Genomic DNA, 844,671 nt, shown 5'->3' with positions numbered 1-844,671 from the left:
TAACAACAGAAACCAAAGCTTCACTTAGCACAGTAACTTATATGTTTACAGTAAATCTGTAGTGACATAAGATGGCAGGGGCACAAGCTTCCAGTTTCACCAGCACCAATGCTGCAAGATGGAGCTCTATATGTCTGTGGGTTAGATAAACATTTTCACTATTTCCTGAGGGATAAATGTTGATGTTCACTAATAACTTTGAATTATGCTCCATGGAGTTCTTTTATACAGTGTTTTAGGTAGGGAAACAGGCTTGCAAAGAACATGATTTGGGCAAGTGTTGGCAGGAATTTTGACACTTAGTACATACAAATTTGTGTTATAGCTGTTACTGCTAATTATTTTTCAGTCTTTATGTTAGAGAGTAGTAGGTAATAATTTATCTAGTTAAAACGTAGAAATTTCATGGGAAATATACTCTATCACTACTCTTCTCAGTCTTGCAAAATGAATTGGTCAAAAGTACTTCCATTCCTGGTCATTTTCCATGGCTCTTGTCTAATAAAACTGAATGTAATATTGTGGTGTGATCCAGATGACACTATGTCTTTGCATTATATGCTCTTGCTTATGAGCCTGCAGATACCAGAATGTAAATATATACTTAACTGTGAAAGGATTTTACCCAGTCCTTGTTTGTATTGGTTGTCTAGTACAGACTGGATCACCCAGTATTTAGATATTTGATTTAGTGTGATAGAATTCTACACTGAAGTTCAGAAGGAGGTGCATAAAGGATAAATATGTAAATAAGATGACAGAAAAAAGTTATAATGAATTGAACAAGGCAAATAATGTGTGACCTATGGAAAAAGAACTGTTGAGTGTTAAACCTTTTAACAGAATGTTATGGTGACAGATTTTTATTATATTGTTTTCTTTCAATAATTATTTTCACAAAGAATGGTCATGTCCAACAGGATATAAAAGTTCTGTGAAATTTTCCTGACTCCTTAATCCCCTGACCTCTCTCTGACATGTACATTCCTTTTGTAATACTTCTCGTATTATACTGTGTAAGCTCAGGAATTATCCATTACTATGTTGGTTTATCTCACAGAATGTTACTGAACATTAAAGAAGTAACTGCTTGCAATATACCAAACATGCAAACAAAAGCTGTATACAGTACTGGGGATGACTTTGAATGTTATGTTCAATACATGTGGCATTATTCATTTAAAGAATTATTTCACATGTTTTGCTATATATTTTGGATAGGGATGATTAAAAATTGAATTAGAATAGGAAAATATTTTAATTATTTGCCCCACTTTTAAGATCAAGAACATTAATATATCGGCAGCTGTAAATTCTTTGAAACTTAAAAGACTAAAGCATGTACCATTTTTAGAAATTTTAGAATTAGCTTAACTTCTCACAGTATTCCATAAAAACAATAATGATCATGATAATTCAGTTTCGTTGTACTTAATATAGTGACGACAACATAATGTGACAATTTTACATAATTATATTTCACTACTGTCTTAAAATTGTAAATGAAGTACCTTGTTGGGGCATTTTCATATGCTTTCTTACAGCCACTTGGATTGCGATTGCAAGCTCACCAGTGTGGTAATTCATTTTCTGTTATAAGGCAGTAATAAAGTTGGTGTAATTTTCTAGTAGTAGCCATCGTAGTAGTGACGATTGATGATGATGATGATGATGATAATTAACACCTCCATCGTATTTAACCGGATTATAGTAGTGTGCCACATCAACTAATGAGGACCAGACTATTGGTTGGACAAAGATGAGTGTAATATGCCTAGTCTTGTAGTACCCTTCCATGAAAATTAAAAAGTTAATTATTGTGAAATGAACAGGAAGGAGAGGTGGTTGATAAATTCATTTCTAACTCTACTTTGACTGGCTTGAGTTTTATGGGCACAAATTGAGACATAACCTAAGATTATTTTGAAAATTTTATATAAGATTCATTTACAGGGATATATGCTTTTTTTTTTTTTTTTCCAAAGGTGAGTTAAATTCTGACTTATGATCTTATTACCACTATATTTGTTATATAGTGAATTACCTTTGTTTCTTTATATGTTATACTACTTTAAGGGTATGTGTCACTTGTCACTTAATTTTACTCACTATTAGGAGACAATAGTCATTGCATGTCTATGTGAAATATGTCAGCTTAGAATTTTGGCTGGTAAGGTTCTGTCTTCTACATTGTGCGAGTTATACCAAAGAATTTTTGTTCTTAATTATGTGTGTGCTGCGGGTCAGTGTTTCTCCCGACAAGATCATCACATAGCCATTTTTGCAGGTGCAATGACAAAACACTGTATTGTGAGAATATTTGTACTTAGTACTGCCACTCTTTCAGAAATTATAAAAATTACAAGTCTTTTGCCATAATGCATGTTATATATCAGGAAAGGAATTGTATTTAAAATAGTAACACTTGTTGGAAAATCACGCTTCTGATATTTGAAAATAGCCGGGCTGAGTGGCTCAGACGGTTGAGGCGCTGGCCTTCTGACCCCAACTTGGCAGGTTCGATCCTGGCTCAGTCCGGTGGTATTTGAAGGTGCTCAAATATGTCAGCCTCGTGTCGGTAGATTTACTGGCACGTGAAAGAACTCCTGCGGGACTAAATTCTGGCACCTCGACATCTCCGAAAACCGTAAAAGTAGTTAGTGGGACATAAATCAAATAACATTATTGATATTTGGAAATGAATGAGAACTAAAACAAAATAAATTTCATTAGTAACAGAGAAATGAGTGTGTCTCGGAAACAATCACATTGCCAAGTCCAGAGGTTTAGGAATTTCCTACCAAGAAGCAACAGATGAATATCAACGATATAGAAAGTAATAAAATGCAATAACTAATAACAGCAGTTACAATTACCTAACAACTTAAATGTATAATAACAAAATTCTGGTGCCTTAGCATTCCTGAAAATCAATTATGTAGTTAGTGGAATGTAAAACCAATAACATTACTATTATTAAATTTATAATGGGCATTATCTTCTTTAATTTGTTTTTTATGGAATTTTAGTTACGAAAAAGCTATTTAATCGTATGTTGTCACTCTTATCTGATTTGGTTGGATAAGAGAGTCACTGTAGAAAGTTGCTTAACTTCCAACCTCTATCTAATATCCATTTGTTTATAAAGTTATTTATTTTTAAATACTGTTTGAGTTCCAGGTCCTGTTTTATATTACACATAATACTTCATATCATTATCCCTGGGCTCATGATTTTGGGACTGGCAGTGACACATTAGTATTGTGCTTTATTCAGGTATGGTTTGAGCGAGGTAGAAGTAGCCTATCCTATGTATGTGAATTGTGACACATCAAACATTTAGTTGGGAGCGTAATCTGTTGCTTTGTTTACCATATTCGATAATTTCATGTCTGCTTAAAGAGGGATGGTCCATTTCTGGCAACTGACAGAAAGACTGGTAAAATGGTCTAGTTGTTTTACTTAGCACATGATAGGGTGGCACAGAGACCTGCATCATACCAGTCTATGGACTGATGCTCAAACAACACCACATCAGTTGCATGAAATATATTAATTATTTTAATAATATAAGGCTTTCCACATAGTAATAGAAGAGAAAACATGAAGATGGAAAAATTTTAGTGACATGTTCACTGTCCTCCAGATTTCCAAATTTGAAACAGATTATTAAGCTATATACAATCTTTTACTAAGCTGCAGTTTCGTTGAGTCTCTATCTGTTGATTAGGAGGTATTACCAGTGTTCTAGTATTATAGTCCTAACATAGATTTGATAATCTACTAATTCAGGACTACAGGTTAAGCACATGTATTGATACCAGTCATTGAGAAAATCTTCTTTCTCTTGTTTGACTTATGCGTACTTCTTAAACAAAATATTTCGTACTGATTGTTGAAGGTAAAGTGAAATCCAGCTGAAAAAGTGCATGCTATCGCATATATTTTAGATACATTGGTAGTACTTGTACTTTTATTCTCATAACAAATATTTTACAATCGTAACTGAAATGAAATTGTTCAGGAAGGTTATTAATAATTAGCAGAAAATCGGTATTGTATGTCACCATCTCTATGCCATGTGAGGTCTAATATGCAAGTAAACTAGCTTGCTGTTTTATGGAAAATGTTCATATATCCATATTTTCCTGAATTCCCTTTAAATTTCAGTTCAAAGGTGGTATGCTACAAAACACTTCCTCGTATTGTACTCAACATTTTCTAAGATGCTTGTGTGATTCCTAAAAAACAACAAAACTGTAAATGTTGAAGAAAGTTATGGAAGTGGTGGGGAAATTTCAGTCTCCAAATCCTGGAATATATTTTTTACCTCACTGTTTTGCAGATTGGCCTTATAAAATGTGCTTACTCCACATCCTGAAGGGAGATGTCATATCTCATATATTACTAAGAAGTCTGCTTGTAAGATATATGGGTAACTACAATAGATTCTTAATTAGTTTTACTCTCACTGATGGAGCTGATGAGCAAGATTGTTCGCTACCTTGCCTTAGGCCATTGAAGCCGAGGATACTCCTCCAGCCTAATTCAGTGTGTCTTAAGCTGCATTTTTATAAGATAGACCTAGAAGTGGAGAAAAATTGTCGTAATTCTTGTATGAACGTTAGTCCTTTTATATTTTTTTTCTCTTGTATTTGAATTTGTTTTTCTCATTCTGTTTATTTGTGATTCTTGTCCTGTGTGTTGAAACATTCTTCACAAACCATGCTAAGCATAGGGGTTAGGCTAAATGTAACCATCACTTCATTTGACTTAATATATTGCAATGGTGGTTAATTTTAGAACATCAATCCTTTTGAGACTAAATAACACACACACAAAGGTGAGCAGAGTCATTATAATACTCCAACCAAGTTACACTCACAGTATTGTATGGGTATTGGTTCTCTGAATGGGACTGTAGACTAGTAGAGTCAAGTTCAGGAGTCTTTGGCAAAACCAGGACTTCAAACCTATAATACAGCAGCCAAGATTTCACTACCTCAATGGAGTACCTCTCGATCATTCTATAATACGTAGCCATTTTCATAATGATAAATATGATTTATTGGTACATTACTATTAACTACCTTTCCCCCCTCCCCTATAACACATTTCTCATCTCTTCCTGCCACTTTCACCCTTTAGGTAGTGGGAAGTGAAATTTGTATGTTAAAAATTCAAAAGAGAAATCTTACAACCAGTTCATGTATAATACAAGTGTGTGTTCATAGTCTTGGCATAATGTTTGTTACCATTTTTGTTAGTTCCAAAAACAAGATTTCTCTTAAAAACTTTGTGTCCCAGTTTACATGGTTGTATAGTTTGGTACAGGAGTGATGAAAAGTTTAAAAATATACTTGGTTTTATATCTTGGTTAAGTTATATAAGCTAGCATTGTTGTACAATTGCTAGTACAGTAAACTGGAAATCGAACATCTCCACAAAGATACGAAGATGATGTTGATATCTTATTTTGTTCCCTGAACTTTTTTTCCTTCTGTCTTAACTCTCCTTAAATTATGGATTTGCTTTGCACAGTGTTATTACATTGTGAAATAGGTACCTTCTTTCTGCCACATTATGACATAAGCAAGACACACTAGAGGCTCGCTGCCTGATTGTATTCCGTCCAGAACTGTGATATTAGATTCCAGTGATGGCATTTATTTCAAATGACAAGAGTTTGATAATTGTAATAATCATTCACACGAACTTAAAACTTATTATAAATGTATATGTTAGAATTCAATAGTTATGGCAGCATGATTGTATTGAGTACATTTCTTGTTATTTCTATTATTTTGTATGTTTTTTAACATTTAATACCATTTTATATTTAATTTTATTGGAGGTATTTTCACTTTCTTCTACAAAATACATTCATAATGCAATTGTACCTGTACATGAATATGAGAGATTGTTTTTGCAATTGGCTTGCTCTGTGTAATAATTTTTATGATGTTGAAATTAATTTCTGTTTCATTATTTTTAACATTAAAAAAATAATCAGTTTAGCTGCTGACATACAGGTTGTAATTATTTTAATGAGAAATGTATTCACATTCCACACAATTTTGGTGTGTTTTCTTTGAATTTACAGTGGTTGTTAATGAAAAATTGTTTGAATGTACATTTTGTAAAATTATCTTGTTTTAATAAAGATAATCAAATTGTAAAGGAGCATTTTAATCTGCATAACCTGTAATGTTTCATTGCATTGCACAGAACGTGGTGGTGTTCAAGGATGAAAATTTTGATAATACGATTTATTTGAAATAAAAGATGGATGTTCCTGTTTTTCAGAATTAATATAGTTTTGTAGTACTCATCTAAAAAATTCACTTTTGCTCGCGTTGATTACGTCCCTGCCCTTTGTAAACACCGCCCGTCGCTACTACCGACTGAATGATTTAGTGAGGTCTTCGGACCGGTGCGCGGGATCTGCTTCGCGCAGTTTCCGATGTGTCTGGAAAGATGACCAAACTTGATTATTTAGAGGAAGTAAAAGTCGTAACAAGGTTTCCGTAGGTGAACCTGCGGAAGGATCATTACCGAAATTGTTTTATCAAAAAACATTTCGACAAGGAGGAGTCGGATGGCCCTGCGCGGTCCTCTCCTCCGGCGAGGCTCCCTCGAGGAGTGAGACTCCTGCCGAGCCCGCTGTTGCGAGCCCAGGCGAGTCCTGTACGTACTCTGTAAGCGGCGGCCCCGCCCGTCGCCGACAGCGGGAGTGTCGCAGTCCGCGTCTCCTACGATGCAGACGTTCGGCATTGGGTACCTACCTCCCTCACTCAGTGGAGCGGGGATAACACGAGAGGACCCGTCGCGGCTTTGGCCCGGCGGGCAGGTTTTAAATGAACGCAACGCCCATGCTCGAAACACTTCTTAGCTCTGTGACGAGAAACCCATGAAAATGATTGCTTCTCCTCCACTCCAGAGTAACATATGATGGTGTACTATGCTATGAATGTCTCATAACTCTTATACAAAGATACAACAGTGTCTTTACTCAATTATATTGGGAAATAAAATTACTGTGCATCTTGTAATGATATTTTTTGAAAAGCTTTTGTGCCAAGGATATTATTGCTGTTATCTGTGAGAAATATTTAAAATTCTAATTCATATCAGCTTTGTATTGGTAGTATTAAAAGATTTTATTTCAGATAAGTCACATTGCCAATATTCATATGCTTGTACCTAAATACAGGGTGTAACAGTGAGGTAGATCAAACTCTCAGGACACATTCCTCACACACAGAAGAAGAAAATATGTTATATGAACATGGATGCAAAAATGCTTTATTTGCATGTTAAAACTCATTATCTACAACTCGACACAGTATAGTAATCATGGGAAACAAGCAGAAACAGAATGTACAGTAAAACCTGCTCAAAGCAGAACTTGAATAAAGCAGAAACTTGTCCACTACAGAGTTTTTTCTCAGTCCCAGCAAATGTTATGGTGGTATAATGTTCTTACTTTTGTATAATGCAGAGTCTCCTCATTGCAGAAATGAAAACACATAATGAAAGATTTCTTTAAAATCTACTTGTACAATGCTGTATATATTAGGAACTGATGTAGTTCTATGTACAGTATTTTGTGCATTTCTGGTGCTGATATGGTCGATGTTATTGTTTGGACAAAATGATGCACGCACGTGTTAGGACATCCGTGTTCTTCAATGCACCTGCTGTTCTATTTCTTCATTGGAACACATCTGGAATTTCTGTGAGAGAAAGGCCAATAATCCAACTTCTAAAATAATCAGGTACAGTATCTGAACTGGGAAGTTGACCGAGACTAATGAGATTTTTCAGAAGGGATTTTCAGAATAAATCATTAACGAAGATAAGGAAGCAGGTGTAGTGCCAGACAGTTGGCTACTGTATTCGTAAAAGTGAAGACAAACGTAAGATCATGGCTAAATCTTACATGACATTATTGGTAAACAAAGAAAGTTAAAATAATTGAAGGCAAGGAAAAGGACACAGTCTCAGTATGGCAAATAATGTTCTGGTTCAAATGTGGAAAAAACACACATTTACGAATCGCTTAGAAATTAAGAAATAATGGATGAGTGGATTCAAGGGAATGGCCAAATGAAAAGGGAGGCAAAGATCACTGACAAGGAGGAAATCGAGGTAGTGTGGGAGTTGTTCACCTCTGCCCGGTCAAAAAAACCTGCTCATATCCGGTCCAATGCTTCTAAGTGAAACTCTTGCTGTAGCCAGATATCTTGGAAATGGGATGGCTTGACAGTCTCAAGAAGGGGCACAATATTGTCTGGAATAATGTTTGCGGGGAATCTAAGGATGTGAATGAAAGTGTAGTGGATGATTGCAAATTAAAACTTCTAGGTTCAAGTACAGAATACGAACATAAACATCTTCAGTGCAGACGAAACAGCATTGTTCTTTCTAATATTACCAACAAAGCTGCTCACCGTTAAGGGGTAAAAGTGTGTTGGAGATAAAATATCTAAGGAGAGACTTAGTGTTTCTGTATGGGAATATGGAAGGAGAATTGGTAAAGCCTCTCGTGATAGGGAAAGCAGCAAAAGCGAGATGTTTCAAGAATCTGAAAATCGATAACCTTCCGGTGGTGTGGCAAAAACAGTGCGTCGGTGACTGCTACTTTAATGGACGAGTGGTTGAATAGATTAAATGTAAAAATGAAAAAGGAAAACCAAAAGGGAATTAATGATACCTACCACCCAAACATAACATTGTCAAACATGAAACTGTTCCGGTTTCCACCTAATACAGCAAGTGTTTTACAGCCAATGAATGCGGGTGTCATTTTCACATTCAAATCATATTATAGGTGCTTTTTAATGCAATCATTGATCGCAGAAATGGAAACAGCTGACAGCTGTTACACCATGGTAACATGTGTTAGTTGTGGTAGCAGTGAACTGGATTGAACTAGCTGTAAAATAAATTCTAGCAGTGAGAAAAGTCAAGAAAGAGGAGGAGATAAGCAAGAAGATGAAGATCGAAACAAGATTCGAACCCACAAACAGGCCCCACAATGCATTTGTGACATAAATCAATTTACCATTACATCTAATTCTTCAAAGCTTCTCGAACGAATGTACTCAGCTCAGGACTGCATTCAGAAAGATATGATTAGATAAAAGAGGAAACAACTTTTTTTTATATGTGGAAGAAAGCTTAGTGTTGTGAAGTACTGTATAGTGTGTTGTTTAAGGAGCATATATACAGTGTTGTGAAATAGTGTCATATATAGTGTTGTGATAGTGTCAAAATGATACACTGTGCATCATGCTGTATGTAATAATACATACATACATACATACATACATACATACATTATCATTATAGACTGTTATGCCTTTCAGCATTCAGTCTGCAAGCCTCTGAGAATTTACTAAACGTCGCCACAATCCTCGATTTGCAACTAGTGTTGTGGCCTCATTTAGTTCTATACCTCTTATCTTTAAATCATTAGAAACCGAGTCTAACCATCGTCGTCTTGGTCTCCCTCTACTTCTCTTACCCTCCATAACAGATTCCATTATTCTCCTAGGTAACCTATCCTCCTCCATTCGCCTCACATGACCCCACCACCGAAGCCGGTTTATGCGTACAGCTTCATCCATCGAGTTCAATCCTAAATTAGCCTTTATCTCCTCATTCCGAGCACCCTCCTTCCATTGTTCCCACCTGTTTGTACCAACAATCATTCTTGCTACCTTTATGTCTGTTACTTCTAACTTATGAATAAGATATCCTGTGTCCACCCAGCTTTCGCTCCCGTAAAGCAAAGTTGGTCTGAAAACAGACCGATGTAAAGATAGTTTCGTCCGGGAGCTGGCTTCCTTCTTACAGAATACTGCTGATTGCAACTGCGAGCTCACTGCATTAGCTTTACTACACCTTGATTCAATCTCACTTACTATATTACCATCCTGGGAATACACACAAGCTAAATACTTCAAATTATCGACCTGTTCTAGTTTTGTATCACCAATCTGACATTCAATTCTGTTGAATTTCTTACCTACTGACATCAATTTAGTCTTCGAGAGGCTAATTTTCATACCATACTCATTGCACCTATTTTCAAGTTCAAAGATATTAGACTGCAGGCTTTCGGCACAGTCTGCCATTAAGACCAAGTCGTCAGCATAGGCCAGACTGCTCACTACATTTCCACCTAACTGAATCCCTCCCTGCCATATTATACCTTTCAGCAGATGATCCATGTAAACTACGACCAGCAAAAGTGAAAGATTACAGCCTTGTCTAACTCCTGTAAGTACCCTGAACCAAGAACTCATTCTACCATCAATTCTCACTGAAGCCCAATTGTCAACATAAATGCCTTTGATTGATTTTAATAATCTACCTTTAATTCCATAGTCCCCCAGTACAGCGAACATCTTTTCCCTCGGTACCCTGGCATATGCTTTCTCTAGATCTACGAAACATAAACACAACTGCCTATTCCTCTCGTAGCATTTTTCAATTACCTGGCGCATACTGAAAATCTGATCCTGACAGCCTTTCTGTGGTCTGAAACCACACTGGTTTTCATCCAACTTCCTCTCAACGACTGATCGCACCTTCCCTTCCAAGATGCCAGTGAATACTTTGCCTGGTATACTAATCAATGAGATACCTCGATAGTTGTTGCAATCCTTCCTGTTCCCTTGCTTATAGACAGGTGCAATTACTGCTTTTGTTCAATCTGAAGGTACCTTTCCAACACTCCACGCTAATTTTACTACTCTATGAAGCCATTTCATCCCTGCCTTCCCACTATACTTCACCATTTCAGGTCTAATTTCATCTATTCCTGTTGCCTTATGACAATGGAGTTTATTTACCATCCTTTCCACTTCCTCAAGCATAATTTCACCAACATCATTTTCCTCCTCCCCATGAGCTTGGCTGTTTGCAACACCACCATGATGATTTCCTTTTACATTGAGAAGATGTTCAAAATATTCCCTCCACCTCTCCAGTGATTCCCTGGGATCTATTATGAGTTCACCTGAATTACTCAAAACACTGTTCATTTCCTTTTTCCCTCCCTTCCTAAGATTCTTTATTACTGTCCAGAAACGTTTCCCTGCTGCTTGACCTAGCCTTTCCAGGTTATTACCAAAATCTTCCCATGACTTCTTTTTGGATTCAACAACTATTTGTTTCGCTCTGTTTCTTTCATCTACGTACCAATCCCTGTCTGCCTCGGCCCTTGTTTGGAGCCATTTCTGATAAGCCTTCTTTTTACGTTTACAAGCTGCTCTCACTTCATCATTCCACCAAGATGTTCGCCTTTTCCCATCTTTACACACGGTTGTTCCTAGGCATTCCCTTGCTATTTCTACTGCAGCATCCCTGTATGCCACCCATTCACTTTCTATATCCTGAACCTGCTTACTGTCTACTGTTCGAAACTTCTCACTGATCATATCCATGTACTTCTGTCTAATTTCCTCGTCCTGGAGATTTTCTACCCTTATTCGTTTGCAGACAGATTTCACTTTCTCTACCCTAGGTCTAGAGATACTTAGTTCACTACAGATCAGATAGTGGTCTGTATCATCGAAAAATCCGCGAAAAACTCGTACATTCCTAACAGATTTCCTGAATTCAAAGTCTGTTAAGATATAGTCTATTATGGATCTGGTACCCCTAGCCTCCCATGTGTAGCGGTGAATAGCCTTATGCTTGAAGAATGTATTCGTAACAGCTAAACCCATACTAGCACAGAAGTCCAGCAAACGCTTCCCATTCACATTAGCTTCCATATCTTCCCCACATTTACCAATCACCCTTTCGTATCCTTCAGTTCTATTCCCAACTCTCGCATTGAAATCGCCCATTAGCACTATTCTATCCTTGCTGTTGACCCTGACCACGATGTCACTCAATGCTTCATAAAACTTGTCAACTTCATCCTCATCTGAACCCTCACATGGTGAATACACGGACACAATTCTTGTCCTAATTCCTCCCACTGACAAATCTACCCACATCATTCGCTCATTTACGTGCCTAACAGAAACTATATTGCGTGCAATGGTATTCCTGATGAAGAGCTCTACCCCAGACTCTGCCCTTCCCTTTCTAACACCTGTCAAGTACACTTTATAATCTCCTATCTCTTCCTCATTATCTCCCCTTACCCGAATATCACTTACTCCTAGCACATCCAGATGCATCCTCTTTGCTGACTCAGCCAGTTCTACCTTCTTTCTTCCTTAAGCCAAATTAATATTGATAGCTCCCCATCGAATTCCATTTCGTTCGCCAAGTTGTTTCCAAGGAGTCCCTCGCCTGTCAAATGGGAGTGGGACTCCGTTACTCCCATAGGTCCGAGGCTTGCTTAAAGTGTTCTGAGCTCGGTAACTTCATGAAGCAGGATGCTGCCCTACTTGCACATAGTCCAAGTGAGGATCTCTCCTCTAACGGGTTATGGACCACCGGTGAATTGTATAGTCCTAGCCGCCTGAGCACAAGGAGGGCCACGACTCAGAATATGTTCGAGATGCCCATTCTCATTCCATAGCAACTGGTATCCCGACTCTCAGGACCACTTACTAGGCCACTCAGCCGTTGCCCGTGGTTCACGAACTAGGACGTGACTACAGTAACCCACAAACATGAATACAGTAATAATAATTAACAAATCAGTGTACTACGTTACTGCACTGCCAGAAACAAACCATGCAACATCCTGAAGGACTGTATTCAGCAGCACCAGGGTATATGATGTGCATACTAAGGGGTTGTGTTAGTGATTCATTTGTCATGGACCGGGCGAGTTGGCTGTGCGGTTAGAGGCGTGCGGCTGTGAGCTTGCATCCGGGAGATAGTGGGTTTGAATCCCACTGTCGGCTGCCCTGAAGATGGTTTTCCGTGGTTTCCCATTTTTACACCAGGCACACCAGGCAAATGCTGGGGCTGTACCTTAATTAAAGCCACAGCCGCTTCCTTCCAACTCCTAGGCCTTTCCTATCCCATCATTGCCATAAAACTTACCTGTGTTGGTGCGACATAAAGCCACTAACATTTGTCACGGACACTGGCGGTCAGATGGCGCTCAGGAGGGCTGTTTGTGCGCATTCTGTTTTGACTATGCAGGCGGTAACTGTGCTGAGATTCGAGGTGAACAGTGTTTGTGACATTCATTCTAGGGTACAACCACGCTCCGCCTAAAAGTACGAGCTTCTGTTGAACAACTGCAGCCATTTGAACAGGGTCGCATTTTGGGTCTGCGGGAAGCTGGATGGACGTGTTGACGGATTTCTGCACATGTTAAGCGCGATGTATCGGTGGTGCGTCGCTGCTTTCAGCAGTGGTCTGTGGACCAGGCTTTGGACGTTCATGTACAAAGGAATATCAAGGTCGATCCATTATGTGAGCAGCAGTGGCAGACCAAACATCACCCAGGAATGAAATCCGTTTCACGTGTGTCTCTAGCCAGGCTACCACTGACACCATGACACCGCAAAGCATGGCTACTCTGGTGTCTTGAAAGATCAACTGGAGAGGGGAATAGCACTCTGTCGCTTTCAGTGACGAGAGTATGTTCTGCCTGTATGGAAGTGTTGGATGTACACATGTATGGTGTAGAACTTCTGAGCTGCCTATTCCAGAGTGCATTCATCCACGACACCCAGGTCCCACCCCAGGCTTCATGGTCTGGGGGGCCATCAGTTTTAACTCATGGTCACAGTTGGTGTTTCTGCAGGGTAACATAACCAGTGCCCGCTACATTGCACAGATTCTTGTACCCGTGCTACTGCCATTTCTTCGACAGGAAGGTGGTGTGCTTTTTCAGCCGGACAATGCACGTCCACATACAGCTGCTGTGGTGCAACGTGCTCTACATGGTGTACAACAACTGCTCTGGCCAGCAAGATCACTGGATCTCTCACCAATTGAACACATATGGGACATGATAAAGCAGGAATTTTGCATTCTCCAGAACCTACAAGAACCATTACTGAATTGCAACAAAAGGTGTAAGATGCTTGGGTAATCTTATCGCAGGATGACATTCGGCACCTTTATGATCTTTTGCATGCGCGAATACATCCCTGCATTGGCACTGTGTATTGATGTAACTGTTTCGGCACCCTTTACTGTGATGCGTGTTTCATTTGGTTTGAATTTGTAATCATATACTCTTGCAATGATGAGCTGCCTGTCACATCGCTTAAAATGGCCTTGTTTTGAGGATGTTGCATGCTTTTTTTTTTTTTCTGGTGGTATATCAATTTGGATAGTCGAACATCACACGTAGGCAGATGTAGATAAGCTTTAAAAATATTTTAAAATACTGCATTCTGTATCAAGTTTTGTGTAGCGGCGGTGATAATTTTGTGTTTTAAGAAAAAAAAAAACCACTAAGTTTTGTGTAGTACAGAAACTTGTCTAATTTGGAAAAAGATGTTAGTCCCTTGCGATTCCGCTTTGAGCAAATTTTCTTGCATGAAATGTGCAAAATGCCCTCCATTAGCTTTGATACATACATCTACCTGCTGTCACATTGAATCAAATTTCTTTGGTATCTGATTTTGTTCTTTGAACCTGTTTTCATTCTGTTGTGACTCCCATTTCATTATGGGTTGGTTTTGCATGGAGTATTTATTAAATTGTGAAACAGATGCCTCCTTCTGCCACATTATGATATGTTTAAGCAAGACAGACTAGAGTAGGGATGCAGGATTCAATGCGACAGCATGTTGATGCATGCATCAGTGCCAATGGAGGGCATTTTGAACATTTCATGTAAGAAAAAAAGTTTCATGTGATGTGCTGATAGTTCTGTTCCTGTGTGTTTCCCATGATTTATGTACTATGTAGAGTTGTACAAGATGAGTTCTAACATGGGATGAAAAGCATTTCTGGACCCTTGTCCATATAACATATTTTCTTCTTCTACGTGTGAGGAATCTGTCCTGAAAGTTTGGCCTTACCTCATTGTTACACCCTGTATATCATGGCTGCAATGAAGTACAGTCAACTCTGGATACAGTGAACTCAGTTATGATGAAGATTTGGCTATAGTGAACCTAAACGTCTGGTCCCAATTTGCATACATTATAATACATGATACAAATTTTGCTTATCGTGAACATGAAAATTAAAAATTAAAATAAAGAATGTTATAAAGTACAGCGCATTCTAAAATTATCTCTCTTGTTTCTTCATAAACTTGGTCTACAGAAGAAAACTTCATCGTCGTCCTTGTGCTAGAATTACAAACATGGAATTCCAGGTGGTGTGGTGTAGACCCACCCCACTAATCTCCAAACTAAAAACAACTTCTCATTGGGAAAATGCAAACTTTCTCTGTCTTCCGCGTCATACATTCTGCCCTTGTTGGTGTATTGACCATACTGGACACATCTGGGTCACAGGTAGGGAAGAAGGAGAGCCATTTAATGAACGCTCCTCTCTTTATCCTCCTCCTTTGTCATCTAAGCAGATGAGGGCCAACAAATGTCAGGTAAAATCGAAGGCATCAAGAGTATAAAGATTTTCCAAGATTTTTTTAGAAACAGTGAATAATGTGGAATCTAATGTAGAGAAGGCACTGACCCCAGAAGTGGAATATTATAATTTAATTAAAACTGTACAGTATGCAGGTGCAAATGAGACTTCTTCAGGGCTCAATAATTGTGAGTACAGTGCATGAAGATGTTATTTTTCTTATTGAACAATGTAAAGTATGTTATTAACAGAATGCTGGCCCCGTGGTGTAGGGGTAGCGTGTCTGCCTCTTACCCAGAGGCCCCGGGTTCGATTCCCGGCCAGGTCAGGGATTTTTACCTGGACCTGAGGGCTGGTTCGAGGTCCACTCAGCCTACGTGATTAGAATTGAGGAGCTATCTGACAGTGAGATAGCGGCCCAGGTCTCGAAAGCCAAGAATAACGCCCGAGAGGAATCGTCGTGCTGACCACACGACACCTCATCTGCAGGCCTTCGGGTTGAGCAGCGGTCGCTTGGTAGGCCAAGGCCCTTCAAAGGGCTGTAGTGCCATGGGGTTGGTATTAACAGAATTATTTTTGACAGTAATAGACTTCTTGTTTCTAATGTATTTTTAAGATAATCAATTTTTGTGTCACTTGCTTACTTAAGTCTGCCTGGATGATGATTTTCAGTTACAGTGAACTTTGTTGAGAAGGAAGCCATACTTTCCATTATCAACTGAGTTAAATGTAACTTAGAAAACTTTTCAGTCTGTCGAACAAGAAATTCAATATAAATATTATACTATAACATACATGTAAAATAAAGACACTATTGAACAAGGAATAAAAATACACACTATTAACCAAAGATTGACATGTTTCGTTCTTAAAAGAACACAATCAGATTCTATCAAGTCAGACTCAAAATTTGGAATATCTATGTTTACTTTTATCCAAACACCTAACACATTGAAATCAGAACTTATCTTAATGGAGTCCTACCTTGTTCTCACTCTTGCATACAATGCAAGGTGTTCGAAAAAATGTTGTTCTTTTATTGGCTCAAATCCAAACTGGCTGCCAGTCCGTTGATCCTCATTATATCATACCCCCCCCCCCCCCGGTCAGGTTTTTATTTTTACAATTGACTTTACATCGCACCAACATAGGTAGGTCTTATGGCAACGATGGGAGAGGAAAGGATTAGGAGTTGAAGGGAAGCAGCCATGGCCTTAATTAAGGCACAGCCCCGGCTTTTGCCTGGTGCGAAAATGGGAAACCACGGAAAACCATCTTCAGGGCTGCCGATAGTGGGGTTTGAACCCACTATCTCCAGAACGCAAGCTCACAGCTGCACGGCCAACTTGCTCGGTAGGTCAATGGTACACTGCACTTTCCCTTCATGTTCCTTACGCCAAGTGTTCTCTTTCTTTATAAATAATAATAACAATATATTATTATTCTGTATATTAAAACACTAGGCTGAATTTTGTTACGGCGAGTTTGAGAGAAAGGCTGAACCGATTAACATAATAAAGCATTCTGATGAATGTTCTTGGCCTGTAGATTTGCAGAATGCCTTTTAAAAGCATAAAAAATTCTTGCTGTATATTTTTAAATTATTCAAGGAAAATGTAGCATTCTGATTGGCCAAATCCCTCACCGGTACTTTAAAGCCACCTGGACTGTGGGAGCGCATGCATGTCCTGAATTAGTCTCACATGCTTCTCAGGGATGTTCTCGCAACGCTGTCCAGACAATCTTTGTGGGAATGCGGTCACAGGCTTTCTCCAGGTCCCGTAAACACCATGTTGAGTTACTTATGTAGTACCTAGTGCTTCTCCACCAAGGTCCATAGAGTCTGAATTACATCAGTTGTTGATGTTCCAGATGTGAAACCGCACTGGTTCTGATGTATGCTGATGCTATTCCTGATTCTATTTACAATGACACTCCCAAGTTTTGAGGATGTATAAAGTGAGTTTGACACCTCTCTAGTTCCTGCATTCACTGACATCTCCCTTCTGCCTGAAAATGGACGAGTAAGGTAAGGGTTATTCTGCCCGAAGGCAGGTCCGAACCCCCGCAGAGGTGTTCCTGAGCCGGAGTTTACGTGCGGTAGGGTGGCCAGTTCTTTTCCGCTCCTCCATTCCCTTACCCCCCACCAACAGCGCGTGGCAACCCATCCAACTCCTGACCACGCCCAATGTTGCTTAACTTCGGAGATCTCACGGGATCCCGTGTTTCAACACGACTACGGCCGTTGGCTATGGACATGAGGTAGTTTAAAAAAGTACTATTCTGTCATGAGCAGTTCAGAAAGTGTCTTATCACGTTGGGTGCCACATGCCGCCATATGGCGTCACGGTGGTCTTCAAATTTGAGATGGCGTGACGCCATATGGCGGCACACCGTTCTTGAAATCAGAGTTGGTGTGACGCCATATGGCGGCACAGTAGAATTTCAGGCGATGTGCCGTAGATAATTAGCTGCGACATCTATGCGTGTAAAATTGGTACTACGTGAAGAGCAAACTTCAGGGTCTATTCCAGCTATGTATGTTTCTTGTGTGCCACCATGTGGCGCCACAGTATTCTTCCGAAGTCACTGACTGGCCCGTGGTCATTGTCACAGGTGAAAACGCGCCAGCCATTGTTTATTCCTTGTTTACGTACGTATTATAACTCAGTTTGTATAGTTGTGCAAAAATATAAAAAATGGAAGATATTGGTAATAATCTTAGTAGAAATGATAAGCGACTTGCAAAGAAGAGAATTAGTGAAGTGGATATTTGTGAATTACTGATGGACTCTGATGGAGAGGAAGATGTAAGTGTTGATGGCAGTGAATATAACGGTAGTGATGATGAGTACAGTGACAGTGACAACAGGACGGATGTATGGAGTGATGCGGAAGATGATGGCGATACTGATAGTGATATAGGTGGGGTCAGTGCCGGTGCAAATGGTGCAGACAATCATGTGAACAATTATGTCTGGGGTCCTTGTGTAGGGGCACAGAAAGATATTCCGTTTACAAGCCAGGAGCATCTAAATCTTCAAATTGATACTTCTGCAGCCACACCATATGAGTTTTACCAACTTTCCTAACAGATGAAGTTCTTGATATGATGGTACTACAAACTAATATCATTGCAAATCAAACACTAGCGTCTATGCGTATTAAGCGGTCTAGTCGTTTGAAGGAGTGGGTAGATACTACAAAGGAGGAAATGAAAGTTTTTATAGGTTTGAGATTGTGGATGGGTCTTGTAAGAATGCCTTCATTATCAAATTACTGGAGCCAGTTCTCTGTATATGGAAATAGTGTAGCCAGTAAGGCAATGCCAAGAAATCGTTTTTAGTTACTACTTCGATTCTGGCACTTTGGTCCCAACGATGCTTCAGCTGGAAAGTTGCACAAGATTCAGCCACTGTTAGATATAATGCATATGAACTTCAAGAATGTCAAAACTCCAGGTGAAAACCTTGTAGTTGATGAATCAATGATTCCGTGGAGGGGTCGTTTATCATTCCGGCAATTTATGCCTGGTAAGGCACACAGGTACGGTGTTAAACAATTTAAGCTGTGCGACGACACGGGCTACACCTACAAAACAAAAGTGTATGCTGGTGAAGGTACCTTGAATGCTCAGAATACACTGAGTATGGCTACTCAAGTTGTAATGCAACTTATGGACCTGTATCTGGACAGTGGTCACTTTCTCTGCACCGACAATTATTACTCCTACTGGATCGTAAGACACATTTTATTGGCACACTTAGGAAAAATCGAAAAGGTTTACCAAAGGATGTTGTAAATGCAAAGCTTAAAAAGGGAGAACTCATTGCAATGGAAATGGATTGACAGTGATGAAGTGGAGAGATCAAAGGGACGTGCTGATTTTGTCAACCAAATGTTCTAATGATGTAATTGCTACGGGCAAAAGGAACAGGAAACACGAAGATTGGTTAAACTGAAAATGGTAATAACGTACAATAAAATGAAAGGAGGAATAGATATTGCAGATACACTTTCTTCGTATCACACTGCAATGAGGAAAACCATCCGATGGTACTACAAAGTTGCAGATGACATTCTTTTTGGTACTGCAGTTGTAAATGCACTGCTTCTGTACAATAAGACGCGGGTTACTGGACATCGGAAAATGACTCTTGCGGAGTTTCGAAGGAACGTGGTCAACACTACTTTGTCTAACTAACGACCCTGTTAGACGCACTCCTAAGAGAGAGAACCACTACCTTGGGGAAGCCAACAAGACGGAAGGACAGAAAAGTACCAGGTAAGTGTTATCAAGTTCAACATTATTGCTCTTCCGAAGGATGTCAATACTAATTATAAAATTATTTTTTATTTCTTCCTTTCAATATTGCAGTAAAGCTCGAGGTCGGTGTTGAAGCTGCTATCAGCAACTATGCAAGGTCATGGGCAGAAAGGCTGCTGCTTCTGCTGCAAGAAGGGTGTCAACTGTCTGCACAACCTGTTCTGACACACCTTTCCTTTGTCTGAAGTGCTTTGAATTATTTCACAACAAAGAGTGACTGAAGGTTAATTGTTGTTTAAAGACTAATGCTTATTTTGCAATGCGAGTGTCACTGCCTGCCAATCGTGCCGAGACTCATATTTTCATTGTTTCAAGTTATCAGAAAACTGTTCACAACAATATGTAATGTAATATAAGTAATTATTTTGCATTTTACTAGGTTTTCATAAATATAGCGTTAATTTGAATTAGCAAATAAATCTCCCGTATTTGAAATTCGTATTGCACATTCCATGTCAAAAAAATTCTGTGACACCATATGGCGTCACGCTATATTTTATCTTTCGTAAAAATTGATGTGACACCATATGGCGTCACACATGACCTTGGTATGGTGAGATAAAATTTACTTAGTACATCATATAAATACATCCCAGTATTATATAAACAGCCTGCAACGCGTATAATTGCTTTGGCACCAGCAGAATACTATTCAAAAACATGCCTGGCACCAGTGGAATAGTGTGCTACAATCGGCTCGGCACTCAACGTGTTAAACATTGTAGTCAGCCAGATAATGCCTTCTACATCCAGAGCCTTCCATAGCTCAGCTGGAATACAATCAGGCCTCACTGCTTTGCCATTCTTCACCTTAGACATGGCTGCTCGGAATTCAGCTGGGGCTAGGGTAATCTGGGGTACAAGTCCTTAAACTGCAAGCTGTGGAGTTGCTATATCCTATGGAAATTCTCTATTGAGCAACTCATTGAAGTACTCCTTCCAGTGGTTGTTGATGGCCTTGTTCTGTATGAGCAACTTCCCCTTATTCTCTTCCATATATTTGGCGACTGTGTCCCTAGAGTGCTTGTCACACTGGCTGGCAACTATGTAGATTTGTTTCATAACTTCTGATGTCTCCAGGTCTTGGATGAAGTCTTGGTCTACTTCTCCCTTAGCTTCTGCGACTACTGCCTTTGCAAGTTTCTTGGAGGCCTTGTACCCCAGACATGGCCCATCCAGACCCTTCCTAGACTTCCACCATTCCTTGAAAGCAGTTTTCTTCGCCATGGGTGCCTCTTTGACTTTATCTTTCCACCGTCACATCTTGGCTATCTTGTCTCCCTTTTGAGACCCTCAGATACCACCTTGCTTTCTCAGTTCAGTAACTCTGGAAACATTGCCATGTCTGGTCTGGGTCACTGTTATTTTCCTCCAGATCCTGGAGGCCCTGTTATCATCAGAGAATGGCTGTGCTCTTTGATGTCTCTTTTAGCTTAACTCCTCAGTGACATGAAACATTTGAGTGCCGCATTACCCAGCAGCCGGACAGAGGTGATTAAGTGTGAGCTCTAAGAAAATGCAGTGATCTCTTTAAAAATTCACTGTTGCAACAGTTTAGCTCAGATTATTTCCAAGCATTTACAGTAGGGACTCAAAGTAATAGAGTATACATTCATTGAGTTTATATATGTATATATACACACACCTTATAGTCTACTAATGGAGAAGAAACCTTCCACCTTTTATATAGAATAAAATTGACGTCGTTGTATTTGCACAGGTTGTTTCACAATGCAATAAAAACTGAGGTAATCATTGCCTTGGAAACTTTGAGCAGACGAACTGGAAACAATAGTTCAAAGATTCATTTAGCACAAATCCCAGGTTAATGGGATTAGTTCATGAGAAAGAGGGCATGTACTTTGGTGTGTTTCATCGTCTGTTACTTGGTTGAGCAAACCATACGCTCTCATTCCTCATGTTATGCGCCCACTATCACTTCGCTCAGTTCAGTCTAGTGTAGTGATGTTATGGTCTGGATTTATTCAAAATGATTTACTTTGCTTTCATTCAAACTACATACTTCCATGCCAGACAGTATCATATCTCAAAGTGACAGCGAGCCAAGTAATTACGAGTTTTAAGAGGTTTCAAGCCTTTGAAAGAATTATATGAATCCTCACCAGATCATGTCAACATGCATATCAGTGGAAATATAGTGATTTATAGTATCAATAAGGAAACTTAGTGTAGTGATACATACATCCGCCAGAATACAGCAGAAATTTAAGTCTATATGCTCTGAAACGAAAGCGATCAGACTGTTCCAAACTCTATAGAAAGAAAATAAAGAAGAAGAATGGCAAGAGATCTTCAGCTTCAAAAATATAGGCCTACCACTTCCATCATGACAACTTTAAAACTTTATAAGCTAGAACAAAATGCCCCTTGACGCCGACCTCCATGTGTTGTATAGACCTCCTTTTCTTCACATGCTGCCGACCTCCATGTACGAATATCATCATCATCATTAGGGCTCGGATGTTTAAGACCTAAAAATAGCCCAAATAAGCAAGCAAATATGACCTCAAAAGTGACAAAATATGACGTAAAAATTACAAAATATGACTCGAAAGTAGTTGGCAAGAGTGTTTTGAAGATTCTGTTTTACACTCTCGCCAACTATTCCATGTGATTGTTGTACTGGATTTCAATACTTGCATGAATTTCTAAGCTAGCAATTTCTAAACAAGTAATTGCACTCGATATAATTCCAAAGTTCGACTATATACCATATATATGCCAGACTTTCTAACAAAATGTTGGAAAACAATTCCTGTCCAATCTTGATTAGAAGAGGCAGAGTATTCCACTTGTATTAACTGCAGATGTGATACTGAGAAGCAGTTTTGTGAACACTAGTTCGCATTTGTTAAGTTGAAGATAATTTTGCACAGCTACAGCTGTCGTCAAGCCGCCAAAATATGACCGAAATATGATGCTTCTATGAAAATAGCTCAAAATATGGCCTTATGACAAAAATAGCCAAAATATGCATTTATATGACAAATAAAAATCACTTAATTGTGACGATAATCATCTGATTTGCACCAACATCCAATCAGGCAAGAAAATAGAAGCAAAGAAAAAATATGACTTTTCCTAAACATCCGAGCCCTGATCATCATCATTATCATCATCGGTTCAAGAGAACAGACATTTAAGGTCATTTGCCCTCAGCCAGGATCAAATCAACTATCTTGGCAATAGGAAGACAATTGCTCCTCTGAAGTCTTTACAGTTTATACTGGAGTGACCTCTGGGATAGCCACACTCTGTGGGTACATTTTTTCTTAATGTATCTTTGATCGGGAATAATGTGATATTACACACAGTGCTACAAGGAAATTAACAAATTAAAACAATTGGTACATTTTATTTCCAAAAATATGGCACAGAAACTGTATATACTAAGAAGTACCCTAATGAGGTAACTGTCATCTATGATATTTTCTAACATTTCAGTATATTTTATGAAGTATGTGAGTTCTGAGTATTGGAAAACAAGTTCTGCCGGTAACAATTGTTTCTTCAACTTACAAGGTCTATTCATCACAACAATATACAAGTCCGAGAGCGGTTTTTATTTGTTTTCTTGTCACTTCTAACTTTCACGCCTGCTGATTTAGACCTGCGACTCAGGGCTGAGACACAAAAATTGTTTCCCGAAGCATTGGCACTACGTAGAGTAGAAGAGCTATCATTGTTTTCCATGTCAGTTAATACTAATGCTTCAATCTCACTTGCTAATGAGTCTTGTCTTTGAAGTCTGTGGATGATTATGCGGTAAGTTCCTATTACAGCACTCCTGGCTCCACGGTCCAGGTGTTCTGCGAGTATATCTTCAGTGATGCCCAGTTCCGACAGCTTCTCCAGAGCCTGTTTCTCTAGACTGGATATCGCACATCTAGCTAGTCCATTCTCCACCGAATCCAATGATGCTTGATTGTCTGACGATAGGTTGGAAATTTCAGAATTTGTCTCTTTCAATTGTGTAGGAAAGAGACTGTATTTTTCTGAAGGTCCCGGAGATGAAGGGAAGGGAATCCCTCTGAGCCATTCTGAGTCTCGGACTTCGCTGGGAGTCAGTCTCTCACGTGGAGCTTGTTTAAGGATTCCCTCTGAAACAGGAAGAAAATATGAGAGACTAATAAACATAGTTGTTCAGTGTACTGTTATTGTCAACTGCCAAATGTTATTGAATAAAAGATAATGGATTTCCTATACATGAACAGTCCTTCTGGTCCTTTTGATTTATAGAGTGAATGCTTTTCCAAATTTAAATCTCTAAATTGTCTTAAATATGACATCCCCTGCTTCCCTGCACACAAGGAGAAACAACAGAGAAATTATCATATACTGGAAATGCAAAGACAATCCTGAACTAGTGCACTAGGTGTATGGTGTGCTTTTTCTTAGTGTACGGCTTTTGGTGCCGGGAGTGTCCAAAGGCATGTTTGGCTCCCCAGTTCCATAGCTGCTTTTCCTTGTACTGTACACCCCATGAGGGGGAGCTACACATACCGCGCTGTGTGAGGGTGTTGTCTGTGAGTGTGGGTGTATGTGTAATTGTACATGCTAGGAATGGGAAGGAGGTGGCTGTGGCCTTGAGAAATGTACCATCCTGGCATTTGACTGGAGTTGAAATTGGTAAGCACAGGAAACAATTTTGAGGATGACTGATGGGGATTCAGACCCACCTTCTCCCGAGTACAGGTGTAGCAGCCATAACTGGCCATGTTGCAATGCAATGAGCTAATCTGTTTGATTATAGTGTGCTGTAACTGTCACATTCACCCTTGGCACAATATTCTTCAGCTAAACAATCAAAACAGGAGACCTAAAGGCACAAATTGGGAAGGAGGAGATATATCAAGGAATAATAGGGATCCATAGTTTACACAACAATACTAATGATAATGAACAGAGATTGCTTGACCTTGCTATCAGCATAAACATGAAAGTGATGTCAACTTGTTTACCCTCATAAAGAGGTACACAAGCAAGCATGTATATCACCGGATGGAAAGACCTGTAATCAAATAGACCATGTTGTGATGGAGAAAAGATGGGCATCCAATATCATGGATGTCAGATCATTCAGAGGAACAAGTTGTGGCTCCGACCACTTTCTAGTTAAGGCAATCTTAAGGTGCCGCATTATGAAAGCAAGGAAGGAAGGAGTGAGTAGGATAGAAAAGTACAATACTAGTGAATAGAAGAATAAGGAAGTATCAGAAAGATACGGGGAAAGAATGGCAGAAGTTCAGGTAGAGAAATATAATAAGGACCAAACAGCAATGGTCGAAACCAAATGGATTGCTCTGAAGGAAAGCGTTAAGGCCATGGCAAAGGACACACTAGACATTGTACCCAAAAGGAACACAAAGGAATGGTTTGATGAGGAATGCCAAAAAGCCATAGAAGAAAGAGATAAGGCATATAAAGCATACCTAGAGAGACTCATAAGGGTGAAGAAACAAGAGGTTGAAAACCAGAATTAAGAGGTAAGGGATGTATGTCAAAGAAAGAAGAGAAGAAAATTAAATGAGAAAATGGCTAGAATAGTGGAGGAATTTAAAGAAGGTAATAGCTACATGGCTTACAGAGAAGTTAAGGAAGTGAAAGAAGGATTCAAGGCAAGAACAAACATGTGTAAGGACAGAGATGGACAGCTTTTGGGAGATAAAGAAGGGATCCAAGATAGATGGAGGGAATATTTCCAACACCTCCTGAACCCAGTAGAAATGGAAGGGAAAACACCAACTACCTATAGGAATAACAATGAGACAAATGAATTGGAAGTCACAACACCATCTATGCAAGAAGTGATAGAAGCCATACAGCAACTGAAAAACAATAAAGCACCAGGTATCGATGGAATCCCTGCAGAGTTGTGGAAATACGGATGAACCACACTACAAGAAGCTATATATGATCTAATTGTGAGTGTGTGGAATACAGAATAAATGCCTGAAGATTGGTGCAAAGGCATCATATGCCCAATATACAAGAAAAGGGATAAGTTGGTATGTAGCAATTATAGAGGGATCACATTGCTGTGTACAGTATATAAGCTGTTCACCTCAATCCTGAAAAAGAGACTAGAACCCCTGGTGGAAGAAATTCTAGGAGAATACCAGGCAAGGTTCCAGAAGGGAAGATCCACTATTGATCAGATATTTACAGTACTGTGAAACAAGTGTTGGGAACGGGGCATAGATGTGGTACAGATGTTTATCGACTTTCAACAAGCATACGATTCTATTGACTGATAAATTAATGGAGATATTAAGAGAGTTCAAGATACCAGAAAAGCTGGTGCAACTGGTGGAATTAACTATGAGAAATACGATGGTGGGAGTGAAAATTCAGACTGAAGTAGGCAGCTTCTTTGAAGTGAATCAGGTATTGAAGCAAGAAGATGACTTAGCACCAATTCTATTTAATCTGGCACTAGAAGATCAGTGATTAGAAAGTTAAGGGTGGACACCAGTGGAACACTTCTATACAAAACAGCCTAACTACTGTAGTTGGATATGCTGATGACATTAATTTGATGGGAAGAACAACAAGGACAGTTAAAGAAGCATTTGAGGACTTGAGTAGAGAAGGCAAAGACATTGGACTTAAGATCAATGAACAAAAGACAAAGTTAATGGTGCAGGCTCGGAGAAGGAAGTATACAAATGACCAACTTGTCCCTGACGGATCCAAAGTGGAGGTGGTGGATGAGTTTAAATATCTTGGTGTACATCTAACCAGCAAGAATAACAAAATGGTAGAAATACAGACAAGAATTCAAGCTCCCAATAGAGCATACTTCGCAGTACTGCCTCTTTTCAGAAGTAGAGATATAAACCAGAGCCTAAAAGTTATGCTATACAAAACCCTCATTTGCAGTATAGTGATGTATGGAAGTGATACGTGGGTCCTCCCAAAGAAAGCCATGGAGAAGATAGATTCCTTCGAAAGGAAAATCCTGAGGAGAATTTATGGACCCATATACATACAAGGGGAATGGAGAATTAGATATAACAATGAACTATATTCCCTGTATGGTGAGACACCCCTGTCGTATGCCATTCGAGTTAAGAGACTTAAATGGGCAGGTCATCTAATTAGGATGGAAGAACACCGAATCCCAAAGAAGGTATTCTTAGGAGACGTTGGAGGAGGAAGGCCTGTGGGAAGGCCATGTAACAGATGGGAAGATGGTGTACATCAGGATGCAGCACACATCCTCAAGATCCGGAATTGGAGAGTTGCTTCGTGAGATCGGCAAGTTTGGCGGAGAGCAACTGGGGAGGCCATGACCCGGAAACGGGCCGTCGCGCCATAGGTGGTGGTAAACAGTCAAAACAGATATATACCTAGCCTTGTTGGAGGAATTTTATTCCGTCTGTCAGAAGAGGAGTGCGATTACTTTTTCCTCTAGCAGGATGGAATGACCTGTCACACCTGAGAAGTCACTTGCTTCTTTATTAACATAATCAGTGTGGTTTTGTTTTATATTGGTCCCTATTGACTACAACCTCTACTGCAATAAATTCACTGTTATATTTGAAATCAGCCTTGTCATTCCTCGAAGTTACTTATTTATTATCACATAATATATCATAAGAAGATGGCGGCAGTGAAGAAGTGCATATCAGAGAGCTCTGTAAACCACCTAGCAAATCAGCAAGTTTAACGGACATTGAGAAGACAACGCGCGCCGCCAACAACAGTGATACCAACCCCGGCGATGTTTTCCTAGACCAGGGATGGCGAACCTATGCCACGCGTGCCACTAGGTGACACGCGAACACGATTTAAGTGGCACACAACATGAACATACCAATGTTTCTATATACGTCTTGTACTACGGACAATACATACCTTACGAGTATATTGTTTCACGTGCAAGAAATAAATATCGAAAATCTAAATACTTGTTATATTCGGACGTGCAATATGATATGACCGAAAGTCAAGTGAGATAAGTGTCATTTTCTGGTGGTTTTGTATATGGACCTTTCAAACGTTTTCGGTGCCGAAAAGAACAGAAACTTAATGGCGGTAGTGACCGGAGTTTCAAGAACAGTGAACAGGGTAATTCGGACTGATAGAAAGATGTATTGCCTGTGTTCGAAAACCATTTTATCCCCCACTTTTAAGGAAAAGCGCCATTTCGAGACTATAATTTTAAATGTTTGTTCCATGCCAAATGAAGAAAGAAGAGAGTTCCTTTCACAAAATATTGAACATTACACAAAACGAACTAGTTCTTTTGTATCATATTTCCACCCTAGGAATAATATCAGTGCGGTTGTTTCCAACTGTCTCACTGCATAGTACAGCATGCATGGGAAACCGCTTTCTGACGGTGAGTTCCTAAAAGAAACTTTATATTGACGACCGACACATCATTTGAAAATTTCCCTAACAAACAACAAAAAATTACCTGAACTGCTGTCAAGGATAGAATAATAAGAATGAGTGAAGAAGATTCTGAGCAATTGAAAGCCGATTTCGATAACTCCCATATGTATGCAGTATGTTTTGTTGAAAGCACGGATGTGATTTTACAAGCGAGGATAGCTGTTTTTTCCGATTTCCTTGTGGAGATTTGATGAGGGAAAATAAGTTAAATTGTTGAGCATACGAACTACGACAACATGGAAAGACAATGAAGCTAATGGAGGAAGTGAAGTCCATTGGCAATATTAGTATTTTTTTTGTCTAACACTTCGTTTAAAATTTGTTTTACGTAGCACGACACAGATAGATCTTATGGCGACGATGGGATAAGAAAGGCCTAGGAATGGGAAGGAATCGGCCGTGGCCTTAATTAAGGTACAGCCTGGTGTGAAAATGGGAAACAACGGAAAACCATCATCAGGGCTGCCGACAGTGGGAATCGAACCCACTATCTCCCGGATGCAAGCGGACAGCTGGGCGCCCCTAACCGCGCAGCCAACTCGCCCGGTAATCATATTTAATGGCGAAGTGTGTTACAATGGGAGCTAATTAATTTTTTTACAAATAATATTAGGTATTCTCAAAAATTACATATTTAAACATTTATATTTTGCATTATTTGCAAAATACGACCACGGAATATGCAATAATCAAATGTATTTACAAGATATATATATATATACTAGCAAGATACCCGTGCTTCGCTACGGTATTATACTGAAATTTATAATTGAATGCTTATTGTTTTAGATATATAATCCACCGAAATTCGCGATCTGACTCGTTTTCGGCGAGAATCCACCAAAATTCCCGATCTGACTCGTTTTCTATTAGATTTTGGCATGTTTCCTCCCATTTTTCAATCTTCCTTTCCAGCAATCGATTTCATACTTCCTGGGCTAGGCTCAGGTATTCCTCCCGGTCAGTTGGGTCCCTAAATCTTTGCCATATTTTCCTATAATCATTTTTAATATGGATAAAATCCTTCAGGAGAACCGGCGTGGTGTCATATTGGTGCCTTGGCGGCACTAAACCCGCGGCCGGACTGCATTTTTAGTCATTACCAGTCCAGGAGCTGTTTCCAGCGCAGTCCGCACAACAGACGACGGTCCGGAACATTATTATTATTATTATTATTATTATTATTATTATTATTATTATTATTATGTGTTGCTGTAATGGCTGATGACAGGGAAAACCGGAGTATCCGGAGAAAAACCTGTCCTGCCTCCGTTTTGTCCAGCACGAATGACACATGTAGTGACCGGGATTTGAACCACGGAACCCAGCTGTGAGAGGCCGGCATGCTGCCGCCTGAGCAACGGAGGATCCTTATAAGTACATTAAGAACAGTAAAATCAATAGGTTTCACCTCCTTCTACACCCCACCACCGTTAAGTTTATTTACCGCCACCCACTCCCCTCCCAAAAAAAATTAAAAGAAGGCTTGTTTCTTTATGTTTAAAGGAGATTCCAAACACCAATGTTCACGTCTATTACCTTCAGTTTTGAGATATAAGTATCCCCATAAAAAGAATTTATTTTTTCACTTCATTTCACACTACTCCCCCCCCCCCACCACCACTAAGTTAATATTCCCGCAAAAAATACGTGTTTCTTTAATAGTAAAGGATCTTCTAAATACCAATTATCACGACTCTAACTTCTTCAGTTTTTGATTTATGTGTCCTCATGAAAGGAATTCAACTCCTTTACACTCCCGCCCTCCAAGATGGTTTCCTCCCAAAAACGCGTTTTTCTTTGTTTTTAAAGGAGATCCAAATACGAATTTTCAAGTCTGTAACAGCTTTAGTTTTTATTAGATGTATGTATTCTCATACAATTAAGTCAATTAAATTTTCAATTATTTCACACACACACACACACACACACACACACACACACACACACACACACACACACACACACACACACACACACACACACACACACACACACACACACACACACACACACACACACACACACACACACACACACACACACACACACACACACACACACACACACACACACACACACACACACACACACACACACACACACACACCCCCCCTCATTGGATTTTCCGAGAATACGTGTTTCTTTACTTTTAAAGCAGATTGCAAATATCAAATTTCACGTCTGTAATTCCTTCATTTTTGAGATATCAGTAGCGTAATTAAAAGAATTCAACACCATTTTCAGTCACATTTACCCCCCCCCCTTCACCCAAGTGGCATTTCCGAAAACTAAAAATACACGTTTCTTGATTTTTAATAGAGATAAAAATACCATTTTTCTCTTCTGTAACATGCTAAGTTATTTTAGATATACTGTAAAAATTCTCATTTTAAAATTTCTCCCCTTTTGAGTTCCCCTTAAGTGGAGTTTCCAAAAACAAATCACCTATGTTTCTTTACATTTACAGGAGATTCCAAACACCCACTTTTTACGTCTGTAACATTTTACGTTTCCAAGATATTCTGTAGATATAGTCTTTCAAAAAATTCACCCCAATTTGTCACTCCTGTTTAACCGCCATTAATTGGATTTTCCAAAAACTAAAAAAATACGTGTTTCTTTATTTATAAAGGAGATCGCATATACAAATTTTCAGTTCTGTAATATCGTTCGTTTCTGAGATATATGTATCCTCATTAAAGTCATTCAACCCATTTTTCACCCTTTTACACCCCACCTATTGCGATTTACAGCAAACAAAAAAATACGTGTTCCTTTATTTTTAGAGGAGATTCTAACTACCAATTTTTACATCTGTAAATTTTAAAGTTCTAAGATGTAGACACACTCATTTTAAAAAATTCACCCCCCCCCCTTTTCATCCTCCAATATTTGGAATTTTCCAAAACGAAAAAATACGTGTTTCTTTACTTTTAAAGTAGATCCCAAATACCAATTTTCAGGTCTGTAATATCTTCAGGTTCTGAAATATAAGTAGCCTCATTTAAGACATTCAACCCATTATTCACTCTTTTACACCCTTCCTATTGGGATTTTCCGAAAACAAAAGAATACGTGTTTCTTTATTTTTGAAAGAGATTCTAAATACCAATTTTTACATCTATAAACTTTAAAAGTTTTGAGATATAGATACACTCATTTAAAAAATCACCCCCCTTTTCATCCCCCCCCCCATTAATTGGATTTTCCAAAAACAAAAAATACGTGTTTCCTTATTTTAAAGGAGATCCCAAACACCAATTTTCAGATCTGTAATATATTCAGGTTCTGAAATATAAGTAGACTCATGAAAGGCGTAGGACAAATTTTTCAGACTTTTCCACCCTTCCTATTAGGATTTTCCAAAAACAAAATATACATGTTTCTTTATTTTTAAAGGAGATTCTAAATACTAATTTTCACATCTATAACCTTTAAAAGTTTTGAGATATAGATACTCATTTTAAAATATTACCCCCTTTTCACCCCCTCTTAATTGGATTTTCCAGAAACAAAAACATACATGTTTCTCTATTTTTAAAGGAGATCCCAAACACCAATTTTCAGGTCTGTAATATCTTCAGTTTCTGAGATATAAGTAGCCTCATTAAAGGCATTTAACCCTTTTTTCACCCCTTTTCACTCCTCCTATTGCGATTTTCTGAAAACGAAAAAATACTTGTTTCTTTATTTTTAATGAAGATTCTAAATGCCAATTTTTACATCTGCAAACTTTAAAAGTTTGGAGATATAGATTCACTCATTTTAAAAATTCACCCCCTTTTCACCCTCCCATTTATTGGATTTTCCAAAAACAAAAAAATACGTGTTTCTTTATTTCTAAAAGAGATCAAAAGTACCAATTTTCAGGTCTTTAATATATTCAGTTTCTGAGATATAAGTACTGGTATCCTGATTAAAGGCATTCAACCCATTTTTCCCCATTTTCACCCTTTTCACCCCTCCTACTGGAATTTTCTGAAAACAAAAAAAATACGTTTTTCCTTATTTTTAAAGAAGATTCTAAATACCAATTTTTACATCTGTAAACCTTTAAAGTTTTGAGATATAGATACACTCATTTTAAAATTTCACCCCCCTTTTCACCCCCTTAGAGAAGGAATATCCAAAAATCCTCTCTTAGCGAGCACCTACATCTTAATATGAATATATCCCCAAAATTTCATTTCTTTATGTCCAGTAGTTTTGGCTCGGCGATGATGAATCAGTCAGTCAGTCAGGACAAGTTATTTTATATATATATAGATATATATAAAATATGCAGCCGGTCCCTGTTTTGAATGGTGTGAAAATAGGGTCAGTTGGTTCATGCATTTCAGTGGACTTGGCAGACTGATATGCAAGAGCAACTTCTGGCGTGGTGAGGAAAGCAACGGGAAACTACCTCACTCATTTCCCTAGTAAACCTCTTCAGTGACGCCTAGGTTGTCTATGATAGCTTTTTGGTGGAGCTGTGGAGGATCAAACCAGCCTTCGAGCTGAATACCCAACATACACATATAAAATAAATAAATCAGTAAATAAAGAAATGAATAAATACCATTATGAAACATAATTGGGAATTTGGAAAGGAAGTCGCGGTTGGAGGGGGGGGGGGTGTAATAGGTTGTAGCCATTTCTTTAAGGAAAATAACATGTGGCACAGTAAACAGTTGATAATAAGAAACCAGTCTTAAAATGGCACACTAGTTGGAAAAGGTTCGCCATCCCTGCCCTAGACGCACTCACCCTTGAGTGCCAGTCTTTCAGAGCTGCTGTCACCGAGGAGCTCAAGGAAGTGAAGTCTGAACTTACCAAAATGCATAACCAGATCTCCAAACAGGAAGAGCAGTACAGCAGGAAAAACTGCCTATTACTCCACGGGGTGGCAGAATCTCTGAACGAGGACGTCTATGATAAGGTGTTCGGTGTTGTGAAATCCCACCTAGGGATAGACTTGACATTGGACAATTTAGATCGCTGTCACAGGATTGGGAAACCAAGGAGAACTACAGCTGAGGTAGTGACAGGAGGGAAAACGCCCATCATAATAAAGTTCACGCAATATCACGAACGTGACCGTATCTGGTGTGCAAAGAAATCGCTGAAGGGATTGGGTATGCTGATAACAGAATCGCTCACAGCAACGAGAAAGGACATACTAAACGCCGCGCGTGACCACTTCGGTCAGAAATCTGTATGGACTAAGGATGGACGTATCATTATTCTAAGCGCTGATGGGAAGAAAATTCAAGTGACCACATGAGCTGACCTTAACAATGTTATTCAAGCAGCTAGGGGGTGAAACAGTGTGAAGTAACGACAATGTGGATTAGTTTAAGTTTGTATTATAGTGTTTTATTATCGAGTGTGAATGTGATTGAGTGCATGAAAAGCCGGCGCGATATCAGAGGAAATATGCAGGTAAGAAGCATGTATTCTTCTTGGTATTCTGCTTTGTGTGATGAGTACTGTTATAACCACTGCCAGCTGTGGACCTTACTGTCCCCCTATCCCTAACCTCTCCTATCCGAGAACGGAGATACCCCGCTGCCAGAGCTCATTAGTAAAAGTATTTCAGGCCAACGCACATTCATTGAACTGCATTCATTTAAATTCTCAATCCCTACCTGCTCACAATGAGGAGCTAACAGCTCTCCTTGAAAACAGCAATGTACACGTAGCTTGTATCAGTGAGAGCTGGTTACGCGCAACTATCCCTAGTAGTATGGTACACATAACGGGCTATAATATTTACAGGCATGACCGAATAGATAAAAGAGGTGGAGGAGTAGCCTTTTACTGTAGAGATGATATTAAATGTAAAATCGTATGCACATCTGCCCAGTGTGCTGACCCGAGACCTGAGTTCATTTTTCCCGAGATCACTGTGACAACAGTTAAAACCCTAATAGGAGTTGTTTATCGGCCACCACGGGTAGATCACCTCTCAGACATTGAAGACATCCTGCAGAGACTATCACCTGCTTATGAACATATTTTAATATTTGGAGACTTCAATACTAATTTACTGGAACAGGCTGGAGATACAAAGCAACTCTTAAGTATTTTCCAGACGTGTGACATGACAATACTTCCACTAAAACCGACAAATCATACCTCATCTTCACATACACTAATTGACTTAATGGTTACTAACAACCCACAGAAAATAGTATCACATGGACAAATTCCTACCCCTAGCATATCGACACATGACTTAATATACTTGTCTTAATCACTCAAAGTACCGAAGTATAAGTTCAGATACATCACATTCAGGGACATTAAACATATAAACTTAGATCATCTGAGAGTTGATGCCTTGAATAGTCCTTGGGATGACGTAAAAAATATAAACGGTATCGATAAGAAAGTTTAAACTTTTAAGTTCACTTATACTTGGTCTCCTTGATAAACATGCACCTAAGCGTATGGCCAAAGTCTCCCGACCTCCTTCTCCATGGCTGACCGATGACATTAAACAAATGATGTCTCACCGTGACGTGTTACACCGGCTCTACAGACGCACACACTCTTCCAGTGCACTTGAACAGTATCGGACACTTCGGAATAGAATTAAAGTAATAATTCAAAATAAGAAATTTTCTTTTTACAATCATCTGGCTGGAAATTTAAATGTGTCAAACACTTGGAAACAACTTCGTTCCATTGGAATTGGGAAAGCTTTGCCCCAGCCATGTAATCCAGACATCTCTCTGGAGAGATTGAATGCTCATTTTTCTGAAATAAAAATTAAACCGGAAATACACACAATATCACAGACTATAAAATCTCTTCTGAACCAGCCACCACCAAATAGGCCATTCTTTGAATTTCGCGAAGTCACAGAGATTGATGTGAAACGCGAGGTATTATCAATCACATCATCTGCTGTAGGACCTGATGAAATACCCGTACTCATAATACAACACATCATTGACATTATTCTTCCCGCCATTACTCATATATACAACACGTGCCTCACAAGTGGCCTCTTTCCAAAAATGTGGAAAAATGCCATTATAAATCCTGTTCCCAAAACTTCCTCACCTGTACTTATAACAGATTATCGACCTGTTTGCATACTTTCATCTCTCTCCAAGCCTCTTGAACGCATAGTACACATGCAATTAACCAACTATTTAAATAAATACAAACTACTTGACCCTTTACAATCGGGTTTCAAAAAGGGACACAGTACGGCCACTGCCCTGCTGAAAGTTACAGACGACATGAGACGTGCTATGGACGAAAGGCAGGTGACGTTACTTACGCTTCTTGATTTTAGCAGCGCTTTTGACACAGTAAATATAGACGTACTGGTTGCTAAATTGAAATCGCTTCACCTTGGACAGACAGTTCTAGAATTCTTTCTCTCATATCTTACAGAACGAAAACAACACGTAATTCTTCAGAATAGGTCATCCGAATGGGTAATGACATATTCATGAGTACCACAAGGTTCTGTACTTGGACCACTTCTCTTTGTTATCTATATTAACGATATATCGACACGGCTAAGACACTGTAAATACCACTTGTATGCTGACGATCTACAGCTCTATTATCATTCCAAAATTTCAGACATCAATCAAGCAATAGGTTATATGAACTCTGACTTAAATAATATCTGTGCATACGCTCATGAAAACTGTATTTTAATTAATCCATCAAAATCTAAAGCTATTATTGTTGGGCAGACGAAACAAATCAGTGCGGCAAAAAACAAAAAACATTCCTCCACTAACTTTATCTGGTAAAATTATTCCGTACGAAAACTTGGTAAGAAATCTTGGTGTAATTATAAACGAGAATCTTAACTGGGGAGAGCTCATTACAAATATCTGTAGAAAAGTGTATGCGTCCCTTCACCCACTAAAATATCACCAAAATGTGCTGCCACTAAACATGAGAATTAGGCATATAAATACTCTTATCTTCCCTATATTTTCCTGCTGTGACGTAGTACTAATTGATGCCACGAGAGAACAACTAAACCGATTACAACGTGCTATGAACTCATGTATTAGATTTATCTTTTCCTTATGCTATGATGTTCATGTTACCCCTTATTATTGACAACTTTCCCTTCTAAAATTTGAACAATATAGAAACCTCCACATGGCAGTATTAATCTTTCAAGTATTAAAAGAGAATATCCCATACTACTTATCTTCACAACTCAATTTCCTATCCTCTTTCCACCAGCATAACACACGCTCCGGCAGTACACTTGCTATCCCTCTCAGCAGGTCAGCAGCATTTAGCCGTTCCTTTGTTGCAAATGGAGCTAGAATATGGAATTCTCTCCCCCACAACATCAGAGCTATAAAATCCTTAAATTCCTTCAAGTTGTCTTGCCGTGAGCATCTCCTCGATGTGTGCCGCCAGGCTGAATGAATCTGGTAGAGTGAATGTGTGTATGAATGTACATTTACTGTGCTTATGGTGTTTTGTGTCATTCAACTTTTAATTTGTAAGATAGTTTTAAGACATGACTAAGAATATTTATAGAGTTTATGTTATTTTGTTTCATAGTTTGTAATGGTAGTTTTAAGATAAGATTATGAATATTGCTCTCAGATGTACAATGTTAATGAAGTGTGGTTAAGTGTAAGAGAGGACCATGAGTCCTAACTTCGCCACTACAAATAAAGGCAATAATAATAATAATAATAATAATAATAATAATAATAATAATAATAATAATAATAATAATAATAATAATAATAATAATACACCGTACACTGTACATGTTTTGAGGACCTTAGTGTCTTCTTCCTCAGCGGTTTACTCGAACTACCAAACATCTCTTGGACCTATTTACTTTTAATTATTATTAAACATCAATCACATTCTTAACTAGTCCTCTTATATTTATTTCTAAACATCTCTTAATCGATTTATAATGTGTGTCATAAATAAACTCAAAATTACACTCTTCTATGTACAATATTATTAAAATGTCAGCTTTGTCATTTACCTAGAAATAATTCATTTATTAGAATCAGTCTCTCTTAAAAAATTACTGAAATCTTCCAACCCAGAGTTTACATCTGATAAATATTTCGGCTGCTTCTGTATATAATTGTCTGTCCTCGAACATTCCCTAAAGTGGTAGCTTCTCACTCCACAATATATATAAAATAAGAGTTTTGTCTGAACATTGCTTAGCATTTGAAAATAATGGTAATTCTGTATCGGTCATGTCCATAGTAACAAGGAAATGCACTTTTTACATTCCCGTTTCTGTCTGTCTGTCTGTCTGTCTGTCTGTCTGTCTGTCTGTCTGTCTGTCTGTCTGTATGTATGTATGTATGTATGTATGTATGTATGTATGTATGTATGTACACGCATCACGAGAAAACGACTGAAGAGAATTAATGAAAATCGGTATGTAGAGCAGGGGGATGGGCCACTACAATCTGGGCTATAAATCATTTTACTCATGCTGAGTGAAATGGTAGTTCAGGGGAAGGCCTAAAATTTAATTCTGCGCGTAGAGGCGCGCGGCTGTGAGCTTGCATCCGGGAGATAGTAGGTTCGAATCCCACTATCGGCAGCCCTGAAAATGGTTTTCCGTGGTTTCCCATTTTCACAACAGGCAAATGCTGGGGCTGTACCTTAATTAAGGCCACGGCCGCTTCCTTCCAACTCCTTGTCCTTTCCTATCCCATCGTCGCCATAAGACCTATCTGTGTCGGTGCGACGTAAAGCCCCTAGCAAAAAAAAAAAAAAATTAATTCTCAAATATTTAAATCATTAGTGGCCCTATCGATAAATACTACATAACTAAAGTTATATAGAACTAAATTTCCAATCATTTATGTCATGCATTGTTACCGTACCGGCTTTGTTAACACAGATATGCATGAATTTGTATTTTTGTTGTCAAGTCCATATCAACGCCGAGCCACGAGAAAATGGGTTAAGAGAATTTAATGAAAGTTGGTATATAGAGTCGGGGAATAAGAAACTGCAGTCTAAGTTATAAACAATTTTATTCACCCTGTATGAAATTGTAGTTTAGGGGAAGGCGCCTAAAATTTAATTATTAAATACCTATGTTATTGGTCCTATCGAAAAGTACTAGATATCAAAATTTATAGAGAATACAATTTCCGAACATTTATGTTTTATTCAATTTTACCGTACTGACTATGATAAGGGTGGTATTTCAGAGTCGGAAGAAAACTAAATGTATGTGAAGGCCTACAATATTGAAAGCGCATAACATTGATCAACAATAACATTACATTGACCATTGTTTGTGGTGATGTTCTTTGTCTCTTATGCTGCCGCTCAACTCCGATAGATGGGATTACTGATGAGTACCGAGTATATCAGCCTGACTGAATATTGGTGGGAAATAGCTGGGGAGTTAGGAAACTTTCTTCGTTAGCATGTCATTCCTCTGTTCATACATTTTCTGATACCGTACTGCTGGTACGTAACTCACTGGTTCATAATAGTATTCCAGCTATTTGATCCCTACTCTGATGTGCTGTTTTGAATGAGCAGTGTGCAATCTTAAGGCAGAGGCTCACTTAGTAGTAGTAGTAGTAGTAGTAGTAGTATGACCTGGTCTAGAATTACAATTTAGGCATATTCCAAATTATACCACCACAGTTCACCAAATAACTCAAAATTCAACCCTGAAAAGAGCTGTTTCTTAAAAAGAGCTTCTTCCTCTTCACTTTTATTAAATTCTACATTCATTTTATTCAAAATTAGCATTAAAGAAGGGGTTTCTCCTCTGTCTTGGAGGAAAATTGCCTCCAAGTCAGATAGATTTTTCCGCCGCCAGTGTAGTGAATTGAGATTTTCTGACTCATCGGGTACTCCTAGAAAACAGATTAGTAAAAAGGCATAGTTTTTGGCCTGGGACTCTCCACTATTCAACACCCCCCCCCCAAAAAATGACTAAGAGTGTTCACGTATCATGACTTTCTGCGGCCTGGTCATTCCAGGTCTGGAACTTTGGACTGTTAGATCAGCAGTGTAGTACTGTTCGTTAAAAGTGAGAAAATGTGTGGTGTTTCATTTGATCAAATATTTCACGTGAAATCATTGCTTTTACTCGCGCCATTCCTACTGATGTCATTGTAATGACCTATGTTCATTTCAGTTGGGAAAACCACTAAGACAGGTGGAGAGTGAGAGTCTGCCATTATAATGAAAATTCCCCAACTTGATTGTGACTGATGGTAGGCAAGAGGGCCTGCCGTTACAATGAAATTTCCTTAACCAGTCTTCAAATAACAAAAGACGTTTGGCGACTTCCCTGTCGCATTTCTAGGGTAACGTTAAGAGCTATGCTATTCATTATAATCTTACTCACTACGTGTACACTAGCTAACCTAGAATTCTATATACAGTGTAGAATTCCGTAGCGAAGCACGGGTACATCAGCTAGTAAACTATAAGAAAGAAAAGCCTGTCTTAAAATCAAACCCTAATAGAATATTCCAGTTCAAACCGAGAAAATTTCCAATTGACTTACTGAATATTCTGTTGTACATACACTGACTGACAGAGCAAATGCAACACCAAGGAGGAGTGGTTCGAAAGGGATGAAAGTTGGGAAAAAAACAGAGTCGGCATGGAAGAATAATTGATGTTTATTTCAAACCGATATGCAGGTTACACAATGCGCACGGCATCGACTCAGTAGGATGTAGGACCACCGCGAGCGGCGATGCACGCAGAAACACGTCGAGGTACAGAGTCAATAAGAGTACGGATGGTGTCCTGAGGGATGGTTCTCCATTCTCTGTCAACCATTTGCCACAGTTGGTCGTCCGTACGAGGCTGGGGCAGAGTTTGCAAACGGCGTCCAATGAGATCCCACACGTGTTTGATTGGTGAGAGATCCGGAGAGTACGCTGGCCACGGAAGCATCTGTACACCTCGTAGAGCCTGTTGGGAGATGCGAGCAGTGTGTGGGCGGGCATTATCCTGCTGAAACAGAGCATTGGGCAGCCCCTGAAGGTACGGGAGTGCCACCGGCCGCAGCACATGCTGCACATAGCGGTGGGCATTTAACGTGCCTTGAATATGCACTAGAGGTGACGTGGAATCATACGCAATAGCGCCCCAAACCATGATGCCGCGTTGTCTAGCGGTAGGGCGCTCCACAGTTACTGCCGGATTTGACCTTTCTCCACGCCGACGCCACACTCGTCTGCGGTGACTATCACTGACAGAACAGAAGCGTGACTCATCGGAGAACACGACGTTGCGCCATTCCCTCATCCAAGTCGCTCTAGCCCGGCACCATGCCAGGCATGCACGTCTATGCTGTGGAGTCAATGGTAGTCTTCTGAGCGGACGCCGGGAGTGCAGGCCTCCTTCAACCAATCGATGGGAAATTGTTCTGGTCGATATTGGAACAGCCAGGGTGTCTTGCATATGCTGAAGAATGGCGGTTGACGTGGCGTGCGGGGCTGCCACCGCTTGGCGGCGGATGCGCCGATCCTCGCGTGCTGACGTCACTCGGGCTGCGCCTGGACCCCTCGCACGTGCCACATGTCCCTGCGCCAACCATCTTCGCCACAGACGCTGCACCGTGGACACATCCCTATGGGTATCGGCGGCGATTTGACGAAGCGACCAACCTGCCCTTCTCAGCCCGATCACCATACCCCTCGTAAAGTCGTCTGTCTGCTAGAAATGCCTCCGTTGACGGCGGCCTGGCATTCTTAGCTATACACGTGTCCTGTGGCACACGACAACACGTTCTACAATGACTGTCGGCTGAGAAATCACGGTACGAAGTGGGCCATTCGCCAACGCCGTGTCCCATTTATCGTTCGCTACGTGCGCAGCACAGCGGCGCATTTCACATCATGAGCATACCTCAGTGACGTCAGTCTACCCTGCAATTGGCATCAAGTTCTGACCCCTCCTTCTTGGTGTTGCATTTGCTCTGTCAGTCAGTGTACATAAACGTAGTTAGCCTTGACTTTTTTTATCATTAGGGGCAACATACTAGCCAGTTGAACATCGATCCCAGGATCTGTAGATTACTGCACTATTTGCGTATTAAAAAATGATTCTTTTGACTCCCAAACCGGAAAACTAAACAAGAATATTAACATCATTACCCTCTATTGGCCTCCCACAAGGCCAACCCCTCGTCCACGTTGTGGGAGGTGGGCAACGGCATGAAGTAGGGGATTGCCTGTAGGGGTGATGTACAGTGGGGACTGTGTGTGCCCCATGACCGCTACGGTAGCTGTGAAGGCCCTACAGGAACCCTGAAAAGTGACGGCTAACGGGGCTCTGGTGAAGACCTCAACGGCAGCAACGGCGGAGATGGGGTCCTTTGGTACGGCGAAGCTGGCGGAGGAGGCAACCCTTCTTCTTGGGGATAAATAAAGAAGAAACCACTGCCTTGTGGTAAAGAGGGATCTTTAAAGGCTAAGGGAGATAACCCCTACAGAAAAATCCTGCAGTCTAGCACAGACAGGAGGCAGCCCCTCCACTGGACTTAGGGTGCTGTGGGCTAATAACTCGCACACCTGAATTAAACTTATTACAGAAACCAGACGAAATTTATACCGGCCGGATTTTATGGAGACGACTTTTGCAATGAAATACAGAACACGAATCGGATTCTGGAATGTTAAAACTATGTATGAAACTGGCAGACTGAGAGAAGTAATGGCAGAAATGAAAAGGTATAAACTGGAGATACTTGGGTTGAGTGAAACAAGATGGACGGGCTACGGAGAGGTGAGGAAAAGAAGAAAATGATCAGCATTCAAGTGGAGTGGGTGTCTTACTCACAAAGAAAGCAAAAAATAGCATAATGGAATGGACCCCTGTATCACACAGGATAATTACTGTATGAATAAGAACCAAAGCTAGACCTGTGACCATAGTACAGTGCTATGCGCCAACAGAGGTAGCAGAAGAGGAAGAGAAGGAGGAGTTTTATGATAGTCTGACATCAACACTGGCAGGGATAAAGAAGAAGGACAGTGTGGTGTTGATGGGAGATCTAAATGCAAAAATCGGTAATGAAAATGAAGGAAGAGAAATCATCATGGGTAGACACGGTATAGGAGAAGAAAACAATAATAGCCAGAGATTCATAGATCTATGCAGTAATTTTGGATCAGTTATAGGTGAATCATTGTTTCCACATAAGAACTGCCACAAGATCTCATGGATGACACCTGATCTCTGCACAGAAAACCAAATTGACACTTGGGAATCAATCCAAAAGCGAAGAGAGTGCAAGGCACTTGTCATCTCCAGTAGAACAAGAAGCCAGAAAGCAGTAGCAATGGAAAAATACAGGGAGGCCAACAAGGAGGTTAAGAAGAAAGTGAGGAGAGATAAAGAAGTGTTTACAGACCAACTGGCAACACAAGCAGAAGAAGCAGCAAGAGTCGGCAACAGCAAAGAAGTATATGCCATTATGAGAAAGCTTTCAAGGAGGAACTTTTCAGGGCAGAAACCAGTCAGAGATGCAAACGGAGTAGCCTTGACATATGAGACACAACAATTGGAAAGATGGAGACATCACTTCATGGAAGTACTCAATAATCTTGGTGAGGAATCGAGAACTGAAGAAGTTGAAACCATTTTGGAGGATCCAGACATCTCGGTAGAACCACCAACTCGACAAGAGATTGCACAAGCAGTGAATCAAATGAAGAGTGGCAAAGCACCCAGTGTAGATAACATTATCCCAGAAGCCCTAAAGGTAGATCCAGATTTAACAGCGGAAATCATGGAGCCACTTCTAACACTAATATGGAACGAAGAACACCTCCCTGAGGAGTGGAAGAAGGGGTCCTCATCAAGATACCGAAGAAGGGTGACCTCTCAGATTGCAATAACTGGAGGGGAATAACGTTGCTCTCATATGGGAGAAAAGTGATGTCAAGAGTCATACTGAACAGAATAAGCATAGCCATTGACAGGAGACTACGTCAAGAACAGGCAGGTTTCAGAGAAGGTCGGTCTACTGTGGATCAGATTAACACATTAAGGCTAATCATTGAACAATTTGCTGAGTATCAGACATCTCTGTATATACTTTTCATTGATTTTGAAAAGGCCTTTGACTCTATCAACCGGAGGGAAATGTGGAAGGCTATGGAAAAGTTCGGAATTCCACAAAAGATAGTCCGTCTTACACAGGCAATGTATGATGGATATACTTGTCAAGTAGAACATAAAGGGAAGCTGTCTGAACCTTTTGCTGTAAAATCTGGAGTAAGACAAGGATGTCTACTGTTGCCAATCTTGTTTATCATGACACTGGATTGTATGCTGAGAGAGGCAACGAATAGAAAGCGTGGCATACATTGGGGATTAAATAACCGATTGGAAGAACTGGATTATGCGGATGATCTCTGTCTTCTTGCAGAATGTTTTTGGGACATGGAAATCAAACTGAATGACTTAAAAATAGAAGCTAAAGAAGTAGGCTTAAAGATTAATAACAAAAAGACTAAAGAAATGCGCATAAACCATCGTAACAATTGCAACTTGACTCTAGATGGAATGGATTAGAAAGGGTAGAGGAATTTTGCTACTTAGGAATCATGGTAAGCCAGGATGGAGGTGCTTTTAGAGACGTGGTGAGTCGTATAAATAAAGCCAAAGGAGCTTTTACACAGTTACGACCTATATGGAGATCCCCTCACATTCGTATAAAAACGAAGCTAAGGATATTCAAGTCAAATGTTAAATCTGTGTTACTGTATGGAAGTGAGACCTGGAAAGTGACGAAAGACATTACCACAAGGTTACAGACTTTTATAAATCAGTGTTTGAGGTACATTATGAGAATATGGTGGCCAAAAACTATCTCAAACAAAGTCCCATACAGGAACAGATAATGAGAAGAAAATGGAGATGGATTGGGCACACCCTGAGAAGACCACAAGAGAGTATCACAAGGCAGGCATTGAGTTGGAATCCACAAGGCAGTCGCAGGCAAGGCAGACTGAGGATTACCTGGAAGAGAACCACAGATAAGGAGATTGCTGGAGTTAACAAGACATGGAGGGAAGTGAAAGCATTGGCGGCAGATAGAACAAGCTGGAGAAATTTCATCGAGGCCCTATGTTCCACATCAAATCAAATCAAATCAAATCAAATCAAATCAAATCAAATCAAATCAAATCAAATCAAATCAAATCAAATCAAATCAAATCAAATCAAATCAAATCAAATCAAATCAAATCAAATCAAATCAAATCAAATCAAATCAAATCAAATCAAATCAAATCAAATCAAATCAAATCAAATCAAATCAAATCAAATCAAATCAAATCAAATCAAATCAAATCAAATCAAATCAAATCAAATCAAATCAAATCAAATCAAATCAAATCAAATCAAATCAAATCAAATCAAATCAAATCAAATCAAATCAAATCAAATCAAATCAAATCAAATCAAATCAAATCAAATCAAATCAAATCAAATCAAATCAAATCAAATCAAATCAAATCAAATCAAATCAAATCAAATCAAATCAAATCAAATCAAATCAAATCAAATCAAATCAAATCAAATCAAATCAAATCAAATCAAATCAAATCAAATCAAATCAAATCAAATCAAATCAAATCAAATCAAATCAAATCAAATCAAATCAAATCAAATCAAATCAAATCAAATCAAATCAAATCAAATCAAATCAAATCAAATCAAATCAAATCAAATCAAATCAAATCAAATCAAATCAAATCAAATCAAATCAAATCAAATCAAATCAAATCAAATCAAATCAAATCAAATCAAATCAAATCAAATCAAATCAAATCAAATCAAATCAAATCAAATCAAATCAAATCAAATCAAATCAAATCAAATCAAATCAAATCAAATCAAATCAAATCAAATCAAATCAAATCAAATCAAATCAAATCAAATCAAATCAAATCAAATCAAATCAAATCAAATCAAATCAAATCAAATCAAATCAAATCAAATCAAATCAAATCAAATCAAATCAAATCAAATCAAATCAAATCAAATCAAATCAAATCAAATCAAATCAAATCAAATCAAATCAAATCAAATCAAATCAAATCAAATCAAATCAAATCAAATCAAATCAAATCAAATCAAATCAAATCAAATCAAATCAAATCAAATCAAATCAAATCAAATCAAATCAAATCAAATCAAATCAAATCAAATCAAATCAAATCAAATCAAATCAAATCAAATCAAATCAAATCAAATCAAATCAAATCAAATCAAATCAAATCAAATCAAATCAAATCAAATCAAATCAAATCAAATCAAATCAAATCAAATCAAATCAAATCAAATCAAATCAAATCAAATCAAATCAAATCAAATCAAATCAAATCAAATCAAATCAAATCAAATCAAATCAAATCAAATCAAATCAAATCAAATCAAATCAAATCAAATCAAATCAAATCAAATCAAATCAAATCAAATCAAATCAAATCAAATCAAATCAAATCAAATCAAATCAAATCAAAATCTCTTTATTTGCAAATGAGGTGTCTACCTCGGTGGCAAATGGTACACTAAAATACATCATTGTCAAGCACTAAATTTTAAATTAACAAGAGAAGAAAAAAAAAAAATTTTTCTAGAATACTATAATATACAATTTATGCTAACAATTTTTTTCTATTAAACAAACAGATCATCCTTAATAAATTTATATTGTTTACAAAATTCTACTTATAATGTCTCCTATACTTACAAGCATAGTCAACTCATACACAGTATGTGGAATTACTTACTTCAAATAATACTATGCAACTGGTATAAGATTAAAATTTACATTGCATTTATTTACTTTTTTTTTTTTTTAAACCCATTTTGGAACTTAAGTAGCATAACGACCTGCTGCGTCTTAACCAGAGTCCCCTTTTGCCACCACTTTTCAGAGTTCCTGAAGGGCCTTCACAGCTACCGTAGCGGTCCCAGGGCCCTCAAAGTCCCCACTGTACTTCACCCCTACAGGCAGTCCCCTACTTTGGCTGTCCAAACTCCATGGGCCAGGGGATGGAATTAATTTTTTTTTTAACACACTATCTACCATTTCACTTATTTTCCCTGTTGCTGTTTATTCTCTTCTTGAATACCTGTACAGATTTTGGAAAAGGATCAAACTCTACCCCTGGTAAACTGTTCCACTCCTTCACGCCCTTCCCAATGAATGAAAATTTACCCCAGTCGCTTCTAAAATTCCTTCTAATTTTATACTTGTGGTCAGTTCTGCCAATATAATTATTTTCCAACTGAAGCCTCTCATGGATTTCTCCCCATGCTTCTTCTCCTGTATAGGCTCTATATAATCCTACTAGCAAGATACCCGTGCTTCGCTACGGTATTATACTGAAATTTATAATTGAATGCTTATTGTTTTAGATATATAATCCACCGAAATTCGCGATCTGACTCGTTTTCGGCGAGAATCCACCAAAATTCCCGATCTGACTCGTTTTCTATTAGATTTTGGCATGTTTCCTCCCATTTTTCAATCTTCCTTTCCAGCAATCGATTTCGTACTTCCCGGGCTAGGCTCAGGTATTCCTCCCGGTCAGTTGGGTCCCTAAATCTTTGCCATATTTTCCTATAATCATTTTTAATATGGATAAAATCCTTCAGGAGAACCGGCGTGGTGTCATATTGGTGCCTTGGCGGCACTAAACCCGCAGCCGGACTGCATTTTTAGTCATTACCAGTCCAGGAGCCGTTTCCAGCGCAGTCCGCACAACAGACGACGGTCCGGAACATTATTATTATTATTATTATTATTATTATTATTATTATTATTATTATTATTATTATTATTATGTGTTGCTGTAATGGCTGATGACAGGGAAAACCGGAGTATCCGGAGAAAAACCTGTCCTGCCTCCGTTTTGTCCAGCACGAATGACACATGTAGTGACCGGGATTTGAACCACGGAACCCAGCTGTGAGAGGCCGGCATGCTGCCGCCTGAGCAACGGAGGATCCTTATAAGTACATTAAGAACAGTAAAATCAATAGGTTTCACCTCCTTCTACACCCCACCACCGTTAAGTTTATTTACCGCCACCCACTCCCCTCCCAAAAAAAATTAAAAGAAGGCTTGTTTCTTTATGTTTAAAGGAGATTCCAAACACCAATGTTCACGTCTATTACCTTCAGTTTTGAGATATAAGTATCCCCATAAAAAGAATTTATTTTTTCACTTCATTTCACACTACTCCCCCCCCCCACCACCACTAAGTTAATATTCCCGCAAAAAATACGTGTTTCTTTAATAGTAAAGGATCTTCTAAATACCAATTATCACGACTCTAACTTCTTCAGTTTTTGATTTATGTGTCCTCATGAAAGGAATTCAACTCCTTTACACTCCCGCCCTCCAAGATGGTTTCCTCCCAAAAACGCGTTTTTCTTTGTTTTTAAAGGAGATCCAAATACGAATTTTCACGTCTGTAACAGCTTTAGTTTTTATTAGATGTATGTATTCTCATACAATTAAGTCAATTAAATTTTCAATTATTTCACACACACACACACACACACACACACACACACACACACACACACACACACACACACACACACACACACACACACACACACACACACACACCCACCCTCATTGGATTTTCCGAGAATACGTGTTTCTTTACTTTTAAAGCAGATTGCAAATATCAAATTTCACGTCTGTAATTCCTTCATTTTTGAGATATCAGTAGCGTAATTAAAAGAATTCAACACCATTTTCAGTCACATTTACCCCCCCCCCCCTTCACCCAAGTGGCATTTCCGAAAACTAAAAATACACGTTTCTTGATTTTTAATAGAGATAAAAATACCATTTTTCTCTTCTGTAACATGCTAAGTTATTTTAGATATACTGTAAAAATTCTCATTTTAAAATTTCTCCCCTTTTGAGTTCCCCTTAAGTGGAGTTTCCAAAAACAAATCACCTATGTTTCTTTACATTTACAGGAGATTCCAAACACCCACTTTTTACGTCTGTAACATTTTACGTTTCCAAGATATTCTGTAGATATAGTCTTTCAAAAAATTCACCCCAATTTGTCACTCCTGTTTAACCGCCATTAATTGGATTTTCCAAAAACTAAAAAAATACGTGTTTCTTTATTTATAAAGGAGATCGCATATACAAATTTTCAGTTCTGTAATATCGTTCGTTTCTGAGATATATGTATCCTCATTAAAGTCATTCAACCCATTTTTCACCCTTTTACACCCCACCTATTGCGATTTACAGCAAACAAAAAAATACGTGTTCCTTTATTTTTAGAGGAGATTCTAACTACCAATTTTTACATCTGTAAATTTTAAAGTTCTAAGATGTAGACACACTCATTTTAAAAAATTCCCCCCCCCCCCTTTTCATCCTCCAATATTTGGAATTTTCCAAAACGAAAAAATACGTGTTTCTTTACTTTTAAAGTAGATCCCAAATACCAATTTTCAGGTCTGTAATATCTTCAGGTTCTGAAATATAAGTAGCCTCATTTAAGACATTCAACCCATTATTCACTCTTTTACACCCTTCCTATTGGGATTTTCCGAAAACAAAAGAATACGTGTTTCTTTATTTTTGAAAGAGATTCTAAATACCAATTTTTACATCTATAAACTTTAAAAGTTTTGAGATATAGATACACTCATTTAAAAAATCACCCCCCTTTTCATCCCCCCCCCATTAATTGGATTTTCCAAAAACAAAAAATACGTGTTTCCTTATTTTAAAGGAGATCCCAAACACCAATTTTCAGATCTGTAATATATTCAGGTTCTGAAATATAAGTAGACTCATGAAAGGCGTAGGACAAATTTTTCAGACTTTTCCACCCTTCCTATTAGGATTTTCCAAAAACAAAATATACATGTTTCTTTATTTTTAAAGGAGATTCTAAATACTAATTTTCACATCTATAACCTTTAAAAGTTTTGAGATATAGATACTCATTTTAAAATATTACCCCCTTTTCACCCCCTCTTAATTGGATTTTCCAGAAACAAAAACATACATGTTTCTCTATTTTTAAAGGAGATCCCAAACACCAATTTTCAGGTCTGTAATATCTTCAGTTTCTGAGATATAAGTAGCCTCATTAAAGGCATTTAACCCTTTTTTCACCCCTTTTCACTCCTCCTATTGCGATTTTCTGAAAACGAAAAAATACGTGTTTCTTTATTTTTAATGAAGATTCTAAATGCCAATTTTTACATCTGCAAACTTTAAAAGTTTGGAGATATAGATTCACTCATTTTAAAAATTCACCCCCTTCTCACCCTCCCATTTATTGGATTTTCCAAAAACAAAAAAAATACGTGTTTATTTCTAAAAGAGATCAAAAGTACCAATTTTCAGGTCTTTAATATATTCAGTTTCTGAGATATAAGTACTGGTATCCTGATTAAAGGCATTCAACCCATTTTTCCCCATTTTCACCCTTTTCACCCCTCCTATTGGAATTTTCTGAAAACAAAAAAAATACGTTTTTCCTTATTTTTAAAGAAGATTCTAAATACCAATTTTTACATCTGTAAACCTTTAAAGTTTTGAGATATAGATACACTCATTTTAAAATTTCACCCCCCTTTTCACCCCCTTAGAGAAGGAATATCCAAAAATCCTCTCTTAGCGAGCACCTACATCTTAATATGAATATATCCCCAAAATTTCATTTCTTTATGTCCAGTAGTTTTGGCTCGGCGATGATGAATCAGTCAGTCAGTCAGGACAAGTTATTTTATATATATATATAGATAAGTCTAGTTTTCTCACTTCTCTTACTTAAAGTTTTCCACCCAAGTTCCTCTAACATTTCTGATACACTACAGTTTCTCCTGAAATTCCCTGTTACAAATCTTGCTGCTTTCCTCTGCACACTATCTATTTCTTTTATTAGGTATTCTTGGTGAGGATCCCAAACACTGTTTGCATATTCCAATAATGGACGAACCATACTGAAGTAACTTTTTTCTTTTAATTCTTTGTTGCATCCTTTAAGTAGCCTCATTATGACATGTAACGATCTGTATGCTTTCCCAACAATGTCATCAACATGACCCTTCCAGTGCAAATTACTTTCAAATCTCACACAAGTATTTGCACTTGCCACCTTTTGGGATAACTACCTCATCCAAAGTATATTCAAATTCAGTTTTAAAGCTCCTGTTTGTAAATGTTGTAACAGTCGATTTGCCTCCATTAACCTTCATATTATTTTCTTCAACCCACTGTTGGATACTTTCAAGGTCCGTTTGTAATTCTGAACAATCCTCAATGTTATTTATTTCCCTATAAACAATTATATCATCTGCATACAATCTTATTTTTGATGTTATATTGTTCCCTAAATCATTTGTGTATATTAAGAAAAGTAACGGACCAATTATACTACCCTGTGCGATTCCCTTCCAAACTTTCTTTTCCTGTGATATATTATTTCCTACTTTGACTTTCTGAACCCTTGAATTTAGAAATGTTCTTATCCAACGTATAACCCTCACGTCCAATCCTATTCCCTCCAATTTCTTTAATAATATTCCATGTTCCACTCTATCAAAGGCTTTGGAAAGATCTATGGCTATGCAATCTAACTGGCCTCCTGAATCCAACTGATCTGATATGTCCTGCTGAAATCCCACCAGTTGTGCCTCACAAGAAAATTTCTTTCTAAATCCATACTGGCTCCTCATGAACCAATTTTTATCTTCACATATCCCTCTGATGTACTTTGATATTAAACTCTCCAGTATTTTACAAACTATACTGGTCAGGCTGATTGGTCTGTGGTTCTCTGGTTTCCTTTTATCACCCTTTCCTTTATAAATTGGTATTATTATAGATTCCTTCCATTCTTTTGGTATTACACTATTATTTATGACATAGTCAAAGAGAAATTTTAAATAAGGCACTATGAACCACCCCATTGTCTTTAATACCTCCCCAGTAATTTGATCACTTCCTGCTGCTTTTCCTTGCTGAAGCAGTTGGATTTCTCTGAAAATATCTTCATTTTTGAATGAGATGCTTCTTGTTTCCCTATGTGTCTCTCCCTCTCTATCTTCTGTTACTGTTTCCAACTCCTGACAATCTTCTACTGAATCTCTGAATTCCTTACTAAATAGATTTGCTTTCTCAGTATCTGTTGAATAGTGTTCACCCCCTTCTCCCACCATTGTAGGAATTTGGATTCCTTTTCCTTTTTGTTTCCTAATATATGAATACATCTTTTTCCATTTCCCTTTGTGGTCATTACCCTCTTGAAGTATGCCATTCATATATTTCCCTTTTGCTTCCTTTTTCACTCTATTCAGTTCCCTCATTAGCTGTTTTCTAGTTTCTCTATTCTCTTTGATTTTCCTGTTTACTATTTTACATTTTCTTTTTAATTTCCTTATTTCCCTTGTATAATAAACAGGGTCTGAGGTCATTTTAGCCTTCTTAACAGGTACAAATCTCTCCTCTCCTTCCCAAATGATTCCTTTAAATTTAGCCCAAAGTGTATCCACATTACTCCCTTCACTTATCCAACAACTGAATTGTGATTTAAGGTAAGTCCCAAATTCATCAACTTTAGTTTTTCTGTATAATTTCTTGTCTTGTGTGACCCTCTTATTAAGCAATTTTGGTACAAGTCCTACATCCATTATTACAGCCTTATGGTCACCTATTCCTTCAATTACCTCAGTTTTATCAACAATTTCCCAGGGTTTAACCAAGAATACGTCTAGCAAGTTGTTGAGACGAGTCGGTTCTTGTACTACTTGTGTAAATCCTCCCTCCCAAATTAACTTATTTGCCAGTTTCTGTTCATGGGCTTCACTTGCAGCTCCATTCCATTCAACTTCAGGCAAGTTTAGATCTCCCCTAATTATTACCATATCATTATTATTGTTTTTATGAGTATAATCTATTATTTTCTCAAATATTTCCATGTCTCTTTCCTCTCTTCCAGGCCTATATGTTCCTATAATTCCCACCTCATATAATTCCCACATGGAATTAAAGAAGTAAGTAAGTACGGTAAGTAACCCTCTATTGCGAGATTACGACAGGAATATTTCTATATACACTTGACAGACTCACTCTGTCAGTTGCTCTATTTTTGGAAGTTTGTGCATGCACCTTGCCCTTGACTTCCATTGGTTGTCTCATGATTCAAAACTAATATAAGCCTGCTACCTTGAAATGGCGTGAACGGGGAGGAGAGCGGGTAGAGGGGAACCTGAGCGCTAGTGGACATAGTTGATTTGAATGGGAGGGGAAACTAACTGGGGAAGGGTTAGACTCTCGTGGATAATGATATTCCAGACTATTTATTCCTTTCTTCTCTTCCTCCTTATGTATTTTCTTGTTAATTTAAATAGTACATTTTCCTCGTCCAATGGCACATTCAAATTGTTTCTTTCCTTCTGTGCTAAATAAATCCATAATTTTTCCATAACATCCATAAGTTTACCTTTCTGAACTATATGTAATACTCTCATATCTTTCTCCACATTTGTAGATTTATGATTGTGCTCTTGCATGTGTTCACCCATTGCCGAAAACCTTCTGTGCTTTACCACGTTTAATGTTCCTTATATCGTATCTCCAAGCTCCTTCCCAATTGTCCAATATACTGTCTTTTGGACTCTTGACATGTTAAGCAATATATTCGTGATTTTTTATATCTATTAACTCTATCAATTCTGTGCGAATTGAACAGAATTTGATTATTATTATCTGTTTTGTAAGCAATTTCTATCCCTTGTTTATTAAATATCTTCACTAATCCATACAAATACCTGTTATTAAACATGATCACCACAATACTCTTCTTTCCTTCACGTTACTTAATCAGTCCTTAATTTGTATAACTGGAGGTACATAATTTCCCTAGTGTATCATCACTGACTAGTGTGCCATTGGATACCACTGCAAGCCTTCTATGTAGCACAGTGTAGGAGAAGTATGTACCTCCACTTGTATAAATGCTTGCCTAAGGCTTTTATATAAAAAATTAAGTTCCCAGAAGGAAACCATAATTTAATTTCATCGTCACTGTATTGTCTGCGTAGGAGGCTTGCAGTAGTGTGTCAATGGCATTGCCAGCATCTTGGAAAAGTGTAGCAATCCAATTGGCATGCCCACTGCTACATTGGGGTAAAACACTTGGAATTTTTCAATTAGGAATATCTAAAGAGCTTGACTGTTTTTAACATTTGCAATTGATCAAATTAAACTATAGTTTCCTTTTGGGAACTTATTTTGATATAATAGACAAAGACAGGCATATATACAACTGGAGAGACTGTCTCAACGGCTTGGAAAGGTGTAGCAATCCAATTGACGAACCCACTGCTACACTAGGGCGAAACACTGGTATTTCAAGATTGAAAAGGCCAAAAGAGCTTGAATGTTTTCAACATTTGCAATCAATGGAAACTTAATTTTATTAGAATGTTGTTCTGTGTGTCGTGTTCTCTTAATTTTGTGATGAGGCCTTCTGTGTACAAAAATCCTTTTGTATTTCTGTGAAAGTTTTCTTTCCTTGGGTATTAAGGCTTTGCAGTGCTGAGCTTGTTATTGTGCTTATTGTTCGTTGTGTGTGTTTCAGCGATGTGACTTATAATTCTGCTGAGCTCATGTCTTAGTCTATCATGTCACTGTAATGGTATGCACTACTTTGGAGATAATTTCGCCTTTTAAATATGGTTTTCTGCAAATAAAAGAACAGGTAATGAACTGTTTGATCCACAGAACATATAAAGAATTTAACAGTATTGGCTGATGAAACCATGGTACCATTCCTTGTTAATGGAACCATACAGCTCTTGGTTACTGTTATGCTCTCAGGTCCCCAGATTGGATTCTCGTGCTCCATGTTAAAATACTGTGTGTGCTGCCCTGGAATGACTCCAGTTCCATTTCATTGGTCATGTTAATTTAGTTCTCGGGCATATTTGTTTCCATGCAATGCATTTCCACCTCTAAATTTTGCTTAAGTATATAATATTACACCTTTTGTGTAATAATTCCCTTTAGAAACCAATTATTTATGTTAATTGTGCTCCTGATATGACGACGTAGCAATGATATCTCTGAGAGAGGAGAGGAGACAAGAAAGTACATACCAATTAATTTCTTGCAGCTCGGTGATACATGGCTGGGAACAGCATAGTTGCCATCGATGATGTACTTTTTGAGGGAAGCTACCGTCTGTGCCTTGAAAGGCATTTGTCCAGTGACCATGAAGTACAGGAGCACGCCAGCAGCCCACATGTCAACAGGGGCGCCAAGATAGGACTCATCTCTGAAGAGTTCAGGAGCAGCGTAAGGCGGTGATCCGCAGAACGTGGTCAGTTGTTGATCACCTGCCACAACACCAATTCACATTCAAGTTACTTCCTAACACCCGAACATCTCTTTTACTGTGATGTTGAGCATATCCATTAATGAACATAACTGGTTTATTCCCTTCTATACATAACCCAACATCAACAATAATCAGATATTTGTCATAATCGATATCTTGATACAAAGAGGTTTTTATTAGCTTAACCATTGTGGTTTAATTTGTTATGGTCTGTATTGACTTCATTCTATTCACCACTGAAACACATTAGTATATATCTAAATCAGCCTTGTCAATATTGTTAAAATAATGTATTGTTTATTTATTTATTTCAGTCACTAAACACCGTCCATGTTTCAAGAACTTTACACATTCTCTCCTACAGCAGCCCCAAAACCACCAAACACTTCTTGGACTTGACATATCATCACCTCACATTTAACAAGTCCAAGAAGTGTTTGGTGGTTTTTGGACCACAGAATGAGAGAACATGTCAAGTTCTTGAACATGTACAGTGTATAGTGATTGAAATAAATAAGAAATAAGATTTTTAATAGTATTGACAAGACTGATTTAGATATATAACAATGTTTTTCAGTGGTGAAAATACAAAGAGGTTACATAACGCATCATCTCTCTTTTCTTGTTAATGAATAAATAGATCATAAATCAATAGAATTATATACATATGTTCAATTAAGTACATAGTCTTGAAACCTGACCTACTTAATTATCTTGTCTGTGAACTCTAATGCTCGTTCTCATTCTTGGGTTAGGTGCCTCCTGATTCCAAGGTTCTGGTGTTTCATGTTGGTCTTCAACAGCTGTGGACAGAAGCTCATCTTCCTCTAATGTATCAAAAGCTGCCCTGTCACCTAATGTTGTTGATGACGTCTGATCATGCCTCACCAGCTCTAAGAATCGTCTGTTCCGTGTAACAAAATTACCTTTTTGAGTTCCCTATATATATGAACGGGGAAACACCAATATCCTAGTAACAGTTCCATACAGCATGTCCCGAATCCAGACCTTGTCTCTGTCTTGGAGAGGTGGATGCATTCGCGCCCCATTCCTTTGATTAAATTTTGTTTGCTCCGCAGTTTTATTTTAAAGTCATCCTTTCAAAATTGGTTAAACTTCTGCTGAGATACCTGTTAGAAAGTCATTGCCAATGGTAAAGTTGATCGCAACTTTCTACCATACAGCAGCTTGGCAGGTGAAAGACCTGATTCTAATGGAGTGTTCTTAAATTCGAGAAGACCCAGGTTGATGTCACTGCATTTCAAAAGAATCCTCTTCGCTATATCGACCTCTTTCTCAGCACCTTCATTAGCAGGAGGGTATCTGGAGCTTGATACTTCACATGTAAACCCATATCATACAGGAAATCTTTTGAACTCCTCGGTCACAAACTCTTTGCCTCCACCTGAACGGAGAACTAGAGGCACCCCATGATGTGCGAACACATTTTTCAATCATGCTATAACTGCTCGGGATATCAAACAGTCTACGTACACCAGCTCCAGGAAATGCAAGTAATAACCTTGAATGACCAGGTACCATTTGCAATTGTGTTTCAATAAGTCCGCTGAGACTTGCTGCCACGGACGTTGTGGCAATTCTCCAGCCATTAGGGGTTTGGCATGGGGCTCCTGCCTGTTTTCCAAATATACTTACAATGTGGCTATAATGTGCTCGATGTCCTTTGAGCATCCTGGCTACCACACCGATTCCCCGGCCCATCTTTGGCATTTAACCAGTCAACTGAGGGTAGCTACCACTTTTCCCTACTGTCGTTGCGTGGCACCACTACCATAGGAGCATACCAAGGTGTAGATTCCTCTACTTAATTATCTTGTTACTGAGCTCGATAGCTGCAGTCTCTTAAGTGTGGCCAGTATCCGGTATTTGGGAGATAGTGGGTTTGAACCCAACTGTCGGCTGCCCTGAAGATGGTTTTCCGTGGTTTCTCATTTTCACACCAAGCAAATGTACCTTAATTAAGGCCATGGCCACCTCCTTCCCACTCCTAGCCCCTTCCTGTCACATCGTCACAATAAGACCTATCTGTGTCGGTGCGACGTAAAGCAACTTGTAAAGAAATAAAAGAAAAAATCATCTTGTCCAGCTCTGCTTTAACTCCATCTCTTAAGGGTATTGCCACGTGACGGGGTGCAGCTGTAGCAAATGGTTTAGCTTTGCTACTCAGCCTGATTTTATACTCCATTCTTTTCATCATGCCAAGATTGTTATTAAACATGCCAGGGAATCTCCTAATGACATCCAGTCCCACTTCATCCATATTTAAGTTGACTAGGTTTAATTTTGACAGCACCTCTCTGCCTAATAAGGACAGGCTTGATTCTGAACTACATAAATTTATTCTAAGGTCTGCCTGTCTTTATATCTTATACCTGTCCTTATATCCTTATACCTGAGTAAGAAACTGGTCACTCCTTCCATATTTAAAGGAGATTTAGTGACACTGTACAAGTTCCTATCAGTTTTCACTAACTTAAGGCCATGTTTGTTAGAAAATCAGTACCTATAACAGTGACACCAGCACCAGTATCCAGCTTAAACATTACTTCCTGTTCAACTATTTTTAAGGTTAGCTTCCAAGACTTGCAGTTCAATTCCAGTACTGTCAATTCGCCGAGATAATCATTCTCTTCCTGTTAAGGCAAGCTATCTTGTATCCCAAAGACTGACTGGGTTTCTTTTCTTTTTTTTTTTTTTTTTTTTAACCTACAACACTTTATAAAATGGTCTACTCTTGCACAGTAATGACATACAGTACCAGCAGCAGCACGAAACTTGTCACTTCTGTTATATCCACAATTAGGGCACATATCCCACCTAGGAATGGTAGACGGGGTTTGCAGTGATATTGAAGTTCTGGAGTGGTTTAGAGCAGCAACTGTGTTCAATATCTCTCTGAGCAACTACTTTAAGACCATCATTTCTCACTGCAGACCACTTGTCACCAAAATACAGTACATTTGACTGCTTTTATTAATCTACCCTTAATCACATAGTCCCCCAGTATGGCAAACATCTTTTCCCTTGGTACCGGTACTCTGTCCTATGCCTTCTCTAGATCTACGAAACAAACTGTCTATTCCTCTCGTAGCATTTTTCAAATACCTGGCGCATACTGAAAATCTGATCCTGACAGCCCTTTTGTGGTCTGAAACCACATTGTTTTTATCCAAGTTACTCTCAACCACTGATCACACCGCGTCCCTTCCAAAATACCAATAAACTCCTTGCTTGGTATACCGATAAATGAAATACCTCAGTAGTTGTTGCAATCCTTCCTGTTCCCTTGCTTACAGATAGGTGCAATTACTGCTTTCGCCCAACCAGAAGGTACCTTACTAACATTCTTTGCTAATCATATTACTCTGTTAAGCCATTACATCCCTGCCTTCTGACTGTATTTCACCACTTCAGGTCTAATTTAATCTATTTCTGCTGCTTTATGACAATGGAGTTAATGTACCATCCATTCCACTTGGTTATTTACAACGTCACCAGAAATATTTCCTTTCGCGTTGAGAAGATTTTCAAAATATTCCTTCCACCTGTCCAGTGATTTCCTGGGATCTATTATGAGTTCATCTGATTTATGCAAAATACTATTTATTTCTTTTTTACCTCCCTTTCTAGGATTCTTTGTATTGTCCAGAATGGTTTCCCTGCCACTAGACCTAGCCTTTTCATATTCGTTTTCACTGAAATCTTCCCATGACATCTTGGATTCAATAACTTTTGTTTCACTCTGTTCCATTCATTTATGTACAATTCCCTCTCTGCACCAGTCCCTGTTTGGAGCCATTTCTGATGAGATTTATTTCTATGCTTACAAGCTGCTCTCACTTCATCATTCCACCAACGTGTTTGCTTTTTCCCATCTTTACACACAGTTGTTCCTATGTATTCCCTTGCCTTTTCTATTACAGAATCCCTGTATGCCGCCAAATCTCTTTCCATATCCTGAACCTTCCTAATGTCTATTTTTTGGAACTTTTCACTAATCATATCCATGTACTTCAGTCTAATTTCCTTGTCCTGGAAATTTTCTACCCTTATTCAATCAATCAATCAATCAATCAATCAATCAATCAATCAATCAATCAATCAATCAATCAATCAATCAATCAATCAATCAATCAATCAATCAATCAATCAATCAATCAATCAATCAATCAATCAATCAATCAATCAATCAATCAATCAATCAATCAATCAATCAATCAATCAATCAATCAATCAATCAATCAATCAATCAATCAATCAATCAATCAATCAATCAATCAATCAATCAATCAATCAATCAATCAATCAATCAATCAATCAATCAATCAATCAATCAATCAATCAATCAATCAATCAATCAATCAATCAATCAATCAATCAATCAATCAATCAATCAATCAATCAATCAATCAATCAATCAATCAATCAATCAATCAATCAATCAATCAATCAATCAATCAATCAATCAATCAATCAATCAATCAATCAATCAATCAATCAATCAATCAATCAATCAATCAATCAATCAATCAATCAATCAATCAATCAATCAATCAATCAATCAATCAATCAATCAATCAATCAATCAATCAATCAATCAATCAATCAATCAATCAATCAATCAATCAATCAATCAATCAATCAATCAATCAATCAATCAATCAATCAATCAATCAATCAATCAATCAATCAATCAATCAATCAATCAATCAATCAATCAATCAATCAATCAATCAATCAATCAATCAATCAATCAATCAATCAATCAATCAATCAATCAATCAATCACCACTGATCTGTATTTAGGGCAGTTGGCCAGGTGGCAGATTCCCTCTCTGTTATTTACCTAGTCTTTTATTAAATAATTGCAAAGAATTTGGAAATTTATTGAACATCTCCCTTGGTAAAATATTCCAATCCCTAACTCCTCTTCCTATAAACAAATATTTGCCCCAATTCGTCCACCTTAATTCCAACTTTATTTTCATATTGTGATCTTTCCTCCTTTTAAAAACACCACTCAAATGTATTTGTTTACTAATGTCATTCCACGCCATCTCTCTATTGAGAGCTCGGAAATACCACTTCGACCACCTCGTTTTTCTTCGAAACTTTGCAACATTTTCATAACACTATTCTTTTTTGTCGGAAATCACCCAGAAAAATCGAGCTGCTTTTCTTTGGATTTTTTCCAGTTCTTGAATTAAGTAAACCTCATGAGGGTCCCATACACTGAAGCCATACTCTAGTTGGGGTCTTACTAGAGACTTATATGAAAATGGTTTTCCATGGTTTCCCATTTTCACACCAGGCAAATGCTGGGGCTGTACCTTAATTAAGGCCACGGCCGCTTCCTTCCCACTCCTAGCCCTTTCCTGTCCCATCATCGCCATAAGACCTATCTGTGTCGGTGTGACATAAACCAACTAGCAAGAGACTTATATTCCCTCTTCTTTACATCCTTACTACAACCTCTAAATACCTTCCTGACCTTGTGCAGAGATCTGTACCCTTTATTTAAAATCCTGTATATGTGATTACCCCAATGAAGATCTTACCCTGTATTAACACCTAGGTACTTACAGTGATCCTCATAAGGAACTTCCACCTCATCAATGTAGTAAATAAAAGTAAGAGGTTGCATCCGGGAGGTACTGGGTTCGAATCCTACTGTCGGCAGCCCTGAAGATGGTTTTCCATGGTTTCCCATTTTCACACCAGGCAAATGATGGGGCTACGGCCACTTCCTTCCAACTCCTAGGCCTTTCCTGTCCCATCATTGCCATAAGACGTATCTCTGTTGGTGCGACGTAAAGCCACTCGCAAAACTGAGTGGACTCTTCCTATCAGTGAAACTCAACCTGATTTCTAACCCCGTTTATCGTCATACCATTGGCTGCTGTCCATCTCACTACATTGTCGAGGTCTTTTTGCAGTTGCTCACAATTTTTTAAAATAGTTATTACCCTTTGGAGTGTAACATCATCCACAAAAAGCCTTATTTCTGATTGCAGATCTTCACTCATATCATTTACATATGTAAGGAAACATAAAGGTCCAATAATACTGCCTTGAAGAATTCCCCTCTTAATGATCAGATAATGCTTCACCTACTCAATTCTCTTAGTTTTATTTTCTAAAAGTATAGCCACCCATTCAGTCACTCCTTTGTGTTGTCAAATTGCACTCATTTTTGCCTGTAGTCTCCCATGATCTACCGTATAAAATGCCTCGGGTCAATTGCAGTGCAGTCCTTTGGACCTCCCAAATCTAAGATATCTGCTATATCTCGCTGGAATTCTACAAGTTGAGCTTCAGTGGAATAACCTTTTCTAGATATGAACTGCCTTGTATCGAACCAGTTATTGGTTTTGCAAACATGTCCAATATAATCAGAAATAATGCTTTTCCAATGCTTACATATAACACATGTCAAACTGACCAGCCTGTAATTTTTAGCTTTATGTTTATCATCCTTTCCTTTATACATAGGAGCTACTACAGCAACTCTCAATTCATTTGGTATAGCTTCTTCATGCAAAGAGTAATCTGACAAATACTTCAGATATGGTATTATATCCCAATCCATTGTCTTTAGTATATTCCCAGGAATCTTATCAACTCCAGCTGCTTTTCTACTTTTTAATTTTTTATCTTGTTGTAAATGTCTTTGTTATCATAGTTAAATTTCAATACTTTGTTAATATTAGTATTATCCTTGTAACCAACAATCTTTACATACTGCTGACTGAATACTTCTGCCTTCTGTATATCCTCGCATACACTCTCTCCTTGTTCATTAATGATTCCTGGAATGTCCTTTTTGGAACTTGTTTCTGCCTTAAAGTACCTATTCATATCTTTCCATTTTTCACTAAAATTTGTATGACTGCCAATTATGCTTGCCATATGTTATCCTTAGCTGAGTTCTTTGCTAGATTCAATTTCCTAGTAAGTTCCTTCAATTTCTCCTTACTTCCACAGTCATTTCTATCTCTATTTCTTTTGAACCTGCACCTTCTTTAAATGCATCCCACAGTCTATTTACATTTTTATTTACTGTATTCCATCGATCATAATTACTTTTCAAAAACTCCCTTACGCCTGTCTTATCAGCCATACGCTACTACCTAATAGCCCTACTTTTATGTTGTTTCTATCACATTTATTTTTAATTACTACAGAAACAGCTTTGTGATCATGTGATCACTAATATCATCTATTACTTCAGTTTCTTTATAGAGCTCATCTGGTTTTACCAGCACCACGTTCAGAATATTAATTACGGCCACGGCCGCTTCCTTCCCTCTCCTACCCCTTTCCTGTCCCATCATCGCCATAAGACCTATCTGTGTCAGTGTGACGTAAAGCCAATTATTAAAAAAAAGAAAGAACGGACATGTTACGATGTATTCACTATGGTGTAACTCATTGCATACAAGACCTACCCCTTTCCTGTCCCATCATCGCCATAAGACCTATCTATGTCAGTGTGATGTAAAGCCAATTGTTAAAAAAAATAGAAAGAACGGACATGTTACGATGTATTTACTATGGTGTAACTCATTGCATATGAGACCTACCCCTTTCCTGTCCCATCATTGCCATAAGACCTATCTGTGTCAGTGTGACGTAAAGCCAATTGTTAAAAAAAAAAAAGAACGGACATGTTACTATGTATTCACTATGGTGTAACTCATTGCATACGAGACCTATACACCAATAACGACTTCCAGCAAGAAGATTATGCACGATGCATTAGGAAAAGGTGAAAGACATCTGCATACCTGTACTTCAGAATCATTTCAAAGGGCACTTCCTTTTTGAGATATCCTTGCAACTTCTGGTGATATCAAGAAGCTATCCATACCTCAATTACGGAAATAAACTGTATACCAGCCCAAGGGCCATCACGTCTTTTAAAATATGACTACAAAATTAATTATACATAGGCCTTAATGAAAGAGGAGATGTTTCCTTGTTAGGATGAAATTTTTGTACTGAATAAACGTAAACTGACAAGAAAACCTGATTCACCCTGTATACTTACTGTGTGTTCTGCACTTACCAATAAGGATTCATGACATTTTCTTCTGTTTATAGAAAAAATGAAGTGCACAGATTCAAATGTTCATACCTTGAAGTAGCTTGTTGGAAGCTTCAATTACTTGTTTGTTTGTTCTTTTGTGGAAGAACTAGTCTGAGAATAAATAACATTGCCATTAACTGTACGCATAAAATTTTTCTTTATTTGTTAGTGGTAACTTTGTAAATAATCTGGCAGAAAAACCTCAGAAGTAATCTTGTAAACTGAGGGAAAAGGGAAGTGAATAGCATTGTGGATAAGTAATTTATTAACTGAATTATCGAACATTGAATATAGTAACATAGTGAATTCCAGAGTTGCTTAGTTCATTCACAGAGACTTGCAGACTGAACACTGAAAGACATAACCATTTATAATGCTGATATGTATGTATTTATGTTTGTTAGGACATCATCAAAAAGGCTAGTTGTATCCCCAAATAGCACCATCAACGGTTATATGATTATAAGGACAGCTTCATGACTACTTAAATGAAAACAAAAATACAGGAATATGCAAAATAGGAAACATCAACATTTCTAGCTACCAGTCGGAATTTCTCATACCCACTCGATGTTTGAAGAAATGTACATGTTAACGCTACACTTTTAAGGTGAAATCAGGTCTTATTTTGAAATTTTACTTGTGCACTGCAGACGGTTATCACAGTTATTAAGACATTACTAAATGTGCTAATATTATCAAAGTATCCATTGAATAAAATTAACGTATCATAATTTATGCTAGAATTAAAAAAAAAAACTTTTTACAGTACATGGCTACACAATAGGTTCTATTGAGCATAAACAAGCCTCAGCCAGGCTTAGTAGCTGACATGGTGGAGCACTGTCCTTCTGACTCCAAGTTGGATGGCTTAGTCCAGTGGTATTTGAAGGTATTCAAATACACCAGCCTAGAGTCAGTAGATTTACAGGCACGTACCAGAACTCCTTCAGGACAAAATTCTGATATCTCGGTGTCTCCAAAAACTGCAAAAGTAGTTAGTGGGACTTATAAGCTGATTCTGAAAAGCTGCATGCAGTGCATGAGTGAATATAATGAATTAATCAAGTATGCATAAAATAACTTCTCTATCCTTCGTGGTACTGGCCCCTCAGTGTAGGGATAGTGTGCCTGCCTCCTACCAGGAGGCCCTGGATTTGATTCCCGGCCAGGTCAGGGATTTGTACCTGTATCTGAGGGCTGGTTCAAGGTCCACTCAGCCTACGTGATTACAGTTGAGGAGCCATCTGATTCTCCTCATGCTGAGGAAAAGCCACCTCAGAGTTATATTTCAGTTACTGCAGAATTAGCTATGCCTCCTTTATAGTTTGTTAAAGAGGTGCCAAAAGTGTGTGGACAATGAAGGCTGGCAGTTTCATCATCTCCTTTCAGAACCTTGGCAAGTAAGAAACTTCTTATAATAGCTCATGATACTGTTGTATGGTTGCTTCAGCACCACTGAACTCTGCTGGCACACAGTAACGGCTATCGCACTCACCATCAGGAAAAACACTGCACGGCTGGTTCTTAGTTCAAATGCTCTAACTGTATTTACATGTGTGTTTCTGCCAGGAGAAATCAACTATTTTGAGTTGTTTCGTTAGTGGATCTGGTTAAAAAAAGTTCTTGTGAAGCAGGCTGGTAGCTTTAACCACACAGAGCTTATCAGCTGACTTACGGCATGGTATATAACAATGGGTAAGTGGAAGTGATATACAGTAATTTATTACCTGTTGAAAGTCAGAACATATTTACTATACTGTAAATTATTAATTTTAAACTAAGTGAACAGTTATAATTCTTTTTCATGATTATGGTTGCTCAAACTACATATAAAAACATGAAGTAAGTAATTTCTAAATGCTCCATCTTAATTTTGCACTTTTAAGGTCTATAATATGAATTAACCAATATCATTGACCAACATCGTTTCTATTCTCAATGCTTACTGGTTTCACAAGTAGAAATCATTCTGTCTTAACTTGTATTCTACCAAGGATATATGTTGGTGATAATGTCTGTACAGGTTGGGAGAACACTTTAATTGTCGAACAGAATATCCTAAGCACTTTTGAACTCTTCCACATATAGAAAGATAAATATTGGTTTGATGCGTAAGTCTGTAGCATTTTAGTTGTCACGAGACATGTTAACCTTATTACACATTTAATTGTTGCACATTTGGGATAATGGGATACAATTGGGATACAAACTACTCTCTAGTGTCAACAACAACAACAACAACAACAACTATCTGTAATATAACATCCTGCATTACTGAAGACTTCCTGCCAATGTTGGAGCAAGTTTTCAATTCCATGCCTGAAAAAATCTAGTTTGGAGGTAAAGAATTCGACAAGCCAAGTTCGAAGATAATTTTCATCATGAAGAGAGCGTCCTTGCATACTGTTTGATAAAAATGGAAGAGGTGAAAATAGGAGGGGGCAAGATCGAGAGAATAAGGGGGTAACTGCTTTTGCCAATTTAGTGGCAAGTGGGTGTGCAGTGTCGTGCAATAGCAACACTTGATGTCCCAAATGGCATTCTTGCATTGCAGCCGCAAGGCATCTCAGTTGTTGGCAATTAATGGCAGCAGTGGTGGTTACATTTCTGGGGAGCAACTCCCTGAACACGAAACCCTCCTTGCCCCACCAGAAGCACAATATGACCTTTTATGGTTGGGCACTAGCTCTTGAACATAGGCAGGTCTTCTTTTAAGGCCCACCTATTCCTTTCATTTTTTGATGTTCACGTAAGGCATAATTTCTTGTTACCCATAATAATCCTGGCAAAGAAAATTTGATTCTGTTTATGAGGTAACCGTTAAGGTTAAGGTTCAAGCAAAGATGCCACAAATAGTTAAGTGCTGCTGTTCATTGTTTGCCCTTAAATCATTCTGTACCCACTACTCCCATTCCTGAACCTTTCCCATGGAGTGCAAATGTCACGCCATGTTTGACTACAGCTCATTACATATCCTAATTCTTGGGTTGACTGTCGCGGGTCATCATGAATTGAATCGTTGAGATGGTCTTCATCAAAGGCCGATGGTCTTCCCGAACATGGATTGTCTTTCAGGTCAAAGTCACCCCGTTTTTAAGTTGTGCCGTACTCTGCCCAACAACATCATCCCCACATACAGAGCAAATGGTTCGAATCACCTCAGTTGGTTTTGGTCTTCTGTTAAACTCAAACAGTGGAATATGTCAGTTTTGTTCTTCTCCACTTGGTACTTCAAATCTTACCGCATCTTAAGAATACACACAAAGCAGTTGATTAGAAATAACATAAATGTAGATATTTCCGGAATTTAGCTAACAGCTTAAATTCTAATCGCGCATGGGACCAACTTAGAACTCTGGGAATAGGAAAACATCAAAAGAGACAGGCACATCTTGACCTTCCACTGGACGAACTGAACGATTACTTTAGTAGAATAAATAATCAACCTACTCCAATTAACTGCACCGACTCACTGCCCTCCCCTCCAGCCAATCCACCATTCACATTTCACAGTGTCACAGAAAATCAGGTTAAAAAGGCTTTGTACTCAATTAAATCAAAGGCTACAGGTGCAGATGATATTCCTATTATTTTTATACATAACATTATGGGTGCTGTCCTGCCTATACTGATGCACATACTTAATTACTGTTTAATAAACGGAACTTTCCCTACTGTCTGGAAAACAGCCAGTATAATACCAGTCTTCGATGTTAGGCCCCTTAACCTTTACATTGCTGCGCAATATTGCGAGCGCAGAGAGTGACCGCTGCTCTGCTGAGCCCATAATATTGCGAGCGTGACATTCTTCTGACTTTATCAATGCAATACTCCCAATGTTGACATAAGAAGACATTCCAAGTCCGTGGGCGGATACACGCATCTCTCTGCAGTAGATAGGAACTTACGAAATGACAATCTGTTGATTCATTCATGAGTTATTGAGATAAATACGACACTCTGCTTTACGAGCTGCTCCGCGTTATGCCTGGCGTGCAAGCTGGCAGTGAGGCCCGCGTCAGGGATGAGTAAGCTACAATATGTCGACCGCCAGTAAAGCGCGCGATCTTACCGAATCCGAGGTTGTAAGAGTGCTATCCACATTAGAATCGGAAGACGAATATTCCAATTTTAGTGATTTCAAGAATAATGATGATAGTGATTTCACTGATTATAATGGAAGTGCAGAAGTTGTCCAACCAGCCGGGGACAAACCGCTTAGACTGACAGAGAGACATTTTCCTTCCCCTGTACCACCCACTCCGAAGAAGAGATTTCCTGCCAGGTACTGCCATGTGTGTTCAAACACCACGCTTGATGAGAAAAAGAGGAAAGAAAGTAGATATATGTGTGAAAAATGCGACGTTGGACTCTGTGTACACCCCTGCTTCGGAAACTACGATACCCTAGTAAGGTACTGAAAGAGATGAACTTGTTTCATGCGAAAGAACACTTCCAAAGAAGATATGCGATTTGAAAAAATGTAGGCTACCCACAGTTTTGGAATTACCAGTTTTGTACAACCCTTGATTAACTGGTCTGGACCATTTTTTTATTTTGATATCAAACCAAGATGTATAGGAATTTTTAATGCATTTTGTGTTAGAAAAATCAGTTTAGGACCTTCCATATATAGTATAAAAATATATGACAAGCAGGCAAGAACCCTCTGGTTTTTCCCATCTTATTTCCGACTTTTGTGTATTGAAGTTAATTATTAAAAATAATTCAGCACAGGGCTTTTACAAAAGAGAATTTATTTCAGCAATGAAAAGGTTAAAACAACAAGCATAATACTGGTACCTAAAAGTTTAGACCCACAATCACCCTCTGACTATCATCCTGTGTCCATACTCCCTGTGCTTTCTAAAGCTTTTGAACGTTTATTATACGAGCAAGTTCTGGAATACCCAAATAAAAATGCTCTTTTGGACCCTATGCAATCTGGATTTAAGAACTGTTACAGTACCATGATAGCACTTTTGAAGGTTACTGAAGACATTAGAAATGCTATGGACTAACGACTGCTCACTATACTTATCCTTTCTGACTTCAGTAGTGCCTTTGACACTATAGAAATTCAGACTATGATAAAGAAAATGGAACTGGTAAATTTCGACCTGGCTGCGCTTAAGTTTTTTAGTTCTTATTTGAGCAACCGTCAACAGCGTATAACAGTAAATGACAAGGTCTCTAAATGAAAAATGAAACCTAGTGGTGCCCTACAGGGCAGTATTCTAGGGCCCTTACTTTTCTGTATTTATGTCAATGACTTACCATCTGTGATAGGAAATAACACACACCACCTCTATGCTGATGATCTTCAAATTTATCGACACTGCAAGACTTCAGACTTAGGTGAAACAATACAAGATATTAACAATGACCTCCAACAACTCAGTATATAAGCACAACAAAATTCTCTTATACTTAACTCCACAAATTCTCAGGCAATCATAATTGGATCACGTAAATTACTGAGCTGCTCAAACAATGTCACAATCCCGCCTATCCTACTGAATGGTAACATTATTCCCTACAGTAAAATGGTTAAAAATCTCTGTGTAGTTATGAACGAAACACTCGATTGGTCTGATCACACAAAAGAAACCTGTAAAAAATTTTTTGGAGTGCTTCACCCTCTTAAACGGCAGGGGGATGTATTTCCATTTGAGCTAAAGTTCAAACTAATATAGACACTAGTTCTCCCTATTCTTGATTATTGTGAAATTGTTTTAGTTGGCATGACGAGAGAAGAAACATTTAAACTTCAACGAGCACTGAATTCCTGCCTGTGATTTATTTGCAATATCTGGTACAATGTTTATATCACCCCATATTATCAGGTTCTCTCATGGCTGAAGCCTGATAAAAATCGGCAGCTACACATTTTAACGATGGTGTTTAGAGTGTTAGCTGAAAATCAGCCACTGTATATTTCTTCTAAATTCACCTTTTTATCATCATTTCACAACTTAAATACGTGTTTGAGATCCTTTCTCTTCCAGTGCACCACACAAATAAAATTAATAAATAATTTGGGTGACCGGCACCAGATTATGGAATTCTCTGCCAGATCAGGTCAGAGAAACTAGCTCCTTGTCAAGATTTAAGGTCACCTGCTGAGACTACCTGCTGAGGACGGCTGACTGAATGGTTGCAATACGAATGTGTGCGTGCCTGAGGATTAGTCAGTTTTAAGAGTTTTTAATATTAATTAGTAATTTATTTAAATTCATTTTTAATTCTATTAATTTATGTAGTTTTAACTCTTTTAATTATTTTAGTATTTTATTTAAAATTTTGATTAGTATGTGGTTAAGTGTAAGAGAGGGCCTCGAGCCCTAACTTTGCCACTGTACAAATAAAACAAAACAAAACAAAACAAAACAAAACAAAACAAACAAACAAACAAACAAACAAACAAACAAACAAACAAACAAACAAACAAACAAACAAACAAACAAACAAACAAACAAACAAACAAACAAACAAACAAACAAAACAAAACAAAACAAAACAACAAACAAACAAACAAACAAACAAACAAACAAACAAACAAACAAACAAACAAACAAACAAACAAACAAACAAACACTCACTTTGACAGTTCTCCTTCACCTCACCTTTACCAGAGCAACTCAATTCAAACCGTATCCACAAGCACAACAATGACATTCCAGATGACAACTGACGAACAAGCTCATAGCTATCTCATTGGCACTGACTTATATCCAAACACTGCAGACTTATGCATCAGTCAATTACATTGCTCAAAAAAAAAAAAGCATATTTTGTCACATCTTTAGATTTCCTAACTACATTGTACAAATTGGACTATTAGAGCAATAACATGTCCTGTTAACCTAACAGAGGACTCTAATGTCAGCCAGATATGTGGGAAGTGTTAGAGTCTGATGAAAGGTACAAGTGCCTCGATTCCAAGTTTGTGTGAAGGTTGGTATATGTGGAGTGTAGGGTTTACAAATCATGGCTGATAATGTGGACAGAGGTAGGCAACGGGGCGAAGCTGTTGTCGTCGAATGAAGCCACTTCTGCACTGATACTGCTTCAAGGAGACTACTCGCAAAGATACGTTTCTCGAATGCTAGGGCTTGCTCAGAATATAATTTGGTATGTGTGGAAATGTTTTCATGAGCTGCTAAAGAAAATAGCCCAAGGACAGGCTCATTTTGTTACAGCACAGGAACTACACGTGGACCTACATCAGGCTCCTGGAATTGGAGTTAGTGACCAAAAAGTAACAAACGGGCTTCGAAAAACCAGTTTAAGATACTGACGACCAGTTAAAGTATCTGCATTTTACAGACGACATCATGCCAGGAGACTGTAGTTTGCTAGAGATCATCTGCACTGGTGTCCTGTGCTGTTTTTGGGTGAATCCTGTTTTGTGTTATTTCATTCAGATGGTCAGCTGCAATTCTGGAGAAGACTTAGGGAGGATTTAATCCTATATCTATACAATCTGTCATTGCTTATGGAGGTAGACCCGTTACGGCACGGGCAGGCGTAAGTCTTGACATTAAAACGGATCTTCTGATCATTCACAATGGATCCTTAACTGCTTGACAGTACATTGATGAGATCGTAGTGTCAGTTGTGATTCCTCACATGAAGCAACTTTGAGAAACTGCAGTATTCCTGCGTGATAATGCTAGAGCGCATTATGTCAACATCATTAGCAGATTCCTGCAATAGCACCACATGCAACAGGAGAGATGTCTCGACTTAAATCCGATCAAACAAGTCTGGAAGCAACTGGAGCAATGCATTCAAGTGAAAAATCCATCACACCAAACAACAAAAGCCCTTGAAGACTCCATTTTGAAAGAGAGGGGACATATGCCTCAACTGAATGTGGCTAACCTTGTCAGGAGCATAAGAAGGCATTTTGAAGCTGTTATCCAGTGCGAGGGTTGGCAATACTCTTTGCTAAGATGCATAATTACCATGTAGCCATTTTGGTGTTTGACCGGGGATCACTTTGTTTACGACACGTTGCACAATGACATGATGTATTGAGTGTCCAATGAGCGCTTTCATTTCAATTCTTTACTTTTGCAAAGAAGGAGGTGTGTTTTCATTATGTGTCTGTTTTCATTTCAAAATGTTTGCGTATCATGGATGTATGAACATGTACAAAATGAACAGATTTTTTTTTTGTTTGTATAGTGTGTATTGGTCATGACGAGGAAAACATACAAGAGCACTTTGCCTGGTTGTCAATGATACAAAACTTTTTATCACTTTTCTCCGTGTCACTGACAAATGGACCTTCCTATGCAATGTGATGGGTATAGACAGTTCAAAAAAATTAGGGGAACATGTTTTGTAATGTCTGGTATATGAACGTTAATTTGGTAGATGGGGTTCCAATGGTTGTACAGCATACCTTGAGACCTTAGCTACTCAGGATATGTCAAATCGAAGTTATGCTACAATTGTAGGTGTAGCCATGCATTAAAATGTCGGTGAACCCTCAAAACAAAGTGAATAGCGGTACGTCCGTGTCTGCGGTCATTTGAGCACATACGTAAACCAGCACATCCCATGAGACATCTTAACGAGGTTCAAGTCACGAGGGCCTTCACTTTGATCTAGGAAGGATGGACTTTTTGTTGTGTTGCTGTAGATCTCAATGTCTCTCCGTCAGTTATTCAATGCTTGTGGAACCACTACAATGAGACAGGCCAGTTCACAAGGAGGGTTGGACAAGGTCATGGATGCATGACAACCCCACAGGATGACCGATATCTGACCATCTGTGCAGTGCGGCGTCGTTCAGCAACTGCCAAAGAACTGCAACAAGACCTCAGGAGGGTCATTGGAGTCACGGTGTCTGACCAGACAGTAAAGAACAGGTTAAGAGAAGTGTCCTTGCAACCCAGACATCCTGTTCAAATGCCCCGTTTAGCGCAGCAACATCACACAATTCGCCTTCTGTTTGCCTGTACCCGTGTCAACTGGCAACTTCGCCAATGGAGACCTGTGTTGTTCGCAGACGAGTCCAGATTTCCCTGACACAGCATGATGTACATCAACATGTTAGAGACGCTGTGATGAGCAGTAAATGCCAAATGTTGTCCAGGAAGGCGACTGATTTGGACAAGGTTCTGTGATTGTGTGGGGTGGCATCAGTATTGATGGCCGTACGGATCTTGTTGTCGTCCGTGGTAATCTTACCGCTGTGGGGTACATTGAGCAGATACTGCTACAGCATGTGTTGGTTGCTGCATACGGTGTTGGCCTGAATTCATACTCATGCACGGCAATGCCAGGGCTCATGTAGCATGCATCACCAGAGCTGTTTTGTGAGAACTGGACATTTGAGAGATGGAATGGCCAGCAGTGAGTCCCAACCTTAATCCCATCGAACATATGTTGGATAGGCTTGACAGAAGTGTTTGTGGGTGTCCTGTTCCACCACAGACTCTCTAAAACCTCGAACAGGCTGTCATTTAAGAATGGGACCTGATACCACAATGTGACCTCTGTCGACTAATACGGAGCATGCCACGTAGGTGCCAAGCTGTGATAAATGCTCGTGGAGGACATATACTATACTGGAACTCTCTAACTGTGATAAAAATCCCCCTGGAGGACTGTTATCACTTTGTTTTCGCCCCTATTTGGACATTTCTGTTTGTGTTCTGGAAATGAACAGGAATCCATCAATGTTCTTTTGTATACTTCAACGATAAAGAATAAAGGTTTAGTTTGTAAAATACTTGGGTGTGAGGTATTGTTTTGTGGAGGATGGCATACGTTCAAATATATGTTCCCCTATTTTTCTTAACTGTGTAGTTACTGATTAACTAAAATTAGGTTCGTTTGCAAGTTTCTTATGGGGTATGATTTTTTAAGAATGTTAAATTGTATATATCACTACCTAATTGCATTAATCTTTATCTTATGATTCAGTTGGCAGTACCTGAAGAGATCTCTGTGCTGAATCCAAAGTCTCCTAGTTTTACCAGGCCAGGAGCTGCAAAGAAGACATTCTCTGCCTTGATGTCGCGATGGATGAAATTACGATCGTGCTGTAAGATGAAAACAAATTGAAGATCAAATGTTATTTTGAATGTTTGCTTTAGCTATTGGGTTACATTGTCACTAAAAATAGGTAAGCATGTAGACTGTAGGCATTCCATTTATAAAAATATATTTGGTTAAAATCATTAAAATCATACTCACCATTTCTATCTTTTATACAAATAAATATAGCTATTTTAATGTGTGTCAAACATATTTTCTATTAAAAAAATTCCCAACAGTATAGCTTATGAAGGCAAGAATATTTCTATATGTAGAAATAAACTAATCTATATGAGAAGTTCTTGCAGATTCTTTTTAAATAGGAAGAGTAGTGCTGACTTTGTTTGGCCCTTATCACTACTGCCAGTATGCCAGTCATCTCTTTATTTCTGTAGATCAGTAGTTATCTGCAGTTGAAGGATTACAACATTTTGAGATCTTTGTTTTTTTAAAACAAAATCCACCTCAAGCCTAGGTAGCTGGAATGAGGATTTAATAAAGATACAGTGTATGATGAAATCCAAATCATTTTGCTTAACAAGAATGGTACTTCATTTTCTTTCAAATTGACATATTGATATACTGTACATGATATTGCACCCATATCCCAAGTGAGATTGTGTGGAATTAATTTAATGTACAGTGGTGGAAATATTTATTACATCACCATGCATTACTTTGTCTTTTTGTCTTTTTCAGCTGTTTGCTTCAGTTAATACCAGTCCCATTGTTGTTAAACATTGTTGACATATTCTTGCCTTGATAGTTTGACTTCTTCCCACATTTTTTTCCAATATTACACAACTCTTCATTGTTGTTGTTGTTTGTTTTTCAATGAATCCATTGTTTATACAGTCATTTTGAGTTGAGACTTTACAGTGAGATGATAGGTAGGTCAGTTGAATTAACGCCAGAAAAGAAAGCTGCTATACTTGCTTATTCATCTGTTGGTCTCGGCACCAGAGAGATAGCCTCTAAGACAGGTTTTAATCATTCTACGATACAGGGAGAAAGGAAATGTTGATCATGAGAAAGGTAGAGGTCAATAAAGTGCGTCTACTGCCAAACAGGACAGGGCTTTCGCTCAAGATCGTCACCTGTCATCAACTGAACTAAAGCGAGACTGGGAAGAAATGTGTGACATCTCAGTAACCAGTAGAACTGTAAGAAATAGACTACTGGAAGCTGGACTCTGAGCCTATCGTCCTAGAAAGAAGCATTTATTGACCAACACAACGTGACAACAGCGCCTAAAATGGGCAAAAGCACATGCGATGTGGACACCAGAGATGTGGAACAACACAATGTGACAACAACGGCTAAAATGGGCAAAAGCACATGCGATGTGGACACCAGAGATATGGAACAGAGTAATTTTTTCAGACAAGTCCAAATTTAATGTGCATGGCTCAGATGGAAAAGTGTTTGTGCGTCGAAGGAAAGGGGAAGAATTTTTGCCATTATGTATAACACATACAGTCAAGGACAGGCAGTCTGGGGATGCATTTCCAGTCACGGAGTAGGTCATCTGAACTTCATAAATGGCGCTGTCAACGCAAATGCCTACATAAGCATCCTTGAAAGGAAGCTTATCCCAACAATAAGAAACCAGTTTGGAGATGTTTCCATGTTTCCAGAGCTTCGAAGGTGATTCCTATTATTAATATTTGTACCAAACACGAAGCAGATGACATTCATGGTTAATTATATCACGTATTTCTACATTTCAGTTAAATTCCTTCCTTAGACAAAATTGGGTTCGAGTGTTAAGAGTAGCCTGGAAATAGCCCTGATCTCAATCCTATTGAGAACTGTTGGAAGGTTATCAGAGTAGTGACTGAGACAGCGTAGAGTGCAGACGTATCAAAGGAACAAGAGATGGGAGTAACGGCTCAGCAGTACCTGGTGAGAATTGGATGTTGTGAAGGAGCAAGGTGGTGCTGGAGAAAGTGTGGAGTGGAAGGAAGGAGAGAAAAAAGTAACGCAAAGGGACTGTTAGAAATCATGTTGTGTGAGGTGGTGATAGCAACGTTGCTGCTGGTGGGAGGAATAGAGAAGAACCCAGGTCCAAATTTGGGACCATTTGGGTGGGAGGAGTTGGAAGAAATAAAGAAAGTGGTGATGGAAGCAAATAAGGGGGAGGAGATTAAAGAAATGTTGCAGGAGCAGAGAACCACGCAAATAAGAGAGATGAAAGACCTGAAAATTTTTATAAAAGAAGAAATTGGTGGTGTGAATGATAAGATAGTGAACTTAGAGGAGAATGTGGGAATTCTGAAGGAAAATTTGGGTATATTGGATAAGGAATCAGCAGAAATAAAGAGAGAAGCAAGGCTGGTTTTACAGGAGTCAGCTAGAAAAAATGTATTTTTGTATGGCGTACCAGAAGATAAGAAAGAATCAAAAGTGGAGTTGGTGCTGAAAGTGGTTGACATAATAGAAAATAAAATGAAAGTGATCTTCTCTGAAGTTGATACTGATGATTTGTACAGACTACGGATGAATAATGGAAACAGGCCGATGAAAGTGAGACTTATTTCAACTTTGATGGCGGACATATTACTAAGAAATGCTGTCAATTTGAAAGGTTCAGATATTATTTAAAGGCAGAGATAGACAAGGGAGAGAGGAAGCAGATGGAAATTTTAAAGTGGCATATGTAGAAGGCCAGAGCACAGGGCTTACGAGCGCAGATAGTAGGAAAGTGTCTGCTGACAGGAGACCGGAAGTGGACGCGGACCTGGACCCCAGAGAGAATGCAGAAGTTAGAAATGGGTGGGGAAGAGAGATGTAGCAACGAGCACAAGACGACAGCAGCGGAGCTAGGGAAGGAAGCTGCATCAGCAGTCAGCTGTTGGTGAATGGAGCAATGATGGTGAGTTGAAGCAGTGCAGGAACAAGTGAAACGAGAAAAGAGACACAAGCGAAGCAGAGAGAGGAAATAATAGGAGGTGAAGTGGAAGTGAGAGGCATAATGAGACAGGGAAGTGATCCCGTGTCCCATATGAATGGGAGTACAGATGGGAGTGCAGAGAGAAGGCAGAGGATGAGTAAGGGAAGATCAATAAGTCTGAAAGATTTATGGGGGGGCAGAAACTCGCAAGAAGACCGGGCTCCGGACGTCCCCGTGGCATCACTGAGATGGAGGACCGCCATGTTCAGCGTATGGCTGTGGTGCAGCGGACTGCGTCTGCAGCAGCAGTTCGAGTGGCAGTTGGCACCACAGTGATGCAATGAACTGTTTGAAATCGGTAACTTGAAGGACAGCTCTGAGCCAGACGCCCTGAGGCGTTCATGTCACGTACCCCAAAACCACCGCCGTTTGCGACTTCAGTGGTGTCAAGCGATAGCTCATTGGAGGATGGTGTGAAGGTCGGTTGTGTGGGTTCCGATGAAAGCCAGTTCTGCTTTGGTGCCAGTGATGGCCGTGTATTGGTTATGAGGAGGCCAGGTGAGCACCTTCATTCCACCTGTCTGCAACGTCGACACACTGGACCTACACCAGGAGTTCTGGAGTTTGGAGCAATTTCCTATGACAGCAGGAACACTCTCGTGGTTATCCCACGTACCCTGACTGCAGATGTGTACATACGTCTTGTGATTCAACCTATTGTGCTGCCATTCATGAACATCACTCCAGGAGGTGTTTTCCAACAGGATAATGCACGCCCCCATCTCACTCTTGTAACCCAGCGTGCTCTACAGAATGTTGACATGTTGCCCTGGCCTGCTCGATCCCCGATCTGTCCCCAATCGAGCACGTATGGGACATCATTGGACGACAACTCAAGTGTCATCCACAACCGGCATTAACCGTCCTTGTAATGGCCGACCAAATACAACAGGCATTGAACTCCATCCCACAAGCTGACATCCGGCACCTGTACGACACAATGCATGCACGTTTGCAACAGTCAGGCAATTACATCCGTTAATAATGGACTGGCATAGCACAGTTGCGATGGCTTTTCTTGCGCGGATATTTACGTGTAGTCTTGTACCTTGGTGTATGTCACCTCGAGAGATATACTGCCAAACTTTCCATATTCTACGCTCGTTATTTCATGGTGTTTGGATTTTTTTTTCCGCAGTGTAGTACGTGTTACATTTTTGTGGGCGTGAGGTACTACTGTAAACTAATGGTGTGTTAGCTTTCACACTTGTCAGCACCTACTTTCTTGCAAATGGTATACAACAAAGAAAGAGCAACATTTACTAACATTTTATGTACTCACCATATTGATGCAGCCTGTATTACAGAGGCATATATTTTTTCAAACAAAGTCTTCAAAATACCTGACTACTCAATTTATCGCACTCCGGTGGAGTAGCAATCCTTATCCGAAAGATAATTTCTCATGTGAGGGTGCACTTGTCTGCCTCTGTGGTGTAGTAGTTAGTGTGATTAGCTGCCAGCCCTGGATGCCCGGGTTCGATTCCCGGCTCTGCCACGAAATTCGAAAAGTAGCACGAGGGCTGGAACGGGGTCCACTCAGCCTCGGGAGGTCAACTGCGTAGAGGTGCATTTGATTCCCACCTCAGCCATCCTGGAAGTGGTTTTCCGTTATTTCCCACTTCTCCTCCAGGCAAATGCCGGGATGGTACCTAACTGAAGGCCACGGCCGCTTCCTTCCCACCGAGCTCCATAGCTGCAGTCACTTAAGTGCGGCCGGTATCCAGTATTCGGGAGATAGTGGGTTCGAACTCCACTGTCGGCAGCCCTAAAGATCGTTTTCCGTGGTTTCCCGTTTTCACACCAGGTAAATGCTCGGGCTGTACCTTAATTAAGGCCACGGCTATTTCCTTCCCACTCCTAGCCCCTTCCTGTCCCATCGTCGCCATGAGACCCATCTGAGTCGGTGCGACATAAAGCAACTTGTAAAAAACAAGAAAAAAAGCTTCCTTCCCACTTCCTTGTCTATCCCTTCCAATCTTCCCTCTCCCCCACCAAGGCCTCCTGGGCGAGGTACTGGTCATTCTCCCCAGTTGTGTCCCATATCCCACTTTCTGAAGCTCCAGGACGCTGCCCTTGAGGCGGTAGAGGTGGGATCCCTTGCTGAGTCCGAGGGAAGAACCAACCCTGGAGGGTAAACAGATTAATAAAGAAAGAAAGAAAGAAGGAAAGAAAGAAAGAAAGAAAGGAAGAAAGAAAGAAAGAAAGAAAGAAAGAAAGAAAGAAAGAAAGAAAGAGTGTGCACTTACCTCATAACAGGTCTATCTCCATAAGCAATGACAGATTGTATAGATATAGGATGAAATCCTTCCCAGCATGGAGACAGTCGTAATTAAAATCCATTGTAGCGATAGCAGTGATTTGCTTTTGATAAGCGGTACAAACCACCAGAGTATAAATTTAACGAAAACCACTTGGAATTACTACTCGCCAGCGGACATCCCACTTTATTATGCTAGACCTTAATTCAAAGCATGAATCATGGGGTTGCTGAACCACGAACCCTAATGAATGGAGACTGCTTAATGGTACCACGTCCGCACCCGTAACGTAACGGTTAGTGTCATTAGCTGCCGTCCTCAGGGGCTCGGGTTCAATATCCGGTACTGTCAGAAATTTAAGAATGGTAGGAGGGCTGGTATGTGGTTGAAATGGAACATGCAGCTCACCTCCAATGGGGGTGTGCCTGAGAAAAGAGCTGCACTAATTCGAGATGAGGATACGAGGTAACAACGCTACCACAACCTATGGAATACAGATCTTTGCACCTACCGGACCACTATCGACAGACAGCTTGTCGTCCGTACTAACAGTACTACTTCAACACCCAGGGAATTAAAGCTCAAGTTCCACAGGAATATATTCTATCCCCACTTCTTTTCAATATGTTTCACTTCAGATATTCCTGAATTAACTCACTGTTGCACAGCAATGTACGCCTACGACACAGTGATCTTTACTTTCCTCCGTGACCTATAATCGGCTGCGAACGCAGTACCGGTACCTACTAACATCTTAAGATCCGCTGAAGACTTATTTCACGGTGTGGCACATCTCCCTTAGTCCCACAAAGGCAGAGGCAAAAATATTCACACTACTCCTGTATAACCAGTATAAACCTTATATCTCCCCTTCAACTGTACATTGAAAGTGTGCATTGGCTATCCTCGGCGACTCCAGTAAAGTACCTCAGGGTTATCCTAGACACGCGTCTCACTTGGCATAGTCATATTACGATACTTACCATTCTGACACACGCTCTTCTTCGCAAACTATTCCTCTTACCGAACAGGAGAACCTCACTTGCAACGGACTGCCCAATTCTATTATATAAATCTCTCTTGCGCCCCATCATCATATATGCATGGCATGTATGGGGAGCAACATCGCACAATCAACTAAAACGTTTACAGATCTTTGTTTGTTTGTTTGTTTGTTTGTTTGTTTGTTTCTTTCTTTCTTAATCTGTTTACCCTCCAGGGTCGGTTTTTCCCTCGGACTCAGCGAGGGATCCCACCTCTACCGCCTCAAGGGCAGTGTCCTGGAACTTCAGACTTTGGGTCGGGGGGTACAACTGGGGAGAATGACCAGCATCTCGCCCAGGTGGCCTCACCTAGGAATGGGAAGATTGGAAGGGGCAGGCAAGGAAGAGGGAAGGAAACGGTCGTGGCCTTAAGTTAGGTACCATCCCGGCATTTGCCTAGAGGAGAAGTGGGAAACTACGGAAAATCACTTCGAGGATGGCTGAGGTGGAAATCGAACCCACCTCTACTCAGTTGACCTCCCGAGGCTGAGTGGACCCCGTTCCAGCCCTCATACCACTTTTCAAATTTCGTGGCAGAGCGGGGAATCGAACCCGGGCCTCCGGGGGTGGCTGCTAATCACGCTAACCACTATACCACAGAGACGGACTTACAGATCTTACAGAACAAAATTCTCCGCGTAATTACCAGTGCTTCCTGTCTTTACGTAACCAAAAATTGAGGAAAGAAAATGCCATTTTGCCAATTCATCATTACATTCGATTAACAGAGAATAAATTCTTCATCCGGCCACACCAGTTTCCCGGCGCTGTGTATTTTTACATCGGCGCCAAATCTCGCCGATCCATATGCCTGAAAATGATATTACCTCAAGACCTGTTACTTAGTGACTGAAAAGATGGAGATTCTGGCTAATGCCAGTGATCTTGAACAACGTGTGACAAGCTTGAACACTAAATGAATTATTTCTTCAGGGTGAAATGATCATACATTATACACTGTTTTAACCTCTTAACGAAAGGGGGCGCCAACGGCTGTAGCCGCGTTGAAACACCGGACCCCGTGAGATCTCTGGAGTTAAGCAACATTGGGCGTTGTCAATATTTGGATGGGTTGCCACGCGCTGTTGGTGGGGGTAAGGGAATGAATGAATGGAAAGGAACTGGCCACCCTACCGTACGTAAACTCCGGCTCAGGCACACCTCTGGGGAGATTCGGACCTGCCTTCGGGCAGAATACCCCCCCCCCAATAAAGGGGGTAATGCGAGATGCCTACTGGCCAAGCTGGACGTGTAATTAAGTGTTCTTTCTTTTCTCTTGCTGTGGTGTTCTTGTTAATTTTGTGTATGCCATTTCAATGTCAATTATTTCTCTTATGTTCAAATCAACCCTGATCTGAATAGCACATTGCTCATCGATCGCAAATAATTTAAGAAAAGTGTGCTGTAAATTAATCACAAAACAGCAATACTTCCTATTGGTATGAAAGTTTCAGAGGCTCAAATATGATAAAAAATACCCAGACAACCCTCTGTCTATAGGTGAAGAGCCTAGACGTCACTGCGACTGACGCTGCCTCTCTAAAAAGCGGCACCATCGAGCATTGAGGAATAATAATGAAAATCACATGACATCGCGTGAAACCATCTTCTGTGAATTCCTCAGTACCACTAATTATGCGGATAGCAATATGACTGCGTCGGAAATATGAGGACTGAGTTTCAAGGTGCATACACTACACATTTCACCTGTTAACGCACAGTATTGCGTTCAGTGCCATAAAGACCGCTGCTACTGGTCCGTGGACGACTGGAGACACGTGATTTTGAGTGACGAATCACGCCATACCACGTGACAGTCGGATGGTAGGGTTTGGCTGTGGCGAAATGCAGGTGAACTACACTGCCGAAAAGAAAAATGCAACATCCTCAAGGACAAGGCCATTTTATTCACAAGCGATGTGACAGGTAGTTCATCACTGCAGGAGTAAATGACTGGAAATTCAGACCAAATAAAGCACACTTGTCACAGTAAAGGTGCCCAAACAATCGCATCAATGCACAGTGTACACCCCCCACACCGTCCTGGCGGCAATAAAGGATCATAAAGGTGCCGAATGGCATCCCACGATAGATTGTCCCAAGCATCTTGCACCTTTTGATGCAATTCGGGAATGGTTCTTGCAGGTTCTGGAGAACGCGTAAGTTCCCGCTGCATCATGTCCCATACGTGTTCATTTGGCGAGAGATCTGGTGACCTCGCTGGCCAGGGCAGTTGTTGTACACCACATAGAGCACGTTGTGTCGCAGCAGCTGTATGTGGACGTGTATTGTCCTGCTGAAGAAGCACATCAACTTCTTGTCGAAGAAATAGCACGGGACAACAACTTGCGCAATGTAGCGGGCACTGGTCACGTTACCCTGCAGAAACACAAACTGTGACCGCTAGTTGTAACTGATGGCCCCGCCACACCATGGAGCATGGGGTGGGACCAGCGTGGAGGAATGCACTCTGGAATAGGCCACTCACCAGGACTACACCGTACACGTGTACGTCCATTGCTTGCACACAGACATAACCTACTCTCGTCACTGAAGACAACAGGGCGCCATTTTCCTCTTCAGTTGACTCTTTCACGACACCAGAGTAGCCCTGCTTGGCGGTGCCGTGGTGTCAGTGGTAGCTGGCCAGAGGCACACGTGATCGTAAAGCAGACGGTTCCCAATGGTCCTTGGTGACACAGCAGGTGAAACATGTGACCGGATTTCGTTGCTGGATGCTGTTCGGTCGGCCACCGCTGCTCGCACAATGCATCGGTGCGTCTCTACGCGGACGTTCGGAGCCTGGTCTACGGGTGTGGGAATGATCCATGGACACTGCTGAAAGCAGCGACACACCACCGATACATTGCGCCCAATATGTGCAGCAATCCGTCGAATGTCCATCCAGCGTCCCGCAGGCCCGCAATAAGACCTCGTTCAAATAGCTGCAGTTGTTTAACAGGGGCACGTACTCGTCGGCGGAGCATGGTTGTACCCTAGAATGAATATTGCAAACACTCTTCATCTCTAACCACAGCACAGTTACTGCCTGTAGAGTCAAAACTGAGTGCGCACGGACAGACCTCCTGAGTACCGTCTGATCACCGATGTCCGTGACAAATGAAGCACTAACACATGCACATATTATCCCCTGGTGCCACTGAACACAGTCCTTAAGGATGCTGCATGGCTTTTTCGGCAATGTTTGTATATTTATTCGTTGTGTATATACACAGCGTGATTCAGCTGCCCTTTCCAATGTAGTTTTATGCAACCCACAATATTCATTCCGTTCTGAAAACATATGGCCTGTCGGAATGCTCAGACAACACAACCTGATATCTTGGTATTTACCGCCTCACCGTGATAGGACGCCGTAATACTATACTAGTATTAAACACTGGAAGACATGCCTGTGCCATCTAGATCATATGAACTTGACACACCGGCGAAACACTAAATTGATATTGTGACTGCAGTAAACCTAATACTTGCTATAAGCTGCCCAGTGTTTCGTACGGAACCGTAGTGTAATTGATAAAGGCATGGCGGAGCGGGCTTGCATGCCAAGTAGGTGGTTCGAGTCCGGGCGAAGATGACAAATTTTGAAATATTTGTTTAATAGGCCTACGTACCGCACTCAATGTAAGTTCAATACCCGCTTTCATGCAAACTGTGTGTGAATGAATGTGTTCCTGGCCCTAAGAAGGGCCGATTAGTTAGCAGGCCGGACACATACAGACCGGAAATAATAGGAACACAACTGCCCTGACAATGTTTTATCACAGCAAATGCTCAATGTGATGACCGTTTTGTTTAATGCACATTCGGGGCCGGTGTCCAATAGATCGTCTTGCGCGCTGAAGCATTCCAGGTGTAATTACTCGTCAGGTTTCCGTGATGAGTTGCCGGAGCTGGTCGAGGTTTTCCGGCGCTTGAGTGTAAACGACGTTCTTCAAATATCCCCACGAGAAGAAGTCTAACAGCTTTAAATCCGGTGATCTGGCGGGCCAAGAAACAGGGGCACCTCGTCCCATCCATTTTCCTGGCAGTTCCTTGTTCAGATGGTTACGAACGGGTAATGTCGAATGTGGTGGAGCTTCATCCTACAAAAACCACATCGTCAAACGATCGTGCAAGGGAACATCCTCCAGCAGCAGTGGAATTTCTTGACACAGAAAGTGCAGGTAGCGTGGGCCCGTCCAATGGCCCTCAAAGAAATAAAGTCCAATCAGACGATCCACCAAGATTCCACACTAAACGTCCACTCCCCTTCGTACTTGATGGGCCGCCTGTCGCACCCAGTGAAGATTGTCCGGACTCAAATAGTGCATGTTGTGGCGATTGACGTTCGCATTATTGTGGAAGCGCGATTCGTCCGAGAACAAGAGCGATACGAATGCAGGCAGCCTGCCTAATAGCCACGGACAGAACTCCATTCGAGCTTCGAAATCCCGCCCATGGAAATCATGGTGTAGTTCAAGATGGTATGGGTGAAATTTATTTTCATGCAGTATTCGCCAGACAGACGGCTGGCTGGTGTTCATCTGTCGTGCAATCGCCCTTGTACTGATGTGTGCATTATTATGAGCTGCCTCCAGAAAGGCCTCTTCTGTTTCATCCGATGTAACGGGCCTATCGCGGACTGGTGGCTGGTTGGAAATCACCCCTGTTGTCCTTAGGCGTCCTTCAATACGGCGGAACCGTAGCAGCCGGCTGTTACCTGTCGGGATACAGTTAATGGTGCAGACGCAGTGCCTTGCACGCATTTTATCTTGCTCCACCATAAATGAGGAGATATCAACGTATTCCTCTGTGCAAAACGTGCTGAATGACTGCAGAGATTACAGTATACTTATTTAGGCCCTCACCAGTGGAGTATGCGCAGAGCACTAGATGAAGAACCGCGTCATTCTACTCTTTGAATATGGCAAACGTGGGCCTGTGTTTACGTATTCAAACATCATACCGATGCAAAAATACTTGGACGATGCACATTCCGCCGATTGCTAGGCGAACACCTAACCACATCCGCTACGCTACACTACCGGAAACATGCTGGTAGTACGACGAGAATAGAGTACATACGCCATCCGGTTCGGTGTTTAAGACATTAATTACTGCACTGTTACCTAGTTTTATGCATTGATTTCCTTCTTCGTTACACCCGGTCACGAGCCACGGCACATTAACATAGTTACATCGTAAAAGGACGTTGTTACATGATTTCAAGGCGCCTTGTTTTGCGAACGGATGATATAACATTTCGCTAGGGTTGGGAATCGTGTGCAAAATGTGCTCGCTGAACATTAGCACCATACAGTAAGCCTGCTGGGGAATAGCACCCCTATAACCATTTAACGTTACTTGTGCTGCAACAAACTATATTGGAAGGGGCTGCTGAAACACGCTGTATACACACTGACGGAAGTATGTAAGTGCAAATGGTTTCTAGAGGACCTGCTGCAATCGCTGTTGATTAAGATGCCAGATAACATACCGCATGGACTACATTTCTTCTTTCTTTCTTAATCTGCTTACCCTGCAAGGTTGGCTTTTCCCTCGGACTCAGCGAGGGATCCCACCTCTACCGCCTCAAGGGCAGTGTCTTGGAGCTTGAGACTCTGGGTTTGGGGAATACAACGTGGGAGAATGACCAGTACCTCGCCCAGGCGGCCTCACCTGCTATGCTGAACAGGGGCCTTGTGAGGGGATGGGAAGACTGGAAGGGATATACAAGGAAGAGGGAAGGAAGCGGCCGTGGCCTTAAGTTAGGTACCATTCCGGCATTTGCCTGGAGGAGAAGTGGGAAACCACGGAAAACCACTTCGGGGATGGCTGAGGAGGGCATCGAATCCCCTCTACACAGTTGACCTCCCGAGGCTGAGTGGACCCCGTTCCAGCCCTCGTACCACTTTTCAAATTTCGTGGCAGAGCCGGGAATCGAACCCTGGCCTCTGTGGGTGGCAGGTAATCACACTAACCACTACACCACAGAGGCGGACATGAATAAATATTAATGAGAAAATAATAACTCGTAGCATACGAAAAACATGTTAACTATCGGTACTTGAAAGCAATGATTAACAACATTAAGCCTGAAAAACAAGACAAAATCATAAAGAAAAGTATTTCTGAAGAGCGGACAAAATGTAAAATGCCAAGTTAAATATTAACGAAATAAATAGCTTACCATAAAATTGTTTTTACCAATCTGTTGTTCGTACTACCAGAAAGACTATTAAACAAATGCTCTTTCCCTTCACAGAGAGCGTTGTGTTCACCACCTCACACACTGTCTGTCTGTTAGGTCATCAGCCCAGAGGCTGGTTGGATCCTCAAATAGCACCACCAAAGGTTATGCGGTTATAAGGAAACCCTAAAAACCAATGGCAGCACCAAAATGAAGCGTACTAGGCAAGATGAGGAGTGAGGTAGTTTGCCATTGCTTTCCTCACTGGGTCAGAAAGTACTATTGCAGCACGGCCAGGAATCGAGCCCGGGGCCGCCTGGTGATAGGCGGACGCATTGCCCCCTACACCGCGGGGCCGGACCAGTAGTAGTCTAATACGGCGGCTGGTCCGTCAGCGCTCCGCATAGTCTATGTGTGGGGTCGCCTGACAGTTCGAACAGGTTCGATACCGAATCGAGCCTACGTAGCATATCGGGCCGGCTCGAGCCTGCTCGAACTTTGGTATCATTCGCCCATTACTAGTGATGGGCTGCGAATGGACTCGCGAAAAATCGAGTCCGGGACCGTAAAACTCGAGGTGCTCGAGTCCGGGCTCGAGGCCGAGGACGCTGGCAGCGTCATATGCGAGCTGTGTATGGAAACAACACGATGCATAATATTGTAGGTAGGCCAAGGACAAGTATCGGTTCCGTTTCCCAATAATGCACAGTGATATAATGTACAAACTAATATTGCGATGCAGTAATGAACACCACTTTAAAGAAGTGTGTACACAGTCACCCCCTATTTTTGTTGCTAGTTGCTTTACGTCGCACCGACACAGATAGGTCTTATGGCGACGATGGGACAGGGAAGGGCTAGGTGTGGGAAGGAAGCGGCCGTGGCCTTAATGAAGGTACAGCCCCAGCATTTGCCTGGTGTGAAAATGGGAAACCACGGAAAACCATTTTCAGGGCTGCCGACAGTGGGGTTCGAACCTACCATCTCCCGAATACTGGATACTGGCCGCACTTAAGCGACTGCAGCTATCGAGCTCGGTCAGTCATCCTTTGAAACAGTCGTTAATCGCGAAGCATACATAGGCCTACAGTACCTTACCGAAAAAAAGTATTATACGGTCCGCCTCTGTGGTGTAGTGGGTAGTGTGATTAGCTGCCACCCCCAGAGGTCCGGGTTCGATTCCCGGCTCTGTCACGAAATTTGAAAAGTGGTATGAGGGCTGGAACGGGGTCCACTCAGCCTCGGGAGGTCAACTGAGTAGAGGGGGTTCGATTCCCTCCTCAACCATCCTGGAAGTGGTTTTCCGTGGTGCCCCACTTCTCCTCCAGGCAAATGCCGGGATGGTACCTAACTTAAAGCCACGGCCGCTTCCTTCCCTCTTCCTTGTCTATCCCCCCACAAGGCCCCTATTCAGCATAGCAGGTGAGGCAGCCTGGGCGAGGTACTGGTCATCCTCCCCAGTTGTATCCTCCGACCCAGAGTCTGAAGCTCCAGGACACTCCCCTTGAGGCGGTAGAGGTGGGATCCCTCGCTGAGTCCGAGGGAAAAACCGACCCTGGAGTGTAAAGAGATTACGAACGAACGAACGATATTATACGGCAGGACAAAATACCGGAGGTGGGAACATTATGATATTCTTGGATACCTCACCAAATGGCTAGAGCATTCCTTCAATCAATTGAACGTTGTGGACGTTGAACTAGGGAATGCGTTGTTCTACTGCACAACACGATATACAGCCGAACATAATATATTATGCCATATTTACATGAATGTATAGGCCTACACAACAAAACCTTATTGTAACGTAGACTAAGGAACGTGTGGAAACAGGTTTACGTCGCACAATATCACAATATCACCGGCGTACAGTCCTGCTCCATGGCTGAATGGTTAGCGTGACCGGATTCGATACGCGGCAGGGTCGGGAATTTCAACCACCATTGGTTAATTTTGCTGGCACGGGGGTTCTGTGTGTGTGTTGTCTTCATCATCATATCATTCTCATTACGACGCGCAGGTCGCCTACGGGTGTCAGATCTAAAGGCCTGCATCTGGCGAGCCGAACATGTCCTCGGACACTCCCGGCACTAAAATCCATACGCCATTTTATTGTACCGGCGCACAGTGTGAAACTTTAGAGATCAGGCAGGACAAAGTACATTTTCGACTAATCTATTTCTATTATAAAGGGCATTATTTTACGCTCTTGACTTCCTTTGGCCAATACCTTAATTTTTCGACGTTTCGGATCCCTTCCATTTTTTCTCCCTGATTAGTGTTATATAGAGGATGATTACCTAGTTGTACTTCCTCTTAAAACCACTACCACCCTGGCGGAAGTATGTAATTCTAAAATTTCTGACGGTACCCGGAATAGAACCCAGGCCCCCAAGGTTGGCAGTGAATAACACCAACCATTACGCTACAAGGGCGCTGTAATGAAAGAGCCCAACTGAATATAGACGAAGGGGAAAAAGAAGAATATTGTGTAACAAACTAAACGAATGTCATTCCAAAACAGATATGTTAAGGTCTGACACTCGCGTGATTCACGTTATGGTCAGCATTTACTTAGCTGTTGTGACAGTACTTAATGATTGGAGTATTTATTCCGACTGCTCGGCAACAGGTCGCAGTTACAGATCGTGACGTCACCGTGGAGACTCGAGTACTTCGCACGGGTTACTCGGAGACGCTCAGACCAGTACTTACTAATATTAGCATATTAGTATTAGTAGGTACTGCTCGGACTCACCAGACTCGATTCTCGCGAGTCCAAGCGTCACTCGCGCACATCACTGTCCATCATACCTTCACCACTGCGCTATCGCGCGGTCAGAATGTTAACATCTCCCGTCTCCTCACGTCTCCCCTCACCTACTCACCGCCACTGCGAACGACGCGCAATGCATGAGCGCAGCCGGAGCGCTTTGTGGCCAGGTCTGGTAAAGACCGATGCATTGACGGTCCATTGCTGATGCATTGCCATATCTTCTGCAATGTTGCCACCAGTAAAAGGCAAACTGCAGGGAAACTTTACGTTTCGCGAAGACTCTGCCCCGCGTTATCAGAAGAGAACTCGACGTTACCAGAACAGTCGCAAACTTGGTCGGTTGATTTTCTGATCTGACAATGTGGCTCGAACTATCCGTGAAACGTAACGATTTCCTGAATTTTGCCTCTGTCACACGGTAAAATCCCGAAAGATATATCTAATACATTTTATGTTACATAATCTGTAGCGTCATTACGTTGGTTTACTCATCTGATAACGGAATATTTCTTTTGTGATTTGGGTGTAGCTACATCATCATGCTCATGGTGCTGCTGCTGCTGATGATCATCATCTTCACTGTTGCGGGTATTGTTCCGTTGTACAGTCATCACCTGAACTTCCACTCACCCCAGTTTTGAGTGAATTTGATTACGCACTGACCAGTTACCTTGTTTTGTTTCTCCTGCTGATGATGACTATATATTTATAATTCTAGAGGCCAAACGGTATAAAAGGTTTCTAGAATACATAATCACCATCAGGTTGAAGGAGACATGTGCTGAGCAACAGATCCAAAGACCAGTAAATCTGCCAACACGAGGCTGGAGTGTTTTAAAACCTTCAAATGCTACCGGAATAAGCGGGGTGAACCGGCAAACTTTGGCCTTGGAAAGCCAGCGCTCTGGCGTCTGAACCACACAACCTGGCTCAGATAAAATTAGTGCTCTCCTTACTCAATAATTAGGATTTATCCGCTGTGTGTTGGAATATATTTGTTTGAAAAAGGAAACTCCATTCTTCTTACCATGTAGCTGATGGCAGAGATGACTTGGGCAAACAGATACTTGGCGTCTTGCTCGGGAATGCGGCCCGCACTGGTAATCCTGTTGAACAGTTCCCCTCCGCTCGCGTACTCCATGACAAGGTGGATTTTGCTGTAAGTTTCTACAACCTCGTATAACCTGAAATACATCTGAATGCAATTAGATTTCAATGACAATGACAAGGGCAATTTGAACATTTTATGTAAACAAATTTCAGGTGGTATGCTGGTACGTTCTGTTCCTGTGTATTCCCCATGATTCATGTATAATATAGAATTGTAAAAAATGTGTTATAACATGGAACGACAGTGTTTTCGGACACATGTCCATATATACAGGAGAACCGAAATTCGCGCACTCGGGCGTCGCAGCGCGACTCCTCACATGCCAGCAATAAAAAAAGTCTCTCAGAAAAATTCGTCCTGCGAGTATATCCGGCAGAAAAAGGACGTTGAAGAGTGGCGATCTGGCAACACTGTAACCACATGTAGGGTAACTACCTCTCTCAGCACGTATTAGTCGTGCTGTGCAGTTGGTGCAGTGGACTGAGTTTTGGGTTAGCATGCAGGAGGTCGAGGGGTCAATCTTGGGTTGAGGCGTATGTTTTTTATTTCGTAAATGTAGTCCATGTGGTATGGTATCTGACATCTTAATCAACAGCGATTGCAGTGGGTCCTCCAGAAACCATTTGCACTTACATACTACGATCCTCGAAATGGCCGAACAATCGTTTTCATTGGTCAGCTTTGAAAGATGCCTTTTCCCTGTCGTGGGCGTGAATTTATTCGCTGTTGACGATTAAGATGCCCGATACCATACCACCTGGACTATATTTACGAAATAAAAAAGTACTCGCCTCAACCAAGGATCGACCTCTCCACCTCCTGCATGCTAATTCAGAGCTCTATCCACTGCACCACCTGTACAGCACGGCTGAAACGTGCTGACAGAGACACTTACCCTATATGTGGTTACAGTGTTGCCAGATTGCCGCTCTTCATCGTCCTTTTTCTGCCGGATATATTCACAGAGCCGCCTCTGTGGTGAAGTGGTTAGTGTGATTAGCTGCCACCCCCGGAGGTCCGGGTTCGATTCCCGGCTCTACCACGAAATTTGAAAAGTGGTACGAGGGCTGGAACGGGGTCCACTCAGCCTCGGGAGGTCAATTGAGTAGAGGTGGGTTCGATTCCCACCTCAGCCATCCTGGAAGTGGTTTTCCGTGGTTTCCCACTTCTCCTCCAGGCGAATGCCGGGATGGTACCTAACTAAAGGCCACGGCCACTTCCTTCCCTCTTCCTTGCCTATCCCTTCCAATCTTCCCATCCCTCCACAAGGCCCCTGTTCAGCATAGCAGGTGAGGCCGCCTGGGCGAGGTACTGGTCATCCTCCCCAGTTGTATCCCCCGACCCAAAGTCTGAAGCTCCAGGACACTGCCCTTGAGGCGGTAGAGGTGGGATCCGTCGCTGAGTCCGAGGGGAAAGCCAACCCTGGAGGGTAAACAGATTAAGATAAGATTTATTCCAACCTTAAATAGTTCCACATCGTACCATACTTACACTTTTACATTCTAATAAGCACAATAGAACAGAATGTGATTCAAGTTGCTTTACGTCGCACCGACACAGTTAGGTCTCATGGTGACTATGGGATAGGAAAGAGCTAGGAGTGGGAAGGAAGCCACCGTCGCCTTAATTAGGGCACAGCCCCAGTATTTTCCTGGTGCGGAAATGAGAAACCGAGGGAAACCATCTTCCGCGCTGCCGACAGCGTGGTTCTAACTCATTATCTCCCGAATGCAAGCTCACAGCTGTGCGCCCCTAACCGCACGACTAGTTCGCTCGGTGCATGATACAAGTCACCAGATCCTGGGGACTGACATTGACACTGTGTCGAATTGATGCGGAAGAGGCGTGTCGGGAAAATGTTCTGTGGTTCAACCTGATGCGAATTATGGACACATTCTACTTTCGGCTGTAGCGAAGATGATGGGTTGAATTAGAGCATAGGCATGTCCTGTCAGTCTTGTTGATATTTCCCAGTCCGATCGCCAGTGTTGGTATTCTTGTTGTCCATCGAAGGAATCCACATATGGCAGTCGAGCAGGGGCGTAGCCAAGTGGTGGTGGGGGGTGGGGGAGGGGGGCAGGTGTTTACTGGGAGTTAGAACACCCCCATGGAATTTTTATAAAAGGAAACAGAAACTGACCATAAACAAGTAAATGTTGACTCTTTTGCATATTCATTGAGTCAAAACTGTAAAACCAACGGATCTCTTGAATCTCTTTCCTAAGAAACCTCGAAAGTCAGATTTTAAATTGTAATCTATATATGCCATTCGCCGTAAAGCTATTTACTTTGATAATAATGTTCTTGTTCTGAATTTTTATGTAAGATTTTGTAGTGTAGTGCAATCAGAATATCAACATAATTCACTTGTATCAGTGTCCTTATGACTCTCGCGCATGCGCGCACCACACACGCACAAGCACCTTCATTATGTTCTATCATCCTTTGTAACCATACACCCCCCCCCCCCCATCGGCGAATCCTGTCTACGCTACTGCTGAATAATGAAGTTCTAAAGAGAAATGTAGAAAAAATGTACCGTAATTGAGTTATTGAGCTATTTCCAATATAGTAATACAGTTGTTAAATAATGCGATTTCCTATCAGTATTGTACACACCGCAGCCACGAACGGCGTCCTTATTACATCACTAATCACAGCTTACTTTTTTATTCGTTAAACTAAACTTCATTTACCTTTCTTTCTTAATCCGTTTACACTCCAGGATTAGGTTTTCGCTCAGACTCTCAGTGAGGGATTCCACCTGTAGAGCCTCAAGCGTAGTGTCCTGGAGCGTGAGACTTTAGGTCGGGGATACAACTGGGGAGAAGGACCAATACCTCGCTCAGGCGGGCCCCACCTGCTATGTTGAACACGGGCCTTGTGAGGGGATGGGAAAATTGGAAGGGATATACAAGGAAGAAGGAAGGAAGCGACCGTGGCCTTAACTTAGGTACCATCCCGGCATTTGCCTGGACGAGATGTGGGAACCCTCCTCTAGTCAGTTGACCTCCCGAGGCTGAGTGGATCCCGTTTTTGAATATTCATAGAGACAAAATTGTAAAACCAACAGATTTCTTTAATCTATTTTCTAAGAAGCCTCGAAGGTTGGATTTTATATTGTAGTCTGAACATACTATCCGCCGTAAAACTATTTACTTTGATCATATTATTCTTGTCCTGCATTTTAATGTAAGATTTTGTAATGTACCGGTTCTGCAATCTCAATAGCAACATAATTTACTTGTATCAGTATGATTCTCGTGCATGCGCGCACAAGCACCTTCATTAGGTTCTATCACCATTTTGTAACCAACCCCCCCCCCCCTCGCCTATCGGTCGATCGCTACTGCAGTGGAGGCATGTTTCTAAGTCCATCACGAGCACCATTGTTTGGCAGTTTGTCAGCTTATTCGTTGCCAAAGATGCCAGAATGGTCTTTGATCCAGAAAAGTGCTACTTGATGACCTTATGATTTTAAGTGCAAAGTAATGACGATTATATCAAACAAATAGGCGTGTGTCTGAGTTTTCCACTGAAGATTCTGAAGTTTTGAGGGGAAAACTTTCGAATCGGTTATAATGAGTGCTGATCGTAATTCCTTACAACAACAAAAACTAAGAGCTTCTCTGATAGCGAAAATTTCGGCACTGTAAATGGATGCGTCACTTGGGGGAGAACATGCCTTTTTCATCAGTTTATAGAGAGTTGTACGTAAATCCCACGACATCTTCGTATTTAAAGCTATCAATGGAGATGAACAAATAACCTGGCCACACAAAGTAATGAATTCCATAGAATAACTGTAGGAAGAGGCTTCGGTTTGGAAGTGGCTGGTGAATAGTATATAGGTAAATTACTCAAAGGAGGATTGTAGTGGTACCGAAATCGAGGAATATTTGATCGTTTCAGAGTGAGAGGTAGTATATATATGGTTTGTAGAGAGCTCTTCTGATGTGTTGCGGTGTAATAGCATCTAGTCTCCGGAGTGCAGTAAGCAATGGGAGCTGAGTCAAAGTCGAACGGTGAAGAAGGAATTTCTTGCAGAGCATCTCACGGCGTACAGTATATGATATGGCTTCTCAGCAGCCTATGTCAGCAAAGCAGTAGTAGGTGTTGATCTGATGGCTTCTAGAAATATCCTTATAGGGCGATTCTGAAGAATATTGATTTTCTTAAGGTCTTTCTGTGGGTTGTTTCCTTATAGAATGCTTCCGTAATCGATGACTGAATGGATGAGAGATCGGTACACGATAGGTAGTACTTCAGGGTCTGCACCCCAGCAGGTACGCATAAGCATATGTAGGATGTTGAGTGTTTGCCATTTTTAGTCAAAATATGCGTAATATGGCAATGACGGGAGAGGCGACTATCCAAATGCAAACCCAAGAGACGTACATTCATTCGAATCAGAAAGATGAACGGTCCCAGGTGTATATCCGTGGTAGTACACAATATCCGTTTTATGGAAAAGATGATTGTCGTCGATTTAGATGGGGATAATTAAAGTCCTTTATTTCGTGTCCACATCGATAAATTGTGTGCAGCGTAGTCGAGGGTATGAGCGGTAACAGTAAAGCTCGTAGACGAAGTATAAAGTATAATGTCATCAGCATACTGTAGCCTTCTAAGAGCGGCGTTAAAAATGTGTTCCAGATCGGCTGTATATAGCGCATACAAGTTTGGGATTAGCACCGCACCTTGCGGCAATGTGTTGTAAATATGTCCTCGACCAGTTAATTTATTATAAGAATATCAAACCTAAAATACTTGTTGAGATAACAAAGAATGTAACTCAAAAATAAAGGCAGGTGGAATATTTATTACTTGTAGCTTGGAAAATACGGCGTTTAGATTTACAGTATCATTGCAACTTGGATGTCAAGCAATAGAGCATGTAGACAGCCATTCATCTTCAACTTTCTCCCTGTATATGCTGAGGAGACCTACAGTTCCTCTTCCTCGGTGAAATCCATATTGTGTGTTCGGTAGCGGGTTATTATACTCCACACACTACTCCAGTCGTGTCTTTACCATGCGTTTTAAGGTATTAACAATACAGGATGATAGGGCGATTGGATCGGTTGGATCCTTGCCATCTTTTGGAATCGGCACGATGATTTGCGTAATCCACTCGACAGGTAATGGGCGGTTGGTCCCAATAAAACTTACTTGGCTGACCGTGGAAAGTGGCGTAACACAGAATACTCGGGTATGATTGCTTCGTTTTAATGCTTGTTGGAATTCTACATAGGTAAATGGTTGCAGAAGAAAAAGGCTTTTGTTCTGCTGAGGGGAGGAACATGAGAAGGGGACAGTGAGTACTGTTGCCGGAGCAAGGTATTTTGATATATCATCTTTGCTAAGTCCTGAGGAGGTCGATACGTCTTGTGAGTGTATAATCCCTTCAGAGCTCTTATTTTGGATCATAATTTTGTAAGCGGGGTATCTTTATTTATTTCTTCGCAATAGTTTCGCCTGCTGCAACGTTTCTTCTGTTTCAAGCACTTTTTTACCTGAGCATTTTTATTTTGAAAATGTTAGTAGTTGTTCAACGTGGCAGATCGTCGGAATTGCTCAAAGGCTGCTTTCCTCTTCGCGAACATCCCTGGACAGTCTTTATCGCGCCATGTACGTTCTGGGTAAGTGTAAGATTGTTTCACTGGAACAGTAACTTCAGCCGCGTCATTTAGTAACACTGCATATCTGTCAACCGGATCTGGATATTTTGGAGATCGTGTTCTATTTTTCTAGCATGTAGCACCTAATCAGCATGCGTAGTCTTCCACTTCATTTCTGGTTCTTATATAGAAGTATGATACAAAATTACAATAGGAAATTATCAAAGTCTAGTGAATAGGGTAGAACTATCCATGACATGTCTGTTGCGAGTTCTGGTGAACAAAGGGTAACATCTACCGCTCAGGGATGGTGGTCGGGTTGAAGTATCAAAGGAGGTGATCCATCATTCATAATGACGAGGTTGTAATGGTCCAGTGCTTCTTGGAGTGCATTTCCTGCAATATCGTTTACGACGCATCCTCACATTGTGCTGTGTCCTTCAAATTATTGGAGGAACTGCTACCGCATGCTGAATGAAAACCTGGGGTGGACAGTATATACTGTATATACCGGTAGTATATGGATCCAGGCTGCAACAACTTGGATAGCTTGTTAAAATTGTGTGTAATTGTAATAGGTGAATAAGAAATATTTTGAGCACTGCCTCCGTAAGCAAGTGCTCTATCTGATCTGATCACATAATATCTCGGAAATCGAACTGCAATATTGCACTGCGATATTGCACCAATGGTAGCATTCCTATCATAATATTCCCTTAAAAGACTGTCTTTAGATGAAACTGCGGATTGCGCATTCCATTGTAATAATTCTATTTTGCATTAGACCGAGCGAATTGGCCGTGCGGTTAGGGGCGCGCAGCTGTGAACTTGCATTCGGGAGATAGTGGGCTCGAACCCCACCGTCGGCAGCCCTGAAAGTTGTTTTCCGTAGTTTCCCCATTGTCGCACCAGGCAAATGCTGGGGTTGTGCTTTAATTACCGCCACGGCCGCTTCCTTCCAATTCCTAGCCCATTCCTATCCCATTATCGCCATAAAACCTATCTGTGTCGGTGCGACGTAAAGCCAATTGTATAAAAAATATATATATTTTGCGTTATCAGGTGTCGTATTTGATCTGGTGATGGGATGACTTGTTTGGAAATACTAGAGTTTGACCTTTCTTAAATGTTATATTATGTTTTGCGCATGTGTTCATTTATCTCTACTCTTTTATTGAACTCTGGACACTGTTTACTGAGGGCGTCATGACATCATTTACAGCGCACACAAGTAGGTTGGGGTTCGGTGCACTGAGTCTGGTTGTGTGTGCCACCACATAAGACGCATCTACCTTATGATCGGTAGTGACCGAACCGGAAACTTATAGCAGATACGAACCGGGGGAACATAAGAAGATACTGAACATCGTGCGCCTTATATTGATACGCTTCCTGGTAAGACTTGAGAGTCGAAACTGAGAACACAAGTCTGTAGTAGGATCACTATTGGTATATTATCCTTGAAAGTACCTTTAGTCATATATAGAGTAGGGCCTACTCTTCAGTGGTGTATATGTCAGGTAATAGTACAAAAAAGCCAGTATTTTTGCATGTCTACTCCTTCCTTGTACCCTACTGAATATATCTAATAGCATTTGACGGAGCCTAGGGGCTGCGTGGCCGAGGTGGTAAAGGCGTGCTCGGTTCGCCCGGAAGGACGTGGGTTCGCATCCCCGTCGGGAAATCGTAAAATTCAAGAAAACGAGATTTCCACTTCCGAAGGTACACATACACCCTGAGGTTCACTCAGCCTACACCAACAATGAGTACAAGGTGCAAAGGCGGCGGGGCGTAGAGCTAACCACTCTACCCCATCAAGTGCCGAGGATATGGATAGTGGAAGCCTTTACCTTCCACCCCTCCTAGGGCCTTTGCCCTTTATGGTCTGTACGGGGAAGACTGCTTTTTTAAACATTTGACGATGCCTTCAAGTGAACTGGTGATGGTCGGCTTGTGTACCGAAACCCACATTATCTGATGCATCTTCTGGGAGACAAACTTCTTTCTTGTCCCTGTTTTCAGTTGAATCTTCTATCGCGAGGTCATAGCTTACCGATAAGTTCGACAGTTGCAAAGCAGTCACTACACTGGCTGATATAGATTGCAGATCTTGTTCATCGAAGTTTTGGCTAAATTGAATAGGGGGAGTCCAGCTTCCTCGTATACCACTATCCACAAATTAGATGTTATTGTAAACTGTAAATCATAATCAAGATTTAGAATAATTAGTTAATGTCACTTAACAAAGGAAGAAGCGACTGAACCTGTCGCGATAGTTAGTTAATGTCACTTAATAAAGGAAGAAGCGACTCAACCTGTCGCGATAGTTAGTTAATGTCACTTAACAAAGGAGGAAGCGACTCAACCTGTTGCGATTCAAGTCCACACGTACTACACTACGTGTTAGTGAACGCCCGTTTACACCTCACACATTCGAGGACAACAGAGAACTGCTTTGTGCAATTTAATAACCAGAATTCACACATAGAGGATGGCCGGTCAGTGTTTTTGTTTGCTAGGGGGTTTACGTCGCACCGACACAGATAGGTCTTATGGCGACGAGCCGGTCAGTGTTATCGAAATTAGGAATCATTCACATATCTTTGAGCACAGTGTTATTTTCTCACCGAACTACACGCATTGCCAACCAATGTGTATTGTAGAGTTTTGATAAATGATATTTCATAGGTAAACAGAATGTTATGACTCGATGCTTATTTGTTTAAAATACGCGAACCTTTTCTTGAGCCTTGAGCTCCCTAGTGCTGAATCGGTAGACCTCGGTTATCTTCGACATCCACATTGGCAACTTTTGAAACAAACTATGAATCGCTTATTCATCGCTTTGCGACATCTGGCGTACACTTTACGAACTAGTACTGTTGTTGTTTACACAGCAAAGCCAAACACTATCATTCATGTTAGAAACAAGATTCGCATCGAGAAATGTTATATAATGTTAAATAATGTATGTGTGACACAGTTGCTGACGTAAGATAAGAAATGTTTTGAAAATTCATATCGATCGATCATATTATCGATTCAATTCAGATTTCATTTCCAACCGGAACCGACAGCGCTCCCTCCTTACTCCTCACCCCGTAAAAATCGGGCTCAAGAAAAATTTCGCGTATAGTACACACTTTCCAAAGTGCCAGTTTGGAGCTGTCTATCAAGAAAAGTCTGTTCTTAAGCTGCGTTTACACTAGCGAAACTCCCTCGCGAAAGTCACTCGGGCGAAACTTACTCACTTCGAGTGAAATTTCGCCCTACCCAGAACAGAGCGCAATTCAGAGTGAAAAATAGCGCGAGTGGAGCGAGCCGCCTTCGACAAGCCTGAAAGCTTCAGTTCTGGTTTTGCAGCCAACATAGAAAATTATTTTGTCCCTCGAGCTGCTGCAGCTGCGCATTACCTTTATGACTTAATCTGTTTAAAATCGTCATTGTCACTGTTGTTTCATTGTTTCTTCATTGTTAGACAGCTACATGGGACCGTACTACAATATTTCATCATCACATAGTAGATAAGTGTCATAAAAGTGTCGTAAAATTAAAATAAATTGAAGTGTTGCGTTTTTTGTGCCGGTCAATATAAGTTCCTCACAATGACACAAGAATGCTTCAAAATAGGTACCGGTAGGCTAAAAAAAAGTAATGAAATGACAGTAATTGCTTACTTGATCCGGTGACTCTGCTGTATTTTCTTTCGATCTTTCGCTTCGATATGATCCAGGTAGCGCTTTCATCTTACCTTTCAGTGTAGAAATAGGAAAGTTTAGTTGAGAACTAATTTCCTTCCACGCATCTTCTTTTATTGCGATTGAAATAGTTTTTGTTTTTTGGATTCCACATAAAATCTCTATTTTTGTAGAGCTCGATGAGCTGCAAGCACTGTTCTTGATTCATCCCTCGCGCAACTACGGGGACCACGTTTACACTTAGAGAAATTCTATGAGCGAAACCCTTTGATGCGCGGACAAAAACCGACTGACCTCCGGCTCGCAGCGAGAGCCCTCACTCCGCAATTACTCAGGGGTAAGGGAGCCTCTACACTAGGCGCTTAGTGTAAACGCAGCTTTAGTCATGACCTGCAGCTAAGGTAGCGGGAGCTTTATTTAGAGGCTAGGGATAAATCATTCAGAAGCATCGTAATTTGTCGAAGTGAAATCTTTTGTTGCCGGCGGTCTAGGTGTAGCGATTTTCCCTCTTACCCTGAGTTCTATTCCCGGCCAAGTCAGGGATTTCTACCTGCATCGAGTGCTGGTTCAAGGTCTACTCAGCCTACTTGAGAACAATTTAGGAGCTATCTGACAGTGAGATAGCGGTCCTAATCTAGAAAGCCAAAAATAACGGTTGAGAAAATTCATAGCACTGACTGCGCGTCACCTCGGTAATCTGCAAGCCCTTGGGCTGAAGAATAGTCGCTTGGTAGCCTAAGGCTCGTCAGGGCTGTAGCGCCATGGGATTTGAGTTTTTTACAACTTGCTTTACGTCGCACCGACACAGATAGGTCTTATGGCACGATGGGATAGGAGAGGACTGGGAGTTGAAAGGAAGCGGCCGTGGCCTTAATTAAGGTACAGCCCCAGCATTTGTCTGGAGTGAAAATGGGAAACCACGGAAATACATCTTCAGTGCTGCCGACAGGGCTGCCCACCATCTCCCGGATGCAGCTCACAGCCGTGCGTCCTCTAACCGGACGGTCAACTCGCCCGGTATGAGATTTGAAATCCTTAGTTATGCTGCCTGGTGTGTGCCTGTAAATACTGTATACTAGGATTTAGGCATCCCGAAACATGTACAACCCTACCTCAACATGGGATAATTCTCAATGCGCACGGTTATTAATGCAGCTGTAGCGAACAGTGTTGCCAGGTTTACAAATAAAAAATCGGTAGATTCTACGTAAAAATATCGGGAGTTTTAATTAAAATGTCGGTTGTTTCCCGAGCACTGAAATGTAAAAATGTAACTAAATTAAAGAACGCAATAGTCATTTGAAGTTATTTTGAGAAAAATATAGGTATAACTTCACTAACCCGTACTCTCTGGCCACACTATGCATCTTCTTCTTCTTCTCTTTCTCTCAACTCTCCCTGTAGATGTAGGCGAAGAAATTGAGTGCCAATTTTGAAGTCGTAGCAGGATGCAATTTCGTATTCTCTATGTGGATCGATGATTTCCCTTCGAATGATGCAGTCAAGCGTGAGTTTTGAGTTCAATAAGAGGAGAGAGATTACGAGATTTGAGCCTAAAATGAATGCGGGGAACTAACTAACGAGTGATGTTATTAATAAAACGTCACGCAGTGAGACGAGGAAAGTTTTTCGGCAAAAATATATTATGCCCCATTAATGATTATTATTCATTTTCCTTAAATTTGGATTAGGAGAAATTTCGGGAATTTTTTTCGGGTTTTCTTGTGTGTTGCAAAAAAATCGGGAGATCTCCTGAAATTTCAGGAGATCTGGCAACACTGGTAGCCAATATTATCATAACATTCTTCGTAAATACACAACACAATGCCACTTGTAGAAGAAGGAAGTTCGATACTATAAAGGATTTCGTTACCACTAATTGTAAGTGAAAGCAAAGCCCAAGGCTCTACATGTCGCAGGAGCCTTCAGTTACCTCCCTCATGGATCTCACCGCCATTAACGTCAGTTTAATAGGTCAACTTAGCTATCATATCGGATATATCACTTTTCACTGAACCCATTCCGGTCTCTCCAGTTATATTTCAAATCACGGCAGAGCCTAAGATTAAAACTGGGGCTTAAAGTTCGGCAGTCAGGAAAACCCCTAGACCAGCGTAGTGCAATATCCACAAGCGCATCAGTATAACACTACGATAATACGACCTGGCCAATCAGAATGCTCGAAAATTTGGCCACTTATGGCCTCAGCCTCTTGCGAAAGTGCTGCCATCTGGTATCATTCGTAGTAAATATGGCAATCGATTAGCAATTGTTTTTTCGTAAGTGGAGGGGAAAATTGTTGTTTGAATTGTGTTAACACGTGGTCACATTTCTACTATCTACACGATACAAATTCAGTATTTGGGAATCATTAAAATCTGTGAAATTTACGATACATTCTTGCGTAAATGGAGGGGAAAATGATTGGTTGAATCGCTTCAACGTGTGGCCAATACATTCATTTGGATAATTTCTGCCATCTATACGATACAAATTCATATTTAGGAATTACGAAAACCTATGACATCTGCTGATAAGTCTTTTGCCACGAGATATCTGATAAAGAGAGATAAATTACAAGTACACAAGTTATCATCAGAGCCACTAAAGCGTGGGCGGACCAACTGGGCTACAGCACTAAATCCAGATAAATGATCATTGACTTCATAATTCATCAATGATATTATAACACGTAAAAGAACACCCCTAATCCTCATTCTTTCTGCTAAGCTTGGAAAGTGTAAAAACTTGTATAAAACTACAGATTATGTAATTAAAAATGTGAATAGTGAAAGCACCGACATGATTTCCTTGAAGTATGGACAGTCCTAAAGACAGATCGATGATGATTGATTTCATAGAATTCTTCAAAATTCATCAATTATATTATAATGAGTAAAACCTCCCCAATCCTCATTTTTCTGCTAAAACCTTATACAAAACTATCGGTTACGTAATTGTAAACGAGGACAAATAAGAGTAGGCCTACTGACTCAGATTTCTGTGTAACAACCTGAAATCATTCCATAATTATTAACGTGGACTAATAAAAATACTGCCTCGGTTTTCTGAGTAACGTAGCCTAAAATCGTTCATAGTAAAATGCAAAACAAAACAAAAACCCATACAAATTATTATTTCGTATTCGAGTTTTAATTATTACTTTGATCAATTTAATTCTTTTATTTTAGGTTATCAGACAAACTTATATAATGTAGATGTAATAAGCAGGCTGGGGGTTCGATTGCTAATGCTCTTATCAGCTGATCAACGTAAACAAACTAGTCGTCACCATCAGCTTGCCATCACCAAAGCGAGGGAATTATGGGAATAAAAGCGGCCACGGCCACAAACATCGCGATAATGCTTTGTGATTGGCCAGGTCGTATTATCGTAGTGTTATACCGAGGCACTTGTCAATATACTACTACTACTGCATATATAATGAATAAGTATAACTTAATGCACTTTGTGTTATTGACTAAATAGGCACATCAACGTACATTTCGAATGAATGTTGTACTTTCACAACTAATAATAATAATTTCGTGTGGCTATTTCTAGCCGAGTGCAGCCCTTGTAAGGCAGACCCTCTGATGAGGGTGGGCGGTATCTGTCAAGTGTAGGTAACTGCGTGTTATTGTAGTGGAGGATAGTATTATGCGTGGTGTGTGAGTTGCAGGGATGTTGGGGACAGCACAAACACCCAGCCCCCGGGCAACTGGAATTAACCAATGAAGGTTAAAATCCCCGACCCGGCCGGGAATCGAACCTGGGACCCTCTGAAGCGAAGGCTAGTACACTGACCATTCAGCCGACGAGTCGGACGCTTTAACAATTGGCAGCCACAGAAGAATTCAAAGATACGGTAAAACCAAGCCGTAAAAATAATTTTTAGATAACAATTTGCGAGATAATGGCACTCGCCAAGTAATACGTTACCGTAACAGACCAGTTCAGGTACACTCGATTAATTTATGGCAAATGACGTTGCTGCTGTTATAGCTGTTGTTGATTTACGTGAAGATTTTTGGAATAACTAAAGCCATTAGGCTCGTGTATTTGAATGCACAGAAAGTTTGTCTCTCACGGTGTATGTAACTGTAGCTGTTTGTAAACTGGATTGGGATGTTGCCCATGTTTTCAACTAAGTACAGCTTTGTCATTTCCCTGGAGTGGGAGTTAAAATACTCAGTGAAAGCCTCACCCCAGTGTTTGCAGCACAGCTGGTCTTGCCGTCGAATAATTCCAGGTGTAGAATCACGTTTGGTTAACAGTTACGGATACTGTGTGATAAACGTGTGTAGGATCACGTTTGTTTAAAAATTCCGGGTACTGTCTGATGAACATGTATGATCACATTTGCTTAACAATTCTGGATACTGTCTGATGAAGCTCTGTAGGATTACGTTCGGTCAGTCGCAGATAATGTCTGATGAACAATACTAATGTGGAAGCGTAGTATTTGTAGCTGTAACATGCTGAAGTATACATGCGACCATATACGTAATTATTTCAATCTGTAGTTACTGAGCTGGCCTCATGGGACTGGAAAACACTGTACAAGACCATTTCGAGACATAAAACCTCCGTAAATATGGAAATTGAATAAGTGGTCCTCTTCTGGCAGAAGTTTCGTTTCTTATCAAATGGACTACGACAGAGGGTCAGTCTTGTTGTTATTCATTTACCTCTTCGTGGCCTTTTCCCAATTACCTGGGGTCGGCATTTTGTACGGATTTAGCCCATTTTTACGATCGGATGCCTTCCCTGACGTCAGCCCTGTATGGAGAGATGTATTAACATGTGCGTTTATCTGTGGTGGTTTTTAGTGTGATGTGTTGTATGTAAATGAAGGTGTGTATTAAGACAAACAAAAACGCCTAGCCTCCGAGGCAGAGGAATTAACCAGGCGCTGTTAAAATCACAGTCTAGTCCAGGAATCGAACCTATGGCCCTTCTGAACTGAAGACCACTACTGTGACCATTCAGCCAAGGAGACGGATACGGGACACGACAGGGGGTCAACAAACTTTTTAAAATGTGTAATTTCTTACACAAATTTCTTCGGTTATAAATTATAATACGTATTCATTTTACTTTGGGGAAGGTATTCGCGTTCATATACAGAAGCCTATACATTTTTGTGTTGATTACACTATTTTAAATACTTGAAATAACAACAGCAATATTATTTTACAAAGGAGTATACATGTATTGAAAACATACCTGATAATATTTTGATGATGAATTGCTTCCATTGTTCCAATTTCTCTCTCAAGCATGCGCCTCGTTTTCTGGTCCAGTTTTGATTTATCCAAAATTTTAACGGCCACACGTTCTGTAAAACAGGGTGATCACTACAGTTATCTTACAATGCACTACACTACAATTCCATATTAATGTACAATCGGTACAACTAATATAAAACTAATGCATTTTGGTATTATTTTATTTTTATTGTTGCGATTTGCTTTACGTCGCGCCGATACAGATAGATCTTACGGCAACGGTGGGATAGGAAAGAGATAGTAGTGGAAAGGAAGCGGCCGTGGCCTTAATTACAGTACAGCCGCAGTAATTGCCTTGTATGAAAATGGGAAACCACGGAAAACCATCTTCAGGGCTGCCGACAGCGGGTTTCTAACCCACTATCTCCCGAATGGAAGCTCACCGCTGAGCGACCCTAACCACACGGCCAAATCACTCGATTTATTGTTCTCACCACCATCACAATCACCGCCCTCACCACCCATCATCATCGTTAATAAATTTAATGTTATTTGCTTAACGTCTCACTAACTACTTTTACGATTTTCGGAGACGCCGAGTTGCTGGAATTTTGTCCCGCAGGAGTTCTTTTACGTGCCATTAAATCTACAGACAGGGGCTGACGTATTTGAGCACCTTCAAATACCACCGGACTGAGCCAGGATCGAACCTGGCAAGTTGGGGACAGAGGGCAAGCGCCTCAACCGTCTGAGCCACACAGCATGGTCATCATCATCATCATCATCATCATCATCATCATCATCATCTGCAGCAGTCCTGAATAAGAAGGTCCCATCCGTGGCCTCAATTAAGGAACAGCCTCAGCACTTATATCGAGGGAAAATGGGAAACTACGGAAGGACATTTTCAGGGCTGCCGACAACGGCGTTCGAATCCATCATCTCCCGAAAACAAGCTTACAGTTACGTGACCCGAAGCGGACAGTCAACCCACTTGGTTTCAGAAAATTAATTAAATTATTAGTCGTGATAAATCCTGCCTTGTAAATGACACACACAGCGTAATACACTATGAGACGTGACAAAATTGCCCTCAGTGAATTTGATTCTAAATGTACTGCTCAACTTGACACTTCTGTGCTTATCAGCTTCGAAATGTTGACCTTATTTCTTGCCACGGACATGAGAATGATTCATTCTCACTATGTTCTTACACCAGCGGGTCATTTTCATTCTTCTTCTACTTTAGTGTATTAAGCTTCGCATTTACGACTTACCAAGCCACTAGTCGTTGTAATATAAAATACCATATCTATGAAGGATAAGGGACATTTGGAAAAATAATAATCATAGTAATCGAAAATGAATTAGCCTAAACCTATGAGAGAAAATTAAAAAGTTGAACACTAATGGGTAAATTACACAGTATCTTTCTACTAAGACAATATATATTGTACCAGGAACGCTGGTCCAAGATGAAGCCCACGCATTTCGAACTTGAATTACCCGCTGCGCGCCGACGCAACAGCTAGCTACAGCATGAAGTTCGTATGCGACGTGGAGCTTATGACGTCACAGCCTACCTCCACTTGCGACTAAAAGATTGCATCAGCCAGAGAACATTCGAAATGTTCTACGCCTAAGAACTTTCCTTGAGATAAGAATTAAATTATGAGAACTACATAATCGTTTTGCCAAACTTTTTGCCTCCAATTCCGCCAAGTTTGGTGCAAATCCGACGAAAACTACAGATGATATTCAATGAAATACAATTACTGCTATCTTCACGATTTGCGTATATAAGGAGGGCTAATTCTCAAGGCAGATCAGTGCGTCTATTACCACGGTCGAACCCGGTCGGACCGAGCTCGATAACTGCAGTCACTTAAGTGCGGCCGGTATCCAGTATTCGGGAGATAGTAGGTTCGAACCCCACTGTCGGCAGCCCTGAAGATGGTTTTCAGTGGTTTCCCATTTTCGCACCAGGCAAATGCTGGGGCTATACCTTAATATAGGCCACGGCCGCCTCCCTCCCAGTCCTAGCCCTTTTCTGTCCCATAGTCGCCATAAGACATATCTGTTCGGTGCGACGTAAAGCCAATAGAAAAAAAACAGGTCAGTTGGCTCGTGGCAGTCTCGATGGAGCATCGAGTGACAGTCTAATTTCTACGGTGTTGAAAAGTAGAACTTATATATTTTCTTCAGTTCGTGAGTGGTTGAATACAACTTGTGCTTCGCCGACATTAACACTTACAACTTATTGATTATTTAGGGTGGGTGTTTCAAGACTTAAGTTTATTTGCCAAGTGCTCATATTTCAAAGTAAATGAGACGTTCTGAACAGTGATAGATACTTGAACAGTGCTTGTATTTCGTCAAGTGATTGAAATATTTCGAGAGTTTTCATTGACATAATGGCGCTATAAGGCTTAGAATTTCTCAAGCGTCGAACATTGACAAGTGATTGAATATAACGTTAACTTAAACTCAGTATATACGTCACTGGATTTGCAATTTTCGGGTGTGTAAATAATTCTCAAACACTTGGAAATAGTTTTGTAGGTAATAGACTGCGAAGTGTATATTTGGACTTGTATTCATCAACCTTACGAGTGATCGAACCGAGGACTGTTAATGAACAGAGTTAATTTCAGTTTATTTTCAATTAACACGTGTGAACAGGAATAATTTCCCAAGTACATTATTTTCGTTTGGGCAGATCAGAAAATAAGTTGCACTTCCCAGTTATGGCCATTTATTACACCACCTATACAACAGCAACACGACTATAACGACATACACTGTAACGTCACTTTTCCACATAGTTTCCAAGAGACTCCAAACATTTCTGCGAACGCACAACCAAATTATCGATGCCGGATGCATAGAAATTTACTCCAGCGTTGTGAAACCACTCGGAGACAGCGGCCTTCGCCTCCTCATCGGTCTGGAAACGTCGACCACTGAGCTCCGATTTGAGCTTACCGAACGGATGAAAGTCACATGGCACTAGGTCGGGACTGTAGGGTGGATGTTGCCAGACCTCCCACTTGAAACGCTGCAGCAGTTCTCTCGTTTGGCGGGCCTTGTGAGGTGTTGTGTTATTGTGCAACAAAATCACACCAACGCTCAATTTCCCCCAGCGCTTCTCTTTAATCGCTTTACGCAACCGGTGCAACGTTTGACAATACGACGCCGCGTTGATCGTCGTTCCTTTCGGCATGAATTCCACGTGCACCAAACCCTCCATGTCAAAGAACACTGTCGCCATTACCTTACCGGCTGAAGGTTGAACCTTGGCCTTCTTTCGTTGTGGTGATGAGGGGTGCACCCATTCCATTGATGTTCGCTTCGTTTCGGGGGTGAAGTGGTGGACCCACGTTTCGTCGCCTGTGACGATTCGCCGCAGAAACCCGTTGCCGTCTGCGGCATAGCGTTGCAAAAATGCCAGGGAGGATTGGAAACGTTGTCCCTTGTGCTCATCGGTGAGAAGACGTGGGACCCATATTTGACACGCTTACGATATCCACACACTGCCATACGACATATTCAGCTGCGTCGTGATTTCTCTCAGTTTAATGCGCCGGTTCTGTCTAATGATCGCATTCACACTGTTGACCTTTGCACGGATCTTGGACGTTGCGGGCCTGCCTTCGCGATGGTTGTCCGTGATATCCGTGCGTCCGGCTTCAAATTGCTGACACCACTTTACGATACCTTGCCGGGAAATGGCCCGCTCCCCATACACAGCACTAATTTCACGATGAATGTCCGTGCAATTCTTCCTTTTGGCCCATAGGAATCGGACTGTCGCACGCACCTCATATTTGGAGTGAACGTCCAGTTGACGCGCCATTGCATTTGGCCGCTATTCACACAATACTAGACGAGACACCACAGCGACCTGCCTAACAGATGTGTGGGCAGTGTGTGTCCCTTTCTGCGCTGTGCCCACGTTTGCGACACACAGCGCGCTGCTGCGGCGCGTTAGTGCAACTAACCTTTTGATCCACCCACGTAATTTTGTAGGTAATAGACTGCGATCTGTATATTTGGACTTGTATTCATCAACCTTACGAGTGATCGAACAGAGGACTGTTAATGAACAGAGTTAATTTCAGTTTATTTTCAATTAACACGCGTGAACAGGAATAATTTCACAAGTACAATATTTTCGTTTCCATCCGATCAAACTGATTGTCTTCAAAACTGTGTAAATACTTAGAAATATTTATCAAGTGAAAACTTCAAATTATGCCAAGTGTCACATTCTTCGAACTTACTAGGTCTATTTCACTGACATTCGACGATGTGAAGTTACGTTATCATATAATTTTGACTTGACTTGTTTCCTTTAATTCCAGGTGGAACATAGGGCCTCGACGAAATTTCTCCAGCCTGTTCTATCTGCCACCGATGCTTTCACCTCCCTCCATGTCTTGTTAACTCCAGCAATCTCCTTGTCTATGGTTCTCTTCCAGGTAATCCTCGGTCTGCCTTGTGTGCGACTGCATTGTGGATTACAACACAATGCCTGCCTTGTGATACTTTCTTGTGGTCTTCTCAGGGTTGCCCAATACATCTCCATTTTCTTCTAATTATCTGTTCCTGTATGGGACTTTGACTTGTGGCCTCCCAAAGGTCTTTGTTTGAGATAGTTTTTGGCCACCATATTCTCATAATGTACCTCAAACACCGATTTATAAAAGTCTGTAACCTTGTGGTAATGTTTTTGGTCACTTTCCAGGTCTCACTTCCATACAGTAACACAGATTTAACATTTGAGTTGAATATCCTTAGCTTCGTTTTTATACGAATGTGAGGGGATCTCCATATAGGTCGTAACTGTGGAAAAGCTCCTTTGGCTTTATTTATATGACTCACTACATCTCTAAAAGTACCTCCATCATGGCTTACCATGATTCCTAAGTAGCAACATTCTTCTACCCTTTCTATATCCATTCCATCTAGAGTCGAGCTACAATTGTTACGATGGTTTATGCGCATTTTTTAGTCTTTTTGTTATTAATCTTTAAGCCAACGTCTTTAGACTCTATTTTTAAGTCATTCAGTTTGATTTCCATGTCCCGAAAACATTCTGCAAGAAGATAGAGATCATCCGCATAATCCAGTTCTTCCAATCGATTATTTAATCCCCACTGAATGCCACGCTTTCTATTCGTTGCCTCTCTCAGCATGCAATCCGGTGTCATGATAAACACGATTGGCGACAGTAGACATCCTTGTCTTACTCCAGATTTTACAGCAAAAGGTTCAGACAGCTTCCCTTTATGTTCTACTTGACAAGTATATCCATCATACATTGCCTGTGTAAGACGGACTATCTTTTGTGGAATTCCAAACTTTTCCATATCCTTCCACATTTTCTTCCGGTTTACAGAGTCAAAGGCCTTTTCAAAATCAATGAAAAGTATATACAGAGATGTCTGATACTCAGCAAATTGTTCAATGATTAGCCTTAATGTGTTAATCTGATCCACAGTAGACCGACCTTCTCTGAAACCTGCCTGTTCTTGACGTAGTCTCCTGTCAACGGCTATGCTTATTCTATTCAGTATGACTCTTGACATCACTTTTCCCCCATATGAGAGCAACGTTATTCCCCTCCAGTTATTGCAATCTGAGAGGTCACCCTTCTTCGGTATCTTGATGAGAACACCCTTCTTCCACTCCTCAGGGAGGTGTTCTTCGTTCCATATTAGTGTTAGAAGTGGCTCCATGATTTCCGCTGTTAAATCTGGATCTACCTTTAGGGCTTCTGGGATAGTATTATCTACACCTGGTGCTTTGCCACTCTTCATTTGTTTCACTGCTTGTGCAAACTCTTGTCGTGTTGGTGGTTCTACCGAGATGTCTGGATCCTCCAAAATGGTTTCAACTTCTTCAGTTCTCGATTCCTCACCAAGATTATTGAGTACTTCCATGAAGTGATATCTCCATCTTTCCAATTGTTGTGTCTCAGATGTCAAGGCTACTCCTTTTGCATCTCTGACTGGTTTCTGCCCTGAAAAGTTCCTCCTAGAAAGCTTTCTCGTAATGGCATATACTTCTTTACTGTTGCCGACTCTTGCTGCTTCTTCTGCTTGTGTTGCCAGTTGGTCTGTAAACACTTGTTTATCTCTCCTCACTTTCTTCTTAACCTCCTTGTTGGCCTCCCTGCATTTTTCCATTGCTACTGCTTTCTGGTTTCCTGTTCTACTGGAGTTGACAAGTGCCTTGCACTCTCTTCGCTTTTGAATTGATTCCCAAGTGTCATCCGATATCCATTCTTTCCTCCCTCGCTCTCTGTAGCCCACTATCTTTTCACATGTGTCATGAAAGAGTTCCTTGACTGTGTTCCATTTGATATTTACATCTTCATCTGGTTGTTCGGCGAGGGCTTCAAACCTGTTTTTCAAATGTATGTTAAATTCATTTTGCACTTCAAGTTTCCCAAATTTCCCGGAGTTGAAACGTTTCATTCCTACTGCTGCCTGTTTTACTGGTGCTGCCACCTTCAATCTAATATCGGCAATCATAAGGTGATGGTCGCTCCCTACATCTGCTCCACGTTTATTCCTCACATCCAAGAGTGAATGTCTCCATCTTTTACTTATTGCCAAGTGATCAGTTTGGTTTTCTGTCCGGAGATCAGGCGACACCCATGAGATCTTGTGACAGTTCGTACCGGTATGTGGAAACAATGATCCACCTATAACCGATCCAAAATTACTGCATAGGTCTATGAATCTCTGGCCATTATTACTTTCTTCTCCTATTCCGTGTCTACCCATTATGATTTATCTTCCTTCATATTCATTACCGATTTTTGCATTTAGATCTCCCATGAATACCACAATATCCTTCTTCTTTATCCCTGCCAGTGTTGATGTCAGCCTATCATAAAACTCCTCCTTCTCTTTTCTGCTACCTCTGTTGGCGCATAATACTGTACTATGGTCACAGGTCTAGCTTTGGTTCTTATTCGTACAGTAATTATCCTGTGTGATACAGGGGTCCATTCCATTATGCTATTTTTTGCTTTATTTGTGAGTAGGACACCCACTCCACTTGAATGCTGATCATTTTCTTCTCTTCCAGAGTAAATGAAGACACCTCCCTTTTCTGTCCTCACCTCTCCGTAGCCTGTCCATCTTGTTTCACTCAACCTAAGTATCTCCAATTTATACCTTTTCATTTTTGCCATTATTTCTCTCAGTCTGGCAGTTTCATACATACAATCCAGAATCCGATTCGTGTCCTGTATTTCATTGCAAAAGTCGTCTCCATAAGATCCGGTCGGTATAAATTTCGTCTGGTTTCTGCAATATGTTTAATTCAGGTGTGCGGGTTATTAGCCCACAGCACCCTAAATCCAGTGGAGGGGCTGCCTCCTGTCTGCGCTAGACCGCAGGATTTTTCTGTAGGGGTTATCTTCCTTAGCCTTTAAAGATCCCTCTTTACCACAAGGCAGTGGTTTCTTCTTTATTTATCCCCAAGAAGAAGGACTGCCAGCTTCGCCGTACCAAAGGACCCCTTCTCCGCCGTTGCTGCCGTTGAGGTCTTCGCCAGAGCCCCGTTAGCCGTCACTTTTCAGGGTTCCTGTAGGGCCTTCACAGCTACCGTAGCGGTCACAGGGCACACACAGTCCCCACTGTACATCACCCCTACAGGCAATCCCCTACTTCATGCCGTTGCCCACCTCCCACGTCGTGGACGAGGGGTTGGCCTTGTGGGAGGCATATAATTTTGAGTGGCTATTTATTTTGCGAGTTCGATTTTCTTGACATTCGACCGCGCTTCCCTATCTTTCAAGTGTTAAGATTAAAACTGCGTGCTCGATTTTATTGACATTCGGCAGCATTAAATGATTAGTGTTAGAACACGGGGTAGATTCCAGTGACATTCTACTGTGTGGTAGTTATTGATTCAATCTTTGAGTACACGATTTCTACGTGCTATAAACTTTGTTTAAGATCATTACTATATCTCTTTCTCATCTGTGCAGAAGCCGCTTTCCAAATTAACACGTCCAGGGCATAAGTGCGTGTATTCATGTTCATCCTATAGGTGACCAATATCAACGCCTATTCTACTAGAACTCCTAGACCGTCTCGATCTTCTAGAAATTCCAGAACGTCTAGAATTTCCATTGAGGGAGGAATCGTGGTTCCATGGTGCAGAGAGGAGATCCTTGGTAGTACGAGAGTAGCAGCCGGACTGCAAGGAACGTCGCCAGCCGCAGGACAAGGAAAGAACACTTCCCAGTATTTCTTCTGTTCAGAGGTGATATGGAATTTGAACTTTGGTTAATAAACTCAGTTTTCTTTGAATCAGACATTATTTCGACAAACCTCTCTCCCTCTGTAACACTCCATTTTTGTACCGTACACGCCCTGCGTTGAATCTTATGCTCTTCTAGCCCAAGTACGGCATTTACCGTTCTACAGATAAGTGAAAGACATTAAATTCTAATGTTGGTTTCAGACAAACACAAAGACAAAACACCAATTCGAGGGGTAGGAGATAGAATCAAGCATGGTAATTGAGTAGGCAGCGGAATTTTTTTAGAAATGGATTTAAGATGCGCTTGCGGAATGAATCTAATAAAGGGGCATCGGAAGGTAAGATGATTAATCGTTCCGAATTAATTTCCATATTGACATAAGTTTGACTCCACAACCTTAATTCTAAATAAATGAGAGGAGGTACACACATGATTTAAGGGCATGCGAATAAGATTCGTTATGTGACGGCGAGAATAATAATTGCATAGAAATCCAAGGTTTTGCAGGAATCGCAGTTAGTATCTGTTACGAAAATTTGATTATGTTTATTTACTCCTGGCCTCGAAAATTGTGGACACTGGGAGGAGAGCAATGTTTCAATTGGACTGTGTGGTGTGTGATGCTTGATGGGACAGTGAAGACAAAAGAGTGATGTGTAATGGCTGTAGCCATGTGTATGTATGTTTGTGTCGTTGTGCAATAAATAGTATTTCCTATCTTTGTTTAATACCAGTTCGGTGAATTAGTCCTTTAACGAAACATATGGTGACCCCTACGTGATAATAACGCGTAAATTAAGAAAAGTTGCTATAGGATACGGTTCGTAATATTCCTTTTGTCAGTGAAAATTACCGGAACACGACCATGGAAAGGTTAGTGAAACAACATAAACCAATTCGGCCGTCGGTTACAAAGGTGTATAGCGAACTAATGAGAAGTTTAATTAGTGAAGTACCGTAGCTGATTTGGAATAGGAACAGAAGATGCTGATGAAATTGGAGAGGTTAAGTGCTGACCTTTCCCCACTAGATAAAAATATATTAGAACTAACATTGGAACAAGAGAACGATGTTTATAACTGTGAGTATGAGGCAATTGGAAGCTATAGAGACAATTTGGATGAAGTTAAGTTAAAGATGACGAATTTATGCACTGAAAATGTAGGCATAATTAGAGACCACAGTCAGATATTTCATCTACAGCTAAAAGGAATTTAAAACTACCTAAGTTGGAACTAGCCAATTTTTTTTTGGGGGGGGGGGAGATAAAGGTTTGGCTCGGATTCTGGAGCATATTTAAAATAATCCACGACGATTGTGATATAGAATCTGAAGATAAATTTCAATATCTGATTCAGTGCACCAAACCTGACAGTCGAGCCAGAGAACTGGTAAATAGCTTCCCTGGCACTGCCGAAAACTATCCAAAGGTTACAGAGTGCATGAAGGAACGGTTTGGACGTGAAGGTATTTCGACTGAGTATTACGTTAGGGAGCTTATAAACATCGTCCTCTTGTTCCAATGTTAGCTCTAATCTTTCTTATGGGACACATTCTGCCTTGTATGATACACTAGAGAGCAAGTTAAGAGCTTTAGAATCCATAGGTGGAACCAGGGATAAATATGGGTCATTGTTGTTCCCCCTCGTAGAATCGTACTTACCTGAAGATCTTTTAAAGGTATGGCTCAGAAATGAATCACCAGTGAATTCCAAAGTTGAAGTTTGGGCCCTGGATGAAAGAGATGAGGGAGTGAAAGATATAGCTCTCAGATGTGGTAACTGATTCGGCTGACGTGAGACATAAAGATAAACTGGAGACTCTTCTTAATTTCCTCAAATGTGAAGTGGAGGGAGAAGAAAGGATTACCTTTGCACAGGAAGGTTTTGGTCTAGGCGATAGGAAAAAAACAAGAGAAGGGAAGAGGGAAAATTTCTGACGAAACATCGCTACCAACTGCGAGTTCATTGTTCTAAGCGAAATTTGATGGCAAGGAGCGGAAGTGTGTGTATTGCAGCAAACTACATGAGAGTAAGGAATGTCACATTGCTCAATAAATGAGCTTGGAAGAAGAGCGTAACAAGCTAGCCAAAGAAAAGTGTTGTTTTGCATGTCTGAAGTTAGGGCATAGAGCCAAGAATTGCAAGGCACACATTCAATGTCCCTTGTGCACTAACTCTCATGTTGTTATTATGTGCCATAAACTAAATGCACAAAGGGCTGAAGAGAAACCTGAACCTAGAACTCGGGAAGGTGGGGAAAACCAGAGCAATATCTCCATGAACATTCAGAGTACCACAAAAGATGTGTTTCTTCAAACATTGTTTATCAAGCTGACGCACAAAGGGAAGCAGAAGAAGGCTCGAGCATTGATAGACAGTGGATCCCAGAGATCCTACATCTTCAGAAGACAGTTGAGGAAATGGGGTACAAACCTTTGAAAACAAAGACGATGATTCATAAGCTATTTGGAGGCTCTGAGACTTGTGAAGAAGACCACCATTTGTGCAATGTAGAGGTGAGCAGCTGTGATGGTTCATTACAACGTTGCACTTAATTAACTAGAAGATAATATGTTGGAAAATTCCAAAGTTTGGGCCCTGGATAAAAGAGATGAGGGAGAGAAAGATATGGCTCTCAGATGTGGTAACTGATCCGGGTGATGTGGAATTTCTTCTAGGAGCTGATGTTGCTAGAAGTATTTTGATGGATGAAATGCATAAGCTTGAATTATTCGTAGCCGTTAGGACTTCGCTTGGCTGGAATGTGATTGGCAGACTGAAGGAAGGTGATAGTCAGACTCTAGCTCTATACACAACATCATTGTTCATTCAATCTGCCTCTATAGTTGACTTATGGAACTTGGATACCATAGGTGTATCTGAACCAGTGGAAAAAACAAGAGAAGAAATGGAAGAAGCCGCACATAACTACTTTCAAAATACAGTTCAAGTTAATGGCGATGGCCGATATGAAGTTGCGTTACCTTGGCTGGAAAGCCGTCAGTATATACGGATCAATAAGGAGATAGCGGAGAAGAGTTTGATCTTAATTTCGAACAAGTTGATCAAGGAAGGAAAGTTTGAGGAATACGGAAAGGTGTTTCAGGAGTGGATAAATGAGGACATCGTTCAAGAGGTTCCAGAGGAGGAAAACAAAGATTGGTATTATTATTTTTCCACACCGAGTAATATTTAAAGACAATTCTACCACCAAGGTGAGACCAGTTTCTTGATGGTTCCTGCAAGTCAAAGGATACGCCTTCATTGAAGGAGTGCCTCGAGAAAGGACCTAATTTACTACTACAAATCCAGACGATTCTTTTGATGCTTCGGAAGAATAGGATAGGGGTGATTTCGGATATTAGAAAAGCTTTTTCTGCCAGTTGCTTTACGTCGCACCGACACAGATAGGTCTTTTGGCGACGATAGAAAGGCTTTTGTTCAGATAACTGTCCAAGAAACTGACCGTGATTGGTTACGCTTCTTATGGTGGAAAGATTTAGAGAGAAGAGAATTAAAGGCATTTCGTCACGGCCGAGTAGTATTTGGACTGAGCTGCAGTCCATTTCTGCTAGAAGCAGCGTTAGATCTACACTTGAAACACAGTACAGACTACCGAGCTGAAAAGGCGAGAAACTCCTTTTATGTTGATAATTTTATCTCTTCTGTGGACAATGAGGAAGAATTATGTATGCTTATGGAAGAATCTACAGCATTGCTGGACAGAGCGCGGTTCTATCTTCGTAACTGGGAATACACATATCTAAATTCTTCTGAGAGATATTCATCCACTTCAGAGGTAACTTCGGTGTTAGGTCTTCGATGGGATAAAGTGAGAGATGTTCTTTCTTGTGAACAAATTGACATATCGAAGATTGGTGAGATCACTAGAAGAAATATATTGGCAACTCTAAGCCTATAGGTTTTTACCTGTTCTGTCTCTCTAGTACCCAAGTTGCTGTTACATGAAAGCTGGCGGAAGAAAATGAGCTGGGATGAAGAAATGGAGGACGAAATGAGGAAAATGTTTGAAAATTGGCTTCAGGAACTGAGCGTATTGTTTGATATTAAAATTCCTAGATATATAGCACTTCTGAAAGGAATCTTGGAGCCTTCATACACTTTGCGATGCGAGCGGCGTAGCATATACCGCAGTTGTATTTCTTCGATCACAAGATGGTCAAAACTCAAACGTAACACTTATACAGGCGACACATCGTGTAGCACCTCTGAAGAAAACTACTATTTCTCAGTTGGAACTCTTAGCTTGTTCAATTGGAGCTCGTTTTGCTTCCTCCATAAAGGCAAGTTTGGGAATTGGAGTCTTTCAACTTATTATTGTGCGGATTCGACAACAGCACTCTGCTGGATAAAGAGGAAGGAAGTCTGAGAAACTTTCGTGGCCAACCGGGTGAAGGAAATTAAACAGCTGTCGAGCCCTGATAGCTGGAATCATTTGCGTGGAGTGAATAATCCGGATGACCTACCCTCTAGGGGATGCTCCGCTACAGAACTCATGATGTCGAAATGGTTGGAAGGCCCTCAGTGGCTGAGATGCCCCAGGTCTGAGTGGCCTGTTGACGATGTCATACCTGATGAAGAAAAGGTCAATGAAGAGAAAAAGAAATACATTTCTACTCTTTTAGTTTCCTCGAAACCAGAAGAAAAATGGTATCTTCAATATTTTTCGAAGTATACGAAAATTGTCAGGATGACAGCCTGGATATTGCGATTCATCCACACCACGGCAGGAAGAGAGAACGACTCACTTCAAAGGAACTTGAAGTGGCAGAATTGCAAATGGCTGAAAGGAGGCTATGGAAGATTGTGACACAAGAGTTGCTTAGAGAGAAAGAGCAGTCGTCCCTCAAATCTCTCAATGTGTTTGAAGATGAAAGTGGGTTACTTCGAGTCAAGACAAGGTTAATAACTCCCATTCTGATACCTGCAAATCATAAGGTATTTCACATGATGATCATGGGGAAACATCTGGAATTGTCTCATGCTGGAGTACAAGTTCTGCCATCTACTCTGCGAGAGCGGTTTTGGATCGTCAATGGTATGATAACCATAAGAAAGGTGATTTCTGGCTGTGTCAAGTGTAGGAGATACCAAATGGAAGGAATTACTACAGAGGTCGCACCTTTGCCAGAGGTTCGAATTCGAGACGCTTCTGTTTTTGAGATTGTAGGGGTGGATTTTGCTGGCCCATTACATCTCCGAGGGGGGGGGGGGGAGAAAAGGCGTAGATAGTGATATTCACGTGTCCTTTTTTCAGAGCTGTACAATTTGAGCACATCACTCTAGAGTTCCTTCAAGCGTTACGAAAATTCATTGCTCGGAGAGGGGGAACAAATGTTATTTACAGTAATAAGGGAAGGAATTTTGTGGGAGCTAAAGATGACTGGACAAAAGTGAGTGTAGAGGCTAGTTGTCTGAGAATTGCTTGGAAATTCAATCCTCCCACTGCTGCACGGTGGGGAGGCTTTTGGGAACGTATTGTTCAGACGTTAAAGAGGTTGTTGCGACGAATGTTAGGTCGTTCCTGTTTGGATTACGAGGAACTGTCGACAGCACTGATGGACACTGAAGCAGTTGTTAATTCCCGACTGTTGACTTATTTATCTGAAGACAGTGATGATTTACTAGCGTTGACTCCAGCAATATTTCTTCAGGATATTCCTAGGGTTGGAGTGCCCGATATTGATCACATTGATCAGATAAGCCATAGAAAGGTATTCGGATATATGCAGCATCTGAGGACATAACTACGTAAAAGATTTAGGACAGAATATTTAGGACAACTTAAACCGGGGAAAGGTCAGGCGAACTCACATCGAAAGTTAAAGGTTTGGAGAAGTAGTGATCCTTGGAAGTGACGGAGCACGTAGAATGGACTAGCCTTTAGGAAGAGTGGTTGCTGTGTATCCCGGGAAGGATAATGTCTGCAGGGTGGTCAAGGTGAAGACTGGTGGTGGTGAGTTGGACCGACCTGTGCAGAACTTCTATCCATTGGAAACACTCCCATTACTGAGTGGCAGAGTGAAGACGAGGTCCAGGAGAAGAACCCTTCTGTACCTGTCTCTAGCAGAACTGCTCCACGAGTGGTTACTACAAGATGTGGGAGGAAGATACGAATTCCATCTAGTCTCAGTTTGTAGATTATTTCTTTGTTTTTGTTTTGTTTTGGTAGCGAGTTTAGTAGTTTTAATCATCATATGATTAAACGGTGGGAGGATGTTACGAAAATTTGGTTAAGTTTATTTGCTCCTGGCCTCAAAAATGGTGGACACTGGCAGGAGAGTAATATTTTACTTGGACTCTGTGGTGTGTGATGCCTGATGGGACAGTGAAGACAAAAGAGTGATGTGTAATGGCTGTAGTCATGTGTATGAATGTTTGTGTCGTTGTGCAATAAATAGTATGCGGTGTTGGTGGGGGTAAGGGAATGGAGGAGCGGAAAGGAACTGGCCACCCTACTGCACGTAAACTCCGGCTCAGGCACACTTCTGCGGAGGTTCGGACCTGCCTTCGGGCAGAACACACCCTTACCTTACCTATCTTTGTGGTTAATATTAGTTCGGTGAATTAGCCCTTAACGAAACAGTATCCTAAACAAATGGCCACTCCTATCTTTGGCAGATGTACACCAATGTGCTTGTCACATCTGCCATATATGCGATTTGCAATGATTCCAAAAATCCGTATAAGGTAATGCTGGATTAAAAGGAAGCCCATGACCATTAGCAGCCAGATTTGCTAAAGAGTCAGTCTGACAGTTTCCAATGATATTCGAATGTCCAGGACCCAAATAAATGTTATCGTAGCTCCGGATTTTTGTGTATCAAATCAGATCTTCCGTATGTTTTGTTTATACCAGTTCCGACTGACGTATGGTTTTTCCAAAACACGCACCAAACTAAGAGAATCCGTAGCAATATAAGCCAGTTTGATGTGAGAATATTTAATTTTTAATAGAGCCTGTCTAATGGCAAAAACCTCTGCGTAAAGGAGGATGCAGACGATGGTAGTGTAATGACTTAGACATATTTAGAGACGATGCAGAGACAGCCGCTCCCACTCCCACTGGATTGCGATGTTTGGATCCGTCTGTATACACAATTGGTGAAAGATAATGGGCATCCTGAGAAATGATACTAGTATAGTTTTAAACTGCAGAAATGAAATTCTAGAAGCTGGTGGTTTATTTGAACCCATGGGGGGAAGAATAAGAGGGGGAACATAAAAATTAGCACGAAAGATATTTAAAATATTGGAATTAGATTTTGATTGAATAATGGATGAACGTAAATCTGAAAATGTTTTGATGATGATGATGATGCTTGTTGTTTAAAAGGGTCTAACATCTAGGTCATCGGCCCCGAAAATATTTTAAAAGCCCATAATAGCGCAGGGTAATGTTGTTCAGGGGTATTTCTTTCGTGATAATAACGTAATAGAAGTCTTAATTTGGACAAAATAGGGTACGACGTAATTGAAAATAACTTCAGAATGTATTTTGAAGCAATGTATTTCCTTCTAAATTGCAATGGAAATTCAGATGCGTCTACAAGTATGGCATTGTTTGGTGAAGAGTGCAAAACTCCGAGTATAATGTTAATAACTTGTGCCTGAATAGAATCCACTTTGGCTAATGTTGTATTAGCCGGCATATCTAAAACATGGATCCATAGTCTAATATCTATCGGATAATATTCCTATATAAAATTAGTAAAGTAGTGGGATCTGAACACCAAGTTTGCCTCGTGAGCGAAGTAAATATGGGTTATTTTTGTAAAAATCTTGGCTTCTAAATCGCTTATGTGTCGATTCCATAAACGTTTTTTATCTATTAGGATTCCTAAATATTTTTATGAATCTGTAACTGAGATGGAAAAACCATTATAATTAAAAGTTGGATAGCAGGTATTATGGGCCCAGGAACAAACAAACCGCCTTACATTTTTCACGGGCCACTTCTAACTCATGTTCTTGTAACCAAACAGACATAGCCTGTAGTGTAGAATTGAAGGCTTTGTATTTACTAATCAGTAGAGGAGTAACTCACATATATAACCAAATCATCTGTAAATTGCAACAATCGAACTTGTCTTGTTATAATTTTCTCTAACGAATGCGAATAGAGTGTGAAGAGAATCGGACTTAAAATATCTCTTTGAGGCAAACCTCGTGAGGTCGTGCGCTCCCGAATATTGGTAGAGAATTTTAATTTGGCTACCCGCTCAAATAACATATTGTAAAGCAGGGCAATGAACGCCGGCGGGAAATCATAAAAAAATAAGTTTTTGTAACAGAAGGTCAATATTGACATTATCATATGCCCCTCTCAGATCGAGAAAAATACCTATCAATGATTCTTTTCGGTAACGAGCAAGAGTTATATCAGTTAGCAAAATATTTATGGCATCTGTAATGGATCTGCCAGGAATAACGTGAATTGGCATTTAGGGAATTAATTGTAATAATCCAAATTTCACTTTACTCTCTCTAAAATCATATTTTGAATGTTATTTCGAATACATAGACCAAGGTAAATTCCTCTGTAACTATATAGTAGCATCGGATTTCCCCCACGTTTCAAAATAGGTACCTACTAGGTTGAATTCATTCCATTTCTTGGGTATCTTGGACGAGGATATACAGCTATTAAATATATGAAGTAGGCAGATTTTAGCCATGTCCGGTAATTGGTTAATAATTTTATAAGAAATATCATCACATCCTGGAGCTGAATTTCTCAAAGTATGAATTACTGTCTAATTAGTTCATGTCATTTGGTGTAAGAAGAGAGGCAAATTCATTGGAAATGGGCGGAGTAATAAAATGACAGTAGGGGAGAATCGAATCAGGCATCAAATTCCAAAAAAGCTGGATGATGGCCTGTATATTACAATTTTGAGAGCCAGATTCGTGAAAGAAGTGATGGGACCGTTCAGAAATGGCCATCCATGTAGTTTTAAGTACCATTACTAAAATGTTTTCATTCCTTCCCTGAAGGGGGAGGCGGGCCTCTTAGACGGCAAATGAAATGAAATGGCGTATGGCTTTTTTTTAGTGCCGGGAGTGTCCAGGGACATGTTCGGCTCGCCAGGTGCAGGTCTTTTGATTTGACTCCCGTAGGCGGCCTGCGCGTCATGATGAGGATGAAATGATGATGGAGACAACACATATACCCAGACCCCGTGCCAGCGAAATTAACCAATGGTGGTTAAACTTCCCGGCCCTGCCGGGAATCGAATCCGGGACCCCTGTGACCAAAGGCCAGCACGCTAACCATTTAGCCATGGAGACGGACCCCTTAGGCGTTGACGCCGTCTCCCAGGCCGGGAGATTTGTTACGGTGAAGGCGATGCTCGGAGAAGGTGAGGGGATGGCGGTCGTGGCCTATACTAGGAACTGTCCCCGCATTCGCCTTAGTGCAGCATAATGGAAAAACACGGAAAACCATTATCAGGAGAGCCTACGGTTGGGACCAGCCGTTAGGTCTAGCCCTGTCCCGTTTCGTGAATGCAGAGGCGTAGAGCCACAGCAGAGCCGTGGCCACCCTTCCTCATCTCGGTTGGCCGGTCAGAGTGCAGAGCTTATGTACCACGGACCAACCGTGGCCACTTATGAGCAGAGACCCACTCTGCATCTACTGCCCTAGTTTTACTACTACTAAAATGTTTTCATTCGTCCCCTGAAGGGTGAGGCTGGCCTCTTTGACGTTGACGCCGTCTCTCAGGCCATATGTTACGGTGAAGGAGGTGCTCGGAGAAGGTGAGGGGGTTGTCGGCCGTGACCTATACTAGGAACTGTCTCTGCATTCGCCTTAGTGCAGGAGAATGGAAAACCACGGAAAACCATTCTCACTACAGCCGACGGTTGGGGCCAGCCGCGGTCCTTGTTTTAATGGGAGATTGTGTATCAAATGATGAAATGAAAAATTTCCATGCATCACGACGTTTCCTATAAAAGGTCGCTTGAATTTGAGCTGTTAACACCTTGTAATGTAGGAAAGCTTGTAAAGACAAAAAAAGACCGGAAAGAATGTATTTCTTTTTTTCTTTCTTTCTTTCTTTCTCTGGGAGATTAAAGTGGCACATTCATCACCCAAGGATCATTTGCCTATTCATATGGCAGGTGCTGTACTTCATTTGTCCACCATCTGGTGAAGATGGTGTGAAGCAAGTCGCCCTGGAACGAGCATTGCCATGTGCGTTGCTCGCTGGCAGTGACGAAGACAGACCTTGCAGAACGGCCGCGATCACCGTGACATCTTGCGGTGAACTTTTAAATCTTAACTGTGTAATGGCGGTAAGAGACGTGTCTTTGAAAAGCTGTTTTCTAGCCGTGTACTTATAAACTCACCGTGATAAGGGCGTGTAATAACATATTTCGTTGTTGCTTTATACAACAAAATTGGTTTAAATTATGTACGGTATTCAAATGTTATAAAAATCGTGTTCGGAATACTTGATTATACAAAATATATTGTTCATACTGACCCATTTCGTTACATGGTGATAGAGATATTATGTAACGCATCAGGAACGCTATACCGGGAGTCGAAACTGGAGAGGCGCGAAAAGTAGCTTGGAGCTCGAAGGGGGGCAAGGCAAGCTAGACGGGGCGTGGCAAGATGTGTGAGAGGGCGAAGAAGCCAGGGAAAAGGATAGAACGACTCGAATCCTGTCTGGGGATTCACAGATACCACACTTATAAGAAGAAACGTGGCATGAAGCAGGCCTGGCAAGGTATGAAAATATGACGATAATTACTCCTGTGAACAAATTTCGACATAGTTAAAATAAAGGAAATTTTGTGGTAATTGACTGCGTGCTTCGAGATGATCCGATGTGCTAAGTGTAATTGCCTTTCTTATTATGATTTGAGCGGGAGGAGCGTGGGAATCAAACTTTAGTTTGCACAAAGGAGAAGCGTTTGTATAATAGAATTTTCCCGTGTGTGGCGTCCCTGGCAAGAACGTATAAAGGAGCATTGAGGGGAGATGGCATTCAATGGAAGACAGACGATGAGGTAGAGTGTGTCGTGAGCTTCTAGCAATCACAGAAAGCCAGTGTTAGAATATATATAGTGTAGGTCAGTTTTATCACCCTTAGCCTGGAGAAATAGGAATTACACGGAGCTAGGAAGTAATATTTTAACAAACATTGATCCAGAAATCGGTGCGCAGATGCGTAGTGCAATTTTTAATAAATACGTTCTACTTATGATTAGGTGCTCTACGGGACGAACTATAAGCCCGGATGGGAGACATATTCTGGAGTTTCTTACGTCCTAACCCACGATATGCTGAACTAGGAGTAACGGGAATGAGCAAACAGGCATCTTAATTGTATGCGTAAAATTGCAGTTATTGGCGGTATGGGAATCTACAACAAGAGCCGATTAAGCACGAGACCTTCCTACAAACCAGCGCTCAAGCAGACGGCAGTGCGATGGACCATACCATGGAACTGAACCGAGAACCAGCAGCCCAAGATGATGCTAGCGAAATGTTTAGATAAATCCATGCACAGTCCGGCATGGAGGAGCCATGAGCTCGCAATGTAACAGATACATTTGAACAGATTTTTCTTTTAGCATGAGGGAAGGACAGTTCAGCTTCGCGTATCTCTCTTTGTAAGTAAACGTTCATTATACCTTCATGATGAACATTTAAATATGCTTAGGATTAATGCATGAGTTCTCTGTGTTATTAGCTTTGAATCAATTGTGTACGGTTACGAGGGTGTTACGATTAAATCAGGTTCGTTTTATAGTCATGTAGTGTTCTTCTTGTTGGGGATTAATTTATGGAATCCTGTGGAGATAGGATCATTGAAAATTGAAGGACGGAGGTGCCTTATAAGTATCGAATGGGGGGACTACCTACCAATTACAACTTACTCCCTTAATTCACTATACCTACTGTACCAAACATACCGCCATCACCATTAAGTTCATTCCATCTAAACTATAAATAAAATTCCCACTCCACACTCCAATTCGGCCTCCTTATACATTTCGCTAATTACCATTATATTCAATACACTAATTCCACCTCAATATCATTTCAACACTCGCAATACATTTCAATATAGAAGCTGTGATAGCTAAACACACTACATTCCATAAAACACACATTTTTGTCAATGATTACACCAATTCCATGACACATTTTACTATTAATATCATTACACCACTCACCCACTCAGTATGCATTTCAATATATCACTGTGATAGAGACACCGCATTCCATAAATCACATACTTTTACATAACTAACTTGAAAAAACACCTCTCTCACTCTTTATGCTTCAACCCTGTCTTCACCATTATTCCCTTATTTACTACTATCTTTTTAACGTTTTTACTTCTTGTTACGGTGCCCTCGTCCTTGCTTATCATTCCCACATATCTCTTAAGCTCTTGCTCCTCCCTCTGGACATATTCTGCTCTAGCTTATTACGAGCTGCCTCTTCCCATACTCTTTTACTCCGTGCCTTCATTTCTTCCCTGTATTCACTTCTCTGTCTTTCCTCTTCTTTAGCTGTCTCAATAGCTGTACCTCTGGCCCTTCCTAATTTCACCCCCCTTATCCACTGTTCCTTCCTTATCACTGCTTATGATCACGCTTTCACTTTGCACCTGTCCCCGCCTTTCCTCATTCATCTTACTGTTTCCCTTTGACTTTTCCTTATCACCTTCTCCGCCTTCTCCACCACTGTTGTCTTCAGCTTGTCTTACTTCCATGCTATTCACCGTACTCCTCTCCGTTACTTCCTCTTGTTTCAACTTCTCTTCTAGATGCATTAATTTATTCACAGTCCAAATTCTACTCCAATAGCCGTTTGTCACTACTAGTTCCTATCCCCTTATGAATGCTCTCAATCCTTGATGTCTAGCTCGTATCATATGTTTCTTGAGAATTTTGTCTTTCCTTATCCCTTCACTTCCCATATCTCTCCTGATCCATATTTTCTCCCTCTGAATGTTACCCGCATTTCCAACCACAATATCGGCCATCAGCGTGGAAAACAGTTGAACCGTAATGGGCCTGTTGCTTTTAACTTTCCCTATTCTCTCCACATCGTCTATGTCAACTTCGCTAAAATTAATTTTCATTTTCCCTTGAATTAAGTCCACCACTTTGTAAATTGTGAGCACTTTTTCCTCTCTCTCCTCCTCAGGCACGCCATATATTAACAAGCATTTCCTTCTCCTATATCGTGTACTGGCTTCTAATTCTGCTTTAAGTTTCAGCGTTTCCTCTTCCAATCGTCCTATCTTTTTTCTCAGTTGTGCAACTTCTTTAGCATTGTTGCTCACTTGGAATGTTGTGTCTTCTGCCTTTTCCCGAAACCATTTTTTCAATTTGTCGAACTCCCTCGTTTGCTCCTGTATCATATTCTTGAGTTGCTCGAATGGGTAGACTTTTTCAACCACCTCTCTAACTACCCTATTGATCACTTCAACGTCTTCCCAACTCATGTTTCTACTAGCAGTCGGATCGGGATTCAGTTCAACTCCCCCATTCCATTGAATTACAATGATCACCGCCGCTGTCAGCATCATCTCTTCCTTCTTTCCCATTTCGGTTTTACACCCTTCTAATTTCACTAATTCTTGCTTCCTTCTTCCCTGCCATCTTCCTATGATAGCCCTGTATTGCTCCGCTCCAATCATCTTCTAAACACACTTCTTTCCTGCACTCCACTCCTACGCTCCCCTCTCCTTCTACCGGGACCCTCCACTCAACACGTCTGCTCTAGTCGGTGGCTTAGGTTATACTGTCATATCTAGTATATAGCCTTAAAATATGTTAATGTCACATTGATTATGTGCATATTATTAACACCACACTCATAGATTTTTATTTTTATTTTGTCTTGTAAATATTGGTTATTAATATTATTAATTATTTAAAAAAATAAGATGTGCTGCCCTAACATTGAGGTATTTGGTGTTTCTCTTTTTCGTTTTTTCTTTTTCAAAATGCTCATTATTGTGCATATATTATTGTTAGTGTTAAGAAATCACTCGACAACTCCTATACTGTTGGCATATCTCAAAAGATGTAATTTGTACAGTCTCTGGAAGCTAAATGAATGAATGAATGAATGAAATATTTATACCTAAGGAAATGTAGGCCTATATGATTTGTCAGTGCACAATTTTGACATCTGCTATGTACTTGTATCTATGCGCTGGGGGACTTCATTTCACATCTTTAGTAAATCTATCTACTTTGAAACTTCAACTCTACGACTTGTTATTTAAAGATTATCCAGGTGTCTGAAGAACTACGACTTCGTTAGGTAGCCTACACTTGGCAGCTTAAATAATCTATCTTCTATAAGACCTCAAACTTGGCATCTTCTTTGGACTCAAGTTAAGGCTCAGGTCCGAGCCCAAGTAACCATTTTCGGAAGCAGTATCAAAATTGATAAACGTGTCAAGGCTCGCTACGCGAAATAATTTAAAGAATTAAATAGTGAAAAATCCCAAAATTTCCATCATGACGCTTAATCTAACGCTATGTGCAATCTCAGAATACAGTGTGTTAAAAAGTGATATCGCATACTCACCTTAGATGAGCAATCAAAATACTACGAATATGTAAAAATAATGTTATGCACTGTAAATCGTGGAGTATATTACGCAGTGTATTGTTGTAACTAATTTCCTGTTGCCCTCATGCCCTGAAATTAAAACAAATAAATGTTACTAAATACAGGTAATATAGGATCTGTCTTTAAACCCCTATTAAGTAACAAATTGTACGGTAACGTTTTTTTAATTGTCAAGATGCGCAGTGTGTCACCGAGTATTTTTCCATGTTTTCCATTGTGATGTTTTGGCGCTGATCCGATAAAATTCTCTCGTAGATTGAGAAGGACCGTTCAACATCGCAGGAAGTCACCGGTGCATATTTTAAAAGAGAAAACTAGTTGGGTGGAATATTTTCGGGGGGCTCTACTTGTCCACCACTGACACTGATACAGACGGACAGAGAGCTTGAATAACCTAGATTTCATTCAAGACTGCATGGAGTTTGTTAGAAACTCTGACCAGTGAAAGGCATCTGGCCATCCCAGATTCTGAGAAAGGATTAACGCTGTTGTATGCAGTTGAGGTGCTCAAGCCTACTGTATTTCACAGACAAAGCGTTAGAAATCCCAATTTTTAATGGACTTTAGAGCCAATTTTTAGCAATTGAAGGTATATTGTATATGCAATGAAATTGCAGTTACCCGGGGAGTGTAGTATCGTTGGCACTCCTTACCACATTACTTGTTATAGGAGGCTTGGAGTTAAACCCGGGCCCTGTTCAACCAGCTTCAGAAGAGGTATTGAACGTAAACGTGAAATGTATGGGGGGGGGGGGGGGGTGAGAGTGTAAGGGGAACTTAAGATCTGGTGCTAAGTGTGATACGTGTGGCATGTGGTTTCATTTCAAGTGTGGTAAGCTACAGGCCCTAGACAGTGATAAGGAAAGGATGATATGTAGCAAGTGTTTCATGAATGGGAATGTGACTAGCGACAAAGCAAAAATTGACGAACTACAACGGGAATTAAACGAAGCAAATATCATGATTGCGGAGCTACAAAAGAAGTTACAGGAAGTGTATATGAGAAATTTAGGCACTCATTCATCTGTGGAGAATATAAAATCTGTAAATTGTGTGGTGGTATGCGATTCTATCGTGTGGCATATAGGACAGGAAGATAGGTCAGTGAAAGTGATGTGCATGCGTGGAATTCGAGCGGAACAGTTGAACAGGAAAATAGAGGACGAATGCGGCGGGAACGAGGAAGCAGTAATTCTCCACGTAGGAACTAAGTATTTAAAAAGACAAAGGACTGAATATATAATGGGGGACATTTATGATCTAGTGAATCGACTAAGAAAAAGTTCCCGAAGGCAAATATTGTGTTTAGTGGTATACTAAGAAGACCAGATGTATCATGGAAGAAGATTGGCCGATTGAACGAAGAGCTTCAGGGAGTGGCCGAAAGTTCCGGATAACTCTTTGTAGACGGCAACAGTTGGACCGACGACAGGGACTTCAGCAGGGATGATCTTCATCTGAACCAGTGAGGAGTGGCGAGACAAGGTTTCAATAAAAATAAAATGACAGGAACATTGGTTTACGAAATTGGAGGGGAAAGTGTTGTTGAAGTTGATAGTTGTAAGTACTTAGGTGTTACCGTGCTATTAGAAAAGACTTAATCTGGACAGAGCAAGTGGTAAATGTAGTTAAGAAATCCTGGAGATCGTTACATTTTATTATGCGGAATCTAAAAAAGCTAATTCTGGTGCCAAAAGTAAGGCTTATAAATGCTTGGTAAGACCGATTCTCGAATATGGAACTGCGTGCTGGGATCCGTACAGGGTGGGTTTAATGAATTCCCTAGAAAAAATGCAAAGAAGAGCAATGCGTTTCGTAAACGGGAATAGGAGGAAAGCCATTAATTGGGAAAGTCTTGAATCTAGAAGAACTAGAGCTCGCCTGTGTGTTTTTGTAAAAGCTATAGGGAAGGGCTGCCTGAAGCAGTATTACGAATAGGTTGGAACCTCCCTCATACCTATCTAGAAATTATCATAAGCATAAAATTAGGGCCAGAAACCAGCTTACGGATGTGGGCAAGTTTTCCTTCGTAAACGGGACCATAAGGGATTCCAATAAATTACCCGTAGCAGTCTTTGATAGATTGCCTCCCGGTATCAAGTCGTTTAAGAAAACCATTAGTGCTAGTGTACAGTGAAAAGTGAAAGTTATAAATTACGGATACTGAATTTGTGATTTTCTGCTTGGTTGTGATTGTGAAATTAGTAGGAACTGCTTGTTGTACTCATGTTCTTGTTGTTGGGCAATTACCAATGTTTATAACTTGCGTGCCTCAGTGATCGCAAGAGCGATGCCGGCGAGAGCTTCGGCTCCTGGCAGGGTCACCCTTGCCGGTAAAGTCGAGGGTGAGTGGCCAGACTAAATGACAGACCTTCAGCTGTAGGCCCTGAAGGAAGAAAATCTTTGTCTCAGGGAGTAGGGAATGAGAACACCATCAGCCTGAAGTAGCAGCATTGCAGGGGCAGAGGCCAAAATAGGACAGCCACCTCACTGCCCTATAGGCACTCTGGGCCCATATCTCACATGTCCGAAATAACGTCTATGAAAAGTCAAAACGAGAGATATACCGGACTGCTGAACCCGATGGTAACATGGCGAGGAAAAAAGATTTTGAGATTTAGGACATGGAATATACGAGGAATAACTGGAAATTAGAATGAACTAGTGGCAGAATTCGAGAGAGCAGACTTGTAGTGCTGGCACTGACAGAGAGAAAAAGGAAAGGGCAAGGGGTGGATACAATGGTGAGCGATCATGTACTCATTTATAGTGGAGTTAGCAACAGACTAAGGGCCAAATCAGGAGTAGCTCTACTGGTTCACAAGAACTTCAGGAACAAGATTCAAGAATGGAAATTCCACACGGATAGGATTCTCACGGTCAGCATACGATTAGATCCTGAGATAGAGCTGATGACGTTTATTGTGGTTTATGGAGTGAACGACGATGTAAGAAAGGAGGAGAAAGATAGGTTCCACGAAGAGCTCCAGAATGTGGTGGACTACACTCGAGGGGAAATAATTTTATTAGCAGATCTCAACGGCAGAGTTGGAAACCAGCCAGAGGGGAGTGGCGGAGCTGTTGGCCAGCATGGTGAAAACGTGGTTAACAACAATGGTGAGAGGATTGTTGATTTCTACGTTGCCAATAATCTCGTCGCAGTGAACACCATGTTCCCACACGAGATGATACATATCTACGCGAGGGAGCCGAGATGAGCGCTCCATCATAGAGTATGTGTTAGTGAAGAGAGATCACCTCAAGAAGGTGACAGATTGTCGAGTTTACCGTGGCTACGAAATAGGAAATGACCATTTTCTCTTGATAACAACAATGGAAACTACAGCAAAGGTAAAGAGGAAACAACCTAATAATAACAAGCAAGAAAAGATAAAGGTGTACAAGTTAAGGGAGAACAAGGAGGTACAGGAGCAGTTCACACAGGAAGTGGAGGAGGAGTGTCAGAGGATAGAGGAGAGAATCAAGGGAATGGACCTAGAGGGAAAGTGGAACATGTTCAAGAAGGCACTACTAGAAACGGAAAGTAAAGTATGTGGAACAACAAAGGTGGGGGAGTACAAGAAAAGAACAAGCTGGTGGAATGATGACATCAAGGAGGAAGTAAGAAAGAAAAAAGGAAATATGGAAGAAATATTTAAGAAGCAAAGATGCTGAGGACCATGAGATATATAAGGAACAAAAAAGAAAGGTTAAAGACCTAGTGAAAATAGCGAAAAAACAGCCTTGGGTAGAATTCGGACAAAGAATGGAGAAAAATTATAAAGAGAACCAGAAGCTGTTCTATAGAACACTGAAAAACATGAGAAAGAAGAAACATTGCCCTCTAAAGTTTATAAAAGATAAGGAAGGGAAAATCTTAACAGGAGAGAAATAAACAATGGAGAGATGGAAAGAATATGTTAATGATTTACTGAATGGAAATGAGTGTGAAGACAGTCCGTGGTCAAGTGAGGAAAGAGACGAGACGGGGAGAGAAGGAGGACATGAAGAAGGAGAAGACTTAAGGATAAATGAAATGCAGTTGGCTATTAAACAACTCAAGAATGGAAAGGCCCAAGGGCATGAAGGAATCGCCCCAGAAATTATTAAGAACTTGGGAAAGAAAGCAGAAGACTTGCATTTCAAGATTATGGTGGAAGCCTGGAGAACAAAAAAGGTACCTAGGGATTGGGAGGTAGCAGCCATCATCCCCATCTTTAAGAAAGGAGACAATCGAGAGTGCAGTAATCATCGTGGCATATCCTTGTTATCAATGGCTGGGAGGGTCTTCTCAAAGATCCTGGAAACTAGATTAAGAGAGGAGATAGAGGCTAAACTTGAAGAAGCCCAGTGTGGCTTCCGTCCAAATAGAAGCACGCAGGATCTCATATTTACTGTTAGGATGGCCAGTGAAAAGCTACTGGAGAAGAAGAAGACACTTTATGCTGCCTTTATTGACCTGAAACAGGCTTTTGACAGAGTCCCGAGATCCAAACTCTGGAAAGTCCTAAAGGAGTATGGAGTTAGCAAGTCACTTTGCAGTTCAATCACGAGTCTGTATAAGAACTGTCGGAATTACGTGCGGACGGGAAATGTGAGGTCAGCAGAGTTCACTACGAGACAAGGAGCCGGCAAGGCTACAGTCTTAGCCCTCTTCTTTTCATCGTGTAGCTCGACTAAATTATGAAGCTGTGTCATGAGAGAATCAAGAAATTGACGGTCGGAAATTATCACATGCGGCCAGTACGATTTTCTGACCTGGCATTTGCTGATGACCTGATTGTTGTTGCCTCCAGCGAACAAAACCTACAACACAACATCAACGTATGGGTGGAAGAGCTTAAGAAAAAAGGAGGTGAATGTGGACAAGACTATGGTAATCAGCAGGAATGAGGAGAGATACTGTATCATGGTCGATTGTAAACCATTAGAGCAAGTCACCAAGTTCAAGTATCTTGGCTCAATCATCAGCTCAGAGGGGAAGATGGAGGAGGAAATAACAGAAAGAATAGGAAGAGCAGGGCGCTTGTTTAATGCCATCCGAACAAACTTCCTCAACAAGAAGGATATCTCAAAGGGCACAAAGCCGTTTACAAATCCACCTTTGTACCCATATTGACCTATGGCTGCGATTCCTTGGCGCTAATAGAAGGAACCAAGAGAAGAATCCAGGCGGCAGAGATGAGATACCTCCGGAAAGTAGAGGACAAAACCAGGAGGGACAGGATCTGGAATACAGCCATCCGGAAAGTATTGAATATGAAGCCACTAGAGAAAACCATCCAAGAATATCAATTGAGATGGTTTGGGCACGTCCACCGAATGTCGACAGACCGCTTGCCGAGGTTAATGAGGGAGGTGAGAGTGGAAGGACGGAAGGCTCGAGGAAGACCAAGGAAGGCATGGGAGGAGGGGATTAGAGAAGCACTCCAGGAGAGGGGACTCTCTGTACGAGAGGTCGTTGCCATTATCGGAGATAGGAATAGATGGAGATCTCTCGTATCCTCGACACCTCATGGTACAAGAGGACCGGATTAAGTAAGTAAAGTAAAGTATTTTATCCTCGTCGATATGGCTCTGTCATCTTGCCATTGTGTCAAGGCAATGAAAAAAGGAAAGACTGAGGTAACACAACTTTGAAATTTGCCTTTTCAAACTACTGACTTTTACTAATATTCGTCTCAACTTCTGTGGGATGCAGCGAGTGATTAATATTTCGCGCTGCGTGCTGCTCTTGGAACTGCCTAATTTTCTTTAACTGCAGGAACATTAAGAACCTTTAGCATCTTACTTGTTTTCAATGATGTTTACATTTCTTTGTTGGTCTATATCAAATGGAAGCTAACAAGTGGACAATGTCTATTAAGATTAATTCTGAATTCTTTATTGGCTTTGTTTAGCACTAGGCCCTTATCTCTTAAACTTGGCCTGGCTAATTGCCTTACTGTGGGGAATTTCTGTACTTAAAAAGATATTCTTGTGTAAATTGTTTCGACAACTTTAGTAATTATGAGCGGAATTTCTGTGTAGTCATCCATTACAATTTTATTTTTTGCTATTGGCTTTACGTCGCACCGACACAGAGAGGTCTTATGGCGACGATGGGACAGGAAAGGGCTAGGACTGGGAAGGAAGCGTCCATGGCCTTAATTAAGGTACAGCCCCAGCATTTGCCTGGTGTAAAAATGGGAAACCACGGAGAACCATCTTCAGGGCTGCCGACAGTGGGGTTCGAACCCACTATCTCCCGAATACTGGATACTGGCCGCACTTAAGCGACTGCAGCTATCGAGCTCGGTCATTACAATTTTGAAGACTGTTAATCGGTTCAAAGATGGACAACGAAAGAGTCTTCTGAATGGATACCTTTGTCTCGGCTTAGGCCCCAATAACTCATCCTATGGCTTGTTTCTGGAATTTATTGCCCATTGGTATTGTTAATCCTTATATTCTCACTCTTCGTATTGTTTCTGCTATTCTAAAATGTTGCACATTTTTTACTTTCTAGTTTCAGTTAATGGTCTATTAGGGACTAAACATAATGCAATTAGTCCATGAAATTAGTACTTCCTCTTAAGTCAACCTTGAATATATATTCTACCCTTTGAAATATTGATACTTATTGTAAAGAGGTCGAAGAAATATTTTATTGCTTCTGATGGATTGTTAATTTCCTCTAATGAGGTTCCTTAATCTACTACCAGGAAAAAAAGACACACAATACTCATATCACTTTGTATTAGGAATTGCTTGTATGGTTTGGAACCATTAACTTTTCAAATGCGTGTCAAAGACAAGTTACTGTAATTTATATATGGGTTTTCTTAATATATCTGTTGTCATGTGTTGGATCCTACCCCTTTTCTTCCTTTCGTAAGGAGTTGTAGTCGAAACAACTGTAATTTTTAATGCTTTGTTTACTTGTACCTTGTATCACCCACTACATCCTCCGACATGGCCTAAGCACATTATTAATGAGATTGCTTTCATTGCACTCTCATAGGTATTTCGTCTGTTTGCATTAATATTTGATCATGTTATTACGACAACTTGGGAATTTACAATTCTAAGATTCACTATCTTGGACTAAAAAAGACGGAAGAAAAAGTGATATCTACATTTATTACACGCTACCTACTGCAGGTTCGTCACAGTTATGAAGCTCGAATAGGGAACATGCATGATCCGGGGTTTTAATTTAAAATATGCTAATGTGATTCAAAATTGCATGCAGAATTCAAAAATGTGATCAGAATGTACAAATAATAACTCCAAACATGATAAAAATCTACGAAAATGTCACGTCACGCAAGTACGCGATCTCATTGGCCTGACGTCATCGTACAGGTTGACTGAATTAGCAGACGAAATAACACATAGTGTGCTGTGAGAAGCAGGATACACTTCGGCGTATTTCTACTTTTCTTTAGTGTCTAGTATGGTTAAATTCGAGGTCTATACATTGGATAATAATCTGAGTGGTATATTTTAGACTTAAAATGAATCCTGCGCAGACAGTGAGGCAGAAAACTTATAAATGGTGTAGAGTTCCGATGTGCAATAGCACATCGCATACCATACCAAACAAATTGTTTATAAACGTTCCAAGGACGCTAAAACTACGGAGAAATGGATTTTGGCGAGCTGGAGAAATGCTGGTGATATATCGGAAAAGTCTACAGTTTATTTTTTTGAAGATTTTAACGTAAGATGAATTTGTTTGAATTTTCAAATCACTTTTCCATGTCAGCTGTTCTAGTGGTAAAACTTTAAATTTTAATGTATGATGCTTTATTTAAATGCTTCAATTACATCTTGGAATATGAAAATAATAAACAGTGCATTAAATAATGCTGATTATTAAAGTATTCTCCAAACCTAACCTATGTTTTGGGTGATCCGTGTCAAGATAATAAATCAAAGGGGTTATGAACCATTTTGACAGCTCTAATTCTACCAATATATCTTGGCATGGGACAGTTATGTATGTCTTTATTGAAGAGCTTAATTGGTAAAGAAATTTAGGCTATATCTAAATACTCTATAATGTAACAAAGAATAGGCGTGTACATCATGAAAGGAAACAGCTGTGAGCTCGCATCCGGGAGATAGTGGGTTTTGAACCCCACTGCCGGCAGCCCTGAAGATGGTTTTCCGTGGTTTCCCATTTTCACACCAGGCAAATGCTGAGGCTGTACCTAAGGCCACGGCAGCTTTGTTCTCATTCCTAGGCCTTTCCTGTTCCATCGTCGCCATAAGACCTATATGTGACGGTGTGACGTAAAGCAAACAGCAAAAAGTCACAGCACCCAAAGACATTCCTGTATTGAGCGGCGACTAAAATGTCACCAGGACACTTTTCTTTCCTGATATGTTCAGCTTGTTAAAAGCCAAATGTAATTAATGTTACTGGCTTCACACGCCCCGCTAACTACTTGTACGATTTTCGGAGACGCCGATGTGCAGGAATTTAGTCCTGCAGGAGTTATTTTTCGTGCCAGTAAATCTACCGACACGAGGCTGACGTATTTGAGCACCTTCAACTACCAAGGGACTGAACCAGGATCGAACCTGCCAAGTTGGGGTCAGAAGGCCAGCACCTCAACAGTCTGAACCACTCAGCCCGACTTGTGAAAACTAGATGAAGTCATATTTATCTTTATCATGTTTAACTTTTTACCTCCACAAAGATATTTAATTCTGTTTCATGGGCCCCGGAAATGGGTAGGCCAGTTGTCCCAACCATAAATATATATTTTTTTGGGAATGATAGATTATAGCCCTATAGTACTATGATCTTTCTTTCTTTCTTAATCAGTTTATCCTTCAGGGTTGGTTTTCTCTCGGACTCAGCGAGGGATTTCACCTCTACCACTTCAAGGCCAGTGTCCTGGAACGTGAGACTTTGAGTATGGTGATGAAACTGGTGAGGAGGGCCATTACCTCGCCCAGGCGGCCTCACCTGTTATGCTCAACAGGTGCCTTGTTGGAGGATGGGAGGATCGGAAGGGATAGACAAGGAAGAGGGAAGGAAACGGCCGTGGCCTTAGGTGCCTGGAGGAGAAGTAGGAAAATACGAAAAACCTCTTCGAGGATGGCTGAGGTGGGATTCGAAACCCTTCTACTCAGTTGACCTCCCGAGGCTGAGTAGACCCCGTTCCAGCCCTCGTACTATTTGTTTTCAACTTTCATGGCAGAGCCGGGAATCGAAACCGGGTCTCCGGGAGTGGCACACATTAACCACTACACCACAGAAGCCGACTAGTACTATAATGCTACCTATATGTTTATGTTAGTGCTGAAATCCGATTTCTTACTTTACTAATGCTGAAAGCCCGAAAATGTAATGTTATTCTTTAATAGGGGAATCAGTCTAGAAGGAAATGTTGAAAGTGATGTGATATCTATCCAGGTTCGTTGTTATCCTAATACTATGGGTTACAGTACATTGCACGTATATAAAAGACGCCACTTACAAACTTGCTTGTTATCCGCGAATTTCTGCGGCCACAAAAGTCACTATTTTTCAAGAATGATGACTTTACACATGATAGATTGTCTGATTGTGCTGTTTTGAACCTTTCTTCTGTCATTTTGAAGTTATTCGCGATCATGAATAATAAACAATCGGCTTTTAGCAACGGCTGATGTACAACGGCTGGTAGAGCTCCATGCGGTACTGGATCGTGACGTCACAGCGTGCCGCTTACGTCAGAGGCCGTTTCACTCGCCTTGCGGAAAGGTACTATTAAATATATTTTTAATGGTAGAAAACAAGGCAACATACCACAATGTAATACGTTTACGTACTATTTCATTGGTGTACTTTTCAAAAAAAATATTCTTGAAAATGAGGCATGTTCCCAATTGTTGTAGCTTACGCATTATTTCTTTATTGCGTCATAGCCTTGGTCTCTTATACTTTGTTTTGTTATCTGGGGCCTTGCTTATATCTTCTTGCGATTGTTGCTTGTGGCGTCGGTTGTTCGACTGTGATGGGCGTGTGCTCTGACATCTTGCCATTGTCCAGTGTGAGTATTATGTCACACTCAGGGCCGTGTTGCGTAATGAAGTTTTATTTAGGTATTGCATTTTTTGTGGTGTATCCTTTCGGGTTGTTAATATTGTACCTTCATCTTCTTTTGATCCCTAGCAGTCAATACATCATAATACTACTATCTACGGTCATCTAGCCTTCTAGCCAATTCCTGACACATTGTATTTTTTAAAAATATAGATTTGAGGATTTTTGCTATGATATCTGCCCTCTGGCGAGTCTTTGATGAATTCAGTTTGAAGTTGGCAACACTGAAGGCACCACTCAGTTCCTGTTTGTACCGACAGTGAAGCTTTTTCACTACTGATAGTGACTAGTGAATGACTTTAAATAGGCATGGCCACAAATTCTGTTCGCTTTGTGTTTTACAGTGAGTTATATTGTTATAAGAATGTCAAAAAAGACAATTTTAAGTATGAGTTTAAAGTTACTCACAAAGCTGAATTTCCTTTTCTGCTCCAAGGTGATGATGATGATGCTTGTTGTTTTAAAGGGCCTAACATCGCAGGTCATCGGCCCAGCTGCTCCAAGGTCGAACAGAAATAGTACCTGAATACACACTTTGCAAGTGAGTAATTTATTCTTACGTTTTTGTCTATTCGATTATACCTTACTTATCGTTATAATAGTCCGATTCGTTGGCTGAATGGTCAGCGTACTGGCCTTCGGTTCAGAGGGTCCCGGGTTCGATTCCCGGCCGGGTCGGGGATTTTAATCTTCATTGGTTAATTCCAATGGCTCGGGGGCTGGGCGTTTGTGCTGTCCCCAACATCCCTGCAATTCACACACCACACATAACACTATCCTCCACCACAATAACACGCAGTTACCTACACATGGCAGATGCCGCCCACCCTCATCGGAGGGTCTGCCTTACAAGGGCTGCACTCGGCTAGAAATAGCCACATGACATTATTATTATATTGTTATAATACATAGTCATATGCCAGTATGTCCAATTTACGTAAACCGGTGGTGGATTGCAACTGCTACGTACGCAGTTTTTCTCACTTTAATAAATATGACCTGAATCCCGTAAACTCGTGCTGCCGATACTGGCGTTGTTCAGGGTGGAACGTAACTGACGCACCAAATTAACACAAGTTATAGATCTTGGGGGAGAAGATAACAATGTCATCAGTTTCAGGACTGTACCTTGCACCGTTACGCTGTAATATCACAGTGAAATCAGTGATGTAAAGGGTTAATGACTAGAAACGCAAGACGATGGAGTATACAAACGCGTAGGAATAAGTGTCAGAGAACAAATGCTTATCAGTTATTTGTTCTGTATCTCGATGCGTTTAGCGGTAAAAATGTCAGAAGTTATGACTTGAATGGTATCAGAGAACATTAGGCAATGCAGTTACGACGAAGCGAACGGTGCACAATGTCGGCAGCCTCTTTGGAAGGTGGGGAGTGACCTGCGGCGTAACGCTTACAACCCGGACATGACTAGTGTGTAGCTAGTGAAAATAATCGCTTAGTTCAATGGCACAGTTCATATCGAGGGAATATTTGGACATGATTTTAATTTACGGCGAAGTAGGTCAGAACTGGGTAGCTGCGGAGATGTACCCTGAACGATTCCACAAAGAAAGGCTCCATATCGGCTTGCGGTTGTAACAGCTATGAATAGAACTTCAAAGCATAAAACAAAAAAGGAACAACTATTGGAACTTAAGATTAAAAATAACACATGTTAGCCGTAAAAGACCCATTTAGAGTACTAAAAATTGGGGCTATCTCCTGCTGGAATTTCATCATTTAAACAGAAGATTACTGTTAAAAACCACTTTAGTGTACCGAGAATAACTGATACTGGAAATGTCATGCCAAGGCATGAAGCTGGTGGACCTAGATGTGCTCTTTTTGAAGAGGACCACATATTGGAACTCATTATAGAGGACCCTGGCAGGAGTACTCGCCAAATCGCGGCAGTGATGAAAGTGTTTGATTGTACCGTACTACGAAGATAACGGGAAGACCAGCAACATCCGTATAATCTGCAGCGTGTTCAGTACCTACCAGAGAGAGATTATGCACCACGCATGGCCTTCTGTGAATGGGTCCATGGTCAACCCGAAGAATTCGTAAATCATATATTGTTCACAGACGAGATCTCATTTACCGGGAAAGGCAACTTCCGTTTTCAGAACACGCATGTGTTATCGGAGAACAATCTCCATGCCGTGAGACGTTCTCACCACCACGTTCGGTTTCCCGTTAATATTTCGACAGGAATAATGGGAGACATTATCATAGGACCTGTGGTATTACCTCGTAGACTGACTGACGTATCTTATCTACAGTTTCTTGAGGGCACTCTGCCACTACAACTAGAGGATGTTCTACTCCACACCCGACAGGAAATGTGGTTCCAACATGTTGGAGCAGCCCGCCCTCCCCCCCCCCCCCCAGCCCACATTAGCAAAGCAGTATGCTGCCACCTGGACGCCATATATTCACAACGATGGATTGGGTATTTGGGCCCTATCGGCTGGCCGGCAAGAATCCCCGATATAAGCCCCTTAGATTACTTCTTTTGAGCGTACATGGAATCTAATGTGTAACGCAGAAAAGTGGAACCCCACAAGAGATCTTGGAAGCTGCTCGGATTATCAGTCAATACCACGTGGTACTGAGGCGGGTTCAAGATACATTTTACGAAAGTGCCAAGCATGTATTACTGCCAACGGACGACATTTCGAACATCTACTGTAACAATGGGCAACATTTCCCACACCAGTCTGGTCGAGTGTGTCGCTGTCTAAAAGGTACTCGAACGCTTTACCGATGTGATCTCATATCTCTATTAAAAATGTAAACTATCCTTAGAGTTTTACGTGACCTTAACTGTTGTGATCGTAAGCCACGAGACCTTCATCTTCACATAAATTCGACCCATAGGACGTGATATTTCCTTTCGTAAACCCACAAACAATGGCTGGACTACCTTGTTGAGAAGCGGGCGGTGATACCACTGGGATCGTTTTTGTTGCACCACATTTTATCCCGTCTTTCCCTCAGTGTCAAAGGTTGTAGGAGATATGCCAGCGTTTTACAGCAAAATGCCCTTCATAACGCCAACTATTAGAGGAGAAATGCTGCGTGTAAATGTGGTACCGGTAGTGATGAAGTCGTGTCTTGTTGTGTGCTGCGTACAAATGTTAAAGATGATAGAAATACCCAGTCCCCGAGCCATAGGAATGCTTTTGTCAGTGCAATAGTCCTCACCCGGACGGGAATCGAACCCGGGGCCTCAAGGACGGAGGACTAGTACGCTAGCCATTCGGCTATGCAGGCGGACAGTTGTGTCCTCATTATGGTACAGTGAGTTTCATCGGTTGGCCCAGCTTATCTGCCTGTCGTTGACTCATCATTTCCCGTTACACAGCGCAGCGACAGCACGGGAATGCCCGCACTTCGCAGTTCAGGTTCGTGCTTAGAACGTTCATTAAGAGTTGACCTGTAGCTCCAACTGTTCTCGAATTGTGAAGTGTTACTTCGGCATATAATTCTCATAGTGCCTCAACATGTGTGCACGGTATTGGAAAGGGTATTTATGTACAATAATTATGTGAAAACAGAGTCTTGCAGGGAAGTCGTTAGACGATTTGTAACATAATTTCGAGGTGTATGCCCTCCACATAGAGAGATCGTGCGGAAACTCGTAAAGAAATTGAGGGGAAATGGTTCTTTATTCGATAAGAAGCGAAGTGTTAAAACAACGTGTACGTAACGAGGAAAGATTGGAACATGCGCCTACAAAATCCCTAAGACGACTTGGACAAGAAGCCGGGGTTTCGAAGAGCTCAGCATGGTGGGCTACGAAAATGTTAAAATTGAAGCCATACAAGGTAACTGTAGTACACGAACTGCATCCAAAAGAGGGTACGTTTTTGTAATTGGATGTTGCGAAACATTCATGATGAAATAATTGATCCACGCTTAATATTTTTCTCTAACGAAGCATGGATCCATTTACACAGGTATGTTTCGACGCAGAGTAACAGATGTTGGAGTACAGGAAACCCCCATCGCATATAAGTTTACGAAATTCCTCTACATGACGAACGTATTGGAGTATGGATACAGAATTATAGGACCTATCTTTTTTCAGGACACAATTAATGCACAAAGATACACGGATAATATACTCAAACCATTCTTTAAGATGCACTGACTGACACTGACTGTCGAAATGGATATTTTCAGCAAGACTCTGCCACTGCGCATACAAAACTCAATTGAGGACATTTTTGAAGACCACGTTATTAGTACGGACTTATGGCCGTCACGGTCTCCAGATTTAACTGTTTGTGACTTTTATTTATGGGGGAACTTAAAGAGTAAAGTGTGTACAAGAAACCCTCACACGTTGGACGAACTGAAAGCAAATATCGGGAGAGAAATAGCCTCAATTACGGAGGACGAACCTATGCGTGTAATCGGAATTTCCTAACAAAATGCCAGAAATGTGTGTATGCAGGAGGAGACCATTTCCAACATCTCCTGTCATAAGGCACGAGCTTATTTTCTTAATTCTAAATTTTTAAATGATTATTTTTCAAATTATAACTGTTATCTCATGTCATGCACGGATAAAGTGAGCGAAGTGCTGCCCTTGTTACTACGCCGCGGAGCGGGGAGTGATGAGTCAACGGAAGGAAGATAAGCTGGGCGCAACTGCCGGCCTACCGATGACAAAAACTCACTGTATTATTTGTTAACGGGCTGGCCAACCCGAGCAGTATGGCGCAGTTGTCAGCGGCACGCTATTTCGGCGAGTTTCGGTTGGTGAGTGGTTTTAATCCCACTGACGCACTGTGCGGCGATCATATGGGAATAGTGGACCAAATTCAAAATTAAGTTTTCTTCACATGTTTATTGTCTGAGAATGTGTTCACAGACCAATTAGACCTAAACAAACATGTTTGCCGTCGTTGAACTTTAAAACTGTAAATATATAGAAAATATCATTTCGTCAGAAAGCCCCATATCAAACTTTACAGGGCACTTGTAAACGTAAGTAATAACACTGGAAACAGTGAAAATTAATGAATTATATGACTTCAACATGTCTAGATTTTCCTCCTATCAGTCATCACCATAAAAGTCTATGAAATCATAGTTGTCCATAGAGGTGTGGTGCTGGCCAGCATTATTTCTAAAATAAATGTCCAGATCTGTGTCCATAGTCCTTTTCTTTGCGTACTTATTTATCTGTGAGGATACAGTAGGGTCCGATGCAATAAGCATGTGTGTCATCAGGTCTAAACACGCATTGGATCGAGAAGTTTTCCGTGTATACTTTAACCTAGTGTGGCGGAAGACTTTGTGGAGGGCTTCTAAAGGCCTTTCCGAAAATAGGCTTACGGGTAACTCAAAAGACTGTATATATCAAATCCATGGACTAGCAACCTGTGCAAACTGCTTGGTATGTAATACCACTTGTATTATATTAGGTACATGTCTTTGGTATCGCAAATATGACTTAAGTCTGTCTACATCGATGACTCTGCCACACACTAACAAGTGTTTCATCAATGCCTGTTATTTCAGAAGCCTTCTTAGGATCAGCGAAGAAATTTCTGGCCATATTACCATCGTTGGAGGACCCAAAGCCTTGTTTGGGTTTACCAAAAATGAGGTCCATTTTCTCTTTAACCGCAGTTTGGATCCTTTTTTTTTCTTTTTCAAAAAGTACTTTTTTTTCTGGACCCCTAACCTGCCAGGATTTGAAGGGTAGGCGATACACAGTATGTAATACACATTCAAATATTCTTATCATGGCATGAAGGGGAGATAGACCAAATGAAAAGAGAGCTTTGTTTGCAGGCATATCACAAGGTTTAGTACAATTCTTTTCCGCTGGTTTCCAACCACAAATGAAACAATTTGAGGTTGCGTTGGTTCCACTGTACACATGTGAAGCTCGTCAACTGTGGATGCAGGCCACGTATGTCGATTTGCGTTCTGGTCAACGTACGTGGACCTTCTCATCTGTGGACGCGATACATATCATGCAGATCATCGGTGTGGTCCACACATGTGCACCTCCTCAACTGTGGCCTCAGTCCACATAATTATTTGTAACTGCGGGATGGTACCCACATGGGGACTTCTTCATCCGTGGCCGCGGTCCACCTGATGGATCTGTAGCATGGCCCCCACAAGTGGACTCGTCTCTGCACGCTGACCACATAAGTGGATCTGCAGGGTGTTCCACTTATCTGAACCACTTCAGATGTGGACGCAGTCTACATATGTGGATCTGCGTGATGGTACATACATGTGGACCTCCTCATATGCGGACACAATCCACATATGTTGATCTGAAGTGTGGTCCACATATGTAGATTTTTGCGCTGGTCCCCACGTGTGAACCTGATCATCTTTGGACACAGTCCATGTATGTGGATCTGCGGGTTGATCCGTACATGTTGACTTCTTTATCTGTGGGCGCAATCCACACATGTGGACCTGTGGTATTTTACACACATGTGGATCTCCTCATCTCTGGACGTGGTCCACACATGTTGATCTCCACATCTGTGTGTGCAGTCCATTGTTTGGATATGTGGGGCGGTCCGCACTTACTGACTTCCTCATCTGCGGACACTGTTCACATATGTGCACCTGCAATTTGGTATATGTCTTCCCTTCTGTGCACACAGTCCACATATGTTGATCTGCGACTTGGACCAAACATGGAGTCTTTGTGGTGGTCCATACATGTGGACCCCCTCATATGTGGACACCGTCCACATACGTGGATCTGCAGGGTGGTCCACACATGTGGACATCCTGATCTCTAGACGAAGTTCACAAATTTCGTTCTGCAGTGTGGTCCACACATGTCGACCTCCTCATCTCCTGACACAGTCCATATATGTGGAACTTCAGCGTGGTCCGCTCATTCGGATTACTTCATCTGTGGACGCGGTCCACATATATGGATTTGTGGGGTGGTCCACACGGGTGGACACCCCTTACCAATTGCATCCACGTATGTTTACTGTCTTTAGGTCCGTAAATGTGCACGCATCTAGGTCCATCCTCATATATGGACCATCCCATGTCCCTATCTGTGCTATTAGGTCCATCCCCACATGTAGACCATTCATACGTCCAAAACGAAGAGTGGCAAATTGTCCTCTGAAAGTACATTTTCATATACTTACCTGATTCTGACAACATTCTTGGGACTTACAGCTGAAACACAAATACGTTTATTTTGTACAACCCCCGCATTCAACCTGATGTGAAAATGACAAACTATTCTCAGAGCTACTGACAGTACAGTTCGAACCTATCGTCCCCTAAATGCAACCTGACAGGACCACAGACTAAAATGCACAGCATGTTTGGTATTATTTTCTATGAAAATTGCTAGACTGGTTTGTAATGAAAAGCTCTCTGTTATGAGAAGTAACGGATCTCAGTTAAGAGTGGTGAATAATGAATCATGCCTGTTCATATGCTCTACATATATCTTTCAGAACTGGGTAGGTAAACGAACATACAACAACAGGAGCTGAATGGTAAATGAAGTAGCGTACTCGATCGGAAAGTGTATTCTTCTTGAGATAGGAAAGAAGCGTTTTTGATCGGTACAACTTCAGCACGTACGTGATCTTAATTCATTTTCAATCCCAGCCAGTGGCGTATGCTGGGATCAAGACACGGGGTACCACAAGACTTAGGTTACCCCTTTCGATGGTTGGTTTAGTGAACGTCAAGCCTGAAGCGTTTTGAGCTGCAGACAATAGCCAACGGAGAAACCTGCTGTGCTTCACAAGCTACTGCCCTGACCTCTGCTACAGTCAATAATCAACACCTGATCAGTGGAGATGGTAGCCGAAGGTTTAGCAAATTGAAGTCCGGCTTTGTGGCTAAATGGATAGAATGCTTGCCTTTGGTCCGATGGCCCCGGTTCAATTTTCAGAATGAACCCCCTCACACTGTTAATTCCCATGGCTTGGGGGCTGGGTGTTTAGGACGTCTTCGCCACTTATTTTATCCTCATTAGGTCATTTTTTTTGCTAGGGGCTTTACGTCGCACCGACACAGGTAGGTCTTATGGCGACGATGGGATAGGAAAGGCCTAGGAGTTGGAAGGAAGCGGCCGTGGCCTTAATTAAGGTACAGCCCCAGCATTTGCATGGTGTGAAAATGGGAAACCACGGAAAACCATCTTCAGGGCTGCTGATAGTGGGATTCGAACCTACTATCTCCCGGATGCAAGCTCACAGCCGCGCGCCTCTACGCGCATGGCCAACTCGCCCGGTCATTAGGTCATCACCAAGCTTACAAAGATGCCATGCACCATTATTATTATTATTATTATTATTATTATTATTATTAAATAAAAAATTGAATATTACAGCGATCGTGCCCATCGTTCACTGGTTAATTAGCTTCCTTGGGAGATCAATGGCGGTGTCCAACCCATGATCACGAGTTCGATTCCAACCAACAAAAGAGAACACTAACCTGAAAGATTGCATTTCATTTTAGCAGGTCTACCTATAAAAAGAAAACTATATTACTCCTATAACAGCAGGCATTGCAGTGGCTTCCTGCAAGGATACGGGAGTGAACTACCAGCACTCTGTTATTTATATAACGTCAGAAGTATGAGGTGAGGAAGTACATACGATGAGTAACGCATGGTTGATAGCAGTGGCTGTCTGACGGACCGAAGCCTAGCACATCTATCCCCCGCCGGTCCCCGCGCCTAATCAGGCATACAGCAGCATGACGCGTGAGGTGAGTCGAGGGGAGAGGGACGAGAGTCTGGGCTGCAATATCAGTCTCCGATGCCTTGCTCTCAGAAATACGTGCGACGTTTTTTCTCATTGCTTCCAAGTTTTGTAAATGGAACAATGTGTCAGATGCTTACATTATAATATGCTTTAGATTTCAATCGTTCACAAGTGAGGTTTGGGCTTCAGTGATATCCTTGGTAGCCCTCAGTATACGCCACTGATCCCAGCGTTTGTCTAATGTAAAAATGAGAGTCGCCGATGGAATCAACGGAGAAGATGATAGATAGTAGGCAGAGGTATTAAAAGACAGCAGAATTACCTGTTGAAATGGCGTATGGCTTTTAGTGCCTGGAGTGTCCGAGGACATGTTCGGCTCGCCAAGTGCAGGTCTTTTTATTTGACTCCCGTAGGCGACCTGCGCGTCGGGATGAGGATGAAATGATGATGAAGACGACACATACACCCAGCCCCCGTGTCAGCGAAATTAACCAATGATGGTTAAAATTCCCGACTCTGCCGGGAATCGAATCCGGGACCCCTGTGACCAAAGGCCAGCACGCTAACCATTTAGCCATGGAACCGGACAATTACCTGTTGAAAACGCTTTACGCGTACAAAAAATAAATACCTTCTTAAATATCAGAGTATCTGAACTTTGCTCTAAAAATACCCTCAAATTCACCGGAATGTTACGGTTCTATGAACGTGACTTGTGCCGTAGATTCATGTACGAATAAGTCTGCCATCTCAATAGCTGCTATGCAAAACATCAACTTCTCCTTCGCTTAACGTGAATACAATTTGGCCTAAAACAGTAGTGTTTCTGATATCACAGATTTTGTTCTGGTGTTTCAGTTCAAGAAGTGTCCGGCTCCATGGCTAAATGGTTAGGGTGCTGGCCTTTGGTCACAGGGGCACCGGGTTCGATTCCCGGCAGGGTCGGGAATTTTAACCATAATTGGTTAATTTCGCTGGCACGCTGGGTGTATGTATCTTCTTCATCACCATTTCATCCTCATCACGATGCACAGGTCGCCTACGGGAGTCAAGTCAAAAGACTTACATCTGGCGAGCCGAACATTTCCTCGGACACTCCCGGCACTAAAAGCCATACGCCATTTCAATTTTCAGTTCAAGATGTGTCCGCCTCTGTAGCGTAACGGTGCACGATTAGCTGACGTCCGAGCTTCTCGGCACTGCCAGATATTTAAGAAATGGCAGGAGGACTGATATGTGGTTAAAATAGTACATGCGGCTCACCTCCATCGCGCGTGTGGGCCACCATGAGAGAGGGCACGAGTCACTTAAAGTACCCCAGCTACCAGACCGAGTCTCGTTTAGTCACTTGTTCATGTATGGCTCGCTATCGTTATCGCTGCGTTATCGTAACTTGCCAATTAACCACCTGTGAATATCTAAGGTATATACAAGGGTTTACAAACTGCTGGCATTAAAGGATGACCAAGCGCCTGTGTCCATGTGACACAACACTACAACAGCAATAAGGCGGATTCTCCCTCCCTAGTTACATGTAAACGTTTACACATTTATTTTTCTTTAATGGAATTAAACCTAACAGCATATCGTATTATGCTCCGGATTTTTTCTTTATATGTTGAACTTTGCTTTCTTTCTTTCTTCGTTGTCTTGCTGAGTGGCTTAGACGGTTGAGGCGTTGGCCTTCTGACCCGAACTTGGCAGGTTCGATCCCGGCTCAGCCCAGTGGTATTTGAAGGTGCTCAAATACGTCAGCCTCGTGTCATTAGATTTACTGGCACGTAAAGGAACTCATGCGGGACTAAATTCCGGCCCCTCGGCGTCTCCGAAAACAGTAAAAGTAGTTAGTGGGACGTAAAGAAAATATTATTATTATTATTATTATTATTATTATTATTATTTTCTGCATTAAATGTTTGCCAAATGTGTTATTTAACTGAATTATCCTTGACTTAATAACATAATAGTGTATTTCTTTTTTAATTTATTATCGTATAATTTACGTGGTCAAGTGCAAGAGAGGGCCACGAGCCTTAACTTAGCCACTGCCAAAGTATAAATAAATAAATAAATAAATAAATAAATAAATAAATAAATAAATAAATAAATAAATAAATAAATAAATAAATAAATAAGAGAAAACGCTATCACTTATCCGCGCGCCACTGTCTGCGGCAGGCACCACGGCGCGGCGTTTGGCATGGCGGCCGCTAACTGATTTAGTTGCTAATGCATGTACCTCGTATTACGCACGGCAAGTTTTTATTATTAACTTTCGTGAATCTGTGAATATCCATGTGACATTACGTTCATTGAAAATAATGCTTCAGAATTCCACACAGAATAAAACCTAGGCAATCCCAAGGTCATTGCGTATTGTTTATGCATTTTGAACGGCTGAATGTATTGCAACCGCCAGCTCACCACTCAAAAATACCTCTATATTTTTCAGTAATAATGGTGATGGTTAAATTTTACCTTTACGACCCTCTTCAAAAAGGATAGTTTTGGCAATATGCCGCTCGCGTTGACAACGCTAGGTATGGCGCTTTGGCAACATAATTAAAACCTACACCCTGTTTCCCAGTCATTGACTGGGTCAGGGATGAAATGAATGAATCATATATAGGCTACTAGTACGATGGGGTCGCCACTCCCAAAGTGATTTTATGATTGACTGATAGATGCTATGAAATGAGAATGTTGTTGGAATAAAAGATGGCAGAGAAAACCGGAGTACCCGGAGAAAATTCTGTCCCACCTCCGCTTTGTCCTGCACAAATCTCACATGGAGTGACCGAGATTTGAGCCACGGTACCCAGCGGTGAGGGGCCGACGCGCTGCCGTCTGAGCCACGGAGGCTTGGCGCTTTGGCGACATAATGGTTAGGTATTTCGTGTAGTTTGCTCTTTCGTTAGCACGGCATTTTAACGAGTTTCTGTATACGTTTACATTCTTATGAAGGAGATATGCCTTGTTGTTTTGTACGCCGTGTTACAAGAAGAGACATTTCTTTATACCACCCAAAGAGTCATGTTTTTGAAGTGGAAGAATGCTATTCCCCAGAAGGACAAAAATCGCACTGCAATGTTCTGTGTGTGATGTTCATTTTCATTGCAAGTGCCGTACATTTCATTAAAGTTGATAAATTTGTGATTAACGGCAAAGAGATGAAACTTCTGCGACTGAGATGGCTGTCTTAGATCATGAGGATGAGGAAAAGGATAACATGTATTGACTAGCTTCTGGTAAGGATGAATCCACAATAACAGTGCGTATACATACAATTATCTTATCTACACAGTGGGAGTAGAAGTGATACTGAAGCAGAAGTCCGTGCAGTGAGTAAATAACTCCGGACTTTTCGTCAACACTTTCTCCGGATTTGATCTTTAAAGGTAATTTAGACTTAAAACATCCGGGTAAGCCCATTAAAACTCTAGGTCATCATTTTGGAAAAATGGTTTCCCACGGGATACTAACTGCTTGCGCTTGTCGGCCCGTCAATGCTCGTTGCGGGATAATAAGATCCAAGTAGTAAACATCGAACAGTAACTATTGAACTCGTCCTAGCAGTGGCCGGTGGACTGGCAACAATAGGTAGGCTGCATGTCGGTTTGTGCCGTTTACCTGGGCGACCGTACGATTGCAGTGCTTCACAGCAAGTTACGAGGTTCATTCACACCCACAGTGAATGTGTTTCAAAAGTAGAGTTACTTCACAAGTAATACTTGAAATACTAGCTGAAAGTTTACTATTTTACTATGCAATGAGTAAAAACATAAAAATTTGAGTGTTTCAATTTTATCATTTTTAAAAAGCCGAAAAAATGAAAGAGAAGATCAAATATGTCGAAATTCTGCAGTTAAGGCTGGTTCTATAGCGTTGACATGATTACTACTAAAAAGGAGAAAGGATCTGCAGATAATGAAATAAGGAAAATTCCTCCTAGTACGTCAGTGGAAATAGCTAATATTTTCACCATCTCAAATGATGTTGAAATTGCCGCATGAAAACAGGTAGGCGAAATTAAGCAGGGAGTGTGTTTGCTAGTAAATAACTTTTCAATTAGCGCTAAGTCGTGTCAGTGATGAGCAAAAAGTTGCTATAAAATTAATAAAGTTACTCAAGTGTACTTTTGAAAAACTGATATATTAAATAATTATTATAAATTCAAAACTAACTGCACACTTGAACAAAACATGGAAATACGTTATTGCTAGCGGTGGCTTGCATGACTTAGTGCATCTTCAATGTTTACATTAATGTAATATACGATAGAAACTCTCTAAATTATTTGAAGAATTTCTTTCATATTATTGATGTATGAAAATGTTTAATACTGAATATTGTAATTGCTGTGTGTTTGACAGACTGGAAAGCTTTTATTGCATTTAACTAAGTCGACACTGAAAAATATGGCTTCATTCTTAACAAATTAATATTGAATGATTACTGCAATTTTGATAGTCATACAACATTAAGCCAAAAAAGGATTTTAAGCTGTTTCCCCTCTTTCGGCACGAAGTAATTATGCTTAGGTGCACATATTAGCTATTTTGGAGTTTTTGGAATTATTATTATTATTATTATTATTATTATTATTATTATTATTATTATTATTATTATTATTATTATTATTATTATTATTGAGGATTCCCTAAGTGGGGGGGGGGGGGAGTAAATTGTTTTCGTTTGAACGTACCATACCACGAAGCAGAGAAGAGAAAGAAAGAGTTTACAATGTGTAGTAAAGCGAGAAGATAGAACCGTATTAAGAGGCTACATATTCCCTTCAGGAAATTAGAGTTTCACAGTTCCATATATTTTCATGAGTATTAAAGCATAATAAAGCATAATAATAAGTTTTGGTTCGTACGTATCCCCGTTTTATACCTGTTCGTATTATTCTTTGTTATTATTTCAATTACTTATTATTATTATTATTATTATTATTATTATTATTATTATTATTATTATTATTATTATTATAATATATAATTCGCTGGGGCCATCAAGGACCACGTTAAGTCTTGTCGCATTTGACACTGAACTTGGCCTTCTTTAGAGCCCAAATTTCCCTCACTCTTTGTGAGTGGGCCTGCTTACGCTCCTCTGTCCAAGGGGCACCGTGTCTTCTCTTCGGTTGCTCGTCTCGGTTTAGCCCGTTCGTCAATATTTTCTTGCGGAAGAGATCTCTGTTAAGGGCGTCTTCAGCTGAGATTTGTAGCATTTGCAGGTCTTCTTTTGGTATTTCTAAACCAGGGAATTGTGGTTTTGGGGTTTGAATAAAAAAAGTGAAAGATTTATTTAGTCAACTTTCTTCCGTAAAATCGTGCCCGTCTTTTTCTGATTGTGTCGGTAATTTTCTCTATTTTGCTGTAGACTTCCTTGTTGGATCTCTTTTGATGGATTCCATTTCTGTACTTTGATCCCAAGATTCCTCTCACAATTTTGCGTTCTCTTTTCTCCAGTTCTTCAAGGAGTCCTTTGTTGGCATTTAGAGACAGGGTTTCGGCTGCATATAGAACTACTGGCTTCAGAACTGTTTCATAGTGCCGTATCTTGGTGTTTTGGGAAAGGCATTTTTTGTTGTAGATTTTGCGGGATGTTTGGTAGGCTATCTCCAGTTTGCGTACTCTCTCCTTAAGTGCTTCTTTGTCCAGTCCATTTTTCATGATGATCTCACCCAGGTATTTGAATTTGTCTACTCGGGTGATGTCCCCGTATTTTTTATGGAGTTTTGGTGAAGCCTCTTTGATGTTAGTCATTACTTCTGTTTTCTCAAACGATATCTGCAAACCAGTTTGTTCGGCAATTTCCTTTAAAATTTCAACTTGAGCTCTAGCGGTTTCTATGTCGTTTGAGAGAACAGCAATATCATCGGCAAATGCTAAGCAGTCTGTTGCGATCCCCTTGGATTTGGTTCCTATTCTCAACGGACTGTAGTTGGTTTCCTGTAATCTCACCCGCCAGGTTCTGATGATCTTTTCAAGAACACAGTTGAAGAGTATCGGGGATAGCCCATCACCTTGTCGGACTCCTGTTTTGATGTCAAAGGAATGCGAGAGACATCCGTGGAACTTCACCTTGGATTTTGTATCGGTCAGGGTGGCTCTAATTAATGCCAGCAGTTTCAAATCAACTCCAAATTATTTAAGATGTTTAGCAGGACTTCCCCGTCAATGGAGTCGTACGCTTTCTTAAAGTCCACAAAGACAGACACATACTGCTTGGACCTTAGTGTACAATATCTGATGATCGTTTTGAGATTTTGGATCTGTTCAGCTGTTGAGCGACCTTTTCTGAACCCTCCTTGGTATTCACCTATTTGATGTTCGACTTGTGCTTCCAAACGCTCCAGGATGGCAAGTGCAAGAATTTTGTAAGTCACGGGTAGCAAAGATATTCCTCTGTAGTTGTTGATGTTCTTCATGCTGCCTTTTTTGTGTAATGGATGGATCAAAGCTATTTTCCAATCTTCGGGTAGGGTCTCCTTGTTCCAAATTTCTTCTATTTGCTTTTGCAAGATATCAAGTGATTCCTCTGGAGCATATTTCCATAGTTCTGCTACTACTGAGTCTTCCCCCGGCGCTTTGTTATTTTTGAGACGGGCAATGTGGCGCTTGATTTCATCTCTGTCGGGTGGTCTGGAATCTGGGTACCTGAGTAAGGGTTCCTTGGTCTCAATGACGCTTTGCGGTTTAGAACAATTAAGTAAATTCTTGAAGTAATCTGCCAGAATGCTGCAATTTTCTTCATTTGACGTCGCCAGTGTGCCGTCCTTTCGCTCAAAGCATAGAGATGGTGGTTTATAGGCAGTGAGTTTGCGTTTGAAGGCTCTGTAGTACTCTCTGCTTTCATTCTTCCTAAAGTTCTGTTCTATCTTTTCAATGAGAGATTTTTCGTATTTACGTTTCTCAGTTCTGAACACCGTAGCTGCTTGGGCACGCTGGGTTTTGTAGGTTTCCCAATCATTTTCTGATGTCGTAGAGTAGTACTGTTTCCACGCATTGAATCTTTCTTGGAGGACTGATTCGCAGGTACTATTCCACCAGGCATGCTTTTTGCTTCTCTTGATTTCTGCAACGTCTTTGGCGGCCTCAACAAGGAGACTTTTGGCGTTGTTAAAGTCACAGTCATTTGGTGTAGCCTTCTCCTGGAACTCCTCGAACCTTTGCCGAAGTTTATCATTGTCGAAGCGTGTGATCTGTTTGGTTGTCTTCCTGGAGTTTGCGGGAATTGGTTTGAATTTGATAAGAGACATATAATGATCTGAGGCCACACTGATGCCTTTCTTTACCTTGACATTCATAATCTCAGGGCTGTTTCTCCTGGAGATTGCAACATGATCAATTTGGAACTCTCCGAGACCTTGGACGGGAGAACGCCAAGTCATTTGCTTTCTGGGTAGATGGCGAAAGTGGGTCGACATGACCTGCAGGTTGTGATTTTCGCAAATGGACACCAGTCTTTTGCCGTTGGGATTGGTTCTTTTGTGAGCAGGGTAATTTCCTATAACTTTCTTGTACTTCTGTTCACGACCTAGTTGGGCATTGAAGTCACCCAAAAGAAGCTTGACATGGTGTTTGGGGATTTTGTTTAATTTTTCATCCAGTAGGTCCCAGAAATTATCAACTTCGTCTGGATCAGACTTGTTCTTATCGTTTGTAGGAGTATGTGCGTTAACTAGGGCGTAGGTTTTGTTCGCGCATTTAATTGTGAGTATAGACAATCTGTCATTCACAGGTTCGAAATTTGCAACCGATTTAAGGATCTTGGTTCTAACAGCAAACGCGGTTCCAAGCATCACAGCTCCATTGAGGATTCCTCTTTGCGCTTTGCTCTTGAAAAATCGGTAGCCTTCGGATTAAAAAATCTCTTCATCTGGGTACCTTGTTTCCTGTAGGGCCACTATGGATATCTGATTTTCGTGAAGAGCTTTGGTGAGGGTTTTCAACTTGCCAGTTTGTGTAAGTGAATTTATGTTGAAACTTGCTAGAAAGGTTTTAGATTTTGGCCTGAGTTTTTGACTCTTCGGGGTACACCGAGACGCTGCGACTCGTCTCTTGCATGATGTCGAGTCTCCCCCAGAATCCGAACGAGACTCGTGCGCCGTGGCGTTCACGACGAGGGATTTATCCGAAGATTTACCCCCTGGGGTATGTTTCTTGAAATGTTGTGGCATCATGCTTTTTGACTTGACTTTGCTTTGGACGGGTACCCATCCTTTTACAACTAGGGTTGTTAGCCCTAGAGGTTGCCTCAAGATGTTTTCTGGCTTCTGGTCATTTACCAGTCTTCGCCGTAACCCTGGCAAGGGACCAGTTTTTTTCACGGTGGTATTTTATTTCCCTACTACCCTCTGACTCTGCTGGCGGCAGAGCCAGCGAGCTTCCCCAATTCCAATGGGACGCGCCCGATGGAGGTAACCGGTAAATCCCCACACGGGTATTATTATTATTATTATTATTATTATTATTATTATTATTATTATTATTATTATTATTTTCCGGCGCATTGGCTGAAGGGTCGGCGTTGAGGCCTTCGTTCAGAGGTTCTAGGGGTCGATTCCCGGCTCGGTCGGGGATTTTAATCGCGTCTGATTAATTCTTCTGGCCCGGGGACTGGTTATTTGTGTTTGACGCAACACTTTCCTCTTCATATTCAGAAACACACCACACTACCAAACACCGCAGAAACACGCAATAGTGATTACATCCCTCCACATAGGGTTGGCGTCGGGAACGGCATCCGGCCGTAAAACAGGTCCTAGTTCACATGAGTGACACAGTTTGAACCCACGACCTCGTAGGTGTGAGAAAAACAGTAAAATTATTATTATTATTATTATTATTATTATTATTATTATTATTATTATTATTATTATTATTATTATTATTTAATCCGTTTGCCGTCCAGGGTTGGTTTTTCCTCGGACTCAGCGAGGGATCCCACCTTTACCGTTTCAAGGAGGCGCCCCGGGCCTCCGGGGGGTAGCAACTAATCGCACTAACCACTACACAACAGAGGCGGACACACAGATTATACCCATATGCAAATTTAGTTAAGAGGATCTGAACCACCTTTGTACTTGCCTTAAGATTTACTATAACGATGTATACTCTCTGCCATATGTTTGGAACAATTTATTAAATATCTAGGAAGAGCAGAAGAACGTAAAATCATGTACAAAACGAAATAATCCAGAAATTGGTTTGTCCATTTGTTTGCTCATCACAAACTGTAAAAGTAAAATGTTAAAATATTGTTTTCAATAACACGTGAAATAATAAAGACAAAAGGATCACGTTAGAGATTTAAATTCCTACGGCTTAGTGAGTATCCTTGACTGTTAGGCATACAATTTAGCCCATCACAAATGAAATAATAATCATCGTCATCGTCATCATCATCCACTCAAGTACATTGTTCATGAGATCATTGTTTGGATATTTGACACGTAATCCAAACTTCGCCACGCACACATCGTAAAAAAGTGACTTGTATGGAGAAATTTCTACTTGTCCCGAAGGATATGTTTTGAAACTAGCACAGTTGGCGTCTATTACACATCACGTGCTGCTTTGCTCGCAGTCATAACACCGTATGGCATTGCCATTCCACCAAGGATAGATCGTCAAAATGAATGACATGCAGAATTTCTTTGAGATGATGATCATGATGATGATGATTGTTGTTTCAAGGAACTTAGCATCCTCTTCATTGGCACCTAACTAAAAGGTGAGACCTGTCAATCAAGGTAATGGGGGGATCGTCCATTCCAAATAAATACTAGTAAACCGGAGATCTGCTGTGACGACAAGCTATTTTTGTAAATAGCCACTAATTAGTGAAGTGTTGTCATTTAGTGTTAAGTGTAATTATATGTGTATGTACAGATCGGGTCATCCTAGATTAAATTATATCAATAAAACAGTCAGTGTTTTATTCGTAACAATTGTGGTGTCAGAAGTGGGATTCAAACCTATGCCTTTAGATAGCTTCGTGGTTGTATCTTGAATACATTCCGTTTTCTTCACTCTTAGCTTTCTTTTGCTTGTCAAATGTGAGGTGTATTGCAGCCTGTCGTTTTCCAGTTTGAACACTTAATTTATCCTGTAAACGTTACTTATTTTTAAAACCATGTTTTGATACATTATATTTCTTCTCCCTCTCGACACGCACTTTATGCACTTTGTATGTTGGAATATTAGATTCTGAAAAGTATAAAACTTAGTTCGCAAACTCTTTAGCCCTGCTGTGCACCGTGAGAATCTCGTTCACCCCATCACTGCGACTAATTCTATGGTCACTTTTGTTTTACTTAAAGTAGAATACCGTTATAAATCTACTAAACTTCCCTATACACAGTCAATGGAATATTACCAAAAGACGGGTGTGACCAAATACATTTTTCGATCAGTGTATATCATGTATTGTACCTTTGCACAACTGGTGAATTGCCATCTTCACCTGAGAGAAGTTGCCACTTCCAAGGTCACCTCGAAAGCGGTAGAAGCCTACGCGTTTTCCAAGATTCACGTCGGCCATCCATCTGGGATCATGATGAACAGCGTGTAGCAACTTCTGGAATGGGGTGGCATTACCTGCAAGGAAAAATAAATAAATAAATAAATAAATAAATACATAAATAAATAAATAAATAAATAAATAAATAAATAAATAAATAAATAAATAAATAAATAAATAAATAAATAAATAAATAAATAAATAAATAAATAAATACATACATTATAGACTAGTATACCTTTCAGCGTTCATTATACAAGTCTCTGTGAATTGCAATAAGTATGTGGCTCTCCACATTCCTCTATTTTGAGCTAGCTCCGTGACCACGTTTAGTTCCAAACATCTTATCTTTAAATCATTGAAATCTGAGTCTAACTATCATCGTCTTGGTGTTCCTCTGCTTCTTATATTTTCCACGTCCATACTGGTAACTGATAAAACTGAGACATTTTGGCCTGCAGTAAAGATGAAATTAAACCAAGAAAACCAAACCCCATGGCGCAACAGCCCCGAAGGGCCATGGCTTACAAAGCAACCGCTGCTCAGCCCGAAGGCCTGCAGATTATGAAGTGTCATGTGGTCAGCACGATGATTCCTCTCGGCCGTTATTCCTGGCTTTCTAGACCGCGGCGGCCATGTCACCGTCAGATAGCTCCTCAAATGTAATCACGCAAGCTGAATGGATCTAGAACCAGCTCTCAGATTCAGGTAAAAATCCCTGACCTGGCCGGGAATCGAACCCGGGGCCTCCGGCTAAGCGGCAGGCACTCTACCCCTACACCGCTGGGCCGGCTAAAGATGAAATAATCTGAGGAAATTTTCTGACACACTAATATACATTCTCAACCCAAATGGAAATATCCCTGCTATTACCTGCAGGTTTCGGCAGATGGCAGGTATTCAGCCGCGCGTGACAATGCTTACGCAACTAAATATCCGCGGGAAAGTAGCAAGTGACGCTTTGACAATTACGTGTACGTAAAATACTGGAAAAATCGGAGACTGTCACCGTTGTAAGGGTTCAAATTAAGGAATCCACTAACTAAGGACCTATGCGAAAATCCCAGAGGTATAGAAGATGATTTTATATGGTGCAATTTCGCGACATACAAGATAGCATCTCCTCTGAAGTTATAAATACACCACCCACATTGGCTACTCACTCATTCTTGCTTGGTCGCCCAAAGACTGGACATATGTTCGGCTATATAACATCAAAATGTATTTGAAAACTTGTATATTTTCAGCTAGAAAATAACTTAGATTTGCGAATCTGAACTTTCGATACCGCTAAATTACAAATTTCAAGCAGAGGATCAGAACTCTAAACGAAAACTGAAGGAGCTCATACGAATTGTGTAAAATTGACCCAGGTCTTACCTGACACTTTGATACCTGTCCTTTCCATTAGCTGCAAGCGAAGAAATGGTGTTATCTTAGGTCGGGTCACTACAACGAACAATATGTTGCCGGTAACAGTAAATTTGTTTTATAACATCAGGCGATGATCATCTGAATGCTTTGCAGGGCAGTCTTTTGTAAAGTGATTCAGTGCGTTGATGCGAATTTTTCGTGCGGAAGAGTACTTACTAGTTGCGATGTCGATGCAACTTAATATATATATACATTGTTACGAGCCAGCGCTGTGGTAACACTTTTCGGTACTTCTTGGAAGGAAATGAGTCAGCCGACCGGGGAGCTGCCAGCCGGCCTGGAGGGCATGGCTGGCATTTCCGTGTATTGTTCTCGTCAGCTGGCTTACCTGTGAGTTTCTTGGAGGTGCAACGAGAATATTCCGTCTCTGGCCACACCACGAATATTCTGGCGTACATCGCTCTATCTATAAAAAGGGAGGCTAACCGTGGACAGTCAGTTGGTGCTAGACTCGGAGTCAGTATTGGACTTCGTGGTGGAGTCAGCCTGGGCCGAGAGTGACAGAGTTTTTGGCTGTCACTAGAGTCCCACCGAGGTCTGAACGAGGAGCTGTGGTTCTTTCTTCGGAGTGTCCAATGAGTACCTGCATTGGAGACGGCGTACGGGACAGAAGACTGTGAACTACCTTGGAGTACTGTGTGTTTGTGTACTTCTGTGGACTAAGAATCGTCTTTTGTGAGTCCTGTCCTGCTGGTTAACACTGTTGAGCTGTTGCTGTTTAGGTGTTCACTACATGTGACTCTGTGGATATTTGGAATGTCTCTGGAGTCGAAGCAAGGAACAGTCGTCGAATGTTGTGTAGCCAGTAGCACTGTGTTCAGATCCAGCGGTCTACACATAGCTGCTGTACGAGGTGACTGGACTTGGAGAAGTGAAAGTAAGGATTATAGCCGTCCCCAGGTAATTCCAACCGACCGGACCTTCTGCTGTGTAAAGAAGAGGGACTTGTAAATAGATAGCAATTAGTGAGTTTGGTTACTCATGGTTGATAGAATTGTATACATATATATGTGTGTGTGTGCACATTTATTGGGTCATCCTGAAGTAATAAAAGAGACGCTGTTTTATACGTAACAATATGCACACTTGTGTAATGTAAATAAGTCAGTAAGAAAATCCAGAGGCAACCCATGGCAGGAAGCTATATTTTGGAAACCATGGTAATTATTACCATGGAGTAAGCTAACGAGGTCGCTGGCTTTGAAATGTGGCCGCTGATAACTCGACGGCAACAAACAAGGTCTGTAAGATTATTTTTTATTACGTGTGAATAGCATGTGCAAATTTGTCTCCTTAATGTGTCGCTATCAGTTTTCGTGTGTTAGTTTGTAAGGAAATGTCACAGTAAATGTTAATCCGCGCGTGGAAACTTTTGGGTCTATTTTCATGTGTAATTCAGGTTTGATTGTCTATGTTGACGTTCCGTGTTACACACGTTTCTTTAGAGTTCAGTTAACAGTGACGGCAAAATTTCTACATATTATTTGCACTAACTTAATTTATAATTAATATCATAATTAATGTAGTAATAATGACAATAAAATATTAGTAATTATCATCAGATAATTGTGACGTAAAGAAGTATACAATGTAGGTAGTAAAAACGGAATTTTTATACAGTAATCAGCGTGTGTTAGAGAGAAGTGTCTGTGTCATTTCCTTGATTTCAAGAATTATATTTTCTCGTCCGCCTCTGTGGTGTAGTGGTCAGTGTGATTAGCTGCCGCCCCCGGAGGCCCGGGTTCGATTCTCGACTCTGCCATGAAATTTGAAAAGAGGTACGAGGGCTGGAACGGGGTCCACTCAGACTCGGGAGGTCAACTGAGTAGAGGTGGGTTAGATTCCCACCTCAGCCATCCTGGAAGTGGTTTTCTGTTGTTTCCCCACTTCACCTCCAGGCAAGTGTCGGGTTAGTACCTAACTGAAGGCCATCAAGGCCGCTTCCTTCCCCCTTCCTTGTCTACCCCTTCCAATCTCCCCATCTCCCCGCAAGGCCCCCGTTCAGCAAAGCAGGTGAGGCTGCCTGGGCGAAGTACTAGTCATACTCCCCAGTTGTATCCCTCGACCCAGAGTCTGAAGCTCCAGGACACTGCCCTTGAGGCCGTAGAGGTGGGATCCCTCGCTGAGTCCGAGGGAAACACCAACCCTGGAGGGTAAACAGATTAATAATAAGAAGAAGATATATATTTTCTCACTGAAAATTTTGTGTTTGAAAATTAGCTTGGGTAATATGAAATCACTCAGTTGATCTCCCGAGGCTGAGTGGACCTCATTCCAGCCCACGTACCACTTTCAAATTTCGCGGCAGAGCCGGGAATCGAACCCGGACCTCCGCCCCCCCCCCTCCGGTTGGCAGCTAATCACACTAACCATACACCACCGAGGCGTACAATGTTCTGTCATCTAAGGTGCAATATTGTGTGAATATTGTCAAGGCATTCCCGCTCTTCATAATGTATGTGTTGTGGGTCAGAATATCTCCTAAATATTATCACATAGCGGTTTTGTCCCGGCAACGACGATATGTTGTATGCTGACAATGATGCCTATATTGTTGATGATAACGATGATTCTGTTTCTGAAGCATCTGAAACCGAAGACTCTGTTGAAGAAATTGATGGTGATGAGAACAGTGTAATCGTTAATATGCCGCTACAATATGATACTGAAAGACCGATCTACACATCTAAGAGTGGGATGACTTGGAAAGTGACTTGCAAGAGGAACAGCAGACGACAAACCCAGGATATATTGAGAAGTAGAAGCGGCCTTACAATTTCATCCCGAAATTTGACTTCGATTCCTTAAGCATTAATGTTGTGCCTTGACTCCGACATAATGCAAGGTCTTGTGAATTACTTCTTCTTATTATTAATCTGCTTACCCTCGAGGGTTGCCTTCTCCCTCCGACTCAGCGAGGGATCCCACCTCTACGGCCTCACGGGCAGTGTCCTGGAGCGCCAGACTCTGGGTCGGGGGATACAACTGGGGAGGATGACCAGTACCTCGCCCAGGCGGCCTCACCTGCTCTGCTGAACAGGGGTCTTGTGGAGGGATGGGAAGATTGGAAAGGACAGGCAAGGAAGAGGGAAGGAAGCGGCTGTGGCCTTAGGCTAAGTTAGATACCATCCCGGTATTTGCCTTGAAGAGAAGTAGGAAACTATGGAAAACCACTTCGAGGATGGCTGAGATGAGAAACGAACCCACCTCTACTTAGTTGACCTCCCGAGGCTGAGTGGACCCCGTTCCATCCCTCATACAACCTTTCAAATTTCGTGGCACAGCCGGGAATCGAACCCGGACCTCCGGAGGTGGCAGCTAATCACACTAACAACTACACCACAGAGACGGACCTTGTCAATTACAAAAAAAAAAGCTAAGTATTTTTATCAGTCTCTAAATTCGTCTGATATTTGTATAAAATATTTATCGATTCCCACTCACGCCATTTGTAGGTGTACTTTTGGCCATGGGGCGAAACGAGAATCTCTGTCCATGTTATGGAGTGCAGATCCAATGTTTGAAAGAAAAAGTAATTCCAACATCATTTTCAAGAAAGCGTTTTGATCAACTACTCAAGTTTGTCAGATTTAGATATTCGTGGAGAGCGAGAAAAAGGTGACAACTTGTGTGCTTTTACAGAAGTATTTACAGCATTTTCATGTCTAACTCATTGGCTAGATGGACAGCGTTGAGGCCTTCGATTCAGAGGGTCCCGTGTTCGATTCCCGGCCGGATCGGGGATTTTAATCACATCTGATTAATTCTTCTGTCTCGGGGACTGGGTGTTTGTGTTTGTCCCAACACTTTCCCCTTCATATTCAAACAACACTCTACACCAGCATCCACCACAGAAACACGCAATAGTGATCACATCCCTCGATATAGGGTTGGCGTCAGGAAGGGCATCCGGCCGTAAAACAGGACCAAATCCACTTGTGTGACACAGTTCCAACCTGCGATCCCACAGGTGTGGGAAAAGCGGAAGAAGATACATTTACAGCATTTTCTTCACAGTGTCAAAGTCATTACTACTCTGGTTTTCATTTAAGAGCCGATGAACAACTACAGTACTTGGTTTCCGCGGGAGATGCCCATTCCGCGTCTGTATGAAATCAAAACCCGCAAAGTATGGAATAAGAATCTGAATGCTGTGTGCTCAAAAGAACAGAATACTGAGAATCTGCAAGCTTATACAGGAGAAGAAGGGACAAAAGGAGAAAAGAATGAAGGTTGCCGAGCTGTGTTAGACCCTACAAAAACATTGAAATATGGTCATAGATTCACAACAGACAATTATTTTCACCAATGCTCCCCTGGCTCAGGAGTCGTTGAAACGTGGACGCACACTAACAGGAACCCTAAGAACACATAAAACAGAAATTCCAGCAGAAATTCAGCCTGTCCCACTCCACTAAAAAAACAGCAGTTATCGTTATAATTTCTCGGCATTATGACGATGGCTGTCTTCTTTTTCTTCTTAATCTGTTTACCCTCCAGGGCTGGTTTTCCCTCGGACTCAGCGAGGGATCCCACCTCTAACGCCTCAAGGGCAGTGTCCTGGAGCGTGAGACATTGGGTCGGGGAATACACCTACGAAGGAGGATCACTACCTCTCCCAGGCAGCCTCACCTGCTATGCTGAACAGGGGCCTTGGTGGGGATGGGAAGTTTGGAAGGGATAGACAAGGAAGAGGAAAGGAAACGGCCGTGGCCTTAAGTTAGATACCATCCTGGCATTTGCCTGGAGGAGAAGTGGGAAACCACGGAAAACCACTTCGAGGATGACTGAGGTGGGAATCGAATCCACCTCTACTCAGTTGACCTCCCGAGGCTGAGTGGACCCCGTTCTAGCTCTCGTACCACTTTTTCAAATTTCGTGGCAGAGCCGGGAATCGAACCCGGGCCTCCAGGGGTGGCAGCTAATCAGACTAACCACTACACCACAGAGGCGGACGACGATGGCTGTGTTGATGAAGAAAATGGACAAGCCAGTTATTATACACCAATACAATTGTACTAAAGGACCAGTAGAAATAATGGACAAAATGTGAATGAATATTCGTGCAACAGGTGGTTTTTCTTGTTATTGACGAACATGACATACAATGCTGGAGTTACTGCATCTTTGGTTCGGAAAACTAAAAATCCTAATTGGTACGTTAAGTCACGGGACAGATAACATATGGTATTAATTTCGTGTGGCTATTTCTAGCCGGGAGCAGCAGCCCTTGTAAGATAGACCCTCCGATGAGGGTAGGCAGCATCTACCATGTGTATGTAACTGCGTGTTATTGCTATGGAGGATAGTGTTATGTGCAGTGTGTGAGTTGCAGGGATGTTGGGGACAGCACAAACCCCCAGTCCCCGAGCCAAGAAAATTAACTATTTAAGGTTAAAATCTCCGATCCGGCCGGGAATCGGACCCGGGGCTGTCTGAACTGTAGAGCACTGCGCTGGCCATTCAGCCAAGGAGCCGGACACGGGACAGATGAAGAAAATTGACTCTGATGATGATGATGCTTATTGTTTAAAGGGTCCTAACATCTAGGTCATCGGCCCAAAATTTATTCTATAGTTGGGAAAACAGCTCATAAAAACGGTACGTGAACGACAGACTAAGGAAAGCAAACGGTGTACCATCACGATCTCTGGTCACAGTGAAGGAACTGAGAACATGTTGAGAAAAGTATGGAGCTGTCAGCTTGCATTCGGGAGATAGTGGGTTCAAACCCCATGTCGGCAGCCCCGAGGATGGTTTTCCATGGTTTCCCATTTTCACACAAGGCAAATTCCAGGGCTGTACCTTAATTAAGGCCGTGGCCACTTCCTTCCCACTCCTAGCCCTTTCGTATCCTATAATCACCGAAAGACCTATCTCTGTTTTGTGTGACGTAAGAAAAGAAGGAAACGGAGCATCAAGTTCTAACAATGGACGGTGAAAACTAAATGTAAAGGACAGGAAATTCAAAATGAAATAACATGTAAGTCTTGTTCAGGGGAACATAACTGCCGAAGTGACTGTAAATGTGTTCATTCTGTCGGTATTAAATTGATAAGATTTTAATTTATGGGAGAGGATATGAAAAAATATACAATATTCTGTTTGTGTACATTTGTACCCAACTTGGTAATCCACGTTTGTTCTTCAGATTGGTATATGAAAGGTTAATAGACTTGTCATAAATTTTTGCTTTCAATGGGGATATGACTTTAGCCCCATATGCACACATACACATACCCTCCCCTACCCCCGCCCACAAAAAAAGCAGTTATCTTTCTAAGTTATGAGCAACATGCCCGGCTCCATGGCTAAATGGTTAGCGTGCTGGACTTTGGTCGCAGGGGTGCCGGGTTCGATTCCCCGCAGGGTCGGGAATTTTAACCATCATTGGTTAATTTCGCTGGCACGGGGGCTGGGTGTATGTGTCGTTTTCATAATCATTTCATCCACATCACGACGCGCAGGTCACCTACGGGTGTCAAATCAAAAGACCTGCACCTGGCGAGCCGAACATGTCCTCGGACACTCCCGGCACTAAAAGCATTACGCCATTTCATTTCATGAGCAACATGACGATAGCTGTGCTGACGGAGAAATATCACTTCATGAGAGAATGAGGAGTAGAGGTCGAGTAGTTCTACTCCGATCTGCCAGACTGAATAGCTCAAACCGTAGAGCGCCGGGCTACTGTACGCAAGTTGGTGGGTTCGTTCCAGCCTCCGTCTGGGATTGTATTCGAAGGTGATCAAATAAGCTACCCTCATGATGACAAATTTACCGGAAGGACAGCTGAATCAGAAAATGATGGAACCTATTAGAGGTAAGAAAATTTTAGACTTGGTGTTGATAAAACCAGATGGACTATGTAGAGAAATTGAAGTGATAGATGGTGTAAGTGATCACGAAGTTATTTTTGCCGTAGTTTAAAATGAATGCGATAGGAAGGTTGCAAAAGTAGTCATATTCAGCAGTACCAGATAGCTGATAAGACAGGCATGAGGGAGTTTAATAGGTAATTGTGATCGGTGGCAAATGGTAAATAAAACATGTAAACTGCCTTTGGGATGGATTTAAAGCAATTTTTGAGAAGTATAAAAACAGGTATTGAACCCATGACCTTTGAATCATAAGGAGCCAGAGTCCTAAGTCATTACATGAGGTCCCATATAAATTACAAGTCATGAGCTCTAGCTTCGTTTTTTTAATCTCTGACAAGAGACGGCACGTGGAGAACAGGTGGTGATTCTCATTCTCACGCTGGAGAAATTACGTCACCCGCACGTGTAGAATGTGCAAGGATACGAAGGAATTTTTTTCTAATAAAAGTAAATTTTAAGAAGAATTGGCGACGAAATTGCCCTAGTAAACGTCAGGAAATCGTAAGTGAAACTATTTGGTTGTTAATGGTAAAGACTTTAGACCGCTAAATAACTCCAGAAGGTGAACTGCCGAAAGACGCGCCGTTTCGTTTAAACTCTGTTACATCGACCAGAACATAGTGCCAGGCTTATGAGGTAATTTAACAACTCAGTTGCTTAACAGAAACCCTTCAATGATTTTCATCAACACCGCTACTAAACTAAGCAACTACGTCTTATGTCGTGATCAGCCATACTTACATTTCTATGAGGTTAAAAAAGTGTATGTAAATTTTTAGCGGTAAATGCCAATGGCATGGGAGTGGGAGTAAATGTTATAAAAGAACGATGCGCCATTTTGCAACCCCGCATTGTGTTCAGTGAATTTGAAACGACCGCACGCTACTCAGAATAACATTAAAAATCGGTTGTGCAGACCAAGTCCCCACAAGGGAAAGCAGTTCGGCCAAAGGCGGCTATTTAACGCCATCTCCAAGTGGAGAGAGATTGTCAGTCAAATTAACGGTATTCCAATGTGGAACCATCATGTAAATTCACGTCCAGGCAGCGGAAGGTCATTTATTGCCGAAGTCCTGCAATTAAATGAGAAACATCCTTTTCTGATTTTATTGCTTTTGCGGATCGGTGATTTGACGAACGTGTTCGGTTCGTGAGGAAGAAAAGATGTGAAGGGCATTTTTTTTGTTTATGACATTATTTTCAGGTGAATGATACCACAGAGGTGAGAAAAATATATTTTGTAAAGCCACTATCTGTCGAGATGGCAAGATAAACAATGAGAGAAGTTGGTGGGCCTGTTAAGATGTGAAACCACGTACGACTTTCAGGTATGTGAATTACCTTTATTATAAAGTGCATTTTATTTATTTCATGATGTCACCATTTTATTTGTGTATCTGTGACGCATTTTTGTCACCCTTTCATTTCGTGAAAATGTCAGAGGAGTATGACAAAAGGTCATGTTTTATGCTTCTTGGATAATCGGTAAAGTCACGAAACTAGCGTTTGAAATGTTGTATAGTAGTAGATTTGATGGTTGTAAAATGAATATAATGTTTAGAATGTTTAGAGCAAAGTATCATTTTCGTACGTTGTTTTTCTATACATGCTGTTTGCCAAAGTTAAGACATTAATTTATCATAAAACTCCATTCAGTGTAAAGATGAATTTCCTGTAAATGTAATCTGTGGTTTACCATTTAGAACAAGTGCGAGGTAATGATGGAGTGCCAGCTGTTGCGGAAGGAACACCGTCGTGTGTTCGGTGCTGTAAAATTTGTCAAAGGAAGTTACGACGCGAGACCGGTGTAATTTGTTAAAGGAGAGCACTATTCCAGAAGTCTGTTAAAATCTGTGTAGAATTGATGATAGAAAAATAACAGTAACATTTTGTAAGTCAAGTTGTGAGTTTCAGTTTCGGAAATATTGTGTTGTCAACCTCATATTTACGAGGAGAGATGGTTAGTTTGTCACAGAGTGTTTTATGAAACAACATAGTGGGTCACCGAAGAGAGATATTCCATATTATTGTCGTGTAGAGAATTTGTGATAGCAAGTGGTATAAGTATTGCGAAGATGGGAAGGAATGTGGATCAGGTTGTTGAAATCCTGTAATGTTGAAGAGACTTTGTGCCGGGATTTTCATTGTAGGGAACCCGAGGATTAATTTTTGTGTAATGTAATGATATGGGAATAGGGTCGTTCCATAGTTAGGATTCCACGTAAAACCTTAGGACCTGATTGATAAGAATATTTCAAGTGACGTTTCAAATTAAATCTCTTCGCATGATTTATTTGGGTCAAGAATTATATTTCATGCGAATTGTCAGCGAGGCGAGGTTTTCATTTGATGCACGTTAAGATAATATGTGTGTGTGTTTTTTGAGAGATAGCGAGGAAGGGTCGAGTTCCCGTTATTAAGCCAGCTGTCAGGCGGTCGGGCCAGCTTATTGTTAGAGAGAAACTAACTGAGATTTGTCATTTGTAGTAAAGGTTTGAAATTAGATTTCAGTATTTTAGAAGAGAGTCGTTTTATTAGAGACTTGAATTCAGTTTCGAAGCGACGGAAATGACACGATGGTATGTCATGTTGGAAATAACCATTTTCAGGGATATCAAAATTTTAGAACCGGTAGTGACGCTGTTTGGTGTTGTTGAAAGTTGTCCAAAGTTTTGCGATTATTTTATTTGAACGTCACGATAGCTGTAAATCCATAGAGTTCGTGATGGATGATTGTGTTGTGTTGTTGTTGGTTTCCAAGGCACAAATGTAGGTTCTTTTGATAAGAGGTCACGCTTGTGGAGCACATGGGGTGCAGTAGTCCATCCACCCTAGAGTTGGGCGAGATGCGTTACGGCACTTTAGTCTCGTTGACCTGAAATCATATCAAAGAGATGCCGAAATTAGTCCAAGGGATAATCGTAGCTGTTATAAGCGATTTGGCATGGATTGGTTTACTTTGCATTGTGTGTAAATTTATGCAGATTATAGGATGTAAGTTTGGGGTTATCCAAGCTACTTTCTCAATAATTATTAGTGTTATAATGTAATCTTGTTAAGTGACGTCATGAAATAAATAAATAGTACTGGTAATTATGACAATGTATTCCGCTTTTTAGCTGCGGTGAAGACAACTTAGAGGATACACAATATTAGATCAATATTTTTTTCAAAGGAATATTTCTGATAAACAGGTCCGAATGATAACAAAATGTAATTAAACAGTTAGGGATTTTAAAGAAACCATTCATCCGGGATAGATAAAATTTGTTGTTAATTAGGATTATGAGACTTCATTTATTAATTTACTGAATTCAGTGGAATCGTATTTTGAGAATTAGCTTACGTAAACCAAGCGACTATCTTGAAAATGTATTCTGGAAATCTTAGTTTTATTTGCTGGGTAATTTCAACTTAGTAACGTAACGATTAAAGTTACATGTCAGATGGAAAAGGACTTTACTGCCACAAGTGTTGTGAGTTTTTGTTGTTGTTGTTATGATTTTTATTTGTTGAGTATCAAATGTGCTGGGGATTTATTAATGTGGAAACCTTGGACATCACTACTGTAACTTAATTGCTTTCAGCCTTCAGCTTAGAAGTTTGGATGGTCATCGGGTCATCAACCTCAGTGACTTAGATTAGGGACGTCTGCCATTATAGCATCATTTTCCTTGCGGTCACCATCCACAATGACTTTAACGTAAATAATTAAGGTAGATGTCGGTCCATAACATAGTCGCAGGTCACATCGATTCAATTATGGGTCCATGCCGTACAACCACTGTGTGGCAAATACCGATTGGACTGCCTTAATTATACCAAGAGTCCAAAGCTCGTGTTACTGGGGCTGGATCATCACTAATCATTATGGTGGTACATGTAGTCTCACACGGAAACTGATCTTAGGGATCTCCAGACTTTCTTTATTTCATTTTAAATTAAGACAGTGGTTTCTAGTAAGAATGTCCCTCAGGCAATTGAATTAAGGTCGCCAAAGCCATCGTCTCTCATCATCGTTATTATTGCTACTGTTTAATTGGACAAGATTGAATTCGTTTTTAGATATGGTAAAATATAACAAGTTACTTCGACTTCGTCGTCAATGGTCAATAAAGCATCCATTTCCTTTGACCCGACTCCTGTCATTTTAGATATTAGTTTAAAATTACTGAAACCCGCCGCTTACCTAAGCAAGTGGCGAAGAACCCGTAACGACCCAAGATAAAGATCTCATGCTGATTTGCTGACATGTAAGGAAGGTAGGTAAGGTATCCTTCGAAGGACCTTAAAGTGTTCAGTAAAATGCCGCAACAACTTGAGGCTTAAGTCACTCGACGAAGAGATTTTGACACGCTGTGCATCAGTAAAATGTTTCCAAACGTGGTGACTTAAATTACATCGAGGGAAGTCACGTTGGTTGACATCAGTAAATGATGACCAATTGTGAGACATCAGGCACGTTGTGACGCCAGTGAAATGGCGCGCCAACGTTTCGGCCTATGTCACGATAACAATGAGGGAACATAGGTCAAGATGAAGAAACAATGTAACGGTTGCGTTGAGGTGTAAGCCACGATGAACAAATACACTATAATTGAGAGTGAACTCGAGAGAAGTAGATGAACGCCCACTAAGCAAGGCTAGGAGATACAAAGATGATAGGAATTTATTGACCATATGAGAGTTATGAATTAAATTTTACCATAGGATAACCTTTCTAAATGGGAGACGCTGTTGAGGGTGTCATAACTGATCACTTTGATCAAGTGAACGTTGGATGTCACATGTTTATACAGTAACAGTTAAGATGATGTCTTGTTAAATTTTATATTTTGTAAGTAGGAGAGAGGATTATATTCTTTATTGCTCATAGTTGTGGGGTACGTCGGTCGAAATCACAGGTTCGCCAGCAACCTCATATTTTTCACATTCATTTGAATAATGCAGGGTGAAGAAGAAGTGACCCAGGGTCAGTTTCTCCAGATGTTGAAACACATGAGTGATAGTATAAAGGCCATGAGTAGTAAATTAGATAGTGCAGATGTTGAGTTAAAAGGCATGAAAGATGTCGTGCAAAACGTTGACATTAAAGTACTGGACTTTCAGGATAGTTGCAGGGAGGCGAGTGATGATATTAAGAATGATATAGGTACCGGAATTTACAATTAGAACAGAACTCTAAAGCTCAGGCTCACTTTAAAATCGAGATTAACCAGCAGTTTGCAGAAACTCGTGAATTACATCGTGTACTTAGTGAGAATCAGGATGACCGAGCTCGATAGCTGCAGTCGCTTAAGTGCTGCCAGTATCCAGTATTCGGGATATATTAGGTTCGAATCCCACTGTCGGCAGCCCTGAAAATGGTTTTTCCGTGGTTTCCCATTTTCACACCAGGCAAATGCTGGGGCTGTACCTTAATTAAGGCCACGGCCGCTTCCTTCCCACTCCTAGCCCTTTCCTGTCCCATCGTCGCCGTAAGACCTATCTGTGTCGGTGCGACGTAAAACAACTAGCAAAAAAAAAAGAATCGGGATGCAATTAAGGGGAATCTCGATAGGCACTTAACAGAAAGCAGAGAGTTACATAAGCAATTGATGATGAATTAAACTGAACTCAGGACAGATTTGAAAACAGAGGTAGAGAAAATTAATACTTCATGTGAGGAGGATAAAGCCAAATTTTTTAGTGTGATGGAGGAGCAAACGCGGCGTTGTCGAAAGAGGTAGCTACGGTTAATACTAGAGTAGACCAGATAGCTGAATGGTTAAATGAACTGTAGACCAACACATCGAAGTTGTCGAAAGGAAAATACTCCGAAGTACTGAGGAAGAGGTAGGAAAGATATGTGCATCTCAGGAGGAGACATTTTTAGAAAATCAAGGATATCCAAGCAGAAGTGGAGGAAATAGGAAAAGACTTAGGTGATACGAGGTTAGATTTGTCTAAACAACTGAAGGATACCCAAGATAGGGTTATAATTCTGAGTGACGAACTAACAGCTGTTCTTGAAGATACGGACAAGTAATTAGACTCACTTAAGGGGGAGGTCAGCGCACAGAAACTGGAACTAAGGGGTTTATTGAACAACATCGTGGGAATCAAGGCTAAAATATTTTATGTGCTTAACAAATCATATAACACCTCAGACATTTTCTTCAGTAATCCCAGTCATATAACTAGTCCTATGCATCGTACGGGAAATGGAAGTTTTGATAATTCTGCTCACTCTCAGGGACAACATGTCACCGATGTAATCAACATGATTAGGCTCAAGGTAGATCAACCCAAGAAGTTCGACGGTCTTGGTCCCCAAACCCCGAAGGGATTTTTTAAAAAAGCTGAGGGAATATATCAGGGATAACCGAATTCCTGAAGACAGGCAATTGAGGACTGTTGAGCGATATCTAGACAGAGTTGCGCTTTTGTGGTATAAAGGTTTGAGTTGCAATTTTGATACGTTCGACGAATTCCAGACAGCTTTCTTAAATACATTTTGGAATTCAGAACTACAGAAAAATTTGAGGTTAGAGCTGTATTCTCACTGATATAACACTGCAGGCCCAACCACATATTCTGAGTATTTCTTGGGACAATTAGTCAAATTCCTGGAATTGGAATCGGCTTCAAGTCAACAGGAACTCTTTCAGGCGATACAAAAACAGTTTCCACCCGACGTTCAGAGGGTATTAATCGCTGCTAAAGACGAAACACCTATGCAGGCAGAGCTTATACTTCGTCAGTTAGAAATTACTCATCATCATCAATCAGTACCACGAATAGCAAGGCAATCAGAACACCAAGTTAATGTGGTTGACTATAGCCAAGGTGATATGCCAGATAGGGAGGATTCCTAGACACCTAGATTTTCAAACAATGGACGACGATTCGAAACCAAGCCAAACCAAGGTAGAAGGCATTGAGAACAGCCTAGGTATCACCATGAAGAGTGGGACAGACGTCGGGAGCAGTGGAGACGGAATCAGGGCAGGGACCAAGGAAACTCAGGTCGTAACCGTAAATACCATCGTTGGAATGAGCAGAATAGGAGATGGAATAGTCATGACAATTCCAGACGTCCTGATCGTTGGCAAGGATCTAAGGAGAAAAGAAGGGAAGGAGATCAGTACCTTAGAGAACTTAGGTCAGGTACGGAAAGTGACAAGTGGAAGAAGAGTATCCAGCAGAGAGAAGTGAACACTAACTGTGTAGGAGCCCAAGATCTATCTAATACAGGAGCAATACGGATGACGTGCATCAGGATAGATATCTTAATCCTAATGCACCTCATTTTGACGGAAACTCAAATTCGTCAAATGATAAGAATAAACTGTCGAATTTACAATAGTAGATGAGGTCCTTAATTGTTATTCGTATGTTATGGAAATATTGTAGATTTAGCCTTCCTCAAACTATAGACTTATATAATTTCACTTTTATTACCAAGGTTAATAGAAATTAGATAATCATGTCATAATTGTGTAAATAATCATCTTCATCATCATCAACAACATCACCACTCTCCTATTTTTTTCCTATTTTTATTTTTCAATCATAATAATGTATTGTTTAGTAGTTGCAAAATATTTCAATTGTAAGTGTATTAATTTTAATTTTGCAAATGTAGATACTGTATTTTCTGGTTAGATGGAAGAGAGGGCCTAATGGCCTTAATCTTGCCGGACAAAATAAATCCATTGTATTGTATTGTAGTATTTCCAGTAACAGAATCCATTTTATTCTTCAGTTCCTTGTCATGAAGTACTGGTCTAAAAAACAAAACTCACAATCATACACAACTTACAGTGCGGGTGACGTCACTGAAGTAATGGTATCACAGACTAAGAGGTAAACTATCGTAAGAGTCAATACGAAAAGGGGGCGCGCAGCTGAGAGCTTGCATCCGAGGCATAGCGAGTTCGAATCCCACTGTCGGCAGCCCTGAAGAAGGTTTTCTGTGGTTTCTGGTTTTCACATCAGGCAAATGCTGGGGCTGTACCTCAATTAAGGTCACGGCAGCTTCCTTCCCACTCCTAGCCCTTTCCTATCCCATCCTTGCCATAAACCCCTTTGTGTCGGTATGACGTAAAACAAATTCAAAACATACGAAAAGGAGCGCGGCGGATGGCACAAGGCTGAACTACTATGTGATAACTTACCATTGTTTACCGCTGGTTTCTCCTTGAACATACGATAATATAACATAGCTGATTTTCATTCCTGAGAAACATAAACATTCAATAGTGTACCCCTAAGAAAGCACGACCAAAACAAGTCACATACGATAAGAACCTCAAAATCGTAGTTTTTTTGTACGGTACTTACAATAGTTAATCTCTGACGTCCAGAACTTGGGTTTTGCCAGAGACGTATATACCTTCTTCTTTACATCCATACTACAACCCCTAAATACCCTCAAGGCATTGTGCAGATATATGTACCCTTTATTTAAATCCTATTTATGTGATTATCTCAATGAAGATATTTCCTTGTATGAACACCTACGTACTTACCGTGATCCCCATAAGGAACTTCCACCCAATCAATGCAGTAATTAAACCTGAGAGGAATTTTCCTATTTGAGAAACTCACAACCTGACTTTTCACACCGTTTATCATCATACCATTGTCCACTGCCCATCTCACAACTTTGTCGAAGTTTTTTACAGTCACTCACAATCTTGTAACTTACTTATTACTCTATACAGTATAACATCATCCTCAGAAACGTCTTATCTCTGATTCAGGTTCTTTACTCATATCTATATATATAAAAGACCTTGTCCTGACTGACTGACTGACTGACTGATTGACTGACAGATTCATCATCGCCGAGCCAAAAATACTGGACATAAAGAAATGAAATTTTGGGGATACGTTCATATTAACATGTAGGTTCTCGCTAAGGGAGGATTTTTGGATATTCCGTCGCTAAGGGGTTTAAAAGGGGGGTTAATTTTTAAAACGAGTGTATCCATATCTGAAAACTTTAAAGTTTTACAGATGTAAAAATTGGCATTTAGAATCTCCTTTAAAATAAAGAAACACGTATTTTTTGTTTTCGGAAAATCCCAATAGGAGTGGTGGAAACGGTGAAAAAGGGGTTGAATGCCTTTAATGAGGCTACTTATATTTCAGAAACTGAAGATATTGCAGACCTGAACATTGGTATTTGGGATCTCCTTTAAAAGTAAAGAAACACATAATTTTTGTTTCTGGAAAATCCAAATAATAGGGAGTGAAAAGGGGGTGAATTTTGAAAATGAGTTTATCTATATCTCATAAGTTTAATTATTTACAGATGTCAAAATTGGTATTTGGAATCTCCTTTAAAAATAAAGAAATATGTATTTTTTGTTTTCGGAAAATCATAATAGGAGGGGTGAAAAGGGGTGAAAAATGGTTGAATGCCTTTAATGAGGATACTTATATCTAAGATATTACAGACCTGAAAATTGGTATTTGGGATCTCCTTTAAAAATAAAGAAATATGTACTTTTTGTTTTTGGAAAATCCAAATAGTGGGGGGAGAAAAAGGGGGTGAATTTTTAAAACGAGTGTACCTATATCTCAAAACTTTAAAAGTTTACAGATGTAAAAATGGATATTCAGAATCTCCTTTAAAAAAAAGAAGCATGTTATTTTTGTTTTCTGAAAATCCCAATAGGATGGGTGAAAAAGGGTGAATAAGGGGTTGAATGCTTTTAATGTGGATAGTTATATCTCAGAAACTGAAGATATTACAGACCTGAAAATTGGTAAATGGGATCTCCTTTAAAAATAAAGAAACACGTATTTTTTTGTTTTAGGGAAATACAATTAATGGGGGTTAAACAGGAGTGACAAATTGGGGTTAAATTTTTATAAAGATTATATCTGCAGCATATCTCAGAAGCGTAAAATGTTACAGGCGTAAAAATTGATATTTCGAATCTCCTCTAAAAGTAAAGAAACATAGGCCATTTATTTTTGGAAACACCACTTAAGGGGAACTGAAGATGGGGTGAAATATTAAAATGTGATTTTCTACAGTATATCTCATAAACTTAACATGTTACAGATTTGAAAAATGGTATTTTTTATATCTATTAAAATAAAGAAATGTGTTTGTTTAGTTTTCGGAAAAACCACTTGGGTGGGAGGGTAAAAGTGACTGAAAATAGGGTTGAATTCTTTTAATTAGGATACTGATATCTCAAAACTCTATATGTTACAGACGTGAAATTTGGTATTTGGAATTTGCTTTCAAAGTAAAGAAACACGTATTCTGAGAAAATCCAATGAAGTGGCGGTGGTGGTGGGGGGGAGGTGAAGAATTGAAAAATGAATTTAATTAATTGTATGAGGATACTTACATCTAATAAAAACTAAAGTTGTTATAGACGTGAAAATTGGTATTTGGATCTCCTTTAAAAACAAAGAAAAACGCGTTTTTTTGCTATCGGCTTTAAGTCGCACCAACACAGATATGTCTTATGGCGACGATGGGACAGGAAATGGCTAGGACTGAAAAGGAAGCGGCCGTGGCCTTAATTAAGGTACAGCCCCAGCATTTGCCTGCTGAGAAAATGGGAAACCACGGAAAACCATCTTCAGGGCTGCCGACTGTGGGGTTCGAACCCACTATCTCCCGAATACTGGAACTGGCCGCACATAAACGACTGCAGCTATCGAGCTCGGTAAAAGGCGATTTTTTTTGGGGGGGGAGAGAATCATCTTGGGCGGGGGTGGGGGGTTGTGGAGTGAAAAGGAGTTAAACTCCTTTCATGAGGACACATATTTCAAAAACTGAAGATGTTAGAGTCGTGATAATTGGTATATAGAATATCCTTTACTATTAAGGAAACAAGTGTGAAAGGAAGTGAAAAAAAGGTAATTATGTTTCTGGGGATACTTATATCTCAAAACTGAAAGTAACAGACATGAACATTGGTATTTGGAATCTCCTTTAAACAAAAAGAAACGCGCCTCCTTTTGGGGGTGGGGGTAAATCAACTTAACGGCGGTGGGGTGAAAAAGAGGTGAGACCAATTAATTTTACCGTTCATAATGTACTTAAAAGGAGCCTCCGTGGCTCACGCGGCAGCGCGCCGGCTCTCACCGCTGGGTTCCGTGGTTCAAATCCCGGTCACTCCATGTGAGATTTGTGCTGGACAAAGCGGAGGCGGGACAGGTTTTTCTCCGGGTACTCCGGTTTCCCTGTCATCATTCATTCCGGCAACACTCTCCAATATCATTTCATTTCATTTGTCATTCATTAATCATTGCCCCAGAGGAGTGCGACGGACCTCGGCAGCCGGCACAATTCCTATCCTCGCCGCTAGACGGCGGCTTTATTCATTCCATTCCTGACACGGTCGAATGACTGGAAACAGGCTGTGGATTTTCAATGTACTTATTCTGATCATAAACAGATCATTTTTTATCTTTCCTGTGTTCGTTTTCAAGAACCATATTTTCCTTTGGAGAATGTTCTTAGATTACAGTAGATTCTCCTGGCATATAAATAAACATTTAAACACTTTGAAATAAACGATAGGAATGAGACTGACCGTGCAATTGTTCTCCTCTATAGTAAGGTCAGTAATGCACGGAAGTATGTCATTCGTATCGCCAGAAATCCCGCGCACTTTCCTAACCGCGACAATGGTGCTGGTCACATTTTTAGCAATGACAATGGCAGCAGGTATAATTTACCGCCAAGTAGCCGTCTTGCATCTTACTGAGGGGTCCAGAACAATAATAATAACAATAATAATAATAATAATAATAATAATAATAATAATAATAATAATAATAATAATAATAATAATAATAATAATAATAATAATAATAATAATGTCTTGGACCGTCGTCAAAATGTGCGGACCGCGCTGGAAATGTGTCCTGGACGGGTAATGACTACGAATACAGTCCGGCCGCGGGTTCAGTACCGCCAAGGCACCCAAGACGACACCACGCCGAATCTCCTCAAGGATTTGATCCATATGCCTGGACGTAGCCGTGAAGTACGAAATCGATTGCTGGAAAGAAAGATTGAAAAATGGGAGGAACATTGTCGTAATCTCTCAGAAAACGAGTCAGATCGCAAATTTTGGTGGATTCTTTCAGAAAACGAGTCAGATCGCGAATTTTGGCGGATTATATATACATTATAAATAATATATATAAAGCATCCAATTATAAATTTCAGTATAATACCGTAGCGAAGCACGGGTATCTTGCTAGTCTATATATGTAAAAGAACATGTCCTGACTGACTGACTGACTGACTGATTCATCATCGCCGAGCCAAAACTACTGGGCATAATGAAATGAAATTTTGAGGATACATTTACAGTAAAATGTAGGTGCTCGCAAAGGGAGGATTTTTGGATATTCCGTCGCTAAGGGGGTGAAAAGGGGGGTGAAATTTTAAAATGACTGTATCTATATCTCAAAATTTTAAAAGTTTACAGATGTAAAAATAACATTTAAAAATAAGGAAACACGTATTTTTTGTTTTCGGAAAATCCCAATAGAAGGTGTGAAAAAGGGTGAAAAACGGGTTGAATGCCTTTAATGAGGATACTTATATCTCAGAAACTGAAGATATTACAGACCTCGAAATTCGCATTTGGGATCTCCTCTAAAAATAAAGAAATGCGTATTTTTTTTTTGGAAAATCCAATTAATGGGAGGGTGGAAAGGGGGTGAAGTTTTAAAATGAGCGTATCTAGATGTCAAAACTTTAAACGTTTGCAGATGTAAAAATTGGTATTTAGAATCTCCTTTAAAAATGAAGGAACACGTTTTTCTCAGAAAATCTCTATAGGAGGGGTGAAAAGTGGTGGCAAAGGGGTTGAATTTCTTTAATGCGGATACTTATATCTCAGAAACTGAAGATATTACAGACCTGAAAATTCGTATTTAGGATCTCCTTTAAAAATAAAGAAACGCGTTTTTTTTTTTTGGAAAATCCAATTAATGGGGGGGATGAAAAGGGGGTGAATTTTTAAAATGTGTGTATCTATATCTCAAAACTTTAAAAGTTTACACATGTAAAAATTGGTATTAAGAATCTCCTTTAAAAATAAAGGAACACATATTTTTTGTTTTCGGAAAATCTCAATAGGAAGAGTGAAAATGGGGTTGAATGCCTTTTATGAGGATATTTATATCTCAGAAAACTGAAGATATGACAGACCTCAAAATTGGTATTTGGGATCCCTTGAAAAATAAAGAAACACGTATTTTTGTTTTGGGAAAATCCAATTAATGGGGGGATGAAATGGGGGTGTATTTTAAAAATGAGTGTATCTATATCTCAAAACTTTTAAAGTTTGCAGATGTAAACATTTGTATTTAGAATCCCCTTTAAAAATAAAGAAACACGTATTTTTTGTTTTCGGAAAATCCCAATACGAGGGGTGAAAAAGGGTGAAAAAGTGTTGAATGCCTTAAATGAGGATACTTATGTCTCACAAACAGAAGATATTACAGAGCTGAAAATAGGTATTTGGGATCTCCTTTGAAAATAAAGAAACACGTATTTTTTGTTTTCGGAAAATCTAACTAATGGGGTTAAACAGGAGTGACAAATTGGGGTGAATTTTTAGAAAGACTATATCTACAGTACATCTCAGAAACGTAAAATGTTACAGACGTAAAAATTGGTATTTGGAATCTCATGTAAATGTAAAGAAACATCGGTGATTTGTTTTTGGAAACTCCACTTAAGGGGAACGAAAAAGTGGGTGAAATTTTCAAATGAGCATTTTTACAGTATATCTAAAAAAATTAACTTGTTACCGAAGTGAAAAAATAGTATTTTTATCTCTATTAAAAATAAAGAAAGATGTATTTTTTTGTTTTCTGGAAAACCACTAGGGTGGAGGTGTAAAAGTAACTGAAAATTGGGTTGAATTCTATTAATTAGGATACTGATTTCTGAAAAGCTGAAGAAGTTACAGACGTGAAATTTGGTATTTGGAATCTCCTTTAGAAATAAAGAAATACACATTTTGTGTTTTCGGAAATCCACCTAAACGGGGGGTGTTGGAAATTGAAAAATTAGTTGAATTATTTGTATGAGGATACTATTATCTCAGACTTGAAAATTGGTATGTGGAATGTGCTTTAAAATTAAAGAAACACGTACTCTCGGAAAATCCAATAAAAGGGGAGGGGGAGGTGAAAGAATTGAAAATTAATAGATTTAATTTTATGAGGATATTTACATTTAAAAAACTTAAGTTGTTACAGACGTGAAAATTGGCATTTGTATCTGCTTTAAAAACAAAGAAAAAAAGCGTTTTGGGGGGAGGGAGAAATCATCTTGGGGGTAAAAATGAGTTGAACTCCTTTTATGAGGACACATATCTCAAAAAGAAGAGTCGTGATAATTGGTGTTTAGAAGATCCTTTACTATTAAATAAACAAGTATTTTTGCAGGAAAATTCACTTAAGGGAGGGAGGAGTGTGAAAGGACATGAAAAAAAGTGAATTCTATTTATGGGGATACCTATATCTCAGAACTGAAGGTAACAGACGTGAACATTTGTATTTGGAATCTCCTTTAAACATAAAGAAACACGCTTTCTTTTGTGGGGTTGGGGTAAATAAACTTAACGGCGGTGGGGTGAAAAAGGAGTTGATACCAATTGATTTTACTGTTCATAATGTACTTATTCTGATTATTGACTGATACTTTTTAATTTTTTCTGGGTTCATTTTCAAGAGCCACCTTTTCTTTTGGGGAACATAAAGTTAGATTACAGTAGATTCTCCTGGCATATATAAAAATTTAAACACATTTGAAATAAAAGACAGGAATGAAATTGACCATGCAATTGTTCACCTCTATAATAAGGTCAATAATGCACGGAAGTATATCATTCGTGTCGCCAGAAATCTCGCGCACTTGCATACGCGCCGCAATGGTGCTGGTCACATTGTCAGCAATGACAATGGCAGTAGATGTAATTTACCGGCAAGTAGCGGTCTGCATTGTGCTGTGGGGTCCAGAAAATCAATAATAATAATAATAATAATAATAATAATAATAATAATAATAAAGTTCTGGACCGTCTTCCAAATGTGCGGACCGCGCTAGAAACGGGTCCTGGCCGGGTAATGACTACGATTGCAGTCCGGTCGCGGGTTCAGGCACCCAAGACGACACCACACCGGATATCCTCAAGGATTTGAACCATATTAAAATGCTTATAGAAAAAGATGGCAAAGATTTAGGGACCCAACTGACCGGGTGGAACACCTGGACCTAGCCCGGGAAGTACGAAATCGATTGCTGGAAAGAAGGATTGAAAAATGGGAGGAACTTTGCCGTAATCTCTCTCAGATCACGAATTTTGGCGGATTCTCTGAGAATACGAGTTAGATCGTGAATTTCGACGGTTTGTATATAAAATGTAAAGCATTCGATTATAACTTTCATTATAATACCGTAGCGAAGAACGGGTATCTTGCTAGTCTAGATATATAAAATAACTTGTCCTGACTAACTGACTGACTGACTGATTCATCATCGCCGAGCCAAAACTACTGGACATAAAGAAATGATATTTTGAGGATACACTTATATTACAATGTAGGTGCTCGCTAAGGGAGGATTTTTGGATATTCGATCGCTAACGGGGTGAAAAGGAGGGTGAATTTTTGAAATAAGTGTCTCTATATATCAAAACTTCAAAAGTTTGCATATGTAAAAATCGGTATTTAGAATCTCCTCTAAAAATACAGAAATGTGTATGTTTTATGTTTTCGGAAAATCCCGATAGGAGGAGAAAAAAGGGGGAAAGGGCGTTTAATGCATTTAATGAGGATACTTATATCTCAGAAACTGAAGATATCACAGACCTAAAAATTTGTATTGGGGATCTCCTTTAAAAATAAACAAAACCCGTATTTTTGGTTTTTGGAAAATCCAATTAATGGGGGGTGAAAAGGGAGGTACATTTTTAAAATGAGTGTGTCTATATGTCAAAACTTTAAATGTTTACAGACGTAAAAATTGGTTTTTAGAATCTCCTTTAAAAATAAAGAAACACGTATTTTTTGTTTTCGGAAAATCCTAATAGGAGGGGTGAAAATGATGATAAAGCGGTTGAATACGTTTAATGAGGATACGTATGTCTCAGAAACTGAAGATATTACAGACCTGAAAATTTGTATTTGGGATCTCCTTTAAAAATAAACACGTACTTTTAGTTTTTGGAAAATCCAATTAGTGGGGAAGGGGGGGGGGTGAAAAGAGGGGTGATTATTTTAAAATGAGTGTATCTATATCTCAAAACTTAAAAGTTTACAGATTTAAAAATTGGCATTTATAATCTCTTTTAAAAATAAAGAAACATGTATTTTTCGTTTTTGGAAAATCCTAATGGGAGGTGTGAAAAAATGTGAAAAAGCGGTTGAATGCCTTTAATGAGTATACTTATATCTCAGAAACTGAAGATATTACACACCTGAAAACTGGTATTTGTGCTCTCATTTAAAAATAAAGAAACAGGTATTCCTTGTTTTTGGAAAATCCAATGAATGGGTGTTAAACGGGAGTGAAAAAATCGGGTGAAATTTTAGAAAGATTATAACTACAGAATATTTCTGAAACGTAAAATGTTACAGACGTAAAATTGGTATTTGTAATCTCCTGTAAACGTAAGAAAACATAGGTGATTTGTTTTCGGAAACTCCACTTAAGGGGAACTAAAAAGGGGGTGAAATTTTAAAATGAGCATTTCTACAGTATATCTCAAAAACGCAACATGTTACAGACGTGAAAAATGGTATTTTTAATCTCTATTACAAATAAAGAAACATGTATTTTTTGTTTTCGGAAAAAAACACTTGGGGGGGGGGGGGCGTAAAAGTGACTGAAAATGGCGTTACACGGATATCTCAAAAACTGAAGATGTTACAGACGTGAAATTTGGTATTTGTAATCTCCTTAAAAAAGAAATACGTACCTAGTTTTTGTTTTCGGAAATCCACTTAAAGGGGGGGGAACGAAAAATTAGTTGAAATTTTTGTATTATATCAAATACGAAAGATTTTGCAGACGTGAAAATTGGTATTTGTAATCTGCTTTAAAAGTAAAGAAACATGTATTCTCGGAAAATCCAATGAAGGGGGGGGGGCGGAGGTAAAATAAATGAAAAATTATTGAATTAATTGTATGTGGATACTTAGAGCTAATAAAAACTAAAGTTGTTGCAGACGTGAAAATTGGTGTTTGGACCTCCTTTAAAAACAAAGAAAAACGCGGTTTTCTTGGGGGGGGGGAATCTATTTGGGGCGGGGCTGAAAATGAGTTGAATTCCTCTTGTGAGGACACACATCTTAAAACGGAAAATGTTAGAGTCGTGATAATAGGAATTTAGAAGATCCTTTACTATTAAAGAAACAAGTATTTTTTGCCGGAAAATTCACTTGGGGGTGTGTGAAAGGACGTAAAACAAAAGTGAATTCCTTTATGGGGATACTTATATCTCAAAACTGAAGGTAACAGGCGTGATCATTGGTATTTGGAATCTCCTTTAAACATAAAGAAACAAGCCTTTTTTTGGGATGGGGGTGGGTTAAATCAATTTAACGGCGGTGGGGTGAAAAAGGAGTTGAGACCAATTGATTTTACTGTTCATAATGTACTTATTATGATCATAAACCGATCATTCTTCATCTTTTCTGGGTTCGTCTTCAAGAGCCATATTTTCCTTTGGAGAAAGTTAGATTACAGTAGATTCTCCTGGCAAATACATACAAATTTAAACACATTTGAAATAAACGATAGGAATGATATTCACCGTACAATTGTTCACTTCTACAATAAGGTCAATAATGCACGGAAGTATATCATTGGTATCGCCAGAAATCCCGCGCACTTGCCTACGCGCGACAATGGTGCTGGTCACATTGTCAGCAATGACAATGGCAGCAGATGTAGTTTACCGCCAAGTAGCAGTCTTGCATCTTGCTGTGGAGTCCAGAACGTCAATAATAATAATAATAATAATAATAATAATAATAATAATAATAATAATAATAATAATAATAATAATAATAATAATGTTCTGATCCGTTGTCAAAATATGCGGACCGCGCTAGAAACATGTCCTCTCCGGGTAATGACTACGAATGAAGTCTGGCCGCGGGTTCAGTACCACCGAGGCACTCAAGACGACACCACGCTGGATCTCCTCAAGGATTTGATCCATATTAAAAATGCTTATAGGAAAAGATGGCAAAGATTTAGGGACCCAACGGACCGGGTGGAATACCTGGACCTAGCCCGGGAAGTACGAAATCGATTGCTGGAAAGTAAGATTAAAAATGGGAGGAACTTTGCCGTAATCTCTCAGAAAACGAGTCAGATCGCGAATTTCGGCGGATTAAATATATATATATATATTGCTAGTTGTTTTACGTCGCACCGACACAGATAGGTCTTACGGCGACGATGGGACAGGAAAGGGCTAGGAGTGGGAAAGAAGCGGCCGTGGCCGTAATTAAGGTACAGCCCCAGCATTTGCCTGGTGTGAAAATGGGAAACCACGGAAAACCATTTTCAGGGCTGCCGACAGTGGGATTCGAACCTACTATCTCCCGAATACTGGATATACTGGCCGCACTTAAGCGACTGGAGCTATCGAGCTCGGTAGGATTAAATATAAAACGTTAAGCATTCAATTATAAATTTCAGTATAATACCGTAGCGAAGCACGGGTGTCTTGCTAGTCTATATACATAAAATAACTTGTCCTGACTGACTGACTGACTGACTGACCGACTAACTGACTGACTGACTGACTGATTCATCATCGCCGAGCCAAAACTACCGGGCATAAAGAAATGAAATTTTGGGGATACATTCATATTAATATGTAGGTGCTCGCTAAGGGAGGATTTTTGGATATTCCGTCGCTAAGGGGGTGAATTTTTAAAATGAGGATACCCATCTCAAAAACTTAAAAGTTTACAGACGTAAAATTGGTATTTGGAATCTCCTTTAAAAATAAAGAAAGACGTATTTGTTTCGGAAAATCTCATTAGGGGGGATGAAAAAGGGGGAAAACCTGTTGAACACCTATTATGACGAGACTTATGTCTCAAAAACTGAAGATGTTACTGACATGAAAATTGGTATTTGGAGTCCCCTTTGAACATAAAGAAACATGTAATTTTGTGTTTTTGGATAATCCGATGAATAGGGGGTGAACAGGAGTGACAAACGGGGTGAAATTAAAAAAAGACTATATCTGCAAATTAACTCAGACGCGTAACATATTAGAGATTTGAAAACTGGTATTTGGAATTTCCTGTAAAATTAAAGAAACGTAAATATTTTTAGAAATTTCTCTTAAGGGGAACTGAAAAAGGGGGTCAATTTGAAAATTGCGTGTCTACAGTATATCTCAAAAAATTGACATGTTGCGAACGTGAAAATTGGTATTTGGAAACTCCTTTAAAAATAAGGAAATACGTATTCTTTGGTTTTCGAAAAAGCCCTTAACGGGGGGTGGGGTGAAAGAATTGAAAAATTAGTTGAATTATTTGTATGAGAATATATGTATAAATACCAAAAAATCAAAGGATGTTACAAACGTGAAAACTGGTATTTGGATTCTCCTTTAAAGATAAAGAAACATGCATTTGGGTGGGGGGAATCAACTTGGTAGGGGGGATGAAAACGGAGATGAATTACTTTCACGAGGATACGTATATCTCAAAAACTGAAGATGTTACAGTCGTGATAACTGGTATTTGGAAGCTCTTTTAAAGAAATTGGTACTGTTTATTTTTGGAAAATTCACTTGAGTGGGTAGGGTGAATGGAAGAAAAATTGAATTCTTTTTCTGTAGAAAGTTATACCTCTAAACTGAAGGTTACAGACGTGGAAATTGGTATTTGTAATCACCTTTAAAATAAAGAAACATGTATTTTTTGGGTGGGGGAAAACCAACTTAATGGACGGAGGTGGAGTGAAAAAGGAGTTGAATTCTTTTCATGAGGATACTTATATCTCAAAAACAGAAGATGTTACAGACATGAAATTTTGTATTTGGAATTTTCTTTCAATGTAAAGAAACACGTAATCTTTTGTCTTTGGAAAAACCACTCAAGGGGGATGAATTAATTGAAAAATTAATTGAATACTTTGTATGAGGATACTTACATCTCAAAAATTAAAGATGTTATAGACGTGAAGATTAGTATTTGGAATCTCCTTTAAAAATAAAGAAACACGTATTTGGGGAGGGGGTAATCAACTTAGGGGTGGAGACGGTGAAAAAGGAGTTTAATCCTTTTTATGAGGATACCTATATCTCAAAACTGAAGATGTTACAGTCGTAATAATGGGCATTTGGAAGCTCCTTTATAAATAAACAAGTCTTTTTGGTTTTCGTAAAATTCACTTAAGGGGGGAGGGTGAAAGGAGGTGAAAAATTAAATTCTTTTTGTGGAGAAACTTATATCTCAAAAACTTAAGATTTAACACGTGAAAATTTGTATTTGGAATCACCTTAAAAATAAAGAAACACGTATTTTTTGGAGGGGGAATCAACTTAACGGGCTGGGGTGAAAAAGTAGTTGAATTATTTTTATGAGGATACGTACATCTCAGAAACTGAAGATGTTACAGTCGTAAAAATTAGTATTTGGAATCTCCTTTGAAAATAAAGAAACACACATTTTTTTCTGAAAATTGACGAAGGGGTGTGGGGTTGAAAATAAGTAAATAAGGAGTTGAAATATGTCTATGAGGATACTTTATATTAAAAACTGAAGCTGTTAGAGACGTGAAAGTTGGTATTTTGAATTTCTTTTCAAAATAAAGAAACACGTATTTTTTGTTTTTCGGAAAGTCTACTTAAGGCGGGAGAGGGGTGGAAAGAAGTCAAGAAGAATAAGAAGAAGAAGAAGAAGAAGAAGAAGAAGAAGAAGAAGAAGTTGAATTATTCCTATGAGTATATATTTATCTCAAAAACTGATGGCGTTACAGTCGTACAGACATGAAAACTGATATTTGGATCTCCTTTAAAAATAATGAAACACGTATTTTTTGTTTTCGGAAAATCCATTTAAGGAGCTGAAAAGAATTGGAAAAGTGGGTGATTTTTTTAATGAGTACCGGTATATCTACATTACATGTCAAAACTCATCATGTTAGAGACAAGAAACTTGGAATTTGGAAAGTCCTTTAAAAATACAGGACCGGGCGAGTTGGCCGTGCGCGTAGAGGCGCGCGGCTGTGAGCTTGCATCCGGGAGATAGTAGGTTCGAATCCCACTATCGGCAGCCCTGAAGATGGTTTTCCGTGGTTTCCCATTTTCACACCAGGCAAATGCTGGGGCTGTACCTTAATTAAGGCCACGGCCGCTTCCTTCCAACTCCTAGGCCTTTCCTATCCCATCGTCGCCATAAGACCTATCTGTGTCGGTGCGACGTAAAGCCCCTAGCAAAAAAAAACAGGAACATGCACCTTTTTGTTTTCTGAGATGGCACTTAACGGGGGGTGAAAAGAAGTGAAAAGAAGTTGAATTATTTTTATGAGGATACTTATATCTTAAAAACTGAAGATGTAACAGACATGAAAACTGGAATTTGGAATCTGCTTTAAAAATAAAGGAACATGTAATTATGTTGTCGCAAAATACACTTAGATGGGGCTGGGGATGCGGGAAGCACTGACCAAGGGGTTGAATTCCTTTTATGGGGATACTTATGTATATCTCAAAAACTGAAGATGTTACAGATGTGGGAATAGGTATTTGGAATCTCCTTTAAAAATAAAGAAACATGTATTTATTTTTTCGACTTGGGAGAAGACTGTTTCTCACATGTACAGTTCTATGTCGCATGGTCGTCTTAGCCCGAAAAGGTAATACCAAAAACATGGTTTACAAAGAATTTCTGTGGTAAATGAAACTCAATATCTGGGTGAGTTTTTATACGTCAGGAATTTTCAGATAATGTCTTAGTACAATGCCGAGGAACGATTACTTTGATCAAATTACGAAATACACGCGGCTTCGCTCGCGTGTAATTGCTAGTTTTTTATATATATATATAGATAACATGTCCTGACTGACCCACTGACTGACTGACTGACTGACTGACTGACTGACTGACATAAAGAAATGAAATTTAGGGGATTCATTTATATTATGGTGTAGGTGCTCACTGAGGGAGGATTTTTGGATATTGATGGGATAAGGGGAGTGAAATGGGGGGTGAAATTTTAAAATGAGGGTATCTGTATCTCAAAAACTTGATAGTTTAAGACGTAAACATTGGTATTTGGAATCTCCTTTAAAAATAAAGAATCACGTATTTTTTGTTTTCGGAAAATCCCATTAAGATGGGTAAAAATGGGGGAAGAAGGGTTGAACACCTTTTATGAGGAGACTTATATCTCAAAAACTGAAGATATTACAGGCATGAAAATTGGTATTTGGAATCCCCTTCGAACATAAAGAAACACGTATTTTTGGGTTTTTGGATAATCCAATGAATAGGGGGTGAACAGGAGTGACAAACGGGGTGAATTTAAAGAAAAGACTATATCTGCACATTATCTTAGATGGGTAACATATTACAGATTTGAAAACTGGTATTTGGAATTTCCTGTCAAATTAAAGAAATATAAATTTTTTCGGAAAATGCACTTAAGGGGAACTGAAAAAGGCGTGAATTTTTATAATTAGCATCTCTACAGTATATCTCAAAAACTTAACATGTTGCAGATGTGAAAATTAGTATTAGGAATCTCCTTTAAAAACAAGGAATTACGTATTCTTTTGGTTTCCGAGAAAACCTTACCGGGGGGTTGGGGGTGGGGTGAAGAAGTTGAAAAATTAGTTGAAGTTTTTGTATGAATATATATATACGACAAAATCTAAAGATGTTACAAACGTGAAAACTGGTATTTGGAGTCTCCTTTTAAAAGAAAGATACACGCATTTTGGGGGAAACCAACTTCGTAGGGGGGGGGGGGGATGAAATCGGAGATGAATCCCTTTTACGGGGATACATACATCTCAAAAACTGAAGATGTTACAGTCGTGATAATTCGTATTTGGAAGCTCTTTTAAAGAAACGGGTACTATTCATTTTTGGAAAATTCACTTAAGTGGGGAGTGTGAAAGGAAGTGAAAAAGTTGAATTCTTTTTCTGGTGAAAATTATATCTTAAGACTGAAGGTTACAGACGTTGAAATTGGTATTTGGAATCACCTTGAAAAATAAAGTAACACGCATTTTTGGGTGGGGTGAAACCAACTTAACGGGTGGGGGGGGGGGGAGTGAGAAAGGAATTTAATTATTTTCATAATTATACTTATATCTCAAAAAATTAAGATGTTACAGACATGAAAATTTGTATTTGGATTTTTCTTTCAAAGTAAAGAAACACGTACTCTTTTGTCTTTGGAAAATCCAATGAAGGGGGGGTGAATGAATTGAAAAATGAGTTGAATTCCTTGTATAAGGATACTTATATCTCAAAAACTAAAGATGCTTAAATAAACTCGCATTTTTGGGGGGAAATCAACTTGGGGCGGTGTTAAAAGGTGTTTAATTCCTTTTTATGAGGATACATATATCTGAAAACTGAAAATGTTACAGTCGTGATAATTGGCATTTGGAATCTCCTTTATAAATAAAGGAACAAGTTTTTGGTTTTCGGAAAATTCATTTAAGGGGAAGGGTGAAAGGAAGTGAAAAAATGGAATTCTTTTTATGGAGAAACTTATATCTCAAAAACTTAAGGTTACACACGTGAAAATTTGTATTTGGAATCCCCTTTAAAAATAAAGGAACACGCACTTTTGGGGCGGGGATCAACTTAACGGGCTGGGGTGAAAAAGGAGTCGAATACATTTCATGAGGTATTTAGTATTTTGAATTTCCTTTCAAAATAAAGAAACACGTATTTTTTGTTTTCGGAAAGTCCACTTAAGGCTGGAGAGGGGTGGTAAGAAGTCAAGAAGAAGAATAAGTTGAATTATTCTTATGAGTATACATTCATCTCAAAAACTGTAGGCGTTACAGACGTACAGACATGAAAACTGGTATAGGGAATCTCCCTTAAAAATAATGAAACACGTATCTGTTTCAGAAAATCCAGTTAAGGGGCTGACTAGAATTGGAAAACCGGGTGAAATTTTAATATTAGTATCGGTATATCTACATTATTTCTCAAAAACTTCACATGTTGGGGACAAGAAACTTGGTATTTGGAAAGTCCTTTAAAATACAGGAACATGTACCTTTTCGTTTTCGGAGAAGGCACTTAATGGGGGGTGAAAAGAAGTGAAAAATAGTTGAAATATTTTTTTATGAGGGTACTTGTATCTTAAAACTGAAGATGTCACAGACGTGAAAATTGGTATTTGTAATCTCCTGTAAAAATAAAGAAATATGTATTTTTGTTTTCGGAAAATACATTTAGATAGGGGGTGGGGGTAGGGGAGTCGAATACATTTTATGAGGATACTTATATCTCAAGAAATGAAGACGGTAGAGGCATGAATATTTGTTTTTGGAATCTTCTTTCAAAGTAAAGAAACACGTGTTCTTTTGTCTTCGAAGAATCCACTTAAGGGGGGTAAATGAACTGAAAATTTTGTTGAATTCTTTGTATGAGGATACTTATTTCTCCAAAACTAAAGATGTTAAAGACGTTAAAATTGGCATTTTGGAATCTACTTTAAAAATGAAGGCACATGCACTTTTGTGGAGAGGGGAATCAACGGGTATGAAAAGGGGGGTGAAAAAGGAGATGAATTACTTTTATGAGGATACTTATATCTCAAAAACTGAAGATGTTACAGACGTGAAAATTAAAATTTGGAATGTCCTTTAAAAATAAAGGAGGAGCATCGTTTGAAAACGTATTAAATGCAGTTGAGGCCAGAATATTTTTTTTTGCGGTTTCCCGCCAATTATGGTATGCTCTTTAACGCTGTTGAGTTAGATCGGGTCATTTCGTATTATTTCCCATAGGAATTCAGTGCTGAAAAACATTATTCGGAACAAATCGTATTATGTGCACCACGGCGAACGGTTCAAAACGTATTATGTTCACGATAATGTTTCCCAGCCCGTATTTATCCCGCTCTTTTGTTGGCTGTTCCCGCTATTTTTATATCGTACTTCACATTGTGGTATTGCTTGCATGCCCGTTCACTTTCGATCACCATGGAGGGCCACTTACCCGTAGGAGAGTGTTTCCACGGACCTGAAAGTGAAAGTGTTTCTTCCAGAATATTTTCCGTACACAGTTCAACATTGGGTTTGGGACACCATCCACGGATGCTTGTAGTTACTGCGCTCGAATGCTCTTTCAGATTAAATCTGAAAAAAGATACTGCTAAAAAGAACTGTTTACTTGCTGATATGGGAGTAGATAAAATTCGCTCACAGGCTTTTCACAAACTTATGAGGGAACGACCTGCTAACACAATGTTCTTCTGCTTTGTTTTGCGACAGGTACAACCGCTTCCTAAATTATCAATTGGCGAAGCGTTCTATTCGCTCCAAATATAATTTTACGCACTATGTGTTAGCGATGTCAGTATTCAGAATCCGATATTATATGTATGGAATGAGACTGAGGCTGAAGCTGAAGGAGGGCAAACGAAGTGTCATAAGCTGTTACTTATTTATTAGATGCGGTACATTTCGATAAATCGATCACCTGGATCAGGCTGTTCGCAGACGGATGTGGAGGCCAAAACAAGAACATGCATATGATCCATGCTCTAGTTTATGGCTACAAACCACCCGCTAACTTTCCATGATCGTTGTCAACTTTGATGTCATTGAACGTTCTTTTTTACACGCAGACAACGTTTTTGGTGTTGTAGAAAAGTTTCTTCGTAAGTGCTCTGACATCGTTACTCTAGAGGAATACCCAGAGATCTATCAGTCTGTGGGGACTGTAAAACATCTAGGAAAAGAATGGGTTAAAAGGGACTACAAGATCCTCGCCAAGCATTTTAACTAATTGGACGGGACTGAAGAAACGAAGACGGTGATTCTGAAGATAAGCGAGAAATGTGGTCAGTACCACGTTACGTAAAGATGGAACCGACGTACAGGTTTGATGACCCCTCAAAGCGATTCGTAACCTTTCTGAAACTAGGCATAAGGCTGGGCCAGGTACATAAACCTCCCGTAATCCATAAACCGAGAGCATTAACTGACGTTAACCGAGAACCTGGTGAAAACCATATTTGAAGACAACTGGAAGAAGTTCGACAGTTTACGATTTATGTTTCAGCACTAAACATCGGTTCAACGTCAGATACTGGTAGACCGACACATGATGACGACTGTGTCTGTTTGCATGACTTTCAATACTGTAAACATCCATAACATTAACAATGTGTTAATAATAACTTAATTTACTGTACATGATGCGCTGTAGCTAACAATAAAGTCAATAACAATCTTTGGAATCAAATGAACGTTTCAAATCGTATTATGTGAATAAAAGTTTGTGTCAAAACGTATTTTGTTCAGCGAATTGGTTCAAAACGTATTAAGTGAAATTTTATAATTAGAATGACGCCTTCATGTATTGGGAAATGATTTGAATCATGACTGATTCGGGAACATAACCTCAATACCTAGATTTTGCCGTTTAGAATTTTGGCATGTCTTATTTGGTTAGGAAGTAAAACGTTTTTTTAACTTCCTGTAAAATTATCATCTGTGCACTTAGTACGATTTGAAACGATGCTCCTCAAAGAAACACACATTTGTTTTTTCGGAAAATCGACGAAAGCGGTGTGGGGTTGAAAATAAGTGAATAAGGAGTTAAAGTATGTTTATGAGGATATATTATCTTAAGAACTGAAGCTGTTACAGATGTGAAAGTTGGTATTTTGAATTTCCTTTCAAAAGAAAGGAACGCGTACTTTTTGTTTTCGGAAAGTCCACTTAAGGCGGGAGGGGGGTGGTAAGGGGTCAAGAATAATAATAATAATAATAATAATAATAATAATAATAATAATAATAATAATAATAATAATAATAAGAAGAAGAAGAAGAAGAAGAAGAAGAAGTTGAATTATTCTTATGAGTATACATTTATCTAAAATACTGAAGGTGTTTCAGACGTACATACATGAAAACTGGTATAAGGAATCCCCTTTTAAAATAATGAAACACGTATCTTTTTCAGAAAACCCCGTTAAGGGGCTGACTAGAATTGGAAAAGCGGGTGAAATTTTAAAATTATTACCGGTATTTCTGAATTATGTGTCAAAAACTTAACCTGTTAGAGAAAAGAAACTTGGTATTTGGAAAGTACTTTAAAAATACAGTAACATGTACATTCTTTTTTCGGAGAAGGCACTTAACGGGGGTGAAAGGAAGTGATTTTATGAGGATATTTATGTCTTAAAAACTGAAGATGTTATAGACGTGAAAATTGGTATTTGTAATCTCCTGTAAAAATAAAGAAACTTGTATTTTTTGTTTTCGGAAAATACATTTAGATGGAGTGGGAGTGGGGGAAGGACTGATCAAGGGGTTGAGTTCTTTTCATGGGGTTACTTATGTATAACTCAAAAACTGATTATGTTACAGATGTGGGAATAGGTGTTTGGAATCTCCTTTGAAAATAAAGAAACATGTATTTATTTTTTCGACTTGAGAGAAGACTGTTTCTCACATGTACAGTTCTATGTCGCATGGTCGTCTTAGCCCCAAAAGGTAATACCACAAACATGGTTTACAAAGAATTTCTCGGGTAAATAACACTCAATTTTTGGGTGAGTTTTTTATACATTAGGAATTTTCAGATAATGTCTTAGTACAATGCCGAGGAACGATTACTTTGATCAAATTACGAAATCCGCGCGAGCGAAGCCGCGGGTAATTGCTAGTCTATATATATAAAAGAACATGTCCTGACTGACTGACAGACTGACTGACTTATCATCGCCGAGCCAAAACTACTGGACATAAAGAAATGAAATTTTGAGGATACATTTACTGTATATTACAATGTAGGTGCTCGCTAAGGGAGGATTTTTGGATATTCCGCCGATAAGGGGGTTAAAAAGGGGGTGAATTTATAAAATGAGTGTATATATATCTCAAAACTTTAAAAGTTTACAGGTGTAAAAACTGATATTTAGAATCTCCTTTAAAAATAAAGAAACACGTTTTTTTCGGAAAATCCCAATAGGAGGGGCGAGAAAGGGTGAAAAATGGTTTAAATGCCTTTAATGAGGATACATATATTTCAGAAACTGAAGACATTACAGACCTGAAAATTGGTATTTGGGATCTCCTTTAAAAATAAAGAAACACGTATTATTTTGTTTCTGGAAAATCCAATTAATGGAGGGAGTGATAATTTGGGGCGAGTTCTTATAAAGAAAATTTCTACAGCATATCTCAGAAACGTAAAATGTTACAGACGTAAACACTGGTATTTGGAATCTCGTGTAAAAGTAAAGAAACTTAGGTGATTTGTTTTTGGAAACTCCACTTAAGGGGAACTAAAAGCCGGGTGAAATTTTAAAATGAACATTTCTATAGTATATCTCAAAGACTTGACATATAACAGAAGTTAAAAGTGGTATTTTTATCTCTATTAAAATAGAGAAACATGTCTTTTTTGTTTTCGGAAAAACCGATTGGGTGGGGGTAAAAGTGACTGAAAATGGGGCTGAATTGTTTTAGTTAGAATACTGAGCCTCAAAAACGAAAGAAGGAAAAGACAGAGAAGACGAGATTGGCTGATAGATTTTTTAGGAGAAGAATAATATTATTGGAGCACACTTTACTAGCAGATGTGACAATATAAAAGAAATATACATACTACATGTTCGAACTCATAAAAACAAAATACTTCATGTTAGTTACAGTCGTTGAATACTAGACGACGTTAGTGCAGCACACGCAGAGACATCTTTTCCTCAAAGTTGAAACTTCTTCCAACAGATAGTTCATGAATTTTTTAGTTGAGAATTTTACCGTAGAGCCGGTGGACGATTTGAAATGCCGGAGAGCCTAACTCATGGTTCAATTATTATTATTATTATTATTATTATTATTATTATTATTATTATTATTATTATTATTGGTCCCAGGAATCAATCTGGGAGGAGTCCGTGTGGCTGCACGAAAATGGGAGTGAAATGCGTCGTTGCATGTCACCTGCAACCTGAACATATTGGATTCAGCAAGAGAATCCAACTTACCTCTTTCACTCCAACTCAAGCACGTAACCTACACGAGGTGTTCCTGTTAAATCGAGCAACCCAGTGGAAGGTTGGGTAACCAATCCCAGCGCGAAATCGGGACGGCGAGCTGATCAGTGCTGGAGGCTCCAAGTCTCACAACCTTGGTAGTACTTTGGCCGGTGTGAAATATCACCGACCTCAACTACAGTTTTTCAACTGTCTCAAGAAACCATGGAGGAAAATTCAGCAAAAGCTACTACCTCAGGTGGTAGCCAGTCCACCATCGCTTTCAGCGATGCATGCAAGCCTTCGGTTTCTGGGGAACCTGCACCAACATGGTTGGAGGTATCGGAGACTCCACTAAAGATCAAGCACAAATATCGGAACATCTTTGCTACCGTTGATGTGAACTCCATTTTGAAGCCTGGTAAACTCAGGCATCTCAATGACACATTCTCCCAACATCAAATTCTTACCATGGCAGTACAAGAAACAAGGTTTACAGAAGAACATCGTTTTGAGTCTCAGGGGTAGAGAATATTTAAAGGCAAAGTTGATAAACGTGTTGCAAGGAACATCCCTCACCTCGGCACGGAGTTCATTGTCAGTAGACAAATTCTGGACTCGGTTATAGATTTCAGCTTCCCTAACAACCGAGTATCAATCCTTACTTTCCGATGCCTGAACAAAGTGTATACTATGGTTAATGTGCATGCGCCAGTTAATCAGGAAAACAAAAAAGACCGAGAAGGAACGGATGAATTTTGGGAAAACTGGAGGATATACTATATAAATTGCTGACAAGCATGTGATTATCTTGCTTGCTGATTTCAATGCCCAACTTGGTCGAAAAAGAAAATTCCTAAACATCGATTGAAGTTACCTAGCTCATCACAGAAACAAGTGGAACGGGGTGAGACTTTTGGAGCTCTGTAATTCGTTCAACCTTATTATGAAACCTACTGCTTTCAAACACCTGCCAAGAAAGTAGAAAACGTGGATTTCCAGAAATCCTAACCTCGGCGAATGCCAAATCGGTCATGTCAGTATTTCACGCAAGGCACACCGAGAAATCCAGAATGTAAAAGTCCTTAGAAGCGCAAATTTTGATTCCGACCATTACCTTTCCATAATCGAAGTTAAACCCAATCCAAGAAATAGCAGAAAGTTCTGCCGAAGAGAGATCAACAGGTTTGACACAGAGAAGCTACACTCGAATCACGAATTTACTGAGAAGCTTGAATACTTGGATCCACAGAAATGAAAACAACTACGAGATGGCAAGGTCAGAACAGCTAAGGAAGTGGTCCCGCTAACAAAAAGATGGAAATATCCCTGGTGGACCAGTGAATGCGATGGAGCAATAAGACAGAGGCAACTCTCATGGCAGAGACGGAATTCTCAGAAGAATTTAGATAACTGAAAGAGTTTCCTGTTCTTGAGAAGTCATGCCGCAGAAACCATTCGTTGGGTAAAACGTGCCTACGATGAAAATCGGTTGGAAAACATTGAACAAGACTTCAAGAAGAACAACACTAGAGATTTCTATAGACCCCTCAAGCAGAATATCACTGAATACACTTCACCTAGCCTGCATTTCAAAGATCCTGAGGGAAAACTGCCTATAATGACAAGGACAGCTGCAATATCCTGGCAAATTATTTTGAGACTCTCCTTAACTGTGAAAGCCCAGAATCTCCATTCTCATTTGAAGACAATCCAAATATAGACCCGAATTCTACACCACCAACAAAAGAAGAATTTGTGTAGATCATTCGGTCGCTTAAAAACAAGGCACCAGGCGAGGATTCGATAATCTCCGAATTATGGAAGCATGCTGGCGACATAGCTATAGATAAGCTAACATAAATAAACAGTGAGATTTGGGAAAAGGAGGAGCTTCCTAATGATTGGACATCAGCTCTTCTTCACCCTCTTCACAAAAAAGGCGACAGAACGAATGCGAATAACTACCGTGGCATCTCTCTCCTCGCAGTAACTTCCAAAATCCTCTCAAAAGTCCTTCAAACCAGAGCATAAGAACAGTTGGATCCACAATTAGGAGAATATCAAGGGGGATTTCGGCAGGGACGATCATGATCTGAACAGATTTTGAACCGTAAATCTATTCTTTCATATCTGAAGCTTAGAAACAAACAGTTTGTAGTGACCTTAATTTATGTCAAGAAAGTTTATTACTCCACTGATCGACCCACCCTATTTGAAATACTGAAAGAAGTGGGACTGGGCTACAAAACAAGAGCAATTATTCAGAAAACTTAACTAATATTAATTCCAAAGTGGAATTCAGGAGAGAAATTCCAGAGCCCTTCGAAATCAGGACTGGTGTAAGACAGGGAGATGGACTATCACCTTTGCTCTTCAACTGCATGCTCGAAAAGTCATCCGAGAGTGTCGAAAAGTAATGAACGTTAACACGGCTGAAAATGGGGTCAGGTTGGGCTATAAAAACAGAACTTGACAGGTGACTGCCTAGCATTCGCAGATGGCCTCGCAATTTTTTCGTATTCCATAGATGCAGCAGCAGCGAAAATTATTGAACTCCAAATTTAAGCAGCAAAAGCGGGCTTTAAGATTTCCCTTGAGAAAACAGAATTCATCACTAATATCAAGCAAGCGCCCAAAGGGCTAGATGTAAGATAAAAGAAAATCAATCAAACAAAATCGTTCAAATATTTGCGTGAGAGGATAGACCCCAATCTCTCTGAGAAGGCAGCTTTCGAGTCCCGTATCAGGAAAATGGAAATGCCATATAATCTAACAAAGGCCATTTACAACAAGAAATCCATATCTAGAAATGCCAAGTTAAGACATTACCACACACTGATCCGTCCAGAGGCCTTGTGCGCTACAGAGTGCCTTGCAATGAATCGGAAGGGACTAATAGAGAAACTGGAAGTGAAGGAAAGAAAAATTATAAGATCAATCTTGGCCCAATAAAAGAAAACGGGGAATATAGGAGACGGCACAATCACGAACTATACACCCATGTGGAAAAAAATAACTGACACCATGAGGAAACGGAGAATTACCTTTTACTGCCATATAACAAATGAACCCAATGTGATTGACAAATGGGATTTTCACCTACTTTCTCGAAAAGAATACCAAGGGAGCTTGGTTCATTGAGGTGAACAAGGATTTACAAGAAGTGGTAATTACAGACAACGATATCTGGGAACCTGCCTCCCTTATACAGAAACTAACAAGACACCGATGTTTCCAAAGAAAACCTAAACTTCTAACAGGCAAGAAGTGCACTGAAGAAAGGAAGCAACGGCATCGAGAACTAATGCGAAAGTACTGGGAGGATGTTAAAGCTCGATGCACCAAGAAACAGTTGAAATGACATGGTCATTATTATTATTATTACTGTTGTTATTGTATTTGTTGGAACAGAGAGAAACAAAATGTGCTTTCTTAATGTCGCTTATGATACAGTACTAATAGATGCTGTTGAGTCAGATGTTTTCCCACATGAGAACTCTCAACGAGCCGGAAGCCGGCGACACGGGATTGTCCCGTTCAAACAACGTTAAATTCCACCAACCTCGACCGGGTTCGAATCCGTTATCTTGGAAATAGACATCGACGACTATCCGAGAGTCGCCGTCAAGGTTGTAAGGGAGTGTGATAGCCACACGGCATTCTCACTTGGCTTCTCATCAAAGCGACCGTAGTTCGAATCACGAACAATGAATGTTGAATTTTTGAAGTGAAAGGTCACACGACCCGTTGGCTCCATTTTCTTGTAAAACTGAAGGTCTAGTGGATATGACTACGATATCGACTGACATATAAAAGAAGAAAGTTTCGTTTTGGAATCGACATTAACTTTGTTATTATTACTAAAATATATCCTTAATTCCTTGTTATTGATATGAGGAGCGAAACGTCTGCGTCGCTCAAGAGCAACTATGGAACGTATGTTCGCTGATAACGTATTTTGCTCTCGTGGCTTTGCAGACAAGTGTATCAGCATACGAGGGTTGTGAGATAAGTCATGGGAACTATCCTTTTCCCATCATTTGCACGGTACTAGCATACAATGGTCGCATGTCCTGGAAAGCATGATATAGTAGATGGACACAGAACGAGATGGCAGTGCGGTGGGTAGGTGCCACGCACAGGGCGATAGGGAGTCGGGCTCCGTACAAAATAAATGTGACGAGGCATGAACAGCGTGTGTACATCAAACTGGCCGTTCGCCGGGGTTGCAATGCTAAAGAATGTCATAATGATCTTGCGGAAGCTGTGGAGTATAATGCTCTTTCGTACCGAACCGCTGCGAGATGGACAGCAGCATTTCAGCACGGACGTGAAAAAAGCGGCAACGTACAATAATCCGGAAGACCCCGTTAGTGTTCGGACGGATGGATCAAGTGCAGTACCAGTGCATGAACGTGAGCCGAAGATGGACACTACTTGAATTACAAGCCGAAATAGGCATTAAAAACGAACCATCCACAGGGTTTTACGAGGAGATCTTAATACGCGTAAAATTACATCACGGTGGGCACTCATTGACGTGCTAAAGTGGACACGGGAGGCCCTATGCTCTGACCACTTGGCACGCTACCAGCAGCAAGGTGAGCAAATGTTGAGAAGAATAGACCGTGGATGAATTTTAGACCAGGGTGTATGAACCAGTGCTCAAATGTTAGTCTGTAGAATGGCGACATGCAGGATTACCGCGAAGACAGCAGTTCCTGCAAAACCCTTCCCCCGTGGATTACGACGTCAGAGGCGTGATTGCTCCATAAGGCACAATTGTGACAGAAACGTACAGAACCTTCCTTCAGAGACAGTTACGTAGTGCCATTAGGGACAAACGCCCGATCGTCTCATCAATGTGAACGCCAGACGTAGGGTGGCAACTTCAGCGCTGGAAGTGGAAAGCACTTAAATGCCCACCAAACTCACTCGACATGTCTCCGTGTGATTTTGACCTCATCCCCAAGAACCATTTCTTGGGAGACCGTTTGGGATACGAAAGGACATTTCCAACGCTGTGAAACACGAGACACACAGGGTGAGGCGCCTGGTATCTGACATCACCCACATCGTTGGCAACTACTGTGAGGTGACGGCACTCTCTGAGGATAAACATAATGCAGCACAAAGATTTCTTGGCTGACAGTTTCCTCTGCACCTACTCAGCATTATGAACACATTACGCTCTCCACTCCCATCTGTATACATTGGAACCTCGATATCTCGAATCACCTCGAGAACTAAATTTTATTTCGAGTTATTCAAATTTCCAGATATAGATAATACCGTTTTTGAGCATGTATAACACATCATTGAAACATATGTATCTTGTTGTGTGTGTCCTCCGCGCTCAGCTCCGCGCCTACAAACTCCGCAACCCGCCGCATCACCGATGTTTCCAGAGCCTACGAGAGAACTGCACTGCGCCTGGCATGCTCGTCGGTGACGTCAGCCAAGCGCTATATAAGGAGCGACATTCCTCGCCTTACCGAGGACTACCCCAGTGTCCAAAAGCCAGCCCACACCGCAAGTCAAACACGGAGGCATTCCTCTTAAAAATGTGTCTTGAACAGGTGGACAGATTGCTGGTTGTGAGGTCTTACCTCCGGACATTGCCTCATCTTCCCTGATTCCCGTAGCCACGTCGAGCCCCGAGTCAAGCATTCTGCTACACTCCCAAGTCCTCACCTGTGCTCCGACGACTATCTTAGCATTCTGCGAATTAAGATATTGATGCAAGTTCCTTGCAAGCCTAAGTCCAATACTAGCATTATACTAACGCGACTCCCTACACAAGTTACGCTTGTTATCCCCCAACAGATAGTTTTCGACTATCTAAGGACATTTCCCAGTGAAATAGACTATCTCTTCAAGATAGGTGTAAATGTGTATATAGGACTCTCTCTTTGTAAATATATATTTGTGCCACAGACTTTCAATCTATCATTTAATAACAGTATTAACTGCGTGCATTCAATCAAGCTTCAAGACAAGTTTCATTTTATTTCTTGTAAATACTGTATAAAACTATTGAAGAAATAAACTTTATGTTGTGTTACTGTATACCAAGTTCCTTGTATACAACATATCTACTTGCTTATACTGAATGAACTATTTTCAACAGCATTTAAAAATATATAAACAAACTATTTTACGGCATCACTTTAATTATAACCCGTATTATAGTAACGTTTTAAATTAAAGGATACATTACATACAGTAATGAAGCAAGAAACATACCTCTGTTAAGAGCTTTGCAAAAAATCCGTTAGTCTCTTCTGTTTGTTGCTGTTAACCTTTCCTCCCTTCACGCTGAAACTTCTCGTCAATACCACGCAGCCGATATAAGCTTGTCATCCACGACTTCGGGGGTTGCTTTCACATGAGACCGCTAACTAATTCACACCCGAGAAACAGCGAGGCTTCGCCGATTTTCCGATAATTAGAAGTTTTAGTTTTTCGGTTCCCGTCATATTAGCTCCCATCACCACGTTTAACCCTTTCTTTACTTGTTAACTCTTCTTCACAAACCACAAATGCCATATTGCACAGTTAATCTTGCACAAAATTCTAGTTACTGAGTAGGTTTTGCTTCAAGGGAGGAAATGTTTGCTTCGAGCAATCGAGAAATTCGTGTAACCGAATTTCGAGTTATAGAGAAATAAATACACGTGAAGAATATGACAAACGGTCGGGAAATTTAATTTACTTCGAGATACTGAAAATTCGAGTAATGGAGGTTCGATATATCGAGGTTCGACTGTATTTCCATTTGTCTGGTAGATCCCGCATTCGTCCGAAAATGTAGTTGCCATGACTTATGCCCCAACCCTCGTACTTAGCATGTCAGCGTCCAGGTCAGCATGAATCTTCTAATTCCAGAGAATGTCTTCTATGATTTTTTTTTATCTCTTGTGCAGTTTATATCACTATTATAAGAACTGTACCGGAAGGTACACCTCAACCCCGCACATTTAAAAGAAGCACCTTAAGAAACGCTATCTGTCGAACAATTCTTGGAACAGCTAATGCATAAAGTTGGGACATTAATCAGAAGATTCTGCTACTGAATAATTGAGTAATATGTTATTTTAAAGTTTCCTAGATTGATTGGTTTTATTTGTTTTGTTTTGGTGTACATCAAGAAGTTTGAACTTTTCTCCATAGATGTATCTACAAAAAACTGAGGTCATGCACTCTGGTGCAAGGTGGAATAATTAGGGATTGGAAGAAGTTTTGTGTTTTTAGGGTTTCTCAACATAATTGACTTTCATTTATTTTGGTACTTCAAGGTTTGCAACACTTCCTTCTCATCCCGCCAGCTTTTGAATCTGGCCAATAACAATTTTCTGTAATTATTTTTCAGCCAATCACTTTCTTCTTGTAGTTTTCTTGTATATCCACTAAAATGAGAAGGGTATGTCCGGATTTAATCCAGAGCCTTCTCGAACCCTCCCTCGGTTATATAAGCTGCGGCTTTTCCTAGTTACCTTGTCTTATTGATCGTCGGAGTTCTGAGTGTGTGTGTTAAGACAGTAGGCGGGGTGCCTCATACTTCGGCAGGCAGAACATCAGCCCAGGTAATGGCCACCAGTTTTATATATCTGTAGATATCTCCGCAGACTTACCCGAGGGTAAGGTTCTAATTTCTAACTATGTAACCACCTGTTTTCTAAAATGTAAACTTTCTTTCGGCTAATGTAAAATTTCATAAAAGACTTAAACTGTAAATCGGGCATACCGGTAGAGAGTGCGTTACCCTCTCGAGTTCCCCTTCAATTTATCTTGACGTGACTACGATTTTGTAAACGTTCTTTTCCTGTGAATTACCAAGTAACTTGTTCTTCTAGTCACTTCAGTAGTGTGGGATTAGCCTCTGCATCATCGGGCCACAAGCTCAAGTAGGGTTTTTAAAACCGAGTTTTCAAGGAGCGCAAGTGTACGCCTCCATCCATTTTGAGTTTGGGCCAGTAATATTAACCTGTTCTTTTTCACGAAGGCCAAGTAATATGATTACTAGATACCCCTGTGTAAAGGTATTGTAAATAGTAGGTTGTGCCTAGAGAGGCCAGAGGTTGTAAGGTTTTGTGTAAGGTTGCCTTGAGTAGGCTGTAAGAAATTGGGAGCCAGTCCACTTTCTTGAATTCGGAGAGCTTGTAAACTCTTTCTGGTTTTTGTGTAATACTGAGTGGTGTCTTTGGAAGGCCGTAAATCGTATCCGTTAGAGCAATGTGCTCTGGAATTTTGTGTCTAATTAAACGCTACTTTTGTGACATTGTAAACGTGTAAATTTGAGGCTTGAAGCCCAAAACTGTTAAATTCCCTATGCTTGGGGTTTTCTTTTCTGGTATAAAAATTGTCATTGTACCTGATACATTTGTTTTCCTTCACTAAGTGAAGAATGTTGTTAAGTTTGAGATGTGAAAAGAAATATAACCTTTATTTAAAGTTTTAAATTAATTTTTGATATCGTAGGTGGACCCATTCAAGCCCACACCTTTTTTCACCTCTCTCTGTTCCACGGAAACTCCGTAACAAGAACCAATAGTAACGTTCCAGAAGTAGGTTATCTTGAGTAATGCAGGCTATGCGACCAACTAATGCACAAGTAACTAATGGATAAAGACAAAATGCAAGTGGTTTCCCATTTTCACACCTGGCAAATGCTGGGGATGTACCTTAATTAAGACCACGGCCACTGCCTTCCTAATTCTAATCCTTTTCCATCCTTCAGTCACCGAAAACCTTTGGTGTGATAGTGCGATGTTAAAAAAGTAGCAAGAAATAAAATAAAAAATAAAATGCAACTAATTTTTGTATTTTCCATGTTGATAACACTGTTCGATGAAGTGAATCAAACGAACATGAATATTTTATTACGAAGTGTCCACATACAGTTACTGGGAGAGAAAATCGATGGCGAAGGTGCGGCTTTTGGTGTAGGCGGATGTACCTTTCGTGTTACGCAGTCACATTACCGCCTACTTGTGTGTTTAGCATGTACTAAGATAAGACAGGGTAATTGTGGCGGACATAGCTCCATTAGTGCATGCAAGCCAAAGGAACAGCTCATTCGCACCTCTGTGCCTCTACCTCGTGCATCTCATGTCTCACGCCACACAAGTTCTCATGGATATGACTTAAATAGGTGGCACATTTACAATAACAAGGAGAAGCTCACTAAAGATTATTAATGACACCTACTTTTGAGCAAAATAACATTTTTATTGTTCAGAAAATGTTATAATGTTTTAGCTTACGATTACAAGACAACTCAGTGCCGTGAGTTGTTCAGTTCTTGAAGCAATACGCCTTCAAGATCATTATTTATAAGTATTTACATCAAATTCAAAATTGTGATTGGAATGACAATGGGGATGTTCATAGAATCATTCTTGAGGAAGTAGACAGCATTGTAAATCAATTGCAATGTCATAAAATATAAAATTGTATAAAATTAGGCCTATATAGAATTGGTGAAATACAATATAGGGGCAATGCAGGGAAAGAATGCTATCTTCGTGTTATTGGATTCACATGATATTTGAGTATGGTACATTCCGATTGGAAGAAGCATCGACCGAGCTCGATAGCTGCAGTCACTTAAGAGCGCCCAGTATCCAGTATTCGGGATATAGTGGGTTCGAACCCCACTGTCAGCTGGCCCGAAGATAGTTTTTCATGGTTTTCCATTTCCACACCTTAATTAATGCCACTGCCACTTTCCTTCCCAGTCCTAGACCTTTAGTATCTCATCATCGCTATAAGACCTATCTGTGTTGGTGCGACCTAAGAAAATAGCATGAAAAGACACCAGTTTACGATATGGTTGCTACAGAGAAGTTAGAAAATCAATCCAAACCCGATCGAAAAGCTACACCTATCAACTCAGACACATGACCGCTAAAAATATCAACAAATGGGTTAGAACCCACTCTCGAGTGCAAGGTCACAGCGACGTGGACCAAACCGAGTAGCCAACTCGCTCGGTAGCACTCACTGTGATTATGATGGGAATGATCACTAATATTTACATTTACAAATTAAACATACTATTTGTCGAAATTATCATAGCTCATTTATTAACTCAGGTTACATTTGATTTTTTGTTATTAAAAATATGTTCCAGATTCAAATTAAAGCTTGACAAAATTTATCCTGAATTCATTAACAGTACGCGATGTTCGTTAGAAGCATCCTAATCCAAGTCAGATTTGTATTTATTGTTGTTGGCTGGATTCTGTCCACGCAGTACCATGTGCCTTGGGATATTATACAAATTACATGATGTATCACATTATAAACTTATCCTTTTCCATTCACTTGACATGGCCCCTACCACCAAAGCTGGTTTATGCGTATAGTATATTCAGTCGAGTTAATTCTTAACATAGCCTTTATCTACTCATTTCGAGTACCACTCTGCCATTTTCCCACCTATTTGTACCAGCAATAATTTTCGCTTATAATACTGGTTTTACGTTCACTAGCTCACGGTTTTCAGAGACGCTGATGTGCTGGAATATTATTCGACAGGAGTTCCATTACGTGCCGATAAATCTACCAACACGAAGCTGACGTATCTGAGCACCTTCAAATACCCCCGGCCTAGGTTGGGCTCAAACACACAAATTTGGGCTCAGTAGACCAGCATTGTACCGTCCGAAGCAGTCCAGCAGTATGTATGTACAGGCTACTTCTCACCCTCATTAAGCGCCTCTGTTTAATGCTCCGAGAGAAATCTCCTGAGACCTTCGTTACTTTGAGGAGCGCCTAAGCACTGTGAAGTGAAGGAGCCGACGTTCATTAACATAAGCATGGAGAGTGTGCCGCCAGAAATGTAGTGATTATACGTGACAATCGTGGACGTCTAGAAGAATAGTCTGGCTAACTCGATGAGTAGCGTGCAAGGTGGCTGCTGACGTAAGGTGGCACTGAGAGTCAGGAGTGACGTCCGCAATATAGTTAGTGATATGCTTTCCGTAGAATATAGTCGAGATTTCTGCTTCCTGCATACTGGTGAAATATTAGTAAAAAAGGAACACGTGTCCTTAAATTCTCTCTTTCTTTTAGTTAGTTTATCCTCCGGCGTTGGATTTTCCCTCGGACTCAGCGAGGGATCCCACATTAACCGTCTCAAGGGCAGTGTCCTGGAGCGTGAGACATTGGGTCGGAGGAGTACAACTGGGGTGAAGGACCAGTATCTCGCACAGGCAGCTATACTGAACAGGGGCCTTGTGGGGGATAGGGAGATTGGAAGGGATAGACAAGGAAGAGGGAAGGAAACGTCCATGGCCTGAAGTTAGGTACCATCCCGGTATTTGCCTGGAAGATAAAACCATTTCGAGGATGGCTGAGGTAGTAATCGAACACCCTTCTACTCAGTTGACCTCCCGAGGCTCAGTGGAGTAAGTTCCAGCCATCGTATCACTTTTCAAATTTCGTGGCAGATCCAGGAATCGAACCCGGGCCTTCACGGAAGGCAGCTAATCACACTAACCACTACACCACAGAGGCGGGCGTGTCCGTAACTTAGCCGTGTAAAATACATCGTCTGTCTATCTATCTATCTATCTATCTATCTATCTATCTATCTATCTATCTATCTATCTATCTATCTATCTATCTTTACCGAGCTTGATAGCTGCAGTCGCTTAAGTGCGGCCAGTATCCAGTATTCGGGAGATAGAGGGTTCGAACCCCACTGTCGGCAGCCCTGAAGATGGTTTTCCGTGGTTTCCCATTTTCACACCAGGCAAATGCTGGGGCTGTACCTTAATTAAGGCCACGGCCGCTTCCTTCCCACTCCTAGGCCTTTCCCATTCCATCGTCACCGTAAACTTATCTGTGTCGGTGTGACGTAAAACAAATTGTAACAAACAAACAACATAACATCTATCTATCTTTCTTTGAAAAAACTTTGAAAAAAAAGCAAGGGAGCAGGCAAGCTCATAGCCATGCGACCACCTGTTTTACGTAGATTCCGAACCAGAAGGACATGATTTTCCATTTCAAAAATCCCACGTGCATTGGCCAGGATTCAAACCACGGGCACCTTAGTAAAAATTCATAGACACTACCAGTCGACTATCATGCTGCCATTTTCCAAAAGGAAATGCATACATTTCCGCGTACAGTTTCATTTGTCCGGCTCCTTGGTTGAATGGTTTGCGATTATACGTGACAATCGTGAACGTCTAGGAGAATAGTCTGGCTAACTCGATGAGTAGCGTGCAAGGTGTCTTCGTGTCAGAAGTTCCAGGGTTCTATTTCCTGTTGGGGTAGGGATGTTAACTGAGTAAGGTCGATTCCTCCGGATCGGGGACTGGGTGTTTGTGATCGTCATAATGCACTTGTCTTCTTCTACATACAATACACTGTCAATCACCACAGAAACACACAATGGTGAAAACATCCTTCCACATAGTGTTGGCGTCAGAAAGGGCATCCGTCCATAAAATTGGACCAAATACATTCGAACTAACTGTCCCAATAATTTGAGGAAAAAAGCCAGACCGGGCGAGTTGGCCGTGCGGTTAGGGGCGCGCAGCTGTGAGCTTGGATCCGGGAGATATTGGGTTCGAACCCTACTGTAATGAAATGTCGTATGGCTTTTAGTGCCGGGATATCCCAGGACGGGTTCGGCTCGCCAGGTGCAGGTCTTTCTATTTGACACCCGTAGGTGACCTGCGCGTCGTGATGAGGATGAAATGATGATGAAGACAGCATATACACCTAGCCCCAGTGCCATTGGAATTAACCAATTAAGGTTAAAATCCCCGACCCGGCCGGGAATCGAACCCGGGACCCTCTGAACCGAAGGCCAGTACGCTGACCGTTCAACCAACGAGTCGGACAACCCTACTGTAGAGAGCCCTGAAGATGGTTTTCCATTGTTTCCCATTTTCACACCAGGCAAATGCTGGAGCTGCTCTCCCATCGTCGCCATAAGACCTATCCGTGTCGGTGCTACGTAAAGCAAATAAAAAAAAAAGCCAGAAAGAAGAAGAATAAGGTCACATACAGTTTCATTATAGACTGGTACGGCTTTCAACTTCCGGTCTGTAGGCTTCCGTGGACTATCTGTGTAATATAACAGCAGCGTGGTCGCATCCGGTCCCGCGTCTCTCACACTGAAGTCTTAAATGTCGTATTCTTTCTCTGTTTTCCTTATCCTTTACAGGAAGGTTTATTTAGTCTTCTTGGTAACCTTCCCTCCGTCATTCACTACCATGTACATCGATTTCTAGGTCGGACTTAATCGAATATGTCATTAGCTTTTCTCTTTTCATAGCGATTTCAATTATTCCACCTATTCGTTCCGATTTCAGAAAAAAGTCATGTAACTGTCAATATGTCCTTAACTCGAGTAAATTGTAAGAGGAGAATGGCTGACAAAATTGAAAGAGCTACCGTAGAAATAATAATAATAATAATAATAATAATAATAATAATAATAATAATAATAATAATAATAATAATAATAATAATCGCATGGCCTCACCTAGCGTATGCAGGTATTTTGAACTGACGCCATTTAAGCTGCCTCCCTGTCAATTTCGACTTTTCATTTTACTCTACCAAATGCCAGAAAAACGGATCTTATTTGGACGATCTATGGCTGAGGTTTTTAAAACATTTTGTTGGGTAAACATCAGATGTATCACATCGAGCAATATGGAGTGCCGAGTGGCCGTTTTTCCGCCCTTCATAAATTCGACTTCCTCTACCCGTTTTGAATCCGCGATCTTGGCTGGTACTCTTCCACTCGTCCACCAAAGGAACTATCAGTTGATCTGAGAGTATCGAGTGATCGATGAGGATTGTCGTTAACACTTGTCAGCCTACCTCATTATGAAGAAAATGACTGTAAGTGGTGAATATTTGTTTCATCCTTCTTACGTATTACCGGTAAGAAGTCCATCGATCTTGTGTGCAAACAGTCCAAAAATCCATTAAATTAATAATAAGCAGGCTATTGTCACTTATCGAGCTCGGTGCTACTTGCTTAACGTCACACTAACACATCGAAGGTTTTCGGCAAAGGAATGATGGGAAAAGGCTACAATGGGGAAGGTAGTGGCCGTGACCTTAAAGTCCCCCGAAACGCTTAATCTATATATATAAAGTAACTTGTCCTGACTGACTGACTGACTGACTGACTGACTGATTCATCATCGCCGAGCCATAACTTTGGGGATATATTCATATTAAGATGTAGGTGCTCGCTAAGAGAGGATTTTCGGATATTCTTTCGCTACGGGGGTTAAAAGGGGGGGGGGGGTGAAATTTTAAAATGGGTGTATCTATATCTCAAGACTTTAAAAGTTTACAGATGTAAAATTTGGTATTTAGAATCTTCTATAAAAATAAGGAAACACGTATTTTTTTGTTTTCAGAAAATCCCAACAGGAGGGGTGAAAAAGGGTGAAAATGGGGAAAAATGGGTTGAATGCCTTTAATCAGGATACCGGTACTTATATCTCAGAAACTGAAGATATTACAGACCTGAAAATTGGTACATTTTTGATCTCTTTTAAAAATAAAGAAACACATATTTTTTTGTTTTTGGAAATCCAATTAATCGGAGGGTGAAAAGGGGGTTAATTTTTAAAATGAGTGAATATATATCTCCAAACTTTTAAAGTTTGCAGATGTAAAAATTGGTATTTAGAATCTTCATTAAAAATAAAGAAATACGTATTTTTTGTTTTCGGAAAATCGCAATAGGAGGAGTGAAAAGAGGTGAAAAAGTGGTTGAATGCCTTTAATGAGGCTACTTATATCTCAGAAACTGAAGATATTACAGACCTGAAAATTGGTGTTTGGGATCTCCTTTAAAAACAAAGAAACACAATTTTTTTTTGGAAAATCCAATTAATGGGGGGGGGGTGAAAAGGGGGTGATTTTTTAAAATGAGTGTATCTATATCTCAAAACTTTTAAAGTTTATAGATGTAAAAATTGGTATTTAGAATCTCCTTTAAAAATAAAGAAACACATATTATTTTGTTTTCGGAAAATCCCAAACGGAAGGGTGTAAAAGGGTGAATAATGGGTTGAATGCCTTTAATGAGGCTACTTATATTTCAGAACCTGAAGATATTACAGGCCTAAAAATTGGTATTTGGGATGTACTTTAAAAGTAAAGAAACACGTATTTTTTCGTTTTTGGAAAGTCCAAATATTGGGGGGTGAAAAAGGGGGTGAATTTTTTAAAATGAGTGTGTCTACATCTTAAAACTTTAAAATTTACGGATGTAAAAATTGGTAGTTAGAGTATCCTCTAAAAATAAAGGAACACGTATTTTTTGTTTCCTGTAAATCCCAATAGGAGGGGTGTAAAATGGTGAAAATGGGTTGAATGCCTTTAATGAGGATACACATATCTCAGAAACGAGAGATATTACAGAACTGAAAATTTGTATATGGGATCTCCTTTAAAAATAAAGAAACACGTATTTTTTAGTTTTTGGAAAATCCAATTAATGGCGGTTAAACAGAAGTGACAAATTGGGGTGAATTTTTTGAAAGACTATATCTACAGAATATCTTGGAAACATAAAATGTTACAGACGTAAAAAGTGGGTGTTTGGAATCTCCTGTAAATGTAAAGAAACATAGGTGATTTTTTTTGGAAACTCCACTTAAGGGGAACTCAAAAGGGGTGACATTTTAAAATGAGAATTTTTACAGTATATCTAAAAAACTTAACATGTTACAGAAGTGAAAAGTGGTATTTTTTATCTCTATTAAACATAAAGAAACGTGTATTTTTAGTTTTCGGAAATACCACCTGGGTGGAGGGGGGGTAAAAGTGACTGAAAATGGTGTTGAATTATTTTAATTAGGCTACTGATATCTCAAAAATGAAGATGTTACAGACGTGAAATTTGATATTTGCAATCTGCTTTAAAAGTAAAGAAACGCGTATTCTCGGAAAATCCAATGAAGAGGGGGGGGGTGAAAGAATTGAAAAATTGACTTAATTGTATGAGAATACATACATCTAATAAAAACTAAAGTTGTTACAGAAAATTCGTATTTGGATCTCCTTTAAAAACAAAGAAAAACGCGTTTTGGGGGGGAAACCATCTTGGAGGGCGGGAGTGTAAAGGAGTTGAATTCCTTTCATGAGGACACATAAATCAAAAACTGAAGAAGTTAGAGTCGTGATAATTGGTATTTAGAAGATCCTCTGCTATTAAAGAAACAAGTATTTTTTGCGGGAAAATTCACTTGGGGGGGGGGGGGGGGAGGAGGAGTAGTGTGAAATGAAGTGTGAGAAGTAAATTATTTTTATGGGGATACTTATATCTCAAAACTGAAGGTAATAGACGTGAACATTGGTGTTTGGTATCTCCCTTAAACATAAAGAAACAAGCCTTCTTTTAATTTTTTTTGGGGGGTTGGCGGTAAATAAACTTAACGGCGGTGGGGTGTAGAAGGATGTGAGACCAATTGATTTTACTGTTATTAATGTACTTATAAGGATCCTCCGTTGCTCAGGCGGCAGCGCGCCGGCCTCTCACAGCTGGGTTCCGTGGTTCAAATCTCGGTCACTCCATGTGACATTCGTGCTGGACAAAACGGAGGCGGGACAGGTTTTTCTCCGGATATTCCGGTTTTCCCTGTCATCAGCCATTCCAGAAACACATAATAATAATAATAATAATAATAATGTACCGGACCGTCGTCAAATGTGCGGACAGCGCTGGAAACGGCTCCTGGACGGGTAATGACTAAGAATGCAGTCCGGCCGCGGGTTCATTGCCTCCAAGGCACCCAATAAGACACCACGCCGGATCTCCTGAAGGATTTTATCCATATTAAAAATGATTATAGGTAAAGATTTACGGATCTAACTGACCGGGAGGAATACCTGAGCCTAGCCCGGGAAGTACGAAATCGATTGCTGGAAAGGAAGATTGAAAAATGGGAGGAAACGTGCCGTAAAATAATAGAAAACGACTCAGATCGCGAATTTCGGCGGATTATATATCTAAAAATTTAAGCATTCAATTATAAATTTCAGTACAATACCGTAGCGAAGCACGGGTATCTTGCTAGTAAAATATAAAAAAAATGACTAATTCTTTCCTTTTACTAGAACTGTACACTTCCCTGTTTACAAACCACTACTAATAGCCAATCTTCCTTGAATTCACTATTCCCCAATAACATCACTTACCCTATCCGTCATTTACAGCCATCAATTTGTTCGTAAGGAGGTCTAAACGTTATTGTAAGGAGCGAAACTTCGGGGAAAATCTCCAGATCTCTATCTTTCCTTAGTAAGTCCTGTGTTAGCTGGCTGCTGTTTCCTGATTTGAGATCCTTAAAATCCTTGGGAAATATATATATATATACAATATTTCCTCATTGCAAAATTCTCGGATTACAGTCCTTTTAGTTATAATGCTGTATTTAATTTTCATTTGATTTCCTTTTCGTTATGCAGTAAGTATGCCAACGCCGTGTTGAGATGTCGGAATCCGTCAGATCTTGAAGTTAAACAGCACTTAGATACGTAAATAGAGGGTATGTTTTTGGGTAAGACCCTAACGGCATCACGTAACCTAACTTTAACGCGCATGTACACTGACTGACAGTGACAATGCAACACCAAGGAGGAGTGGTTCGAAAGGGATGAAAGTTGGGGAAAAACCAGAGACGGCACGGACGAATAATTGATGTTTATTTCAAACCGATATGCAGGTTACACAATGCGCACGGCATCGACTCAGTAGGATGTAGGACCACCGCGAGCGGCGATGCACGCAGAAACACGTCGAGGTACAGAGTCAATAAGAGTGCGGATGGTGTCCTGAGGGATGGTTCCCCATTCTCTGTCAACCATTTGCCACAGTTGGTCGCCCGTACGAGGCTGGGGCAGAGTTTGCAAACGGCGTCCAATGAGATCCCACACGTGTTCGATTGGTGAGAGATCCGGAGAGTACGCTGGCCACGGAAGCATCTGTACACCTCGTAGAGCCTGTTGGGAGATGCGAGCAGTGTGTGGGCGGGCATTATCCTGCTGAAACAGAGCATTGGGCAGCCCCTGAAGGTACGGGAGTGCCACCGGCCGCAGCACATGCTGCAGGTAGCGGTGGGCATTTAACGTGCCTTGAATACGCACTAGAGGTGACGTGGAATCATACGCAATAGCGCCCCAAACCATGAGGCCGCGTTGTCTAGCGGTAGGGCGCTCCACAGTTACTGCCGGATTTGACCTTTCTCCACGCCGACGCCACACTCGTCTGCGGTGACTATCACTGACAGAACAGAAGCGTGACTCATCGGAGAACACGACATTCCGCCATTCCCTCATCCAAGTCGCTCTAGCCCGGCACCATGCCAGGCGTGCACGTCTATGCTGTGGAGTCAATGGTAGTCTTCTGAGCGGACGCCGGGAGTGCAGGCCTCCTTCAACCAATCGACGGGAAATTGTTCTGGTCGATATTGGAACAGCCAGGGTGTCTTGCACATGCTGAAGAATGGCGGTTGACGTGGCGTGCGGGGCTGCCATCGCTTGGCGGCGGATGCGCCGATCCTCGCGTGCTGACGTCACTCGGGCTGCGCCTGGACCCCTCGCACGTGCCACATGTCCCTGCGCCAACCATCTTCGCCACAGGCGCTGCACCGTGGACACATCCCTATGGGTATCGGCTGCGATTTGACGAAGCGACCAACCTGCCCTTCTCAGCCCGATCACCATACCCCTCGTAAAGTCGTCTGTCTGCTGGAAATGCCTCCGCTGACGGCGGCCTGGCATTCTTAGCTATACACGTGTCCTGTGGCACACGACAACACGTTCTACAATGACTGTCGGCTGAGAAATCACGGTACGAAGTGGGCCATTCGCCAACGCCGTGTCCCATTTATCGTTCGCTACGTGCGCAGCACAGCGGCGCATTTCACATCATGAGCATACCTCAGTGACGTCAGTCTACCCTGCAATTGGCATAAAGTTTTGACCACTCCTTCTTGGTGTTGCATTTGCTCTGTCAGTCAGTGTATTATGTAAACATATTTCAAGCTCCCTGTAGACTAATGATAACATATTCACTATAAATTTACATGGGGACAGTTTTTCTGAAATTTAACAAGTGCTTTATGTTCTTAATAAGTAACAATCATTTCGATTTTAACTGCGTTCCTATCATATCATTAGGAAGCCAATGACGTACTGTTCTTTTCCTCACAGGACCATTCGTTAAAACATGAGTGACGACCCATTCACTTACTTGACATTCGTTGTAAGATCTGTTTCTTTTACGTCTCCTTAAAGTAAACTCTAAGATATTGTAAAGTAATTTCTAAAAATAATGTAAATATTTTTCAAAATGTAAAAGCTCTATGGGTGGACGAACACAATTTCTAAATACAAATTACATCTTGAATAATATCGTCCTTAGCCATAGGATGTCAGGAATGTGCTCTTATCCACTTGACTACATGGAACATACCGCGTTTTGTTCAGTTGTGACCGGGCGAGTTGGCCGTGCGGTTAGGGATGCACAGCTGTAAGCTTGCATCAGGGAGACAGTGGGTTTGAACCCCACTGTCGGCAGTCCTGAAATTGTTTTTCCGTGGTTTCCAATTTTCACACCAGGAAAATAGTAAGAAGTTCACTTTTGTGCGTGTGTGTGTTTTATTACTACTTGTTCATTAGTTTTTACAAGTCGCTTTACGTCGCACCGACAAAGAAAGGTCTTTTGGCGACGATGGGACAGTAAAGGCCTAGGAGTGCGAAGGAAGTGGCCGTGGCCTTAATTGAGGTACAGCCCCAGCATTTTCCTGGTGTAAAAATGGGAAACCATCTTGAGGGCTACCGACAGTGGGGTTCGAACCCACTATCTCCCGAATACTGGCCGCACCTAAGCGACTGCAGCTATCGAGCTCGGTGCTACTTATTTAATGTCGAACGTTTAACAGATCGTAGGTTTTCGGCTACGGTATGATGGGAAAAGGCTAGAATTAGGAAGATAGTGGCCGTGGCCTTAAATTAAGCTACAGACGAGGGGGAAATAGACCAGCACTGATCACTTTGTCTGCAGACGTTTCCGAGATTGTAAGAAGGGAATCTCTTGCTGCATGAGCAGGGGCTGAATCTTGATGAAACTACCCACGGTATTTTTCTTCTTCGGCTAAATGATGGAGGAAAGGCGTCAAACTATTATCTTGGTACCTCTCTGCATTTACCGTCGTCTCGAAAAAAGGCTCATTTAGTCGTCTTGCACTAACAGCACACCAAACACCAATCTTCCTATCATAATGAAGGACTTCATAAGCACCATTACGATGTGCACACCAATAGCGAGAGTTATGACTGTTCACACGTCCATTACGATGAAACCAGAACTTTGACATACGAAAATGCGGTGTTGCAATGATGACTATCTCACCATGTTAACGGCCGAAATTCAGACTGGCGACTAATGCTTGCCAGATCGAACCCGTGCAGGCTGCTTGCAAGGCCAGGAACTATGCTCGCGCCTCCCACACTGGAGATTACGTATCGGAGAGTAAAAACGCCGCTTCGACGGTCTTAGTTTATATGACAGATCCTGTATATGTGCCAAACCACACACTCTTCTATCTAAATACAGTATATAAAATAACATGTCCTGACTGACTGACTGACTGACTGGCTGACTGACTGACTGACTCATCATCGCCGAGTCAAATCTACTGCACATAAAGAAATTAAATGTTGGGGATATATTTATGCTACAGTGTACGTGCTCACTAAGGAAGGATTCTTGGATATTCCGTCGGAAAGAGGGTGAAAAGGGCGCGAATTTTAAAATGAGTATGTCTATAGCTCAAACACTTAACAGTTTAAAGACGTAAAAATTCGTATATGGAATCTCCTTTAAAAATAAAGGAACACATTTTTTTTGTTTCGGAAAATCCAATTAAGGGGATAAAAAGAAGTGAATAATGGGTTGAAACCTCTTGATGACGATAGTTATATCTGAGAAACTAAAGCTGTTACAGACGTAAAAATTCGTACATAAAACCTCCTTTAAAATTAAAGACACGTCTTTTTTATTTTCGGATAATCCACTCAGGGGGGTGAAAAATAAGTGGAAAGAGGGTGAATTTTAAAATGAATATATTTCAAAAACTTAACAGTTTACAGACTTAAAAAGTGGTATTTAGAATCTCCTTTAAAAATAAAGAAACACGTGTTTTTTTCTTTTCGAAAAATCCACTTCAAGGGGGTGAAAAGGACTGAAGTGATGGTTGAATCCTTCTTGTGCGGATACTTATATCTAAAAAACTGAAGATGTTATAGGCTTGAAAAGTGGTATTTGGAATCTCATTTAGAAATAAGGAAACGCGTAGTTTTGTTTCCGGAAAATCCACCAAAGGGGGGAGGGGGTGCGGGTGAAAAGAAATAGAGAATTAGTTGAATCCTTTCTATGAGCATACTTATATTTCAAAAACTGAAGATGTTAGAGACGTGAAAATTGGTATTTGTAATCTCGTTTAAAAATAAATAAACACCTATTTTTGTTTCCAGAAAATCCCCTTAAGCGGGCGGGGAGGGGGTGTATGGATTTGAAAAAGTGGGTGAATTTTTAAAATGAGGATATCTGAAAAACTTAACATGTTCCAGATGTAAAATATTGAATTTAAGGAGAGTGGAAAGGACTCAAACAGTGGTTGAATTCCTTTTATGATCATACTTATATCTCAAAAACTGAAGATGTTACAGACGTGAAAATTGGTATTTAAAATCTCCTTGAAAAATAAAGAAACACGTACTTTTTGTTTTCGGAAATTGCAATTAAGGAGGGGGAGGTGCAAAGAAGTGGAGAAGAAGTTGAATTATTTTGCTGCGGATACCTATATCTCAAAACTGAATAAGCTACAGACGTGAATAGTGGTAAATGAATCACCATAAAAATAAAGAAACAGGTAATACATTTTAAGGAATATCCACTTAATTGGGTGAAAATAATTGAAAAAATGGGTACATTAAAAAAGAGTATATCTCATCAAGTTAACATATTACAGACTTGAAAAGTGATATTTGGTATCTCCTTTAGAAATAAACACGTATATTTTTCGAAAATCCACTTGGGGCGGGAGGGTGAAAAGAAGGGAAAAAGTTGAATTACTTTTATGAGGATACTTATATTCTAAAACTGAAGATGTTATAGAGTGAAAAGTGGTAATTGGAATCTCCTTTAAAAATAAAGAAACAGGTATTATTTTGTTTTTGGATAATCCACTTAAGGGTGAATTGAAAATAAATGAAGGAGTTTAATCTTTTTATGAGGATCCTTGAGACGTGAACATTGGCACTTGAAATATCCTTTAAAAATAATAAACACATATTTTTTGTTTTCGGGAAATCCACTCAAGGGGGTGCTATTTGTTTTACGTCGCACCGACACAGATAGGTCTTATGACGACGATGGGATAGGAAAGGCCTCTGAATGGGAAGGAAATGGCCGTGGCATTAATTAACCCCAGCATTTGCCTAGTGTGAAAATGAGAAACCACGGAAAACCATCTTCAGGGCTGCCGACAGTGGGGTTCGAACCCACTATCTCCCAGATGCAAGCTCACAGCTGTGCACTCAAGGGGGTGAAGAGAATTGAAAAAGTGAGTAAAGTTTTGAATTGAGTGCTTCTACGGTATATCTCAACAACTTAACATGATACATACGTGAAAATGGTATTTGGAATCTCCTTTAAAAATAAAGGAATTTAATTCTTGTCTTTTTTGGAACGGTCACTTAACGGGGATGAAAAAGGGAGAAGAAGGAGTTGAATTCTCTTTATGAGGGTTCTTTTATCTCAAAACTGAAGAAGTAACAGACATGAAAATTGGTATTTGGAATCTCCTTTAAAAATAAAGAAACACTACTTTTTTCCAACTTGACATGTACAGTTCTGTGTCGTATGTTCTAGAGTTAGCTCTGCGAGGAGCCCGATGATCATCGTCCCAAAAGGCAATAACACAAACGTTATTTAAAAAGAGGTACTGGGGTAAATGGAACTCAATTTTTTGGCGAGTTTTTATATCTTAGTGTAGTACCAAGGAATGATTCCTTTTACCAAATTACAAAATCCACACGAGCGAAGCCCCGGGCAACAGCTAGTGCCATATATAATTCGAGTAATTACTGAATAAATCATCTTGGAAAGTAGAGCACTCTCACTTTATATAAGTTTACTTAAACAAAAACAAGCAAGCTTGTACTTTTATGCGACTGCTGATTCATGATCATAGCCATGAGATCTCCAGTTTTAATTGAGATCGGAAGGACGGATGTGTGGTTTATCACTTCAAAAATTCCATACGCATTAGCCGGGATTTGGCCGCCTTGGTGAGGAACCAGGTACGAAATGTAAATTTGAACGATGTCTTCCAAAAAAGGAAACGTTACATAATTCGGGGAATGAATGAAGGTTCGTTTTAACATGTTATTTTTGCTGGTGGTTTTACGTCGCACCAACACTGATAGGTCTTATACCGCCGATGGGATTGGAAAGGGCTAGGAGTGGGAAGGATGCGGCCGTGGCCTTAATTAAGCATTTGCTTGGTGTGAAAATGGGAAAATACGGAAAACCATCTTCAGGGCTGCCGACTGTAGGATTCGAACCATCTATCTTCCGGATGAAAGTTCACAGCTGCGGGCTCCTAACCGTATGGCCAACTCGCCCGGTAGCATGTTTCGATTATCCAGTAACACATTTCGGATAAACTGCTAGATGTTGGAACTTCTTCGGTGAGATATTCTTGATGAGCATAAAGACCCAATCTAAAGACCCAATAATAACGGTCGAAAGGATTCGTCGCTCTGACCACGCGTCACCTCGTAATCTGCAGACCATCGGGATAAGCATCGGTCGCTGGGTAGGCCAAAGTATACAAGGGGTGTAGCGCCATGAGGTTTGTTAGGTTTGGTAGCACTTGAGGAACTCGGCTTATTCTTCTCCATATCATGGCTGATCCAACGAAGACTGACGGGAGGATAAAAACAACGGTACGCGCTTTAGTCATTTCATCTGGCAGATTACATGCTTTGTCATCGTAGTGTGACCGAGACGTAGTAGTGTGTCATCGTGCAGTGACAGAGACGTAGTAGTGTGTCATCGTGCAGTGACAGAGACGTAGTAGTGTGTCATCATACTGTGACCGAGACGTAACAGTGTGTCACAATACTGTAACCGAGACGTAGTAGCGTGTCATCGTACCGTAACCGAGACGTAGCAGTGTGTCATCGTACTGTGACAGAGACTTAGCAGTGTGTCATCGTACTGTGACCGAGACGTAGTAAAGTGTCATCATACTGTAACCGAGACGTAGTAGTGTGTGATCGTACTGTGACCGAGACGTAGTAGTGTGTCATCGTACTGTGACCGAGACGTAGTAGTTTTTCATCGTACTGTGACCGAGACGTAGTAGTGTGTCATCGTACTGTGACCGAGACGTAGTAGCATGTCATCATACTGTAACCGAGACGTAGTATGTGTCATCGTACTGTGACCGAGACGTAGAACTTTGTCACCATACTGTGACTGAGACGTAGTAGTTTGTCATCGTACTGTGACCGAGACGTAGCAGTGTGTCAACGTATTGTGACCAAGACGTAGTAGTGTGTCATCGTACTGTGACCGAGACGTAGTAGTGTGTCATCGTACTGTGACCGAGACGTAGTAGTTTGTCATCGTACTGTGACCGAGACGTCGTAGTGTGTCATCGTACTGTGACCGAGACGTAGTAGTGTGTCATCGTACTGTGACCGAAACGTAGTAGTGTGTCATCTTACTGTGACCGAGACGTAGCAGTGTGTCACCATACTGTAACCGAGACGTAGTAGCGCGTCATCGTACTGTGACCAAGACGTAGTAGTGGGTCATCGTACTGTGACCAAGACGTAGTAGTGTGTCATCGTACTGTGACCAAGACGTAGATTTTTTTTTTGCAACTTGCTTTACGTCGCACCGACACAGACAGGTCTTATGGCGACGATGGGACAGGAAGGAGCTCGGAGTGGGAAGGAAGCGGCCGTGGCCTTAATTAGGTACAGCCCCAACATTTGCCTGGTGTGAAAATGGGAAACCACGGAAAACCATCTTCAGGGCTGCCGACAGTGGGGCTCGAACCCACGATCTCCCGAATACTGGATACTGGCCGCAATTAAGCGACTGCAGCTATCGAGCTCGGTCAAGACGTAGTAGTTTGTCATCGTACTGAGACAGAGACGTAGTAGTGTGTCATCGTACTGTGACCAAGACGTAGTAGTTTGTCATCGTACTGTGACCGATACGTAGTAGTTTGTCATCGTACTGTGACCGAGACGTAGTAGTGTGTCATCGCACTGTGAACGAGACGTACTAGTGCGTCATCGTATTGTGACCGAGACGTAGCAGCGCGTCATCGTACTGTGACCGAGACGTAGCAGCGCGTCATCGTACTGTGACCGAGACGTAGCAGCGCGTCATCGTACTGTGACCAAGACGTAATAGTGCGTCATCGCACTGTGAACGAGACGTACTAGTGCGTCATCGTACTGTGACCTAGACGTAGCAGCGCGTTTTCGTACTGTAACCAAGACGTAGTAGTGCGTCATCGTACTGTGACCAAGACGTAGTAGTGCGTCATCGTACTGTGACCGAGACGTAGTAGTGTGTCATCGCACTGTGACCGAGACGTAGTAGTGTGTCCGCATACTTTGACCGAGACGTAGCAGTGCGTCATCGTACTGTGACCGAGACGTAGTACATTGTTGCCATAAAGTTTAGGGACGCCCGTATATTTCAGACTTGAACAAAATGTCCGTATAATTTAAAACTTTAATTTAAAGTACAACTGATTTAAAGTGCTCTAATATTTATGTTTGGTTGAAAGTTGGAAACTGTAACAAAATATTTCATGAGTTATCACTTTCGGTTGGCTTTGATGGTCACCCAAAATTGACCTTGATACTGAAGAAACAAGTAATACATTTAAAAAGCTATCCAACAATGCATACTGATTGTTACGTGGTTGCTAGGCGATAACAACACCTTTAACATGACCCCTATTAGAAGTTCTTAAAGGAGCTCTTACTCATTTTGCCATCAGTTTAGTAAAATTTCAAATCGGAAATAGTTGATGAAACAGTTAGGTTCCTAACTTCACAAAGGTATGAACACCTCTGAGCTTGCGATTTCGCGTGCAGTTAGCTCCCCCAACCACTTCAACACAAGGAATCCATCTGTGAAAACGTCATCGCGCTAACTGCCTCCGTGCAAAATTTACAGCAATTCAAATGTTAGTGCTATTAGGCCTAAAATTTACAGTAATTGAAATTTTACTAAAATTATGGCAAAATAAGCAAGAACTCCTTTAACACCTTCTACTAGGGGTCCTTTAAAAGGTGTTGTTATCGCCTAGCAACCACGTAACAATCAGTATGCATTGTTGGATGGCTTTTTAATTGCATTATTTTGTTTCTTCAAAATCAAGGTCAATTTTGGGTGGCCATAAGAGACAAAAAAGCATAACTCACGAACTATTTGAGTTACAGTCTTAAAATTTTCAACCAAACATGATATTAGAGTACTTTATATCAGCTGTACTTAAAATAAATCATAATTTTAAAAGTATAGGGACACTCTGTTCAAGTCTGAAATATATGGGTGTCCCTAAACATTTTGCCAACACTGTGGTTTGTCATCGTACTGTGACCGAGACGTAGTAGTTTGTCATCGTACTGTGACCGAGACGTAGTAGTGTGTCATCGTACTGTGACCGAGACATAGTAGTGTGTCATCGTACTGTGACTGAGACGTAGTAGTGTGTCATCGCACTGTGACCGAGACGTACTAGTGCGTCATCGTACTGTGACCGAGACATAGTAGTGTGTCATCGTACTGTGACCGAGACATAGTAGTGTGTCACCGTACTGTGACCGAGACGTAGCGGTGCGTCATCGTACTGTGACCGAGACGTAGTAGTGTGTCATCGTACTGTGACCGAGACGTAGTAGTGTGTCATCGTACTGTGACCGAGACTTAGTAGTGTGTCATCGTACTGTGACCGAAACGTAGTAGTGTGTCATCGTACTGTGACCGAGACGTAGTAGTGTGTCATCGTACTGTGACCGAGACGTAGTAGTTTGTCATCGTACTTTGACCGAGACTTAGTAGTGTGTCATCGTACTGTGACCGAGACGTAGTAGTGTGTCATCGTACTGTGACCGAGACGTAGTAGTGTGTCATCGTACTGTGACCGAGACGTAGTAGTTTGTCATCGTACTTTGACCGAGACTTAGTAGTGTGTCATCGTACTGTGACCGAGACGTAGTAGTGTGTCATCGTACTGTGACCGAGACGTAGTAGTGTGTCATCGTACTGTGACCGAGACGTAGTAGTGTGTCATCGTACTGTGACCGAGACGTAGTAGTTTGTCATCGTACTTTGACCGAGACTTAGTAGTGTGTCATCGTACTGTGACCGAGACGTAGTAGTGTGTCATCGTACTGTGACCGAGACGTAGTAGTGTGTCATCGTACTGTGACCGAGACGTAGTAGTGTGTCATCGTACTGTGACCGAGACGTAGTAGTTTTTCATCGTACTGTGACCGAGACGTAGTAGTTTGTCACCGTACTGTGACCGAGACGTAGTAGTGCGTCATCGTACTGTAACCGAGACGTAGCATTGCGTCATCGTACTGTGATCGAGACGTAGTATCGCGGCATCGTAAAGTGACTGAGGCGTAGCAGCGCGGCGCTTGGCCCAATGTGGCCACAAAAACGGAACTGCGAAGCAGGACCTAACGTCGGCACTTTAGCGTAGGTAAGAGGGGTGGGGAAAGTGCAACCCGCATATCAATGAATTTTTTTCTGGTATATCAACGTTCTACAGTGGATTTGATTCCTGGTCATTCATTCCCCTTAGTAACGAGTGCGCATGGATGCATAACAAAAGGAGAAGAACCGAATCTCAGAAGGAACGAAACCGCATCACCGAATGTGCTCTGTGCGTTCACCATCGAGAGCAGTACATATCTGCAAACACAACCGTAGCGAGTGACGTACGTCCTGAATTGTTTCTGCCGTAAAGCTGCTGTCCTGCATGTCACCTGGCGTCTTTCAGTGCTACCCACAGAAACATCTAAAGGTGCGAGACCGGGTGGGTGAGCTGAGCATCTTATATCCTCATCACGCCCCATCTACCAGTTTGGAAACATTTTATTTAACGCTTGCTTGAAGTGAAAAAGCAAAATGAGCGCGACTATAGTCTTGCTGAAACCACATATCACGACGTACAATATGTCTATCGGTATTTTTACAAGAAGTGCCAGTAAAGCCTCTCTGAGGAAATGGGCGTAAGAATGAATGTGATGATGAAATCTCCAAGGATGCCACACCACACATTCACGCTGCGCTGTTGCTGACGTTTCACGTTCCGGATCCTTCGCTCAGTAGTGCATATTTCGCAAATTTATGCGCCCATCGTTTGTAAATGTCACTTCATGCGTTAATTGTATTTTGTTCATAAACCGAACGAGTGGTTATGCGGGTTTTGTCAAGTCACTGTAAGCAGCGTTTGGGAGCTAGTGAGTTCGACTTCAATATCGGTAGCAGGATCGTTTTCCGTTGTTTCTCATTTTCACACCAGGTAAATTCTGGGGCTTTACTTACTTAAGGTCACAGTCCCTTCATTCCCTTTCCTATCCCATCGTCGCCGCAAGACTGACTGTGTCGGTGCGACGTAAAAGAAATTGCTGTCGTCCTTCAGCTTACAGACAATAGAGCAAACCTACAAAAATTAAGACGCTGATGGAGATTACCTCCCCTATATTTTAAGATATATTTAATCGTTTCTGTACAGATACGGTATCTGCCTTTTTATGTAATAAAATATAAAAACAGTACAGTATAATCACATGATAATTTACAATTTTTAAAATTTTTAAATTTGGTCGTCCTATTTGGACATAGTTCACCATACGTTTTCATGGCTTGCTTGACATTTCTGCGTCCTCTTTTCCCCAGGTCGTCAATTTCACTGCGTACACAAAGCTGCACAAACCCACAGCACTAACTACACTAGGTGGTTTCCACCAGCGTATTGACTTTTGTAGGTTTGCTCTAATGTCTGTAAGCTAAAGGATGACCTGATGCTAAGCTACTATGATGCACCTCCAAGTGCTATCTACAGATGGAAGATAAAGCCATCTGTCTCATGCTAAAATAGGAAACCATACCTATATTCGAAACATTATACTATTCTTATTTTGAACCCCGCAGCCGTCAGAAAACAGGTAAACGTTTGGTGACACCTGTAAGGTCAGAAACACAGTAAGCTCTAGATCCTTCTCAGCGAGATGATTCCAGCCACTAGTATATGATAGAAGCCACTTTTCCCGTTGCAAAAATCAAATGACCGTAAGTATGTACGTCTCCTGGTCATGGCCATCCATCAACGGGTGCTAATTTCAGATGGCAACCAACCATAAGACAAAGCTTGGACAGTTCCTATGGTTACACTCCCGTTACACATTTTGTCGCGTCACTTTATACAAGTTTTCGGACGACCCCCCAGGCATAAGATATATCTATGCCAAAATGTGTTTCACCGAGCTCGATAGCTGCAGTCGCTTAAGTGCGGCCAGTATCCAGTATTCGGGAGATAGTAGGTTCGAACCCCACTGTCGGCAGCCCTGAAGATGGTTTTCCGTGGTTTCCCATTTTCACACCAGGCAAATGCTGGGGCTGTACCTTAATTAAAGCCACGGCCACTTCCTTCCCACTCCTAGTCCTTCCCTGTCCCATCGTCACCATAAGACCTATCTGTGTCGGTGCGACGTAAAGCAACTAGAAAAAAGTGTGTTGCCACTTAAAAAAACATTTGTTTCAATTTCCCGTGCATGAAAGTGTGACGAAGGGTAGGTAGACGGCAAATACGTCACCTCCATACATTTCGTGCTAGCATTTAGTAAAAACATAATTTCGATAACTTAAACCGCTGTCCACACTTGGGGCGTCCACGTTAGCTGGACCACCTGCTATATACTGTTACATACCGTAATTCCCTACAACTATGATTCAGACATGCAACTACGGACCAGTCAGTTTTCGTGATCTATATTTTTACTGAGTGAGTTGGTTGAGCGGTTCGGGCTGTGCAGCTGTTAGCTTTTATTCAGTAGATGGTGGGTTTGAACCCCACTGTCGGTAGCCCTGGAAAAAAGGTCCATGGTTTCTCACTTCCTCACCAGGAGTGTGCTGGAGCTGTATCGTAATTAAGACAGCGGTCACTTCCTTAGTTGTCCTACTCCACCGTCGCCCTAAAATCTACCCGTATTTTACGAGATATTTAATACAACATAATACCAATATAATAAGAGAACAAGTTACACACTTTTTAAATGTCTTAAAGCAGGATAAATGGCTGGTCTATAGTTGTATGCCTGAAGCTTAGTTGACGGATGTATTTTGTTAGTGGTTTACCGTCGCATATCGAAGTTTTCAGCGACGCAAGGATGGGAAAGGACTAGGATTGGGAAAGTAGAGGCCATGGTCATAATTAAGGTGCGGCCACAGCATTTGCCTGGTGTGAAAATGGGAAACCACGCAGAACCATCTCTGCCGGCTGTCAGGTTGAAACCCACCATTTGAGGGAAATGGCAGTAGGGACTACAATGGAATAGGGGAGAGAATGTGCGAAAATTGCAGCATCGCAGATTCGGTCTTCCTAGAGTGGATTCTTTGGATCTTCCCACTTCAACTTCAGGTGAAGTCTGGGATGGTTCCTAACATAGGATCACGGACGTTTCTTTGGCCAGTATCTAGTATTCGGGAGATAGTGGGTTCGACCCCCACTGTCGGCAGCCCTCAAGATGGTTTTCCGATGTTTCCCATTTTCACACCAGGCAAATGCTGGGGCTGTATCTAATTAAGGCCACGGCCGCTTCCTTCCCACTCCTACCTCCATCCTGTCCAATCGTCGCCAAAGACCTCTCTGTATCGGTGCGACGTAAAGCAACTTGCAAAAAAATTGCTTCTTTGGCCCCTATCAATTAAAAATACACTCACAAGTGCAGATATCACTGCTACATAAGTTATTAGACACCATACAGTAAGTATACGAAGTTTTTGACCACAATATCCCAACTTTTCACACAAATAAAACAGCAGATTTAATACAGTAGAAATAGACCAAGGAAACAAGTGATAAAATTAACTGACATTTTGGCTATGGAACAAGGAACTCCTCACTAGGCCATCTCTACATGTACGTACTGATACTAGTATGGTATGTTTGCCATTCCCTTTTTTTAATTATCCATGCCTCAGTGTGGCCTATAAATCGGGCCTCCACGGAGCTAGTTGGTGCAATAAAATTCCAATGTGGTGTGCCATTAAGAAAACAATGCAAGGTATTCAAATGAGCCTTTTCTGAAGTTTGTAATATCGACCTCTTTCTCGTGACATTTCCTTCATTCAAGGAGTCTGTATGTAAATCTGTCTCAGTTCCGGCACGCCGCATTGTTTATAAAAAGTTATTTCATAATCCTTCCAGGTCAACAAACTTTATCGTTTTAAGACATACCACAAATCCTTCATAGTTTATCAGCATTCACATCGGAAAAAAATATTGAGCTCATTTTAAAATGATTACGTACTTCAAAAAAGGAAGTCTAAAGCCATGGCCAAATGATTTCTCATCTTCTTTTACCATCGCTGACTACACTCAATTGTTGCACTACACTACATCGAGTGGTGCACCCGCCCCTTGTGATCTAGTTTTATGCAACCCGCCGCGTTTACTACAATTCTGAAAAACATTGGTCCCTCTCGCTAAACTGGAGTAAAATAACGAGATGTGTGGTTACGGGCTAGAAGACAGCGGAAATCCCAAGCGCCACTATTAATTTATTACGGGTACATCGTATGAACCCGTCAAACTAGAACGGATACGAAGAACACGTACCTTCCAACAGGAGATGCACACACAGACTGGGAACAGGTATTATGTACGCTATAAACTGCCCGTTCCATGTCAAGCCTCACAATAGCTCAGATGGTAGTGGCGCAGTTGGAGATATGATAGTGAACAGTGCTCAAGGCTACGAAGGTTCGAATCCCACGCAACTTTTTTTACCGCCAATTGCCTGGGATGTAGCAAGGTTGCATACTTTTGTTTATTTGGTCTTGAAAAGGGCCTTTGGTATCGTGGCATATGGTATAGAGCTCGGTTGGAAGAGACTAGGGAACATGTGATAGAAGTTCAGTTACGTACTTCTTCTAATGAACTGACGACCTCTGTGGTTGATACAGAGCTGCGCGCGATGTTAAGGACCGTCTGGCGCTTTGCAACATCTCCGCCGTAACGGATCGGTATACCTCGGTGATGATCTGTCTAATGTAACAAGGATTGGCCGTCTTCTGTGCATACACCATTTGGTTTACATGGTCACACAGAAGAAAATCTAGGTGCATAAGATCGGGCCATTTGGCGTGCCCATTGCATAAAACTAGACCGCAAGGAGTGGGTAAGTGGTAAGTAAAGGAAAACGTGCTAAGATAAATCTTATGATATGATTATACATTGAGATGTTCGTTCCTCTAATTAAACAGCCTGGTGTTACAAGCCCGCAGAAGTTCCTTGCTCAATGTGTCGGAATCCGTAATGGAACTGATAAGTCAGATGCTTATGTATAATTGTGTGTATCCAATTGTGACTGATGCCCACACTTGTGGAAAATTAGTTGATGACCAAAATCGAATCACTGACCCTGCCCAAACTATCCACCCATCTGTGTCATTATGCTCGTAGCGTGATAGCACGAAGGCTTTATTTCCCTGTCGGAAAGTCTGTCAAACTTTCACACTCTTCCTTCAAACGTCTGCTCCATCACTTCACCGAGGCCAATGAAAAGTAATGCTTACAATAAACTCCAGAAATGTAGCTTTAAATACCCTGTAAAACAACTTCACCAAGCTGTTTCTCTACTGAAGCATCCACTGTGGTGCGAGACTTGTGTTCAATGCGATTCGACTGTGTTTCAATACCAACTCGCCTCAATTCTGCAAGGCTACTACGGACCTGACATGAAAAGTTAGTTCAGTTCAAATTATAACGGCCTATTATTATATGAATCATTTATGGATGTATACGAAGATGATGGTAAGTCTCTTTTGATATGACATACTTCACTTACAGACAGTGTTAAACAAGCTGTACGAAATTTAGGCGGAGACTGGTGGTGGTGTTGGTGGGGAAGAATTTAAACCAGATTAACTGCTCATGGCACCAGGCTTTTGTAACGGTATTTCAGGGATGGGTAATGCTCTTGGAAATTTCAAGATAGTGTGTTCTGTCTTCCACCATGCAAGAATATGGAGTCGGTGTACTTTCAACGAAAATGGCATACCTGTTTCAGGAATGTGCTATAGAACGTGTCTTATTTTAAAGTTTATCTCAAGAACAAACCAGAAAAGGGGAGGCTTAACAGCGACGTAGGAAATTTATGAATATACATAATAAAGCTGATGAAATCTGAACTCGTCAGTTATGATGATGGATTGAGAATTAGTAAGCATACAGTACACCTGTCACTATATCCAGTTGTACAGTCGAGTAATTTCCTTATCTCACTCCACATGCGAGGATGTAAATGAAACAGAAGTGGTTGGGTCACTGTGCCAAATATTCTGTTTCCTTGTCGCTTGTGAACATTCAGTTTAATCACTCTAGTAAATACTGGTACAGCACGCTTATACTCCTTGGCTTTGACGATATTCGGGAAATGTCTACAAGTGAAGAGCTTGTCCCATGGGGATCAAAGTACAAAACCCTGCTCTGCGGGGAATGTGTTTACCGTTTCTCTAGGAAGGTTGGCACACGAAGGTATTGCACTCAGCTCACTTGACGCTGAATTCGTCGTCAATGCTGACATATTAGGGGAAATATTTTTCTCGTCTTACCTCATTTTTCTAGTATGCTTCAGCAGAGTGATGCCTAGGCTATCATTACAGCTGTCGGCAGAACTATGGAAGATCAAACCAGCCTTCGGTCTGAATACCCAACAGACAACATACATGTTATATGGCAGTCGCCAGTGGGATACAGGAGAGCGCATCGACACGACGCCACAGAAGATGACTACCGCAGCAGTAGTCGAAACGTTTGGAAGAAACGAGAGGAGTGGACCACGGCATAATAGCCCGGAAGATTTTTATTATATTGAAACGGGCCGTGAAAGCCTTCATACTTTAACATACATGTTGTTTCTCAATGTGCGTCTCATCAATGTGTCTCCTCTTCTGGTAAAATTTCCCCCAAATCCTTCTCTCACCAGCACAGTTCATTGTCGCTTAATCTATGATACCGCATGCCCATCTCACTTTAAGCATTACTCCACATAAAATTCCCCAAAATCATCGTCTAATATGAATATCTATATGTATGAAGTGAGTAAATACATATTTTTAAGAAAGACTTTCCTCGCTTGCACTAGTATGATTTTATGTGTACCTTTCTTCTGCCATCGTTTGTTATTTTACTACCCAAGTAACAGTTTTGATCTACTTCCTTGAAGACTATTTCCTATTTCCCACACCACTTGACTTTATTCGACTGCATTTCATTACTTTTTATTTTGAATGTATTTATGTATTAGCTACCGACCCCAGCTTCGCACGAGAGCAGTTCTTTTAATCGAGCGAGGACTTGCGAGTTTCCTTGGATACGATATTAGTCGCTTTTCCTCTAGTAGTGAACACAAAAATATTTCGTTTTGATGTAACACGCGAAAGAGCCACGTGAAACTGTCCATTTCCACTGAGATCAACTCCAGCCACGCTGTGTCTGATCCTGTGCTTTATTTGCAATGCCAAAGCAGACTTTTACCGGCAACTGGACTTGTTTGAAATCAAAGGGAAAATCTGAAGGAATCTTAGGGTTTCTTGGTAATATGACTACTTCTCCTGTGCCACAGCCATTTAAAACAGTATTCCATTTTAAAGCTAAACAATATTGGCAGACAACATACATTGTAGGCTACCTAAAGAAACTGAAGCATCATTTTTTATAATCATATATGGACAAATCAAAATCCATAGTGGAGTACTCTTTATCAGATCACAAACCACGGACATTTCTTCCCTCTCTCAGACGAACTTGTCTGGTTCTGTCAGAATATTGGCGATTGTTCCGCTCAGCAGAGCACTCTCTTCCTCTCTACAAATAATGCCTGTTTGTATCATTTGAGCCCCGCTCGCCACAATCTCAACTCCGCTGTGTAGCCTGCGAAATGAAATGTTCACGGACTGAGTGAAGAAAATCCGAGGTGCATCAAATCACGACGGAAACCCCAAACAGGCAGTGGGACGAAATGTTCACAGACTGAATACAGAAAAGCAAGGTGGATCGAATTAATAGCGAAACTCCCAACACATCGGCCCTTCTCTGAAACTTGACTGTTCAAGAGTGTTAGCTGCTGGCCGAAGCCGGTGATGGCTAGGGTGACAGGCTCTTCCGCTGTCACTCACTCTGAAGCTGGTCTTTTACATTTCCATACCTCAGAATGGAGATTGTGTAAGAGAAGAAAACGTTGATATCTCTTGAGTTATAAATGAAAATGACGTTCTGTAAATGACATTGTGATCTATATTTCTTACTTGATGGTAATAACAATTTATTTTGATAAGGATTAACCGATTAATTTGAAAAAGGTTGTTTATAAATTTGACGTTTTTACTGCAAAATGTAACATAAAATCTGTTATAGTGGGTTATGTGTTAAAGAGAGATATATGCTGTCACGGACTTTTTGTAGAACATTTTATTCTGAACAATTCTTTTTTTTTGCTAGTTTTTTACGTCGCACCGACACAGATAGGTCTTACGGCGACGAAGGGACAGGAAAGGGCTAGGAGTGGGAAGGAAGCGGCCGTGGCCTTAATTAAGGTACAGCCCCAGCATTTGCCTGGTGTGAAAATGGGAAACCACGGAAAACCATTTTCAGGGCTGCCGACAGTGGGGTTCGAACCCTGAACAATTCTTATCCGCATAGTACAGTACAGATATATTTTTAACGGTTTAGCTAAAAAGACGGCCCATTTCTTCTTTGACTTGCTTCACTCAAATCGTTAATGTTCGGCTTCCTTTGTTCATAGATGAATGACTCTACACATAAACCTTTCTCGAGAAACACTTAATAGAATGGTGAAAACCGCATCGAAATCCATCCAATCGTTCTTGAGATTAGCCGTCACAGACAGACAGACAGACAGACAGACAGACAGACAGACAGACAGACAGACAGACAGACAGACAGACAGACAGACAGACAGACAGACAGACAGACAGACAGACAGACAGACAAGATCGAGAACTTTATTATCCTATGTAGAGATAACGGAGCGAGTTAGACTTGCGGTTAGTTTCGTGTAGCTATGAGCTTGCATTCGGGAGATGGTGGGTTTGAATCCCATCGTTGGCAGTCCTGAAGATGGTTTACCGTGAATTCGTATTTTCACACCAAGATGCATAGTAATTAAGGCCACGGCCACTACCTTCCCTTCCCATCGCTGCATCGTCGAAAACCTTCGATTTGTTACTGCGACGTTAAACCACTAGCAAAATAAATAAATAAATAAATAAATAAATAAATAAATAAATAAATAAATAAATAAATAAATAAATAAATTTTTGCTAGTGGCTTTACGTCGCACCGACACAGATAGGTCTTATGGCGACGATGGGATAGGAAAGACCTAGGAGTTAGAAGGAGGTAGCAGTGGGCTTAATTAAGGTACAGCCCCAGCATTCGCCTGGTGTGAAAATGGGAAGCCACGGAAAACCATCTTCAGGGCTGCCGACAGTGGGATTCGAATCCACTACCTCCCGGATGCAAGCTCACTACCACGCACCCCTAACCGCACGGCCAACTCGCCCGGTAATAAATAAATAAATAAATAAATAAATAAATAAATAAATAAATAAATAAATAAAGAAATACATATTCATTTTGTACTCCTTTTCCAGGGCTGTGTCTATAAAATTCAGTTGTGTATCCAGATCTTCAACAGACAGAAAAAATAACGTCATCGGGAAATTGACTAGGATTAATTACCTCTTCTTGATCTGTGATTACTTTCCCAAGTTTTTCTTTGATTTTCTTTACAGTCTGTTCTTTATAAGGATCTCACTTCTTTCTGGATAACTGAAAATGAAGTCCTCGATTCTTATCAATGCAGACTGATTTTTGTACAGGTTGTAGATAACACTGTGTTCCCGATCACTTCAAGAATCTCTAATGTCTAATCGACATTATCAAATGAACGTTCCAGATCTACAAATGCCATATACGTAGGCTTACGCTTCTCAATGCGATCCTCTAAGATCATATGTAGAGTCAGTGATGCTTCGCGCGTTCTTAACATTTCTTTGAAAGTCTAACTGATCTCCTACCAACTCGGCATCGACTTCTCTCTGCATTCATCTGTAAACAATATGTATTAAAACTTTACAATCGTCAGATACTAAACTAATGGTGCGGTAATTGTCACACCTGTCAGCATTCCTTTTCTTTGTTTTTTTGCTATTGGCATTACGACGCATGGACACAGATAGGTTTTATGGTGACGATTTATTTTCTTAAGAACAGCGATAACATCATTCTTACTTATCATATGAAATATTTAATCTAAATGAAGGAGAAGTACGTCAGAAAGTTTATGTATCAAAATTATAATTATTTCATACTATGATGTAATTGCCTTCTTCCCGTACTCAAAAGAGCACAAAAACGACACTTTATCGTACTGTAATTAATTCTCGCACTGTTTCATTACAAAATCGCCTGTGATTGGTTGAGCTCAGCTTCACAGTAATGTAAACACTGATAGTCAGGGAGATCATGAATCAAGAAACACTAAAATTAATCTTGTTGAATTGTTTCTATGCTTGATTGCAGTACCTGTGGATAAATACCCATCCGCACAAGAAAGTGGCATCTCTGCATTCTCAGCTCAAGTAATCTATCGCCAACACAATACTGACTAATGTACCTATAGATTAATCCATTTTCAATGGGTAAATATCGCACATCGTCGTTGTGCCTCCAAAAACCATACCGTATGTGAAATATTTCAGCTTAGAACTTCGGCCGGTAAGTGTCTGTCATCTAAGGTTAAATATTTTGCGAATGTGCGAAGGAACTCTCTTGTCTTCGTAATAACTGATATGTGCTGCGGGTCAGTATTTCTCCAAAGATACTGTCATATAGCGGTTTCTGCAGGCGCAACGACGATATACTACAGTATATCATAAAGTTATTATTACATTCATTAGTCAGGACCATGTTTACTTCTCTGGTAGCTCAGTGGACTGTTCAGTGCTCCAAATAACTTTATATGTTATTACAACATTACCCCATGTACACATCTCATATCTTTCGTAGCAAGACATGAACAACAAAAGAAGACGCCGTCAGTGCATGGATCAAATGGATGTACGTCTCGATGAATCAAAATTATTTATAATTAAATTAATTTAATTGAAAATAAATGAATTCACCAAAATAGAAGTACAATATTGTACATAAGGGCTACTTAGGTGATAAGCTTATCGATGACTTTCTTTAAAAACCTCGTATGTCCAAATGTTCTTCCTATCTATTATATCCCTTAATGTTCTTCCTATCTATTATATCCCTTAAGACTGGCCACGCCTCCCGGTCATATATTTGTATGCAGTCCATCAGAATAATTTTCGCTGTGTTCATTTTCCTTTGCTAATGTCTAAAGGAAAATGGACCTTAACGTACCGAATTGTAGGGATGTTGATTGCATGGCAAATTTACACACTCCTACAGTATAATGTATTTAAGGTTCATTTTCCTTTACCCCACCGCATAGGAAAATGACCATAACGAAAATTATTCTTTTGGACTGCATATAAATATGGGACTGGGAGGCGTGACCAGTCTTAAGGAATATAATGGATAGGAAAAGTATTCGGACTTACGAGGTTTTTAAAGAAAGCCATCGTTATGTTACTCGTTTCTGTCCGAGCCGCAGGCGAGCGCGTAACTATTTCAGAACGCCGATCTGGATACAGTTGAGTATTTGTTCTTTGACTAGGAAAATTAAATTTATTTTGTTTTTCTAGTCGGGTTCAACGATCAAGACTGTCTGCTAATTAGAAAGTGGACAGTTGCTTCTAATTTCTGAAAACAATTGTACGTGAAAAATGGGGGTGCATAACACAGCTGGTGATCGACGTTTCAGTTTAGTATTCGTAGCTGTGTATCTATCTAACGTGTGGGAATGTGTTTCTTTCTATGTTTTGCTTTGGAAATTCCGTATAAAATTCAATTATTATCATACAGGATTCGTACTACTCTTCCGAATAAAAGACGCAATTACACGACAGCATGAAATTACTTAAGCAGTGAGTTTTCAGTGTGCATATGGAGGAGATTCAAGCAAGCAAGCACGCATTTTATGTGACTAGATATTGTAATCATAGCCGCAGGACGCCCAGTTTTACGTGTAATCCGAACCACAGGGACGTGGATTTTCATTTCAAGTATCCCACATGCATTGAGGAGGAGATTTCTTGAGTAATAAATACGGTTAGGAAACCTCAGAACTCATCTGTTTCAAAGATCGTGAAAGTTCTAGTGCTTGGACCAAATCTGAAGATACAAATAGCCTTGTCGTTGTAGATATTAGTAAAATATTCAATGAAGTCTGTGAACACCACTGTCAACCGACCTGAACATAAGGAATGCCTTAAGAGCTGTTTCAATAAGATACTGTTCCGTCACCTTGTTGAACAATGAACACTAGAAAGTTATAAAATTGTCATCTGGCCGATTAAAATTTTTACCATTCAGACGATGATAGGGTTTAGAATGCAATACATTGTTCATAATGAATTAATGACCATTATTATTGTTATTTGTTAAATTCCTACAAAAACCATAGTTTTTTAACAGTCGCTTACCAGTGCTAAAGTGATACAACGATAAACACCATTGGCGGGGTTCAGCAACTAACCCCATGACTTTAATCTATATTTCGTTCCTTAAGCCATAAAAATTATAAATTATTTTAATATCCACGTTCAGAGTATTCAGCGTATCACATTTTCCGGTCTATGGACATGGTTTTCGTAAAATGTGATGTGAATAATGCCGTTTTTCAATTACATTTTCTTCATTAGGCAAAGTTTAATTCTGGTATTACGTACTGGCTACCAGTGTAGGGAATTACTTTTTTACTATCAACAGGGTATAACAGATGATTTTCATGTACAAACACTTCAGGCATATTCAATAACTATGAACACTGATAAGAATGAGTCAATAAATAAAATCAAACATTTCCATATCTTCATCAGTTTCGTCTGATTCACTTGATCAACATCTTCTGTTTCTCCGAATGTTCTTTGAAATAAACTGAAACTAAATTCACAGTCCCAGGTTTTGAGTCCATCGTCAATTACTTTCTCGGTGAGTCTCGGCCGCTTATACAGTTTCGAAAATGCGATGGAAACAAACCTCCTTCTTTCTGCACTATGTACTTGACTGACTGACTGTCCTAGCTACATATTCAATTACAACAATAGCAATAACGCAACAAACAAAGAACTGTAACCTGAGGCTCTCAACCCACAGAATGTTCGTCATAGACAAATGGCACATTTGTTAAAAATTAATGAACAAATCGTATTAGAGTTAGGCCCACGAAATATTTCTGGGGTCATTGATTGATCCCCCCCTTTTGGTAAGCGACTGGTAACAGTGGCCGGATTGTCGGACTTTTGTCTTACAGGCGTACTTTAACGTACCGGAAGAAAGCGTCACGGAGTTATCACGTTCAAACACTTCAGTCTAGAATCAACTTGCTAACGGAAGGACAACGATCATCTGACTATGCCAGGCCGATGTGTAAAATTCTAGCAATGAAGGGGGTGTACATGGGAGAGGGATGGGTGCTTCCTTACTAGCTCATCACTGTTGTTGATAACATGTTATCAGAATGTTTCCGGTGACAGAATTTGTGCCTTTATGCCAAATACAAGGAAGGAAAGAAAGAATGATTCATTCAGGAGTGACTTCTCAGTAGGTTCATGCCACTAGGAAGCCACATATTTTCATCTGTGAGTTCATTCTGCAGACTGAGAAGCTTTTAAAATTGCCTAGGCGGGGTCAACGAGTTAATAAGTATAGAGGAAAACCTGTTATGAAAACCGCAGAAGTCATCACAAGAAGTTGTAGCTCATATACTCCCCGTATTTGTTCACATCATCGCACTTCTCGTCACTCGCACTAGCCTCCTCTCTCTAAACCTGCATAGGACCAACGGAACAAATTCATGGCTCGTCTCTGTTTTGTTAACATTAATAGCGAGTGGGAGAGGATTGGCTGGTGAATTTAAAATAACATTGTTCCCACTAGCAGTCATAGCAATGCTTTCCTGTGATGATTATTTCTGTTCACTCCTCAAAACATGTGTTACTGCGAATATGTTTTACGTATGCTTATTACAGTAACATTTTGTTTTTTCTTAAATTTAATTTAATTGCCGATTTACAACAGGGTAGTAAACCCAATTATAGTCAACCTAAAACTCTTCAAAGTACTTATTAAAATACGTGACACAAATCTTAGATATCAATAACTGAAAATACAATTCTTAATAACTAAATTATGAATTAGATTACATCGATACAAGTCTTAGATTTTAATAACTAAAAATAATTACACTATCACCAGTCGTGGTCCTCACTGTGATTGTAACTATGTAATTGTATATATTTACGACTATCCACGAGGATATTGAAATTAGTGTCATATAATATAAATACATGTATAAATTATTTATTAGAATAGAATAGGATCAATTTTAACGGCGAAAAACAGTGTTAGCGTTCTCCAGAAAACCAACTTTTTAAGTCTTCCATTAGAAAAAGTTATTATTATGGATTTGGGAAAACAGCAACACCATCCACTTCCATATCTTTGGCTTAGATAACTTTTAACTTTATGTGCGATTTTATGTTTGTTTTATCTCGGAACGAGTTAATATCCAATTTAAATGTTGTAAATTTTTAAAACTAAATGTGAATTCCTTCAATAAACTTCATAATCTTTCGCAGGTATGAGTCTCGTAAAGGCAAATCAATATATAAAAGCTGGTGTTCATCCTCGGAATATTTCATGAGGTTGGCTACTGAGGAATATAGGAAGGCTATCATGAAATGTGCAAAGAGATGTTTATTGATTAATTTATGTACCGAGAGAGGCGTAATTTATGCTTTTTCTTACATGCAAACTAATTATTCATAGACGAAAATACTCTGAACTTTTCCATTTTTTCTTAATTTAATTTAATTTAATTGCCGATTTACAACAGGGTAGTAAACCCCAATTAGAGTAAACCTAAAAATCTTTAAGGTGTTTACTAAATTACATTGACACAAATCTTAGATCTCAATAACTAAAAATACAATTCTTAATAACTAAATTATGAATTAGATTACATTGATACAAGTCTTAGATTTTAATAACTGAAAAGCTTAATAAATGAATTATTAATTAAATTACATTGATACAAGTCTTAGATCTTAATAAATAAAAATAAACTTCTTAATAACTAAATTATTCAGTACCTATAACTTTTTGACAGATTTCAGCGTGATTTTAATGTTTAGTGTTTAGTGCAGCTGAAAAACGTTTTATGAATTTGGATATTGACATGTCGAAGTCCAAGTTATTGTCTATGCTAACAGCTTCATTATAGTTGTTACATAACCTATAGAGTGGTGAATGGTTGTGGGCGGTCGTCAGAGTTCTTTCAGTCCAAAGCGTGCTGCGTTCTCTTGAGTGCAAGCGATGTATGCGAAAATTCAATAGGAACAGTAAATTCATATTATCTATTTTGCTTAATAATTTATGCAGGTACTTGCCATTAATTACTTTTCTCTGATTTTCAAGGCTGGTCATTCCGACACTGCTTAGTAAATTTTTGTGCGGCATCATGAATGGTGCCAGCCATGTGTTTGGTGATGAATGAATCTTATGCCTCAACCTAAAACATTAACAGATCTACTGCAAGTAGCACAGTGGAGCGTGTTAACTCACCTGCTGCTGCATCGCCGGGATCGTTGGGAAAGTGATGTACCCTGGATGTGGGCATTGCGTGTCTGCTACTGCACCTCTTTCAGATGGTTGCGGATGATCATGGCGTCTGTAGTCAGAAATAAATAAATAAATAAATAAATAAATAAATAAATAAATAAATAAATAAATAAATAAATAAATAAATAAATAAATAAATAAATAAATAAATAAATAAATAAATAAATAAATAAATACTTTATGGATTTTGAGTTCTAAAAACAGAAATGGAGAATGGGAAGTTGAGAAAACATTTCTGAAAAGAAAGCAAACATGCACTAGACATGGTGCACCCCAACCAGCATGTACTGTATCTCAAGGGGTGTTAAGGGTCATCTCTGTCATATAAAATATAATCAGCCATAAAAATCAAATATCTAATCTAATAAGGAGCTTCATTACTGACAACATTTTTTAACATTCAGGTCCTTGGAAAGTGCTTCTAGAACTCCTCACAATTACTGTATCACCAGCCGTGGTCCTCATTATGATTGTAACTATATAATTGTATTTATTTGCGACTATCCACGATGATATTGAAATTAGTGTCGTTTAATATAAATATATGTATAAATTATTTACGAGTCAAAACATTTACTGTCACGTAATAGTGCCCTTGAGAAACAGCTGAACTGCCTTGCATTATTGCGTATCAGAATTTGAGTATTTTTGTGCAGCAGGTTGGATCAGTGCAGACCTGTTTGTCATTCGTTTTGCTTATGCGCATGGTCTGTGCATGAATTTTGAACGTGTCGACCTTCAGTCGTTTTGTGAACTTCACATAAGGTGGGTGTATGTAGCGGAATCGATACCAGTGGGATTAATTATTCCAATTCACATATTTACGAGACACGTGTTAAATACACACAAAACACTTCAATAACATTTTTGACACTTAGAAAACAGGCTTCACTTCTCTCCCGCACGTCGGTATCGTTCCACACGGTCTGGGGCGCATTCGAACTGTCGAACACGGCAATCGCGGAAGTTGTCTATGTCCCTGCCAGCAAGCGTCCGTTAGGCTGACCAGGCATTTCCCTGACGCGGAACATCCGGTACCGTCCGACTTAACTCCACGAAGACTATAGTTCACTCTTGACGTGCAGTCCCATGAGGGAGCATATGTTTATCCCTACCCCAGGCTGTGCAACAGAGACACGTAACTGCGGTAAGTGAATGCAGGCTGAGTCTCCACTTGCGCTTCACAAATACTGTCTATACCATCTCTGCACTTGGCTTCCGCCAGCAAATAGTATCTAGGCAATATCATCTATTAGGTGAAATAATAATGCTATCCGATGACTGTTACGCTCACTAACACTCAGAATGCGTCGATTTACATAAGAATGGCGCGAACAGCGATCCGTCAACAAGCAGGGTTTCACCCCACGACTGACTGTTCAGAAGTAGTAACGGTAGGGCCCAGAGGTCCCTTTATATAATATTTTACCGAGCTCGATAGCTGCAGTCGCTTAAGTGCGGCCAGTATCCAGTATTTGGGAGATAGTAGGTTCGAACCCCACTGTCGGCAGCCCTGAAGATCGATGCAAGCATCGATATGCGAGACTTGTAGCCCCTCTCTCAGACGTGACCTCTGGTGAAACTGGAAGTGCTGCAAAAATATTATATATATATATTTTTTGCTAGTTGCTTTACGTCGCACCGACACAGATAGGTCTTATAGCGACGATGGGACAGGAAAGGCCTAGGAGTGGGAAGGAAGCGGCCGTGGCCTTAATTAAGGTACAGCCCCAGCATTTGCCTGGTGTGAAAATGGGAAACCACGGAAAACAATCTTCAAGAGCTGCCGACAGTGGGGCTCGAACCTACTATCTCCCGGATGCGAGCTCACAGCTGCGCGCTCCTAATCGCACGGCCGGAAGACTTGTACCCATTTCAAAACCACAAAGAGGTTGGCCGGGTAAGACACATACGTGCGTGTCACTAGACCGTCCTCCCCCCCCCCCCCCGCTACCAAAGTGCACTAAAGTGCACCCTCACCAGGATTACCTGATTCAAGAACTGGAAAAAATCCAAAGAAAAGCAGCTCGATTTGTTTTGTTCTGGGTGATTTCCGACAAAAGAGTAGCGTTACAAAAATGTTGCCAAGTTTGGGTTGGGAAGAATTGAGAGAAAGAAGAAGAGCTGCTCGACTAAGTGGTATGTTCCAAGCTGTCAGCGGAGAGATGGCGTGGAATGACATTAGGAGACGAATAAGTTTGAGTGGCGTTTATAAAAGTAGGAAAGATCACAATATGAAGATAAAGTTGGAATTCAAGAGGACAAACTGGGGCAAATATTCATTTATAGGAAGGGGAGTAAGGGATTGGAATAATTTACCAAGGGAGATGTTCAATAAATTTCCAATTTCTTTGAAATCATTTAGGAAAAGGCTAGGAAAGCAACAGATAGGGAATCTGCCACCTGGGCGACTGCCCTAAATGCAGATCAGTATTGATTGATTGATTGATTGATTGATTGATTGATAAATGTGTTCTACCTCGAAAACCATTCGGAATAGGGCATATGCCCTTTGTTTCAAACGATCGTTCCTGTCATATCCCCGAATATTGACCATTCCTCCTGGGACACCCTGTATAAATAAGACAATTAAAATATCAGTACATATACCATATACAAAAGTATTCTCCGTCGCACTAACCCTACTTAATTATTATAAAACTGTAGACCAGTACAAATGATTAAATAAATTGTCCGGCTCTATGGCTGAATGGTCGGAATCTTGGCCCTCGGGGCATCGGGATCGACTCCTGGCCAGTTGGAGGGATTTTAATCGTAAACGATTAATTTCCTTAGTTCGGGGACTGAATGTTTAAGCTTTACCCAATATTCCTGCACAGCACAGCCCATGATTACACACAACACTATCCTCCACCCGACTAACAGTTTCCTATACACGCTGCCCACCCTAACCGGAGAGTCCACTTTACAGAAGCTTCGTCAGGGTAGCCACGCGAAATTATTATTAAATAAAAATAATCTTATGGATTGATTTTAATACAATGAAATAAAATTTATAGAAATTATCGCAAGTGTTGCTCACAAATGAATACCGGTATGTTTCTGGAGAAAGAAAATGACGGGTAATGGCAAATGATTTTAACTTAATATTTTAACTTGTTGTACAACGTTTGCAGTTTATTACCGAAAGAATTATATTGCTGTCGTTTACAGACACAATGATGTAGACCTACCTGACAAACCACTTAACATCTTTCAGTACTTACTGTATTATCATATCTACCTCACAGTGCTTAGCTCAGCCACTATTGTCTCCTCTGTTCCTGGTGTTAACATTTTAATTTCTTTTTCGAGAAATTATCTTAGTATTCGATTGGTCTATTTGGAAGTAAACACAAGTTTCTCGAATTTTACAAATATAGGGTGTTCCACATCAAGTATTTCCTATACTGCCGTAGAGGAGTCTAATGAAGCAACTCTTACAGATTTAAAAGTAATTTTAGGGATCCTCCTCTCCTGTAAAATAGATTTTAAAAATAGTTCTTTTTATTAAATATGTACATACTTCAAAGCTTTTCTCACATGAATGTCTAAAATGAAGTGAAATTAACGTTTGATTTTGCTTGTATATACTTGCGGAGGGCAGTAAAGATAAATAGCACAGCCCATGATTAGAGTAACTACTAGAGTAGAACGCAGCCCGGAAGGCGGTTTCGTTGCGCAGAGAGAGACAGAAGTATGAGGTGCGGTGATGCCAATGTTGCTACTCATAACAGCATGTATGTGTAAACATTTTTTCATCCAGTTATATCTTTAATTCCAAAGCGATGACCTATAATTTTTTGGGCTTAAAAGTTTCCTGAAAATCCAAATTAATTTTTAACATCAAACCCCGAGAAAGTGTTGAGGGGAATTTTCGAGATATTAAAGAAGTTAAATGGAAGTTGAGAGAAATGAAGACGAAGTGCAGAGAGCATAATAGCATTAATGTGTAAACATTTTTTCATCCAGTTATATCTTGAATTCCAAAGCGATGACCTATATTTTTTGTGGGCTTAAACGTTTCGGAAGGTCCAAATTAATTTTTAACATCAAACCCCGAGAAAGTGTTGAGGAAAATTTTCGAGATATTAAGGAAGGTAAATGGACGGTCCAGTTTCAATGCCGTAGGATATTCGCCGTTTTTATACATATTAAATATTGATGTACGCAGAACATTTTTAATGAAATCATCGAGTACCGTCACTGGCTTCTTCCTCTAAGGGTTCTCCTCTGGCGACCTGAACACCGCATTATTTTTATTTCCGAAGCTTGTTTTATCCTCTGTACTGTTTGCAGGCCGATACCACACGCGAGTGCTGTCTTCTTTTGAAGCGTGGCAACATGGCGTTCCTCACCTTCTCCGCCTATGAAAGCCTGCTGCTGCATGCTTACCAAATACAAATACACTTTAAATACTATTTCCCTCGCCTGTCGACGGAATACTTGTCTTTTTGCTCTTCCTGGATCTATCGTACACACGCAAATAGTTCCCTAAAGTCGTTGATTATGATATTTACAAATAAAACTCGAAACATTCACTCGTGACCCGCACAAACAAGCACCTCTTACTGAAATGATTCTATTAGCTCAGCGGAAAACACGTCATACTACAAAGTGCGCGAATGTTACTGCGCAACCCTCTTCTAACCGCCTTCCGGGCTGCGTTCTACTTCTAGTAGTCTCCAATGTTTTAGTGCAACCAATATGGCGACTGCGTGTGTCCGCTGGCTTCAATTCGGGCACCATATTGGCGACTCTATATTTTTTGTTAGTTGTGTTCCATAACTTTGTATTAATTAAGTGTAAATGTATTGGGGAGTCCAGAAAGCTGTAGAAGCTACTTGGGTGCTACAGCAGTTCAGTTTTCATAATAATCACAATAATATTTATGAGATTTACCCTGTGTAGTGCAGGTTTAAAGTGAATGTTATCAGTTTGAGTCCTAGTAACCTTGTGATCACGTTGTGGAGCTAGTGTTTGGTTGGTACCAGTGCAATTGGCGCCGTAACGTGAAGCCGAATGATATCCAGACTTACAATATGATATCGATGAGCACAATTGGTCCGGTATTTTAGTGAGCTTGTGCTAGGAGTAATTTATCAGTGTTTTCCTGTTTTGAGTATATTTATCAGTTAGAGTAATAGTAGTGTTATGAATTTGAGAATAAGAAAAATGCATACAGGAAGTATGACTGTTAATGATCAGCAGAGAAGCTTTGACGCAAGCACACAATATTTTGATGAATAGTTTTCAAAGTGAAATGTCTACGGAAAAAGTGTATGGAATTGCCATGGGGGGGAGGGGGTGAAGGGGAAAGTAGTGAGCATAACCAATGTAATATGGGGGTAATAATTTCATGAAGTTGGTATTGGAGCAGTTGATCAAATTGATTGATCAAGCGAATAATTTTAGTAGTCAAATTAGTAATCAGGGGAAGGAATTAAATGATAAAATTAGTAATGTAGAGCAGGAGGTAAGTCATTTAATTGATAGGCATTGAATGGCAGCTAATGACTGGGGTAGTAGTGTGGAGAAAGCAATTGATAATGTAGGGAGGGAAGGTGATGATCTGAGAGATTTTTGGGGCAAAGGGTGTGAAGAAATGGAGAAAGATTTGTCGGAGGACCTATTATGTGCTAATATTGATGGTGATACTGATAACACTGTGGTAATTGATGCTCTTTGGGAAGTTAAAGAATTGAAAAGGAAGTTTTTGTGAAGGTGGTGAATATTATTTTGTGGGGGAGGAGTCCTTGAGGAAGACATATCATGTTGTTGATATTGGTGTAATTGAGGAGATTAATGTTACGTCGATAATGTGTCAGAGTAGTGATGATTTTGAGATTAATTAAACTTCCGTTAAGAGGGTCGAGAGCAACAGTGTTGATGGCATGAATGATGTGCGAGTGGGAACTACGATAAAAGATACGGAAGATGTAGTAATTGTGTGGGAATTTAGTAGTAATGGTGGGGATCTCGTGGTCAATGATAGTAGTGATTTCAGTGTGAGTGAGGGAACATATGAGATGAGTTTTGTGAATGAGATTGAGGTGATTGAAGCTGGTATGTTGGATAAGGGTGAGTGGATGGCTTTACGTCGCACCGACACAGATAGGATAAGTGGGTGAAAACTGTCGATGCTGTGAGTGAAAGTCTTTGTGAAGGGGAGCTTAGGTCACATTCTGTGCATAATAAGAATCATAAGAGTGGTTGTGAATAATATGGGGATTCAGGGTTTGAAGATTTTATGAGGAGTATTTGTGTTGGAGAGCTTTTTGGTATTTGGAGAAAGTTTAAGGAAAGTGAGAAGGGTAATGTGTATGAGATAACAGGAAGTCGATTCAAAAGTATGTTTAGTGGAAGATCTGATGCAGAAAGTGGTGTGAATGATTTGAGCAACGTGTGGAGTACTGATGTAAGATATGAGATTCTTTTATGTTTTCAGGGGAGGGATGTTTTGAATGTGAAAATCATCTGTGTTCCGAATAACTGTCAGTACAAGGTATCTGTGAAAGAGTGGGAAGAAAGTTTTTGTGTGAGGTTGGCAACCATGATAGGTCTATCCTCAGCAGAAGGGGTACGTTCAAAGGTGGTGTTTCTGCTGACTAACACCAGTTTAAAGAAGGCAGCGGATAGGAGGGTGATGCAGCAGGGGAGGCATCACGGGTATAGTTTTGAAGTTGAGGAGGAGGTGTTACTAAAGATTCCACACATTTCATCCGCTGACAATAAGAAAATTCATAAGTTTTTAAATTGTATCAGTGACCTTACACTATAGGTAAGAAAGTTGGCAAGTGTGCTTATCACCTGTTGAAGAGTAAAGGTGACATTAAATACAGTATTCACAATCTTAAGATGTATGTAAAGTGATGTATTTAAGTTAAGATGTTCTATGTATGTCAACAAGAATGTGTAATCTTTTTAAGTAATATTGAGTGAACTTAACTGGCTGTGTAGACTTCTATTGTGAAAATACTGTGATTTTCTCAGATGTATTGTAAATTAGTCTTCAAATTCAAGGGGAGGAATTGTTAATCGTACAAAATTCCAACCACATGTGAAGTCAATTTTTGTATTTACGGCAATATTTTCGCCAAATTATAGGTTAGGTATTTATTTTGTGTTGTCAGTATCATGCATTTTATTGTAGGAATACTGTATGTATTTATTGATGTATAATAATCATTATTTAGGCATTGTAAGAACTCGGTATTAAATTGGTGGCATTCTGTTGCCGAACGTGGGAAATTTTTGTTAAGCAAGAAAACTAAATATAGGGAAACTTGTGAAAGATTTTGGTTTGCCCAACATGACGTGTGTCTCCCAACAGTGTTCAAGGCGTCAGTACGCCAATGTTGAGCGTCACAATTTCGAAAACGGTGTGCCACGTGTGACAGATATGGAAGATTGTGATTAGCTAGGACAGAGGAAATCATGTGACTTGAAGAAGTGTATTTTATGGCCGGTTTGCCGGAAGGTCGGTCTTGTTGGTGTTGAGTAGTGGAAATGTTGCGATCGGCTGGTTATCCTACTTGAAGTGTGCGACGTTTGGTCCTATTGAATGCTGCTTGTGCCTGTCCCTTGGGAGATATTTCTCGTCGATGGACGTCCGGTTGGGACACACTCCAGCGTTAGAGATCATCATATGTTATTTATACTACAAGTCTGCTATGAAGTGAGAATGGTTTCAATATAAAATAATAAACCATGAACTTGTCACCAAAGTTATCGGCGAGTTTGGCGAGGTATGGGGACATTTAACATCAACTTTCGACTTCAATCAATCAACCACTACGGATCAATTCGAAATGGTGTAGCGGGTTATACGGCTGAGGTTCGCGATCCCGTAATTGAGACTAACCAGATTACATATAAATTCAAGCTAAGAAGGTTTTGTGTATATACTGTATGTACAGTTGAGTTTAGCGTGTAGCAAAGGGCGGAGAAAGTCCCAATATAATGTTTGATAGCAAGGTCGACGTACAAGCTAAATTTTTAAGTCTGTTATTATGACATGTAAATTCAGTGCGGATTGTGAATCAGAAGATATGAACAGTGTATTTCCGATGTCGTAATTTGTGTTATGTGTTAAGGAGGTGGTATGCTATACATGCATTAATGTGGTCACATTTTTAGTGTTTATTTCTTGCATTGTCGTTTTGTTATCTGCTGTGAAGAATATTGAGGTGGTTAAGTTTGGAACTGCATTTATATATTTTAATGGACATTGTGTCATTTCACAAAAGAATATAACCTAATGCTTTTTTCAGTTCAACAAGTCATCAGGTTAGGTAAGCAAGTCAGGATATCGTCAGCCTATGACCCCAGCCTGGATAATAACTTATTCTCATGCTAATTTCGTATTGTGTATTGTATCAAGTACATTGGTGACCAATCAGTTTTTTTGTTAGTTGTGTTTCATAACCTCGTATTAAGTGTAAATATATTGGGGAGTCCAGAAAGCAGTAGATGCCACTTGGGTGCTACAGCAGTTTAGTTTTCGTAATAATCATAATAATATAATGAATTTATGTGAATTATCCTATGTAGTGCAGGTTTAGGGGCTGTCTGGCCAAGGCGGTAAAGGCGTTCTCGGTTCGCCCAGAAGGACGTGGGTTCGAATCCCCGTCAGGAAGTCATAACATTTAACAAACGAGATTTCCACTTCCGGAGGTGCATATGGCCCTGAGGTTCACTCAGCCTACACCAAAAATGAGTACCAGGTTAATTCCCGGGGGCAAAGGCGACAGGGCGTAGAGATAACCATTCTATCCCATCACGTGCTGTGGCTAACAATGATGGAAGCCTTTACCTTCCACTCCTCCAAGGGACTGTCTTTAGTGCAGGTTTAAAGTGAACGTTATCAGTTTGAGTCCTAGTAAGCATATACTTGCGGAGAGCAGTAAAAATAAATAGCACAGTCCATGCTTAGTCTCCACTAATATGGCGACTGCGTGTGTCCGCTGGCTTCAACTCGGGCACCACATTGGCAACTCTATATTATTCTGTGCTTGTTGACTTCATCTCTACTTATCCTCCTTCGACTGTAATGAGTAACGACTACCAATTATTCTACAAGTGATATAGTTAAAATGTATATACTCGTACAACTCACCTAAAAATGGATACGAAAGCCATTTGGACTAAGAAAGGAGTGAATTAGACTGCTTGTACAGAAGAGTACAGGATGTTTTAGATATATTCAAAGGTAAGGATTTGATGTGTCGGATTCTGAGAATCTTGAGTATTTCAGCAATGCTAGATGAGAAGATGGTTGTCTGACAGACGCCGACTACATTAATCAAAGGGGCTCGCATATAAGGGCAGTACGACGATGTAAGAAAACAAACAAACAACAAGTTTATTATAGCTCCAGTTTCTCCATAACAGACGAGAGAAATAGGCTTATTATGTAGCAATGCTAACGCAGTGATTTCTCGTTTTGGATCTGCATGAAGCGAAGACAATTATTCCTACATCGTTCAGAATTATGAATCTGGATGTGGTATGATTGTTACCGTACTGGTATCGGTTTAGCTGATGGGTTTCTACTCGGACAGCTGAGGCTTGAATCCTGGTGATGCCGGGTTAGAACTTTCACTTGAAGAAATAATTTGGCGTCAGGAAGGGCACCTGTTCAAAATGAGTGATATCGTCACTGAATCCTCACCAAGGTGGCCGTGGTTCGAGTCCCCGCCAGTGTATGTGGGAATTTTGAAATGAAAAGCCATGTCCCTGTGGCTTGTAAAACCGGACATCGCGATATTGACAGTAACTTAAAACTCCAAACTTGCTTGCTTTTTTTCTTTCTGATAGATTGCATAGCCCCCTGCATTCCTCCATTGATACAATTTGGTGCCGTATTCCCAACAACATAATTCGCCTTTCTTTTGCCAAAATGATGCCCCAGCCCTCATTACTATATTCCTTCTATTTATCTTCCGACTTTGAAATGTTGTCTCACCATCCAACACTGTCAGGTACGGCTCTAATTGAAAGTTTTATCGAAGCAATGATCAATAATGACGACATATTAGAGGCTTGCCTCAGTCTGATTCTACCTCGAGCCGAGAAATTATTTCACCTCAACTACCACAATGTTATTGGAGTTAGTACATTAGCATCCTGACAAGTTGTTCAGGTTTCAATTTTCTGCAACGGATTTAAGACTTGTTTTAGGATCTGGAGCAGGATGTGCTCAGTCTGAGTGAGACAATTAAAATAAAAGCGGATCCCAATACCACCCTTAGCCGTCCCCAAAATGGTTCTCCGATTTAAAAACCAGGTGAATGGCATGCACTAAGAACAAGGGGCTTATTATTTACCGGTAGCCTTTTCACAACGACTCTCACTATTCCACATGATGGATGCACAAATTTAAATGTAGGGTCGGTAGATGCAGAGTGGGTCTCGGCCCATAAGTGGCCACGGCTGGTCATTGGTCCAACAGCTCTGCACTCTGACCGGCCAACCGAGCAGAGGAGGGGTGGCCACAGCTCTACCGTGTCTCTACGCCTCTGAATTCGGGAGACGGGACAGGGTTGGACCTCACGGCTGGCCCCAAACGTCGGCTCTCCTGATAATGGTTTTCCGTGGTTTTCCATTCTCCTGCACTAAGGCGAATGCCGGGACAGTTCCTGGTACAGGCCACGGCCGCCAATCCCTTCACCTTCTCCGTGCATCTGCTTCACCGTACCGTCTAAGAGGCCCGCCTCCCCCTTCAGGGGAGGAATGAAAAGATTTTAGTAAAAGTAGTTAAATGTAAAATAAAAAAGCACGAAAACTGGTGAAATAGTTAAGTTTCCATGAAAATTCGCAGGAAGATGCGCTCATGCGAGACTTGTTAACATTTTTCAACGTCCTTTTCTTGCTATTTATTTTGCGTCGCACCAATTCAGACCAGTGCTATGGCGCCGGTGTGAGAGGACAGGGCGAAGACTGCCAAGGAAGTGATCGTGGCTTTAATTAAGGACCAGTCCCACCATTTGTCTCGTGTGAAAATGGGAAACTACGGCAGAACATCTTCGGGGCTGCAGACGGTGGGGTTCGAACCCATTATCTTCCGAATGCAAGCTAACAGCTACACTGATCGAACCATGTAGCCAATTTGCCCGGTATTTTTCAAATTTATTATAGCAGACTGTAATCAAGAGAGCCCTCCTGACACTTTTCTTTCAAAGCACTTCAAGCAGCTTTGTTTACGCAGATAATGAAGTTTCCAGGAGCTTCTCACATCGTTACCGAATCTTACCGAATATATATATAATTCCTTTCGCCGCGACATATTAGTGTACGAAGACTTATTAAGATTTTCTAGCAACAAAGTTGTCCCCGTAGATTTCCAGAAGATCCCAATAAACAGTCTCTTCATTAGCCGTGTTTATACATTTCTATAGGCCACAAAAATGTCAAAGGTTTACTATCTAATACTTCTTCCAATGTAGGCCACGTCATTTTATTTACAATGTCTAGAACGGTTTCATTATAATTGAAAATGCCACATCACAGCATGGTTGAAAATTCTCACAGTGTGGATATCGTAAGCGTGATTTATACCGGGAGAAACATTAGATAGCAATAGCACGAACCCGTAAGCCCCCGAATGAAGAATTTCTAATTCCTTTTAATTCTTTGAAATTGTAACTCAGTCAGTAACACACTGAACATTTTACAAAAACGAAGTATCACGAATACTTCTGAAAAAGAAAACAAGGGACGGGTCGCGAGTGAAATACACTTGAGATAATTTTCTTCACTAAATGTTCCAGTGTTCACAGTTTATTCCTTTACCCACTTATTATCATAAACAGAAGAAAATACAATCTTTACCTTAGTCTAAACAACAAAGTGTTTTTATATCGCTATTTCTTGGAAATTCAGCTAATATTATGTAAGTGGATTTGAAAGACTATTTTGTTGAAGAGCAAAGTCCACAGGATTGGAGTACTAAGTTGACTGTGACGTGCCGGTGCCAGGAAGTGGTTTCTTATCGACATATCAAAGCACGAGATGTCACCTTGTGAAGTGTTATTTCTAACTTAGTGAGGTCATGGACACGCATTTCTTAAAAAATACAAAAAAACAGAAACAAAAAACTCCATTGTAACGATTTTAAAGGGTAGCCACGTACAGCGAGCTTCTACCAGACGCTTGCTTCACCTTTAATTCAAGACGGCCGTGGAGAAAGAGAAACTGAAAGACAGGTAAGGACCGGGCATGACTTAATAATCACATTCAATATCAGAGGATTTTCTTAGCACCTTGTCGTTAGGGTGCGGCGTAGCTCAACGTCACCAGTTAGACTTATCACTTCGGCCTTCAAACGTACCATCAAGCAATTTTGATCAAGGATTAATTCTCACATTCATTCATCTCACTCTAAGCTCACGTCAGTGTACTTCCTTGCCTGATTCCATCCCGCCGTACGTTGAACTGCACTTATTGTAATTGTATTGTACAATAAAAAAATTGCCGCATCTCTGGAGTCGGCTGGATGTGTTTTGCAAGACGACCGTAGTTCTCACTCATTGTGTCAGTCGCTCTCAATCTAACCTCTCCCGTTGACCTTCTCTCACTTCTTCGTGATATGCACTTCCATACAGCACTATGAAATTATAAACACATGGCACACTCCCACGTAGTGCAGAGGATTAGTATTGGGCTACACAATTCATGCCTGCCATTGCAGGTAGGGTACGAATCCAGCGTGAACAAATTCCCTTTTCCGAATGAATACACCGTAATGACGTAAGACAACGAACACACCAAGTCCCGCCGAGCGAATTTTGTTGCTAAATGCTTCGCTCCATTCTGATATGACACATTATTCTCAAGCGTCAAGAGAGCATGTACTGGCTCCCCTCAAACACAGCAATTTTAACACAACATTAGTGAGGCAGCGATTCGGCGTGGAGTTTCGCTTTGGTCTGCTCAGAGATGGATAGAGCAGCGGGTGTTATGGGATACTGGACGTCTACCGCTCTTTCGTTTAAAGCGGGTTTCTACTAGGGAAGATGTCCTGGATGTCCATTCATGGACCGTAAACGATTACGAGAACCTGGACTCCATTGCAGAAAGGCTGCCGCCAACAGATGGTCGGTGGTCAATCGGTGCGCATTTGCCTAGATGGATTCAAATCGTAATTGGGGTCATGTAACCTTCTCTGACGAGACTCATTTCAGTTCGGGAGAGATCGAGCCGGTTCATGTTTAGAGGCCACGGGAAACTGATACGACAAAAGATACATAGCCGACTGTTCACGCAGTGGCTGTATACGATATCTGTACCGTGTAGGGGTTGGCTAACGTCTCATGGGACTGGAGTGCTTCGTCGGATAGATGGCCGTGAATGTCTCACATCGGACTAATATTTCTGCATAATATTATGGTTCCGAGTGTGAGAGAGAGCTATCCAGATAAGGTAATACAGTTCGTGCAAGATAACTCCCCAATCCAAACGAGCGGTCGTGTTCAGGACTGGTTTTCTGAGCAGGACCCCATCGAACTGCTCAATTGGGCCCTTCGAGCTTCAGATTTGAATCCCATTGAACATTCGTGGGCAAGGTGGAAACTCTATAATGTAAAGAAACACTAGTCTCAACCTCGCCCGCGTTCACATGATGCGTTGTGGGGCGTTATGTTGGATGTATGGACGGAGATCGCCCTCGACGAGGAATACTTTAGGAAGCTTGTCAATGCCACGAAGGCCCCGACAAATTGTGCAAGCCGATGGATACTGGACGAGGTATTAAGTCATGTATAAAACAGTCCTTTTCACGACTAACGTAATTAAAAGCACAATGCCAGATTTCGCAGCGAATAGAAGTACACACGTATTTGGTTAACGAAACAATCTAAAAATTAAAAAGAAGAAAGTAATGCGCAGAGTGGGTCTAGAATCCTGGGTACGATTCTTCGGAGCTAACTGACACGTGCATGGGCAGGCATAATATTGTAAGACTAAACGATATTCCTCTATGGTGTAGTGGTTAGTGTGATCACCCGCAACGCCCGGAGACCCAGGTTCGATTCCCAGCTCTGCCACGAAATTTGGAAAGTGGTACGAAGACTGCAACGGGGTCCACTTAGCCTCGGGAGGTCACCAGAGTAGAGGGTGATTGATTCACACTTCAGCCATCCTCGAAGTGGTTTTCGGTGGATTCCCACTTCTTCTCCACTTCAGGCCACGGCCGCTTCCTTCCCTCTTCCTTGCATATCCATTCCACTCTTCCCATTCCCCACAAGGCTTCTCTTCAGCATAGCAGGTGAGGCCGCCTAGGCGAGGTACTGGTTTTCCTCCACAGGTGTATCCCCGACCAAATGTTACGCGCCCCAACTCTGGCCGTGAGGCGGTAGATGCCATATCCCTCGCTGGGTCCGGAAGAAAAACCAGTCCTGGAGGGTAAACAGATTAAATAAAAAATAAAAGGTTATTCCCCGCTGCGCATGGCACATTGCTTATTTACACCTCTATAACAGTCCGTCGAGGGGCCAGTGATAATAAACTACGCGCCTATTTCAAGCATTCGGAGTGGATATGCGAAGACTGTTAGCATGGTGCAGTTATACTTTAAAGTAACCGAGTACAGTAAAGAAACATCCGATATTAGTATTCGAACCCCGGATGTCCATGTTGTTAACCAAGTACATTTCATGCGCATTAACACGAACACGCCGTTTGGTGGTGTGAATGACATTGCTAATAGTGTATGGAGGGAAGTAGTAGCCAATGACGCGATGTAGAGGGGGATGGTCAAATTCATTAATAGGCTGTTTGAAACAGCTATATAAATATCCGAGGGGTATTATGCCCAATTTACAAACATAGAGGGGTTAGAAGCGATCCTAATAATTATGGAGGGATAACGTTGTTAGATGCCTTGTCTAAGGTGTATACAGGGATTTTGGCAAATAGGATAAAGAAATGGGTAGAGCAGTATGGGAGGATATCGGATTTTCAGAATGGATTTAGGAAAGGGAGAAATACGGTCGGTAATGTGTGGATAATAGACACGTTGATTACGAAATATGTGAAAATAGTAGGGTCAAAATTATATGTTGCGTCGGTGGATATCGAAAAAAGCTTTTGATACGGATACGGTGAGCAGGGAGGCGTTATGTACGAGATTAAGAGACATATGGTTACATAAGAAAATGAGAGGGGGGGGGCAATTGAAACAATTTACGAGAAGGTATATGTGCTGATCATATTTCAGGGAGGAGGGTTGAGTAATTGTATGGAGTCGAAGATAGATGTGAAACAAGGATTTAAACTGTCCCCGATGTTATTTATATTATTTATAATACTGTATATTAGAGAACCATGGAGGAGAGAGATGGCAATGTCCATGGATAGGCAAGAAAGAATTGCCGAGTCTGTTATTCGCAGACGATCTCTTGATCCTCGCACTGACGGCTAGGGGTTTGCAAAGAGGGTTAGATAAGGTGGTAGGTATAACAGAAGATGGTCGCTCAGAGTGAACGTGAGAAAGATACAGATAATGGCATGTAGAAAAAGGAGAGATAGGAAGGAAGAGAAAGTGTGGAAGGTAAATCAAGAGGAAATTACACCAGTAGAAAAAAATAGAGTATTTGAGAGTAACAATATGTAACAAAGGATCGTGGAAAGAACAGTGTAGGAGGGCCAAATTAAAGGGAACAAAAGCACTCGCAGCAGTGAGGGCATCAGAAAGTAAATTCCCAGATATGAAATAAAAAATTCTGAAAATGGTGTTTCAATCACTGGTTAAGATCTAAATGTTATTTGGGGTGGAGGTATGGGGACTGGAAGAGTAAAGGGGAGGAACTAAACCAAGTAGTGGCGAAATTCAGCAAGATTATGATGGGACCACCAAACTGCACGGCGAAGCGGGAGATAGATTAGTTTGCAAAGAGTCTACGGAGGTAAAAATTGTAAACAGGGTGATAAAGTATTGGATAAGATTGGAGGAAGGGGAAGGAGGGGAATTAACAAAGGAGGCTTATAGATTTCAGAAAAGAGTAGAGAATGAAGGATATTGGCTGAATAAGTGTAAGAAAAGGATGCAAATCTAGGCTTGGGGAGTATGGGAGTGTTACTTGGTGGGAGAGAAAAGAATGGCAATGTAAAAAGATAAAGGGAAGAATATTAGATAGAGAGAGACAGAGTTTAATAATGGAATGTAGGAATAGAATCTCTATCAGTTTTAAACAAATTAATAGAAGTAACTAATCCGAAAACTGAGTTTGAGGGGAGAAGAGTATAGAGAGGCTTTCATCGGTGGCTGTTAGACGTACCAAAAAATAGGGGGTGGGTAGGGATGGAAAATAAGAATAGGTGTTTTTTGTGTTGAGAGGAGTGGTCGGAATTACATCTATTCAACCAATGGAAAGTTTTGGATGAGGTAAAAAGGAAATTACTTAATAAGGCGGAACTGCGTAAGTTAGCTAAATAATATAAGATGACATCATGACTGTGTAGGGAGTGGGAGAGAGGAAAGAATATATCTGAATTTTTAAATGTGGTGACAGCAACATTTATAAATAAATTGAGTGAGTAAAAAGAAGGGAAAATAGTGGGAAGGTAGGTTAAGGTGACGAGTGTTATATTGTGAGAACGAGGAAAGAGGAATAAATGTGAATATGGGCTTAGGTAATAAAAGAGAAGATTAGGGTAAATAAGAAGGTAAAACGAATAATAAGGAGATGGGGGACGAAATGGAGAATCTATGGATATAAATGGTTTAAATATGAAAAGACATAGAACTGATGTGAAATGTAAGTGTAGAATTTCAGTAAGAAGTAGTATTAAGACAAAGACAATAGTGTGTAGAAGAAGACGAGAGAGACAGTGTGTAAAGAACTATGAAAAGAAAGAGTCAACAGATAATGCGTTATGAAAGATGGACTGTTTATGTGTGTAGTGTAAAATATATGTATAATATATTGTTAACAGGCTGGGTAGTGGCTTAGGCGGTAAAAGGTAAGGTTTAGGTAAATAGGAGGAAGGAAAGAGTATTGAGGAGAAGTGGATGGATGTAATATGGAAGGTATGTACATAAAGGGCTGAAACATGAAAAGGTACAGAGTTGGGGATGGAAGGAAGGATAGGAGGGGCGAAATAGTCTCAGAAGTAGAGTAAGTTAAAGACAATAAACTCATAAGAAAAGAGAGAAAGTGCTGAAAGAGCTCTGTAATAACGAGAAAGGAACGAGGTATTAAGGATGGACTGTTTAAGTGTGTAATAAAAGTTGATGTATTATATATATTGTTAAGATGGGGTGAGCACATGGGTGTGGATAATGTGTATACGTGTATGTGTGTGTATGTATAAATGGGAATTCTATGAATGTAAGTATGAGGATGGTTAAGAGTGGCTAAGCATAAGGGGGGTCTGGAAATGTACCTGTGAAGTAAGTGAGAAAGGAACTGTTGACCGAGTAGTTAGGAAAGAAAGGGAGAAGTAAGACGGTGGAGTTGTGTGACGTAGAGGTGAGAGAGGGAGAGATAGGCTTGACCTATCTCAAGCTAAAGTGCTGAATCAGACCGACAGTACTTGTAGAGTAGAGTAAGGTAGAAAATATTATCAGGTTAGAGGGGAGTAAGATGTCAATGAAGCAAAGAAAGAAGAGCCGAGTTATGGTATCCGTCTTGGCAGGAGAATGCAGAGGTAGCATGCTACATGTGGAGCTGGCAATCCACCCACGTCTGAGCTACTACATAGGGAAAGGGTGGGGAAGCTAGCATTTACATCTCAAGCGGTCTATGAGAGCTCGGTTTCCGGCCTCATGAGATACATTTAGTTATAGAATTAGTTATAGATGTAGTTATAGTTAAGTAGTTAGTTCAGTCATGTGCTGAGAAAGAAGAGCCGAGTTATGGTATCCGTCTCGGCAGGAGAATGCAGAGGTAGCATGCTACATGTGGAGCTGGCAATCCGCCCATGTGTGAGCTGCTATATAGAAGAAGGGTGGGGAAGCTAGCATGGACATCTTATGGGGTCTATCAGAGCTCGGTTTCCGGCCTCATGAGACATGTCTGGTCGCGGCATCCCAAGGAAGGGTGGTTGGAGTTCCTCACGAAGGAGTGATGTTGCGGCCAGACAGATTTAGTTATAGAATTAGTTATAGATTTAGTTGTAGTTAAGTAGTTAGTCCAGTCATGTGCTACTTTTATTTCCTTATACCGATGGTTTGTGACTATGGTAATGTAATGTAACACGCCGTTAAGTACATTACATCAAGCTTCACTTGCCAGCCGTGTCCATCACTTTACATATTTATTTAACCTTTCTGCAGCTTCTCGTCCATTTCAATGTATTATTTTATATTATTCTCTTATGCGGATAATTGCATTCTTGATTGACAGTCGCATTTCATCAGGAACGTGTCGTTTAACAACAAGCGAGTCGCATCAGTTTTCCCCGTAGCTGTATCGCTTCACCATAGGACGACTTCAAAACTTTTCATGCATCAATTTTGATTGTTCAACTGTACTTCTATATTTTTTGCTATTGGTTTAACGTCGCACTAACACGTCGAAGGTTTTCGGCGACGCAACGATGGCGAAGTGATAGGATTGGGAAGGAGGCGGTCGTGGTCTTAATTAAGATACAGCCCCTGGATAGCATTTGCTTGGTGTGAAAATAGGAAATAACGGAGAACCATCTTCAGGGCTGCCGACGGTGGTATTCGACATCTTCCAAATTCAAGATCAAAGCTACGCGATCAAAACTTCGTCACCAAATTGCTCGGAGTGTACTTAAATAGAACGCTCCAGTAATAATAACGTAAGCCGGAAGACAATAATCTGCAGTCATTGTCGAAAATACAGGAGGACTTTCTCGAGCGGTAACCGTTCTTTTCAATTGATAGTCCAGTAATTGAAGTTTATATACCAACTTAATGACATGATATCGTGATATCATTATCGCTTTAGAAGATAATAGTTTAATAGTTCGTTACGCACCTTTCTAAGGGACACCATCCATATCGATGGGTCATTCCCCGAAGCCGTCGCTTGGAACCGTTACCTACTTCTGGCCATGTACTTCACCAAATGGCTAGAGGTCTACGGTATCCTTTAACCAAGAGGCAGCGACAGTAGCCGACATCGTGGTGAAGAACTTCTTCACCCGCTTTGGTGCACCGAGGGAACTGCAGAGCGTCCACGGCAGGAAATTCGATTCGAGGGCTATGGACAATGTTCTAAAACATCTGAGAGTGCGGAAGACCGTATGACGTCTCTCCACACTCAGCTGGATGCTATGGTGGAGCGCTTCGTGAAGACCTTCGAAGAGTACCTGAGGAAGGTGGTTTTGGCGCACCAGAGGGGCTGGGATGAGAGGGGTCCCATTCTTTTTTGACGGCCTTTCGAGCGTCCAGTCACGAGACGACGTGCATGACAACTACCAACATGGTCTTCGGAAGGGATCTACGCTTGCCGTGAGAGCTAATGTTGGAATCAGCATGGGATCTGGAGCAGCCCGTGGAGGACTACGTTTGGGAATTGGTGGACGGACTGAACGACATATAGGCTACTACTATGCCTAGCAACATCTGAAGATAGCCCGTTACGGCATGCTGGCGAACTGTGCGCGTTTCCAAGAAGGTGACCGGGTATGACTGTGCCGTCCCGTGCGGACGAGAGCCAAATCGTCGAAGATTCAGTCGCCATGGGAGAGCCCGTACACTGCCATCACTAAGATCAACGATATGTCTACAGCATACGGTGACCTCCCCCGATGGTTGTCCATCTGGATCGGCTGGCGCTGTATCGTGGAACTGCTCTGGACGAGCAGCCTTAAGGAGGGGGCAATATTTCGAGGTCCACCAAATGGTATAGAAAGCCTTGGAGGAGCGAACCAGCTTTGCCCCCATTCGCGAGTGACGTCACCTAGTAGGGCCCACCCACTCACTATAGCTAGCAATCATTAAGGAAGGTACAGGCTCGGATTGGCTTGCCCATCTACTACCACCGCCGTTGCGTACTGGAGGCCTAACGGTGGTGTACAAACGGGACCTGACATGTAACCAGAACATTCGGTCTCAAGAGATGTCTGATGTATCTGGACAGGCCGAATGGGCTTGGCGGTGTTCAGTATGAGCTCAGTCAATCAGCGGTTGAGAGCGAACAGTGCATTTCTGCGAGCTATCATGGCGGTCATTTCTGTGAGTAACAGGGCTGTGGAGTGCTTAGGAGGACTGGAGTGCTGCGTGTGAACTGATGGAACTGTGCGGCAGAGCGACGAGGGAACAGGAAATTGAAGATTGCCGTGAGGAGCGGACTGTGTACCACGGACAGTGTAATTGTGTGCCTGTGTGTAAGTGTTTATTCGAGTTAGTTAATAAATCTTAGATTAAGCGCTACCAGTCGTGTACTTATTTATCTACCACCCTGCCATCATGTTACAATACATTATATCCCAACCACGTCCTCTGAGCTTACCTCTCCTGTCATTCCCAATTTAGTAAGATATCTTCAGTCTAACACGAGACCAAGGGATAGAATGACGGCTTGGCATGCAGGTTGCAGGTTGAAATTATATCTGAGAATTCTGGGAAATAGGGAAGAATGCTCTGATTGTTTACATGAGCTATTTGTAAGGGGTAGGGTAAGCAGACAGAATGTCTTAGAGACGATTAGCGATACTTACGGTGGGTGCTGGGAGATTTGGTTATTGGTCTGCTTGGGACTTTGGGGAGGAGGGACTTAAATTAGAGGTATTCGTTTTCTGGTTGCCGGTTGCTGCTAACTTTAAAATTTAACTATTTATGAAAGGAGAAAGTATACTAAGTATAAATTAAGAAATGAAACTGAAATTAATAACTAAATATTATAACTGTACTGATTAACTGAAATATTGATTAAAGGTAAACTAGGTTCTATACAGCGGTCATTTAGATGTTCCCCTTATGACTAGTGAATATGTTCAAGAATTTCGCGGTTTGTTACGTGTATTTTACAGTTTCCTTGTTTAATATTAATTTTACCATCCTCGAGCAACACGTTCCGCACACCAAATTTGGTGATAGCGTCCTCAAGAAGCCGAAATCTCTCTGGGGTTAGGCCTCTATAATAGTTTTGTTTGTGCCCTTGGATTTATTCTTGTTTATGAACCTTTCATTTCCTATGCGGTACGACACAAACTTCACAGTTATGGGTTTCGGACGGTCATTTTGGTTTTTCTCAAACCTATGGGATTTATCGATATCGTCCGCCGAGAGTTCCACTTCAGTTTCACGCACAATATCAACAAGAATGTTGTACAACTTTTCTTCTGCAGCTTCTTCGGTACCAAACAGACGCAAACATTGTCTTATCTGATATTGTTTTAAACGGTCAGTTTTAGTTAGCAATTCCCTTTTTCAGTTAAGTGTGATCCTGCATCTTTCGTCCGTGGTACACTTGCGTTCTTCGGTCACACTCGTGTAGAAACTGATTGTTCCCTTCAGTTGCTCTACTACAGTCTTCCTCACCTGATCCCGTATGAGAATGGCAAGCGTGTTGAACGTTTCCTTATGTCTCAGCGCTTCCTGCACGGCTTGCTTCAAAATGGCTCCAATTGGAACCTGTTTAACCTTGTGGGGCAATGCTATTTTGGTATACATTTCAATTTACGTTGCACTAAACTCTTCCTTAAACACCCAGACAGCTGCAAAAGTTACAGTAATGTATGACACTTACGGCTACCAAACTATTGAAATTCGTCTTGTAATTTCGCAGAATCCACGAACATCGTATTGTGTGACTATGCACTAACCCCCAAAGAGAGAATTATGGACCATTTGTGCAACAACTGGGAACTTATATATGTAAAAGAACTGTAGAGGAACGTAGAACTGATACAGGGGATACAAAGAGGGAATGAGCTACTATTTGTACAGCAACTGTGGAGGAATATGGAACTAATATAGGGAGTAGGTTCCCACTTTCCAATACTTATCAATTTCTGTATAATAGGTTTATTAATTACATAATATAAACCACCTTAATCTCTAGTACATGTTTCGTTCCGATTATGGAACATCTTCAGCTAAAATTTGACAAAATGGCAAGACAATTAAAACACATTGATGTAATGATGATACAAAAGCTAAAAGATATGACAAAATGGCACGAAGATTAAAACATATAATTATGATGATGAAATAAAGTTCATTCATGTTGGTTAAAAATTCAACAAATTATTATTATTATTATTATTATTATTATTATTATTAAAATTATTATTTCAATAATATAACCACAACTCAACTTCAACTACGGTTGTTTTATCAAGAGTTCCCCCGATAAATATACGTTAAGAAAATCTTGTATTTCTCCAATTTATCTTCAAGGTTAACAAAATGTACACGTCTCCAACATAAAGAAGAACCTTATCGCCGATTTTACTTCGTCACTTGAACACTGACTTGTTGAATTTTTAACCAACCTGAATGAACTTTATTTCATCATCATAATTATATGTTTTAATCTTCGTGCCATTTTGTCATATCTTTTAGCTTTTGTATCATCATTACATCAATGTGTTTTAATTGTCTTGCCATTTTGTCAAATTTTAGCTGAAGATGTTCCATAATCGGAACGAAACATGTACTAGAGATTAAGGTGGTTTATATTATGTAATTAATAAACCTATTATACAGAAATTGATAAGTATTGGAAGGTGGGAACCTACTCATAACTTAACCTTAGTTGTGTTGAGCCAATACGGGATAAATATGAGATTTATAAGCTGTAATTTAGCCAACCAGGCAAAAAAAACAATCAAATGCCCATTTGAACTTAAAGATTAAATTGTCAAAAATTGGCAAAGACATAAATTTCCTAAAACAATGTTTACATCAAAAACTCGTTCCTAAATTTCTAAATTCAGTACAGAGGAAACCTTGTACAACAAAATGGCATAACGCTACTCAAGAAAAAACTAACGACTTATGTCTCAAAAATGAAATTAAATTTTTATACAGAAAAAAGTCTTTTTTAAACTCTAAGTTATATAATGCTCATCTAGAAGCTTCCTCCCTTATGGCCCCTATTGAATGGGATTCCTTTTTGAAATATGGTGATACTAAAATTCAAAACATCTTAGATAAGAAACAAGAAACCTTGAACAAAAAACTTTACGGTCATACTCTAAATCAAAAAACATAAATCAGTCAAAAGAATCCTCCATTAACATCGAACCCAATTCAACCTTTCACCCCCCAACTAAGTATCTAACTGACGTTGTTTTCGAGGACAAAGAGTTACAGATTATCAACAAAGGACCCAAACATAATTCGTCTAATCCATACAACCAAAAGCAATACATAACAACCATCGCTGAAGTAGAACAAGTCATAGCTCAGCTTCCAATAGATCGACAACTTGAAACTAAATTCGAAGTCAAAAAGAAACTTGAAGAATTATTTAAAGATCAGAAAGATAACACACCCCATTTACTTGCTACAGATATAAAAGGCCTAAAACAAAAAATAAAAGATAATGTCCTTATAATCACAAAGGCGGATAAAGGTAATGTGTCAGTTATTATGCATAAAAAGAATATATAGAAAAAACCGAAGCATTTTTCAGATAATACATTCACAAAAATTAAAAAAGACCCGACTGACTCTGTCCAAAGAAATCTAAAACAAATACTTAAAAACATTAATTTCATCCTTAATGAGAACGAAATATCAAACCTAATTAATATGAATCCAAGACTACCAACAGCAAGAACTTTGCCTAAGATACATAAACCTGACACACCCATAAGACCTTATTAACTTCAGAAATAGCCCCACCTACAAAACCTCTAAATTTATCAATAGCTTTCTAAAAAGTTCTATACTTTCCAAAGCAGAACCACAATCAATAATTCAATAGAATTTTGTAAAATTATTAAGAACACAAAATTAAACCCATCTTTCACCTTGAACTCATTCGACGTTACTAATATGTATTCTACGATCCCCACGAAAGAAACTCCAAAATATAATTAAGAACAACTTAAAGACACAAAGAAAACTTAATAACCATGAAATAGAAGAATTTATGTTACTCCTAGAATTTACACTTAACAATAATTACTTTTCCTTTAATAACACAGTATATCAACAAAGTGGTCTCCCTATGGAATCTCCAGCGTCAGGTATCCTTGCTGAAATATACATGGATCACTTAGAAAAACATAAAATTTTAAATGATGGAAAAGGTATCATTATCTGGCTAAGGTTTGTCGATGACATATTTGCAATTATAGATGAACAAATCAACAGTAGCACTAATTTATTAGACCAGATCAACAGTTTGGACCCTTTCATAAAATTTACGTTAGAAACCGAGAACAATAAAAAACTAAAGTTCCTTGATTTAACAGTCGAAAGGAAAGAAGAAAAGTTGGCCTTTACAATCTTTAGAAAACCGACTCAAACTATAAATACCATACGAAAAGATTCGTACCATCCCGAGGCACATAAAAGGAGTTCCTTTCTAAGCATGTTAAATAGAACCTTTAACATTCCCTTGTCCAAAACCGACCTCCAAAAAGAAATTAATCTCATTTACAAAATAGCGATAAGCAATGGATACACAAAACACTACATAGATAGATTAATGAATAAAATGAAGAATAAACCTCAAACGCAGCTGGTAAAAGAACATAAAAAGAAAACCTTCGCCACTTTTACTTATAATAATGGAATATTTACCAGATTACTAATATTTTTAAGAAACTCAATTTTAAAATTGCTTTTCGCACCAATAACAACAATCAGTGTTTAATTTTCAATCATCAAAGCATTGCAAGTAATAACAAATATTTAAATTCCGGGATATATAGGCTTAAATGCTCAAATTGTGCCAATTCTTATATCGGACAAACAGGCCGTAATTTCTTAGTAAGATATTAAGAACATATTAATGCCGAAAAACATAGGAAGTACTCGGCCATGAGTCTTCATATGACCGAATATAAACACAGTTTTACATCAATAGAAAGGCACTTAACCATTCTACGAACGCTGAACAAAGGCAAATTAATGAATATTCTTGAAAATATCTATATTGAAATTGATCAGAAACGAAATCCAAACCAGAATGTTAACGAAATCACGGAAAATATAAATATATTATTAGAAGAGGCTACCAAATTAGACTCATCTACAAAAAACCATCAAAAAGGATCCCAACAAACAACCAACACACCTCCTTCCAATTAGCTCCACCCTACACAATAGTCCCCCTACTTTTCCTTCCGTTTCCCCTAGCCTATCACAGCGCCACTCCTCAGTTAGCTCCACCCTACACAACATTTCACCCGCTCTCCTCACGTCACTTACCTCTCCTTCCGATACTCCCCGCCCACCGCAAGTGCCTTACATACGTACATAGGACTCAGTCAGTTAACAACACGACATAAGGGAGGATGTCAAATACGACACGACTGACTATAAGGTAATCAACTCCATTATCCTTTATTCTCGCGAACATACATTTTTAACCAGGTTTTCTCCTTAAAATATCCTCTATTTTACTCATTCTTTTCTCGTTTCAGACTCATTTTAATAATCTAACCACAACTCAACTTCAACTACGGTTGTTTTATCAAGAGTTCCCCCGATAAATATACGTTAAGAAAATCTTGCATTTCTCCAATTTATCTTCAAGATTAACAAAATGTACACGTCTCCAACATAAAGAAGAACCTTATCGCCGATTTTACTTCGTCACTTGAACACTGACTTGTTGAATTTTTAACCAACATGAATGAACTTTATTTCATCATCATAATTATATGTTTTAATCTTCGTGCCATTTTGTCATATCTTTTAGCTTTTGTATCATCATAACATCAATGTGTTTTAACTGTCTTGCCATTTTGTCAAATTTTAGCTGAAGATGTTCCATAATCGGAACGAAATATGCACTAGAGATTAAGATGATTTATATTATGTAATGAATAAACATATTATACAGAAATTGATAAGTATTGGAAGGTGGGAACCTACTCATAACTTAACCTTAGTTGTGTTGAGCCAATACGGGATAAATGTGAGATTTATAAGCTGTAATATAGGGAGCACAAAGTGAGAATTAAGTGCCATTTGTATAACGACTGAAAGTACCATTTGTACAAAATCTGTCAGGGAACATGGAACTAATATAGAGGATACAAAGAGAGAATAAATTACCACTTGTACAACAACTGTGGATGAACGTGGAACTGACATATGAAGTTCATAGAGAGAATTAAGTACCATTTGTATAACAACTTTGGAGGAACGTGGAACTGACATATGAAGTTCATAGAGAGAATTAAGTACCATTTGTATAACAATTTTGGAGGAACGTGGAACTGACATATGAAGTTCACAGAGATAATTAAGTAACATTTGTATAACAACTTTGGAGGAACGTGGAACTGACATATGAAGTTCATAGAGAGAATTAAGTACCATTTGTATAACAACTTTGGAGGAACGTGGAACTGACATATGAAGTTCATAGAGAGAATTAAGTACCATTTGTATAACAACTTTGGAGGAACGTGGAACTGACATATGAAGTTCATAGAGAGAATTAAGTACCATTTGTATAACAACTTTGGAGGAACGTGGAACTGATATAGGAAAAACTACGAGAGAATTAAGTACCATTTGTACATCAACTTTGGAGGTACGTTGAACTGATATAGGAAAAACTACGAGAGAATTAAGTACCATTTGTACAGCAACTGTGGATGAATGTGGAACTGACATATGAAGTTCATAGAGAGAATTAAGTACCACTTGTACAGCAACTTTGGAGGAACGTGGAACTGACATATGAAGTTCATAGAGAGAATTAAGTACCATTTGTATAACAACTTTGGAGGAACGTGGATCTGATGTAGGAAAAACTACGAGAGAATTAAGTACCATTTGTACAGCAACTTTGGAGGTACGTTGAACTGATATTGGAGTAGCAAATAGATAATTAGTTACCAGTTGTACAACAACGGTGGAGGATCGTCGAGCTGATAAAGGAGGTAGAAAGAGAGATTTACGTATTAAGTACCATATGTTCAACAACTGTGCAAAAACGTGGAACGATATAGGAATTATTGTCTTACTTTCCTATATTATGTTTGTATTTTGATTGATGTGCTCAAGGTCTGAATTAATAGATATGAAGGCGAACTTCCAAAAGAGTATCATACAGTATATGTTATTATATAGCTGAACCATTACACACAATATTCTTAACGGCTCCTTAGTTTTATTCTTTCGTTTTACCGCACACCTGCGTCGGAAACTTGCGTTACAAAAATGGAGGGGGGATTGTTTAAGGACGAACATTTCCAATACTAAGGTGATGTCGGTAGGAACGGGAAATAGGAAGATTGAATATCAGGTAGGAGTTACCAAAGCGGAACACGCGGACTTGAGCCAGGCATTTTCCCGGGTGATTGTCGAAGAGAAATATGAAGTCTTGGTGAAGCTCCAGTAGTTTCAATCTACTGTATTGTACAATGAAGGGCATAGTTTGAGAACAAATTATCCTTACCTCTATCAGTTTTCAGGCCGACTGTTGTGTGGTAGCGGGAAGTGGCTAGATTCAGAATATTATTTTCATAAAATGAGGGTACTGAAGTTGTACAGATGTATTGATTGAAGAAGAAGTACAACTTGACGACCGTCCTCTCTTTACACTAATTAGAGGAAGGAAAAGAAGAGGTCCAACCTGTAGAAAAATGAAGGTATCGGCAAAAGAATGTGAAGAGCTGTGAAGGGCACATAAATGAGACTCCCTTGGACTCGGGGTAGTCAGAGAAGAAGTGCTGGCCAAGGGAGGTCACATAGGACAGATAAAAGTGAGGAGACTGGCTCAAGTAAGCGAAAGCAGTGCCATACTCAGCTGGGGTCCCTTCGTCAGAACCCTCGCTACCAGTACCAGAGCCCCTGTGGTTAATCCTCTTAAACACCTTTTATGAGGGGCTGTATTCTACCCACCAATGGGCAGGAGCGGAATCGTAGTGGAAAAGTGTACATTCAAGTTACTAATTAACACGTGGGTCGGAGCTATGCGTATCATGAGGATGAAGACGATGATGATGATGATGATGATGATGATATTATTATTATTATTGTGCCGTATGTTTTAGGCAATTTCCTTGCCCCCTTTGGGCTTTGTTGGCTGCCTGGTTGCGCCTTTAACATTGACGTTTGTTTTTTTCATTTATAATTATTATTATTATTATTATTATTATTATTATTATTATTATTAGCTGTGTACGGCCTTTTTCGGGTTATGATTTATAAAAGTCACTAACTAGCACCTTCTTTCGACGTTGATTTTCTCCCTTCGTCCTGCCGCCGCGCTACTATGGAAACATGCCTCCCCCTCTTCCAGCCAATTGGGCTGGCCTTTCTCCCCTCCCTCCGGTCCGCCGCTCGCTTGCCGAGCTACGGACGGAGGTGAGGGACTGGACTTGCCTGATAGCCAGCAGCGGCAGATGTTCTCGGTGCCTTGAGTTGCGGCGGCTAGTCCGTTTGGGTTTCGAACCCTGTCTTGTCCTCGGTGTGTAGGTAAGCTCGTCTACTAGATTAAACTGAAGTACTAGCGCGGGGTAGAACGAAGGGAGGATCTCACTATTGGGATTCCGAAATATTCAGTCCTACGACATGAGTGTAACCCAGTGCCTTTTAATGTTATTGTATATGGGCAGGCACCTTGAAAATTAGCTGCCACCTCCATCGTCATTGGTTAAGGATAATAGAGTCTCTGCTATTGTATGTACTGAGTGCTTTTGAACTTTGGGCAGTTTGAATGGTTGAATTTTGTTTTAATGTTCTGGCTCAATGCCCAGTATGAATGTACTTAGTTCACAGCCTGAGGCTGTCTTGAGATTTAAACGATATTGTACGTGTTAACAAGTTTAAAGGAAAACCCACTAAGGGGATTTGTATTGAAAATAAATGTGGTTATTTGCTAAAAGGAATCTTAGCTTCAAACAGGCCCAGGCCCGTGCGCTTTTTCCTTCATTCCTTCCCCTGCCGGGATGTTTGTAAACCTACGCAGGGGTACAGAGTGGTAGCCCGGAGCGTGGTTGAATGGGCCTGGTTTCAATTCGAGTATTATTCCGTTTAGTTGTGAGTGTACTCTTCGAATTCTTTCGACCTGTGGGTCCAACAGTGTTCGAGCATTATGGCGGCTCGAGATGTCTCTTATCAGGGGACCTTGCGAAAGGAAGAGTTATTGTATGAACTGCTCATTAGGAATTTGGGGTCAAAAGGAACGGTTAAAAGCGATGAGAATTTATTAAGGTCGAACCTTGAAAAAACTATTACTGTGCCTGTTTATACTGATAGCGAGGTCGGTGGGGCGACGTCCTTGATCCGGGCAAACTTAACAGAGATCATCTCAGTCATAGATTTTTTGGAAACTGGTATTGCTTCGGTTCATCAGTTAAAGAGGGTTCAAGGTCGTCTGAGCCACTATTTACATAGGATCGAAGATTTGCTCTCCTTAGAACTTAAAGATGACCTTAAGGGTCAGGTTGAGGTATTGCAATCGGAAACCTCCACTTTATTAGAGAAGGTTGATTCATGGTTGATGAGGTTGTCAGCTAAATCTAAGAACACTTGTCTTTCCGTTACTGCGGCTGAAGGTGAGTCGAATAAGGCAGTTGACGGAGTTGAGTTAAATGGGCAGTCGGCCCCTTTGTCTATGCCTCCATTAAGAGATCGTGACAGCCTTTCAGGCAAGGATCAGCAGTCTACTTCGGTGCTCTATAACGCAGGGTTTTCTAGTCTTCCTCAGCCCTTGAGTCTGGTGTTAAAAAGGCTTCTTGTTATTCGGTCAGTTCGGCGAGTGAGGTTGTGTCGTTCCTTCGATTTTAGGTTGAATTCCAGGACCATGCCTTGGTCTTTGGAATGTCGAACGTACAGGTCCTCCAAATTATTTACCCCTATGCCACCGGTGTGTTAGCTGATAAAATCGTTCATGCCATAGCGTCCCAAGCTTCCTTGCACGAGTTCCATGCGAACTTGTTGACCTATTTTATTCCTGCACGTGCGCTTAATTCCCTAATTCAGAAACATTAGTTTAGAGTGCAGCGTTTAGAGGAAAGCTTGTCTGATTTTATTTCGGATATTAAATTTTATGCTCGGGTGTTCGCACTTGGTTACTCTGAAGAGCAAATGGTGTCTACGATCGTGGAGGGCATCTCCCCTAATTATCGGTCTTATGTGTGTTTTGCTACTCGCCCTCGTACATTTAGCGAACTCGAGGCTGTGGTGGTATCTGCCGGTGGAGTTCGGCACGCCGACTCTCTCCGCGAGTCGAATGTACCTTTGTCAGACCAACGTACTCAGCCGCCCTCGTCTGGGAAACCTGCTCTTGTTAGGAAGTGTTACGCCTGTGGGGCAATAGATCATTTGCGTAATCGATGTCCTTCTCGTACTTCCACCATTTCCTCGCCTAATACCGGTGGTAGTGTGAGGAATAACACTGGGTGATCGGGAGTCGTCTGCTTTCGATGTGGATTAGCGGGACACATGGCGAGGCGATGTCCTAATCGTTCCACAGAGCTCTGACTAGGCCGGGAGTCGGTTTCCATTCCAGCCGACCCTTCTTCCCTTGTTGTTGAGAGACGTGATTCCCATTTTCCTTTTCAGTCTGGGGTTGATTGCCCACCGGACTGCTTGAAAATATCGGGTGATGTTAAGGGTTTCGCTCCCTTTATTTCGATCGAGTTAAATAATGAACCTGCTCAAGCACTCTTGGACTCGGGAAGTGTCCTTTCCCTTGTGAGTGAATCTTGGGTTATTTCACTCAAGGCCATTTGTAAAATTGCTAATATTCAGCCTGTATCCTTTTCGTGTATTTCGGCTAACCTGTCTAAACTTGAAGTAATTGGTTTAATCAAATGTAAGATTCGCATCTCCAATTTTACGTGGAAGTATTGCTTTCATGTGGCCAAGGATTTATCGTGTCCTGTGGTTCTTGGGGCTAATTTTTTTGCTTATGCTGGACTTGTGTTAGACATGCAAAATAGCCATTGCTGGTTTAAGTTTGTTGAACGGGAAAAACTAAGTTTGTCTTTGGGTAATTCTGCTTTAGCTTCATGTGTCGCGCCCCCTCAAAACGAAATGGTCTCCGACCTTAGCCATTTGTTGGAGGATAAGGCGCAGTGCATTAGGGAGATATGTAGTGCGTTTCCTGATGTTTTTACAGAAAAATTGGGAGTTACTAACATACTTGAGTATAAAATTGAAGTTACTGATTCCGTCCCTGTGAGGATTCCTCCTTATCGCCTTTCGCCTCCCAAAATGCAGGCGTTGAAGCAAATTATTAACAAAATGCTGGATGACGAGATCATACGTCCTTCTACTTCGTCATACTCCTCTCCCATTTTTCTTGTTCCCAAACCGCAAGGTGGCTTTCGCCCGGTTCTTGACTACAGGGTGTTAAATAAGAAGATCGTATTGCAATCGGTTCCTCTCTCTGATCTGCACTCGTGTTTTTCGTGGTTCAAACGCGCCAAGTATTTTACTGTCTTGGATTTGAACCAAGCTTACTATCAAATTCCCTTGGCCGAAGAATCTCGTCACTTAACTGCATTCGCGACTGACTGGAACCTATACGAATTTTGCCGGGTGCCTTTTGGCATATCTACGGGGGCTGCCGTGTTGACTAGGCTCCTTGATCACTTGTTTTCAGACATCAAATTCAGCTATTTGTACCATGATTTGGATGATGTAGTTGTGTACTCCGAAACCTTTGAAGATCATCTTCAGCATCTCAAGGAAGTCTTGACACGGTTGCGTCAAGCCGGGTTGACGGTTAAGCTCTTTAAAGTCTCTTTTGCTAGGCCTCAGATGTCCTTTCTTGGTCATATCGTTTCCCCTAGCGGGGCCTCGGTTGACCAATCCCGCACCCAGGCTATTCACCAGTTCCGGCCCCCGACGGATGTTAAAGGCGTCGCTCGGTTTGTGGGGATGATACATTTCTTTCGCAAGTTCATCCCGAACTTCGCTAATCGTGCTGCCCCGCTTAACTCACTTCGTCGTAAGGGGGTTAAGTTTGAATGGGGGTCTTCGCAGCAGGTAGCCTTTGAGGACTTGAAAATGGCTATAGCTAATGCCCCGGTGCTTGCTATGCCAGATTTTAGTAAGACCTTTGTAGTTCAAACCGAAGCCTCCTCATCCGCTGTCGCGACGGTCTTGTTACAGGATTCGGAATTGGGTAGGCGCCCTATCGCGTACGCCTCTAGGACGCTATCCCCGCTCGAGTCGAAGTATTCGGTTTATGAGCTTGAGGGTTTAGTGGTTTTGTTCGCCCTAGAGAAGTTTAGGATGTATTTGGAGCATGTTAAGTTTCTGCTCGAAACCGACAATCAGGCGCTTAGCTGGGTCCTTGGTAAGCCCAGAATTACCGGTCGCTTAGCCAGATGGGCTATTCGCATTTCCGCTTTCCAGTTCGATGTCCACCATATCCGAGGGACGGAAAATGTCGTCGCCGATTCCTTAAGTCGAATGTTCTCTGACCACTACGTTGGTTCTTCTGATTCAACAGGGCCAAAACCCGTGCTCTCGTTACCTCTTTCCGGTGGTATCCTATTGGATACCCCCTTGCTGTTCCACCAGATTGCTAAAATTCAGGGTGAGGATTCGGTGTTGGGCCCTATTATTCAGGATCTTAAATCCGGGCAGAATATTGCCCCCTACGTCCTGAGAAACAATGTTCTGTGCTGCCCTTCCCGGGCCGATAAGAAAATGAAAGTGGTTATCCCCTCGGTCTTGGTTCCGGTGATTTTTAAATATTATCACGAAACTCCTTTAGGTGGTCATCTAGGAGTGTTCAAGACTAGGGAGAAGATTCGAGAGAACTTCATCTGGAAAGGCCTAGATGGGGAAGTTCGCGAGATGGTTAAGGCCTGTAGGGTCTGTGGCCTTAGCAAGCCTACTGGGAACTCGAGAATGGGTCTCTTGTCGTCCCACCAAGCTACTCGCCCCATGGAGCGGATGTATATTGATTACGTGGGACCCTTCCCCCGGTCAAAGGGCGATGGAATAGGTTTATTTTGGTTTGTGTGGACGGGTTTACCCGTTTTTCTTGATTTTTTCCCACCAGACTTGCTACCGCTGAAACTACTATTAGATGCCTTAAGTCCATCTTTTCATCCTTTGGGCCGTGTCAATTTCTGGTGTCCGACAATGCTAGGGCATTTACTTCCAATTTGTTTAGAAGCTTTTGTTTCAATCTTTCGATTTCCCATGTCACGACTTCCCCATATTACCCTCAGCCTTCGTATGCTGAAAGGATCAATCGCAACCTTCGTTCGGCCCTCATTGCTTTCCACCATCAGGATGTGTCGAGATGGGATACCTCCCTTCCTTGGCTCGCCTTCGCCTTCAACTCAGCTGTCCATGAAGCTCACAAATTTTCTCCAATTTCCCTGATGTTTTCTTTCGTGCCAAATTCTCCTATTTCCAACTTATGGAATATTAATGAGTTGCTTCCCGAGAAGATTGATCCTCCTAACATTAGGGAAATTTGGAAGAAGGCGAAACATAACCTTAAGGTGTCGTACGAGCAGAACCGTGCCCGTTACGATCAAGGCCGCCGACCTACCGATTTGGTTGTCGGTGACAAGGTGTTTATTAAAAACTTTGTGCCATCTGGGAAATTAGGTCCACGTTTCAGAGGCCCCTGTACTATTCTCGATTTCCTCACCCCCGTCACCTTGCTGGTCAGTGACCCGGAGACCGAGAGAGTTTTGAGAATGCACCTGTCTCAGGTTAAACCCGCTTGAGAGTTGGCCTTCGCGCTTTTCATGTTTCCTTTGTTTATTACTTTTTGATTTTCTTCCACCTCGGTGGGTTTTCCTATTCTTAATGGGTAATTTAATTATCTTGGCAATTTTGCCTTCTTAATTGTTGTTTTATTTGAGCATGCTTGTAAATCCTCCTGGAGTCCCCCCCCGCGTCCTTTTCCTGACCTCCACACCGTTGGCTGTGCCGCCGCGGCGCCTCGACTGACGTTCCGCCTCATCACCTGACAATCTACTTGCTTCGGCGTGCTGCTGGCTTTCTGCTTTGTGTTTGCAGTGTCGGGAAGATCGTCGCCTGTGCCCCCAAGCTTCGAGGGAGGGCCCCCCGCTGGAGCTGGCCCCTGGGCATCTTACTCTCCTGAGGCAGTGTGTCAGCGGCAACATCTTGCAAACTGCAGCATGTGTCACCTCGCCCTAACTTACGGGGTTGGAACTTTCTCAACCATCACCATTGTTGGGTGATGTGCTGGGCCGCCTACTCCTAGGCCTTACCATCTTGCGGACCTGTTGCCAATGCTGGCCAGTCTGGTCCAATTGTGTGTTTTGGGACTCATCAGCTCTGTCATTTGTCATCGTGTCATCCCGGGAAGACATATTTCTTCATATTTCATCTCCATTCTCTACAAGGAAGAACTCGTCGGAAACAAATGATGAAAATTGTATATCAAGATGTGTATTTGTGTAAAACTCTTGTATGTTTCTTAAAAAAAGAAAAAAGAAACCCCTTCTTGATAAGGGATTCCCAAACTACCCCCCCCCCCTGGTAAAGGTCTTGGGAGGGGAGATCTGTGCCGTATGTTTTAGGCAATTCCCTTGCCCCCTTTGGGCTAACTAGCACCTTCTTTCGACGTTGATTTTCTCCCTTCGTCCTGCCGCCGCGCTACTATGGCAACATGCCTCCCCCCCACTTCCAGCCAATTGGGCTGGTCTTCCTCCCCTCCCTCCGGTCCGCCGCTCGCTTGTCGAGCTACGGACGGAGGTGAGGGACTGGACTTGCCTGATAGCCAGCAGCGGCAGATGTTCTCGGTGCCTTGAGTTGCGGCGGCTAGTCCGTTTGGGTTTCGAACCCTGTCTTGTCCTCGATGTGGAGGTAAGCTCGTCTACTAGATTAAACTGAAGTACTAGTGCGGGGTAGAACGAAGGGAGGATCTCACTATTGGGATTCCGAAATATTCAGTCCTACGACATGAGTGTAACCCAGTGCCTTTTAATGTTATTGTATATGGGCAGGCACCTTGAAAATTAGCTGCCACCTCCATCGTCATTGGTTAAGGATAATAGAGTCTCTGCTATTGTATGTACTGAGTGCTTTTGAACTTTGGGCAGTTTGAATGGTTGAATTTTGTTTTAATGTTCTGGCTCAGTGCCCAGTATGAATGTAATTAGTTCACAGCCTGAGGCTGTCTTGAGATTTAAACGATATTGTACGTGTTAACAAGTTTAAAGGAAAACCCACTAAGGGGATTTGTATTGAAAATAAATGTGGTTATTTGCTAAAAGGAATCTTAGCTTGAAACACGCCCAGGCCAGTGCGCTTTTTCCTTCATTCCTTACCCTGTGGGGATGTTTGTAAACCTACGCAGGGTACAATTATTATTATTATTATTATTATTATTATTATTATTATTATTATTATTATTATTATTATTATTATTAGCTACGCGATATAGACAAAGTAACTGTTTTTTTGCTACTTGCTTTACGTCGCACCGACACAGATAGGTCTTGTGGCGACGATGGGACAGGACGGGGCTAGGAGTGGGAAGGAAGCGTCCGTGGCCTTAATTAAGGTACAGCCCCAGCATTTGCCTGGTGTGAAAATGGGAAACCACGGAAAACCATCTTCAGGGCTGCCGACAGTGGGGTTCGAACCTACTGTCTCCCGAATACTGGATACTGGCCGCACTTAAGCGACTTTCAAACCAGGCTGTACCTTAATTAAGGCCACAATGACTTCCTTCCTAATCCTAAGAGATTTCGCTTAGATGTGCCTATCATGAGGATAGCTTACTAAGAGATTTAGCTACGGGGGGTGAGGGGGCATAGAGGATTTTAGACACTGTATTTTATAATTTAAAAATAGATTTGCAAGCAGAAGAGAAGCTCGTTATGAACAACCAAGCAGCGAAAATCAAGTAAATGTACCAATTTGTAGTGTACGACGTGCGCAGCTGGAAGGTGGATTCTTTAATAATTCCCTTAGCAGCTGCAGAGAGAAAGCTAAAATTAATCTTCTCTCCAGTCGTTAGACTACCAGACTCTCCAGGGAAGTGCTGTTACTGCTAATTGTGCTCTTTCATGCTTCAGGTCTTCAGTTAGAAGTGGGATCGGCTAAGCACACGTTCCTGATAGAATACCGGGGCAGTCGATTGTCATTGAACAGTGATGAAATACGAGAGATTCTTATGAATAGATCTACTGCGACATCGAACGGGCTTTGTTTGGTCCAAAATTCTGACACTCTAGCGTCCATTAAGGCCAATGGTAAATAAAGACAAGTAAAAAAATGATAATAATAATGATGATGATTCTTCGTTTCTTGCCAGTGGTTTAACGTCGCAGATCGGTGACGATGGGATTGGCAAGCCTAGGACCGGGAAGGAAGCCACTGTAGCCTTATTTATGGTACAGCCTGGTGTGAAAGTGGGAAACCACTGAAAACTACATCCAGGTCTGCCAAATGGGGGGAGTTCGCAACCACCATCTCCCGAATGTGAGCTAACAGTTACTTGGCATGTATCGTGTAGCCAATACTACTATTACTACTACTACTACTACTACTACTACTACTACTACTACTACTACTAATAATAATAATAAACCTCATCATCATTATTCAGCCTGCCTGGTGGTCATTATCGTTAAGGCGGTGAAGTCTAAATGGTCTGACACCTTGGTTAGCCGGTTCAAGTCCCGTTGGTCGAAAAATGTCCATCGTCAGAATGATGGCCGGCAGGGTAGGGAAGGTGCTGGTATACAATTTCTAATCACTAGATTGCGTGCCAAAAGCTTGGATTAAATTCCAAACCTCTCCGCAGTGCTCATATGGAGTGAGGGCATATGACGCTGTTGATGGTGATTCTTTCGTCGAATGGCGACGTTAAGCATTGAACAGACCCCTTGGTGCTATTCGGCAGGAGTAGGTCATGTGCCGGCACCGGGTTTCACCTTCTCCCTTCCTACTATCAGATATCATGTCATTAATTTCATCTCATTGACTCCTCTGATGCGGTTGACGTCAGGAAGGGCATCCGGTCATAAAACCCTCCACGACAGATTCATCTCACCTTATACCTGACCCCGTAGAGAAACGGGACAAGGGCTGGACAAACAAATAAACAACAAACAAACATCCTCATCATCATCATTGATCTGTTCAGCTACCAAGCAGCTACATCTTAGTGAAAGTGCTCCCAGCGCCGCCGAAAACCTTTCATGTATTAGTGTGACTTAAGGGATTCGGTAAGAAAAAAACACTCCCCAGAATAATAACTATAAAAGAACGAATTGTGCGAGGTGTAATGAAACTCTAAATTGCTGTTGAAGACTTTGCCAAGGATATGAAGAGTATTTCAATCTTCATTGCATTACAATATGTTCTTAACATCGAGAAATGTCCATAATTTTATGGAAGCATGGCGATGCCCGAACTGCAAGCAGGCACGCAGATACGCGATGCGGTCAACATTTATGTAGGCTAATATAAAATATAGGGTTGGGGGTGAACGGGGGAATGAAAAGTTATTTTAACATCCTCTCACCGGAGGTTGTGTGTTGACAGTGTGTGCCCAACACTCGTCCCGTTTCTCTACGGAGTTGGGTTTGGAGTGGGATGAATCTCGTAGCGTGTTTTTACGACTGGGTGCCCTTCCTGATGTCAACCACATCAGAGGAGTTAATGAGATGAAATTAATGAAGTGATATATTATAGTAGGAAGGGAGAGGGTGAAGGCCGGTGCGGGCACATAGCCTACTCCTGTGGAATAGCACCAAGGGGTCTGGTCCAGACTTTACGTCCCCATCCGACGGACGAATCACCATCAGTAGTGTCATATACCCTCACTCCGTATGAGCAATGAGTAGAGGTTTCGAATGTAATCTAGCGATTAGAAACTGCCTACCGTCACCTGTCCTACCCTGCCGGCCAACATTCTGATGGTGACAATTCGTCCGACCAACAGGACTCCAACCGGATAACCACGGTGTAAGACCGTACTGACTTCACGCCTTAACGATCATGCTGGCCAGGCGATTTGACGAAGTGTAATAAATTGCATAAATTAAAAGTATACAATTCAGAGTTAACTATCGTGGTACTGTAATTCCTCTCCAATTCCGGTAGGAGTGGATTCGCATTAATGGTACTGAACTTCTCAATGTAGTAATAACTATATCTGATATTTAATTTAGATGCATTTTGTACAGTTAAAAGCATCCACTAAAACATTGGAGTAGTCCTTCTGACACAAACCATTAATCCTGGAACTTCAATATTCCCACTAACACTGTACTTTTCCTTCAGGTAGGGAACTGTGGGCTCGTATATATATATTTTTCTTCTCTAGATTAATTCTATGTGGCTGCTCAGCATTGTTCTGAAACTCTACTGTCGGATCAATTACAACAGCACATCACTTCTTTCTGTCAACTGCAATAATGTACAGTTGACGAACACAGCCTGCTGTAGCAAAACAATAACATTCCTCATCTACCTACAAACTAGATTCCCTTTATCAATTTGCTATCTTCTTCCTGAGTGAGTGCAGACGGACGTTCCTTACAAGTACTCCATGATAGTAAGATCCCAGAACATGCGCTAGGGTTTCAAACTCGCTGCAGTTTTTTCAACGGGATCCGTCCTGGAGTCTGCCTGGAAGAACTCGTACAGGTATTATATTTGCTGTTTATAATTGTGCCCCTTTACTTTTTTGGAGAAAGTTCACACCATGTCTTTGTATTTACGATTCCTCAATTCTTCACGAGCTACTTGGACCTAAACGTATGCGGGTTCATTATGCAGTTCTGGTTTAAGCAGGCAATCTAATAGCGCATCGGTGAGGGTTCTTGTGGCAATCACATGAGGATTTCCGTTTTTTAGTACGGTCTTGTAGTTATTTATGTGTTGCAGATCGGCTTTCCGTTTTGAATGAAACAAACAAAGCCCCTTCAATATTATTGCTGAATACAGAATTGCATCAGGTGTGTCACCGGAAATACAAATAATTTATTTAAGAGCACTTCTGATTAATTTATCAATATTTTTCAGGAAATTCAAGGGAAGTTGATTTAACGGAGCCTTTTGGAACGGATATACCAAATATAACTACTGAGAACTAACAGTTTCTGTTCTAACTTGAGTACATAACTCGACGATTAAATTTGAAGTTTACAGCTAGGTTCTGACTTTAAAGAATTAGAATAAATCTTCATCCCCTCAGAGAAATGAACCCCCAGATATATAATTTGTTGCTCTCTGAAGATACTTTTAATATTATTTCCATCCAGCTGAATATCTTCACTGCATAATGTTCCATTTTTGATAACTATTGATTGACATTTCTCTGAATTTCATTACAAACCAATCTCATGAAGGGATCTTATGGCCATTTGAATTAGTTTAGTTGCTGCCTGCTTACTTTTTGGCTGCTATAACAATGTCAACTGCAAACCCCAGGAAAGTTGTTTTATCATGACCGTCCACTAGATCAAAAGCCAAACTCTTCTCCTATCGAATGCTCTGAAAGCTCACTAAGTATGTAATCTATGGATAGGATGACAAGACAAGGTGATAGAGGAGAACCCTGCTTTACTCCTCGATGAATCTTTTTGTCTTGCTTATACCAACATTAAATTGTGTAGAATTTCCTATCAGGAGATTTATGATTAAGTCTTTCAATTTTGAAGGGAGAGCAGTCGTCCGTGGCCTATCCTAGGAACTCTTGCGGCATTCGCCTTAGTGAAGGAGAATGGAAAGCCACGGAACACTATTCTCAGGACAGCGGACGGTGGGGAGGAGCCCCTCTCCCTCTCCCGAACGCAGAGGGTTAGAGCAACTGTAGATCGTGGGTACCTGTCGTCTACTCGGTCGGTCGGAGTGCCGCGCTGTCGGATCACGGACCAGCCGTGGCCACTTGTAGGCCTAAGTCAAGAATATTCGTGCGTGTGCCGCTATAGCTAAGTACTTAGTTAAGTGAACTTCAACTGTTATTAGCGGCACAAACAGCAGGAAAATGAATAAACCAAATATCCAAGAAATCGAGAAATAATTAAGAAGGTGGTGAATTTTCACTAGTAATGAGAGAGGGCTCAAACCTAGCATATGTCTTAATGAGCGTAGTTTTCTCGCAATGCAATTTATGTTACTCAGCACGCATGGAAAGATGCCACGGTAAATCCGATACCAAAACACTCCCCAGCTGTTCACTTGTCAGACTGTCGGCCAGTCTGTATACTTTCATCTCTCTCCCAACCCTTCGAACGGATAATCCATCAACAACTAACTGTGTATTTTAACAAAATTCCTCGTTTGACCCGTTACAGCCGGGCTTCAAAGAGGAACGCAGAACGAACACTGTCCTATTGAACGTTACAGGTACCGTACGCAACGAGTGAACAGCATGTCACATAACTTACTGTTCTTGATTTAACAGAGCATTTCACACGGTAATATATATACACATTGATGGCCAAATTAAAATCCCCTTATCTAAATCAGACTGCCTTACAACTCTTTACATATTACTTTGCTAACAGCAGACAACGGATAGTTGTAAAGAATAAGATTTATCAATGGGCAATGAAATAAACAGGAGTACCGCAAATTTCTGCACTTGGATCATTAATTTTTCCTTGTACATAAATTATTGATGAATTTCTGGACCCATCTTCATATTAACTTTTTGCCTCCTCTACAAATCAGGAATCCAACCCTGCAATTTTTCAGTGTATTTTTGAAACGCCCTGTATATTCCAGACTCACAAATACAATTAGACCTGAAAACTTAATGTATTGGATTTTTCACCGTTTGTAATACTCGGACATAGTCATTATAAATATACGTAATTATTTTAAGTTAGGTTAGCTCTGCACCTTGTAATCAATTATTTTATTTAACTGTTTGTTCCTTTTGCCATTTTTGCTCCTTTTCGCAATGGCAGTTCAGGTTTTCGGTGTAAGAGCTTGTCTGAGGCCGTAGCAACTGATGTCTTAATTAAAGCACAGCTCTGGAATTTGCCTAGTGTGAAAATGGGTAATCACTTAAAATCACCTTCAGGCCTGCCGACGATGATGTTCGAACCCATCATCACCTGAATTCAATCGTAAAGCTACACGACACATACCACGTAGTCGGCTAACTCTGTTTTAATTAATATTCGTGTAGCTATCTTAGCCTGGGTGTAGTACTTTTCAAACAGACCTTCCGTGGAGGCGTCTGGCGTGCGAGATACTTCGTGTATATATGGTACAGGAAAGTGTTGTGTGAGAGCTGGAGGGAAGTATGGAAGCAGCGCGATCATCTAGTAACGAAAAATAACCATCTACGTTTAAAACCCTACGACTCGCCTGCAATCGAACTTGGGACACTTCGGACCAAAGTTCATTTCGCTACTACTCAGTTACGGAGCCGGATACTCACTCTCAGATATAGCAAACTGGAATGTTATTTGCTAGAATTTGCAACCTATTAAATACCTTACACGTAATGTTCAAAATGCCCTCCCATATGTTTCTCTTCATCATCTCATTGCGTTACGAACACACTGAAAAATGCCCGGTGTTATACGTATCGTTTGAGAAGCCAGTTTCTACGAAATGTTGCTCCATCTGCTCAGCAATCGCGTACAACAACGACTTTAAAACACCTCCACACAAAGAAATACAATGAATTGAGATCAGGTAAGCTTAGAGGCCAAAAAATTGGTTCAACTCTACCTATCCTGTGACGACGTGCATTAAGGTGCCTCCGGACACAAAGGCTAAAATGCGCAGGGGCGCCGTCGAACATGAATGTATGGTATGTCTTCTCAAGAGAGTCTGATATCTCAGTATTTATGGTTTCCGCATGCACGTTTTATAACCTTTATATCTGTACCACATGCGAATAATCCAACGCTTGAGTTTTGCCGATTATTTTTTTAAACATCCTATATAGATGCTTTGATAGATAGGCCAATTTTGGATGAGGAAATATATATAAATATTGTATCCTTCACATTAACTTCGTGTTTTCTAGCGGCTGTTAGGAAAAGCGAGTGTGATCTTTTTTTGCCGAGCGTGTATGACATCTTCCGCCGAACGTCTTTGGTGACGGCACAAGCAGTCGGTCAAGCCCAACTATCAGCTGTGGGTGAGAAACCTTTCCTTATACCCTGTAGAAGCGGAACCCGTGGTAGGTTACTCGCAATGAGTAGAGCTACTTACGTGTTTCAACATTTAAGTGCGTGTGGTATTTGTGGGAATATTAAAACCATACAGTATCGACCAATAATACCACAGGTGATCGCCATAACAACCAATAGGATAAGTGCTCTGTCATGTGTTAGTGAGCAGTGTGAAGGCTTCCAAGGGCTGGTCGAGAGGACTCTTTCTTCTACTTTTGACTGTCATACTGTAAGTTAATTACTCTCCATGTCACTCTGCGTTTTCAAGTTGCACGAGGTTCAGTATCCCGTGATAAATCTTGTACTTTAGTTACAGATTGCCTGTACATCGTGTGTGGACTTACTGGATCAACCTCAAAATGAACTTCCAGCGAGGGAACTTCTTCTTCAACTACTGCATTTCAACTTGTGCTCGCCTGAGCAGCATGCTTCACTAAAATGTAAGCTCAGCCTTGAGTTCAGGAGTGAAATACCCGGAGCAACATGGTGCAGCCACGAGGTCGAATACCGTCCTAATATGATTACAATTTTGTAAATTTATTTATTTTGAACTCTTTCTAAAAAAGTTAACGATCTTATCTCTCATTTATGTAGGGTAAATGCAGTATACTAGTTAGATTTGTAGCGGTACGAGTCTATAGTGTTTATGGTAGATAGGAGTCAGCCTCTGTGGTGTAGTAGTTAGAGTGATTAGATACCACACCCGAAGGCCCGGGTTCGATTCCCGACTCTGCCACGAAATTTGAAAAGTGGTACGAGGGCTGGAACGGGGTCCATTCAGCCTTGGGAGGTCAACAATGTAGAGGTGGTTCGATTCCCACCTCAGCCATCCTGGAAGTGGATTTCCGTGGTTTCCCCACATCTCCTCCAGGCAAATGCCGGGATGGTACCTAACTTAAGACCACGGCCGCCTTCCTTCCCTCTTCCTTGCCTATCCCTTCCAATCTTCCCACCCCCACCAAGGCCACTGTTAAGCATAGCAGTTGAGGCCACCTGGGCGAGGTACTGGTCATCATCCCCAGTTGTATCCACCGACCCAATATCTCACGCTCCAGGACACTGCCCTTGAGGCAGTAGAGGTGGGATCCCTCGCTGAGCCCGAGGGAAAAACCGACCCTGGAGGGTAATCATATTAAAAAGAAGAAGAAAAAAGTACCTATCAAAGCAAAAATCATGATATACAAATCGTATATTTGCCAATATTGACCTATGGAGCAGAATGTTGGACTTGGAGAAAAAATGATCTGAGTAGATTACAAGCGACAGAGATGCGCTTTCTGCGAGGAATCTTGGGTAAAACAAGAAGGGCCAAAATAAGAAATGAAACCATACAAAACACGCTACAGATCTACCCTATAAAATAAACTATAGAGAGAAATAAGCTTAAATGATTCGGCCACGTCAAAAGAATGGGACAAGAAAGATTACCAAGAAGAGCTCTGGAATGGACAGAATCTGGAAGAAGACCAAGTGGAAGACCACGAACAAGATGGAGGGATCAGGTGGAGGATGACGTAAATCGGAGAGGACTACAGTGGTAGAGAGTAATGAACGATAGAATGTGGGAAAAAAAAGAGAAGATCGGAAGAGCTCTGTGAATGACCTGCATAAGCAGAAACGTACCAGGAAGAAGAAGAGGAGGAGAGAGAACAATAACAATAAAATTAGATTAATAAATTATTATTAATTATACCTATTTCCAAAAAAAAAAAAAAAAACAGTTGCTGACAAGTGTGAAAACTACTGCACCATAAGTTTAGCATCTCACGCCTGCAAACTTTTAAGGCGTATTATTTACAAAGGAATGGAAGTTGAAGCTAGGTTGGGAGAAGATCACTTTGGCTTCAGAAAAATGTAGGAACATGTGAAGCAATCCTGACTTCACGTCTGATCTTAAAGAATCGAATTAAGAAGAGCAAGTCCACGTTCAAGGGGTCCGTAGGTCTAGAAAACGCATACGATAATGTTGATTGGACTAAGCTGTTTGAGATTCTGAAGGTGATCGGGATCAGATACCGAGAACGAAGAATTATCCATTACCTGTTAAAAAAATCAGTCTGCAGTGATAAGAATCAAGGGCTTTGAAAAAGAAGCAGCAATCCAGAAAGTAGTGACGCAAGTTTGCAGTTTTGTCCACTCTAATTTTCATTGTTTATATAGAACAGGCAGTGAAGGAAATCAAAGAGGAATTAGGAAAAGGAATCACAATCCAAGGAGAGGAAATCAAAACTTTGAGGTTTGCCGGTGATAATGTTCCTCTTCTGAGTCCGCAGAAGATCTAGACAAATTGCTGAATGGTATGGGCAACGTCTTGAAGAAGGAGTACAAGACGAAATTAAATTAAAAAAGTAATGGAGTGGCCAACTTGCCCCGTCATTAATATAGTAACTAGAAGGATTTTGTGAAGACTTTCGTCTGGATGGTGGCATTGTATGGAAATGAAACATGGACGATAACTATTCAGAAAGCAAGAGAATAGAAGCGTTTGAAATGTGGTATTACAGAAGAATGCTGAAGGTGAGGAGGTTAGATGAATCTGGAATGTAGAGATACTAAATCGAATTTTTGAGAGGAGGTCGATTTTGCTAAATTTGACTAGAATAAAAGATAGGAGTCCGCCTGTGTGGTGTAGTGGTTAGTGTGATTAGCCACCACGCCCGGAGGCCCGGGTTCGATTTCCGGCTCTGCCACGAAATTTGGAAAGTGGTACGAGGGCTGGAATGGGGTCCACTGAGCTTCGGGAGGTCAACAAAGTAGAGGTGGATTCGATTCCCACCTCAGCCATCTTTGAAGTGAATTTCCGTGGTACCGAGCTCGATAGCTGCAGTCGCTTAAGTGCGGCCAGTATCCAGTAATCGGGAGATAGTGGGTTCGAGTCCCACTGTCGGCAGCCCTGAAGATGGTTTTCCGTGGTTTCCCATTTTCACACCAGGCAAATGCCGGGGCTGTACCTTAATTAAGGCCACGGCCGCTTCCTTCCAATTCCTAGGCCTTTCCTGTCCCATCGTCGCCATAAGACATATCTGTGTCGGTGCGACGTAAAGCAAATAGCACAAATTTCCGTGGTTTCCCATTTCTCCCCCAGGCAAATACCGGCATGGTACCTAACTTAAGGCCACGGCCGCTTCCTTCCCACTTTCTTGTCTATCCCTTCCAATCTTCCCATCCCCACCAAGGCCCCTGTTCAGCATAGCAGGTGAGGCCGCCTGGGCGAGGTACTGGTTATCCTCCCCAGTTGTATACCCCGACCCAATGTCTCACGGTCCAGGACACTCCCCTCGAGGCGGTAGAGGTGGGATCCCTCGCTGAGTACGAGGGAAAAACCAACCCTGGAGGGTAAGCACATAAATAAGAAGAAGAAGAAGAAGAAGAAGAGGAAGAAGAAGAAGGTGTCATACAAAAAGAGCTACAGTCATCTCTACACCAACTGAATCTACTGTAGGTTACATCATCCATATAGAAGTCTGGGCAGCTGTCATATAGTCAGAACATTCCCATTTAGCGACTAATCCAGTAAAGCTTCTTGTGACTAACCACCAAAGTTTTACTGACGAAAGACCGAGAAAAAGGAGAATGTAACAGTAACTAGTTTCCATGCAGTAGAAATTCATGAGTTTGGGATACGTACCGTACGTAGGAGATCACAGTGTCTGTCTGCGGCCGGCTCGCACGATCGTTAGTTCTTCTTAGTTTTTAAGGCACGATCGAACATCCGGTAGGTCACGATCAAATTTTCATTTGTCATAAAAAGACATATGCGCAGTGAACCATCTTGAAGGCTAACAAATGAGAAATCCTTGAAGAGTTGTGTGTGAACAATGGAGGGGATACACGGTATTGCTCCCCCGTCGCTCTCCCCGCGTTAATCTATGTGGGTCAATAAACTGCTTTTAAATACTTAATATGCCATTAACCGCCACATGGAAATGCTTGCTCATTCTACTGCGCTGTACTTTTCCGTGTCAGGGCGAGAGATCGTAGAATGTGGCGGGCCCTAAACAGAAACTCAGCCGTGCACCATGGCCATTGACGAGGACGGTGTTGTTATTCCAGCGATGGAAGAAGTTTGTCTAATGAGCTAACAATTGCATGGTAAGGACGTGCCTAAAGTGTGTATGGCGAGTAGAGAGTTTTTCCTCGCTTAATGTTTAAGGAAGTTCCAGGAAGTTTTACAAATGCTTGCCTACCTGCCTTGAATCCTGGGCTTTCCTATTTCCTCTTTGTAAAACTATGCTGGCATGCTTCTGATGCGCATTCTAGCAGTATTCAAGCCCTGCTAACGTTTAACAAATTTTGGGATTACGGGTTTCTGTTCCCCTTCCCTCAGCCGTCACATAACAATAGTTAGAAAAGAAGAGCTGAAGTAGTCCCTCTTCTCGCCGAACATATTACAGTCCGAGGTTAGACGTGGACTACCTAGTAGTATAATTATTCAACGAAAAACTTTGCAAGTCCTAAATTTAGCAACTTATTCTTCTAAATTATGTCCTTGCCATCTTCTCGGTTTCAATTTCTTTAGTTGTTAAGTGATGGTTGGCCAGGCTGAGAGGGTCAGGTTGTAGGTCAACCTGGCGTTTCGATCTGGTTGTACTTGAAGGTACTCAATTACGTCAGTCTCGTGTCAGTGGATTTACCGACGTGTAAAATAACTTTTCTGGTACAAAGTGGAGGCTCCTCGGCGTCTCCGAAAACCACAAATGTACAGGGACTTAAGATTATTATTATTATTATTATTATTATTATTATTATTATTATTATTATTATTATTATTATTATTAAGTGGTGGATTTTAAGCACAGAAGTAAGCTTCTTAGCTCCCAAATGATGTTATGTGATTTTCTTTGCAAGACTACCAATTTCACGTCGTGCTAACACGGGTAGGTTTGTGATGACACTGGGATGGGAAGTTAGAAGTCGTTGCCTTCCTTAACGCTCAGCCCTGGCACTTTTGCTAGTGTGGAAATGAGACACTATCTTCAGGAAAGCCGATGGATTATTATTAATATTATTATTTTTATTATTGAGTTCAGTGGAGGTAGAGAGAAAAAAACGGCAAGGCATAGGTTACTGGACAGAAGGGCCAGACAAAAATATATATATTTGCCAAATTAACTTTCTTTTGTTTAGTTTCTATTCTCTTTTCAAAGTAAAAACAATAAGATTAACAAGCAATAACAATATATTACAAGGTAAGCTTTAGAGGTTAATAATTAACAGGAGAGAATTAACTCTTATTTACAAGTCTAGTTAGCATTAGATTCATTTTTTGTAAGAATGTCTTTGGTTGAATATAAATATGAATGAAAGAAGCTACAACTTTCAAAACAAAAGTTACACATCCAAAGAGAATAGAACCCTGAACTTCAACTTTCAATGGCCGAACGGGTTAAGAATCCCCATCAGGATACCTCTTAATGCACATAAAATCTTAGCAGATTGTACAACATGTGACACTCGCTGCCTTAATGCAGGGGAAGCAACAACAAGAAATTAGGGATCGGAAGGATCCAGAAGTACAGAAAAGCAGGAGTAGAAGTTTACACGACCAAGAAATGACAATAACAAAAGGTTAAATATAATAGGCCGAAAACAAAACATGCTGGGATGCTGAACCAACTCAAGCATTCGCGTGACATAAAATCTACTGGGGCAGAAGGCTCGGTGTCACAGAGGATAAGCCACACTGCGTAGGTGACTAAGGCAGGGAAGAAAAGTAACATATCGAAAAGCAAGTTAGAAAAAAATAGAAATTAGAAAATCTTAGTCACCCAAAAGGAAAATGAAGAAGCGAAACGAGGGCCCACACTCGTACACCCTTATTACATTAGATGACTCCCACCAGGTGATTACCCTCCGTCCGTAGACAGTCTAGAAACCTGCACATTACAAATTAAGAGAATTTTAAGAAGCCTACATTTAAAATAAAGGTAACCACGGCACACCCTAACCGTTGCATGGTAGAGGGGAACGTTGGTATCTCCGCGGCGCCACGCGCACGTAAGTTCACATGTTAGATACGATATAGCCGCTTACCTTACATTCTTCCCAGCTCATCCGTAGCCCCAGTGTGGAGAACTTCACTTATCGTCGTACAATTGAAGATCCAGGAATATACATAAGGTCCACGATTACCAGCATTTATAGGGGCGAGCTGGGTGATGATTCAATTGACAGTAGTGGCAACTTACAAACCCATGAACCAAATTATCGAGTGCCAACCCACCAACAGGCACAATTCACTACTAAGCGGAACACAGTCCAAAGGTGGCACTCAGAATCAAAATTAGTGACAACTATTGATGATGATGATGATGCTTGTTGTTTAAAAGGGCCTAACATAGTGACAACTATTAACGAAGTAGAAAATTATACGCCCCGAGTCAGTGAAGTGTACGGACATAATTGAATTGCTTTGTAAAAGAATTTCTAACTTTCTAAACCAGTGCCGCACTGACACTTAAGACATCATTTACCACACATATTCCGACAAAACTGATTATTTTTCTAATGTACAATACGTCAGTACGAGTTTACTCGTCTTCATCTTCTGTATATACTAGGCGAGTTGGCCGTGCGGTTACGGACGCGCAGCTGTGATCTTGCAAACGGGAGACAGTGGGTTCGAATCCCACTGTCGGCAGTCCTGAATATGGTTTTCCGTGGTTTTCCATTTTCACGCCAGGCAAATGCTGGGGTTGTACGGTATGTTAATTAAGGCTGCAGTCACTTCCTTCCTACTCCTTGGCCTTTCCTATCCCATTCGTCGCCATAAGACCTATCAGTGTAGGTGCGACTCAAGAAAATTGCAAAAACAAAAAGAAAACGGGGAGAATTCATGTCTGGTTCCTTGTCTAAATGGCCAGCGTAGTGGCTTTCGGTTCAGAGGGTCCTGAGTTTGACTCCCGATCGGGTTGGGGAGTTTAGCTTTGTCTGGTTAGTTTCTCTAGCTCGGTGTCTGGGTTTTTGAGTTCGTCTTTATACACATCTTCGTTTACATACAACACATTACACTGCAAACCACCACAGAAACACTCATACATAGTGTTGGCATCAGGAAAGGCATCCAGCCGTAAACATTGGCCTAATCTATAGTACAAAGTACCGACCCCAGGTAACTGAGAAAACAAGCCAGGAAGAAGAAAAGAAGAAAAATAAGTTCCATAAGGCATTTTAGGACCGCCATTTTAAATTCAGTACGCTCAGATCCTTGATTTCGAAGGCCGCTAGAGTTATAAGGTTTTGGAGTAACAGAGACCTTATCAATCCTCCAAACCCATTGAAACGCGCTCGCCAACTAGTCCTGTGAGCGACATTCCCGTACCATTCAGTACAGCAACTGGCGCATTACTAGCGTTGTTCATATCTCATATTGTCAAACGCAATAAGGAGATTGTGACTGCTCAATTTTCTTTTTTGCTATTTGCTTTACGTCGCACCGACACAGATAGGTCTTATGGCGACGATGGGACAGGAAAGGTCTAGGAGTGGGAAGGGAGCGTCCGTGGCCTTAATTAAGGTACAGCCCCAGCATTTGCCTGGTGTGAAAATGGGAAACCACGGAAAACCATCTTCAAGGCTGCCGACAGTAGGGCTCTAACTTACTATCTCCCGAATACTGGATACTGGCCGCACTTAAGCGACTGCAGCTATCGAGCTCAATTGCTCAATTAAAATGATAATTAGTTATGTTCTAGCACATACCAGAAGAGATAATGCATTCTTTGTAAGAACTATGTCTCACAGCAAAGACAGTTATTATTAATAATAATAATAATAATAATAATAATAATAATAATAATAATAATAATAATAATAATAATAATAATAATAATTGTACCGGAGGTACCCTAACTCCGTACATTCAAACCAAGCGCCTTTTAGAAGGCCATCTATAATATGAAGAGTGAAACTCATTTCTGAAGAAGTTTCGAACTTTATCTCTAGATAAATCTACTGCCGACCTATGTGCCCCCTCTGGTGGGAGAATGGACAATTAATTTTCAAGCAAATTGTTGTATTCATTGGTTTCCTAAACTGAATTGTCTGTACATTGCTTTTGATGTTCTAAGGTTGCTAGCACTTCTATCTTTTCCTCCCTGCTTAAAATTTTAGCCAATCAAGAACTTTTTAAATTTATTTAATCAACCAATCAAAATTGTGGGTGAGTGCAGGGCTTCGGCCCAGAGAATTCTGGAAACTTCCTCTCCGCTATAAAAGCTGGGACTTTTTGGGCCATGTTGTATTTCGATCGCTCCAGTCAAGAGGTTTATAGTGGCAGGGGGCTTGCCTCGTCCATCTCCGGAAGGCCCACCAGCTCAAGGTAATGGCAGACATCTTTTAATCATGTAATAGTCTCAGAGAGCTAACGCGAGGGGAGGGTTTGAAAACGCCTTCTTGATGTAATCTTTCAATGTACATTTTCTATCAGGTCTAAGACCTTAGTCTAATTTAGGGAATAAAGGGTGTGAACTCTCTTGTATTCCCCTTTAACTTGGTACTGAGGTGACTATGATTTCGTAAACTTAAAAATTTTCCTTTTGTAATTTAAAACGTTCTCTCCATCTAGTCACCTCCGTAGGCTTAGCCTCTGTAACTTCGGGCCATCAGACACATAGGGTTTTAAGTATTTTCAAGTGAATTTCATAGGAGTGGAAGTGTTCGCCTCCTAACATTTTGATTTTTGGCCAATTACTTTAACCTTTTCCTTTTCACTAAGACCATGTAGAATGGGTACTTATTGCCCGTGTTAAAGTTAACTACTCTTATTCTACTTCCTATTTAAATGTAACTTAGACTGTTCAGCAGATAGTGTTTGTTTTCTGTAAAAGCGAGATTGTGTCTTGGAGAGGCTTTAATCTTGTAAATCTTGGAGAGTAGTCTCCTAATTAAGTGTGTGGAATAAGGACGCTCTTTGAATGTAGTACATTTTGGAGGAGTAATTGAATGGAGCAGTGGTGCTTTTGTAAAACTGGTAACTTGGGAGCTTCAGGCTCATTCTGTTAAATCGTTGTACTCTGATTCTTCTAGGCTTTTTCGAATATTGTTTCTCGAGCTCACGAGCTAATCTTTACCTGTCCAGTTGTTATTTGATATTGTTTAACCAAGTTTAAGATCTGAAAAGAAAAAAAGGCAAGGAAAAAAGAACATTTCGAATTTTAGAATTTTTAATTGTACTTTGGTCTTTTCTCTTTCCAGCCATTCATACCCGCGCCTTCTTACACCTCTGCGTTCCACAGAATCCCCGGAATAATAATAATAATAATAATAATAATAATAATAATAATAATAATAATAATAATAATAATATGTCCGCCGGACTGAGTAGCTCAGACAATAGAAACACTATCGTTCTGATTCCATAGTGGCAAGTTCGATCCTTGCTCAGTCCGGTGGTATTTGAACGTGCTCAAATACGTCAACCTTGTGATCGTAGACTTTTACCGGCACGTGACAGGGCACTGCGGGACATAATTCTGGCACCCTAGCGTCTACGAAAACCATATAAGTAGTTAGTGGAGTGAAACCAGTTTTATGAGACAAGTTCATGCACTCTTCCGCCAGATACCATTTTGTAAAGTTTAGGAGCATCTTCGTCACCAGAATTAGTTTGAACATGATAATCGACTTTCAACATTAAAACTGTATGGTCGCGCTCCAACGGCATAAGCAGCACACTTCGTAAATGTGAAGAAGAGAGCAAGGAATCAATATCTCGTCTTTACTTAGCGTGGTTTGGCACTGATACAAGGAAACCCTACAAAGCTACACTTCAGCCGACGAAGTGCGGATTTAGTACAAAGAAGACATGACGTTATAATAATGCGCTTTTCTGTGGGATTATCCCAATGATCTCAATAACTGTAGACCGGCTGCCTAGCAAAGGCCGTTGGGCGCTCGCCTTTTGTGCTCAATGTTTCGAGTACGAATCCCGGCGCAGTCCGTTGTCATTCAGGTATCATTAAATACGAGAGATCTGTGTCTGTAGATTTGTTGTACGTCAACGAATCCATTTTCGTTACAGAATTCCGGTGCTCCGACGTCTCCTAAAATCTCTACAAGTTGCTTTACGTCGCACCGACACAGATAGGTAATAAGTTGACAACGGTATAGGAAAGGGCTGGGAGTGGAAGAAAGCGGCAGTGGCCATAATTAAGGTACAGTCCCAGTATTTGCCTGGAGTAAAAATGAGAAACCACGGAAAACCATCTTCAGGGCTGCCGAGAGTGGGGTTCGAACCCATTATCTCCCGAAAGCAAGCTTACTGCTGCGTGACCCTTACTGCACGGCCAACTCACTCGGTCTCTTCTAAAATCGATAGCTTTTGAAGGGACATCGATCATGCAAGATGACGATGAAGATAATGATAATTATAATAATATTCTAAAACAAAAGAGCTGAAAGTGTGACTCGAATTTAACTATCTTGCCCGCTGGTCAGGCAATAGTTTGGTCAACACATGAGAGAGACAGCTGTATTGATGTTTACATATATCTGTCTTTTCATACATATTATTATTATTATTATTATTATTATTATTATTATTATTATTATTATTATTATTATTATTATTATTATTATTATTATTATTATTATTATTCCGGTGACGCAGTCTAGGGGCAGTGAGCCTGCCTATTGTTCGGAGGAACAGCGTTCGATTTTCGGCGCGTTCACAAATGTTTACCTCATCTGAGGGCTGGTTCGATATCCTCTCAGCCTACGTGAGAACAAGTGAGGAGCTATCTGACAGTGAGATTGTGGCCCTGATCTAGAAAATCAAGGACAACGACCGAGAGGAATGGTCACGCTGACCACACGCCACCTCGTTATCTGAAGGACTTAGGACTGAGCAGCGGCCGCTTGGTAGACCAAGGTCCTTCAGGGCTTTAGAGTCATGGGGTTTGTTTGCTTTTATCTTTTATTCTTCTTCTTGTCACCACCACCACCACCACCACCACCACCACCATCACTAGGATCAACAGTATTATTCACTCGAAAAAGTGCCAACATTGGAAATTTAATTGTTGAGTGTGCACACACAAAGGAAATGCCGTCCAATAAACACAAGTCGTGATAAAGGAGATCAAGACAATTGAAAAGGAGGATGAGAACAAGCCCTTAGCTTGCAATTTTCAACTAAATTTGTGTTACGTCAAAGAACCGGAATTCTGTCTCGCAGTATTTCCTTCAAATGCTGGTAAATATACTGACTCGAGGCTAACATACTTGAGCATCTTCAAATACCATGCGACTGAGCCACGATAAAATCTGCCAAGCTGGGCTCCGAAAGTTACTTCTCTGCCATCTGAACCACTTAAGCCAGTGAACCTTCTTATTCTTATTATTATTTTAAAAATCTATTTAACTTGATTCTAGTCAAGTGCCGAGCCATGTAATGAATTCTCAAACAGTGTCAAAGATATACATATATATAGGAATGTCTGCTGGAGGGATTTGTCTCACTCCTCCGTGACCAGCATAAATTTTAGGTCGATATTCCCACAGTGAAGGGGGAAGGTCGAAAAAAGTAAAGAAGTGCCTCACTCAATAATAATAATAATAATAATAATAATAATAATAATAATAATAATAATAATAATAATAATAATAATAATAATAATAATAATAATAATAATAATAATAATAATTTACATGAAAATACGACCTCCCTGTAATTAATCTACTCTTCTTGCACTTACCCTGTGCGCTATCTAGCCTTACCTCAAAGATCTTGGTGTGGCTGTAATTATGATACGACCTACGGCTTTTCCTGCAATTAGTCTACCCTTCTGACACTTATACAGAGCACCATTTAACGCTACCTCTTGAAATCTTTTGCAGCAATAATACATTTAATTTGCGGCGTTGGTTCCTCCTTTATTTAGGATTGTTAAGATGGCACTAACCGTGTCCAGTCAGCAGTCAGCCAACTGTCTATTGTACCCTTCTTACCAGGATTATGGGTGCACTATAAAAGGGCGATTCAGTTCCATTGATGGTCTACTCTGCGCGTGAAAGTCGTATGAGCTGGCTGGTGACAAGGTAAGGGCTTCACAATGTAGACTACCTCAGATCGTCGTGACTCCTCTTCTGGTTGATAGGGATGTTTTATAGGTTCTTGAAAACGTAATATAGAAATTGTCTAACTGTAAGGTAGGAACTTCGGGTTCTTCAACTAAATAAAGTAGGACATATATCCCGACCCTTTTCTTATCCTTCTTGTTTTAAAAACTGAGTGGGTGGTTTAGAGTTTCAACCGCAAAGGAAAATAGGAAGTTGCAGGTTGTGGTCTCAAAGCCGCCAACATCCCTGTACGCGATTTCTTATTGGCTGCGTCTACTGCGCCATCCCTGCTGCGTGGAGAATACATTTCTTGGGCCCTATTGGTCCACATTATTATTATTGATATTATTATTATTATTATTATTATTATTATTATTATTATTATTATTATTATTATTTACATCGTTATGCCCTACTGGGAGAACGGTTGAACTTGCTTAGCTGATGTGTTGGCCTTCTTTTCCTCCCAAAATCTCTTCATCCTCTCGCTGAGCTTCTTCCTTCGTTCTTTTGTCCAAGTTATAGTAGCTCTGGTGTTGGGTTTGTCTTGAGAGTGGTGATTGTCTATTTTGGTTCTGAATTTACATCTGTCCTGTACAATGTCTTCTGAGATGTTGATTTCCTGGAGATCTATTTCAATTTCATGAAGCTAGCTGTTCTTGGTTTTAGACGAAAGGGCCAGGTTGAAAATACTTTTAGTTAGCCTGTTAGTGTTCATTCTGATAATGTGTCCATAAAATTTCAATCGTCTTTTCCGAAAAGTGTGAGAAAATTTTTCAGAATGACAATATATCTCCTGGGATGATTTTTTTTCTCCATATTCCATCTATACAAACCGGGCCAAAAAATTTTCGTAAAATTTTCCTTTCTTGTTTCTCAATGTCTTTGGTTAAAGATCCACCACCAATGATTAAGGTTTCTGAGGCATATAACGCTTCAGCTTTGATCACTGTATTATAGTGTCTAAGTTTTGCATTCCGAGATATTGATTTTTTATTATACCTGTTCCAAGTGATCCTGTATGCTTTCTGTAATTTGGAAATTCTTTCTTTATTTGCTTCGCGGTTTAAACCAGAGGGCTGAATAATTTCTCCCAAATATTTAAATTGGTTCACTTGAACAATTTTGCCAAATTTAGTTATCATAGGTTGTCCATCTAAGTATCGTGAGGCTCCTTCCATGTACTGAGTTTTCTCATATGAAATGTAAAGTCCCGTTTTGATGGCAATTTCATGCAGTTTTTCGATGGAATGAATTGCTTCATGCCTATTATTGGAAAGTATTGCTATGTCATCAGCAAAGGCCAGACATTGCACGTGAATTCTGTCTTTACGTAGTGTTCCAAGGGTTATTCCTTTAGTTTCCTTTTCCAGGTCTTGATTACTTTCTCAAGTACCAAGTTAAACAGTAACGGCGATAAACCATCCCCTTGACGGACCCCGGTGTTAACAGGAAAAGGCTCAGATATTTCGCCTAGGAATTTAACTTCTGAAGTTGTGCCAGTTAATGTTTGTTTGATTAATTCTCTTGTTTTTTTATCCACTTGAAATTCTTCTAGAGTATTGAAAAGTGTTTGACGGTCTATAGAGTCATATGCTTTTCTGAAATCTACAAAAGTAATGACTGTCTGGTTTTACGCATTTGGAGGATAGTTTTGAGATTAAGGATTTGTTCTGTACAAGATCTTCCTTTTCGAAAACCTGCCTGGTATTCACCAATTAGATGGTCTGTTTGTTTCTCAAGTCTAGTGAGCAAGGCTTTGGAAAAATTGTTATAAGCAACTGGTATCAAGCTAATTCCTCTATAATTATTGACGTTCGTTTTATCCCCTTTCTTGTGTAGTGGATGGATTAGCGCACATTTCCAATCTTCCGGAATTTCTTCAGTGATCCAGATGTTCTCAAGAATCGAGTGGATTTTCCGGGCTACGCTGTCACCTCCTATCTTCAGCATTTCGGCAATTATTATTATTATTATTATTATTATTATTATTATTATTATTATTATTGTTATTTACAGCGTTATGCCAATCTATGAAGCGCGATACAACTTATTTAGCTGATGCTGATTTTTCTCCCACAATCTCTTCATTTTGGCACTGAATATTTTCCTCCGTTCTTCAGTCCACGATTTATTTGTCATGGTATTTATTTTCTCATCAAAATGAGGGTTGTTGACTGCTTTTTTGAACTGGAGTCGATCTTCAATAGTTCCTGTGGGATGCCAATTTCCTGACGGTCTTTTTCTATTTCATTAAGCCAGTTATCTTTGACTGCCGGCCCCGTGGTGTAGGGGTAGCGTGCCTGCCTCTTACCCGGATGCCCCGGGTTTGATTCCCGGCCAGGTTAGGGATTTTTATCTGGATCTGAGGGCTGGCTACGTAATTAGTATTGAGGAGCTATCTGACGGCATCGGTCTAGAAAGCTAAGAATAACGACCGAGAAGATTCGTCGTGCTGACCACACGACACCTCGTAATCTGCAGGCCTTCGGGCTGAGCAGCGGTCGCTTGGTAGGCCGAGGCCCTTCAGGGCTGTAGTGCCATGGGGTTAGGTTAGTTCTTCTTGACTTTCGTTGAAAGAGCAAGGTTGAGAATCGTTTTGGTGAGCCTGTCATTGTTCATTCTGAGAATGTGGCCACAGAACTTGAATCGCCTTTTCCTGATGATGTAAATGATCTTTTCATAACGCTGATAAAGCTCTCGAGACTTCCGTTTCGTCCATATTCCCTCTGAGCAGACTGGACCAAAGATTTTCTTCAATATTTTACTCTCCTCTTTCTCTAACTTTAGTAAGTGATCTGCCACCACTGATCAAGGTTTCCGTGGCGTATAGTCCTTCACTTTTTTGTTATATCTGTTCCAGGTGAGTCTATAGGCCTGTAATTTTGAGAACCTCTCCTTATTCGCTTCATGATTCAAGCCTGATGACTGCATTACTTCTTCTAAGTACTCCGACATAATCACTTGGGTAGTAGTAGTAGTAGTAGTATAAATAGCATACGTCTTGTTCACTCTTTTATGCTTGGTCTTCAGCTACTACCTGTCACATGTTGGCAACCCCTACCACGTCAAGCTTTTTGTGCGAATATGCTGAACAAATTTCAGAATTTCATGCGAACATTTGTACGCTAATACGAGTAAAATAAAAGGCCTCAGACAATAAGATTGTCACCCTAATTACTATTGACTTTATTTAGTACTCATGTGGTCCTTCTTAGCTTCTATTAGTACGCCACATCATTACTTCATCATACGTGTTGATGCTTGTGCGGAATAAGCCGGAAGTTTCCTGATGTCTTGTATTTTATTATGGTTTACGACTAGTGGATAAGCTGCTAGAAGGGCCTTTGCTCAGTGACTGAAGACATTTTAGCATAACACACTGTTTTACCATGTCCGTTTCTATGGCAGACACCCATCAGACTGAAGTCCTTTTTTTAGCTGCTGCATCTACCCCTCCAGGTCATGTTCTCGGGCTTAGCTCGTTTTGACTAATCTTTTGACTGAGGCCCTTTCAGCATGAGCCGCTTGAAGTAATACTAAATTGCTTTCTTGAAGAAGAACAACGCAAAGCTATCTTCGGACAGGCCATGAGGACCATCGAAAGAAGGAAGGAAGGAAGGAAGGAAGGAAGGAAGGAAGGAAGGAAGGAAGGAAGGAAGGAAGGAAGGAAGGAAGGAAGGAAGGAAGAACTCTTAATGGGACATTGGTTAGCTCTATACCCACCCAACCGCTTTTGCCCTGATAGATTAATATGCTACTCATTTTTGGTGCAGGCTGCGTAAACCTCAGGGCCAATTGCTTCTCCAGAAGTGGAAATTTCGTTAGTAAATTTTTGAATTCCTTCCAGATGAACCTAGTACGCCTCTACCGACTCGGCTAGTCGGCCCTAACTGAAAAAGTATCCGATGTTGAAAATAATGAGGTAATATTGAATAAAATTCTACACCGTCGTCACCCTCCAGAATATAAATGGTGTGTTTAAGATCATTCCACGCCAGTGACATTCTCACGTTATATGTGGCTAAAGTAAGGTTGACGTCATGAATTTTCGTCGCCTCTGATAAACTACTTAAACTCTGCGTATACAGTTATACAAGGTGTCCTTGAAAAAGGTTATAATATTTACAGAGCAAGAAACGAAGGGAAAAAGGTCCTGTAAACATTGGTCACAAACCTAGTATCTGCGAAGTTATGGTCCGCTACCAGTACCATCAATGATCGCTATGTCTTTGACCTACTCTTCACAAGATGTGCTCGATATGACCACCATCCATCGCAAGGCAGCCTTTCACCCTACGTCGCATGGAATCACGCATTCGTTGGAACACTCTTGCCTGTTGCATCACAGGCATTGAACACGCGTTCTCGTTGTGTATCCACATCCTTTATGGGGACCACAGACACTATGACCTTTACATGTCCCCAAAGCCAAAAATCGAAAGGTTTAAGTTCGGGCGAACGGGAAGGCTAAGGTACCAGACCAATCCATCAATCATGGAAGACCCGTGTTAGGTGTTGCCTAACACTACGATGTTTATGGGCCAGTACTCCATTATGCACGTATCATATTTGCAGTTGTTCCTGTAGTGACACATTATTCAGCAACAAAGGTAATTGGTCCCGAAGGAAGGTACCGGTACGATACGTAAGACATTTCAGTGTGTTGTGTAGAAGATAGGGACCTATTAATCTGTCCCCGTGAATGGCAGCCCATCCGTTGGTGCTAAATTTGTGTTGTTGTTGTCTCTCTTCCATTGCACGCGGATTTGCATCAGCCCATTCGTGGGTATTATGAAAATTTACGACACCACCTGGGCCTCCGTGGCTCAGGCGGCAGCGCGCCAGCCTCTCACCGCTAGGTTCCGTGGTTCAAATTCCGGTCACTCCATGTGAGATTTGTGACGGTATTCCGGTTTTCCCCGTCATATTTCATTCCATCAACACTCTCCAATATTATTTCATCTGTCATTCATTAATCATTGCTCCAGAGGAGTGCGACAAGCTGCGGCAGCCGGCACAATTCCTATCCTCGCCACTAGATGGGGGCTTCATTCATTCCATTCCTGAACCGGTCGAATGACTGGAAACAGGCCGTGGATTTTCATTTTCACGACACCATTTCTCGTGAAACCCACCTCGTCTGTAAACAAAACTTTCGCTGCGAAATTGAGATCATGGCCCATGTTTGTAGAAACCACTGGCGGAATTGCAACCTGGCGCACCGACCGTGTGGCAACAGAGCATAAACTTGCTACACATGGTACAGATAGAGCTACTGTTCGTGGAGGACTGTCGAGACAACAAATTTAGCAATACCTTCAGCTGCAACTATTCTTCGGACCCTCGTTCCAGAATTGTCCTCCACATTTTCTAATACCCGTTGCTCCATATCAGATGTGCTAATTGTTCCAGGTCTGCCACGATCGCTTGTTCGTGGTGCAAATAATCCCGTTTCCGAAAGGCTATAGAAGAGGGTACTAAACCACTTTACAGATGGTGTGCGGCATGTTGGATATTTATCGTCATACAGATTACGTTCCCGTAGGTTGCTTGTCCGTAACAGAAGATCATAGGGGCCATTTCTGTGTTGAAAAGTAGGCCTCCATTACGTGCTGTGAGGACAGCGAAGAAAGACAAGAAAACACATTACAGTACTGCAGTGTCACAACAAAGCATGTGCCATGTGAGCACCCTGCCTGACTGCGAGAGCAATACGGTCTGAAGTACGCACTGGAATACTGTACGTTGACTAGTGTGTTTTGTTCTTGCTTGATACAGTACCAATGCACACACACGATGCACGATGTACTGCATCAGTTGTCTACGTACAATGGTTTCGCATTTATTTCGTGGCAAAGTGCTCGGAATACAAGATATGCACCTCCAATATAGTAAGACCATAACACAAAACGCTAGTTGGTTTAACTCCAATTGTATCGTTTGTTTCAGAAACGACACTTCTCCAACGTACCAAATTGTTCAGAAAACAGGAAAAACTGTCTCTAGTGTGTAATGTCATTTCTATCCTTCCGATATTCATTATGCTTATTCTACTGTTGAAATGACTATGGCAGATAGGTTGTTTGTATGAATTAGTCCAATACGTTCCTTTACAGACTTTGTTGGAAATGGTGGAGACGTGCTGTTTCTGCAACAAACACCATTAATGAGAATATAAGGAAGTGTAACATTGATTTTAACGTCATTTCAATTTCAAAAGGAACTTTATTAAAGTGCAAATTTTGTACTGAGGCAATACAGTGCTTAAACCCATTATTTAATAATTATTTGTAAGACTTACTTATTTGCACATATTATGATTAGACCACATTGTATAGAAAAATAAATAGAAGAATAGTCCTTTTATGTCCCTTTCCAAAGTTCAAAATATGTATAAAACAAAACAACACAATATAATGCAAGTAACATCTTATCTTTGCACAATGCTTCTCACTTCTATTGCGCTGATGTTGTCCATGCAAACAGTTCATTATAAAACTCATGGTGTTCTTCTGGTATGTAAGATTCCAACTTCTTTATGTCTGCTAATTTCTTTTCATTTAATGGAACACAGCCTTGTGGATAAGCAAGTCTAGTTGGTAACACAGAGAGACGGGTTGCAGAAATAAGCAACTTGAAAGTATGAACGCACAGTCCATCAATACAGTATTTTCCTATTGCCTCATACTGAAACTCCATAAATTGATTTATATGAAACGCGACTTTTGCATCTCTTTTCACACCTCTTCCTAGCGACTCAAGTGAAGTAAAAACACCACCTCTCCAGGATAAGTGTTCTTTCTGCACAAAACGGAAACTTTCATTCGCGACTGACAGGCAGAGATATATGGTAGACGTGTTTCTTCTGAACAAAATGGTAGCCCTTCGTGCATTAATCATGGCAGTATTAATAACTCACATAGTGTCAAAAAAGTGGAGAAGTGCTGTTTCTGCAACAAACGATTCAATTTTTATGTAGGAACGTATTTCCGTCTTTTGTTGCGTAAGTCGCGTAGCATTCCTTCGACATCCCAACGAGTGGCGCATTGCTTTCTGTCCAATGCCTACACATATGAAATTCTTTAACATCTCCCAAAGTACTCGTCGGATTTGCAAAATAATCACACCAGTCACTTGGTTCTTAGTTGCTCTATTAGGTGAAATTAGTATAGTCCCAGTTAAAAAAAGTTACTGCCTGTTTCTCGATAACTACGTACGTAAGAGAGACGAATTGAACTCTATTCTTTCAGCCCGTTAATGCAATTTAAGAATTAGTAAATAGAATGTCCAGTATTTTAATGGATCAGAAGAAATTTGAGCTGGACAAAATAGCTGAATAACCCCGTATAACAGTTTGTGCAAAACATACTAAAGAACAGTAAAACCATATCTAAAGAGGAACGAGGTTCATTGGATTACCAGTTTGATATCGATGGGGAAGTTCTCTTAGTACGGTGGCATGATAAGAATTGTGTGACCATTGGCACTATCCTTCCACTTTCTTCATCACCCAGGTGGAATAGAAATTTGAAACAAAGTGCAGGCATACAACAGCCCAAAACTTTTAAACCCTGCAACACTCACATGGGAGGCGATGACCACCATGATTGGATAGTAGGAAAGTATGGAATAGGTGTAAGAGGTAAGAAGTGGTACTGGCCACTGTGCACACGAATGCTAGACGTGGCAGTTGTAAATGCTTGGAACTTATATTGACACATTCATGGATCCAATTATCCTGATCTACTACAGTTCAAGCTCGCCATCGCCATCCCCTACCTAAGCTTGATACTGGTCGAAACTCATCAGGGCGACTCTACACACTGCCATACAGTCTTACTCAAATAATACAGTACCAGATGTCAGGTATGAAAGTGTTGGCCAACCATCACAAGAAAGTTATCAGCAGAGGCGGTGTGCTCATCAAAGACGCAAGGGAGAACCAAGATCGTACTGCAAAAAATGTGATAACATCTTGTGCATTCAGTGCTCCCCTCTATACGACAAGGAATGAAAGCATCCGGCAAAAGTGCAACAAGAGTATATTACATCCCGTATGTATAACAATGCATGAAACAGTACCTGGGGGAGACATTTGTTTCTACTCCATGATCCCAGTGTTCGAGGACGGGGCATATCCCTAAAACTGTGAACTAAACTTGTAAACTGCCTCTTATTATGATGTTGAACCTAGTCTTGAATTGATATAAATGCCGGGCTGAGTGGCTCAGACGGTTAAGGCGCTGGCCTTCTGACTCCAATTTGGCAGGTTCGATCCTGGCTCAGTCCGGTGGTATTTGAAGGTGCTCAAATACGTCAGCCTCGTGTCGGTAGATTTACTGGCACGTAAAAGAACTCCTGCGGGACTAAATTCCGGCACCTCGGCGTCTCCGAAAACCGTAAAAGAGTAGTTAATGGGACATAAAACAAATAGCATTATTATTATTATTATTATAAATTGATATAAATACATATTATTTAAATCAGAAAAGCAAAATAATTTGGGACTTAACTGAAGCATAAACAAAGTTCGGCTACAATTGCAGTCTACAGTAGAATCATGTTTACAGATAGTAAACGTCTTGTAAACCTACTTCTGGGAAGCCCTTCTTATTCCGTGTTTATTAACGTCCATCAAACATCTTATACCATAGGTCAGTGAGGGAACTACTCGTTCATTCTCCGCGTGCCTGCGAATGACTCCCCCCCACCCCATCAATCATACATCGCGTTCTTCGCACGCGGCCGCTGGCGGACTGGATGAGTCCACAATTACTCTTCCTACACTCCCATGGCCATCAGTTAATTTTTCTATGAAATGTAACTTTGCTCGTGGACGCTGACAGATTAATCTTTCCTTTGAAGTTGACCATGCCATGTGTCCACCCAGTCATCATCGTCTTTTTTGTAGATAATCTGGAGGATGCTATGAGGTTTGATCAGGCTAAAGCACGAACTTGCAACAAATGTCAGTCTTCATTGAACCTTAAGAAACTTGCCACAGGAGGGCTTGCAGATCAAAATCAAGTAATTCTTTCGGGTAATTGATCGTTCTGGCAGAGGAGACTTAGCAATAATACAGGATATTAGAGGTCCTTCAACACTATACATTTGTGGGAATAAGTATGATTTCTCTACTCTTAAATTGTTATTATTGTTATCATTATTATTACTTCTTTCTTAATCTGTTTACACTCCAGGGTCGGTTTTTCCCTCATACTCAGCGAGGGATCCCACCTCTACCGCCTCAAGGGCAGAGCCTTGCAGCGTGAGACATTGGGTCGGGGGATACAGATGAGAAGGAAGACCAGTACCTCGCCCAGGCGGCCTCAGCTGCTATTCTGAACAGGAGCCTTGTGGAGGGATGGGAAGATTGGAAGGGACAGGCAAGGAAGAGGGAAAGAAGCGGACGTGGCCTTAAGTTAGGTACCATGCAAGCATTTGCCTGGAGGAGAAGTGGGAAACCACGGAAAACCACTTCGAGGATGTCTGAGATGGGAATCAAACCCACTTCTACTCAGTTGACCTGCCGAGGCTGAGTGAACCCAGTTCCAGCGCTCGTATCACTTTTCAAATTTCGTGGCAGAGCCGGGAATCGAACCCGGGCCTCCGGGGGTGGCAGCTAATCAAGCTAACCACTACACAGCAGAGGAGGACATTATTATTATTATTATTATTATTATTATTATTATTATTATTACTTTTGCTATTTGCTTTACGTCGCACCGACACAGATATGTCTTACGGGAACGATGGGATAGGAAAGGCCTAGGAATTGGAAGGAAGCGGCCGTGGCCTTAATTAAGGTACAGCCCCGGCATTGCCCTGGTGTGAAAATGGGAAACCACGGAAAACCATCTTCAGGGCTGCGGACAGTGGGGCTCGAACCCACTATCTCCCGTTTACTGGATACTGGCCGCACTTAAACGACTGCAGCTATTATTATTATTATTATTATTATTATTATTATTATTATTATTATTATTATTATTATTATTATTATTATTATTATTGCCTTAAAGAGAAAAGGAAAAATCGGATTTTCGCCCCACACAAGATCTTTAACGTGCCGAAAGTCAACGACGCGGTGTTGTCACAGTTAAACACCCTCAAATGCAGCGAGCTTGGATGAGATCTTGGGAACAGAAAGAGAACGACTGACTGACTGACTGACTGACTGACTAAGCCACTGATGTCGGCTGATTCATATTAAAGGTGTGGGATAAATTTGGTCACCGTTTCTTATACGACGTTAAAACACGACTTTCTTCTTCTTCTTCTTCTTCTTCTTCTTCTTATTACGTTGCTTAACATTAGAACCGCCAATAACTTATATTTTCGAAGCCCTATTATTACGAACTTACTATGAATCTGTGACTTTTGCTAGGTTGGTTAATAGTTTCTTTCGGTACAGAAATATTTATTTTGGTGAACTGGTTTTCTAGTTATCGGTCATTTTGACCGTTATTTCAGAAATGTAATTATAAAACAAACAAATCAACAGACCCTATGGCACTACAGCACTGATAGCTTTGGCCTACCAAGTGACCACTGCTCAGCCCGATGTCCTGTTTATTAGGAGCTGACGGGTGGTCAGCGCGACGAATTCTCTCGGCCGTTATTCTTGGCTTTCCAGTCTCGGGTCGCTATCTCACCATCAGATAGCTCATGTAGGCTGAGCAGACTTCGAACCAGCACTCAGATCGAGATAAAAATACTTGGCTTGACGAGGAATCTATCCCGGACCCCTAGAATAGAGGCAGGCGCGCAACCTCTAGACCGCGGGGATAATGTTGTTACAGAAAAGTTTATCAAGATTGTTGCATCAACAGTTCAGATTCAAACTCATTCGATAATAACAATGGCGTATGACCTGCTAAGATGCCTTTCCAGTTGACGCCGTACAGGCGACCTGCGTGTCTATGAGGATGGGGCCCTACCTGTGATGAACTCTAATCCTGAAGACGTCAGACACGCCCAGCTCCGAGCCATCGGAATTAACCAATGAAGGTTAAAATCCCCGAAATAGCCGGGAATCGGACCCGGGCCCTCTGGACCAAAAGCCAGCACGCTAACCATTTAGCCATGGAGCCGGACAAAACTCGTGTCGTGTTCCGAGGTTTTGCAGCTCTTTTGAGGCACAACCCTCATGGAAGTGAGCTGAGTGTATCATTTGAACCGTATACGAGCCCTCCTGCCATCCTTAAATTTCTGGCAGTACCGGGAATCGAACCCGGGCCCCTGAGGACGACAGCTAATAACACTAACTTTACGCTACGGAGGCGGACAACTCATTCGATGAGAACTACCTGCCTTTAACTCTGTACTTGTTGACTTCGATTGTTGGTTGAGTCAGCAATGGCACAGTTCGTTTGAACAGCGAATGTTAAATAGTAATCATGTCTCGGCATTCATGATCATACAGATTTTCAATGAAATTCCTGAGGACGTATCGGATGCAGAACATACTCCAGACGTGGAAGTTCTGGTATTGTCTATCAGGATATACATACATTATTATTATTATTATTATTATTATTATTATTATTATTATTATTATTATTATTATTATTATTATTATTATTATAGTCCGTCATGCCTTTCAGCTTTCAGTCTTCAAGCCTCTGTGAATTTACTAAACGTTGCCACAATCTTCTATTTGCAACTAGTGCTGTGGCCTCATTTAGTTCTACACCTCATATCTTTAAATCGTTAGAAACTGAGTCTAACCATAGTTGTCTTGGTCTCCCTCTACTTCTCTTACCCTCCATAACAAAGTCCAATATTCTCCAATGTAACCTATCCTACTCCATACGCCTCGCACGACCCCACCTTGGAAGCCGGTTTATGCCTACAGCTTCATCCATGAGTTCATTCCTAACTTAGCCTTTATATCCTCATTTCGAGTACTCTCCTTCCATTGTGCCTACTTGTTTGTACCAGCAAACATTATCGCTACCTTCATGTCCGCTACTTCTAACTTATGAATAGGATATCATGAGTCCACATAGCTTTTGCTCCCGGAAAGCAAAGATGGTCTGAAAACAAACCGATGTAAAGATAGTTTCGTCCGGGAGCTGACTTCATTGTTACAGAACACTGTTGATCCAACTGCGAGCTCACTGCATTAGCTTTACTACATCTTGATACAATCTCACTTACTATATTACCATCCTGGGAGAACACACAACCTAAATACTAGAAATTATCTACCTGTTTCAGATTTGTATCACCAATCTGACATTCAATTCTGTTGAATTTCTTACCTATTGACATCAATTTCGTCTTCGAAAGACTAATTTTCAGACCATACTCTTTGCACCTATGTGCAAGTTCCAAGATATTAGACTGCAAAGGCTTTCGGCACAATTTGCCATTAAGACCAAGTCGTCAGCATAGGCCAGTCTGCTTACTACATTTCCATCTAACTGAATCACTCCCTGCCACTTTATACCTTTCAGCAGACGATCCATGTAAACTACGATCAGCAAAGGTGAAATATTACAGCATTGTCTAATCCCTGTAAGTAGGCTATCCTGAACCAAGAATTCATTCTACCATCAATTCTCACAGAAGCCAAATTGTCAACTTAAATGCATTTGATTGATTTCAATAATACACCTTTAATTCCATAATCCCCCAGTATGGCGAACACCTTTTCCCCCGGTACCCTGTCATTTGCTTTCTCTAAATCTACGAAACAAAAACACAACCATCTATTCCTCTCGTAGCATTTTTCAGTTACCTGACGCATACTGAAAATCTGATCCTGACAGCCATTCTGTGGTCTGAAACCACACTGGATTTCATCCAACTTCCTCTCAACCACTGATCGCACCCTCCCTTCCAAGATGCCAGTGAATACTTTGCCTGGTATACTAATCAATGAGATACCTCGATAGCTGTTGCAATCCTTCCTGTTCCCTTGCTTATTGATAGGTGAAATTACTGCTTTTGTCGAATCTGAAGGTACCTTACCAACACTCCATGCTAATCTTACTGCTATATGAAGCCATTTCATCACTGCCTCCCCACTATACTTCACCATTCCTGGTCTAATCTCATCTATTCCTGCTGCTTTACGACAATGAAGTTTATATACCATCCTTTCCACCTCCACAAGCGTAATTTCACCATCATTTTCCTCCTCCCCATCAGCTTGGTTGTTCACGACAACACAACCAGGAAGTTTTCTTTTTACGTTGAGAAGATTTTCAAAATATTCCCTCCAACTGCACAGTGATTCCCTGGGATCTATTATGAGTTCACCTGAATTACTCAAAACACTGTTCATTTCCTTTTTCCCTCCATTCCTAAGATTCTTAATTACTGTCCAGAAAGGTTTCCCTGCTGCTTGACCTAGCATTTCCAGGTTATTACCAAAATCTCCCCACGACTTATATTTGGATTCAACAACTATTTATTACGCTCTGTTTCATTCATCTACGTACAAATCCCTGTCTACATCGGCCCTTGTTGGGAGCCATTTCTGTTAAGCCTTCTTTTTACGTTTACAATCTGCTCTCACTTCATCATTCCACCAAGATGTTCGCCTTTTCCCATCTTTACACACAGTTGTTCCTAGGCATTCCCGTGCTGTTTCTACTACAGCATCCCTGCATGCCACTCACTATCTTTCTCTATCCTGAACCTGCTTACTGTCCACTGTCCAGAACTTCTCACTAATCATATCCATGTACTTCTGTCTAAATTCTTCGTCCTAGAGATTTTCTACCCTTATTCGTTTGCAAACAGATTTCATTTCCTCTATCCTAGGCCTATAGATACTTAGATCACTATGGATCAGATAGTGGTCTGTATTATCGAAAAATCCTCGGAAAACTCGTACATTCCTAACAGATTTCCTGAATTCGAAGTCGGTTAAGATATAGTCCATTATAGTCTATCCGTACATGTGTAGCGGTAAATAGCCTTATGCTTGAAAAATGTATTCGTAACTGCTAAACCCATGCTAGCGCAGAAGTCCAGCAAACGCTTCCCATTCCTATTAGCTCCACAAGAAATTAATCTAATTTCTGTAGCTCTTGTTTTCGGTAGTGTATTACATTTAGTGGCCAGTGATTAAGTAAGATTTCAAAACAAGTGCATGCTAATGCTATGTATAACTTCTCATGCAACAGTAAGTCTCAGAAATTGTATTTTTTCCAAAGTTAACAAGTTATTCATATCACCATAGTCTCGCTAAATTATTGAGCCTGAGACTGAGCTACCCTGGAAATGAAAAATGTTCAATCACATCTGCCTGAACAAGAGTGTGTAAACCGCAACGGAAACACACACTATTGTTGTTGGTTTCACGTGGCACAACTCAGACATGCCTTATGGCGACGACGGGTTAAGATAGGACTGGGACTGGGAAGGAAGTCACGATGGCCTTAATTAAGGTACAACCCCAACATTTTCTAGCATGAATGTGGGAAACCACGGAAAACTACAATCAGGTCTATCGACAGTGGAGTTCGAACCTACTATTTCCGGAACACAAGCTAACAGCAACGTGACCGGAACCACGCAGGCAACTCGCTCGGTGATATGTGAACTATACAGCTTTTTAGTTACATCTGGAGCGTAAATTAATATTCTTGGGTACTAACGTACTTCCCTTTAAATGAAGCGGTAGCAATAAACAAGTAGAGTTTTGAAATGGGAGGAAGCAAGCTGGTGACGATCGATGTTGTTGCAGTGAGTTTCGTACTTGCTGCTTGCTCCTGTCTCATGGGAACATATTTTCATACAATGATATGGGAATGTAACCATTATGTAGGACACTGGGGCAACATGACTAATCGACAATAATCTTTGTAGTATTCTGTTTACTAAGTTGGCTACCAAATAACCTTGGGCCCGATCTCTCACGGGTAAAACTTACACATATTGGGCAATTTTTTCAGTCTGAGAATAGCAGTGGTAGGTGGTTGTTTGTCTGGCGCGGTCGCACTAAAATTTCAGAGGTACGCGCAGAAAGCTTCTACTCCTGATGTACTCACAATACGAATTAACTGTTTCATTTCCTTAAAATACTACCGTAATGTATTTCCAACTTAATTCAGTGTTAACCGAATTTTCAGTTGTAATCGAGCTGGCGCAGCGAGACGTAATGCATGTGAGTACTGAGCGGGGAATATGGGGATTGCTGTTCACCAGTATCGGGCGAACATAGTTCGGTGGCACGGACTTGTGAAGTGCGAGCGTGCGGCTTGTGCGAGGAGTAACTGGCAACAGTACGGCTTGCAGTTATATCTGATGGCGGCAGCAGTGACAGCAATACTACTTGTAAAAGAAGGTGTCGAGATGAATCCTGGTCCCGGACCGCTCACTTGGCTGGGAAGAAATGGAGTAGCTCAAAGAAGTAGTCAGAGAGACTTGTGAGGCGGAACAAACTAGAGACCTTGTCTGGGAACAATACAACGAAAAGAAGGCGATAAAAGAGTGGGTAAAATAAACAATGTTATATGCTTTACGTCCCTCTAACTACTTTTACGGTTATCGGAGACGCCAAGGTGTGGAATTTAGTCCCGCAGGAGTTCTTTTACGTGCCAGTAAATCTACCGACATGAGAATGCCGCATTTGAGCACCTCCAAATGCCATCGGACTGAGCAATGATCGAACCTGCCAAGTTGGGTTCAGAAGGTCAGCGCCTCAACCGTCTGAGCCACTGCAAAATGCTTTTTTTTTTTTTTTTTTTTTTTTTTACACTGACGGTCGGCGGCCGACATGCTGTCAAGGGAAGTGGGGTGCAGGTAATATGCCACTGCCCAATGAGACAAAAGATTGCCTAGCGGTAGCCCTGAGAACTGCTCAGTCGCTTGAGGAATTTGCCGCGCTTACTTCGCTCTACAAACTGCTGTGTAGTCGAGTAGGCTTGCTGTGTGCGTGTGGGTATTACAAAGAGCTTGGTTAATTTGTTTCAGGATTGTCGTTATTTTGTATCCATGTGAGTAATTATTGCTGCGCCTTTTATTGCGTTCTTCGATTGATGTGTATGTGGCATGTGATGTGACGTTCGTCCGTTTCTACTTGCGTTGTTTTATATTGTAATTGCAATAAATATCTTACAATGGCGAACAGGGAGGAGATAATGAGCCAGTAGCAATGTTCATCAATATTTTCAGAAAGAAGCAGAAAATAATGATCCTTACTAAGTGTGTGTACAATGCAATAGAGAATTTCGGAAGCTTATCAAGTCGAGGGTATTCAGTAGGGCAGTACCCGTAACATCGGTGAACGCACAACCCCAGGCTTCACAATGTGCATTTAGGTCTCCACATATTAAGTGTGGCGGGTCGAGTTGTGATAGCAGTATGAACCATTCGTTGCTCAATCACACATCGTGGAGGGCAATACATTGATAACAGTGTAAAAGGCTTCGGAGGCAAGTCTATCCATACAGCTTAGGCCTGGAAAGACGGAACTTGTCCAAAGTTCAGAGGGATCATCATATGTCGTACTTGAGAGGAAATAATGAGAGCTGCTCCACCGTAACCATCCACACGTTCATCCCAGTATACAGTGAAATCTCTAAAAGGCACATCCAAACCTGGAGATGTCCAACTTTCAGATATGGCAACGACAGAAATCTGCCCGTCATGAATCTCCTTTAATAAACTGTCTTTGTTAGGTATCAAAGAATGAGTGCTCCACTGCAATATTTTTAGATTAATTGCCATTGTTAATGCACCGAGAAATCATTTCATGCAATTCTTCAGGCGTTGGAGGGCCTGTCGAGAGGAGGTAAAATACGTAAAATAAGATTGTGAACATTGGATATAAAGACATCCATCACAAAAGGAGAGTTAATCTTTGAAACAGAGTTGTCCACGTTCATTTGGGAGGGAATACGAAGATTTTGATGTGTGTAGATGTTTCGCCTGATGGGGCCTTGTGGAAGTTCACGAGAGGAATAAAACAGAGGTGGTTGCTCATAAGCGTGGGAAACAGGTGGTGGAGCTAGGCTAGGCGCGGTTTTATGAAGGCAGTGAATCTATTAGAGCACTGCGTTGGTAGCGAGGGGAAGTTCCATTCATCTTCAATTGGAAGGGGTGATCTCACTATCTCTGCGTAGGGTCGGTGTTCCGAAACGTTGATGTCATCGGCAGACCTTATACAGTGGATTTATTGTCCGTTAATTTTAATTCCTTCGGTTTTTTGTTTAAGTTTTGATATGGCCTCCTCAATCAACATGTTGAAAAAATGGAGATAGCGCACAAACTTGTCTCACTCCCCTTCTAATGGATGCTGTCTTAACATTACCATTGATTTCTACTGTTGTGCTTTGATGTTTGTACAGGAGTAAAATGAGTCTTCTGTCCCTCCAGTCCAGTCCTATATTCACCATGTTCCTAAAGAGTTGTTTCCAGTTTACTTTGTCAAAGGCTTTCTCTATATCCACAAATGCAATGTATGTTTTCCTGTTAACACTCAGTCTTCTTTCTAGAATAGTTCTTAATGCTAGAAGAGCTTCTCTTATTCCCTTCCCCGTTGTAAAACCAAACTGATCCTGCGATGTACAAATCCTGTTCTTAATTACATTAAGCAGTATTTTGGATGCGTGCGATAGCAGTGTTAGTGTTCTATAGTTGGAACAGTCAGTAGCATTTCCTATCTTTGGGAAGGTAACTGTCCTACGTTTAGTAAGTCCCCAGGAATTTCGCCATTGTAATAGCATCTTGCAATGATATTATACAGTTGTTGTTTCATTCTTTCTCCTATTCCCTTGAGAAGTTCTGCTGGTATGTCGCCCGGTCCGGTTGCTTTCTTTCCTTTAATTTAGTGCTAGGTCAAATTCTTCCCATTTGATTATTGGGCCTATATTGTCTTCTTCCATCATCTCTTCAGGTTCCAGATTGTCTGGAATTGCCATTACTTCTTCATCCCAGCACAGGTCTTCAAGATATTCCTTTCAGCGTTCTGCGATATCTTCATTATCGATAAGTAGTTGCCCATTCTTATCCTTCATAACTGAACTTCTTGTTTTGGGTTTATATTGGAGTGATTTGATCATGCCATATGCTTTATCTGTTTTCCTCCCATTATATCATTCTCTTTAGTCTGCGTAATTTTCCTCATCCATACTTCTTTTGCCTCCCTGCATTTTGTAATGAGATTCTTTGTTTTTCTGTACCGATCTTGGCTTAATGCTGTGTTTATCTTCTTATACTGGTTTCGTTTCTGAATGAGGTCTAATATATCTTCAGTAATCCATGCTTTTCTTGGCTATAGTCTCTATTCCTTAAAGTTCTAAGTGATATCTCAGAGATTCCTTGTTTCATCATTTCCCAATCCATCTCACAATTATTATATTCCATGAGTGCATTTGTATCCTCTGCGTATTTCAGTCCGGAAAAGACGAACGTTACCGTAAAAAGGGATTAAACATAGACTCAGATCACTACGTATTAGTAATACAGTTCCGGCCAATCCCTTTCAACAAAAAGGAAAACGAACCTACAATAATTCGCTTTTACACAAAAAAGCTAAGAGAGAGAGAATTGCCGTAATTTAAAGAACTTGTCCATCCAGTGGAAAAAGAGTTCAGCAGCACGAGAAAGCAGATGATACAAGCTACAAAAGGAGTGGCCGAAATCAAGAAGAGGAAGAAGCACACGTGGTGGAACGACAACTGCTAGAAGACCTTAGGGGATCCTTTGAAGGAAAAAATTATTACACCTCTAAAAAAGAAGAATATTGGAAAATGTAAAAAACACAACAAGCAAAAACAGCAAAAATAATACGCAGTGAGAAACGCAAGTATGAAAAAGAACTAATGGCCAAGATTGAACAAGACTTTCATAGAGATGAGACCCATGAATACTTCAGGAATTTTAAAAAGAAGGTACAAGGATACCAGGCAACTTCCCTTTGCTTTCTCGCAACATCAAAAAAAGAAAACTGCGAAATGTTAGCTAAGTATTTTAACGACCTTGTAAACTGTAAAAAACAAGCCAACCCCATCAAAACAAACAAATGAGCCAAAACCTCTCATCCTCTCCATCAAATCGCGATGTAATCAAACGCCACATAAAGAGACTGAAAAATAACAAGACTCACGGTGAAGTCTCCATGATTACGGAACTGTGGGAACATGCCCCGGAAGAAGCAATTGACATCCTAAAAATGGTATTACCGTTAATAAAGTATTATTATATTATTATTATTATTATTACTATTATTATTATTATTATTATTACTATTATTATTATTATTATTATTATTATTATTATTATTATTATTATTATTATCCTACACCAAACCATTGTAGATATATGGGGAAAAGAACAACAACGAAAGGACTGCAAGCTAGCTTTGATCCAGCCTTCACACCAGAAAGATGTGAAGAATTACCGTGGTATTTCTCTTCTGCCAGTAGCCTACAAGATTCTGCCTTGAAAGAATAGAACTGCAAGCTGAACACAAACTCGGGGAATATCAAGCAGGTTTTAGGAAAGGCCGATCAAGTGCAGAACTAATACTTAACCTAAAAACCATAATAGGATACCATATGCTGAGAGGTCGAACCTATGTATCGACATTAGTAGACTTCAGGAAAGCATACGAATCCATCGACCGTGATGCGTTGCTTAACATACTGTACTGGCAGAAATGGGAGTCGCTGCTGGTGATAATAAGGGCAATGCTAACTAATACCAAATCCGAAGTAAAATTCCAAGGATATCTCTCTGAACCCTTTGAGATCAAGACAGGCGTTCGGCAGGGAGATGGGCTGTCACCTCTTTTGTTCAAGTGCGTACTTGAGAAGTAATTTAGGAGTGGCGAATGACGTTAAAAGAAACCTTTACAAACCCTTAAGGAAAGGGACAAAGAAAAACGGAGTGGAAATAGATTGTTTAGCGTTCTCTGATGATGTAGCCCTAATGACAGAAAATTTCGAAAGTGCAACTGAACAGGTCAATGTGTTGAAGGAAGTAGCAGAACAAACAGGTTTACAAATTCAGTTTCAAAGGACAGAAGTGATGTCGGACATCAAAGATGATACGGCACAACTAAACACCAAATATGGGACGATAAACCGTGTTAATAAATTTAAATACCTTGGGGAATGGATCCAGCAAAATGGAATTGACAAATAGGCCATAGCAGCAAGAATGAAGAAAATGGACGTCACTTGCCAAACCACCCGCTACATGTATAACAAAACGAGCTTTTCTGTGAACACAAACATTTGTCACTACAACACTGTCATCAAACCAGTATCTCTGTATGCATCTGAATGCCTTATCCTGTCTGAGAAATGTCTGCTGGCGGATTTATAGAGGACAGAAAGAAAGATCCTACACGCCATACTTGGCCCAAACTACAAAAATGGCATCTACATTATAAAATCCAGGCAGGAAGTATACTCTAAGATAGAGAAGATCATGGACACAATGCGTAAAGGCAGAGTTCGCTTCTACGGTCATATACGACGGAGGATCGACTCTCGATGGACGAAACGTATTTTCAGTAGTCTATATTTGACTCAAAACCAAAAACGGCAATGCCATGGTACGTTAATGTCAAGAAAGATCTTAAAGAACTGGGCATACAAGCAGAAGATGCACAAGACCGAAATCTGTTCAGAGCAGCCATCAAGACTTTCGGGACTTTCCGGGCTGAAAGCGGGCAACGGGTGCGAAATGGTCAGAAGAACACCGTGATAAACACAGTGAGCTAATGAAGACGATGTGGATCAAGAGAAAAATGAACAAATGCCAGAATGTAAAGTGAGGCTTATTGTGGTCCCTAGTTGGCCGATTAGGGAAGTTGAATAATAATAATAATAATAATAATAATAATAATAATAATAATAATAATAATAATAATAATAATAATAATAATAATAATAATAATATTGGATTTAAGTCCCACTAAATACATTTTACGGTTTTCGGAGACACGAACGCGTCGGAATTTTGCCCCGCAGGAGTTCTTTTACGTGCCAGTAAATCTACCCCGACACGAGGCTGGCGTATTTGAGCACTTGAAATACCACCGAATTGAGCTGGGATCGAATCCACCAACTTGAGCTCAGAAGACCAGCACTCTACCGTCTGAGCTACTCATCCCGGCATTGACAGATTTTGCTTCTACTGTTTTTTCTAATATAGCGCCTTATAAAAGAACTTCATTAAGGAGACAGTCTGGGGATAAAAATCGTTATTTTGGTCATTTTGGCGAAAATTTTGGAGGGTCTTCCCCTGCGATGGAGGTACAAACTGAGAGAAGCGGGTGTAGGTTTGAGCATATTGGCTTGCGATAGACGACTGTACAGTACTCTCAGAGACTCCAAAACAAAATTCTAGTTTTCACAAGAAGAAAAAACATGTTAAACTGTAAAAATGGTCCAGAAGTCTTATAAATTGGTGTCTTCTGTAATGAAATAGTTCAACTAATTTGTGAGTAAGAGAAGATTTTTTTTGACAAGTTGCTTTACGTCGCACCGAACAGATAGGTCTTAAGGCGACGATGGGACAGGGAAGGTCTAGGAGTGGGAAGGAAGCGGCCGTGGCCTTAACTAAGTTACAGCCCCAGCATTTGCCTCGTGTGAAAATGGTAAACCACGGAAAACCATCTTCAGGGCTGCCGACATTGCGGTTCGAACCCGCTTTCTCCCGAACGTAAGCTCACAGCTGCGGGCCCCCAAACTTCACGCCAACTCGCTCGGTAATGATAATAATAATAATAATAATAATAATAATAATAATAATTTCAAAACGTATGATTCTTTAGCCAGCCACCGTGGCTCAGGAGGCAGCGCGCCGGCCTCTCACCGCTGGGTTCCGTGGTTCAAATCCCGGTCACTCCATGTGAGATTTGTGCTGAAAAAAGCGGAGGTGGGGACAGGTTTTTCTGCGGGTAATCCAGTTTTCCCTGTCATCTTTCATTACAGCAACACTCTCCAATATAATTAATGATTGTACCAGAGGAATGCGACAGGCTTCGGCAGCCGGCATAATTCATACCCTCACCGTTAGATGGGGGCATCATTCATTCCATTCCTGATCCGATCGAATGACTGGAAACAGGCTGTGCATTTTCATGATTATTTAGATAGACGTACGCTGTCTGAGGCACTGGAAGAATATAGAGTATAGACTATAAGAAAACAAAAACAAGAAATGAAGAAGGAAATGGCTTATCCCCGTTGGTGTTCAACCTTGTGCCGAAAAAAATACTCCGATCCTGGGAAAAAGTAACTAAAGGGATTATTAATTAATTAATTATTAATTAATTAAGATAAAATTCATATAAAATGTTTATCATTCGCAGATGGTCTGGTAATTCTGTCCAACAATAGGGAAGAAGCAATTCAGTCCCTGAAAAAACTTCATGCAATTGGATCTAAAAGTGGACTCCAAATCTCGTATGAGAAGGATCTCCTCGATACTTAGACAAATAACTTCGTGTAACTGAGTTTGGCAAAATCCCTTAGGTAAATAATTTCAAACACTTAGGGGAAATCATCCAACCGTCCGGATTAAATCGTGAAGCGAACAGAGAGAGGATTTCTAAATTACAAGCAGCTTATAGTATCACATGGAATAGGAACAAAAAAAAAGAAATGTCTCGAAATGCTAAATTAAAACATTATTACACGGTAATTATAAGCATCAGACACCTTGATCATTGGAAGGAGATCATTAACTAAAATAATAGAACATTATGAAAGGTAATCCTCCGGAAAATCCTTGGCTCAGGTGTGTGGATGAAAAGGTATCTTGAGTTAAATCACAAACCTTAGAAAATATCAGACACTGTTAGCAAAAGAGTATTTAAATTGTATGGCTATATTAAATTAAAATGATGCTTTTACTGGCGGGATGTAGTGTTTACAGTGCACTATGTCTTCTGGTATGGGCTAGAATTAATTTGTTACTTTCATTGGCCTATCTCAGTCTCATCCATGGCTTTGACAATATGAGAGTGACCGAGGTATGAGCGATGCCAGTAATGCCATTCCTTATGCAGCCAGTCCTTGTTATGAATGGTGTGAAAATATCGCTCATAGTGTCGGTTGGTGCGTGCATTTCAGTGGGCTTGGTAGAATGATATGCAATAGGAACTTCTGGCTCAGTGAGGAAAGCAACGGGAAACTACCTCACTCCTCACTTCCCTAGTATGGCTCTTCAGTGACACCTAGGCTATCTATGACAGCTGTAGAGGATCAAACCAGCCTTCGGGCTGAATACCCAACATACATACAAATTAAAATGGACAATAAAAGGCTAAATAAAAATATATTTAATTACACCTCCTCAGTAAATGTCAAGAATATTAGGATAATGGAAATCAGCATAACAGGTAAAATTGTATGGGACAGGTCTAGCTTTAGAACATTGGGGAAAAAACCTAATTTTGCTTAAAAATCCAAGATGAGGACCAATACTGCATGGACAGAAGAATCACAGCGTGAGGATGAAGAGATTCTGGGAAGAGGAAAAAGCACATTCATCTGCTAAATAAGTTCAATCGCGTTCCTTAAAGTCGGCACAACGTTGTGAAAGAGAAATAAACAAGGGATTCTTCCAACGTGTTCATTCATAACTTGTCCTTTATATGAGCATTTCATTACCATCCTCTTACTATTTCAAAACCTGTTCGTAAAACACTACTCCCGCGTTTCCCTACTCTAGCCATATTTTGCTGATAATGATGATGATGAAGGTTGATGCTTTAAGGGGCCTAACATCGTTATCATAATGTATTTTAATACAGTCAGCAAACGTTTTGTCGCTGCTATGTAATTCGGGATAGGAAGTTTCCTCCTATTCCAGCTACGTGCACGCAGTTCCACGCTGTCTTTGGTAAATATTTGCTGAGCCCGTGCTCGCGTGTGCGAAGAACATCTACAGTGTGTCACATACCCCCTTCTAGTACACAGTATAGAATGTTTCTAACTCACATTACAAATGACTAACTTCATAAATAATCTAGATTGTACCTCTGAAGTGCAGTACATGTACTTCTTCCTGAAGTTCGTGTTATACAGTTTCTTACATATATTTTATAGCCCTAATTATTTTAGTTATTTAACGTCGCATTAGCATCTTAATCTTTCGGCGACGTTGGAAAAGGATATGGTTGCGACTGGGAAGGATGAGAACGTGGGTTTAATAATTAAGGTACAGCTCAATGCCCGATGTGAAGATGGGGAAACTACGCAAAACTAGCTTCAGTGCTGCCAAAAGTGGAACTCGAACCCCTGAATAAAAGTGTATAGTTAAACGAACCGTTCCATGAAATCAACTCGCTCGGTTAATTAATCTAGGCGGATAAGTCAGGAAGTAAATTTTCTCAACGTTCTGAAGGTAAATAGGTAACTACAGGTCCAGATAAGAAACACTTTTTCGCATTAACTTTCTCCTTTGTTTTTCGACACGACCATCAAATATGTTGAAGCATTTATTACAGTGTAGAATGGGTGTTTCCCCTCCTTGACGACAAAAAGTGGCTTCCTATTCATTGAACACTTTGAACTGATTCAGCGTTATACGCTTGTTCCCGTACCATATCCACAATGGAATTAAGAAATACTCTCATGTTGACGGAAGACTACTTTACTCTTTGTCTTTACAGTCCTTCGACCATATACAAATTTATGACTCCACTTCCGCATGTATTGGACATTAATTTCTCTCCGTATATAGGAACAAATCTTCCGTGAACATTGACAATTTCATGTTTGGAAACGGATCACCATATGTACCACTCGTTCAGTACTTCGATACTTTGCAATTGTCACTGTGCCAAGGTTCTGATTTGTCCACTATCGGTGTGAGTACAAACTTGAAGCGAGTTCCGTTCCTTTGTCTCTGAGCTATAAAACAGGGGAACGAACGTTTTGATTTACCTGCGTACTTACGGTTCGTGGGGTGGGTTATTCTAGTCACATCCTAGTTCATGAACCATGGGCAACGGCTGAGTGGCCTAGTAAGTGGTCCTGAGAGTCGGGATACCAGTTGCTATGGAATTGGAGTGGGCTTTTCGGACATATTCTGAGTCATGGCCCTCTTTGTGCACAGGCAGGTAGGACTATATAATCCACCATGGTCCCTAACCCGTTAGAGGAGAGGATCCGCACTCGGACTATGTGTAAATAAGGGTAGTATCCTGCTTCACAGAATTCTCATCGAGCACGCTCAGAAAGTTTTATGCAAGCACTTGACCCATCGGCGTAACGCAATCCATTTCACAGGCGAGGGACTCCTTAGAAACAGCTTGGCCAACGAAATAGAATTCGATGGGGTGCTATCAATATTAATGGGCCTTATGGAAAAAAGAAAGAAAGTAGAATTGGCTGAGTCAGCAAAGAGGATGCATCTGGATGTGTTAGGAGTTGATGATATTCGGGCAAGGGGAGATATCGAGAAAGAGATTATAAAGTGTACTTGACGGGTGTTAACAAGGGAAGGGCAGAGTGTGGAGTAGGGCGGTTCATCAGGGATAATATTGCACGCAATATAGTTTGTTAGGACGTAAATGAGCAAATGATGTGGGTAGATTTGGCAGTTGGAGGAATTAGGACTGGAATTGCCTCAGTGTACTCACCATGGGAGGGTGCAGATGAGAATGAAGTTGACAAGTTTTATGAAGTATTGAGTGACATCGCAGGCAGGGTCAACAGCAAGGATAGTTTAGTGCTAATGGGCGATTTCAATGCGAGAATTGAAAATAGATCGGAACGACACGAAAGGGTAATTGGTGAATGTGGGGAAGATATGGAAACTAATAGGAACAGGAAGCAATTGCTGGATTTCTGTTCTTGTATGGGATTACAAGTTACGAATACATTCTTGAAGCATAGGGCTATTCACTATTACACGTAGGAGGGTAGGGACACCAGATTCATAATAGAGTATATCATAACCGACTTTGAATTCAGGAAATCTGTAAGGAATGTACGGGTATTCCGGGGATTTCTTGCTGATACAGACCACTATTTGATCTGCAGTGAACTCAGTATCTCTAGGCATCGGATAGGGAAAGTGAAATGCAGACGGATCAGGGTAGACAACCTCAGGACGAGGAAATTAGACAGAAGTACATGGACATAATTAGTGATAAGTTCCGAACAGTGGACAGTAAGCAGGTTCAGGATATAGGAAGAGAATGGGCGGCATACAGGGCTGCTGTAGTAGAAACAGCAAGTGAATGCCTAGGAACAACTGTGTGTCAAGATGGGGAAAGGGAGACGTCTTGGTGTAATGATAAAGTGAGAGCAGCTTGTAAACGTAAAGGGAATGTGTATCAGAAGTGGCTCCAAACAAGGCCTGATTCAGACAAGGAACTGTACGTAGTTGAAAGAAACAGTGCCAAACAATAGTTATTGAATCCAAGAAAAAGTCTTGGGATGATTTAGGTAATAACGTGGAAATGCTAGGTTAAGCAGCTGGGAAAATTTTCTGAACGGTAAAAAAATGTTAGGGGCAGCCTGGCCGAGGTGGTAAAGGCGTGCTCGGTTCGCCCGGAAGGACGTGGGTTCTAATCCCCGTCAGGAAGTCGTAACATTTAAGAAACGAGATTTCCAATTCCGGAGGTGCATATGGCCCTGAGGTTCACTCAGCCTACACCAAAAATGAGTACCAGGTTAATTCCTGGGGGCAAAGGTGGCCGGGCGTAGAGCTAACCACTCTTGCCCATCACGTGCCGAGGTTAACAATGGTGGAAGCCTTTACCTTCCATTCCTCCAAGGGCCTTCATGGCCTGTACGGAGGTGACTTTGCTTGCTTTTTTTTGTAAAAAAATGTCATAAAGAGATGGAAAAAGATAATGAATAGTGCTTTGGGTAAATCTACGTGAACAGTGTAAAGTCAGGGGTTCGGCGGCCACCAACACCACCCGGCCCCTAGGGGTGGCCTCTACCTCGTTGACTGTGCTGACTAACTGTGCATGCTTAACCTCACATGACCTTACTAGAACGGTTGGCTAAGAGAGTGCTTTTAACTTTACATGACCATACACTGGCTACGTGTCCAAGCATAACCTTACAGACCTCGGATTCGACCCTAGGCTTAAGGGCCTTAACATTACAGACCCAAGTGTGATGCCAAAAGATGCAAGCTTACCGTAACAGCCAACGTGATTATGGTTAAGAGGGGAAGCTTAACCTAACAGGCATGACGTGTCTAGACTGACCATCGCAGATCCTGGGTTCGACTCCAGGCCTAAGGGCGTTAACCGTACAGAGCCTAGTTCGAAGCCTAAGAGGACAAGCTTTAACCAAAGAGACTCGAAGTTCAACACACGGGCTAACCGCATAAGTGTGTAAGCTTAACCTAACAGACTTCAAGTTCGATACCCTGGCCAACTGCAGGCCTAACGTTACGCTGACCACGAGTTAACCTAACGTAACCTCCTAGGACCTAAAACTGAACTTCGAACAAGATGGCTGCTATAAGGCTTAATGCGTATGATTTTAGACTTCAAGTTAGATTCCTGGGCTAACTGCAGGTCTGTAATGTTCAGGCCCTTAAGCCTAGGGGTCGAACCCGAGGTCTGTAAGGTTAAGCCTGGCACGTAGCCAGCGTAAGTTCATGTAAGCTTAAGAACATTCTCTTAGCCAACCGCTCTGGTGAGGTCATGTGAGGTTAAGCATGTACTCTTAGTCAGCACAGTCAATGAGGTGGAGGCCTCGCCCAGGGGCCGGGTGGTGGTGGTGGCCGCCAGACACCTGACTTTACACGATATATCGTCTTCTGCCATCTGATAAACATCGCACTAACTCAGTCTTTGGGTGACGCTGGGGTGGGATAAGACGTGGACTGGGGAGGATGGAGCCATGGTCTTAATTAAGGCATTTATCTGGTGTGAAAATGGGAAACCACGGAAAATATATTGAGGGCTGTCGACTTTGGGCCATCTCCTGAATGCAAGCTTGTAGCTATTCGGACCGTGCTGCGTAGCCAGCTCGCTTGGTAAGTACAGTAACTTTCGTCTCACGTTCTCACAGGACCTCCAGTTTTACGTGGAATCCCAACCACAATAACATGAGATTTAATTCCATTTCAATAAGCCCATCTGAACTGGGCAGAGTTTTGGTAACTGTTGGTGATTAGGACTTCTCAGGCACTAACTTCATGTGGGTATGCGTGTTGATCATATGGTGGTGCTGTTAGTTCTTGTTCTGATTTGATTTCGAATTAGGGTCATAGCCATACATTTAATGGAATTTACCATTCCATCATTTATCTCGAGTATAGTAGTACATAACGGCATGTGGCCTCCTCAGTGGGGAAGTTATACTTAAAGTCTAGCATTATAACTGTTCAAATTTTACACACACCGGGCGAGTTGGCCGTGCGCGTAGAGGCGCGCGGCTGTGAGCTTCCATCCGGGAGATAGGGGGCTCGAATTCCACTGTTGGCAGCCCTGAAGATGGTTTTCCGTGGTTTCCCATTTTCAGTCCAGGCAAATGCTGGGGCTGTACCTTAATTAAGGCCACGGCCGCTTCCTTCCAACTTCTAGGCCATTCCTATCCCATCGTCGCCATAAGACCTATCCGTGTCGGTGCGACGTAAAGCAAATAGCAAGAAGAAGAAGAAATTTTACACAGTTGCCTTCTATATGATGGTCTTCAAAGAGCCAAATCTAGACTATATAAACTAGACTGCAGACACCGAAGTTTTAATTCGATACTTGAAGGGATTTTTTGTTGGTACATTTGCCGTAAGCATTCTCCTCTATTCCTAATGCACCTAGGCCTGAACTGTGAAAACACAAGCATCACTGCAGCGACGCATTTCTTATACTCAGACGGGCTCATTACCTGCCCGGATCCGTGGCTGAACGGTCAGCGTAGTGGTCTTCGGTTCGGAGGGCCCCGGGTTCCATTCCCGGTTGAGATCCGGGTTTTAACTTTGTCTAGTTAATTCCTCTAGCTCAGAGGCTGGGTGTTTGTATTCCTCTTAATATCTTTATTTACATACACCACATCAAACCACACTACAAACCACCGCAGAAATGTGCAATGTCAAATACACCCCTTCATGCAGGGTTGGGGTCAGGAAATGCATCCGGCGTGAAACTGGGCTAAATCCATACAAAGTACCTGCCGACCCCAGGTAATTGGGAAAATGTCAGGAAGAAAGTTTTCATTAACTCGCAATTGAATGCACTCAAATACAGCGTTGTTGTTGTTGTTGTTGATGATGTTTGGGTCATCAGTCTATAGAATGGTTCGATGCAACTCTTCATGCAACCGAATCCTGTGCTAACCTTTCCCTTTCTGCGTAACTACTCCGATCTGGTTGTCATATTCATACCTTTGCCTACCCCTATCGTTCATACCGCCTACTCTTCCATCAAAAACCAACTGAACAAGTCCTGGTTGTCGTAAGATATGCCCTATAATTTTCTCTCTTCTTCTGGCCAAATTTCACCAAATTGTTCTACTCTCATCAATTGTCACTTCATTCGTGATTCGATCTACCCACATCACCTTCAGAATTCTTCTGTAATACAATATTCAGAAGCTCGTATTTTCTTTCTTTCTGAGATAGTTATAGTAAATGTTTCACTTCCATACAATGCCACACTCCGGACTTCAAAAACATCTTTCTAATTCGTGTATCTTTTTCTTTTTGCTAGTTGCTTTACGTCACACCGACACAGATAGGTCTTATGGCGACGATGGGACATTCGTATATCAATGTTCAAAGTGTGCAAATGCATTTTCTTAAGAAAGGTCTACCTTGCTTGTGTTAGTCTATATTTTATGTCCTCCTTACTTCTGCCATCACCGACCTCGGTAGCTACTATCGCTCAATTGAGGCCAGTATCCAGTATTCGGGAAATAGTGGGTTCGAACCCCACTGTCGGCAGCCCTGAAGATGGTTTTCCGTGGTTTGCCCATTTCACACCAGGCAAATGCTGGAGCTGTACCTTAATTAAGGCCATGCTCCCTTCCTTCCCTCTCCTAGCCCTCCTCACCCATCGTCGCCATAAGACCTATCTGTGTCGGTACGACGTAAAGCAGCTTGTACAAAAAATATTTGGCTTACATAGAGGGCGTCTGTGTTCGTCTTAATAAATACTCCATATACGTAGAATACACACAAATACCAACCACCACAGAGACACACAGGAAGGGCATCCGGCTCTAAAGTTGGAACAAATCAACGTCAAGTGTCTACCCCAATGAATTGGGAAAAGGCCAGGAAGAAGGAGAAAAAATAACTTGATATATTTAATTAACTGTTTATAAAGCAAACACTGAAGACACTCAGAAAAAACGAAACGTTACCAAAATATCCCATAAATCCGCTTTAGAGGTATCTTTAAGGGATAATCAAATTTAGACTACTGAGGTATTTTTTAGACGAGTTTTGAGTCGCAGACTGTGGGATACCTACTCGTGCAAATCGTTACTACTCCGGGTGACCCAAATACGCCTGTAAGTTTCAAGAGAGTAAAATTGAACATTTTCAATTTTGCATTTATCTTCCTCATCCATATATTTGTCTAAGATATTTCTTGTTTCTTCATCACTATCATCATTACCGTATTATTCAACGGACGAGTTGGCCGTTCGGTTTTGGTCGCGTAGCTATGACCATGCATTCAGGAGATTGTGGGTTCGAATCCCACCATCGGCAGCTCTGAAAATGGCTTTCCGTGGTTTCCCATTTTCACACCAGGCAATTGCGGGGGCCGTATCATAATTAAGGCCACGACTGCTACCACCCAATCTTTGCCTCGCCAAAGACCTTCGATGTGTTAGTGCGACGTTAAACTATTGACAAGATCAATAGATATTATTAACTCTCTGTTTATTCTAATCTAGGGTCTGGCTAGCCGAGGAGGTAATGGCGTGCTTGGTTCACCTGGAAGGACGTGGGTTCGATTACACGTCGGGAAGTCAAAACATGTAGAAACGAGTTTTCCACATCTGGATCAGCACGTGGCCTTGGGGTTCATTCAGCCTCCACATAAAATGAAAACCACGTACATCTCTGAGGTTATAGGTGGCCGGAGATAGAGCTTACCACTAAGTTTCACTCAGTGTTTTTGCTATTTGCTTTACGTCGCACCGACACAGATAGGTCTTATGGCGACGATTGGACAGGGAAGGGCTAGGAGTGGGAAGGAAGCGGCCGTGGCCTTAATTAAGGTACAGCCCCAGCATTTGCCTGGTGTGAAAATGGGAAACCACGGAAAACCATCTTCAGGGCTGCCGACAGTGGGATGCGAACCTACTAACTCCCGAATACTGGATACTGGCCGCACTTAAGCGACTGCAGCTATCGAGCTCGGTGTTTCACTCGGTGCCGAGGTTAAGGATAGCGGAATCCTTTATCCTTCCCTCCTTCAAGACCATATGGGGAGATGGCTTTGCTTTGTGTGTGTATTCAGTTAAAAACAGAGAATGGAAGGAATCAGAGGGAACAGCAAAAATCTACGTAATATTAAAAGAAGAATGTTAGAAAATAATAACGTCCTCTTTATTTCTACTATGAAAATGAAAACCTACAACCTGTTTTCCAGTCAGTGACCGGGTCAGGGATGGAATGAATGAAGCCCCCATCTTGCGGCGAAGATAGGAATTGTGCCGGCTGCCGAAGCCTGTCGCACTCCTCCGGGGCAGTGATTAATGACTGACAGGTGGAATGAAATGATATTGGACAGTGTTGCTGGAATGAAATTTGACAGGGAAAACCGGAGTACCCGGAGAAAAACTTACCCCGCCTCCGCTTTGTCCAGCACAAATCTCACATGGAGTGACCGGAATTTGAACCACGGAACCCAGCGGTGATAGGCCGACGCGCTGCCGCCTGAGCCACGGAGGCTTTTATTTCTTCTATAGGAGCACAAAATTGTATCTCTGCTGTTAATGTAGACCGTGGAATGGAACCTTAAAGTTGCCGATTTGCGTGGGAGGTAGATATTGCATTCAGCCGCTAGGATGCATTACGTTCAGTGAATCGCTAGACAGGAGTAGTTTGGAACTATTTTATTTCATTTAAACATTAAATTAAATGTGAGACCTACAGTTATTACATTTAAATAGTTTGAGTACATTTCTGTTTCCAGTAAACCTAAAATTAAATAATTTGCTTAGAATGATTAATTGAATTATATGGATGTTTATGCAAGAACCCCTTAACTCTCCGACACTAATTCCTTTCTGTCTTTTAAAAATGGCCCTTCATGGCCTGTGGGCAGATTGCTTTGCTTGCTTACTTGCTAGCTTACTTGCTTGCTTACTTGCTCGCTTACTTGCTTGCTTTATTTTAAACTGTTGTGGGTGTTACAAAGTACATTGTCCATTTTCTTTTAATATGGCCCTTGCGACTTTTCTCCTTTTCCTGGTAATGTTCAGAGAAGGGAGTAAAATGCTGAATACGAACTACGCCCGACAATGTTGAAGACATTCATCTTTGTGCTGTAACGTGCATCGGAGCATGAGCATCATGCCATGCGAAATGATCTGTCTGATTCTTGTCCACTCCGGTCTGTTTACGATTGCTCACCTTGTGTCTGAGCTCTTGCTACACAATGCTGGAAGTTGGCCAAACTAGACTCGCAGGCATTAGCTTCTGATTTATTTATGTGTACAACTAAACACACACACGCACACACAAACACACACACGTGGTATAACACTTTTTATGAATGTGCCTCGAGGAAGCATATCCCATGGCGCTGAGAAACAGACTGCTCTGTACATCGTCTTATGAGCCAAGAACATAGTCGTCCAAACTGCCCGTAGCTTCAAAAGTAAATGAAGCTAAGACTCTGTTTTTGTCATAATTATAATACGCCGACTTTTCTGTAATAATTCCCCTAACCCAGAAAACATGAACTAGAGATACTGATAAAGTTTTCATATAAAAATATTGTAATGAAATGAAATGTCGTATGGCTTTTAGTGCCGAGATATCCCAGGGCGGGTTCGGCTCGCCAGGTGCAGGTCCTTCAATTTGACTCCCGTAGGCGACCTGCGCGTCGTGATGAGGATGAAATGATGATGAAGACAACACATACACCCAGCCCCCGTGCCGTAGGAATTAACCAATTAAGGTTAAAATTCCCGACCCGGCCGGCAATCGAACCCGGTACCCTCTGAACCGAAGGCCAGCACGCTGACCGTTCAGCCAAAGAGTCGGAAAAATATTGTATAGAGGCATGTTATAACTTTCGAATTAGTAAAAACATAAAAAGTAACAGAGTTGATAATGACAGGAACTAACTGTCTTTGTTCTTTGGTTTTAAAATACACAAATGGATTAGGGTCGGAGAGTTAAGGGGTTCTTGCATAGACATCCTCAGAATTCAATTAATCATTTCAAACAAATCATTAATTATTATTTAATTTTAGGTTTATTGGCGACAGAAATTAACGAAAAGTATTTCAATGTAATAATAATTCTAATATTTCATTTAATATTTAAAATCAATTAAATAAAATGGTTCCAAGCTACTTCAGCTAATACTTTGCTAAATAAAATTAAATTTAATATTTAAGAGAAATTAGCCTAAATAAAATGGTTCCAAGCTACTCTTGCCTTGCGACCTACTGAACGTAACGTCCTACCGGCCGAATGCAATAACTCCCTAAATCGGCAAGCAAGCTTCTTCCATTCCGTGGTCTGCATTGATAGCATAGTGTTGTAATTCTGTATGTATATAGCAGGGGTAAGAATACGTCGACGGCAAACGTGAAGGAAATAAAAAAGGAAAATTAATCAGGGTTACCAGTTCCTGGTAGTGAACTTCTCATCTGATTACTTGAGAGTCGAAACACGAAACCTACCCTTCACATTTACTTAAAACTGTATTAAGGTCATCTAAATCATAATTTGTTTTTCACTTGTAGGTGCATAATAGGGGAGGTTCGAATGAATCCACAACAGGGCTAATTGCGTGGTAACTCAACTGCTGCTTTACCCCATCATGAGGAGAAGGACTGGTCGGCTTACTCTAAACATCTTGTACTCTGATGGTAAAGGTTGTAAGTTGTGCACTGAATCCGTTTGGTGGTAGCAAAAAAGAACTTCAGTTCCTATCCTCTTAACTGTATTTGGAAGTCAGGCATCTTTAAGGTGCTTCTACAATATTTATTACAACTTTCAAGTAGTGTTATTTACAGTGTCATTGGCAGTAAATGCACGGACTACTGCGGAATTGGCCGAATAATTACTGTACCGGGCGGTACACCTCCACGCCGCTAATTCAAACTTTGCGCCAGTTGAAACTCCTCTGCTGGAGGAAGTCTGAACTTTATCTACTGTGTTAATTTTCAAGTTTCTCAGAAGATGTCACTACTTGGAAATTTTGGAGTTTCTGAACTGGGTCGTTTTCGATGTATTTTTGTTTTACCTGTAGTAAGAAGTGTGAACTTTCTCTTCTAGAGGACACTACTGAAGAACTACAATGGTGCACCCTAGTGCGAAGTGAAAGAACTGGTTTTTTTGGAGAAATTTTTATTTCAAAAGTTTGTTCCTTGTTAAATTTCTTTCTGTTATTGTTTAGGTTGGCTGTATAACCCTTTCCTTCCCCTTGTTTTGAATTTAGCCAGTCCCGAATTTCTTTAATTAATTTCTGACCAATCAGATGCATCTTCTCCAACTTGAATATCTTGCTTAACCCTAGCCAATAAAGTTTTTGTGGGCGGGTGTTCTCATTTCCGAAACGCCTCGAACTTTCCACGAGAGTACATAAACTGCTGATTTTCGGGTCTCTGCGCCACTTCAGTACTATCTTTCAGTGTGTAAAGTACATAGCAGGGGGCGGGAAGCGCCTCTTTCTTCGGGCAGCAGTTCAACAACAAGGTAATGGCCGTTTAAGAACTTCTTTTCTTGCTAGCTCAGCAGTTTAACTCTCGGGGCGGGTCCGAAACCTTTCACCATGTAACTTTCCTCTAAAATGTAAAGACACTTAGTTTCAATTCTATCTTTTTAAACTAAAAATTTGGGATAGAGAGTGCTTAACCCTCTTGAACTCCCACGCATATTGTTTTGAGGTGAACTTATTTTTCACAACCGATTCTTCCTTAACGTAATGTAAATTGTTTCTTTCTAAAGTCACCTCTTTAGTATGTGATTAGCCCTTGCATTAGCGGCCTAGAGCCAGTTTAGGTTTTAAACAAATGTATTAGGAGTGCTGATTGCCTCCTCTCAAATTGGTATTTTTGAGGCCATGTAATTAACCTTTTCTCTCTTAATAGGCCTCAGTAGGTTGGGTATTTTACCCCTGTTTTTGTGTCCGTGGAGGACAACTTGAAAGTGGAGTTTGGTGTGGCCTTTGATAGGCTTAAGGTTTGAGAGCGAGTAGCTCTTTCTTGAAAATTGAGGGTTGTATGCCTCGAGGAGGCTTTACTGTGTAATTTTGGAGCAAGTGCTCCTAGGCATGAATGGGGTTTTCTGCACCTCTGTGAAAACTTATTTTGGAGTAAAGTTGGGCTAATTGCCCAAGAATTGTGAGTTCGGGGCTCGAAGCCCAAATCCTGTAAATACTGTAATTGCACTTTTGTTGCCTTGCTACTCTGTACCTGCCATGCTTGTTATTTCTTAATTTTGAAAAGAATTTATAACCTTGTTAATTTTTAAATTAACTTTAATTTCGTAGCCTGAGACCTGTTCACCCCCGCACCTTCTTTCACCTCTGCTGTTCCACAGATACCTCGGAACAATTACAATTAAGTGAATTAATTGAAAAAAATTGTTTTGAAGTACTAAATAAACAAAACATAAGTAGACGTTGCTCCAGTATATAAATATTGCCTTAATAATAATTATAATATACTGTATATTATTAATGTTATTTAATTATAATAGTGCGTCGCACCTCTAAATTTGTCTTAATATTGCAGAAATATCAGAGTTCCCGTACAGTTTTGTGTTTTTTATTATTAGTTCTCTCTCCCAACATTGTGGACCTTTCAACGCATTCTGTTCGTTGTCACTGTCTTTCTTCTTATATTTTACTGTTTACGTGAAAGGCTGAAAAATTTAGCGACTTTATTTTTTGGCCGTTTAATGTTTTCCAATGGAGTTTTCTGGACTTTGAGAAGAAAGGGGATCATTTTCATGGTTCGTGATATCAAGAAAGTGGTTTTCGAGGTTTTCGTTTGAAGTATCCATACAGGAAATGTTACTCGACTGTAAAGAGGAAATTACAATTAAATGAAATATTTCTCTACAAGGAATATTCTTGTAAACATTCTTATTTCCAAGTAGTAGTTTCTTACTGACCTGAATGAAAATTTAAAATATTTCTTTGAACTTCGTTGTTATGGTCACAACACGGGAGATAAACGGCCCTCTCAGAAGAATAACCCATGTTGTTGAAGGATTTTTCATGCGCTGTATTGATGAAAATAACAAGTCACAATGATGGGAAACTGTCGTCTTTTCTGTGTGGAAGGATTCTTGTTTGCAGTTTCATACCTTTTAGGAAACCTGCTTTGGTTGGGATCCCTGTAGGAATTTACTGTCACAAAGTACTCTTGCACCCTTGCGGGTTAGGGACTCCTGCAGTTCCCCAGATCTTTTAGTATTTGAGAAAATTTGTTCATTTTTTGGACACCTTCTCCCTCATTCCGACTGCATGGGAAGCTAAAATGGACCTTCGTGTTTTAATTGTGTAGTCACCCTTCTGTTTCTAAGAACGTTGGCCCACTGCCGTTGGAGTCGATATTCTTTGAATGGTTAAAAATGCGCTGCTCTTGTGTCGATGGATTCCACCTCATCAGAAAACACCTGTGTATTCAAATTCCGGCACTCTGGCGTCTCTTGAGACGGTGAGCAGTTAAAACGGACTCGAAACCAATTAAATTTTTACTTATAAGTAAACCTACCAAAAACAAAACGTGATTTATAGGCGTTGTCTCTTTAATTTAGAAACTGCGGGTATTCTTCTAGCCCGCCCCACTATCTGGATCTGAGGGCTGGTCCATTCAACCAATGAGATCACAACTGAGGAGCTATCTGATGGTGCGATAGTGGCCCCGGTAGAGACAGCCGAGATGATTCGCCATGCTGCCCACTTGCCACTTAGTAGTCTACAGGCCTCCAGGCTGAGCGGCGGTCACATGAGTTCTCTAGAGCCGTATTAAGAAAAAAGTATTTTTCTCTATGCTATAATAAGTTTTACAGCATATTTTAGGAGGAATAGTGAGTATGTCGGGATACAGTGGCGTGGACTATTTCGAGTTAAAATGGTCTGATAAACATGTGTCCAGTTTCTAACGTGTGTGGAATTACAGCTGTTTGTATGGTACGCACAACCACCTTACAAAAAGTACTGAAAACGCACAAATGAACTATTGATGAATTTATTGATGCACAAAGCTACTCCATTAGAATTTTGTCTTTGTGGATGGATGAAAAACACTCTCTACAAAGCAAAAGTAAATACAAGAGACACATTGATCGCTCAATTTATGCGTAGTTCTGCCCTCATAAAAGAATGCTCCGACAAGCTACATGTGCTATTGCCAAGGGAGCTGAAAAGTGCATTGAGGTCGGTGGTGTGATATTTGAACACGTACTGTGAACTAAAACAAAGGACTGCCTCATTAAATGCGTCGATAACACAATGTATTCAACTGCCACACGTTGTGTAGGGTTTTCTTAATCAACAAATACACCGATAAGCCATACATGTGTCTTCAATAATTTCTGTAAAGTTGTTCTTATATGCACCATACAAACAGCTGTAATTCCGCACACATTGATTGCTCACTGGGCAGTTATCTATATGACATTTTGTACTTGGTATAGTCCACACCACTGCCTGGCGAAGAATGTACTATTTCACCTGAAACACCCTGTATAAATACTCTGTGCCTTTAATAAGTATCGTCCACCAATTTGTGTGCAGTGTATCGACGTGTTTTACGTTTTATACCAGGCGGCTCACGAGCTCCGTACTTAATACTTATGAATGTCCCGCATGCACAAATGATGAATGGGATATCTACCAACTGATTTTCACAGGGGCACTACTGCCAGCGGGCAGGTTGCGTCACAATACGAAGAGATAACAACCGGACGGTCGCTCGCAGCATGTTACTCAGCGCCATCGGTCTAATGCACCCCTTGCATTAGTAAACCTCGTTTTCCACCGCATAGTTCTAGGCTGGTGTATGGTACAGGCGCACTGTACAAAGGGTATTAGCTGTCTGCATATCGGCAATGGCTAGTGTGTTCAGCAGCGACGAATACACAGACGTCATTTTTATATGGACAACCTGGTCGGAATGCAGCCGAAGGTCCAATCAGACGTCTGCCTTCTACACACGTATTTCGCCGAAAAGTATTAGTTTTTGTTTCATACAAACTACTCTTTTATAGATTGGAATGTATACACGCGTATAAATTAATAAGTTATTACATTTTCTTTTCTACATCTTTGGCGTGTTTACAAACAGTAGCGGTGATTGAGGTGTGGGGGCAGTTGCCCATCCTCCACTTTGTGGTATAAACATTACATTTTTATTCCACTCTAGCCAGTTGGAACTAGGAATTATTTAAGAAAAGCTATTTGTACAAGCCTTATTGTCTTATCTGCTAATTATTTCCTTTATTTTCTTTAATTATGAACTTTATAGACTTTATATAATCCCACTGTTATTACCAAGGATAGTAGAAATTAGCTAATCATGTCATAATTGTGTAAATAATCATCTTCATCATCATCACCACCGTCATCATCATTCTCCTATTTTTCCTATTTTTATTTTTTATTTCTTATCATAGCATTGCATTGTTTAGTAGTTGCAAGATGTTTCAAGGTAGGTGTATTTATTTCAATTTTGCACATGTAGAAACTGTATTTTCTGGTTAGATGGAAGAGAGGGCCTAATGGCATTAATCTTGCCAGACAAAATAAATCTATTGTATTGTATTGTATATTTATTGGCGAATATACGCAAAAAATGGCGGTCGTCGCCGCTAAGCGATTTGTATATCGCTACGGCAAGTAGTGGAGACTTTGCATGTGCTGTGAGGAAGGGTAGTAGGGGTACATATTCTTTTTGTGAAGGTCGTGGACACTGAGGTATAATTCACCCACTTGCCACGCGCATTCGTCAGTCAGGCAGTCTCTTTAGCGTCTGTTAGCTTCTTATTGTGTATTCAAATGCTCAGTGATTTTTATTTGTATAATCATGCCTTACTTCTATTGAATTGTACCTGGCGAGCTGGCCGTGGGTTTAGGGGCGCGCAGCTGTGAGCTTGCACTCGGGAGATAGTGGTTTCGAAGCCCACTGTCGGCAGCCCTGAACGTGGTTTTCCGTGGTCTCCCATTTTCACACCAGGCAAATGCTGGAGATATACCTTAATTAAGGCTACGGCCGCTTCCTTCACATGCCTAGTCCTTTCCTGTCCCAACGTCGCCGTAAGTTCTATCTGTGTCGGTGCGACGTGAAGCCAATTGTAAATATATATACATAATTTTAATTTCAACGGGAGATAATACCAACTTCATCTTCAGTGACCTAAATTCTTTCCTTTGTGTTATGTTATTTATTATGTAAATGAATTTAACCTGCTTTGTGGTTTATTTGCAATACTAGTTTCTTTTGAGATTTTGATTCAATGCTGTACAATAAAATTTTCACCAGGCCTCACAAACAAACCACGGGGCAGGTTAAATAGATTTATTTAATAAAAACATTACCCAAAATAAACAATTTATCCCAGTGAAGGGAAAGTTGGTATTATCTCCCGGTGAAATTACTATTACAATAGAATATTTTTTAAAATTTGCTGTACGTCGCACCGACAGAGAGTCTTATGGCGACGATGGGATAGGAAAGGCCTAGGAGCTGGATGGAAGCGGCCGTGCCTTAATTAAGGCACAGCCCAAGAATTTGCCTGGTGTGAAAATGGGAGACCACAGAAAACCACCTTCAGGGCTGCCGACAGTGGGATTCGAACCCACTATCTCCCGGATGCAAGCTCAGAGCCGCACGCTCCTAACCGCACGGCCAATTCGCCCGGTGATTATACATTTAAACATCACTTAGTATTTGAATGCATCCTAAGAAACTAACAGACACTAAAGAGACTACCTGTCGTAACGCTAAACAAATCGGTTAGCCACGACGAACGGCAATTTGTGCATATTTCCGCCAATAATTATGTTAATAATTAAAGAAAATAAAGGAAAGATTTACAGATAAGACAACAAGGCTTGCACAAATAGCTTTTCTTAAATAATTCCTAGTTCCAGCTGGCTAAAGTGGAAGAAATGTAATGTTTACTCCACAAAGTAGGAGGGGGGAGGGAGCCTGTCCCACCTCGCCCCAGCCCCTAATCGCCGCTGCTGTTTGTAAACACGCCAAAGATGCAGAAAAGAAAATTTAATAACTTATTAATTTATACACGTGTAGACATTCCACTCTATAAAAGACTTGTTTGTATGAAACAGAAACTAATAGTGTTCGGTGAAATACGTATGTAGAAGGCAGACGTCTGTTTGGACCCTCGGCTGCATTCCGACCAGGTTGTCCGGATTAAAATGATGTCTGTGTATTCGTCGCTGCTGAACACACTAGCCATTGCCGATATGCAGACAGCAAATATAGTGCGGCTGTACCACACACCAGCCTAGAACTATGCGGTGGAAAACGAGGTTTACTAATGCAAGGGGTGCATTAGACCAGTAGCGCTGAGTAACATGCTGGGAGCGACCGACCGGTTATCTCTTCGTATTCTGACGTAACCTGCCCGCGGGCAGTAGTACTCCTGTAAAAATCAGTTGGTAGGCATCCCATTCATCATTTGTGCATGCAGGACATTTAGAAGTAGAAAGTACGGCGCTCGCGAGTCGCCTGGTATCTTTCATTGTCGAATGCTATCTCCTGAAGGTGTGTGGCGATTATTGTTTACTCTACCAAGATTGAAAGCTACTAAATATGACTGAACGGTAGAACTATCATGTAGAGGTAGAGAACGAAATTCGCCGAGTGAGTTGGCTGCGCGGTTACGGCCGTATAGCTGTTAGTTTGCATTCACTACATGATGGGTTCGAATCCCACTGTCAGCAGCCCTGAAGAGTTCCTTCCGGAGTGCTGGGGCTGTACCTTACTTTAGAACATAGCCGCTTTCTTCGCAGTCCTACTCCTGTTCTATCCCATCATCGACGTAAGACCTGCCAGAGTCAGTGCGACGTAAAAATGTAATAATAATAATAATAATAATAATAATAATAATAATAATAATAATAATAATAATAATAATAATAATAACAATGTCGTTCGCCTCTGTAGTGTAGTGGTTAATGTGATTAGCTACCACCCCTGAAGGCCCGGGTCTGATACCCGGCCCTGTCACTAAATTTGAAAAGTGGTACAAGGGCTGGAACGGGGTCCACTCAGCCTCGGGAGGTCAACTGAGTAGAGGGGGTTTCGATTTCCTCCTCAACCATCCTCCAAGTGGTCCACTTCTCCTCCAGGCAAATGCCGGTATGGTACCTAACGTAAGACCACGACCGCTTCCTTCCCTCTACGTTATCTATCCCTTCCAAACTTCTCATTCCCCACAAAGCCCCTGTTCAATATAGCAGGTGAGGCCGCCTGGGCGAGGTACTGGTCCTCCCCAGTTGTATCTCCAGACGCAAAATCTCACGCTCCAGGTCACTGCCCTTGAGGCGGTAGAGCTGGTACCCTCGCTATGTCCGAGGGAAAAACAACTCTGGAGGGTAAACGGATTAAGAAATAAATAAATATGATGATGATGCTTGTTGTTAAAAGGGGCCTAACATCGAAGGTCATCGGCCCAATAAATAAATAAAGAATGATATTGTCCGCCTATGTGGTGTCATGGTTAGGGTGATTAACTGCCATCCCCGGACGCCCGGATTCGATTCCCGGCTCTGCCACGAAATTTGAAAAGTGGTACGAGGGCTGGAACAATGTCCAGTCTGCCTCGGGAGGTCAACTGAGTAGAGGGGAGTTCGATTCCAACCTCAGCCATCCTCGAAGTGGTTTTCCGTGCTTTCCCACTTCTCTTCCAGGCAAATACCGGGATCTTACCTAACTTAAGGCCACGGCTGCTTCCTTCCCGCTTTCTTGTCGATTCATTCCCATCCCTAACAAGGCAGGGCATAACTGGTCATCCTCCCCAGTTGTATCACAACCCAGAGTATCGCACTCTAGGACACTGCCCTTGAGGTGGTAGAGGTGGGATCCCTCGCTGAGTCCGAGGTAAAACCAACCCTGGAGTTTAAACGAATTAAGAGATAATAATAATAATAATAATAATAATAATAATAATAATAATAATAATAATAATAATAATAATAATAATAATAATAATAATAAAGTTTCAGTACATTAGTAATTCTCTAGACTTAATGGGTCTGTGATATTGCCATTGGCTTCTCGCCAATACAAGTGAAAGTTTTGAAAAGAGAAGTCACGTCCGTTTGGTTCGGATTCCACGCAAAACTGGAGATTCCGTGGCTACGGTCACGATATCAACAGTCAGTAAAACAACAAGTTTGTTCTTTACAGACTTAGTAAATAACTTGTTGGCCAGCGAATAGTGCTACTTAGAAGCTCCTGGGTCGCGCCATTGTAATGGTCGTAAAGGAGTGGACGCTGTAAGTTGGCTCGGATTATGGCGTGTTCTTTCTTACACGTATAGTGTGAACGATATTTACGACTGCTTCAAAATGGGTGTTCATCACCCAAGACTACTCATAATATTATCAGGTTTATGTCCCATTTATATATAAATGATATGAGTAAAGAAGTGGAATCAGAGATAAGGCTTTTTGCGGAAGATGTTATTCTGTACAAAACAATAATCAAGTTGTAAGATTGTGAGCAACTGCAAAATTACCTCCACAATGTTGTGAGATGGACAGCAGGCAATGGTATGATGATAAATGGGATTAAAAGTCATGTTGTGAGTTTCACTAATAGAAAAAGTCCTTTCCGTTTTAATTACTGCGTTGATGGGAATCATTGTATGTACCTAGGTGTTACTATAAGGAAAGATCTTCATTGGGGTAATCACATAAATGGGACTGTAAATAAATGGTACAGGTCTCTGCACATGGTTATGAGGGTATATAGGGATTGTATTAATGATGTAAAACAGAGGGAATATATGTCTCTGGTGAGACCTCAGCTAGAGTATGTTTCCAGTGCATGGGGCCCTCACCAGGATTACTTGATTCAAGAACTAGAAAAAATCCAAAGGAAAGCAGCTCGATTTGTTCTGGGTGATTTCCGACAAAGGAGTTGCGTTACAGAAATGTTGCAAAGTTTGGGCTGGGAAGACTTGGGAGAAAGGAGACGAGCTGCTCGACTAAGTGGTATGTTCTTTTTTTTGCTAGTTGCTTTTACGTCGCACCGACACAGATAGGTCTTATGGCGACGATGGGACAGGAAAGTGCTAGGAGTGGGAAGGAAGTAGCCGTGGCCTTAATTAAAGTACAGCTCCAGCATTTGCCTGGCATGAAAACGGGAAACCACGGAAAACCATTTTCAGGGCTGCCGACAGTGGGGTTCGAACTTACTATCTCCCGAATAGTGGTATGTTCCGAGCCGTCAGTGGTGAGATGGTGTGGAATGCATTAGTAGGCGAATAAGTTTGAGTGATGTCTTTAAAAGTAGGAAAGATCACAACATGAAGATAAGGTTGGAATTCAAGAGAACAATATGGGGCAAATATTCGCCTATAGGAAGGGGAGTTGGGGATTGGAATTACTTACCAAGGGAGATGTTCAATAAATTTCCAATTTATTTTAATCATTTAAGAAATGACTAGGAAAACATCAGATACGGAATCTGTCATGTGGGCAACTGCCCTAAATGCAGATCAGTAGTGATTGACTGATTGAACTAATTTTGCGGGTTTTGGAGACGCTGAGGTGCTGCAATTTTGTCCCGCAAGAGTATTTTTACGTACAGATAAATCTACTGAAACACGTATGGCGTACTTTCATCTTCAAATACTATGGACCTGAGACTGCAACGAACTCTTCAACTTGGGATCAGAAACTCAACCGTCTGAGCCACTCAGCCCAGCGCTGAGAATTGCCATTTCAGGCTCATTAAATGTACCCCGAAGGTGACCGCTGCTTAGCCTGAGTATCTGGGTTTGATTCCCGGCTTGTCCAAATATTTTAACCACTTCCATCCCACTCTCTCCTAGACCCGAATTTAGTCTTACGCTGCACTTCCCTCGTTAAACACGAGGTGCTATCATAAAACAGTGCCCTAATAATAATAATAATAATAATAATAATAATAATAATAATAATAATAATAATAATAATAATAATAATGCCGTATGGTCTCCGAAGAGGCTTGTAGCAGGTCTTTCAAGATTACTCCCATGGGCGATCTGCACGTCCGTGAGGATGGGGGCCCCTAACTACGATGAAATGTAACATTGAAGATGGTCTTCGAGCCAGATGATTTTGAATAATGAAGGTTAAAATCCCCGACCCGGCTGGGATTCGAACCCGTAACCACTCGTGCACAGGCCAAGATGCTAGCCGATTAGCCATGAAGATGAACAGTGCCCTGCGAAGACGAAAGTCTATTCGATCTACCATTTTACAATATTCTTGCCACAATTCTATGCCTTGTGTTCAATGTTGACAGCTGTCTTCTGTCTTCCTGCACGTCTCTACACAGGCATAATGAAAGCATGATAGCAAAGCAAAGCAAAGTCACCTCCGTACAGGCCATGAAGGCCCTTGGAGTAGTGGAAGGTTAACCTCGGCACGTGATGGGGTAGAGTGGTTAGCTCTACGCCCGGCCGCCTTTGCCCCCAGGAATTAACCTGGTACTGATTTTTGGTGTAGGCTGAGTGAACCTAAGGGCTATATGCACCTCCGGAAGTGGAAATCTCGTTTCTTAAATTTTACTACTTCCTGATGGGGAGTCGAACCCACGTCCTTCCGGGCGAACCGAGCACTCCTTTACCGCCTCGGCCAGGCAGCCTCCAATGAAAGCATGATAGAGGATGCTATTTTAGATGTCGGGAATGATAAGCGTGCCTTTCATGACGATAGTGAAAACGACTTATTAATGAATGAATCTGTGGTAATCCCTCTATCGTCAGACCTGAAGATGGTTTTCCGTGGTTTCCCATTTTCACACCAAGAAAACGCTGGGGCTGTACCTTAATTAAGGCCACGGCGCTTCCTTCCCACTCCTAGCAGTTTCCTGCCCTATCGTCGCCATAAGACGTATCTGTGCCGGTGTGACGTGAAGCAACTTGTAAAAAAGGAAATCAGTGGGAACTGATCACACAGTTGTTTAGTTCAAGCCAAAGAGGAGCAAGAGAGAACAATTGTTGATGTTTTCTCTTCCTGTAAATATTTGTAATATTTTTCAACTAATTGCCCAGTTGAGCCATTGCTTAAACATCCACAAAAATGCGGGATGAACATGCATAATGGTGAATAAAACTTGTTATTTAAAAGATTAATCGTGGCCTTCTTTTCAGTGCTGAACCTCGTGAGACAAAGTTTTCCGATATGAGACACAGTGTAACCGTACAACAAGGTTACAGATTCCATTCAGTATTTATTATTATTATTATTATTATTATTATTATTATTATTATTATTAACCCGATTCATTAGATTTTATATATTCTGTTTCTCATCAGTTAGACTGTAATAATTAGGTATCACGTATATTATTGTATTTAATCATAGGTTAAATGAAATTTGTTTGTAATTATTCTGTATTGTAGTAAGTGAGATTTGTTGGTTTCATATTGTCATGCTGTGGCTTGTAACTTTGGCTAGATGAGCTGGCATAGTATTTTGCAATCGAGGCTATGTTTAACTGAGAATGTTGTGTGCAAGTAGATTTCCCGGTGATGCATTCAGCATAGTCATCCTCAATCCGCTTGGGCACGCTTAGACAACACTTTCCTGATGACATCAGTGCGTGGGCACGTGATTGCGACCAAGTGTCAGTATTCGCCAGCTACTGTATGTTGAAGTGGAAGGGATGAACAGTGAGTAGGGAGATGAGTCGTCATCGCGAGGTTATATAAGTTGATGCAACGGTGGGGAGAGGTATTCAGTTGATAGTATTCAGTTCATATTATTCAGATCATATCGTTCAGATGATATTGTGCAGATCATATGAAACAGTCAGATGTATCAAATGGAAGAAGTGGTCTTAGTGTGATGGTCAGAGCTAAGAGTTGTGTTTGAAGAAGTAATAATCGAGGAAGTCTACAAGTGGTGGTTGTTTCCGAGCAGAGACGGGTACTATGCTGATAAAGAAACATCATCTTCTTGTGAGGATGGACTTCACAAGATGTTTCAATAATATTTTCCAATTACTTATAATATATTGAGTGGACGTAATTATATTGGAGCTCCCTACACGCGTACATGGTATGTAGGCCAACTCCTTGTTATATAAGAAGATAACAGCAGACGGCTCCCGACTTCAGCTCATAGGTTTTTCCAGGAATTTCAAGTTCAACAGCGGTGTATGCAGACATCAGGTAATTAAAGCACCAGACACGTTATGCATTCATAACATGAAGAAGAATGTAATCAGCGGCGATATCACATCTCACTTCAAGTTCATGCCAATAGTTTTTTTGTTTAAATTAAATTTTCCTTTTATTAGTACCGCAAATCTCACGATATATTTTTTGTTAAATTAAAAGACGTCAATGATTGTTCATTGTGACGTACATTATAGTCATAATCTCAGTTTTATTTTAATTATAATAAGTGATTCCAGTTCCATGTACAATCCTCAATTGTGGAAATGCAACAGTAATTTAATATTTTCCTGATCCATATCCCTGTATATTGCCAGATATGTGAGTTTATCACCTCACGCCTTGAGATAATTGATATAAGAGGTATGCTCTACCGAATTTTGTTGTTTTTCTTAAAAAAGCAACTGGCGCTCAAACAAATGTTATTTATATTGTGTGGAAGATATGAAGGTATAAGAGTAGTGGTTGGAGTAGTCACAACAGCGAACTTGGTCAAGATGGTCAAGCGATACGACCGATAAAATTGTCACACTAACCATGTGTAACTCCAAACTCTTCAAGGCAGCAGGACAACAGTCGTCTTGGCAGGCCACAGCCGCTAACGGACTGTACAGTATGTGCCAGATGTTTGACTACGAGGAACTCGTGTTAATAGATTAGCTGGAACTATAGAGAAATCCTGTGCAGAGCATAATTCCGGTATTGCGGCGTCTCATAAAACCGATAGTAGTTGAAGGTACGGTAAGCACACAGCCACACATTGCATAGCATATTGTGTTATATTTTGCCGGGCTGACTGGCCCAGACGGTGGAGCCCTGTCTTTCTGAGCTCAGATGCCTCGTGTATGTAGATATAATGGCACATAAAAGAAATTAAACGATACAGTATTTCTGGCACCTTGGGGTCTCAAAAAACCGTAAACGATGTATAAAATGTTGTCATATGATGCTGTTTGGTTCAACAGCAAAAGTGCTCCCTTTTCACACAGGTAATTAAAGCACTGTTCCGCAATTTCTCAGTGTTTTCAACATGTTTTTTAAAATTTACCGACATTTTATAAGGATGATTATAAATCTACACCTTAAAATATTTAGTTTGCATGTTTTATTTATATAAACGCCTGTTTATATTTTGAAATTCAAATGTATAGTAGAATCACGCTCGATTTTTAGAACGTAACGATTTAGAGAAGCTGCTGATCAAATAGACAGTACTAATCAGAAAGGAGTCAACCATAATGATGTACATTCCGAGAAAACTGCAATCGGCGTTAAACCAATGGCTCCTTTCTTCTAAAAGTAAATGGATAAAAATACTTTGTATAAATGAATGTCTGACTTGTGGTTGATTATAAAAGTGCCGATTTTCTAAAAAGCTGAAAATGGCGACTACCTGATTCCTTTCTCCTGAAATGAAAATGCTCCATTTCATACCGAGAAAATTTTCTAACAAGAATGTTATTTAATAATTAATGCATTTAAGATGGGTTCCTTTTGATGAAAATAGGCCATAACAAACCACTAAAAATACCACCAACACACATTTTTGTAATTTTGAGCATTGGTTCCTTTCTGCTTAATGCTGTCCAAATGATCGTACAACCATATTATTACAAACTATACAACGTACTACTAAATACAATGCCCATGGCTTTTGGTATAATGAGAGTAGACCTGCAATTCACCACAACAGTTATGGCAAGCACAAATGCTTACAGTGCAAGAGTGAAAGTTCGCAACAGCAGGTTCAATGGGTAGAGACAAAGCGTAGAACTGCGGCAGATACGTTTATATTGGTGACCACATGACTATGCCTTTACTCTCTTCCTCCATGATGTTGCGGTGCTCCACCATCACAGGTTGGGGTAGATTGTACGCACATAATCCATGTCCTGTTGGGATGCGAGTGAGACTTTTCCACGCATGTCTCGGAAGTTCAAAGCCCTTGGGTTTCTGCAGAGGGTCGATAAGGTCACACACTTCGGATGGAAAGCTCTTAGTCCAGAAGTCATGCCACTTAGTATCAATGTTGAAGTTACTATCAGCAAGTAGTTGGGCTAGTGGTAGGGGTGGATTTCTGGTACGAAGCCGGTTTGTTGTCAAATGTTGAATGCCGTCATAAATGGGAAGTGTGGAATTGTTCATTACTTTCATATATTCCTTTAGCAGTGCTGCTTGTCTTCTTAATGCAGAGGGGCCTATATGGCTGAGTGTTGGGAGCCAATGTAGTGGAGTAGTTCTCATGCATCTACAGATGGTCCTCATTGCTATATTGAGCTGAGTACCGATCTTCTTTTTGGGAGATCTATTCATCCATACCGGAGTACAATATTTGGTCGTGGAGAACATCGAGCTGATCACAGAAGTTCGGGGCGTGTCTGTTCTTGCTCCACAGATGGTGATGCGAAGTTTATGAATGAGGATATTTGGAGTTCACTTTGACTCATATCGACAGGCTGAGACGCAGCCTTTGTGCTCACAATGTCAACAGTCAATCAGGACCCTCTTACAACTGCCACGGCAAGAAAAGTGACCGGGCCGATGACCTTAGATGTTAAGTCCCTTTAAACAACAAGCATCATCATCATCATGATCATCATCAAGAAAATCGACCTTCGAACTATGGGCACAGGCTTGTGGCAAAACAAGAGCGAAAGCCTCCTCTTTCTACAACGCTGCTCTGAAAATCCTTCACCTTATGATAAGTTTGGGGTTTTATGTGAATCAAAATATTGAGATCATAAACCACGGTATTAAGTACTTAAATGTTTCCTGTTTTACTATAGATCTACCTCTGCTAAGCACGATAGTGTCAGAAGAAAGATCGATTCAGAAAATAATATATGTGATAATGAAAATGTTGTGACAAATAGTTGACGAAATCGTAGCCAACAAAAAAGTAAAAATAGAATTGAAAAAAAAATGAGGACAATACTGTTATTGAACAAAGCGGTCCAGCAAGTGCAGTTGGTTTGTCATTCATAATTGGAGCGAAATTACCTTCGTTATAACCGTTAAAAATCCAGTCTGTTGACACGAGTCACTGTAGGTTTTCTTTGATGCAAATTAATATAAAATACAAGGCATTCTTTAGGAAATAATAAATAGTAATGTTACTTGCTTTACGTCCCACTAACTACTTTTCGGTTTTCGGAGACGCCGATGTGCCGGAATTTAGTCCCGCAGGAGTTTTTTTACGTGCCGGTAAATCTACTGACACGAGGCTGACGTATTTGAGCACCTTCAAATACCACCGGACTGAGCGAGGATCGAACCTGCCATGTTGGGGTCAGAAGGCCAGCGCCTCAACCGTCTGAGCCACTCATCCCGGCCTTTAGGAAATAAAAAACATTGTCTGCATTAGTTACAGGAGTAAGCTGTTGAATCAGGTGTCTCTACAAAGAGTGTTTAATGCAAGGCGCAGTTTTATATACTTCCTGAAAAAATCTGTCCTTCCGCAACGCACAGTAAGCACAGTAAAACGGATATCTTTGTATTTACGACCCATTCAAATATAGGAAGCTGTTATGTCATGATATTATTAAATAATAGAAACCTTGAGTTTGCTCTCCAAATCATCTGATATGTAAATGAAACGTATGTAGAACACGAAAAGGTCATTGCGACCGCGTTAAAACTATCAACACCATTTACGCCGCGGTGCAGTAGAGCGGAGATAATGAAAGCAAGCCGAACTCTACGGTGTGCCAATCTTACATGTGGCAGGATAGAGTCCGGGGCAGGGTACACCTTCATTTTTCATTTATTTTGTTGCTTACCATCTTTCAATGTACGGAAAATATCCTCTCTTATGCGCATATTCAGTGAATAAAAGTGTATGTGGTCCTAAGGAGGGTTGATTTGTCATCAGGGTCGGACGAAAACGGGATGGGTAGTGGGGTAGGGGGCAAACTGCACCAACAATGGTTAGTTACGTTAGCAAGTACTCGAAGTTATGTCCTACTTGGTTTATGCACATGTTGGCACGCCAGTGAATTGATATTCTATTGCAATGTAGCATAGCCTGTGTTGTTGTTCTGCAGGTTTGGGCGATGAGTTGTCCAAGATGCTCGGGATTTTCTTGTGGAGCTCCATCCTGTTAAAGGCTCTCCAAGTTGGGCACATCCTCCAGCAGAAGTGGGAGTTCATTAGAAAGTGCAGACAGCGTGCACCTGATAAATGTCTCTCAAAGAAATACGGTCCAATAAGGCGATCTCCCAAGGTTCTACACCATACTTTCACGCCCCATTGCACTTAATAGGCTGTCTGCCGCGCCCAGTAGGAATTGTCAGTGCATGCTGTGGCGGTGGACGGTACCATTCTTGTGGGATAGGGATTCATCCGAGAACAGGATTTTCGAAAGGGATGCTGCTTCATTTTCCAGATTTCTTAACAGCTTCTGACAGAACAGTTCATTGAGCTTCGAAATCCCGCCCGTGGAGCTCCTGTTTAGCTGTAGGGTGAAGGGGTGATATTTATTTGCATGGTGCATTCGTAATACAGAGCCTAGCTGATCTTCACCTGTTGTGCAATAGCCCGTGTATCTCGTGTGCTATGACCAGATCAGCCTCCTCATTCTCCCCAGACATTACGGTCTTCCCTCAGACAGGTAGTACCGTCTGATATACTCATGTTGTTCGTAAACTTCTTTGTACTTTGCAGGAATTCTTCGCAGTCGGATGTCACCTGTCCGGATACATTCTCTGATACAGACGTAGCACCTGCAACAAATCTTTCTTGCTTCCCACTAGACAAGGAGCATGGCGAATGACTGAAGATAATTCATCCCGACCCTAAAGCAGTGCAATGTGTACAGCGCACAAAAACAATAACAGCGGCGTTGTGCTGCTTGCGAGTGTCACAGGCAGACCTGCGTTGAAGCACTGAAGTTTCAGATGGATGTAAATGTTTTTGTACGATGTAGGATTGGAACTATCAATTCTACGTTCCATTAATCGGTAGGCTATCATTTGACCACATATGCTACGCTACAGCTGTAAGTGAGACTTGTATTAAGATTGCCTTAGAGTACGTTACTTCTGCAGATCGCTTTTTCGTACCTTCTCCACGTCACTCTATTGTAGTTTTAAGCATTAATTTCGCGTTTTGCTATACCCGGTCACTTGGCACGGTATCTTAACATAATTACATGATGGACTGATGAATGATAAATGATTGAATGGGTGTGATATTTTTCGAATGGTCTATGATCATATGACGGGAACGATAATACCCAGTTCGGAATTATTTCCATTAAGTGCTTACCGTGCATTAGTACCAGATGCTAGCAGAGAAATGTCGACCTCACGGCGATCGCACGCGTTTGTTGGGATGCAGAACCATATATTCGCAGGGGCAGCTGGTATAACTCGTGGAACTGGTATTATCAGTAACGCCTATTTTTACTAATTTCATATCTGATCTTATTTTTTGGGAAGTAAATCTTACTCGACATTGGTCAGTGTGTCCAGTTTTAAATCCATACTCTATAGTATGGAAAGGAAGTGAACCTTTTACTCGACACTATTCATATCCTCATATGCACTTATGCACAATTTTTACAAACTAATGTAAGGACATCTCTAAACTTAGCGAAGACTGCACTACCATGTGTAGTGAGTCCGATGACCAATAGTTACAAAGCATATACAGTTTAAGTTATATTGCCCTTCACTGTTACTGTGTATCAACACAAATTCTCACCATAAACACATGGTATGCCACTTTGATACTGTACTTCTTTTTTACTGACGCCAACACTTGGTTTTATAGTCACTTTCGCTTGCACAAACACACGCTATTGATCTGTGGCTTGAAACCGGGCCATAGACTACAGAAAGTAGCCATGAGATATAGAATACCAAATAAATTAGCACAAGAGTTTTGTAAGTATTCACAAGCAAACAACAGCACTACTCCGTTCGTCCATAATCAAACGTACACTCATTAATATTCACAGTCAAAAGGCAAAGTAGATAATATTCACAGTGAACTCCTCCATAAACTGTTCGCGAGTGGTAGTAATTTTCTCCCAAAGTATATGTAGACTTCCTCCTCCCCACCACTTTCTCGATATCTTCGAGCTCCTGCCGGGCTGTTTCTCTTATCACGAGCGAGTGATATCCAGTGCCCGAAGTTAGACTCGTAGACTCTCCGTTTGACTAACTGAAGTTTTCCTTGGATGTTTTCCAAACCAGGAAATAGCTGTGTGTTTCCCAACTGCCTGTACAAAACAAATTACTAATATTTAGCATTGAGACCTTCCAGCTTCAAATAGTCTCACCTGAATACACCAATGAAATAATAATTATAATAATGATGATGATAATAATAATAATAATAATAATAATAATAATAATAATAATAATAATAATATTGTGTAATAAACCCAGTGTGGGGATGTGATATGTACCATCACAGCGTGGGTATAAGAAAGTTAGGACATCATTTCCGAATACTTGATAGTATGATCATCAATCGTGTCTACATTCAATCCGTATACGTTATCTGACTGTACTTAAGTGTTGCTATAATCCCTCGTATCTTATGAATAAAATTCTAGGGGATCCGCTGTCTGTAATGTTATTTATTTCGCCAAAATTGTGATATATTTATCCGTTTTAGGTCAACCCCAGATCAAGTCAGTACTTTCAGCTTCCGTGTCTGTTTGTTTGTTTGTATGTTTGTTCCACCATCACGGTTAAACGGCTTAATACATCTCAACCAAACTCCATATCTAGAGTCTACTCATCCAGGGTTAGGTTTCGACAAGAATATCATTTAAAAATCACTGAAGAGACTGGGGTTGTAGGGTGACCAGAAGATATTGTTTTCAAATTCTTTTTATACTATTCATTACGTATCGACCAAACTTCCTGTTTAGAGTATACTCATCCAGGATCAGGTTTCGACTTGCATATCATTTAAAAATCACTGAATATGCTGGGGGTTATCGGAAGAAAAGAAGAGGTTTCTTTTCAATTTCCTCTTACGCTATTGATTATATGTAAAATCTGTGGACTATCTGTGAAACTCCCCTTCATTTTAAGTAATGTTTGTTATGCACATAATTTCGCTTACTCTTCAAATGACGGAGAAAAACACGATTTTCTACGGGCTTCATATTCTGCAGGCAGTGTCGTTCTACTTACTATGTCATAGATATGAACTGGAAAAATATGGTTATGCCGTGAATCGATCTTGTGGACCTTAGGAAAAACATGTGCTGGGAATCAAATCTAGCTTAGCGAGGTTCGAACAGGAGTACAGCATCTTACTGTCTATGGTTCACTGATATTGCAGTATCTTCTACCTTGAGAATGTCCGTTGGTGACTACTATCTAACTTCTCTTGGCGTATTCTTGTTCTCTTCTAACCTATAGTATAAGGTTTACGGACAAGGTACAGGGGGTTTATGGAACGCAATATCTTCTTTCGGACCTTCGAACAGACCTGGACGATAACAAATGGTCAGGGTAACGTATCTTCTTGATCAGTCACTTTCGCTTGCACAAACACACGCTATTGATCTGTGGCTTGAAACCGGGCCATAGATTACAGGAAGTTGCCATGAGATATAGAATACCAAATAAATTAGCACAAGAGTTGTGTAAGTATTCACAAACAAACAACAGCACTACTCCGTTCGTTCTTGAGGTAAGCATCTCGTCAAACAATGGGATAAGATACCAATAGTAATGTTTAATTTAACATATTAATATTATAATAATTTAGTTAGTGTGATCATACACCTGTGTATTAGTATATGAAAAAACTACATAAAGGGCTTTTCAGTCCCGTGGCATGTAAATTATCAATAACTTCAATTCAATTCAATTCAATTCAATTCAATTCAATTCAATTCAATTCAATTCAATTCAATTCAATTCAATTCAATTCAATTCAATTCTCTCTCTCTAAGAGGTGATACGCCCGTATAAACAACTTCAAAACGCGTAGTAAGACTACCATCACGCACGTGCACGAGGTGGTCAAACGATTTGAACTAATTAAAATTGCGCGGTAAAAATACTTTCACACATGTGCACGTACTGTTCGAAACATGCCATCTTATGCTCAGCACGCTCTCTTTTTGTTATGTAAAGAATTCTCGCGCTTTATCAGCGATCTCAAGAAACTTTCTCGCTTGTACAAATGGTCGTAACAGCTACCAAACATTCAAACTGCGCGCTTAAATGCATACGATCTATGGCAGTTGTCGAAGTGACAGATTACCAAAAGAAATGAATTTCATCATTAATCCGCATTTCCAACCTTTAAATAAGTTATACAATGTTTTTTTAGTAATTCCACCTTTATGATACTTATAAATAATTATTCCTTTCTTTGTTTATTAAAGAGGCGTGTTGCGTATCCAAACAGGAGACAACCTCCGCCTAAAAACAAAAATAGTAATAATGCCTAGCGTTCCTAATGAATTATTATAAACAAATGACATGACCATAAATTCTTAGAGTTAGATATAACTCAGTCAAATGCGGTAATAAAACATACACACGGATAAGCCTGCTTGTGTTATAAATGAGACAGTATAATGACTCGGCAGAGATCCAGAAACCAGGTGTTGGACTGCAAGACTTTCCCAGGGACAGACGTGGACTCTGACCATAACATCTTAGTCATGAAATGACATCTGAAGTCGATGAACGTGAGGAATGAAGGAATGCAAGGAGATGGGATATGGACAAGTCGAAAGAAGGGAGTGTAAGGGATTGTTTCAAGGAACATGTTGCACAAGGATTAAATGAAAAGGCTGAAGGAAACACATTGGAGGAAGAATGGAAAGTCGTGAAGAATGATATCAGTGAGGCTGCTGAAGAAACGTTAGGACGAAATGAAAGCTCAACTATGAATCAATGAATAACTTAGGAAATACTAGACCTGATTGACGAACGACGTAAGTACAAGAAGGCAAACAATGAGGAGGGCAGAAAGGAATACAGGCGAATAAAGATTGAAGTAGGTAGAAAATGCAGAACAGCTAAGGAAGAATAGGTGAAAGAGAAGTGCTAGGTGGTTGAAGGTTGTATGGTCCTAGGAAAGGTAGATGCTGCATTCAGGAAAATCAAGGAAACCTTTGGAGAAAGGAAAACTATATGTATGAATATTAAGAGCTCAGAAGGAAGACCACTTCTAGGGGGAGAAGATAAGGCAGAAAGATAGCAGGAGCATATACAACAGTTGTATCAAGGTAGATGAGTAGGTGTAGTGTTCAGGAACAAGAAGTGTCTGTTGATCCCGATGACATGGGGGATGCAATTATCAGGTCAGAATTCGACAGAGCTTTGAGAGGCTAAGTAGGAGCAAGACACCGGAAAATGATGACATACCCTCAAAAAATATGTAAAATATGTGGACTATTTGTGAAACTCCCCTTCATTTTAAGTAATGTTTGTTATGTACATAATTTCGCTTACTCTTCAAATGACGGAGAAAAATACGATTTTCTACAGGCTTCATGCTCTGCAGGCAGTGACGCGCTACGTACTATGTCATAGGTACGAACTGTAAAAATATGGTTATGCTGTGAATCGATCTTATAGACGTTAGGAAGGACATGTGCTGGGAATCAAATCTTGCTTAGCATTTTCTACCCACTTCAATCTTTATTCGCCTGTATTCTTTCCTGCCCTCCTCATTGTTTGCATGCTTGTACTTTCGTCGTTCGTCAATCAGTTCTAGGATTTCCTGAGTTATTCATTGATTCATAGTTGATCTTTCATTTCTTCCTAACGTTTCTTCACTGTTTTAGGAGAAACCATCATGGCGAGATCATCCCATTTAGTGTGTAAGATGTATGATACAGGAGAAGTGCCATCCGATTTTCGGCAGAATGTAGTTATACCTATTCCCAAGAAAGCCGGTGCTGACAAGTGCGAAAATCACCACGCCACTAGCTTAGTATCTCACGCGTGCGAAGTTCGAACACGTATTATTTACAGAAGCAGGGAAAGACAAATTGAAACTGAGTTCGGAGAAGATCAATCTGGCTTCAGAAGAAATGTAGGAACTCGTGAAGCAAGCCTGACATTAAGTCTGATCTTAGAGGACCGAATTAAGAAAGACAAGCCCACGTACATGGCATTCGTAGATTGAGGAAATGCGCTTGATAATGTTGATTGGACCACGCTATTTCAGATTCTGAAGATGATCGGTATCAGATACCAAGAAAGGAGAATTATCTATAATCTGTACAAAAATCAGTCTGCAGTAATAAGAATTGAGGGCTTTGAAAAACTGTAGCAATCCAGAAAGGAGTGAGGCAAGGCTGAAGTGTGTCTCCTCTCCTTTTCAATGTTTACATAGAACAGGCAATAGAGGAGATCAAAGAGGAATTTGGAAAGGGGAATCTCAATCCAAGGAGATGAAATCAAAACCCTGAGATTTGCCGATGATATTGTTATTTTACTTGACTCCGCAAAATATCTGTAGGATTAACTGAATGACATGGACAGAGTCTTGGGGAAGGAGTACAAGATGAAAATAAATGAGTCCAAAACAAAAGTAATGAAGTTAGTGGCGGCCGTGCTTTTCAGGTAGAAATTAAATTGAGAGATTATCGAAATTAAGGTATTTAAGTCATCATGTCATAAATACAGCCAATTATACGTAGCACATGCTTCTATTCTGTTTGTCCCAGTGTTTAATGCAGCAGCTGGGCGCAACCTCCCTGTGAGTGAAGGAGCAATGAAACCTTCCTGCTACTTCGCCGCTGGGCACGTGGACGCGCGTAAACATTGCTCACATTACAGGAGCCTCGGTCACAAGCTCATGTGTGGTGCTTTCCTTTCACCGTAGAGTGATGTTCGAAGGCTGCAAACTTGCTGTTGTAGTCAGTGTGTTACTCATTCTCTTTGGTGTGTTAGTAGTAATTGTGAAAGCAAGTGCGGTGTGTAATACACCCAACATTTTAATCGTTGTATTTTGTAGTTATTCCTGTCAAAGTGGTATTCATAATGAACGAAATAAAGCACTTACAATATAAACGTTTAAGCTACGAAGGCAGACTTGTGGCGAAACGATTAGGGCATTAATATGATATTTAACGATAGAAATAGGTCTTACACCAGAAACTTCAACTTATCTTTGAACGAAAAGTGTGAATGAATCTGTCGTTGCGCTGTGAGTAATGTTTTCCTTTTTCCCACGTATTTTGTTTGGGGGAGAAGATATGTGGTGGACAAAGACCGGTGTTAAGGATTTGAAACACTTAAATGAGAAAATTAAGAAACATGGACTTTCTAAAACCCATTTGGACAATGCAATTAGTCTAACTTTATTAGGACAAGTATTAGGCATCATCATGATGAGGGTTATAGTCTTCCTCTTCGTAGACACATCGAACAAATGGACAAGAATAGATACATTTTGTCTCGCGTTATTGAAGCAGTTAAGTTTTGTGTCTTCTGATTCATCATGACCCCTTAAAGCAAGTTCAAACTCGCCACAAAACTTAACTGCTTCAATAAAACGAGACAAAATGTATCTATTCTTGTCCACTTGTTCGATGTTCAAGATCTACAAGGCATTTCTAGATCGCCGAAAGTAATGGATGTGTACACTCAATTTCTTCAGAAGAAATTTCCATCAGCTCCTCCAGGCATATGGTGTTTCCAGCATGGAAAAGGAGAGTTTGATAGAATGTTTCGAACTTATCCGTGTTACTAAATGCAATGTCACAAACGCATCTACTCATGCTGGAGGGTTTGTGCGGACTCTTAAAGACCAACAGTTCTTGTTTTGGCTTGATTTTTTTCACAAAGTCATGCCGTATGTGGGAATGTTCTTCGATTACATTCAGAAACGAGATATTGATGCAGTTAATGTCAGGAACTATTTGGACAGGTTTTCTGAAAGTGTAGCTTAGGTGAGCAGAGACTGTGGGTGTGAGTAAGAGACTGCAGGTGAACCCTTTAACAAACGAACATGTAGGATCTACATTTAATCGTATCACTGCTTTGAAGTTTGTGATGTCATTGTGCAAAATATTAGAGAAAAAGTTCAATTTTCTAGTCATCTGTGTCTGTCAAAGCTATTTCTTGTTAGTAATTTTGAACAATATAGCGTGACGATCCCTGAAAATGATTTTAAACCACTCTTCAAAGTTACCCTTCTTTTAATGAGCAGACGCTTAAAACAGAATTGCAAGTTCTATATTCTAGTGAAGATCTGCGATTAGCTGCCGGTGTTACAACGCTGTTAAACGTCTTCATTCAGAACGGAATGTGTCAATGAGTTGAAAATAACCCTCACCATACCCATGACAATAGTTAAAAGTGAACGTTGTTTTTCGACTCAAAATGGAAATAAAATTTTCTGAGAGACGCTATGAGAACGGAAAGACTTCGCGTACTGGCTATGCTCTCTCTTGAGAAATGAATGATTAGTGACATCCCAGACTTTAATAAGAAAGTCATAGAGCAGTTCGCAACAGCTAAAGAGAGAAGAATGGAACTTCTATACAAACAGTAAATCATCAGGTATGGATATCATAATGATATGCCTGTTAATTACGTTGTGATTTTATTTATTTATTTATTTATTTACTTATTTATTTATTTATTTATTTATTTATTTATTTATTTAAGTTCAGTTCTGCTCTTGACAGAATTTTCCTCGTATGGATGAAAACAGCCCGAATGATGTTGTTCTCTTTCATTCAGTGTTCATTATTTACTATAAAATATACGTAGTGTATTCTCAACACTGTTGTGAAGTTACATGATCCAGGGGATAATAATAATAATAATAATAATAATAATAATAATAATAATAATAATAATAATAATAATAATAATAATAATAATAATAATAATAATAATAATAATAATGTCAAGCTGAGTACTGCAGACGGTAGAGCGCTATCTTTCTGAACTCAAGTTGGCGGGTTCGAACCCGGATCAGTCCGGTGATATTTGAAGGTGTTCATATACGTCAGCCTCGTGTCGGTAAATTTATTGACACGTAGAATAACTCCTGAAGGACAAAATTCCGGCACTTGGGCGTCTCCCAAGACATTAAATGTTCAGTGATGGCTCATGAGGTACGAATTACTTTATTTATTTAGTTTAGTATAGTTTAGTTCTGCTGTCTTCTGTGTGACCCCCTCAATTCACACCTCACGAGCCGCCACTGAATGAAGTGCAGTCGAATGAAGTTAGGTGATGCAGGAAATATTAGATTAGAAAATGAAGTCTTAAAGGAAGTAGATAAATATTGTTACCTAGGTAGTAAAATAACTAACGATGGTACAAGTAAGGAGGACATAAAATTCAGATTATCACAAGCAAGGAAGACCTTCCTTAAGAAAATAAATTTGCTCACCTCGACCATTGATATAGGAATTAGAAAGATGTTTTTGAAGACTTTCGCCTTGAGCGTGGCATTATATGGGAGTGAAACATGGACGATAACTAGCTCAGAAAGAAAGTGAATAGAAGCTTTTGAAATGTGGAGTTACAGAAGAATGCTCAAGGTAAGATTGGTATACCGAATTACGACTGAAGAGATACTGAATCGAATTGGTGAGAGAATAATGATTTAGCGAAATTTGACCCGAAGATGTATAGAATGGTAGGACACATCTTAAGATACCCAGGACTTGCACTGCTGATTTTTGAGAGAAGTGTAGGTGGTAAAAACGGTAGGGGTGGACAAAGGTATGAATATGACAAGCAGATTGGAGCAGATGTAGGAAGTAGTAGTTATGTAGAAATGAAAAGTTTAGCACAGGATAGGGTGGCATGGAGTGCTGCAACGTACCAGTCTATGGACTGATGACTCAAACAACAACAAGAAATAAAATATCATTCAAAGTCTGTAAGATGCTAAAAGTACAAGTCTATTTTGAATAGGTTCTTGCAGGTATGTAATTTTCTTTTTAATGTTGTTGTAAGTCCAGCACTTGCCTAATAAAAGATCTGATGTTCTGTTATTGAGGTTGAACTGGGCTTATTTTTCAGACGGAATTTCCATAAAGTACGCGCTGAAATTCCGGATCAATCACAATGGTCCCTGTATCCTGAGAAAAGTAAATACAATAAATCTAATAAAGGAGAAAATTAAATGAAGATATTGATCCGAGCGAGTGAACAACTCGACTTATAATAAAGATGAAGGCGTCTGAGTACTTACTCCTTAGCCCGCCCCTTCCTCTCTCTTCTTTGACTGACCTGTGTGCGGCCTTGTGTTGGAGTGTTGTTGGTAGCCGGTCTCCTGACAGAAGTGGCATGTTTAAGAGCAGAGGCAAGGGGAAGGGAGTGAGGGAAAATCGTGAGGTGACAGGAGGCAGATTGACTTCCTGTGTTGACTGTAATCGGTTCTGCAAATAAAGTCCTTATAATCTCTTCAGATAGGATGTTGAGTATTTCGGAAATTCCGTTTGAATTACCGGTCGGATTGCTTTTTATCAGTATTGATAAAAATGTTCTCATATACATTTAAAATGATTTTTTGGCAATTTTTAGAATGGATAAGGCACGTTCTATGTTGGAAATAGAATGATTGTTGTCGGACATATGACTGCTCATGGCTGAGAATCTGTTGTGTGTTTGGCATTGATATGTTCCTGGTAATGAGAGAAGAAATTACGTCCCGTTTTACCATCGTAGCTTGCATGACATCAAGTATAAATTAAACTGTAAACACCAGAATGAGCAAATTTGGATCTGGTATTAACAATGTGGTGGTTGTAAAATATTGTTAAGTTATTATTGGTTGTCTTGAATGCTATATTGAGGTTCTGCCTTTTAAATATATTCGTGATCTGGTATATTTTTCTATTATTGAACGTAAAAGTAACGTAGTAATCTTTTATCTTCATTTTTGATTCTCTAGTGAGGGTAGTTGGAAAGTGGTGTCCGAGAAAATTCAAGATCAAAAACAATTTAAAAAACACAACTAATAAAAGAAATTCAAAGGAACTTTAAACAAATTCTAAAGCATACATATTTCATTCTCAGTGAGTATGAAACCCGAAAAATCATTAATATGAATTCAAGTATTCCTTTAGCAAGGGCTTTGCCAAAACACCACAAAAATGGCACTCCCAGAAGACCAGAATAGCCTTACAAGGTTTCTAAATTTGTCTACAATTTCTTCAATAGAAATTATACCTTTTCTAATAAGAATCCCGTTGAAAACTCCGCAGAATTTTGCCATATTTCCTCGAATATTGTATTAGAGCCTCACCACACTTTACATTTGTACGATATTACAAATATGTACTATAATATTCCACAAAATCTATCAATCTAGTCAAAAATAATCTCTACAAACATAGCAAATTAAGTAATCATCAGAGGGATGAATTCCTATATATTCTTAAATTTGTTTTATCCAATAATATTACTACTCGCTTAATACTTTGATACATCAACAGGAAGGTCTTCCGACTGACGTGTCTGCTTCGGGAATACTTACGGAAATTGATATTGATCACTCGGAAGAGAATAACTTTTTCAATAAGATAATTATCTTCTGGGCCCCTTATGTGGATGACGTCTTTGCGGAAATTGATCAAAACAGTTTCTAATGGAGACTTAATTTTGGTACTATTGAATAAGATATTTTTATCTATTAAAATTCACGTTGGAATAAGAAGTCAACAAGTCTCTGATTTTTTTTGAATCTGCCTATTTCTAGAGTCAATGAGAAACTCACAACATATTTAGAAAGCCCACGCAAACAGCTAACACAATACAACTTGATTCACTCCACCCTGAAGCCCAGAAGAAAGCAACCTTTTTCAGTTTAGTTTATAGGACATATTGAGTTCCTTTATCCGCAAGCAATTTCAAGAAAGAAATGAATACTATCTACAGTTTGGCTATTAGGAATGGATTTAGTTAGGTCTTTGTTGACAGAATTGTCAACAAAATCAAAAACAAGTTCACAACTACCCTCACCAGAGAATCAAAAATGGAGAAAAAATAACTACGTTACTTTTACTTTCAACGAACATATATAAAAGACAGAATATCAGTATAGCGTTGAAGACTACCAATAATAACTCTACAATATTTTACAAAACCAAACCAAAACCCATGGTACTACAGCCCTTGAAGGGCCTTGGCCTACCAAGCGGCGACCGCGGCTCCACCCGAAGGCTTGCAGATTACGAGGTGTCATGTGGCCAGCACGACGAATCCTCTCGGCCGTGATTCTTGGCTTCCTAGACCGGGGCCGCTATCTCACCGTCAGATAGCTCCTCAATTCTAATCACGTAGGCTGAGTGCACCTCGAACCAGCCCTCAGGTCCAGGTAAAAATCCCTGACTTGGCCGCGAATCGAACCCGGGGCCTCCGGGTAAGAGGCAGGCATGCTACCTCTACACCACGGGGCCGGCACAATAGTTTACAACCACCACAATATTAAAACTAGTTCCAAATTTGCTAATTCTGGTGTTTACAGTTTAATTTATACTCATTGTCAAGCAAGCTACGATGGTGAAACGGGACGTAATTTCTTCACTCGTTACCAGGAACATACTAATCCTAAAAATACACACCAGGTTCTCAGCCATGAGCAGTCATATGTCCGACTACAATAATTATTTTTCCAACATAGAATCGGACTTACAAATTCCAACGATAGCCAAAAACGATTCCTTTTAAATGTACCGTATACGATAACATTTTTCATCAATATTGATAAAAAAAGGATCCGACCGGTCTTTTAAACGAAATTTCCGAAACACTCAACATCCTGTGTGAGGAGATTATAAAGACTTCATTAGCAAAAACGAATCCAATCAACACTCGAAATCAATCTGCCTCCTCTCCCCTCACGATTTTTCCCCCTCACGCCATACCCCTTGCCTCCGCTCTTAAACATGTCACTCCTGACAGGCGACTGGCAACCAACAACACTCGAACGCAAGGCCGCACACAGGTCAGTCAGAGAAGAGAGAGGAAGGGACGGGCTAAGGAGTAAGTACCCAGACGCCTTCATCTTCATTATAACTCGAGTTGTTCACTCCATGGGACCAGTATTTCAATTTATTTTTCTCCTTTATTAGATTCATCATTTATACTTTCCCACGACACAAGGCCTACCTTGTGATTGATCCGGAATTTCAACACGTACATTGAGGAAATAGCTCAGTTCAACCTCCAAAACAGAACATCATATCTATATCATTCCGGCTCCATGGTTAAATGGTTAGCGTGCTGGCCTTTGGTCACAGGGGTCTCGGGTTCGATTCCCGGCAGCGCCGGGAATTTTAACCATCGTTGGTTAATTTCGCTGGCACATGGGCTGCATGTATGTGTCGTCTTCATCATCATCATTATCTCATCTTCATCACGACGCGCAGGTCGCCTACGGGAGTCAAATCGAAAGACCTGCATCTGGCGAGCCGAACTTTTCCTTGGACACTCCTGGCACTAAATGCCATACGCCATTTCATTTTTTGATGTATATCATTAGCCAAGAGCTGGACTTACAACAACGAAATTAATTAATACTTGCAAGAACCTATTCGAAGTAGACTTGTACTTTAATCATCATACAGCCTTTGAATGACATGTTATTTTATTCACACAATATTTTTAACACAAGCAGGCTTATCCATGTGTATGTTTTTATAAATGCTTTTAAATGTAGGCCTATACGAGAACATTTCTGTCAATATTGATCAAAAACAATCCGACCGGTAACTCTAACTCTAAAAATTTATGGCCATGTCATTTGTTTGTAACAGTTCATTAGGAACGCTAGGCAGTGTTACCACTTTTGTCTTTGGGTTAAGGATGTCTGCTATTTGGAGACGAAACATGTCCTTTTTTTATAAACAAAAAGGGAATAAACATGTATAATTATTGTAAAGGTGGAATAACTCAAAAAAGCATTATATAACTTATTTAAAGTGACAGATGTCAAAGTGATAGACATCAGAGTCAGATGTCCATCATCTTGTACTTCCCTCGATGGTGCTGGGCTACTTATCCCCAAGTATCGAATAAAACCGCAAAGAACGGCAGTCTGTCCTCGAGACGGACCGCTGACTGCTGGATACTCTGCGACATCAATCCCACGTCCGGGAAGTATCCAGGGACTACTGGGGGGAGCCAGTGAATCCTCAGCGGCGAACAGTTGGCAATTTTTGTAGGGGAGAGGTTAGTCCTCTCCCCAAATAGCAAATCATAAACGGCCAATAACCCGACCGATGGTCTCCTCAGTACAGTCCGTGAGATGAGGTGAGGACTGTTAGGTTAAAACACGTGGTCTGTGGCAGATGGCCGTGATCTTGTACTTGTGTCTATTTTGCTGCACTCTATATCCTCCAGCCACTGACCGCTAGTGGCGCTCCACCTCTCTCCCTCGCACTGCAGCATACAATGCGGTGTACAACCAGGGTAAATTAGAACAATTATAACGTATAACTTGTAACATTGTAACAACCCCAAAAATATTGTAGCACCATTGTAACAATTCATACCATATTGTAAAAAAGCAATTGTAAAACCAATGTAACTCAGAAAATCATAACCACACGGTTATAGCAGAAATGAAATGTAAACAGAACACTGTCAAAACATGTAAAACCCAACTGTACAAATTTCAAGCTCAATAAAGCACTTAGCCAAGAGGCTGAAACACCCACCCAGCTCTCCACCGACTCAAACCTCCCCCCCCTACCACCCAACTCCATCAAACCACCAAACCCGCTGAATCTCCTGGGAAATGAAAACCTTTCTTAGGTCCTAGAGAAGTCTTGCAGTTTATTTACAAGTGAACAGGCGACTGCTGGTCTCCAGCTGGCATCCACTCTTGGGCTTCGAATCTAAGGGGCACCGGGAACTAAGGAGAAATCGGTGAATACTCACTTGACTAGTAGTTGGCAACTCTTTTTGGTGGAGCGGTGCAGGGTCGATGGTCCAGTTAGTCCCCTTTCCTCCAAGATCGGTCACTAATCTGACCAATGGGCTCCTCCATGGAGCCTGTGGCGGTAGGTTAGGACTCTTAGGTTATGACGTCAAAGGTCAGTGAACCCATGCTGATTCAGCACAATTCAAAAATTCTGATTCAGCAAAATTCTAGTCGCCCGCACTGTGCATGAACAGCTGTTGCCTGTACTACTGAAGGGGCTTAAGGTAAATGTATCATCAATGTCTTATACGTGCACTTGTCTGGTAATACATTAACACCACATTCTGTATGTCAGACAGGGGGAGTTGTACTGAACTGAATTTATTGATAATTTACGTGCCACTGAGGCCGAGAAGCCCTTTCATTCAGCGTCGACATAATGTAGGATATATTGTAGTCTAAGAACACACTTTCTAAATTACAAAAATATTAACTAAATCGAACATTACATTTAAAATAGATGCACAGTACGTTAGGGATGCCAGTTCGATTTAAATTAAAATATGAAGTACACACTCAGTTTGAAACTTGGGACAGGGGGAAAGAAAGGGTGAGTGCGCGCGTAACAGAAATTAGTTTGAAATGCCGCTCATTTGGTGACTCAGAATTTATTTTACCCGCAATTGTCTGAAGTGACTGTGATCACTTTGTGAAAAACACATTATGAAAAGCTTATGCCAGTCCCAGGTTCTAAATGCTCAGATAGGTTATCGTATCAGCCGAGACGTTTAAGAGCTGCATATCACCTTCGTCAAACAACGTATGTACGTTGGACGTTACACCAAATTCTGAAAACCCTGTATGAGTGTTATCCGAGCTTTTGAGTGTCTGGATATACTGTATTCTGCCACGTGAACAAAATATTCCTAAAGCAAAACTAACACCCAGGAGCAAAATATACTGGACAACTAGTAGGCCTATAAATCTTTCTGAGTAATGCAATGAATTGACATCGATTAGGTCCAAAACACTTGACCTGGGCGGGAAGTGGTATCCAAGTGTGAGGTACTACTGCAATTGTGTGTAAGAACCTAGACACATCTACCTAGTTGGGAAAATACGTGAGGAATCTTTCTCCATGTTTGATGTTCTTGTCGTTGTCAATCACCACTGTGGTGCCTTAATGAATTCTGAGTTGATGTTATTGTAATTGCAGTAATGAAATATTCTGTAAAATAGTTTCATTTAAACTCATTTGGTGGGGTTAATAACAAGTTCTGTAAACGAAGCCTTATTGAATCTTTCAGAGGAGTAGTACCTATTTCGTTTTATTACTTCTATTAATTCCTAAATAAGACAACACCACGTTGGACCTCAACATGTTTACTGATGGGAGATCCTCCGCTGTGACGTCATATTCCACACTAAAATTGATTTTCCCTCTTATTAAATACCGCAGTTATTGCAAGTTACAGTAGTTGATGAAAAACTTCGCTGGCCATTTTTCAGTTAAATTTAAGCCGGTCCTTGTGCTTTTGTAAACTTTAAATATAATGTTTGAATTACCTTGAGTTGTGCTGTGTTCCTGTCGCGTGCTGTGCACACGACATTCGTTACTAGATAAAACTAACTAGCTAACCGACAACATGCATACTTAAACCTACTTTGCATAATTAGGAGAGCTAATTAATAGGTTGTGTGCAAAAAGTGAGCAGTCGGTTTTGACAGCAAGTTAATGAAATTGAAAGATAAATCCAACGAGACCCGCAGTCGCTGTCTAGAAGGTTGTACACCACCTTCTTTCTCATTTGATCGAAGTATAATTACAGGCTCTGCCATAAATTTAAGACTTGTTTGGAGGACTAAAATGGAGTTCATTCAGTTTCAGGTAACAAAGAATTGAAAAGAAAATTGGATTAAAATCCCAATATCGGCCATCGTAGAAGTAATATTCGGTAACCTCTCACTATAACTCCACACGAATTCCAGCATTATTCCCAACATTTAGGCAACAACCACTTCCTCCCTATGCCCAGGGGATGTGACAGATCAGTAACAAAACTAAGTGACTTGGCCGTGCGGTTAGGGTCGCGTAGCTGTGAGCTTGCCTTCGGGAGATGGTGAGTTCGAATACAACCGTCGGCAGCCCTGAAGATGGTTTTCCATGGTCTACCATTTTCACGCCAGGCAAAATGCTGGGGCTGTACCTTAATTTGAAGGTGTTTAATTACGTCAGCCTCTTGTCGGTAGATTTACTGGCACGTAAAAGGACTCCTACGAGACAAAATTCCGGTACCTCGACGTCTCGGAAAACCGTAAAAGTAGTTAGTAGGATGTAAAACAAATAACATTATTATTATCTCAATTTAGGCCACGGCCGCTACCTTCCCAATCCTAGCCCTTTCCCATCACTGCGTCGCCGAAAACATGCAATTTGTTAGTGCGACGTTAAACCACTACAAAAAATGATTAATGATATCATCGGTGATTTCTCCTGAAGTAGGGCACGGCTCGAATTCTGGCCAATGTAAGCCCTATGCAAGATCTTCAAACTGAAACATTGTGTTCATGTGGTATGCATTCCACATAAAAATGAATATCGAGTGACTATAATCAAGATAAAACTATACACAGTTTTCCTTGTCGACGTACTCATAGCCGCAATTAATAACAAATAGCCGTCTAGGCACTAGCTTGCATTCGAAAGATGTTGGGTTCGAACATTACCATTGGCAGTCCCGAAAAATGTTTTACATGGTTTTCCATTTTCACGCAAGGTATATTCTGGGGATGTACCTTAATTTAGGCTATGGCTGCTTCCTTCCCAGTACTATCCCTTTCCTATTCCAACGTCACCAAGAAACCTGCCTGACAGCACTGAAGATGGTTTTTCGTGGTTTCCCATTTTCATACCAGGCCTTAATTTAGGTCACGGCCGCTTCCTTCCCACTCCTAGCCCTTTATCGCCATAAGACCTATCTGTGTCGGTGCGACGTAAAGCAACTTGTCAAAACAATAAAATTATAATTACGGAATTTACTTATACTTACATTGCTTTAACTCGATGAAAGCAGAAAAAAGATTTTGATAGCTTCACAAATCCAAGGTTAGTGCAGTCAAAAACAGCAGAAACCTTGCAAAACATGGTTCAGTGCTTGTCTGTTTGTAATTTCAAAAAGTTGTTGTCCGCGGATAGATTTTATTTTCATGAAGAGCTTCTTCTTAACGCAAATCCAAGAACAAAATTTCCCACAACACCAGCTGATCGGTATCATTACTACACTCAGTCTTCCTTATGCAAGGCCTGACCGCTAGGTGCGCTGGCAATCAATGTTTTGCGATGTCTTGCAAAGTGGCACGTATTCTCTATAGTGTATTTGCTACGACCCTCTCTTTCGCATTGGTTATTGTCCATCTCATACTCGATTGTTGGGAGACTGTTACTTTTGTCAGTGTAATTGTTACACTACCAACAAGCAGATGTACTTCTCAAAATGTCGTTGTCCTTTTTCTTTCCCCCCCTTTTTTTTTTTTTTTGCAAATTTAGACACTTTGTAAGAAAAGCTTTATCACATAAACCACACGTAATCCTGTTAATTTTGTCTGACCTACTAGATGTTTTATTTTTACAGATATTGCATATATCCATTGTTAGATGGGATTTACATTTGCTGAGCTCCGAGACTATAGACTGGCGACGCGAAGTGAGAGGATGGAGTTGGAAATATTTTTCTATTCCTTGAGATTTACTGCATCTGGATGTATAAATACTCTTTGCCCAGATATTACAGTTGGATATACTGGAAATATTTGAAAATTCCTTAGGATTGGCTGCCACTGGTTGTATAAATACTCTTTGTCCAGATTTCAAAGTTGGCTACACTGATCCCCATGTTTATTTTTGAGGTTATGACGACTAATTGTTCAGTATTTAACTCAATGAGTACAAGTTCAAACGAAATAATAATCTAAGATGAATGAGTATAAGGTACAGTTTAAGAAGAAGTAGCTGTAAGTTCTATGCGGCCCTGAAAAGGGCCGTCGTTGCTGTTGCTTACGCTACTACTTAAGGTAAAGTACCATGTATCCTCGATAGTATCAAGACAGAGAAGTCTCTTCAGACCTTACATTTAATATTAATGTCAAATTATGATCTTTCCAGTACTTAGCTTATGAAATGTCACCGAATAAAACCATCACGTTTTCATCATAATGCGGAGCTCACACTTCACATGCCTTACAATACCAGAAAAGTAATAATAATAGTTTTAGATAAATACATATCACTATAATGAAAATATGCACATTAAATACCAAATTAGTTATCTTGAAAAATATAAAAATTCATTGATTTTGTTAATACTTTCGGATGCATGGTTCGTTCAGTGACTCCGTTGTGTGTGTCGCAGTATCACTTTTATTTTGTAGGAAAACAAATTCTGCTGCTGTTGTTGATTTATTTTAAAGATTTGGGACATCGGATTCGACATGCCATGTGAATTCTGTGCAATATCTTGTGTGTCTGTTAAGTCTTCCACCCAGAGGCTGGTTAGATCTTCGAATAGCATCACTAACGGTTATGCTGTTTTATAGAAAAGGAAAATATGCAATGGTGGTGCGATAATGAGGCTTACAAGACATGATAAGAGAGAGAATTTACCATTGCTTTCCTCTGAGACTTCAGAAGAAGCTACATTTTGCTCTAGACTGTGCCAAGAGACAGACGCGAAGTTACTGAATTCCTCAATGTATCGCAACTGGCGGCCGATATCTTGTGGCATTTTCTTTTATATTGATATACTGCGGCTAGGATTGAGTTGCTCTGTATTCCCGTTACTCATCTTGAGTTGATGTGAGAAAACAATCGAAGAACGCTTTTGACACGTTCGAAATTGAGATTCCAACTTATTTCACTTACTAGATTTCCTCACGGGGCTGATGTCACTTTCCAGTCTTCACACCAGAATATAAATCCTTCATAGCAGAGCCCAGAACTAAGCGCGGAACGCGCGAGTTGCCTGCGCGGTAACGCCACGTACCTGTAAGCATCAATGTGATCAATGTGTACGAACAGTAGCATCGGCAGCCCTGAAAATGGTTTCCGTGTTTTTCCCATTTTCACACCAAGCAAATGCTGGAGTTGTACCTTAATTAAGACCATGGCCGCTTCCCTTCCAGTCCAATATATATAAAATAACATCTCACTCACTCACTCACTCACTCACTCACTCACTCACTCACTCACTCACTCACTCACTCACTCACTCACTCACTCACTCACTCACTCACTCACTCACTCACTCACTCACTCACTCACTCACTCACTCACTCACTCACTCACTCACTCACTCACTCACTCACTCACTCACTCACTCACTCACTCACTCACTCACTCACTCACTCACTCACTCACTCACTCACTCACTCACTCACTCACTCACTCACTCACTCACTCACTCACTCACTCACTCACTCACTCACTCACTCACTCACTCACTCACTCACTCACTCACTCACTCACTCACTCACTCACTCACTCACTCACTCACTCACTCACTCACTCACTCACTCACTCACTCACTCACTCACTCACTCACTCACTCACTCACTCACTCACTCACTCACTCACTCACTCACTCACTCACTCACTCACTCACTCACTCACTCACTCACTCACTCACTCACTCACTCACTCACTCACTCACTCACTCACTCACTCACTCACTCACTCACTCACTCACTCACTCACTCACTCACTCACTCACTCACTCACTCACTCACTCACTCACTCACTCACTCACTCACTCACTCACTCACTCACTCACTCACTCACTCACTCACTCACTCACTCACTCACTCACTCACTCACTCACTCACTCACTCACTCACTCACTCACTCACTCACTCACTCACTCACTCACTCACTCACTCACTCACTCACTCACTCACTCACTCACTCACTCACTCACTCACTCACTCACTCACTCACTCACTCACTCACTCACTCACTCACTCACTCACTCACTCACTCACTCACTCACTCACTCACTCACTCACTCACTCACTCACTCACTCACTCACTCACTCACTCACTCACTCACTCACTCACTCACTCACTCACTCACTCACTCACTCACTCACTCACTCACTCACTCACTCACTCACTCACTCACTCACTCACTCACTCACTCACTCACTCACTCACTCACTCACTCACTCACTCACTCACTCACTCACTCACTCACTCACTCACTCACTCACTCACTCACTCACTCACTCACTCACTCACTCACTCACTCACTCACTCACTCACTCACTCACTCACTCACTCACTCACTCACTCACTCACTCACTCACTCACTCACTCACTCACTCACTCACTCACTCACTCACTCACTCACTCACTCACTCACTCACTCACTCACTCACTCACTCACTCACTCACTCACTCACTCACTCACTCACTCACTCACTCACTCACTCACTCACTCACTCACTCACTCACTCACTCACTCACTCACTCACTCACTCACTCACTCACTCACTCACTCACTCACTCACTCACTCACTCACTCACTCACTCACTCACTCACTCACTCACTCACTCACTCACTCACTCACTCACTCACTCACTCACTCACTCACTCACTCACTCACTCACTCACTCACTCACTCACTCACTCACTCACTCACTCACTCACTCACTCACTCACTCACTCACTCACTCACTCACTCACTCACTCACTCACTCACTCACTCACTCACTCACTCACTCACTCACTCACTCACTCACTCACTCACTCACTCACTCACTCACTCACTCACTCACTCACTCACTCACTCACTCACTCACTCACTCACTCACTCACTCACTCACTCACTCACTCACTCACTCACTCACTCACTCACTCACTCACTCACTCACTCACTCACTCACTCACTCACTCACTCACTCACTCACTCACTCACTCACTCACTCACTCACTCACTCACTCACTCACTCACTCACTCACTCACTCACTCACTCACTCACTCACTCACTCACTCACTCACTCACTCACTCACTCACTCACTCACTCACTCACTCACTCACTCACTCACTCACTCACTCACTCACTCACTCACTCACTCACTCACTCACTCACTCACTCACTCACTCACTCACTCACTCACTCACTCACTCACTCACTCACTCACTCACTCACTCACTCACTCACTCACTCACTCACTCACTCACTCACTCACTCACTCACTCACTCACTCACTCACTCACTCACTCACTCACTCACTCACTCACTCACTCACTCACTCACTCACTCACTCACTCACTCACTCACTCACTCACTCACTCACTCACTCACTCACTCACTCACTCACTCACTCACTCACTCACTCACTCACTCACTCACTCACTCACTCACTCACTCACTCACTCACTCACTCACTCACTCACTCACTCACTCACTCACTCACTCACTCACTCACTCACTCACTCACTCACTCACTCACTCACTCACTCACTCACTCACTCACTCACTCACTCACTCACTCACTCACTCACTCACTCACTCACTCACTCACTCACTCACTCACTCACTCACTCACTCACTCACTCACTCACTCACTCACTCACTCACTCACTCACTCACTCACTCACTCACTCACTCACTCACTCACTCACTCACTCACTCACTCACTCACTCACTCACTCACTCACTCACTCACTCACTCACTCACTCACTCACTCACTCACTCACTCACTCACTCACTCACTCACTCACTCACTCACTCACTCACTCACTCACTCACTCACTCACTCACTCACTCACTCACTCACTCACTCACTCACTCACTCACTCACTCACTCACTCACTCACTCACTCACTCACTCACTCACTCACTCACTCACTCACTCACTCACTCACTCACTCACTCATCATCGCCGAACCAAAACTACTACACATAAAGAAATGAAATTTTGGGAATATATTTTTATTATAGTGCAGGTGTTCACTAAGGAAGGATTTTTAGATATTCCGCCACTAAGGGGGTGAAAAGAGGGGTGAATTGTTTAAATGAGCATATTTATATCTCAAAAGTTTGAAAGTTTACAGACGTAAAAATTGGTATTTAGGATATCCTTTAAAAAATAACGAAACACGTATTTTTCTGTTTTCAGAAAATCCCCTTAAGGGGAGTGAATAAAGGTGAAAAGGGGATTGAATACCTTTTTGGAGGATACTTATATCTCAAAAACTGAAGCTGTTACAGATATGAAAATTGGTATTTGGAATCTCTTTTAAATATAAACAAATACGAAGGCCTATTTTTTTGTTTTTGGAAAATGCAATGAATGGGGTTTAAACAGGAGTAACAAAGGGCGTGAATTATTAAAAAGACCATATTTACAGTATATCTCAGAAGCGTAAATTGTTAAAGACGTGGAAATTGATACTTGGAATCTCCTACAAAAGTAAAGAAACATAGACAAATTATTTTTTTGAAAATCCACTTAAGGGGAACTGGAAAAAGGGGGTGAATTTTTAAAATGAGAATATCTACAGAGCATCTCGTTTACTTAACATGTTACAGACGTGAAGATTGGTATTTTTAATCTCTTTTAGAAATAAAGAAACATCTACTTTTTGTTTTCGGAAAAAAACACTTAAGGGGGAGGGAAAAAGGACCGAAAAGGGGGTTGAACTTTTTTATTACGATAGTGATATCTCAAAAAGGGGCTGCCTAGCTGAGGCGGTAAAGGGGTGCTCGGTTCGCCCGGAAAGATGTGGGTTCGAATCCCTTTCAGGTAGTCGTAAAATTTAAGAAACGAGATTTCCACTTCCGGAGGTTCACTCAGTCGACACCAAAAATGTGTACCAGGTTAATTCCTGGGGGCAAAGGCGGCCGGGCGTAAAGCTAACCACTCTACCCCATCACGTGCCGAGGTTAACAATGGTGGAAGCCTTTACCTTCCACTCCTCCAAGGGCCTTCATGGCCTGTACGGACGTGACTTTGCTTTGCTTGATATCTCAAAAACGGAAGATGTTACAGAGGTGAGAATTGGTATTCGGAGTCTCCTTAAAAATAAAGAAATACGTATTTCTTTGTTTTCGGAAAATCCACATAAGGGGGGTGAAATAATAGAAAAGTTAGCTTAATTTTTTGTATAAGGACACTTATATCTCAAAACTAAAGACGTTGCAGACGTGAAAATTGGTATTTGGAATCTCATTTAAAATTAAAGAATCATGTGTTATTTTGTTTTCGGAACTCGACTTAAGAGGATGAGAGAATTGAAAAATTAATTGAATTATTTGTATGAGGATACTTATATCTAGAGCCCGGATTTCCATGCACTATCAAATCTCAAAATATGCACTATCAATATTCAGTTCTACATTGTTATATTTTCACTTCCTTTTGAGACATTCTACAAAACTAATTTATCCATATTGTCTTCATTTAAGTTCATTCGTTTATCTGACAGAACATTCCTGAACACAGAAAATGATCTTTCTACGTCACAAGAAGTGACAGGTTCATACTTAAATGAAGACATTTAGGGCGAAGTATATCTGAAGTTTTCTCTTTTCAAAAATCAACTTAGAAATGCCTTTTCTCCATCCATTTAGACACGAGGTCCCTTCGTAGGCTTTTAACAGGCGGCATGACACCAACACATCACAGCACAGTCCAACACTAAATTGCAATATGAATCATGTATGCGTGCTGCTTTCTAACTCCCTTCTTTTCTCAATTATTTTAGCCTCAGACCTGTGAACAGTGAGAGTTCGGGATAGGAAATTCTAGGAAAACATAGCAGGAATCGGTGCAAAACCGAGGTTTGTAAGCTGTTATCTCAGTAACGCGGCGTCACAGTAGTGTGATTCAAGTGTTGATTTCTTCGTCTAACATAAACGAAAAAAAATCAGGGTTTAGTCTTTTCTGGGACACCTTATTTCTAAGAATTAAAGCGATCGACAAGGGGTCTTCCTGCTTTTGACATGGTTTACTCAAATAACAGATATGAAAGTGCTTGGATTATAGGACCTCGAGACAAATAACGTAGACGTACGGTCCCAAATTCTGCAAGCCCATGTTCAAGAAAGGCACTATCATGCAAGTTAACATAATATATGCGTCAAAGTAAGATAAAATGTCATATAATCCAATATACAGTAAATGTTCAATTATTCGCTATTAAATCCCAAATTTTCAAAATGTGCATTGTCTGTCTGTTAGGTCATCAGCCCAGAGGCTGGTTGGATCCTCAAATAGCATCACCAAAGGCTATGCAGTTATAGGGAAACCACAAAAACCAATGGCAATACCAAAATGAGGCGTACTAGGCAAGATGAGGAGTGAGGTAGTTTGCCATTGCTTTCCTCACTGGGCCGGACAGTGCTATTGTAGCACAACTAACCCTATGAGCAACACCTTTCATGACACTCAGACACACTGGTTGTGCTCTGAATGTCATAATCAGCACCACCCATACCCCAGCAGCTTCCATATTGTCACAGCCATGGATGAGACTGGGACTTCAGTGGAAGCTACACTTTGCTCTGGCCTGTGCCAAGAGATGGATGCAAAAGTACTGCAACCATCAAGAAATGACAGCAGGCAGAAATGTGCATTATGCATGAATTTTCTACAAAAAAGGCCAAAACATGTCAACATGCACGGAAAAAGTACGGTTGTTTGGAATTGATTAGTCATAAAACGAATATTTGCAAAGTTTCAGAAGTGTAACCAGCTTATTTAGGAACATGCATTTGCATGGGAATCCGGACTCTACTTATATAAAAAATCTGAAGTTGTTACAGACGTGAAAATTGGTAATTGGAACCTCCTTTAAATATCAAGAAACACGCATTTTTGGGGGTAAAATCAACTTGGGGTGAAAAGGGAGTTGAATTATTTTTATGAGGATACATATATCTCAAAAACTGAAGATGTTACAGTCATGATAATTGGTATTTGAAAGCTCCTTTATAAAAATGAATCTCATGTAATTTTTTGAAAATTCACGTAAGGGGGCAGGTGAAAGAAAGTGAAAATTGGAATTCCTTTTATGGGGATACTCATATATGCAAAAAAAAAAAACCTGAAGGTTACAGACGTGAAAATTGGTATTTAGAATCTCCTTCAAAAATAAAGAAACACTATTTTGGGCGGGGGATCAATTTTGGGGTTGGGGGTGAGAAAGGAGTTAAATTATTTTTATGGCGATATATATCTCAAAAACTGAATATATTACAGTCGTGATAATTGATATTTGGAATCTCCTTTATAAATGAAGAAGTATGTATTTTTTGTTTTCGGAAAATTCACTTAACGGGGGAGGGTGAAAGAAGTGAAAGAAATTCAATTCTTTTTGGAGGATACCTGTATATCCAAAACTGAAGGTTACAGACGTGAAAATTGGTAGTTGCAATCTCCTTTAAAAATAAAGAAAGACGTATTTTTTGTTTTCTGAAAATTTCTTAAAGGGGGATGAAAGAATTGTAAAATTAGTTTAATTATTTTTATGAGGATACATATAAAAAACTAAAGATGTTACAGACGTGAGAATTGGTATTTGGAATCTCCTCTAAAAATAAAAATCAAGAAACACGTATTTTTTGTTTTAGGAAATTCGACTTAATGGGAGGGGGGTGTGAAAATAAGTAAAGGAGTTGAATTCTGTTTATGAGGATATTTATATCTCTAAAACCGAATATGTAACAGATATGAACATTTGTATTTGGAATCTTATTTAAAAATAAAAAACACATATTTTTGTTTTCAGAAAATCCACTTAAGAGGGGTGAAAAATGGAAAAATCTGTTGAATTTTTAAAATAACTAGGCCTTCCGATATATCTACAGTATATGTAAAAACGTAACATGTTACAGGCGTGAAACCTGGTATTTGGAAAGTCCTTTAAAATACAGGAATATGTATTTTTATTTTCGGAAAAGGCACTTAACGGAAGCGGAAAGAAATTTAAAAAGAGCTGAATTATTTTTATGAGGATATTTAAATCTCAAAAAACTGAAGATGTTACAGACGTGAAAATTTTTATTTGTAATCTCCTTTAAAAATACAGAAACACGTATCTTTTTGTTTTTGGAAAATCCACTTAGGTGGAGGTGGGGAAGGACTGATGAAGGGGTTGATTATTTTTATGGGGATACTCATATCTCAGAACCTGAAGATGTTACAGATGTGGAAGTATGTATTTGGAATCTCTTTAAAAAAAATAAAGAAACACATGATTTTTCGACTTGAGTCTCACATGTACAGTTCTATGTCGCATGGTCGTCTTAGCCCCAAAAGGCAATAGCGCAAATGTGGTTTACAAAGAATTTCTGGCGTAAATGAAACTCTATTTTTTGGTGAGCTTTTATACTTTAGGAATTTTCAGATGATGCCTTAGTGCAGTACCGACTAACGATTACTTTTAATAAATTACGAAATCTTGGCGAACGAAGCCGCAGGTAACTGCTAGTATATATATGTGTGTGTGTGTCGGAGGTAAAGGGCACTACGTCACAAATATGGAACTTTCCAGGAGAGCGAAAATAATGTTTTTTTTCAATATTTGTTTCACTTGCATGCTTTTAAGTGCCTTTAAGTGAAAAGTTTCGTAATTTTTTTACATAATCGAATATGTTATGAATTTTTGTTGTTTGGTTTGGTAATACACTGGACTTGGTGCTTTTCATTTCTGATATGAAAAATAGAAACCAAAATTAGGAAAAGCAATGTGTCGTTATTCTGCAAAGTAAGTCATCATCATCATCATCATCATCATCATCAGCATCATCATCATCATCTGTTTACCCTCCAGGTTCGGTTTTTCCCTCGGACTTAGCGAGGGATCCCACCTCTACCGCCTCAAGGGCAGTGTCCTGGAGCTTCAGACTCTTAGTCGGGGGATACAACTGGGGAGTATGACCAGTACCTCGCCCAGGCGGCCTCACCTGCTATGCTGAATAGGGGCCTTGTGGAGGGATGGGAAGATTGGAAGGGATAGGCAAGGAAGAGGGAAGGAAGCGGCCGTGGCCTTAAGTTAGCTACCATCCCGGCATTCGCCTGGAGGAGAAGTGGGAAACCACGGAAAACCACTTCCAGGATGGCTGAGGTGGGAATCGAACCCACCTCTACTCAGTTGACCTCCCGAGGCTGAGTGGACCCCGTTCCAGCCCTCGTACCACTTTTCAAATTTCGTGGCAGAGCCGGGAATCGAACCCGGGCCTCCGGGGGTGGCAGCTAATCACGCTAACCACTACACCACAGAGGCAGACAAAAAGTAAGTCATGATAAAATAAATATAAGGTAGTCCTAGTAGTTACTTGAAACTCAGTTCATAATAATGTTGTTGAACTGAAATATTTTTGTAAATAGTAAAAAGAGTAAGTAGTTTCATTATGAATCTTGTTCTTATTTTAGAGATTATATTATTATTATTATTATTATTATTATTATTATTATTATTATTATTATTATTATTATTATTATATTTCTAAAACAAGAAGGCTTTGTACACAGTAATGAAAACAGATACAGAACCACTCTTTACACTGAAATACATCGTAAAAGTGGACAATTAAGGATATCGAAGAAGAAAAATCCCATGCACATGGTATGAAATAAACGCTCGAAGTACAGCTATAATCATGAAAATGAAAACCTACAGCCTGTTTACCAGTCTTTGACTGGGATGTAATGAATGTAATGAATGAAACATAGTTTATATAGGCTATTAGTACAATGGGGTCGCTACTCCCAAAGTGATTATTAATGACTGATAAATGCTATGAAATGATAAGGGAGAGTGTTGCTGGAATAAAAGATGACAGGAAAACCAGGGTACCCGGAGAAAAATCTGTCCCGCCTCCGATTTGTCCATCACAAATTTCCCATGGAGTTACCGGGATTTGAACCACTGTATCCAGCGGTGAGAGGCCGACGCGCTGCCATCTGAGCCACGGAGGCTCTAGTAATAATCATATAAAATAATAAGAATAATAATATTAGTTTTTACCTCCCAATAACTACTTTTACTGTTTTTGGAGACGCTGAGGTGCCGGAATGTTGTCCCAGATAAGTTCTTTTAGTTCCCGGTAAAGCTACTGACACGAGGATGAAATATCTAAACACCTTCAAATACCACCGAACACAGCCTGGAAATGATACATAATCTTGAGCTCAGAAGGCCAGAGTTCTACTGTCAGAGCTAATCTTTCTGGCTAAAATATTATTCATATCAGCGTTTTCCGGGCTTGTGGACCGTGGTCCAGGAGCATGTGGTGGTCTCGACGGTTCACCGAAGACTGCGTTCGGCTAACGGAATGAGATTGAAATTTCCTCCCCGTAGAGGTGATTCATACAGCAATTGAGTACTGTACAATACATCTCCAATGAACAGATATATATAACGATTTTGTGCCAATGGGGTGAAAAACTAAAATTGTAAGATGTAGACAACGACGACAGTAGCAGGACAACCAACCAAACAACAGAAGTGAAAGTGAGTGAACGCCTTTTTTCTTGGTTTCCTTACTGACACCCCGGTCTCTCTTGGCATGTACGTGCATACCAGGCCATTTTATATGCGATATCAATGCTTTCAAGACTTGTCGTATGACAAATTCTGAAACTTTTCTCTGAAGCACTAAAGTAATTTATTTCAATTTGGCGCCGACAAGGTTTTAACTAACAAGTTTACAACGAGTCACACGAAATGACTCACGAATCTAGCTCAAAGAATCCGATCACTATTCTTTTATAGGGTATTAGCCTACCGTCCAAGATACTTCAGGTCCAGGTGAATCACGTCATTGACCCTGTTCCTCGTTACATCGCTGACTGCCTCCACTGGGTCAGCCAGTACGTTCCTATGTATTCACCAATCGATTGCGCATGTCAACTCGCCGAAGAGGGAATGAACTAGATTGTTAACACTTCCATTTCTATATCCATAAGGCACTGCCACTCTCTATTTTCCTGTGTAAAGCTTCTTTCCATGATAAGATAGCTAGGAGAACCAATTTCTGCATTCATTTGATCAACATCAAATATTCATTACGGGCATAGCAAACTTGTTTTGGGAGTTAATGAATGCAAAATCTGCCCTTTTAGGAACGTGATGGCATACAGATTTAGGTGCTGTATTTTCTCACGGACGTCTGTGGTTTAAATCCCAGTGACTTGGGGATAGCATTTTCACTTGCTAAATTACGTGGTCTCTGAAAGGATATTCACCATCCGAAAGACCCTGCTAAGTTTTAAATGAGCCAGTGTGGCTCCAATGTCAGCAGAAATAGCTGGGGCAATCTGAAGGCAAGCGTACTATATTTCATTTGGAATGTTGAACTAAACTTTATTCACATTCGATAATACATTGAAGCTGAGGGTAAACGTTTCAGCCTCAGCTGTGAAATTGTAATAAAACTATTACATTTTGTACAACGTACTATAATTTTCATCAAAAAATGTGTGCATTGAATATTTAGTTTTCACGAGTGCATATACATACAGTACGTAAAATTAGATTTTCTGATATTAGGTCATGTCGTGTACATCGCGTAGGCTGGAAACGAAAGGCCTATTAAATATAGCACAAAATTGGCAAACCAGACACTAGGGGGACCAGAGTTCACTATTCATTCTGCACGCATTGGACACGAAAACAAAGTTGATAAGGCTAATTTGATACATAAGCGATCACCAAAACGAAATGCTCAATTAGAATGGCCTACAGTGAGTGTTTGGCATTCCCTACTGTTTTATTGCTAGACCTGTAGTTCAGATCCTAACGAACAGAGCAGAAATGACTAGGCCACCGTAGTTCAGTCAGCAGAGTATCAGCCACGATACCTGAAGGCTGTGTATTCTGGTCCCACCGGTGTCCGGTTGCCCATCTTAGCGCTACTTCCATTTTGAATAGTTTACTCTGTTTCATGAATCCAGACCCAGTAGCTTTCACTATAGGATACGAAATCATGCAACTAGTTCATTCTATATTTATGACAAGTTTTACGTCATGCGTCCTTGTGTATAAGAACATAACTTTTATTCCAACCCCTCTTCGTCCTTCGATAATATTCCAGAGAATTGTATGTGTTTACTAACTCTGGCCAAGAGTACGGTAATAGGGAAGACCGTACAGCCAGCAGCTTAATACCGAGTGTCAGGCGGAGGGGACTATCCTGATGCCCTGGGGAGACGAACGGCCTTGAGCGGAAGAGTTTTCCAGAGAGGATTGTCGATCTTTAGTGGAGGAAATGCCACTTTAATCCTCAAAACCCATGCCAAGGGACATGCGCGAAGTCTACACGGGCAGCAATGGCCAAGAAGACTCCGGTACGGTGGAACTGGCGTAAATAGCAACATTGATCTTAGAGCTTTCTCCAGGAGACATAAATATGGAGGGCCTTAGCTAGGGTAACAGTGAAGTCGATTCAGCGGAGAAGGAGACCTACGGAGAGGCGAATCGCGTGGAAGGCCCACATGGGTACTCTTTTGCCCAAGAAGGGGGATGAATCCTCAACGTACCAACGGCACAGGTTCATAAAGGCAAGGGGAATCATCCTGATAATCATCCTATGAGCACATCATGAAATGTCAAGGAAATGATACTATTGTGCCAGGCAATTCGAGTAGGGATCAGCACCATCGCCAACCTGGGTCCGGGCTGGCTGGTGGGAAATGGGCGACCGGACGTGGAGCCGTGAACGAGCAAGCCTTGTACAGCAAATATGCTTCTGATCGAACAAATGCAGGCTAACTCCGTAATGGCAAACCATCACGACATGGAATGTAAGGGGACTTCTCCAGGCAGGAAGGCAATGGAAACGCTCACGTGAACTAAAGATGATATTATCGACCTGTCAGAAACTCATTGAAATGGCTGTGGGCACCTCCACACAGGAAACACTGCAATACTCACCTTTGGTACAGATGTCACGGAACGAAATGGTGCCGTAAGCAAGCGACTTGTTCCGTACGTCGATGGCTACAGGCCAATCAATGAAAGAATATTTACTCTCAGCCTTGACACCAACCTGTAAAAGTTGCAACTGGTGCAAATATATCTACCCACCAGTGAAGCAGACGACCAGGAAGTAGAGGACATCTACGCGACCCTAGAGGGCACCATGGCAGTCCTCAAGACCAAAGGAATAATTAACTTTCTGTAAGACTTTAATGCTAAGATTGGGAGCACCAGAAGGGATAACCACTTGAGGGACACGGTGGGGCACTATTACTCGGAAATGCGTAACGAACGAGGCAACAGACTTATTCAGGTTGCTACTGTAGATAATAAATACAATTTTCAAATAACACAAACATCTCCTCTACATGTGGACCTCCCAGAACAGGCAATATAAGAGCCAGAATGATTACGTCCTCGTCGACAAAAGATGGAGAATCTCCTTTCGCAACATCAAAACCAGGCCAGGCGCTGAATGCAGTGCTAAATACCCTCTTCTCTGGGCTTACCTCAAAATCGAGCCGAAAGAGCCAGCAACCAAAATGAAATCTCAGAGGGCAGTTGCTCCAGAACAAATTGTCTTTCGAAAAGCTCTTGTAGGAAGTGGCCTGCTAGAATTTGAGGGAAAGAGTGGAAAAATGGCTTTTTGAAACATCTAAGGAGATTCCCAAACACAGCAGTACAGTGAAACAACTGGATGTCAGGTAATACCTTGGCACACCAGACTTGCTCGTAGAAGAAACAAGAATGAACACATTAACAGGCTGTGTGCGGGGCTGGAGAGGCATGCAAATGAGAACCACTCCAAAGAGCTCCACAATAAAGTAAAATACCTGGCTCGAGATTTCAAAGCCAAGACACAGGTCATGAGGGTCAAACAAGGCAACATTATCACGGACGAGAAGAGCATAGCCAACGTATGGTGAGAGTACTGCATAAGGATGTTCCACGAAAACCCACAATCCATGCTAGGAGATCTTGTTGAAGATCTAGAACCTCCGATCCTCAGAGAAGAAGTAGAACGTGCCGTGAAGAACTTACGAAATCAGAAAGCAACAAGCTTTGATTGAATTACTGCTGTAGTCCTGAAGAACATGTGCAAGATGGGTGTGGTCATTCTCTACATCCTGTGCCAGAAGATTTGGACGTCTGGAAACTGCCCTGAGCAGTAGTGCCACTCCTTCGTACCACTGTTCAAGAAGGGCTTCCCACTCGACTGGGGAACTGTCGCACAATAACACTCATCTCCCACGACAGCAAAGTCATGCTCATGATACTGAACGAGAGAAAGAACACTTTTCTTCTGTCACAAATACCGGAAGAAGAGACGTGGTTCTTTCCAGACAAAGGAACGTGTGAGCAGTTGCTGAACGTTCGACATCTCGTCGAGAAGGCCAGAGAGTTCAATATAATGATGTTCATGTGCTTCGTGGATTTCAAGAAAATCTTCGATAATGTGAAATGGTCAAAGCTCTGGCTAATTTTCCTAGAAATGAGGAAGCTGACGCACATAGTGAACCTGATTAAGTGACTGAACTTCACAAATACGATGGCAGTGCATGTCAACGACACCCTTTTGGGTATCTTTCGGGTATCATCCCTCCTTTCAACATCTACAGCAAGCGTATCATGGCCGAAGTCTTCGAAGACTGGAATGGCGGCATCCTCTTCTCTTTGGTCACATTTGGGACACAGCACAAAACTTTTTGATCTTAACATCAAGATGTTCAATATTCGAATCCCAGTGATCACACAAATTTCTAAGGAAGAGGAATGTGCCAAATAATGTCGCTGATGCACCATTCCAGACGAGTAAACTGCAGGTGTGATCGATCGTAAAACGTAGGTTCTGTAAATATTGTAGGAAGAAATATCTGCGGAGATTCCTCTAGGGGAAGTTCGTTGTCAACTTGCTGTACTTCTCTCATTCTTCTTTGATGCCCTGTGTTATTTTGGCATTCTATACTGTCTGCATTGGTGAGTTATCTGGAGATGAAATTATGATACCAACTTTGAGGCTAAAAATTAAGCATCATTTCAAAACTTTTCCCGAGCGTATGAGTTAATTATAGAAAGCTAAATTAAGTATGGCTACTGAACTTCACCGAGACCCAAGACTGAACCCCAATTTTTGACTGCCTAGTATTTTGTGGTGAGATTTTAAGATTCATAGCAATAGTGGGAGGTTCCATTGGTATACGATGTGCTGTCACTCAATGTTTTGCTTTAACCACCTGCTTCCTCCTGCGATATGCTGTTCCAAGAAACACACATAATTAAATTGGGAATCTCGACATATCCCCCTTTGACAACACAAAAATAATTCCATGTCGGGCCCGCTGTACTCTATAGGTAGAATAGGTGACCGTTCAGCAATTTTTTTTTTTTTTGCTAGTTGCTTTACGTCGCACCGACACAGATAGGTCTTATGGCGACGATGGGACAGGAAAAGGCTAGGAGTGGGAAGGAAGCGGCCGTGGCCTTAATTAAGGTACAGCCCAAGCATTTGCCTGGTGTGAAAATGGGAAACCACGGAAAACCATTTTCAGGGCTGCCGACAGTGGGGTTCGAACCTACTATCTCCCGAATACTGGATACTGGCCGCACTTAAGCGACTGCAGCTATCGAGCTCGGTGTTCAGCAAATTCAGTTATGACACGCATACATGGAAATGTTTACAAGTATCTGATTAGATTTTAAAGAAAACACAAGGGAGTGCGTTATTTCTTTCCTACAGACTTATTTTAATCAACTACTGCATATAGCACAAAAGTTTGCGAATCGAAATACCAATGTGCGGTATGCAATATATGGAGGTGGCAGAAACTGTACAAGATTTCCATGATAAAATTCTAACGGTGAATATTTTGGCAGGCCTTCTTATAAACACTGTCTATTGAACCTGCCAATGTCGGGTAAGTTTTTATATAATTGCAGCAGTAGTGCCATCTAGCGGAGGTGAGTGACAGCCGGAGAAGAAGCACATCTCTATTAACTGCATGCAGTGTAATGTTAACCGAGCGAGTTGGCTACGTCATTTGATCACGTGCCTCTGAAATTGCATTCGGTACATAGTAGGTGCAAACCACACTGTCGGCAGCCTTGAAGATGGTTTTGCATGATTTCCTATTTTTACACCAGGCGAATGCTATGGCTGTGCTTTAATTAAAGCCACGATTGCTTCCTTCCCTTTCCTAGACCTGTCCTATCTCACTGTCGCCAGAAGACCCATCTAAGTCAGTGCGAAAAGCAAATAGGAAATAAGTGTAATGTTATCGTTGACCAGTTTTGTCAGTTTAAGACGTTGTAGGCCACCGCATTTAGTTTTCTTCCAACTCGTCGATATTGGGACGTCTGTTGTCAAGGGAGTCTTTCATTTCCACCTCTCCCCTCTTCAGTCTCTTTTTCTTGTGTTGTCTTTCTTCGCTTTTACCTTATCATTTCGATGGTTATCTTTCTGATTATATTTGTGATCAATGTGGACTGCATGGCTCAATATGAAGATAAAGTTCGAATTTAACAGGACAAATTGGGGCAAATATTTGTTTATAGGAAGAGGAGTTAGGGATTGGAATAATTTACGAAGGGATGTGTTCAATAAATTTCGAAATTCTTTGCAATTATTTAAGAAAAAAAGAGCCTTCGTGGCTCAGGCGGCAGCGCGCCGGCCTCTCACCTCTGGGTTCCGTGCTTCAAATCCCGGTCACTCCATGTGAGATTTGTGCTGGATAAAGCGGAGGCGGGACAGGTTTTTCTCCTGGTACTCTGGTTTTCCTGTCATATATCATTCCAGCAACACTCTTCACTATCATTTCATCTGTCATTCATTAATCATTGCCCCAGAGGTGTGCGACAGGCTTCGGCAGCCGGCACAATTCCTAACCTCGCCGCTAGATGGGGCTTCATTCATTTGATTCCTGACCGGGTCGAATGACTGGAAACAGGCTGTCGATTTTCATTTTCATGTTTAAGGAAACACTAGGAAAAAACAGATAGGCAATCTGCCACCTGGGCGATTGCCCTAAATGCAGATCAGGGATCTTCTTTTCTTTTCATGTGGCTATTTCTAGCCGAGTGCAGCCCTTGTAAGGCAGACCCTCCGATGGGCGGCACCTGCCATGTGTAGGTAACTGCGTGTTATTGTGGTGGAGGATAGTGTTATGTGTGGTGTGTGAGTTGCAGGGATGGTGGGGACAGCACAAACACCTAGCCCCCAGGCCATTGGAATTAACCAATGAAGTTAACAATCCCCGACCCGGCCGGGAATGGAACCCGGGACCCTCTGAACCGAAGGCCAGTACGCTGATCATTCAGCCAACGATTTGGACAGATCAGCGGTGATTGATGGTGATGACCATGCAGTTTTGTACCTTATAAAAACAATCACGAAAACAACGACCATCATCGCCATTTAACTCGTTACCTTGATGATTGAACAATATTCCTATATGAGCTATGTTTGACGTTGATGAACTTCACACTTAAAATATAACTTCATGAATATATCTGTAAGAATGTATGAGACAGACACGATCGGATAGTGTAGTTTCTATAACTTTTGTTTCCTATGTACAGGTTTTATAAGAGATAAATATTTCCAGAGATGTTTGGAAGTTTATGAAAAATACAACAATCACGAATATCTCCATTCAACTGAATTCACTTTTGACTTTTGTGTAACGTAAAAGTGCATACAATTAAAAGATCAGCAATGATATTTTATACAAGCTTTACTATGTATAGTTCTTCGATACAGTCAATATTAGCGGAGACATTTGACATTTCCTGCTTTGGCTCCCCTAACTTTGCTAGACCGCTGTATGCTAATCAAACACTATATAGACCAGTGCACTCCACAGATATCCGTCAACTTAAATACCGAGCTTCATGAAATTCTGTCAAGCTATTTTCCCTCGATGTACACATAAACAATCAGACAGACAAATATTGAACTTAACTTTTGTGTACCTAATCAGGAATTTTAAAAAAAACGAAGTTTGAGGCAAACATTCGAAGTGTATACACAAAATTGCAATTTTATTTATACAGAGTGTATCTAAACATCGATGCTACTAATGAAGTTACAGGACGTACATCGGCCACATAACAGGAGATGCTCAAAGTGTCCGCCATGAGCAGCCTCAACGTGGACGGTCGAACAGCTGTACAGGCATTATCAATATGCTGTTCCAGGTCGTTGAGTTCGTTACCCGGAGTAGTGTACACCACACTTTTCATGTGTTCCCGCAGATTTAAGTCCAGTAGATTAGGGTCAGGAGACTGGGCAGGGTAATGCTCTAGAACTGGACGCCCGATCCAGCGTTGTGGGAAGGTGTTGTCCAAGAACCGGCGTACGTGCAAATTGCATTGCTCTCGAGCGCCATCATGCATGAACAACGTGCTGCGGCGAATTTCTAGAGCAGGGCCCCTCAGGGTGCATGCTCTTGGTGCACGCACTGTGCACGGTGCGAAAGACGACTTCGCTTGGTTGACCAGAGTGCAGACCCCCACTCCTCGATTTGGAGCAATAGCGCTGTCTCTCTCTTTCCCCACGCCTCTCTCGCTCGCTCCCCCTGTCTCCCTCTTCCTCACTTGCTGCGTAGCGCTCTAAATTCGAGCCGAATTGATCCGAGTTGAGCCGAGCTTAGCCGAGTAGCCCAGAGACGAAGCGTTCGTCCGAGCCGTGCCGAGCGAGAGCGATGCACAGTGCACGGAGCTCTTGCGCCTCGATTTGCACGCGTGACATTTTGGGCGCTTGAGAGGCCCTGTTCTAGGGGCACATGTTCCAGTAGTACAGACAGCGTGTCGCTCAATATATGCTGGTCCATTCAAGCCCGATCAGTTGACCATGGATAGTACCACACCACATATTGCGGGCAGAGCTCTGATGACAATTAGTGACAACCGTACCACGTGCGCACGTATATGTGCCTTCTCTTCCATATGTGGTCTCGTCGGTGAACAAAACGGATGACAAACGACAAGAATGTCAGTATAATAGCGTAATGTCCGGATACACTCTGTACATAGGTATTGTAACAAATCTCCAAAGAATTCCAGCTATAATGTTATGTATAGAGGGAAAGGTGAGCTTTCATTAAATACTTCTTCTGCTTCTGTTCATCTTCTTCTTCTTTTAATTGCTTCTTCTGCTTATATTCTTCTTCTTCTTCTCCTCTCACAGCCTATGGTCACATATGGGACCTGTGTCACATATACATACTCACACGTGGACGTGGCCTAGTTTTATGGCCGGATGCTCTTCTTGGAGTCAACCTTATGTGGAGGGATGAATTTTACTATTATGTAAAACTTTCATACATTAATCAAACCCATCGAAATTGTTTAACTTTTTCCTCCACTCTAAGTGTTCTCAGACAAGTGTTGATGCCTATACGACCAGTAAAAATTTTCCAATTTATCCGAAGTATTGAAAAAGTAATCCGAGGAGGCGCGCTAGTTTACTGGTCTAGCCTACCGAGTGGTCCAAATTCGAATCCTGGTGACTACGGGTAGAAATTTTACTAGGACCAGTTAGTAGCAACAGGTCAAAGATTAAGCTTGGGAGCACCGACGAACCCATATCAAGATGAAAACATGGTGTTGAAAAAAACAAACTGAGAGAAAGTACGAGGACGTTCCTGATTATACCAGGAATACAATATTAGCTTCCAGTTAGCTACGTACTTAGAATATCTTCAGTATTTACGTTAAAGAATAACCTACACTTTGGATGCATTCTGAAGATTACCTCTTATTTCTTTTCTTTATTGCCTGATAACATAGTCTATTTTTTTTGCTATTTTGATTTACGTCGCACCGACACAGATAGGTCGTATGGCGACGATGGGATAGGGAAGGCCTAGGAGTGGGAAGGAAGCGGCCGTGGCCTTAATTAAGGTGCAGCGCCAGCATTTGCCTAGTATGAAAATGGGAAACCACGGAAAACCATCTTCAGGGCTGTCGACAGTGGGATTCGAACCCACGATCACCCGGATGCAAGCTCACAGCCGCGCGCCCCTAACCGCATGGCCAACTCGGCCGGTGATAACGTAGTCCAGGGTCGGCCAACTGGCTGGCGTGTGATGTAAGAGAGACCGTGTGACGTCGGAGAGACCATGTGACGAAAGAGCGCAGAAGGTAGGGAGCCGCTGTCGTAGACTGAAGACGAAGAGACAGCCTCGCTTTGTAGTGAACACGTGAAATGCCATACATGTTGGTGGCTACGGCTTTTATAGACACTTTTCACAACAAGCCACACAAATCCTTCTTATTTAAAAATGCATCTCTTAGTTCTCTATCACACTGTAAATCTAATAACTCTAACTGTAGGCCTAGATCAACGTTATCTGCAACAACTGAAAATGGTGTGTTAGAAGTTGAATATAAGTTTCCAGACACTCCAAACTGTTAAATCTAGGATCAAATTCCGAAAAAAAGGTTTATTATGATTTTGACATACCTATCAATATGCTCAGCCGTATGGTGTTAGTGGTACAGTACGTAAGTATGGACGAAGCGGGCACATCACGGTGCGAGAAGCTATCTACACCTCCGATCTTGTTATCTTTATGGGAAGATCTATATTTATTTGTTGAAAATGATAGGATTGCTACAGCTAAAAGTTTAGTTTGTAGAAAAGAGCTACAGTAATATAAAAATATATAATTTACAACGCCACTACAGTTTCTATCACGCTGCAGATTATGATCAGTATCAAGGCGAGGAAAGGGTACGTGTAATTACAGAACTAAGAGGTAACTTAAATAACCATGTCGAGCATTCGACCAGTGACTCTGCAGCTCGACTGAGTTATAAAATTTCATATTTAATTGCAAAGAAACTTAAACCGTTCAGTGGTGGTGAATTCGTAAAGGAATGTTTAATTCCAGCAGGTGAGGAGTTTTGTCTAAAAATCATTCAAGTGTTCGAAGCTACCAGCTTGTCCGCGCACACAGTGTCGACAAAAATTCAAGACCTATCTGATGATGTCCACCTACAATTATTAGAACTGACAAAAAGCTTCCGGGCATACTCCTTAGCAAATGACGATGGCACAGATATTTCTGACACGGCCCAGCTAGCCATTTTCATACGAGGGGTTGACAACAACTTTACAATTTGGGAGGAAATACTGGATTTAGTGCCTATGAAGAATACCATGAAAGGCATCGACATTTTCAACTGCATTGTAAGTGTTGTTGAAAATGCTTCTTTGCCATGTAACAAACTAGTTTCATTAGCAACACATGGTGCACCTTCTATGTTAGGGTGCAATTCTGGAGTAGTTGGGCTCATAATATTTTTTTAAAAAGTTTCCCCGATTGCATAGGTTTGCAGCGAGAATGCTGAGTATTTTCGGTTCCACGTATGCCTGAGAACGAATCTTTTCTATTTGAAATCAACAAAACCTAAACATTGAAGCCAGTTGTCAGATCACGATTTCAAGTGTGCTTTTAAACTTAGTGTTTCCTCAAACATTAACTCCAAATATTGCAAAACTAGAAACAAGGCTACAAAAATCAAGAAAACCCACGAGTAGCAACTGAGTATCGATATCATGAGATAAAACGTATGTTTTGAGTTTACAGATTACTCTATGTACTATTTTTGTTGTAAAACTGTTCTGTTTGTCACTATTAGCACTATTTTTTACAGTAGGTGATATTGTAAAACACAGCAATTTTGTGTTCAATATCAGTTCCGAAGATTCACCGGAAAAAGCTAGTTTAGTTTGTATATGTAGAAATAAAGTTGCTTTATAACTTTTATGTAAATTCATAACAAAGTTACGTTACAATAAATTATGTGGAGATAAATATGTACTACACATAACCGCATTGTACTACCTGCAGCCCTTGGGCCTCCCGCTAGGAATGACGTTGTGATTCCCCTCGCCCCTCTAGCCTTCACCTCTCAGCTACAGTACTAAGTACTTTGTTTCGCTGCCCGAGCAGAGTGTGTGACGTGTTACCTGACATCACACATACACGCAGTTGGCTGACCCTGACGTAGTGTAATGAATAGTCAGGACCTTGCCAGGAATCTTACGGTACCAATCCATCGTATCAGTGTGCCAGAGCGGTGAGAAGTGTGTAAACATGTGGGGACTTATTCTCCAGAGCCTTAGATAATAATAATAATAATAATAATCAATTATTATTATTTACTGAATTAATTTTAAGGCTGTAGAGATTTCAGTTTAGAATAAGCTGCAAGAAGACAGAGTATATCATCTTTAGCTTTATGGAGGCCGGGCAAGCGAGCCCACACATCGCTGGCTTCCTTGCTTGAGAAATATTGTATTATTATTATTATTTCTCTTCTAAGGACCCTTGAATACCCCTGAGCTGTGCTGTAGATTAGTACGCTGATATCAGTAGGTGTGATTTCGATAAAGTGAACAAGCAGAGCGAAGGAATAGTACTCACACGTACAGTTTTCTGAGAAACAATTGAACCCATAGATAAAATGTTTATTGTGGATATCCACAGAGTTTGTATCTACATTGGAGATGAATTATAATAATTGAAATTAAGTCTGATTAAATATTAAATGCGAGGAACATAATATGCTCTCATTCTTTTTTCTTTTGAGTGAGTATACACGTAGTTTAACCCGAAACGCTGATATTAGAGCGCTAATCAGCAGTTTTCGACTTCCCCGCAGTCAGTATGTACTAAAAATGCAAGTTAATTTTCTTAATCCTCAAGAGAAAACTGTCCGACTAAATATAATGACTAATTTGTGCAGTAGGACAGGTTGTTCATAACTACCTCGATAACTTGGCAACATTCTACTTCTACACTATGGTTTTGGTCTGGAGGAAATCGATTATAATTTACTGAATTAATTTTAAGACTGTAGAGATTTCAGTTTAGAATAAGCTGCAAGGAGACAGAGTATACATTCTTTAATTTTGCGCAGGTCGGGCAAGCGGGCCCACACAACACTGTCTTCCTTGCAGAAGAAAGCACCGCATCATTGTTGGTTACATGAAATGGCGGTCTCTTGCTGGTGTTCTGTGTGATAAGCGGACGCCAGTCCACTGTCCAGCCTGCTCTCATGTACGGCCCTGACGGTTGAGCAAGGCAGAAAAATCATGACCAGCGAATGCATGTCACAGGGAAGCGGATGTTGCGATGGCCGGCGGTCGTCACACTGAACGACAAAGTGCGAGGATCTTTCAAAGTTGTGCCCATCAGCGACAAGATGGAGGAAAATCAACTCCGCTGGTATGGTCACATCAAGAGAAGAAGTTAACACTATTTCCTAGAGAAAGTTCTTGCCATCGAAGAGACGAAGGGAGGAAGAGAGCGTCCTATGGCAACATGGAAGCGAACTACTGAGGCTCCCTTAAGGGAAAGTGAAGTGCCATTAGATCTGGTGTAAGAACGTCGGACGTCCTCTCGCCGAGTCAGACGAGCCGACCTCGGGTGAGCTCGGGAGTGCCCGTTCAATGGATAAATATAAAACCAGGAAAGAAGAAGAAGAGGTTTGAATGGTAAAGTGAATTTTAAATTTTGTTGGAGACATGTTTTCTTTTTACAAGGTGAAGACAGAGTATTCACTAGCTTATCCACTACTATTGCTTTACGTATTTTGTCGATGTAAACCATCGATAAGCAGCAGTTGTCTCCAAACGACCATCCTCCCGGTGCCATGTCCGTAGTAATGAAAATAACCAGTATCAAAATGAACCCATCACCTTATTGAGGTAAAATGTGTCTCAGGACTCTGTCTATGCAGGTTATCGCAGTACCAGTGATATCAATAAAGTGGTTTAATGAACGAGAAGGGCTGTATAACAGGCTCAGACTGAGGAGCAGCCGCGAGAAGTGTAATAATAATAATAATAATAATAATAATAATAATAATAATAATAATAATAATAATAATAATAATAATAATAATAATAATAATAATAATAAGGCATCGTGTTCATGCTGGCCCAGCGGTCTAGAAGTAGTGAGCCTACCTCTTACCCGGAGACTCTGGTTCGATTTCCGACCAGGTCAGATATTTTACCTGTATCTGAGAGCTGGTTCGAGGTCTACTCAGCCTACGTGATGACAACGGATGAGCTATCTGACGATGTGATAAACGCTCCGGTCTAGAAAGCCAGGAATAATGGACAAGATAATGTGTTGCGCTGACCACGCATCACCTCATAATCTGCTGGCCTTCAGACTGAACAGTGGTCATTTTGTTGGACAAGGCCCACTTAACCCTGTGCTTTAGAAGCTGAAGCGCTCGGGCTGGAACATATCAACACACTCTTATTTCCTAGATACCTCAACTCTAATCCACACTATTCAGAAAGCAGCTCCGGAACTCCATCTCCTGTGCTTTAACGCGCGTTGCGGTATAACGAAGAGTGAGGTCGTAGATAAAGTTGTTAAAGAAGCCGCAAATAATGATTATTAACACTTGATTCAGCTTTGACAGATAGACGTCTTCTCCACAATTCACCAGCAGACCTACAAGGAACAGTCCGACTAATGAAACGTCTTGAAAAACTCGAGAGGAAATTACTAGGCTGGAATTAAGACCACCATACCAAGAATTACAGCCGTACTCGAAGGTAACATTCGTCTATTGTAATAATTATATCTTGCACACTGAAGCTAACCAAGTCGTCGAGACTTTTGTCACTCCTTGCTCAGAAAAGTCTGGAAAAATAGCCGACCTAAACTAGATCCATAATTTTACTCTTGTCTCGTGACCTAGGAGTAGCGATACGGAGGCCTCGGATTCGATTCCTGGTAAGATTAGGTTTTCTGAAAAAGGGTGGGAAAAGTCTAGTATTGGGAAGGCAGCGTCCGTGGCCTTAACTAAGGTACAGCCCCAGCATTTGCTGGTGTGGAAGGAAAACCATCTTCAGATCTACCGGCGATTGGTTTAGAACCTACCATCTCACGAATGCAAGCTGCGTGACCGTAACTTCACGGTCAGCTCGCTCGGTAGGGATTTCTTACCTGGATTTGAGAGTGATTTGGGATCTTCCCAGCCTACGAGAGAACATTTGACGAGCTATCTTACGGAGAGATAGCGGTACCGATCTAAATAGCCAAGAGGATCCATCGCGCTGACTTCGCGTCACCTCGTAATTTCCAGGCTTTCGGACCGAGCATCGGTAGCTTGGTAGGTCAAGAGACGTCAGGGATGTGCACCACGAGGTTTGTGTGGTTTGTCTGCTCGTGTCAACTTCCGCTATCATCTAGTTATCAAGTCCAACTTGGCAATTGTTATGCGGTGTTATCGCTCAATTTTCATGTGACTAACAAGTGTTCGGTGCGCAGCTAAGTATCGGAGCGTTTGTAATTAACATAGACAATGAAGCCATTGGCATGGCGCTTGTTACCTGAATAGTAATATGCACTTAATGGAATATACAGAACCGGTACATTTTGCTCATCAGTTATGAGACGTGTCAGAAGTGACAAATTTCTCCAACAATGGATTGAACTTCATAGCTCGTGAACTGGCCTCGCTGATCCACAGATCTCCCACCGAAATACACAAAACCGAGACCAAACCCCATGGCACTACAGCCTTTGAAGGGCCTTGGCCTACCAAGCGACCGCTGCTCAGCCCGAAGGCCTGAAGATTACGAGGTGTCGTGTGGTTAGCACGCCGAATCTTCTCGGCCGTTATTCTTGGCTTTCTAGACCGGGGCCGCTATCTCACCGTCAGATAGCGCCTGAATTCTAATCGCGTAGGCTATGTGGACCTCGAACCAGCCCTCAGGTCCAGGTAAAACTCCCTGACCTGGCCAGGAATCGAACCCGGGGCCTCCGGGTAAGAGGCAGGCACGCTACCCCTACACCACGGGACCGGCCACCGAAATACACAGTTCAAAAAATTAGGGTAACATGTTTTGTAACGTCTGGTATGTGAACGTTAATTTGGTAGATGGGGTTCCAATGGTCGTATAGCATACCTTGAGACCTTAGCTACTCAGGGTGTGTCAAATTGAAGTTATTCTCCATCTGCAGGCGTAGCCATCCATTAAATTGTCAGGTGGCCCCTCAAAACAAAGTGAATAGCGGTGCGTCCGTGAGCCATTGTGAGGTACACAAACTACTGCAGTCATTTGAGCGCGTTGTACGTCAACTAGCATATCCCATGAGACGTCTTAACGAGGATCAAGTCGCAAGGGCCGTCACTTTGATCCAGGAAGGATGGACTTTTTGTCGTGTGGCTGTGGACCTCAGTGAACCTCCGTCAGTTATTCACCGCTTGTGGAATCGCTACAGTGAGATAGGCCAGTTCACAGGGAGGGTTGGACAAGGTCGTGGGCGCATGACAACCTCACAGGATGACCGATATATGACCATCTGTGCGTTGGGGCGTCGTTCAGCGACTGCCAGAGAACTGCACCAAGACCACAGGAGGGTCACTGGAGTCAATGCGCCTGACCAGACAGTAGGGAACATGTTAAAAGAAGTGTCCTTGCGACCCATACGTCCGGTTCGAGTGCCCCGTTTAACGCAGCAACATCGCGCCACTCGCCTTCTGCTTGCCCGTACCCACGTTAAGTGGCAACTTCGCCAATGGAGACCTGTGTTGTTCACTGACGAGTCCAGATTTCCCCTGAAACAGCGTGATGGACGTCAACGTGTATGGAGGCGCCGTGGTGAGCAGTACATGTCAAATGATGTCCAGGAAGGCGACCGATTCGGAAAAGGTTCTATGATGGTGTGGGGTGGCATCAGTATTGATGGCCGTACGGATCTTGTCGTCGTCCGTGGTAATCTTACCGCTGCGGGGTACATCGAGCAGATACTGCTACAACATGTGTTGGCTGCTGCATACGGTGTTGGTCCTGAATTCGTACTCATGCATGACAATGCCAGGGCTGATGTAGCGCGCATGTATTACGAGGAACTGGGCATTCAAAGATGTAATGGCCAGCAGTGAGTCCCGACCTTAATCCCATAGAACATGGATGGGACAGGCTTGACAGAAGTGTTCGTGGGAGTCCTGTTCCACCACAGACTCTCCAAGACCTCGAACAGGCTCTCATTGAAGATTGATACCGCAACGTGACCTGCGTCGACTAATACGGAGCGTGCCACGTAGGTGCGAAGCTGTGACAAATGCTCGTGGAGAACATATACCATACTATAGCACTCCAACTGGGATAAGAATCCACCCTGGAAGATTGTTATCGCTTTGTTTTCACCAGTATTTGCACATTTACGTTTGTGTTCTGAAAATGAACGCGAATCCATCGATGTACATTTGTATACTTCAACGGTAAAGAATAAAGGTTTAGTTGGTAATATACCTGGCTGTGAGGTATTGTTTTGTGGAGCATAGCATACCTTCAGAAACATGCTCCCCTAATCTTTGAACTGTGTATTTACTTTTATAACACTATGTGTGAGACAGGTGATGTCAGACATCGTAAAACAACAGAGATGAATTCACTGGCATCTTCTAGGAGCTAGTGCTGTGGTCACGTCTCGGGTGCTCTTTACTGAGCGTGAAGGTAGAGTCATTTGTTCCGAGAGTGATAGTTGCCGTGATAAGTATTTGTTTTAGTCACATTATACAGACATTCCTCTTTCTGCATAATTATCTTAAATATTTTCACTTGGCACCGTAATCATACGGTTGTTGTTATTTATTTCGTTGAACTGTTTTATCTATAAAATATTACACAGTAAGTAGCCTTTCTGCTAAACGGCCGAACTGTTATAATCGGGAAATGGTAATTAAGTTCCTCGTCTTATTCACATTGCCTCCCTTGTACTGTATACAATCCATCTTACTGAACCAAGTGTGTCGACAAGAATCGTCACAGCTTCTAAGTAACTCCGTTACAGACGTTATGGCCCACGGCTTTTGGTAGATTTCAACGTTCAGTCTGAAATTCTCCCTGTGAGCTGTTAGCATGTATGAAAGTATTACCGGCGACAGTAAAATACTGGTATATTTTAGTCACAGTAATGAACCAGAATCTTGTTACTGATCGATAAATTTCTATGAATTAATTGAAGATGGTAAAATGAAAGGTCTTAATTATCTTTTCAGCATTGACACATGCACAGAATACGCTAAAATAAGGAAAATACGTCACGACAGCATTTTGTCCTATATATTGCCTTTAGAGTATTACAATTGTACAAGTAACGGTACTTATAATCTTTACGTTTATTAAGCGCGTGTGTTTCTCACAAAACTGAAAATATCCCTTTACAACTATATATTTACTTTGAAGAAATTGTGTCACATTTACGTTTACTAACGGAACATTTATTACCAATCCCAATACATAAATTTGTACAAATGTATGTATACCAACCTTAGCAAACGTCTAACGAGAAAGTGAGAAATGTCGGAAAGGACCTCCCAATGAAGGTCGTCAAACTCTCTGTGGTTAACACGTTAGACACCAAAGTACCTGGTATGAAGAGCGTCATTTCGCAATCGCCCGCATCTCCTAAAACAAGGCTTATGAAAGCATGGCGCGGGAGTGTAATGTCTGTAATCACAATGGACCAAGCACATTATAACTGTGAAATATGAGACTTGTAAATGCTGAGATTACGTGAATCATTTTGAATTTTCAGATGCATTTTACACCGTGAGCACAGAGTCGTATCACTACACCACGATCAAATAATTTTGGGACTGGAATCATTGTCAGGAGTGTAGCATATGACAAGAACAGCAAACTTGATGTCCAACATATTACGGAACGGAAGTGGCGTGTTTTGTGACACGTATCGACTCTTCCGCGCAGAGCTCAGTATAAGCTGATCTTCTTGTGCACTCAACTGAATATAGAAGAATGCAACTTGAAAACAAAGATCCTGTCAAACAGGTTGGCAGCATTTTCCACATCACAACGTATGTTATCTTCCATGCGTCGTGCAAATGGTTTGTACTGGCGAAAGAAGTAGACGTCAAGATGCTGAAAGTACTTTGATTTACAAACTTGAGTTGGTTTGACGAGACCATGAATCTGGCAAGTGGATGCTCCCTTTAGTTCTGGTTCCAGTACTTTTCGCACGCAGGACAGTGAAATAGTCGTTGACATCTTAGCACTGGTGCTACAGTCATATTCTATATTTGGGGGTTGTTACTTTGTAGTGTATTGGAAACGTGTTTGCCAAATTTAGACCCGCTACCTGAAAGCAGATATATAATTTCTTTCTGAGGTGACCTGAGATGAAAATAAGCAACTGAATGGTGTAGGCGTTGTTCGTGGAGGTTACGTTTTAAACAGCAGCTTCAGTCGTCTTTTCACGGGTCACTGATAGTGCGCTATTTGACGTGAATTCATACTCAAATTATCTTTGGTCCGTACTGAACACCATATCGTCACCGACTGCATTATCAGAAAAGTGTTGTACTTTTGGATGGTTCGGCGCCACCACTACCACCCACCCATGGAAGAAGCCTGATCCAGTAGTTGACGTCACAGCGCGGTGCGGGCTGCTAGCTAAGAACACGCCCTTAACCTAACATGATGTTACACTGGCTACGTGTTCAGGCTTAATATCACAGCCCTCGGATTCGATCCTAGCCTTGAAGACGTTAACCTTACAGACCCAAGTTTGATGCCTAAAAGTGCAAGCTGGACCAAACTGCCTACGAGATTAAGCTCAAGAGTACAAGCATAACCTAGGAGGTGCAGATTCGACTCCAGGCTTAACCTTACAGGCCCTGTATTCAACCATAGGCTTAAGGGCGTTAACTTTACAGACCCAAGTTCGATACCCAAGAATGCCAGCTGAACCTTACTGCCAACGTGATTATGGATAAGAGTGCTAGCTTAGCGTAAACTAGCAGGCACGCGTTTGATGCCAGGATTACCTTTACAAGGGCGTTATAGTCTCAAGTTTGAGATTCGATCCCAGGCTTAACCTAACTAGACAAGATGAGATATTGTCCAGGGTAACTTTAGGAGGGCTTTGATGCTAAGATTAGTGGAAGCTGAACTTGAAACAAGATGGCAGCTACACATGGGACTAGAGATATGGTGAAAGGCTTAATAGATATGCTTTATTCACAGGAGCGTAATAATGGGAAGCATTTTTGTGGCTCGAAGCTAAGCGACTACGGAGTCAAATATGCTAGCGTGTGAACTGATGTGTAACCCGCTATTGGTTTCCAGTGTTTCGATTTTAACATTACGTACTTTTAGATTTGAACTCTAGAGCCTTATAGTAGCTGACAATATTGTTAACATTACTTAGAAATTAAAACTTTGTGTTCATAATAGGAAAATATTCGCGCTACATTAACAGAGAATAGAATCCAGGGCTCTTCCCTTTGGACAGCTGAGTATCATGCTAAATAAATGAATCTGCATTGAATGCGCGCATTAAATTCAAAATACCCAACCTTGAGCTACAAGAAATTTAAGAAATCGCCCACCTGACTGGGAATCGAATCAGTGGCTCCTCTACGTGGGCAGGAAACAAGCATGACTGTACCTTAAAAGCTTGTGCGTTTAATTGAAACACCTGGATTTAGCGCTAAAAAATTAAAAAATCACCGGCCGAATTGGGATTCGAACCTGGAGCTTACTTGGACACAAATGTGAAGTGCTATTTTTATTCAAAACACCTAACGTTTGAGCTGCGGAAAATTAAAAATCCCCATCCCGACTACGATTCCAACCTGGAGCTCGCTTAGACTCAAATCTGAAATGATATTCAAATATCTAATCCCGAAAATTCAAACATCTAACTCTGAGCAACGAAGAAAAATCGCTGGCTCGGGGATTCGAATTTGGAGCTCGCTTGGACTCAGAACTATAGAGCTTAGAGTATAAGAAGAAAAAAGTCTCAACGCGACCTAAAATCGATGACGAGCCTTTCTTTCACTGAAGACTAAGTATGAACTGTTAGTTCAAAGTACGGAGTGAGAATGCAGCTAAAGTGAGGTCAAGAGAGTGTATGCATTTCTGATGAAAATTGACTGCACGAGCAAGTTGACTAGACTTGGAAGTATTTGCTGAGACGAGAAATGCCAGCTTCATTGTTTCTTCATTTGGCTTAGTATGCACATATTAGCAAAAACTTGATTGCACGAGCAAGTTGATTAGACTTGGAAGTATTTGCTGAGACATGAAATACCAAGTTCATTGTTTTTGTATTTAGCCTAGTATGCACATATCTGCAAAAAATGACTGCAGGAGCATGTTAACTTGACTTGCAAGTAACTTACTTGCTGAGACAGGGAATACGAAGTTCATTGTTTCCACAAGTTCGCGACTTAACATACACAATCACGCAACCTAATAATAATAATAATAATAATAATAATAATAATAATAATAATATAGAGGACCTAACCCGCCATCGTACTAAAGTAAACACGTGTCCTCATCTCGAGGAAGTGCAGCTATTTTCAGGCACACCCCAGTGGAGGTGAGCTGGATGCACCATTTCAACCAAATACCAGCCCTCCTGCAATTCGTAAATTTCTCGTAGAACCGGGAATCGAACCCGGCCCCCCAAGGACGGCAGCTAATAACACTAACCGTTACGTTACAGAGGCGGCAACAGCGTACTGAATACTCATCATGAATACACAATTAGAAAAAGTAGTCTTGTACCGGAATTTATTCCTGCAAGGGTCCATGACTTATCACGCACAATCACTCACCCTAATAATAATTAAGAGCACCCAACCCACCTTCGTACTGAATACTCAACATGCATACACAATTAGCAACATAATTTGGTGCCGGAATTTATTCCCGCAAGAGTTCATGACCTATCACGCACCTTAATAATAATTTAGAGGAACCAACACACCTACGTACTGAATACTCAACATGAATCCACAATTAGAAAAAATCTGGTGCCGGAATTTATTCCCGCAAGAGTTCATGACTTATCACACACAATCCCGCACCCTAATACTAATTTAGTGGAACCAACCCACTTTCGTACTGAATACTCAACATGCATACACAATTAGAAAAAACAATCTGGTGCCTGAATTTAGTTCCGGAGCAGTTCGCGTATTATCATAATTACCCAATCAAGAATAAAATCTCCGACTCAGCCGGGATGTCATTCCCTGCTCCCTGGCTGAATGTGCAGGCTTAATCTTCCGCTGACCACGCGTTAACCTAACTTAACCTCTCCGGATTTGAAGCGACAAGATGTCGGCTATAAGACTTGATGCGCATGCTTTATTCATAGGGGCGTAACATTAGAAAGCGGCTTAAGGGAGCTTGGAGCTGAACTAGGAACAAAATGGCGGCTAAAAGGCTCAATACGTATGCATTATTCATAGGAGCGTATTATCAGAAAGTGACTTCGGGGGCTCAGAGCTAAAGTAGGAGCAAGATGGCAGCTGCACATGGGACTAGGGAGATGGTGTGAGGCTTAATATATGTACTTTATTCATAGGGCGTAATATTTGGGAAGCAACTTTTGGGGCTCGAGGCTGAGCCTAACCTCCTAGGCTAACTGAAAAGGAGAGTAAGCTTAACTTAACAGAATTTAAGATCGATACCCGGACCAACCGCATAAATGTGGAGACTTATCCTTATGCTGACCAGGCGTAAACCTAACCGGTTGCCCTTCCCTACACCCTGGCTAAACGCGCAAGCATAATCTTCCGCTGAACACGCGTTAACCTAACTTAACCTCCCGGGACTTGGAGCTGAACTTGCAACAAGATGGCGGCTACACATGGGACTAAGAGGATGTTGTAAGGCTTAATACAATTTCTTGCTCGAATTGGAAATGGCGGTATTTCAAACACGAATTCTTGAGGAAACTCAACCGTGCGACGAGGCAGCGGGAGAATCCCCCGAATTCATTCACTGACAACACGTACTGATCAGATAAGCTAATATTTCACGAGCGATCAATGTTCAGCCTTGTCACCACCAAACAACACTTCTTTGTAAGGCTTAATACATATGATTAATGGGATGAATTGTTGGAAGCTGAACTCGGAAGAAGATGGTGGCTACACATGGTACTAGGAAGATGGTGTATGACTTAATACATATGCTTTATTCATATCGGCGTAACACTGAAAATGTCTTGGAGCTAAGCGACCGCATAAAGGCAAAAGGGCTCAATGGCTAAATTGCTAAAAGGCTGAAAGTGCTGAAAGGCAAAATGGCTAAACAGCAAAAGAGCAAAAGGAAAGGGGATAAAAAGGGCGAAAGTGCTGAAGGGAAGAATGGGAAAAGTGCTAAAAGGCAAAATGGCAAAAGGGCAAAAGGGCTAAATGACTAAAGAGAAAAAGGGCAAAAGGGGCTAAATGGCTAAAGGGAAAACGGCAAAAGGGCTAAAGAAAGAAATGGCTAAAGGGCAAAATGGCTAAATGGAAAACGGCTAAATAGATAAATAGCATAAAGGCAAAAGGGCTAACTGGCTTAAAAGCAAAAAGGCTAAACGGCAAAAATCGCATCAGGGCTAAATGACTAAAGGGCAAAAGGGTAAAAGTGCAAAAGAGCTAAATGGCTTAAAAACAAAAAAGCAAAAGGGTAGAAGGACAAAGGGGCTAAATGGCGAAAGGAAATAGGGCTAAAGGGCTACATGGCAAAAGGTAAAAGAGAAAGAGGATAAAAAGACTAAAGGGCAAATGGACAAAAAGGCTAAAGCGAATGAAATATGGGCTAAGGCTCAGAGTTGAATTTGAATACGATGATGGAACGGGACTAGTTTACTAGATTTGGAAGTAACATATTTGCTTAGAAAGGGAATACAAAGTTCACTGTTTACGCATTCAGCTCTGAGCTGCAGATTTTAATCACGGAGACTTGTAATTGTCTGCTGTAATGTTTACATCACTTAGCACCTAACGTTTCATTGTCAAAAAAATACCGACTGGAAATCGAACTCGGCATTTTGAACAGACTATACATTTTACGCTAGAGCGGCATAGATATGTCCACTCGATGTGAAAATGAGAAATCACGTAAAACTATCCTCATAGTTGTGGTTCACACTTGCTGTCTCTTGTGTACAAAATCATGGTTAAGAGGATTTTAAATTTATGTAACTAAATCGCTCTCTATAGAAAGGAAAATTGCGCTGTCTCCGGCTCTGAGATGAAAATTGTTTATGTGCGTCATGCTGATGAAGATCAAGCTTTGAAACGTTGACTTCGCCATGCAGAGCAAGGTTAGAAAGAGCGTGAACATAAATGACGGAAGTTAGCGTGATTCTCTTAGGTTTAGCTTGTACTCTTAGGCTTCGAACTAGGATCAATGCGACTAACGCCCTTAGGCCTGCAGTCGAATCCGAAAGTCTGTAAGGTTAAGTCTGGACACGTAGCCAGCGTGACCATACGCTAACTCTTTGATTAAACTACAGGTATTAAGTCTTACACCATCTTCCTAGTCCATGTGTAGGCACCATCTTGTTCCGAGTTCAGCTTCCAACGATTCGTCCCATTAATCATATCTATAAAGCCTTAAAACATCTTCCTAGTCGCATGTGTAGCCGCCATCTTATTCCGAGTTCAGCTTCCAACGATTCATCCCATTAATCATACTATTAAGCCTTACAAGGAAGTGTTGTTTGGTGGTGACAAGGCTGAACATTAATCGCTCGTGAAATATTAGCTTATCTCATCAGTACGTGTTGTCAGTGTATGAATTCGGGGGATTCACCCGTCGCCTCGTCGCACGGTTTAGTTTCCTCAAGAATTCGTGTTTGAAATACCGCCATTTCCAGTTCTAGCAAGAAATTGTATTAAGCCTTACAACATATTCTTAGTCCCATGTGTAGCCGCCATCTTGTTCCAAGTTCAGCTTCAAAAGCCCCTTTATCATGGCTCATCTACCATAGTTAGGTTACGCCTGGGATCGAATCTCAAACTTGAGACTGTGCCCCCCTTCTTAGGTTAAGCCTGATGTCAAATGCGTGCCTGTTAGGTTAAGCTACTGTAGCGCTGTTGTCCATAATCACGCTGGCAGTTATGTTAAGCTGGCATTCTTGGGTATCAAACTTGGGCCTGTAAAGTTTAAGCCTAGGATCGAATCCATGCCTGTTAGGGTAATCTTACACTCTTGGCCATATTCACGTTGGCAGTTGGGTCCAGCTTTCACTTTTTGGCATCGAACTGGGATCTGTACTGTTAACGCCCTTAGGACTGGGGTCGAACCGGAGGTCTGTAAGTTTGAGCCCGGACACGTAGCCAGCCAGTGCAATGTAATATGATGTTAAGGGCGCGCTCCTAGCTAGTAGACCGCACCGCGGTGTGACGTCAGCCACCTGATCAGGCCTCGTCCAGGGGCCACCGGATTTTCGATGCGGCAGAAATGTTCAATTGTATACTACACAGAAATGAAAACCGTAACTTCGAGTACAACCTCCAGTAATCTGGTCCTCACAGCGGTGCCAAGAGTAACATTGCGCCTAGTAGTGAACCATGTTATCTTGCGTGATGTTATTGTATAGCAGTGGTGTTTGAATTGGCGCAGGAAATAGTGTCTGGCTTTAAAACTGCGAAAGTCCAGCATGATAGCTGCTTCATTCGCCCACTTCTATTAAACGCCACGAATGATTTATGTGTCGTATGTCAAGCGCAATTTAGGAATTTGGTGTACATATGCTCGCAAATATGAGCATGTCTGTGTTCTAGCATCCCACCTATCTCAAGTACCTGTACAATTTGCTTCACTTTTTCCGGTGATTATTTGAATTTTCGGCTACTTTGCGAACTTGACACTGTCTTGCATTGTTTTTTCAGAAAACTGTTCTCAGATACATTCCCGCTTCACTTCTGGGGGTGGTTGTTCATAGGAACCGAAGTTGGTTGCCATTTTGTGTGCTGGTGTCCCCATCTCCAGATAAAGTGTCAGACGTTCCATCACTATCACACCGCAATGCTTGTCCTTCCCACATAAATGCGCCACCACGAACATGTTGCTCCAGTACGTTATAACTCCCGGACCATCTGCCTGTCGATGTATTCTGGAGGTGTGTTTTCCTCTTAGTAATAGTCCATTACCTCATTCACCAGCATCTGCACCACAGCATGAGGGTTACACATCATTTTCCTAAGCACATAATAATTTACACGTATTTCACATACGGTGTCCCTCAGCATAGGGACAGCCCTATACAATGAATCAGACTGCTGAAGCAATAGCCTCAGATGCAAGAAACCTTCCAGACATGTGCATTATCACACAATGATAGCATGGTCCTCACGTAAAGTGTGTTTGGCACGTTTGTACTGTACGCCCTACTTGTATAAGCCTTGTTTAGGAGTTGCAGGGGAATGCCTTGGCCTCGAACTTGTTCACCCAGAAATTTTCGTAATGATTGTCATCGGCAGGTTCGAAAGCCTCCCTTATAAGCCGTTCTCAGAGAAAGGCCTAGCCTATATGAAAAATGGCAAAACGTATATCACTCTGCACAACGGAGTAAACCATAAACCGTTGTAGGGAGGGCCTAGCACGTTCATATTATAGCGGATTTTTAAGTGTTGTCAAATATTTCGTAAAATTAGTCACCTACGTCCAGGATTACTTACTGTTATTGCACTTCCTGTTAATTTCAGTTTTCTACGGTTTCCGATATTCCATGGATATTGGAATAATGTATTGAGCTGAGTAACACGATTCTCCTCTACTGTTATAAGAGTAGAGTGAATGAATGTTCAGATGTGGATTTGTCATGGTGATACTTTTGCAGTCCATTTCACGGTAAACTAAGTTCTCACGAATCCCCAAGGCTGGAATATTCGAGTCCAAATCCAGTTTACTCAGAGATGTTTTCTCATTATTATTCGCGAAGGTCTGTAATTACTGTTGTAGCACGGTTCATGCATTATTTAATACCCTTTCAGTGCGGCTCATGTGCGACGAAACGCGAAGTGTTTATTACTTGTGATGCTCTTTGAAGATTCCGAGTGACTGAGCTTTCTTCTGCCGAACTGTAAGATATTACTCTCGAATAAGTTAAGTGTGTACGTAGGACATCGATAATACCAGTACCGACTCGTCTGGAAAACTCTTCCCGGTCCTACACTAAACTAAACAAATTAAAACATAAACTTATTAATATTTTTGTCACTTACGAACGGAGGCATTGACGTAGATGACGTTCAACCAATTACATCCGTCGATAAATTTACTATATTATGATTCTTCTGTGATTCTATAACATATAATTTATGAGCGCTGCTGCCGAAGTCTCTCATTTCCTATCTGTTCTAGCAATATTGTAATGAAATACTTTACTTAAAATATGTCTTTGAGTAGCAATAAATAATCTTATATATCTAATGCCTAGTTCAGATTAGTAAATTTGAACCGATTCCGGCTAAGTCCAGTAGTTTGAAGGTGTATGTAGAAATTCTGATGGAAACAATTTAGGCACCTCAACGTCTCTGAAAATCGTAAAGGTATTTAGTGGGTCGTAAAACTACTTATGAAAATATTTCCTGCATGTATAATTTTGATCACATTTTCAAACATGCTTTGCAACCTTAATTTACCATGAAAAACTTCAATTTTAGGATATTTTTCTCGGTTAAGGCAAACGATCTACCATAAAAATGGAGATCCTGGAAATGCTTGGAATGTCAATGGAATACCGGTAATTATATCTTTATAGTTAGTACTAGCTGATGTACTCGTGCTTCGTTACAGAATTCTACATTGTATACAGAATTCTAGGTTAGGTAGTGTACACGTTGTGAGCAAGATTGTATTAAATTGCATAGCTCTTAACGTTACCCTAGAAACGCGACGGGGAAGTCACCAAACGTCTTTTCTCATACGGAGACAGGGTTAGGGAATATTCATTGTAATGGTAGGCCCGCTTGCCTACCATCGGTCACAATCAAGTTGGCGAGTTCTCATTATAATGGCATACACTCACTCTCCACTCGCCTTTTTACATCCTCAGAAAGACTGTCTTAGTGGTTTTCCCAGCTGAAATGAACATAGGTCATTACAATGACGTCAGTAGGAATGTCGCGATTAAAAGCAACTCTTTCATATGAAATACTCGATCAAATGAAAAACCAGACATTTCTTCACTTTTAACGAACAGTACTACGCTGCCGATCTGACAGTCCATAAAGTTCCAGACCTGGAATGACCAAGCCGCAGACAGCCGTGATCCGAGAACAATATTAGTCTTTTTTCGTCAGGGGAGGTGGGGGTCGAATAGTGGAGAGTCCCAGGGCAAAAACTATGCCCTTTTACTAAGATGCTTCCTGTGAGTACCCGATGAGTTGGAAAATCTCAATTCACTACACTGGCGGCGGAAAAATCTATCTGACTTGCAGGCAAATTTTCCCTCCCAAGCCAGAGGAGAAACACCTCTTCACTGCTAATTTGGAACAAAATATATGTAGAATATATGTAGAATTTTAATAAAAGTAAAGCGGAAAATGCTTTTGTTAAGAAAAGGCTCTTTTCGGGGTTGAATTTTGAGTTATTTAGTGTGGTGCTATAATTTGGAATAGGCCTAAATTGAAATTCTAGACCCAGGTCATACTACTACTACTACTACTACTACTACTACTACTACTACTACGAAGTTAGTCTCTGCCTTAAGTGTGCACACTGCTCATTTAAAACAGCTCGTCAAAGTAGGGATCGAATAGCTGGAATACTATGATGAACCAGTGTGTTACGTACCAGCAGTATCAGAAAATGTATGAACCAGATGAATGGAATGCTAAAGAAGAAAGTTTTCTAACTCCCCAGCTATTTCCCGCCAATATTCAGTCAGGCTGTTATACACGGTACGTAGCAGTAATCCCATCTATCGGAGTTGAGTGGCAGCGTAAGAGACAAAGAACATCTCAGCAAACAATTGTCAGTGTAATGTTATTGTTAATCAATGTTATGCGTTTTCGATATTGTAGGCCTTCACATTTAGTTTTCTTCCGACTCTGAAATACCACTCTTATCATGGTCTGTACGGTAGAAATGTGTAAGACGTAAATGATCGGAAATTTAATTCTATATAACTTTTTAAAATTTTCTTTTACAAGTTGCTTTACGTCGCACCGACGCAGATATGTCTTATGGCGACGATGGGACAGGAAATAGCTAGGAGTGGGAAGGAACCGGCCGTGGTCTTAATTAAGGTACAGCTCCAGCATTTGCCTGGTGTGAAAATGGGAAACCGTGGAAAACCATCTTCAGGGCTGCCGACAGTGGGGTTCGAACCCACTATCTCCCGAATACTGGATACTGGCCGAACTTAAGCGACTGCAGCTATCGAGCTCGGTATATAACTTTAGTTATGGAGTATTTATTGATAGGACCACTAAAATATAAATATTTGAGAATTAAAGTTTAGGCCTTCCCTAAACTACATTTCACTCCGCGTGAATGAATTGATTTATAGCCTAGATTCTAGTGGCTCATCCCCCGACTTTATATGCCCATTTTAACTCAATCATATTGAGCCATTTTTTCATGATGCGTGTACATACATACATACATACATACATACATACATACATACATACATACATACTGAACCCTTGGAACAAAGGTCATGGGTTCAAGACAGACAGACAGACAGACAGACAGACAGACAGACAGACAGACAGACAGACAGACAGACAGACAGACAGACAGACAGACAGACAGACAGACAGACAGACAGACAGACAGACAGACAGACAGACAGACAGACAGACAGACAGACAGACAGACAGACAGACATTGCGGAAAAGTAAAAAAGTGCATTTCCTTGTTACTGTGTACATGAGTGATACAGAAATACCATTCTTTTCAAATTCTGAGCAACGTACAGACAAAACTCTTGTTTTATATATTTAGATTTTTAAATTGTTCCTTCTGACAGTAACATATTATTAAAATATACAAGATGACTTTTGTACACTTCAGAACATTGAAATGAATCACCTGGCTGTTAATGCTGCATTCTATACGCTGAAGTCACCAAACTCGGGAACATAATTTATTTCCAACATAAAAATTTGGCCTAACTGTTATACAGTAACCGAGTCTTTTACGTCAATACATTTTCATATAATTAACTGTGTGATATATTAAGACATTTTCCTTTAAAATATGTTAGGTAAATCGAATCAATGAGAAAGTTGAATGTTTTTATTATTATTATTATTATTATTATTATTATTATTATTATTATTATTTTAATTATACATTTTTAAGATTTCATGGCTACTAACATAATGTACAAATAATGAAATTTTCCGCGATGAAAATACATCTAATAAAAGTAAAGACGGTTCTAAAAACAGAACAGCGGAATTTTCTTTTTTTTCTATTTGTTTTACGTCGCCCCGGCACAGGTAGGTCTTATGGCGACGATGGGATAGGAAAGGCCTCGGAATGGGAATGAAGCGGCCATAGCCTTAATTAAGGTACAACCCCAGCATTTGTCTCGCGTGAACATGGGAAACGCCGGGCTGAGTGGCTCAGACGGTTAAGGCGCTGGCCTTCTAACCCCAACTTGGCAGGTTCGATCCTGGCTCAGTCCGGTGGTATTTGAAGGTGCTCAAATACGACAGCCTCGTGTCGGTAGATTTACTGGCACGTAAAAGAACTCCTGCGGGACTAAATTCCGGCACCTCGGCGTCTCCGAAGACCGTAAAAGTAGTTAGTGGGACGTAAAGCAAATTAGCATTATTATTATTAACATGGGAAACCACGGAAAGCCATCTTCAGGGCTGCCGACAGTGGGGTTCGAACCCACTATCTCCCGGTTGCAAGCTCACAGCTGCGCGCCCCTAACCGCACGGTCAACCCGTCCGGTAAACAGCGGAATGATATGGGCTCAAAGTCTTAAGAATATTCTTTGTCTGCAGTTAGATATGGCTGATACAAGTAGTTATTTTGTCGAAGAGAAATTCGTGGTAACCGTGTGGGTACGCACGGTCAAACGATGAGGCATGTTATGAAGGCGTTACGGAAACGCTTTAAGGAAACTGTACTACTTAGAACGCTGTTTGATTTGGATAAAGTCTGCGTTCGCATCTGGACGGATGAAATATAACAGTGAACATGTGAGCTTGAGGCAAGCTTTCGCAGAGTACGGACCTTTGAATTTAGATTACTACGATGATGTGGGACAATTTTGAGAATGAAAATGAAAATCAACAGCCTGTTTCCAGTCATTCGACCAGCTCAGGAATGGAATGAATGAATCTAGCGACGAGGATAGGAATTGAGCCGGCTGCCGAAGCCAGTCGCACTCCTCTGGGGCAATGATAATGAATGACAGATGAAATGAAATTATATTGGAGAGTGTTGCTGGAAGATGACAGGGTAAACTGGGGTACCTGGAGAAAAACCTGCCCCGCCTCCGCTTTGTCCAGCACAAATCTCACATGGAGTGAGAGGGATTTGAACCACGGAACCCAGCGGTGAGAGGCCAGCGTGCTGACGCCTGAGCCACGGAGTTTAACATTGAGAATAATATTGGAAATTGTGGCCATTTTATCCAGAGGTTGTGAACGAATCGTCAAGTGCGAACGTGGATCGTCGTGTTGCATCATGCTGTTGTCCCTTGGAGACTTTTCTAAATATCACATCCGGGTCAATATTTGTTATCTCATTAATGTACCATCTACCGCACTGCCCGTTACAGGATTGTGCTGTTCTGATCTAGAGAAAATCCTCAGTTGGAAGATATCTACTACCTCTAATAGGGACAGATGAGACATACCAAAATTTGTTTGGTCTCTTTGTTTTGTATTCGAAGACTCCCTGAACACGGCATCATATCCGTAGGTGATTCAAGCAAGATTATATACATAATTTTAACATAAGGGACTGAAGGCAGAGGTGTGGTTAACAAATACATTTCTCTCTTACAGAGATAGCTCAGGAGGTGGAGCACTGGCCTTCTGAGCCCAATTTTGTAGATTTGATCCTGGCTCAGTCCAGCGATATTTGAAAGTGCTCATATACGCCAGCGTCCTGTCGGTAGATTTACTGGTGAGTAAAGTAACTTTTCTTCTTTTTGTTTAATATCACACTAACACGTCGAAGGTTTTGGGCGACGGAAGGATTGGAAAGGTCTAATATATAGAAGGTAGTGGCCGTGGCCTTAATTAAGGTACAGTCCCAGCATTTGTCTGGTGTGAAAATGGGAAACCACGGAAAACCATCTTCAGGGCTGCCGACAGTAGGATTCAAACCCACTATCTCCCAAATGCAAGCTACAGCTGCGTGACCCTAACCGCGCGGCCATCTGGTTCGGTAAGTAAAATGACTCCTGCGGGACAAATTCCAGCACCTCGGCGTCTCCGGAAACCGTAAAAGTAGTTAGTGGGACGTAAAACCAATAAAATTATTATTGTCATTTCTTCCAGAGCACGATCTTCTCAGTGAGTGACCAATTTCTGGGAACAATAAAGTTTAAAGAAAGGAAAAACAGGATATTTTAGTTGCACATGCTACATTATGTTAGTAAAAGGGAAGAATTCTTTATATATATTACTGAGTGCACGAGACTTTTACTTTTTACACTAATTACATTTTAAGAACGGAAAGCAAATTCCAAGATTCAGCTCATAGCTCAATTCAAAGTAGTGTAACGTTAAAGCTATTCTACAAACATTTCGTAGCGTGTGTGAGATATAGTTCATAAAGTCCACCGGGAGCACTCACATTAATTTCTTTTATCTACAATGTGCTACACCGCGAGTCTACGAGTTTAATATTACGAAGAATAACGGAATTCCACCGTAAGAGTAATATTTTTCACTCTCTCACTTAGAACTGAAAGCATGCCATGCTAATATATTGTTATGAGAGGTTCCTTCCTGTGAGGTCATAAATCTGTTATGAAACGCATATTTGATCAGCAAGACAGGATGACAGAACCCACATACTGATGTCGTGAGCGATTCCCTCACATCATCTCGACGGGGAGCAACTGACTGCTGTACTGACACCACAGGACGTCATGATCTCGAATTATGTCATGATCTTAATATTGTTGTACACTTCATCAATTATTACACGGACAAGAGAGTACGGTCTCTGAAATTAACTGTGTCTCTGTCTTGGTGAATGGTGAGAAAAGACAGACTAACGCTTGCATTCGGTGAGATGACGGACCATTCTATTGCAAAGGATAAGAGTCTAAACAACCTGTCTGTTACTCTTTCGCAAGGAAGAAACGTCGGCAATGTTTACATCTTCGTGAAAGGAAGGAACGTAGGGTACTACCATGAGTTTTTAAGTAAGTGCCGTTTAAATAGGTCTATAACCGCTGCAGTGCTTTGGTCGTCGCTCAGTGCGTACATATGTAGGCTAGCAACAAACGCCGTTACGGAAGCAAGCGCCCGCATTTACCGTACGTTTGCTTTTCGGACTGAAAATGCCCTGACAATGAAGGGTCTCGTCAAGTATGAAATACGCGCTGTCATTCGTTTTCTAAATGCAGAAGACATAAAAGCCGTTGAAATTCATCGGCAGATCAGTGAAGTTTATGGAGAGCACACTATGAACAGAAGAATGGTAAGTAAGTGGGTTAGAGCATTTAAAGAAGGCTGTACTAATATCCACGACGGAAAGCGTAGTGGGCGACCGTCTGTCATTACTTGGTGAAAAATATTGATGCAGAAGTTCGAGGAAACAGACGCTTTACAACTTCGTCATTAAGTTATAAGTTGCTTAAAATATCAAGGAGTATCCTTTATAAAACTGTGGCAGGACGCTTAGATTACCGGGAGTTGTGCTCACACTGGATACCGAGGATGCTGACGGAGGTTCATAAAACAAAGCGCGTAGGCAGTGCTTTGACTTTCCTTGAGCGGTGCAGTAATGAAGGTGATGCGTTCCTAAGCCGAACTGTCATCGGCAACGAAACATGGGTGGCGTATATTCCGCAGAAATCAAAGCCGCAATCCATGGAATGGAGACACTCAACATCGCCCAAGAAAGTGAAATGCAAGCAAACACTTTCATCTCGCAAATTCATGTTCTGGGTTAGGCAGGGTGTGTTGTCGTGGATCTTTTGCACCGAAGTGACACAATAAATGCCGAGACTTACTGTGAGACTTTAAGTAAACTCCGTCGTGCAATCCAAACAAACGGCGTGACATGTTCACTATGCGGGTTCTTTTGCGCGACCTCACACAGCCTATCGAACCCGAGACCTCATCGTTTAATTTGGTTGGGAACAATTTGGTTATCCTCCGTACAGCCCTGACCTAGCGCCAAGTAACTGCCACTTGTTCCTGCGCTCGAAAAAGCATTTAACAGGTCAGCGCGACAATGGTCATGTTCTATAAAGGACCGTGCTGCAGTGTATGGCACATCAGGCGGCAGAGTTCTATGTGGATGGAATTCAGAAGCTGGTTGCACGAAATGATAAGTGCCTTAATATGCTTGGATCTTATGGTGAGGAGTAGTTTCGGGTACAGGCTTACATGTAAAAAAGAATCGTTAAAAAACTGCATTACTTTTTTCTTTATCAAAATGGTGCTTACTTAGAAAACTTAATGGATTGATAGCCCCTATGGAAGAAAAAACTTCGCCAGGGAGGGTTTTGAACATGGAGCTGACTGGATCATGCCGTAGCAGGTACTCTACGGTGACACAGGCTGAAACTCATGGTGTGTTTGCACTTCAAGGTGATTTTCCGGCATGGTTCTCAAGCCGTCTTAAGCCACGTACAGATTTGGCAGTCCGCCTCTGTGGTGTAGTGGTTATTGTGATTGGGTGCCATCCGCGGAGGCCCAGGTTCGATTCGCGGCTCTGCCACAAAATTGGAAAAGTTGTACGAGGACTGGAACGTGGTCGACTGAGCCTCAGGAGGTCAAATGAGTAGAGGGGTTTTGATTCCCACCTCAGCCATCCTCGAAATGATTTTCCGTGGTTTCCCACTTCTCTTCCAGGCAAATGTCGGGATGGTATCCAGCTTAAGGCGACGGCCGCTTCCTTCCCTCTTCCTTGTCTATCCCTTCCGATCTTCCCATCCCCCCAGAAGGCCCCTGTTCAGCACAGCACGTGAGGCCCGCTGGGCGAAGTATTGTTCCTCCTTCCCAGTTGTATACCCACGACCCAAAGTCTCAGGCTCCAGGACACTGCCCTTGAGGCGGTAGAGGTGGGATCTCTTGCTGAGTCGGAGGGAATACCAACTCTGTATGGCAAATAGATTAAGAAAAATAAAATAAAACAGATTTATTAATATCACCTCGCAAAGCCAATTTTAATTCGCCCATGAAACGACCTGATTGGCTAACTTCAGCAGGTGAGAAAATGACAACGGCGCGAGATATCGATTTCTTCAAATTATTTATCAGTATGACGAAGATTCTATCACACATATACCCGATTCACGTCGTGTCCGATCACTAGTATAGTAAAATGAATTGGGTGGTCCATAGTAGCCCGGTAATAAAACCTAGGAAATGCGGTTGAGAAAGGCCTCACACTGATCATGTTGCACCCTAATTCATCCAGGCCATCCAGCTGCCAGTAGTCGTGGCAGGTCTAGATCATTAATAGGCTGAACGTGTCACAGATTTTGGGCCATAATGACGAAATACGTTACATATATACATACATAATGTACATCAAGTAAATTGATAGAAGTAGTGTGTTGTTCGTTACTCTCATAACACAATAAGCATATGGATATATCGTACGCCTCACAGAATTTTTGCTTTCCTTTTGACGATTATAAGTCAAGAGAATTATTTGCTTTAGGTTGGTAGTATACTGTTGTCTGCTGACTTCTGTGTGATTTTTATTCTTTAACTCCTCGTCTGTTTTATAACAGAAGTGTTTAAACTTGTTCAACAATTGTCAGGAAAAGATTAAGTTATTGTGTTCACTTTAGTACTAATTATATAATTTTTGTTTAGAGTGATAGCTTATAATGTAAATTATGTCTTTTCTTGATAATTTATTGGTTTTCTAAAATATTTAGAGAGCAATTGTCTGTCTTCCAATGGTGTATGATATATCATACGTTGGGCATTTACGATATCGTAACTTGCTGTTGCTTATCTTCTTTTTTTTTTGCTATTTGTTTTACGTCGCACCGACACAGATAGGTCTTATGGCGACGATGGGTTAGGAAAGGCCTAGGAATAGGAAGGAAGCGGCCGTGGTCTTAATGAAGGTACAGCCCCAGCATTTGCCTGGTATGAAAATGGGAAACCACGGAAAACCAGATTCAGGGCTGCCGACAGTGGGGTTCGAACCCACTATCCCCCAAATACTGGATACTGGCCGCACTTAAGCGACTGCAGCTATCGAGCTCGGTTGTTGCTTATCTAATTTGCCAACATGAATAAAGGCGGGATTAGTGGATCGCACAGTAAATGTAAAGTAATTTGTAGGTATCAGCTTCATTTCCTTAGTACCTGTCGCCTCACAATACTTCATGTTCTGGTAAGCATTTATTTTACGGTATTTATAAAAGAGCGAGGAGCATATGCATTGGTACAATCAGTGCAGATCGAATTAGAAAAGCACCACTACCCGACCTGAAGAATGCATCGATGAGGAGTTGCTATGCCTTTCAGGATGAGCAAATATTCTTTAGTAAGATGGAATGGCAATGCTCGTTATTGTATCAACTAACGTTTGGATCCCTGAAGTAGTTGGTTTGGGAACTTGTGCACATTACAGTGCGAATGAGCAGGAGAAACCGAGTTCACACCACCAGTATTTGTAACTCAGGTATGGGACTTGTAGACCTAATGGGCACATTGAGAGGAATGTACGGAATGAGGATATACTACAAATGTGATAATGGATACTCTACAGGTTCTGTCTCACATCGTCTATCTTCAGTTTACAAATGCTATACAGAACATTCCATGGTGCTATTCCTCTGCTATAATTATGCCGGAGAATTGTTACTGCACTGCTTGTGGGGCCTGCAGATAGGCTGCATAAGCCTAAGAAAGGCTAATTAGGGAAATATCAGATATGATTGAATAGATCACTTAGTTGCTTGGCAGAGCACCGAATGGCGCTGTGGATAATGCGGAAAGTATGCCAAATGATATCGTGCTTCGTAACTGACGCCAAATGTATATTAGCGGAGTAATTTTTAATAATTTACTGGTTTATTGTTGCTAGACATTTTTATATTGTTAATGCCCATGGTATGATATATCATACGGGTCATTATTCGGTCATTATTCCGGCACTACCAAATTAAAAATATTTTCCCCCTACTTTTGACATCAATACTGACCTTGTAAATATTTATTAGAATTTCAAATACTTTGGACCAAAAAGATCTCTGGGCATTAATGATTTAAGTCCACAAAATGGGGAATTCGACATAGGAAAATGGTAAATTCTAGTCAAGTAATGGTACCGAATTGCTTTATAACAATTACGCATTCATTTTTCTGAGTTTCGTAATCACTTATAACCTGTGCAGGATCTGAAGTTGTTTCCTAGATTGAACGTAATGTAACAAATTTCATTTTGTATAACTTTTTGTCCACTTCTAGAAGTGCACATGGCCCTGAGGTTCGCTCAGCCTACACCAAAAGTGAGTAACAGAGGGCAAAGGCGGCCGGGGGCTTAGAACTAACCACTCTACCCCGTCGAGTGTCGAGGTTACTGATAGTGGAAGCCTTTCAATTCCGCCTCTCACAAGACCTCCACTGACTGAAAGGAAATGACTTTGATTAGCTTTTTCCATTTTAGAGCTTCGTCAAGTCTGTTCTGTGCTGAATAAACGTGCGTAATTTTCATTAATGTACCACACAATATTCAATGATTTATGTCTGTGTACTGTACCAAAAAAGATAGCCCGTACTAAAATGTTTTTTGAAATGTTCTCAAGACGTTTCCTAGGCAAAAATAACTAGGGCTTGGTACAGGAGGATAGGTACTATCTACAATAAGTGAAGATATACTTTGAATATTGGCTTTATTCGAAATATTGGCAAGTTGAAATTCATATCACCTTGGTGCAGTAAACCACCATCTCCCGAATCGTCTTCCCGAACTGCTCTCCAGGCAACTCGTGCTACAGGGTCCTCTCGTACCATGAAACTCGACTCGTACTCCAGGGTTCCCTCGTCACCATAGAATCGAACCCGTACCTCGTACCTGAAGGTCTCGAATTTCTAGGAGGTCTACGACGATCTTGATGCGGGGTAATCACTCGTAGTTTAAGTTTATACGAGTGTCCACAGTCGTACAGTCCCTCGACACTTTCACAGTCACTTGTACCAAAATTTGTAAAATACTGCCTTTAATTGATGTAGGCGGACAACACGTAGTTTGAAATATGCCAGAAAAACTTCACTTGACACTTGCAGATAGAAATTATTGAATGTCACTTCAGAAGTTGAAAATGCAGATAGCATTAATTTAAGAAACGAAATGATGGAACAAAGTTCATAGTTACTTACCACTGAAAATTATGAAACTAAACGGAGTTCACTTGCAATACATTGTCTGTGGTTACTTGCCACAACGTAAAATAAGACATTGCACTTGACACAACAATAGCTATTTAAGAGTTTATCCGTAAGACACTGCTAATAGCGATGAAATAAATAATAACTTGTCAGCCACTCTCAGGACAGTGAGTCTCGTGAAATAATAAAGTCAATGAAGAATATTTAGAAGTAATTATGTACAAGTATGTGCAGAAATCAGTTCGAATCCAGTTAAGATTAACACTATCAGTTTACGTCGCTCACTTTTAACAATGCGGTTGGCACAGTTTATCGTACTCAAAGTTTATCACTAGTTGAGGAGTACGTAAGTGTTGGATAGCAAGCAATAGGCAACACTCGTGATATAACAATGAAATATTTGATACACTTTTAAATATCACAGTTACTGAAATAATGTTCTAACACTGGAATATTAAGTTCCGCAGTTCGGTTCTCGGCGTGAGAACTTACACGTCGCGCTTGATAATCACCACGTCTTCACTCGACTCTACTTTTGACGGGCAGAATAGCATAGGGTCTGACCATGCAGATCACTTGCCGAAGAATGCCTGTCTATTTTTGTGTAGCTCTGCCTTCTATATGGTCAAGGCCTACACGTCATACGATAACGTGATTATTTTAAAGTTTATTTACTCGAACAACCCTCGATGGACTTTCTTGATATTTGATAATAGAGACGTTCTTGTAATTGGCTACAGAATGGCGTATCTCCCAAGACGATACGACCATTACTTAAAAAGTTTTGAAAATTTCTGAATCGAAAGTTCTCGAATGCCTGACTCATTGTTCGAGGTGTATCCAGTCCTTGCCACGAGGAAAGTTGACGATTTGGGCGGGTTAGTTTACCTCGCGCGTGCGTCTACGTCATTCACAGCTGTTCACTCGTAAGCTAGCTCGTCCTGGTAGATGTAAGCACTTCGAGCTTGGAGTTCTCGGCGCGCGTGATAATTATACGACATTGCTCTTAATAAATATGGCATGTACCGCGCGTTCCAGGTACAGTGCGTGCTTGTAATATTTAAGCATTCCTCATCAAAGCGGCCGTGTTCAAACCCCAGCCAATGGACGTAAGGTTTTTGACATGAATAATCACGTCTCTGTGTTCGAGCACCACGTAAAAGAGCCCCGTGGCTCTAATCATGTTTTCAACAGTTACGTACAGCTATAAGTTTCCTTGCTTTATCAATTCCTTTACCATGACAAGTTCCAAGACACTCGGATTTTTCAGTTAAAGTAAACTTATACTAATGTGGATACTAGATACTGGCCACAAAAAATTTGACATGGGAAATTTCTTAAATAGAATATCGGATATTTGAGATAACATTCTTCTAAACTTTTAATATACTAGTCCATTTGAAATATTAGGATTCGATCTGTACGAGCAAATACAGTGATTTGAGTGCTCATGTTTGTAGGCTACATGGTGTACAGATTGTATAATGCCTCCACAATGTGATTACTGGAATCGATGACAGGAAGTGCTAAAGGAAGGAGGGAAGCTGAGCACACTCAGCAGGTGGTGGCTGCAGCCGTTGGAATGCCTCAGAGTTAATTTCCAGACATAAATTCAGTTTCAGACGAGGAAATGTTCTGAGATCCAACTGGAATAAGAACTTCATGGTGTTGCAAACTATAGATTAAAGAATAATGTATAATATCCTTAAAGGTAAACGAATTTTACTCTTACCATTAACACTTCTCCTTATAAGAAGGATTAAAAAAAAAAATATTCGAAGTGTTACTTGTTTAGCAATTTATTCATTATAAAATGTTTATAATGATGGCAGAACATTTAAATGCATGTTGGATTATTTTTTCTTTCATTTGAACACCTCTTCAAAAATAAATACTATCTTTCCTATGAAACCTGCTCCTCACACCACACACGACTACAGAAAAGCAGAATAGAATAAATACTTCTCTCTTCCGATCAAGGATTATATTAGAGGCAAGGGAAGAGAGTACTGATACATTCTCTTAGTGACTAACAAAATACAGTATATGTACCGTATTTATAACTCTAAACATTAATGAGGCTATGTTTTATTTCTAAAAAGACTGGTATTTATTTATTTATTTATTTATTTATTTATTTATTTATTTATTTACTTATTATACATCCAAATGGAATTCCTTGAAGACGTTTCTTCACACATTTCTTCATTTCTTAATAAATGTATCGACTAACTCTTGAGTATCCATCCCACACTCATCTAATGATGTATGTCTCTATGTTTCTCTTCACTTACTCATTAGTAACTTTATATCACCAAGTTCATTTAGAAATTTATAGATATCTTCCTTATGCTACATTTTCCACATATTTTTCGTCTTTCTGCAGACTTTAAGTAGGCGTTCTACTTCCATTTCTAAATAGCTCCTCTCTCTCTCTCTCTCTCTCTCTCTCTCTCTCTCTCTCTCTCTCTCTCTCTCTCTCTCTCTCTCACTCATTCCAAACCCCCGAAAACATGTGGTGGTATCATGCGGCAAATCGTTGTAGCCTATAACATTTTGCCAAACATCCCTGTCTTGAGCGAGGTGGATGGACACATGCATGTTCGGTCCGATCAAACTCTTCATTTGGTCCACCCATGTAGTTGCTACTCGTTCTTTCGGTCGACGACCATCAACTTAAGAGCATACAGTCCATTAATTACTCTTATTTTATTTATTTCCACCCTTTTAGGTCCCTATTGATCGAATTATTTTCCTCACCTCGGTCTTAATCCTCATTCCCTTAAAATTTGTTTTCAGAATTATGCTAATAAACTCTAGGTATCACACACTGACCTGATCGGTAGTATCTCAACATATAGAAGAAATTTAAAACACTTCGTTTTAGTAAAATAAACCATGAAATTAAAATATGTATAACATCATTCCGCCTCTGTGGTGTAGTGGTTAGTGTGATTAGCTGCCACCACCGAATGTCCGGGTTCGATTCCCGGTTCTGCCTCGAAATTTGAAAAGTGGCACAAGGACTGGAACGGGGTCCACTTAGCCTACGGAGGTCAACTGAGTAATGGGGGTGTCGATTCCTACGTAGTTTCCGTAGTTTCTCACTTCCCCTCCAGGTGAATGCCGGGATAGTACCTAACTTACGGCCACGGCCGCTTCCTTCCCTCTTCCTTGTCTATCCCTTCCAATCTTCCCATCCCCCTGCAAGGCCCCTGTTCAGCATGGCAGGTGAGGCCACCTGGGTGAGGTACTGGTCATCCTCCCCAGTTGTATCCCAACCCAAAGTCTCGCGCACCAGGACACTGTCCTTAAGGAAATAGAGGTGGGAACCCTTGCCTAGTCCGAGGGAACAACCAACCCTGGAGGGTTAACGGATTGAGAAGGAAGAGTCTTCTTCTTCTTCTTCTTTCTCTACTGCTTCTCCCACACCTGTGTGTTCGCGGGTGCAAACTGTTTCGCACATGTGGATTTGGTCATGTTTTACGGCCGGATGCCCTTCTTGACGCCAAACCTATATGAAGGGATGTAATCACTATTGCGTGTTCCTGTGCTGGTTGGCAGTGTAGTGTGTTGCCTGAATATGAAGAGGAAAGTGTTGGGACAAACACAAACACCCACTCCCCGGGCCAGAAGAATTAATCAAAGGCGATTAAAATCCCCAACCCAGCCTGGAATCGAACCCGGGACCCTCTGAACCGAAGGCCTCAACGTCGACCATTCAGCCAATGAGTCGAAGGAAGAATATCATACATGAAATGTATGTCATGTACATCGTAAAATAAATAAACAATTATAACCAAAATCGTTAAATGATCACCAAAATGTTAGAAAAGAAAATATACTGGATATCACTTTAATATGTCCACCTCTGTGGTGTAGCGGTTAGCGTGATTAGCTGCCACCCTCGGAGGCCCGGGTTCGATTCCCGGCTCTGCCACTAAATTTGAAAAGTGGTACGAGGGCTGGAACGGGGTCCACTCAGCCTCGGGAGGTCAACTGAGTAGAGGCGGGTTCGATTCCCACCTCAGCCATCCTGGAAGTGGTTTTCCGTGGTTTCCCACTTCTCCTCCAGGCAAATGCCGGGATGGTACCTAACTTAAGGTACAGTCGTTTCCTTCCCTCTTTCTTTTCTATCCCTTCCATTCTTCCCATCCCCCTACAAGGCCCCTGTTCAGCACAGCAGTTGAGGCTGCCTGGGTGAGATACTGGTCCTCCTCCACAGCTGTATCCCATGCTCCAGGATACTTCCCTTGAGGCGGTAGTAGTGGGATCCCTCACTTAGTCACGCTAGGGTGCCGGAATTTTGTCCTTCGGGTGTTCTTTTACATACCTGTAAATCAACCGACGCTAGGCTTGAGTGCCTGAGCATCTAAAAGTTACGGTTTTCGGAGACGCCGAGGTGCCGGAATTAAGTCTCGCACGACTTCTTTGACGTGCCAGTAAACCTACCGACACAAGGCTGACGTATTTGAGCACCTTCGAACTGAGCCAGGATCGAACCTGCCAGGTTGGGGTCAAAAGGCCAGCGCCTCAACTGCCTTAGCCACTCAGCCCGGCGTGTTCTTGTACAATAGCAATTTCCTCGCTATAATCCCTTGTGCTTAGGATCGTGGTCCTGGTGGGTCCTGAATGCCTTTCTGATCCTAAACTTGTCTGTGCACTCGTGTAGAAATTTGTCTTCAAGCTGTGAATAATAGAGTAAAATACTAAAACTCTTTGTCCAAGGGAATACACAAACTTCACAAAAGGCCCCCATTACCTAGGCAGAACAAGAAATGAAATAAGGTGAAGTAGATTGATTGCAGTCCATGCTCGCATGATAATAATGTTGATGTTGTTGTTGTTGTTATTGTTGTTACTGCTAAGCTACTGTTGTTTAAATTAAGTCTTCTACATTATGCAAAGCAAAGTCACCTCCGTGCAAACCATGAAGGCCCATGGAAGGGTGGAAGGTAAAGGCTTCCACTATCTGTAACCCCGGCACTTGCTGGGGTAGAATGGTTAGCTCTATGCCCGGTCGCCTTTGCCCCAAGGAATTAACCTGGTACTCCTTTTTGGTGTAAGCTGAGTGAACCTCAGAACCATATCCATCTCCGGAAGTGGAAATCTCTTTTCTTACATTTTTCGATTTCCTGACGGGGATTCGAACCCACGTCCTTCCGGGTGAACCGAGCACGCCTTTATCGCCTCGGTCATGAAGCCCTCTTCTACATTTTAGGCTAGGGATATGTGTGTTAATTATAATTAAAATTAGCCGCACATACCTCAGTGTGTAGAGATATTCTAATAAATGAGACTACATTGGAGTCTGTGGTAATGAGTGGGACAGTCACAGTTGGACGCAAGATTAAGATTGGTGCTCTGAACTTGATTCTTGGCAGCACTTCAGTATTTGAATGGAGCGAGTTCGGTTTTCAGTCCTGTCGTGAGGCAAAAGTAACGTAGTCGTTTATGATGGAGGGCAATTGAAGAATACTTCCTCAAATTGCATAAACTTACAGAATATCAGTGGTTTGAAACAGAGAATGGAAGTTACAGTTTTAGCACATCGACCGATTCGTCAATGTCTGAGCCTAGCTTAAAGGTTGCTTATTTTCGTTTGCGGCACGTACCGCACAGTATACTTACACTAGTCGATCTCGACATCCCAGCGCACTGCGACTGGATCCTCCAAGATATACAGTCCATCTAACAATAGAGATCCGGATTGCATCACCTCTCCTTATTCAATTGTTCTTCAAACAAAGGACATTAGGTCAGGAACAAGAAGTTAAAGCCTTCTATAGACTGTTCTCTGTACACACTCGTAATTCACAAGAAAAGGAAGCTGGATATGTTGTCCGTTACGCTACAAGGATCACGTGCTTTACCGAAGGAAAACATTTGCCGGTGATCTGAGGAAAAACTCTTAGTTATATCTACTACTAGCAGTTACCCGCGTGGATTTCCTAATTTGATAAAAGTCATCGTCAACGGCTTTGTACTAAGACATTATCTGAAAATCCCTAAAGTATAAAAACTCACCAGAGTAGAGTTTCATTTACCCCAGAAACACTTTATAAACCACGTTTGGGAATTGCCTTTTGGGGCTAAGATGGCCATGAGACATAGTACTGTACATGTGAGAAACAGTCTGGGCCAATAACCTTAGATTTTAAGCCCCTTTAAACAAGAAGCAAGCAAGAAACAGTCTTCTCTCAAGTCGAACAAAAATGTTTCTATTTAAAGAAGATTCCAAATACCTATTTTCACGTCTGTAACATTTTCAGTTGTTGAGATATAAGTACCCGCATAAAAATAATTCAATTTTTTCATTTCCTTTCACCCTCCCCCCCTTAAGTGAATTTTACGAAAAAGTAACTTCTTCATTTACAAAGGAGCTTCCAAAAATACCAATTATCACGACTGTAACATAATCAGTTTTTGAGACATACGTACATATTCTCGTGAAAAATAATTCAACTCCCTTTTCACCCCCCCCCCCAAGTTTTATTTTCCCCCACAAATGCGTGTTTATTTTTAAAGTAGACTCCAAATACCAATTTTCACGTCTGTAAAATCTTCAATTTTTGAGATATCAGTATCCTAATAAAAATAATTCAACCACATGTTCAGTCCTTTTTATTCCCCCCCTTGAGTGTTTTTTTCCGAAAACAAAAAGATAATTGTTTCTTTATTTTAAAAGATTAAAAATGCCAATTTTCACGTCTGTAAAATGTTAAGATTTTGAGATATACTATAGATATGCTCATTTTAAAACTTCACCTCCTTTTTCTGTTCCCCTAATGTGGATTTTCTGGAAACAAAATATGTGTATTTCTATACTTTTACAAGTTATTCCAAATACCAATTTCCACATCTGTAACATGCTACGTTTCTGATATATATTGTAGATATAGTCTTTTTTTAAATTCACCCCCTTTGTCATTCATATTCAGCCCCAATTAATCGGATTTTCCAAAAACAAAATAATACATATTTCTTTATTTTTAAACGAGATTCCAAATGCCTATTTGTATGTCTATAACGAGATAGGGGCCTATAAGTATCCTCATAAGACGTATTCAACCCATTTTTTACCTTTTTCACCCGCACCCCCTTAAAGGGGATTTTCTGAAAATAAAAAAGCTGTGTTTCATTATTTTTATAGTAGATTCCAAATGCCAACTTTTACGTCTGTAAATTTTTAAGTTTTCCAGATATAGATATACTCATATAAACAATTCACCCCCCCTTTTTCACTCCCTTGGCGACGGAATATCTAAAAAACTCTCCCTTAGTGAGCACCTACACTCTAATATAAATGTTTCCCCGAAATTGCATTTCTTTAAATCCGGTAGTTTTGGATCAGTCAGTCAGTCAGTCAGTCAGTCAGTCAGTCAGTCAGTCAGTCAGTCAGTCAGTCAGTCAGTCAGTCAGTCAGTCAGTCAGTCAGTCAGTCAGTCAGTCAGTCAGTCAGTCAGTCAGTCAGTCAGTCAGTCAGTCAGTCAGTCAGTCAGTCAGTCAGTCAGTCAGTCAGTCAGTCAGTCAGTCAGTCAGTCAGTCAGTCAGTCAGTCAGTCAGTCAGTCAGTCAGTCAGTCAGTCAGTCAGTCAGTCAGTCAGTCAGTCAGTCAGTCAGTCAGTCAGTCAGTCAGTCAGTCAGTCAGTCAGTCAGTCAGTCAGTCAGTCAGTCAGTCAGTCAGTCAGTCAGTCAGTCAGTCAGTCAGTCAGTCAGTCAGTCAGTCAGTCAGTCAGTCAGTCAGTCAGTCAGTCAGTCAGTCAGTCAGTCAGTCAGTCAGTCAGTCAGTCAGTCAGTCAGTCAGTCAGTCAGTCAGTCAGTCAGTCAGTCAGTCAGTCAGTCAGTCAGTCAGTCAGTCAGTCAGTCAGTCAGTCAGTCAGTCAGTCAGTCAGTCAGTCAGTCAGTCAGTCAGTCAGTCAGTCAGTCAGTCAGTCAGTCAGTCAGTCAGTCAGTCAGTCAGTCAGTCAGTCAGTCAGTCAGTCAGTCAGTCAGTCAGTCAGTCAGTCAGTCAGTCAGTCAGTCAGTCAGTCAGTCAGTCAGTCAGTCAGTCAGTCAGTCAGTCAGTCAGTCAGTCAGTCAGTCAGTCAGTCAGTCAGTCAGTCAGTCAGTCAGTCAGTCAGTCAGTCAGTCAGTCAGTCAGTCAGTCAGTCAGTCAGTCAGTCAGTCAGTCAGTCAGTCAGTCAGTCAGTCAGTCAGTCAGTCAGTCAGTCAGTCAGTCAGTCAGTCAGTCAGTCAGTCAGTCAGTCAGTCAGTCAGTCAGTCAGTCAGTCAGTCAGTCAGTCAGTCAGTCAGTCAGTCAGTCAGTCAGTCAGTCAGTCAGTCAGTCAGTCAGTCAGTCAGTCAGTCAGTCAGTCAGTCAGTCAGTCAGTCAGTCAGTCAGTCAGTCAGTCAGTCAGTCAGTCAGTCAGTCAGTCAGTCAGTCAGTCAGTCAGTCAGTCAGTCAGTCAGTCAGTCAGTCAGTCAGTCAGTCAGTCAGTCAGTCAGTCAGTCAGTCAGTCAGTCAGTCAGTCAGTCAGTCAGTCAGTCAGTCAGTCAGTCAGTCAGTCAGTCAGTCAGTCAGTCAGTCAGTCAGTCAGTCAGTCAGTCAGTCAGTCAGTCAGTCAGTCAGTCAGTCAGTCAGTCAGTCAGTCAGTCAGTCAGTCAGTCAGTCAGTCAGTCAGTCAGTCAGTCAGTCAGTCAGTCAGTCAGTCAGTCAGTCAGTCAGTCAGTCAGTCAGTCAGTCAGTCAGTCAGTCAGTCAGTCAGTCAGTCAGTCAGTCAGTCAGTCAGTCAGTCAGTCAGTCAGTCAGTCAGTCAGTCAGTCAGTCAGTCAGTCAGTCAGTCAGTCAGTCAGTCAGTCAGTCAGTCAGTCAGTCAGTCAGTCAGTCAGTCAGTCAGTCAGTCAGTCAGTCAGTCAGTCAGTCAGTCAGTCAGTCAGTCAGTCAGTCAGTCAGTCAGTCAGTCAGTCAGTCAGTCAGTCAGTCAGTCAGTCAGTCAGTCAGTCAGTCAGTCAGTCAGTCAGTCAGTCAGTCAGTCAGTCAGTCAGTCAGTCAGTCAGTCAGTCAGTCAGTCAGTCAGTCAGTCAGTCAGTCAGTCAGTCAGTCAGTCAGTCAGTCAGTCAGTCAGTCAGTCAGTCAGTCAGTCAGTCAGTCAGTCAGTCAGTCAGTCAGTCAGTCAGTCAGTCAGTCAGTCAGTCAGTCAGTCAGTCAGTCAGTCAGTCAGTCAGTCAGTCAGTCAGTCAGTCAGTCAGTCAGTCAGTCAGTCAGTCAGTCAGTCAGTCAGTCAGTCAGTCAGTCAGTCAGTCAGTCAGTCAGTCAGTCAGTCAGTCAGTCAGTCAGTCAGTCAGTCAGTCAGTCAGTCAGTCAGTCAGTCAGTCAGTCAGTCAGTCAGTCAGTCAGTCAGTCAGTCAGTCAGTCAGTCAGTCAGTCAGTCAGTCAGTCAGTCAGTCAGTCAGTCAGTCAGTCAGTCAGTCAGTCAGTCAGTCAGTCAGTCAGTCAGTCAGTCAGTCAGTCAGTCAGTCAGTCAGTCAGTCAGTCAGTCAGTCAGTCAGTCAGTCAGTCAGTCAGTCAGTCAGTCAGTCAGTCAGTCAGTCAGTCAGTCAGTCAGTCAGTCAGTCAGTCAGTCAGTCAGTCAGTCAGTCAGTCAGTCAGTCAGTCAGTCAGTCAGTCAGTCAGTCAGTCAGTCAGTCAGTCAGTCAGTCAGTCAGTCAGTCAGTCAGTCAGTCAGTCAGTCAGTCAGTCAGTCAGTCAGTCAGTCAGTCAGTCAGTCAGTCAGTCAGTCAGTCAGTCAGTCAGTCAGTCAGTCAGTCAGTCAGTCAGTCAGTCAGTCAGTCAGTCAGTCAGTCAGTCAGTCAGTCAGTCAGTCAGTCAGTCAGTCAGTCAGTCAGTCAGTCAGTCAGTCAGTCAGTCAGTCAGTCAGTCAGTCAGTCAGTCAGTCAGTCAGTCAGTCAGTCAGTCAGTCAGTCAGTCAGTCAGTCAGTCAGTCAGTCAGTCAGTCAGTCAGTCAGTCAGTCAGTCAGTCAGTCAGTCAGTCAGTCAGTCAGTCAGTCAGTCAGTCAGTCAGTCAGTCAGTCAGTCAGTCAGTCAGTCAGTCAGTCAGTCAGTCAGTCAGTCAGTCAGTCAGTCAGTCAGTCAGTCAGTCAGTCAGTCAGTCAGTCAGTCAGTCAGTCAGTCAGTCAGTCAGTCAGTCAGTCAGTCAGTCAGTCAGTCAGTCAGTCAGTCAGTCAGTCAGTCAGTCAGTCAGTCAGTCAGTCAGTCAGTCAGTCAGTCAGTCAGTCAGTCAGTCAGTCAGTCAGTCAGTCAGTCAGTCAGTCAGTCAGTCAGTCAGTCAGTCAGTCAGTCAGTCAGTCAGTCAGTCAGTCAGTCAGTCAGTCAGTCAGTCAGTCAGTCAGTCAGTCAGTCAGTCAGTCAGTCAGTCAGTCAGTCAGTCAGTCAGTCAGTCAGTCAGTCAGTCAGTCAGTCAGTCAGTCAGTCAGTCAGTCAGTCAGTCAGTCAGTCAGTCAGTCAGTCAGTCAGTCAGTCAGTCAGTCAGTCAGTCAGTCAGTCAGTCAGTCAGTCAGTCAGTCAGTCAGTCAGTCAGTCAGTCAGTCAGTCAGTCAGTCAGTCAGTCAGTCAGTCAGTCAGTCAGTCAGTCAGTCAGTCAGTCAGTCAGTCAGTCAGTCAGTCAGTCAGTCAGTCAGTCAGTCAGTCAGTCAGTCAGTCAGTCAGTCAGTCAGTCAGTCAGTCAGTCAGTCAGTCAGTCAGTCAGTCAGTCAGTCAGTCAGTCAGTCAGTCAGTCAGTCAGTCAGTCAGTCAGTCAGTCAGTCAGTCAGTCAGTCAGTCAGTCAGTCAGTCAGTCAGTCAGTCAGTCAGTCAGTCAGTCAGTCAGTCAGTCAGTCAGTCAGTCAGTCAGTCAGTCAGTCAGTCAGTCAGTCAGTCAGTCAGTCAGTCAGTCAGTCAGTCAGTCAGTCAGTCAGTCAGTCAGTCAGTCAGTCAGTCAGTCAGTCAGTCAGTCAGTCAGTCAGTCAGTCAGTCAGTCAGTCAGTCAGTCAGTCAGTCAGTCAGTCAGTCAGTCAGTCAGTCAGTCAGTCAGTCAGTCAGTCAGTCAGTCAGTCAGTCAGTCAGTCAGTCAGTCAGTCAGTCAGTCAGTCAGTCAGTCAGTCAGTCAGTCAGTCAGTCAGTCAGTCAGTCAGTCAGTCAGTCAGTCAGTCAGTCAGTCAGTCAGTCAGTCAGTCAGTCAGTCAGTCAGTCAGTCAGTCAGTCAGTCAGTCAGTCAGTCAGTCAGTCAGTCAGTCAGTCAGTCAGTCAGTCAGTCAGTCAGTCAGTCAGTCAGTCAGTCAGTCAGTCAGTCAGTCAGTCAGTCAGTCAGTCAGTCAGTCAGTCAGTCAGTCAGTCAGTCAGTCAGTCAGTCAGTCAGTCAGTCAGTCAGTCAGTCAGTCAGTCAGTCAGTCAGTCAGTCAGTCAGTCAGTCAGTCAGTCAGTCAGTCAGTCAGTCAGTCAGTCAGTCAGTCAGTCAGTCAGTCAGTCAGTCAGTCAGGACATGTTATTATAGGGTCTAGATAGATAGATAGATAGATAGATAGATAGATAGATAGATGGATAGTAATCTCTTGAGATCGGATTTTTGAGTTCCTACAAAGTGACGGTCCTCTTTAAAGGTTCTTGAATGGGATACGTAAATTCCCATAAACCGTAGGGGAAAGGAGATGAATGAATGGGAGGAATGTTGGCTCCAACGGAGTTACCGTTACTTGTCTTCGGCCACCTTTAATTTGCAGACAGTATTCTTGGTTATATTGGATTTACCTATACTTGTGTTCGGTACTGTCAATGCACCCTTTATCTAACCAACATAAGGTGTAACAGAGTTATTTCAACACAGTATGTAATTACTCATTAGATTTAAGTTTTTAATTTAAAAAAACTACCTGTTTTAAAAGTTTGCCACATGGACAACGCGTAACAAAAACAGCAGACTAATAAACCAGAAGAAATGTATTTGAAACTAAAAGACAACGTTTTAAACAACACTTACCAATGTAATCTAGTTGCCAGTCCCAAGTCTAGATGAAGTGGGAAACTCTGTCTTTGCATATTTTGACCCGTACATTATAATAGGAGCAAGTAGTACGCGAAATTATCGTTGACCTCGTAGATTTCATTGTGGGAACCTATTATGTTGTGGAAATGCATATATCGTTATCACACCTAATCTTCAGTTTGCGGGAAATTACCACCCTTTGGTATTGTATACCTATAAATTTATCACGAGATTGGGAAGAGTTACAATTTGCCTGAAGGTTTTATTAACTTTCGGTAATCTGCACCACGGGTGAATATAGGGAGGTGAAGTGTTCCAGTGTCCCTCGAAATGAGGAAAGCAGTACAATTATCTTCAAGAATAGTGTGACCAGCAGTAAAACTTTAATAGAGGGAATGCGATATTACATAAAAGTAGCCATCATCTGACTGAAGAAATGATAGTTAACTATGCAGGTTGTTAGCTCAGCGCTATTTCCTATGCCTAGGGTAGCAAGAATGTTTAAATGAGGCTTACAGAAGAAACGATGTTTCATTGTAATGACAGGCAAGTTTAGATTTTAACGAATATAGAAGAAATGAACACTTTTCTTTACGTCGCACCGACACAGATAGGTCTTATAGCGACGATGGGATAGGAAAGGCCTAGGAATGGGGAGGAAGCGATCATGGCCTTAATTAAGGTACAGCTCCAGCATTTGCCTGGTGTGAAAATGGGAAACCGCGGAAAACCATCTTCAGGGCTGCCGACAGTGGAGTTCAAACCCACTATCTCCCGGATGCAAGCTCACAGCTGCGCGCTCCTAACCGCACGGCCAACTCGCCCGGTCTAGGAGAAATGAACAAGTACAATATTAACATCAAGTGCAGTACTTCAATTGAAGTGTATTTTAATACCCAACCAGGAAGCTGTCTCCTGTGGAAATGTGGGATTACAGTGAAACTTTGCCACTGTACTGCTAATGTTTTGAAATGAACACCGGTTTAGTGCTTCTTTTCGGAGTGTTTCGGGACACGAGTTATGGGACTTCAAAGTTTTCGTAATTTATATTCGAATTCCTGGTAGTTATGCATCCATGGTAGGTTTCGGTATGATATGCGCATGGTGTGACGTTAAGATGAAATGTATTCAACTGTCCTGGATGTGTTGTGCATGTTTCCAGCAATGTGCGAAGTCAAGCTTTTCACAGAATGCCCAAGAAATGTGTGTAATGACGAAAATAGGACGGTAAAATTTGAAATCCTTAATATTTCACGCATTTCCCGGCCATTCTATATACTGCAATCCCAAAACACAAACTGGCAGAAAATACAATGCCCCTGCCGGTGATGCCTGGATGTGACGTAACAAAACGCGTGACTTTCGATGGTGGTTCCCCCATCCGCCTTACCTCTCGCGGTACCAGTTTAGAGTGGCCCCGCCAATCGCAATCGAATCGCGATCATGCGAATATTGAGAATGATGTTGAGATTTATTTATTTATTTATTTATTTATTTATTTATTTATTTATTTATTTATTTATTTATTTATTTATTTATTTATTTATTTATTTATTTATTTATTTATCGTATGCCTTTTAGTGCCGGGAGTGTCCGAGGACATGTTCGGCTCGCGTGATGCAAAAGGAAAAATTTGTTCAGTCAGCACTTACCCCTGTGGGTGGGGGCGGTAGAATACACACATGGTATCCCCTGCCTGTCGTAAGAGTTCTATAGTAATAATAATAATAATAATAATAATAATAATAATAATAATAATAATAATAATAATGGCGGGACTAAGCATGTATCATACTAAGGTCACGCTGTTTTAACATGCAGCGATCACGTCAACATGATTATAAATGTTTAGACTTGTTTAGTAAGCTAAAAACATTATATATCCAGTAAGTGAGAATATCGTCTTTAGTCTTTAAGATACGGCGATGGAGAGTAGAACGCTTTTATTCCATTATGACAAGAACATCAATAGTTGATGTACAAGGCTTTAAAGTGAACGGGAACATAATTTGTGATCAAACAGGTGGCTGTGTTGCATTGCACTGTGTTGTGGGCGCCAAAACTCGTCCGTTTAGTATTTAGTCCACCTTTCCTTTACTGTTTGCAAACAGTTGAAGACAAAAAGCAGACACAATGGTTAGAAAAATACTTAGGTCTACTGTGGGAAAATAAGGAATACCTCATCGCTTTCTAGTCATGATCATGGACACTCATTTGTCAAGAGCAGATCTTGTTTTTTTAGGGTTGTGAAAAGAAGGAATGGTTGAGTGAGTATCTAGATTCAACATGTTAAATTATCCAAATGCATGAATTAGGATTTCCATCATTTAAAACTCTTCTCATGGAGCAAAGTGGAGAAACATTTAAACAGTCTTCACGCTATGCGTGCATGCTCTTTGATTCGCTGTGTCACAGTGCATGCCGGGAGGTGAAAAACATATGTAAATTGCAGAGTTGAAATGACGACAGTTTGAAATAAACATTTGTAGAGTAAAGACATCATGTCATTTCTATCTGATACTAAGTGTAACGCAGTTGAAAGGGCAATCGTAAAGTTTTATGTTTGCAAAAAGACACTAAACACTTTTACTGAAGAATATTGGAATTACCAAATGCATTTTTTGTTCAATGTAGCTGCGAATGCTGCAAAGAAGATCTGGGATAAGGTGCCTCGTGAGTGGACTCAAGTTCCCGTTTTGTCAGAGCTTCAAACGTGTAATATACATCATGTACAACTGAGTTTAGCGAAGAGACCTTCAATGAGACAGTGCCGTACATGTCAACTCATTAAACTGTATCACGGACATAAAAATAACGAGTTGCCTTCGCTCATAAACATTTATCATGGCTGCGAAAAGAGTAAGCAAGCTGCCCCAGAAAAAGGTGAAGAAACGTGCTTGGAGAAAAATGAGGAAGCATGCTGGGCATGGACTCATCAATAAGGTGATTGATCTTCTTCCTTTTGAGATTCATCCTCCTAGTTACCAGTACTCTGGCCCTGGAACTCGACTTAACGTCCGCTTGGCACGCGGTAATTCTGGTATTAATACGTTAGATGCTGCCTGCAAAGAGCATGACATTGCTTATCGCCAAAACAAACCTGAACTAAGACGTGAAGCTGATGAAAATCTGCTCCGTAAAGCTATGCAGCGTGTGACGTCACCTAATGCTACAGTTGCGAAAAAGATAGCAGCACTTGTTGCCGGTGCAATGAAAGGAAAACTGTTACTGGGTGATGGCATTAAATAGCGAATACAGCAGAAATAAGCTATGGAAGAAAGTACAGGAAGATTTACTTGAAGAAATAAAAATGTATACATACCCATATACTAAAATAAATACGATTTGTGAAATATAATGAAGGTGTTGCTTGATTTTTTAAAATTGTATCCTATCCTACACCACGCCGTAAACTATCTAGTAGTAATAATGATGACTTTCAAGTTTAAATTTGTCTTATGCAGTAGAAGAAAGGAGAGGTAGAGGTCCTAGAATAACAAAATCAAGTTTTAAAGTATAACCCCTTTATTAATCCATGAATTGGAATTGTTATTAAAACCAAGCCATTTGACATACAGTTTATTTCCACAACGTCGAATAACGCGTTCGATTAAGTATTGATCAGAATATTTTGTTTTCTGCAGTTCTTCGATGTAGAATCCTCCACAATAGGGTATCCTGAAAGATCACGAAGCAAATACGTAACTGGATTAGTAAGCTTAACATTCCTGATTTGAAAAATTTCTGTGCTAAAGTTAGGTGTGAATCCTTTTGTAATGATAGACTTGTGTTTGCTGATGCGAACGAAATCACCTACTTTAAATCGATGGCGACGCGGATCAGCCGTATGGATTACAGGATGAACAGCATCTTTGCGCGGTGTTTTCTCAGTAACAAGACGTGGCTTTTTGCTCATAGTGCGATGAGGTGTATCGTTGTAGGTAGACACGGGTCTAGGTAGCAGTGCAATCCAACGACTAGAACCTTTTGCTGCAAATTCTCGCCCCATTATTGTTTTGAGTGTACGATTAAAGCGTTCTACAACACTTGCCTAGAGATTGCTGTACGTAGAGTAGGGATGAATGCCAAATAAATTGAGGTAAGAAGAATAATCCTTGTTGTAAAATTCTTAACCTTGGTCGGTTTGAAGAAGCCTTGGGCTGCGTTTTGATTATTCAATATTATGTTTAAATGCGTGTTTGACTTGAGCTGCTGGTTTAGAACGCACAGGTTGTGCAAAAGTAAACGTAGAGTACACATCGATTACAGTAAGTAGATACTTATACCCCTTATTGCTAGAGGCATATGGAATCATTTCTACTAAGTCTGCTTGCAAGTGATCATCTTTTCCGCGTGTAATAACGCGTTTGCGATAGTAGGTTCGACGAGCTGGTTTATGTAACTCGTGTGCGATGCTTATCTTTACGGGTGAGGTCTTATCTTGACGAGTCATTACTGAATAATACCCGCACGACATAATTCTCTCTCTGTTTCTAGAATTTCTGATTCGTGACTGGTGTGACCAGCATCTTGCGAAGCTCTTAGCAATTGTAAACGTTCAACGAGTAAGGGTCATTCCAGTACCTTACGTCTACATACGGCAACAAAGTATTATAGATAACATTAAGACAGCGTGCAGTCAGTTGATGTGAAGGAAACAGCTTAGAAACAAACTCTCGATAATTGCGACTCCTATTTGCATTTATAGCATCTGTCCTCTTGTAATTACGTAGTGTTGCGTCAGTAGCAAAAAGTACTGCTTTATATTTTTTAATGTTATCTTGCGAAATTATACCCTTGTCAGGTATTCGTGAAAAAAGAAGTTCGAAGATACCTTTTGTATGTTTATAAGTAACACCTTTTACGATGAGACTGTTGCCATTAATCTTAACATTTACATTACCTATCCGGAAACAGTCGTCTTCATAGCGAATACCGTAGGATGTGTCAGTTTGTCCCGTAAAGAGTTTTTCTATATAAGGAGCAAAGAGAGATCCATAGGTATTTTAAATAAAAGCCTTAAACTGATTACGATACTCTGGTATGATCATAACCTCAGACAAAGAAGGTAGATCTTGTGTTGATGTAGTAGAATTTCAGCAACAACATCTGTAGTTAAAAAATTAACTCGCTTAGATGGTGAAGTATCGTTAAGTTCTTCCACATCCTCTTCTTCATCCCTATCCTACTTCTCTTCCTCATCCTACTTCTCTTCTTGTTCTTCAGGATTCAGATGTAAACGCTGAGCGAAAAGCTACTCGAGGGGAATACAATCCGCGAGTAGCCATTACTGAGGCACTACGCGCAGCAAGAGCGAGAATTTCTCCAAAGAGTAGAGAAATGTTTTGTATACGTGCACGAATTATTCCTGTACCAAAACGAGGAGGATTTCTTCCTGCACTGTTTGCTTTACCAGCAGCTTTAGGGTCTTTGATGGGTAGTGCTAGTGCTGTATCAAGAACTGTTAGGGCTTTAGAAGAAGCGAAGCAACAGTTGAAAAAACATTGAAGGCAATTGCATTACGAGGCAAAATCTTGCACATGACGCTAGCGACATACAAAAAAGGGCTTGGCATCTACATATCACCAAAAAACATCTACTGAATGCACTGCCACATCGACCTCTAACCCATGAAGAAATTATTACGTTTGCTAAACAACTATGAATTCATTATTTTTGTGGTGTGTACATGCGCGATCAACTACCAGTATGCCCACGTGAACGTGAGAGTGCTGGAATTAACTTAGACAAATGTCGCGGACCTGTAACTCATTATGTAGCCTATGTAAAACGTAAACCTAAAGTATGGTATTTCGATAGCTGTGGAGACATACCTCCTCCATTTGAGCTCATACGTTATTTTGGAAGCAGTGCAGACATTGTTTACACTAAAAACCGTGTGAAATATTCAATACACGCATGTGCGGGCGATTATGTATTATGTTCTTATATCAAACCCAGACAGTAGACAAAGAGAATTAGTGTGCACGTGATGACCAACGGTGTAAGAATGTTTGCTGTACGCGGAGAAGGACCTGAAACAACCGTCTACTTTAACCCACCGACCGAACTCTGTCATCAGCCACATAGTCTTGGACTGTGTCGTTTGAAAGCTACAAGAAAATCTATAATGTGCGTGATGGCGTAAACAAGTTCTATTACGATGAGTATGTGCTAACGCTACCGTCAGGCAGTTATTCAGTAGACGATATTCATGACTACATTGAAAGTACGTTAATTGAACACTTTAGTGATGAGAGTTTTAGTAATAACAATTACAAGTTCTCAGTTACTGTGAGAAACATCACACATAAATGTGTTATTCAGCCTTCATTCAATATTGACTTCAAATCACAGCCTGATTCGATTGGACCATTGCTTGGATTTTCACCAAGAGAGCTCATACCGAACGTACGTTATGAGTCTGATCAACTTATAACAGTCTTCGATGATCATCATGTAACCATTATTTGTAAAATTTTTACAGACCTGTACAGTTATCAAAAACCTTCACACGTCTTGTAGTACTTAATTATTACAGAGGAAAGTGGTTATACTACTTGTGAGAAACCGTAAGTACTTATTTATCATCCTGTGCCCGTATGACTCATTAGTAACATCACTCTTAGGCTTGTGAATAAACATAATCAACACATTAATTTAGATCGACACACGTACGTAGCTTACAAACTTAATCTTAAACCAGTATGAAAAAGTCTATAAAACACAGTGTACATTCCGGAGACATACTACATGTTTGCGAAGTCGCAACGAGTTAACAGATGGCCTTAAGCAGATTCTCCAAGACATAGGTTATACGCTACTACCACAAAATGGAAAAAATACTAGGCGTTATGAACACAGTAGAAACTCATGAAGGTGTAGTACGAAGTGAGCTTCATTCTTATCAACCTTCCACGTTTGGACTGAATAACAATGATGAAATTCGCTTTTTCATTAATCAGCAAGATGTATACACCCTACCGCATGATAGCTACCTCTATATTTCAGGACGCCTAGATAAGTCAGATGGAACTGCACCAAGCAAATCTCAACTAAACAACCATGGTCTAGCTTTTCTCTTTTCTGAAGGGCGTCATGAAATAAATAATGTGTAAATAGGTAGATCGAATAATGTTGGCATTACAAGTGCAATGAAACTGTAAGCTTCTTATAGTGAGGAAGATAGTAATCATTTACGGATGGCAGGATGGTGTCCAAAAACTATGAACAACTGGATGATTAATCAGCACGGTACTCTTTCTGGTATGTCATCATTAAAACATATTCTCAGCTTTGTTGATGATTTTAGACGTATTATAATCAACGCAAAACAAGAGTTAATATTATGATCCGTGATCGAAGTGATTACAATTCTCTTAAAGCAGCAGAATCACCAGTAGACTCGAAAATTACTCTCCATCGTACATTGAGGAGGATTCCTCGTGTAACATTATCTGATCGAGAAAAGCATCGATTGCTCAAGATTGTCGAAAATGACACACCATTACCTATACGTTTTGAAAGTTGGGAGCTGCATGAGTATCCTGTATTACCACCTACAAACAAGCATAGCTGGGATGTTAAAACGTCACGTTTTACTGAAGAGCCTTTGTATATTACTTGTGGATTTCAAACCCATCGTAAATTCAACCATGAAAAAGATAGTTCATAGTTTGATAACTGTAAATTAAGAAATATTAGACTATATCTCAGCGGAATTATGCATTCCTAAGAAAACATTGGCATTAATTTTGGGAAAAATACGTTTAGGTTGCTCTATGGTAGGTTTTGTAAATTACAATCTTCGTATTATCAGAAAGAAGGTCGTACGCTACTTTTGCTTGAAGAATTTAAAAGTAAAGCACCGATTGTAATTATAGACTGATATTATCATGAAGAATCTATAAAAGAATCTCCTGTCGATATTCGTTTAGAATTTGAAACATCAGCAAATATTCCTGCTAACACAACAGCCTATTGTTATTATTCATATGCGTGATGACACTTACCATCCACTAATGAATATTGTTACAACGCTATAAATAAGGATAGCCCTTCATCATGATCATTAGTGTGTGCTTCTACACCGCACACTATGGAATGGGAATGAGAAAAAGTCTACACGTTTACAGACAATCGTCTTGATAACAAACAAAACTGTGAATGTGCATAAACATAGAACTTTAGGTCAGTTGTCAAAACATCTGATTCAGTGTTTACCACCAGGATTCTTATCTACGTACGCTGCTCCTTCCGAAGATGTTTTTTGGGACATCCTTCCTCTCCACAGTAAGATGTCAATCGATGTAGCTTCATGCAGACGCCGTCGACGAGATTACAAGCATCAAAGTGAAAATCATATGGAATGCGATTGCGATGGACCTAATCCGAAGATTGTAAACTGTAGACAATGTATGTATGAAAGTTTCTCCTTCTTTACAGTACCTGATAATGAGTCAGAGAGGAAGTAAGCATATAGATGGCGCCAAGCTAAGTACTGCATCAACTCTTTGCAAGGCATAACATGCGTAGTATAACATATTTCGAAAACTTAATTTCATAAACAATAAATGTTTTGTTTAATTTTAATGTTGCAGGGGGCATAACAATTTTGGAAGCATGCTACCGCTTCACAGTAAGATGCTAAGGAGTAGAGCAAACTTGTCGGCAGCATAACAAAGACTGTAGCATAACTGGGAATAGTTTGTTTAATTTTGTAAATAATTACACAATAAATATTTCATTAAATTTAAAATGCCGTACCTATTGCATTCCCTTTTCCTCCTCACACATATCAAATGTTTTTCTGGTCGTCGCCATTTTATTTTTATGAAAATGTAGGCTGAAGAACTTCTAGTTCTCTTTTTATCACAACCGTTGTTCGGCTCTTAACACGCTCCTATCCAACCTCCCTTAGTCACCTCTTGTTCTTTTCGATGTCGACCTCGCAGTATCCCCTTGCTTCTAAAAACATACATACAAGAGTTTGAATTTTTCGCCTATATCATCCGTCATGCATACATGCATGCGACACCTATCCGTAGGATGGAGAACTGCTTGTCATTTTCTCAGATAGTTTCCACCCCCTGCAATCCTACTTTCTCCCACGGCTAACAGAGTGCGTGAGTAATCCGTTTTACAGTAACTTGCAAACTCACCGTCAGAGTGTACCTCAAGCTGATGTACATGCGCATATGCGCACTAGCTATTCCCCCTGTTATATCTCTAGCGGGATAGAATAGTCATTTGTTTACGGTATTTCACGAAGTCGCGGCGAGAGTGCACTGTTGTGTCTAGCGGGATCTGATAGTCTTTTGATTACAGTAACTCACGAAGTCACCGTGAGAGTGCACTGATATGCTTCTAGAGGGATCCGATAGTCATTTGTCACGTTATGACGTCACAGCTCTGTCATAAGAAGCCCTGCGCCTTCCGTTATACAAAGATAAGCATGCATTTTAAAATCGCCCGCGCTTATTACGTCACAGCTCCGTCAACTACTCCAAGTGGCAGACGACAAAGAGCCTGTGTGAGGTTAGATTATCGTCGCCATAAGACCTATCTGTGTCCGTGCGACGTAAAGCAACTAGCAAAATAACGTTAGATTACCGTTCGTGGCCAAGGTTAAGTTAACGCACGTGTTAACCACACCTACAAATCACCTCACTAGTTCGGCTCCTCCAAAGGGAACCCGTCTGAGGTTAAATTAGCGTTCCTCATAGCGAGGTTAGGTTAACACGTCATAACCTCAACTACAAGTCACCTAACCGATTGGACTCCTCTAAAGGGAGCCTGTGTGTGAGGTTAGGGTAGCGTTCGTGCGCAAGGTTATATTAACACGTCATAATGACACCTTAACCTCATCTGCATGTCACCTAACCGATTTGTGGCTCCTCCATGGGCGCCCGATCGATTCAGCTCCTCCAAAGGGGTCCCTGACCTTTCCGACTCGGCTCCTCTAAGGGGGGCCGTCCGATTCGTTTCCTCCAAAGTGACCCGTGAGGTTAGCATTGCCCTTGTACGTCAGGGTATGACGTCGTAACCTCACTTAGCGTACAAAACACTCCAGGTTTGCCAGTGAGGTTAGCATTGCCTCGTACGTATGGGTATGACTGCATAATCACTTAGGGGTAAAAAAACCCAGATCAATCCCTGACCAATTAGGCCCCTCCAATGGGGTCTGTGAGGTTAGGCTTGTTCTCGTACGCGGAGTTATGACGTTATTCCGCGTCTTAACCTAACCGAGAGGTCATTGAACCCGGGTACGAACCGCCATAGGTACACTACTAGGGGTCAATGACTTCGTGGGAAAATGCTGACTCAGCACCCATTGTTTTAGATCATACTTTGTCCTTCTAATATCCTAAATACTTGCTAAATGATTGAGCAAGTTATGTCACTGTGGTTTCAATGATAAATGGTACGCATTTCAATATCACTGCAAAGTTACCTCTATCACAGTTATGACTCAAATCTCAAAATTCTCATGAATCGACGACTGTAATCTGAACAACTGAACAAGTAAGTCATCCTGCAAGTTAACTGAACAGACTTCAATACTTGGATGGACCAGTGCAACTCACTAGATGATGAAACAGGGCGCTCGCAGGATCATCTCCCCCGTACGCTCGATAAGCAGCCACCTACAACAAGAAGTGTCATTAGGTTATTAGTTCATTGTGCGTTATAAACATTAGTACACCTTCCACTCAACAATTAAACAATGATAATGAGTGTTGTTAATAGAAACGTTGAATCATTGTTGTTTTCTTCTTTTTGATAGTGGTTTAACATCGCATCTGCACATCGAAGTTCCTCGGCGACGCAAGGATGGGAAAGAACTAGGATTGGGAAGGTAGTGGCCGTATCCGTAATTAAGGTACATTTCTGATGTGAAAACGGAAAACCACAGAAAACCATCTTCAGGACAGCCGACGGTGGAATTCGAACTCTCCATCTCTCGAATGCAAACTCCTAGCTACGCGATCCTAACTCCACGGCCAACTCGCTCGGTCATTGGAAGATTACTGAACTGAACAGTATACCACAGAGAAGAACCTACTGTAGTAGAGTCAGTGAGTCTTCTAGAGTATTTCAAGAAAGTACGCAAATATGTACACCTCAACAACTTCCGTACTATATGCTTCAGTGCAAATTAATGCTCTTTTATTCTGGTCCACATAACCGTACATATTATAGTAAGAGGGTTACTGCAACCAATATAGTGTCTATGTGTTGGAAACCAGACTAAAAGTAGGTAAACCGGGCGAGTTGGCCGTGCGCGTAGAGGCGCGCGGCTGTGAGCTTGCATCCGGGAGATAGTAGGTTCGAATCCCACTATCGGCAGCCCTGAAGATGGTTTTCCGTGGTTTCCCATTTTCACACCAGGCAAATGCTGGGGCTGTACCTTAATTAAGGCCACGGCCGCTTCCTTCCAACTCCTAGGCCTTTCCTATCCCATCGTCGCCGTAAGACCTATCTGTGTCGGTGCGACGTAAAGCCCCTAGCAAAAAAAAAGTAGGTAAGGGTGTTTTTTTATGGAATTGGATTAAACTTTGTTTTCGAAGCAATTTGAAAAATAAATTAATAATAGTTTTATTGCAGCCAAATGGCCATATAAGTAAGAACATTAATTTTAACATTTCCAAGCCACTTAGGTCACATTCTTCTGAACAGAACTTAATAAACGATTTCCCTCTATTAGAACATGTTAAGACATGGTATCTATCACATTCACGATCGCACAATTTACACATGCATCCGAATTCAGGTTCACGAAATGTTTTGGTTCTGCAAAACTTAAAGTGAAAACCATGAACAGCCAATCTAATTACAATATGTCTTAATTCGTAGTTCGCTTCCATCCATCCCCGCGTTGTCATAGCATCCGTTGCATAGAAATCTAACCAAATGTCTTCTCTTTTCTGCTTCAGTTCCGTAAGTAGTCGATCGTAATTTGTCGTGGATGGTAGTGACATCTTGAAGCGTAGCTCTTCGATCAGGAATGATTCCCTCGTCAGAACTTACACAAGTCGAGATAGTGTATACTTCGAAAGCCCCAGAGCTCTCTTTAAGTGTGCGGCTTTGACTTTCTCTATTCGTCGTAGACTATTAATGTTTAGGTATTCCCAGACGAGTTGTAGACCATAGGTGATTATAGGCACAACTTTAATATTGAAGAGCTGTGCCGCTGCTTTAACTGACATCTTACGTAAATCTTTGATTTCGTTCTTCATTGCTTTAAATGCCAAGATTGTCCTATTCTCTGTGTGTTTTGTGAAAACATCACCTCTGGTTTGGAATATGACTCCCAAATATTTGAGTGACTAACCCTTGTTAGTTCTCTACCATTGTAATGGACTCTATCAGTCAAGTTACTTACTATCAATGCTACATCATGCTAATAAGTCTACAAGAAGTATTCCTTGCTGTGATAGATTTTTAATAAACTGGTATGGAGTAAATATTTTCTGAAATATCATTCTATGATTGAGACCAAAGATTTATGTACAATAATTTTACTGCCCAGTTTTCAGCTAGAATGTGATGTCTTGCTAAGCAGCTGTTCTAGTATTCAGATTTTTATCTGTAGCAATACTCAGGATTACTAGCAAGGAGAAACTTACTTGGAAGTCATCGTCATATCAAAATTAATCTGGATAATGTAGTACTTGTAGAAATTGCATTATAAGTGCAGAATACTCTTATACTGAAGACTGCAATATATTTAAATAGTATTACATGCATTGCTTAGCCTTCTGTTGTGTATTAAATTATGCAAGTTTTGAAAATTGATGTTAATTGTAGCTTGCTTCATATTGAGATTTTTTTTGTTAAATATTTCATAGCAATAGTTTTTAAATACTGGCTATATGCAAACTTGGTATTATTACCATAGGTTTGCTTTGGCTGTGAGATGTGATTCCAATTGTGTTCCTGAAGCTTATTGAAATGAAGCCATTGCTCATGACAATTGTGTGGTTTACATGTAATATTTGGCACTTCAAAATGACTGTGTAGGTTTTTATTTTGTGTATTCAATAAGTGAACAATAAATTAGGTTCGTATCCCTAAAAATGATTTTAACAAATACTGAAAATTTCGGCGGATGGAAATGCTATTTGGGAACAAGCCATATTTATTTGCAATCTTAGTATATAATATAATAAATTTTTCATCTGTTTCTTTTTTTCACTCGCGACAATGCTGTCACATTCACGACTCTGTTTATTGATAAAAGTAACAAAATACATTGCAGTTTAAAAATTGGTAACTTTTTCACAACGCCTCCCCCCCCCCCCCTAATTTCTATAAAATCACAACTTCCGACTTTTGATATGGTTTATTTTATATCTTCACGATGTCTCAGGAAGTTTAATTGCGAATGACTGTCTCCGACTGTATGGGATCAATTTCACATTGTTCTGCCATTGTGACGTAAGGACTTCTGGAAGTTGAATAATTGAAATTACGAATTATTTTATGGGTCGAGAAATACAGCTGAGGATGTGTTTACGTTGACCACATGGAAATGCAATACCTGCAGACCATTTGGCTGGGCAGTAGTCATCTTGATAAGTCAAGGCCTTTATGCGCTTAATGAACACTCGTATTTTATTATTATTATTATTATTATTATTATTATTATTATTATTATTATTATAGTGGACCTCACCACCAGAAGGAACAAACCTTGAAGGAAAAGAAGAAAGATTATTATTATATGGACTTGGAAGTTTAACATCACATTAAATGTCGTCAATCAATTCATCTACTGTCGGGCTGAATGGCTCATGCAGTAGAACACCGAATTTTTGACCCCCAGTTTGTGGGTTTGATCCCGGCTCTGTCCGGTGGAATTTGAAGGAGCTGAAATACGCCAGCCTTGTACTGGTAGATTCATCGACACGAAAATTCGGTCACCTCGGCATCTCTGAAAACAGTAAAACTAATTATCGGGATGCAAAACAATAACGTTATTAATCCACCTACTGGAACGAAAAACATAAATGACCTTGGGCTTTTACTTAAATTCCTCACTAATGGAAGAAATTTAAAATCTTCACAAAGTTTCGTGCAAAGTAGACCCTACTGTCACAGTCGGTTGGTCCTTGTCCTTTTCTAAAAATCACGGGTTTGATCATAGCTGGGATCGATGATATTTGACGGTGTTTAAGAGCGACAATGGCGTGCCGTTGGCATCTAACACGTTCGAGAATTCCTTCGAGACACAATTCTAACACGCTGGTGTCTGTTGAGACCTTCACCAGTTAGAATGGACGTTTAACGTAATAATAATAATAGTTGTACCGGGCGGTACACCTCCACGCCGCTAGTTCAAATATTGCGCCAGTTGAAACTCCTCTACAAGAGAAAGCCTGAACTTTAACAAACTGTATTTACTCAACGGTTTCTCGGAAGATGTCACTATTGTAAATTTGGTAATTTTGAAGTGTTCTGAACTGTATCTATTTCGATTTGTGTTTGTTTGCTCCGTATCAAGAAGTTTGGAGATTCTCTAACAGATGTGTCTACCAAAACTATGATAACGCACTCCGGTGTAAAGGAATGTACTCTCCTGAAGAAATTTTGTATTCCTAAGCTTTGGTTTTACTAAATTTTGTTCTGTGGTTTGTGGGTTGGCAATATAAATCCTTTCTTTCCACCTGTTTTGAATGTAGCCAATCAAGAATTGCTGTAATTAATTTTCCACCAATAAGGTGTTTCTTCCTCGTCTTGTGTATTAGTTTTTGCTGTTATCCAATAAAAGTTTGTGGGCGGGTTGTTATCATTCATGAAAGGTCTCTAACTTTCCACGAGGGTATAAAAACTGCTGATTTTCTGGTCTCGGGGCCACTTCAGTAACATCTCTCTTAGTGTGTGAATATGTAGCAGGGGGTGGGAAGCGCCTCTTTCTTCAAGCAGAAGTTCTTCAACAAGGTAATGGCCTGTTAACATCTTTATTTCTTGCTAGCTCAGCAGTTTTACTCTCGGAGAAGGTTCGAAACCTTTAAAATGTAATCCATCTTCCTTAAAATGTAATTCCCTTTTTCTATCTATGTAAAAACTACTATTTCTTGAACTGTAAAGCGGGGATAGAGAGTGCTTCACCCTCTCGAACTCCCCTTCATTTTGAAAAGGAGGTGACTACGTTTTCATAACCGTTCTTCTCTTCTTTAATGTAGTAAGTTTTCACATACGTGTCACTTCCCTAGCTTGGGATTAGCCCCTGTATGATCGGCCTAGCGCCACATAGGTTTTAGACAAAAACTTTGTGTAGGAGTGCAAGTTATCGCCTCCATTCAATTTTGTATTTTGGGCCATTTACTTAACCCGTTTTGTTTTCCTTCCTGCGAAAGCCCAGTAGATTGGGTATTAGATACCCCTGTTTCACTGTATGTGTGCCTTGAGGGCAGTTAGTGTAAAGTCAGTTTATGGCCTCTTAAATAGGCTTGAAGACTTTGAGAGCGCATCTGCTCTTTCTTGTGTGTGAAACGTACCTCTAGGAGGCTTAACATGGTAATTGGGAGCAAGTGCTCCTTGGCATTATTGGGGTTTTCTTCCCCTTTGTGTGAACTGGGTACATTGGTAAAGTTGGGCTCATAGCTCAAGGATTGTAATTGTGGGGCACGAAGCCCAAAACTTGTAACGAACTGTAATCTGTAATTTCTTAATTTGTTAATCTGCTACTTGGTACCTGTTATACTTTGTTATTTGTTGATTTTGAAAAGAAAATATAAACTTTGTTAAAGTTTTAAATTAACTTTAATTTGGTAGTTGAGACCTATTCCAGCCCGCACCTTCTTTCACCTCTGCTGTTCTACAGATACCTCGGAACAATAGTAATAATAATAATAATAATAATAATAATAATAATAATAATAATAATAATAATTGTTACGGACATATCCGTGGTAGGTAGAGGTTAAAGAAGGTGCGGGTGTGAATGGGTTTCAAGCTACGGAATTAACGTGCAATGTAAAATTAATTTAAAATTTAACTAGGTTATATTTTCTTTTCCAAAAACAAGAGATAACAATCATAACAGGTACAGAGTAGCAAAAATGTAGGTACAATATTACTGGATTCGGGCTCAGTGCCCTTACTTCATAACTCTTGGGCAATCAGCCCCGCCTTACTCCAAAAAAATTTTAGCCAAGGGGCAGAAAACCCCATTCATGCCCAGGAGCACTGGCTCCAAACATTACACATAAAGCCTGCACGAGGCATACAGAAACAAATTTCAAAGAGCGATCCGCTCTCAAAATTGTAAGCCTATCACAAGGCCACACCAAACTCTACCTTCAAGATGTCCTCTAAGGACGTATTCACAGGGGTAAAATACCCAACCTACTGAGGTCTATTACATGAAAAGAAGGTTGATTACATGACCTCTAAAATAACAATTTGAGAGGAGGCGATCTTGCACTCCTAATACACTTTGTTTTTAAAACCTAATCTGGCTCTGGGCCGCTAACGCAAGGGCTAATCCCATACTACAGAGGTGACTTAGAGAAGAACACTTTACATTACATAAACGAAGAATAGTTTGAGAAAATAAGTTCACCTCAAAACAAATGTGAGTGGGAGCTCGAGAGGGTTAGCACTCTCTATCCCAATATGTAGCTTTACAAGAAAAAGATGAAAAGAGTAATTACATTTTAGGAGAAGGTTACATGATGGAAATGCTTCGAACCCGCCGCGAGTGTTAAACTGCCGACCTAGCAAGAAAGGAAGTTATTAATAGGCCATTACCTGGTGATGAACGGCTGAAGAAGAAAGAGGCGCTTCCCGCCTCCTGCTATGTACTTAATACACTGAAAGATGGAACAGAAGTGGCCCGGAGACCCCAAAATCAGCAGTTTAAATACTCTCGCGGAAGTTTCTAGGCGTTAGGGGAATGAAAACACCCGCCCACAAAGTTTTTATTGGATAGGACCCCGCAACAGATACAAGTTGGGGGAAGATACATCTGATTGGATAGAAATTAATTTAAGAAATTCGGGATTGGCTACATGCAAAACAAGGGGAAAGAGAGGGGTATACAGCCAACTTAAACAATAACAGAAAGAAATTTAACAAGAAACAAACTTTTGAAATAAAAATTTCTCCAACAAAATAGTTCTTTGACTCCGCACTAGGGTGCGCTATTGTTGATCTTCAGTAGTGTCCTCTAGAAGAGAAAGTTCACACTTCTTACTTCAAGCGAAACAAAAACACATCAAAAGTGACACAGTTCAAAAACTCAAAATTTTCCACGTGGTGACATCTTCTGAGAAAGTAGAGAATTAATAGAATAGATAAAGTTCAACCTTCCTCCAGAAGAGGAGTTTCAACTGGCGCAACTTTTAAATAAACGGTGTAGAGGTGTACCGCCCGGTACAGACCTCCCCCCCCAAAAGTTCCTCCAGGGGTGACACATGAAATCAGTTTGAAACAAAGTCCAAGTAATGATGTTGATACGAAGATAGATAGCAGAAGCATTTACAAGATTTCTTAATTCAGTTTCAAAATGTAGTTGTTGCAGGTGAATGAAAGTCTTTATGTTTGTAGAATTTGAATTTCTGAAGATAAACTTTTAATACTTAAAGGTGAAGAAACATTTTGCAATGTCCACCAAATATTGTTGTTGAATTCCCAAGTGTAGTTATTGCTTATGGTGACTGTCCATGTAGTTGATGTAGATTGAGTCGGATGGCCAGACCGGCCGTTGCAGCTTGCGTCCAACGGAGGCCGCTCGGACCCCTCAAGTACCCTGAGATACCGCTCGCCCGCACTATGAGGGGAGCAGAGGTGTTGAAGTACGCCGCGCCCGCGGTGAACAGATACAGTCTGCGGGCATGTAGCAGGTCGTGCGCCGCACAACAGCCTTGGCCGGGAGGAGAGCTCCGGCTCGCCGTGCACATGTCGTCCTCGCTGGAGAGGAGGGGGCCCATCCCCCTCCCCAGTCGCTGCACGGCGCTGCGCGGCTGCGGGGGCGCTGAAACATTAAAGCTAGGCGGCAGAATTGTGTTGGACTATCATCTTCTTTGAGGGTACAGACTTGTGGAGAGGTTGAGGGGCCAGCGGCGTGTAGATATCCATTGCATTTACTATTATGAAGCCACAGTGTAAGGTGGATCAGGAGACGGGAGCGTGGTAATGGCCGTGGCAAGAACAGGATGGCAGTTTAACGGGTCGGGGCAGGTTTTACACAAGGCTTACATCTAAAACCAAAATATTACAGAAGGGGCAGAATGCCTTAAAAGTGAAACTCAAAACAAAATATAACCTTCATATCCTTTCAAAATAATATGAAGCAAGTTAACACAGAAATTACACCGGTTTCACCTGGGACAGGTGAACTCTAAATATCCTCTCGGTGGCTGGATTACTTAGCAATAAGGTAACCGGCGTAAGAAAATCGAGAATGATACAAGGCCCATGAAATCTGGGGGCAAGCTTGCCCGCGGGAACAAAATTTTTGACCATAACCTGGTCACCTACCTTCAAAGTGGTGGGTCTCCGTCCACGATCATACCTTTCCCTAACCTTTTCATGAGACACTTTAAGATTGGCTTTAGCCTTCTTCCAAAGATCTTTAATGTTATCCGGATCTATTGTCTCGGGTAGAATGTCATTCAAAGACCAGAGGTTAGAGAGCGGCGAGTTGGGAACAAACTTGAACATCAAAGAAGCTGGAGTAAACTTGTGAGATTCATGAACCGCCGAATTCAAAGCAAAAGCTATCCAATGCAGGGACGTGTCCCACCTGGAAGGATCTTCATGATGATAGGCAATGAGTGCGGACCTGAGATTACGGTTAACCCGTTCAGCCAGAGATGGTTGAGGGTAATAAGCAGAAGTAGTTACATGAGAGATGGACAAGTCAAAGCAGAATTTACGAAATAAATTTGATGTGAACGCCTTAGCATTATCAGATACAATATATTGACACGGACCAAAAGAAGCAAAAATAGAATTTAAGCAAGTAATGGTTGACTGAGCGGTAGCCAGCTTAGTCGGAAATAACCAGGAAAATCTTGTAAAACCATCTACACACACAAAGATGAACTTGTTGGCATTGCCCTTTGACTGGGGGAAGGGTCCCACATAATCAATATACAGGCGTTCCATGGGGCGCGACGCTTGATGAGAAGACAAAAGGCCTACTTTAGTGGACATGGTGGGTTTACTGATCAAACAAGGTTTACAAGCTTTTACGAGTTCCCGAATTTCACCGTCCATACCTTTCCATATGAACATTTCACGAATCTTTTCACGAGTTTTAAAGATTCCAAGATGCCCCCCCAATGGGGTCTCATGATAGTATTTGAAGATCATAGGTACAAGAACCGCTGGAACAACAACTTTCATCAACTTATCATGCCTCGAAGGGCAACATAGAACACCGTTCCTCAGAACATAAGGGACAGCATGTTCCCCAGAAGAAAGGGTTTCCATTATCGGAGCCAGCGTAGGATCTTCACGTTGGTATTTCTCGATATCCCTAAAGAGCATGGGAGCATCGGTTAGGATGGCATTAACCTCGGATAGTATGGACTCGGAAGGTGATGAACTGTCGACCGGTTCATGGGTCTCGACCTCGTTTGAAAACATACGGCTGAGTCCATCAGCCACAACATTTTCGGTACCTCTGATATGCCTGACATCGAATTGGAAGGCGGAAATACGGATGGCCCAACGGGCTATACGACCAGTACGACGCGGTCTACCTAAGACCCAGCTTAAGGCTTGGTTATCTGTCTCCAGGTCGAATTTGACATGTTCCAGATAGAGACGGAACTTTTCTAAGGCGAATAAGACTGCCAACCCTTCGAGCTCATAGATGGAATACTTGGCTTCTTGAGCCGATAGAGTCCTAGATGCATAGGCGATGGGACGCCTCCCTAGTTCAGTCTCTTGAAGAAGGACTGCAGCTACAGCTGACGACGACGCGTCCGTTTGGACGATGAATTTCTTCGAGAAATCAGGCATAGCAAGTACAGGGGCATTACAGGGAGCTAATTTAAGATCTTCGAAAGCGGCTTGTTGAGAAGGTCCCCACTCGAATTTGATGCCTTTCCTACGAAGAAGGTTTAAGGGCGCCGCTCTATTAGCGAAGTTAGGAATAAACTTCCTGAAGAAATTCACCATACCAATGAATCTAGCGATACCTTTGATGTCCTTAGGAGGTTTAAAATCACGGATGGCCTGTGTTCTAGAATGATCGACAGCTACCCCATCGGGTGACACAATATGCCCTAGGAATGACATAGAGGGCTTAGCAAAGGCAACCTTGGACAACTTGACAGTTAACCCAGCCTTACGAAGGCGATTCAGAACTTCTCGCAGATGATCTAGATGTTCTTCAAAAGTCTCGGAAAATACGACGACATCATCCAAGTAGTGATATAAGTACTCAAATTTGATGTCGGAAAAGACCCTATCTAGTAGCCTAGTGAGCACAGCTGCCCCCGTGGGGAGCCCGAAAGGCACGCGGTTGTATTCGTATAAGTTCCAGTCCGTGGCAAACGCTGTAAGATGTTTAGACTCTTCGGCAAGGGGAATTTGATTATAGGCCTGATTCAAGTCCAAGATGGTGAAGAACTTGGCCTTACGAAACCACGAAAAGCAAGAATGAAGGTCGGGAAGGGGCACAGATTGCAACACCACCTTCCGATTGAGAGCCCTGTAATCAATGACAGGCCTGAAGCCTCCTTGGGGTTTCGGGACTAGAAAAATAGGCGAAGAATACGCTGACTTAGAGGGCCTAATAATACCATCCTTCAACATCTGATCGATGATTTCTTTCAGAGCCTTCATTTTAGGTGGAGATAGCCTATACGGTGGAAAACGGACAGGAATCGAATCCGTGACCTCAATTTTGTATTCAATAAGGTCAGTAACACCAAGAGTATCAGAGAACACCTCGGGAAACGACTGACACAGTTTCCGAATACTATCAGCCTGCTCCTCAGGTAGATGTCTAAGGTCTAACAACATCTCATCCTGGGTAGGCGAAATAGATGAACATGATACAGAATTACACTTTAACAAGGGAATTCTACAATTGGACGCAAATTTGAATGTGCACGACCTACTCTGGAGATCGAGCACAAGACCAGTGTGAGAAATGAAGTCCGCTCCCAATATGATGGGGCAAGACAAGTGCTTAGCCACAAACAGTTTGATTTTCCATGTAAATTTAAAAATACGAATTTTGACCAGTACGGAACCTAGAATTTCTAATGGCGATGAATTAGCCGAAACATATTGAATAAGAGCTGAGACATGGTCAGGTAGTTTACAAACAGATTTCAATTTAGAATACCATTCAGCCGAAATAATCGAACAAACACTGCCTGAATCTAAGAGAGCTGTTATAGGCTCGTTATTTAACTCAATCTTAAGAAAAGGAACAGGTGCGGGGGTATCCGCCGCAATCCTAAGACATTCTTTAGGGCATTCAAAAGATGAATTTGAAGGCTGATTGTTCTCTGCATTTACAACCTGTTTACTAGGGGCTGAGTCTCGGGAAGATGGATTAGTCGACTCAGCCGATGCCACTAGTCACTTTTTATTATTGGCATAGGTGGAATTTGCACCAGAAGTTGAGCAGGAGGGGGTGCTATTTGAGTTTGGGCAATTTTTGGCGATATGTGAGAAGGCCCCACCCTTAAAACAGCCTTGTGATGACCCTGCTCCATTCCTTGTCCCACTTGACTTGATCAGAGGACACTTATTCCGCAAATGGTCAGGCGACCCGCAAGCATAACATTTACGGGGATTGACTGGTCGGCGAGGTGGAGGCCGAGTGTTACTAAAGGAAGGCGGGGGTTCTTTCGCGACACGCAAAGAATCGGCATACCTAACTCCTTCCGCAGAGACGGCTAATGCTTCCAGTTCAGAGAAGGTTTGCGGGCACGCCGCGAAACACAAATATGACCTGTAGGGTGGTGAAATCCCTTCGATAATAGCTTGCACGATCTGATCCTCAGGGAAGTGGAGAGCAAACACCCTAGTATAAAACTTAATATCTTGGATGAAGTCTGCCAGGTTTTCATCCAAGCGCTGTACCCGATAATAGTATTTCTGAATAAGAGATGACCTCGCGCGGGCAGGAATAAAATTTGCAAGCAGATGTGCATGGAAATCTTCGATAGATGACTGTTCAGCTATGGCTCTTACTATTTTATCTGAGAGAACCCCAATAGCATAAGGATAGATAATTTGCAAAATTTGACATGGGGAAAGAGAAAACACAAGGGCATGATCCTGAAATTCCACTAGAAATCTTAAAAATGAAATTACGTCACTGGTGGTATTAACAGAAAACTTGGATATACCTCTGAGCAACATTGCCAATGGATGAGGCAAGCTGCTAAACCCGGGCGACATAGTAGGTAAAGGTTTCAATGGCAAGGAAGTTAATTCAGCACGTACATTGTTCAACGATGTGCGGCGTTCAGACTCGTTGTCCAATGGGGCAGAGATAGTTTGAGCAGCAACGGTTATCCTATTGCCTTCTCCCTTAGCAGGTTCTTCCTCACTACTTACATTCACTATGGTGGGCTGATCAGATTTGGGAGGAACTTCCCCAGTTAACAATTGAGTGACTTTACTAGACAATTCAGAGATAGTTTCAAGGAGCGTATTAGCTTGCTTCCTCTGAACGTCATTCACCTTCAGAGACAACAGATCATTAACTCTATTTGAAAAGTGATATAATCTGCCTTGCACACGCTTAATTTGGTTAGGAGACGGATCATTTTCATCAAAAAAACTAACTACGGAAGCTAGCCCAGTAATATTCTCCGTGATCGTGGAAAGAGAGTCGTCAATTTCTTTCTCTCCCAAATTGGGGATGGAAATGGGCAAATCAAGGGACTCTCTAAGCTTGTTAGTGTCTATTGCAACCGTGCCTCCAGATTGCACATTTCTGATAGTTAACTCGTATATCAACTCCTCTTTGCGCAAGTAGTTAAGGAGGAGAACATCGCGAGGGCCGGGCATGATGACAGAACAATTTTGAAAAACTCAAAAAATTCCAGCAACTGAGAAAATTGTTAGAGTTCGAATTAAAGCAATGTTTAGCCGTCAAAAGGGGCTAAATTGAGACCCATTCAACCACGCTCTGCTACCACTTGTTACGGACATATCCGTGGTAGGTAGAGGTTAAAGAAGGTGCGGGTGTGAATGGGTTTCAAGCTACGGAATTAACGTGCAATGTAAAATTAATTTAAAATTTAACTAGGTTATATTTTCTTTTCCAAAAACAAGAGATAACAATCATAACAGGTACAGAGTAGCAAAAATGTAGGTACAATATTACTGGATTCGGGCTCAGTGCCCTTACTTCATTGGGCAATCAGCCCCGCCTTACTCCAAAAAAATTTTAGCCAAGGGGCAGAAAACCCCATTCATGCCCAGGAGCACTGGCTCCAAACATTACACATAAAGCCTGCACGAGGCATACAGAAACAAATTTCAAAGAGCGATCCGCTCTCAAAATTGTAAGCCTATCACAAGGCCACACCAAACTCTACCTTCAAGATGTCCTCTAAGGACGTATTCACAGGGGTAAAATACCCAACCTACTGAGGTCTATTACATGAAAAGAAGGTTGATTACATGACCTCTAAAATAACAATTTGAGAGGAGGCGATCTTGCACTCCTAATACACTTTGTTTTTAAAACCTAATCTGGCTCTGGGCCGCTAACGCAAGGGCTAATCCCATACTACAGAGGTGACTTAGAGAAGAACACTTTACATTACATAAACGAAGAATAGTTTGAGAAAATAAGTTCACCTCAAAACAAATGTGAGTGGGAGCTCGAGAGGGTTAGCACTCTCTATCCCAATATGTAGCTTTACAAGAAAAAGATGAAAAGAGTAATTACATTTTAGGAGAAGGTTACATGATGGAAATGCTTCGAACCCGCCGCGAGTGTTAAACTGCCGACCTAGCAAGAAAGGAAGTTATTAATAGGCCATTACCTGGTGATGAACGGCTGAAGAAGAAAGAGGCGCTTCCCGCCTCCTGCTATGTACTTAATACACTGAAAGATGGAACAGAAGTGGCCCGGAGACCCCAAAATCAGCAGTTTAAATACTCTCGCGGAAGTTTCTAGGCGTTAGGGGAATGAAAACACCCGCCCACAAAGTTTTTATTGGATAGGACCCCGCAACAGATACAAGTTGGGGGAAGATACATCTGATTGGATAGAAATTAATTTAAGAAATTCGGGATTGGCTACATGCAAAACAAGGGGAAAGAGAGGGGTATACAGCCAACTTAAACAATAACAGAAAGAAATTTAACAAGAAACAAACTTTTGAAATAAAAATTTCTCCAACAAAATAGTTCTTTGACTCCGCACTAGGGTGCGCTATTGTTGATCTTCAGTAGTGTCCTCTAGAAGAGAAAGTTCACACTTCTTACTTCAAGCGAAACAAAAACACATCAAAAGTGACACAGTTCAAAAACTCAAAATTTTCCACGTGGTGACATCTTCTGAGAAAGTAGAGAATTAATAGAATAGATAAAGTTCAACCTTCCTCCAGAAGAGGAGTTTCAACTGGCGCAACTTTTAAATAAACGGTGTAGAGGTGTACCGCCCGGTACAATAATAATAATAATAATAATAATTGAGACACTGAGATCATAAGCGGGACATGTTATTGAATAGTAGTTTTGAGTTATATCAAAGTTTCATATCATTCTGAATAATTATATTCCTACACCTTATAGATAACCCGAACGGGCTCCGCGGTGTACGGGTAGCGTGCCTGCCTCTTACCCGGAGGCTCCGGGTTCGATTCCCGACCAGATCAGGGATCTGAGGGCTGGTTCGAGGTTCACTCAGCCTACGTGATTACAATTGAGGAGCTATCTGTCGGTGAGATGGCGGCCCCGGTCTAGAAAGCCCAGAATAACGGCCGAGAGGATCCGTCGTGCTGACCACATGTTACCTCGTAGTCTGCAGGCCTTCGGGCTGAGCAGCTGTCGCTTAGTAGTCCAAGGCTCCTTGGGGCTGTTGCGCCATGGGGTTTTATAGATCATCCGACGTGCCCATTAGGAAGATTAAAGTCATATAGCAAAGTATGTAATCATATAAGCCTAATAAAGACACATACTGGGAAATTGATGTAGAAAATGGTTGACATGCCCCGTTTTTTATTTAAACAACACTCATTTTATCATAAATAAAGTGTAACTAAAAGGTTTGTCTAGTTTTATAGCAAATTGTGTTTTTAATAATTTAAACATATTAATACAAATTTCAAATACGTGTATAAAAATATAACAAAATATACGTAATAATAATAATAATAATAATAATAATAATGATAATAATAATAATAATAATAATAATAATAATAATAATAATAATAATAATAATTGTACCGGTTGGTACACCTATACGCCGCACATTTGAATTTTCCGCCTTAAAGTATTCTCTACAGCTGAAACTCTTGAACTTTAAAACTGAATTAATTCAACCCTTTATCTGAAGATGTCACTGTGTTAATTTCGAATTGTTTTTGTTTACTAATTATCAAGAAGTGTGGACAGTCTCTCACAGATGTCTCTACCAAAAACTATGACCATGCACCCTGGTGCGAAGTGAAGGAACTTTTCTTGAAGATATTCTGTATTCATAAGTTGTTGTCTTTACTAAATTTCGTTCTTTCGTTGGTGGGTTGGCAATATTAATCCTTTCTTTCCGCCTGTTTTGAATTTACCCAATCAGTAATTTCTGTAATTAATTTCCCTCCAATCACAGGTTTCTTCTTCATTTTTGACTTGTAACTTTTAGTCGACCAATAAACGCATGTGGGCATGTCTTAATTATTCATGAAAGGTCTCGAATCTTCCGCGAGGGTATAAAATCTGCTGATTTTCTGGTTTCACGGCCACTCGTACAACGTCTAGCTTAGTGTATGGAAGAATAGCGGGAGGCGGGAAGCGCCTCTTTCATCAGTCAGCAGCCCTTCAAAAAGGTAAAGGCCGTTTGACATCTTTAATTTCTTGCTAGCTCAGCAGTTTAATCCTCAAGGAAGGTCCGAAACCGTTGTGATGTAACCTATACCATTTCGATGTAAAATTTTCATGTTACTTTAACTGTAAATCGGGGACAGAGAGTGCCTTACCCTCTCGAGTTCCCCTTCATTTTGATCTGAGGTGACTACGTTTTCATAACCGATTTTCTTCTCTTTCCTAATGTATTAAAATTTTCTTATACGAGTCACCTCCCTAGTGTGGGAACAGCCCCTGTGGAATCGGCCTAGCGCCACATAGGTTTTAACAAGCTTTCATGTAGGAGTGCAGGTACTCGCCTCCATTCAGCTTTGTATGTTGGGCCATTAACTTAACCCGTTTTGGTTTCCTTCCTGCGAAAGCCCAGTAGATTGGGTACGAGATACCCCTGTTTATATTTGTAAGTTCTGCCTTGATGGCAGCTAATTGTAAAGTCTGGTATTGCCTTTAATAGGCTTGAAAGATTGAGAGCGGGTCAGCTCTTTCTGGTATTTTGAAAGGTGCCTCTAGGAGGCTTGACATTACTAGGTGGGAGCAAGTGCTCCATGGAATTAGGGGCTTTCTGCCCTTTGGTATTTTGTGGTTGTGAGCTGAGAGCTCAAGGATTGTGAAATTGGGGCTCGAAGCCCAAGATTGTAAGGATCCCTTCACTTGTACTTTCGTTTCTAAAGTTATAACTGTACCTGATTTTCTTCATTGTTATTACACCTAGTGCAAATTTGTTAAATCTTGTTGTCTATTGAAAATATAACCTTTATTTAAATTTTTAATTCATCTTTCGGACTTGTAGTTAGACCCATTCCAGCCCGCACCTTTTTTCACCTTTGCTGTTCCACAGATACCCCGGAACAATAATAATAATAATAATAATAATAATAATAATAATAATAATAATAATAATAATAATAATAATAATAATAATAATAATAATAATAATAATAATAATAATAATCGTATGGCCTCAACTACAGTGTGCAGACATTTCAATTTGGCGCCATCCAGCTGTCTGCTCGTCAATTTCGACGTTCTGTTTTATTCTAGGCCTACCAGATAGCAGACTGTGTAAACCGAAACTCTCCTGGGTGTCTATGGATGAGATTTTAATGAATTTTGTCGGGTAAACGCCCAAAGTGTCACCAGAGATCTTTTACATGCCGACATCGTACGACATGGAGTGTCGGATAGATTTTTTTCCCGTCCTTTAAAAATCCGACTACTCTGCCGGTTTGGAACCCACTATCTTGGGATCCGGAGGCCGACACTCTTCCGTTGATCCCCAGAGGGACCTACAAAATATACATATAACAATACATATCAAAATCGACGTCGTCATGCAAAGACAAGTCAATAATCTATAAGTATCTTAACCTGTACTGTACCATGAAAGAGATAATAAAAAATAACCCAGGTTATTTAGCCGGACAACTAGAAGACTGTTTTTCCGGGCTGAGTGGCTCAGACTGTTGAGGCGCTGGCCTTCTTACCTTACCTTGGCAGGTTCGAGCCTGATCCAGTCCGGTGGTATTTGAAAGTGCTCAAATACGTTAGCCTTATGTCGGTAGATTTATTGGTACATATAAGAACTTCTGTGGGCCAAAATTCCGGCACCTCGGCGTCTCCTAAAACCATCAAAATAGTTAGTGGGACGTAAAACAATAACATTCTTTTGAAGCTGCTTTACGTCGCATCGACACAGATAGGTCTTATGGCGACGATGGGATACGAAAGGGCTAGGAGAGGGAAGGAAGCGGCCGTGGCCTTAATTAAGGTACAGCCCCAGCATTTTCCTGGTGTTAAAATGGGAGACCACGGAAAACCACCTTCAGGGCTGCCAACAGTGGGGTTCGCACCCACTATGTCCCAAATGCAAGCTCACAACTGCGCGACCCTTACCTCACGGCTAAGTCACTCTGTATCTCGGAGAGTAAGATGCTTTGAGCGGATTTTAAAAGCATTACACCGAGTGAGTTGGCCACGCGGTTAGGGTTGAGTAGCTGTGAGCTTGCATTCGGAAGATGGAAGGGTTCGTTTCCCACTATCAGCAACCCTGAAGATTGAAGTTGGTTTCCTGTGGTTTCCCTATTTTCACCCCAAGCAAATACTGGGGATGTACCGTGGCCGCTGCCTTCCCTTTCCCATCCTTCCGTCGCCGAAAACTTTTGATGTGTTAGAGCGACGTTAAATGACTGCATTACAACAAACATCAAGTTATCAACATCCAAAAATTTTTCACTTAATTTAAGACATGAATACGGACATAAGAAAAACCGACAAAATACCAACAAATAATTTGTTTTCCGGTTATTAACATTATGACAGTCTGCCCATTTGACTAAAACTAGCACTACACATCCAACAATTCATTTTGCTTCCCTGGTTTTGAAGTTTCTTGGCAATTTCTTTTAATATTTTCTTTTCATTTGAGATCGTGTAATTGTTGATAAAAATATTGGCCAGAATTTTTACACACCCCTTTATAATTTTTGTCGAAGGAACATCACACTTCCACACATCACTTGAATTATTTATGTTACTTTCAAAGGTAAACACTGGCTAAAACAAGGGCTTCATTTTTCAGAAAGTTCCACAAAATAAGGAGACTCTAACTCATTTCAATAATACTCTCTTCATAACTACAAAGATGACTTGCCAGAATTTCACATTTTTTCTATCTGTCACACTACAAGTTATCTTGTCCTTAACATCCCAATATCAACTTTAATTTTTCTGCTAGTAAAGCAATAATTTTTAAATACACTTGCACTTCTAGGTCACTCGTCACTTTCATATTGATGGAATATCTACAGTAGGTTTTGAGAACACTATAACCTTTCGCAATCACATTGAATGGACTCACATTATTGTCGTAAAAGACTGAAAATATCTGTCTTATCGTCTTCACACCAACGTTTAATTGCTTCTTCGTCTCTCAGTGACAGTTGCTGTTGATGTTCTTTAGGGCACTTTCTTCCTCGAGGTAAAAAAAATGTTAAGCGAAAGCTGGTTGTATAATACGGTTAGACAGGTCTCGCGTGACTATTTCCCTAAGATATTTCCCAGGGATGCGAATAGGTTCACTATTCTCAACGGGAAAATATAATATATTTTCGGAAAATAAACTTAAAGTTAAATATTTGATGCACACGACAATTTCAATATTTACAGCAAAATCATCCCTATCAATGCACCGAATCCATTCTTCTCGAAAATTTATCCTTCGGTGATGGCAAACATACCCGAAGAATTTCCGTAATTTGACCTGTAGCAGAGGTACACAACACGATCGATCCATGTTAGCCTAATATAAGCACACAGTAATCACCAATAAATATAACACCACCACTCAAACAATAAAGTAGATAAACATTCAGAGACTAGAACCAATAGATCTGTTGAATCTATATAGATCTGTTGAATCTATATTGTAAGAAGGCTCGAAAATTGGATTTTAGATTGTAAGCAGAACATACCATTCGCTGTAAAATTGTTGACCTTGATCGTTTTGTTCTTGTTCTTTACCGTATTTTAATGTACCAGTACTGCAATCTGAATATCAACATAAGTCACTTGTATCAGTGTCCGACTCGTTGGCTGAACGGTCAGCGTACTGGCCTTCGGTTCAGAGGGTCCCGGGTTCGATTCCCGGCCGGGTCGGGGATTTTAACCTTAATTGGTTAATTCCAATGGCACGGGGGCTGGGTGAATGTGTTGTCATGTGTTCATCATCATTTCATCCTCATCACGACGCGCAGGTCCCCTACGGGAGTCAAATAGAAAGACCTGCACCTGGCGAGCCGAACCCGTCCTGGGATATCCCGGCACTAAAGACCATACGACATTTCATTTTACTTGTATCAGTGTCTTGCACGTGCGCACCACACTCGCACAAGCACCTTCATTGTGGTTTGTCATCATTATATGGCTTCGGCCACAGTGCAAGCGGCGAGCGAAACGTTGCGTTGTGTGGAGGCATAGATAAAACTCAAACCTGCGTTAAAATGCATGTGGCCATAGTGCCAGCGGCGCGTCATTTTGGAGGGGAAGTTGGTTCAAGGACAACGCTACCCGCTCACTCGTGTTTCAGCTGCGCCGCTCACTCAAGTTTGAGATTTCAGCTGCGCCGCTCCCAATGACTGTTCGTTAACAAGAGAAGAGATGAAAGTGCTAATTTCTGAAGATCGAACCCGAACTTTCCTATGGAGCGACAGAGAGAACAACTTCGAAAACCTTATAGTGACAAGGGAAGCCTGGAAAGAGATTGGAACCATTTTAAATATGCCAAATAAATTCAGTTTAATATCAAACACGGTTATGGACATGAAACATTGTCTTAAATGCATATTATTATTATTATTATTATTATTATTATTATTATTATTATTATTATTATTGTACGTCTTATTATTATTGTTATCGGGCGAGTTGGCCGTGCGTTTAGGAGCACGCAGCTGTGAGCTTGCATCCGAGACATCCAAATATCCCCATTTCACTAAGTTGTCTTCAGACTTTCGAACACCTGTTCTTTACCTGTTCAGTGATCTCCATGTGATCCAGTCCAAGTTGTGTCCGGTTGATAAGCATTCAGCTGGTTTTATCCATGTTTGAAGATGGCTTGTTCTGGCTCCCCGCACTTTTTCTCCGGCGTTCATCGGAGATGTATTTAGTGGAAATGTTGACTGCAGGAAGATCCTCCTAGATTTCAATCTAGGCTTTGGTGGAGTGTGTCTGTGTAGTGGATGTAACTCATTTTCTTCAACTTTCTTCCTTTCGTCATTTGCTGCTACTTCCCCGCGTATATCAGGAGGAGCAATTCCTATCATACAATACAGTTTGTCAACTGGAGTTGGCTTCAAACATCCAGTAATTAGTCTCGCAGTTTCATTAATGGCCACATCTACTTGCTTTGCATGGGCGGATTTATACCATACTGGGCAGGCATATTCACCGGTGGAGAAGCAAAGTGCCATGGCAGAAGTACGGACCACCTGAGGTCCAGCCCCCAATGACTACCAACAAGTTTCCGAATGATGTTGTTACTGGCTGACACCTTGTGTTGTCTATTTAGGTAATGCCGTCGGTAGGTGAGTGACCTGTCTAAGGTAATTACCAAGGTATTTGGGTGTAAAACAGTGCTCCAATTCGGCGCCTTCCCAAGTTACTTTCAGTTTCCTTCCTGTCTGTCTGTTTTGAAGATGGAAAGCACTGACCTGAGTCTTTCGTGGGTTTGACTTCAAGTGGTTCTAGTTGTAGTAGTATCTTCTTCGTTAATATTCTAATATTATTATAGGAAAGTTACAGTGATCCATCCTGAAAGTAACAATCGCCTGCTTTACAGTATTGTAGTATGGGCGGAGAACAACCGCCTGCTTTACAGTATCATAGTATGGACGAAGAACAACCGCCTGCTTTACAGTATTGTAATATGGGCGAAGAACAACAGACTGTCACTACTGTTCACGAGCAGTTTCTTCAATCACATCCAATTGTGGAATATTCAAAACTACTGCTTCACTTTTCTTATTACCGAGCTCGATAGCTGCAGTCGCTTAAGTGCGGCCAGTATCCAGTAATCGGAAGGTAGTCGGTTCGAGCCCCACTGTCGGCAGCCCTGAAGATGGTTTTCCGTGGTTTCATAGTATGGACGAAGAACAACGGCCTGCTTTACAGTATTGTAATATGGGCGAAGAACAACAGACTGTCACTACTGTAACGGCCGCAGCGTTTTCAGGGTTTCTTAGACTTACTTCTTAGAAATAAAATAGAAGTATTATATGGATAATACATTTTATTCAATAGAAAGTGGTACACTTGTAATTACTCGGTGTGGTATGGGTCTGTGATATGAGAAATTGGAGATAATATTCACATCCAATGGCACATTTATTACACTGACTGACAGAGCAAATGCAACACCAAGAAGGAGTGGTCAGAACTTTATGCCAATTGCAGGGTAGACTGACGTCACTGAGGTATGCTCATGATGTGAAATGCGCCGCTGTGCTGCGCACGTAGCGAACGATAAATGGGACACGGCGTTGGCGAATGGCCCACTTCGTACCGTGATTTCTCAGCCGACAGTCATTGTAGAACGTGTTGTCGTGTGCCACAGGACACGTGTATAGCTAAGAATGCCAGGCCGCCGTCAACGGAGGCATTTCCAGCAGACAGACGACTTTACGAGGGGTATGGTGATCGGGCTGAGAAGGGCAGGTTGGTCGCTTCGTCAGATCGCAGCCGATACCCATAGGGATGTGTCCACGGTGCAGCGCCTGTGGCGAAGATGGTTGGCGCAGGGACATGTGGCACGTGCGAGGGGTCCAGGCGCAGCCCGAGTGACGTCAGCACGCGAGGATCGGCGCATCCGCCGCCAAGCGGTGACAGCCCCGCACGCCACGTCAACCGCCATTCTTCAGCATGTGCAAGACACCCTGGCTGTTCCAATATCGACCAGAACAATTTCCCGTCGATTGGTTGAAGGAGGCCTGCACTCCCGGCGTCCGCTCAGAAGACTACCATTGACTCCACAGCATAGACGTGCACGCCTGGCATGGTGCCGGGCTAGAGCGACTTGGATGAGGGAATGGCGGAACGTCGTGTTCTCCGATGAGTCACGCTTCTGTTCTCTCAGTGATAGTCACCGCAGACGAGTGTGGCGTCGGCGTGGAGAAAGGTCAAATCCGGCAGTAACTGTGGAGCGCCCTACCGCTAGACAACGCGGCATCATGGTTTGGGGCGCTATTGCGTATGATTCCACGTCACCTCTAGTGCGTATTCAAGGCACGTTAAATGCCCACCGCTACGTGCAGCATGTGCTGCGGCCGGTGGCACTCCCGTACTTCAGGGGCTGCCCAATGCTCTGTTTCAGCAGGATAATGCCCGCCCACACACTGCTCGCATCTCCCAACAGGCTCTACGAGGTGTACAGATGCTTCCGTGGCCAGCGTACTCTCCGGATCTCTCAGCAATCGAACACGTGTGGGATCTCATTGGACGCCGTTTGCAAACTCTGCCCCAGCCTCGTACGGACGACCAACTGTGACAAATGGTTGACAGAGAATGGAGAACCATCCCTCAGGACACCATCCGCACTCTTATTGACTCTGTACCTCGACGTGTTTCTGCGTGCATCGCCGCTCGCGGTGGTCCTACATCCTACTGAGTCGATGCCGTGCGCATTGTGTAACCTGCATATCGGTTTGAAATAAACATCAATTATTCGTCCGTGCCGTCTCTGTTTTTTCCCCAACTTTCATCCCTTTCGAACCACTCCTTCTTGGTGTTGCATTTGCTCTGTCAGTCAGTGTACTTGGCCGATGACTGCATATCCCTCTGTTCGAAGTCTTCGAACTTGTATTAATGGCAACCTCGGTGAAATCAAATGCTCACTTACTGGATCTAGCGGCGGCAAATCTGCATGATCCGGAAAAATTAAACCAGACAGTGAAGGTATCTTCTTCTTATACAATGACCTCTTGCAAGCGCCACACAACATAAATCTGTCTACTTTTGAAACTGGAAATGTTTCTCACAATATACTAAAGAAGTTTTCATTCTTCATTGCCAATGTTACACATTTCATAAACCAAATATGTTGCAAACATCATATGCAAATCCAAATTCATTGTCCAGAAAATGTTGCCTGAAATACTTGCTGCTAGATACATCATTGTCATTCTAACGTTGTTCACGAGCAGTTTCTTCAATCACATCCAATTGTGGAATATTCAAACCTACTGCTTCACTTTTCTTATTACCGAGTTCGATAGCTGCAGTCGCTTAAGTGCGGCCAGTATCCAGTAATGGGTTCGAGCTCCACTGTCGGCAGCCCTGAAGATGGTTTTCCGTGTTTTCCCATTTTCACACCAGGCAAATGCCGGGGCTGTACCTTAATTAAGGCTACGGCCGCTTCCTTCGACTTCCTAGGCCTTTCCTATCCCATCGTCGCCATAAGACATATCTGTGCCGGTGCGACGTAAAGCAAATAGCGAAAAGAAACCTTTTCTTATCTTCTAACAAAGTCGTACTTGATGTAGATGCACCTTCAATTACTTCAAAGTAGTTATTTATTTATTTATTTATTTATTTATTTATTTATTTATTTATTTATTTATTTTAAATTGTTTTATCATAGTAACGCCTATTACGCTCCTCTCGTTTCATTTCTCTTATTCCCTCATCATTCACTTTTCTTGTTTCCAGCTCTTTCTATTGCACGTTTTTGCCGAATCCTAATCAAATCTTTCTTTTCCATTATTGAATTTGTTATTCTATACAACTGACCACGATGCAGTCACAACAACAACTAACCTACAATTGAGCGCGCGAGTCAACACAGCGCTATCTTATGACAGAGTGTGCGTGTGACGTCAAATATTTTGAACAAATTTTGCCTTACTTTGAAGCACTAAAAATATCTTTCAGAGTTGTTTTTGCAATTGATATCCGCGTTCTATCCAAACACTAAAAGCGTCTTAAAATTTTTCTTCCCATGTATTCGTTGTCGAGGAACGTAAGTCTACGTTAAAAAGTCTGTCTATAGAACTGTGAAGGGTAAGGAACACGGATGCAGCATGTCTACGTGAGATCGGTTCCTTTCCTCGGCCGCGGTAGCCGTATTATATCTCCTGTAAGACCCTGCATGCTTTACCTCACCTACAGACGGTCAAGAAAGAGCATATCGGGACTTTATATTTAAAATGGTGTTGTACACAGCACGAACGCGCTGAGCCGCACAGGTATACGGTATCTAAAATCTGGAACATGCACGCCGGAACTCGTAATGGCCACTAATCGTTTAAACACACACCAGCTGCTCTCGTTTGACATGAACCAGAACTCAGCTCCTCCTTGTGTTAAAATGAAACATTGCTCTAACTTCAGTTTCTTGCTTTTATTTGGTTAGAGTGACGCATCTGATCAAATGTAACAGAGGTGGGAAATAAAATGAACTCAACGCCAAGAAATAACTGAGTGGATATTTCTTAACATTCTCAGTGTCCGACTCGTTGGCTGAATGGTCAGCGCACTGGCCTTCGGTTCAGAGGGTCCCGGGTTCGATTCCCGGCCGGGTCGGGGATTTTAACCTTCATTGGTTAATTCCAATGGCTCGGGGGCTGGGTGTTTGTGCTGTCTCCAACATCCCTGCAACTCACACACGACACATAACACTATCCTCCACCACAATAACACGCAGTTACCTACATATGGCAGATGCCGCCCACCCTCATCAGAGGGTCTGCCTTACAAGGGCTGCACCCGGCTAGAAATAGCCACACGACATTAAAAAACATTCTCAGTCTTTTTTAAATAATATAAGTTATGCATGTATATTCCTGGCTAAATGATAAATGTTCCAGCCTATGGTTTAGACGGCTACGGGTTCATTTCCCAGACGGGCGAAGGATTTTAGTCACGTCTTTTTAACCCCCTTTCTTGTCGATACCTTCATTCTTCGGAAATGGAACTCTCCCTTTTTTATCTCTGGTTTGGAGACTGAGTGTTTATGTCTGTTTTACTGTATAGCTCCTCACTTACCACTGGGCACACAATGCTATCAACCACCACAGAGACATACAACTACCCCTGTAGGCTACATAGAACTGACGTCAGGAACAGGATCCGACTGTAAAACACAGTGTAGACCCGCCATCCCACCAGGGTGTGGGAAACGCGAGAAAAAAGTAAGAAAAATATAAGATATGAATATGTCAGTTCTCATTCTTGTACAACTAAAAAATAAGAAATTCAATGCCGACTCTTAGACAATTATTTCAGTAGCTTAAGACCAAGGATGGGCATCATATATGTTTAATAGCTCCATATATCAATAACTGGCATTAAGGTCATATTCGTATTAATTACTGATCTATATTCTAGCAACACGATAGATAATGAAAATCCACAGCCTGTTTCCAGTCATTGACCGGGTCAGGGATGGAATGAATGAAGCCCCTCTCTAGCGGTGAGGGTAGGAATTGTGCCGGCTGCCGAAGCCTGTCGCACTCCTCTGGGGCGATGATTAATGAATGACAGATGAAATGAAATGATATTGGAGAGTGTTGTTGGAATGAAACATGACAGGGAAAACCGGAGTACCCGGAGAAAAACCTGTCCCGCCTCCGCTTTGTCCAGCACAAATCTTACATGGAGTGACCGGGATTTGAACCACGGAACCCAGCGGTGAGGGGTCGGCGCGCTGCCGCCTGAGCCGCGGAGGCTACGATAGATAATATTCTAACTCAATTTTTATTGAGTGGTCATTAATTGAACCAAGTAAATAATACAACAGAAATTTGCTCTGAGTTTTGAATCAACTCATCGACCTTAGTCCGTTTCTTTTCTAAGAAAAATATTCCCGGTGAGATTCCATTTGGGTGTGATACAGAATGGCATTTTCACTGGTTTCTCACAAAGAAAGCCGTGCTTCGAATCCCGCTCACAGCATGGGGGATGTTTGAAATAGACTTACATCCATGTGGTTTGAATTCCACGTTAAAACTAGAGGTCCCTTGGCTATGATCACAGTAGCCCACCAACAGTAACGTAAAACTAGAAGCTTATTCGCTTTACAGTTTCCACTCAAAAAATCTGAAATATTATTGATTCCAGGATTGCACTAAAGTAACGAATATAGAGCCCAGAACATAGGCCTATACGAATGACTCGTGGGTCACAAACTGGACTAGATGTAGCATTGTTCTAGTGGTCCATACACTTGAAATTAATGCTTGTATGTAATCCTAAATTTATAAAATTTGTCACACTTTATCAACGGTACAATAATGCAGTTAAATAAATGGAATTGAAATTATGGCATAGAGATCCACACTCACTTATTTTAGGGTCATTTAGTCACATGCCCTTTTTTGAACCCAGGTTTCTCTTTTGATGTTAATAAATTTCCGATTTCGGGTCTGTCTTGTATGTAAAAAATATAAAATGAAAAAAAGCCGCCTCATGAAGTTATAATTTTAGTGTTTTATACCATCCACGTTATTCGGGATACTCGGCTCGTTCAGAAATTGTAAATCCTTGTCAGAGGTGTTCGTTCAGCCTCGTGTAGTCAACTAAGGAAACGACTGGTGATTTTTTTGTTTTAAGAGGAAATGCAACTAGGTAACTATCCTCAGTCTATTTAGGAGCTGTTTGATGGAAGATTCAGAGTTTTCCCTCTTCAAAGTATTCTCCTATTGCTTACTTGGTACCTTGTCTCATTCTATCAATTTTTTTTCAGTATTTCTTTGGGTATCTTTCTGCATTCATTCTCCACAGATGTTTTAAATTGTCTAAGGGTGTCTGTCTGTGCAGATGGTCCCAGAGACGTTCAATTGGGTTGGAGTCGGGATTGATGGTGGTGGTGCATAACATTTTCTTTAATTTCCCGTTTCCCTAAACTGAGCAAGATTTCAGGAATTAATAGGAAATACCAAACTTATTCTTTACAGATCTTTCAATAGTCTCATTGTGAAATACGTGGTAATCATGGTGATTTCATTCGAGGAAGTGTAAGCATGCTCTTCCGAGCCCGATTATTTTTTCTTTTAAGCCTCTTTAATTTTCAAATTAGAGAAATCATTGTATTGTTTTCTAGTCATATTTCCTTAACATTTTCCAATAATTCCTGACAACTTGTTCAGGGATATATTGTACATAATATGATCAATGTATAGTCTCTCAAGACCCAAATTGAGCCGGATAACAATATTTCTTTCTACAGAGGTGCATGAAAATAGCCAGAATAACTGTTCACTGGATACTGGCCGCAAATAAGCGACTGCAGCTATCGAGCTCGGTCATGAAGGCCCTTGGAGGAGTGGAAGGTAAAGGCTTTCACCATTGTTAACCTCGGCACGTGAGAGGGTAGAGTGGTTAGCTCTACGCCCGGCCCCCAGGAATTAACCTGGTACTCATTTTTGGTGTAGGCTGAGTGAACCTCAGGGCCATATGCACCTCCGGAAGTGGAAATCTCGTTTCTTAAATGTTACGACTTCCTGACGGGGATTCCAACCCACGTCCTTCCGGGTGAACCTAGCACGCCTTTACCGCCTCGGCCAGACAGCCCCTTTCTTACTTGGGTAGTAGAAAAATTAATGTTGGAAGAAGTAAGGAGGACATAAAATACAGACAATGCAGACAAGCAAAGAAGACCTTTCTTAAGAAAATAAAATTTGCTCACTTGGAGCATTGATATAGGAATTAGAAAATTGTTTTTGATAACTTTCATCTGGAGTGTGGCATTGTATTGAAGTGAAACATGAACGATAACTAGCTCAGACGGCGGAGGAAGAAGACGTTTCAGGCTTGGCCGAAATGACCCTGGGAGGAGCATCGGAGGAATATGCCATGAGGTCACTGTGTCTCTCACTATGTTGTATACCGGGCGAATTGGCCGTGCGGTTAGGGGCGCGGCTGTCAGCTTAAATGCGGGAGATAGTGGGTTCGAACCCCACTGTCAGCAGCCCTGAAGTTGGTTTTCCGTGGTTTCCCATTTTCACACCAGGCAAATGCTAGGGTTGTACCTGAATTAAGGCCACGGCCACTTCCTTAAAACTCCTAGGCCTTTCCTATCCCATCGTCGCCATAAGACCTATCTGTGTCGGTGCGACGTAAAAGCCACTAGCAAAAAAAAAAAAAAAAAAAAAAAAAAAACAAAAAAAAAAAAAAAAAAAACTATGTTCTACCTCGAAAACTTAGCAAATTGCTGTTGTATCCATACCTTGTACAACGTGTCCAGCACCTTGGAGAAATAATTTTTTCACGCAGGGAGCGATTCTGTGAGTGGTTTCTGAGTAAGAAACGGCAACAACCGATTTTACTTACCAGAATGTTTGCCACTGACAAACCTTTCTCACATGAGATGGAGTACAGAATTTTCATAACACTCATATCTGGAGTGTAGAAAATACCTACTATGTTGTCCAGAGACACTTTCAAGAACGGTTCTCCTTAAACGTATGCAGCCTATTGTATTCCCATCTAGTTTGACAGGAGAATGCTATGTTTCCCTTGGATATGTTACCAGAAGCTATGGATAATATTCCTTTACCGCGGCGTGTCGCTCAGACGGATGAAGCGCTGGCCTTCTGAGCCCAACTTGGCAGGTTCGATCCTGGCTCAGTCCGGTGGTATTTGATGGTTCTCAAATACGACAGCCTCGTGTCGGTAGATTTACTGACACGTAAAATAACTTCTGCCGGACTAAATTCCGACCCCTTGGCGTCTCCGGAAACAGTAAAAGTAGTTGATGGGACGTAAAAACAAAAAGCGTTATTATTATTATTATTATTATTATTATTATTATTATTATTATTATTATTATTATTATTATTATTATTATTATTATTATTATTATTATTATTATTATTATTATTCCTTTGAACATACGAAGATGGAGTACAGTAGTTCTTAAAAGATGACGCACCCGTCACACAAGTACCCAAGTGTCAACGTAATTGGGGTAATTACACTAACAAAGTTGTGAATAAAGTTTACAGATCTCATCGTATAGTGGGCCGATAACTGTTAGGTCCCTTTAAACAACAATAATCATCATCATCATCATCATCATCATCGTATACTTATGAGGGCATTTAATGGCAGTGGAAACGATGTAACGGAGAGAGCGTGTAAGTCGCTGGTAAGACCCCAGTTTGAGTATGGTTCCAATGTATGGGACTTACCAGGATTATTTGATTCGAGAACTGGGAAAGATCCAAAGGTTAGCAGCACGATCTGTTCTGAATGATTTCCGACAAAAAGAGTATGTTAGTGTTACCAAAGTGTTGAAAACTTTAGAGTGAGGAGACTTGGATTTAAGGACATTTTCTTTTATTTTTGCGTCGCACCGACACAGATAGATCTCATGTCGACGATGGGACAGAAAAGGGCTAGGAGTGGGAAGTAATCAAGCGTGGCATTGATTAAGGTACATCCCCAGCATTTGTCTAATGTGAAAATGGGAAATCACAGAAAACCGTCTTTAGGGCTGCCGACAGTGAGGTTTGAACCCACTATCTCCCGAATGTCAGCTGGCGGCTACGTGACTCAAACCGCGCAGCCACTCGCTTGGTCCTTGCTGTCAGGAGAGAGACGGCGTGAAATGATGTTAGTAGACGAGTAAGTCTGAACTGAGTTTTTAAACTTAGGAAAGGTCATAATATGAAGAATACTGTATACCAGGTCCAGGTGGAGCTAATATTCGCTTATAGGAAGAAGAATTAATGATTAAAATTATTTCCGAAGGGAGATGTTTAATACATTCCCCTTTTCTTTGAAATAACTTAAGAAATGTTTAGGTAAACAATTGATAGGCAATCTACAAACTGGGTGACAGCCCCAAATGCAGATCAGTGGTGAGTGATTATTGGAGCACTATTAAATGCCAACTGACTTAGCCGGGACTCGATCCCACAACATTCTGTAATCGCAACTCCGCTACGAAGCCAATCATAATGCCCTTTCTTCGGTTGTTACGAAACTGCAATGCCCTTCAGTCTGTTTGGAGTAGTTAATGGATGATGTATCCAGGTTGTCGAAGGGTTACCTTGTAATAATAATAATAATGCCGTGTGGCCTCCGGAATGGCCCGGTGCAGGTTTTCGAATTAACGCCTTATAGGTGACCTGCGCGTCTCTGAGAATAGGATCCAACTTATGATGAATTCTTCTAATGCTGAAGACAGTACACACACCCAATTCCCGAAATTTCGAATTTAACCAATGAAGGTTAAAATCCCTGTCCCGATCGGGAATCGAACCCGGTATCCCTTGGACCAAAGGCCAGCACGCTAACCATTTAGGAAATGAGTCGGACAAACTAAACTTGCGTCCCGATCTCGAGGTGGTGCAGCTCTTTTTCAGGCACACCCCCAATGGAGGTGAGCTGCATGCACTGTTTTAACCACGTACCAGCCCTCCTGGCAGGTATTAATTTTTTATAACTTCCGTTAGAAGCCATAAAATACACTGACTGATAGAGCAAATGCAAAACCAAGAAGGAGTGGTTCGAAAGGGATGAAAGTTGGGGAAAAAACAGAGACGGCACGGACGAATAATTGATGTTTATTTCAAACCGATATGCAGGTTACACAATGCGCACGGCATCGACTCAGTAGGATGTAGGACCACCGCGAGCGGCGATGCACGCAGAAACACGTCGAGGTACAGAGTCAATAAGAGTGCGGATGGTGTCCTGATGGATGGTTCTCCATTCTCTGTCAACCATTTGCCACAGTTGGTCGTCCGTACGAGGCTGGGGCAGAGTTTGCAAACGGGGTCCAATGAGATCCCACACGTGTTCGATTGGTGAGAGATCCGGAGAGTACGCTGGCCACGGAAGCATCTGTACACCTCGTAGAGCCTGTTGGGAGATGCGAGCAGTGTGTGGGCGGGCATTATCCTGCTGAAACAGAGCATTGGGCAGCCCCTGAAGGTACGGGAGTGCCACCGGCCGCAGCACATGCTGCACGTAGCGGTGGGCATTTAACGTGCCTTGAATACGCACTAGAGGTGACGTGGAATCATACGCAATAGCGCCCCAAACCATGATGCCGCGTTGTCTAGCGGTAGGGCGCTCCACAGTTACTGCCGGATTTGACCTTTCTCCACGCCGACGCCACACTCGTCTGCGGTGACTATCACTGAGAGAACAGAAGCGTGACTCGTCGGAGAACACGACGTTCCGTTATTCCCTCATCCAAGTCGCTCTAGCCCGGCACCATGCCAGGCGTGCACGTCTATGCTGTGGAGTCAATGGTAGTCTTCTGAGCGGACGCCGGGAGTGCAGGCCTCCTTCAACCAATCGACGGGAAATTGTTCTGGTCGATATTGGAACAGCCAGGGTGTCTTGCACATGCTGAAGAATGGCGGTTGACGTGGCGTGCGGGGCTGCCACCGCTTGGCGGCGGATGCGCCGATCCTCGCGTGCTGACGTCACTCGGGCTGCGCCTGGACCCCTCGCACGTGCCACATGTCCCTGCGCCAACCATCTTCGCCACAGGCGCTGCACCGTGGACACATCCCTATGGGTATCGGCTGCGATTTGACGAAGCGACCAACCTGCCCTTCTCAGCCCGATCACCATACCCCTCGTAAAGTCGTCTGTCTGCTGGAAATGCCTCCGTTGACGGCGGCCTGGCATTCTTAGCTATACACGTGTCCTGTGGCACACGACAACACGTTCTACAATGACTGTCGGCTGAGAAATCACGGTACGAAGTGGGCCATTCGCCAACGCCGTGTCCCATTTATCGTTCGCTACGTGCGCAGCACAGCGGCGCATTTCACATCATGAGCATACCTCAGTGACGTCAGTCTACCCTGCAATTGGCATAAAGTTCTGACCACTCCTTCTTGGTGTTGCATTTGCTCTGTCAGTCAGTGTATTTTCATTATAATATGTTGAATTTAACCTTTCCTTCACGTGAGTATTCTAATACATTATCGTTAATCAGAGTTGTTCTTCTTACGCTCATTTCTAGCTCCCATGTCCTTTCATGTTTGCACTATAAACGCAATAACAAAAACTGATCGTCAGATTCATCACTACGCTCCTGCAACAGTGTCCTCCAACATCTCATAATGGATTAGGCTATTTTATACAAAAGGAAACTGCATGTGGCCACTGGGAACAGGAAGCATAGTGTAGCCCTGTACAATATGTGGTCTTGATTTAACACAGCGGCAATGCCTTCTATTGCCACAGATTTCCGGGTACATGCAAAAACTTGACTTCAAAATAAATAGACATTCTTTTCATAATTTGTTTTACGTCGCACCGACACAGATAGGTCTTACAGCGACGGTGGGATAGGGAAGGTCTAGGAATGGGAAGAAAGCGGCCGTGGCCTTAATTAAGGTAGAACTCCAGCATTTGCCTGGTACGAAATTGGGAAACCATGGAAAACTCTCTTCAGAGCTGCCGAGAGTGGGGTTAGAACCCACTATCTCCCAGATGCAAGCTCACAGCTGCGCGCCCCTAACAGCACGCCAAACAAATAGACAACACATGTTTCTACCGTTTTCGAGCAACCTACGAGTGTTATAGTTTGACCTCGGATTTTAGGCAAAAACCTATTTTGTTCCTGAAGACATAACATGTAGTTGTATTCTGAAGTTTAATGTATTTATAAGGTTAAAAATGGTAATGTTAACCGATGCCCTAAACAACTGGCTATATTATCAGATACCCCCAAATCGCTCAATTAAATTAAACTCTAGAAATATCCCCAAATCTTAACCCGCTTAATAATTCAAAGGATACAAATGAATAGGCTAATTTGTCAGTTAAATGTAATGTTTCCAAAATTTTAAAAATGTAGTTTTTAATCACCGTTACAGTGTTATGTCTACTTTATATGGAAATAAATAAATAAGTACGAAGGAAACAAAATCCGTGCCGATTTACTAGCGTTCCGAATATAAATGTAAATAAAGTCTTACAGCAGTTTTATATTATGAATGTCTAGCACACGCACTGATTAAATCAAAACATATTTTACACCCCACAAATATCATCAGTTATTTTTATACAAATAGACCTAAAACACGCTTAAATGTCACGACAATGATTTAAATTAATTTGATTATAAAGTAGGACCGCGATAATCCGGCACTTGATAGCCCGGCACATTTTCCCGTATTTGGAGGGATTTAGCTCTTTCACGGTTGGCAGTACAGTCGGACGAGTTCGGGAGATATCGGAACCGTCTGCCTCACTGTGCGAGTATGCTACCGGCGGCATCAGCCAGTCGCCATATTGGCTTCGAGATAGTAACTTATCACTACGATTCTTCGTTCACTTAGACCTCCAGGTACAGTTATCAGTCCGACATGTTCCACGCCCTCGACATCATCAGACACCTATGCTAGGCCTATAGACAGTGATTCAGTTTGAACTGTACAAAATTCTTTGTGTTTCTTTCTTAATCTGTTTACCCTCCATGATTGGTTTTACCCTCGGACTCAGCGAGCAATCCCACCTCTACCGAGTCAAGGGCAGTGTCCTGGAGCGTGAGACATTGGGTCGGGGGATACAATTGGGGAGGATGACCAGTACCTCGCCCTACTATGCTGAACAGCGACCTTGGTGGGCGATGGGAAGATTGCAAGAGATAGAGAAGGAAGAGGGAAGGAAGCAGCCGTGGCCTTAAGTTAGGTACCATCCCGGCATTTTCCTGGAGGAGAAGTAGGAAACCACGGAAAACCACTTCCAGGATGGCTGAGGTGGGAATCGAACCCACCTCTACTCAGTTGACCTCCCGAGGCTGAGAGGACCATGTTCTAGCCCTCGTACAACTTTTCAAATTTCGTGGCAGAGCCGGGAATCGAACCCGGGCCTCCGGGGGTGGCAGCTAATCACACTAACCACAACACCACAGAGGCGGACTTTCTTTGCATTTAACTATTTTTATTTTATTAAAATGAAGTTCTTGGTTTTTCAAAGCCATGGTGCTTTTTATTTCATAAAAGGTCTACAAAAATGATTTGTATTGAACTTCCCTAAACTTTGAGCCTTAAACTGACTTAACTGTGCAGTACAGTATTGGATTTTTTTTGCTAGTGGCTTTACGTCGCACTGACACAGACAAGTCTTATGGCAACGATGGGATAGGAAAGTGCTAGGAGTGGAAAGGAAGCGGCCGTGGCCTTAACTGAGGGGCAGCCCCAGTATTTGCCTGGTGTGAAAATGGGAAACCACGGAAAACCATCTTCAGGGCTGCCGACAGTGGCGCTCGAACCCACTATCTCCCGGATGCACGCTCACAGCTGCGCGACCTTAACCGCACGGCTAACTCGCTTGGTGTATTTGATTTTTAATTCGATTTTGTTTCTTACACTGCTACATACTTTTATTCTTTTTGTACTGTCAATACTTCTGTTGTGTGTGATAAATAACAATTGTTTACTTTTGTACGTTAAAACTGTAGTTTTATTTATATCCTCTTGTTTAAATAGGTTTGTCAAAATGACCTTGATAATTAGGCATATTTGATAATTCGGCATTGGCAGATCCCCGAGCATGTCGAATTATCGCAGTCCTATTGTAATATGTCCTTATATGTCAGAACCCGGTAAGAGAAGTAGCACTTTTCTAGGAGCTTGTCTGAAAAATCGTGCGAGAAAATGTTTATAAACTCCTGTTTGTCTTCTGCAACTCTTTCAAGGCACAAAGACTGCTAAGTCCATCGTTTGTCATCTCTATATATATAATAACATGGACCGATCGACCGACCGACCGATTCATCATCGCCGAACCAAAACTACTGAACATAAAGAAATAAAATTTAGGGGGAATATTTATATTACACTAAGAGAGGATTTTTGGATATTCCGTCGCTAAGGGGGTGAAAAGACGGTTAATATTTAAAATGAGTATATCTCAGAAACTCAAGTCCGGCTCCATGGCTAAGTGGTTAGCGTGCTGGCATTTTGTCACAGGGGTCCCGGGATCGATTCCCGGCAGTTTCAGGAATTGTAACCATAATTGGTCAATTCCCCTGGCACGGAGACTGGGTACATGTGTCGTCTTCATCATCATTTCATCCTCATCACTACGCGCAGGTCACCTACGGGTGTCAAATCAAAAGACCTGCACCTGGCGAGCCGAAGTCCTCGGACACATCCCAGCACTAAGAGACATACGCCATTTCATTTCGGAAACTTAACAGTTTCAAGACGTGAAAATTGGTATTTGGTGTCTCCTTTAAAAATAAATAAATACGTGTTTTTTTTCGAAAAATCCACTTAAGGGGTAAAAATAAGAGAAAAAGTGGTTGAATAATTTTTAAGTTGATACTTATATCTCAAAAACTGAAGAAATTACGGACGTGAAAATTGGTAAGTTACATGGAATCTCATTTAAAATAAGCGCGTACTTATTGTTTTTTGAAAATCCACTTAAGGGGTGGAGGTGAAAGGAAGTGAAGAACGAGTGGTGTTGTGGTTAGTGTGATTAGCTGCCACCCCCGGAGGCCCGGGTTCGATTCCCGGCTCTGCCACGAAATTTGAAAAGTTGTACGAGGGCTAGAACATGGTCCTCTCAGCCTCGGGAGGTCAACTGAGTAGAGGTGGGTTCGATTCCCACCTCAGCCATCCTGGAAGTGGTTTTCCGTGGTTTCCTACTTCTCCTCCAGGAAAATGCATCCGGGAGATAGTGGGTTCGAGCGCCACTGTCGGCAGCCCTGAAGATGGTTTTCCGTGGTTTCCCATTTTCACACCAGGCAAATACTGGGGCTGCCCCTCAGTTAAGGCCACGGCCGCTTCCTTTCCACTCCTAGCACTTTCCTATCCCATCGTTGCCATAAGACCTGTCTGTGTCTGTCTTTTTATGAGGATACTTATATTCAAAAACTGAAGATGTTACAGAACGTGAAAATTGGTATCTGAAACCTTCTTTAAAAATAAGGAAATACGTACCCTTGTTTTCGGAAAGTCCATTTAATGGGGGACCTGGTTGAAAAGAAGTCAAGGAGTTTAATTATTTCATGAGGATACAAATATCACAAAAACTGAAGATGTTACAGACGTGAAAATTTGTATTTCGAATCTCCTCTAACAATAAAGAAACACCCACTTTTTGTTTTCGACAAAATCTACTTAAGGGGTGAAAAGAAGTGAAAAATCGGGTGAATGTTTAAAATGAGTATATCTCAGAAACTGAATATGTTAAGATATTTTTTGCTATTTGCTCAACGTCGCACCGACACAGATAGGTTTTATGGCGACGATGAGACAGGAAAGGCCTAGCAATGGGAAGGAACCTGCCGTGGCCTTAATTAAGGTACAGCCCCAGCATTTGCCTGGTGTGAAAATGGGAAACCACTGAAAACCATCTTCAGGACTGCCGACAGTGGGATTCGAACCCACTATCTCCCGGATGCGAGCTCACAGCTGCGCGCTCCTAACCGCACGGCTAACTCGCCCGTTAACATATTAAGACATGAACACTGGTATTTGGAATCTCCTTTAAAAATTAAGTAACACCTTGTGCTTGTTTTCAGAAAGTCCACTTAAGGGAGGGGGTGGGGGTTGGTGGAAAAAGTGAAGAAGAAGTTCCTAGTGGCTTTACGTCGCACCGACACATATAGGTCTTATGGCGATGATGGGATAGGAAAGGCCTAGGAGTTGGAAGGAAGCGGCCATGGCCTTAATTAAGATACAGCCCTAGCATTTGCCTGGTGTGAAAATGGGAAATCACGCAAAACCATCTTCAGGGCTGCCGACAGAGGGATTCGAACGCACTATCTCCCGGATGCAAGCTCACAGCCGCGCCCCTTAACAGCACGGCCAACTCGCCCGGTAAGAACAAGTTGAATTCATTTAATGAGGATACTTATATCTCAAAATCTGAAGATGTCACAGAAGTTAACATTGGTATTTGGTATTGCACCCGACAGGGGCATGATCTAAGGACCTCTGGTCAAGACTGGTCATCTAAATTGCAGACGTAACATTATTTTGAGGAGAGAAATCTTGAAATCAATAAATATCAACATCATTGCGACAGATAAAATAAGTCTTTAAATTTAGTCTGAAAAATTCCCGTTTTTACGATTTATTGCGCAACCTTTTCCTTTGTCCAGCGGTAAGTGAGCGAAAGATTGAAGCCTGTGACGTCATAGGTGGGGCTGTGCCGGTGATCCACCAGGACGGAGCTTAGGAGAAGTTACCCCACCTCACGTACAAGTAAAACGAATCGGAAAATGAGAGCCATCTTTAAATCAGCATGGCCAACTTGACTGTCTACGCCGTGAGAATTAATAACATCCAGATTCCGACGTGGCTTTCTGATCCAGAAGAGCTAGTTACAAATGGAGCATTTATTTAGAGTGTGTAACGTCATTTTTGTTAATAACTTACGGATAGAGGAATAATACTTGGTCATATAATCATAGAAAAGTACTTTTTTTTGCTAGTTCCTTTACGTCGCACCGACACAGATAGATCTTATGGCGACGATGGGACAGGGAAGGACTAGGAGTGGGAAGGAAGCAGCCGTGGCCTTAATTAAGGTACAGCCCCAGCATTTGCCTGGTGTGGAAATGGGAAACCACGGAAAACCATTTTCAGGGCTGCCGACAGTGGGGTTCGAACCTACTATCTCCCGAATACTGGATACTGGCCGCACTTAAGCGACTGCAGCTATCGAGCTCGTTAGAAAAGTACTAGCGGCCATCTGGTTAGTCTCAACACACCTCATTGACGCGGGGATTCACCCAAGGAGTGGGAAGGGCGAGGAAAAACTTTTATTAATTATGAGATCCTACGAACAATAAATGCACGGATGTGTCTCATTGACATCAGGTGAATACTGGTCACCTAATTGTCGCACTGTTTTACCTCCATTGGGCCGTGGATAGGTCATATGCATATTTTGAGTGGGGGATAGCCTCCTTCCCGTTAAAAGGACCGCAGATGGAGCGGCCACACAGTCGGACCTTTGAGGTCATGTAAGACGAAGCTATGTCAGTCGTGTTCCTCGTATTTCATTGTTAAGTGAACTCTAATCTAAAAACTCAAAGGAAATTGAGTAATTCGAGTGAATAGCGCATTATGTTAACGCACGCGACGCTAATAACAAAATTCTTAATCCATGTCGACTTGTGAAACACTTGGTGAAATTTATAAAATTATTATTATTATTATTATTATTATTATTATTATTATTATTATTATTATTATTATTATTATTATTACACCAAGATCGCGACGCGTAGTGATAAATGAACAGAGGCTGAAAGGTACAGGGTAACTCGATGTTGAATCGCGGAATACACTGTACGGCCGTAACGAATACCCAGTACCAGTAATCTTTGATTCGGGACTAATATCAGAGATCGCACGTGATCGTGCGCGGTGGAGCAGTCGTACGTCTCATGGAATTAAACTTGTGACGTGTTCTGTGCCCACGTGTCATCGTCAACAGAGGATCATGGAACTTCATCTCAACTGTGCATTGGTGCTGTCAGCGATCACCTCAGTGCTGATGGAGCAGTACTAAACTTCGATATGGCCACCCAAGCTGACGGAGGTGTCATCAAGGATGTGGGCTGAGTACTTTCTAATTGTAGTGCATGGCTAGAGGGGAAGGGAATTATTTGTCATAAAACTAGTAGCTATAATGTTAAGGATTTAAACCTTATTTAAATGTAGATGTGCCGAAGATGAGCACGTAGTTTTTTCTTAAGAACAAGTCTGGGTGACTTTAATTGTTAATATGGAAATATTTAATTATGAGAAGTTTATTTGCGGGAGAAGAAATTTATTTACCTACATAATTGTGGAAGTTCATAGTTTCTTATGCCTTTATAAGACCAGTAGTTTAATAGATTCGAGGGTTGATAATTTAAGATAGGCTGGAATCGATCCAACGCAGTTAGTTTTGCATGTTTAGTGTATGTACTGTATGTTAAGCTACGCGAGAAATTACAGAACTGCAGGAGACGCTCACGGGACTGAGACCCCAATTTACCTAGGGACTATTTCAATTTAATTTGTGTCGCCTTAATCAATGCGTGTGATGATTTTTAATTACCGTGTGATGATTGTGATTTAATTATGAGTTAATTACCGTGTGGTGATTTAATTGGGATTTAATTATGAGTTAATTACCGCGCGATGGTTTAATTGTGATTATTATGAGTTAATTACCGTGTGACGATTTTATTGCGATTTAATTTTTGATTTATAGTGAGAGCTGAGAGCATTCATGATAATAATAATAATAATAATAATAATAATAATAATAATAATAATAATATTAATAATAATAATAATAAGAAGAAGAATAACTTTGATAACAATAATAATAATAATAATAATAACATGAATGTTAGTATTATAAACCGATGTCTTGATGTTTAGAGGAAGGCGTGGCATTAGAAGCCAGAAATTCAGCTGTGAACGAAATACGTGTGGAAGTGAGGTTCATTTTTATTTTGTATAGTTAAAGGGACGGCTTGTTACGCCCTTCATAGGAGAGGCTACTGACCGCCCGCGACAGGGGTGAGAGTCGGCCTTGTACCACATATATTTTTTTGTGTGTGAAGTTCTCGAGTGAAGGGACTTCTTGGGCCGAGAGAGGCTTTGCTTGGCTGAATATTGTTAGCGCGAACCATGTAGACGGAGTTATTTAGCACAGCTGATTAGTGTATTTTGGTAATAAGCGACTCGGTAGCTGATACTTGATATTTTTTTAGTATTATTATTTATTTGAACACAGTTGGAGCTAGGATTTTCTGCGTCACCTGCGACATTGGGGCCATCAGATTAGTCCTGGGCGTGTTTACAGTCATTCCACAGTGGTGGGATGAATGACGTGTATCTCACCTGATTCATGTATATAAAATGTGTGAGTATTTTATGGTAATTTTATGTAACATGTAGTGATTATATTTAGCGTCGATGATGGTTCTGTCCAATCGGTACGGCGAATTGTGTACTCAAGTGAGGGTTCGGTTCAAACCCCGATGTTTGAGCCTAGTACAGAGTGTATAATTTATCTTCACTTATTCCGTTGGGAAATAATGTGTGTGTTCTAGAGTAGGTGTCACTCAGACTTGTCGCATGGAGTGTAGAATTTATTTGCCCAGTAATATGGGATAGCTTCAGTGTTTGTGATAAATGTTTTCCGTTCACGTTGAGTCATGGCATACTGCATCGCAATAGATAGTGCTCGGGCATATCCCACAAAACCAGAGCTTATTAAAATGTAGAATCGATTATGTATCTCATGTGTATATATGTTTCATTTCCACAATCATCAGGATTCAATAAACCGATTTGACTTATTTTAAACTTAATAGGAATGTGTTCTCATTCTAGTTAGGTATGCCCCGTCTTCTCCTACCCTGTATGCCGCTAAGTTAATTTAAGTTATGCGCCCATTTAATTTAACCCGTATGCGACCCTGTAGAATTTTGCCGGAACCCTTAGGGTAAGGGGCGGGTGAAGTATCTCCTTTAAAAATAAAGGAACCTGTATTTTTGTTTGAGTTGAACTCTTTTTATGGGGATACTTATATTTCAAAAACTGAAGATGTTGTAGACGTGAAAATTGGTATCTGAAATCTTCCTTAAAATAAGGGAACAAGTAGTTTTGTTTTCATAAAGGCCATTTAAAGGGGTGAACAGAATTGAAAAAAGCGGATGAAATTTTAAAATGAGTATACACACACACACACACACACACACACACACACATATATATACGTCAAAACGTAACCTGTTATAAGATGAAAATTGGTACTTGAAAATTTCTTTAAAAATACAGGAATGTGTAATTTTTTGTTTTCGGAAAAGCCACTTAACGGGGGTGAAAAGAAGTGAAAAATGAGTTGAATTATTTTTATGGTGATATATCTCAAGATGTTACAGACATGAAAATTGGTATTTTAAATCTCTTTTAAAAATAAAGAAACATGTGTTTATTTTGTATTCGGAAAATCCACTCATGTGGGTGAGGGGGAGTTGAAGGACTGATAAAGGGGTTGAATTCTTTTTATGAGGATACATATATCTCAAAAATTGGAGATGTTACAGACGTGGAAATAGGTATTTGGAATCTCCTTTAAAAATAAACGAACACTTTTTACCGACTCGGGAGAGGACTATTTCTCGCAAGCATATTTCTATAGTACGTCACATGGCCATCTTAGTCCCAAAAGACAGTACCACAAACGTGGTTTACAAAGAGATTCTTGGGTAAATGAAACATATTTCTTTTGCGAGGTTTTATCACTGAGGGATTTTCAGATAAGGTCTTAGTGCAGTACCGAGGAACGATTACTTTTATCAAATTAGGAAATCCACGTGAGCGAAGCCGTGGGTAACAGTTAGTTGTTGATATAAGCCAAGGTTTTACCCTACGAAGCGTGCTGAAACTACTCTACGTAGTGCATGCTGTCGCAGGCAGGGAAATACAATTTTCAAAAACAGCACCTAAGCTTGGGTAAAAGGCCTTACTTTCCTTTTAAAGTTCCAGGAAATTCACGTCTGCTTGACAGTCCTCGGTGCGCCACACGTTATACCACAGTTCTGCGTCCACCATCAATTTGTCTATTTTGCACATATTAGAAATAGCTTTCTTTCATTGCAAACAATCTTCCTTTCTTAATGTTTTCATAACAGGAGGATGGAGAGAATGCAGCATCAATATGGCCTTGTTTTGATTTCCAAAATGCGATTCTAAAGACTGTATCAGTGGGTATCAGTGGGTCTATGTGGGGAATATTAAGTGAAAATCTGCAATATCCCTCAGTGCTAGTTTCACTGTGCTTCGCACAGTCGGTAATTGCGTCTGACAGCCCTGAAGATGATTTTTCATGGTTTCTCATTTTCACACCCGGCAAACGCTTGGGTGTACCTTAATTAAGGCCACGGCCGCTACTTTTCCATCTTTGTGTCGCCTAAAACCTTCGATTTGTTACTGCGACATTAAACCACTAGCAAAAGAAATGAAATTGCGTCTGAACGTTGTTTCCTATAAAGGTCTAGTAGCAACAAGGCATGTTCTCCTTCCGCTTGGAAGAATTCTGTTACAGGTTCTGAAATGCCACTGTATTTTGGCATTACGTACATTGAATCAAAAAATGCCGAGTTGAATGCTGAACAGTGGAGGTTATGTGCACATCCGTTGAGTCTTGGAATTGAAACTTTGGCAGTTACAAATGTTTTCCAGAGCCTTCGTTATAGTGGAAATGTTTTCATAAAAGAGTTTCATACTTTTGTTCTTTTCCGACAATCTTGTTTCACAGAAAGGAGACAAGTTACATCTCTGCTTCCTTCAAAGTGGATTTTCGCGAAAAGAATGAATTATTTCCTTGATACACTGAAGAAAATGGAAATTACAACACCCAGAAGGAGTGGTATTACATTGCTGCAATTGAACATGCAGGACGAGTGTTCGGTTGTGATTCGATGATTGCACTTTCAGGTCCCTCTAACCTTAAGTTTGGACAACAATCAATACAGGATGTGCCCACCAAGACCTGCAATACATTGATGAATTCGTCGAGGCATGGAGTCAATAAGGCCCTGGATCGCTTCCTGAGGAATTGTGGCCCATGACTGCTGCACTGCACGGGTCAGTTGTTCCAGAGTTGTGGGTGGCCGAGGACGGTTGGCCAGTTGTCGAACCATCATGTCCCACACATGTTCAATAGGACTGAGGTCCGAGGATCTGGCGGGACATTCTAAGGTTGTGGTGTCGTGGAGAGCTTCTCTGGAGATGCGTGCAGTGTGAACCCGGGCATTGTTCTGCTGAAACATACCATTATCAATGTTCGCCATCGTAGGGACAACCACTGGATTGAGTACCCGATCAACGTACTGTCGAGCAGTCATAAAACCCTCAACAAGCACTAATTGTGATTTCACATTAAAGCCAATAGCTCCCCAGACCATAAATGCTTGGTGTTGGCCCTGTGTGCCTCTCGACAATAAGATCTAGGCGGCCCCTCTCCCCGGTATGTCGGCGCACACGATTCCGGCGATCACTGCGGGCAAGACAGAAGCGCGATTCATCACCAGAGACGACCCTATGCCATTCGTCGACACACGTCGATCTTTCTCGACGCCAGGCCAGCCTTATACGTCGCTGTTGTGGGGTCAATGGAACACCTTCTGCAGGGACACGGGCTCGTAAGCCAGATGCACGCAGGCGATTACCAACTGTTTGTTGTGTAACGTGGGGTGCCACAGCTGCTCGAATTTGCGCTGCTGTTGCATGGGGTTCCATCCGGGCTATCAGAATGATGCGGCGATCCTCTCTCACAGTCGTCTGTCGCGCTGGGCATGTGCCAGGTCTACGAGTGTGGGTACATTCATTTGACCACTGCTGCCATACACGTTGTACCGTAGATGCCTGTCGGCCAACACGTGCAGCGACAGTCCTTAGCGATAATCCAGCCTCACACAGCCCAATTATCCGAGCCCTCTCAAACGGCGACAGTTGTAAATAGCATGCTCTTCTCTGTCATCGAGGCATGTTTGACGGGGAACACTTCACTGCGTAGACTGCAAGTCAACTACGCTACACCAGAGTCCGTATATTGGAGTTGATTCCTCCGCGACCAATCACGTGGGGAGACCTGTAGCAACAATCCAATGGGTCTGAAAATTTGATCGTTTACATACCCATATGGCATCGTTCTATATTCTGAAAATCAACACAAGCGACTAATGACTTCATGGTGTTGCAATTTCCATTTTCTTAAGTGTAGTACCTCCCGCACTATTCACAACTGAGGGTTCATCGAGGTTGTTTATTACCAGGTTGTGTTTATAATTAGCACAGTGACAGGAAATAAATAGCCTCCTGATACCTGTGTGGTATTTATTTATTTTCAGCACCACCTTCACCTCCTGCCATCGTAGCACAACCGTCGTATCCTTGACCACATAGTTTGGTTAAATCTAGACCAGAGTTTGTTAAAAAAATAAAAAAATTGTGGTTCCGACTGATTTGGCATTAATTTCTTCCAAAGGCTGAAACTCAAGGAATTCGTCACGTACTTTGAAATCATCAGTAGATATATTCTTTACGAAACGATTTCCAATAAACAGATGCTCGGTTCCAGATATGTCAGTTGTCTCGTCAGGAATAATAGAGAAGGTATAGGATGAATTTCTTCCATAACTAGTATCTCTAGTAATTTCTGTTCGCACCGGGCGAGTTGGCCGTGCGGTTAGGGGCGTGCAGTTATGGGCTTGCATTCGGGAGATAGTGGGTTCGAACCCCACTGTCAGGAGCCTTGAAGATGGTTTTACGTTGTTTCCCATGTTCATACCAGGCAAATGATGGGGATGTACCTTAATTAACGCCACGGCCGCTTCCTTAAAAATCCTAGTACCCTATTCGTATCCCATCGTCGCCAGAAGACCTATCTGTGTCGGTGCGACGTAAAGCCAATTGTAAAAAATATTCCTGTTAGCGAAGCGCTATCCTTTCATTTTAATTCGTTGAAAAGTGTACTTGGAATTCTTTGCAGAATTTGAGAGATGTTCTTGTAGTACAATATCACCCGCCTTCAGGCGAAATTCCAATAAATCATGAAAATTTCCGCTGTCTGATGTTTTCCGTCGAAGTGAGATATGAGTACCACAGAAAATGATAGTAGGCAAAATTGGTTCCAACTTCTTTCTCTTTTGTTCAGTCAGATGAGTTTACTGTTGACCTTATCAGCCACCGTGTGCTGCCGTCCTTCATGGATATCCAGAAACATTTTCGCGTTTGCCAATTTGATTGTGAAAGACCTTTGGCGCGGGTATTGAAGTCCTTGCATTCTGTGAAAGTTTTTTCTAATAAATGACCGTTGGAGACATTTTCCAACGCTCGACCTAAACAGAACATACGTTCGATACAATGTGCCTTCAGTTCGTGAGGATAGCATAGCCACGTAGAGTGATCTTTCAACCACCGGCGTCCGAAAGCGCGGCTGGCTCCAGATCGCAAATCACCTTTAAAATCGTACGGTGGTTGTGGAGCCAATCTCCCGCACTGGACTTCGGTTGGCGTGCCTCGCTCGCATAGTCAACACCGTACGAGTGCACATGTTTTGTTTCTTTCATTAGTGTTATAACTGTTCTGCAACAATGGGCCCCGTGAACGAAAAAAAGGCTAAAAAGGAATTCGGTCGAAAGAGGGAGATGATTACGATGAAAGTTTAAAAGGAAATGATCGAAAAGCACAAACGAGGTATGCGAGTGGCTGATATCGAGTGATTTTATAACAAATCTACGTCAAAGATTTGCACAATGTTAAAGAAGAAAGAAGAAATAAAAGGGGTAGATACAGAAAAAGGAGTCACAAAATTATCAAAGTAACGGCCACGTGTTCTGGAAGATATACAAAAGTTGCTTCTCGTTTGAATAAATGATAAGCAACTAGCAGGCGATACTGCGATCGGGAATTTAACCTGCGAGAAGGCAAAGACGTTGTACGCCGACCGCGTAAGTAAATGACCATGTAGTACACGTACGTCAACAGAAGTTGAAGAAAGCTTCAAGGCCAGCAGGGGATGGTTTGATAACTTTAAGAGGAGAAGTGGCATCCATAGTGTTGTGAGGCAAGGGGAGGTTTCCAGTTAGGGTGCTAAGGCAGCTGAGTCATTCACTGCTAAGTTCCAGATGCTTATTGTTACCGATTGTTACCTGCCACAGCAAGCTTTTTACAGCGATGGAACGGGACTTTTTTGGAAAAAGATGCCGAGGGACCTACTTTACGGCAGAAGAGAATTCAATGCCCGGTCACAAGGTCATGAAAGACAGTTTAAATCTGTTATTGTGTACTAATGCGAGCGGGGTTTAAGAGTAAAGCCCATGCATGTGTATCATTCCGAGAATCTACGCGCCTTCAAGAAATGCAAGGTACAAAAGAGCCACTATGGACTAAGGCTTGGGTCACTCGTATTTTCTTCGTTGAATGGATGAACGAGGTCTTTGGTCCTGTAGTGAAGAAGTACTATTCAGAAAATAATCTGTCGCTCAAAGTCTTGCTGGTTAGGGACAATGCTACTGCTCATCCTCCAGGCCTTGAGGACGACTTACTGGAGGATTCAAGTGCATTAAGGTTAAATTCCTTCCTTCCAACACTACTCCACTTCGCCAGCTTATTGATCAGCATGTAATTTCGAACTTCATGAAGCTATTTCAGCGATGCTTCGAAGTGACCAAAGGAACAAACCTTACCCTCCGAGAGTTATGGAGAAATCATTTCCACATCGTGAACTGCCTGAAGATCATCGATAAAGCCTGGGATGAGGTCACCAAGAGACCTCTCACTTTCGCTTGGGAGAAGCTGTGGGCTGTGTTCTTGGACGTGACTCTGAGGGGATTGTTGGTGACAATGAGCCACCGATTGTCGATGAAATTGTGTACTTAGGGAAGACCATGGGGCTGGAGGTGACTGACGTGGACATTCAAGAGCTGGTGGAAGAACATAGCCAGGAAATCACCACGAACGAACTGATGGACCTGCATTGCGAATAACTGGAGGAGGTTATGGAGGAGATCTCGTCCGGGGGAGAGGAAGAGGAAAAGTAAATGGAATCTCTCACTTCAACTGGGATTCGGGAGAAGTGCAAAATGTGGGAAACAGTGCATAATTTTGTAAAAAAAAAAAAAAACCCGAATAAGGCTGTAGCAGTGCGAGCGATGAATCTGTTCAATGACAATTCCTTTTCGTGAAATCCTCAAAATGAGGCAAACGCAACAGTCATTGGACAGCCTCGTTATAGTTGCACGAAAAAAAAACCGATTCCAGTGAACTAACAGACAGCAGTGATTCCGTTAGTAAAATTCGTGCTACACAGTAACTCCTATCATGCCATCTCTCGTCTCCCTCACGTCAACAATGATTCTAGTGTAAGGAAAAGTCCAGTTTAATTTGTTTTAGGTTATACTTTTAGAAATGTTACGCGAATAAATATTTTTGTGTTGTGGACGAATCAACCGCGTTTCAATTGTTTCTTATGGAAAAAAATGCTTTGATATACGAGCGCTGTGGATTACAAACATGTTGCCGGAACGAATTATGCTCGCAATCCAAGGTTCCACTCTAATTTGTAACGAACATTTCATACCAGTACTAAGTAAGTATTAATGTTGTCATCACTGTTTACAGTCTCCAAATACGTGCACAAAAAGGTCCTACCACATTAATATTATAATCATATTTTGTAGAAATTATAGTGTTATATAGTAAAAAATAACTGTGACCGAATTTTGATTTTTTAACAATCCACAAAATTTGCTTAGTTGCAATGGAGAAACAGTATATTGATCAAATTATAGTCTTATTAGAATACATATCTTCAGGACACTACAGTGAGAGCAGGTATGGCTTGGATAAAAAGCACGTTAGAGAATGCACTCGTACTCCATGTGTTTACGCATCTGCACCAAAGGTAACGCTACGAATTCCTCGGAGTCGGTTCTAGAATAGGGAACTCGATTTCCCAAGCATATGAAATCGATTTTTCGCGATTTCAGTCGCAAATTATCATAGGCTATGGCTCTGAAGGGTTGTGTGCGGGTAAGACAAGTGTTGGCAGACGCTGTGTTCCGGGTAAATTGGCTGCGAAGTACGCGCCATGCAGCTGAAAGCTTGCATTCGGGAGATGGTAGGTTGGAACCCCACCATCGGCAGCCCTGGACATGGTTTTCTGTGGTTAACCATTTTCATACCAGGCAAATGTTGGAGCTGAACGCTAGTTAAGACCAAGGCTATCCACGCCAGAAACTTTTCTGAATTAGTGCGACGTTAAACCACTTGCAAAAAATAAAATAAAAGGAGACATTGTCCATGACTCGGGAGGGATAATAGGCAGACTCCAGATCTAATTACTGTTTTGCTTCTTATCTATCCATACATACTGCAAATACATCTAACTAAAATTAATAAACAGCTTGGTATATTTTTGTTGCACTCTAATTCATCACTAATCTCTGTATCACTAATCCCTGTATAGCCGGCAGATTCTCACACTAAGTAAGACATATTTGAAAAGGGCTCAGAAAACGCACCGTTTTCATCTTAAGTAAGGATACATCAGGACACCAGAAAACAGATATTATAATAATAATAATAATAATAATAATAATAATAATAATAATAATAATAATAATAATAATAATAATAATCATTTATAAATTATTATAAATAACTTTATTTTGAACTTATTTTATTTATTGCAAGTAAAGGAACTACGAGTTCTCACCGATTATTGGCATGTCGTTCCATTACCACAAATATCTTCATCACTAGTTACGTTTTCATGTTGTTATTTACTCCTGAAACGGTCATTATTATGCTGATGAAAAAGTATTTACGCTGAACATATACGTTTAATCCTACAGGTATTCATGTTGAAAATGTTAACATAAAATTCCCTATTATAAATTAAATAATAATGTTATTTGCTTTACGTCCCACTAACTACTTTTACGGTCTTCGGAGACGCCGAGGTGCGGGAATTTAGTCCCGCAGGAGTTATTTTACGTGCCAGTAAATCTACCGACACGAGGCTGTCGTATTTGAGCACCTTCAAATACCACCGGACTGAGCCAGGATCGAACCTGCCAAGTTGGGGTTAGAAGGCCAGCACCTTAACCATCTGAGCCACTCAGCCTGGCCTATAATAAATTATAAGCTATTATTATTATTATTATTATTATTATTATTATTATTATTATTATTATTATTATTTCGAGTGGCTATTGCTTGCCTGCTGCAATCTTTGTAGGCGGACCATCCGACGGGGGTGGGCGACGTCTGCCACGAATACGAAGTTGCGTTTTAGGGTGTATACGGTGGAGGATAGCGTTATATGTGGTATATTATTAACAAGTGTGTTGGGGACATCACAATCACCCAATCCGTGAGCTTAATGAAATAACTGTTTACCATTACGATACCTCGAGCAGGTCGGGAATCTAACCTTGGACCCTGATGATCGAAGACCAAGACATTGACCACTTAGGCATGGAGCCGGACGTAACTAATGGTGGAAGTGTACAAGCGTTGTAAATACTGAATGTTACTCAACATTCATAACGAATAGATGGACTAGAGTGCTGTAAAATAAATTATAATGTTTCCATTTCTCTTCAACATTAATTATAGACAGCTCGCCGTATGAAAGAAGTTATTACAGTACGAACAGCATAGAGTGACCTACATACCACACATGGATACGGAAAGGACATGGGCGGCTCTGTTACAGCGCAGTCTGTTTACAGTGCTAACTTCCGAATCCATAGAATACATTTCACAATCTTCGGGCTGTACATAGATGATGGCTTGTTTAGAAACTGAAGTCGTAAACAGTGTAATGCAGAAAGAGGAGATAAAGATGCATGAAAGATACATTTGCATTAAGAGCATGATTTTATTTTATTTATTGCTAGGAAAAGAACTACGAATTCTCACCGATTATTGGCATGTCGTTCAATTACTACAAATATCTTCATCACTAGTTACGTTTTCAAGTTGTTATTTACTCCTGAAACGGTCATTATTATGCTGATGAAGAAGTATTTACGCTGAACATATACGTATAATCCTACAAGTATTTTAACATACATTTCCCTATCATCGGGGGATTGATGGCTACACATTATGGCTATTTCAGTCTATCCTCGTGTAGAATATATCTACTCTAGTTGGAACATCAGCAGAACTTAATCCACATACCTTCTCTTCACTCGGAAACAATATGATTTGTTGTGTACCTAAATGTTTCGTAAATCGTGATCTAGGGTTCCGCCCTTGTGACGAGTTTCCCGATCTTGAACAGAGCCTTCCAGCTGCTGTCCTCTCTCAATCTCCAATGAATTGTGTCAGACGATCCCTGAGCTGTACAGTAAGTGGCTGCGAGTCATTTCAAGTACGAAGTGACATCCGCATTGCAACAGAGCGCTGTTTGCTAACACCGTCTCCCGATTCCCAAAGCTGTTTAATTTTCTTCCGTCTAGTTTGTTATTGTGAGCCATATGTCACTGTAGCAAAAAGTAATCACGTGACTGTTAATATCGTGATCAAAACCGCAAGACTTTCAGAACTACAGGGATTTGACTTCCCATTGCGAAAGTCCCACATGCTAGCGGCGGTGTCACTTGGCTATCACACTGCTCTGTCTCTAACATAGTGGGCTCTACGCTCGATCTTAACAAGACCCGAAATATTTTCTTTGAATCAGTTTTGGCATGTTGCATGTAATACAGGAAGTTTAATGGCAAGTGTACGGTTGTCGCTCCCTCCCAAACCGCCACTTCATGAGGCGTAGCATGACGGACGTGCGTAATACTGCCTCCTCAGTTTAAGTGAATTAGAAGGTTTTATTCCAAATGTAGTTACAGAATCAGTGGCTCACGAGTGTGTGATACAGTGCTGAGGGAACATCACTCTTTGTATCAATCAGTTCATCAATATTAAGCAGTGTTTGCTCAAGCAATCTGGGCCGCAGCAAGCGTAACACCAGTGACTCGAGCAGCAGTGCCAACCCTGTTGAAGAGGCAGTCACCAGGATACTCAACGAAACCATCAGCTCTGGTAAGTTCCTTGAAAAGGTAGTAGCCGCCATATCGGAGCGTGTGACTGAATACGGCATACAGAAACTAGAAAAATCTCCTCAGTTCAATTTTGAAATTGTGGCAGAACTGAACGCAAAACTTGAGAGCCGGGATAAAGAAATCCGCGAGATGGGGGAAGATTTTTCTGCAATATATGACTCACTGGAACAATACAGTAGAATAGCCAACATTAGAATTTACGGGGTACAGGAAAGTGTGAGTGAAAATACGGACAAACTTGCGGCAAATGTTTAAGGGAGATAAGCGTGAATGTGGATTTGCAAGACAGTGATAGGAGTCATCAAGTCAGACCTAAATCTCCAGGGAAACCTCGGCCAACCATTGTAAGATTCATATCTTACCGAACAAGGCAGGAAGTGTTTCGAAATGAGCGGAAATTGAAAGGCACTCCTATACCTATTCGTGAGAATCTAACCTTCACCAGATTATCAATTCTTAATGCTGCAATTCTCCGCTTTAATCAGAGCAATTGTTGGCCCTCGAGTGGAGATATTATTAAGAAAGCAGGTGGCAGTAAAATCGTAATTGACCGGATGAATGACATTCCTTAAGGACAGTGACAACAGATAAATGTAACAATTCAGTTAACTGAGTGCACCTAACTGAGTGTTTATATTCCTAGATTAGTCCATATTTATTTTATTGTTCTCAAGTGTGTTACGTTTTAGAATAGTTTACTTAATTTCCATTTATTCCCGTTTAGCTTAGTTTAAATGTATTAAGTTGGCAACTATATTATTTATATATTTAACTAAATCATAGCATTTGTCTTCATATTTGTTTATGATTAATTATTCATTTAACAAATTTTATTTTTAAATATTTTAATTTGCACTTTATTAATTCAGTCACGACACCCCTAACTTAGCCATACTTTTAAATAGTAGGTAATTTTAGACAAAGCTGATTTGATACCTGCACCCCTCTACTTCAGTTAACGTTAAATTCCCCACAGCCGCTCGTGTTTATTTGTATATTTTGGTGACTCTCATTCTTCCAAGCTGGTAACAGTTACGAGTGACAAAATAAGTTCCTCTGGCGTCACTAGTCTATTTCAACAGCCCCTAATGTCGCCTCCGACCAGTTACCCTCTGCCGTCCTCCTGCTAACCCCACTACCCCCCCCCCCCACAATTCCTCTCTAGCAACAACTCTAACACCAAAGTACCCTTGTGCAATACCATTACACGAAGGAACATGTATTAAGGAAGTCTTACCATTGAAAACTGAAGCTCGTCTGCTCCGAATTTAATGAAAAAACACTTATTTTTACAGCCTACATCACTTCATATTTTACAGACATAGCAGTCATTACGACATTCAACTGCCTTTATTTTTCTTAAGTGTCCAGCAGATGGAACTGACGGCAAATGGCCGACAGTGTCAACAGCAAAGTCTGACGTAACATACTCCCACCTTGAGTAGCAGAAGGCTACTCAACAATACCAACAAATACAAACCTCTTGCTTACAAGTCAAGTCTGTCAGGAACTCGACCACTTCGGGTAACAACTGGATCACCACTGTTGTCATCCTTTGGTACACCTGAAGAATCACAGTTTCTAGAGAACACAATATGGTCATCAGAAAACACTTCCAATTGATAAATCCTTTGTATTGGACGTAATTACTCGCCCTGACCAGTTCTGAGTTTCACTGTTCTGACGCACCATCCTTACCTGGTATAACGTCAGCTATGTACCCCAATTGCCAGTAAATTCACTTGAGATTATCACACCCAATCAACACAACGTCTCCCACAGCTATTGTACGGTGCCCTCTTTTTCACGATGTAACACCAACTGCCCCAAATATTCACTTCTGAATCTTTTCCTCAAATCCCTTTTGAGAGTCTGTCTGTACCTAAACCTCCTTTCGAGGCTGTGTGTGTATATCATATCGAGTTCAGGAACACCAATCTCCCTTATATCTTGCAGGAATAAATAAGGGGAGAGAGACACTAGTTCAGAACCTTCTTTCATGATATAAGTCAAAGGTCGAGAATGCATCAAACTCTCACTTAATGTAGTCATCATCTCCTCGTAAGTAAGACATGACCTGCCCAGCATCCTCTTCAATAAATCTTTGAAAAGGCGTATCAAGAGCTCCCACCAAGGTGCACTGGGAGATTAAAACGCCATTCAATGCGCCTAGCTGTGCTGAATTTAGATATATCCTCCCAGTTCAGAGTTCGAAGCAAATTAGAAGCCCCGGCGAAGTTCGTCTCATTGTCACTGTAGATAACAGAACATCTCCTTCTGCGAGCCACAAATCGACGGATTGCTTGCAAGAATGCTTCTGTCAAGACTGACGATACCAATTTCAGATGAACAGCTCTAAAGACCGCACAAGTAAAGAGTCACACCCACATTTTAATTCCACCTCGTAGATATAAAGGCCCGGTTAAATTCAGTCCAACTATGTCGAACACGGCAGCATCCCGTACTCGACTGGATGCAGGTGGAAGTGAAATAACTTCAAGATGTCTTTCACAGTGTCTTGCATATGACGCCCTTGGACAAAACCGACTTTATAGCTTTCCGACAGTTTAAAATCCAAGAGCGTTCCCTGAAGTTATTTGGCAGCATTTGCAATCCTACGTGACCTTGCATCTTGTGTTCCGTCATGATTAACCTCTTCACTACCTCGTGTTGTGATTGTAGTACTGCAGGCTGACAAAAGTCTTCATGGTCATCTCTGAAGATGATCCTCGTTTTCAGCCTAACTATTCCTTCAACGTCTTCAAACACTCTGAGTGTTCGCAGTCTGTCATCCCTCAACCCAGAAAAGGAGTCCTCTTGAATAAAGTGAACAACTCTTCTCTCTGCAGTGGCATACTCTTCCACAGTTAATTCCCTTCTCTGACGCAGATCTATTGGTAAACGTCTATTAAGTATAAACCTTAGCTACCACCTCAACATGCGGACAATTCTTACAATTTTTTTTCCTAGTTGGTTTACGTCGCATCGACACAGATAGGTCTTATGGCGACGATAGGACAGGGAAGGACTAGGAGTGGAAAGGAAGCGGCCGTGGCCTTAATTAAGGTACAGCCCCAGCATTTGCCTGGTGTGAAAATGGGAAACCACGGAAAGCCATCTTCAGGGTTGCCGACAGTGGGGTTCGAACCCACTATCCCCCGAATACTGGATACTGGCCGCACTTAAGCGACTGCAGCTATCGAGTTCGGTCTTACAAAATTAGAGAAGTATTTGAAATACCAGTTCTTGTTATTCTCAGAAACCAAACAATTAACATTCACAACAGCTGTAGATCTAACTTCTTCGATGTTGATCTCGTTTTCATTCGTCTGGCTCCATGGCTAAATGGTTAGCGTGCTAGCCTTTGGTCCGAGGGGTCCCGCGTTCGATTCCCGGCTGGATCGGGAATTTTAACCATCATTGGTTAATTTCGCTGGCACGGGGGCTGGGTGTATGTGTCGTCTTCGTCAACATTTCATCCTCATCACGACGCGCAGGTCGCCTACGGGTATAAAATCAAAAGTCCTGCACCTGGCGAGCCGAACATATCCTCGGACACTCCCGGCACTAAAAGCCATACGCTATTTCATTTCGTTTTCAGTTGGATCATCACTGCGAGCAAACCACTTTCCTGTTGATTCTTTGAACCATGCAGGTCCCTCCCACCACCTATAAGCAACTAATTGGATAGTTTTGCAGCCTCTGGAAGGTAAATCTACAGGGTTAAGTTACCCTGGAACATACTTCTAAGATTCAGAGTAAGTGATTCCTTAATTTCATTAACTCGATTTCTGACGAAGACCGTCCATTTGTCTCCCCTGGTAATCCAAACAATTACTGTAGTTCACCCCAGAACAAATTCTTCACAATTTTCCATCATAATATGTCCAGAACTGAGTTCGCAAGCCTTGTTCCTATAGTTGGAGCGATAAGCTCCAAACCAGGCAGCCAACAGATGAAGCTGAAAATTGTCGCTTGTCTCTACCCAAAGGAAAACTCATGCTGCATATGCCTCTGACTGGCATCACAAAAGGTGTGTAAACTGCATTCCTCCACAGGTATCTGTACCGTTCGGGGGGATGCCAATTTTTTCTAATTGAGGGTGTTTTTCAACCACAACAGAAATTCTTTCTTGATAGTATCATCAACTTCTGTATCCCAATCAAGCTCCATCTTCCACATTTTCTGCAGAAGCAATTTACGACACAACATAACATGACAACTAAAACCTAAAAGGTCAAACACTTTGTGAGAGATCGACAGGATTGTTCTCTTGGTAATGGCGTCAAAATGGAAACCTCTAATCCAGCTCATGTTAACTTTGAGTTCAACACTTTCTAGATTCCACAACAAATACTGTAGAATAAGAGTTATTATGAGCACTCTGACATTTTTCATTTGACCATTCTAAACCCCTAAGCTCTAATTTGGCCTTCGTCATGACTTTGACCTATTCTAACACGAATGCATTAAGTTCAGCTTCAGTGTCCACACTAGAAACAACATTATCAACATAAAAACTGTGCAGTAACTTTTCTTTAAAAGAATGATTTGAATCCTCTTCTCTCAGTAAATGGTGTTCGATTACAGCTCCTATGAGGAAAGGGCCACACTTTACACCAAAATTCACTCTTGAGTGCCGGAATACCAAACCTCCATTTTTTCATAACAGTTCCACCACAAAAAACATAGAAAATTCTTGTCTTCAGGGTGAATACCAATCTGTAAAAATGTTCGTTTAATGTCAGCAGCCACTTCTATCTTCTTTTTCTAAATCTTAGCAGAAAATTCGGGATGAGCTCAATCCGATTTGGACCAGTTTAAGACATTGATTTAAAGATGGGAAATTGCCTAGTTTTACCGAAGCATCCAAAACAGGTCTGATAATTGTAGTTCCATTGTTTCCCTTTCCAACTGGTCCATGCGGTAAGTAGTGGCAACACTGAACACGTTTAGATTCACGCATTTGTTCTATAATTCCCTCAGCCAACCAATCATTGTAATCTTGGAAAAAGATATTCAGCTAATTTCTTCCTCATCGGACCCAGTCTTCTTTTAGCGAGATTCATATTTGATGGCAAGACCTCCTTCAGTGCGATGAACACTTTGGAGAAAATGATCCTTCGCTGCAATTTCTCGTTCACTCTTCGTAAATTTCTCTACAGAATCGGAAATGCCTATTCCATCGAACCTCAAATCAATAATACTTGTCTCATTAATAAACATGCAAGTTGCGAGCAAGCCTTCATTTTCTTCACTTCTCTTGGAATTAGTAATCTTTCCCATCAAAGTCCAACCTAACAAAGTCTCTACTGCAACTAAACCACACGACAGCATGTATCTTCTTTCTGTTAGAAGTTTGCCAGCCATGTCTGCCCCAATACGTATTTCTATAGGCCCCAAACGTGCCTCATTATCGGTGAGATCCATCTTAAATTTCTTTAGCTCATTCATCCATTCCCCTTCCGTAACATGTGAAGTGTCTCCAGAGATCACTTCTTGGTCTAAAGCTTCAAAATTACACCGACATGCATCATTCAGGTCTACACGCGCCCTGTAAACTTCATATTCATTCCGTTGTGTTGTCACACCAACAAAAAGAGAATGCGAGATGTTTTCCTCTCGCAGTAGAGTGTAACCCATCTTTAAAGCAGTCTTTTGCAAAATGTATGACTTTTGGGAACCAGTATCCACTAAAGCACGAACACATTCAGTCTTTCTATCAGATCTTTTGTTTACACGAAGGATTTGTAACAACACCTTAGGCGTAGTGGAAACATTTGCCAACGTGACTTCCTGAGTTTCATTTTCTTCGCTGTTGTTAACTTCTTTCTTTGGGGACAGCATGTTGTTTTCTACCAACTGTCTGCATATTAAAACAACATGCTTCCAGCCACAAATTATACACTTGACATTTTTCGCCTTACAACTTTTTACCATGTTTCCTGACTTCAGACACCTATAAGAACACCCCTTTTACCTTAACAGATTCTGTTTACTTTCCATTGGCATTTTTCTAGCGTACAAGCATTCTGCACTGGCGTGTTGACCCTCAAGAAACACACATTTGTCATTCTTGCGTCGATTTGATGTTAATAACCCCACAGCTGTAGGAATGTTGTCGTCTGAATCCTTACCCTTGAGCTTCGGTTTTTCTTTTGTCACTTCACACTTTAAGTCAAAACGAGATGTAGCAAGATTTATTCTGTTCACCCTCCACCTCCGACTTCAGGAATTTCATTAACCCCTCCAGAAGGTCTTTCGCATTCGTAGCAGGGGTAAATGGAATACTGCGTAGCCAAGTTCTTAATAAGTTTTCCGGGAGGCACGATTCAACAAGGGGAAATAACATAGAGGCACACTTGTTTGTTGTAACTCCAAGCGAATCTAGTGATCTCTACTGTGTTTACAAATGATAATAAAGTTAAGAAAACGCAATTCTGGATTTGGATTGCGAGGGCTTGTGTAAAACTAACATCAAGAGCTCACGTACATAAACCTCCACTAGAAGATCTTCTTGGCCAAACCGAGATTTTAGGCTTTCAATTGCTCTGCTGTAATTTATTCTTATTGGGGAGGAAACTCTCGACTACCTGCCTAGCACGTGATCCTTTTACTGTTGCCTATATTAAATACTGAAATTTATCCTCCACGGATATTTCAGGATCTTCATCTATTTTAGAGAACTGACTCCGGAATGGTATCCTCTCCTTTACGTTCCCTCCAAAAGTGCGGAATTCTAACTTCGGCAACTTGAATTTCTTGGTTTGTTGGTTGCTAGACCTACTACGAACACAACCCGCTTCATATTCGGTTTGTTGGACCTGTATTCCCGAAGTACGCAGTTTAAAGTCCACATACTTTTCCTGATACTCATCAACCCCTTCTATATCCTCGTCAATATCACCTCGTCATCATCCAATAACAAATCAAGCACTTTCGAATCCAGTTCGTTCAAAATCGCTATCTTACTTTCTAACAAGGTGGATAATGATTGAACTTCCCCAATATCAACATTTTCTTCTTCAGTCAAATCACTAACCTGTTTAGTAGTTTTCGTAAACGAAGTCATTTTCGCTTTTCTTTGCTTCATTAATTTATCGAGGCTTTCGCGCTCCATATTACTCGTGGGTAAGATGATTCTTCCTTCTTCAAGTCGTAAATGTCCTCTCTCGGTCACCACTAAATGCTTTGTAATACCATTACACGCAGAAACATGTTCTAAGGGAGTATTACAATTGAAAATTGAAGCTCGTCTGCACCGAATTTAATGAAAAACACTTCCTTTCACAGCCTACATCACTTCGTATTTTACAAACATAGCAGCCATTGCTACATTAAATTGTTTTTTTTCTTTAAGCATCCAGCAGAAGGAACTGCCGGCAAATGGTGGACAGTGTCGACAGCAAGGTCTGACGTAAAAACCCTATTATTCTTAGGAATTTCGTCTCGCAACATCCCAGAGCCCTACACGTCTGTCATTCAAACGGACAAAGTTTAATAGCAGCCAACCGAATGGAGAAGCTTACAGAAAGTTTAGCCCAATTGTCTTCCATGTGCTGCTAGTGACTGAGTCATGGTTAACAGATAAGAGCCCGACTTCTTTGTGTCATCCTGGAGGCTACTCGCTTGTGAGAAATTACCGCAGTCTTAAGCAGTCTCAAACCCAAGTTGTTAGGACAGTTACCAGGCAGGTACCTGTTGAAATAACAGGGAGCGGGATAAGGCCCCTTGTAGGAGTGATTTGCAAACCTCCGAACACAAGCCACATAGGATATTTTGAAGCTGACTGACGTAGACTACTGCCAGACTACCGTCATTCAATAATTATGGGAGACTTCAATTCGGACTAAACTGACGCCCCGCCCCCACAAATCACGCGACTCAGAACATTCTTTCAAGCATATAACATGGATTTCTTGCCTGTATCTCCAGCTCACCACACGTCTTATTGGCACACACTATTAGATCTTTTAGTTACCAGCAACTCTGGCAGAGTTCTCAATGTTGGTCAAACCTCTGTACCTGGTATCTCTGCATATGATGCAATATACATATCGGAAAATCTCCAGCCACCGAAACCCTCCCAGAAGTTTATTATCTACCGAACATTGAAATATATAAATAAAGGGTGACTCTTCAACGACGCATACAAAATATCCTGGCATTAAAAAACGAACTACGGGGGAAAATCCATAAGTATCTGCAATGATTTTTTATAATTTATTACAAAAATCTACACACTTTTTATTATTATTTTTCAACATAGTCACCCCGCTTTTCAATGCACATGGTCCACCGTTTCACAAGCTTTCTGAAACCCTCTTTAAAAATGTTTTTGGTTGCACAGCAAGCCACGTATGTACCGCTTCCTTCATCTGTTGATCGGAGCTGAATCGACGGACTCTTAGAGCATTTTTAAATGGACCAAACAGATGGTAATTCGATGGGACGAGACCAGAACTGTACGCAGGATGCTCCAACACCTGGAAAGGCAGTATCTGAAGAGTTTCAGCGGTGTGGGAGACGGTATGTGGACGCTCATTGTCATGCAACAAAAGAACTCCTTCCGACGAATGACCTCTGCGATTGTTGTGAATTGCAGGTTTCAGCTTGTTTACCAGCATATAACTGTAACGTTCACTCTTTACTGTTTCCCCACTTTTCCTGGTAATGTTCCAAGATTGGCCCTTGAGAGTACCAAAACACTGTGAGCATCACCTTTCCTGCAAAAGGTTGACTCTTGAATTTCTTTTTGACTGAGTTTCCGGGATGCTTCCATTTCATCCTCTGACGTTTGCTCCCTGGTTCGAAGTGGTGAACTCATGTTCCAGTGATGATCCTTTCAGAAAAGTTTCACCTTTGTTAGCATGACGCTCCAGTACGTACTGACAGATTCTCACACAATTACGCTTCTGCTCTTCATTGAGCTGTTTTGGAACCCGCCTTGAACATACTTTGTGGAAGTTAAGCCTGTTATGCATGGTTTCATATGCAGAACCATGGCTATGTCTGTGGTAGGTTTCAGCGTTTTCAGATCAGCGCAGCTTGCGCTGTTGCGAATTGAAGATCAGGATAAGTTTTGATTACATTTTAATTACATATTAAGTAATAAGTTGTAAAAGGTTAGTGTTTTTTCAAGCACCCTTCCGAGCAGAAGCTATAATAAGAGACTTAGAAGACGTTTTTATTTTCTTATTTGGAATAATTTTTAATAACAATATTTTAGTTAAAGACGAGTTTTAAATACTTTTTAAGCATTCTTCCCCACCCCTCCAACCCCCCTCCAACCCTCCAACCTCAACACCATCATCCTTCCCTATTAGACAAAGTCATAAGTTTCCCATGAGAAAAGTTCAAGGCTGATACGAGAATATATATTACGTATATTTTCCGTGTTTATTGCTAAGTATAAGTGAATGTAAGTGCTGATGACTGCAAAGCAGTAGAAAAATGTACTATTAATGATTTTATAAAATTGCCAAACGCAAATAAAGATAACGATTAGGTGGTTGAATAATTATTTGATTCTTAGATTGTCATACGGAAATGAAGTCGATAGTTTGTAAAACGTAGACATTGACATTTTACTTGTAAAACTGGAGGCTCCACATTTCTCTCAGAATACGATTGCTTGGATGCATTCCTATCTTCACGGGCGTCAACAGTGTGTCAAAGGTAATAATGAACTCGTTTCCCCGTGGCGCCACGTGAACAGGGGAGTTATTCAAGACTCTGTACTCGGACCTCTTCTTTTCGCACTATTTGTGAATGACATTTCATATAATACAAGGCACGGCAAATACCCCACGTATGCTGACGACATTCAACTCTGCATAGACCCCACGTACGAGACCTTCAAGGAAATATCGACTTATTAACCATAGACTTAAAATGTGTTTGTGGCTTGTCTGCTGTTCACGGCCTGAAACTGAACCCTGTTGTGTCACAAGTAATCCTTCTTGGCCTTCAAAATCAAATGAAAACTATAAGTAAAGGTCTGTTGCCCATAGTAATCCTTCAAGAAGTGCCAATTCCGTTTGATTCACAAGTGAAGAATCTCGGCGTTATCAAGGACTTGGTCTGCACATGTCATGCATATATGTGTCAAAACGTTTTCTCATTCCTACATTCTTTGTATTAAACATATTTTTCAAATAAAACTTTTTAAAAAATTAATTGAAGCTCTTGCAATGCCACATTTTGACGATTGTGATGTTTTCAGTGATATTAGCCAGGAATTATCCCTAAGGCATGCAATTTAAAGAAAATAAGACGATACGTCGACATTTTTCCTAGAATTAGAGTGGTCGCGACTCCACGTTCCTCGAAACCGTCATATATTGTCTCTCGTCCACTGAGTTCATACTGCATCTTCCTCATCTTACATTTCTTCGCGTATCCATTACTTTTCGAATGTTAATAACAGAGATACTGAACCCATGACCTTTGTGCCCTAAGAATTTTAAATCTTAATGTTACCATGTCAATCGTAATGAGAAGTTTGAATATATATTTATATCGCAGAGGCGACACGAGGCAGGAAAATGGTTGCTTTCTTTCCCACGCTATGAGATGTGATGTCATCCGCATGTGTCAAAGGTGGATGGATACAGAAGAAAACTTTGGTTGAATAAGTATATTGTTAATAAAAGAATTAGTAGTGATCTCGGTATAATGAGGGTCCTGTATGTTATCTATAAGACAATTGGTCTTTAGTAAGACAGATTTGAGATTGATAAGCCATTTCTTTGGATTTTTCAGGAAGGACGCGCGTGTCTATTTTACCCATGCTGAGTCGTCAGAAAGTAGTGCCTATCAAATGAGGTCATTTAACCAGATAATTTGGTAAGGAATAATTTTAAATGTTCGTGAACACTGTCGATAGCAAGCTAGCAAATACTTGGTTACAGAAAAAACTTTTTCCAATACAGTTCCACTAAGTCGGAAAAATTACGCAAATTTTCTTGGCGGCAAAGACAAATGCCTGAGAGAGGGGATAGAATCTATAAAATAAGAGGGGACGCCATTTTGAAACCCCTGCATTTGTATCATTGAAGCTCGAGAGAGAGGGTTGAACTGTTCAGAAAATCGATCGTCAAGAAGTAGACTAAGTCCAGCAAACATAGATTTTGTCCGGTGTGGCCGGGGGCTTGACTCCAAGTAGTTCATTGCAAAAGTAATCTGATAAAAACGGTCAAGATAGCGAAGTAGTATTTGTGAAGTTGTAAATATTGTGTTGTAATGAAGGTAATTCGTGTGCGGGTAACAAATCCAATCAGTCGGAGTGCGATCAGCGCAGACACCGAGTGAAGGGCATTTCTTATTTTTATGCCTTATTTTGCAGGAAAACATGAATAAAACCAAATGTGAAGCCAGAAGTATTAAAATGGCTAAATAAAGATACCTCAGGGTTGCTGGTGATCCCAAAAATGGAAGCTGACGTGCAGTTAAGGTAGGTGGTATCCCATCTCAACGCCTCTTTGTGTCTGTTTTATGATATCACACTCATATGTATTTGTAATGGGTATTTATGACGCAGTTGGTCATCGTATGTTTCAAGAATGTCAGAAATATGACGAGAGGTCATTTGTTTTATTTTCTACTCGGATAAAATTTTAAAATATTCCGAGTGTCGTGTAACATGTTGTAAAAAGTTATTAATGAGGGTTACGAAGTGATATCACGTCCAAAGTAGATCGTCATTTCCGTGAATTTATTGCCTATATATTTGTGATGTCAAGTTATGTCTTATTTGATGTAAAAATTTTCTGTTCGATTAGTGGAATTGGCGCAAGATATCCGTGGTTACCCAATTTCAATCTGGATTAAGTGCGCTTTAGTGTTGAATTATGTAGATCAGTGAATATCTGTTGCGAAGGGGAATGCTATTCTATGTCCGTTTAAACTGTGTTTGATTGACAAATAAATAACAGTAAAGTTCGTCAGTCATTTTTGTGAGAATCCAGTTTTTAAAATACGAGGTCATGTTATGAGAAGTTGTTCATTATTAAAGTATTTGTGCGTAATTTACGCGTCTTGGATTCTAAGTATTATTATTCCATTTCTTTTTGTCAGTGAGAGTCGTCGACTTGAAGGCAAGAGGTTAGATTTTGTCGTATGAGTTGAGATAGGATTTGCGAATCAGGTGATTGGAAGCCTGTAATGATGCCGGGATTTTATGTGAGCCCGAGGAGGATATATGTATAATGTTTGGGATGGAAAGGTGTCAGAGAATCCACGTAAGTGTTAATTTGCGACGTGTACAATTATTGAATGACATTTTAAAAAGTAAATCTATGTGCATATCTGTTTGGTTAGGAATATCATATTTTAATTCTATTTGCGAAGTCGAAGATTGCATTCTTGTAGACCAGTTACGCATGACATAGGACAGGTGTTTCATATCAAAGCTGAGAGCGAGGGTTTTGAAGGGTCCGATACCGCCAGCTGATCGAGCTCGCCGTTCGGAGATAACGGGAGTGTGCTTCCTGTTACGTGTTAAAAATGAGATTGCATTCTTTAGAACGGAGGTCATTAATGTGCGCGAACTAGTTGGAATTTTCATCCGGGAATAACGTGTAGGTTATTAGATACTACTACTTTGTTTAATTGAGATCGTAATGTATGTTTGAAACCACGAAGTAAGAGTATAATGAGCGAAGTTAGTCAACTCCAGGGTTGTCCAAAATGTAGAGTGATGGTGGTGATGATTGATTTATTTGTGAGGGGTGCACAAAGCGTTATGGAAATGTCAAGGTGGGATATGACATAGTAATTGGCTTACATTTTTACGGCGAGTTACTTATGCAGATTTTGTTTGTACTTAATTATTAGCGTTATCCAAGTATTAATAATTGCTAGTATTAGATTAGATTTAAAGTTTGATGTCATGAAACAGATATAATACTGGAAATAGATGATGTAAAATTTTCTTCCAGCTGCGCGATTCTAAACGACGATAAACTATTGTAACAATTGGAAAATATAACTACATCAGAATTTGACTAGGGACTTGTTAAAGAAACCATTCGTCTGCGGAAATAGAATTTGTTGTTAATTAAGATTCATTAAAGCATGTAAATTTATTAAATTATTAAATTCAGTAGAAATCGTATTTGTGAAATAACTTAAAACCAAGTGAATAACTTGAAGGTGCATTCTGGAAATCTGAATTTATTCTTCTGGGAAACTTCCAATGTTAACGTAACGCTAAAGGGGACATATCCGTAGGTAACGAATTTTACTGCCACAAAGTATTGTGAGGGTTGTTGTTGTTGTTGTGTTATTTGACTTTGATTGATTGAGCATTAAATGTGCTGGGATTAGTAAAGTGGAAACTTTGGTCATCAAGCGATGTAACTTAATTGTGTTTAGCCTTCAGCTTAGAAACTTGGATGGTCATGAGTTCATCAACCTCAGTGACCTAGATTAAGGCCATATGTCACTGTAGCATCATTTTCCTCGCGGTCATCATCCACAACAACTTTAATGTAAATTAGAAGTTTAGATGTCGGTCCATGACATAGTTGCAGGTCACATCGATTCAATTAAGGGTCCATGCCGTACACCCACTGTGTGGCACACACCGATTGGACTGCCTTAATTATACCCAGAGTCCAGATTCGTGTTACGAGGGCTGGACCATCAAGAATCATTATGATGTTACATGCAGTCTCACATGGAAGCCGAATTTAAGGATTTCCAGACTTTCTTTTCTTCATTCATAATATGTGGCAATGGTTTCTAGTAAGGATGCCCATCGAGCAGTTAAGTCAAAGGTTCAAACCAGTATTCTGCTCATCTATGTTAAATTATTGTGGCGTCAAGTGGACAAGATTGAGTCCAAATTATATTGATTTTCAATATTTTTCATTGTGATTTCATTAATAAATACAAATATTTTGTGAATAGACCTTTCATTTGAGTACGTAGATTAGGATTACTGAACCCTACCTTTTACCTCAGCAAGTGACGAAGAACGCGTAACGACCCAAGAGACAGATCTCACGAAAATTGCTGATAGGTAAGGAAGGTAGGTAGCTGTGAGCTTGCATTCGGGAGATAGTCGGTTCGAACCCCACTGTCAATAGCCCTGAAGATAGTTTGCCGTGGTTTCCTATTTCACCTCAGGCAAATGCTGCTGCTGTACCTTAATTAATTATCCTTCATAGTGGCCCAAGGATTCAATACAAGGTCTCAAACATCAAACCAGCGAACTGCCACATGTAACAACTCATTTTCAGCATCCGCCGCACGAGAAAGGAACCGTTTACCAGACGACGTCAGAGGAACATCAACCACAGTGTTATTTAAAAGAGCCTTAAGAGTTTCAGAAGGATGCGAGTCAGCTGTAGAGTTCTAGTCTTTCATTGATCGTGTTATTATTATTATTATTATTATTATTATTATTATTATTATTATTATTATTCATTTTGATATCGTGTAACTATGTATATCTGGCTGGGGAGGATTTTTATTTCAGTTATAACTTACTTTGTTTGTGTTAGAGTAACTTTGCTTTATTTAATATTAATTACGATAGCATTAATAATCATTCTAATGAATAATAATTGGTTTAGTGTAAGAGTAGACATAATGGCCTTAACTATGGCAATTAAGAAATTTATCTATTTGTCTAACAGTAAATTAAAAATCAAAATTATTCCTCCATTGTGGCTTCAAGCCAGACACTGCGAGCGAATGAATGACTCGTTCGTTTGCTGAGCTGGTGCTTGTGGACGGACATTTGGAACATTATGAATATTTACATATGTTTTACAGTTTATATCTTTGTTCTTACTTTATTGTGCCATGTGGGAATTTGTTCAATAACACTGAAATTATCCAGTATGAAATGTGGTAGTCGACAGTGGTAAGGCCAAGCTACGCCCGAACGATGGGACTCGTATTAGATATTCTGCTGCCAGGTGTAGGCTACGTTGATAATCTGGATATTTTATTAATGATGTCAAACACATTTCTTGAACGATAGAAATGATTGGAATCATACCAGGGTATAGAGCTTATTTTCTAGCATAGAATTAAATGCTTCTATAGTGCAATGTTTGAATAATGAACGAGATCATAAGCGCAGACGAAAAGGATCCTCGTGGTTTCTTTAACTTTTTTTTTTGCTAGTTGCTTTACGTCGCACCGACACAGATAGGTCTTATGGCGACGATGGGACAGGGAAGGGCTAGGAGTGGAAAGGAAGTGGCCGTGGCCTTAATTAAGGTACAGCTCCAGCATTTGCCTGGTGTGAAAATGGGAAACCACGGAAAACCATTTTCAGGGCTGCCGACAGTGGGGTTCGAACCTACTATCTCCCGAATACTGGATACTGGCCGCATTTAAGCGACTGCAGCTATCGAGCTCGGTGGTTTCTTTAACTCACGTGATAAATGGGAATCTCAGACTATCTTTTATATTTATTTTTCTCTTACAACATATTTAGTGGCAATATTAAGACCAGGAAACCTAAAAATAAATAGGCGTAATGGTATGGGTTTAACATCACTTCAACTACTATCGAGTTTAAGAGACAGGGCGAGTTGGCCGTGCGGTTAGGGGCGCGCAGCTGTGAGCTTGTATTCGGGAGATAGTCGGTTCGAACCCCACTGTCAGTAGCCCTGAAGATAGTTTGCCGTGGTTTCCTACTTTCACCCCAGGCAAATGCTGCCGCTGTACCTTAATTAAAGCCACGGCTCCTTCCTTCCCACTCCTAGCCCTTTCCTCTCCTATGGTCGCCATAAAACATATCTGTGTCAGTGCGATGTAAAAGAAAGAGTAAAAATATAGATACGCCGAAATGCCGGAATATTGTCTTGAAAAGAATATCTTAAACGTGTTATTAAATCTACTGACACGGGGCTCTCAAATTTAAGGACTTCTAAGTGCCAAAGACAGATCTGAGATTCGATCCGAAACTTCGAACATGAAGGGCAATTAACCAGCTGTGCTACGCGGGAGGTTTAGGGGTATGAACACGTATTAGCATTAATGCTGGCGACTATCCAGACAGTATTCTTGGTAGGAAATTTCTTTTTCCCCGCAGGGAAATGCTGGTACAATATATGCATTACTTTCCAAATTACGTATGCCAAGTTCTCCGCAAGAGTTTATATACAGTATGCGACCCTTGTGAACATATCACAGTACATACGTTAATTTTCTCTTTCTATTAGTCAAATACATGGAACACAGGGAATCGTTCTACTGACAAACAGTGGTGCATAAGTGGAGGGAGGCCCTTCCTCCAGTTCAACAGAATAATGGAACAACTCAACGTAATCTGCTTCCCTTACATTCCACTCTGACAACAGCTTTATTAACCCTCAACGAAGAACCAAATTGTGACAAAGAAATGGAGACGTGTGATTGCTCAGGAATGGCAGGCCACAGACGTTCGGTGGAACACCAGCCGAACACCAACGAAAATAAACTTGCAGTAATCACTGAGGACCCGTCCGGTAAAATTCTTCCTCAGTCAACTTTAGAAAATGTGAGTGCTATGCAGAACACAATCCCGACATTAACTTTGGTAGAAATTAGCTTGATGCAAAACGTCCAGACAGTAGCAACTTCAGGGTCAAACAGTGTGAATCAAATTAGTGTAGATACTCCGGATACGTCTCTATATCCGGTTCAGCTAGTACAGTTAAGACACATTTTTCGCAATATGTGAACAAAAAATGTAACAGGTACAAAGACGATTCTCCTGGCCGTTCCACATCTGTGTCGAAAGTTCAGAAGGAAACAAAGCAAAATTACACCCTGTGTCATTACGGAAAAAATGTTATACTCTAGTATTCCATCTTGCAAACAAAATATTGTGAACATTAGCCCTATTGGCAGAAACAGTATTAAAATCGACTTAATGATAGCTCACGCAGCAAGCTTACTTTTTGAACTGACACACTTTACACACAAGCATTTACAAACCTATATTCTGTTCCGTGGGATAACTCGTCAGTGCGTCATTCGTAACGTTGATGCAAGTATCGGAGATGATGAACTTAAAGCGAATATTGACTCCCGCATTAAAATTCACAATGTAAGACGTATGTGTAGAAATATGTATCGTGATAGTGAACAAGTGGTTATTACATTGCAAACATGCATCGTACAGTTTGATTCACAAGTACTGTCACAATTCCTAGCGATATATGTAATGCGTTGTCAAGTTTCTCCATATGTTACTCCAGTCCACCAGCGTTCTAATTGCTTAATCAACACAACAAATCTCAGCGTACATCGCTACAACTTCTATGTGTTCATTACAACGTAACCGTAGTGCAACTAGTAAAGACAGCCCTGCAAATTCTAAGAGACAGAAAGTGAACTAATTCTCTGTCACTATGAACATCCTTTTCAAGGACGCTATTACTCTATTGGAGGGATGACTTTACGCCACGGTGGCCGTATCCTCACATCCCATCAAAGATGATCGCGTCTTTCCTTCGCTCCCAGCACAGCGCTTCACTATATTTTACTTCCTATAAAAACAGCGAACAATGATTCCTATAGCTACCTCTGCGTTTGAGCCACCACCCCGATTTTATTCCAATGGTCCCCATTAGGCACAACCTTTACCCCACTCAACCACACCGTATCTCACCCCAAGCACAGAAGAATACTTCCTCCACAACCGACAAACTTTGTTTTGTCATAGAAGCCCTGTTATCGAACATCCAAAACTTTGTTATACATATACTACAAGGAATTACTTCTAGAAAGGAAGCACCATCTCCGCAGGAACTACGCCAAATGGTTACCCTTTGTATAAACAATAGGTAATAAATTGAAAGTTCTACAGGGGAATACTAGGTCATTGTCCGCCAATAAGGACAGTCTGCCAAAGGAAGATGTTAGAGTTTATTGCTCTCTCGAAAACTTGGATTCAGCCAGAACTAGTAGTGCAATTTCGAGATTTTATTTTACACAGAGATGATCGTCTCGTGGTTGCGGTGGTGTAGCTATTCTTACTGCATCTCAAATTCAGCATAAAATGATTGCACTAAAGTCAGTTCAAGTAGCTGCAGTACGTATCGAATTAGTCCCTATGCCATTTACGCTGGTCTGGATATACTCTACTGCAGGATGTGTTCTAACCATAAACAACTGGGGTAATCTTTTGTCACAAATAAATCCCCCTTACTTAGCTTGTGTTGACCTATATGCACTAGTACTGTATGGGGATGTGCATTTAATGATGCACTAGATGAATTGAATTTTACCGTCCTAAATGACGGCTCTCCAAGCCTGGTCCCCCAGACCGGACATCGTCCTTCTGCTGTTGACATTACACTACGCTCTCCTATTCGCTATAATACCCTGCCTTGGAAACCTCTAGCTTATCCTCCAATCATTTTCCAATTGAAATTACATTCCGTAACTATTGCATCTTCCCACAGAGTGTATATACTACTAGGAAGTGGAATACGAAATGTTCGGAATGGGTTAAATTGACCTCTGCAAATGAAAGCGGCATCCAAACATTGTGATTATCCACAACCCCTAGAGAGGACTACTATTCTCTGCAGGAAATAATTAATTCGGCAGCGAAAACCTCAACACTTGAAAAGCGCCTTAAACCCAGGACCTCCTACTCCTAGGTGGGGTAAGGATTGTTCTTTGACGATAACAAAACGCAAAGAAGCTTCCAGTCAATACGGACGTACCTCTTCGTGGGATAAGTACATCATGCATCGACAAACTAATGCAAAAGTAAAATGTTATTTGAAGCAACATAAACATCAAATCTGGAGACATTGCTGCGAAAATATAAATAAAATACACCATTTCCAACAATATGGGTTCAGATTAAAGGGCTCCGGAGAGTAAATCAAACTGCGCCCGCTCAAAACTACAATGGACTGTGCGTGGAAGAATTTGCTAATATTACTTCACCCCCTTTTATATCTCACCAACCATTTTTATGAGATAGGTGGATGGATCAACCGGATTACACTCTCACTCAACCTTTTACAATAGAAGAACTGCAACGGGCACTCAAGGATAGCAACAGCACTGCACCGGGAAAATATAAAAACCGTTATTCAATGTTATCTCATTTACCTCTGTCGGTGCTTACCAGACTTTTTCACAGGGACGTAACCGGGGGTTGTCTTGGGTGTACTGGGGGGTTAGAACCCCAATGTCATTTTTACAAACAGAAAATAAACAGAAACTGACAATAAACTAAATAAACATTCGGAGACATAATTGTACAACCAACACATCTGTAATTCACTTATGTCAGTGCCCTTGTAATAACAAGTCATGCATGCACCTTCATTGTCTTCTACCAACTATAACCCCTCCCCCCCCTTCCACCATCGGCCGATCCTGACTATGCTACTGCCTCTTACAGATGTATAATTCGATTAGGACACGTATTCCTCTATCAGTTGATTGGATAACTCAAATCGTCCTATCGATATTAAAATCTGCCAAGGGCCCAAGCATTGCCGCACCTTATAGACCAGTAGTGCTGTCACCTTGTGTGGTTAAAACACTGGAGAGAATGGTAAAGAATAGATTGGAGTGTTATACGTAACACAATGGATTCCTGCCTTCATCTGAACATGGATTGCGCAGGGCAAGGGGAACTATGGATCACCTAAGCATACTGACACTGAAAGAACTTTCCTGTCACGAGTAAAGCTTGCTGCACTCTGTATGGACAACCAGGCTGCTTACGACAATATGGAAAATACAAGCTTTTAACATACCAAATAATTGTATATACCGGTATGGTATTAGTAAACAACGCATCATTTACATTGCATATAAAATACATTGATCGGACCAAGAATTTTAAACAAAGCATTACCACAAGGTGGTTCCCTGAGCTCACTTCTATGTGCAATTTATTTATCTTACCTAGACCAGATGTTTAGTGCTGCTGTTCAGAGTTTTCCATCTAGCTTGACAGTGACGCTACAGCGATTAGGCTCTGAGAGAAAATAACTCGAAGAATGGACTATGCTGTGTGGACTTTCACTTTCTACATCGATATCATAAATGGTCATCTTCACCACAAAGGTAATACAACATCCGGCATCGTCGATTCAATTTGTCCCATATTTATTCCCTGTACGTTCATCTGTTTGTCTTCTAAGAATCCATTTGGACAGTCAACTCACTTGGAGTGTACATATAAACTCTATCGTGAGAAGGGCAGGGCGTACCCTGAGCATAATCCGGTAGTTAACTCCTACTTGGTGGGGAGCTGCGCCTGCATCTCTTCTAACCCTCTATCGGACCTTAATACGGTCGATTATGAACTATGGAAGTATTTTACATGCCAACGCTCCACTGTATGTTTTAAAGAAACTGAATGTCTTATAAAAAATTCGAGGATTTAGAATCTGTCTTGGGGCAATGTCGTCAACAGATGTTAATGCTCTCTTAGTAGGAAGCTTATGAAGTTCCCTTACAACTTAGGTGAAAGTATCTGGCAACGAAGCTTTTACTTCAGTGATCAACCATACCACGGAAAACAATCGTCAGGTGTGCCGACAGTGGGGTTGGAACCCACTATCTCCTGAGTGCAAACTCACAGTTTTGCGACCCTAATCGCACGGCCAGTTCGCTCGGTACTCTGATATGTATCAGTGAGAGTACTGTTACCTTTCAACTCTACATAGAATTATCCCCACTTACACGCTTAAAATCAGTGCATAAGCCTCATTGTGTGATTAAACACAAGCTATTTAGAAAAATATAACTTTAACAATTTACGCGTATCCATGTGATGTCACCAATGCGAGTGGACGCTTGCAGACTGTCACTGACATCTAATATTGTTGAGAGTGCACAAAGATCGAGTGGTGGTAGTGTCAGCCTGGAAATTTGTGAGTTGCGAAACATTACACTCGACGGACACCGTAGAGTTGATACGCGAAAACTTTTTTTTCTTTTGCTATGGGCTTTACGTCGCACCGACACAGATAGGTCTTATGGCGACGATGGGATAGGAAAGGCCTAGGAGTTGGAAGGAAGCGGCCGTGGCCTTTATTATGGTACAGCCCCAGCATTTGCCTGGTGTGAAAATGGGAAACAACGGAAAACCATCGCGAAAACTGCGGAATCTTCTATGGATATTCGTTCTGCATGATACCAAGGACATCCTTTTCCCACAGTTTCAGAACAATGGAATTATTCCCAGTTTAATTCAGGTCTACTTTAATTTTTACTTTTCATATTATTATTAGTTTGTAAAATTCTGTTCCGTAAAGTCTACGCCAAGATTTCGTTTGATTTTCGATGTAAATTCTTTCATTGCTCCTGTTTTTGTGGTACACTCAATCTCACAAAAATTGGCCATCGCACAATGTAATAATAATAATAATATTAATTATTATTATTACTATTATTATTATTATTATTATTATTACTGTAAAGCTTTCAATCCCCACCCTGATGGGATGGGGCAGGCCACCTAAAGGGCAACACCCTCTCTCTGCCCAATAGATGCGGGTGGGTTAGGAGATGTGATGGAGGAGGGACGTGGGAAGGAGTATGTGAAAAATGAAGGAGATTGTGGAAGGACTGGGCCCCTTAACCATTTCTTGTGGTTTTTATGTAAGACATAATACAAAATTTCCATTTGAAATTTGAGTACGCTAGAAACACAGATCTGAATAGAAAAGATGACAAACACAACAAAATAGTTCAGCTGAATTTATCCTAAATGCAGATGTGCAAAACCGTGGCCTACTAACTACTGTCGAAACGTTGAAAGTACATATGTATTGGTACATGCTGAAATTATGAATTACTTAAGACATTGAATACTTGAGAATAAAATTACAGAAGATAACTTTCCTTTAAACCTCTTGTTTGAAGTAGGATGCACATATTGTGTAGCTGGTAAGATTCCAAGTATCATCACTTCCACCACGGCTATCCAAAATTTACGAATATCCTCGCGTTTCGAGAAGTATAAAATTAAGCATTTATTTGTCGGACATTTTTGGGTGGTTGAATGTAAGTAGTAGGGCAATGTATGTTCTAAAACAATGGGTGCAGAGTCAGAATTTTCGCATGAGGTCATTGACCCCTAGTTGAGTAGTAAGGCTACGTCGATCCTGCAACGAGGTTATTGGCCCATATTTGAGTAGTAAGACAATACAGGTTTTAAACCATTGAACGCTGAACCTTGCGTACGAGAGCAAGCCTAACCTCACAGACACCATTGGAGGGGCCTCAATGGTCGGGAAAGATCTGGGGTGCTTTTTGACACCTTAGGTGAGGTAATGACGTCATACGCATACGTACGAGGGCAATGCAAACCTCACTGGCCAATCTGGAGTGTTTTTGACCGCTAGATGAGGTTATGACGTCATACTCTTACGTACGAGGGCAATGCTAAATTCACGGGTCAACTTTGGAGGAGCCGAATCGATCGGGCGACCATAGAGGAGCCGAAAATCGTTTAGGTGACCTGCAACTGAGGTTAAGACGTCATTATGACGTGTTAACCTAACCTTGCACACGAACGCTAACCTAACCTCACACACAGGCTCCCCTTGGAAAAGTCCAATCGGTTAGGTGACTGGTAGTTGAGGTTATGACGTGTTAACCTAACCTTGCTACGAAGAACGCAAACCTAACCTCAGACGGTTCCCCGCGGTGTAGGGGTAGCGTGCTTGCCTCTAATCCGAAGGCCCCGGGTTCGATTCCCGGCTAGGTTAGGGATTCATACCTGGAATTGAGGGCTGGTTTGAGGTCCACTCAGCCTACGTGATTACAATTTAGGAGCTGTCTGACGGTGAAATGGTGGTCCCGATCTAGGAAACCAAGAATAACGGCCAAGAGGATACGTCGTGCTGACCACACGCCACCCCATAATCTGCAGGCCTTCAGGCTGAGCAGCGGTCAATTGGTAGGCCATATCCCTCCGTGGCTGTTGCGCCAGGGGGTTTGGTTTGTTTTTGTTTTTTTAGTTTGTAGCCTATTATAAATCAGTTCATTGTTCATTTGTATGTTCTATATTACATGTTTTATTTTTATATTTTACATCTAAAGGTTTATGATGACGTACTACATAGATCACTCATTACTCTGATCATTACTGTCGCCTGGTGCACAACAAACTGTACTCTTCTTGTGCACATTTCCGACAATACTGTACAAATAACAATCTTCCTCTGAATGATATATGTATCGCGGGTCAGTATTTCCACCACAAGATTGTAACATTGCGGTGATAAATCAGATTACTCTGTGTGCTAGGTCCCGTTGGCTATCTCTGTTTCCCTTGGGGAAGGACTGACCAATAGAGTCCTCTATATTGATCACATGAAATGGTTACCAAGCAACTTTCTATTGTTATTAGGATGGAAGCTATTTCAGGCGCAGGTGACCCCTGCAGCATACATCCGATGTGTCGCGTTACATAAGCTAAGGTATTGGCCAGGATCGTGAAAGGCTCTTACCCACTCTCGTTGTGGCTAGCTAGGGTCCTACTGCACACGAAAGAGAACGACGACCTCCTCGGATGAAGGAGGTAACCAACAATTTTTTTGGAAAATGAGATTTCAGTGAAAATAGGATGTATCATCACGCCTCTATGCAGTGGTGTCATCTTATGTCTTACATTTGAACTTCAAGCTGGTTTACAGGCAGCAGAACTTCGTCCTCCGTGGTGTAAGGATGGATCATCAGTCACGATGATGGATAGTGCTTGTGTTGGTATATCATCAGGTGTAATATATAATTTAAATAAAGGCCATACACGAAATCATAACTATATTTTGAAATATTTTCTTGACTTCTTTGTTACGGTTGTTATTTGTATTATTACACTAATATTATTTGCTACCATTTTTGTTCGAAGTGCACGTACAGATTTCTCTTCTATTATACACAAACGTATGACTTACTTGCAGATTATTTTCCATTCTATCACTTCCAATATAGGCTATTCATACAGTAATTTTAAAACCGTAACTTATAACAATAAAATATTTATAATTGATGAACTCATTTCTAGGAGCTGCCTGGCCGAGGCGGTAAAGGCGTGCTCGATTCGCCCGGAAGGACGTGGGTTCAAGTCCCCGTCAGGAAGTCGAAATTTAAGAAACGAGATTTCCACTTCCGGAGGTGCATATGGCCCTGAGGTTCACCCAGCCTACACCAAAAATGAGTACCAGGTTAATTCCTGGGGGCAAAGGTGGCCGGGCGTAGAGCTAACCACTCTACCCCATCACGTGCCAAGGTTAACAATGGTGGAAATCTTTACCTTCCACTTCTCCAAGGGCCTTCATGGCCTGTACGGAGGTACAGCTTTGCTTTGCTTTTGAACTCATTTCCACACATGCATATGCAATTGATTCAAGTAGTGTATACCATGAAATAAACCAAAAAGTAATTTTCCTCTCACCTGAAAAATTATTTCGGGGAGGTCTTCAATATATTCTACTATTACCCATTGTAGCTTCTCAGTTTTAAGGACGCCGTGATGGATGTAGGTGTTCTAACCGGAAAAGGAGGACTCTTAGTTTATCTAATGTTTGTTCTTCAGTCCGAAGTCCGGCTCCATGGCTAAATGGTTACCGTGCTGGCCTTTGGTCACAGGGGTCACGTGTTCGATTCCCGGCAGGGTCCGGAATTTTAACCATCATTGGTTAATTTCTCTGCCAAAGGGGCTAGGTGTATGTGTTGTCTTCATCATCATTTCATCCTCATAACGACGCGCAGGTCGCCTACGGGAGTCAAATCAAAAGACCTGCACCTGGCGGGCCGAACATGTCCTGGGACACTCCCGGCACTAAAAGCCATACGCTATTTCATTTCATTTCAATCCGAAGGTTGGTTGAATGCCCAACAGTTCCACCAGGAGTAGTGCTCTTCGCTTCTTCGTTTTCTTCTTATTATTATTCCACTTTTCCCCACTATCTGGTGGGGTTACCGGTGCAATCTGAGTGGCACATGTGGAACGGGCCCTGTTTTACGGTCGAATGCCCTTCCTGACGCCAACCGGAGGGATGTTTTCACTACTTCGTGTTTCTGCAGTGGTTGGTAGTGTGCTGTGTTGTGTACGAATGAAGAGAAGTGTATGAAGAATACCACAAACACCCAGACCCCGAGCCAGATGAATGAACTCAACGAGGTTCAAATCCACGACCCGAGCATGGATCGAACCCATGTCACTCTGAGCCGAAGGCCTTAATGCTGACTATTCAGCCAAGGAGCGGGACGTAGCTCAGGCATCACTGAAGAGAGAAAATGTGGTTAGGGGTAATTTCCCGTTACTTTCCACACTGAGTCAGAAAATATTACAAATCAGTCGGCCAAGCACTGAAATGTACGAACTAACTGATACCACAAGCAACAATTCCACACCGTTCATAACAGGGACTGGCTGTTTAAGGAATGACGTTATTAGCATTGCTCATACCTCAGTCACCATGTGGTGAAAGCCAAGTTTAAGACCGAGTGGGATCAATGAAAGTAAAAAATGTTGGTCTAGCTGATACCAGAAACTACAGTGCACTGTAAATACTATATTTTACAAGAAATGAATCTGCACTACTCTCTTAAGTAGAGCTAGAAAAATGGCAAATCTTCATTTGTAGCCAATTCATTCTGAGTTATACAATTCGGAGATCTGAGGTATGCATCCAGTATGGAGTGTGACCTTATCCCCCTGGATTTTGTGAATTCACTTCATACAACTTCATCTCGTAGGGCAACTGATCCAATCCTAGGCCAAACTACTATAATTATACACGCAACCAGGGACTTCACACTCGCCTCCTGTTCATAAGGTATTTACAATCCGTAGATATTGGGGAGACTTAAAACACACAACGTATAACTGAAGTATTAATTTTCAGAAATAACTCTTACCGTTTGCTGCAAGCTGTTTGGACCAATATTCTGGATTTACATATAACAGTAGTATTAGCTGCAAGTCCGTTCTTTCTTCATGTAGACAACATGATTTAAAAACTTCGTGTATTTTGGGAACCAATATTCTTGGTTCGACTAACTTCTGTAGTGATCATGATTGATGTGAAGTGTCCTAAATCCCTACGTGATGTAACAATTTTCACCATCCATAGTAGGAGATGAAGCCGTACTTTCTCTTCATTTTTTAAATTCATCTTTTCCTTCTGGCCTGTTTGACGTTAGACCCCGCCATAATCTGTATTTCTGCCAAAGAAACTTATTTGTATGGCATTGGTCTACTAAGTAAAACTGTGTCTATCCAAATCTGGTAGAGTAATTGAAAAAATACTTACTTACTTAATCTGTTTACCATCCAGGGTTGGCCTTTCCCTCGGACTCAGCGAGGAAAACCCACCTCTACCGCCTCAAGGGCAGTGTCCTGGAGCGTCAGACATTGGGCCGTGGGATACAACTGGGGAGGAAGACAGTACTTCTTTTAGGCGGCCTCACCTGCTATGCTGAACAGGGGCCTGGGTGGGGAATGGGAAGATTGGAAGGGATAGACAAGGACGAGGGAAGGAAGCGGCCATGGCCTTAAGTTAGGTACATCCCGGCATTTGCCTGGAGGAGAAGTGGGAAACAACGGAAAACCACTTCCAGGATGGCTGAGGTGGGAATCGAACCCACCTCTACTCAGTTGACCTCCGAGGCTGAGTGGACCCGGTTCCAGCCCTCGTACCACTTTTCAAATTTCGTGGCAGAGCCGGGAATCGAACCCGGGCCTCCGGGGGTAGCAGCTAATCACACTAACCACTACACCATAGAGGCGGACAATGAAAAAATAACATAACTAAAAGAAACACGAACACCCATGTCCATGCAGCAGTTTCGCAGCCTCATGCCTTGAGCTACAGCTACCGACCGAGTCGTGGTTTACGGTGTCATTCAGGCCATGGCGGCTAATTTGAGTGTGTTATTTCCCTTGTTTGATCAATAATCTGGTCTAATGGTTACAGTTGTCAGCTGATCCCATTTTGACACCCGTGCACCCCATTAAGTGTTTCCTTGATATCAGAGCCTGAAATGGGAATTTACTCTGCTTGTTGAAGGTAATGAAGTAGCCGGGTGGGACACGAGTTATAATATTTGGAAAGAGGGCTGCAATGGCGTGATCAATGTCACTGATTCCATAACACAAAATTCTATCCCAAAACCGGCAGCAGGCACTGGGCAATCACAGCTATGGTAATGAATGAATGAATGAACGAATGAATTGATCCTCAATTTCATTTTTCACATTCACTCCAAGAAATTCTGAATTTCCATCGTATCTCTAATGTAAACGTAGATCCATTAATAGCAGTTACGGGCAGTACTAAGGGCCTGTACAACGACAGCCGAATAAAAGTGCGATTTAAATTTATGTGGCAGTTTGCACATTTATCTGGAAGCTGGGTTGAAAACGTGTACTACGACTTTCGTTTATGTGCAATCTGGGAGAATATTCTCGAGTTTAGCTACGCCAAAGTAGAAGAGGCAGTTAACGCTCTTATCTGGGACTTTGCTCCTATCGGGGACACTACTGTAAGAATCTTCTTCTTCTTTTTTCTTTATCTGTTTACCCGCCAGGGTCGGTTTTTCCCTCGGACTCGGCGAGGGATCCACCTCTACCGCCTCAAGGGCAGTGTGGAGCTTCAGACTCTGGGTCGGGGATACACCTGGGGAGGATGACCAATATCTCGCCCAGGCGGCCTCACCTGCTATGCTGAAGAGGGGCCTTGTGGGGGGATGGGAAGATTGGAAGGGATATACAAGGATGGCTGAGGTGGGAATCGAACCCACCTCTACTCAGTTGACATCCCGAGGCTGAGTGGACCCCCTTCCAGCCCTCGTACCACTTTTCAAATTTCGTGGCAGAGCCGGGAATTTAAACCCGGCCTCCGGGAGTGGCAGCTAATCACACTAATCACTACACCAGAGAGACGGACTACTGTAAGAATCAAGACGGCTAAACATCAAGATGAATCTACATCCGCATGTTGCTATACGAAAAATAAGTTGTTATGATGTATATATTTATAAAATATCTGTCCAGCTGTCACAGAATTTTTAAATATTTCCCAAGCTAGCAAGTTGTTGCTACTGGCTATATGAATTGCACGCAAGCAATTTAACAACAAGCTTCCTAGGCATTACGGCATCATTGTTTGATGCTGCCACGCTGTTATTTATGGGTTCGAGTCCCAATAGTCCAACATTTTTTTTACTTCTAAAGGTCAGTCGGAAGGGTACTAGAGGTGATAGTACACATTTCGTAATAATTAGAGTGAGTGTCAAAAGCTTGGGTTCTATTCTAAATCTATCCGCGATGCACATATGGTGATACGTCCGTCGAACGAGAACGTTCAAGTTATATTTCTTTGACTTCATAACAACTTGCTAATAAGTATTTACACTAAAGTGAGATCAGTGCTTGCCAGTTACTCTTTTAACATTTTCTTGGAAAAATTAAACTAACTACTTATTAAATTAGCAACAATAAATTGAATTAATGTCCGCCTGTGTGGTGTAGTGGTTAGTGTGATTAGCTGCCATCCCGGAGGCCCGGGTTCGATTCCCGGCTCTGCCACGAAATTTGAAATGTGGTACGAGGGCTGGACCGGTGTCCACTCAGCCTCGGGAGGTCAACTGAGTAGAAGGGGGTTCAATTCCCACCTCAGCCATCTTGGAAGTGGTTTCCCACTTCTCCTCCAGGCAAATGCCGGGATGGTACCTAATTTAAGGCCACGGCCGCTTCCTTCCCTCTTCCTTGTCTATCCTCCCTTCCAATGTCACATAGCAGGTGAGGCCGCCTGGGCGAGGTATTGGTCATCCTCCCCAGTTGTATCCCCGTCCCAATGTCTCACGCTCCAGGACACTGCCCTTGAGGCGGTAGAGGTGGGATCCCTCTCTGAGTCCGAGGGAAAAACCAACCCTGGAGAGTAAACAGATTAAGAAAGAAAGAAGAAATTGAATTAATAATAAAATTAATGATCCTACGCCGCATACAGTGGCATTAATTAAGAATATAACCTGTACTTTCGCCGCAATGCCCATCATCGTAAATAGTATTACACAAAAAACAAAATTATACCGTGTGGTAGAAGTTGTTTGATAAGATACATAACCTGAATCTTAACTTTTGCGTCCAGGTTACATTTTCAGTCTTTTAATTTTCTACAATTTCTGTGTTTCTTTACATATTTAATTAATTGTTAAGATTTCTTCGTGTGTGTAGATTTCAGTCCTAATTCTGTTTTTGACCTGAACTTCCACGCTATAGCTTAGTAAGAGTCTGATATTGGACTCTAGCAATACAATTTCAACGGGTATAGCTCTAAACAAACGAAAACACCAGGGAACACGTATACCACCGCGCTAATTTTCACTATATTTTCAGTAACCTTATTACCAATGCAATGAAAATGTCTCTACATCTTCCGCATAACAATACCGTCGTTAAAATCCGTTGGTAGTACGCAAGAAAATATTTAACTTCTAGTTTGCAAAACTGCAGCCTACGTATGTGACTGTTTATCTGACAGTCGTAGTACAGGCCCTAAAGACACTATTATAACAGGTTATCGTGCACCGTATTAGGCTTGAATGCGTATACAGTAGTTATCATGATAAAATAAGAATCTCCTGGGCTATTGTGCCGTAGTCCACTCCTCACATTCCTTCCAGACTTTTCGATTACTGCTGCGGTAGTCATCTTCTGTGGCGTCGTGTAGGTATTCTCTCCAGTATCCAGCTGGAGACGGCACAATAGCCCGGAAGATTTTTTAAATATATTTACACTGGCCGTGAAAGCTTTCATACTTTGATGAGTTATAACGATGTTATGTGTTCAACATCCCTACAATGTTGAAGACTCTTTAACGGCATTGGAACCGAGTGACTTGTTTGCGCGGTTCAGGCCGTGTAATTGTTTAGCTTGCATTCAGAAGATGGTGGATTCGACCCCACCATTGCCAACCTTTGAGATGACCTTCCACGGTTTCCCATTTTCACACCAGGCATATGATGGAGCTGCACCTTAATTAAGGCCACGGTCGGTTCCTTCACAGTCCTAACGCTTTCCTATCCGATCATCCGCAAAAACCTATCTGTGCTGGTGTGACGTTTAAACATTTGTACCGGGCGAGTTGGCCGTGCGGTTAGGGGCACGCAGTTGTGATCTTTCATCCTGGAGATAGTGGGTTCGAAGCCCTGAGGGAGGTTTTCCGTGGTTTCCCATTTTCACACCAGGCATTAATTAAGGCCATGGCAGCTTCATTCCAGTTGCTATGCCCTTCAAATCCTAACAATGAAGTAAAGAATCTCCAGGAAGAGGGAGTTAGAAAGAAGTACATAGATATGATTAGCGAGAAGTTCCGAACAGTGGACAGTAAGCAGGTTCAGGATATAGAAAGAAAATGGGTGACATACAGGGATGCTGTAGTAGAAACAGCAAGGGAATGCCTAGGAACAACGGTGTGTAAAGATGAGAAAAAGCGAACGTCTTGATGGAATGATGAAGTGAGAGCAGCTTATAAATGTAAAAAGAAGGCTTATGAGAAATGGATCCAAACAAGGGCTGATGCAGACAGGGAATTGTACGCAGATGAAAGAAACAGAGCGAAACAAATAGTTGTTGAATTAAAAAAGGTTGTGGGATGATTTTGGTAATAATCTGGAAAGGCTAGGTTTACCAGCAGGGAAGCCTCTCTGGAAAGTAATAAAGAATCTTAAAAAGGGATGGAAAAAGACAACGAATAGTGTTTTTGGTAAATCAGGTGAAATCATAATAGATCCCAGGGAATCAATGGACAGATGAATCTGTTACTGGCCCCGCGCTTTCTTTGTGGTAAAGAAACGAAATGGCGTATGGCTTTTAGTGCCGGGAGATCCCAGGACGAGTTTGGCTCGCCAGGGGCAGGTCTTTTAATTTGACGCACGTAGGCGACCTGCGTGTCGTGATGAGGATGAAATGATGATGAAGACAACACACTTACCAATCTCCTCAACGTGAAAGGAAATATTTCTGGTGACGTCGCGAACAGCCGAGCTCATAGAGAGGAGGACAATGATGTTGATGAATTGCGCTTGAGGACATGGAAAGAATAGTAAATAAATTCCATTGTAATAAAGCAGCAGGAATACTGTAGACGGATATTTTGTTTACAATTGTCTTTACGTCGCACCGACACAGATAGGTCTTATGGCGACGACGGGATAGGAAAGACCTAGGAGTTGGCCTTAATTAAGGTACAGCCCCATCATTTGCTGGTGTGAAAATAGGAAACCACAGAAAACCATTTTCAGGGCTGCCGACAATGGCGTTCCAACCCACTATCTCCCGAATGCAAGATCACAGCTGCACGGTCCTAACCGCATGGCCAACTCGCCAGGTGTAGACGAAATTAGACCTGAAACGGTGGAACATATTGGGAAGGCAGGGATGAAATGGCTTCATAGAGCAATAAGATTAGTATGGCATGTTAGTGAGGTAGCAGTAACTGCACCTATCTATAAGTAAGAAGGGTTGCAACAACTATCGAGGCAATTCATTGATCAGTATACCAGGCAAGGTGTTCACTGGCATTTTGTAATTAAGGTGCGATCGGCGGTTGAGAGTAATTTGGATGAAAACTAGTGTGGCTTCAGACCGCATAGGGATTGTCAGGATCAGATGAGTATGTGTCATGTAATTGAAATATGTTACGAAATTATGTGTTGTATATCTAGAGAAAGCATATAACAGAGTCCGAGGGAAACGATCTTTGTCATACTGGGTGACCATGGGATTAAGGGTAGATTATTAGAAGTAATCAAAGGCGTTTGAGTTGACGACTGGGCTGAGGTGAGAATTGATGGTAGAGTGAATTCTTGGTTCAAGGTACTTGGATGGGTTGGACAAGGCTGTACTCTTTCACCTTTGCTGTTCGTAGTTTACATGGATTATTTATTTATTTATTTATTTATTTATTTATTTATTTATTTATTTATTTATTTATTTATTTATTTATTTATTTATTTATTGTGCTTCAGACAGGTACAAACCGAATGATGTGAAACACATATACATATACTATTACATTAGATAAAAACAAATATTAAACTAAAATTATAATATCTCTTATTAAAGTCCTTGTAAAATAGTCATAAATGAAATAAAAATACGCTTTTCTTCAGTAACATAATATTACAAATATTCAGTTATATATGCACATATTATAACAAAGTATTTAAAATATTACAATTAAAATGATTTACGAACTGCTTTAAAGCTGCATTAGTTCTGTAATTATACATGATGGTAGTGATGTTATCGAAGATAATAATGATGACGAGGTAGATGGTATAACTAGAAACTAGAAAGATAACTAAAGTCATGAGCTCAACAATAGGAGTCAGCAAAGTGGGATTTTAACTTAGAACAGAAAACAATTTAGTTATTTGTTTACATTGTTTTACTATGGATGTGTATGTAGTTGCAAATATATCTAGTCTGTACTCATTGCTATATTCATTAAATCTATTTTCATTGAGTTTAACACTGGTGAATTACTATGTTGTTGGGTTCTTGATCTAGAGCAGTAGAAATTAACATGTTTCGGGGGTGTACATGGATGAGGGACAGACAAGTTGAACAGAGAGAGCAAGTTACAGCTATCAATAAGATTGTTAAATAATTTGTAGACAAATAGAAGAACTGCAATTACTCGTCTTTTTGCTAAGGACTTATAGCCAAGTTTTTTCATTAAGTCATCATACGAATCAAATTTAGGGTAATTATTAGTTATTTTGTACGTAAGGTATCTAAGAAATTTGTTTTGCACCATTTCAACTTTGTTTTCATATAGTTTAAAGATGGGATTCCAAATGGTCGATGCGTATAAATTTGCAGAGAAGAATTCAGTTGGGTGGAAGCAGTTTGGCCTATGCCGACGACTTGGTCTAAATGGCAAATTGCGGTGAAAGTCTGCAGTCTAATATTCTGGAACTTGAAAATATGTGCATGAGTATGATATGACAATTAGCCTTTCCAAGACTAAAGTGATGGCAGTACGTAAGAAGCCTAAAGAATTGAATGTCAGGTTTAGTATACGAAGCTGGAACAGGTAGATAATTTCAAGTATTTAGGGTGTGTATTCTCCCAGGATTGTAGTATAGCAAGTGATAATGAATCAAGTCGCAGCAAAGCTAATGATCTGAGTTCACAGTTGCGATCAACAGTATTCTGTAAGAGGGAAATCAGCTCCCGGCGAAACAATGTCTACACCGGTCTGTTTCCAGAAGAACTTTGCTTTGCGGGACTGAAAGCTGGGTGGACTCAGGATATCTTATTCATAAGTTAGAAGTAACAGATATGAAAGTAGCGAGAATAATTTCTGGTACAAACAGGTGGGAACAATGGCAGGAGGGTATTTAGAACAGATGAAAATACAAACATTATTGTAAACTTAATGGGTATTACATTTGTACAAACGTATGACAACGTATGGCAACTATAGTTACCACTGAGCACTTCTTCTTCTTCTTCTCCTTCTTCTTCTTCTTCTTCTTCTTCTTCTTCTTTTTCTTCTTCTTCGATCACTTTTCCCACACCTGTGCGGTCCCGGACTGTGTCTGTGTCGCACATGTGGATTTGGCCCTGCTTTTCGGCCAGATGCCCTTGCTGACGCGAAACCTCTGTGGAGGGATGTGATCACTATTGCGTGTGTCTGTGGTGGTTAGTAGTGTGGCGTGTCATCTGCATATGAAGAAGAGAGTGTTCGGACAAACACCCAGTCTCTGAGGCAGAAGAATTAATCACACGCAGTTAAAATCCGCGACCCGGCCAGCAATCGAACCCGGGACTCTCTGAACTGAAGGCCTCCACGTTGTCTATTCAGGAGTTGGACAGTTGCTACTGAGCACTAACGGGTTAAATTCCTGCCAATGTCGGTGGTTGAACCTGCCAGTATTCAGTCAACCTAGCATGGCTCCTCTTAACATAGTAACCTCTTATGAATACGGGTTGTTGTTCCAAGTTTCGTTTCCAATCAATAATGCCAAGTACACATAATATTCAATCAAATGTAGCTGACTTTATATGAGAATACAACTCGCCAGTAACATTGTTCACACCATAGACGTCACATTAAAATAAAAGGGAAGGAACACAATATTACTCCAGTTTTAACACAAATTATGCTCAGAGGTCGTATACATGTTCGTGTGTATCCTTATACGACTCTCGAGTACGGCCCTTGACCTAGGAGCTCTGTCCTTGTCCTGGATGGACTGAAAGCAACGTCATAGATCGGCTTCGATCGTCTTTGTACATTGCTGCTTGGAATATCATTCTTGCACGCTACTCTTGAGTCAGCCACCACCAATTTCAGGATGGAAATTGAAATGAAGCACTAACACAACTTCGTTGGGTGTGTCTCGGGTCTGTCATTGACAGGAGGTCTCGAACTAAATAAATAAGGCGTACATATTTTCCTCTCCATAAGTTATATGCTAGTTGTTGCATTAATTGGCAGGTTTGATCCTGGGTCAGTTCGGTGATATTTGAAGGTGCTCAAATACTTTAGCCTCGTGTCGGTATATTCCTGGCACGTTAAAGAACTCCTGCGGAACTAAATTCAGGAATCTCTGCGTCTCCGAAAACCGTAAAAGTACTTAGTGCGACTTAAAACCAATAACATTATTATTAGCTGTTGCATGTATATCTGCGTATCCCGACCAGGAAAGCTCTCTTCATGTATGTCGCGTGTACGTGAGAGACATGTGAGTTCGAGACTCAACATTGTCTTCCTTTGAACCCACTATCTCCCGAATGCAAGTTCACAACTACGTGACTCAAACCGCGTAGACACTTGCTTAGTATTACAGTATTATTATTATTATTATTATTATTATTATTATTATTATTATTATTATTATATTATTATTATTATTATTACGCCGCACTAACTACTTTCATGATTTTCGGAGACACGCAGGTGCCGAAACTTCCTTGCACACGAGTTCGTTTACGTCTCGGTAACTTTCTCGACATGAGCAGCTTCAGATATCACCGGTATAAGCCGAGGTCGAACCTGCCCACTTGTGGTCAGAAAGCCAGCGTTCTACCGTCTAAGTCAATTAGCCAGGCTTCTTCTTCTTCTTCTTCTTCTTCTTCTTCTTCGTTGTCTTATTATTATTATTATTATTATTATTATTATTATTATTATTATTATTATTATTGGAATTACCCTTTCTCCAAACGCTCTACATTCTATGAGACGACGAGTTTCAGAATTTAGTCCCACAGGAGTTCTTTAACGTGCCGACCGAACGAGTTGGCCGTGCGGTTAGCGGCGCGCAGCTGTGAGCTTGCATTCGGGAGATAGTGGCTTCGAACCCCCACTGTCAGCAGCCCTGAAGATGTTTTTCCGTGGTTTCCCATTTTCGCACTGGAGAAATATCGGGGCTGTACCTTAACTAAAGCCACGTCCGCTTCCTCCCCACTCTTAGCCCTTTGCTCTGCCATCGTCGCCATGAGACCTAACTGTGTCGGTGCGATGTAAAGCCAATTGTAAAGAAAAATAACGTGCCACAAGCCAACCGCAGGGATTTATCACAGTTAAACCCATAAAGAGCCATCGACCTCAGTCGGGTTGAACCTACAAAATTGAGAACACAAGGATAACGACTAACCGGCCGTGTCACTAAAGCTGGAATAATAAAAATTATTATGATTGTTAAGTAAACATCTTATTTGAAGAAAGTGAATTGTTAAACTACAGGTAAGAGAAATTCAACAGAAAATATAACGAGGTTGGACTGAGTAGCTCAGACGGCAGAGTGAGTCCACGGTGGTGGATTAGATCCTAGCTCAATGGAATATGTCAGCATTGTAACTGTAGATTCATCGGTACATAAAGGAACTCCGGTGGGTCAAACTACCGACACCTCGGCGTCTCCAAATACCATATAAATAATTATTGGTACGTACAAGCGACACCATTATGAACTTAAGAGAACGATGAAATGTAATCACTGACCTCGATAGCTGCAGACGCTTAAATGCGACCAGTATCCAGTATTCGGGAGATAGTGGGTTTGAACCCCACTGCCAGGGACCCTGAAAATGGTTTTCCATGGTTTTCCATGTACCTTAATTAAGGCCACGGCCACTTCCTTCCCACTCCTAGCCCTTTCCTGTCCTATCGTCGTCATGAGACCTATCTGTGTCGGTGCGACGTAAAGCAACTTGTAAAAAAAATGTCATCGAAACTAATTTATAAACACAGTTATATGTTTTAATACCGTAGAGTTAGAAAATTCAGTCATATTAGTTTCAACCCAGCATGTTAAATACTGCCTGGTCCACTTCTCTGTTACTCTCTGACCTGTCTTTAGCGGGAGAGAACAGAATGGGGAGTTGGCTCTGATAGGCCAATTCTGCGAGATTTTTTTAAAAAGTGTCAGTCCGAATTTACGTTATACTGTATTAAACAAAGGGGCTGCCTGGCCGAGGCGGTAAAGGCGTACTCGGTTCGCCCGGAAGGACGTGGGTTCGAATCCCCGTCAGGAAGTCGTAAAATTTAAGAAACGAGATTTCCACTTCCGGAGGTGCATATGGCCCTGAGGTTCACTCAGCCTACACCAAAAATGAGTACCAGGTTAATTCCTGGGGGCAAAGGCGGCCGGGCGTAGAGCTAACCACTCTACCCCATCACGTGCCGAGGTTAACAATAGTGGAAGCCTTTACCTTCCACTCCTCCAAGGGCCTTCATGGCCTGTACGGAGTGACTTTGCTTTGCTTTGCTTTGCTTTGCTAGTATTAAACAAATCTGGAGAAGAATGGAATGCCCGCCTTATTAAGAGCTAAAATACTCGTTTAAATATAAAATGCTTAGTCTAACGGTAGAAGTAGGTACTTTAAAATCTGCCTACTATTACGGTAAACATACCCTAGCTTGTGAAACAACTCCAAGAAGCCTAGATTTATGCCATGCCGACGAACATAGAGTGTGGTAGAGTGCGTGCCACAAGGGAACTTGGCAGCTTAAGAGCACATACCTGACAGCCAAGTGAGTATGCTCTAGTACGAGATGTCGCGACAAAAGCCACAGCGAAGTTAACAATGATGTACTGCAACACAGGGCAGAGGTAACGTCGTTATTTACCGCTCTTCATTCTCCTTATTTTGGTTGCCAATGTCGAAACATTTCAAAGCTCTTCTAATTTCTTGCATGAGGGAATACGAGGCGCTGTGAATACAAAGGCTGAACTCAACTATCATATGTTTTGAGGAAAAAGCATTTGAAGTTATTTCATTCGGGCGTACACACACACACACACACACACACACACACACACACACACACACACACACACACACACACACACACACACACACACACACACACACACACACACACACACACACACACACACACACACACACACACACACACACACACACACACACACACACACACACACACACACACACACACACACACACACACACACACACACACAAAGATTTACAAAATGGTTATGTGCCTTTTCAGATGAAAATATTTAGTCAGAAAACGTACAACTGAATTATTTTCTGTATTCTACATTTTTAAATATTTTCAAGAACCGAACAAATTAAGAGACTGTAATACAGATTTTCTATTATTATAGAAAATAAAATGATATCACTTATTCATAGTTTGGGGTGTGTGATTAGCTCAGTAGCTTAGCTGCCGGTTTCCCACGCCGAAGGCTGAGGTCCGATCGATCCTGGATTGAGGTTTTTCATGTAAAGAATCACGTGGCATCAGATAGGGCATCCGGTCTTCCACCCTCACCCAAAATTGAAATGCGCCTGGGTGGGCCCAGCGACCCCATAAACAACTGGGATACGCTGAAGAAAGTTAAATATTCATCGTTCGAGGAGGAGAAATGTTGCGTTCGTCTTTCGTACTCGCAGCCTCATCGCTCAAAATCATCACCCGATTTTCTTCAATGCGCATTTTTATAAGGAAAAAAATGATTGGATGAAGTTGTCTCACATTTACATTCTTCATAACTCATAATTCCAAAAAAGTAAAATAAGAAAATGTCCATCCTATGTTGGGTTTGCCCTTGATCTTCACAGCCGCATACATAAGAAAACAATTTTTGCCCATGTTAAATCTGTCGGCGAAGTTATGTGAGCAATTCCTTAGAAAGGTACAAGGTACTCGTAATTAAACGTATTTCTGACTGCGAAGGTATGGACTATACAGCCAGTTTGGTGGAAGAGGACTGAGATGAAAGGCAGAAGAGGGATTACCACCCAGTCTTTCACGTGCGCGATCCTTGCGCCCGGAATTTTGTACTCCTCTTCTTCACCTTTTATGAGGAGAAACGATAATGAAGTGACATTTTCATGTACTTTAGATGTTCGAAAAGTTTTAATCGTTGTCATATGAACTGAGAACAAAAGCTGATTATTACGTGAATACACGGTTGTTTTTGTTGTCTGAGACATCAGTCCATAGACCGGTTTGATGTAGCCCACCATGCCACCCTATCCTGTGCTAACTTTTTCATTTCGACGTAACTGCACCATCTTACTTCTGTTCTAATCTGCTTTACACATGCATACCTTGGTCTATCCCTACCGTTCTTACCTCCTACACTTCACCCAAAGAGCCAACTGAACAAGTCCTGGGGGTCTTAAGATGCCCTATCATTCTATCTCATCTTCTCATCAAATTTAGCCAAATCGATCTCCTCTCACCAATTCGATTTAGTATCTCTTCATTCGTGGTTCGATCTATCAATCTCACCTTTAGCATTCTTCTGTAACACCACATTTCAAAAGCTTCTATTCTATTTCTTTCTAAACTAGTTACCGTCCAAGTTTCGCTTCTATACAATGCCGCACTCCAGATGAAAGTCTCCAAAACCATTTTCCTAATTCCTATATCAATGTTCGAAGTGAACAAATTTCTTTTCTTAAGAAAGGCCTTCCTTGCTTGTGCTAGTCTGCATTTTATGTCCCCCTTACTTCTGCCATCGTTAGTTATTTTACTACCCAAATAACAATATTCATCTCCTACCTCTAACACTTCGTTTCCTAATCTAATATTACCTGCGTCACCTTAGTTCGACTGTACTCCATTACTTTCGTTTTGGACTTATTTAGTTTCATCTTGTACTCCTTCTTCAAGACTGTCCATACTATTCAGCAATTTCTCTAGATCTTCTGCTCTCTCAGATAAAATAACAATATCATCGGCAAATCTGATGGTTTTGATTTCCTCTTCTTAGATTGTGAATCCCTTCCCAAATTCCTCTTTGATCTTCACTGCCTGTTCCATATAAACATTGAAAAGGAGGGGGCGACAAACTATAGTCTTGCCTCACTCCTTTCTGGATTGCTGCTTCCTTTTCGAAGCCCTCGATTCTTATCACTGCAGGCTGTTTTTTAATACATATTGTAGGTAATTCTTCATTCTCAGTATCTGATCCCGATTATCTTCAGTATCTCAAATAGGTGGGTCCAATAAACATTATCGAATGCTTTTTCTAGATCCACGAACGCCATGTACGTGGGCTTATCGTTTTTAATTCGATCCTCTAAGATCAGACGTAAAGTCAGAATTGCTTCACATGTTCCTACATTTCTTCTGAAGCCAAATTGATCTTCTCCAATTAGCTTCAACTTGTCTTGCCATTCTTCTGTAAATAATACGTGTTAAAATTTTGCAGGCGTGCGATACTAAACAAATGATTCGTTAGTTTTCACGAATATACGGTACACATGTATATATTGCAGCTTTAGCCCATAAGTTATGACTCTACCGATAATAATAATAATAATAATAATAATAATAATAATAATAATAATAATAATAATAATAATAATAATAATAATAATTAACCGGTAATTCGCTATTATAATACAACTCTGTCGATGGCCTATGTGGAATTACAAGTAATGTCGAAAATCTGCAAAATAATTCCTGAGAAAGTAAAGAGATATGCAATAAGGTAAGAAAATCAACGTCTTCTGGACGAAAGTGGTGTCATTCAGGACGACACCTGGGAAGACTGAACGTCGGGTAAGAGGCAAGAAATTGGAGCAATTAACCATTTCAAATATTTAGGCCTTATGATCTTCCAGGATAGCTTTATAATGAAGAAAAATGAAACAAGGTTTAGGGAAGCTATTACATTGATTTGGTAGAGAAAATGATCCTAATATCGCTCTGTCTTAAGGTTAACGTTGTAGTACAGCAGTGGAACCTGATTAGGCATGGTATATCTCGTTCATAATAAGGCAGTAAAGGACATAGGCACTAGGTGAGTGATTCGCCGTACTAACAGGTGGCAGCAAAGGCAGGAGAGTATTCGTAATGAAGAGAGAAAAGCCAAGTTGGTATTCAATATCTCACATATAACTTGGTGTACATACTGGCCTAGCCAGTGGGTTTATGAGATGCGAATGCAAATAAGTGGGTTATCTAGGAGACGAATGCTATCAGCAATGGAGGAGGAAGAAGGAGCAGAATGACCAGCGAACATGATAGGAAGCAATTGCATTTAACTATTTCGAGGTGTGAGGCGGGTGCACAGAAGAGGCTGCTGTGAAAAGGAACTCAATATGTAGGAGCTCGGACCTTTAAAAGATCCTGAAAACTGACGCTGAAGGGTGTAACGGTCTGCATTGTATGTAAGCATGTATGTATGTATGTATGTAAGCATGCATGTATGTATGTAAGCATGCATGTATGTATGTATGTATGTATGTATGTATGTATGTATGTATGTATGTATGTATGTATGTATGTATGTATGTATGTATGTAAGCATGCATGTATGTATGTATGTATGAATGTATGTATGTATGTATGTATGCATGCATGCATGCATGCATGCATGTATGTATGTATGTATGTATGTATGTATGTATGTATGTATGTATGTATGTCACCCTTATACGTCGGTCACCAACCAATTACCTCGGCATCGCCGACAGCATGTAATCGTGGAATCTGTTGTCTTTTCCGTCACTTGTTGACATGATCGACAGGGTATGAAGGGAAGTCCCTACTACGTGAAATGAAATCTAATAATAGGTTAATATAAATTTATTAAATCGAAAAGGAAAATCAATGAAAATTAACAAAGATGTGAAGCATCAAGAAACAAAAGAAAATGTACAGCACAGGTGATGAATAATAAGTGAACATGCAATATAAATTAATCTTGGACTTCCCTACTTCCCTAGAATCAAACTCTATTTTATTTCTTGAATCAGTTAAATATAAATTGTCATTGTCAAAAGAAAAGAAAGGGAAAGAACCTGGAAATTAATACATAGGATTTCAAGTAACACCGATGGTTTATTCACTTGAACCGTGAAAATTCATTTTCCGTATCCAAACTCTGAATTTTTCGTTAACTAAGGTTATCCACCGATTATAATACCACATAGCATACCAAACAACCATCGAATGGACCCTTATCGAATCGAAGCAGCCTCCAGTAGTACTTGAATCGATTATTAGTGAGAAAAGAATTAATTTACTGAGTTAAATTGCTCCTCTACAAGGCATGGCGCTTCAAAGTTCAATAGCAAATCATTGTCAAAGAAATAAAAAAAATATCGCACCATGTTGTGTCACAACCTTAAATCATGAAAATATCTAAACTGAATCGTTGCACTGAATCAGAAATTAATTAATAAAATACTATCATTGACATTTAAAGAAATGAACAACTAACTTTCAGATTACGTTTGAAATAGAACCTGAAGAGGGAAAATCCAATAAGCACTCAAGTTTAATTTAACTATCGCCTTATCCAGGAATTTTTTTAATGATATTTGTTCGTGGCGTCGACCTCTGTAGATCTTTTGCCACTACTTGCACCATATGATATGAATCTGCGTGTAATTGTAATTGCGGAAGTGTAGAGTGTTGAAAGGAACGTTAAGGACGACACAAACACCCAGTCCCCAGGCCACGGATATTAACCACCGGGCGAGTTGGCTGTGCGGTTAGGGGCGCGCGGCTGTGAGCTTGGATCCGGGAGATAGTGGGTTCGAATCCCACTGTCGGCAGCCCTGAAGATGGTTTACCGTGGTTTCCGATTTTCACACAAGCTAATGCTGGGGCTGTACCATAATTAAGGCCACTGCCGCTTCCTTTCCTATCCCTTCGTCGCCATAAGACCTATCTGTGTTGGTGCGACGTAAAGCCACTAGAAAAAAAAGGGGATATTAGTAATTAAAAATTTAAACCCCCTGACCCAGCCGGGAGTCGAACCCGGGGCTGCCGGTTGACAGGCGGACGCGTTTCCCCCTACATCGCGGGACCGGAGTATATAACTTAATTACCCAACCATTTATGAACGGTAAAATAAAATAAATGAATTGAATGAACACAACCGTGTAGGAACGGTAAAATTAATAATGTGAAATATTGAACATAACCGTCCATGGACGGTATAATGAACAATAACGACGAATTAATTATCATCACCATCAGTGAACAGTAAAATAAAATAAAGCCGTGCTAATGGTCTCTTTGTTCACACGGATGGCAGATGTCAGCTACTCGCAAGGTCTGAAATAAATAGCATGTAAAATATACGTTGTCGAGTTAATTAATCCTTATAATTCAAACTTGAATACACAATCACGTGTGATTTTCTAAAATTTGTAATCCTTACCATCGCGAAAGAGTCTAACCCGCACCCGGATAACGCACGATAAGTAACACCCTATGATTGACAATGTTCAGCCATCACACTAATAAATGCTAAACACTGAAAATCGCAACTAATTCTTAACATCTAAATAATATAAAAAGAAAATATCCCACAGTCTAAAGTTATAGAACAGTGGTTGAACTACACAGCGTCAGCTGGGCCTTAATGGGTTGCACTGTCTACATCTAGCTCGATAGTGCGATACTAATCTGGAATGCTTACCCTAGCCGACTCTATAAAGTGCACGACCTAATGTGCTAACAGATTACCGGTAAGTGGTCCGACTCGTTGGCTGAACGGTCAGCGTACTGGCCTTCGGTTCAGAGGGTCCCGGGTTCGATTCCCGGCCGGGTCGGGGATTTTAACCTTAATTGGTTAATTCCAATGGCACGGGGGCTGGGTGTATGTGTTGTCTTCATCCTCATCATGACGCGCAGGTCGCCTACGGGAGTCAACTAGAAAGACCTGCACCTGGCGAGCCGAACCCGTCCTGGGATATCCCGGCACTAAAAGCCATACGACATTTCATTTCATTTACCTGTAAGTGGAACAATGATACAAGAAAAAGCCATCAAATTTGCTTCTGATCTAGAAGTACAGTAGCTACTGTTTCTGCAATGAATAGATGGTTAGGCAAATTTCGTCTCCAATGCAGTATCGTCTTGCAAGCAGTTTGCGACGAAAGTTCGTAAGCAAATAAAGCCACTGGGAGTAGGGTGAAGGGACTGCGAAACTTAATCTAGATTCTATATGTGATGAAATCGTAGGTGGTAGTGAAGGTGGCACTATGACATAGAGGTGATCCCGATTAACGGGGCACTGTAAACTAATGCAAGGCACCAGTCTGTTGCCTGTGAACTTGGGAATCTTAGACGGAGAAAGCATACGAAAATATTGCGGCCAATAAAAGTACTTTGCTTGACGGATGACAATTTGGGAGGTACTGTATTCTTCTTTCTGTGCTGTATGTAGAAATGTTGACCGTTGAAATCCTGGTATTCTGTAAAGTGTCGTACTGGAATTTACAATTCAAACCACCATATCTAAAATTAGAATATTGTGATGTATAATGTAGTAGTAGCAGGAGCAGCAGCAGTAGTGGTAACGGATAATAGTTTGATATGCTCTTTAAGAAGAAGGACCAGCTTTAGGTGATTTTTAATCTTGTTGGCTTAAAGAGGTCTCACTGTATATATCATCATTCTCCAGCAGGGGTCAGCACTTGGCGTGCGTCGTTTGTCTGTGACTCAGATGTCAGATGCTTGACAGTTTGTGGGATACTCTATTGTTTTTTCTGTGCTCTACGTAGAAATGTTAACCATTGAAATCCTGTTATTCTGTAAAGTGTCGTGCAATGAGCAAAGAAGTGGTGATTCTTAACCTGTCAAAACTTGCATTAAGCCATTAGGAAGATGCGTCCGGATATGCTGTCATCTGGTGTCATTATTATTCATAACAACGAGAGTCCACATGTTGCGAGGATCGTGCAGAAGGCGTTCTCAAAGAAATGGTGGGAGGTTCTTGACAGCTCACCCTCTAGCCCTGCCCTGTCTCTTACTGACTTCCATGTGTTTGGGTCTTTCAAGGAATCTCTGAAGGGCAAACGTTTCCACAACGACGATGCCCATATTCAAGGCTGCGCTGCTGAAATGTTTCCAGCAGCAACCAGGATTCTTCTTTACGGACGGTATTCACCCTTGGTGAAGTAGTGTTGCGTGCCTAAATGCATAGTGTGACCTTTTTTTCTAAATGCAGAACTGCATAATACTTCCTTAAATATTACTATTTGATTCACTTTCTTATTTCACCGCACTGTTATGTATAAATAAATCGTTTTATAGTGCTTGGCGAAACATGTATACTTGCAGGATCCGCCATCATGTTTGCTATACAGCATTATTCCACTGAAATGCTTCAGATATCTGACTTTTACTGCCACCTAGAGATGCATATTAGACCGTCCAGCGTCTCTTCCATGTGTAAGACAAGTCATACATCAATGTTGCAATAAAAAACTCAACTTCACCAAAAATGTGCCATACAGCGTTGTTCGACGGCGTACTTCAAATCTTGTGATTATGGTGTCAAATCCGCATTATTAGCGTTCCGATAGAAAAGAGATTACCCAGTGGCTGTTACACGGTGAGGTAGAAAAAAGTAAGTTAACCCTTTACTGTTCAGTGTTTCAGCTTTGTGAGGGATAACGAATTTTTTTTGTCCTAATGGTTTAACGTCACACTATCACAAAGAATGTTTTCGGCGACGCAAGAATGGAAAAGGGCTAAGATTGGGAAGGTAGCGGCCGTGGCCTTATTAAGATACAGCATTTGCCTGATGCGAACCCACCATCTCCCAAATGAAAGCTCACAGCTACTTGACCCTATCCGCTCGGCCAACTCACTCGGTACGATTATAATTACACAAGTTGGACGGTTGTATGTGTTTCTGCAGCAGCGTAATAAAACAAGCAAACTGGCGCGGGTCGATATCGATCCATGGACAGACGGACACTAATGATGATGCAAGAACAGATTTCATGTTGCCATTACCCTATAATGGCTGAAAGAAATAACATACGAGAAAGCGTGTGAGCTTTCGGAGATTAAAAGTTATGAACATATGTGAGTTATACTACATCTTTACGTTGTCCGATTTCTTGGCTGAATGGTCAGCGTTTGGGCCTTCGGTTCAGAGGGTCCAGGATTTGTTTCCCGATCGGGTCGGGTATTTTAATCGTCTCTGGTTAATTCCTCTGATGGTGTTGTGTATGTCCTAATACTTTTGTCTTCATAAACACACAACACATTACACTACCAAACACCACAGAAACATGTAATAGTGAATACATCCCTCCAAATAAGTAGACGTCAGGAAGGGCATCCGTTTGTAAAACAGGCCAAATCCGCATGTGCGACACAGTTCGCACCTGCAAACTCACAAAGATGTGGGAGAAGCGATAGAAGAAGAAGATACTATATTTTTACGTTAGTGGGAACATGCCGGCCCCACGGTGTAGGGGTAGCGCACCTGCCTCTTACTCGGATGCCCCTGATTCGATTCTCGGTTAGGTCAGGGATTTTACCTAGATCTATGGGCTGGTACAAGGTCCACCCTGTCTACGTGATCACAATATTGAGGAGCTATTGTCGTTGAGATAGTGGCCCCGGTCTACAAAGCCAAGAATTGCCATTTGTTTTACGTCGCACCGACACAGATAGGTCTTATGGCGACGATGGGATAGGATAGGCCTATGAATGGGAAGGAAGCGGCCGTGGCCTTAATTAATGTACAGCCCCAGCATTTGCCTGGTGTGAAAATAGGAAACCACGGAAAACCATCTTCAGGGCTGCCGACAGTGGGGTTCGAACCCACTATCTCCTGATTACTGGACAAAGCCAAGAATAACAGCCGAGAAGATTCGTCGTGCCGACTCCACGACACCTCGTAATCTGCAGACCTTCGGGCTGGGCAGCGGTTGCTTGGCAGGCCATAGTCGTTCGGAGCTGTTAAGCCATGGGGTTTGGTTTAGTTTTTAGTTTGAACATTATTCCCTGAACCAATAATTGGTTGTAAGTAAGTATTTTTACGGCATGCGTTGTACAGGATACAGTCATTGGTGCAAATCTTTTGGATAATATACCAACTTTGAGCCTCACAGCCCTATGAATGACTACCATATTTTTGTTGTGAATGAAATATACTTATCTAAATCACTAAGGTACGATCAATATCCTAGCTGGCTTTGGCACGTATCCATGCCAGCCGTAGCGACCTGCATGTACAAGATCCCCGGCAAAACATGGGCTTGCCAGCGCCGGCATACAATACCTACCTACCTAATACGAGATATTATCTCTCGCTCTTTCGGCCTGCTTCATTCGTGTCATCTGCATCCAACAAACGGTCGTCACGGCGAAATTTTATAGAAGACTAGAATGAGTGTCTCGTTGTACTTCCCCTTGCAACCATTATCACCACCACTGGACGAGAGTCTTAAATGGAGATCAGTGGTGACTGATGTAAACGATTATGATCTTCTTAAATTGTAAAACAGCATCGTACCGCTCCATCCACACAGCGATATCAATTTTGCTTTCTTATGCTCACAACACAACTGACCAATTCTTGTCTTTCATAATAGAGAACCGCTTATTAGACTCCCCAACGAAATTCACAATTGTACCGATTGTGCCTAGGGCTTGTCTAATGGAAGGGGCAGAACAAGCTTTAGAATAGGAGAGATTCAGGCAATGTGGTGCAAAACTCGAGAGGTTGAACCGCTAAAATTCGAGCTTGTAGGCTACATCGCGAAACTGTCCAGAAAAATTTGCACCACCATAGCATCCTTGAACAAGAAGGTTCGAAATATCTAGTACCAAACCTCAACCCTACGTTCACCACTTCACTTAGTACGGCTCCATGGCTAAATGGATAGCATGCTGGTCTCTGGTCACAGGGGTCCCGGGTTCGATTCCCGGCAGGGTCGGGAATTTTAACCATCATTGGTTAATTTCGCTGGTTGTACGTGTCGTCTTCATCATCATTTCGTCTTCATTACGCGCAGATTGCCTACGGGCGTCAAATCGAAAGACCTGCACCTGGCGAGCCGAACATGTCCTCAGACACTCCCGGCACTAAAAGCCATACGCCATTTCATTTTACCACTTCACTACACCTCCTCACCACTTAAATCGTGCGTCGCAACAAATTCCTTCCTCATATAACCCCCGTAGGTGACCTGCGCATCGTGATGAGGATGAAATGATGATGAAGACGACACTTGCACCCAGCCCACGAGACAGTGAAATTAACCAATGATGGTTAAACTTCCCGACCTTGCCGGGAATCGAAACCGGGACCCCTGTGACCAAAGGCCAGCACGCTAACCAGTTAGCCATGGAGCCGGACCATATAACCCATTTCTAGGTGACCACAGATCACCCCTAAGGTTAATTGTTCATTTCAACTGATGTTCGTAGTTCCGTCAAACCAACACCACCTAGATATAAGGCCTGTGCATGGTGTCGAGATTAAAAGGAAAATGGCGGACTGTTGAGGCAATGCCTTGTGAAAGTGATCCGTAATTTTGTCATACAAAATACAATAATGGTCTACAAATGTTGTGTGCCTAATTGTAGGGGAAACTACAGTGCCAATAGCAAAGTACAGATTTTTAGATTTCCGAAAGATGAAGATCTAAAAAAGAAATGGATATGTGCAATAATGCGCGAGAATTTCGTTCCAACGAAGTATTCAGTGGTAAGTAACTAGATACTAGGTTATGCATTTTTTATTCGCAAATGTTTTATTTCATAGTGTGTTCATATATTAATATAATCAAGAGATGGTAGTATAATATATCTGAAAAAATGGCTATTAGGTTAGACGGGATCTAACCTCTAACATGTATGGTGAAATTCGTTCAGGTTAGGTTAACTGATTGTCTGTAATTGCAGGTTTGTGAATTACATTTTAATCCGTCCGAAATAAGGAAACATACTGAGTTCCACTGTGAGGATGGACAGCTTATAACTCTACCACTGAAGTTTCCACGACTTATCCCCAGTGCTGTTCCTTCACTTTTGCCAAATTGCCCAGCGTATTTGAGTAGTTCAAAAACATATCGAGAAGGTCCTGAAGAGAAGAGAAGAAGAAGAGAAAATGAAAATATCCAGGCAGCAATCGAGGAGAGTGAAGTAGAATATAATTTACACAAGAATAGAATAACATTTTCTAATTTCACTGACCTGAAAGACAAGTTAAATAATCTGAATGTAGGTGAATCATGGGACATACTTCACAAAGGTGTAAATATAGTAATAGTTAAAATTGTGTTGAACCCTGAACCTGAAATAATTAGTTCTATAGTTATCAATGAAACTTTGGAGTTAAGTGTATACTATAAGAACATAAAATTAGACAGTATTGGTAACTTTCATTTCCCACAGTCTGTAAAGGACTTGGATGAAATTTCAGTGCTTCTTGAAAAAGTTGACACGTTAAGTTCTGAGGTTCACAGTGCAAACAGCACTAATGACATTTTAGGTTTAGCAGCATACCTTTTGAAACAAGTCAGCATGTTAGAACCGAGACTAAAAGGACAACTTGAATTCATGATTGAACAGATTGCACTTTGGTCACACGAGAGGAGGAGTTATAGTCCATCCTTTCTGATTTTATCTTCAATATTGCAGTCCATTTCACCCCATTGCTATGCATACCTCAGACATCTCAATTTATTGTATCTGCCTCATCCATGTACCATCAGGAGGCTTTCTTCTTCTTTAAAAGTAGATCCTAGAATAGAACAGCACGATAACAATTTCCTGAAGTATATAAGGGATAAATTTTCTGGCAATGATAGTGATAAGTTCATTGTGCTTATGATGGATGAAATTCATGTTAAACCATTAATGGACTATAAAGGTGGTAATGTTGTTGGAAAAGCATTCAATGATGAGCAGTTAGCAACAGGTGCTTATTGTTTTATGGTTTCAAGTTTGTTATCTGATTTTAAGGAAGTAGCTCACATATTACCTGTAAAATCAATTACTGGAGAATATTTGCATGGTGTACTAAGAAAAGTTATTGTAGGATTAGAGGAAATAGGATTTAAAGTTGTTTGTGTTGTTAGTGATAATAGTTCTGTAAACAGAAAATGCATGCAAATATTTTCACCTGAAAATGAATTGAAATGTGTTTATCCACATCCTGCTGATGAGAGCAGACCACTTTTCTTTGTGTTTGATAGTGTTCACTTGCTCAAATGTGTTTGCAATAACTGGTTAAATCGAAAGGATGAGAATATGTGCATGAACTTCCCTGATTTTGAAGATAACAGTGCAGTGCAGTGCAGTGTGCTTCTTTTCATACAATTAAGAAATTATATGATCTTGAGCATGAAAAGTTCATAAAATATGGTTATGGTCTGTCTCTCAAAGCATTAAGTCCTTCATCATTTGAAAGGCAGAATGTAAAATTAGCTCTGCAAGTTGTCAATGACAATGTTATAGAAAGGCTGAAAGTGTTAGGTGAAAAGTGTAAGCTACCATATTATAAAGAAACAGCCTCATATATCAAAATAATAATAGATTGGTGGGCTGTTGTCAATGTCAAAACACCAGGTAAAGGGGTAAGGCTCAACAACAGCTTAATGTGTCCAGTCTCTTCGAATTCAGGGGAAGTGCTTCAATATTTGAAGAAATTCCTACAATGGCTAGTAAAGTGGAGAGATCTAGGTGTAAAAGGTTCATTATCATCTGAAACAATGGCTGCTTTGTTATTGACAACTGAAGGATTGTTGATGTTGATAGAATATTGTTTGTCAAAACTTAATTTTGCATATGTCCTATTAGGAAAATTTCAAACAGACATATTAGAAGACAGGTTTGGGAAATATAGGCAGCTTGCAGGAGGGCAGTACAATATTTCTGTGAGGCAGTTGTTTGAAGTTGAAAAGAAGTTAAGGTTACTGTCATCACTGACTCTAAAGATAAGATCAAACGCATTTGGGGAGATTGAAGTAGATGAGTTCTCTGACCCGCCTCCTGAATACTCTGCCTTTTTGGATTTTGATAATTCATTGTGTAAGAGCATAGATGTACATATAAGTTTACACGATATTGAAAACTGTAACAATGACATGCCAATTTTAGTCTATTTAGCAGGTTATTGTTGCTATAGTGTCTCAAAATATTTGAAATGTGAACACTGTAAAGGAATTCTTGTTACTGAGGACTTCATTGATGTTGATGATGAGGCATATAATCTAATTAGAAATAAGAGTAGGGGTAGGCTTTTGTTCCCTGAAATGTTTGTTATCAATGTAATAATACATAATTATCTGGTAGTAACAAAATTATGTACAGATTTTGAAACAGAGTTTCTTTTAGTAAATTACCATAGGGAGGTTGCATGTGAGAGTACAATGAAAATTATTCATGATAAAGAACTTTTGTGGGAGCCAGATATGTGCAATAACAGACATACATCAGAATGTGTTTGTAGAAAACTGGTGTGGACTTCAACAAACATTCTTTTGAATAATTATTGTAAGAAAAAAAGTTCCATGTCAAAGAATGTATTGACGAGGAAGAAACGTGTTATTTGTCAACAGGACTGAATTTCATGCAAATCTGCATTTATGTAAATAAGTGTGTTGTTGCTTTCAATTTTTTTTGTGGGTGGGGGGACAAAATAAAACATTTATTATGAATTTCGGTATTCTGCCATTCCCTTAATTCTTGAACCTCACTTGAGTTTCAGCATTATTTAGAAACCTTGTGTATCAACTATCCCTAATTTTTTCAGAAATAGTTTCTTGAAGGTGTAAGTGACTTTTATCTGAAAGAATGAGGGTTTGGGGTAATTATTTTGAGGTTTAAGTAGCCAGATCAATTAAAACATATGGTAAGATGGCATAGTGACATTATAATGATTGCCTCTATTGTCAGCCATCTTGGTTTCGTGCTCAGGCCTTATATCTAGGTGGTGTTGGTCAAACAGAATTAAAAAGTATTTCTCTTCTTAACATCATCTATAATTGTGTTTTCGATATGGTAGCACAACAATTCGTTAAATCATTTTGTGTTTTCTTACTTGTTAGAGCAGAATACAGTACGTAGGCGCATTTGCCAGACGACTACGTAGAATTTCATCCCCTGCGTCAACACGAAATTTAAGAAGTTCCGTAAAATTCCCTTTACTTTCACCATCAAATTCGTGCTCTAAATCAATGGCATTGTCATCCCTGTGATCAGGAAGTGGAAAGTTCTGGCGACTGCATAAAACAATTGCCTTCACAATTGGGACGATTTTAACTTTTTTATTTCACTTCATGGTTCAATCAAACATCAACATTCAGTTTTCCCATCATATACTCTCTTAAAATTGTCGCTTTTAAGGAGGGCTGTTTTATGATACCTATTCACGGAACTCTCTCTAGATATATGAAGTATATTTTTAAGATTTGTTTTACAACAGATTGTAATTGGAACATAGTATACCCTCTCCTCCCTCCCTCCCTTCCTTTGGATCAAACAGAATTTACACCCGACAGCAAGCACCTTGAGCCAAGGGAAACTATCTAACCACGAATATTAGAATCTCCTGATATGCCAGAATTCTGAACCCATCGAAACATTTTGTGGGATCCATTGACTAGTCAAGGTTGTCTAACTCGTATTGTTACTGCAAAAATCTTCATTCACATAATACCCTATGTCATGTTCATTGCAATTATTAAATAAGATTTTTAAAGAAGCCTGTGTTTCACTATAACTGCTACTACTGGCATTTACGCTTGTAATGCGATCACTAACTACTCTCACCGACCCAATCTCGCACTTCAGCACACATGATGTTATTAATACTCACTTTCTCTATAAAACCAACATCATTGTTTGATTTTTCTTTCACATATGTCTTGCAGAAGGTTTGTCTCGGACATCAGAACACAACTTCCACATAAATTGTAATAAATTAGTCTGTGTTTAGACATTTTCAAATTCAATGTGTGCTTTTACAATCACAATCGAGGATCGAACTTCGAAATGGGCACATCACTGCATTGTGTACTACCAAAGCTTACAGTAATAGTCTAACAGAATAAAACTACTGCGACACGTCCTTGCTTTTAAAATGTTACTAAAAAAACGACAGACTCGAATTTACGAAACCGATGCCAAGTAACACGTGTCGGCAATTTTGTTTCGTCTTTGCTACCTCACTATTGTTGAAAAAAAATCTACAAATCATTTCCTCCTTAAAAAGCCTCTGGTGATGAGGGAAAGTACTTACAGAGCTCCATGAGCTTCAACTATAAAAGGACACCCACTTTATGCTGCTATACAACCTTAGACATTCTCAAACAACGCAAGATTATGGGATTCGATGATACCGTCAGATTTCACTTGCAAATTCCAAATACAGCTATATCAAACTAAGCTCTGTTTTGCAATCACAATAAATAAAGCTCAATATCAAACATTATATACGACTGGCGTATAGATGACTGATTACTCTCCCTTTACACAGGTAACTGTGCGTTGCTTTCTTCCAAGTAAATAATCCCCAACATTTTGATACACGGTGACTTGACTGAAATATTTATAAAGAACTCTAACACCAATACATATACAGTAGTCACCTGGTGGAAGGCATATAAAAATTCTAGTGTTACCTAAATAAATAAATCGTATAGTACATGTGAATTAAGCCCAGTTTTATGACCGGATGCCCTTGTCGACTTCAGCCATATGTTGAAGGATGTATTCACTATTGCGTGTTTCTGTAGTGGCTAGTAGTGTGGAGTACTGTGTGTAAATGAAGAAGTGTGTGTCCAGACACAAACACCCAGTCCCCGAGGCAGAGGAATCAACCAGATGTGGCAAAAGTCTCCGACCCCGACGGGGATTGAATCCATACCGCAACACCGACCATTCAGCCAAACAACTGAACATCATCATCATAATCATTATTATTATTATTATTATTATTATTATTATTATTATTATTATTATTATTATTACATTCTTCTTCTTCCTGGCTTTTTCCCAATTACCTGGGCTCAGCACTTGGTGTAGACTTAGCCCGGTTTTACTGCTGGATGCCTTTTCTGACGCCAACAATATGAGGCTGGATGAATTCACTATTGCGTCTGTGGCATTTTGTAGTACTATATGCTGTTTGTATAAGACGAACACAAACACCCAGGCCAAGCTAGGGGAATTTACCTAAGTTAAAATCCCCGACCTGGCCGAAAATCGAACCCGTGGGCCTTTGAACCATTTAGCCAATGAACCAGATTTCATCATTATCATCAACATCATCATTCCACTTCTTTAAATATCGGCCGGAACCTTTTCATATGTTATTGCGAAAGGACTGTGTCGTGGTGCAAGTTGACCATAGTACTACAGTCCGAAGCTGAGGCAGAGTGTGTTGACATTACAACACACAAGGAAATACTACCCGTTGCATGAATCTTTGCCGACGGGATTCGAACAATCTAACTGTTGTGTGTGGCACAGTAGGTTGAAACAGACCCCGCGGTACAGTCTACACACATGAATCGTTACGCCACTAGCACTTACCTCGGTTCTATTTTGGATTCAGGGTTACTATTCCATATTAGAGAGCTTGTAAAATTTCGAAGAATTTATACAGAATCTGGCATGTGATTGAGTTGAGATTGGAACGCAGACACCCCTGAAGAAATCGCGTGAAATGCTCCTATCTCAGAGCAGGAAGGTAATAAATATAATGTTGTACAGTTTTGTAAAGGGGGAAAGAGGAGAGGTCTCGCAATCCCCCTCGAGAAATCTGTGGAAAGGCCTGCTAAAGCTATCGGTAGAAATGAAAGGAATCTGCGTAATATTGCTAAGCCGGTGGAAGACAGGAAGCGCCGGTGTGATGGCAGCTGACGATTCTGTACATGCTCGAACTACAGAGGAATTCAGCTGTGTGAAGTCACCGCGCTATGCACTGTTTGCTCGCAGTCACAGGGGGAGAGGAAATAGTGTGGGATGCAGCCATTTAGGAGAAACAGAAAACAAATTGTCTGTCAATTCAATAACACAACTGACGTCCTGGATATCGTAACGGTAATGCTGAGGGTTTGAAGCACACAACTGGTCACAGATTATAATCAATTAAATTTCGGATCTATGTTTTGAAAAAATATATAATAATTCTTTTTGAAGGACAGCCATGTTATAACGTAAAAATGAATATAATTTTCTCTATAATTTAGATGAGAACCATACAGAAAAGTACGTGAACATTCTCGTGCATTTTCTGTTTCCTTTATCTTTAACTAGTTTATCAATGTTAGAACGTAAAGTCTGGGCAATTCGTAATCGAAGATTGCATGATAGGTTGTAGTCTGACAAGATAAATCGGTATTTCGACTTAGCAAGTTTCATAATAGAAAAGAATTATTCGCACCCATCATGTCGAATTGAACATGTATAATATCTGTGCAGCAAGTGCACACAACCTCAGAAATCTGGTTATCCAAGTCATCTTTGTGATTATCTTAATCACTAACAAATTGTCACATAGTAGATTTAACAGTTCAATTTGGTACCTACTAGGAACATTGTTGACAAATGCTGAATACGGGGTTGCAAAAATTTGAAAAGTTTCTACATCCTGAAACCTGGACTCAGAATGTGAAGAAGATTTTTTAGAATTTTCACATACACTTCAGAGAGACTAACGCGCGTTATTGTCATTGAGAGCGCTATAGATAACCGACTCCTTCCGTTCCGTATTCACAGCGCCGTTTTTCTAGGCAACATTGCATTACTCAGCTCTCGCCTGACGTCACACCAACTGACAGGCTTGCTCTTCGTTCCGAAACCTCACACCGCCTAAACCTGTCCTCCTCTCTGCTAGGCAGTATGAAAATGCCTCAGAAAAGGGAACTGTGATTCGAACATCCGGTAAAAGTCGTTCATAACGGAAGAAAACAGAGCTTGACAAATGCGATAAGAGTGTTGTGCGTCGCAATTATCTGGAATTTTATTACGTTCACTAAAAATCCCCACTTTACGTGAAAATAAAAAACCTACAACCTGTTTGCCAGTCAATGACCCGGTCAGAGATGGAATGAATGAAGCCCCTATCTTGTGGCGAGGATCCCACTTTACGAGAAATTCTTAATGCTGCCAAAAGAAAAAATACCGTTTACGGGAGGGAAACACATATTCTAGTCACTCATAAAATGCAAGGAGTTTAAATTTAAAAGGTGTAACAGTGTGAGACAAATTGATGGAGCGTATGGATATTGTTACACGACGTACAGTATTTCTCCGTGTATAGAGACAGGCCCAAAAAAAGCCTGTCGGGTATACATATTAGACGTGGGTTCATACCCACTACACGGTAAAGATGTGTTGGCAACACGAAAACGTTCCAGGGGTTATGGTGAATAAGTTAATGTGGGATTGACTGCTGATACAGAAAGTGGTGTAACCAAATAGAGGGAAAAATATTATAGACATAGTGTTGATAAAACAGGATGAACTCTATAGAGAAACTGAAGTGATAGATGAAATAAGTGATCATGAAGCTGTATGAAAATGCCTCAGAAAAGGGAACTGTGATTCGAACATCAGGTAAAAACCGTTCATGAAGGAAGAAAACAGAGCTTGACGAATAAATGTGTTGGAAAGAAATGTTGGAAAAGTAGAAGTATTAGGCAATAACATATGATTGATAAGAGAGGCAAGGGGGGGGATGTTTAAAACGCAGTTATGATCAATGGAAAATGGTAAAAAAGTAAGTAATTAGCGTACTGGGTGGGTTTAAAGCAATTGGTGAGGAGTGTAAAAACAGCTATGTATTTTTAACAGGGTAAGGAGTGGCAAGGACCCATTTAATTATAACAGAGAAATAAAGATATTAAGAAGGAGGTGCAGATTAGAAAGAAATAGAGTTAGGTATGGTTGCGGGAGTATCAAGAGATTGAAGGAACTTACTAGGACATTGAATTTATTTAAAAAAGTGAGCTAAGGATAAGATGATGGCAAACATAATTAGCAAGCATGTGAATTTTAGAGAGCAATAGAGTGGTATGTATAGATATTCTAAGGGCAGAAATAGGTTCTAGGAATGGCATTCCAGGGATCATTAATAAATAAGGGAGTGTATATGTGAGGACTTGCAGAATAGAGAAGTATTCAGTCAGCAATATATAAAGGTTGTTGGATGTAAGGATGATGTCCAGATAGAGGAGGCGACTCATACTGGTGAATTACTGAAATTTAGCTATGATAACAAAGACATTTACAAATACAGATACAAACGTTGACAGCTAGAAAAACAGCTGGGATTGATAAGATTTCTGAGGAGATATTAAAGGCAATGGGATGGGATATAGTGCCATACCTGTAATACTTATTTGATTATTGTTTGCGCGAAGGAGAGGTTCCAAATGAATGGAGAGTTGCAACAGTGGCCCCAGTGTACAATGGAAAGGGTGATATATTTGCAAGCTGCTTTACGTCGCACCGACACAGAGAGGTCTTATGGCGACGATGGGATAGGAAAAGGGTAGGAGTGGGAAGGAAGCGTCCGTGGCCTTAATTAAGGTACAGCACCAGTATTTGCCTGGTGTGAAAATGGGAAACCACGGAAAACCATCTTCAGGGCTGCCGACAGTGGGGTTCGAACCCACTATCTCCCGAATACTGGATACTGGCCGCACTTAAGCGACTGCAGCTATCGAGCACGGTGAAAGGGTGATAAACGTAAAGCCGATAATTACGGGAGAGTCAACTTGACACGTGTTGTTAGTTAGCTCTGGGAAGGTATTATTTATAATTATATTAGACACGTTGGCAAAATGAAGGTTCTGATAGCAGACAGTTCCGGTTTATTCCAGTGAGGTATAGCACATATTTTAGATTCACGAGGTCAAATGCACAGTATCGCTTATTGATCTATCCAATGCTTTTGATAGGGTAGATCATGAGAAATTACTGCTGAAATTGAGGGCTATTGGACTAGACAGAACAGTGGTTGAATGGGTGGCTACATTTCTAGGAAACAGAAAGAGAATTAAAGCAGGTGCAGTATTATCTGACCCTGCAATGATTAATAGGAGAGTCCCATTGGATCTTTATGTTCTCTAATATATATAAATTAAATCGGGAAGGAACTGGAATCACAGATAAGGCTATTTGCGGATGTACTGTAATGAATAAGTTACAGGATTATAAGCGACTATAAAAAGACCGGGACAATATTGTGAGATGAATAGCAGACAATTGTCTGATGGTAAGCGGGATGAAAAGTCAGTCAGGTAAAGTCCTCTCAGTTTTGATTATTGTGTTGATGGGATGATAGTAACTCGTGGGAATCACGGGATGTACCTAGGTGTTAATATAAGGAAAGTCCGGCTCTACGGCTAAATGGTTAGCGTGCTGGCCTTTGGTCACAGTGGGCCCGGGTTCGATTCACGGCAGGTTTGGAAATTTTAACCATAATTGGTTAATTTCGCTGGCACGGGTGCTAGATGTATGTGTCGTCTTCATCAACATTCCATCTTCATCAGGTCGTCTCAGGGCGTCAAATCAAGAGACCTGCATCTGGAGAGCCGAACTTGTCCTCGGACACTCCAGGCAGTAAAAGCCATACGGGCCGAGGACCTTAGATGTTAGGACCCTTTAAACAACAAGCATCATCATCATCATCATCATCATCATCATCATCATCATCATCATCATCATCATCATCAAATGCCATACGCCATTTCATTTCATTTCAATATAAGGAATGATCTTCACTGGGGTAATCGCATTAACGAGGTTGTACAGAAAGGTTATAGATCTCTTCACGTGGTTATGAGGGTATTTAGGTGTTATAGTAAGGATGTAGACAGGACGTATAAGCCTCTGATAGAACCCCAATTACAGTATGGTTCCATTGCATGCGACCCACACCAAGACCACTTGATACGAGAACAGGAGAAGATCCAAAGGAACACAGTCACGATTTGTTCTGGGTGATTTCCGACAAAGAGTACAGTTACGAACATTTTGCAAATTTTGGGCTGGGAAGACTTGGGAGAAGGGAGACGAGTTGCTCGACCATGCGGTATGTTCTGAGGTGTCAGTGGAGAAATGGCGTGGAATGATATTAATATCACTGAGCGAGTTGGCCATGCGGTTAGGAGTGCGCCGCTGTAAGCTTGCAAGCGGGAGATAGTGGGTTTCAACACAACTGTCGGTAGCCCTGAAGATGGTTTTCCGCTGTCTATCTGGTGCAAAACTCTGCGATAGGTAGTGTACCTCTCTCCCCACTAGTCCTCTGCGGTGCCACTACATGTCAGTAAACAGACAGTAGCACGCTCACACGTAAACGGCAAAGAATAGTTCAACGTGTAACCTACTCCGCGCGCTACGTGACGGTCGCTTCACGTCATAGTTCCAGTGTTGCCAACTTATATTTTCAAGATCCGCTAAATACTACTAAAAATCCGCTAAAATTCCGCCAAGAAATCCCATCTCAAATAATGAGCAATGAAATTGAGCAATAATAATAATAATAATAATAATAATAATAATAATAATAATAATAATAATAATAATAATAATAATAATAATAATAATAAATGTCTGCACTCACCTGATCTGTGAGTTTCACTGGGATTAACCCTCTGCTTGCGAGCCGGCGAGCTAAAACTTGTAGGCGGTTTAGTGCCGAGTGCAAACTAGATGAATCCCCTACATCAAGGGCGACACACAAAACAGGCTAGTTCATTATACGGTCTTCCTTCATAGCATAAATATAAATGCTACTCCCTCATAGTTTCATTCTCTGTCGTCATTCGCCAACTAAGAGAAGTACCCTTTCCCCACGCATTACAAATTTATGATACCATGATCTCATAACATCAAATCCAAATAACATTTTTCCCCATGTAACTGCTAGCTCCTGATAAGAAATACGGAATAGCTTGGAGACAGACTGGAGTACAAATTAAAAAACGTAAAATGGATAAAACACTAAATTCCGCTATAATAAATCTAGAATTCCGTCAAAAAATCCGCTATCCGCTAAATGATATATTTCTCCGCCGACAGTCTTCTAATTCCGCCAAATTTAGCGGAAAATCCGCTAAGCTGGTAACACTGCATAGTTCCGTGATCGTGCATCTAACCTAATCATCCCTGCCTTAAGTTACGCGCGCGTATGTTTACGCAGCATTCACATCTTGGTCCAGTTTTACCAGAAATACGAATCACATGGACGTGACTTTCCATGTTCAAAATTCCATATACTGTACCTTGACAAAGATTTTTGACTTTTACCCATCTTGGTGAGATGTCAGTGACATTGTCACTCGGCTGTCACGATCGTCATAAATCTAACCTCTTTCACGTTTATATAAGCTTTTATTCAGTGTATGAACGAGGTCGATATGAGATGGTGCCGTCCATGAGGAGGCGCTGGACACAAGGAGTCCTTACCGACTTCCTTGTTAGACCAGTTATGTAATTAGGCTAGTCGGACGGGAGCGGGAATTGACAGTGACATTTACTGACAAGGGGGAGAAGCTTGTAGTTCGTGGTCATCTACTGAAGCAGATTAACTGAACATGATAAACGAACTGACACCTTTTACGCATTACAATACAATATTTTTTTTTGCAAGTAGCTTTACGTCGCACCGACACAAATATGTCTTACAGCGACAATGGGACAGGAAGGGGCTAGGAGTGGGAAGGAAGGGTCCGTGGCCTTAATTAAGGTACGGCCCCAGCATTTGCTTGGTGTGAAAATGGGAAACCACGGAAAACCATCTTCAGGGCTGCCGACAGTAGGGTTCGAACCCACTATCTCCCGAATACTGGATAGTGGCGGCACTTAAGCGACTGCAGCTATCGAGCTCGGTACTATACAATAATGTTACTTCTCGTAGTTCATAGAGTGGTTTGAGGCAGTCCTCATTGTGAACCTATCAAGACTAATCGTTCTATACCGGGCGAGTTGGCCGTGAGGTTAGGGGCGCGCAGCTGTGAACTTGCATCCGGTAAATAGTGGGTTCGAATCCCACTGTTGGCAGCCCTGAAGATGGTTTTCCATGTTTTCCCATTGTCACACCAGGCAAATGCTGGGGCTCTGCCTTAATTAGGGACACGACCGCCTCCTTCCCATTCCTAGGCCATTCCTATCCCATCATCGTCATAAAACCTATATGTGTCGGTGCGACGTAAGGCAAATACTAAAAAAAGAAAAAAAATCGTTCTATATGGGCGCAACTATTTCAGCTCATATATCTTCTAATCTGTTGGTCAGGCAAATGCTGGGGCTGTACCTTAATTAAGGCCACGGCCGCTTCCTTCCAACTCCTAGGCCTTTCCTATCCCATCGTCGCCATAAGACCTATCTGTGTCGGTGCGACGTAAAGCCCCTAGCAAAAAATCTGTTGGTCAAGTTCATATGTTGGTCATCTACTGATGTTCTTGCACCATACTGATGGACTTTCCTTTTGTCTCAATATGAACCTCATCAATGTGTATTTTTTCTTCCGGTCACATTTCACCAAATCGTTTTATTCTCATCAACTTAATTCAGTACCTCCGATCTACACATTTCACTTCCAACATTCCTCTGTAACGCAACATTTCAAAATCTCCTATTCATATTATTTCAACGGCAGTTACTCCCTACGCTTCATTTCCATATGATGCCATGTTTCACAGAAAACGTCCTCACGAACAACTTTCTCTAACATATAACAGCGCTCATAGTATATTCGATCTCCTGTTTAGATATTTCATTCTCAATTGTGAATGTCTTTGTGTTGCAGGGTAATTGAAATTCATCAGTTAGTCGAATGCCACCTCCTAAGCGTAAAGAGTACTCCACAGAGTTTAAGCAGGCAGTAATATGCGCCACGCAGGAGGGAATATCTAAGACAGAGATTGCTTCACGACAAGTTCGACCTCGAAAAACAACCTAGAGAATAGATAAGGTAATTAAAAGCAAATTAGTAACAAACCCTAGAAAGACAGCTCGACATATCACTGCTGATCTGAGGTAGAATTATGGAGTAGATGCTCTTCTGCCGTAAAACGTAGGCTAAAGGGTCAGGATTTATTAGCTCACCACCCTTTCAATTAACACTTCCTGAGTGCACACAACAGAAAAAAAGGACTTGCCTTTGCAAAAGAGCACTGTAACTGGATACAGCAGAAGTGGTCTAGGGTATTATGGAGGACAAAAGCAAATTTCATGTGATGCCATCTGATGGTATTCAATATGTTCGTCGCCCTAGAAATAAAACGTACCATCCACTACCAGATTCCTGCTGTAAAACATGGAGGTAGGAACTGTAACGGTTCAAATCCCGTTACAAGATGATATCTGTATTTTTATTATTGTATGATTTTATCTGTATTTTATTATTATTATTATTATTATTATTATTATTATTATTATTATTATTATTATTATTATGTCAGTATTATTATTATGTTATCTGTGATATTGTACTATTATTGTAATTATCCGTTTTATTCAATTTTGCAATTGCCTGTTGCTTGCAAGATTGCACTTAGATGTATACACATATACGTATGTGTAGTATAACACTCAATACCTGTACAGTGAGAATTGTTGTATATATCAGAGATGGGATGTGACGTTGGGACATTGTGCAAGATTAGTGGCGATTCTGCCAAGTCATCGCCGCGCCTTGGCTATGTCATCGTTTTTATTTAGAATATGCGCGCACGGACTCATCGCCGCGGGGCTATTTCACCACTGGATGTAATATCTGTCGCGTAGGTGGGAGTATGTCATTGTTATTTCTGGAGATTACGTAGTTGTGTCAACCAACGTCTATAAAAGGTGGCTCCATATTGTAGCGTCAGTCATTACTTATACGGATGCAGTACAGTGAAGTAGTCTACTAGATCAAGAGGCCTTAAGTGGTCAGCCAACCAGTGTGAACGAGAGATGGTGAAGACTCAGTGAGCCATTATTGGTCATTGAGAGAGTGAGACCAAATGGTTGGTCCGTCACTTAGTGGAAGACGCGGACGCAAGGCTTACCAAGGAGTCAGAGAGGGCAACCCTGGACCTACCAAGAGGTCATACCATATTGACTTACAAAGAAGTCAGATGATATGGAGAAGAAGCAGTCTCAAGGATGTATCACCACGTTAGGCGTGACACATCTACAGTAAACACCAGAGCAATGGATTACGTCGTAATTACACTCAAAGTGTTAAAGGTACAGTCAAGTGAATCAGTGAGGGAAATATTTCGTATAAATTGTTAAATGTCCGGTCAAGAAGAATCTAAATTCATGCCTAGTTTCTGTCAGTTGCAATGTCATAATTTCATATTTTCATCTGTTTTATCGCAACAAGACTCACTATTTTTTGATATATTATTTAAAGAATATATATTGTTCTATCAAACGAATTCATAGTTTCATTTCATTGACAGTGAAATATTTTAACCTCAAAATTAATGGGGAAACCGAACGCCAATCTCCTTTTCCCAGAACTTATATGGTATGTTGTCAAAAGTAAGCTTATTACCCCACACCCTAGATATGGTCAAGAGTCTCATTCTATTATTGCTGTACTGAGTGACAGCTGGCGCCCTTCAAATAACGTATGTGTAAGTAAGCAGGTAGCAAGTAAGTGTGAGTACAAGGTTCGACGAGTGTGTATTTTATTTAATGAATGCTAATTTTCAGATTTTCCATTTTAAATGCAGATATTCAGATTTTTCAAGTTAAAATTCAGATTAATATGTTTGTAAAGTTAGTCAGCAATTTAGGAAAGTAACAGAACGTCATGGTCTGCGGATGCTTCTCCGCTAAGAGCGTAGTCTGTGCGCATCGGTGGTATAATGAATGGTCCTGACTACAAGGATATATTGGACAAGCATATGCCACCATATGCTAGAAAAGATAATGACTCAGCAATGGTGTTTTCAACATGTTAATGATCCCAAACATCGATGTACATGTGTAACAGATTGTATGCAAAAGAAGAAGATACATGTTTTGCCATGGCCAAGCCAAACTCGGATTTAAATCCAATAGAACACACGTGGGAGGTGCTAAACACACATGTAAGGAGACGAACACATACAAGTAAAGCGGAGTTCTTTTAAAGTTTGAACTCTAAATGGTAAAAAATCCCTAGAGTAAAAATGAGATCCCTTATTGTTTCCATACCTGCGAGATGTAATTCTGTGATACAAGAATAAAACTATGCAATGAGATATTAGTCGTCACGGTAAGAAAATGAACACTTGTTTGATTTATTTGTCCCAAATGTGTATGACAAAACGTTTATGAGCTTTGAATTTCACAATTCAATTTTGTTACAAACAATGTTCTACCCCAAAGTCCGACTCCTTGGCTGGATGATCAGCGTTGAGGCTTTCGGTTCAGAAGTTCTTCCCGACCAGGTCGGGGATTTTAATCGGGTCTGATTAATTCTTCTGGCTCGCGTACTGTGTGTTTGTGTTTTTCCAACACTTTCATCTTCATTTTTAGGAAATAAACTACACTACCAACCACTACAGAAACATATGAAAAAATGAAATGGCGTATGGCTTTTAGTGCCGGGAGTGTCCGAGGACATGTTCGGCTTGCCAGGTGCAGGTCTTTCGATTTTACTCTCGTAGGCGACCTGGGCGTCGTGATGGGGATGAAATGATCATGAACACGACACATACACCGAACCCCCGTGCCAGACAAATTAACCAATGATGGTTAAAATTCCCGACCCTGCCTGGAATCGAACCCGGGACCCCTGTGACCAAAGGCCAGCATGCTAACCATTTAGCCGTGGAGCCGGACACAGAAACATAAAATTCTGATTACATCCCGCTCTATATAGTTGGCGTCAGGAAGGACATCCGTCCGTAAAACAGGGCCAAAACCACATGTGCAACACATTTTGCACCGGTGATAAAAGAAAAAGAAGAATATTCTACCCAGAATGTTAGTTTGTTCTGATGTACGTTTTTGTTATTCATATTTTATTTTACGTAATGTACATGAGGCAGAACAATGCTGTTAATAAGAGTATTGCGACTAACGTACTTGTCAAAACACTTATGAGTGCTACTGTATATTTGTGTTTAACACGCGATATTCCCTCTTCCTTGAGCTAAACTAAAATGCTGTGGCGAAAAGCCAGAAGTTGGTATGTCAAAAAATGAAACTTTTCAGGAAATGAAATTCAAATTTTACATGACAGTGTGAAATACATTACTGAATTTATTAACTTCAAACCGTAGGAACTTGTAGACCAACACATTATAAAACACAATAAATACATTTTATACCGATACTTGAAAGAGTGTATTGACACAAGTGAATACATTGACACACCAAGTTCTGGTACATGAAAGCATTTTATTCATTCACATACCAGGTTATATTCGAAAAAATCCACGTACACTTTAATACAAACACGATAATCTTGACTAAAATTATATAATTCTCTATTACTATAAATTTCAAGATTTCAGCCTCCTATTTTACATTATCGTTACAGAAAACATTAAAACTTTTGAACTTCAGTTTCTTTTCGTTTTGACATAGGTTCAGGGGAAACACTGATTCAGTTCTCTTCTGTCGATGATGAATCAAAACATGGAAGAATATTACACGAGGCAGAATGACCAGTGGTCCGCCTCATTGGTGTAGTAGTTAGTGTGATTAGCTGCCACCCCCGGAGGCCCGGCTTCTATTCCCGGCTTTGCCACGAAATTTGAAAAGTGGTACGAGGGCTGGAACGGAGTCTATTCTGCCTCGGGAGGTCAACTGAGTAGAGGTGGGTTCCAATCCCACCTCAGCCATCCTGGAAGTGGTTTTCCGCGGTTTCCCACTTCTCCTCCAGGCAAATGCAGGGATGGTACCTAACTTAAGGCCACGGCCGCTTCCTTCCCTCTTCCTTGTCTGTCCCTTCCAATCTTCCCATCACCCACCAAGGCCCCTGTTCAGCATAGCAGGTCAGGCCGCCTGGGCGAGGTACTGTTCATTCTCCCCAGTTGTATCCCCCGACGCAATATCTCACACTCCAGGACACTGCCCTTGAGGCGGTAGAGGTGGGATCCCTCGCTGAGTAAAAGGGAAAAACCAACCCTGGAGGGTAAGCAGATTAAGAAAGAAAGAAAGAAAGAAAGAAAGAAAGAAGAATGACTAGTTGGGCTAAGTTTTGATAGAAATTGTGACATTCTGGGCTGATGAGATGTAGCAGTGACGAAAGGTCATTTTTCTTATTTTGAGTGATTGGAGGTGGCCCGGAATAAGTTTGAGGAACGTGCATTCTTGACGGTCTTCCTCTTTTATTCCGCCTTTGGTCTGGCCCATAACAACTTGAAACGGTATATCTGGATCAAGGGTGTATTTAGATTCTAGAACTCCAAATTCTTTGTATCTCTGCTATTTGATTTGTCAGTTTAATGAGTTTATCTGCCAGAAAATATAAATAATAGTAGAAATCATTGTGTCCCATCTCAGTCACTTCCATTGGCAACTTTCTTCTTACAGAACGTACAAATATATTCCAGTCTTTGAGTACCATTATTTCAAATGAATTGTGCATCTTTGCTCGTTCTATCCAAGCATGGTCCACATCACACTGACGATGAGTATGACCAGGTAATAGAAACGTTTAAGCTATAATTTCCAGAAAGGGATAGCTTTCAACTGCAAGACTCATCATAACTGCCATATTGATTTTCCGGTTTTGTGCATCGCAAGTAATGAAATAAGTTGAGAGAAACAAACAAAACATTTTGAACAACAATGAAAACCTACAGTTTTGGTGAAACTATATAATATTTTTCAAATGTGAATCTTTATCTCATGGAAACGGTGGGCTAAACTTGCATGTTTTTGCATCAATACAGATAATTTCAATGAAATGGAATTCTTGAGAAAAATAATCATTTTGAGAAATTAGGTAAAAGATATTGAACCCCTTGAACTTACAAGGATTCAATATCAAGACTATATCATGCAGCAGGGAACCGTTTCCGTAATTAGAACATTCAAATGTAAGATATATATATCAGTTTTATATAAAAAGCAAGTAATAAAGTCGGGATATGCCTTTACTAGTAACTTCAATAACCACCTTATAGTTCCGACCTCTTTCAGAATCAGTATGGGTACCAAGCAGAGGAGACTTTCTTGTCTCTATTCATTTAAACTAGCCATCCGGCTCATTGACTGAATGATAAGTGTCAAGGCTTTCGGTTCTGGGGCCCCGAATTCTATACCCGAATGTTAATCCCCTTTGGTTAATTTCTCTGACTCGGGGGCAGGGTGCTTAATAATAATATCAATAATGTTATTGGCTTTACGTCCCACTAACTACTTTTACGGTTTTCGGAGACGTCGAGGTGCCGGAATTTAGTCCCGCAGGAGTTCTTTCACGTGCCAATAAATCTGCTGACACGAAGCTGACGTATCTGAGCACCTTCAAATACCACCGGACTGAGCCAGGATCGAACCTGCCAAGTTGGGATCAGAAGGCCAGCGCCTCAATCATCTGAGCCACTCAGCCCGGCTGGGTGTTTTTGTTTATCCCAACACAGCTCTCTTCATAAATACACAGCACACTAGACTGCCAACCACCACACAAATACGCAATAGTGAATACACCCTCCACACAGGGTTGGCGTCAGGAAGAGCATCTGCCTGTAAAACATGGCAAAACACAATTCGCATCCACGACACCATCAGGAATAAGACGACTCATTTAAAGCAACCAGACGCTTGGAGCAGCTGGAAAAGTACTCGCATCTTATCTCTGAGGTGAGTGGGTATAATACAAATAGAGTTGGTGACAAAGATCCTACATGTGAGAGACTTGAATCAGGACATATACTGGACACTTTGAAGAACCCATTTAACTATGAATCTCCAGCATCTGTTATGACCATACACAGCTGAGGTACTTAAAAGGCGTGCGCGTATTACCTAATAATAATAATAATAATAATAATAATAATAATAATAATAATAATAATAATAATTCAAGGCTGAGTGGTAGGGGCCACGTACATTAAGCTTGCATTCGGGAGGTAATGGGTTCGAACCCAATCATCAGCAATCCTAAAGGTGTTTTTCAGTGGTTTCTTATTTTCACACTAGCAAATGCTGGGGCTGTATTTTAATTAAGCCCATGTCTGCTTCCAAATCCTCGCCCTCTTTTCTCCCACCGTTACTGAAAATCTACTTCTGAAGTGGTGCATGACCTTGGGGTTCCCTTAGGTTACAACAGAAATGAGTACCACATTAATTCCTGGAGGCAAAGACGCCGGGGAGTCTATCACAATTTCTAGATGACGATTAGTGGAGACCTTTACCTTCCACACCTCCAAGGGCCTTCATGGCCTGTACGGAGTTGCCTCTCCATTACTTTAGCAAGCGTTTGAAACTTAGACACATCTGTAAACCGAACCTGGGACAGTTAGTTATGAGGCCAAGGTCTATCATCTACTTCCGTCCCTTTCCCCGCACAGCTCCAGGATTTGTCTGATGTGAAAATGGGAAACCTTGGAAAACCATATTTAGGGTTGTCGACGCGATTCGAACCTACCATCTCCCGCGTGCAATTTCCAGCTACGTGACCCGAACCGTGTGGCCAACTCACTCGGCGGTGATTGCTGATTTAAGAGGCGAAACAAAGTGATTATCTAATCCTAGAAATGTTTACCTGTAGTTTTCCATTTCCATTTCAATGACAGGCAAAATTTGGGGTGGTAATCGTATATGTCAAATGGTCATTGCTTCTTCCATTACTATTAGAACTTGTCTCCGAGTCTGGAGACAACAGTGTAACGCGCTGAGCCATCCTGAACGAAGATTACGTGATGAGTGACGAGGAATTACAAAAACTCCCCTTCACTCTCGTCTGCACCGACCTTGTGGCTGTCGCCTGAGATCGATGGCACCTCAGGAGTATTTAAAGGCGACTCCTGTGAGAATGAATTCTAAGACACCGACGTCACTTAAAATATATGGCAATGGGAGGGACACTAAATTATTAGGAGGACCACTAACTTCTTATTAACTCTATATTTATTCAATTTTGAGGACAGTAAAACGGCTACTATGGACGCTGAAGCAAAAGAAGAGTGTTTCTGACAAGTCCCCCCCAACGGATGTGACAGATGCACTGCTTCTGAACTATATACTGTGTCTTCAGCCCGAAGGCTGACTGTATCTCCAACAGCTCATATATCGTCCGTCATGGTAACCTAGGCGTCACTGAAGAGGCGTACCAAGGAAAGGAGATGTGGGGGTAATTTTCCGTAGCATTCTTCACCGAGCCAGAAAGTGCAATCACGCAGCAATCTGCTAAGCCACTTCGTTAGGTATTTTTGTTTCCTAGAACCAGAATCCTACAACATTGTCCCTTAAGGAGCAACTAGCTTTCGGGTAGATGACGTGGCAGGAAAGAACGTCAGTTTTATACACAGGTTTAATGCAGAGCAAGCGGCCACGCGGTTTGGCTCACGTAGCTATCAGCTTGCATTCGTGATATCGCGGGTTCGAACCCTACTGTCGGTAGCCCTGAATATGGTTTTCAGCGGTTTCCCATTTCCACACTAGGCAAATGCTGGGCCTTTACCTTAATTAACTCCACGGTCGCTTCCTTCCAATTCCTAGCCCTTTCCTATCCCATCGTTGCCATAAGACCTATCTGTGTCCGTGCGGCGTAAATCAAAAATTGAAAAAAAATATTTTCCACGCTATTATCTGGATGTCAGAGGTGACATTGCAGGAGTGAAGGAGGAAGCGTCTGAGGCGCACATTTTGCTACTTTTAAGGTAGGTTGAATCGACGGTGAGAGCCGATACGATAATGAGTGCGGCGGACGGCAGAAGGCTGAACTGTTTTATGACCACTTACCACTGTTTAGTGCACGTTTCTCCTTTCACATACGATAGTATCGCACAGCTTATTTTCATTCCTGCCAAACATACTCATACAATAGTGTGCGCATAAGAAGACAGGACTAAATGAAGTCACATACGATTTAAAAAAGAAAAAATCGTCATTTTTGCACTTACGGCAGTTTACCTCTGATGTCGAGATTTGTAGACTACACTTGCACTACATGGTATGGTAACATTCCTAGGGGATGTATAATTTTCTTTCTTTACTTTCCTTCGTCCTAATTTTGTCAGTAAAGCAATGAGTATACGTGCATAAACTTATATTGATATTTTAATACGTCAAGGAGTCTTAGTCAGGGTGTTTTTCTGAGAAACACTCGGAGTGAATGCTGGGTCGGTGAAGATACTGTAATCAAAGTGCTAGGGACATGTGAGCCTGTCTACAGAAACAAACCTTCATAAAACATTCACACTGAGATTCCCGATCGTTACGTAATTTGGCAGCATTTCTACGGCGTCACTGGGGAGTGGGGATTGAAATATGGCACAGGTGATGTTACATAAATAATATTGTTGAAGAACAAAGATGCATGTCGGTAGGGTCTCTCAGAGGTAGACATGCAGTACATCAATACTGTAAGCCCATCAGAGAGAAGACATGTATGTCCAAATTCTCGAAACTGTAAACGTATCACTGAAGGATAGAACTGTATGATTCAAAGGGTTCAAAGACGGTCAAAAGACTCCCTTGGATTCCATAGATTTTGTATAACTATATTAGTCTATATTTCAGCTTCATAGTGTAGGTGTAGTGTGGACTGCCACTTCTGCAAGATATCAGACTGGACAGATAAAGTCCTTAATGGGATGTATATATCACAGATTTAAGTGTTTAAAGATACACTATATCAAAGGAGGTAAACGGGTGTGTTTGCATCATACGGAAATAATAGGGTTCGCGTTTACTTCCTCAGAACCGTGCAGTTAGACGCGCGCAGCTGTGAGCTCGCATCCGGGAGACAGTGGGTTCGAATCCCACTGTCGGCTGCCCTGAAGATGGTTTCCATGGTTTCCCATTTTTACACCAGGCAAATGTTGGGGCTGTATCTTAATTAAGGCCACGGCCGCTTCCTTCCCATCCGTAGGCCTTTCCTGCCCCATTGTCGCCATAAGACCTATCTGTATCGGTAAAGCAAATGCCATTCACTTCCGCGGAAGACATGGATTCAATTCCACAACATAAAGTCGAAAAATGAAAGAGGCACGTGGTTCACTTACCCTTGGGGGCGCGGGGAAAGCCGGTGTAAGAAACTTTTACTGTCCGTTAACAAATGGGGAGCGCCTCCCAACCTTGTGACCCTGTTAACTACTCTGTTCTTATAGATCTTTACTGCGTGGTCAGTGTAGCAACCAGAGGGTCCCAGGTCCAATTATCAGTTCCTTTAGTTCGAGGGCTGGTACATCACTTCATTAAAACAAAACACAATGCAACACACCACACTGCCAACCTCCACAGATATATGTGATAGTTGCGTACATCGCTCGACGTATGCTTGTCGTCAGGAAGGGCACTCCGCCGTAAAAATGGGCCGAGTTAACTCGTGTGACACATATTAAACCCGCTTACCCCACCAGAGTGTGGGAAAACCGACGGAAGTAGATGAAGGAGGAGAAGGAGAAAAATAGGTGATGGACCTTGGCCTCATAACTAACTGTTCCAGGTTCGGTTTACGGATGTGCCTAAGTTGCATACGCTTGCTAAAGCAATGCCAAGCCATCTCCGTACAGGACATGAAGGACCTTGGAGGAGTGGAACGTAAAGGCCTCCACTAATCGTAACCTAGACAATAACCGTGATAGACTGTTCCACTCTATGCGCAGCCATCTTTGGCCCCAGAAATTAATCTGGTATAGATTTCTATTGCGAGCTGAGTGAACCGCAGGGTCATGCACCTCTCCAGAAGTAGAAGTCTCGCTTCCAAATTTTCTGACATTCTGTGGGGTGTCCGAACCCATGTCCTACCGGGTAAATCGAGCATCTTTACGCCTCCGCTAGGCAGTCCTAAAACACTATCTCCAAAAAACCAAACCCCATCGCGCCACAGCCCCGAAGGGCCACGGCTCAGTCCGAATGCCTACAGATTATGAGGTGTCGTGTGGTCGGCACGACCAATCCTCTCTGCCGTTATTCTTGGCTTTCTAGACCGGGCAAAATACTACATCTAACCAATAAATCGGTCTTATATTCAGTGTAGGAAAATTAATTTAACTTCTAATCATATTCTATAACATTACCGAGACCAAATTGAAAATGTCCTTGTTCAGGGTGGTATTAGTACGACAATTCTAAACATAAGCAAAACAAGCGCGTTGATTTACGTTACTATTGATACAGTGATCATAACCACTTGTCCTCCTGTCTTATGTAGATTCCGAAACACAATGATGCGACTTATGATTTCAAGAATCTCACATGCATTGGAGCTGCGACCACCGTGAGGGACACTGATGACATTGCTTATCCTTTATGAATAGTATCGATACTTCTCACTGTCTTGCAGTCTAACGTGGTTTCCTATCTCAGACCAGCTGGCGGCTGATAAACTGACATAACCAGTAGGCTAGTGTAGATTTTCTGTTACCTTCTTATGCTTGAGGACAGTAAAACAGTATAAGGGAGTAGGAACTACAATACATTGGTTACGTAGTGTATAAGTGATGTAAAATTGTCACAAGTCCCTTAACTGCCGAGAGTGCAATTTTTTATTTACAGTTTGCTTTACGTCTCACTGTCACACGTAGGTTTTATGGCGACGATGTGATAGGAAAGGGCTCGGAGTTGGAAGGAACTGGCCGTGGCCTTAATTAAGGTATAGCCCAAGCATTTGCCTGGTGTGAAAATAGGAAACCTCAGGAAACCATCTTCAGGACTGCCGACAGTGGAGTTCGAACCCACTATCTCCCGAATACAATCTCACAGCTGCACGCCCCTAACCGCACGGCCAATTTGCTCGGTGTAAATTGGATTATCCCAGAAAGTTTCCTAAATTTCCACACTTGGTGCCGATTCAGACTGCCCTGCAGGTTCCAATGTATACAATAGGAATGTGTACACAAAACTCGTCCGCTAGGCGGCGTGTGAGCAATAGCCGGTATGCGCTTCCAGTGGTGCCTACTCAGCGTCTTTGTTACTGGATCTAGCGAATTGTAAGCGTTAGAAATGACCAAACATAAACTTTAGCGCCTAGTGAGAAAACTAGTCACATTAAAAGAACAATTTCCATACACTCGAGAAGTGCTGTTCAGCTTCATTCTAATGCAGTTCTTTTTTTAAAAATTACATTGCACCGACAAAGATAGGTCTTAATTGCAACGATGTGATAGAAAATTGCCTAGGAGTGGGAAGAAAGTGGCCGTGGCCTTAATTAAGGTTCAGCCCAAGCATTTGTCTAGTGAGAGAAAGGGAAACCACGGAAAACCGTCTTCAGAGCTGCCGACAGTGTGGTTCGAATCCACTGTCTCCCGAATACAGTCTCACAGCTGCGTGACCCTAACCACACGGCGAAGTCGTTCGGTGATTCAGAAATACAAAGGGTGTTTAGTGACATAAATATTGCAACAACAAGAACAACAACAAAATGAAATTGTCTAGAACTTTGCATTTTAAATGCTATACTGATAGTAAGAAGTTCATTGCTCGGATAATGCTGGCAATCGTACGAAGTTCCCCATGGTGTACTTCAGCTAGACGAAAGACTTGGAAAGTTTTAGCTGTCCCCACCACCGGCTAACCTTAGTGCTACGGAGTGCGTGCGATCCTACAGAGATAGCATTTCTGGCATGGAATAAGATAGGTAAGTTCATGAAAATGCATTGTACCGGTTATCCTTTAACTCCTTAGTGTACTTCGATTTTGCGACAAATCTAGCGACTTCTGAGGTTTGCCTTTCGGTGGCATACTAGCGACATTTTTTAGTATCGTTTGGCGACTGATTTCTGAAGTGCGCTTCCCACTACTCATTGTCTTCCATGTTATTTATTTTATTATTTATTTACTTATTTATTTAAACCATTTAACCTCATGGGTTGGTTTTCTCCCCAGACTCAAAGAGGAATCAATTTTCTACCGCCTCAAGGCAGTGTCCTGGAGCGTGAGACATTTAGCCGGAGATACAACTGGAGAGGAGGACCAATAACTCGTCCAAACTGCCTCACCTGCTATGCTGAACAGGGGCCTTTTAGGGGATGGGGAAATTGGAAGGGATAGGCAAGGAAGATGGAAGAAAGGGGCAGAGGCCTTAAGTTAAGTAAGTGGGAAACTATGAAAAACCACTTCGAGGATGGCTGAGGTGGGAATCGAACGCCCTCTACTCAGTTGACTTCCCGAGGCTGAGTTGACCCCGTTCCAGTCCTAGTACAACGTTTCACATTTCGAGTCAGAGACCGGAAACGAATCCGGGCCCTCGGGGCTGGCATCTTATCTCACTGACCACTACACCACAGAGGAGGACCTTCCATGTTATTTACATAGGTTATTTCAGAATATGAGGTTTTCAAACTAAACACTTTTACTGATAAGAAATTGAATTTTTGGCTTCTACTGATGCTGTTAAAGTGAAGGGGAATAATATTGGTGCGACGACACTTGCTGACTTGAAAGCAGAACTGAAGAAAAGCGTCAGAAAAGTAAGCTGAGTGCAGCAAGAGCTAATAGAATGATAAGATACAGCAACTTTTTGTGTGATTTTGTTAAACGTTGAATTCTGAAAAAGCGAATAGAATTTTGAAAATAATTTCTGAATTTTGCTAAGCATCCAGAATCAAAAGTTGTGGCACTGAGCGAATGGCTGCGTGGTTTGGTCACGAACCTGTCAGCTTGGATTCGGGAGAGAGTGGGTTCCAACCTCACTGTCGGCATTCCCGAAGATGGTTTTCCGTGGTTTCCCATTTTCACACCAGGCTGTGCCTTAATTAATGCCATGGCTGCTATCTTTCTATTCCTACCCCTTTCCTATCCCATCGTCGCCATAAGACCTATGTGTGTCGGTGAGACGTAAAGTAAATAAACAATGTTGTGGCATTGTATGGAATGAAACGTGGCCAATAATCAGTTCAGAAAGAAAGCGAATAGAAGCGTTTGAAATGTGGTGTTACAGAAGTGAGATAGGTAGATTGATTCAAAAATTGAGACCTTGTGAATCAAGTTGATGAAAGGAGAACGATCTAAAGAAATTGGTTCAGAAGAAAAGATAGAATAATAGGATGCATCTTAAGACACCCAGGACTTGTTCAGATAGATTTTGAGGTGATGAGAACAGTGGTAGACCAAGGCATGAAAATGACAAACAGATTAGAGAATATGTTGGATTTAGTAGTTGCGTAGAAATGAAAAGGTTAGCACAGGATAGGGTACCATTGAGAAGTGCATCAAACTAGCCTATGTGCTTATGACCAAAAACAAGAAAACAGAATCTTAAGATACGCCGTAATGTCGCAATTTTGCCATAATGAACAGTTCTTTAATATCCCGGTAAATGATCTGACACACTTGTTTGGCGTTCAAATGCTCTTAAATATCAACTGGCGGCATCGAAATTCCATCCCACAACTTTGAGCATAGAAGGTGAGTGTTCAACTGTGCTGAGCCGTTGATCCATACGCGTTGTAGGCTCAGTATGTCCCAGGTGATTTGTGCCTTCATAAGAAAAAATAGCTTTGCTATGTGTTTTGACTTCCTGAAATAGTAAGGCCTCACAATATGTTAGAGACATTAAACATATTCCGTATTTACTGTAGTATGGCGAACCTGACCTTTGTCTATGCACTATAAAAGACTCACGTGTCAGTAGAATGGAACTTCGTGCACAGGGCAATGTTGAATACCGTGGTGCCGGAGCTGAGCTTGACAGGTCATTATCACTCCAGGAGACATCCGATGACTACCTTTATTGAGAAACGAACATATCTACTATCGACAAACCTGACCTTTATCAAGCACAACGACACAATGCGTCACTGATAACTGAGCCCCGTTCCATTCCGGTCTGAGGGTCGATTGCAGATATCGAAAAACTGCGATTTCGATAACAAGGATAACCCGCATATCTAAGAACACTGTTCAAAGAGTAAGTCACGTACAAACAGAAATTCGTAACTCAGACAATCAAGGCAGAGTTTGTTCTAAAGGCTGTTTGGAAGGTAAGTACAAATATTTTTTCTGCTGATTAATAGTAGAGCTCTGTATACAAATGACGTCAAAATGATGTCACGTTTAAAAATTAAAAAAGGAAGTTAAAATCTTATGATTGTGTCTCAGGTAGTATTTAATGATGAACGACCTAGGGCTTTGCTAACACACGTTACAATATTTCCCAGTGTGAAACATTCTTCATACAACTTACGCACGCATGCTACCTGAATCCGCATTGCAATGATGTACTTAGAATTATACATGACTAGAGTTAGGAGTTTTAGGCGTTGCACCTCAATAACTATTTACTATTAAAATATTAAAATTGATTTGTCTTACACGGAAAACATGACAAACAATCTTAACTGTGTTTTTGTTGAATCTTTTTGCACCTTTTCTGAATGGCAGAACTTTTCTTGCACCTTTTCTCAATGCCAGCACCTTTTTTGCAGCTTAACTCAATGTCAGCACCTTTTAGAATCCTCTCGTACCCCAAATTTTTGCTCCTTTGCCACGTTATATTCCCATAAAAATCCAACAAAAGAAACCGAAAGTCCGTGGCTTGATCTACTTTTCTCACGTTGACTCTTTTATGAATGGACAAATGTCCTACTTTCTGTAAGCTATTATTAGAATTTACAGTTTTCAGGATGATATCACATTATTTTTGCTTCAGCGTAGACAAGTTAGGCGAAAACTTTCAGATTAGTTTGAGAGTCAATGAACTCCCACTAGCCAACAGTTCTCAAATCAGTTTGCGTTTTATCTCACTGCACTTAGGCGAAAGCTTTCGCACAGGAAGAAAAGCTGGAAGGTAAAGTCAAATTGACCAATTAGCAATCCCACCATTCAGTATCACTGACTGCTGTAGTTGGGAACGAATTTAAACTGTTATAATGTTTTAGTCTTATCTGTGTCGGTGCGACGTAAAGCAAATTGTAAAAAGATTGCTTTGGGATTGTTTTAACAGCCTTTTTAATACAGGTGTGAACCTGTGTCCTAATTGGTCTTGGTACAGATTGTATTGAATATTTACAGTTTAAATTTGCACTTTTTTCTATCATTTGCATCTTTCTTGTACTTTTTTGACCCAAATGTTTCACCTACGGTTCCTAGCTCTACACATGACACACCCATAGTGCCTGAAACATGGTACGAAGGATGGTAAAAGCTGAGGGGCAAACGTACCTACTACCTACTTCACAAAAATCGCAATCTACTTCAAGCTCCGCTCTCGGACAAGCCACTAGCTGAATTTAAAAAAAGAAAAAAATTACTAACTGCGGACATTCATCCCTACCTTCCGTAGGTTATTTGTACTTACCTCCCAAACACCCAATACATACAGTAATTGTACCAAAGGTAATTAGGACAACATGTCATCAAAATAATTGTTATCAAAACACGAAATAGTACAGTAACAAGGGTAAGCCACAGCTATGGGGCCACTGATTTCGTTCAAAATTTGACAGATTGATCTACGTTAAAAATAAACAGACATGTGTCGGAAGGTTTGTCCGACTAGCCCTTATTCAACAATAAAATAGCCCTTTAAACTTAACAGCGTGCGTAGACCTAATTGTTCGCAATGTGGACGCATGTATCTGTAGCTACACGGGAGCGTCCGTAACTTTTGCGAAGGCCTTTTAGGGGCGAAACTCGCCAGGACCTGACTTTTACTTTTATTTTATTTTCCCCTTTTGTTTTACTTTCACCTTATATCCGTTTTTTTAAGGTAACTAGAAAATGTATAGAATAAGTATAAGGCGTATCGCAAACTCGTCCACAATCATCCCGTCTTGCTATTCGTGGCTTGACAAGTCTTCGCTTTCTCGATATTTTTATAACCACTGCTGCAGTATGGTACGAGATGAACAGAGAAAGAACTGTTTATATTTTACAATAAAAATTCAAACTAGGACGATATTACACGTGTTTATAATACAGTTTGTATTTAAGTTGCACATTTCCTAAAGAAAATTCCGCATGGAAAAAGGAAAACAAATAGTCTATATGATAAAAGAAAAAGTAAAAAATGAGGCGCGCGACGAACCGGAGACGCCCATGTAGAAGTCAGGGACGCTGACATCTAGACCAGCTGCCCTAGATATATTCGCGTCCAAACTGACAACATATGCACACTGATTCGTTTTTTTTTCCTAGTTGTTTTACGTCGCACCGACACAGATAGGTCTTACGGCGACGATGGGACAGGAAAGGGCTAGGAGTGAGAAGGAAGTGGCCGTGGGCTTAATTAAGGTACAGCCCCAGCATTTTCCTGGTGTGAAAATGGGAAACCACGGAAAAAAATTTCTGTGCTGCCGACAGTAGGGTTCGAACCTACTATCTCCCGAATACTGGATACTGGCCGCACTTAAGCGACTGCAGCTATCGAACTCGGTGCTGATTAGTTTAAACCGCCATATTCTCGTTAGAAACGGGCCAGTAGCACAAACCCTCGGACACGTGTATGTTAATTTTTGACTTAGATCAACCACCCAAAGTTTGAAAGAAATCGTTGACTCCACAGCAGCGGTTTCCCCTTGTAAGTTAGTGAAGGTATTTCACTCTCTCGTTCCATATGACGCGCACTCTCATCTGGAATATTGGTCGAGATAGGATTTCAGGTCTTGAACTAAGGTGTTATCCCACCATATTTCCTGACGAAATATGGAAAAAGAACCTGAGAAACACTCCTACTCAATGTATGAGCTGTAATTATCCTGTCGCTTATCTTGTCAGAAAATTGAGATTGCCTTCTAAGTACATTATTGTGAAGGGCTAATCACGGTGTGCCGGCCCCGTGGTGTAGCGGTAGCGTGGCTGCCTCTTACCCGGAGGAAGCGGGTTCGATTCCCGGCCAGGTCAGGGATTTTTATCTGGACCTGAGGGCTGGTTCGAGGTCCACTCAGCCTACGTGATTAGAATTGAGGAGCTATCTGACGGTGAGATAGCGTCCCCGGTCTAGAAAGCCAAGAATAACGGCCGAGAGGATATGCCGTGCTGACTATACGACACCTCGTAATTTGCAGGCCTTCAGGCTGAGCAGCGGTCGCTTGGTACGCCAAGGCCCTTCAAGGGCTGCAGCGCCATGGGGTTTGGTTTTTTTTTATCACGGTGTAGAAACGAATTTATGACGATTTTCATTTATTTCTAAGCTTTGTATTATTTGCCCGTATTTTTTTAAACAGCCTGGATATTTAGTACAGTCAATCATTTAATTATTAAATAGTCCTATTTCAATAATCATACACTAAATCTGATTCCAGGAAATGATGCTCCAGCTATCACCTATCGCACTCATCTAAGGAAATAAAAATTAACATGGAGTACCAGCGGTATGCATAAGTATTTTCCAGTTTCACTAAGAGATGGCGCCAACGAACAGTACGCAGCGTATGAATTTGACACATACGTCAGTTTGTTCGTCTGACATTAACCTACCAACACACACAAGTTGAATCCGCCAAACACTAGCGTCTGTGTTGTATCGTTCAGCGATCATGTCGACGTTTGTGCCTGAAGAAGAACATTTGCGGTATGCATTCCTTTTCTTATTTTCATCAAAAGAAAAAGGCTGTGAAAAGTCATCGTTTGCTGGTAGAAACATATGGTGAACACGCTCCATCGATTAAAACATGTGAGACATGGTTTTGACAATTTAAACGTAATGATTTTAATTTTTTTAAAAATATTATTGGCTTTACATCCCACTAACTAGTTTTTCGGTTTTCGGAAACGCCGAGGTGCCGGAATTTAGTCCCTCGGGAGTTCTTTTACGTGCCAGTAAATCTACTGACACGAGGCTGACGTATTTGAGCACCTTCAAATGCCACCGGACTGTGTCAGGATCAAACCTGGCATGTTGGGGTCAGAAGACCAGCGCCTCAACCGTTCGAGCCACTCAGACTGGCGTGGTGATTTCAATATGAAAGTGCGCGTTCTGGTAGACCACAAAAGTGCGAAGACGAGCAATTTCAGGCGTTAACTGTATGACGACCCAACGCAAACTGAATAGCAATTGGCACGAGCATTAAATGTGTCACAGGTAACAATCAGCAGACGCTTGCGAGCAATGGGGAAGATCAACAAACTCGGTAAATTGGTCCCACACGATGTGAATTAACGGCAAATGGAAAACCACAATGTCACTTGTGAAATGCTGCATCAATGCGAGGAAAGAATATCATTTCTCTACCGAATTGTGACTGATGACGAAAAAAGAAAAATGGATTTATGTTGAAAACCCGAAGTGGAGAAAATCGTGGCTGTCACCTGACGAAGCCGGTCCTTCAACACCAAGGCCAAATCGCTTCGGCAAGAAGACAATGCTTTGTGTCTGGTGGGACGAGAGTGGTATTGCGTATTATGAACTCTTGAAGCCCGGCGAAACCATTAATGCACAACGCTTTCACTAACAAATGATTAATTTAAATTACACATTGATCGAAAGATTACCTGAATGGGCTAGAAGACATGGCAAAGTGATTTTGTTACACGACAATGCGCCGTCTCACATAGCAAAACCAGTGAAAGACACCTTGAAATCGCTTGGATGGGACATCCTTCCACATCCGTCGTCCTGCCCCGACCTGGCACCATCTGCTACCACCTCTTCCCATCAATGGGGCACACGCTCGCAGAGCAGCACTTCAGCAATTTCGAGGAAGTTGGAAAATGGATCGACGAATGGTTTGCCGCAAAATACAAGCAGTTTCTCTGGCATGGTATTCATAACTTACCTGCAAGATGGGCGAAGTGTGTAGAAGGCGATGGCCAATATTTTTAATAAACAAAAAATGAATTTCCCTTGAAAATTACGTGTTTTCTTTACCACAAAACGGGTAAAAACTTATGCATACACCTGGTATTACAGGAATTAAACCGACAGAAAAATGAGATATAGTAGAAAAGTCTTCTCCCCCTTTTGCTATTTCCAGGATATCCACATGTATTCACCGTTATTTCCACGTCCGTAGTGTAAATATTAACGCTATAAGCTGCTGTCCTCGGAGGCCCTGGTTCAATTCCTGGTACTGCCAGAGATTTAAGAATTGCAAGGGGGGGGGGGGTTAATATGTGGTTGAAATTGTACATGCAGCTCACCTCCATTTGGGGTGTGCCTGTAAAGAGCTTCACCACCTCGGAACAGAAACGTGAGTTTACATTCACTGTGTTTTGAACCTAATAGGCAATGGTGAAAGGCCAAAGGCTACTAATCCAAATGATAGAAGTACTTAGAATATGACTTAGTGCATATAAGTTGTCACTTTACATTCATTGCAAACTTGATTACTGGTCTTGAAAGCAATTTTAAGCCTCTCTCTGAATAACTTTGAGCTACTGAAGATAGCAAAGCTGAAGCTATCTGAAGCAGCTGAACTGCAAGAAAAATTGTGCAATGTGCTGCAGAGAAACACTGGAGTGAAGTCGTTAATAGATGCCAATACTATTTTAATCGAAAAGAACAACGATAGTGGAACTGAATTACAAGTTCATCTCATTCTAAATGTAAAATACTGTTCCATTTTCTTTAGTTGATGTAGAATGCTTGTATTTCGGTTTATAAATTATTACCGAGTGATAACCGCTATATCTTCTCCATAGAAAACCTAGGAAAAGGGTTTGTTGCCCTTTGTGAGGCAAACTGCAGGAGTAGAAACGGATAGAAAGACTGCAAAAAAATGAAGTATCCAATTTGTGTATAAACACGTATTAGTTTATTTTTAATGCTCATTGAATAAATGCGGTACCTAGTTATATTAGTGTTATTCTTTAGAAAATTACTAGGATCGGATTTACAGTTCATAGAACCAAAATAGGGCGATATAAGAACCTATTTTAGGAACATAAAAATGTCAATTTTTAGAGGTTAAAATTCCGCTGTCTAATAAAATGTATCCTTTTCGTTGATGAGTGTTAAGGAACTCGAACATTTTGCTCATCCACGCCGAGTACTGTACTTGTGTATACAGGAGCTACCTGAGAGCTTAAGACCAATTGTGTAGCCTACGATGGTGTGTGATTAAATGGACCTAGGATTGTGTTTGTCACGAACTGCTTTATAAACATATTGCAGCACGTGTGAAACATTAATCGGTGCAACGTAAATCAATTCTAATCAATATTTTATAGAATCTGAGCTAATTCTTAGAAACCTCAGTAATCATACAATCGCAAAGGCGCAGTAAAACAAAATTAATATATTATAATGTGTGAAGCATAAGCTTACCACAGAATTTATTATTTATGTCACAATAAGTGACATCGAAGAGCACACAGGGGCCCGTGTATCGTTATGGAGGGTCATTTCTCCAGTGCTCTTTGCCTGCGGCACTCAAATACAAACAACCTCTTATAGGTAGAATGAAAGCACGTAAGACATTTTTATGTTTGCTTGAACATGTTATCTAGTCAATGAGAGAAGTCTTCCCACAGTTTAATCTTGTGGGATATAGTCATGGTGCACATTCACATCCGTTAACAACAATTATTCTTCTTTGAATATTATTTAAGAGAGCCTCTGCATTCATTTTAAGTTAAGGAATGAGCGAACAATTCCTCACCCAGAAAGTGTTTTTTTTTTTTTTTTTACAATTTGTTTTACTTCGTACCAACGCAGATAGGTCTTATAGCGACGATGGGATAGGAAAGGGCGAGGAGTGGAAAGGAAGCGGCTGTGGCCTTAACTAAGGTACAGCCCCAGCAGGTGTGCCTGGTGTGAAATTGGGAAGCCACGGAAAACCATCTTCAGGGTTGTCGACAGTGGGGTTCGAACCCACTACCTCCCGGACGCCATCTCGTAGGTGATCGTCCCTAACCGCACGGCCAACTCGCCTGGCTCAGAAAATTAATTCATTGTGGAACTCAATGAGAGATCAAGTCATAGGACTACTATATTTGATCTGTCACAAACAGTATAAGAGAATTCATTTTTTCGTATCCCTGCCCAGTACCGGAGAGCCAAATGTGTTTCTTCTCCAGTACCGTAATCTCACACCCATAAATTTTTGAAACTTAAGAGACCATCCTTACTTTGAATATGTGTTGTTAAAATTTCTATAAATTGAATGTAAATCTCATTTAAAAGTTACAAAGGATCGCTGAAATACATTCAGCTGCAAACATTTCACTTTCTTGATCATAAACATCCAAAATTTCTGTGGTCCAGCAAGCATATCACACAGAACGTTTTCGTAACGCACAACAAAATCTTATGTGTTCAAACAGTTGTAACTTAAACAAAAATTCATTTTCGGAATTGTATGCTAGAGTCCAATGATAATCAGAACTGAATAAAATTCACGAGATTCACAACAACTTGCTTTACGCCGCATCGACTCAGACAGGTCTTATGGCGACGGTGGGATAGGGAAGGCCTAGGAGCGGGAAGGAAGCGGCCATGGCCTCAATTAAGGTACAGCCCCAGCATTCGCCTGGTGTGAAAATGAGAAACCACGGAAAACTATCTTCAGGGCTGCCGACAGTGGGGTTAGAACCCACTATCTCCCGGATGCAAGCTCACAGCTGCGCGCCCCTAACCGCACGGCCAACTCGCCCGGTATTTACAAGATGTATAGAGTATGACTCTAGGAAATGAAAGTACTGTATGTGATTTCTAGCTTGTTCAACGTCGCTCTTACACTTCCGGAAGGTAGGCACCATGACCTTAATGAAAGTACAGCCCTAGCATTTGCAAAGATTTTATCTTCAGGGATACGTATTGGGGGCTCTTCAAATCCACCATCTCCCGATTGCAAGCTAAACGATGTGTAGCAACTCTCTTCCCAAAATTCGAGAGACGATGACGAAAATGATTCCACTCCCCCCCCCCCCCCCAATCCCTCGCCACCAGGTTAACTAGAAGGCAAAGCCCATTCTCTGCCCAGGATATTCGAGATGATTGAGAATGGAATGTTAAAAATGGGAGGCGGATGAGAATAGGGAATGTGTTATAAGCAGGACTGGACGATATACGGAACGTAAGGTTTCTTGGCTACTACCGTGCTTACTATTGAGAATTTGTGACAATGATATTACTTTTTGAATTCCATGTAAAAGAAAATACCCATACATACTTATAAAAACATATTTGTGTAACATTTGGAAGATTATTTAGAAGCAGAATACGTTTAGTACATTCTACTCATTGCTCGTCAGTCTTGGGGATGGAGAACGATGTTCAAGTCATTGGTTCATCAAAAAGGAGGTCTATGAGAGATACTAGTATCCAGGTCCACAAAAAATGAGAGGACAAGCCAAGGGTGTCAGCAATAATGATAACGACGCATTGGCTGGGTAGATAAGTGAATACAGAAACTGGTAGCGTTCTACTTCTAAGATTTATTACCTAATTGCTAATAACTACACATTAACGCACAGGCATACCGAGATCACCATTTACGCTCATAGTACGTGACACACAATTACAGTACATAGTTCACTTTCTCTCTTGTTCTCACTTACACTAATTTACACTGTCACTAACACTATAGTCGCACTCAGTCACTCAGTTAACTTTGTTTCGTTGCTACTGTTCCAGTCTACAGGTTGCAGCCGCGCATGACAGTCTCGCAGTTCAGGGTGATGTTCGCTGTCCACCTCCGATAGAACTCCGCTCCCAGGCCAATGCCGAAATCCGATGTTCTCTTCCATGCTGTAGGCTAGCAGAACACGCGAATTTATCTTCCAACAGCTGGCCCAAGGGACACAACTCACGACGACAGGCATACAAAATGAGTCCTCCGTTCGACAGACAGACACTCCACAGACTGCCGAGCTCAACTCAGCCTGTCACTCTCACTTCGCGGATATCTGCACCCGTGCAGGGCTCTACTATGTACCACGTCACTCCATAGAGATCGTTTTTTACTTTCAATTACTTCAAATCAATAAGAATATAATGTATAACATCCTCAAGTCTGCACCCTCAGCACACCCGATGCCTTTTCGTATTCCTTATGAATATGATATCACATAACGATAGGTTTGATTATACTAATTCTGTTAAGTACTTTTCTATTTCTACTTTTATTTTATTATTATAAAATGTCCCTACACCAGAGGCTGCCCAAAGACAAAAAATATACAATACAAATTTAATTACAAAAGAAACTGTTCGTAAAGAACTCTGAAAATAAAAAAAACGATTGTGAAGTTAGGTCTACCAATTTAAACAATTCTGAAAAACAATTAGTGAAGTGAAATTAAAAACTGCAATAACATTTAAAACGTTTAAAAAGTTGGAAGAACAACTTGAGGAATGGAGCAAAGAATGAAATAATCCAAGTTTAGTAATTTTTTTTTTTTTTTTTTTTTTACAATTTGCTTTACGTCGCACCTGCACAGATAGGTCTTAAGGTGACGATGGGATAGGAAAGGTCTAGGAGTAGAAAGGAATAGACCGTGGCCTTATTTAAGGTACAGCACCAGCATTTGCCAGGTGTGAAAATGGGAAACCACGGAATACCATGTTCAGGACTGCTGACAGTGGGGTTCTAACCCGGTATCCCCTGAATGCAACCTCATAGCTACGTGAATCAAAACCCAAACCACGCGGCCACTTGCTCGGTAGTGAACTTCATAGACTACGAAGACGCACTACCATGAGCTACCCTGTCAAGGGGGAACAACGCAGCTCCAGCTGAAGCTTTTGAAGTGCGTAATTAATTCAGAGATTTTTTTTAAATGAGTGAGTCACAGTTTTGTTGGCGAGTGTATCATTCAGTAATTTGGTGTATTGAAATTGTAGTAATAATTGTAAAATGCCTCCCCTGGATTTTTCAGTGCTTTTCTACTGCGGCAGTAGATTGAAGAATGAAGTTGCAAATGCTTCATTTCGTAATTTAATAGTGTACTTCTGAATGATGTAAAATAAAGCGTATATGGAGTACCTCACTTTGACTTTAGTTAGATCTCTTGAACAAAATGTATTTACAGTTTACAAAAATAGCTATCGAACTTTCCATGAAAAACGAGGTACTTCATATATAGCACATGCTTGTAGTAATAGAAGTCCCTTAAATAGCAAGTTTAAAAAACAAAGTTGATATAATCGTTCCACATTCTTTTGCCAATTCATTCCACAGTTTGATGATTATGACGACGATGATAATGATGATGATGATGAAGATGCTTGTTGTTTAAAGCGGGCTAATGTCTAGGTCATCGGCCCCTGATGGTACAAGATGAGACGAAATGGATTAAAAATTATAATTAACCCACTGGCTAGGATTAGAAAAATTATAACAATGTGGAAAATTATTACGAATTTAAAATAATCAGTGGATCTAATTCGCAATGTCTTATTTTCCTCTCAAATCAAGACGTAAAATGTAATAAAATTGAATAAGGCACTGACAGAAGTAAAATCATATATTTAATTCAAATTAAAAATACATAAAGATAGATAAACACATAGTCAATAGAATAAAAGAGTAGTCTATATATATAAAATAAGAGTTTTGTCTGTACATTGCTGAGAATTTGAAACGAATGGTATTTCTCTATCGGTCATGTCCACAGTAACAAGGATATGCTCTTTTTACTTTTCCGTAATTTCTGTCTGTCTGTCTGTCTGTCTGTCTGTCTGTATTTATGTATGTATGTATGTACACGCATCACGAGAAAACGACTGAAGAGAATTTAATGAAAATCGGTACGTAAAATCGGAGAATGAGCCGCTACAATCTAGGCTATAAATAATTTTATTCACGCTGAGTGAAATGGTAGTTTAGGGGAAGGCCTAAAATTTAATTCTCAAATATTTATTGTATTAGTGGTTCTATCGATAAATAGTATATAACTAAAGTTATATAGAACTAAATTTCCAATCATTTATGCCTGATACATTTTACCGTACCGCCTATGCTAACAGAGATATTCATGAATTTGTATTTTTGTTGCTAAGTCCATATCAACGCCGAGCCACGGGAAAATGGGTTGATAGAATTTAATGAAAACCGGTATATAGAGTCGGAGAATAAGAAACTACAGTCTAAGCTGTAAACAATTTTATTCACCCTGATTGAAATTGTAGTTTAGGGGCAGGCGCCTAAAATATAATTTTTAAATACCTATGTTATTGGCCCTATCGCAAAGCACAATATAACAAAAGTTATAGAGAATACAATTTCGGATCATTTATGTTTTATTCAGTTTTACCGATTATGAAAAGAGTGGTATTTCAGAGTCGGAAGAAAACTAAATGTGAAAGCCTACAATATCGAAAACGCATAACATTGATCAACAATAACATTACATTGACCATTGTTATGATGTTCTTTGTCTCTAATGCTGCCACTCAACTGCTGCGTATCGAGTATAACAGCCTGACTGAATATTGGCGGGAAATAGCTGGGGAGTTAGAAAACTTTCCTCTTTAGCATGCCATTCCTCTGGTTCATATATTTTCTGATACCGCTGGTACGTAACACACTGGATAATGAGAGTATTCCAGCTATTCGATCCCTACTCTGACGAGCTGTTTTAAATTAGCAGTGTGCATATTTAAGGCAGAGGCTCACTTAATAGTAGTAGTCGTAGTAGTAGTCTAGAACCTGGTCTAGAATTACAATTTAGGCCTATTCCAAATTATAGCACCACAATTCACTAAATAACTCAAAATTCAACCCTGAAAAGAGCCATTTCTTAAGAAAAGCTTCTTCCTCTTCACTTTTTATTAAATTATACTTTCATTTTATTCCAAATTAGCAGTGAAGAGGGGGTTTCTCCTCTGGCTTGGAGGAAAATTTTGCTTCCGTCAGATAGATTTTCCGTCGCCAATATAGTGAATTGAGATGTTTCGACTGTAATAATTATAATTTCGTGTGGCTATTTCTAGCCGAGTGCAGCCCTTGTAAGGCAGACGCTCCGATGTGGGTGGGCGGCATCTACCATGTGTAAGGAACTGCGTGTTATTGTGGTGGAGGATAATGTTATGTGTGGTGTGTGAGTTGCAGGGATGTTGGGAACAGCACAAACACCCAGCCCCCGAGTCACTGGAATTAACCAATGACGGTTAAAATCCCCGACCCGGCCGGGAATCGAACCCGGGACCCTCTGAACCGAAGGCCAGTACGCTGACCATTCAGCCAACGAGTCGGACATGTTCCGAGTCATCGGTTACTACTTCGAAATATATTAGTAAAAGGGCAGAGTTTTTGCCCTGGGACTCTCCACTATTCAACCCCCCTCACACCGCCGAAAATAGAAGAGTACTCACGGATCACGGCTGTCTGTGGCTTGGTCATTCCAGCTCTGGAACTTCGGACTGTTAGAACGGCAGCATAGTACTGTTCGTTGAAAGTAAGACAATGTGTGTTTTTTCATTAGATCGAGTATTGCATATGAAAGCATTGCTTCTAATCGCGCTATTCCTATTGACGTCGTTGTAATGACCTACGTTCAATCAGTTGAGAAAACCACTAAGGCAAGTCTTTCTGAGGATGCAAAAAAGGCAGGTGGAGAGCGAGTGTTTGCCATTATAATGAAAATTCCTCAACCTGATTGTGAGTGAGGGTAGGTAAGCGGGCCTACAATTACAATGAAAATTCCCTAACCCAGTCTTCATATGAGAAAAGACGTTTGGTGACTTCCCCGTCGCGTTTGTAGGGTAACGTGAAAAGCTATGCAATTTAATTTAATACAATCTTGCTTACAACGTGCACACTCCCTAACCTAGAATTCTGTATAAAGTGTAGAATTCCGTAGCGAAGTACGGGTACATCCTTTAGTTAACAATAAAAGAAAAGTAGAAATTTACACTTTTAAACACTATAAAACAGGCCATTATCCCTCGTAAAACGGAGAACGAGGTCTGTTGTCCGCTCGTCATCTCGTCATTCCATTTATCCCATTTGAACCTCTTATGATGATTCGCATGCCGTTGGTTCCAAATCGCATTTCGTTCGAAGGCAGGTTCGGATAGCAAGTGATCACTGATCATGGTACATCTGTATAGAGTGCGAAGAGAGGAAGAGTGGGAGAGCGGGTGACCTTGAAAGAACCAATCACAGTACAAGTTATAGGAGAGCCGGCGAGCCATGCTGGAAAAACTAACATATTTGAGACCATCGATGTGGCGAGGTTAGCAGCGAGCAGCGCAGCGATAAGCTGAGCTCCAGGGTGAAAGAACCGATTGAGATCCATCGATTTGTTTCAACATCACCTAATATCGAACAGCGAGGTTTGGCGATGTGTCAGCAGTGAAGCTGCAGCATTAACGTACCCTTATACTCATTTTGAAATACTAATGTAAATGTTCTTGTATTATCAATATCATTTCAGTGATTTTCAAAATGACGGTTAGATAGAGGCGTGTGTAATATACCTCCCATAAAAATTTGATATCTGATGTATAATACTCCATATTTTCTATTATTGGTTATTTCCACAATGCAATATGCAATGTGTTAATATATTGTACCCTTTACTTACCATTCCATCGTTGGTCGGCCACAGCTGCTACAGCAGAGCAATATTGAACTCTTAAATCTTGGGGTCGTTGCGGGAATGTTTCGGTCACGATCTTAACCAAACGATGGGGTTCAGAAGAGAGCCTAACTACTTGAAATGAGGAGCAAATATGTGCTTACTAACTTTTATTAAATTCTTAATGACACAAAAACATTTATTTATATAAAAAATTAATTATTAATTATTAAATGTTTCAAACGCAGTCACAATGCATAGCGTTAATTCATTTATTATAATATCGAAGAATTTTCTTCGGAGAAAATAGGAATCTCATAAATTAGTGGACGGCGAAACTGAAAAGAAAAGGTGAAAGGAAAACCTGAAAAATTGGGCACCTATTAATCCAAACGATAACTGAGAATTAATCCACACGATCCGTGGAAAATCTGACCTTCAGCAAGTAGAACGCCTGATTTACTCTTAATTAAAGTTATCCACGAGTCGAATACCCTTTCGGATACGGAACACCCGCCGAATGGACCCTTAGTCGAACCAAATTGACTATCAGTTGCTTTGGATAGGTTGAGAAATATTATTGGAAAGCATGGTGTTCACTACGAGTTGACAGCAGCATTCACAATTGAAACAAAATTCCACCATGTATTTGTCATTTCATGACACCCTTAAGTTATAAAATAATCCCGATGCTAAACGTGCATCACCCAAAACAGCTGTTCAGAAGGAACCAACAACAACACGATCCGCGAGGATCTTACGTTACGTCGTTCTGAAGAAACAAAACTGCGAAATGCAGGAAACACTTATTCATCACGCATTTAGAAGAAATGCCAAACACTGAAGTTAATTAAAAAGTGGTAAATCACTTGATAAATATTATTATCAAACCGATTTTCAGGTTATAAATGGTTACGTTACGCTTAATAAAATGACAAGTCCACATGGTAAAATAAAACAAAATTACAGAATTCTTTCCTACTTAACAATGACTACCATCACAGATCCATCTACTTATTGTTTGTCCCAACACACTACCTACAAAGTTATGAATTGATCTAACTCAACTACGTATAAAAATGAAAGAACGACAAAGATTGAAAATAAAATATATTACTGGCTGACGAATCGAATCCGCATTCGTAACTCAATTCTCACACACATACGCCGAGTGTCAACACGCATACTATCAAGGCGAAACGGACGTCAAAATGACAAACAATTAAGTCCGTAAAATAAAATAAAATACTGAAGTTCATTAAACTCAAATACGCATGGCAAACTGCAGTAAATATTCAATCACCGCTAGCTCAGTATCCAATATTGGACAACCCTCATATGCCGATAGTGTTTCCATAATCTTAAGTAAACACCTTCCAGCTATTGAGGGCTGCACACAAGCTTGGCCTCGTTATTACCGAGCTAACCCTCTTCACATTGCAGACATTACCTTCGATCAGGTCACTTCGCAAAAACACCTAATCTAAGACCTGAGTATGTACAGCTGACATCCCAGACCTATAGTCTGGCCTACTTAACGTCTGTACACCCTAACACTAACCTCTATGTACACATACCTTCCTAATTCTATCGTTGAGCGTGAACTAGGACGTCTCATCATCAGTATACTCCTAATATAAACATGTGACGTCCTAAACCTATTGTCGAGCGGAAACTGGGTCGTATACGCTTCCTCTAGCATATCAGGCTAAATCGTAATTTCAAACAAAATCTTAAATATTTCGGCTGTAAATCTGGTCGAAACTAATAGCACACAACGAAACAACTCTTGCCACAGAATGAACGCAAGTCGGAAAATGCCTGTAAGTCCCTATCTTGTTACTAAACGTGAAATTGAAAATAAATATCGCGTGGCGAACAATCCACAACTCAAACACGATCTCAGCATGCGCAATGAAGTTTAGGAAAGAATAATGTTGATTTCCAACACCCGTCTAACATTAAATGGATGTCGTCAAAAAACAATAAGCATCACCACCGCCAAATCCACACTGTAGTTTTAGGGTGAAGCCCTCACATTGCCTACCGTCATTTTTCCAAATATTCATATCGATGACTATCCAGTGAAACGAAATTCAATAAATTTACACAGCCAAACAAACTGCTTTAAAAACGTCTAATATCTCTTCCCACAATGTTTCCGATTTAATGATAAATTACCGCCTTGTAATTTATAAACTTTACTGATTGAAAACTTGTCATTACAATCAAATAACACCAACCGTGTATTCAAAATGCTCTTCTATCCTCGAGGTCATATTATTCTACCTTCCATTATACTGACTTTACGTAACTAGTCACTTGATTTTTACTACCAAGATTTGCAATCTTCGCCAGAATCTTTTTTCACTTGGGATCTTACTTGAAATTTACTGTGCCTCACACAATAATTCTCGAACCAACCTTCTCCAGGTCCCAGCTTTCGGATTGTTAGCGGAATATACTACAGCCTGCAACAAAAATTACACATTTAATATACGGCCTGTCTAAAAATTCTTCCTCGGCAAATATAGCCTGTCTCAAAAATTCATTCTCATCGCCTTCTCATGGCGATATTACGTAAAACCCAGGCTCCCTTTGCCTTCAACATTTCTACAACTCTTATCTCCACATATATAAATTCTTCGCTCTCAATCCATTTCTTATATTTCAAGATCCTCTCGTGACAAACAACTTTTATGAAAATATACATTTTCTTATTTTACCGTTAGTACAACTTTCGGACCTCGAGAATACAACAACACATCGTGATTTTCCATATCATCGACATACACGATGTCATAAAATTTTTACTTCCCATGAAAAAAACATAACTTTATCTGATTTCACTGGAATTTTCTAGACACCCGCAAACCTTGTAGAACATACTTGTTAAATCCACTTTTTAACATAGGAAAATTTTATCCCGCGGTAGACATTATTATTATTATTATTATTATTATTATTATTATTATTATTATTATTATTATTTCGACAAAACTTTTCTGAATTCAAACGATATTCGAAATTAAGACATTCACCACGACTACGTTATCATTATCACCTTCCTAATTTTCCTCACTTCGGACAATATCTCAAAGAATATTAACACAATATTTAAACGTCGCATTTTATAGTTTCTTGATGTGAATTTTACAACACTAAAGATTTCCACACGCTGACCAGAAATATGTTACCTTTTCCTGATCATCAGAAAATATCAACCCAATACACGCAATGAAAAATGGTAGGGACAAACAATAATCTAACTACAACATTGATACAAAATATTCACAGACCTGCGATCGTAGCCATCATCCTGGATTCTGGCTGCATCAGCCAACAAACCTCGTTTATTTTAGCCTCCCATGGCTATCTGGGATTTCTTCTCATATTTACACAGGTAACTTAAATTACACAACACTCTACAACGCACTTTCAAAATGTTTACTAGGCGACGAGCATTCTTCTCAAATGATCACGTCCACTGCGTTCGCAAGACTGTGCCCTTTCTCGCCCTACTACGGCCAGGTGTTCCAACAGATAAGAAACCAGACACAGTAGCTAACTTCAAACTCCTCTTTAACAGACACACACTGAATACCGAGAGAAATTCAATTACTTCTAAACCTTCATAGTTTCCATTAGCGGCAGCTCAGAAAATTTCTATCATCTTCCGCTTCTAACAGTATATTTGAATCATAGCCACGAACATGTAATAAGTTATTTGGAGACCAAATTTTCACACTATTCTGCTGACGAGTGACGCGGGCTCCGCTGCCCCAGTAACCAGACAGAGACTGTCAAATATACGAAGGGAGATTTCTTTTATACTCTATGGGATGACGCCACTCACACCATGAAGCTTGGTTGTGTAATATGCTAATTTCGCATCCAATAGACCGATTTTCCTGAAATTTGTTTCATACCTTCGGACAGACTTACGATTTATTTCGGTGTTAATTTCATAATTTTCCCATACTCGCAACAGGCGAAATAAATTATTTCTGCCCGGGCTTTTCGCAGGTTTTCTTCATCCCTCGACCTTGGCACGTGTCAGTAGACCGCGGGTCGGACAAGGATTCGTCTCTAGGCTTAACTGCATTTATATTTACCCTGGGGGTTCAGTCTTCACGTAGGATTTAAGAATAATTTAGATTCTTTATTTCTGGATTTACTGTGTTGCCAAAATCTCTCGTTACGAAGAATTCCTTGAATTTAAAAAATTGTTGAATATTCGAAGTCCATCGAAGCGTCCCGGCGTTTCACTAGTTCGCAGATTGCTTGACGCGGGGCGCTCGCTCCCACGAAACAGAGAAGCTCTTGAGATGCAAACATGGCTGCTGTCAAACAAGTAACGCTTATTAGAAATAAATATTGAGAAAATAAAAAATTCTCATCGTAGAATTATGGGTTCAATATGTGTATATACACCACTGGCTGAATCTCTACACAGTAAAAAATTATTGAAGTCCTCCCTCTCGTCTGTCTGTCTGTCTGTCTGTCTGTCTGTCTTTCTGTCGGTGACGGCTAATCTCAAGAACATCTGGATGGATTTTGATGGGGTTTTCACCATCCTATAAAGCATTTCTCGAGAAATGTTTCTGTATAGAAGCATTAGTCTATGGCAAAACGAAACCGAACAGTAACAATTCCAGCAAAAAAAGTGAAATGGCGTATGACTTTCAGCGCCGGGAGTGTCCGAAGACATGTTCGGCTCGCCAGATACAGGTCTTTTTATTTGGCTCCCGTAGGTGCCCTGCGCTTCTTAACAGGATGAAATGATGATGAAGACGACACAACACCCAGTTCCCATACCAGCGAAATTAACAGGCAGTTAAAATTCCCGACCCTGCCGGGAATCGAACCCAGGATCCCTTTGACCAAAGGTCAGGACGCTAACAATTTAGCCATGGAGCCGGAAACAATTCCAGCGAAGCAAGTCAATGGAAAAACGATCGCCCGCGCGCCCTTTTAGCTTATGCTGGCTAAGCCATTAGATATATATCTATACTATGAGGGTAAAAATGGTTCGGCGTAAAAAATTTCTACAAAAATAAAGCCCGCGACAGCACACATATTTCTTTAACACTTAGTCTACTATAAGGGTTCTTATGTTGCAGTTTACAGTAAATCAACGTCAAATTTAGAAACAACTTTTTAATTAATCAGTTAAACCTTATGAAAATAAATTGTTTATTCATCTGAAATAACTAATGTAGATTAAAATTTCATTTCAGTATGTAATTTTCTTCTATACTTTAGGAGATATCGTTTTCATTTTTTCGGGGAATCCTCATTCTGAAATATGGAAATGTAACGATTTCAGTAAAGCAAGTCGAAGAAAAAAACGATCGTGCGTGCGTCTTTTTTTAGTTAATGCTAGCTAAATCGTTAAACTACATCTACTGTAAACTATCAGGGCAAGAATTGTTCAGCATAACAAGTTCTACAAAAAAGTCCGCGACAGCATTTATCTGTCCTTAATACATAACCCACTATAACTGTTCTTATGTTACAGTTTGCAGTGAAAACGTCAAATCTAAAAACAACACCTTAATTAATCAGTTAATCCTTATCCAAATAAAGTGTTTATTTCCCTCACGTAACGAATGCAGATTCCAACTGCCAGCAGCAAACAGTCGAGTTTAGACTTTAGAGAAGAGTGGATGTGTTGCGAGTTTGCACTGTTAATTCGATTCACGTAGACTTTTCTGTGTTCTGCATGTGAACATTTTGTTCGACAGTTTGTTTGGAGCTTCCGTGGTAATTTGGTGCACCATGGTTTTTCTTCATTCATTCTGTTAAAATTTCGTTGCACATGCTACGATGCAATAATTTATTCTTTTCCAGTGATTTTTCGTTATCTGTATAAAATCTACAACAAGGCGTGTGGCCTCCGGAGAGGTCTGGTGCAATCTTTCGAGTTAGAATCCTATAGGCAACGTGTGCATCTGTGAGGATGGAGCTCATCTAAGACGAATTCTAATCATCTAGATACACCCAGCCCCCAAGGTAGAGGAATTAACCAAGTAAAGTTAAAATGCTCAACCCGTCGAACCCGCAATCCATTGGACCAAACCGGTTCCATGGCTAAATGGTTAGCGTTCTGGCCACAGGGGTCCCGGGTTCGATTCCCGGCAGAGTTGGGAATTTTAACCAAAAATTGGTTAATTTCGCTGACACGGGGACTGGGTGTATGTGTCGTTTTTCATCATTTCATCCTCATCACGACACGTAGGTCGCATACGGGAGCCAATCGAAAGACCTGCATCTGGCGAGCCGAACTTGTTCTCGGGCACTCCCGGCACTAAAAGCCATACGCCACTTCATTTCATTGGACGAAAGGCCAATGAAGCCGGACTATAAAATCTATGATAATCCATCATGCAAAGACGGAGAGTGAATATATTTCGTAGTGCATTGCATGCAAGGAAAGTGCGTTTATCACGTAACAATGAAAGTGATCAACAAAGGAATTCTCGGTCGTCACATGACAGAGAAAGAATGACTTCACAAAGACAAAGGGAGAAATTTTTATCCAAATTCACTGCCCATATTCAGATATAGACTATTACCCAGTTGGCACAGTAGTCGATCGTGCAGAAGCTGTGCATTACCCTACAGAATCCTCTACATTCTTTACATCCTTTCGACTTGTCACCATACAAGCTAATTTTGAAAGTGGGGGTGCCTATTATAGTGTTATCTAATGTACACCCGTCTAAGTTATCCAACTGGATGCGACTGGTAGTGAAAACTTTGAACGAATGTTCGATTGAAGCTAAGATTTCACTGTGGCACAGGAGAAACCGTCTTAATAACCAAGAAACCTTAAGATTCCTTCAGATTTGCCTTTTGATTTCAAACGAGTCCAATTCCCGGTTAGAGTTTGCTTCGGCATAACAATAAACAAAGCACAGGGTCAGACACTTATCGGGGCTGGAGATTATCTCTGTGGAGAATCCCTTTCTCCTGGACAGTTTGATGTGTCCCTCAAGAGTGTTACATCAAACCGAAGTCTTTTAGTGTTCACTCCCGGAGGAAAAACTACTAATGTCGTATACAAGGAATTATTATAAGACCTCAGCTAAAAGTAGCCTATCGCCTTACATTCATAACTGCTCCCGTGCGAAGCCGGGGCGGGTAACTACTTTTTACACTAATATGATGTTGCCCTCAAAATAGAGCTAGGGATGTTAGACTTGTTACTTGGTTAGCTGAAAAATATTTTCCTATACAATTAGCTATTCCAGGAAAATGTATTTGTTGTTGATACTATGAGTATTTAAGAAGAATACGCGGCGAAAAATTTCCATTCTGGCGTTTCTTACATTATTATAGAAAAAAGAACTGAGTACGAAGTCATCTGAAGAAACGTGTGCGGTACAAGGTAAAGGGGTGGTTAGAACTAAGAAATTATTTCAGACGATTCAGTGATGGAGATACCAGTCTTGAAGACGAAACTTGCTCAGGTGGCCCTCAATTATAGAAAATGTGTTTCTGCGCATCGTGTTTGAAGAAAATGCTTCCTTGGTGCTTCCAAAGTCACAGTTGCTAAACATCTCCACCAACTCGGCTTAGTGCACAAATGTGAATGAGTTCAAAATAAACCGACCACAGTTCAGGCTCAACCATGAGTTAGTAACTTAAAATAATTTCTCAAAGATACCCTCGGAGAGCAGATATGGAAAAGTACTGTGATACGAGATGTATAAGGGACCATTTTGCGTAATCCTGAGAAGAGAAATGGGTAGGTACATCGTAGGAAGGAATAAAAATCAGCTCGTCAAAGTGGTTTTGGACAAGAGATGAGACTTTGCGTAGAGTAGAATTTCAAAGAGTTGTATTGTGAGAAAGCGGACTGTGTTTATGAAGCTTTACAAGTGCTTGGCTGTTTTCAACAGAAAGCGTTATACTACAGCAAGACATATCTCCAGCACAATGTTCAAGATTAATACAACAAAATATCCAGCAACGAGATTGCTACAAAATCAGCATACAGTCCAGATGTTGCTGCTTCTGAATGTGGTTCATTTTGGTCCGTGACATCATTTATTCGAGGAAGACAGTTCGATAACCTTGAAATCATTAGAAATACCTGTAGATTTTCACATCCTAAGCCCAGGTAGGGTTTTACCAACAAATTTGGATGCTGGTCGAGAGGTGGGCAGTCAACGAAAATGATATACAGTTTCCAGATAATAATAATAATAATAATAATAATAATAATAATAATAATAATAATAATAATAATAATAATAATAATAATAGACCGGCTTTACGAATGAATGATCAGCGTAGTGACTTTCGGATCGGAAGGTCCCGGGTTCGATTCCCGGCCAGGAGGGGAATTTTATCTACGTCTCATTAATTTCTCTGGTTCAGGGGTTGGGCGTTTGTGTTGGTCCTAATACATATGGTCATTTAACACATCACACTAACAAAAACCACAGAAACATGTAGTAGTGTGCCAGACTGAGTGGCTTAGGTAGTTGAGGCGCTGGCCTTCTGAACCCGACTTGGCAGGCTCGATCCTAGCTCAGCCCGGTGGTATTTGAAATTGCTCAAATACGTCAGCCTCGTGTCGGTAGATTTACTGGCACGTGAAAGAACTCCTGTGTAGCAAAATTCCGGAACCTCGGCGGCGTCTCCGGAAACCGACAAAATGTAGTTAGTGGGACGTAAAATTACTATTATTATTATTATTATTATTATTATTATTATTATTATTATTATTATTATTATTATTATTATTACGAAATAGTGAATACTGTACTCCTCTATACACAGGGCTGGCATCAGTAAAGGTGTCCGGCCGTAAAGCTGGGACTAATCCACATATAGTCCCGACCCCGAATAATTAGGAAAGGACAGAAGTAAAAAGAAGAAGAATTTGTTGTTCACTTGCAACTCTGTGAAATATAATTCTGTACTAAAACAACAGAACAACTATGAACAAGGCCTCGTCCAGAGCAGCGTGCTTCCTCCTGAGCGCTGTTGCCGCTTTAACAGACTGATGACAGAGAGATTCGACACGGTTCTACGCTCGCAATATACACACGACGTTCTCTTTAAACACAATTCACTCCGAATTGAAATGCGTGTATGTCATAAAGCCTTAATCCTACGATTGTCCATGCTTACAACGAAGTTCACAAATGCTTATTATTACGATATGAGACGGGTATAGAGTGATATATCCTGAAGGACGTCATACAAAAGCTATTTTTGAACGCAATACTCATCCCATGCGAGACTTTGTTATTATTTGATAAGATGTAATCTATACCGCATGCCATTCTGAGTAAGATTTCCAGTGGCGTCTTTACATGGTAAAATAAATACACAAATTAACTCAGTGGAGGCGGTGTCGTGCTAAATGCGACCGTGCCGCATGCGACCCGTGCCACTAGCGGCCGCATAATCTGCAATCGTGCCGGATGCGACCGTGCCGCATGCGACCCGTGCCACTAGCGGCCGCATAATCTGTAATCGTGCCGGATGGGACCGGTGCTGACAACACAGTTTTAATTTAATAAGCTATGTCATCATCCAAGACAAGGTAAACTAAATCAGAACAAGAAAATAGGCCAAACATTTATAGCACTCCATACCGGGTTGGGAATGAAATTGTTCCTTGTTCTGTTCAAACAGCAAACTATTACTGTATAACCACAAACTGTACACAATATTTAATTATGTACACTGAATTAGTTGTCAGAAAGAAAATTTTAAAAATGCAATGGCGTATGGATTTAGTGCCGGGAGTGTCCGAGGACATGTTCGTCTCGCCAGGTGCAGGTCTTTTGATTTGACGTCCGTAGGCAACCTGCGCGTCGTGATGAGGATAGAATGGTGATGAAGACGACACATACACCCAGCCCCGTGCCGGGAATCGAAACCCGGACCCCTGTGACTAAAGACCAGCACGCTAACCATTTAGCCATGGAGCCGGAGTCGTCGGTAAATACAGCCGATGTAAATATTTACGGAGTACAATCCGAACGACTGCGTGAAAGGTTTATAAATAATTAATGAGAACACTTCTATGTCGGAAGTTCAACTAATACATACATACATTATATCACACACAAAGGTAATATCTAAAACCAACTCAAGAATTCGTCGTTGAAAACTAAATCAGTGTAACGTATAGTTGGAATGCCATAAATAGAGATATTCCTCCCCATCTATAGATGGGTCATAAATAACATAAGATATATTTTAAGGTCAAACCCTAAAACTGCGGGGGGAAATGTACAATCTATATTGTATACTACAATAACACAAATTCAGTTCGTCCGTCTGTAAAATACACCTTCCTTAATCATCGTAGCTTTACTCAACCCGATTGCCGACATCGGGAAATGTAGATATTGTCGTAGGTATTCAATCTAATCGGGAAGCCGACGATAAATTTGATTATCTTCGGGCTCTCGACATAAAGAAGGCTCGTCCTTATGGACCATCAGATCGTACGGACACTGGTTCGATCCCAACGTGATCAATTAGTGAATCATACTCCGAATTTGTGTTTCTTCTTCAGGATGGACATTATAAGTGCATTGTCACCACTTGCGGTGAAGCAAGTAACCTAATTATTTAATGTGTTGTAAAATCATTGCTTTTCTAAAGTGTATCTAAATTCAGCGCGCTCCTTCTGGTATTTATTTTCAAAGGAAACCATTCTCATAATCTTTTTATTGTAGTTAGATATTATGTCCTTGATAAAATTTAAATGTCACTTACTAGTCCTATCATGGAGTCCTTAAATTCATGTTTATGATTGAGCGTCCCCCACTTTATATTTTTGCATGCCCCGTTCATCTCTGTGTTCACTGATGCCTCTATATTTATGATTTTGATGACTTAAAATATGAACCGACACCCCTGAGATTAATGCTAGTCTGGGACTCAGAGGGTGGACGGGTGTAGTCTGTCACCACCAGAGGTGCGTAGAGTATGCACCGTACGCAGCCCGACCCCCCGGTGTAGATGGCAACGCGTCCGCCTGTGACCCGGCGGCCCCGGGTTCGATTCCCGGCCTGGTCAGGCGTTGTTAATTGTAAATGATTAATATCCCAGTCCTGGGACTGGGTGTTTGTGTCGTCCTTAAAAATCTTTCATCACATTCAACACTTTACATTTTCGCCATTTACATAATACACGCAGGTTCCTCACATATAGTACAAGTAGGGGCAAAAGATCTTCATAGGTCGACGCCCCGAACAAATGGTATTAAAAAATGCACTGTACGCAAAAAACGTAGTCTGGCTGCAACGACGTCGCTTCTTTATAAACGGAATTTCCTACCGGCATTGGTTCGCTTGTATTTGAAACCGAGGGATTTCAATAACATGTACATGAATGATACAGAGCCCTAATGGTTAATTTTCCCCTTCGTTAGGCTCTCCAATTTCTGAGCTGTTGGAAATTCTCCATTATCGTTCAAGTCAAATATTGTTCGGCGTAAAACACACTTTTCAATATCGTTCAAATTTATTGCATATTTCTGAACCGTGCAAAATTTACGAGTAATACCACTATCAAGTGTTCGACTGCTACTCGGCTTACTAAGACACGTCTATATATATAAGAGTTTTGTCTGTACATTGCTCAAAATTTGAAAAGAATGGTATATATGTATCGGTCATGTCCACACTAACAAGGAAGTGCACTTTTTACTTTTCCGTAATGTCTGTCTCTCTGTCTGTCTGTCTGTCTGTCTGTCTGTCTGTCTGTCTGTCTGTCTGTCTGTCTGTCTGTCTGTCTGTCCACGCATCACTAGAAAATGGCTAAAGAGAATTTAATGAAAATCGGTATACAAAGTTGAGGAATATGTCGCTACAACCTAAGTCATAAATAATTTTATTCACGCTGATATAAATGGTAGTTTAGGGGAAGGCCTAAAATTTAATTTTCAAATATTTATATTGTTAGTCGTCCTATCTTAATAAAAATTTGTATGCAAAGTGGGAGAATAAGTCGCTAAAATCTGGGCTATAAATAATTTTATTCACGTTGAGTGAAATGGTAGTTTAGGGGAAGGCCTAAAATTTAATTCTTAAATATTTACGTCATTAGTGGTCCTATCTCATTGAAAACTGGTATAAAAAGACGGAGAATGAGCCATTATAATATGGGCTATAAATCATTTTGTTCACGCTGAAAGAAATGGTAGTTTAGGAGGAGGCCTAAATTTAATTCCCAAATATTTATATTATTAGTGGTCGTATCGATAAATACTACATAACCAAAGTTATATAGAATTAAATTTTCGACTGTTTATGTCTTATACATTTTACCATACCGGCTATGATAACACAGATATTCGCGAATTTGTATATTTGTTGCTAAGTCCATATCGACGCCGAGTCACGAGAAAATGGGTTAACAGAATTTAATGACAATCGGTATAAAGACTCGGAGAATAATAAAATACACTCTAAGCTATAATCAATTTTATTCACCCTGGATAAAATTGTAGTTTAGGGGAAGGCGCCTAAAATTTAATTTTTAAATACCTATGGTTTTTTGTCCTATCGAAAAGTACTACATAACAAAAGTTACAGAGAATACAGTTTCCGATCATTTATGTTTTATTCAGTTTTACCGTACGGAATATGATGAGTAGTATATCAGATTCAGAAGAAAACCCAATGTGACGGCCTACAGTATCGAAAGCGCATAACATTGATCAACAACAACATTACATTGATCATTGTTTGTTGTGATGATATTTGTCTCTGATGCTGCCTCTCAACTCCGATAGATGGGATTACTACTCTGTACCGAGTATAATAGCCTGACTGAATATTGGCGGGAAATAGCCGGGGAGTTAGAAAACTTTCTTCTTTAGCATGCCATTCCTCTGGTTCATACACTTTCTGATACAGCTGGTACGTAACACACTGGTTCTTCATAGTATTCCAGTTATTCAGTCCCTACTCTGACACGCTGTTTTGAATGAGCGGTGTGTATACTTAAGGCAGAGGCTGACTTAGTAGTAGTAGTAGTGTAGGCTGGTCTAGAATAACAATTTAGGCCTATTCCAAATTGTAGCGCCACAATTCACTAAATGACACAAAAATTCAACCCTGAAAAGAGCCATTTCTTAAGAAAAGCTTCTTCCTCTTCACTTGTATTAAATTCTACATTCATTTTTTTCCAAAATTATCAGTGAAGAGGGGGTTTCTCCTCTGGCTTGGAGGAAAAATTTGACTCCAAGGCATATAGATTTTTCAGCCGCCAGTGTAAAGAATTGATATTTTCCGACACATCGGGTACTCCTAGGAAACAGATTAGTACAAGGGCACAGCTTTTGTCCTGCGAGTCTCCACTATTCGACCCCCACTTCCGAAAAATGACTAAGAGCTTTCACGGATCACGGCTGTCTGCGGCCTGGTCATTCCAGCTCTGGAACTTTGGACTGTTAGATCAGCAGCGTAGTACTGTTCGTTAAAAGTGAGAAAATGTGTGGTGTTTCATTTGATCGAGTATTTCATATGAAATCATTGCTTTTGATCGCACCCTTCCTACTCACGTCATTGTAATGTATGTTCATTTCAGTTGGGAAAACCACTGACAGTCTTCCTGAGGATGTAAAAAGGCACGCGGAGAGTGAGTGTGTACCATTATAATGAAAACGCCCCAACTTGATTGTGACTGATGGTATGCAAGCAGGTCTACAATTACAGTGAAAATTCCCTAAATCAGTCTTCATATGAGAAAATATGTTTGGTGATTTCCCCGTCGCGTTTCTAGGGTAGCGTTGAGAGCTATGCAATTTAATACACTCTTGCTCACAACGTGTACACTAGAATTCCGTAGCGAAGCACGGGTACATCAGCTAGTTATGAATACAACACTTCAGCTCACAGGACGTCTTTTTAGGCTGCTCGTTCACTGGAAGCGACTAGGCGCGACTATGTGATCAGGCGGCTACAGGCGACTTTAATTCATGTGACTATGGGCGACTAGGGTCGTCCACTGCAGGGGACTTCGCGCGACTGTCAGTCGGCGTCTGAGCTCCGTGCATGTCTGTATGAAATTCTGTAGTAAGCGTTGTCAAGTTATTAAAGTATTGCAGAAGGTGAACAACAAGCTGTGGCATTATTACATCAACAGTCACAATCAGAAACCAGTGGTGCACCCACCAGATTTGCTTTACTAGGCGAAAACAGAAGTGTGCTTTTTTCATTTCCTTTTCATTATATAACAGGAACTGCAAATGGTATCGTATTGAAATTATAAATAATAATAATAATAATAATAATAATAATAATAATAATAATAATAATAATAATAATAATAATAATAATAAAGTTATTTGTATTATGTCCAGCCAACTACCTTTTTGTGGATTTGGGAGACGCCGAGGTGCGGGAATTTTGTCCTGCAAGAGTTCTTTTACGTACCAGTAAATCACCGATACGAGGTCCGGCTCCATGGCTAAATGGTTAGCGTGCTGGCCTTTAGTCACAGGGGTCCGGGTTCGATTCCCGGCAGGTTCGGGAATTTTAACCGTCATTGGTCAATTTCGTTGGCACGGGGCTGGGTTTATGTGTCGTCTTCACCATCATTTCATCCTCATCACGACGCGCAGGTCGTCCACGGGTGTTAAATCAAAAGACCTGAACCTGGCGAGCCGAACAGGTCCTCGTACACTCCCGGCACTAAAAGCCATTCCCATTCCCATTACCAGTACCTTGGAGAATTATTAGACGATTTCCAGACACCTTACTCATGATTAGCAGATGATGTTAAGTCGTGTTCGGCTCATATGGGAATGATTCCCTGTCAAAAAGTTGAGAAATTAGAAATGAAACTTCCACTTCCACAGGGGTACAAGGTCCCAGAATTCATTCAGCCTACAACAGAATTGAGTACCAGATTAATTCCAGTCCTATATAAAAATGACCCTTAAAAACCTCTCGAATCATTAATGTTGGGTCTTTTGGATTTCCATGTTATAAGCTGAAACCCCTGGTTTTGAATTTCGATAGCCACTTTCAGATCGTTGACCCACAGATAGCAGTCTCCCGACACACTTCACAAATAATTTCTCCCTTTCAGATACGGATATGTTTTCCCTCTTTATTTATATAAGCGAATAGCACTACATGGCGAACATACACCGTTCAACGCTCATCCTTTGAAATCAAACAAAAGGATTGAGTTTCTATTGGCCGCAACTGAACTTCAAGGCAGTCAAAAGGCAACTTTGAGAGTGGTTGCAATGTATTATTTTTCAACAGCATATCTCCATATGAAACGCTCGAGCATAAACCTGTCAAAATGCTAAGAAAATTTTCGAACAGCCAACTATAACGTCCATTCCAAGAACTCTCTGGGATCAAATGTAGGAGAAAACATCAGGACAAGGAGGAAGCTCTAGGTAACCCTAGAACAAACCATTCAACATTGGCCATACCATATTCGGCGAAATTCAAGTTGGACCGCACAGTTAAGGAAGCAGTAGAAATGAATTTTAGGTTAGTGCCAACTGCAGAGCCTGATGTCAGAAGTAAACCAGTCGGAGTTCTCACACTGACCAAAATTTATGAAGATTTGGCTCATTTATTTCCTATCTAACAGTAGAAGTCACATATCCAAGTGTGTTCAACATTACAGAATTCCTGATCCCAAGAGAGAAGCAACACTCTATGAGTAGTCTTTAGATTATCAGAAATACTGTCATAAGATGATTTGGACTAAATGTAGTCATCGTGAATGGCTTGAAGTTCCTCACTCATTCCGTAAAAGTATCGGAATTGCGCCCTATTTCATATTGCGGGCCTCTTCTTTAAATTTTAGCCGCAATAAATTACACAAGGTAAGAAAGAATGATGGAGAGAAGACAAATGCAGAAATGAAAGGGGAAAGAGAGAATCGCAAAGATGCAAATCAGTTTAGGGATATTTGCGAAAGAGGAAGTTATACACAACTAGAACACTTGGCTAGTTAAAGAACGATGTCCATGACATGAATAAGGGAACTGGTGACCATGCTACTCGGCTATAACGTCTGATTTGAACTAATGTTACATTTTTTGGCACCACTTCAAGCGTTTGTTCCAATTAATCACAAATACGGTAGTACAAAAACTCCACTAACGCAACCTGCACCATAGGATGTACAGTCACTTATATATATATTTGCAGTTGGCTTAACGTCGCACCGACTCATATAGGTCTTGCGGCGACGATGGGAGAGGAAAGACCTAGGAGTTGGAAGGAAGCGGCCGTGGCCTTAATTAAGGTACAGCCCCAGCATGTGCCTGGTGTGAAAATGGGAAACCACGGAAAACCATCTTCAGGGCTGCCGACAGTGTGGCTCGAACCTACTATCTCCCGGATGCAAGCTCACAGCTGCGCGCTTCTAACCGCACGGCCAAGTCGCCCGGTACCTTAAATAAAAGAATGAGCGCGTGGTATTGTATGATCCTTGCATTTAATATTTTATCATACTTAATTTTAGTTATCATCAAAATATAATTCACCTCTCATATAGATACAAATACTACAAACACTAACAACAAACGTAACTATAGGTTCAATTATTTCTGAGAAAAGGGACATGCTCGTACTAACTAAACAACGAAGTCCCTAGTTCCTAAATAATGTAATAGAGGTGCCAATGAAGAGTTTTTTTTTTTTTTTTTTGCTACCGGCTTTACGTCGCACCGACACTGATAGATCTTATGGCGACGATGGGATAGGAAAGGCCTAGGAGTTGGAAGGGAAGCGGCCGTGGCCTTAATTAAGGTACAGCCCCAGCATTTGCCTGGTGTGAAAATGGGAAACCACGGAAAACCATCTTCAGGGCTGCCGATAGTGGGATTCGAACCTACTATCTCCCGGATGCAAGCTCACAGCCGCGCGCCTCTACGCGCACGGCCAACTCGCCCGGTATGAAGAGTTTTGAAGGCATTCCACAGGAAATATAGAAAAAGGAATAACATCAACGTGGACAACGAAGGAGTGAGCTGGAATATGGCAGACGTGAAGCTTCTATACTATCCTCCTGTATGTAACTACGGTAATCATTTTCGACCACCTCTTGGGTTATAAGAAAGACAAAAGAGGTGTTCATTAATTCTGTTTATCGAAGAGAACACTAGTTGTGAGGTAGCCAACATTCCTGAATGAGCAATGATTGTCTTGGTCCACAATATCTCACACGGCTGTAAATTAGACCGCACAGCTGCACAAGGCTCTCTTGGCTATTTCTTTCTTTTCCAATTCATGTAGCTGCCAGGTCAGTCTCGATTCGAGTTCCCTTTTGTTAGATCTGAGAATAATGTTCCTGGCTCGGCCATCAGGCACACTTCCACCGCTTTAATTGCCGTGCTCGAGAGTGGAGCCTGTCTCACATCCCCAAGGACGTGTATTCTCACCAAGGGTGTTACAGAGTTCCGGAGATTCAAGTTTCGCCTAAATTCGAGATCGTGCGAATTCTTACCCTCGAGAGACATAAAGGCGCTCAAGATATAATTATAATTTCGTGTGGCTATTTCTAGCCGAGTGCAGCCCTTGTAATGCAGACCCTCCGATGAGGGTGGGCGGCATCTGCCACGTGTAGGTAACTGCGTGTTATTGTGCTGGAGGATAGTGTTATGTGTGGTGTGTGAGTTGCAGGAATGTTGGAGACAGCACAAACACCCAGCCCCCGGGCCATTGGAATTAACCAATTAAGGTTAAAATCCCCGACCCAGCCGGGAATCGAACCCGGGACCCTCTGAACCGAAGGCCAGTACGCTGACCATTCAGCCAACGAGTCGGACGGCGCTCAAGGTGAAAACTGCCTACTGCTTCACCTCTGCATCCGGTAACTCATGTTTTACCTCTGTACATCTCTTCACTCTGCTTAGATCTGCTAACAGAGTGTCCCGCAAGTAAACACATGTACGTTACGGCAGTGCGTGTTAAAACGGATATCTTTAGACAGGCAGCGTTTACCCAACACCTCCATGAAACTGCTCTCCTTTATTATTACCATAAACTTGAATTGTCAATACAAAGGTTGCCAAATTATTAGAGAAAAAAGTATACTTTTAGATACATTGACTTCGCTAGAAATATCTTTAAAAATCTAATAATGGCAATATGCTTCCTTAAACCTCCTCTGGGCACGTAAAGAAATCCATGAACAAGCAACTGGGACGTTTCGGAATCTTAATATTTTATGTTTGGGAAAGATTATCATTTTAAATTTCAATTAACAAGTTACATAAGAAGCCTTTATTTGGAAACATTGTCAAAACTTAACGTTGAAACGAATTAATAAGTTTTGCTATCTCCAACGTTTCTTGCCTTTGTTGAATGGAAGGGGGAAATCATCGTAACTACTGATGACATTTTTAAGGATGGTAGCAATGAAAATTGTCCAGATAAATCAAAGGCTGATGCATGCCATTGGATTTCTTTTGGAATATCATGTAAGTTTCAATGTTATCAGGTTAGTAAAACGGAGTAGCGCTAAGCGAGTTCGCTGTGCAGTACGCCCCGCCTAGCTGAAAGCTTGCATTTTGGGAGATGGCGGGTTCGAACCCCATCATCGCCATCCCTAAATATGGTTTGTCGTGGTTTCCCGTTCATTTTAACTTCGAGCAAATGCTGCGGTGATAAATTGTTGTGCTTCAGTCGTTCTAAACAACAAGTGATACAGTCAGTCGGTAAGATGGGCCGCAAAATGAACGACATAACAGAGAAAGAGAGAAGAATTACAATCCGGGCTCGTAATTCCTGTAAATTGGTCTTGGAAATATCAAAACTTGGGAAGAGACCAAGATCTACAGTTCAGAGAATTATTGACAGGAATGGTGAGAGAATATCTTTCAAAAATACGCGTAGATGTGGACATCCATGCAAACTCGACGATCGAACTAAAAGACTAATCCTCGGGAAAGTTAAGAAAAATCCTAGAATCAGTGCTGCAAAACTGAGGTCTGAACTAGGAAATGATTTATAACCTAATATCTGTGATTCCACAATTCAAAAGTTTTTATATATGAATGGTTATCAGTGTAGAAATGCGAGCCAAAAACCTTTAATTGTCCCAGCAAATAGGAAGAAAAGACTACAATATGCTACAGAATACAAACATGCTTCTCTAGAATTCTGGTATGAGTTATAGGCCTATTTACGGATTAAGTAAATTCACTAATTTTCAAGAACATGGCATAAAAGTGTGGAGGAAAAAGAACACAGAAATCGAAGAAAAGAATCTGCTTCCTTCAGTGAAGCATGGCGGAGGTTATTTGATGGTTTGGGGGTGCATGAGCTCAGCTGGAGTGGGTTCCTAAAAATTCATAGATGAAAAGATGGAACTTAAATACTATACTGAAATTTTGAAGAAACAACTAGCATCTAAGCATCTACTGCCGAAAAATGGGACTTCTGGGTAATTATGCATTCATGCAGGATAATGATCCAAAACTACGGCTCTTGATACAGGATTGTGGATTTTATACAACACATACAAATATACGGTACCCCCCCCCCACAATCCCAGGATCTGAATCCGATTGAATATGTGTGGGATTGTCTTAAATAGAGACTGACCACAAGAAATATTTCATCAAAGCCAGTTTTGAAAATGGATCCTTTGGAAGAATGGGGTAAGATTGAGCCCACCTACACCTCCAAGCTAGTTCATTCAATGCGTAGGCGGCTTGAGGCCATTGTAAAATCAAAAAGATTGCCAACGAAATATTAAGTGTTAACTAAAATCAGTGGGTAATGAAAGTAAAACCTGACTGTACGAATACCTTTTATGAGTATGAAATCATGGTATTTTCATTTATTTATGTATTCATGACAGAGACGTCTATCAATTTTATCTTTTTTGACGTATATATATCTTTACATAGTGTACAGAAAGCTAACCTATTTACGTTATACGACATACATGACAATACGTGTACTAAATAATTTTTATATCAGTATTAAGTGTAGGAATACTTTTTACTATGATTGTATATAGTGGACAAATTAATTCCATGAACTGACACATGTAATTTGTAAGATAGAAATTAAATGCGGCTGAGTACCTAATATGGAATACTTTGGTGTTCCAATTATGGAATAGTATTCCATATTAGGAGACGTACTTTTGCAATATGTATAAGCAGTTCTTCTTTTCTTCAGAACAAAGGCCGGTCGGAAGGACAGTTCAGGGGGGAAAGTAAGGAAGAAACTCAAGGAAACAGATATGCAACAAGCTATCACTGCAGTAAGGATGAGAAAAATGGGATACAAAATAGCAGTAGCATGAGCGTATGGTGTACCAAGGACAACTGTGTTTTGTTTGGCAACAGAGAAAGACACAACAGCCGAGGAATTATACTTTCCTCAAAGAAAGCTAGACCTACACGCTAGACCTGTACAACTGTGACAAAAGTAGTCATTCAGGAACTAAATCAACATTCGTGCAGTAGTTTGAGCAGACCTAAGCCTGCGCGAAAAGGAAAGAAAAGAACAAGAAATGACAGTTCGTCTTCGGACAAAGAATCAGTCAACATAAGTTACGAATCATCTGTTCTTGACATAAAGGAACATGTAAAAATGGACCCAGGTGATGAAGATGCTATATTCTTCTACTGTGACAGCAAGTATTCCGGAGATATAAGGGGGTGAGAAATGGATTCAGTGCTTGGAGCGCTTGTTATGGTGCCATATCAGGTGTTCAAGTACAGAAAAGGTGACATGTTTGTGTTTGAATATTGAAAATAATGGTCCATTATTTTAAAGTCTACTAATGAGTTCCTTATTTCTTATGAGTTTCTTATTCAAAACATTGCAGACTATGAACTTTCATTAAAATAAGAGGCTTTGGAGTAAAATGATAGCATTCCATATGGAATATGTATCTGACCTTGTCAATGGAAACGTAGTGAACCAGCAGAGGAGGAATTCCCAGAAGACAGGAAAACGAACGGCCACCAAACAGAGACATTACGTATCGACCTTGCAGTAGAAACGAGCTAATTAGGACAATTCTGGGAGGAAGTTAGAGTAAATCAGCTGACCCAAAACAGTAGCGCAAAAGGAACATAATCGCGTTAACAACAAGAATCTGAAGGATCACTAAGTGTAGAATTAAATGTGTTAAGAAATATAAGTGTATTAGTATCGTATATCATAGGATGTGTTTTAGAATTAAGGCTTCAAGACATGTATAGCGAGTGTAGAATCAACTTAATGAAGGCCATTTGTGGACACAGCAAGAATGTTGAAATGTTCATCATCGAGCTCAACATGTTCTAAGTACCCATAACGGAAGCCGACGGACCATGGGGTGAACAGGATTGCATCTAACGATTAAGTCATGTAAATCTAAAATGTAATTTACACTAAATGTACATTATCACCACGCGAGTTGTCGATAGTAATGACTAATCACTCCTTTGTATCATAGTTAGGAGCGCAGTCAATATCTTTGTATAATAATGTTTCTCTATTCACGCACAATTATAGTAATAATATTAATTCATATTAACAACAGTAATTTAGAAGTTAATGTATAGGCCTGCATTTAAGTCTAAATAATGTGCCGTATGTGTTTATTTGACATGATTGTAGAGATGAATAACGTTTGATTTTAAATTCAGTGATAAATTTGATTTAGGGAGTTAAACCAAGTGTGGCGTCATGGAAGATAGTAATAAGAAGAATTAGCTACAGATAATTTTTCCACATTATTGTGTTCAAAGAGATCAACTATAGCGATGTAGATATGAAATTGTGGCTAAATGATGGTTATAATAATTTGGATCGCCGGTAACGGTCATGATTATACAGCGATTACATATTTCACAATTCTAATCATGATGATAAATAGTCAGATGCTTAAATAATACGGAACAGTCCGAGTGGATGATTGATTCATGATCCCACCAGAAGAACCGTATAACAGTAGAATCTCTAGTAAATTATGTCATGGGGATAATTTTCGGTGAAATATGCGGGAAAATCAATTAGAAGTTAGTAAATGTTATGAAAAGGAGGAGTCATTTAATTTGTTTATAGGTGCGAAGTTGAGTGGCGAGGTTTGTTGAATGCGGAAGAGGTCCAGACAAGTTGATTTCCAGAGCGTTCTAATGAAGTCTTCTCGATGGAAATATTGTACTAACTAGAGAAAAAATGAATTCTATGCCGGCGGATAAGCTGATGGCATTAATATGCAAGTGGATAACCTGATGGGAATAATATGCGAGCGGATAAGCGGATGCAAACAATGTAATTATATGACAGAAAAAATGAATTTATGGCCAGCGGATAAGCTGATGGAAACAATGTGAAGTAAGTGCTCACAGACAAGTATAAGGACCGTATGATCAAAAGAAAAAACCGATGTAACGCAACATCGTAGGTTAGTGTGATTACACACCTAGTCCGACCCAAGGATAGTAGTAATCACGGTAAGATTGTTGAGTTATTCCGATTACCCAATAGATTTTACTAGGATATTTTGAGAAGGGATGATTTTTGTAACTATGACTATGCCTTTGATTTTTGTTACCATGTGAATTTATGTTGACATCGCCTGTTTATATATTTTTGTTGTGTTGTAAACAAATTTATTTCACTTGGCAGTACCAATGCAATTTTACCTCACTTATGCAAACCCAGAGAACAGCCATGAAACAACACTCCGTCATGATAGGTGCTAATTTCAGTGATAAGAACTCCATGGACACCGAAATTAACAAGCGTAGTAGAATCAGACATTTAAACAATTCGGTACTAGAGTGTATATGTACAGACAAGTGCGTGAATAACGTGGATGTACATAAAATAGGGTAGCGTTAGAAACAGGATGTCTTTTTATTTCAGCTGTGTTTTTTATTTTGATTAAGCTAGTGTAGATGATGTTTGACTGTAAATCCCAGTGTAAATATAGTCTGTTCTTTTCTTTGAGTGGGAGAGTTGTCCACGATATTCCATTTAGTATTAGGAAAGAAAACAGCTCGCATAACATTAGGTAAACAACTTCTTAGATTTGTGTATGATACTCAAGCAACAACCACAGCAGTAAATGTGTTCCTGAATAGAAAACTTGTAATTTGTGAGGTTGAATGATTCGCCCAATTTATTTCACTTAACAATGTCAATTATAGCTGTTCAGTTAACTTTTGGATAAAATTAAAATATAAGAAGAGTTGATATCTCCACGCAGTGGGTTAATACAATGATGACAGTGTTTACATTGTAACGACGTATACATAATGTTTAATGTAATAAAAGTCATAATGGGATCAATGACTCCATCACTTTGAATGTTTTGAGATATTAAAATTCTAACACCCACATCATCCCAGGTTATGTGTTATTCAGTGGCGAATTACTGCAATTGTTATTAACATTTTTAATATCAATTTTTGAAACTCTGCTTGTTATTAATTCATGTCAGATTGGCAATAATCGTCATGCTGATGTAGAATCAATGTGTACAAATCCATGTCTTGGCAGTTAATTAATTAGCGAGATTAATGCGATTGTTGAGGAGTTATGTAAATTTCGGTGGAATTTAGATGTTAGAACATATTAGTTACATTTGCATAGATGGATTATTTTGCTACACTGACACTATAAGTAACTATTTTTCAGTTTATTTTCTATTTCGTATATCTTTTGGGGTGTGGAAATGTTTAATTTCATTAACAAATTTTATATAAGGAAACTATCAGTCTGTGTCTGTGCATTATTTATTTAGTAGAATAGTATAGCCCTCATCTAGGCAATCCCTATAAATGCACTCAAGACGACGTTGGACTGATCACACCTGAAGAGGGAGTCTCTACGCGTTAAGTATTTTATTTGCAGCCGAGGCAAGAGCCACTACCTGACACCGCAGCTCTACATCTTTGAAGGGAGCAGTATGTCCAGTAAATACTGACAGTGATAAAAGGGACCGTTAAAATTAGATAGGAAACAACCCTCTAGCTCACAGTTTTCGTCCAGAGTCAATTTGGGAAAGTAACATACTATTATCTGGAACAATTATTTTATCAGGTGGGAGTCTCCATGATCGTTCTGCTTACACTCACTTGTCAGTCCGATTTCTTACTTTAGAATGATGCGTTGCGACGGTGCAAAAATTCGACATCCGGGTTTTGGTGAATCATGCTATTTCACGGCGATTAGATTACGAAAAGTGTGTTTTGCAAAATAACTGTGATCTAAAACAATTATCGGAGCTCCTTTCAGGGCACTTGGTCCGCAGTAGTCTAAAGGGACATTAGATTACTTGACCCTCATTTCAATCTGGATTAAAGTAACGTAATGCCGTTTTAGACGTGGTCTGCGGCCTAAATATACCATGAAGTCCCTCGAAAGATTCCCACAGGACGTGTTACACCAGAGTTATGCTGCAGAAACATTTTTTCGCAGTTTATGGATCATGAAACGGTAAGATCGTTCAAAAACTTTAAAGTGAAATGTTTGCACTAATACCGTACCAAAAGTCCAAAAGAAGAAATGGAAGTGAGACCAATCAGAACTGCTATGAATACTGCCAAATGATAATTTATGATTTTAAAACATTATTGCCTCAGTTTTCTCCAGTTCACTCAGGATGAAATGAAATGAAAACAGCGAGTTGGAGGGTTGGTTCCTATGCTCATCACGACCTGTAATTATTAGACGCATTAAATCAAGTCCACGATAGAATTCGGGTGCTGCACCATGCAGATATTCTACAGCTGATAACGGATACCTCCAGCTAACATTCCTTCGGCTCTTTCTATTCGCACTCCAAACGGATACCGGGATACTGGTATTCCTATTTTCAAATCCCTGCGCATATATCCTAATCCAAGATATCCTAACACTTTCGCTTACCAACACTTCTCTGACCCCCACAAGTAAATTCATCCGATGAAAAAGGATACTCCAATTCTCTGAAATAAAGGAAGAAGGATGGGATAGCCAACATGTTACTACAATCCTTTCATATCTGCAGGGGAAGTGTGGTAGTATGCGACCAGCTTGATAGATGCATTCAGAAACAGCAAAGGATAATGTTTTAATTCGAAGTTAATCTTATATCGACCAGAAAATCTTAGTCTATCTAGAACTGACAGATATTCAAGTATGAGTTACACTATCGACTATCCTAGAAATGGTTTCCTATTTCAACGTAAAGCAAAAACTTGGATAGCCATAACCGACGGGAAAGTCTTAAGAATCCTTTTGTTTAACCCAGTGTGCTCCTATTCTACGGTATAGACTGCCATAAATAATTGGCCTATTCACCTAGTGCTAATTTCCCATACCAGAAAACGCTAGCAGAATGCACTAGAGCAGTCGCAACTAACTGTTCCTCTGCTACTAATGTGAAATACAACGTTAACGAAAACCCAGTCCTCAAGCATGGTAACAAAAAGTTACACCGTAAGGCGCAGGTTTTTTTTGCTATTTGTTTTACGTCGCACCGACACAGATAGGTCTTATGGCGACGAGTAAGGCGCAGAAAAGTTACATGTAAGGTGAGGTGGGTAGTAGACAATTGTTGTGTGTCCGCCTCTTATCTGGAGTCTCCGGATTCTATTTCCGGACCGTTCAGGATTTCAATACTGGACTGAGTGTTGTAAAGGGGATCGGCTGAGGAGCTGTCTGATATGAGTGACAGCCAGTCACGAAAGCCGAACAGGACGGTTGATGATGTCGGAATACTGACCATGAGTTACTTCAATATCTGGATGGGCAGCAGCCATCTTGACCGGCTGTCTGTGTCACGAGGGTTTTCTTTGTTGAAGGTAGAATGCGAGGATTTCGGATTCGTTCTGAATGACTTTCAGCAGTGGGCAACAGTCTATTCAAGGATTGAGGACCCAGGAGCTCGCAGGGACCTTAGAATTTCTAAAAGTACTATGGCATAGGAACACTTCAATGTGATTTGTTCCCACACAATACGGATCTAAATGGACTAAATAGACCGGTACTCCATTTACCATACACTCTAAAATATGTGACGAAACTGAACCACTTTTGGAACATATGATGACTTGAAATGAAATATGGAAGCCATGGTCAGCGTACTGGCCTTCGGTTCAGAGGGTCCCGGGTTCGATTCCCGGCCGGGTCGGGGATTTAAACCTTCATTGGTTAATTCCAATGGGCCGGGGGCTGGGTGTTTGTGCTGTCCCCAACATCCCTGCAACTCACACACCACACATAACACTATCCTCCACCACAATAACACGCAGTTACATACACATGGCAGATGCCGCCCACCCTCATCGGAGGGTCTGCCTTACACGGGCTGCACTCGGCTAGAAATAGCCATACGAAATTAATTTTATTATTATTATTATTATTATTATTATTATTATTATTATTATTATTATTATTATTTTGCTACGAGCTTTACGTCGCACCGACACAGATAGGTCTTATGGCGACGATGGGATAGGAAAGGCCTAGGAGTTGGAAGGAAGCGGCCGTGGCCTTAATTAAGGTACAGCCCCAGCATTTGCCTGGTGTGAAAATGGGAAACCATGGAAAACCATTTTCAGGGCTGCCGATAGTGGGATTCGAACCTACTATCTTCCGGATGCAAGCTCACAGCCGCGCGCCTCTTCGCGCACGGCCAACTCGCCCGGTATTATTATTATTATTATTATTATTATTATTATTATTATTATTATTATTATTATTATTATTATTATTATTATTATTAATTGCTATTCAATGGATCTGTGATAGAAAGTGGAATTCACTGTTTAAAGTATGGACGGAAATAGCGTTAGATCGGACTTGGTTAAGGAAATCTATAAGAACCTATCGAGAGGGTAGCATTTGACTGGATTCCCCTGGGAACTGGCGGACGCGGAGAAAGCCGTTGGGGGAAGAGGCAACGACTCTGTGAAGAGATGGGCAGTCAATTGGGTTAAATAGATGAAGCTCATTTCGAATTTACGTTGTAAAAGAAGCAACAGGTGACAAGTAAATCTGTCACTTAGGTCAGGGAAACGTATTCGAACAACAATACAAACAAATGAGCAATATCGTATGTTTTTGTTGCATAAGTCATTGTGTATCATCAGAAATAAGAAAAAAATTGTGTGAATAGATCCATTACTTCTGACCTCACCCTGGTGTAGATTGATTAACGACGTAACCTTTCAGAGTTTAAGCTTCTAAGCCCTACAGGTGTACATCGATCAACATCTATTATGAAGTGAGTCTTTTGAATACATCACAAAAAAGCTTGGGCAGAAGATTGGCAATTTTACTACATAATACAGGATTATTCGAAGGCTTGCAACCTCTCAGCATTTGACATCTCTATAGTTAATACGGAGTCATGCGAAGTTGAAGGTGAGACAGATGACCGCGTTCTGTTGGCTGAAGGAGAGCGGAATAACAAACTATGCCTTCAGCTACAGTGTCTCAAATCGCTTGAAGTGACGCCATACGCGAAACTCCACCATATACCATATAATTTCGTGAATGCCTACCTCAGAAGTGCAATCAAAATTGGGAGAGAAGTTCGGCAGGGCTGTCCCTTATCTATGGTATTATTTATCTCGTTGGAACCTTCTATTAGTAATTTACAACGCACATTTTCACCACAAACCTTGGATATCTTCTATCTATATATATAAAATAAGAGTTTTGTCTGTACATTGCTCAGAATTTGAAAATAATGGTATTTTTGGATCGGTCATGTCCACAGTAACAACGAAATGCACTTTATACTTTTCCGTAATTTATGTCAGTATGTATGTATGTACACGCATCACTAGAAAACGGCTAAAGAGAATTTAATGAAAATCGGTATGCAAAGTCGGGGAATAAGTCGCTACAATCTAGGATATAAATAATTTTTTCACGCTGAGTGAAATGGTAGTTTAGGGAAAGGCCTAAAATTAATTCTTAAATATTTACGTCATTAGTGGTACTATCTCATTGCAAACTGGTATACAAAGTAGGAGAATGAGCCACTACAATCTACGCTATAAATCATTTTATTCACGCTAAATGAAATGGTAGTTTAGGGGAAGTCCTAAAATTTAATTCTCAAATATTTATATTATTAGTGGTCGTATCGATAAATACTACATAACCAAAGTTATATAGAAGTACATTTCCGACCATTTATGTCTTATACATTTTACCATACCAGCTATGATAACACAGATATTCATGAATTTGTATTTTTGTTTCTAAGTCCATATCGACGCCGTGCCACGAGAAAATGGGTGAACAGAATTTAATGAAAATCGGTGTATAGAGTCGGGGAATAAGAAACTACAGTCTAAGCTATAAACAATTATATTCACCTTGAATGAAATTGGAGTTTAGGGGAAGGCGCCTAAAATTGAATTTCTAAATACAGAGAATACAATTTCCGATCATGGATATTTTATTCATTTTTACCGTACCGAATATGATGAGTGGTATTTCAGACCCGGAAGAAAACTAAATGTGAAGGCCTACAATATCGAAAGCGCGTAACATTGATCAAAAATAACATTACATTGACCATTGTTTGTTGTGATGTTCTTTGTCTCTTATGCTGCCTCTCAACTCCGATAGATGGGATTACTGTTGCGTACCGAGTATAATAGCCTGACTGAATATTGGCGGGAAATAGCCGGGGAGTTAGAAAACTTTCTTCTTTAGCATGCCATTCCTCTGGTTCATACATTTTCTGATAATGCTGGTACGTAACACACTGGTTCTTCATAGTATTCCAGTTATTCAAACCCTACTCTGACGCACTGTTTTGAATGAGAAGTGTACATACTTAACGCAGAGGCTGAATTAGTAGTAGTAGTAGTAGTAGTAGTAGTAATAGTAGTAGTAGTAGTAGTAGTAGTAGTAGTTGTAGTTGTAGTATGGCCTGATCTGGAATAACAGTTTAGGCCTATTCCAAATTATAGCACACAGTCAAGGGCGCCCATACCCGGGGGCAAGGTGGGGCCGCGGCCCCCCTCTAGCTCTCAGGGAAAGGCAAAAATCTAGTGTAGTCACGTGTTTTCCTTTCAAGAAAATTATTTAAAAGTCAGTATTACGTAAAAGCGGCAGTACCGTCCACCACCAACAGGCAGCGGATACCGTGGGTTATTCTACCGCAGAATACCAATCGCCATTTATCTTCCAAAATATTAAAATTACTACGTACCCCCAGGTCTGGGCCCCCCTCTAGAAACTGTCATATGGGCGCCCATGCACACAGTTCACTAAATAACTCAAAATTCAACTCTGAAAAGAACCGTTTCTTAAGAAAAGCTTCTTCCTCTTCACTTTTATTAAATTCTACATTCATTTTATTCCAAATTATCTTCTGGCTTGGAGGAAGAATTTGCCTCCAAGTCAGATAGATTTTTCCGCCGCCAGTGTAGTGAATTGATATTTTACGACTCATTGGGTACTTCTAGGAAACAGATTAGTAAAAGGGCATAGATTTTGCCCTGGGAGTCTCCACTATTCGATTCTCTCTCCGACGAAAAAAGACGAAGAATGTTCACGGATCACGGCTGTCTGCGGCTTGGTCATTCCAGCTCTGGAACTTTGGGCTGTTAGATCGGCAGTATAGTCCTGTTCGTTAAAAGTGAGAAAATGTGTGGTGTTTCGTTTGATCGAGTATTTCATATGAAAGCATTGCTTTTAATCGCGCCATTCCTACTGACGTCATTGTATGTTCATTTCAGTTGGGAAAATCACTAAGACCGTTTTTATGAGGATGTAAAAAGGCAGGTGAAGAGTGATTGTCTACCATTATAATGAAAACTACCCCATCTGATTATGACTGATGGTATGCAAGGGGGTCGACCATTACAGTGAAAATTCCGTAACTCAGTCTTCATATGTGAAAAGATGTTTGGTTCCTTCCCCGTCGCGTTCCTAGGGAAACATTATGAGCTATGCAATTTAATACAATCTCACTCACAACGTGAACACTACAAGTCCGTATACAATGTAGAATTCCGTAGCGAAGCACGGGTACATCAGCTAGTATTTGTATATGTTGACGACGTCACCTTAATTCTCGACCACAACACGGAATGCCGGCAGCTAATAACGGAACTAGAGACTTACGGTCACTATTCTGGAATAGTTCTTACCTTTCAGAAGACGAAGACCTTGTTGATAGGTAATAGAAGCAAAGAGTACAGAGATCTTCAACTATGGATGAACGTAACAGGAAATTAAGATATTAGGAGGAATATTTTCAATAACATGCAGAAGATAATTCAGAAGAACTTGTCCCATGCCCTAACGACTCTTACACCTCTTGCAAGAAAGAACCCAGTATGTTAATAGGCTTATTTGTGCGCTCAGTAAAATCTGGTATATAAGCCAAATCTTGCCCAGGCCACGAATAATTGGCATCCGGACAGTTTCGAGCAATAGGATGGTACATTCCAATATTCCGGATCAGTAGAGCTACACTTTTCCTAGATAAACTTGTAGGAGAACTCGAACTTGTTGATGTGCATACAAAAAACAATACGCTCTTCCTTAAACGAAATTTGAAATGTATGTAATCACCTGGACATCCCCCGTCAGAAATATTCCTAAATCAATGGTGTAACCCCAGCGAAAGTAGTAATCCTCCTGCAATCAATGATATCAATCAACACGCGCGACATGCACGATACTTAACCCATTACCTACCAAAATTAATTCAAACTGAACTTTACCCTGTAATTGACTTTATTTAAATGTTTGGGGCAAGAATAAGCGGGAAAATGGGATTTTATTATATTTCTATACAGGATCCTAAAATTAAGGGGGACATTGGCAGCTTATGATAGCAGCAGGTTACACTATTTTATTGAAGAAAAATAACAGTTACTGTGCATTTATATGCACTCATTTATTGCTTGTCAACGTATTTACAATTTTTTTTACTCTACATCTATTCACTGACGAATTTTATAACCATAGGATGTACAAAAGTTGAGATAGGATTTTCACAGCATCGCAGAAAATTGGTCACACAGCGGAATTCTGCCACAAGAAATAAACCTTCGGCTCCAATAAAATGTGCAACATGAGTTAGGCACTCAAATTTATGGCAGCTAACGTTCATCAGGTGTGGAATGGAACACAGTATTTATCATGCAGTGGCATATCGCAACGTACACAAACCCTTGTCGTCTTCTTCTTACAATGTCCGCATTTTCTCTGAGTTGCAATCGGTGTAATGAAATTATTTCCTGAATGGAACCTGACTTCACTGCTTATTCTGCCTCCTAGGAGTTTGCTGCTTTGAGGGCCTCTGCGTTTGGGTACTGAACCTGATGTTTTAGAAAGATACGCTAGCGCTATCTTCCTTCGTACATCTAGCAGAGATACATTATCTTCTTCATTGACAGTTTGGTATGCTCTCCAAGTATTTACTACTGTAACAACCAACATCTGGGTAAAACGTAGCCAATACCGCATATTGGAGCAAATTCTTGTTTGTATACACACAACGCATCAAAGAAATTTTTTTCAAATATATTAACAACAGACTTTCGATATAAAGTCAACGAAATGAACAACTTCAATTGGCGAGGAGCATTCTATAGAATATTCTGGTTGACATATTTCCCACCTGGGTGTAGCTACACTTTGAGTATTTTCTGTTCTTACAGTTGGATGTCATCTCTGCTAAACGGCATGTTTTCTGCCTTTTAGGCTGCTTTTTTCTGCAGAAGGCGATGGTGATAAATCGAACTGTATTTTCGTTTCCTTTGTATTCGCATCGGTACGAAATACTTCTAATACACGTACTACATCAAGTATTTCAGTGTCCAAAAGTTCATTCTCTAGCAAATACACCTCATCCGTTTCCTCGTCAGGACCAGGCGGTAAAATTATTACTCCGATATCATCCACTTCCTGAGAATAATTTTCTAGCTCTTCGAGATAGCTTCTTATCTCTGGAACTGTCAGGCGCGTAGTATATGACATTATATTTGCCTGGAACACAAAACGTAACGTGAAGTGTTGTACTATAAAAGCAAGAATACATTTATTGAATAAATATTCTCGAACTATGCTAATGTAATGTACTAAAATCAGAGAAATGCAGCATTGTAGGTGATGAAGCATTCAACAGTGAATCAATGTAAGAGCTACTGCTTTATACCAATGTCCGAAAAATGGGACGGCGTGAAGAAACACTTGTGATTCATACCTATATAATAATAACTGGCAGCTGATGCACCATTTGCGCTCTGGAAACTTAGAACTATAGTGTTGATTCTGGAATGAGCTTCAGAAATTCATTCTAAGGAAATATGCTCAGTTTCAAAGATCAGTTCCAAAACCTAAGAAGAACACATGTAGATAGAACACTCGTGGTGGAACAGTATGAAACTAAACATAATGTTCTTTTGTTTTCTAGTGTAACAGCGAACAGTTTCACCAATATGACAGAAAAAATACTCCTAACTTTGTAAGCAGTGTTAAAAAAATAATAAAATACTTGCGTCCCATAAATGGGACATTGGCTTTTAATTGCTTTAAGATGTGAACAGAGTTATCTTCCCCGGGACCTACTTACATCTACAGAAATAACAATGAAGAAGTTGTAAACCCATATGCTTCGACGATAATATCAAGCCCCTAACATCATGAAGACGGCGCTGATTGTTGACTGCTATCGTGTTTGGAGGAATGCATCAATCGTGTACAATAGTTCCCGAAACACCTCGTCACACCTGGTAGAGGGTAATGCAAGGTAACATACCTACAAACAAGGAGCTCCCCGCATTCATATGAAAGAAAACGATTTGTGTACATTATGTAGGAACTGTAGAGATACCATGCATCACAGACTTGTTCAGTGCGGAGTCATCAATCAGATATGGAGAAAATTTAGGGGTATACACAGCATTTTACACTCTCAAAATTCCTGGAAGTGAAGAAGAAATATTCTCTGATATCAGTATCTGGATAGGAATGCCCTCACTTGTCCAAAAAAGAGAAACTACCTAACCAAGTGCAAGTGCGGTTTCACAAAATGAGTGCTCTAATATTTCAGTGTAAACGAGGAAAAGGAATGAAATTTAGTAACAGTGACTCCCTTCAATGTGTTTAATTTACTTGAAATTAGTATGATTTTTTTCAAATTTGTACAGCACCTGTCTATAAGCATGGTATTAAACGGTTATATCTCCCTCCCCCCCCCGAGTTCACCTAAGAAAAATCACGAAACTAATGATTTTTCTTACTAATTAATTAATTAATTCTAATTCTAACTCTTAAGTTTTCTGAAATTAAAATAGTCCTTTTCGAAGCATGGCATTCTCCTGGATCAGTTCGTGTCCCATCATCAGGACTTGTAGACATGCTTGTATCAAAACTTCTCGTTTTTCCGCGCATTCTTTAAATTCATCCTCCTCTGTTGAATCACCATCAGTCTCCATATCATGACGATCTTCTTCAATCCCTAATTGGATATCATTGGCCTCTTCTTCCAATTCCGGATCCTCCGCGATGTCGACATCTTCCTCCTAGTCATCTCCTTCTCGGGTTTCTTCACCGGCAGGATCTTCAGCAGGGAGTTGTCCTGGTACGTGATACAGTTTGTGGTTCGATGCATTGTATATTGCCTCTGTCGTTCCATCCATTGACTGGACCTTGTATGCGTTGTTATCTAGAATTTGGATGATCCTGTACGGTCCTATATATAGCTCCGCGAACTTATCGCAGAACTTTCTTGGAGGAGAAGAGACTGCAGATCGCTTCACCAAACCAAGCTCACTCACACGTAGGGGTCGATGGAATCGCCTGTTTCGGAGACGCCTCAATCTTTTCTCGGCTTGTTTCATTAGGTATTCCAATGTGGTCCCCACTCTTAACTCTACAGATGGTCTCGGGTCTTCTGGGCATGGCACTATATCCCCTTCCAAGATCTCTCTGGCTTTTCGTCAAAATGGACAACACTGGAAATTTGTCCAGTCGATTCGTGGATTGTGGTATTGATGCATTCCATGATGGTTGGAGTAATGTCAATCCACGGCCAATGTTGTCGCGGGCAATAGATCCTGCAAAACTTTCCGATCTCCCGCATTATCCCCTCTGAAGTATTTGGTTCCGGATGTCTTATGGAACTCATGACATTTTGGATGTTTAGTTGCTCTATTTCTCTTTCAAAGGCAGAAGTGAATTGGGACCCATGATCCGTGAACATCTTCTCTGGTTTTCCCATCTTCGGAATTATCTTATTGCGGATCTGATTCATCACGGTGTGGGTTTTAGCTATATGTACCGGACATAACATAATGAATTAAGAAAAGACATACATGCATACTAAAATGAATTGTAGTTTCTCGTTGCCTCCGGGAGTGGCCCATACAATGGTTCTCGAGGTTTCTCCGATATCAACGATTTCGGTGGTTGTTTCAACAGATACGCATTTGGCTGGATGCGCTGGCAAATGTCGCAGGTCGTCAATACCGTGCGTCTCATCTTCCTCATTTTCGGCCAAGTAAATATCTCCTTAAGGGTGGCAATCACCTTATCAACTCCCACGTTTCCAATTGCGTGATGCGCAAGCCATATCAAATCAACTTCGAGTCCCGGTGGAACAACAACTCTAAATTCAGTGTGAGTTTCATCCACGAATTTATAAAGGATCCCACTAAATAAATTATAATTTTGGGAATGTCGCTCAGCATTCTGAAATTCCGGTGTTCCTGGTTGAAGTTGTTTCTGGAAAAACTTATCAATCGACGAATCTCTGGCCATTTCTCCTGTTCTTCGCTAATCTGCCTCAACCAATCTAGTGCCTCTTGGTCGCTTCCGCTCAATTCAAAGTGGTGTATAGCTTCAACTTCTGGATCGGGGTTTCTACTCAATGGATCAGCGATAACATTTTCATTGCCCGCGCAAGGTTCCACTTCCAGATTGAAATGTTGCACGAATAAAGTCCACCGATTAACCCTTTCAGACGTCATCGTTGATTTGAGCATATGCGTCAGGACTTTATGGTCTGTCTTCTGATGTATAAATGTATTTTCGCCAGTAACTAAGGGCGGTGACGATAGCTAACATTTCTAGCACTGTCACGGTGTAATGCCGCTCATGCTTCCGCAGCTTCCTACTCATGAATGCAAGGTAGTTAATGCGTAGCTCTCCATCCTTCCTTTGCTGACAAAGCACGGCGCCGACGCCTATCATTGATGCATCTGTCTGGATAACAAATTTTTGTGTGAAGTCAGGGTATCCTAACCTCACGCTATTCCCAAGTAGCCCTGTCGTTTCGTTCAACGCTTCATCGCATGCAACGTCCCATTTCCACCGGTAGTTCTCCTTAAGAAGGTCTTGCAAAGGGGCAACCGTGGTCGTGTAAGCTGGATAGTGGTCCGCAACAATCCACAAATGCCTAGGAATTGCCTGACGTGTTTAACCCCTGTGGGTTTCGGAAAACTTTGGATGGCTTTAATTTTGACGGGGTTCGGGGAAACACCCTCCGAATCAATGATGTGCCCCAAGAACAAAATATTTCGCTGGAAAAAATGGGATTTATCAAGACTGATCTTAAAATTGTTCCTTTTTAGCTCTTCCAACACAAAGTGCAAATGATCTAACTGTCCCTCCAAAGTTTGCGTTGCAATCAGGATAACATAAACATATTGCACCTTCATATCCTTGAACTTTTCAATTAGGTTTCAGTCTAAAGCCCTAAACAAATTTCACCCAGCATTCTTGATCCCAAGTGGCACACGATTGTACACGTATGTCTGTTGGTTGAGCATTAATCCGGTAAGGATCTTCGATTCACTGGATAATTCCACATGGTGATATAATGCCCTCAAATAAACATTTGAAAAGAATTGCATGTGTTGAAACCTCTACAAAATGCCTTTGATGTTAGGTGCTCTGTCATACTCTGACACTAATCGTTCGTTTGTGCCTCTTGAATTCCAAGCACGCCCTCAATGATCCATTGGCATGGCAACAATGACTAACGGATTCAAAAATGTTGTTGGAGCCTTTGAAATGAAATCGTGGTCTTTCATCTCCTTAATGATTGTTCGCACCTTCACATGATGCTTTTCGGGAATAAGCTATGGATACTTCCCAAACGGCTCCCAACTGTCTACCACAAGATTATATTTCAAACATAACGTTTTTGCAGGTTGTGATCCAAATAGATTGTGATTCTTTTCTAAAATGACCTTCAATTTCAATCAATTTTCCTCGCTGATCTTAGCTTCCTGAATTTTAATCTGTACCATGTCCTCAAATTTAGGTTCTCCTTCCCCTTCTTTTTTCAAATTAGCAACGATCCTCGAGAATTTAGTCCGGAATTCCTCCACACCTTGCTGCTCCCAATTTGGGAATACATCCAAACTTTCTTCATTTTTATGGTGAACTTGAGTCTTCCAAATTCTCTTTTCACCTGTAACCTCTTTCATGTCATTCAACTGGACATCTTCTTTATCCATAATAATTTGGAATTTAACTTGGTTTTTATCCATGTCGATTACTGCCTTGTATTCTCTTAAGAGATATGCACCCAAAATGATACTATTCTCCATTTTATCCAACATTAAGAATGGATGTGAAAGAATAGCATTGCCTATCTCTATATCCAAATAAACTTGAGTATCACATACAGTCGTACGGTCTGGTATGATCCCCCTTACTGTCAATTTTGATACCAGCAGTACTGGAATTTGGAATTTAGATTGGACTTCTCGAACGAATATCTTGTATACTACGCTTACGCTGGTTCCAGTATCTACTAAACAACGTACGCGCAGTCCCTGAACTCTAATATAGATCACCGGTAATTCTCGGATTAACATTCTTATTAAATTTTTTGGGTCCTCTAATAGATCTTCGGATTCACCAACCCATGTGTCGATTGTCACCGTCGTCCAGTCTGAATCATTCAGATGGTTGCTATCTCCTCGCTACCTAATTGGAATGTTTTTTCGCACTCCGTTCCCTGCGAAGTACTCTGTCACTTGAGGATTCAGGTTGCCACCTTGTGTTTGCGTACGCTGTGCCTGAAATTGGAAGCTCTCTCCTCCTCTACATTCACCTGATGTGGCCATCTCCTGAATGGTCCTCTGCCATTTTTCAGTGCCTGCAGGTTGGTTTCACAACTGCTCAATGTACCGGTGAGACTCTGCTTGACGCTCCCGTACCTGTCCATCTTGCTCCCTGGGTCTTGATCATGACCTCTTGCCTTCGTCTTTTCATCGGGAGTATGGTCTTCTGAACCGACTGTACTGGCTGTATCGTGGTCGTGACATCCTCTCCAGACGGTGGTGAAATTCGTAATTGCGGGAAATCCATCCTTCCTGGTAACGTTCCCTCGGTCTGCCCCAAGTTGTCGGGTTCCAATCGTCCCTATGCTTCGGTGAACGGTTTCCCTCATTTCATCGGTACTAGTTCCTTGTGTCCGTGGCTTTGGTTGACCCCCATCTCGAGCTACGCTCACTGTATGTACCGCCTCAAGATGACGTTTTCTCGAATGTCGTCTATTTGTCGTTTGGTCCAACTGACGCAGAATATATTCGGCTTTTGCTGTCCAGTTCCTTCATCCGCAATAATTGGTTTACGAATTATTCGCAGAATTGTGTCTGTTCCCGGCGGAATATCTTCTCAAATAGAGTTCTAAACGCAGATTCTGTTGCGTCTCAATCCCCCAACATTTCTCCAGGAATCGACGCCTGAACTCTTCATAAATGTCGAAGCACTATTTGAACGCCTTGAACGATACTAACGGCTGTTCTGCTAGGTAACACTCTACGATTCTGAGACGTTTGTTGACGGGTATGTTATGGTCAGTGAAGTACTTGTCTACTTTTGCAAGAAATGTCATCGTTTGCCATCCGTACGAAATTATAAATCGGAAGTGGGCCTATTTTGTTTGGAGTCGAACTGCGACCTGGCGAAAGACGTGTTGGAATAGCAGCACTCAACTACGATGACTCCCTCATTACTCCTGGATCTAGACTATAGGCTGGAATGTCAGGTTCACGGTTCTCTTGCTTCTTAAGAATTGAATTCATCACTGCTTCCCCTTTTTTCTTGACGTTTCAGGTTATCCACCTCTTCTCGGAGTCCTTTAATCAATTCTTCATGGATGTCCGTCTTAATGCTGGCTTGATGAGCCTTTTGACTCCATTTATTAGTCTGCTTGACTAACTCCTGTAATTGACCTCGAATTTCCTGTTGCTTTCCTCCAATGTGCGTACTAACGTCCTCTTTTATTTCGTCCATGTTTCTGTCTGCTTGGCTAACTACTGTAATTGACCTCGAAGTTCCTGTTGGTTTCCTCCAATGTCCGTACTAACGTCCTCTTTTATTTGGTCCATTTTCCTGTCGATTAGGGCGTGCACCGCCTCGAACTTAGCTTCATTATTCTCGGCGGCCTGCGCTAACCGCCCCTCGATATCCTCACTTTTAATTGTCAGTTCTCTAAGGTGAGCCTGTATGGTTTCGACATGTTTAGTTACGGCTACCGCTTGGACCTCAAGTTTCTCAACTTTACACTCCCTTGTGGCCATCTTCTCTACGATCACTCCTATTCGGTCGCTCAATGAGTTTCCACCTGTTGTAATTGTGTGATTACGGACTCTATTTTCTCCGTTAACTTAGTGTGGGGTGTGTCCAAACGCTTCCGGCTTGTCTAGACGTTTTGTGAGATGTCCTACTTGTGCAGCATTATGGTCGAGACGCTTGTCTAATTTGTCATATTGTTCTTTATTATCTCTCTCTAATTGATCGAAACGCTCTGTCTGCTGATAGAGACGCTCGTTTAATTTATTAAATCGTTCCTTATTGTCGTTATCTAGCTGATCTAGACGCTCTGTCTGCTGATCGAATCGTTCCTTCAAGCACTCCTTCTGTTCGGCCAGCATCTTGGCCATCATCTCCCGTAGCCTCCATATCCATACTAACAGCGTTCTGAGAAATCGGATACCCCAAAACCAAGCAAGGTTACACTGTCTCAACACCACGACTCAAATTTCTATATTTTATTTAGGCGAGTTTTTGAAAGTATTAAAATCACAACAAATCTAACTCAGATTCAAAACAGCTGTTTCACGCCTCCTAATAATTATTAGCGACTCTCTCATTGCGTATATAAAATATCCGTCATTAATATTCCGATATATTCATTAATGAATTTTTTAGCCCTTCATAAATTAAAATGCCGGAAAATCGCGACCTACAATCGGCTCGATATTTACATATACCAGAAACATGGTATATTTAATAAACATATGTCATCAACTCTGAGATTGGCAAGATGCTTTAGCAGACAATTACCGTCCCGAAACTGGCAACATTGCAATGCTCATCATATAAAATTTAAGAGTGTCGGGATGACACGTCTCTTAACCGTATATCTAATTCATTAACAGTAAGACACGTCCCTTAAATTACCAAGGCTTGCTACAAATGCACCACCTTTAGCCGAGGCCTTTAACTGGTAAAATTTGAAGAATTCTTCCCAGTCACTTTATCCTCAATATTGAGAGAATAATTTCACTGTCTCCCTGGAATTTCACAACTCCATAGTTTTCTAGGGTCCGCTATAGAATTGAGTGACTATTGCGTACATTTCCATTTAATTCAATTCAATTCTTATCCTTCCTACATGACTTAAATTTACGCTTTTTCTGTCACTCATCCGGATACCATTACGTGTGAGATAATTATTTTCGGTTGTGGCTTAAACACACCATCCGACGTATTCATCCTTACTCACACGCTTTGATTCCCTATATCTGTATTCCTCCTTCCTAACAAAAATAATAATCGAAACGAAATTCAGTGTTTTCATCCGCTTGGTTTCAACCATACCAACTCGGTAATACTACCTTACTTTGGGTATTCCCATTTACAGTAGCGGTATTCACACTCATGCCTCATAATCTGGCTACATATTTGTGAAACAGATTTATCGTCCGTCCATTGTTCATATATGTTAATGCTGCAAAAGTTCCTAACGTTACGAGCGTCAAAAATGCGCCGTAACGTTGGTAGAAAAATGCCCGCAAACAACAATACGGCCACACGATCACTGGGTGCCCATTAAGGCACCTGTCTATTAGCATAGTATTGAACGGTTATAGTACGGTGTATATTTTGACAATGTTTATGTTTTCTATTTACGGGTCTTGCACAGGACAATACTGCCGTTTCAACAACACTTGAATAAGCATTGTTTAATGTGATAATTTTCAAAGATATGTATTGTTATATTCCTGAGAAAAGATTTTTTAATAATAAAAATCTGGTCAACCGAGCAGGACTTACGGTATACAGTCACGATAGGAATCAACGCTCTAGCTCGACATTTTCATCCAAAGTTAACGGGGTGGGGCGTGGGGGCAAGTAACGTAACGTTCAAAAACATTTCAACAAGTGGGAGTCTCCGTGGTCGTTCTGCTTCATCTAAGTTCCCTCTATTACTATAGACAATAGAACTGAGAGAAGTATTGCATGTGTGAAAAAATTCTATCTCCGGTTTTTGACGGATATTGGCGTTTGATGACCCCTAAACACAAAAACCATGGGTTTCGCAACATAACCGTAATTGTGAGATCTCCTTTTCATGCATTTCAAGGAATGTCTGGGCCGCTTATCTCGTCTAAAACGGCATAAGGTTATTTGACCTATTTAAATCTCGACGAAAGTTGACTTAGAGGATTGATGATGATGATGGCGTGTGGCGTCCGGAGAGGCCTGTTCAGGTCTTTTCATTTGACGCCCGTAGGTGACCTTCACATCGTGATGAGGATGAAATAATGATGAAGACGGTACATACACCCAGGCCCCGTACCAGGGGGAATTAACCAATTATGGTTAAAATTCCCGACCCTGCCGGGAATTGAACCCGGGACTTCTGTGACCAAAGGCCAGAACGCTAACCATGGAGCCATAGAGCCGGACACTTAGAGGGTTGGTTTGTACCATCATTTTACTCTTTATGATCCCCTTTATCACGGCCGGTGATTATTGGATTGCTTTCCACGTAGACTCTGTATAATATACAATAACTTCATCATATATTATGTAGTCACTAAGAAAAATGATGTTTGATGAAGTTTGTTGTTTAAAGGGGCCTAATAGCTAGGTCATCAGCCCCACTCAGTATAAAGAAGGAGCGCATGGTATTGTAAGTTCCTCGCATTTAAGATTTTAATCAGACTTGATTTTAATTATTATCGAAATATAATTCATGTCCCATGAAGATACAAAACCTGTGCATATCCGTAACAAACATTATTTTTATATGTTCAGTTGCTTCGGAAGAAAACTGTACCCGCGGGGAGCTCCTACAATATCATGTTCTCATTCTCTTTTTGAAGCGCACAAATATTAGCCACCACAGAAGATGATTTTCTCTCAAAATCCTCGTTTGAAATAGGTGCAGGTGCAGGTGGTAAGCATTCAGGTATCATCCCTTCGGCCACCGGCTATCCACAGTTTACGAAAATTCTCGCGTTTCGAGAGTGTATACAATTCACTATTTCTTTCCGGCCAATATTTTGCAGTCGAATGTACAAACATAGCTCACCAAATACTTTACTATGACAATACCGGTCAGCTAGTACGTCAAGCGCACCGAGTGAATTTAGAAGAGCGACGGCGGTGACATCTAGCGGTACGGTGTGGCAAGCACGAGAACTGTATACTCGTCTTCGCTACAGTTGAGAAAAATGCGTCTCCACAAATTGCAAATATTTGTTAAAATACTGAAGAAACAAAATAATAGGAATGAAATTTTAAAATATTCAGTACCGTACCTACTTCATAAACCTCCAGACGATCATTATACCAGCTGTGCCTTTCGCTATGCCTTAAAAATTAGAAGCAGAATTCGTATAAGTATCCACTCAGACTCCAGGCGAAATAGTCAACAACTTCTCTGTCCTCTTCTCTTTTATGGCCTTGTCCAGTTTCCTGGAGTGGGTACTTTGAATGCACCTAGCCTAGTCTTATAGTCGGATGTCTTTCCTGCGCCAACCCTATGTGGAGGGGTATATTCACTATTGCGTGCCTTTGTAGTGATTTTTCGTGTGATTTGTTGCATATATTTGAAGATGTGTATTAAGACGAACACAAAGACTCAGCCCCCTAGCTACAGAAATTAACAGACGCAAATAAAGTCCCCGGCTCAGCCGAGAATCTTACCCGGGGCTCTCTGAACCGAACGCCACTACGCTGACCATTCAACCAAAACTCTGGACGGGGCAGATAACTTAATAATATACATGCAAGGTTTCGTGAAAGAGATGCTGTAATTGAGGAATAGGATTTTTGGTCCATTATTTTGATCACTTTTTCTTCTTTCTCATTTATCCTTCTGTGCGGTCGATCTCCCCGGACTCAACAGGTAAACTCACCTCAGCTTGCTGTAGTTTGAATTTTCTGTATTACCTGTGAAGATACATTATTGGGGTTACTTGAGGATATTAATGCCAAATGAACCACGATGTTCCTGACAAGGAAGAAGTGTTAAGGATTTCCTAAGGTCTCTTTCACAATTTTATCCACGAAGAATTCTCATACATATTACATTTAATTGATTGGTGTACAGTCCCATGCCAATAATAGATTGAAATAATGTTCTTGTAATAAAAATGAATTGAAGCCAATTGCTTTCAAACCTCATGACTCTTAACTTCAAGGCGACCACGATAACCATGCCCCAGGATTTGCCTGGTCTGAAAATGGGAAACCACGGAAATCCATCCTCAGGCCTGCCGACAGTGGGGTTCGAACCCAATCTCACCCGCATACAACCTCACAGCTGCGCACCCCTAACCCCACGGCCAACTCACCCGGTTGTCAATTAAAAAGAAACATATCCAAAGACATAAATTGAAATTGACGAATTCTTGGCGTAGGAAATCATTTATAAAAGTAGAATAAGAATATAGTTAAAAGAAGATACATTACCTGAACACAGACGTGACGTCATGACTATTTTTTCCCAAGTTGCTTTACGTTACACCGACACAGATAGGTCTTATGGCGACGATAGGATAGGGAAGGGCTAGGAGTGGGAAGGAAGTGGCCGTGGACTTAATTAAGGCACAGCACCAGCATTTGCCTGGTGTGAACATGGCAAACCACGGAAAAGCGTCTTCAGGACTGACGATAGTGGGGTTCGAATGCAAGTTCACAGCTGAGCTCCACTAACCGCACGGCCAACTCGCCCGGTTGACTTTTAATACATGCGGTCCTTATCAGTTCTCATGTCATCTTGCTGGACAGTTTCCTCAGCGCATAACTTTATAATGGAATATCACTGCAATGTACGACTGTTTAGTGACACACACTGATCAATTATAAACAACACGCCAGTGCACCAAGAATCATTCTTTGACAATATGGTATCGCAGAGTTCACCACACTATATCCTGTAGGTAGCAGCACTATCGACTCTCTCGCTGAAAACCGCAAGCTGTCCCGGTATTGTCACAGTAGCCTACAGTATAGTATTTGAGCTTACTGCAGAACTGCATGATGGCGGGCTGCCAACACCAAGTCAGGTAAGGGACAGGCTGTTAGGAGAGCAATAATATGTGCATTACTGTAGTTGAAGAAATGGGTGGGTTGGGCCGATGACCTAGATGTTAGGCCCCTTAAAACAACAAGCATAATCAGAAATGGGTGGTAGGCCCTACGATAAAAGCAATTACTATTATATCAAAGAAGGCTCCAAATTAACTCTTCTAAACTTCTTTCATGCCGTTTCTTTTCCAGCACGCAGTCTCCTCGAAGACCTCCTTCCAGATCGTAACCAGATAGCACTGAAATGGAATGGCGTATGGCTTCTAGTGTCGGGAGTGTCCGAGGACAAGTTCGGCTCACCAGATGCAAGTCTTTTGATTTGACGCCCGTATGCGACCTGCGCGTCATGATGAGGATGAAATGATGATGAAGACGGCACATATACCCAGTCCCCGTGCCAGCGAAATTAACCAATGATGGTTAAAATTCCCGACCCTACCGGGAATCGAACCCGGGACCCCTGTAACCAAAGGCCAGCACGCTAACCATTTAGCCATGGAGCCGGACACCAAATTACCCTTCAGGAAAGGGATTCGTCCTCTAGCTACAGCACGGCGCCTTCGCGATTTTTGAATCACTGATACGGAATTCTTGGGGCACGACGCCATAAGTTTGGTGTAAATTATCGAATTCGAGGACAAGCCCCCGAAATTTAAAATTTACTCATCACAGGAACAGAATTCTTTAGGTACCACAGTGTAAGTGTAGAGTGACCTGGCCAATTCGAGGGTAACCATGAAATTTGAAAATTAACTAATCACATCACAGCAATTCGTGAGTAGTGATGGGACATTCGATTCATTTTACTGAATCGATTCATTTGATCCCGTTCACGTTACTGAATCGATACAGTGATGCGATTCACGGCTCATTGGTCACCGCTCCTACTGCATCTGTGTAGTATGTACTGGTAAGACAGCAGCAACAGCATTCAGTGCTCGCAGCTGCCATCTGGTCTTCATACTATGAACTCCTTTCTTAGAAAAAATGCTAGTTACTCTAATACATCGAAGGTTTCTGGTGACGCATGGTGGGAAAGGTTAGGATTAGGAAGGTAGCAGCCATGACCTGAATTAAGGTACAGTCCCAGCATTTCCTGGTGTGAAAATGGGGAAACTACGGAAAAACCATCTTAACGGCTGCCGACGGTGGGATTCGAACCCACCATCCCCCGAATGCAAGCGCATAGCCACGCGATATTAACCGCACGACAACTCGCTCAGTCATTTTTTAAAAAGTATTTTTCTATCAGCTGAGGATTTTTTTAATAGTCATATTTTGTATAGGCTACCCGAGATGTACAGTAGCCCGCTGGTTTTCTGATTCAACATACTGTTATTGCGTCTGTCCACATAATTATGATTGAAGTCTTGTGCAACGATGTGACATATGAACTGAGAGAATACTGAGCCGTTCTTCCCAATATAAAACAGGTACTTTTGAGTGGTCATGAGCATGACTCATAGTCATAGGGCAGGCTAGAGTCGAGTTTAATTGTCAAATGTCAACTAAGTTATAATACTAAGATTCATTAAACTAATAAATAGTATAACCTAATAGCCTACCTACTTACTAGCTACTTCAGAATTATGTTGTGACTACCTTTTTAACACTGCAAATAAATCCATCTATTATTTAAACCTCCCTGTAAGAACAGGACAGTGAATGCAAATGGGTATTATTTTCAAATGAGCTGAGGTCGAGAGTCCATTATAGCATACGATTCTTTCAGTGTAGCATGGCTCACTGTATGTCTCGCTGCAGTGAGCCGATAAGGAGCCGTGTGTATCTTGTGTCTCACTGAGCCGCGCTCGTTCACGATTCTTTCGATGGCCATGGCTCACTGTATGTCTCGCTGCAGCGGAAGCTCGGCTCTCCGCGTGTCCAGTGAGCCGATAAGGAGCCGTGTGTATCATGTGTCTCACTGAGCCGCGCTCGTTCACGATTCTTTCGATGTACCATGATTCACTGATTCACTGTCTCGCTGCAGCGGAAGCTCGGCTCCCCGTCAACGTCCAGCGAGTGCGCCACTCAGCACTGTCCGCTGGTAGTAAGCTGAATCATGTGCCGTGAGCTCGCCGTTCCTGTGAATCGATTCACTCGGACACTTGAATGAATCGATACACTGCTTCGAATCATACATTCAATAGCCAACACTATTCGTGAGACTGCTGTGCATAGTTTCCAAGAAAATTAAACAACAGACAAGTGATTCAACAAAGTGATTAAAATGCAACTTTTAAAAATTATAGTAGCAGTTATAATAACTTTTGCCCAATTATAGGAGCTTCAAATAGCTAACAAATAGCTTCATTTTTAATTAAAATGAAAGGATTATTTTCAATTCTATATTTCTCTGCCGGTAGGCTAACCGCAAATGGAGTCCTGCGGGACAAAGTTCTAGCACCTTACGTCTCCAAAAACACAAAAGCAGTTACTGGGACGTAAATATTATTATTATTATTATTATTATTATTATTATTATTATTATTATTATTATTATTATTATTATTATTATTATTATTATTATTATACGTATAATGGGGAAATGGGCCGGCCCCGTGGTGTAGGGGTAGCGCGCCTGCCTCTTATCCGGAGGCCCCGGGTTCGATTCCCGGCCAGGCCAGTGATTTTTACCAAGACCTGCGGGCTGGTTCGAGGTCCACTCAGCCTACGTGATTAGAATTGAGGAGCTATCTGACGGTGAGATGGCGACCCCGGTCTAGAAAGCCAAGAATAATGGCCGAGAGGATTCGTCGTGCTGACCACACGACACCTCGTAATCTTCAGCCCTTCGGGCTGAGTAGCGGTCACTTGGTAGGCCAAGGGCCTTCCAGGGCTCTAGTGCCATGTGGTTTGGTTTGGTTTGGAATGGGGAAACGGCCGGGAATCAGAAGAACAATAATATTTACTTCATCAGGTATCACGCCAAGATGTTTCACTGCTTTTCTGAATAGAAATATTTTGTTGTGTAATACGAGTTCCAAAACGGGTTAGAGCTTCTCGTTGTCCTACTGTGAACAACACCGGCTGTTCCTCAACACTCGCGTCATCGTCTAGACACTAGTAGTAAATATTTCAGTTGGCCAGACTTACCAAGTCTTGGATTCTGTGCCGATTACTGGCAGGGATCAAGTGGAAAGACGATAGCAACAATTAAGTAATCATTAAACAGTTAACCATCTTGTTTAACCATGTCATTGATAACCCCTTACCGGGCGAGTTGGCCGTGCGCGTAGAGGCGCGCGGCTGTGAGCTTGCATCCGGGAGATAGTAGGTTCGAATCCCACTATCGGCAGCCCTGAAAATGGTTTTCCGTGGTTTCCCATTTTCACACCAGGCAAATGCTGGGGCTGTTCCTTAATTAAGGCCACGGCCGCTACCTTCCAACTCCTAGGCCTTTCCTATCCCATCGTCGCCATAAGACCTATCTGTGTCGGTGCGACGTAAAGCCCCTAGCAAAAAAAAAAATAACCCCTTGACGCGCCAAGATGACTACTACCAAGCCAAATAACCTGCAGAAATTGGAATGTAACGAGTTTAGCGTGATGATTACCTCGGCCATATTGTTTGGCTTTCTCTATCAGATCTACTGATTCTTCTTCTTCTTCCCGGTCATTTCCCAATTATGTATTAATGATAATATATATATTCGTTTACAGCCATTTGATACCACGTGAAGCAACGATAACACATTAGTGGAAGCCTTCTTTGCATCCCAAATTCTTTGCTTGCTTTCTCTGGCAGCCTGTCTTTTTTCCTCCGTATCGGCAGCCCTGAAGAAGGTTTCCCGTGGTTTCCCATTTTCGCACCAGGCAAATGCCGGGGCTGTACCTTAATTAAGGCCACGGCCGCTTCCTTCCAACTCCTAGGCCTTTTCTATCCCATCGTCGCCATAAGACCTATCTGTGTCGGTGCGACGTAAAGACCCTAGCAAAAAAAAAAAAATCTCCTCCGTCCATCCCCTATTCATTTGCTGTTCGTCAGGAAGCCTCTGAGGCTGTCGATCACTGATCTATACTTCCCGATTTAATCCAGACTGCTCAAGATCCTTTCTTAATAATAATAATAATAATAATAATAATAATAATAATAATAATAATAATAATAATAATAATAATGTTATTTGCTTTACGTCCACGGTTTTCGGAGACGCCGAGGTGCCGGAATTTTGTCCCGTAGGAGTTCTTTTACGTGCCAGTAAATCTACCGACACGAGGTTGACGTATTTGAGCACCTTCAAATACCACCGGACTGAGCCAGGATCGAACCTGCCAAGTTGGGAGTCAGAAGGCCAGCGCCTCAACCGTCTGAGCCACTCAGTCCAGATCCTTTCTTACCTCCCTGAATCATTTGTCGGAAACTTTAGGTCTACTGTCAAGTGTTTTAAAACTCTGTTTTGTCAGCCTCTTCTCGTCCACATTAAACAGATGTCCATAAAATTTGAGTCTTCTTTTCCTCATAGACTCAATCAGTCTTTTACTTTCTCCCCTTCCTCGTAACCTATACTGGCCATCCACGATTTTTGGACCCATTATTTTGCTGATGATCTTCCTCTCAAATTTCTCGGCTTCTCTTAGTTCCGACATTCCTGTCACAGTAACTGATTTTATGTTTTCAGAGACGCCGAGGTGCCAGAATTTTGTCCTGCAGGACTTCATTTGCATGCCAGTAAATCTACCGACAGGAGGCTGATGAATTTGAGCACTTTCAAATACCAACGGGCTGAGCCGGGATCGAAACCGATAAGTAGCACTCAGCGCCCTAACGTCTGAACTAATCAGCCCAGCTCCAAATACTTGAGGTTGGCACTATATGTGGGTTTGGTCCAGATTTTAAGGCCCGGTGCCCTTCCTGACACCAACCCAATATAGAGGGATGTATTTACTGTTGTGTGTTTCTGTAGTGGTTGGCAGCGTGGTATGTTGTATGCAGATCAAGAGAAGACATAAGGATAAACACGAAATCCAATCCCCGAGCCAGAGAAATTAACCATACGCAGTTAAAATCCTCGGCCTGGCCGGAAATCAAGCTTGGGCCCTCTGGACTGAATGTCAGTACAATGGTCATTCAGCCAAGGACCCGGACACCAAATCCACTGTCTCCCACATCAGAGAATTCTTCAGTTGAAATCAAGAGGCTGAATGAACCGAGTTCCAGTCCTCAGTCCAGGATTAAATTCTTCGGACGAGCTGGAAATCGAACCTGGAGCCTACTGGTAAGAAGAAGAAGACACACTACCCCAAAACGATGGGTTTCTTATATAATTTACAAACAAACTGTGGGACATACAGCTCAATAGAAACCTTGGACTGCCAATACAAATGCTGTCCAGTCACGAGGCCTCCAATTACTGATAGATTAAATGCAAATCATAAACATGGGGAACAGAAAGGGAGAGAGTGCTTTGTTTATGACAAAGTATTATAAAATGTTAAGCAATCTGTCCCAAGAAATTCAAGACAGTAATTCTAATACGACAATAATAAATTGCAACAATACAAAGCCCTAGGCCGTGAAATTAACAGCCACAGTAAGCTATTCTCATCGCCTTGCAATTCGGCTGTATAAGATGGACTCAGAATTATCGCTGAAAAGACCTAGTTCATCATAATAGGTCAAAAAGCTCTAACTTCTTTTGGAACTCATTGTATTATCTGACAAAATATTTCCACTCCGCAAAATAAAACAGTGGAATTTTTTGGCGTGATACTTGTTGAAGGCCCATTGTGAGCGGCAAGTATGTAAAATATACTTGTTCAAGAGGGTATCGATCCGTCCATCCGTTGCAAAGCCCCTAGAAAGTCCTACCTCCGGCAACAAAACTTAATGTAAAGACTCTCTAATAACACCCTTATTTGGCCACTGTAATGCTATGTCCAGATCCTGATCTTTACTTGATGTGATTGTGAGGAGCTATCACCTGTTCTGATGTCTGTTTATTCTCAGCATGAAGTGTTCATATTTGGTTACATGTTTAGCAATAAAGAATTTAAGCGTGTTTCAGATATGTTTTTAAATATAAATTAAGTGGTTCGAATCCACCAGTCTTATACTAGAGATGTAATCATTTGATTCAAGTTGTGTGTGTTTGTTGAAGTAAATTATCGACCCACTAAATTAGATAGGAATCTTATGTTAGCAGTAGCTGATGCAATATGTACGTAAACAAGCATGGTTGGAATCCCATCGTGATGTTACACGGGAATGGGATGGAATATTCATCCAACATAAATTCGAATAATTACAGAATCGCCAGTTATCTGAATATCCTTAACGCTTGCATCATTTCTGTTATAGTTCAGTGTACTTCCCTTATGACAATGCATTTTTATGTCTTAAACCTGTTTCGCGTGTGTAAATGTAACTTATATTTTACTTCGCCATATTTCCGTTTCATTAGTTATATGTTCACCATATTTGCTGACTTTATTACTATCTTGAGTTCTGAGTTACGCCGGAGCATTAATACATTTTTGAGACATACTGTACCCATAACCCTAAGGTTAAAAGGGTACAATACGGAGAATCTATCCACATTTTCATTGTCCTCATTCCCATTATCACGGTCTATGATTATCTGGCAGCATCTTTTGTACACCCTGTATAAAGGAGCACTGGTGGCACGTTTGTTTACTAATCGGAAAGGATTAACTCTGTGTCTGTTGAACCCGAGTGCACAGTTTCGCTGTTAAGTGAACAGTGCAATTTGGCGTACGGCGTCACTTCAAGCGATTTAACACACGGTAGCTGAGGTCATAGTTTATTATTCCGCTCTCCTTCAGCAAACGGAACGTGGCCACCTATCTCATCTTGAACTTCGCATGTCTCCGTATTAACTATAAATATATCAAAGCAGATTAATTTAATTATAAGAGGTTGGCTTTCCGATAGTGCTGTATTTTCTACTAAAAATGCCAACCTTTTTCCCGAGCTTTTTTGTGATATCTTGAAAAGACTTACTTCAATATACGTCAGTAGGGCTTACGAGCTTAAACACTGAAAGTACCTCTATCATGAAGAAATGACTTTCACCAAACAAGAGATGAGCACTTCGAGAATCGGACACAGTAGGCCTTCTGGCAAAATATTTTGTTGTAAAATTTGTGGTGGATGTATCCCGAATGATCATACGAATACACAGCATTCTTCAGAGTACAAGCGACAGTTTGTGTATTATGTTCATAGTGCCAGAGCGGAGTGATTTCAAGGAGACAAATCAGGAAAATATGGTGGATGATCCTACTCATTGATGTGTTTTACAGCATGTCTTTATCGTTCTCTATGATCCATCATCCTAACTGATGGCACATTTGTCACAGTCGAATTTTTCTAGCCACAAAAGGTATTAATTTCAACTTCGGTGTCGTACTCGTTCATTACGATTTCTTGTGAACGATACCCTTGCTGTCATGCAGCAAGGTGACCATCTGTTTCATGTTACACTTCTGTAGGACGACATATTTTGGTGTGTATCTTCACAGAATGTGGAGTTGACCATTTGGCTCTCCGGAGCACGTTTTCGGCTCGTACTGGAAGCTAATTGAATACAAGCTATGCATTACACAGTTTATATCTAACAATGAGAATATAACACCTATTCAGTTCGTCGAAATTAATTTATACATACACTGGTAATTAAGACAGAAAAGCTGAAACTAGAAACGTTAATCACAGGAATGACAGTAGTTACCTTGGAAATACAGTACATGTTTCGTTCAATCAAGACGACATCTTCAGATTCTACGGATCAAAGACGAAAAACCAACATCATCTTACGCACTATAACATATTTCAACAGCTTACACTCCACTCTAGCACACTTCATAATGATTTGATTTATACCGCGTGAACATTTTGGCTTGCATTTCTTCAATCCATTCAATTCAGCACTTCGGAAGTTAACATTCGTCAAAATATAGGATCAATCTCTCGATGTCTTTATTAACGTGATTTGGTAAATGTGAATATCAAAATGTTCATATATTTCTCTTCGTAAATGTAACGTTATTTATTTTATTTATTTTTTTACAGAGATTTGTACGTTTACGTGTTAAAGGAGCATTTCGTGAATGCGTCCCACGGCGCTCGCACTTTCAGCGCAGAATCTGGAAAAGTGTAGTAAAATGCATGGATATATATTGTAAAAACCTTCAAGATCTTCAAGAAGTGAAATAAACAGTCAGCAATAGAATTTAATTCCGATCAATAGTACTCATATATGCTACAATATGTATTTTCGATCAATAGTATCGTCTTAGAAGTGTTTAAAAGAAACGGACGAGTTTCTTCGACAATAGATTCAGCTCGTTTGCATTCGGTTAAGAAGGCAAGGAGAGAAATAAAATATGGTGATGGTGGTTATTGCTTTAAGAGGAAGTACAATTGCGCAACCATCATCATAAGAAAGGTGGAGAGGAAGTTAAAGAGTGGGGAAAAGTAACTGGAAAAGTTACCACTACCACTAGATCCGGACTTACCCACATCTCTGTAAGCTATTTGCTCTAAGGACTGCCATACATGTCTCTTCCACCAGTTACGCTTATACTGACACGCTTCAGATATTGTTTATTGGATCGCTGAGGCACTGCCGTAAGATCATGGGAGACCAGACGCGAGCTACTACTGGTTGAAATTCATGTCAAACTGGAAGGATTTCTACACATGCGAAACAGTGGGTAAATTCTAGTGTTAAACAAATCTATAGAAAGAAATGATTTGCATACATATTACTGAATGTATTTTAGCCATCGGGCTGAGTAGCCCAAATGGCAGAGCGTTGGCTTTTTAACTAACTTGGCAAGTTTGATCCTGGCTCAGTCCGGTCGTGTTTGAAAGTGTACAAGTACGACAGCCTCGTGTCGGCAGATTAAGGGGCACGTAAAAGAACTCTTGCGAGACGAAATACCGGCACCCCGGCGACTCCGAAAACCGTAAAAAGTAGTTAGTAGGACGTAAAATTAGTAACATGATTATTTCATGTATTTGAGCCCTTGAAGAACGTGCAGACCCTGGTTCACCTGTATTGTGACAATGGATGGTGAGGGTGTGTGGGCCAGTGGAAGACGAGGCTGCCACAATGTGGGTGTTGCCATTGGCAAGCAGAACAACAGCCCCAGCGAATTGTTGGAGCACGCGATGGGCAAGTTGGCCGAGCACAGTCGAAGATGCTGGAAGCAGTTAATAGTAGAGAGACCAGAATGATCTGAAAGTGGAAACTGTGAGATACGTGCATTGTGTACAATCTTGCGCTGGCTAATATAAAGTGCTCAGCTGGGAAGCGAGAGTCAGTCAGACAGTACTGTACTATGCGCAAGTGAACTTACTGGGCTGTATTCATGTGTGTTGTGGAGTGAACTGCTCTGTGGACGACACCGCAATATGGGAAGCCCTATTGGAGCGGAGTGCTATGTTGTCGGCCAATTTAGTGAGTACAGCTGCGTGAATTGGAAGAAAACTTGAACTCGAACGCATTTGGAAATAGCTGTACATAGCAGCTTTAATAAATTTAGCCGATAGCAAAAACACGCTACCTCTTTGAGTAGTCATTTTGGTTTGCAGTGCTACCAGCAGCCCGCGATAATATTAATATATAGCACGGCCCAGTCCACTGATAATATCAGTTTGTCATTGAACTACACTACATTCTAAAATCTCACTACGATTTGTACGTGCAGCAAGGCGTGACGTGTCCGACCCCGCGGTGTAGGGGCCAACGCATCCGCCTGTCGCCCGGCGGCCCCGGGTTCGATTCCCTGCCGGGTCAGGGGTTTTTAATTTTAATGACTAATATCCCTGGCCTGGGGAATGGGTGTTTGTGACGTCCTTAATCTTCCTTTCCTCACACACAACATTCCACACTACCGCCATTCCCATTACACGCAGGTTCATACAACGTGGTCGATCCACATGGGTCGACGCCCCGAACAAATAGCAATAAAAAAGGCGTGACGTAGTACAAGCTCAATAATAGGGGCCCAAATCAATGTTCCACCCGTACAGCGTTTCATAATTTAGTAGGCAAACAACGTGTTCCTTATACATAAAAGTCAAACGACGCTAAAGAGCCATCCATTCCCTGGAGTTTGATTACCTCGCCTTCAGGTTTCAGTGATGATGGGAGGGAAGCAAGTAGTTTGATCTAAGTTTGAAGGCCACACAGAAAGTTCAATGACCCTGTGGAACAGTACACTATCGCTAATATGTGTTATAGTACTGCCGTGTGAGCTCTACATGCTACATTATGAGTCACGCAACAACATAGAAAATTACCGTCAAGTTCATGATTTATTGAAGAACTGAACGCAAAACTACTCGACAAGGTGACACTACCCTCAAGAATCACCTTCTCATTTGAGAGGTAAACAAGCAGTTCGAAGTGAATACAGCTCAACTCACAACACTCGGAACAAAAAAAAAAGCAGTCGTCTCCGTACAGGTCATGAAGGCCCTTGGAGGGGTGGAAGGTAAAGGTTTCCATAATCCGTAGCCTGGGGCTCTACCCCCCGCTACTTTTGTCCCCAGGAGCCGGGCTGAGTGGCTCAGACGGTTAAGGCGCTGTCCTTCTAACCCCAACTTGGCAGGTTCGATCCTGGCTCAGTCCGGTGGTATTTGAAGGTGCTCAAATACGACAGCCTCGTGTCGGTAGATTTACTGGCACGTAAAAGAACTCCTGCGGGACTAAATTCCGGCACCTCGGCGTCTCCGAAGACCTTAAAAAGTAGTTAGTGGGACGTAAAACAAATAACATTATTATTATTATTATTATTATTGTCCCCAGGAATTAATTTGGTACTCGTTTCTGGTGGAGGTTGAGTGAACCTCATGGTCATACGCACACCCGAATGTGAAAATCTCGTTCCTTAAATTTTTCGACTTGCTGACGGGAAATCGAACACTCAGGACAGTACGGAAACAAAACTTGGCTTTTTCAACTTCTTCTTCCACCTTGTTCAACATCGCATTAACATCTGATGGTTTTCAGCAGAGGTGGAAGGGAGACAGCCAAGACTCGGAAGGAAGATGTTGTCGCCTTCATTTTTCGGGTGTGAAAATGGGAAACCGCAGAAAACTGTTTTCAGGACTACTGATGGCGTGGCTCGAACCATTCATCTCTTAAATGTAAGCTTACAGCTACCTCAACAGTACCACGTAGCCAAGTCCTACCACAGAAATTTCTTGACGGCGTAATACGTGCCCGTATCACCAGAGACGGACTTTACGCTTTTTCTTCGCCATCGGAGCAACACTCATGGTTTTCAGGTCAGGTCAAGTGACCAACGAAAGCATGCGCTGCTCCAAAGCATGCAGCGTTTGTTCATGTTTGACTCTCGCTGACCAGAGTTCAAAGTCATGCAGATGGACTGATCAGACTAAACTTAAGGTGAGTGGGCACCAGGCGAGCGCAGCCATCTACAAGAGTGTCGCTAACTAAATAAAAAGGACACTTGAAATGGTTTACTTTGTCGAGATCCCTACCATCTAACTGAATAGTTCCATCTGACTGTGGCCCGCACTTCACGTACTGTGTTTTTCTTAATGTTGAACAGCAAACCATTTTCCGCTAGCCTGACGTTCCAATTCTGAACCTGCTCTTTGATGAATTGACGCTGCTGCCAATAAGACATCGGCATGTAAGGCTGACAATGGGTGTGGCAGCTGGAGATCCAAGACGACTGTGTCCATACAAGAGATAAATAAAAGGTACGATAGGGAATAATTTGAAATAAGAGCATTAATTGTCTGTTTCTTAACTGCGATACATTTACAACCAGAAACGGAACTTTGGCCCCAATAAGATAATAAGTGTGGGCAAACACGAGAATATCTTATGTACAACATTGTGTGCCGTTTGCAGCAAGGACAAACTCGGCCTAAAACCACAGATTTAATAAAATATGTAGATATTAATCACTTCTCAAACATTTCTTAAAGAAAGTACGATGGGTGTCTGTCGGGACAATAGGTTTACAGTTAACATCCTTCAGGTTCCACAGCATTGTACGATAAAGTGTAGTAAGTCGTTCATTGTCACTGCCTCTCAATCATACAATGATCTTAAACTGTATGAAATGCAGCAAAGTAGTGTCAGAACTCAGAAAAATGTCTTAAGTCTTCTCTTACTTGTTAGTATAGTCTATGTTTATGAAATGGTAGAAGTATTATTGTAATCTCTTAGATGTTTAGTTTTTAATCTTATTCTTATATCCTCAGTAGGAAAATGTATCTTACGCCTTTTACGTATTCTTTTTATTAGATGGTGTATATTAGTTGATACATTTAAGTTAACGTGGCAGTTAGGTACAGCCAAAGGGACGTCTGGTCCTACTTGTAATTAACTTTAAATAAATATAATTTCTATTTCTAAACCGTGGCAATATAACGAGCTGTGTGGTTACGGGCAAGAAACCAGCAGGAATCGTGAACGCCACTATTAATTCATTGTTAGTATCCCGAATGAACCCGTAAAACTAGCACAGATACGAAGAATATGTAGGCTACCTTACAACAAGAGGTGCACACAGAGACCACGAACAGGCTGGAAACTGCACGCTGCATATCAAGCCACGCAATAGCTCACTTGGCAGGGGCACGGTGGGAGTTGTGATAGTGGACGGTGTTCGAAGGTTTGAATCCCATAGGTAAACATTGTTTTTATATTTTTTAAAAATTTGTTTCATGTCACACCTACACAGATAGGTCTCATGGTAGCGATAGGATAGTAAAATGCTAGGAGTGGGAAGGAAGCGAACGTGGCCTTAATTAAGGTACAGCCCCACCGTTTTTCCGGGGTGAAAATAAGAAACCACGAAAAACCATCTTCAGGGTTGCCGATAGTGGGGTTCGAACCCACTATTCCCAGAATTCAGGCTGAGAGTTCTCGATCCAAACTACATAGCTCGGTCTTCGGTAAGCAATACCTTGTAGTAATACTAGTCCATTCTGCATGATGCCGTGCCTTGCTGTAGAGTATCCCATTATATCAAGATGCCAGGGCTGGTTTTTATATGGAAAATAAGAATAAAAGCAAGCTTACAGTTTAACGTGACTGGTCACATTGGGATCGTAGCGAACAGATTCGGGTTTTATGTAAAATAAGAACCACAGGGACGTGAATTTCCACTTCAAAAATCCAGCACGCATCAGTTAGTATACTACGTAAGTAATTGCGTCCGCCTTTGCGAGAAGCCAGTGACGATGTAATTCAGCTATCGTTCCCACAGCCAACGACAGTGAAGACTGGAATCATACAACCTATTTCCAACAGACTGCGTACACACACGACGTTTTGTAGCAGTTGGGGGTATCATTAATTAGCATGGTAGTATTGGTCTCCAGATTCCACCGAACCAATATTCGCAGGTATTTATTATCAGCTGAAGTTAGAAACCATCGACGAGCCGTATGAGCAAGTCCTCAATACAACTGATACTCAACTAACAGTTCCAGTTTCACATTACTTTGATTCCACCTTATGCACCTGGCAATGTTCATCAGTGGCAGTCTTTCCTGATGTAAATCTACACTCTGCACACGATCGAACTTCTCCCGACACTCTAACCGGAAAACAGGATGATAGTGCTTCCTTCATGCCGGCGCGACTTTAACTTACATTTTTGTGGGGCTATGTGTAAGATTGTTTATATTTACAGCGAGTTTAAGCGACACAGTATAACCATCCAACAACGAAGACTGCTGACGAGAGGTATAGATGGTGCAGAACTAATCGATACCATTATACATTCATCGATGGGTCCTAACATTAGGCATCAGAAGGTCACCACTGCATTTAGGGTTCAAATATCATACAGTGCATGTGATTTGATGTATGTGCTAGACAAGTGGTATAAGGTTACTTCAAATTTTTCACATGTCCATAATTTTCATTCCAGTACTGCTCCATAATAATTCGTCTCCAACGCTACGTACAGTAGGTGTGCGTGAGCCATTCCACTACATTTGCAGTTGCTGGGGCTTTATCCTCTTCAACTAGTACGTAGGTCGAGTCATAAGTCATGGCAACTATTTTTTTTCTCGCGAACACGAGACAACACGGAAAATCTAAGATATGCATTTGGAAACGTACGGTATGTACTTGCGTATGATGCCACTAGATGGTGTATGTAAACAACAGTGTGGGTCTAAGCATGCCCCCAAATTCAGTGTCTGAGTGAGAGCGTCACAAAATGGAAGTCAACAAGCAGGAGCAACGATCGTATATTAAAATAGCAGTTCTCCGCGGCAGAAATGCACGCCAATGCCATGCAGAGCTGCGGGAAGCATTAGGTGTGCATGCCATGCCCTATAGAACAGTGGCGAGGTGGGTGGAGACGTTCAAACGGGGTAGAGTATCAACTGCCGATTTGCCTCGCCCAGGCCGTCCAGTGTCCATGGACAAAGATGTACGGATAATGGTGATCGATCAGTGTTTACAAGAGGACAGGCGCTGGACTCTAGCGGAAATGTAAGAACATACAGCAATACCAGCGGCAACAATATGGCGAATTTTACACAAGGACCTACAGATACGTAAGCTTTGTGCAAAGTGGATGCCACTTAACTGAGGTACAGAAGTGGACTCGTTACGAAACTTGTCGCATCAATGAAACATGAAACATGGGCACGTGTGTATGAACCTGAACTGAAGAGACAGCCAAGTGAATGGCGTCGTCAGGGGTCACCAAGGAAACACAAGGTTCGACAAAATCAGTCGCCCAATAAGTTTATGGTAATCCTGGCGTACGATGTTCAAGGTGTTCTTGTGTGTCATCCAGTGCGTGAGGGGCACACTGTCAATGCATTTTATTACAATTCCTTTTTGTTGTACCAATTGCACCGTGCAGTGCGAACCAAACGTCCAGATCTTTTGGAGAACGCCATAATCTTACATGATAACGCGACAGCTCACGCAACAGCCATCGTTCAGCGTCGCTAACAACGGTGGGGATGGGAGGTTCTTCCGCACCCGCCTTATTCGCCTGATCTGAGCCCATGTGACTATGATCTATTCCCCAAAGTCAAGAAGCCATTACGTGGACAACAGTTTGCTAACAAAGAGGACATCATAACACCATTTCGGAGAGAGGTGTCACACATTAGCGACACACATGCAGCGAATGATATTCAGCGCCTGCTCCACCGCTGGCAACGCACAGTGGAAACCTTGGGTGATTATTTCGAAGGTCTGTAACCAGTGAAGACCTGTCCTTTGTACGTAGTCTTGTGTATTTACTATCTATACCATAATAAAACAATCTTTACCAATGGCCTGTGTTCTGTCACTTTTCTACGAGCATCTCCTGAAGTCAGAATTTGTCTTCAGGCACTCTGCATAAGTACATGCCCTATATTTCCAAATGCATATCTTAGATTTCCCGTGTTATCTCCTCTTCGCGAGAAAAAAGTAGTTGCCATGACTTATGACTCGACCCTCGTATTTGGTTGGAATGAGGTTCAATTTATTATTAAAATACATTACTGCCGGGCTGTGTGGCTCAGACGGTTCAGACACTGGTCTTCTGACCCCAACTTGGCAGATTCGAAACTGGCTCAGCCCGGTGGTATTTGAAGGTGCTCAATTACGTCATCATCGTGTCAGTAGATTTACTGGCACATCAAGGAACTCCTGCGGGACAAAATTCCGGCACCTTGGCGTCACCGAAAACCGTCAAAATGCAGTTAGTGGGACGTAAAACAATATCGTGGTTGTTGTTGTTGTTGTTGTTTGAGTCATCAGTCCATAGACTGGTTTGATTCAGCTCTCCATACCACTCTATCCTGTGCTAAGCTTTTGATTTCTACGTAACTATTGCATCCTACATCTGCTTTAATCTGCCTGTCATATTCATACCTTGGTTTACCCCTACCGTTCTTACCACCTACACTTCCTTCAAAAACCAACTGAACAAGTCCTGGATGTCTTAAGATGTGTCTTATCATTCTATCTCTTCTTCTCGTCAAATTTAGTCAAATCAATCTCCTCTCGCCAATTCGATTCAGTAGCTCTTCATTCGTGAACCGATCGATCCATCTCACCTTCAGCATTCTTCTGTAAAACCACATTTCAAAAGCTTCTATTCTCTTTCTTTTTGGAGCTAGTTATCGTCCATGTTTCACTTCCATACAATGCCACGCTCCACACGAAAGTCTTCAAAAACATCTTTCTAATTCCTATATCAATGTTTGAAATGAGTAAAATTTCTTTTCTTAAGAAAGCTCTTCCTTGCTTGTGCTAATCTGCATTTTATGTCCTCCTTACTTCTGCCATCGTTAGTTATTTTACTACCCAAGTAACAATATTCATTTACTTCCTTTAAGACTTCATTTCCTATTTTAATATTTCTTGCATCACCTGCCTTCGTTCGACTGCACTCCATTACTTTTGTTTTGGACTTATTTATTTTCATCTTGTACTCCTTACTCAAGACTTCGTCCATACCATTCAGCAGCTTCTCAAGATCTTCTGTAGTCTCAGATAAAATAACAATATCATCGGCAAATCTCAAGGTTTTGTTTTTCTCTCCTTGGACTGTGATTCCCTTTCCAAATTTCTCTTTGATTTCCTTTACTGCCTGTTCTATGTAAACATTGAAAAGGAGGGGGGGGGGAACTGCAGCCTTGCCTCACTCGTTTCTGGATTGCTGCTTCTTTTTCAAAGCCCTCGATTCTTATCACTGAAGACTGATTTTTATACAGATTGTAGATAATTCTTCGTTCTCGGTATCTGATCCCAATCACCTTCAGAATCTCAAATAGCTTGGTCCAATCAACATTATCGAATGCCTTTTCTAGATCTACGAATGACATGTACGTGGGATTGTCCGTCTTGATTCGATCCTCTAAGATCTTTTTTTTTTGCTAGGGGTTTTACGTCGCACCGACACAGATAGGTCTTATGGCGACGATGGGATAGGAAAGGCCTAGGAGTTGGAAGGAAGCGACCGTGGCCTTAATTAATATACAGCCCCAGCATTTGCTTGGTGTGAAAATGGGAAACCACGGAAAACCATCTTCAGGGCTGCCGATAGTGGGATTCGAACCTAATATCTCCCGGATGCAAGCTCACAGCCGCGCGCCTCTACGCGCACGGCCAACTCGCCCGGTCCTCTAAGATCAAACGTAAAGTCAGAATTTCTTCACGTGTTCCTACCTTTCTTCTGAAGCCAAATTGATCTTCTCCCAACTCAGCTTCAACTTGTTTTCCCATTGTTCTGTAAATAATACGTGTTAAAATTTTGCAGGCATGAGATACTAAACTAATGATGCGATAGTTTTCACACCTGTCAGCACCGGCTGTCTTGGGAATAGGCATAACAAAATTCTGTCGAAAATCGGATGGGACTTTTCCTGTCTCATACATCTTACACACTAAATGGAATAACTTTGCCATGCTGGTTTCTCCTAAGGCAGTCAGTAATTCATAGGGAACGTCATCAACTCCAGGTGCCTTGTTCCTATTTAGGTCGCTCACAGCTCTGTCAAACTCTGACCTCAAAATTGGGTCTCCCATTTCATCAGCATCAACATCATCTTCTTGTTCCAGAACCAAATTATCTACATCTTTACCTTGATACAACTGTTGGATATGTTCCTGCCATCTTTCTGCTTTGCCTTGTTTCCCTAGAAGTGGCTTTCGATCTGAGCTCTTAATATTCATACACCTAGATTTCCTTTCTCCAAAGGTTTCCTTGATTTTCCTGTATGCAGCACCTACCTTTCCTAGAACCATACAACCTTCGACATCCTTGCACTTTTCCTTCAGCCATTCTTCCTTAGCTACCTTGCACATTCTATCCACTTCATTCTTTAATCACCTGTATTATTTTCTGCCCTCTTCATTTCTAGCATTCTTGTATTTTCGTCGTTCATCAATCAGGTCTAATATCTCCTGAGTTATCCACTGATTCTTAGTTGATCTTTTCTTTCTTCCTAACATATTTTCTTGAGCAGCCCTACTGACTTCATTTTTCATGACTATCCACTCTTCCTCTATTGTATTTCCTTCAGCCTTTTCATTTAGTCCCTGTGCAACATGTTCCTTGAAACAATCCCTCACACTCTTTTCTTTCAACTTGTCTAGATCCCATCTTTTTGCATTCTTTCCTTTCTTCAATTTCTTCAGCTTCAGATGGCATTTCATGACCAACAAGTTGTGGCCAGGGTCCACGTCTGATTATTATTATTATCGTTATTCTTTTTCTTATTATTAAAATACATTATTAAATCGCTTCGAAATACGCTGATCTAAGATAAACAGAAAAGCTTCACGAGAGACGACTTTTGTATCTTGAAGAACGAAACCCCATGGCCGAGCAGCCCCGAAAGGCCATGTCTTACAAAGCGACCGCCGTTCAGCCGGAAAGCTTGCAGATTATGAGGTGTCGTGTGGTCAGCACGACAAATCCTCTCGGCCGTTATTCTTGGCTTTCTAGACCGGTTATATCTTGGAGTGATGTGATTTAAAGATAAACGCTGATAAACATTTCCACAAGCTATTAAAATGATGTACGGTAGTTCAACACGTCAGATTAACACTTGCATAACCTATCTTGAATGATTAACACTGGTTGATTCTTCCGCACGCTATTATAAACTTACGCACTTTAAGGATAAACGCTGATTAAAACTCCCAAAAGCATTCAGTCAGTACTTCCCGAACCTGGAGTTTATCCTTACACCATTTCGTCCTTTGTAAAAAGTTGTGGTTTTTTTTTTGCTAGTTGTTTTACGTCGCACCGACACAGATAGGTCTTACGGCGACGATGGGACAGGAAAGGGCTAGGAGTGGGAAGGAAGCGGCCGTGGCCTTAATTAAGGTACAGCCCCAGCATTAGCCTGGTGTGAAAATGGGAAACCACGGAAAACCATTTTCAGGGCTGCCGACAGTGTGGTTCGAACCTACTATCACCCGAATACTGGATACTGGCCGCACTTAAGCGACTGCAGCTATCGAGCTCAGTAATTTAAAGTTTAAAACACAGAACTCTTTAATCAAGTCATGCCAGTAAATCACAGCTCTTTCTTCCATGAGGTTGTAACATTTCGTCATGAAACTTCGATTCCAATGCTGTAAGAAGGAAAAACTGTATCGATGTGTATATGTCTAAAAATTTATTGCCGTTACCAACGATAGACATAGGAGTGTTTACGTTTGAAGAAGTGAATCTATGGATAATAATGACAAAAATAGTTTACCTGGTGATCAAATCATGGGCTAGATGTTTAAAATTAACACCTATAGTGAATATCTTTATATCAAACATTAGGAAACCTGGAGGTAACATTGTTATTTCGCAGTGAATAGTACAATGAATGAAGGCAAGTTAACTGTAGTCATTCCACGTTCGAAACAATACTCTGAAGGATTTGGAGCATCCCTTCACGTTCTCTGGAAGATCCAAATTTAAAGAAAGCTGTCATTTTCCGAAATATGTTTACCAAACACTGGAAATGTGAGGTAAAGTATCGGGAGGGAATTATGCACTGACGTTGGACTATACAGAATGTAAAAAATATGTCGTCCAATAATCACTGGCGGTAATGAAGTGGATCAAGACAATTGAGATGAGGATACGTATCAACCCCCCAACTCGTAATTTGCATTCAGAGTCAACAGGAGAACGCAACGTAATATAATTTTACAACAATAATTTATCAGGTGGGAGTCTCCACAGTCGTTCAAATTAGTTTCGGTGTGATTTTTACTTTCAAACGACGGTGTGAGTGAAAGAAGCATTGTATTTGCATAAAAAATCGACATACTACGGTTGACCGCTTAATTGTTCATAACGACCAAACAGTATAAAAAGTGTCCGACTCGTTGACTGAATGGTCAGCGGTTCAGGGGGTCCCGGGATCGATTCCCGGCCGGGTCGGGAATTTTAACCTTATTTGGTTAATTCCAATGGCTCGGTGGCTGTGTGTGGCGTATTCAACATTAGAAATCATCCTAGGTAGGGCCCTCATCTTCATCTTCACAGACATGCAGGTCGCCCAATAGGTCGTCTACTAGAAAAAGACCTGCACCAGGCCTCTTCGGAGGCCATTCGCCATTATTATAGCATAAAAAGTTGGTTTCGCAAGATAAATATGATCTGAGACGTCATGGGGGCTACTTTTGAGACACTTGGGCTGCAGATCTTGTCAAAAAAATGGCGGCACTTTCCCATTTCAAATTGGATGAAATTTGTCAAATAAACGGTTGGTTCTTATCGTCGTTTCAACTGCCGTAATCCCCATTACCATGGCCTTTTATTATTGGACGGCATTTTTCGTACACCTACACGTTTAATAAGATCAACTCACTGAATGCATTAACCACATTTTTTTGTCAGAAAACCAGTGTTCATATTATACACATACTAAATAAAATATTTAGACTGAACTGACACCGCCATCGTGTCATTCTTGGCATTCACTTAGTTAGCATACTAGTCTGCGGTGCAAGGGAGGTCTCCCCAGCTTCGATCGCAGAGCAAGTCGGGTGTTTTAACTTTTAATTTCCTCTAGCTTGAAGGTTAGGCGTTTTGAATTAAACGCACGCTTTTAATGCACGGCCATTTAGTTAGCATTCTTGACATATGTCCAAGAGAAAAACCGTATATTCGATTTCCTGTCGGGACGGGGATTTTTTAACTTTTTATTTCTCAAGTCAAAACATGAGACTCAGTAACAGCTACACACTAAACCAACACTATACCTCGTAAGCTACTCAGCTTATCAGTAGAAGATAGTTTATTAGTAAAAGATCCACAACCTCCCAGACTTTAGCATCCTTTAGCCCTTTAGCCCTTAAGTAACCTTTACCGCTAGGTACCCTTTAGACCTTTATCCCTTGTGTCCTTTAGCCTTTAGCCGTTTTCCCCTTAGCCCTTTTGCCTTTTAGTGCCCTTTAGTCTTTAAGTGCTCTTTAGCTCTTTATGTGGTCGCTTAGCTCCTAAATCCTGAGGTCGCTTTCCAACATTTTCTTATATAAGCAATGCATACGTATTAAGCCTTACACCATCTCCCTAGTCTCGTTTCCACTATGTATAGCCGCCATCCTGTTCAGAATTCCTAGCTTAGCTCCGAGACCCTGAGGTATTCCTCCAAATTTACGCCCCTATGTGTAAAGCATACGTAATAAGCCTTACACCACCTCCATAGTTCCATTAAAACAACATGTAGTTGCCATCTTTTTCAGAATTACAAGTTCAGCTCCGAGTCCCTGAAGTAGCCTGGACCATGTCTCATAAGAATAATGTATAATTACAATCTTGTCTAGTTAGGTTAAGGCTGGGATCGAATCTGGTCTCTGTGACGTTAACGCCCCTATGAGGTTAAGCCTGAGGTCAAATCCGTGCCTATTAGGTTAAGCTTGCACTCTCGTCCATAATAACGTTGGCTGTTAGGTTAAGCTTGCACTCTTGTCCGTAAGAACGTTGGCTGTTAGTTTAAGCTTGCACTCTTGGACATCGAACTTGGGTCTGTAAAGTTAACGCCCTTGTCGAGTTAAGCTTGGGGTGTAACTCGGGCCTGTGAATTTAAGGCTGCACTCTTAGCCAGTCGCTCTACTTTTCAAATCGCCCGCCAAGTGAGGCCATGTGACGTTAAGCATGCACGCATAGTCAGCACATTTCGTGAGGTGAAGGCGGCCACTGAACTGTCTAAAATCTACTACTCACATGAGTTGGCACGTTGTGCATGTTGATATCTGACTGACAGCTATAATAATTTACTATATGAAGAGCACTCGCTATGGAAGAGGGCAAGTCAGTTGGTGGAGACTCATAAGGACGAGTAATGGGGAGGGTGTCTCACCGTACAAACCCGCGTCCATTCGCATAAAACTATATCTCCTTACAGGGGAGACCGAAAATAATTAAATATTTAAGCTACTTCACTTTTAAATATTCAACTTAATCTGAAGCGTATGCGTGTGAGTTACAACGTAAACACTTAAAACAGCTGTCAGCCGGAGAGCTAGTCACATTCAGCGAGACTGCAATGCACACATCCGAGTTCCAAGAAGCTTGAGCCGTAACTGCGCAGTGTGTTCTTGGAGGACCCTGTTCGTATATTTTTACTTCTCAGCAACAAACATTCTTAAAGACAAGAGTAGAAATACGTGAACCACCACCAACCTGACTGTCAACATTGCTCGTTACAAAACGCGCTGCAGTGTATTCTGTCATCCAAAATATCCTGAGGAATACAGACACACTTAGAACATTCCTCATCTTACTTCATTAACTCCGTAACCAAGTCTAAGACCTCAAAATGCCATTAACAATAAGTGATCTTTGTGTATATTATAAGTTATACGTATCAATTCCGTTCATTTACTGTGTTCTAATATATTTCAGATTATATCTCTGTGCCGGATGCATGGCCATTACCAGGCTAAAATTCATAACTAAATGAAATATTTTAAAACCGAGCTCGATAGCTGCAGTCGCTTAAGTACGGCCAGTATCGAGTAATCGGGAGATAGTGGGTTCGAGCCCCACTGTCGGCAGCCCTGAAGATGGTTTTCCGTGGTTTCCCATTTTCACACCAGGCAAATTAAGGCCACGGCTTCTTCCTTCCAATTGCTAGGCCTTTCCTATCCCATCGTCGCCATAAGACATATGTGTGTCGGTGCGACGTAAAGCAAAATAGAAAAAAAAGAAAAATATTTTAATGAGATGAAATAGGATAAGAGAACATAAGATAATTTGTTTATTCTAGCGCATTTATAAGTCTATTCCCTGTCTTGTACTTAACCAGCTCTAACCCAATGCACTATTACTAGTAACAGCTACACATAAATAATGTTTAAAATGATGATGATGATAATAATAATAATAATAATAATAATATTAATAATAATAATAATATTAACAATAGAAACATTCTTTCTTCTTGCTGGCCTTTTTCGCAATTGATTGGTGTTGGCACTTGATGTGGATTTGGGACAGTTAGAGGCAGGATGCCCTTCCTCAAACCAACCCTTTGTAGAAGGATGTAATCCCTATCCCGTGTTTCTGTGGAGGTTGGTTGTGTGATATATGTAGATAAAGGGAAGTGTATTAAGACGAACACAAACACCCATTCCTCGAGGCATAGGATTTAATCATACGCTATAATCGAAGGCGCGGCCTTCTGAACAGATTTATGATGTTTGGCGTAATCTAGGAGAAGTAAATGTACTAATTAAAAGATCGTTAACATACGAACTTCTAGAAGATATTGAATTGTCGTCTTGAATGTAATGAATACGTACCTCGTCTTCTCAGCATTCCCCTGCACCAAGAGTAAATATCATACCATATCGGGTCAGAAGTCTACCCCCCCCCCCCCCACAACTATCCTTTCACGGCTCTTCCTCTACATCTCAGTGCGGACTTTCCTCGAAATCTCAACAGTTGAATTCCATAGTCACTGATAAAACCTCGACACAATAGTACCACTTGTGTACTGAGAATTTTGTGCTTCTGGAGATCGAGGGCGTATGACAGCTGAGTCCAAGTAGGAAAGGAAGAAGGTTATATAGTTAAAGAAGATCAAACACTTAAGTGATACTGTACCGCTGGATGTCGTGGTTAGCATCATAAGTTGCTATCCTAGGGAACGAAGAGGTCGAACTCAAACTTGTCACGAATTTGAACCAAATGTCCAGCTCATGAAGGCAGTTGAGAAGCTACTTGAATAACAAGATAGGTACTACAGTCAATTAAGGGACATTGACGGCGGAGGGGCCAGCTATCGGTCAGTAGACCATGGTCGCTACAAACCATATTTTCCCCTGAAATAAGCTGTCAATCCGAATTTGGATGTACCTACCCAGCCCGATTTCAAATTTGAGGTTCCTATGTTATAAACAAGGTTTTTGAATATATCACGTTGGTTTAGTTCAGATTGTGTTGTACAATACTTTACTCAACCTCTAGTTTACATCGTTAAGACTCAACCTGCAATTGAAGTGATCCTCTTTGAGAATAGAGTTTCGATTATGACAACCTGGTTAAAAATTCTTGCTCTCACAGATTAAATGCAGTAATATTCACATATACAACCTCGCAAAACAGTGTTTTTAATTTTTTACGTAATTTACAGAGTATATTTGACACACGGAGATCTGTATCAGGATGTTAAAAGATTTATTTGTCCTTTTTAAGAGCTGACCCCTCCTGGTCAGAACCCACCGCCACTGTCCTCGCAAAGAACCAGAACTGTCTCTCCTATTTCTACCTTGAATATTCCAATTTCTCCAGAGGGACATCCTTTGTCAGTATGTTTTTCAATATGCCGCAGACGCCTAATATTATGTACCTTGCCTTTTTGTTCGTTTTAGTGCAAAGTTAAGGACAAAGATTTTAGGATTACATAATTAAATTGAAACTCGAGAGACAATAATAATGTTATTGATTCTAAGTTTCACTATCTACTTTTGCGGTTTTCGGAGACGCCGAGGTGCCCAAATTTTGTCCCGAGTGAGTTCTTTAAGGTTTCGCTAAATGTATTGACACGAGGCTGACGTATCTGAACATATTTAAATACCAAAGGACTGAGCCGGGATCGAACCCACTAACTTGATCTCTGAAGGCCAGCGTTCTACCGTCCGAGTTACTCAGCCTGGCTACACTCGAGAAATGCCGTGATATTTATTTCGATACACTCTAGAGGTCGGTATGCATCTATTTCGTGCCATTTCCAAAAAAATGTCATTGCCAGGAAGAGGTTGTATTTGTACAGGTGAATTGTATAGAATACGCATATTTACGGCGAGTGGTTCATGATAAAAGAAAGTTTGACCTTTGTAGTACAATAGATGTGTAGTCGCTCCAAAAAAATATCCATGGTATTGTACATGTTCCTCGCAGGTACTACATCTTTCTCAGAAACAGCAACAGACACAGCCGCTGTCTTCCCGGACAAAGCCTTTCCCTACCTCAACATTTAACTTTCTTGATTGGGTCCACTGCCTCTCATGTCATGTAGTTACTCAGTTCGTCTCAAGGAACTGAGTGGAACTCGTTCCAGCATTCAGACCATGATTACAATCCTTGGAGCCACCGGGATCGAAATTGGAGCTTCCGGTTGAGAGGAATTAGGTTGAGGCAGATGTTTAGGAAAGTAGAAGAGAGGGAGGAGGGGAAGGAGAAGGTGGTAGTGTTTCACGTTGGTACCAACAACGCAGGACAAGCTGATATAAGTACCAACATAGTTGGGGATGTGTGGGATCTGGTAAATGCAGCACGGGTGGAGTTTAAGGAAGCGGAGATTGTTATCGGTGGAATTATGTGTAGGAGGGATACTGACTGGAGAGTGATTGGGGATTTAAATGAGACTATGGAGTGGGTATGTCGGAAACTGAAAGTGAAATTTCTATATCCTAATGGGTGGGTAGGAGATAGGAATGGCTCAGATGGCCTTCACTTAAATCGCAGTGGTATATATAAGTTAGGAAATTTGTTTGAAAGGGTAATAGGGAGGTACATTCAGGGAAACGGGGTTGTCTAGGGAGCTGTGATGATACAGAGATCTGGAAAACAAGTAGGGATGACATAAAAATGTTAGTGTTGAACTGTATTGAAAAGATTGTAAGTATTGTAAGTATTGTAAAGAAAGGAATAGAATTAAGTAATTTAATAGATATATGATGATGCTTATGATGATGATGATGCTTGTTTTAAGCGGCCTAACATCGAAGGTCATCGGCCCCTTAATAGATATATATTTACCAGATATTGTAATAGGAGTTGAATCATGGCTGAAAAATGATATAACGGATGCAGAAATTTTCTCAGGGGAACTCGAGAGTGTATCGTAGAGATAGGATAGGAATGGTGGGGGGGGGATTCATTCTGGTGAAAGAAGAATTTGTATGCTACGAAAATGTTAAAGATGAGAAACATGAAATTCTAGGTGTAAGGCTCATTTCTAAAGATAATAGGCAACCTGATGTCTTTGGAGTGTACAGACCGGGAAAGGGTAGCGCTGACACGGATTCAGAATTATTGATAAGATAATCACTATGTGGGGAACGAAAATTGAATCTAGCAAAGAAAGGAGCTAAGGATAACATGATGGCAAACATAACTGGCAGTCATACAAATTTTAGTGAAAATGGAAGGGTATGTATAGATATTTTAAGGCAGAAACGGGTTCCAAGAAGGACATTCCAGAAATAATTAATGAACAAGGGGAGTGTGTATGTGAGGATCTTCAAAAGGCAGAAGTATTCAGTCAACAGTATGTAAAGATTGTTGGTTACAAGGGTAATGTCCAGATACAGGAGAAGACTAATGCTGAAGAAGTATTAAAATTTACATATGATAACAATGACATTTACAATAAGATACAAAAGTTGAAAACTAGAAAAGCGGCTGGAATTGATCAGATTTCTGGGGATATACTAAAGACAATGTGTTCGGATATAGTACCATTTCTGAAGTACTTATTTGATTATTGTATGCTTGAAGGAGTTATACCAAATGAATGGAAAGTTGCTATAGTAGCCCCTGTATATAAAGGAAAGGGTGATAGACATAAAGCTGAAAATTACAGGCCAGTTAAGTTTGACATGCGTTGCATGTAAGCTTTGTGAAGACATTCTTACTGATTATATTAGACATGTTTGTGAGATTAGTAACTGGTTCGATAGAAGGCAGTTCGGTTTTAGGAAAGGTTATTCCATTGAAGCTCAACTTGTAGGATTCCAGCAAGATATAGCAGATATATTGAATTCAGGAGGTCAAATAGACTGTATTGCTATTGACATGTCTAAAGCATTTGATAGGGTGGATCATAGGAGACTAATAGCAAAAATGAGTGCAATTGGACTAAACAAAAGAGTGACTGAATGGGTTGCTATATTTCTTGAAAACAGAACTCAGAGAAAAAGAGTAGGGGAAGCTTTATCTGACCCTGTAATAATTAAGAGGGGAAATCCTCAGGGCAGTATTATTGGATCTTATTATCACTATATTTCTATATGATAAAAACTTTCTCTATCCTGATATGCTTTACTTTGTCCATTGTGGCAACCCGTAATTGCGGGAAGTCGTTGATTCGTATGATATGAGTAAAGAAGTGGAATCAGATGTAAGGCTATTTGCAGATGACGTTATTCTGTATAGAGTAATAAATATGTTACAAGATTGTAAGCAACAGCAACGTGACCTCGATAATGTTGTGAGATGGACAGCAGGCAATGGTATGTTGATAAACGGGGTTAAAAGTCAGGTTGTGAGTTTCACAAATAGGAAAAGTCCTCTGAGTTTTATTTACTGCGTTGATGGGGTGAAAGTTCCTTTTTCGGATCATTGTAAGTATCTTGGTGTTAATATAAGGAAAGATCTTCAATGGGGTAATCACATAAATGGGATTGTAAACAAGGGGTACAGATATCTATACATGGTTATGAAGGTGTTTAGGGGTTATAGTAAAGATGTAAAAGAGAGGGCATATAGGTCTCTGGTAAGACCCCAACTAGAGTATGGTTCCAGTGTATGGGACCCTCACCAGGATTACCTGATTCAAGAACTGGAATGAATCCAAAAAAAGCAGCTCGATTTGTTCTGGGTGATTTCCGACAAAAGTGTAGCGTTACAAAAATGTTGCACAGTTTGGGTTGGGAAGACTTGGGAGAAAGAAGACGAGCTGCTCGACTAAGTGGTATGTTCTGAGCTGTCAGCGGAGGGATGGCGTGGAATGGCATTAGTAGACAAATGAGTTTGAGTGGCGTCTTTAAAAGTAGGAAAGATCACAATATGAAGATAAAGTTGGAATTCAAGAGGACAAATTGGGCCAAATATTCATTTATAGGAAGGGGAATTAGGGATAGGAAAAACTTACCAAGGGAGATGGTCAATAAATTTCCAATTTCTTTGAATTCTTTTAAGAAAAGGCTAGGTAAACAACAGATAGGGAATCTGCTACCTGGGCGATTGTCCTAAATGCAGATCAGGATTGATTGATTGATTGATTGATTGATTGATTGATTGATTGATTGATTGATTGATTGATTGATTGATTGATTGATTGATTGATTGATTGATTGATTGATTGATTGATTGATTGATTGATTGATTGATTGATTGAAAGGTATGCTACCTTATACCACGGAGCTGATCTATAAGTAATTAAAAATTGAATAACAAATACAAGGTGCCTTCCAAATAGCCAATTAAAATAATAATAATAATAATAATAATAATAATAATAATAATAATAATAATAATAATAATAATAATAATAATAATAATAATAATAATAATACAAACAACAACTGTACAATAAGGAGTAGCAATGTAACCAACTGGAGGTCGCATAACCATTAACTATGTCATGCTGGGCTGAGTAGCTCAGACGGTTGAGTCGCTGGCCTTCTGACCCCAACTTGGCAGGTTCGATCCTGGCTCAGTCCGGTGGTATTTGAAGGTGCTCAAATACGTCAGCTTGGTGTCCGTAGATTTACTGGCACATAAAAGAACTCCTGTGGACCTAAATTCCGGCACCTCGGCGCCTCAGAAAACAGTAAAAGTAGTTAGTGGGACGTAAAGCCAATAACATTATTATTATAACTAAGTCGTGAAGAAGAATTTATTCGCCTAGAAAGGAGCAATCCAATTTAATTTCCACAATAAGAAAGAAATTGTATTTTCTATAGAATGAAGTTAACCAGTTTAGTTTAAACTCTGATTTGTCAAGCTTCAGTGCAAAGAATTTGCGACTGCTTCAATAACATGTCTATCATGATGAATAAAGCTGTGATTATATCATTGTAATTTCTCTCACGGTAAAACTTCGTCAGTTCGAGTGGTTCTTGTACAGCAGTGGGATACAATTTACAATTGGCTTTACGTCGCACCGACACAGATAAGTCTTATGGCGACGATGGGATAGGAAAGGGCTAGTAGCGGAAGGAAGTGGCCGTGGTCTTAAGGATACAGCCCGAGCATTTGCCTGGTGTGAAAATGACAAACCACAGAAAGGCGTCTCTAGGGCTACCGAGAGTGGGGTTCGAGCCCACTATCTCCCGAATTCAAGTTCACTGCTGCGCGACTCTAACTGCATGGCCAACTCGCTCGGTGAATTCTGAAGTCACAGTTAGGTATGGAGCTGACCTGTCCGTCAACAGTGTCTCATTACACCTGTGCACATAAGTCATGGCGTAACATAACTGGTAGGCCTACCTTCTAATAGAAGAGGTGAATTATCTAATTCTCTGATAAAGTTCACTGATATCGAATATTTTCATAAATATTCCGGGCGTAATAAACTTCTATAGGCCTTATCTTTTAGAACATATTCATATGACGTTGTGCGTGAGATACTAGTGTTAGGTGTTTGTATTTGTAACCCAATATGTTTTTAATTTACTCTACCCCACTAAGTGCCGAGTTTACGGATGGTGGAAGCCGTTACCTTCCACCACTCCGAGGGCCTTCATGGCCTGTACGGAGATGACTTTGCCTTTGCTTTGCTTTTAATTTAATTCTCTCATGTAAAAATATATTTGGAGGTATTTCCAGTAATTTAGGAAGAAAATGCCGATAAAGTAGCAGTTGTCGACTTAAACTCGTCTAACCAAGTTAGCTAATCTGAAGCCTCTGAATTGGCTGTTGAAGCGGATCAGAAATAGGCCGGCATACTTTGGCGGAAGTTGATTTAACCAATCCTAGAGGAGAATAATCTTATAAAACTGGCTTTAAGACAATTTACTGTGTAAATGGGAAACATTGCCTTTTATCGACCAGGTTAGATTATATATTCATATATCCACTCGAAACGGAATTAACAGCCTGAGTGATTTGGAAATAGGCAATGACTGAACCCATGACCTTTGTGCGTGGTCCAAGGGTTCATGACCAGTGTGCGACTACGTTTATGTTGCTACTTGTCTTACGTCGCAGTGACTGAGAGACACGATAGGATAGGAAAGCATTGGATAGGATAATATAGGACTGGAAAATGAAATAATAATAATAATAATAATAATAATAATAATAATAATAATAATAATAATAATAATAATAATAATAATAATAATAATAATAATAATTGTATTGGCTTTACGTCCCAATAACTACTTTAACGGTTGCCGGAATTTAGTCCCGCAGAAGTTCTTTTACGTGCCAGTAAATCTACCGACACGAGGATGACGTATTTAAGCACCTTCAAATACCACCCGGCTTAGCCAGGATGGAACTTGCCAAGTTGGGGTCAGAAGACCAGCGCCTCAACCATCTGAGCTACTCAGCCTGGCTGGGAAAGAAGGCTCAGCACTTTCCTAGTGTGAAAATGGGAAAACATTGAAAACCATCTTCAGGGCTGCCGATAGTGGGCTTCGAATCCACCAACTGCCGAATGCAACCTCACAGCTCGAACCGCTAGTCAACTTGCTCAGAGTGTGACTAATATTATAGCCGCCCCCCCCCCCCCGAGATATAGACGAACTATCGTATTGGTAATGCGCAGTGACAAGTATACTCGGGATGTAGATATCATTGCCGTCCTGGTGGCACACTCCCTACCAATTGTTTACCTAGAATTTTCTTAAACGTTTTCGAACAACTTGCAAATTTATCGAACATTTTCCTTGATAAATTATTCCAATTCCTTACTCCTCGTCAAATTTGCCCTCCTGAATTCCAACTTTCTCTTCATATTATGATCCTTCTCACCTTTAAAAGCACCACTCAGGCTTATTCGTCTACGAATGTTGTCCCACGCCATTTCTCCACTGACAGCTCGGAACATATCACTTAGTCGAGCAGCTCGTCTCCTTTCTCCCAAGTCTTCGCAGCCCAAACTTCGCAATATTTTTGCGAACGCTACTCTTTTGTCAGGAATCGCCTACAACAAATCGAGCTGCTTTTCATTGGATTTTTTGCAGTTCCCGAATCAAGTAATCCTGGTGAGGGTCCCATACACTGGAACCATACTCTAGTTGGGATCTTACCAGAGACATATATGCCCTCTCATTTACATCCTTACTACAACCCCTAAACACCCTCACAACCATGTGCAGAGATCTGTACCCTTTATTTACATTCGAATTTATGTGATTACCCGAATCAAGATCTACCTTTATTTTAACACCTAGGTACTCACAATGATCCCCAAAACGAACTTTCATCCCTTCAACGCAGTAATTAAAACTGACGGTACTTTTCTTATTTGTGAAACTCTCAACCTGATTTTAAACCCCGTTTATCATCATACCATTGCCTACTGTCCATCTCACAACATTATCAAGGTCATTTTGCAGTTGCTCATAACCTTGTAACCTATTTATTGCTCTGTACAGAATAACATCATCATCCGCAAAAAGCCTTATCTCTGATTCCACTTCTTTACTCATATCATTTACATATATATTGTCCCCTTCTCCGGGGTCGCTCAGTCGGCGGAGCGAGAGTCCCAAAAGGGTGGACCGTTCGCAGGGCCGATTATGCTATTAAGGGACAACTTCATAGAATTTATATTTTCAGGACCCTTGGTGACTGGATAGGTGACACAATATAAATGAAAATCAGGGCAAAATAACAACAACGTTTATTAAAAACATAATGGAAACTCAGTCTGGACAAATGCATGAAAGAAAAAAAAAATTTTTATTAAATACAATGTGATTTTTGCAATAAAAGGAATATCTCAATCTTTAATGGCTTGTGAATAAATGAATACGACTGTAAGTCCTCGCATGCTTCTGGAGTTAGATTCCATTGCTTCTCCAATGAAACTCCACCTAAGATTTTACTCTGTAACATCGAATGAATCACTAAATTAGCAAAGCTGTCATTTCCCGTTATAACTCATGTTTAGTCATTTACAGGTAAAATAATTTCATACATTTTGAAGAACAATTACTATTAACTCAGCATTTACTTGTTCAAGAAAATTTCTTGAACATTCATTTCACTCTACCTGTGAAAAATCCTCTAACTCATTTTGTCATCATAAAATTCCTTTACAATTTCATTTTAGTGTTGGGAAATATTTTTACAAATTCTTCACTTTAGCGTTTGGAAATATTTTTACAATTTCTTTGGCATAACTCCCTCTCTCTCGTAGACTACGCTTGACTGTATTCTTTCCTTACTCTATTTAACCTTTCTAAATTACCTAGCATTTCATGGATGGATAGAGCATCATGTGATCCTACACGGAATCAACAACAACAACAACAATGCATCACAGTCACAAAAAAAATATACAAGATAAGTTTCCTTGGAATGATAAAAGTAAATGACACCAAATAACCCAATTCTACCAACTGGTTATAAGTACATTTTTATCACACAATGAATCTGTAATATTTATTATTATTATTATTATCCAGTCATTTATCTCGTCTTCCTCTTGGGTTTTATTGAAGATCCTTATAATCATCTGACCAGAATAAAACTCGCTCATGACTGTAGTTATGATGATACAGAAAGCCAAATTTCTCTCTCGAAGAATAACCATCACCATCGTCAGTAATAAGAGCTCAAGAGCCTCGAAAACATCTAATAACGATTAAGTCGTGTATTATTCATATCAGTGGTTGAGCCAGAAATAGACCTATTATAGTCCCTAAATCCGTACATCCTCATAAATCATTATCGCCATAATCATTCATTACAATCATTGTGACTCATAATACCGTTTAGGCCCGACATGCACCCTAGTAGTCCCATGTCGTCCATTAATGGCGAACTCCATTATCACAATGATCATACAAGTTGAATCTCAACAACTTTTACATTATCCGACCTTTACTATTTTGATCATTATTATTATTACTATTATCCTATAATGGCTCCTAGATCGTTCTCTCGAAGAATATTTCTAACATTCGTCGTTCACTTTCCCTTCTACCATCAATCACTACACATGACTAACAGGGTTTTAAAACTACGATTTAATTATAGTTTACTCCTACATTTAATCATATCTTCATTTACTATTTTTATGAGTTTAATTTACTCTTATTATTATTATTATTATTATTATTATTATGATTGTTAGTAGACCTTACTCCCTTAAATCACTTTCGAAGATCATAATCATTCACTCTTGTCAACTCGAGAACAACTGGGATTATTCATCATCACGTCCAAAAATAAAATTATCATTATTCCAAGAAAATGCAAAGATAGAACAATATTGAAATTACAAATCAACGAAGTAAGGAATGCTCTCCCATCACCATTACATACAAAATTACTAAGGAAACTACTTTACTCTACGCAAGAATACAATCTAGTCATCTACTAAAAGAGAAGAAATTTTACAAGGGTACTCATATTTCCGGTGAAAATCCTTGGCGTCGGGATGCTGCTTCAGGCGACAACGTCTCTTGCCTCATCTATGGTGGTTTACGGATGTACAAAGTCATCGCGTTGGCGTGCACTCTGGAATTTAGTTCCTCATGACTGTAGCTATATTCAGCGTCTTCTTTTTACTCCAGCAAAGTCCCAGAAAATCTCTCGATTTCCCTCTTGATCGCCGCATGTCGACAACTTGGTTTCCTCGGAGATAGCTGAAACTAAAATATTCTATTAGCACAGGGATCCACACTAGCTATAACTCACTAAGTTATGTACAACACTTAACTTGGCGCAACGATGTACTTTAGGTCCATTATTACTATAAGCTTCGTCTTCTGAACACATTCATTAAGTTACGATACGCCTTAGGCTGACAAATAATAGGGCTGACTATTATGATGATTAAATAAAGGTTAGATTTCCTCTCGCCTATCCACTTGAGATCGTGATTTCCTTTCATAATGTCCAATGGAACATTCCTAAAGCTTCTATGGCAAGAATCGGCTTTAATGAGCACGCTGACTGTCTGCGGTTTAACATTTTCCACCCGGGAGAATGCACGACTGTAATAAGCTCGCTGGATACTGCGTTGAGCTAACAATGAATTACACTGGCATTCAAGTAATGTAATGATCGTGCCCTACAAGGATTACACTAGTATTCACGTCGTCTGAACATATTCTTCTTTCCCGTAGAGAATACACGGTTCGATTTCTCGTAAGAAACAACTGTCCGACGTGCTCTTGAAAAACTGTTCTGGCCGTCGTCTCGTAAAATTTCTCTTGAACTGTTCTGACGTTCTTACCCAAGAACTTCCTTCGACTTAGTTCCAGAACAATCCTAATATTTCCAGCACTTTCCTCAATTTCTATTGGCTGGTAATCGACCTGCGCCATAGCTCGTCCTTGACCGCTACGAGTGGATTTTATGAGAACATTTCTCCTCCCCTTTGTCGTCTGCCGGTGTCATGACGTAACTGCGCTCTGGTCGCCCTCGATCAGCTGTTGACCTAGTTTCGGCCGGCTCGCTCTCGCACAACTGTGTCACAGCTGGTACACGCGCACTCGTAAGCAATGCTCCGTAATAAATATTCCCAGCTTTCTCAAATTAACTGAGGTACCATTTAGACGGGTACATAATCCCCCTTGGTTGATTTAGGATTTAATTAGCAGATTAAATCATAACAGCTCAGTTTACTTTCTAAATGTACACGGAAAATGTGCACCATTACAGCTCCTTTTCAAGATTAATTTCTAGGATTTCTCCGGAACTGGTGATAGACGCGTAAATTCCCAGCATTATAAATAGCTCTAAAGTGTCCATCAAAGCTCTCTACCTGGTATGCATTGTTCCCCAAATCTTTAATTACTCTGTAAGGTCCAACATATAAAGGTGCGAACTTCGCGTAGAATTTTTCAACAGGACTTGAAATAGCGGGTTTACGGAGTAATACATACTCTCCAACATTTAAGGGACGATGAAATCGTTTCTTACGTACTCTCCTCCGTCTTCTGTTGGCATGATCTACAAGGTTTTCTCTCGCTTGGAGAATTACTTCCGCATGAGTAGGACGTCTTTGATCCAGGTGTGGAATTACGTTGTCCCAAGTTCGGACGGGATATTGATTGAAATGAATGACTGAGGGAATTAATTTCGTCGCCTCATGCACTGTGTTATTTACCACGTCCATCATTATTGGTAACACTGCGATCCACCTATCGTGTCTGTTTTTACAATAAATTCTGCAAAATTTTGAAATCTCTTGCATCACCCGCTCAGCGGGATTACTGGCTGGATTCCGGATCGAACTCATGGTGTGCTTGATCCCCATTTCAGATAAGCCTCGTCTGAACTCTTCAGCCGTGAATTGCGATCCGTGGTCAGTCAGCAAGACCTTGGGTTTCCCCATCATAGGAATTATGCTTTTCTTTAATCTCCATAGGATCGATTTTGTGTTCGCCTTCTGAATTGGAAAAAGGGTTAGAAATTTCGAAAACACATCTATGGTCACAATTACGAATTTATGCTTAAATCTACTGGCTGGAATCGGGCCAAATATGTCCATTGCGAATAAGCTTAGTGGTCTCTCTGGAATAATAGGAATAGGTTTTTGCTTAGCAAAGTGTGAGCTGGCTTTCGTTCTCTGACACGTATCACAGGTGCGTATAATTTCACGTACATTCTGGCGGAGTTTATCCCAAGTGAAGGTTTCTTTGATAGTTGCTACAGTTTTATCGAGTCCTGCATGACCCGTAATTCTGTGCACATGCCATACTAAGTCTTCTCGAATTTTCATGGGCACCACGGCCTTTAAATTGACCCTCATGGGGTCCACGAATTGACATAACATGCCCCCTTGGTTGAGATATCGTTTAGCCTTTCTCCTCAGCATTTTGTACCTGGGATCACCTGGTTCGATCTTTCCAGACAAATAATCAATCAAAGGCCTTAAAGTAGCATCTCTTTTCTGCATCTGTGGAAAATATCGTAATTTTCGTAGGAGCTCCAGGTCATCCGGAATTAGCTCGATCCGATAAACCTCGACATCTTCCTCCGGATTACGGCTTAAATAGTCTGCTAACACATTCTGTTTTCCCGGGCAATGCTCGACTTGGATATCAAACTGCTGGACAAAGAGTGTCCATCTCATTACCCTTTCGCTACTCATTGTGGCGCGCGTCATAAACGTCAAGGCATGGTGATCTGTTCGGATCAGTATGGGGAACCCATAAATTATTTTTTTCCATTGCGTCAAAGCGTAAACAATTGCTAACATTTCTAATTCCGTTATAGTGTATCCTTTCTCATTAGGTCGTAATTTCCTGCTTGCAAACGAAATAAAGTCTTTCACGTCCGGTTTCTCTGGATTTTCTTGAAATAGGACTGCTCCCACTCCAACCTTTGAGGCGTCCGTCTGAATAATGAACGGTCGTTCGAAGTCGGGGTAGCTAAGATTAACATTATTCCTTAGCATTTCCTTGGTCTGGATGAAAGCTTGTTCTTCAACTTCCGACCATTTCCACTTCTGGTTCTTTTTCAATAATTCCTGCAATGGCGAGATCGTTCTCGTATAACCCGGGCAAAAATTCGCGTAAAACTGACACATGCCTAGGAATTGACGTACGTGTTTTATCCTTCGTGGACGTGGAAAATCACAAATAGCGGTCACCTTGACGGGGTTGGGCTTAATGTTTCCTCCGTCTATCACATGGCCTACAAACTGGATTTCTTTCTGAAGAAACTTGGATTTCCCTAAATTAATTCTCAACCCTGCTTCTTCTAGATTTGTGAGTAGCTTTTCTAGCTTCATCACGTGCTCTTCAAACGTTTTAGAAGCGATGACGATATCGTCTACAAAACGAGTGGTGAACTCCTTTACCTCCGGCGTCAGGCATCGATCTAAGGCCCTCAATAAAGCTGCCCCTGCATTTTTGAATCCGAAGGGGAGACGAACGAACACATAGGTGTGTTGTCCATACAGGAAACCTGTAAACAGCCTAGACTTTTCTTCCAGCACGATGTGATAATATGAAGACGTTACGTCCATGATTGACAACAAATTCATGCCGGAAAATCTTCGGAGTATATCCTTCACATTAGGCATCCTATCATTCTCCGGAATTAGCCTTTCGTTGACAGCCCGTGCGTCCAAACACAATCTGAGGGAACCGTCAGGCTTAGGAACGATAACAATAGCATTTAAATACGGAGTTCGGGCTTTCTCAATAATACCATCTTTCTCCATCCTCTCAATCACCTTTCCCACTCTATCATAATATTTATCTGGGATAGGGTATACTTTCCTCTTATATGGAGACCAATCGTTGATTAACAGTGTGTATTTAAAGTCTGGAATTACCCCAGGTTTGTCCGAAAATACTACCTTATGTTTTAACAGTACTGATGTAACTATCAATTTTTGTTCAGCCGTCCCTTCAATCTCTTGAGCTTTCATCTCTATCTCTTTTAGGGAAACTTCTTCTTCAGGATCCACTATGTTGTGCTGAATTCGGCCAGGATTTTCATTCTGTTCTTGATTCCAAAGATGGTCCCGCGACGACAATTGGTTGGTGACCAATTCTTGATATGAGATTTTTCCCCCATCTTCCAGGGATACGATCTCTGAAAAATCGTTTTTCCTTAATAAAACTTGATTAGTTTTGAATTTAATTTGAGCTTGATAGTACTCTAAGAAGTCGACTCCCAAAATCATATTGTATTGGATCCGCGACATTACTACAAAAATGTGAGGAAATTCTGAATTTCCTATCTGAAGTGTGAGGAAAACCTGCACTTTGCATTCTACGGATTTATCTGGTATGATACCCTTAATCTTCATATTGGATACCGGAATTGATGGTATATCTCCTTTTCCCTGCAGTTCCTGTAAAAAACTGTTGGATATAACGCTAATGGTAGCTCCAGTGTCAACTAAACAGGATACCTTCCTGTCGAACACTCGTGCTGTAATGACAGGTAATTTACCTTTATTCGGGTTGTTGCCCTGGCGTCTTTCTTCCAATAAATCATGCGGTCGTGTGAGCCATGAATCCACCTGAATTATCTCAAAGCAGTCCCCTTGACCATTCGCCAATATTTCGGGTATTTCTTCATTCAAAAATTGACGTTTTTTTTTTCACCCCTTGACTCCTTCCGGGTTGGCAGACGGTCTCCTCCTCTCCTTTCCGTCTTTTTTTCTCTTCCTGAAATGCGAGGGATTCTGCGCCTGTTACGTCGGGATCTGTATTTTGATTCAAAATAGCTCTTCTCCATATTTCACCTCCGTCTGTTTTCTCCTTGAGTTCCCGGACATGTTCTTTGTTTTCATCAACTGTCCCCCTTGGTTGATAAAACCGATGATAATTTCTTCTTTTCTCGGCGGCATATTTTACTCCTCGAGAAGTTCGGCCAAAATATCGATCTCTTCCTCTTGATCCCATCGAATACGGTCGAAATCCATGGAAGCCCCTCTGTAATCTCTGCTCATCCCTTGTTTCACTCCGTTCGGACCTCTCTTTAGTTTGTACCTCTTTATTTTTCTGTGGAACCACCGTCCTTTCTTTCTCAACATAAGTCGAATTGATTTCCTGACTCAAGGCTCGGGTATTACGGGTATGATCCCTAGACGTCATATCTAGCTGTCTTAATACTCTTTCCAGCTCCATAGCTGTTCGGATGTTCGATGCTATTAATATTCTTTGTACGTCCGGCGGTAACTGTCGAATGATGACTCGGCATAATTCTTCCTCTGGAAGTGGGTCGTCCAATTCTCGAATTTTCCGGATCTGATTTGCGGCGAACTCGGAAAATTTCGTAGGCAGCGTCGAAGCATATCGACGAGCATACCATTCCGTCCTTAAATTGTGCTGAATATCTGTGTTCCAAAATTTGTCGAAAAATGCGACTTTAAATCCTTCGAAATCATCGAAACTGTACCGGAATGCCATAAACCACGTGTGAGCTGACGAATCTAGGTATTTTTCCGTCACTCGTAATTGTCGTTCAGGAGGAATGTCATTATCTTTAAAATATTCTTGTAGGTCCTTAATAAAGGTTTTAGGTGTAGGTCCGTTTTGATTGTTGAACTTTCGGGGTTGATTGTCCTGTAGACGTATAATATTCACAATCTGCGGCCTGTTCCCTTTATCGTCCATTTGATTTAAAGATGCGGTATTATTCTTAGCTCGACCGGAAGTTTTTATCTCCTGTGCTGCATTAGGAGTCGAACAAATGAATCCTGCTTTAAACTGTTGCTCCATTTGTGATTGCCTTTCAATTACGGACGCAGTCACAACTCGTGTGCTGTCACTATGTAATCGCAACGTTTGTAGTTCCGTTGTCATATTTGATATTTCGTCTGACATCCCCTTTATTTTATCCTCCATTTGTCCTACTAACCCACGGGACGCAAGAAGTTCGTGTTCCACCTTGGATACAACTTCTCCGATAGCTTTCTTATTGTCATTTACAGCTGTTTTCAGACCTTCTACTTCATCAGTAATGAGTTCTTTGCTCATCTGAATTTCCTGTCTGACCCCCTTGTCGACCTGAATTATACTATCACATACTTCCTTAAATCGTTTAGTCCACCTCAATTGCGCATCGGTCGTATTTTCTTTATGCGATTGTATTTGGTTGCTAAGTTCAGAAATTTTCCTTTCCACCTCAGTCTTATGTGTGATCATATTATCCATAATTGATTTCTTGAGCGTGCCTAGCCTCTCAGTAAACTCCTGCGCTACGCTAGCTATCGAGTTTGTAACTGTTCGTTCAATCTCTTGTTTCAACTTCGCCTGACTATCTTTAAAATCACGCGACATCACTTTAATTTCTTGGGTTAACCTAGTCTGGTTGTCTTTGAACTCACGTGACATCTGTGCTTGACTCTCCTTAAACTCAGTCCTAATAGAATCAACACTAGCCTTAGTTTCCGCTCTCATTTCTGATTGATTACGTTCAAGTCTTTCAATACTAGCTTTAGTTTCGGCTTTCATAGAATCAGCACTAGCCCTACACTCGGCCGACATTTGAGATTGCGCAAGTTCAAGTCTTTCAATACTAGCCTTATTCTCAGCTCCCAATTTCTCAGCGCTGGCTCTCATCTCCGCTATCATCCGAGCTAAAGTATCCAAATCCATTACAATTCATAAGCATTGTGCTCGCCAACAACGATGAACCTGTACATCTTTGCCCCATTTGCCTAAATTTCACCGGAAATTGCCAAAGAATTTGTAAAATACAAAGTATGAACTCCACAAGCATGCTCTCCGTACTGTAACAAATAGACCTATACCGAAGCAATGTCCAGCTGTATTATGTCATTACCAACCTTGGTATCTCTATCCATTTAATTGTCACCATTTAACTGAATAAAAATTACCATCTCCTTGCTTTTGCGCCACAATAGTGTTCGCCGAAACAACAAGATCGTAAATATAACAACAACAAAAATATGCCCTGGAAATAACTCACCAAAACGATCAATGCCTAAGCAATGAGGGTTTGGGTTGGCCCTGAAAGTTGGGCGCCACAGAAATATGTCCCCTTCTCCGGGGTCGCTCAGTCGGCGGAGCGAGAGTCCCAAAAGGGTGGACCGTTCGCAGGGCCGATTATGCTATTAAGGGACAACTTCATAGAATTTATATTTTCAGGACCCTTGGTGACTGGATAGGTGACACAATATAAATGAAAATCAGGGCAAAATAACAACAACGTTTATTAAAAACATAATGGAAACTCAGTCTGGACAAATGCATGAAAGAAAAAAAAATTTTTATTAAATACAATGTGATTTTTGCAATAAAAGGAATATCTCAATCTTTAATGGCTTGTGAATAAATGAATACGACTGTAAGTCCTCGCATGCTTCTGGAGTTAGATTCCATTGCTTCTCCAATGAAACTCCACCTAAGATTTTACTCTGTAACATCGAATGAATCACTAAATTAGCAAAGCTGTCATTTCCCGTTATAACTCATGTTTAGTCATTTACAGGTAAAATAATTTCATACATTTTGAAGAACAATTACTATTAACTCAGCATTTACTTGTTCAAGAAAATTTCTTGAACATTCATTTCACTCTACCTGTGAAAAATCCTCTAACTCATTTTGTCATCATAAAATTCCTTTACAATTTCATTTTAGTGTTGGGAAATATTTTTACAAATTCTTCACTTTAGCGTTTGGAAATATTTTTACAATTTCTTTGGCATAACTCCCTCTCTCTCGTAGACTACGCTTGACTGTATTCTTTCCTTACTCTATTTAACCTTTCTAAATTACCTAGCATTTCATGGATGGATAGAGCATCATGTGATCCTACACGGAATCAACAACAACAACAACAATGCATCACAGTCACAAAAAAAATATACAAGATAAGTTTCCTTGGAATGATAAAAGTAAATGACACCAAATAACCCAATTCTACCAACTGGTTATAAGTACATTTTTATCACACAATGAATCTGTAATATTTATTATTAGTATTATTATCCAGTCATTTATCTCGTCTTCCTCTTGGGTTTTATTGAAGATCCTTATAATCATCTGACCAGAATAAAACTCGCTCATGACTGTAGTTATGATGATACAGAAAGCCAAATTTCTCTCTCGAAGAATAACCATCACCATCGTCAGTAATAAGAGCTCAAGAGCCTCGAAAACATCTAATAACGATTAAGTCGTGTATTATTCATATCAGTGGTTGAGCCAGAAATAGACCTATTATAGTCCCTAAATCCGTACATCCTCATAAATCATTATCGCCATAATCATTCATTACAATCATTGTGACTCATAATACCGTTTAGGCCCGACATGCACCCTAGTAGTCCCATGTCGTCCATTAATGGCGAACTCCATTATCACAATGATCATACAAGTTGAATCTCAACAACTTTTACATTATCCGACCTTTACTATTTTGATCATTATTATTATTACTATTATCCTATAATGGCTCCTAGATCGTTCTCTCGAAGAATATTTCTAACATTCGTCGTTCACTTTCCCTTCTACCATCAATCACTACACATGACTAACAGGGTTTTAAAACTACGATTTAATTATAGTTTACTCCTACATTTAATCATATCTTCATTTACTATTTTTATGAGTTTAATTTACTCTTATTATTATTATTATTATTATTATTATGATTGTTAGTAGACCTTACTCCCTTAAATCACTTTCGAAGATCATAATCATTCACTCTTGTCAACTCGAGAACAACTGGGATTATTCATCATCACGTCCAAAAATAAAATTATCATTATTCCAAGAAAATGCAAAGATAGAACAATATTGAAATTACAAATCAACGAAGTAAGGAATGCTCTCCCATCACCATTACATACAAAATTACTAAGGAAACTACTTTACTCTACGCAAGAATACAATCTAGTCATCTACTAAAAGAGAAGAAATTTTACAAGGGTACTCATATTTCCGGTGAAAATCCTTGGCGTCGGGATGCTGCTTCAGGCGACAACGTCTCTTGCCTCATCTATGGTGGTTTACGGATGTACAAAGTCATCGCGTTGGCGTGCACTCTGGAATTTAGTTCCTCATGACTGTAGCTATATTCAGCGTCTTCTTTTTACTCCAGCAAAGTCCCAGAAAATCTCTCGATTTCCCTCTTGATCGCCGCATGTCGACAACTTGGTTTCCTCGGAGATAGCTGAAACTAAAATATTCTATTAGCACAGGGATCCACACTAGCTATAACTCACTAAGTTATGTACAACACTTAACTTGGCGCAACGATGTACTTTAGGTCCATTATTACTATAAGCTTCGTCTTCTGAACACATTCATTAAGTTACGATACGCCTTAGGCTGACAAATAATAGGGCTGACTATTATGATGATTAAATAAAGGTTAGATTTCCTCTCGCCTATCCACTTGAGATCGTGATTTCCTTTCATAATGTCCAATGGAACATTCCTAAAGCTTCTATGGCAAGAATCGGCTTTAATGAGCACGCTGACTGTCTGCGGTTTAACATTTTCCACCCGGGAGAATGCACGACTGTAATAAGCTCGCTGGATACTGCGTTGAGCTAACAATGAATTACACTGGCATTCAAGTAATGTAATGATCGTGCCCTACAAGGATTACACTAGTATTCACGTCGTCTGAACATATTCTTCTTTCCCGTAGAGAATACACGGTTCGATTTCTCGTAAGAAACAACTGTCCGACGTGCTCTTGAAAAACTGTTCTGGCCGTCGTCTCGTAAAATTTCTCTTGAACTGTTCTGACGTTCTTACCCAAGAACTTCCTTCGACTTAGTTCCAGAACAATCCTAATATTTCCAGCACTTTCCTCAATTTCTATTGGCTGGTAATCGACCTGCGCCATAGCTCGTCCTTGACCGCTACGAGTGGATTTTATGAGAACATTTCTCCTCCCCTTTGTCGTCTGCCGGTGTCATGACGTAACTGCGCTCTGGTCGCCCTCGATCAGCTGTTGACCTAGTTTCGGCCGGCTCGCTCTCGCACAACTGTGTCACAGCTGGTACACGCGCACTCGTAAGCAATGCTCCGTAATAAATATTCCCAGCTTTCTCAAATTAACTGAGGTACCATTTAGACGGGTACAATATATAAGAAAACATAAAGGTCCAAAAATACTGCCTTAAGGAATTCCCATCTTAATTGTTACAGGGTCAGATAAAGCTTCGCCTACTCTAATTCTCTGAGTTCTGTTTTCTAGAAATATAGCCACCCATTCAGTCACCCTTTTGTCTAGTTCAATTGCACTCATTTCTGCCAGTACTCACCCATGATCTATCCTATCAAATGCCTTAGATACGTCAATCCCGCTACAGTCTATTTGACCTCCTGAATCCGAGATATATGCTATATCTAGCTAGAATCCTACAAACTGAGCTTCAGTGGAATCACCTTTCCTAAATCCGAGCTGCCATCTATTAAACCAGTTATTAATTTAGCAAACATGTCCAATATAATCAGAAAGAATGCCTTCCCAAAGCTTACATGCAATGCATGTCAAACTGACTGGCCTGTAATTTTCAGCTTGATGTCTATCACTCTTTGCTTTATACACAGGGGCTACTATAACAACTCCCCATTCATTTGGTAGGCCTATAGCTCCTTCATGCGAACAATAATCAAATAAGTACTTCAGACATCGTATTATAGCCCAACCCATTGTCTTTAGTGTAGTCTCCAAATCTTATCTGCCGTGCGGTTAGGAGCACGCAGCTGTGAGCTCGCGTCCGGTAGATAGTGTGTTCGAATCCCACTGCCGGCAGCCCTGAAGACGGATTTCCGTGGTTTCCCATTTTCACACCAGGCAAATGCTGGGGCTGTACCTTAATTAAGGCCACGGCCGCTTCCTTCCCATTCCTAGACCTTTCCTCTCCCATCATCGCCATAAGACCTATCTGTGTCGGTGCGACGTAAGACAAATAGCAGAAAAAAAGAAAAAAAAATCTTATCTCTTCCAGATGATTTTCTAGTTTTCAACTTTTGTATCTTATTCTTATTGTAAACGTTGTTGTTATCATAGGTAAATTTTGATACTTCTTTAGTATTTGTCACCTCCTTTATCTGGACATAATCATTGTAACCTACAACCTTTTCATACTGCTGACTGGATACTTCAGACTTTTGAAGATCCTCGCATACACACTCCCCCTTGTTCATTAATGATATCACCAAGCTCGATAGCTGCAGTCGCTTAAGTGCGGCCAGTATCCAGTATTCGGGAGATAGTAGGTTCGAACCCCACTGTCGGCAGCCCTGAAAATGGTTTTCCGTGGTTTCCCATTTTCACACCAAGCAAATGCTGGGGCTGTACCTTAATTAAGGCCACGGCCGCTTCCTTCCCACTCCTAGCCCTTCCCTGTCCCATCGTCGCCATAAGACCTATCTGTGTCGGTGCGACGTAAAAGCAACTAGCAAAAAAAAAAAAAAAAAAAAAAAAGCGCAGCATTAATGATATCTGGAATGTCCTTCTTGGAACCTGTTTCTGCCTTAAAGTACCTATACTTGCCTTTCCATTTTTCACTTAACTACGTATGACTACCAATTATGCTTGCCATCATATTATCCTTAGCTGACTTCTTTGCTAGATTCAATTTCCTAGTAAGTTCCTTCAAATACTCCTTACTTCCATAACCATTTCTAACTCTATTTCTTTCCAACTTTTACCTCCTTCTTAGTCTCTTTAGTTCTCTGCTATAAAATAGTGGATCTCTACCATTCCTTACCACATTTAAAGGTGTTTTTCACATTCCTCAACAATTGTTTTAAACTCACCCCAGAGTCAGTTTACATTTTTATTTACCGTTTTCCACCGATCACAGTTGCATTTGAAAAACTCCCTCATGCCTGTTTTATCAGCCATATGGTATTACCTAATAGTCCTACTTTTTAAGTCTTTCCTTTCTATTACATTTACTTTAACTACGACCAAAACAGCTTCGAGATCACTAATGCAATCTATAACTTCGGTTTCTCTATAGAGCTCGTCTGATTTTACCAGCACCACGTCCAGAATATTCTTCTCTCTTGTTGGTTCCGTCACTTTCTTAATCAGCGGTTCTTCCCATATTAACTTATTTGCCATTTGTTGGTCATGCTTCCTGTCGTTCGCATTACCTTCCCAATTGACATTTGGTAAATTGAGATCACCCGCTACAATCATGCTCCTTTTCATATCGTTTCCCACATACCTGATAATCTGATCAAATAATTCTGGATCAGCGTCAGCGCTACCCTTTCCCGGTCTGTACATCCATAAGGCATCACGTTGCCTATTATGTTTAGAGATGAGCCTTACACCTGGAATTTTACATTTGTAATTAACGAACAGAGCAGCTTAGAGCTACAAAATAGGATCCAAAGTAATCTCTTGGGCAATCATGCACTTCTTTTAGCGCTGATAAAGCTTCTGGAAGTCATATTTTGCAACGTCCCGTAAGTCTTGGTATATTGCTGCTTTTTACTTTATTTTCTAGTGCAAAAATGACGCTCCCCCGTTCTTTCTACACTATTGGAAAGAGGTAAATGGTGGGGGGGGGGGGGGGGGGTCGAGGTAAGTTGGGTGGCTAGGTAGAGTTAAATCACAGACACTCCCTTGACGGCTAGGAACATTAAGACCAGTAGGGACCAATGTGAAGGTCCATACAGTACGTTTTCGTGGAGGTCACAACATTGTCCATTTGTCGGGCCATTTTTCAACTTCCTCGAAATTGCTGAAGTGCTGCTCTGCGAGCACGTGCCCCATTGATGCGAAGAGGTGATAGTCGGATGGTGCCAGGTCAGAGCAGTACGACGGGTGCGGAAGGATGTCCCATCCAAGCGATTTCAAGGTGTCTTTCACTGGATTTGCTGTGTGAGACGGCGCATTGTCGTGTAACAAAATCACTTTGCCATGTCTTCTGGCACATTGCGGTCGTCTTTCGATCAATGCGAGATTTAAATTAATCATTTGTTGGCGATAGCGGCGTGCATTAATGGTTTCGCCGGGCTTCAAGAGTTCATAAAGCATAATACCGCTCTGGTCCCACCAGACACAAAGCGTGGTCTTCTTGCCGAAACGATTTGCTAGTGACTTTACGTCTCACCGACACAGATAGGTCTTATGGCGACGATGGGATAGGAAAGGCCTAGGAATTGGAAGGAAGCGGCCGTAGCCTTAATTAAGGTACAGCCTCAGCATTGGAAGCGATTTGGCCTTGGTGTTGAAGGACCGGCTTCGTCAGGTGACAGCCACAATTTTCTCCGCTTCGGGTTTTCAAAATAAATACATTTTTCGTCGCCCATCACAATTCGGTACAGAAATGATTTCCTTTCGTGGCATTGAAGCACCATTTCACAAGTGAAATTGCGATTTTCCATGTGCCGTTCATTCAGATCGTGTGGGACCTATTTACCGAGTTTTATGATCGTCCCCATTGCTCGTAAACGTCTGCTGATTGTTTCTTGTGACACATTTAATGCTTATACCAATTGCTGTTGAGTTTGAGTTGGGTCATCATCCAGAGCGCGCACTGTCTTTCACATTGAAATCACCACGTTTATTATTTTGGAACCATGTCTCACTTGTTCTAATCACTGGAGCGTGTTCACCATATGTTTCTACCAGCAAACAATGACTTTCCACAGCATTTTTCCTTTGATTAAAATAACAAAAGTAGTGCGTGCCGCAAATGTTCTTTTTCAGGCACAAACGTCGACATGATTACTGAACGACACAACGCAGACGCTAGTGTTTGGGTGACTCAACTTGTGTATGTTGGTAGGTTAATGTCAAACGAACAAACTGAGGTATGTGTCAAATTCATACGCTGCGTACTGTTTGCTGGAGCTGGTGAATCCGGGAAAGACTTATGCATACACCTAGCAGTCAACGGGTGTCTTTGAGAAAGGCCACGAATCACACCGTGATGAATGACGACAAACTGTTGCTGAAGCCTTTGGATAACGTGTTATTTGCCAATGCTGAACTTACGCAACAGACGAAGTAAAGCAGTCACTCGCTGACATTCCTGTGCTATGACGGTTCTCTCGTACATGTGTTAGTTTACTGTAAGTTGTCCCGAAGGTTTTCAGCGTGTGGTACATCCCTCTTCAGACCATTCTCTGTTCATTCTCTGCCCAACAAAAACATTATACCCCACTGTCCATGCGATTTTCCGGAAGGACATTACATACTCCAGTGCAAAAAATGCGACGTTTTTCTAACACGCAAACTTGACCATATTGCAGTCTTACAGGCTCAGATAATACACTTAAGAAAATGGAAATTGCAACATCATGAAGACATTGGTCGTTTGTGTTAATTTTCAAGATTTGGAACGATGCAATGGAGGTATGTAAGCGATCAAAGTTTCAGACCCATTGGATTGTTGCTACAGGTGTCCCCACGTCTTCGTTTGAGAGGCTCGGATAATTGGGCTGTGTGAGGCTGGATTATGGCTAAGGACTGTCGCTGTACGTGTTGGCCGACAGGTATTTACGGTACAACGTGTATGGCAGCAGTTGCCAAATGAAGGTACCCACACACGTAGACCTGGCACAGGCCCAGCGTGACAGACAACTGTGAGAGAGGATCGCCGCATCATTCTGATGGCCCAGATTGAACCCCATGCAACAACAGCACAAATTCGAGCAGCTGTGGCACCCCACGTTACACAACAAACAGTTGGTAATCGCCTGCGTGCAGCTGGCTTACGCGCCCGTATCCCTGCAGAAGGTGTTCCATTGACCCCACAACAGCGACGTGTAAGGCTGGCCTGGTGTCGAGAAAGATCGACGTGGGTCGACGAATAGCATAGGGTCGTCTTTTTGCCCGCAGTGATCGCCGGAATCGTGTGCGCCGACGTACCGTGGAGAGGGGCCGCCCAGATCTTATTGTCGAGAGGCACACAGGGCCAACACCAAGCAGTATGATCTGGGGAGCTATTGGCTTTAATGTGAAATCACAATTAGTGCTTGTTGAGGGCACTATGACTGCTCGACAGTACGTTGATAGGGTACTCAATCCGGTGGTTGCCCCTACGATGGCGAACACTGATAATGGAATGTTTCGGCAGGACAATGCCCGGGTTCACACTGCACGCATCTCCAGAGAAGCTCTCCACGACATGACAACCTTAGAATGGCCCGCCAGATTCCGGACCTAGGTCCTATTGAGCATGTGTGGAACATGATGAGTCGACAACTGGCCAACCGTCCTCAGCCACCCATAACTCTGGAACAACTGACCCTTGCAGCGCAGCAAGCATGGGCCACAATTCCTCAGGAAGCGATCCACGGCCTTATTGACTCCATGCCTTGACGACTTCATCAATGTATGTATTGCAGCTCGTGGTGGGCACATCCTGTATTGATTGTTGTCCAAACGTGCGGTCAGAGGGACCTGAAAGTGTAATAATCGAATCACAACCGAACACTCGTCCTGCATGTTCAATTGCAGCATTGTAGCACCACTCCTTCCGGGTATTGCAATTTCCATTTTCTTCAGTGTATAATTAACGGCTTCAACTGACCTAAAACCGCAAGATAATAATAATTTATTATTATTATTATTATTATTATTATTATTATTATTATTATTATTACAGAGAAACGGTGGTTTAATTTAATTCCCGGCATTCGTCTGAAGGAGAAGTGGGAAACCACGGAAAACCACTTCAAGGATGGCTGAGGTGAAAATCGAACTCCCTCTACTCAGTTATGTTCCAGAGGCTGACTGAACCCCGTTCCATCCCTCGTACCACTTTTCAAATTTGGTGGCAGATCCGGGAATCGAACCCTGGCCTCCGGGAGTGGCAGCTAATTACATTAACCACTGTACCACTGAGGCGAAATAATGCTGAATTTACTAAGTGAATAGGTTTTTATTAATGTTTTCTTGTATTTATCGTTAGCAATAGTATTATTGGAATCATCGCTAATATCATTTTCATATAAAGGGTCACACCATTATTAATTTTATCTTCGCTTGACATCCGGAATCAGTATCGTGTATTTTATTCATTTCATGTTATTGTGTAGCGTGTGTTTTGTGCATTTTATGCTGCCACCGCTTGTAGCAGAAACACTTACTTAGTTACTATCAGCCTACTTCACGTCATGTGACGTTGCACCGTCTGATAGTCTGAGCCACGATGCCTTGACCTATGAGAAAGCAATGCTAACCATTTCAGCAGTATTGTGCAGTAAACTTGTCATGTAAAACCTAATCGCTCATCATGGTTCCATTCATAGTCTTCGGATATTTGTAAGCAGCAGAGTCTCAAGCCAGATTATTGATTTTCATTAGCCACCAAAACAATTTATTTAGTGGCAAATTTTGCCAATAATATGTCCTCTAAATTAACCTTCTTCTTCCTCTTCTCCGATTTTTTTTTTTTTTTTTTGCAAATTTTGGAGACCGTTTCTTATGGAGATTTGGACCAGTTGTACTGCCGGATGCCCTTCCTGACACCAACCCAGTGTGGAAGGAATATTCAACGGTTGGTAGTGTGTTTTGTTGTACGTAGATGAAGACAAGTGCATTAAGACAAACACAAAGAACCCGTCCCCGAGGCAGAGGGACTAACCGTGTTGAGGGGAGTGTAGTGGATATAGGAATAAGCTCGGAGATAGCCTTAAGGAGAGTGATAAGTTTTGAAGTGTTAGAGTGTTGGGTGACAGAACATACGTCAATAAAGATAAAATTGAGAAGAGAGATAGAAAAAGAGCAGGAGGAGTGAGAAAAAGAAGGGTGGGGCATAAGGCCGAGGGGTGGAATTATGACTGAAACGAGACAACGAAAGAGGAACTAAGGTTGGAAGGGGGAGTAATATTAACGGTGGGAAATGAAGGGGCGTTGGAAGGAAATGGCATACATGAGGAGTTAGAGTTAATAGAACTTCCAGTGCGGACGGTGGGGAGGAGAGGTAAGAGCAGGGAAGTTATAAAATATAATAGAGGGACTGAGTGGTTTGACGAGGAATGTAGCAGGAAAGGAGGTGGTGTATTGAGAGTTCTAGCGGAGTTTAGGAAGCTCGGGCAACAAGGAAAGAGGGACGAATATTGTAAATTAAGAAAAGAATACAAGGGTGTGTTGAGTGAGAAAAAAAGAGGGTGGAAGGAGGCGGAAGCAGAAAGAATGAATGGATACTGTAGGGAAAATAGAATGGAGAAAGTCTTGGAGTCTATAAATAAGATAAGGAGAGCGAAACCAATGGAGAAGGGGAAAAGCATAAGGGAGGAAGATTGGGTGGAATATTTTAAGAGGCTTTTAGGAGCGGAGGATAACTGGTATAGAGAAATGGGGAAGCCATATATAGGAAGAGAATTAGAAGTAGGAAATTATATATTAAATGAGGAGATTACAGGGCAGGAAGTAATTAGCGTAATAAATAATAATAATAATAATAATAATAATAATAATAATAATAATAATAATGTTATTTGCTTTACGTCCCACTAACTACTTTTTGAGGTCTTCGGGGACGCCGAGGTGCCGGAATTTAGTCCCGCAGGAGTTCTTTTACGTGCCAGTAAATCTACCGACACGGGGCTGTCGTATTTGAGCACCTTCAAATACCACCGGACTGAGCCAGGATCGAACCTGCCAAGTTGGGGTTAGAAGGCCAGCGCCTTAACCGTCTGAGCCACTCAACCCGGCCGCGTAATAAATAATGCAACACCTAAGGCAGCAGGAGGTGTTAATGGCATCACTAACAGCGTAAGGAGGGAAGTAGGAGCCAATGAAGGGATGTTAAGGGGGATGGTAAAATTCTTTTAACAGGTTGTTTGAAGATGATGAATATCCGAGTGAATGGAGAAAGGGGGTATTATGCCCAATTTATAAAAAATAGAGGGGTTAGAAGCGATCGGAATAATTATAGAGGGATAACACTGCTATACGCCTTGTCTAAGTTGTACACAGGGTTCTTGGCTAATAGGATAAAGAATTGAGCGGAGCAGTATGGGAGGATATCGGAGTTGCAGAACGGATTCAGGAAAGGAAGAAATACGGTCGATAATGTGTGGATACTGGATACATTGATTACTAAATATGTGAAGAGAGCAGGGTGCACATTATACGTAGTGGCGATAGATTTCGAAAACGCTTTTGATACAGTGAGCGGGGAGGCGCTATTTACGAGATGAAGGGAGATAGGGTTATCGAAGAAAATGATAGGGGCAATTGAAATAATTTATGAGATGGTATTGGTGATGATCAAATTACAGGGAGGAAGGTTGAGTAAGCGTATTGAGTCGAAGATAGGTGTGAAACAAGCTATCCGGAGGAGACAGATGGCAATGTCCATGGATAGGGAAGAAAGAAGTTCCCAGTTTGCTATCTGCAGACGATTTATTGATCCTCGCACTGACGGCAAGGGATTTTTTAAAGAGGGTTAGATGAGGTAGTAGATTATACCAGGAGATGGTGTCTTAGAGTAAACGCGAGAAAGACACAGATAATGATATGTAGGAAAAGGAGAGATAGGAAGGGAAAGAAAGCCTGGACGGTAAATCATGAGGAAATTATACCAGCAGAAAAATATAACATTTAGGAGTAACAATAAGTTATAAGGGGTCGTGGAAAGAACAATGCAGAAGGGCCAAATTAAAGGGAAGATGAGCGCTTGCAGCAGTAAGGGTATTAGAAAATAAATTCCTAGATATAAAATGCAAAATACATAAAATGGTATTTCAATTAGTGGTCAAGAGTAAAATGTTACTTGGGTGGAAGTATGGGGATTGGAAGAGGATAAGGTAGAATTAAACCCAGTTGTGGTGAAATTCAATAAGATTATGATGGGACTGCTAAACTGCACGGCAAATGCGGAGGCTAGATTAGTTTGCAAAGAGTCTATGGAGGTAGAAATGGTAAAGAGGGTGATAAAGTATTGGATAAGATTGGAGAAAGGGAAGGGAGGGGAATTAATTACAGGAAGCTTATAGATTTCAAAAAGAATGGAGAATGAAGGATATCGGGTGAATAAGTGTAAGGAAAGGTTGCAAAAACTAAGCTTGGGGAGTATGGGAGTGTTACGTGGGGGAAGAGGAAAGACTGGATTTGGAAAAAGATAAATGGGGAGAATATTATATATATAGAGGCGGAGTCTAATAATGGAATGTAAGAATAGAGGCTCTCTATCAGTGTTAAACAAATTGACAGAAGTAACTAACCCATAAACAGACTTTGAGGGGAGAAGAGCAAAGAGAGGCTTGTGTTGGTGGTTATTAGGCGTACCTAAAAGTGGGGCGGGGGGGGGGTAGGAAGGGAAAATAAGGATAGGTGTGTATTGTGAGGGGAGGGGTGGGAGGATTTACATATATTCAACCACTGCAAATCTTTGAATGAGGTGAAAAGGAAATTGCTTAATAAGAAGGAAGTGGAGAAGTTAGATAAAGTTTATAAGATGACATCATGGTTGTGTAGAGAGTGGGATAAGGAACAAATTATTCAAAATTTTTAAACGTGGTTAGAGCAAGATTTATAAAGAAATTGTTTGAATAAAAGGAGATAAGGGGGAAGAACGGTAAAAGAGATAGGTATAATTGATTGAGTTATGTAAAATTTTAGAACTGATGTGAACTTTGAACGTAACAAGAAATAGAACTGCTACTTGCTGAATGTCTTAGAGAGTGAGGGGACTAGGTGTCCGGGAACTATGGGACTGACAAAATTCGAAAATTAAGATAGTGAGAGACGAGTTAAATAGAGAAATAAGATCATTAGTATGGTAGAGACTCTTTGCTTTAGACAGCGAAGACCGCATTGTGTAGTAGGGAACGGTAACAGACTGTTTATGGTGTTCGCCGGGCTGAGTGGCTCAGACGGTTGAGGCGCTGGCCTTCTCACCCCAGCATGGCAGGTTCGATCCTGGCTCAGTCCGGTGGTATTTGAAGGTGCTCAAATACATCAGCCTCGTGTCGGTAGATTTACTGGCACGTAAAAGAACTCATACATACATACATACATACATTATCATTATAGACTGTTATGCCTTTCAGCGTTCAGTCTGCAAGCCTCTGAGAATTTACTAAACGTCGCCACAATCCTCGATTTCCAACTAGTGTTGTGGCCTCATTTAGTTCTATACCCCTTATCTTTAAATCGTTAGAAACAGAGTCTAACCATCGTCGTCTTGGTCTCCCTCTACTTCTCTTACCCTCCATAACAGAGTCCATTATTCTCCTAGGTAACCTATCCTCCTCCATTCGCCTCACATGACCCCACCACCGAAGCCGGTTTATGCGTACAGCTTCATCCATCGAGTTCATTCCTAAATTAGCCTTTATATCCTCATTCCGAGTTCCCTCCTGCCATTGTTCCCACCTGTTTGTACCAGCAATCATTCTTGCTACTTTCATGTCTGTTACTTCTAACTTATGAATAAGATATCCTGAGTCCACCCAGCTTTCGCTCCCATAAAGCAAAGTTGGTCTGAAAACAGACCGATGTAAAGATAGTTTCGTCTGGGAGCTGACTTCCTTCTTACAGAATACTGCTGATCGCAACTGCGAGCTCACTGCATTAGCTTTACTACACCTTGATTCAATCTCACTTACTATATTACCATCCTGGGAAAACACACAACCTAAATACTTGAAATTATCGACCTGTTCTAGCTTTGTATCACCAATCTGACATTCAATTCTGTTGAATTTTTTACCTACTGACATCAATTTAGTCTTTGAGAGGCTAATTTTCATACCATACTCATTGCACCTATTTTCAAGTTTCAAGATGTTATACTGCAGGCTTTCGGCACAGTCTGCCATTAAGACCAAGTCGTCAGCATAGGCCAGGCTGCTTACTACATTTCCACCTAACTGAATACCTCCCTGCCATTTTATACCTTTCAGCATATGATCCATGTAAACTACAAACAGCAAAGGTGAAAGATTACAGCCTTGTCTGACTCCTGTAAGTACCCTGAACCAAGAACTCATTCTACCATCAAATCTCACTGAAGCCAATTGTCAACATAAATGCCTTTGATTGATTTTAATAATCTACCTTTAATTCCATAGTCCCCCAGTATAGTGAACATCTTTTCCCTCGGTACCCTGTCATATGCTTTCTCTAGATCTACGAAACATAAACACAACTGCCTATTCCTCTCGTAGCATTTTTCAATTACCTGGCGCATACTGAAAATCTGATCCTGACAGCCTCTCTGTGGTCTGAAACCACACTGGTTTTCATCCAACTTCCTCTCAACGACTGATCGCACCCTCCCTTCCAAGATGCCTGTGAATACTTTGCCTGGTATACTAATCAATGAGATACCTCGATAATTGTTGCAATCCTTCCTGTTCCCTTGCTTATAGATAGGTGCAATTACTGCTTTTGTCCAATCTGAAGGTACCTTACCAACACTCCACGCTAATTTGACTACTCTATGAAGCCATTTCATCCCTGCCTTCCCACTATACTTCACCATTTCAGGTCTAATTTCATCTATTCCTGCTGCCTTATGACAATGGAGTTTATTTACTATCCTTTCCACTTCCTCAAGCATAATTTCACCAACATCATTTTCCTCCTCCCCATGAGCTTGACTGTTTGCAACACCACCATGATGATTTCCTTTTACATTGAGAAGATGTTCAAAATATTCCCTCCACCTCTCCAGTGATTCCCTGGGATCTGTTATGAGTTCACCTGAATTACTCGAAACACTGTTCATTTCCTGTTTCCCTCCCTTCCTAAGATTCTTTATTACTGTCCAGAAAGGTTTCCCTGCTGCTTGACCTAGCCTTTCCAGGTTATTACCAAAATCTTCCCATGACTTCTTTTTGGATTCAACAACTATTTGTTTCGCTCTGTTTCTTTCATCTACGTACAAATCCCTGTCTGCCACGGCCCTTGTTTGGAGCCATTTCTGATAAGCCTTCTTTTTACGTTTACAGGCTGCTCTCACTTCATCATTCCACCAAGATGTTCGCCTTTTCCCATCTTTACACACAGTTGTTCCTAGGCATTCCCTTGCTGTTTCTACTACAGCATCCCTGTATGCCACCCATTCACTTTCTATATCCTGAACCTGCTTACTGTCTACTGTTCGAAACTTCTCACTAATCATATCCATGTACTTCTGTCTAATTTCCTCGTCCTGGAGATTTTCTACCCTTATTCGTTTGCAGACAGATTTCACTTTCTCTACCCTAGGCCTAGAGATACTTAGTTCACTACAGATCAGATAATGGTCTGTATCATCGAAAAATCCCCGATAAACTCGTACATTCCTAAAAGATTTCCTGAATTCAAAGTCTGTTAAGATATAGTCTATTATGGATCTGGTACCCCTAGCCTCCCATGTGAAGCGGTGAATAGCCTTATGCTTGAAGAATGTATTCGTAACAGCTAAACCCATACTAGCACAGAAGTCCAGCAAACGCTTCCCATTCCAATTAGCTTCCATATCTTCCCCACATTTACCAATCACCCTTTCGTATCCTTCAGTTATATTCCCAACTCTCGCATTGAAATCGCCCATTAGCACTATTCTATCCTTGCTGTTGACCCTGACCACGATGTCACTCAATGCTTCATAAAACTTGTCAACTTCATCCTCATCTGCACCCTCACATGGTGAATACACGGACACAATTCTTGTCCTAATTCCTCCCACTGACAAATCTACCCACATCATTCGCTCACTTACGTGCCTAACAGAAACTATGTTGCGTGCAATGGTATTCCTGATAAAGAGCCCTACCCCAGACTCTGCCCTTCCCTTTCTAACACCCGTCAAGTACACTTTATAATCTCCTATCTCTTCCTCCTTATCTCCCCTTACCCGAATATCACTTACTCCTAGCACATCCAGATGCATCCTCTTTGCTGACTCAGCAAGTTCTACCTTCTTTCTTCCATAAGCCCCATTATTATTGATAGCTCCCCATCGAATTCCATTTCGTTCGCCAAGTTGTTTCCAAGGAGTCCCTCGCCTGTCAAATGGGAGTGGGACTCCATTACTCCCATAGGTCCGAGGCTTGCTTAAAGTCTTCTGAGCTCGGTAAATTCATGAAGCAGGATGCTGCCCTACTTGTACATAGTCCAAGTGAGGATCTCTCCTCTAACGGGTTATGGACCACCGGTGAATTGTGTAGTCCTAGCCGCCTGAGCACAAGGAGGGCCACGACTCAGAATATGTCCGAGATGCCCACTCCCATTCCATAGCAACTGGTATCCCGACTCTCAGGACCACTTACTAGGCCACTCATCCGTTGCCCATGGTTCACGAACTAGGACGTGGCTACAGTAACCCACAAACATGAACCATGCGGGACTAAATTCTGGCACCTCGGCGTCTCCGAAAACCGTAAAAGAGTAGTTAGTGTGACGTAAAGCAAATAACGTTATTATTTATGTTTATGGTGTTCAAAGATAATGAAAGTAAGACATGGGGAATGAAATGGAAATCTACTTGTTAAACTGTGTAAACCTTGCGGAACGTGAACACGTCAGTTAGAGGGAGAAAGCAGGTATACATGAACTTGGACTTGAAGATAAGGGACGTAGCTGGACTTATGTTACGTAAGCAGTAGCTGCGGGAGGAAAGCAACCGTAAATTGGTTATGTAGATTAAGGGTTACAGTACGCCAGTGTTTATGTCACGCAGGTTGTCAATACCAGTGGTAGATCCCAAAGTTGATGAAATTTGTGTTGTACCAGTGTTGAGGCGCTAGAAAGAAGACGTCGATTAAAATCTGGACTGCTGAAATGGAGACCTGCAGGATATTCATCTTCTTTTTTTGCTTATCCCACAGTCAGTAGCGGCGATTAGGGGGGCGAAGGGGGGGGGGGGGCAGTCGCCCCCCCCCAACTTTGTGGAGGAAACATTACATTTTTAGTCCGTTTTAGCCGCCAGAAACGAAGAATTATAGGAATTATTTTAAAAATGGTGCAAGTCCTGTTGTCTTATCAGCTAATTATTTCCTTTGTTTTTGAATTATTAACAAAATGACTAGCGTAAATATGAATAAAATGTCGTTCGTCACGGCTTACAGATTTTTATAGCGTCACAGCAAATAGTACCGTAGAGACTTAGCATGTGCTATGAAGAAGGGTAGCAGGTTTTTTGCCAAGATCATAGACACTGAGGTACGATTCACCCGCTTGCCGTGCACGTTCGTCAGTCGGGCAGTCTAGTGTCTTAGCTTCTTAGTCTGTGGTCAAATATTAGATGACTTTTAATTTTATAATCACGCTGTACTTCTATATAATTGTAATACATGTATAATATTCTTCCTTGGGTGAAAGTTTTATTGTATTGTATTGAATCAAAAAAATATAAAAACTATTATTACTGCTCTTAAGTTAGAAAACACTTACCTTTTTGTCGGAATTAGCTTGTTTTAAATGTATATACCCTGCCGCCCCTTCCACGCTATATCCCACGAACCTGGGTACCTTTTGTTGGCTGAACATTCTTTGCCCCCACCCCCAATTCATATTACCAATCGCCGCTACCGCCCACAGTGACGACGTCCGTTCACTGAATCAATGGGGCCGCCTAGCTGATGCGGAGCGAAGAATCAACCAAGATGAGTACAAGATTTGAATGAATTTATAAGATGTAAAACGGCATCTAATGGCCAAGGGGTAGGTTAATTTTGATAAAATAGTTTTGACACGATAATATTCTCTGGGACAATGTCCTCATTTATTTTTCTTTAAATGTAGGGTAGATTTTCAGAGTAACTTGTAAATATTGTACAGTGAATGATGACTAGTGCATGAAATCATAACATTTTTCTTTTATTTCAAGCCGAGCGGGTTGGCGTGATGTCTAATCATCTCATTCCTTTTACTGTTGTTTTTCTGTTAGATTTTGATCTTTGATTGTACTGAGATGCTTTGTACGTCTCGGGATAAATGTCAGGTTTACGGGAAATAAGATTAAATCATTAAAGTAAATGTCATTTAGATAAAGGGATTTGAACGGCAAACATGCGGTGAAATTTTCCTTGGCATGTGCATGACTGTGTGAGTATGCATGAATGCTCGTAGAGCTTTGATCCACATCTTTGATGGTGTCATCGCCTTACTTTCCCGGTGAATTTATTTGCGATGTCAACGTGATAATGTTATCAGATTTCTAGAAAGAATAATTGTTTCTTAAACAGTAGGTGTACGGTTTCATGTTAGTGGATTAATCAGACTGTATTCGGGGTCTGGACGTATGGGGAACTTATTATTATTACTGTTGGGAATATTTTACAAGATAGTTCAGTAGCTTTCATGATTAATGTGTAAATTTGAGTAACCTGTGGATACATTTTTAGTCATCGACATTAATTAAAGTGATATCAATTATTTGATTAAAATGATTCAATTAAACATCCACGAGTATGATTTTTGAGATGGTTCAAACGATTTTGAAGATAGTATGGGGCGATAGTCAGCGTCACCTATTAAATGTCAACTTAGATAAACTTACCACGTGGAACTATTTTACTGTGATTTATTGTAAGTGTATTCCTTAGTAAAAACCAGCGTTATTGGATTAATTGATGTGGCCTGTCTTGGGTAGATGTGGTGTGCAGCGTGTATTATGAAACCGTGAGGCCTGTGTTTCATGTTTCTTTGGGTATTGGGCACCCAGATAATTTAGCTGCGTTGCGAGCATGGTTCTCCATTTGTTTTGTTATTCCATCGATGTCCGGTTAGGGTAATTTATCTCTGTCTACCAATGAGAGGTTTGTGAAGGGGCCGATTGTGTATTATCGTCCAAGTTGTTAAGTATTGTTTACTTCAAGATGTAGTAGTGCAAGTTATGTATTTGAATTTTCCGTTCCTGTGTGGAATCAGGAGTGAATTTGGGCCATGCGATTATTTTCAGAAACCCAACGTTGAATTAATGATTGATTTATGGTCCAATGTGTTGTTTATTCGTGCCATATGTTATATTTCAGGATGTCCACGTTGAATAGGTGTTGAGTTCTTTCATATGTCTGATGGGTCTTACGTAACGTGTGTTCATTTCAAGTAGTATTATTTGATTTCCTTCATTTGGAGTCGTTTGAGTGAACTAACATAAATGTTGCATGCTTATTTTTGTGTGGAAAATATGACAACATGTGAATGTTAATTGATTTGTTTGTATATTTGATTTGATGTGATTTGTAGTATGTGGTTTCAACCCATGTTTTTCATTCATTCTTGTTTGTTACTCCAGCGAGAGATGTACAGTATGTAGTAGAACACGCCTCCTCACTCAGGCACTTGTGTACAGTTAGAATAGGAATTTCCCTGAAGCAATTACATAACGTGTCAGGCTAGAATCTCCACTGCGATGTAAAAGTACGCAGAAACGAGATATGTATTCATTCTTAAGATTGAATAAAGAATCAACGTGAGCCAGGAGTGTAGTGTAATCACGCAAGCCCAGTTAAAAGTGTTTAATATTAACTGCGTGTGTCGACGTATGATTGCTGTACTCTTATTTTCATCAGGACGAACTCTGTTCTTAAACTTGGGAAATAACACTTTTATTCATGCCATTTGCTGAAGTGTTTGATCCTTTTAACATCTTGCTTAAAATTTTGTGTAATAAATATTTCCTCAATCTTACGTCGTGGTCTGCCTACTATTGTTCCTTGACTTGCTCGTTTTAGTAAATATATGTTTCCCATTACAAATCCAGGGCCTCACTTAAGTTAAATATATATTTTCTGGGGCACCGACTGAACACGCCTGGGAACCGCTGACTGGTTTGGGGCAATTACCGACGTGGTAAAAATAAGGGAACAGTATCAACTCCTAGATTTTCAAGGAGGCTGAGCTGAGGGGTTGGAAATTGGGGTTTAGAATCAAGCCAGCGTTAGTATGCAAGTGTAAGCATTTTTTCACCCTGTGAGAAACTCTGTCTCTAAAGGTATGAAGTACACTTTCTTTCACCCTGTGAAAAACTCTGTTTCCAAAGGTATTGCACCGTGTCCTGTCACAAATTCGGCCTAGTTCAGGGTAAAATATCTCCGGAATTGGGCAATAAAATCTCAAGTAGCTAAAATATACTAAACGTATATGGGTAGGAAATACGTACATATAACTAATGAATGAGAACGCACGTATACGGGTAAGATAGATTTATTCATTTAAAAACATGAATTGAGCTCATACTAATCAAAATAGCAAATTAAAAACGTAACATTGACCATAAAATTGGTCACAAAAAGTAATACGCACATATACATAATTGACATTTTGGCAATTGTTTATACAAAAGAAACACGGGTAACGACCCGAAAATTAATATTACAAAATTTTACATGGAAGTTGGAATGTGTTACATTGTTTGGATTATTTGACTGCTTCGTTAAATCCCTAAGTCCTTTGCCCGTAGGCTCGATCTAAAATCGTCCATTAGATGCGAAAATAGTACTCAACACACTAGTAATTGGTCTAGCTGATATATGTACATTCCCAATACTCGGACACAAATATATAAAAATAACTTGTTCAAGCCTGCGCCTAAATTACCCATCCAAAATAGCACAGGCTCTAATCATATGGGTCCGTACCCATTAGCAAAGAATCAGAGTAAAACCTGGCTTCCTTAAAATTAGCCGACGGGCTAATGTAACCCTATTACACAACAAAGGACAACATCACAAGACAAAACAATAAATACACAGGACAGTAATAAACAACACAAAGTACACATACAAAATAAAACACACACAAATATGCTGACGTTGATAGAGGCGTCGGGATTCGATTCCGACGTATTCAGGCTCCGAAAATTTATGTCTCGACATGACACAGCACAGCAGTCTTCCTCCACACAGCCTGGGATATCAGCTGTAGAGCAACAAACATTTAAATAACTGGGGCAGGGAGACAGTAGTTATTGGAATTAACGGGATCACTCGTAAATATACTTGCACCCATAGTGGGCTCACAGGGTACATACTGACTTGGGGGTTTCTACCTGGGAGCTCAACAATTAGTCTGGACCAAGCCGACTCGTTATCCCTGCATCATGGCACAAATTCTCTCTGACAAAATTAACACACAGCCAATATTATATTCACGTGCATAATCACAGGTTGGCTTATTGACACATATAAATCAGTGCTCCCAATGACACTATGACTTAATCGCCTCTCTCTCATTATTTCAGCCCCATCAACATCTCATGGCAATTCTAACCTCTCACATAATATATCTTTGCTTGGATACCCTTTACATTCCTGAACTTGCCTGCCTCAAAAGTTGAAGACCCTGCTCTGTATTTAAAGGTGAATATAACTCTACCATACGACTCGTCGCAGCTGAAAAAGCCATGCTTCATGCATAGAAAATATCCCGATCTAATGCTGTCTCTAATCAATTCTGTAAAACTTCGCGACGCCGACGGCGTGCAGACTATTTGATACTGTGTGAAGAGTCTGACCAATATCTCTATCAAAATCAACTCGTACGGGAATAAAACACTATTAAAACAAAGAAACACACACCTATAACTAACCTACTTTACCCTTTGTTCCCATCTAATTAAAATATTAACACTTACCTCGGGGCTTAAACATGCTTTGCAGCCCTGAACGTATTTAATCTTACTAAAATTGAGCAAAACAAGTACCGCACTGGCTTACGTTTAATCAATAATTAATTAACTTGAGAAACCCTATACTAGTGCTCGAATATCACTTTGCATACTTATAGAACTTAAGGGTTTAGCAGCCATCTCTCTATCAGCAACGAATCACATGACCGCTATGTCATGTCTGGCTAGCCCATAGTAACTACAGACATCGCGGGCTGGATGGTCCTCGTCTCGAGTCCTGGTAACGCCATGGTTGTCGTCTGCTTGATCCTCGAATCGTCAGGAATGGTGATGTATTTCAGTACATCTGCCTCACCGCTTGGTGTGATCTTACACAAGATTTCTACCTTAGTGATAGACTACCATTGATCATAGTCTACGCACAAATATTAGTCCTGATTTGTGCGTCACTAATTTACGGGAACTTGCCCGGTTGAAATCAGTCCTTCGCAGCGGTTATATCTACACGGTTCGCACACGTTACCATCGCGATCCGCGAACGCGTTTTAAATGTTTTATGCTACTTCATAGCATTATTAGCTCTGGTGAGCTAACTCACAGCGATCGAGTAATAGTCTTACCATGCTCACAAATAAGTGTATCTAGTAATTTTGTGAATGGCAGCAGTGAATAAAAATCAAGTGAGAACTATCATTGTTTACTGAGGGTCACAAAGCGCTGAGAATTAATAAGTTTCTGTAACACACAATATGTACATACGTACACAAAGACTGACTGAATTCGAAAGAGAGAATGAGGACGCTTCCCTCTCCAAGCAAGCTTATATAACCTTGAAAAGATGTCGATCTCGAGGTGAAACCCCGGCTAACAGAGAGTCCTTCTTTGTAACGGCCAGCAGATGTCAACGGCCTCACCTTTAAATACGCACTTCTCTCAATTAAGCACAAGTAAATACTATTATCGACTCCTGGCATACGATAATTCTGTTCTTAATTATATGTCGAGTCAGATCTGTGGAATTTAGCTTAGTGGCGGATATATTGACTTAAATTCAGATTATTCCAGACCTGGTATAGCGAGGTTTGTCAACCTGAGACGGCTGTTCTGTGGATCCCCAGGTTTAAATTATATCCCCTCCAGATTACAGCGGTTGGGCTTGGTGCTATAGTAAGGGTCTGCACGACTGAAATTACGGCTTGCGGCTCAATTCACACTCGAGGAATCCGTTCCTTCCGGCTCAATACGGGGTTCTCATGGCCTATGGCACGGCCATCCCGGGTTCCTGCCCTCATTCCCCGCGACTCTATGATGCGTTAAATAAAATTATGCCACAGTGTTCTAACAAATAATTTGGGGCATATCATGATATGGCTATGAAGTACATAGACACCATGTAATTTGGAATAATACACTTGTATTGATGCTGAAAGTAATACAAATGTTAAATAAGTCTATGTGAAGGAATTACTTTACAGTATATACTGTACATATCTTACTTATTGTATTTTAGCCCTCCAATTCGATGAAAGTGATGGCCTGATATTCATATGCATTTTAAAATGTACAGAGTGCGCAAAATGTCCGTATACATCTACCCATTATTTATGTCTAATGCCAGATACCCATTGTTATCGTCTTCAATTGTTGACAGCAGTTGGTGCCAAGATATTGAAAGAATGGCTGATACAAGTGATTATACGATCGAGGGATGTTTGCTGGCCGCTGTGTGGGTTCACAAGCGTAAAATTAGTGGCAAATCAATTACAAATGTGAGGGACGATTTCGTTGTGCGGATTGTGAAAGCAGTACCGACAAGGAAGACATTGTTACCGTGGGAAAAGAAAGCCTTTTTAACGGGCAGTGTTCGCGACGCATCGAGAAGTGGAAGATCATCCACCAGACTACAACTTCGTGCTGACGTGGAAAAATCTATCGAGCAATCTCCTGTCTAATTCATACGGAAACGTGCGTCAGAGTTGGGAATACCGGAATCAACCAGGCCTCTCCGATAAACCTAACTGAAAAACATCTTTGTTTGGAATTATTAACTGAATCCTACAGTATAGGTGTCTACACAAGAACCCTTGACTCTCCCGTCCTAGTTCTTGTCTAAAAATAAAATAAAAGAACAACAATGAATTTGTGTCATTGCCTTCTTCATTACTAATTTGAGAGTTTTACCACGCGTCTGTATAACATATTTTAGTATCCGAAAAATGTATACGTCAATTTCTCTATTTCATGTTTTCGAGGTTAGGGCATTATTACACAGAACTCTTGAGTTTAAATACGTTGTTGATAGCCAGCTGCAGCCGATTTTTCTGTATCTCTTGCTCTATGCCACCTCATTCTCTTTATACAACTGGGACAATACTCACGTTGTAAATGAAATGTCCAGTATGAAATCAATTGCCTTCATTTTAATTAAACCATAAGCAGTGTATATGGCTGTACTTATTTCCTACGGATTAGATCCAGTTTTGGTAAATGAGCAGCAACAAGGCCAAAAAAGAAGTGTGTGGAGCGCAGTGTTATTCACACATGACAGCGTTACAACTGTGACTAAAACCATCCGGCCGGATATTACATTGCTACTTGCACAAAAGCACAGCAATGCTTCCCTTCTGACACTCTATCCAGGACAAATTTGGCGTTGACCTATACAGCCAACACAAGTCTGGGCTAGAATACAAGATTATACTAATACAGTTAACGTGAAAGTGACACCTCTTTGATACTTTTACATGGAATCATGCAACCTTATTTCTCCACTTCGCCCTCTTGATTATTTCTGCCACCTTTCATCACACACTGGTGGCTCGTAATGTAAAAAAAATGGTTGGCGAGGATGGTAGTTCGTTTAGAAATGTAACGCGTAGTATCTATAAAGCAAAAGGTGTGGTTTCACAGTTATGGCCAATATGGAGGTCATCCAACAATCACAGCAAATCAAAACTTAGAATATTCGACTCAAATATTGAATCTATATTGATCTACAGATGTGAGAACTTCATAAATCGTTGCCTGGGGTACATATGTGAATATGGTGGTCCAAGGCCATCTCAAGCAAGGTTTTCGGGAGTACCCAATCCAGAGTCCCATCCAGCAACAGACAGTGAGAAGAATTTGGGGATGGATTCACCATATCCTGAGAAGACTATATTGCAAGATATGCGATCCCCAAGGAAAGTTCAGGCAAAGTAGGCCGAGGATCGCCTGGAAGACAACTGTCAACAACAGGCTAACAAGAAGTGAAAAACATTGGCATTGGATAGAACGAACACATTGGGGAAATTTGGTTGAGCTCTATGTTCCGCTTAGAAATCAAAGGAATTAAGTGAAGGGGAAGGTGGGGTCATGGGTGAGATGTGTGCACACATAGCCTATGGGCTAGATCAGTTTTATGGCCATATACCGTTCCTGACGCCAACCCTAAGTATTCACTATCGTGTGTTTCTGAAATGGCTGTTAGAACTCGGCAACTCCAAGTGAAACCCCGCAAGAAATGCGAACTTCGAACAACTAACTCCAGCCCTTCTGTTCCTAATCATGCAAGTCCAATAGCTTTCTAATCTGTACAGAGGAGTGCCCCGTCACGAGCCAGTCGAAGTGAAGATCGCCCAATGTTGCAGAATAGTGCTTGCCTAGCTTGTCACAGGAGACGTTTCCGTTAAGCCATCACTGGAGTGGTCTAGCTCTGTGCTTTATCACAGCGCTCGGCTTGGCAACACCGTGATCTGTGCTGGCGGGAACTAGGCCTAAATAGCCAGTGCGGCCGGCTCTCATTGTACGTTGAGTGTTGGCACTGCATTGGGTGTAAGATTTTTTTGCTGACGTCTTTGTCAGAATACAATTTATTCTATCTCAAGTGCAATATTATTTCCGTGTGTTAAGTAATGGCAAGTGCTAAAATCAAAGTTGTTCATGGTGAAAGGAAAGAAAAAGCAACACCGGGCGAGTTGGCCGTGTGGTTAGAGGCGTGCGGCTGTGAGCTTGCATCCGGGAGATAATGGGTTCGAATCCCACTGTCGGCAGCCCTGAAGATGGTTTTCCGTGGTTTCCCATTTTCACATCAGGCAAATGCTGGGGCTGTACCTTAATTAAGGCCACGGTCGCTTCCTTCCAACTTCTAGGCCTTTCCTATTCCATCGTCGCCATCCATCGTCGTCGGTGCGACGTAAAGCCACTAGCAAAAAAAGCAAAAGCAAAAACGCGTTCACTGTCTACTGTCTCATACTCGTCCTGTTCTCTCTGTAACACCAGCTCAGGGAAATCGCGCTTACATCGCGTGGTTTCCAGGGTCTTACTATAGTGTGGTGTGTTGTGTGTGGATGAAGAGGTGTGCAAACACCCAGTCGCCGAGACAGACGAATTGAGAAGATATGACTGAAATTCCCGACTCGGCCGGGAATCGAACCCGGTTCCTTCTAAATCGAGAACCTCAATGCCGACCATTCACCCAAGGAGCAATTGGAGCCAAGTTGTCTCGTTTAGCCAGCTGTTTAATGTCGGATTCCCTTCTTGACACCATGCGATATTTAAAATGTAAATTCCACCTCAGCCGTCCAGAGCAAATCTTACAGCAAAACCACAGAGTTAACCACTTCCGCCTGTCTATACTCTATGATTACATCTCCACTCTTCACTCCAGTAATACTGCTGAGCTTTGAATACAACATGAAACACTTTTATTCTGACAGGCTGAACATAAAGGGAAAGCAGACCTCCTTACCTCGCATGAAAGAATTGTGATTCCCTTCTTCTGATAAACAGATGGCAGTGCTGCGGGAAGACGACCCTGAAAGAAAACGGTTTATTAGAACTTATCTCTCACAACTGTAGGACAGTGGATGAGTGAATATTCCAACTAAAACCACAGAAGAAGAGGGAATTTCCTTCCTCTTATTTAAGATAAGGTAAGGTAATACCCATTTCCCATAATCTCGGAACAACAGATTAGGGAGAGGGTTTTGTTTATTGTAATCTTTTCTTTGGACACATGCAATTACGAATAATTTTAAACGATATAGAATAGCTGAGAAACATGCACTAGAATAAAGTGTCAGGAAACAGAGTTAAGGTAATAACTAAACTTTAACACTTGTAAGTGACTAGAAATTGAACAAAGAAGGAATGACCTGAAAGAAGTATCAGAGTCATTATTGTAAAGAAGAAATCAAATCAAGCTTTTCAGACCTGCTATAGAGGTCCATACCATACCCAAAAACCGTGAACTCCCAAAGTCATTCTCAGTCCCTCTGTAGTATGTCCGACATATCAAGTGAATATTAGTATTCAACTGTCAAGAACCTTGTAAACTAATTAGAATACGACGGTGATTAGTAATTATATATTAATTATTAATTAATTATAACTATAATCTACGTACCTAATTGCTCTAGAATTCAACTAAATTATATTACCTGGTTTGGCTTACGCACATTTCTGTTTTTAGCTAGCTTGTATCAATTATTTTTCTTTTATCAATTTATTTCATCACATTCTCTTAATAATGTTGAATAATTTTGCAGTTCTTCCCGGGTGCATCCACTTACTCTTCAATAACTTTACAATTGTATACAACTGAACTTTGTTTTGAGTTTTCCTTATATCACCCTCATCCATACATTTCTCCCTTACTTCCATTGTTTCTAAACAGTATTTACAAGATGTTCTAGACCCATTTCTTTAGACCATAGAACGCATTTTTTTCATCGTTATCTTTCCCGTAGGCTTTATTTTTGTGTACCCCCATTAACCACCACATTATACCCCTCATTTCCTTTGTTTGCCATGTTATCTACTTTTGTTCTCATTCTCCCAATTAGACCTACATTGCAAAATTCTCCCAGTGTCCTCTTATTTTTGCACAGTGAAGCAATTTGTTGCTTTTCGAAATCCTTAACTCTTAGAACTACTACTTTTTTACATAGGATATTATCTGGTGTTCTGTACAATCCTTTTCCTACCATTTCCAGAAATTTTCGTACCCCATCCTCCCAGTATCCTCGATTTTGATATTCCATTTGGTGTAGGAAAGCTGTATTTAACATTTCACCACCTGATCGCAACTTCAGTCTTAGCCATACCTAATACCTTTTTAACAATATCGCCATGTAAACTTTCACCATTACACATCATCCTTAATCCACAGGCTTCTGATTACTTATGAGTAAACCCATAATTATTTTAGCAGATTCTATAGTGATTACATTAATTATGGAAACTCTTTCTTCAACTCCCCAGATCTCTGCTCCCTACAAAATCTTAGGTGTAACTAATGCATTGCATACATTTTTATACAGTCTGCAATCAGTATTTGGCATTCTTTTTACTAAAATGTTAATAGCAAACACTACATCTTCTTCTTATTTATTGCAGAGCCTTGTCGTGTAACATGACTCTTCGTACCTAAAATACATTTAGGTACAGGAACTACAGTGTGTCAGATATACTGACTGTATCAAACAAGGCAAATGGTTGTCCGTTACTGCTCCGAAGAGCTACATTCGGAACTGACCACGGCTTCCTGCAATGCCAGGCTGGGATCAGGCGCCCGGCAACATCACACCGCCGCACTCTAGTTAGTCAGCAGACGGAGAATGCATTACATTAATGTAGCATTAATTTCAGGGGAAATCAATTAACCTTATTTCTTCCTTTGTATCCTTACAAGAGTACATATTTTTTACACTTAACGGCTCAAAAAGTGAGCTTGCATTCGGGAGAGAGAGTGTTCTAACCCCACTGCCGGCAGCCCTTAAGAAGGTTTTCAATGATTTTCCATTTTCACACCAGGCAAATTTGGGGCCACGGCCACTAACTTCCCAATCCTAGCCCTTTCCCATCCTTACGTCGCCGAAAACTTTCTATGTGTTATTGTGACGTTAAATAAGTACAAGCAAAAAATCTCCTAATGTCTCTTCCACAACTTTATGCATGAAGAATTATCACACTTCCTTTCTTTCTTTCTTTCTTTCTTTCTTTCTTTCTTTCTTCCTTTCTTAAGCTGTTTACCCTCCAGGATTGGTTTTTCCCTCGACTCAGCGAGGGATTCCAACTCTACCGCCTCAAGGACAGTGACCTGGAGCGTGAGACTTTGGGTCGCGGGAATACAACTGAAGAGGACGACCAGTACCTCGCCAAAGCGGCCTCACGTGCTATGCTGAACAGGGGCCTTGTGAGGGATGGGAAGATTGGAAGGGATATACAAGGAAGAGGAAGGAAGTGGCCGTGGCCTGAAGTTAGGTACCATCCCGGCGTTTTACCTGGAGAAGAAGTGGGAAACCACGGAAAACTACTTCGAGGCACACCGAGGAGGGAATTGAATCCCCCACCCTCTACTCAACTGACCTCCCGAGGCTGAGTGGACCCCGTTCCAGTCCTCATATCACTTTTCAATTTTCGTGGCCTAGCCGGGAATCGAACCCGGGCCTCGGGGATAGCATTAATCACACTAACCACTACATTACGGAGGCATTATCATACGTATTAACTTTTTTTTGAACGGGTGTTCAACCCTACGCCAATAATACACTGAAATGATTTTATTACAGCAAAAAATAAATTGAAACAGACTGGGCCGAAAATCGTGTCTTTCAACTCGAAGACGACCGCGATAATCATTACGCTACCGGCCCACAAACTTTCACGTGCGAAATTTACGGTACTACTTAACATTACGGCCCTCAAGTTTGAGTGCATGAAGAGTTCAACATTTGTTAATATTGTTGGTTTTACGTCCCAATAACAGCTCAGTATTTTTTTTTTGCTATGGGTTTTACGTCGCACCGACACAGATAGGTCTTATGGCGACGGTGGGATAGGAAAGGCCTAGGAGTTGGAAGGAAGCGGCCGTGGCCTTAATTAAGGTACAGCCCCAGCATTTGCCTGGTGTGAAAATGGGAAACCACGGAAAACCATTTTTAGGGCTGCCGATAGTGGGATTCGAACCTACTATCTCCCGGATGCAAAGCTCAGTATTTTACTGACTTCTTAATATAAGGGACATAGAAGTGAACCTCAAGAAAAATGCGAGATTCTGATTTTTAATACTTGCGGTCGTTATCAGTTCCCATCTCGCTAGGTAATGTCTTCAACGCATAACTTGTTTCTTGGATTGTCACTGCAATGGAAGACTATTTAGGGACAAACACTGGTACATTATAAACAACACGCCAGTGGACCAAGAACCATACAAGTGGCAATATGCTATCGCAGAATTAGCCACACCGTGCCAAATAGGCGACTTTCTCGCTGAAAACTGCAAGCTGTCCGGTATTGGTACAGTAAAGTAAGTGATGGACTTCTTCTATCTTGCAATACGGACATGGACGCAGCCAAGTGAGGAAGGAGACAGTCAGAAATTTAAACTCAGAGATACTTCATACACCAGAAAGAAATGGATGAAAGATCAACATGTTTGGTTTGTGGCATTGTCTTCACCAAAAACAAAAATAATGTAGAGCGGCAATATGAGAATAATGTGTAGGCCTATGTTCGGTACCAAATACTTATCGGAGCAGGTTTCCTCTGCATTCTAAGTATGTAACACCGGTCATAGATCTCAAGTTAGCGATAGTCATTTGACATCTGTATTTCGGCTGCATTCAAGTAGAACGATCTGTCTATTAATTTCACGTCTCGCGGCACAGGCACAACATTAATAATAGTCATATCGTTGTACTTTCAGGTGTATCCTCATTAGAAAAATGCCCATTTCATTCATTTTATTATGCAAATACGTAATGACACTAAATTAATATATTATTTGTAAAAGTATTGGTATATATATTGCTGAAAGCAAGTTACCATTGTGTTTCTCGTTTATATAATTATATATTCATATTAAATTATTTTGAAAAGTAAACTTTCATGTAATTCCTGGAATCATTTATCCGAAAACAATAATACACTTTACGGTATAGCACATTCGTCACTGCGCTGAGGCGTGATACCGCGCTCTCTAGCGCGAGCCAAGCACCACTGACACCATCTGATCCTGTAGTTTTTTTTTTTTTTTTTTTTTTTTTTTGCTAGGGGCTTTACGTCGCGCCGACACAGTTAGGTCTTATGGCGACGATGGAATAGGAAAGGCCTAGGAGTTGGAAGGAAGCGGCCGTGGCCTTAATTAAGGCACAGCCCCAGCATTTGCCTGGTGTGAAAATGGGAAACCACGGAAAACCATTTTCAGGGCTGCCGATAGTGGGATTCGAACCTACTATCTCCCGGATGCATGCTCACAGCCGCGCGCCTCTACGCGCACGGCCAACTCGCCCGGTGATCCTGTAGTTGAGAGCTAATGAGTGCATATTCAAGGTGAAGGTTGTGCAATTAGCACAGATTGGCACAGCACTGGAGGAGAGGAGCTACACTCCATTAGCAGCTCTTCCTGTCCTCTGGCCGAGCACAAGCTCACAGTCTTTACATCTGAAGGAAAATAAGATCGTCGTGTTACCAACAGTGGCCGAGCTGAGTGGCTCAGACAGCGGAGCTCTGGACTACAGAGCCCAAGTTCGCAGGCGCGATCGCAGCTCAGTCCGGTGGTATTTGAATGTGCTCAAATACGCAAGTCTTGTGTCGTTAGATTTACTTGCACGTGCAAGAACTCCGGCAGGAAAATATTCCGGCACGTCGTCACCTCCGAAAACCATAAAATGTAAAACTATACCATTATTGTTTATGATGATTGCACCCTTCTGTTTATGTACAGGTATCATCATCATCATCAACCCGCGCAGTATAACGTTTAGCGCTACTCAGTGTCGTCCTCGATTCTCCACCCTCTCACAATTTTTAGATTGGCGGGTGTGCTGGTGTGTGATTGAAAAGAGCTGCAGAACCTCGGGGAATACGAAGGTAGGAATTTACTTCGGGACATTTTACTAGCTGAGAGTTAGAGCAGACTCTCCATTTTTCTTTTCAAAATTTTAGTTTCAATATCCTTTAATATTATTTTGAATCACATATTCAGTTTATTTTCGTACGCTATTAGGAATACATAAATATGGTCTGATTCAATAAATCAATACTGATCTGCATTTAGGGCAGTCGCCCAGGTGGCAGATCCCCTATCTGTTGTTTTCCTAGCCTTTTCTTGAATGATTTCAAAGAAATTGGAAATTTATTGAACATCTCCCTCGGTAAGTTATTCCAATCACTAACTCCCCTTCCTATAAACGAATATTTGCCCCAATTTCTCCTCTTGAATTCTGAGTTTATCTTCATATATCTGTTACGTATGGAACACCTTAGGGTAGATAATCAGTAGAAGTACACGTTATTTTTAAAGTACCACATCAGCTAAGGAGTCGGAATTATTCAGGTGCAGGCTACATGACGACTGACTCGAGGTCAAGGGAAAAGCTTAGGCTGCGGATAGGCGAGATAGGAGTAGCCAATGAGGAAGCTTTATTTGAACGGCCACATGACCCAATGACGTACACATCGTCCAATCCTGACGTAGTGACAATCTGATACAGCTGATTATAATCACATGGTTTACAATCGCAAGTTCTAGAAATAAATCTGATAATTTTAACTGAATATATTACATTCCTTCCTCCTTAAGTCTTGACTACAACAGATCAGGCCAATGCAGTATACGCATTCATTAGAAAACACAAAACACACCAATATATACCAAATACAAAAGGTGATTATGTATGATTGTGTATCATTTATAAACAACCATACAATATGAAAAATCACATCAATTTAAATTAACATACTATCTTTCTATACAATACAAAAGAGTGACCTACTCTGAATTGAACCTTACAATAGGTTTCCTGTCTAGAATTGGATAGCGTCTAGTTGCGACAGGTGACGTAACAGTTAGCTGTGAGGGTTGCAGAGATCGTCTGCTAGCTGCAACTGGACTATGACGTTGGGGCGATGCAGGTTGTAAGGGGGGCGGGAAGCGAGAAGTAGGAGAACTCTGTTGGCACTCAGAGGCTGGTGTAAGCAGAGGAGTGGTCAGTGAGGGAGAGTCAACTAACTGTGACGTCCCTCGCTGTAAAGGATTTGCCCTACAGTGGTCAGTGCTAAAAGCAACTGGCCCTGACCGTAACCCTATTAGCTGGTCTATATGTCTTTTCCAAGCCAACCCAGACTCGAGTTGAATTAAATACGTAACTGGGCCTAGTCTATGTATAATCCACCTTCTACCCACTTATCTCTTCCTCTGTAGTCTTTAGCTAATACCGATTGTCCTATAGTTAATTGCCTAGTGTAACTACCTCCTGCATTAATTATTTGTTCGTCCTGTTTATTTGCTACAGCTTTCTACAAATTAGGTCTGATCGAATCCAACTTAGTTCTCAAAGGACGATTGAACATTAGCTTAGCAGGAGTTTTATTAGTAGTGCTGTGTAAAGCGTTACGATAAGCTATTAAAAATCTACTCAAAGCTAAATTTACATCTTCATGTTCAAACATTGCACATTTTAAACGTTTTTTAACAGTTTTAACTGCATTCTCAGCCTGCCCGTTAGAAGAAGGATGGTATGGTGCTATCAGCGTTTGCCTTATCCCGTTTTGTTTCAAAATCGAGAAAATTCTTCAGAGGAAAAGGGAGGGCCATTATCACTAGCAATGAGTTCGGAAAGACGAAATCTACAAAACATGGGACGCAATTTCTCAATGACTTGCTTAGCTGAAGTCGAGTTAACTGTTTCAATTTCCAACCATTTGCTATGAGCGTCCATCACAATCAAATACAGTTTTCCTTTAAAGGGTCCTAAAAAATCTATGTGAATTCTTTGCCATACATTGGGTGGAAATTCCCATACATGAAGTGTACTTCTATTAGAACTTTCTCGCTGGGCAAGACGCGCTGAACAACTGCTGGCTACTGCCTCGATGTCCTTATCAATTGAAGGCCACCATAAGCACGATCTAGCTAATGATTTCATTTTAACTACTCCGAGGTGTCCACTGTGTAATTCATTTAATTCATTTAATAAGGACTTTCTCAAGGATCTTGTAATTACAACCCTGTAACCCCACATCGAAATTCCTTTTTCTACAGTTAGCTCAGCTTGCCTTTTAACAAAGTTCATTAAAGTTGGATTTGGCGTAGTAGGCCATCCGTACAACACATAACCTAGGATTTTGTTTAACTCCTGGTCTTTTTGGGTCTCAATACGTATATCGTTTAAGTTTATGGGAACATCAGATTCCATTCTGCATTGTAAATAACTACCTACGTACTCTAAACTAACATCAAAGTCCTCAAAATGATTGGCTGATAAAGGTAGCCTAGATAAGCCATCTGTATTGCCATGGCATTGAGATTTAACATACTGAATGTCATAGTCATAACCTGACAGAAACAATGCGTAGCGTTGCAATCTACCTGCTGCAAAGGCTGGTAAACCCTTTTTTGGACCAAAAATGGTTAAAAGCGGCTTGTGATCTGTACACAGAGTAAAATGTCTTCCCCTTAGATACTGATTGAACTTCTTTACACAATACACAATGCTCACGGTTTCTTTATCAATTTGAGAGTAGTTTTTTCAGCTGAGTTTAAGACTCTACTTGCGAAAGAAATTGGTCTCTCAGTACCATCTTTTTCTATTATACTTAAAACACTTGCAATGCCGTACGGTGACGCGTCACATGACAACTTGATTGGTAAGTCAGGGTTGTAATGTGCTAGTACCTTAGCCGAAACTAATTTTACTTTGACTAATTCAAAAGATTTTTGACAAGCTAAATTCCAGTGAAAATCTGCATCTTTTCTAAGAAGCTGGTACAAGGGCGTAAGAACAGTGGCTACATTGGGGATAAATTTAGCATAGTAGTTCACAAGACCAAGAAATCCTTTAAGCTGTGTAACATCTTTAGGAACTGGAGCCTCAACAACTGCTTTGACCTTATGACTGGCTGTAGCTAAACCATCTTTACTTATGACAGCCTAAATATTCTAGACAGTCACAGAAAAACTTGCACTTATCTTTACCAACAGTCAACCCATGACTACTTTAGCGTCTACAAACTTCTCTTAATCTTGACAAATGTTCTGCTTTATTTGCTCCAGTCACAATATCGTCAAGGAATGAGGCCACACCTCGTATCCCTTGTAGTATTTGATCAATAACTCTTTGAAAAATACCCGGTGCTGACGAAATTCCGTAACAAAGACGGTTGTAAGCAAATAACCCTTTATGTGTACTTATAGTAGATAGTTTTTTTTTTACTTTCTTCCTCTAACCACAACTGCATGTAAGCTGATGACAAATCTATTTTAGAAAACTGAATTCCCTTTTGTAAGACAACAAAGATGTCTTCAATTCTAGGTATTGGGCGTCTGTCTACTTCTAGAAAGGGGTTTAAAGTGACCTTAAAATCTCCGCAAATACGGATTTTACCATTCTTTTTTAATACTGGAACAATCGGAGTGCCCCATTCACTTTAAGATACTGGGGAAAGAATTTCCTCATCCACTAAACTTTTCAACTCTTGTTTAACCTTTTCTCTTTTTTTTTTTTTTTTTTTTTTTTGCTAGTTGCTTTACGTCGCACCGACACGGATAGGTCTTATGGCGACGATGGGACAGGAAATGGCTAGGAGTGGGAAGGAAGCGGCCGTGGCCTTAATTAAGGTACAGCCCCAGCATTTGCCTGGTGTGAAAATGGGAAACCACGGAAAACCATCTTCAGGGCTGCCGATAGTGGGATTCGAACCTACTATCTCCCGGATGCAACCTCACAGCCGCGCGCCTCTACGCGCACGGCCAACTCGCCCGGTACCTTTTCTCTTAAAGAATATGGTATTGACCTAGGTTTATGGTACTTAGGTACTGAATTTGGCTTAAGGTTTAGTTTTACTGGGTCTCCTTTAAAGCAGCCTAACTTACTAGTGAATACCTCTGGAAATTCACTAAATAAGTCTTGCACTAATTTAGACTCTTGATTGGTTTTTACATTCGAAAAGTTTACGTTGTTTACACTGCTGGGAATGCGTATAACACCTTGGAGCTCTTTTATCCAATCACGCCCCATGAGAGGATTAGATCCATTACTAATAACATACAAATCTAAACTCTTTTCAAGGGACTGATATTTAACATTCACTTCCAACTTACCCACAGGCGTGATTTTCTCGATACTGTAAGAATTTAAAACTAAGTCTGTGGGAATCAATGTTACATGACTTAAGTTAGCCTTATACAATTTTTCAGAAACAACAGACACACAAGCACCAGAGCCTACTTCAAAATTAATTGGCTTTCCTTCAACAATTACATTTACTCTAATTGGCTCAAATTTTGTTATTTTGACTAACTTTGGCTGAATGATTTGATCATTTACACCACACTGAAAAATGTTAGAAAGATCATAAACTTCATCACACAAGTTTTCTTGACTAACATTGGGTTCATGTAAGTCTACATAGTGCTGGTTGGGTCTAAGTCTGTTTTCCTGCTGATTCTTAGTTCCCTTAGAAAATGAAGGATTGTTTGTAAGCATGTTTGGTTTTACCTGAAATTGAGACTTGCTCTTATTTTTTGACTTGCAAACCCTCTCTAAATGACCCTTCTTCCGACAAAAATTGCAAATACACTGACTGACAGAGCAAATGCAACACCAAGAAGGAGTGGTCAGAACTTTATGTCAATTGCAGGGTAGACTGACGTCACTGAGGTATGCTCATGATGTGAAATGCGCCGCTGTGCTGCGCACGTAGCGAACGATAAATGGGACACGGCGTTGGCGAATGGCCCACTTCGTACCGTGATTTCTCAGCCGACAGTCATTGTAGAACTTGTTGTCGTGTGCCACAGGACACGTGCATAGCTAAGAATGCCAGGCCGCCGTCAACGGAGGCATTTCCAGCAGACAGACGACTTTACGAGGGGTATGGTGATCGGGCTGAGAAGGGCAGGTTGGTCGCTTCGTCAAATCGCAGCCGATACCCATAGGGATGTGTCCACGGTGCAGCGCCTGTGGCGAAGATGGTTGGCGCAGGGACATGTGGCACGTGCGAGGGGTCCAGGCGCAGCCCGAGTGACGTCAGCACGCGAGGATCGGCGCATCCGCCGCCAAGCGGTGGCAGCCCCGCACGCCACGTCAACCGCCATTCTTCAGCATGTGCAAGACACCCTGGCTGTTCCAATATCGACCAGAACAATTTCCCGTCGATTGGTTGAAGGAGGCCTGCACTCCCGGCGTCCGCTCAGAAGACTACCATTGACTCCACAGCATAGACGTGCACGCCTGGCATGGTGCCGGGCTAGAGCGACTTGGATGAGGGAATGGCGGAACGTCGTGTTCTCCGATGAGTCACGCTTCTGTTCTGTCAGTGATAGTCACCGCAGACGAGTGTGGCGTCGGCGTGGAGAAAGGTCAAATCCGGCAGTAACTGTGGAGCGCCCTACCGCTAGACAACGCGGCATCATTGTTTGGGGCGCTATTGCGTATGATTCCACGTCACCTCTAGTGCGTATTCAAGGCACGTTAAATGCCCACCGCTACGTGCAGCATGTGCTGCGGCCGGTGGCACTCCCGTACCTTCAGGGGCTGCCCAATGCTCTGTTTCAGCAGGATAATGCCCGCCCACACACTGCTCGCATCTCCCAACAGGCTCTACGAGGTGTACAGATGCTTCCGTGGCCAGCGTACTCTACGGATCTCTCACCAATCGAACACGTGTGGGATGTCATTGGACGCCGTTTGCAAACTCGGCCCCAGCCTCGTACGGACGACCAACTGTGGCAAATGGTTGACAGAGAATGGAGAACCATCCCTCAGGACACCATCCGCACTCTTATTGACTCTGTACCTCGACGTGTTTCTGCGTGCATCGCCGCTCGCGGTGGTCCTACATCCTACTGAGTCGATGCCGTGCGCATTGTGTAACCTGCATATCGGTTTGAAATAAACATCAATTATTCATCCGTGCCGTCTCTGTTTTTTCCCCAACTTTCATCCCTTTCGAACCACTCCTCCTTGGTGTTGCATTGTCACTGTCAGTCAGTGTATATTCACGATAACGACACTTAGCAGCAGAATGCCCACATTTATGACCACAACAAAAACATTGAGACACTTTCACAACACGCGATGACACTTTAGGTACACTGCTGCGTGGAGAATGCCGTGCAGTAAACTTCTGGAGTCTTGGTGTGGTGTGGCAGGCCAAAGACACTGCATCCTTGTCAGTTGCTTCCAACGATATCGCCAGCTGTTCCGCCTTCTGGAATGTGAGGTTCTCCTCCGACGGCAGTCGTTTTTTGATGGATTCATCACGGATGCCACTGACTAATCTGTCCCGTAAATAATCAGGAAGTTTGTCCTAGAACTCGCAATACTTGGATAACTGCTTTAGTTGAACAATATATTCTGACACAGTCTCATGTTCCAATTGATCTCTCCTGCTGAATTTATATCGTTCAATTATAAATCAAGTTTTAGGATGGAGATGGTCTTGGACAATTTTAACAATGGTTTCAAAGGATTTTTCAGAAGGTTTATCAGGGGTGATTAAATCTTTCAGTAAATTGTAGGTTTTAACACCGACCACTGTTAGAAAGGTACTAACCTTTTTAGCACTGGGAATGTCATTGCACTATACGTAAAATTCAAAGCGTTCCACGTAGGTTGACCAAGTTTCTTCCGAACTGTCAAATGGTCCAATATTACCAATTAAAGACATGGCGTGATATAAGTGAGCTAAAGTTGAAAAGGCGGCGAAAAACTGTTGTCCAAGGGCATGAAGCGAAAGGCATACCCAATATTACGTTGCTTCGGGAGGCCCGATACAATGGACTATACTATGTTGCATCATTCACTGTGAAAACACACCGGAAACGATTTGTTGACATGGGGAAGCAGTGGCACTTGCTGTAATGTGATTACTTTTACCTCGTCGCCAATTATTACGTATGAAACACCTTAAGGTAAATACTCAGTAGAAGTACACGTTATTTTTAAAGTACCACATCAGCTAAGGAGTCGGAATTATTCAGGTGCAGGCTACATGACGATTGACTCGAGGTCAAGGGAAAAGCTTAGGCTGTGGATAGGCGAGATAGGAGTAGCCAATGAGGAAGCTTTATTTGAACGGCCACATGACCCAATGACGTACACATCGTCCAATCCTGACGTAGTGACAATCTGATACAGCTGATTATAATCACATGGTTTACAATCTCAAGTTCTAGAAATAAATCTGATAATTTTAACTGAATATATTACATTATCTTTCCTACTTTTAAAGATACCACTCAAACTTACTCGTCTACTAATGTCATTCCACGCCATCTCTCCGCTGACAGCTCGGAACATACCACTTAGTCGAGCAGCTCGTCTTCTTTTTCCCAAGTCTTCCCAGCCCAAACTTTGCAACATTTTTGTAACGCTACTCTTTTGTCGGAAATCACCCAGAACAAATCGAGCTGCTTTTCTTTGGACTTTCTCCAGTTCTTGAATGAAGTAATCCTGGTGAGGGTCCATACACTGGAACCATACTCTGTTAGGGGTCTTACTAGAGACTTGTATGCCCTCTCCTTTACATCCTTACTACAACCCCTAAACACCCTCATAATCATGTGCAGAGATCTGTACCCTTCATTTACAATCCCATTTATGTGATTACCCCAATGAAGATATTTCCTTATATTAACACCTAGGTACTTACAGTGATCCCGATAAGGAACTTTCACCCCATTAACGCAGTAATTAAAACTGAGAGGAAATTTCCTATTTGTGAAACTTTTCGTATTTGTGGTTACATAGTTCAGTTGTCTCTTGTTCTCATGGTTGTGAGATGGTGACTCGGAGTGGCAGGCTGTGATTTAAATGCTCAAATGCCAGAGACCCGTGTCCGTGCATCTACCGACGAGCCAAAGAGACTTACAGAGGAAAATTCCATCGATATGATATCCTACAAGGATAATCGCAGCTTATTTTATTAACACATGGACTAGGTATGTACTAAATGTCGATACATGTACAGCTGAACAATCAAAAATTGACGCATGAAATTTTTAAGTACTGTATCGGGTGTCATAGTACTCGGGCGAGGCGGTACAGCTACAACAAAAAAGTGGTGCAACTCGCTTATTGCTAAACAACACGTTATTGACGAAATACGACTGTCAGTAACCAATGCAACTGTCCGCTTATCAGAACAACGTAAAAGAATACAATGAAATGGGCGAAAAACTGCCATAATCGGTAAATAAGTATGTGAAGTGAGGGACACGCCTGGCAAGCGAAGCTCGATGTGAAGCAGTTCGTACTGAGCAAGTGGGCGTGCGGTTAGGGTCGTACAGCTGTGAGCTTGCATTCGGGAGATAGTGGGTTCGAACCCCATTGTCGGCAGCCCTAAAGATGGTTTTCTGTGGTTTCCCATTTTCATACCAGACAAACGGTGGCGGTTTACCTTAATTAAGGCCACGGCTGCTTCCTTCTCACTCCTAGCCCTTTCCTATCCCTTTGTCGCCATAGACCTATCTGTGTCGGTGCGACGTAAAGCAAAATTGCAAACAAGAAATGAAGCAGTTCACGAGGTGTTTGTTAGTATAGGGTAAAGGTCCTTGGTTTTCAAGCAGGAGATTTGGGCTGCGAATACATGTTTCGACATTTTTCCTTTTTTACTGGACTCCGGTACTCTATTGTGTGACTTTAACATACGTACTAACAATATTTGCATTTTCATTTTGAATGCTTGCAATGAGTGCGTAGTTTATCACTATAGTCCAGATTTTTATGTACTATTAACCTATGAAATATGCACATAAATACGTAATATTAAAATCGCAGAAATATTTCAATCAATCAATCAATCAATCAATCAATCAATCAATCAATCAATCAATCAATCAATCAATCAATCAATCAATCAATCAATCAATCAATCGCTACTGATCTGCATTTAGGGCAGTCGCCCAGGTGGTAGATTCTATATGTTGTTTTCCTAGCCTTTTCTATGATTGCAAAGAAATTGGAAATTTATTGAACATCTCCTTGGTAAGTTATTCCAATCCCTAACTCCCCTTCTATAAAGGAATATTTTCCCCAATTTGTCCTCTTGAATTCCAGCTTTAACTTCATATTGTGATCTTTCTTACTTTTAAAGAAGTCTACTGATGTCATTCCACGCCATCTCTCCACTGACAGCTCGGAACATACCACTTAGTCGAGCAGCTTTCAAAATGCTTGTATTAAGCATGGAAGATAAAAAGAAAGTTCATGTTAAACCATTACAATATATATATTTATTTCACAGTTTGTTTTACGTCGCACCAACACAGATAGGTCTTATGGTGACGATGGGATAGGAAAAGGCTAGGAATGGCAAGGAAGCGACCGTGGCCTTAAGTAAGGTACAGCTCCAGCATTTGCCTGGTGTGAAAATAGGAAACCACTGAAAACCATCTTCAGAGCTGCCGACCGTGGGGTTCGAACCCATTATCTAATATAAATTAGATAGGGGTGTAAGAGTCGGCCAAGGTGCGATGCACGGTATGTTACAAGGTGTATATATGGTGAGTATTCTGCCTGAAATCTGGTTATGTCCTCAACAGCTCCACCCTCAGCTATAAGAGATAGCCTAGTGGTCACTGAAAAGGCCTTCAAGGGAAATGAGGAGTGAAGTAATTTCCCGTTGCATTCCTCACAGAACCAGAATTTGGTATAACATATCATTCTGCCAAGCCCACTTAAATGCCCGCATCAACCGACCCTGTCAGCAATAATTTCACACCATTCATAACCGGGAATGGGCTGCATAAGGAATGATGTTATTAGCATCAGTCATACCACTATCCCTTTAATATTGTCAAAGCCAAGGATGAGACTGAGACAGGTCAGTGAAAGTAACCAATTAATTCTAGCCTATACAAGAAGACATAGTGCACTGTAAACACTAGGTCTCGCCAGCAAGGCATTTCTGTATGTTCTCAGTCAGATTCCGTCGATGATCAGAATGTACTGTATATTTTTATACACTGAAAATGATCGCTCGATGTCGCAGGTCACTTGTCCATACTTAAGCTAATGGATGTGTCTGGGGTCGATGTCTTTTGGAGGTTCTCGCGACTCTCTGATGATGATTTGACTAAACCGGATTTCTATCAAGAACAAGCTGAACATTTTTTTCTTTTTTTGCTATTTGCTTTACGTCGCACCGACACAGATATGTCTTATGGCGACGATGGGATGGGAAAGGCCTAGGAAGTGGAAGGAAGCGGCCGTGGCCTTAATTAAGGTACAGCCCCGGCATATGCCTGGTGTGAAAATGGAAAACCATGGAAAACCATCTTCAGGGCTGCCGACAGTGGGGCACGAACCCACGATCTCCCGATTACTGAATACTGGCTGCACTTAAGCGAATGCAGCTATCGAGCTCGGTAGCTGAACTTTTAATCTTTTTCATCTACTGTCCCGCGGCCGGCATTAAATTTATTTTTCACGTCACATATTATTCCATCGATTCCGTGAGCGTTAGTCCACAAGTTCCCAATTTTTCGGTGTTTTCAGGAATCCAGCCGAAGTTAGATTTGATATTCGCAACATCGCATGCAAATTTAGGATTCTGCAAGATTGTCTGTGTATCCCTCACCGATACAGCTGGCTCAGGAGAGGAGGAGTCAACAACAGTCTTGAAGGGGTTCATTGTAGAAATTTACTACTAGATCCAAGTGCCCTTTCGTGTTAATATGGGCTATGGAGTAAGTGTCACTGTTGATAGTTGATCCTGATAAGGTAAACTTCACAAAAACTTTCTTGGTTGAAGAAGCAAATTCATTGACGTGAAGGAAGTGACTTCGTACCCGTTCTGCAACTCGGTGACTAGCATGGGCCAAACAAGTGAAATGGATGAAGTGGGAATAGAATAGTTTAAGTGCATTTGCAGCCCTTAATGTATAGGCTGCTCAGTCAATGTAGGCCTACATTAAAATAACTCTTTCTTCTTGTACACTCCAGGTTACAAAGCTTTTAGACCGTCATTAACGAATCCGGCAATTATTGCGTGATCTTTACGTTCTAGAACTCTGCTGGCAATGATGTACTGTCCGAACTCAGCCTTCTCACAACAAATTTTGAAATGTATCGGCCCAAAACGTCGGTGATTTCGTCCACAGCAATTCAGATGTAAGAATAGCCTGTTTCTTACAAAAGATAGCGGTAAAAGATATGATGATGATGATGCTTGTTGTTTAAAGGGGCCTAACATCGAGGTCATCGGCCCCTAATGGTACGAAAGGAAAGTACAACAAAAGTTCAAAATCATCCACTGACCAAAATAAAGAAAATGTCATGAAGAGTGAATGGATGGACATGAAACCAAAAAAACCACAAAACAACAAAAAACAGTGGATCCAACTCAAAAAAGATCATATGTAGTAGTATTACTGACCAAGGGAACACTTATAAAGCGAAATCTTGTATCGAGTATGCTGGATGTCTAAAGGGGTTCAAAATCCAGGTCTAAGGCCCCTCAAAACGGTACTTATCGCTAGTGAAGTAGAACCATGGTATTTGTCATGTTGGGGTACTAATCAAAAGTAGCGAAGACTCACGGTGGTACTACTCACAAGTATTGTACTTCGCACAGGTAACGCAGACCTATGGTGTTTCTCACGCAATGGCGCCACTCGTAGCCAACGCAAACCGATGAGTTTCCTCACCTAGGTGTACTAGGCACGGGTGCCAGTCCCACGGGCCCCGTGGTGTTCCTCACATAGTGGGTACTAATCACAGGCAACGCAGACCCACGGTGTCGCTCTTATAGTGGTACAACTCACAGGCAACGCCCAGACCCGTGGTGTTCCTCACAATGGTACTAATCACGGGTAATGGAAACCCACAGGGGAACCGCTCTCTGCTGCTACTAATCACAAACCTTTTGTGTATTAAATATAGTGGTACTACTCGTAAGTAAAGGCGACCCATGGTGTTCCCCGCGTGATGGTATTAATCAATAGTAGTTTCATGGTTCTAATACCAGCATCCCTTGGTCGCCCCTTTTAGTCGCCTCTTACGACATGCAGGGGATACCGCGGGTGTATTCTACATGTGCGTCCCCTACCCGCAAGAGGTAGTGTGTTTGGTCCGCGAGAGGTATTTTATTTCCCTCAAGTCCGCCGGCAAGCCGGTTAGGACCCCTCTATCCGCCACTTGGGACGGGACACGTGGGAGTATCACCTCTCCCCCTGCTACGCCAGCGTAGTAGGTTCGTGGCGGTAAAAGATAAGCTGCATTCAGGTAGTAGGGTGACGAGCCAATGTACTGAGACCTGTCAATCAACTTCGTTTTCCTCAGCTGATTAGAAAGCGCAAGATAAAAGGATAAACTGGGAAATATCAGGTTACACGTGAGTGATTGTCCCGTCGCGTCGTATTCAGTTAATGTACCGACAACTTTCAATTTAAAATTGAAAAGTTAATTGTTTTGTTATTTTGTGTAATCCATTGTGTTCATTCAAGGTCCGACTCCTTGGCTTCGAGGCTTTCCGTCAGAGGGTCCCGCGTTCATTTCCCGACCGGATTGAGGATTTTAATCGCATCTGATTAATTCTTCTTGCCCGGGGAGTTATGGTTATGGTTATCGTAGCACTTTCCTCTTCAATTCAGACAACACACTACACTACCAACCACCACAGAAAAACGCAATTGTGATTACATTCTTCCATATAAGGATGGCGTCAGGAAAGATATACAGCGATAAAACAGGGCCAAATCCAAATCCACATATTCGGCACATCTCGCACCCGCGAGTCCTCAGATGTGGGGAAATCGGTAGAAGAAAAAGTGTGTTCAATTAAGCATTTAGCATAGACTCTGGTTTTATGTAATAACGTGCTGCTGATGATGATGCTTGTTGTTTAAAGGGGCCTAACATCGAGGTCATCGGCCCCTAATGGCACGAATGGAATGACAGCAAAAAGTTCAAAAAATCCACTGACCAAAATAAAAAAATGTCATGAAAAATGAATGGATGGACATGAACCCAAAAAAACAAGAACAAACAAGAAACAAACAAAAAACAGTGGATCCGACTCAAAAAAGCTCATAAATAATAGTATAACTGACCAAGGGACCACTTATAAAGCACAGTCCTTAATCGAGGATGCTTGATGTCTAAAGGGGTCCAAAATCCAGGTCTAAGGCCCCTCAGAATGGTACATGTCAAGTGTAAAGTAGAACCATGGTATTTGTCATGTTGGGGTACTAATCAAAAGTAGCGAAGACTCACAGTGTTCCACACAAGATGGTACTAATCACAAGTATTGTAGTTCGTATAGGTAACGCAAACCTATGGTGTTTCTCACACAATGGCGCCACTCATAGCCAACGCAAACCGATGAGTTTCCTCACCTAGGTGTACTAACCACAGGGACTCGTACTATCCCGTGGTGTTTCTCACATAGTGGGTACTAATCACAGGCAACGCACACCCACGGTGTCGCTCATATAGTGGTATAACTCACAGGCAACGCCCAGACCCGCGGTGTTGCTCACATGGGTACGACGCACGGGTACTGGAAACCCACAGGAGAACCCCCTCTTGCTGCTACTAATCACAAACCTATTTCGTACCTAATATAGTGATACTACTCGCAAGTACAGGCAAAACATGTTCCCCACGTGATGGTACGAATCAAAAGTAGTTTCATTGTTATAATTCAAACATCCCTTGGTCGCCCCTTTTAGTCGCCTCTCACGACAGGCTGGGGATACCGTGGGTGTATTTTTCGTCTGCGTCCCCCACCCACAGGGTTAAAGAGAGAGAAAAAGAAGAAGAAAGACGGGATCCGTCACTTCGAAAAATGAAGTAACGGACGAAGAAAGGCAAGGGCCACGAAGGGCGTGAAAATGAAAGACTCCCTAGGCCTCGAATGCTGTAATACCATCGGGGTCAGAAAAGAACAAGAGTTGACCAAAGGTGGTCGGATAAGATAGTCGAAAGTGAGGAGCCTGGCACAAGTAAGTGGAAGCAATGCCAAGACTCAGCTAAGGGCCCCGTGGTCGCCAATCCACACTCCCAAGTTGAGAGCCCCTTGGGCCCCTGTTAGTCGCCTCTTACGACAGGCAAGGGATACCGCGGGTGTATTCTATATGTGCATCCCCCACCCGCAGGGGGTTGTGTGTTTGGTCCACGAGAGGTATTTTATTTCCCTCAAGTCCGCCGGCAAGCCGGTTAGTACCCCCCTATCCGCCACCTGGGACGCGCCACGTGGGAGTATCACCTCTCCCCCTGCTACGCCTGCGTATTAGGTTCGTGGTAATAACGTGCAATTATTAGTAATATATGTAGTATTGTACGAAATATGTAGGGTAAAAATATGTAGCATTAAAATTAAATATAGTGGTCCTATTAGTCTAATTTCTAAACATTTTACGTTTTCAGACAGATACACGCAGAGCGGAAAATGTGTAATTACATAAAACTCCGAACTGTAATTACCACTCGAACCTTGAAGGACGGTTATAAAGGTGCCATGTGCGGGGATCAACCGTACAACATTAAGCGCGTTATATCCTACTCTACGCATTACTCGATATAAACTTGTGTTAACTAAGTACGTGTGTATTTCTATTCATTGTGAAATCTTGCATTATGCCTTTAATTAATTAGTCCTGAAAAGGACACTTTTAGAAATGTTTTAATACCTCGTCCGGCATCCATCTGCTTAAAGAACCTGGAGCCGACGTGGAATTGACTCAACAAGCTTCCAAAAGTAATCCTCGCCGAGGGCGATCTCCTCCCTCCTCTCCGTCTCCCGAATACAGAGGCGTAGAGCCACGCTAAAGCCGTTCTGTTCGATTGATCAGTCAGAGTGCAGAGCTGTCGGACCACGGGCCAACCTACTCTGAATCTGCCGACCAGGGAGGGCGAGGCGAGTGTTTCTTTATATGGCCTTTCCACCATGCCCGTAAATGTTCAATGGTGTTGAAATGTACTGAGTCCTTATCTATGTGTTATGTATACGGTACTGGACTCACTCTTCTTCCTTAAACGTTTAGTTCTCCTCAGCTCACTTTTATTTTCCTATTTAACGTCAATGTATTCCATTGTCTAGTAAAACTCCTCCTAACCGGTAGATGTCGCCAAAGCCCCGGTCTCTTGTATGAGATTATTTTCCCTTACCTGCTTAATTCTACGTTCCTTGGTTGTTGCCGTTCTGCCCTATCTTTAAGACGGTGCTCTGCATTTATTTTCAAATATTTTCGCGTTTTAGAACATTTTGAAGAGATGGATGCCGCGGACATCCTAACTTTTGATCTGCTTATGTATTGGTAGTGTCTTAAGTTGTGTTACATCTCCTTTTTGATTTTACACTGACTGACAGAGCAAATGCAACACCAAGAAGGAGTGGTTCGAAAGGGATGAAAGTTGGGGAAAAAACAGAGACGGCACGGACGAATAATTGATGTTTATTTCAAACCGATATGCAGGTTATACAATGCGCATGCCATCGACTCAGTAGGATGTAGGACCACCGCGAGCGGCGATGCACGCAGAAACACGTCGAGGTACAGAGTCAATAAGAGTGCGGATGGTGTCCTGAGGGATGGTTCTCCATTCTCTGTCAACCATTTGCCACAGTTGGTCGTCCGTACGAGGCTGGGGCAGAGGTTGCAAACGGCGTCCAATGAGATCCCACACGTGTTCGATTGGTGAGAGATCCGGAGCGTACGCTGGCCACGGAAGCATCTGTACACCTCGTAGAGCCTGTTGGGAGATGCGAGCAGTGTGTGGGCGGGCATTATCCTGCTGAAACAGAGCATTGGGCAGCCCCTGAAGGTACGGGAGTGCCACCGGCCGCAGCACATGCTGCACGTAGCGGTGGGCATTTAACGTGCCTTGAATACGCACTAGAGGTGACGTGGAATCATACGCAATAGCGCCCCAACCCATGATGCCGCGTTGTCTAGCGGTAGGGCGCTCCGCAGTTACTGCCGGATTTGACCTTTCTCCACGCCGACGCCACACTCGTCTGCGGTGACTATCACTGACAGAACAGAAGCGTGACTCATCGGAGAACACGACGTTCCGCCATTCCCTCATCCAAGTCGCTCTAGCCCGGCACCATGCCAGGCGTGCACGTCTATGCTGTCTATGCTATGGTAGTCTTCTGAGCGGACGCCGGGAGTGCAGGCCTCCTTCAACCAATCGACGGGAAATTGTTCTGGTCGATATTGGGTGTCTTGCACATGCTGAAGAATGGCGGTTGACGTGGCGTACGGGGCTGCCACCGCTTGGCGGCGGATGCGCCGTTCCTCACGTGCTGACGTCACTCGGGCTGCGCCTGGACCCCTCGCACGTGCCACATGTCCCTGCGCCAACCATCTTCGCCACAGGCGCTGCACCGTGGACACATCCCTATGGGTATTGGCTGCGATTTGACGAAGCGACCAACCTGCCCTTCTCAGCCCGATCACCATACCCCTCATAAAGTGTCTGTCTGCTGGAAATGCCTCCGTTGACGGCGGCCTGGCATTCTTAGCTATACACGTGTCCTGTGGCACACGACAACACGTTCTACAATGACTGTCGGCTGAGAAATCACGGTACGAAGTGGGCCATTCGCCAACGCCGTGTCCCATTTATCGTTCGCTACGTGCGCAGCACAGCGGCGCATTTCACATCATGAGCATACCTCAGTGACGTCAGTCTACCCTGCAATTGGCATAAAGTTCTGACCACTCCTTCTTGGTGTTGCATTTGCTCTGTCAGTCAGTGTATAATATTCTGTGTGCCGACACAGTTCTTTTCTTGGTTATCGTGTCGTCTCGTGAGACTGTTTGATACATTCTATGTATTAATCTCTGTTTTATTGCAATCTGAGCGAGTGCGATCAATATGTTCCCTTGTAAGAAATACCACATTGTAAAGGAACATATGCATGGGAGTTTTACAGTGGGCCAATCCAAAAAAAAATAAAAAATCATCCTCCACTCGAGCTGTTGGCAGCATGCAGAGCGTTCATTTCCTGTTTACTGACCTTGCTATAGGTGATGCTGAAAGTGATCTACATCCGTAATTACACATTCGTGACATCTCTTGATGAAATTATCATTCACACTCATGAGTTCTTATTCGGTAATGTTCCTAGCTTCTGCTGCAATACTCTCCCGCACTTCCTCTATAGTGTGGAAATTAAAAATATATACTGCAGTGGTACGTTCACGTTATGGGTAGCCTCCAGACATGCTCCCAACCCAAACAGCAAATATCGTGAGGAGATGCGATTATTACTAGTATTATCAACAAATATATTCGCAATTTTGAGATATCCCTGTGGTGATGGCTGCTTAGAATAACATAGCAATGAAATTACTGTAAATGAAGTCCGACTCGTTGGCTGAACGGTCAGCGTACTGGCCTTCGGTTCAGAGGGTCCCGGGTTCGATTCCCGGCCGAGTCGGGGGTTTTAACCTTAATTGGTTAATTCCAATGGCACGGGGGCTGGGTGTATGTGTTGTCTTCATCATCATTTCATCCTCATCACAACGCGCAGGTCACCTACGGGTGTCAAATAGAAAGACCTGCACCTGGCGATCCGAACCCGTCCTGGGATATCCCGGCACTAAAAGCCATACGACATTTCATTTCACTGTAAATGAAAGCATAAAAATACCTGAAACAGAAGAAAAACATTCCACACAATGTAGTTTCAGTTAGACACGTAAATTAATTTCTCAGTGAATAATTCTATTTCGTATTCTGCCCCCTTCCTTGTTGCTGACCCAGTCAATTCTACTTTCTTATACGTAGTACAGTCATTAAGTTCTGAGACTTGACACCTGGAGGATAGGCACGCACGCGACTCTGTGTGTTGCGCACGATGCCGCATTACACGGCGTACACCTTCACAGAACCACATCCACCCTCAAAACAGTCGCCGTTGGCCGTTAACCACTCAAACAGGACCACATCTACCCTCAAAATAGTCACCGTTGGCCGTTATGCACGTTTGCCAACGTTGGCATAGCTGCTGGGAATACCGCTGAAAGCAGTTGGCAGGAAGGTCCCGTATGGCTTCTCTTGTGGCCGTCGTGACCTCTTCGGACGACTGAAATCTGCTCCCACGTAGGAGTGCTTTCAGACGAGGAAAGAAAAAAAATCGCATGGTGCGTGATGAGGTGAGTAAGAAGGGTGTGGCAAAACTGTTACCTGTTGCCTTGCAAGTTCCTGTTGGACAAGGACAGAGCGATGTGCAGGGGTGTTTTCGTGTAGCAACAGCCAAGTCTTTGTACGCCAAAGCCCAGGTCGCTTACGGCGAACTGAATCGCGTAAACGGCCAAGGATCTCCTTGTAGCGGGTTTTGTTTACCGTTGCACCGTCTGGGAGGATTTCCATGTGAACGATTCCATTTGAATCAAAAAGCAGTTCCAGCATCACCTTGCCTTTTAATCAGTCTTGTCGTGGGTTTTTTTTCTGTCATGGTAATGATGGCGTTTTCCAGGTGGCGTATTGTCGTTTCAGTTGCTGATGATAAAGGAAAAACCATGTTTCGTCTCCAGTTATTATACGGTTGAGAAACGTCGGATAATCGTCAGCACTACTGATGAAGTCACCACAAGTCGTCATGCGATCATCACGTTGGTCTTGCGACAGGATTCCCAGCACACTGTGCTGCGTAACACGAGACATGTTGAGGTCATCCGTCAGAATTTTGTGGCAAGTGTATGGCTGACCCCTATTGCTGCTGCGATATCGTCTACCGATTGGGAGCTGTTAGCGCGCACCAACGTTGCAATTTCATGGATCTTGCATTCCGTTCGAACAGTTTGTGTCCGACCAGTATGCACATCATCTTCCAAACTGTCCCGTCTTTGCACAAAACGTCGGTGCCACCTAAACACAACACTGCAACTCAATGCGTCCTCACCGTAAACCTGCTGCATCATTTCAAACGCTTCGGCAGCGGTTTTGCCTCATTTCTGGCAGAACTTGATGTTTGCCCGTTGCTCAAACTGTGACATGTCAAGGTCCGACAGGCGCATTCAAATCACCGTCACAACAACGACCGTACGTCTGCTTCCAATGCATGCACTCAACTGTCTCTTGCATGAACGAGAGTCTAACTGACATGGTATCATACCACGGCGCCACCTATGCACTATAGTGCACCACAGCGCCATCAGTCTCAGAACTTAATGACTGTACTACGTACAAGCCTTTTGATATACGCGCCGTCCCATCTAAACTCAAGTGACTGAGGGAGTTTCCAACAAATCCCTGGGCTGCCAAATGAAAGTGGAACTCTTTCACTCCCATTAGTCTGGAAACATTCAGAGAATATGAAGCGGACTGCTGACTTTAGGTTCACATTGTCCCAGCAAAGGATCAACTCTTAAAAGCCACCATTGGCTGAGAATACGACTCAACATGACCAGTGTGGAAATGATGACACGAAACAGGCATGTGGTTGAATAACAATGGTGTGTGGCCTGCGGAGAAGCCTGCTACAGGTCTCTCGAGTTGACGCCTCATTGGCGAGCTGCGCATCAGTGAAGGTGGGGCCCTACCTGTGATGAGTTCTAAGGCTGATCCCGAGCCATCGGCATTGACCAATTAAAGTTAAATCCCCGACCCGATCGACAATCGAACCCGGGTCCTTTGGACCAAGGACCAGCCCGTTAATCATTCAGCCATGGAGCCGGACACATGGTTGAATGATTGTGAATGACAAACCGCGGAGTGTTCGTCCATTAACCTGAAATGGGAATACATACCAGCTAACACAAACTGCAACGAGATGCGTGCGTTCATTTCGGAGTCTCCATGGCTAAATGGTTAGCGTACTGGTCTTCGGTCATACGGGTCCCGGGTTCAATTCCCTGCAGTGTAGGGAATTTTAACCATCATTGATTAATTTCGCTGTCTTCATCATCATTTCATCCTCATCATGACGCGCAGGTCGCCTACAGGAGTCAAATCAAAAGACCTGCACCTGGCGAGCCGAAAACGTCCTCGGACACTCTCGGCACTAAAAGCCATACGCCATTTCATTTTATTTCGGAGTAATTATGCCTACGTAATGCATCATGTCTATTTAGTATTTCTGATTAGCCATTGTTTACGACTGATGTCAAATCGAAAGGAAGTAACAATGAATACAACTTTTGATCCATGAATCAATGACCTCACTCACGGTTTGAATGAATGTATTCTAGGGAAATAATTTGGAAAATGTAATGGAACCGGTGATTGAGAAAATATCACCAACCGAGATTCAGTACCGTATACAAGATGTAGGGTAAAGGGGGTTTGGACGGTTAGAAATCGAACAGGTTTGTAATTTTACTTGAATATCTGTACCGTGATCATAGCCACAGGACCTACGGTATTACGTGGAATCTCAACCACAGGAACGTGACTATTCATTTCAAAAATTCCGCATGCATTGACTGGATTCTAACTGTTGTCGCCTTGGTAGGATAATTAAGATGAGGACAGGAACCAATCCTCTAACTCGAAATGTTCATCCAGATGCAAATGGGGCAAGTATCCGACTCAATGGCAGAATGGCCAGCGTGGAGGCCTTCGGTTCAGAGGGTCCCGGGTTCGATTCTCGGCCGGGTAGGGTTTTTTAATCGCCTCTGATTAATTCTTCTGGCCCAGAGACTGGGTGTTTCTGTTTGTCCCAGCACTTTCCTCTTCATATTGAGACAACACACTACACTACCAAGCACCACAGAAATGCTCAATAGGGACTATATCCCTCCACATAGAGTTGGCTTCAGGAAGGGCATCCGGTCATAAAACAGAGCCAAATCAACATGTGCGACGCAGTTCGCAACCGCGACCCCACAGGTGTGGGAAAAGCGGTAGAAAAAGAAGAAGAAGGAGAATGAAAATGAGGCAAGTAACATAATGCCGTTTAAGACGATGTCTCGGTAAAACTACCTCGAAACGAGCCCACGCGACAGTTGTGCAGTGAAACCACTTTTTCGGAGTTTAGTGATCCTGAAACGTAAGAGCCGTCAAAAACTGGATGTCGAATTTTTGCAGGAATGCAATACTTGTTTCACTCCTATCATCGTTCAAGAGTACAAAATGGATCGTGGAAAATCCCACACGTCAAATTATGGGTGTAAAACTATTGCACATTTCGTTTCTTTCCCCAAGATGATTGTGGGTAAAAATCACGAGTCAGAGGGTTGGTTCCCAGCCTCATTTTAGTTATCGTGGTCCCATTTATCACGATATAGTCAATCATCAATCATCACTGATGAGCACTTAGGACTGGCACCCACGTGGCAGATTCCCTATCAATTTTTTTTACCTAATTCTTTCATAAATGATTTCAAATAATTTCGAAATTTATAGAACATTTCCGTTGGTAAATCATTCAAATCTCTAATTTTCCTTCTTGTAAATGAATATTTGCCCCAATTTGGTCTTTTGAATTCCATCTTTATCTTCATATTACGATCCTTCCTACTTTTACATTTTCCACTCCAACTTAATTCGTCTACTTATATCATTTCACGCCAACTCTACACTAATAGCTCGAAACATCACGCTTAGTCGAGCAGCTCGTCTCCTTTTTTCCAAGGTCTTCCCAGCCCAAAGTTTCCAATATCTTCGTAACACTACGCTTTTCTCGGAGATAACCATGAACAAACCGTGCTGATTTCCTTTGGATCCTTTCCAGTTCTATCAAGTAATCCTGGTGTGGATACTCTAATTGGGGTCATACCAGACACGTATACCCCCTCTCCTTTTGCATCCTTACTACAACCGCTGAATACTCTCATAACACTATTAAGAGATCAGTACCGAGCGGGTTGGCCGTGCAGTTAGCGGCGCACAGCTGTGAGCTTGCATCCGGGAAATAGTGGCTTCGAACCCCACTGTCGCAGCCCTGAAGATGGTTTTCCGTGGTTTCCCAGTTTCACATCAGGCAAATGCTGGAGATGTACCTTAATTAAGGTCATGGCCACTTCCTTCCAACTCCTAGCTTTCTTATCCCATCGTCGCCGTAAAAGCTATCTGTATCAGTGAGACGTAAAGCCAATTGAAAAAAGAGATCTGTAACCATTATTTACAACTTCGTTTATGTGATTTCCCCAATGAAGATCTTTCCTTACATTAACCTCTCCTCGTTTATGTGATTTCCCCAATGAAGATCTTTCCTTACATTAACCTCTAAGTAGTTACCCCGTGAGGCACATTTACCCCATCAATACTGTAATTGAAACTGAGAGGATTTATGACCTGACTTTTCATTACATTTACCATTATACCATTGACTGCTGTCCATCTCATAGGATTGTCGATGTCCTTCTGTAGTCGTTCACAATCCTGTGACTTATTTACTACTCTATATAGTATATAACACCATCTGAAAAAAGACTTCTCTGTGATTCCAGTTCTTTATCCATATTATTTATATATGTAAGAAAACATAAATATCCAATAATACTGCCCTGTAGACAACCCTCTTAATCATTACAGGATCAGATAACACTTCACCTACTTTGTTCTATTTTATAGAAATTTGGCCACCCATTTAACTACTCCTTTTTCTGGTCCAAAAGCAGTCATTTTTGTCAGTAATCTCCCATGATCCACGCTATGAAACAACCTTGGATGAATCAATAGCGATACAGTCCATTTGACCTCCTCCTTCTAAAATATCTTGCTGGAATCCCACAAGTTTAGCATCAATGGAATAACTTTTCCGAAACCCGAAATGTCTTCTGTGATTATTCGGAACCATTCTTAGTATACCCTGCACACTCACGAGTGCACTCAGCACCCGGTAGCCGGCTCATTGTTTCAAAGTATCGACCTCGCATCGCTATATTGTGATAATGATTAACATTTAAGAAATAACTAGGTAAACATTTGATAAGGAATCTACCACCTGGGCGACAGCCCTAAATGCAGATCATTGATGATTAAAATTGAAAAATGATGATGATGATGATTCTGATGATTATTGTTGTTTTAAGGGACCCACATCTAGAGTTTTAATATTTTGAAATTGATTTGAGAGATATTCTTCTTCAAAAATTGCGACCATGATATAAAACTTTTCATAATTACTGTGTCGCGCTCTATTCAAGGACAAATTCTATAAAAAATGATCCTAGGTTTCTCAAATATTTGTAAGAAATAGCTCAAACGTGAATTTCTCAGGTTGCGCTAACTTCAGAAATGCGCTATAGCCAATGTATATTATTTGTGTTTTGGATACATTTGGCTGGAGAATGTAGTTCACGGTACAACGAATATCAGCTTCGTTAAGATGTTTATACGGGAAACAACAGGACTGAACTGTTAGTAGGCTTGTGGAGCGAAACGTCATTACTTCTCTCAACACACGAAGAGGAATGGAGGAACGCTCAGCCTAGCCACACGTGGAACAGGAGGCTGATGAACGATGGTCTTTATCTCCAGTATTGAGGTGATGCATACAATGGAGTTCCCTCTTCCTACCAAACGTCAATCACAGGGTAATTAGTACAGACAAAGCCCGTTCTGTGCTCCTGGGGATGTTTGTGTTAGGGAGATAAGTAATCTGGTTTTTGTGCGCTCAGTACATCATTGTATTACTCATGTATGAAATGAAAAGTTAACTCTATCTTAAATATTTTATAATTGTTTCCATCTACACCTAAGTATGTATGAACAGTTCTGTAGCAATGTACTGCGACTTAAGTTCATGCATTAGCCTGGACTTCCAGTTCTCTAGTTTTGTCGTGGCGTATGATGATGATATTGATGATGATGATGATGATGATGATCAGGCTCAGGATGATAACATGCTTCTGCTATCTTGGGTAGCCCTGGTGTCATTTGCGATGTTCCAATATCACTGACACACTGTATTAATACAAGTAACTTTGTGAATGAATGGAATTTATTCCGACTATCAACACCACAGAAATGGACATGCTTTTTTTTTTTTTTTTTTGCTAGTTGTTTTACGTCGCACCGACACAGATAGGTCTTACGGCGACGATGGGACAGGAAAGGGCTAGGAGTGGGAAGGAAGCGGCCGTGGCCTTAATTAAGGTACAGCCCCAGCATTTGCCTAGTATGAAAATGGGAAACCACGGAAAACCATTTTCAGGGCTGCCGACAGTGGGGTTCGAACCTACTATCTCCCGAATACTGGATACTGGCCGCAATTAAGCGACTGCAGCTATCGAGCTCGGTAATGGACATGTTTAAACCCTTCCAGAATATTTAAGAAAAATGTGGGGTTGTATCTTAAATAGAACCGCGGAGGATTATGCAGTTACAGGGAAACTGTAGAAACCAATTTCGACACTATAAGAAGGGATAATGGGCAAAATGAACGGTGCGGCAATTTGTCATTTTTTCCTCACTGAACTAGGAAGTCATTTTTACACTGCTACTCACCTTCTGTAGTATCCAGATACACAAATCGTACTCTTAATGTCATTATTCAAACCACCCACGTTTAAGCAATCTCGAAACTCCCAAAGTCATTAGACTGAGACTTCAGTGGAAGCTACATTTTGTTCTAGCTTGTGGCAAGAGACAGAAACAAAAATACTAAATCCATTAAGAAAAAGTAACAGACATTCTAAGGAGCCTATAAGCACACAATGTCCTGAGCACTGGAGACTCTGTAGCAATGTGCTTGGTACTTGGTATCACTAAATGACAGTTCCACCAAATTCGGAGCAGATTATCAATTTTGCCTTACAGACTTGTTATGCAGACTCTATAGATTCACCGACTCGCCTTCAGCCTTTTCATCATCAATAACTCCAGCAATTTGACTTCCTAACATCCTTCTTCCTGACCTTTTCAGCAGTTTATTGGGGTCGCCACTTGCTGTAGATTTGGACCGATTTTACCGCTGCTCTTACAGTCGCCAACCAGACGTGAAGGGACGTGTTCATTATTGCGTGTTACTCTAGTGACTGCTAGTGGGATGTGTTCTATGTAGGTGAAGGCAAGTGTATGAAGACGAACACAAACACCCAGTTCTCAAGCCAGGCGAATTAATCATAGCAGTTAAAATCCTCGGCCCGGCCAGGAATAGCACCCGGACCACTCTGAAACAAAGGCTTTCTTATATATATATAAATGATATGAGTAAAGAAGTGGAATCAGATATAAGGCTTTTTGCAGATTATGTTATTCTGTATAGAGTAATAAATAAGTTACAAGATTGTGAGCAACTGCAAAATGACCTCGATAACGTTGTGAGATGGACAGTAGGCAATGGTATGATGATAAACGGGGTTAAAAGTCAAGTTGTGAGTTTCAAAAATAGGAAAAGTCCTCTCAGTTTTAATTACTGCGTTGACGGGGTGAAAGTTCCTTTTGGGCATCATTGTAAGTACTTAGGTCTTACCGAGCTCGATAGCTGCAGTCGCTTAAGTGCGGCCAGTATCCAGTATTCGGGAGATAGTAGGTTCGAACCCCACTGTCGGCAGCCCTGAAAATGGTTTTCCGTGGTTTCCCATTTTCACACCAGGCAAATGCTGGGACTGGGATCCGTGGTTCAAATCCCGGTCACTCCATATGAGATTTGTGCTGGACAAAGCGGAAGCGGGACAGGTTTCTCTCCGGGTACTCCGGTTTCTCTGTCATCTTTCATTCCAGCAACATTCTCCACTATCATTTCATCTGTCAGTCATTAATCATTGCCCCAGAGAAGTGCGACAGTCCTCGGCAGCCGCAAGATGGGGGCTTCATTTATTCTATACATGACCCGGTCACTGACTGGAAAACAGGTTGTAGATTTTCATTTCTCATCTGTGCACATGATTATGAGGGTGTTCATGAGTTTTAGTAAGGATGTAAAGCAGAGGGCATATAAGTCTCTGGTAAACCACAACTAGAGTATGGTTCCAGTGTACGGTACGCTCACCAGGATTACTTTATTGAAGAACTGGAAAAAATCCAAAGAAGAGCAGCTCGATTTGTTTTGGGTGAAAAATTGGTTGTAAAATTGGGGCTGGGAAGACTTGGGAGAAAGGAGACGAGCTGCTCGACTAAGTGGTATGTTCCAAGATGTCGGTGGAGAGATGGCGTGGAATTACATTACTAAACGAATACTTTTGGGTGATGTCTTTAAAAGTAGGAAAGATCACAATATGAAGATAAAGTTGGAATTCAAGAGGAGAAATTCCGTTAAATATTAATTTGTAGGAAGGGTAGTTAGGGATTGGAATAACTTACCACGGGACGTGTTCAATAAATTTCCAATTTTTTTTGCAATCGTTTAAGAAAAGCTAGAAGAACAACAGATAGGTAATTTGCCACCTAGGCGACTGCCGCAAATGCAGATCAGTAATGATTGACAGTGGTATTTGAAGATGCTGAAATACGCCATCATCAAGTTGATAGACTTGACAGCATGTAAAAAAAGCCTTGCGGAACAAAATTCTGGCACCTCGGCGTCTCCGAAAATCATAAATGTTGTAAATACGACGTAAAACTAGCATTGTTGTTATTATTAACATCATCATAATCATAATCATAATCTAGTTCACGGGAACCCGTTTCGATTCTCAGATGGACCAGAAATTATACACACAACACACCACACTGTCAACTACCACAAGGTTTACTGGCACTTAAAAGAACTCCTGCAGGACTAAATTCCGGCACCTCGGCGTCTCCGAAAACCATAAAAGTAGTTAGTGGGACGTAAAGCAAATAATATTATTATTTCAACTACTACAAAAAGACGCAATTACCATATTCAAAATATTCCTCCATGTAGGCTTAGCGTCAGGAAGAGCATCCCATAAATAAATAAATAAATAAATAAATAAATAAATAAATAAATAAATAAATAAATAAATAAATAAATAAATAAATAAATAAATAAATAAAAAGTAAATATATAAATAAATAGAATACAGTAATTAATTACTTAAAAATAAATCTAAAAGTAATATAAGGGAATTCAGTAGAATGAAATCAGGTGATTCGGGATGCATCAGACTGGACGTGCAACGGGGTATGAGCTAATTAGTTAGAAGAGAATCATCACGACATGAATATCGCAAGATGTAGGTTTCAAGTCCACTCCACTTGCGTCACAAATCTAATAACGTCCGGATCGAAAGAGAGCAAAAGTTGACCCAGGGAGTTCGGGAGCGAGGAAGCTCACAGACAGCTAGGGGCTCTGAACACTAGGGCCCGGATTCTTATCCAATTTCATATTTCGTTCCTTTTCTTGTAGTCAACTGAAAATCGAAAATGTCGGCGAATTGTGATTGTGATATTGTTATACCTGTGTTTCATTTGACTTATTTTTACATATTCGTAGTAATATAACATATGTTTACATATTTTGTGAAGGATGTAACATTTTTGTAAATATCCGGGTAATTATTCAAAAAAGTTAAAAATTGTGACGGCTCGTTTATTTTCAGACTATAGTAAAACAATTGGAGAATTTCATCTCATATAGAATATATTTCAACTGCTAAAGTTGGATTTAAAATATCTTTAAAATGAGGATTTCTAACCCTTTTTTTCTGTCAAATGCAGAAGGTCCGAGGATGTCAACTGCATACAACAGCACTAATCCTTTCTCAGAATATGGGATGGCCAGATGCCTTTCATTGGTCAGAGTTTCTGTCATACTCCGTGCAGTCATGAAACGAAATCTACGTTATTCAAGTTCTGTATGTTTGCAAGATCATTAGTGGGGAACAAGAAAAGCCCGTGGAATACATTTCACCAAACTAGTGTTATCTCTTAACATATGCACGGGTGACTTCCTGCGATGTTCAGCCTACAAGTGAACTTTTTTTCGGATCAGTGCCAAAACATCACAAAGGAAAACAAGGAGAACTACTTGGTGACACTGCGCAACAAGAAAGTTATTATAATTATTAGAATTAGAAAGCAGTAAACTAAATCAATTATCTAAAGCAACAAATCACTTTGTCACAAAATATGGATGTATTTAAAACAATGTTATTGTCTCATATCATTACCATAACTCATAATAAAAGGAATATACGAACTTTTTTGTAAATTTAGTGCATTAATACTATTACATATTATATGAATATTACATATTTCACTGATTTTTACTACATTTGTATGTAAATATTTTGTACTGTGATATTACCTAAAAGTCCGGGCCCTAGTGATAACGAATCCCCTCTGAAAAGCTGTGAGCCCTTGGGGAGTGACCCGTTTTAGTTGCCTCTTAGGACAGGCAAGGGATACCGCAGATCTACTCTACGCCCCAACAAACGGGGTATGTTTTATTTGTTGCACAGCTTCTCTCAGAAGGCAACAACAATTGCAGTCATAATTAGCAAAATAGCATGACATTTATTAACCTGGACCAAGAAACAAACTCCAAAAATTCTGGCAGAATGAACTTAAAGATACGGTATAACATTGACAGGTAGAGGTACCGTTTTCTACACGTGTGAATTCCTCATTTAACTTCTGCACGTACTACATGTGTTCCTGTAGGCCTAGCAATGTTAGTGCACAATGCAGAACTATCAGTCCACTTTGTAATAGTACATATATCACACCCTCGCATTGTATCCAGAAGTAAGGGTTATTATTGTTATTATTCGTGTTATTATTAACATTATTATTATAGTTATTATATCATCTGTGTACTTATTCTTAAAATTCTAAGCTGGAAAGAATTCATATGTGATATGAGTACTTTTTTTACAAACAGATGGGAGAACAGTGCTATTTACAACTTGGAAACTTTGTATGAGTCATGTGGAACAGCCCAGAGTCCGTGGATGTTGTTATTGTCTTGGGATCCGGAAGTGGTTCTTCCACTTGTGATTGGATGGCCAACATCAATCTAGACGTATCATGAAAGAGTAGAGGGAATCTGAGGTTTATATACGCATGTGTTAAAAGAGCGTGTGACTTGACTTCAAACTTTGGTGGAAGAGACTTGATTTAAAATTTAGGTAGGAAAAGGTGATGCAACTTTGGTGGAACGTGGTCCTATAATGTTTATGGAATGTGAAGTGTGGTGCTAACCTTGAACTATGGAGTGCTTAGGCACTTGGTATTGTATCACTTGTGGCGGCTTGGTATTATATATTGGTGAAAGCTATGGGGGAACTGTATCTCAGACTTTCCAAAATTTATGTTTTGGAACGACAAGCGTGTGTTGCTCAAGTGAATGTACCTTTAAACCAAGTGTCAGAATCGGTGAACACAGTACCATAAAGGTACAGTATCCGTGTGATAAAACACGTGCCAATAATGAGAATATGCAAGTTGTATGGATACACAGAGACAGTGAAGGGTATTAATCCACATATATATGCTTTGCAATGAATTTTCATCGGGCTGACTGCAAATGGTAGCTTGGTCCTCGCTTTTGGTTTCCCACTGTTCTTATTGTTATTGTTGTTGTAAATATGGAGTCTTGCAGCAGTATTTTGTGAGTGTATTTTATGTATATTTTGGTGTGTTGATGCGGTGCTCACGCACGGATGTTATTCAGAACATAGTTAGTTATTTTAGAATCAGTGAAGTTATTGATGAACCTAGATGCAGTTCCTACCTATTTAGTCGTTTTCAGAAGGTTAGGTAAGGCTTGAAGCAGATGTACCAGTACGCAGCTTTATGTACACGTCCTGGGAGAGAGAATTATCATGCTTTATCAAAATTTGAGGGATCCTTTCTGGTGAACTCTGGCGCTCATACTACGGACGTTTCGATTAATTATTTTTATTAATTTATTTAAGGTAATTTTTATTTTAACAATTAAGATTTCAGTTTCTTCTACTTACTTAATACATACACTGCCTGCCAAAAAATTGAAGACCGGGCGAGTTGGCCGTGCTGTTAGGGGTGCGCAGCTGTGAGCTTGCATCCGGGAGATAGTAGGTTCGAATCCCACTGTCGGCAGCCCTGAAGATGGTTTTCCGTGGTTTCCTATTTTCACACCAGACAAATGCTGGGGCTGTACCCTAATTAAGGCCACGGCCACTTCCTTCCAACTCCTGTCCCTTTCCTATCATATCGTCGCCATAAGACCTATCTGTCTCGGTGCGACGTAAAGCCAATAGCAAAAAAATTTAAGCACCTAAAAGGGGAGGAGGAAACGAAATGAAACTTCACGTGTTGAGAGGGTATGTGATGTTATTTCAGTGATTACAAAATGGAGTCAAATTTACAAGGAACTTGGTTGTACGAGCCCACTTATCAATATGGTGCTGACGTTGCGCCCGCTCTGATTTGGTTGGGAAGGGTGTCATAAAGCTGTTGTATCCTCTCCAGAGGCAAGCTGGTCGACAACTGTGGTGACTGGTCCTTGATATCCTGGATTCTGGAACTGGGAACGGTTAGCTGTTGAGAGAGCTCTTGCATTATTGTAGTGATAAAGTAGTTAAAACCTATTGAAATTGCTTAATTTTGTGTGTTTGTGATTCATTCAGTGCTATTTATATAGTGGTGTTTAGTGCTTGTTGGTAGAAATTGGGAGTAGTGATATTTATTTAAATTTTATAACAAGTAATTCAGTTGGTCTTCAGTAAATTACGTTTTCTAGGTTAAGTCGGCTAGCTAGGTGTACCTTGTTTCGAATTTAGGTTTAGGAAATACTTTTGGTAATAATTTTAATTTTTAAAAATATTTGTAAATATCTGTAGATTCGTTGGTATAATACTTAAAAAGGCAAATTATCATCAGGAATAGTACAGTAACTTCCGCCGCAACAATTCCGGCATTTCGTATAGTTATCCGTTCAAACTATCGCGAAGGTAATAATTTACTAAATTAAAAAGCACGATACGCCTGTAAACTTCGATTTAAAAAGAAGTTAAAGAGATTACACGGTAATTTCACTGGATAATTACGGTACTTAACAGTTTTTGGATTGTTGACGATTGTTGATACCATATACTCCGACGAGATCAAAGAGAACGGGCTACAGGCACATGGTAGTTGTGTAAACAAATACAAAATCAGCCTATTACTGTATTCCGATAATTTGTAGCCTAAGGTCCCGGCATACTTTATACTGTACTTTGCACCTTCGTTTATACATCGATTAAAAGTTAATAATTAAATTCCTACAGGGCATTTCGTAATAATATTGCATTTGAAGTCCCGGCGTAGTCTTGACAGAAATTATTGTAGACAACCTCTTATTTTTCGGCATTTAAGGACACTTATATTCTCCGTCCCGCAGTAATATTCATATAACCACACTTCAGTTTAGAATTGTAGTGCAGATACGGTATATTTAGATAGTACAGCATATTACCTGCTATATTCGTGTGTATCTTTGTGTGTGTATCTATTAGAGCATATTAGAGCAACCTCCAATATTTCTGCTTGATGAAATTTCGGTTCTCTCCTCGAATTATCTGCCCTAGCATTTAGCCTTGTTGGTAATCTTTGAGTACAGTAGTTCGTGCAAATTTCAAACTTGCTATTTCAATTTCTGTTTGTGCTTAGTAGTGACATACGATACCGGTATTGTAATTAGGATACGTCTGAACGTAGTTTAAAATTATTGTAGTGTACTGTACAGTAGGATACGAGTAATAACTTATTAGAAATAGGCGTGCTTAGTTTATTATTGTAAAATTTTTGTGTAGTATAGTAGAGGTATCTGTAGAAACTCTCTTAATAAAATTCTGCTGTTGTAATTAAGCAAGGCTGAACTGCCGTATAGAATTGTGTAATTTTTGTGTATTCCTTTCGGTATTTAGTAATTAACAGTAGTTTTTATCTGTTAGGGTGCTGTAGGATAAAGATAAAATACGACTAAGTAGTATTATAGTGTAGAAGAATATTAATTACCTAATTGTCGTGTGATCTTTGAGTACTAACTTAGACAACATTTCTTTTCGTTCATTTTTTTGCACAAAACAAGTTATTTCATTTTTCCTTTTCTTTTCATTTTTCCGTAAAGAATGGCTAAAGAGTGCCAGTGTAGGAACTGTGGGTGTGGCGAGGCATTGAGGAGTATGAGGGAGGAGTTGGAGAGTTTGAGGGAGATAATTATTATTCTCACAGAAGACAGGAAGGAAGATAGGACTCCCTCAAACAATATACAGGTTACAGTAGGTGTACAAGAGGGAGGGGAAGGAAAGGGGGGAACTGTAAAAGACAGGTGGTCTAATGTTCTAAGCGGAAAGAGATTGCAGGCTAAGGTCTCTATTCAGGATCAGAACTCAGGACAGGTGTCTGTGACAAATCGATACGAGCCACTCCAGGTAGAGCAACAGAGGGAATATGAGGAACAGGGAACTGTTGCTGAGATGTGTGGAAGTAAGGGGAAGGGAAAAGCTAGGAAAGGAAAATGTAGAGTAGAGGATAGGAAAAGACAGGTGGAACAGGGTCATGGGAGGGAGATAAGGAAGGAGGAAGTACCTTCTGCAGCTATCAGGAAAGATAGGGCTGACCAGGAGAGGAGGGGATCAAAGGATGTGGGTAGGATTGACGCTCTGGTCATGGGGGATTCCATAGTTAGACACGTGGGGAAAGTGTGCGGAGGAAAGGGAACCAGGGTAGAGTGTTATCCAGGAATTAGGTTGAGGCAGATGCGGAGAAAAGTAGAAGAGAAGGAGGAGGAGAAGGAGAAGGTGGTAGTTTTTCACGTTGGTACCAACAACGTAAGGCAATCCAATATAAGTACCAACATAGTTGGGGATGTGTAGGATCTGGTAAATCCAGCAGGGTGAAGTTTAAGAAAGCGGAGATTGTTATCAGTGGAATACTGTGTAGGAGGGATACTGACTGGACGGTGAATGGGGATTTAAATGAGACTATGGAGTGGGTATGTGGGAAACTGGGAGTGAAATTTCTATATCCTAGTGGGTGGGTAGGAGATAGGGATCTGCGCTCAGATGGTCTTCACTTAAATCGCAGTGGTACGTATAAGTTAGGAAATTTGTTTAGAAGGGTAATAGGGAGGTACATTCAAGGAAACGGTGTTGTCTAGGGAGCGGTAATGAGGGTAAAGAGATCTGGAAGTCAAGTAGGAATGACATAAAAATGTTAGTGGTGAACTGTAGAAGTATTGTAAAGAAAGGAATAGAATTAAGTAACTTAATAGATATATATTTACCAGATATTGTAATAGGAGTAGAATCATGGCTGAGAAATGATATGATGGATGCAGAAATTTTCTCACGGAACTGGAGTGTGAATCGTGGAGATAGGATAGGAATGGTGGGAGGGGGAGTGTTCATTCTGGCGAAAGAAGAATTTGTAAGCTACGAAAAAGATAAAGATGAGAAACATGAAATTCTAGGTGTAAGGCTCATTTCTAAAGATAATAGGCAACTTGATGTCTTTGAAGTGTACAGACCGGAAAAGGGTAGTCCTGACACGGATTCAGAATTATTTGATAAGATAGTCAGCTATGTGGGAAAGGACATAGAAAGGAATGTGATTGTAGCGGGAGATCTTAATTTACCAAATGTTAATTGGGAAGGAAATGCGAACGACAGGAAGCATGACCAACATATGGCAAATAAGCTAATATGGGAAGGACAGCTGATTCAGAAAGTGATGTTACCAACTAGAGGGAAAAATATCCCGGACGTGGTGCTGATAAAACCAGATGAGCTCTATAGAGAAACCGAAGTAATATATGGTATTAGTGATCAGGAACGTGTTTTTGTCGTAGTTAAAAATAAATGTGATAGAAAGGAAGGTTTTAAAAGTAGGACTATTGGCATTACCATATGGCTGATAAAGCAGGCATGAGGCACTTTAAAAATGTAACTATGATCGGTGTAAAACGGTAAATAAAAATGTAGACAGACTCTGGGATGGGTTTAAAGCAATTGTTGAGGAATGTGAAAACAGGTTTGTAATTTTAAAGGTGGTAAGGAATGGTAAAGACCCACCTTATTAAATAGAGAAATAAAGAGACTAAGAAGGAGGTGCAGATTGGAAAGAAAGAGTTAGAAATAGCTGAGGAAGTAAGGAGAAATTGAAGGAACTTACTAGGAAATAGAATCTAGCAAAGAAGGCATCTAAGGATAACATAATGGCAAGCATAATTGGCAGTCATACAAATTTTAGTGAAAAATGGAAGGGAATGTATAGGTATTTTAAGGCAGAAACAGGTTCCAAGAAGGACACTCCAGGAATAATTAATGAACAAGGAGAGTGTGTATGTGAGGATCTTCAAAAGGCAGAAGTATTCAGTCAACAGTATGTAAAGATTGTCGGTTACAAGGAAAATTTCCAGATAGAGGAGGTGACTAATGCTAAAGAAGTATTAAAATTTACATATGATAACAATGATATTTACAGTAAGATACAAAAGTTGAAAACTAGAAAAGCGGCTGGAATTGATAAGATTTATGGGGATATACTAAAGACAATGGGTTGGAATGTAGTACCATATCTGAAGTACTTATTTGATTATTGTTTGGTCGAAGGAGCTATACCAGATGAATGGAGAGTTGCTATAGTAGCCCCTGTGTATAAAGGAAAGGGTGATAGACATAAAGCTGAAACTTACAGGCCAGTAAGTTTGACATGCATTGTATGTAAGCTTTGGGAAGGCATTCTTTCTGATTATATTAGACATGTTTGTGAAATTAATAACTGGTTCGATAGAAGGCAATTCGGTTTTAGGAAAGGTTATTCCACTGAAGCTCAACTAGTAGGATTCCAGCAAGGTATAGCAGATATTTTGGATTCTGGAGGTCAAATGGACTGTATCGCAATTGACCTGTCTAAAGCATTTGATAGGGTGGATCATGGGAGACTACTGGCAAAAATGAGTGCAATTGGACTAGACAAAGGAGTGACTGAATGGGTTGCTATATTTCTAGAAAATAGATCACAGAGAATTAGAGTAGGTGAAGCTTTATCTGACCCTGTAATAATTAAGAGGGGAATTCCTCAAGGCAGTATTATTGGACCTTTATGTTTTATATATATATATAAATGGTTTGGGTAAAGGAGTGGAATCAGAGGTAAGGCTTTTTGCGGATGATGTTATTCACTATAGAGTAATAAATAAGTCCTGTGAGTTTTAATTACTGCGTTGATGGGGTAAAAGTTCCTTTTGGGGATCATTGTAGGTATCTGGGTGTTAATATAAGGAAAGATCTTCATTGGGGTAATCACATAAATGGGATTGTAAATAAAGGGTGCAGATCTCTGCGCATGGTTATGAAGGTGTTTAGGGGTGGTAGTAAGGATGTAAAGGAGGGGGAGTATAAGTCTCTGGTAAGACCCCAGCTAGAGTATGGTTCCAGTGTATAGGACCCTCACCAGGATTTCCTGATTCAAGAACTGGAAAAAATCCAAAGAAAAGCAGCTCGATTTGTTCTGGGCGATTTCCGACAAAAGAGTAGCGTTACAAAAATGTTGCGAAATTTGGGCTGCGAATAACTGGGAGAAAGGAGACGAGCTGCTCGACTAAGTGGTATGTTCCGAGGTGTCAGCGGAGAAATGGCGTGGAATGACATTAGTATACGAATAAGTTTGAGTGGCGTCTTTAAAAGTAGGAAAGATCACAATATGAAGTTGAAATACAAGAGGACAAATTGGGGCAAATATTATTTTATAGGAAGGGGAGTTAGGGATTGGAATAACTTACCGAGGGAGATGTTCAATAAATTTCCAATGTCATTGAAATCATTTAAGAGAAGGCTAGGAAAACAACAGACAGGGAATCTGCCACCTGGACGACTGCCCTAAATGTAGATCAGGATTGATTGATTGATTGATTGATTGATTGATTGATTGATTGATTGATTGATTGATTGATTGATTGATTGATTGATTGATTGATTGATTGATTGATTGATTGATTGATTGATTGATTGATTTGGACTGAGTTCATGACCGAGCTAATCCCACAGATGTTCTATCGTGGACAGATCTGGGGATCTTGATGGCCAAGGGAGTACCACAGTATCACGCAGAAAGTTCACAGAGATACGTGCCGTGTGTGGACGAGCATTGTCCTGTTGCCAAATGGCATCATGACACTGCCGCACGAGAGGTAACACATGATGATGCAGTATGTCCGTGACGTACCGTTGTGCTGTCAGAGTTCCCTCAATCACTATCAGCCGTGACCTGAAGTCATAACCGACGGCTCCCCACACCATGACGCCAGGAGTAACACCGCTGAACCTCTCTAAAGCATTTTTTAAATATTAAATTAAAATATTAATTAAATTAATATTAAAATATTTTTTAAAAATATACGGCAAGAAATGTTCATGCTCTTAAAGACACTCAGCAAGTCTACAGGTCAAAAGAGCTTGCGTCAGATTACTTTACGATGTCAATGGGTTCAGCCGTTCTCTCAAAATCTCGATCACAAAAATCTCCCTAGTGTTTTAAATATATAGATTTTTACGTAGATATCCACGTAGTAGCGAGGAAAAGAAGCGTGTTGATAAACGGTTGGACAAAGCTTGAACCAAAGTTTAAGTTTCGATAACAAAATCTTTCTTTCTTTCTTTCTTTCCTTATCGGATAATATTTTTGAAACCTCAATAACAAAGATTTGACATTAACAAGAAATACAGGGAAGTTTTAAAGCTTAGTTAATTTACGATAAAGGGAGAAAGGGCCCCCATACCGTACAAGTCAGTCATTCTCGAACAGCGTAACTGACTCGCTCGGTGTAGATTTAACAGGACATACAAGAATTCATGCGGGTCAAAATGCCGGCACCGTGGCATCTTCTAAAACCATAAAAGAAGAACTAATAGCAAATCATCATTTATTTATGACCTTCAAAGATAGTGAACATTTTTGAGCGATCTACACTAAGTCACCCACACTCCGGAGACCTATACTGCAGTTCATGTATCACAATTTTTACAATTAGCTTTAACGTCGCACGGACACAGGAAAGAACTAGGAATGGAAAGGAAGCGGCCGTGGCCATAATTAAGGTACAGAGTGTGAAAATGGGAAACCTCGGGAAACCATCTTCGGGGCTGCCGACAGTTGGGTTCAAACCCACTATCTCCCGAATGTAAGTTCACACCTGCGTGACCCTAACCTCATGCCCAACTTTCTCGTTAGTTCATGTGTTATTCTTGGTGGTTAACTCCATGATTCATAGTTCAGAGAACCACTTGCACGGAATATTGTTTATGCCGCACAATGACTTATTTACTTCCCTTAGACATTCTGTTTCTTGAGGGAAACCATTACAAAACTCATGTCTCAAAGGGGAACTATTTATATTCTCCACAAAGCTAGCTTATTGCTTTACGAACAAGGTCAGACCGGGGTCACAGCTGCGGCATGTTTGCTCGGTGATGGCCGGAGAGTAACGTAGAGGGTGGAAAGGGAGACAGGAAATGTTGGTTGGGAAACATCTTTCATGCAATCGCCTTTACGTCGGCCATCGCTTTCCAGGAATGAGAATGGAAGTAAACTCTTCACACCATACCACACGAATAGTATTTAAGAATTCAAAAATCCGCTCCAGAATAGAAATGCCTGCAGAAGCCTCTAGATCGTGTACCAACAGTCCACCGGGCGAGTTGGCCGTGCGGTTTGGGTCGCACAGCTGTGAGTTTGCATCCGGGAGATAGTGGCTTCGAACCCCACTGTCGGCAGCCTGCAGATGGTTTTCCGTAGTTTCCCCTGTTTCACACCAGGCAAATGCTGAGGCTGTACCTTAATTAAGGCCACGGCCACTTCCTTCTCACTCCTAGCTCTTTCCTATCCCATCGTCGCCATAAGACCTAGCTGTGTGGGTGCGTCGTAAATCAACTTATAATCAAAAAAACAAAAAAGCATCAGTCCGTCCTTCGTCCGAAGAGGATAGTTGAAGTTCAAAAATTCGTATTTTGGTGATTTATAAATTAAATTAATGTATTGTGTACCAGTATTATAGTGACCTACAAATTTATTTTTAGTGCCCATTGGTTTCTAGTTTAAATAATAATAAGAAGAATACGAGGGGCGATCAAATGTACACGGGATTTTATTTTTTATTTCAATTTATTTATTGAAAAACACAAGGCAATTACAATTTATTTTCCACATAGTTTCCTGCTTTGGAAATGCATTTGTCCCAGCGTATGGGTAGCTTTTTGATGCCTTCATCGTAAAATGAACAGGGTCGTGTCACCAGCCAGTTGCGCACAAAGTCTGTCACACTCTCGTCTTCTTGAAATCGTTGCCCTCCTAGAAATTCTTTAAGCAGTCCGAACAAATGGAAATCGCAGGGCGATAACTCCTGGCTGTAAGGAAGATGACCAAGTGTAGCCCAATGCATTTCCTGTAGCTTGCAGACAGTTAGAGGTGCAGTATGAGGCCGCGCATTGTCGTGGAGGATGATGACCTGTCGAGTCGGTTGGTCTCATCTTTTGCGGCGATATGCAACCCTCGCCTTGTTCAACAGCTCTCAGTAATAAGCAGTATTGATTGTGCGTCGCTCACGCAAAATATCAATAAGCGAAATGCCTCGCCAATCGAAAAAAAATGGTTGCAAGAACCTTGCCAGCTGACAGTCGAGTCTTGGCTTTCACTGGTGCTGCCTCCCCTTTCCTCCGCCACTCCTTGCTGGCTTGTTTGGATTCGGGAGTGTAGTGGTGGACCCATGTTTCGTCGCAGGTGACGATCCGGCTCCGACCTTCTTCCACAAACCTTGCTGTAAGCCTCTGACAGACCTCCAAACGTCTCAACTTCAGATTTTCGGTCAAAAAGCGAGGGAACAATATGGAACACACTTTCCGGAACGTTAGGTCGTTTGTGATGATGGCTTGACAGCTCCCATAACTGATTCCGACTTGTTCTGCAATTTCTGATACTCTCGCCCGTCGATCGTCGTCAATAATGTCTTTAATCACACGAATGTTTTCGTCTGAAATGCTGGTCCGAGGACGGCGATCGTGTTGTTCATTTTCCACACGTTCTCGTCCTTCTTTGAACATTTTATGCCAGGCAAACACGCACGTCCTTGACAATGTTTGATCTCCGACCTGTGCAGTCAATCTCTGGCAAATTTCCGTCGCTGTAACTTCTTCACGAGCAAGAGATTTCATAATTATGCGTTGCGCAGTGGAATGGTGCACCTGTTGCTCCGACATCGTGAGCGTTACTGACGATACGGCGGGAAATATCTAACAGCACGCTCTCCCCACTCCTAACGGTCTCACCAAAGCATAGCAGAAGCGCGGGGCCAGTCCTACCAACTGTTGATGGTCAGGAACAAAAATCCCATTTATATTTGATCGACCTTCGTAATAGTAATCTCTTTTCCGATTGCCTGGGGTCGCGATTAATGGAGATTGTGCCCAGTTTTAAAGCCGGAAGCCCTTCCTTATGCCAACCCTATGAGTAGGGATGCATTTATTTTATTAATTTTTTGCTTTTTTATTGCTAGTGGTTTAACGTTGCGCTAACTCATCGAATGTTTTCGGCGACGCAAGAATGGGAAATGCCTAGTATTGGGAATGTAGTAGCCCTGGCCTTAATTAACGTACAGCCCCTGCATTTGCCTGGTGTGAAAATGGGAAAACATGGGAAATCATCTTTACGGCTGCCGGCGGTGGGATTAGAACCCACAATCTCTCGAATGCAAATTCACAGTTAGCGCCTCTAACCGCGTGACGAACTCCCTCAGTGTATTCGCTATTGCGTGATCCCTGGTAGTTGGTATTGGGGTGCATTGTATGTAGATGATGATATGTATTAGGACGAACATAAACACCTAGCCCCAGAGTTAAAATAAATAACCAAACGCAGCAATAAACGGTTGGCCAAGTCGGGAATCAAACCTGAGTGGTATTGAACCGAAGGACACTACATTAACGAATAAAAATCATCGAAACACTACAGAGGAATATTTTCTGAAAAATCCTAGGACCCAAATTAGAAAGTGGAATTTTGATGTATAAGAAATCGCAGGAAATGAATCAAATCAAGACAGAAATCACACATAGTCTAGGCTTCAAAAGATGAAAGGCGATTGAAATTCCACGGACACTTAGGCAGAATGTGTAACATTAGGCTGAGAAATACATTTCTAAACCATACACTATCTCTGACTAACCACAACAATTGGTTAGTAGAAATAAACATACCTACAAGAAATTGGTACGGTATTACCGAAGAAACCATTCTTGATAAAACGGAGTGAAATAAACACGCATAAATCTGCAAACCTAAAAGAAAATGTATAGTTAAGAACCGAGCTTAGTCGCTCAATTCCGGCTCAGTCCGATGGCATATGACTGTGTCGCCTCGTGTCGGTAGATTTAATGGAATTGAAGAACTCCTGCGGGACAACATTTTGGCACCTCGGAGTCTCGATAAACCGTAAAAGTAGTGAGACGCAAAACCAGTAACATACTTATTGCTAATTTGACGGTTTTGAGAGACGCCGAGGTACCGAAATTTTGTCGCACACATCACGTTAAATCTACGAAAAAAGGGTGACGTATCTGAGCGCTTTCAAATGCTACCGTACTGAGCCAAGATTGAAACCACCAATGTAGCTCTACCGTCTGAGTCATTCATCACATCTCTATTTCAAACATTATACGAAAGTATTCAAATGTGCTGAAGTACTGTTCCCTCTTTGCAAATAAGTCAAGTTGTGTGCACGGCATCTTTACGATGTACAAACAGTGATTTATGTAGGTAATGGAATGTTACAAGGCCTCTGCCCCACTTATGGCCATCTCCTTATCGGGTTCTTTCTATTCCCTTGTACTCATTGGCAGCCTTAGCTCGCACTGTCTAACGAGTTCAAGATACTGTACCTAAACGATCAAGTTGCAAGGCAGTTGCGTTTCAACCTTTCACGTTCACTCTTTCTTTACTCTTTCCCTCGCACTTCTTACCCAGAGCAGACCTTTGTCCATAGATCCCATCCGTGTGCCGGAGTTTACTTTGAACGTGTAAGGCAATGGCTCATCACGGGGCTGGTGTGGCCAACAAACTCTGACTGTATTAGATAACAGAAAACACCGCTGGAAACTAGATGTATCGGCACGATTCCGTGCTCTGGACAGAACCGATAGAGTCGCCTAATTGTACGAACCCACGCTAGAAACCTCGAAGTACTATGCGAACGTCTTCTTTTCTTCCTCTTCTTCTGTTTGTATTTTTCAATTATCTGGGATGGACTCTGTTTGAACTCATGAACGTTTGTGTGTGTATTTTTGTGCCACAGTTGGTTGTACAGGTCTCTCAAATAAACTAAGACCGAACGCACGTTGTATGTACTCTGCGCTACGACAGCTACCTCAGCCAAACTTGCGTCGTGCGCGACCGCCCTGCTTTAAGCCTGTATACAATCTTATATTAAATCTTACCTCATAAAAGATGCTGGAAGTGTCGTCCTTCGTGTGTTATACAGGCATTGTATCTGGTAACCAAATTCTGGTTCACGCGAGTAAGTTCTGCCATTGTAATGTTTCTGATTAAATTCGTAATGTTTACTTTCAGTTCTTACGATGTGTGAAGATTTGTTCGATATACTTTTACTTTCAGTTGACCTCACAGATAAAAATCACACACTGTTAGATCTGGAGAACGAAAGGGAAATAGACCAGCACTGATCACTCCGTCTGCAAACTCTTCCGAGATTGTAAGAAGGGTGTCTTTTGCTGTATGAGCAGGGGCTGAATCTTGTTGAAACCACCCACGCGTTTTACTTCTTCCGTTAACTAATAGAAGAACAGCGTCAAAGTGGCATCTTGGTACTTCTCTTCATTCACTGTCGTCTCGTAAAAAGTTGTCTTGCACTAATTGCACAAAAGAAAATTGCTATCATAATGAGGAACTTAGTAAATACCATTCGGTTTTTATGCACACCAATAGCGAGTGTGATGATTGTTCACACGACCATTAAAATGAAACCAGAACTTTGACATAAGAAAATACGGTGTTGCAATGATAACTGTCGCACCATGTTAACAGGTGAGATTCAGACTGGCGACTGATGCTTCCCAGGTCGAACACGTGCAGGCTGCTTGCAAGGTCAAAAACTATGCGCGCCCTTCCCATACTGCAGCTTGCAGATCGGAGTGTATAAACGCCGCTTCGAGGGTCTTAGTGTATATATGAGAGACCCTGTAGATTGATTTGTTTGTGTCATTCTGTTGGTACTGATGGAGAGTGTTTGATAAGCCATGATGGCGAGGGGACATGGTCGTGCAGAGCAACAAGCTCAATCTATATAATTGTAAATAGTGTATCTAAATAATCTTCAAGTTTCAATACAGTTCTTGCTGCCAAAGTGTATTATATACCCTAATGTTTCACCTGAGGCGCATGCATCCCGCATCGATACATGTTGTTAGTCGTCCGGGCCAGATAGTAAACAAGTTTTTCTTCGACTGAAAGGCTGCCATAAACTACTGTTTAAACACGTGACAATAACGACGAGGAACTTATGTGCATTCATGTATACCATTGTGTTTTCACAACAGGAAATCATTTCTCGCTACTTGAACGTGAGTGCAATTTACTTCATTTCAGTATATGCTCAAAACAGTGGAATTAAAATGTAATGTAACGGCGGATTTATTCGTGAGTGGCTGTCCGTTTGAGAAGGTAAAATGGCGTGATCGTGCTCAGTTCGATTTACATTGGAGGGCTTCTATACCAGTACGGACGATCGCTTCCAAGTGTTCCCGAGCAAACAGTATGAACAAACGTATTACTCTCAAACTGTAGTAAGCTATTTCGTAGCAAGTACGTCTTACAATTCATGCAGAAAAACTTTGCTTCATACGGTCGCAGATTAAACACGCGCAAGCGTTGTATACTTAGTGTAAGCAGTATTATTCAGTGTTCGTCTTTTTAACTCGGTTGGAGTTCATCTCACAGCAAGAGCTCAGTGGTTCAATTCCACCCACAGTCGGCGGTCCATGGTTGGAATCTACTCGCAGCAATACAGTTTCTGCTCTGTCACGGATGGCGTTCCTGGCATCAGTCCAAACTTGGTATCCAAGTGTCCATAATCCGCTCCCAGCGACGGAACGTTAGGGTACGTAAGTCAAGTTAGCAAAGGCATTCCTATCTGTATTCCTTCCATTTCTGTCATTCCTTTCTAGTATAAGTTCGCGAGCCTCACCATGTCAACGGAAGAGGAGAGAAAGGCATTAGTTAATAGAATACGTGCTCCCGTGGCATTGCTCGCCAGGCTTTGTAATCAAATTAATGAATTTAACAGTGATTCCCCATCAAATTATTACATGTAAAGAACGTACATTTGTTAGCACTGATATCAGACTTTAATGATGTCTAGTGTCAGAAAGATTAGATGGATCTAATTCTCAAAAAAAGGGCAGAGCAGATATTGGGGATAAGAATGATGCGATTAGGGCTAAACTACAATAGACAATAATCGATGCACGGGATAACAGTTCCTATCCTAAAAATTGTAAATGCATGAAGCCTACAAATAATAATAGGGGTGCGTACAGCTCAATGAAGATTCGCTTACCTTAATTCTCAGGCGATGTTATTCAATTTACGCATTTTGATGACATGTTAGATTCGCTCATTTTGAAGAATCATTCGCTGGGTGATATTGAGAAACTGCATTATTAATGCCGACATTGCGTGGCACTGCTCATCAACTTATCAAGAGCGTGCCTCTTACTGCAGATAATTTATTGTAGCTAGGGAAAGAGTGTGCAAGAGATACAGGAATCCTAAAATAATAGAATATGAGCACATAAAGTTACTGTTACCTTTTGACACCGTCCACAAGGATTCCGTATCTAGCTTAAGCATATTTCTGTATCAAGTACAGTCCAATTCAAAGGCCATCGATTCTTGGAAATTAGATGTACCTCTCCATGAGATTATAATTAGTCAGCTGCTACTAGATGCTACCAGAGTACATTGGAAGATGAGTAACAAATCCAAGGACTTTGCTACCTTAGGCAAATTGTTTGAATATCTTAAGATTCGATCTCTAACACTTGCACCGACAGAAGGTACTTACTAGTTCTTCTCGAGGTAACATTACCAAACAAAGTTTCGAGCATGATAAACAACTTTCTCATAGTGGTTGCTACGTTGCAATTAATGATAATTGTAAGATATGCAAGGAGCCGCACCCCATCTAGAGATGCCAAAAAATGTTTGGTTATGATGCTCATCACAGAAACACTCTCCTAAAGTAGCATAAGCTTTGCTAGAATTGTTTGCGTGAGTCACACACTACTAATGTATGCCCTTCAAATTCAAGATGCAAGACTTGTAATAATCTTCACAATATTTCGTTGCATTTCGATCCCATAGTGGTGATCAACCCCGTCAAGGGAATTCAAGCACGGGCTCGAGTTCAAATACCACCCAATTTCACAATGATCATGGTGGAAACAACTCCTCTACTTATTGTACCATGAAGCTCAAGCCACAGGTTCAAGTTTTACTTGCTATAGCAGCCGTTAAGGTGAAGGATAACATTGGTAAGACACGCTTACATTGTCGTCTGTTAGACAGCGCCAGTAAAGGCAACTTCTTTTCCGAAAGCTTAGTTCAAGCCTTAGGGTTGCGACAGACCAAAAATATCACACCCATCGAAAGTACTTCTCAATCTATATCTGAAGCTAACTATAGTGTAAACATTGAAAAACATTCTTGCCTGAGCAAAAGCCATTAATTTATTGATGGTCTTGTGTTATCCAAGATTACTAGTGACATTCCCAGTCAGCACATACCCCATAAAGTGTAGTATCTGCCACGTTACATTCAATTAGCTGATCCACACTTTTTGTACCAGCCAAGATAGACATCCTTCTCGGTGCTGACATTTTTTGCAGAATTGTCAGGATAAGCCGGCGAACAAAATCAGGCAAGTTTCCGGTCCTACGAAACGCAGATCTAGGATGGATTGTGTCGGGTTCATACGAATGAACATCAGAAATGAGGACTAAGGAATAAGGTACTTTCCTCCTTTGTGATGACGTCCAACTTCACACACAGGGGTACAGATGTTCAGGGAAGTCAGTTGTAATCGAGCTAGCGAAGCGAGAAGTCGTATTGAATTGAACCCTTGAACTTATGATTTCATCGTTGGTCGTCTGCCTAGGCTGTTTCAGTAGAGCAATATCGTACTCTTGGATCTTGGGGTCGTTGCGAGTTTTCTTTCTAACACTCCATCGACCAAACGATAGGGTACAGAGGAGAGTATAACTACTTCAAATGAGGAGCAAAAATGTGCTTACTAAAATATTTATTCCAATCTAAATCACGATAATTTATTTATTAAATAGACAACAAAACTCACTTAAAAGTTTCACAACATGTTTCGACGCAGTCACAATGCATAACGTGAGTGGTAAAATTTTATTGAAATTGTTTATTACTGTCTTTCAAAGAATGAAAACGTAGTGGACAGCAAAAATTAAGAAACGAGAATAAAACCTGAAAATCGGGCACCATAGATTCAAACGATAACTGAGAGTTAATCCACACGATCCGTTGAACATCTGACCTTTAACAAGTAGAATTCCAGATTTACATTTAATTAATGTTATCCACCAGTCGACTATCCCAACGGATATTGGAACACCCCTCGAATGGATCCTTAATCGAACCAAATCGACTATCAGTTGCTTTGGATAGGTTGCGAAATATTACTTGAAAGCATGGTGTTCATTAAAAATTAACAGCAATTGTCACAAACGAAAATAAAATTCCACCATGTATTGTCATCTCGTGACACCCTTAAGTTACAGAGGAATCCCGATGCTGAACCATGCATCACCCCAAATAGATGTTCAGAAGGAACCAACACATGATCCGATGGGACCTTATTTTACATCGTTCTGAAGGAACAAAACTGCGAAATGCAGAAAAACATTAATTCATTATGCATTTAGAAGAAATACCAAACACTGAAGTTATAGAAAAGTGATAAATCACTTGAAAATGATCTTACTAAACCAACTTTCAGGTTATGAAACAATTACGTCGTTAAATTTGTTAAAATACAAGTCCACAATATAAAACAAACGAAAGGAAATTTTTCCACCTTTCTGTAACTACGACTACAATATTACAAATTACATTTGTCTCAAACTACAAGTGATCGGTAGATCAACGTCTCACATAAATAATGTTAGTAACGAAAAATGAGAATAAAATATATTAACATCTGACGAATCGAAACGGCATTCGTAGTGTAAATCCTACAAAAATCAATTCAGTGTCAGCACACGGCACTATCATAACATATCGGACACCCGAACAATAAATCTTATAGTAAAGGAAAGTAAATAAATGTGAACAAAAGTTCATCGAACTTGAACACGCGCGGCTAAGCAGTAATGATCAGTCTCCGTTAGTCAGGTTTCCACGTAGGACAACCCTTACATTCATGCCGCTACTGATGCAACGCTATTATGGGAGCACCTTCTGACTAGTAAGAATTATGCCAATTCTTGGCGTGAATAGTACCTGCTAATATCTTTCACATTCGTATCCACTACTGCGAACACTAACATCGTTCAAGTCGATTTACACAAAAAATGCCTAACCTATGACTTGGGTATGTACAGACGACGTCGTAATCCCGTCGTTGAGTCAGCGTTACTGTGTCTACTCATATACAATACACGCGGCATTCTATATCTATCGTTGAGCCAACGTTATGGTATCTACGAATCATCCATACTGCCAGGCGAAATCGAAACTTTTAACACAATGTCCGGATAATTAAACCTGATCCTCGTTGAAACTCTAACACACGAAGTGAAATTCGCTACAAAAATGAACTCGAGCTTGGAAATATTACTGTCTAAATTCTATAATAAAGCGTGAAATCAAAATTAAACTTTTTTTGCTATTTGCTTTACGTCGCACCGACACAGATAGGTCTTATGGCGACGACAGGATAAGAAAGGCCTAGGAGTGGGAAGGAAGTGGCCGTGGCCTTAATTAAGATACAGCCCCAGCATTTGCCTGGTACGAAAATGGGAAACCACGGAAAACCATCTTCAGGGCTGCCGACAGGGGTTCGAACCCACTATCTGCCGTATGCAAGCTCAGAGCTGCGTGATCGAAATTAAACAACTAGTCCAAATAGTTTAATCTATTCCCCAATACAATCTCAACACACGCAGTGAAGTTTCAGCTCTCGTCTGATATTACGTAATATCACTGAAAACAGTCATCACTACCATCACGATATTCATGGCATAACTCGAATGTGAAGCTCCAACTGATTTTCCATGTTAACACTCCAAACAGGTATCAGCTATACTTTTATTATTATTATTATTATTATTATTATTATTATTATTATTATTATTATTATTATTATTATTATTATTATTATTGGATAATTTGATATTGGGCTTCTTAACACTCATAACGGTTATTTTATCGTTATCATTATTGTAACTTTTACCGGCCCGAACATTATTTCATTGATTTTCATTGCAATATTTTTCTTCACTTTTAAATATTTTTTTAAAGAAATTTAAACTCATTTTAAAATCTCGCGCACTGACATAAATAACAGAAAATTCGCCACCACACTAGAATAACGACAAGACACATCATCGCCGTCGCAACACTTAAATTTACACACGCCACATATATACCGCAATGCTATGATTTAGTAATTAATTTTAATGGACAAGCAATTACGTTTCTAACTACAGAACATGATATTTAAATTAGACAGACCTGTAATTTCGTCGTTGGCATGGCATTATCTTGGCTTCATTTTATGCCAGCCACCTCGGACAATGCCTCTCATAATTGCAGGACACACTCTTCGCTTAAACATTACCTTACAAATACATAAATTCTGCTGCACTCGACTTGAAGCAACACACATTATTTTTTACATATCTAACACTTGACAATAAACTTTATTATGTACACTTATGCTACAGTTAAACCGCCCCGCTTCGTATCGAGTACTCAACTAATACAGTTGAGGAGACCTCCCAACTCCTTCCTATCCAGATGTTTCACAGTGTGGCTGACTGTGAGACACAAGCTCATCTCCGCCAGACTAGAGTCCTCCCTTCCCGATTACAAAAAGCATCGTCCGCAGTAATTCACAAGAGCTATCTATGAATCTGCTGTCTCCCTATGAGAACTTCAGAAATCCCACAATTATTTAACTTATGATTGTCTTCCCCGACCGAGATGGATATCCTGGATACAAAGTTATCAATATCTGATTTGTCTTCGTTCACCATTTACGACTTGGTAATACATTCCTCCATCAAGCCAACTGGCTTTAGAGATTTTACAAGTTTATTTAGCTCACTTTAAGCCTTCTTCTTAGTGTCGCCTGACGCATATTCACACTCTTGGACCATATAATGATGACTGACTGACGCTCTTGGTTGAGGAGGGAGTATTTATGCATGTAGGAGGGACGCTCTGCTTGGCGTTATCTACTATGGTGCAATCATGCCAATTGATGACCACTGGACCGATTTCTTCGAGACTCACCTTTGAGATTCCACCTATTTTTCCAGTCTTGTGTAGTTTGCTGATTTTTCCTGTTTCCTTAACTGGGGTAATTAATTAATTTCGTACAGGAGGATTCCCACGCATTTTGAGTGCATGTCCTTGACACGTGTGTTCCTCTCGGCCAGAATAAATGCCAGCTTCTCTCCAAACCTAATTAAGTACATTTCCATCCTGTGGACTTTAGCGTCATCAAATATTTCTCAACATTCTTAATTACTTATTTCTTTGTTAATGACCGTGCCGAAATCTCTCGCAATGAGGGTTATTATCCATAATCTCATTGTTAATTACCGGAGGTCTTCCGAAATGTTCCGACCTCGTTCGAATGTTTGGTGGGCCGCTTCCAGCTATGGGTTGTCACGCCACAGAACACGAGATGAGCTTGCAATTAAAATATGGATGCACTTCATCTTGTAGTTGAATTTTTTGTTGCAACGTAGAATTATGGGCTCAGTATAGTAAGTGCTGAGTGAGAAGAATCAATATTGCTCTACATCAGTATCGCGCGACCAAAGATCAATGGTACGGGCGAGTGAAGAGAGAGCGAGAGAGAGAGAGAGAGTGTGTGTGTGTGTGTGTGTGTGTGTGTGTGTGTGTGTGTGTGTGTGTACGGCAAGTGGGAATGTGCACATACGACAATCTGGGCGCAAGGATGGGAAAGGGCTAGGAATGGGAAGATAGCGGCTGTGGCCTTAATTTAGGTACAGACCCAGCATTTGCCTGGTGTGAAAATGGGAAATCAGAGCACACCATCTTCAGGGCTGTCAACGGTATGATTCGAACCCACCATCTCCCGAATGCAAGCTCACTGCTACGCGACCTTAGCCGAATCGCCAACTCGCTCGGTAAATTCATCGATGAACTTATGCGACATAGGAAACCGAAAACAAATGATGATGTACATTTTACACCACACTGTTGAATTAATGTTGCGTGCTGGGGGCATTTCTTCCTTCGGTAGAGTACAGGTGGAACTTGCTCGAGATTAGATGAATGTCTTATATTCTCTGTAACTAATATCAGAATATCCTCGATTCGGTATATATCCTCCTAGCCATAATCATCATCATCATCATCATCATCGCCGTCGTCATCGAGTGAGAGATTTCATTGTTTCGCTTAAATCTTTCACTTGAATATGGATTCATATACCGGTACTATAGTAATTGTCAAATAGTTAGGCATTCATCGTAGGAAATACAGAAAATAATAACAATGTAACAATAATAATACCAATAATAGTAATAACATTGGATTTACGTCCCACTAGCTGCTTTTTCGGTTCTTGGAGATGCAGAGGTGCTAGAACTTTGTCCTCCATGAGTTCTTTTAACTACCTGCAAATCCACCCACGAGAAGCTAGCGTATTCGAGCACTTTCAAATATCACCGAACTGAGCTGGGATCGAACCCGCCAACTTGGGCTAAGAAGGGCAGCGCTTCTCTCGTTTGAGCAACTCAGCAAAAGTGAAAATGCAGGACCGGGCGAGCTGGCTGTGCGGTTATGATCGCGCAGCTTTGAACTTGCATCCGGGAGATAGTGGGTTCGTACCCCACTGTCGGCAACCCTGAGGATGGTTTTCCGTGGTTTCCCATTTTCACACTAGGCTGCACATTAAGGCCACGGCCGCTTCCTTCCTATTCCTAGGTCTTTCCTGTCCCATTGTCGCCAAAAACCTATCTGTGTCGGTGCGACGTAAAGCAAACAGCAAAAAAGACCAGGATAGTAGAAATACTCTCTTTAAAGTAATATGTGTCATGATGTATTTTCAGATTATCAAGAAATAACTGCTCATGGCATCTCGAAGAGACACTTTGGAGTCAAGGAAAAATAGAAACCGAGCGAGTTGGTCATGCGGTAAGGGTCGCGAAGCTGTGAGCTTGTGTTCGGGAGATGGTGGGTTCGAATCCCACCGTCTGCAGCTCTGAAGATGGTCTACGAGTTTTCTCATTTTCACACCAGGCAAATACTGGGATTGTACCTGAATTAAGACCATGGGCACTACCTTCCCAATTCGAGCCTTTTGCCATCCTTGCATCGCCGAAATCCTCAGATGTGTTAGTATGACTTTAAACCACTAGGGAAACAAAATGTAGAACTTATCAACTTCGTTTGAACAATTTTATCAGGATTCCCAGTTACCTTACGGAAGTGGTGATTGTACTTTGTCAAGCCCCACACTGCCTTAAATAACAACTGTATTATAATCAATGAATCACACTGTATGCATATACACATTCGTGAAAGACATAACGAGAGACGGAGTTCTTAATTGCATTTATTTATTTTTTGTCACAGACACTAATGAGTAGCCTGGTACGGCAACGTGTCAGTATATCGCAATAATTATGACAGACGGTTTCCGTTACAAAAACACTGAATTCGTAGATACTACAAAAGTGCTTCCAACTCATCCGATGCTAGGAAAATAGAAAAGTTCTGAGCAGTTGACAAACGTTGTTGTTATTATAAACAACAAAAGAAAAAGCCGTAAACAGATCGTGGGTTCAGATTTGCATGATGCCCGTCAACAAGCAAGTATAAAAAAACAGAAAAATCCCATTGGACCACACATGGAAAGTTCTTCGTTACAAGAGTTTAACAAGCTCTGAGTAGCAGGAACCATTTTGAGATAGAGGTTTCTTATTTAATGTACAATTCTCTGTCACTGTATGTTTAATTTTGAAAAAGAAAACTTACTTGACATCTTGAACATGCAAGGACGAGTGGATATCTCTAGATATCAATGAAGTGCTATTAAAATACATCCAGAATAACTCTCAACCTTCGTGGACGTATTTCTAGTGCAGGTAATGTTTGAAATATTAATGATAACCATTATAATTTACAACTAAACGATCTGTTCTACGAATATCGTGTGTATCATAGGCTGATTCATAAATGGGCGTAAGCGAAGAAATTTGGTCAAAGAATCTGATTTACATTCTGTAACATGTGAAATCTGTTATACTCAGCAAGCGTATACCTTGTATAGCCTATTTACGGGACTGTGAAGGAAAAAAATCTCTCCAGGTATCATCTCGGTGTCTGACTCGGGTGAAGTGATAAGAGGCCACAGAGATCAAATCACCAGTTAAATAGAACTCTGTTATTCAGAAACAAGAATCCTACTTTCTTTGTCGCAATACACTAAAACATTACCTCTTACTCAGATTACATATCTTCCATTGTGCTTGAAGAAGTTCAGGTCCATCAGCTGCTACTGTCTATCTCATATTTCAGCATGAAGTCCAGCTTTCCTTATTAACATTTATTAAATAGATCCCTATTGTATATTAAGCATGTTCATCCTTCGATTTAGTAGCTAATACACAGCCTTTGAATCCAATTAGATTCTGGTAAAACGATTTTGGAAATGAATGGCTTCATCTCCTAGTTTATCTCATCATTTCGATCTCCTAAGCGTTGTTAATGATTCGTCGAAACCTATGGTACAATTTCGGTCCGTATTTCTTAAAAGAGGTTAGCAACTGCTCGTGTGCTTCTTGCACCACGCTGGAATGTGGAACCCAAAGAGATGTAATTATTCTCATTCCGAGGATACGTTTGGTGACCTGCCAAACACTGACGATGCTTACCCCTACCTCCCACACTAATTTACATGAAGTCCATTCCTTGTCTGCTGAGAGGATTCTCCATTCATATGGAATTGAACGTAGTTAACTAGGATCTCTCCCGAGGGAAATGGCTTGACTCGTCTTATAACAATCCAGTAAAGATCTATATTTTGGTAGATACCAAAAGAAGATCACGACACTCATCTCGTTAAAGAATGAACACTTCATTCACCTCTGCTATTGGGGTAGCCCTTTACATAAACATTATCTGCCTTTGTCTTTCGTGATTTGAAACTAGGTAAGAAAAAATAAAATGAATACTTCCGACAATTTTAAGGACCTTTCCTCAAATTATGTTTTTAATTTAATAATTAAATGTTCTTGTGTTTACGCCCTACAAAATATTTTTGATGGTTTTCGGAAGCGCCAAGGTGCCGGAATTTTATCCCGTAGGAGTTCTTTTACGTGCCAGTAAATCTACCGACACGAGGCAGACGTATTTGAGCACCTTCAAATTCCACCGGACTAAGCCAGGATTTAATGTTCCTAGCTGGGGTCAACGCCTCAACCGTCTGAGCCACTCAGCCCGGCTTATGTTTTTAATACGAGAGGAGAAAATAGATACTTGGATTATACTTCGGCAATTCAATTTCTAATCCGCCTGTGTGGTGTAGTGGTTAGCGTGATTAGCTGCTACCCCGGGAGGCCCGGGTTCGATTTCCGGCTTTGCCACGAAATTGAAAATGTGGAACGAGGGCCGGAACGGGGTCCACTCAGCCTCGGGAGATCAACTGAGTAGAGGGGTGCTCGATTCCCACCTCAGCCATCCTCGAAGTGGTTTTCCGTGGTTTCCCACTTCTCCAGGAAAATGACGGGATGGTACTTAAATTAAAGCCACGGCCGCTTCCTTCCCACTTCCTTGTTTGTACCTTCCGATCCCTTCCCATACCCCGCCTCTCCACAAGGTCCCTGTTCAGCATAGGTGAGGCTGCCTGGTCGAGGTACTGGTCCTCGTCCCCAGTTGTATCCCCGACCTAAAGTCTCACGCTCCAGGACACTGTCCTTAAGGTGGTAGAGGTGGGATACCTGGCTAAGTCCGAGGGGAAAGTCAACCCTGGATGGTAAACGGATTAAGAAAGAAAGAAATTTAATTTCTAGAAAAGGATCAGCAAGTCTTTTAAAATGGACAATTCATTTATCTTGGAAATAAATTAGAGAGTTGATGCAGAGGAGCAAGAAGAGTCCAGGACATCAAACTTTAAAGAGCGAAGAGAGAACCCAGAAGTGAGTGGAGAAGTGACTGAATGAAGTGATCTCTAACAAACTTGACTCCATCGTAAAGTTGAAGTCAGGCAGTGACAATGGCACAATGTGAGCAAGTGGCAATCAGATCCTTCAAGGATAGATTTCGCCTAATCTGAACAAATTCCGATTTTGGTACTAGAGTTGCTATTCCCATGTACAATTCCAGACAGATATTGAGATGTTGTTGAAAGAAAACTTCCCGATTCGATAACCTTACATATCCAGCCTCAGAGGGCGCTTAGGAAAAGGAAGAAGAAGAAGAAGAATTCTCATCTCCCTTAGTTCTGTATGCAATCTCGGATAGGTATTCCAAAATTGTCGCTATTGTTGTTACTATTCTTGCTTCTGCTACTTCGGTTGACAGGCTTGGATCCTCACGGTCTGATTTTAATGGAAACCTTGCTCCATTTCTACAACAAGGAACTGTTTCCTGAATTCATTTAGTAGATGAGTGGAAGGTGAGTGGAATGGTTAAGTATCCGAAGACAAAGGCAAAAGTACTCGAAAAATATCTCATTCTATTTGCATGCTCTAATTTCATATAACATATTAAACGTAATATATATGAAACATTAAATATATAGTGACTTTATGCATAGTGTCGGGTTGCTGATTGGAGAATGTTCGGTTCTGTCTTCCCCTCCTGTAAGAAAGCTGAAGTCTGAAATGGAGAGAACGTTTCAAAGAAGAAATTAATATACTCTTTAAAGTACCATCCTCCTTTAATTCCCTTTCTCTTAACAGCTAGATTTTCAGTCTACTTTCGTCGCTTCAGATGTACACTTTGTCCCATTATTTTCAGATATGGACATCTATTTTAATAAATATTGATACAAGTGTCATTTCCTATCTTCATAAAAACAAAATGAAGGCTGTCCTGATTACTCTATGTTTTTTTCAACAGATAGACCATTCATTCGATTATCTCAATATTTGCCAAATATGAACAATCTTCTAAGAACTTGAGAGTTCAAGTTAAAAATTCACGCTGATGAAAATATTAAAATAACTATATTTATTCTAAATAGAACGGACATCTCTAAAAGAAGTAGTAATATGATAACTTGAAATTTAGAAGTATTCACAGCAGCTGCGTCGCATACTTTGTTATGCGCTTCTACTAGTATGCTCAAAAATGTGGAATGAAGTTTTGGTTTACATGGAAGAGTGCTTAAATACAAAAAACGAGCATCAGTACATTAACTGGCACATTAAGGGAACTCCTTTAAGTGCAAAATTCGTGTACTTCATCGTCACTTAAGATAGTCAGTAGTTGAAAGGACGTCAAACACAATTGTTGTTGTTGTTATTATGATTATTTTTTGATTCGTTATGCCCAACTAAGGAGTGCGTGGGAACTTAGTTAGCACAACTTTTCTTCTTGTCTCCCAAAAATCTCTTCATCCTTTCGCTGTGCTTCTTTTTTGCGTTCTTCCGTCCATCCTGTAGCTTGTCTTTTAGGTTGATCAGCAAATTTGTGTTTATTATTATTATTATTATTATTATTATTATTATTATTATTAATAATAATAATAATATTATTATTAATTATTAATTATTATTAATAATAATAATAATAATAATAATAATACAATAGGTTGGGTCTGAATATATGGGGTGGATGGCCTAGATGTTAGGCCCCTTTAATCAACGAGGAGTAGCAGCAGCATCATGTTTGAATAGTCTACGTTTCAGGATCAAAGGTTTTATAAACGCAATAAGGCGGCCATGCTCAGCACTGGCACATTAAACATGAGAACTCTAAGTTTAATACAACTTTCTTCGTTCTAAGCCGCTTTTCCACCTACTGATGGAGTAGTGTGTTCGATCTGTGACTTGTGGATTTGACCCAGCTTTACGGCCGTAAATGCTGCCTGATGTAATTTTTGAGGCATAGATTCAACTATTACGTGATTTTGTGACAGTAAGGTGTGGTGCGTAGTTTGTAAATCAAGAAGTGTGTAATAAGACACACACAAGTACCCAGTCCCCGAATCAGAGGAATAACCCCTACGTGCCTAAAATCCTCAGAAACCTATGAACTGAAGACCGCTACGCTAAGCATTCAGCTAAGGAGCCTGACTCAAAACCCACTGCAGCTACCATCACACGACGAGGTTCATACATGGGACATGACATTGCACATGAAGTTTATCTTTATAAAATAATGACGATAACCACGCCTATTATTTATATTTTAAAACTTTTAACTTACTGAAGATGGATACCGCATGAGTTATTTAAACTTCAAAATGAATGACTTTGGAACCAATTTCACAATTACCATGAAAACTATGATAATAGTTTCATACAACGAACTTATCTTGTCCAAGTATATGTTCTTCAGCTTCATAAATTCAAAATGGTAGCTGGTTGTATTTAGAGTTGGAGATTGATTATTTGGTGTCCACTTGAAGAATTAGGACGAAGCACTTGATTAATTAAATATGACAAGACACTGGGAATGAGTTTTATATTCAAGGTTATAATCGTGAGTTAACATGTTCATAGTGGGTAGTCCAAAGTTTTATGCAACCCACAGTTGACAGCAACCTAAACATATCTGACCCTGTTCCTATAAAAGATTAGCACGACGATATGTTCGGATTGAAACTCAACGGTACATTTTTATTTTAGTTTTCTTGGTGTTTTACGTCGCACCGACACATAGAAATCTTACGGCGTTGATGAAATATTACAAGGCAAGGAAGAGGAAGGATGCGACCGCGGCCTTAATTAAGGTATAGCTCCAGTATTTGCCTGGTGTGAAACAGAGCTGCCGACAGTGGGATTCGGACCCGCTATCTCCCTAATGTAAATTCAGAACTACGTGACCCAAACCGCACACTCAACTCACTCGGTCTCAACGGCGCAGATTGAATCGTTAACGCCAATGGTAATTAAATAACAGAAAGTGGAATGAATTTCTGAAGCCAAGCCCATGACCAGATACCACATAGGCTGTGAACTTACTACTGACGGTTAAGCCTCGGCTTAGCTAAGGAGGGAAAAGCATGCACCTATATGGTTAATTGCCAAGAAGGATACAATTTTTTCAGTGTAGACACAGTTAATAGAACTTATAAGCTTTTCAGTTCATCTAAACAAGAAATGCAACACTTAGAACAATAGAACATATCTGTTTAGTGTTTTGACAAAGGACACTGACTGACAGAGCAAATGCAACATCAAGGAGGAGTGGTTCGAAAGGGATGAAAGTTGGGGAAAAAACAGAGACGGCACGGACGAATAATTGATGTTTATTTCAAACCGATATGCAGGTTACACAATGCGCACGGCATCGACTCAGTAGGATGTAGGACCACCGCGAGCGGCGATGCACGCAGAAACACGTCGAGGTACAGAGTCAATAAGAGTGCGGATGGTGTCCTGAGGGATGGTTCTCCATTCTCTGTCAACCATTTGCCACAGTTGGTCGTCCGTACGAGGCTGGGGCAGAGTTTGCAAACGGCGTCCAATGAGATCCCGCACATGTTCGATTGATGAGAGATCCGGAGAGTACGCTGGCCACGGAAGCATCTGTACACCTCGTAGAGCCTGTTGGGAGATGCGAGCAGTGTGTGGGCGGGCATTATCCTGCTGAAACAGAGCATTGGGCAGCCCCTGAAGGTACGGGAGTGCCAGCGGCCGCAGCACATGCAGCACGTAGCGGTGGGCATTTAACGTGCCTTGAATACGCACTAGAGGTGACGTGGAATCATACGCAATAGCGCCCCAAACCATGATGCCGCGTTGTCTAGCGGTAGGGCGCTCCACAGTTACGGCCGGATTTGACCTTTCTCCACGCCGAAGCCACACGCGTCTGCGGTGACTATCACTGACAGAACAGAAGCGTGACTCATCGGAGAACACGACGTTCCGCCATTCCCTCATCCAAGTCGCTCTAGCCCAGCACCATGCCAGGCGTGCACGTCTATGCTGTGGAGTCAATGGTAGTCTTCTGAGCGGACGCCGGGAGTGCAGGCCTCCTTCAACCAATCGACGGGAAATTGTTCTGGTCGATATTGGAACAGCCAGGGTGTCTTGCACATGCTGAAGAATGGCGGTTGACGTGGCGTGCGGGGCTGCCACCGCTTGGCGGCGGATGCGCCGATCCTCGCGTGCTGACGTCACTCGGGCTGCGCCTGGACCCCTCGCACGTGCCACATGTCCCTGCGCCAACCATCTTCGCCACAGGCGCTGCACCGTGGACACATCCCTATGGGTATCGGCTGCGATTTGACGAAGCGACCAACCTGCCCTTCTCAGCCCGATCACCATACCCCTCGTAAAGTCGTTTGTCTGCTGGAAATGCCTCCGTTGACGGCGGCCTGGCATTCTTAGCTATACACGTGTCCTGTGGCACACGACAACACGTTCTACAATGACTGTCGGCTGAGAAATCACGGTACGAAGTGGGCCATTCGCCAACGCCGTGTCCCATTTATCGTTCGCTACGTGCGCAGCACAGCGGCGCATTTCACATCATGAGCATACCTCAGTGACGTCAGTCTACCCTGCAATTGGCATAAAGTTCTGACCACTCCTTCTTGGTGTTGCATTTGCTCTGTCAGTCAGTGTAAAAATCTTATACGTTCTGTTCCTATATGGTTAAGAATCCAGGTCGTGCAGAGGCTAGTTCAAATCTCATACGGTACGTTCTTCTTGCTGTCTATTACTGTGGATATGGTATGGGCGCATACCTACTCATTTCCAAAGAATGAAATTGTATTTGTCCCTGAAAAGGTCGGTTTGAAGTTGGATGTTACATAACGTGATTCATAGGAAAAGAGAGCTATTGATAAAAATGCTGTGTCACTACCCACTTTGAGTAATTATCTTCGGCAAATTATTCATCAAGCATCGAAGTCAGATCGTGAAGATTCTAATGTAAGTGCAGATGGTGCGGACGAAATTTATTGGTAGGTAATACTCGCATGAAAGATAACCGGCTGATGTTGGTCTGTTGTCTAAGCGCCTTTGCACCAATGTAAGGGGCATTCCGGACAGCGTCTACAAGAAACTCCTCTTTATGATCAGACATTATAGGAGCATCTCTGACGAGGTTTACTTCTAAGTGCCCCTGCTGAACACATACGCTGTTCAAGGCTCTGGAACGTATTGACTGTCGATTTTCTTCTCTCACGAAATCGCTTGTGATACAGGTGTTACGACTGTAAAGTCTTCTGTCATTTATCTCCATAGATAAGTAACATATCGATGTATTCTTCACTGGAATACGTCGCGAGTGCAGATTATCAAAAACACTACATTCGCTTCCCCTACAGGAGTGAATGAATAAGCTTTGCGTTGTTATATTTTAACAGCTGTGGAGTTCAGGCAGCATACATGCTTAACGTAAGGCTATTCAGGTAGAGTTGCCGCACTTTTTATATTTTTGTTATATATCCGTGGATTTATTTTAAAAATTGCTGCAAACTGATAGAGCACAATTTGAAAATATTTACATTAGATCATAAATGAGCAAAACATTGGTAATTGAAAATAAATGGAAGAAAGGAAAGAACAAAAGAATTGTTGCATCAGCTGCGTCTCTCCCTGGAACCTGGCATAGATGCCGACTTTGCTCGGGAGAGATGCCGCAAGTAAAATAATCAAGACCAAAATCAAATTTAAGCTAATTTCTTCGAATTTAATACAACTGAACATTATAACATAATATAATGCAATTATATTTATATATATATATATATAATTTAATCATTAAATGCTAAAACAATCTAATTCTATTTCACAACATTAAATTAGTCATACTTTAATTTCAATTTATATGAATGTGGATGCGCAATGAATTCTTCTGTTATATAAAGAAAACATCAAGATCATCACGAATATAATTCCGTCCTGACAAAGTAATTTAACCCCTTTTGAAAATATAAAGTACTTCAGACATAATAATTATCTTGTAAAATGTAATTGAGCTCTGGATGATTCTTGAATCAAAAACCTATATTTATCTTCCTACAAGGTACAAATTTACACAGATTGTTTCTTAGTACTTTGTTCTCTAGCAATTTTCCTACCACAATCTACACACCAGTCTTTACATGTAGAACAAGATTCGTGGACCCACTGGTTGCAACTCAAACGCCGGATCCAGTCATATTTTTGTAATTAGAAAATAATTCTTTCAACATTCAGAGGAGCGGTTCGTTTCTGAATGTATTGGGCTCTTTATATTTGCTGAGTTGATCCTCTTTCCTGGTCTTGTCCTGTCTCGTACAAAGGTAGAGGAGGTTGTTTTCGCCTTTTCCTTTTTTTTTGGCCTGAAGCATTACAACAAGCCAGAACAGTTGTCAGGAGGAAAATGTACTCTCCGCGAGATATTGGCTATGAATGGCGTCAAATACGAGCAACTTTCATCACACCCGCAGACAGTAGTTCTTCCTTAAGCAGACCCTACACGGTCAGTAATACTGATCAGTAATACTGACTCAATAATACTGACAGTACGCATCAATATTGTAGCGACCTTACACGATCATTATTACTGTCAATATTTTGGTCAGTACCAGTGCACTAGCTTACCATTGCGGCATTCTCACTTTACAAATAAAGTCAATAACCGTCACTACGGAATGAGATTTATAACATGCAATTGCGGTATTCTATCAAAATAGATCGTAAAAGACGGGCATTTTGTAGCTATCATATTAGTACTGCACGAAACGCAGTTTTAAACTTAAACGATGGGTTAAAGATTGGCTTAGGAAAAGAGAAGAGTATTCTCATATGAAGTGTTGAGGGAAACACAATATACCGAAGCAGAAGATTATCAGAACCATCTCCGAATGCGTGAGGGTACTTTTGCGAAATTACTACGAATGGTAGAGCCTTTTGTAATAAGGAAAAATACAAACATGCGGTGCTGTTTATCGGTGGCAGAGAGATTAGCTGTGACAGTGAGGTATCTTGCAACTGGTATAAATTTTGAAGATTGGTAGAGCCTTTTGTAATAAGGCAAAATACAAACATGCGGTGCTGTTTATCGATGGCAGAGATATTAGCGGTGACAGTGAGGTATCTTACAACTGGTATACATTTTGAAGATTTAAAGTTTTCCGCTATAATGTCACCAGTTTCCATCAGTACAGCAGTTGTGGAAACATGTAAAGTATTGTGTTAAGTACGTTTATTCTGGCAGCTTTTCATATAGCACGATAAACTTTTGCAATAGGCCTACTTGACGGTTCCACAAGCACCTCTACTTGGCCTTGGTGAGAAACGCATTTGTCGTCCACCGCTGCTCCGTTGATACTGACAGAAATAATGACAAGCGCACTCACACGGTCAGTATAACTGTCAGTATCCCCACCACTCTACAGTACTGACGCTCGCAGATCAGGAAATCCGGATCTGGTTCAGTACTGGCCTTCATTCCATCATTCTAGTCCACACGCGATCAGTATTACTGTCAATATTTTTCGGTACTGACAGTTTGATTGATCGTGTAGGGTCTGCTTTAGAAACTGGAAACCATACAAACTGCCATATATCTCTAACGATGGGAACCTCTGCCTACAATGTATGCGGCATATGTACCGGATTTACTTTAACATTGTGTTATTGCCTTAAAGGAGATTCTCTGCCGTACGTAGGCACAATGAAGCTGTGAATACCTTCAAAAATATCTGAATGGAACAGAATTTTAACTGTGGATCCGTTTTAAGATCTCGAAGACCTTACCGGTACCTTGCTGATTTATCCACAACGACGACGCAAGCTTTGCTCGCAGGAAGCGCACTACTCGTGTATAACCCTAACACCTCGACATTTACTTTTCGTGTCATATCTCTCATTCTTGTTTTACGGTATTAATTTTGGTTCCACCACAACAAATCACTTTGTAGTGCACATTAACTTGATTGTAATCGCGGTACTTGTATGATAACAACACGCAATAATCAGTGTGATGTTTGTGCAATGATCTTTTCGTCCTGGTGTGAAGATTGCATTTCTGTTCAAGGTTGACTCGTTTTACATCGCTGACATACTTATAGTAGACTGTGGTTGTAAGTACCAAGTAGATCAATATCGACCTTGAGGACTAGCAGTGTTAAACAGGTTGCATATCTTCTTAAAATTTAAGGAGTTGGTGCACTAAACACACACACGTTCTTTCTCAACACCCCCTCCCCCACCACCAATATATAGACTACAGCGATCATTCAGGATCCAAGAAAAATAACATCACAAGAACTCACTTACCGGCGCTTTCCTATGAGAGACTTAATTTGCTCTCGTCAAGTGTTGATAACTTTTATCAATTTACAATGAACACCTCACATATCATATAAACATTAAAACTGGAAACATAACACCTTAGGCTTTCACAGCCGGCACTCGATGAATATTGAAGATACCTTCCGGGCTTGTAGGCCGTGGTCGAACTGGGTGAGTAACTCCCCATGTTTCGCCGCAAACAGCGCCCGGCGTTATTAAGGGATACACTCGCTCCGAAGGTCAAAAGTTTTCATGGTACCATTGTAGGGTTATGATGAAACTTGCACAAGCCACTCGGAATGATTTTCAAATCCCAGGTTATAATCGCAACTTGAACATAAAATATGTAGACACTTCTGACCTTTGGAGAGAATAGACCTTTTGAGAATGGCGTGGGCAGTTTCTAGCGAGACGCTGGAAGCTGCTAACCTATTTCGAGAAACGCCAACAAACCCTGAAAATAATTTCTTCTATACTCATTACAACTGGTAACTCGTAATCTTTGGATTAAAATGCCCCGTGTTACGGGATTTATTGTCCCCTAGTTTTAAGTTCATCTTCTTATTCTTTCTGACCTTTACCAAATTATTTGGGTCAGCACTTTGTTTGGATTTGGCCCATTTTCAAGAACAGATACCTTTCCTTTCCCATGTGGAGGAGTGTATTCACTACTACGTGTTTCTCTGATGGTGTGTGGTGTAATGTGTTGTAGGTAATGAAGATGTGTATTAGGACGAACACAAACACTCAGCCCCCGAGTTAGAGTAATTAACTAGACGTGGTTGAAATTCCTGGCACGGTGAGGAATAAAACCCGGGTCCCTGTGAACCGAAGACCACTGCAGTGACTATTCAGCCAAGGAGCTGGGCTCTAGTTTTGAGTTAATCGCCTACATTAATTATACTCTAAATGCATCATCTATAAATATAAGATGCTAACAGTGAGATAATTTTTGAATTTTTTTTTTTTTTTGCTAGTTGCTTTACATCGCACCGACACAGATAGGTCTTACGGCGACGATGGGACAGGGAAGGGCTAGGAGTGGGAAGTAAGCAGCCGTGGACTTAATTTAGGTACAGCCCCAGCATTTGCCTGGTGTGAAAATGGGAAACCACGGAAAACCATCTTCAGGGCTTCCGACAGTGGGGTTCGAACCCACTATCTCCCGAATACTGGATACTGGCCGCACTTAAGCGACTGCAGCTATCGAGCTCGGTGAAAATAATTATCAGTAGCTAATAAATCATTTAAGAAAAGCAAGCAGGCAAGCCTGTCGTGATACGTGACTCTTGAAAAAGCAAGTAAGACTGTAGATACACAACTTTTAATATCGTGACCACGGTCATGGGGTATGAGTTTTATTCTGAGCCCGGACCATAAATATATGACTTCCCATTTTAAAATTCCCGCGTGTATTGGTCGGGATTCAAACCGTGGCCACCTTAATGAGAAAACAATGACGATGTCACTTAGCTATTACGCCCTAGCAGTGATTCATTTGAGGGTTTATCACGACTCAAAAGTAAATTTGATAAATTTCAATTTGCTTTCCGTCGCACCGACACAGATAAGTCTTATGGTGGCGATGGGAGAGGAAAGGGGGAGGAGTGAGAATGAAGTGACCATGGCATTAATTAAGGTACAGCCCCAGCATTTGCCTAGTGTTAAAAGTGGAAAACCACGGAAACCCATCTTCAGGGCGGCCGACAGTGGGGTTCGAACCCACTCTCTCCCGAATGCAAGCTGATAGCTACGTGATTCGAACAGTACAGCCACTCGCTCGGTAAATTTGAATAAGAGATTGTAGAAATGTACATTACGAATCCAACAACATAATTTCACGGTGGGATATACGAACAATTATACGTAAGTGACCGACACGGAATTTGACGAAAGCATTGACACAATAAACTGTTAATTCCCGTATCAAAAATGTATAAGAGGATGAATGAAAACCGGCATTGTATGTAGAGTGTAAATGTGTCAAGTGAAACGGTACAGCAAATATCACTTTAAGGAATATCACAAAATAAAACAGTCTTTTTAAGGGCACATCTGGTGTTGTAGTTAAATAACTGTGTAACGTTCCAGACGTCACAGTGTAATTATGTTAATTTTATTATATGTAATTAATTCAGGAATTTAACGTCATGATATTTATCTTGGTATGTAATTGTATTATAATTCATGGTTGATCATTTGCTCACTATCATTTCATTACTTTGTAACTACGACTTGTAAACGAGGGCTGAATATCCTAATATTCACTTAGATTCTTGCGACATTCGTTTAAATTTAACTTGCAGTAGATTTCCTCTATCTTGCCACATCACCGAGGAAGAAGGAAGGACAAATTTAGACATCAAATTCTGGGAAAAGCGAGCACGTGTTCAAGCGTTATAACGACAGCTACCGTATTTCGACCAGAATAATTCAAACTGATCACCGCCTATATTTTCAAAGGAGCGTCATGTTGCCATGGATACTGAGTGAAAGGGCTAATAGAAGAACAGTTGATATCATGGTTAAGACCCATCAACTCTAATATCTGGAGTGGGGAGAGACGTGTCAACTGATTGGACCACGTGTAGCGACCTGTAATTAGAGCCAGAGAAGGTTATAAAAGGGCGTGTTGGAGCTCTTGGCTTGATTCTTCTTGATTCTGCATTCATTATTATTATTCTTCTGGATTCTTGATTCTTCGATCTTGTATATCGCTGTAGGTCTGTGAACTTGTCTTATGGTTGTTGTACCATAGTGGACTAGTGTGATAGTTTATCACTTCTACATTAATTATTTCGTTACCACGACGTGGTACTTAGGAATTTCTGAATGAGGGGTGTATAGCCACTCTCATCAGGAAGTACGTACAGCTCGGCTACTAGACCGGTTTGTACCAGTCTAAGACAATAGATAGTATTAAACTAGATAGAAATGAAACTTCAGGGCACATTTTCAGTAAAGTTGGAAGGATTATTAATTGAGTATCCTCTCCACATAACCCAAGGAGGTTTTTCTAACTATGACTTAGGGCTCATCTCCAATATATGGGATAGAGCATAATAGGGAGTGTTAGTGTCGAAGCCATCTTCCAATTAGTGGGCGGTGCACTTAGCAAGGCAGGAATGGTACTTAGCTGCAGATGAAGAGATTTCAAAGACGACCGGTGATGTTCCAGCTACAAGGATGGAAGCTTTCCAAGGACCAGCAGAACAAGACTACATGGTGAGCAAGCGAGTTAAAAATATTGCAAGTTTTCGCGAAGTAGAGTCATTCAACTTTTTGTTAAATTCATTTCCTATTTTAAATTCAGTTCTCGTTAAACCGTCGTCATTTATATTCAATATAATAAATAGTATTTTTCTAGTTCACTTTAATCAATCTGCCTTAATTAGCCTTTTGATTTCTAATTCTCCGGCTTAATGATTAGTGCACTATCACCCCACCCCTGTGATAAGAGTCCGTCCAAGCTTGATTATAAATTTTTATCTTTAAGTCATCAACTTAAAGATTGGCGCCCTTAGCTTGCATGGTTGCATTTCTCGTTCAATGATTGTTCTCAAAGAGGGGAAGTCACATAAATGCCGCTCCAACGTAGGGCGAGAAAATCATTAAGTACGGAGCAGTTAATGACAGTAACGATATCAGAATTCGTATTATGGGTAAAATTTGGTTATCCACGTTGCATTAGGAGTGTTTGATTGCGGGGAGGGTCATGGCTGATCAGACGAAAGAGGAGAGAATGTTGCGCAGTGGACGGGCGATAAAAGGCAATAACGTATTGAGTTCAGAGGAAGAGTTGTGTAGTCTAGTAGAGGAAATTGAAGATAGAAGTGTAAGTAGTATGGAGAGTGAAGGCAAACAGAAAGAAGTCAGTATGGAGTCAGATGATAGTAGGATGGGGGGCGAAGCGGAAGTAAACACTAACAATGAAAGTAATAATAATGATCAGTTAATGGAAATGATGCAGTTAATGTTAAGTAAGATAGAGGATAGTAAATCTGAAATAAAAAATGAAATGGAACAAAATAAATTTGAAATAAAAAAGGAATTGGAACAAACTAAATCAGAAATCAAAAATGAAGTAGAACAAACTAAACGAGAATTAAGTAAGGCATTGAATGAACACAAGGTAGAAGCTAATAAAAGGATGGACGAACATAGTAAACAGTTACAAGAATTATTTAAACAAAATTAAAGCTTTAACAAGCAGATAGAGGAACAGAAAGAGATAACTAAGCAAAACAAACAAGAGGTAGAAAAGAAATTTGTAGAGCAGAGGACTGAGTTGTTGGAATTAATGGGGAAGGAAAACAACTCTACTAGGGAGGAAGTAATGAGGCAGGTCACTAGTATTGATAAGAGAGTTGAGACTCAAAGAGGGGAAATACGGGTATTCAAAGACCACGTCCAACAAGAGATAGACACAGTAAAGCTTAGAATAGAAGATGAGACCCGGGCAAGTGAAGAAAGGTTTGCGATAGCTGAAGAGAATAAGATTGAAATTAGGACGTTGAAAGAGAAGCAGGTTAATTTGGAGAGCGAAATTGATAGGAGAGACAAAGATGTAGAATGCCGGATGGAGAAAGCAGAAAATCAGTTAAAACAGGTGGCAAAGGATAAACAGGTTTTCACGGGAAAGCAATGTCTAGGAAATAGCTACATTAGGAAAATTGAACTACCTAAATTTAATGGGAAACAAACGAACCCGCTAGATTTCCTTAAGATGATAGAAAAACGATTTGAAAAGCGTCTAGAGGAAGGGTCTATGGACTGGGAAGACGTTATGGAAAATATTGACCATGCTTTTGTAGGAGAAACTCGGTCTTGGTTCATGGTATATAGGCAAACGATGACGAACCTGAAAGAATTCAGAAATAAGTTTAGAGATAAATTCTGGAATGAAGCGACACAAGCTCGGGAGAGAGAAAGGGTGGTATTTGGGAGGTACAAACAGCATGAGGGAGTCACTATGACCGAGTACTTCCTGGCCCATGTCATGATTTGTCAGAACTTAGATGGTATAACCGAGGGGTCTGATGTAGTAAGACTACTTTTGAGACATTTTCCGGACAGGGTGAGAGAAGCGGCCTGCATGCAAAGAGTTGGTACTATTCAGGAGATGGAGAACCTACTAGGCAGTTTTGATGCTTTAGGTAACCTTAGGAGTAGAACGGAGAATACAGAGCTTTAGTCATCACAACGGAATGAGACATAACGGAAGAACACAGAATCACGAAGCTCGCAATCAGTTCAGACCTCAGCATAACAGTAGGAGCGGAGCACCTGAATATAGGACAGGAAATTCCCAACGGGGGCCAGAGCAATGTACTAATGAGTCCAACGTCAATACACAAAGGGAACCTTTAAACTAACTAGAGGCTGTAATCTTAGGTCAGAATTCCAGCCTAGTACGAAGGTAGCGAAGTGTCTTGTCATGAAAGTGTTACCATATGACCTAGATGTTAGAGACGATTTGTTGTATGAACCCGAGCAGAATAATGGAGATTCAAGTAATAAAGTAGTCAATCCCGTTGTTAAATTGAAAGTTTGGGGGGCGTGGGTTAAAGTTTTGATTGATTCTGGTAGCCATATATCATGTATTAGTTCTCAGTGGTATGAGTCATTAGTGAAACAGGGTATTCACTTGGAGGAAATGCCTGTTAAGTCTACTTTCATCATTACGGCTGTTGGAAAGAAGTCTAAGCAAATTTGTAAACAAGTAGCTGTTCCGATCTGTATTAATAATTTTATTAGCGTTCAGATATGTTTGGTAATTCCGCATTTGATACTTGATCTTATCTTGGGATCTGACTGGTTAACGTTAAAATTGGCTCAGTTAAATTACTATAATTCAGTGCTAAATTTGAGGTGGAATAATGAGGATATCAAGGTCAAGTTTGAGGAGGAAATTCAAAGGAAAACGGAAGTTAGTACAGTGTGGAGAATGAAAGAGAGTTTTCTAAAGTTAATGAAGAGGCTAGTGAGGGCCTGAATTTGTGCCAGTTGTGGATTAATGAGGATAAAATATGTGGCTTGAAAGAAGCCGTAGGTAGAAATCAATTAAATGAAGTCCAGAAGGACAAGTTATTTGAAGTGTTATGTGAACACATGGAGATTTTTTCTGAGAAACCTGGTGTTACCCATCTGTACAAGCATTCTTTTTCTGTGCTGGATAAGACTCCATTTAGCGGACCGCGGTATCCGATACCACACAAATATGCCATAGCCGTAGAGGATCAAATTCAAGCTATATTAGCAGACGATGTGATTGAATTATCAAACAGTCAATACGTTAATCCCTTAATTGTTGAGCCCCAGAATGAACTAGTGAGAGTGTTAGGTTTGCCTGAGGAACCACCTCGTAATGCTGAATTTTACGTCCGACTGGCACGGGAGAACCTGATTAAATCTGGAGATACACGTAAAAGGCAGCAGAAACGTAAGGTACTTGATAACTTTGAGGTAGGTGATATGGTTTTGGTGAGAGTTCCCATGCTGTCAAACAGTGAGGATAAGGTAACAAAGAAATTTTTTCTTTTATATCAAGGTCCTTATAAAGTACATAGAAAACTAGGACCCTGTGCTTACAAGTTAGCGGATGGCGAGTGCGTAATGAATGGTTCATATAACATTAGTAGTTTACGGAGATACCTGTCGTGTGAGGTGGCTGAACCGGATTGTGAGATATAGGTCAGTAACTCGGGGAAGTTGCTACCTGTTATGTCAGACTACGAGCGGAATGAGTTTACCTCTAATTGTGGTGGTATTTCCTAGTTGTGTTTGTAAACAAGGGAGGTGTTTGTGTGTAGCGGTAGATTTACGCTCGTTCATGCCGATAGATCATCTGTTTTCTGTATGTGAGGCCATGAAATGTTATATCTTATCTGTTTTCTGAGATGTTACCGAAGGCTAATTAAAGCTGACGATGGCAAATAATTAATTTTCCCGTATGTGCATTTCTAACTTGCAATAATTTTACCGTGAGCTTAAATCGCGTGTGTATTCGTGTGAAGTGTATTGCATACTGCTTCAAGATAAGGTTGAAACATTCGAGAGAGTGATTAAGGTGTAAATTGATTGTATCATTTGTTTTCCATGGTTTTAATGTAAAAGATTGGAAGATAACGTGTTACTGTTATCTAGCAAAGAATGTCGGAAAGATGGAGAGTAAAAGGACTAATAGACACTCGGGAGAGTTTGTAATCTGAATTGTATATATATTATGTTATATTCTCAAAGATAATCTTGTTTTTTTTAAAAAATGGAAAGTTGCTCATGTTGGGTATAATTTAGTATCTAAACCTCAAGATGAACTGAAATAACAGACATTCGCAATGGTAAGCAGTCTAAGAGAGATATGGAAACAGTGAGATATAATTAATTGTATGAAAATAATGTCGCTCGTAATGGGCAGGTAATAGAGGTATTTCAAGTCAATGTGGGAGTAAGAGTGTGAGTTCTCAACTCATGTGATATTTGTTAAGAACTCATGGGGGCGTATGTAACGTTCCAGACGTCACAGTGTAATTATGTTAATTTTATTATATGTAATTAATTCAGGAATTTAACGTCATGATATTTATCTTGGTATGTAATTGTATTATAATTCATGGTTGATCATTTGCTCACTATCATTTCATTACTTTGTAACTACGACTTGTAAACGAGGGCTGAATATCCTAATATTCACTTAGATTCTTGCGACATTCGTTTAAATTTAACTTGCAGTAGATTTCCTCTATCTTGCCACATCACCGAGGAAGAAGGAAGGACAAATTTAGACATCAAATTCTGGGAAAAGCGAGCACGTGTTCAAGCGTTATAACGACAGCTACCGTATTTCGACCAGAATAATTCAAACTGATCACCGCCTATATTTTCAAAGGAGCGTAATGTTGCCATGGATACTGAGTGAAAGGGCTAATAGAAGAACAGTTGATATCATGGTTAAGACCCATCAACTCTAATATCTGGAGTGGGGAGAGACGTGTCAACTGATTGGACCACGTGTAGCGACCTGTAATTAGAGCCAGAGAAGGTTATAAAAGGGCGTGTTGGAGCTCTTGGCTTGATTCTTCTTGATTCTGCATTCATTATTATTATTCTTCTGGATTCTTGATTCTTCGATCTTGTATATCGCTGTAGGTCTGTGAACTTGTCTTATGGTTGTTGTACCATAGTGGACTAGTGTGATAGTTTATCACTTCTACATTAATTATTTCGTTACCACGACGTGGTACTTAGGAATTTCTGAATGAGGGGTGTATAGCCACTCTCATCAGGAAGTACGTACAGCTCGGCTACTAGACCGGTTTGTACCAGTCTAAGACAATAGATAGTATTAAACTAGATAGAAATGAAACTTCAGGGCACATTTTCAGTAAAGTTGGAAGGATTATTAATTGAGTATCCTCTCCACATAACCCAAGGAGGTTTTTCTAACTATGACTTAGGGCTCATCTCCAATATATGGGATAGAGCATAATAGGGAGTGTTAGTGTCGAAGCCATCTTCCAATTAGTGGGCGGTGCACTTAGCAAAGCAGGAATGGTACTTAGCTGCAGATGAAGAGATCTCAAAGACGACCGGTGATGTTCCAGCTACAAGGATGGAAGCTTTCCAAGGACCAGCAGAACAAGACTACATGGTGAGCAAGCGAGTTAAAAATATTGCAAGTTTTCGCGAAGTAGAGTCATTCAACTTTTTGTTAAATTCATTTCCTATTTTAAATTCAGTTCTCGTTAAACCGTCGTCATTTATATTCAATATAATAAATAGTATTTTTCTAGTTCACTTTAATCAATCTGCCTTAATTAGCCTTTTGATTTCTAATTCTCCGGCTTAATGATTAGTGCACTATCACCCCACCCCTGTGATAAGAGTCCGTCCAAGCTTGATTATAAATTTTTATCTTTAAGTCACCAACTTAAAGATTGGCGCCCTTAGCTTGCATGGTTGCATTTCTCGTTCAATGATTGTTCTCAAAGAGGGGAAGTCACAACTGTCTGTATATAAAATGAAATGGCGTATGGCTTTTAGTGCCGGGAGTGTCCGAGGGCAAGTTCGGCTCGCCAGATGCAGGTCTTTTGATATGACGCCCGTAGGGGACCTGAGCGTTGTGATGAGGATGAAATGATGATGAAGACGACACATACTCCCAGCCCCCGTGCCAACGAAATTAACCAATTATGGTTTAAATTCCCGACTCTGCCGGTAATGGAACCCGGGTCCCTTGTGATCAAAGGCCAGCACGCTAACCACTTAGCTATGGAGCCGGACTGTCTGTATACAGTTAAGATGGAGGTCGTGTGAATTCGCTTAACTCAAGTATTGAAATGAGATGAGAGTTCCATCACTCCAGGGACTTTAGTAGCATTTCTTTATCACGACCCTCTCGGTTCGGTCGATTCCTTCGTGCTCAGTGGGAATCATACATCAGGTAGTATCCCGGAACTTGACTCCTACTGATTCTGGTTATAATTTAGGAGGGGAATTGGCCCTTCACCGTGGTGGCCACGTCTGCTAGATCCAAAGGAGGCTTTTCCAAGGATGGACTTCACTAAGGTATGGGCTAGGATCTGAAAAGAGGCGGACGTCGCCTTGAGTTAGGTACCAACCCAGTATTTATCTGTAATTGAAACGGGAAACCATGGAAAACCACTTCGTGGATGGCCGAAGATTACAGTTTCAAACCATTCGTCAATGGCCAAGTACTGCAATTTAAAACCATTCGCGTATGGCTGAGGACTGCAATTTAAAACCATCTCTACAACTTAGTCGCCCTCACGATGATGAGTGTTCTCCGTTTAAGCCCTCACAACAGATTTTCATTTTCCGGCAGAGTCTGGAATCGAATCTGGGACATTCGGGACCAGCATTTCAACATGTTCGCCGAGACTCAGTTACTCGGGCCTCAAATAAATCATCTCAATATTTCTTAAGTAAGCCACGATCTCTTACTGGTGATGTATAGTATTTACAATACACTGTATCTTCTGGTAGGGACAGGATTTTATAAATGTATTAATTCATTGACCTGTCTCAGTCTCATCCTTGGCTTTAAAATTATGAAAATGACTGAGGTATGAGCTATTCTAGTAATGCCATTCTTTATGCAGCCACTCCCTGTGATGAAAGATGCGAAAGTGTCACTCATAAGGTCAGTTGGTGAGCATATTTCAGTGGGCTTGGCAAACTGATTCGTAATAGCAACTTCTGGTGTAGTGAGGTAAACAAAAGTAAACTACTTCAGTCCTCGTTTCCCTAGTTATTCCTAGGCTGTCTGTGACGGCTGATGATGGAGCTGTTGGGGATCCAACCAGCCTTCGGGCTGTGGACTTAACATACAAAGTTTTTCTTTATTGCTGTTTATTTTACGTCGTAACCGACTCTGACAGGTAGGCCTAAATATTATAACGATGACGGGATAGAATTAGAATTTATTGCATGTATTGTTACACATACTTTAACGTAATCCTACAATTACAACATTACAACATCTATTGAATGAATGAGTTAATGAATGAATGAATTAATTAATTAATTAAGTTAATCAATAAACATAACTAGGAAAAAATCCTCTCTGCCAGTCACGGATAACCACCAACTTGGGAGAGAGTTTAATGAATGAATGAATGAATGAATGAATGAATTTTGTCACTCAACCAACATACAATTAATATAATTATACAGTATATTGGCAATACAATACGCAGTACATATCAATAAACTGAAATACTACTAATTAGAAAATATACAATACGTAAAGACCATTAAAAAACGGAACAAGATGCTAAAATTATAATTATTGTCGCCCTTACATGTTATTGACTTTGAGTCTATGATACCTGTGGGTCAAAAGTTGTGTTATGTACGTACATGGTTACAAAATTTCGTTACTATGACCCAATACAGAGATGATACTTAAGAGATTAATAAATTTCCATATGTTTTTTCTGATGATGATGATGATGATGATGATGATGATTGTTGTTTAAAGGGTCTAACGTCTAGGCCATCGGCCCCTAATGGTACGAAATGAGACGAAATGTAATGACAATTTAAAAGTAAAAAATCATCCACTGACAAGAATTAAATCGTGATGAAGAATGAATGGATAAATATGAATTTAAAACAATCAGTATATCCGACCCGCGACGCCCCACATTCCCAGAAACTAGCGTAAAACAATAGTATTTATTACTGACCAAGGGACTGCTTCCTAAGCACAATTTGAATCTATGATGCTTGTTGTCTAAAGGCGTCCAAAATCCAGGTCATCGGCCCCTCATAATGGTACTTATCCCTAATAAAATAAAACCAGTCCCCCTCTGTGGTGTAGTGCTTAGTGTGATTAGCTGCCATCTCCGGAGGCCCGGGTTCGATTCCCGGCTCTGACACGAAAAGTGATACGAGGGCTGGAACGGGTTCCACTCAGCCTCGGGAGGTCAACTGAGTAGAGGTGGGTTCGATTCCCACCTCAGCCATCCTCAAAGTGTTTTTCCGTGGTTTCCCACCTCTCCTCCAGGCAAATGCCGGGATGGTACCTAACTTCAGGCCACGGCCGCTTCCTTCTCTCTTCCTTATCTGTCCCTTCTAATCTTCCCATTCCCCCGCAAGGCCCCTGTTCAGCATTGCAGATGAGGCCGCCTGGGCGGCCCAACCCAATGTCTCACGCTGCAGGACACTGCCCTTGAGGCGGTAGAGGTGGGATCTCTCGCTGAGTCCGAGGGAAAAACCAACCCTGGACGTTAAGCAGATTAAGAAAGAAAGAAACTAGAACCATGGTATTTGTTATGTTGCGGTACTAATCAAAAGTAGCGTAGACTCACGGTATTCCACACATTATGGTACTACTCACAGGTAATATAATACGCACATGTAACGCAGACCCATAGTGTTTCTCACATTGGGGCGCCACTTACAGGCAATGCAAACCTATGGTGTTCCTCTCATAGGTCTACTAATCACAGAGACTCGTTTTATCCCGTGGTGTTCCTCACATAGTGGGTGCTAATCATAGGCAACTCAGACCCACGGTGTCGCTCATATAGTGGTACTAATTACAGGCAACGTAATCCCGTGGTGTTCCGCATGTAGTGGTACTATTCACGGGTACTGTAAAACCCATCCTGATTCGGCCACTGTTGCTACTAATCACAAACCTATTGTGTACCTAATATAGTGGTACTACTTGCAAGTAAAGGCGACCCATGGTATTCCCCGCGTGATGGTACTAATTACAAGTAGTCTCATGGTCCTAATTCGATGATTCCCTGGTCGCCCCTTTTATTCGCCTCTTACGACAGGCAGGAGATACCGTGGGTGTAATCTTCGTCCGGTTAGGATCCCCCTGTCCGCCACCTGGGACGCGTCACGTGGGAGTATCACCTCTCCCCCTGCTACACCAGCGTAGTAGGTTCGTGGATGTTTTTCCTACTGAATATAACCAATTTTAAACTACTTATTTTTTTGCTAGGGGCTTTACGTCGCACCGATACAGATAGGTCTTATGGCGACGATGGGATAGGAAAGGCTTAGGAGTTGGAAGGAAGCGGCCGTGGCCTTAATTAAGGTACAGCCCCAGCATTTGCCTGGTGTGAAAATGGGAGACCACGGAAAACCATTTTCAGGGCTGCCGATAGTGGGATTCGAACCTACTATCTCCCGGATGCAAGCTCACAGCCGCGCGCCTCTACGCGCACGGCCAACTCGCCCGGTAAACTACTTATTTAATGTACGGGTAAAGACGACGGGATAGGAAAGGGACAGGACTAGGAAAGAAGCGACCACGTTCTTAATTAAGGTACAATCCCAGCATTTCCTTGATGTGAAAACGGGAAACCACCGATAAGCTCTTTCAGGGCTGCCGACAGTATGGTTCGTATCCACTGTCTCCCGAATGAAAGCTCACAGTTACATGACATAAATCCTGTAGCCAACTCACTCGGTATTTTCGAAGTTAATCTTGTGAGATCTTTGCCGAATTTCCCTCTCCGCTCCCTTAACTATGCATCGCTCTCACCGTAGGAGGCAGAGAACTGGGCCCACTAATATTACTAGCATTACGAAACATTCAAACATTAAAGCGATGTCGTCGACTTCAAAGAGAATAGGTGATTCACTCCCCACGGAACTTCTTGCTTATTCATAACAAATTGAAAATACATTCAAGGAAATTTGTAGCATAAACCACATGTTAGTACTGTCCTACGTGCTTGAGTGAAGATGACAAGTGTTACAAGAGCAGAACACATAATGCATCTTCTGTACAGTCAAGTACAAGGAAGGTCTGAACACTGTAGTTAAATAGACAATCATAAAAAAGACAAGAGTACAGTTTAATGACCCTTCATTACCAATTCCTCAAAATTTACACTTCCTGTGACTAAGAGAATTTCAAAAGAAACGTTGTAGCGTGCCTTTCCAGTTACGCATTTTTAGATTTTTTTTACCAATTAGTCTGCCTTTAAACTATTTTTGATTCGAAAGTGGTCAGTAATTCACCTGTTTCAGTATGCTCTTTCGCCGCCGAGTAAAATGTCATCCTTTACACCATAACAATGGTCTTGCCCGTGCATATCTGAAATGTTTGTTTCTGCCACATAGTTACCGGGTATTGATGGCATTGTGTGCCTGCCAGAACACGCACACTAGCTCTACTTGGCTAACTGCCCGGCCACAACGTACACTTGTAATGAATCAAGCCATTCCTCGGCCTCGTAATCATCCGGGCAAATCAATAGGCTGAAAACCTGAACTTACTCAACATGAAATAAGATAGGGAAGTGAGGTGAAATAAAAGCGTGTGCCACTGGCACGCACCGTTAGGTCCATTGATTGGCGGCCGGACGATGGTAACACAGAAGCACAATGTACCTATAATGTATTATTTGGTGATTCACTCTCCACGAAACTTCCTCTGTATTCATAACATTGCGGTGTATTTGTTAATAATAATAATAATAATAACAAGAATAAAAGACGGTGGGGAAACATTGTCAGTTCCTTATTGTACAGGTGGCGATCTGCTCCTACTTGGAGGCTCAGGGTTCGATTCGCAGCTGGTCCAAATATTTCAATCTAGGACTGAGTGCTAGAAAGGTATTCACACGTCTGATCACTTCAGGAACTGTCTGGTACGAGAGGCAGCGAAGCAATATGGCTTCCACGCTATCTGCTGGCCCTTTGAACGGGCAAAAGTCATCTTGCGAGTCCAAGGCTGTTAATGAGCGGTATGTGCCATAGGACTTGGTTTATTTCTTAGGAAATATGCAATACCGTATTATTATTATTATTATTATTATTATTATTATTATTATTATTATTATTGGCAATTTTCCCAATTACTTGAGGTCGGCACATAGTATGGATTTGGCCCAGCTTTACGGTAACATGCCCTTCCTGACGCCAACCCTACGTGGAGGGATGCATTCACTATTGCGGGTTTTTGTGGTGGTTGGTAGTGTGGTGTGGTGTGGTGTGTTGTGTCGTGTTGTGTTGTGTTGTGTAGGAATGGAGAGGTGTGTATTAAAACGAACACAAACACCCAATCTCCGGGCCAGAGACATTAACCATACAGAGTCAAAATTCGCCACCAGGCCGGAAATCGAACCCGAGGTCCTCTGAACCGAAGGCGTCAACGCTGACCATTCAGTTCAGGAGTCGGATTATTATTATTATTATTATTATTATTATTATTATTATTATTATTATTATTATTATTATTATTATTATTATTGTACCGGGCGGTACACCTCCACGCCGCTAATTTAAAATGTGCGCCAGTTGAAACTCCTCTGCTGGAGGAAGTCTGAACTTTATTGACGGTATTAATTTTCTACTTTCTCAGAAGATGTCACTACCTGTAAATTTTGGAGTTTTAGAACTGTGTCATTTTTGATGTGTTTTTGTTTTGCTTGAAGTAAGAAGTGTGAACTTTCTCTTCTAGAGGACACTACTGAAGAACTACAATAGTGCACCCTAGTGCGAAGAAAAAGAACTGTTCTTTGGAGAAAATTTTATTTCAAAAGTTTGTTCTTTGTTAAATTTCTTTCAGTCATTGGTTAAGTTGGCAATATTACCCCTTTCTTTCCCCTTGTTTTAAATCTAGCCAATCCCGAAATTCTGAAATTAATTTTCCACCAATAATGTGTTTCTTCTTCATCTTGTGTAGGGGTTTCTCTTTATTCTCCAATAAAGTGATTGTGGACGGGTGTTCTCATTCCCCTAACGCCTAGAACCTTCCGCGAGGGTATATAAACTGCTGATTTTAGGGTCTCTGCGCCACTTCTGTTCCATCTTTCAGTGTGTAAAGTACATAGCAGGGGGCGGGAAGCGTCTCTTTCTTCGGCAGCGGTCAACAACAAGGTAATGGCCAATTAATAACTTCTTTCTTTGCTAGCTCAGCAGTTTAACTCTCGGGGCGGGTCCGAAGCTTTTTCCATTATGTAACCTTCCTTAAAATGTAAAGAAACTTGTATCTATTTCATCTTTTAAACTGCATATCGGGATAGAGAGTGCTTAACCCTCTCGAGCTCCCAATCATATTGTTTTGAGGTGAACTTATTTTTCTCAACCTATTCTTCGTTAATATAATGTAAATTGTTCTTTTCTGAAGTCACCTCTGTAGTATGGGATTAGCCCTTGCATTAACGGCCTAGTGCCAAGTAGGTTTTAAATAAAGTGTATTAGGAGTGCGGAGAGCCTCCTTTCAAGTTGGTATTTTAGAGGCCATATAATTAACCTTTTCTCACTTAATAGGCCTCAGTAGATTGGGTATTTTTCCCCTGGGTTTATGTTCGTTGAGGACAGCTTGAAGGTGGAGTTTGGTGTGGCCTGGGAGAGGCTTAAAGTTGAGAGCGAGTAGTTTTTTTTTGAAAACTGAGTGTTGTATGCCTCGAGGAGGCTTTACTGTGTAATTTGGAGCAAGTGCTCCAGGGTTTGATTGGGGTCTTTTGCCCCGTTGTTGAAATTTGTATATCGTAAAGTTGGGCTAGTTGCTCAAGAATTGTGTTTTCAGGGCTCGAAGCCCAAATCCTGTAAATACTGTAATTGTACTTTGTTGCCTTGCTACTCCGTACCTGCCATTCTTGTTATTTCTGAATTTTGGAAAGAAAATATAACCTTGTTAAATTTTACATTAACTTTAATTCCGTAGTTGGAGACCTATTCACACCCGCACCTTCTTTCACCTCTACCTACCACGGAAATCTCCGTAACAATTATTATTATTATTATTATTATTATTATTATTATTATTATTATTATTATTATTATTATTTTAGAATTGGTAGGCAAGTGACCGTGGCATTCACATTAGGTACCGTCGCCAGAGACTGAAGTGAGAAGAACACGAAATATCTTTCTTCCGTGGCGAAGAGTAGTATTTTAATCCATTTTCTTCCCAGTCATATTGTCTGAGGTTGAGCACAACTCTTGTCAGTCCCTCAAACCAGCCTTAAATTCGGGGTAGAGCCGAGAATGGAACCAGATCTAATTAGGTGGGAGACAGTTGTGTTAAACCATGGAGGTGGACTTACAGCGAATTTAAGTCTTGTTTAAAGGACTATAGATCAGTCTCCGTAACACAAGGTCGAAGAGAGAAAGGTAAACATCCTAATCGCAGCCATCGAATAAGTGGTTTTGCATATCAGCTCCGGAAGAATGCGGAAATCTTAGCTATCGTGCTGGCCTCGTTCGATTCCTTCCCAATCATGACCCAACTTAATTCACACCAGCAAAAACACCATAGTCTGTCGTACCGAGCAGGTTGGCTGCGTGGTATGGTTCATTTAGTTGTAAACTTGCATTCGGGAGATGGTAGACTCGAACACCACCACCGATAGCCCTGGAGATGGTTTTGACGCAGACAAATGCTGGGGCTGTACTAGCGCTCTGTAAATCCGACTCATCCTTCACGAGCTTCCCATCCCATTCTTTCGTGGAGCACGGGCTTTCCTTCTCGTCCTGCCCGCATTCCGCGGATGAAGAGCGGATTGCGGGAAGGCAGATACTGTTTTGAGGCGAGGAGAGATCTGTGCATACGAAGATATGAAGGAAGAGGACTCACTTTCTTGTACACATACCACTTGTTTGGGTAATGTTTGAGGTGTTTATTGATTTTAGCGGTGAATCATCATGCCAATTCGTTTATCAAGTTTAATGTTTTAATTGAAGATTGAAAACAGGTACTTTGACAGTGGTCATGATTATCTCCTATGCTATCAAAACCACCATACAATTTTGCGTAAAAACATAATCTAGCGTCCGTTCTACTCATATAGATGAATCTCAACCGTCCCATTTCTTGCACTAGCCCACTCTCTCACAGCCCGTCCGATCCCGTCCCGGTGAAACAGCGGGCTGCTTCAGGATGATTCCATCCCGCAATGGGAGTGAGCAGGACACGGGACCTGCCTTCCCGCGCAGACCTCTAGGCTATTCCTTAATTAAGGCCATGGCTGCTACCAATCCACTCCTAGTCCTCTATCACGAGTTGGTGCAACGCTAAACAAAATTAAAACATAACAAATTGAATGTGGTTCCTCATGTGCTGAATTTTCTGGGCGGTTGACCAAGATGTCCCAAGTACTTACAAGAAATAATAATAATAATAATAATAATAATAATAATAATAATAATAATAATAATAATAATAATAATAATAATAATAATAATAATAATAATAATAATAATATACGTGCGCACAGACAAGAGCAATCTGATGAACAAGAATGGGACTAAGTTTGGGAATATGCTATTTCCATGGCTTGGTCTCTCCTCATCGAATATCCTTGTAAAGTGACTTAACTTTTCCCCACTTTTACCTACGGCAAGTCTCGTCGCAACATGGCAATGTAATTAGATTGATCGATTCACTGACTGAGTCACAGTTTGCATGGATGCAGGCGGTTATTCAACCAGGGATGCTCAAGTTTTCGGTGTGCACTTAGCGAATGAGAAACAAGGATGGCAGCATAAGTGGCCTAAAATATCACTCAAAGCAAACTGTAATCTCTGCACAGTCATGAAGATTCTTGGAGGAGTGGAAGGTAAAGTCATCCACTGTTCATAACCTCATCACACTCTGGGATGGTGTGGTTAGCTGCATTCCCGGTCATCTTTGTCCCCAGGAGTTAACCTCGTCTCATTTCTAATGTATGATGAGTGAACCACAGGGCAATGTGTCTCTACAGAAGTAGAAGTCTAGTTTCTAAATTTTTAAACTTCCTGATGGGGAATCGAACCTACGTTCTTCCGGGTGGCCCCAGCATGCCTTTACCACCTCGGCTAGGGACCCCCTAAAATATTGCTCCGCGTTCATCAGATTTCACGTAGGGTATTTTCTACTGACAATGAAATGATCAGAAATCTTCTTTTTTTCTCGTTTTCATTGTATAAATTGACAAACAAAATGATGTTAAGCACAACAAATTATCTCCGAGTAGGACTGAACCAAAAACATGACAACCTGCTCACTTCAAAGCACATTTCTTAACATGCAATGATGTACAGAGTATCGGAGTATCTGATTTAAAAGTTTAAAATAAAGTTGTATGTAACTGATGGTATCGTGATCACAGCAATGGCACCTCCACTTTTACGTGGGAATGTATCCATTGGGTCGTGAATTTTTCATTTCAAAAATCCCACATGCGTCGGCAAGATTGCAGGATTTAGTTGCAAAGTGTTTCCTATAGCAAGTGTCGAGCTGAGTGGTTCAGACGGTTGAGACGCTGGCCTTCAGATCCCAACTTGGCAGGTTCGATCCTGGCTCAGTCCGCTGGTATTTTAAGGTGCTCAAATACGTCAGCCTCGTGTCGGTAAATTTACTGGCACTTATAAGAACTCCTGCGGGATACAATTCCGTCACCTCGGCGTCTCCGAAAACCGGAAAGTAGTTCGTGGGACGTAAAGCCAATAGCATTATTATTATCCTATAGCAAGTCATATTTTGATCAAATATATTCTCTCTCGCGATATCGATTTTGTTAAATAAACAGTTATTTTAAAAGATTTTCAGTCGTGAATGAAAAGTATTTCGTTATTGAATTAGTGCACACAATGATTAATCAAGATAAATGTAGGCACGTGAGCATAAGAACTTCCCGCGATTGGCCGAATGAAATATATCCATAGCTACGATTCACTGATACATCAAGCGATCGTTAGTGTTTTGAGAAACGGTGACATTCATCTGTTCGTAACACTTTCTTGTATAGGGCCTATAACACGTCTATCGATTCTTAACGACAGTCTCAACGTATAGATAGAAAAGTTTATAGAAAAAAGCATTTCTTCTTTCTGATGACTGTTGTGCGTGTGAGGCAATGGAATCTTACGTCACGTAGAGTAATTTCAACCAATCACGTAATTCACTTTATGCTACATCGGTACGCTATCTGTGTTCAGTTCTATTTCAAAAGACAGGCACACCTTGGTCGTCTAACTCGCTATAAAAAAGGAGAGGTGTCAAATGTACATGACTTAACGTGGCTAATTTGTAATGATTTATTACATTATATTTGCTATCTCTTTTAGAGTCACGCTACAGTTTTCGAATATGGCTTCCAAATAAGAATTAAATTATTTAATAAATTTGCATGTATAAAAATGTATTCATTAAGTTAATTTGTTCACCATAGGACATATTAATAATTCCCTGAATGTAGACTTCTGTTTTCATGATATAGTCACCATTAAAAGGTGTGATGGTACATATATCACATCCCCGCATTGTATTTATCACAACGTATTGTTATTATTATTATTATTATTATTATTATTATTATTATTATTATTATTATTATTTTAATGTCCTATTAATGTAGGAATATTTGACGCTGAAAGGTCTCCGTATTAGATACTAGTAGTTAATTTTGTACAGGCAGTTGGAAAACACACAGCTATTTCCAAGTTTGGAAATACATCTGGGGAGACTTTTAGTGAATCATATACAGAATCCAAGTCTTGGACCTCAATATCTTGAAGTCAGCCCCGTATCTAGCTACGAACTCAAAAGTGAACGCTTCCGATGTGGTCGGTAAACGGCCACGCGGGTACCATAGCGCGAGGAATCTCTCGATCATGATTGGACAGACACGCCGAACGAAATTGGACACATCAAGACGGAGTGGGGGATGAGGAATGTCTCTTGTGCCTGTGGAGGACACGAACTAGTGAGCTATTAACAATTTACTTTTGAAGAATTTACGAATAATTATACAACTCTTGTGCTAATGTACTGATCTAGTACATGTACTTAGTGTGCCAAATCCCCTGCCAACTTTCGGTTTTAGGGTATAGACCAATAGTATGTGTTTGTGCAAGCGAAAATGTCTCTTAAACCAAGTGTTAGTGTGTGTGTTTAAAGAGGTACGGTATCAAAGTGGTATACCATGTGTTGATGGCGAGAGCCGGCAATTTATGTTGATACACAAGAACAGTAATATATATTGTACCCTTTCTAGACCCCGGGTAAATTCCCATTCGTAATTTTGACACGCGGTCCGCACTTTACCTATCTGCTCCGCTAACTCCATCTTAATACTATCACAACTGATCCGTATTTTTTCAAATTTCTGCTCCATAGACTTATTAATTTGTTCTATCGACCTATCTGTCTGTTCCTTAGACTGTTCTTTACACTGTTCAATAGAATTATTAGTCTGTTCTATAGACTGTCTTAAGAAATTATTATTTTGCTCCACAGTCTGTTTTAAGGAATTATTTTTATGAGTCATAACCCTCATCACATCCGCTAGCGTACGCAATTCTTCCTCTCCTACATGTCCATCCTGGGATTTCTCCCCCTCTACGTCAGACATTATAAATGTATATAATTAAAATTTAAGGCCAACCGGGTCCTCGCCCTACAGCACTACGTTTAATAGTTGTTCAAGGCCCTTTCATACGACGGCTCACTTCTCAAATCAAATTTCTATCATTCTAACATAATTTAAATCAATCACTCGTATCAAACAACGAGAATCATAAGGTTAACAAGTCTTGCTTTGCTCCATTCAGAATAAACACGTATCTTACACATGCAAGAAAGCAATTTGGAAACTGTAATGTCAAGTAATACCTAGAAATTTTGACATGACACACAACAATCTCGTAGCTTCAAATCTGAAATAAATTTTCGTCGATACAGTTCCAATTCTCACTCCTGCATTAACTTGGAGTTTGGTACTCAGTATAATGTTTACCATATTCTCCTTGTTACCACTACCTCCTCCTAATAACCCTTTGGTGACCAAAAATGTGGAGCCTCCTCATTCGCAAATGTCAAATTGCATCACTAATAATTACTCAAAAATAAACAAAATTTAGATTACTAACTGATGGGCCCCTGTGAGTCGGGTATCACTACTCGTCTGGAAGAGACCAACAACGACCTACTTCTATTAATCTATCAAATGAGCTCCGTTCGGAAATTAATACTAGCCTATTCTATGGTAATGAGAGTCCGAACACAATAAATGAATAAATAAAAAACATGTGAAATATAAACAATGAATTTAATAAACAAACCCTATAATAATGGGATCATCTCGCACACTAGATAATGCCATCATATTTGAATTTACCTTCCCAGATCTGAATAAATTTTTCCCAACAACGCAAAACCGTGATGCGGTCTATAATTAATTAAATACCCCGATTGGATTTAATCAAATACACTTAACAACACTTTGCGTCTACTATGATACAATTGCCAAAACGTTGGGCGCCATGATGCGATCGCTAATACAATAAAGTCCCACGTTGGCAAAGCCATTTTGTATTTGCCAACCCGTTGCGTCTACTACGATGCAATTAACCCACGTTGGGCGCCATTCTGCAAACGCTCAAAGCCTGAGTCCCAACCAGCATTTATCTCAGGGGCGTCACGGTTCGAATCTAACGGAAATAATAAAACAACAACAAATATGAAGATACGGAATCTCCAATTGAATATATGGGTGCCATCTAATTAGTATTACAGGGTTAAACGGGGCACTCAAATTATTAACTTTAAGGCTCATCATAAAAACAAATAAAAATACATTAAAACAGATCAAAGGGAAAGATTGAAGGCTCCGTCCTAGGAAAGGGGACGGATATTTTAAATGGTCACCAAGAGTTTACTATTCTACAAGAACAAGATCTTGGAACTGTTTCCTTGCAAATGATTAAGGAGCATTTTATTTAAATTATCTTCTGGAACACACACAAAAATTTGTTGACCCTTATTTTGCCTATAATCTGACAAATCATTCCTGAAAATTCGCAGAATAAATTTGACACTGTAGACCACCCATCCACTTGGGTGGTTGAACCGTTCATTGCCGAAACACGACCCTCGTGACAACACCACGACCAATTATATTCGAGACCATTTACCTGTTGGCGACGTGGGCGCGATCACATGAATTATGCCATTGTCTCCACCTTTATTGAAATGAGACCAACCCGGGATTTTACAATATCGTCCCCGGGTCCCTAACCAAGATATACTACTGTTAACGGAAGGAAGCGACAAAAGGACTCTAACCTAAACCTCCAGATGTAGGGATCTGCCATCACATTTAACACCATAAACATAGCTTATTATTTACAATTTCTTCAATTTTCTTTCATTAATCATTGTCCAGAGGAATGCAATAGGCCTCACCAGCTGGCACATTTTACTTCCTCAGCGTCAGTTTCGCGCTTCATTCATTCATTCGCTTTTTTTATTTTTTCACGTACGATTTCCCAAATTAGTGCACTGCTAGTTCGCAGGATTTATTTCAGAAAAAATCTTCTGGGGGCATGTTTCGTACCTTGGGGCTGTGGTACAAAGATAGACATAAATGATGGACTATACAATATTTAGTACACTCTATGTTTACATAATGTATCTTTTATTTAGTTTATTAAGTTAAATTTAGTTTACAGTTCTACTCCCTTTGTTGCTATAGGATTCCATGGTCACAATGTGCACAACGATCCAGCATCTGTTGCAGATAAACTATTGCTCAATATTGCAACTCACAAGGTCTGCCACCAGCCGTGATCAAGGGAGGGAGGGAGATATATATGAGTGCCTAGACTTCCGAAATTCACATTGACTTTTTCCATCGAATACGCGTAGGGATTCAGTGAAATTGCACCTATTTCGAAGTGCCTACTTGTTACTAGTATTTTTATTGAACTGTGTAATGACTAACGGAAAAAATGTAATTGCCTACAAGGAACAACTTTCTAATCATTACCATTTTTCTTATAACAACAGAATTCAAGTAAAAAATATAAAAATGTACATTTTCCTGTGAGAGGGGGTAATTTACTTACAGAGAATTAAATACCCCCTTCCCCGCCGGGGACTGCGTGAAATAAACACCAGTAGTTAAGCCCTATGATCCTTCTCACTCCCCCACCGTTTTTTTTCTGATTTCGCACCCTGATTTGCGTCCTGGTCTATTAATGCCCGCGAGACTGACCAGGTCTTGTTCCGAATCTGCAAAGTCTTCGCAAATGTTTGTGGATTGCTATAATTTTTCCGGTAGGCAATTACTGCTGGTAACTCTAAACTTTATGGAGTCGATTGGTTACACTGTCCCTAAAGACATCGTAAACCGCTCAAGCAAACTTTAGCAAGTGTCTAGGCGACACGTACAGTTACGCGTGGTGACGGTCTAAATACACAATTTCGGGAGTAAGTTATAAGCCGCATGGACTTATATTTATATGAGTTTCATCCCCTCTCCGGGTTCACGAAAGGTCACGATAGAGTGAGGAGCTCCAGTTTCACCTTTTGACCACACACAGGCCTGCCTGTGGCTTAAACTTGTGGTACACTGATGTGATCATATATTTCTTGCCTGTGTGTAAAATTTCAACTCATTTCTATCGCTGGTAATTAATATACTTGTGAACTTAGCTCCTGCATTCATGGCGGACAATTTGGCCCTATTTGTCGCGTCCCTTGCCTTCAACCAATCAGCGAATAGCGTCACTAATTTCTAGGAATTATGACAGTAAGTCTTCATTAATTAATAACTTTTATAATTGGGTCATGTTTCTAAAATTTTCCTTATTACGAATCTGTATTCCGTTGTCCTTTATAAATTTAATCCGCGAAGTTACTCTTTATATCGCTCCCCATAATCTGATGTTGGCTTGACTGCTTCTCCCCGGCGAATTGTACTATTGGTCCATAGTTCATCGGGAGTTTGAAATCTCATGTTATTCCTTTAGCTGCTAACTGCAAGCTTCGAAAAGGGCTCGGCGTAAGATTTCCCATGACGTCATTTCCAAGAATTTGCGCACCGTATTTTTCATGTTCTAAATATCGCCTGGCCCTCAGGCTCTGGATTTTCCGGTTTACATTTTGTATGAGGATGCTTATAATCTCAAAAACCGAAGATGTTACAGACGTGAAAACTGGTACATGGAATCTCCTTTAAAAATGAAGCAACACGTATTTTTTGTTTTCGGAAAATATACTTAAGGGGGTGAAAGAAATGAAAAAGGGGTGACTTTTAAATTATTATATCGCATAAACTTAACATGTAACAGACGTAAAAATTGGCACTTGTAATCTCATTTAAAAATAAAGAAACAAGCATCTTTTTGCTTTTGAGAAATCCACTTAATGGAGTTAAAAGAAGTGAAAATGGAGTGAACTTTTAAAATGAGTATACATCAAAAACTTATCACGTTACAGACGTAAACACTGGTATTTGGAATCTCCTTTAAATATAAAGAAACACGTATCTTTTAGTTTTCGGAAAATTTACTTAATGGGGGTTGAAAAGGACTGAAAATGGCGTTGAATTCTTTAACTCGGATATTTATATCTCACAAACTGAATATGTTACGGACGTGAATTTTGGTCCTTGCAATCCCCTTTAAAAACAAAACGAAGTATTTTTTTGTTTTCGGAAAATCCATTGAAGGGAGGTGAAAAGGACCGAAAAAGGTGTTGAATTATTTTTATGAGGATACGTATATCTCAAAACTGATGATGTTACAGACGAGAAAATTGGTATTTGAAATCTACTTTAAACATAAAGGAACAAGTACCGTATTTCTTTATTTTCGGAAAATCAACTTTAAAATAATTGTATCTCAAAACAAAGTGGCGTACAAATAGGTATTTGTAATCTCATTTAAAATTAAAGAAACACGTATTTTTTGTCGCAAAGTCCACTTAATGGGGGAAGGAAGTGAAAAGAAGTGAAGGAGTTGAATTATTTTTATGAGGATACATATATCTCAAAAGTTGAAGATATTACAGACGTTAAAGTTGGTACTTGCAATCTTCTTTCAAAAGAAAGAAACAAGTATCGTAAAATCCACTTATGGGTGTGACAAGAATTGAAAAAGCAGGGGAATTTAAAAAATGAATAGGCCTGTATCTACAGTACATCTCATAAACTTAACATATTACAGATGTGAAAATTGGTGTTTGGAATTTCCTTTAAAAATAAAGGAACACGCATTTTCCGAAAATCGACTTAAGGTGGGGAGTAAAAATAAGTGACGAAGGAGTTTAATTCTATTTATGTGAATACTGATATCTCAAAAACAAACATGCCACAGACGTGAAAATTGGTATTTGGAAAATGCTTTAAAAATAAAGAAACACGTACTTTTGTTTTCGGAAAGTCCACTTGGAGAATGGGGAAGGGGAGGGTGGAAGGAAGTGAAGAAGGATTTGAATTATTTTTTATAAAGATATTCATATTTCAAGAACATAAAATATTTCAGACGTGGAAATAGGTATTTAGAATCTCCCTTAAAAATAAAAAACCCTTTCCTTTTCGACTTGATAAAGGACTGTTTCTCACATGTAGAGTTCCATGTCGCATATTCCAGAGTTAGCTCTGCCAGTAGCCTGGCCATCTTAGCCCCAAAATGCAATACCACAAACGTGGTTTACAAAGAGGTCCTGAGGTAAACGAAACGCAGTTTTTCGAGGAGTTTATACTTGAGAGATTTCAGACAGTATCTTAGAGCAGTACCGAGGAACGATTAATTCTATCAAATTACGAAATCATCGTGAACGATGCCGCGGGTACAGCTAGTGTACTACACAACAGTTTTCTCTGTACATTGCTCAAAATTTTAAAAATGGTATTTCTATATGGGTCTTGTCAACAGTAAGAAAAAATTAATTTTTCCGTCATGTCTGTCTGTCTGTCTGTCTGTCTGTCTGTCTGTCTGTCTGTCTGTCTGTCTGTCTGTCTGTCTGTCTGTACGCATATCACGAGAAAATGGCAGAACAGAAGTTAATGAAAATCAGTATGTAAAGTCGGGGAATAGGGCGTTACACTTTAGGATTTAAATAATTTTATTCACTTATTTAGTTTAGGGGAAGGAATAAAACTCCATTCTTAAGTATCTATGTTATTAGTAGCTCCATCGATAAATACTACATAACAACTATAAAGAATATAATTTACGATCATTCATTTGTTATACACTTTTACCGTACCGGCTATGATACCACAGACATTCATGAATTTAAACTTTTGCTGCTTAGTCCACATCAGCTCCGAGCCACGAGAAAGTGGGTGAATGAAATTTAATTTTAATTTCGTGTGGCTCTTTCTAGCCGAGTGCAGCCCTTGTAAGGCAGACCTTCCGATGAGGGTGGGCGGCATCTGCCATCTGTAGGTAACTGCGTGTTATTGTGGTGGAGGAAAGTGTTATGTGTGGTGTGGGAGTTGCAGGGATGTTGGGGACAGCACAAACACCCAGCCCCCGGGCCATTGGAATTAACCAATGAAGGTTAAAATCCCCAACCCGGCCGGGAATCGAACCCGGGACCCTCTGAACCGAAGGCCAGTACGCTGACCATTCAGCCAACGAGTCGGACAATAGAATTTAATGAAAATCGGTGTGTAATTTCGGAGAAAAACGGCAATTTAGTCTAGGCTATAAATCATTGTATTCACTGTGGGCGAAATGGTAGTTTAGGGGAAGGCCTAAAATGTCCTGTAATTCTTGAATATCTATGTAATTAGTTGTTCCAACCATAAATAAGTTATAGAGAATACAATGTTCGATCATTTATGTCTTACACAGTTTTACTATGATATCAGAAATCAGAAATTTAGACATTTCTTGCTTAGCCCATATCAACGATGAGCATCGCTAACATCGTGTTAACTGTCGATGACGGTCGTTTTTGTCATGAGTACCTTAGGGTAAGAAACAGCGTCGACTTCAACTCATACTGACAAGGAAAACTGTATAGACAATCGTCGAAATAAGAAAAACAATTGTAAAGGAACGAACGATGACTTGAAGAATAAGACACGCGAAAGGAGGAAGGAGAATTCCCTTTACAATAGATGCCTTAATATCACAGAGTCGGAAGAAAACTAAACGTGAAGACCAACACAATATCGAAAACCCACAAAAATGATTAAGAATATTTCATTGAATATTGTTTGTTGTGATGTGCTTTGTCTCATCTGTTACCATTCACCTTCGAGTGAGGGGATTACTCCTGAGTTTCGGGCAGATCAGTCTGCCTGAATATTGGCGGGGAGTTACATAACATTTTTTTTTACCAAGCCATTTCTCTGGTTCATACATGTTCTGATAACATCTAGTACATGGTACACTGGTTCATTTTAATATCCCGGTCATTCGATCCCTGTTCTGAGGCAATGATAGGAATGGGGAGTGGGCATACTCAACGTGTTCAGTGTTCACTCCTCTCCGTGGCCGCGTCATTCCTGCTCTGGAATTCGACACTGTAGTACTGTTCGTGAAAAATGAGCAAATTTGCCGTTTTTCTTTTCATCGAGAATTTCATATAACGCATTGCTTTTAACTGAGACATTCTAGTCGGTTAATTTTGTATTCTGACAAGAATACTGACGTCATTGTAATGACCTATGTCGAGTTCAGTTCAATATTTGTCCGTGACTGCTGCAGCATCACGAGAAAATGGATGGGTGGATTTTAATGCAACTTTGTATTTCGGTTTAGAATAAGTTCGAGTAGAATCTTAGCTACAAGTTGTCCAAAAAAAATGTTACCAAACACGGGGTGCGTCAGAAAGGGCCTAAAGCATCATAATCGATGTTTCTTACGATTGGTTTTATACGAAAATAGCTCACTCCAAATTTTTTGCTCTACATCTTTTTTTTATACGGTAAAAAATAATGGAAATATCAGTGGAAGTCTTGTGAAAATATAAGTCCAAGAGTCGATAACTAACTCTATAGACTGTAAAGAGAGTCGCTATGGAGATCGTTCCGCAAACGTTTTAAAGGCTTTGTATACCTGTCCGTATTTTTCGAATATTAACCCAATACTAGGCGCTCTTTTATAACGGAAGGAAATGATCAATTCAAGATCAGTAAATACGCAAAAATTGGCACTGTAAAGGGCCACAGAGAGCAAGGAAGCTAGTAGGTCACGATAAGCCGCTGACAGGGAGAAGTACACCCAGTAATGTGCCTCAGAAGCTGGGGAACGGTGTGAGGGATGGACGAAAATATACTCGTGCGCATGTTAAATTATTGCCCCGTTAAGGACGGGTACTACACCTACTGATACGTATAACGTAAACCAGAGTTGTTATGTCATCTATATTCATTTGTAGGCATCAATTTGAGGAATAAGAGTGGGGAAAAATACTGTAGAATTTGGTTATCAACTTCCTATACGGAATGTAGAAGACCTCTATTAAGGCACACACGGGACGGCGTAGAGAGTCACCGCGACCCTAGACGAATCACTCAGCTCCAGCTTCCAAATACCCTCCTAATACACGAGGTAACACGCACGGCTACAAAAGCATTTAACAATTCTCTCTTATTTAATCGCAAGGTTACTTGGCGCTATACGTATGATCGTTTGAGCGAGAAGTACTGCACATGTCCTCATATACACTATATTAGCTCCCTTATTCACGTCTCATGTCCGGTAACGTAGTAGCCGAGTGACATCGTCACCGAGACGGCCGCGGTTCCACCCCAACTAATGTACGTGGAATTTTCTAAATGGAAACTCACGTCCCTGTGGCTCGGATTCCACGTAAAACTGGAAGTCGTGAGGCTATAGTATCGATATCACAGGCCCTTAAAACCACAAACTTGCTTTTCCTTTTCATATTCGAATATACAGACCGATCTTAAGTACCAGTAAGTACGCTTGAGCTTAAGCCAAGGGCATATCTGGTTTTCGTCAGCAAGTACGATTAAGATCACGTTAGCAAGCCTGAACTGCGTATTATTCTTGTATTAGTGAACACGTTTGCTATCGAATAATAACTTAAATTGTTTAACGAACCTTACATTGTTGTAAATTTTAAGAGACACTTAGATGGAGAAATTATATCCCGTACGTGTTTGTCAACGTGCTGGAAGCCAACGCATTATTAAAAACTAACTGCATGTAGGCCTATTAATAAGTATTACAATAAATGAATACTCCCTCTACACCTGCTATTATTCCGTAACTGGAAGGGAAGACTCATCTACTCTGTTCTATGACCTGCCATCTTGTGAAAAGAAGGACAACGACTAACCGACCGTGCCACTGAGTTTAGCATTTGCTGTCCAGTGAAACAATTCATATTTACGAGGTGTGTATTCCCTTTCTTTTTAAATTTATTACAAAGTGCATCATGGCCCAATAAGCTTTCTAGCGTATGGCATGATTTTATTTATGACCCATCTGTGTTAACTCAGTTTCCTTGACAAATTTTAGGACATCAAAAAGATTCTAGAGTTTCAAACTTCCAGCTCCTATAACAGTCCATTCTCTGTACAATACATATCAGGTGACGGAAATTATTCTACCTTACAAACCAAAAAGGGTAAACATCATATGACACTGGCCATCTATTGGATAACCTCAATGGATTCCATAAGACAGTGTACTTACGTGGTCCAAAAGTAAGGACAGTATATATTAAAATAATACTACTACAATGCTATAAGTTAAGTAAAAATATGGCAGTAAGGACAAATTTCTTAACAAATAGGCGTATGAGAGAGATGATTTGGTGGTTGATGTAAGTATACAGTACAGTAGACTCCGTGTCTGACTCGCTGGCTGAGTGGTCAGCGTACTGGCCTTCGGTTCAGACGGTTCCGGGTTCGATTTCCGACCGGTTCAGGGATTTTAACCTTCATTGGTTAATTCCAATGGCTCGGGGGCTGGGTGTTTGTTCTATACCCAACATCCCTGCAACTCACACACCACACACAACACTACCCTCCACCACAATAACACGAAGTTACCTACATATGGCAGATTCCACCCACCCTCATCGGAGGGTCTGCCTTACAAGGATTGCCCTCGGCTAGAAGTAGCCACACGAAATTTACTATTATTATTATTATTATTATTATTATTATTATTATTATTATTATTATTATTATTATTATTAGACTCGCTCAACAGTAGTTCGGCTTCGGTTAGGCGGACCGCCGTAAATTCCGGTCACCACCTGTCCTTGAATAAAGGGGGGAAAATGGGTCATGCTGAGGGAAGCGCAGCTTTACAATCGGCAGCGACTTACATCGAACAGTAGACAGAAGCAACAGCAGTTGATGTAATGTTGATAAAGAAGTGCCGTGTTTTTCCTTATTAAAAAGCTATTGACTCAAAAACAGAAAAAAGATAACCGATTTATTTTAATTTCCTAATTCTGCCGAGTTTATGACGCAGTACTATACTGTAATGGGAGATCTTTTTGTTTACGACAGTCTGTGATATTTATCCCCGTCTAGAAAGCCAAGAATAACGCCCGAGAGGATTTGTCGTGCTGACCACACGACACCTCGTATTCTTCAGGCCTTCGGACTGAGCAGCGGTCGCTTTGTAGGCCAAGGCCCTTCAGAGCTGTAGTGGCGGGTGGGGGGGGGGTGATGTCTATACGAAGTGTTAGTTTACCTGTACAAATTAAATTCTGAGTTTTTAAATTTTTTTTGGCATTTAATTTTTCACCGCGAGTGTTCATCTCTCAGCGGGAATTAAACTTCGACAGTGTATGGAGACATCATAGGGACATCATCAACTCATTTCGGCTGAATACACTTGGTAATGGCACATTGATGTTACTTGCCTTATAATTGGTTCTTTATTTATGTACTGTATTTCACTTAAACTAAATATTGGTATTTATTGTCGGTTAGTCTGGCCTTGGGTCCGGTTCAGAGGTGACCGAACTGTATAAGAATAAAGTCAAAACAGACCACAAGTAAGAAAACTCAATGCATTTTGTGCAATAACGATCATGAAGTAGCTCATCTACTGGACGAGTGCTAAGACACAAGCAAAAATAGAAAATGTATAGATGGGAAAGAGATATGCAAAAATGGAAATTGTGCCGATGACCTTAGATGGTAGGCCTCTTTAAACAATAAACACCATAATCAGCAAAAATCGATATTAAATTAAATTTTACCATTTTGTCAGGTTATTAAACGGAGAATGGAAGAAGCCTGCGAGAATAGCAAAATTGTGTAGTCTAATATTATCAGGGGAATATGGAAAAGGAAACTTAAGGCAGATGAAAACATAGAAGGTACAATACCTGTATTAGGGATACGCATGAGGAGGTATCCTAGGTGCTACGACTTAGTCGAAGTCTAGGAAATACCTACTTCGGCGGGCGAGTTGGCCGTGCGGTTAGGGACGCGCAGCTGTGAGCTTGCATCCGAGAGATATCGGGTTCGAGTCGTATTGTTGGCAGCCCTGAAGATGGTTTTCCGCGGTTTCCCATTTTCACACCAGGCAAATGCTGTACCTTAATTAAGGCCACGACCGATTCCTTTCCACTCCAAGGCCTTTCCTACCACATCGTCGCCATAAGACCTATCTGTGTCGGTGCGACGTAAAGCAAGTTGTAAGGGAAAAAAGGAAAAATACCTAGGCCTACTTCGAAAGACTAAGTTTTATCAATCGTTACATACTCCCAAGAAGAATGTTTGAAATATATATATAATTACTGCATTTTAATGATTTATGAACCATTCTGTTAGTTGCAATATATTTGATATTTGCACTATGAAAAACTAACTGCGTGCATTAATAATGATTAAAATAAATGAATACTCCTTCTCCACCTGCCATTAGTCCGTGACTGGAAGCGAAGGCTTATCTATTCTTTTCATGCATTCCTTCTATTGGATATACCTTTTAAATAGTACCTTTGGCTTCATTGAGAACAAACAGAAGATTTTTTATGCCTCTGTACAAAGAGCAACTAAATTACAAATAACACAGGAAAGTTATCTCCGTAAAGGCCTCTGGATGAGTGGAAAATGACGAAGATACAGGCTTCCATTATTCGTTCCTTTTGCTATTTGTTTTACTTCGCATCAACTCAGACTGTGGCGACGATTGGATAGGATAGGGCTAGGATTAGGAAGGAAGCAATCGTGACCTTAATTAAGGTACAGCCGCAACACTTTCCATTTTAAAAGTCCCACATACATCTGCCAGGAATGGAACCGCGACCCACTTACTAAGAAATTAGTGACATTGTTACTGGGCTGTTAGGGCCCGTTCTAAATTAGTAATAATGATCATGTTATTATTATTACTATTATTATTAATTCATAGTCCCTACGTATTTTATACAGACCTCTAAATGGTTCTTAAACGTACAGTCATTCACAAAATAAAACAATCGCACTCTTGATAACTGTTTCGGCCAAATTCCAACGGTAGGTTTTCACGACGGTGTGTATACAGTATAAGTATATACTACGATGTTATTCTACTCATACTTTGAGTTTTGGGTCAAGCTCGAGAACTAAACATAAATGAAAGTAAAATATGTGCCCTGAGACTCAATTCCAGTCTCCACAAATAAAAGCAAATGGGGAATTTGTCATAAAGACAGGAGGTGAGACAGGGAGCCAAGTGTTAGCTGTGAGCTGTGCGGGTAAAAGCATTAGGTTGAACTGACAGTATGACCATTGGAAGCTGGCGACCTGTATTTTTTTCCTTCCAAATTCGGTAAACTGGTTCCTCGTTGCTAAGAGAGATGTGGACGTTACTATACACGTATAACATCATATTTATTCCTGCCCTTGTGCTCGGGGAGTAAACAAGAAACGAAATAAAAATGTGCCTTGAAACTCAACGTGAGTCTCTGCAAATAAAACAAACAAGAAACCAAGACAAATCAGTATCGGGTGTCCCATTCTCGTGTTCTATGAGCACTCTAAGTCGATTGAGCAGTAAACATCAGTGTCCAGTGAGGCGAGGTCGAGTTCACGTCGTGCGCTCGGGTTACGGTCAAGAAGTCGACCATCGCCAGTTCACTTGTAGGCGCTGTGAAATGCTATTAGATATAGCCTCCTCACTAGGGTACGGAGAAATAGTGTGTTGTTCCACAATTACCTGACATATAGAACAATGAACAGTATATGACTAGGAGAGCACATGGCGACCATGTTTACTTGGTGACTAAGAAGTGATGACGTCATTTCTGACGTCTAGGGTTTTAGACAGAGACAGGGAATTAATATTTAAAAACTAGTTCGAACATTCGCTACTGCACATTGCGCGACGAATTTAATTATTTAATGTTTCTCATTCCTAAACATGCACTCACGTTCGTAAATTGCTCCGTAATGATCGGACGCTCAAGCGGTATCGAAGCGGTCTCTCATGTTTCGTTGTTTTGTTTTTAATTTCACGTATTTTAATGGTTCATTGTGATTTCTACATTTTCTGCTGTAACCCATAATGTGCTTTATATGTGTTTTTATGCAAATTTAAATGTTGGATGTTGGCTCGTGACGTCATAGTTTCATCGTGGCTGACCTCCAACAAGTTGAAGGGATTAATTTAAAGGCGTGTGGCCTGCTAAGAGGCCTGGTGCAGGTCTTTTGAGTTGACGCCGTATAGGCGACCTGCGTGTCTTTGAGGATGGGGCCCTACCTGTGATGAATTCTAATGATGAAGACGACACACACACCCAACCCCCGAGCCATCGGAATTAACCAATTAAGTTTGAAGTCCCCGACCCGGCAGGGAATCGAACCCGGAACCCGCTGGGCCAAAGGCCAGCACACTAACCATTTAGCCATGGAAGTTGAAGGGATGCACTGACTGTGAACTATGATGCCATAAACATGGCTACCATGGCAAAATAGTCGAAGCGCTTGGCAAATATTTTCATTTTATAATCACTTAAGAATTGCGAAATCATCATTTTCGCATCTAAGATCCTTCTTTGGACATGACAGAGTTCTCCCTTTAGGTTAAAACATTTTTGAAACCCGAACTGGCGATGGTCGGCTTCTTTACCGGATCCGTGTACTCGCACAGCGTATAGGCCTACGTGTGTAATAGGACTGTGCATTATTAGAATTTGTTTATCTATTGCTAACAAGTTGGCTGTCTTTCTTCATTTACTCTTGTTTCAAATAAGATTAATATCAGTTCGGAAATATCGTTTATATGTGTGTAATTTTGTGTGTGTTTCATGAACGACCCACATGACACGGGTTAGGTAATTAATGTTGCCTTACCAACATGCGGCAACACACTGCCAATGACTTCCGACCTTGTTTTAAGTTCCATAAGTGATCAAAATTAACAACTTGTGTCGCAGTAACAACTTGTCAACATCCACTCAGTAGAAATGCAAGGAGCAACTGCCGCGATACTACAAAGTGGTCAGGTATCAGTACCCACTGCTTCAGCACAGCCAGTCAACAAAACAGGTAGGCTAATTCTGACTCTGAATTTTTAAAAGGGAATTCAAATCCCAGAGTAAAAGAATGCGTCCTAATGGAAGTGAAACACCGTCTACAAAGGAGTTGATACTATAAATAGTTCCAATTCACCTGAGGGTTCAATACTTTACCCCACATCTATAAATCAATCGAACGCTACTCAAACAGTTTTAACTTGCAGCAGCAGCAGAAATAGGTATAGTCGCAATGATCGAGGCCCTTTTGTTATTATTGTGGAAAGTATCAAAAAAGACGATAGTCGTTTCGGTAGGATGTTATTTAACGAGCAATTCGTGTGCCGACAAAACATCCATGACATAAAAAACGTACGGTGGAACAGGCTTCGACTTGAAACTACATCAGGAGCAATAGCGAAACAACTCTCTTCGTAAACAAAATCTAGATGTTTACATTCCATCTAGTATAATTGAAAGGAGAGGTTTAATAAAACCAAATGTCGATCCCTCACATAGTGAAAATGAAATATTATGGGAGATACAATCCCCGTTACAAGTTGTTCGCGTAAAACGCTTCGCTAAGACTATTCGCGGGAGAAAAGACCTATTCCAGTTTATTAACGCTTCTTGCACAACAACTGCCAGCGTATATTCATTTATTCGGAACTAGATCCCCAGTGTAATCATTTGTGATGTCTGTGCGATTACACATGTGAGCGTTGTTGTTTCTAGCCTGAAGTGTCGAAGTGCCCTGCAGCCGTTGCTCGGGGCCTCATGATGTTGGTCGGTGTTCCCAATTAATTACGACCTGTAGTGTTCACTGCAAAGGAACTCATCTTTCTACTAATAAAAATTGCCCAGAATATAAAAAGCGGATTTTAGCTCGGGAACTGACGGCTTTTAACAACATCTTTCAAGTGGCTGCGCTTGATATTTGTAACAACAAAGCGTTCGCGAAATTAGCTAGTTGCTTTACGTCGCAACGACACAGATAGGTCTTATGGCGACGATGGGACAAGGAAGGGCTAGGAGCAGGAAGGAAGCGGCCGTGGCCTTAATTAAGGTACAGCCCCAGCATTTGCCTGGTGTGAAAATGGGAAAACACGGAAAACCATTTTCAGGGCTGCCGACAGTGGGATTCAAACCTACTATCTCCCGAATACTGGATACTGGCCGCACTTAAGCGACTGCAGCTATCGAGCTCGGTCGCGAAATTAGCATCATGCCCGCTGATTAATTATTAAAGTTAGGGCTGAGCGATTTGGCTGTGCGTTTATGGTTGTGGAGATCACTACACTTACTGGCTTGCCAGCTACAGAAAACATCATTAAATTGAACTGCATTTTTATTCCACAAGGAACTTTACATTGTTACCTACAATACAGTCCATAGATAACTTACGTAGAAAGGCATTCGATGTATTTGTTTACTAACTTTATCCGAAGTGTCAGCCATCTTGCTATAATTATACTGTCACGGAAATCATAAAGAAGGCCGGCAGTCTAAATGCTTTCACTGGCGTTGCCTAGTGTGGCGAGGTCCAGCTGCTGCCCTCTAGGTTCCTGTGGCAGAGGGATGACGTGGTTTCACCATACCAGCCCCCCACGCATCGAGGTAGTCACGGCTGAAAGTAGTCCGGGAACCTACTCTTCGGCCGGAGCGAGTTGGAGATACCAAGTCGTGGGATACTGGGGCACTATTACGTGCCGGTGATGCTGCGGCTGTGTCATTGTGGAGAGTGTTCTCTGGGCTGATGCGAGATCCTGAGTGATATTTGTCCAGGTAAGGGTGTGTTACCAGCCAGGAGGAAAGGAGGTTTTATCCGATCAATGCTGACGTGGACAGGCTTGCCTCTTATCTGCACAGTCAGTGTCCTACCACTTCGATCTAACATTCGATGTGGGCCAGTGTATGGTTGATGTAGGGTGCCACGGACAGTGTCATCACGTAGGTAGACATGAGTACAAGTGTTCAAGTCCCTGAAGATGAAGGTGGATTGTTGATCATGTCGTGATACTGGCAAACGACACAGTCGACTCATTTGTTGGCGGAGGCTGACTACGAAGTTTGAAGTGTCCTCGAGGCGGTTGTCTGTCGTGGCACAGAGCATTTCTGCTGGAAGTCAAATTGGTTCCTCGTAGACTATCTCTGCCAAGGAAGCACCAAGATCTTCTTTATGCGCACTTCGGATACCAAGTAAGACAATTGGTAAGACTTGCAGCCAAGACATATCAGGATGGCACATGATGGCTGCCTTGAGTTGACGGTGGAAATGTTCAACCATGCCATTGACACAAGGAAGCCAGCTGGTTGTTCAGGAGCGTGAGGTTCCGGTGAGAATCCCCAGGTTTCGGAACAACTGAGATTCGAACTCTCTGCCTTGGTCGGTCGTGATACGGTGTAGTGATCGAAAGCGAGAGATTCAACATGCTACAAAAGCTTCAGCGACGTTTTCGGCTGTGATGCATTCCAGTGCCAGACTTCTGGCCAGCGGGTGAATCGATCCACTGCTGTCAGACAGTATCGGTAATTTCCATCAGGAGGGAGTCGGCCGATGATATCCAGATGGACGTACTGGAAGCGATCAGACGCTGGGTTGAAGTTGCCAATTGGAGTGTTTTTATGGCGCGTGACCTTCGAGCGTTGACATGCCTGGAGGGCTCGTGCCCATGTACGGCAGTCTTTTTGCCTATGGGGCCATACGAAACGTTCTGATGCTAAACGGGCAGTCGCTCTGGCAGCAGGATGACATCGTGAAGAAAGTCAAAAGCTTGTCTACGAAAAGGTGCAGTGATAATGGTCTGGGTCGACGCGTTGAAGTGTTGCTGAACAAAGTGCTGTTGGTTCCTGCAACCAAAGTGCTGATTCGCGGTTCAAGAGATCAAGAAACTCTGCATCCACTTCCTGTGATCGTGCCAACGCGCAGAAGTCCAAGGTGCTACTGGCAATTCAGTTGATGTGAGACAGTGTATCTGCGAATACGTTGGATGAGCCTTCAATGTGTTGAATATCCGTTGTGAACTGAGCGATGAACGATAACTGGTTCAGCTGCACGGGTGGACGTTTGTTGCGACGTTGCTGAAAGGCGTATATCAGGGGCTTGCGTTCTGTATAAATTGTAAACTGCTGGGCTTCCAAAATGTATCTGAAGTGCTACGCTGCTTCATAAACTGCAAGCAACTCTCGGTAGTAGGCTGACCATTCGGTTTACTTCGGAGATAGTTTCCTAGAGAAGAAGGCTAGAGGCTGCCAGACTTCATCCACGTATTGCCGGAGGCTAGCTCCAATAGCGTTGTTGGATGCATCTGTGAACAATCCCAATGGTGCTTGCGAATCGAGTTGGGGTAGGAGGGTAATTTGAGCGAGGCTTTCTTTATAGGTGGCAAAGATGTGTTCCACTTCTGGTGTCCAGGGTACCTGCTGACAGCCGCGTAAACAGGATACAGCTGCTTGGAGTGGAACATGGCAGTGCGATGCCGAGGGAAGGAACCGGCGATAGAAATTTATCACTCCCAGGAATCGTCTGAGATCACGTGCAGTTTTCGGGAGAGGAACATTCTGCAGAGCTGCGATGTGTTCCGGCAGTGGTCGTGTCCCTGCGGCGGAGACTTCGTTTCCGAGGAAGGTGATTCTCGGAGATGCTAAGACACCCTTGGTAGCGTTAATGAGGATGCCATACTCAGAGAGGCGGTTGAAGAGAGCTCGCAGGTGGCGCCTGTGTTCTTCGGGATTCTTACAGAAGACCAAAATGTCGTCGACGTACGCAAATGTGAAATCCAAACCTGATAGTACTTCGTCTGTGAATCTCTGAAAGGTTTGACCAGCATTACGTAATCCGAAGGTCATGAAAGGAAACTCAGAGAGTCCGTAGGGAGTTATGATTGCGGTCTTTGGAATGTCACTTGGGTTCACGGGAATCTGGGTTAGGCCTTCACTAAGACAATGACGGAGATAATAGTGCATCCGCAGAGCTGATGGCTTAAATCATGGAGATGCCGAGGTGGATACTTGTCTGGAATGGTCCGTAAATTCAAGGCACGATAATCTCCGCTGGGCCGCCAGCCTTCGTCCTTCTTCGGTCCCAAATGGAGCGGTGACGACCAAGATACCTCAAATCGTCGTGCTGTACCTTCCAGAAGCATGGCATCAAACTCCTTAGCGATCTGAAGACGATCCGGGGCGAGACGACGAGCTCGGCAAGAGACAGGTGGACCTGGTGTAGTGCGGATGAAATGTACCGCAGATGGACGAGTGACGTCAGGAAATTCCTTTAAAATTTCATGAAACATAGTCGGTACATTGGGAGCCTTCACATTGGGCTATAGAGAGTTAGCACTTTGGACGTTCACTGATAAGCCTGTGATGCCGTCGACCAAGCGTTTGTTACGACAGTCTGGCAGAAGATGGTAATAGGCGAGGAAGTCTGATCCTATGATGGGAAGTGCGACGTCGGTAAAAACAAATTTCCATAAAAGTTCTCGTCGGACTCCGAGGTTCAGTTTCAAGTGCAGAGTCCCTTATTTGTAAATTGTGGAATTACTGGCAGCTGCGAGTTCATGACTGGTCTGATGGCGACGCCACTTCAGGAATTTATTCGGGAAGCAACACAAATCCGACCCAGTGTCGATCAGAAATTCATGTTTACTGCTCCTATCCGTGATAAAGAGGCGGTTTCCATCTGTTGGGCAACCATTTACCTCCGTCACTGGTTGCCGTTGGAGTTTGACGGGAAGCTACAAAATAATTAGCATTTCTGTGCCTTATCGCGGAAGCGGTGATGGTACCAGCAAACACCTTGTGCACCGGCTGTCGGAGAAGACCTGCGGCTGTTGCTAGGGCGGCTTGGCTGATCCCGGGAACGAGAGCGTGCGCGGAAGGAAGTTTGCAGTGATGCCATCTGGTGTGAGAGTTCATCTATCCTCTTCGCGAGCTGGCTCACCTCACTAACTGGTGGTGTACTTACGGCGTGAACAGTGGTGGGAAATTACACGTGTGAAACCTCAAGAATTTTGTCGGCCAGGACGGCAACCTTATCTAGCGGCATCTCACTCCGTGTTTGTAAAATTGCATGTAGTTGTGACGGCAGGTGCTGTATCCATACTGTCTTAGGAGGTTGTCTTGTACTTGTGTGCTGACCGCGTGAGACTTAAGGTGTCGTAAGAACTGGGATGGCTTTCGGTCGCCAAGCTCCTCTTCCATGAGCAGTTGACGAACGCGTTGCTCTTCCGATAGGTAAAGACGCCGAATGAGTTCGGTACACAAGTACGCGCATGCATTTTGCGCCGGAGGATTGAATATAATATCTTCAACTTCCGCGGCATAGCGACTGTCCAGCTGGGAAGCAATGTACGCGTATTTTGTTTCATCTTGCGTGATGCCGGATACATTGAACTGCGCTTCTGCCTGAGCGAACCATAGCGCCAGCTTGTCCGGCCAGAAAGCAGGTCATTTAACTCCAACACTATTCACTAGAGTACTAACCTGTGAGGGTGGTGATTGGGGCGTTTGCTGTTGAAGTTGCTGTTGATGTTGAATTTGTAGCAGGCGATTTTACTCTTGTAATTGCTGTATCTGCTGTTGTAATTGCTCCATGCCAAAGGTGGTCACTAGCGTGTGAAAAGCACTGACTTTATGTAGAAAACTGTATCACACGATATCAATCACATCGGGGTCACCAAACGTGGGGATCACTACACTTACTGACTTGCCAGCTACAGTAAATACAACATTAATTAGAAGTGCATTTGTATTCTGCAGGGAAATTTACATTGTTTACCTACAATACAGTCCATAGATAACATTACGTAGAAAGGCACTAACTTTATCCCAAGTGTCAGCCATTTTACTGTAATTATGCTGCCACGGAAATCATCAAGAAGACGGGCAGTCTAAATGCTTTCACTGGCGTTGCCTAGTGTGGCGAGGTCCAGCTGCTTCCCTCTAGGTTCCTGCGGCGGAGGAATGATGTGGCTTCGCCACATGGTCGCGTATCTGTGAGTTTGCATTCGGGAGATGGTGAGTTCGATTCCCACCATCGCCAACCTTCAAAAGTGTTTTCCGTGGTGTTCCATTTTCACACGAGGAACACCACGGTACCTACCTTCCTAATCCTAGCACTTTCCGATTCTTACGTTAGTGCGACGTTAAACCACTAGGAAAAAATAAAAATCAGGTGAATTTCCCCCCACTGCACTATATTTCTGCAGCCTGTAACGTGTCAACATTAGGGAACATTTCGAGACAAAATGAACCTTTGAAACCACTAACGAAGGAAGATGCATAATGGAAATCTCCACATCCAACAATTAGCCCACAACTCCACTGTCCATTCTCTCCTCATAGTAAAATATCCTTTCCTATAACCCCCATCAACACGATCGTCACAACGACTTCAGCCCAGTTATCCACTAATTTCTAATCTGGCTTATATTCCCCAAAATTTACTCGTTACTCAGGCTACTTACAATCCATACCCTCCCCAACCCCATCGGGTAGTATCCAATCTTGTTAAGAAAAGCGACCAACTAATCGAGAAAATATTCTGTATTATTATGCTCATCGTAAGTCAGCTTCAGTCTCCAGCATCAAGTAACATTCATCCAACAGCAATCCGAGACATGATTACCAATATCATCACCACTGAAAATTGTTTTTAAAATCTTATAGTGCAACGGCCGGTCGGTGAATTCGAACAGAGGTGTTTTACAGCGTGAGATCCAAGCAGAAACGTATCTATATCAGCACTATCTGTGACATGGTTCAAGTCCGAATATACTGTAAACTTTCAAGGATCCCATAGCATAACTTATGCCATACGAGAAGACGGTCACTCTAATCATCAAAAATTCTGTACCACACAGGGAGATAGTGATAGATCATTCGGGAATTGGGAGTTTTGAAGCAGTTGTCGCTAGAATATGCACACCAGTGCAAGATGTGACAAGAATATCTGTCTATTGCCCGTCAAAAATAACCATTCATACTAGGAAATGGTATCTCTTCTGCGACAATTAGAAACGCTCTACATTGTTAGTGTAGATATCAATGCTCACTGCGTGGCCTGGGACTGCCATATACAGACAGATTTGGAATATCATTGTTGGAAATCATAGAGGATTTCACTCTCTTCAGTTTAAATTATGGGCCTTCAACTTCCGTACCTTGCTCAGGAGAGCGGCCAATCTGCTGTACATGTAACTCTGTGTTCAACAATATTATCGGCACACTCTTGGTGCATTTGTGTACGGGGGTGAGGAGTAAGGAGTGAGCTGTCCCGGTTCCGATAGTGCTGCCAAGTGAATGAAAATTAAATCTGAATTGAATCGAGAATATGATCGATCGATATGAAGTTTCTAAACCGTTATTATCTTAAGCCAACAACTATGTCACATACACAGTATATAACATTAAATAACATTTCTCGATGCGAATCTTGTTCCTAGCATGAATTCTATAGTTTGGCTTTGCTGTGTAAACAACAACAGTACTAGTACGTAAAGTGTACGCCAGATGTCGCACTACGATGCTTAAGCGATTCATAGTTTGTGTTTCAAAGGTTGCAAGTACGAATCTCGAAGATTGCCGAGGTCGACCGATTCAGCACTAGGGTGTAAATGCACCAAGATAAAGTGTGCCTATAATACTTTCAACTGACCTTCAATGGTGGACATTACTTATCACCATATTGTTGGCTCACTATCTCATCGAACTGCCAAAAACAGTACCTACAATACCCGAGAATTGCATATCCACAACAAAATGGAATGTGAATGGAGCTGATTGTAACACATGCAAGAACAAGATTACCAATGAACCACGTGCCTTCGATATTACCGTTCCATATATGGCCCAATGCACATAATTTCACAACCTAATTAACTTGTCAGCTAATATAGAGATCCCTCAGAAACGAACTTACACCCTGCTCCTTGGTAGGATTCCGAATGTTCCAAAGTGGTATCAAAACGACGTCGGATGCTCACTATTTATAAAAATTCTGCAACGTAGAAAAGCTACCACGTGTACAAGAAATCCGTTGCAGAAGTGAAAAGATTCCTTAAACACCAAAATGGAACCAGTCGGAAAATGTATTGTCAGACACTCTCCAGGGCCATTCTAATTTGAGATGTTTAGAAAATGATACGGAAGTTCAAAAATAAACCTGTCTCTTACGAGAATCTTCACTATTGGAAGTAAGAATTTTAAAATATTATAGAACCTCCCTCAGTGCCACGCTGTCCTCCAGAGTTCATTTCTAATAGCGAGCATTTGGAAGGAACTCTCCTTCGACCTTTTACTCTTTACGAACTGGAAGTGGCTTTAAAACATATACAGTCCACAGTCCTAGGGTATGATAACATTCATTTTAATGTTGTTTTATTTACCCACATCTGCTAAATGCGTTTTACTATAACTATATGAAGCAATCTTGCAATTTGGTATTTTCCCCATTGGTTGGACTATTCGCATTATTGTCCCTGTTCTCAAACCTGGTAAGGATCACAACGACCAATTTCACACGACCAGTCACATTATCATCTCCTGCCACCAAAACCTTCGAACGTCTCCTCAAATCATGTTTGGAATGGAGGCATTGAACATAACTACTTCCGAGTTCTCAACACGGCTTCCGCAATTCTAGTAGACTACGCCGGCTCAGCCTCCTCACCAGACATCGAATGCATGTATTGTAGCATACCAATGTACTCTTCTGGGTACATCCGCCATATTTTCCATGCCTGTAGAAACATCAATAGTTGGGCTGAGTAGCTCATACGATTGAGGCCCTGGTCTTCTGACCCCAACTTGGCAAGTTCGATCCTGGCTCAGTCCAGTGGTATTTGAAGGTGTTCGAATACGTCAGCCTCGTGTCGGTAGATTTACTGGCATGTAAAAGGACAGCGTGCAAAAATTCCGACATCTCGGCGTCTCCGAAAATCATCAAAAGTAGTTAGTGGGACTTAAAAACCAGAAACATTATTATTATTATTAATAATATATATATATATATATAATATGTCTTGACTGACAGATTCATCACCGCCGAGACAAAACTACTGGACATAAAAAAATAAAATTTTGAAGATACATTTATATTAGAGTATAGGTGCTCAGTAAGGGAGGATTTTTGGATATTCCGTCGCTAAGGAGGTGAAGGGGGTTTAATTGTTTAAATGAATATATCTGAATCTCAAAAATTTAAACGTTTACAGACGCAAAAATTGCTGTTTGTAATCTCCTTTAAAAATAAAGAAATACGTTTTCTTTCAGAAAATTCACTTAAAGGGGAGGGTGAAAGGAAGTGAAAAGAATTTAATTATTTTTATGAGGATACTTATATCTCAAAAACTGAAGATGTTACAGACATGATTTTTTTTATCTGACCGCACTTAAGCGACTGCAGCTAGTACCAGACGTTTGGGGGGCTCGGCGGCACCCGGTACCGGTGGCCCCCAGGGCGAGACCTGAACCGATGAGTGCGGGCTGCTAGCTAAGAGCGTGCCCTTAACCTTACATGACTTTACGCTGGCTACGTGTCCAGGCTAATTGAAAAATTAGTTGAATTCTTTGTATGAGGGTCTTTCTCAAAAATTAAAGATGCTGCAGGCGTGAAAATTGGTATTTGGAATTCCTTTTAAAAATAAGGGAACACGCCGTCTTTTGTTCTCAAAAATTCCACAGCGGGAGGTGAAAAAGTGGAAAAATTAGTTGAATTATTTGTATGAGGACAGTTATGTCAAAAAAACTAAAGGTGTTACAGACGTGAAAATTGGTATTTGTAATCTCCTTTAAAAAATGATAGACGTATTTTCTGCTTTCTCAAAATCGACATAAGGGGAATGGTGAAAATAAGAAAAAACGGATTGAATTCTGGCTATGAGGATACTTACATCTCAAAAACTGCAAATGTTACAGACGTGAAAGTTGGTATTTTGAATCTCCTTTAAAAATAAGGAAACATGTATTTTTTGTTTTCAGAAAATCCACTTAGGTGGGGATGGGGTTGGAGGAAACACTGATAAAGGGATTGAATTCTTTTTATGGAGACACTTATATCTCAAAAACTGAAGATGTTACAGACGTGGAAATAGATATTTGAAATCTCCTATAAAAATAAAGAAACATGTAGGTGTTTATTCCGACTTGAAATAAAACTATTTCTCAGTTTTATGTCGCATAGTCATCTTAACCCCAAAAGGCAATACCACAAACGTGGTTGACAAAGAGTTTCTGGGGTTAATGGAGCTCAATATTTCAGTGATGTTTTATACTTTAGGGATATTCAGATAATGTCTTAGTACAGTACCGAGAAACTATTAATTTTATCAAATTACGAAATCCACGCGAGCAAAGCCGCGGGTGACTTCTAGTCAGTATATATCGCTGAAATTCTGGCTATCCAGACCACTCTGTCACATGTTCATATAGGCCTACGTGTCAGTTCAAAAAATACTATTATCTCAGATTCACGAAGCGCTCTAAAATCCTTACTAATTCCACGTTTGAAATACCACATATACTTTTATGGAATTCAGCAAATGGTGTGGGAAACGCGATATTAAGGTACTGATATTCATTTTATTTGGAGTAAAGGACATGCAGGCATTATTTACCACGACAGAGTTGACCAACTGGCTAAACAGGCAATGACAGGTGCACATTTTGATGGCGTTGCCCTTCCGTATAGAGCAGAAGTGTTCACGCGGGGCATTTCGTCTCGCGGGAAAAAAACACCGTACTGTTAGCGGGCGGGCAGCAGGCGATGAGCGTAATGCTATTCAGACCAATGCCTACGAGAAAGAAAGGTAAAGTCACGTGAATAGGCCAGTCCCAGGATTGGCGGAGTAAAGCCGGTTAGCACATGAGTTCTTGCGGTGTTATTGCTAGTATATTGTTAAGTATGGAAGTAAGTTCCGGAGATTTTCTGTTTATGTGGAATATGTTGGTGTTGTGCTACAGTTCATTAAATGGATTTACGTTGACAGTATACGGAAATGTAAGTAAAGTGTTATCAACAAAAGTTTGTTTGTAACTTCAACGTTCTCTTCATTCAGCGACGTTAACTTTCTTCTACAAGTTGTTTTACGTCCCACCAACACAGATAGGTCTTATGGCGACGATGGGACAGGAAAGGGTTAGGAGTGGGAAGTAAGTGACCGTGGTCTTAATTAAGGTACAGCATTTGCCTCGTGCGAAAATGGGAAACCACGGAAAACCACCGTCAGGGCTGCCGACAATGGGGTTCGAACCCAATATCTCCCGAATACTGGATAGTGGCCGCACTTAAGCGACTGCAGCTAGTAGCATACTTTTGGGGGGTTCGACGGCACCCGGTACCGGTGGCTCCCAGGACGAGACCTGAACCGGTAAGTGCGGGCTGTTAGCTAAGAGCGTGCTCCTAACCTTACATGGCTACGTGTCCAGGCTTAACCTCGCAGATCCCGGGTTCGACCCCAGGCTTAAGGGCGTTATCGTAGAGACCCTAGTTCGAAGCCTAAGGGACTCAAAGTTCAACACACGAGCTAACCGCATAAGAGTGGAAACTTAACCTAACATACTTCAAGTTTGATACCCGGGCTAACTGCAGGCCTAACGTTACGCTTACCACACCAGGACTTGGAGCTGAACTTGAAACAAGATGGCGGCTATAAGACTTAATACATATGACTTATTTATAGGGTCATAGCATTGGAAAGCGATTTAAGGGAGCTTGGAAATGAACTTTGAACAAGATGGTGGCTATAAGGCTCAATACGTATGCTTTATCCGTAGACGCGTAATATCGGAACGTGACTTCGGGGGCTCAGAGCTGAAATAGGAACAAGATGGCAGCTGCACGTGGGACTAGGGAGATGGTGTAAGGCTCAATACATGTACTTTATTCATAGGGGCCGTAAAATTTAGGGAGCATCTTTGGTGCTCGAAGTTGAACCTAACCTCCCAGGCTAACCGCAAAAGGGGTGTAAGCTTAACTTAACAGAATTTAAGTTCGATACCCGGAATAACCGCATAAAAATTGCAGGCTTAACATTACGCTAAGCAGGCGTAAACCTAACCAGTTGCCCTTCCCTACTTCCTCACCTGTACCATATATAAGTCCACTTGTATACTAATATAGCCTACATGAGCAGTAAAAAGTGAACGGTTCTGGAACCACCGCCACCACACGCCCATGTTTGAGGCCTCCTCCATACGGAATGTGCTGACTAAGAGTGCGTACTTAACCTCACATGACCTCACTTGAAAAGTAGGCCGTTTGGATAAGAGCGCGCTCTTAACCTCACATAACGTTACGCTGGCTACGTGTCCAGTCTTAACCTTACAGTCCTGAGGTTCGACCCCAGGCCTAAAGGTGTTAACCGTACAGACCCTTGTTCGACGCCAAAAAGTGCAAACTTACCCTAACAGCCAACGTGATTATGGCTAAGAGTGCAAGCTTAACCTAACAGGTATGATGTGTCTACGCTTAAACTCACAGATCCCGGGTTCGACCCCAGGCCTAAGGGCATTAACCTTAAAGACCTAAGTTCGATGCCGAGGCTAACCGCATAACAGTGCAGGCTTAACTTTACATGATGTTTATGTTTAAGAGTGTAGTCTTAGTTTCACGCTAATACATTTGCTTTATTCACAGGGGTGTAATATTGGGAAACATCTTTAGGGCTCGAATCTGAGCGACTGCAGAGTCATTCCGCCTCCTCATAGACTTAGACTTCCTCCTCCTCCTCATAGACTTAGTAGCGTATGACTACCTCCTTCTCCTCCTCCTCCTCCTCCTTAGTGCAAGCTTAACCTAACAGGCACAGATTCGACTCCAAGCTTAACCTCGTAACATAGGGAAGCATTTTTGGGAATCGAAGATGAGCGACTGCAGAGTCATTACTCCTCCTCCTCCTGGTAGAGGAGGAGGAGTTAATGGTAAAATCTTCATTTTACTCCTCCTCATATACTTAGTAGCGTATGACTACCTCCTCCTCCTCCTCCTGAAGTCAAGCTTAACCTAACTGGCACGCATTCGACTCCAAGCTTAACTTAACAGGGAAGGATTTGACGTCAGGCTTAACCTTAAAAGGGCGTTGCAGGCTCAAGTTTGAGACATGGTCCAGGGGCTTTGATGCTGAGTCTGGTGGAAGCTGAACTTAAAACAAGAGAAGGGAAAAAGGAATAAAGGGCAAATGGGCTAAAGGGAATAAGCTACGGTCTAGGGATCAGAGCTGAACTTAGAAGGGAGAAAAGGCAAAAGGGCAAAGGGACTAAAGAGCAAAAAGGCTAAAGGGAATGAGCTATCATATAGGGCTCAGAGCTGAACTTGGAAGGGCAAAAGGGCGAAAGGGCTAAATAGCTAAAGGGGGAAAGGGAAGAGTGGAAAAGGGAAAAAGGACTCAACGGGCAAAAGGGTAAAAGGGAATGAGCTATTCTAGAGCTTAGAGGTGAACTTGGAACAAGATAGTGGCACGGGACTCGGAATATTGCGCAAGGCTTAATGCATGTGCTTTATTCATAGGTACACAATTTTAGAGCGCTACTTCAAAGTCTTGAAGCTGAGCGGCTACAGAGTTAAAGACGCTAGTATGTGAGCTGAAACCTAACGCGCTATTAGTTTTTAGTGTTTGGAACACTGATATTTTATTTTAACATTTCCTGCTTAAATATTTGAACTCTAGAGATATAGTAGCTTACAATATTGTTGACATCACTTAGAGATTAAAACTTTGTGTTTAGAACCGAAAAAATGTTCGCGCTACACATGACAGGAAATGGAACCCAGGGCTCTTCTCTTTGGACTGCTGAGTATCATGCTAAGTAAATGATTGCGCATTGATAGCGTGCGTTAAAATCAAAACACAACGTTCGAGCTACAATAAATTTAAAATCGCCGCCCGACTAGGAATCGAACCCATGGCTCCTCTACTTGGGCTGCAAACAAACATGACTGTACGTTGAAAGCTTGTGCGTTTAATTGAAACACCTGGCTTTAGCGCTACAAGGAATTAAAAATCACCGACCGAATTGGGATTCGAACCTGGAGCTCACTTGGGCACAACGTTGGAGTGCTATTGTTTAATTCAAAACACCTAACGTTTGAGGTGCGGGAAATTAAAAATTCCCACCCCGACTAGGATTCAAACATGGAGCTCGCTTGGACTCAAAACTGAAGTGCTATTAAAATATCTAACTCCGAAAATTCAATTCTGTGCAAAGAAAAATAGGTGGCTCAGGGTTTCAAACAGGAGGCTCAGGGTTTCGAACCTGGAGCTCACTTGGATTCAGAACTAAAGAGCTTAAGTGTATAAGAAGAAGAAGATTTTCTTTCACTGGAAACTAAGTGTGATTGTGAACTGTTAATTCAAAGTACCGTACTTTACCTTAATACGGAGTGAGAATGCTTCTAATTTAGTATAAAGTGAGGTCGTGACAGTATGTGCATATAAGCAGAAAAAATATCTGTACAAGCAGGTTGATTAGACTTGGAAGTATTTGGTGATACACGAAATATCAAGTCCATTGCTTTTGCATTTAGCCTAGTATGCACATCTCAGCAAAAAATAAATTGGTGATACGAGCAAGTTGTCTAGACTTGGATGTAACTTATTTGCTGAGACAGAGAATACAAAGTTCATTGTTTCCGCATTCAGTTCTGAGCTGTATATTTGAACCCTGGAGGCTTGTAATAGCCTGGTATAAAGTTTACATCATTTAGTACCTAACGTTTGAGCTGCGAGAAATTAAAAAAATCCCCAACCCGAACTGGGATTAGAACTCGGAACTCGTTCTCTTGGACTATCATAGCAACTAAATGATTGTGCGTTAAATTTAAAACACTCAACCTTGGAGCTAAGAACTGAAAAATAAAATCGCCGAACGACTAGGAATCGAACCGGTGGCCCCTTTACTTGAGCAGCAAACAAGCTTGCTAAATAAATGTTAAATAATTGCTAAATAAATAATTAAAAGCTTGTGTACTTAAATGGAACACCTCATGTTTGACTTCCGTTTGAGGTGGAAATAATAATAATAATAATAATAATAATAATAATAATAATAATAATAATAATAATTTTGAAGGTCCAGCCTGTTTTCATGCTGAATACTCAACATACATGCACAGTAAGAAAGAAAAGGCCAACACTTAACCGTCCGGGCTACTTATTTCGGCAGTTAATTTCCAAGTGCTCAAATTGCAATCCCCGCTTCAAACAGTTTTCGAAGACGCTGACATTCCAGAATTATGTCCTGCAAGTGTTCTTTTACGTGCCAGTAAATCTACCGACATGAGGCTGACGTATTTCAACACCTTTAAAAACCATCGGAGTTGAGCCAGAATCGAGCCTGGCAAGTTGGAGTTAGAAGACTAGCGCTTTAGCCCCTCAATTCAACTATTTAATGCCGAACACACACACACACAAATAATATTAATAATTTAGGGGATCCAACATATCTTCGTACTTTAATTGGTATGTAACTTTTGAATTACGTTTTTGCAAACTCAACAAATTAAGTAAGTAAGTAAGTAAACTCGTGTCCTCATCCTGAGGTGGTGCAACTCTTTTCAGGCACGCTCCCATTGTAGGTGAACTGCATGTAACCAGCCCTCCTGCTAGTTTTAAATTCCTGGCAGTACCGGGAATCGAACCCGGGCCCCCGAGGACGGCAGCTAATAGCGCTAACCGTCACGCTACGGAGGCGGACAGCAAGTTAAGTGAAATACTGACTCGCACATTTGTTTACAAACTCTGCAATTAATTAACTTAATAAACACATTTGTTTACAAACTCAGCAATTTTTTTTACATAATGTAATTCAGTTCAGTAAATCGAGAAATATTGTAAGTGTAGGGAACTTGAATTATGGTAACTGTCTGTGTTGTAAGTAGGTCAGTATAGTTTCATGTTCCCAACGACCTTTAGTGTCACTCGCACACACTCACTATATGTGATATCCTTAGTAACACTAATGCAGTTTTAGTGAAAACCTGGAGCTTAATTTCAGAACTGATTTAGGCACCTATCAGAAGCCGGGATTAAACGTTTACTTTGTATCAAGGACCAGTGTTCCCGCCTGATGTAAGAGAGGAATCCAGTGACTGTTGTCTCTTTGGGCTGGTTCCTCTGATGAAAGATGTAGTACACACTCTCTGCTGTCATCCACACTATGGTGTTATTTGTGGTGCTGGGGGTAGATAAAAATTCCAACATCAGGATCCGCTCTTGTAAGGTTGGTTGCGGTGTGATTTGTAACAGACGACATATCCTTGAAAAAGTCCATCTCCATACATCTTCGGCCTTGTGCAGGACGTGATGTGGTGACAGAGGGTATCCGTTTGTGGGCAGTATTCGCAGACATTGGTGTCGGTTCGCCCGTGTCGGTATAATTTGTCCCGAGTAGGGTGTATTTCATTAACTAAGAAAAAATAGTGTCTCCTTCCACTGCAAGTTTAGCCACTTGTTATTCACGTTACGCCATACCATATTCCATCGCCGTAAGGGTTATTTAACCCATATAGCAGTGACCTTGTGAGTTGGGTAAATATGTATGCGTATATTTCTCTCGTTATTGTTTCTGCCTTGCGAGCCTGGTGTATGTACTGAGGAAGTCCTTCTATGAAGGCGATAATTCGTCTGAGGGGTGCCGTTGTTTGACTAGTATTTCACTCAGGATCATATTCAAGACTGTTTTTGCGTAGTTATTGTTGGGTGATGTCGTGCATAGAATTAAGTTGCGTGCTAATAAGGCAGTGCATTTTGGTTCGATGTAGACAAAACCTAATCCGCCTTGCGAGGTTTTTTCGGTATAGTTGCGTTCTTGCTGTTCTGTAGGGTTTTCTTTTCCACAAATACAGTAGTACTCCATGCTCAACGTCATTTTTTTCAAAATAACTGTGGGTGCTGGAAGAATTTGAGCGAGGTACCACAATTTACTGTGTATGAAGGTGTTGTATAACATTTAAATTTCGGAGATAGTATGCAAAGATTTCTGTCCGCACTATGTGTAGCTGTCTGCTCCCATTGTGCGTGATCATGGCTTGGAAGTTGTTGCAAAAAGTAATGCCCAGTATTTTGATCCTGTCAACAGTGGGTATCCATGTTATTACTCGTGGCCAGGCGGCAAATGGCAGCAGCGCCTATTTTCGTACATTAATTGGGCATGAGAGTGTAGATCATAAGCATGGATGATATTTTTTAGTGTGCCGATCTGATATGCGTTACTTAGTATAACGGAATCATCATTTGCGTACACTTGTGCACTGATCTTTGACTGTCCTAGCTGTATTCCTGGAAGTTGATCCACAAGTTGTTGTATAAAGGGTTCGACGCTTAGGGCAAATAAAATCGTTGACAGCGGACATCCTTGTCGTATGGACTTCTTAATTTCTATCGGTTTCTTTAGGTAACCATTTATTTGTATTCTTGAAGTAGGTCCTGGATACAGACTTTGCAGTGTTGCTGTTAGTCTTCGAGGAAAGTCGAATTTATGGATTACTGCCGCAAGTATTTATGTGAGACTCTATCGAACCCCTGGACGAAGTGTAAGTTGAGAAGCGCGGCTTGTGTTGTAGGTTCTATACTTATGTGTAAGATGAAATTCCGTAGATTGTTAATCCCAGTGACAATGTTAGATTTTTCCATGACACTATGTTGCTTAGGGCCCAAAATGTTCGGCAATACTGCTTTGATGCGCATGGCTAATATTTTTGTAAGAAGCTTATATTCTGTATTAATCAGGGTGAGTGATCTGTAGTCGGATAGGGATTTCGAAAAATTAATTTTTGGTACCATGATGACAATTCCCTCTGCTAATTATAAACACTGAATATCTATCTTAAACACTTCCTGAAGAAGTGATATCAAATCAGATTTCAGTAGATCATAATACTTTTTATAAAATTCAAATGATACACCATCTGGACCAGGGGAATTATTTCTCCTAGCTGCGAATTCTACGTTCCGCAATTCTTCTTTTGTGATATCAGCTTCTAAACGCTCGGCGTCTTTGAGGCTAACGTGTAGCTGAATAGCGTTGAGGAGAGGTGAAGGGTCGGCTGTCGGCGACTCGTTGTTCTCAGCAAAGACAGTTGTATAGTGGGTAGTGACTTCTTGAAGGATTTGTGTTTCTCCACTGATAATTCCACTTCCTACTTGTAACTGAACAATGAATTTCTTCTCATGGCGGTTTTCATCTTTGGCGATATGGTTGAGAGATGTGCGTTCTTCCTCGGTGATCGAAGGGTGATGTGTTCGGATTTTAATTTCTTCTAGTATTTGTTGCTGTTTTATGCAAATGATATGTTTGATTTCTGTTAGTCGTTTTGGGGAAATTCTTGCATTGCTTCCGGCGAGTTAAGAAGTCTGTTATTCAGTTTCCAGTAATCTCTTCCCACCAATGGGACAGACGTGCGAGATGTTAATGTGAGGAGGACTGTGTGATGATCAGTAAAAGGAACAGGAAGAACACTGATATTATGAGTACTGGAGTATAAAGTTTTGGAAAGGTATACTCTATCCAGTCTTTGGAATAAAAATTTGACGTAGTCTTTGTGTCTGTATTCCCATGCGTCTACCATATGCAAGCGTTTGACTATTTCGGACAGTGTTGGAGACAAGTTAGGTGTTGTCCTCGTTGATCTTTCAGGTGTAGCACACAATTGAAATCACCACCTTATACTACATCGGCTCCACGCTTAAAATTGATAGTTAGTTCCTCCGTTCGATTTTGTGAGCCTGAAGGACTGTAGACATTGATGTATACTGTATTATCACATAAGGCTGAAATAACTTGACCACTAGGGTTCGCTATGAACTCAGTCATTGTTAATCCTGGTCGGTAAACGATCGCTGTTCCCCTTGGGACCTGCCCTATGTTAACAAAATACTCATATAGATGGGGGATATCAAAAAAAATTTAAACAAACCTCTTGTAAGAAAAGTATGTCTATGTCATTCTCGGTTATAAACTTCTTAAGGAGGGTCAACTTGCATGGACTGGTTATCCCATTTATATTAGCTGTAGCAATCGTGCGCAAAGGCGTAAGTATGTAGAGTAGTACATATACTATCTGCGCACTTTTTAGTGGTAGATTTACACCCTAGTGCTGAATCGGTCACTTCGGTTATCTTTCGAGATTCGTATTGGCAACCTATGAAACACAAATCAAGAATCGCTTATCATCGCTGTGCGACATCTGGCGTACACTTTAAGTACTCGTACTGTTGTTGTTTACACAGCAAAGCCTAACTATAGAATTCATGCTAGGAACACGTTTCGCATCGGGAAATATTATATAGTATTATGTATTGTGTGTGTGACACAGTTGTTGGCGTTAAGATAATAAAGGTTTAGAAAATTCATATCGATCGATCATATTATCGATTCAATTCAGATTTCATTTCCATTCAGTTGGCAGTATTACCGGAACCGGCAGTGCTCCCTTCTTACTCCTCACAGAGTACAAAAATCTATCACTAAAAAGTGCGCGTACAGTACTCCCCACTGCAGCAAGGGATGATGATTCCAGATTATCATGTTTGGGATATAGCACATGGGGGTAAGGTGTCCCTATTAAAGCAGCTATAAATTACTGTGAGCGGTTTTCATAAATTGTAGTTTAGTTCCTTCAGTACAGATATCAACTGTGTTTCGAACATCTGTAGGGAGTCTGGTGAATGTGTGTTGTTCTTGGCACGCATGATATTTAGAAATTCTGGGTCGTAGTCATGCAGTCTTGTTCGATGGCACGCCCTCAGAAGAGAGAAAATCGTGCCTTGGCTGTGTGCTGTGTTCATGTGGCAGAGATCGTTCATTATTCTACGTACTTCTTCACAATTGGCGTCCTGTACTTGGACCTGATCACAGGTCACAGTCTTTTGGGTTTTCGATCTAGAGTCCTTGGTACTGTTTGAAGTCTGTGATGTTTTACGTGTTTTAGTCCGTTTCTTGGTGTGTTGTGTCAAACTTTCTGGAGCTGATGACGTATCAGAGTCCTCGGCTGAGGGACTGATAATCATTTCTTGAATGTCTTTTTCAGACAGTTTCGGTTTCCTACAGTTAACAATTTCGCTCGTGTCTGTGCTGCTAGTTATAGGCAAGTTCGTTCCTGATGAGCTAAGAACGTGTTGTTCACTTGATCATCTGGTGTAGTGTTTTCTTGCAAGGGTACGGAAGCGACTGGTACACTCGAGTGGCCTTGGCCTTCGTCGCTACTAGGGGCGGATACTCCGTATTATACTGTTGGCGTATTGTACTACTGGCGTGATTATAGCTGGCTATTCACCTGTCTCTGTCCAGATATTTTCTAAACGTGGCATTGGCCTGTAGCGCCTCGGACAGTCAATTCTGAGATGGTCACTAGAATCACAAACAACACAGGTTTTTTCTTGACTGTCATATACAACTTGGCCCTTAAACCCTTCTATCACGATAAAGGATGGAATTTGATTTTGAAGGTCTATTTTTTTTTTTTTTGTTATTTGCTTTACGTCGCACCGACACAGATAGGTCTTATGGCGACGATGGGACAGGGAAGGGCTAGGAGCGGGGAGGAAGCGGCCGTGGCCTTAAGTAAGGTACAGCCCCAGCATTTGCCTGGTGTGAAAATGGGAAACCACGGAAAACCATCTTCAGGGCTGCCGACAGTGGGGTTCGAACCCACGATCTCCCGAATACTGGATACTGGCCGCAATTAAGCGACTGCAGCTATCGAGCTCGGTATATTTTTATTTGCCTAATTCCGTTTCCAACTAGTGATTTATAATAATGTGACCAGTTTTCATTTGCAACCGATTTAACAATACCATATTTTGCGAAGTATGCCCCAACTCTTTAATTTGGTACTTCGGGGGAAATGCTGAATAGCTTTACTACTGTTGCGTCAATGCCAGTTGCGGTAATTTCGACTAGGACGCGTTCGCTAGTAAACAGTGTGATACTGTTTTGCCCGGAAAAGTTAGTCAATAGTCCATGAAAAATATTGCGTGAAATTACCTTTATGTAAACAGAATTCGTTGAGACGTCTAGCTGCAGGGCTTCTAATACTGATCCACGGTGATCTGCAATATGTCTGCTACCCATGTGTGGATTTCAGCGGCAGAAAGTCGAGTTGTATTTCGTTGAAAGGAGCACTTCAAGGTGTTTTTCCTGGTATGTTGCATGTCTCCTTCTTGTATTTTCTTTATTACTAAAGCATAAACACAACACCTTAAAAGTGAGCGGCGCACTCAACTTGCTTTACCGTTGGTTAATTCCATTAAACACGTTGTGTAGAGGAGTGAGCTGTATCGAACAACCTTCTCCGGCCAGTACTGGGACGGAACTAACTACGTACGGAATACTCAACATGTATATATAATTAGAAAAATAATCTGGCGCCGGAATTTAGTCCCGCAAGAGTTCGCGACGTATCACGCACAACCACGCATAATAATAATAATAATAATAATAATAATAATAATAATAATAATAATAATAATAATATTTAGAGGATCCAACCCACCTTCGTAATGAATACTCAACACGCGTACTCAATAAGAAAAAATAATCTGGTGCCGGAATTAAGACCCGCAGAAGTTCGCGTATTATCAGATTTACCCAATAAAGAATAAAATCCCGACCCCACCAGAAATTACAAAATCTGTATTTAAATCTGCCTAGATTACACCTACACTCACCCTAATAAATAATAATAATAATAATAATAATAATAATAATAATAATAATAATTTGATCGGGCGAGTTGGCCGTGCGGTTAGAGTCGCGCGGCTGTGAGCTTGCATCCGGGAGATAGTGGGCTCGAATTCCACTATCGGCAGCCCTGAAGATGGTTTTCCGTGGTTTCGCATTTTCACACCAGGCACACGCTGGGGCTGTACCTTACTTACAGCCACGGCCACTTCCTTCCAACTCCGAGGCCTTTCCTATCCCATCGTCGCCATAAGACCTATCTGTGTCGGTGCGACGCAAAGCCACTAGTAAAAAAAATGCTGACCGCTCGTGGTACATTCAAATCCCACCGTTGTCATTCCCCGAAACACAGGTCCCGTTATATATAAACAACTGTGTGTTACTACCCATTCGAACTGACCAAAATACAATGCATGGTATGCACACTCCATGTCGCAAAAAGTACTCGGCTGAAGATTTCTTAAGTCCCCGAGTACAAATACGGACACGAGATAATTCTAGGCCAATGAATACACGGAGGTTTGTCTACACTTTACTAACAAAAGAGGGCATTTGTATTCTTTCATAATGCGTTTGAATGAAAACAATCGTTACAAGTTATTGCACTAAACTAAGCCTGTCATTTTCCTAACATATTAGAATTACAGATATTTAGTCTATATTTAGATAGTGCATAGGACATTATTATGTGCATTAAATAGTAAGACAAGAAATAATAATATACTGTATTACTAAAGACTGAAGAACGTGACGAGGTATACAATGCAGGTCGCTAATTCTTCTACACGTTTTTGTGCCAGGTTGTGTACATTTTGAGACCCTCCATCAGTAATGGTCTGCAGTTCTTTAATAATAATAATAATAATAATAATAATAATAATAATAATAATATGCACCACTAACTAATTTCACGGCTTTCGGAGATGGTGAGGTGCCAGAAGTTTACCCCGAATGAATTCTTTTACATGCTGATATATCTACCAAACGAGGTTGGCTTATATAAATACCTTCAAATACCATCGAACAGAGCCGGTATCGAACCAATCAGCTTCAGGTCAGAAAGCCAGCTGTATACCGTCTGAGCAGTCAGCTCAGCTTAGATCTTTAAAGGAGTTTAGCCAACAAAAAAAAACACGAAATCTGTCCCCAAGACTTAGCGGTTGAAACACCATTCTTGAGAGGTTTCTTTAAATCAACTTCATTCGGGAGATAGTAGGTTCGAACCCCACTGTCGGCGGCCCTGAAGATGGTTTTCCGTGGTTTCCCATTTTCACACCAGGCTGTACCTTAAGGCCACGGACTCTTCCTTCCCACTCCTAGCCCTTTCCTGTCCCATCGTCGCCGTAAGACCTATCTGTGTCCGTGCGAGTAAAGCAGCTTGCAAAAAAAAAAATCAACTTCAGGAGAATGTTGGGGTGGTACTTGTGATCGACGCCAAGATTTCTTCTTTCCAAATCGCAGTCTCGATTGGTTACAAATATAAAAGACCACATATCGCTATAACTCAATGCAAATTCGATTTTCGAAGTGAAGAGTCAGGTACCCGTGGTTCGATTTCTATGTTAACTGTCGGTCCCATGACTATAATCACGTCAACAGTCAGGTAAAACTACGAACCTGCTTGTTTTCTTACTTAGCACGTTGTCGCTCGTTCTCAGACAAATTCTAAGCACATGAAGCTACTGCAACAAGAGCAATAATATCTGCATAAGCAGGCATCACAGTTATCGTGCAATACAGCCACAACTCGTTCTGTTATTAGGGCCGGTAATTTAGCAAAATATATCTTATAGTCACTGAATGTATTTTGACTTTAGGAAATAGACAAGCGTACTTAGAAATGAAATAGGCAAGTACGAAATTTGTTTGTTTACACATTATAATTTGCGTATGTATAATTACAACTACCTCATTACATTGCCACTCGACGAACTTTCTTCTATGCAAAGTCCATAGACTCCCGTTATTTCAGACCTTGTACAGCACAGAGTGAATTAGGCCTGTGGTAGGTCTTAAGTAACTCTTTAACTATTTTCTCGACGAGAACGGCTGTTCTGACGAACAGTTTGATGCTGGTTTGCACAATAGCAGCCGGAGCGCTATTCCAGCATTTGGAGAAATGTCCAAATCGCCTCTTTCCAGGCTGTACCTTTATACCTTCAATGACGATCCCTTTCCATGTGTAGCCTCAGCGGACAACAAAGGAGCTCGCTGCTTTTAAAGTACCGTCCAAATTCCCCGGATGGAAGGCTTCCAGACCTCGTGCCCCGTCACGGACCACTTGAGATCCAAACTACTGAATGTAGCTTCATGAGAAAGTCAAACTTGTCGTAAGCAGAGCCATGTCTTTGTAGTTCTGCAATTAATCTGTTGATAACGACATTGCAGAGGCCGCTGGCTACGTTTGCCTAGAAGTTCGCTGGGGCTAGCACCACCTAGACGCCAGCTGGCGTAGCTCAGAGCTACACAGTAAAATTGTGGAACTGTACAATGCAGTATTCTAGTACAGTCTCTTGCCCTTAGCGGTTAATACAATCCACCACGTGCCGTATGACCTAAGGCTATATAAACTAATACTGATGATAAAACGAACGAATTAACTGGAGTTGGTTGCATGGTTGATGTAATACAAGCATTATTCTATAAGAACTCCTGAAATGAACTTGTAGCCTACACAGATTGAGAGACGTTGGTGGGAACAAGCTGCTTTACACAAGATTAGATCATCGACAATTCACACGCACAGGATAATTCTGCCATGCCATGCTTTCTGAGTCCAGGGTGGTATTGTATCTAAGCTCATCACGATGGTATTTGAAGGTGCTAAAAACGCCAGCCTTCAAGTATTGATTAATGCTCACTATTTCCAGTTCCTTGTATGTAATTTTGATAGCTCCTTTTCCTTCTTTGCTTCCCCTATTCATCAGCATTCTCTTTCTCTACCCCAACTTGTCCTTAAATTCCCATTGTTCAGTCTTTCCATTCAGTACATTCAGCTTTTGTTGTACCACCTCATCTTCACCCCAGATCACATCATCCGCAAACATCATTCCATTCATTCTTTTCCCTATATCCCGATAGATATTTTATATGCTCACTACTCATATAAACTAGACGCGAAAGACAGAATAATAATAATAATAATAATAATAATAATAATAATAATAATAATATGGCCTCAGCTAAGTGTTGTTGCAGAAATTTTGATTTGAAGCCATTTAGATTGCCTGCGATCAACATCTACATTCCGTTTTACTTTACCAGATACCAGGTAAGGTAAGGTAAGGTAAGGTAAGAGTGTATTCTGCCCGAAGGCAGGTCTGAACCTCCGCAGAGGTGTGCCTGAGCCAGATTTTACGTACGGTAGGGTGGCCAGTTCCTTTCCGCTCCTCCATTCCCTTACCCCCCCCCCCACACACACGCCAACAGCGCGTGGCAACCCATCCAAATCTTGACCACGCCCAATGTTGCTTACCTTCGGAAATGAAATGGCGTATGGCTTTTAGTGCCGGTAGTGTCCGAGGACATGTTCGGATCGCCAGGTACAGGTCTTTCCAACTGACTCCCGCAGGCGACCTACGCGTCGTGATGAGGATGGAATGATGATGAAGACACATACACCCAGCCCCCGTGCCAGAGAAATTAATCAATGATGGTTAAAATTCACGACCCTGCCGGGAATCGAACCCGGGACCACTGTGGCCAAAGGCCAGCACGCTAACCATTTAGCCATGGAGACGGACTTAACTTCGGAGATCTCACGGGATCCAGTGTTTCGACACGGCTACGGCCGTTGGCCAGATAGCAGAGAAATGGGAATTTTGTTGGGTGACCACCCGACGACTTTTAATAATTGTGAAGGGTAAACACCAAACTATGTCCCCATATATATTTTACATGCCGACATCATATGACAAGGAATGCCGAAAGGACTTCTCCATATATCCGATAACCTGTGTCAAATTTTAACCTGTGATCTTGTGATATGATGAGGGAGCTGGTGAAAGAAATGATGGGTAGCCTATTATTTGCTCAATGTCTCTTCAAATACTACCGATTTAAAGAGACCTCGGAGTATCTGCATTTTGATCCACTGGAGTTCTTTAAAATTCTGGAAGCCAACGACACGGAGTCGTCATAGACTACATCCCGAATCGAACCCGCTATCTGTGGATCAGGACAACCACAACCGACTGCATCATTGTGGCTAGCAAGCAAAAGAGGATGCTAATTTGATCACAGTTACCGACAAATGAGAGACAGAATAAAATGTGTCTCCTTCCTCAGGCAATAACAAAATGTTCAATTAGACACACAGTATCCTTGATTAGGTTCTTCATCTACCTTCAAACCAGCTACCTTTTGAATCCCGGTGCTTGTAAGAGATTTTGCAAGACCATGTTTTTACGAATGCGCGTGCCTGATGGGTATGTACGTGTATACCTGCAGATACTTGTCAACGAAGAACATTTACTGCCGCTTTTTCCTTCAACGAAGAACATTTACTGCCGCTTTTTCCTTTTCAAAGAGCTCTGGCGCGTGGGAGTGACACAAGCGTCACGAAACGAATGAAATCGAAGGGAATTATTACATCAGGATTACGGTACTAGGCATTGTGCTAGTAAAAGATAACAAAGGTCTGACATAAATCGGATTGCTGATGAAAATTCAGTTGTTCAATCATCCTGTCGTGAGCCCACATCAACCAGCGGCAGCAAGCTAGGCGGTGCAGTATTTAAAAGGGGCAATTGCTCAAGGAAATCTCATAGCCGGTCGCTAGAGTGCAATAGGGCAGCTCGGTTAGAGGCAAGAAAGCTACCACCCTTCATTACAACATAACGGCAGAACACAGTTCTTGTCAAACTCATATTCACGCACTTGGCGATGAAAGAGGTAATTTTTACATTAAATAAATAAATAAATAAATAAATAAATAAATAAATAAATAAATAAATATTTCATATTCATTATAGACTCTTATGCCTTATGCCTTTCAGTGTACAGTATGCAATCCTCTGTGAATGTACTAAACGTTTCCACAATCCTATATTTGTAACTAGTTCCGTGGCCTCGTTTAATTCTATATCTCTTATCCTGAAATAATTAGAAACTGAGTCCAACTACCGTCGCCTTGGTCTCCCTCTACTTCTCTTACCCTCCATGACTGAGTCCATTATTTCCTAGGTAACCTATCCTCCTCCATTCGCCTCGAATCTCTCCACCACTGAAGCCGGCTTACGCGTACAACTTCATCCATCGTATTCCTTCCTAACTAAGCCTTTTTTTCTCCTTATTCCGTGTACCACCCTGCCATTGTTCCCACCTGTTTGTACCAACGGTCCTTCTAGCTACATTCATATCTGTTACCTTTAACTTATGTACAAGATGTCCTGAGTCCATCGAGCTTTAATTCCCGTGCAGCAAAGTTGATATACCGAGCTCTATAGCTGCAGTCGCTTAAGTGCGGCCAGTATCCAGTATTCGGGATAGTAGGTTCGAACCCCACTGTCGGCAGCCCTGAAAATGGTTTTCCGTGGTTTCCCATTTTCACACCAGGCAAATGCTGGGGCTGTACCTTAATTAAGGCCACGGCCGCTTCCTTCCCACTCCTAGGCCTTTCCTGTCCCATCGTCGCCATAAGACCTATCTGTGTCGGTGCGACTTAAAACAACTAGCAAAGTTGATATTCATTTATAGGAAGGGGAGTTAGGGAATGGAATAACTTACCAAGGGAGATGTTCAATAAATTTCCGATTTCTTTGAAATAATTTAAGAAAAGGCTAGAAAAACAACAGATAGGGAATCTGCCACCTGGGCGACTGCCTTAAATGAAGATCAGTATTGCCTGATTGATCTGAAAACAGACCGGTGTAATGATCTTTTCGTCCGGGCACTGACTTCTTTCTTGCAGAACACTGATGATCGCAACTGGAAGCTAACTGCATTAACGTTACTGCACCTTGATTTAATCACGTACTATACTACCATCGTGGGAGAATGAAAGAAGACAATGAAAATTCTCAGCCTGTTTCCAGCCATTCGGCTGGGTCAGGAATGGAATGAATGAAGCCACCATCTAGCGGCGAGGGTAGGAATTGTGCCGGCTGCCAAAGCATGATGCACTCCTCTGGGGCAATGATTAAAGACTGACAGATTAAAGGAAATGATAGTGGAGAGCGTCACTAGAATGTGAGCTGACAGTGAAAATCGGAGTACCCGGAGAAAAACCTGTCCCACTTCCGCTTTTTTCCTGCACAAATCTCACATGCAGTGACCGGGATTTGAACCACGAAACCTAGTGGTGAGAGGCCAGCGCGCATCCGCATGAGCCACGGAGGCTCGTGGGAGAATACAACTCCTAAATAACTTACCGGTACTTGAAAATAAATAATCAAGTAGTGGTTGCGAAAGTTTAGAAGGTCGAACATGTATATTTAATTCTCTGAACGTACCTCATATTCCATCGCAAGGTACGTTAATGACTGGAAATCCTCAATTTATAACTCACTGGTGTTTTCCTGTTCCATGAAATGAAGGTCAACAAATGTAAGAAACTGTCTACAACATGCACACAGCTGTTCAACAGACTTCACATAATCAGAAAACATTTAACATGTTTATTCATCATTATATTTGTTTGTATTTGTTCTCTTCATAAAATCTTTAATATAGTAAATATGGAAATAATATCTAAGTATTAGATAGAGTTTTGGGGCCTCGGAAGGTACGAATGGGGCACAGTCACTCCCTCCTTAAATATGGTTGTGCTTTCAGTAATTCGACAAACGTGCACGAAACTTGTCTTAAACTGTGAGCCCAAAGGTGGAATGGATCTCCAGAGAGTTCAATAAAAATGTATTATTCGAAAAATCTCTATAGTAGTAATGTTGGAAATCAATACAGAGGGTGAAAACGATTAATTCACTCCTCTTCCAGCGAAGTACCAGAATCGAGAACACTCCCCAGATGTATACCAATGTTCATTTCCTCCTGATGTACAGTGAATCACCCTGTTATCGAATGTAGTGGACAATGAAAAGACAGCAGGAGGCTAAGATGTGGTACATAACATGATGATGATGATGATGATTGTTGTTTAAATGGGCCGGACATCCAGGTCATCAGCCCTGGTACATTACAAATACTGATTGTTTCCATGAAAGTCGTATTACTTAGCTCAGTACATAAAGATACTAACCACCGTGCGAGTTGGCCGGGTGGTTAGGGGCGCGCGGCTGTGAGCTTGCATCCGGGAGATAGTGAGTTTGAATCCCACCATCGGCAACCCTGAAGATGGTTTTCCATGATTTCACATTTTCACACTAGGCAAATGTTGGGGCTGTACCTTAATTAAGGTCACGGCCGCTTCCTTCCAACTCCTATCCCATCGTCGCCATAAGACCTATCTGTGTCGGTGCGACACAAAGCCACTAGTAAAAAAAAAAATGGCCGGGCTGAGTGGCTCAGACGGTTAAGGCGCTGGCCTTCTGACCCCATCTTGGCAGGTTCGATGCTGGCTCAGTCCGGTGGTATTTGAAGGTGCTCAAATACGTCAGCCTCGTGTCGGTAGATTTACTGGCACGTAAAAGAACTCCGGTGGGACTAAATTCCGGCACCTCGGCGTCTCCGAAAACCGTAAAAGAGTAGTTAGTGGGACGTAAAACAAATAACATTAGTAGTAGTAGTAGTAGTAGTAGTAGTAGTAGTAGTAGTAGTAGTAGTAGTAAAAAATGCTGACCGAACGTGGTACGTTCAAATGCCACCGTTGTCATTTCCTGAAACACAGTTCCCGTTATCCCCCTTCGATCGCAGGCATATGCTAGGAAGGTACTCATCTAAAGAACCAGAAGAAATTCCTTCTCAAGCATAGCCATAAGTAATTATCAACACACGCAAGGAAGACACTACAACAACAAATAGATGTACTCGAAAGAAAATAATGATGCCAGAGACATCTCAAACTCTTAAATTAAATTACAATGTAAATGTAACAAAAGCAATAAACAATTACGGCTCATTATTATGCATTTAGAATAGATAGCTAAGGAATCCAAGACAAATTGGAAGAACTCCTTGTTCAAGCAGAGGCAATTAAAACCTACCATTAGACGATCTTATTGTCAGTTCAAACGTGTTAGCAGAGGCGTTCTTGAAGTTATGTATTCATTTTTTAAATAAGTTATGCACAACAAATGTAATGGAATTGATTCGAATAAAGTCAGATGAGGCAATTAAAGTTTAAATTAAGGGGGTGATTTTTCTACATGGGCAAGATAACTGCATTCGTGACAGAAGGAAATCTGCAGCAGTCTCCTGTTGGTGGTAAAATGACTCGGCTCAGACTTAGGTGTATGATGATAAATACATTTACAAATCTTTTTGACTAGAGTATGGAGAAACTTGATGATAATGACAGCCTTTGAATTGTAGGGTTACAGAAGAATATAAAGGTATGGTGTTGTTTTAAATCATAAATGAATAGATTCGAAGGTATAAGAAGAGAACGATTTCAGGATGAGTAAGTCTAGGTTAATAGGACACACCTTGGGACCTTCAAAATCTGGTAGTGGCATGACAGAGTAATAGAGTGAGGTAAAAAGACTGCGCGATATTATCACAAGATAGTAAGACATGATGTTCGGATTACATCTGAAATGAATAGATACTGAATCGAAGCTTTGAAAAGAGAATAACTTGATGATGAGTAAGGCTAGGTGGTGGATGCCAAAGTGAGCAAGTGGGCTACAATTAACTACGCCGAAATGAAATTATTAGCACTAGATAAGATGAAATGGACTGTGCCTTATGGCTCGAATAACAATGATAAAGCAACACCAAATCAATGCTAATTGTTTGGAATGTCAGCAGGCTGTCCGAAGGGGAAAGACAGGCAGGAAATAAAATAAAATGATGTCATGAATAATGTTCCCGGGTCTCCAATATGAATTCTACATCGAACAGGACAATGAAGTTGAGAGATGGGCCAGGTTCTGTCTCCGTGATACAATGCCGGCTGGATGAAGCTAGCTGCTCGCCAGTTACCATGGTTACAGGTCGCTCACTACAAACGGTAACACAACTTAAAAAGAAATGGCCTAGTGCCTACGTGACGTCACGAGCCGTCAATACTATCGAGCTGTCATGAATGAGACCGAGTATTTACAGGTCCAGTCACGTGCCCAGTGAACAAACATCGGACCGGCACACTTCTAGCTACTGAATTCAAGACAAGCAAAGAGGATAAGGCCCTAGAAGGAGCAATACAGGCTGGTCATTAGGTTTGATTGTTATGAAATGAGGCGAAGTGACTCACCTCAGCACGAGGCAGAGCTGCACATGTACCTCTCGCTACTGTCAGCCCACCACTGGCGACCAGGGCGACGGACAGCGGCTCCTCAGGGAACGAAGAGGGGAGAGGAGAGTGCGCACTACGGACACACCCGCTTCGCCGCACAAGATAACGCAGGCATGGGCCATTTCACATGTTTACACATTCCTCCATATGAATGTCTTTCTTTTAATATTTACTGAATATTAGCCTTAAAAGCCGTGCCTACCGAGAAGAAAAAGAAATCAAATTTGTGTTGCCAAGTGACCTTCAGCAATACTTTCTGTTTCATTTCCACACTCAACGTAAGTTTTCAGCCTTACATGACTAAAGTTTTGAGATCAGTAAGCATAGTTTTCAGTGGAATTCAAACCACAGAATCATGAAGTTCCATTTCAAAAATCAAACAATCGCTGATCAGAATTCGAATCACAATCACCGTGGGGAGAATCTTTTCACATTAATATCCACGTATGAGAGCCTCCGTGGCTCAGACGGCAGCGCGTCGACCTCTCACCGCTGGATACCGTGGTTCAAATACCGGTCCCTCCATGTGAGATTTGTGCTGGACAAAGCGGAGGCGGGACAGGTTTGTCTCCGGGCACTCCGGTTTTTCCTGTCATCTTTCATTCCAGCAACATTCTCCATTCTCATTTCATAGCATATATCAGTCATTCATTAATCACTTGGGAGTGGCGACCCCATCGTACTACTAGCCTATATATAATTCAAAGACTGGAAAACAGGTTGTAGGTTTTCATTTTCATCCAGGTATGAAGCGTCCCCTGTTTCCTTATTGACTGAATAGGTATTCGGATACATTTCCAAACATAAACCACAACATATATGTTGAAATACTGTACATTAGTTCAAACATCCCTAAAACATGTACGGACCTCAGTGGAACAGACGGTGAGTGCCTATCCTTCTGTTCCTCAGATATTGGGTTCGATCCCAGTTGACATCAGTAGCATTAGAGGAGTTCTCTACAATAACGCCCTAACCCAGAAAATATTAATTAATTTATACTGATGGTTAAAACTCTCAGGAAAAATATATGTTATACAGAGGCATGCTATAACTCCCAAATTAGTAATAAACATAAACAAAGTAACAGAGAGAAATTAATTGATGCTCTCTCTTTCAATTTCTGAAAGACACTAATGAATTCGGACGGGAGAGTTAAGGAGTTTTGCATAGACACAGACAGAATTCCAAACAAATCTTTAATTTTTCATTTTTGGTTTATTGAACATGAAAATAACTAAAACAAATTTAAATGTTATAACACATCTTACATTTCAATTAATGTTTAAGGAAATTAAATAAAATTATGCACATAAATTAAACTAAGAATAATTTGAAAACGCAATTTAATTTAATGTATGTTCATAGGAAATTAAATAAAATGGTCCCAAAATAGCCTACTTCAGCTACTATTTTACGAACATTCGATTTCAAATTTAAGAAAAATTAAATAACATTGTTGTCAGCAGCTTCAGTTGATACTGTATACTCTTGTCTTGCTAGCCACTGAACGCAAAGCATCCTACCGGCCGCATGCAATAAGTCGGCAACTATAACGTTCCATTCCATGGTTTAAATCAATTAATATCAGAATTTTCTGATTTTGTAGGCATATAGTAGAGAATAAGAAGACGTCAGTGGTGGAGGAAACGGATGAAATATTGCGGGATTCATGCAGCGAATTTCTCATTTGATGGTGTTTAAAAGTATCAGCCCATTGTCGGTCGTTTCTGACATATTGTAGAATTCCTGTGGGGCAAAATTACAACAATCTGGCGTCTGTTAAAGAATTTTAGCAAGGAGAACGTACTTTAACCAATTATTATTATTATTATTATTATTATTATTATTATTATTATTATTATTATTATTATTATTATTATTATTATTACAGATCAAATCGAGAAACAACCGAAATGAAAGGTTGCACTGTATTGTGATTGCTGAGTGAGGAGCTACTAGTCAACACAGGAATGGGGAACTACTGGGAAAGGAATGTGTCAAGGGATGACATGAGATTGTGTAAAAAGGTTACACAAAGAATGAAAGACATGGAAAGACAAACAATAAGGTCAGAATTGTAATAGCAACAGAACACTTGTAGAATTTTTGTAAAAATAAGTGAAAATATGGCAGTAAGAGCTCAAATGTTAATAAAAATGGAAATTAGAGCTTTAATTCGATTGTTATAATATATACAGAATGTCCCAGGAGGAATGGTTAATACTTCAGGGATATGACAGGAACGATCATTTGAAGCAAATAACTTCATATGGACAGGTTGTTGAGCTACACGTTCAGAAAAAAGTAAGAACTTGGAAGAATACCTGTTTCACGCAATGTGCTGGAAACTCTGGTAAACACTCTACGATCAGGAATTCGACGTGTCTAAAAGCGCCGACGGTATTTCTCGACAGCAGCAGAAACACTACCATCGCAGAAGCTGTAAACTTACACCATATCTGCATATTGTTCATTAGTGTAGACGTATGGCATTTTAACCAGCGCGTGTACAAACACAGTTAACCGAAGTGGCTCTCTGATATACGCTCAATCCCTCGCACTACTTCACTCACAACACAGGATGGACAACTGCGCGTTCAACGGGCCAGTTTAATGGCTGAAAGACATCCCGAGCAGAGGTTGAAAGCAATGAGGTAGGTTCAGCTAGAATAACACTTCAAAGAGGTTGGGTGGGTAAGATACATACGTGTGCGCCACTAGCACAAAAACAAATGTATATTAAATGTGTTTTATCTCGAAAACAATTCAGTATAGGGCAGATGTCCGTATGAAGATTTTTGCTTCAAATTATCGTTCCTGTCATATCCCTGAACACTGACCATCCCTCCTGCGACACCCTGTCTAATTGAGTGTCGCTATTCTTAGCGTGGTGCAGCCCTTGTAAAGCAGATACTATTTTGTGGTTGATGGAAGTATACAGGAATAAACCCTAAAGGAAAATATAACGAAAATCGTCGCATTTCATGTCATAAACATGTAGAAGTGGCACATCTGCTGGAAAACTGTAAAGAAACGAGAAAAAATAAGAGATGAATATATATAGATGGGAAATAAATAGCTAAAGTTCAATTTACACCCGTGCTTAGCTATGAAGTAGAGAATGGAAAAAACCGAGAAGAACATCAAAATTATGTTATGTTATGAAAGAAATACGGGAAAAGAAATCTACAGAAGGGAGAGAAGAGTATTCTATTCATTAATATATTATTATTATTATTATTATTATTATTATTATTATTATTATTATTATTATTATTATTATTATTATTATTATTATTATTTGCTTTACGTCCCACTAACTACTCCTTTACGGTTTTTGGAGACGCCGAGGTGCCGGAATCTAGTCACTCAGGAATTCTTTTACGTGCGACTAATTCCACTCGGTTCTTGGACAGAAGGGACATCGATAGATGTAAAATCTCTTTTGATAATGTCATTAATTGAACATAGCCTTGAAAATCGACTAGCACTTTTAGAGCAACGGCTGCCTGGCCGAGGCGGTAAAGGCGTGCTCGGTTCGCCCGGAAGGACGTGGATTCGAATCCCCGTCAGGAAGTCGTAAAATTTAAGAAATGATATTTCCACTTCCGGAAGTGCACATGGCCCTGAGGTTCACTCAGCCTACACCAAAAATGAGTACCAGGTTAATTCCTGAGGGCAAAGGCGGCCGACCGTAGAGCTAACCACTCAACCCTATCAAGTGCCGAGGTTACGGATAGTGGAAGCCTTTACCTTCCACCCCTCCAAGAGCCTTCATGGCCTGTACGGAGATGACTTTGCTTTGCTTTACTTTTAGGGCAACTTATAGCATGGTGGCCATGAACATCGACTTCCGCTCCACATATGCACTTATATGATTGGCATATTCTGCAACCAAGACGTAAGTCGATTGCGATTTTATCCATAAGTGTGCCCACATTGGCCGACGGAAAAGCCTTAAGCCATGAGCATGCTTCATTTCCCTGCAGAGCGAGATGTCGTGCTCGATCAATTTCTGCTGGACATTACAGAATCAAAGAGTCAAAAATTCGACGGGTGTTGACCATATCCCAACTTCTTTGTGAAGGCAGGGATACTGGAGGTCTCAAGTTATTGGCATGGCATTTCAGTTATATCTTGCGTCAGTCACATGGCATATCTCGACATTATCACCGTAATGAGAGAACAGAGACTTGATAAAATCAGATACCCCATAAGCGGAAACAAGGAAAGCGGGAATGGAAATATCAGTTAATCTACGAATTCCAAGGCCTTCAAATCTTATTGGTAAACACGCCAGGATCCAGTTTATTTTCCTCAAATGGTATATTTAGGTTCATGTTTGTGGATTACTGTAGTCACGTCCTAGTTCGTGAACCATGGGCAAACGGCTGAGTGGCCTAGTAAGTGGTCCTGAGAGTCGGGTTACCAGTTGCTATGGAATGGGAGTGGGCATCTCGGACATATTCTGAGTCGTGGCCCTCCTTGTGCTCAGGCGGCTAGGACTATACAATTCACCGGTGGTCCATAACCCGTTAGAGGAGAGATCCTCACTTGGACTATGTGCAAGTAGGGTAGCATCCTGCTTCATGAATCGACCGAGCTCAGAACATTTTAAGCAAGCCTCGGACCTATGGGAGTAACGGAGTCCCACTCCCATTTGACAGGCGAGGGACTCCTTGGAAACAACTTGGCGAACGAAATGGAATTCGATGGGGAGCTATCAATATTAATGGGGCTTATGGAAGGAAGAAAGTAGAACTGGCTGAGTCAGCAAAGAGGATGCATCTGGATGTGCTAGGAGTAAGTGATATTCGGGTAAGAGGAGATAACGAGGAAGAGATAGGAGATTATAAACTGTACTTGACGGGTGTTAGAAAGGGAAGGGCAGAGTCTGGGGTAGGGCTCTTTATCAGGAATACCATTGCACGGAACATAGTTTCTGTTAGGCACGTAAATGAGCGAATGATATGGGTAGATTTGTCAGTTGGAGGCATTAGGACTAGAATTGTGTCCGTGTATTCACCAAGTGAGGGTGCAGATGAGGATGAAGTTGACAAGTTTTATGAAGCATTGAGTGATATCGTGACCAGGGTCAACAGCAAGGATAGAATAGTGCTAATGGGCGATTTCAATGCGAGAGTTGGGAATAGAACTGAAGGATACGAAAGGGTGATTGGTAAATGTGGGGAAGATATGGAAGCTAATGGGAATGGGAAGCGTTTTCTGGACTTCTGTGCTAGTATGGGTTTAGCTATTACTAATACATTCTTTAAGCATAAGGCTATTCACCGCTATACATGGGAGGCTAGGGGTACCAGATCCATAGTAGACTATATCTTAACAGACTTTGAATTTAGGAAATCTGTTAGGAATGTACGAGTTTTCCGGAGAATTTTCGATGATACAGACCACTATCTGATCTGTAGTGAACTAAGTATCTCTAGGCCTAGGGTAGAGAAAGTGAAATCTGTCTGCAAACGAATAAGGATAGAAAATCTCCAGGACGAGGAAATTAGACGGAAGTACATGGATATGATTAGTGAGAAGTTTCGAACAGTAGACAGTGAGCAGGTTCAGGATATAGAAAGTGAATGGGTGGCATACAGGGATACTGTAGTAGAAACAGCAAGGGAATGCCTAGGAACAACTGTGTGTAAAGATGGGAAAAGGCGAACATCTTGGTGGAATGATGAAGTGAGAGCAGCTTGTAAACGTAAAAAGAAGGCTTATCAGAAATGGCTCCAAACTAGGGCCGAGGTAAATAGGGAGTTGTATGTAGATGAAAGAAACAGGGCGAAACAAATAGTTGTTGAATCAAAAAAGAAGTCATGGGAAGATTTTGGTAACAACCTTGAAAGTCTAGGTCAAGCAGCAGGGAAACCTTTCTGGACAGTAATAAAGAATCTTAGGAAGGGAGGGAAAAAGGAAATGAACAGTGTTTTGAGTAATTCAGGTGAACTCATAATAGATCCCAGGGAATCACTGGAGAGGTGGAGGGAATATTTTGAACATCTTCTCAATGTAAAAGGAAATCATCATGGTGGTGTTGTGAACAGCCAACCTCATGGGGAGGAGGAAAATGATGATGGTGAAATTATGCTTGAGGAAGTGGAAAGGATGGTAAATAAACTCCATTGTCATAAGGCAGCAGGAATAGATGAAATTAGACCTGAAATGGTGAAGTATAGTGGGAAGGCAGGGATGAAATGGCTTCATAGAGTAGTAAAATTAGTATGGAGTGTTGGTAAGGTACCTTCAGATTGGGCAAAAGCAGTAATTGCACCTATCTATAAGCAAGGGAACAGGAAGGATTGCAACAACTATCGAGGTATCTCATTGATTAGTATACCAGGCAAAGTATTCACTGGCATCTTGGAAGGGAGGGTGCGATCAGTCGTTGAGAGGAAGCTGGATGAAAACCAGTGTGGTTTCAGACCACAGAGAGGCTGTCAGGATCAGATTTTCAGTATGCGCCAGGTAATTGAAAAATGCTACGAGAGGAGTAGGCAGTTGTGTTTATGTTTCGTAGATCTAGAGAAAGCATATGACAGGGTACCGAGGGAAAAGATGTTCGCCATACTGGGGGACTATGGAATTAAAGGCAGATTATTAAAAGCAATCAAAGGCATTTATGTTGACAATTGGGCTTCAGTGAGAATTGATGGTAGAATGAGTTCATGGTTCAGGGTACTTACAGGGGTTAGACAAGGCTGTAATCTTTCACCTTTGCTGTTTGTAGCTTACATGGATCATCTGCTGAAAGGTATAAAATGGCAGGGAGGGATTCAGTTAGGTGGAAATGTAGTAAGCAGTTTGGCCTATGCTGACGACTTCGTCTTAATGGCAGATTGTGCCGAAAGCTTACAGTCTAATATCTTGGAACTTGAAAATAGGTGCAATGAGTATGGTATGAAAATTAGCCTCTCGAAGACTAAATTGATATCGGTAGGTAAGGAATTCAACAGAATTGAATGTCAGATTGGTTATACAAAGCTAGAACAGGTCGATAATTTCAAGTATTTAGGTTGTGTGTTCTCCCAGGATGGTAATATAGTAAGTGAGATTGAATCAAGGTGTCGTAAAGCTAATGCAGTGAGCTCGCAGCTGCGATCAGCAGTATTCAGTAAGAAGGAAGTCAGCTCCCAGACGAAACTATCTTTACATCGGTCTGTTTTCAGACCAAATTTGCTTTACGGGAGTGAAAGCTGGGTGGACTCAGGATATCTTATTCATAAGTTAGAAGTAACAGACATGAAAGTAGCAAGAATGATTGCTGGTACAAACAGGTGGGAACAATGGCAGGAGGGTACTCGGAATGAGGATATAAAGGCTAATTTAGGAATGAACTCGATGGATGAAGCTGTACGCATAAATCGGCTTCGGTGGTGGGGTCATGTGAGGCGAATGGAGGAGGATAGGTTACCTAGGAGAATAATGGACTCTGCTATGGAGGGTAAGAGAAGTAGAGGTAGACCAAGACGACGATGGTTAGACTCGGTTTCTAACGATTTAAAGATAAGAGGTATAGAAATAAATGAGGCCACAAAACTAGTTGCAAATCGTGGATTGTGGCGACGTTTAGTAAATTCACAGCGGCTTGCAGACTGAACGCTGAAAGGCATAACAGTCTATAATGATAATGAATGTATGTATGTATGTATGTATGTATGTATGTATGTATGTATGTATGGTATATTTAGTAGAGAATCGAGGGAACTTCTTGTCAAATCATCAGCTTGAGCAAGGATCGAAGGAAACAACCATAGAGGTGTGATCCGCAGAAAGTAATTAAATTTAGGAATAAAAATCCAGTTCTTCAATAGGAAGTATGCCATGTGAGAATTGATCCCTCGTAAACCATCATACAGTCTCATTAATTCTGTTAGCTTTTACTTCGCAATTTCCTCCACGGCCTCAACTGTAAGCGGTGATCCAAGTAAGGATAGAATGGACTTTGTTGTAACGTGAATACCGGGAATAACGTCCTGAAATTCAGAAACTGTTGTTTCATCTCTCGCAGAACAGAAGTAGATTTCACATTTATGCCGATTTACTTCCAAATCGACGTTTTTACAACCTGTGACAATTTTCTTCAGATCCCGAAGAACCGTATCAGGTTCTATCATACAAATAAAATAAGTTAAGAGGACTTTTCAAGTCTGGGATGACAGGCTGGAGTGCAAGACTAAAAAGTAATGTTCCTGTGGGATCACCTTGCTGTACCCCAGACTGTGACGAAATAATATGAGACTCGAAATATAAGTTAGAAGGGTATCTATACGCTTGCTACAGGAAAACATAAAGTTCTGGAATACTATCTTGTACTGTCTGTAACATACTATCTCTATCAGTGGTGTTAAATGCATTTCTGAAGTCAATTTTTACTAAGATTTTATTCGATGTAGGTAGCATTTAAATGTCGGAAAGTTCGTGCGGAATGGTAATAGTTTCACAGATCTTTGAAATACCAAACCCAAGTTGGTGAGGATAGAAATGCTGGCTTATGCTGCTGATGATGATGCTTGTTGTTTAAAGGGGCCTAACATCGAAGGTCATCGGCTGGCTTATGGTCTCCTTTACTGCCATGCAAGATAATTTAGCAACCAGCCTTCGAAAGGTTTTCCCAGTAGCGATAGGTCGAACTCCTCCGTCAGGCTTCTGAAAAATAATTAATACGGCCCGATAAAAGTTTTTGGCAAACTTCAGGACTGAGTTGCCCTCTTAAAATGAAATTGGATTATTTTGTGATAGATTGGAGAAGTCTTCTTCCGGCATCTCCAGGAGATTTAGAGGTAAGGATATTGAGGACGGATACCGTCAATCCCCGAAGCAGAACCATTAGGGAACGCCTTTATTCCTTCAAGCACCAATTCCGGTGTCACGGTGAGATAATTGTCACTAAGCTCAGGAGGATCGGGAAGCGACAATGGGCGTGACGGTGGAGGTCGTTTATCTACCACAGATTCGAAGGTGGTACAGGTGCGTTCTGCTATCCCACATTCTGATGAAAGAACCCTAACCGCTCCTCGAATATCCCCATCTGCTACTTTGTTTTCTATACAACGAACTTTAGAAGGCACGGTGTTCTTTGTAGTCACGTGTTGTGGTAGTTGGAATTCTCGTAGATTTTCCTTTATTTTAGAAACTAGTGAAGTAGCCTTTCCATGAGATTTCTCGGGGACATGAAGAGCAATGTATGCAGAAAGCATTAGGTCCTGCCAGCATTCCAAAGAGTTCTGAGAAATACATCTATCAATCAACAGTGATAGTCTACCTGCAGTTATAACTCTCACCCCTTTTGAAACTCGTCTTAAAATTCCGATACTGTCTTTACAAATTGATAGTATTGCATTTAATGACTTATTTGGAGATTCAGCATGAACTGGATCACTAACCTGTATTTTAAGCGTTGAGGAAGATTGATCTGGGGGAAGCGAAATATCACGCTTGTGCTTTTGGTGACGGTTCGCATGATGGACTTTTGGATGAGCTCTACTGATATGTATGTTGACACTATGTCCAGACTGACAGATTATTTCACAATGGGGACATTTATGATTGAGCATCACAATATTTGGTTCTTCACGCTGTTTAGGTGTTTGGAACCACGTTGCATGACTTCTGGACAAATGGATGTTAATAGTGAAGGTCTTCCCACAGAGTTTACAATGAACACGATCAGCTGGCTCACCAGATGACGTAGTTGGTTTCTCTTTGCATGAACTCATTAACACCAGCCACAGTAGATATACGTTATAGGTTGGGACGAGAATAGATTGCCGCAGACACATAAATTTAATTGGAGTGACCTAATTCTCATTCATAAGCAAACTGCCTCAATTATATAAAATAATATACCAAACTCTATGTTATTGGAATAAAATAAACAGTTATAAACTAACTTCCGGTTAGATACCGGTCATGGCAACCAAAGTAAAACCTTGATAAATAAAAACGTAACCGGGCGAGTTGGCCGTGCGCGTAGAGGGGCGCGGCTGCGAGCTTGCATCCGGGAGATAGTAGGTTCGAATCCCACCATCGGCAGCCCTGGAGATGGTTTTCCGTGGTTTCCCATTTTCACACCAGGCAAATGCTGGGGCTGTACATTAATTAAGGCCACGGCCGCTTCCTTCAAACTCCTAGGCCTTTCCTATCCCATCGTCGCCATAAGACCTATCTGTGTCGGTGCGACGTAAAGCCCCTAGCAAAAAAAGGTAACCTATAACTATAGCAAAACATTATTAGCATTCAATATTCAGTAAGTAAAATACAAAAAAATAACAAACACTATAAATACACTATCCAAAATCACCATTAAGAACACGGAATATTCTAAAAGCCCTAAAACCATCAATGAACCAACTCAGTCACTGCCTTCTAGAATTATATTAGTAGTAGTAGTAGTAGTAGTAGTAGTAGTAGTAGTAGTAGTAGTAGTAGTAGTAGTAACAATAACACTGACTAATAGGTGTCATCTACATACATCAAGTCATTGAGCCGATGACTACTATGTCCCTAGTAAGCATGTCGAAAATTCTCTAAGTTCAAAATTTCTAAACAGGCAGAATAGGCGAGCACATTTGTCTCCAGCGAAATAACAACTCTTTCGCAAAATAAGGACGAATACATGTCCTACAGTATCAAATAGAAATACCACCCCATAGCAGGGCGTCCTTCCTCACACAGGCTCTGGCGAGCAAAATGTTAGGATAGGATGGTTAAATTCTGTACCAAGTTTTTTTTTCCGGGGAAAACGGAGAAAGGAGTTATACAACCAGCATATCAAGAATGCTTCGCAGTCAGTATGGACACTCGGCGCTAACCTTGAATCGCCGTGCCGCTGCTGGGATGGGCGAGAGCGTTTTAGTTCAGAGTACAGTTTTTATGGCATTTAACTAACTTTCAATGCGTTGTTTACTGGATGGTTTAGGTTACGTTGTGTGTAGATTCGAATTTCTACAAAAATTCGCTGGTTAATTGAACACGCGGCTCTGAGCCGTTCAAAACTGGAGATGTATAAACTGACAGACCTAGGAGTTGCTTGAATACGATCCCGCGTATAGTGATTACCCACAAGTGAACGGTTTAGTTTGGACCGAGGAGATTTCAATGAAACCTCAGTGAATGGTCAACGAACATATCCCGAATTTAATGGTAATAATCGTATTGCTATAAAGTCAACGATAGTGTTATAAGTGATTGATGAGGAATAGCTGGGCGACTCGAAAAAATAAGCTGTGGATTACGTAGCATAAGTTTGCGTATGCATTGTAGAAATATACCGATAATTTTATTTTAAAGTTACATAAAACATTTTGTACTGAAAAGGAAACGTTGACAACACCGACAGAATTTCACGCTCAAAAAACTGTTTTACTAACACATAAAATGCATTAATATAACAAAATAGCTGGGCTGGGTAGCTCCAGCGGTAGAGCGCTGGGCTTTCTTAGCTCAAGTTGACGGGTACAATCCTGGAAATTCGGGTGGTATTTGAAAGTGCCCAATTATGTCAGTCGGTAGATTTACTGGTACGTTAAGGAACTTCTGTAGGACAAAATTCTGGCACCTTGGCATCTCCGAAAACCGTAGAGTTAGTGGGACGTAAAAGCAAAAATATTATTATTATTATTATTATTATTATTATTATTATTATTATTATTATTATTATTATTATTATTATTATTATTATTATATCAAAATATTAGCTATAATAACGATACTTCTGTATAGTTTATAATGGAAGCTATATAATATAATATAATATAATATAATATAATATAATATAATATAATATAATATAATATAATATAATCTATATATATAAAATAGCTTGTCCTGACTGACTGACTGACTGATTCATCATCGCCGAGCCAAAACTACTGGACATAATGAAATAAAATTTTGGAGATACATTCATATTGAAATGTAGGTGCTCGCTAAGAGAGGATTTTTGGATATTCCATCGCTAAGCGGGTGAAAAGGGGGGTGAAATTTAAAAAGGAGTGTGTCTATATCTGAGAACTTTAAAAGTTTGCAAATGTAAAAATTGGTATATAGAATCTTCTTTAAAAATAAGGGAACACGTATTTTTTTGCTTTCAGAAAATCCCAATGGGACGGGTGAAAAAGGGTGAAAAAGGGGTTCAATACCTTTAATGAGGATACCGGTACTTATATCTCAGAAACTGAAGACATTACAGACCTAAAAATTGGTACTTTTGATCTATTTTAAAAATAAAGAAACACGTATTTTTTGTTTTTGGAAAATCCAATTAATGGGAGGGTGAAAAGAGGGGTAAATTTTTTAAATGAGTGTATCTATATCTCAAAACTTTGAAAGTTTACAGATGTAAAAATTGGTATTTACAATCTTCATTAAAAATTAAGAAACACGTATTTTTTGTTTTCGGAAAATCCCAATAAGAGGGGTGGAAAGGGGTGAAAAAGGAGTTGAATGCATTTAATGAGGACACTTATATCTCAGAAACTGAAGATATTATAGACCTGAAAATTGGTGTTTTGGATCTCCGTTAAAAATTAAGAAACACGTATTTTTTTGTTTTTGGAAAATCCAGTTAACTGGGGGGTGAAAAGGGGGTGATTTTTTAAATTGATTGTGTCTATATCACAAAACTTCACAGTCTAGCTCGAGCGGTCGAGGAGAGAGGTTGCGTAGTGAAGTGCGTGCTGTAAACATGGTCGGCATTGAACAGTACCGGGCCGCTATTGGGAAATGGCAGGCAAGGCAGAAGAAGGAGACCAGGAGTGGATTGGTGATAAGTACGGACGGATTGAAAATGAGTGAAGCGGTGCTGGTGGTGACAGTGATAGCAGTGCTACTGGTTATTGGGGGGGTGGAAGTAAACCCAGGCCCAAATACCAGTGGAAAATATAGTACGGAGGATTTGGCCGCACTCAGGGTGGTTGTAAGTGAAGTTATGCAGGAAAAGTGTCAATGGGATAAGGTGCAGGAAATAAAGGACATGATGGAGGAGCAGAGAAAGGAGATAGGGAACATGAAGAAATGGCTTGAAACGAAGACAGAGGAATCGAGCAGGAGAGTGGTCAATAACGAGAAAGAAATCGAGTTATTGAGAGGGGAAGTGAAACATCTGAAAGAGGAGGTGATGAAGATGAAGAAAGAAGCGGAGGGGTACAGGCAGGAGAGATTGAAAAAAGCCATATTTATATATGGAGTTGAGGAAGGGGCGAGAGAGAGCAAGATTGAGCTGATATATAAGGTGGTGGAAGTTATACGTGATGCAATGAAGATAAACTTTAGTGAGATAGACATAGATGATGTAGAGAGAGTTGGTAAAATCAAAGGTCGGAGGCCAATTAGGGTTAAATTGTTCTCAACCTTAATGGCAGAAACTGTGTTAGGTAACAGCAAGAATTTACAAGGGCTGAAAATAGGGGTGAAAGGAGACATGGGAAGAGAAGGAAGTGAAAATATGAAGATCTTGAATAGGCACCTATGGAGAGCGAGGAACCAGGGGCTAAAGGCCCGAATAAGAGGTCTGAGGTTGGAGGTGACAAACGGGCGATGGGTTAGAGTACATTCAGTGACGAAGCTAAAGGAAATGGACGAAAACGAGAGGGTTGAGGGTGGTGAGAGGACAAGGCAAGATGGGAAGAAGAAAGAAGAAAAGAAGAGGAGGAGGGACGTGGCAGGAGAGCAGAGCATCTCGGAAGAGAATGGGCAGTGCAGCCGGGAGACAGAAGATCAAGATAGTGAAGTGGACGGTGAGAGTGAGCAGCAAGAAACTGGGAGAGTAGAGTGTAGAGGTGCAGTGAGCAAGAAAGGACAAAGGAAGGTGGATTCAGAAGTCCAAAATAGTGAGGGGGTGAGTGGGGGTGAGCAGCAAGAAGGGGTGAGAACAGGGTGCAGTGGTGTAGTGAACAAGAAAGGTCAAGAGGAGACAGATCGACAAGAAGGTAAAAAAATTATGAGTAAAGTCAGAAGTAAGAGCTTAAAAGACATATGCTGAAAAGTACGTAAAGGGATGGAGGATACAGAGGAAGAGAGGTCGATAAATACTAGAAGTAAGAATAGAGGGGGAGACCTAGAAGGGAGGGAGGGAAAGTTATAACTATATTGGAAGATAGGATGTGTGAATATTGAGGGACTAAGAAACAAATTAGGAAACAAGAAAGTTCGGGAAGTAATTGAAAGTTTTGATGTTGTGGCACTCTTGGAGACGTGGTTGGAAACAGGGAGGGAGATTTCATGGAAGGGGTTTGAGATAAAATATAAATATAGAAGAAAAGAGAGGAATAAGGGACGAGCACCAGGAGGGATGATAGTTCTAATTAGGGAAGAAATTAGTGAAAGAGTAGAGGATATAGAGACCGATATGATGGAAACCATATGGCTGAGATTGAATTTGGGAGGGAGTGAGGGAAGGAGGAAGAAAATAAATCTAGCTTTTGTTTACTGCCACCCTAGTAATTCAGCATATGCAAATAAATATTTTTTTGAAGAGTTATTGGTGGATATTGGTAGGATAAGGGGAATGTATCCAGGTGAGGAGGATATGTTGTTATTTGGGGATTGGAACGCGAGAATAGGAGAACAGAGCCCAGTTTATAGTAGGGAGGATGGAATGTGTTTGTTGGAAAGTAGAAGGAGTGAGGACAAAATTACAAATAGTTATGGAGAGAAGCTCCTAGAGATGTGTGCTGTGGGAAATTTGTATATTCTGAATGGGTGGATAGAGGGTGACAGGACGGGGAAATTGACATATGTTACGGAGAAGGGGGGTAGTGTGATAGATATGGTTTTAAGTTCGGAAGGGATGATTGAGGATGTTGTAAGTATGGAAATAGGAGATTGGATTGAATCACACCATTTCCCGGTGAGGGTTATGCTGAAAAGGGAGGAAGAGAAGTGTACAATGAAGGAAGATGAGACAAAGGATAAACGAGGGAGTGGTTATAATAAGTATAAATGGACAGAGAAGGTGGGCCGGGATTGGAATAGGGTAGTAAAGGAGGAGCTACATCTTCTGAAATATGGGTGGGAAGGGGCGTTAGAAGAGAATAATACTGATAAAGCCTTGGAATTGTTGCTACATCCAATAAAGATGATAGCGCAGAAGGTGAAAGCTAGAAAAGGAAATAAGAAAGAGGGAGAAGAATGGTTTAATAGGGAGTGTGAAGGATTGCGGAGGAAGGTGATGGACGCGTTAGGAGAATATAGAAGGAAAGGTGGGAGCCAAGAAAGGGAGTTTTTCTGTAGATTGAGGAAGGAGTATAAAAAGAAAATCTCTGAGACAAAAAGACGTGGTTAGAGGAACAAATGGAAGCCATAAATAATGACTGCAAGACAAACAATTTTGAGAGAGTTTGGGATAAGATTAATAGAATTATTAAGGGTGGAAGGAATATAGAGAGAACGAGTATTGAGGAAGTGCAATGGGTCAGGCACTTTGATGAATTACTAGGAAAAAAGGGGGGTGATAGATGGAGAGGTTCGGGAGAAGAAGTAATTTGGAGGAATAGGGGAGTGGCAATTTATGACCTGGATAAAGAAATCACAAGAGAGGAAATCCGGAGAGTGATAAGCAGAGCCAGAGCGAAGTCGGCCGGGGGGTGTAATGGTATAAATAACAAGTTTTGGAAGGAAATTAGTAAAAATGAGATAATGATAGAGGGCATGGTTAAACTATTCAATAGGATATTTGAGGGAGGAAATTACCCTAAGGAATGGGAAACAGGAATTATATGCCCTATATACAAGGGGAAGGGTAGTAGGAACAATGTGAACAGTTATAGAGGTATATCTCTGTTGGATTCTTTGAGTAAAATATATACTGGGGTGCTAGCGAACAGAATAAGCGGGTGGGCGGAAGAAAATGAAATTTTGACAGATTACCAAGGGGGATTTAGGAAAAAGAAAAGAACAGTGGATAATATAATGATAGTAAAGACTATTTTAGAAAAGTATAAGAATATGGCTAGAAGTACGGTTTATGTAGCAGCAATAGATTTTGAGAAAGCTTTTGACAAGGTGAATAGAGAGGCCCTACTAGAGAAATTAGGTAGGTTAGGGATTTCGGAGAAGATGTTGAGGGCAGTGGAAGGAATATATAGGGACGTCAGGTTTTGTGTAAAATTGGGAGAAGGGAGAATGAGTGGACCATTAGAGTCCAAGGTGGGTTTAAAACAAGGATGCAAGTTATCGCCAATACTGTTTATTTTATTTATCAACGATATTTTAGAGGGGTTTGGGTCAGAAAATTGGGCTGTACCAGTAATTAATGGTTTGGAAGTACCAGGACTGATATTTGCGGATGATGTGTTATTGATGACGCTAACTTCAGGGGCGATGAATAGGGCCTTAGAGTCAGTGATGCTATTTGCGAGGAAATGGGGATTGAAAATTAATGGAAATAAGTCTAAAATATTGGTAGTACAGGTGGACAAAAGAAGAAAGATAGAAGGGAATTGGGTAATTCAGGGAGAAAGATTGGAACAGGTAAGGAAGTTGGAATATCTAGGAGTTATTTTTAATGATAAAGGAACCTGGAGTGACCAGATCAAAAGAGTGAAATATAGAGGATTGGCAGCCTTAGCCTCAGTCAGAAATTTGCTACTCAAGTACCCGGGGATCAGTTATAAAACACTGAGACTCGTGTTCAGGTCGGTAATCGTTGGGAGGGTATTATACGGAGCAGAAGTTTGGGGGCTGGATGAGAAAAGAGAGGAACTAAGAAGGATTGTTAGTAGTTTTGCTAAGTTAGTGATGGGCTTACCGAGGTGTACAACAAATGTAGGGGCGGAATTAATGTGTGGGGAGGATTTGGAATCAGAGGGTGTGAAAAGAATAGTTAGATACTGGATGAATTTAAAAAGACAGGAAGGTGGGAAAGTATTACAGGCAGCATATGTACAACAATTTAAGAGCATGTATAAGGGTGGATGGTTAGAAAAAATAAAGGGATATTTGGAGAGGATAGGATTAGGACACCTGTGGGGGGAGGTTTGGTCAAAGACAGAAGTGAGAGGGATGAATATACTGGAAAGGAGAATTAGAGATATCCATAGGCAGAAATTATTGGGGGAAAGCAGACTAAGAAATTCGCTGACTGTTTTGACGAAAATAGAGGAGATAGCAGGGTTGAATATTAGATACGTCGATAGGTCAAAACGATATGGGATGATGTGGTGGCTTTTAGGTTTGCCAAGGAATACAGGCTGGTTACAGGGGAGGGATAAGACAAGGTGTGTACTTTGTGGAGATGTGAATGATGAGTTTCACTTGCTAAGAGACTGTGAGGTAACGAGGGGGTTAAGACATGGATTATTGAGTGCCGAGCATCGGGAAATATTGGGGAGAGGGGATGAGAACGCAATACTGAGATGGATTATTAAACAATGGGAAAAAGGGGGTGAATTGAACAGGTATTTTTGTGCGACAAAAAAGGCCTGCGAGAGTAAAATGAAGGAGAGTGAGTTAGAGGGTGGGCAGGGGAATAGGGGGGTGGAATAGTTATCTGTATAAGGGAAGGGGATAGTATGTTAAAATTCTAATGGATTAGGGAATATAGGGACTGAGTACTTAGTTAGGTGGAGTTGGGTAAGAGGACAGGATTGCATGGTCTGTTTGTTTTAAAGTTAGCTGGAATGCAAGTGCTGAAATGCTGAGTGTTGTTGTTTGATTATTGATCAGGTGTAGGTCAGTAACAAGAATGTGACGCAAGTACAGAGCATAATAAGGACACTGGATGAACACTGAGTGAGTGAACTGCTTCAGCTAATGACTGCTAATTATTCTTATTATTATTATCCTTATTATTATTATTATTATTATTATTATTATTATTATCCATTTTATTATTATTATTATTATTTATTATTCATTTTATCGTTATTATTATTATTATTATTATTATTATTATTATTATTATTATTATTATTATTATTATTATTATTATTATTATTGCATGTGAACATGTATAGGGGCGAAGTCGCCTGTTATGTTCAATAAATGTATGTATGTATGTATATCACAAAACTTTTAAAGTTTATAGATGTAAAAATTGGTATTTAGAATCTCCTTTAAAAATAAAGAAACACGTATATTTTTGTTTTCAGAAAATGCCAATAGGAACGGTGGAAAAGTGTGAAAATTTGTTGAATGCCTTTAATGAGGCTAATTATATTTCAGAGCCTGAAGACATTACAGACCTGAAAATTGGTATTTGGGATCTACTTTAAAAATAAGGAAAAGGTATTGTTTCGTTTTTAGAAAATCCAAAAAATGGGGGTGAAAAGGGGGTGAATTTTTAAAATGAGTATATCTACATCTAAAAATTTTAAAAGTATACAGATGTAAAAATTGGTGTTTTTGAAATTCCTTTAAAATAAAGAAACATGTATTTTTTGTTTTCGGAAAATCCCAATAGGAGGGGTGAAAAAGGGGTTGAATGCCTTTAATGAGGATACTTAAATCTCAGAAACTGAAGATATTACAGAACTGAAAATTTGTATTTGGGACCTCCTTTAAAAATAAAGAAACATACTTTTTTGCTTTTGGAAAGTCCAAATAGTGGGGGGGTTGTGAAAAAGGGGGGATTTTTAAAATGAGTGTATCTATATCTCAAAACTTTAAAAGTTTGCACATGTAAAAATTGATATTTAGAATCTCCTTTAAAAATAAAGGACCACGTATTTTTAACTTTTTTTTGGAAAATCCAATTAATGGCAGTTAAACAGGATTGACATATTGGGGTGAATTTTTTGAAAGACTATATCTAGAGAATATCTGAGAAGCGTAGAATGTTACAGACGTAAAAAGTGGTATTTGGAATCTTCTGCAAAAGTAAAAAAACATAGGTGATTTGTTCTTGGAAACTCCTCTTAAGGGGAATTAAAAAGGGGGTGAAATTTTAAATTGAGAATGTATACAGTATATCTAAAGAAACTTAACATGTTACAGACGTGAAAAATGTTTTTTATCTCTATTAAAAGTAAAGAAACGTGTATTTTTAGTTTTCGGAAACACCACTTGGGTGGAGGGGGGGGGTGTTAAAAGTGACTGGAAATGGTGTTGATTTCTTTTAATTAGGCTACTATTATCTCAAAAATGAAGATGTTACAGGCGTGAAATTTGATATTTGGAATCTGCTTTAAAAGTAAAGAAACACGTATTCTCGGAAAATCCAATGAATGGGGGGGGGAGGTGAAAGAAATGAAACATTAATTGACTTAATTGTATGAGAATACTTACATCTAATAAAAACTAAAATTGTTAGGGCCTACAGACGTGAAAGTTGGTATTTGGATCTCCTTTAAAAACAAAGAAAAGCCCGTTTGAAGGGGGGTATATCTTGGGGGCGGGATTGAAAAGGATTTGAATTCCTTTCATGAGGACACATAAATCAAAAACTGAAGAAGTCACAGTCGTGATAATTGGTATTTAGAAGATCATTTACTATTAAAGAAACAAGTATTTTTTGCCGAAAATTCACTTGGGAGGGGGGGGGGGGTGAAAGTGAAAAAAGTGAATTATTTTAATTTCAAATCTGAAGGTAATAGACGTGAACAATGGTGTTTGGAATCTCCCTTAAACATAAAGAAACACGCCTTCTTTTAGTTTTTCGGGAGGGGGGTAAATAAACTTAACGGCGGTGGGGTGTAAAAGGAGGTGAGACCAATTGATTTTACTGTTCATAGTGTATTTATAAGGAGCCTCCGTTGCTCAGGCGACAGCGCACCGGCCTCTTACAGCTGGGTTCCGTGGTTCAAATCCCGGTCTCTCCATGTGACATTCGTGCTGGACAAAACGGAGGCGGGACATGTTTTTCTCCGAATACTCCGGTTTTCCCTGTCATCATTCATTCCAGTAACACTGTCCAATATAATTTCATTTCATTTGTCATCCATTAATCATTGCCCCAGCGGAGTGCGACAGGTTTCGGCTGCCGGCACAATTCCTATTGTCGCCGCTAGATGGGGCTTTATTCATTCCATTCCTGACCCTGTCGAATGACTGGAAACAGGCTGTAGATTTTCGATGTACTTATTCTGATCATAAACCGATCATTTTTAACCTTTCCTGGGTTCGTTTTCACGAGCCATCTTTTTCTTCGGAGAACGTTCTTAGATTGCAGTAGATTCTCCTGTCATATAAATAAAAATTTAAACAAATTTGAAATAAACGATAGGAATGAGATTGACCGTCGAATTTTTCACCTCTATAATAAGTTCAATAATGCACGGAAGTACGTCATTCGTATGGCCAGAAATCCCGCACACTTGCCTACGCGCGACAATGGCGCTGGTCACATTCTCAACAATGACAACGGCAGCAGATGTAATTAACCGCCAAGTAGCGGTCTTGCATCTTACTGTGGGGTCCAGAACATCTCTAATAATAATAATAATAATAATAATAATAATAATAATAATAATAATAATAATAATAATAATAATAATAATAATAATAATAATGTTCTGGACCGTCGTCAAATGTGCGGACCGCGCTGGAAACGGGTCCTGGACGGGTAATGACTAAGAATGCAGTCCGGCCGCGGGTTCAGTATCGCCAAGGCTCCCAAGACGACACCACGCTGGATCTCCTGAAGGATTTGATCCATATTAATAATGCTTATAGGAAAAGATGTCAAAGATTTAGGGACCCAAGTGACCGGGTAGAATACCTGGACCTAGCCCGGGAAGTACGAAATCGATTGCTGGAAATAAAGATTGAAAAATGGGAGGAAACTTGCCGTAATCTATTAGAAAACGAGTCAGATCACGAATTTTGGTATAATACCGTAGCGAAGCACGGGTATCTTGCTAGTATAATATATAATTAGGGCCGGGATTCTTATGCACTAAAATGTTGGAAATATGCACGAAAATAGGCACTAAAAATACACTTACCAAACGCATTATTTAATTTTAACTCAGTGTGAAATTGATAAAAAAAGTTTAATTCCTTGCAAAATGATACATGGCAGTAGGTTATTAACAGTTTTTCAATATTTTCAGGTGTCACTAACTTTCTGTTGTCGGACAAAATTATGGTATACACTGAAAATGATCGCTCTACGTCGACGGACGTAACTGGACAATACTTGTACACTGGCAATGACTGCTCGGAACATTCTTCTGGCAAATACTGCCTGATTCAACTTATGTAGTTGCTTATGGATTAAATCTTCTTCAGTCCTGGGTTTGAGTCCACACCGCACTGAGTTCCCTTTTTTATCCAGTTTATCCAGGGACACCATTTAAAAAAGTAATGGTGTTTTGAATTAACTGAAGGGATCCGTGTAAGGGTGCACCGCGAGTTTCTAGGCCCCTTGGTCGCCTACGTAAGTGACGAATAATGCACATGTATGGTACTGATATCTATATTACAGTTTCAGATTATTCAAATGCGCACTTTGATTCACAAACACAAGCAGTATGACTACCATCAACACTTTTAACTAACTAACTTACATCCCACCGAGCTCGATAGCTGCAGTCGCTTAAGTGAGGCCAGTATCCAGTATTCGGGAGATAGTGGGTTCGAACCCCACTGTCGGCAGCGCTGAAGGAGGTTTTCCGTGGTTTCCCATTTTCACACCAGGCAAATGCTGGGGCTGTACCTTAATTGAGGCCGCGGCCACTTCCTTCCCACTCCTAGCCCTTTCCTGTCCCATCGTCGCCATAAAACCTATCTGTGGCGGTGCGACCTAAAGCAACTTGTTGTAACTTACATCTTTCACTTGATTAAAGTTCATTAGATTTTTCATTTCGTTCATAAATCTCAAATAATCGATCACACATAAGAGAAAAATATATCTATATATGCATTAACGTTCAAAATATTCACTGACATATGCATTTTAAAAATATTCGGGCTCTATATATAATATATAATATATAATATATAATATATAATATATAATATATAATATATAATACATAATATATAATATATGAAATCTTGGCAAGGAAAACTGCCGTAATTCTGTTCAGTATCACTAAATATGTCATGCTGAAGACATCTTACGAAAGAACGTCAGGCAGGAATGTTAAATGATCATAGTGTCAAGTTTCTTTGCAATCAATGCCTTCGATACACTACGATCTATTTAAAACTGCAGCAAAAATGTATAATTGTTTTATTTTATTTACAAGTTGCTTTACGTCGCACCGACACAGATATGTCTTATGGCGACGATGGGATAGGAAAGGGCTAGGAGTGGGAAATAAATGGAGGTGGCCTTTATTAAGGTACAGCCCCAGCATTTGCCTGATTACCATTAACTTTATATTGTCTTAAAGTGTGAAACAGTTACCTATCTCGCCTATGCTAAATATTCAAAATTCTGGTACACTTTTCTCAAAATCTATTCGAGTTAGCCGGTTGAAATTTTAAGGCTTATTATTTGCATCTTTAACTATAATAAAAAAGGAAGGATAACTTTTCGAAACAAAATGCGTTCTTGGTACGCATTTCTTCGGAGGTGAAAATATTTTTATCTAAAAATGTGCCAACAAATATTTCTGATTTATTTTAGGTATTACAGAAAACTCCCTTCTTATTACTCTTAATTAGGGTTATGCTGATGTGCAGAAAAATTCAGAGACCTAACATTAGAAGTTTTCTGGAAAATGTTACCAAAGTACAAATATATATAAAATAGAGGAACACAACGCTTTACAGTACAATATTTCACTTCAGATAATTCTTAGATTATTCCTGCCCTGTACTATGAATTATTTTTGTCTTCCTTGGTTATTTTTAGGTTCCTCTTCTTTCTTCTGGATCTGTCATCTTTTCTGTCTTTGCTGATAATTAAACATTTTCTTTGAAGAACTTGAAGGGGCTGCAATACTTGTGAGAGGCTCGAGTTCACCATGTGGTGAGTACATGGCGGCGTTTACTACAAAATTAGCCTCTACCACATTTGAATCATTCGCATGTTCACCTAAACTGTTCTCACTTACAAGGAAAATTTTCCCTGTATAACGATTTCCCTTATACTTTCTCTTATCAGATGGTTTCGAAACCACGGAAACCGTTTCGAGGATGGCTGAGGTGGGAATCGAACCGACTCTACTCGAGGTTGAGTGGACCCCATTCCAATTCTCGTACCACTTTTCAAATTTTGTGGCAGAAACATTTTTTTTTGCTAGGGGCTTTACGTCGCACCGACAGAGATAGGTCTTATGGCGACGATAGGATAGGAAAGGCCTAGGAGTTGGAAGGAAGCGGCCGTGGCCTTAATTAAGGTACAGCCCCAGCATTTTCCTGGTGTGAAAATGGGAAACCACGGAAAACCATCTTCAGGGCTGCCGATAGTGGGACTCGAACCTACTATCACCCGGATGTGGCAGAAAGAGGAACCGAGCCCGGGCCTCCAGGGATGGCAGCTAATCACACTAACCACTACACCACAGAGGCGGATCTGTTTCATGTTGCGAAATCACACTGTGTCAACCCGCCCTAGGTAAATGAGCCTTGAAAAGTGACTGTCATTTTCAAATCGTATTTTGTCCACCAAAATGACCGAATTAAACTGTGTCACGTCCACGGAGATATTTTGTCATATTGCATACAATGGAACTTCGTTGCATTTTTACATTGGATATTCTAAAAATTAGACGATATTCGCTTACGACAACACTGGATAGATTGAGTTCATTTGCAGCAAGATGATGGAGCAAGATCTCAGCGTAGGGGAACACTAAACATTAAGAAACTGTCATTTTACACAAGTTCTTATCTATTATATACAATATTTCTTGTAAAAACGTTTGTTTCCTTCAGTTATAATAAAGTTCCATAATTCAACTAATTCAATGCAATTATAAAAATCCTATTACCTTATTTTGAGGATGAAATCGTATTATGTCCGAAGTGCTATTCTGATTATCTTAAAATTCAACTCTAAAATTATTTCATTTTTAGTCGTTCCTGGGTGCACGCATAACGAGGACCAACGGCACTTCGTGATTACTTGCCTGGCTGGGACACAATCAGTTTTCTTTTGCTAGCAGCATTTCGTTCAGTGGTCATAATACACTTTGCAACGATATTCCTCAATATTACAAAGCACAAATAGTAACAGGGAAACCAGAAATTCCGGAGGAAAGCTATTCATTTTGCCCATAATTTATAGAGAAGTGAATCAGGCATAAAATAGTGAACGAAGGAATTATAACTGACCGAGGGCCTTAAAGCAATCACTTCAGTGACTAATTATCCGAAATTTCCTTCAGAATCTAATTATCAGTCGTAATATAGGCCGAGCAGCAAATAACCGACAAATTGACAAACACTAAATTGTAAATAGTCACATGGTTCAATACCAGAGTCACTTCCAGCATGGATGAAGACACATCTCTAGAGTCATGGATCACATGTATTTCCAATCCCTTCTCTGATAATAAATACCTGATTGGAAGGGATATCACTTAGAATCGTGGGTGACATAGTTGTCCGGTTTCCCATTTTCACACCAGACAAATGCTGGGTCTGTACCTTAACTAGAGCCACGATCGCTTACTTACCTGTCAACCGAGCTCGATCGAACTCTTCCCACTTCATCTGCTTGCTTTCAGTTGATCAGGTAGGAAACTATTCAACTTTTCATACTTAAAACCATAATACTTCAATTTTAAAATTAAAGTGAATGGAGACACGATCACAGAGAGTGACCTGGGCAACTGTCTTGCTTTCTAAAGCCGAAATTACATGTTGCAGTAGGTATTCTACTGCTTCAACAGTCGATTTACATTTATGACAGCCAAACAGGTTCTTGCACAGAAGGCTATTAGATTCTAAATAAAATACTAGTTGTTGTGTCATTAAATACTCTAGGATTTTACCCTAAATAGCAATAACTGACACTGCTCGAAAACTACTAGGGTCGTTTATACGACCGTTTGTGAAAACCGGGGTATGCTAACATATTTATGTCAATCATTTATACCAACATTAAGAGGTTTCAGAATGTATGGAATTACTGTCTTGAAGGAGTTATTTGACACACCATATACATTTTTACTACTAACACAACTAGAACAACTATACACTTAACTTCATTTTCTGTCACTATGTTCCATAGCATTCCCTGCTCATGAACAACTATTCCGTTGTCGACGAGTAGCTCAATGCATCATTATCAGTGGCAGAAATATTGTAACTTTTAGAATTTACAGATTGAATATAGTATTTTTGAATTCATCTTGTGCAATCTCTACTTCGGACCTGCTACATTTGACACTCCTGTTGCTCTCTGTTGATTACTTCTCATGTTGCTTTACTTTAACTACCTGCACTTTCAATGTAGCATTCATTAGCTTTCTGTTTTGTTACCATTATAGCTTGTTTGTACTTGCATTTGCGTAAAAAATGAAGTTTCTGGGCTTTTATTACTCTTAAAATCTCTATAGGAAGTCATAAGAACATTTTTCATTATTTTTAGCTCTGGTGTAAGCCATTTCAAGGTTTGAAATGTTTAATATTATAGACATTTTCATGACTGGAAAAGAATCATCAAACGGTAATTAAATGTGTGGAAGAAGAAACCTAATTTCCTAATGACACCGTCTTTTGACACCCCTAATATACATTCGAGGTCAACCACTTCAGGCAGAGAAGTTAGCTCTATAATTTTTGTTGTGAGAAGAACCTCTTGAAAATAATTTTACTTAAGGGTTCATTCTGCTCAGGATAGTGAAACTTCAACCAAACAGCTTTGTGATCACAACCAATCTCATTTAGACATATCTAACGTGCCATTATTGATGGATGGCGAGTTGACATTAATTACTATGTTATCAAGCACTGCTTATCCACGAGTAGGATTTTTGTTTGCACAGTAAAATTTAAATGACTTGAGCAAATTCAGTAGACTATTTAGCTGTCCCGTGTCTCACATCAAGATGAATATCCCCACAAATACATATTTTATACCTTTTCTGATATAGCAACAAGTGTCATTATAAGCTTCCCTAACGTTTCTAGAAAAATGTTTGTCTCCATCAGGGAACCGGTGAATTGAAGTCACTATTAGCCCCAGATCGCTAGGGAGAACTGCTGCTGCCTCAAACATGAATTCTACACACAGGTTTGAAAGGCCAATAACTTTACAGTCTACATTATTTACAGTGAATACTGCTACACCTCCATTTTTGTGATCCTGTGTACAATATATCGTTTGTAATGTATAATAACTAAGTCTTACATATTCTACATCATAATTTTGGAACCAAAGTTCGGTTATACAGATAATTTTAATAGAATTGTAAGTTGAAAAATTATCAGTTGTATCAATTTTATTTCTTAAGAATGGTTTGGAACATTTTCTATACAACTTGAAGTATCTGTTGTATTCATACTGTAATAGAACCAACTTCCTGGAGAGCTGGCTCCCTCTGCTAGTTCCTTGACCAATTACAATACAATTAAGGAGAATATCGTCCTTATTAGACACTTTTTTCTTAAAATATTGCTAATCTTCTGCACTCTTAATTTATTAAGGTCTAAACCATGTATTGCGTAACCATTTCTTTCAAAACTGGCTGCATCAACAACATGTAGATCGCTGAAATACTACGAGGGTAATCCCAAAAATAAGGTCTCCTGTTTTTATAAATACAGAACTCTGTTCCTGTGGCTGTCGGTCACAATATTGTGAAGAGTGTTTCCCGCGCTCGCATATAAACAGGCACACGCCGCTCTGAGGCACTCAGTCTTGGCTTGGCAGCCGTTGAGAATGGAGCTCCCCTTGGATGTTACCGCCAAGTGCGAAGTGCGCGCAGGTATTCGGTTTTTGAAACCAAAAGCTACTGAACCGATTGAAATCCATCGCCAATTGACGGACATGTATGGTGAGTCGTGCGTGGATGTCAAAAATGTTCGTAAGTGGTGTAGAGAGTTTGCAGCCGGTCGGAATGAAATTCACGACGAACAAAGGAGCGGGAGACCGTCGAGACAGTCGTGAAGGTTGAGTAATTAATGCGTGACGATCGGCTGATCACCCTGGGTGATCTCTGCACTTTGGTTCCTGAGGTTACCCGAAGCGCCGCACACAGAATTTTAACGGGAAATTTGAAATACCGGAAGGTGTGTGCAAGATGGGTGCCACGCATGCTGACAGAAGACCACATGCAGCGACGTGTTGATTCTTCCCGCGCATTTCTTCAACGCTTTGTAGCCGAACAGGATAACATTTGGACTTTTTGGACTCAATTGTCACGGGTGACAAAACCTGGGCGTTCCACTTTACACCAGAGACCAAGCAACAATCACGCCAGTTGCGGCATACCTCATCGCCAAAGCCGCGGAAATTCAAGCAAATACATTTGGCTGGAAAGCAATTCAGCACCGACGACAAGGTGAAGGATGAGGTTCACAACTTCATGAACAGCATTGGGGCGAGCTGGTATGACACGGATATAGAAAAACTGTCACAGCGTCTACAAAACTCCGTCGACCGAAATGGTGATTATGTAGAAAAATAGGTAAATGTTCAAGCTATAAAATGATGTAAACCATTGTAGAAATAAACAGGTCTATGTATTTATAAAAAAATAGGAGACCTTACTTTTGGGATTACCTTCGTACATAAAGATTGAATGTCATCAATAACCCTATCAGTTTCTATGTTCACAAAAGAATTTGAAATCAAATCATGTCTTTTTGGAATATTAATTATTACAACATTAGTATGTGCCAGCTTACCTAATTTGTTAATGAATTCTGGCCTTAGACAATCAGCTTCATTGTGTTGCATGGCATTGCTTCCTCCGATGATCACGGCAAGATCGTTGTCTCCTAGCTCAGCTGTCTTTTCTTCTAGAGTTTCGACGATTTTCCGTAGTGGTGCTCCCAGGTGAACTGCGACAGAAGCTATGCATCATGGGTATTCGTGTCCAGCACAATACCACGGGCTTGGCTGTCACCCACTATCTAAACTTCTGATTGTTTTGGTACTGTTTCCGCCGGAAATTTCGTTGAAACTTGGGTCTACGCCTAAATCTCGTCTTCCCAAAAACATGCCCCCATGCGGTGACTGACTTGACGATTCGTCCGGACAATCATTGTCTAATAATGTAGAAGTGTTCTTTGTACGAGCTTCAAAATTCGAAGGTTTCAGATTATCCCGGGCTCATTTCCACCTCTTATGACTTGATACCATCCTTGCGGGTCCTGACTAATACCAATATCGGCCGCGGCCAGGGCCGCTTCGACTGACACAATTCTCCTTTTTTAAATATTAATTTTCATTTCTTACAGTCTGCTTATCTTGTTGTAGCAATGATATCATCAATGAACTATTGTCACCTTTCGCAATATTCAGTACAGATTCATTCGCTGCTATGGAGTCCATGCTCTGTGTAGGCCCAATTTTCACGCCGCAATCTTCGAAGCGATTCTCAGCACAAGTTTCACACTTCCATATCACATTTCCTCTTTCACTCTTATCTATCTTTCCAGGCTTTACTACTTTCTTGGACTTGAAGCATTTGCCTTCTGAATTTAAATACCCTTATGGAGTGACGAATCACACCCACTGCCGCCATATTATGGCTCATACACTATAACTATTGACAGATATATTTCTATTCATAGAATACACTATTTAATTTCTGTTGATAATACCATAATATTACAAATGTATTTCAAGATCTAAAAGAATAACTCAAGGGGGCAGGTGTAAGGACTGAGGGCTCTACTGAACCCACGCACCCGACCCAGCTACTACAATACCCAAAGAAACTAGGCAAAACTCAGATACCGCCGGTCAGATGTTCATACCAACATAGACATATCACGGCAGAGATAATGGCGCGCAGCGAAAATCACCGGGAAGTAAAGTTAGGTCCAAGGATTTTGAAGATAGGCGGCGTACATCAAGCCGTTATTTGAACCCGCTTTGCCTGATCAAATGATTCTGCCTAGGGAAACAACAATCTACTAAATGATAAAAGAAACAGAGAGGAACAGTGTTTACTGGAACTAAAAAGCAGAAAATCCGGCTCGTAAAAACACATTATTTGCCAAAAGAAAATGATAGAACATAAACTCTTGCAGATTTTCATGGAAGCTAGGCATCACACGGCGATTTCAATACCACAATATAATTGTGCTCATCCAGAAACATAGCGACAACTTCTCCATCCTTCACATGATCACACACATGACGGGGGCAGATACACTTACTTGTCAACACGCGAGCAGACACATATCATCCCCCGAGGGACCACACAATATTTTACGCTCTCGCAACACAAGGCAACATGACGAGACTCCCGGAGATAACCGTCGCGTCACAAGGTAAAGATAAAAGGTGACGCGTTTGCGAAATAGCTTCCTGTCGTTCGCGAAGTTACTAATTGGCTTGATAGAAGGCAGTTCGGGTTGAGGAAAGGTTATTCCAGTGAGGCTGAACTTGTAGGATTTCAGCAAGATATTTTATATTCAGGTGATGAAATGGACTGTATCGCTATTTACCTACCCAAGACTTATGACAGGCAAGATCGAGGAGATTACTGAAGAAAATGAGGGCTATTGGACCAGGCAAAAGAGTGGTTGAATGGGTGGCTAAATTTCTAGGAAATAGAACTCGGAGAATTAGATTTAATGATAAGAGGGAAATTCCCCAATCCGCAGTATTATATGGCCTTAATGTTTCTTACGTACGACTATACAAATGATCTGAGCAAAGAATTTGAGTCAAATATAAGGCTTTTTGCGGACAATATTATGCTACATAGAGTAATAAATAAGGATTGTGAGCGAGTGCTAAAAGACCTAGGCAATGTTGCGAGATGGACAGCAGACAATGGTATGATGGTAAACGGGACGAAATATCAGTTAGTAAGTTTCACCAAGAGGAACAGTCCTCTCAGTTTTAATTACTGTACTGATGGTGTGATAGTACCTCGTGAGGATCACTTTAAATATAATGAAAAATCAAAACCTGCAACCAGGTTTCCAGTCAGTGACACGGTCAGGAATGGAATGTATGAAGCCCCCATCTTGCGGCGAGGATATGGATTGTGCCGGCTGCCGAAGCCTGTCGCACTCGTCTGGGGCAATGATTAATGACTGACAGATGAAATGAAATGATATTGGAGAGCGTTGCTGGAATGAAAGATGACAGGGAAAACCGGAGTAACCGGAGAAAAACCCTATCCCGCCTCTGCTTTGTCCAGCACAAATCTCACATGGAGTGCCCGGGATTTGAAACACGGAACCCAGTGATGAGAGGCCGACGCGCTGCCGCCTGCGGCACGGAGGCACACTGTAAATATACATCGGTGTTAATATAAGGAATACTCTTCACTGGAATGAACACATTAACGAGATTGTAAAGACAGGTTACAGATCTCTTCACATGGTTATGAGAGTATTTAGGGGTTGTAGTAAGGATGTTAGGAGAGAGCGTATAAGTCTCTGGTAACACCCAAAATTAGAGTATAGTTCCAGTGTGTCGGACCCACACCAGGACTACTAGATTCGGGAATCGAAAAAGTTCCAAAGGTAAGCAGCACGATGTGTTCTTTGAGATTTCCGACAAAAGAATAATGTTAGGATATTTTTCAAACTGTGGGGCTGGAAAGACTTGGGAGTACGGCGACGGGCTGCTGGTCTAAGTGGTATGTTCCGAGCTGTCAGCGGAGAGATGGCGTGGAATGACATTAGTAGGCGAATACGCTTGAGCGGAGCTTTTAAAAGTACGATGGATCACCATATGAAGATAAAATTGGAATTCAAAAAGACAAATTGTGGCAAATATTCATTTATAGGACAAGGAGTAAGGGATGGGAATAATTTATGAAGGGAAATTTTCGACAAATGTCCATGCTCTTTGAAAAAATTAAGAAAAGCGACAGTCCTAAATGCAGATAATTGATGACTGATTTACACCGTCCCAAACCCCGATCATGTTGATTAGGGCCATTAAAGATTAACTGTCCTAGAGATAATTGCTTGGATTGTACCAGAAAGGCTTGAAACGGAGTATACAACACAGAGTTTACAAACGTTAGGAGTGTGCTTGTTCAAATAAAAGCAGATAATAATAATAATAATATTCGAGACTGGCGGCTGATCACTATCTGCTCTACTGTGTGGACTATTATTGAAAGACTGCTGAGCAGGCGCCTTAGGGAGTAAGTTTCATTTAATAGTTGTCAGCCTGGTTTTATCCTTATCAATACATCTATTCTCCGTTGTATTCAAGTTGACACAAAAGAGAAGAAGACGAACACTATGACTGTGTTCGTGGATATTAAGAGAATTCAAAAATATAGGGCATGTGCGTCCTCGAGAGACTCAACAGCTCTCCCTATTCCAAGCAAGTTAGCTGACCTAATATCAAACCTTCAGGAACATAACTCCACTAACTCTAAGGTGAATCACAAAATTACCAAGCCAATTGAATTGAAAAGAGGTGTGATGCAAGATTCTCCGCTTTCACCTGCATTTTACTATTTTTAACAGGCCATATACTGGTTGAACTGCCTGAGGAACCAATCGCCGATGAATAGGGCTATCATCTAATTCCAGGTTTTCTACATATTACGGTTCTTAGCTTTGCAGATGACACCGATGTGGTCTGCTTTACAGCTAACTAGAATGGCAGTACTGTTTCAGAGAGATCTGTCGAGAAATCATGTTTTAGATGTATCACAATTAGCATCTCTAAAGGAAAATTCAAGAATGATCGTCAACTTGTTTGATAACATCATCGTATCTTCTATATCACCGGATGAACACGACCTGTAACTCTATTTTCATTCTCTCATAACCCTTTTATCATAAGTTCTGACATCTTTTCGACTCTAATATGATCAGCGTTGTGGTGTAAACTTTGCTGATGCCTGAATATTTGATGCAAAGTCCAGTCTTACTGCGCTGAAGACTAACTTACAGTTGTTAACACCTTCACCTCTGT

General features: G+C 40.9%; 1 protein-coding gene across 5 annotated transcripts; it reads right to left on the bottom strand.

The window, feature by feature from the left end:
- Window positions 1-23,166: 23,166 nt before the first annotated feature.
- LOC136863103 (serine/threonine-protein kinase NIM1) lies at window positions 23,167-812,756 on the bottom strand. 5 transcript variants are annotated; one of them, XM_067139438.2, is made up of 10 exons: window positions 812,703-812,756; window positions 680,317-680,382; window positions 431,079-431,138; window positions 236,608-236,713; window positions 155,866-156,030; window positions 103,664-103,775; window positions 89,032-89,188; window positions 72,675-72,783; window positions 54,368-54,607; window positions 23,167-23,931 (listed from the first exon to the last, which is right to left on the bottom strand). In XM_067139438.2, exons 4-10 carry the CDS (start codon window positions 236,660-236,662, stop codon window positions 23,363-23,365), a joined length of 1,407 nt encoding a protein of 468 aa, XP_066995539.2. In that variant the 5' UTR covers window positions 236,663-236,713; window positions 431,079-431,138; window positions 680,317-680,382; window positions 812,703-812,756; the 3' UTR covers window positions 23,167-23,362. The 5 variants fall into 5 exon arrangements, with proteins under 5 accessions (XP_066995539.2, XP_066995542.2, XP_066995540.2 ...); XM_067139441.2 differs by lacking the exon at window positions 54,368-54,607; XM_067139439.2 differs by lacking the exons at window positions 680,317-680,382; window positions 812,703-812,756 and adding an exon at window positions 556,495-556,580.
- Window positions 812,757-844,671: the final 31,915 nt, after the last annotated feature.

The sequence above is a fragment of the Anabrus simplex genome, chromosome 2, assembly GCF_040414725.1.
Source record: "Anabrus simplex isolate iqAnaSimp1 chromosome 2, ASM4041472v1, whole genome shotgun sequence".
NCBI lineage: Eukaryota > Metazoa > Arthropoda > Insecta > Orthoptera > Tettigoniidae > Anabrus > Anabrus simplex.
This window is presented reverse-complemented; position numbering and strand designations above follow the sequence as displayed.

Coding starts and splice junctions, on each gene's coding strand:
- LOC136863103 (XM_067139438.2), bottom strand. CDS start 236,662: ATGCCCACATCCAGGGTACATCACTTTCCCAACGATCCCGGCGATGCA. Junction 103,776..155,865: donor AATTCACCAGTTGTGCAAAG/GTACAATACATG, acceptor CCTGTTTTACAG/AACGTGTGGCCGTTAAAATT. Junction 89,189..103,663: donor CATCATCAAAATATTATCAG/GTATGTTTTCAA, acceptor GATGTATTTCAG/GTTATACGAGGTTGTAGAAA.